General features: G+C 39.0%; 4 protein-coding genes, 1 long non-coding RNA gene and 1 other non-coding gene across 12 annotated transcripts; 3 read left to right on the forward strand and 3 right to left on the reverse strand.

The window, feature by feature from the left end:
* The first annotated feature begins 878 nt into the window (after positions 1-878).
* On the forward strand, positions 879-350,139 carry LOC146000530 (uncharacterized). The gene is made up of 4 exons (XM_083138277.1): positions 879-1,147; positions 92,378-92,440; positions 174,538-174,586; positions 350,038-350,139. The coding sequence occupies exons 1-4, from the start codon at positions 1,041-1,043 to the stop codon at positions 350,137-350,139; spliced, it is 321 nt and encodes a 106-aa protein (XP_082994403.1). The 5' UTR covers positions 879-1,040.
* Positions 312,710-316,635, forward strand: LOC145999985 (uncharacterized). The gene is made up of 3 exons (XR_014443449.1): positions 312,710-312,788; positions 315,071-315,220; positions 316,564-316,635. It is a non-coding gene; the product is annotated as an uncharacterized LOC145999985 (long non-coding RNA).
* On the forward strand, positions 334,496-334,702 carry LOC146000640 (small nucleolar RNA U3). The gene has a single exon (XR_014443514.1). It is a non-coding gene; the product is annotated as a small nucleolar RNA U3 (small nucleolar RNA).
* Positions 350,140-370,568: 20,429 nt separating the features above from the next.
* Positions 370,569-525,167, reverse strand: LOC146000351 (uncharacterized). 2 transcript variants are annotated; one of them, XR_014443494.1, is made up of 10 exons: positions 525,087-525,167; positions 507,982-508,060; positions 496,936-498,134; positions 486,911-487,107; positions 436,911-436,961; positions 410,404-410,498; positions 399,054-399,097; positions 391,965-392,088; positions 374,660-380,255; positions 370,569-374,620 (listed from the first exon to the last, which is right to left on the reverse strand). XR_014443494.1 is itself a non-coding variant. In XM_083137893.1 (9 exons), the coding sequence occupies exons 2-9, from the start codon at positions 507,999-508,001 to the stop codon at positions 379,976-379,978; spliced, it is 2,010 nt and encodes a 669-aa protein (XP_082994019.1). In that variant the 5' UTR covers positions 508,002-508,060; positions 525,087-525,167; the 3' UTR covers positions 370,569-379,975. The 2 variants fall into 2 exon arrangements, 1 of the variants encoding a protein (XP_082994019.1); XM_083137893.1 differs by having other exon boundaries at positions 370,569-380,255.
* Positions 525,168-546,726: 21,559 nt separating this feature from the next.
* On the reverse strand, positions 546,727-868,857 carry LOC146000352 (uncharacterized). 5 transcript variants are annotated; one of them, XM_083137897.1, is made up of 13 exons: positions 868,621-868,857; positions 715,331-715,518; positions 711,903-712,045; positions 704,514-704,696; positions 699,725-699,933; positions 690,126-690,232; positions 656,339-656,486; positions 582,077-582,324; positions 580,277-580,608; positions 578,981-579,225; positions 576,691-576,896; positions 572,258-572,766; positions 546,727-548,789 (listed from the first exon to the last, which is right to left on the reverse strand). In XM_083137897.1, the coding sequence occupies exons 1-13, from the start codon at positions 868,653-868,655 to the stop codon at positions 548,508-548,510; spliced, it is 2,835 nt and encodes a 944-aa protein (XP_082994023.1). In that variant the 5' UTR covers positions 868,656-868,857; the 3' UTR covers positions 546,727-548,507. The 5 variants fall into 5 exon arrangements, with proteins under 5 accessions (XP_082994023.1, XP_082994022.1, XP_082994021.1 ...); XM_083137896.1 differs by lacking the exon at positions 868,621-868,857 and adding an exon at positions 790,589-790,816 and having other exon boundaries at positions 572,309-572,766; XM_083137895.1 differs by lacking the exon at positions 868,621-868,857 and adding an exon at positions 790,589-790,816 and having other exon boundaries at positions 572,294-572,766.
* Positions 868,858-889,074: 20,217 nt separating this feature from the next.
* LOC146000353 (ribonuclease P protein subunit p14-like) lies at positions 889,075-944,693 on the reverse strand. 2 transcript variants are annotated; one of them, XM_083137899.1, is made up of 3 exons: positions 944,586-944,693; positions 910,327-910,414; positions 889,075-894,182 (listed from the first exon to the last, which is right to left on the reverse strand). In XM_083137899.1, the coding sequence occupies exons 1-3, from the start codon at positions 944,663-944,665 to the stop codon at positions 893,970-893,972; spliced, it is 381 nt and encodes a 126-aa protein (XP_082994025.1). In that variant the 5' UTR covers positions 944,666-944,693; the 3' UTR covers positions 889,075-893,969. The 2 variants fall into 2 exon arrangements, with proteins under 2 accessions (XP_082994025.1, XP_082994026.1); XM_083137900.1 differs by lacking the exon at positions 944,586-944,693 and adding an exon at positions 917,922-918,138.
* Positions 944,694-1,153,433: the final 208,740 nt, after the last annotated feature.

Below are 1,153,433 nucleotides of genomic sequence, written 5' to 3' on the forward strand. Positions count from 1 at the left end.
CAAAATCCTTATTCTCCAACTAAAATAATAATAATAACCCGTGGCTCGATAGCCCTGGAAGGGCCTTGGCCTATCTCCCGACTGCCAGTCTCACAATTCTACACACATAACCCAGAACGTGTCAATTGACACATATATTTTGATTTCAATAACACGTTAATGTGCATAAGCTGCAAATGATGCACCTCTTAGCGTGTCGAAATACACATAGAAATGTAAAAAAGGACATTTTTATCAGATGGAGTTCCATGTGATGCATTAAAATACATCAATTTGGAAGATCAGACAAGATAATTTAACAAAATTACACATTTAGCTGTGTCAATTCATGCATTCAAAGTGAAAGTTTGTGTATCTTCATCTGCTTGAGGCTATAGATTTAATGCACTATTTGCGTTAATAAATGTTTTATGTGTGTATCGCCGCGTTACGACGCCAGGGGTCCCGGGTTCGAATCCCGGCGCGGGTGTTTGTGAGTGTCCCTTCATTAATTTCATCAGTCATCCGAATCTTCGCGATTAGTCAGAAGTGGCAGAAAAGCGAAGTAAAATAAACCAAATCAATCATTCATTTTCTGTGTGTATGTGCCTCATGGTAGAAGATCGACACTCGATTCCGAGAACTATGCTAAGAAACTGCTTTCCTTTTATCGAATCTAAGACCTGGTTGTACTTTACTGTAAATTTCAGTTCAGTTCAAGCTGCCCTTGAACAAACGAAAAAGATCTGAGCATTCTGCGTTTGCGAGCAACGTTCATAGAGGTCACTCTATACGTAGATGTGTCATTTTTTATCAAAGCAATCGAGAAGTGCCAAATACTAGCTCGAAACTGCATGTTTCCACAGGTGTTGTTCAGTTGCTGCTAGCGATGACGTTGTCGGAGCAAACTCTGCCCGTCTGAGTGTGTGTGTGTGCGTCTGGGTTGAAGCGGGCGCGATCAATAGTTGGAGATCTACAGTAAATATTCGCACTCTGCCTGCTGCCTTTATTTTTCCAAGCCCCACGAAAGTCAACACCAACGGTGCGGAGCTGGGAATAAAATGCTGCGATGGACTAGCAGACGTCCTCAATGCAGGGACAGAGCCGGGACGGTCTGCTTGGACGTCGGGGCGTGTGCGTCGCGACGTTGGAGACCCCACAGTACAAGGTAAGTGCCTGATATTTCACTTGTCGGTGCTGCGGCTTGGCCAATCAGCGACGTTGTGTTGTGTTTATGGGCAAATCGTGCACCGTAGCGCCTTCACGCGGAGACTTCGGAACGTGGATCTACACTTCGCGTACGAAGGGGTTAGTTCGCCCTCCCTTTCTTTGTGACGTCATAACCTCACGTGCTGCAACGTTTGTGTCAACAATATTACTGCTATCGCTCGCAATCATCTAATGTTACGTGTTTCCTGCGTCGACACATGTCTCGCAATGCGTGACCTGGTGGAATTAGTGCGTGCCTTATTCATCAACTATTTAGACCCCTTTTGACCTCCGATGTGTTTTCGCTTGATCGTTGATAACGAAAGCGAGGGGGAATACGTCGAATCCATGCGTTTACTGGAAACATCTCGCTTACAGATTTGATTATGTTTCTGAAAGTTACTTAAGGGCGATTTCTAGACACGCTAGAATGGTGCCGTAAGGTAGGAGAAAGCGTGTATTTGTCTTACAAGTGTCGTTTTCTGCCACTTTGGAGTAATCGCGACACTGAGTACGATTAGATGCAACAGACGAAACGACACTCGGAAAGAAACACCCATGCCAGGACTCGAACCTCGGATCATCGGTTGCGAGATCGTGAGAAAAGGTCAATTCAAACGTAATAATTTCGTTGTCTGCCCTAATAAAATGCTTCAACAAATTGAGGATTTTGACTTGAGGGGAGTGTCGCCTTTCCCTCTAATGCATTGTCTCGATAAACTTAATTTTCTGACTTCCAATAGTTGTTTACATAAAATGAAGGAAATATTGTAAAATTTCAAATGTGTAAATAAGTCATTCCTCACTGTAACTGCTATCTCGTCGTTCTTGTCTCGAAAATTAGACATTCAGTTTTCAATAAAACTTTCTTGTGTACCGAAAACAGTTGGAGGGAATTTACAATACCGGACCCCTCCTCGACTTTTGTAATATTTCGCATACTCACTAATTGAGGCCTCCTAATAACGAATTTGAAGTTAAAATTTAAAATTTAGGGGTCACGTGTAGAAATTGCAAAATAAGCGAAATTGAGTTGTCCGTGATCGGTTGGTTGGTTGATTTAGTGTTTTTAAGTCCACTGTATGCACAGAAATGCTAATCGGGAGTGGACCTACAGTTCAAAGTGGAATCCGAACCACTATCTGCCCTCACCGGGTATCGAACCCGGGACTCCTTGATTACAAGGCGACGACGCTACCACTGCGCCATCGGGGAAGCCTGTCCGTGATCGGAAAAGACATGCACGATTGTTCATTATTTACCGGAAGATTTTGTGTTTCCAATATTTAAGAAGCGAAATATACATTCCTGACATTACTACGACCCCAAATTTTAACTATGCTTGCCTTGCCTAACCTAACCTAACCTTACGTGAATGGTTCGTGGGGCTATCCGTCAATGGTTTGTGGGGCTACCCGTGCATGGTTTTACGACCCCAAATTTTAACTATGTTTGCCTAACCTAACCTTACCGAGAATGGTCAGTGAATGGTTTTGCGCTAATTGTGATAACGAACCCGATAAAAAATCTTATTTTCGTAGCACTTTAACGGCAAACGTTCTTCATCGAAGACGCCATTTTCGTATCTTGAAATTTTACGATCGATGCATTTTTGCCAAACTTACCTGTAATCAACAACCTTTTTACTGTTCTCTTCCGCCATTCTTACACGATCCATGCTCTCCAAGTATGAAATCAATAGTGTGGCAACGCTGTAGACAGCATAACTAATTGCGAACGTCAATTGTTCACATCAACAAATATGGTTCCCATACTTGTATACGGAGAATTATTGCGAGAATAGAAAAGCTTATTTTGTAACTTCTACACATTAATGAACAATTTCTACACCTCACCACAACATGTTAACCTCTTATAAATCATTGCGACTAATTATTTCGTGAGTATAAGCAGTAGCATAGAAATTACAGAAGGGTCCGGTATTGTAATTCTTGCCAAACAGTTTTCTGCCAAGTGAAAAATTGGCTTTTAAAAGTGAAACTAAAGACCTATTATGATAACTGAATTCATGATGTCATTTTTTCAAACTGTTTCTCAAGCACAAAATCGTTTCTGTCTAAGCTATTCATTCTCTATTAATGTCAATTAGTAAGAAAAGTTAATGAAACGTACAACGAAAAATTGGGCTATACCTAGATCTTGTACAAGTATTAGTACTAGCTATCGTAATATAACGATCAAAGGGTTCGAATCACGGAAAGTGACACGGTACTTGTTTTCGTCGCTACTTCACTATCACCCAACCATTGCAAAAATGTTGAGAAACTTGAATCCATGTACTGTATGCTTGGATAGGCTACTGTAGGGATAGAGACATGAAGTTTAAAGTTGAATCGGAACCATTATGCGGTGTTTCTCCACCGGAAATTGAACCCGGGAGTCCTTGATAACAATACCAGAACGTAAATCATGACGCAATCGGTAAGGCCCCTTCCAAGCTAATGCAATCGACCGATTAAGCTAAGGGGACGGAAGAAACACTTATATTAATAATCCAAATCAGGAACGTATATTCTAGACTAGCTAAGCTATCTGCGAAGCCTGAAGTCTAGAGAATAAAATACGGAAGAAAAATCGATCAGAAATTGTAAATATTATTATTCATATCAGTGAGATGATGATGCTGATTCTGGAGTTGGCAACCTGATTTCTTATGAGTTGGCAACCTGATTTATTATGAGTTGGCAACCTGATATCCTATGAGTTGGCAACCTGATTTCCTATGAGTCAGCAACCTGATTTCTTATGAGTTGGCAACCTGATTTCCTATGAGTTGGCAACCTGATTTCCTATGAGTTGGCAACCTGATTTCTTTTGAGTTCGCAACCTGATTTCTTAGGAGTTGGTATTTTTTTTCTATTCATAGCACAGGACCACGTGACATTGTGAGATAGCCCAGATCTTAGAGTCAGTATACGCCACTGATTCAAATGTTTAGCCCATTATTTAACAAGAATGAGGAGTTACACATCTTCTTATATTTTTTATCGCGATTAACTAACTTACAACTGGTATTATTCCAAATACGAATCCATGAAAGCTTATGGTAGAAAGGGAGGGGGATTACGCATATATTTTTTAAGTACTCAGCCCTCATTTTGCTATATTTTCCTGCCTTTGATGTTAAAAAGTGGGATCCGAACCCGTAACTCCTCGATTACAAGGCGACTGCGTAACCACTACGCATGACATGCTTTATACTTGTCCTCCGGCTAGTTTACTCATTTTAATATACGAGTATTTAGTCCGCCACATGCACACAAAGCCCATTAATCGAATCTCACGTCTTGGACTTGCACCATGAGATATAAATATATTACATACTGGTATTGAAGTTCCGTTAAATGTATTTTTAGTTCTTGCGTTAAAGGTGGCCGTTCACGTTTCTGTCGGACACAATCTGGTCTAAATCTCATTGTGTGTATGTGCTCACAGAGGTGGACAGATATTAAAATTCTAATAGACAAAAATTGTTTTCCGAGAAGAGTTATCCAATGTAAAACGATGCACTTGTCAGTTGGTGGGGATCACGAGTCACGGCTCAGATAATGGTGTGGCCGTGCGCATGCTCAATGATTCTTGTGCGCATGCTCAGTGTCAAATGAACTGCACTTCGCATATTCAATACCAAATTCAGTGTAGTGCGCATGCTCAGTACCAAATGAAGATCAGTGTTTCGTTTGTTTTTCTCACATGACATAGGTTACATTCTATGTTCAGTATTGTATTTGTTATTGATTCAAAGTTGGATATATATATATTCTAGATTTGTTTTACAAAAAATTATTTTCCTAACCTCCGGAAATGAGCAGGCTAGCGTTTATTGTGGAGAGCTAAGCAATGGTGGCAATAAGGTTCTGCAGCTCCCATGGTATCAACGTTTGGTTTAGTAAGGTTGTAATACTTAAAAAGCTATAACTTTTGAAAATAATAGCGTTGAAAATGTAACGAAAGTTTCCATAGAGTGTTATGCTTTCAAAAATCAACATACGAAGTTTCCTCTATGGACCAATTATGAAACATCATTGAAATTTTTTATTCGATAAATCATGCATAAGTCAGCACGTTCCTATTTGTTTGTCTAGTGTAAAAAATAAACGTTTCTGACCAGTAAAAAAAATTAACATGGCGCAAGCAATATTTTGAAAGTCCACTTTATGCATAGATAGGCTAATCGGGACTGGATTTGCAGTTTAGAGTGGGATATTAAGCACTGTGTGCTTCCTCCGGATATCGAACTCGGGACTCCTTTACAATATTTTCCAAAATGGTCTACGTTACCAGCGTGATGTGTGTATTGGTGCAAGAGTTTTCCTATCATACTAAGTAAGATTCTACGTAGAGTCCGAGGTCACTGTACAAAATTGTTCCTGTTTTCATAACAGCGTAGACATAATTTTTCTAGCATATTAAGTTATTAACGTCGTCGTTCTGATGGAAAATTCTCGTTAGATTTTTTGCGTGTAAACTGTAGCTACTGTACTGGCAAGTACAGAAAAAAATATGGGAAATTTGATTTATATTGAGCTCCTATTTAGTTCTTCGGGAAGGAACCGCGCTGGAGTTGTATCTTGGAATATGAAGAGTCATATTTGTGCCGGCAAACATGTAGCAACCAAAGAACTTATTCTTGCAATCAGCTGCTAAGGTCCTTTAATAAATTACTGGCAAGCAGTGGCGGCGATTGGAATCCAAAACTTGTGGGGAGGGCCAAGGTGCCAAGACTGGGAGGGCAAGAACACTTAACTTTCCCTTTGCACATAAGGTTTGAGAGGGCAAAAGTGGCAGAAAATGGGGGGCAACTACCCCCCACGCCCCCTTAGTCGCCGCCACTGCTGACAAGGAAGGGTCCGTGTGGTGTTCGCTGATATTTGAACTAGAGCAGTATAATTGTGGTGTAGAACATAAGAATAGACGTGTGGCCCAATTTGACAGGCTGTGGACTGTAGCAGGTGACGGAAGGCAGGTGGGGGGGGGGGGTGGCTTGCCAACTGTGGAGAGTAAAATTCCGGGACAAAACAACCTAGCAAACACAAAATAATATCAATGTACAGGTACATACTTTCTGGAAGCCGTAATACCGTAACAAAATTCTTAACTTTACCGAAAATACTTGGCAATAGTCTCTATGTTCCGCTTAAAACTCATTCTTTTTCTGTCAGTCAAAATAACTTTCCACGCGTCATTGAACATGCAGTAATACTTTCTTTTCTACCAACTCCGAACTTGCCATGTCACGAACACTGAAACGCACTTAATCCCACTGTAACATACTACGAACCAAATCTATATAATGAAGGGAAATACAGGGTGGTGAAAAAGTAGGTTGACAGTAGTATTGATATTTGTCATACCTTTCTTCATAGTCACCACTTCTGTTGCACCGACATTTTCAATAATTCTTTATGATCCACTTACTGTCCTGGACTGTCAGGTTGCCCGCTATTACGAATCACCAACCTGTAAAATACAAATGAAACACGGTCAACCTACTTTTGCAAACGTCTGAGGACTTTGACGCCACAAAAGTGCTTAATTTTTTACGAGTCCTGAAGGGTACTGTGAAGTTTAATTGTTTGGTTTGGAATAACAGATTTCTTCGCTCGGCAAATCCGTACCAAAAGAAAATTAAAATATAAAGAAAATAATAATACACCAAATGTTGCCCTTGCGGGAGATAACAAAGTTTATCCCGCAGACCGGGAGAGTGAGTTCGATTCTGGGAAGAATGGCAAGCCTAGTGGGGGAGAGGAGTGTGTTAGGGAATTTCTTAGCTATTTCCAAGGAAACGCCCAAGTTCGATTTTGCCTCCCCCCCCCCCAAAGTTACGCCCATGCATGCAGATTCCTTTCCTGTCACTATGAAAGGCTATATTGAGGCTCATAACTCCTACATTTATTGTCCGTTGCAGCTATAATTTTGTGTTATGTATATTTCAATGTCGTCTATCCAATACGCTGCATAGAAATCGGAATTACACGACAAGCATTTGGGTCCTCTTATAGTTGTGAGTAGTGCGTTGGAGGGTTGTAAGTCCACTGTTTCTGTTGGTAATCTAAAATATGTTATTGTGTAACGCTAACAACTAAACTTATTTTGTTGTACAGAAAAATAGCCATGATAATACTAGTTATAAATCTGGAACCAGGCAGAAATGTGAATTCCAAGATCACTATTCCATGATAAAGTTATACAAAATTGAATCAAGGCAAAAATATCAACTTCAATTACACTATAATCCCATGTTAATGCTATATAAAACTTGAACCCGGCAAAAATATAAATTTCAGAAACACTTTAATTCCAAACACAACGACGTTATAAAAAAAAATAGTCAGATTATTTTCATAACAACTCCAGCTGACCGCGCGAGTGCAGTTAGTGAGCCTACCAACAGTCCAGAGCGCGAGCAACAGGGATAGAGATAGGTGCTGGGTAGAGATGACACCAGCGGCTCGTTTGTTGATTGGCTGCTCCGGGACTATGACTCGCTCCAAAGCTGCCAATGCAAAACAGCCAGAGATGTTACGAAAGTAATCTCACTCTACATAACAGATTTTGACTCTTACAGAACATTAGTACAAGTGCACGTTTTTGCTTTATTGAATAAAATTAGACATTAGCTATGTTTATATTATTAAAGTAAACATTAGAACCAACGGAACACTAACACAAACAATTTGAAATAGCCACTTCAAGAATGAGTAAACAATATTTCTCCAGCAGTGAGCGCTAACGTGGATTGAATCAATGATATGAAGTCTCTTAATATCAGTGTCGGGACGTGACAATTGGAATATTGGCCCAAATATTTCATTTCAGTACTGTGATCAATCAAATTATGTGCGAGTACTTTTTGTTGCCACTTTTGTTTATGGAATTATCACAAATATCGATCGGTTAACGCAATACTATTTACTTTTATTGGATGGTATGGAATTTAGTTATTTTTCTAAAAGTTCTTTGTACTTGTAACTTTTTTAATGGACCAACTAGTCACTTCTCTCCTGTGAACTAATTACAGATTACCTGTGTATGCAGCAATAATGGGAAAATCCACTTCGTTATTCACTTTCTAATGCAAAAGTTCAAAGACGGATTTCTGGGTGACAGGCCGTTTAATACAGCAGGTGGTCTCTCACTCAATATCGCCCTCAACTTTACAGGAACAGGTGCTGACATCTGGCGAGCGCTTGAAGATTTGTATAACAGGATTTCGTTCCCCCCGCTAGTATCCGCATTTGCGGGAGTGCATGAATATACCGGGAATGGGGAAAACAATAATAGTGCACTTCGATTGTTGGAAACAGAGGATCCCAGATGCTGTGCAGATCTAGAAACACCGAGTGTCAGGCAGTCTTTGAGGGGATGGGGGACGGGAGAAGGGGGAGGGGAATATGGGAGTATGGAAGCAGGGATGATGTCACGGTTGGCGAAGCGGAAAATACCCCGATCCTCCGTTAATTAATTCATCAGACCGTCGCGGACCAGATTGGAGCACCGCAGGCGAACCAGCTAACAGCTTCCCACAGGACTAGTGCTACGCCGCAGTGTTGCCACATCTCGATTTCTGCTAATTTCATGGGTTGCCAACTTCGCGGGGAAGCCTGACACCAACCACTCATGTAGTCAACGTAGCTTTCAAATCTCGTCACTTACCATCAATCGAGTAGTGAAATCAAATTTTGTTTCTAACTCTAGTGGTTCCAGAGATATTCTCAAAACTCAAATAGGAATAAAACATATCGATTGAGTATTTAATATATACATATTTTTGTAAATCGATCGTTTTTGTTCTTTCGTTATGAATATAATCTGTATTCCTCTCATAATAAACACCCTGTGTTCGATTTTGGGGGCAGGAGATTTTTACCCTTCTGATTCATCTTTCTCATGCTGTAAATTTCAAGACTAATATTTCCGAATTTTAGAATTTAGTTTTCGGACGAAAAATTGATCATTGGAACTTGCAGATCTTGGAATTATACGCCACAGAAATATTGTATTTAAAGAAATAATAATAATACTGGCGTGCGGTTTCTACAAAAATACCTTTAATACTACACTTTTGTTGTTGTTATTGTCCTGTAATAGGTTGAATTGACCTCTACTACGCAGATCGTAACACTTAAGAAGTAGGCTATATAAATATGGAGCTAAGAAATTTAGTTCATTCTAAAATGCATTTTCATGACGAATTTCGTACTTTTACAATGAATATCTGTGGGTGAATTATCTGTGATGACAAGTAACGTTAACACAACAAAAATATTTTGGTGAGGAAGTAACCAGTAGAAGAGCACAGACACGCAAATGGTGTAAATAAGTTTTATTTTATTTCTGCATTGATTTGACATTTGTAGACCAAAATAATGTAACAAAAAATTGCACAAATTTACAAAAGTGTTGTTACGATTGTGCACTTTGAATCAGATGCTAAGCGTAAATTGCAATTGAAAGCATTTTAAAAAGTCATAGAAGGGAGCGTTGCAAAGGCAGCGCTCGTTTGGCCCTGAGAAGGACCACAACTTTAGAAATTGATCACAATATAAATGCACTTGAACACTTTGCGTCACAGATATCGAAAGCTATTCTTGCAACATTAATAACCGCTTTCTCAACCGTCTTTGTGTCAAAATGTTTCGATTCTGATTTGTCAACACATCCATGATTTCTTTCAATAATATAAATCTCTGTTTCAAGTGATTTTCCACCTGTTTCCAAAGTATCCTTCGAACAACTTCTAGTTGCTTTCACATACTTTTGTTTGACATTATCTTTGCATACGTGCCTCAACGTAACATAAGATAGAAACGTAATATGGAAGGAAACATATGCATAATACTTGTCTAACCTTCGATATCTCCGGAAGTATATATACATGTACCGTGGTGTACCAAAATATTACAAACTACCAAACGTCATTCTACAAAATGTCCTCCATTGGTTCGTCATTTCGCCTATTTATCCATGTCCAAAAATCAGTCAGTCCATTTGATAGGTTCCAATTGCTCGGAATCTACTGCGGATGGCTATACAAAATTTCTTGTACTGTAAGAAATACTAGATTCTATACGTATAGTGGGATATTTAACATCTCGATAGACCTGTCACTTTGTCAAAAATAATAACTATTGTCATTATATCGACCTATCATTAAACCAATAACAGTAGAAATATATTTTGCGGGTAAAATGCCAATATAATAGTAAATTTTTATAGCTTTTTTCCCCGATTTTTCTTTGTAGGAAATTACGAAACTCGCAGAGGACACATTTTGTGCTGATCTGTATAAGGGGATGGGAATATGTGTGGATAAAACAGAGTAAATGAATAATCAAATTCTGAATGCACTATTTGGGGGAAAATGTTCGCAGATGGAAACACTGGCGCTGAGTCCTCCCTTTCCCCTCCCCCTTCCACAATGTGTGAGGGAACCTCAATATGTAGCTGCGATCCTCGCACAACAACGAGCACAATCACCGCTGATCCCTTCCTCATTGTTGCTTCATTATCCATAACAAAAATCTGGGCTAATTCTTCTTTTGTAGTCGAGGCTTTTATGTGGACGGTTCCTTGGGGCGCGGACATATTTACACTGTAGCCAGGGACAATGTGTTTTTTTCCCTGCCCAAATCGCTTCGAATTATTGATTTCATTAGCATCATTAAACGGTACAATTGCCCCGTGCACCAGCAGAATGGTTAAACCATGGATGGTATGGGAGGGACCGTGACCTCATGGACATCTTCCGACAATGGTTGAGAGAAAGGGAAGGGGGAGGTTATTAACTGAATCACACCCACCATTGAACGTTTTGTTTCGCGCTGCATTGATGACAAGTTCCATTAAACCCACCGTGAAAAGGTACAAATATTTCTATCCTGCTTTATGGACAATAAAGCTGACATCACATCCTCAAGCTAACGCAGTCCACTGTTATTGGCTCCAAAAGAAATCTGAACATCGAAATTCAACATAACAAAGGATAACGGGTTGGGGTTTGTTCAAGTGTGTACCCTGATCGTCTTCAAGAAAAGGTTCCGCCGAGGAGTTGCCGCCATTTTGAAACAGAAAGCCGCCATATTGGATTTATGCATTTGTTCATAAAAATTGTTGCTGCGCGTGAACTATTTGTCCTATAATGATGCGGTTTCTTTCAGGTTGTCCCGCTTAAGTTAATCTCGTCACAGTTAATACTTTTCGTTTCCATAAAAGGCATGACGCCACCTTGAGAAATAATCTTGCAATTTGTTTGCGGAGAATAGTTAATATTTTGGCAAATTGTTGCTGTAAAATGCTTTAAAATGGAGGCCCTGGAGCTGAAATTGTATTATACAAGTCATGTATTAAGTTTATGTAGACACACAGGCACACACGCAAAGAGAGAAGCCAGAAAGGCAGATAAATAATGATAGATGCGAACAGTAAACATGGCTTCATCAGTTGAGACATGGGACTGGGTTGTCGGAAGAAGTAGTGACCAAAACTGCTCCTCGAGCATACGGCAAGCTGAAATCGTGCCGTGACTACAAGTAGAGTTATTTTATTTAGTGAATATTTGTTTTACACTTTTTATTCTAGTTTCCATTTCGCCATTCCTAAAATCAATTAAGCTAATTTTTATAGTTACAACTTTTATGCACTTGTACATCATTCAAGTCCTGTACTTGCTTGCAGACTTTGCTGCCTTTTTAAAAAGTTTTCGTACCTACTTTTGTTTAGTATTTTTAGTGTTTTAGTATTTAATTTAGTGGCTTGTCCGCCAATTTAAACTTGATTTGATTAGCGTCGTTTTTGCCACGTTTGGCTAATCGCGAGGATGGAATCTAGGACAATTGCTATTAAGTCAAAATCACGGGCAATTGCGATGATTTTGACGGTGAACGTCATTTTACAAATTAATGGTAGGGCAATTGCTACGATCAGGACCCAACCTAATATAACCTAACCTAACCAAAGGCGCCACAGAACTAATAATGCTGTAGAAGGTTGGAACAACAAAGTAAGTAGGTGGCTTGGAAGACCGCATCCAAAAATTCATCATGTTCTGGCCTGCCTCAAGAGCCAAGCAGAAGACACCAACGTCAAGTACAGGCGGATGGAACTTAATCTAGAAGGTCAGGAAAGGAAGAAACGTGACATTAAAATTGACGAGAGAGTCGGAAAGTGTATTCGCACATATGAGGAAATGGGTGACTTAAAAAGGTCTCTGTTGGCTCTAGCCCACGTTCAAAAACCTGATTGAACCAAATTCCCAGCCGTAAATATCAATATTTCACAGAATTCTCTTGTAAGAGGTGTTGTACAGGGTGTTAAGTCACCCTTCAGTTTCATAGAAGATTTAATATGCCATATCAATTGTCCACTCGCCCTTTCACTTCTAACTGTCTTCATCGCAATTGTCCGGCTGAGGATGAATAATATTATGATGAACTTGATGAACTTGATGAAGGGGGACACTCACAAGGAACACCCAGGCCCTGTCCAGGATTCGAATCCGGGACCCGTGGCGTCCTGGCGCGGTGTGCTAACCACTAGGCAATTTTAAATTTTATTGCGTAATTTCTATAGCCGTTTTTTAAAACTTTTTATTTATAATTTACATTTCCGGTATGCAATCTCCTCCAGTAATTTTATGATACCGTATAAAATGACAACGACCGTTTTTAAAGCATTAACGGCCATTACATTGTTAAACTAATTAATGTAACTTTAATAATTCAGTTTTAAAAATATATTTATGGTGACTGAACTCGGCTTCGCATTGGACACAGTCGTCTCACACATCGTCATTTGCTGCAAAAGGTTGGACCACCCTCCAATCTGTCATATTATGTATGCAATTTTATTTTAAGTGTTAACCATGTTCTTATCGAATGTGACGATTTTAATAATCCCAGACAAACTTTAAAACTTTACAAACGTGGAGATGATGTTTCTAGCTTTTTGAAAAGCACATATCTTTTACTTTGAGGATCTCTTTAGTGTCTCCTTACGTTATTAATGTATTGTTTACGTCCTGTGCAGTTCAATTTACATTAACCTTTCGGAAGGGGCCCTTCACACCCCACTTTCTACTTTGTAGTAAGCATTTTGGATAGGGCGATTTTTCCCTGAATAGTTTGAAGGGTGCAGAGTGGTGCAGAGTGGTACCCAATTTTTTTATAACTCATTCATACATTCAGTACTGTAATTTGTGATCATTATCTATCTTTAAGCATGATAAAGTAGGGTCTGGTGTGGAAGCACACCCGGCTCCCACCAAACGCCAAAACTAAATACCAAGAGCTCTAAACCTTGAACCCCCTAACCTAAGTTTCTAATCTACAATTCCGCTTAGTTTTGGTGCTTGTTGTGTGCCCTGCACCAGACCCGATAAAATATTCAAAATTAAATTTAAAAATCCCATTGACAAGCAGACTGTTAAATGTTAACGGCAATTTCTAGCAGTGTACTTTAGAAGTTTCGAAAACTACAAATATCATCATCTCAATAAATTTACAGTTATGGAAGCCTACATTCTCTATTATACAGTACTTAAAACTCAACTGGACACCTTGTGTACTTTTTAGAGGAAAATGATATGTACTAATTTTCAGTTTTGAGAACAGGACTGGCGTGGAACTTTTAATCGGTCTGCTTGAGTATCTTCACTTTCCAACTTGTAGAATGAAAATTATACTTCGAACAACTTCAAGCGATTCAATATCTATACTTGTTTTACTTAAAACGTTTATTATTAATACAGTAAGAATAGCGAGCTCGGTTATAGTGAATTTTAACTGTAAGTTATTACTAACAAGTTAATAACAAGACAATTTATTTTTCTGAAATCTTTGATTCGATTGTAATATGTAAAACTTATAAAACACTGATTAACTTCTCAGCTTTTCTTGAATTTTTGAAACACAAAATATGTACATTTAATATGTGCTTCCATCTATTGATAAAATTGTAATATTGAGGTCTGTACTCCGCATCTTTCACCATCGAGAATCCATTAATTAACGTAAGAGGATATTCAAATTAATGCCGGTGATAAGGCTTCAGTACGCCTGTATTGTGTACACTTACAAACACAGTTTTTAAAGGTGCAGGAATTTTAAATAAATTCAATTCCGGTCCAGGTGAGAAAATCAGCAAGCGTAGATGGGTTCTGGACCTTAAAGAACCTTTTTATGTTTAAAGTATTTCAATTCGGTCCAGGATCAGTTTGAATACATTCCAGGAACCTTTTTTTTCCGGCTGAATTTAAAATCCGGTCCAGGAACCTTATTTTCCGGATAACTTTAAATTGGGTCCTAGTTCCGTATAAAAATGAAACAATATACAACTTGGACCGAATTTAAATTGTGCGAGAAAAAAGGTTCCGGTCCCGCAGCGGAACCCATTAAAATGTATGGACCTTTAACAACTCTGCTTAGCAGCGGCGATTGGATGCCAAAAGGGGTGGAGTGTGGGATGGAAAGGATAGTTTATTTTGTCTTGGTGGGCAAGAATTAGCATTAAGATGTCATAGTTCAAAACAGGGGCAACTGCCCCACCCTCACGTCCCCCTAATCATCGCCACTGCTTATAAGGTAATTTTCATAAAGTACAGAGAAACGATTTCATAATCAGCATACAAAAATTTCATTCACAATATTTGTTTCGGTGCGTTTATGAAATATCATTAACATTGTAATATGATGGATTTGTCGAGTCTTGGAACATTTTGACTAATAATTAACAAAACACTGACAATACACGTACAATATATTGCAAAATGATCGGTTTGCATGTGATACTTTGTTTCACAATGTCGAAAACACAAAGAGCGTTGTTTTTTTTTTTGTTGCTTTTCTTACCTTACAATTTCTATTGCAATCATCACAGTGTATGTAATAGCAACATGATTATTGGTATTTTAATTATTCTATTTTTCTTGTGCATTACTGTTCTGAACGGTAAATTCTCGTGAGAATGTGAAAAATGAAGTAGCGTCGACACTTACGAACTGGAAACTACAGTGTGAAACTCCCATGTTAACCCATTATTTAGTTCAAATTACCAGCAAATCTTCAAACAGATTACAGCAAGTGCTACTTAGGGAACGATTATGTGAATTAGGTTGTTAATGTGGAAAAGGACATATACTGCCACTATCTTTCCAGCGCTCTAAAGTAGGAATGCCTCTAGGGTCAAAGCCGTACCGTGACTCTGCTCCAGGGACCAGATAAGGCCTGTTTGAAAGAGAATCACAGCATGTTTCAGAGTTACGAAAAAGATTCTTTCCTGGTCGTGAGAACTATCCTTCCAGTTCATGAAAAGTCTGATGTTGCACTTTGGAGAGCCCTTGCGAACTAACTTTCCCATCCGTTTAAAACGCGAAGCGTCTTCCAGTCGGAAATAATTTACTCCCACTGGGTTCTTTAGACACACCAAGTGGTTTTAGCGATACATCACCAACTCCACGGCTCTGATACGAGCAATTATCCGTTAATTTCAGATCTGCCTCTTCGCCACGTGGCGATGCGGCAGGCGGGAGTCGTGCTTTCGAACCGATTCGCAGATGGCGCTCGGGGTTGGAACGTGCGTGCGGGACTGCACCATCTTCCTACTGTGGCACGCGGAGGTTCAAGTGGATTCGATTGGGAACAACCACGTGCTACATCGTCCTGTTTCTCGAGTCTGATTCATCCTCGACTTTCTTTTCCAAAACGCTCAACAGATGTCGGTGTTTCTTCCTGTGGGAACGTAGTCTAATTTTTCAGGTTCAACAAGATGAAATTTCTCCTAGAAAATAATAAAAGTGTGCAAGATCTCGTCAAACAGAACCAAGATGGAGAAGAATTGACCTCTGCAATATTCTTCCACATTGAGATTCCAATAAACTCTGATATAATGTGTAGAAGTTTAGAGAATTATGTGCAGATGTTGAACGCTCATAGAAATCCATTCTAATTAGGCACACTTCTTCCGTTGCAAATAAATGGCGGGGAAAAAAGCGAAACGTGTCTTCCAAGAAGAAGCACAGACTATAGATCAGTCGTGTGCTACCGCGGCCATATTAAAAATGGTCGCCGATACAGGCAAATTGACAAAGAGCTGAAAAATGAATATTCCAATGAAATACAATTTGCTAGATAGCCAATTGAAGCTTTCAGAAAATGGTTATACATCTAGATCTGGCAACAGTTAATAAATTCAATGTATAAAAGTGGATAATTACAAGTACAACTGTTGCAGATCGTTACAGGAACACTGTAACTGCAAACTGAAGCAGTGTTTGGTGGGACATGCCTTGCTTGCTTGGCTCCTCTGCCCTACAGAAAAATCCTGTGGGCCCTTCGTAGCAAGCCCTGAGGTTGATCGTTGCTCGTGGCCGAGCGTAAAAAATTGCAAGGGGGGGGGGTCTTAGCTTCGGTCGCTCAAAGAAGTTTTAATGTCTGCTGTTTTAGTTGTTATTATTTCGGTAGTACTAGTAATTCTGTCACAGTTGAATAATAATCTATTTCTAAACACTATGAATCCAATTGTTCGAGTGATGCAAATGAATGTCCGTAAACAATTTTCTTTTTGGATTTATTTTTTATTTATTGGACGTTCATTTCCGAATTTTAAGAATTATCTATTAAATTGTGTCAACATATATTCATCTATTTCTTTTTTCACAACAGATGTCATTGGGTTCCAATGTAATGTTCGCATCACAATTATATTAAGTCTAGTAGGAAGATTGGTTGATTGATATAAAGGGTTTGGATCTGTTGAACCCACCCCGTATATACACGGCCATGACGTTACTAGGCTACATGCTTAATGTTCCTGCATTGGTTTTGTGCTTTCGAGTTTTCAAGCGTCGTTACCACATGGGCCCTGTGTTAGTTTCCGTGTCAGCGACGTAATACTTGTTGATTCCCTGGCGCTTGCGGTTGGAAAAGTACGTATCGAATTTTCGATCGGCAATTGTTTTGTTCAAGTCGCAGCGCCGCCTTACGATCAGGCGATTACTCAAACCAACTGAACGACATCGCTTTGTCCTTGGTTTTTTTTTTTTTTCTCGCTTTCCCCTTCTTTTACCTCGATTTTTCTTCCTGTTTTGTGGCAGACTTTTGTTTGTCGTATGATCAATATACTAAAAAGCCTATGTCGAGCATGTTCTATAGCGTATTTGTTACGTATCATTATATAAGCTTTCAAATAAAATGTATAGCTACTTATGCATGGTGAACTGGCAACTATGGCCAAGTGCAGTATTCTGTCCATAGAAACAAGTTATGAAGTTTATTTATGTATACCTATCGCTTATACGTAACAACTGTATTTCCACATTAATTAATGAGTTAATACATGTTGTATTATTAAGTCCTAAATGTGTGTGTTTTATTTATGTCAAATGGTATAATATTTTAGCTTCGAAAAACTTAATACAGACGTATTATTTCTCCCGGCGATCGCAGATGAATTTGATAAAATATAACAAAAAAACCACACACACAAATATCCTACATTTGAGCATCATATAATCTCATTAAGGAATACTCTTATACTTGAAGAAACAGAAAATCATACAAAGGTTATTTATCTCATAAGAGACTCAGAAATTACCGTATTATAATTTCCCAACGGATTGTGTGAAAGATCTGGTATTGGTTCGGTACAATTTCAAAACTTCTATCATCATTTTAACTAGTTAGTTTACCTACAGTTTAAAGTGGGTTCCGAACTATTATGTACCTTCACCGGGTATCGAATCCGGGACCTCTTGATTACAAGACGACGGTGTTATCACTACGCCACTAGGCCTATTCCATGTATTTCACATGGGGGAGCTGATGCTTCATATCTTATACAGTATGTAACATTGTTATTCGTACACGTAGAATTTCCGAGGAAAGAATGTCATATCTACTAGTAAATATAATCATTTTCATATGTACCTGGAAATTAATGTTAATGAAGGTTTCACCAACAAATGTCAATAAAAATGTATGTTCAAAGTGTATAAACAGAGCATATAATTTGTGTGAAAAGAGAAAGACACGCTGTTTCATGCAACATTGTTATTCGTACAGGCAAGAGTTTCAATCTTCCTCGCATACAGCGCCACCGCTATTTGGGCGATTTCGCGCAGTTTGCAACTTCGTAACAAGTTTGAACATGCAGGCGCGCTCCCCGTCAAGCGGAATGCTGGCGTAGGTATTGTTGTAGGTCTATGGTCTATCTATCACCGTGTTCGAAATGAGCAAGGTGAAGGAACTTAGTTCTGATCTGAAGGATGTTATTATAAATTTGGCCCTTAGAGGTTATTCGTTAAGAAAAATTGGACAAACAGTCAATAAATCACACTCCACAGTTCAATACATAGTAAACAAATTTAGAGAGGAAGGTTCAACACAGAATGTGCCGATAAAGCCAAAAGAGAGACGGTTGAATAAACGTGATGAACGCTTTATTTTAAAAAGAGTGCGAGAAAACCCCCGACTAAGTGTTCCTCAGTTATGATCGTTAGTAGAAAATGATGCTGGCAAGATGATGTCCGATCAAACTGTCCGATGTGCCTTGTAGAAGCATGGATATCATGGCAGAATACCACGAAAGAGACCGTATATAATAATGTGAATCGCAGGAATAGACTTTCATTCGCGAAAGAGCACATCCACAAGGACCAGGAATTTTGGGATAATGTCATATGGTCAGACGAGTGCAAGATTAATATATACGGGTCAGATGGAATAAATAGGCTTTGGAGAAAATCAAATAAAGACAATGATCACATTAACACAGTTCCAACAGTTAAACACGGGGGTGAGTCATTCATGATTTGGGGCTGTATGTCGTCCAAAGGTGTTGGTACCATCCAGTTTATTGATGGTATCATGGATTCATATGTCTATTTGGACATATTGAAGAACAATGGAAAGCAGAGTGCCCAAAAAATGGACGTGCCGCCTATCTACAGATTCCAAAAAAGACAATGACAGTAAGCATAAGGCGCGAGTTAACATGAATTGGCTAATATGGAATGTGCCCAAACTACTACAAACACCAGCTCAAAGTCCAGACTTAAATCCCATTGAGCATTTATGGGCAACTTTGAAGAGGCGAGTCCATAAAGCAGGCGTCAAGTCCAAACAAGAGTTGAAAACTGTTGTGCAAGCTGAGTGGAATAAAAAAAGCTCTGAAACATGTCGGAAACTGGTTAATTCTATGAAGAACATGTGTCAAGCAGTAATTAAAGCCAAAGGATACGCATCAAAGTATTAGAACTGTCAGTCAATTTACTCTGAATATACTTTTTTCTTTTATATTATTAAGTGTACGAATAGAAAAGTTGTACCAAAAAATGGCATGTTTCTCTTGCACTTTCATTTAATTTATTATTGTCATTGGTTATAAAGAATTTTGGTAAAATTTTATGTTCCTAATAATATTGGTTATTGAATTGTAAATAAACAATTTTAAAAGAGTGTATTTCCTTTCAGATATTAAAGCATTTTCTTTGAAAATCCGTGTGTACGAATAAGAATGTTACATACTGTATATACATGACAAGTTGGTAAGAATTTCTGAAGTGCAGGTGTGTGTGTGTATGGAGGGGAGGGTGTCTCTTTCGGTGTCTCTTTTTAGTTTCAAAATCATTTTCCATAACAATATTTTACAATAAGAAATTTCGCAAATTTCAAGTTACCTTTCATTTTTCTAATTTTTCGATCATGTGTTTGGAAGGGGCTGCAAACCCACCAACCCTTCCCTTGGGTACGCCCTTGCTTCCCTATATTGTGCTGTGTAAGTGGAATTTTCATGTTGAAAACGGTATGGAGTACTGTGGGAAATTTTATCGTGGCCCGGTTGAACATTTCGCTAGGAAAAGCTTTGGCGATATCAAACAGGGCGGTCAGTGAAGACTGAAGCAAGACAAAGAACAAAAAAGCTATTCGGAGTCCCCCTGCACCCCCTTTCGCCGCTCGGTACACTTCCCCCTTCTCTCTTTACAACGTAATGAAGTTTGCCGACCGTGAGGAACATGTAGAGGGCACCACCAGTAACAGATTGCCTCCGTGCACGTAGCATGAAGTCATATATTGAGGCGCAGGGATTTTAAGGTTTCGCCCCCCCCCGTCCCCCCTGGTCCTGTTCTTCGACATCCTGTGAGCGCTGATGAATCCCCCCGAGGTACGCCCGTGCCTGTGTATACTCTGCAAACAGCCTGCAGTTCATTTGTGCCTCCATGATGAAAAAACAAGCGAAGATCGCTTTCCAAAATACAACTTAAATTGCCCTCTTATGCACGGCCGCTGCCGGGTCGGGGGAGTAATCCTTTTGATACGACGACGGCAGAGTCCTCTGGCGGAGGGAGCTTTTAACCGAAGAAAAGAGGGGTTAGGCGATGATATGGTTTTAAAATGTCCTAAGGATGGGATAGACGTGATTACATGCTCTTATTGTAGTCCTTTGGCTGGTCCACAGAGGGCAGCACGTGCGTTTTTGCATATTAAAGTGGCCGTCTGAGGGTGATACAAAGAATGGCAGATTGATTCCGGAAAAGAAGGAAGAAAAGCACTATTCTATCTGAAATGAAAACACAAGTTCAGTTTAAAAGGTAACGATTTGACTGTTTGTCTTCTCTTTGTTTAAAGGGAAGGGTGTTCTTTTAAGAGTTACGGTGATACTCTGTAACATAGAGGCTATATAAACCAATGAAGTGTATCCACTAAGAATTTACACCAACCTTATTTGTTGCGAGTGTTAGTACTGAGACTTTCAGCCCTTCAATGTGTAGCTACTGAGATTTTCCTGTAAAGGGCCTTGTACAGTCACGGACACTGCCGGCTTGTAAGGATTCCATTGAAAGTCAATGTATTTATTACAAGCCGGCAGTGTCCGTGACTGTACACGATCAAATAAATCATGAACAAGTCCGTCCTTGAATTGGACGCTTAAAAGGAAATGACGTCAGAGGCAACGTCATTTTTCTCATTGGATCCAAGGTTCGATCAAAAAGTTTCTATTTAGGATTGGTTCTAATTAACGCGATCCAAGTCTGACTGTCGACCAATCAGAACACATGATATTGAAATCGATTATCGAAAGGGGTTACGGCTAATCACTAGTCTATTTAGTTCTTTCCATGCCGCACACACTGCCATGTTTTGGTCAATCAAATGTGAACTTGTCCAAGTTTCTTTGATCGTGCACATGAGCAATTTCAGACCATTCAACATTTCCAATAGGAACGCTGTTGAACGACTTTCAATTACGTTCAATTCAACGACTTGTACATTATTAATTTGATCGTGTACAAGGCGCTTTACGTCACTGCTTCAAATCGTAGCTGAGTGTATATCCCGAAACATCAGTTGCTTAAAGTGACCAGATTTTTAAAACAACAAAACGGGACATTTTTCATATCTTCCTGAAGGAAAAACTGGGCAAAAGGGAACGCAAGTTGTACATATTTTAATACAAAAACGGTTTCTTCATAAATACTTACGCTTTAAAACTAATTATAACACAAATACTGCGTAAATAACTTTAAAAAATTGATTCCATGAGAAACATGCTCCATAGTCCTATTTTTTTCGTATGTTACGTAGCTTTATCCAACGTTGTTTTGTGGCAAATATAATCTTTTTAGATTCTGGTCATTGTTACGAGTCTTAGCAAAATGTGAAAGACTACATTTGGCATATAATGGTTATATTTGTACCTTGATTCACTGCCACAAAAGCTGTGATCGCAATACTTATGAAACGTGTTTCCAACACTCTCCGAAACGTTTGCCGGAATCATGGCAGCGGGCGTGGTTTCGCGCAATGAATTGTGGGGAAAGTTGTTGGCTGGATATCATCCATTGAAACTTAAGTGAACACACTCATCTCTAAAATGTAGTTTAGTCTATCTTACGAATTGTGATATATGGAAATGAAATAGATGATTGTGGACTGAAACTGCCAGGACGGATATTTTTATTGTACTGGGTGGCCAGAATTAAAGCATAGAGGAGTTAGGGAGTAGAGGATTACCCCACATTTAAACCTCGCTGCGCTTTGAAATTGCATTTCCATCGGTGGCCAGTAGATGGCGCGGCCGTCTTCTTTTGCTGCTCGCAGTAAATAGGGGGGGAGATTCATTGTCCCACTGGAGTGTCCTTCACCACAGAAAGGACAGGGGTGGGTTGTGAAACAGGTTTTCTCAAAACGAGGGAGGAATATATGTCTTTTTCTGATTTCATGCAGTTCGTGAATTTACGGAATGAGGACTTTGCCAGGCAGCTACATACCCTACCAGGGCGCGAAATCATTGAAGATTGATTTTTTTTGGGGAGGGGGGAAGAAGATTGTGGTCTACACAGACATACACAAACTATACATATATATTATGTATGTGCATGAAACTTTTCAAATTTTCTACCAAGCAACTGACAAGAAAGAGCCTATATGATTAATATTTATAATGTTATTAAATATAAAAGTAAATTACTAAACATGTAAAAATACATTAGTATTTAATACATATAAGGGAATTTATTTGATATTTTTTATGTATCAGATATTTATAACTGCCTTCTCGATTGCGCCGTGAATAAGTTTTCGCCTTGCAATCAAGGAGTCCCGGGTTCGATACCTGGTGGAGGCACATAGTGGTTCGGATCCCACTTTAAACTATCGTTTGATTGACTTGTTATTGATTTTTAGTTTTGGTTATTATGTATAGGTTTTCTACCTACCTCTATGATTAAAGTTACCCAACTCAGAGCCCTCTTTAGACTATTTGAGGCATCGTAGAACTCTGAAATTTGGTGAATCCACTATGCAGACCATGGGGAAGAGGATGGCGATAAAAAATAGTTCCATTTTCCGCCACCAGGTTGAAATGTGGCGCTGTACTTCCATGGTGGGTTGTAATAATGACGTAAACTGCTCCAATTGGTTATGGATTTGCCTTTACCTTGCAATCCTGCAATAAACGAGAGATTATTTTCTCGCAACTTCCAGCCACTAACAAATGTCTTTCTAATTAATAACTCAGCTAAAGTGCTGAACAAAGGTTCGGAAGTGATCACCATGCCATTAAATAAGAAAGAACGTGCATTGCTGGTGAAGTTGTTTTATCAGAACGGTGGTAATAGTGCAGCTACACTGCGAGGTTATCGTGATGAGAAAGAACTTCATTATTACAGCGCCACATTTCAACCTGGTGGCGGAAAATTGAACTATTTTCTTATATCGCCATCCTCTTCCCCATGGTCTGCATAGTGGATTCACCAAATTTCAGAGTTCTACGAAGCCTCAAACAGGCTACAAGAGGGCTCTGAGTTGGGTAACTTTAATTCTGGCCACGCGGTATGTGTCTACGATTGTCACATTAAAATGATATTCCATTGTAAACTCTCGAGCGTGGGAGACTCGAGCGATTAGGTGCGAAAGTGAACCCAGGACTCTACAACATAGCGTTCAAAGTTTGTACTGAAAGAGAGTCCTTGACACTTGTCCACAAACTATGTAGGCCTATTCACTCGGCATTAGTTACAGGCAAGCAGAAGACAAACTCCAATATTTTAAGAACATTTGAATATGGCACGCAACTCTAACGGTACACCTCTGATTATTATCAGCCCTGTATTATTGTTATTATTGATTTGCTTTTTATTACTTCGCTTTTTGTGCCACAGTTGGCTAATTTGCGAAGATGGGGATGAGTGATTGATGACATGATGAAACTGACGACTGGACACTCACAAACATCCATGCCCAGGCCGGGATTCGAACCCGGGACCCCTGGTGTCGTAGCGCGATGTGCTAACCACTCCGCCACGGGGACCGGCAAACAGTGCTGTAGTCAGATTTGTATGGCTAAAAGTTACTATCCTATAGTTCATAGTAATAGTAGAGAAAGTGTTTTGTTGCTTTAATTCTATGCCGATAAGTAGGGACGTGAAGGTTTCGTTTTACCAACACCGAAATCGCGAGGAAAGCAAAATAAAGTGTTTAAAATGCATTTAGGTAGGTAAAGGAGGCAAGTTTACGGTGTTTTGGAATCGCGAAATAACGCAAATTATGCCATTTTTCAGAATAACATCTATTTTACACTTTAACAGGAAAAACGCTGCGAAATATGAAATATATACTGAGGATAACAATTCTTCTGTTCCAAAAGAACTACCTGTAGCGCTATTCTATCATTTGTAGCTACCTCGTGATAGTTCGATTCAAAAGAGATTGTTACGCTTCATTTATTGCAATTTGGTGAAGACATGACTGACAGTGTTTAACCTCGTCCTGAAATAGAATTCGCTCGGGGGGATCTTCCCTGGAGGGAAATTTCGTAGGAGCGGGAGAATTTTCAGGGAGAAGTACCTGTTGTGTTTCGGGGGAGGGGTGTGGGCGTGTGTGTGTGTTTGTACACAATACGGTATTCTGAGGTACCAGAGGGATTTTTTGGCATTGTAAGTAAATGTGATGTATATGATTGTGTTCAAAGATTTGGGTGTTATCATTCAATAAACATTTCACATTTACTGGCTGATGGAATGAAATTGTTTTTCAAATTGAAGAAATGTGGTAATTTCTCACAAAGGTAAGTCATATTTTCTTTGTCATTAAAACTAAAATTTGTCCAGAACTAAAACAATTTGAAAATCTTAAGAATAGAAGGAACAGTAAAAATGCATGTAAAAATAACACTGATGTTAAATTTATAACACAGAATTTTGCCCTAAACCGCGAAAAAAACAACCGAATTGCAGTAAAAAAAATAACATTAAAATTTAGGGGGAAATGAAACGAAAACTTCACGGCCCTACCGATAAGTCACTGTCACAGAAAAATGACATTTTGGCGTCCTGCTTGACGTTCAACAAATATCGGGACAGAGACTCAAAAAAGGGACTATTCCCACTAATACGGGACACGTCTGGTCACCTTACACACAGAAAACTAAATGCATCATATCGATAGATGCACTAAAGTGTGACTTATGGCTTCTTCAAAGAATGAGATTCACATTTGGGTGCATTTTTGTATATCGTGAAAGAAACACCAAAATGCATCATTTGATTCAAGTGAGGATTTGTTTCAGTCGAGATGCACTTCAATGCATCAGTTGACGCGTTTTGTAGCTCAGACGAAACTTTTAAGTACATCATCAAAGAAAATGCATTCTGATGCATCAAAACTCATCAAGGTGCATCAAAACGCATCAACTGATGCATTGAAGTGCATCTCGACTCAAAGGAATCCTCACTTGAATCAAATGATCCACTTTGCTGTTTCTTTCACGACATACAAAAATGCACCCAAATGCATCAAATGTGAATCTGATTCTTTGAAGAATCCATAAAACACACTTTAATGCATCAATCGATGCATCCTGTTGCATCAATCGATATGATGCATTTAGTTCTCTGAGTGTACACTTGCTTCAAATTATAGCAACTGAACTTTAAGACATTATATCGCCTCCAGGCAGAATCATCTTTAAACAGGGGCATTTCCTCCATACTTTAGGCGCCAGGATACATCTCGTCAGATTTAAGTTAATGCACTATTTTGACTATCATGTTTATTATATTATAAACGTCCGCAGGATTTTTTTTAGGGAAGGTGAAGCAAGGTAATTTTTTTCCAGGAGTGGGAGCAAAATAGGCACATTTTTCCTCATAATAGTGATGCCCCCCAACAGTCTGAAAATATCATGTTCCTTCAACGAACGCACTTGTAATAATTAACATAAATTACTGTGACTGAAATGAAATTATGTGTGAAATGTATAATTTTTAAGTGGACATTCATTTTCCAGGGGGTGCGTGCCCCACACTTTCGCGCGCCCATGCCTGTGCATAAAACTGATGAACTTGGATGACTTATTACATTTCGGAGCTTTCTGCTAGAAGTCTCGCAGAACTAAAAAATATCTACAAATATGGATTTGAAAGGAAGTATTCCAGGCGAAAGGAAGTGACGTTCCGCACGACAAAAAACAATCAATTTAATGAGCCAAGGACTGAAGTCTGTCATGAAGAGTGGCGAAATGTAGTTCAAGATGAAAAGTCTGTTCCCTCTGCGAACTGCGAGGTGAAAGAACCGCACTTTCGAAAATTTCTTGTCATTAATGGAGTTCTTGATGAAGAATGTTCAGGGACTAAGTGAAAGGGAGGGTTTTGTATCGCATTTCTACAGCAACTTTCCAATGTTGCCTTGGGTTGTTCAGATTCTCTACGCTATGTTCAGTTTATTCTTGATTCATGCATAAAATACATGCTAAGCATTAGGATGAGAATGTACGTATCTCATCAAAATTTTCTGATCTCGTGGAGGTGTCGATAGTGGCGTGTTCTGAGGCTTCTTTGGGGGAGGGCTCAAAAGTAGAATTAATACAGTCCGGCCAAGGGGAACGAAACTAACTGGAAAGTACGATTCCAAACGTGAGAGGGGAAGCAGGTAGAACACGCACCAAACGTGGCATTTTGCTTGCATGGGTTCGCTTGTTGTGTCCATTACTGCTTACTGTGTTATGTTTGTAATATCTCTTACAATTCGTAACAAACCGTTTCGAAGTGGAACAAAGAAAACTGTGTCGTTGCACATTCTACAAAACGCCATCGATATAATTCACAATGCCACAAAGCATTCAGTTACTATATTTTCTTCATTATATTTATAATACTATGTATAATACATACTCTTATTAGTGAATACTATCCTGATTACAGCTGTGTACATTTGTGCAAATTATAATATTTACTAAGGATTATATTATTTAATTGAATGATCTAAAATAAAGCTACTGGTTTACAATTTTACAAACAAGTTTATCTACTAATACGACGTGATGAATACTTTCCTGATATATTCTGTTTGCTGATATAGTATATGGATGGCTATTTTTTTCATTCTGCACCCTTACATAATTCGTAAACACCTATACGTATTTTGGTGGATGTTACTACGTTTTGAAACTTCATTGTTGTTTCCACAGCAGACAATTTTCACGGAACCCGCTTCCTGACCCAAGTGCCGTCACCCCTATTTTGCCAATGAACACGTCCAGTTGGCGCATGCGCACTTCCGCCCATGGTCTCAGCTAAGGCAGCCAGACAGTATTTTCGGTGAGAATGGTTGGCTCAGTTTTTCTTTCTCTATGTCTCCCTTCTCTTTTCCTTACTATTTCTATCTTCGCCTTTCCATTTTCTCTCTTTCTCCTTCTATAACAGTTTTCTCTGTCTCTCCTAGCCTTCCCTCTCTCTCTGTCAAACACACACAGTCCTTTCCTCTCGGTATGTTTAGTTCTCCCTCCATTATTCTATTTATCAATTTCTTTCTCTCATATCTTCTATATTTTTCCTTTTTCAGTTTCTGCCCTTCTTTTTATACTCTGGCTGCCAGCTTTTATCTTCTATTTCTTTGTTTCCACCTACTTCTCTCTCTTAGTATCTCCATATTTTATTTTTCCTATGCCTTTTTCTCCCTCTTCCTCCCTCTGTGTACGTGCTTCTAGCTCAACTATAAGGAAATAATCACTGTGTTAATTGTTTTTAAAATTTTCTTACACAGGCTGTTTGGTTGGCAGGACAAATTTCGCGCGTTTTCTGCTTCACGATTAACCTTTTCGTCCACATTCGGATTCGCTACACGAATATTTAATTTCGCATCGAGCTCCACGAATGGCGAGATAATTTGTACCCCACTGACATTACCCTGGTAGTTGGAAACGAACAACTTGAGTTGGCTACATTGCTAAGCGAAGATCCGAGCTCCACTTCCGAAAAAGTCCGATTAAAGCCGAAGCGCTTTGCTGAATCAACAGTAGGTATATCGTGGCGTCGAGTTCTTATCCGCTTCTGGGGCTTTGCACCTTATTTTCGATAACAAGTGTGAGCGTACTTGCTTGGGAACACAATGAATTCTCTCTTGCAAGGAATTAGGATATTTTCCAATGCGTTTCACAGAAACTCCAATGACGTCACACGGTCATAAATACAACGTGAGAAACGACACCCAACGACATGTAACAAGAAAGTCACAGTCCCAATGTCGCAAGGCTCGTAAAATCTGGATAGCTAACAAGTTTTTTTTATACGTTTGCGTAGTAAATTTTCGACTGTTCCTCTGTTGACAATGGGAGACGTTGCGGAGGAGGAAAGAGAAGGAGGATTAATAGAAAGCTAAGCGATGTCACTTTCAAAAACCTCACTCCAACGACAGGTGACAAAAAGGTCTTGCGACACCTATGGGGATTTTCGTTTAGTGTGTGCGATTCGGCAAACAAAAGAAGGTCGTAACGATCATGCGCCAACGTCCTGAAAAATGGCGAGGACTTCTTTCTCTCAGGCAACGGTTCCCAAACTGTTATTTCGAGACGGTGATCGAGACCAGGGTGCGAATTAGGAAGGGTGGTCTAAGGATTTCAACCCCACGGAATAGATTCGAGCATCCCTAGGGTAAATTTTCAGACAGTATCGTCACTGCTTCCAGGCCAGAGATGCATATATGATGGGATCTGGTGCGAGACACACCCGACTTCCACAAAACGCCAAAACTAAATTCTATGAGCTCTAAACCTGGCTCTCTTTAACCTAACCACATGTGCAAGGGTAGAAAAAAACGGAAAATAATTCAGGAACCAGCTTCTTCTTCTTCTTCTTCTTCTTCTTCTTCGTATTCTTCTTCTTCGTCCTTGTCTTCGTCCTCGTCTTCTTCTTCGTCCTCGTCTTCTTCGTCCTCGTCTTCTTTGTCTTCTTCTTCTTCGTCCTCGTCTTCTTCGTCTTCTTCTTCGTATTCTCCTTCTTCCTTTTTCAAATGCAGGCTAAGAAAGCCATGAATCCAACTAAATAAAATATTGTCTTAAAAGTAATTAATTCTTGTGCCGGAATGGCCTTCCAAATGAATGCTCAAGTGGTAACACCAGGAATAACTAACTACGCAGTATATTCTAATATGGCTGACTCTAGCATATCGTTGCAAATTTTAAGATTCGGCTAACAACAGTGCAAAAATATATAATGTCATATATAATGCCATGTTTTTTTTTTTATTCTGATTTTATTATACACTCGAAATATTTTTAAAAATGGTACTGAATTTGAAAATTCGGGTGTCATGGCGACCGGGCGCCCTGGATTTTTTTCCTTTCCCTGCATATGTGCATTAATGGACCTAAAGGGAATTGCAGGTTGGGAGGAGGGCCAGGTTTGGAGCTGCATTCAGTTTTGTCGTCTTGTGGAAGCTGGGTGACCTCCAAATTATGATGACCTATCACTGCAGGTTTTCCTGTGGCTGAACGTTCGACACTAGCGCCACTGCCTCTAGGCTAGAGATACAAATATGGTGACGGATCAGTAGTTTTGGACAGTGGCGTCTCGTGCGGGTGTTCACAATAAAATCTTTATACTGAATACAGATTTACTCCTTTCCCTTGTAACTTCATCTGCAATTGATAAAGTGAGAATAACAGTGCAACTTATTTTCAACAATTTCACCCCAAAATCATGCTATATTTGAAGCAATACAACTAACACCCTTCTAATTACGTTACTTATAATTAGTCCAAACTAATTTGTATAACATGCAATCTCAGGTATGTACAATGCAAGACTACCATACTTCGCAATCTCTTTTTATTAAACGGACCATATGTTAACCAACGACATTCATTCAGCATTGAAAGATCTTTCCGAGTCCCCCTAGACATGTGTTGTATGTACAGCTGCACTCTGGTGCCGAATGTAAGAAGTATTGCTGCTTGCATCAGCGTTCGCGCAGCGAAGTGAACATCTTCGGGGTATAGTGTCCAACAGCCCCTTAGCTGTTAATTTTATGCAACACGCACAACAATTGTGTTCAAAGCCCTCCGTTGAACACCGTGTTACCCACTCTCTAGAAAAGTTATCAGACGTGAAAGAAGTCGTGTCAGAATAAATTGTGTGTATATACTCTAACATCAAACAAAGTATTTTTTGGAATGAATATACGTGTGTGTGTGTGTGCATTTAATATATACGTAATTTAAAACATATGCATGAGTGTTCACGTGCTCATGCGAACATTATCAGGCAACGCGCCTGGTTTTGGATAGTGGCATGGCTAGTTGGGGGGGGGGGGGGGAGGAGTGATACTGGAAGTAGAGATGTTACCTAGACGAAAGAAGTCCGTCTCTTCAAGGTTCCAGACGAGAACAAGACCAGACTATTTGAGACATTACTTCAAAGGGGATATCTGCCTAATTATTCCGATAGTTTATAGTCACTGCAAAGGCAATCCATAGGTCTGCTGCGTCGTTACATATACGAGGGGAGAGTGAAAAGTTTTGAGTCTCACAGGGAAGGGGTGTTTGAGCTACAGTTTCTCATTATGATTTCTCTATATAATCACATACTCTCTATAATCACTAGGGAACGGAACTTTATGTGCTAAGAAACTCAGAAATATTTATTTTTTATGTCATAAATATTGAAAATATGTGATAAAAACAGGAAAATATGTGACAAAAATAAAAACAATTTGGTAACAGAAACAAAATATTAGCTATATGCATTTTAAACACCTGAAATCAGTTTCTAAATGCTTACTTTTTTAGAAAAGTTGCAGTGGATCACCATAGTTTCTTTCCAAATTCTCTATTGTAAATCTGTGACGATTATCTCTAAAAAGCATCTTATATTGTGAGAAAGATCGCTCCACGTCACAAGAAACAATTCTTGCGTATTTGAAGCACGAAATGTCACTAACGCTGAAGTATTCCAAAGCTTCCTCTTCCTCTACTTCACCGTCCAAAACACGTGCAATTTGGCACAAAGTTTGAAAACCTTGATTTTTCCCAACATTTTCTGGACATTAAGACGTTAGCACTTGTGCGTTAGATCCAGTGGGGGTAATATTTTCCCCCAATAGGATCGTAGGCGAGGTGCCAGAAGTCTGCCAGCGAGCGTGTTCAAAGACAAAACAAACCTGACACTCTCGATATGAAAGAGGTGCGGAGAATAAACATTTTCCTTTCGAGGATTTCGAGGTAGCTGAAGTCAATGAGGGATTTTATTTATTTAAAATGAAAATTCGCAAAATATGTATTTACATACGGAAAACTGGAAAAAATGTGTTTTTATGTAAAATTAAAATTTGCTGTGTTGACATAGAAGGCTATGATCAGAATTTTGGCAAAAAGGAGGGTCTCTATCTTATCGCAGAAAAAAACATTTATTTACGTAAAGTTCCGTTCTAATAATCACCCCCCAGATCAATGCACTTATGAATTCTGTGCTGCAATTTGTTTACAGTCATCTGGTAGAATGATTTGTCCTGAGTCTCACACCACTGAATGACCGCCTTCGTCCGTCTGGAAGTGACGTCCTCGAAGTGAATTCTTCATAGCAGGGAAAAGATGAAAATCTGACGGGGCCAGGTCGGGGTAATAAGGTGGATGGGGAAGTGCGGTGAAGCCACTCTCGACCAAAGCAGCCTGTGCAGTGAGGCCTTGCCGACAGAGGTACCGAATCACGGTCCTGTCGGCCATGACACTTCATTCATTTTCAACCTGACAAAGAAATAGAAGAAAACATGTGAATTTCATAGAAGTTCGCACAGTGTGTCCTAAAACTCAAACCTAACATCCTCCAAAATTTTAACTACCTAGCATCACTCCTTCCATGTGAGGCTCAAAACTTTTCACTTTCCAAACGTATATTCAGGATAATAATCCCGTGTTTCGAGGCTTTGTACACACAGAAAAGTGAATGCATCAGTTGTAACAGAAAATGCATAAAGTCTGTAGTTCAGACCAAATGTTTAAGTGCATCATCAAGAAAGATGCAGGGGAGTGAATAAAACACGCACCTATTGAAGTATAGCTCGACATAGAAAGAAATACTCACTTGCATCATGTGATGCATTTAGGTGAGACCTTTACAAAGGATATACAAAAATGCATTAAAGTTTAAACCTGATTCTTGACAAAGGCAAAAAAAAACACTTTAGTGCATAAAGGTTTTTGATGCATTTAATAGATTTTGATGCATTTTGTTTTCTCACAAACGTATCTCCAGGCTCGAGATGAGACCTTTCGAAACTGAGACGAGAACGTCATAGTGACAAGTCTCGTCTCGCTCGATACTATCCCTATATTGGTGGGCTCATACCACCCTCTTGACGTAATGGTAAATTCGTCGCCTTGTAATCAAGGAGTCCCGTGTTCGATACCGTAAGTGGTTCGGATCCAACTTTAAACTGTAGGTCCAATCCCGATTGGACTTTTTGTGCAAAAGTGTACTTCAAAACAGAGCTCAAAAACTCATACCATCCTCTTGTGACATAACTTTTCTAAAACTTCAAAATTCAGGTCAATATGGCAAAATGTAAGGCTGGCACCTTCCCTCCCCCCTTTGGATACGCAGTTGGCTTTGGGTAATCTCTTCGTAACCCAATTTCGATGTCAATAAAGGTTACCGCATTCGCAAATTGGGAAAGAGTAAGTGATGCACGTTTACACTTCTCTTCGCGCTGAGTACGTGGTACATTAAGAGCGTCTTATGAACATAAAAGCTTCCTTGAAATTCAACACAGCCTCTTATCATCGCATCGCAAAATTTCTGGAAACATTCCACCGTTCGGGACAAGGACGACGATGCTGATGGCCTGGCAAACTATTCCACGCATTTCCTGAAAGGCTAGGCTAAAAAGTTCTGCTCGGAGCGAAAACTTTCACATCAAACTTCGTAATCGAAGACTGTGAGGTCTCAAACGAGCGAGCGGCGTGCGTTTGGACGCTTTAAGAAGTTCCTTGTGAAACTTTCCCCTTGCGGTATAAACCATTCAGGGACGAGGAAAAGGTTTCCAGATTTTCTACGAGATGGCTCTGCTAGCAAGCTCTCTGATAGTTCTAAACCCGATGGTTACTACGGCAGCAATACAAGTTTTCCATCTCTTCCTTTTCTGGACAAAGAACTTCTGGTAATTATGCGATATCTCCCGAACACCTCTCACTCGTTTATTTCGTTCATTTTAGCATTGATACTTACCTATTCTGCATTGCGGAAGATTCTTTAAGGTGAAGTTATGCCTTTTTCTATAAAATAATGTCAACTTTTCATATTACGAGTCATTATTTGTCTTCCTTGTTCCGCTTGGGTAACAGACAATATGGCGTGCACTCGTCATGGATCATCGCACGTCGTGCTTGTGTTTTGTCGATTTGGATTAGGTATGCAGTGTTTCAACCTTCTTAACCGAAAAATACCTACTTTCGTGTTCATTATGTAATCACAAACCATTGACGGATAGCCCCAAAATTAATTCACGATACCCCCCACGAATCATTGACGGATAGCCCCAAAAACCTTTGACGATAGCCCCACGAACCATTGACGGATAGCTCCAAAAACCATTCACGATAGTCCCACGGACCATTTCCGGCAAGGTTAGGTTAGGTTGGGGTTAGGTTAGGTAAGCATAGTTAAAAAAGAAGACAAAATTCTCGTAAAAAAGGCACGTTTGGAAACACTGGCGAGACCGCTTGACTTTCGACGTTCGCGCCATCTGCAGGTACATAATGGAAACAACGCTTTACAGAAAATGCAAGTTCCTTACATAAAAAGTGATTATTTCTTGTTCTGCAGCATTCTATGGTGAAGTTTTCAGTTTCCGAGAAAGAAAATACCTCCAAGAACTTCGACAATGCTACAGAAACTGATTTCAGTAAGTAGTTTCTCCTGTAAATTTGAAGAAATCCGTTCGGGCGATATCGCATATTTACCAAACTTCCTTCAAGTCCATCTAAATAATGCTATTCAATCTTCGTATTTTTCTTACTATAGGTCTTTTTCATTAAGATTTCTCACCAATAATCCTGTAAACTTTTCTATCTTCTCCCATGCGTGGTACATAGTGTTGTCCACGGGACGAGACGAGACAGGCTTTTAAAAATTCGAGACAAGACGAGATTGACCATGTGGCATGAGACAAACGAATATTTTCGAGACGAGACAGCATTTCCACGAGACTTCCACAGGCCAAAGTCTCGTCTCGTGGGCAACACTAGTGGTACATGAAATATAAAGATTTATTAAATGATCTGCAAGATCGCAGTGCGTAGTTAGAGATCGGTTAGTGCATTGAATTCTCCAGCCTAACTATTGCCTATTTTGGGGGGAGCAGGAAGAGGTTTATATATAAGGTCCTTGCCTTGACTCATCTCACGCAACAGGTCGCTAGGTGCCGGGGCTTGCCCCGAGTTGATACCTTCCTGGAAGTGAGGTTTATTAGCTGACTTGCAGGATCAGGGTTCTAGCTATCACTTCACGGAGTGCGCATACAGTAAAAATAATAATAATAAAGTGATTATTTTTGTAACATTACTGTGTTACATTTCACAAATAATGACACGCAACAATCACAGATCAATTTTACAGATGATTCAGTCTTGGTTGTAAAGTGCGTAGAATGGCTAGAAGCAGAATGGCTAGAATGAAGGAAGAATCTTGCTTAAGAGCTAGTTGAACAATACTTCCAGTCAAGGATGCTTTTTTCTAAGAACTGTTTGTAAGAACGTTACAATTCGTCCCCCCCACAGACTGCTTTGTTACATAAAAAAATTCTACCATACATCGACAGCACTATCTGACTGGGTCGAGTAGAAAGAGGAGAAGACAAGTTGCTGATTCTTACGGTATGGGAAGCAGGAGAATGTGGACTTCGCCCGCCTATTAAAGTGTAACAAACTGTATCTAGTGACGGTTCCAGTCATTCTAGCAGTGGCAAACGAAATAACAAGAAAAATACCTAGAACTATTAATAACAACCAGTGCATATGATAACTCTGATGTGGTTAGAGGGCCAATTAGTTTGCTAAACTGACCAGCCTAAAGTTCAGTAAACTCTCTCTCTTATTCTCACCCGTCGAGTCGCCAGGCGCCTCGGATTGTTTGCATACTGATGGCTTCCAAGAGAACAAGTCCTTCTGGGTGAACACTTTCGTCAATTCTCATGTTTCATAGACCTGACTACAGGCAATCTGCACCAGCACATCAATCTGTGGACTGTAATATTTGGAACCAAGGATTGATTACTTGACTGGTGAATGTATACTGGAGTGTCTAGCCACAGCCCCTGGACTCCCCAAGTGCGATGAAGCATGACGTCATAAAGATGGAGTAATGATCCCTTGTCGGTCGGCGGGTCAGCCAACTTGGCGGTACGGTAGTTGAAAGGTGGCGGATGGACAATCTCTCCACAATCTTTACTTTCTCGGTCGGTGTGGTCTCCTGGAGGACGTTCTGGAGGCCCTGGAATAAAGAAGGAAGAGTCTTAAGTGTTCTGGAGTACTCTAGATGACCCTATATGTACACTTATTCCCCCATAATATGAACTTACACCCCCAGATGAAAAGTTCTACATAAACCTGTGGCTGGATGTACTTGAATAGTGTAGAGCCGCTCTCTGTGACCAAATGTGGACCTGGCCACTTAGGGAATTCCTAGGAGAATGAAGCCCTGCACACTTTTTTCGTTGGGAGGAAGCCCTGTGGATGTTCACTCCACTGGTAGTTGTAGCACTCGATATTGTGTCCTCGACGATACCTTTCTACTGACACCCAGTATTGGAGGACCTGGGAGACGTAGATTCGGTCCTTCTAAGGGCCACTAAGAAGAAGGTGATGATGTCTTCGTGGGCTTACGACGAAGGTACTCATGAACCTTCTTACAATTCATCTCAAGAAGGTTGACGAGTACCTAGGATATTACATAGTAGGAAGATAATAAAGAAATATGGGGAGTTACATACCTATTTTGTATGGAAAGAAAGTACTTACAAAGATGTATGAGTGTAGATCAAATTGACTGTTCTTGTGATGAAAAGTTTGAAAGTTCAGAATTTATAAGACATGTGAGCGTAGAAGAAGGCAGAACACGCTTTGCTTGTACTGAGTTTGACTTTCGTTTGGAGTGAATTCCAGGTTACCGCTGTCAGACAGGAGAATGACTTTGGACCAAATCTGCTTTTGGTAGCTTTGGGGATGACTAAGTCTGTATGGAAGAACCTGGTGCTTGTAGTTCGGCCTCTGTAATGACCTCAGAACGGAGCTTATTACTGACTGTGACTGCGGTAATTGAAGAAATGATGCTCAGCTTATTATTTCGGAATGCCCCATTTATGCAGGAAAACTACTTTGAATTTTATATCTTCGATTTGATTTTTGATTGATTTGCCTTATTTTACTTCGCTTTGTGCTTGGCTGATTGCGAAGGTGTGGATGAGTGATGAATCATGATATGATGAAATTGGTGAAGAAACACACAAACAACATCCATGACCCTGTATGCTATCCACTCCGCCACGAAGGTTGGCTGTATCTTCGATGTATGAGTGAAATCTGCGTTTGTGTATTCAAAATGTTGGTGGTGTGTAAGGGGTGACATTTCCGAGGACACCCAAATGTCAATCTCCCTTCCACTCTGCACACCCTGGGGACTATATGTTACAGACTAACGAGGCTCTGATGTCTGGACTCAGTATAATCCTATGTGGGGCTTGTCTTCGTGCTGTCCGAGTGGGGGAACGTGGGGAATGACATTCCCCCATTTAAATTTTCAAAAAACATCCACCGCACCTACTACACTGTCTCCATATTGATCCATACAAGCCTATCTTCAAAAACTCGGCCAAGCATCCTCCAGCTAGAAGTTTCCACTTCGAGCCCTGCTTACCACCATCCATCCTCATCTTCGCGATTAGCCAAAAGTGGCAGAGAAGTGAAGTAAATAAATAAGTCAGTCAAAATGTCGACTAGGCCAAATGTAAAGCGGCAAGTCCAATAAAATACATGGTAATGGTAGAATCTTTCTAAGCAAGCCCACAGAAGTTCATTGAGTAGAGCGACTTGTGTGGCAACATGCAATTGTGCTAAACCCGTCGGCCTCTGCGTCTTGAAGACTGGACCACGAGTGGTCGTGGAAGCTGGAGAGGTGTATTTTAAGCAAGTAGGCCAAAGACAAGAGGCGAACTGAAGACGGGAGTCTGCCCCAAAGGCTGAAACTGAATACTTCTGGCACGAGAGAAGTGCAGCAGTCTCCCATCTTCAACTCCAGGAGGCAAATTACTTTCAAGAAGCGGCTATACCTGGCTCCGAAATGACTGATTTTCGCTGTCCTGGAAAAAGTTAGGATGCACAGCAGGACTTTCTTTCTAAAGAATGTCCATACGTATTTTAACCAACTACTCTTGTCTCAGTTTGCCGGCCTCCGTGGCCGAGTGGTTAGAGCGCGCTACGTCGTCAGCGTCCTGGGTTAGAATCCCGGCCTGAGCATACGTATTCTTTGTGAGTTTCATCATATCGTCACTCATCCTCATCTTCGCGATAAGCCAAAGAGTGGCAGAAAATCGAAGTAAAATAAACCAAAGCAATCAATTAGTTTGCCCTCTTTGTTTGATCTCTTCGGCCATTCTGCAAGGTGCTTCATTGTCACCAGAGTGGTATTTGAACAAAGGGCTAGGGTTACAAGTATAACCATTCTATTCCAAATTTTGGCCCTATGGGAAGGAAGTGTTTTATACATATTACCTCAATGCTTCAAAACGAATCCCATCAAGCGTTTTTATCAACACATTTGTTGCCATTCAACAATAGTTCACAACAGAACAATCAACAAGAGCACGGTCAGTCCAATATGAAACATTAAGGGTGTGCGGGATCCCGAAAAGTCGGTACCGGGATCGGTAAAAGAAAATCGCGTTCTGATCCCAACTTCGGGGAATGATTTCCCGACTTTTCGAGATCCCGAGCGGTCGGGGAATTCGAAATGAAGTTCTCGATGTTTTCTGCAGCATAAGTGTCTGAAACTTCTCGAAAATTGTTAGTTTTTATTTCAGAAATGCAGGGGAAATTGGGGGGGACTCAGTCGGGAAATTGTGAATTTTTCCGAACGTAGGGATTAAGAAAATTTTTCATCCCGATCAAAGCATTTCTGTGTAAAACATCTCTAATGGCAGATAATATTGCAATACTGCACTAATAAGTTCACTGGAGAAATTATGGTCTAAGCTAGCCAATTTCCTCTACCATCCAACTACCATGAAAAACTACTGTGGCCTTCTCTAAATTATTTAGTACAGCTATTCTAATTAATGTGATTGTAATACTACAATTTTTAAAAAAATACCTTTATGGTTTACACAACATTTATGGTACACACAACCGCAATTTATAATGGATATCTATCTTTATGCAAGATAAACTGTTCAAATTTAAAAATAAAAAGTTTTTTCCTCATGTGACTCAATGCCTTGTATATAACATGTGTGACCGTGTATAATAGTTTAAGCTGTTGCCAGCGCCATCTAGCCACAGCACAGGGAGATGACGATATAAATGCGCATGCCCTCATGAATAAATCCGGTTGGGTCAAGTTTTGTAAATTTACAAGCATACTCTTAAATTATTGTAACTTTTAACAATGTACCAGGCCAAGATATTTGGTCTATATACATGTGGAGGCCCGGACCTACAACGTCGTCACTCCTTTCCTTACTAAAAATAGCAACTGAAATTATTAGCTATATACCTAGGTAGTGTAGCTGTTAGGCCAACGGCCTCAAGATGGCGTAGTAGTACGTTGCCTTGTAATCAAGGAGTCCCTGGTTCAATAGCTGTTGGAGGCACATATACTCTATACCGGTAATCTCAGGAGGAAGGCCGCGCATAACTGTAGATAAGGGGAGAAAGCGAGTGAGCGGAGCGAAACAGCACAAGCTACTGCAAAGGCTGGTAACTGTATGCAATGTCATTCCCTCGCAGTTGTTCATTGGTCCAGCCCTCTCGAGGCGCTAATTGTTGTATAGAGACTTGCTATTGTTCGTGTGCTCCAAAGATTGCCGGGACAAAGTGTGGTGGTTCGGGTCCTACTTTAAACTGTAAGCCCAGTCCCGATTGGCTTACCTGTGCATAAAAAGTGGTCTTCAACTTCAAACAAAAATTCAAACTCAAACTGTTAGGCCAAGTTATATCATATGATTTAGTTATTTCTAATATATTTTCTTTTACATTTCAAATATCTTGTTTCTTGACGTGAATAACGTTTTGTTGTGAGGGTACACCAAATTCAAAGTAAAACCATTTCCAAAAACACTGATAAGTAGGGAGCGGAAGTTGATGAAATGTCATCTTTTTTCTGACATCTCGGACACAATTTTACACTTCGTCTAGAACACAAAAAAGGTAATTTTAAAGTGCATTTTTTTTTGCATTTGTTTGCCAATTTTCAGGTTTTAGGTCATTTCCCCCGATTTTCGGCATTTTTCGCAATATTCGGTGTATTGTTTCGTCATATTTTGTCACTTCTTTCATTTTGGTAATATTCTTGAGTCTTTTCACCAAGGTGAACATAGGCCTATATATATCTCGCAGGATTCATTTTTCTTTATAGTGCCACAGAAACACACCACACTACATCACCAGGCAAAGATGTGGGAAATTAACGCATTTTACAGCAATTCATTCATTCATCTATGACTTTTTCATAAAATTGTTTTAAAATTATTCGGTTGTTTCCATTGGAAATCCTCGTTGAATGTGCATGTGGTATCATTTGGTGCTTTTTTTTAAAGCAAGATTGAATTTTGTTTAATTTCATTTTCATTTCAATTTTTAACCTGAAACTAACAAATTTAATGGTCATTTTCTCATTTTTTTAGGACATTCTATAGGTCATATAGCCTACCTATATTTTTTAGGTCATCAACTTCCGCTCCCTACTGATAAGTAATTCTGCACTTGCAAGTGGTGCGATAAAGAAGCCTGTTGCTGGTGTAAATATCACCTGCCCCGGAAATCGTGCCTGGGTCCTGTTCGGGAATAAAGCATTCTGCTGCGAGCCGTCTGCGGCGCATGCGCGCGCAGCGAGAAGACTGACTGACTTGCTCATGGGAGCTCGGCCGTGCAACATACTACGCGCGCGTCTCCTATTATCTACGATATTAGACAGTTGTAATTGCGGTTCTGCATACCATTTATGTATTGTTTAGTATTATAAATATTCTAAAATCTAAATCGATGTACCGTATTATTCATCTGGTAGAACTACGCCTAAGGTAAAACAGTTAACTTAAATTACCAGAGTCTCAACGTATCAGAAGTCGGTCATTACCGCAAAATATGGTCCTCCGGGCCGGATGAATTACGGATATCGGTAAACGACGGGACTGGTGAAAGTGCAGTTTAGTGAAGTGAAGTGTTACAGACAGTGATAGTACAGTGAAGTTACAGAACAAAGCAGTTTTCCCGCCACTTCAGCCACGCCGCGCGAGGGGAAATTAGAGCGAGCTAGGAGAATCAACGGACAGCACGATCCAGTCACAGGGTTGCCAAGAGCAGAGGAATTATCGACGGCTGCAGATTCCATGTACGTGAGTAAATCCTTTTATTTTCCTTTTCCATGCTTGTTTGTTCATATTCCTAACCTTGCCTGAGAAAATGCCGGAAGAAAGTGAAATGCTTGAGAAGCTCGTGAGACAACGCAGTGTAATTCAAGGACAATTAACTCGGCTTCAGAACTACGTGTCGAATTATGACGAAGCAAGTGGTCATGTAAACGAAATTGTAGCCAGGCATAAGCAACTCGACAGTGTTTGGTCGAAACTAGAGGATGTAATGGACAAGATATCCGAATTATCAGATGAGCAATCTCACGACGAGAAGAGAGCGTCACTTGAGCAAAGTTACTTCACGTTAGAAGCTAAAATGCTTTCAATAATAGACAAGGATTCGACGAGAAAGAATAACACATGTAAGCCTGAAACTAAATCTCCAATCAAGCTCCCAGATGTAACTTTACCAACGTTTGACGGAAACTACACTCAATTTTCATCTTTTCAAGATATTTTTGTAGCCCTCATAGAAAAAAATGAAACCTTGTCAGACATACAAAGATTGCAGTATTTACGGCTTTCGTTAAAGGGTGATGCATTACAAACTATCGAGAATTTGCAACTCACAGGTGCTAATTACAAGGGCGCCTGGGATTTGATTCAGCGCAAATACAATAATCCAAAGTTAATAGCCGCTGCTTACGTAAATGGCATTTTGAATGTATCTTCGGTCACTAAGGAAAGTGTAACAGAATTAAGAAAGTTCACGACTACGATTAGAAGTTCTATAGAAGCATTAAGAAACATTCAGGGAGACGCGGACTTAATTGATATTTTTCTCGTTCAGTATCTTTCAGCCAAATTGGATAAATGTACGAGAAGAGACTTTGAGAAACAATCAAGCAACACAGAATTCAGTACCATAGAAGAATTGCTTATATTTTTAGAAGCTAAGTGCAACTCTCTACAGAAATTCGAAGCAAATGAACCTTCGACATCGACGAAGCCGTTTTCAAGGTCACCAGCTGTTAGTAACATCAGGCCAAGAACGCCACAAGCATCTAACACGTATTTTACTGCGTCGAGCAAAAGCTGCATCTACTGCAGAGATGCATCTCCTTTTCATCCTTTATTCAGATGCCAGTCATTTTTGAAATTGACGAATAAACAGAAATATAAATTCCTGCATGAGAACCGCATATGCACGAACTGTTTGCGTTTTGCTAATCACTCAGTGTTAAATTGTAACGCCGGCTCTTGCAGGTACTGTAGGTTGCGTCATCACACGAGTTTGCACGAAGAAAGGGGTGGCGAGCGCCGTGTACCTCCCCTCATTTCAGGAATATCAGCTGCGAACGAAGGAATCAGTGTTTCCAACCCTCAAGTCGGAGAGGGAACCAGTTCATCGTATTCAGTAAAGAATAAGAACCAAAATGTTTTGCTGGCTACTGCCTGTGTTCTAGCAAAGGACAAAGATGGAAAATACTTGCCTTGCCGCATCTTATTGGACCCAGGGTCTCAAGTGAACCTCATTGGTATGGATACGGTACAACGTCTTGGGTTACGAAGACAGAGACAAAATACGTTGATACAGGGAATAGGTTCCAACTCTGTAAATTCACCTTATTCTGTGAATGTGGAATTAAAATCAAGATTCAATGAATTTACTGTAGAAGCACAATGTTCTGCCTTGAAAAATATTACGGAACGTTTGCCTGCAGAAAAAATTGATATTTCAACATGGGAGATACCTACAGATATTGCCCTGGCGGATGAAAACTTCAATGTTCCTGCAAAGATTGACATATTAATTTCTGCAAGTATATTTTTCGATATCCTACTGCCAGAGAAGATGTCGAAGCAAGGACCTTATCCTACGTTACAAAATACACAGTTTGGTTGGATTGTAGTGGGCAACACTCCAGGAACAACGTCACATCCAAGCAGATCATTCTTTATACAGGGTGAGCCGTTGGAAATGCTCTTACATCGTTTCTGGTCGGTGGAAGATTTGTCGGAAGAAATTATGTCGCCTAAAGAAAAGAAAATGGAAGCACATTTTCGCCAAACTACAGAAAGGAATGAAGATGGCACTTACACGGTACGCTTACCTTTGACGGAAGATAGATCAGCATTAGGGGAATCTTTGGAACATGCGCACTCCAGATTTTTACAGTTAGAACGCCGACTAGAGAGAGAACTGGAATTGAAAGAAGAATATGTGGAATTTATGAACGAGTACGAGAGATTACACCACATGCAAGCAGTGCAGGAAGTGCGAGAGGCGCCAGCAACGGAAGACACCAGATATTTCATTCCCCATCACCCAGTTGTGAATACAGCCAGCTCCACGACGGCAGTACGAGTCGTATTCGACGGTTCAGCAAAAACGACCAGTGGCAGGTCACTCAATTGCCTACAAAGTGCAGGACCGGTTCTACAAGAAGACCTGTTCGGTTTACTGCTTCGCTTCAGGACTCATATAATCGCTCTGAAATCTGATATTGAGAAGATGTATAGAATGATTCATATGCACCCTTCTGATAGGAAACTACAGTGTATATTATGGAGAAAATCTCACGACGAACCACTGATGATCTACGAATTAAACACTGTAACTTATGGCCTGACATCTAGCTCATATCTAGCAACTAAATGCCTACAGCAACTAGCGACAGACGAAATGCACAACTATCCACAAGCTGCTGAAATACTGAAGAGAGACTTTTATATAGATGACTTGCTGTCAGGGCAAGAAGACGAAAATCAAGCCATTAATCTACGTAAAGAACTGTCAGCATTATTATCGGCAGGAGGATTTAAGCTACGAAAATGGGCATCCAATTCTGCAAGAGTAATGGAAACTATACCTTTAGAGCTACGGGAAGTTAAAGACACGATTCTGTTTAACGACGACAGTACAAAAACTCTAGGTGTCAATTGGAATACCACCGCTGACACTCTTTGCATATTAACGGCCGGAGATTCAGCGCTAGCGCCAGAACACAATGCTGAGTTGGCTACACTCGCACCGGCGAAGAAACATCTTACAACCTACCCCGTACGCAGTGATCCAGTGCACAGGAAAGCAGACACCAACGCTTGTTTTGTAAACAATCACCCAGCTATCAACAATCAAAGAAACAATACGACTGCTGGTTGCAGCAAACTTCTTTACGATAAACAAAGCTCTTCGACGATACGTGCAAAGAAAGAAAACAATTTGGCCGGCTACGATTTGAGCATTCACGAAGTTGTAAGCAAACGCAGGGTTGCCAGTCAAATCGCGCAACTTTTCGATCCGCTTGGAATTATTGGGCCTGTTATTGCACTGTTTAAACAATTTCTACAGAAACTATGGAAATTAAATGTATCCTGGGACGACGAGTTACCTTCAGATGTATTAAACGAATGGAAGGCTTTACAAGCACAAATATGCCACATTTCAGACATTAAGGTTCCACGATGTATTTTACCTAAAGGGAAGATAATAAACATTCAAATTCACGGGTTTTCTGACGCGTCTGAGAGAATGTACGGCGCGTGCATTTACGTCAGAACTGTAACTGCAGGAGGAGAAGTTAATTCACGGTTATTGTGCAGCAAGGGGAAAGTTGCACCGATTAAGAAAATAACTTTACCTCGGCTTGAGCTGTGCGCAGCACTTATCTTGGCAAAATTAGTTAATAATGTGATACCTTTATTGAATCTCCAAATAAACAAGGTATATTTATATACAGACTCGCAGATTGTTTTGGCATGGATCGCAAAGGACCCAGAGACATGGAAACCCTTTGTGGCAAATAGAGTGGCTCAAATACAGGAGTACACGCAGGTGTGTGATTGGCGGCATGTAAGGTCAAAGGATAATCCTGCTGATATGTTATCGAGAGGAGTCGAACCCCTGAAGCTAAAGGGAAACTCACTTTGGTTACAAGGACCAGCATTTCTAAGCCAATCAGATCAAGATCCAAAGTTGGCCATCAACGAGATCAGTTTTGGAATGAATCCACCTACAGAAGTACCAGAACGAAGGAAGGTGAAAATAACCTTATTGGTAACTACCCACAAATCAGATGAAATTCTTATGAGATTCTCTAACCTTTTGAGAATGATAAGAGTTATGGCACTTTGTCATATTTTCATTGATAATTGCAAGGGGCCCACGAAGAGAAATGTTTGTACTTCGAAACTGAATGCCAAGGATTTGCAACGAGCCACAGATACGTGCATTAAAGTAACGCAAGCCTTATTCTACGCTCAGGAAATAGAAGACTTAACACACAAGAGAGAAGTTTCTCCGAACAGTGGAATAAAAGATCTGTATCCATTTCTCGACGCCGATTCCATTGTTCGCGTGGGCGGACGTTTACAAAACAGCGATCTAGCTTTTGAAGCTAAACATCAGATAATCTTGCCTCCTAAGGCCCATCTTACACGGCTGTTAATTGAATACGAACATCGCAGATTACTTCATGCTGGAACACAGTTACTACTTTCCTCTATCAGACAAAAATATTGGATCGTCCGGGGAAGACAAATAGTTAAGCACATCCTACACTATTGTGTTAAATGCCATAGACTTAAATCAGAAGCCAGTAAACAACTGATGGGACATCTACCGGAGCACAGAATCCGAGCCGCTTATCCATTCATGTACAGTGGCGTAGACTACGCGGGGCCTATAAAGATAAAGACTGGAGCGCCAAGGAGCAAATCGACGAGAAAATGTTTCATTGCACTTTTTGTGTGTTTCTCAACGAAGGCTGTACACGTTGAAATTGTTACAGATTTGACAGCTGAAGCATTTTTAGCTGCATTGAAGAGATTTATATCCCGAAGAGGAAAATGTGCAGCCATTTACAGTGACAACGCCAGTACCTTTCGAGGTGCACACAGAGAACTTCAGGATCTACGCAATATGTTTGAATCTACACAGTTTCAAGATGTCATTCAGGACTACGCAGCAAATGAGCATTTTGAATGGAAATTCATACCGCCAAGAGCGCCAAATTTCGGTGGACTCTGGGAAGCGGCGATTAAGTCGCTGAAACATCATCTACGAAGAGTGATGGGAAGCACCATACTAACCTACGAAGAGTTAAGTACCTTACTTTGCCAGATTGAATCAATATTAAATTCAAGACCACTTTGCATTTTACCCGACGAATCAGATCACCAGATATTAACTCCAGGGCATTTTCTCATTGGCAGACCTATAACCACCTTCCCAGAACCTGACCTTACCCTCATACCTGACAATAGACTCAGCAGATACCAGCTGATACAGAAGATGAGAAGATCCATTTGGAAGCAGTGGAATAAAGAATACCTCCATTCACTTCAACAACGCCAGAAGTGGACATCCTCCACGAAGAACTTATCTCCAGGGACAGTTGTACTGCTGAAGGAGGACGACGTACCCCCACTACAGTGGAAACTAGCTAAGGTGGAAGCGGTGCATCCTGGGAACGATGGACTAGTGCGTGTAGTGACAGTGAAAACGAAAGACGGAGTGTTTAGAAGAAGTGTTGGTAAAATTGTGCTCCTCCCCATAGGTAAAGACGGAGATTAGTTGAATTATGTTCATTCAACCGGGGGGAGTATGTTCGGGAATAAAGCATTCTGCTGCGAGCCGTCTGCGGCGCATGCGCGCGCAGCGAGAAGACTGACTGACTTGCTCATGGGAGCTCGGCCGTGCAACATACTACGCGCGCGTCTCCTATTATCTACGATATTAGACAGTTGTAATTGCGGTTCTGCATACCATTTATGTATTGTTTAGTATTATAAATATTCTAAAATCTAAATCGATGTACCGTATTATTCATCTGGTAGAACTACGCCTAAGGTAAAACAGTTAACTTAAATTACCAGAGTCTCAACGTATCAGAAGTCGGTCATTACCGCAAAAGGTCCCTCCGGTAAAACTCCAGCCTGAACTGGCAAGGGCTGGATTTTAAGCCACGACCTCCCGAGCACGAACCGGTCACCGTAAACCCGAGTACCTCTTGCGGTAAATTTCCAACGTTGGCAATCCCGTATCTTTCCTTTTTTGCGAAAGGTTCGGTGCTAATGTAACCCGCTGCATTTTTTCCCCCTCCTGCGTTTTTTGGTGAATAGGCGCGTTTGATAGAGGCAACACGGCACATAATGCTTCACATTCTCCCTTCCCGTTCTTCTACCTTCTCTTCCAGGCATAAAGGTGAGGTTTTTATCGTTCTTTTTCTTTTCCTCCCTCCCCTGCGAAGAAGACGCCGGAGCCTTGTCGTTTGATGGCCATGCTAACTAGCCCAGCCCATGATGGGAGTAACCCGCTCCTAAAAAAAAAAGCATGAAAGGGAGGAAAACCACTTTGTTCCTGCCTTCGTCCGCAAGGGAAGGGGGGGGGGGGGTTGGTGGGAGGGGGAGGAAGGTGGAAAGTCCTGGGTGGCTTGTTTATTCAGTATTCTCACCCACTTCATTTACTGCACTGAAGATTTCCTTGTTGAACGACTCTCAGAGTGACATCACATACTGAACTCAACAAAGAATCCCAGTTTTTACGTTTCTTCTCAATAGATGTCACTGCTGCTTACCGCAGTATGATTTATTTTTACATGCATGACTTAATTATCTTTGAACCAGCCAATCTTGTAAATCAATTTGATGAATAACCTCGTTGATAATAAAGAAATGGAAATTGGTGGAATTGTTTATTTGTAATCTGGAAGGAACAACATACTTTATGTCACATTTACTAATCTACATAAAAATATTATAAATTCATTATTTTTAAGCTTTAGAGGAACAGGATTTGAATGTAGAAAATTGTGTAATGGTAATTTCATGCTATGTCACATACGTAGAAGCATTAATTAACATAAAGAAGTGCATACAAGCTGTCTCCTAATGCAGACGTTTAAATGCTTGAAGTATTATCATTTTTCGACACGCTAAAATGAATGAAAATGCTTTCAAAAATTTGTTACATAATTTATTTTTTTCAATTTTTGAAATATGATGCGACCATCTTGATGTTTATAATGAGGTTGATTTTTTTAGAGCAAATATTGTTTAAGTTGCATAATATTAGGTATGGAGATGGTTAAGTGTTCGTCTGTTTTCTTCTTACTGTTGTGGGAAAACTTATTACAGATGCTCAATCCTATTAACAACATTAACATTAGTAATAACGTATGGAACCAAATAGATAAGTTATTTGAACTATTTCTGCAATTAAACGCAGATTGAAGTACAATGAACCATGTAACGATATCCTCCATCTTGATACATTAATTTCTTTTGATGTAATAAAACGGCATCGTATCAGAAGTTTCGATCAGCCGTTGTATCAACTAATGCATTTGAAATGCATACGATAAATTTGATGCATTTTTCTGTGGGTACACAAAAATGCATCAAAATTTGAATATTACTGTATCTAGCATAAAGATTATAAATTGATAGAGGCATGCATATTTCGTTTTTGACGAAGAAACGAAATGTGAAATAACACATTCTAATGTTCATTTTTAATGTTTTTGAAAGGTGTGAGGTGCATTTTCCTACCCTGTTTTGTCACGAAATGATGCGAAATAGAGTCTTAAACACGAAATTTAGAGTTTATTTAACGACGCGACATTTTCTGAAGTTTGAATTATCCTGTGAGTTATGCAATTCACGAAAAATCTGCTGGAAATATTTCAGAAGCAAGAATGGACCCCTTTATACAGTATTATGCTTAATACTCTGGTAACTACATAAATTTTCTATTAGAAAGGTTATTTTTATTTTGTAATAAGTGCAGTTTTTAAATCAAATTTTTGGATTATGTTCACAATTTTAAAACCAAAATGTAATTTTACATGCTGCTTTTGATCCGGTTTTTTCCACCGCTATAACACCGTAATTTTATTTCATCTACCGCTTTTGAACCCGAAATTGACTCTGTTTTTGTACCAAAATTTTGCTTTTTTTATTTACCAAAAATATGTGCCTCTATAAATTGCAATTACGTATAAATATACGGTATTTTTTAAAAGAGATTTTTTGGAGGCCAAGGCTCTGGCGACTGGACAAACAGCCAGGATAATCCTGTGTGGGACTTGTGGCGGTCACGTGTATTTGTGAGCGATTAGTCAAAAGTGACAGATACACGACAAAAAACAAAAAAACAATCACGTGATCAAGAGCGAGAAATCGAGAATTTTAGCGATATTTTGCACGAATATGCACAATGCCCAGCATTATCCTGCGGCATCAAGTAGATTTTATGCACCTGCTTTAAGATTACCACCAAACTAATGTGCACGTACCGTTGGAGACTAAGGAAAATGACAATAATAGTTGGACCACACCGAGACTCACTCATCGAGGGGTAAATACCCTCAGCCCCTCCAGAAGTGTGCTCCCGTCTCTTCAGGATCCCTCTACAGTGAACTGTCCAAGTCACAATGAGAGGCGGTGCCCCTCAAAAACTGGAAAAATAGCCCCTTCACCAGCGCACGCACCGAAGACCTGAAAGCCAGCAGCTGCGAAACTATATTGAAGAGTCTCTCTGGGCCCCTCCCTTGTCTATTGCTCTCCGCGTCACTCAAAACAACTTGACGTGACTGGCCATGTGTGAGACATCGATGGTTGATCAATTGTGTGGGTTCGCGGTTGCACGTAAAAGTGGACAGATCTTCTTTTGTGCGTGTTGGTGCGAGATACACTGCAGAATTGAGTGATATGTACACTGCATCAGCTTGGTTTGGCATTTTATCTCTGTTAGTCGCGTTACAGATCTTTGTTCGAAAGTTGAAGGTCTTAGTGAGGCTCAGAGTTCAGATGCTGCGGGTTGAAACTCTTACTTCTAGGTTTGAAATTTGGAGTTCTTGGTCCAAACGCGAAACTCTTGGTCCGAAACGCGGAACTCTTGGACAGAAACGAGGGACTCTTGGTCCGAGATGCGAAGTTCTTGGACCTAAACGTGGAACTCTTGGTCCGAAACGCGGAACTCTTGGTCCGAAACGCAAAACTCTTGGACAGAAACGAGGGACTCTTGGTCCGAGATACGAAGTTCTTGGACCTAAACGTGGAACTTCTGGTCCTAAACGTGGAACTCTTGGTCCTAAACGCGGAACTCTTGGACAGAAACGAGGAACTCTTGGTCCGAGATGCGAAGTTCTTGGTCCTAAACGTGGAACTCTTGGACAGAAACGAGGGACTCTTGGTCCGAGATGCGAAGTTCTTGGACCTAAACGTGGAACTCTTGGTCCGAAACGCGGAATTCTTGGTCCGAAACGCGGAACTCTTGGTCCGAGATGCGAAGTTCTTGGTCCTAAACGTGGAACTCTTGGACAGAAACGAGAAAGTCTTGGTCCGAGATGCGAAGTTCTTGGTCCTAAACGTGGAACTCTTGGTCTGAAACGTGGAACTCTTGGTCCTAAACGTGGAACTTTTGGTCAGAAACTAGGAACTCTTGGTCAGAAACGAGGAACTCTTGGTCAGAAACGAGGAACTCTTGGTCAGAAACGAGGAACTCTTGGTCCGAAACGCGGAATTCTTGGTCAGAATCTAGGAACTCTTGGTCCTAATCGCCTAGTTCTTGGTCCTAAACGCGGAACTCTTGGAGCGATACGCTGAAGTCTTGGTAAGAAACGAAGAACTCTTGTTCCGAAATGCAAGAGTTCTGGTCCGAAACTTGGGGCTATGATTGTAGTTGTTGCTACAAAATTTTTGGTTTATCGATCGTAATTTTCAGAATCTTCATTGAAAAGGTCGTAGAATTTCCACTCGAGTAGCTGCATTTTATTAAATGATAGATTCTTTAAAATTGTCAATATCACCATAAAATCTTGCGGATTTGCAATTTAAAAAGTTCAGTATTTTCATTTCAAAAGTTGAGTACCATGTTGACGCATGGAGTGCATCAGCATGCACTAATGCAATAAAAAAATGTTACTTAAGATAATAACAGGTTATAGGTGGCGCCAAATAAGGAAGAAAGAATAGAAAGATAAATTGTTAGTTCTTGAGGCGGAAGGACTGCATGGGAGTTTAAATAATATAAAATTTTTCATGCTATGAAAAATTACGAACTACAAAGCAATAAGTAGGGATGGGAAAGAAAGGAATTGAAGCCAGGTTTTAAATAAGGGTTAATCATAAATGTGAAGAACCCAAGAATGAGTGTGAGTGTGTTCTAGTTCTGTATGTTTGAAGTTCTTGAATGCGCTTGTAACACATCATGTCTACGACCAAGAGTTCATCTTTTCGGACCAAGAGTTCCTCGTTTCGCACCAACAGTTCCTCGTTTCGCACCAACAGTTCCTCGTTTCGCACCAACAGTTCCTCGTTTCGCACCAACAGTTCCTTGTTTCTGATCAAGAGTTCCTCGTTTCTGACCAAGTGTTCCTCGTTTCTGACCAAGAGTTCCTCGTTTCGGACCAAGAGTTCCTAGTTTCGGACCAAGAGTTCCTAGTTTCGGACCAAGAGTTCCTAGTTTCGGACCAAGAGTTCCTCGTTTCGGACCAAGAGTTCCTCGTTTCGGACCAAGAGTTACTCATTTCTGACCAAGAGTTCCTCGTTTCTGACAAGACCTTCGAGTATCGGACCAAGAGTTCTAATTCCATTTCTTTGAAGTTTTTGAATGCGCTTGTAATACATATCATGTCTGCGAACCGGGTTGAACGGAACCCAGGATATTAGCCTTTTTTTTCTTCATTAGAGTCAGAGTAGATGTGCAAAAGTACCAGGGGTTGGTAAGGAAGTGCCAAAAGGATCATCAAAAAAGTATCTTTCTACATGTGTGAATTAGTCACAAGGCTACATTGGCAGCACGGAAAGAGATAACCATAGCAACTACAATACATGTTGTGGGTACTCTGGAGTACTACTTTGAGGGATCATAGGACGCTTTCTGTGTACCTCTTTTTGTTTTGTACTGCCAATTTTGCCTTCTGACTAATACAAGCATGTAGAAAGATACTTTTAAATTTACTTTTTTGGCAGTTCCCTACCAACAAAAATTAAATGAACTGCTTGCTTAATGAAAATTGCCATTTTTTTGAAATTGTAAGTCAATATTTTAATTAAATTAATTAAATATAAAAATTTCTAAAATTTTTATTTTTATTTTTGCTATTTAACGTTGCATTTCTGCCACCTTTTTGCTAATCGCGACGATGAAGAAAATGGTGAAGACACCCACAAAGTGTGCCAAGGCCGGAATTTGAATCCGGAATCCCTGGTGTCATAGCGTCCTGCGCTAACCACTCCGCTACGGAGGTCGGCTACAATTTTTAGTAAATCCTGTTTTTTTTTTATGGAGCCGCCGTGGTCTAGTCAGTAGGGCGTCTGACTGCCGCACGGGATACCTGGGTTCGATTCCCGGGGTGAGTGATCAAAGATTGAAATTTTTCCGGCCTTGTCCTCGCATGAAGCAGCTCTGAGGCTCACCCAGGCTCAAATCAATGGCCGAAATCGAGAATATGTGGGACCCTATCCCCACATCCCCTAAATGTGCCTTCATGGCACGGGGAACTTTACTGTATCCTTATAAATCATGATTGATTATTACCTTGAAGCAAGATCTGTTTGCATAAAAAAAAGGTAAATTTTTAGAAATGTGATTTTTTTTTCTCTTCCGAATCTTATGTACTAATTCACTGACGTTACTGTCGCAAGGCTCCACAACCCTTGCAGAAACTGTGTCTGGGTAGGAGGCAAGAGAAAGTATTTGGAGCATATCTAGACTCCTGGGGGCCAAATTCGCGAGCTGGCATCTTCTTCATCTGGGTGTCACTAGAGCTCAGCAGCAAAGTGTTTTCCCGGCTGATTTTCGCGCACAAATACTCCTTTATTTGTATCAACAGAAAGAGAGGCTGCGAACCTCTTGTTTCGCCAGCGTCTAATCAGGATTTTGTCAATAAGGCACGTTGTAAGAAAGAGAGAGAGAGGAGAAAGTCTGCAGAGACGGTATTAATGCTTTCGACTTGGGCTTGTTGAGTCGGAAAGCAGGATTTCACGGAGTCGATGCGAAAATCTTCTTCTTTGGAAGCAACCTTTTTTTCTTCTTCTTCGCAGCAGGTGGAATAGGAAGATGCAGTTCTCCCAGCTCCGGAGCTGTCTGGATATGGTATTTTCCCTCTTCTCTCCGTCTCCCCCTTCTCTTCCTTCCTTCCTCCCCCCTCCCCCAATCCCTCCAGCCATCCCCCCAGAGGGCCTCCACTCTCACAGAACTTCATCAAACTCTGCGCTCTTTCGCTCCACGGAGCGGAAAACAGGCCGAATATTGTCGACCCGCTCAGTGGAGCTTTCCCTCTCTCTCTCGGCTCTGGGACGCATTCAATAGAGAGAAAAAGAGAGAGGGGATGGAAGAGGAGGGGAGACGCTGAAGAGAGAGTAGAACTGCGAGATTCTCTCTCCACAGTTCCATCAGTGAAGATGTGTTCTCCGGTCCCCTTGTTCCCTTCTTCCATCTCTCCTACTCTCAAACGTGGATAAGCTCTTTGGAAGGCGGCGCTGCTGTAGACCAATCACGACCGTCTTCCACGGTCACATGGTTTCTTCCACTCGACCCTTGTCCACCCCACTCTCTTTCTCTCCACATCTTTATCTCTCTCTCTCACTCACTCCATCTACTCGATACTCAGTCAACCGTCTAGATTTGAAACCGTTGGTTCCAACCAACCGGTACAACAGTACAGCCTCATTCTATTTCTTGATCTGAAGCTTTATCTGCCAGGTAGAACTCTCAAGACTTAATACTTATTTATTTATTTACTCAAGATTTTCAGATACAGTCTTGTTTGGCCATTTTACACTGAAACAACATTAAGTAGAAACAAAAAATAACAAAAGATAAAAACAATAACAAGATGGGATAGATTTACATGTTCTTGATCAGTAATATACAAAAATTACTTAAAACAAGGAGCGTTGTAGAAGGGATAGCCTAGTGGTTGGGTTGTGGAACAGTTGCAGGTTGCGCGTTTGCTTGTGGGGTACCCTAAGTGTGAAGTTACTGATTAGGAGATATGTTCTGATTTTGCCATTTATTATCTTGTATAAAAATTTCATGTCAGCTAGATCACGACGAAAGGATGGAGTGTCAATATTCAGAGCAGCCATGGTGTCTGATTTGGATACATGTCGAAAGGAAGATATTCTATGGCGAACAATTGCAAGAAAGAAACTGAGAACAGAATCTATTCTGGTGAGATTGGTTTTTGAGACCATTGCCCAAATTGGGGAACAGTATTCAAGGATGGGCGAGAATAAAGCAAGAGATGATGGGTTTTGAATTTCGCTAAATCTGTATGGAAGACCGAGAAGGCGCATGGCTTTTTTAGTGGTAGCTATAAAATATAATTAAAAGTGAGTTTTTCATCCATGATAATACCTAGGTCCTTCTGGTTGGAAACGTTTTGGATTGGATTGTTTTCAATAGAATAAGTAGACACCACTTTGTTCTTTTTTAGGGAATAAGTAAGGAAAGTGCATTCCTGAGGGTTTAGTTCTAAATTCCACTGACGACACCACTTAACAAGTTCTGTGAGAGCATTTTGAAGAATCTTCATGTCATGATGCTATGAGATCTCCTTAAGGAGTTTACAGTCATCCGCAAACAAAAGTATAGTGATCGGGAGGGAGGCCAGTTTTTCAGGCTGGTCATCCATGTACAGAAGAAATAGGATCGGCCCTAAGACACTCCCCTGAGGAACTCCAGACAAAACGGGAAGAAAGTTAGAAGAGGTGCCTGAAAGAACAACTATCACGAACAAGCTGAGTTTGTGACTATAGTGAGCGTCTTCAGTTATTCCAGCCTATCGCACTATAACAATTTGAAGCAATCATGAAGTATGATTGCTTCCACTCATGTGTCTCGAATGTCAATGATATCTCGAATACATGCGACTTATCGCAATCCCATTAACCTGTTCGTTTTAACATTTCAATTTAATTGACTTTATAGTTCGGTCGTTGCTGGTATACCACACATAGGCATGCGCAGACTAATTTACTTGGGGAGTCTCAATAGACTATGTGGACAATGTTAGCCTATTTATTATGTTGCATTTTCGCAAATTGATTGATTGATTTGCTTTATTTCACTTCGCTTTTTGTGCCACTTTTGGTTAATTTGCGAAGATGGGGGTCCGTGATATGATGAAATTGATGAATGGACACTCATGCTCAGACCGGGTTCGAACCCGGGACCCCTGGCCTCGTAGCGCGATGTGCTAACCACGGTGACCGGCACAGAAACTATTAGGTATATCGTATCAATCCATAGGATTATTCTTTATTCGTATCATTCTAATGAATGATGGAATCGAACCTGCCACTCCCAATGGGTGATGTAGCTAATCATCATTCATCCTCATAAATGATGAGAGCACTTGTCATAAGCACAAGTTAAATGCTTGGCAGCAAAAGGCACAACTGAAATAAAATACCTTAAACAACTAGAAATGGCAAATAGTCACTCCTTGGATTTTAGAACCTTGAATCCGAATCATACATGGTAAGGATTAGGATAAATACCTGTCTAGACTTAGAAGATGATGATGAAGTTAATATCGAAGATATAATGAAACTATCCTTTCTCCAGGCTTGGTAGGTAGTTCACCTAAGTCAGGCAAACTGCTGTCCTTCTCTACTCCCCAAAGTGCTTTTGCCTGTCTCTGATCAAATCGAAAAGTGAGTCCTCCGCCAGTCTGTCCGCTCCTCTAAACCTGTCTCTGGAGACTTCCTATATACGCTGATACGTGAGTTTTTACCTTCCTATTATTGTAAACAACTTACTACTTGTTTACCAGTTGTAAACCTTGTAGCCTCAATATATCAGGAAGTGGAAGTCTGCTTAACACTCGACTGTGCGTAATTCAAATACCTGAGAGGAGTGGACAGCTGTTGTAAACAAGTGAATGAACCTTGGTGAATTGAAACTTCTATAGAATAAAATAAAGAATAATCCTATGGATTGATACAATATGAAGATGAAATATTAACATTACAGTCTCTGAGTATTCGTTGCCACTTTAGCACAGGTTTTCCTACGATTGTGACAAATACTATATACATACATACATACATATATATATATATATATATATATATATATATATATATATATATATATATATATATTATTTGAATAATGAAAGTAAACAATTTAAAATCAATATTGGTACAGAGTAACCAACTAACAAATGTGATAACTATTTGCTGTTATTAAACCACTATTATTTGAACTATAAATTATACAGAGCTCATCCATAAATAGGTTTCCATTTTTCTCGTGAGTGAGGTTTCGATTGCTACTGCAAACGTATGTAGATAAGCAAATAAGACTTGTGAGTGGGACAAGGTTGCTTTAGCAATCGAGGATGCCATTTATGAAAATGAAAAACACCTTTCTTATTACGTGATTAGGCCTACAGTAAACATACAGAGAGAGAGAGAGAGGGGGGGGGGGAGCAGGAATCTCAAATGAAAAGAAATTCCTTATATTTTAAAAATGAATATTTTTTTCATTATGTTAATGGTAGTTTCTAATGTTTAAAAAAATTTTGAGAGCACATTTGGAGGTGCAAATTAATAACATATTAGAAGTAAATTAATGGACAATACAATAAGAGTAAAATGATAGGACAATAGAAACAATACCACCAGTAAATTTTTAAAAAAAGACATTAAACTGAATTAAGTATAAAGTGAAATGACAATAATTTCTGACAACGCTCTGAGATTTTTGGTTATTCATTTGATCAGTGATTCACTTAGGATGCTCCACGAAAGTTTAAGATTTTGTTGTTTTCACAAGTTTTGAAGGTGCATTCTAGACCTTGGGTGCAGCGTTGAAGGAGTGTGAAGGCAGCGTTTCTGGTAGGAACTTTAAATGTTCGGGAGCCCATAAATTCTAATGGTTCTATTGGGTTCCGCAACAGGACCGGAACCTTCTTTCTCGCACAATTTATATTCGGTCCAAGTTGCGTATTGTTTAATTTCAATACCGAACTTGGACCGTATTTAAATTAATCCGGAGAAAAGGTCCCAGGACCGAATTGAAGTACTTTAATTATAAAAGGATTCTCTACGGTCAAGAACTCATTGGCGCTATATGATTTTCTCTCTTGGACCGGAATTGAATTAATTTACAATTTCTGGACCTTTCATAACCATGGTTTCTGGTTGAGTGCGAGTGAGTCTTAAGCCCACATCACACGGAACTGGATTTCCAGTAGGAATGCCTTAATTGGAGCTGGACTGGTTACCCATTTGCTAGTTTTCGCCTCACACGATTTGTTACCGTACTTGTCAATAGTCCTTTGTTCCCATGAGACATTGCACAGAGCAGACGATCTGTAAAGATGGACGAGCAATTTGAAGAATTTTGTATAGGAGAATTACTGCTTTGTGTATAGACTAGAAATTGGCTCGGAGAAAGTATGGTAATCAATGCGTACCGAACAAGCTTTTTGATCAACTCGGGTATGCCTGTTCATACACGAGATTCGCAGGATTCATTCACAATAAAAAAAAATGTCCAAACATTTAATAATACACTTGTAATAATAAGTATTTTCATTTTCGGCTAATCATATTTGTCACGTACACATCTCACTGCTTTGCATAAATACCTAAATATTAATGAACTGAACAGGAATGCACTGCACATCATCTCTTTAGTTTTTTTTTTATCGAGAACTTAACAAAAACAGCCAGCACTCGGAAACCACAGACAAAAACCTCTCCTTTGCAAACTCACAGATTATCTTCACATGGCTAAACTTTGCTCTGATTGGCTGATCCACAGAAACCAGTCGAGGAAAGCCAGTAGCAATTAGAACATGTCCTATTCCTCCAAACCAGTCAAGCAGCCAGCCAGCCAGCCATCACATCCGGGCAGGTAGCCAGTTCAGCGCCAACTAACTGAAAACCAGTTCTTTGTGATTCGGCCTTTACGTCTGACGTTTAATTTCGAAAACAGGTAGTTTGGGGTGTTGATGTAGAGAGCATAAAACATGTGCAGTTTCGTTCGTAATTTCTGAATCTATACCCATATCTGGTACACCCCTAAACAATGTCACTAGACCTCGGATTTTTATGTAATATCTTACTTATTTACTTACTTCTTCTTCCTCTTCGTGCTGTTAGGCGTCGGGGTCCTTCAGCCATCTGCTAAAACTCTTCCTATCTTGTGCCATTCTCTAACTTCCATTAGTGCCTTTCCTCTTTTAGTAACCATCTCTGACAGGTATTGTTCCCATTCTATTCGAGGTCTTCCTCTTCCTCTCCTTCCTTCTGGTCTCGCTTCCATTACTTGTTTTGGTTTTCTATCTTCTCCCATTCTCATGACATGGCCATACCAGCCCAGTGTTCTTCTCTCTATTATCTCTTCAATTGATTCTACTTGTAGCTGTTCCCTGATTTTAGTGTTCCTGATTCTATCTCGTCTGGTTTTTCCTACGACTCTTCTGAGGTATTTCATCTCTGTTGCTCTTAATCTACTTTTATGCTTATTTTGGAGCGTTAAGCTTTCTATGCCATAGAGCATTATTGGTATAATTATGGTTTTTGTAAATCCTTAATTTAGTACTTTCTTGTACCTCCCTTTTCCCTACTATTGTATTACTTACTTGGTAATATATTTTATTTGTTTTTTGAATCCTGTTATTTATTTCTTCTACTTTTCCATCGGCTGTTATTATTGTTCCAAAATATTCATATCTATTCACTTGTTCTAGCTGTTCTCCTTGCCATTTTATTTCCAATCTCTCTTCATTTCCATGCTTTGATAAATGCATTACTTTACTCTTCTTTGGGTTCACTATCATTTGTCTATCTTGTATTGAGCTGGCCCATTCTATTACTGTATTTTGTAGTTCCTGTCTTGTTGATGTTATTAATGCTATGTCATCAGCATACAGTAGTGATTGTACATAAACTGGTTCCAGTTTCCTATTTCCAACCTTATATTTTCGTGTTCTTCTTCTACTTTGTTTATGTATTTGATCCATCAGTATTATAAATAGTAAGGGCCTGAGACTATCTCCTTGTTTAACTCCTTTGTTCATGTTAAATTCTTTTGATTTCTCCCCCCCCCCCCCCCTATTCTCACTATTCCTTTAACTGTCTTGTAGACACTTTGTATTCTTCTTACTAATTTTTCTGAGGCTCCTATTTTCTGTAACGCTGACCATAGTTGCTGTCGTGGTACTGTATCAAAGGCTGCCTTTAAATCTAGAAAGGCTACAAACAGTTTTTCTCTGCTAAGAAATTTATCTATGGCTTGTCGTAGCGTAAAAATGTGATCTTGCGTTTGTCTTCCTCTTCTGAAAGCTGCTTGTTCTTCTTCTAACTCCTCCTCTACTTCATCTCTTAGCCTTCTTTCTAATATTCTTGTGTATATTTTTAGAGCTACTGAAGATAGACAGATTGCTCTATAGTTTTCACATTTTACAGTGCTACCCTTTTTGTGGATTGGTATGATCATGTTTCTTTCCCAATCTTTGGGTATTTTAATTCTCTTCCATGCTTCATTACAATTCTTCCACAACCATTGTACAACTTTCTTTCCTCCCATCTTTATTAGTTCTGGGTATACTCCATCTGCACCTGCAGCTTTTCCTAATTTCACTCTCTTTATTGCATCCTCCACTTCTTGCATTTTTATTTCATCTCTTCCATCCTCTTCTACATTTGCACTCTCTGTTGCATCTTCTTCATTCATCTTCCCATTTTCATCTCTAAATGTGTTTTAGTAATACTTACTCCATGTCTTCAATATATCTTCAGTTTCTGTTTGAATCTTTCCTGATTCATCTTCTATGTTTCTCATTCTCTTCCCATATTTTCCTTTCATTGCTTTTACTGTCTGCCAGAACTTTCGACTATTTCCTTGATAGTTTCTCTCTATTTCTAACCCAAACTCTTCCCATGATTCTTTCTTTGCTTGTCGGACTGCTTCTTTTGCTTCATTTCTTCTCTGAACATATTCATTCCATTTCTCCTCTGTTTTATTTTCCATGTACCTCTTCCATGCTTGTTTCTTCCTTTTAACGATTTCTTTAACCAAGTTATTCCACCATCTTGATCTTTTCTTTTGATCTCCTACAGTTGTTAAGCCACAAACGTCTGTAGCTGTTTTAATCAATACTCTTTTTAGAATATTCCATCTTTCTTCTAATTCTTCTTTATCTTGGTTCTGGATACTTAGCTCTCTCTCTCTTTTGTTCAACTCTTCCTTCACTTGCCTTTTAAATTCCTTTTGCTTGCATTCTGTCCTTAGTTCTCCTATTTTAATTTTTGTGTACTTTACTTTTTGAATTTGTTTAGGTTCCTGAAATCTTGTTTTCATTATTAGTAATTTATGCTCGGTGCTTAGTTCTGCATTTCTATACACTCTAATATCTTGTATTGCATACCTTGTATTTTCTGTGTAAGTGAAATAATCTATTGCACTTCTTGCTCTTCTCCTTTCTGCTACAAATGTTATTTTATGTATTGCTTTATGTGGAAAAAATGTATTTCCTGTAAGTACATTATTTTCTATACAATATTCAATCATTCTCTCTCCATTGCTATTTTTCACCGTTTCTGCTGTATGCTTTCCCATACACTCGTTCCCCTTCTCTGATTCATTTCCAATTCTGACATTCCAGTCTCCCATGATGATCACATGTCTAGCAAAGTCCTTAGCCTTATTTATAGTATCCTGTAGGTTGACATAGAAAATATATTTTTCACATTCATTTGCATCCTCTGTAGGTGCATAGATCTGAATAAATGATATCTTCTCCTCCATTTCCATATCTACTCTTATTATTCTTGATGTAATTGGTTCCCAATTTACTATTTTCTTTGTACATTCTTCTTCAAATATTATACCTACACCTTCTTTTGCTCTTGCTTTCCTATCTACTCCTGAGAATATTAAGGTATATCCCTTATTCATCAGCATCTCTCCTGATCCTTTCCTTTTTGTCTCGCTTATGCCTAAGATTTTAATCTTGTATTTTTCCATTTCTTCTATTATCTCACATTCTTTTCCTGTCAGAGAGGTTATATTCCATGTTCCAATAATCATTTTCCTTTTCTTGCCTTGTCGTTTCCATTTCATCTGTCCGGCATCTACCTTATGTCTTCCCTGAATAAAATGAATTTCGACGCCACGTGGGTTATTAGCCCTACGGTGAGTCTAGCCGATTGAAGGGGCTGCCTTCTTATGGCTTTCCGGCCTGCCAGTTTGGAGGGTTTACTCCCTCGCAGTGTCACAGCCATTCTGTTGTTCCAACTCCGCCTTTGACTGTCTGGTTCTAGACTCTTTTGGACTGATGTCCTCTTCGATTCTAGGGCAGTACTGAAGAGGCTGCTGCCCCTCTTCAGGGATTTTTATCGACTTCCCAGTCTAGATCCACAGTGTTTAGCGAAATCAGGGTCACCTCGAGAAGGATGTCTTCATCGAACACGCACTGCGGTCTTGGCAAGGGAGAGGTTATATGTTCACTTCACCTTATGTAATATCAAAGTACATAATATGTACATCAATATGTAACAATAATTGATAAAATTTGAACCTAAATATGTATTATCAAAAGGATATATAGCTAAATATGTAGTATCAAAGAATATGTAATATTAATAACAATTGAGTTTCCAAGCAATTTCAAGAAATCTGCTAATTTTTATCTTATTTAAACATATTCAACATAATTTTTAGGACAAATTGTTCAAATAAAACTTTGTATCAAATTTATAAAGTCAAAAAACACAACAATGTGTACATATTTAAGAAACCAATTTTGTCAACTATTAATTACTTTTCACATCGCAAATTATTGCATAATATATAAATATGTGAGAGAGCTCTTTGTAACTTTCGAAACAAATTGTAAAAGGAATCATCTACAGAAAGAACAAACGGATGAAAATCAGTGGCGAAGCGTGGTGTCGCTGGAAGGGTAGGCACAGGGGCGAGTGTGAGTTCGTGTTATGGATGCGACTCTTCTAAAATGTAAAAAAATATATAACCTTTATTAAAGTTATTTTTGAAAATGTAACAACATATTCTTTCATCTATCAACGTACCTGAATAGTAACGCTTGGTGTGCTAACTCATAAACGGTATTTCTTGATTTTATTGTATATTGATGCTTTAGATGTCATTGGAGTGGCTGTCCTCAATGTTCCGATGCCCCTTCTTTCTTCCTATGCCTGGTAATAGGCTTTTATGCTTGTTTTTGTAGCATTCCAGAGTAATACACGTCATTATTCCCCTTGCTCACTTCACGCCCACAACAATGAAGGCCGGCTCCCGTGGCGGAGTGGTTAGCACATCGCGCTACGACGCCAGCCAGGGGCCCTGGGTTCGAATCTCGGCCTGAGTGTCCATTCGTCAATTTCGTCATATCAACACACTTTCCCATCTTCGCAAATTAGCCAAAAGTGGCACAAAAAGCGAAGTAAAAAAAGAGAACAAATCAATCAAAGAACAATAAAGAAATAAATGGACGAAAATAAAAAAGAAACAAGATAAAATATAACAATTAAAACAACAACGCAACAGGAGTAAATCGAGAAACTAACGAAAACGCAGAACACTGTGATGGAAACCTTTTTCCCGCCCGCGGAACAAGTTGTTTTTGCCATTCTACCCTCACCTTCCATTTCCCCTCGTTGGACACCCCGCACTGGACAAGAAACAGATGTAAAGCCCAGTTTGTACCGTGTATCCAGCGTTGCCAACCTCCCAATCAGGAAAAGTGTGCTGATTAAACACTTAAATTTTGCTAAATGCAACTAAATTGTGCTCGGATGACTTAGGTCTTAAGTTCATTTTATGCATCTACAGGAGTTGTGATGTGAACATGCTTTGTTGATTAGTTAAACAATATTAATAATTTCCCCCATTAAATTAAATACAATGGTTTAACCAATATAATTGGTTCAATATAACGCTTGAAAAAGTTTGAGAAAATTCGACGACTACAAAAGGCAGCGGCTTGTTTTATCTGTGATGTGACCCCAACTTTCTAGCAACTTCCTTGAATAAAATGTTCCTCGTGAGCTAAGTAAGGAAAGATAAAGAAAAGATGAAAAGAAGACGGTGGACCAGGTGTGGCTGGATCGGCATGCTATCTTTTGTTTGAATCAAATAAGATCTGTGATTTTTTCGATTTTCTTTTAAAAATATATTCATCTGAATTCAATTATCCGTCTCCTAGAGGCGCATGTTTATAGATGATGCTATATTTTACCATTATGCCAGACACAGGGTGTTAGGTGCCAACAAAGTTTAAATTGTACTACGTTTAGCACAATTATGCTAGGGTTGGAATCACTGCGTGAGGCCGGACTCACTGTGTCCATTTCGGGCGAACGCGCCCCTGAAATTATGCTTTCCCGCATGGATCATATAGAATGTTATGGGACCAGCTGAGGCCCTCGGAGAAGTGGCTCAACATGCGACGATATAGTCTCTGGCAGGGATGGAAATTTGTGGGAATTATCGTAAGGCCTAGAATTACAGTTTTCTTGTATGAAGGCGTCGTTTGATAAAATTATAAGTAATAAAATAATCCGTAATAGCTAAGTTTGCTTTGCCTAAACTTAAAAGCGAAACGAAAATATATAACCAGAAGAGAGAGAGGGGGGGGGGATAAACTTCAGCATATTTCGATAAATAACAGTTCCCGTATTGTTTTAGTCTTCAGCTTGTCTTTCGAATTTGCAGTCCATGTTAGGTGACCGTATGCACTATGCATCTCATTGATTAGAAAATATGACATCATATGAGATACACATTTTCTTCATCATAGATCGAAAATACAGGAAAAAGGATCAAGATAGGAAAAAAAATGAACGAAATATGTTGTTTAATGTAAAGTAAATAAGCAAATATGTAAAATATCTAATATCCTAGCAAATATTTAAAAATCCTAACATAAAACTTATGCAAAATCATGTTAGTTATATAATTCGTTGGCATTTTCCATTACAAGGTATGTACTCGTATCTAGAAAGGAATATAATATGTAATTACCAGTGGCGTATACTGAGTCCAAGATCTGGGCTATCTCACAATGTGTCACGTGGTCCTAGGCTATTAATATAAATACATTTACCAACTCCTAAGAAATCAGGTTGCCAACTCTCAAGAAATCAGGTTGCCAACTCATGAGAAATCAGGTTGCCAACTCATAAGAAATCAGGTTGCCAACTCATAAGAAATCAGGTTGCCAACTCACAGGAAATCAGGTTGCCAACTCACAGGAAATCAGGTTGCCAACCCATACGAAATCAGGTTGCAAACTCATAGGAAATCAGTTTACCAACCCATAAGATATCACTAGGGACACAAATTTATGGTAAATAAAAACTGAGGAGAGCGGTAAATAAAATGTTACATCAGCGGTATATACCAGCGGTGAAAAAAAAAATTGCACACACTTTTTCATTATGAGAGGAAACAACATACAAAAGAGCTATAAATTGATAAACTACTTAATTTTTATATACTGTACACATGCACAAGTACATAGCTGTCCAACCAAAAAGAAAACATCAACACAAAATCACTTCATTTCTAAATTGCATATCTCAAGTGATTTATTCATTGTATGCATTTAAAGGATATCCTTGCTGTCCAACAAATAAAATAATCACTACTGCACATACACAAACACATGTTAAAAATCACATAATGATACACAAAATTCATTCATGACTGAACACCAATGGCACCATTGTTTCCCTTGATGTGCGGGAACAGACTAACCTTATCGCTGCTACAGCTAGCAAGTTCAATGAAACTCGAAGTTGAGCAAACATTCGGGGGAAGAAAGGAATGCAGCTTGACAGGGAACGACGTTTTCGAACTGAGATTATGTGCATGGGAAATCCCAATTTGCAGCGTCTTCCTGATGTGATCGAAGATAAAACGTTCTTCAGCTGCTAGTGGTAGGAAACTTTAGGCAAACGTTTCGTTACAAATCGACAGTTTGCGCGCACAACCTCGATTGCCGGTTTTTGCGTGTTTTCTACTTAATTTGATGATATTTCACGGTTACTTCGCGAAAAAGCGTTCATTTCGTGGAAAAGCACACATTTCGCATTACGTCGCGAATAAAACTCATGCATATTTCATCATTGGGGGTGTAGTTACGTGCAGAATGTTCAAAATTGCATCTTTTTTTCACATTTCGCGATTTCGCTCATCGCGAAAATTCAATGTCCCTAGATATCACGTTGCCAACTCCAGTATCAGCATCATCATCTCACTGATATGAATAATATTATTTACAACTTCTGATAGATTTTTCTCCTGTATTTTATTCTCTAGACTTCAGGCTTCGCAGATAGCCTAGCTAGCCTAGAATCTACGTACTAGACCTCGGATTTCAGGTTTTTAACCTATTTTTTCCTTTGCAGGTAAATAAGAAATAACAAGTTACATCAGCGTTTCATTAATAAACGAAACAACTGATGAAGTTTTATGGTGCATAAAATAACCTATTTTGTTTTATAGAACCTATTTTAGGTTTATGCGCCTAAATCAAACCTTTTTTTTTAAGGTTTTTATATATATTTTAAGGTTTTTCAGGATTTTTATGTCACACAGAGGTACTTGCTCGGTTTGACACAAAAAGAATTAATGACTAACGTGTTTGAAACACATTTCCTGTCGATTTCCCTCTCTTTATTTTCCACGCAGCTTTCGTTTCCTTTCCTTCTTCGATAAAAATAAAAGCTAAACTGTGAAGAGCGTCAGGGCTTTTATAAATATATATAAATTCAATGAGATTTGGATTAATAAAAGTTTCAATTTTTCACGCCTACCGGAAAAATTCACACAGAATTCCCGGAGCCAATAATTCACGGACAATTCCCGCAATTCGAGGAACTCCCAGTGACTAGCCGCCCTGGTATTCTGCAGCAAATCATAGATACTTAATTCATTCTTCAGATCAACAAGTAAACTTTACCTAACAACACAAATATAGGATTACAATAATTTGTGGATAATTTTGAAAATGATGTATGCAAATGAAAATTTTGTTAGAAAATTAATATTTGGTTGTTACATATAGCTATTAAAATTTCTTACGGTTTCTTTAGAAATGTTGTTTTTGAAGATTTTTCAGGAATCTGGAAGCATTTTAAGTTTCTTTTGGAACCTACTTCAGGATTTTTCGCGCCTAATTTATGTTTTTTAGAACCTATTTTATGATTTTTAGAACCTATTTTGGGATTTTTAGAACCTATTTTAGAATTTTTAGAACCTATTTTGGGATTTTTAGAGCCTATTTTAGGAACCTAAAAGCACACTTTTTAGAACCTAAAAATCCGAAGTCTAGTAGTCTGATTACATGCAAATTCGAGCTCTAAATATCACAGTAGTCAATTCCTAAATTTCGCCTTCCTACATTGTTATGTCACATGCTCAGACCAATCAAGCTGCTGATTGATAGTCAATCCTGTTTTTTATTGTTTGAGAAAGTTCAATATTCTGTGTATGCAGAACAATTTTATGTTCACTACTGCCAAAGTGTTTCAAGGGACTGCTGGTTTGGATTGTAAATATAGATTTGTTTGACTTTTTTACTTGTTCAAATATATTTGTATATTTGATGGTTCCTTAACCTTATATACGGTATACTACGAAACGGAACATGGGCTTTTCTAGCGGGAGGGCAAGGACGCCCTTGGAGAAAGAATCGCGAAAATAATCATTCTTTTCTTTGCGATTTTTTACGAGTAAAATAAATATTCTTAGCATTGCCCTACCTAGAAAAAATGTTAGTTACTACATGGAAAAAGTGATGTTGTTTACTCCCCTGAAAAATCTGGATACGCCCATACGGGAATGTCTCATAACTTCTCTTAGAAGCTCCTAAGTGAAATGTTCACCCAACTATTACTTACACAGATTACTACCGCTCTTGCAAGTTCACTATAAACTCTCACATACTATACACGTGTCTTACAATCACTTCTGTACTACACTGACTTTACCGTCAAACGGGATAACTTAGTCTTTGAGGGTAACTTCGTCATGAGACCGATAGATGTCGCTAGGAGTCGCATGCTGGTGGAACATGATAAAAACCTACCTAGAGAAGCACGGTGTCACCGTGAAGAAATTTCGCGACAACATGCCGGGAGTGGACTTCCTGAAATCGTTTGTGAAGTCATAATTTCACATCCAGGCTTGCTACAAACAAAATAAGAATGAAATACACACAAACGTCACTACTTTTGACAAGAGGATATACAGTCCGACCAAGGAAGACGAAACTTCCTGGAAAGGACGATTCCAAACGCGAGAGGGGAAGCAGGAAGAAGCACTCGCCTGTGGTGTTTCGCTTTCTATGGTGTGTTTGTGATTCGTGATTGCTCTTACAATTCTTAAGAAACCGTTTCGAAGTGCAATAAAGAAAATTGGGACGTTTTGGCTCCTGTTGCTCATTCTACAAAAAAAAAACCTCGTTATACTAAAAAATGTCACATGCCATTCAGTTACTACATTTATAATTATTATACTATATACAATAATACTATTATTAGTGAATACTATTCTGATTAATGCTTTATAATATTTACTAAGGAGATAAATTTAATTGAATGGTCTAAAATAAAGCTACTGGTTTACAAACAAGTTTATATACTAATGTGACGTGATGAATACTTTCCTGATATTTTCTATTTGCTGATATGGTATATGAATGGCTTTAATTTCGTTCCGAACCCTTACATAATTCGTAAACATCTCTGCATGTAGTTTGGCTTTCATGTTACTACGTTGAAACTTCATTGCTATTTCTACAGCAGACGATTTTCAAGGAACCCGCTTCCTGTCCAAACTGCCGTCACCCCTATTTAGCCACTGAACACGTCCGGTTGGCGCATGCGCACTTCCGTCCATGGTCTCGGCAAAGGCAGCCAGACTATATTTTGCAATTCATACCATTTTGCGTGACGATCTTACCTCTTCATGGGGGTAATTTTTTGACCTGCTAGGAACGTAAGCAGAGATGACGAAGTTACCCCATTTTCTATTCCCCCCCTACCCCCCTAATATTTTGGAATTTCTTTTGTTTTCCTTCAGTACATTTGTAAAGGATAGAGTGTTCCTCGCGTATAAATATCGTGTTGTTACTCGCCACGGATTTTGCAGGGCACATTATAGGCCTATGCCAAAATACTGTACGAAGTTTCTCCATTTGACGGTATATGTGATTCTCTAGCTACACATTACCAGATTATTCAGTTATGTTGAATCTCACCAACACTCTATTAATTCTCTCTCTCTTTTTTTTGTACATAAACAAATGCAATGTATTGTATGGGACGATTCAAAGGTCGTAAACTTTTACCAAGGCGCTTGTCTGTGATTACTTACAATGAGCTTGATTCCAATTCCCTCATCCGTAAAATTTATAGTTTGGGAAGGTTTGTGCGAACATCTTGAGGCAATCCTAGCAAAAGTCAACGTGTTGTAATGGATATTTTTGTTTCCTTTTTTCCTTCAGCGGAAGACACCAATCCAATGACATTTCCTGTCTCTGGACAACCCCTTTTCAAGGAACATGTCCTTGTTTGTTTATGGATGGCGTAACATACCTTTCTAATGGAGATTTACTTTCTTGGGAGACAGAAACGGTTACGGAGACTATATAATTGATCCTAATGCTCTGAAGCTTTTCCTCAAGGTTTGATAAGTTATTCCTAGTTTTCTCAACTTGCACGTTGAGGAGGAAAGTTTTCTTTAAAAAAAACTCTGAATTTCAGCGTTAGTTTCACGGAAGTTTCAACATTGATTTCCTCTGCAGTTTTAGAAAGAATTTCCTTTTTAAAGTTTCGAAGAAGGCATTCTCCCCTGCAATGAGAAGTTTTTTTGTTTTTTTTTTCACATTGACGTTTCACAATTTCGTTTCATTTCGTTTCATATTCTCATTGATAAGAGAAGGCATACTAGTATAATTGACGTTCGTACACATAGAGGTGCTGACTGTGCCAGTGACCATTATTTAGTAATTGCTCAATTAAGAGAAAGACTCTCAGTGATAAATCATAAGCAACAAAATCTAAAAGTTCTAAAATTTGATACAGGAAAGTTTAGTGATGAAAGAATTAAAAAAGATTACCAAATGAAACTGTCAAATAGATTTGATGTTTTGCAGGATTTAAATGATGATGAAAATATAAATGAAACAGACGTAAATAAGAATTGGGAGCACATACGTAATGCAATAGAATCAGCAGCTAAAGAAAGTATAGGATACCATAAACCAAGAAAAAGTAAGCCATGGTTTGATAATGAATGTCATAATCTAATAGAAATAAGAAATCAGGCTAGACTTACGTGGTTAAATAACTCTGATGATACAAATCTAAGCAATTATAATAGAATAAAGCGAGAAGTTAACCGCACGTTTAGAAGTAAAAAAAGAGATTACTTGAAAAGCAAAATTAACGAAATTGAAACAAACAGCAAAAATAAAAATATCAGAGATTTATATAAAGGTGTAAATGAATTTAGAAAGGGGTGGCAACCTAAAGTAAACTTGATAAAAGATAAAGACGGTGATTTTCTAGCTGACCCAAGCGATATTCTAAATAGATGGAAGAACTACTTTAATGACCTTTTAAATGTCCATGTAGGAGATAAATCAGAAGTAAATGAAGTCCACACAGCAGAACCTTTAGTTCCAGAACCTAACTTGACTGAAGTTAAAGATGCTATTAAAAGGCTAAAGAATAACAAAGCACCTGGCATTGATTTAATACCAGCTGAGTTAATTAAATATGGTGGAAATTCATTAATATGTCAAATTCATAAATTAATTTGTTTAATATGGAATAAAGAAGAAATCCCTCAACAGTGGAAAGAATCCATAATTGTTCCTGTGTTTAAAAAAGGTGATAAAATGAACTGCAGTAATTACCGTAGAATTTCTCTACTCTCAACAACATACAAAATATTGTCTAACATTCTTTTAACAAGACTAACCCCATGTGCTAATGAAATTATAGGTGATTATCAATGTGGATTTAAACGTAACAGATCAACTACAGATCAAATTTTTCACATCAGACAGACACTTGAAAAAAAAGTGCGAATATAATCAAAATGTCCATCAGCTATTCATTGATTTCAAAAAAGCATATGATTCGGTCAAAAGAGATAAATTATATAATATATTAGTAGAGTTTGGAATACCTAAGAAGCTTGTTAGTATGATAAAAATATGCACCAGTGAAACAGAAAGTAAAATTCGTGTGGGTATTAATATGTCTGACAAATTTACAATTCATGATGGGTTAAAACAAGGAGATGCATTATCTCCATTGCTCTTTAATTTTGCCTTAGAATATGCTGTTAGGAAGGTTAAAGAAACTAAAGAAGGACTAAAATTAAATGGTGTGACTCAGCTGTTAGCATATGCAGATGATGTAGACTTACTGGGGGATGATGTGAATACAATTAAGAATAATGCTAAAATATTTTTCAAAACTGCTAAAGAGATAGGTTTGGAAGTTAACAAAGAGAAAACTAAATATATGCTTACAGGGCGAAACCAAGTGTTAGGTAATAATCAAAATCTAATTATTGATAACAACTCGTTTGAACCAGTTTCCAAATTCAAATACTTATGAGTAATATTAACAAATGAAAATTATATAAAGAGGAAATAAAAAGTAGGCTTAATTCAGGAAATGCATGTTACTTCTCTCTTCATAAACTTTTGTCTTCTCGTTTAATATCTAAGAAACTAAAAGTTAAAATATACAAAACAGTAATTTTGCCTGTAGTATTATATGGATGTGAAACTTGGTCCTTACATTGAAAGAGGAACATAAATTGAGAGTATTTGAAAATAAGATCCTTAGGAAAATATTTGGACCTAAAAGGGATACGGAGACAGGTGAGTGGAGAAGGTTACATAATTTAGAACTACATAATTTGTACTCATGTCCAGATATTATTAGAATAATTAAATCAAGAAGACTTAGGTGGGCAGGCCATGTGGCACGAATGGGAGAGGAAAGAGGAGTTTACAGGATTCTTGTTGGGAAACCAGATGGTAAGAGACCTGTAGGAAGGCCAAGACGAAGATGGAGGGACAACGTTGAGATGGACCTAAAGGAAATCGGTAGGGATGGAAAAGAGTATATAGATCTTGCTCAAGATAGGGACAGATGGAAGGCCTGTGTTGCTGCAGCCATGAACCTTCGGGTTTAAGAAGGCTAGAGAGTTAGTTAGTTAGTTAGTTCCTTTCCTAAGCTATCGAGATAAATTGTCCATGATGTGTGCAAGTTTGATCTGTCATTCTCGGAATATTCAAGGAATATCGTTCTGCTTCAATATTCATTTTACATAACGTTATAAAGATAATTTCTCCAAGGTTTCAATGAAATTCACAACAGATCTGAAGTTTGAATATTACGGGAAACGACAGCGAAGTCACACAAGTCCATATGTAATTATATATTTCTAAACACAGCGATTTTAAATAATGACTTGATGTACGTTACAACACTCACAAGAGTATTTTATATATATTGGAATAGTGACAATTATCGAAATAAGTCAACGATCTGTATGACATTGTGAAGAATAACTTCACTGAACTTAAAGAAGGTATAGTACTATTATATTGTCTATTATTTTAAGTTTGTTGAGTTTTTAAGTACACTTTATTGACATAGTCTAATTGGGACTGGACCTACAGTTTAAAGTTTCTTCCGAGTCGTAGAGAGACGAGACCTTGGTGTAAAGGACAAGCACGTATTTATGGGGGATCCGCCCCCCCCCCCGAAAGACTTACCAAGTACTAAAATAAAATAATCATAATATAATTATTTTGCATTTGTTATATAATCGATAGTTATTTCCGCTGAACTTATTGGAAGGCAAGGAATTTGGCTCATACGGCTTTGAAGGACAGTTCCAAAGATTTATGCATACAACTAAATATGATAATAAACTTTAAATTTTAATCAGCAACTTTACTTTTCGTCTATTGTATTAGGCAATTTAAAGTGATCATCGTTTATATATTTATGCCTATTACAATTGGATACAACTCCTTTTATGTTATTCAATAAATATTCAATTATTTACATATTTGACATTAATTTCCTAGCCAGGGCAATTGTTTTCGTAACATTTTGGCGATCTTAACTACACGTAAGCTAGATATTGAATACTTGCTGTTATATACGGTATCTATTTTTACCATATTTTTTACCTATTCGTGTTATAATAACAATGCAATATTAGTTAATATTATTTTAATTTAATTTATTATTATTATTGAGACACTTGGTCAGACCCCCCGAAATGTATTTCTACATACGTGTCTGGTAAATGAGTATCTCAGAACAATGAAAGTCCGGAAATCCTCAGAATAGGAATGGCTTGGCTCAGTGACGGCGCCGAAGAGGGGACGCACAGTGTGGTGGACGCCCTTCCGGTCGACCAGTTCCCCGCCAGCAAGAAAGAGAAACTATATAAGTTAAGATTTACTCCCGTTTTGTCGAATCCACTCTCGCCGAATATTTTCAACAGAAGGAACTGTCTCTCCGCTCGGAGATTTCAGGGACTGAAACAAAGTCACAAACCCTAACACGTTCTTTTAGTCAAAAGAACATGATTTAACTAAAAGAGCAAATAATAAGTTCACATGAAAGACTCGAAAGCATTCACGTGATGCCTCTCAGGGTAAGGGGTAATATCTCTCTGTTAGTTCGTCAAATTAAAATCAAAGTTAAGTTTTCACTATGAAAAGAAAGTATATTTAATTTCTTTGCAAACTAAATACTTATGTGCCTAACATAAAATCCATTTCACTTCAAGAAATTAAACATCTTATAATATAACTTGATCACTCTATTCAAACTCCGAGCCCGAACTCCAAAGTCCAGACAAAAGACAATCGTAATTGCCATGGTAACAGACCTTAACAAGATAAGTATATACAGGTTAGTCACTATCCTGACATTATCAGTGATAGGTAAATTACAGAAATTAAGATTAAAGAACAATAAACATTTGTACAAGAGAAAAGATAATTAATAACAATAAATATTAGTGCAATGGGAAAGGACGTGTCAACCCATTGTACAGTCACGGACACTTCTGGGTTGTAGCAACCCCATTGACTTTCAATAGGATCACTACAACTCAGAAGTGTCCGTGACTGTACACTCTGCGTTCACATTAAAGTCCAACTCTCGTTTGAGTTGAAATAAAAAAAATAACTCAATTCCTTCACTTGGGACACAGCTCATGTTTATTTGGAGGCAGTGATGAGAGAGTGATGGTTGAATTACCTCCTCCTCAAGATTGTTTATGATGAGTCTCCACTCCTTCCCATCTACACCAGTCTTATTCAGTGTATTTGTAAGTTTCATCCAATTCATTCTACCAAATGCTTTCTCCAGTTCCACAAATACTTAAATAGTACGGCACTTCCTGCCTCTATGTACCATCCCCATATACGTGATAAATAAATTTTCTGTTTGTTTAGGGGTGCACTTTGGACATCGAAAATTTCCCAGCAGAGGAAAAATATCCTTGCTTCAAAATATTCGACGAAACGGGAATTCCCCTTTCGCCGAAAATCTTACTTGTGGGAAATCTGATATAATGCACTTCTGAGCCATTCGGCGAAATGAGAAGACACGGTAAATAAATTATCTTTTGCACAAATATACATTTTTGTGTGCTATTTTGGGATCAGAGAATATTCCCGCTCCTCACTTTGTTCGACACCATGAAGGTAAATTTCCCTTTTGCAGGGGAATTCGTGCCAAATTTTAATGGAAAAGGGAAATTCTATGAAAAATACCCGAGTTTGAGGAAAATTTAAAATCAGACTCAATATCAGGTTCCAGACTGATATCCATAATGTTATGCTGTTACTTATTATTTTCACTTCTTTGAGTAGATATGAGCATATGTCTATTTATATTTCATTTCTCCAATATTGTACGTCGCTTTTCTACATGTTTAGTACGTAGTGACGATGAGGATAAATGATGAATGAATGATGAACAAACAGAATTGCATAATCATGCCTGATCAGGGTTCCCACCTGGGGCATTTGGCCCGGTAGTGATGAGGTTGGCATACCTAATATTTGTTTGATTAGTTCAACCTTTTTCAAGTAGGCTATATGAACATAGGCCAATGAAAATATTCCGTGTTGATGTTGTTATGTGATTTCTTTAGGTGAAGGGAAATTTACCCCCTTAGAAAGGGAAATTGTGTCTTCAGATTGTTGCAACACTGGTTGGAGTACGATCGTGAAGGGAAATGGTTTCCAGAAACTGTAGTGGGGTGAGTGTACAGTACTCTTCAAGAGGCACATTCTTCATCAGATTCTCTAAACGACCTGCAGGTTCGCGCTCCTAAGGTTGAGCCCCACCAATCTAAAACTTCGTGCTCAATCTCGGCTAGCTCGCAACAATGACAACAACAATTAAACATCAATTATGAGGTCTTGCGTCGTCTGGTTCAAATGCGATAAGTGGAACCGTCCGACCAAGGCATTTGTTTCTTGCGGAGGGGTTTGTCTGTTGATAAACGGCGTGTCACCAATCTCATTTCTGACCTTCTGGTAATTGAATGGGCTGTTGGGGCGCTGCTGAAAGGACTGAAAAAGCTCCTTTTTCCCCTGTTCCGTACCTTTTTCCGCGATACAACAATGTTGCACGTTTCTTGTGCTTTGGACATTGATGGATGGGAAATATGTGGGCTACTATGCCAGTCGTGGGGGAGGAAGCATGACAAATGGAAGATAGCAAGGGGTCAAAAGCGCCAAACGAGGCTAGTGGCGACTGTTTGTACTTCTGCCTGATGAGTTACGACGTTTTTAAAGGATGGGGGAGGTCCGCTCGCCGGCTGCCAAGGGGGGTTTGCGAGACTCGCACAAAAGTGCATGTGAAACAAGGTCTAATCCTCGATCGACGCTGCTGCCCCCTGTGTGACGCGACCGCCCGACTTACACCGCATTGCAAGTGAATTTTATCGGTGGGGGTTTCGCTATTCAAGACTGCAAACCAGCAGTTTGGGTCCTACCCACCCTCTCGATTCCCCATGTTGTTTCCGTGTTTACACTAGGGATCAGCGTGTCCCCATCTTAGGGTGGTTCTCCCCCCTCCTCCCCTTCTGCTATTCATGAACTACCTCTTTGCTTCTTTCTCCCTCGTCGTGCTTTTCGTCAATTGCACAGCAGGTTACAAGGGAGGGAATGATGACGGGACGAGAGAGAGGGGATTCGATAGTTGAAAGTGTTCTACAACCAAACGGGACTTTAGCCCGCCATAGCAAATTGTGAAGGTTAAATTGACGTAATGCCGTACTGCAAAGCAGAATTGTAAGTATGCTTGTATGCTACATTACGATACAGCATAACTTTATCACTCATGATTAACTAAAGATTTAAAAAAGAACACAATGCTCAGATAGTGTTATTTTTGCCATGAAAACGGTACCGCGGAACTAATTGTACCTGGTAACACTGTGCACAGAATCCAAAGCTGACTTTTTGTATGAATCGAGACGATGTAGAATCATTCAAAATGTCGACGCTTGCTGTTCAATATGATATTATTTAAGCATTTGTGTCCATTCTTGTGAAAATCTTACTTACATAGGTCTACATACTAAGAAGAAACTGAAATTTTGAGGTAACACATCCCTTTTTTAGGCTTTGTACATGTACTAAGGGATAATGTAATACGATTTTTGTTCCTGAATCATGTATTTTTTCCGAATTGCTTGCCTCCCAGAAGTATAGGAAATAGAACTGGAATATTTTTCTTTTGTGGCCAGGACTTCGATAGTTTTATTTCCAAAGAGTGTATGGGTAAATGTACATCTTTTCGTTCACATAAAATTACAAAAAATAACATGGATCCAAATTAACAAATACTTACATTACAACCCAAAAGATTTAATAGTGAATAGTTTTGAGTAATTTATGATTATATATTTTTTTAAATTATAAATGTTTCAACAATAACGAATGCAACCTTGGCAGGCTCCGGTACCCCTTTCTACACCCTCGATTTCAGGCACATTTCAAATATTTTCGTGAAAATATTTAGATCCTCATAACAAACAGTGTTTGCAAATAGCGCGGAAGTTAATTTTTTAGGTCTACGTGCTACGAAACTTAAGTTTTTTATAAAATTAAAATTCCTTGCGTAACGTCAAAAATGTTTTTCAGAACTTCTATGATGGCGGATGATGGATTCATGTCACAGGCGCAAGTCTGAAGATTTCGGATCATGGATTCATGTCACAGGCGCACGTCTGATTTTTTTTCTTTTTCTTCTTATGATTGACTTGTGCAATTGGAACATTTGCGATTGCAATATGTTATTTGTGTGATATATTGGCGGATTGGACATTTCAGGCATTGGATTTCATTTATGCGACTTCAGAAATTGGAATTAATTATTTCTTTTTGGCAACTGCAGGCCGTAAAGGGGAGGGTTGTTTTTTTCCTAAATGACTTGTGGGATGGGATAATTTGCGACTTCTTATTTTTATGATGGGAAGGGAGTGGAGGGTGGTATTCTGTGGAAAAGGACAACAAGGATTTTCAACGTAGGATTTACTTCCTTTTTGGACTTACAAAATTCACTTCGACCCGCAATTCAGTGCCTGGCCTTGGTAAAAAGAGGTAAGTTACCTTCTTAGGTTTAATTTTAGCCTTCATTTTTGGTATCTTCATGTGTCAATGCGGAAAACTGAGTGAGAAATAGTGTTGGGGGCAGGTGACTCCGGCCAATTTCTAACATGCCTTTAAAAGTGACTCTATAGATAAAGGCGGAGCCTCGGTAGCGGTAGGGGGCGGTAAGTCAATTACCCCAGGGGCGGAGCCCGGAATCGGTGGGAAATTTGGACTCGACAATTTCAAACGACAAAATTTCAACTTTAAACGGTTGTACAGTCGTAAATACTTCTTTCCGCGCTCCAATTTTTTTTATTCACAATTAGGATCACATAATCTTCATAATGAAAAAAAATTGAGAATTCGAGGGTGTAGAATAGGGTACCCGACCCCCTTGGCAGATTTAGCGCACAGCAAGTGCTCTTTCCCAAAATGTGTGATTAATAAGTATACTCGTATTTCAAGAATAATGATACCGTTATATCGCAACCAACAAAAAAAATATGTTAATGCAACATAACATAGAATCCTTCAATAACTCGCTTCCATAGTATTAGTTTCCAGGTAAACAATAAATTAATTGGGACTGGATATTGAAAAGAACAGCCAGCAGATATCAAATCCGAATATATCGATTACAAAATATGTTACGACGAATACATAACGGCTGTTTCTCTGCATAGGGTGCATTAAAAAAGACTAACATATATTTTGCTATAATTCGGATCAAAATATATACAGAAAAACTTATTTATTTGAATTACAAAACATGTTTACTTAAAAACTTTGTGGTAATCACAAACAAGAAATTTGGTAAATTTGACCAAATTTTTGCTAGCTGTAAACAAATCTACAGAATTACAATCATATGTTTGTCGCCTATTTAGTAAATATTTGGTTACCGTACCAAGAACTGTTTGCTTTTAATTCATCAATTGACACAGCTAAATGTGTAATTTCGTTATCTTTGAAATGATCTTGTCTGATCTTCCCAATTGATGCATTTCAGTGCATCACATGGAACAACAGTTGATAAAATGCATTTCTGCGTGTATTTTGACACCAAAAAGTGCATTCTTTGCAGCTCATGCACTTTAATGTGTTATCATTGGAGTCAACATATGTGTGTCAATTGACACGTTTCGGGTTCTGTGTGTATTTCATCCCATCGTCGCGATTAGACAAAAGTGCGAAGTTAAGTAAACCATGGTAATCAATCAAGATACGCCAATGCCCTGGAACCGTATGTGCTGAGATTGTGAGTCGACCACTACGCTACCTGAGTGGCCAGATGATAGGTTGATAAAATAGATAAAGGTACAAACACAACCCATGCTGCAAAACTAGGACCCTTGTTCTTTAACCGCGCTGCGCTAACCACTCGCCCACGGAGGTAAGCTAGATCACATCACATTAGGCTTTATGTTATTCCCTAATTGAACCTTCATAAATCTTACAAGCTCCGTGAACAGAGGAATCACCCCACACTGCACAGCCATCGGTTGTAAATCGAGCCGACAGCTGTTTCCAATGTTTTGAATAAGGCGTTCGCCGGGCAAGTTCCCCGCTGTGCGCAAAGGCTGCACAACCTGGCTTCAGCAACAAGATTGCCAACCTACAGTTCGAATATGTTCTGAAAATGCATATGAGCTATAAGTAATAATAATAATAATAATAATAATATCATGTTTATTTGTTAGTTTAGTTTAAAACTGAAGTGATTTACATAATGATAACCGCTTATCATTTATCATATCTTATTTTTCACTCTTAATGAACACACTCTCTTCTCCGCCTCTCTCTCTCTCTCTCTCTCTCTCTGTACAGAAAGAGAGATAAAGAGATAACAATGGATAGGGATGTGGAAGAAAATGAAGCAGGGGTATAGAGAAAAAGAAAGTCGTAAAGAAACAAGGAATAAGATAAAAGGCTTGGAAATTCTATTTCTTTCTTTCTATGAGTGCCTCCCACATTCTTCTGATTGTGTATGTTTCTTTCTGTGTTTAATCTTCTTTAACTTTGTTTCTCTCTTTCTATGTATTTGTCTCGTTTTCTTTCTTCTGTATCTCTATTTTTCTATTATTTTCCCTTTCTTGCTTCCTTTGTTTCTCCATCTTCTTCTATCACTTCCTTTTTCTCAGTTTCTGTCTCATTCTCTCTACACCGCTTTTCTTCTCTCTTTTTATCTCCGTGTGCGTGTTAGAGAGAGGGAGAGCTTGATTTCGACCGGCGAGTGTTGCCAGCTAATGTGATTTGGCACTAGAATGGCACTCTTTCACTTAACCCATCTAATCGTCAGTCCCAAACACATCACATGCTATACACATGACCCATACTTGTCGCAAGACAGATTAACATGGCATGAACCATCAACAGACATTTAATATTGACCCTTAGATAGTTTCTTACATCTATTTCTCATTCAAAAGTGGCATTCTGAAAAAAAAAAAAAATAAAGCTATTTCCATATAGAATTCCCTGTCTGGATTAAAAACTGATGATGTTAAGTTTTGAAAAATGTCTCAGTGGATGAAGATTTATAATGTAGAAAACCTGGTGCAAATCATTTACGGTTTTCATGTTATAATCGATCACAGCTTAGGTTGCGAGACTTTTGAAACAATCTGTATTATCAGTGATTCATAAAATTCTCATGTAGGCAATTTGGGTGGGCAGGTAGGTGGGCTAAGACTATAGGCTAGAGCCCATTTTCTTTCACCTGGAGAGACGACGCCCCTATTTACAGTGGCGTGTCAAGGATTTTCGAAGGGGTTATTGCTGTAAGCAATATTTGACTTTTGTAATAGTCAGTCCTATATTTTACAATCTTGACCAGCACTTGAAGAATGCCAGGCCAAAGAGGGGTTATGATTCCACCAAACTCCTCCTGGATACGCCACTGCCTCTTTATATGTAAGGGAGAAAACGTGCCACCAGAATTCTCTACATCTTTTTCGTGTTCCCTCTCTCTCTCAATGACCCACTCCATCTTTTAGTATAGAATAGTATTTTTATTTTCTACTGAGCGACCTAGAGTAACTCAGGACAATGTATTACAAAGTGAAAGGCATTAAACAAAATTGTATGAAATACATGAAAGGAAAATGTTTCTTTCTCTCTCTCTTTTCTGTTTTATTTCTAGACACATAGCTTCGTTGTCAAGAGATTACAGCTTTAATATAAATAAAACAATATTAGTAAAAAATATACACGGTTGCAAACACTGCATTGCCCCATCGTACCCACCGACTGGTCTTCTAATGGGGTTGTTGTAGACTCCCCACCGAGCCTGAATTGCAGTCAAAACCCTGCCTCATGGTATCGCTTATCCTTGCGTCAAATGCCACCTAGTGGGGGCTAATAGGTGGTGAGAAACCCATGAAACGTACACCTTTTGTCGGCAGATTCTGGTGTCAGTCAAACGGGGCCAGGGCTGTGGCGTGTCACTTTTGGCGGCAGTCTTCTTTTAAAAAAGATAACGGGGAAGGCGACAAATCTCTGGCAGCTCTGTGCTTTTACAGATAAAAGACTATGATAAAAGTCTCTTTGTTTCCTTTGTTCTCGCCGCAAAAGTGTCACGCGACACCTGCTGGAGGAAATTCGCAATAGAAAAATCTGTCAACAGATGGCAACAGTTCTAGGTAACTATCGTTTTGTGATTTTTGCACCAAACTTTGAGGTAGTAATTGCGACATCGTTGTTTTCCTGTAAAAATTATTTAATTTTTAAATAATAGTTTCATGTAGTTTATTTATTTCGTAGTTGCGCAGCAGAATAAACTGTCAAGGGTCAGACGTCGGCATCATTTGCTGCACGTGTACGGTGATAGGTAGAGACTGGATAACCACAGTAAATAACCTGCCTTACATTTTGGATAATAAACCTTTTCGGAAATTACAGTGCGTAGTTAGAGATCGGTTGGTTCATTTGAACTCTCCAGCCTAACTATAGCCTATTTTTGTGGGAGTATTTGAGTAATATTGGAGAGTTCAAATGAACTAACCGATCTCTAACTACGCACTGTAATTTGCGAAAAGGTTTATTATCCAAAATGTAAGGGAGTTTATTTTCTGTGGTTAGCCATGACTACAAAATTTTGTTATATGTGGAGTATACGAATAGAATGATTATGTTTTTGCCGACCTCCGCGGCCAAGTGGTCATCATAGCGCAATGCGACATCAGTGGTCATGGACGGTTGCAGGATTATTTCCAGGGAGGGTTACAAGCAATGTAATTTTTTTCCGGGGGGGATCAAAGCCGACATATACCCCCTAAAAAACACTGCTTCAGTCTGAAATTATGTTTCTTCAACACACTTGTAATAATTAACATAAATTTCTGTGACTGAAATGAAATGACGTGTGAAATACTTTTTAGGTGAACATTCACTCTCCAGAGGGGTCTCCCTTCCGGACGTCTATGCCAGTGGTCCTGGGTTCGAATCCCGGAATGGGTGTTCTTCGTGAGAGTCGTTTCATCAGTTTCATAATATCATCACTCCTCCTCATCTTCGCGATTAACCACAAGTGGCAGAAAAGCGACGATAAATAACAAAAATTATATTGAATTAAAAATTGCAATATTATTTTTCATTAAGTACATTTCGATTTTTATTGTAAAATTTTTCCACCTATATCAAAATTATCTGTCGGTTTATTTTTTTAATTTGTACAAGTTATTGCCATTTCGAGCTTATTTTTCACATAGCGAATGCTGATACAGTTATTCTGAAGATAAGAATGAATAAATGATTTGTTTTATTTTAATTCGCTTTTCTGCCACTTTTGGCTAATCGCGAAGATGAGAATGAGTGATCATATGATGAAACTGATGAAGGGATACTTACAAATAGCACCCAATGCCCAGGCCGTGATTCGAACCCGTGGCCTCGAAGCGCGATGTGCTAACCACTCCGCCACGGAGGCCGGCTTATGAATAGAAATTAAATGATTGTACATGAAGAAAACGAAACCATTCATTATATCTGTGGACCAACTCCAAACTGTTGTTTTCAAAATTATTTCAAATATTATAGTGATTATCAATTTTTGCAAAATCTTTATGAAACCAATAGGAGGGGTTTAAATTCGTTAACCCCCCTCCCCCTATTCTACGGCCATGTACACGGTCCAGGAGTCGAAAATATGGTCCATATGACATGCGTGTAAGGTTTTGACGTGCCGTGTGGTTTGCAAGGCTGATGACAGACAGTACTGATCATAGAGAAACGGTTAGTTTTTATTGAAGTATTCAACCTAGATATTACCTATTTCGAAGATACAGGAAGTAGTCATCACAACAGCCCCAGGAGCTGGCCACACTGTGAGAATTAGAAAAGTGACTGCGTGTCTCAAATATGCAATAACTAGGCCGGATAGTTTAGTATAATCTAATCCATTCTCTTGCTAATAATAGTGAATAGCAAGTGATAATAGAGAAACCATTAGTTGAATATACGACCTAGCCATTTGCCTATTTTGTGGGAACAGGAAAAGGTTAAGTAATTTCATTCTCACCCAGTGTTGCCAGTACTTGCTCAGATGAGATGGCTTTCTGATAAATGAATCCTAACTCGATCTTCTGAATCTGAATTGTCTGCTAACAGATGGCATGACTTGTTTTGACACTATAATTTGTGATGTTTATAGGACATTGTCTTAGTAATTGTGTAAAAAATTTTACTATTGATAAACAAAATACTTGAGTGTAATAATTTTCTCGTCTCTGGTATGCAATTCATAGTTAAGTAACACTATGAAAGCATAAAATTATAAATGTCAGTATGAAACCATTGTGAGTTCCTATTAAATTTGCCTCCTGGTATGAACGAACAAATAGGCTACTGTATAACATCTATAGTATAGTTCTTATTGTGCACTTACACACAAGCGACCATAAATTTTGATTCGATACAGGACAACTGCAATCAAAACACATGGTAATTATTACTAAAAATAGCAAAATGTTAAACAATCGAAAAGTATGTACTAAAAGTATTCAAAAAGTAAGAAATATGTAACATTACAAAATCACATTACCAGCATTTCCATCCTATTTTCTATAAATAAATTGCTCAGACAAACCAACGGAAGCATAAATAAAATATTTAATATAATATTCTGCACATTCCAATTTCTTTTCCAACACACGATCCTGTAACAGTTAGGAACAAAAATGTTCAAATATGGCTCTTCTGTTATTGCCTAACAGGGTTTCATATTAACTAAATGATCTTTCTGCTTCGCACGAACTAATGGTGCATATTTAAACTTGCACAAAGCTTCTGGTGCGTACGCAGTTTCCAAGGCGTCGGAACTATTGCATTCACTTAGCACTCTGTTAATAGCTAAAATTGTATTGTTTCCTTGGTTTTTCTCCAAAATGAAAGCCATTCTTTTCTTCACCGCATCCCCAACTGATCCCTCTACACTTTTCCAGAGAAGCGACTGTTGAGTGAAGAATTTCAAGGCTGTCTGTTCTGAACCATACCTCACGTCATGTATATATGTAAATATATTTTTTAAAAATTATTGCGAGGTAATTCGTGAGTGTGAGGGAGGTTCATTAAATTGAACACCTCTGGTTCAATCAAGTGTCTAATGCCAAAAATAGCACTGAATAAAAAACTTTTAGAAAGTGTCTTTAGCCGCGACGGTCAAGGATCCGGCACGGAGACCGCCTTTATGGCAGTGACCCTCTGTTGCTGCGTTTACCTACGAAGGAACTCACGGTCAAACAAGCAATTAGGCTTACTGCTTGGGCAAGAATCAGCAACAATGAAATCCCTCCTCCCCAAAGCACCCAGCAGGGAAACAGGACTTTGTCAAAATAACCGTTCTACTCTGTGAATGGACACCGGTTGTTACGGCGGCCGGAGAATAAATGCGTTCTAAATCTCGCAGAAATCTTCAACCTTTTGGACTAATTTTGCATATTTTTGTATACTTTGCAACACACTATTATGCTTTTGCTAAGAAAAGAAGAATGTGTTAACAGTTCATAAAAAAAATTATTTTTTTCAAAAAAATATTGGTTTGTCTGCGACCTGCATTGAAACCAATGATTTTCAACATTTGATTGCAACTCAAACTCTGCACTTGCCGGCCCTCGTAGCGGATTGGTCAGCACATCGCGCTACGGCGCCAGTGGTCCCGGGTCCGAATCACGGCCTGGGCATGGATGTTTAAGAATGTCCATTCATCAATTTCATCATATCATCACTCATCCCCATCTTCGCAAATTAGCCAAAAGTGGCACAAAAAGCGAAGTAAAATAAAGCAAATCAAACTCTGTACTCAAAATAAGTAGATGACGTGCCCACAAATTGTCTACGTGTAGGTTATGCCTTTTTTTTGGGCAACCATTCTAAAAAATTGCCAGTTTCCCTGTACTAGGCTTTTTTTTCTTTTTCAAAAAAAAGTTGAGGAAAGTTGGGGCAAAGTAGGATTCTCTTTCCAGAGGGCTACAGCCGGATTGCGCACACTTTTCTGGTTTTATCAGTGGTATCTGATAAGCCGTTGACAAGCTGTCACAATGTACAGGATTGCGCACAAAAAAATGAGGCGATGTTGTCAGATGTAAAATGTTCTCAAACCGTTCTCACTTCTGTTGTGTTTGTTTGTGTGTGTGTGTGGACTTATTGGAAGGGTAGCATTAAATTGGCATAGAGGATGAACCTGATTGGTGGACTAGAATGTAATGGTCGGTGTATCTCCGTATTTATACCGAAGGTCACGAGCTTCGATTGACAGATGTGTTTGTTGTGCAGTCATTACCCTAACCTAACCTAACTTTTGAGTTTGAGTAAATTGGTATGAAAATTGTGTCTTGAAAACATCAATAGTGACTTACTGTATTATGTAAATTGGTATGAAAATTGTATCTTGACTTGCTACATTTACTGGTCAAATTATATTTTTTATTTAATTCTTAAGAGATTTACTATTTTATTTCTAATTTCTCTCTCCTTCTTCTTGTCTAAAGAACAAGAAAACAGTTTTGCGCACAGACTTTAAATCTATCAAAGTGGCAACGTTCGATCAAAATCTGTGCGCAAAACAGGTCAGTGAGATTTGTGCGCAATCCTGGATCTAAAGTGTGCGCAATTCGGTTGCGGCGTTCCAGTGAACATTTCCAATTACATGTCACGGACTTCTCGAACACATTATATGCTCTCCGCTATCCAAAAATCCAAATGGGCGCCACTGTGTTAAGAACCAACGATTTGCTTAGGACAGCATAAGCCGAAGTGAAACTTGAAGCACAATTTGTCCCTCTTTTTGTCGGATGTGTAATGGACAAATCAATATGGCTGACACTGCTTATTCTCCTCACATGACTGTGTTGGATAACGGCACGCTGTGCAAACAGAACGGCCCATTCAGGAGGGGAGGTGCGGGGGTGAGAAGGGAGAGGGTGGGCACATTGTGAGGAAACATCAATACAACCTTCATTCATTAAGAAAATGTTCGGTTCTGGCTTCGAAACTGGATATGGTGATAGACAAGGTTAACGGGTATCTGTTTTGTCTAGTGGCCTGTCGCTATAAAGAAGACCCACCCAGCATGTTGAAAGACCGCCCTTACAATAAACCCTTGTCAAAGTGGAATAGAATTTATTTTCAAGTATGAGCCTTTAGAGCCGTACAGTCACCGACACTTCTGGGTTGTAATGATTCCATTGAAAGTTAATGGAAGTTTTACTACCCAGAAGTGTCCATGACTGTAGCCTACGTACCAAAAATGATGCATTGTTTTACACTCCTCCAACCAGGGCCGTATTTATAGGAAAATAATGGAAAGGGTTCATCTTTGAGGATAGTAAAATTTAAATGTCTGTGTCTGGATGCTATTCATTAATCAACTGGTCATTAATTAGATTATTATTGTCCCTAAACAGTTCCCAATTAATATTTCTAAACGTCTCACTGTAAATATCGACGCACACTAATTGCATTAACAATTACAATATTATTTTTCATTACATACATTTAGATTTTTATTTTGAAATTAAGTATCTTAATATATATGCGCGTTTTTATTAGTTTTGTGAAAATTTATGCGAGTTATTCCTATTTTGCAGTTTACTTTTAATATAATGAATGCTGATATAGTAATTCTAAAGGCATGAATGAAATAAAATTATTGTCCATGTCAGTTAAATTTACTAAAGGATTTAAAACATTATAGTGATTTTAACAAATGTTGATGCGATTATTCAATTAATGCAATGTGTTTATTAAACCAGCGAGAGGCTTTGCATCCCTTAACCCCCCCCCCACCCTTTTATATGCAGCTATGCCTCCTCCCTTTTGTCGTCTTCCCCTCTTTGTCTATCACGAGTTCACAACTATCATCTTTTACTTTCCTCGTTTCACTACATTTTTACTGTTACCAGTAATGTATTATCTAGTTACTCTTAGAAGTTTTAATAAGCCCCTTTCATTCATTTTCGTTCTCCCCTCTCAACTTTTTTGTCAAAGTCTTTATTCTCCCCTCTCGGTCTCTCCCTCCTCATAAAGTTTTCCATTATTTTACCCATGTTAGATTCACTCATTTCCTGATAAGTTTTCGTCTTGCCTCCCCTGTTTGCACTGGAGGAGAATGTGAAATTTCGTATCTTCGTTTGAATTGATGTCACTGAACAAGCGTAACAAGATATTTTTTGGCATGAAACAGACTTGCAGATTTCGCTCTCTTAGCCCGAATTTGCTGTTAGATTTCGTCTCACCCTCGTATTTCGCAGGGTGAAATATAGTGACTGCACATATAATCAAGGGCAGCCACACGATTTTTTTCTCCGGCGGGCAGAGTCATAGAAACTATTATTATTATTATTATTATTATTATTATTATTATTATTATTATTACTGCTATTATCGTTACATTTGTGACGATGTTTTGCAATGAAATAATATGAAATGCAACATGTTTTGAGTGCAGAAGAGAGTAGCCACGTTTGACTCTCTGCACTCAAGTAGTTGGGACACTCCCTACTCGAAAACACTTCAAAGTGCTTCTTCTCTTCTGATACACCAAACTTGTCACTAGACTGTATACAGCCCTGGATAGAGATAAATAAAAGGTGGGGAGACACAAGTAAATAAGAGAAGGGAGGGAGAGAAAGAAAGAAATACAACAAGACGGAGAACACTAAAAGAAGAGAGGGAGAGGGAAAGAAAGCTAACTCTCTAGCCTTCTTAAACCCGAAGGTTCATGGCTGCAGCAACACAGACCTTCCATCTGTCCCTATCCTGAGCAAGATCTATATACTCTTTTCCATCCCTACCGATTTCCTTTAGGTCCATCTCAACGTTGTCCCTCCATCTTCGTCTTGGTCTTCCTACTGGTCTCTTACCATCAGGTTTCCCAACAAGAATCCTGTTTCTTTCCTCTCCCATTCGTGCCACATGGCCTGCCCACCTAAGTCTTCTTGATTTAATCATTCTAATAATATCTGGACATTAATACAAATTATGTAGTTCTAAATTATGTAACCTTCTCCACTCATCTGTCTCCTCATCCTTTTTAGGTCCAAATATTTTCCTAAGGATCTTATTTTCACACAGGCCGAGAGAGAGTTAAAAGATGATGACTCAGAGAGAAATTAATAAGAAAAGGCCGAGAGACAGATGAATGAAAATGTAGTGGGAAACTAATGAAACAAGGTAGACAGAAAAGAATCAAGGAATATAGAGAGAGAAATAAATGAAGACCGAGAGATAAGGATAAAAAAGTCGACTGACAGGAAAACGTGACAGAAAATCCAAAAGAGAACGTACCAAAAGAGAAAGAAAAGATGCTGTGACATATAGAAGGTATGTGTTAATGTAGAGAAGGGGGTGACATGTAAACAGAAATAGGGAAAAGAAAATGCTGTTACGCATAAGAAGGATATTACCTAAGAAGCAGCGTTTTCCATAACCATGGGGAATGGTGATGATGTTTGACCCCCTTTGTGAGTCCCCATGTGTGTGGAAGTTCCGCATGAGGTTTTTGGTTCCCACCACGGCAACACTTGACGTGGACTCCAAAGCGAACTGTTTTCGAAGCTAGTGCAAGGTGCATGACCGATTGCACAACAATAGGCGCCAAGGTTCGACAAAAAAGGGCGGCAAAACGAGACCTCACGGCTCGATTTCGTGGTCCGCCACCGTGCATCAACGTCTCCCCGCGGTGGGTGCTTTCAGGACGCCCATCCAGCGAGAAACCCACCGTTCAATGATGTCTTCAGTGGCCAATTGTACCGGTGGAATTGGACCGTTGCGGCACACAAACAGACACTATGCAGCTACCGCACACACAGGGGGCAAATGAAGCGTATCTTCTGGACAAACATATCCCATTGAGGTCAGCTCCTTCTGGTAACTGTTGCAAATCAATACCTTATTCTTTGCGGGCCCTTCCACATGTCTAGAACGCAATGTCAGCTAATCTACAATGGCAACAAGGTTTTCGTAGAAACCGGATACCTTGGATTAAACCATTCTAAGCCAATTATATCTCGTGGAAAACCACCCAAAAAGCCGCTATTGATATGGCCTGTCCACCCCATCCGGTGGCCAAAACGTAGGGGGAGACAAAAAAGGAAAGTACCTACTGTTACGCTACATAGATGGCGTTGCGAGCTATCGATCCAACATGGTTCATTAAATCCGCGGTTGCATTTACCAAGGGAACTTTATCTTCCGAGAACAAACACAGGCTATCAATTTCTCATTAATCTTTTGGCCGCGTCATTTGTCAATACCCTGAGCTGATTGCATAGCATTTGCAAGTAGCTAGCGATTAGGGATGGATGTTGATACTCTCTCCCTCCATTTTTTTCCTCTGCAGGTTTTAACGTTCGCAACAATAAAATAATTCTCTACCGTTATTTGCCAGCAAGTTTTAACGAAAGTGAAAGCGCAACCAAATGATTTGTTGGTTGTGTTCTTGCCAACCTAATGAACATAATGCAAGTCGCCCAGAAGTGGAGGTGCACTATGGCTGCCATTTTCCAATATGGCGTCCAATCACTGGTTGACACGTGGTCAGCGCTATTTTCTGGCTTTTTAGACTGGAACCCACTACTTCTTTTAAGTAGTTCCAAATTATTCTTACGGTGTTGGGGCAACACCGGGGGTCGTACCCGGGGCCACTTGGACCAAAGGCAGAGGATAAGTGTGCGCTCGTTATGTAGTGGGAAAGGGAGGGATAAATCACCCTGGCAGTGATGAAAATTTACTCTTGGGGCCAGAATGGTTTGATCAACACCCGGTGTCCCCAGTATTTTCGAAAGGGGCTGGGGTTACGTACACGCGTATACTTATTTTGCTATCTTTTCCTGCCTTTGATGTTGTTTTTTTAGGAATACTGGGCGAATTGGGAGGGGGGGGGGGTTATGACACCCATCAACCCTCCTTGGACACACCTATGCGTCTTAAGCACTATAATACTGAGTTATTCGAAACGGTTTACAAAGTGAACGGCGAACAATTCCAAAATTGGCAATACTGCTCGTATACGTCCCTACAGAGTATACCATTACATTTCATGTCGGCTTGCAATTTTAGTCCCACTCTAAGACACTCATTCGCACTAGGTTCCATAACATCAGTGTTGCAAACGTGACTCCTTTCGTTATTTGACACCATCAACGTAACACGTTACTGAACCGTTACATTCATGGGCATCCGGAAGGGGGAGCAAGGGGGGCCGTGCCCCCCCCCTGGAAAATGAAAGTCAACCAAAAATTACATATTTCACACATATAATTTAATTTCAGCCACAATAATGTGGGTTAATTATTGCACGAACATTATAAATTCAAATTTAAGCAATGTTTTTTGAGGGATGAACACTAGATATTATTGGGGAAAATATGCCATGTTGCCCCCCCTGGAAAAAATATACCTTCCTTGCCCCTCCCTGGAAAAAATCTTGCGGACGTCCATGGTTACATTGATAAATTCAAACCTGGATGATTTATTTACCAGGACGTAACATGCCTTGTTGTCTTTTTTTAAACTTGTGCATGTAAAGTTATACTGAAAAAAAAAAACATGAATTTCTGAGAACAGATATGAAACATGTGCAAACAAGTTCTTATTGTATGGCAAAGTAACAGTAACATACTACTTTTAGCAAAATAACGGTGGTTGTAACGCGTTAATCTTTTAGAGTAACTTACCCGACTCTGACCATGCATTTAGAAACCTTCGTTCGGTTATCTAAACCATAGTTCTTCTAAATAACGGAATGCAATGGCAGTTTTACCATTTCAGTATAACTGGATTGTAACGCTTTGTGTGCTGTAGTGCGACCCGAACCCACCTGATAATTTGTCGTGTTGTTGTTGTTATTATTACTAGATTATTTGTTATCGTGATTCGTGGTGGATTGCTTGTTGAATTCAGTAAATAACACATGGTTTTAAACAATAAGTAAGTATGCATCGTTCGTGTGCATTAATATCATGATATATGGAAGTGTGAACTTACATCTCAAGTGTTTCATCTCAACCAATGTTTTCCAAAAGTTGATGTCCCTGTTTGTGTGCATATGATTAATTTGATCTTTGTCATTTAGAGTGGCTTTTCTGTCATTTTGATGAGTGATGATACGATTGAATTGATGAAGGGACACTCACAGACAACATCCATGCCGAGACCTGGATTCGAACCCACAATCCCTGGCGTTGTAGCGCGCTGCAGCGCTTGTGCGTAACATTCTAACACCGGAAGTAAGCAAAGTTAAGTACTGTTGAGAAATTACCTGGGATTCCAACTTTCCAAGTTAAGTCTCAACTCAATTGGCTTGCTCGATCGTTAGAGTGGACGGAATCCTACAACCTATGATTTACAGCACAAGACCACAAACTATACATGGCGCATTTCCGGATAAATTATTCACGGGGAAGTCATTTTCCGAGCTGAAGCAAGTATCTCGATCGTAAATCCACAGGTAGACAGGTGCGCCGATTGCTAAACCCGATTATTAGAGGCAGGCTTATGTTACAGGTCACTATGGTGATTGCGGGCAACTAGTCATGTACGCCCTTCCCCAGTTTCCGCTGGTCACGTGGTCTCTTTATCTCCCCCGTGTGATAACGATCGCCACAGGAGGATTGACGCAACATATGTCACACACTCGAGAGAATGGTGCGGACCTTATGTGCCGAAGTAAATAAACATGTGTAAGCTTTGGATGACTGTAATTGGTGTGTATGTGTGTGCACAAATCTCGGGACGTGTGTGTTGAACGGAGCAACTGGTTTCATGGTTTATTTTTTATTTATGTTGCAACCGTCAATATCGACATTTCGATATTTTAAAAAAATCGACTCGTTATTGATGTATCGTGATATCGCACAGCCTTACCTGGAAACGCAATGCATGATAATTATTTTTGAAACGCGAAGGGGAAATTAATCTACACTGGGGGGGGGAGGGGGAGAGGCGGCCAGGGGCGTGATCCTGATCACATCACCCTCATCTTCGGCCATGATCAAGAAAGTGTTGGACCTAACTCCACACCCCCTATTCGCCTTCATGGCGTTGTGCAAAGCACAGGGGAGCACTTTATTTTAGTACTTTACGATCTTTGGTGTCTGTTAAACAACACAAAGTATAGATATCTTCAACCATGGGCATAACTTTGGGGGGAGGAGGGGCAGAATCGAACTTGGGGCTTAACTTTGGGGGGGTGGTGGCAGAATAATAAAAAAAAACTGTTGCACACCATGAAAATAGCGTACAGGTCAATTTGCTAAATAACTGTTACATTTGAAGAATCACAAATATTATTCCTTATTACTCTGCTCCTCATGTCCAAGATGTTAACAAAAGTACCATTGGCTTCTAAGTTTTGATCAACTTGAAAATTTTACGGGGAAAGCGCCCCTCCTTACCCCGCCAAGTAACGCCTATGTCTTCAACACTCGATTAGCTGTTTTGCTAAACTTGTCGCGATGGCTACTAGTTGCCTCCACATTTTATGGCATGTTATAGAGTGTAATAAAGATCTTGTTAGCAAACGCTTTACAGATGGCGCTGATAGTTCTAAATCCATTGCCACGCTGAATGAATGAAGAATTGAACATCCAAGCACAAAAACACAGCCTATCAAAGTGGTAAAATTTTAGAGGGCAATTATAATTTGTGAACTTACAGGAACGACAATATGGTTTGCTTCTGTAAGTCAATGTCAATGTCAATGTTAACTATTTTTAATTGATATTTTGGAATACATTATTGATGATCTTCGATTAGTACAAGGATACCTGTATTTCACAAAGCATCTTTCGAGGGTAAATATCAATTTGCATTATCAATATGTTTCTCTCTTCACAATCGGTCTTCCTATTCTCAAAGAAAATAACACAGCAGTCAAATCTTTTCAGTTACCTTATCCAGGCAACAAATTAATGTGACATGAATGTATTGTTATAACCCGTGAAATTTCATCTAGGCGCCTTCAGAATTACAGACTGGAAAGACGAATCAGGAATCAGGGATTCAATTGTGTTCGGCTATCATCGTTTACTTTCGTGTCTCAAGGAACCGAACACCACGCGGCACCAAACGAGAATCGGGGATTTGAAACCGAGAGGGTTGCTAAAGAGCTCTGTTACCGAGTTCATCTTCATGAACGCAGGGAGAAATAGGTAGCGGACATTGCACGAATGGATGTTTGGCATCAAGCCAGCCACTGATGCTCTTAGAGCGTTGTGTGAAGAGCTTGATGATGTTCCTAGAACTTCCATATCTTAACTGAGATTGCCACCCGCTCCGACGCACACTCTTCGAACACGATTGGCAGATATAAATTGGTTCCAAGGCCAACCGCCAGATGATTTGGCATTACTATAGTGGTCACGAATTTAGACAGCTGGACAGAAATAACCCAGTGCTGCCTAGTTCAGGAGTCCACACTTCATTCCATGGGGATTGCCATCCTTGTCTTTTCTGAAAACATTAATGGCATGATTGAATTACACTGTCGTAAATTTCCGAACAAATACAAATGTATGCATGCGCGGATTTGGCAACAGCGCAAATTCCACCTAATTTCGTGTACCCAACTTTAGAACTTACGTTATACAAATGTATTAGGTAGGACTGACGATATGAATAATGCTTAACTATTGCCTGATGTCTAAAATTAGTTTTGCTGTCTTATTTCAGGCATGGGCAGTGTCGAAGTCGATTGCTAGCTAATTCAAAACTTCAGAAACTGCAAAGAAAAAGGTAGGTACTGATCAATAACTTCATCGCATGTATACATTCTTTTGTTTTTCAGTGCACGTGTGATTGTTTTAATCCCAATCTTGAGTGTGTAATGTACATATCGCTGCTTCAAATGTTGCATAGTTTCGTGAATTGAACAACTATTAGTGATGGTATGATGAAGGGACATACACCCATGCCAAGGCTGCGATTCGAACTATCACTAACTTATGACTAGACCTCGGATTTTAGGTTTAACCTATTTTTTCCTTTACAGGTATGTAAGAAATAATAAGTTATGTCAGCGTTTAGTTAAAAAAACGCAACGACTGATGAAATTTTTTAGTGCCTAGAAAAACCTATTTTGCTTGTTAGAACCTATTTTAGATTTTTGCGTCTAAATCAAGCCTTTTTTTTTAGGTTTTTATATATTTTAAAGGTTTTTGTGTCGCACAGAGGCATTTGCTTTGTTTGGTCACGAAAAAATTGAATGACGAACGTGTTTGAAACTTACTTTCTGTCGATTTCCCTTCCTCCAAGTCCATGGTGATTTTTCAAAGCTCTAAACAAAGCAAAATGTCTGGTGCCACTGTTACCTGTATAATCCTAAGTAGTCTGATCTGTATGGTCTTGCTCAATTTCGCGTCACTTCGGTGCTATGTGGCAAACTAACATTTCAGCATTGAAGTTTGTACCACTGACTATGTTTCTGTTGAAATATAAGATGATCCTCACAGAGAAAATTGCGGAGTTTGACTGTGCATAACATGAAAAAAGATTGTTGCCTAACTATACGGCGAAAAGTGGATTTTAATAGCAAATTTCCAATGGTAAGTTCTGCTATTGCCGTAGGGTTAGGCAACACACATAACGCTATTTATTTATTTATTTATTTATTTATTTATTGAACTCAACAGGTACATACCTAATTACAGAGCCCATATGATGGATACATAGTCATTACAATTACATATATTTCTGTAATATAGAGATAGAAATTATATATATATATTAAAAATATTTTTATATATATACACTTTATCACACAATTTAAATACGAACTTATGTGTTTAAGCTTAGGCCATTGTGTTAATACTGGCTTTACTGAAGTCCCTTAGGTTCATAGAAAAGATGTCAATGGTGTTATTCTTGATTAGCAAGTTATTGTAACTGGTGCACATTCTCCACAATGGAGATTTCTTTTTAATTTCGGATCTAGCCTTCTTTATAAGAAAAACTTCATTCTTTAGTCTAGTTTTCGACGACGGGATTCGAAAATTAATCTGGCAGAGTAGATGTTCAGCATCTATTTCGTGATTTAACAATTTCCACAAGAATACTATTTCATGCAACCTTCTTCTGTGACACAGCTTTGTAAACCGACATTCATATATTACAGTCGGGACGCGCTAGCAAGCGGCGTGGGACCACCCACTCTGGTAGTGACGCGCTGTTGCCGGATTGACCTACTTCAGGATTTTCGCGAGCCCACAGAAACATGAGGAAAGCTGAACTACTGCAGCTCCTTATGTTACACAAACCCCAGTTCCCCATATATCGAATAGACAAGCTTGCAGAAGAAGCGGGACATACGGTAGAGGTCTGCACGGGCTCGGGCCAGGCCCTCGGGCCTAGGCCCGGCCCGGCCCGCGGGCCGGACTCGGGCCATAAATAACCAGAACTTCTCGGGCTCGGGTCGGGCCCGGGCCTCGTGGCTATTTTGTTAGCGAACATTGTCATCGAAAAATAATGTTTAATTATTGAAATTATGGTTTACTTCGAGAATGAGAATACATTTTTTTATAACAGCTAGTTAACGAAGTACAACAGTGCCCTTTTTTTTTCAAATGCTGAATTGGAAAGTAATTTTAATTATGTTTTCGGGCTCGGGCCGGGCTCATGTTTACTTATTATCGGGTTCGGGTTTCTTTTCCTCGGGCCGGGCCGGACTCGGGTCTTACAATTTAGGCCCGTGCAGACCTCTAACATACGGTGGTCCGTCTCCCGCCTTATCATTTACAATGCAATCGAACTTATTTGGGCACAGGTCAAAGGGCTGGTAGCACGGAGGAACACTTTGCCACCTTTTACACAGTCTAAAATTTTGCAATTGACAGAACAGGCTATCGGGGATGTGACAGCAGATAGGTGGCGTTCGGCTATAGAACACACAAGGAAGATTATTTCCGAAGCATGGGAAAAGGAGAGAGTTGAAGAACAGCAAATGGAGGATTTTGTAATTTCACTTGGGCGGGAAGACAACAGTGACAGTAGTAGCTCAGATGAAGATGTTCCTTTACCAACCAACAATGAAGATGATCTTGGGATAGCGCCACTGCAATGGTAGCCGGTAAGCAAAGACAACTGATTCTTTAACTACTACTTCTGTTCTTTCATTCATTTTTTATGTTTTTACATACAGGTAGCTCAAAGCATTAATAACACATGTACCAAATGTATCATTAATGTTAAGGAAATCGAGCAATTGCGAAGCGTTTCGTTGTAATTTATTGAACTCTGTATTGCCAGAGCCTGTATTCTCATATAGCCCCCAAATTATCTCACTTCACACACCCACATGTGCCTCCCCGATGGCACAGTGGTAGAGTAAGTGTTGACGCCTTGTAATCAAGTAGTCCTGGGTTTGATACCCTGTCGAGGCACATAGTGGTTCGGATCCCACTTCCAACTGTAGGTCAATTCCAGATTAGCCGTAGTGTGCATAAAGTCGACTTTAAAACACCAACTCAATCAATCAATTCACACACAATTGATTTGTTCTTGATAAATTCTTCTCCGTAATACAGTAACTCAGTTCTGTAAAATTCTGTTTTGGAGGTGAATTTTTGTAGGTTCCTCAAAATATAATTTAAAAACGTGTTAACGAAACGAAGTTGTACGTAATTTGCCCTAATTTTCAAGAAATGCATTTCATTTGTACGTTCTGAAGCTTCAACAATCGCGGCGTGACAAAGAAGGCAACAAGAGGCGGCATGAAATCAAAGGAGAACGATTTGCCATAGTGTTGTTCATACCAGAAGATGCATTTTCTTTTGTTGGTAATTGTGATACGATAAGGAAAAAGATGCCGGTAGCTGATGCTTGCAATGTACCATAATAAAACACAAGAAAGGATCTTTCAGTGAAGGTTTTCGGTTGCTGTGTAGAGCAGGAACATAAAATATTTCATGCTTGCCAGAACGCCCGAGCTTGCCAACAGCTGACTAGCCTGTCCGTGTGTTTGTGCGAACGTGGCAACGTAGAAACCCCCCAGCCACATGGCAGCCAACGAGGAGACAGAATTTGGTCACGTTCTGCCGTTCTGCGTTCTGATTGCACGCCGCTTCTTATCGCGTCCGTACTGTAGGTTGTCGTAGTGTTCAAATGTGGGGTAAACTTTCTGAAATTTGTATTTTAAAAATCTAAGAAATCTCGATTGGACTCTTTCAATTGCTACACTGTACTTTGCTGTGTCTGTATTCCATATAACAGATGCATATTCGAGTTTTGGTCTTACATATGAATAATACAAAACTTTTAGTGTCTCTATACTCTTGAAATCCCTCCCCATTCTAAGAATAAACCCAAGGTTCTTGAACGCTCCACTAATTATTTGTTCTACATGTTTATTAAAAGTAAGATCTGAATCAAAAATAACCCCTAAATCCTTGACTGTAAAATTTCTTGCTAGAGTATTGTTGTATATTTGATACTGAAATTCAACTGGGTTTTTCTTTCGAGTATATATTACATAATGACATTTACTGATATTTAGTGTTAAATCATTGATTTTTGTCCACGTTTCTAACTTTGTAACATCGTTTTGAAGTTGCACACTGTCATCTTGTTTGCTTATTTTCCTGTAAAATTTCAGGTCATCTGCAAACAGCAATTTGTGTGAGTTTTCAAATGAATCCGGCAAATCGTTAATAAGTAATGTGAAAAGAAGTGGCCCAAGGTTAGACCCCTGAGGTACTCCTGAGGTGACTCTTATCTCGTCGGATGTGTGGCCTGCGTATTTTAGGATATAGGTGACTATACCTAATCAGCATTTTTCAGGAATTTTGAACTATTTTAAGTTTTTCTTAACATACTTTAGGATTTTTTAGGCCTAACTTAATATTTTTAGGATCTATTTTAGGATTTTTAGAACCTATTTTAAGGTTTTTCGAACCTATTTTAAGGTTTTTCCAACCTATTTTACGATTTTTAGAGCCTATTTGAGGAATCTAAAAGCTCACTTTTTAGAACTTAAAAATCCGAGGCATGACCATTATAGCCGTAAATTTAGAGCTCGGCGTGATTCAAGATGGCGGACCATAAACGTACCATAATAAATACTCCTGACGCGGTTGATACGCGGAAGAGATATTCGCATGTCGATATTTACTTAGCGCACTTTATGGCAAGCCTGTTTCGATTCGAAATGTACCTCGGCTCGGCCTCCCTCTTGAAAGTTAGCACCCATCATGTATGCGGTCCGGCTTGTGTTAAAACAAGGGATTGACTATTGGAAATGTATGGCGCGGTCGGGCCAACACGGGAATCTACCACACGACCACGAAACAGAGCCTCGTCAAACAATCGATAGACCATTGCCGGTCACAAATACGCACACACACACGCATGAGCACACACGCACACACACACATATCCACAAACATGAAAGGGACGATTCATAGTGGATGTTGCTGGTCCCTGTTTGAAGTTTTTTTTTTTTAACTCTCTCTCTCGTTCATTTGGGAATGGTGGGGGGGAAGGGGGGCTTGTTGACATTTGTTTGCTGCTGCAATGACACGCTTCCAACCCGTACCTATAGGTCCCATATCCCTCCCCCCCTTTACCTCCCGGGGGCCCCACGGTAACCACATTCCTGTGTCGCCAGTACCTTGAGGGCAAATCCACATCCATTGGTCCTCGTGTATTGGAATTTCTGCCCCTGTTAATCAGATCACCAACTGGGGATTTATTGGCTAGTAATTTCGATATCGGCCTCGCTATAGAGTACCCTTGCGCCTAATCCATTAGGGGCGCCGGGGGGAAGGTTCAATAATGAGGAAAATCTCAAATAAAAACGGCCCAGAGTGAAAAAAGCGTGTTACCTGTTCGATTTACGTTAGCAACAATATTGACATCCCGACCGCCGAAGTTTGGTCGTGAAGAGTGGCGTATTTAACGAGAGAGCTTATGGGCTTCACCCCCTCCGGAAATATCTTATAATAGGAAAGTATTGGTGGTATAATCACTTGTGATGTAATGTACAGTGCATTTTAAGTTATACAAGTGGCTTCAGGACGCGCCGCAGGTTCGAGTCTCCTGAGGAAAGCGTAAAGCCAGCCTCACACGGTGGTTAAGTAGGTCCCCACTTACCTACATACTTCCGACTCGAATCTACCATAAGATTTTTTACGTCTTCACTTCGCGAAGGCAGCAAGAGGGGTCTCGCACGATCCTTAAAATCGCATCTTTAAAAATGGCGACTGCACAAACACGGTATACCACTTCGCAAGTTTAGATGCTCAGAACTGTTGAAGTTTTGGGAAAATAATGTTTTCTCTATAAAGAATAAGAGAATAACATTGGCACTGTTGAAAAACGTACAGTGAATGCGAATATACAACATATGATATTTCAAATTGATCTACCACTTTACGGACACACTAGCATAAAGTTGCATCCGTATATTACGATAGAAGTTGTATATTCTAATGAATCCGTTCTCGTACGGTTTTGAAATATATCCCCCAATACGAACTAGTCGATTAAATTACATAAACTTCACAACATTCGAAGTGCGAAAATTGTGGTGTTTACATTAAGTTAACTATATTATATTTATATTTCATTGACACTTCTTTGCTCCTAAAGAATTTATTGTGAAATTTACTTTGAAGTCCATGAAGAAATGATTACAATTCATAACTCATATATCTTTACATTGGCAGATTACACACACACAGCACAGTCTAGTACAGCCAACAAACCAGAGTGTACATACATTGCTGTTGTTCAGTGTTTACTGTTTACTTAAAAATAGTATTCGCGTCGGTTGTGAAAGAAAAATAACAGTAACGCAGTAGGAAATTTAGACATAAGCACTATTTATTTAAAACAATAATAATTAGTAGACTCTTCACTCAACAAATAAAATATTCGCCCCAATAATTTACATAGCTGTATTGGTCGAATCTTTTTGGTCTTTAAGCTGCCTTGAATAAACATGAACATCTATTGCCTTTCTCCTTCTTCTACTTCCTACTTCAGCTGGGCAGTGTGCTTTTCAATTCAGATTGGTAGTTCTATGCAAGTACGTATTTAGGGGGTCCAGGGGGTCCTGACCCCCCCGAAAGATTTATCACATTCTAAAATTAAATAATGAAAAATATATTATTTTAGCCTTTGTTGTATAATTTCCTCTGAACTTATTGGAAGACAATAATATTGGGATCATCCGGCTTTGAAGGACAGGAATGACGTATTTAGGGGGGTTCAGGGGTGCGGACCCCTCCCCCCAAAGACTTACGAAGTACTAAAATTAATGAAAATATTAGCATTTGTTGCATAATCGATGGTTATTATTTTCCTTTGAACTTTTTAGAAAACAAGGATTATATTGGCACGGCTTTGAATGACATTACAAAGAAGATTTATGTACACTACTACTCAATATGGATAAAATATTAATCAGAAACTTACTTTTCTCCAACTACATGTAACATCATTTTTGTTATTTGATAAATATTCAATTATTCATCTATTTGACATTAATTTCATTGCCAGGGCACTTGTTTTTATGTAAATTATTCCTATCTTAACTACAGTAATCTATACGTAATGAATATGCGCTGTTGTATCTCTATTGTTATAAAGTCTTTTTACCTATTCGTGTAATAATAATAATATAATATTCATTTATGTATTGTAATTAGTATTAATTTTATTTAATATAATTATTTTAATTTAAACATTATTATTATTATTATTCCTGAGACACTCGGTTCGTATCCCCCCCCGAAACATATTTCTAGATATGTGTCTGGTTCTATAGTATTAACGATGGATTTTGAGACGGTTTCTAATTCTGCCGGGAACTGAATAAGAGAAAGCTCTCACACGATCTTTAAGTAACGAAGCTAGAAGTCGATGGCGAAGTGAGGACGTACCTAACTGCCGTGTGAGACTGGCATAAGAACTTTTCTCCTGAGATTTCGGCCTGTGTATGGGACCGGTGGCCAGCCACCATCGTGAGGTGAGGAAATTGGGGAGCTACGTGTGAATAGCGTAACCCGGTCATGGAAACCTACAGCGACGATTCGCGGTTCGTCGTGCTGACCACACGTCACCCCCGTATCTGGTTGGATGATTACATAAGTTATGCAAGTAAATGTTACAGTGCGCTACGACGTCAGGGGTCCCGGGTTCGAATCTCTTCTTTGTGTTCCCTTCATTAGTTTCATCCTTCATCCTATCATCACTCATCCTTATCTTAGAGATAGTTAAAAGTGGCCGAAAGCGAAGTTAAATAAATCAAATTAATCAAAATTTAGGGAGGAGAAGTAGGCCTATCAGCCCCCCCCCGTAAGTCAGTGTATATAGTTAATAAAAAGTGACAAATATGGTGAATTACAACTGCTGGGAACGATGTACATGAATTTCTTTCATACAGTTTATATACATATTATGTAGTACATTACCCTGCATATTCGCTGTTTAGAGTTAATATTTTTTTTACATAAAATGTGGTATTTCCGCCGTTTTCCTAGTTTGCATCCAGTAATGCAGATGTAGATGTGGGACAAACATTAAAAATATGATTTTTCTAAGGAAAATTCAGTAATTTTATCTGATTGTAGTCGCTCGTATTTCAAATTCTTCCTGCTTTTTTCAGAAAATAATAACTTGTAGTTAGTTCTGCAGTTAGAGGATTTCGTACGGGGGGCCAAATAGTTCACACGGACGACGCTAGATAGCGTACGGAATCGAGAGCTTATTCGTTCGACCGAATAAAGCTCGAACAGGCAAAACGAGCGGTATACACTCAGAGAACTAAATGCATCATATCGATTGATGCACCAAAATACATCGATTGATACACTAAAGTGTGTTTTATGGCTTCTTCAAAGAATCAGATTCACATTTGATGCATTTGAGTGCATTTTTGTATGTCGTGAAAGAAACACCAAAGTGCATCATTTGATTCAAGTGAGGACTTATTACAGTCGGTAAGCACTTCAATGCATCACTTGATGCGTTTTTATGCATCAGGTGATGCGTTTTAATTCACCTTCATGCATTTTGATGCACCAGAATGCTTTTTTCTCGATGATGCATTCTGGTGCATCAAGGAACATCAACTGATGCATTGAAGTGCACCTCGACTGAAATAAATCCTCACTTGAATCAAATGATGCACTTTGGTGTTTCTTTCTCGACATCCAAATATGCACCCAAATGCATCAAATGTGAATCTGATTGTTTAAAGAAGCCATAAAACACCACTTTAGTGCATCAATCGATGCATTCTTGTGCATCAATCGATATGATGCATTTAGTTTTCTAGACACTCGAGCCAAGTATCATTGTCTGTGATAGTGGGCCCTCAAATTAGGATCGTGAAGTGAAAGACTCGGTGAAACGAAAACTTAAATGAAAATAAGACATTACCTCCAGGTTAAAATGTAGTTTATTCTGTACTAGAAATACACAGTGATATATGAAAATGAAATAGATGATTGTGGGCTGACTACGATTATTGTCAGATTGTATACGCTCGACCGTAGCACACGAAAAGGTACGAGAGAGAGGATAAGGCCTCATGCAAATACTCTATTAGCAGTTCTGGCAGTGTGCCAGACGGAATTTTTGTTTAAATCCACGAGAATTAATGACACAATAATGAATGAAATCACCAAAGGCTACTAAAAATGTTACAAATTTTAAATATAATTGCATTTTTAAAAATTGAACACTGTTGCTAAATAAATCATCTGCGTGAAGAAACTGTGCAAATGCACTCACATTTCTCAGCACCACCACGCCAACAGAGCCCTCTGTGGGCAAGCCGAAGAACTACGCATCTCGCAACAGAATTACATTGACCGTGAAAAATTGATCCTCTTAGCCAGAAATTCATACTCCCCCTTACTTCGTAGAGCAGTTCTACACACAATGTTGCCAGATATGGTTTCGCCAGGCGACCCAATACCGCTCGAAAATTACCAGGCGGACCGAAATAAACCCAGCGAATCGAGGATTGTTTGATTTTTGTCAGGTCAAATAACTACTACAAATATATCGAGGATGTAATAGGAAGGGTTTAATAAAGGCCTTCGATATTAATGATGGCAAGTTTCGTAATTAATTTTAAAGCTCCAGTACACTTACTGCTCATTTACTCATTAGCTATTCATGTGCGATTTATGCATGAGGTTAAGCACGTTATTTGGGATGAATTATTATTTATCTGTGTGTGTGGATGATTTAAATATTGTTGTACTGGTGGAGCACGATTTTACCAATCTGCTACAAACAATACATTTTTGCTTGATTTTTAAGCTGTAGCGTAACGAAATAAATAGCCTGTGTGAGGTTGACACCGTCTTTCCGTCTGTACACGTGTTTGTAGTGGGCGAATATTTTTTTCAGTTAAATCTGTGAATACCTTCCCAACCTGAATAATTTTCTTTTATTAATATCGTCTTTCTCTCCTTCATTCTCTATACACCTCTCACTTTCTCTTTCATGCGCTCTCTTTCATACGTTCTCTTTCATTCTCCATCTCCTTCTCATATGATCTCACTCTCTATCTATTTCAGTCTCTCTCTCTCTATTTTCTTCAATCTCTCTTTCTCTATCTTTTATTCTCTTTATCTCTTTTACTCTCTCTCTCTCTTTCATTCTCTTTAAATTCGTTTCATTTTCTCTATATTCTCATTATTCTATCCCTTTCATTGTCTCTTTTTTCATTTCATTCTCATTTTTTCCTTTTAATTCTCTCTCTCTCTCTCTCTCTCTCTCTCTCTCTCTCTCTCTCTCTCTCTCTCTCTCTCTCTCTGTCTGTCTCTGTCCCCCTTTCATTCTCTCTTTAGGTATTCCTTTCATTTTCTCTATGTTCCTTTTATTGTCTTTCCTTCCTTTCATTCTCTCTTTATTTCTTTCATTCTCTCTCTATTCCTCCCATTCTCTCTTTATCCATTTCATTTTCTCTATATTCCTTCCTTTCATTCTCTCTTTATACCTTTCATTCTAACTGTATCTCTTTCATTCTATTTTTATCCCTTTCATTCTAACTATATTCTATTCATTTTCTCTATATTCCTTTTATTCTCTCTTTATTTCTTTCATTCTCTCCTTATGCCTTTCATTCTGTCTTTATCCCTTTCATTCTAACTGTATTCCATTCATTCTCTCTTTATTTCTTTCATTCTCTCCTTATTCCGTTCTTTCTCTTTTTATCGCTTTCTTTCTAACTGTATTCCTTTATTTCTCTATTTATTCCTTTCATTCTTTCTTTATCCCTTTAATTTCTCTTTATTCCTTTCATTCTTTCTTTATCCCTTTCATTTCTCTTTATTCCTTTCATTCTTTCTCTATCCCTTTTATTTTCCCTTTATTCCTTTCATTCTTTCTTTATCCCTTTCATTTCTCTTTATTGCTTTCCTTCACTCTTTAATCCTTTCATTTTCTCTATATTCCTTTTATTCTCTCTTTATTTCATTCATTCACTCCTTATTCCTCTCATTCTAACTATATACCTTTCATTCTCTTTATTCCTTTCATTCTTTCTTTATCCCTTTCGTTCTCTCTTTATCTCCTTTATTATTATTATTGCTTATGATCCTAATAGGGTTAAAATTAAGCCATAGCTACAATATTTCATTTAAACAATGTTATCTAATGGATGACCTTTAATTCCCTTTCTCTTCGGGTGTGTGCGTGCGCGTGTGTATTGTTCCATCCTTCTCAAAGGACAATAAAGACAATGTAATGATATTGTGCTTGACAAAAAAACTGGGTGAATCCAACTAGTTTTGTAAAATTATGTTTTCATTATTTGCAATATTGCGACGGGGAGCAATTGGTTTGTAAAGTATACTTTTGGAAAAAAAAAAAGTTCTGCTATGCACGAGAACATTGTATTGTACAATTTACTGAGGTTTTAATTGTAACGAGTTCATAGCCATTGTAATTTGTTCGACCGAAAACCGATACAAGACCCGAAGACATGCTGACAAAAATTCTTATTTCAATCTCAAGTAAAATTACACAGCGCGCAACGACGCGTTCCGGGTTCGAATCCCGGCCTGTGTTCCTTGTGAGGGAACCTTCATCAATTGTATATCATCACTCATTCTCATCGTCGCGATTAGCCAAAATGGCAGAAACGCGGAGCTAAATAACAAGAAACAAATCCAGTATTTTTTTTTATTATTATTTCGACGTTTCGCATTTCTTTCTACATCAATACGTAGCCCCTCCTTGAAAAGATAATGGCAAGCACTTGACACGAAAAGATTATGTTTGTTATTTAGTGTCTATTTTATGAAACTTTTAATTATGTTAAATTTTAACTGCATTTGGGTGTAAACATATATTTTTTATTAATTTCGCTGCTAGAAACAATTGAAGCTAACTAATATTTGTTACACACTCCGGTGAACAAACAGAGCTGTATTGTGCAAACATTGGAAGCTGAATCGCAGTAACCGTTCCAATGATTCATGTTCTAACACACTAAAGTCGTAAAGACACATCTAATCGAAATTTATCAATGAGTGAACGAGAAGCATAGACAGTATCTATCTACGAATCTTTTCGTATTGAATTTTTCTCTGTGTGTGGTGAGAATACAATTCAATTCTTGCCACTTTGTCGTAGCAATTGCAATGATTTTTTTACCTCTTCAATTGACAACAGGTTATAACACAGAGAACCCAAAACGTGTATATATATATATATATATTGATTTCATTAACACGTTAACAACGTGCATAAATTGCAAATGATGCACCTTTTAGTGTGTCGAAATACACATAGAAATGTATAAATTGATATTTTTATCAGATGAAGTTCCCTGTGATGCACTAAAATGCATCAATTTGGGAGATCAGACAAGATCATTTCGAAGATAACAAACTTTCACTTTTTAATGCATCAATTGACACAGATAGATGTGTAATTTTGTTATCTTCGAAATTATCTTTAAACATGATCACGTTTTGGGTTTTGTGTGATGAACGATTTAAAATATCACGAACGGTTATACATATGTTATGTGTATTCCGTTGGTTATTTTTCGTAACTTTCCTATCTATTCGGTTAATTTCAGCGATGAGAATTAATCCTGATCTGCATGGATTTCTATAAGACAAGCACATTGCCTATGCTGCGTCCATGCCTGACAAGTGTTCGAACCTGGAATCTCTGACTTCGTAGCCTGTTAGACTGACCACTTATGAAAAGTTATTCTTAACCTTTATTATTAAATTAGCTCCCAACATTTTTATGTGGAGATATACCATTCATACATTTTTCCTGCAGTTACACAATTTTAATTCATTATGGAACACACATCCCTATTTTATTGTAGGCAAACGCTCATCTATAATCTACGTTAGATAATAATTCTTAAAACAATCATAAGATGACTGCCAGTAGCCTATTAATAGAATAATAATAATGTAATAATCCGGAAGGGGGACACAGACCCCCTATAAAATGAATATCAACCTAAAAATATATATTTCATACATTTAATTTCATTTTAGTCACAGTAATTTAAATTATTATTGGCGTGTTTCAGGAACGTGATAACTTCAAACTGAAGGAGTGTTTTTTGAGGGGACAACTCTGTTAACGTATTAATTGTAAAATGTTGTATTACTATTTCTGACACAATTTGTTCAGAACCGTCCAGAAATATATTTGTAGTTACGTTCCTGATTGACGAATTCTGTGGAATTTGCAATTTGACAAAAACTGCATTGGTTATTTAGGCTTTTGTTTATCTGAGGTGTTATGTACGATGGCGCAAATGCATCGCTTTAAATGGAGACTATGTTGAGTAGCTTGTTCGTATAGAGGAAGTCACTCCCCCTACATGTGCAATTTGAACGATCTACATCAGTTAATAAAAATGTTATGACCACTTTTGCATTACTTTCTGTACGACCCACGTAGAAATGATATTTTCATATTTGAGGTTGATAAAAGCCCCTAACTATAGATATGGCGTAAAGGATATCATGAGTTCATTAAATAATACCTCTCTTTCATTATTGCGTATATTTAACCAACATAGAACGTCTTTTTTATTATTATTATTCTGTGTAAACCATAGCCGAGACTGTCCATGGGAATTCCAGCTAGCCATTGAGCCTCTGTCGGCGTGCGTGATGTTACTTAGAGGAGGGGAGGGAGAGACCTCTCCCCCAGTTTCCCATCATGCCTTGCGTGGCGCTTCCCTCCCTCCTCCCGCCCTCCCATACCCCAACCATGTTGCTCGGGAGATCGATAAGGGAACATACGACATCCGGAGCCCGCCCAGAACCGAGCGCCGCGATTGGTCCGCGCTCCCGCCGACTTCCAGGCTGCCACGAACGTTGCCGATTTCGACCGAGCGTCCGTGCAACATGTCGGCCCCCGTGGAATGCGAGTTTTCGCGGCCTTCGAAATGGAGAGAGAGGAATCGTAAAAGGAATGCTTCCTCGTCAGACAATGTTGGGTCACGAGACGCTGCGTTGCTAATCTGAAGGCTGCCTTTTCTTCTTTGTTTTAACCCACTCTGTTTTGCTCTACAAATGTCTCGATTTGAACTGTCCGTCGTTCCGTCTGCAGATCGGTTGCCATCGTGAATCGGTAATGTGAACCGTTTCACGCGGTTCTTTTGATTCGATTTTTGTCATTTAGCGTCGCTTTTCCGCCACTTTTGGCTACTCGCGACGATGAGAAAGAATGATGAAATTGATGAATAGACACTCACAAAAAGCACCCATTCCCAGGCCGAGATTCGAACCCGGAACCCAGGCGACTGTCTACGGAAATAAGATTGACGATTTTTCAAATTATACAAGAATTTCGATTTTGTCCTTGGAGAAGTGAATAGGTTGTTTGTGAAGAGAAGTCTGCAGTCGGGAATATTTGATAATTGGCTACCGCGTTGTCACGATTTAGTCGCGACAGTCCATTCTTTTCAACTTCTGTCTAGACTTTTTTCGAACTGCAGTCCTTATGCGAGAATTCCCCCACCCCATCGCATCCTTTTTTTTTTGTTAACTTACAGTCAGACATGTTCTTCATTACTAAAATCATGGCTAATACGTATCATTATTTTTTTCTAAACATATTATCACTGATGCTGGTATAAGAAAATTAAAGTAAATGTGGAAACATTGTTAATTTGCGTAATATATCTGTTAATTTAATAACTAACTTACTAACTCTCTATCCTTCTTAAACCCGAAGGTTCATGGCTGCAGCAACACAGGCCTTCCATCTGTCCCTATCTTGAGCAAGATCTATATACTCTTTTCCATCCCTACCGATTTCCTTTAGGTCCATCTCAACGTTGTCCCTCCATCTTCGTCTTGGCCTTCCTACAGGTCTCTTACCATCAGGTTTCCCAACAAGAATCCTGTAAACTCCTCTTTCCTCTCCCATTCGTGCCACATGGCCTGCCCACCTAAGTCTTCTTGATTTAATTATTCTAATAATATCTGGACATGAATGCAAATTTTATGTAACCTTCTCCACTCACCTGTCTCCTCATCCCTTTTAGGTCCAAATATTTTCCTAAGGATCTTATTTTCAAATACTCTCAATTTATGTTCCTCTTTCAATGTAAGGGATCAAGTTTCACATACTACAGGCAAAATTACTGTTTTGTATATTTTAACTTTTAGTTTCTTAGATATTAAACGAGAAGACAAAAGTTTATGAAGAGAGAAGTAACATGCATTTCCTGAATTAAGCCTACTTTTTATTTCCTCTTTATATCTGTTAATTGAATATAAACAATAAACACCAAGCATTAGTGGCAATTGTGGGGGTGGCAAGGGGACAGCCTTTGAAAGGGACTGTGTTGCTGATTGTCGGGTCGGGAGGAGGCTGGAGGCCGGTGAGTTGATTTTTTTAGTTCTTTGGGCCATAATATTGTTCCTCTTTTTTTAATATTTTCGGATCCATTGTCAGGAAAGAAGACAAAATGCACACAAAGAATCTTAGAAACAAGAATTGTTCGCTGGGAATTCATCAGCCTACCTTACGACCGCCTCAATGTGCACATGCCATGTAATTAAGGGGTCCCGGGTTCGATACCTGGTGGAGGCACATAAAGGTTCGGATCCCACTTTAAACTGTATAGGTCCAGTCTCGATTAGCCTTACTGTGCATAAAGCGGACTTAAAGCACCAAATCAATCAATCAATGTACACATTTTGAAAATGTCTGCTAATTGTAACACCACATTCGATGTTATTTTACACCATAGACTAAGTTTTACAGTGTCCAGGGCCGGATTAAGACGAAATTGGGCCTGATGCTGCATACCGTCGATTTTATTGTATACAACTAATTTTCAAGGTGAAAATTTTAATACCTGTGTTTAGGCGTCCGAAATTGGGGCTCCAAATTTCATTCTATGATTTTTTTCAGGTTAATATAGCAAAAGAAAACTGTTCAGCTTTCGGAAAATTCTCGTCTGTTTTCATCTGGGCCTATTTCAGGAATGGGCCTAATCCTGCAGCATCAATAGCACCCACCTTAATCCGGCCCTGACAGTGTCAGCGTAAATTATAACGCTGTCATCTTGCAATAAAGGTTCATTGGTTCCCACTTTAAACTGTATAGGTTAGGGGCGGAGAATGGAGAAGTCTTTCGTTCTATGTTTTATATCGTTTTGCAAATCTCTCTCTTCTTCTTTGTGTCATCTCTTGTACATAGTATGCGAAAAGAGAAAGCTTATTAAAGCAAAATACGTACGTTTCTGTATCTTAAACACACATAACTTATCCATATCGACCTTTACGAGAGTTGAACTTGAAACAAAGGGCTTGTTCGTAGTGTTACTCAAGACTGCGAGATTGGAGGTGTCTGAGGACTAAATACCGATTGCCAAAACCCTTGAGACCCAGGTATCCGGTTCTGGAACCTAATATAAGATATCACGATTCGGAAACAAAAATCAACTATCTTAAGACGGAACCAAAAATTGAGTACCCGCACACAGAACCCAAAACGTATCAATTGACACATATTTTGATTTCAATAACACGTTAATGTGCATAAACTGCAAATGATGCACCTTTTATAGTGTGTCAAAATACACATAGGAATGTATTAAAGGGTATTTTTTTTATGAGATGAAGTTCAGTGTGATGCACTGAAATGCATCAATTTGGAAGATCAGACAAGATCATTTCGAAGATAACAAAATTACACATTTAGCTGTGTCAATTGATGCATTACATTCCTATGTGTATTTTGAAACAATAGAAGGTGCATCATTTGCAGTTTATGCACGTTAACGTGTTATTGAAATCAAAATATGTGTGTCAATTGACACGTTTCGGGTTCTGTGTGCGGATCCGCATCCGAAATTCGACTATACGTGCACGCGGAACCAAAAATAGGGTATCCAGATTTCATGTACTTCTTGCAAGAATTTTGCAAGAACCGCTCTTTTCTTAGAATTTCACGTTCAAAATGGCAAAGCCCGAAAACGGACGCACATGCATAAATACAGTTTGCCGTAAACTTAGCTCGAAATTGTTTCTTCTTCCTTGCAGTACGTGAGCTCGTTCAGTGCTGGAGGGCAACTTGGCGATAACCCTGTCTAAAGAGCACGGAAAATTTCCAGGCAGTTCGTGTCACTTCTGTATTTGCTTTGATATTGATTCAGGACGGAGGAGGCAGATATGACCTAAATAGATTACGCTCGAGGTGACATTGGGACAGCCATGGAGAGCCGGTCTCATAGGAACAGGATGTTCTGTTTTACCAATGTTTTTTTTTGGGGCGGAAGATGGAACAGATATTCTGATGCTGTACTGTTCCATGTAATGAAACACGAAACCCATTGAAGACGGCTTGGAGGTCAGGTTCCAAACTAATAACATTCGGTGTAATTAGTAGATAAAGGGTATTTACCTCTCTTCTTAGTTTTACCTGTGTAAAAGTGTTTCATGTTGTTGCTACCTGACCTTTACACTTCTTTTTTGGATAGTCGCTGACTTCGAAGAGTGTGGGAGGGGTGTTGTTTAGAACAAAATAGCGCAGACATGCTATCTAAACAAAGCAACCCTCCCCCCCTCCACAAAGAGAACTTAATTTTACAGAGACAAAAAGGCCTGTTTACAATTACCAAAGAATTTGGTCAAAACTATTAAATTTAGGTAAGGCCCCCATTTTTGTTTGCGGTTACCAAACGCGTTTTGTTATTTGAAACAAATCAGTTTTTTTCTGTGTAACCATTTTTTATTGCACCTGTTTTGACTTTTGATTACTAGATCTAGCTATATGAACTTTTTCTTTGCATACGAGCTCACCAAATGACTGTCTCGTTCTCGTTTCGGTCTCGAAGGGCAAGTCTCTGTCTCGTCTTGTGTCTGGAAATGTATAGCATAAACAACATACCGTTTTACAGCGTACATCATTAATGCAACTGGATCTTTGTCTCAACAGCTGAAAACGGCTCCCACTTTCTTTGGAAAAAATCTCCTAACATAAACATTCAACATTGTGATAGTCTGCAAAGCTTTTCTAGAAAGATACGCGAATATTTTTTTTAAAAATTCAATTTGGGTTTTCTCTTTTGGCGCCAAGTTTTCACGCTGCGAACTTTCGAAAAACGGAATTTCATCCTGAATGTCTACCAAACCACTCAACCAAAGGGTCAGAATTGCCATTAATAGACTTTGCAGTTCCTATATACAAAATATGTAACTTTTCTATGAATAATCCCATAGATGTTACCATTTTTTACGTCCGAAGATGTCCCAAAGGACAGTCTCTGTCAATTCATTCATTAGAACACAGCTTGATTTCTAACAAATGAAGGATATTTTTTCTGTTTTGAATTGCTTATTTCCTTCTCATCACCCCACATCGCTGTTCATTTGCAAATTTCTTGTGTGCTTAATACTAGCACTATTTTCATTCCTTGCATACTGTTCTAACCATATTTTTGCTTCACAATAAAGGTTTACTATTTTGGCATATTTATTTTCCAACTTTTTATTTCATATTTCCCGAGTTTTAATGCCTATTTGTTTGTTTAGAGATTTGTGTGTGTGTTCATGAAGAAATTAACTATTATATCAAAGAGAATTGACCTTTCTTCACCAATTTGTAATATTGTTTGTCACCCAGTCGCTTCCTCTCCCAGAAGCCTGTCGCCGTTACAAGGAATGGTTACATGTGAATACGTTGTCATCAGCTGCTCCGCTTAACAATGGAGGTTGATTTTTCCATCTGCAAATATTCCCACGTGCTGGGATGCCTCAACACCCACCCCTCTGCAGGTGGTTGCGCCACCGTAACGACCCATGCAGGCTTTTTCAACGTGAGCGTAACCAAATTGGCGTAGCGAGAGAGGGGAGAGACCCTTCCCATCCTATAGAAGCATCCATCACTTAACACAAGCCATAACAATGAGCTGATGTTCCTCGTCCCTAGCAACAAAACAGTTGTTTCAGTGCTTTGCCACCCTCACTTCCATCTTGTGGAAAGGGGGGGGGGGCACATGGTGGTAGATTGCCTGTCGTTCAGATAATTGGGACGAGTTAGGTTTGGTTTGCCACAAGAGGATGCGCCGTCCTTGTCTGCAGTTGTTGGGACAAAGTAACCCCTTCTCCATTCGATAATTTCCGTTACTATTATTGTTACACAACACGTCAGTAACTATAACATGCAAAGCTGCAGTGGCACGATTTCGGCAATATTTATCCCTGAAACTTCAAGACTGTAGCACATTTCGGAAGCTGTGGACCAACAAATAATTTCTAGATATTCATATTTTCACAGAAATTATATCTTCAGCTTTTTAATTTTTATAATTAGACCAAGGCTTAATTTGAACAAGAAATATTGAAATTCGAGACAAGAGCAGAGTTGTCTTAACCATACACTTACAATTGCTTTGATATTCAGCTATTTAATGCTGTAAGGAACGTTATCTCATGAAATTTATAAATAATTTAAACCAATAAAATACAACGGTGTGATTATTCTGGAAATTGGGAATAGAATCGTATACATAATTACCACAAAATAGTGCAAAGGTAGCTTAATATTCTGCCTGCAGTGCAAATAATTATACATAAAATAGCTATAATACACAATTTGCTGCTACCGTAGTTTCTCTGTTAATGTTGGGATCCTGGGTCCGATATATACTGTAAACTAGCTTCAGAATCATCGGTCGAAAACGATTAGCTGTCAATTCAGGACTGGTTCCGAGTCCTGGTGTGGGTGTTATGTAATCATCATTTCATCCTCATCGTCGTGAGTAACTAATATTGGCAGAAAATGTTGGTAAAATAAGAAAAATACAAGCAGACATCTTCATCACGGTTAACCTGTTGGTTGAAAACATGTGATATACGTGATCCAGAAACAAATAACTAACCCCAACGCATAGTGCTATAATTGAATTACCTTCATTCAAAATAAGAACAACGAAAAATGTTTAAGCAGGTTAGATACGTAAATGCAGAAACCTTGGAAAGTTAATTTCAAGAAATTTCAAATTCCCTTTCAAATTTGGCGCTCATAAATTTACAACGAAATCTGCCAGCGCAATGTAGTATTTGAGGGCAGAATAGTATCAACATCGTTCAAATATAATCGCCTCCATTAGTTGATTATTATGTCATGTGAAAAGCTGTATGTAATTTCTGTGTCAGCAATCTCACTGTCACGTATCTAATGGTTATTGCATACACAAATTAGTCAGAGCGGACGTGCTGCCATCTATCCTGCACCGGAGCTACTAAAGACAACAGGAAAGGGTTCGGAAGGGGGAGGATAAAGAAGACATGTTGTGGAGAAGTTAGAACAGTATCTTTGTGATCAGGAGCGATTCAAAACGAGTCGAGGGCTCTCGGAAGAGGACAAATATTGATGTTTGTCAAGCAAGGAGATCTGGTATGTGTGTAGAGCAAACGTTGTCTATCTGTATTGCAAACGGGTGCTTCTTTTCTACAATAAATCTCGCTATCGTCTGCAAGCAGAACGACGCGAGCGCCGCCAATGTTGATAAAAAGAAGCTTTTTCGTTCGGCAAGAGTAAACTCTTCTTCTCAAGTCTACACACAAACGCTTGTTGACTCAGTAATTGAATCAACTTTTCTTCACAGTTTTAGCACTTTTCTCCACCCCCTCCCCTTCTCGCTCTCGCTTTCTTTCCCGTACTCTTTCTTTTTTTTCATAGTCTTTTGCAAACGTATGGAAAGAGTAAGATGAAAATGTAACCCCATAAGCGACAGGAATTTAGGATAATGGGTGTGATTTACCAGTCATACATTTCCATTGGGTGAGGTATACGATTTTTGTATCGGCTGATGTAGGCATATCGGTTTATCGGTAAAATTACCGATTATTTTACCGATCCGATATATCGTTAAATATCTGATAATTTAGTGCAAAATTCTGCCATTTTGTTGTAATTTTTATGGATAATCTCCATGCCCTACTTTCTAAAAAAGTAAATCTATAAATATCCAATTTCTTTTTCACTGCAAGGTCAATGAACCTTCAGGTTCTTCAAGGATCATTTCTACTTTTATATCGGATCGGTAGAATATCGGTTATCGGTATCGGTAAATTTTATATCGGTACTTTATCGGTATCGGCCAAAATTTCATATCGGCCCATCCCTAATTATTATGCAGTAATACCAAGAATAAATATTATCTCTATAAAAGCTATGGAATGATCAAAATATATAAAACTTTTTTTGAAATGAGGTTTACTGCAGAATTGAAATTTACTTGATAGTTCTTGCCGACCTTTGTGGCAGAGTGGTCATCGTAACGCCCTGAGAAACCAAAGATGCCAGGTACGAACCACGGTCAGGCGTGAATCTATTAATGTCTGTACCATCACAAATGCACATTTCTAATCACCTGTGTGTACCAAATCATTAGGACGTATCCTGAAACTTTGAGCTGCTTTACGCAACAATGCTTATTTATTCTATACATTTATTGTACACCCCTCCCATCTAGATGAATCAGATATAATATAAATAAAACACCAATGCAGGCTTACAACCAAGACAAGAATCCGACAACCAAATTTTCTGACAATTTCGATATTTTTCATAAAATTTCCCTTTTCACCGAAAATTGGAATTGGATTTGTCTTCTACACCAAGGGAAATTTCCCTTCACGTGGAAACATTGTCTCTGCCAAAAGCGGAAGATAAACGGAAAGGAACAAACAGTTTTCTCCCGCCAACGCTGTTTCCAGTGCTGTCTGAACATATATTTTTAGCCCACCTGCTCTGCGGCTCTTCCTTCTCTGCGTACCATCGGCGAGGAAACCCGGTAGCATAAGAAGGTACAATGGAGAACGAAAACGCTTCTTTTATAGTTTACAAAATTTAATGACCGATTCCCTTTACATTAAAGCTAAATACATAAGAAAAGAGAAAAGTTAGCTTACCGGAGATAAACGCGGTAACGTTGAAAATACGCCACTGAGCACAGTTGACGTAAATGCTTCAAAGGCAACAGACTCGTTCAATTACCAATGAAAAATGCAATTTAATACAGATAAAATAGCCGAAAGTCAAATATCAGGCAAAATCAGGGTTAACTCAGTAGATAGAGAAATAAGCACGGTATGAGAGAGATCCGGGTTCGAATCCAAGCTAGATTGTATTTTTCGTTTAATTTCTACAATGTACATATTCTACTTGTGTCTAATCATAAGAGAAATTGATTGATTCATCACATTTCCTGATCATCGTGACAAACCAAGAGGTGGAAAAGCTATGTAAAATAGCTTCTTCTTCTTTTCTGGCACTACAGTCCATCCCACACCCTGGCCTCCTTCAGAATCTTCCGCCATCCATCTCTATTCACAACCTTTCTTCTCCAACTCCTAATTCCCAGCACACTCAGGTCCTCTTCCACCGAATCAACCCACCTTAAAGGTGGTCTTCCTACTTCTCTTCTCCCATCCATATTCGTAAATGTGATCTTGTTACACACCATGTTGTCTGGCATTCGGTATATATGCCCCAACCACCTTAGCCGTGTTAGTTTAATTTCCTTCACAATTTCTATATCCTGATAAAGCTGATATAGGCTAGTTCCATATTATATCTATCTCCATAATGCATTTCCTATATCGGCCCATAGATCCTCCTCAGAATCTTCCGATCATTGACTCAGCCTTCTTGGTTATTATCCATGATTCACATCCATACATTAAAATAGGTCTTATTAACGTTTTGTATAGTTTAACTATTGTTTTCCTTCTGATGTACTGAGACTTCCTGTGTTTAATCTCTGTTAGAGAATCTCCTTTCTCAGTTATATATGCGCCAAGATATTGAAAATCCTGAACTCTCTTCACAGAGAGTCCGTTGCAGTATTAGTAGGCACTTCAGTTATTTCCATATATTTTGTTTTAGCTGCATTTACTGTGAGCCCCATTTTTTGTGCTGCAGTGAAAAGGTTAGCTACAGCTTCACGTAATGCTCTTGTTGTTCTGGCTATTATTACTATATCATCTGCATATGCCATAATTTGCGCTGATTTGTTTATTATGGTTACACTAGTTTCTATGCCTGCTTCCCTGACAGCCTTTTCAAATGCAACATTGAATAGCATGCATGACAAGGCATCCCCTTGACGCAATCCTTGTTTGGTTTCAAATTCTTCTGTCAGCTGGTTTCTTATTTGTACTCTACAACATAATTTTTTAAGGGTCTCTTCTACTAAGTTTGTTAGCTTCTGTGGGATGTCAAATTCCCTCATGGCTTCAATTAACTCTCCTTTTTATGGTATCATATGCAGATTTAAAGTCTATGTAGAGGCGATATGTGTTTATTCCAAATTCCCTTGTCTTGGCACATATTTGTCTGATTGTATGTATGTGACGTGAGGTTGTTTTTCCCTCTCTAAAGCCACATTGGTAGTCACCTATTATTTTATTTACATATGAGGAAAGCCTTCGGAACAGTACATTAGAAAAAAAATTGTATCCAGTGTTAAGTTTGCTAATACCTCTATAGTTTTCCGTTTGTAGACGGTCTCCTTTCTTATATATGGGGTATATGATACATTCCTCCCATTGTGATGGAATTTCTTCATCCTTCCATATTCTATCTAATAGCTTTTGCATGCTTCCCATGAAATCCCTTCCATAAAGTTTCATTATTTCAGCTGTTATTTTGTTAGATCCTGGTGCTCTGTTCTTGTTCAGCTTTGCAATGGCACTGCTAACTTCTTCAAGGCTAGGCCCATCTTTTTCCCGTTCATTCATTTGGAGGTTCGAGGCATTCTGATTTTCTTCCCTATCCTGATTCTGTACTTGTTCCCTTTCATTCTCATTCTGGTTCTGGTCATTCAATAGTTTATTAAAAAATGTTCCTGCCATCTGGTTAAAATATCCTGGTCATTGCTTAGCAGTCGTCTATCCTTATCCTTACATATTTATGTTCCTGTTTGGAATTTTACTCTCATTTCATCGAGTTTCACTTTCTCGGTTTGAATTAAATCCCTCCAGTTGCCTCATCTTACTTTCCTCATGCTCCGTCTTCTTCCTTTTATGTATTTTCTTTTCTTTCTTCCTCAATTCCCTATATAGTTCTAACTTTGTTCCTGTAAAGTAGCTATTTATTATATTTCGATAAGCTTCATTTTTATGCCTTGTTATCTCCCTACACTCCTCATCAAACCATTCACTTCGATGTTGTTTCTTCATTTCCCCTGTTTTTCATCAGCTACTTTTGTTATTATGTCTCTTATGTTGGTCCACCCCTCACTACTACTACTACTATTCATACCACCTTCCAATTTCCACAGCCTGTCAGCAATATTTTGCTCATACCTTTTCCTTCCGTCTTTTTCCTTTAATTTATTTATGTCATATCTTGTAATTTCACTTCGTTGTCTCCGTTTTATACAAGATATTCTGTTCTTAACTTTAGTAATAACCAGATAGTGGTTTGTATCCACATTAGCTCCTCTAAAACTACGTACATCTAAAATGTTAGATTTGTGTTTACTATCTAAAATTACATGGTCTATCTGATTACTTGATCCCCCATCCGGAGGTCTCCATGTTGCTTTATGTATATCTTTATGAGGATAATAGGTGCCTGCTATGATCATTTGATGTCTATTTGCGAAATCAATCCGATTTATTCCGTTATCATTACTCTCGTGGTGCAGGCTTCGCGTTCCAATCACTGGTCTAGCCCAGGTTTCCTGGCCTACCTTTGCATTAAGATCTTCGAGTATTATTTTAACACCATATCGAGAGCAGGAATCATAGGCCCTCTCTAATTTGTCATAGTAGGCATCCTTTTCATGCTCGGTATTATCCTCCGTTGGTGCGTAGATTGTTATCAAGCTGTAGTTATTAAATTTTCATCTAACGCTTAAAATACAGGTTCTGTCGTCCATTAAAATCCATCACAAGACTTTTCAACTTCTTCTTTATTAAAAACCCTGTCCAAATTCATGTCTTTCTCCACAGCTATAGTACATTACTGTATCATTTTGCTCCAACACATCCTTTCCAGTCCACCTTACTTCCTGTAATGCACGAATATGAAGCTTGTATTTATTGAACTTTTCAATAAGTTTTCTTAGGGCCCCAGTTCTATATAAGGATAATATGCTCCATGTTCCGAATCTCATAACTTTTTCCTTGCCTGTTCGTCTTACATGTTCCAGTCCGGCTCTCTGGTTTGAAGGCTTCTCAACTGTTGATGTTTTTACTGGGAGAAATGGTCAGTCCCACGCCAAACCCCCAAACTTGGGGGACCAGGATATTCCATTGGGGTTTACTCCCCTAGGGTGGCTGACTTTGCTACGCTGTAAGAGTCCTCCCTAACCTTGGTTTTCTGTCAGGGTATCCTTCCCTTAGCCTTTGAGGATCCCTCCCCTCCCTGCAAAGCAGCAGGGGCAGTGCTTATTTGATGGCGGCATTTCCTCGCCATGTCACATTGTTCTCAGTGGACTTTTCTGGGTTTTTAATGGGGGTGGTCCTGCCACCGGCCAACCCCCCAAAGCCTGGTAACACTGCCGCCTCGATCCGGGACTGCTTATTTGGCATTGCCTTATTCGCAGCTAACCACCGTATCTGATGGCCGTTCGCTATCCGCCAACTTCGACCGGCCCGGTTGTTGAGGCTCACCCCTCCCTAGGGAGGCCCGGAATAGAAATATATATAGAGAGAAACCTTAATACAGTTACTTATCTTTTCACCCACAACATTGTATTTCAATATCTGCAGTGACATCTGCTTTCTTAAAGGCGCTTTTTTTAATAATTTTACCGCTTAATTTTACGGAATACTGACATTAACAGGTTCCCAACCCCCAATCTCAATGCAGGACCGCACCTGTAGTTGGTCAGCGGGTCCACCGCACCTAGCGGAGATAACTGTCAAGCAGATCTATCGACCTTCTTCACATTTGCAATCGTGCGACGCTCCGAACGCCGTAACACGTCAGCGTCCTGATATAACACAACACATTGCTAATTGCCTCATTTCTTGGAAAACAATGTGTTAGAACCCCTTTCACCATAAAATAATTGTCACTTTCACCCACATCATTGAATTTCCATATCTGCAGTGACTTCTGCTTTCCAAAAGGCGGCTTTTCTGTTCTTTTCTCCTTTTAATTTTACGGGATACTGACATTAGCAGGTTCCCAACCCCCAATCTGAATGGAGGACCGCACCTGTTGTTGGTCAGCGGGTCCAACGGACCTAGCCGAGAGGACTGTCAAGCAGATCCACCGACCTTCCCCACATTTGCCACCGTGGGACGCTCCGAACGCCGTAACAGGTCAGCGTTCTGATATAACACAAAACATTGCTAATTGCCTTATTTCTTGGAAAACAATGTATTAGAACCCCTTTCACCATAAAATAATTGTCACTTTCACCCACATCATTGTTTTTTAATATCTGCAGTGACTTCTGCTTTCCAGAAGCGGCTTTTCTGTTCTTTTTCCTGTTAATTTTTGCTATCTGAACTTATCGGGTTTAGTATCTTATGTTGGAGGATTTGGAGTGGCCATATTTTTTTCCCATAGGGACAGGACAGTATAGGACAGGAGTAATTGTAGCGGTTTTTTTGCATTTTTGTTGGTTTTTCGGCAACATTTGTTGCTCCACCTTTTGGTTTTATTTTTGACCACCTATCCTCTGTCTCGGTTTGCTTTGTTTTGACATTTGTTACTTTCGCAATACTATCGTGCTATTAAAGCATTTGACATTGTGATATAATGGCAATTTAAATTGCAGTCTACAACTTCGACAAAGTAATTCTAACCTTCATTAGAGTGTGCCTTTTGAATCTGCTGGTACAGACAAGCCTTTTCTTCTTAAATGTCGGTCGACTTGTGTTCCGTTAAACCCTTGCCTTTCTGGAGTTGTAGACCGCTACTGAATTAGAGAAATTCCACTTGAATTTATAACCACATTCTTGTATACAACAATTCTGGTCTCCTAGCAACAATGATTTAAATTTAGCTTTTTGATTACGTTTTTTAATTTCTATATTCTTGCGATAACAATTGACATTGAATCCGTTTTAGTTGTTGGAAACATAACTTGTCTGTGTTGTGTCACCTACAGTTTAGTTTTCACTTTATTGTTGGCAAGTTGTAAAACTTTTCGAATGTGTGTCTTGGTAACGTGTTAGAGAGTTATTTTTAAAGCATTATTTGCCGTTAAAGAAAGTAACAGGCTTAGAGAAATAGACTTCTTACTGCTATTGGAAATTAATTCAAAGAAAAACTTATTACAGGCTTGGAGTTTCAGTACATTGTCGATACGAGTTGAATCTAATGCCAAGTTTCTAAATGTAAATAGGTTGTAAGAGGCGGCCTTCAAGAATGTCAATCTCACTTCCACGTACTGTACCCCGGTAACTGGAATTTTGCAGGCTCTGTCACCTGGAACTGCAGGCAGAATAATCCTCTGTAAGAATTGTGCTGTCCATATGTGTTTTTGACTATCCTTCATCCATCTCATCCACACCCCCCCCCCCCTCATTGTCGCGATTGGCCAAAAGTGGCATTAAGACAACGTAAAATAACCTAAATTCAATAAAATAAAATAATATAATTAAATCAATCTAGTTTAGGTTGACCATATTTTCTGAAACGAAAAGCAGGACATCCATGGATGCGTACCAGTGTTGCCACAATCTGTAAGCACAATTTCCCTTTGAAAGGGGTAAAATTTCCCTTTTTCGCCCATTTTTTCCCTTCAACTAAAGAATTAATAATAATAATAAATATTATCGTTGGTCCATGTTCGTATGTATGTATAAAATGTTAAACAATTTAACTTTGAAATGCTACGACGCTAGGTCCCGGGTTCGAATCCCGGCCTGGTATGACTGTTTGTGAGTATCCATTCATAGATTTCATCATATCATATCATCACTCATCCCCATCTTTGCAATTAGCCACCGACTCCCAAAACCGGAACATAAGGGTGAATTGTCAATAACTTCCAGCCCCAAACGGTAGCCACATGTGGACCAACCCAAATTCCACCCTTCCTCTTATTTATTATTTGCGCCTCCTCCCCTTGTCGGTCTCTCCCTCCTTATAGTTGTTGTCATTATATTCTCAATGTTACCTTCATTTACTTCCCTCATATATCTTCGTCGTGCTTCCCCTGTTTCTTTGCACTGGAGGAGAATGTGAAATCTCATCTCGTCTTCACCGCATAGCGAATATTCTACGCTCCCGTTCTCCAGTTTTAGTTTAACTTGTGTTCACCCCCAATCTGAACCACGCCAATCATGACCTTTCAAGCATCGGAGACATCAGGACAGGACCCTCAAAAATAGGACTGTCCTGCGAAAACCAATACGTCTGTTCACCCTAATTAAGTTGTTTTTAAGTCCACTTTATACACAGAAAGGCTAATCGGGACGACCTACAGTTTATAGTGGTATGCGAAGCACTATTTTCCTCCGATGGGTATCGAACTTGGAACCACTTGATTACAAAGAGGTGACGTTACCACTTCGTCATCGGGGAGGCCCGCACATTTTTTTTTTAAAAAAAAAGGATTATTTATTGACTATCAAAAAAGGCTATTATGTCCAACTGCTTGAAAGTAAATTCCATGTTTAAGTTCACTTATACACAGATAGGCTAATCGGGACTTGACCGCATTTTAAAGTGGTACGATGTGCCTCCACCGGGCTTCGAATCCGGGACCATTTGATTAGAAGACGATGACTTTACCACTGCACCATCGGGGAGATCCATAGATGTCACTAAGGCAAACATCTTTTGCTAAGAAAGTTTTTCTCTCTTTGACCCATTGTTTCGACGCTACGAATCCTCAAGAACCTGAATTTTATCCTGAATTATATGCAACCTAGCAGCACATAACGCCACTGACTGATATTTGTAATTACTGAACAAAATATATGACTATCCATGAATAATTAAGCTAATATCTGCTTGGTATATCGGAAGACGTCGCATAGCAAGAGTAAATTTTGTTTAGGTAATCTTTTCAAATGTTATACCGAAGTCTCGGACACGAAGTCTCGACCTCGTCTCTACACACAGAAAACTAAATGCATCATATCGATTGATGCACCAGAATGCATCGATTGATGCACTAAAGTGTGTTTTGTAGCTTCTTGAAATAATCAGATTCACATTTGATGCATTTTGTTGCATTTTTGTGTCGTGAAAGAAACACCAAAGTGCATCATTTGATTCAAGTGAGGATTTTTTTCAGTTGAGATGCACTTCAATGCAATAGTTGATGTTCCTTGATGCACCTTCCTGCATGTTTTTGGATGATGCACTTAAACGTTTAGTCTGAGCTAATGACTTTACATACCTCAGACGAAACGTTTAAGTGTATCATCAAAAGATATGCATTCTGGTGCATCAAAACGTATAAAGGTGCATCAAAACGCATCAGCTGATGCATTGAAGTGCATCTCGACTGAAAGGAATCCTCACTTGAATCAAATGATGCACTTTGGTGTTTCTTTCACGACATACCAAACTGCATCAAATGTGAATCTGAATCTTTGAAGAAGCTACAAAACACAATTTAGTGCATCAATCGATGCATTCTGGTGCATCAATCGAAAAGATGCAGTTAGTTCTCTGAGTGTATTTCGCAGAGGTCTGTCTCTGTATGGTCTCCAAGGGTCTGATTTTGTTCTCATCTCAATATTAACAATGCCATCTAGGTATCGCATCGGTACCATCCAAAAAAAAAAAAGCTCCTTTAGCAACTTAAGAGTTATACGAGGTCAGCAGTGACTTTGATGACGTCACGTATTTATTGTCTGCTGTGCAAAATACGGTGTCGAACCTAGCTAGCCTATTGACATGTTTATTCTGCTCTGAGACGCATGCGTGAGTAGGTTACGCAAGTCAGGTATGGTGCTGTTAACATCTTTATTATTAGGGTTGGCCACAAATTCCGAAACCAGGTGTCCGGATTTCAGATTATCCGATATCCGTTTCGAAAGCAACGGATATCCGGATAATCTGAATATCAGGGTAGTACAAATATGATGGATTTGTAGAAAATCCGAACAGTGAAATACGAACATGACGAATAAGATAATATGTGGATAGCCCGTAAGTGGGACAAACGATAAAACTGTACGGATAATGCCCATATTGGATATCCGGACATTTCGGATAATTCCAATATCAGGATATCGGATATCCTGATAATCCAAATATCCGGATATCCTGATAATCCAAATATCCGGATATCCTGATAATTCCAATATCTGGATATCAGATATCCTGATAATTCCAATATCCGGATATCGGATATGCTATCCTGATAATTCCAATATCCGGAAATCGTATATCCTGATAATCCCAATATCCGGATATCGGATATCCTGATAATTCCAATATCCGGATATCGGATATCCTGATAATTCAAATATCCGGATATCCTGATAATTTCAATATCCGGATATCCTGATAATTTCAATATCCGAATATCAGATCTATCCTGATAATTAAAATATCCGGAATCCGGATATAAGATGGGCTATCCTGATAATTCCAATATCCGGAAATAGTATATCCTGATAATTTCAATATCCGGATATCGGATATCCTGATAATTCCAATATCCGGATATCGAATATCCTGATAATTCCAATATCCGGATATCGAATATCCTGATAATTCCAATATCCGGATATCGGATAGGCTATCCTGATAAATCCAATATCCGGATATCCTGATAATTCCAATATCCGGAAATCGTATATCCTGATAATCCCAATATCCGAATATCGGATAGCTATCCTGATAATTCCAATATCCGGAAATCGTATATCCGGATAATTCGGATATCCGTATAATTAGAATAATCCGAATATCCGGACGATTCAGAAATCCGGATGATTCTGATATGTGGATATCATAATAGCCCATATCCGGATAGAAAAATATCCGATATCCAGATAAACTTTTATCTGGATTTGGCCGTCCCTAATATATATTGCTGTAGCTACTCTAGTCGCTCGTCCATCCATAATAGTTAGTTCCCGGTGCTGCCACATACAAGCGTGGCAGGTCCTTGACACGCGCAGGCGCACGGCTGCCTCTGTTGATTTTGCTATGCTTCGGTGAGCCTCCATATGTTGCGGAAAAAAGTTTCAAATAACAGGAGCCATTTATCGTCCGAGATGTGGTCCGCAATCAGCAACATCATGCGTACTAATGAGGAAGTATCTAACCATGCATGCACCTTGCACCAGATTGCATGCAGCGCTAACGCCGGTGGTAATCCACTTAAGCCGCTCGTGTGGGATATTTTGCTGCAACATCAGCCACGTGTGTGGGCAGCTAAAGTGTTAAATACACATATTTTGTTCTGGTTGAATCCAGGCGGATCATTATCTACCACATTAGTGGACGACCCAGATTTCAAACCAAGAGTTATCTGAAGTGAAAATGAATCTTTTACAACTTTTTAACAATGTACATTTCCGGTTTTTCCTTCTCGCTGTGGCATCCCCGATGGCGTAGTGTTAATGTATTCGCCCTGTTATCAAGGGATCCCGTCCGGGTTCGATACCCGGTGGAGGCACATTACGCAGTGGTTCGGATCCCACTTTAAACAGTAGACCCAGTCCCGATTAGCTTTCCTGTGCATAAAGTGCACTCAAAACCAAATCTCAAAAACCCCTTTGCGCTGTTAAAAACTAAATTCCATGCTGCAACGGCTTTTTGAGGGCCAAGGTTTATCAAGTGGCTATTAATTTGATGGTCAGTTTATCGAATCCCATCGCCGCTGTTTTCTGGTTTTTGAGACCGGAGTCCGCTAGCACATTTTCCAAGTAGTTTCCCAATTGTTCTCAACTCGGTCAACACTGATTTTATTTTATCTCCCATCGGGAATCGAACCCGAGACCGCCTGAAACAAAGGCAAGAATGCTAACGGTTTGGCTACACGGGAACTCTCTTCTCGTTGCTAAGTCACTGAGAAATTTGCCACGTTTTTACTTTATTTAGGAGAAACAAAATATTAAAGGTGTATCGAGTGAGAAATCCTAAGGCAATGCGGTGCACATTTATTTCAATTCTGTCGAAATTCACTCGGATAGTGACGAAAGTAATTTCTCCTCACATGACAGTTGCAAACATTTACAAATTACTACAAAATTACCTTAATAACATACTGTCAGACCGCTGGATTGGACGATCTACTCAAAATGATCAACAGTTACTACGTTGGCCACCAAGATCCCCGGATTTAACCCCTTGTGATTTTTTCTGTGGGGACATCTAAAGGACATTGTGTACAAACCTCCTCTACCCGCAGATGTCAATGAACTGAAAGAGCGCATTACTGCTGCAGTGCAAACTGTTGATGCAGACATGTTGAAACGGTTCTGGGTGGAATTCGATTACCAAATTGAGGTATGCAGGGTAACAAAGGGGGCTCACATAGAACATGTGTGAGATACTGTGTTCAAAATTTTATAAAAAGAACTTGGACAGTTTTAGGAATTACATGTAAAAATTAAAGCAATTTGGACCAAAAATTAAAAAAAAAAATATGGAGTTGAAATCGTTCACATCATTTTGAAGCAGCCGTATAAGTCCATTATTAGGCTAATAAACTTAATTTAGACGTAGATTTGCATGACAATGAACTCTCTTTAACTTAACATTTTTACTAATCATAATATGATCTTGCTAACTTCGTATCACATATAATACTCGTATATTTTCAACCTTATTCCTTACCGTTCATATGATGTGTGCTGTTGTATTAAGTAACATTATCCCATGTAGTGTGATAATTCCATCAACTGTGCTCGATTTCTCCACCAAGAAGCTAGATTCCCTCTCAGGTTTCTTTGTTCCGCCCAATCAACTGCCCAGTTCGCTGATCTAAAGCTCCAAGTTCATCTGTAACCGAGCAGTTCCCACACACGTGTTCATGTATCATTTTGTCCACATATCGGAAACTAAATACCTGTTTCGTTGCAGGTCTGAATCGATCCCGTTAAAGCGGAACTATGTTCTGCGCGCATGCATATTTTTTGACTTGTTATACTAGGGTCACGCTAAAAACCGGCCACCATTCACAGCGGATTACGGTAATTTGAACAAAATCCTGTTTCCCTGCTGGTTGCTTAGAGGATGATGGATTCTAAAGTTGCCGATTGTTTCTCAAAGAGGGGAGCAGCTGTATTCCCAAGTGGCTGTTTGACCAAAAGTTTCTTCGCAGGTAAAGGCGGTAGCAGCTGGTCCGCGACGGTTGTTATCGTGGCGGTACTCTAAATGTTGCTACAAAGTTGACTTGTAGTGCAATTGTCAATTCCTGTATAATCTGATTCCATTATAGTGCTGTATACTTGAGTATTATTTACAATGTATGTACTTGTAATTCGAGATGAATATACCGGACTGAATAGTAATCTCCAACAAAATTGCAATTCATTCGTACTTGCCCACTTTTCTGCTAGCGCGAAAGAAGAACGAAAAAAATGCTGGAACTCGAACACGACAATCGGTGCCATGCAATCAGTTTGATTGTGCTGACGCGGCGAATGCAAATATTTCTCACTTGTAATTCTGTTTCCTTCGCAAACTTGATCATCTTCACCCCCCCCCCCCCTCGCAATCCCCGAACGGAAACCCGATGGAAAATTTCGCCCCGTTATTATTTGCATCACGCGTGTTTTAGTCATTGGGATAACCGAATTCTGCCCATGCTTTTTTTTCCACCCCTTCCCCCCTCGTCCCTGGCCGATCGATCAACAACCGACGAACAATCTGACGAATTAGCTTCCAATCATGACGGAGCTAAATGCGTTAGGCACATCCGCTCGTGCGTCTGCTGATGTATTTGTACTTTTCGTTAATGACTGCCTGTGTTGATCCATGGTATTAGCCCGACGCGGTTTGACGTGGGTGCCATATCCTTGTTTACCTCTAGGACGGTAATAAACTTTCAGACTTGTTGATAAGAGCTCTGCCCCGTTTGGACATGGCACTATAGTAAGAAAGCGCCGTCTGTAATCCCTCTCTGTTAGATTTTTCGGTACAAGTCCTTCGTTGAAAATTGAATCGAACTCTACATATGGTTTTCTCGAATGAATCATTGTCTGCGCTATTCGTTCGAATAAATGCAACTCTGTTCGATAGCCTACGGTCGAATATATCAAATCATGTACAGTCACGGACAGTTCTGGGTTGTAACTATCCCATTGATTTCAATGGAATAGTTTCAACCCAGTACTGTCCGTGAGTGTACTATAGCCTACGCTAAAATAAATCTAACCATGTACGAAAATGATAGCCTACAGTCGAACAAATCGGACTCTGCACGATAGCCTACGCTCGAATATATCTGACCATGCCTACGTTCTAATATATCGAACCATGCACGATAGCCTACGCTCGAATACATCGAACCATGCATGATAGCCTACGCTAGAATATATCGAACCATGCACGATAGCCTACGCTCGAATATATCGAACCATGCACGATAGCCTACGCTGGAATATATCGAACCATGCACGATAGCCTACGCTCGAATATATTGAACCATTCACGATAGCCTACGCTCGAATATATCGAACCATGCACGATAGCCTACGCTCGAATATATCGAACCATGCACGATAGCCTACGCTCGAATATATCGAACCATGCATGATAGCCTACGCTCGAATATATCGTTATGTGTACGGGAAACCGGTCGTGACTCTTACGGTCCAGGTTTTTACGTTCGGTACTGAGACGGTCGTTTATTGTCGTACTATTGCGAGGCGGAGATAAATACCTTGAAATATTACACTGTTTTGTTTACCTTAGATATGTAGATTCGAACGATCATAAAACACTAATAGCATAATTTCAGATACCTGAAAAACATCAAATAACAACACTGACGAACGGTAAAAACGTGAATATATTGTAACAAGAAAAAAATATTGCAATCAACAACTGTTTACATCGCCTCCTCAATCACTCACTCATTCTCTCTCTTTCATTCGCACATCTGAGGTATTTTTACATGTGGCTATACATACAAATCATGAATCTGATAAACATACCCTTCCTTTTTAGTTTGAATCTTTATATGGATTTAGGTCATTTGTCTGCCAGCTCCTGTGCTATTTTAAATTAATTATGCGCCAGCCCTCGGAAAGCAGTTATCTAAAACAATTGGGTCGGCGTGGTTAAATCTTCCGTTCGAATCAAGTCGTAAGCACGACATTTACCAAGTTTCTCGGACGAGGGTAATACACACAAGACCCTCTCGTCCATTGAGAACAAATACACCATTACATAGTGAGGCAAAGCTTAAGCTCCAGCTGCCGGAATACACAAATCAATCGTCGGCGCGAGCAAAAAATTACATCAAAAACCACTATGCAATAAATAATACTACTTCACGCGCACGACCTTGCAATATAAAATACGCTTTCCACAATTAAAAATAACTAATCAGTCAACTATTCACAAACTAAATGACGCGACGGAGCGGTCGGTTACACAAAAATGGAGCACACTTTGACAATTTACACTAAAAATTTACGTAATGGAATGGAGCTTCTAACTCTGAATGCAGACAATTAAATTAGAACATCTGAACATGAAATGACCTTTTTTTATACCAATACTAAAAATTATCAGACACGGAAGTTAGGTTCGGGGTTCCTGAATCACTTTGCAAATAAGTGAGACTTCAGCGTTAACGTTACGGCGTTGATACAAACAATGCACGTTTACATGGACATAGACCATCTGAAGAATACTCTACCGGACTCTGCTACATCGTGTGATCGTTCATCTCCCCTGGGTGTGGGACTTGCACACGGTTCCTTTGCGGCGAAATTGTCCTCCGAGGTCGATCGCGACGAAGGATGATTTCGACGATATTCGGCACTTTCACTTCCTTAGAACGTCGGGTGTTCCTCTCCTCACTAGCATTGGCTGTACGTGGTCACGCGGCGGTCCGGAATCTTTCTAGTGTCGGGCATCAATCAAGCTTCGTCCTGGAACCATCTCTAGTGTCGGGCATCAATCAAGCGTCGTCCTGGAAACATCCCTAGTGTCCGGCATCAATCAAGCGTCGTCCTGGAATCATCTTTCTCTGGTAACGGGCTTCGATTGGACGTCGATCTGGAGTCGTCCTTCTCTCTCTCTCTCTCTCTCTCTCTCTCTCTCTCTCTCTCTCTCTCTCTCTCTGGTAACGGGCTTCGATTGTAACGTCGAACTGGAAACGTCCTTCTGAGGGTCGGGCAGTGGTCGGAACGTCGAACTGCAAACGTCCTTCGGGCTTCGGGCAGTGGTTGGCTTTGGTGTCGTCTTTGGCATTGGCTGGCTGGCTTCACCGGATGGTGGCGGTGCATCGTTGCAGGCGTCGGGGAAGGCGACGGCCTCCCTTCTCTATCTTTTTTAACCGCCCATTTTTATGTAGTCCACGCTTGGTAGAAACAAATTACCGCGTAATACTTCACCAAATAAAGCACACACTGGTAAACTCTCTATCGGCAATTCGCTCACGGTGTGTAAGAAAACAAAGTCCACGGAGACAAAACAATAGTCACGCGAGAGTGTAGCGCGGAGATGCTCTCTCTACGAAACCCGGGTAAAACTGTTTCTTGGACTCGTAGTACTCTCGATTTATACCACTTTCAAATTTGTCCGTTGAAAAGCAGGCTAAAGTGGCTTGGCTTGGGTTTCCGAAGAGATGGAAATTACCTCTGTCCATTGTCTTGAAACGCGGTCACCAGGCGCGTCCTCGATTCTTGCAGGTTTGGGCTCCAGCTGATTATCCTACACATCCGTGAAAAATAGGTTCGCCCACCCGCAGCGACTCCTCGGACGGTCTTCGACGTTAATAAGTCTTCCTTTTCTCCGTGACGTCCCGTTTTGGTGCAGATATGTCATGTACTACGCCGCAATGACAGTTCGGCTGTCACTCAGGAAAAACCTGTTTCCCGACGTCTGGCTCGGATACAAATTTATCCACAAAATAAATCAAACCTCACACTTTTATATTTGAACATAAAATGAATCAATAAACAAAAATAATTTATATCTAACTGCGTTTCACATGTCACACGAATATATCAAACCATGCACGGTAGCCTACGCTCGAATATATCAAACCATGCACGGTAGCCTACGCTCGAATATATCAAACCATGCACGGTAGCCTACACTCGAATATATCAAACCATGAACGATAGCTACGGTCAAATATATATCAAACCATGAACGATAGCTACGGTCGAATATATGGAATAAATTGAACCTGGACGATAGTTTATACTCGAATATATCGAATCATGTACGATAGCCTACGCTGGAATATATTGAACCATGTATAATAGTGATAGCTCGTGCTCGAATAAATTGGTCTCATATATCGGATTCTGTACGTTGAGTTCCAATAAATTTAAATGTGTAAGATATCACAGGGGTGTTCATGCTCCAGCATAATATACAGTTTGAACTGAAAAAAAAACATTCCGAACTGATACTAGATGCCTGGTGGTATGTGTACGAATACGGCAATGAATAAGAAAGTTAAAATAATTCTCGTGTTATCATTAGTCAAAGAAGAAGCCAGACGATAAACAAATTTGGAACAAAGCACATCAACACATGTAATTTTCGAATATATACATTTTCCACGTTCAGCATAAACTTATTATTAATTTCGTTAATGCACAAGCCAAATGATACCAAAACAAAAGAAAAACGTACAGCAAACAGCTCCATATTTCATAAACAATGAGCATAAAAATGAATCGAGTTATCAACCAATATTGGCCAAACAAAAACTGTTTACCATAACACGGATATAAAACAAACATTGACAAAACAAAATATGGACGAAACGCACACAGATTCTGTTGGTTCTGATGAAAGTTGTTGGGTGCAAGAGCAAAACAGCTTTGTATTTCCATGACGTACACAAACAAATATGGTCAAATTTACAATATCTACTATAAAGGACCAATTGGGAGTTGTAGCACATTATTTGTTTTCCCGGGATAACTTATTTCTTGAGGTGAAATATATGAAAAGAAAATTTAAATTATTTCACCTACTTCATTTTACACATTCTGCAGAATTTATTGAGTTGTCCCTTCATCAATTTCATCGAATCATCACTCATTAGTCAAAAGTGGCAGAAAAGCGTTGTAAAATGAACCAAATCAAGCAATCAATCAGAATGTAATGCAAGTGAACTAAAAGTACGGTAATTACACTATTGCTTTTTCTAGAGAAGTAATAGTAAGAATAGTCCAATTAATCCTATGCTAGAAACAGAAATATAATTAATGTATTATTATTGTTCATTTGCATTATATGATAATATGATTATATGTACGCTAAACGCAGTATATTAAATAAAGCGGTGTTCGACAACTATTTCTGTTCTAAATAGCAAAGCTGGACTGTTATCAATTGCTGAATTGTATGAACAATTAATTGAATATTGAATTTCTTTTAACCCATCCATCCAATGATTTTGTTGCTTAGAAAATAAGGTTCTCAAAGCTCCTTTTAAAGTTTTGATATACCTTTCAGCTAAGTTACTTTGTGGATTATACGGAGAACAAGTAATATGTTTGATGCCTAAATTGAACAAAAAGGAGGTGAAATATTGAGAAACAAAATAGGAAGCGTTATCAGAAACAACTTCCATACAAATCCCCGTATCTAACAATACATTATACAAATGTTTCACAATTATTTTAGATGAAAGTTGCCGTAGTGGCTCAAAACGAACAAATTTTGACATAGCATCTACAATTATAAGTATATATTGATAACCTTTAGATGTTGGTAGGGGGCCGACGATGTCTATGTAATACCTTTGACCTACTTTATTTACTATTTCAGAGGAAAGAGTATTGACTGGTCTTAAATTTCTTTCCTTAGCCTTTTGACAAACATCACAACTCTGACAAAAGGCCTTAACATCTTTGGACATCCCGTCCCACGTGAAATGACGTTGAAGACGTCTAAGAGTTTTCTGCCAATTTCCATGTGCACCACAATATATATTACTATGGAAATAATCCATTAAGTTATTTCTTAAATGTTGCGGTACGCATATTCTGTAAGGCATTCCTTTAGCTCTAGTTTTTCTATACAATACGTCCTTCATTAACTTGTACTTATAACTCGGTACTTTATTCTTACAGTTGGTAATTATCTCACTCAATTGTGAGTCTTTGGCTTGTTCGTCAGGTAATACATGAGAATATATAGGGTGAGACCACATTGACAGATTTAAACTTTGTAATTCATCTTCATCCAATTCTTCAGTATGAAAAATTTTACTGTCGAATATTCTAGATAAGATGTCTGAAGACACATTATCTTTGGCAGTAATATGTTGAATTTCGAACTTAAAGGTTGAGAGTTTTTCTAAATAGCGTGCGTATTTAGTAAATTTCTTTGAACGTCTTATCATCCAAGTCACACTTAAACAGTCCATTTGAATGATAAATGGTTGTGCTTTCAAGTAATATGAAAATTTATCGAGTGCTAACATTAAACTATATAATTCTATGTCATAAATGGTTTTGGATTTTTCATTTTCTTTTAGTCTTCTTGAGTGGAAAGAGACTGGTCTTAAGTTACCTGTCTCGTCTTCCTGTAACAGAATTGCACCATAGCCAGACAGACTGCCATCAGCTTGAACAACAAATCGTTTATTCATGTCTGGTAATTTTAACACTACATTTTCCTGAAACAACCTTTTAACGTGATCTAATGCCTTTTGTTGGCAAGCCCCCCATACAAATTTTACATTTTTTCTTTTCAACTCGTTTAAAGGACCAATTATTTCTTGGAACTGGGGTACATATCTCGAAAAATAAGTAAGGAACCCTACCAATTTCATCAATCCTCGCAGATTTTTAGGGGGATTTAATTGCTTAATTGCTTCGACTCGTTCTGGGTCCATTATTAAATTTCCATTCTTAATAATAAAGCCCAAGAATTTAATTTCTTCCTTAAGAAACTGTGACTTACTAGGAGAAATGGTAACCCCAAATTTTCTCATTCGGTCTAACACTATTTTCAAATGTTCAAAGTGAGAGGCTTTATCTTTTGAAAATATAATTAAATCGTCACAATACCAATAAAGAAAGTTTCCTTTTAGATCTCCAAAGATCATTTGCATGGCTCTAGCTAGAGCCGCTGGACCAATCGTCAATCCGAAGGGAATGGTACGAAATTGATATTGATTGTCTTGTGTAACGAAGGCTGTTACTTTACGGCTCTCTTCGTCTAACAAGATTTGATGAAAAGCCTTTTTGCAATCCAAAACCGAATAAATATTTCCTTGACTCAAAATTGATAAACTTTCTTCTAGGTTACTAGGAGGAAACCCATCAAACATTATATGTTCATTCGTCTTAGAATAATTAACAACTAAGCGTTTAGATTTGCTTTTCTGATCGACCAAGAAACAAGGTGCAGCATAACTACTATTCGATGGTTCAATTACATTTTGTTCTAACAAATCTTTAATTATAGCGTTTACTTCTTTCCTTCTGTCAGGGGACGAACCATAGGGAGCTGTGCGAACAGGTGTTTGATCTTTCATTTTTATAGTGTATACAAAATCCTTAATTAACCCTATCTTATCAGTTATTACATCACTATAAGTTCGTTTTAACTCACCGATTCTTTGAGTGTACACATCATCGGGAGGATCGATTGAAGTTGCCAAAGCATTCATTGTTGAAGGCTGAGAAGTCTTCTTTTTCCAGCTTCTTCGGTTCCATCTCTGAAATGAAGTTTGGGGACGCGTTTGTCTTCCTGCAGTTGACTCCAACGACGTGGACGTTTCCGGAACGGAAATTTTCACCTGTCCCTGTGAAGAATTTTCCTGCGAAACATGAGTGGTATTAATTAAACTATCACAGTTCCACACTATAGGCAAAATGTCTGGCACGTTCTCGAAACGAACTATTCCTTGATTCATATCCAAAATTGCTTTAGTTCGTATCTGAAATTTTACACCAAGAATAGCATCTACGGGTAAATTTTCCACTACATAAAAGTTCACTGGCCAAGTTAACTTTCCTAGGCGAACTATCACAGTAACTTGCTTATTAACTTGTAACATAGAGCTGTTGCCGGTCATCACTTGACAGTTTTGAGGAACAATCTTTATTGCTCTTTTAGCTTCGAGAAGTTGCAAAGTTGTACCTTTAATTAAGTTATCAGTTGATCCCGTGTCTAAACATATATTTACTGGTAAATGTTCTAAATAACCATTTACAAACACTGCTTTGATACTGTTCGTACTTACGGTATTTGGAGAAGAAAACATCACCTGAGAAGTTGAGGGCATCTGTGAACGATCCTTCGCTCGGAATTTAGAATAAGACTGGTTCCTGTAAGTACTAAAAGAAGCATTTTTTTCTTTCTTAGTTCCCAGTAATTCCATTTTTCTCTTCTCTCCACCATAAAAATCTTGAGTGAGACGGCTATGTTGCTGAAAAAGAGTTAGCTTCTTTTTCAACATTTTTAGTGTGGTAATTGGTTCTTGAAACATTAGCTGTCTTGAAATGTGTGGTAAAAGTCTCTCCACTAACATGCTCACGAATGTTTCTTCTAACGTTGTCACTGGCAAAATTAGTGCGGCACGAATTCTACTGTCAAGGAATTCCACTATATCCTCATTCTTATCTTGCACTCTCAATACATATTTAGTGATCAGTCTTTCGCGACTCAAAGAATTTACAAATTTATTCACGAAATTATCACAAACTTGCTCCCAAGAATAACCTTTATAAATATTTTCTATCCATAATTTACTCATACTATCAGGCAATTTACTCATTACCGCCAACATGATATCCCTTAGGGGATACAGCCTCTTTTCTATTATTAATTGTACATTATACAAAAATTCAAAGATACTTTCCGCTGTGTCATCTTTCACAACGGGGACTACTTGTATTAATTGCAACAACGTTTGCTGTGCTAAATTTGTAGACAATTTATTTAGGGCACTCCCTGTAAAAACTGTAGGACCCAATTCCTCATCACTAGAACTGGAGCCACTGAAAGACATTAAATTGCAAGCGGGCCGTCTATCAACCCACAACGGCTTACGAGGAAGCCTCGAACAAGTCTGCTGTACCTGACCTTCCCTTTGCTGGGTTGCCAAGTTTAAAGGAGAAGTTTGCATTTCTCTCGTTAGTGCTACGTGTTCATGTCTTGTTGAAGAAATTGGAGGAATATACACAGTTGATTCTGAATCAATTGGCAAGAGTGGATCTGGTAGTCCAGTTATATCTATAGTATCAAGAGGGTTTAATGCAAAAGCCATTTTTGACCGTAGTTCCATTTGACTGATAAAGCTTTGTTATTTCTTATCTACTCACGACCAGGAAATTGGGAAACAAAACTGAATACCTCCGTTGGCTACTAAACATGTGACTCAACACGCTTAATTTCCATATTCAGCGGAATCATTTACCCAAGCCGTAACAAGCATTGTGTCAAATTTTGAGTACTGAAAATAAAGTTGTTGTTGTTTTTTTTTTTTTACACTATAACTGAGCATTAAGAACCATGCTCTGACTTACAACCTCCTTTCGGGGCTGAACTCCTACCAGAACTGGGCCCATAAGAGGTCCCCAATACTCGGTCGAACAGTAACCAGATTTGCAGTAGTCAAAATTTGAGTAACACACAATTCAAGATAACTACACATTTATTCAGATTAATCGGTGGCTTAGTTACATATTGTTGGTTTAGTTACTGAATATACTATTTCACATGGTCACACATTCAGTGGGAGCGTGCATGAGAGAGAGACAGTAGTTCCTTTCTTCAAAATGGTAATATGAAAGTTAAATCAAATTAAACTTCTTTTGGAATGATCACTTAATCAGTTACCAATTTATACACTTATGCACGCACAAAGAAATAAGGATCAAACCAATAATACTTAACTGAAAACTAGACTGGGGATTGAAGACAAGGCGACTCTCTCTCTCTCCCATGGCTGCCGATAGACAAGAGCAGTTATCGTCCTGCACGTACTCCTCCACTCTTCCACCAATCAGCGCCCTTCAATGACATCACTGTTGACGTACATTCACTGTTGCCAAGCCTTTTCTTCATAATCGCACACTTACACAAACCAAAAAAACAAGAATATGTGATCGAGGGGTTATAACGAGCACCTAGGGAAGAAACAGGCCTGTTCATTCTTAAGAAGTTTCCAGCTTTAATATGAAAAACTTAATTAGATGCTTTAGAAAAAGTAAGAGAGGAAAGAACGTCGCGTATTTAAAATGCAAGATGGTTTGTCGAAGCAACAGGCCATTCGACCTTCTGGAGACAACTAATTTGTTCGGCTGTACTAGAATTTATTCTGGGAGAGATCTGCCATTAGATAGGGTGACTATACTTCAGGACAAACTTAAAAGAAAGTTGGACCTTATCTTCCTGACAGTGTTGACGAGACCTGTAAAGGCGTGTGACCACCACATGTCAAAATGGGAATTCTTAACATGGAAGGGACATGTGATGGTTACACAACTCTTCACGCGTCAACATTCTGAGGAATTTTCTTTAAGTGCATCCGACGCATTTTTAGGGCCAGATTTATATTAGTTTACACACAACACACACACACACAAAGAAACACTCAATATGCTGACCAAGGCAGAAATTTATTTTATTTTAAAACATAAACTAAACGTAACGTTTCAACCTTCTAGCAAGGTCTTCTTCAGGCTCTGTACCAAGTATAAATGAAACAAGGTACAAAACAGGAAGATATATATACACAAAAATCACTCCTAACCAGACACAAGATTATTAGAAACTGGAATGGGGGACTGAAGATAAACAAAGAATGGGAGAAGGCGTTAGAAAGAGTGGAAAGGAAAAGAGCGAAAGAGGAGAGAAGAAGGAAAGGAAAATGAGCGTGAGATAAAGAGTCCAACCACTTTCCAGATGATAGGATATGTTTAGCTAAACCGCCTGTCAGGTGAAAGTACAGTTGACAAGGGAAGGCCACCTGCTGGAATGTTCCAGAAAAAACAACTTTCTAATAATCTTGTGTCTGAAGAGGAGTGATTTTTGTGTACAAAATCTTCCTGTTTTGTACCTTGTTTCATTTGTGCTTGGTACAGAGTCTGAAGAAGACCTTGCTAGAAGGTTGAAACGTTACGTTTAGTTTATGTTTTAAAATAAAATAAATTTCCGCATTGGTCAGCATATTGAGTTTTTCATATCGTGGAAACAAGGATTAATGGTGTTATAATTACACAGAGAAAGAAAAAAGCTGATTTTTTTTTAATTAACGAAACATATTTGGTTATGATTTTTCGTAACAATAAATAATAAAATTGATAACCTTTCCTAAATTTACAAATTTTAACGAAATTATTTGGCAACTCTAAATAAATGTGCACCATAACTAAAGGAATGTGGTTCTGGTGAAGAATCATTTGTTTCTATGTGTGGTTATTCTGAACAAAAAAATGTCCTGTGTCTATAGAGTATCTCAATCTTAAAAGTCAGCGTGGAAGTAAATGGAGTACTTCCCTCTCTCTCTAAAAATGAGTTTTGCCAATAGCTCTGTCCTCTACCACCGCTGCGTTGCGAGATGTTACAAAATTTACAAAATGTAAAAGTCAAAATTTTCAAACAGTGAAATCATTATCCTGTACAGTTTTTTATGCTCTATTTGCTGACGGCATTATATAACCTGCAATAAATTCATGTGATCTGCATTTTTCATAATTATGCAATTTTGCAAAACGCTTAATTTGTTTCTAGTAAATACTTCAAAAGCCATAAATATCAAACCGCTTGAACAACTTCGCCAGTTTTTTTTCTACGGGATCTATCATGTTTGTAGATATGATATTCTTCGCCTGAGTGAATTAATTTGCTTACTAGGAGAGTTTTATATATAAACTTTTCGGTTTGTCGCGATACACATGTAGACCAAGCGAGAAAAATGTTTAACATTGTTTGAAGTTATTTTTAAAATGCATTTTTACTCCACAGCACCGTTATTTATTCCGCAATCGTAGTTTGTTTATGCGGGCTGTCTCGCGTATCAAATTCACTGCGCGCCACCAAGGTTACAATTCAGTTGCAGGCAGGTGCCCCGGTTCGTAGGAAGTACAGTGTGCTTTATTTTCCGTAAAAAATGTATCTTAATGTTTGTTTTTGCATTTATTTAATTCTGTTTATGTCAAGAATACAACATTCAACGAAAGAAGTAACAATAGTTGCGTCGTGTATTACACATATAATGAAGGTAAGTTTGGGTTAGTCGCAAAAAACTTTGATGAATGATGAACCGACGGTAGAAACACGCATCCATGCCTTACCCAGGATTCTAACCTGACGCCAATACATTACGAATTCAAGTAAGGAGCAGAGAAGTAATGAAAAACATAACAGGGCCGATCATACTTTCATCCTCCAATAGCATAAGAGCGCGGGCAAATTTCAAGGTCATAAACGGCTCACTGGCTGTTACATCCACCTGCTGTGACGTGTAGGAAACACACTGCTGTCACGACCAATCACGTCGCCTGCCTGCTTCAAAAATTTTGTTCCGACAGCCCACAGCCGGCTGCGGCCAGAACAACAGATACAAAATCAAACGGGATACACGGAATAGCCAGCCGCTGTTTTTGAACCAACCAACGCATCACTTACACATCTTGGTTGGTTGGTTGATTTGGTGTTTTAAGTCCACTTTAGGCACAGCAAGGCTAATCGGGACTGGACCTACAGTTTAAAGTGGGATCCGAACCACTATGTGCCCCCACCGGGTATCGAACCCGGGACCTCTTGATTACAAGGCCACGACGCTTGGTTCCCACAGCAAAACTTCTTGGCAGCTTTTGCCTCATTAGAGAAAGCTTTAACCGGCATAACCGAGCGACGTCTCCACCGGATCTCCCCCTCCCCCCCCCCCCGAAATCCCAGCCCAACAGATTCCGGCCTCTGAAGGGAAGGGGCCTTGCCGGAAATTGCCCGCGACATGTCAGAGTAATATCGGGACCGGAGCCCCGGGGCCCTGTGATGAGCAAACATGGCAGCCGCTTACCAATTCGTCCCCCCCTTCCCCCTTCTGTGCCTGCAGGGGGGGTTGCACGTATGTCAACAGTTGACCTCCGCGCCCAAGGCGGAAAATGATGTCATATGTGCTGTACATTCGAAACCAGCCTCTCTGATAGGGCTTTTGGCGTATTTTGCTTTATTCTCAGCAGGTATCGATGCAATAGTGCTATGTGGATACAGTAATAATTACATACAGGGGAAGATACAATGTTTATTTGAAATAAGAAAAAAGTTTTAAATATTTTATAAAGAAATGATTGTTCATGAGCACCATTTATTATTAAAAAAAAGTAATTCTGACCAAATCGTTATTGTATTTTTCTTATTTTTACGTTGCTTTTCTGACTCAGTAGGTTAATCGACACGATGAAGGATGAATAGTGATTACATCCTGTTTCGGGAATCTGCGAAGCAAGGCCGCACATAACGTTAGAGAAGGGGAGAAAGCGACTGGGTATAGCAAATCTGTGCGCGCTGCTGCAAACTGCTGGTAGCTGCAGCCGCATTTTCCCCTCCGTGCACTTACTTCCCCTCTCACACGTTCATTACTCCTTTGAAATATTCTCTACACACTGTCCCGGGAATCTTTGGAGCACGTGAACGAAAACAAGTCTCTGCGCAAGTTGTGACGCGAAACGGCCCCACCAATGAACACTTGACAGGGAGCGGGATTGCGTGGAGGGGGGAAAGCGACCGCAGTTACCAGCCTTCGCAGCAGGGTCAACGAAGTTAGTAGTAAGGTGTGTTTTATACAGCGTATATTGATACACTTGTAAGTTGAATTGCATCTTCTGCCAATATGCTGCATAAAGAAACAAACTGCCGTAGTACTTAGTGAGGTGACTGTACAGCTGACCGCTCAGGAGATGATCCCAACGGAAGTGAAGTTACCTGGCGGCAGGCGATTCCACTATTAGGGTTGGGGGAGTGCACCGTGAGTGAGAAACACATGTGGGCTCGGTGTAACCGGTGCAGCGACGCAAGTCATTAGATGTTACCAGTCGTCTTCTTTTACCCGGAAAATTCCTCTTTTTCGGGTACTAAAAAAGTGGTTTTTAGGAAAATTTGGAAATATCCTCTTTTTTGGGATATAGACAACTTCTTAACTTCAAGACTAGTAACAAAATGTTATTTGTAAATAATTGATAATACACTCTCAGTTGCAAGCTCAAGGACAAGAAACTATTCTTCCAACAAAGAAAAATTGTTGTATCTCTTCTGTTGTCATTGCCACACCGCGTGAGGTTTTGATTTTAAAGCATTTGTGACCATAGGCGTGCGCAGACCCTTTGATAAGGGGAGGGGGGCAAAAGCCTTGATGAAAGTTCAGTAAGGAAAGAAAAAAACGCATTTTTCTCACTGTTCTAGTTCCATCGCATTGATTGTGTATGTGTGTGTGTGTGTGTGTATACATATACATGCATACATACATACATACATACATATATTGATTGAATTGGTGTTTTAAGTCCACTTTATGCACAGTAAGGCCAATTGGGACTGGACCTACAGTTTAAAGTGGGATCCGAACCACTTTATTCCTCCACCGGGTATCGAACCCGGGACCTTACAAGGCAACGACGCCACCACTGCGCCATCATATATAAATATTTATAACAACATAATATTTAAATACATTACATAATCAATTCATTCGCCGCATAAAAAACAGACAGCAAAAATTATACAAACTGTCTCTGAAATGTGCGCGCTCTTTTTCTTCCGAACAATTGTTCATGCATTGCAGACAAAACTGTTTAGCAGCAACAGTCTGAAGTACTTAGTTGTCCATACTTCTCTTTCTTGTAATTTACAATGCAATAGAGAAACCAATAGAATTGCGAGCGAAGGGAACAAGGAAATTTTTTGATCCAAATTTTTGCAAACTATACAACAATATTGATTTGATAGTCGGCGCTAAGGACCAACTCCCGATAAAATTTGAAATCGAGGAGGCAATTGCCTCTCTGTGACCCCCTACAGGTGCTCCTGGCCGTCTGGAAGAAATAATGCAAGAAAGACGTGGAAACTAATTCTTTCTTGAGTATCTTTTTGTCCTGCTCTTAGTTTATGCTAGTCTTGCTTTCTATTACTTCAGTGTTTGCCCCCTTGTCTCCCGTAGAATTGATTTTTGTCCAAGGTTGGAGGAACAATGTCCCTCTGCAGTCGCGCCACTCCACCCCCTTCTCCCGTAGTTGCTTTGAACATTCATCGGCTTCAAAATACTTCATTTTCTTTGAGAGTATAATATCGTTTAATAACGGCGATAATATTTCTCTACACTAAATTTCTACGAGCATTCCCTGATATTCGCTACGAGACTCGGCGGCAAACGGCCCTGTGTCAGCGCTTGTCTTTCCCGGTGAAATGGGTCCGCGACAGTCGAACGGTACAGTCTGTTTTTTTTTCACTCTCCCTGCCTTCGTTCTCTTTCCCTTTCTGTTGACGTTGCAGACTGACGCCAGCATAATCCTTCCTCGGAAGTTGTGCTGTGTCGTGTCAGTGTGTTGAAGATTGTGGCTTAATATGGCACCACAAAAGTTTACATTACAACAAGGGATTTATCTTGTCGAGTGTTACTTCGGAAAGAGGAATTGTGGAGAAGTGCGACGACGTCTTGCAACGAAATTTCCTGTTCTTCCCGTTCCACATAGGACCACTATATTAAACCTCGTAAAACAGTTGAGAGTAACAGGGTCAGTTCTGAATAAAAGTGGAAAGAAACACCCACGTGTACTTATTTAGAAGAAAACTCTGAGATAATACAAAGGTTAGTAGAACAGTCTCCTTGAAATCTATCCGCCTCCTCTCGCAAGAAACGGGTGTTTCAAAAACCCTGTAGGTCCCCCGATTTGTCAGCCTGGGGATTTTATTTATGGGGAAATCTAAAAAATTAAGTATACAAAGACAATACGCACACCGTCCGTGAGTTAAAAGAGAGTATTGTACGAGAAATCGGGAGAATTACAGTAGACGAACTTGCACGTGTAAATGTCAATTTCCTTCGGAGATGCCAGGAATGTGTTGCAGCAGAAGGACATCATTTTCAACACCTTCTGTAGCCAAGGTTAGTACACAGTATGAAAACTGTAATTTTAATGTAGCCGACTCTACCGACTGTCGCAAACCCCGTTCGCCGGGAAAAACAAGCGCTGACGCCGGGCCGCTTGCCGCCGAGTCTCGTAGTGAATGTCAGGGAATGCTCTGTAGGGGGAAGTATAATAATATAGGGGAATGGACGTCTGGAAGAAGGGGGGACAAGAATGACGACACCTCCCCCCTAGAAAACAAATGTCAACCTAAAAATATATATTTCACACTTATTATTTTATTTCAGTCATAGTAATTTACATTAATTATTATAATGGGGATGGCGGAATGCGATAGTTTCAAATTCAAGTGATGGTTTTTGAGGGGGTAATGCTATTATCGCGGTATTATACCTCATGGAAAAATTCTTTGCTTGAACCTCCGTGAAATAATCTGCGGATGTCCATGATTAGGGGGGGGGGGGCTATTGCCTGCTCTTGTACCCCCGTGCGCACGCCTATATTTGTGACATCTACCGCGGCTCGTAGTGAGCAGCAAGTTTTTAACAATAGGCAAGAATATGCGATACGCCGCGGCTTTCTTTGATTTGAGTTTCAGCACATCAGAATTCAGAAATAAACAGTAATTTTAAACTTCTGTGCTCTTAATTGTTACATGGCAGTGCAGAAGTCAAGTTCTGGTGACGACTTACAAAAACGGTTTCTTGACTTTTGGCCTGGAAGAAACAACTCCGAAGCAGAATGTCAATTTATGTTATTCATTTAAAGTAAGAGACCACAACCGTATAATATTTCGGGCATAGTGAATAAATATTATAAATTCAGACATTTGCCTATAATGAGGCCTATTAATAGTTACACAGAAAAGGTTTAAAATTATTTTAGAGGGGTGTGTGATCTATAAGGTCACCAAAACACCAGCAAGCACAAAACGTGTGTTTGAAGTGCTGCATCAACGTCGAAAGTTAACATCTTCTTGCAATCTAAAAATGTATTTTCTTTTAAAGTTTGTTATCTGGTAACCCTGAAGTCATTGCTGTATTCTTTTTGAAATTCTTTGAAATACAGTCTAAATAATGTACAGAGTAAGCAATGCAAAAGTATTCTAGACACTGAAGAGAAAAAGCAGGAACATGTTGCCGCAGGCACACGCTTTGGGTGATTGACACAAATCAACTTCTACGTAGCTATGAGGGTGCAAAATCATTGAAGACTGGTGGAGGGAAAGAAGATCTTAATTTACACACACACACACACACACACACACACATAATTTTTATGATATGGATATTTATAATGTTATTAAATATAAAACATAATTGATTACTAAATATTTAAAAACATTAATATTACACATAAAGAATTAATTTGTTACTTTTAAACACGTAACGATTGTTATAAAGTAGAAAACTAATTACTTTACTAAGTGGTAAAATAAATTACAAAATAGTTGAAATTGTTTTATTATGTGTAAGCTTTTGTGTAGTTTTTGCTCTGTATTATAATAAATCAATTAGAATTTATAATTATATTTGACTTGCACTCTTTTTTTACTTTTCTTGTACGCACATTGTTATTGGTGTAGAGTAGATCTGCTGTTAATGATCTCTTGAAAGATCTACTCACAACAACACTATTTTGTGTGTGTTTTCGATATTATCTTTAGGAAAGTACATAAGAAGTCAAAACTAATTGCTTATATTTTGTTGTTATAACAAAAATTCTCTCCCTGGTAAATGTTTGGTGGGGGGATTTTTGAGGTCAAGATTGTTGGTGGGGGGAAATCCCCCCTGTCTCCCCCAGGATTCCGCACCCTGCTACGTACTTCCAAAGGGACACTGACCGCAGGGGAAGACTTTCTGTTACCCAAAAAAATCTGCAAATGGACCGGTCCTTCCCTTTACCCCCGCACCCCGTCACCCCTCGTTTGGGGATCTTTTCGTGAGCTGACTGTTGTACTGCTTTGCTCCGCCAACTCGCTTTCTCCCCTTCTCTTCAGTTATGCGCGGCCTTGCTCCAGAGATTCCTGTGATATAGTATATGTTTTGAATCGTAAGCATTCGTTTTATATACCCTGTCCCAGCTAACTGTGGAGCAAAGCAGCGCATAGCGTCAGAGAAGCGAGGGTAATCTATTGGCCAGAGCGAAGCAGTAGACGCTGATGGCAAGGATGGTAACTTCAGTCGCTTTCCCCCCTCCACGCAATTCCGTTCCTCTCACGTGTTCATTGGTGGAGCCGTCTCGCGTCACTACTTGCGCAGAGACTTGATTTCGTTTGCCTACTCTACAGTTAGCTGGGACAGAGTATATATATATATCGAATTACCGAATCTGAATTGTGCTGTGCTGGGAATGAAACTCAGAGATGCATTTGATTTGATATTTTTTTTGGTCAAATTGTTCGAGATCCGTGAACGAACGCGACTTTTTCTCCACGCAGGAAACGCGTGTGGCAATTTCCGAGTTGTTATTCCAAAGCACATATCTCCGGTCGATGGTCACAAACGGACGCGAAATGGTCTTAACTAGAAATCAGTTGAAGCGTTGTAACGGTTCGAAGCTGCCTGTTCACCCGTTCTTTTTAATCTTATTCTGCAAACTACAGTCTCTTCGCTCACCCTTATCCCACCCCCCTCACCGTAGGATTGCAAGGGCAAAAAAACTAGGGGGGGGGGAGGAACGAGTCCGAAAAGCAAATCGGAAACCAGTTTTGTTCTTTCGCTCCTTTTTTTTTCACTCTCGCAGACCCGGAAACACCTCAAAAATTATTCTTCTGTTTTTCCGAGCACAAAATTCGATTTGGCTTCGTTTGCTTAAAGCTTTTAATTAAGTTTCTTGACCAGGCTTTAATTCGACATTAACAAACCGGTTTCGTGCGATTTCCAGGAAAGTTGAGAGGGAAAGCGAGAGAGAGAGGAGAAAAAATGTGTTGCACGGATAAATCAGTTAGTCAAACTCTTTGATCACTTTTTTTTATTATTTATTGATCTTCGTCTACGCTATTTGCTGTTGTGACCAATCCTTGATTGAGAAAGGAAAATTTTTATTAGAAACTGTATTAACGATTATCATTGGCTTTCGGAGAAAAATCGCAGATATAATAACTGTGAACAACACTGACGTAGGCAGAGGGGGACTAGTGGGGCTACAGCCCCTCCAGAAATTTGGAGAAAATCAAAATTTTGCAATGAAAGCAGTGAAGAACCCCACCTTTAAATGACCCCCGAATATATTTTTTTGATCTTTGAACAACCTTTAAGACAAAGATTGAAAATTGTAATTATGAAACATTTTATAGTTTTCCCGCCCTAGAAGGCAGCTACAAAATATTCACATTTACAATTCCACCCCCCCCGAAAAAAATCCCGCGTACGCCAGTGATAAACAGTAATATTTTTTTTATAAGCATGTCTGAAAACTACATACAGGTTGAAACTGCTTTCGGTATGGGAGCTCGATATGTACAGTCACCTTCAATAAAAATGGGACACCAACATCTTGAAATGCTCGCTTCTTTGCATGGTCTTATGTGTGTTCCCTAATTCTACGGCATTGAGCAAACTTGAATGGCAAATCGTCAGTTCAAAGATCCAGGAAACACACACAAGCGGGTATTTCTGGATATTGGTGTCCCATTTTTAATGCCGGTGACGGTACCATAAACATTGTGAGCCTATTGGGACCTGTAAAATGCTCCAGTATATATCACGTACATAAAACAATTACTATACTTAAAACTTTTTCTGGCTTATTTAGGGACACGTTCCCCCTGTTCCCCCCACGCCCCGCTAATGACGCCTGTTATGGGTGCTTATTGGGAACTGGCAAATCAATATTTCATTGGTTACAATTTTTTCTGCAAATACTACGATCATTTGAAGACATATTTCCGCGATACAAATATTATACTACTATAAAAGAATATACGAATTATAATAATTTGTACAATGCTTTCTTTAATATTTTAAAATTACAAAGTATCAGACTGTACTGTGCATTTTAAACCAAAATTTATGCAGAAAATTTTATACATTACTCACTAATGTTTTATAAGGACTAGTTAATTTCAGTCAAAATGTAAATCAATTCAAATTTTTGTAATTTTACGACGCTTTTCTGTCACTTCTAGCTACTCGCGACGTTGAAATGAATGGATACTCACCAAGGAACACACCAGGACTCGAACACGAAACCTATGGTTATATATAGCCTATACCAGTTGTTATTTTAAAAAAAATATATAGTTTGTTTTAATGTCTCGCAAACTAATTTTTAGAAATTATTGAGTAATTTCGAGTACAGTACAAGTAACTTCAAAGAAATTAATATGAAAGTACAAAACAATGTGTTATTTCGCACATAAGCAATCACTAATACTCCGAAATCTTAGAAATAAAAATAAATAGTCTAAATCTTGCAAAGAATGTTCTTGATACGAGACTTAACATTAGAAACCTTGAAATACTAGTAAATATTATTTTTGAATCTTCAAAATCAAATGTAATTCTGATCAATCCATTAACCTCTAGAAATTTGAATATAATCAGTTTTCAAAATATAATTTGCACAAATATTTCTCATAATAAAATAAATTGGAATATGTAATATGTTCTGTTGAACAAATATCTTTCGTCTCCATAGAATATATATCAACTACAATATATAAAAAACTTTCGAAAATATACTCAATGAAATATGTACATTATTGCCATCAAGGATCCAAGGTGAAATGTTTTAATAAAACTCAAAAAGAACTCTTGCTTTTATTTGTAATCAATTTGTATCAGTACCTTCTAATCATGAAAGGAAGATGCAAGACTGATTGTTTGAAAGTATTGCAAATCTATGTAATTTACAATTTACAATCTTCTTAAAAGTGTGATATTTAAAAATACATGTTTCTTCCAACAGGTTTAACAGAATGAAAAGGCGTGTGTTGGTTCAAAGTTGAAATCGGAAGATATGAACTACATGGAATGTGGCAGGTAAGAGAAAAACATGCTGAGAAAAAATGTCATAATTATAAATTAATGTATCGATATAAACTGATCAGCAGATGTGAATTGAGGACTAAAAGTGGTAAATGTTGTAAGTGCCAAAAGCGAAAGTGTTGGGAAATCACATCGTTCCGCACATCAGCCCGTAAGAACGTGCACACTAGGGTCCTACTTAGGGCATTTTACTCGTGGAGCCTTATTGTTTATACAATAAAACCACACGTATCTTCAAACAAACCATTACCATCATTTCAAAGTACAATACTTACTAGTGTCTAAATTGTAACAAGAGTGCTACTTACCTCGGTAAAAATTGACAATATAGAGAAAGTCTCCAATTTTGTTAATTTTCGGTATAGGCTAACTAATTTTGGCCTCCTAATCACGAAAATCTGTTGTAAAAAACCGGAGGTCACGTATGAAAATTGTAGATTTTGATGAAACATTGTTCGTTAGCCCCAAAAACCATCCACGGGTAGCCCCACAAACCATTGACGTTAGCCTCAAAAACCTTCCACGGGTAGCCCCACGAACCAATCACACGAGGTTAGGTTAGGCCTGTTAGGTTAGGTTCCATTAGCACTCATTTCACCCCTAAATTCATCGAAAAAATAGGGTTCGTACTAGAATTGAACATCATAAATCATTTTCTTGTAAAACAACGGTGTGGTTGGAAACAATGAGAGGACATTACATTTTCATTCGTAAAACTACGCATATACACATATATATATATATATATATATATATATATATATATATATATATATATATATATATATATATATATATATATATAAATTCCGTCGGCTTTTTTTTCAAATTTCCAGACGTGACCCCCGGTTTTTTACAACAGATTCGTGGTTAGGAGGCCAAAATTAGTTAGTATACCGAAAATTAACAAAATTGGAGACTTTCTCTATATTGTTAATTCGCTCCCTTACCTCTCTCTTGATTAGCAAAATTCCCACTGTTGTGCACCGATGTACAAACTTTCATTCACACAAAAACAAGTCATGGCGGACTACAGCACATGATACTTGCATGTTACTGCTGATACCTTCCCTACACAATCTTTTCGTTATTCTTAACGTGTTTCGCCCATTGCCACCACGCGGCAGCACCTACTTACGGAAACAGGAAGGGGGAGTGGGGTCCGGGTTTGGTTATTTTCCTCTATATATTACAACATATTATAAAATGAAATTAATATAAAAGTGATGTCTAAAAAATATATTACTGCTTTACATAGCTAAATGAGGCCATAAGAATCTCATTTAAGCTTGATAGAAAAGTTAAAATTTGTGGAAGGTAAGACATGAGGTAAAACTTAACCCACACTTCGTGCAAAATTGAATTAACATTAGATAAAGTTTCTGCACAGTCTCCAGTTGTTCAATAGTGAATGGAGTTCCTTCATTAGGCGCTGATACACAGAAACATACGAGAACGTCTACGTAACTCCATAAGCCACAATGCATTGGACGAACTTTCACCTGCGTTTTTCAAGGTCTCGTAATTTTGTGGGTTATGAAGTTGTACTCCCAAGCCGCTCAAATATATTTCCGACAAATTGAAAGTAATTTGGATAGCAGGTGACAATTAGGAGACGAGACAAGACTTTGCAGAATCTCGTCTCGTCTCGTGTGTGACAAGGTCTTTCTCGTTCTGTCTCCTCTCGGTTTACAGATACAAGCCGATTTCGACATCTCGAGACTGGATTGTACAATGTAAAAGAAGGGATGTTCGCCATGCTGGGAATTTCGCCGTACTTGTGGTTTTTGTAATCGTAGATAGAAACTATAGGTTGGAAACACTCAGTGATGCCTGTAAAAAATCAAGTAACATGTGCCTTGTTTCCACTGAAAACTGCAGTGTGGTGAGCGAACTAGCAAGCAAGCAGTACAGTTTGGAATGCGTAGTTGCGTCTACACAGAAGACAAAGAAAGGTGCCGAATTTCAATACTACATTGGAAATTGTTATTTCGTGGCAGATAAGAATTATTTTTCTTCCTTTTAATTATTGATATCGTAACCTCAAACTGTAAGAATGTCGTGAAAAGATTTGCTTTGGAAAGCGTGCATGTACAAGTAAACATAAGTTGTTTTCTTTCGACTATGCATTATTTGCTGGTAAATTCGCCAGAGTAACAGAAAATGTGTCGAATTTCCCTTCTTACAGGCGATCTTTCACACACAACTTCTTCACAATGCATATGAATATTTTTTAGGCCTGTGTTTCTTAAACATGCTTGTATTGTATCTTTTTAAGCAGTTTTGTATTGTCATTTGTAGGTCTTTTACACTTTGTGGTCTTGACCTATTGGCAACAACTTGATATTTCATACTCTTAAACTGATGATAAAATCATAAATAAGTTATATGGCGAATTTCCCAGCATGTGGCGGGAATTTCGCCACTTTTTCTCATTTTAGTATTTTTAATATTACGTCATAAGTATAAGTAACACAGTATTTATGTTATATTCCTCATAATCCACGATGACTACTTTTTGTATCGTATAAATTTTGTCCTCCCCCAATTCGTTTAGAAGAAAAAAAATGAAAAACATTTTGGTGGCGAACTTCCCCTCCTTTACCCTATACAGTACGGAACTGCACAGGATTTCGCAGAGTACAGAGGTATCATTAAGGCAAAAAAACTATTCTTGACATTTTGACGCCTGTTTTATATGTTACGAGCCCTCGAAAACGGCATTTTATTCTGAGTGCATGCAACAACATTGAACAGTTGTCGCTGTTAACTTTGCAATTGCGATGAATTGAACATGACCTATGGAATATCTCCTTGGTAGTCTTGAAATATGTCGAATAACGTAACTTTCGTTTTCAAACATCATACGTTATACAAGGTGCATTCAATAGATAACCGGAAAATTAGTATAAAATATCTAAAATACGACCGTGATTGTTATATGTTTGATATTTTGTGAAGGCATCTGTAGCTATTCATAGCTGGGGCTGGCACGCCTGACTCGCGCATGGGACGCTGGGAAACAGTTACACAAGATGGCGACACCCTTACAGGAGTTGGTCCAAGGTGAAGCAGCAAAGTGTCGTGAGATTTTTGTTGAGTGAAAGCGTGAAACCGATAGAAAATCATCGCCGCACGACAGTTCAGTACGGTGACAACTGTATGAGTCGATCACAAGTGTACGAGTGGGCCGAGAAGTTCAAACAGGCATAACCAGTGTTGAAGATTCTCCGCGTCCTGGTCGCTCTGTCACTGCAGTCACGGAATGCAACATTACTCAAGTGGAGGACTTGATACGGGAGAGACGGCGTATTACTGTCAGTGAAATTGCTTCCCAGACGGAAGCATAATGTAAACAGTACTACCTACTCCAACCTTTTGCAGAGACGACGTGGTCTGGTGTCCACTGGTGTGCTTTTGCTCCATGACAATGCGAGACCACACACTGCCAATGTCACATTGTCTACCATCGAGGACATAAACTTTGAGTGCTTACCCCACCCTCCATATTCGCCCGATCTCGCACCTTCCGATTTCCACACCTTTGGCCCACTGAAAGATGAACTAAGTGGATCGAGGTTCCAGAATGACGAATACGTCCAGTTAGTGGTGCATGAGTAGTTACGCACGCGTCCATAATATTTTTCCCCCCCTGTGGAATCAGTGCCCTTATCAAGCGCTGGCGTAGGTGCCTTGAACTAGGGGGGGAGGGACTATGTTGAAATATAGTATTGTAGTTCTTTTGGCGCTTGTAATAAATTTTGTTACAACATATTTCTGGTTATATATTGAATGAGCCTTGTATGTACATTCTGTCTCGGGAATCTGTGAAGCAAGGTCGCGCATAATCGCAGAGAAGGCGAGAATGCGAGTGGGCAAAGCAAAATGGCTGGTAGCTGTAGCCGAATTTTGCCCCCATTCACACACTTTCCCTCTCGGGCGTTCATTGGCAGAACCCTCTCGAATCACCACTTGCGCAGACACTTGTTTTCGTTTGCTTGCTCCAGAGACTCCCGTGACAGAGTGCAGTAGTATACCGAATTCAGAAACTCACATCTCGTCTCGACTTGACTTATTTGTCACAGATTTGTCATATACGAGGAGGTATCAAAATGTTTTGCCTGTTGAGGTATAATTTGTTTAATAATGGAAAGATTGAAACAATGAACATACATGTAGTTTGCCTGTAATGTCCTCCACTCAGAGTTACCCTTCCACACAGTTGCCATCACTTTCGATGCATTTGTGCCAGCGTTTTATCCAGCCCTCAAAACCAGTTTGGAAAAATCCCACAGAACAGTCCCTACCCCACCGTTTAGAGCTGTTTTAACCTCCTGTAGGTCATCGAATCTCATGCCACGAAGCACAGACTTTATGGTATCCAGTAGCGTACGCAGGATTTTATCAAGCGGGGGGTTTATTTCTAAAACTTTCTCCAAATTCAAACTACCATTGTCTTATTATACTTTAATTAAATAATAATAATCCCGTAATTAATTAGTAATACTTATAATTAATTATCTGAATTACTACAAATAATACTACTAATACTACTACGACTATTAAGTAGTAGAGATCTACATACTCTTATGTGATCAGAAGTATCCGGACACCCACCTGAAAATAAAGTACAAGTTGGCCAACCCTCCATCGGGAACACTGGCAGTCAATACAGTGTTGACCCACCCTTAGCCTTAATGTCAGCGTTCACTCTCACAGGCATACTTTCAATCAGGTGCCGGAACGTTTCCTGAGGAATGGCAGCCCATTCCTCGCAGAGCGACAAAATGAGAAGAGGTATTGATGTGGATCGGTGTGGTCTAGCACGAAGTCGGCATTCCAAAACATCCCAGAGATGTTCTATGGGATTCAAATCAGGACTCTGCGCAGGCCAGTCCATTAGTGGGACGTTGTTGTCGTCAAACCACTCCCCCACATGCTCTGCAGTATGGACGGGTGCTCGGTCGTGTTGAAAGACACAATGGTCATCCCTGAACTGGTCTTCGACGGTACGCAGCATGAAAGCTGTTAAAATGTCAACTTAAGTTTGTGCCGTGACATTGCCATGTAAAGCAACAAGGGGGCGAAGCCCCCTCCAGGAGAAACATGACCACCTCCGAATTTCACTGTCGGCACTATACAGGCTGTTAGATGTCGTTCAGCAGGCATTCGCCACACCCACACCCTACCATCGGATCGCCACATTGTGTACTGTGATTCATCACTCCACACAACGGTTTTTTACTGTTCTATGGTCCAGGTTCGACGCTCCTTGCACCACACGAGGCAGCGTTTGGCATTTGTCTGTGTGATGTTTGACTTATGGGCAGCTCCTCGGTCATGGAAACCAAGTTGCCACACCTTGCGCCAAACAGTAATGGTGCTTGGAGTAGATCCTGATGCAGTTCGGAATTTCCGTGTGATGGTGGCGATGGATGATTGACGATAATGCTCTACGACCCTCTTCAACACTCGATGGTCTCTGGAGGTCAACATGGGAGGTTAGCCTGCACGCTTTTGGGTTGTACACATCCCTTCACTATAACATCGGAAACAGTGGACAGAGGGATGTTTAGGAGGGTGGAAATCTCAGACACAGACTTCCTACACAAGTGGCACCCGACCAACTGACCACGTTGAAAGTCTGTGAGTTCATCAGACCATCCCATACTGCTGTGTCACACTGTCTGCAGACTACTGAGTTCCCTGACTGTGTGTTCCACGTGGTAGATGGCAGTACTGTGTCGCCCTCTATGATAAACACACGTTTCGCGGTGTGTCCGGATACTTTTGATCACATAGAGAATATATAGTATTTATGAAAGCAATAGAACGAAATTACTTTCTAGTCATTCTATTTTTATCAAATTCTGGGAGCATTTTTTTTTGTTTTGTTTCTTTGTTACGAAATAATTGTCTGGTCAACGAGGTGAGACATTTCAAGGGTGAAGAAGATCCATAAATACAAAAAAATATATTAAAGTAAATTGAAAAAATCAAAGTATGGAACTCATCCAAGGAGCTGCAGTGGTCTGGTCGGTAGAGCGTCTGACAACCACGTGGGAGATCCGGGTTCGATTCCCGGAATTTGTTGGAGTTTTTCCGGCTTCTTCCCCGCATATATGTCCCCGATAATTCACATCTGGATTGTCTCTCTGTTCTTAACAACAAAACATTTTGCAATAGTTAAGCTTATTGTCGTTTGAATAATTGTCTAGTCAACAAGGTGAGACATCTTAAAGAGAGACATTCAAACGTGTCGCGATAAACAATGGGAACGCGGACTGGTGACTGTTCTTGTCCGCCTAGCCTTTGTCTATACATTAGCCAAGAACTTTCTTTAATTAATTCTCATTGTTCACACAAAAAAATACATATTCATTGAACACTGGCGTACGTAGAGGGGTGGTTGATGGGGTTACAGCCCCTACCTAAATTTTGAGAAAATCAGAATTTTCAGATAAAAATCTGTTAAGAACTTTAAAAAATCAAAATGTGTAAATGTGAAACCTCTTTTAAAGTTAGTCCCGATTACCATTTTTGTCTTTGAATACAATTTTAATAGCCTGAAATGCTCCAAAAATACGAAATATTTTATTATGCATCCTGCCCTCCAAAACGAAGTCGTGTACTATCCACATTTACTATTCCAGCCCCTCCCGGAAAAAAAATCCTGCGTACGCCAGTGTATTGAACATTGTTGCAACTGAGATACAAAACAACTTTTTTTCTCTTTTAAATCATAGTTATCCTTATATTTTATTTTCAAGAATTCGTATTTATTTTCAAGGCATTCACTCTGAAAGACGCGTGTGTTTGGAATGCAGTGCTTTTCTCCGTGCTGCATAGAAATAATAATTCAAATTATTATTATTATTATTATTATTATTATTATTATTATTAGTAGTAGTAGTAGTAGTAGTAGTAGTATTAATATTATTATTATTATTATTATTAGTAGTAGTAGTGGTAGTAGTAATAGTATTGTCGCAGATCTCTGACTGTGATAAATTGGCCATTTTCAATTTTTTCCACAGCATTTTCGATAGTATTTCACAAGCTCAAGGAAGGGGAGTTTAAACACCGTAAACCCCCTTGCGTACGCCACTGATGGTATCCCAAACTCTCAATCATTGCATGTGCTGACCCATATGACATGTGCACTGCATCAGAGATTTCCTGGATGTTGATGCGTCTATCCTCTCGAATGAGCTCATCATCCCTGTGGCGGTTGTCGTCGGTCAACGACGTTGATGGCCTGCCACTCCTTGCCATGTCCACACTTTCGGTTTCTCCCACTTTGAACTTAACTACTTAAGTCTGAGCTAAGTCTGTGCTTTGTGGCATGAGATTCGATGACCTACAGGAGGTTAAAACAGCTCTAAACGGTGGGGTAGGGACTGTTCTGTGAAATTTTTCCAAACTGGTTTTGATGGCTGGATAAAACGCTGGCAGAAATGCATCGAACGTGATGGCAACTGTGTCGAAGGGTAACTCTGGGTAGAGGACACTACAGGCAAACTATATGTATGTTCATTGTTTCAATCTTTCCATTATTAAACAAATTATACCTCAACAGGCAAAACTTTTTGATACCCCCTCGTATATTTACGATGCTACTTTGTAATAACTTTCTTTATGCTATCATCAAATGTTACCGACATATCGTAGTGCGTTCAAAATCAAGAATGATTGAATTAATGGCCATCCAAATGATCTCATTTAGGATTGAAATATCTTACTGTGGAAATGTTGATTCTTCTAGTGTTTGTGGTAGAATTGACAATTGCTTCCTGAAGAGAACCGACTGACTCTACATGCGGCGCCTTCCTTCCCTGCAGAAGAATCGTCGACAGGAGAAAGGGGTGGGGGGAGAGGTGACGTTGAGTGACGTCCACAGAGAGACATGAATTGAACGTCGTTATCGGTTCATCATGTCAGGTGTTTCCCGGGCAACCGGTATAGAGCGCGCCACCGGTTCGGTCCGTCCCTCAATCATTTCCGTGACGGAAGGAGCTAATGGGTGTTTACCGATTCGGCGCCTCTTGCATAATGAATGATTTGTAAATTTTTGCCACGGCTCTAACATGGAAAGATGAGGTAGTTTGGGCGGGGGGGAGTTGGAAAAAGGAAAGAAAAGGTCCCGGGAAAGGGGAGAGAGACTTGCAGAAAGCGTCCAGGCGGGTTCGAGCGGGTGGCAACTGACTTATATAATCGATGAATCCACTTGCAACTCCCTCTGAAAGTTGCTGTCGATTTTTTCCCTCTCAGAAAGGTGCCAGCGTTTCCCTCCCCCCTTTCCTTCCAAAGTGACGACCTGTGGGAGTCGAATAAGGAGGGGAAAAAAGCTGGCGGACGAGTCACTTCCGGTTCGACGCTCGCTCCTTAATTTGCAATGACAGGTTCACAAAGGGATGTGCTCCATGATGGGGAAAGTGGGACATTATGGTTTCCCAGCCTGCCGATATATCGAATAATAGAAAGTATACTTTCCCCTCGCACCTTTCGTAGTCCTTGAGGGGAAAATACGGTTGCTCATCCTGTGCAGCAACAATTCTTGGTGTTCGGGAAAAAAAAACCCACTTAACTCACAAACTACGATTTTCTGTTACTTCTGTTTAAGTCACACTGAATCAATTAAAGAAAATATAAGTATAATTTTATATTGGACACGTTCAATGATTCTAAACAGTGATGATCACACGTGTATATCATGTCTAATGTTACCTGTTTCCTAAAAAAAATAACATAAATATCTGCCTGCTGTAAAATTTCATTTTTTGACTTTACTTTTCCCCCGAACACCTTGGAATCATAACGTTAATTGTATAATTATTTTCTGAGTGAAAATGGTTTAGGATTGTTGGATGTCAGTAGTCTCAGTAGATGAAGTTCTTCATAATTGAAACCTGTTGTTGATCTATATTAACGAAAGAATAGTTAGTATTTATTACTTAATTCATACTTATTCCCCATAGTAATGTATAAAATGCAGTGCAAGTTTTTTCTCACGTTCGTGATGTGTAGATGGAGCTAGTCAGGGTTTTCAGATTAGATTGTACTAAAGAAGATGTCTTCGCTAAGGTCCGCGCGGTAGGTTTCTGCGCATGCGCTGAATGTTAAAACGTGTTAAGTAAAGGGTGTCTGCTGCTTAATGTTTTAAGCTACTCAAAATAAAAATACAAATAGTTAATTTTAGGCCCAGTTCCGAGTAGTGTATCCACGCACAGAGTGAAGTTAAAACTAAATTTCCCAAAGCTTGGCAACAGAGTGCTTTCTATTTGAGAGTGCAGTTACTAAGAAAGTAGTCATAATAATGCATGAGAGAATACAGTCATAATAATGCATGAGAGAATGCGATTTGATGTAAATACCAGTATAATAATATTGTTTTGTGAAACGTGGAAATAACATACGTTCTGAGGCAGTCTCACTGTTTCAGCTACCAGGCCATAAACAGACAACAGGGAAAAGTAGATTAAAATTGAGTGCAAATTTCTATCATTTTATTATTTTTATGGATATAAACATACATTTAATGTGAAAAATAAAATGTTATTTTCAAAGGCAATCACCTTTTGTCGCCTGGTTACTTTTAATTATGGAGGGTAATTTATGTTCAAGAAATATTTGAAATTTCATATAGGATCGGTAGAATCTTGGTTATCGGCATGTGTAATTTACATGAGCCCATCCCCAATGTTGTAGCCTTAAATCTGTGCAAAATAATAATAATAATTAATAAAAGAACTTGCCTCTAAAATTCTTCTTTTGACTATTTCTCTCAGCTCACTCTTTGTGGAACTTTTTGTTACCTCATCAGTTCTTCCTTTTGTGAATCTCTCACTTCCATTTCCACTAGTGTTCGCTGTTTCTGTAACTTATTTACCTCTTCAATTCTTCATTTGGAATATCTCTGTTCCATCTTTACTAGTGTTTACTGTTTTTGGAACTTTTTTACCTCTTAAATTCTTCTTTTAAAGATCTGTTCCATCTCCACTAGTATTCGCTGTTTCTGTAACTTATTTACCTCTTCAATTCTTCTTTTGGAATATCTCTGTTCAATCTCCACTAGTGTTCACTGTTTCTGGAACCTTTTACCTCTCAAATTCCTCTTTTAAAGATCTGTTCCATCTCTACTAGTGTTCGCTATTTCTGTAAATTATTTAACTCTTCAATTCTTCTTTTGGAATATCTCTGTTCCATCTCCACTAGTGTTCACTGTTTCTGGAACTTTTTACCTCTTAAATTTCTCTTTTAAAGATCTGTTTCCTCTTTTGGAATATCTCTGTTCCATCTCCACTAGTGTTCACTGTTTCTGGAACTTTTTACCTCTTAAATTTCTCTTTTAAAGATCTGTTTCCTCTTTTGGAATATCTCTGTTCCATCTCCACTAATGTTCACTGTTTCTGGGACTTTTTACCTCTTAAATTCCTCTTTTAAAGATCTGTTCCATCTCCAATAGTGTTCGCTATTCCTGTAAATTATTTACCTCTTCAATTCTTCTTTTGGAATATCTCTGTTCTACCTCCACTAGTGTTCACTGTTTCTGGAACTTTTTTACCTCTTAAATTTCTCTTTTAAAGATCTGTTTCCTCTTTTGGAATATCTCAATTCCATCTTCACTAGTGTTCACTGTTTCTGGAACTTTTTACCTCTTAAATTCCTCTTTTAGAGATCTGTTCCATCTCCAATAGTGTTCGCTATTTCTGTAAATTATTTACCTCTTCAATTCTTCTTTTGGAATATCTCTGTCCCATCTCCACTAGTGTTCACTGTTTCTGGAACTTTTTTACCTCTTAAATTTCTCTTTTAAAGATCTGTTTCCTCTTTTGGAATATCTCTGTTCCATCTTCACTAGTGTTCACTGTTTCTGGAACTTTTTTACCTCTTAAATTTATCTTTTAAAGATCTGTTTCCTCTTTTGGAATATCTCAATTCCATCTTCACTAGTGTTCACTGTTTCTGGAACTTTTTACCTCTTAAATTCCTCTTTTAGAGATCTGTTCCATCTCCAATAGTGTTCGCTATTTCTGTAAATTATTTACCTCTTCAATTCTTCTTTTGGAATATCTCTGTCCCATCTCCACTAGTGTTCACTGTTTCTGGAACTTTTTACCTCTTAAATTCCTCTTTTAAAGATCTGTTCCATCTCCACTAGTGTTCGCTATTTCTGTAAATTATTTACCTCTTCAATTCTTCTTTTGGAATATCTCTGTTCCATCTTCCCTAGTGTTCACTGTTTCTGGAACCTTTTACTTATGAAATTCTTCTTTTGGAGTATCTCTGTTCCATTTCCACTAGTGTTCACTGTTTCTGGAACTTTTTTACTTCTTAATTTCTTTCTTTTGGAATATCTCTGTTCGATTTCCACTAGTGTTCACTGTTTCTGGAACTTTTCTGCTTCTTAAATTCTTCTTTTAAAGATCTGTTCCATTTCCACTAGTGTTCACTGTTTGGAACTTTTTATCCCTTAACATCGTCTCCGCGAGAGGAGGAGAGCGTTCAAATCTCGGGGATACATCTCTCCGCCGAGCAACAATTCCTCTAATTAATTCATCGCGCGACAACAGAGTTCGAAACGGACCCCATGCTCCCCCACCCCACCCTCTCTCTCTCTCCACCCCCTTCCCCTTCGTCTTGGAGAACGTGCAGATTTTCTTCTCGAAACCCATGATGTGGATCGACAACGGGAAGGTTCCTTTTCTCCCTCCCCTCCCGGTGCAAGCCACTTTCCTGCCCGAAATCCAGTATTTACAATGCGTTTAATAAAAGTTTTATGGAGTTATAATTTAAACAAATCTCAACGAAGATCAACACACAACTCAAGGGATTTGTAGGCCTTCTGGTCCCGAGATTGACTAACGTGTTTGAGGTTCGGATTCCGGCGTATTAACTGGCTAGGTTGATGGTAAACATCCAAGGTATTTGCTGCAGGAGAATTTGCAAATATTTGTTGTCGATGGCAGTGTTGACATTAAATTGTGACGAATATACATAGGTAAATGGTGTAACCGCTACAGAACCTGCCCGGTCTGTCAATGGTGAAAGAGAGAGAGGGGTGGGGATGGAAGTGGGGGGGGGGGGACCCAGGAGGGGATGAACGCGAGGGAGAAGTGGGGGTACAAGATATGAAGATCTGCCTCCTACACCACCCAGCCACCCCTGGCCACCTGGACTTGACGCAGGCGCACGGGATAGAGTCTAATGCAAATAATAAGTCGCGTCTTTATCAAAGAGGACACAGTTACGTTCTTGCGTCATATGTTTACCGCTGGCAAACACGTCAGCCCCCTGTCTTCCTTGGATGGGGCTTCTTATGTGGGGCAAACTTGACGCCGAGGCAACACCTGAATGCGGGTTCTTTTCTTTCTTTTGGAGAGAGAGAGGAAAGGGTCCCCTGCACCTTTTTAAGTCGCCGTCTTATTTTGTTTTCTCATACACTCTTAAGCAACGAGTTGTTTATGTTACTCTCTGGATGTTTGTTGAATGTTTTCAAACTGTTTCCCTAGCTCATCCTCGAGCGTGCTGCGAAATCACTGTGTCCCGGGTTCGAATCACAAGCCTGATTACCTTTACGTACCTTATTAGTCACTAGTGACATCATTTCTCATCAAATAACAATATAAGAAATGTCATTAAGAGAAATCTTATTTTTCCTAATTTATAGGCAACCATGCCATACAGGCTTGTAGCTTCGGGTTACCTCTAATTCAGGTTCTTAAACTTGTAGCCAACCCATTTCACGAATGCAAAACTCCTGGGATAAAATGCAGTGATATCGTTTTCTCACTGCGATAACAACGAAATATCGCTCACATTGTATATGAAAATGAAAATATTAATGAACTACGGACGAAGACGGTTGTACTCTTACCGTGTCAGATTTGAGTTATATGGACGTTGGGTTTGGGTCTTAGCCACGTTGCCTGCTCTCTTTTTAGAAACTGTGAACACCAGTAGTGGAAATGTAACGGAGATACTCCAAGAGAAGAATTTAGAGCTGAAAAGGTTTAAGAAACAGTTAACACTAGTGGAAATGAAACATAAATCTCCAAAACAACAATCTAAGAAGTAAAAAAGTTCCAGAAACAGTAAACACTAGTGGATATGTAACAGAGATACTCCAGAAGAAGAATTTAAGAACTGAAAATGTTTAAGAAACAGTTAACCCAGAAAAGTTCCAGAAACAGTAAACACCAGTGGAAATGTAACGGAGATACTCCAAGAGAAGAATTTAGAGCTGAAAAGGTTTAAGAAACAGTTAACACTAGTGGAAATGAAACATAAATCTCCAAAACAACAATCTAAGAAGTAAAAAAGTTCCAGAAACAGTAAACACTAGTGGATATGTAACAGAGATACTCCAAAAGAAGAATTTAAGAACTGAAAATGTTTAAGAAACAGTTAACCCAGAAAAGTTCCAGAAACAGTAAACACCAGTGGAAATGTAACGAAGATACTCCAAGAGAAGAATTTAGAGCTGAAAAGGTTTAAGAAACAGTTAACACTAGTGGAAATGAAAGTGAGATCTTCAAAACAAGAAGTTAAGAAGTAAAAAAGTTCCAGAAACAGTAAACACTAGTGGATATGTAACAGAGATACTCCAAAAGAAGAATTTAAGAACTGAAAATGTTTAAGAAACAGTTAACCCAGAAAAGTTCCAGAAACAGTAAACACCAGTGGAAATGTAACGAAGATACTCCAAGAGAAGAATTTAGAGCTGAAAAGGTTTAAGAAACAGTTAACACTAGTGGAAATGAAACTGAGATCTTCAAAACAAGAACTTAAGAAGTAAAAAAGTTCCAGAAACAGTAAACACTAGTGGATATGTAACAGAGATACTCCAAAAGAAGAATTTAAGAACTGAAAATGTTTAAGAAACAGTTAACCCAGAAAAGTTCCAGAAACAGTAAACACCAGTGGAAATGTAACGGAGATACTCCAAAAGAAGAATTTAGAGCTGAAAAGGTTTAAGAAACAGTTAACACTAGTGGAAATGAAACATAAATCTCCAAAACAACAATCTAAGAAGTAAAAAAGTTCCAGAAACAGTAAACACTAGTGGATATGTAACAGAGATACTCCAAAAGAAGAATTTAAGAACTGAAAATGTTTAAGAAACAGTTAACCCAGAAAAGTTCCAGAAACAGTAAACACCAGTGGAAATGTAACGAAGATACTCCAAGAGAAGAATTTAGAGCTGAAAAGGTTTAAGAAACAGTTAACACTAGTGGAAATGAAACTGAGATCTTCAAAACAAGAAGTTAAGAAGTAAAAAAGTTCCAGAAACAGTAAACACTAGTGGATATGTAACAGAGATACTCCAAAACAAGAATTTAAGAACTGAAAATGTTTAAGAAACAGTTAACCCAGAAAAGTTCCAGAAACAGTAAACACCAGTGGAAATGTAACGAAGATACTCCAAGAGAAGAATTTAGAGCTGAAAAGGTTTAAGAAACAGTTAACACTAGTGGAAATGAAACTGAGATCTTCAAAACAAGAAGTTAAGAAGTAAAAAAGTTCCAGAAACAGTAAACACTAGTGGATATGTAACAGAGATACTCCAAAAGAAGAATTTAAGAACTGAAAATGTTTAAGAAACAGTTAACCCAGAAAAGTTCCAGAAACAGTAAACACCAGTGGAAATGTAACGGAGATACTCCAAAAGAAGAATTTAGAGCTGAAAAGGTTTAAGAAACAGTTAACACTAGTGGAAATGAAACTGAGATCTTCAAAACAAGAAGTTAAGAAGTAAAAAAGTTCCAGAAACAGTAAACACTAGTGGATATGTAACAGAGATACTCCAAAAGAAGAATTTAAGAACTGAAAATGTTTAAGAAACAGTTAACCCAGAAAAGTTCCAGAAACAGTAAACACCAGTGGAAATGTAACGAAGATACTCCAAGAGAAGAATTTAGAGCTGAAAAGGTTTAAGAAACAGTTAACACTAGTGGAAATGAAACTGAGATCTTCAAAACAAGAATTTAAGAAGCAGAAAAGTTCCAGGAACAGTAAACACTAATGTAAATGTAACAGAGATACTCCAAAAGTAGATTGTAAGAAGCAAGAATGTTCCAGAAACAGTAAGTACTAGTGGATATGGAACAGAGATACTGAAAAAAAGAATTAAATAGACAAAAAAGATTCCAGAAACAGTAAATACTAGTAGAAATGAAACAGAGATACTCTAAAAGAAGAATTTAAGATGTAACACAATTCCAGAAGTAGTGAACACTAGTGAAAATGGAACAGAGATTCTGCCAAAGGAGAATTGAATAGATAAAAATGTTCCATAAACAGTAAACAGTAGTAGACATAGAACAGGCTAATCTGGACTGGGCCTACAGTTTGAAGTAGAATCCGAACCACTGAGGTACAGCAGGAATCAAACTAGAAGCCCTTTGATTACAAGACAGAATGCACAAATACCCCTCCAACGGTTTCTGACATCTACCAATAGCACTACCATCGGAGGTCTCTCTCCATAGCAATCGACAGTTTCCCCACTCCCTGTGACCAAGGAAGAGGCGACCTCCTAACTCAACTATTTAATCAACAAAATCTCATCAATATTTCTGTTCCAGTCGCTGTCTGCACACCGTAATTCTTAACGATGTGTTAGATACATCATATTCATACGGTAGCAGTTAATAATGAGTGTAACAATAAAACTTTCATCAACAATAAAGTGCTCTGAAAGATTATTCAGTTTCTTAATCATTTCTTGATATGAAAGCGTCTAACGTCTGTAGTTACTTTAATTGAACTCCTTATAACTTAACTGAAATTAAACTATTGCTGAGCCGATACCACTTTGAACCGATACCCTCACCGATACCCAGCGATACCGATGCTCAAAAATTGTAATATTTAAAAGTTGTTCAAAGTATTGAATAATATTAATGTATAAGTATTCCACTTTCATTATATGCATTAATTTACCAAGATTTCTGCCTTAAAATATTCAAGAATTACGTGAGAATATTGTTTGTTTGAACTAAATTGTGGTTTTGCTAATCGGGACTGGACCTACAGTTTAAAGTGGGATCCGAACCACTGTGAAATGTGCCTGCACGGGTATCCAACCAGAGACTTCTTGATTACAAGGCGACTACGTTACCACGACACTAATTGCTGTCAAGTTGGTTCCCTATTGCTCTCACGATGCTGGGTCAACCCCGTAATGATCGAGCTGCCACAGGGGATCGAACCCAGAACCGGTCGCACCGATGGCGAGAGCGCAATCAGCTTTGCTACGCGGAGCTATTCAATGAGATTTTCTAACTAAATTAGCGAAATAAAGCTTATGTACGATTTTGTTTCATATTTCTTATTTTGTCTTTTTATATTTTGGAAGCTTGTCATCCACTTTGCCAGTTGTATTTCATTGAGAAGATTACCTGATATCTTATTCCTCATTTGTTCTTGTCCTTGAACTAGTGACGCACTGATAGAGTATGAATGTAGTAGGTGCTTACTTCGAGTGTTAATGTTACACTAAGCTTACCAGCCTACGCACATGTCCTTGTGTTCAACCAAGGTTTATCTTTACAGGATAGCTTATGGGACACCTGGTTGTGATGCATAGAAAAAGGTATTTATTTTGAAAATACTCTCATACTCTTCGAAAGAGTGGTGGATGTTGGGATAACCTACAGCAAGTTGTTTTATAGTTACGCGACCAAAAAAAAAGTGAAACCTTCCGTTAACGGTAATCCTGGTATAAATTTCTCCAGTAATTGTCAATCGAGATGAAGTTGAAGGTCCTAAGTTCCAACTGACAAGAACGCAACAAACGGTGTGCGTATATTGAAAAACTTCGAGAGGGGAAGAGGGGCATTCTCCCCATTTTCCAAAACAAGTCCTGTTTCCAAAGCACTACTCTAATGGCTGCTGGGGACCGACGTCGACAAAGAACATTCGAAAGTCGACTGACAAATGACTGCGGTCAATCCGCTTAGGAGAGGACCCACGCCAAAAGCCATTGCCCGTTTCACTTCCGGCCGGGTTCTCATAATGCTCTTCGAGGGGAGAGAAGGGGGGGGGGGTTACGGGAAATTGGTACACGGGGAGTGAGGAATCGTGGGTTTGAGTGTCCCATTGAGTCTCTGAGCCCACTAAGATTTTCATAGATCTCGGCTTAGGCATTGTAACGTCAGGACACATGGGTCCTCTGACTATTTCTCATCCTGTCATCGGCGGGTTGGAGCGTTTTTACGTCACAAAGTTTCGCGAGGACAAGATGCACAATGGCGCGGATCCGTGTTTCGCAGCGGGAGCGTCAGGATGGGTCCAGGACGGTACAGAGCCTTTCGCGGCAGGAAAGAATGTTCAAACTTGGGTTGGCACCATTTAGGGATCGTCATAACAACACGAACGCCCTCTCGTTTCGCAAGGAAATGGATGGTGAATTGAGAGGATGATGGATGTTGAGGGTTTCTTCCTAACGAGGCGGACATTGTTGAATGGGATCAATGGTCCGAGAAATTGCTGGGCTGAGCTATCATACAAGATAACAACAGGGGGGAGGACAATGTTGGTTATACGCTGTATGGCGGTGTGTGCAATTCAGTGCGCTGATTCTTGACTTCATTAAGGAAAGTCCGCAGACTTTTGAGGCGCTGTGTATGAATTAAACTTTTTTTGTTTTTGGAAGGGAGGCTGCAGATGGATATTCCCGTGAATATTTGTTATTTTTTGTTGCTTCTCTGCCACTTTTGACTAATCGCGACAATCAGGATGAGTGACGATTACATAATATTGATGAAGGGACAGTCACAAAGACATCTCGGACTCGAATCGGGGGCCTAAGGTGGTGATATGGCTACGTATGTATGCTTGTACGTATGATTTGTTGTTTTGAGTCCACTTTATGCACAGATAGGCTAATCTGGGCTGGATCTACAGTTTAAAGTGGGAACTGAACCACTATATGACCCCCCCTCCCGCCACGTATCGAACCCGTAACCTCTTAATTACAAGGCAACAACGGGAAAGGAATATGATATGTTTGCATGCTCTTGTTTACGTTAGGGAAGAAGCATGTTATTACTTCACACACACACTGTATAACGTTCACTGCAGAAGTGACTGCTTAAGATTGTCATTTTCCGCAGCCACTCGTCTACTCTAAAAAGTAACCATGGTCGTTTTTAAGTATTAACGAGTATTACATAGTATAGTTTTAATGCTGAAGTTTTTTTAAAAAAATAATATGGTGCACTCATTTGCAATTTATAATCATTGCCTATCTTTATGCGAGATAAAATATTTAAATTTGAAAGCTTTTCTCTTGCATGTCTTAACAATACAGGTCACGAATCAACGGTTGCTTTCCGTTTTTGTAAATTAACGGGCAGACTTTTAAATTTAACGGAAGGATATTGTAAATTTGACGATAACTTCTAACCGAGCATACAGGTTAATTTTTTGACTCTAATTCAATACTTTGCCCAAGAATATATACTATTGCATTATATGAACTCCATGTACTGTTACTGACATAAAGAATTAGAGCCACTGCTACTTTACATAAAATATACATATATACTGACATAAACATAATGCCCTACCCATTTATGGTTCAGTAGCAAGAAAGTTTCATATTATTACACAAGTGTTAATAGTCCCTGTTTTCTGAAGTTCTGTGTCTTGCGATTGTATACACTGACAAAGTACAAGAATATAGTCGCTATTAATGTTATTATTATGAAATGTACATATAAACTGACATAGAGCCTAAATGCTAGGAACGACACACCATCTCCACAGCTTCTACCAGAAACTAAATTTACGTATGTTTCATTCTAATTTATTCAAATTCTCCTACGAGGCGAGACACAGAGAATGTCATTACTGCCAAGGATGGATGTGACTTATAGACGTTGTTTAATGTGCATAAGGGATGATCTTTCACTTAGTACACCCAACCCTCAACCTCACTTCCACATAGTACACCCTGGACTTCATTTTGCAGACAAACGAGGCTCTGGCGACTGCCCTATGGCCAGTATAATTCTATGTGTTGTCTGGTTTCTTGTCCTTGTGTGTGCTGAGTGATCCTTTACAGCCTCAGCTTTTAACAGAAGTTAGAATTTTTTACGATTTTAGTCATGCAACGTTAGAGTTGCTATTTGTAACGGTAAGGGGCTGGACCCCGTATAATGTGACGGGTGAAAAATAGCGTAAGTGCTGACGCAGCCAAAATTTTATAATCAAGTCAAAATCAAATTTAATGTACATGAACTTACGTTTTTATTTTCTCAGCAGTACATTATTCCTTTCTTGTATCTATTATTTTGAAATGTGTATTGAAAATATCTATTGGAGACAGGAATGGGAATGAGACAGAAGTTTAGAGAACAAGAAAAGGCGGTCCAGGCAATATCCTTATCTCTTATGAGGATCGTTCATTAGTTGGCGTTTTTTTTCTTTCTTTTTACCACGTTTGTCCGTCCCTTTAGCTAATTACGGTGATGAGGAGGAATGCTGTTTAGATGTAATTGATGAAGGAATACGCAGAAAGACATACCAATACCCAGGTTCGAACTTGTGGAGCATTTGGTGGTGAGATCATAAGTTAGCGAGACTGTTCCTGGGTTGGCGCTGTTTTCTCGTGTTTTCTATGTGTCGTCGACATTTTACATTAAATATTTTGGTATTTCTCTCCGGTTCCTTTTTGAGTTCGGAATTCCAAAAACTCAGGAAACGATTTGGACTGCTGTTTTGTTGCTGCTGTTGTTGGTAACCAGGGGGCGCGCAAGTTACCGGAAGTCCACTGTCCATCACAACATTAAACGGATGGGTGTATTCATGGATGACATAAGCGTTCCCAAGCTCCTTTGCAAGAAAAAAAGTAACCGCAGCTTCTCCATTTACATATATATGTCAGTGGCATTTCTTTTCTTCATATTCAACCCCCGTGCGTTTTGAACTGAAGAACTGTTTGCTCAATATTACGCGGTCCCTCGACTGGAGAAACGCTCTTGCAAAAGACATTGAGGACCCTAACCATCGGCTCCAAAAACCTTCCTTTCTTGTGCGCCAGCCCCCACTACTGTTCGTTCACCTCTTGCAGACACACCCAACACTTTTCGGGTGCTACAAAAGTTATAGAAGAGCAAGGCACCATGTTTCAAAACGCCAGCTCAACAATTGGACCGTTGTTTGTTTTGGTCGGGTCCCATGGCACTCTATATGACAGGGGATGGTTTCACGGGAGGGTGGAATTGTAACGGGCAGACAAGGAACACGTGGCAGTGGGGAGGGGTGTTTCACTCTCCCCCACCTCGTGTGCCAACTGAACAGTTAGCTCTCCCATGCACACACACACATATACAGGAAGAGAGAGTGTGAGAGATGCGACATTCATCATCACAGTTTCTTTTCACGATGATGCTTGTGGGTTCGCCACCCAACCACTTGCTTTGTCTTTGGGGCCATTGCCTCTTCCTACCCCCTTCTCGCCACACTTGGGTTTATAACTTCGATAAGAATGGAAATTCATTCTCATTTGTTCAGTCCTGATTGATCGGTTTGCTTGGTGAGACCCCTATCGATCAACCCCTGGGTGCCCACTGATTAATGTTTCTTCTCCATGCACAGGATCATCACCTCTTCCAGTCTGACAGTAACTCGACACCCTTAATATGCATTTAATTACACAAACCTCAACGGAAATAATGAAGATGCATTTACTCATCAACCCAGAGTTACAAAGACACTACCAACTTTTGTCCTGACCACCATGGGGAGCTACGAGTGAGTAGCTTAACCCGGAAACGGAATATCTCCTATAACGGCTAGGGGTTCGACGTGCTGACCCCACGTCACCCAATTACTGGTTGAAGATCTCCACATCTCTAGGTAGGATTGTGGGAGGGAGACTGGCAGTCGGGCCATGGGTTATTATAATTATTTTTACTTAATTACATCATCAAATGCCTTGTGTTTGAATTGAATTTTTATTACTTTGGTAGTTTTCTTTTGCGCCTGGTTCGTCTATGGATTTCTTTCTTCTCCTTGATCAATCAATCTTTTTATTTTAAACCTAACAGCTTTTAAGCCGTTTTTTGTCCATGAGTTCTAGAATGTACGTAATTGCTTTACATTTAAATTATCATATATCTTTCACACCCATCGTTTCACAGAAGTTATATTACAACAATTTAGAACAAAAATAAAATAATTTCTCTTTAAAATTGCATGTTGCATTTTCTTAAGAATGTTGTTAACAAAATACCCACTCGAACATCTGAATTTACATTCAAACATAACAAGTTTATTGGAAATTGAACTTTTAAATTATATAATGTTTTGTATAATGTATTTCCCTATTACATTTTGGACATTCATGATACACACCTATATTTCCCCATCCACATTCCTTATTATTCGTTATTACAATTCTAAATAAATGTTGTTTAGTACATAAATGTCCCAATCTCAGTCTGCTTATTAACACAATTGCATTTTTTGTAACTCCGACACGATGAAACTATGGTTCATGTGGCTTGAGTTGCGCATGTTATCTGTATGATTCACCAACTTTTACAAGTTCATGTCGACACCAATCAAACCAGTCATTCTCCTTGAGAAAGCATTATTGCATCGTGGAGATGTTGCACGGTATCAAGTATTATTTGTTATGGTGATTGTAGTTTGAGGTATTATTGCAACTATGGAAATGATGCGTCGTTCTAAGCAGTTGTCTCGAAGGTTCGTTGTTTCTAGTAGAATCTGCCGACATGGTGTGTCATTTCAGGTAATAGTTTATATTGGGTGTAGTTTTAGTAAATTACCTTGTGGAGATGCATTATCTCCATTGCCCTTTAATTTTGCTTTAGAATATTGCAGTTAGGAAGGTAAAATAAACCAATGAAGGACTAAAATTAAACGGTGTGACTCAGCTGTTAGCATATGCAGGTGATGTAGACTTACTGGGGGATGATATAAATACAATTAAAAATAATGCTAAAATATTTTTCAAAGCAGCTGAAGAGATAAGTTTCGAAGTTAGCAAAGAGAAAACTAAATATATCCTTACAGGCCGAGACCAAGTGTTAGGTAATAATCAAAATCTAATTATTGATAACTCGTTTGAACCAGTTTCCAAATTCAAGTACTTAGGACTAATAACAAATGAAAATGATATTAAAGAGGAAATAAAAAGCAGGCTTAATACAGGAAATGCATGTTACTTTTCTCTTCATAAACTTTTGTCTTCTCGTTTAATATCTAAGAAACTAAAAGTTAAAATATACAAAACAGTAATTTTGCCTGTAGTATTATATGGGTGTGAAACTTGGTCCCTTACATTGGAAGAGGAACATAAATTGAGAGTATTTGAAAATAAGATCCTTAGGAAAATATTTGGACCTAAAAGGGGATGAGGAGACAGGTGAATGGAGAAGGTTACATAATTTAGAAGTACATATTTTGTATTCATGTCCAGATATTATTAGAAGAAGACTTTGGTGGGCAGGAATGGACACGAATGGGAGAGGAAAGAGGAGTTCACAGAATTCTTGTTGGAAAACCTGATGGTAAGAGACCTGTAGGAAGGCCAAGACGAAGATGGAGGGACAACGTTGAGATGGACCTAAAGGAAATCGGCAGGGATGGAAAAGAGTATATAGATCTTGCTCAGGATAGGGACAGATGGAAGGCCTGTGTTGCTGCAGTCATGAACCTTCGGGTTTAAGAAGGCTAGAGAGTAGTAGTAGATTTGTGTCGTTCTAGTAAAGCTGCATTGTCAAGATGGTATGTTGTTTCTAGTAGAAGCTATACAGATGATAACTTCTTTTTGTAGGATCTGTTGAGACTGAGTGTCGTTTGTAGTTTCGTTGCTGCTGTTAAAATACTTTGATTTAAGTATTATTACAATCGTAGAAGAAACTATGATATAATTTCTATCTTGTCATTGCCGCGCATTGTTTCAAGTTCATCCGCAATGTCTTTTTTATTTACGTGTCCTTTGCCTTGATTTATCAGAACTAAGGCAAAAGAGCAAGATTTTTTCTTGTGTACTTCATTAAAATATTTTACCAGATCCAATGGGAAATTTGGTAATAGGGGTCTGGAAATTCCAGTCAAATTCTTCCATTGTATTGTCGTCTCGAATTACTTCTGCAGATTGTGAATATATTTATTATACATGCATGCAGCTCCCCCCTTTTAAAATTTTGAGGCATGACGAACACAACTTAACATAATTTTCCATTGGGAATCTGCCATAATCATATTACAAAGACGGGGAATATAACACAGCAGTACCTACAGATTGAAATTATGTTGCTAATTGATGCATTTTAGTGCACTGGGAATCTATGTATTTTAAGGCAGCAGAAGTGAATCATTAGCAGTACTGGAGTCAAAACAATTATGCATTTTTGTGCCTATTGACAAATTTTGAGTTCTGTGCGTAGGCTACTGTTTTAATGAATTCCACTTCACCACAAGGAGAAAGGAGTTTTTGATGTGCTTAATTCAGCATACCGAACCATAGGCGTAACTGGCTGGGGCAGAGGGGCACTTGCTCCCACAAATTTTCAGGTTCGTTAAAGTGTACAAGTTTACAAGTACAAAATTTACTTTTGTGAAACCCATGAGACGCGAGGAGCAAAGTAATAAAGAGTAATATTTGTTATTTCGTAAACGTAACAGTTATTTAGCAAATAATAACCCCACAGCTCTACAGCACCTTGGCGGGCCTTGGCTTACCTACCGACTGCTGGTCTCCCTCCCACACTGTTCCGCCGTCACCTGTTATAGCGTGGAGGTCTCAGACCAGTATTGGGGCGACGGGTGATCAGCCCGACGAACCCCCAGCCGTTGTTGTAGGTCTTCTCGACCGGGTTACGCTCGCTCACTCGGAGCTTCCCAATTTCCTCACGATGGTGGGTTGCCACCGGCCCTATACGTAGGCCGAATAAATTCCGACCAGAGCCGGATTCGAACCTACGCCGTCCCGCAGCGAACGATCTCAAGACGAGTGAACGCCTTAACCCGCTCGACTACGGAGGAGGACTGCAAATAATACTGGACGCTATTTTTATGGGATGGAAAACTTTTCGATTCTACCCCCCCCCCCTTCCCAAGTTCGATTCTGCCCTCCTTACCCCCAAGAAACAGCAACATGAGGCCATGGATCTTCCCAAGGGGTTCCCAAACTTTATCGTTTCACGGCGCCCGTAGTGTTTCAAGATTTTTTACGTGGCGCCTAAACCAGAATGTAGGCCTACTAACACTTGCAATAGACAGAATTACTGTCACATGGTAGCAGTAAATGGTAATGGTTCAGCTATGTCCCGCATACGGATGGTAATGGCAAAAGATCAAGCTGTAAGTGGATGTTATGATTTGCTTGCAAAGAATCAAGGTTTTGCATTCAATACAGTTAGTGTGGTTATGTTTCTTCCCTTAAGTTGAAAAAGTGGTAACAGTTCGTTATATCGGATACACATTTCTTCATTTTTACAGAAGAAACTACTTACGGAAATGTGTTTCTCAAAGGTTTCCAACGTTCGTCGAAATATTTTCTTTCATCGTGGAATCTATTTGACCGGGAAATCATGTATTTTTCAAGAGAAATATCTCACCGACGCACAAGTGCCATTGCTTTCGCTACGTGAACCGGATGCTGCATACGTTTGATGACGTAACCCCCTGTCAGTGTTTCCTACCCCCTTTTTTTGAACTATGCTTGCCTAACCTAACCAAACCTAACCTAATCTTATCGGAAATGGTTCGTGGGGCTATCCGTGAATGGTTCGTGGGTCTATCAGTCAGCTACCGTGCATAATGTACAATTTGCACACTTGACGAACACGATAGTAGTATTTTTCGGTGAAGAAGGTTTGAAACACTGCATACCTACAACGCTAGTCAACCTCTGCCCCCCATATTGTGTGTTACGGAAGCAAAAAAGGAATAACAAAAACATATTGTGTGTTACGGATGCGAAAAAAGGAATAACAAAAACTACTCTCTATGTGAAAAATTGTGTTTGTTTTCGTGTAAAAAGCATGATGGCACCTTGAACTATGTTCCGCAATACACAATTGGTAAGTACGAAATGCAAAACACAAAATATCCGATTTTAATGTGTCTCCGATATAACGAACTGTTACCGAAAAAGTAAACACACATTTCAAATTCAGAAACATTTAATATGTAAGAAGTACTAAATAAGCACATATTTGAAATAAGTGCCATTTCAGTGAAAATATTGCAACATTTCGCGGTACACCTGTAAGCCAGCCACGATGCACACTTTGTTTGGGAACAACTGTCCCAAGGTAAAATATTCCGGAGTGGAAATAGTCCCCCATTCGGATCTCCGGCCGGGGACTACTTTGGGACGTCCCTGGACTAAGGAAAGTAAGGAACAAGGATATTAAATTAGGCACCTGGAATATTCTGAGCCTTTACCGGCCTGAGGCATTTCAGTCTACAGTTAATGAGATAATTAAGTATAAATTAGACATTGTAGCTGCCCAGGAAGTTAGGTGGCCAGGAGAAGGTAATTGTAAAGCTAATAATTATACTTTTTTCTGCGGTGGTACTGAAATCATAATTTGGGTAAAAGACCATGAGCCGAAGATGGAGGGATAACGTTGAGATGGATCTAAAGGAAATCGGTAAGGATGGTGGATTGATCTTGCTCAAGATAGGGATAGTTGGAAGACTTGTGTTGCTGCAGCTTCGGTTAGTGTTGTTAATGTCCTGCGTTTCCAGAACAAAAATTAAGAGAGCCATTCCGAGACTCGACGTACGCGTACCAACTGAAGCGAAACGAAATATCATTCTCCTCTGTCATCCATCCGTCTTTCAATTTCGAACTTGCGTACATATTTACCTTCTCCACGACATTGTCTTCTCCCCACCACCCACTTACCGTAACGACCGCTACGGCAATAACGAGAGTACCATACCGGCGGTCCGAGGATCTGTGTTTGAATACAAACACGCCACGGTTAGTCTAATACTTGTCATCCCCGGAGTGTACGAGAAAACGGCCTTCCCTCCCTTCCAAGTCTGGAACTCGACTCCAAATATTATGTACACAATAAGGCAGGGAGTGCAAACAGCAAAATTTCTCTGGCTATTAATTATCATTCACGGCGATTTAGTGCAAGGGGGTGGCGAGGAGTTGAGAGGGGTAAGTTGGAGTTTTGGTGCTTTTGAAGGCAGTGTCAATATGCTTGCTTGTCGTTCTTGGCAATTATGATCACCCCTGTTTGTGTCTCGATGTAGTTGTTTGTCCACTTCTTGTACTCATCGTGTTTTCCGTTGTGCAGAGTTTGGTTACAGTGATTTTGAGTTCCTGTGCAGTGAAAGTAATGTTCTTTGTCAGTTCTAGGGAGAGTGACGAGAAGCGTGTAAATGGGAAATAGGGTCGTATAGAAGTGGATCTTTTTACATTTTTTTTTCATTAGTGTGTTTTTCTTTCCTACCAAATTATGCTGATTCTGGAGTTGGCAACCTGATTTCTTATGAGTTGGCAACCTGATTTCTTCTGAGTTCGCAACCTGATTTCCTATGAGTTGGTAACCTGATTTCTTATGAGTTGGTAACCTGATTTCCTATGACTTGGCAACCTGATTTCTTATGGGTTGACAACCTGATTTCTTATGGGTAGGCAACCTGATTTCCTATGAGTTGGTAACCTGATTTCTTATGAGTTGGTAACCTGATTTCTTAGGAGTGGCAACCTGATTTCTTAGGAGTTGGCAACCTGATTTCTTATGGGTTGGCAACCTGATTTACTATGGGTTGGCAACCTGATTTCCTATGAGTTGGCAACCTGATTTCCTATGAGTTGGCAACCTGATTTCCTATGAGATGGCAACCTGATTTCTTCGGAGTTGGTAAATTTATTTCTATTCATAGCCTAGGACCACGTGCCATAGTGCGATAGCCCAGATCTGTAAACCCCAACTTCTTAGCACACCACCGTGTAACGTCTGAACACCAAGTGTTCAATTAACAACCCCCTTGAGGGCCAGTGCTTATCTATGTGGAAGATCATCGAACACTCAGTCGTTGCTGTATGTTTTCTATGATTGGGTTACGGTATACCCTATCTCTGAGGCAAGGACGCGCAAAGCGTCAGAGAAATGGGGGAAATCGAGTAGGCAGAGCGAGGCAGTACACGTTGCTGGGAAGGCTGGTAACGGCTGTCGCTTTCCCCCTCCACGCAATCCCGTTCCTCTCACGTGTTCATTCGTGGAGCCGTCTCGCGTTACTACTTGCGCAGAGACGTGTTTCGTTCGTCTGTTCCAGGCATAAAATGGACAGTGTGTACTCATTCGTAGCTCTTTAATTTCCTCACGATGTTGGGCGGCTACCGGTCCTATGCACAGGCCGAAATCTCAGGAAAAGATGTTACGCTTCCCGCAGAAGACTCGAACCTGCGCGCGTGCTGTTGCCGGAACCCAAAGCTTGCATCGTAGTTCAAGTAGTTTCTTGACAAGCTACTGTTCAGGTTATAGAAATTAGTTACATTTATATATGTCGCATGTTAATAGTAGTTACTCAGCACGATTTTGTTAGTAATCCAATCAATGCATTTGGTGTGGAAATGTGCTTACCTGCATGTGTAATTCCAGTAATCGGAGATTGTTTTGGAGAGTTTAAGAAAAATGGATGTATCAAGGTAAGGTCTCACTTATCGCACACCGTATTGAACACACTCGCACAACTACTGACGCCACGATAAATGTTCTCGTTGTTAGGTTAGCATAAATAACGCTAACCTAACATTGGGTGTATTCATCGTGTATTTATACTACGAGCCCTAAACCGAACGTGCCTAACCTAACAACGAAAGCATCCCTTGCTTAACGCCCGTAGACGAAGGTGCAAAATACGGTCTGAGACATAGCATATTGTCTTAAGGATTAAAAAGAAAAGTGCTTTGAGGAAGCAACGAGAATGAATAGAAACATGTTTTGATATACTTGCTATGTGTTTTAGTACCCCTGAGAGGGGTCAGCGAAGTCTACGAACTCATAGTGTTCCTAAGAAAGAGAAGAGTTATTAATTGTGGTTATTTGAATTTGAAACTAGCCAGGATTTTTGTCAAGGAAAGTAATTGACACTAACTACAGTTATAGAGAACTAACTAATGCAATACACTTCCTAGTTTCTTCTTATTACGAAGTTTCGGGACACGTTACCGAAACTTGCAAATGTTTAGAAGCTAGCACAAGAAATAATTCCTATTTTCTCTCCTTTGTAGATCATCTCAACGCCTCTTCCTCATAGTCGGCACCCAAAGATTCTACCTGGTAAGTACAATTGATTCAATTGACAATTTAGGGTACCTTTACAGCTTGTGATAGTTGGATACTACAGCTAGTTGTGTAAAAAGCGCGTTAAGTGGTCGATTGAAAATCTCGCCATCGATTACTGAATTTCAGTTAATCATCATTTCCTGTTGGGAACGAAGCTGCAATGGATTGCCCACCCCTACGTCTGCTCCCCCTGCCGTAGTCATAATTGCACATAATGTTCAGAATAAGTGATAGCCTTTGGTTACCTTATGTTTGTATGAGAACCGAATGACCTCTTCAGATTTTTTCTTATGTGTACTATACAACTCTGCTCTCACTATATCTTGGTAAAAATCCCGCTTTCGGTCTGCTGGAAGATACCGCTGATCATTTGTTAATATTATTTATTTCAACACAGGATACCTCTCCCAATTACGTTGAACACACCATGTATACCGAAAAAGAAAAGATGAAATAAGTATCTATATACACAAACATTTACATTCGGTTATGTACTTGAATTTTCTTTCAGTGCATTACATGTGTATCAAAGTCTGCAGTTTTTACTAGTTTATTCACGGTGTCCTGCATTCGCACTGCAGGCGAAAAATTATGCACATTGACTCTTAATATTTGTGTGTAGAATAGTTCTCTTTGCTTTGCACTGTGGCGGCCTACATTAAAGGTTAGTTGGAAGAACTCTGAGCACTGACTATCGTATTTAATCAACTTTTGTAGGAAAATGACGTCACTCTTCTGTTAAATAAAGTATAGAAAACAAAATGTTGACATACCGTTTCGAGGTCATTTTGGTGATAAGCGATATTCACCTTTGTGGCACAGCTATTTAACGAACTGACTGCCAGAGAAAGAGTGGAACCTGTCAGAATAATCTGGCTAATTGCCCATCAATGGATCATTTTAAAACCCTATCATTTGGAACTGTAGAAGTAACCTCGTTTGTTCCAGATTTAGAACTACCGTGCGTCCATTTCGATCTGCAGCCGAGAGATCGGGAGAAGCGTGGCGGGCGGCGCTGACGGAGATGCCGACATTTGCGGCCTGTAATGCCCGCTTATTTTTATAGACATATGCAGACATTTATATAAATATTGCAAAACGAGCACTAACCTGTGTTATAACACGCAAAAGTTCATCTGTAATTCATCCAAGTTCTGCTCTTATATACACAAATAAATACGCTATAGAAACGATGTTAAGAGCCACAGATAATAAAGCATTTTAATCATAGTTTTGACCAGTAACGTCCTGTTTAAGTTTATATCCTTGAAAGAGTTTTGTGGCCATGGGAATCGTTTGGAGGTTTCGAATGTGCAACACTGTATTAGGATTACACTGCAGACGAAACCGATAAAAGTGAATGGTTTTCGTGAGCTTCCTTGCAATCCGAAATATCCGAGCTCGAGTTTTTTGTTCCTTCGCGACTAGATGAAGACAGAGTTGTAAATATAGTGGCGAGCAATGTAAACCAAGAGCGTGTTAATTTCGTACTGTGCGCAAGAGTGTTATTCTTGGTTACTTGCAGTTACTTGTTTGTGTTATTGTAGTGTGTATGTGTGACGTGTCAGTGAGACGATTGGAATGCCAGCCGCAAGATTCACGTTAGAACAAAGATTTTTTTATGTATGACACGTACGTGAAAACAAACTCGTGTCGAGACGTGTGTAGGGAATTTGTACAGAAATTCCCATGCGTTTCAACTCCACACAGAGATACGGTTAGACATCTTGTCCTTAAATTACGAGAAACTGTATCGTTAAATTTTAAAACATCTAAGCAAAAACGACGGATTCTAACCGAAGCAAAACTCGATGATATTGGTGCAGCGTTAGAACGTTCTCCAAACAAACCTCTATGCCGTGTTTCACAAGAGGTGGGCGTGTCAAAATCATCGGCACATACAGTCACTAAGCTACTAAAATTAAAACCATACTCTTATAACACAGGTTAGTGCTCGTTTTGCAATATTTATATAAATGTCTGCATATGTCCATAAAAATAAGCGGGCATTTCAGGCCGCAAATGTCGGCATCTCCGTCAGCGCCGCCCGCCACGCTTCTCCCGACGTCTCGGCTGCAGATCGAAATGGACGCACGGTAGTTGTGTAGCTGTGGGCATGGGCTTGCGAGGAACATCTCTCCAACTCCAGCAAGGTTGGTAATATAATAGTGACCATCCGGGACCTTCTTGTAATTGCGTATAATTACTTGAACCTATCGAACCTTGAATTATCGAACCAATCCCAATGTATATGTATTGTGTGTAATTTGAAGCCTATGGGTTGGGACATACTAGTATAGCCTTGCTAATCCCAGCGTAACTGCTTGATGAAACTGTAGTTAATTAGTTCCAAGGGAAGGAATGGAAAGGACACGGAATACAAATCCCAGCGGTATTGATACCTGAGGTTGGAACTTTGTAATCTTGCAACACCCTTGGATACTATAAACACAGCACAATTACATGCTACTTCATAACAGATAATATAGATCTACTAAAACAAGTAAAATATCAATAAGAAAGCTTGTATCTAAATTTATAATTACCGGCGAGTAACATGGAAACGCAATGAATAAAATATCAAAGACCAAGCAAGGATTATCTATTACAGGATGAGACACTGAGCATATTCTCCATTGACTTGTGCGAACACTTTTCTAAGGCCTTATAAACCACAGACTATACATACCCAGTACAAGCAGAGCCATCTGGCGGGGGAAGACAACGTACTCGAACAGTGAGAAACTATCGATTAATACGTATATCGAAGTTTGAGCTCGATACTTGGAAAGCAAATCGACATTTTTCATTGCAATGTAATAAATTTAAAAAAGGAATAATTAAAATTGTGGATTCTAGTCTAGGATTGTTCAAAGAAAATATCTAGAAATATTCCAATCTCTTATACATTTACTAAACATATATGTTATTGGGTCATTTTCTGGTTTTCGTAAAATTCAAGACAAGAAACAACATTTTAATTCTTACACTAAAAATCTTACTTGATGGTTCATTAATGTAATTGATTTCAGGATTATTCTATTATTTACCTTGGAGTTTAATGATTGCAATCCACGTGATATGCAATGAGATGAACAATAATACAACCGAAATATCTCCCCCTTGCACTAAAATAACAAACTACCCGTAACGCAGCACATTTACCAAAGAAGATTATATTGTACTGTGGAGTTACAATGAAAATTCATCGTATGCAAATATAGAGGAAGAATTAGCCACATAATGTCAAACTAAGAATTTGGTTGGTTGATTGGTTGATTTGTTGTTTTAAGTCCACTTTATGCACAGTAAGGCTAATCGGGACTGGACCTACAGTTTAAAGTGGGATCCGAACCACTTGTGCCTCCATCGGGTATCGAACCCGGAACCCCTTGATTACAAGACGAAGAAACTAAGAATTTGTAACGTTCACTATATACGTTTATTTTTTATTTGATTTTGGTCAAAGTTGACCTTGCACATTGTCTTCTTCTTACTGGCATTAATTAAAAACCATTTACTATTCCTACATGTTGTAAATATGTTTAGGTTTTCCTTTAAAATAATAACTATTCACGTATGCAGCCAAAACTCATTTGCAGGATACAAGAAAGATTAATTTTCCAACTAAACTTAAATTTAATTCTACAAGAATTTAAATTACACACACACTTAAAAAAATGTAGAGTTTCTAGTTTTACTTAGAACGATCAAACTCAACCTGTGTGCTTTGAGACTTCTTAGAGGATGGTATTTAATCAATATAGAAGGTAAACGACGCATGTAAAAGTTTTGTAATGAGATATCTACGTTAAACACAAATACGCAATTCCTAGCCTATTCTATACTATGCTTGACATAAAACACATCTTTCACAGCACCAGACTTAATCACAAAACCAATCACCACTGAATTCCTAAACATTCCAGGAATAGCATAAGGGAAATCACACAAGCTTTAAAATTCTCCACAATGATTCATTCATTCATATTTTATTGGTTTTAGCTGTTATACCAGCTCTACACCAAGTGTCCTAAAAATATGTCATGCATGACACTGTTACATTACAAATTTTGAATATATACAGTTTTCTTATACATAATTTATCTACATCATTATCATACAAATTTAAAATTGATAATAAATACAATTGTTATATCTGGTGACTATATCAAGTTACACATTTTGAATATTTACAATTTTCATATGTCTATATTAATATCATGAAAAAATCTACAAATGATAAATACAATTGTTACATCTGGTGACGATATTAAACAGGATAAAGAAGTTGGAAGAGGTATTCCTTTCTTTATTAGATTCTTGAATAACATCTCCCTTTGAGTGGTATAAAGTGGACATTGAAATATAACATGATGAGCATCTTCCTGATCTAGATTGCACTTGCACATAGGTGAATTTACTAAATTAATTTTATATAAATGGTGATTTAAACGTATGTGACCTGATCTCAATCTTAGTATTAAAACTAAAAACTTTCTGGGTATATTAAATGTATAAAACCACGGAGTCTTATTGTTTAAATTTAGTACATTTTTATATGAATGACCCATATATGTAAATTTTTGTTTGACCCATATCTCCCAATCTTGTTGAATTTTGTTTTTAACTCTTGGTAACATATCTGTATATGATAATAATATATTCGTTCTGTGATCCATAATTCTTGCTTCTTTAGCATTTTTATCTGCCAGTTCATTATAATGAAACCCTGAATGTGCTGGTATATATGCAAAATGAATTGTCCTTCCCTCTGTAGTTAACTTACCACACAATCTTATTATGTAAAGTACCAATGCTGATGCCTTATATAACTTTTTATATGAAGATTGCACACTGTACAAAACACTTATAGCATCTGTTAATATTAATATCCTTTTATCTGGAATATTATTAATGTACATCAATGCACGATATATTCCATATGCTTCTGCCGAGAAAATAGAACACTCTCCAGGTAGTCTAAACTTTTTAATATTTCCATTTGAAGAGTCAATAAAAGCACATCCTTCTTCTTCTTTATTTTTTGATGCATCTGTGTATATGAATCTATAATTCTCCCAATTTTGTAAATATAATTGAATATTTGCATAACTTGTTAATGAAACATGTCACGGTATCTAGTGACATGTGAAACGCAGTTCGATATAAATTATTTTTTGTTTATTGATTCATTTTATGCACAAACATGAAAGTGTGAGGTTTGATCTTATTTTGTGAATAAACTTGTATCCGAGCCAGACACTCGGGAGTTGGGGACAGGTTTTTCTTGAGTGACAGCGGAACTGTCTTTTCGGCTTAGGACATGACATATTTGCACCAACGCGGAGATAAGGAAAGATTGTTTTCGCCGCTACCGAGCTTGAGTCGCGGCAGGCGTTCGAACCCATGTTCACGGATGACCAGGAAAGCCAGCTGGAGCTCAAGCTTGCAAGGATCGACGACGCGCACTTGACCGCGTTTCAAGACAATGGAGAGAGGTCATTTCCATCCCCTGAGAAAGCGAAGCCAAGCCACCTTAGCGTCATCCCCAACGGACAAATTCGAAAGGGACATATAAACAAGAGTACCACGATCCCAGAGACAGTTTTTACCCGGATTTCACAGAGAGAGCATCTCCGCGCTACACTCTCGCGTGATCATTGTTTTGTGTCCGTGAACTTTGTTTCCTTACGAACCGCGAGCGAATCGCAGATAGAGCGTTACCAGTGTGCGCCTTATTTTGGTGAAGATTACGCGGTGATTTGTTTTTGCCAAGCGTGGACTACATAATGATGGAGGGCTAAAGAAGATAGAGAAGGGGGCCGTCGCTCCCCCTGACGCCTGCAACGACGCCGAAGCCAGTCAGCCAACGCCAAAAACGACACCAAAGCCAAACACTGCCCAAAGCCCGAAGGACGTTTTCAGAACGACGCCGATCGAAGCCCGCCACCAGAGAGAGAGATTGAAGGACGACTCCAGAACGACGCTTCCAGAACGACGCCGAATTGATGCCCGACACTGGAGAGATTCCTGACCGGCGCGTGACCACGTACATCCGACGCTAGTGGCAAGAGGAACGCCAGAAGTACTAAGGAGGTGCAAGTACACCAGATCGTCGCAATTATTCTTCGTCGCGATCGACCTCGGAGGACAATTTCGCCACAAAGGAACCGTGTGCAAGTCCCGCGTCCAGGAGAGATGAATGACCACGCCATGTAGCAGAGTCTGGTACAGTATACTTCAGAGGGTCTCATGTACATGTAAACGTGCGTCGTTAGTATCAACACCGTACAGTTAACGCCGAAGCCTCACTTATTAGCAAAGTTACTCAGGAAAAACCTAAACCTAACCCCGCGTCTGATAATTTTTGGTATTGTTATAAAAAAAGAGTTATTTCATGTTCAGATGTGCTAATTTAATTGTCTGCATTCAGCGTTAGAAGCTCCATTTCATTTCTTTAATATTTAGTATAAATTGTGAAAGTGTGCTCCATTTCTTGTGTAACCGACCGCCCCGTCGCGCCATTTAATTTGTCGATAGTTGACTGGTGAGTCCCTTTTAATTGTGGAAAGCGTAGTTGTTTTTATTGCAAGGTCGTGTGCGTGAAATAGTATTATTTGTTGCATAGTGGTTTTTAAGGTAATTTTTGCTCGCGCCGACGATTGATTAGTGTATTCCGGCAGCTGGAGCCAATTAAGTTTTTGCATCACTATGTAATTGAGTAGTTGTTCTCATGGGACGAGAGAGGCTTGTGTGTAATGCCCCCGTCCGAGAAACTTGTGTAATGTCGAGCTTGCGACTCGATGCATACGTTCATTCGAACGAAAGATTTAACCACGCCGACCCAATTGTCTTAGTTAACCGCTTTCCGAGGGCTGGCACTTAAGTTAATTTAAAAGAGCACAGGAGCTGGCAGACAAATGCCCTAAATTCACATAAAGGTTTAAAAATTAAAAGGAATGATATGTTAATGAGATCCATGATTTGTATCCATACTTCACATGTAAAAATACCTCATGTGTGTGAAAGAGAGATAGAGTGAATGTTGTGAGAGTGGGGAGGCTTTGTAAACAGTTGTTGATTGCAATATTTTTGTTGTTACAATATATATTCACTTTTTTACCGTTCGTCAGTGTTGTTATTTGACGTTTTTCAGGTACAAGATATTATGCTATTAGTGTTTTATGATTGTTCGAATCTACATATCAAAGGTAAACAAAACAGTGTAACATTTCAAGGTATTAATCTCCGCCTCACAATACTATGACAATAAACGACCGTCTCAGTACCGAACTTGAAAACCTGGACCGAGAGTCACGACCGGTCTCCCGTACACATAACGACGTTTGGCCCCGTGCCGGGGTATGATTGACACGTCATTTCGGGGATCGTGAGTGCACTCGTTACAAACATTCCTTACCGGTATTTGATCATATGAAATTTCATAAATTGGATGTTTGCTATGCGTTATTATTGTAGAAAATAAATCTTGAAATTCTATTTTACATTGTAGGAAAGTTGAATATTGTCCCTTTATTTTGTTCTCTTGATATAAAATCCATTGGTCTTGCATAAGTTTATTTACTGGATGTTCTTGTGTTTCCCAGCACTTGAAAACGAATTTATTTGTAATCCATTTGCATCTATACTTAAAAGGTTTTTCTATGGATTCTAAATAAACTCCTACATTGGGAGCTGAATTCATGAGACCCAATGATCTCCTCAAGACTTTTCTTTCTAAACTATCTATCTTAGATAGAATTCTTTCTGTAGCATTTCCATATATGCTGCATCCGTATTCTAGCTTAGGCCTAAAAAAGTTTTTGTAAAATAAAAGCATTATTCTTGGGTGAGCACCCCAATTAGTATTTCCTAAAATTTTAAGCATGTTGAAAATTTTTTCACCTTAGCTTGTAAATACCTTATATGATCCATCCACATTAATTTTCTATCAAAATTAATTCCTAAATATTTTATTTTATTTTGAAATGGAATACCAGCAATTTGTGTCAACGTATTTGGATATTTATGTTCACTTTTGTTATTAAAACATACAGCTGCTGACTTGTTCTGTGATATGATAAAGTTCATTCTCTCCAGCCAACATTTCACTTTATAAAAATTATTTTCTATTTTCTGAATACCTTCATATGGATTACAAAATGATCCTAATATACACAAGTCGTCTGCATACTGAATTATTTTTATTGTAGAATTATGAAATTGAAATATTCCTCTCATATATATATTAAATAATAATGGACTCAGTGGACTTCCCTGAGGTAATCCTTGTGAAGTGGTACGGGGCCCACTAAGCGTGTCCTGAAACCAAAATAATATTTTCCTATTTATCATCAAGTTCCATATTATCTTCATAATTATTTTCGGAGTATTTGTCTGATTTAACATATCAATTAATATATGAGGATCAACGCTATCATATGCACCTTGTATATCTATAAAGTGAGCAAATGTATATTGTTTCTTATACATTGCATTTTGAACATGCAATGTTAATGTTGATAATGCATCAATACAACCCTTGTTTAGCCTAAAACCGAACTGATAGGGATAAAAATATTGTTCTTTCTCAAAATACCACTCTAATCTTTTTAATAATAATCTTTCAAATATCTTCTCAATTGTAGGAGCCAACGTAATTGGTCGATATGATTCAGCTTCTTTCGGATCTTTAGTTGATTTAAGTATAGGTAGTATCAGATGTGTTTTCCAGTTTTGTGGCACATTTCCACTTCTCAGAATATTATTATAAATATTTACAAGTACTTTTAATGCATTGTCCGATTGATGTCCTATCATTTCATACGTTATTCCGTCGTATCCTGGAGCAGTTGATTTTATATTACTTAGAGTTTCTCTTAATTCTTGCAATGTTATTTTTTAATAAATTTCATCACTGGAACTTATATTATTTATAATCTCGGGTATTTTATTTCTTACATAACTAGGTGTAAACTTTTTTTCAAAATGTTCTTGCCAAATTGTTGTTATAGGTGAAACTCTAATTTTATGTCCTTTTTTAAGAAAATTTATTTTTTTCCAAATTGTGTTTGTTTTAACAGATGGTGATAATGATTCACAGAATTCTTCCCATGCTTGCCTTTTTGCTTTATTAAAGATACGTTTTGCTTTAGCAATTACTTGTTTTAACTTTATCCAATTATTTGGCAAAGGTTGTTCAGCAAATATTTCTGACAATCTTATTCTTTCTTCTTTTGCATCTTGACACTCATCATTCCACCAACTTATAGTAGGAAAGTTGTTTTTATTATTAATTTTCTTCCGTTTAGCTACAATATCCATTGCATATGTTATTAATTATAAATAACGTTGACACGTTATGTTTTGTTCCTGTTTAATATCTTCCATTGAGATATAAGAGTCCAAAATTATAGAATATAATTCCCAATCGATGTTTTTAACCTGCCACCTTCTAATTGGTAATGAATATATTTTAGGTACTGAGTGTGCATCATTTAACAGTGTAATGAAAATTGGCAAATGATCACTACCCCTATTCACAAAATCTACTTCCCAAAACAATTTATTAATTATATTATTTGACACAGTAGTTAAATCTATGGCTGTTGGTGATTTACCATTCCATGGATAATGAGTAGCTGACCCATCGTTCATGAAATGTAATGATCGATCACTAATCCAGTCCAAAATACTACATCCTAATGCATCTCTATAATTACAACCCCATGCCTCATGATGAGCATTCATATCACCTGTGATAATGACATTGTCGTGGACATAATATAATAACACTGGTCGACATGGGTTCTGATGTTTGGAAACTAATTGTGGTTTCTGAAACTACATTTGATGCTGATTTCAGAAGTGACTTTGTTTTTGTTGTATCACCCTCAGTTATTTAGAGTCCCGGGTTCGATACCCGGTGGAGGCACAAGTGGTTCGGATCCCACTTTAAACTGTAGGTCCAGTCCCAATTAGTCTTATTGTGCATAAAGTGGACTTAAAACAACAAATCAAAATCAAATCAGTTATTTAGAAATCTTCATTGTTGTATAAATCGTAATTCCTGCCCAGAAATTAGAAGTTAATAATATTCCCGATAGATGGCAGTGCACCTCTTATTACATTATATGATTAACAAAATTGCTGAAGACGCCTAGAAACAATGAATGATTCAATAAATTTGTTCTAAGTTTTGTTATTCAATACCAACTAATGCAAATAGTACAGTTTTTAATTTATTTACCATGTATAAGGTTACGTGATCCGAAAACCGTAGTTAAATATATTGTAGATATTATATATGTAAATAGCAGAAGGGAATGTAAAATATTTGATAAAGTTTTCGTCATTGTCGATAGTTCGTGCTGTGTTGTGTCGAGAGACAATGTCGTCGTCGTCCAGGAAGTGTTTGAACTCGCCCCATGTATTCTGTTACATTTGTGGAAGCTATGTAGTGAAGAGGCAAAGACAACGTATCACCACATTTGTGAGGTCTGCTTGCCACGAATATTTTGGTGTTAAAGTAGGTGATCAGGACAAAAACTGGGCCCCGCATGAAGTTTGCAAAACATGTGTGGAAGCTTTGCGATTGTGGAAGTGTGGCAAGAGGAAAGCATTGCCATTTGGAATACCAATGGTATGGCGGGAACCAAAAAATCACATTGATGACTGCTATTTCTGTGCTATAGATGTTAGCGGTTTCAGTGCTAAGAACAAGAGCAATGTGAGCTATCCCAACAACATACAATCGGCCATTAGGCCCGTGCCTCATGGGCCAGATGTACCTGTACCACGTACGAGTAGTGATAATTGCAGCACTTCAAGTGACACTGAAGTTGAACGTGCACACTATGATGACAGTGACGATTTCTGTCCTGGTACAAGTACAGGCACTCCGCAACCTTTCACACAACATGAACTGAATGATCTCGTAAGAGACCTAAATTTACCAAAGGAGAGTGCCCAACTTCTTGGTTCCCGACTGAGTATGAAAAACCTGTTGTCTCCAGGAACACATTTCTCATGGTACAGGCATCGAGAGACAGAGCTACTCCCATACTTTACTGAAGACGAAAACCTTGTTTATTGTAACAACATAAGGAAAGTCATAGAATTTTATGGTATTTCTTACAATGTAAGTGAATGGAGACTTTTCATTGATGCATCACAGACTAGTCTGAAGGGTGTTCTGTTAAATAACTGTAATGTGTTCCCATCGATTCCAGTTGCATATTCTGTGTCGCTTAAAGAAACTTATGAAACTTTGAGGTTCATGCTACTGAAAGTGAAAAATGAAGAACATGGTTGGTCTGTCTGTGGAGATTTCAAAGTGATAGCTTTGTTGTTGGGTCTCCAGGCTGGGAACACAAAATTCCCCTGCTTCTTGTGCGAATGGGACAGTCGGGACAGGGAGAATCATAAAGTGAAAACGTGGAAAAGTAGAGAATCTCTCTCTCCAGGGAAGAAGAATGTGACACAACGGCAATTAATTCAGTCGTCTAAAATACTGCTTCCTCCGTTGCATATTAATTTAGGGATAATGAAACAGTTTGTGAAAGCGTTAGACAAAGACGGCGAATGCTTTAAATACATTGCCAGGAAATTTCCATCCGTCACTGAGGGTAAGCTCAAAGAGGGTATTTTTGTTGGCCCTCAGATTCGGAAACTGATGTTGGATGCAGATTTTGAAGAAATAATGACTGCTACGGAAAGGGATGCCTGGGTAAGTTTCAAAATGGTGGTTGCCCATTTTCTGGGCAATGAAAAACACGTTAACTATGAACATTTTGTGAAAAATCTGCTAACGAATTTATGTAAACTTGGTTGTAAAATGAGCCTCAAATTGCATTTCCTTAACTCACATCTAGATTTCTTTCCGAGTAATCTCGGACACTTCAGCGAGGAGCACGGGGAAAGATTTCACAAGGACATAGCAGAGATGGAACGGAGATACCAGGGACGATGGAATGTTTCCATGATGGCAGATTTTTGTTGGATGTTAAAAAGAGATGTTCCTACTTCGGGTGTCGGGGAAGGCAGAAAGTCAAAAAGAATGAAGTTTGATCCTGAGTCTCAGTAATTCGAAATACACTATGTTATATATCTTTGTAGACATGTGTAAATGAAAATGTACATGAATATAGTATATAATATAGATTTTACAATCTCAATATATGTCCCACTGATTACTATATTTGCAAAAATTATTTATTCTATGTGTCTGTAATATGATTATATAAACCCCAAATGATCCCAATAATACCATAATAGACCCCTATATGCTATTCAGTTTTCACGATTTGTGAAAAATTGTGACGTGATGGAGCAAAACGGTTTTCAAATTTGAATTCAGCATGAAAAATCCTTTCAGAGTCACTTATTCATTTCAAAACATCGTTCAACTTTTGAAAAAATGTCGACCAGTGTAATTCATTAAAGTGTGTTACTTTAATATGTTGAGATTTATAACTCGATGGAATATAAATTGAAACTATTGTACACTCTAATGTGTTCATCTTAATTTTCACTGCTATTGATTCTACATTAAATAATTTTATCAACCCTAATGATTCTGGTAATGTTACTCTCTTAAATTTTATACTTTCATGTATATATAAACCTACACCTCTTGTATCTTTAGTATGTAAATTAGATATTAACTCGTAATGAGGTATTTGATAATATTGATGCTGTCTACCACGGAATTCGGACAAACTCAATATACCTGGATGATGCTCATCTATAATTTGTAATACTTCTAATCTTCTAGCTGTAAATGAATTTATATTCCATTGCACTATAAAAGACATACCTATTGATCCTCTTCTACAAGTTTAACTTTCTGATAATATTGCAATTATCTTTCCTATAATTTGTTGCATTGAAATTAAAATCTTCTGTTTCTTCCTGGAATCATTTAAATCACGAACTGATTCAATCATGTCTGGTAAAAGGTCCAACAATGACTGATATATTTCCTTTTGTCTACAAGAAACTGATTTACGATCCGAATATCTTCTGCAATTTATATTGTCCATATCTTGTTCTTGCTTACTATAAGGGGATTCTCTCAAATATACTGGATATTTGTATTTTATTTGTTCTTTTTCTGTGTCTGATGAGGATGAAGAATCCACGTTCACATCCTTTTTGTTTTCCCGTGGGAGTTGTACAATACGTCTTGTAGCCGTTTTCATAATCTTCTTTGGAGGTGATGTAACAACTTTGCTGTATTGTACTCTCATTTTTTGACCACTATTCTCTTTTGCTATTTTCTTTTGTTCCGCCATTTGAGTTACAAAACTCGCACAATAACTCTCTCTGCCCTCCTTGCAACTATCACTTGTTGGTGCATTCTTCTCATTCACATAACTCTTTTTGATGGGAGGGAATTCAAATCCGCTTCTTCGAACAGTTTCATGTTGAAATTGATCCCTAAATAATTTAATTTTTTGTTCACATGATATATTTTTTGAATTATTTCCCGTCACAATACCTTTTGCTTCATAGTATGAGATGTTTTTCTCGGCCATAATAATTTGAATTTGCTTTTCATCCTGATATTTTGAGCACATTTTGTTGCAAGCGTTATGATCTCCTTTGCAATTTATACATGTTTCACTCATTTCGCAGTTTCCTTCGTGATAATCTTGGCCACATTTATAACACAATTTTTTACCCTTGCACTGTTGACCTGTGTGAGCAAATCTGAAACATCTATTACATTGCAACACTGGTTTCACACGTGGCACTACCTCAACTATTTGTTTTCCAACTGCTATGTATTGTGGTAAAACTGTCCCCTTAAAAGTTACACATAAGACTTGAGTAGGTTCAAGCTTAAATGACCCATCATTCCGCCATATTTTCTTCTTCATTCTTTCCATCTTAGTCACTAGCACTGGGCTTTCTACACTGCTTTCCAAATACTGCATTTCAAATTCTGTGGGTATTCCAAACACAAGGCCTTCCTTCTCCACTAAAGATTTAGGAATTCTGGCATTTACTCCTAACTTGTCTAATAACACTTTATTTTTCACAAAGTTATTAGCTTCTTGTGACGTGTTGAATAATGCTCGAACTCTATTTCGTCCACTTCGATCTACATACTTTACTTTCACATTATTATCCATCAACATATATCCAACTTTAACTGGATACAAATTTCCTAACTGTTGGTTTCTACTTTCTATTATCACTAAATAGGGTTCGTTGCCACCTATGTCATACTGGTATATTTTTTCTTCATGATTGGTAGTGTGTTCCATCCTAGAACTTTTGTTACCCATTTCATTTTGTATTGTATTGTTCTTTCTTTTATTCGGCCCATTTACTTTGTGTGAAATGTCCATAACATCATTTACATCATTTTCTTCATGTTTTGAATCAGATGATATTATATCAATATTATCACTGGTTATAGTATTATTGCATATAGCACTATGTCCGTCCTCAACAATATTGCTTCCCTTTTGATCCATTATGATAAATAAACGAGACAGTTAAAGCACATCTCTAATACAATCCAAAGGGATATTGAACGTCTTAAATTGTAATAGATTTGATTATTATCAATCAACTTTTGTCCTTTTCTATCACAATAGATAATAATCTAAACACTACTTAATCTTACTACACAAGTCCTTCAATTAAATCCACATAACATTCGATTCAATCTAGCGAATAATCTTGCTTATTGAACCAATACGCCATTTTTTCACTCCCATCCGTTCATGCAGAAAGAATTACAAACTCATCTCTCCACAATGAACCTAAATTTTGGTTCAGAAAGTAAAATATAGCCACACTAAATCGAAATGTACTTATAACAAAAACTTGTCGCATGATGCGTTATCATAGGGTAGTCAATAACCAACTTTGAGAATAGTGAAATGCGTCACAATCTCCCATGAAAGTCTAAAATCTTTACAACAGCTTCATTATAAGTTTCAAGTGCTTGAATATGTACGACGTAACGCAGTACTATATAAATTTAATACAAATATACTATATAATGTACATCCCTTGAATTTATGAGATCGTGTTATGAGTTAACCTCTGATCATGGACTAATGGCAACCTCGACAGGACTGTTAGTTTTCGTCCAAGCGTTTAGATGGCGCTAGCAACTCCCGTCTCCAACGGAAACGTCGTATGGCAACTTCCGTATCCTCTTAGTGATATCCGCATTCGCCATGGCTTATGGGGCTGGGTTATCCTCATATATATAATCCTTGGTTATACGTTCATAGCAACAAGGTTAGTACATAACGATTCTCGCAGCGCTTAGAAATGACGTCAAAACAAAATTCCATCACACTACAGTAAAATTTCTAAGGGACACCTCTAAATAACGGACATTTCTTAATTCCTTGGCAGAAATGCTACAGGGCTACAAGAAATTATCACTTTTTAGTAATGGACATTCCCAATCATGGACGTCCGGAAGGGGGCAAGGGGGGCACGCCCCCTCCAATGGAAAATGAATGTTTTTCTAACAATTATATATTTCACACACACTTCCATTTCAGTCCCAGTATTTTATGTTAATTATTATAGGGACTTTGATACTTTCACACTGAAGCAGTGTTTTTTGAGGAGGTATCACTATTATGGGGGAAATGTGCCCCTTCCCCCCCTGCAAAAAACTTACCTGCACCGATGTAAAAGTTCCGAACGACGGACAATCGTGAGAAAAACAACGAATCTGTAATTCGGAGGTGACAATGTTGCCAGATTTCTTTGTTTCGCAGTATAGTCCAAAACTCGATCTTGCAGAACAAGACTCGTTGGCACCGACGTGTGTCTACATTCTACGCGTAGGCAATGTAGATTATGTAATAATTTTAGCCGGTGTAGTTTCAACATGGAGATGAGCGTGAGTTTAACAATGGACGTTATAAACGTCCGTATATAAATATAATTTTCTGCATACTAAAGATATGTGCCTAAAAATAAGCGGAACGTTACAGATCGAAAATGCCGGCATCTGCGCGATGCCTCACCGTGTGCAATCACGTTCTATCTCGGCCCCGATACAAAATGAACGCACTGCATTTCAAGTGCTGAATAAATGTGAGAAGTAATAGTAAGTGCCAACAAAATGTATGAAATAGTCTCATGATTAATTGAAAAATGCACTGATTTTGTCTCACGATTGCCACGTGTTTGTAACGTACATGATTTTTTTCCCAATAGATGGTGCTTGTAACAAAATCCTAGAAGCTTTGTTGTAAATGAGATTGCTTTTATTTAGATGTGAGACAACATAACTAAAAAATTACACACTTTTTTTTGAAACAGAATCGTAAATTAATTTTAGTGTAGTTTTCATTGTCTACGTAGATGTAAACTATAAGCATAGATTACGCGCAGACAATGTATGTAAACGTATGAATATAGTTGACGCGTAAACAATGGTAGAAGTGAAACCGATACATATTTTTGTTACAAGTGTTGAAGCACACATTTCATTATAATTGCGAACAATAATAATCAGACATGATATATGCATTATTCTTGTGATTGTTGAAAAATATGCTGCTATTGTCTTTTGATTGTCACGTGTTTTTTGCTACATTTTACCCAATCCCAAAAGTCTACGTTTTTGTTGTAAATAGGAATATTTTCAGCTAGATACAAACTAACATGATTGAACAGGCACGTAGCCAACGAGAGAGCTTTGGGGGCTGAAGCCCCACCCGAAATTTTACAAATAAATAATTTAATGGTAAAACTTCTGTATGGTCCCAAGGGATTTCTTCATTTTTACACAAGAGACTACTTACGAAAATGAGTTTCTGTAGCATTTAGAAGTTCGTGGAGGTATTTTCTTTCATCGTGGAATCTATTTCACCGGGAAATCATGTATTTTTCAACATAAATATCTCTCCGACGTACAATTGCTTTCATTTGTTTGCACTACGTGAACCAAATGTTGAGAACGTTTGATGACGTAACTCCCTGTCAGTGTTTCCACGTTTACGCCTTTTTTTTTTTGCAAGAAGATAACAATTTTAACTATGTTTGCCTAACCTAACCGAACCTAACCTAACCTTGCCGTGCATGGTTGTGGGGCTATCCGTGCATGGTTCGTGTGGATTTTTCGGTTGACAAGGTTGGAAACACTGCAAACCCAGTGGTGATCTACCACGCTAGTCAAGGTGTCTCGCCATATTGTGTCTTAGGGAAGCGAAAAAAGAAGAACTTCTCATGTCACAAATTGAAATTATTTTCGTGAAAAAAGCAAAATAACACCTTGAAGAATCTTTCGCAATGCAGAATAGGTAAGTACGAATGTTAAGAATGACGAGGGGTGTAAGGGGTGACCTTCCACGTAGTACACCCAAATGCCACCCCACTTCCACGTTAGTACACCCTGGACTGAAGACTAACGAGGCTCTGGCGACTGGCCCTACGGCCAGTATAATTTTGTTTGTATTGTCCTGTTCTTTTGTCCTTATGTGTGCTGAGTGCCCCTTTGCAGCCTCAGCTTTTAACAAGAGTCAGAAGATTTTAATATTTTATGATTTTAGTTCTGCAACATTAGAGTTGTTATGTGTAACGATAAGGGGCTGGACCCCGTATAATGTGACGGGTGCAAAATAGCCTTAGTGCTGACGCACCCAAAATTTTAAATTCAAATTCAGTCAGGGGCGGCGCCAGAAATTTTCGACAGGGTGGGCAGAATCTCCTTATTGATAGATTAGGGTGGGCAGTATAAATGTAAGACCATATATAGTATTATATATGTGTATGAAAGACGTATTCATCCCCCTCTCTCTTACACTCCCGATTTTCCTCTTACTTCCCTTTCCTTTTCTTGTTTTCCTCTTTATTATTTTATAATCTATTCTCGCATCTTGTTCCATTTCCTTTCGCTTTGACTCTGATGGACACAATTATTTCAAGGAAGTGTTTACCCATGCGCAGCCATACCCCAGCCATGCATTCTGATCACATTCTTTCATGCATGTTAATACAGTGAAATAAATGTGAATTAGGTTTAAGCTTGTGTTGCAAATACAAGGCACATACTTGATTTTATGTATTCGGCGAGAATGATAGAAAGTGCGATGGTAGACAATCGTGAAATCTCTCGTAATTTAAATGCATGTTCCTCAGCATAGTATTTTCATCGTATAAATTTTTGACTGATAGAGTTTTCTTACTCCTTGGGGGTCACTTTTCTTAGCTTGCAAGGTTTGTACAACTGAGAAATCTATATGGATGTTTGTAGTAGCGGCGATTGGGTGCCAACATTTGAGGGGCAAGAACAATATGCTTTTTCTTCGTAGAAAAGGATTAGCATAAAAAGGCCATAGTGCGGGGGCGAAAAGTGGCAAACTTTGGCGAGGGAACTGCATCCCCCACTTCCCGGTCCTCCTAATCGCCGCCACTGAATGTTTGAATTAAAATGAACGTCTTATTACGAATGATTTAAAACACACACGGAAATCAAATTCTTTGTTCATTGTCCATGAAGTATTCGTAGGCTAATGAAAGGCTATTTTGACAGAATATCAGTCACAAACAGGTAAGATCGAAAAATCTGTCCAGAATTGAAGAGATTATTAGCTAAGTTGCTTCATTTTCTGAACTGTCATGTTACTAATGCGGGAGAAGCAATACACGTATGGTTGGTTACATGAACATATTTTTTGAGGTAACAAAATGATTTAGGACACAAGGAATTCATCGAAGTTGATCACCGTGCCAGTAATAATTCATCTATTTTTCATAATGACTTGGGTTACATGGCGTGACCATTTCGAACACACTATAGAATGTCAACCTCTATCCTGTGCAGCACACCCTGGAAACTTGATTCTTTCAGGCAACGAGTACCTGGTGCTTGGAACCACTGTCAAAGTAATAATTTATGAGGGTTTGTATTTTGAGTGTCAGCTTGTGTTTGTTTTCGCCCCTTCGTAACCTTAATCTAATCACCATTGAACCTTATCGTCGTCATTATCAAAATTAGCAGAAAAATGACTTTAACATTTAAACAGCCAATGGGTCATATATGACCCATTGTGCCGATTACACCATTCACGTGCTTTTAGGACCTTCATACTTGTATGTGAGGTTGTAAACTCTGACAGATTTTGAGACAAGACATTGAAATGTCATGTGGAAGAAAACCCACCCCCTCCCCCTTTCTCTAATATGCAAATTAGCTATTTTTAGCCAAAATGCAAATTGTACATATTGCGTCATATTTCAGCTTGTATGAGAACTAGAACTTGAAACAAGTTTCACTTTGTTGCAAAAGGTCTACTCTTTGAAAACAATGCAAAAGTTTGCACCCTTTTTCCAAAATAACGGGAGAAGAGGGGGCGAACGCCAGATTGTTTTTCATTGAAATTTGGGGACTTGGCCCCTCCCAACCCCGTTTTTCTCAATTGGGCTTTCTAAATTGTACACGGTCGCGTGCCCCGATGTTTTTGTTTTCAAACAAAAGTTATCCGAAGTAGATTGCTCTAATAGTCTCCGAGATATAGCGTTTTTCTGAAATAAGTGTAAACATATAAAAATCACGCGCAAAGGCCGCGGCGAGAGAGGGGTTACTTTCGAAAACCGGCTCGGCTGTTTAAAGGTTAAATATAACAAATCAACCACAACTTACTCTTCCTAAAATGGAGTTGCATTAGTTCATACCTCTTAGAAAGTTGAGATGGTAGTTTCAATTGCACAGCGTTTCATTAGTGGATCAAGTCAAGGCAGCTAATTCCGTGAACAATGATGTTGTTTTCCGAAAGTGTCAAATATTTGTCTCGGGAAATCACCCTCCTAAAATGGACGCATCTTCTGTGGTGATAAAATGCCACTTTTGGTGCGAGTTCTTTCTGTATATTTTTTCCCAAAGGCATAACGCTGTCGCATTATAATGAAGACGTCCTGTGTACGACTCCACCCTCCTCTGGTGGAAGCACAATGCACACTGGTTCCACGTTAAACTGTAGGTTTAGTCCCGATTAGCCTATCTGAGCATAAAAGTGGATTTAAAAACAAACTAATAAGATCGTCTTCTGGATACTTCAGCTGGATCTACAGATTCTGTTGACATTTTCGGCTGATTCATGTGGCAAAATTTATGTATGGAACGAGGATTTCTAAATAGGATAAGCCACTCATTAGCAATTGAATAATTCTGTAGCTTTTTTCATACATAACTGGTTTATTAAAATTTATTCACTGCAGTATATAAAAAGTGTAATGAAATGAAAAAGGGACACTTCTGGAATTTTAATGCAGAGCTAATTAAAACTATAATATACTCTCTAGCATAATTAAACCCGTCGGTTTATGGCTTCAGCAACAGAAGCCTTCCATCTGTCCCTATTCGGGACAAGATCAATCCAATCTTTTCGATCCTTGCCGATTTCTTTTAGGTCCATCTCAACGTTATCCCTCCATCCTCGTCTTGGACTTCCTACTGGTCTCTTACCATCAGGTTTCCCAACAAGAATCATGTAAACTATTTTTTTCCTCTGCCATTCGTGTCACATGGCCTGCCCATCTAAGTTTTCTTGATTAAATTATTCTAATAATAATAATTAAAAAGTCAAAAGAATGTATTGTGTTGCCGGAGGAAGTAACGCTAAGATGATGATTTTATTTGTTTATTTGGAGATTATTTTAACCATACCCAGGCCGGGATTTATATACGTATGTGGAGGCTCGGAGCTGCAGTCCTCAAGTTCGACCTAAATTCTGATCTAATCTTGATCATACCCTGCATAATTTTGAACCTCCTAAGCCTACTAACTGCTTTTAATCATGGAAGTATTCATTTGATCACAGTTTTTGTTTCAATAGCTCTAGTATTTACTTTCACTTTCTAATGACAAAATTGGCTTTTTATGGGTTGATAATATGTGAATAAATCTAGCATAGATAATATTCACAAGTAAAATATACATGTTATGAACACCAGAATACACTTATTTATCGAATTATTCATATATCTCCAAGTTTATATACTTATTGAATTTGATTGGGTGGGCAATCGGGTGGGCAGAGGAATTTTTGGGTGGGCGCTTGCCCACCCGTGCCCACCCCTGGCGCCGTCCCTGAATTCAGTTAAGAATGACGAAACAAACGAGTGAGAGCTGTTGGGACCATACCGAAGTTTTACCAATTTAAATAGTGTATAGTGGTAATTAATTTTTTACTTACATTGACCATCTTGTTTAATAACTTGTAATATATTAATAAATTTATCTTCAGGGATTCTACCCCCCATTTTTTCGCCTTTAGATGGTGGCTGCTCATAAGGGATTCTGGCTACAAGCCTGGATAGGGAATGGTGCTTCCCCTTTATAACAGTGTTTGGTTTGAGTTGATGTTTTAAGTCCACTTTGTGCACAGTAAGGCAAATCGGGACTGGACCTACAGTTTAAAGTGGAATCCGAACCACTATGTGCCTCCACCGGGTATCGAACCAGGGACCCCTTGATTACAAGGCGACGACGCTGCCACTGCGCCATTTTAAAACAGTATTGTAAATTAATTTTTAGTGTGGTGTACATTGTCGACAACACCTGAAGACGTAAAACTCTCACTCTACGATTCATCACGGCTGTGACTAAAGTAGTAATCGAATTAAACTGGAGCATTGGAGGCAAATTTTTAATTCCAGATTCTAGAAATAGAACGCGGCATACGCTTTCCAGTTCTTTCTATGCGGCATAACTTGTAAGCGCAAATCAATCTCCCCTTGATTAAATTTATTCTAAATTGAATCCGGGAAATCGGATTAACCCCTTGCAAATAGAGAGGGGAGGGAGGGAAAAGTCCCCCCACCTCATCTTTGTAATTAAGAGAAAGTCGTGCGAATTACGGTCTGTGCTGCTTCCTAGCAACCCGATCATCCAACGTCTTGGCTTTCAAGGATCCCGGAAACCAACAAAGTGGATAAGAAAAGCAAAGTGGATGGATGGAGAAGGGCCGGGGGGAGGGGGGGATGCAGGGGGTTTCTTCTGTTTAAAATTAATCATTTCTCTTTCGGTTCCTCGAACGCGCGCTCCCTTGGGAACTTCCTTGTCTCTGAGCGGATGAATACTGCGGAAGAAGAAAGCGGTTTTTCGCCCTCGAGTCTTGCTTCCATTGTTGTCTTCTTTTGCCGGAATCTTCCTTGCTCCTATGGCTCTTCTGTTCTCCGGAAATTTTAGAAAATTAAGGAGCCATTTTTAGAAAGATGCTTAAGCCATGAAAATCCGAGATAAACTAAGATGGGACATTTGTAGGACGCAATATGAAGGCGCCGATCAGCAAAATAAGTTGAAGCCGTGCTTAAGGCTACACAGCTACACAAAATGCATATTTATTTCCGAATAAACTCCAAGTAGGTCCATGTTTGTGGGCGTGAAATATTAGTGTATAACAAGAAGAAAGTTTAAGTATGTACAATCACCAGCAATAAAAATGGGACACCTACACTCGCTTCCCTGCAAGGCGTTATGTGTGTTGCCTAACTCTACGACGATAAAAGGAATTTAATCAGTGTTGTTAAAGGTCCAGAAATTTTAAATAAATTCAACTCCGGTCCAGGAGAGAAAATCAGGAAGCGTAAATGGGTTCTGGACCGTAAAGAACCTTTTTATCTGTTAAGAATTTCAATTCGGTCCAGGAACCTTTTTTCCCCATTTAAATACGGACCATGAACCTTTATTTCTGAATGAATTTAAATACGGTCCAGAAACCTTTTTTCCGAACCAATTTAGATTCGGTCCAGGAACCTTTATTCCAGGATCAATTTAAATACGGTCCGGGAACCTTTTTCCCGAATCAGTTTAAATAGGGTCCAAGTTCCGTATTGAAATGAAACAATATGCAACTTGGATCGAATACGGACCTGACGATAAACAATTATCCACTTGTGATCATGAAGGACTAATCCAGGTGCTGGCTGTCTCGAGAATCGAAGGTACAAGGTAGAAATGGGCGAAACGCAAACGCTGCAGTCACGTTACCCCTCTCCATGTAGCCCCATTCGCTCGCGCGCGTTCCTTCCCTTGGTTGTAGCAGCACTGTCCGTCTCTGTTGTGATAGCTGCTGGGAACACAGCAGCCTCACGTTACCTCATCGACGGCTCCCATTGGCTGCAGTTCCTGGATCGGATGCCGGAGCAACACGTGACGGGTTTGTTTGAACTCAATGTGACGCCACACTATAGTCCATTGTGTTATGTACAATGTACAGTAACTCTTCGACAAGGGAGTTTTTGAACGTGGCCCACGAGAGAAAAACAGCGTTATGATTTACCCATTAGAATTTATGGGTTCCTTGACCTTTAACAACCCTGATTTTGATTGCAACTTTTCAATGGCAACTTCTACCACCTCCGTAGAGTTAGGCAACACACATAACGCCTGCAGGGAAGCGAGTATCTAAGTGTCACATATTTTTGCCGGTGACTGTACATAACTCACAAGAATAGTGGTTTTATCTTACCCTTCATTCTCTTTACTCTTTTCCCTTCCTTGTTTATTAACGAGTCCACACACAACTACCTTTCTCCGTCCCCGTTTTTACTAGTATCACTAATTTATTTACTATTTAAACACATTGGTCTTTCCAATTGAGTTGGTGTTTTAAGTCCACTTTATGCACAGTAAGGCTAATTGCGACTGAACCTACAGTTTAAAGTGGGATCCGAACCACTTGTTCCTCCACCGGGTATTGCACTCGGGACCCCTTGATTACAAGGCGACGACCTACCACTGCGCCATCGGGGAGGCCACGGTTAGTTTCTGAACCAAGTGACTGTAACTCGCTTACTTTTTGAACCAAGTAACTGCAACTCGGTTACTTTTGAAACCAAGTGACTGTAACTCGGTTACTTTCTGAACCAAGTGACTGTAACTCTATTACTTTTTGAACCAAGTGACTGTAACTCGGTTACTTTTTGAACCAAGTAACTGCAACTCTGTTACTTTTGGAACCAAGTGACTGTAACTCGCTTACTTTTTGAACCAAGTGACTGTAACTCGGTTACTTTTTGAACCAAGTAACTGCAACTCTGTTACTTTCTGAACCAAGTGACTAACTCGGTTACTTTCTGAACCAAGTGACTGTAACTCGGTTACTTTTTGAACCAAGTAACTGCAACTCTGTTACTTTTGGAACCAAGTGAATGTAACTCTGTTACTTTCTGAACCAAGTGAAGTGACTGTAACTCGGTTACTTTTTGAACCAAGTGACTGTAACTCGGTTACTTTCTGAACCAAGTGACTGTAACTCGGTTACTTTTTGAACCAAGTAACTGCAACTCTGTTACTTTTGGAACCAAGTGAATGTAACTCTGTTACTTTCTGAACCAAGTGAAGTGACTGTAACTCGGTTACTTTTTGAACCAAGTAACTGCAACTCTGTTACTTTCTGAACCAAGTGAAGTGACTGTAACTCGGTTACTTTCTGAACCAAGTGACTGTAACTCGGTTACTTTTTGAACCAAGTAACTGCAACTCTGTTACTTTTGGAACCAAATGAATGTAACTCTGTTACTTTCTAACCAAGTGAAGTGACTGTAACTCGGTTACTTTCTGAACCAAGTGACTGTAACTCGGTTACTTTTTGAACCAAGTAACTGCAACTCTGTTACTTTTGGAACCAAGTGAATGTAACTCTGTTACTTTCTGAACCAAGTGAAGTGACTGTAACTCGGTTACTTTTTGAACCAAGTGACTGTAACTCGGCTAGTTTCTGAACCAAGTGACTGTAACTCGGTTACTTTTTGAACCAAGTAACTGCAACTCGGTTACTTTTTGAACCAAGTAACTGTAACTCTGTTAGTTTCTGAACCAAGTGACTGTAACTCGGTTACTTTTTGAACCAAGCGACTGCAACTCGGTTACTTTTTGAACCAAGTGACTGTAACTCGGTTAGTTTCTAAACCAAGTGACTGTAACTCGGTAAGTTTCTGAACCAAGTGACTGTAACACGGTTAGTTTCTGATTGATTTGATTGATTTGGTATTTTATGCACAGTAGAGCTAATCGGGACTGAACATACAGTTTAAAGTGGTATCCGAACCACTTGTTCCTCCACCGGGTATCGAATCCGGGACCCATTGATTACGAGGCGACGACGCTACCACTGCGCCATCGGGGAGGCCCAGGTCTTTCCAATTATTTTATTAAACTTTATAAGGTTCTAGCGTGTTCTAGTGACAAGAATCAAGAAATAATTATCGATTCATCCCTTTTATCTGATGGATACGTAAAAGAAACTTGTAAATAAAGCTTAAAAGTTACTAAGCCACGCGACAGGTTAAGTTTGCTGCAACCTTTCACACATGTAGACCTAAACGTGCGCGCAGAATATAGTCCGCTGCAATACTGCCGATTTTCTGGCTGCGTGTGACATGAACAGCTCGACGGTTGAGGCAAGATTGGCACGGGAGATGCTGAGCGCCGTTCTCGCGTGGATTAATACATAAAACTTGCTGCAAAGTTAACCTGTCGCGAGGCATAGGTTCTATGCTTTCTAAATTGAACTTCTTTTAATAAATTGGAAACTTTAGAGTTTTTATGTCGCACTTGTACGTACAATGATGCTTTAACATGGTTGTGAATTGTGGTGCTCAGCAACTCAATGCTACGTGGCATAAATGCAATCAATTCAGAAACTATTTGACAGATTGCTGTGGATGAAAACTCAAAGTTGTTATGTCAAATTTAAATCTGAGGAGTGGTTGAAATATGATAATTTACAAATTTAATGAGTAGAAAATAAGTGTATTTGTACAGAAAATGCTCTCATCGAAGATTTATGGTGACTTTATGTTGGGAGATGTTGCTTAAAAGGTTTTCCTAAATAAGGGACAAGGTACAATTCCCTGTTCTCAGTAATTGTAACAATGGAAGTGCACTCGTAAACACTCGAAGAGATAATTTGACTTATGTGTTGTGAACTAATTGCAGATTAGACGGGGTGCTGTATCTGGTCACTGCCGTTTTCAGCACAATTAAGAATAAACTGTTATATACATGTATATATGTGCGTGTATAATTAAACCCCTTTCTCAATGTGGGGCGTCGCCTTGTAATCAAGGGGTCCCGGGTTTGATACCCGGTGGAGGCACATAGTGGTTCGAAAGTGGACTTAAAACATCAATTCAATCAATATGGGGGCCATTGTAACTATCACAGCCAGGTAATATTGCGCAGACTAGCCGATTTTAACATTGTAATGGTCCCAGTTTCATAAAAAAATATCATATGATTGGAATCATCTTCCAGTTCTAATCATCCACTAACTTTGGTCGAAAATTTGTCGACTACCTTTCGTCCACTACGATCCGCGGTGGTCCGAGAACAGCCGAGAAACCGTACGAAAGATGGGGGTTCGATTGGGGTGTGTGGCCTCACGAGATTTTTTTTTCAATAATGAACCTTGCTCGAAGCAGTGGGTACTCGGGCTCAACCCTGGGAGTTAAAGCAGGAAGATCCACGGACCTTGGTGCTGATCACATCACCTCTAGTAAGGCTGAGGACTCTCACACCTCCATGTAACCTACCTGTCTTTATGTACTTCTTTATTATTATTATTTTATTTAAGAAGTTCTTATCATTCCTCAGGAAATTTTCCATCCAATATCACTACAAAGTTAAGGCACCACATTGTCAATTTTTATCTCTGTATTACGCTGTATTCCTTGTTTGCTTTTCTTCCCTTTATCTTATCTTCTTTCCTGCTTGGCCTCTCATATCTTACTCATGCTTCTGTACATGTTTTATCTCGATTTTCTATGTGTTCCTGGAAGCCTACGCTTCTTGCTTTCATTTGCTTCTGCCAGTTTTATTAATATTCACGTGGTTTGTTTTGTCTGTTGTTTAGATATCTGTGATAGTTTCGTGGCACCGTAATTCTATTTTGTATCATACACATCTAGACATCGGAGGAAACAAACCACGTGATGATGAATGCTCTGGAAGCAATTCTAAGCAGATGTAACTTTCAGAATTTGGAATATTGTGTCGGTTTTTCAACAGGAGATGAATTCTTGGAAACTACTTTGCTGACCAAATTCGTAGACCAAAATCAGTGTTTGGAAGTAACCAGTACTTGCAGCACTGTATTATATTACAATTAATTATCTTTTATTGTATGTATTTGCAAGAAAATTTCCAGGAGAAAGTAACTTAGTTACTTCCTATTTTCCTAATTTCTAATACTGCTAATTTACTTTACTTTATTTTTATAGTGTCAGTAACTGTAACTGAATTACTTTTTAAAATGGGTAACTGAAACTCTGTTTTTTTTTTAACCAAGTGACTGTAGCCTAACTCGGTTACTTTTTGAACCAAGTGACTGTAACTCTGTTACCTTTTGAACCAAGTGACTGAAACTCTGTTACTTTTGAACCAAGTGACTATAACTCGGTTACTTTTTCAATCAAGTAACTGTAACTCGGTTACTTTTTAAACCAAGTGAAAGTAACTCTGTTACCTTTTGAACCAAGTGACTGTAACTCTGTTACCTTTTGAACCAAGTGACTGTAACTCTGTTACTTTTGAATCAAGTGACGGTAACTCGGTTTCTTTTTCAACCAAGTAACTGTAACTCGGTTACTTTTTGAACCAAGTGAATGTAACTCTGTTACATTTTGAACCAAGTGACTTTAACTCTGTTAGTTTTGAACCAAGTGACTGTAACTCGGTTCCTTTTTGAACCAAGTGAATGTAACTCTGTTACCTTTTGAACCAAGTGACTGTAACTCTGTTACTTTTGAACCAAGTAACTGTAACTCGGTTCCTTTTTCAACCAGTAACTGTAACTCGGTTACTTTTTGAACCAAGTGACCGAAACTCTGTTATTTTGAACCAAGTGACAGTAACTCGGTTACTTTTTGAACCAAGTGACAGTAACTCGGTTACTTTTGAACGAAGTGACTGTAACTCGGTTCCTTTTTCAACCAAGTAACTGTAACTCGGTTACTTTTTGAACCAAGTGAATGTAACTCTGTTACCTTTTGAACCAAGTGACTTTAACTCTGTTACTTTTGAACGAAGTGACTGTAACTCGGTTCCTTTTTCAACCAGTAACTGTAACTCGGTTACTTTTTGAACCAAGTGACCGAAACTCTGTTATTTTGAACCAAGTGACAGTAACTCGGTTACTTTTTGAACCAAGTGACAGTAACTCGGTTACTTTTGAACGAAGTGACTGTAACTCGGTTCCTTTTTCAACCAAGTAACTGTAACTCGGTTACTTTTTGAACCAAGTGAATGTAACTCTGTTACCTTTTGAACCAAGTGACTTTAACTCTGTTACTTTTGAACCAAGTGACTGTAACTCGGTTCCTTTTTCAACCAAGTAACTGTAACTCGGTTACTTTTTGAACCAAGTGAATGTAACTCTGTTACCTTTTGAATCAAGTGACTGAAACTCTGTTACTTTTGAACGAAGTGACTGTAACTCGGTTCCTTTTTCAACCAGTAACTGTAACTCGGTTACTTTTTGAACCAAGTGACCGAAACTCTGTTATTTTGAACCAAGTGACAGTAACTCGGTTACTTTTTGAACCAAGTGACAGTAACTCGGTTACTTTTTGAACCAAGTGAATGTAACTCTGTTACCTTTTGAACCAAGTGACTTTAACTCTGTTACTTTTGAACCAAGTGACTGTAACTCGGTTCCTTTTTCAACCAAGTAACTGTAACTCGGTTACTTTTTGAACCAAGTGAATGTAACTCTGTTACCTTTTGAATCAAGTGACTGAAACTCTGTTACTTTTGAACGAAGTGACTGTAACTCGGTTCCTTTTTCAACCAGTAACTGTAACTCGGTTACTTTTTGAACCAAGTGACCGAAACTCTGTTATTTTGAACCAAGTGACAGTAACTCGGTTACTTTTGAACGAAGTGACTGTAACTCGGTTCCTTTTTCAACCAAGTAACTGTAACTCGGTTACTTTTTGAACCAAGTGAATGTAACTCTGTTACCTTTTGAACCAAGTGACTTTAACTCTGTTACTTTTGAACGAAGTGACTGTAACTCGGTTCCTTTTTCAACCAGTAACTGTAACTCGGTTACTTTTTGAACCAAGTGACCGAAACTCTGTTATTTTGAACCAAGTGACAGTAACTCGGTTACTTTTTGAACCAAGTGACAGTAACTCGGTTACTTTTGAACGAAGTGACTGTAACTCGGTTCCTTTTTCAACCAAGTAACTGTAACTCGGTTACTTTTTGAACCAAGTGAATGTAACTCTGTTACCTTTTGAACCAAGTGACTTTAACTCTGTTACTTTTGAACCAAGTGACTGTAACTCGGTTCCTTTTTCAACCAAGTAACTGTAACTCGGTTACTTTTTGAACCAAGTGAATGTAACTCTGTTACCTTTTGAATCAAGTGACTGAAACTCTGTTACTTTTGAACGAAGTGACTGTAACTCGGTTCCTTTTTCAACCAGTAACTGTAACTCGGTTACTTTTTGAACCAAGTGACCGAAACTCTGTTATTTTGAACCAAGTGACAGTAACTCGGTTACTTTTTGAACCAAGTGACAGTAACTCGGTTACTTTTTGAACCAAGTGAATGTAACTCGGTTACTTTTGAACGAAGTGACTGTAACTCGGTTCCTTTTTCAACCAAGTAACTGTAACTCGGTTACCTTTTGAACCAAGTAACCGAAACTCTGTTACTTTCTGAACCAAGTAACTGTAACTCTGTTACTTTCTGAACCAAGCAACTGTAGCTCGGTTACTTTCTGATCCAAGTGACTGTAACTCTGTTTCTTTCTGAAACAAGTAACTCAGTTACATTCAAAAAGGAAATTTCCGAATACTGTCTTAGATTCAGTCGAGACTGAATTGGGATTCCTATGCGGGAGACAGACTGTTTCTTCCTTGTAGTTTCGCAACTGCGTCTCCTCCGTCGAAATTGAGAGGCGACTTCCGAAGCAGATATCGCCTGGTAATCCCATCGAGGCACAAAGGAACCTCATGAGGAACAGGAAAAACGTTTGAATAGATGACCCGGTAGCAGGAGGCGACGTGAATGGGTTCGGTTGGTAACTCGACTGGTAAGCCATACTTGCAAGGGATTAAGACCTGCACGTGGGAGTCTGAGACTCGACGACAATGGGACCTTCTGTCACCTTTGAAGGATTACAGCGCTACGGGGATAAAAAGAGCATGAGGCCCGGCTACACTCTTTTCTTTTTTAGCTTCTGGGGACACCAATAGCCGAGGAAGGAAACGCTTTATGCATCGAGAATGGCGCTGCGATATATTGGCGCTTGAAATCCCGGTGCATGCCATCGTCGCCTTTGTAAGTGGATGTGGCTGGAGGCCTTTGCCTTTGGGTTCCAGAAGGGTGTGTGGTGTCGCTTGCTGCAGAGTTTTATGACCGAGATAAGGTAATGCGCGAAATCCTGTAAGGATAATCCTTTTTTGGAAGCCACGGCGGAAACACCTGCGCACTCTTATCTTCGGTGGGATTCGTGGTGTGATAACGCTGATAGGATGTAGCTTCTTTCCTTGTCAGTACATCTGCTTGCTGGTTCGTTGTGGATACATTTCGTGCATCAGTTACAACGTTAGAACGTCAGGGATCAAATTGCACAGGTTCTTGGGGCTAATTCGAACTCTCCCTTCTTTCTCTGGGTAAAGCTAATCACTACAATCACACAGAAAAGTAAATGCATCAGCCGAAACAAAAAAAATGCATGAAGTCTGCAGCTCGGATCAACTTTGTAACTGCATCATCGAGGAAGGTGCATCTCAAAACGCATCCACAGCTCGACATAGAAATACTCACTTGCATCATATGAGCGTTACCTTTGCAAATATTCAAAAATGCATCATACTGCAAACTTGATTCTTGCCAAGGCCAAAACTACACCTTAGTTAATCAATCGATGCGTTCATTACTGGCGCATAAAATGGATTGGTTGCATTTAGTTTTCTGTATATACCACCAGGAACACGCCTATAGCGTAATGGCTAACGCTGCTGACTTGTAATGAATGAGTGATACATGTTCCTTCTCCCCCAACTGACTCCCCCTTTTCCTATCAAGGTTCTAAAAATTAGCAAAGGGGTGCGTTGTGGTCAAAATCAAAACCAGTTGTAATTCTACAATGTATCCATTTAAAGTACTCAGAATAATATTGTACCAAGGGTAAAGAGTAGTGATCGAAAACTATACTCTATCCAGGGAATCTATGGAGCTGGGGAGAAAGCGTGTGGGCGGAGCGAAGCAGTACGCGCTGCTACAAAGAGCTGCAGTCGCTTTTCCCCATCCACGCAATCCCGTTCCCTCGCAGGTGTTCATTGGTCGAGCCCTCTAAGAGTCACTCCTTGCGCGGAGACTTGCTTTCGTTCGTTTGCTCCAGAAATGTCCGGGACGGAGTATAGCTATGGCAATCTACGTTATTTTTATCGTATCATGATATTGGCGATATATCTTCTCCGCGATATATGTCGTGTCAGCCAGATTCTAAACGAGAACGGCATTTTCCCTTCGAGATAGAGACAAGAGCATTCTTCAGTTTACATATCGAGACTATACCGAGACAGGCATTTGTAGCACGACCTTAATTGAAAACTAGACATGCATTATTATTCATGAAACTACACAAGACTTACCACGTGTAGTCCCGTTTCGGTACAGAATCTTCTTTTTTTAAAAATATTTTATATTATATATATATATATATATATATATATATATATATGTGTGTGTGTGTGTGTGTGTGTGTGTGTGTGTGTGTATGTTTGTTTTGGCATAAAGAAAATGTTCTGAGTACAGGACAATCAGCTTGATATCTCACTCGGCAAAAATTCTTCTAAGAATTCTGAACAGACGCCTATACTCGAAGGTCAGTGGCGAGTTAGAGGAAGAACAGTTTGGTTTCAGGAAAGGAAGAGGTACAAGGGATGCAATTGGTTTACTGAGGACCATTGGGGAAAGATATTTAGAGAAAGGAAAGGAGGTGTTTGTAGTATTTGTAGACCTGGAGAAAGCCTTTGATAGAGTGAATTGGGTTAAACTTTTAGAAATTCTGAAGAAAATTGGCGTAGATTGGAAAGAGAGAAGACTTCTAAGCAACTTATACATGAATCAACGAGTTAAAGTGAGAACAGGAGACGAAATGACAGAAGGCTGTGAAATTGGAAGAGGAGTACGACAAGGATGCTGCCTATCGCCTACTTTGTTTAATATCTATTTAGAAGATATGTGAAAACTTGTTTCCAGGGCACAGGAGGTGTCAAATTGGGAGGAAGAAGAATAAACTGCATAAGATTTGCTGATGACATGGCATTATTCGCTGAGGATGAAATAACCATAAATAGTATGTTAGAAGAGTTAAACAGCAGATGTGAGCAGTATGGAATGAAGATTAATGTAAAGAAGACAAAGGCAATGGTTATAGGACGGAAACCAAGGAATATTAATGTGAGAGCAAACAGTGACAGAATCCAGCAAGTGGATAGCTTCAAGTACCTCGGATGCACTATAAGCAGTGACATGAGCTGCAACCAAGAAGTGAAAATGAGAATCGCAATAGCAAAAGAAGCTTTCAATAGAAGAAAAAATGTTTTTTGTGGACCCATGGACATAGGTCTAAGGAAGAGATTAGTGAAATGTTTTGTGTGGAGTGTAGCACTATATGGTGCAGAAACCTGGACGTTGAGAAGAAATGAAGAGAAACGACTCGAAGCTTTTGAAATGTGGACATGGCGAAAAATGGAGCGTGTAAAATGGACGGACAAGGTAAGAAACGAAGCCGTACTGAAAAGAGTTGGTGAAAAAAGATCTATACTGGAGACCATCAAGAAGAGGAAAAGAAACTGGTTAGGACACTGTCTAAGAAGAAACTGCCTGCTAAGAGATGCCTTGGAGGGAATGGTTGAAGGAAGAAAAGTCCTTGGAAGAAAGAGATATCAGCTTATGGATGATATTAAATTAACTGGGTCGTATGCTATTACGAAGCGTAAGGCAGAGAACAGGGAAAGCTGGAGATTGCAGTGAAAAACCTGCCAATTAGGCAGAAAACAATGAATGAATGAATATATATATATGTGTGTGTGTGTGTGTGTGTATGTTTGTTTTGGCATAACTCTCGAACGCCTGGAGCGATTTCAACCAAACTTGATACACGTATCACTTGCAATCTGGAAAGAAATACTGTCGGGGTAAGACACCCCTGGCACCGCTACGGGTGGGGGTGGGAAGGGGATGACATAAAACGACCGATATTTGTGTGCAGGGGCGCCGACTTGTCAAAATTATTGGGGGGCTCTGATCACTGAAATAAATGAATGAATGACTCACTCCCTCCCTTATTTAAAAATAAAAATTACGTCTCTTCGTATAGCAGTTTTTAAGCAGATATTATATTCCTCATGCAAATGAAATGTAACACGAGAAACGTGTATCTGCTCATTTGTTTTTTAGATAACAATTAACATTTTTATTTAAAAGTAGGCTCTGTATTTACATTAAGAGGCCAACATAACAGTTTTATGCCGGCCTCGGTAGCCGAGCGTGTTGCGTGGTCGGCTCAACTCGCTTTGATCCGGAGGACTCGAGTTCGAGTCCAGTCGAGGGCATGGGTGTGTTTTAATGTCCACAACAGACTTGTAAAGAAAGGACATGTGACGGTTGGAAAGAACCTTAGTGTTGACGTACCCATAAAAATAGCGAATATTTAACACTTTTATTTAATTATTTACATAAATGCTAACACAAATCTCAGGCAAATAGTTTTACTTTCTTGTTCTTGCTAAAATATTTTACTTTTTAAATTTAATTTTGCAATAATAAATAAACACATAGCACGCCGTGCTTTAGCAATAATGCCTTTGATCATAGCCGTTCCCGCTTTCGCAATACAGACATTTCATAAGCTTTCCTTGCGTACTTTACTGCAAGCCAGTGTTAAATAAACTCAAAGACTTTAGAATTATTTTCCCCTTATTCTTTGGACTAGAGGAAGAGATTTCGAGGATAACTAAATATCGTACATATCAATATTGCCTGAAAGGCGTGTTTACGACCTCAAATTGTTCAGAATTCACTAAACAACATACTGGTATAATTGTCATATCACCTCGTTATTTTGAAACTCTTTTTAGTAAAAATGTTAACAATACTCATAATTACATACTTAGTATATAGTAAGAAGTCATATGTTTTGCTGTCTCCGTTCATAGCCACCCCCACCCCCAAAGTAGATGGTTTAGCGGTCTCAGCACCCCAAATTTGATGGTCTAGAACATTTCAAATGTGTATTTAAAGTTAAGTTCATGTTGCACAATTCAGAGTAAACTTTACAAGAGAAGCAAAATAATACATTAGATCCTCTTAAGCAAAATTATTTGAGGGGTTCTGCCCCCACATCATTAACATTGGGGGGCTCGAGCCCCCCAAGCCCCATGGAGTCGGCGCCTATGTTAGTGTGGAATCCATAGTTTTCGGGGCCGCTGAGATGAATAGTGACACTCCCAATGCCGTTCAACTCCAAGTTCATTTTACACTATAGTTAGAATTCATTATTTTCCTTTCTGATAGAAGATTGGGATAAATAAATACCCGAGCAACAACGGGCAATCAGCTAGTATATTATTTATAATCTTAAAAAAAAGGTTCCAGTGGACCTTGGTGTGCTTCAGCAATAATCTTAAAGAAGAAAGTTTGGTCCTGGTCTGAACTTAACTGAGTATGTATTCTGCCAAAAATATGATTAAGCATAGTAGCAGGACGAGTCACATCTTTATTCATTTATTTCTTCATTTTCGGGACGCCTAGAGCATTGAGTGACCGACTTACATTCTCGCCACCGAATGTTTCAGGATCGAATTTCAACCTGGGCATTTATGAGTGCCCCTTCATCAACTTCGTCTAATCATCATTCAACGTTGCGACTAACCCCAAGAGGCAGAAAAGAGATATGAGATTTAAAAGACAATAAACAATGTATCCAAAATATATAGATGAAGGATGCACGCCGCCCCGATGGCGAAATGGTAACATCGTCGCCTTGTAATCAAGGAATACCCGGTGTAGGCACATGGCACAGTGGTTCGGAATCCACTTTAAACTGTAGGCCCAGTCCCGAGTAGGCTTTCTGTACAAAAAGTGGACCTAAAATAACATGGAAATACGATGCGAACAGAACTAAATGGTTTTTCATTTTTAGCCCCTTTCTGGTTATGCACACAGTGACACTCAGCAACTTTGCGGGTTGCATACCTTCATTCTTAAATTTTGATGAAACCTAGAAAGGACTTCAGGACCTTTGGTATTAAGCTGCAGGAAGGTTATTAAACGCTCTGTGACGCTTCTGAAAGTGATCCAGTTCGACTCCCAGCAGTTTCAGGAACAATTAGGAATGACGACACAATTTCGAGGAGGTTTTGCCTCCTTTATAATCGATCTTTTTCTCCCCTGTTAACACGCAACCACTTCTCACTTCCACGCAGCTATGGATTTCCCCCTTCTCTCTCTCTTGCAGAATGCGCATGCGCCGTGTCAGCGAGGCGGAACCCTTGACGAGAACTCACCTGGAACTTAACTCACACCCACCCACTATTCAAGTGAAAGTCAGAAATGGAAGGGATGGGGAAGAATTGATACTGATGGGGAGGGGAGAGGTTCTGGAGGGTTGTGGCTGTTCTAAGAAGGCGGGGAGGGAGGGAGCAGATAGGGTTTCATAATATTGATCTTTTATGATCTTATCCTTATAAGAGTTTGTTAGGAAGGAGCATTTTTATGCTTCCGACTCAGGGTCGTAAATATTTTACGTTCCCTTGGTTACGTTTCATTTTGTAATGTTATTGACTGTCGCTACGGTTATATACGAAGGCTCGGCTCAGTGTTTTACTAGAAGACTATCCAAATTTGTTTGTCTTGGTAGTCTTTGAGAATGCCGAAAAGAACTATTCTGCCTCTTATGTATTTTCCTATCGCCTCTTGATCTATCATTATAATCTTAGAAAAATAAAGTTTTCTGATTTATAATAATTTTGATGATGCTTAGAAATTTTTGTAGAGGGTAAAATACAAAATCGTTGCCTATATTAGGCAAGTTAATGATCATTTGCTTTACTAATACTCGTACTTTGTAAATGTACTTAGAACTAGCAAATAACACTGTACAACATTTCCCCCCCCCCCTTTTTTTCTGTTTGCTGCATGAAAGATAGTTTTTCTTAAAGATTTTGACCTCCAGAGTTCAATTCTGATATTAGTTTTGCTGTATGATCCAAGGTTTTTGAAATCAGTTTTGCTGTATCAACCAAGGCTTTAGAAATTAGTTTTGCTGTATGATCCAAGGTTTTTGAAATCAGTTTTGCTGTATCAGCCAAGGTTTTTCAAATTAGTTTTGCTGTATGATCCAAAGTTTTTAAAATTAGTTTTGCTGTATGATCCAAAGTCTTTGAAATTAGTTTTGCTGTATCAACCAAGGTTTCAGAAATTAGTTTTGCTGTATGATCCAAAGTTTTTTAAATTAGTTTTGCTGTATCAGCCAAGGTTTTTCAAATTAGTTTTGATGTATGATCCAAAGCTTTTTAAATTAGTTTTGCTGTATCAACCAAGGTTTTAGAAATTAGTTTTGCTGTATGATCCAAGGTTTTTGAAATTAGTTTTGCTGTATCAGCCAAGGTTTTTCAAATTAGTTTTGCTGTATGATCCAAGGTTTTTGAAATTAGTTTTGCTGTATGATCCAAGCTTTTTGATATTAGTTTTGCTGTATGATCCAAAGTTTTTGAAATTAGTTTTGCTGTATGATCCAAGCTTTTTGATATTAGTTTTGCTGTATCATCCAAGGTTTTTAAAATTAGTTTTGCTGTATGATCCAAAGTTTTTGAAATTAGTTTTGCTGTATCAACCAAGGTTTTAGAAATTAGTTTTGCTGTATGATCCAAGGTTTTTTAAATTAGTTTTGCTGTATCATCCAAGGTTTTTGAAATTAGTTTTGCTGTATGATCCAAGGTTTTTGAAATTAGTTTTGCTGTACCAACAAAGGTTTTTGAAATTAGTTTTGCTATATGATCCAAGGTTTTTGAAATTAGTTTTGCTGTATGAATTAAGGTTTTTGAAATTAGTTTTGCTGTGTGATCCAAGGTTTTTGAAATTAGTTTTGCTGTATCATCCAAGGTTTTTAAAATTAGTTTTGCTGTATGATCCAAGGTTTTTGAAATTAGTTTTGCTGTATCATCCAAGGTTTTTCTAACTCAAATTCTGAAATGAAACTTTCACCATGAAATTCGCCCATACAGGCTTGCTTGGTATCTGTACTAAAAACAAATAAAAAGTATATAATTGTAAATGAATGAAGTGTAAAGAGGAACCGGATAACCTTTGTCCTCTTTCTCAGATGTCGCATGAAACATCACCACCTGTACCTAATTAAATGTTTTCGACGTCGATTGTCTTGGATGTATCTGTAAAAAGATAGCAACAATGAAATCAGATGCTTCTCTGGAGTCGTTTTCCTTCGTCGACAAAGAACATCCGTCACATCAGGTCTGAATTTACGTTGAAAATGTAGGATCAAATTTAGGGAAACTTGTAAGAACTGTTCATTTTTAGTGGATCTTTGAGAGTATCTTTCAGTGGCCGAAACTCGACGTAAGGTTGAGATCCATACTCAGAATCTATATTGTAAACCGATGTTTGCACTTGGCAAAGAAGGAATTAATATCATTATTTGATTTAAAATGAATTTCCAAACAATAGGAAGCAATGCAGACATCATGTAGGAACAAGAGGAAATTACATTTTCCGTCATTTTTATGTATTTATTTTGTTCTTAGTTAATGAATCTCGGACGTGGTAGGTACTAATGGTGAAGCGCATTGTGAAGTCAACATGTAAAGTCAAGTAAAAGTTCCCTCTTCTAGTAAACATGGCGAATGCATCAACAGTAGTTAAGTATCAGTGCAAGGGAATAGTGCAAATATTTTAAAAAATGTTCGAGAACTGAGTTGTAATGAAATTTCCAAAAGCAATATTTACAAAATGTATTTCAGATCAGGAAGGAAATAATGATGTAGCTTCACAATTATGTTTGGATATTTATTTCCCTCTTTCCAGAAACATAAGAAACTAAAAAAATACTTGCTCTCCGGAAGCATTGTGCATGTTACTAGTTTCTAAAACACGCAGGAACATATGGCAGCATTCACATTGAAGTCACAGCAGCGTAAACGCTTTCATTTGCCCATAACAGTTTTAAAGAATAAAAACTCGAAACACCTAGAGTGCAGAATCCTTCTTATTCCGGTAAAAGCTATTTCACCATACTTCTTTTTTAGTGAATGGAGTTTCTTTTAGCATTTATATTAACAAAAATGTCATTTAAATACTTATAGCAATTTATGCAATAGACATTAGCTACCATGCATTGAGGCTGGTCTATAGAGGGCTGTTTTGCCATGAGATTGGTTTTACTTTTATATCATACGAACTGATTGCCCGGCGTTGCTCGGTTGTTTGATGCATTCTAACTATAGCATAAAATGTAACTAATTTTATTTACAGGTATTTAAAAGTATAAGTACAGTATACAAATTATAAAGTAATATATTTTACAAATTCACTATAATATAAATTTAACAACAATTTATGAACAAAATTTTTAGTTCCACCTCCAAGAGCAAGAATAAATAAATTGAACTGCATTGGGAGTGTCACTATTCATCTTAACGACCCAGAAAACTATGAATTCCATACTAATATCGGTCGTTTTCGATTATTTTTACATGTCACCCCTTCCCACCCCTACCCCTAGGGGTGCCAGGGGTGTATTACCCACACAGTATTGCTTTCCAGATTGTAAGTGATATGCGTACCAAGTTTGGTTGAAATCGCTCCAGGCGTTCGAGAATTGTACCGGAACAAACATACATACACACATACATCCATTTTTATGTATATATAGAGACTAGCTGATTACCCGGCGTTGCCCGGGTATTTATTTATACCAATCTTCTATTAGACAGGAAAATAATGAATTCTAACTATAGTGTAAAATGAACTTTGAGTTGAACGGCATTGGGAGTGTCACTATTCATCTTAGCAACCCCATAAACTATGGATTCCACATTAATATCGGTCGTTTTACATGTCACCACCTTCCCACCCCAACCCCTAGGGCTGCCAGGGGTGTCTTGGAGTTTAACGGCATTGGGAGTGTCACTATTCATCTTAGCGATCACGTAAACTATGGATTCCACACTAATATCGATAATTTTCAGGACACAAAGTCATATCAGCCTGAATGTTAGATAACCCGAGAAACACTATCGTTGTGTGGATTGCATAGAGGCACGGATGTCTGTTTGTGCGGAATTTAATATCTGTGTTTTTCGATTTTTTTACATGTCACCCCTTCTCACCCCACCCCTAGGGGTGCCAGGGGTGTCTTACCCCCAAAGTATTCTTTCCAGATTGCAAGTGATACGTGTACCAAGTTTGGATGAAATTGCTCCAGGCATTAGAGAGTTATGCCGGAACAAACAAATATACACACCCACACACACACACATACATCCATTTTTATTTACTTATATAGAAGATAGATAGATTATCTGCGTTTCCCCAGTGAAATATTTCTTTTAGTATGTATTGTGTTTAAATGATTGCTCTCTTTATTTGCCATAGGAGATGAAAAGTTGTAACAAGTTCCGATAATTTATATCACATTTGCCACAGTATATCCAATGTTGTCTTATGTTAAGATAAATTCTCTCTTATTTTCAATAGATCAAGACAAGTTGTTACATGTTTCGATGATGTGTATCATACCAGGTGTTTCAGAAATAATTGAGTGTTTTCGTTCAGCGGCTGTGGCCCTCAAGATCACGGGACCTTACACCGTGTAACTTTTTTTTGTGGGATTTCATCAAAGACAGGGTACTTGTCCCACCGATGCCGCGTGATATCGGGGCGTATTATCGCAGATATGGACACTATCGACCGGTCCATGTTGATGCGAGTGTCGCAAGAAGTGGACTATCTTGCTGATGTGTGCCATGTCACCCACCAGAGGTGCACACATTGAACATTTGTAGGTGTAAAAAATATATATGTATATATATATATATATATATTTGTGTTCCTTGTTCGTTCTGGACTGGTTTCATTAACGTAAGTTCAATACTTGCAATACATTTTTTTGTAACCCTTCAATTACTTCTTAAACACCCGGTATTTGCCGCAGGAGATACAACGTTGCCGTTTCGATAATTTATCTTGTAGTATTTGCCACAGGTATATCATCAAATGCACAGGTTTGAACTTCGAATATAGGTAAGGTATTATTATTGAAATAGTTCAGCTTAATCACGTTATGTTTCCTTGATAGTTATCCGCTTTCTAACAAGACTCTCTCGGTTATACTCTGTGCTTAAAGTGAACTGAATGCCTATATGTGGAACTGCGTAAAGTTACGTTAATGGGGTTACCAAAGCTTTTGCAATCTGCTTCCGTCTCTGTTGCCAGCGCGATCCTTTGTGTGTGAGTGTGTGATGTTCTGTAGATACGTGTAATGCACCTAAAGCAAACAGCAAACATACAGTTGTTGCCTGTGCCAAATATTTGCGCTGGATAATCCATTCACTTTGCATTCAGTTTGTTGGAAAGTTCTGATGTTCTGTGTTGTGCGACCGAAAGCTACTGTCTGGTTGGATATTTCGATATAAATGCAATTCATTATGTGATTTGTGGGGCATTTTTTGACTGAAAATGAGCTGAATGTATCAATACATCCTATAAATGGATTTTTTAACATTTCACTGCTCTAGTTTTTAATGTTCTGTCAGTTTTGAATTTATTGTTTTCATTGAGCCTTACTCCCAGTGTTTCAATGGGTGTTTCGTGAAGTAAAATTCTGCAGACTCGCGAGTTATTTTTCCAGTTGGGTGTTAGTGGTTTGAGTCCTACTGCAACCGTAGTTGATAGTTTCTATCCTATAAAAATGTCAAACTTTTAATACAATCAGATTTTGAGACATTCTTTACACGGTCTTCTTTTCCAGGGAAACTTTTGTGCCTCAAGTAGTAAACTGTGTAATCAAGGGGTCCGGGATTCGACACCTGGTGGAGGCACATTGCACAGTGGTTTGGATTCTACTTTAAACTTTCGGCCCAGTCTCGATTAGTCTCTCTGTTGCATAAAGTTGACTTGAAACAACAATTTAAACAAACAAATTCAAACAAGTAGTAGGCTGATTTCATCATTGCATTTATTTGAAGTTCTATCATTGTTAAAGAGCTCTTCCTACACCGGCTCCTGTCTCAAGACACGGCTGATTTCACAATTGAGCTTATTTCCCGTTTGTTTTGCTTTTAGGAGATTTCTTGCAATTTGAAACTCCTGTTTCAAGACTGGTTCAATTGATCTGATCCTGCCTGTCTGCTCAAGTTGTTGTTGTTGTTTTTTTATTTTTTTTATTTTTAGGATATGACTTGCTATTCTGAATCTTCAATCAAGACTGTGTGTATTTCATTCCTGAATATACTTCCAGGTGGTTTATTGTATTTTCAGGAATATTTTTGGGAATCTTATGTCTTCTGACTCGTGACTAGATTGATTTCAGCCTGTACTGGCTTTGTTTTCTTAGTTTATTTCTTCAATAGACTCCTTGCGATTCTATCTCCTGTTTCAAGACTGGGCCAATTTGATTTCAGCCTTGTTGGCTTTCTTTGTTTTCAGATAATTTCTTGTGATGCTATGACTCCTGTTTCAAGACTGGGCTCATTTCAGCCTGGTGTTTACTGCCGAATGATTTATGTCACTATTCTCACCAATATGACCACACCTTGGCTACGTACAGAAAACTAAATGCATCAAATCTATTTGAAACGACCAGAAACTCGTCGAAGGTATGTTCTTTAGCATTTGACAAAAATCAGCTTTGTAGTTTGATGTATTTTTGTGTCATTTGAAGAGGTAAGTTGAGTATGTCGATCTGTACTTATGCTTTTTTTGATGCACCTTCCTGCGTCTTTCCCGATGATGCATTTAAATATTTGATCTGAGCTACAGACTTTATGCATTTTTTCTTTCAGCTAATGCATTTACTTTTCCGTATTCACTTATTGGTGCGTGGTGTGGTGGTGAGAAGGTTTCCAACACGCGGTACAATCGACGATTTGACTCTTGAGAATTGTTCCATCACGTACTGGAAAAAGGTTTCACACCGTGAAGATTGTCTTGTATCTTCCTATACTGATCGCAGACCCAACTGGCGGCTGACCTACTATTTGCTACTACAGCTGTAGGGGTAACATCGCTCTTCCGTTACAACGTTGCCAAGCGTGTCTGTTTTTGTCAGTTGTTTTTATTGGCTTTTTTGTGCAGTGTTTGGGTGTTTTGTGTACTATTTTTCCGTGCCTGGTGCACTATTGTACAAGTTTTATTCACTAACGGCGCTGATCATTTCTCTCTCGCCACCGTTTTACAGTACGTTTGGCAACAGGCAGTGTACCCGACGCTCATTTGTTTCGTCCCGCCAGGAACTTTCGGTGCCTCGTGACCAGGGGTGCCCATCCCCCCCACCAAGCCCAATGGCGCATCCCCCACAAAATCATGTCGTGCGTTCCCCCCAAAAATCATATCATTCGCGCGCTCAAACCATATCGTCATCCACACAAAGTATTAATTACGACAGCGTGTCTACCGAAAGTAACTTTTTTCTTAGCTTTACTGAACACTATACCTCAACAGGGAGCCATCACTCAAGATCGCCCTAAAATCGTTGATCATAATCGAGAATATCGCTTGTCTTGTAATGCAGCTATAGTATAAAAGCTTCACATTCACCTCATTAAAGCGCCAAACACGCATGCTAGGAACACATCAATGCGAGCGAAGCGAGGAAGATAATTTTTACATCCATTTCTTTCCAGCCTTTAGAGAATATTAATTTAATAGGATGTCAATACTTTCTTAGACTTTTCCAGCTTCTCCTTTGACACGTTCGGGGTGAAAACTTGTGGATACCATATCGCTAAATACAGTCTCCAAAATTTAATGTTCGAACTCTCTCTCCACTACAGAAATCCATTGACAATCTAAGATTTAACACTTTATCAAGAGCTTATATCTCCCCCTTTAAATTTAATACTCAATCCATTTTAGACTTACTGTCGATATTGAAGAGTGGATATTTCCTCCTCCAAAAAAAATTCTCAAGTCTCCACACCAGAATTTCCGCAACAGTATAAGACGATAGTAATACACAAGAATTGTATACCCCACCTCAATTTAATGCTCAATCCCCTCTAACTATAATACCCGCCATAATCTTTTTATACTATCCCCAAAAATTTAATTCAGAATCACCCCAGAACCCACATGTCAATTAAGGCCTATCTTTTCTTTATGTAATGGGTTAAATATGGTGCATTTAAGGTGTAAAATCTTTACACATATTTTCGAAAAATATATAAATGTTGAATTTTATATTATTTGAAGGGAAAAAATCTCGACGGCGCAACCTGCGCCATAATCCCCCCCTGTGGCCACCCCTGCTCGTGACTCGAAAATGCCCGATGTCAGTCGAAGAGAATTCAACTGATCACCGATTCGTTGTTTCCCAGACGCCGGTTGGAATTGCTAGCGGTATAGTACGACACTAATGACTTGCTGTGGATGATTTGATGCAACCTTTTCAGGTTTTTCAGCATAAAAATCTCAGATCAGCCTTGTAAGAATCTCATTAGGGGTCTTTACTTCGCATTCTGCGGTCTTCGGTGGACACATGCCATGTCCCTTTGCACAGACTATCTCCCTCGCCAGGGGAGGAAGAAGAGGGGTTCGGTGATAATACTTCTGATGGAACGAAGCTTCGGGAGGGGTGAGTCCTGGAGCTTTCTGATTTCCACCAGGGGTCCGGCAGGAAACTCTGTTTACACTTTTTATTACACCGCGACAATGAAAAGGGGGAAGAAAGGAAGGCACAGCGTCATCCCATCAATATACAGTACGTCACCCTCCTTCCCCTTCCGTGTTTGCACAGAACTTCTAACGTCTCTCCCTATTTTCCCGGCTGAGGGAGCATTCCTGGTACCTTTCTGAAGCTTTGCATTTCGAAGGTCTTTTTACTCTGGAAATCTCCACTGCGTTTTAGCTAAGGGAACAAAGTACCATTACTATCCTAATGAGCCTGTTACTAGTAGGGGATACTATTCCCGTTGTTTGTAGGGGAGTTATATTCAATGTAAGAAACTAAAAATAAATATTAATTTTGCAACGAAATTAAGAGTTGTTTTGTACCACACTTATGTGTAAGTTCGAAAAATTTAAAGTACGTGTAGTTTCAGGTTGAAGTTCTACCCTTCCTAGGATATTTGAACTACAGTACATTATAAAACCAGTTTCAACACGTACGTGCATTATTAGAACACTTTATGTGAACACTCTACACAAGTAAATATTAAGAGAAACAAAAATATATTTATTGAACTTATGTCTCGCGTAATATATTATTCGATAATTCTGGGCCCAAAGAACGCTTCGCGAAAACTGACTCGACGGAACTGGCTACAATAAACACGATTGCTCTCCAAGGAACGCGTTCGCAAGTACTGGCTCTACAAGGAACGCGTTCGCAAATACTGGCTCTACAAGGAACGCGTTCGCAAGTACTGGCTCTCCAAGGAACGCGTTCGCAGATACTGGCTTCAAGGTATGCGTTCGCAAGTACTGGCTCTCCAAGGTATGCGTTCGCAAGTACTGGCTCTCCAAGAAACGCGTTCGCAAGTACTGGCTCTCCAAGAAACGCGTTCGCAAGTACTGGCTCTCCAAGGAACGCGTTCGCAAGTACTGGCTCTCCAAGGAATCGCGTTTGCAGATACTGGCTCCAGGAATCGCGTTTGCAGATACTGGCTCCAGGAATCGCGTTCGCAGATACTGGCTCCAGGAATCGCGTTCGCAGGTACTGGCTCCAGGAATCGCGTTCGCAGGTCCTAGCTCCAAGAATCGCGTTTGCAAGTACTGCCTTCAAAAATCGCATTTGCCGGTATTGGCTCCTAAGAAAGAGTTCGCAGGGACTGGCTCAAAGAAACAGGGTCGAAGGAACGCGTTTGTCGTTGACGTAACATCACAAATAACGGCATGTCCTCACGAAAATCCTGGACCTGTAAGAAGGGTGCAGCGAAATAGTAAATAATTGTAAAGATTATCATGGCAGCTGAAGTTTTGATAACTTGAAAGGCTTCAAGGAATAATGGAATAATACTTTGTTATTGTGTTGCATTTGTAAAATGAATGCACTAGAACAGGAGTTCCAAAACTTTTTCGTTTCAAGGCACCCAAGTCAGAATGTAGGCCCAGTAGCGGAGATTGGGTTCCAGAACCGGGGGGGGGGGGGGACAAAGACTGTATATTTCCCTTTGTAGATAAGATTTAGCATACTGCGGGTGCAAAAGTGGCGAAAAGTGTGTGTGTGTGTGGGGGTGGAGCATCTGCGATAATTCAGAAACATTTTGTGTAAAAAGTACTAGATAAGCACATATTTGGAATAAGTGTCATTTCAGTGAAAATTATGTAACATTTCGCGGGCCGCCTGTAGGCCATCCACGACGCACACTTTGGAAACCACTGAACTAGAACCAAATACTTTTCCCCCGTGAAGTTAATGGGAAAACCTCGTTGCCCAGCAACAAAATATGCCTAAATAAAAATATGTGCTAAATTCCCACATGTTAGAAATGCACGAAATCAGTTTTCTTGCGTGCGCCCCATTAAACGTATCACGTGACTACAAGATGACCTTGATATGTCCGAAAGTACACAAATAATGTTCAATACCGCCTATACTGATCGCCAATTGTGTAATGTATTTTGTTTGTTATGTAATAGCGTATGTGGAGTAAATAAAGCAATGCTTTCGGCATATAATAAATGACAGTATGTAAATCTTGACCATGCACTACAAATACATACAGCGTATTTATTGCAATCCTTAATGCAGTTGCAGTCAGTTGTTTGTTCTTAAGGAGTTGCCGTTGTTGACTTATAGCGAGTTAAGACATCGCGTTTGACCCGCTTTTGTATTAGTTCACGCTTTCTAAACAGTGAAGTAATCAATTGAAGCCTACCCAATCCATTATTCGTCGTTATTATATTGAGAAAACTTATAAACGTTTTAAAACACTTGTTTCTGCAAGGACTTTGCTTGAAATTAAGGAGTTTGAGAGACAGTAGGGGCGTTATCTCACAACAAGAATGGTGATAGAATTACATTTGAGACAAGATGTTTGTAACTTGGAACCACTCTCAAACTTTCTTTATATCCAGTATTTTCATAGTTTCCAGATTTCGGAATCTGCCCTACCAGAATCCTCTTTTCCTTAGTTTAGCATTTATAACCAAATATTCCGTTAATAAAGGACATTCTATTTTATATTTGTTTTATTAATGCTTATTGCTATATAATATATACACGTATAATCTACTTTTCAACGTAATCAGTAGGGAGCGGAAGTTGATGAAATGTCATCTTTTTTCTGACATCTCTGACACGATACCCATTAAATATACACAATATTACACTTCATCTATAGAACCCAAAAAAGGCAATTTTAAAGTGCAATTTTTTTGCATTTTTTTCAGGTTTTAGGTCATTTTCCCTGATTTTCGGCATTTTTCTGTCATTTTTCACAATATTCGGTGTATTGTTTCGTCATATTTTGTCACTTCTTTCATTTTGGTAGTATTCTTGAGTCTTTTCACCAAGGTGAACATAGGTCTATATATATATATCGCAGAATTGCAATTTAACCCAATAATAATTTAATTGCATTAGGAATAAGGATATTAAATTAAGCACCTGGAATGTTCTGAGCCTTTACCGGCCTGGGGCATTTCAGTGTACAGTTAATGAGATAGTTAAGTATAAATTAGATGTAGTAGCTGTCCAGGAAGTTAGGTGGCCAGGATAAGGGAATTGTAAAACTAGAAATTATACTTTTTTCTATCGTGGTACTGAAAATCATAATTTTGGAACAGGCTTTTTCATAAATAATAGAATTATCTCGGCTCTTAAAACAGTAGAATTTATTAATGATAGGATGTCATATGCAGTTTTCCAGGGTAGGTGGTGTAAAATTATTTTAATAAACGTACATGCACCAACGGAAGATAAAGATGATAATACTAAGGATGATTTTTATGCAGAGTTAGAACAGGTCTTTGATAAATTTTCTCAGTATGATATGAAAATTCTGTTAGGTGACTGTAATGCACAGATTGGCAAAGAAGAGACATTTAGACCCACGATTGGTAAAGAAAGTCTTCATGAATTAAGTAATGATAATGGTATAAGATTGATTACTTTTGCAACCTCAAAGAATTTAATTGTGAAAAGTACCACTTTTAAACATAAAGATATCCATAAATATACCTGGTCTTCTCCAGATGGTAAAACTCATAATCAGATAGATCATATTCTCATTGATAAGAGAAGGCATACTAGTATAATTGACGTTCGTACACATAGAGGTGCTGACTGTGCCAGTGACCATTATTTAGTAATTGCTAAATTAAGAGAAAGACTCGCAGTGATAAATCATAAGGCACAAAATCTAAAAGTTATAAAATTTAATACAGGAAAAATTCAAAGAATTAAGAAAGATTACCAAATTAAATTGTCAAATAGATTTGATGGTTTGCAGGATTTAAATGATGATGAAAAATATAAATGAAACAGTCGTAAATAAGAATTGGGAGCACATACGTAATGCAATAGAATCAGCAGCTAAAGAAAGTATAGGATACCATAAACCAAGAAATGGTTTGATAATGAATGTCATAATCTAATAGAAATAAGAAATCAGGCTAGACTTAGGTGGTTAAATAGCTCTGATTATACAAATCTAAGCAATTATAATACAATAAAGCGAGAAGTTAACTACACGTTTAGAAGTAAAAAAAGAGATTACTTGAAATGCAAAATTAACGAAATAGAAACAAACAGCAAAAACAAAAATATCAGAGTGTAAATGAATTTAGAAAGGGGTGGCAACCTAAAGTAAACTTGATAAAAGATAAAGACAGTGATTTTCTAGCTGACCCAAGCGATATTCTAAATAGATGGAATAACTACTTTAATAACCTTTTAAATGTTTATGTACGAAATTAATCAGAAGTAAATGAAGTGCACACAGCAGAACCTTTAGTTCCAGAACCTAACTTGACTGAAGTTAAAGATGCTATTAAAAGGCTAAAGAATAACAAAGCACCTGGCGTTGATTTAATACCAGCTGAGTTAATTAAATATGGTGGAAATTCATTAATATGTCAAATTCATAAATTAATTTTTTTAATATGGAATAAAGAAGAAATCCCTCAACAGTGGAAAGAATCCATAATTGTTCCTGTGTTTTAAAAAGGTGATAAAATGAACTGCAATAATTACCGTGGAATTTCTCTACTCTCAACAACATGTAAAATATTATCTAACATTCTTTTAACAAGACTAACCCCATATGCTAATGAAATTATAGGTGATTATCAGTGTGAATTTAAACGTAACAGATCAACTACAGATCAAATTTTTCACAGCAGACAGACACTTGAGAAGAAGTGGGAATATAATCAAAATGTCCATCAGCTATTCATTGATTTCAAAAAAGCATATGATTCGGTGAAAAGAGATAAGTTATATAATATACCTATTAGTAGAGTTTGGAATACCTAAGAAGCTTGTTAGTATGATAAAAGTATGCACCAGTGAAACAGAAAGTAAAATTCGTGTGGGTATTAATGTGTCTGACAAATTTACAATTCATGATGGGTGAAAACAAGGAGATGCATTATCTCCATTGCTCTTTAATTTTGCCTTAGAATATGCTGCTAGGAAGGTAAAAGAAACTAACGAAGGACTAAAATTAAATGGTATGACTCAGTTGTTAACATATGCCGATGATGTAAACTTATTAGGGGATGATACAAATACAATTAAGAATAATGCTAAAATATTTTTCAAAACTGATAAAAAGATAGGTTTGGAAGTTTACAAAGAGAAAACTAAATATATGCTTACAGGCCAAGTGTTAGGTAATAATCAAAATCTAATTATTGATAACAACTCGTTTGAACCAGTTTCCAAATTCAAATACTTAGGAGTAATATTAACAAGTGAAAATTATATTAAAGAGGAAATAAAAAGCACGCTTAATTCAGGAAATGCATGTTACTTATCTCTTCATAAACTTTTGTCTTCTCGTTTAATATCAAAAAACTAAAAGTTAAAATATACAAAACAGTAATTTTGCCTGTAGTATTATATGGATGTGAAACTTGGTCCCTTACATTGAAAGAGGAACATAAATTGAGAGTATTTGAAAATAAGATCCTTAGGAAAATCTTTGGACCTAAAAGGGATGAGGAGACAGGTGAGTGGAGAAGGTTACATAATTTAGAACTACATAATTTGTATTCATGTCCAGATATTATTAGAATAATTAAATGAAGAAGACTTAGGTGGGCAGGCCATGTGGCACGAATGGGAGAGGAAAGAGGAGTTTACAGGATTCTTGTTGGGAAACCCGATGGTAAGAGACCTGTAGGAAGGCCAAGACGAAGATGGAGGGACAACGTTGAGATGGACCTAAAGGAAATCGGTAGGGATGGAAAAGAGTATATAGATATTGCTCAAGATAGGGACAGATGGAATTCCTGTGTTGCTGCAGCCATGAACCTTCGGGTTGAAGAAGGCTAGAGAGTTAGTTAGTTAATGCTTATTGGTTTTTCTGTATTTATGGCATTCAGCGTTACTAACATTCAGAGGTGAAACGTGACCAAAATTTTTGAAGAGAGGTGAGACGAAAAGGCGACCACCAATTTTTCACTGTAAAGTTATTTAATTTTCTAGTTCACTTTCTAGTTCGCTAATTTCCACACTATACCGGCTCGGTAGTCGAAGATCCTAGGTTTCAGTCATGTTTTTTTTTTTTGTGAGTAGTGCTTCATCAATTTCATCTTATCATTCATTCATCCTTATCGTCGCGATAAGCAAAAGTGGAAGAAATACGACGCTAAACAACAAAAATAAGAATAACTTCTGTCCTATGTCTGACGATGAGTGACTGACTGACTATGAGGCGATGAAGGCAATTAGAGAGAGAGAGATAGGTATTTGAGCTGGAAACGCCCGAAACACGAAAAATACTTTGTGGACCCTTTACTGTAGGGTGATTGCCAAATATAGTAAGCGTAAATCTGGTTACGTCCTCGACGATTTTCTGTATAAAAAGTGGATTATTTACAGGGTGATAAAAGGACATGATTTCGAATTTTTGTGTTATTAAATTAGGCTCCCATTGACCTGTACAGGTTGTAAATAACGTAGTTGAAAAGAGCACACGCCGAAGTGTTTTGGTTTCTTGTCAATATGTTAAGGACTGCATTAGGTTTTCCGGTACAAACAAGTTTAAGTGCGATAGATCTCATTGCAACACCCTGTAGATGTGTGTTTCTATATGCACACTGTCACCGTGCAACACTGGCAATCATCTATCATATCGTTTAATGAAGATCAAGATGAACGACTTTTCTCGTTGAGGCTTAAGTTCGACGATCTTTTTGCATCCTTTGTGTATGCGACAACGCAGCACGGATTCATTGTTGCCACTGACGTTTATTTTGTTTCTGTCGTACAATCTATTAAGAGCGAAAGCGTGTTACTGAAATAGATTAATGCCAGCAGATATACTGTTAGGTCGAAGTCGAATTAGAAATGCCGCCTTCTTTCCAGTTAATGCATGAATCACAATCCATACATGTACAACTTTGAAGCATTTACGTCAAGTATAAAATTTTGAAATGTCGATAAGTATTCACATGCCAGGGGCAGCATTGTCTTGATTTGTTATATTGTCTGCCCCTAACGTATTTTAACATAGAGAACAAATGCCAGAGGCAACCATGAATCCGTGTTGCGTGGTTGCATACATAAAGGACAGAAAAATGATATTGTCGATCTCTCTAAGTGTCAAAACGGGGCCTCAGCGACAATGTCCCCCGGTCGACCCTTACGGCTACAACAGTAAACAAAGTAAAACTAAATATAAGGAGTCGTTTGTCCAAATATGAATTTTTGTTAATTTAGTGGTATATTAAGAGTAATTGCACCTAAGAAAAATGTCCAGCCCCTTCTGCGTTCTCTCATTTTTTCTGGCTCTGTTACTGCTCAGCGAGAAAAAAAAACATTTAGCTACTAAAATTTAATCTTAAAAATGAAACACTGTTTCATCGCAACGAACTATGTTCTTAAGGTTTACCAGAAGCGTTACTCAATCTGCTTCAGAGCAGGAAACGTAAGGTGTTAAAGTAGTTTGAATAATTCATTCGATTACCCAATGAGTTACATGCGCGAGAGCGGGAGATCATGGTATAGATTGCCGGCAGGAAAGTTAACTACATACGAAGGTAGTAACGCAATACACGCGAACACGAAAGCAAACAACCTGCAGGATATTACCGATAATGGTGGTCGCCTTTGGAGGAGGTTTATGTGACCAATTCAAGAAAAAATATTAGGACTTTTCCGAGTATGCGTCACTGCAATATTCTAATGATAGCTAGCAGTAGGCGTACTTAGTCTCATATCGTGTGTAACAGTATGGTAACAGTGGAATGCACACAGTGAATTCCAATTTAACAGGGGCCCGGGTTCGAATCCAGGCCGGGACATGGGTTTTCTTTGTGGTTTCCCTTCACAATTTCATCATATCATTACTCATCTTTGCAATTAGTCAAAAGTAGCAGAAACGCGAAGTAAAATAAACCAATCAATCAATTAATCAAATTTCGAATTTAAGATTATGAGACTCAACAGATTATGAGACTCAAAAGATTATGAGACTCAATATTTTTGTTAAGATTGCACAGTTTACCATTTTCGCCGGTAGAGTGGGCAATATGCAGATATGTTTGAAACAGATTACTTTTTGCATGAGGTTGTTATTTAAAATGATAAAAACTTAATTGCAGATGATAATAGTAATACATTTATAGATTGGAAAACATGGCATTTATGTATGTAGAGTAAAAATCTGTTGTATGGTTTTGTTAGACAGCATGCTAAAGTGTAACCTTAATGCACATAAAAATTATAATTTTGGCTCGGAATTCCTTAAAAATATTATCATAACCCCCTTAAGAAGTTGCTTGCTACGCCACTATTCCCCTACGCCAATATAGAGAGCCAAATGTTTGGGTCTTAGATATACGCAAAGACAATCCCTCCCTCAGGTTGGGTCTGATTGTGAGAGAGATCTGAAAGAACCTTGGAGGAGAGGGGGGGTTAAATAGTGATATTCAAGTTCCGAAGGGGGATTAGTCGTTTTGTAGTTGCCACACTGTCGTGTTTGTTTCTTAGTTTAGGCCTCACTGCATTGGAGACGCAAGCAACAAGATGGCTTAGACGAGATCAAAGTCCCAGGATTGTTTGTTCTTGCGGAGGTATTATTGTTGACAATGTCTTGGACGCTATTTCTCTGTACGGATAAGAGGTCTCGGTACGTTGGAACGGTGGTTTTATGGGTTAGGGAGAGAGATAAGGGAGGGGAGTTGCGGTGGTAGGGGAGGGAGTAAAGGTTGGGTGCGAGTCTAAAAGGAGACGGTGTAAGGCTGGCCTGTTCCTTTAGCTCGTCCTAAGTCGGCGCTGAAGTGGAGTTCAGCCAGACCTGGTAAACAAATCTAATCAGGTGTATTACAATCGCGGGTTTATTAGCTGGGTAAACCTTGAACGAGCTGGCGAGCCGGGCGGCTGAGACTCGCCTCACACCCTTCCCTCCACACACACGCACGCAGACAGAGGACAGCCTGACTGAAAAATGGCCGTGATTAAAACTGAAGACGACCCGTATCCAAACAGCTTAAGGGAAAGCAAACGCCCGAGCAACGTAGTTCTACGGTCATACAAAGACGTGGGTAAATTTGGGGCGGCGCAGAGCACACAAACAGTGCCACGCTGGGAAAACACGAAGGCCTTCCTTACTCCGGCGGAGTGAGAGGTTGGGCCGGGATTGTATAGAGAGGTGAGGAAATCAGAAAACAAAGACGAATCGACGACGGGGCTCCGAGATTAAACGGAATTGAAAATGCCAATAATGGAGACGCCGATGAACCTGTAAAAGGGCAAAGATCCACAAACGGCTAGAGAATGGAACAACCTCCCCCCGCCCCTCCACACACACACAAAAGAGACACGTTACCTAGCATCAAGAAGACATTAGAAGCAATTTAAATGTTCTTGGTTGACACTGAACAAACCTATAAAATTACTCTCATAAAAGAACCTCTTTTTGAAAAATTGTGTATCGTCCATGGAGTCTTTTAACGCCCGTCTTGTCTACACAAGATATCAAAACGCAAATGAAAATCCTAATTGTTGAAAAATATTTTTTTTTCGTTTTTTTTTTATATTTCTGATTAGCGTTTTCTCTTTTCGAAGAATTTCTGTATATACTTGGTTTCTGTGTTTTCGCAATTTTCCGAATAATGTTTCTTTTCCTTTTATCGAGACTTTTTGAGTACAATTTTCCCTGATTCTGATACATTCTATTTTATTCCCAAAATTTACAAATGGAATATTTTCTCATTTCATAAAATTAACATGGAACAAGGAAGCAACTTTCGTTTTTCCAAGGATTAAAAAATGCACGCTCAATACACGAAACCAAATTATATAGCCTACGCAATATCAGCACCTACACGGTTTTGTGTCCATCTTCCAAACAATTGTACGTAATTGATTTAATTATAAATCTGAGGTTTGCGTCATCTTACTACTGTTATTATTTCTCCCCTTAACTTTTTGGACCTGTTAAATGAATATATATTTTGAAATCATTTGGTACACGTAAACTCACATGATATCTTCAAATTTGGACTCGGTACCTAATTTGAGAGAAAATTGCCATCTGTTGTATTATTATTGAAACTATTTTTTTAAAAATACACACCCAGTTTAATCCCATCCATGATAATAATGTAAATAGTTTATTCACACATGTCCACATTCATAATACGTATCATAGGGTACACTCGCCTCAATTAGTACTCCGGCAGTTTGTTTCTTTATACAGCATATTTGCAGGACATAGAAGCAAAGAGGATAGGATTACAAGTGTATCAATATACGCTGTATAAAACACAACTTATTACTAACTTCCTTGACCCTGTACATACAGTAAGCCTACCAATATTGCTGGCCTCCGTGGCAGAGTGGCAGCCTAACGAAGCCAAAGGTCCTATAGCTCTTTTCTACTCTTACGGCGGGCGACCTGAATTCTGGCAAGGAGAGCGGGGAAGCTACCAATCTAGCGCGATAAACGCAGCATCTGTAGAACGAGGTGGGGGCAGCGCCGCCTTCCCTCGACGTCGTAACTCTGGGCGCCACCGCTGTTTTCTGGTTGGTCTGCTGCGCATTCCCCGCTCCCCTTACCAGCATGTAGGTCGCCCGCCGTAAGAGTAGAAAAGACTTATAGTTCGAACGACCCTGGGCAAGCCATTGTGTTGGTCCCATCCCCATTTCATCAGTTCGTCATTCATCAGCATCGTCGCGATTAGCTCAAGGGGTAGAAAACGACGTAAAATAACAGAAATTGAAAGAAAGAAGGATCATTGATATTATTTATGGAAATGTAATCGTAACGAAATGGTACAGTCACCTGAATATAAGAAATGGATCACCTACATCTTGAAATACTTACTTCACTGCATTGCAATGCGTTATGGGTGTTGCCTAACTTTTCGGCGATGAGTTAAATTCAATAACACCTTTCCACTAGCAAGTTCTGCGTAGATGTTCCATTTTTATTGCAGGTGACTGTACGTGGTGGAGAAAAAAGGAGTTCATTTCGATATCAGTCCCCCTCAAAATCTACAAAAAGCACATGAAGAAATTCAAGATTAAAATAAAATTGTCGGCTTTGATATTATTAATTTTATCATGGAATTAAGTAAGTACATTTACATGATTCAAGGTAAATTCGATATCTCGTCTAAAACAACGAGTATCGGACGAGACGAGGATATCGAAGGTTAGGTCTCGATCTTATTTCGATACTGAAAGCCTCGTTCTCGCTTTGAGCAAGTCTCGACGCTTTATGGGTGACTGGATTGTAGTCGAAGGGAGATTCAAATTAACGCAGTGTCTTCTATAGCCTGTGTAAGATTACGGATTACATTTGATCAGGATTATATTGGGAACGAATAGAGAGAGAAGTTTCAAAGTTAAATTCGTTCCACATGCACAATGTTATCGTTCAAGCCTCGAGGCTTAAGTAGTAACAACTGCATTGTATAGAACATTGATGAACTTCATTTAATCTCTAGGTTTTTGCAATTACAACTTTTATAGCAAAACTTCAGGGCCTAATTTTACGTTTTAGAGCAGGGGTTTCCAACTGGCGGCCCGCGGGCCGCATGCCTTTTTTTGCGGCCCGCGAAGCCAGTTTGGAAAATACATTAATTGTATGTATTTTTATTAAAATACGTTCCATTTTTACTGAAGGAACAGTTTCAGAGTATGGCGTTTATAACAGATATCACAGATCATCTGAACGAACTGAACTTGAAACTGCAGGAAAGAAACCAGCTGGTGTCAGATTTAATGGGAAACATAAATGGGTTTCGTAATAAACTGAAGATTTTCAACGTTACTTTGGAGAGGAATAACCTGGTCCATTTTCCAAGCTGTTGGCGCCTAGCAGAAGATGAAGAGACACTGGACATTTTTTAATTCAGTGCAAATATTAAAGAAATAATGGATGAGTTTGACTCCAGATTAAAGATTTTGAAGAACTTAAAGCAGCATCCAGCTATTTAGCAATCCTCTTGGCGTTAACATCAAAGAACAAGAAGCTTCTCTCCAACTTGAATTGTGTGATTTGCAAGGCAATGTGTTCCTTCAAACTAGCCAAGAAAAGGGGCCAGAGTTTTTCAACTACCTTTCAAAAGAACGCTTTCCAAACCTTCGTAGTTTTGGACAAAGAATGACATGGATGTTCGGCAGCACATACACGTGTGAAAATGTTTTTTTCTTCAATGAAGTTCATCAAGAACCGCTACAGAAGTCGATTGGTAGATTCTTCACTGCTTCACCTTCTGAGACTTTCAAATACAGAAATTGAAGTGGACATTCCAACTTTAATAAAAGAAGCATATCGGCCTCAATTTTCACATTGAACACTTACTATGAAGGATTCTTATTTGTATGGTGTGTTTTTCATTTCTTTCAATTCATCCATAAGTATTGGGTTTTTGTGAAATAAATTGTAATTATACAATTTTGATTTGTGATTCCATTGTTTTTAATGCCTAATTTTATAAATTTAGGTCATGCGAAAGTAAGTACTACATTCTCAGTTCAGTACTTACAATTTTTGTAATTTTTAATCCCCCCCCCCAAAAAAAAATGCGGCCCGCCAATCAACTGTTGGATATAATTTTGGCCCTCGGACCTTTTGAAGTTGGAAACCACTGTTTTAGAGCCTGCTTGAAGTCTATTTCAGGTGCCTGATTTTTTTGTTTTCTCTAGCCTAAAATACCTAGGTGTACTGATGGGTTCTTTACTGTGGCATGGGCGTGATATTGTCAGTTCGTTTTAATAAGAATTTTTTTATGTTTATTATATCGAGACCAGTGATGTGCGTCTACGCGTAAACAACGATAGTCTACATTCTACATGTAGACAGACTATTATATACAAGTAGATGACGTAATCTATGTAAACAACATGGTGAAAGTTGATGACATAGCGAAGGGCGCCGTGGAATTAAGAGAAAATTATACTGCGTATCAGTTGCTGATGTGTGAGAAAAACTTTTCATACTCTTTCTTCCAAATTCAAACAATTTCTCACCTAGAAAAGAACCTAACATAGGAAATATTCTAGTGTTTTATGGGGGAAAGACCACTCTTGCCTCACTACTGCCATCTGTTGTTGTTTTTTGCATACTATTTATCTTCATAGTTGATAATAGAAGAGAAGAGAAATTTTGTTGTAAATAGGATTCTTTTCATTTCTTTACGAACCAGTATAGTTGAAAATTTCACTTTCCTTTCATAAAACCCTTGAAAATTAATTTTAATGCACTTTACATTGTCTACGTAGTCTATGTAAACTACAACCCAATGTAATCTACGCGTAAATTACGTGTAGACAACGCATGTAGACGTAAACTTATAGTCTACGGCACATTACTGATCGAGATTCAAGATGAGACCGAGACGAGAAAGAGGCTGGAGTTTACAAGTCGATACGAGTTCTAGAAGTTGACTAGAGCGTGAACGATACAGGGAGTTACGAGATCGAGAACGAGAGAGAAATCGTTGTGTACGAGACGAAACGAGAGTCTCAAGTCTAGTGTCGCCTTGCCATTTTGCCATTCGTATTTGTAAGATTCATGTATCTAAACGCATAAATAAAGACCACAAAGCCTCACTTCCCCGTAGTACAACCCGGCAAATGCTTTATGGAGGCCAACGAGGCTCTGGCGCCTGGATCCACGGCCAGGATAATCCTTTGTCGAGTTCTATTGACCTGTGTTCGTCCTTATGTGTACCGAGTGCCCCTTTGCAGCCTCAGCTTGTAATAGGTAAGGAGATATTATCCTCGGAAACAGCCTAGTTCCAGTCCTTGTTAAGTATTGACTGAATGAATTACTTTTAAAAATTGAGTGAGCAAATTTTTAATAGACATCTCTTATTTTCTCGTTAGAGGCCTGTCCTCAAATTTGTTTTACTAAGGGGCTTACTCCCAAGACTACTAGAAGGAAAGGCTGGGGTCAGACACGCCTCTTTTCGCGACTGCTTCGGGTGTGACGTCATGGGCGGACAAAACCCAGCTGAGTCTTTACCCCATACGGAAAGAAACGTGGAAAGGCTGATCTGTTTTGTTCTTTTCGCTCCATTTTTCTTGTATTTCTCGATTATTGGGCTCAGGGTGCGAAATCCTGGAGGGGACGAGGGGGGTTTCCCCCCACCAACAATCTTGGCCACAAAAAAAAAAACCTCCAAAAATTTCCCGGGGGAAAGAGTTTTTGTTATAACAATGAAAAGATAAGCAATTACTTTAAATTTCAAATATACCTACTTTACTAAGAATAATATTGAAAACACACACAAATTAGTGTAGTTGTGAGTGTTGAATGCTTTCTGTCTCAAGAGATCATTAACAAATCTACATCAATATGTATGTATGAATTTCTAATTAATAATCACAATAATTATTTTAATTGAGTAATTTATTTTTACTTTTAATAACATTACAAATATGCACATCGTATAATTCACACATATGTTTGGGGGGGGGGGGTTGTAGGTTACGAACTTTCTCCCCCTCACCAGTTTTCAATGATTTCGCACCCTGGTGGCTTGTGAGGTGTTGCAGTTCACAATGCCTTCAGTGAGGTGTTGCGACGTGTCGTGATCTCCGATGAAAAAAATAAAAACAACGGGCGACAATATATAACTGAACACATCGCATCTAACGAGACTTGTTAGTGGATTGCAATACCAGTAGTCTCATTACACAACATCAGGCTACCATACACTTCAAAATACACAACTTGCTATTTATATACGAGTGATGCTTAAATGACAACGTAGTTCAACTTCCGTCCTCCATTGTTCTATTATTTATTCAGTCAAATTTTCATCACAACCCCCCCCCCCCCCAAAGTTAAGTGGACTCAACCAGCTTTCACATACCCGCCTGTAGTCACCCCTGTTCGACATTCCACTGATTATATATACATATAAGTATATAAAGTGACCCTCGACTTTCTTCAGTTCTATGTCTCAAGTTTTCGTTCAGTGAAAAGTTTTTTAAAGTGTGTGTTACATAATACACACGGAACTTCCTCACATTCCTCCCTGTGTAGTTCAAAGATTCATAAGACTCAGAATTGTAATCTTAATAAGGAAATTTAATTAAGAAATAAATACCAATAGTCGAAGCAAAGTTACCAAATTTGAAGAAGTTAAGTGAAAACAGCTCCTCTCTCACTCCTAAAAGAGAGCAATAGACGAGATTGTTTTCTTTTACATATTCAACTTATCCATAATTTTGGCTTTCTGCCTTTCTTTATTTAACAAAATTATTTTACGCATTCAACATATATATTTTTCTTTCTGGCCTAACAAAATGCATTACTAGGTGTATTAACCGCAATTTTACATGAAACTAATGTTTCACAGAGGAATGTGACGACATATAAACTACCGATAAAATGTGTGCGTAAATGGCTGTGTAATCCAACTGTAAGGACATACGTTATGTCGGATCCTAAGTAAGTCTGTGCATTCACTCCCAATTAGCTTCTGGGCATAATTGCGGCTCTTTTTTGTTCATAATTACTTTTTGAGGAATCTTCTTTTGACTCATTGGAATACAAATACTTTTCTTCTGAAACCAAGGTCAGTGTATTAATTTGTTGTCATTAGCATGGACTCAGTATCATTCAGCAGACTTATAATAAAGTTAAAATAAAATTAAAATGTACTTGATCAATGATTTGAAATCAGATGCCTAAATCTGGGGATAATTCAATCCAAAATCCTAAAGAGAAAAACAATAAAGTGTCTAGTAAATCATTAGCATGGAGTATGAAATTTCCAATAATTATATAAAACGTTATTACTGAAAATTCATTTCTGCTGCCTATATAACGTCAAAATATTACACAACTATACTACACTCAGAGAACTAAATGCATCATATCGATTGATGCAGCAGAATGCATCGATTGATGCACTAAAGTGTGTTTTATGGCTTCTTCAAAGAATCAGATTCACATTTGATGGATTTCGGTGCATTTTTGTATGTCGTGAAAGAAACACCAAAGTGCATCATTTGATTCAAGTGAGGATTTATTTCAGTCGAGATGCACTTCAATGCAGCATCTGTTGATGCGTTTTGATGCACCTTGATGCGTTTTGATGCACCAGAATGCATCTTTTTCGATGAGGCACTTAAACGTTACGTCTGAGCTACATGAACTCTTTGGTTCAGACCAAAAATATGCAGGAAGGTGCATCAAGAAACATCAACTGCTGCCTGCTTCGGGCAAGATGCAGCTCAGATACAAGATGCTACTGTTAAAAGAACCTAGTATTTTCTAATCGCTCAATACAAAAAGTGTAAATTGTAAGCATTATTTTCCTTACCACAGGAATTCAAACCGTTGTAAACGTATTCTACATGTACTACATTGTGCTTGCTACTAGTTAGTTCATCGATCTGTGTGTTTGGAAATCTTTTTAAGGAGATGAAAATTACTTAAAATGTGTGTGGAACGATGGAATGAGCTAAAGTTTACTTTCAGAAAATCACGCTGCAAACGAATGCCCCTTCGTGCAAGGGGGGGGGGGTACATGTTTTGTAAACAAGTGATCGCGTCGATTCGAAGATATAAAACTGCATCAGAAGAGTATATGACTGACTTTCTTTCATTTTGAATTTTTCAAATGGAATTTTCCGAAACGAAATACTTCCACAATTCCTGCCTCGTCTTGTTTTCGAGACGCGACAATAGAGACCAATTTTGGGGGGGTACAATGTATCTCACCGATTATTTTTATAACTTTGTCAGACGGTGTTCGGAAAACTGTACTTAAACCTATATATTAAGAGATGTTTTGAAAATAGAGATTGTAAGAGACAGGAAAAGTCTCAAATTTGGAGACGAGACTGAAAAAAAATCTCTGCAAAATCAAAACGAGACGATAGTTGATGTCTGAGGCGATCTCGTTCGAAACTTTGGTATCACATTTGAAGAATTTACTTATAAAATAAATTTAAATTACTGTGTCTTTTTCAGACATACCAAGCGTATATCTTGTTCATACTTCAAATAAGTTGTTTATTTTGTTTATTGTAATTGAAACGTTAATCCATTAGTGACAATTGCAAGCCTGTGCTGCCTGGTTTCATCAATTCAGGATAAAATGGTTCGCAGCGTCGAACAAAATGTAAAGCAGAAAAACGTTATTAAGAAAAGTTTTTGCTTTAATGACCCTGTGTGTTATGAAAGTTTGAGTTGTGACACATTAGTCTCATCTCGATACCATTCCTAGTTGAAATGTATCAGCGATATTTCCTAGACATTAAAACAGGGTGCGATTTGTGATTTTATCAGAAGGGGGAGGATTTACCTATGAATTAGAAATGCTTAGAATTGGACATAAATTACTTAAAAAATATAATTTTGATAATGCAACACAGACACAACACCAATTCAAGTTAAATTCTAAAGTCAAACTGTAACAAAATTACATTATTCAGTTGAATGCACGAAATTAATGAGACTCTGCAGCTTCGATGATTTGCCAGTTGGTTTGGCAAGAACACTGTAATGCTTATGACTTGATCAATTTCGTTGCATTTTTTTCTGCATTAAAACAATGCACTGGGAGTCTATTGAAAGAAAAATCATGTTTAAAACTTCTAAATGATTTCTCTAATCAGTTAAGGTAAAGTTCATGGCACCCGTTTTGACACTCAGCTGTATATATTGGTACAATTTGGATTGGATTCACAAGGTCTTTGAGTGAGGTGGGAATGTGTATTGCATTTTCTTCGCAGATACGAAAATCTTAGACTGGTGACGCGTACATGCTTTCGCTTACATTAAAGTTCACTATTTTATATAAACGAGGAATTAACATGTCACCATAAAACACACGTGTGTATCTGCATTTAATACGACTACATCCGGAAAGAAACCTAACTCTTCAAACCGGCTCTTCATATTGTCCACCAACGATTGGAAAAAAAAAAGTATTTCAAGCGTATGGTTTCCCTCTAACTTTGCTTGCTCCGAGATATGAAGGATTTCGGTTTAGCATATGCAATGATAGTACTTTCAGTGTTTGAAGAGCATCATAAGGTACAGCTAGTTAAATTACAAATAATTACTATGTGAAATGTTTTACAAATACTTCTAAGTTAGATTTCTTGCGAGTTGGTCGGGAATCATCTCCATTCAGTATTTTTTTTTAAAAAAAAAAGGCAACACAACGCTATAGCTGTCAACAAGCGTTCGAAAAGTTCTCTTAACATACGTCAAAGACATGACACAGATTCGAAATTTGATAGAATAGTACTTGTAAAACACCATCTAGAATCTGAGAAAATACCTTCTAAAGGGTACGGCATACGGTACATATCTGTCATAAATTAGTTTAATAATATTTCATAGCTACTGATGGGGAAAAGAGAAGCAAACAGAAGGTAAGATTAAGTATTGGAACGTGGAATGTCAGAACCCTGTTACAGTCGGGAAAGCTAGAAAACTTAAAGGCAGAAATGAGAAGAAACAAAGTAGATGTTATGGGAATATCAGAAGTGAGGTGGGAACAGAATAGTGAAATAGTGAGTGATGAGTTCAAGATGTTTTATTCTGGAGGTGATCAACAAGGAAATCGTGGTGTGGGAATAGTGCTAGGACCACGTGTGAAACATAAAGTTATAGCAGTGCGTTATGTGGATGACAGGATTATAATGGTGAAACTTCAAGGAAAGATGAAAGACTTAGTGTTAATTCAAGTGTATATACCACATAGTGGGTTGTCAGAAGAAGAAGTGGAGGAAAACTATGAGAAGATAGAGGAATTGATGGAAAAAGAGAGAAAGGGATCGTGCATTATCGTAATGGGTGATTGGAATGCTGTAGTAGGAGAAAGGCAGGATGGAAGTACAGTAGGAAGATATGGATTAGGCGAGAGAAATGAGAGAGGGGAAAGCCTGGTAAATTTCTGTAAAAGAAACTCCCTAATTGTTGGAAACACACTGTTCCAGCAACATAAGAGAAGGAGGTACACCTGGATATGTCCAAGAGATTGTAAAAGATACCAGATAGATTACATACTGGTACAAGAAAGATTTCGAAATTGTTTGAAATGTGCGAAGACATTGCCAGGAGCTGACATTAATTCAGAACACATCTTGCTAATAGGAGAAATCAATCTTACATTAAAGAAGATAACCCAAAACCAGGTGAGCAAGAAACCCCACTTAGAGAAGCTAAGGGAAGAAGACGAAAGACAAAAATTTGCAGAACATTTCCAAGGAAACTATAATAAGTTTAAAGCTAGTTGTAACAATAAGGATGAGATGTGGGATGGAATAAAAAGCTGCTTACAGAAGGCAGTGAATGAAACAATAGGCTACAGGGAAAGGAAAAGTGCAAAGAAACCATGGATTACTGAAAGTATGCTGGAAAAAATGGAGGAACGGAGAAAATGGAAGAATGTAAATACAGAAGAGGGAAGACATAATTACAAGATACTGAATAACCAGCTAAGAGAAACTGACAGGGCAAAAGAACAATGGATGAAACAAAAATGTGAAGAAATTGAAGAACTGGAAAAAAGAGGAAGGTATGACTTGATGTATCGTGAAGTAAACTGCATGGGCTTCCAAAAGAAGAAATGGAAAACAATGTGGATGATAGAAGACGAGGAAGGATGTGAAATCACAGACAAAAAAGGAATATCGAATGTGTGGGGAAAGTACGTTGAAGAGCTCTACCAGAAAGAGAATCGCCCAGACAGTCTGAATGTAGAAAATGAAGACGACGTGCCTGATGATGAGAAAGGATACTATATCCTGAATGAAGAATTTGAGCAAGCACTCAAAGAAATGAGGAATGGGAAAGCAACGGGCACTGATGAAATTCCTGTTGAACTTATCAAATGCCTGGGAGATGGAAAAAGAGAAATACTGCACTTATGCAATGAAATCTATGAGAAAGGGGATTGGCCACAAGATTTCACGGAGACTGTTTTGGTACCTCTGCAGAAGAAAAGCAATGCCAGAAAATGTTCTGAGTACAGGACAATCAGCTTGATATCTCACTCGGCAAAAATTCTTCTAAGAATTCTGAACAGACGCCTATACTCGAAGGTCAGTGGCGAGTTAGAGGAAGAACAGTTTGGTTTCAGGAAAGGAAGAGGTACAAGGGATGCAATTGGTTTACTGAGGACCACTGGGGAAAGATATTTAGAGAAAGGAAAGGAGGTGTTTGTAGTATTTGTAGACCTGGAGAAAGCCTTTGATAGAGTGAATTGGGTTAAACTTTTAGAAATTCTGAAGAAAATTGGTGTAGATTGGAAAGAGAGAAGACTTCTAAGCAACTTATACATGAATCAACGAGTTAAAGTGAGAACAGGAGACGAAATGACAGAAGGCTGTGAAATTGGAAGAGGAGTACGACAAGGATGCTGCCTATCGCCTACTTTGTTTAATATCTATTTAGAAGATATGTGAAAACTTGTTTCCAGGGCACAGGAGGTGTCAAATTGGGAGGAAGAAGAATAAACTGCATAAGATTTGCTGATGACATGGCATTATTCGCTGAGGATGAAATAACCATAAATAGTATGTTAGAAGAGTTAAACAGCAGATGTGAGCAGTATGGAATGAAGATTAATGTAAAGAAGACAAAGGCAATGGTTATAGGACGGAAACCAAGGAATATTAATGTGAGAGCAAACAGTGACAGAATCCAGCAAGTGGATAGCTTCAAGTACCTCGGATGCACTATAAGCAGTGACATGAGCTGCAACCAAGAAGTGAAAATGAGAATCGCAATAGCAAAAGAAGCTTTCAATAGAAGAAAAAATGTTTTTTGTGGACCCATGGACATAGGTCTAAGGAAGAGATTAGTGAAATGTTTTGTGTGGAGTGTAGCACTATATGGTGCAGAAACCTGGACGTTGAGAAGAAATGAAGAGAAACGACTCGAAGCTTTTGAAATGTGGACATGGCGAAAAATGGAGCGTGTAAAATGGACGGACAAGGTAAGAAACGAAGCCGTACTGAAAAGAGTTGGTGAAAAAAGATCTATACTGGAGACCATCAAGAAGAGGAAAAGAAACTGGTTAGGACACTGTCTAAGAAGAAACTGCCTGCTAAGAGATGCCTTGGAGGGAATGGTTGAAGGAGGAAAAGTCCGTGGAAGAAAGAGATATCAGCTTATGGATGATATTAAATTAACTGGGTCGTATGCTATTACGAAGCGTAAGGCAGAGAACAGGGAAAGCTGGAGACTGCAGTGAAAAACCTGCCAATTAGGCAGAAAACAATGAATGAATATATCCACTGAAGTGGAATTCTGTATTCTGTATGTAAATACGATATATTTAAAAATATGATTTTCATATTTAGCGGGTGGGAAATGATTACTCCTGATTTCGAATGAATCACGTTAGAAGAGGTTGAATTCTCCTCACCCCCTTTAAATAGCAACCTGTATTAAAATTAATACATGTAGTTTTGTGAAGTACACACAGAATATATATATATATATATATATATATATATATATATATATATATGTGTGTGTGTGTGTGTGGGTGCGTGTGTGTGTGTATGTGTGTGTGTTCCATATATATATATACATGTAAGGTTGAATTTTTGTACCCTCCCCCAAATGATAAACGTTCCTGCGCCACTGCACATAGCTACTTCAAAAGCCTGCTTACATATTCTAGATGAACTAAAAATTACGCGGTCATATTTCACCGTGTAAACTTCCCTTAAGCGTCGAACTTTGAAATATGCCTTGCACACTGAGTGTCACGGCATTGATATATAGGCAATGTACGACAAGTGTGTCAAAAAGAAGAAAAAGCATATCAATTTTCCTGCTTTATAAACACTCTTCAAAACTCAGACGTGGGACTATGAAGGTTTTTCTTCCTTTTCTAGCAAAATTTCAAACTTCTTGAACTCCATTCATCCGTTTAATAACGCATGGCTAACCCCCCTCCCATAAAATTCTCCCCACAGACGTACAAGAAATGGAATAACTCATGCGTAACTTCTTAATTTTTCATGTCGCTATTTGTCGTCATTGATTTTTCCCGTTAGGTTCACATGGCAGAAATACTTTTTCTCCTTCTTTCTTTTTCCCTCGGCTACTCTAAGGCTACCACATTGGATCCAGCGAGTGGATCATGCTTCATGTGCATGTTGTTGTTGCTTTGGTCTTTTAAGTCCACTTTATTCACAGTAAGGCTAATCGGGACTGGACCTACAGTTTAAAGTGGGATCCGAACCACTATGTACCTCCACCGGGTATCGAACGCGGGACACCTTGATTGCAAGGCGACGACGCTACCACTGCGGCACCGGGTAGGGCCTTCATGTGCATTTGTTAGATTCTTTAGAATATCTTCAAAAGAAGCATTGGCTCCACCGAGTAGCACGTTTCGGCTCTCATTTGAGCGTTTGGGTTACAGTTGGGGGTTTCAGATAGAGAATAGGGCGTTTCGGTTACAGAGTTGGGCGTTTCGGTTACAGAGTTGGGCGTTTCGGTTGCAGATTTGGTCGTTTCGGTTGCAGAGTTGGGCGTTTCGGTTGCAGAGTTGGGCGTTTCGGTTGCAGAGTTGGGCGTTTCGGTTGCAGAGTTGGGCGTTTTTGTTGAAGAGTAGGGCGTTTCGGTTACAGAGTTGGGCGTTTCGGTTGCAGAGTTGGGCGTTTCGGTTGCAGAGTTGGGCGTTTCGGTTGCAGAGTTGGGCGTTTCGGTTGCAGAGTTGGGCGTTTCAGATAGTAAGTTGGGCGTTTCAGATAGTAAGTTGGGCGTTTCAGATAGTAAGTTGGGAGTTTCAGATAGAAAGTTGGGAGTTTCAGATAGAAAGTTGGGCATCTCAGATAGAAAGTTGGGCATCTCAGATAGAAAGTTGGGCATCTCAGATAGAAAGTTGGGCATCTCAGATAGAAAGTTGGGCATTTCAGATAGAAAGTTGGGCATTTCAGATAGTAAGTTGGGCATTTCAGATAGAAAGTTGGGCATCTCAGATAGTAAGTTGGGCGTTTCAGATAGAGAATTGAGCGTTTCTGATATAAAGTTGAGCGTTTCAGTTACATAGAGTTTGTCGTTTCAGATAGAGAGTATGGCGTTTCAGATAGAGGTTATGGCGTTTCATAGAGAGAGTTGAGTGTTTCCGAGAGAGAGTTGGGCGTTTTGGATAGAGAGTTGGGCGTTTCGGATAGAGAGTTGGGCGTTTCGGATGAAATCAAGAATGAACACACGGAATGCGCATCCTTTGATGTTATTTACTCTCTTCGTCGAAATGAGCGAACTCAGTTCTCACTTAAGGTAATAATTATATATTATCTTCTTATGCACAAAAAGTGTGCGTTTCAATACAAGAGTTTTGTTTCATGTATTCTGGCTTTTAATATCTCCATTTGACAACTCTGTTTTTTTTTTAGTATTTGTTTAAAAGTTCACATATGTATTTTACGTCCAACAACTAAGTAATTCGTTTATTTGTAGGGGTCTCAGGACTGGGTATTTGTAACGTTTCATTTCTGAGTAACAAGATAATTACTCATCTCCCTTGAGATGAGACTAAACGTTTACAGATTAGCATGTTGAACGGAGAGATATATTTAAACCATCAGAAGAGATTTATTTCCCCTTGCTGCTTTTCAAGTTATGTTATAATTCTCTTAGATTTCTCCTTTGTGATTCTTCCCAGATGCTGGATTAAATAAACATATAAAGAAAGACATGAGCTGCGGTGATCTAGTCGGTAGTGCCTCTGACTGCCACGTGGGAGACCCGGGTTCGATTTCCGGAGTGGGTGGGTGGTCATAATTTCCAGGCCTTGTCCCCGCATAAAGCGGCTCACCCAGCCTCAAATCAATGTGTACCTGGGGGAAAGGCAACTCTGGGGGTTAAAGGAAATGACACTGGAGCGTGGTGCTGATCATATCATAAAAAAAAACAAGATCGAGAATATGTGGGGGCCCTACCTCCACATCCCCTTAATGTGCCTTCATGGCGCGGTGCTACATGCACAGGAATCTTTACTTAACATTATACATTTTGCTTGCTGCGGTATTTAAACATATAGAAACTAGAATATTATAAATTATCGTTCATGTATTTTTTTAAAGGGTTGAACCTGTAGGTGGCTCATCACAGCTAACTCTTGGACAGACTCCAAACGTATTTGAAATACATTTTAAAAACGTGCGAGAATAACGCAGAACTAAGCATAATGTCTTAATTTTTTTTTCAGTGCCGCCTTTCCCACCGTAGTACTAAAAAATTCCGTTTGATGGCGCTAAGATCGAACGCCGTTTCCTCCGACGTGAAAAATTAAAATCGGGGAAAAAAACGATTCTCACGATCTCCCTGAATGATGAATGTGATTTTCGCTTCTATTATTTACACCCACTGAGCGATTACGTGATGGAGTACCCCCCTTGAACCTTCATATCGTGTGGCAAAAGGACAGGGAATGTGAAAGCTTAATCGTTCCTTCCAAAAATCCCTAACAGATGGCGCTTGAATAATTTACAGGAGGCACGTAACTTGCGAGCACGTGACCAACTGCCGGCAGGTTAAGAAGTGACTCAACACGTCGCGTGATTAATATGATACCTGGACGTATTCGATCGGCCTTGCCACTTTTTTTTCTGTACACGTTTCACGCCTCTACAACGCATGTACAACCTTACCGAAGGGTTATATTGAGTGATTATTTTTCGAAAGAAAAATACACTATTCCCGAGACCCACTCAGTTGGATCTGACCCGAGGGCCTTGTGACATCCATCGATCATAGTAGGACCTTTCTACGTTCGACAAACCGTCAAAATGAATTAAATACATTGTTACGGGCTCAGTGAGAAAATGGTTATTAATGAGAATAATAGATGGCGCCAAAGGGAGTGAATAGAAAATAGTGAAGTCTACGCACATTTTAAGTTAAGAACTCCGTTCGATGCTTAGAAACTTAAGTCATAAACTTCTACGGAAAAAAGCAAAACTTAAGACCAATCGAAAAGGGTGAAAGTAGATGAGATGAAAGGAATTGCAGATATATATTAAGAGAAATTCAAATAGAAATGTCATGAAATTTCAGAAAGAGTCCCACTTATGTATGGTATTTCTCTCCTTTAGGATTTTTAAAGGATTAAAGCGCTGGGATTGTCTTTATGAACTCTACAGTTACAATATAGTTACAATTTCAAAGAGCGCATGTGTCCCAGTTTTTATGGTTTTTACTATTTATTCTAGGTATACATTTATTAATACACACATCAGATATGACATTAAGTTACAAATAGTATTGTAAAAAGTACAAAAGAGAACACAATTATTATTCATAACCTGAATCTTCATCAGGTTCAGGTAAGCTATCACGAACCGTTTTGTTGCTTTTCAGTGACTTGTAAAATGGATGGTACTCCCTAGGAATGGTTAAGTCATCACACATTTTTTTAAGGTCCCGTAACTTGGCTTCAGCAATTGGAAGTTCTTCATTGTAGACCTTCGGCTTGGTCTGCCTCTTGATTGCTTCAGGATGACTTCATGGAAATCAGAATTGAAATCAAGCTTGAGGAATATTTTTCTGATCTCCATTCTTCGATATTGCAACCAACAAACGCTTCTCCATGGAATTTTTTTCGGAATTTGATCTTGAGAAAATGACTTGAAGTCATCAAAATCGTCATGAAGTAGAGTTTTCACAATCACTGGCGAAGGTTTGCTTCGGGCAGTGCGAATCACCTGCACCCATCCTTCAGTGCTGTAAACCGGAACATGTTTCGATTTGCTCTCAATCACCGAATGTACAGAATCACATTCCATTTCTGTGTGTCCACTTTCAAAAAATCTATGATCTATGATTTGCAAAGAAGGATGTCGTTCTGACATCATGCGGACTGCAGTTTCCTCAGGTTGAGCCATCACATAATTATAAACACAAGAAGCAATTTCAGTCGCTCCTCTCTTCCCTTGAGTCTCATCCCAGACATAACAGTGTGCATTCTGATTTCCCAAATTTAGTGTTGCCCACGAGACGAGACTTTGGCCTGTCTCGTCTCGTGGAGTCTCGTGGAAATGCTGTCTCGTCTCGAAAATATTCGTTTGTCTTATGACACATGGTCAATCTCGTCTCGTCTCGAATTTTTAAAAGCCTGTCCCGTCTCGTCCCGTGGGCAACACTACCCAAATTGTATATTGTCAAATTATAAATTGCCAATTTGCGCAGGTAAAATATTGAACCTGCTGGTCCCTTTGGTGTATTTAAGACTGCTTGAAGGTCAAAATTGAAAGACAATACGTTTGAATCCTGATGAAACAATGCTTTGTCTTCATCCCTTGCCTTCCTTGCGGAGTTCTTTCTTTGCATGTGAAGCTTATAATCATCGTCATGCATTTTTCTTTCTTCCTCCGTCATGTTGTTATAAGCCACACATTTTTTACATGCATCTTTTTTTTGGTTTGAAGAACCCAAGATTGTATTAGTTGAACACTTGCCTGTATTTCTTCAAACTTACATCATTATGATTGTTCTTGATACGATCTTCCTTATACATCCTGTACATAATACTTAACGAAGGATCCAAGTACTTCCTACAGTAATGAGACTCCACAGCTGGAAATGAGATAATGTGCTTTCTTATAAATTCTTCGGCAGCCAAATTGAGCTTATTATGAGGGGTGTGCTTCCCTCTCTTGTCCTTTTTCCAGTACTCCTGTTGCGGTACACTTCCTTAGGGAACTTCTTATTAATGCATCTGTGACATTTAATGTGGACATGAAGAACTCCTCACAGAGTGGCCTTTTCACATCCTGAACTGTGAAGGAATAGCGATTTGAGAATTGTCTTCTTGAATCTCTAATATTTCTTGTGGTTCTTCCTTTTGTATTCTTCTCTATGTGGTTCCTTATGAACTGACGCTGGGCGTCAATACTGGAAAGATTTCGAAACTCCGAATACAACTGTTCTCTATCGGCTTCACTGATAAAAGTTGAGCATTTGTGCTTCACTTTATTAGAGCAAGGGGCAGGTAACGTAGGACGAGCAACCTGTGTCCACGGTGTCCTGAATACGATTCTCCATTCAGCCGTCTACGCTTTCTCACACTCTTCTTCCACTGAGACGGATTTCCTTTCCTCTTTCTAGGTATGTCACTTTCGTTGTTATCTGCTCCTGGATGTAACGCACTACTGGTTTCATCAGCATTGTCATCTGCAGAATCATCGCCTGAAGGATGGTATGAACTCCCAGAATCTTCGAATTCATCAAAATCATCGTCATTCAAAGCTAGAGCCACACATCTTGAACGTCTACTCAGCTCCATCTTACTCTTACTAATGATTCGACAATGAATTTATTTTTGTTTGTTCAAAAGAAACCGCAATAATGGTACCTTACATTATTGCAGGAAGAAAATGAGACAAAGCGTTCTCTTGTAATAGCATGACTGACTGTGCTCCTTTGTTACAAGTCCAATGCCGAACTCACGAATGTGACACATTCGTCGCTTTGGCATTGTAGAAACTTCTCTTGAAGAACATAAGTGATTTAAGAATTGAAAATAACTCACATTGGAGTGATCATACGCATGTGCGACTCTGGCATAGGAATCAGTCATTGAAAAGTATTCAGAAGTCGAAAAGTGGGTCCAAAAGTAAAAAGTACTCTGAAGAAGAGGTGGTTGGAAGATTGCCATCGGGGAAGAAGTTTCGAATTCAGAGAAGCGGTGGAAGGTGCGTTAAGAGTAGCCAGGTTTACACCTTGCCATGCTACGAGGAAGACTCCTGCAGAGTTGTTGTTGTCATATCAACCTCGTAATATCTATAATTGGTCCTGGTCGCAAATAATGGAGAAGGAAGTGGTGAGAAGTAAGACGAATAAGAACGAAGAATTACCATCAATCGGAAGTACAGTATGGACAAGAAATTATACTTCCAGATTTCCAAAATACGTACGAGCCACAGTTAGGGGTCATTTAGGAAGACGCTTGTTATTGGTCAATGCCGGTGGAACAACGAGAAGGGTACACCTGCATCAAGTGAAGTTTAAATCTAACAGGTCGGATACAGACAGTGGAGAAGATAACTTTGGGTCTTTGATGGTTCCGTGTCAGCGCAGGACAGGGCGTGTGTGGAGAGACCGCACACTTCGCGAGAGGACGCTGTTACTGTCTCATCTGTGAACAGTCCACGGCGATCTTCTTGAAGGAGGAAATCACCTGACAGGCTGCAGCTGTCATTTGGAAGAAGGGGAAAGTTGCAGTAGCTAGATTGTGAAACATCTATGATGTTGTTATATCCTTGAATATATATGTTCAATTGTTTTGTTGGATTGGATTGTCAAGCATGGAGTTAGCCATGTTACATATTCTGAGTTCTGGATTAAATTAGTATTTTGTATAAAATCGAACCCACATGATTTATTACACCATATTAGCGTGGTTGGTAATACAACAACGAATGTGACACATTCGTCGTTTTGGAATTGTAGAAACTTCTCTTGAAAAACATAAGTGTTTTAAGAATTGAAAATAACTCACACTGGAGTGATCATACACATGTGCGACTCTGGCATAGTAATCAGTCATTGAAAAGTATTCAGAAAATGTACATAGGTGAAATAGTCAAATTTTGCATATTCGCGGTTTTGGCATTGGTGCGACGACTTGTACATATGCATGTTCGTCAGATAGCTTTGGTTGCATAAGAAGTTACATAGTTCATTGATTTATATAGGTTATTTAACATCCATTTCTGTCACTTGTGCCTAATCGCAACGATGGGAATGAATGGTGATAAGATTAAATGGACGAATGGATAATCACAAATATATATGGATGACATAACCCAAGCCCTACAGTGTATTATCACAGACAAATGTAATAACCTTTGTCTGTGGTATTGTACTGCCTGCGAGTGCAGGCGCCAGAGCCTCGTTGGCCTGCAATATTACAGTATCGGGGTGTACTACGCGGAAGTGAGGTTTGGTATTTGGGTTCTTTCAGCGAAGGCTACCCCTTAACCCCAATAACTCGGATATAGCATGTAGTCTGAGGAGATCCGCTTGTGGCATATGTCTCGTCTGCACATATTCAGTCTATTAGTGATTACTAGGGCTAAGATTTTTATGACCTAAAAATCACCAAAATGTGCAAAATAAAATATGCTTACTCGTATGACCTAAAAATCACCAAATATGCCAAATAAAACATGCTCTTATGACCTAAAAATCACAAAAATATGCAAAATAAAATATGCTCTATGACCTAAAAATCACCAAAATATGCAAAATAAAATATGCTCTTATGACCTAAAAATCACAAAAATATGCAAAATAAAATATGCTCTTATGACCTAAAAATCACCAAAATATGCAAAATAAAATATGCTCTTATGACCTAAAATTTTACAAAATATGCACTATAATTTGAAAAATATGGTCTTATAACTAGACTGTTTCAAACATCAATATCTAAATGCCGAGATATTTTCACATGCGTACTATTTTTAGATCACTTTATGCGTCCTGAGTTGAAATGCACAATGAATACTTTCTCTAAATTTTCAAATAAAAATGAAAAAGATTTTGCTACAGTCCAAAAAAAGAAAAACTCTTGAGTAAACATGCGATTAAGAACAAATCCACTTCGAAAATGACTGTATATTTCTTGAAAATGCAAACATATGCTGAATATGACCGAAAATCCATCAAAATATGCTATATCATAAAAAATGGCCAAATATGCCAAAATATGCCCTTAAAAAGCACCTTAATTCAATTAATTTCTTCATAATATGAATTTCTATATGTTTGGGGAATACATCACCCTTACCAAAAAAAATATGCTAAGTCATCAAAATCCTAGACGTAGCGATTACTTTTAGAGGAGAATATTACAGAACCAAGGCATTAAAGACTATATTAAAATTTTCCTAATAGTATTAAAGTACTATATAGTCTTGTAGGAAAAGATTACGTCAATGGCAGGATGATACGGAGAGAATCGGGTACCAGGGTCCCAGAAATACATTTCCGAAGAGCAGAGATTAGTTTGAAAATGTATATTTAATTTACTAACTATATTTAACGTTTAATTGGCAGTATTGGAAACCTACGTTCAAGTGAAGATGACAGCATCAACGTTGATAAGATCTCAATCCTGAAGAGATGTAGTACTATGATGACGTTAGTATTTTCCGATTAACCTTTCAGACAGAAGTGGCGTATCCTGTTTTACGATTTGCTAAGATGTGCGCTGAAACACTCCACAAGGCTAACATGATCGAACTCCGCGGTGAAGTGGTTAGCACAGCACGTTACAACGCCAGGGGTTCCGGGTGCGAATCCTGGTCTTAGCATCTATGTTCTTTGTGAGTGTTCCCTCCACCTAATCATCACTCATCTTCATCGTCGCGATTAGCCAAAAGTGGCAGGAAAGCGACGTACAGTAACCTAATTCAATGAATAGAATAGAATATAGCCTTTGCGACTGTACACACATTTCCATACATCGATTAAGTTGACTTGTTCCCCCTTCTTCTTCTCTTTTAATTTCCACCCAGAACTCCTCTCTTCATGCCCTCACATGTTCAACTTTACCTTTCATACTAATTTGTGGGTTCTTCTCTCACTACAATCTATCAACCAGTTTCATTTTTCTCATAATTATAGCACTAGTTATTATATTGTCAATAAGAAGCTTTCTGCACACCGCTGTCAGGCACTTTCACTCCCGTCCCTCAACTCATTCGGTCTCTTTGTCCAGACGTAATGTAGAGGTTCCCAGGTTCCATATTTGAGTTTCGTCCTTTCCAGCTATTTCCCTCCCCGTAATGTCCCTCATTAGTCCCTCCTTTTTTATTCGTTCATATCCCTTATGTATTTCCGTGTAGCCTCTGCTGTTTCTTTGCACTGGAGGAGAATGTGGAATTTCGTCTCGTCTTCCCCACACATTGGACATTCTGCACTCCCGTCCTCTCTCACGCGCTTGAATTGTGCCCACCCCCCTAGCCTGAACCATGCCACACCCGTCCTGTCGCAGGCTCCGCACACGTGTACGTATTTTCGCCTTCCCCATTGCCTATCCCCATCCACGATTTGTGCCGCAATTAAAGATGCTTTCCCCGCACATTCTGCCAAAATGTTTTCTTTGCTGATGTCCTCCAATCTGTCCCGTATGATCCCCATTTCCTGCATGCCCGCCCTCCCCTCCTTCTTCCCAAATCCACCCCAGCCCTATGGCGTACAGTTCCTTCTTTATCATTGTTACCCATTGGCGTTCCTTTAGGTAAATGTTCTGCGCTTGTATCGCGAGTTTTTTTTAGATTTCCATCCCCCATATTTAATGAACCAATCAAGTCATGGTTATGGATGAGCCCACACACTTGTAGAAGAGCGTTAAAAGTAGATCGCTCCTGTGTGTCAATTCTCCCGCACAGCAACACCGTGTTGGTGGTTGCAGGCAATCAAGGATACACCGATTCTACTGTCCCATGTAGGCTTGTTGCAAGTTTGCAAGTCCGTTTAGGGGCTAGGCCATTTGAGCCGTTCAACTAAATCAAGATGTTCGGTTGTGGCAGGAAGGAGGATTTATTAAGAGCCTTTGTTAAATGGAAAAAACCAAACAAAATTGCAAGGACGTTGTTGAGGCGAACCTGATGGACATTTTGCAAAAATGCAAAGGATTGCATTTTCTTTGCCCTAGTCGTTATGCTAGAAGCCGAAAATTATGTTTTGCTATAAAATGAGGGAAACAGATAAATATCATAGAACTTCATCAACGGGCTTTAGAAACCTTAAAAATAGATCATAGACATCTCGAGGAGTGTCATCTCGCTTCATCTGATTTTCATGTTCTAATGTTTTAAATGAAAGTCCATAGAGCTTTAAGATCGACTCTTACTGATATATAAATGCAATGAATTCTTTGTCACGGCGTGAAATACGGCATCGTGTAACGAATAATATTATAAGTTTCGCTTTAATTTAAAAACTGCTATAGAATCCGACACCATGTACCCGAAAACTGAGATCTGAAGCGTTTTATGGTGGCGGTGACGCAGGAGGCCTCCTGTAACGTCATCGCATTATAATCAAGGGGTCCCGGGTTCGATACTCGGTGGAGGCACATTGCACAGTGGTTCGGATTCTACTTAAAACAGTAGGTCCAGTCCCGATCAACCTGTCTGTACATAAAGTGGACTTAAACAATAACTCAAGAAATTCTGATACGCGGATCCTTGATGACAATAATCATATCACAAAATTGTCCAGCCAAAGGAAGACCCGCTTCCCTCAAAATCCGTTAAATTTTTTTAAGCATGTACTATGGATGATAGGGACAGGAGGAAGGCTGGTCTTGTTGTGACATTCTGGTTTAGGAATGCCCGAGAGTCAAGTAGTTATCAGAACCACAATACGGTTGTTTTAGACACTTCCGTTAGAGACTAAAATGGGTGGCAATGCTTTGTTACTGCATGCGTCGGTATCATGTGAATTTTAACGATAAACTAACCTTGACGATTTTTATTTAATGGGTTATTGTAATGCTACCCTCTGTCCATTTCACCGCGCCCTAAAAACACATAGGTGTTGTCAAAGTATGGCCCCACATATTCTCTCGATATCAGCGATAGTGGAAGTGATGTGATCAGCCACTTTTATCCACAGCTACTTTTATTCAGGCTGGGTGAACCCCAGAGTCGCTTTATGTGAGAACTCTTCAAGAAAAATCCCATCTGATTTCATGACAGCCTAACGTACTACTAACCGAAAAAGGAGGTTCGACAATTCCTTATTGTCAATTGGATTTATAAAGTGCAAACAAATATTCATTTCATATCACTGTAAAAAGCTGACTTAAGAAATGGCGGTTTGAGACCGTTAATATCCTCTAACTACTGTAAAAAATCAACATGGACGTTTTCAAAATATTAACTGCCATTAAACAGTTAACCTAATTAATGTAATTTCAATTATAGCTACTGCTGTTTTGAGAACTAACGAGGCTCTGGCGCCTGGACCAGGATAATCCTCTGTAGGAATTGTGTCGTCCACGTGTGTTTGTCCCTTCATCCATCTCATCGTCCATTCATTCCCATCGGCGCGATTAGTGCCAGAAAAGTGACGTAAAATATCCAAATTCAATCAATCAATTAATGCTTCTGTTTTTAAAATATGTTTATAGTGCACGCAACTCCAATTTATAATAATTATTAATCTTAATGCATAAACTATTCAAAGTGTTTGTTTTGTTAAATCAACATGTAGACCGTTAAATGTTAACGGTGGTTTATTCTAACTTTTACGATAACTGCTAACAGTGTTGGTAAGTGCTGATTGTTAAAATTTCTTTGCGATCGCTGCTCTTGTATAGGTTTGTACGAGATGGTCACAAACGCAGCGTTGCTATAAGCTGAGGAAAACGTTTACAGCTGAGGTCTGGAAGTGAATAGCGGAATGGGTTGGGTATGGGAAGAGGGAGGAAGGGGTGGGGGCATCTCAACAGAAAATCAAATCAGAGACAGGTTACTGGACATAGACAGACAGGAAATAATAGCAGACTGCCGAACAAAGACCTCAATCAGGGAACAGCTAAGAGTAAGAGAATGGGGGAAAGCGAAATATATCCAGGTTGTGGGAAAAATTTTTAAAAAGGCGCGCTGGCATGGTTCAGATTAGGGGGATGGAAACAACTAAGAAAGAGAAACGAAGCAGGGGAAACGATATATCCTTTGTGCGAGCGGGAGGAGACGGACAAGCATATCCTACTGAACTGCCCTTCTGCACGTGACCTAAGGGACAAATGGATGAAAAACGTAACAGGGAGGGAGGTGATAGAAGTGGTAGACGACAGAATAAAGATAAAGGAAGCGGGGCAGCAAGTGGGGAAATACCTGGGAGAAGTAAGAGAACGGCGGAAGAAAGCTATCAGAGAAGGCAGCGAAATGAGTGATCATAAAGTAAAATGTATGCGTTTTTTTTGGTGAGAGTGCAGGAAGAGAGTGCAGGAAAAGAGAAGTGGGGCGAGGAAGAAGGAAGGAAGAAAGACTGGAAGAAGAACTGCCGAGGGAGGGGAAGAATGTGTATATAGGGGACAAAGTAAGAGACAGCTTAAAAGAAAACTAAATGTAACAAAATATTGTAGAGAAAATCAAAACTATTTAGTGCGTACAGCCAAAAAGAAAATAAATCTAAAAAAAAAGTCTATAAGCTGAAAGCTAAATATATTTCAACAGTCAGCAGTGGTGGGAAAAGACCCTTTTTGAAAATACAATAAACGAAACACAATTGTTAATGATATGCTCCGCTGTTGTGAATGCCATATCTACAAGCTGCTTCCATAACCCTTGCCTCCTTTGCTGCGAATAATTCATGACTACTTGATGCGTATTGTTGTATAATCACAGCAGAGTGGAAAAAAAATATTGCTGTAATCCTCCCCCTTCTCCAACCCTTCCCGAACGTGACGCGGTCGTCCTGTATACCCCTGCATCTTCCCTAGGGACCCCTCAACATGGCATAACGCATACGGCTCTTGCATGTTACGTCGACCTCAGCGGCCCGAACGCACAATGTCGTCCGTCGTGCTGCACATCAATTATTCACGTCGGTCAAATGCAAGCAAATTATTCACCTCAGAGAAGTTCTGTTACCGTCGCGTCTGTATTTCTCCAACGGTGAGTTACCCCACCCCCCAAAGATTATTTTTTTTTACCCGTCGTTCCATGCGAACGTTTCGTAGGGTATTATTTCTGGTTGCAAAACAGGAGAAGCGAATGTCGCTTTCCCCCCATTCATTTTTTTTTCGGGCGGGTAAAACTTTTACCGTAGCTTTTTTCCAGCTACTAATAAGCACACCAAGCTGGAGATGTGTTTACGGCACCTGGTGCTATTCTCCATGTGCTCTCCAAACCGAATCTCCCTGATACAGTCACTTTGTGATCAAGGGTTTGTTTCCTAGCGAAGAGAGAGATGTTCGGATTCCTCTTTAACTGTAAACTCAGAGAACTAAATGCATCATATCGATTGATGCACCAGAATGCATCGATTGATGCACTAAAGTATGTTTTATAGCTTCTTCAAAGAATCCGATTCACATTTGATGCATTTGGGTGCATTTTTGTATGTCGTGGAAGAAACACCAAAGTGCATAATCATTTGATTCAAGTGAGGATTTCTTTCAATCGAGATGCACTTAAATGCATCAGTTGATGCGTTTTGATGCACCAGAATGCATCATCCGAAAAGATGCAGGAAGGTACATCAAGGAACATCAACTGATGCATTGAAGTGCATATCGACTGAAAGAAAACCTCACTTCAATCAAATGATGCACTTCGGTGTTTCTTTGACGACATATAAAAATGCACCCAAATGCATCAAATGTGAATCGGATTCTTTAAAGATCCCATAAAACACACTTTAGTGCATCAATCGATGCATTCTGGTGCATCAATAGATATGATGCATTTAGTTTTCTGTGTGAGGCCCAGTTTCGATTAACCGATAGGAACATGAAGTTGACTTAAATAAAGTCATATGACTAGGGAAGAGATTTTAAGGAGCACCACCTTTAAAAAAAATATAGCTGTTTTCACACCGATCGTTAAGATATATACCGTGCGTTCATTTCGATCTTCAGCCGAGAGATCGGGAGAAGCGTGGCGGGCGGCGCTGACGGAGATGCCGACATTTGCAGCCTGTAATTCCCGCTTATTTTTATGGACAAATTTATATAAATATTGCAAAACGAGCACAAACCTGTGTTATAACACGCAAAAGTTCTTCTGTAATTTATCCAAGTTCTGCCCTTATATACACAAATAAATACGCTTTAGAAACGATGTTAAGATCCACAGATAATAAAACATTTTAATCATAGTTTTGACCAGTAACGTCCTGCTTAAATTTATATCCTTGAAAGAGTTTTGTGTCGATGGGGATCGTTTGGAGGTTTCGAATGTGCAACAATGTATCAAGATTACGCTGCAGACTAAATCGTTAAAAGTCAATGGTGTTCGTGAGCTTCCTTGCAATCCGAAATCTCCGAGCTCGAGTTTTTTGTTCCTTCGTGAGTAGATGAAGACAGAGCTGTGAATATAGTGGCGAGCAGATGTAAACAAAGAGCGTGTTAATTTCGTACTGTGCGCAAGAGTATTATTCTTGGTTACTTGCCGTTACTTGTTTGTGTTATTGCAGTGTGTATGTGTGTTGTGTCAGTGAGACGATTGGAATGCCAGTCGAAAGATTCAGGTTAGAACAAATAATTTTTTACGTATGACACTTACGTGAAAACAAACTTACAGAAATTCCCAGGCGTATCAACTCCACACAGAGATACGGTTAGACATCTTGTCCTTAAATTACGAGAAACTGGATCGTTAAATTTAAAACACCTAAGCAAAAACGACGGATTCTAACCGAAGCAAAACTCGTTGAAATTGGTGCAGCGTTAGAACGTTCTCCAAACAAACCTCTACGTAGTGTTTCACAGGAGAAGGGCGTGTCAAAAGCATCATCACATACAGCCACTAAGCTACTAAAATTAAAACCGTACTCTTATAACACAGGTTAGTGCTCGTTTTGCAATATTTATATAAATGTCTGCACATGTCCATAAAAATAAGCTGGCATTACAGGCCGCAAATGTCGGCATCTCCGTCAGCGCCGCCCGCCACGCTAATCCCGATCTCTCGGCTGAAGATCGAAATCGACGCACGGTATTTTAGGATATGAAATCAAGTAAAATGAACACACCTTTTCGTTAGATTAGCACATTTATCCCCTTTTCACCCTATAACCCCTCGATAACATCATCTTATTTTTTGATTTGTGAAAGTGTGCAACTGTAAGGAATAAACTTGGCAACAGTGAGTGTACGTCAATAGTGACGTCATTGAAGGGCGCTGATTGGTGAACGAGTGGAGGAGTACGTGCACGAATATAACTGCATTTGTCTATCGGCAGCCATGGTAGAGAGAGAGAGTCAATCCTCAGTTTAGTTTTCAGTGAAGTATCGAAATTATTGGTTTGAACTTTATTTTCTTTGTGTGCGTGCATAACTGTTGATAATTTGCTAATGGATTAGTTGATGATTCCAGAAAAAAAGGTTAATTTAGTTGAATTTCCATGTTACCATTTTGAAGAAAGGAACTTCTCTCTCTCTCTCTCTCTCTCATGCAAGCTCTCCCACTGAATGTGTAACGATGTGAAATACAGAGCATTCCCTGACATTCGCTACGAGACTCGGCGGCAAGCGGCCCGGCATCAGCGCTTGTCTTTCCCGGTGAACGGGTCCGCGACAGTCGCTACAGTCGGCTATTAAAATTACAGTTTTCATATTGTGTACTAACCTTGACTACAGAAGGTGTTGAAAATTATGTCCCTCTGCTGCAACACATTCCTGGCATCTCCGAAGGAAATTGGCATTTACACGTGCAAGTTCGTCTACTGTAATTCTCATACAATACTCTCTTTTAACTCACGGATGGTGTGCGGATTGTCTTTGTATACTTTATTTTTTTAGATTTCCCCATTTTTCTTTCAACTTTTATTCGGAACTGACCTTGTTACTCTAAACTTTTTTACGAGGTTTAATATATGTGGAACGGGAACACCAGGAAATTTCGTTGCAAAACGTCGTCGCACTTCTCCACAATTCCTCTTTCCGAAGTAACACTCGACAAGATAAATCCTTTGTTGTAATGTAAACTTTTGTGGTGCCATATTAAGCCACAATCTTCAACACACGGACACAACACAACTTCCGAGGGAGGATTATACTGGCGTCAGTCTGCAACGTCAACAGAAAGGGAAAGAGAGCGAAGGCAGGGAGAGCGAAAAAAAACAGACTGTAGCGTGCGACTGTCGCGGACCCCGTTCACCGGGAAAGACAAGCGCTGATGCCGGGCCGCTTGCCGCCGAGTCTCGTAGCGAATGTCAGGGAATACTCTGTAGTTTCTTAAGTAATTAAACCCAGAATATGTAACTAAGCCACTGATTGGTTTGAATAAATGTATAGCTAGCATACATTGTGTTGTCAAATTTTGTTTACTGTTAGACCGAGTATTGGGGACCTCTTATGGGCCCAGATCTGGTAGGGGTTCAGCCCCGAAAGGCGGTTGTAACCCCCTCTTTTATGGTTCAGCACCTTTTTCCTTCCTTTTCTTTCATGTTTTGTTAAAAAAAAATTGTACAGAAAAATTAATTATTTTCACCCTTCTTGAACAGCTACATAAACTCCTGTAGCCTCATTTTGTAGAGCAGAACGAGAGCTACAAAATGATACAATATATGTATACCATGTTTACCATAAATTATGTTATTTGCTACAGTGTTGAATAAATAATGTTAATGTAACGGGCCTAGACCTGAATAAAGACATTTTATCGGAACCTTTTTTGCACCTTTTTGAAAACACCTTTTTCTCCCTTTCCCGAGCATAATTTTGCACCTTAAAATCCGTTCCCTACTTATGGCCATCATAATTTTTTTTTCAGTTATAATATGCCGACCCCCGTGACGGAGTGGTTAGCACATCGCGCTACAACGCCAGGGGTCCCGGGTTCGAATCCCGGCCTCGGCATGGATGTTTGTGAGTGTCCATTCATGTATTTCATCGCATCATCACTCATCCCCATCTTCGCAAATTAGCCAAAAAAGTGGCACAAAATCGAAGTAAAATAAATTAAATCAATCAGTTATAATATTTACTACTTGAATACTACAGGTGCGTTTCATGTGGCGTCAGAATGCACACAGCCGCCATGTTTGCGGCCAATTTCAATTGTCGTTTGCATGGAAATATCCACCACGTATCGTTCGTTACATCTGCACCAACTGCACGTTTGTTTTAAACCACGAATGTGTGTGTGATAGTATTTCCCACCCGCCCGCTTGCTTACAGAAACTGGCCTCAATCATGACTGCTCGAAGCCACAATGCAACAGTTTGTGACGCAGGTGAAACACACCTATAAAATTTCAACAAATATGATATATGTTACTAAATATCAATTGTAAGTTTTAGAGAATCCAAAAAGTAAATTATGATACAAGTTCATAATTCGACAGAAGGCTTTGCCGCGGGGAGCCACAGCCACCTCTGGGGGGCTTGTGTTATGTTCGTGATTGCCAGATGATTTTTTTCCTCGTATACTTTCAAGGGTGCGAAATGGCCATGTGTGCCGACGCACCCAAAAATTTTAAGTCATTCTTCTTCCATTTCATCTTATCACCATCCATCCCCATCGTCACGACAGTTGCAGAAATGCGGCGTTAAATGATCTAGATTAATCAAAGAATACACACACTAGACTTATGATAGCAAAGTGGATATCGCTGTGGCCTTGTGATCAAGGCATGGCGGATTCGATTCTGAGTGCAGGTTCTGATATCACTTAAACTGTACGCTCAATGCCGATTAATATACATAAAGCCCCGATGCCACAACCAGTGATGTGCCGTAGACTATACGTTTACGTCTACATGCGTTGTCTACACGTAATCTACGCGTAGATTACATTGGGTTGTAGTTTACATACACTACGTAGACAATCTAAAGTGCATTAAAATTAATTTTCAAGGCTTTCATGAAAGGAAAGTGACATTTTCAACTGTATTGGTTCCTAACTAAATGAAAAGAACCCTATTTACAACAAAATTTCTCGTCTCTTCTATTCTATTATCAACTATGGAAGAAGATAAATAGTATGCAAAAAACAACAACAGATGGCAGTCGTGAGCCAAGAGTGGTGTTTTCCCTATAACACACTAGAATATTTCCTATGTTAGGTTTCTTCCTAGGTGAGAAATTGTTCGAATTTGAAAGAAAGAGTTTGAAAAGTTTTTCTCACACATCAGCAACTGATACGCAGTATAATTTTCTTTTAATTCCACGGCGCCCTTTGCTAAGTTATCACCTTTTGCCATTGTAAGCCTTGTTGTTGTTGTGTGTGTGATTTCTTATCTATACATTTACAAGACATACAAACACGTAGGTTCAAATTAACAACATAACTTTAATGCCTGGAAGCCATTCACGTACATCTTACACACTGTAACTATAACAACCAATCAATAACATGCTATAGAATACAAATTCTTCTTCTTCCTCTTATCATGCGTCTATCATCTCCTCCTGGAGTCTCTTTTTCTTTGTTTTAAGTGCTGGTCTCACCGTATCTATCAGGAGGTCTCCTAAGTCTATTCGATCTTCTGATTGGTGTGTGCCCAGCGTCTGTATATGGTTGGTTTTGGTTATCTCTTCCCTCTGCATCCTCCGGCTGTCCTTCTGGTATCGATTCATGGTTTGGATCAGGTAGATCTGTTGATGAGGGGTTTGGTTCACACTCACGTTTTCGTAGCCACCTGACGTGCACCGTTCGTGTCGATCCGTCGAACAACTGCACTTTATATATCAGGCTGTTGCCAACTCCAGACAATACCATTCCTGGTACATGCTTCGGAGAATTTACCTTCGGGGTCTGCACCCAGACTGGATCATTCGGAAGATATGTAAGATAAGTTTTGTCAAGTCTCTTCCTCTCTACTCGGCCCCGCCGTGATCCAAGAAATGGTGGGCGATCCATTCGCCTTTCCCGTTCAGTCATATATTTATGTCTCTTGTATCGCAGTTGGTCACTTTCCCTTGATTCATCATCCTTATCTCCCATTGCCTGTGTTCGAATTCCAGCTCTCTCTTCTCTCGCCTTCTGAGCCAACTGCCTCAGATGCTCTTCTTTATTCTCCTTTTCTTTCTGGTCAAGTTTCTTCTCCAGCTGTACTCTCAAACCTTCACTTTCCGGTATTTTTGTATTAATATCTGCGTTGTAATTTCGTCCGGACCCCGTATTTGTGAACATTGTGTTACGTTGTGCTAACAAGTTCCTCCAACCTGGATGAATACTGTCGAGCCATGAACGTCCAATCAACGGATAACGCAGTTCTTCTTCACACAATATAACCGGTAATTTATACAATACATCATTCAATGATAAATCAATGAAAGCTTGACCTTTCAACTTCAACGTATTATTATTCACACCTCGTAACTTAAGTGTAGTGAATTGTATTCGCCGATGAGGAAACATTTTTTTGAAAGACTTGCTACTGAACAGCGTAACTGTAGATCCAGTATCTAGTTCACATTGTACAATTCGTTTATCAATACACAGATTAACTACGCACGGTTCCGCTGACATAAGAACATTAGTGCCATCTACAACTTTTGTCTTTGGCTTGAAACTAACGCTCCTTGCTTTTGAACGATTGAGCGTAGCATCTTCCACTTGTGAATTGTCTGTGCTTGATGAAATAGTGCAAGTATTATCTTCTGGCGGATGAGAATCACTAACTTCAACGTGTAATAAAGACAAACCATGAAATTCATTATGTATGCTTTGTTCACCAACAATAGCGTCTAAAGGTTTAATATTCGACTTAGAAGTTTGATCCGAGGTAATTGTCTTACTCGTAAGTTTATGGTTCTTTTTCCTAAACTTGCATTTTACATGCCAATGACCTTTCTTTTTGCAAAATGAACATATCGAATATTTTGCTGGACAATGTCCAAGATCTTGTCTTCTGGAACATCTATCACATTCTTCGGTGCTTTTATAACTTCTATTCTGAGGATTAACGAAGTTCTTTTTGTGTGCTTGCGAGGACTGGAAACATGGTTTAAATTTCTGTGTCCCAGCAAATGTAACTAGATTAGGACTATAATCTTTTTCACGATGTATGAACATTTGTGTTTCCCGTTCAATTAATTCCATTTGAAGCACAATATCTTGACATTTTGCTGGAGTCAATGTAGGTTCAGAAAGTAATTTCTTTCTAATGGCGTCAGACCGAACGCCTACAATTATTTGCTCTACAATGGCTTCCTGTAAGTACTGGCCAAAACTACATTTAAGTCCTTGTTGCTTAACACGTACCATAAATCGTGTTGCATCTTCGCCGCTTTCCTGCATGCATTGCCTGAACTTAAAACGTTCCACATATTTGTTTGTTCTCTGACCATAATGTTTAAGCAGATTGTCCTTGAGGATCGAATACGTTTGACGATCGACTGGTTCAGGTGCAAAGATGTTCTTCAGCACTTTGAAAGCTTCAGACCCTATAACTGCAATCAGTATGGGTACCTTCCTGGCTTCATTAACATCATGAGCCAAGCAAGACTGTTCGAACCTCGTTAAATAATCTTCTATTTCTTCCGAATCTGGCCGGAACTCAGAGAATAAATTCAAACCGAACATATTCATAATTGTGGTCAACTAAATATCACAATATCTTAAACACAATCCGTATCACACTGATTTAAACTTTGTTCTTGTACAATTATTGTAATCTACGCCGTAGAGACAATTTGTATCGCACTGATTTGAATTTGCCCTTGTACAATTATTGTAAACAATACACAAACCGTGTAATCTTGGTTCTTACCGTAGAAATTGATCAAGCCGACACAATTTCTCCTTGCATAAACCTATGCTGGAATGATGATCGTCGCGTACTCTTCGTGACGTCTTCATCCATACTTCTTCTTACGAAGAATCACCAAGAATATCCTGTACGACTGCGCCATAGATGTAAGCCTTGTTGTTGTTGTGTGTGTGATTTCTTATCTATACATTTACAAGACATACAAACACGTAGGTTCAAATTAACAACATAACTTTAATGCCTGGAAGCCATTCACGTACATCTTACACACTGTAACTATAACAACCAATCAATAACATGCTATAGAATACAAATTCTTCTTCTTCCTCTTATCATGCGTCTATCAGCCATGTTGTTTACATACAGGGTGGCGCACGATATGATCCACCATTTGTTTTTTTGTCTTTTTCAGATCTGAGACGAGGAATGACGTCATGTGTGCCAACAGCAGTTGCAGTAGTCATTGGAAATATCGTGTGATGAAAACTGAAGCGTAGTGCATCCACCTGTCCCCAGGGGGCTAGAGTATACAACATGGCGGACAAAGGAAGACTTACGACGGAACAGCGATCAGCAACTGTGCTATTTCTCGCCGAAACAAAGAGCATTGTGGGGACTCAGAGGCGCTTTCGTGCACATTTCCAAACTCGGTGGGCCCCCTCGAGTAAAACGATACACAAACTGCATGAAAAGTTTCTAGTGGAAGGAACAGTACTGGAATCAAAGCGTGATCGTCGTAAACCTGTGCGTTCGCCTTAGAATATTGAAGCCGTCCTCGTCGCTGTGCAGAGAAGTCCTGGCAAATCGACCAGAAAAGCAGCAACGCAACTTGGGATATCAAGACGTTCTGTTCAGAGGATTTTTAAAAGTGATCTCCCCATGTATCCGTACAAGATTACCGTGGTGCAAAAACTCACAAATGAACAGAAACTGAAGAGATTGATCTTCGCTAATTGGGCCGACGGTAACAATGCAACACTGTACAACGTGTGGTTTTCTGACGAGGCGCATTTCCATTTGGATGGTGTGGTTAACAAAGAAAATGTGCGCTTTTGGGCAGCTGAGAATCCACGAGTGCTTCATGAAAACGTTAGCCATGCACCGAAGGTTACGGTCTGGGCCGCTATCTCCAGTCACGGTCTGATCGGACCCTTTTTCTTTGAGGAGACAGTAAACAGTGAACATTACTTGACCATGATCCGCAATAGTTTTATTCCACAGCTTCTTGTCACAGCTTTACTGTTAAATACGCAGTGGTTTATGCAAGACGGTGCAAGGCCACACACAGCAAATATTGTGCTGGATTTTTTGCACGACATTTTCAATCTTCGTGTAATTTCAAACAAATTTCCTGATCGTTTCGCTGGTGGACAATCCTGTCCCGCATATAGCCCAGATCTCAACCCCTGTGATTATTTTCTTTGGGGTTTCTTGAAGGACAAGATTTTCGGGAAAAAAAACTTTAAGATTTAATGGATCTGCGAAGACTTATTGTTCAGGCTTGCAGTGAAATTACGGAACACATGTGCCCTAGGGTAATTGGAAATATTAGTGTTCGCTTGACTCAGGTTAAAAGTCAAAACGGTGGCCATATTGAGCATGTATTTCAGTAGTACGTTTTTCCAAAGTGTAACCTTTGTGTCATTTATGTTTCATTGAGAGATTCTTTATAATATAGTTTTTATTCAACAACAAAATGGTGGATCATATCGTGCGCCACCCTGTAGATTACGTAATCTACGTGTATAAAATAGTCTACGTGTAGAATGTAGACTATCGTTGTTTACGCGTAGACGCACATCACTGGCCACAACTCATTCACTCACTGACGTAAATTTTCTCCACATTGGAAGCCCCAGAGGCAAAAAATGCTCCACTACAACCCCCTACGAAATCGTCACAAAGGACCTAGAAAATGAAAAACCACTCGCTAACACCTTTTTCAAGGGTGAAAATGCCATTTTTCACGTCCCTAGCAACATCCGTTTCCAGGGGCTAAATATCCGACATTTTTTTCTTCATACTTTATCCTCAGAGATAATTCAATTTCAAGTTAGGAAACGTGCATCAAACAAGAGTGAAGATTTTCAAACACAAGCACAAGAAGATTCAATTCAGAGATTACATAAATAGTCATGGCTGTTTTAATTAAATGTTTAGAGATGTAACATGGTCGCGTTTGCCATTGTTATTGATCATGAAAACGGACGTTACTAGGAAACTTACAGAAACGTTATTTTAACGGCGATTACTAAGGCAAGTGAGTGATACTTGAATTTTTCGTGTTGCAAAACATGAGCATCATAATTTATTACAGGGCCAAGGTAGGAATTCGCAAGGAATGACGGAAAACTACTATTTTAAAATTATTTAAAAAAATATAAAACCAACAAAAGAGGCAAACATTGCTTTTCCAATTTGGTATCGCTATTGAATTCGTTTGTAAAAAATAACATTTATTGTGAAACAGTCAGTATTCACTCAGTTTATTATCAGGAAATATCAGGTAGATATTTGTATAATATTAGAGCACGTACATACATAACGTTGCGTTCTAAACTTTTCAAAACTACTCACTTGTGTCCCTTCCTTCGGGGCATCCCATCACAACATGCGAGCGCACAAGACGTGGCCGAAGGTCATGTCCAAAGTGCGCGAGTCAGAGTGCAAAGTGAACTTAAAACAAGGCACACTAGACACTAAGCTTCAATATTTAAATGTTAACTAATGCATATCATTCCGGTATCATTTGGCGATTGATGCATAATGTCCAGCCGCCATCTGGCGACTGTTGCAAAACATTTAGGCGCCACGAAGCGACAGTCGCAAGGAACATCCATGCCCGAGCCGAGATTCGAACCCGGAAACGCTAGCGTCGTATCGTGTTGTGGTAACCACTATACATTACAGAGATCAGCTAGTCGCACTTGAAACTGAAAATTATTCTACTGCATTGGATGTACATTAATTTTCTAATTAAATGTACACTAATTACCGTTAACTGTGCAGTAGACGTTAGCATTGCTACCTCCTTTCTGATAACACTCTTGCCACGACTGTAGCTCAGAGTTATAGGTTCTTTCTTAGAAATAAGACCAGACAGTGAAAGGGAAATGTAGAGATTATATTCTTTGGATAGGATACATATATGGACCATAAACTTATAGGAATTTGTACTATTCTTTGAATATATTGTCTTGTGTATAATTTCTTAATTTAATCACTTCACTTGGAAACTCAGCAACTCGGCGTCTTTAAAGCGACTCGTCGATAATTAAGCAACTCGACGTCTTTAAATCCACTCGTCGAAAATTCAGCAACTCTGCGTCTTTAAAGCGACTCGTAGATAATTCAGCAACTCGACGTCTTCAAAGCGACTCGTCGAAAATCAGCAACTCCGCGTCTTTAAAGCGACTCGTCGATAATTCAGCAACTCGACGTCCTTAAAGCGACTCGTCGATAATTGAAGACTGAAATTGGTAAACGATGTAAGTGCCAAAAAATGCAAACACCGTTTTCCTCCTTAAACTGTCAAATGTGCCATGTTTCATAATGTGGTAAACGTGAAAAGTGGCTGGTAGCCCTCTAAGTAGTTCAAAAGGGCGTGTAAGGAGGTCGCTAGTGTGATTGTCCCTGCGGGCTGATTTGATGAAAGACGGAAGTGCCAAGCGAGGTTACTAAAATTCTCTAACAATACATTGAAAAAAAATGTTATTATTTCAGGTACCAAAAGAGGTTTCACGTTGAGGGTGAATGAAAATCGTAAACGTTGTAAGTGCCAGATATGTGGGAAAACAGTTTTTTGCGATTTCCAAACACTTTCGCTTTTGGCACTTACAACGTTTACCACTTTTAGTCCTGAATTGAACAACTCAACGTCTGTACAGCAACTCGGCCTCTTTCAGCGACTCGGCGTCTTTCAGCAACTCGTCTGTAGTTCAGCAATTCGACATCCTTCAGCAACTCGTCTGCAGATCAGCTACTCGGCGTCTTTTAAGCGACTCGTCGATAATTCAGCAACTCTGCGTCTTTAAAGCGACTCGTCGATAATTCAGCAACTCAGCGTTTTTAAAGCGACTCGTCGATAATTCAGCAAATCGGCATTCTTCGCCTATTCCTGTAACAAATAAAAATACTTTTCTATTCTATTCACTAGGTGCATTAACTGCTGAAGCTTTAGTATTCCCACTATTCGACGGCGTATGTTGGAACGCGCCCACAACTAAAATATGACGACAAATTATGTAACTCGGAGCCGGTGCCGCAATAGTGTTGCGCAACCGAAGAGGTGCTGTTGGGTCGCAGTTAGAACGCGCCATCACTCATGTACAGACAAAAATTCTTCACACCCAGATTCGTTTCTCGTCCGCTTCTTTCTTAGGATTATTTAAAATAATATTTGTGAGAAATTACATCTAGCTTATAATATTAGTACATATATGTATTATTTTGTTCATTTATCTCTTTCTTATACTAATAATCGCCATTTACCCTCTCTTCATTCTAACTACACATTCTTTCAATGAATTTTAATTATGCTAATAATTTTCTGACTTCTTTAACCTTGGGCTGCCATCTAGTTTTAATTTTTGCAAACTTCATTCCTACATTGTTCCTTGGGTACATGGCAATATTTTATGAATGGTTACGGTTATTTTATACGTTGGCAGCCGAAATTGACGGTCTTAGACCATTATTTCTCCAATGAACTATTCGTAGTGTGTACTCGTATCCTGCCGTTGATCGGCTTGTGTTCGAAAGCTATTTAATTAATTGGCTATGACTTTTTCACAATGTGGATATGTGCAATGAGTGAGGCGTTAGAGGGGCTGTAGAGTGTCGTTTATTTAACCCGCAATCGTCAAATAGTGTTAATATTAATGCTGTAGGTTTGCAATAGATTCGAAGGAGAGAAAAAAACAGCTGAAATGAGTTTTTTTTAAAAATTAGAGAACAGAGAACACGAAATGAAAGACGGCCATTTCGGAGGTGGAGAAAGCAGGGTGCTCCATCGTGAACGATAATGACAGAGCTCGATCGGTTGTTCTTTTAATTGGCCTTTGCAGAGATTGCCCATCCCAAGCATGCAACAATGGAAACATCTGCGCATGTTTATGGGACTACGGAGGGGAGGGGGACAACTGCGCATCGGTATTTCGCTCCCACACGGACGCCTCCGCGATGAGGGGAGGAATGGTTTGGATGTTAACCATCTGCATCGTTCCCACGGGTCGTTTCACGGTGGTTGCGGAAACCATGTAGGGGCCTTGTTATTATGCTGATGCGGACACCTTGCTCCCGGACGGGACGATAATTGATATTGGAATTGAAACGGTCGTTGTTTCGCATTGCATGCTGGGAGGATTGTTCGCAGGAAACGGAACGGTGGGGAATTGGTAAATAATTGCCGCGCTGGAAGATGCTCCACCCTTGTCGTTGCTGACTGTGAGTATCTATGGTTCTGGAGATCCAGAGAAAGATATTTAATTAAAGAGTAAGATATTGCATCAACTCCAACAAAATAATTAATCCCCCATACACTCAACGATGTTTGCTCGTCAGAGATGAGAATTAGATCAGGATTACAATAACTGATTGAGGAGATATTATTCGAGCAAGTTACCAAGTGAATGTGTTTTGGAACCAGAGAACGTTTATAGATGTTAGCTCATAAAATAAATCAACCACAGTCCCGCCGTCCTCATATCCGGCGCGGGGACCGCCTTTATCGCGGTGACCCTCTGTTGCCGCGTTTACCTTCGAAGGACCTTGCGGTCAACCAACCAATTAGGCCTACTGCTTGGGCAAGAAGCGACAATCTTAACATTCCCCCTCCCCAAAGCAGCCAGCAGGGAAACAGGATGTTGTCAAAATTACCGTTCTGCGCTGTGAATGGTCACCGATTGGTACGGCTGCTTCCTTATAATTTAGATATTAGTCCGGAAAGGCTCAACTTGTCGAGGTTTTTGCTCGCAAAATCAACCGATTGCTCAGATATATCAACTGAGATTTAACCGAGAAAATCAACTAATTGAGATATCAACTCATGATAAAATCTACTGAGTTTTCAGTTTAGGACGAAATAGAGATGACTGGGTTTCTTTTGCTTCGTTTCTTTTTCTCACTTTTGGGTAATCGCAAAGATGAGGTATGATAATATTGATGAAGGGACACTCACAATGGACACCCATACCCAGGTCGGGATTAGAACCCGCGACCTCTGCCATCGTAGCGTTCTGATCTAAGGAAACGAACGAGAATTGGAAAGCTCAAATATTGTGAATATTAATTAGATGTTAAAGTAGGATATAGCTTATGTGATTGAATGTCCCAGTAGAAACATCTGCTAATGTGCTGAACTTGGGAAATTTTATCACTGGGAAACGAATCTATCGCCTACTTTGTTTAATATCTATTTAGAAGATATAGTGAAAAATTGTTTCCAGGGAACAGGAGGTGTCAAATTGGGAGGAAGAAGAATAAACTGCATAAGATTTGCTGATGACATGGCATTATTCGCTGAGGATGAAATAACCATAAATAGTATGTTAGAAGAGTTAAACAGCAGCTGTGAGCAGTATGGGATGAATATTAATGTAAAGAAGACAAAGGAAATGGTTATAGGACGGAAACCAAGGAATATTAATGTGAGAGCAAACAGTGAAAGAATCCAGCAAGTGGATAGCTTCAAGTACCTCGGATGCACTATAAGCAGTGACATGAGCTGCAACCAAGAAGTGAAAATGAGAATCTCAATAGCAAAAGAAGCTTTCAATAGAAGAAAAAATGTTTTTTGTGGACCCATGGACATAGGTCTAAGGAAGAGATTAGTGAAATGTTTTGTGTGGAGTGTAGCACTATATGGTGCAGAAACCTGGACGTTGAGAAGAAATGAAGAGAAACGACTCGAAGCTTTTGAAATGTGGACATGGCGAGAAAGATGGAGCGTGTAAAATGAACGGACAAGGTAAGAAACGAAGCCGTACTGAAAAGAGTTGGTGAAAAAATATCTATACTGGAGACCATCAAGAAGAGGAAAAGAAACTGGTTAGGTCACTGTCTGAGAAGGAACTGCCTGCTAAGGGATGCCTTGGAGGGAATGGTTGAAGGAAGAAAAGTCCGTGGAAGAAAGAGATATCAGCTTATGGATGATATTAAATTAACTGGGTCGTATGCTATTACGAAGCGTAAGGCAGAGAATAGGGAAAGCTGGAGATTGCAGTGAAAAACCTGCCAATTAGGCAGAAAACAATGAATGAATGAATGAATATTTACATTGAAAATTCTGTCAAACCTTGTCTTGTATTCAAAGGGTTCCAGGTTCGGTAACCGGTGGAGGTACATAGTGTTTTAGATCTCACTTAAAACTGTAAGTCATTAGTACAGCGCCGCTATAGGAGTAGTCATCGGTGTGTTGTGGAGTCCCGAATAGATTATAATTTACTAATTTTCCGTGTATTTATTTTGTATTGTTTTACATGGTGAAGTTAAGGCTGTGGAACCTTTCCTTCCACTTGACCATGTTTACATAATTTTTGAATATGGAAGTTAGTAGTCTACATTGAAATATTATAAAAAAGAAAAACAATATAAACATTACAAAGGAATAAAGAAAATCGAAAGAAAGAATTGCATATAACAATAGGAATCTAACCTATACACGGACACACACACACTCACACGCATTCTCGTCCTTACACATACACACACGCACGTGCAAATACATAACATTACGCAAAATTTCGCCTATTTTATGCATTAACTCCAAAATATGCGTTTTCACAAAGAATTAGAAAACTTAATTTTGTCTGAAATAATATCTAAATACAGTAGAGCGTCGATTATCCGAACGTCGGTCAACCGAACGACCGCTTAACCGAACTGTGTACTCGCTCACTTTCAGATATCTGTAATGAAAAAAGTACGTGACTTAGCTGCTCGTAAGCGTGTAGGCTTGCTTAGACAGACCAAAATAAAGGATTTTTTTAAACGTTAATTTTGTGTACTGTGTGTATTGTTCATGCAAAATGCGTATGTAATATGTACATATTTTTGTTTAATAAACTGTACCACATACTATATATTCCTACTAAAGTTGCCTTTGTACGTTACTTTGTAATACATACTTAAAGAGATGCCTGTTTTTATGAATAAATTTACTGTACAGTACTTCTTTTTGGCAAATAAACATGTACAGTTCGATTATCCGAACAAACCAGTTTTCCGAACACCCATGTCCCCCAATTACTTCGGATAATCGACGCTCTACTGTATGTACAGTGGGATCCACGAGTATGACTTGCGTCATGCCGAAAGGTTTCCTTGGTTAGAGTCGAATTACTTTCGGAACAGCTCCAGCGGACTATGCGAGTCTGTCTAGCGAGCCTAGTGGGCGTGTACAGCCTGAGCAGGGGGCTTAGCGATAGGTTCTGGGTTGAGATGACGTCAGCGGCTCGCTTCGTTGATTGGCTGCTTCGAGAGTTGTGACTCGTTCCGAAGCTTCAAATGCATAACAGCCAAAGATGTTATGGAAATAATCTCCCTCTAGCTGGGTGTGCTGAGAGAAACAAAATATAGTTTTGCTACACATGTGCTATGTTTTGGGCAAAAGACTCACTTGAACAACCTAATTAAAAGAAGCTATAAAACGCCATCTTCCAAACCTTTGTTGCATAGTGAGGCAACAAAACACAATGAAATTGTACATTCAAATAGACAATTCTTATATCGAATAAACCCATAAGTAAACTATTAGGCAAAAAGGGGCGTAGCCTTCCTTTGAACTTGGCGTTTCCACCCGAAATGCTCATGCTACGCCACTGGTGATGACATGGATGGACACTCACGAACATTCATGCCAAGGCCGGGATTCGAACCCGGGACCCCTGGCATCGTAGCGCGATGTGCTAACCACTCCGCCACTGGGGCCGGCGAATCTTCATTCGTTTTCCAATCGTGTCACTTATATGTTTAACTGGTCCCGCATATGTACATAGCAGGAAGCAGTTTGCTTATGTGAAACGACCACTTTATTCACGCAAATTACTGCCTCATTGCCCTACGGCAGAGCACAAAGCAGATACGTCTGGAGTGGCGTGTGGAGAAACGGTCCAATGCATTTTGCAGGTGGAAACACCGGAAGGAAGGATGCACGCGTGGTGACGTCACGTGCACCACGCGACCGGAAGCGAGGAAAAGAAATGATAGAGCACTTACCTTTATAGATTGCGAGAGTGGGGGATTACAATCTTCCCCCCCACCGTCACATCACGGTTCACAGGTCGCCTGTCTATCGGAGAGCTCGCTTGACCCCCAGGCACCCAGCACGTGTCGGCAGGGGTCGCAGGGCAGATGCTCATTTGTTACCTTCTCTGCGAAAGACAGGAAGCATTGTCGTGTCGGAAAACCGTGTCGCCATCAGAGGTGTTCATTTTGAGTCAACCTCCCCTCACCCTCACCCTCCGAGATCGCAGTCGCCCTCGCCCTCCACCGCCCTCACCCTCCGAGATCGCTCTCGCCCTCGCCCTCCACCGCCCTCACCCTCCGAGATCGCAGTCGCCCTCGCCCTCCACCGCCCTCACCCTCCGAGATCGCTCTCGCCCTCCGCCCTCCACCGCCCTCACCCTCCGAGATCGCTCTCGCCCTCGCCCTCCTACGCCCTCACCCTCCGAGATCGCTCTCGCCCTTGCCCTCCTACGCCCTCACCCTCCGAGATCGCTCTCGCCCTCGCCCTCCAACACCCTCACCCTCCGAGATCGCTCTCGCCCTCGCCCTCCACCGCCCTCACACTCCGAGATCACAGTCGCCCTCGCCCTCCACCGCCCTCACCCTCCGAGATCGCTCTCGCCCTCCGCCCTCCACCGCCCTCACCCTCCGAGATCGCTCTCGCCCTCGCCCTCCTACGCCCTCACCCTCCGAGATCGCTCTCGCCCTTGCCCTCCTACGCCCTCACCCTCCGAGATCGCTCTCGCCCTCGCCCTCCAACACCCTCACCCTCCGAGATCGCTCTCGCCCTCGCCCTCCACCGCCCTCACACTCCGAGATCACAGTCGCCCTCGCCCTCCACCGCCCTCACCCTCCGAGATCGCTCTCGCCCTCCGCCCTCCACCGCCCACACACACACACACACACACACACACACACACACACATATATATATATATATATATACACACACACACATATATATATATATATATATATATATATATATATATATATATATGGGATACTCTGGCAACGTTTTAGAGTTGTATTACAGGTGTTAGTGTATATGAGCTTAATGTGCTTATTATTGCATATACGTATTGGCAGTAATTTCCATGCAATCATTCATTTCAACTTTGCCTCTTTTTGTGTGAGTGTGTGTGTGTCTAATCTGTGCTATATGGCCTGTGGGCTCTAGTTGGATGGGTCAAGAACATCCAGTTATTGGAAACTACTGTTTATGCTAAGATCAAGAAAATCTCCTCCCACATCACATCAACCAGGGACATCTAAAAGAATGAGTCACATACATTTCTAGGTGCCAGAAACAGTAGCAGGGATGCATTATTTGTTCATTATTTGGTGATACGTTATCTTTGTAAATCTGTGCGTCTGTCCGTGCCTGAGTGATACCTGTTTGGGGGAAGGTTAAAAGGGGAATTTCTCTTTCAGCTTGCAAATGTTCATTCTTTGGGGATGACCCCTTCCTCCCACACACACATACATACGTAAATATACATGCCAAGGTGGGGGCTGTCGCCACCCGTTTGAAAACCTGAACAAATTGAATAAATATTTACACTTTATGGAAATGTGAATAGTTCATTAAATAAGTAGATATGCAGCAGACCCGGAATACAACGGAACTCTGTTCCGGCAAATCAGTTTGGTGGCGGAATTTAATTCCTTCTATGGTATGGCCGTAGACATGGGTTGGGTTCAACAAAATTTTTTGGGAGGGATCAGACCATTGATCAAATTTCAATAATATAAACAATAACAATAATAAGAAATATTATTATACAATGTTAATCAAAATACCATAAAACTTATATAATTTAATTCCATTATTATTATCATAATTTTCATTATTATTATTATTATTGCTGGTATTATATCCGTAAGGAGACTTTCGTTCTCGATCCACCAGATGAACAGCATAGCTGTTTTACATTGTATATTTTACATTTAATACAGTTAGAGTACACGACATGTGTAGTTATTCTTTTTTGTTAATATCTTTTATATTCGTTGTTCAATAAAAGCTTTCAAAGTGAGACAGCTGGACATTTTATTTAAAAAAAAATGGAATTTTCAAAACTGTGGAACCATTTATTATTTCGATTAAATGGTAGATTATGATATATATATATCGAATATATATATATAAAATGGTTTCTTTAATGTACACTATTTCTTTCGATCTAATGAAACTTTTATTTTTGTTATTCTGTTCGAATACTAACTGAACTTTATTTATCTTATTAATAATAAAACTGTTTTGTTATTTCTCTTATTAATAGTAAAAATGTTTTGTATCTTGAAATAAACTATGCAAATTCCAGGGGGTCCATGGATCGGTTCGGTTCGATCCTCTCCTCCCGATGCTCATAATTGTTCTTATACTTACCAAACAGTCGACAGACGACAGTCGCTATGCACTAAGTACGTGTTTTATAGGACTGCATGTATACACTACATAGGCCGCTGGGTGGAGGGTGGTGAACGTAACGCGCTACGAAGCTGGAGGTCGTAGGTTTGAACTCCTGTCAAGGAGGATTAAAACCTTATCAAATGGGGGAACTTAAAGGTCGGAAAGGCAATTTTGGGACACCCCAAACCCATTTTTCAGTCAGAACCAGAAAAATACACTGGAAAGAAAACAGCAGAAGTGAAAATGGAGCAATGGAGGTGGGCTGTGATTCCGAGAAAAAAACTGTTTGCACAAGTTTCGGGAATTGCAAATGTTTGAAAATTCTAGCTCGATCATTTGATTGGTTTGGCCTACTTTACTTCGCTTTCTGTTACTTTTAGCTGATTGCAAATATGAGGATGAAAGATGATATGATGAAATTGATAAAGGTACATCGATCGTCTCAGCATTGTCTACCCTTGTATTTTGAAAACTTCGAATAAATTTTTGAATATGAGATACTGATTTTGGTTCCTGGACGTCCATTAATACAACATGTCAGAAGTTTCGGGGGATGGGGGGTGAACCTTTGGATATCCAAAGTCCCTCTCTAAATACGGCCATGTGCTGTGACACTGGATAAAGATTTTATGTACATAATACGCCATACAAAAGTCCATCCTTTGTCACATTAATTCTTATAAACAATAGATGAAGAGGAAAAGTGAAAGTTCTTGTACTAAATTTGTCCCCGGAAATTTAGGAAAAATAAATTCGATTTAAGATGAAAATGAAATCGTACCGGTATCATTTTATAAATGGCAGTTAAATAAAAACTCCATTACGTTGGGCCCGACCCTGTGGCCGAGTGGTTAGCACATCGCGCTGCGACGCCAAGGGTCCCGGGTTCGAATCCCGGTCGGGCTTGGTTGTTTGTGAATGTCCATTCATCAATTTCATCATTTCATCACTCATCCCCATCTTCGCAAATTAGCCAAGAGGCACAAAACGCGAAGTAAAATAAACTAAATCAATCAATCAATCAATCCATTACGTTGGGGATGGGAGCTCAAACACGCATCCAATAGATAACATTAATCACTCACATACAGCTCCTACTTTATGCGGCAGCGGTAACAAATCATATAAATTACTTGAATGTCTTATCACTCGAATACTTTTATTCTCGTTCTTTGTCTTTCAGATGTGCGTAATTTAAGACCGTTATTGCTTTTATTTTCTGTTACCTACGGAAATCTTTCTAGCACACATGTAGACACTCCAGGAAAGGAAATATGTATGTCCCTCCAAGAACTTCAAGTGGCAATGGCATGAAATTATACGATTTGGTCTTAATTGATTTCATATTTTAATTTTCGCTCTCAACGCCATCATCAACCGAGTATTTACTTTCTGAACACATAGTACGTGTACGAGTTCTGCATTCCATATTTTGAGAAACCATGCTCTAGTGGTAGGTTTTACCCCCATTGACCAAGAAAATACACTTGGAAGTTTTGGTATTTAGTTCCTTCCTTTAATTATACATCTCTCCAGATTTACAGTTCCTATACGGATATAAACATGAGCCTTATTGGAGATGAAAAAGAGTTACAATCCTTTCCCTGTACTCATTGGGTAGAACGAGCCACTAAAAAGTTTACATATTTGCCCTATGATAATATAAGTCATGTCATCCCATGTCAGTTCAACCAAAAAAAAAAGAGGTCTTGGAACCTATGCTCTCAGATTTTGATGAAACTTGGCACATTTAATCCTTTCATGCTGGCGAGAAACTACATGTTTTTTCTCTAACTTGTCTGGTTTAATTTCTATAGTTTCTCAAACTTTCAGTGATTCATCCTTTCTTCTATTACCAAAGCCTCCAAGTGAGCTGCACTGTCTTGGAAGAATAATTCTATCTCCCTTACAAATATTCAATCTTTTTTAAATTTCACAACAATGATAACTAAGTAATAAGGATTCCAGAAAAAAATATTTCAACATATCACACTTATATTTTAGTAGACAATTAAATTAATAAAATAGTATTATTATCTAATTTTTTGGGACCGAAAACTTGGTTTACTAAAATTTCAATTATTATCGAGAGGGAAAGGTGCAACACCAACACAAGTATTTTTGTAATGAACTTATAAGATCTAACTTACCCAGAGATTATGTTTGTAGTCATATATTTGGTTAAATTGCAGCATATTTTAATGTTGCTTATTACGTGAATTATGCATATTGTTAATGTAATTCGTTCAATTGCAACCATGCTAGTTGATAGATGAGGGGGAAGAACTAGCTCCCCACCCACAACCCCCACCCCCATACACACGGAGATATAGAAAGGGGGTTAACAACATTGTAAGGGCACCCTTACATACAATTTCAGTAGCAGCATTTTAAAAATGATGTTTCAGATAGTCAATATGTTTCGAGCACATTACAAATATTTTCATTTTATGGCATTCTTCAACCCAATTTCTCCTCTATTGAATGGCTTTGTTGGTTCCAGTGGCGGCGATTGGGTTCCAAAACTAGGGATGGCAAGGTGCCAATACTGAGGGAGCAAGGACAGTTTACTATCTCTTGGTAGAGAAAGTTTAGCATATTGCGGGGCCAAAGTGTCAAAAATGGAGGGTTAACTGACCCCCTCGCCCCCTAATCGCCGACACTGTCTGGTTCTGTGCAGTGAAAGTACTATGAGGTAGGTTTTATTTTAACTTACACGGTCCATACTTTGGGATCCAATATCTCCTGTTATTTGTGATTTCTGCACTCGGAAACACATTTTATACGTATTACATCATAGTCTAAATCTATTGAGTGCCTTCCCGATGGCGCAGTGGTAGTGTCATCGCCTTGTAATCAAGGGGTCTCGAGTTCTAAACCCTGTGGAGGCACATATAGTGGTTCGGATCCCACTTTAAACTGTACGTCCAGTTCCGATTAGCTACTGTGCATGAAGTGGACTTAAAAACCAAATAAATAAATCAAATCAATCAATCTAAATCTATTGATTAAAAATTTGACATAATTCATTCTCGAGGGGTATTGTCGGTTAAGGGTCCTGGACATAACCACTCCTAAACCACCCAGTCTAATATAAGTAATTCTAAGAGTACGCTTTCAGTCAAATAATCAATAATCATGGGCATACGCAGATTTTATTTTTTCGTGGAAGTGTTGTAAACGAGGAATATTCCCCCATAATAGTGCCGCACCCTGAAAGAAACACTCCGTCGATATGAAGCATTGATTGGAAGCAACTAGTTACAGGTAATAGTTACTTTACGACACTTAAATTGCAAACTTGAATATTTGTGGCGTGGGACAAGAGCTACATTTGGCAACTTTTAAAGATTTTCGTGGAATCACCCAAGCCAAATTTTCAATGCTGACAAAGCACAGACGCCAACTATCTCCTCGTTTCCTTGTTAAAAGAGCAGGGGGGGGGGAGAGCGCATTTAATCCTTCCCAGGACCAGAATTTGTGGCCAGGTCTCTTGTCTTGACAAATATTTCCAGATATAAACGTTCCTCGTATTGAGAATGGAATCTGCTTCAGAAAGTCGCCTAAGGGGTAACAAACAGGTCCACTCGGTTCATAGCTGCAGAACAACGAGCCCCTTTATTTGATCTGTGATAGTGATAGAGAATGCAATTACTTCGTTGCTGATTTTCTGCAGTGGTAAATGGCTAATGCTCGCAAACCAAAATCCGCGAATGAACACAGCAACACCTACAGGCATGTTGTGAACATGGATCTTAAATAGTTCTTTATTATTTCGTTTTCCTTTTTGAAGTTATATTGTTCGTCTACACGCAGTGTATGCTTGCTTATAGACTGAAGGGGCCTGTGTCGCTTGTCGCTTCGATAGCGAAGAGACAGGCAACAAGCGACACGGAAGTTGCAAGCCGAAACGACAAACAAGAGAAACTGGGGCAAGACGGTATTCAGTCCAAGCATCACACGTCAATGCGAAAGGTTTCATGTATTATTAAGGGTTCGTTTCCAGTGACACGCATTGCTTGTCGTCTGTGAAGGGACAAACGATAAGAAAGAATTCATCGCCTATTCCAATAGACCGAGCGACACGTAAGCGATAAACGACACCTGTAGCTTCTCGTGTCGCCTCAGTTCGAAATATTTCTGAAGATTGCTTTCCAAAAGATACATGTTACATGTCGCTTCGGTCTGAAAGTTCAATAAATGAGTGTTTTTTTTTTCATTATTGCTATTGAATTCTTATAAGAACTTCTATGCACTGTGGAAATGGATTGTTTTCTTTAAATTCTAATCTTGCCGCTGTGAAGAAAAAAAAAATAAATGTGTGTAGTGCGAACACAAAACCTATCCAGAACTGCAATACATAGTACAATACAGAAAAGAAAGGATTTCCTAAAAGCTTCATAAAATATTTCTCGTGCATTAGAAACGAGAACTTTTAAAACAATAAGCAAATAATATTTTTTTAAAGAAGAAAAACCCTCAATTTTCTTTATACAGTTTACAATATTTTCTTGAACTGCCCATTCCCTATCACAATTATTTTCACAAAAACTGAATTTGTATTGTATGAATTGCATTTGTATTTGGAGTTTTAACACAACATACAATTAATAACCTTGAATAAATTGAAAAATGGGAAATAACGATGGGTTACTTCCAATTATTAAAGAGTATTAAAAAAAAAGTTTAGATATTTGTTCATTACTCTTTGTACGTTATCCTTTTTTAGACGTAATAAACGCTGGTCTGGGTTTCCAAGGAAACTACGTTTTTCCAAGTAAATAAATGTTTGCAATTGTTTAATGTTTTTTGTTTGTAATTCTTCTAGACGGGACGAGACTTTTCACGAGCCGTCTTGTATTGTCTCGTGTCTCATCGCAACAGTGAGACGTGACAGGCATTCAGTTTCATTTCGAATTTCAAAAAGCTTGTCCCGTATCGTGTCTCATTTCGTTGTTGTTGTTGTTGTTGAGTTGGTGTTTTAAGTCCACTTTATGCACAGTATGGCTAATCGGGACTGGACCTACAGTTTAAAGTGGGATCCGAACCACTTGTTCCTCCACCGGGTATCGAACCCGGGTCCCCTAGATTACAGGGCAACGACGCTACCACTGCGCGTGTCTTATTTCGTGAGCAACACTTTAGATCATGTATATATTTTATTTATCGGAATTGCAAAGTTAATCCGTTAGTGGCAGCCATGGCCTTGTGAAGCTCAGTTTTATAAATTCAGGATAAAATTATTCTTTTCCGAGGATTAATTGTGTCGAAATGTACAAAAATGTTGTTAAATTTGTTTATCTCGTCCTCTATACGCTGTGAAAGTTTGTGCATCGACATGCTGCGTATGTTTCTTATGCTACAGACTTGAGACGAGACCGAAATTTGCCCCTCGAGATCGAGATTGGTGCTTACAACTAGAGCCGAGACCGAGACTTTGCTAAGTCTTGTCTTATCTCGATACCAGCTTATAAGATTCCTAATTCCAATAAAAAAATTTACAATGAGTTTGTAGTATATTGAAGAAAATTATTATGACATGTTATTTATTGTTGTTATGGGGAATTCGAAAAGAGGTTTTCTTATTTGAAACTCAATCCCCCCTCTCCACTAGAAATAATTGATAATTTGTCCCCTCCCTACAGGAATACTTTCCGCCTCTAATGAATAATATAAATATATGAAGACTTATACAATTAAGACTTATTAAAACTTTCGAACCAGCCAGAAGCATAAATAAAATGCATGTAAGTCTTCACATATTAGTTTATTCCAATTAATGATTTTTAAAACAAGTAACTCGGTTACTTTTTAACTGTAACTGTTTTAAAAAAGTCACTTTCCGAACCCAGCATATGTCCCTGCGATATCCATTTAAAAATAAACGCAAACGACTGTGTCAAATAAAATTATATATGTGAAATATATATTTTTAGGTTGACCTTCAATTTCCAAGGAAGGGGCACGACTTCCTGTGCCCCGCCTTCTGGGAATTATTTAAAATTTTATACTCTAAAAAATTGCTTCAAGCTAAAATCTTAGATTTTAAGTTAATTTGAATAATATACGTATACTCCGGTAGCCATTTTTTTAAAAAATTCAGAAATAAGTTGTCAAAATTTCAGAAGGAATGAAAAAGTTATCAATTTTATTTCTAGGTAAGTTAGATCATATAAGTTCATTATAAAAATACTTGCGTTGATGTTGCACCTTTCCCTCTCAATGATAATTGAAATTTTAGTAAACCATGTTTTCGGTCCAAAGAAAAATAGAAAATACTATTTTATTAATTCATTAGTGTACTAAAATATAAATGTGAACTGTTGAAATATATTTTTTCTGGAATCCTTATTTGTTTGGTTAACATTGTCGTAAAGTTTAAAAAAGATTGAATAATTTTTAAGAGGGATAGGATTATTTCTCCAAGACAGCGCAGCTCATACTTGGAGGCTATGTGAACGGAAGAAAGGATGAATCACTGAAAGTTAGAGGGGTTATAAATATGAAACCAGGCAAGTAGACACAAAAGAAAAGGTCCTTTCTCACCACCATGAAAGGATTAAATTTGTCAAATTTCATCAAACTTTGAGATCATGGGTAGCATGGTCTGGTTGAATTGACATGGAATGACCCATAAACCTTTCAAATCCAGAAGGGACACACATTCCTAAGCACTAAATCACATTTAAAACACGGATTTTAAAAGATGAAACAAATTTGAAAAAAATAATATTAAAACGAAGGCATGTGTTTTTTCAACATTGATTACACTGGGGAACAAAAAAAGATTTTATTTTGTGGCATAAAGTTTAATAAGAGTTTCAGCACCCAAAACAGCTGTGATTGCCAATTGTATGATTGGTTCAGTTGAATTGACTCCAGTTATAAAAATAAACACACCATGGAAAATGTAGGAGGTAAAATTACTCTACGCTTTTCTCGGTAATATCAAAATTTGATAATGGGCTGAAATTCCCATTAAGAAACTTATTTATTTATTTGTAAATTGTTGCTAGGCAACTTATGAAGCATTGCTATGCAATATATCGGACACTCAACAAAGCTTAAGGAAGAATACCAAAACATAAGAATGGTTTTAGAAAAAAATTGAATATGCTGAACATAAGTGGCTCGTGTGTGTGGATTTGAAGATGGTGAATTTTTTACTAGAACAGCAAAGTGGGTACACAAAATATCCCTGTTTCCTATGTTTGTGGGATAGTCGTGCTAGATAAAAGCATTGGACGATAAAAGTTTGGCCCCCAAGGGAAAATATTAGTGGGAAAAGCTAATATCATTCATGAACCGCTGATAGATAGGGACAATATCATCCTTCCGCCACTGCATATTAAACTTGGGTTAATAAGACAGTTTGTAAAGGCCTTAGATACAAGTGTTGATTGTTTCAAATATATATGCCACACTTTTCCAGGACTAAGTATTGAAAAATTGAAGGCAGGAATCTTTGACGGACCACCACAAATTCGTACACTTATAAATGATGCCAATTTTACAACTTACATGTCTTACATCGAATCTGAGGCCTGGCTGAGCTTTGTGTCCGTCGTCAAAAACTTTTTGGGGAATCGCAGACCAGAAAACTACCGCGATATATATTTGGAAATATGTTGAAACATTTTGAGAAATTGGGAGCTAATATGAGTGTGAAGATACATTTTCTACATAGCCACATTGACAGATTCCCTGAGAACCTTGGTGATTTTAGTGAAGAACGGGGAGAAAGGTTCCATCAGGATATAAGGATAATGGAAGAAAGGTACCAGGGACGGTGGGATCGCCACATGATGGCCGACTATTGTTGGAGCTTACAGAGGGATTGTCCTAAAAAGCAATACAGCAGGAAATCGTATAGAAAACGTTTCACATAGTTTGTTACTTCATTGTGTACATATTTTCTTAATTATTATGATCATAGGCCTATATAAATTTATTTTTATAATAATGATTGTAATCACAAAAAGAAATATTAAATTGTTGTTGGAAGTTCATTTATATGTATGTCTTATGTTTCCGCCATTTTGGTTTAGTTGCATTTATTTCATAAATTAGAGCCAATTCAGGAAATATATTATCATATCATTATTCAGCAGCATGACATTGCCCTAAATTAGCTCTCAAACACTGTGCCGCAATTTCACTGTTCTCCAGTGTTATTTTTGTTTCAAAAATCATGGCTAGAAATTAGTTGGTACCTGTGTGTGGTTTTACTTTACATATAGATTCAAATATCTCCGAATATTACTACCCTTATAAGGTATTTATACATTAAGGGCTTTAAACGTATTGGATTGTTTTTCTGTGTCTAAGTAAAGCTCTCCTAGTCAAGTGAAAATATCAAAATATCTGCCGTTAAATAAAGTACCAGCAGTCTTCCCTTCCCGCGGACGCTTTCTATGAATCATCCAGCGCATTCTTCATGGTTCCATAGGCACGCACACTGACTACCAGCAGGGTGGAATGTGCAGGTGCAGGTAATTCTTAGAATTAGGCGTCAGTTTCATTAATGCCTTAATGCCTCAGAAATAGACATTTGACGCTCATAGAAATTTGTACGAGATCATCAGGAATAAATCGTAATATGTCTTTTTGAGCTTCAATTCCATTCGATGTCAGGTCAAATAGTATTCGATGTAAATTACAACGGGAACAAAATATTATCGAAAAATTGATACATTATATTGGGTGAAGTAAAGTAAAAAAAAGGTAAAGTGCTCCCCTGTGCTTAGCACCACGCCATGAAGGCTTATAGGGGATGCGGGGGTTACGCTCCACACTTCCTTGATCCGGTCGTGAGTGGGAGTGATGTGATCAGCATCACGCCCCTGACCGCCTTTACCCCCCAGGGTTTCCCCCAGGTACCCATGTTATTCGATGCTGGGTGGGCGCCGGGGCCCCTTACAACGTTAGAAAAGTTCCCGGATTTGAACCGGCCTTGGATCGAACCCGGGACCTTTGGCATGGTAGTAAGACGCGTTACCGAATGAGTCGCTTATTGGGTGAAGGAAATTTATAATTATTCTTGAAACAAAAATAAATTAAATTTAATCCTATCTCCTCGTGTCTCGATCTGGCCCCGCCATAACCGTCACCCTCCATCGCCCTCCACTACCCTCCACTTGCCCTAACCCTCCAACACCCTCCACTTTCCCTCACTCCGCATGCCCTCACCCTCTGAGACTGCAGTCGCCCTCCACCGCCCTCACCCTCCTTCGAGATTGCCCTCGCCCTCCACCGCCCTCACCCTCCGAGATCGCAGTCGCCCTCGCCCTCCAACGCCCTCACCCTCCGAGATCGCTCTCGCCCTCGCCCTCCACCGCCCTCACCCTCCGAGATCGCAGTCGCCCTCGCCCTCCAACGCCCTCACCCTCCGAGATCGCTCTCGCCCTCCAACGCCCTCACCCTCCGAGATCGCTCTCGCCCTCGCCCTCCACCGCCCTCACCCTCCGAGATCGCAGTCGCCCTCGCCCTCCAACGCCCTCACCCTCCGAGATCGCTCTCGCCCTCCAACGCCCTCACCCTCCGAGATCGCTCTCGCCCTCGCCCTCCACCGCCCTCACCCTCCGAGATCGCAGTCGCTCTCGCCCTCCACCGCCCTCACCCTCCGAGATCGCAGTCGCCCTCGCCCTCCACCGCCATCACCCTCCGAGATCGCTCTCGCCCTCGCCCTCCAACGCCCTCACCCTCCGAGATCGCTCTCGCCCGCGCCCTCCACCGCCCTCACCCTCCGAGATCGCAGTCGCCCTCGCCCTCCACCGCCCTCACCCTCCGAGATCGCTCTCGCCCTCGCCCTCCACCGCCCTCACCCTCCGAGATCGCTTTCGCCCTCGCCCTCCACCGCCCTCACCCTCCGAGATCGCAGTCGCCCTCGCCCTCCACCGCCCTCACCCTCCGAGATCGCTTTCGCCCTCGCCCTCCACCGCCCTTACCCTCCGAGATCGGAGTTGCCCTCACCCTCCACCGCCCTCACCCTCACAAGTCTTCCGGAGGGTGAGGGTGAGGGTGAGGTCTGCCCTCACGAGGGTCGCCCTCCGGAGGGTGAACACCTCTGGTCGCCATTACGTACTTACGGTAGAGCACGCAGTGTTGCAAACTTAGCAGCTTTGTGTCAAACTTTTGAGAAATAATAATCGTGATAGGGACCGGGCCTGAAGTTTTAAAACTGAAATGCGAACCACTGCGCGATGTACCTCCATCTGGAATCGAACCCGGAGACACTCGCTTACAGAGCGGGGAAATGCCAGGTATTCATTTCGTGTTGATAGAAAAAGATTCAAAATGCTCTTTACGCTAAAGTTTGTTCCACATGTTTTATTTTCACTAAACAACGATAAAAAAAAACTTTTAACCATAATTTCTTACAATTTCAATGTTAAAATCATATCTAAAATGTGCGTCCTTGAATCACACATTTATATTCCAAATTCGAGTTCATCTTAACATTTACGTTCTTCTTGTTATTGCTGGCTGTCCTCCTATTACGCCTATAGGAACAATAAGGGTTTTCTTACTCGGATGTTTTTTACAGGTTACAGAACCAGGTACTTTATAAAACTTTATTTCTTTAGGGGTCTGAAGCATGTAATAAGAATAAAAATGCTTATAATTAGTAGATTAATAATAATATGTCTATTAATAATAACAATATTATTATTATTACCATCATTAGTACACGAACACTGAACAGGTAAAATATTACGTAAGAATAGAAATATTACAGCAACTATTTATTATTTAACATAATGTAGTTACTATCAGTAAAATTTGAATAAAAACGCCTGTTCTACCAAAGAAATTAATTTAAAAATATTGTTAAATGGATTTTTTTAGACCAAAAAATGTTGTTAGGTCCAGCTGATAAAAAATAAAGTTCCTCATCATTATTTTTATACATAGTATTAGTGCTAAGCATACATTTTCGCAGACACTGTCAACGCCAATCTACATAAACCAAATGTATTCCTTACATTTATGTAACTAACTAGAAAACTAACTCTCCAGCCTTCTAAAACCAGAAGGTTTATGGTTGCTGCAACACAAGTCCTCCACATGTCTTTGTCCTGGGCAAGATCAATCCAGTCTTTTCCATCCTTACCGATTTCCTTTAGGTCCATCTCAACGTTATCCCTCCTCTTCGCTTTGGCCTTCCTACAGGTCTCTTACCATCAGGTTTCCTGGTGCCTCCCTGATGGCGCAGTGGTAGCGTCGTCGCCTTGTAATCAATACCCGGTGGAGGCACATAGTGGTTTGGATCCCACTTTTAAGCTGTAGGTCCAGTCCCGATTTGCCTTACTGTGCATAAAGTGGACTTAAAACACCAAATCAATCAAACAATCAAAAACCATCAGGTTTCCCAACAAGAATCCTGTAAACTCTTCTTTCCTCTCCTGCCCACCTAAGTTTTCTTGATTAAGTTTTGCGGAAACAAATCTCAACTTCACATTAAACAATAGTAAACAAGTATTTTGCTTATTTTATTTTGAACTTCTCTGAGGCCCGAGCCCGTTTAACTCCCTTCTAATTACGCCCTTGATCAGCACGTCATATTGAACGTCTTCAAAGGCAAAGTTAGTGTTTCCATGATTTTAATTACTTCTAAAAACATGTAGAATTACCAAAGACCTCACGAAAGCAAAGGCGCACTAATACATATCACAGGCTACAATGCATAGGCTCTTTAATACTCTTAATAGTAGTCGACGCTTTCATGACATCCCGGAAGGAGCACCGCTTTTTCTTCTCTGGCCACTGACGGATCGGAGTAATCTGGAGCTATAGCACCGAGCTCACTCGCTCTCTCCCTTACGCTGTTTCCGTCCGACCACCATTTATTTTCCTGTCTAGGCCTCTTGCCATAAAATAAATAAAGTCAAGTGGAAAGATCGGTGCTCTTTTCGGCATTGTCCTTCTGAAAATCTTCCAGTTGATCATTTGCTCTCTCTCTCGTTTCATTCCGCTTACCCTTTCTTCTAGCAGAGTTTCGGTCTCGTCTGTCTATAAACATCCGTCTCGTCTTGATCTATGAACATCCGTCTCGTTCTCGCCTTATCGTCTCGGTCTATAAACATCCGTCTCAATCTATGAACATCCGCCACTTTCTCGTCTCGGTCTATAAACATCCGTCTCGATCAATGAACATCCGTTTCGTTCTCGTCTCGGTCTATAAATATTCGTATCGTTCTCGTCTCGTTCTATAAGACCCGTATCGTTCTCGTCTAGGTCTATAAACATCCGTCTCGTTCTCGTCTCGGTCTACAAACATCCGTCTCGATCTATGAACATCCGTCACAATATCTGTCACTTTCTCGTCTCGATCTATGATTATCCGTCACTTTCTCCTCTCGGTCTATAAATATCCGTCTCGATCTATGAACATCCATCACTTTCTCCTCTCGGTCTATAAACACCCGTATCGTTCTCGTCTAGGGCTATAAACATCCGTCTCGTTCTCGTCTAGGTCTATAAACATCCGTCTCGAACTCGTCTCGGTCTATAAACATTCGTATCGTTCTCGTCTCGGTCTATAAACACCCGTATCGTTCTCGTCTAGCTCTATAAACATCCGTCTCGTTCTCGTCTCGGTCTATAAACATTCGTATCGTTCTCGTCTCGGTCTATAAACATCCGTATCGTTCTCGTCTCGGTCTATAAACATTCGTATCGTTCTCATCTCGGTCTATAAACACCAGTATCGTTCTCGTCTAGGTCTATAAACATCCGTCTCGATCTATGAACCGTCTCGTTCTCGTCTCGGTCTCGAAATATCACGGCTCTGACTTTCACGGCGTATAGAGGTCATCAAGGCAAACACGTTCTCTTAACTTTTTCCTGTTTAATGCCTCTCTTCAGCGCAAAGAACCTTCGAAAAATGGAAATCTACCCTGAACATATGCAGCCGCGAAACACATGCTCACCTTTGACACGAATAGATTTATTTTGTAATTGGTGTGCAAGCAGGATATGCGACTTATAATCAGGTAGATGTTCGTTTGGTATGACCGAGAAAGTCGCTTAGTAAAGTAAATTTGGTTTTGGTAACTTTTTCAAAATTTCACACCAAATTCTCGTTCTCGTCTCGATGTTTAGAAGTCCATCTCGATGTCGGTATAACAATTACTTTTTACATGTAACGCTAACTGATTACTTTTTGTAATGAGCAACCAGGAGAAAAATCGATTAGGAATTGTGAATAAAATAAGGAGATGATGTGATTCTGTAGTTGGCAACCTGATTTCATAGGAGTTGGCAACACTGTGTTTACGCGTTAAGTATAGTCTTCTCCTTCTTCCTCCATAGCCTAGGACTACGTGTCATAGTAATATAGTCCAGATCTTGTTGAATATTGAATTGTTAATTTTATATGCAATGAAAGGGTAATCGAGACTGGACCTACAGTTTAAAGTGGGATCCGAACCACTGTGCCATGTGCCTCCACCAGGTAACGAACCCGGGACACCTTAATTACAAGGCGACGACGTTACCAATACGGCCTACCAAATCTTGAACTCGGCATACGTCACTATGAGTAACTGCAGCTATAACTTGGTTATTTTTCTGCAGGTAATGAGTAATGAATTAAGGGTTATTTTTACAGTTACTATTTTGTACATTTCAACAATAATAAGTAAAATTACTTATTTAATTATTTACTTAAAAAATTAGAAACGAAATGTTAATCCATACACTCATATAGGTTGTTGCGAGCATTTTCTTTCCGTGATGTAAATTATTCCGAGTATAAAAATTTACTGTGAATTATCTTGTCTCTATATATAAACGGTGTCTCAAAAATACGGGCTTTTTTGAAATGGTAAATAAAAGAAGATGAACTTCGAACTAAGTGTATTCATGGTTATGAATAGTATAGGGTATGCCATTACTAAATTAATTCACTCACAGTCACAAGATGGCCTCATGTCTTGAAGATGACGTCAGTAAGATGACTACCGCTTTTGCGTAAACATTCCTGAAGCCGTCTGGGAACATCCTGCATGGCTCGACGTAACATGCCATGGTTGATTTCCTAGATGATTCGTGTCTTCAGTTCCTCACCTGATGCAGGTCGATGTTCGAACACCTTTGTCTTGAGGTAACCCCACAAAAAGAAATCGCAGACCGAGAGAGCTGGGGAGCCATGAGATGTCACCAAATCGAGAAATCGATCTATTGCCAAACAACTGTCTCAATGCTGCAAATGACTGCCGAGTTGTGTGCGATGTTGCCCCGTTCTGTTGAAACCAGGCGTTGGCACGAATGTGTGGCAAGAGATTTAGTTCTTGAGCAAGGAAGTTGTTCACCATAGCAACATAACGTTCGGAACTGACGGTTACTGGGTTACCTTCACCATCTTCAAAGATGCAAAGAACAAGATACATTCTCATTATGTTCTTGAAAACAATTATATTACCACAGTTGCGACCCAAAAAGATCTAGGTGTTATCATAGATGAAAAACTGAACACATCGCAGCTACAACTAAAAGTGCAATGCGCCTCTTAGGCCTCCTCTACAGATTCACTGAAATTGATACTCCAACTTCTCTAAGCCTGTTTTTCAAGTCATTCATTTCTCCGATTCTCGAATACTGCTCTCCAGTCTGGGCCATGGCTTCCAATACTAATCTTTCTAGCATGGATTCCGTCCTCAGCTTCTTTGCCGCCATTGTTCATCATAGAATTCCTTCTCTGTGGCATCTTCAGAAACCTGACATCCTGACTACTTTGAACATCCAGTTACTGCAGACCCGACGCGATATGGCCGATATGAAATTTTTCTATAAAATCATGAATGGAAAATTAAGATCTGAATTTCTGCTTACAGAATTCAACTTCAGAGTTCCCTCTCGATCGACCCGAAACACTTAATTGTTCCACAACTCTACCGCTAGGCTTTCCCTTATACAGCGCGCTCTATTCCACAGGCTGCCCCAGTTCTACAATAAACTACCCACAAACATAGACATTTTTGCCCCTGAAAGTATTTTCCGATCTTCCCTAAAAAACAATATGTAAATCTTAGTTTGTTTCCTTGTTTATGTCTTATCTGTTTATATGTATCCCTAAGACCATCTTGACTTGTTCTTGTTGATTTATTAGAATTTTCAGTGTAAAATGGCCTTACAAGTGCTGTATCTGAAATTTGAATAAATAAATAAATAAATAAATAAATAAATAAGGGCCTATGATGCCAGATGATGACACTGCACAGCATAGTGTCACTTTCTGGCTGTGTAACGGCACTTCATGCACTAATTGCGGGTTTTTGAGGGACCCAGTATCTGAAATTTTGCTTATTAACGTAGCCGCTGAGGTGAAAATGGGCCACGTCTGACATCACACCTTGTCAATGTCCAATTTTGCCAGCACTGCTGCACAGAAATCCCTGCGTTGCTTGTGGTCGTTTGGTTTCAATTGCTGGACGATCTGAAGTTTGTATGGATGGAACTTAAGGTCAAACTTCATTATGCTGTGCACACTTGACCTATGCAGCAGCAGAGATGACGCTTGGCGTCGACGCTTGGACTTCTCTCGACGGCAGCCTGGACACCCTGTAAGTTATCCTGTGTTCGAGCACTGCGAGGTCGACCTGTTTGTTTCAGCTTCAAGGTCAAAAACATATTTCTTCGAAATTTTTTAACCCAAGTTCGCAAAAGCATGCGCGGATGGAACTTGCGCATGTCGCCGAAAATCGCAACGTGTAGCCTCCACACTGTCGTTATTCTTATAATACGCTTTCACAGCGTATGCACGCTTCACATTGTGTGCGTTACGCGGCGCCACATTGCAGTGTTGAAAATCAACAATTTAAAAAAAGCCCGTATTTTTGAGACACCCTTTATATTTGATTTAAAAATATAAGGTTTTTTCATATTTTTTTATAATTTAATGTGAAAATTAGTGTTAATTTTAGATGGCCCGCATATCCCTTTTAAAAACGGTTACTCCAAGTGTGTTTTAGCATGTTCAACATTCCCAACTCTTCTAGTTCGCAAACGCAAACACTATTATATTATTAGTTCACCAACAAATTTGTTATGAGTGTACGCACAGTGGCGGCGATTAGGGGGGCGAGAGGGGACAGTTGCCCCCCCCCCACACTTTTCGCCTCGCACTATGCTAAATCTTACCTACAAAGGGAAATACTGTATACTGTCTCTGCCCCCCAGATTTGGTACCTTGCCCCCCCCCCCGGTTTTGGAACCCAATCGCCGCCACTGTACACAATTAGACATACCGCTGTGATGGCTAGATTTATATACGTTATTAGAAATAACGTCCCGAGAGATGGAGACTATTTACAAATGCTCACCATTCAAATCACAACAAAATGTGTCGAAAGTATGGACACCATAGCGAGTAATAACAAACACAGCAGCGGTGTGTACACAATATAATGAAATTATCCGTCCGTTCTGAGATTGAATTTCGAGTTGTTGTACAGAAATGGAATGGGATCATCAATCTATTTGCATTTGCGCAGAGGATTGTGGACATGTCTTAGTAGTTAAACGTTTAAGCCACAAGCTCTTCATGCAAAACAATCTAATTATGATATTTGAACACTTATGCCCTCAAAAACTTCTACCGACAAAGTTCGGTTTTATACACATAACTTAAAGTTGCACGAAAATGAAGCATACCAATGTATTTCTTTTAAAATTCTAGCCTATTTTCATATGCCACATGCCCATCTTTCCATGTAAAGAACTCAAGTTCAATCCAAGATGGCGGACTTTATGATGGCCGCCATGTTGGTCACATATCCTATCCGGTCACCCCTCCATCCCTGTTCCATGTATCGTTGTTTTATTCGTGTTTCACCATTCGTAGGCCTATTTGATTTTAAATTGGCAATTTTTTTTTCCATAAGGAACAATCTAAGATCTTAATCTTCGGTTGTAACTTTTCCAGTGGAAAATAACGCCGTAATGGCCCATATTTCCTCTATGCAGCATTCACAACTTCTCAATACGTTTTCATACATTAAATGTCAAATTGACTTTTTGTCACCTGGGGTTTCTGTAGGCGTAAGAAGATGCAGTTATCGCGTTTCGACCCCTAAAACTGAACTCTTGAAAACAAATTTCTACGATTATCAATATATATCACAATAATGTTATTTATATCTTCGAGTATTTATTTATAAGCCATTTGTTTATCAAATTGCTGCGAGTTTCGTTAATTGGTTAATTCCGGACTTATGAAAAAAGAGTGAAGTTAAAAGTAGCTACATCGAACTTATCAGACTTGAATTTTGGTGGGTAACTTTTTTTTTCAGCGATTCAAATAGCCATCATACCGGTGACAAAATTATTTTACATTATTAGTCAATATAACCGGTCTGTTAATATTTTAAAGAGTTATACACATTCTCCCAAGCTTTACAAGTACTTCTCCACTACACTGTCCTGTTAGATGATGTCAATATTTTTACAACCTTCCTCTTTTTCGCTTTTATTCTCGGGAGTTTATTACTCGAGCCTAACACTAATTGGTTCAACCACGAGAACACTTTATTCTCGGATGGCGTGCAATTGCAGCAGTGCCACCTAACTGTGTATGGAGAAAAGAATCGACTCGCAGAACAAGGTTCCGTGCACACTTCATAAATGATTCACTAGTAATTGCTGAAAATTACGCATGGTGGCGCAGCGAGCTCAAAGGAAGATCAAGAGGCGGAGGTAGAGGGGGGTTGGGGGGGGGTCCTGCCAGAGGGCTTGCACACGCAGCGAAGCGCTCACCTAGCTCTTGCATTATTAATTCAAAGAAGTGTTACGTATGATTTTCACGGCGCCACCGTCGTGTTTCCTCCTGTGGGAGGGATGGAACAAATGAAGCACGGTCGTGCGTAAAGAAAACAATGAGCCTCGACTTTCTCTGTTGTTTTCGCCGGGCTGGAGTGAAAACAGAACGATAAAGAGCAAATTAAATTAGACCAAAATTGACGTGGCCGCTCTGGGTCATTGAAATCGTTTCCGTTTCAGCTTCGGTTTGATGGAAACGCGAGGGAAACTTTTAAAAGTGCCGGAAATGCGAATTTTGCTTGCCCTAATGTTTTTTAGCAGTGGAATTGGGACTGGCTGGATTGCGCATGCGCAGAACCGACAATGTGATTGCTGTCAGACAGTCTTGAGACACGCTGTGTGGTATTGACGCAGGATACATTTATAAATGAGAACGCGGGGAAATTTTATGCACTCGAGTATTCCTTGTGCTGAATATAATTTAGTAGTATAGTAGTTCTACAAAATGTTTAATAATTTTTTAAAATTAATTCTTTAAAAAATATATTCGTAATTTTCTCCCTTCAAGCCATGCAAGTATTTCAGCCCTATTATTAAAACTCTTCTTTCTGTATTTCTTTTAGGCTAACCCTGTGTAATGGTATACACATGACCTATCTTATATTAACATCTCAGTTTCATAAGATTAAGGGAAACGATGAATTGGAAATGCAGAACTTTGAGCGGTCGAAGATGTGACTCGATTAGCTGATTACGGAAGCTGAAGTCGCTTAGCCCATCTCGCACTTCAACGATCTATTTCATACTGGAGTTTGGTTGTACACTCTGTATCGGGAAACTGTGGACCAATGGCGCCTACAATGGCAGAGAAGGGGGAGGAAGCGAGTGGCGGATTAAAGCTATGCAGGCTGCAAACGAATGGTACCTGCAGTCCGTTTTCCCCTCCATGCACTCCCTCTCCCTCTCACGCGCTCATTGGTCGAGCCCTCTGGAGCTACTAGAGTAGAGACTTGTTTTCGTTCGCTTGCTCTAGATATTCCCGGGACAGAGTGTACTAGTGTGACGTCACTGAGCACGATTGAGTCCAAACTAAGATGTCACGTAGTTTTGGACTATTCAATAGCATTCGATTTTTCATCGCAAGGGATAGCTTTAAGGATTGTGACAGCAGTTATGAAACAAAATCGTAATGTTTATCGTACATCAGTATAAAATTGAGATTTCGTAGAATACGTATATATAATACACATACCTTGCAGAGGATTAGGTAAACAATAACTGAAGGAAGAAATCGAGTGAAGCCAATGCTCCTAGCCAGCGTATACCATTATATATGTATTATATATGTACAGTGTATACCATTACACAGGGTTAGCCTAAAAGAAATACAGAAAGAAGAGTTTTAATAATAGGGCTGAAATACTTACATGGTTTGAAGATGAAGAGTACGTACTGAAGTTTACATTGGTAAGCAGTGGCGTAGCAAGGGAGAAAATTACGAACATTTTTTTTAAAGAATTAATTTAAAAAAATTATTAAACATTTTGTAGAACTACTATACTACTAAATTATATTCAGCACAAGGAATATTCGAGTGCATAAAATTACCCCGCGTTCTCATTTATAAAGGTAATCTGCGCCAATACCACACAGCGTGTCTCAAGACTGACAGCAGTCACATTGTCGGTTCTGCGCATGCGCAATCCAGCCAGTCCCAACTCCACTGCTAAAAAACATTAGGGCAAGCAAAATTCGCGTTTCCAGCACTTTAAAAAAAAAAAAGTTTCTCTCGCGTATCCATCAAACCGAAGCTGAAACGGAAACGATTTCAATGACCCAGAGCGGCCACGTCAATTTTGGTCTAATTTAATTTGCTCTTTATCATTCTGTTTTCACTCCAGCCCGGCGAAAACAACAGAGAAAGTCGAGGCTCATTGTTTTCTTTACGCACGACCGTGCTTCATTTGTTCCATCCCTCCCACAGGAGGAAACACGACGGTGGCGCCGTGAACTGACACATCCTGAATGGATTGTAAAATGATATCATGTTTTTCTCCACGAAGCGGCAAATTTCATATTCGTCGGTTCGTGAAATTATCACAATACTAGTTTTCATATTCGTCAAAACGTTGTTCATCTTTATCTCCTAAGCAATATTGAAACTTGAAACTTTATGAGAGCAAAGTACAAGTTCTTCCAACATATACAGCGTAAAAAACTCAAAATGTCAAGTTTTGCACATTCGCCGGTTCGTGATGCAGGGGAGTTGACATATTCGCCAGTTCGTGAAAACATCGACGATATATGACTCGAAAAGAAGCTGCACAAACTACATGCGTTCCGCGCTCAGAGAGCGACGCAACGAGTTAGATTCAATTACTCATTCGGGCAAAGTAGTCGTGGATCAGCTCCAAAATGTTCAGTGAGCATTGCTCGAATACTTAACACGTCCCAAGTGATATTCTTCGGACGTAAAATAACAATGATGATTATTAGATGTGGAAGCATTCTTTATGCAGCACATTTGCTATGATCGATGCCATACTCTTTCCAAAAAGGTGGACATTTACACATTTCTATAAAATCCGGCCGGACAGATACCTAAGAAGAAGGACATGTTCGCATGAAAGAGGACGCCTTGTCACCCTAACCAAGGTTGCCCGCATAATTTTTTCTCAGGGGTACAGAGTCACAGAAACTTTTATTATTATTACTATTTTTATTTTTAAACTATTCTTTTTAACTTGCTATCTGTATTTTTAGGGTTATCAACATGTTATCTATTTATTACCAAAACGTACGTGGTCTTAACACGAAGGAGCTCACGTGTGAAAAGAATATTCTCATTAACAACTTTGACATTTATGCCTTAACAGAAACTTGGATGAAAACTAAACTGATAGGGATTATTTTGTCAACTTGGAGGGACATTATAATCTGTTAAGGAAAGACCACTCCTCAGAAACCTCAACCAAGTCCTCTGCTGGTGGTTGTTGCCTTATTTCTAAGTCTTCTATACAATATGAGGTAATTGATATGAACTATTATGGAGTTGAGTGTTTATGGGTGAGGATATTCACAGGTAATAAGACCTCAATAATTTTAGGCATTCATTACTTCCCTCCTGATATGATATTTTTGTTGAATATTTGGATGTGGTTATTAATAGATTTTGGAATTCTAATGATAAGATTGTGATTTTGGGAGATTTTAATGTTGGTGAAATTGATTGGTCACTTTACAAACAAGGAATTTGTCAAACCAGATACAGTTCTAAAAGTTCCAAAGTTATTGAAATGTGTGATCTCCTTAATTTTAATCAATACAATATTCCTTACAATGCATCTAACCAATTGTCCACACTTGATTTAGATTTAAGCAATTTTGATGAAATTATTTTTAATACTGGTGTTGTACCTGTAAGTAAGGTTGATGTATTCCATCCACCTTTTGTTTTAGATGTCAGCTTTTCTCATATGTCATGTGAGACTAATGCAGATCTGCCCTTAAATTAGTCATATGATTTTAGAAGATGTAACTTTCTTCAACTTTATAATGATATAAAGGATGGTATTGATTCCATTAATCTGTCATCTGAATTAAATGAAATTGTAGAGTCTCTTCATAGTGTGGTACTACAATCTGTGGGGAATAATATACCTAAGAAGAAATGTTTTCCTCAGCAGTCACCATGGATAACTCGTAAAATTAAACGTTTGCTCAATAAGAAGAGAAAATGCTGTAATAAGTTCAAGTCTACCAACAAGTTATCCTGGTATCTGAGATATGTGTCCCTAAGAAAGGAGGTTAAATTCGAAATTAGGCAAGCTAAGAAAAATTACTTAAATTATCTAAACTGTTGTTGTTACTCTTGACAGAAAGATGTTTTGGAAAAATATTAGTTCTAAGATGTTCTAATGAGGTTCATTATGTTCTGGGCTTCAATGGTGTAAAGCTTGAAGAAAATGTAGTTGCTGATGCTTTCTGCCAATATTTTAGTACTAATGTTCGAAAACCTGCCAATGCTTCTGTAGAACCATGTGAATGGCATCATTTACCAATAGTGCCACCTAACATTAGTGACAATGATATTATGAAAGTTTTCAAGAAACTTAAACCTAATGGCAACTCTGGTATACACCAAATTCCCAATTATATATTCAAAGGTTGTAGCTCTATCTTTGCACCACTATTAAGTCACATATACAGGGCTAGCATAAATGATTCATTCGTTTTGAAAAGGCTATATTTTCAAAAGTATTACACGTACACACATGAAAGATATATGAAAAGAACCACAAACTCACCAAGTTTATACACCCTCTACAAATGTTCGATATGTGCACCTTTGGTTATACGACACACGTCCAGACGATACTCGAGCTCATTCCATACATTTTGTAGCATAGTCCTGTCAATGGTCTGCACTGCAGCACTGATGCGTTCTTTGAGCTCGACTAAGGATTGCGGTAGTGGGGGTACGTAAACAAGGTCCTTAACGTACCCCCACAGGAAGAAGTCGCAGGGCGTCAAATCAGGAGATCTGGGAGGCCAGGGGAACAAAGCTAGGTCATCCTCACAAATACGCCCAATCCAGCGATGTGGAAGTTCATCGTTTAGGTAGTCACGAACTGCGATGTTCCAATGAGGGGGTGCCCCGTCTTGTTGGAAGACAAAATCCCTGAAGTCAGCTCGGGCCGTTGATTTTTTTCGACTACGCACGAAACGCCCGGTGCCTTTCCCTTTGCACAATAAACCAGTGTCCTTGAATTGCCGATACCACCGCAAAATGCTTTGTTTACATGGCGGTTCTTTTCCATACTCTCTTCTGAAAGCTCGTTGCACAGCTATAACAGACACACATCTGGCATATTCAAGCACACAAAAACTCTTTTCTTGCTTTCCCTCCATTTTCGACAGGTACTAACCTCACACTGCCACACCCGATCGGTAAGATAATGATCTAGTGCTGCCACCTGGAATACACAATACAAACTTGGTGAGTTTGTGGTTCTTTTCACATATCCTTCATGTGTGTACGTGTAATACTTTTGAAAATATAGCCTTTTCAAAACGAATGAATCATTTTTGCTAGCCCTGTATAATAAATCGTTAAAGATAGGAATTTTTCGAAAACCGTGGAAAGAGAGTACGATTGTACCTATTCAAAAGAGCAAGGGTGATTACAGTATTTGTAATTTTAGACCAATCTCAATCTGCAATATTTTTAGCAAGATATTTGAAGAGTTAATTTTTAATTCTTTGTCTTTTAATATGAAATGTATTTTAAGTTCATCTCAGCATGATTTTGTTTCTGTAAGATCTACGAATACTAATTTATCAATACTGCTCTCAGACCTTAGTCAGTCTTTTGCCAATAGTAAACAAACAGATGTAATCTACTTATACCTCTCCAAAGCTTTTGACAGTGTCAACCATTCAATTCTGTTAACTAAACTGGCAAACTATGGGTGTGCTCCTTTGTACTGTTCCTGGTTTAAGAGTTTCTTGTCTCAGCAAACTTCCAGAGTAAAGTTTAAGTCTAGTTTCTCCATCCCTTGTAATGTGTCAAGAGGTGTTCCTCAAGGGTCGCTCTTAGGGCCCTTACTTTTCAATATATTTTTGAATGATATTGAATATGTTATAAAACATGCAAAATATCTTGCATACGCCGACGACATTAAATTATATTTACAAATTGATAATAATATTTCTCATGAGAAACTTCAGGATGATATTATCTCAGTTTATGATTGGATTAATGCAAACCAATTGACCATAAATTCATTAAAATCACTTGTGCTAACATTCTCTTGGAAAGAAAACTTCAAAATTTTAAATTATTTTATCAGTAATAATATCATCAAACATGTGAAATCCATGAAAGATCTGGTCAGTATTTTGGACAGACTTAAAATTTGAAGACTATATTAATCACATCATAAATAAAGCAAGAAAGCAATGTACCTTTATTATAAAAAAATGGAGTTGTTCAAATAACTAACAATTTCTAATTTTAATGTTTACAACTTTTGTCAGACCTATAGTGGAATACAATATTCCGATTTGGTATTACGCATGTAGTGCTAAGATGAAACAATCAATAGAAAAATTACAAAACAGATTTATCACATTTATATATTACAAATTCAAGCTATTCAAATACTATTATGAGTATGATAACCTGATGAATCATCTAGAAACAGACAGACTTGATGGCAGAGCTGAAAAGCTAATTATATCTTATATGAAGGAATCTTGGAGGGAAAGTATATGGTACCAAAATGAGAGGAAATAGCGAATTATTATGTCTTGATAAGAACTACAAAAATAACAAGTATGTTCTGTATTTCGAATATTGTGAGATAGATATTGATAATGTTGTTAAAACAATTTCAACTTCATATATAAGGATAATTATTTAAGAAATCTTTTATACGTAGTTCTATAGTTGAAATGTAACAATTGTATATTCTTTAATGCTTTTATAAAATTCTTGTAGTTTTAGGTTATGTTTGCTAAATATTTTGAAATGCTCTCTTGTCCAATACTGTGGTTTTGGATACCTTGTAATAGGTAACCTTGTAACGTGTAACATGTAATACTGCTATATTAAGGTTGAAAAGCTGTTCTCGGCAGTTTAAAAACACTATTAAATAAATAAATAAATAAATAAATTACATAGATTTGTAATTTCCATATTCGGTATATATATATATATACAATTTACATAACTGTATACTTAACATTAATTCATGTAGGACAAAAAGCTGTAAGACTGTAAGCTTAAATGTAACCTTATTTCAAATAATAATAATAATAGTTGCTGTAACTGACAGCCTGTAAGTCACAGGAAACAATGCTTTTTGTTATAAAATATATAACCATTCGAATTACATACACTTTTTCAAGAAATCTCGGGGGGCAAGTGCCCCCCCCCCTTGCCTACAGTCACGTGAGGTTCTGAACTTCCATCATCCCTAGCGGCAGGGTCACTCTCATTGGCGACGAGTTTAGCTCGGTTGAGCACCGGCTGTGTTCGGATGCAGAATGGCTGGATTTTATTTAAAATTGCTTGATTTCCTTATTCCAGTTATTCTTTACCTTATGCTCAGTAAGGTATGCGTAATAATCGGCGACTTCTCCGAAATCTCATCTTTACATGGATATACGATAAGGATCATAATTTTGTTTCATAACTGCTGTCATAATCCTTAAACCGACGCCTTGCGATGCGATGGAAAAAACAACGCTACAGGATAGGCCAAAACCACGTGATATCTTTGTTTGGACTCAATTATGCTCAGTTGTCTGCTGTTGACGTCACCACTATTACGGCCCATTGCTTTGCGTGTTCGGCGTTTGCGTTCTGGCGCGTCGCTCGTAGCGAGTAGCCTCCTCGAGCCACAGCTCTAAATCTCAACTTGTCGTTGCACGCTAGACTGCAAGATGCTCAGCGTGTCTGCACAGACACTTTTCAAGAGTTGCGGACGGCAATAATGAAGCCCTGAGTGAGAGCGAGGGGGAGGGGGTAGGTAAGCGAAGTACTCCTGAGGGAGAAAGAAAAGGAAGGAGTGGAAGGGGGGGCAGGTAAATTTTCCGACGGCAGAAAGTCAAACTTTACCCTTCTTTCCCCCACCCTCCCTTTCCGGAACGCCACCCCCACCCACCCACCTTCCAGACAGATGCTGATACCGTCTTCACCAATACACTTACCTTGGCGAGTTTATCAGCCGGGGTTTCCTGCCGCGCTCGCCCCCACCCCACCCCCCACTTTCCCTACACCCCCCCCCCCATTCTCCGCGCCGGTTGCCAACTCGTCTATTTTCCTTGTGTGCTTTTAATTTCCAGCGCGCAAACCACCTCATGCGGGCAAATATTTGCTCTCTCTATATTTGTCCGCTCCATAATTCAAACAGATACGATATTTGCCGAAGAGCAATCATTTTAATATTGTACAATCCTTACTTCAAACATCCCCTCTCTCCCATCTCACTCACTCACTCACTCTCTCACTCACTCACACACGCACGCACACGAGCGTACTTTGTGTTACAGCCATCCCTAAATGTGATAGTACATTCCGTCAGTTTTATTATACAAAGTTCTTGCACGGTGTGTGCTTTTTTCCTCTCCCCCTCTCCGCCCCTACTTTCCCCCACACCCAATTCGCTTTTTAGTCTTCCATTCCTGTTATTAATATTCCGATCTCGGTTCCACCCCCTCCTTCCTCCCCCTCCCCCTTTCTTTTCAGTCTCTATCAACTTTGCGATCTGCTACAGTTGGCTGTTGACATTTTGCGAAAAGAAACTGTTTGTTTTTTGTCTTTTGTAACAGACGTAACGCGGTGATAATGAACCAAAAATAAATTGAACAAGGCTCGTAACGAGCAAGCTGTCTTTCACCCCCCTTCCCCCAACACACGTCTCCTTCAACAAACCAATCCTTCTCTTCCCCTGCTTCTGGATGTTTTTCTTGTTACAACTTATTTTTTTTCCCGTGTTGAGTGCTTTCTCGTTCGATTAGGCATCGTTTATAACCGTCGTTAACCGGTAACGTGTGGCCGAAAGTAAACCGAACAAAATAACCGAGTGACTTGTATGGTTTTGACATCACTAGTAAATACTGACAGTCATTTGGTTTTATGATTTAAAGTTCATTATTAAATTGTAAAACTTTGCTTTGTTTCAATAAATGAAAGAGCCAAATTTTATAAATACTGCTTCTTTAATTTTAATTTTAAAGTAGACGATGAGAAATCTGAAAATCAGAATTGCTTCTCGCAATATACGAGGCTAGGTCGAATAGTTGGAGACGTGAAACAAGGCAGACTTTGCGCTGTGGGGGGCTCATCTGTGCGAAGTTAACGGCAAGATATAGTTTCGTTTTGCAACCCGTCTTTGCCTAACTATGTGATACTAAAATGACAGCGTTTGATGGAAAAAACAGAGTGTATTCGAGTCAAATAGTATGAAATAGTGTAAATTAATTGGAACTGGAAAAGCTCCAATGAGTTTATTTTTTGTCAGGAAACTAGTTATATGAACTGAAAGTATGGACGCTATTCATGACCGTGCAGCGAGGTATTGAACTTTCAGGAGCAAATTTTAATAGCTATAATTATTATTTATTTATGCTATTTGGGAACGGGTTTCTAATTATTTCTATTATTATTAAACACGGTTTACAAATAATCAATAAAATATTACCTTTTAAGCAATCTCAATGCCATTGTGCTCTAACTCGCTAGTATTATTGCATATTTAAATTTTCATTTTCTACTCTTGAAAATTATCAATCCAAATACCTAAGTATATATCTGTATTTTCATTTGGAAACTGATTGTGCATAAAATAAGAAACATGCTGAGGTTGTGAATGAAATAGCATTAGGTATTTGTACTTGAAGTTTATATGACCATCCATTATGTCTGTGGGTTACTTCTAAACCATTAATATTTTTCTTTCAAAATTCTTCCAAATAATATGGTGAATTGATCATTTGTTGATTTGATTACCTAAGTTATGTCAAAAGTTTACACGAGGCGTGAAAATTATTTCTGCTTGTGTGTGTGTGTGCGTGCATACATACCAATCCCTTCTAATATATAATATTGTGACGTACTGGAGATTTTTGTTTTCGAGATTGAGCCTTAAAATAAAACGTTGGTGTGAATCAGACTGCCAAACCTTGCAATTGCTCCCAGAAAAGAAATAACTTTTTAATTGCAGACTATGTGTCGATATTAGTTTTGAACGTTTCGTTTTCTTTTCTGATCCTTGACGTTTGCGTTTTTGTGTAAAGCGACAATTGTTTCTTAGTCTTGGAAACTTTTCTATTCAAGTTTTTGCGTTCATATATCTTTATTATTGTCAATTGTTACGCTGATAAGAATTTCTCTTATCCTTGTCTACAATTTCAGAATGAGATTTTGCTTTACAGTTCAATATTTATTAGCTTCTTCTTCTTCTTTATTTTATGGCTCACACCGCGTTTGCAGTTTCTAGCCAAAGTTGCTGAGTTCAGGTTCTGTTGTTGATATCTATGTTCCAAACTGTTGTTGAATATCATTCACTTTCTTCGAAACACTAATGTCTTCCTGTTCTTATGGTATAACAGTTTTGTGAGGTTATTAATTTAAATTGTAGTGTGAATCATCGTGGTTGTTTAAATAGTAAACCTATGTTTTCTAGCGAAACTATAAAGAATCCGAATAACTGCAGTGCGAGGTTCAGATATTAGTGTAGATAAGGATATCGGAAATTGTGATTGTTGTAAGTTTTTATATAGAGAGTCTCGGTATTGTTGTCTTAAGAGACATTCAAAAAATAAATGATTGAGTGTTTGATTAGCTTCTCCGCATTGGCAGGAAGTTGATGGCACAATCTTTAAACGAGCCAAATATTGATTTACTAATACATGACCTGTTCGCATTCTTAATATAAAAACAATCACTGCCCGAGGAAGATTCATGTTTTGGTACCAATGTCTACGATTTCTGACTTGAGCATGCCACTTATAGGATCTGGTATTTTGTAGCTCTATTTTGCACCACTCCTCCCACTGTTTTTGTAACTTATATTTTACTCTGGGTAAGAGATCTGTATAAGGCAGTCGAAAAGGTGTTACATAATCCTGGGTTCTTGCTTTTTTTTTTCATTTGCATCTACTATGTCATGATATTTATTTTGATTACTATGCGCACGGATGTAAGTGAAAACCACTTTCTGTCCATTTTGTCGAAGATGTTTTATCGTGCATAAAATCCAGTATTCAAATGTTATTAACTTGTAAGCAGCACTACCTGTTCACGACAAAGCCTGAAAGACGCTCAATTCATCAGTGAGGATTAGGGATATTAGCATTACATTGCTCGTTCTCTTCAGCGTATATTAAATTCTATCCAGAGCCACACTTTTAGCATACGGTCCACAGGAAGGAGCGTGAAATTACCGTACATGTACGGTCCTGACCGTACGGTTTACAACCCTGGCCGCTTCACCGACTTCTCATCCCAAGCTAGGTAGAAGATTCAACCCAGATAGTTGCCAGGGATAGATGGCAAACACCATTGGACACCTGGTATCATCTATGAGTCGTGCCCCGATTTTTATGAATCCTTACGTTTTAGCCGAGTAGTATTAACAAATCTGCAAACTAGGAGTGGAAAGCTATGCCACTCACTCAATTTTCTGCTTCAGCGAAAAATTTCGCAAGTCCCGTCAATTTCCACAACCCCGTTTCCATGGTATCGAAAATTCTTACTCCACCCTTTTCATACAGTTTAAAAATATCTTCTGGCACCTTTTGCAGGTGTTTTTCGACTTTCCCCTAATATTTCACTGGCAGATTCTAAAAGATCACTTTTTTTTTTACGATCCTCCTTTAAAGAAAAACTCTCTCTCTGGATCTCTTCTTGGGTGGGTGTCAAGGAGGTCAAAAGGCTGGAGAACATAAAAATGTGTAGAGTATCATAATGAACGGCGGAATCATTTAGCACTACAAAAGTGTTACAACCACTGTTTTCTTTCCGCGACCACCTGTTTGGTTCCCAAATACACTGAGGTGTGAATGAAGCTTGTTTTGTTCAGAGTGTTTTGGGACCTGGTCTGCCCAACCCATTAAGAAGGGAGGAACGGTTAATATCTTACCTTGCCAGATTTTGGATTCGTGTTCAACGGAAAGAGATTCATATAGCCATATAAACTATTTCAATTAAGGTCAATTTTGGGCATTGGTTTATTGCAGCTTCTTAAATTTCCCTCAACTTCCATGTAAAAATTGTACAAGAACTTTGGGTCATCATAACGTATTAGTTTGTCCTATCCCTCTATGTACACACGCCAAACCACACATCCATTCACAGACAGAATCACAGACACACTTCGAATGAGGGAGAATATGATTGATGAAGGGACAATCACAAAGAACGCCCATGCCCAGGCCGGGATTCGATCCCGGGACCCCTGACGTCGTAGCGCGCTGTTGCTAACCACTCCGTTACGGAGTCAGGCTCGTAGCGTCGAAACCATTCCTCAACGAACAAAACGTTACAAAGAAACGTTGTCTGTCTTCTTGTTCTCTACGCGCTGTGATAGCTTGTCGGCGCTGTACGGCGAAACCATGCCGTGCCATTTTGATGGCCGAGCACATTCGGTTTCGAGTTCTGGCCTGGACAGTATTCCTTTGCCAGCCAGATTCTTTCATTTTTTTTTTTGTTTACTCAACATTTATCCTCATCGTCAAGCTATAATAAATAAATAAATAAAAAAAACAAAAAAACAACGACAACAAGAACATGATATATGCTAGATGTTGTTGAAAAGTTCTGAGGATTAGAAGCACACGAAGTAAGTTTTTGATAATTTGTTAGCGATAGGAATTATATAGCAAGGATCCATACCGTCCCTTCTGTCCAGACGACATCATTTTAACTCTGCTACGAATTGGACACAGCCGTCTCACACATGGTCACTTGCTGCAAGGGCTGGACCCTCCAATGTGCGGTGTCTGTAATGTTGTTTTAAATGTTCTGCACTACCTGTCAGACACACGTCTAACCTTCCAGTGATGTGTCTATCATCCATGTTGGGAGATGATGGCTGTGTTTTAGCAAATGTTTTTAGCTTTGTGAGAAGAACGAGCCTTTCCACTGTTTTTGAAGAAGTATTTTAGTGTGTTCTATGCCCTGTGCATGTCCCTTTACAACCCTGCATTTTAAACTCAAGGGGCTTGTTACACCCCTTTTTTAACCCTCTGGTAAGGATTTTGGAAAAAGTGATTTCTTCCTGTATACTTTGAAGGGTGGAAAATGATATGTGCTGACGCACCAAAAAATTTTAACTCGTTCATTCATTCCTAATGCCGAATCAAAGTCATGTAGAACCTTGGCTGAATTACCTAACCAGCGGTTTGAACATGCAAAAAATCCTGACGCCACAGGTGGTAAATGGGTGAAGTCATTGCACAGCAGTCTTCTTGGCGTGTTTCCTCTTGAACTTTTGTTACCTTGATGCCTCAATCGCCACAACAATGAAACATCTTGTCATTATAATTGTTGCCTGGCCATTGTTGTGTCGTTTCCTCGACAACACCGGCGAGAGTGCGTGTCTTTAACTATCCATTACATGCGTGGACGTGATGATGTTTCTTGTACTCAATCAGAGGCAGCAAAGGTGTTTATTTGCCTTTCGCCTCTTCGTCTTTTGTTCTTGGCTTTTGAGGGCGGTTTCCACCCCATTCTTCTTTCCACCGAAAGCCGTGGATCGAGGGTGGAGCCTCGGAGGCCCCTTTCTCTACCTTGTTGACACCTGACTTCGCTTGGAAGACCACCCACGACGTCTGCTACCGCGGCGCGCGATCGCTCCTCCGTCTCAAGTGTTTTTTCTTCCTTCGGAGATTCCGGGCACTTTTCTTCGGCCCCCAACGGAGTTAAAAAAAACACCTGTTGGAACAGTTTTGCCAACTTGACTAATGTGGGGGGGGTCGCCAGAACAACCGCGAAAGCGCGAATTTGCAATTCTCGCGGTTGTACCTTTCGCACGTATTCCTTCACGGTTATTCCGTACGCGATCAATCCGTTTCGGGCTAAATTCTTTCGCTCTTGTTTCGTTCGCGCTTAACTCGTTTCGCTTTAATTACTTTCACGCTTAATCCGCTTTGAGTTTGTTCCTTTCGCGCTTATTCCAGTTTTCAATTTTGGTTTTACGATTAATCCTTTTTCTTGTTGTTCCTTTTGCGCTTATTCCTGTGTTCAATTTTGATTTCGCTCTTAATCCGCTTTACGGTTGTTCCTTTAAGGCTTATTCATGTGTTCAATTTTGATTTCACGATTTTCCTTTAGCGGTTATTCATGTGTTCAATTTTGAATTCGGGATTGTTCCTTTAGCACTTATTCATGTGTTCAATTTTGATTTCACGATTTTCCTTTAGCGGTTATTCATGTGTTCAATTTTGAATTCGGGATTGTTCCTTTAGCACTTATTCATGTGCTCAATTTTGATTTCATGATTTTCCTTTAGCGGTTATTCATGTGTTCAATTTTGAATTCGGAATTGTTCCTTTAGCACTTATTCATGTGTTCAATTTTGATTTCACGATTTTCCTTTAGCGGTTATTCATGTGTTCAATTTTGAATTCGGGATTGTTCCTTTAGCACTTATTCATGTGTTCAATTTTGATTTCACGATTTTCCTTTAGCGGTTATTCATGTGTTCAATTTTGAATTCGGGATTGTTCCTTTAGCACTTATTCATGTGTTCAATTTTGATTTCACGATTTTCCTTTAGCGGTTATTCATGTGTTCAATTTTGAATTCGGAATTGTTCCTTTAGCACTTATTCATGTGTTCAATTTTGATTTCACGATTTTCCTTTAGCGGTTATTCATGTGTTCAATTTTGAATTCGGGATTGTTCCTTTAGCACTTATTCATGTGTTCAATTTTGATTTCACGATTTTCCTTTAGCGGTTATTCATGTGTTCAATTTTGAATTCGGAATTGTTCCTTTAGCACTTATTCATGTGTTCAATTTTGATTTCACGATTTTCCTTTAGCGGTTATTCATGTGTTCAATTTTGAATTCGGGATTGTTCCTTTAGCACTTATTCATGTGTTCAATTTTGATTTCACGATTTTCCTTTAGCGGTTATTCATGTGTTAATTTTGAATTCAGGATTGTTCCTTTAGCACTTATTCATGTGTTCAATTTTGATTTCAAGATTTTCCTTTAGCGGTTATTCATGTGTTCAATTTTGAATTCGGGATTGTTCCTTTAGCACTTATTCATGTGTTCAATTTTGATTTCACGATTTTCCTTTAGCGGTTATTCATGTGTTCAATTTTGAATTCGGGATTGTTCCTTTAGCACTTATTCATGTGTTCAATTTTGATTTCACGATTTTCCTTTAGCGGTTATTCATGTGTTAATTTTGAATTCAGGATTGTTCCTTTACCACTTATTCATGTGTTCAATTTTGATTTCACGATTTTCCTTTAGCGGTTATTCATGTGTTAATTTTGAATTCGGGATTGTTCCTTTAGCACTTATTCATGTGTTCAATTTTGATTTCACGATTTTCCTTTAGCGGTTATTCATGTGTTAATTTTGAATTCGGGATTGTTCCTTTAGCACTTATTCATGTGTTCAATTTTGATTTCACGATTTTCCTTTAGCGGTTATTCATGTGTTCAATTTTGAATTCGGGATTGTTCCTTTAGCACTTATTCATGTGTTCAATTTTGATTTCACGATTTTCCTTTAGCGGTTATTCATGTGTTCAATTTTGAATTCGGGATTGTTCCTTTAGCACTTATTCATGTGTTCAATTTTGATTTCACGATTTTCCTTTAGCGGTTATTCATGTGTTCAATTTTGAATTCGGAATTGTTCCTTTAGCACTTATTCATGTGTTCAATTTTGATTTCACGATTTTCCTTTAGCGGTTATTCATGTGTTCAATTTTGAATTCGGGATTGTTCCTTTAGCACTTATTCATGTGTTCAATTTTGATTTCACGATTTTCCTTTAGCGGTTATTCATGTGTTAATTTTGAATTCAGGATTGTTCCTTTACCACTTATTCATGTGTTCAATTTTGATTTCACGATTTTCCTTTAGCGGTTATTCATGTGTTAATTTTGAATTCGGGATTGTTCCTTTAGCACTTATTCATGTGTTCAATTTTGATTTCACGATTTTCCTTTAGCGGTTATTCATGTGTTCAATTTTGAATTCGGGATTGTTCCTTTAGCACTTATTCATGTGTTCAATTTTGATTTCACGATTTTCCTTTAGCGGTTATTCATGTGTTCAATTTTGAATTCGGGATTGTTCCTTTAGCACTTATTCATGTGTTCAATTTTGATTTCACGATTTTCCTTTAGCGGTTATTCATGTGTTAATTTTGAATTCAGGATTGTTCCTTTAGCACTTATTCATGTGTTCAATTTTGATTTCACGATTTTCCTTTAGCGGTTATTCATGTGTTAATTTTGAATTCGGGATTGTTCCTTTAGCACTTATTCATGTGTTCAATTTTGATTTCACGATTTTCCTTTAGCGGTTATTCATGTGTTAATTTTGAATTCGGGATTGTTCCTTTAGCACTTATTCATGTGTTCAATTTTGATTTCACGATTAATCCGTTTCACGGTTGTTCCTTTAGGGAATGTTTTAGACGGGTGTTTCCGTAATGGACCACTCTATATCAACGGTTACTATAGGCCTATGTGCATCTACACTGCAAAAAAAAAGGTGTGTTTGGGGTGAGTTTCGCTCTTTGGAGGCTTCGAAGGTCAGAATACTCGGAATCCTCACCCTTTTGAGTGAGTTTCTCCTCCCTACCCTAGGGTGAGTGCAGATCTGTCGTGAAAACCTTCCCTATACACCCCTTTGGGTGAGTTTCGGCTGCACCGTGATGCCACATGTACAAACTTTCCCACTGAAAATCCACTCACAGGCCTTGTCATAGCGAAAGAATTTTGCCGACATGACAACGTTTGTCGTCCTGGACCCCCTGCCCAGGCTCTCCGAGGCAATTTTTCTACCTGCTGAACCCTTTTCCCAACAAATTACCACCCTGTAGCAGTTCTCTAAATATTCAGCAGAGGCGCTGTACTGCAAGTGGCGCTGATTCGAGTGACTAAATCGTGAAATACTTTCAAAATAGGTCGAAAACCTAAAGTCCGTCGACGTTGTTCGTGTGGGGAAACTAGCGGTCGAGGGACCTTGGAATAAACCTGTCAGTTTTGAGATCACTGTGATGTTTTAATAATTAGAAAGTGTACGAAATAAATACCTGTATGTTACATGTAAATTTCAGGAATAATCTATTTGAATAGTCATTTCTTATTTTCAAGTACAATTTCACTGCTTTACGTCAGTAATTAACAAAATTTAAGCCGAAAGAAAAATATGATTTTTCCTCACTTAAACAAAGGAAATACATGTTTATAGCCTGAAAGAACGTGTGACATATGCAATCGTGCAAGTGCATACAAATTAAGGCATAAAAAACTGTGTTTCTTTTGTTTACAATATTTCTTCTTTCTTGTTGTTCGAACCTGTATGACTGCATCTTTGTAGTTATTTTCTCATGAAAATATAATGTGCCTTCATTATCAATGTTATCTTGGAGAAGTAAATTTTGTTACTTGGAGTCGGTATTTCTAGTGTTCATTCATAACGCTTATCTGTCGGGCTGCATTACACTTTTCCTATTCTTATTTCATTACTTTTTTCGGCTAGGAGGAAGCTCTTATGCAAAACACAGATTACAGATATAACACCAGGAGTACACAACCTGAGTACTCAATGTAATTGGAATTATTTTTTAACGCTTAAATAATTTGTTTAACCTTACTATTTTACAGTAAATTTAACGAGAGGCGTCAAGACAATTCTCTGTGCTGAGATGTAAAATAAACTTAATGTTTAAAATGTGACCCCACCACAATTAAAAATTTAATATTTCCGAAGTTACTGGGATTATCGTAAAGGATTATGACCATAAGAGAAGGGTTATGGCTTCTTGTTATGAGGCCCGTAGCCAGGGGGAGGGCTAAGGGGGCTGAAGCCCCGAAATCCTACAAATATCTAATTTAAATAGTGCATAGAGGTAATTAATTTTACTTACTTAGCAGGATTAAACATTAGATCGAAAAAAGTTTAGTGTATAATAGAGAAACCAGTTTATATTGTTATATTCTACCATTTAATCCAAAGAATAAATGGATCCACCAGCTCTCAAAATTTATAGTTTTCTTTGTGACAAGTCATACTATATAAACTTCATGAGTAAAATTTGGGCAAAACTTTTAAAGCCTTTACTGACGGAATGTGTAAAGGATAATAACAAAATACAATAACTATGAATTTCAGTACACTAACTGTACAAAATGTAAAAAAAATGGACAATGTGTTGGATATACACTCATACAGTGAATCGAGTAGCAGTCTCTCTCCATTTACACAATAATAATAATAATAACAAATAATTTGGATTAAAATTGGTTTATTTTCAATAACTTATAATAGTTGTTATTGTAAAATGATAATTATAACCGTGGTAAACTGGTAATAATTATTATTGTCATTATTCTTTCTACCAATCAATGGCCTGTCCCCTTCTGCAAATATTTCTGGCGACGCCTGTGGTGATAAGGATGAGCCCCCCCGAAATAAACGGGCCTGTGTTATAGTCATGTTCCTAGAATTCCCATCCTTCCTGCATTTGAAATTCTTTTTTTAAAGTTCTCTGCCAAACAACTTACGTACGCCACCAATATGACATGTGACGAATACTTCAATTTGCAATTTGACGAATGGCTTAATTGTAACGATGAGGATAACACTGATGAGACAAAGAAAAGGACATATTCAAACTTTACCCAAACCTTCTGCTTCGTAGTTTACTACACCAACGACTATCTTTTGCATTTATTCAAAAGGTATGCCTAAGGGCGGTAACGCCTACAACAAACAGTCTAATAGAAAATGTTTCATCCCACTTTGCGTTTTATCCTTGCAAGGGACCGCAACTCCAGAAGACATTCAACTTTCATTACTTTTCCCCCACCCCTACATCACAGTCAATGTACAACCTAAAATGCTTATCCATATTTTTGAAATCTTTAGAGCTGCATAAACAAAAATCATAAAAGTTTCTAAATAGGTCCGCTTATCTAAGTATTCAAAAGAAATTTTGGTTAAGCTAATTAAATTACCATAAACGCAGTTCCAATTTGTTATTCTTGTTTCATTTCCAAATATACGCTACATTTAATGAGGCAAACTGGTTCCCTTTCTGAGCCACTGTCTTCAAATAGATGTGGCAACAAATAAATTTTGCAACGACGTGTTGAATACCATACGTGAATATCCTCCAAAGTTCCGTTTCTGGACTTTCTCTCCTTTTCCTTTGTAACGAGCAACCCCTTGCTGTGCGCGTCACGCGTCAATGCACCAAACCTGAAGTCTTCCCTGGGAATGACATTACAAGTCGAAGCAATGTTTTATTTCTGGTACACGATTATATTCCTCTGATAAACGCTGTGATTAAAATTTCTAACTAGCTTTGAAAGCTTTTTCTTGAACAAACTGTACAAAAGTTAATTGTCCTCGTCCGTGGCCGTGCGGTCTAAGGCGCTGTGCTTTGGCCTCCGACGGCATGGGTTCGAGTCCGCCTGGGTTCAGTCTCTGGGTTCTCGGCCTGTGCATAGGACCGGTGGCAACCCACCATCGTGAGGAAATTGGCGAGCTACGAGTGAGTAGTGTAACCCGGTCACGGATATCTCCTATAACGGCTGGAGGTTCGACGTGCTGACCCCACGTCACCCCATTACTGGTTGAAGATCTCCACACCTCTAGGTAAGATTGTGGGATGGAGCCTGGCAGCCGGGAGATAGGTCAAGGCCCTTCGAGGGCTGTAGAGCCACGGGTATTATTATTATAGAAGTTAATAACAAAATTTAATGACTATAAGCATCTCAGTCAAGTTACTGTTGCGCTGGAAATTCATTTATCAAGTGGATCGAGAAGAAAATTCTCTCCAAGGAGGATATAATAATAATAATAATAATAATAATAGTAATGATAATACATTTGGAATAAAATTGGTTTATTTCAATTAGTTTATAACAATAGTAATCATAAGCATGATAATTATTATTGTTATTAATATTACTGTTTAAATTTTATTGTTGGCCTGACCACCCCTATAAAGAATTCTGCTTCCTTGTAATCCACGCGCACGTCACCTACTAAATCAAGAGATTATTATTATTATTGGTTTGGATATATACGTGGATCTTTTCATAAGCCAACTAATTGACCGTCAAGCATTCGGTAGCAAAATCCTTGAGTCTACTATTCAACGTGCTCGGTCACGGCTAACTTATTACATTTATTTCAGACAGTTTGCATTATACTGGCACGTAAGATTTCTCAAAATATGGTCAACTGAAGTTAATCAATGCCATTGAACATAGGATTACTTTTACAAAAATTAATAAAAGTGCAACATGAATTTAGGTTACAAACTGAGACGAGAGTCGTGAATGAAGGAACCTTTCGTTCTTTCGTCGCTGTAAGCAGACTCGTTCTCGTTGCTCTTTCTTTCCCGAAGGAAAAGCCTCGGTCTCGTTTAGATTATCTCAATAATAAATATATAAGAAATGTTTAAAGACATTTAGTAATATAACTTAAAAACGAAAGTTTTAGAAAATTAAACATCTTTAAATAAAAAGTAAATCAAGTTGCATATTATAGAAATTTTGATTATAACGAATTCAAAAAATAATTTACACTACGATTTACCAAATCCTTGAACAATACAAGGCTTTCGGACAGTATAAGTCTCGATTATACAGACGGCTGTCACTCTCGGTCTTGTCTTCATTTTAAATTGTGCTCGGTTTCAGCCAAAGTGGCACAAAAGCGAAGTAAAATAAAGCAAATCAATCAATCAAAATAATCATAATACGTAATAATAAATTTTATACCAACGGCCGATCTTCCTTTAAAAAATTCTGGTTTTCTATTGTTCTAGTCAACAGTCGAAGGCAATCGATATATGTAATACCTCGAATGACGTGTCTTCCTGCCAGTGAGAAGGAAAAGAAAACGGCATTATTCCTGCTTACCACTATCTAAGATACAGTTTTATTAGTAGTGCAAGACCCTGCATTCAACGACTAGTTAAAAAAAAATGAAGTTACTTATTGTATTTTGGATGATACGTCCTTCATATCTTCACATTCACGCTTGTTTATTAACTATCTGGATTATTTTTAAAAAATGTTATTTTTCGCAAGTTCTCGTGTCCATTGGCAATATGTACAAATACAGGAAAATAATTTATCTTATGGAAATGGCTATTTCAACAGTCACTCACCCAGGCTCGAACCCGGACACCAAGTGACGAGAGCGTTGCACCACAGCTCTGCACCCTGTCCGTGGGGGTCCCCTTATTGAGAAGAACTTATTGCTTACAAATCCCGCAGGAAGAGTACATTATCTTTGGTAACGACCACCATATAAGTTATATTTTCTGGAGTTCTTTGTTCCAATCAGTATATTAGGACACTACAGTAAATGCAAAGACAATATTTTCAACAATAAGACATTAAATACTCATTTATTATTATAAAATTTTAATTACAGATTATTGTAACGAACTGATAATAACCAGCATTACACAATAAACGCAGTTTGAAGTTTTCTTTATATAAAAGCGACAAAAAACATTCTCATGTTCACATTAGTTTTTTAGGGGGTAAAAATCTAGATTTTTGGTCAACTAATCATGTGTATTAGAAAGTATCAATGTCAACTATTAACTAATAAGTTCTGGGGAAATTTGAAGTTGTTTGTTGCGGAACCTGAATCAACTGCCGTTATCCTCCCACCCCCCTACTATAGGGCTGTTCCTGGATGAGAATTACAATATTATATTCTACATTAATATTATTATGAAGTACTTATCTCTGTGAAGGAAAGCCGGTCTCCATGGCGGAGTGGGTAGCGCAGCGAATCCAGGCCTGGGGATGTGTTTTCTTTGCGAGTGTCCCTTCATGAATTTAATCATATCATCAATTCATCCTCATCTTCCCGATTAGCCAAAAGTGACACAAAAGCGAAATAAAATAAACCAGCTCAATCAATTTGTGGAGGAGAGAAATTCTGTCCTTTATTTTCTTAGGACTTTGGTATCCACAGAGCGCTTTCAAATTGCCACAAACCAGTGGCGGATCCAGAAGTTACAGCTGGGAGGGGCGAATTTCATTCGAATGCCTCACCTCACCGAACCTCAATTCTAACATACACTACACTGCTATATATAAACAACATATTATACTGTAAACAGGAACGAAGCTGATTTTGTGTTCTAGAAGATAGAGAATTTCTTTGCAAAAATAGAGGTCGAGGACTGGAATAGGTGGTTATTATTGTATCATAATGCCTCTTGACCTCCTATTGCCACAATGTAATCTGAATGAGCAGATATGAGAAATATAGTGAATATTCACAGAACACGAAAGCCTATTCCCTCAAGGGGTCTCAGTTCGATTTCATTTTGAAGCATATTGCACAGTGATTCAATACAAATTTAAACTGTAGTGTCAGTTTCGATTAGCTTATCTTGATCATAAGGTTGACTTATTTTATAAATATTATCGAGCCTTTTAAATTTGGGGATAAAAGTCGGAACATTTGAGTCTCAAAAATATCAGGTATAATATCATATCCAAGAACTGGCAGTTGGGAATGGAGATCGCTCCCATCGCCCTCCCAGTGGATCCGCCTGCCACAAAAGTTGTCTAAACCACCCCCACCCCCCAAAGATCGTTGCTTTGTTTAAAGGACATTCACTTTTAGTGTCTTTTGTTGCAAGTCACGCGTCGTATACGGCGCGCTTTTCGTGTGGACCAATCGAAGGACGTCTGGGATAAGCAGGCCCAGAATAGCCTTGCCGTTGACATTGTGTGAGGTCGTCTGTGCCGTGGGCCAGAATAGTTTGTCTGCTGAGTGGGTATTTGAAAGTGAAGATAAGAAAGCAGGATTCGAAGGTAAGTAAGTTCAATAACGTTTTCAATATTTTTACACTGTAAGTTTTCTTTATATATGCTCAGATTGTCCTATCCTAAATGCTTAGACCAAAATGTGTTTCACATTTCGAAATAATGACAGTACACGGTGAGAGGGCACTGTTTAGCATGCAGTGTGAGCCCTTTCAATAGTTCTCGTCCGAAGATTGGCATTCGTCATGGTTTGATTTGATTTGATTGATTCGTTTTATTTTACTTCGCGGTTTGTGCCTCTTGGCTAATTTTGAGAATATGGGGATGAGTGATGAAATTGATGAATGGACATTTACAAACAATCATGCCCAAGCGGGATTTGAACCCGGGACACCTGGCGTCGCAGCTCGACGTGCTAAGACATTTAAATAACTAGCGAAATCACAAATATTACTCTTTATTACTTTGCTCCTCAGGTCGCCTAACTTGAAGATTTTAACAAATGTGAAAATTTTGGGGGTCCTTGTCCCCGCCAATTTACGCCTATGGTTACGGAGACTGAGAAATCATGGTTTAAGTTCGTTTCCGTCCTTCCCACTCCCATTTTTGGAGAGAAATAACTGGAAAACTATAACGATAAAAAATAAAATTTCAAGTGCACAAACGAAATTCTATCCAAGAAGTTGCTTGATTTTTTCTTCCTCCATGATGGGGAGCTTTTAGTTGTTTAGTTTAGTTATTTCAATGGTACAAACGTAATGATTTTGTCCTTCATTTTAAAGTTGGGGGCGAGGGAACTTCAAATATTAATTTAATTTACTCTCAAATCGTTACGGTACAATCGAAAAAATGCGCTGGGATAAAACTGTACGGGCTACCTGAAGTCCCCCCCCCCCAAGTTCAATTTGTGAATACTCGAACTCTGTAATGTTGCAAACGAAAGTAAATGCGATACAATCCGGTACAAACGAAAGATAATCTTACTTTAAACAGAATATGTGGATGTTTGGGGGAACAACGTCACAAAGGTTGACCCTACTACAATTATCACTGCTACTAGGATTCTCTATCATCTTTATTTCTTTCTCCGTTTTCATATGTTTCAATTTTTCTCTGCTCTCTTGGTTCCTCTGTTTCCATTTCCGTTATTCTTCTTTACCTTTTGTCTCTTTCTTTCTACGCTTCCTTCTCTCTTTCCCATTTCCTTCTATTTATGTTCTCTGTCATTCGCTGTCAATGTATCTTCGGTCTCTTTCACCCTCTCTCTTTGTGTTCTTCTGTTCTTGTGTGATTCTCGCTGCGCTGTAAGCAATCCCAATTTTTAACTGTTGGCTATTTGTGTTAGGAAGAGATGGGCCAAAAATATTTCGTTGTGGGCTAGAGCCCCCTTTGGTGTCGACTATTCTGACTGCGACTGGCACCTTCGTTTGGTGTGTGATGTTCCTAAAGTTGTAAAGTAACTTGTTGCGCATAATTCATAATCTTTCGTTATTGGCTGTCGGAACGTACCCCAGAGGGATTTGTAATTGATTTTTAAGTAAAGAGGCCAAAATAATGCAGTGGTATACTGTGGGACGTAAAGTTAATTTGCATGGGAAATATTATTTACAAAACAGGCTTCTGTAAGAGTTTATAAGATTTGTAAGCTGCTGCTTAAACTCCATTCATTCGTTGTAGTCGATTGCATCTAATTCACAATTTTTTAAAGGAAAAAAGACACATTGTAAACAAGGGCGCGGTGGCTCATTCGGTAACGCGTCTGACTACCATGCTCAAGGTCCCGGGTTCGATCCCCGGCCGGTTCAAATCCGGGAACTTTTCTAACGGTGGAAGCGGCCCCGGCGCCTACCCAGCGTCGAATACCATGGGTACCTGGGGGAAACTCTGGGGGGTAAAGGCGGTCAGGGGCGTGATGCTGATCACATCACCCCCACTCACGACCGGATCAAGAAAGTGTGGGGCGTTACCCCCACACCCCCTATACGCCTTCATGGCGTGGTGCTATGCACAGGGGAACACTTTACTTTTTTTTTGTAAACAAGGGCGTGAAAGTTAAATATACCTTGACATTAATTTTCGGGAGCAATGATCGCCTTCCCACATTCAGACGCTGATATTCGTGAGGTTTTCTGTAGTGTGCGTCCATAGTATCTTCTAATTTTCGGTCCTTGGGGGATTCTAAACATTAACAATTTAAGTTAAGAAAACTTACAATTTCAAGCAGCAGCTAGAATTTATTTTAGAGTGTTGTCTTAGATTTCTTTTACACATAAATATGGTTGTGTAACATAAAATTTTAAGTATTATTTTAATTTTCAACTCCTTTTCAGGAATGTGCCATGCATAGAGAGGAGTGAATACGGATAATACCCACAAACACACTCGCCTTAGTTCCAATCTACACTGAACATTTCGCCACTCATCACCGATAGCAGTTTTTCAAGGATCCTGCATGGGTTGGGTTTACACAGATATGCAATGTAAGTAGAGTAGTTCAAATCTAATTTTGTTCTCTTTTCAAGGGAATTTATTATTCATTATTTTCATAAGTTTTAAGCTGTAGGAACTTGAAATGACAGAGGTCTCTTAGGAAGTAAGCTTATATGCTGAGATGGGAGGACCAGTGGCGACCACTATATGTACCCAGGTGTAGCGCACGCTAGAGGTGGTCAGCTAGTATTGAACATTTAGTCATCATAGTGAGTGTGAAAAGAAAATTAAAGTGTCAAAAGTACATGCATACATAAATACATGTATCAAGGAGTCCGAGGTTCCATACTCGGTAGTGGTTCAGATTTCACTTTGAACTTTAGGTGAAGCCCCGATTAGCCTTTCTGTGCATAAAGTGGACTTAAAAACAAATTCAAACAACAAATCTGGAAATAGGAAAGGGTGGGTGGGTGTCTCATAGCTTCGGTTATTTCTGTTTCAAAGGGAGTGTTCGCCACTGGGAAGGACAGTACTAATAGTTATACACAGTGTAGGCTGGAGTGTAAAACTTTGTTGTGACTGTCTTAAGAAGTATTTGGAAATTGATATGGCATACTAATTACACAATGTGTACAGCGAGATGTTAAAATATTACCAGGCAAGTTGTTCATAATTTTCAATATTTTTTGACGTCCCACGTGTATTTAAGGAATTGAACTGCATTGAACTTCTCCGGGAAATATTTATGCATCTCACTCTTTACATACCTTTCCTAATATCTTTGTTACACAATTAATTTCATGGAGGATTAGTGAAAAAAAAAATGGTTGACTAGACCACACAGCAAATATACTTCTGTGTCAGCATCTTTAAGTTCTGAGAATCGATTGCTGCTTGTGTACAATTTAGTGTTCTTGTGGATGTGGGATGAAGTAAGTGATTCATACATTTTATTTGTTTTCTCTTTTCAACTTGCAAAGTGAGGGTCTGTGATGCTACATTTATTGGCTATCAGTTACCCTGTAAAAGCCTACATACAAATTTTGTCTTTGGAAATTAAATTCATTTTGAGATGTTATGTAGAAGAAAACACACAGATAAAGAAATTAATTCATATTTGAAAAGTATCTAAACTTTCATCATTCTGGGTTTCTTTCATTCAATCTTCCACTGTATATATAGACATTCCTTAGGAGAATTTAAATTGCTGGGGGGATCCAAATGATACTAACTTTGCATGATAATTAACTTTTATATGTTAAATCCACTTGAACGCTTCAAATAGTCTTCCATCTATTAAGAAATATAGTTGTACAATAAACTGTTGTATTGAAGAAGTTAAATTTTTGCTACTTTCAAGATTAATCTAATTTAAATTTATTCCTTATTTCAGACATTGAATGCTGTTTAACTAAAATAACCACATCTGATGTTTGAAGATGATCCTGATTTTGTAAATGGAAATGTAAGTAAATAAATCAATTAACCTGTATGTAATCTGAAAATGTCAGAATCACATAAATAGAACTAGGAACGTAAAATATAATGCTGCGTGTGCGAACCATACATACACACCTTTCATTTTGTAATTAAGAATCTTTGGATATGCATTTCCAAAATGCACCTTAGCATAAATATACAAATTATAATCTTATGTATTTCTTTCGTAGCCTACTAAACTTTCAATAGAACTTTATTTCTGCTACTTGAAAACAGAATCATATCCATGCTTTTATTTTTGGAGAGTTGAACTTTCATGTAGCTATGTCTTGTTTCTATAGAAAATATTTAAAATTGTCAAGGGTATGTGTCTCTTGTCTGCTGGGTGAAGGGATGGAATGAGGCATCCACTCACTTCTCCTTCTGGCACTGTGCCTGTTACATGCTAGTATAATGTACAGAATAAATAAAATCTTTTTGCCTTTTCGCTACATGATGTTTACACATACACTTTGACAGGACAGAACTACAGGGTGCGAAATCATTGAAAACTGGTGGGGGAAGAAAGTTCTTAATTTACATTCCCCCTCCGCCCCATGTGTGTATTATTAAAAGTAAATTAATTTGTTACTTTTATACATATCAGATATTGTAAAGCAGCCAACTAATTCCTTTAGTAACTTGGTTAAAGATGTTATAAATTATGAAATAGTTGAAGTGCTTTTATTATGTGTAAGTTTTTGTTTTGTTTGTGCTTTATGTTAATATAAATCAATTAGATTTCATAGTTATAATTTTCTTGCATTCTTGATTTACTTTAATTGTGCGTATTGGTGTAGATTTGTTAATGATTTCTTGAGAGAGAAAGCATTCAATACTCACAACTACACTAATTTGTGTGTGTTTTCGATATTATTCTTAGTACAGTATATTTGAAATTAAAAGTAATTGCTTATCTTTCGTTTGTTATAACAAAAAATCTTCCCCCGGAAATTTTTGGTGGGGGGATTTTTAAGGCCAAGATTGTTGGTGGTGGGAAATCCCCCTGTCCCCCCAGGATTTCGCACCCTGCAGAACTAACAGAAACAAAAGAAAGCTAAAGCTAAACACTCAAAAATTAGTAAAAAAAATATTTTTCACACCAACATTGAATGGTACTGTTTGAGCTCTTAGGCGACACCAGAAAGGTGTTTGTGTGTGTGTATTGGGGGGCAATCCATTGACTTAACTTAATAGTAGAACAAATATTAACAATAAGAATCATGGTTATGATAATAATTTTACAGTAATAACTATTATAACAAAAAAATAAAATTATATTATTATTATTACTATTATTAAATCCTTTGGGAGAACTACTAGATGAATGAATATCAAGTACAACTTTTCCTTATTACTATAATTTTTTTTTTTTTTTTTTTACATTTTACACAGTTAGTGTACTGAAATGCACAGTTATTCTGTTTTATCTTTAAGTTTTAACTTTTCAATAAAAGCTTTCTAAACATTATTTATGTTATAACAACTTCTGCTTTTTGTGACTTGAAATGGCCGATGGCAATTCCAGGGGGTGGGGGGGTCAACGGATATGTTCCACCTCCATCTCCCGACACCGATGTTTGAGCACAAAATATTATCCTAAAGTAATTTCTTACTTTTGAAGATAGTGTGCCATTTCCAGTTATATGCTGTGGCGTGCCCAGTAGTCAGCCCTCATTTCGCTATTTTTTCCTGCCTGTTTATAGCCCCATCATCACCCTCCTTGTATAGGCCCTTGCTTATGAAATAAAAGCATGCATGTTTATATTACCTTTGCATAATAGGGTGACATACTCTTAGTCCCTCCACCTGTTCATTCAATCAGTGGCGCACGCAAGGGGGGTTACTGGGTTTAACCCCCCCCCGAGCTTTAAATATTATGGGAAATGCTGTGTAAAATAAATTGCCAATTTAGTGCTACTGCATTCAATGTAGAAACTGATCAGTATGAGGGCCTCCCCGATGGTGCAGTGGTAGGTCGTTGCCTTGTAATCAAGGGGTCCTGGGTTCGATACCCTGTGGAGGCACATAGTGGTTCGGATCCCACTTTGAACCGCAGGTCCAGTCTCGATTAGCCATATTGTGCATAAAGTGGACTTAAAACACCAAGTCAATCTATCAATTGAGCAGCTTGACTGATTGATTTTGTTTATTTTTCTTCGCATTTCTGCCACTTTTGGGCTAATTGCGAACATGAGGATGAGTGATGATATGATGGAATGGATGAATGGACACTCACAAAGAACACCTGTGCTCAGGCTGGGATTCGAACTCGACACCCCAGGCGTTTTAGCATGCTTTCGTAACCACTCATCCACGAAGGCTGGCTACTCAAGCTTGAATCACTTTGTATGCACACATCACTAGTATACTTTTCAGGGAAGTATTAAGACTCATAAATGTTATAAGTACATTCTAAACTATCACACTCTGACCTAAATGCATTCTTGGTTATATTCTTATTTACTCTTACATTTTTTCTCCTTTCAGATCATGGACGTCTTTCCATACAGACATTTTAAAGGAATACAGCATGCAAATTTTTAGCAATGAAGTAAAATTCCTCTTTTTTTGGATAAAATTGTGAGAACTATGTTGAATTATTGCAAGATGAAATGTACGAATATTGTAAATAAAGTTGAATTTTTTGCTAACTGGTAACTTTATTTCTTCAACCTAATCTTTGGGGCGAAAAAAATTAAGCTCTGTATTTGAAATAGAGTGGTTAAAAATTATGTATATGAACATTTATAACTTCTACTAAATTTGCTCTGCCTTCTTAAGAATGTACATTTTCGTTTCTAATTAATTTATTAAAGTACTGAAATAGGTTCTAAAAGCACCAAAAATCACTCACATTGTAATGATTGTGGCATTGAACTGAGTGTGCAGAACCAACAGCAAAGGAAAGGTAAGGTTGAATTATTGCTTAATGTGTATGCATTTAGTGGCAAGGTAGTATTTTTCAGAGATTATCCCCTTACCATGTATGTATATACTTGCATCCAACGTATACATAAAATTTATCTACGGATATACAAGTATACAGTATTTTGTTGTGTTAAGTATGTCATTTATTTATCCTAGCAATGTATGTGAGCATGAGTGTTGCTTTCCAAACAGTACAGAAAAAAGTTGTTATTTTACAATTAACAGGTGTGACTTCTGAAGATCAATACCCTTCATGTTATATTGTACACTCAAGGACACTTCTGGGTTGTAACAGCACCATTGACTTTCAATTAAATCATTACAACCCAGCAGTGTATGTGACTGTACATATATCCAGTCCCAATTGGCTTCTAAGCATCAAGTGGAAGTCTCAAAAAAGACTTATTGGAAAATATGTATGTACATTAAAAGTTGCGGCTTTTTTGTATGATTTAGAAATCGATACATAATATTCCTTGCAAGCTTCATGTAATTTAGGGATGGCTTGTTCTTCTACATGAATACCTTGGTGAGCGTGCTGCATCTAGTTTCCTCTAAGATTTTTAAGCTTTGTCAAATTTTAATGCTGAATTGAATGGTATTATTTTTATAAAGAAGACAATTAATCACATTAAAATCTGAACGCATTAAATGAAGAAACACTGTTTTCACTGTGATGTCGTATATTACACAATGCAAGAGTTAACATTGCATTTCTCTACTTTGATACATTTGCCATCTGGGAAGAAATTACAATGAAGTTATGATTGCTCTATCTTATTCTGAATTCATATTGGATAAGATAGAAAAGATCTGACTGATTCTTCAAGGTTAAAGGTAAGCATTATTATACTAAACGAAGATCATTTACCTCTTCCTCACGAACCCCTCAAACTCACCGTATGGGAGGAAAAACACACTCTATACTAGGGTGAGAATAACTCACCGTATAGGAGGAAAAACACACTCTATACTAGGGTGAGAAAACTCACCCTTATGGGAGGAAAAACACACTCTATACTAGGGTGAGAAAACTCACCCTTATGGGAGGAAAAACACACTCTATACTAGGGTGAGAAAACTCACCCTTATGGGAGGAAAAACACACTCTATACTAGGGTGAGAAAACTCACCCTTATGGGAGGAAAAACACACTCTATACTAGGGTGAGAAAACTCACCCTTATGGGAGGAAAAACACACTCTATACTAGGGTGAGAAAACTCACCCTTATGGGAGGAAAAACACACCCTATACTAGGGTGAGAAAACTCACCCTTATGGGAGGAAAAACACACTCTATACTAGGGTGAGAAAACTCACCCTTATGGGAGGAAAAACACACTCTATACTAGGGTGAGAAAACTCACCCTTATGGGAGGAAAAACACACTCTATACTAGGGTGAGAAAACTCACCCTTATGGGAGGAAAAACACACTCTATACTAGGGTGAGAAAACTCACCCTATGGGAGGAAAAACACACTTTATACTAGGGTGAGAAAAACTCACCCCAATATGGGGTGTGGAAACTCACCTTTTGGGGACGTCTATTTGTGACAAGCCAAACTCACCCCAAAAGGTGAGTTTCCACACCTTTATTTTTTTCAGTGTAGGAGTGTCTGTCTGTGCTTAATATTCCTAACGATTAACATGTTAACTTCTCATTCTAGTCACAACGATGCGCATGCGCTCACGAAAAAACAGTTGCGTGTTTTAAATTACCAGACACATTGTTACATTTTAACGGTGGAATGTTTTTGGTAACTTCTCTTCGTACAATTACAAAAACATTCGCGTTTTACAATTCGAAAAGATTTTGAAGCAAATTTAGACGTTAGTCGCACTTCTATGTCTTGTAGCGAACATTCTACCGCAAAATGCAAAGCCAAACGTTCTACTATATCGAACCTGCTCGCGTGGCATTGGCTTATTTGCCGATTGACCAACTTTCACCATTAATGAAGCGATTATTTGACTATTAACCGAATGGTTGAGTAATTTAATTAATTAATAACTAATATGATGCATGCAGCCATGCAGCTAACGCCATCTCCATTTGATGTCACCAAATCTATCCACAGTTTCTGGCGTGGATATATTCAGTGTTGATAATTTATTCATCATAGGATGTAATGAAATGCTGCTGGCAGCAGGAACTTTTTACTACTTTTTTTTCTTTTCGGATGCGTCTACTTTGCAGGCAATTCCTGTTTTATTGGCTCTGGAAATTGCACAGGGATATTTGCTGGGGGAAAGTGATCATTATAAGTAGTGTGTTTCAGAGGAGGGTAATCGTTTTTGAAAACACTCAAAACCAAGGACATTTACTACACGGTAGCCATATTTGTGAAACAACGCTCTTGTATGCAGGTGCAGAATGCTGCTGCTGCCGATTTTGTTGATGTTCGCAATAAGTCTAAGTCTGTCGTTTATCATAACGCGGGTGAAGATGCATTATATAACAGTTGACATCAGAATCAATGTATCGATGTGTATGTATCAGTTTATATGTCTTGAATTGAATCTATATATGTATATACTGCTACTGCCCATGCACCACGGCTATGGGACACAGGGGCTGTTCAAATCAAGGTTGGCAAAATTTGTGTTTTTTCTAAAGGAAACAAAACAGTTTTTTTTTTGTTTCAAACATGTTCTAAATGTTTTAAACAGTGTTTTAAACAAGTACCGATTGTTTTAAACAAATAAAACGTTAAAAACATAATGCCAAGAAGACTTATTTTCTAAGAATAATGTTTAATAAGGAATCCATTAATCGTCCAAGGATGGAAACTCTTGACTAACGTCTTAAAATACACATTTATGTTAGTCTTAAATCTCGCATGTAGGTTGTTCGAGAAGCTTCAACTAGTCCAGAGTTGCCAGGCCCCACTCAGTCCCCGTGGTAACAACTCTGTCTTTTTTAATACGACATTTTATCGTGAATGCAACTTAATATTGACATCAACAACTATGTGCAGCAGTATGTTATGTGAGGAACAAAACTGTTTCGTCCACGTAGTGTTCAATTTTAAATGTGTTTTAAACACTGTAAAAGAAAACATAGTAAGGTGTGTTAAACGTGGGTCACGGGTATTTATCACGATATGTTTATTTATTTGCAGCCACTGAACAGATTTCTATGCAGAGTAAACAAAATGGCACGGATTGAATGAAAGGCAAAGTTAAATTCAAAACATGCAAAAAACCACAGACTATAAAACATCAAGTATCAAAATGCGTTTTAAACAAGTCTGAAAAAAACTGTTTAAAATACTTTGTTTTAAACGTTTTAAACATTTGTGAAAGAAGCAAAGCCGTGTGTTTTAAACGTTCGAAACAACTGGCTTAAAACACTTTCGTTTTAAACATGCGAACCCAAATGTATATATTTTTTTGATCCCGTTTCCGGTCTAGGTCTATGGCTGGAGAGAATGGATTCGCGCATGCGCAGATCGTTTTGTCGCAAGCCACTCTACGCGAGACCAAATGCTACATGATTTGCATCATTTTACTTCGCTTTTCTTCCACTTTTGGCTAACCGCGAAGATGAGGATGAATGATGATAAGAAGAAATGGATAAAGGGACAATCACAAACATGAAGGGACGACGCAACACGATCCCCGTAATCAAGAGGTCTCGGGTTCGATTCCCGGTGGAGGCACATAGTGGTTCGGATCCCACTTTGAACTGCAGGTCCAGTCCCGATTAGCCTTACTGTGCATTAGGTGGACTTAAAACACCAACTGAACTGAAACAACAGAATCCCCACAGAAGATTATAATAGCTGTTAGTCCAGGCGCCTTGTATACGTGGATGGGATGTTGGCATTTGGGCGTCTTCCTCTCTCTCTCTCTCTCTCTCTCTCTCTGGCGTTATAGTCTGTGCTTTTACGTTCAAGAAGCCCCCGTCTGTTGATCTAATGTGTATTTACAAGGTTTGTAAAGAGATTGCTCCAGTAACTCTTAACAAGAAGACCAGTCGAACCAAGGACGTCTAGAGCCAGTCAGCCTCAACCTACTTCAAGTTGAGCATGTGGCAGTAAAAGGGAAACAAAAGCACAACGCATTCCGCAGTCTAGTGGCCACAATCGGCCTGCGCCATCATTATGCAGTGCTTGAAGCTGCTTCAAGGGTTGATAGCTTTCGGAGCGATGACTGGGCCGTTTTCGGCGTCGTCCCTGCGTGTGGGCCACGCGCTTTACGCAATGCTAGCGAAGCAGACGCGGATTGAATCTATACTCTGTCGCAAGTACCTCTGGAGCAAGACCGCGCAAGAAGGGGAGTGGGCGGAGCGAAGCAGTACACGCTGCTTGAACGACTGGTAACTGTACCCCCCTCTCAGCAATCCCGTTCCCTCTCACGTGTAGTGTTGTCCACGGGACGAGACGGGACAGGCTTTTAAAAATTCGAGACGAGACGAGATTGATCATGTGTCCGAGACAAACTAATATTTTCGAGACGAGACAGCATTTCCGCGAGACGAGACAGGCCAAAGTCTCGTCTCGTGGGCAACACTACTCACGTGGTCATTGGTAGGACCGTCTCGGGTCACTACTTGCGCAGAGACTTCTGCGCTTGCTCCAGAGACAGGCGGGACAGATTGTAGCTGATCCAAGTAGCGCCAACGTTTGAGAAACATTGGATGGGTTACTCTGAGATGCAATATTAGGCCTATGTCATAAGCAGGCAGACGATTTGCCTTAAAATGTTTTTTTTTTTTTTTGTATTCCTTGGCCACACTCGGAGAACTAAATGCATCATATCGATTGATGCACTAAAGTGTGTTTTGTAGCTTCTTTAAAGAATCAGATTCACATTTGATGCATTTTGGTGCATTTTTGTATGTCGTGAAAGAAACACCAAAGTGCATCTCTTGATTCAAGTGAGGATTTCTTTCAGTCGAGATGCACTTTAATGCATCAGCTAATGCGTTTTGATGCACCAGAATGCATCTTTTTTGATGATGTACTTAAACGTTTCGTCTGAGCTACATAATGTCATTAGCTCAGACCTGCATCATCCAAAAAGATGCAGGAAGGGAACATCAACTGATGCATTGAAGTGAATCTCTACTGAAATAAATCCTCAGTTGAATCAAATGATGCACTTTGGTGTTTCTTTCACGACATACAAAAATGCACCAAAATGCATCAAATGTGAATCTGATTCTTTGAAGAAGCTACAAAACACACTTTAGTGCATCAATCGATATGATGCAATTAGTTTTCTGTGTGCAGTAAATAGGCTTTAACATTTAAAACCCTTTCGGGCAATTTATGAAAGGAATATATGACTTTTACAGTGACCGTTTTGGCCTATTTTACTCATAATTACCTATTTCGAAGATAGCTTTTTGAGTGCTTAATCCAGGAAAATGATGAATCTGTCAATGTTCATCAATTTTAAAGGTAAGGTAACGATACCCTTGAGCATGTGCACACATGCTATGAAGGCATATGGGATGATGTGGAGGTAGAGCTTCACATATTCTTGATCTCGGCCGTAGTTGGGATGTGATCAGCATCACGCACGGCCGCATTTACCCACTGGCACCAATTGACACGAGGCTGGGTGGACCTCATAGCAACCAGAAACACGGAAATGACTGGGAAAATTCCTGGTCAAGATCACCTGCTCCGGGATTCGTCAATTTTATTGCCTATTTTCTATTTTTTGCCTGTCTATTTATATAGTTTTTAGGACCTATCAGTCCTCATCCTATGGTTATATCCTCTCTTGCTTTTGTAATAAGGATGTGTTCACATTTTACGTATCTTTGAGTCTAACCAGAAATTATCCCTTCGCAGCTCATGTCGTTGACAAAAGACTAGCAGTCACAAGGCGTGGTAAACAAAACGTACTATTTCACCTTAATAAAAGGTTTATTTTAGGATAAACACACTTAGCAGCAATTTATAAACTTCAACTTACATATTGGAAATAGTCACCACATCCCACTACCATTACTTGTTGCTATCGTATTTCTTAGCTTGTTGATAAATTTCCAAGTTTCTTAGAATAGAATAGAATTTAGGTTTATTTCAGTATGAGCCTTTCCATACATCGATTAAGTTGGTCCCCCCTCTTCTTCTCCCCCCCATACCCCCTCTCCTTATACCCTCACATGTTCAACTTTACCTTTCTAATACTAATATAATACTAATATCTCATAATTTTACACTTAGCACTAGTTATTATATTGTCAGAAAGAAGCTTTCTGCATATTGCTCTCAGACACTTTCACTCCTGTCCCTCAACTTATTCGCTCTCTTTGTCCAGACGAAATTTAAGAAGGTTCCAAGGTCCCTTATTTGTAGGGAGACAAATTTATGCTAAATAAAAACTAAGGAGAGCTGTAAATAAAATGTTAGATCAGCGGTATATACCAGCGGTGAAAAAAAAATTGGCACACTCTTTTTCATTATGAGAGGAAACAACATACAAAAGAGCTATAAATTGATAAACTACTTCATTTTTATATACTGTACACATGCACAAGTACTTAGCTGTCCAACCAAAAAGAAAACATCAACACAAAATTACTTCATTTCTAAATTGCATATCTCAAGTGATTTATTCATTGTATGTATTTAAAGGATATCCTTGCTGTCCAACAAATAAAATAATCACTACTGCACATACACAAACACATGTTGAAAATCACATGATGATAAACAAAATTCATTCATGACTGAACACAAATGATGTGCGAGAACAGACTAATCTTATCGCTGCTACAGCTAGCAAGTTTATTGAAACTGGAAGTTCGGGGGAAGAAGGGAATGCAGCTTGACAGGAAGCGAAGTTTTCGAACTGAGATTATGTGCATGGGAAATCCAAATTTCCAACGTCTTCCTGATGTGATCGAAGATAAAACGTTCTTCAGCTGCAAGTGGTAGGAAACTTAAGGCAAACGTTTCGTTATAAATCGACAGTTTGCGCGCACAACCTCGATTGCCGGTTTTTGCGTGTTTTCTACTTAATTTGATGGTATTTCACGGTTATTTCGGGAAAAAGCGTTCATTTCGAGAAAAACACACTTTTCGCATTACTTCGCGAATAAAACTCATGCATATTTCATCATTGGGGGTGTAGTTACGTGCAGAATGTTCAAAATTGAATCTTTTTTCACATTTCGCGATTTCGCGCATCGCGAAAATTCAATGTCCCTACTTATTTGGGTTCTTACAAGTTGCCAGGTTGGAACATCAAGGTTAGTCTATTTATCCATCTGACAATAGTTGTCTATGACACATAATATTTCATCTAAATAACAAACAACACACTGATAGAGTAAACAATGTAGGACACTGAAAAGTATCATACTGGAGATGTAACAAAATTATTATGAAATATTTTGATTACATTCAGTCAGTAATTAAGTTGTGAGAATTCTTTGAATGTTTAATGATGAAACATTTCGGTATCTTAAGCGCGAGGACTTTATTTCTAAAATAAAATATAATAACTAGCAAATTATTGGGTGGGCTTGAGCCCCCCATGCCCATATAAGTCGACACCACTAAATATCACAACGGTGTGGTTCCGGATCGTTTAGTGTCCGTCGCGCTCAGTGGAGATAGTTGGAGTAGAGTCGTTTTTGGTGTGGGGTAGGCAGAGACCACCCGTAAACCCAGAAGGAGCTGAGGAGAACCAAATTGGACATCTGACGGACAGCCAAGGCACTCGAGTAGACCATCACACGCCCTGTGAAGCCGACCTCACACGTCACTGTGTCGACGCGCATGGATGAGGCACCGTTGAAGTATGCAGCTCGAGGGAGGTGGTGTTTCACGATAGAGAATACGTAGAATATATTTGGCTCTACACATCACGTTTCTTCAGGTCCACCTGTGCCTGCCAAGACCTCTCAAGAGCTCTGGTCTGTATTGTCTGTGTAGCAAAACATGTCAGAGCTTCGTTTGCGTATTGTCCATTTGCTCCATGATATTAACCCTAGCTTATCCGTGCCCACAGTGCCGTGCCCAGGCTTTGGAAAGGGGGGGGGGGGGTGCGTGTACATTTTGCTAGTACTAGTACTGCCTTTGACGTTATTTTTTTTAGGAATACTGTGTCGAGGGAGAAGGTTTATGCCCCCCTTGGGCACGCCGTTGCGTCCAGTACAATAAACTTACCTGAGGGGGGGGGGGGCAGAGGTCTATCCTTTTTTCTATCACTAAAATTCAAGAAAGTATTTTGTTACTGCATAGTTTTTTACAGAAGTGCAGTTACATAATATTAATTACAAAAATTACCATCATTAATAATAGCCTAAATTTAAAGAGAGAATTTTTTCACTATCTAGCCTATGTGGATTGTTTGGGGGTAAGCTGGAAGGATAAAGTAATTATTCCTTATCTTATTCTCACCCAACGGGTTGCCAGGTGCCAGGGCTTGCCTACCGTTGATGACTTACCGGAATCATGCTCGAAGGATAAATTAAGTTAATTATTATTAATGTATTAATATAATTGTCATCTCGAGCTTGATTGTAGTGATTAGACTGGTTAAAGAGCAATAACAAATTAGTTATTTTATATTTACAGTAGTGGCAATAATTCTGGACACTTTTAGTAAAATATTATTCTTTTAAAAATCTCCAATGTGAAAACGATATTCTGTATAGAAATATTAAACAAGTTTAAATGACATCGTTCAGTAACTTCAATAATTGCATCTGAGTGCAGCATTGTAGTCTGATTATAATTGTTATTGTTATTTTCAACCAACAGAACGCTTGTGTGTGATTGTTGTATAGTAGGTCAACTTCCAACTGCTACAAACAATGAAGTTCACACTTAACCCACAGTACAATACAGAAAATACCAATAATCAGAGAACAATGCTGCAGTAAGACGAAATTCTTGAAGCTACTGAACAATGTACAACAATGATGCTCCCAGTTGACCTACTATACATCAATCGCACACAAGCGTTCTGTTGCTTAAAAATAACAATAATAGACTACAATGCTGCACTCAGATGCAATTATTGAAGTTACTGAACGATGTCATTTAAACTTGTTTAATATTTCCATACAGAATATAGTTTTCACATTCGAGATTTTTAAAAAAATAATATTTTACTAAAAGTGTCCAGAATTAATGCCACTACTGTATATATTTTTTTAACAATATTTTTTTCTTCGGGAATCTATCGACACATCCAAACTCAGACACAGTAACTTGTTGAAAAAGAATGTGACAACTGGGGTAATGTCCCGTAAAAAATGTCCCGTTATCATGGAATCATTGAAACACACACTAAAATCCCTGTAATTTATATTCATTTAGGCGGACAAGCCAGACAATGGTAAAAATCAAGAGGCAATACACGATGCAAGGTTTGGTTTTCAAGATAGTACGAATATTAAGTTGTGGTAGGGGTATACCCATCCCCCACCACCAAGGCCAATGGTACATCCTACCCATATCGTGTGATAATCCCCATAAATAAAGTATTCCATCATTTTCATTCTTTAACGGATTAAATATGGCGCACTTAGTACAGCAGAAGTGACTTGTAAGCAGCTAAAATAAATTAATTACTAAGGAAATAAATTCTTATTCCCTCCTCCCTCGCCTCATCGCACATATTTTAGAATGGTGACATGGTAGGAAAATATTAATTTTTAAGGAAAAATCCCCCCCCGAAAGTTTGACAGAGCTGTCTGCGCTGTCATCCCCTCCTGTGGGCACACCTGAGCTGAGGGGAACTTTCAGCGCGTTTTTTAGTAACAACCGCAAATATTATCCTGAGTGAACAAGAACGAATTTTATGATGTGTCCTTCATACTAGCTGTTTACCCGGCGTTGTCCAGGTATTTATTTATCCCAATCTTGTATTAGACAGGAAAATAATGAATTCTAACTATAGCGTAAAATGTAACTAATTTTATTTCATCCTGAATGTCACCAATTAGCTTAGCGACTCCGAAAACTATGGATTCGACACTAATCTAGGTCATTTGTGGCATTTTATTTTTCACCCCCCTCTCACCACCCTCCCCGCCGATAGGTGATGAACTTGGAGTTGAACGGCATTGGGAGCGACTCCGAAAACTATGGATTCCACACTAATTTCCGGCGTTTTCGCAACACAAAGTCATATCAGCCTGGATGTTAGACAACACGAGAAACACTATCGTTGTGCGGGATTGCATAGAGCCACGGATGTCTGTGCGGAATTTAATATCGGTCGTTTTCGATTATTTTACATATCACCCCTTCCCACCCCACCCCTAGGGGTGCCAAGGGTGTCTTGCCCCCCAAGTATTCTTTCCAGATTGCAAATGATACGTGTATACCAAGTTTGGTTGAAATTGCTCCAGGCGTTCGAGAGTTATGCCGGAACAAACATACACACACACACACACACACATACATCCATTTATATATATATATATATTTTATAGAGTAACACATGCCTAGAAAGGTATTTCTAGGCGGGGTTAGGTTGATAGGGTCATAATTGTCATATAGAGTTTGTGTATGTGTGTCAGTATAAAAGATAAAGCTAATTCTTGCATCCTGCATTATTACTATCCGCAAGACATTTTGAGAGGTTTGACCCTTAAATCCCCCTAGCCACGCCCTATTTTTTTTAGAACAACTAATCTATAACTACAGACTAATTATCTCTGTGTAAAGAGTACGTTGATCATTTAAACAAATCTATATGTTTCAGACAAGTCACCAATATTTTTTTTCATTTCTGTTTCTCCATTTATAGCTATTCGCACTATATTTTTCACTCAATCCACACAAAAAAGAACACGACACAAATCCCCCTATTAACTCAACGCGTTGTCACTCTATTGTTAATAAAATTATTGGTCCAGCAAACAAACCAAGTCTGATAAAACATAAGTAATTCGGTCGGCTATAAGCTGCTGAAATGATCTTTGCTTAGTGAAATCACGAACTTGATTCGGCTTATCTTGCTTTATATAAACAAGGGGGGAGGGGGAAATGGTTCTGTTGTCAGAAAAAAACATCATTGCCTCACTATAAATTCATGAGAACAGAATGAAGACATTAACTATGTGTTTTCCCGCCATAATTTCCCTCCATTTTTGCCCCGTGCAGTGTTTGTCAAACGTAAACCATTTTCTCTCCGTTGTTGTACTCATAAAAGAACAAGAGTTATAAATCAGATAAATTAGTTCTGGAAATATATGTTGCTGGATTAATTTCCAGTAATAACGGACGATGCTAGAATCTTCCCTGGGGGTAATGGATTGGAGTTTCGCTGTGCGATATTAGGTACAACGTGAAAGTGCAAAGGGGAAGGGGGCATTATGTCTCTTACAGTTTTCCATATCTGAATCTAACTTTTGTACGTGTAGTGTGTTCCCTGTGGCTTTTCAACCGCCACCATTATGCAATATGCAGTCGGAATGCGGTTCCCTGTGAATGGCGAAATCTTCAACTTCTATGTATGGGCACGTAGAGTCATTTAGCCCCCCTTCCAGGGGGAGAGCCCCCCTACTCCACCCTTCTATGGCTTGGTCGAGCGAGATAGCCTTCGCTGCTGTCGTCATAGCAACAACGATGGCTTCGTCCCCCAATTCTATTTTCCTCTCCCCCCCGCCCTCCCCCAGGCCCCCCTATCTTTCCATGACAACCCGGTGCAATCCATCATGGTGGATGGAACAAGTGCAGTTGCGCGCGCGCAGATAAGGCTACTCCCACAATCCCCCGCGCCACCAGAGTTGTCTCCCAACGCAGGACAAATTAGCCCAGATTATCAAAGCCAGTGTCGGGTTATCTACTGGTACAGTCTGGTTGGAAGGGGAAGGTGGGAGAGGGTGGGGGAAGCAGATTGAGGGAAGGGGGATAAAATGTGTGAAGAAAGAAACAGATGACGAACGATGGGCGATAATGCTTTTTTTCGGGTCTCGTCTCGTTCTTTTGCATTAAAGGGGCTTTCGGGAACAAATTTGGGACCCCTCTGGAACACCCCTCTTTCTCTTTGTCACCAGATACGCTCGTGAGCGTTTATTTATTGGATACTAGCTGATTCCCCGGCGTTGCTCAGGTATTTATTTATCCCAATCTTCTATTAGACAGGAAAATAATGAATTCTAACTATAGTGTAAAATGTAATTAATTTTATTTCATCCTCAATGTCACCAATTAGCTTAGCGACTCCGAAAACTATGGATTCGACACTAATGTAGGTAATTTCTCACCCCTTTCATTCCCCATGCCGATAGGTGATGAACTTGGAGTTGAACGGCATTGGGAGTGTAACTATTCATCTTAGCGACCCCGTAAACTATGGATTCCACACTAATATCGGTCGTTTTATATGTCACCCCCTTCCCACCCCCACCCCTAGGGGTGCCAGGGGTGTCTTGGAGTTGAACGATATTGGGAGTGTCACTATTCATCTTAGCGACCCCGTAAACTATGGATTCCACACTAATATCGGTCGTTTTCGCAACACAAACTCATATCAGCCTGAATGTTAGACAACCCGAGAAACACCATCGTTGTGCGGGATTGCATAGAGTCACGGATGTCTGTGCGGAATTTAATATCGGTCGTTTTCGATTATTTATGCATGTCACCCCTTTCCACACCACTCCTAGGGCTGCCAGGGGTGTCTTGTCTCCACAGTATTTCTTTCGAGATTGCAAGTGATACGTGTTCCAAGTTTGGTTGAAATCGCTCCAGGCGTTCGAGAGTTATGCCGGAACAAACATACATATATATACACACACACACATACATCCATTTTTAGATAGATAGATTGTTATTTGGTGCATGCTCCGTCGAGTATTTCTATCACTACCTTTGATTTGACAATACGAATCCTTGCACGAGAACTACGTTTCAAAATCGAGACGAGAACAATAAAACTGCGATTCCGAAACCGAGATTTACCTGACGAGATCAGGAACCTTTCCGGAATTTTCAATTCTGGTATTCTACCTCATCTCATTCAAATTCCTCCTGTCGATCACTGTGGCGGAGTGGTTAACACAGCGCACTACGACTCCAGTGGTCCCGGGTTCGAATGCCGGGCCGAACTTGGGTATTCTTTGTGAGTCTTCTTTCGTCAATTTTATCACTCATACTCATCTTCGCGATCATCCAAAAGTGGCAGAAATGCGAAGTAAACTAAACCAAATCAATCAATCAATTTATTTAGATGCCTCTATAATAAATGATGAAATAATAAAAATAAATTGCATATAAGCGGCTACTTCGTGGAGGAGTGGTGTGTGTAGAGTGCTACGAAGCCAGAGTTCCCAGGTTCGAACCTTGGTCGAGGAATGGATGCGTCATTGTGCTTGTCCCATCAACCAGTAGGCCTACTCATCACTACGAACCCAGAAAGTAGGAAAGCTACGTGAAATAACCGTAATAGAGATAGTAATAAATAATTTATGGCATATGTTCGCCTTTCATTCAGTTTTCAGCTGGGAGAAAGTGTAGCCTTTCCTTGTGCACATTGATACCTGATTTATAATTAATGTTTAATAAATAGTATATAATATATATCATAATAATTATTAAAATAATATAGGCTAAATTAATTATATTGTTGTTATTGCATGCAATGACGGCGATTAGGGGGCGTGGCGGCAGTTGCCCCCATAATTTTACCACATTTTGTCCCCGCACTACGGTCTCTTATTGCTAAGCATCTACCAAGAGGAAATCAACTGCCCTTGCCACCCCAGTTGACCTCACACACACACACTCACACAAACAATTACAAGAGCTCTTTTTAGGTACAATTTGTGGTAAGATAGAGTAATCGGTACTGGATATTCAAAGTAGAATCCGAACCACTGCACAACGTACCTCGACAAGGAAACCAACCCAGGACCCTTTGCTCTTGATAGCGTTAGCAGATTTTTGTGAAACAGTAGTAATTAGATATATGTTATTAACAACGTTTATAGAAAAGAAGATAAGCCTGAGAATTCATTTCCTCAGACAAAACTGTAACAAGCATGGAAAATACTACTTTACCTAGAATACTCTTGCTTTGTATCCGTACACCCAATGGCAAAAGAAACAGTAGGCGAATTGTCCACCACCATTTTAATTCGGTCTGTATTACACAATGTGTTGTAAAGACGTCAATAAGCAGAGAACAGTGTCTGCTTCGAACCAACATAGTTTCATTCCTTAAAACAACACGGGATGTAGAATAAAAAAGATTAAAATAGCGGTGGACAATTTGCTTACCATTATCTTTGCCGTTGACTGTACAAGCTTCGGATGTCTACATATTTAAGTGTCCAGTGAATCTAGTCCCAATTGATGTATTTCTGCTAAACATTTTTTTCTTTATTATTATTATTTTTACTATCAGGAAAAGGATTGGTCGAACATTTTTTGTCCCTTGTAACATAATGCTACAAATACTTTTTAATACGTAGTTACCCCCTTTTTGGAAAGGGCATATGCCCGCCGTGCCCCTCCCGCTAATCCGCCAATGGCGGTACATGTCACCATTGTGATTCGTAACTGTCGTCATTATAATCAACGTTGCTGATATGTGGTCAGCACTAAAGGAAAGGTGATTCACTTGGTGAAAGTTTAATTGGAAACGTCATACAGGTCATTGGCTGTTTTCTAGTGACGTCACGTTTAACTGGTCTGACAGCATCATTCATTAACACGCATTGCAAGAACTTAAATTACGACCGCTAGATGGCAGAGTTTAAAATTCTAGTACTAATAAAAACTAAGGTTTCAGAAAGTTTACTTCAAGTAAATAATAAATGTATTTTAGAGCTCTTTTTTTTACAATAATGTTTAATGTATAAAACGTAAAGTGTAACTTGACTTTTATGAATTTGTAATAGTTTATCACAAATTACTTTTACAATCTCACTGATGATTTACTTAGAAAGATACGTAAGTAAACATTCGTTTAACTTTGGAGCTAAGATCATACTTCACAGGATCATTTCTGTAGTATGATTGGTTTACGTTGATCCCGAAACACGGAATCGACTCAACCACGATGAAGAATTACAGCGCCTTCCTCTGAGCGTGAAGCGGATGAGGTGGTTGCATGTGCTTTCTCCTGATCATTGATGATCGCACCTGTTTTTTCGAAGAATAGGAGGAGGAAGGCGCAATCTGAGTGGTTTCATTATATAATGTAACTAAATTTGTATTTAAGGAATACCTAATTTATATTCATCTATATTACAATTTTTAATTTTTTTCAAAACTGCCAACAGTTTACCGGAAATATAGTCCCTTACCCCAGGGAGAAAGTTGGATATACGGAAGTGCAAGCACCCACTGCCACCTCATGGACATGACTTCACAGTTGTACTGTGGGATGTATAAATATTACCTGTTAAATTGTCTACTGATCTTTTCATTCGGTATCTCTGTGTGTTGTTAAGGAGTGAAATCCTATGACTATACTAAGGGTGGTGCAGTCTACAAAATTTTCGAATAGTTATTGGTTTCAGATAAACAAAACATATCAGTTGCTTATTTTAAGGATTTTAACACCATGAAACCATTATGCCTACCAGTAACGATGCAAGAGAGAGTAAGCATTTGATTTACTTTTCTACTCATTGCTGTCAATTTTTGGCTAACCGCGAATATGGGGATGAGTGATGAAGGGACACTCACAAAGAACTCCCAAGCCGTGATTCATTTAGCAGGAAGGTTTGGTAAAACTCATTTAGTAGAAAGCAAGACTTGAAAAAAAAGCTCGTCTAATAGGAAGTTAGTTTGATGAAACTCGACGAGCAATGTTTCATAAAACTTATGGAGCGTTAAAAGTTATTTAGTAATACTAAACTCGTTTAGCAGGTAGTTAGGTTACAAAAAGGTCACAGCCTGGGGCAATACAAGTTTAGAATATTTAGCAAAGAGAACTTAGAAGGTGCAAAATGTCATGAACACGGGAACCATTCGCACTACGGCCTGTTCTAATCGGCCACAGTGCAATACCGTGTAGTCAATTAGCTTAAGTGCATTCCATCTTCGTAACATTTCCTTCTTCGCTACTCAGTGTACACATATATTGAATTACATCTGCCGAGTGTATCAGATTTCGCGTATCAATGTTTGCTTTGGATAATTACTGGGGAGACCTGTACCACGCTGCGCGTTCAAACAGTTCTTCTCTGACGAGGCAGGCCTTGGATCGGTAATTATTCACATGAATTATCTGCCTTCTGGCAACCGGAAGTGAGGAAGGCTTATACACTCTTCTGTGGTCTGGGACATGTACGTGGATAGGTAAAGAGCTTACTAGGAGGATGCGACATTTATTCCATCCAAAAAACATCACTACATATCAGTGGCGGCGATTAGGGGGAGCGAGGGGGGAAGTTGCCCCCACTTTTCGCCACTTTTGTCCCCGCACTATGCAAAATTTTATCTACGAAGGGAAATATAATGTCTTTGCCCCCCGGTTTTGGAACCCAATCGCCGCCACTGCTACATATACATATAATATGGGGCATTCCATTGCCACGGATGGGACACCCAGACATAAATTTAATTCCGGTCCAGGACAGAAAATCAGTAAACGTAAATCGGTTCTGGACCGTAATGAACCTTTTTGTGTTTAAAATATTTCAATTCTGTTAACCTTTTTTCCGTGTGAATTTAAATACGGTCCAGGAACATTTATACTGGATCAATTTAAATCCGGTCCAAGTTCCGTATTGAAATGAAGCAATACGCAACATGGAGCGAATTTAAATTGTACGAGAAAAAATGTTCCTATTCTTGTTGCGAAACCCAATAGAACCCATTACAATTTAGGGGTTCTTGAACCCTTTAACAACTCTGCATTAAAGTAAGTATTCTATTGATAGCTAAGCAACATTTTTCTTACAGTTTCTGTGCAATTAATTATGAAACTTAGGGTTGATTAAACATAACTACCCTTAAAACACTTTCCCAGATTTATAGCTATACTTTGTGTCACAGGTGGGACAGATAACACACTGCCTCTTTACACAATAAGAAATTTATTTTAATTTCTGTGAATTTTCAAATTATGAAATATTTTTTAGGTACACGGTTGGTAACATTGTCGTGTGACACTGGCAACAGTGCACTCGTTATTCTTTTGTCGACAGCTGAGTCTCTCGCTTGTTGTTGTAGGGTTGTTTGTTGTTAGATGACACATTTGAAGAATGGACGCCATGGTACATAGCATTGATTGGCCAGCGCGTTCTTGTGATTTCACTCCATGCGATTTTGCTTTGTGGGGAATTGTTAAGATTATGGTATACTCATCATCACCGGCAGATTTGGATGAACTGAGAGACTCAATTGTCAATGCGTGTCATGTCATCAACAGTGATACAAGTTTACTGCATCGTATTTGCAATTCTGTTGTTGATCGTTGCACACACTGTATCGCAAACAATGGAGGACACTTTGAACAAAACCACTGAAACTGGAATTTTGTGTATCTACTTGTATTTTGTATGTATAATTGAATTTTGTGTATAGAGTAAACTTGAATTTGTGTATGGGTAAACTGACTGGTATATAAAATACCTTTTAACTTAATTATGTATAATGCTTGAATTTTTACACAAATGACAAGTTTTGATTGTTGATTGTAGCTCGTATATAGTTACAGCATTTCATTTATTTTCGAAATTTGAGATTCAGGGCACTTTGGCATGGAATTTTGCCCCCACACACACACACACAAGCACGAACACACACATAACACACGCACTGAAAAACACTGGCACAGACAGTGGTGTTGAAATGGTGTTGATTACAACCATGCATGTGTAGAATTTAAGCGCAACTGAAGTTAAACTTTAGCAAGTAAGTTAAAATGGCGTTTCTTACAGTATGGAAGAAAGTGACAAGATGAAATTGATTAAAGAACAAGCACAAACATACATGGTCAGAACAGATCTGGCTGTGGGACCAGACGCCAGAGTGAGTCACGTTAGTCTGCACGAATGCAGTACAGGTATGTGTGTCTTAATACACACACACACGCACAGGGTTATATTTAAAAACAGTTAAATAGCGGTGAAAAATGCGCTGACAATTAGCCAAGAATGAAAATACAGCAAAGATTTGATTTCTTATAATGTAGTCCGTACTGTTTATCATCAGGGAAGGGATTTTTATGCAAATATATATATTCATATGATACTAAAAGCAATGTTATTGTGTGTTATCTTTGCGAATCATGGTATGTAAGCTCAAAAAATCTACTTTTATTTTCTTGTTTTACATATATTATTTTTTGCACGTATTTTAGTTATCTTACATATAATTTCCATATTTTAAAACACTTTTCAACATATACTCCATATTCATGCTATTACTACGTATATTCTTCCTCCTTGTGGTAAATAACAAAGATTTTACGATCATTTGTTCTCTTCGTCTTGTACTGTTCATTTTCAATCTTGACAATAAACAATCTATCTGTTATTCTAGCATTCTTGTCAACAATAGAGAATGCAAGATCAAGCTTTCGTGATGAAATCCATTGCATATTTTAAATATGCTCTTATTAATAAACGTTATATTGAACGCAGTTTCAGTCCAATATAAAATTGTCTGAAAGGTCAACTGGTAAAAAAAAAAAAAGGTAAAGTGCTCCCCTGTGCATAGCACCACGCCCTGAAGGCGTATAGGGGGTGTGGGGGTAACGCCCCACACTTTCTTGATCCGGTCGTGAGTGGGGGTGATGTGATCAGCATCACGCCCCTGACCGCCTTTACCCCCCAGGGTTTCCCCCAGGTACCCATGTTATTCGACGCTGGGTGGGCGCCGGGGCCGCTTCCATCGTTAGAAAGGTCAACTGGAGATTCACGAATCAGCACTTAAAACAAAGTTTGATAATCCATTGTTCTAATAACAGAAATCATTTTGTATTTGAATTTTTCATTAATGTCATGTAAGCCTAATACTAATACATTTCATTTAGTTAAGTGAGCCGCTTGCTTACTGAAAACTGCCATTTTCACAATTCCTATATAATGCCATATATTGATTAAAATAACAAAATATATATACAGTGGCGCCAATTTATGTGGGTCCGTACCCACCCAATAGTTTGTTGTGTTGTTCTAATTCTTCTTCTTATTATTGTATGTTATCGTGATTGGTGGTGGATTGAGGCCTTTCCGATGATGGTGCAGTTATAACGTGGTCACCTTGGAATCAAAAGGTCCTGGGTTCAGATCCCATGTTAAACTGTAGGTTCAGTCCTGACCTGATTAGCCTCTATGTGCATAAAGTGGACTTCAAGAACGGTAACAGTTCGTTATATCGGAGACACATTAAAATCGGATATTTTGTGTTTCGCATGGTTCGTACTTATCAATTGTGTATTGCGGAACATAGTTCAAGGTGCCATTATGCTTTTTACACGAAAACAAACACAATTTTTCACATAGAGAGTAGTTTTTGTTATTCCTTTTTTCGCTTCCGTAACACACAATATGGCGGGCAGAGGTTGACTAGTGTTGTAGGTATGCAGTGTTTCCAACCTTCTTCGAACCTTCGTGTTCGTCACGTGTGCAAATTGTACATTATGCACGGGTAACTGATGGATAGCCCCACGAACCATTCACGGATAGCCCCACGAACCATTTCCGATAAGGTTAGGTTTGGTTAGGTTAGGCAAGCATAGTTTAAAAAAGGGGGGTTGGAAACACTGACAGGGGGTTACGTCATCAAACGTATGCAGCATCCGGTTCACGTAGCGAAAGCAATGGCATTTCTCCTGAAAAATACATGATTTCCCGGTCAAATAGATTCCACGATGAAAGAAAATATTTCGACGAACGTTGGAAACCTTAGAGAAACTCATTTCCGTGAGTAGTTTCTTCTGTAAAAATAAAGAAACGTGTTTCCGATATAACGAACTGTTACCAAAAAAAAAAACAATTCAATTCGTGGTGTATTGTTCATTGGATTCGGTAAATAATAGATTTGTAAAAAAAGAAAGAATGCATTGCTTGTGTACATTAATATCATGATACCTGGAAGGGAGAATTTTAGAGATTTTTTGTGAACCCAAGGGTGTGAGAACACCATTTTTTTTTTCAAAATTTGGCGCCATTGAATATATATAGTTACAAATCCAACACTTTTTTTTAGGTCGCGTAAAACAGTTCCCGGTTTATTAACGATTCATTTTCTTAAGGTAATGGTAAACGTGCAATTAGTAAGTGACAGAGATTGGAACCGGCGTTCCAGTTATAATTTGTGGAGCTTTAAGTCGACCCTCAAGCCTGAAGGCAAAGGAGGTGGAGTTTATTTACGCATAATAAACGGTCAAACAGACGGACAAATGAAGCTGGAAGAAGTTGTAAAGCAAAGATTAATATTTACAAAGTTCTGGTTGAAGGCGTGCCTCACACTTGCCGAACATTACGCGTCAATCCTTTTCGTCAAATGCGAACACGTATGCATACCGCTGCAATACAAACAAGCGTCGATTTTTATGTCATAATTGGGCCCGCTAATAAACAGTGGGTATCGGGGGAGGGGAGGGGAGGGGGAGGCGTAAATGTTGCCGGAGGTAATATTTTATTGACCCGTCGTGAATGGGTCCCATTTCGTTGTTTAAAGAGTGTTGCTTGCATTATTACTCATTACATAAAAGGGACTAGATACGAGAGAGCAGACCTGTTAAGCATTAATTGAGGGACACTAGAGAGCATGTAGTGTAGGCACCAACACTTATATGGATGGTGGTAGAGGGAAAAGTGTAAATATATAGGTGTTGACATTATATATACACAATGTAACTTGCGATGCAGCACCTTTATTGCAAACAGGCAATTTTTTTTCCCTCCGCGTGGGAAGGTGCGGAGTGGGGTGGGGGAGGACAAATATACACACGCCGGGAGATTATTTTGCAAACATGGGAGTTACGAAATGGTTTTTGTTTTGCGATCAAACTTGGACGCTGGAGCATGAAAGATCACTCCGTCACTTTGCTTGCTTTTTTGCTTCGTGATTTTAACGTTTGCTTGTGCTTGAGGAGGACTGCAGGGTGGTCCATAACTCATCGTACCCTTTGAATACATCCGGAGCCGAGGATACGACCGGGTTTCATAATAGCGGCATTACGAAAGTATTCTCTGTGCGGATTAATAATATCAGTTGTGAAGTAATAGTTGTAATTTTTTGTTATTTTTAGGGCTGATATACTGATGTCGATGTATCAGTATCGTAAGGTATCGGTTCGATTTTCTTCACCGCTACCTGCCGATGGCGTTTTTGGTCCGCAACAATTCTTCACCGATACCTGTCGATGGTGTTTTTGGTCCGCAACAATTCTTCACCGATACTTGTCGATGGTGTTTTTGGTCCGCAACAATTCTTCACCGATACCTGTCGATGGTGTTTTTGGTCCGCAACAATTCTTCACCGATACCTGCCGATGGCGTCTTTGGTTCGCAACAATTCTTCACCGATACCTGCCGATGGTGTTTTTGGTCCGCAACAATTCTTCACCGATACCTGTCGATGGTGTTTTTGGTCCGCAACAATTCTTCACCGATACCTGCCGATGGCGTTTTTGGTCCGCAACAATTCTTCACCGATACCTGTCGATGGTGTTTTTGGTCCGCAACAATTCTTCACCGATACCTGCCGATGGCGTTTTTGGTACGCAACAATGCCGCGGAACACTTTCGTGAAGTCTAATTATGCTGGAAATTATTCAAGTTTCCATTGACTTTGCAAAAACCGGATTTTTGTGATCACATAAGAGGTATTTTCATATGATTTAATTTGTGAATATTTGGAAGGAGAAAACTGATAATTGATGCTTCTAATTGGACCAGAATACATACTTACTACCATTAATTCATATTTTGAATAAATTTTATGCACTTTACGTACAGTAAAGCTAATCGGGACTAGACCTACAGTTTAAAGTGGGATCACAACCACTATGTGCCTCTACCGGGTATCGAATCAGGGATGCCTTGATTACAAGGCGACGACGCTATCACTGTGCCATCGGGGAGGCCCTATCGGTATCGGCGGGAATCGGTACTCGGCCACTTTTGAATAATCGCGACGATGAGGACGAATGATGATTAGATGCAACTGATGGAGGGACGAAGGGATCACCATGCAATGGCAGGGACTCGAAATCGGGAACTTCGAAAGGCAAGCACTTAATTCGCTCGACTACAATCCTGAAAGAAAATAATACTTCCTCAAGATCTAGACTTATGATATCGGGTTGATGTGTTTGCCTTCTAGTTCTTATTGTGGCGCTATTTCCATGTCTTGCTTCTAAATCTTGTTTTCCCTCTACTTTTCCTGTTCTCGCGGTTGTCGTGCTACTTCCTCTTGGTGTTTTGTTGCTTTTAAAGCAGATCAATCATTTTTACAATTAGAAAAATACAATTGCGTGATGTAACAATTGTACTCAATCCAGTGCCTAGTAACGCACTGTAAATTACCTGGAACAGAGAAGTAAATAATGACAAATGTGCATTTTGATCCTTTTGTCGAAGGAACCTCCCTGACGGCGCAGCGGTAGCGTCGTCGCCTTGTAATCAAGGGGTCCTGGGTTCGATACCCGGTGGAGGCACAAGTGGTTCGGATCCCACTTTAAACTGTAGGTCCAGTCCCGATTAGCCTTACTGTGCATAAAGTGGACTTAAAACAACAAATCAATCAATCAATCAATCAACCTTTTGTCGAAGGCCAGTTCGCTCTTATTGAGCTTCGCTAAAGTTAAGATGTAAAAGATTTGGTACCAGTTTCATAGATCGGAGACACGTATAAATCGGATATTTTCTGTTTTCCATGGTTCGTACTCACCAATTGTGTATTGCGGAACATAGTTCAAGGTGCCATTATGCTCTTTACAACACATTTTTTCACATAGAGAGTAATTTCTTTGACCCATTTTTTCGCTTCCATAACACAGAATATGGCGGGCAAATCTTGACTACCGTAGTGGGCATGCAGTGTTTCCAACATCCTTCACCGAAAAATACCTACTATCGTGTTCGTCACTTGTGCAAATTGTACATTATGCATGGGTAGCTGACGGATAGCCCCACGAACCATACACGGATAGCACCACAAACCATTCACGGATAGCCCCACGAACCATTCACGGATAGCCCCACGAACCATTATGCATGGTAGCTGACCGATAGCCCCACGAACAATTTCCGATAAGGTTAGGTTAGGTTTGGTTACGTTAGGCAAGCATAGTAAAAAAGGGGGGGTTGAAACACTGACAGGGGCTTACGTCATCAAACGTACGCAGCATCCGGTTGTCGTAGGGCAAGCAAATGAAAGCAATGGCAATTGTGCGTCGGTGAGATATTTCTCTTGAAAAATACATGATTTCCCGGTCTAATATATTCCACGATGAAAGAAAATACCTCGACGAACGTTGTAAACCTTGGAGAAACTCATTTCCGTAAGTAGTTTCTTGTGTAAAATTGAAGAAATGTGTCTCCGATGTATGAAACTGTTACCAAAAATTTTTTGTTGCTAAGTGAAATTGATGTCAGCTTTCCTATGGATTCCTTACGGGATCAGAGGAGTTGTTTTGCACGGTAAGTTAGAAGTCCAACATTTCAATACCAGCTGGCCACCCATCTCCGATATGGGGGTAATGCGGTACCACTGAGGGAGAACAGCCACAGGCTGAACCTCGCCCTTTAATAAAGAAAATTTGAATTTGAATTTGAATATATGTACTGTCCACCACTGCTACCATATGCACCTCATCAACATACCGTCACAAATCATTATAAGTTAATTCAGTACAGTTGGCAACACAACGTCGAAACGGTTGGCAACCCTGCTCTTAAAAAGCAAGCAGCGCATTCAACTCAAGCAGCGCCACCTACAACCTTGGTTACTATACCTAGGTACATGTCTATTTAACCGTTGAGTTCTGTGTTGTGTGTGTGTGTGTGTGTGTGTGTTTGTGTTTTGGGCCGTAGTTCATAAATGGTAAACCTCAAGCCATGTTTCGTCTCGTCCACATTGTGTTCGAACCAGAACTGCATGCTTCATTCGAGCGTGCTTTTTTCCCCCCCGTCACTTTTCACGTGGAACATTTTTCGCTCCCGTCTTTTTTAAAACCCAACTCTTTCCCTCCCAACCCCCCTCTCCCCCTCCGAATGAAATGCGACGCCTCCATGCGAGCTAGAACTAGCAGCCGATGGATTTACACGGTACGGTCAACTGCTTGTGCAAACGAATTAGCCATCATTTCAATCAGACATATGATTTTTCGGTTGACCGCAGCGCGGCGCCACTGTCCAGAGTCAACAATGGAGGAAGCTCGGCAAATCGCCATGTGATTCGTTATTTATGTGTTCTGTAATGGACGAGCAGCCGTTGGAAATAGGGCGCAGTAACCACTGTTGCTGGATAAAAAGAGACAGAACATTTTTTTTTTAGGAACGAAGTAAATGAGGTGCATTGGGGTTTGCTTCTCGTGCATCTTTCATTATGGAAAATAATGGTTGGAATGGAATCTGGTTTTCGAAAGAAATGTCGCGCAGGAACGATCAGCCATTAAAAAAAAGTCCCCTTTTCCATGTTCTTACGCTTTAAACGGAGTTAAATCCCGATTACTTTTTCCTGCATGAGTTGACAGTGAAATTATTTCTGCAGCTTTGCACACGAGACGACAAGCGATTTTTAAAATCTTATTTAAGTACAGATGATATAGAAGTTTGAAAAAAAATATGGCATCAAGACATGGGATTTTACAATTTCCTTCTGTACACAATAATAGAGAGAACAGAGCAGTTTTTTATTGAACAAGTGACTCTGTTCTGTATGATTTTTCAAAAACTAAATATGTAATTTATTCTTTCATGTTTGACTTTTTGTGTAAATGTTTGTTTTCGTAGCCAGCAGTTATGAAATGTACCAGCGTTTACTTAAAGCTTGTGCAGATTATTAGCTATGTCATTTTTGCATTATTTTCTAGCTATCGTTGGATAGCTTAAGCATGATTTTTCGCTCGCGCGCGGTGTGGAGAGAGGTGGAACTACCCCCTCCCCATCCCAATTCCAAACTAAGTTCAGTTGATGAATTTCCATCTCGATTCCTGGGTTCGAGCCCTGACTCTGCATGTGTGTTCTCTGTGGGTGTCCTTTCATCAATTTCATTCAATAAATGAAGAACACACACCCAACATCCGTTAAAACATTTATTTAGCAGTACGCTCTTAAATTTCTCGTAAGTCGTAATTTATGTCCATTTGTGTGCTAAATTAACCGTTACTCCCGCTAAAAAGGAATTTACACATTGAAAATTCGAGATGTACCTCTGCATTTGATCATATTTGTCCACATCTGCGCGATTAACCAAATTTGGTAGAAAATCGACGTCACGTAAGAGAGTCACAAGCGATTGATTTTGTAGCTCCTTTGTTCTAACTACAGGTAATTTTTGCATATTTAAAATACAGTAGAGCGTCGATTATCCGAAGTAATTGGGGGACATGGGTGTTCGGAAAACTGGTTTGTTCGGATAATCGAACTGTACATGTTTATTTGCCAAAAAGAAGTACTGTACAGTAAATTTATTCATAAAAACAGGCATCTCTTTAAGTATTACAAAGTAACGTACAAAGGCAACTTTAGTAGGAATATATAGTATGTGGTACAGTTTATTAAACAAAAATATGTACATATTACATACGCATTTTGCATGAACAATATATACACCGACAGAAGTGTGCTGATTGTTGAAACACAGCGACTGGCGGCTTGGCCGGTCAGCAGCGCCTTATGAAGGCCCCATTAGAAGCAATGTTCCGCCAGCGGTGGCTCAGTGCGGCGACTACTGTGGGAAACTTGGTTTGGGAGTGAGGGGGATGATGGACGGTAGGGTGGGAGAGTAACAGGTGCGAGCGAGTACACAGTTCGGTTAAGCGGTCGTTCGGTTGACCGACGTTCGGATAATCGACGCTCTACTGTATATGAATTTGCCAAATAATGAAATTGAAATGTTAAAAAAATGCAATTTGCATGGGCGCCTTGTTCAATTCTTCCTATGTTCGTTCCACACTGAAAACTGAGATGTCTGAATGTCTGTCCACTGGTCGAAACACTATTTGGGACAAAATGTTTCACTCGGATCTGCGGGACTAACAGGATGTTACTCTGCAAGCCTCTGTACGACCTTATCTTCGCAATTCCAAATAAGCCTATAATAAACACCAGCAGACTGTTTTATTAAAGTGTTGCCTTATTGTAAATGGACGTAATGATTTCAAACCAACAAAATAAAAAGCATCTGTACCATAAATATTCGGTCAAAATAAAACTTTTCATGCAAATACAAGTAACTTAGCTTAACGGTACTAACAATTCAGTAAGCGTCTCCTACAGGGGAAAAAAAGGAAGGAGTTTGGTAGCAAGTGCAAAGTGCGTTCATTCGTTCAACTGTCAAGAACAAGCTAAAAACAATATCAGGAAGCAAACAGATGAATCGTATGAGAGAGGAATATAAAAGAGACTGTCCGAGGTACACTGAATTCATCCAACTTTTGGGATTTATTTTGTAGCAAAAAAACAACGAAGATAATTATATAATCTTTGTAATACCATGCCACAGAGTCTATTTACCCATATGGTTCAGCCCTGACATCTTAAATTGACCACACTGCATGTTGTTTGTCAGGAAAAAAATAATATAATCTTTCTCCTTTTTCGTACGGTGAGTACTTTTAGTGAGTATAACCCTTCGAAACTCTCAAGGCACGTCACACTTCAATGATGGACATGGTTTGACATGCAATAGTACGGGGTATATGGGCGAATTACTGCATTTGTATAGAAGCATGTCGTTTAGCACAAATGCCATTCGTATAGAAAATATCTAAGATGGGGAACAAGAAAGAAATCCCCCTTGAAATTTCAAATGCTGGCAATTTTCCAAATGAAGAATATGAATTTCATAAACTTTTCATCGGCCATCATGGATTTCGTTTTATACATTTTCGAGGGTACTGAAGACGATGGAATTGGTCAAAAGTCATAACTGCAGAATCTAACGTTAAAATAATTACTCTTTTTTTCTGAAGTTAATATGGAGTAAATTTATGTATCTAAGATGGCTATGTTTAGTATCAAACATAGGCGCCGACTCCATGGGGCTTGGTGGGGGGGGGGGGGGGCTCGAGCTCCCCCAATGTTAACGATGTGGGGGCAGGGCCCCCCCTCCAATAATAATTTTGCTTAAGAGGATCTAATGTAGGGCCTCCGATGGCGCAGTGGTAGCATCGTTGCCTCGTAATCTAGGTGTTCCGGATTCGATACCCGGTGGAAGCACATAGTGGTTCGGATTACACTATAAACTGTAGGTCCAGTCCCGATTAGCCTTACTGTGCACAAGGAGGACTTAAAACACCAAATCAAAGCAAAGGATCGAATGTATTATTTTGCTTCTCTTGTAAAGTTTACTCTGAATTGTGCCACATGAACTTAACTTTAAATACACATTTGAAATGTTCTAGACCAGTGGTTTCCAACTTCAAAAGGTCCGAGGGCCAAAATTATATCCAGCAGGTTATTTGTGGGCCGCATTTTTTTTGGGGGGGGGAGTTAAAAATTACAAAATTGTAAGTACTGAACTGAAAATATAGTACTTTCGCATGACCTAAATTTCTAAAATGAGGCAATAAAAACAATGGAATCACAAATCAAAATTGTATAATTACAATTTATTTCAAAAAAACCCAATACTTATGGATGAATTGAAAGAAATTAAAAACACACCATACAAATAAGAATCCTTCATATTTAGTGTTCAATGTGAAAATTGAGGCCGATCTGCTTTTATTCTTAAAATTGGAATGTCCACTTCAATTTCTGTATTTGAAAGTCTCAGAAGGTGAAGCAGTGAAGAATCTGCCAGTCGGCTTCTGTAGCGGTTCTTGATGAACTTCATTGAAGGAAAAACACTTTCACACGTGTATGTGCTGCCGAACATCGATGTCATTCTTTGATCGAATCAATTCTACCTGTGATATTGTCTTTCTTCACAGAGCTTCCGTTCCTTCAGTAAAAATAGAACGTGTTTTAATAAAAATATATAAAATTAATGTATTTTGCAAACTGGCTTTGCGGGCCGCAAAAAAAGGTATTGTGGGCCGCCAGTTGGAAACCCCTTTTCTAGACCATCAACTTTGGGACTAAGTATGGAATTATGAGTCTTGTTAAAATTTTTACTAAAAAGAGTTTCAAAAGTTTCATGAACTAGGGTAGTGGATGGGACGTTCGGGCTACAAATGGCTCTCACATGACACTCAGAACGAGATCATTCATATATTAGGGAGATCTGTTTTGCGCAACGTTCTAGCAGATACTAAAAGTAGGGAATATTTTGCTATTATGGTTGACGAAACTTGTGTCATTTCCATCCGTGGACAATTAATATTCTGCATTCGAACTGTGAATAAAAGTTTTAATATATTTGAGGAATTCATGGGCTTTTATGAGATTCCGAACACTTAGGCCAAAACTTAAAAAAGGGAGAGAGTGAGTCATTCATTAATTTATTTCAGTGATCCGAGCCCCCCCCAATAATTTTGACAAGTCGGCGCCCCTGGTATCAAATTATATATATTCGAGGGTTCTCCATTAACTGAAGGTCCCAATGGGCAGCCATGTTTGTGCTATTCAATATGGCGGACAAATATGGCTGTCAACGTGAAGCATGTCTATTTAAACGGCGATATAACGTGTCGTTTCCTATCTTTTCGAGGACGCTGAATTAGCTGGAACCAGATAAAAAGGCCATAACTTTAATATGAAACTACTGGTAGCTACATTTTGTGACTTGCGACCGCTAACACCAAACACTAGTGAGTGTGATTATATTTTGAATTTTTAACGAACAAAAAAAAAACAACTTGTCTTACGAACTCGATGTGCCACACTGCCCATCTGTAACATAAATTGAATAAAAAATATATATTTTAGTAAACTCGTGTGCTGGTTACAAGAAGACAAGAATTCGAGCTTTTCCGTCTTAACTATAGACGGGAGAGAGAGGAAGTCACACAATAAACCGGATTGCTCGGAACGTGGTAAAAAAAGAAAAAGAAAAGAAGAATACGAAAAGAGGAGGAACTTGTGACGTTGCAGCAGCAGTCGGGTCACGTGACCCAGAATTGAGTTACATCTCATTACTCCGTTCCTTTGGGGGACACGAAGCAGGGAAATTTAAAGAACAAGCAGGTTTTCTTTTCTTCATCTCCTTTGCTCTCTTTGTTAAATGGTTTCCTCCTCGCTTACTTTCTCACTTTTTTCTTTACCTTTGCCCCGTCTTTTGTCTTCTTTGCAAGCGACGCTCGGTCGCGATTAGGATGTTTAGACAAAAAATTTTGTCTTCCGACCGCCTTCCGAGGAAGCAACAGCGGGGTTCCCCCCCTCGTTACGTCAACTGCTTTCCCCTTAATTCCTCTGCATTCTTGCCTTTTCCAGGGGAAGCAGTTTGCAAGATCCCTGTGGATGCGTGGGTTGGATGTAAGGAAAGGCTATGAATATAAATATGCATAGAGAGCTACAATAAGGACTTTGTAAATTGTATTTATAATGTCCAAGTCACATAAAAATTCCACAAGTACTTTCATTTGAATACCTTAAATATTTTCAGCACTACCCCGTCCCGGGTTCGAATCCCGGCTTGGGGTATGTTGAGTTCAAGATATGGGCTGTCTCACCACACTGAAGTGTTCGAATTGAAAACAAGCTCGTCGCGGAAAACGCCTTTATGGCAGTGACCCTGCATACCGCTGCCCACTGTTTGGGCAACAAGCAGCAACCTTAGAATCCCTTCTCCTCGAACCAGCGAGCAAGGAAACATAATTTTGTCAAAATAACCGTTCTGGGCCGGAAAATAGCGTGGCGATAGGGTATGTGGTAGCTGGACACACTGTTGACTTTTGCTAAGCTCTGTCCAAGGAGTCTGTGGAATAACGTCACGCATAACGGTTGAGAAGGGGAGAAAGCGACCGGACGGAGCGAAGTAGTGGGTGCTGGTGCAAGTGGCTGGAAGATGCAGTCACGTTGCCCTTTCCATGTCCAGAGACTTGTTTTCTTCCACTTGCTCAAGAGGTTCCTGCGACAGATGTTTCTCTCTTCTTGGCTAACAAAATTCTTGAAATGTTTCCCCGTTCTAGAAAAAAATTCCGTACTGGGAACAACACTGAACTCCGAACAGGTTGCGAGCTCCTGAGAAATCAGCTTTCCAACTTCTGAAGCGCTATAATTTCTTGTTGAAATGAACACTTTTGTAATCGATTTTTTAAGTTTATTTTCAAGTCCACTTTATGCACAGAAAGTCTAATCGGGACTGGACCTAAATTTAAAGTGGGATCCGAACCACTATGTACCTCCATCGGGCATGGAACACGGGGCTCCTTATTTTCAAAGCGACGGGTGAAAAGGACGATGTTATATTTGTTGTTCATTCGTGTGTTTCTTTTCTTGCAGGTGACGTCAGAGCCCCGATGTGTGCAACGAGACGCTATTACACTCACTATGGTAAGCACTGAAAACTTTATTTACTTTTCTTGTGCAAGATGGAACAGCTAAACCCCCATCATTACCCCCATATAGAAGTTAATCCCGTTGTTTACTGCCTATATTTCCTTATAGAACGGTCTTAGGTTCAAGCTAGGAATGCTTCCTTCCCAACTCGCTGGCGAATTGTTATCGGTCAGAAATCACCGTAAAATTTACCATTGCCCGCTACGATCTTACGATTCCTTCTAGGGACTACAATATACTGCAGTTAAAATTTACCAGTCTGCCTGTTAATTTACAAAAACCGGGACGAAACAGTTTATTTTTACGTTCATGTATACTATCCTTGTACAGTCACGGACACTGCCGGCTTGTAATGAATACATTGACTTTCAATGGAATCTTTACAAGCCGGCAGTGTCCGTGACTGTAGGCTAGCCATGTATGTGTAGGCGACCCCTAACGACGTAGCGCGTCTAATCTTTCCACCACGGAGATTGCGCGTATGTGGACTATCATTGTCTACGCGTATATTCCTGTGTAGACTACCGTTGTCCACGCGTATATTCCTGTGGACTGTCGCTGTCCACGCGTATATTCCTGTGTTGACTGTCGTTTTCTACGCGTATATTCCTTCGTAGTCTATTGCTTTCTACGTGTATATTCCTTTGTAGACTATTGTTGTCTACGTATATTCCTGTGTAGACTATAGTGTCTACGCATATATTCCTATGTAGACTATAGTTGTCTACGCGTATATTCCTGTGTAGACTATATTTGTCTACGCGTATATTCCTGTGTAGACTATATTTGTCTACGCGTATATTCCTGTGTAGACTATATTTGTCTACGCGTATATTCCTGTGTAGACTATAGTTGTCTACGCGTATATTTCTGTCTGTACTGGCGCTGTCCACGCGTATATTCCTGTGTGGACTGTCGTTGTCCACGCGTATATTCCTGTGTGGACTGTCGTTTTCTACGCGTATATTCCTTCGTAGTCTATGTATATTCCTTTGTAGACTATTTTTGTCTACGTATATTCCTGTGTAGACTATAGTTGTCTACGCGTATATTCATATGTAGACTATAGTTGTCTACGCATATATTCCTATGTAGACTATAGTTGTCTACGCGTATATTCCTGTGTAGACTATAGTTGTCTACGCGTATATTCCTGTGTAGACTATAGTTGTCTACGCGTATATTCCTGTGTAGACTATAGTTGTCTACGCGTATATTGCTGTGTAGACTATAGTTGTCTACGCGTATATTTCTGTCTGTACTGGCGCTGTCCACGCGTATATTCCTGTGTGGACTGTCGTTGTTCACGCGTATATTCCTGTGTGGACTGTCGTTTTATACGCGTATATTCCTTCGTAGTCTATTGTTTTCTACGTGTATATTCCTTTGTAGACTGTTGTTGTCTACGCATATTCCTGTGTAGACTATAGTTGTCAACGCGTATATTCCTAAGTAGACTATCACTGTCCAGGCGTATTCCTGTGTGGACGTCGCTGTCCACGCGTATATTCCTGTGGGGACTGTCGTTTTCTACGCGTATATTCCTTCGTAGTTTATTGTTTTCTACGTGTATATTCCTTTGTAGAGAATTGTTGTCTACGCATATTCCTATGTAGACTATAGTTGTCTACGCGTATATTCCTATGTAGACTATAGTTGTCTACGCGTATATTCCTGTGTGGACTATAGTTGTCTACGCGTATATTCCTATGTAGACTATTGTTGTTCACTCGTATATTCCTATGTTTACCTAGCGTATATAGAAACTACGTTTGTCTAGCCGTATATACAGACCACAATTGTCTAGGTGTGTATACATGGTTGTCTAGGCGTCTTCTATGTAGACTATCCTTGTGTACGTGTACTTGCACAGCAGCGATTTTCTCTTGCAGCTTTGCAAATTATACAGCACACACTTTCAAGCTCCATCGATATACACTTCTCGAATTGTTCAGGATGCAGGCGTCACTCGACGACCAAGAAAGACGAAGAAAAAAAAGCATGACCAGAAGCAGCAAACAAGAAGGCGTACTAGGTTTAAATTTGGAACGCCACATTAATGGAAGTAATCAAGAAATTTGACCCAGAAATTAGCTTAATTAAACAAAAAAGAAACGACACCAGTTAATTGCGTTGTTCTTAATTGAACATGGATGGAAGGAAAAGGTGGGGGGGGGGGGATGGGAGACTTCGGTGACCTTCGGAAAATGAACGATGATTCGGCAAAGTTACTACAGTCACGTAATCAACAAGAATTCACGGTGCCGATCAATTACGGCGGTAATAAACGTCCGTTCGTCTTCCTAAAACTTCCCGGCCATAATTCTCCGACCCCCCCCCCCCCCTCTTGCCTGCCCAACACTCGTATTTTGAATTGTTTTCCCATTAGCGTGTGTTTCCTCTGCAAACACGGCCAGGAGAAGACGGGGGTATCTGGCCACACCTTCGTCAACAAGCATGTCCCAACAGATTGCCATTATGGGCGCTGACTTATCTAAATATTTACCTGCATAAGCTAGCCCCGGGACTGCTCAACACGGTAATACGACAAAACACAAGCGGCACACATCACAGAGACGACCAATCAACGTCCAACTTCCACTTTCTGTGCGATGTGGATAAGTAGGTCCCCAGCGCTCGTAATGTACGTTTTTCAGCTTCTCTCTCTCTCCCTCCCATCATGCTTTTCGGGACCGTGCAAGAAGGCACGAAATGCCCACGACCAGAGGAGACGGGATCCGTAACCTGATCTTCCTGGCTAGAAAAGATGAAATTTGATATCCTCCCGTGAAAGGCTGTAACGGGAGTTGCTTTTGCTTTTCGAAAGTGGCCTCCGCAGACGTAACGTATGGGTGATTCTCAATTAATTGCGAAGAAAGAGCTAATGGACTCCCAAGGAAACTAAGAGGACCTTGTAATGGGTCACTTGGAACTTACCCGTCCTTTCATTGAAAAGCACTTTTGGCTATTTTCGCGTCTCATTTTCCTCAAATGCAAAAGGTCATCTTCGGACTTGTGACTAGACACTTCTACCACCACAACAAAAGTTTGATTAAAGATAGTATCACTATGTACACTCCTGTTCAGATAAAGTGACACATACATCAACTGTCGAACCTTATAAAGTGTGCCACTTTATATGAATATGAGCGTACGCAGGATTTTTTTTTCGTAGAGGACTGAAGTGGTAAAGTTGGATATTAAAAAGCTGAGTTCTAAGGGATGGGCGTTATACACTATAAAATATTTCGTAATTAGTATTTTCAACAAAAAAACGGTATTTATCACTTTGTTTTTTCCAGAGTTCTTAACTACTTTCAATTTAAATATTTCATTTTCTCAAAATTTCGGGAGGGGCTGTAGCCCCATCACCATGCGTGCGCTAGTGATTATGTATTTAAAAACGCTTCGTTGTTGCAGTCGCATAAAAAAAAAAGTGTAAGCAATGTTCCTTTACTTCAACTTCAGGTACGAGCTCCCAAATCTGTCTTGTCTTGCTACATGCAAAGATGAAGTGAAGATCTCTTATATTCAAAAGCAGTTAAACAGTGGCGATGGGACCAAGCGTCACCCTACGAAAAGTCACTTGGCATGCCGTGCCTCTCAAAGGGATGTTGCGCCACAGAATTCACTTACTTCCTCTAAGATACAAATATGATGATAATCTGTCGCCTCAAACAATGTACAGCCGAGTGGTTAGCACATCGCACTGCGACGCCAACGGTCCCGGGTTCGAATCCCGCTCGGGCTTGGTTGTTTGTTAATGTCCATTCATCAATTTCATCATTTCATCACTCATCCCCATCTTCGCAAATTAGCCAAGAGGCACAAAACGCGAAGTAAAATAAACTAAATCAATCAAACAATGTACAAGTTCCACCGATCTGTCGGCCTCAGTCGTAATCAGGAATCCTAGCTTTTTAGTCCGTTAAGAATCTGTAGTCATTGAGGAATCTATGCGAGGTGGTTCTAAGTAGCTTGGGAGAAACCATACTGGTTGCGCAGTAAACGGAGCTCCAACATTTTTACTTCGTTTATTGTCTCTTCTTTAAAATTTATCTCTGTGCTCTCGCATTGTTTTCTGCCTTCATCTGTTTCCCTATATATATCTTTCTTTCTCTCTCTCTCCATCTTCATTTTTCTATAAATATATATATCTCTCTCGCTTTCTTTATTTATTTCCCCCGGTCTCTTTATTTTCACGTCCTCTCTCTGTCTATCTCTCGCTATTGTCTCACCTTTTCAGTCAGATGTGAAAGATAACGAGAGAGAATTTTTTTCTCTTTCTTTATATTTTACTTCGGTTTCTTTTTCTTTTTTCAATCTTTCTTTTTCTCGCTGTCTTCTTTCTCCCTTTCTTTATCTTTCTCAATTTTGTTTCTCTCTCTTTCTCTGTCGCTATCTTTCTCTTCCTTTCTTTATTTTTTCAATTTGCCTTTCTCTTCCTTTCTTTTTCTCATTTGCCTTTTTCTTCCTTTCTTTATTTCTCTCAATTTATCTTTCTCTTGCTTTCTATATTTCTCTCAATATGTCTTTATCTCTTCCTTTCTTCATTTCTCTCACTTTGTCTATCTCTTCCTTTCTATCCTTTTCATAATTTATGTTTCTCTCTCTCTCTCTCTGTTGCTATCTTTATCTTCCTTTTTTCCTCAATGTCTTTCTCTTCCTTTCCTTATTTTTCTTAATTTATGATTCTCTCTCTCTCTCTCCCTCTCTCTCTCTCTCTCTCTCTCTCTCTCTCTCTCTCTCTCTCTCTCTCTCTCTCTCTCTCTCTCTCTGTTGCTATCTTTCTCTTCATTTCTTTATTTTTTCAATTTGCCTTTGTCTTCCTTTCTTTTTTCTCAATTTGCCATTCTCTTTCTTTTTCAGAGTTCTCTTCCTTTCATTTTCTTTCTCCCTTTATCTGTTTCTCTATATTTTTATTTCTTTCCCTCTTTTACTTCCTCTATTCTCTAACTCTTTCTGCAACTTTCTTTCTGTTCCTTTAACCTTCTGCAGTTCTGGGATATGAATTTACACGAACTGACGGACACATTACTTCAACTTCGCCTGTTTACTTCTTGATGTAAAGACAGGCGTGCGTATCGCCGCCAGTTCGATTCGATGTCTCGCCATACTGGATGCGAGCTTCAACCATATCCAAAGCAAACACAATTAAGAGACGACTAATTAACTCCTTCCCCTCCCAGCCCCATTTTCCCAATTGAGAACTCGAAGACAGGCCTCTTTTTCATGGACACTCGATCATGTGCAGTTTTCCTTTTTTATCCGCGTCCACTCGATACAGCTCTTAAGTGTTGGACTCCTACTTTTGCCATTTGATCAAGTGCGGGCTGCAAGATGAGGAATGTGTCAGTAGTTTTATTTTTTCTTTCTTTCTTCTTCCACACGAGTATCTCTTCCACTCTGAGAGCTTCTATTCGGTATCAATTATGTTTTTACCTTAGAAGACAACGTTGGAATAAAAATAATATTTTTTTCTCTTAAGCCCACCATACACGATGCGATTTTTACGCGCGTCGTGATGCGCGAGCAATGGTCTGTGGCTTGGAACAGCTTTTGCCTCTAAACGAGTGATGACGGGCTGTCATCATCGGGGAATTCTAATGGTTTCAGTCAATTCAAAAACTAGTTTTGGAAATCAGTAATGTTTTTCTAAAATCTTTTACCACCTTTCCCGCACTTGGAATGGATTTTTACAAACATCCCACATGTGCCATGTACAGTGGGATCCATGAGTATTACCGTGCAAATTGTCCATCACCATGTTCGTGCACTTTATTTGATTCAATAAGAGCTTCAAGAATTAAAAGAAAACTCAAAATAAGCCGTTGAAAACTTCTGCACCAGCATACATAAAAATCCATCGCTTAAGAACACACAGGATGTAGAAAAATCAATGAAAATAGTCATGGACAATTTGCATGGTAATACTCATGGATCCCACTGTACGAGATGTATAACTTTCTCTTTCCCTATCTTCCTATATTTTGTCTCTATTTCTTGCACCCTATCACTTTTCTCTTTCTTTTTCTATCTTCATCTGTTTCACTATATCTTTCTTTCAAAGTTTCAGTCCCCTATTTCTCTCCGCTCTCTTTATCGCTGTTTCCAACTTTTCCTTTTCTCTTCTTGCTTCTATCTCTCATTTTGTTCACTCTCTTTCTTCACCTGTTTCTCTATATGTTTCTTTAAATTTTCCTTCCTTTATTTCTCTCCTCTCTACATATCTCTCTTTAATGCTGTCTTATCTTCCTCTCTCTTTTTAATGCTCTGATCTCTCTTTCTCTTTAATGCTCTCTTATCTCTCTCTTTTCATTTGTCTCCCATTCTTTCCCTTCTCTCTTTCTGCCTCTTTTTGTTCCTCCCTCTTTGTGTACGTGAAAATTTATTATGGAGACTATTTGGGTGGGCAGGGAAGAGGACTGACACAATCTCTGAGCTGTAGTGAGCTGAAGCTCTCCAGTGCCAATGTTCCTGAACATTATGTATATTGTGCTAGTCACACGATAGGATTATTCGAGGTGAATTTGAAGACTTACAACTTCATCACTTTGGCTCTAGAATACTTTTTTTTACTTATTAGATTTTTTGTTTATTCATTGTATTTGGTAAGAGTGCAAAAAATACAAAATTTTATATTTTTTGGGCTCCTAGTTCCTGAGCTATTGACTTTCACAAACTCAACAATCAAAATATTTTGACATTTTGAAATCTTTCTTGCATTTTACACTCGATATTTGGAGCTAATTCGTATTTTTTCTTGGACAATTCTGCTGAAATGTAAATTAATTAAACTTTATTTGTTGTTACTGGTTATTAAAATAATAAACTTTCTGGTTTTTCTTGTCGAATTGCAAACAGCGATGCTATTTCCACCCTCGCAATGTCCACGACCTTCTGGTTTGAATGAATATTTGACTTTGATTCTGGTTAAGTGAAAAACGCACAAGGTTAGCCACACTTAAGGGCAAAAAATGTTGATGCTCGTTTGACACAAACGCTTTGCACTCTTAAAATCCAACAAAGATTAAAGTAGAAAGGTGTTTGTTGACGAGTGATTCTCTGTTTAGCAACAACAATGACAGGTTGGGGCTGCTTCCTTCGTTAAAACTCTTCAACAATGAATGCACTGAATGGTAGCACGTGATGGTACGCGAACTTCCAGAATTTGTGGATTCGAAGGACAAAAGGTGCTACTCCTGCTTCCTCTCATCCTTTTCATAAGGAGAGAAAGTTGTGGCTAAACCCCACAATGAGAGCCAAGCCCCGAAATGTAGTACCTGAGGTGACAGGTGACAGTGTTTTCTATTTGGCGTAGATCAAGAATTCATATAACAATGTTCAGGTCCTTAAAGAATAGAGGCTTTCAACCGTTTTGGAACTAAAATCCAAATCTATACTTTGCACGTACAGCCATGATCTTATTTAAATGGAGTGTTTAACCCACCCACTGGTATAAAAAACATTGTGCTTTAATTACGAGAAGAATTTAAACCGTTTGAATGGGTGTCGAAAATGTATTAATGACTTAATAGTTGCAAGGTGCCTTCAATTCAGGTAATTTTCTTTAGTAAGCCTATATAAATTCTACATTAGTTGTGTGTAACAGAATTTGTTCAAACTTTTAATAACTCATTATGCAAGACATAAACTGTGAAATTTCGAACTACTTTCGTAAATGGAAGTGCACGCTTCTATAAACTGTGTAGATCTATTTGAATATGATATCCTAAAAGTATCGCAAGAATGAAAATTATTTTGATGTGAACAATAATTAGTACACGAGAGGCTAATATATATTTACCTTCAATGCATTTTCACTCTGATATGCTTAGAATTGATTATAATTATTAACATAGTTTTCTTGAAATGATCTGAACCTCCTATTCTAGATCTAGAAATTCGGCCGAACTCATAGACTTTATCATTTTTCAAGAGGTAGTGTTATTGGTAAAAGTAAATGCAAATGTAACAGTTGGGCTGAAAAGTTCGTAGGCTAACATAGTAAAAAATATTTTTTGATAAAATTCGATTTTATTATTCAATATAGTTGCCTTCGAGGGCGATACAACGATTATAGCGGTCATACAATTTTTCGATGCCATTTTTATAGTACGATTTCTCTTTAGCCTCAAAATAGCCCTCAGTTTCGGCGATTACCTCTTCATCAGTGCTAAATTTCTTTCCAGCGAGCATTCTTTTAAGGTCTGCAAACAGGAAAAAGTAACTGGGGGCCAGATCTGGAGAGTATGGTGGATGGGGAAGCAATTCGTAGTCTAATTCATATAATTTTGCCATCGTTTTCATTGATTTGTGACACGGTGCATTGTCTTGATGAAACAGCACTTTTTTCTTCTTCTTCAAATGGTTCCGCTTTTTCGTGATTTCATCCTTTAAACGCTCCAACAACGCTATGTAATAGTCTCAGCTATCTCGATCAACTTCACTTTACGATCTTTTAAAATTATTTTGTGGATTTTTTTTATGTTTTCGTCGGTAACAGCCTCTTTGGGGCGTCCACTGCGTGCATCGTCTTCGATGCTCATTTCGCCTCGTTTAAATTTAGCAAACCACTTCTCAACGGTTGATTTTCCTGGTGCAGAGTCCGAATAATGTTTATCAAGCCAAGCCTTGGCTTCAACAGTATTTTTTTCGCCAAAAAGCAATGCTTTATTAACACACGAAATTCTTTTTTATCCATTTTTCACAATAACAAAAGCTGCTTCACTCACAATGCTATATCTCACGAACTAATTATCCGGCAGCTGTGAAATTTATACACGTATCTTTTGAAGGTTAGTACAGTGGGGTCCATGAGTATTACCGTGCAAATTGTCCATGACTATTTTCATTAACTTTTTTCTTACATCCTGTGTGTTTTTAAGCGATGGATTTTTATGTATGCTGGTGTAGAAGTTATCAACATCTTGTTTTGAGTTTTCTTTGAATTCTTGAAGCTCTTATCGGGTCAAATAAAGTGCACGAACATGGTGATGGACAATTTGCACGATAATACTCATGGATCCCACTGTACTAAGTAAAAATCACATGGATTTAATTCTAGTAACGCCATCTATGAGTCAGCCTACGAACTTTTCAGCCCAACTGTTAAATTTGCCTCTTTTTGCTTGTAGCTGTCGTAATATTTCTTCAGGTTGAATAATAGTAATTCAATATTTCAAATATACAATTTCAATGTTTTTAATATGAATATTTAGAATTGTAAATGTTCTCCAACATTATTCGTATAATTTATACATTCTCTTTTATTGTCTGTTACGATACTCGTGTATAGATTGTGTAAAGTGTGAAACAATCTTTCACTATACAGGTTCTTGTCTATTCAAGGGACCTGTCGCAAAGTTGATACTCAAGTCCTGTGTTAGCATATTAACGAATTCCGGACTCCTAAGAAAATAGCTGCTCATATATTTTAAATTATAAGTAACCAATATGGCATTTAAACATTAATTTTAAACTAAAACAATTGACCATTTTCCACAACTTGATCCTAGAGGCCGAAATGTGTAGTAATATAACGAAACAGTGGATTTTTAGTTCCTGTCGTATGGAGATCAACTGATTTTATTTGCGATTTCTGATCTTATCACCACACCACTACCTCAGAAGTCTGTCGAAGTATATAAATCGAAACGAGACAGAGACGAGAGCTAGACAAATGCATACAAATCGAAACGAGACTGAAACGAGAACTAGACAAATGCCCTATAAATCGAAACGAGACATAGACGAGAGCTAGACAAATGCATACAAATCGAAACGAGACAGAGACGAGAGCTAGACAAATGCATACAAATCGGACCGAGACGAGAGCTAGACAAATGCATACAACTCGAAACGAGACTGAGATGACAGCTAGACAAATGCCCTATAAATCGAAACGAGGCAGAGACGAGAGCTAGACAAATGCATACAAATCGAAACGAGACAGAGACGAGAGCTAGACAAATGCCCTATAAATCGAAACGAGACATAGACGAAAGCTAGACAAATCCATATAAATCGAAACGAGACAGAGACGAGAGCTAGACAAATGCATACAAATCGAAACGAGAGCTAGACAAATGCATATAAATAGAAACGAGACCGAGAGGAGAGCTAGACAAATGCATATAAATAGAAACGAGACCGAGACGAGAGCTAGACAAATGCATATAAATCGAAACGAGACAGAGACGAGAGCTAGACAAATGCATACAAATCGATACGAGACTGGGATGAGAGCTAGACAAATGCTATAAATCGAAACGAGATACAGACGAGAGCTAGATAAATGCCCTATAAATCGAAACGAGACATAGACGAGAGCTAGTCAAATGCCCTATAAATCGAAACGAGCCAGAGACGAGAGCTAGACAAATGCATATAAATCGAAACGAGCCAGAGACGAGAGCTAGACAAATGCATATAAATCGAAACGAGACCGATACGAGAAGTAGACAATGCAGATAATGGACGCGTTATTTGATTATAACAAAGTATAGCTAACGCTTTGCTTCTTTTTTTTTAATACACTACCAAATTCTGCACATTATGATGTGAGGTACGCTTACGGTATACGTCTACTATTCAATTCTGCATGCTACAAAACGTACATAGTCTATATCGTATTTTCAATTCATTCAAGTAACGAGTTCTTGCAATCTGTGTGAAAAAGAGCAACATTTTTTAAAATGCAATTCCTTCTCTCATTCCCAAGTGTCTTGATAAAACTTGGTTTCTCTGTTGTTCCATCCCGCAGCGAAAAGGTGAGACACAAATGGCGATCTCTTTCATCCTGAGCGAACGTCTTACGTGCTGCCATCTAGGGAGAGTTTTCAGTAAGAACAAAAGTGTCCCTTTCTTTTGTCAATGAAGACTTCCTTAAATTTTTTCCTCTCTCTCTTATTTTTACGACAATGCCGCTTCCCTTTAGCTCTGTGTACACAGGGATCTCTCTCCATGAAAAATTGATATTTACAGAACAAACGTCCTCCTTCAATTCCAACAAGGAACGGGAAGTTAACCCGAGGATTTCCAGGAAGTCCTAACGCACAAGAGATGGAATGGAACGGAAAGAAAAGAAGGAGGCGAGTCGATTTTTAGACTAACCATCGAAAACTGTCAGAAGACAATAGATTTCATTGCTACTCTTTGCTTATTAAAGGAAGTTAAATGTTGCAAGGGGGATTTTTGTTTAGAGGAGGAATCCAAACTTTTTTTTCGTGTCAGCGAGACAGACTGGTATATTTTTTCTTTTCTGTGAAAGTGATTTCAGAAAGGGTAGAAGGAAGCAGGAAGCAAGTTGATCTGGCAGGATTTGTGAGAATATTTTGGAGGAAATGTTTGTTGCACCAACTTTATAAGGGCGGGCCCTCGTACACGATCAAATGTTACTCGAGGAGAGAGAAAGAAACAGCGAGGAAATGAAATAGAAAGAAACACATTGAAGTAAGAATAGAAAGCGAACCAGAAGAGATTGGGGAACCAAAAGAGATAAGAAAATTGAAAGAAAGGGAGATGGAGGGAACAAGAGAACAAGAAACGCAAGATATAAAGGAAAGAACGAAAGATATAAAATGAGAGGGAATAGGAGAAAAGATAAAAAAGAGAGCGAGAGAAAGATAAGGAAATGAGAGAAAGGATGGGAGGAAGAGAATGAGAAACACAAAAGTAAGAAGAAAGAATAGTGAGTGGAAGAGGAGTAGGTAAAGGAAGTGGGAGAAAAGGAAATACAAAGAAGACAAGGGTAGGAGAAAGAAAAGAGAAAGAGCGGAACTGAACGAGAGAAAGAGATGAAGAGAGCGAGATAGACTGGGAGATGGAGAGAGAGAATATTTAGAAAGAAGTGTGGGAAAAAATAAACGCTGGAGAGAAAGTAATAGAAGCAGAGAAAGAGATAAGAGGAAGAGAAAAACGGAAAGCACAGTAATGTAATGAGAAGAATGAGAAGATAGGGAGAAGGAAAGTGATATAGATATCAAGACAGAGAAAAGAGAAAGAGATTGAAGAAAAAGGTTGAACTTTGGACAAGGAGAAAAAGGTAAAGGGGAAGAAAGAAGAGAGATGAGAAAAAAAGAGAGAAGTGCGGAAATATGTTAAGATAAATGGAGATAGAAAAGGTGATAAGAGAGGGAAGGAGAAGAGTGAGAAACGTAAAGGAGTATCATGAGAAAAGAAAAAGAGAGGGTAGAAATCAAGGTGAGATCATTTAAGACTGGTTGGGAGAAGGAATACACACATAAATTATTACTCGTATGATATGGACATTTAAAATGCTATTAAATATAAAAAATAATTCATTACTAAATATGTAAAAACCTTAATATTAAATACTCATAAAGGAATTAATTTGTTACTTTTAAATAAGTAACATGTTTATAAAGTAGATAACTAATTACTTTATTAATTGGTCAAATAAAGATATCAATAAATTACAAAATAGTTGAAATTGTTTTATTATGTATAAGCTTTTGTTTAGTTGCTCTCTGTTATAATAAATCAATTAGAATTTATAATTATATTTGACTTGCATTCTTGTTTTACTTTTCTTGTACGCATATTGTTCTTGGTGTAGAGTAGATCTGCTGCTAATGATCTCTTAAAAGAGAGAGAGAGAGAGAAAACATTCTGCACTGACAACCACACTATCTTGTGTGTTTTTCTATGTTATCCTGAGGAAAGTATATAAGAAGTCAAAATTAATTGCTTATATTATGTTGTTAATAAAAATTCTCCCCCCGGGAAATTTTTGGTGGGGGGAAATCCTCCCTGTCCCCCGAGGATTTTGCACCCTGGTAGAAATAGGTAAAATGAAGTAGACGAAGATATAAAGAGGAGAGAAGAAAAGACAAAGAGATGACATAAGCAAACGTAGGGGGAGAAGGAGATGGACCTAGAGAGAAAGAAATCCGAACAGGAAGAAAGGGAAATTGCAAGAAATAAGAAGACAGAGGTGGAACACAATAACATTTCTCTCTCTCTCCCTCTATTTCTCCATCTTTCTCTTACTTTTTCTTCCTTTCTAGCTTTCCTTCAATCTTTATCCTTTTTCACTATCTCTCCCTCTCCTTTCTTTGTTTCTTTTCGCCCATATATCACACTCTATTTTTCCCTCTTCTTCTTCTCTCTCCTTTGTCTACCGCTTTCTTTATTTTCATATATCTTTGTTTCTCTCGTTACCCTTAACTCCTCTGTTTCTCTTCATCTCTTTATTTCTCAATCTTTCATTTTCCCACTTATCTTTCTTTCCCTGTCTTTTCTCCCCTCCTTTTGTTTACATCTATTTGTCTTTTCTCCATCTTCTGGCCATCTCTTATTATTCTGTCTCTATTCTATCTTATCATTACCTTTCTTTCTCTGCTCGTCTTTTTTGCCCATGGGTGTTTCTTGTTTCATTCAGTTCATAAATCACCATCGTCGCAAATATCCACAAGTGGCAGGAAAGGGACCTCAAATGAATCAAAGAAAAACATGTGATTGAGAAACGATAAGAGAGATCAAGAAAAGTCATACACTATGTCCTAAATTAACAATATGGTCATAGTAGCAGTTAGGCAGGAATTAAAAAAGTACTGGCGTCACGGAATTGGGGTGCAAAGTAGCCTCAGAAAATTTTCACTGCATTTTTAATTTTACGTCGCTTCTGTGTGACTTTATGGCTAATCGCCGTGATGACCATGGACATTGTTTAGATTAGATTACTCCATACCAATCCCAGGAATCTAGTCCGGAATCTTCGGTGACGAAATCGCGTCTCATACTCACTTCTACTCTCCGATTTCTCTATTTTTCTACATTTCTCGTTCTCTCATTCTCCATCTACCTCTCCCTTTCTTTTCTCCCGGTATTCCTTTCTCTACATCTGACTCTCCAATCTCCTATTTCTTTCCCTCTTCTTCTTTCATTCTCTATGTCTCCGTTTTTCCTCTCCTTCTATATCCCCTGCTTTCTATCTCTTTCTGTTCCTCTCACTCTTGTATTCTTAATTTTTATTTATTATTTCACTATGTAAATTATCTGTCTATCTATATATTATCATTTAGGGCCCGGGACTTCATGCGCTATAAAACTGTAAAATATGTATGTAATTATGTCATATAAATTGGAAAATATGTCATGAAAAATTACAAATATGTCAGAAAAATGCACAAATATTCCCAGTAAAGTCAAAAATATGTACAACAGTACTCTCGAATTTCTGTGTAGGGGCTGTAATGTACCGAATGTTATTTTTACTTTTGACTGATATTTGTGAAAAGCGAAAAAGGCAAAGAAATGAGAACGAAACTTCTTTACTTCCCGTGCAACAATGAGAGAGAACATTTTCCCTCAATAATCTTTGCATGGCTATCAATTGTCGGCGGGATAAAAAAAAAGTGGGGGTATTTTTGTTCTGTACTAAGAAAAGACGGCACCTTTCTTCCTCCGTAATTTCCTTATCCTGCCATCGACAATATGAACTATCCGTTGTGCTAAAGTTACGAAGAAAAAAAAATATGAAATAACCGATTATGTGCGAGAGACTTACGAAATTATACAGAAATATGTCTTATTACAACAAAATTGAAGAAATATGTTGTAAAAACGCGAAATTGGTGAATTATGTCAAAATATGCTTTGTCAAGTTTGTCTATTTCGGCTGATTTTCATCAGATATGTAAAGATCTCACCCCAATATTAGATCCGAAGCCAAATGAAAAATATGTTGTCCCGGGCCCTAATTATCAACAATCACTAGAAATGCCTGAATAGGTCGCACAGTAAAGCCGTTTTAATGTAGACGCAATTTTCATATAAATTCTAATTTCTTACAGATCTCGATTTTCAAACAGCCGTTTCGGCACCATCCCTATCAGAAAGCCACGACTCATCACTGACGTCATCACTCCGGTCCGCAGACAGAACACAATAGCACAAATGTCGCCGCTCTGACATGTCCTGTCGCACGACAATTTTTTAATTGTTCCCGGTGTTTGCGCAGCTGGGGCAGAAGACAAGCGGATCATTACAGCCCCCGCGGCAGAACAAGACCTCCCCGCTAGTCGATGCGCGAGACGGGAGCTCGAAACTTCGCCCTGCTTAGTGCAAACAATGCGCTTACCTTTCGATGAATTAATTATGCTCTCGTTACGTAGGATATTCCTCAAGTTTCGGTAAGTTGCGTTTTTTAAACCCCCACTTCCCTCTCCTCTGCCAGAAAATCGTCTCTCAATTATTAATCGGGTTTCGGTGATGTGTTTGTTAACTTGTTCGGGATATCTAGAATAAAAGAGGGTAGATATAGGCAGATTTGGGTTTTATGAGTTTAGAAGCCTCTAGTCTTCGAATTTGTCCTTCAACTTAATCATAGAGTATATGGTATAAAAAGTTTTCCAGTTGAACTACCCTTCTCTTTCCGTCTACCCTTATATTTCTTTACTTCATGGGCGTCGCCAGAAAATTTTGGCGGGGGGTTGGGGGGGTTCGGGCAAATGATAAAAAATTATAAGTATTATGACCACGGTTATAACTGTTATTATATAATAATAAATATTATAACCTAACAAAAATAAATTTTATTCCAAATAATAATAATAATTATTATTATATGAATGCGTAGACTCGATTCACCAAACGAGCGAATACCAGCATAATTATTTTCCATTATTTCTTTCGCATTTTATGCAGTTAGTATCTGAAATGCATTTTGATATTAACTTTTGCACATCTCGTTCAAGAAAAGGCTTTAAATGTTAGGGGGATATTTTTTTTCATAAAGTTTGTTGTGTGACCTCTCACCTACAACTGTAATTCTTAAGAGTTTTGAAAACAGTAGAACCATTTGTTCATTGGATGAAATGGTAGAATATAACCTTGTTCCTGTATTTTTCACTCAATGTTTTCGACCCAATGGATTTTTACTTTGATTATTCTGTTCGAATACTTTCGACTTTCTTGTATCTTTATATGAACGATGCGAATTTCCAGGGGGGGACCTCTCCTCCCGACGCCCATGCTTTACTTCCCTTTCTCCCTTCCACTCTAATCACTAGTTCAGAGTTCGAATCCCGGGGTGGACATAGGTATTCAGTGTCATCATTAGAGCCCGGAAGTTTGGCAAAATGCCTCTTTTTATTTACTGCACATATTGATAAAAGTTTTCCGGATATACGTTTTCTATGTTGTTTCGAATGTTTTAGAAGCCTTTTCATTTTGCCTATTTGGGACCCCACTGCCTATTTTTAATTATAATGCCTTTTTCAATGAAATTTGACCATTTTTTTTAAAAAAAATGTTGGCATTTATTTTTCTTCCGTTTATTACGTGAATAATTTTCGCCTTATTTAAGTAATATTGAACTCACGCATGTTTCAACATTGCTGAAGGAGAAAAGTGTGAGAAAAAGTATTTCATGCTGAGTTAGGATATTGCCTTTCGGTTAACATTTCCTTGTGCATGATTGACTGCTGAAGTGGAGAGGTTGATTTCGAACACAAAGAAGATATTTCTGAAATCTCCCTCTCGAACCCGAAAATTTCAGGAAGTTACGCCTGAGCTTAGTTTTCCTCCGCAACCAGTCTTGACAAGATGGGGAACCTGGATATCAGCAGCTATATACAGAGTGTCCGAAAAGTCACGCAACCCGGTGTTTACGACCGTATAACGGAATAGCGAAACGGAATGAGAAGAAACGCTTTCTGCCAAAAGAATGCCCTGTATATTGGGAAAATTTAGAGAGACAAACATATGTAAGAACATGCATGTTTTAATAACAAATAAGCAAAGTGTTGCCAAAGGCGGAAAAAAAATATTTGCAAATCGTATTGTGTATTGATGCACAGAACTCACTGAGGTAAATTATTGCAACATTTCACAATACCAACGAACAATTTGGATGGCCATCTATTGAATTTGACAGAAAAAGAACTTTGACGAAGTTTCAAAAACATTGCAGAAGGGAATAAATGGGCTGTTCCAAAAATCTATGTTTTCACAATATTACGAGGGACACTGGCAACACTGTTGCTGTCACGTGTCACTAACAGACGTGTTTCACCTCAGGCTATCACACTAAGGCACTTTTAACGACAAAGGAGAAAGTTGGTTATTCTCGAACATATGCAATAAATTACGTACACCTTGCAACCCTGAAATGTGGGTACAGAAGAACGTGTATTAATTGCTATGTTTTCTGTGCCTTAGGTGGTTGCTGTTTGCCGCGAACGGCATTCCAGATTGTGTCTATTTATGCTGACGTCGTGTGTGTGTTTTTAAAATGCCATATTCTACACAGGAAAGAGTGTTTATTGTTGAAGAATATATCCGAACATCGTCATATTCTTGTGTAAGAGAAGCATTTAGGGATACCCACATTTCAGGGTTGCAAGGTGTATGTAATTTATTGCATATGTTCGAGAATAACCAACTTTCTCCTTTGTCGTTAAAAGTGCCTTAGTGTGATAGCCTGAGGTGAAACACGTCTGTTAGTGACACGTGACAGCAACAGTGTTGCCAGTGTCCCTCGTAATATTGTGAAAACATCGATTTTTGGAACAGCCCATTTATTCCCTTCTGCAATGTTTTTGAAACTTCGTCAAAGTTCTTTTTCTGTCAAATTCAATAGATGGCCATCCAAATTGTTCGTTGGTATTGTGAAATGTTGCAATAATTTACCTCAGTGAGTTCTGTGCATCAATACATACGATTTGCAAATATTTTTTTTCCGCCTTTGGCAACACTTTGCTTATTTGTTATTAAAACATGCATGTTCTTACATATGTTTGTCTCTCTAAATTTTCCCAATATACAGGGCATTCTTTTGGCAGAAAGCGTTTCTTCTCATTCCGTTTCGCTATTCCGTTATACGGTCGTAAACACCGGGTTGCGTGACTTTTCGGACACTCTGTATTATGCTAACAACCTTGAAAAAATCAGTGAGGTGATCGATGCTCATCCAGAAAATGAAGCGGCTTCAATTCGTGAAGTGAAAAACTCCTGTGCTATTCAGAACTGAAGAATGAACTGTCGTTTATTTTTGCACATTATGGTGCATTGTCAGAGACAATTACAAAGCTAGAAAAAAGAGGTGAGACTCTTGTAGCATCCATGAAAATCTTCGAGGAATCTATGCAGCAGATGATGGAAGTGCCAGGAGAAAAGGGGTCAGCTGTTGCGGAAAAGTGCAAACGGGTAGTGAGTGCAAATAAGGACTTGAAACAATTGAAAACAATTTGTGATATTCTAAAAGATGAAAATGCTGTTACCAAAATGAGTCCAGCTACATTAGCTTGTTCTATGTATGCTCCAATAACTTATGTCGAAGTAGAAAGATCATTTTCTATTATGAAAAACATTCTCTCTGACAGACGACTATCAATGAATGTTGAGAACTTAAAAAAAAACACCTTGTAGTTATGTGCAATCAAGACGGAGAAAATTGAAATGCTCTTCCCAATGTAGATTTTAACATGTTGCCAGAAATTATATATAAAAGTAAGCGACTTCCAAATGTGTCATTTTTTCGGTTTATTTTGCCTTTTTTTCATTTTTAGTGCCTATTTTCCACATTATAAATGCCTTTTTGCCTGCCTATTTTAACGAAAATAAATGCCTGAACTTCCGGGCTCTAGTCATCATATAACCACCCAACCCAATCGTCGCGATTAGCCAAAAGTTGGCAGAAAAGCGACGCTATACAGTGTGTCCCGAGTGGGACTGACAGTTTTTAAAAGTGTGTTATTTTAATATGGTAAGGAGTGGCTAGAAACAAAAACATACATTTTGAAGGCAAACTCCTCACCAAGTCTTACTGGAAGCAGTTACAGCTCAGTATAGCTCCACATGAGCTCTGTTTGTTGCACTGAGAATATCCAGCCTATATTCAGTCTCCCTCCACGTGTTCTGTAGCATCTGAGGGGTTAGAGAAGCAAGACCATTCCTAATACGGTCCTGTGGTTCTTGTAGATCTATCTATCTTTTGGCCAGAATGTCTTTGATGTGCCTAGAGGGGTAACATCAAGCTTAATGGCAAATGAATGTCTTTTCGGCTTGTCATCTGGCTTAATTTCGTGCAACAACTGCACCTTGTATGCGTGCAAACGCAATCTTTTGTGCACGACTTCGTGGACACTGGGCGTTGGAAATCCTATGCCTGCTTTTGCTTGACTTCCATGGGCTACGCTTGCTTTTTCCTGTACAGACGCCATTTTTGTTCGAGCGACACTAGCGCCCTCACCGCTAGTGGTACATGTATGTAAATTTGCTGAACCAAACTATCAAGTGTATTATTACTTTTGCACTGCTTTAAAAAAAAGGTTGGTTTGTTGAATAGTACAGAATAACCTCGTTAATCCGGACTAATGGGAGGGATTAACTGAAATAACCTAAAAGAACAGTAGAAAGTGCATTAAAACTCCGTTTATAGCAACAAAACACGTTTATTATGGCGTATTTAAAATGCATAGGCCTAAATACACTATACAGTACAGTACAAAGTCTGCGGGAAACAGAATTCATCAGTGGTTGACAGCCTTTTCTTTGGGAAGTTCTCTTGTTGATCTCTAGCCACATTTAAAACCTTGCATTCTGCTTTTTTTTTTTACCTTTTGTCCGGATTAAGCGAAGTGCGGCTTATCGAGGTTTTACTGCAATAACTATTTTGATAATACGACCAGCAGAACACATCTCGATGTGAACATCCTTCTTATATACTTACCAAGCTGTGTAGAGACCAACCAATATTTGGAAAATCAGACCACCATAGTCAACAAACTTCCTTATGTTCTTTATAGTTTTTTGGAATGCTGGGCCAAATAGTGTGTGGCAGGTGTCGAGACCCCCAACCAACTCCCCTTGAGGATGACACCAGTACCCCATTTTTAATTTTACATTAGTGTGTTCAATTGTCTGTTCATCCAGCATGCAATGGATGAATCAGCACCACCTGTTGGACTGATGTTTATTTACAAGATGATGTCCACCATGTGGTAAATTCCAAGTCTGAATTACTAGGAGAAACGAAACAAAAATAAACCCAATTCTCTAGATGAATGTCGGCATTCTTCTCCATCTACCCATGAATATCTTGATTTGAGAAATAAACATTCAAAGCCATTACCTGTAGTCAGGGTTGTTGGAGGTCCAGGTTAAAGGTTAAATAAATGCAATTCTGGTCGAGGAGAGAAAATCAGCAATCGTAAATGGGTTTTGGACCATAAAGAACCTTTTCATTATTTCAATTCGGTCCCAGAAACATTTTTTCCGGTTCAATCTAAATATGGTCTAACTTCGGCATTGAAACAATATGAAACTTGAACCAAATTTAAATCGTGCCAGAAAATACGTAGGTTCCTGCCCTATTACGGAACCCAATAGAATTTATGGGTTCCAGGACCTGAAATATCCAAGATAGCAGGGTAACACTACAAGGTTTTAAAAGAAACACATTCCCACAGTAATATTTTAGAAAAAGTTTATTAATACTAGGAATATACGAAACATGATTGTCAGGTGCAGTGTTCATTATGAAATGGTGTTGCACAAGGCACTTAACTAAGGCTACAGTGTTACATATATTACAGGTGTTCATTGGCTTTGATGAGATTCGTCAACTTTGTACAACTCTCCTAAAGTATATTAAAATACTAAGTTTAGTATATTTAACAATGAAAGATACAATTCAAAATATTTGAAAATAGTAAACAATATCCAAAGGTGCCAGAAATTACAGGAATTAATCTTATTTTAAATATTTTATCGTTTTAATTAGCATGCTTCTACTCCAAAAAGATAAACATTACAATGTGAGAAAAGGATGAACAAATGTTAATGGAAGAGAATTTGTATTTTAAACCGTCTCCACCAGTTTTAACTTGCATGATGGATACAACAGTAAGAGAAAAGTGACTCAATTCTGAAATTCATGTGATCAAATGTACTAAGGAGTTAATAATGGCTGTTTATAATTTTAGGCTAAATAGCTATTTCTGTGGCATGAACTATAAGGGAGACAAAAAAAAAATAACCTGTAATAAAAGTTTTTCAGAAGTTGTGTAACCCTAAACTTGATTGCTTACAAGATTAAACTGGAAAATATTCCTACAAGGTTTTCTGCTTTATAAAGACTTGGTTCATTGAGATAAATAAAAATAATTTTCATTACCAGATGATTCCATACAGGAAATTCTATAAATTAATTAACATGTCAAGCCAAGAGTATATTGTTTTCCAGAATACCAATTTCGGAGGAACAGTTTTTTGTTTTTAAGTCGACTTTATGCACAGGAAGGCTAATCAGGACTGGACCTACAGTTTAAAGTGGGATCAGAATCACTATGTTCCTCTACCAGGCATCAAACCCAGGACACTTTCATTACAAGACGACGTTACTACTATGCTATCAGGAAGGCCCTCGCCAATTTTGGAGGAAGAAAAGGAGATAATGTATTATTGCTGAATCATAACTCGAAGTTTTACGACAGGTGCAATGCTATAGAGGTCATGTATGTACAGGGTGTCCGGAATGGGACTGACGGTTTTTATAAATGTGTGGTTTTGATATGGGCAGAGTTAGGGAAGAAAGAAAACGTACATTTTGAAGGAAAACTCAAAAAGTTTTGTTCAGCAAAGTTTCATAGTTGTACGACTACTGGTGACGGCGCTAGTATCGCCGAAACGAAAAATGGCGTCGGTCGTAAATGTGGTGTTTTGTGGTGGTTTGCAAAGACAAAAAGTGTTGTTCAAGTGCAACGAAACTTCCGACGTGTTTACCACAAGGAAATTTTTATCGACAGGGAGTGGTGTTTAATTGCGTGTGTCAGACGTAAGGGTTTGAGTCAATAAGTGTGTGGTTCACACCTAGCCGGAGGAAGTCAATTCGCGCAGCGAGCAGGCAGCTGTGAATTCCAAGGTCAACTGTGCACGATGTGGTACATAAACGATTACATTTACACATGTATAAGTTGCAATTGTTGCAAGAAATTAAGCCTAACGACAACCCAAAAAGATTAGAATTTGCCAATGAAATTCTACACAAGATTAATAATGATCATAATTTTCCATCGAAAATTGTTTTCTCAGATGAAGCAACTTTTCACTTGTCTGGCTGTGTTAACAGACACAATGTTAGGATATGGGGATCTGAGAATCCACATGCGTATGTGGAATATTCCAGAGACAGTCCAAAATTGAATGTTTGGTGCGCTTTAACACTTAATGAAGTTAAAGGCCCCTTCTTTTTCATTGAGCAAACCATAACAGGAAATGTGTTCCTAGACATGCTTCAAAACTTTGCAGTTCCCCAATTACAACATTTGCAACCTCAAGTGATTTTCCAATTGGATGGTGCCCTGCCACATTGGAGCCTACAAGTGAGGGAGTATCTTGATACGGAATTTCCGGAACGTTGGATAAGCCGTGATGGGCCAATTAGGTGGCCACCATGCTCCCCTGATGTAACCGCTCTGGACTTTTTCCTGTGGGAGTATGTGAAAGACATTGTGTATACCGGTGAAAAGGTTCGTAACCTTGATGAACTGATGACCCGTATTCGGAATGCGATTGCTTCTGTCACACCTCAGATGTTACAGAAGACGTGCAGAGAGAGATTGAATTCAGGCTGGATATTCTCCGAGTCACAAATGGAGCTCGCATGGAGTTATACTGAGTTACAATGACTTGTAATTAATACCAATAAAACTTTTTGAGTTTTCCTTCAAAATGCATGTTTTCTTCTTCTCTATCTCTAACCATATTAAAACCACACACTTTCAAAAACCATCAGTCCCATTCCGGACACCCTATATTTGGAAATAGCATTTATATGGGTGAAAAGGGGGGAAATGACATTTTAGTGGCATACGTTTGTGGTCCACAATTTTAACATACACAGGCATGTACCCAAGTAATGAAAACCATATACTGTCATTTTGCCCTGATGGTACTTCTGAAAAGATCCTTAACTGCATCTGGCTAGCTTGACCTTTACATGCTCCATTCCAACTGGGCTGGTATTATCAAAATTATTTTGAAAATCTCGATAGATGAGGCTTTACAATGCTAAAAAAAATACTGGGAATACCTCTCTCAGTTTTCATGTTGTAAGTGATTAATTTTTTCAGTTGTTCAAATTTTGAAAAGCACTGTATTATCCACATTGATTCTTGAAGATTTGAACAATGCAAATTAAAGACTGGATCTTTTTATTTTTAATCACCCCATACCTGTTTCATCCACCAAGAAAAATATATATTGTAGTCATGAACACTTCTGGGTTGTAACAATACCACTGACACCCAATGGAATTGTTACAACCCAGAAGTGTCCATGACTGTACAGCACATGGCATACCGTACAGTAACTTGATTGAGGGAGCATAATAGAGAGACAAATCGCAGAAGTCCTAACATGTCTGAATTCAAGTCCAGTAACTTCACTACAATGGTATTTTCACACAGAGTTCACTGCCGAGTACATATCAGAATGAGCATGAAATGATCCACAAACTAACAGATCCAGATCTTTATTTTTACAGGACAACTTGTTTATAATGAAAGTACCAATTTGTTTCACTCAGACTTCATTTATATATAACACATGTTATAAAATGTTCATGAACTTATATGACTGTCCTTCTCTCAGTCCAGTATTAATGCATTTTATGCCACTTATTTTAATTAATATACAGTAGTAGCAATATTTTTCTCTTTTTAGTAGGTTACTCAGTGAAAAAACAAGACGAAGCCTGTCTTGGAGTATGACTGCCAAGAACTTTCCAAATCTTGTAACGAAGTGAAGGAACTGATATCCGGTTCATGAATTCTACATGGTATCAAACTGACACCATAAAAAAGGTAAGTAATGAACACTCTCGTCTGTTTATTTAGCATAACCAATATTAAATTCAACTGTATTTCTTACTTGAACTCCATATCTACAAGCCTCCAGGCAAAAAGTTTTATGAAACAGGTATAATTATATTAAACCACTAGCGTTTCTCTTTTTTTCTAAAAAAAAAATGACAATCTTGTAAAGAAAACTTTTCTGAGTTTTGACGTTTTGTTTCACAAGGAAACACAGGTAAAGACTTTTTAACATTATTAAATGCTTCCTCAGTGAAGAATTACTGGACTAGTATTCAGAAAGCAATGGGTTCAAGATTTCTATAAGTGTTACTTTTGCAAATTCTCCCTAATGTTCTTCCCTGAATCGTCATCCTTTTCTTCCATCAGAGCTCTACCCCAGATAGACATACTTAACACTCCTATTTTAGGCAAGACATTTATCTAGACTCTATGTACTAGCAACATATTAGCATCCATGTTTGCTTATAGTGAAACTTGAATTGCTATACACCTCATGCATTTTGTGGTTTACACAAACATTACAGTATTTCTTTGCCTTACAATTTGTGTTAAGTCTGGCACATTTCATAACCATGTCGTTAGACTCACATTTTGAAACAACTTATAACAACCAAGGAACAGTTTGGTGGTTACATTTTAATGTCTGATGAAATCATACATTAATTTGAAGGCATCACCACCTGAGTAATTTATTCACATTAATTTGAAGGCATCACCACCTGAGTAATTTATTCACAACTCCTCAAAGGCCATAAAATGTAGTTTAGATTAACAAAGTATTGGTAAAGAGTACAGCCAATCAGCTGCTTTACACCAATCGAAGTAACATATATTACATTTAACAAGAAATGCTTAACAACTGTAAAAATGGGTAAACAAAAATGTACGCAGATGATCTAGAAAATACATAATAAATGTATGGACATATTTGCACCAGTATAATGGATAAACTTGTGTTTTGCAACAACAGTAACATAACATTGTCATTAATATTAAACCTGGCATGATCAGGGTAAATTAATTGAATGTATACTTTCTCAAATTTATTGTTTTTCCCCCATCACAGTTCAGTAATGATTTTAATCTCTGATTGTCATGCTACATTTACAGATCACTAATTTCTTTTCTGCAAACTAGCTATTTATGTTGAACAGGCTAAACACAAGATAATCAGAAACTTAGCTAGCCAATATCATCTTGCCTTTATTGGTAATAAAGTTCCACACTCTAAAAATAAGCTTTACTGATAAAGGAAAAGGAGACATTCCAGTTAATACCATTAGCGAAATGTCAATTACATCTTTGACAAAGGACTGACTACGTCGATCAGAAAGTGAAGACTGGCTGTTTACAAGATGGTATCCCTAAGAGGAAGATTGTTGCAACATTGTTGATTCTTCTTTTGAACTCTTAAGTCCACTTTATGCACAGACAGGCTAATCGAGTTTAAAGTGGGATCTGAACAACTATGTGCCTCCTCCAGGTATTGAACCTGGGACCCCTTGATTATAAGGCGGTGATGTTACCACCATGCCCTACGAAAGGCCCTGGATTATTTTTTGTTCATAATATGCATATAATACATGCACAGACACAAAATACCAAACAATTGTTTTGGTGATGTCTATTTTCTCGTGTTGAACAATAAAAACAAGATATTTTCTTATGGAGAAAATATGGTGTGTATTATAGGCATAAACTGTAAACAAAAAAACACAAAATAACGTTACACTTGATGTCGCCATCTTGTAAACAGTCAGTAGTTCTTCAAAGATCTTTATATTTAAATAATGGTGGCAATTGAAAAAACAAAATGTCAGATGTGATTCAGCCAACTTCCCTTAAGATAACATCTGGGAAACAACAAAATGTTACTTGTATGTGATGGCCATGTTCGTCCAAGGCAACTTTCAAATGACTGTAACTACAAAATATAGTGGTTGATAGAACTACCACGCTAAACATGCCTTATTTTTGATATCTGATCGCTTGTCTGCACAATGATGGACACAATTGATCTCACATGGCATTAATGTCTCCGAAACTGATAAAATATAGTGAATTTTAGAACCATGCAAATTCCAGTTTAATGCAACAAAATTAGTTTGGTCCGTCCATCTGTCTATGGATCTCCAAACAACTTAAAATCAACAATCAGTTTAGTTTTATTGCTGTGATATCACAAAAATCATTCCAGCTGTAACAATTAGTAAATTGAAGGACAATGCTGCATTCTTGTTTAGTCCTTCTTCCCTTAGTGTTCTGGCCAACAGCTAGAGATGGAACCATAAAATCTGTTGGACTGAAATATCGTCATGTGAGAACCAAAGGGACGTAACTGTAATTTATCAAATTTACAAGAGAGGATATAATGTATTCTTACTTCTTAGAAATATGGCTGACTCTTTAAAAGCTCTTCAGAGAGGTTTATTAAAGCTCAAAACAGCCTTTTTCTGGTTCTCATACGATTGTACATGTCCAATTCTACCACACAACGATCCACAGAATCTCGTTGAGATGAGGCATTGAAACAAATTACAAGTCAACCTTTTGATATTTCAGAAACAAATAAAGTTACAATCATGTAATTTGGTGTATCCAAAGACATAACACATTAACTGCAATTGGCAATGGTTTCCTTCACTGCTCTGAAACTACTATAAATACAAAAATAAAACTCCATGTATTGGAGGATGCACCGGGCTGTGCTATGGGATATTTACAATTTTAGAGTGAGGAACTTTTATTAACAGTGAAAGTAACAACATTTTAACTAATCAGCTGTAGCATTTCTAATCTTTAACAATCAAAACAATAAAATATTTAGCAAATTATTCAGTAAGTATAATTTATTGACAATATATTTTGTCATATTCCATAATGTAGGTATCAAATAATGATAAAAAAAATAATAAAATTGTAAATTATGCTATGAACTCCCAATGTCTACAAAACAATATACACAACATTTTGTAAATGTTTAAAATATCACACAACTTGTGTCTTATAATAAAACAGACAAGGTGCTAAGTGGTGCAATTAGAACTTTGTACAAATTAAGGGTTGGTGATTTTAGGGACTGCTAAATTCGAGCTTCATGTAACAAAATAATTTACATTCTACTTATAACAACAAATTAGAAATGACTGCATCTCAATAAACCCTATAGAGGATGTAGTCATGGACACTTCTGGGTTGTAACGACCCCATTTAAAGTAAATGGAGTTCTTGCAACCCAGAAATGTCCATTACTTTGCAACTAAATCCATGTGCCACAAAACAATACGTGCATGCACATGTAAAATTAAAAAAAAAAAAATTAAATACAGAAGTATTTTTTACCCATAATCTGGACTATGTTGAAAGGTGGATTTACATGCTACCAGTTAATAGTTTGTAGAGTTTAAATGGATAACAAATAAACTGCATTTCACATCTCCTTAAATATTACAGCCAGGTAGTTAGAAATTGCCTCAGTTGGTGTGGGGAGGAGGGTTGGATTTTCAGGAGGAAAGTAATTCATGCACATCTAATTTTAAGAAATTTTATAGTATAAAATGAAAAGTGTGTGTGTGTGTGCATATTTTAGAATATTTTCACTATCAGCACAACCAAATGAGTGGAGTAATTTTCTCAAACTCTGTAAAATGTTTAGAAATGGTTTAGTAAAATGTTCTATAATGTTAACTATTCACAACTGTATAATTGTACTTGGATCAAAAGTGAAATCTTGAGTGAAATTTGCTCCTCGGAGAAGTATGTTTGACATACATATGATCATGATTACAACTGTCGTAAATACTCTAGTATTTAAAATATATATTTTTTTCTGTGGAGGGGTGGTCCAGATATGCGTTTCACGCACTGGCTTATGCAGGATTTTTTGGAGGGGCTGGTATTGTAAATGGGGATATTACACAGCTGCATTGTTGGGGAAGATATGGCATAAAATGTTTCAATAATTACCTTTTTAACCTTTGTTTTAAAAGTTGCTTAAAAAAAAAAAGATTGTAATCGGAGGTAATTTTTAATGAGTTTGCATTTACTAATTTGCTCTTTCAGTCTTAACTGTTTTCATTTGAAAATTTTGGGAGGGTCTACAGCTGCATCAGCTCTCCCTGCATACGCCATTGGTTTTACATATACAATATTAATATATAATTTACTGTGAATGATTGTGTCCTACATTTTGACAAAGTCCTATATATTTAATGATAGGGACCTGGTAACTGTAGCATATATGCACAAATCCCAACACATTTATATGTGTGTTCTATTTTAAGTAGTAATTATCATTAAAATAATATCATTTAGTACCGCTTTAGACTACAATTGTACATGTAAAACTGAAAGCAATGTGATCATGCCTAACTTGGATGAAAGTGTAGAAAACAATATATCGATATGAAAGGTCAAGCATGAGTCAGAAAGAGGGGCAATGTACAGGAAACATGGCATATAAAAAGCCAGTCTGGAGGTGGAAAGGACATTGCTTTAACAGACCCATGGGAAGGAAGCATGTAGTTCAAATATTTTGATCTATAAAAGATTCCACTAACTATTAATCAAGCGTTAATTTGATATTAATCAGGAGATAAATCAGCATTATTTTCTCACCTTATTATAGATATAAAGATACATTCATACACTTTTGCATATTAAGAGCTAATTTATCTTTTATTCCAGGTGGAGGTAAAATTATGCAAGAAAATACTTTCATAATTGCCTTACCTGAATAATTACAGTTCAGCCTAGCTGCATACTAAAATTTATTTGAAGTAAGTAATTATTTCAAATCATGCACAACTGTCACACAAGGAATACTGTTTCACACCCCCATGTTTTTCATTTTAATACCATCGTCATGAAATTTATGACCTCACACAAGAAACATGAGGGAAAGAACTGAACGTCACTTTTATACAGCAATAGCACTAATGCAACACGTATAGCCACTGATTGGCCAACTACAAAAGTAATCTTATGTTCTAAAAGTATTGTACACTAAAAATAGTGAACTTCAAAATACCTAAAAATTCATTTTTCTGCAATGAAATTCTCTAGCAATATTACAATAAATTACTACAACTTGCAGAGATACTAAAGCTGCCAAAATATCAATTAAATAATAGAATAAAGAAAATATGTGAGAAATAAAATAATTACATTGACATCTGTATCTAAAAACCAGGTTAAGAAAGAAGATTCATAGCAAAATAAGATTTCAATTAATTAATATCATTGTTTATGGCACAATTACTTAGAGAAACTATGCAAGAACATATTCACATGAACGAAATTGTGTATATCTGGAAATAAATGTAATTTCAAGTCACGTGTAACTGACCATACGAGTCGTGTCACCTTGGCAAAAAATTAAAAATGGCTGCAGTATGTACACATGCAATACTGGCCATCACATCCTCATCCAATGGTATAGATAATTACCCCACCCTACAAATATATGCTCCAAAATAATTACAGCAATTATAGATCCGTACCAACCCTGCCATACATTTGATAATATTCAGTCTCACAAAGAAATCCCGTATGGTAATCAATCATAAACAAAGAATGTTGTAAAAACATGACAACAGCACCATCACCTGTTATAATCTCAACAATAATTACAAACCAATGTCTTGTACTTAACGTTTGGCAAGTTGTATGCATTTGACAGTGGTTCTGCATTTTACGAAGTGTACACACGCAGACACCACTATATGAAGACGAAGAAATTTTGATTCCTAATAATACCCTGCTATAATTACATACCTTATTTTTCCGTTAAGAGCACCACAAGACAAATAACATTTCTCAATCAAACACAATACTTTGGTATAGTTCAGACACTTACAACGACACCTCACAGAAGACATTATTATGCACCTTTTGAAATAATAATTTACACGTATATCACAATACTTCCTCAATGGCATTACTGGCATAAATACCATCTAAACATATGCATATTTGCATTTTCACATAATGCATGTCAATTGCACACATGTCATTATTGCTGGTTTGACGACGACTCAAAGATCTGTTACAGGACCCAGCATTGTTACCTGTGGTGAACTAGGTGATCTTGTGTCTGTGCTGGTACTACTGCTACACACACTAGCCAAAGACTCACTTGTGTTCTCCAGAGAGCTTGGTTCAAGGGATGCTGCGTTTGTTTCTGGTTCTCTGTTAGCAACCTCTTTGTTTTGACTCATTACAGTAGTTTCTTGGTGCTCGGAAACATCGCAATCTAAGGATAGGCCGTTCATGGTGTTAATCTTTTTCCTCAATATACCAACCAATCGCTCTAACCTGCAATGAAAAGGCATTGTAAAGTTAACATTATGGTAATCATAAAGTATGGTATGAATAATAAGGTAAGGAGTATGAAATTCTGGTGAATTTCCAGTTATCAACCAAGAATCTGGAGCAATAATGTGAAGTGTAGTAGTGTATGAACAGGGATACAGTCTTCTCTCAAAATTGGGAGAGGCCCTTGAAAATCCATCAATTCAAATTATAATCTTAAATATGGTATTCGACTATTGATTGCTCTGGAACTACTGCATATACAAAGCTAGAATGTCTGTGGAGCAAGCGAACGAAGACAAGTCCTCTGCGCAAGTAATGACTCGAGGGGGGCCGACCAATGAACGCATGAGAGGGATAGGGGTTACATGCAGCAGCGCGTACGACTTCGCTCCGCCCACTCGCTTTCCCCCCTTTCTACCGCCATGCGCGGCACTGCTCCACAGACTGTGGTGCTAGTACAGTGTGATGTTTATTAACCCGATCGATCTGTCCGTCTGTCTTATTAATGGATGCCCAAATCGGCATTATAATGTCTTTTCGTAACCAATAAAAGTAGAGATATATTTTGTGGGTAAAATGCCGATTAGATAAAAAATTTAATAAAACATTAGTTATATCGATTTGGCTAATTATGAAACTATAAATGCTAAAAGATTAAATTTTGTATAATGGGTTCGGATTCAAATGCTAAAAAAATCTACTGTCCCGTGGGAGCTTTCAACAGGATGACGCCAAACCGCCTTGCGTGCTTACAGTGAGACATTACCTTAACACAGTTTCCCGCATATTCGACTGTACGCCGACGATAAATGAAGTGGTCTCCACGGAACCCAGATCTCATTTAGCTTAATTTGGATTTGTGCTGCCACCTAAATGCCGTGGTGCACAAGGTCCAAATTGAGAACACACTTCTTCTTACGCACTGTGCAGGCGTGTCAGCAAGTTTCTGCGACTGTGATCCATAAAATGTTGCAAGAAGGGAGAGTTCGTCTACAACTGTAAATGCTGTACAATGGCGGACACTTTGAACAAACTCAGTAATCCTACGTGCTTTTATCCTATGAGTCCAGACTTATGGGACACCCTGTGTAATCTATAAGGTTGATGAATAAGTTTGTAGTGTTTGGTATTAGGAGTTTGTATATTGTATAACGTTCATCAATTGGAGTCCCATAAAGCTACTACCCAGGAGCTTGGTTGGAAGGTTATTCAAAATCCTCCTTACTTCCCCGATCTGGTGCCCTCGGATTTACGACTTTTCAGCTCTCAATCCACCAATCTTCAAGGGAACTCCTTGTTAACGAAAAGTCTCTTCAAACTTGGCTTGACGACGTCTTTAACCCCAAATCAGCTGATTTCCTCAGGCGTGGAATCGAAAAGTTGCCCCAGCGTTGGTAGACAAGTCATAAATATATATCACGTTTTAATTTTTGCCTTTTGCCGACCCCCGTGGCGGAGTGGTTAGCACATCGGCTACGACGCCATGGGTCCCGGGTTCGAATCCCGGCCTGGGCATGGATGTTTGTGAGTGTCCCTTCATTAATTTAATCACATCATCACTCATCCCCATCTTCGCAAATTAGCCAAAAGTAACAAAAAACGAAGTAAAATAAAGCAAACTTTTGCCACGGTGGAACAACGCTACGAACTTATACATCAACACAATTGATTAGTACACATGGAACATACCTAGGTTACCTAATAAATATAGACGTATTTGAGTTTGTAAGTGCATAATAATTAAGCAACACTCAACACTGTTTCATTAATTATAAGCTCAAATAATATTAACAAAGCTTTCTTTTTTCTTGTTTCGGAAAGCATCCCGACGAAGTCACAAAGGTCTACAGATCATTGACATCCCGACAAAAGACTATCACGGGAAATTCGCCTTCCTCTTCAGTGTCCATGGGAACGGAACGATCACCAAATTGACTTTAAATTTACTGAAGAATAACGTAAAGGCAGTTACGGAACGGCTAATCTTTAATGGATTTACAGAGGACCAAAGAAAGGTAGAGGTGAAAAGGAAGAAAAAAGGCTTTGGTCGACTTATTCCAGTAGAATGAGGCGGATAAAAATTAACAGGAGCAAAGTAGTGATATCGTCAATGGAAACAGAAATGTTGCGGTAATATCTTCACATATTCTGCCTTCAAATGTACCGAGGCCTAGCCACAAAATCATGAAAATACTTAACATCTCAATAGAATGAGCAGCATGTCTATTAGAATAACCTTTCCCATGGCATTAACTAAACTCGGTGACGCAACACTCCTTTGAGGAACAAGAACTGTACAGCGACTTTTCATTGGGTGATGTCCCGTTCGATGGTGTAGCGTCGTCGCAACGTAATCAAGAGGTCCCGGGTTCGATAACCAGTGTGGAGGCACATAGTGGTTCCGATCCCACTTTAAACTGTAGGGCCAATCCCGTAGGGCATAACGTGGACTTAACCAACAAACATCGAGTCCCATCGGCGCTGTTATTGGGATTTACAGGCACGAAGTAGCTGCTTCTTTTTTCTTTCCAAGTAGATCTCCAATTGTCCTCAGGATGCTGGATAGACACCTAAATTTTGGACCTCTGACCGGAGCTCCAACCAGACACCAAGGGCAAGGGCGCTAACCATTTGGCTACGTGGGAGCTCGTTCATCAAAAGTTACCAGTTTGTTCACTTTATGCTCAGATAAGCTTAGCTATATGAAAAGTCCATATTCAGTGCAAATGTCATAACCATATTTAATATTACCACATAATGACAGTATCGAGATGAGACTTAGTAGGCTAGTGCTGTAAATGTCTGTATCGTTCAAGGTCTCAAAATATATCAGTAAGCGCACCATGCCACCGCAAAAACTTCTCACAGTTTACAGAGATTATCAAACAACTTTTCCAATATTGCTTTTCTGTGTGAGGACTCGATTTCACATTTTCGTCCCTCGAAAAACGGGATATTGTCCTGAACATATATGCAACCGCGCAGGACATGTTCAGAACTGCCACCAATGGACTGACTTTATTTGAGTTTTATGTTCATCTTATGCTCAGATAGGCTAAACAGGACTGGACCTACATGTGCCGCCACTGGGTATCGAACCCGGGATGTCTTGATTGCAAAGGCGGCAACGTTACCACTACGCCAACGGGGACTGGCTTTGCAATTACTGACTAAGTAGCATAGCAAAGTACATTTGGTTTAAATAAATGTTTCAAATGCCGTATTAAAGTCTCGAACACAAATTCTCTGGTCTCGTATCGGAATTTCCCAGATTTTCCAATTCAGTGAAACCATGACATTCTGCACGAGGGCTGGTGCGGGAGACACGGCAACTATATTTCTTGCTCAAAGTTCAACGGTAGTACCACAACATGATAGTGTGTCCCGGAGAACATGGCACCCGTAGTATGTGGATACGTCAGATGTCAGTGTGAAGAACGGTTATTGCACAGAGGGCAGTGGTAAAACTTTGTCGAGTCGACCGTCGTTCAAAGGCGTGAACAGCGTTGGTGTATCAAAATAGACGTTCTTCGGGAGAGAAATGCTAGATAATGTCACAGGGAGCTGTGGGGAATAGTGCCCTACCGTATTTTGGGCCTCTTTTGTTCTTGTATGCTAAATGTATACTGTATAGGTACTTTCAGACTTGTAAACACATGTGGCACGATGCTATCTTGACGTATGTTTTGCTCGCTTCCCTATCCTACACGTGGCATACACCTGATCTGCATTGTTCATATATGCCTCCTTCCATTTGTACAAGGGTCGTTCAACATTGATCAAGACATTTGTGAGTAAGAAAGTGGTGATTAGCTGGAGAACGATAAAACTGACAGAGGATGTACCTTCATCCTTCATGAGTATTGCGCGTTCGCCCCGGTGTAGTTTGCGCATGCGCAGTAGTGTTAGCAACAATGGCGGCAAGTAGTGTGCCTGTAACTGGAGCAGCGGTGTATGATCAAATTCAAGCACAGCATGGACGGCAAACGATGTCACGGGCAAGAGAGTACGAATCAGTGGCGCAGGAACGGGGGGGTACAGGGGTACATTGTACCCCCTAAATTTTTGAAGGGGGGTACTGTACCCCCTAAATCCGTAAATCGAGTTGTACCCCCTGTACCCCCCTTGGTAATTTGACAGCAGACGCAAGGTGCTACTGTTATAAGAACCTATTCTCAGTTCACCCAATAAAAAGTGTATATTGTTTATAACTTATAAACATTATCTTCCTTACCACAGAAATTCAAACCATTCTAAACTTATTCTACTATTGAGAGACCACAAGGAAAAAACCTTGGACGAAAAGTCCCCGCGCAGCTTTCCCTTCTTCCGTTCAGCTCGGGCCATAAGGAAGCATGGTCCACTCTCCTCCTCCCCTCCTAGCGGGAGTACGGTGCACAGGAGTCGCGGGTGTGATCAGGTTGTTTTGCTTGTAGTTCCATTATACATTGTGGTTGCTACTAGTTAGTTCATTGACCTAAGTTCTTGGAAACCTCTTTAAGGAGATGAAAATTGTTTAAAATGTGTGTGGAACGATGGAATCAGATTTGCTCTCAGAAAATCACGCTGCAGACGAATGCTCCTTTGCGTAAGGGGGAGGTACATTTTTTTTTAAAGAAATGGTCGCGTCGATTCGAAGGGTATATGACTGATCCCATTTTCTTTTGAATATTTAAAATGGAATTTTCCAAAACGAAATACTTACACGATCGAGACGAGATACTACAGACCAACTTTGGGGGGGTACAATGTACTGCTGTACCTCATCCATATTTTTCATAACTTTGTAAGGGGGTGTTCGGAAAACTATACTTAAACCTATATATTAAGATATTTTGAAAATAGAGTCCCGATTAGCCTATCTGAGCATGAAGTGAATCTAGAATAAGTTTTAATGACTTCCGAGTGGAAACCGAAACAAAAATTAACACAAACAAGAACAAGAAGGACCTCGCCACACAGGAGACGAGATGAGGCTGTGACAATTTTCGACTCATTTCATCGCGATATCATTCCTAGGTGAAATGAAATGTTTCCTAGACATTAAACAAGGTGCAATTTGCGATATTATCAGAGGGGCGGAATTAATTTTACCTATGTATTTGAATGCAACACAAACACAACGCCATTTTAAGTTAAACCCTAAAGTCAATCTGTAAGAAAATTACATTAGTCAGATGAATGCACGAGATAAATGAAACTCTCTGCAGGTTCTATTGGTAGATTTTGGATTGGATTCGCAAGGTCTTTGAGTGAGATGAGAATGTTTGATTGATTTATTTGGTTTATTTTACTTCACATTTCTGCCACTTTCGGCTAATTGCAAAGATGAGGATGGGCGATGATATCATGAAATTGATGAACACTTACATGCCCAACCTGGTACGTCTGGCGTCAAAGCGCCCTATGCCAACCCCTCCGCCACGGAGGCCGCCGAGGTGGGAATGTGCTTTGGATTTTCTTTGTAGATGCGAAAATCTTTAACTGTGACATTAAAGTTTACCTTTTCACATAAACGAGAAATTGACATGTCACCCTAAAACACACGCATGTATCTGCATTTAATACTACTACATACGAAAGGAAACCTTGGGCGGTTCTTCATATTGTCCACCAAAGATTGAAACGAAAAAAAAAACACATTTTGAGCGTATGCCTTTCCTTGCTTCCTCTGACATCTGAAGTATTTCGGTTTTGTATATGTAATGATAGTACTTTCAGTGCTTGAAGAGTGTCATCAGGTACAGCTAACTATATAACAAATAAATGCTTTGTCAAATGTTTCACAAATATTTCAAAGTTAGACTTCTTTACGAGTTGATCGGGAACCATCTGAACTCAGGTGTTTTTTTTTTTAATACAACTCCTTACAGATGTCCGAGTAAATACCAAATACCTGCCATAAATTGTTTAAACATATTTTTATGCGTAGCTATGGGAATTTAAAATTAGAATGAACTGAACTGAAGTGGAACTCTATAGGTATGATATATTCCTAATGTGGTTTCTATAGTCAGTGGGTGGGAGATGATTATTCCTGGTTGGGGTGGCTCAAGATCCTCCTCACCCACTTTAATCTCAACCTGCATTAAAATGAATAGATGTATCTTTGTTAGCAATTTTTACATTTCGAACTCCTGATTTTCCGTTCCGTTAAATTGAAATAAGGCCAGAACGAAGTCCAGAGCTTTATATGTTTCAGAATTGTTATCTGGTTTTAAAATCTGTTTTAAAAAAATTCTAAGAAAAAATAGTTATGCAAATTTTGCATTAAATAACAGGACATTCGTGTGTGCTGTTCTAAAATAGAATATTTCCCATGCCTTCACATTATACCTAACTATCAAGGACGCATTTAGGAGGGGGTCCGGACACCCCCGAAAGACTTACCAAGAAATAAAAGTAAATAATCAAAATATAATTGTTTAGCATTTGTTATATAATCGATGGTTATTTCCGCTGAACGTATTGGAAGGCAGGGAATTTGACTCATACGGCTTTGAAGGGTTCCAAAAGATTTATGCACACAACTAACTTTACTTTTCGTTAATTGGATCTAACTCCTTGTTTATTATTCAATAAATATTCAATTATTTTTCTATTTGACATTAAATTCCTTGCCAGGGCAGTTATTTTTATGCAAATCTTGGCGATCTTAACTACACGTAAGCTAGATAATGAATATATGCTTTTATATCTATTGTTTTACTATCTTTTACCTATTCATGTAAAAACAACAATACAATATTAATTAACTTACATATATAATTAATATTTTAATTTAATTTAATATAATTATTATAATTATATTTATTATTATTATTATTATTATTATTGCAACACTTGGTTGGACCCCCGAAATGTATTTCTAGATTTATATATATATGGGAGGCTGAATTTTGTACCCCCCCAAATGAAAAACGTTCCTGCGCCACTGGTACGAATGATGTCATTTTTTGTTTCGCAGAACGATAGTTGCTGACGAATGAACCGCAGAGACTCATTTGTCTGATTGGGACATGCAAAGTGTTCTTTATGTGGATTGGTTTGTAAAAGGTTCGTGATAATGCCCAGTATTCCTGCACAATGATGAAGGGTGGAGTGTGTATTGTCATTCGCAAGAAAAGATAGGGGATGTTGTCTGCAAATGTCATTCTTCACCATGACAATGCACGGCCCCACATGGTGAACTTGATAGCAACAACTCTCCGAAAGGGTTTTGCTCCATGCTCTTACACTCTGCACTTAGCCCTCAGTGTATCAGATTTGTTTGAGCTGCCTAAAGAGCATTGAGAGGGGAGAAATTGAAGACAGATGAAGAACTGACAAAAGATGTTCTGGAGCGTCTACGACAGCAGTCAACTTCCTTCTACGCCGAAGGACTTTTAGGGAACTGACACAGTGCCTGGATGCTCAGGGGGATTCATCTGAAAAACTCACATAGTATGGTGCTTGTAGGACTTTCCAATTCTTTCCTAGCAATAAAAGTCTCGGTCAACCTTGAACGACCTTTCGGATTTTCGTGCCAGTCCCGCATTCTACCGAAAACAAAAATAGTCATGACTTATGCCCTAGCCCTCGTACTTTCATAGGAACCCAAAATCAGCGCTACAGTTCCCAGAGTGAGAATGAATACAACAATAAAAACGGGCGAAACATGGCACCATCCCTTCAACAAGACGCAGAGGCGAGAGTTCCATGCGAAAGCAGCCACGTAGCCTCCTCTCCCATGCAATCTGTCGCTCTCCCGGCCGCTTTAATTCCCAGCGCTGAATCGAGTTCCGTCTCTTTTGGCCAAAGGGAGTTCGGCGTAAGAGCTTTGTCCTACTCTCTGGAGCCTCGCGGAACTAATATGGAAGGCAAACAGACGGGATTAATCAGGCGAGACCCAATATCTGCGCTGCTATGGCCATAAAGGAGGCCTAATATTCAGCTGACTACTTTATTACCCCGGTCAACCCCCAAGGCGAGTGGCCTCTGCTCGCTAATAGCTAGCACCAATATGGCGGCTTAGCCTCGCCTAAGTTGGAACGGGATTGCTGAACTTCTTAGGCTGAGGAAGTACTTGTTACAGCTCTCACTAGATGGCTCTCTGTATTATGAACTAATATAAAGAACTTTTTGTGGTAGGTTGTACTTTTATTTGTTGGACGTTTCAATACAAATACAAACCAGGCTTTGCCAACAGCAATGGTTTAAAAATGCAACAATGTATTAACAAAATGTCAAGCAATCAGAATTGTTGATTGATTGATATAACTTATTCTACTTCGATTTTCTTCCACTTTAGCCTATCGCCATGGACGTACGCAGGATTTTTTTTTCAGGGAGGGTAGGCAAACGAGGCATATCCTCACCCATAATAATGTCCACTCAAAAATTACTCCTTCAGTTGCAGTTATCATGTTCCTGCAACGCCCTTATAATAATTGACATAAATCACTGTCACTAAAATGAAATTATATGTGTGAAATATATACTTTTAGGTTGCCATTCATTTTCCCGGATTGGGGGGGCTTCCTTTACCTCCTCCTTCTGGACATCCATGATGAGGATGAATGGTGAGAAGATGAAATTGATGAAAGGACAATCGCAAACACGCATGGTCAGAACACAACATGAGCCTTACAGAATATTATACTGGCAGTAAGTCCAGACGCCAGAGCCTCGTTTGTGGAAGAGAGGTTGACATTTGAGTGTCTTCAGACAGGGCAACCCCCCCCCCTCCCCCTTTACACTCTATTTGATCTACTTTAACAATGTATAAAAGTTGTAAAGGTATTAGGATTTTTTGATCTATTGTCGTTCTAATCCTGATTATTTTGCAATTTCTTATATTGTTGCATTCAATCTTTGCTCTGACAAAAATACGTGTGTACATGCAAACAACATACAACCACAAAAGAGTATTTTTTTACATTACCGTTTAATATAAGTAAATTGACTGTGGTTACACCCACAACACGCGCAATGACGGTGCCATAGCTGAGGCAGGAGGTGGACGTGCTTCCTCCCAGCAAAACAAGAAAACTAGCCTATATCTCAAATATACATTTTAGTATTGTGTAAAGGAGTACATTACAGCGAATGATGCTGCTCCCTGTAAAATGATCACCCAACCCCCCTACTTTTTCTGAAGTTGGCATTGGCTTAGAGGTCCGTGTCGATTGTTGCAAGCCTCTAGCATAACAAGAAGCCGATTGGTTTTCAAATGACAAGAGGGGAATAGTTTCTCATCTAGATGTAAGTTAGTGTTGTTTGTCTTTCACTTGCACATTTCATTTGGTTGGACATACAATGTAATATCCCAATTCTTACTTTATGTTTACTAAAAAGATGACGTCGTCTTTTGTTATTAACTGTGGTAATCAAATTGGTTAAACAAAACTAAAAGATCTTCCCCCCATCTCAATCACTTCCACTGAATCGTATCGCCTCCACAAACTCGTACCTGGGTCTGACACGGCAAGAAGTCGTGTTTACTGTGCTCCATGGGTACTAATGAGAATCTGGCATACCATTATTTTTTTGCTAAACACTAATGATGATGTATATTGTACTAAAGTGATAACTTGATGAAGATTTCATCACACAAAGTTTCTTCCCGTGGTTTCCAATTGATATACCATCGCCATTTCACTCCTCAAGACATACAACATATACGTATAAAGCCCCAAAAACTCGCTCACTAATTTTCTTCAAAAAGGAAGCCCCGAAGGCATAAAATGCTACCCCCAACGAAATTGTCCCGAAAGAGAGAAAATTTAAAAATCACTCACTCCTTTTTTAAGGGTGAAAATTATATTTTTTGACGTCAATAGCAACGTCCGTCTCATACTTTATCCTTGAGATTATCAACAACGCAGACGATTCAATTCCAAGTTACACAACGTGTAACTGCTTCGTTTCTCGTGAAATTCTAGCCTGATATCACATCACCCCCTTTCCTTTGAAATTTTTGCGTTGAATTCAATATGGCGGTCAACAATATGCCGGACCTGCGATTGACACACACAGCTAGAGATCTCCCTGTGCCTAACCTATTTCTTTCATGACCAGGATAACTCCTTTACATTTTGTAGGAGGTGTTAAGGGACATTTGACTCGTCATAGTTCATGTAATGAGGCTTTTATCAGTTACATGGTCACACATATTATTTTGTATCTTCTGATCCCATTGCAGTCCCAGAATTATTTTTTGATATGTTTTATAGTCTGGCATGAGAGACCAAATATATTTTTTTCACGATTTTTGGTGATGACGTGTTTTGAGATATTCAAGGTCAAGGTCACGTGACAAAATTATACTTTTATCTAAAGGTAGGCTTGTTATATATCACTGGAAAGCTTATTCAATTCCCTGTACAATAAGCTTTATTTGAGCTTCCTAGGCGAAATAGGGGCGGAGTTAGAGCACATTTAGTGTAGCTAAGCGGGCGCAAAAAGGTCAATTTCTGCTAACTTTGACCTTGAATAATTTAACAATTACAAGACAAACGAAACTAAAAATTTTCATAGTTACTAAGTTCCATGCATAGTTTCAACTCCCCAAATTTCATGAAAATCGGAGATGGTCAGGTTGGAAATTGCACATATCTGTGTTGATTTGGCATGGAATGACTCATAAGAAGATTCAGTCCACAGATTACATAAACAGTTACATATAACTTAGTACTCCAAATATGAAAATAGCTACCTCATCGCAGTTTCAATTAAATGTTTAGAGATGCAACACTGTCGTGTTTGCAATGTTTGATGTTGACCATGGAAACGGACGTTGCTAGGGAACCTAAGAAAGGTTATTTTCACCCCGAAAACTACGGTTGAGTGATACTTGAATTTTCGTATTTCAAAATATGAGCGTCAGAATTTATTACAGAGGCAAGGTAGGATTTTTTAGGTAATGACAGAAATTGTTATTTTTCAATTATTTCTTAAAATGACAAAAGAAGTCAATATTGCTTTTCCAATTCGTTTATATAAAACATTAACTGTGTTGAAATGGACGGTACTTACCCAGTTTATTATTAAGAAAATATACAATAATAATTTGAGTATTTGTACAATATTTGAGCACGTATACACACATACCGTTCCGTTCTAAACTTTTCAAAACATACTCATTCCTTTGCCTTCCTCCGATAACACATGCTGACATTTTCAAAGACATTAAGACGGTGGTTCTCAACCTTTTTCAGTCCGGGACCCACCTTGAAGGATATTACACTTCATGGGACCCATAAGCATGGACGCCGGCAGAATTACTTTTAGGGGTGTGAACCCAGTTAATAATTATATTTTTGTTATCATCGAGTACTTTAAGAAGACCCCGTTTACGCTTGCTTAACAATACTTCATTCTAGAAAAGTAAATATTTAATTTAAAAGAATTAGTAATTTAAATGTAATCGGATTTTAAGACACAGCAAATAAAATTGTGAACCCGACTTCGCGAGCCACCAAACGCCCCCTCGGGAAAAGTGGTCGAAAGTGCGCGAGGGGATAGGACATTACTACGCCCACTGTTCCTGTCAATTGGCAGACGGACAGACAAGATAGGCCGAGATATTAAATACATTAATTACAGTAGAATCTGGTGCTTCTTCCTGTCTACAAAGTGTTATCTTTGTGAAAAAATTCCAGGCAGTCGTTTCAAGGCTCACAAACAACTGTGGAAAAGGTAAAATAAACGAAAAACCAGAGTACTCACTTTGAAGCATGCATTTCGGTCTCCTTCCTGCTGGTCACAGCATCCTGAAGCTCCTGTCTTAGCTGGAGCTTCTCCTTCTCGAGTTCCAGGACTTGGTCAGACAGTGGACGATCCTCCTCCTGACCTGAAAGGAAAGACCACACCCTTTACTTCAGTGCCTACAACAATCAGATTCTTTTAAATTTTGCGTGTATGATCATGTAACAAAGGATGCCCATTCAAATCTGAAGCTGTATATGCACTTTCTATCAACGAGGAGTATCCGAAAAGTAAGAGTCCCTTGCGATTTTGGGGGGATTTCTTACGGCTCAACCAGTCACAACACACGCCAGGAATGGTATTCAATTGCGAATATTTTAAAAATGTACCCAATTCTGCGAAAAATGACAATGCCTCAAATATTCACCGTTTCTTCGTGCCCGTTTATGGAGCTATGGAGGCAGATGTCCCAAGTTCAAACCCTGATCAGGCATGTTTGTGCATGATTGTGTTCGTCCCATCATCCATTTCACCAATTCGTCATTAATCCTCGTCGCGATTAACCCATGAGGTAAGAAAAATATAAATAGAAAAGAAATATAGGTGAGCTGGTACTACTACAGCATTTCGAAGACTAGAAATGTATTCCTATATAATTAGGCATCATTCCACAAAACATTAAATATTATCATAATTTGTTAACGAAGTGAGCAAACACAACAGACCGTATCAGAATTTAAACATAAAACTTCATCCGTGTATTTTCTTCTTCTAGCTTTTGTAATTCATGAAAAGTTAAAAAGGTGAATAACAGGATCATAGCTTGTAAGGTAAAAAGGTAAAGTGCTCCCCTGTGCTTAGCACCACGCCATGAAGGCGTATAGGGGGTATGGGGGTAACGCCCTACACTTTCTTGATCCGGTCGTGAGTGGGGGTGATGTGATCAGCATCACGCCCCTGACCGCCTTTACCCCCCAGGGTTTCCCCCAGGTACCCATGTTATTCGACGCTGGGTGGGCGCCGGGGCCGCTTCCATCGTTAGAAAAGTTCCCGGATTTGAACCGGCCGGGGATCGAACCCGGGACCTTTAGCATGGTAGTCAGACGCGTTACCGACTGAGCCACCGCGGCTCATAGCTTGTAAGTCTAATTTCAATGTTGTCAGAACTTTCACAAACACACTTCCGGCGGAATGGGAGATGCAAGAATCCCCGGCAATTGTACCTGAGTAGGTAATAGCAAAATAAAAAAAATGCAAGTCTAGTGATAACCACAGTGTATTTTATTGAGGACAGATCGGAAAAGGCTCAAACCTCATAAACCTCCTCCTGGATTTGAGCATACCACTATAGAAGACATTTTAAAATATAATCCACGTTTCATTCACGATAATTTACTTGAAGTAACAATTTTACTTTTACCGATCATCAAAATATAACTCAGGGCTTCAGATTTTGTTGCTAATATTATCACGCAAGCAGTAAGCGTATGTTCCAATTACTTGGAAATATCATATCATGTATGTATCAGTTGCTTGTGATTTTACATAATTACCGAATAATTATAAGAAAATATTTTATAGTATCCTACATCGTTGCCTCTTCATTCAAGGTTCCAGCTCAATTTTGTAAAACGAATTTCCCGTCTTTTCCAGGTACCATGTTGGAACATGGTAACAACTCAAAAGGCACCACTGGAATGTCTACCCTGTCAGCAAGGTTCTTACGGAAACTTTCCCACCTTTCGAAAAACCGCTATGATATATCAAATTCTGAAAAAATACGTCTGTTTAGCTTTCTTTCTAGAGCATTCAAGCGGATCTTCGCGTGGTTTCCTTTCGATGTTGTCTAGATACTTATCTATGAAGAAATTTACGTTGCCACGAAAATACTACAGCGAAATCAAATTACAATAATAGTTAATGCTCTACAAAGAATTCTAAACTATGTAATTTGTCAGAATTTTGAATATCGCAGCGGCTTTTCGAAGGGGGGGGGGGAATTTTCAACTCCAGCCAATAATTCGGCGGCGCCGTAAGTGTTCAACTGCACACGATATTCCAAAGAGCAAAAACTCTTAAGTTTTCCCCGGGTTTTGGAATATACTTACAAAATTGCTTTTCTTACCCTTGGGCGATCTTAGGTCCGAATTTTTCTTGCCTTGTCCCAGCATAAAGCGGCTCTGGAGCTCACCCAGCCTCAAATCAATGGGTACCTGGGGCAACCCTGGGGGGTAAAGGCGACCGCGAGCGTGGTGCTGATCACATCATCTCCAAAATGACCGAGATCGAGAATGTGTGGGGCCGTACCTCCACTTTCCCTAAATGTGCCTTCATGGGACGGTGCTATATGCATTTACCATTACCTTACCCATAAACGATTTTCTCTAACTTTTCCGGGTTCTTGCAGGTAGGTGGAAACCCTGTTATTGTAGATTCGCCTTTGTTTTATTTGTAATGCAATATGCTTGAACTATATCCCTTCGTGAGAATGCTGCTACCATATTTCACAAACATTATAAATTATACTGTAATTTATTCTTAAATTCATAATGCTTCTCATTTTAAAGTCACAGTCATTACACACAGTTTTCTTGTAAATTATCGTTTAGTCGAATTAAATGTGCTTTTATAAAAACCCATACTCCACTACTATCGAATTGCCTACTTACTTTCATTTCAGACGATATTTGAATGTTAAGATGTCGGAAAAGTATCGCATCATAGTGATGTGAGTATCAGTGGAAATTACCGACGCAACTCATCTGGCAATGGTGCTCCGCATTCTGAGGAACATTACAATTCTCCTGGAGAATTGGCTTCAACTTGAAAGACGACATATTGAGCAGACCTTGAAATTTCCATTATGATGTGGAACTTCGCGTATCAACGATTTCTTTCACCAGTTGGGTGTACTCAAACGTGATGATCTAGCTCATAGGTGAGCATTTCATTCTTACAAACCGAACCTAAAAAAGCTATCTGTGATCCAAAGAAGAACCGCGGAAGATGATGGCAAAGCGACTCGACAGGTCCATCTATCTATTCAACGAGATGGAGTAGCCAATCTTTAATTAGTCCATTCCATGAAGCTAAAGCACATTTGACTTCCACTTCACGCGAGACGACAGTCTGGAGGAGTAATGTTAGATAAAAGAAAATAAAGATATAGTTGTGATTTTTGCATTCATTCATTACCTGTACTTACCAACATATGCATATTTGCTTTGCTAGATTTATACCAAGAACACATGCACGGTTAAACGTTTTTCCTTTGCAGAAAGTAAGAAAAAGCAAATTACATTTGAGTGTGAGCACTCATACCCTTTGAACATTAATAATTTGACACAGGAAACGATGTAAGAAGATTGCCCCTATGCTCATCAAAACATTTTGCTAATTCTGTCTATCCATCACGCTTACTTTCTTTTAAAAAATCAATAAGTGAGGAACGGGTCTCTCATCCAGAAGTGGGGTCCGTGGTCACTTAACCCACCCTCGATTTCGCAAGGATTTTTTTTTTTATAAAGATTATGTGTTGCTAAGGGTGAAGAAAGAAATTCTGGAGCGCGGAAAGAAGTATTTAAAGTTCAAATCACCAACCCTGAGACCTTCTGTAAAAAGAACCACGTGCATGCAGAAAGCATTGCAAATTCATAGAAGTAAAATAATCCACACGAAAATCCAGCGTTGTTACAGGATTTATTACGTAAGGTAAAACAACGGCCAATTTGTAGTATGGGATACGCTGCCGCAAATGACGTCTCACTTTAAACCCAATGCTCTTTCTTTTGTACATATTGCTTCAATTTTATGGTTAACTCTTTGCACCAGTAATCATTTCCCATAAATTTGGCTTCTTTCTTGCATGCGAATTGAATATATTTTACTTGCAAATGCAAAATGATATAAAATGGTAATGTATATTTTTCTAAGGTTTGATATAGATAGGAGTGTATTTGAAATTTGTTTGTAGATTTTATGTAAATAGTATCCTATGTAAATAAAATATATAATGAGCATGCAATGCTGCAAATCCAATAAATATATTGATGATAATGATCAAAACAAGACAAAGAAAGTTCGTAAATTTATTGCGGTTGGAAACTTTGACAAGCATCCTAATTTTTGTTCCGCCAAATATAGTGCACTTCGTAAAATAACTTGGTGCCATGGCAAGGCAAGATAAGTGTGAACATTTTGTAGGAATATGCATTTTAACTTTCAATGAGCTTATAGATTTGTGTACATAATTATATTTTATAACATTGGTTACTTTCTAAAAACAATTATGTGAACAGCAAGGAAGTAGTGCCACTTTCAACATGGCGAGTTCTATGCGGTAGTCGGCGGTCATGAATCAGCTGACGCGGAGTGATACATCGAATCGGTGAGAAGGTTTGTTTACAGAAGATCTCAGGGTTGGTTATTTACACTTTAGTACTGTACAGTGGGATCCATGAGTATTACCGTGCAAATTGTCCATGACTATTTTCTCTTCATTAATTTTTCTTACATCCTATGTGCTTTTAAGCGATGGATTTTTTTTACATACTGGTGCAGAAGTTGTCAACAGCTTGTTTTGAGTTTTCTTTTAATTCTTGAACCTCTTATTGGATCAAATAAAGTGCACAGACATGGTGATGGACAATTTGCACGGTATTACTCATGGATCCCACTGTACAGCATTTTACAGTTGAGATATAGCCGTTTGAAGTTGCGAGGTGGAAGTCTACTTGCTGCCATGTTAATTTCGTAGCACCCATACCGATCCATGAATGTGAAAGTCGGTTTTTCAGGGCTGTACCCCAACAAATGTCATGAAAATTGCTGTCAAAATTTCCCGCCGATTCCGGGCTCCGCCCCTGAGGTAATTAACCGCCTGCAACAGCTATCGCGGCCCCGGCTTTCTCTGTAGAGTCCCTTTGGAAGGCATGTTAGAAACTGCCCGGAGCAACCTGCCCAACACTATTTTCCGCACTGAAACATTATAAAGGTACCAAAAAAATAAACCTCATAAGGTAACTTACCTCTTTATCCCTAGGCCAGGCACTTGCGGATCGTCAAGTTGAAAGTCGTAAGTCGTATGTTCAAAGTCTTTGTTGTTCTTTTCCACAGAATACTTCCCATACGTTCCATTATATAACAAGTCGCAAATTATCCCATCCCACAAGTCATTCGGAAAGTACAACACTCCTATTTACGGCCTGCAAAAAAAAGTCACGATGTTCCAGAAGATAACGTATTTACACACGCTGAGGATACCGTTCAACAATATGTTAAATGATATTCCTCATCGCGTCTCACAATAACATATCGCAAATTATCCCATACCACAAGTCAATCGTAAGAAGAAAAAGAGAATGTGTAGGTAGACGTGCGCCTGTGACATGAATCCATGATGTAAGCCCTGGAAAATCGTAGCACGTAGATCTCCCAAAATTACTTTCAGCGTTCCAGAATTTTTTTCTTCACACTTAGCAACACATAATCTTCATAAAAAAAAAGATCCTTGCGAAATCGAGGGTGGGTTAAGTGACCACGGAGCCCAGAAGTGGAGTGATTCTCTAACCCAAGAACAGTGGAGTGGATATAGAGTTCATGAAGGGATCGCATATTGTATATTTTGATGGTGATGTATACATCGTATTGCATCTACTCTCGAATCTGGAAATAATGAAGCGAGTAGTGAATTTAGTGGACTGGATTTATTGAATTTTATAGCATGGGCACATCAGCCCATAGGCTATTTTTGCCCATCACGCAACAAGGGAATAAGCCCTTTAACTAAAACAAAAATTGAGAACAAGCCGCTAACAAGAAAATAAAATATGGCTCTTAAAAACTTCCTTCTTCAATTTTTAAAACCTATTCAATCATTGTTCAACAAGAACTAAAACTAGACTATCTCTGAGGACTAAAATTTCCTTACCTACTATCGGATTTAAAGTTATAGATACTCGAGTTTGGACTCCAATTAAAAATTAACCAGTAGACCTACATTAAAAAGAGTTACATCAAAATTTAGCTTATTCAATTCTGCGTTAATCTATGTTAACGAATTCTTTTTCGAGTTTACCTTATATTTTTTTCGTCGTGAGAACAAAAAAAGGGCCGTTTTTTTTTTTAGTTTTGTAAACGATCGCTCTCTCTGAAATTCTATAAATAAAGAACGGCTTGTCCGTGATGAAATTTAGTACGTTGCAGGCAGATCAATTTTACGAAACAACTTTTTCTTAGTATTGGGTAGTCCTACAAATACAATATTGGTCTTGTTTTGAAGCTCTTTGCATCCGTTTTTAAAATCCATTATCATTGTAAATTCACAGTGAAACCGATTTTATACAGATTTTTATTCTGTACGTGGAACGTGACAACACCGAAAGCACGTTGCAGTGTTGCCAGGTTCCACGTAAAGCTTTACTCCGTTGAATTAAAATCTGTATAAAATCGGTTTCGCAATGTGAATTTACAATGATAATGGATTTTAAAAACAGATGCAAAGAGCCTCTCAAAACAAGACCAATATTGTATTTGTAGGTTACCAGAAGGTAACCCCTTACAGCCAGGAGTGGATCACGAATCCAGAAGTGGCTAATTCATGAAGATTTTATATTAGAATATTGCATCCACTCTCGAATCCAATGGTGGACTGGATGTCGAATTCATGAATACTGGAAATCGGGAATAATAAAGCGAATCTCACATCCATTGACAGAATAAGGATTTTCGAATCTAATGCCCGTCGAGCGAATTACCAATCCAAGAACAGTGTAGCCAATTTCCAATACAGGAATATCGTAGCGAATATAAACTTCAGGAATTGGAATACTGTAGCGACACGAATCTTAGTGCACTGGATGGAATGCCGAATACACGAATGAGATGGATCCATGACGAATCGGTTCAATCCTGATTCCAGGAATAATGAAGAGGTTTTCTAATACACAAAGAGTAGGCATATCGGTGAGTGAGTGGATCGAGGATTAGTGGTAGTGGAGTGATAGGGAATCCGGATAGAGTGAAGCAAAGAACACAGAAATACCGCATTAAACATGCCGGAAAGATTCCGATTCAAACATATTACAAATATGTTTAGGGTTGCCAACCTACCTGTGCTGCTGTTTTCCATGCTGCCGGCACAAGACTCTTGGGGGCTGAAATAAAAAGAAAAACATCTGTAAAACTTCACTTGCCCATTTATCACGCTATCTACAATTTCGTAAAAAAACCAAATGCCCTCACATTTCCAGGTTTTTCAGATCAAGGACCATTTTTTTCCACACCAAATCATAAGGACAATTAGAGTACATGAATATGTCTGGAAGAAGGTTACTATATTAAACGCCCAACTTTTAGAATCACACTTAAGAATATTAATTTTACATAGAACGACAATAATTAAACAGTACGGCGAGGGAAGCAAATAAGTGTCAAGAGTGTGTTTGCATGCACTACTTCAAATAAATTTGACAATGATTAACACTAGAAATATTTGTTTTTCTAAAAATAACAATTACAGTGCAAATAGTGCATAATTAGAGTACAATTTAGCAATATTATTCCAGAAAACTATCTACCAAACAGAGTGGTAAATACCAATAGCCACTTAGTGTAGTAAGTTTCTACATGTTAAAGAGTTCAAGACATGACCCCCTTTCCTAGAGTATTTAATATAAACAATTTCTATTCCAACTCCCGTAAATACTCAGTATAATTTGTCCAAACCAAATTTAAAAATTCTTACTTGAGTTTTTCTCTTGTTCAAAAACCTACATTCACTGCACTAACACAAATATGTTGATTTTTTCTTCAGGAAAAATAGTAAAATTTTCGGACATTTCCAGAAAAAAGTGAATTCCCTGGCTCTTACAAGCTTTCCAAGCTGGTATATCCATTATTTATGCCAGAACTATATAACATATGAACTAAGTACTCGAAATGTTGCTGATTTACAGTAATCTCTAGGTACATAACACCGTTCTAGTGACCAGAGGAAGTAAAGGAGGAACAAATAAATTTTCGAATATTTACATTTTAACCGTCGTCATGAGTGTAAATCGTAACTGTCTAGTTTCACATTGGGCCGTATTAATAAATGCTAGCAATCTGCTCACATTTTGAATTTATCTGAAACAAAAAATATGTTCTCAGACACCAAGTACGTAATTTTTATGTACATATGTACATACGCGTGTATATATATATGATATATACACACAGTGACACACACACAAATTTTTGTGATGTCTGCTCATGAGAAAAGTTTATACTCGTAGGAAAATTGTGCATATTCTCATATGAATGCACCACGAAGTTCTGCAACATATTATTAATTTAGAGCCCCTTTCCAAACACTTTATAAATTTTAGTCCCGTTGACACTTATTGTATTTACAAAAAGAAGCATTCATTTTCAATAATCCAGAAGAAACAGCAACATGTAACCTGCCTCCTTTATTTCTACCGTCGTATCTTATCAGTGGCTCTGCTGATAACCAGAGAACGAGATAAGCTAACTTTATCTAAGTAGCTTGGGACACGTGGCAGTTCATGGAAAATTCCCAGAAACTGAATTTCGACACCTCACACGCGGGGATAATGGAACCGTACGCACAACAAGGAAGCAAATTCCAATATATTCCCATCGTAATGAACTAAAAAGTCAACGAGACAACAAACGTTTTAGCAGTCTTTGCTTATATTTCATAATTACCTTATTTTCACAGAGATATTCACACACTTAGATAAGCCTGCACTGTGATTGTCTACAAAGCAGCTATACGCCAAGGAACTTCTTGAAAATAGAAATTTTGAGATGTTTGCTGCTTTGAAAATGAAATGAAAAAAAAAGGACCACTCGTTCATGTCTGGATCAAAAAATATCCGGAATGCGGATTCCGGAAAATTTAAAATCCGATTTCGGAGGCAAAGTGGATTTCAGGGGGAAAACGGATTTTAAATAGAAACCGGATTTCGGAGGCAATCAGGATTTATAATATTTCTTTCACATTTTTTCACGTCAAAATTGTTAACGAAGCACTTAATGTGCTTTACTTGAACTGAACACTCGTCTTCTCATTTCACGATCACGTACAAATACTAAGTTTTGGTCTTACCGCAGAATTTAAATTCAAGCCCGGAACAAGCTGGACCTTTCTACGTATTTACCATTGCATGTGATACTTCACTTGCAATTTCAATGCATTACTTCTGCCAGTAGAATCACTAGTCATTTTCATCGTGAGCCGTCACTGTGATAGAACAATTCAAGTCCAGAGAGTTGGGTCTAAATTATGGCGCCACGAAGTCGCGACAATATAGTGTAGTCTCTTGCAAACACACGGAACGATGCACACCATGCAGCGAGAGACCTTGTAACCAAGTCGCGGCGTCAGTCTTCAGGCTTCAAGCAAATTCTATTGCTCTGACGACTAATTTCTTAATATTGTACGAGGATGTACGTTTTTGAAGACAAAGTTATTAACTTGAACACAGTTCATTGTCGTGCTGCAATAAATTTCGTAGTTTACTGTGGAGAGGCATATAAGAAAGACGGTAAATAACCAAATAGAAATAATCAATCCCTCATATTCTCCATCCTACAAGAGCCAGTGTAATCATCACACACAGACAATATAGCCACGAACTATTCAAAGTATTACTCATGCACAGGAGCGCATCCACAACTCTCTCTCGACTCAAATTCCTAACAGGGAATTCCTAATGCAAACAAAAAGAAATCAGAATTCCTGATAATTTGTTTGATTTGGTGTTTCAAGTCCACTTTATGCACAGCAAGGCTAATCGGGACTGGACCTACAGTTTAAAGTGGGATCCGAACTACTATGTGCCTCTACCGGGTATCGAACCCGGGACCCCTTGATTACAAGCCGACGACTGCACCATCGGGGAGGCCCAGAATTCCTGATAAAAAAATAAATAATAAAACGGATTTGGCAATCCGTAGTCTGGATGTGGTCGAAGTTCATAATCAAATATCTATAACTTGTTTGTCTTGTACATGAAATTTTGTCAGAATTACCAATTCTGATGCTGGCTTTAAAAGTTAATTGCGTAACTTTGGGACATCTAGTAGAAATTGTATATCTTCCAAGAACACTTTCACAAAAATCATACGGCTCGTTTACAAACTTTTAAAGAACTCTTACATCCCCACCGACGAATATTAATTACTTAGAAATGCTATCAGTTTTGGTGTGAGAATATTAGTCGGACAAAAATACTGTTTTTTTTTTCAGGGAGGGCAACAAAAGTAGAACTACATAAAGTTCCAGAGGAGAGAACTGTATTAAGCACTGAGATAAAATGGCCAATTAAAAGAACAATATTCCTTCAAAGCTATTTATCTTAGGTAAAAATTACTGTAGAAATTTAATATATCACTTTTCCATTTATGTATATACTGCCTCTCTGTACTTTAATGGTACATTACTTATAACATAAAATGTTTCGGGTTATATACTTCTCTGGTTTCAATACATAAAACTTTAGTGTCCGATACTGTGAATGTACTGCCATCGGCAAAAGATGGGACACCTAGATCCTGAAATATTCACTTCCCTGCAATGCGTACGCAATGGCAACTTATAACACCGCCGTATAGTTAGGCACCACACATACGCCTTGCAGGGAAGCGAGTATTTCAGGATATAGGTGTCCCATTTTTATTGCTGGTGACTGTACCGTCTAATGCTGTTTTCGTACAAGTGAGAAGCATGCAAAACAGAATAACCAACATTGTGAAATCCTGTTCGGTGAAATATATGAACACTGCTTATTGTAAAGAAAAAAAATAGATTATTTAATTAATTAGTTGTAGGTATTTAAAAATGCACAGTATGATTGCCTTATCTGCAAAATAAATATTTACAAATTCCACGGCGCAGACACTGTGCAATTAATGAAATTACTGTTGCCTTAATGCCTTTATTGGAATCTAGGAACGAAACAAGCCCGCTGAGAATAGCTGAAACAACACGCGCTGAACACAAGATAGCACACGACCGAAACGGACAATGGAAATAGCAAAATGAATTATGATTGGTTCGTTATCTCACGTGTCACCAGCTTCGGTGAAGCTCATTGAGCCAAACTTCGCACTAATATTCCCTTATCGGCATCAAAACATCTGTGACATGTGTTGCTTATCTCTATATATGCGCGCGCACACAAACACGCACAGTGCCAGTAAAAGGGGAGATTATATGAACTAAATGAAACGCAAAATCTGTCAAGAAAAAGCAGATGTCATGGGCTTGTATTACGAAAATTGCATCTGGAATATTTGAATGAAAGTGGCCGCGGTGGCTCAGTCGGTAACGCGTCTGACTACCATGCTCAAGGTCCCGGGTTCGATCCCCGGCTGGTTCAAATCCGGGAACTTTTCTAACGATGGAAGCGACCCCGGCGCCCACCCAGCGTCGAAACCTGGGGGGTAAAGGCGGTCAGGGGCGTGGTGCTGATCACATCACCCCCACTCACGACCGGATCAAGAAAGTGTGGGGCGTTACCCCCACACCCCCTATACGCCTTCATGGCGTGGTGCTAAGTACAGGGGAACACTTTACTTTACTTTTTATATTTGAATGAATAACTTGCAGTTATTTCAATTTAGTAAAATCCGCACACGGTTAACTGAAGACAGTGGCGTGCCCGGTGGGGGGGGGGGTCATACCCTTCTTTGGCCCAGTATTCCTAAAAAAAGAACGTCAAACAGGAAAAGATTGTAAAATGACGACTGTTGATTACGATGAACAACAAAGCACTTTAAAAACTGTCTATTGAAAAGTACACCGATAATCTCTGAATAATGGATTGTATAGATGGGTTTCATGTGACGTCAACATGTGCACAGCCGCCATGTTTGCGGCCAATTATATTTGTCGTTTGCAAGGAAATACAGTAGCTATGTATCATACTTGTTCGTACAGGCTGTATACTTTGTATGAAACACCTCTGAACGTGGTCAGTTTGCGAAGTATTGTAACAAAAGGTGTCCAGTATTCAGGGAGGACATTTGAAAAGGTAATTTGTACAAAATATGCGAGATACAGTAATTGTAGTGGATGGAGAGTATTATAAATCGTGAGAGGTTGTTTCATGTATGCACCTTTCTTGCTCGTACGTAGTGTTGCCCACGGGACGAGACGGGACAGGCTTTTAAAAATTCGAGACGAGATTGACCATGTGCCATAAGACAAACTAATATTTTCGAGACGAGACAGGCCAAAATCTCGTCTCGTGGGCAACACTACTCGTACGCACGAGTCATGTAGTAATCATGTCACATCGTTGTGTGCAGCACACTGCATTTTGTACGTAGTACGTACAGCTTCAGTTGCAGGTCTGTTTAGCCACTCTAGCGTTCAACCACTCTGTCAGCGTGGCAGTCCGTAATGAGGAAGTGATAGGAGCTCAGCTCTGACCTTAAAGGTGTGATAGTGAATCTTGCTCTTATGACATCCCTTGAGAAAATAGGGTCATTAGTGAACAAATCTCATTCTACTGTTCAGTATGTAGTAAATACATTCAAATATGAGGGTTCAACAAAGAAAAGGGAAAGAAGAAGAAAGGAGAAAAGGCTAACTGAAAGAGAGGAACCTTTCGTGGTGAGAAAAGTTGAGGTTAATCCAAAATTGAGGTCACGGGTCGAAAATGCAACAGGAAAGACAATGAGCAATTTAACAGTTCATCGCGCATTGTACAGACAGGGATATCATGGGAGAATGCCCAAAAACCATGTGCATAAAGACCAGGAGTTCTGGAACAACGAACGTCATCTGCTCCGATGAGACCAAAATAAACCTTTTTCGGATCAGATGGTGTCTACAGGGTGTGGAGGAAAGGAAATGAAGATAACAATGTATCATTGTTGTGAATATCATTTGAGCAAGACTTTTTCTTTTCTTTTTTTTTTTGTTTTCTAGCTGTGTACATTATCATTTCCCTTTTCAACTACCTCTGTACGGATAAGACTGGTACATACTCTATCCACCACGTAGAGTTCGTTACATCTGCACCAACTGCACGTTGGTTTTAAATCACGAATGTCTGTGTTAGTATTTTCCGCCCGTCCGCTTGTATTCCGTATTCCGAAAAGAACTGGTCAATCATGGCTGCTCGAAGCCACAATTCAACAGTTGTGACGTAGGTGAAACACCTATTGTGAAAACGGCCCTTCCACATCACACGCAGTCAGACATGTATATCAATTTCACGTACACTTTCACTCTTCTTCACCTGAGCACTTTACACAGTTTTTTTTGGTAACCCCCCCTCTTTTTTCTGAGCAGACTTGGAATTTATCTGCAAGTGTGTTCCTGACAGAGAGTTCAATTTCCTTTCAAACGCACTAACGTGCTTCTCTGTTTCGCGAAGCAGTTATGTGGAAGCTTCCATTTTTTTAAACACGTCCCAAAGCTTAGACTTGCAGATAGGAACCCCAAATCGTTTTGTAAACATCAATCTTTCAATAAATGTTGAAGTATCGCAAAGTGTTTCGTCTATTTTATGCATTAATTCCAAAATATGTGTTTGTCTCAGAAATATTTTCGTTTTTAAAAGTATTAAAATAAATACTTGATTTTTTGTATAAAGATAAATTTATTACCAAAAGAAAGCTTAAACATTACATTTTTATTTGTGGAAAAGAATATTGGACAAATGGTGACCGTTCATGTTTTCACATTCAATTATTCTTGACCTAAAGTTTTCGATCACCCGCCGAAGCGAGGATCCTCACTAACAGACTGGCGCACAAGGTCAACGTTTCTGTTCGATCTTCATGACCTTGGACGTCCCGGCGGTTTATACGTCATAGTGCTTCCAGTGTTTCCAAACTTTCTCACCCAATATTTAATTAAATGTGCGCTTGGGACGTCTCTCATTCCTGCCAGGTTATAATGACGCCCGTACAAACGACGCACAACAACATAACAATCATTATTTTTATAAAACGCAGGAACAGAAAAAGCACGTTTCTGCCCCGTAAAGCTCTCCATGGCAACTTATTATTAACAATGTTGCCAAGCGTTTGCGATCCATCTCATTTCTCCAATGTGCGATTTGCCTCAGAGGGCGGATTCAAAAACGAAAATATTTCTGAGACACCCTCTAGTTCGAAAAATTAATTTTGTCTCAATCTCTAAAATATGTACATTTTATGTTATTTCACTAGAAATATGTGATTTATGTACTAAAGGTAAAATTATGCATTTTTGTGTGAAATAAGACTTCGCCGATTACATTGCAGACAATTTGGTCGGCATTTCTGCCGAGTATGGCCAATTTCTGAAGCAAGAAAAAAAAATGTTTTAACCTAAAATTCCGCTCCCTATACATTACATTCCAACATATTTAAGAATAGGTTTGGTACTGCGACGGCTTTGCAATACACGAAACGAGACTTTTAGTGCCAGAGGCTCTCACTCGAGACTGGTTATGATGTTTGAAAAATTTACCTAAACCTCAGACATACCAAATAACAATTGCAATGTCAATTCATTCGTAGCTTGCGAAGCTGTCGTGCATTCTTGCATATCCATTCAGGATAGAATTGTGTTTTTCGAGTCTCGTAGCGTCGACACGAGACGTCAAACAAAACAGTTTTATCAAGAAGAACAAGTTTGATTTAACGATCTCTATAGGCTGTGGAAGTTGGCGCGGTGACACCCTGTCGAAACCCGAGACGGAATTGTAACGAGCCAAGCATTCACAACTTAAGACCGTAAACGTGAGCACACTCTATGGTTAAGGGGAAGTCTTGATGAAACAGTCGAGCAAAGAAAAACTACATTCCATTGATGAGTAACGTGAGTTGGGACCTCCAGAAATCCCATTCCTGTGCATATTTCGTGTAATTTACACTACACACAGACGTTCTAATTGAATGCACATAGGTCTATATTTACAAATATTGGATAGCATATGAAACACTGCTGGTCTAACATCAAAATGAACTATTGCAGTCTTACGAAAATACCCCATCCTACAATGTTAGTCTTTGCTCCTTCTTTACAAGAGTTTTAATATTTAAGGGGACAGAGAACTGGCCTCCCTTGTACCCTTGCGTACGCCTATGGACAAGACAAGAATATGCAATTCCAGATGAGACCGAGACACTGGTAAGTCTCGTCTCGTCTCCCTATTTAACAGTTCGTGATGTTAACTGAACCTAGCAACACCTCATAAACTTGCGATGGGTATACTGGTAATTCTGCCGCCATGTCGTGAGAGAGGTTTAAGGGTGTTGTCACGTAACCGCCATGGAGCAGCGAGTGAACATCAAGTTTAATTAATGACATTCTGAAACCTGCTTGCTGGAAAAAACATTTCTTGAATTCTATTGTTGAGGACGAAGAAACAGATCATTTTCGCTAGGGTCGTCCTACGAAACGACAGATCGCAGGTGAGTGTGTTTAATCATTCTCTCTACTCCTCAGATTTATCCCCCCTGTGATTATTTCCTTTTCCAAAAAGTGAAGCTGCTGCTGAAATTACGCACTTCTGATGAACACAGGAACATCCAACAGGTTGTGACGTCCAATTTTCAAATTATACCATATGAAGACTTGCAGATGGTTCAATCGTTTGTAACGAGTGCACTCCCGGTCCCCGAAATGACGTGTCAATCATACCCCGGCACGGGGCCAAACGTCGTTATGTGTAAGGGAAACCGGTCGTGACTCACGGTCCAGTTATCAAGTTCGGTACTGAGACGGTCGTTTATGTCATACTATTGCGAGGCGGAGATTAATACCTTGAAATGTTACACTGTTTTGTTTACCTTTGATATGTAGATTCGAACAGTCATAAAACACTAATAGCATAGTATCTGGTACCTGAAAAACGTCAAATAACAACACTGACGAACGGTAAAATAGTGAATATATATTGTAACAACAAAAAAATATTGCAATCAACAACTGTTTACAAAGCCTCCTCACTCTCACAACATTCACGCTATCTCTCTTTCACACACATGAGGTATTTTTACATATGAAGTATAGATACAAATCACGGATCTCCTTAACATATCATTCAGTTTTATCTTTAAACCTTTATGTGAATTTAGGGCATTTGTCTGCCAGCTCCTGTGCTCTTTTAAATTAACTAAAGTGCCAGCCCTCGGAAAGCGGTTAACTAAGACAATTGGGTCGGCGTGGTTAAATCTTTCGTTCGAATGAACGAATGCATCCAGTCGTAAGCACGACTTTATACTAGTTTCCCGGACGGGGGTATTACACATCAGCCTCTCTCGTCCAATGAGAACAACTACTCAATTACATAGTGATGCAAAAACTTAATTGGCTCCAGCTGCCGGAATACACTAATCAATCGTCGGCGCGAGCAAAAATTACCTTAAAAACCACTATGCCACAAATAATACTATTTCACGCACACGACCTTGCAATAAAAACAACTACGCTTTCCACAATTAAAAATAACTCATCAGTCAACTATTGACAAATTAAAATGGCGCGACGGGGCGGTCAATTACACAAGAAATGGAGCACACTTTGACAATTTACACTAAATATTAAAGAAATGAAATGGAGCTTCTAACGCTGAATGCAGACAATTAAATTAGCACATCTGAACATGAAATAACTCTTTTTTATAACAATACCAAAAATTATCAGACGCGGGGTTAGGTTTAGGTTTTTCCTGAGTAACTTTGCGAATAAGTGAGACTTCGGCGTTAACTGTACGGTGTTGATACTAACGACGCACGTTTACATGTACATGAGACCCTCTGAAGTATACTGTACCAGACTCTGCTACATGGCGTGGTCATTCATCTCTCCTGGACGCGGGACTTGCACACGGTTCCTTTGTGGCGAAATTGTCCTCCAAGGTCGATCGCGACGAAGAATAATTGCGACGATCTGTTGTACTTGCACCTCCTTAGTACTTCGGGCTTTCCTCTTGTCACTAGCGTCGGGTGTACGCGCCGGTCGGGATATCTCTAGTGTCGGGCATCAATTGGATGTCGATCTGCAATCATCTCTCTCTGGTAGCGGGCTTCAGTTGGAACGTCGAGCTGGAAAACGTCCTTCTCTCTCTCTCCCTGGTAACGGGCTTTGGGCAGTGTTTGGTTTTGGCGTCGTCTGGCTGGCTTCTGCGTCGTTGCAGGCGTCAGGGGGAGCGACGGCCCCTCCTTCTCTATCTTCTTTAGCCCTCCATCCTTATGTAGTCCACGCTTGGCAAAAACAAATCACCGCGTAATCTTCACCAAAACAAGGCGCACACTTGTAACTCTATCTGCAATTCGCTCACGGTACGTAAGGAAACAAAGTCCACGGACACAAAACAATGATCGCGCGAGAGTGTAGCGCGGAGATGCTCTCTCTGTGAAATCCGGGTAAAAACTGTCTCTGGGATCGTGGTACTCTTGTTTATATGTCCCTTTCGAATTTGTCCGTTGGGAATGACGCTAAGGTGGCTTCGCTTCTCTTTCTGAGGGGTGGAAATGACCTCTGTCCATTGTCTTGAAACGCGGTCAAGTGCGCGTCGTCGATCCTTGCAAGCTTGAGCTCCAGCTGGTTTTTCCTGGTCATCCGTGAACATGGGTTCGAACGCCCGCTGACTTGAAGTCCGGTCTCGACGAAACTAATCTTTCCTTATCTCCGTGTCGGTGCAAATATGTCATGTCCTAAGCCGAAAAGACAGTTCCGCTGTCACTCAAGAAAAACCTGTCCTCAACTCCCGACGTCTGCCTCGGATACCAATTTATCCACAAAATAAAAGAACCTCACACTTTTATATTTGAACATAAATGAATCAATAAACAAAAAATAATTTTTATCGAACTGCGTTTTACATGTCACTAGATACCGTGACACGTTGGCCAAGCGTGCCAATGTCTGTATTGATTCAGGATGAATGTATGTGTACTTTGAGTAATAAACAGGCAATGTTCAAACACTTTGTTTTCTTTTCATTTGATAACGACAGTCTCATTACTTAATTGTCAAACTGTGTAATTAATTACTTATTTATCGCGCTTCAAGAGCACCAAAGTGTTGCTTGAAAAAGTGCAAACTGTTTTACCCTTGGAATCGTATCGCACGTGTGTTATGATGGTGAGGAAGGGTACACTATTAGCTTTTAAAAGAAGATGAAATCGTCAATGTCTACAAAAGAGAGAATGGCTGTACGATTTCCTGTCGAATGGAAAACGGAAATCAAAACTTTAAGAAACGAAAGCGTGCGCTCTCGAGACTAGAAAACCGGTGCTGGTAGGCTCACTCGTTCCCAACATACTTGGGTTGAAAGTTTCTATTTCATTATTATTTTATAATAATAATTGTTATGATACCATTACTATTAATGCCATTTAATTTTATGCCAACAACCTGGCACCACAACACAAATTCCTGGTCACATCTTATAACTATCACAATGACGTCAATTCAACTTTTATTATTATTAATGCTCACCTCTGTTGAAGCCGTAAGTTCTGGAGTTGAGCTTCGACCTTCCCCAATCGCTCATTTGTACGGCTCTTTTCTGCTAAAGCCTGCTGCAGTTGACTCTGAAAATAAAAGAAACACGGCTTAATATATTTAAAGAAAAAACTATTCTAAATAGAGGCGCTTCTAATATTAACTTCTGTCCAATTGTTATGTGATTCACATAATCTAAATAGTACAATAAAGAAATATCTACTGAGAATTGTAAACCTGTCCTTTCAAGATCATGGTATGGTTTAGTTCTAAATATCTGAAACTCCTAAAATATCACTATTAGTATGAGCACTAAAGTACACGGTACGAGCACATACTCGTACATATGAATTTCCATGAAATTTGTCCCAAGTTTTTGCATCCCTTAACACGACTGTAGCAGTGCCAGACAACGATTTAACAATTCGAAAAATTGTAGCGCTACCTGATTGTTGCAATTCATTATTGCAATAAAGTCAACGATTCACTTCCTGAGAAAATAATGAGAACCGAATGTGGTTTCGTCAAGTACTTCTCTGCGGAAACCAAATGAAAGGATGCAATAATTTCGATGCAATGCAGTTACCCTTTACACGGTTAATCATGATCATCATAAGATGAAATAACTTAGGAAGAGAAGATCCCTTGACATGAGAAATGAAACCAACGATGACATGATGTAAGATGATGAAGAGACGAAACAATTATAACAAAATATGCAGAATCTCAACAAAAAGAAATGGAACGTCCACGATAAGGAAAACTATACACAAAACGTTAAGTGCTATGAAACAACCACAACGAGAGAAAAATTAAGGAAATATATAGAAAATGGCATGAAACGCAATGGATCATGATAGTAGTGAAGTGTGTGGCAAGAATCAAACGTTTGAAACAGAACAAACATGGTAATATGTGACTGTCAAATGAAAATAAATAACTGTAAAGACCTGATGATAACTAGAAGCAAAAAATAACTACCACTCAAAGTGACAAACGAGATGAAATGGAACAGACTTGTGGAGAGAAAAAAATACATTTCAACGATCAACTACATAATCATGAAAAGGATAGCGGTGGTGAAGAAATAACGCACCCCAATAACAAGAAATTAAGTATGTGGAAAAATTCCGATCTTTTGGAGACTTCACATGTCTCTGCCTTAAGGAGTAATTTATTCACTCTCTGCAGAACTATATACAAGGCTAGATAAGCATAATAACTCAGCCCTTAACACAAGAGACAGATCAAGTCCCCAAAACATCGGCATTAAGAACAGGTACAGTGGTTATAAATGAAGTATCATTTAACACGAATACTGTACAACTACTAATCAGCTATATTCTTCTTCCTCCTCCTCCACCTCTATGCCCTTACAGCTTCAAGAGTTCCTCGAACTACGGTTTCAATTCTTTTCTGTTCCTGGCCATCTTTTCTTGAAATATCTTCCCTAATTTTATTCCACTGTGTCTTCAAACACCTTCCTTGGTCTATCCTGAGCCTTCTTCCTTCTGATCTTACCAGAAACTCCTTTCCTCCTCCATTCTGGTTATGTGGCCAAACCGCTTCATTTGTCTTTCAGTGAAGGTTTGTTCAAGTTCTTCCCTTATCACTTCACTTCTTACTCTGGCTCTTTTTGTTTTAACTTCGCATCTATAGTGGTTATTTTACTAATTTCCTTTCATTGGCCATCTTTGATTTCCACACAGTAGTGCTGGTTGAATTACTTTTATATACTTGAAGCTGGGTCCTGGTTCTGCTTTCCGCACACGACTTAAAACGTCTGGTTCTTGTTATTTAGCGTCGCTTTTCTGCCACTTTAGGTTAATCGCGACGATGAGGAAGAGTGATATGATGAAACTGATGAAGGGACAGTCACAAAGAACACCCATCACCAGGAACCTGGGACCCCTGGCGTCGTAGGGGAAATTTCTGGTTCTGTTCTCCTGTTTTGATGGAGCATTGTTCTCGGGTGTCCATATACTAGGGATGGCCAAATCTAGATAAAATTTTAACCGTATATCGGATAATTTTCTATTCAGATTGTCCGGATTCAAGATATCTGAATTATTCGGATATCCGTTATCCGGCCATCCTTCATACATACCCAAACTAAAAAAAATATTTTCATTGCAGATTACGTTCAAGTTACCTACTTGTTTCCTTGTTCATCACTTTCACGAGTACATCAGCTACTTAAGAAAAATAAGTGAAGTAACTATGGTGCGAGTGGGAGGAAAACAACCAATACCGATCTAGAAAACAACACGGTTTATTTGTTGAAACACCAGCAGTGTTGTTGAATCAAGGCGGCGATTCTGCTTTGAATTTAAGCTCAAAATTACTCAAGGATGCGTTACGTAAATGTTTACAATTTGCACGCAGAGGAAATAACAATAACAAAAAACAATTTTTACAGGACTAACTGGTATTTTGTCCTTTTGGACTCCTCGGGGAGTAAACTTTTTACTCTCCCGAATGTGTTCTGCGACTCGCTGAAGGAAAAACAACAAAAAAAGGAGGGTGGGAGAAAAGAATAATGAAACCTATGTGTACATTTTTTAAAGCAAAATCAACATGCAAGATTTGCTCGGGGAACACAGTATACAAGATTGGATCGTGCGAATTAAGCTGTGTTGTTTTGCAGGAGCAACTCGCATACATGAATACAAACAACGAGAGTAAGAAAAATTGGAGAGAGGGCCGCCCCACAACATACAGTCGGGGAATTCGAAATCTCACACTATTGGATGCACATATCAGCTGACTGAGCTGTATGCAGGCACGTATGAGGGATGGAAAAGGGGGCTACAACAGCCATCACCTCGGAACTGGGCGAGTAATAACCAGTTCAAATATTTGCTTTCCACCGCTCGCATTAACGTAGAAATTATCTCTGCCACATTCCACGTTTTTCTCGTTCCATCTCTCTCTCTGTGTGTGTGCCGCGAAATTCGAAAATAAAAATTGCATGGTTGGTACAATCTTTTTTTCTCTCTCTCTCCCAACCTTCCTTCGCGTTAAGTATTTTGCAGAAACAGAATAACGAACAGCAATTTTTTTTCAACCTCTGCTCTCATGGTTCGCAATTAAAATTCGCAGCCCCCTAAAATGAGATGTGGGTTGGGGGGGAGGAGACAGTTCATCGCACGCTTTACCATTTCCCACCATTTCAATTTTTTTTTTAAAAAAAGGAAAATGTGAGAAAAAAAGAAAAAAGGTAGCATTTGCATATCAAGCATCGACTTTACACAAAACTGGACACATTGACGTTGGAGATTTAGGCGCATTTAACCGACTTTTCAGCTCGCTGTGTTTATAATCAGGAATGGCTGCAACGTTAATGTAATTCTCGAAACTGGAGAGATGATTTTCTTTCAAAACAAATGGCATTCGCAGTTAAGGAAAGGAGATGAATCGCATTTACAATTAAACATATCATGCATGCTTTCTCACTTGTAACTGAACCCTCACAAAAACTTTAACTGTCAAAATTAAGGAATAGAAAATTCAGAACACATAGAAACTTGAAAATTAAGAAATCCTCAAACGTGTGTTCACTGATGGATTTTTTTAATTATGGGCACGTCAGCACATAGGCTATTTGTGCCATTCACACAATAGGGGAGAATAACATTTCTGAACCTAAAATTCTAAAACTTCAAAATCTAAAATTATAAAATTTGAACTCCTTACCAACAATTAAAATTACGCTGTAAAGGGGCACGTACGGGCAAAAGCATGGCAACACAACCACACAGAGGATGATTATACTGGCGGTGGGTCCAGGCACCAGAGTCTTGTTACCGGGGTGTACTATGCGGAAATGGCATTGACTTTTGGATGCCTTCTCAGAACGTCACTCCTTACACATCTCAAATGCTTGATGAAAGTCATGATTCATATTCTTGCAATGTGATACTACCATACCTACCCCTTTAGCTGCAAAATTCTATTTAGTGTTTCGACAGTGTTTAAATGTCAAGTGTGCTGTGTTGAGATAATGTTCGAAGAGCTATTGATGTCTCCGTTGCGAACCTATATATTCATTTTTAACATTCATAATAATTCGATCACTTTGCAAATAACGTGGATACACACGCATACAAGTAGGTTAAACTTCATACAATTTTGTGGGAATATTCTGCAACTTGTTTACTAAAACAACAGGTAGCTATACATAAATACGTATTTATCAGAAAAAAAATACACCTGGCAAATATCTTCACATATAATGGGGGACATGTTCGCATATTAATTTGTACCTGGACGTTTGACCAATTTTTCTTAGATCGGATATGTCAGGCTCCAGGAACCATCCCCACCCAATAAAACCTGAGTACCCTACTGCTTCCAGATGCCAAAATTTCGCCATTTTCAGTTTGTTAGATTGCCCGCGATGACTGTAAAATCGCTTCACTTCTTTCGCGGAGAACAAGACGTTAACAGCCTACTCCGAGGCCACTTCAGAAGTGAGATAAACCTTATGTTTCCTGTCAGTAAACACTAAATGTAACTCCCACTGATGTTAATGCTACATTTAAAAGAAAACATTCAATCAAGTAATAACAATATTAATATCCAGAAACTTTTCTTCAATTACGCTGGTCCAAATCGCACAAAACATGTATATATTTTTTGTTTCAGCATACCTCTTCAACTCTACAAACAACGAACATCTCCGCAGCTAGAAGGGGATTTGTCATTAGGCCATCCTATATTGTATCCCTATTTTAAAATGCCAGTGGAGAGAGATCGTTCAGTGTTCTAAAAAGAATTAAACTGCTCTCAGGCATCCAGGGAATGCTGATGTCCTGTAAGAAATTGACTTTGAGTCTCTCGTTCATCAGTTTGTTGCCTTGAAAGGCAGAAGGAAACAATCTTAGGCGACTGTTCTCTGGTTAAATCTACGTGTATTGCTTTATCGAAGTTTAATGGCTAATTTTTATCAGATGTGTCTATATTTTGAAGTTTACAAGTGTTATTAATACAGGACATGCATTTAGTGGAAGTGACGTACCATCATAACAAAACTTAATAATACTAACGTGGGCAGAGCTCAACACAAAGGTTAGCCCAGGGGCCCAAATTTTATAAATCCCTCCTGCTTGTAGTAACCGGAAACTTACAGGTTAGTTAGTAACCATTAGGTAAGATAACAGAACTGACATCATATATCGGTTTTTAAATTTAACATTTAATTATCATATTACTGAATAAATGGGGGCGTAACAAGTTTGTGGGCTCCTGGCATCATTTAAAAACTCCACCGCTGCATATAATTGATAATTCCCAACCAAAAAAGCTAAAATTTCACGCGACTTTCGGATAACAACCACGGAAGTTGGGGACAAACATGCTTGGGAATTCTGTCAGTCACGATTTTTAAGCTCGTCACAGGGGCGCACACACGACCGTTTCGAATTTCAACCAGGTCGATGGGAACCGGGCATAAAATGGCACACCCGCTTCGCTGTGTCCCCGTCCATCCGAATGCGACAATCAGAAAAGGTCGGGCCGGGTCTAAAATTGATGAGCGCAACTTGATATAGGACAACAAACACTCGACAGTCCGGACCACATGTATTTTTCTCACAGCGCGGAGCTCTCCCTCTACAAACACTGGGACAAAGCAATACTTCCCGCCGCAGCATGTGTGTTTGTGCAAGGACGATGAAGGCGCACGAGGCACGTTTCTCCATTGTCGATGCTCTGGCTGCTACTGCATGTTAAACCTTTTGTCACACACATGAAAATACACATATATTGAATTACAACTGCATTGGACAAGACTCAAAAACCGAGTCTTCGTTTTACACTATTGTAGAACCAGTATGCGAATTAATTATTTTTGTTTTGGACGGGCTGCAATGAAATCAGCTCCCCTTTTACAACACAACTATATAAGTGAGTGGAGAAGGTTACATAATGTAGAACTATACGATTTGTATTCCTGTTCAGGTATTATTAGAATAATTAAATCAAGAAGACTTAGGTGGGCAGGTCATGTGGCAGACCTGTAGGAAGGCCAAGGCGAAGATGGAGGGATAACGTTGATATGGACCTAAAGAAAATCGGTAATGATGGTAAAGATTGGATTGATCTTGCCCAGGATAGGGACAGATGGAAGGCTTGTGTTGCTGCAGCCATAAACCTTCGGGTTTAAGGAAGCTAGAGAGTTAGTTAGTTTTAGAGCACAATGTTCTTATATGGAACGGCTTTAGACCGAGTCTAAGTTTGTTTCTCAAGCACACTTTATGCACAAAATGGCTAATCGGGACTGGACCTAGAGTTTAAAGTGGAATAAGAATCATCATGTGCCTCCACTGGGTATCGAACCTGGGACCGATTAATTACAATGCACGACGTTACCACTACGCCATCATGGAGTACTTGCGGCGGTTCCGCCCAGCCTCTATAATGAATGGATACCTTGGGGGCAGCCTTGATTTGGGGTAAAGGCGGCCAGAGCGTGGTGCTGATCACATTAGTTCCACAACTCCTCCTCCATAGCCTACTCGGGGTGTTGCAATAAGCTGGGGATACCTTTACCCTTTTCCACTCCCTATTGTACAATAATAGACACACATAAAATGTAAAATATTTCTTGATATGTTGGGTACAGTGCATACTGTCAGTTTTACTGTGTGTGGAGGGGATAGGGTGGAAGTATTTAAATAGTTATTATTTACCATTCATATTTTACGTCCGCCTACGTGCCAAAAAGTTACTTACGTTTTCCTTGTCGCTTTGTAATCAAGGGGTTCCGGGCTATATACCGCGTGGAAGCACGTAATGGTCCGGATCTCACTACAAACCGTACGTCCAATCTGATTATCCTTTCAGTGAACTTACAAAAGAACTCAACAACGTTTTCCTGGTAGTGAGACTGTGCAGAACACACTGTCATGCCAACAGAGGGACAGAAAACGCTAAATTAAATTTAGAATGCTAATTGCAAATTAATAAACAAGCAACAGCGTTCTTGCAAACGTGCTGCATGTTTATCACAAGGTCATCTCCATTAAACAATTCCAATAACAAAGTGCTGGGAGATCCTGTTATATGATATGATCCAGTGATATGTAGGTCCCTAAACAAGACCATTCATCTTATTCTCGATAAAGCCATCACCTACTAAACAACTCCGAAAATATAATAACTCCACGCCGAGTTCACATTACAAACCTTGGAATCTTCTATGATCTAGATGTCAGTTCTTTTTTCCCACGGAACAAAGCATTTTCTAACCTTGATCATTCAAGTAGGGATGGCAAAGCATTTTGATATTGCGCAAATAATGAAAACTAAAGAAGCCTGTCTTGCTTCCCAGTGTTTCCCATGCCCAACTCTCTCAGAATACGGTAAAGCACCTTGCCACAGGGCAAGTCGCTTGGCTTCGTAAACTGAAGACAAGGGATGCGGATAAACTTATTTGGCCAGCCCACAACCCCGACCTCAATCTAAATGCGCGTCTTTTACATTAAAAGATCGACTCGGCCAACACCCAGCTGTAAGATGCCTTTTCCGAAAGATTAAGGTGCAAATGGAAAAATGGAGAAAACAAGCTGTACAGTAGAGAAGGTGTTCTCAGAGATTTATTCTTCGAAATTTTTCAAGCATTATGACTATAGACTGGTTTTATAGGTACTAACAACTTAGGCAGGCATATAGCAGGGTGCCTACCAAAATAACAAATCCAACATTTTTTACTTTTTTTTCTTTTTCTTAACATTTATTTAATCGCTCCCTACTTACGTGTAGTTGGGAATTAAGAAAATAGATATATTCGTATTCAATGAAAAACCGCTACCACAAGGCCGCTTAAGATAAAAACTGAAGCTGTACTTTAACAACATATTTAGACTTGCATTAATTATGCATGTAAAAATTAATGCTTCAGACTTCATCCTGAATTGGGAATAGCCACATTATTTTATTTCATATAGAAGAATGTAATTCTTAAGAAACGAAGTATACAAATCTTAGTCACAACTAAATACCATTTTAGATTTCCAAATATTCAATTTTATCAAATCCTAGTACAGGTATATAACAATGTAAATTCACTATCACAGGGTGAGGCAAAAGTCCGGCACCACCCTTTTAATTTGAAAACGACTTGACGGAGGGCGATGAAATTTCGGATATGGATAATTGGGGTGGGAGCACACCAGATGGGGCTAGTACGTATCGTGGCGGCCATCTTGAAAGCTGCCATCTTGGAATTACATCCAGATTTTCAAATGGGAAGGGGGTCATGTAGCATATCATTTTACATGTGCGTTTTCTCAGAAATAAGAATATGCAGTTATTTTTCCCCTAACTTGATTTGGTGAGGATATCTTCACAGTTGAAGTTCACATTTGGCATCCTACAAGATGTGCTCTATGTGTTGCCCGTTCTGTGCTGTAGTATAAAAAAATATAAATATTCTTGACTTTTCCTTGATCTACCTGTTGATGTCTTGACTGGTAAATACCCTGATATAGGAACAAAAATTTATGAACGTAGGCACTTTAGAACACTATAAAAGTAATAAAATTGTGAACATGAACTTGTTACTAATTTTCTTAGTCAGTTGCAGACTTTTTGTCCTACTGTATTTTTCCAATTTTTGCACCGCTTTTACTTTTGGCTAATCGCTACAGATCGTTAGATTTATATTGTGGATTCTACCACTGGAAACTGTTACACTCTTGAAGAGACATGTTAGTGATTTTAATCTAGAACGGTTGGATTTGCATCTAGCCAATACCATGCAGATGAGCAATGTATTACATGTATATCGTCCTTGTGGAGCTATAGTAACGCTACTCAAAACATTTTCTTTCGGCGTACTACTTCTTCAAGACCAGCACTCGGGGAATCTTATACGCATCTACCTACCAGCTCGAAGGTCACGGGACGACGAATGTTCCTAAAATAGCCGGAAGTCACCGAAGAAAGAGACCTTTAGCGACGCCAGTGACGGGTTAGAGAGTTACTTGGTCTGCAGAAGTGGGTCGTGGCTGACCGCTTCACCCCCCGTGGGCAAACACCGACCGGGAATGGGGCTAATGGAGAGTAATCGAGGCCTGGAAAGAGGGAGGGAGACCGGGGGGAGAAGAGAGAGGGAGAGAGAACGAAACCTGATCGCCGCCATATTGCTGATGAATCCATCCACTTACATGGGCCAATATTGACAGAGGGAGGCGACCAATAGACTGCAGGGAGGTAACATGAGCCTTCCCACCCACTACACAAAATCTCACCGCCCCAAGTCCACGTGATGGATCACCAGCATTTTCCCTTTCATTTACACGGACCTCACTGGGCTAATAAAGTGAACTAACCAGAGTTTTGAAAAAAAAAAAGTGGGGGAGAAAGAAAAATTTCCGAAAAAAAAAAAGAAAGTCGAATCCGATCTTTAATTTCCCTTTTTTTCCCCTACCAGGTCGCTGAAAAAAAAATCCTTGATAATTCGATGTTTAAAGTTCAATTGCCCGAGTGAGCAATTTCGCAAATGAAAATCCATGTCAATTAGCACGCTCCGATATTAATTTGCTTAATGCATTGTCCAATTCTATTAAACGGGAGTTCACCGAACGAAATGTACACCACTTTATGAATATTGTGAATTAATCCCAAGCTTATCCCCCCCCCCCCCACCTTTACCTTACTGGTCTGGGAAGGAAGAGTAAAAAAGATCGCTTTGTCGCTCCGATGTGCTCAAACTAATTACAATCTATGCGACATCGAAAAAAAAATTCTGCTGAAAGATCAATATGACTTAACCATGTTCTTCTTTTAATCATACCGAACCCTTCTACAGCTAATTTCTTCTTACGGAATTTGACAGTCAAATACAAAAGCCATTGTCTTAAATTCCAAAGGGTTAATGTACTTGAACAAAAATTGTGGGAAAAGCTGGCATCTACACTGTGGAAGCGTACAATTATACGCGCTGATTTTGCTGCCACCTTAGGTAAGTCGCGACGATGAGGGTGAATGATGATTAGATGAAATTGATGAACTTAAAATTACCCACAGAAAAGTAAACGTAATGCATCATATGATTGGTCGACCTGGTTTATTTTTCATCACTTTTCTGCCGCTTTTGGCAAATCGCGAAGAGGAAGATGAGTGATGATTCGCTGAAATTGATGAAGGGACTGATGAAACTTTGAAGCTTTAAAATATAATTGTCCATCTGATGTGTCGAATTATGTTTCCATTTTTGGAACGCACCAAATGATGTTATAAACTGCATAAAGTATTAAATGTTAGTTAATTGTCAACTTGCTGTTCGAGAGAACTTTACTCTCGATCATTGGCAAACAAATTAACAAGAATAACAGAAGAATTCACGGAAATTAAAGCAGTAATATGAACAAACGACGAGATGAAACTCAAAAATGCAAGGAAAAGCATTAAATCTTTAAGTACAGAAAAGTATTCCAATGTCACGCTTGAATCATCTTAGAAGTTCACTTTCTATTCATGCATTTAAATGCATCGGATCAGACGTTTTGATCAACGATTTATTTAAAATTCAGGAACTATGGAAATTCCAATAAAAAAAAGTGCCATTTCAGGAACTATGGAAATTCCAATGAAAACAGTGCCATCTCAGGAAGTATGAAAATTCCAATGAAAACAGTGCTATTTCAGGAACTATGGAAATTCCAATTAAAACAGTGTCATTTCGGGAACTATGGAAATTCCTATGAAAGCAGTGCCATTTCAGGAACTATGGAAATTTCAATTAAAACAATGCCATTTCATGAACTATGGAAATTCCAATGAAAGCAGTGTCATTTCAGGAACTATGGAAATTCCAATGAAAACAGTGCCATCTCAGGAAGTATGAAAATTCCAATGAAAACAGTGTCATTTCAGGAACTATGGAAATTCCAATGAAAACTGTCATTTTAGGAACTATGAAAATTCCAATGAAAACAGTGTCATTTCAGGAACTATGGAAATTCCAATGAAAACAGTGCCATCTCAGGAAGTATGAAAATTCCAATGGAAACAGTGTCATTTCAGGAACTATGGAAATTCCAATGAAAACAGTGTCATTTCAGGAACTATGGAAATTCCAATGAAAACAGTGTCATTTTAGGAACTATGGAAATTCCAACGAAAACAGTGTCATTTCAGGAACTATGGAAATTCCTATGAAAACAGTGCCATTTCAGGAACTATGAAAATTTCAATGTAAACAATGCCATTTCAGGAACTATGGAAATTCCAATGAAAACAGTGTCATTTCAGGAACTATGGAAATTTCTATGAAAACAGTGACATCTCAGGAACTATGGAAATTCCAATGAAAACAGTGTCATTTCAGGAACTATGGAAATTTCAATTAAAACAATGCCATTTCGGGAACTATTGAAATTTCAATGAAAACAGTGCCATCTCAGGAACTATGGAAATTCCAATGAAAACAGTGGCTGGCCTTTATCAGTTTGATATTTCAGTGAAATGTCTTCCCAGCTCAGGAAGTCCTAGTAATTGCCTCGGGAGAGGATGAATTGGCGTCTGAAATAGTTGACATTAAGCACACCTAACCTACCCAACCTAGAAGCAAAAGATCTGCAATAATCAAAATACATTAGAGGAAAGAAGAAACCCACGTAAAGCACAGTACAACTCAAAACTGTCTTATACGCCGGCAAATAAGTTAAATTAAAATAACTGAAAATATAAAAACTTTTACGTCGGAGCAAGTGGAGAGAGAGAGAAAGAAAGAGAGAGAGAGAGTGGGGGGAGGCGCCTGGTCGCAGATAACGGCAGCAAATCTAATATTATTATTTGTACTACAAATGGCAACTTGCATGTGACTTCTGGCACCTGCAGCAACAGTGAGAAGTAAGAAAACCAGAAATTTGGTTTGATTCCGCCAAGACGAATCCTCTTGGAAGTGAGCGAGAGATCAACCAATCTTTAACATTTGCAATGTAACAAGGCATTCGTCAGCAGCGTTGCTACACGAAGGACAATTTCCACATTTGAAGGGAAATTCAGTCAGAATTTCACGTGAAAAGGGACAAAAAATTTATTGATTGATTTGGTTTATTTTACTTCGTTTTTCTGCCACTCTTGGCTAATGGCGAAGATGAGAATGAGTGACCCATGTTCGAGTCGGGATTCGAGCCCGGAACCCCTGGAGTCGTAGCACGCTATGCTAACCACTCTGCGACGGCAATATAAATTTCATGAAAAATATGAAACTTACTGAAAAATTGGAAGATATCCAACTGACCTATGAAACGCATATAGCTTCGTATAGTAACACAATTTATCCCAACTAAAAACAAACAATAATTAAAAATTTCGATTTTGGCCTGGGATTAATTAATAGCCTACTTCTCGTTATCATATAACTATTTGTATTGTAATGAGTACACTTAACACTTGTAAAAATTGTCATGTTTCGCATATTTTTTCGAAAAGTGCACACTTTGCTTTCAATGAGCATCGAGCCGAACTCTGTAGCAGAGTGGTTAGCACAGTTCGCTACGACGTCAGGGATCCAGGGTTCTAATCCTGGTTTGGGCATGGGGGTTTATTCTGAATACACATCATCAATTTCATCCTCGTCGTCGTGATTAGCCGAAAGTAGCACAAAAGCGACACTAAACAAAAAAAAAACTCAAATCACATCAATGAGTATCGAAAGTCCCACTACTTCCTGTGAAAAAATTGCTTCTGTGAGACCATGGTAATGATAGTTATAATTCAATCAAAAAATAATAATAATAATAATTGTGATCGTTATTTCAATTTTTCTAAAAAAATAAGGGAGAATTTGGGTGAAAAAAGACAAAATTTTGCACCTCCTAAAGGAAAATATTTTCTGGTTGTGGTAACACTGCTCGACAAGTAATAACAATAAATCAGTTTATTCAAAATTTATTATTATTATTATATCCTTGGAGAGAGCCTTCTACTCGAGCCACCAGATGAGTGAATATTCAGCAGAACTGTTTTTCATTATTTGTTTATGCAGTTAGTGTACCGAAAAGCATACTTATTCTAACCTTTACACACCTAGTCCACGTAAAAGTTTCAAAATTAAAGAAACTTTTTCCCTAACGTTGTGACATCTCACATAAAAGCCATTTTCTGTAATTGTTACAATTGTGTAACTATTTATTATTGAATTAAATGGTATAAATAAATAAAATATATAACATGGTTCCTGTAACTTTTCGATGCAATGCCGTTTTTTCACTTTCGTTATTCTGTTCAAATACTGACAAAACTTTATTTATGTTATTAACAACAAAAATAATAAACATTCATCTAGTTTGTAACTTGAAATGTAGGATGCTAAATTACAGGGGGGTCGACGGACCGGTTCGACATCCCCGACGCTCATATGCATCACGAGAACTACGCTGTTGCTAAATATCTATCCCCCCTCCCTCCCCCAAGAGTTAGACGGAAACGAGCCAAGATCTCGAGATGCTACTTTTCTCCATTCGCGGAGATAAATTCCGTGGGACATGCACTTCAAACAAAAACCTTCCTGAAAAATGGAGCCGTGTTTATGGGTAAATACCACGCCTGGGGTCAAAATCCGCTTGAGTGGCTTATTCGAAAGATGCCGACGTACTTGACTAGAATTTGGACCTTTCCGCAACTGCACAAACATCGCTGAGAGGCTGCAAAAATCCAAGAACCCTGAATCCAGAAGAGAAACGAGTAAAGATAACCACTTCTGGACTCGCCAGTTTCCGCAGGTACGCGATGACGCCACACAAATATATTTCTCTACAACGGTTTGGGGAGAGATTTTTCGAGTGTATTTTATAATGAAGTGCGCGAAAACGAAACAAAAGTGTGCATCAACATACGAATACTTCCTACTTTGCTGTAAATGTACCTAAAAGCTAAAAGTGGAATGACACGCAAAAAAAGTTCAACTGGGCTGTAGTAAAGACACTTATGTTATACAACAATGCTCCAGGCATTAATCTAGTTTCCAAATATTAATTAAATAACTTTAAATGTTTGGTTCATTTTACGTCGCTTTTTTTACCACTTTTGGCTAATCGCGAAGAAGATGATGAGTGATGATATGATGAAGGGACACTCACAAAGAACATCCATGCCAAGGACGGGATTCGAACCCGGGATCTAAATAACTTCAAGAACCAGTAAAAATAAGCAATGATTGCCAACGTTAGCCCTCGCATTATCAAGCGGTGTATTCTGACTAGCCTACCCCAGGTTCATTTTTCCCTATAATAATTTTATCTGAAGAGCTACATACTTGTGGTTTCATGACTTTGTCCTAAAATGATTGAAATTGTATTCACACTCGTGACTGACTCAATTGTTTTGTTTTTATAGTTATTATTGACGGGATATATTGGTGGGGTTGTGAGACTAACCCGCTTGGTATGAAAAGTCTTATCTTCTTATTTGTCAAAAATGAAGGTTTTACGAAATATGTCTCTCATTCATCTTCGTTATTTAATTTTTCCATTGTTGAGTTTTACCATACATCCATTGTTTAGCTCAAATAACATATATTGTTCTCAATTGTGTCAGGTTACTATTGTTGAGTTGAATTAGAGCGTGCATGCATGGCAACTGCACTAGTGTCAACATACGGTGTTTATGTTCAGTTTAAATACTTTAAAGAATTTGAAAAACTGTATTTCAATACTAAATAAAGATATTCATTGAAAATAACAATCTAAAAACAAATATTACACTAAATCACAAAATTGTATTGGGGTAGTCAAAATACCCCGCTTGGTAAAATAAAGGTGTCGAAAAGCTTGGCAACGGGAGGGTTAGGGGAGTGGTATGAGTATATCGGTATATCAGTGTTCGAAATCAACGGTAGCAACTCACTTCCACGTAGCACAGCCCGGTAACTGCAGTCTTGCAAGCCAACGAGGCTCTGGCGTCTGTGCCTACTGCCAGCATATTCCTTTGTATCTGTAGGGTTGCGCATTGTCCCGTGTTTTGCCCATATACGGGTATGTGTTGAGTGCCCCTTTACAGGCTCAGCTCTTAACTGGATATGGAGATATTAGTCCTCAGAGACATGAGTGATTTCAAGGGTGATGGGTGCAAATAACCCAAGTGCTGACACACTCAAAAATTGTATTTCAATCAAGAGTAGCAAGTCGCAAAATGCGAATATGATTTTTAGTCTGGCGCTAACTGTATTCACAACGTCACCATTTTTACTTTTTCTTATTTAGCATCCCTTTTCCTCCATTTTTTGGCAGTCACAGTCACAAAAAAAAAAAACCCACCAATGCCTGCCTCTGCCTGGATTCCTAGCCGGGACCCCTGGCGTCGTAGCGCGTTGTGCTAACCACTTCGACTATTTTTGACGACCATGCAATTCTAATAGTTTAAAACACGGTGCAATCTTTGTATATTATCTCAAATGTTTTAATGCACACAGAAGTTGTCAACAGGTTGTTTTGAGTTTTCTTTTAATTCTTGAAGCTCTTATTGGGTCAAATAAAATGCACGAACATGGTGATGGACAATTTGCACGTTAATACTCATGGATCTCACTGTACAATAAGGAAAGTACAGGTAAATACACCACGTTAAGGGTTTCTGGTTTATGTGCCCCTAGTTTCAAGTAAATGAAAAAAATAGCACATGTGCCTTTTAGTGTAATCTGCGAAATGTTCATAAATATTTGCAATGTTACAGTCCATCATTCAAAAGAGAGTATGAGACACAGTAAAAAAAAACATTACCAAATGCAGGTTGCCACTTTTGAATAAAAATGGGTTAAAGCAACTTTTACTACATATTTTGATTTCAATCTTGACTAACCGCTTTTTTAACAATGTGTTTTAAATAATCAAGTGACAAACTCCATGGTTATAGGATTGTCATGCAACATTGAAATCGACGCCTCATACAATAGTTTGGTGCTTATCAATCAAATTCCGCTTTAACAGAAGAAGTACATACATCTCGCGTTATTTTAAAAAGCTGGAACATGTAAATAAATATGTGATCAGTACCACGCTCCGGCCTCCTTTATTCCCCAGATAACCATTGACGTGAGGCTGGGTGAGCCCTAGAGACAAGGCCGGAATATTTTAAAGCAATGTTTGTTAGAACGTAGGTTTTAAAGCAATGTTAAAAATGTATAATTTCTAATGCCTACGATAGAGCTGTGATTGATTGATTGATTTGGTGTTTTAAGTCCACTTTATGCACAGTAAGGCTAATTGGGACTGGACCTACAGTTTAAAGTGGGATCCGAACCACTATGTGCCTCCACCGGGTATCGAACCCGGGGATAGAGCAGTGGTCACGAGGGATCCTCAGAGTGAAAAAGAAGAAAATCAAGGACAGCGAAAACACCAGATGATTATTTCGAGTTGGTTCCGACAAGACTGCGTTAGTTAGTCAGTAATAACCGCGATTCTGAAATTTCACACTAAAAAGAAAGCTAGATTATCAAAGCCACAATCTCAAGATTTGAATATATAAATATAAAGAATGTCATGTGCTTGCGGTTTCAGTCGCCATAACCTCGTTAATTCATGAACACCACTCAGTGGAAGAAGCCGGTATTAAAAATAAAAAAAAATAAAAAAATATTTTTCTTCACATTTGAGAAAGAAAAAGATCCTTATTAAGGTCAGGTAGTCACGGTGACTCACAATGCTGCACACACCATCTACCGGCATTCACAGAAAACTCTTGAGTTTGTAACTTGCGATCTAGTTTGGATCAAAGGCAAGTAAATATTAATGTATTTTGCAGGTAGCCTGCTACATACACGGAAAAGTGCAACTATATGTTGTAATATTTTTACATAATTGTTTCATATCAATATAGTACTTGTTTTGCTGGAAAAATATACAGGTGTGGTCCCTTGTTGAATTACCAGTGGTGGAAGCGCATTGCACAGTGCTTCGGAATACGCTTCAAACTGTAGGTCCAATCCCGATTAGCCTATTTTGATGTAAAGTGGATCGTAGTGCCATGAAGGTTCATAATGAAGCTGATGTGATTAGCACCACGCTCCGGTCGCCTTTACCCCTCAGGTACCTCTCCAGAACCACTTTATACATGGATATTATTGGAAGAAAAATTTCCAACTCAAGTAGCTCATCCCGGGAATCGAACACGAGTCTTCTGCGTGGCAGTCAGATGCCATACCGTTGGGTTTCTTGGAACTAAAACAATATTCATGAAAACATTATTTAAATTTGAAGTTAGAGGCAGTAAAAAATAGTTGGCAGTAGACAGATATACATGGAGCATTTGATTGATTGAATTAGATTTTATATACTTTTCTCTTCTGCCACTTTTGGCATCGCGACGATGAGTGGTAATATTGATGAAGGAACACTTACAAAGAACACCCATGCCCAGGCCGGGATTCGAACTGGGACCACTGTGCTAACCACTTCGCCACGGTGGTCAGCATCGAAATTAGAAATTATGCGTATTGCAATAAGTTTGCATTTAAAATGTTTTTCAAGTTGTATTCAGCGTTAACTTGTTCAAACAAAACACACCTAACAAAATACTTGTAACGACGCGGAAGAGCAGTGTAGTGCCAAAGATTTTCGAAAGGGGAGGGGGGAGGGTGTAGGTATACTTTTTTCACTAGTCAGCTCTCATTTTGCCACATTTTCCTGCCTTTCACGTTGAGATACTGGTCCAAAGGGGAAGAAGGTTACGACCCCCACCAACCGAAATTGGGCACGCCACTGCGGAAAAGAGTACCATAAAATCGCAGAGGAACCACGCGCAGGAAGCATGAACACGGACTATTGCGAACCACAATAGAGCAGGTCAAAGCAAAAAGAAGAAACTGCATTGCTTACCTTTACGCAATCCCGTCGTTCGCTGCACGATAACTCCACAGCTCATTTCGCAGCGTCAACGCAGCGCGGAAAATAACACCAAAAACACACCGTCCCGGGGAACAAACACCTCAACGTGCAACACGGCTCGATCTAACCTGGCACTGCACCCGATGCCGATCCAGCAGCACAGTTATATAAGGAAACTGTATCCACACCGGCTAAATACATCTTCAACGCAAATATTTTCCAAACTGTCGATTCCGTTCCAACGCCGGGGTGGCAGACTGGAAAAGTTTAGTCAGAGCGAGAGAGAGAGAGAACGCCGATTGGAGTGTCTGATAGCCGCACACGTCCCTCCGGCTGTGTCTATACACAGAAAGACTCCATAAAGACTAAATTTGCTCTGTGCCCCGCCGAAGAGGCCACATAACGAGTTATCGGCTGTACAAATTTACTCAACTTTTACCAATAATGCGGAAGTATACAGCCCTGGTCGATCATACTCGAACGCCTCTCTTATATCTGGACACATTTCCTCCGCTCTTCGGCGGGGGGAGAGACCAGAAAAAAGCAAATTTGCTCAGTTTCTTCCGCTAATATTTAAATGCGATAGACGAAAAATAATTTGAAGACGTTCACGTCGGGATGGCAAATATTGGCGCCTCGTTTTATTTTGTGTACACAGGTAAGCTGAGAGATCAAGAGGCCAGGCTTGGAGCGTCGTGCACACACAGCGAGTCTTTTCATTATCAGGGGGGGCTAAAAAGAGTACTTCCTGCCCACATGCAAAGAGAGAACCCGTGTTTGCAAACTTGATGATACATTCATTGTGCCTTTTCACGAGGGCACGTCAAGGTGGAGGGGGGAGGTTTCCAACCGCGCTGGTGTGAAAGTGCTCGTCGCAGATGGAACGTGTAATTAAGCTGCTCGTGGTGTAGCAGCGTCAATGCACAGGCTACTTCATATATCATTCTCTTCTTAGATTGGTGTCACGGATGGTTAATTGATCGCCTCTGAACGCGTTGAAATATAAATAAACACGGCCAGAGAAGGTAATGACAGTGTACATTCTACGTGTTCTCTATACTTTGAAGCCAGATCAATGTTCAGAATGGGCTTCTTTGCAAATAAATTACACTTTGTGCACATCAAATTACGATTCGACCTACAGTATACGGTTCACTATTTTACGCTTTTCTGTAACTTTTGGCTAATCGCGACGAGGATGATGAAATAATGATTACGTGGCATTGGTGGAGTAACGACCAACCAGAAACCAGCAGTGATAAGTTAATGATTCGACCACTTGACGCACTCGGCTACCGAGATGGCTCGACATACAGTATACAGAAAAGTGAAATATTCCACCAGCTGGAATCTAGTATAAAATAAGTCTGGAAAGGCAAATTCGAATCTTAATATTATAATACAGACACTGAACTTCAATCACCACACTGCCTATTTTCTTTCTAATTTGCTTGCAACATTTTAACACTTCTTTTTATTATTATATACCCTATGGTTGTCACCGTATTTCCAATTCTTTCCATATTAGTCCGGTGAACTTAGATATATTTAAACCTTTGGGAATGTGCTCATCCCAGTGTTCCTAAAAATATCCAGAAAATTTTCAAAATTTCAATTTAAAAAAATTCAGCCCTATTGGATTCCATGCATCAGATTAGTGTTTCGATCATAATTTCTTTACTAATCATAGATATTTGGTCATTATTCAGGGGCGTGATGCTGATCACATCACCCCCACTCACGACCGGATCAAGAAAGTGTGGGGCGTTACCCCCACACCCCCTATACGCCTTCATGGCGTGGTGCTATGCACAGGGGAGCACTTTATCTTTTTTTTTTTTTTTTTAAATCTTCCATTACATTCAATATAAAATGTTATCAGCACTTTTCTTTAAGAACAGCCATTTTATCATAATTCCACGATTGAAAATTATAATTACGATGAAAAAATATTTTTTGTTCGAGAATAGGTTCTTACAGAGAACAAATATGAAAGAAAGGTTAAAAAAGGAATTAGTGTAAATTTTACATAACCCTTTAAAAAACTGTTATTTAATATTAGTAATACGTAATCTCATCCAAAAGAGTGAAGCTACATTTGAATGTTTAAATTTTATCTTACTAATGCGCGTTCTTAGTATATTTGCAGTTTAGATTTACATAGAAATTTGACACAGAGCTTCTCCTTGTTTTTCCGAGTAAAAAAAAAATCACCAAGATGCAAGTTGCCAATTCCGCCCGCAGACGGGCCAAATTATTGATTTAAAATGGCACAGACTATACTTGAAACAAGCACGATGAACTTATTTTGGACAAACCTTGGACAAAATTAACAACAGAATGAAACCTCTTGGAATGTGCTTATCATGCGTTCCGTTCCGAAACCTATTCCCAAAATTCCTAATTGAAACATACCAGACAAATCCGCCATTTTGTTTTCTTTTAGCTATTTTCTCGGCATAGAGTATATTTTTTTTGTCGTAAAATCATGGTTTTCCAGTCAAATTATTTTCTGGACTTTTCTCACCACTAAAGATATTAAATAGACCCATAACGTGCACAAGTAACTTACTTAAAATATTTTTTTTTGGCTGGCTTAACAAATGTGTTACTTGAAATAATTTTTATATTTTTATAGGCTTTATATCATCAAATTGAATCAACTTCAGCGCATTATCGCTAAAACATTTAATATAAAATTAATGTCTTGATACTGAGTAAAATATGTAATTTTTTAACACACCTAAACAACTAACATCTCCTAGCAAAGCTTTTGTTATTTACAATGTATTATGTCAATACTAAGCTAAGTTGTTGTTATATTTAAACAAGAAACGCCAAGTAACGAAGTGCCGTTACAACTATTCGTATAATTTCGGGAACGCGTCACTACTGCAAGTAGTAACAACTTCAGTTACTCCCAAAACTATGCGCTTCTCTCGTATCTTTTCATGCCTATATCCCTTAAAACATTTATACCGTATTTTTTGGGGTGATACGCAAACACATCCATAAGGTTTAAGGTTATAACGTTTTGTTTTATTTTGAATCCCCTTACAAATTTTCTCCGAGTGCTCATGGCCATCTTTTGAGAATTGTTAGGACACAAATTTCCGAGCTCTTTTCGTCGGGTGGGCTCTTTGTGGGCTGGCACTTATCCAGCTCTTGGATACGTAGGGAGGGAGCTGGTGGTTGAAAATTAGTGGAGAACTCAAGCGTTTATACCCGAGTGTTCTAGATCGGCTTCAAAAGGATTTACCGGGTAAGCAGTGGCGGCAATATGATATATATACACATTATTACATAACGTTCAAGTCTCAAGGTCTACCTCTCAGCCCCACGAGAGCGCGACAAGTGAATACAAATATTTGGCGAGCGTATTGAGAAGGAACAACGTAATGCTGGAGTTCACACTGTCAACAGTTGGAACCAAGCGGCGAGCGGAGATACCTTCAATGTGCTCGCTTACTGAGGCTTCAAAAAAGAGGCGCGCTTGGTTCAGCAGTATACGCACAAGAATGGCACAATGGACTGGAGCTTACTTTATGGATTGACAATGTTTCAAATATACCAGAGTAGCTGGTTTCTCCCACTGAGAGAATGCATGAAAATTGCAAACTTTCTAAAGGCTTTAAGCAACACATTCAGGATGACAAAAGAATTTATGTTCAGGGTTGGACATACACGTTACTTTTCTTGTTACTTGTGTCGGTAACGCTTCTACAAGAGTAACAGTAACGTCAATTCGTTACTTTGTGATACTTTGCCTGTTTTACTCTGATAAATTCAGAACTGGAAGATATGTTTGCCAATACGAAACATGCATCTGTGTGCTGTTCTAAACTTGCACATGCAAAGTTAAATTGGGAAATCATGCATTACAGACAACAGATGTGATAACGTTACCGCCTATATCTTGTGGTTGAAGGAAATTCTGTCGACTGAAAACATGGAGATATTAATTTGGTGTAATTTCTACGTCTTAACGGTTCTCACTTTGTAGTTGTTCACGAGTAGGAAACCAGAAACGCGATGTGATCTAACTGGAAATAGTTTGGCACCTCGACACAGATGGAACTAGTGCGAACGAGAATTGAATACTCTTATTCTCTCTACTGTCTTTGCTCTATAATTAAAGCCGAGGCTGCAACGCGGCACTCGTCATACAAGGAAAAGCCAGCAGATGTTTTGCTTAATTGTTACATTTTAATTAACGAACCACAGCCATACTTGTACCATTAGGTTAACCACAAGCGGCTCTCGCTAAAGACATCATCGCATCATTCACATTGGGTGACATGAGAAAATCCATAAAACCACAGTCAAGATGGCCGGCCGTGGAATTTGAGCCAGCGAACAAGAGACAGTTGTAAGCAGACTAAGATACAGGATGTATCATAACAAGAGCAAACAACTTTAAGAATTTATTTTGACTTAACTATATGGAATACAACAATGATATTTGTTGTGTATCAATCAATAACCCTTCAAGTTTCTATGAATGGCTACCAATGATCAATTTGGCTTCCACCAGTCATCCGACACACATCCCATCGAAATTCTAGTTCTTGAAACACTTTCTTTCAAGAACTCTCGTGTACAAAAGCAAGTGCTTTTCTTATTCTCCCCTTTAGCTGATGACATTCTGCGGCATAGGTGACACATAGACTTTGTCTTTCACAAAGCGCCAAATACAGAAGTCTAGGGATGTAAGGTCTGGGTACTTTTAACACACACCCTGCTTTTTCTGCCCGTGAAAGTCGCCATTTTCTTTACACTACACCAGCGCCACAATGACCATGTTTACAAAAGTCTTGAGCATTAAAACAAAACTTGAAGATTTTCTCATTGGTACACAACAAACCTCATTGTTGTGTTTCAGGTAACTTTTTAATAATAAACATGATAAGTTGGTTACTCTATTATGTAAATGCTACAATGCAACCAGCGATTATCCTAGCGGCGTCGCCAGAGCCTCTCTAGCCTGAGATTCTCAACAAGCACTGCGAGAAGACAAGCTTATATTTTTAAGAACCCAAGAGTCATGAATTAACAGTACAAAAAAAGTCTTCACTTGTGGGGAATGTACAAAAACAATGTTTATGGATAATACCGTATTTAACTAATAAGAAGAAAAAGGCTTTTCGGTGAGTAAAAGTACAAGCCATCTTGAAAGCATTGTCAACAAAATTCCATAAAAAGGGGAAGTTTTTTTCGGTCTTTTTCCCTCTCCGAGTGATGTAGGTAACGAAAATAAACGAGGGGGAACATGAGAACATGCCTTCAGCAAAAGCCTCGTACGTTGACAAAAGTAGACGTATCAAGTTACGGGAAAAGAATTCCCACTCCAAGAAGCCTGAATGATGAAAGCCGGTGTGTATGAGAGAAAGAAAGAGAGAGAGAGAAGAATACATAGTCTGCTTCACTTAGTGCATGGACATCAGGTGTGTTTACGCTGAGGCGCCCACAGTGCACACCTTCTGCCTTTCTTCTAGGTGGTCATGCTGTCCGCACCGTCAGTGTTGCCACATAGAGGGAAAATTATTCTCACTGAAGGGAAATTCAGCTACCAATTTTAAAAGCTATTTGCAATTTTCTGTCAGCTGCAGCATTTTTCTTCAATTTTCTATTTGATTTTTGATATTCTATTTTGCTATTCTTGGTCAATCGCGACGGCGAGGAAAAAATTGCACTGATGAAAGGAACAGCCATGGCCAGGCCTGGATTCGAACCTAGAATCTTCGCTGAGCGAGATCGTGTCCGATACGCTCGGCCACAGTTTCTATTATTATCAGAGATCCAAATTACATATATCAATTATCATACAGACTTTTGGTCTCTCCGATGGCCCAAATTACATATATCAATTATCATACAGACTATCTGTGCATAAAGTGGACTTAAAATACGAACTCAATCATAGCAAATGTTTTCCCTAATTTGTCTGACACGCCCCATTCCGGACCTCCCAATCTGTTTTCCCTTCATTAACCATTTTAATTGTTCTCTCATTTCTCATGATATTGCCAACATCCTGCATGCTGATTTCCACATGCGTATCTTGGTATGGACCCGACAAGTGCAATGCTAATATCCTGAGAAAGATCAACTTGCAAGGGTGCTGCAAAAGCTATTCTGGAGGAGCGGGTTCAGGTGGCTGACATAAAACGAAATAGTAGAAACAATTATAATTATAAAATAACAATTATTATTATTTTATGCAAAGTTGTTCTTAAATCTTTGAAGACACTCATCTCGATTCAGGAGATGAGTGGTTATCCAGCACAACTGTTGTGTCTTTATTTCCTCAACTCTAATATGTTCTGAGGTGGATAGGACAGTGATTCCCTTTTTGTGTGAAATTAACCCACCACGGTCAAGATGAATCTTTGAAACATCGGAAGGAAGTTTTGGTTAGAAAGTTTACGTTGCGTTACATCTAGCGCAAAAAAACAACTCATTTTTGGAATTGTGACAACCAGTGGATTAAGTGGTATAATATCAAAACGTGCAATTCTGACCTGGTTCTGGATTTTACACGCAATCGAACGCATTTTCTTACTATATTCTGTTGGAATACTTTTAACTGAACTTTTTTCCTCTGTTGACTTTTCATTTCCTAATTTGAAATCAAGGTTGGGAGTGTGTCGACTAACCCGTTCGTCTCCCCCTCGCAACGCCATAATTATCAAATAATTTTAACAGTGATCAGCCAACCTCTGTCATTAAACATTAATTTTATCATAAATCAGCATTAGCCTATATTTCTTTCTACGCTGACCAATATCTTTTGATTATTAAAACAAATTAACATTGAACAGCATTCCACTACCATAAAAACATTTTTTGCATACGCATAACATTAAAAATAACTCATAATTTATTAAGGAACTCACGTCATTGAAATATGACTAGTTATAGATTTAGGCCCGCTGCCTCAGTGAAGCGTGTTGAGTTGTCGACTCACGATATCGTACGTAAGTTTGCGGGTATGAGTCCTAGACAGGACATGTATGTTTCTTTCTGTGTGTGTGTGTGTGTGTGTGTGTTCCTTCAATAATTCTACGTGCAAACGTACAAAAGCAACGCAAAAGAAGAAAAATACGGGTTGTCCCATCCAGAATACAACAAAACTGCATAAAAAAGGGAATCATTTGCGTCTCCGAGGGAAATTTTGTCCTACGGGTGTGGCAACACTGTTTCCAAGAAAATGTCTCCTGCTCAGTAAACATTTTCCCTCTACGCCAAGAACGAAAGGCCTTCGAAAAAACATGTGCACGTTCACAAACACTTGACAATGTAGGCCACTTTGCCGGGCCTGTTGGAAGTGAACAAGGCGATGAAGAAATGCGGCATCAATTATATTCACAGTGAAAGGTGGTAGGTACTTGGTGCATCAATACTGGACTCCATGGTCCGTGGGGCTGTGTTTGCGCTCCTCGTTCCAGGACAATAAGCCAAGACGCGCATCCGGAATCGTAATGTACGAACCCACTTAATGTAAGCAGAAAGAAATTAATGGCTATCCGTATTAACTCTCCATTCTTGTACCGAACAGGTCCAATGACCCCAGCGAACTTCAAAAGCTGGATAACAGACATACGCTGAAGCATCTAATTCATATGCGAATATGTGTACAGACACACAGGGTGGGACAAAAACAGAGGTACAGTCAGCGGCAATAAAAATAGGACGGCTAGATCCTGAAATACTAGTTTCTCTGCAAGGCGTTATCCGTGTTGCCTAACTCGACGGCGTTGGTAGGAGTTGCCATTGAAAATTTGCTATTAAAATCCACTTATCATGTTCAATGATATATTTACTTATTATAATTGCAATTTCAAAGGACTTATACATTTTGTACGATGAAATTTAACCAATTTGTATCCATTCCCGCACTGTATATTCGGAACTGGTAGTCCTTTTATTTAATTTTTAGAGGGTCAATTTTTACAAATAAATATATATGCAACCTACATACACCCACTTCAACCAATTGTTTCAGAAATGAATGTTACTCTTCCATATGCAAATCGCTACATTATAATTCTTCGGTTCAATCAAGGGTTGAAGTTGTTTTATTTTATTAATTGAGACACCCTGTACTAAAAATAAACGTGGACATCTGGAACGTTTCCGCCACATCTGGCCCGCCATGGCTTCTTTCTGGTTTCCTACATTAGTACTGTAAAGCCCCGAATTTTATTTTGATGCATTACATTTAGTTTAAATATAGTTGATTGATTGATTTGATGTTTTAAGTCCACTTTATGCACAGTAAGGCTAATCGGAACTGGATCTACAGTTTGAAGTGAAATCCGAACCACTATGTTCCGCCACCGGGTATCGAACCCGGAACCTCTTGATTACAAGGCGACGACGCTACCACTGCGCCATCGGGGAGGCCTCAGTTTAAATATAGTGTAATGTAGTCCGTGACTAATCGCTCAAGTAGTAAGCTGACCCAATAAAAGTTTGGACAACCCTTATCTAGAAGTATGGGACCGTTAACATTGGTGCCACAGTTATAATGACATGAATTCTAAACTTATTACTAAAGAAAAGCATTATCTAAGTCATCACACATCACACATTTTAGTGTTAGTACCACTAGCTTTTACAGAAAAAAAGTAGAAAAGAATTATTGGAAAAAGGAACACTTACCTTGAGGTCTTCTAAATCACGTGATCCTCGAGCTGACCTATCAGTGGATGCCTGGAAAGAAAAAGATGCAAAATCAATATACTGCAGGCATCGTACAATCTAGTTTCATATAGGAATACTATCATCCCTGTAACTCAAAACCCTTGCAACTAACTTTGACGGATAACACAATGTGAACTGTTCACAGTGGGTTTCTGCATTATAAATCCTTATCCACAGATATATTTTAAAATATTTTTGGTTGAAAGTTATTGCAGACAAGAAATTACAGAAAAGTTAGGAGTATATATTTGCCCAGAATAGCAGCTTCTAGGAGAAAAGGGAATACGCAATGAATAATCACAGGATCATAACTTGCGATCAACAGAGGTCATGTCTAACACTTAATAGATTAAGGAATAGCGACTTTATGGGCGAAGTGACATTTTAGTGGCATGTAATCTTGGTTAGCAACACTAGCAGTTCAGAATTCTGACACTATATGCAGGCAACATGCACTCAAGTACTGACCATACAATCACATGACAACTCATGAATCATAATTTTGCCCAAAATCCATACACAAGTGTGGTTCTGAATCTGTTTCCTTGTAATGATTCCAAATATCACTACTTTATTCCTTCACATAAACATGTAAAAATACGTATATCTGCACCAATGTAAAATCTTTATTATTTACCTGTTGTAAGAATTAAGTCGATGTAAACAAATATATGCAACTTTCAAGATATCTTAATTGCTATTGGTTATTCGAATAGGAGCTCTGAGGAATATACGAGGGCTATTTTTTTTTCAATCTCCGATGGCACCGTCAGGTCGCCCACGAAGCGGGGCGTCACGCAGCGTGATTGGCGTTCCCCCTGTCACTATCACCACCACTGCCAAGGCCAACGCTTCAGTTGAAGCTGAGCGACGGGCGCGTAGAGATGTCTGCTACAATCGACTCTCCCGCCAAGTGCGAGGTGCGTTACTGGTTGACTTTATGGAGCCCGGGACCACAATCAGTGCGGCCGCAAACTGAGACATTGCGCAGACTACGCAGAGCCATCCAGAACAAATAGAGAGGCATGCTGTCAACCCAAGTCCTTCTTCAACGATTCCACTGGGAAGTGTTTGATCACCCTCCCTACAACTCAGTGCTGGCGCTGAGTGACTTCCGCCTTTTCCCAGCGATGAAGAAGTGGTTGGGAGGACGGCGCTTTCACACCAATAAGGAGGAGCTTCGGGAAGCTTCGGGACACCGTGCAGACCTGTCTCAACAGACAGGCGGCACCTTTTCTTGCAGAGGGTATTGGAAAGCTGGTGCTTCGGTACGATAAATGTCTGAATCTTCTTGGTGATTACGATGAAATGTTGAAAATGTAGATTATACCTGTACGTAACTTTTGTCAATAAACCCAATTTGCAATTCACTGTTGTTTTGATTTCATGTCCTATCGGAGGTTGAAAAAAAAATAGCCCTCGTACTATACGTACGTAATACTCATGACACTCAACATAGCTGCTATACTGAAGCTGTGGGACCTTATATTATGAGCTGTTCATCTACGACAAGTATATTGATGGGTAAAATAACACCAGAACTAGGAAAGAAACGATTTCGACATTGAAATTTCCTGAAACAGATATTTTCATGACTTTTCCATTATTTCCAGACTGATAGACACCATTAATGCACCATCGAGGCGGCCTATACACAGATTCTTCACAGTATTTCCATGCATAACGGCATTGGCGAAATTCCGGTTTCTACACGTAACTAGTGAATAAGGTTATATTCGATACTGTGGGTGTGGCAACCTTTTAAAAGACGCAACGGGAGCCGAACGTAAGATGAGGTTTAAGAAGCTGAAAGGAAAAAAAAAGTCATCTGTGATTCTACCTTGCGTGGTGCGATTATGAAGAGAGCCGCGAGAATACATGAAAGTTATGGGGGAAGGAGTTTATCATTTATTCAAGTGAAGCAGTGTTTACAGATCTCCTTCGCCCTGTGTGTCCCCCCCCCCCCCCCCCGGGATTACAGACACGTGAAATATACAATTTTAAAACTGGAGGAAGTACGGTCTATGTAGTGTTGCCAGCTTCGGTGTTTAAGAAGTAAATCGCGACAACTAAGTAAGATTTTAGTTGTTTACTTGGAATACATCACAGGAGCTTTTCTGTTTCAAAAATCTGAATCTTGGGTCTTTCATATCGACGGCGTAGAACACCAAAATTTCATGGCATGTAGTGGCTGATTAAATGATGGTCACTAGTGCCGTGAAAAAATGGCTACAACACATAGTTCCTACGATGTTGCAATTCGTGGGTAACTCGTTCATAAAAGTAGCTACTTTCAAATATGATAAACATGGTAGATGATCATTGTAGTCATTTTCACAGTACAGTTAACCAGCAAAATACTGGCTACACGTAAGACAGCATCAATAACTTCGAAATAAGTACAGATGCATTAAATAATAAGTTATTAATTTAATTAACTCATACAATATTAACAAAAAAATTACCGATTTTTATCTTACAGTGTTTTGCATTGTTATGTATTTATGCATCTATATTTAAATGTACCGTGCGTCCATTTCGATCTGCAGCCGAGAGATCGGAAGAAACGTGGCGGGCGGCGCTGACGGAGGTGCCAACATTTGCGGCCTGTAATGCCCGCATATTTTTATGGACATATGCAGACATTTATATAAATATTGCAAAACTAGCACTAACCTGTGTTATAAGAGTTGTTCAAAGTGATGTCCACCTACATTCACACATTCCTGGCATCGTTTGATGAAATTTTGATTCACACGCAAAAGTTCTTCTTCCGTAATTCTTCCTAGTTCTGCCCTTATATTGTCTTTTAGTTCGTCGATGCTATGAGGGTTATTTCGGTAGACTCTATTTTTCAAGGTTCCCCACAAATAATAGTCACATACGGTAAGATCTGGCGAACGTGAAGGCCATAAACCTCTTGAAATTATTCTGTCATCAAACACCTCCCTTATAGCGTCCAAAGAATCAGCGGCGGTATGGGCTGTGGCCGAATCTTGTTGAAAATACCCATATTGTCTCTCATTATCTGATAACAACTGAAAAAACGGCGCGAGTATTTGTGTGCGGTACCTCTCTGAATTTATTGTGTCTTCAAAAAATATAGGCTCTATTATTCTTTTGGCACTTACAGCACACCACACACCAATTTTTGCATCGTGTAACGGAACTTCGTGTATTATTCGGGGGATTTTCAGTGCTCCAGTATCTATTGTTCTGTGAACAAACATGACCACGCAAGTGAAACCATGCCTCATCCGAAAAAAATATTAACTGTGGATCAACAATACCATCTACAATATTCTGCAAAACCAAATTACAGAAATTTACTCTACTTACGTTGTCAGGGGGCCGTAATTCTTGCACTATAGAAACTCTGTACGGTTTTAATTTTAGTAGCTTAGTGGCTGTATGTGCTGATGATTTTGACACGCCCATCTCCTGTGAAACACGGCGTAGAGGTTTGTTTGGAGAACGTTCTAACGCTGCACCAATTTCATCGAGTTTTGCTTCGGTTAGAATCCGTCGTTTTTGCTTAGGTGTTTTAAAATTTAACGATCCAGTTTCTCGTAATTTAAGGACAAGACGTCTAACCATATCTCTATGTGGAGGTGAAACGCCTGGGAATTTCTGTACAAATTGCCTACACACGTCTCGACACGAGTCTGTTTTCACGTAAGTGTCATACATAAAAATTCTTTGTTCTAACGTGAACCTTGCGGCTGGCATTCCAATCGTCTGACTGACACAACACACATACACACTGCAATAACACAAACAAGTAACGGCAAGTAACCAAGAATAACACTCTTACGCACAGTACGAAATTAACACGCTCTTGGTTTACATCTGCCTGCCACTATATTCACAGCTCTGTAGTCGCGAAGGAACAAAAAACTTGAGCTAGGAGATTTCGGATTGCAAGGAAGCTCACGAACACCATTAGCTTTTAACGGTTCGTCTGCAGCGTAATCTTGATACAGTGTTGCACATTCGAAACCTCCAAACGATCCCCATCGACACAAAACTCTTTCAAGGATATAAACTTAAGCAGGACGTTACTGGTCAAAACTATGATTAAAATGTTTTACAGAGTATTATCTGTGGCTCTTAACATCATTTCTAAAGCGTATTTATTTGTGTATATAAGGGTGGAACTTGGAAGAATTACAGAAGAACTTTTGCGTGTTATAACACAGGTTAGTGCTCGTTTTGCAAGATGTCCACAAAAATAAGCGGGCATTACAGGCCTCAAATGTCGGCATCTTCGTCAGCGCCGCCGGCCACGTTTCTCCCGATCTCTCGGCTGCAGATCGAAATGGACGCACTGTTCTATTACATGCCCGTTTATAAAATCGGTGCTAACTTGTACCCTTGCAGATAGATAACCCACATTACATTGACGCATGGTGGGTTGCATACCCTTTTAGAATGTAATATCCTGTATATTTTATGAATTCTATTTTTTGCCCATAGTTGGAAAAGGATTGCGAACAACTGTAATGAAAACTACATTGATGAGTATTTGTTTTTCACAACAAGCCTCTGAAATTAGTATTTTTAACATGCTTGTGTGGTGTATACGTATCTAATTTTAACCGTTCTGATGTAGTATGTTTGTAAAAACACAAAGATACACACAAATTCCTCCATATTATTCTAGAGTATGTTGCAGTAAGGTTATTTTAATGCCTTTGAGTTCCTCGTTACGAGACCACCTGTACAACAAAACGACTAAATATGGAAACACTGATCCCAGTAATACGGTATTCTGTGAGTATACACAAAACTCCGCACGCGTTGCATGTCATTGCCACTAAGTAAGAAAGGGGTTCAACTTCGGCGCGACTTCCAGCCAGCAACAATGCCATGAAAGGAGTAAAAAAAAATATATATATATATATAAAAAAACGCAACCAAAAGGTACACGGACAGGGAATATAGAGATGACAAGTCAACATGTCTTGACTGCGAAATGATATTAACAAACGACATCCTTCTAGTTCTAGCCATTTCACAAATCAATAAAGCTACATTCTACAAATAACCGGTGACAATATCCACGGTATAATACCGTAACGCACTTCTGAGACAGGGTACCGAGTTCGAATTCCGTGCTATGCAACAGTGCTCCTTTGTACGACATATTTCAAAATATTATGCGCGCTGTATTTATTTTAATAGTAAACGGCAGGCATTCCGAAATAATCGCAATTCATTTGTTGTCCAGGCGTTTACTTCGTTAACGTCCAAGAACTGAAAGAAGCCGCCGCCACGACTATGGGTGGGGTTAATCAGCGGGCGAGTTGTTTTCGTCCAATCACACTCAACCTTCAGCCAATGGGCGCAGCTGTCATCTGCTCGTCTAGTCGACGTTGAGTCTCAGTCACATGACTGCGGATACGCTGTTGCCGTACTTTGCAACTTCAATGTGGAGACCGTGGGAAGGTGCTAATGTGGGGAAGGGACAAGGTGGCGTACAGTAGATGTGTGGCAGCACTGTGCGTTGAATGTGATTGTTGCAGCTAGTGGGCGCGCTCCGTGGACTCCAAAGCCAGCCGGTCGTTAACGAAGCTAGCGCGTCGATTATACATGAGTATCTAAGCACTAATTTACGTCAGTGAATTGAAACAAATATCTTGACTACAACTGTTATTATGGAGATGAACAGATCAAGAACAGATTAACAATCTAAAAACTAAAATCATAATCTAAAAACTAAAATCACTATACTACTGATACAAGACCCCAAAGCGTCGTTATCCTGCAAGTATGTCATTCCAGGGTGTACTAGGTGAACCAGAGCCTGACTCTTGGGGTACCTTCCCATAAGAGCACCCATTACACCTACAATTAGTTTAAGTGTAATATTTGAATAATTTTCGCAAATGAAACTGTTTCTCCGAATATAGCAATAGCAATGATATAATTTAATGCTAATGTCGAAATATTAAGAGCAACTAAATAAGATTGATTGATTTGTCAGCACAGACTAATTTTGCCCTGTCACAGAATACAATTATAAGCACTTTAACTAGAACAAAACAGAATCTGGACAAGAAAATAAAATATCTCTCTCAAAAACTTCCTAAAAACATTGCTAAAACCTAATATTAACACAGACTACTAACAACAACTAAAATATACTGTGTCTGAGGATAAAATCTCCATACCGTAGTTAAAAGCAGAGGCTGTATATGGACACTCAGCACACATCAAGACAAATCCTGCACAAGAAGATCTCACACAGTTTCGTTGGCCTGCAACACGGTTGTCACTATGGGGAAGTGAGGTTGACTTTGCATACGTTACCAGGTCACCCATCAACTATACAAGATAACTTTACCTATTACTATAATGTATAAATTTAAAAACGAAAAAGCAGGTTTGTTTTTGTCTGCAGAAAGCAGCATAGATCATAAAATTACATAACGCTCATTAGGTAAGTGGAAAAACAAACGGTAGTAGTGTGGCAACAATAGAACATATTCAACATGCATTTTCTTCAAGGATCTGACTTATTGCGTCCAACTTGAAGACTTGTGGTAAGCCTTCGTTGTTGTTAGTTTAGTTCTCACCTAGCATTAGTACAATGCAATATTTCGGGGATTGACCAGAAAGTGTCTTCAAGTTGGGTACAATAAGTGACACCCTTCCTTTCAAAAGCTGCCATTTTAAATACCAACCATCACACCAGTGGCGGATCTAGAAGTTGCAGTTGGGAGGGGCGATTTTTCTAACCTACAGTGTTTTATGTAAACAATATGTGGTTCTGTTAGCAGGAACCAACTACTTTGCAGAGATTAGCGGTTTTTTGGATGGCAAAAATAAAAATAGGGTTGCAAATAGGTGGTTATTATTGTATGTCGTTATCATCATAATTCCACCCACAGTCAGGGTGAACTGAACAATCAGATATGTGAATTACTGCTCAGTAAACTGAAATATTACAGTTTTTCACAATCTACCCTTAAATGGTATTTTTCATATCTAAGTAACCGAAATCAACGTGTAAAACTGTCGCCTACTTTATTATCTAATAAATTATATATTTCATCTGGTGTTCCACAAGGATCTATACTAGGTCCCTTATTGTTTACGATTTACATTGCAGACCTACCCTCAGTTGTCAAATACTGTAACGTACATTCATATGCTGATGACACTCAACTAACCAAATCATTCAATCCAACAGAAATTGCTAGAAGTATTAAATACATAAGTAATGATTTGGGTGCGATAAAAACATGGTGTGATGCAAATGGCCTTAAAATTAATGCTAATAAGTCATGTTATACATTTATTGGAACTCGAAATGCTATTGGTTCGGTCGAGCACACTAATACAACAATTACAATAAATGATGATGTCATACCTAGAGCTCAAGTAGTTAAAAGTCTTGGACTGATATTTGACACTCGTCTATCATGGAATGAGCATATTAGCCGCCAAATCAATAAATCATTTGGAACACTTAGATTCTTGTTTAAATTTAACAAACTATTATCTTCAGAAATCAAGCAGCGATTAGTTGAAACACTTATATATCCATTTCTCGACTATTGTGACGTAGTGTACTCTGGTAGAATAAATAAAACTTTACAAGCAAAGATTCAAAAATGCCAAAATGCGTGCATGCGGTTCATATTTTGCATCCCGAGACGTGAACATATTTTACCTTCCATAAATAATAAGAATATCCTCAATATGTACCGTAGGCGGCTACTGCATACATATTGCCTTATACATAAAATTATTACATCTGGCAAGCCGTCGTATCTGGCAGACATGTTGATCCCTCGCACCAGTATTCACAGCCACCATACAAGAAATAATTTCAAATTTAACCTTCCACTCTGCAACACACAGGCATATCAGTCGTCGTTTTCATATTCTGCTGCAAAAATATGGAGTGCCCTACCTAAGACCATGTCGAGCATATCTAAAATAGAATCTTTCCGAAATGAAGTAAAGAATTTTCTTTTGGCAGAGCAGAGATTGTGTTCAAATACTATGATGTAACTTGTATGTTTATGTTATGTTATGTATTTTGTCTACATGTTTTTATTTTTACTTATTTTTCATTCATTTTATTTTATTTTTATGTAGTTGTCTTTTCACAATTTTTGTATCATTTTATTCATACATTTATTACAATTATTTTATCAATAGATTTTGTAACTAAATCATACAGTTTATTGTACACTGTATTAATACTGTAATAACAAAAGAAATGTAAATTTAAATGTAATCGATGACACGGGTTAGGTGGCAGAACAGCCTCAGGCTGAACCTCGCCCACGTAAATAAAGAATTTGAATTTGAATTTGAATTTGAATTTGAATTTGAAATGAATAAACAAAGAAAGAAAAACCACTCTCTTGGGTTCGACCCTCTTTTGAGGCACATTGGGTTCGGATTCAAATTTAAACTGTAGGTCCAGTACCGATTATCCTTTAAGTGCACTTAAATTACACTTTTTTTCTCCAGCCTGTTAAACTTAGTGATAAAAGGCAGAAGATTTGAGTATTCAAAAGTACTAGCCATAATAATAATAAAAAAATCCTGGCCCCTATCGCCCTCCCCGTGGATCGGCGCCTGAATCACACTTCTGAAACAGTTATCGACGCTTTGATGTCTTCGCTTGACACAAGTCTTTCCAATGCTATTCGTGTCGAGGATGGAGTCTTTCAATGTCTTCTCTATTGAAAGGACGTACAGAAAGTTCGTTTTGATCGTCAAAGACGTCAATCGATATCATTCATATTGTCTGAAGAGACATTTGCGTGCACCAGCTTCCCCCATCCTAAAGATTATGGAGAGGAGTGGACAAAAAGGAATAAGAAAGATATGGTTTATATGCACATGTCCGCACATCCGGTGTGATCACTGCGAATACACGCCACGTCGAAAGTCTACGGATCTCATTCGGAATTTATCTTACTCCATTAGTATTTTATTGAGGGGAAACGGTGAAACGGGCGGCTCTCCGAGTGAAAGGGAATGCGTAAGTGGAATGTGGACACCAACAGGGGAATAGTACCTGAGAGGGGGTGGAGTGGGGGAATAAGACATGTTGTAATAGCAGATTTCGAATTCATGGAAAGTGCCTAAGTTTCGACAACGCCATCGTACGGAGGGGAAATGACTTTATTGCATCAGCTTCTTATGTAACATGTCCATCTGAGTTTCTCTAGCTGGTTAAAGGTACTTATTGATGGGATCGTACTGCAACAAATAATTCCAGTGTTGAATTTGGTCCAAATATGATCAGCTGCAGGTGGTTTTTGACTGACTGAATCGGGGTATTTTACGTCGCTTTTCTGTTAAGCGGCCTCATTTCTACACCCTTCCTTATTCATAACAGGATATTTTTTTTAACACATTTTCAACCTTTCTACTTTCAACATTTCACACTTTTTTTTTTAGTTCCAAGCTACTTGGAAACCCTGTAGATGGTCTTGGAAACGTTGCATTTCTGAAAGAAAACCACTAATCAAGCAATTTAAAAAATATATATTTTGTCCTATTGCGGAACGGTCGTTATGGGGACATCCAAAACAGTGCATTACGTGGTTTACTTCGCTACTACGTGGTACTAAAATAAATAACATATGAAGTGGATGTCAACGTAGGAACCGAGTGCTTCGATGCGTCTCGGATTTTTCAGGGAGTGGCCTTTCCACTCCTCACAGGTATCAAGAGTCTGGTTGGGTGTCGCCGTTGCGTCCAAACAATGTGTCCAGCTCGAGTAGTTTGTGTCCAGATTGAAGAATGACGACTTGTGTGGCGGTATACCGTATATATCTGCCTCGCGCAATAAGTTTATTTTATTGAGTAAAGCACAATAGCAAACCCTTGCAATAACCCACTGGAAAGACATGTGCGGTAACACACATATTTAAGCATCTAAAGAATAATTACGTTTTTACGGTAAGGAGTCGTTGTCATTTTACAACTAACAAACTCACTCTCTAGCCTTCTTAAACCCGAAGGTTCATGGCTGCAGCAACACAGGCCTTCCATCTGTCCCTATCTTGAGCAAGATCTATACACTCTTTTCCATCTCTATCGATTTCCTTTAGGTCCATCTCAACGTTGTCCCTCCATCTTCGTCTTGGCCTTCCTACAGGTCTCTTACCATCAGGTTTCCCAACAAGAATCCTGTAAACTCCTCTTTCCTCTCCCATTCGAGCCACATGGTCTGCCCACCGAAGTCTTCTTGAGTTAATTATTCTAATAATATCTGGACATGAATACAAATTATGTATATGTAGTTCTTCTAAATTATGTAACCTTCTCCACTCACCTGTCTCCTCATCCCTTTTAGGTCCAAAGATTTTCCTAAGGATCTTATTTTCAAATACTCTCAATTTATGTTCCTCTTTCAATGTAAGGGACCAAGTTTCACACCCATATAATACTACAGGCAAAATTACTGTTTTGTATATTTTGTATAAAGAGGCTCTCCTGTATGTTTTGTAACTTTGTCATTTAACAAACTCTATTGATTTATTCCATCAGCATTATTGAAAGTATAGTGCCATACTGAACTTACCAACTTAGCAAAGGCACATTGATTACTTTGCTTAATGAAGCATTTTTCCTATACTGCAAAGCAGGTTCAGTTTTTGAAGTAATCCAATGTTTTACACATCCGTTCGAAGAACCTTGAAAATATTGATGTTTTATCAGAGGGACCACTCTCCAATAAATATCTTGGATGTTTTACAGGCTTCTTCGTATTTAAGATGGTAATTTTCCGCTTTAACTTTCCTTTTGTACATTTGCTGAAGAGTCCAATGATGCTAAGAAAGTTTCGATTCATAGGTGGCAACACTTGCAGCAGAAACGACCCTTGGCAGGAAGGTCCATAAGCAACGCACCGACAGAACTCGAAGCGCTCGGTTCCTAGGGTGACATCCACTGTAGTTACTAATCTCGAAGTTTTCATTATTGAATCGAATTTTGGCAACTAACTTTTCAGCTTTGGCGCCTAAATACCATAGTCACCAAACGACACGATGAGGTCGAAGCCAGGTTTCGAATTCCAGCTTCTCTTCGTGCGATAGAAACCATTTCGAAGCTTAGATCGAAGCCATTAGCACGAAATCGTGAGGCAGATTTTGCACTACTATGTGACCCGCGTCTCCAGAAAGAAAAAATTGTCCTCGCAACTTTGCACGCACACTGTTGACATTGAGTTTCGTGTGATGGCGACGGGGAACAGAGAGGCTCTCCTGTGCCCACTCGAGATTTGATGATCACGAAGATGTTTGTCCCAAAACACCGTCGTGCATCTCGTCCTGCAAGCTGGAGCTCACCCAGCCATAAAGTACAAGCATCCTTCTTATAAAGTGGGATTCATTGTTCCTTGACCGCGCGCAGAAAAAACGTGGGAACAAGAAAGATGCTTTGCTCCGTTCTGTGATTCATCTTAAGATGCTTGAGCCACTCCTTGTGCGTTATGTACGTCCGCTTATATCATTTCCATTACGAGAGTTATCCGGAACTTATTTCAAAACTATAAGAGTAGTTTATTATCTAGAATTTGTATTTTTCTTAGAGTAGCTCTTATTGGTTCGGGGAAAGTAATGAAAGAACGTTCACAAAGCAATACCCACGCCAGGACTAGATGAGTGATGATATTATTAAATTAATGAAGGGACACTCACAAACAACACCCATGCAAAGGAAAGGATTCGAACTCGGGACACTTAGCATCGTAGCACACTATATATACAGGGTGGGACAGAAACAATTAGAAGATTTAAATTTGGCGCCATACAGATATCTTTGTAGGTGGCGTGGTGAAACACACATCCCTGGATTGAGCTGTTTAAAGCCTTCAGTCGTCATGGAGTGTTGGTCGGAAGAGCATCGACATTTTGACATCGGAAGGAATGCAAAGGTTCCGACACGCCAAACAATATTGAATTGGGTTACACAATTCAGGACTACTGCATCCATTGTCAGCAAGAGGTCTCCTGGTCCCCATTCCTTCCGATGTCAAAATGTCGAAAAACACAGTCACTGTTTCTAAAGAACGTTTCCACAGCTAGTGCTCGATGCTCTTCCGACCAACGCTGCATGACAAGGTTTAAACCGCTCAACTCAGAGATGTATGTTTCGCCACGCCACCTGAATTTAAACCGTGTAATTGTTGCTGCCCCATCCTGTAACCGTAAAGATAAACCTGCGAATGTTTATCGGGACGACGATGGCAAATAGAAAACTGATTCTATAAATAAAGGAACAATCGGTTCGAAGTAGTATCGGCTCAGCCCTACACTATCTTGCTACATAGCTCTATCTGTCCACCAATCGTCTTTGGGGGTATGTAGCTCGATGAGTGTCAACCATCTCGGTTGCGAAGTAAAGGCTGTAGGGGTAACATCGTTCTCCCATTACAACGTTGCCAAGCGTACGTCTGTTTTTGTCAGTACTTTTTATTGCAGTAAACCCCCGTCAACACAAACTCGCTTAAGACAAACACTCGGTTAACATGAACAAAATGATGGTCCCGGCAGGGATGTATTATATTTTATAGAAAGTTTATTGGTTAACGCGAATTTCGGTTACCACGAATTACGAACTGTTTCTTAGTCCGTTGCGTCATTAGATCTCATTTAACACGAACTTTTCATATTTTTTTTTCCTGTTGTTCCTCTGCTAGGTATGTAAGAAATCGCTCAACAATCTCTATCATCTTGTCAACAATCAACTTATACAGTATTGTAACCAACAGATTCAGATCAGCAATGTGTTCAAATGTGTCTTTCTGTTCTTTAAAACATAACCAGTACGAGTAACATCTTAAGATTAAAACTTGGGTGCAATTGCTCGACAATCGCGATCATCGCGTCAACAATGAGCTTATTTAACCAACAAATTCAGTTGTCTGTTCAGATGTGTTTTTTTCCCTTCTAAACGTAGCCAGTACGAGTAACATCAAGTAGCAAGCAGTAAGATGAGAGTCATGGCCAAGAGGAAGCAGACAAGTATAGATCTGCAAACAAAACCGAGAATCCTAGAGAAGTAGACCGTGGTGCATTGAACAAAACAACAATTGCTGAACAGTATGGAATTGCCAAATCTACATTATCTACAATACTTAAATACATAATACGTATTGTAAATGGTTAATGTGTAGAAAGAACTGTACTGCAACAATAAAATTTGAGTCCCCGGTTAGCACGCTATTTTTTTTATCACGAACTCTTGATTTTTCGGTCCCTTGGGATTCGTGTTAACGGGAGTATACTGTAGCTTATTTGTACAATTTGAGTGTTTTGTGTACTATTATACAACTTTTATCCAGTAACGGCGCTGATCTACTCTCTCTCCCGATTTACAGTACGTTTGGCAACATGCTGTGTATCCGACGCTCATTTGTTTCGTCCCGCCAGGAACTTTCTGTGCCTTGTGACTCGAAAATGTCCGATGTCAGTCGAAGATAATTCAACTGATAGCAGATTCGTTCTTTCCCAGACGCCAGTTGGAAATGCGGTTAGTATAGTAAATTCAGTTCAGGAACTTTTCTTTAATACCACATTACGTCTCCATCGAGGCGGAAACCTCGGTCTCGTCTCGACCTTACCGAGATCTGTCTCGGTACCAACTCTAGAATTAACAGAGCGGGTATTTGAAACAAAAGAAAAAAAACGCCGTTTCCATTAGCTGAAACACTGTTTGCACATCCATTCCCGTGCTACGACGGTACAGGAAGAGGTTCCGCAGCGTTTGAAAAATAAGCCTACGTCAATTTCCGCCGCAGAACGTTGCATGTTCACCCCCGCGAATTCCTCCCCCGCTTTGTAAGTCTTGTCATGACGAACTTTTACATATCGCCCGAAGTAGCTCGGAAGGGTTAAATATTGACAGGGTACGGAAGCGTCTTCCCTTCCCGTGTCCGTGCTGTAGGCGCGGATCGGAACGGAACTAATTAAAATTTACAACTTCATTAACATCTCCTTTCCGGCCCTTCTCATAACACTCCGAGCGATCTCATCCTCTGTCTGGCCGTGAATGTGGAAGTGAGCACGCGAGGGGTCGACGGTGACATTGCTATGTTGTCACAGGCTAATATTCATGACGAGGTCTCTTCTAATTCTCGACCTTAAGTTGAAATTGCATCCAGCTCATTTCTTTGGTACCGTGGGAGTTTTTTGGGGGCCTTGGCATGGCATCATCGAAACTGATGCTGCTGGACCAAATTTTCTGCTACGATTACCACAATATGGATTTTTCTTCCTGGTTGATGGCGAAAGGGTAATTGCGACTCTCTAAATGATGTTCCCCTTAACTTTACCGGAATGATTGATTTGCTTCTTGTGCCACTTTTGGCTAATTTGCGAAGATGGGGATGAGTGATGACATGATGAAATTGATGAATGGACACTCGCAAACATGCATGCCCAGGCCGGGATTCGAACCCGGGACCGGGGCCTCCCCGATGGCGCAGTGGTAGCGTCGTCGCCTTGTAATCAAGGGGTCCCGGGTTCGATACCGGTGGAGGCACATAGTGGTTCGGATCCCACTTTAAACTGTAGGTCCAGTCCCGATTAGCCTTACTGTGCATAACTTGGACTTAACACACCAAATCAATCAATCAATCGAACCCGGGACCCCTGGCATCGTAGCGCGATGTGCTAACCACTCCGCCACGGAGACCGGCTTATCAGAATGAGAGAAACTGTAGGTATAGTCACGGACACTTCTGGGTTGTAACCATAGGCGTAGCTAGAACATTATATTTGGGTGTGCACAAAGAAAAGAATGAGGTCTTGTACCTTTCTAATAGCATATTTTGCAACACAATCACTTGGCTCTTTAACTGCACTGATGTTTGTAAAGGAATATAAAATCACTAAATGGCAGTGTTGAAAATTTCTGAATATATGTAGTAGAAAAAAATCAAATTGCATAGAAACAGACACAAAATGTTCAAAAAGTTACAAACAAATACATCAAAATACACGTCATCTATATCAAGAGACGTCTGTCAAAAGGTACAATGTTCTTAAACTCATCAATAACTTCATTTACATCAATAGACGAAGCTTTTTCCTGTTCCACAAATAGCAAGAGCAGGGCTTCCAATCTATCCTGCTTCGGAGTTGCTCTTAATTTAGTTTTAACTTGGGTAAGCTTGGAGAAAGCTGTCTCTCACACGTGCAGCTTGTGACAGGTATAGAAGAAAATCGCTGTAGTACATAGTAGTATGCAGTAAATATCTTCCTTCTCCAATGACATCACAAAATCGAAAAACTACGGACACTCATTTGATTAGCGATAATGCACACGATTGTACCAAGTAATGACATTTTCAACTTCTTACAAACTGCCGCTTATTTTCTCTCTTATTGAAATATCTGCCTTTAATTCTCTTTGATAAAGCAGCGCATTAGGGTGTGCCTAGGCACACCCGGCACACCCTGTAGCTACGCCTATGGTTGTAACATTCCAATTACCTTTCAATAGAATTGTTACAACCCAGAAGTGTTCGTGACTGTACAACGGACATGTTCCCTCCTGGATTGATTGATTGATTGGTTTATTATAGGAATGGTTTCGATTTGATTTACTTTATGTAGCTCTTCTGCCACTTATGGATAATCGCGAAGATGGGGATGAGTAACGATATCATGAAGAAGGCACGCACAAAGAACACAGCTCGGTATTCGAACTGGAGACCCCTGACGTCGTAGCGCGCGCGCTAACCACTCCGTCGGCTCGTTCGTTAGGGATGGCAATGGCATCAAAACGAGACTTGATGGGACTCGATGCGCTCACGTGTCACCCAATCGGGAAAAAAAGTTGCTCTGACAGGCTCTAAGCCTTAGAGGGCTGTTGCGCATTATTGGTGATGAAAGTGTGACTTTTAGAATTTTGAGTTGATCGTTAAATGATCACAGCTAAGAATTGACTATGACGTGCCTGCAACATGCTCGCGTGCCCAAAGGGGGGTTGGTGGGGTTCATAGCCCTCCCTTGGTCCAGTGTCCCTAAACAAAAGAACGTCAAGGGAAGGAAAAGATGGTAAAATGAGGACTGGCTACTAAATCAATATATACGTAACCCCTCCGTTTCGAAAATCCTGGGCAGGTCACTGAACATGCTGTTATCGTCTCTCCAAAGCGAAGCTGTTTAGCAGTGAGGGTGAAAACGTGCGATAGCGGTTGTATCCAGTTTGCTCAGCGCACTACATCATTTCATTTCGAATATGCTGGTACTGTGTGTAAACAAGGACACCGTATTGATCGATACGCTTATTCGATTGGACAGGAAGTTATGGATGTATGACTATGCCGGCTACAATTTTGTTCACGCCCTCCCATCGGTAAAATTTCCTCACATATTAATCCTTGTGGATCTCTTCCGACACGGGTCATTTCCCTGGACGAACTAAAATTCACGGAAATTTAGTTCTAAGTTTTCCTGTAATCCTATCTCTATAAACAGGAAATAAGTTTTTTTTCTGCTTACTGGGTAAACATACAGCTTGCACCAAGTCTGCTTGTTCAACAAATGTGACTCTGATGCCCATGGAGTTTTGATACAGGACAAGATTCCTTCCAAAACTAAACAACAGGAAATAGAGAAATGCGTCAAAGGAACAAACAGTAAAACTGAGAATGTGTTGTTTTTTTTTAAATATGTTGGTATTATCATAGATTTTATACAAATATACCGTCTGCGTTCCCTGATGAGGTCGAATCTAGAAACGCTGTGTGTACTCAAACTTCTATCAACAATTTTGTTGACACGCAGAATACACGAACGTATGTATTCCTACTGTACCATCAGACAGACACATATGTACCCAAACCGTACCCTTGTGGTATGTTACGTAGGATGACCCATCGAATGTTCTCTAACCCAAACAGTAAATGTATACTCTACGATTGGGACAATTAAAAAAAAAAATAATAAAATGCCAAGAGTTTTCCTTTACGAAGCACGAAAAGCCGAACGAGTGATCTATGCGGTCTGGTGTCGGAACGAAGAATTTTGACAGGACCCTTATCATTGACTGATTGAATTAAAAGTTTATGGTGTATTGGCACATATGGCCATTCTGCATCCTTCAATATACAGGGTGTCCCACATTGATTACCCTGATTTGAATTGTTTATAATTTTATTACCAATATACTTACAAGCACCATTTTTTGCAGAGAAGCACAAGAGGTGATCAAGTGTTATTTAGGACACACTATCCTTTGCAGGAAATTATCACTGGTATCTAATTTCTCAAACATACTAATAGCAAACTGTTCGCGTACAGTGTAGTCCTGTGGTTTAAGTTCCTGAACAATCTGCACCTTGTACGCATGCAATTTTAACAACTTTCGTAGTACCCTGTGCACTGTGCTCTTCGGTCAGGGGGTGCTCGTTCGGCGGCGCAGATCGTATGCGCAGTTGTCCGTGGATGCATTACGTCATCGTCGAAACGCTCGGCACGGAAAGGCCTGGTTCCTTATGCAAATATTGAGATATTTGACAACGAATATCTTCTAAAATATAGTAGCAGGGGAAAAGTTACAAGTTTCACTGTTAAGATTCACCCTTTCTAATCAATTTATCACAAAGTTGATTCAAATGTGTACAATGGTTTTGAAGAAATCGTGTTACGAAGGAACCCCTGTTTTGTTCTCTCGAGGCTTCCAATGTAAGGGAGTTTTAACTTAAGCGCGTTGGATTTCTTTTTGCTCTATGTTTTGAAATAAGAGTATTTTGTTCTTGTCAACTGAAATCATGCCTAAATGCTATGGAAAGCTGTGAAAACTATTATCAGAAAACTAACGGAAGAAATCTAAAATATCACAGCTTGATTGATATAAAAAATGCGGGATTGTCCATTTTTGTGAGAAAGGCATTGTGCGAGATCTAAAAGCAGAACTTTTTAATATTGTATGTAAATGTAAGGGTGTAATAAACGTGACTGCTTCCCGTAAAATATCAATGCACTCTCCAAGTTTCTCTTCTGTCTTTTCTTTGGCGCCGTCAATAGCTTCAACACGTTGTTTTTTTATATATATACTCATATATTTGTCACATTTTTGTCTTAATTAGTATTTTGCTCGTACCGCCAAATGAACGCAGCAGCTAGGGTTCAAAGGGCAGTGGAGTTACACCGGAAGAAGGCTCGGAAATGGCAGGCTTCAGAAGTTAACTCATCCAAATTAAATTAAACAGGTATGTGCTCTCTCTAAAATTAAATCATAGTTTACAAATAATTTGATTAAAAGTTTTAAAAGTATGTTTTATTTGATAGCGTATTAATTGGTGCATTCTTCTCCAGCATAGCTATAAGCAGTGACCACACTACAGGGGGGAGGGGCAGGAACGCTCCCCAATTCTCGTTTGACAATTTCTCTCTCTCTCTCTCTCTCATCTGCCCCAGTAAAACGACAAACATAAATAAATGAATGAATGCTCTTTTAGCCAAAATATGCATTTTTGTGTCGTATGTAACGGAATAATAAACATGATTCCCCCGGGAAAATATGATTTACCCCTCCATCTTTTCTATTGCGTCGTCACTAGCTACAACATATTTTGATTTCTATTGTTCCCACATTTATTTTAATTTTAGTATTGTGAATCATATCCCACTGTGTTACCTCACGTAGCCACCCCCTCCCCCACATACGTACGATTTCAGTTGTAAGTTTAAGACTAAGCTTGTCAAATGTCCACTTATATCCTTGTTTTTCTTGAGCCATTTAAAAAAAAAATCATTTCGCCCCTTCTTCTGGACTATTTCATAGCAAGGTTTTCCCACTGGAAGCCCCTTTGCAGATCGAGATCCGGGGCTATAGCCTTCCCAAGACACCGTCGCCTCCAAATACTCTCTTGGCCTCATGAAAGAAAAATATATGTATTTATACGAAATATTAATTTGACTTGGCAGTTTCTTTTTTCGAACAGGAATATGTTTTAAATTTTAATAGCTTATAAATTTACACTAGCAATTTTGAGTAAAGGTTTTGCGTAATCCTAAAAGTCCATTTAGAGACTGCAAGGTCTACTCTCGATATTTCAGATATATTAATAATTTTCATCACAACGTCTTGTAATTATTATTTGTTACTTCAATAGCCTCCTCGCAAATGTTTCTCGCATATTAAAACATAGATGCCATTTTCTGTTTATTTCCTTGTAATGCTGACCTCCGTGGCAAAGTGGTTAGCACAACGCTTTACGATGCCAATGGCCCCTAGGTTCGAATCCCCGCCCGGTCATGGGTCTACTTTCCTTTCTTCAATTTCATCATATCATCACGCATCCTCATCTTTGCGATTAGCCATATGTGACAGATAAGCGACGTAAAATAAACTAAGTCTATTAATCAATTATTTTTTAAAACTCTTTAATTCTTCTTTAGCATGCCACGTTTTTGTTGAAATTATATTACGATTTGTAAAATGACGAAATTCTAAAGGAGAACACGCAACTTTCTTTGTAGCGCATCAGTCAGAAAGTTTCAGGAATATGGATTTTCAAAATCATTTTTTTAACATGTACTCTTTTGAAAGTAGCGCGTTTTCAATTATGTTACTAATCATTAAAAGGATGCCTCAATACCATCTTGGAGGATGACAATTATTATTTTCCCCCTCCTAAAAGTAAAAATATACTTTCGCTCTCTGAATCTCCCATATAAATGCTAGGGGCCGTATCCTTCAGCCGAGCTCACTGCTTCTCCGGTGACGTCACGCGTTCGTGCAAGATCGGCAATCTTCGGATGGCTTTACCTAATCTCTACCTTGCTCTTCGGTATAGTCGACGCGCTAACTACGTTAACGACCGGCTGGCTTTGAAGTCGAAGGAGCGCGCCTATTGGCTCAAGGACTCCACGTGGAGTAGACTAACACAATGACAGCTGCGCCCATTGGCTGAAGGTTGAGTGTCATTGGACGAAAACAACTCGCCCGCTATTTATCCCCACCCACGTTTGTGGCGGCGGTTTTCTTTGTTCTTCGACGTTAACGAAGTAAACGCGTGGACTATACCTGGAGCTCACGTTTAGCTTGTAGTGATTTCGTTGGGGATGCATGGAAGGCTGCGCGAATGTTTTCAACAGTCTCCGCAGATGTCGATGGTCGTCCAGCACTTTCGCCCCTTTCGACTGTACCTGTTTTTAAAAACTTTTGCATCCAAGATTTTATCAACTTCACATCCGGTGCTTGTTTTCCATAGTGATTTTGAAACTTCCGTTGCACCGTTTTTGGTGATTTCGTCTCAGCCAGCCACACGACACACTGAGCCTTTCCTTGTGTAGAAGCCATGTTTTCAGATTAAACAGCAGCAGCGCCCCTAGTGACGAACATGCATATTAATTCCACACAGCCAGAAAAAAAAAACTCTACGATTAGTCCAACGCATCTCAAAGAGGAAAATCAAAATCGATGCAATCACTAAAAAGTAAGAACATTATGAAATCAGGGTAATCATTTTGGGACACCCTGTATACGGGGAAATACCCCTTATGTACAATCTTTACCTGAGGAAAGTGAAATCGGCACATTCAAGAAGAATATGGCGAACACTTAAAACAAACACGACACATTGTCCTTGTAGCAAATGACCATGGGTGAGACGGCTGTGTCCAATTCTAAGACGTGTTAAAATTACCTATTCTCGACGGGATGGAAGGGATGAGAAACGCCATACACCAATGGTGGGCTTGATAATACGGAGCTTGTTTCTCGTTACATCATCCCACTCTACCTGCCAAGTGTCAATAAGACACACTGCGTGGCAGGCCCATACCCAGGATTTTTTGAGGGAGGGGCCAGATCCGAAAATGTGTTTTATATATAGCCCCTATATATACAATTATATAAAGAGAGAGAGAGAGTTCACAAAATAATTGAAATGAGGATCAGCGACGATATGATGAAATTGATTAAGGAACACACTCACAAAGAACACCTATGCCCAGGCTGAGATTCGAAACAGAAACTCCCTGCGTCCTATCGCGCTTTACTAACCACTCCGCCACGGTGTAGCCTTACATCAATAATTATAAAACTACCCAATATTGCAGACTACAGACTTCTATACAACAAACACATTTATTTATGCAGAGGGCAAAAAATGAAATTTTTACAAATTTGCAAAATCGTCCATGTTATTTTCGTAGCGTTTTAAAGGTTCATATTTAAATACTAGCTGTTTACCCGGCGTTGCCTGGGTATTTATTTATCCCAATATTGTATTAGACAGGAAAATAAAGAATTCTAACTATAGTGTAAAATGTAACTAATTTTAAATGTGATCGTGAATGTCACCAATTAGCTTAGCGACTCGGAAAACCATGGATTCGACACTAATCTAGGTCATTTGTGGCATTTATTTTGCACCCCCTCACACCCCCATTGCCGATAGGTGATGAACTTTGAGTTGAACCGCATTGGTAGTGTCACGGAAACTATGGATTCCCTTCGCAACACACCCTGAATGTTAGACAACCCGAGAAACTCTATCGTTCTGCGGATTGCATAGTCGCGGATGTCTGTCTGTGCGGAATTTAATATCGGTGGTTCTCGATTATTTTTACATGCCACACCTTCCCACCTTACCCCTAGGGGTGCCAGGGGTGTCTTACCCTCACAGTATTTATTTCCAGGTTGCAAGTGATACGTGTACCAAGTTTGGTTGAAATTGGTCCAGGCGTTCGAGAGTTATTGCTGAACAAACACACATATACACACATACATCCATTTATATATATATATATATATATATATATATATATATATATAACAATAATATTTATAATAATAATAGAGATTTCCCTGGATACGGGCCTGCTCCGTGGGTTCCTGGATGGCAGAAGGTGGACGAGAACATCGCCTCTGCACCAGCAGACTAGGCAGCATCGGCTGCTTCGTTCCTCTTTATGACCACATATCAGGAGACCCAGCAGAAAAGGACTTCAGCACTGATACAAGCCGTCGAAGAGGGCGCTGCGCTAAAGATTGCGATTCCAAACTCTGGAGCACGATGGTCGAATCAATGCAACCAAGGACTTTCTTCAGAGCGTGAGCATCAGCAAAGTCTAGTGCCTTTAGAAGTGCATACAGTTCTGCCGTGTAGATGGAACAGGCATGACGTGAAGGAAAACTATAACTTTAGGAGTTACAAAATACTTCGAAATTAGGGTACTGAAATCGAAGCTCTAAAAACAAACCGTTGCTGGTGTTCGCCCATGGTGTTTCTGCCTTTGGGAGGGCACTAAGAGACACGTAACGAAAGGTGCGGGAAAGTCACAAGTTGCAAGAGGTGGGATGAGTGGAGAAATGTCAGACAGATCACTATCAACACCAAGTGATGACAGGATCTCGTCTGCACGGGCACCGAAAGGTCTTGTGGCACGAAAATGTAGTCGGTAACTAGTCAGTCTTCTCTCGACTGAAACATTGTGGCATGACGGAGATGTAGGTATAATGGTCCCTTATGAAAATATTACCTCTGCACAATACTATTAATGTCTGAATTTCAGTGGTGACCATGCAGTGGCCGATACAAGGCATGTTCAATATAAAACAAAAATGTTGCAATAAAATTTATGGTAATTTGCCCATGAAGACGAAGATTCGCGTGTTTCCTCTACTTGAGACACCCTCTATTAATGGCAGAAGTCCGTAGCTGAGAAAGCTAAATCTCTGCACTAATTTTTATTTTACAAAAAACAGTCTGGCTTCGACAGGCATTTGCTTGCAACATGACAATGCTGGCCCACATACCATTGCTGACTTACGAATCGTAGACATCCCACATCCTCCCTACTCTCCCGACTCAACCCCTAGCGATTATTGGTCCTTCGGACCTCCATAGCTTAAGGAGGCTCTTGTTGGGAAACACTTTACATCTGAAGAAGAACAGGGTGACACAGAAAAACGGGAACTTTTTAAAAACCCACCAGACACCAGAGAAATCAGATAAAAACATATATTGACATTAAATGAACTGTTACAACTTGCCATTTAAGATACAGTAATCCACAGTATCACTTTTTGAAAATTACGTCCTTGAGATAGAGTTCTTGGCTAGCTCTGCATTCTTGCAATCTGCCATTCAGGTCCCTCATTGATCGCTCCAACATGTCAAGTCGGATGGCACGAATTTCGTCTTTGCTTTAATTCATCCCTTGTTCAAAGTTTTTTATCCACGTTTTTATCGCGTGTTTCGAGGAAACACTACCATGACGCCCTATACTGAAAAAAACGTCTGAACTCCCTCTGCGCAACGTGCAAACTATCATTGTTTTTGTAAAACATTTTTATGGCGAAAGCACGATGTTGACCGTTCTAATGATCCATGATTACTAAATGACAAGGTTGTCTGTTGCTCAAGATACCGTTATGCAGTGATGCCAGCACGCTTTTCAAAAGTTCCCGTTTTTCTGTGTCACCCTGTACTTCAGTAGGTGACACATCCTGGTTGAGACAGCAACCAAAAGTCAAAAGTTTATTTTTTCTTCAAAGACATCGATTCGCTGATGGCACGTTGGCGGAAGTGCATCGATAAAAAGTCGATTCGCTTTTTAAGTATCGAACTGAAATATCGATATGTGTACTAATCGACAGTTTCTAAGTCTGTTTGAAGACAAGACGACGACACTGAAAAATAGCAAAGCATTAATAAAACACTCAAACACTGGCAAAGGCAAAATTTATTGCATAAAAGAATTTTTTGTCTTCCTCAGCGTTTGGGTGTTTTATTAAACATGGAAGCAAGGCTTAACAGTGTTCGCATAGCATTGTATTGTATTGTACTATATTTCTGTTATTTTCCGTCGTTTTTCTGCCCTTTTTGGTTTATTGCACGAGATCAAACAAGCAACTATGTTCAACTATGAGTAACACTATTGCAATAATCTGGTTATATTTTGAACATGCCTCGTATATAAGATTACTCTCTTTGCTTGTACTATGTGCATATGGCATCACACTTTGTCATAGACAATGGAAACACACAAGAAGTATGGAAGTAGGGCCCTACACATTCTCGACCTCAGCCATATTGGATTGATATATTTTGTTTATTTTACTTCGCTTTTCTTCCACTTCTGGCTAATCGCGAAAATGATATGATGAAATTGATGAAGGGACACTCACAAATAACACACAAGCCTAGGCCAGGATTCGAACTTGGGACCTCTGGGGGTCGTACCTCCATGGAACGAGAAAAGCCCAACGAGGGGAGGATATATGCTGTCTAATGCCTGAGAGAAGCTAGAATTTTACATGGGGCGTTTATGGAAGTAATGCTTTTCAATTTACTCTGGGAAATTTAATAGAACTGCATTAAGCACTCAAACGAAAAGGAGAAAGGTCGAAAAAAATTTATCCGACCAGAAATTCCAAAAGTGTCTCGTGAAATACACGGGAATTTGAACACATTACTTGATGTTGTACAACAGCAGTCAAATAATCAACATAATTAGCTGATTGCGCAGTTCGACAGAATCTACGGAAACAAATAAAAATGAAATTTAATGTGATACGGATACTTGATTCTATGCGAAACCATGTATTGGGTGGATTTTTTTTAAAATAGGAAAACGTACTTTTCGGACGACCCTCGTATATGCAAACACGTGAACCAATCCAGTTCGAGTCGTGCCATGCAAACGATTCAACTGTCGTACACCACCGCGGTCACCAAATAGTGGTAAGTTTTCGGTGACTAAATGGCTGTTAGAGACAAAATGGTTCCAGTCGCAAGGTCGGGCTTATACACGTTAACTGGGGGTTTAGTACCAATGCAATTCATCTCCTGTATGCCTTTGGCAAACAACAGCATGTTTGCTTTGCCGAGGCATGTGATTTATCACGGAGCTTTCAATGTGGATTCATGCACACGGTCCAATGGATGAGTGTCTCGCTGCGCACACACGCACACACATGCAAGCTCGCTGGTTTTGCTTCGCTAGGTCCCTGCGGACGAAATGTCCATGTGTCTAATTAAGGTTACGCAGAAGAGTGTGTGCATGTTTTGTTTTTTTATCTTCCCATATATTTATATTCGTTTTTACTTGTTCGCCGGAATTGTGATGAAGATAATTGTTCAGAGATTACTTTCATGGCAACTTCTCCCCACCGTGGGAGAGTTGGGGGGGGGGGGGCAAACTCTTCGGACTCTACAGTCCAGTTCAAACAAGGTTTTTTTGCGAGATACGCAAACAGAAGCGTATCTGAGGAAATATTTTTATTTCAATTCACAATCACGCTACTTTTTCTTTCTTCTTTGGCGAGACCAGTGTTTGAAAAAGTTATCTAGATTTTTCTTAACACACTCTTCGTTTCCAAAATCTATTGTTACGGTGAAATCTGCCAGCGTATCTGTTGACACAACCATCATATCAGTTTTAAATGTCGTGTTCCCCCACCACGTGCATATATTCTGTTAAGCGTAAAAGGTATGGGCTTGCCACTGGCACACACAGGATTTTTTTCGAAGGGGGCTGCAATTACAAAAGTAATATCACATATAAGGTTGCCCGCAGGGCAAACTTGAGAACAACGCTCAATTCAGTTTCAATTTTATGATTTATAATAATAATGATAGAGGAAAAGGTCTAAATATGGGCTCCCCTTTATATTTTGTCATTTCCGGATGAAAAAAATAATATATCAAGCACCTGCCTTTAAAATGCGTATCTATGAAATATATACTTAAATGTAATAGCATGCTCAAGTATAGAAGGTCTCCATTTTTTAAAGAAAAAGCAATTTCCAAAAAATGGTAAAATGATGCATTTCAAAATTGTGGTCTAAATATGGACTACTAGTGGCAATATCACAAAAAGCAATTAAAATTTAAAAAAACAGTCATTTATCGCTAAAACATTAAAACATATTTATGAATAATCTGTTGTTTTGAAAATCACGCGGAATGGGAAAAATCGAAATTAAGAAAAATATCCAAATATTTGTTGAAAATGTGATCTCAGCATTAGACCTCATTTCATAGCCCATGTTTAGACCATCACGCTATTTTTCTTCTTCTTCAATTTATTTTCGCTCTCTGTGGTACATATTTCACAAACAAATCATGGAATTATAAAAGCCCACATTTGTTTTATGTACCGCTAATATCATAACCTATACAAAGCAGATGAGAATTCAGAAAACGCTGTCATACCTGCAAAAGTTTTCGGAGGTCGCAATTCTATAACAGCGTCCAAAGCCGAAACTAACCACCACTTTCTCTTGCGAATTGGTGCCGCAACCTTTGTCATTGACAGATAACCAGTTCCCATAGCTTCTGCCAGGTTGCAGCACCCGGGAGCGCTGATACCTCCAAAACCCATATTTAAACCTTCACCCATATTTAGACCTTCCCCTCTAATAATAAATTGTAGAATATGAGTTGAAGGGCAAGATATGAAATTTTACTCTGCTGGAGTGCTCAAAGTGGAGATTCATAACTTGAGGTGGAGGGGGGAGGGGGCAGGAGTGCTTAAAGTGGGAGAATATTGAATTGCATTATTAAATTTGTGTTTTAAGTCCACTTTATGCACAGGATGGCTAATCGGGACTGGACCTATAGTTTAAAGTTGGATCCACCATGTGCCTCCACTGGGTTTCAAACCCAGGACCCCTTTATTACAAGCTGATCACATTACCAGTGGCGGGTGCTATAACCTACTTACAAAAATTCTCAAAAAAAACATCCCTTCACTAGTATAATTTGCATAGGCATACCCCACGCCCCACACTGTATTTCTCCATGTTGATACATACAAGGATCTGCCATCTTTCCCCAAACTGGGCAAAGCAGCCCCCACCCAAGTTAGGAATTTCCACTTTGAGCACTGAAGCAGAGTAAAATTTCATATCTTGCCCTTCAACTCATATTCTAAAATTTATCATTATTATTATTATTATTATTATAAATCATAAAATTGAAACTGAATTTAGCGTTGTTCTCAAGTTCAGACTTGGGTCCTCTATTTAAATAGAAACTAGATTTGACTTGCTTCCTTTTCATAAACATCTACCACTTTATTGATAAACAGTTCCTTGTCTATTTTGTCTTGTATGCTTGCATTGCTTGCATTGTATAATTACGTATTTCTCTTGTAGTCTACAACCCTAGACTACAAGAGAAAACCTTAAAACCTGTCCTTATCGGGATTAAAGACTATAAAGAAAAAATGGAAGAATGATGTTTCACAGTAAATAATTTCACAGAAAGCTCTCAAAAACCTTTAACTAAAATAAAGAATGAGGTGAAGAAAGTAACTGAAAGCAGAATCACGATACAAAGAGAAGTGAAGAAAAACTTATTGTACAAAAATTCACTCGTTCCGATTGCTCTGGACACCCGAACAGGGAACTTATTAAGACCCATCATTGCAACTTTCACACATCCTGCATACAAACTGTCCAAATATTTAGTTGAAAGGCTTGTCATAATTAAGCAACCACCACCATTCAGTGTTAAAAATGCATATGAAGTAAAACACAAACAAAAAAATTTGGTTTGGAATAATGAGTATCGTACTGCAAGTTTTGATGTTGAAAATTTATATCCTAGTGTTCCAATAGAAGGTGGAACAGATGCACTACACAGATGGCTTTTTGAAATGAAGGTTAACCCGGTAGAAGCATGGAAGGGTGCGATGGTTTATTATATGTGAAAATTCCAATTACTTCATATTTATCAGCAATGGGAAACCCAGTATCCCGAATCATTTCCAACATTTTTTCTTCATTCCATAGAATCTCCAATTGTTAATCAGATAGGTGCAGATATCATACTCTACGCCAGACATGTAGATGATGTGCTAATTATTGCTAAAAATGAGAACACCATCACTGATGTATTCAAATTATGGAATGAATCACATCCTCTCATAAATACACTTGCGATCCCATGAACAACAATGTAATTTCTTTTTTGGATCTGAAAATCAAGACAACTGACACAATAATTAAAATATCAGTCCATAGGAAAAAATTACCAGGGGAAAAATATATCCACGTAAATTTAGAACATTCTCATATAACAATAGATAATGTGTTTAATTTTTTTCCTAAGAGCACAAAAACTAAAGAAAAAAAATGTTTCAATATAGCATAAGAAAATGGTTGTAACACTAATAGAACGAACAAAATTTAAAAAAACAAGTTACAAGAAAACTAAAGGAAAAAGAAAAGTGGACAAAGATGAGAAATCTGTTGAAAAGAAATTTGTTTGTATTTCATTCCACAAGGGAATCTCACATAAAAATGCAAAAAATTTTAGATTTAACTTCAAATTTGTTTTTAGATCAGCAATAAGTTTGGAATGTTCATTTAATGAATATAAAATGAGAAAATCTGTACCAGATGTGGAATCCACAGGAATATACATTATAAGTTGTTCATGTTCAAAATATTATGTAGGACAAACATCACGAAAAATGGCAAAAAGATGGCCGGAACACAATTTGGACATTATATATTTAAACAGAACAGGTTTGTAAGCTCACATCATCGAGCAGAAGCATATGATTAAAAAGAGTGACGGGAGACACAGATTTGAATGTCTAGGAAGCATCGTTCTTTGCAGAAGAACACCGGAAGATTAATAAAGAGAATGGCAACATAGACCCACTACGGAGTTTTCTTTTTCACAAGTGGGGTAAGCCACCATTTTCAAAATTTAATGTAACGGAATACATCAAGATTCTCTGTAAAAGAGATGGTGATTTTGAATGGCCTGATAATACTTGGGATCTATAATCATTTTAAAATGTCATAAAAGTCTTCATCTAAAATAATAATAATAAAAGCAAACTGCCTGTTTCACAGTTAAGTTGCTATGTTACAACAATAACAAGACCCATTGTATGACTGTAGAAAACTTCTTGCCTCACGTGCCAGCAACATATTTGTTAAAACACTGAAATAACACACAAACAGCACGATAAAAAACAGTTCGGAGTTCTTCCAAGCTTTCGACTCCTTCACGGAGTCATCTTCAGGGCTGGTCGAGGAAAGACTGAGTAGACGCGGTTGTCGTTACACTGGCGTTACTTGATGTGTCCACCCAGCAGATGTCGTTGCGGTCTTGCAGTGTTGGTAAGTTTTGGTGTGTTTGGATTGTTGGTTGGGGGAGATGAATTTTTGAGTTTTACTGTGTTGTACCAAGAAGAATAAAGATTTCCACATAAATTGTCATTGAGATTATTTGTGTTTTTGATCATGTGTACCCCTTCCTTAACATCTCGTTCTATTTTTCCTTTCACCTGTGCAATGAAGGAAACGCAATCCTGTGGAAGATGATGGTTGGTTTCTATAATGTGGATAAACCAGAAGAACTTTCTTTCCTGCATGTGTATAGAGGGCTGCATAGTCTTCCTTTTAACTACCCACTGCCCGCTTGCCCACGAGGACAGGTATACCTGCTTGCCTGCCCACGGCAACGAGTCGACTTGCGTCTTTACCCGGGTTCTTGGTCTTCAAGGCACTCTGCGCTTACAAGGTAACTGGGCATTCAACAAGACCCGGGCACCTGCAAAACCTGCTGGAAGGAAACAGCCCTCCGGCAGCGTGTCGCTCCAGGTGTTTCATCACCACGTGGATGGCTGCAACCAGTGTTGCCTACTTACGTAGCTACTAAATCCTACGAAGTCCTAGGAGGAGCTCTCTCCTCCAAGGAGAATTTATATACTTAGCAATTTCAGTTCAGCGTAAGCAGTTTTTATCTTATTGCCAGGAAATTCACGCAGTATTACAGCTTCATTTATCTAAATGAATGATCGAGCAAACAAAAATCTCCTCACTGAAAATTGTTTTTCATTGCATGGTGCCTTAACCAGGCACGCAGTGGCGCAACCAGAGGGGGCAGGGTGCATTGCTCACAACCTTGGACGGAAATTAAGTCTAGCGGAGGGGTCAGGGTGGGGGTCAAACATTAAAGTACAAGAAAAAACAGGCTGGCAGAATTTAAGAGTAGCAGGGCTAAAGGGTACTCAAGATGGAATTAATTTTCATATTTTTCTTGCATTTTCATTCCAGACGGCCAAAGGCACCTGCAAGGGAAGGGGGGGGGGGGGAATGGAAGGGTAATTGCAACCCCTTGATTTCATATTTTACGAAAGTAGAAATATGTTATAAAATATTATACAGTCTCATCAAGTTCAATGCCGTAGCAAAGGGGTAGCGGGAGTCGGCCCTGAGCGCCGAACGATCTAAGTGAGAAAAGTTTTAAAACAGAGAATGCTATGGCGGCCCGTGATATTATTTGCTATTAATGTTGGTTTGTTACGAGTTGGATGAATTGATTATGTAATACGTCGCTCCATGTGAAAAGAAAATATTGTAGATGGAAATTTTACATGCCATATGTATGTACATTCGGAATGCATTTATCATGCACTTTCTTTCTTTCAAAAACAGTTTGTGTGCTTGTTTTCCATTATTAGCTAATGTGAAATTGACGTGTTGAAAAAAAATATTTCTAATCCTCTGTTTCAACACAAATACATTAGAACGGACTTCTACCCCCTCTTTGCGTGCCCTTTTTGCGTGATTTATGAGGATAATAATGCCTTTCATGCTACTTTATTTCTATTATTGTGATTGTTGTTGTTGGCATGTTTATCCAAGTACTTGAACCCCCCCCCCCCAAATGAGGGTAACGGCAATGCCCCTGGCTGGCTACGGCTCTGGTGTTCGCAGTAGAACAGTGTGTTGTTCGACTCGCGACCTCGGCGTCGAACGTGACATGTTTCAGTCCTGCCCTATATCACTATATATACGTATATTGGTTGTTTACGACATATACTTATGGATCCTGTGCCACGGAAAACCTATTTCAATGTGTGTGTGTGTGTGGGGGGGGGGGTAGCAACATTCGTAAATCTCATTTCATTGGTGATGTGGCTTACGAAGCTTTGAGTTCCCTTTTTTAAGTAGTGAAAATGTATTGCAGTTGGCAACACCGCAGTGGCCCGGTGCAGTTTCTACTCGAAGCAACTACGTCATGCAGAGGGAGGGGTCTGCAGTTGATGGAAAGAACGAACTGAGACCTACTAGGTATCGTAAGACTGCGGGTACCCGGCGGGTCTACAATGCCTGCCAGGAACGATCTGGGCAGGTGGTCAGACAAGCTGCTCAAGCGAGGGTGTTGTGCAGGTTGCATGGCATTTCAGGAGCGATGTCTCGCGAACGGGTCTGCTCCAGGTCTTGTGCAGGCCTCTGCATGTGTATCCTAGGTGGTCGGCGAAACGGTCTTTGATGGGACTTTTGCATTGTCCTATGTATTTTCGGTTGCATTCACATTTGATGCTGTAGATGCCAGAGTTTGTTAAGGGGTCTTTGTCGTACATTTTGAAGCCTGCTAAGTTTTGTCCTATGGATTTGCCGGGTTTATATGCTATTCTGCCCGGCCTCCTATGGGAGGGGTGAGCCTCAGCAACCAGGCGGGTCGCAGGTGGCGGATAGCGAACGGCCATCAGATATGGTGGTTAGCTGCGAATAAGGCAATGCCAAATAAGCAGTCCCGGACCGAGGCGGCAGTGCTAACAGGGTCTGGGGGCTTGGTTTGTGGCAGGACCATCCTCATTAAAACACAGAAAAGCCCATTGACAGCACTGTGACATGGCGAGGAAGTGCCGCCATTAAATAAGCACTGCCCCTGCTGCCTTGCAGGGAGGGGAGGGATCTCCAAAGGCTAAGGGAAGGATACCCTGACAGAAAACCAAGTGTGGGGCAGACTCAAAAGGCATGGTAAAGCCAACTGCCCTAGGGGAGTAAACCCTAAATAAATCCACCCTCCGTTGGGCCAATCCCCCACACAAGGGTATTCACAGATTCAGAGAAAAAACAGGAGCCTCGGAATGGACAGATCAACACAACGACCGGACTGGAAAAGGAAAACGAGAATGGGAACATGGAACATTAAAACTATATTAGGAAAAGAAGTTGAATTAGTACAGGAAATGAAGATACGTAAGATAGACGTAATGGGAATTAGTGAAGTAAGAAAGAAAGGAAATGGCATACAAAGGCTTGAGGAGGGATATACCTTGAGATATTCAGGTGTTGGACAGGGCAGAAGAGCAAAAGAAGGGGTAGGAATTGTAACAAGTCAGGAATATGAAACAAAGGTCAGTGGCTGGGAACCAGTTAACTCAAGAATAATTGTAGTTAAATTTGATATAGAATATAAAATATCATATATCCAAGTATATGCACCAACAGAAGTTGCCTCTGTGCTTGATAAGGAAGAATTTTATGTACAACTCCAGAGGACAGTAGATAAAGAAGTAATGGAGGGACAGTATGTAATGATAGTGGGAGACTTAAATGCAAGAACAGGTAAAGATAAGAAGGTAGACCATGGTAGTATGGGAAGATATGGGGGAGAAAAGACATTGAATGAGAATGGCAAGAGATTACTGGAGTTTTGTGTAGAAAATCAGTTGCTTCTTGGAAACTCCTTCTTCCCACATAAGGAGGCACATAAAATAACCTTCCAGGCTGAAGGAAGAAATGCTAAAAGCATAATAGAATACAGTAATATATACCAGTAGTATTAGGAGAAACATAATGGATGTTAAAGTTATAAGAGGTGCTGAACTGGGTACAGACCATAGATTACTAATAGTGGACACACGCTTCACGAGACCACCAAAGCCCAGAATGAAAAAATACCAAACAATTAAGATAAATGAGTTACAGAAAAAAAGAGAAGAAGGAAGAGTATAAAGAACAGGTAACAGCCAAACTGACAGAAGGACCAGATGTAGAACAACTAGAGATAGAAGAAATATGGAAGTGAATTAAAAAGGCACTCATAAAAGCTGCAGAAGAAGTATGCGGAAAGACAATAGTAGATACAAGAAAAAAGAAAACGTCTTGGTGGAATGAAGAAGTGAAACAAAAAGCAAAAAACAAAAAGGAAGCATGAAAAAAATATATTATGTCTCAGACAGAAGAACATAGAAGGAAATACATTGAAAAAAGAAATGAAGTCAAGGAAATAGTGAGGGAAGCTAAAATAACATCCTGGGAAAAATTTGGAAATATGGTTGAAGAAAAAGCTAGAGAAAAGAATACAAGGCAATTTTGGAAAGTTGTAAAGAACTTGAGAGGAAAATATGGAAAAACAATAAGAACCATTAAAGATGGAGATATATTGATCACAGAAAAAAAGGATGTGTTGGATGTATGGCGGAAACACTATGGTGAAAAATTCCACAAAGAAAATAATAACCCAGAGGAGGTAGGGGTGATATATGGACCATACATGGAGGTACAAGACTCAGATATAGAAGGGGAAATAAAGGAAGATGAAATACAAATAGCAATAGAACTGATGAAGACAGGAAAAGCAGCAGGATCAGATGGAATAAATCCAGAATTAATAAAATATTGAGGTATGGAAGTAGTTAAGAATTTAACCAAGATGTTTCAAAGAATATGGAAGGAAAACAAAATACCAAATGAATGGAGGAAAAATATCATTATCCCACTACATAAGAATAGCAGTAGCTATGATTGTAATAACTACAGAGCAATATGCCTCTCATCAGTCGCTTATAAATTATACACAAGGATACTAGAAAGACGTCTCAGAAAAGTGGTGGAGGAAGATATGGAGGAGGAGCAGGCAGCATTCCGCCCTAAAAGGCAAACACAAGATCATATATATACTATAAGAACGATTATGGAAAAAAGAATTGCCAAGAACAAGGACACATATCTAGCTTTTATAGACCTAAAAGCTGCTTTTGATTCAGTACCTAGGCAATATGTATGGGAAGCATTGGAGGCAAAGAAAGTACCAGTAAGATTATTGAATGCAATAAAAATTGTATATAATAATCCTGTAGGAACAATTAGAGTAGATGGCGAACACTCAGGTGAATTTGACATTGAGAAAGGCATAAAACAAGGAGACAGCCTCAGTCCAATCCTATTTAACGTCTTTTTAGACGAAATTGCTAAAATATGCAAACGACGAACACACAGAACGAAGATAGGTATGTGGAGATTAAGGCCAGTATATATCCAAGCACTATTATATGCCGATAATATCGTACTGATATCAGATACACCTGAAAGACTTCAGCAAGCAGTGGAAGAATGGTATGAAGAACTTAAAAGGAAAGGCATGAAGATTAATATAGAAAAGAGTAAGATCATGCGGGTGACTAAAGAGGACAAGGAAAATGAAGCCCTGAATATAATATGCGAAGGGAAACAACTAGAGAAAGTAGAAACATATGAATACTTAGGAACTATCATAAGTAGCAGTGGGAAAATTGATCAAGAGATAATGAATAGGACAAAGAAGGCAGCATCAGCATATTATCAAATGAGTAATACTTTAGTGGGAAAAAGAGAGATCAGTATAAAAACAAAAATGCAACTCTACAACTCAATTGTAGTTCCCATCATGGGATATGGCACAGAAAGCTTAGCACTCCAAGATAAACATCTAAGTAAATTTCAAGCAATAGAGATGAAATATCTCAGAAGAACAGTGGGGAAAACTCGAAGAGACAGAATAAGAAATGAAAGAATAAGAGAAGAGGTAAAACAAAAGAAGACAATGACTGAAGTAGTAGAGGAACGCCAGCTGAAGTGGTATGGACATGTAAATAGAATGAATGAAGATAGGAAAGCCAAGCAAGTGATGGAGATGAGGGTTGAGGGTAGAGTAGGAAGAGGCAGGCTAAGAAATACATGGGAAGATAGAATAGAAAAGATAGGATTAAAATATGGAAAAACTAAGAAAGAAATTAGAAGAATGAGTCAAGACCGGACGGAGTGGATGAGATGGACAGAACGAGGTACCCGATGCTTAACGGCATAAGGGAATGGAAGAGAAGAAGAAGATATGCTATTCTGTAGTTTCGTTTTTCCAGGATGCGTCTGAGTTTGGTGGAAAGGCCTGGTATAAATGGTATCCCTAGCCATAGTCGTGGATCCTCTTCTTCGTTTGTGGGATGGTGTTTTTTTTAATTTTTTCTGTTTTTTTCCCTTTCTTTCACTTATAGCAGGTTCTGGTCTATTACACTGGGGCTGTAGCCATTAAGGGAGGCCTGTTGTCTTAGAATGTACAATTCTTCTAGTAGCACTTGGTTGTTGGAACTTAAGTGCACGGCTCTTCTAACAAAGTTGTTCCAGATGTCTTTTTGACCTGGTTAGTGGTTGGAATGTTTATGTATGAATCGGGATCCTGCCATGCGTTTGCAGTATATTTTGGTTGCAAAACGATTGTTTTTTCTGAATATGGTGATGTCGAGGAAATTTAAGGTCCCGTTCTTTTCTTTTTCTGTGGGAACAACTTTGTTAGAAGAGACATATTGGCACTGGTAGGCCTAATTGGATGTTAACAGTCGACAGCGGGTGACTGCCATAAAGACTGTCTCCGTGCTGGATGCTAGGCTAGCGTGGCTATAGTCTTTCACCTAAACTTCTTTTGGTTACCTACAAATTTCATCAGCTACATTGTCACGTGTGTCGTAAAATTGTAGAATATTCGCTTCATTTCATTCCATCTGTGCAAATTATGTATCGATATATGAGAAAAAATAAATTAACCCTTCTTAGGCTGTCGCACACTAGTGTCCTCCCCCCTTCAGGGTTATTGGAGGAGCTGGATCGCCCTCTTCCCCCTTTAATTTGAACTTGTATGTGTCTTAAAATGACACAATGGGTAACCCCATCTCCACACCCTCTATCATACATCATGTTACATATAGCCCAAAAATCCATACTCACCAAACCAAAGTTCATGCACGCAAGATACAGAAGATATGTTTGTCATTTACAACAGGACAATGACCTAAACCACACCCTTAATAACAAACACCCCCATATTAAATTCACCATGGCAGAAAATGTTCACCTCAATTTTCTTGACCTTAGCACATGACAAATCCTACCAACCCCAAACAGAAAGCCGGAGTGTGGATGAATTTCTATAGATGAGCCTCCACACACAGTTCCTTGGAAGATGACCTTCGGAATAGAAGTAGCACACATCACAGAAATACAACTAAACAATGAATACGCAAAATGTCAACTTTCAATGTGATGTGGAAAAGCTAAAGCCCAGTTCCAACACCCACAATGCAGAGATGACCCAAACAAAGAACCCAACTAACTAACTAACTCTCTAACCAAGAACCCAACTAACTATCTCTCTAGCCTTCTTAAACTTGAAGGTTCATGGCTGCAGCAACACAGGCCTTCCATCTGTCCCTATCTTGAGCAAGATCTATATACTCTTTTCCGTCCCTACCGATTTCCTTTAGGTCCATCTCAACGTTGTCCCTCCATCTTCGTCTTGGCCTTCCTACAGGTCTTTTACCATCAGGTTTCCCAACAAGAATCCTGTAAACTCCTCTTTCCTCTCCCATTTGTGCCACATGGCCTGCCCACCTACGTCTTCTTGATTTAATTATTCTAATAATATCTGGACATGAATACAAATTATGTAGTTCTAAATTATGTAACCAAGAACCCAAACAGGTTGCTTTTCCATACTGCCTTACCACATCAGGCAAACTATATAAGGAATGCAAAAATTCAACATCACACTTACACACCAACCAGTATCCTAAATCGGAAGAGCCCTACCAAAGTTCAAGAGATATTACCTACCAAAACTTGCATCCTCCAGTGTCTGGAATACCACATGCTGGTGCCACAGCCACTACATCGGCAGGACTATCATACCGTACAAGAACAAATTCGAGAATACCTAAAAGATGCTAAAAAAAGAGCATGCTTCTCACATCTCAATGCCACAGAACACTCCATCTCCTCCACAACTATACCTCTTCCAACTGGCTCCCTCATGGTAAAAAAAAAAGGTACAGTGCTCCCCTGTGCTTTGCACCATGCCATGAGGGCATATAGGGGGGTGTGAAGTTAGGGCCCCACACTTTCTTGATCACGGCCGAAGGTGGGGGTGATGTAATCAGCACCATGCCCCTGACCACCTTTGCCCCCAGAGTTTCCTCCAGGTACCCATTTTATACGACCCTGGGTGGGTGCCAGAGCCACTTGAACAGGTGGAAAAAATCTCGGTTCTCCCCCACCGGGGATCAAACCTGGGTTCCTCGCACGGTAGTCAGATACCCTAACGACTGAGCTACCATGGCTATTCCCTCATGGAGAATATGTTATCATCCAACAGAAACCAATGCTAAACTCAGACAATGCCAGCACTAAACTCTGGCAATGGACAAGCACACCAAACTTGGCACCCAGTACTTCAAAAAATCCCAAACAGCAAGAAAAGATTTGGACCTCCCTTACAAACCCCTTCAACCATTCATGGTGCATGAACCATGCTGCACCAAGCAGAATAACACAGTAGATAGCCCAACTTTACAATCATCACCCTCCAGTGCTGCCAGACAATATAAACCAGAACAATTGCCAGCAGAAAGCACAGCAGACAATGTAGGCCAAGAAGCACCAACCCACCAGTGCCACATGATGGGAGAAATTGGAACTGCAGGAACAAACAAAGCAATGTCATATTGCTTGCTATCTCTATCCCAAATGCTTTAACCTCTGCTAATGAATGTAGTGGCCCTTCAAAATTTATCGGAAAAAGAATTCAATTTTCAAAGCGGACACATGAAACACCACTTGTGCAATATTTAAACCATATTAACCGCACCCACCTGTTTTGCACTTAGCAATTAAGTCAAATAATTTAGAGTTACTTGAAGCTCCTTTCAGAGATAACCACCATAAAAATAAATAGGTATGCAATGAATCTTGCCAATAATGTTGCATTGTTGGAACTTAACAATTCAACTGTGATACAGACAACCATTTATTTTAGCTGAAGATCTTATCAAACTTTTAAATACGAATCCCAAATATGAGCCGATGTCGATGTATCGGTATTGGTCAATACTAGTGGTATCGGAAAGTATTGGTTAGAATATATTTACCAATACCGGCCTATATTTTTCCGGCATTTTGGTCTTTGACAGACTACACAACAATGCCGTGCAACACTTTGGCAGAGTCTAACTATCCTGGAAATTAGAAAAAAATTCAAAGTTACTTTTTATTTTGCACCAGTTTGACGTGAAAAAACTGAATTTTTTAATAACATAACATGTAATTTAATAATCTGATGTAATTCTTTAATATTTTAAAGCAAAATTGTTGGCAAATTAATTCAAATAATTAGAATGGCATACTTACACACAGATATTAACCAATATTTGGAACAACTTTCAATTGTTTCAATTTTCAAGTATCGGTATCAGCAGTGGCAGCTGGTGGTCTGATATTATGGGTGTGCATTAGGGTAGGGTGGCTCTTAGTTAGTGATTTTCTGAACTTAAATATTGTTAATCTCTCAACCCTCAACTTTGTTCCAATCCATGTAAAAGTACTGGGTATAAAATTTCAGTTCAATCGGAAAGTATTAAAGTGGCCCCCACAGTCCACAAAGTTCCAGACTTAACAAAATAAATATTTCTTTATATTAAACTGTTCTTATCTTGTTGATCATGTTTTTTCCAGAAAAAAGTGCAGAATATTATTGAATAAGAATATAATTTGCAAATAAGATGTCTGTCGAATGTTATAGAATCCTTCACAAGGTTCTAGAACTATCTAGAAAGGTCCATGGCTTTTATATAGATTGCGTCAGCATCACTGAACAACTCTCAGTCAATTCAATTGAAGTATTTTAGTGACAATAAGGCAGTTTTCTAAATTCAGACAAAGATTTCAAGTTACACCCAGTATATTTGTTAATACTTTAATGAGTGCTCGTACAACCCCCAGAATATACAAAGCCAACGGAAAGAATTCAGGGAACAGAAACAAGCAGAAATTAAGGGAAAATTCAACCAGTAGATTCCAACTCTTTTCGGATAGCAAGCTGCTTCCTGCTTTATCTTGCATAGAAAAGGTTGATAGATTTGCCATAATAGTTACTTTTCACGGCAAAGAACAATTATTATTGTTTATTATTATTAAATTGAAACATCTTCAGACGATCAAGCTGTAGCTATTTACCAAACATTTGAAAATGGGGCATACAAGAAAAAGTACAGGTGTTTTGTTTTGATACAACTGCAAGCAACACTGTTTGAAAAAGTGGTACCTGTACAAATCTGGAGACATGTTTGATAGTGATTTACTCAACTATCTGTGTTGACATAACATTTTTGAATTAGTCTTGGAAAGTAGTTTTAATGCAGTAATGGGTGCAACTTCTTGACCAGATGTGAATTTACTTAGAAAATTTAGGGAGACCTGGTCGACCACAGGCAACAAACAGTAGTGGGATAGATCATGTCACCTAAGATATCTGTGCCAGTATGCTGGAATTTCTACAAGAACAGTTATGTCAGAAAAAGCATTGAAATGATTACTATTTATTAGGGATGGGACCGATTAATCGGTACTCTATCGGTATCGACCGATATAGGCATATCGGTGTATCGGTTTATCGGTAAAATTACCGATCCGATATATCGATAAATATCTTATAATTTAGTGCAAAATTCTAACATTTTGCTGTAATTTTTATGGATAATCTCCATGCCCTTCTTTCTAAAAAGATAAATGTCTAAATATTCAACTTCTTTTGCACTGCAATCACCTTGAAACACGCATTTATTAAGGAGATCAATGATCATTTCAGGTTCTTCAAGGACCATTTCTAATTTTATATCGGATCGGTAGAATATCGGTTATCGGTATCGGTAAATTTTATATCGGTATCGGCCAAAATTTCATATCGGCCCATCCCTACTATTTATGGTATCTCTCATCAGAAACTGCGGTATTCTCATTCTTTGATGATTAAATTCCACTAGAGATTAAACAACAAATGGCTACTGGGATGCAGAAAATCAAATTAAATGATACATTGTTAGAAGTGAAGACCTTAACCGTTTCAAAGAAAAACACATCTTTGATTTTATTTCTGCTGGGTCGAAACTTTGAACATGGGTTGGAAACACTGAAAACCAGAGAGAGGAGTGAAGCTAATTCAAGGCTATCAGAACATTCTGGCCAAGAATGAAAAACAAAAGCAATACATTGTTCAGCCACCAGAACTGGCCTACTGAAGCAGCAAAATCTGGTATATTATAATTAGAGCCCGGATTTATAAGCAAAATGCATATTCTTTTCCAGACTTCTAATGGTAAGAAGAAAGGTTATACTTCGTATTACATACCTTGATGAGCTATTTAACTAAGGTTGAAAGTGCTTATAAATGCTTATTTTTGCAGAAAACGGTTATGTTTGCTTATTTTATGATTTTGATTTAAAATAGCATATTTTACCCAAATCTCATATTTTAATCCTATTTCAATCACATGACGGCATTGGGATGACGAGGTCAATAATATATTTAGTGAGGACGGTAATGTGTTATTTTGTTCCTTGTGTGAAAAGAGTGTTTCTGCAAAGAAAAAATATGACATTGTGCAGCATATTAATACAACACGACATAAGGAAAAGTTTAAGAAGAAATCTAAGTTAAATCAGCAACTGATTACAAGCAATGTAGGTGAACAATCGAGTTCATGTGATACATTTTAGAAAGACTTGTGTTTAGCATTAGTGGTTGCAGACATTCCGTTGTGGAAATTAAATAATACACAGCTTTGTAAGTTTTTAGAAATATACACAAACAAAAGGGTGCCAGATGAATTCACATTGCGCAAAAACTATGTACCACAGTGTTTTCAAGATGTAATTCGTAATATTCGGGATGAACTGAAGCACGAAAACATATGGATTTCTATAGATGAAACCACAGATGATGCAGCAGGACAGTGCATGTATAGTGCTGTGGTTGGTTATGAAAGCAGGCAGCAGATCATTTCTTCTTAACATACAAATACTTGACCGAGTAAATCATTCCACTTTTGCAAAATTTTTCAATGACTCGTTAACTTTCTTGTGGCCAGAAGGGTACAATATGACAATGTATTGTTATTTCTCAGTGATGCTCCTCCATACATTGTTAAAGCGGGAGCTGGATTAAAAGTTCTTTACCTTAAATTAGTTCACCTGATGTGCCTTGCTCACGGTTTACATGGGATCGCTGAAACTGTTAGAAGCCATTTTAAAGACGTGGATCTTCTTGTCTCCAGCGTGAAGAAAGTTTTGTAAAATCACCGATTGGAATCCAAAAATTTTGTGAACTCCTTCCAAATTTGTCTTTACCTCCTGAGCCAGTTCTATCTCGATGGGGTTAGTGGTTAGAGGCTGTGTCATACTACGCGGAATATTTTTATGGAGTGAAAACAGATTTGTATACCTTAAATGCAGAAGTTGTAGCCAGCATTGTCACAGCCCAGGAATGTTTTGCTAAAAACGGCATCCATGAAAAGATACAGTACATCCATAATCAATTTTACAAATTACCTGATATTATACGAGGGTCACTATTTATATTTTGAGCCTTGGCAACACTGATTGAAGTTAGGCGCGATTTGACGTTTGCACGGAATCGTCTGGCATTATTGACCATAACGTACCTCAAATGTTTTGTCAGTAGCTTCATTTGTGTTGTTTATGTTGCCTTGGCGATTGCACGACAACAATAAAATGGAATTAACTCGTGAACATTTTCATGCGATGATTTTTTATGATTTTCGACGTGGATTATCAAGACAAGAGTGCATCGATCAACTTGCTTCCACATTTGGCGATGAAGCCCCATCCTTTGCCACTGTGAAACGCTGGTATAACGAATTTAATCGTGGCCGCCATTTGCTCACCGACGAGATTCGCGAAGGTCGTCCAAAATCAGTTGTTGTTCAAGAAAACATTGATGCTGTGCAAAACATAATACTGCAAGATCGTCATGTGACATAATGTGAGATTGAGGCAACCATAGGCATTAGTTCCACCAGCATATATAAAATATTACATGATCATTTAGCTGTGAGAAAGGTATGTTCTCGTTGGATCCCACACAATTTGACAAAAACTCAAAAAGACGCTCGCATCAATTGGTGCAAACAAATGCTCAATAAATACAATCGTGGTGCTTCAAAAGACGTATATAAGATTGTAACAGGTCACGAATCATGGATATATGCATATGAGCCGGAACGTAAACAGCAGTCGACTGTATGGGTGTTTCAAGATGAACCCAATCCAACAAAAGTTGTTCGCGCTCGAAGCACATCGAAACAAATGGTCGCCTGTTTTTTTGGGAAAACTGGTCACGTGGCAACTGTGCCTTTAGAGGAACGTAGAACGGTCAACTCTGAATGGTACACAACAATTTGTTTGCCAGAGGTCTTCGGTCAAATACGGAAAAAAAACAAACGCTGTCGGATCATTCTTCATCAAGACAATGCCAGCTGTCACACATCTCGTCTAACAACCGACTTTATGAACAGTCAAAATATCGAATTGATGGGTCATCTGCCGTACAGTCCTGATTTGGCACCCAATGACTTCTTCTTGTTCCCGAATGTCAAGAATAAATTGCGTGGACAACCATTTTCGTCGGCGGAAGACGCCGTTGATGCGTTCAAAAACCATATTATGGAGGTGTCTCAAGAAGATTGGAAAAACTGCTTTGACAAATGGTTCGAACGAATGCAAAAGTGTATTGACCATAAAGGAGAATACTTCGAAAAACAATAAAGCAGTTTTCAATGCCAAATTCCTGTCTTTTCATTGTTAGGCTCAACATATAAATAGTGACCCTCGTAACACAGTTGGAAGCTCGAAATAATCCATTGCAACATTCGCTTTCTCTGATTGATGAAATTTCAGTAACGTTGTCTTCATCTTCAGAAACTCACGGTGTTGCTAAAATTGCGTCCGACAAGCTCAGTCAGGTATTACCGAAAAATCCTAGTTACAAAACACTGTGTCAAATTTATAAAAAAAGATTTCTGGTGAAGAAACAGACATTGAATAGGAATTCACTGAAGAAGAACTGTAGTGTTTGTCATTTTATTTTACTGTTTGATTGCGCTTATAAATCTGGACTCTAATTATAATATTTCAATTGCTATTATTCCCATTTTAGACTTTATTGTGTGAAGTATTTCTCTTTCTCTTTTGGTTTCAATCTTTGTTCAATATCTTGGTTAAATTTTCTTGTACATAACTGTATGTAGAAAACAGTTGTATTTAAAATTGTCTTTCGATTATGCTTGACTATTATGTTGGTAAAATTTGAAACTTCAATGCCTTTGGGGGTCACCTTAAAATAGTGCAACTGAGCTGAAATTTTGCAAGGCAAACTTTTTTTATATATTGGACCAGAGAATTTCAAAAGTTTAAAAATAAGGGCAACCCTAGTGTGCACTTCAGCCTCACATCCAGAAGAAGTATCACCCCTCTCAAATACTCGCTCCCTTTTTTCTGTACATAATGATGCTAAATGTTTTGCCAAGCACCTTTCACTGAAAGTGAGGGCTGTGAAAGAGTTTTATTTCATGAAAAATATAAAAGAATATTAATTTATACAAATTTGAAATACCTCGGTGAATTTTCTGACGATCACGAGAAGAGCGATGTTATTGGATTATTAGATAATTCAACATTCGATAACCTGACAAAATCATTAAAAACATAGAAATACCGATCTAAAATATTCAATATTATTGTAGATTTCAAAAATATTTAGTAAAAACTTTCTCCCTCTCTCCGTTGATAATAGTGAACAAGAAGAATAAGAACATTTGCATATATCAACCAAGCAGGGCCGGGCGATTACCACATGCAAAAAATCAGTTGTAATCTATCTAGTAGTTGTTTATTTCTAATGACCGACTGACCAAACCAACAAACTCAAGCGAAATCATGAGAATAATAAATATTAAAGAAAATAACAGTACTCACTCAGTACACACTGCCCTGCTTCATACTTCAAAATATTTCCTTCCCTATCGCCGTATCAGTATAATGCGCTCTTTATAGCTAACTTCCCTCAAATATTCAAAGACGTTAAATATTAAGTCTCTGCTTTTGCTATTTACAGTTTTCCGTTTCATTATGAAAGCAAACCCTTTGCACTGAAACAGGAATGAACTTTTGACAGTGTAACAATTTTGCCACACAATGGGAATAGCTGACAGATCCACGTTCCTCCTGCGCATGTTGATAATTCGACTTACGCTTGTACCGCCTGCATTTTTTGCTGAAAATTTCTACATAAATAAATGTCAGTTGAAGGAAGCATGTGTTCTCAATATTACATCAAAAAACGTGTTCAAATGCTTGTAACAACTGCAAACTCAAATATGAATAATTCTATAATGTAAACATACTTACAAGAATAAGAAAAATTAAGATAGAAAGGGCAGGGATAAAAAAAATTAAATACTCTCTGTTATTCATGTCTATGCATAACCGAGTAGTTGGAAATAAAAAGTGAAAGGATTAAACAGAATATGTGTTCTTCAAGTGTTATGATATCAATTCTAGCAAATAATGCTAATTTGTAATTTCACAAAGTACTTATGGACTAACTTGTAGTTTATGGTTAGTAGGAGTTTGTGTATTCTTTTATGACGAAAAAATGTGTGTGTGTTCTGATCTGGTGGTGTTTTAATTGTTTGTGGAATTTGCACAACTGTAATTAAAGGAAGGTTGTTCAATACTATCATTATTATTTTCTTCAGTATTTCTCTTCAATATCGGTGCTAGCACAGTTAAGTAATAAAGGAAAGAACCTAAGAACTACAGTGATGTAGGATATGCGCGTGCACTCCTGTACAGCAAGGCCAGCAGTGGTGGTACACAGCATAACTTTTACAAATTAATTCTTTAACTTTTGGTTTCTCATTATTTCTTCCAGGTTGCCTCAACAGAATATCAACCTGCAAGCGTCCAAGGTTCGTCCTTTTCCGATATGGGGCCATCAACACCCTCTCGTGGCCTGTTTACAAAACATCTGCATAGTATCACCACCCTGGCAATCAGTGGTGTACCCAAGGGGGGGGGGGTTGGTGGGGGTTAAACCCTCCCCCCTTTGGCCCAGTATTCCTAAAAATAAGAACATCAAATGCAGGAAAAGATGGCAAAATGAGAGCTGACTACTAAAAAATGTATACCAAACCCCCTCCTTTCGAAAATTCTGGGCACGCCACTGCTAGCAATGCCATCAGAAACCCGAATAAAATACCCCGGCCACCTTCAAGAATCCAATGGGAGGGGACGTTGTGTGGAAACAAAGCTTGTTTTCCAACCCTTAAGGGCAGGAAGAAAGCAGAGAGTGCCATCGGTCAGCCTGCTGATGTCCTCAGTGTTGCAAACTGCACAATTAAGTGTCCAAGTGTACTGTATACTGTCAGCGATGTAGCATATCCACCAAGCTAGTTAAAATTTATATTCATAAATAAACTATAAAGTTTCAAAACACAGGAGAAACACAAAATGATTGCTGACATACGGATGATATATTCTATGTGAAGATAAACGTTTCCGAGCGTTCGGTCTATTAAGACAGCTAACATGTCCATGGACACATCCGCCAAATAGAGTTGGTAAAACTCGCCACCACTCGCAGTCACATTTTTTCAAGAGCTTTGTGAGGTGAAAAGTTATGGCTTTTCAGGTGGGTGATTTCTATTTGTTTGCTTCAAAAACTTTAGTGTTGACATTGTTTACTATTTATTACGGAAAAATCTAGGTGGTGACAAAGTGGATTTGTGAATATTGCAGTGTGTGAAAATTTTGAAAATTGTTTCAATCATCCATGACCGTCTGTTGCATTAAATACGTTTGACAACAGACCAACTGAAATTCGAAAAAATGAACAACTGCGCCAGGACATTCATCTTTCCCTTAGATGTTATGGAAACAGTATAAGGTAGTACTAACTTTTTCATTATAACGTACCATGTAGAAGCAATGAATTCTTGGTTTCTTAATTTTTCGGGATCTGCTTCCTTAACGGAAAATGTCACCGCACGCCACTGATGTAGGATCATATGTTCTATAGTTTTTCACGTCTGAGGTAGTGTCACAGGAGGCCACTTAAGTCTCATTGTTCACCTTTAAGACAGCAAGAAGTCAAACACACCTTGACTAAAAGTTAGAGAAACATCACACTATATTGCAGCTGTAATCAAACAACTACATAACATGGAAGAGGATTGCTAGTAAAGAAAGAAATGGTAAGGTCAGTATCGTCCAAAGTACAGCCTGTAGGTTACATCTGGATTGCCAAGGTTATGGACTATCTTGTAGTGTTGGACTAACAAGTGCCTGTGTGTTCTTGATGGCACGTCTACAGAAGGACCCCTTTCTGGACAAGAGTGCATGCAATGAGAAGTGGGTTCTTTACGATACTTTATGGTGCTGTCATCATTGGTTAGCATCAAATAAACCTGAACAGACAATCAATGGAACTGTGTACTTCAAGCAGCTGGAAAGTGTTCACAAGCAACTGAAAAAGTGGCACCAGTAGTCTTGAATCACAAAGATGTGGCCTACCTTAGTCCTTTTACCTTTAGTGTACGTAAAAGTTCATATCGTGCAGGACAACTTGATGAATTATAAACGTAACCTGGAAAGTTGTGTCCGTTTCTGATGATGGAGAACATCTAGCACTCTGCAAACTGCAAGTTCCAAGGTTAGACAGATAAGATGACTGTCAGTTGGTGGGCATATATAAATTCAACCAGCAGGTAATGGTCAGTGAAAGTACTCCATTGAAGCATCGGTACTCCTAACAGCGAGATTGGTGCCTGTACACTGTTCGAGTTTAAACTTGGAACAAATGCGACAGCAGCAGGGAGGGAAGAAAATGTGCCAGATAATGATGTGGTAAAAGATTCAAAGGTGGCAATGATGCACCATGTGCTGGAAGACCACGAACCATAGACAACAATGCTCTGTCGGTGGTTACTGAGATGAACACTGGAAGAACATGTGTCAACTTGGAAGAAGAATTCCATGTCAAATGAGAAACCAACTGACTACGCCAAAGCACTCTGGCTTTTCAGTTCAACTCAGCTCCAGCAACACTTTCGGCCAATTTCCTATTGATCAAACAATGGAAGAAAGTATGAACAAAAGACACCCAGACACCAGGAGAGATAAAGGGGTTTAGTTTGAAGGAAAATGCAGTGACCAAGTACTAACTTCCAACTGAGTACAAAAGCATATATATGGAACAGTTGAGACACACAATAGGTCAAACAAGTTCAAATTGTCTCATCAAGATCTAGAAACTTCAAGGATCAGGAGAGATGCAGCAGATGTAAAATCCCCCATCGATCTCATGGAGAACATCTGACTGAATCCCATGCGTTCTGATGACGCTAACTTTGTTAGTCTGTCCATTGTCAGCATGGCTCTACCAGATGCAGCCAAGGATCATCAGAGGACTCTTGAGGTCAGAGAGGAAGCCTACCAGACATTTAAGCGAACATGATTAGGTGAAGATCCACCTTCAGTGAAATTTTATGATGGGATGGCCAAACAAAACATGAAGATCTTCTCCAATGTCTGCACAAAGAAAACCCAAAGATCAAAAGCAGAAGAAGTGCTTGCAAATGCAGACCTTTAGTCACAGAATGCTACTTACTGAACATGAAAGAAGCCCTCTACAACCCACTGGGCCTATTACCATGGGCCCATCACTGATGGGATGAACCTTGTGCAAAAAATTAAGGAAACAACAAAAACCTTCACACAGCTGGCAATGTTGGCTTTGAACGGGGCTCTCCATGAGGGAGTGCAGAGTGAAAGGTCTTGTATGTCTAAAGCCAGCGTTCAATCAAAGGCGTTGAAAGACTGAAGAGGGGTTCAGCCATGATGCACAGGTACACAAGTATAGCAGCAATGCAGTAGGGCACCACATCCACCAGTGGATACATTATTGTGTAGTTCTCTCAATAAGATCAGCCTTAAGTTCTTAGTAGAATAGTGGAAATCCCCGCAATGCAGAAATATGCTGAATACCCAGGTCCTGTACGTGAGCTGCGAGGAAACCTGCTACAAAATAACGGACAGTGAGTGGAAAGAAGTGGTAGATTTGCGATCCACACAAGAGGAGCTGATACTAACTAGACTGTTCCTACATGCCTTGCATGCTGCAAATTCTGGGCCATAGGCAATCGTGTTTGCAGCTAGAGATACCGATGTCATGGTTCTTTGTCTGTGGTTCCCAAAGAAGATCACCTGTCCCATTTACTAGATGTGTGGGATCGAGAATCGAACACATTTTGTTGACATCAACAAGCTAGCAAATTCAATCTGACAAAACATCTGTGATAAGTCTAATTAGCTTATATGCCTTCAAAGGGTGTGGCAGTGCCAGTGTCTTTGCCGGTTGTGGGAAGCTCATAGCTCTGAAGATGGTAAAAAAAGACTGTTCCTACTAGGAAATCTTTAGTCAGCTTGGTCAGTCATGGGAGGTCAGTTATGAAGTCTTTCAGAAGATTGAGTACTTTACCTCCTGCATGTATGTTGCCATTTCAAACACTGGTAAATGAATTGTGCTATCAGGTATTGTGTGCCAAGAGGGGAGAGATTGAATCCTGGTCACCATGCAAAGACTGGCATTTCATGCACATTCTATGAGACAACTAACAGAAGCAATATGGAAGTGTGATCTGCAGGCAAACCCTACGGTGCCAGCCTGTAGAATATGGATGGACGAATGGTAAAGATTCAGTGGACGAGTTCACCACCTACACCTGATGTGGTTTTGGAACTGTTAGCATGAAATTGTGTGCGTTCTGCAAACTGAACTTGCCTGTCCAATGGAGTCAAGTGCACATACAAAGGCAAGTTACAAACATGCAACAACCAGAAACAGCAGGAAGATGAAGGATCTGATTTTCAACTCGAGGACTCAGACGATGATGATATGAGAGCAGTATGATTGATTGTTATAACCTTTTGCTGCAGAGCTTATTCTAATTTCTATTTTAAAAAAAATAATAAGCATCTGAACTTACAATACTGTCGAGGTTAACCATTAGCAATACAATGTTTTGTATCTTTCATGATCATCATTATATCCTTATCCAAACCCAACTAATGACTGAAAGGATTTAGTTGCTACTATTGCATTCCACATTAAAATATGCAATCAACATTTGCTAAAAGAAGGTAATATAGATTAATTGTATAGCTTATGTTGCTTTGAATTAAGTACTTTCTAAAAAGTATCCATTTTTATCAGTACAAAAAGCCTTTCACGGGTTCTGGAGACAAAAGTGGCTGTAACTCCCATTAAGCTACCACTCTGCTGAGGTTATCACATCAGAAAATTTCCCTCACACATGGAGCATTACAAAAACCATTACTAGAACTTGCCACCTCAGGTGGTTCCAATATGTGGAATTTTGAACCCAAGCTCATGGACTAATTGTATTTAAATTTGAAACATTGTGCACATTGATGCTTTATTATACTACAAAACAAGAATTTTAGAGTTTGCATATAATTTGTTGGGATAAAACACTCACTGCAAGGTGGCACAAGGCACGCTATCAAAAAATGGCCCATCTCAGTCACATGCAAGCAACATGTACAGCTTGTGTGACTGGTATGAAAGGTTGCATTTGTTTCCAAGAGCCAAGTCTCTCTTGCAGATTGTCACATGTCAATTCTGTCTGAAAGTTCCTTAAGACTGCAGGTGACAAAATGAGTTTAGCACATTTTCCCACTTATATCCCAGCTTCTGAGAAGAAAAACCCAACAAAGAGGTGATTTGTGTGTTACAAGACAATGTGGCAAAGCAAGAAATCTGGATATCATTTTCAATTTCCATGACTGTTTTGAGGTGTACCGGACAAAAACATTCTGAAACATCATTCACTCTAATTTTCTTATTTCTATGCAGTATTATGTAAAGTACCGAGGGAAAGTGCCTATAAGAGAACATTTAATTCGACTGGGTTTTTCTTTAATAAGCAAAGTATATAACACAACACACAGAGCTATGAATGAGCATGCAGAAACACAAAATGAATTAACAAAGATATTTGGAATCAACTTACAGCATCTCCATGGTTTTCAGTCAATGGCTCTGGAGTGTATGTTTGCTGATGACGTGAAGTTGAACCCCAACGTTGAGCATTTTGTACGCCACGAGGTGAACCTCTTCCTTCGTCTGGAGCACCAACCATAAGCCTCACTCGAGCAAGTAAAGCTTCCTCTCGAATTCTTGCAGCCTCTCTAACCTCTCGAATTAAATCTGTAAGGTAAACATCAATATCCTGTGTAGGAAATGCACACCACTGAACTACGTAGAAGAAAATTGCATAATCATGATTCCCACAGAACCAGAAATATCATGAAATGTAAAAAATACACAAAGAAATCTGATTCATCAGCAAGATGTAATGAAGTACAGACACACAAGAATAGAATATGTTCCTGCCTGATGAACTGGCTGCTGCAGCATGTATTTCCCATACCTATGCATGTGTACTTGGGACTGTATTAGTACTGCATTTTAGAATAGACTTTAAGAAAGCCATGAATCTAGCGAAGATAAGCTACAAAATGGGATCTTAAAACATTTATTAATTAATACAAGAATGGATTAAAAGAAATTAATTCTTGCACCGGAATGGCCTTAATAGCATGAATAACTATTTAATACATTCTAAAATATGGTTGTGTCTACCATATTCATAATTGGGAAGAGAGAGAGACACGGTAGTATATAAATACGGAGAAACTAGTACTCACTTATCCACGGAACTGTTTTTCTTCTTCGTTCTATTATTTCAGTGGCACAACTTTCCACTTGGTGCAGTTAAGCGGAAATACAGGTCAGGCACCCTAACCAGCCACAATCAACCTCCAACGGCCAATATAAATGGTTTGCCTTCCCCTACCATCCCACCACATCCAACCACATATCCAAAGCCCTTCTCTCATATGGCATCAAAGTAGCGCACAAACCCAATGTCAAAATAGCTCATAAACTAAACAAACACAAACGGTACTTCCTCTCTCCCCTTGATAACCCAGGTGTATACAATGTAGAGTGCACGTGCAAGGTACATTACATTGGCAGGCCCATCAGATCTGTCAATGAAAGAATCCAACAGCACCTAACAGATGCGAAAAAAGTCCAACCCACTACTGGTCTTGCTAAACACATCAAATACCATAGCCACAAAATTCATAAAATACAAGTCAAACACACTACCCATACACTCGTAGATACCAAAATCAACGAAACACTTGATTCCCGCATGAGCTAAACATTGATAGCAGACAGGCACACCACACTTGAATACCCCTGCTACAACAGTTAACACCGGGAAGTAGCAGACGGCACGGACGCAGACATAGTCCAGTTAACAACAGTGCATCTAGCGGCAGCCGGAGAACTACAAACAAAAGATGCACGTCAAGCAACAGTACAGCAAGTTCCAACGAGGATGGTGGCAGTGGCCACTGAAATTAATAAAACGTAGAAGAAAAAACTGTTTTATGGATAAAATGAGTACTAGTTTCTCCGTATCTACCATATTGCTGCACATTTTAAAATGCAGCTAGCAACCATGAAAAAATTTATAATCGCATGTTTATTACTGTGATTTAATGATACACATGATAAAGAAAACACACAAACATTAAAAAACAAATACTGTACTCATTATTTTAAAAAAAACAATGGAAACTTACATAATTGAACTCGAAATGTTTTTTTTAAAAAAAATAGAACTGGATTTAAAAATTCAGTCGCCAGGTGAAAATTTTCAGGTGGCATGCCAACTGGGCATTGTATTTTTCTACCCTTGATTATACAAATTTATTTTGTTATTGGTATCAGAAAAGAAAAATGATAATAAATAATGTGAAGATGATATAAAATAAAATAGAGGATTCAATTGTAAAATAAATTTAAAATAGTGATGTACTATGTATTAGGTGGTCCTCAATAAATAGTAGCTACATTACTAATACTGAGTGATCAAGTCTGTAGGACATCTCACTGCCATATGTATGTTACTAGAAAATTAATCAAGCTTTCTTTTTGGGACATCCTTAGATACACCACAAAGTACAGCTTCATGTCTCACTAAAAAAACAAAAACAAAGAGGTACAAAAACAACATTTTCACTGAATATCTAAAAGGGCATTGGATTTGATTATTATACACTAGATACCTACACTTGATTATAGTCTGCAAGTTACACTGTTCAGTAATGTTCAAGTGTATAACTTTAGTGCAGATTTGACCGAAAATCATCAGCCTGAATCCCAATACAATGTAAAGTCACAGGTTATTGCTTGGGATCCCAGGAAAAGGAAGACTTATAAATTCACAATCCATCCTCATGGTAGTGATTAACCTTGACAGACAGAAGGGTATTACAAAAGGTTTCTTTCTTTTCTATTTTTGGTTACTTTACATCATTTTTCTACTTCTTGTGATAATGAACTCAGGAAATGCATGAACACATCCATGCATTGAGGAAGGCTTGGAACCTGAGACCTGTGGGTTCGTTGTGGAGTCACCAACAATATAAATGGAGCATATAGTAGATCCCGAAATATTGGTTTTCCAGTATGGGAATGGACCAATAGAAAGTTCTGCCAACACCTAGGAGTTAGGCAACACACATAACAGGGAAGCCACAATGTCAGGATGTAAGCATCCCATTTTTCTTGCCATTGACTGCATATTGAACCCTCTCTCAGGGAGGCTGGCAAAATATAAAGATCAAAATTTTGTACTTTATGCAAACATAGTTCTGTGTATGATTTTCTTGCATATTATATCAGGAGGAGAGCAGGGGATACAGTTGAACCTGAGTTATATGTATCTCAAGGTGAAGAGCAAATAATACGGATAACTGGGAATTAGTTACAAATCAGACTTAGATACCACGTCATATCATTACGAAAATAGTGTAATTTTATCTAAGGAACAAGATACATAATACAGGTTATTTCTGTCATAAAAATGGTAAATTAACGAATCTAAAAGTTTGATTCTCAAATACATATGGGGAGATTGCCCCAGTATCGGACAGGAGAGGTTTACGCACTGCTACGCTAGGTGGCAGCATATGATGTCATGTACCGTTACATCAACACGAGAACCTGAAGTAGTTCGTGCCACTTGGGAGTTCAGCCTTGTAATTGTGCAGCAGTTCGTTGTGAAGTGAACGTCACCTGTTTTTTGTGCTCCACCGATAACTTTTACACACTTTGTTGAGCCCCTCGAGGTGAGTAAAACAGAAATGTTGTGTCTTCATAAAGATTCCACATGAATAGAGAATATAATAATATGTTGACATAGTCAAAATGTTTCTTAGGTTTTATTACTTAGCAATTTATTCCAACCTCTCTCGTGGTCACAATACCGGACACTACCTGTGATCCCAGTACCGGACAGAAAAACAAATCGTGTGGCAAAAAAATTAAAGCCCTCCTATGTTTGCAGGAATTTGTAGCGGGATGGTAGGAAGACGTAAAGGTAAATGGGAAGAAGAAACTATGAAAAGGGATGTAGATGCTGTGTTTACAGGGAAGTTTAGTGTTAGGGAAGCAGCTGGACACTTCTCTGTCCCCAAAAGTTGGTTGGGCTCACGTTGCGTGTGCAGACAGCAACAATATAGCTCACTTCATGTGTGAACTCTGTGTGCAATGATTTCAGTAAGCTCCCTAACAACAATATACAGTATATAATGTTACTAATATTTGTGCATGTTTCTTGGTTTTTGCTAACTTTTATATGTTTAACATAATGTGACCGGTACTGGGAACAGTTGTTTGAAAGACATAATTTGCATTACTGTTCAAAGGCCATAATAAAGCAATTATTGTTATTGTTTTGATGTTTTAAGTTCACTTTATGCACAGTAAGGCTAATCGGAACTGGACATACAGTTTAAAGTGGGATCCGAACCACTGTGCCAAGTGCCTCCACCGGATATCAAACCCAGGCCCCTTCATTACAAGGCGACGACGCTACCACTGCGCCATCGGGGAGGCCAATAAAGCAATTATAAACAATCTCTTTAGGTGTGATTTTTATATTATCTTATAACTCATGTTGTACTTTATTTTTAGCTTTTGATTTTGTTCTGTTTCATTAACAGGTTTTCTGTACAATAAACAAAATGTTTAAGTGTGTCCGGTACGGGGCAATTTCCCTACATTTACAACTTTATTAGTGAACACCTTGATACTGAAATACTACAGTAGTCAGTACAGTTTTATAGTTTTACTACCAAATTCTAAAAAATCGTCTAAAATGGCATTTCTTTTGCTAATGACTGCAAAGTTATAAGCGATGCCTAAATCTGCTACTATTTCACTTATAGTTTTGTGTGGATTAGCGTCCACTTCCCATATAAATTTTTCTTTCTTGTCAAGCACGTAACTCTTCCTCTTACTGTTGTCTATGGTCGACCAGTAGAAACTGAAAACTGCCACTTCTGTGACATTGTTGTAGCTAGGTTACGTACAAATCAACTGTAATTTATGAAAATTAGTACGTATAACAACGAATTACGGAGAAATACATTACGAAGAAATAAGGTAAAGTTAACATGTTTTTAAATTAAATTTTGCTGGGATCTACAGTAATTTACGTACAAACCCCGCACCTGAGGTACGTCTCAACTGTATTTGTAAAATTGAAATTAATGGGAAATTATGACACTGCCTTTGGAAAGATCCCCGATTTACGTCTGGTGGGAGATTAAATATGAATACAAATTTATAATCACTAGAGACCGGATTTTAAAGGGAATTTCATTTTTTATTTTTCAATGTGGATCATGGAATAAATAACAGTGTTTTTGATACTTGTTGCTTGATAATTATATTTCACCAAGAAGATTACATATTCATGATGGATGCGGTTTAAGATTACTTACGTGAAATTTTGAAATTTTCGTTTTTCTGCGCTGCACAATTTAAAGGTTATATCCTATTAATTTCGAAGACTCTCTGTATTCATCCACTAAGAGTATGGCTGTACCCTTAGTGAAAATACAAAATTTCAAAATTTCACATAAGTAAAGATTACATAGTTTTGACTTCCCTTTTTCAGCCCAGTCCCTTATTTTCATTTTCAAAAAAAAAAATTCTTTCTGGTCCCTTTATTGACTAGTTTTTCAGCCTACATTTCTTTATTTTCTTCTTTTGAAAAAAAAAATCTTCCTTGGTCCCTTTATTGACAAGATATCAAATATTTTGTATGACTGTATTTTCCCTAAACAAAACATTCATTGTCTATTTGGTGCAGTTTAGAGGAAAGAAGGAACAATACCTTCTTCGCTCCATGAGTTGGGAGTATGTTGCAGTGATTGTTGCAACAATACAATCTGGGCTTAAACATTAACGAACGCATTGTAAGGACCATGCCTGTTGAGGTGAAAGCGCACTTTTATGCTAGATTTAGACTTTTATGTGAAGTTTTTGAGAATAATTTTAATATTACTGTGTGACAGTGACGACAGTATTGAGTGTCAGTGAAATGGTGAAGCCAGGTACAAGTGGCAGCAAGCTATGGGATGTGCTAAATTGTTTCAAGGAAGATTTATTGAAACGGATAGTAAGATTATTCGCTGTACTTTACCTTTAAAAAAAGAAAAAAAAATGAAAAAGGACTATAGTTTATTTTTGCACTCCACTAAAAATATTTTTTTAAATGAAAGCACAATATACACCATTCATGTATAAAAAGGGATACATTAAATTTCTTGCATTTTACTTTACTTCATACAAAATTTAATGTATCCCGTTTTATATATTGTGTTTTAATTTAAAACAATATTTTTAGTTGAGTGCAAAAATAAACTATAGTCCTTTTTCATTTCCTTATTTTGGTAATAATTTTCCATTTTTTTTGACCTTTTTAGAGTAAAATTTTTCTCTTTAAAAATCCTGTCTCTAATAATCACATGTAAGAAAACAGTGTCAAATTCAGGTAGTACTACAATATAATTTTTAATAAAAGTAATTTATAAGTAAATTACCATAAAACACCTAATTGGGGTGTGAAACCAAGTGGAAGAGTGTGATAAATACTCCTAGTAGAGATTGTGCTACTTTGTCTGGAAATTTTTTTTAAGAAATTACTTCATTTATGACAATGTTTGATACAACTGGACTTTCAAAGAATACTACAACTGCCCCCCTGAGAATTCTGGAAAGAGTTAATGTAATTCGAATGGTGAAATTGCATAGATATTTTGTAACAAAAAATATTGTTTTCTGTGACTTACAAGCTGTAAATTACAGCAATTATTCTTATGTAAGCCAAGGCCCTTTAGGGCTGTTGCGCAAAGGATTATTATTATTATTATTATTATTATTTGAAGTAGGGTTACATTTAAGCTTAGTCTATTTTACACTGATTATCTAACTATAAAAACAGCATTTTGTCCTACTTGAATTAACGTTAAGTATAGTTATGCAAATTGTATATAGATGTACAGAATAAGGAAATTACAAATGTATGTAATTAAAAAAAGTAGTAGTAGTAATAATAATGTAATAACAATAAAAACAATAATAATAATGATAATAATAATAAAAAGTTTCTGTGACTCTGACCCCCTCTGCCCCCCTGACAAAAATCCTGTGGGCGCCCTTGCTACGAACCACTGTACAACCACCAGGAAAGGAACCCAGAAACCTTTGGTCAAAATATCATAGAATTAGTAGATTTTTGTGTTGTATTGTATTGTATTGAGAGTGCTTACAGAAAGAAATAGATAAGCTTGAGAATTTATTTCCTCAGGAGAAACTACAAAAAGCATTGGAAATATTTGACTTACAATGTTCTCACTTTGTATGATCATTTAACTAGTCAACGTTATAGCTTGTGATCAACAAGCACCGAATTCAGTTTCAGGTGTCAACTTAATTAAGTATCTAGTAAAACTAATCCAGATTAATGTATTTGTGCTAAATTTTGTTACATTCTTTCTTTATCCATAAAAGGATTACTTGAACATTTTTTGCTCATTGTAACATAACCCTATATATACGAGGGTCGTTCAATATATAAGTTTCCCTGTGTCGTAAAATTTGTTACAAAAATAATTGTGTAACACCATGCACATGGTTGACGATCCCTACCTGTCGCCTTCAAGGAACGACAGGCATTTTCTCCCGCAAACATGGAGGTGCATGCGCAGAGGGGAAGGAAATGACGGAACATTGTGAAACACCAGACTCGTGCCATTAGAGAGGAAGGCAGCATGGCAGGTGCACGAGAAATTGGACAGCTGGTGTCAGGAAGATGTGTGTGCCATGATTCGGTACGAATGGGCAAATGGCTTGCTATCCACTGACATCCACAGGAAGATGGTTGCTGTGTACGGTGACACTGTAATGTCTGTGCAGATGGTCAGAAGGTGGTTCAACATGTTCACTCAAGGTAGAGTGGGGATTTTTGATGAAGTTCGATCTGGTTGTCTCTCAACTGGCTCCACTGATGAGAACATCGCAAAAGTGGAGGAACTGGTCTGGGGGAACAGAAGAATCAAGGTTCGTGAGGTGGCCAACACATCAAACATTTCCCTTGGTACCGCTTGCAGCAACATCCATGAGGACTTGCGATACCGCGAAGTTTGAGCATGTTGTGTTCCTCGCCAACTCACTTCTGAACATCTTCAGACGAGAATGAACTGTAGCCTTGATGCTCTAATGCAATACCAGGAACAAGGAAATGCCTTCATCATGAGCACTGTGACAGGTGATGAGAGCTTCGTTCATCACTTCACTACCGAATTCAAGAGAACATCGTTGGAGTGGAAGCATCCAAGTTCTCCAATGCGAAAGAAATTCTAAACGACGCCATCGGCAGGGAAAGTGCTTGTGACCATCTTCTGGGATGAAAGGGGTATTCTGCTCATTGACTTTCTGGAACGAGGAGGCATGATTACTGCTGCCCGGTATTGTCAAGACCTCGAAAAGTTTGGAATCGGCAATTCGACACAAGCACCCTGGCCTACTCTCAGTTGGTGTCATCCTGCTCGATGACAATGCCCGCCCCCTTAGGCTGCACAAACACAGGCCAAGATTGCACAATTGGGGTGGGAACGGCTAAAGCATTCACCTTACAGTCCTGATTTAGCACCTAGCGATTTCCATCTTTTCCCACATATGAAGAATGAGTTGTAATGTTGGTGTTTTCAAACTGATGCGGAAGTCCTGTAAGATGAGTGTTGAAAGGGCTGAGCCTGGATTTTTTTGTACAGAGCTTCAATAAGCTGGTGCAGCGGTGGAGCAAATGCATAAATGTGCAAGATGATTATGTTGAAAAGTAGTACAGGTATGTACTTATCTAGACATGTAGAGTCTGCATGTATATATTACCAAATAAAAATATTACAACATAGGAAAACTTATATTTTGAATGACCCTCGTACTTTTTAAAATGCTTAGTCATCCTTTTGGGAGACACATGACCACCTACTAAATCCACCAATGGATAAGAACTAAACCCATCAAACCTAACTGCTCTCACCTGAACTTAATATCAATGCATATCACAGGAAACTTTAGTAAGGTAAGATACTAATAAATACCAGTTTTGGTGTGTTGTCACCATGACAGTGGTCACTGAAATCAATTGAACAAAATTAAACCAGTTCATGGATACCTAAGTACATTGCATGCATATATTAATAAATGCATAGATAGAATATGTTTCAAAAGCTGCTCATCACTTGATCACTTGTAACATGAAAATTGTAAGAGCTATTTATACTGGATTTTCTGCATTATGAAGCCTTGTCCAGTGAGAAATTTTTAAATACTTTTCATTTCTAGTTTATTCCATACACAAAATTTTAGAAATGTATTAATAGTTCAAATCAGAATGAATTTTCTTTCCAGAGTGCCAATTTCAGAGAAAATGTGTTAAAAGTACACGGGACAAAATTTGCAGTATTGTGATTGGTGCTATCTCCGGTAATCTGTGGTGCGACCAATAATTTGTAGCAATTAACAGATTTAGGAATAGGGTAATTCCATGTTAAATCAACCAAGAAAAAATACATTTTGGAAATTGATGTCATGGATTTGACTAATTTTTGGTATACCACCTTGGAATTTTGACTGAACCTTCAGTATATGTGTACCAATATGTGTAAAATTTTTGAAAATTTCGTTTTCTGGAAATTTTAAAATAAAAATTTGAAAAGCCTTTCAAAATTTGTTTTTCACAAAAATCCAAGCATGTTGTATATCAAATGAAAGCCCTCTTCATAAGCTTTAAAATGAGACCATGCCCAGCCCTGTAGTTGAAACAGGTCTCTTGCAAATTGTATTTAAAGTGTCCGCGATGATCGGTTTTTGGGCCATTTTGTCAATTTTCAAATTTCAATAACTCAAAAACCGGCAACATGAATATATATATATATATATATATATTCTATATTTCAGATGACAAGAAACATGTATACCAAAATTTAGCCAAATCCATGACATCAAATGTTTATGCACTGGTTGATTTGACATGGAATTATCCAATAGTGTTTCATGAGCAAAATGAGAAAACATTTTTAGCAACATATAATCTTGATGACAGCACTAGTAATTCAGAATTTCGTCAGACCAATGCCTGGTCTGGTTCTTGTATTCCACAATGAGGGTGTGGAAATTCATATATTCTGAATAGAGAGTTTAAGAAATAGTACTCAAGTAGTGAAATTTATGATAAAAGATAAGTAGAAACCATTGTTATTTCCCTGGGATTTTGGCTGGTTGACTCATAACACACATGTATGAGGTGATAAGCAAACCAAGGTAGGGGTTTGTCATGAGGCTGACAACTATACCACAGAAAAAATGAATTTATTACAAGAAACCTAGAAAAAAAGAAAAGCAGATGGATCTAACAGAATGGAACAAGCATGAATCACTGACTAGTGACTGGTATTTTACAACATGAAATGTCCTCTGTCTAGTATAGAAAGTTTCAAGATATTAAAGTAAGAAGCACAGAACTATAAACAGAAGTCAAGGTTCTTCAAGAACCATAATGACAATGGGTTTAAAAAATATCAGAATAAGTTACCAGTAACTTACCAGTAAGCATTCCTGGTTCATAGTCAGGCCCTAGATGCTTCCATCCACTTGTTTGGAGCCTCAACGACTCGAGCTCCGCTCTCGTTTCATGAAGTTCTCGGAAGAGTTTCCTGTTCATCTCCTTCAGGTTATTCATCTCCTCAATCAGTCCCATCACCAAACGATTCTGCTCCTCCAAGTGAAGTGTGGTACTGGAGCTCTCGCTGCTCGAGTCTTCACCCTCCCTCTCACTCAAATCACTCATGTCGAAGCCATTTTCTGGCAAGGGTTTTGTACTTTCTTTCCTTACATATGGCATATTGTGAACCGAGGTCTTGTTCGGATAACATTTGGACCAATCTAATGGCGCGTGTGCCGAAACCAATCCTGGATCGCTGAATCGACGCTGAACCGGTTTCGGAATGGGCTGAGTCGGCATGAAATTCGGAGGCAGACTCGTGTAGTCCTGACTATTGCTACTGCCCGCTGCGTTAGTTTGGACATACTTTTCTGAAATGCCATTTGACGGAGGCACTTTATGATGGGGTTCTTTGCTGTTGTGTAAGGCACTGTGTTGGATGGAGTTTATAACGTTTCTACTGGATGATGGAACTTGTGAGGTTTCACACGATGACGGGAAGACGAATGGATACACCTTGTGGGATCTCCAGTGTTTGCCTTTGTTCGAAGGAATGTTGCCAGACACAGGTCGGAATGATTTGTAAGGATTCTGCACGATCATCGTTGGATTAGGATACATCGGGTAGAACGGAAGAGACACGGATTCCAAGGAGTAACTGTATGGATTACAGGGATAGGAATGTGTCATTGGAACATCACTGTATGGAGCTGAGTTTGATGAACTGGACGGCTGATAAGAGGCAAATCCATATGACGGAATATGTTTCTGTAACCCTGACGGTTCGGAAAGAGCATTGAAAAGTCTCTGTCCCCCAATGGCACCGGATGAGCGTGGCCACCAGGCATGTGATTTTGATTGTCCAATTACCGGCATCTTCTCTGAAGCTTCGGCTGATGCAGTCTCTATGTCACAGTCCTCGGGCTGCTGGAACATGCACGACTTCTCAAGCCAGTCTTGTAAATATGCACAACGCTTTACTTCCCGGTGCTTCTTTCTTTTTGCCGAAATTGTGGAAGAAGTCCCATTTAACTTGGATTCCTGAGTATTTTGGTCACCATCTCGATGTTCAGACTTCATTCTGGAAAACAGTTTTAACATAAAATAAGTACTTTGGTAATTATTGCCTCCACCTTTCTCTCACTCATATGCAAAGGATTTTGAAAAATTCAAACTGGTACATAAATTATACAAAATGTAACCGTTCTTAAAGACAATCATCTTTCGTCTACTAATCACACGAATCTACACTAATCACAAGTCACAAAATGTACTTTCTCTTAGTTATCCAAATTTTCAGATTAATCTAAATTCTTCCTCAGTTTTATACATGTTTTAACCTTTTATTATGTCTAGCTTTTAATATTTCCAGGTCTGAAGGAGGATCAATTATAATTTCAAAATTACGGATAATTAAAAGACAGTACATATTGCGACTGTTGTTCTGTCAATTTTATGAGGTTGATGACAAAGGTGTGAACATGATGTTATAAAGGGTGTTTCATAAAGTGCGCAGTTTTTAAATCGCTTGTCATTTTTTTGTTTGAAGGTTGGCAACACTGTTCTTATCATTTTTGTAATCTCTGATCACTCCGATTATTACTTGAGCAATTTCTTGGCATCTGTTGAGTTTAGTTGCCATGGAGCGGTTCACAATTGAGCAATGCGTCGTTATCTTGAAAACACATTACAAAAATGAGGAGTCTTATGCACAGACAGTTCGTAACCTTCGCGCAATCTTCGGACGTAACTATGCCCTCACTGCAACAACAGTTAGGAGGATGGTGAAGAAATTCGAGATATCCGGGTCAGTTGCAACCATAAATTTGCCTGGGCAAAAATGTAGTCGTCGCACAGATGAAAACATTGCAGTAGTGCAAGACAGTGTGAATGTTAGCCCCGCGAAGTCACTTCACCGTCGTTCACAACAGTTGGGGATATCGGTATCCTCAGTGCAACGAATACTGAAAGAACACCTTCATATGCACCCTTACAAGGTTCAGTTGAGGCAAGAGATCAAATCAACCGATCATGCGAAACAAAGAAATATGCCATATGGACATATGCCAGACATCATTTTTCACTTTTAAATCGCATACGGGCATATGCTGGACACTTTTCACTTTTCAATTATTAAATTGTAGTGAATGTGTAAAATAATAAAAATAGAAATGTCAACAATTTTCGCTGAGTTATTGCATTTTCAAAAACTGCGCACTTTATGAAACACCCTTTATATATACTTTTCATGGTATGAATATTACACATATTTTTGTTAATCTCTGCTCTCCATCACTTTCAATAAGATTTTTTTACTTTACAAAGAAAGCTAAAATACAGAAGGTTGTTCGGGATCTCTGGTGACGATTTTGAAAGCCACTGGCGGAGCTGTTATCAACGTCAGTCCGTCCAAACGGTGCATGTTGAGTCACGTCAGTACCGAGAACACGTGTGCAGAGTGTTGTGCCATTTACCTACAACATGCCGAAGAAAATTGAACCATATTGGGAGGGCTACATAACAGCCCTTTCCGATGATAAATATAGCTATTCGGCAATCAAAGGAATGTGCAAGAAGCGTGGTTTTGTGATATCGAAGAACGGGATCAGTGCGGTATTGAACAAGGCAAAGGCCGACTGGACCTAATTCCACAGGGAAAGAAACAGGCAAATCCACGAGCAGCTACGAGTCGTACACCGGACATAGTGAGAAAAATGAAGGCCCTTGTGTCAGGTGGTAACCCTGCCTCCCAAAGGAGTATCGCACGTAAGTTGGGAATGTCTGTGTCAACAGTGAACACCATAATCAAGAAGGACCTGCAACTAGAAATGCGGCATAAGCGGCGAGTTCACAAGCTGTTGCCTCGTCACATTGTGGAACGTCGCACGAACGCTAGAAAGCTCTATGAGACCTATCTTGCAGGGGAGAGATGGAAAAATGTGGTGACATTAGACGAAGCATATGTCTACCTTAGTAGCTGTCACAAACCCCGTCCGATATACTACCGCCCTCGCGACAAAAACAATTATCAAACATTGTATCGAGAATGCCAGGAAAGTTTTCCACGGGGTTTCATGATCATCGCTGGATACTGCTATAATGGCAAGCTAGCAATTCGCCGTGTAGCTAATAATGTGAAGGTGAACTACACGTACTATCAGGATGAGGTTTTAACACCCATTTATAACATAGATATCCTGGCACTGTAGCGAATGGAGATGGAAACTGGCATCCGTGCAATTCCTTACAGCGACATTCCGGCGAAGGCGCCAGATGGATCACCCATGGACTTCTGTGCATTTGGACTCCTAAAACGGGCCTTAGGAAAGAGACGTCCACGCACTCTCAATGGCCTCTGGAAAGCCTGTCAGGAAGAGTGGGAAAAGTTGGACATGATAACTCTTAGGAAAAGTCTGTTGCAATGGAAATTACGTTGTCGGGCTATAGCGCGGAATGAACTTTGGTGGCGACATGGATTTTCATGAACTTATCACCCTTCCAACATTGTCCTCAGAGATCCCGAACGACCTTCTGTATATAGAACTCACTTATAAGAGCCACATACAAATCCTATTTTCTATGTACAGCCACTGACCACTGACACTTTTGGGTTGAAACAACATTGTTGAAAGTCAATGATATTGATACAGCCAAGAGGTGTCTGTGATTTTACAAGCAGTAATAAACTGAATCCATTTGTCTCGCATCAAGTGATTTGCTGCCCATGAAAAGATATGTTGTATGTGGTATGATAGTCACAAAGCACAACTAAGAACATTGTAGTTCTAGGCACTGGAAGCATTTTGGAACTTGGAACCTGTAAAAACTGCTAAGTGTTATTGCAATATAAGAAGACATAAGTATTTGGAGGGGTGTGGCCAATGAATCAAGAGATTGATGATTAAAAACAAAAAACTCTATAGTTTCCCATTTTTCCATCTTTTCAAAATTTTAGGAGTACAATTGCATGTTTATTTCAACTGTTCCTAGAGCACATTAATATGTTATTGGCTTCTTACAGGCTAGAAAAATTGTTTTCTTTTTAAATAATACAATTTCAGGCCATTCTGCAATATTTTATTTGTTACCAAATAAAATGTTAAATTCTGATCGTTTAAATAATTCATTAAATAGTGACTGAAAAAATAAATGGAAAAATTAAATAAATACATTTTATGTTTAAAGGAATGGAAAACTCTATGAGATATCATAATGTGCGAGACAAAATACTTATTTTCTCCACAAATCTGATTCATTTTGTACTATTCGATTCAATTACGTTATTCTCTTTCAGTCACTTTTTAATGAATTGTTTGAAAATAAGATAATAAATGGGCATTCATTTACTAGTTAACAGAACAAATCAGTTTCATGAATAAAGTAAATACTTGTTTCGGGTATAGTAAAAAACTTTTTCCTACTATGTGGAACATTCCTACCAAAAAGTTGATTCAGGATAAAATGAAATAAGTTACAAGATAATGTACACGTAAGCATATCTTTCCCCTCACAAAATCTTCTACATAAATATTAAAATTAATCTGTAAACCACAAAGTTGAATGGAGAGAAAAAATGATACTACAAAATAAAAAAAATAAAAATGTATGATGAAGGGAGTGTGTGTTCTCCCGAAACGTCACAACAAAAACTGTGTTTTTATGCTTGTAAGAACCATAACCTACAGGGTGTTTCACTCGCTCTCGGCCCCTGATTTTTGCTTATAAAAAATCAAACTATTGGTCATAATGTAATAAAATTTGCTACGGGCATACCTTGGTGTATAAGAAGCATGGTGACGTCATTGGAGATGGCGCCACAGTCTCTCTTGTCCTTCAGTGGCCATGTGCGTGCGTCTGGACGATTCTGCCATTAAATGCCAATCGTACGAACATGTGCTTTCAGTCCGCGATTTTGGCCAGTTGGATGATAAAAAAACTCCATAATGGCTGTTTTCAGCAGGATGGTGCCACTTGCCAATGCCAGCATGCAAGAAATTGTGTCCTTCATTCAAGATCGTGTCATTTCCAAAGGACTTTGGCCTGACCTTAGCTGACAGCATTCGGTGGGAAATTGATGCTGTGACTCCTGATGTGTTGGTGGCTAACTTCTGTAACATGGAGAGGCGTGTGCAGGCATGCATTGATGATATTGGCGACCACTTCAAACACTCGCTGTGACATCGCCATGCTTTCCATATACCAAGGTATGTCCTGTTACGTACCCAATAGGACCAAGTAATGTAAATAATTTGCCAAAGAGGAATAGAGATGGCAGCACCAGGCGTGCAAGATTAAGAATTGGCATAATATATGTGAATAACTTTATAAATAAGAACAAAGCAAATTGGAAAGATAAAAAACAATAGAATCTACTATAAGAAGATAAAGAATAAATATAAAATAAATAAATTAATGTAGATACGCGATAAATTAAACCAGTGATCATATGTAAATTGATCAGAAAACTAAAGAAGTCAAAGCACTGATACAAATTTGTGTCTTTGAACAGATATTGCATCTGTCTGATTGATTTATCATTCCCATAGCGGAAATTTTGTTTACAACAGTGGCAGCACGTTCCAATCGACACCCCACAGCACTTTTTGGTTGCACGTTTCAACCGTAGCACCTACTTGGATGTGTGTGTCAGTTGTTTGCACGAAGTATACACTCTGTTGTACCCAGTTAGTGTTGGCGCGTTCCAATCACAGCCACAAGGGAGGATATTAATATTATTCCCAAAGCTTAAAGGAAAAAGCTGGAAAAAGATAAAGGAATTCATTAAATCGTCAAAACATAAATTGAAATCCAGAGGGAAGTTCACAAAAAGATAAGGAGAAAGTCCAGATCCAGAACGTCCATTAAGAAGGAAGTCCAGATCCAGACCGTCCATTGAGAAGGAAGTCCAGATACAGACCGTCCATTAAGAAGGAAGTCCAGATCCAGATCTGTCCAATACGAAGGAAGTCCAGATAGAAGAATATTCAAATAGAGAAAAGAAATAATAAAAAGCATATTGAGATGAAAATTGATTGTAAACAAGAATTATAGAAGAAAGTAGCTTATCATTTAAATATTCTTACTCCATGTATCCTGTGTTTAAATAATATATTTGTTTAAAGGTCTCCATTGGAAGGATCCTGTCTGGTTTCGTTGTCTACAAAGAACCCTACCCAGTAGATAAGCTAGCTGAGGTTTAAGATTAAGATTTATGCTCCTTGCACCAAATGGAGGTAGCAGTCCATAGTAAATTTAATTACATTTTGACTAATAGTTTGATTTTTATAACCGAAAATCAGGGGACGAGAGCAAGTGTAATAACACCCTGAACAAGAGTAATAATTCTACAATGCAAGCAGTGCGTACATACAAGAACAATTTACATTATTTTATCAAATGTAAAAATAATCGTCGTATAAAGTGGGTACCTGGAGGAAACTCTGGGGGCTAAAGGCAGCCAGGGGCATGGTGCTGATCACATCACCCCCCTTCAGCCGTGATCCAGAAGGTGTGGGGCTTTAACTCCACACCCCCTATATGCCTTCATGGCATGGTGCAAAGCACAGGGGAGCACTTTACTTTTCTTTTACAATAAATATTCCCTAGCCTTCATGTACTTGCCAAGATCTCAGTCAAACCACATTAATACACAAATAATTAAATTGTTTTCTGTAATTTAGAAACGGTTGTTATTGGTTGTTTAGAACTACATAATTTGTACTCATGTCCAGATATTATTAAAATAATTAAATCAAGAAGACTTAGGTGGGCAGGCCATGTGGCACGAATGGGAGAGAAAAGAGGAGTTTACAGGATTCTTGTTGGGAAACCAGATGGTAAGAGACCTGTAGGAAGGCCAAGACGAAGATGGAGGGACAACGTTAAGATGGACCTAAAGGAAATCGGTAGGGATGGAAAAGAGTATATAGATCTTGCTCAAGATAGGGACAGATGGAAGGCCTGTGTTGCTGCAGCCATGAACCTTCAGGTTAGTTAGTTAGTTAGTGTTATTGGGTTACCAGCCAGGTTAAGTAAGCACGTATTTCCAATGTTTCAAGTGACCATGGACATAAATGCTGACCCAACAACCTAGCTGGTAACACAAGAACACCTGTTTGAATCACATCACCTACAATTCCTATGGATGATTTCAAAAGATTCAATTTTATACGCTTCCACAATAAGGAATGCATACATTTCAAAGCAATCAGAATATTATGACCTAAGCTGCAATCGGTGAGTCAGACAACTGCAAGATATACCTGAGAGGAAATGCATCGCTTCTAACTTCCAGCTTAAGATCATCTTAGCATGTGATCTGCAGATGAAACTAGCCAATGCAACAACTAACATACAAGCTGTAAAAGGAAAACTATGGGAGAATAAATATATGTAGGAAAGAATAAAAAAAAGTAGCTACATTTTTGGAAAGAGTATAAATATGGTATATATTCTTTGGTCATGTGTTTAATTGAATTTAAGTAGCAGTAATTGAAACCAATTTTGATTTCATATTCATCTTCATAATATTCAGAGTTCAATCAAAATATCTGTTATGAATTTAGAAAAAAAAATTACAACATTAGGTCTCATAAGAAACATATGCTTAGCATTCATTAATGCAGAAAGCATTGTACAAATCACACGTCGAAGTCATGCTCTTCATTGTTTGAAGCAGATGAGATATTCAGCTCACATGATGTTGGTATAAAACAATGAATTTCTCTCTTTTTATACTTCAAACTAACATTTAAATATTTTCAAAAGTATAATTTATAGGGCTGAGCCGATGCCGATGTATCGGTATCGGTTGGAATTAATCTACCAACACCTGCCGATACTTTTCCAGCATATTAGTCTTTTACAGGCAGGGTTGGCCCGATGGTGTGTGTGTGTGGGGGGGGGGGGGGCAGCCCAGTTTTCCCCACGTGGGATTATTCAGAAAAAAACATCTTGAAAAACCCACTCAAAATGTTTTTTTTTTTTTTTCAGAAAATGTTGTAAATTATGGCTTTGAATAATTGTGAGGTACTAGTATTGTCAACAGTTTGAGAAAACTTGTAAATCAAAGGCTTAGCCAAGCTTATAATACTGAAAATAATTAACGTGGTACAAGTCACAGTGGTTTTTTACAGGATATTTTTCTCAAATCATGTTAGAAATGGACTTTTAACAAGAAATAATACGAACATATATCCAAGAAACAAAAAATCAAAAGGGTCTGAAATATTTAGATAAAACATTGAACGAACAAAGCTTATAATTTTAAAATGTGGTAGCACTTTAGATATCAGTTACTTCCGTATGTGGGCAAGCCACATAGTTTCACCTGTGACGATCAATTTTTACAATAAATTTTTCCATGAATAAAACATTGCAAAGAAGAACTGAGTACATTTTATTGAAATGTCATGAAAGTAGAATAAAGTTAACTGTGGTATAATTAAATCAAGTACTTTTCAAATGATTCATTTAATTTCTCAAAATTTAGTATGTGTGCAAGTGTTGTTTACAATGCCTTGCACTGAGACAGTGACCCATCCTTCCCTCCAGTTCAGTGCATTGATTCAATGTAATGGGTTGCTTGCCCATGTAGGATAAATGTTATTTGTGGTTAGGAGCTCTATACCCAAGAAGTCGAGCACTCTCACAATCTACCACAATTTCATTTTCCCTTAAAAATAGGGGGTGTGGGGTACTCAAGTAAATACAATGCATACATATACTTTCATATTTTTACCATTTTTGAAATTTTCAAACCTAAGACTACAATTTCGAGCTTTGTGCATAAAACTTTCAGGAGCATTGTGACAATACTTGCACTGTAAATTCACAATAAAATTATTGAAACATAATGCACGATTTAGGATGGATGGATGGGCAAAGAAAGACAAGTCATCAATTTAGTGATCATGATAACATGTTTCTGCAGCTATAAAACTTGACAGACTGCAATGGTATTGCATGTGAGTGAAATTGAACAATGTGTTTCAAGATGGTGAATAAAAAACTGATTTTCCTCATGTTGCATGCATGCTCTATACCATGCTTTCTTTTTCCCCAAAACTGTCTACAATGCATTTTCGGAGTATAAGGAACTAAACTCAGTCATTGTAGATAATACGTCGGTCCGCAATTTTACAGTAAAAATAATAATAAAAAAATTATATTTCATAGTTAAGGAGAGGAGTAGTGGTAAAATCGCAAACATGCATTTTGCCATAAATGTAAAGCTTTTGAGTTGCAATTTTTAGAGTTGCAAGATAACTTAAAGGATTGTTGTCATATTGTATTTGAGAAAAAATTGTCACCATGTTTAAAGATGACGGACGATTTAACATGCCTTGAAAGAGCTCGAAGCTTTGAAGGTGATGTGATCACAACAAAACTCCGGTTGCCTTTAGCCCCCAGGATCAATTCATTTGAGGCTGAGTGAGTTCCAGAGCTGCTTTATGCAGGGAAAAGACCGGAAAAATTCCGACCTTAGATCACCCACCCCAAGATTCGAACACGGGTCTTCTGCATGACAATCAGCCAGCCTGTCTACTTTTTTTACATTTGTAATAAAAGTAATACCCCCCCAAATTGTAGCCTCCCCCTTTTTCTCTCTATTTTCTCAATATTCTCCATTTTTTCTGTATTATTATTGGGACAAACATTCACATCCGAACCAGGATTCGAACCCCAGACCCCTGGCATTGACGCTAACCACTCCGCCACGGAGGTTGACTAAACCACCACAGCTATCAAGTATTATAGTATTGCAAATGTGCAACCCTGGGAACTGATCATAGATCTATTAACTGTTACGCCATCCAGCAAGAGTAGAATCAAACTATTGGTCAAATTTTTCAGAACATAGTATTTTAGATAATTGAATCATTTGTCCTGCACTTTGGCTGTGCGGTCATGCTTTGGGCTCTGGCTATGGGACGTGTGCAGGTTTGAGTCTCCTGAGATTTCGGCCTGTGTACGAGACTGGTGAACGCTCAACCATCATGATTAAATTGGGAAGCTAGGAACGAGTAGCGTAACCCCATCATGAAAACCTATGACGACAACTGGGGGTTCGTCATGCTGACCACACGTCACCCCATAACTGGTTGGTTGATCTCACACCAGGTTTTATCTGAAAAAAAAAAAAAAAAACAACACCCGGGTTGGGTTTTTTCGAAAAAACCCAGGCAAAATGCCAACCCTGTTTACAGGGCCCGTAAAAATGCCACACAACACTTTCATGGAGTCTAATTATCCTTGAAATTATGCAAAATTCAAATGAAAAATTTTGCACGAAAAACTCTATAACAACTATTTTAATATTCTGATGTAATTCTCGAATATTCCATAGCAAATAGTAAATTGATGTATATAATTGAAGAAGAATATTTACATACCAACACTGATATTTTGAACAAATTTTAATAATTGCAATTTTCAAGTATCTGTGGGAATCGGTAAGAGTATCGGTATCGGCTCAGCCCTAGTAATTTATTCATCTTGAATACAAAGAATGTTGTCAAACTATGCCAAGTATAACTGTAGTCATCCCCACAATAACATTATCCCAAACCACATATATCTCCACCGAAGCCGTCATCTTGCAAGATCTTGCACAAACAAAACAAGACAAATTTTCTTTAACTTGGGTGTGACTGCAAGATGGTTGTAAGCTGTCTAAATCGCCGGATGCTCTTACTCTGCAAGATGTGATGTCAACTTCCAGCCATCGGATGCTAAACGTGCAAGATCTGCAAGACTTGAAGTCACCTGGCTCTAGTATCTATGAACTATATTTGCTAGTACACATTTCACAAAACAGGCTCCCATACCTTACTCCACTATTAAAAGCTAGAGATAAACTATAACAGAAAAAATAGTATGATACTACAGATCAATTTACAAAGATGCGACTATTTCTTTCACCTCACCTCTGTCTTTCTTTGTCCATCTTCAAAAGTTATGTTCTTAACAAATCACATCCTCAGTCAACAATCCAATCATGTATCCCTAGAAAAGACAAACACAAATTATAATTTTACCACCGATAAATCAAATTATGCAATTGTAAGCACGAGACAAGTTAAAATTTTAAACAATTTTAGCAACATATTATCATCTTATCTACAACAAATGCATGAAGGCATAAAATCTGTAGACCTATTACTAAAAAAATCACACACATTCAAAAAACTTTCTGTAAGCAGACCACATGCTACGATTTAGGCACATGGAATCACTGGCATACACAGAGGGGGGACTGAAGGTCCTACAGCTTCCCAAAATTTATAGAAAACAAAAAATTCAAATGAAGGCAGTTATGAAGTTGAAAAATAAATTTAAATGACCCCCCGTAACAATTTTTGTGCTTGAAGGACTTTTAAAACGAAGGTTTAAAATTGTAATTGGAGCTCATATCTCATGAAAATAAAACCAACAACGGGGTATCAACTAAATTAATTTACAGTGACGCATTCAAGAAAATATTTAATATCACCTTGTTCAGTAAAGGTTAGATTCATGGTACTCAACCCACGTTCATATTTAGCTGTAGATATTGGTACAATTCCAATTTAATTCACATAATCTTTGAGTGAGGTGAAAATGCATTTTGATTTTCTTTGCAGATGTGAAAATCTTTTAACTAGTGACTCGCGCATGCTTTCGCTTACATTAAAGTTCACCTGACATGCCACAATAAAACACATGTTCTTAATCATCTAAATGCAATGCGTATGCATTTAATAGGACCACATGCAAAAAGAAACCTGTCTCCAAACAGACTACTCATATTGTCCACCAAAGATAGAGGAAAACCATACAAAAGCATAGTTTTTTTTCAAAGTCCTGAACCACAGTGAATCAATCAATTGTTTTCAATGTTTCAAGAGTAGTCATGTCAATTTCTTGCTTTGCTCTTAAGAACTGAAGGACTTCGGTTTTGCACATAAAATGATAGTACTTACTTCTCGAAAGTCTTAAAATATTGTAAATTCCATCACAAATAACTACTTTGGTAAATGTTTAACCAGTCCACCCACAAGTTGATCGGGGATCATCTCAACTTATCAACAACAAAACACTACAGATCTCAACATGCACTCGAATAAGATTAAATGATGAAGTGACCCAACATACGTAAAAAGCACAGTCCAGTTTTAATATTTGATACAAAAGTACCTGTGAAACACCAGAAATCTGAAAAAATACAGACTGCATGGCATCTAAAAGAGAGACAACCAGGGCTGTCAACTTTTCAAAATCATTGATTGGGTGTGCTCAAACATTTGAATTATAAGTTCACAAAAAATCATATAAATTATTAGGTGGGCTCGGTCACCATGGGTACATATAAATTGGCAACACTGAGCACAGAAGCCACGAATCACATAACAAAATTTTTGTATGTATCTATGGTGCGGTAAAATTTGAATTCAACTGGAACACCGTAAGTACAATGCAGTTTCCAAGTGGGTTGGATACAATAATCTCTGGTAGAGATGTGAAATTCATAACCAGATTTCTTGGCTTAAAACAGGAGAGGGGGTAAAATCTCCTATTGCCCCTTCAAATTAAAATGTATAAATGCAAGTTTCTTTCCTAATTTCAAATGACAAACTTCTGATTTTCCACTCCACCACTTTCGAAATGAGCCTAAAATGGGGTCTAGAGCTTTATATGTTTTGGAATTATCTGTTTTTATAATAACCATAAATTCTAAAAAAATAATGAAATAAAATGTATTTATGTAAACTTTAATTTAAAAAATAGGAAATCCAAATGGTATTATCCATGTTCCCCAACATTTTATTTATGTACATATATATAATGTAAAATGTTCATGTGCCACTGAATGCACTTATGCACCACACAAGTTCACAAATTCAAACACCCCCCCCCCCCACCAAAAAAAAATTCCAGCGTACAGCAGTGCATGGAATCAAATATAGTGTAGATTAAAAGTTTAGTATCCCTGGAACGTCTGAAATTCCTTAATTTTCTTCTTTTTCACATTGGAACTTACGTATTCTGCATTCCTAAGGATTCTTGAAGGTGCCATTTCGTTTTTTCACACAAATAATATCAATTTTCGACATATCGAGTAATTCTTTGTTTGTTTGTTTTCACTTGCGTTACACCAATATTGCGGAGAAATCTTGACTAGCGTTGTCCATGATCAGTGGTTATGCAGTGTTGCAACCTTCTTCAACGAAAAATACGGAGCGAATGTAGAATATACAGAATGTCTCTAATTTCGTTAATATTTGGTATACTAACTAAATTAGGCATTCTAATCACGAATCTGTTTTGTTAAAATGCCGCGGACACGTCTGGAAATCGCGAAAAAAAATTATGTAAGTTGATTTTTTTTTAAGAAAAAAGCTTTTTTGCATTGTTTTACGAACAAAATTTTAACTATGCTTGCCTAACCTAACCTACCCTTGCCAGAAATGGTTTGTGGGGTTATCGGTGAATGGTTTGTGGGGATACCCGTGCATTTTTACATGCATCCATGGCCTTTTAGCAACAGATTCATGATTAGAAGGGCAAATTTAGTTAGTATACCAAATATTAACGTATATTAGAGACATTCTCTATATTCTTCATTCATACCAAAAATACCTACTTTCGTGTTACTGATTTTGTATTTTTTTCCAAGTTCGAAAACCCCACAGACCATTCATAAATAGCCCCACGAACCATTCACAGATAGCCCCATGAACCATTCATAAATAGCCCCACGAAGCATGCATGGCAAGGTTAGGTTAGGTTCGGTTAGGCAAACATAGTTAAAATTGTCATCTTCAAAATTATCATGTTTTTGGAAAACAACGGTGTGGTTGGAAACACTGACCGGGGGTTACATCATCGAACGCAAGCAACATTTGATTCACGTAGTGGAAGGATATAGAGCTTTCGTGCATTGAAGAGGCATTAATCTTCAAAAATACATGATTTACCAGCGAAATAAATTAAGCGATTGGAAAAAACACTTCCACGACCTTTCAAAAGTATACGGAAAGTTAGTTCAGTAAGTACTTTCTCCTATAAAATTGAAGAAATACGTTTCGGGTATACTAAAATTTTACCTAGCGTAGTTTACAAATTTTTATGAGTATATATAGCATTAGCTTCCAAAAAACTTTTTAAAAGTAAAAAAACCTTGAATTTTGAAAAAGCTGAAACACTGACTGGTAAGACTGCAGAATATGGGCTGCTTAGGAGGAACGTGGTTCATACTTTTTTGGTAATGTTTTGTAGTTAGTAACCATCCATCCAATGGTGGTTGCATGACCATTTTAGAAAAAAATCATTTTTAGTACATACATTTGTACATGTTTCTAGATATCAAAACCAATGTTCAAAATAATCTATTGTCTTTAGTTCTCCTGGGCCAGCCATTTTTCCAACATGGTGCATGGCTTTCTTGCTCATGTAGCAGTATACAGAAACCTTAATATCTCAAAAACCATTAAAGCTAGAGACCTGAAACAAAATTCATTTTGTAGCTAATGAAGTATACTTCCTATGACATTCAGGTAAGTTTTGCTTGAAATTACATCGTAAATACGAAAATTATGGTGGAAAATGGGGTAACAATAGTTAAAAAATTACATTTTTAAGCCCGATTTTTTTAATGAAGGAGTTTAGTCTAAGGCTTCATTTTTTTTTCATGTGTAGACCTGCCTGCAGGGTGTCTGTAAATAAAATATCAGTGCTTAGAAATGCACCCCTTTTTTACAGCATGGGCTCAAACATGGCCGTTCATTGAATTTTGACAGTTTTCGGGGCTAAATATCTCAAGATGGGTCCCCTTTAAAAATTCTGAAATTTGGTATATAGGAAGCCCTTCATGAACCTAACTCACAGTAAAAAATCTCAACTTTTAGATTCAACTCGTTTTGGTCAATATGAGGTAACATATGTCACCTAATTTCTGACGTTGCAAAGTAAGGTTAAACTACATTCCATACCTAGAATAATGAAGTCTTTTCTTTTTCTGTTTCAAATTTGGGTTAAATAAAGCCTCAGAAAATATAGTAACATAAGGTTTTAATACTTGACTTACCAGAAATTGAAATTACAAGGTATGACAATTGAAAATCCACGAAATTTCATTGCAAAGGTTTGATTTATTAGGTACCCACGACCAGTTGGTATTGTCAGCTCCAAAACTAAGCTTCCCCCATATTTTTATCAACGTAGCAGTACATGCAGCTTAAGATAGTCAGTGGCCTGCCCAGGAATTTCGAAAGGGAGGGGAGTGGGGTTACATATACTTTTTTAGTATACAGCCCTGTTTTTGCCACATTATCCTGCCTTTGACGTAATTGTTTATGGAATACTAGCCAAAGGTATTGAGTTATGATCCCCACCAACCCCTCCTTGGGCACTTTGGAGTTTCAAAGCTGGTAGAATATATTATCTTTTGTTTCCTTTATTTTCCACTTTTTTTTCTTCCAAGAAAAGACATTCATTGAAATAGATGTGAGTCATGCAAAGCAGAAGATTCAGAGACATGTTTTGATAGGATGTGAGGCAAACCTGGAATTGATTTGTGCATGTACAATGTCTGCTGTCATTCTTCCTTTGCCTAATGTGCCGAGAGTAGTGACTTGTTAATGTTTGTTATCTGTGACAGGAAATGGAGTGTTCTGTAATATTTTCAACTGAAGAGGACTGTCATAAATACCCTTTTGGTAATGTTCCCAAAAACCTAACTAATCTTAACAAAGTCAGTTAAAATGATAACACTTCTTAGGTAAAGACTACAGGTGTATGGCTTAGAGACAATATGCAAATACCATTAAATATAGCTTTTTTATATGGTAAAGTATGTTGTGATCTTCAGAAGTACCACTTAAAGAAAAGGTTAAGTAAGGTAAGGTAAAAAAAAAGTGTCAAGAAAGCCTTATACCAGTTAAATCAATATGCCTGATATGTTGGAGTAAAAGTTTCATATGTGGAGAAAGTGACTCACTTAAATGCCAGAATTGAAATCATGTCTTTGTGCCAAGCCAAGGAAAACTAAAGGAAATGCATGAAGTCTGTTCTGTTTTTTATGCATCTCCTGTTTCAAAACTGAGGAGGCTGATTGCAGAAAAACAATAAAATGATCTTGCTCGAAAAACTATTCACATCCTACAGGGAGTGCAAAGGAAACTGGAAAGTTGCTTTTCACTAAGTATTAAAACTGAAGAAAAGGAAAGCAAGTGTGACAATCCTTTGCATGGCCAGTACAATCATATAATTGAAATTATAAGAAGAAAAATGTAAATGAGCAAAAAACGGATGTTGAAAAAGTCAGAATCATCAGTGTTGAGTGTCAGTTTCCAGAAAGCCCCGCACTACATTGGCTAACTGGCTGAACTCCAGCCTGGCCCAAATTATCCTAAATGCTGCGTCGGTTCCCGCATGGTGTCTGGGTAAGTAACAGACGCACTAAGACGATATATACATACATTTAATGTCTATAATACACATATACGAAGGACTATACAATAACTAAACAATATACACAAAGGACTGTCTATTCGGCTGTAGACTGTCTACAGCGCACTTGTAACCGCGCGCGTGTGACACGGTTCCTCTCACAACAACAACTCTCTGATGACGACTGTTCTTTTCTCGTGGCAATGCCCAAGCTAAGCGCCTGGCTCAACTCTCGGGACCTTCCCAAATTTACTTGTGGGTGTAAGTTCCCGTAATCAAGTATGCGGGAGGTTCCGCAGTTTCTTACTCCCACACACTTCACACATGAATAACTCACACATACACATTATATACAAAAATGGAAAACAAGATAAAAACACTAATTATATACATTGTTCACCGAACACCCCCCCCCCCCCCCGTTGAAATATTAATTTCAACCACAATCAATAATTTCAATGTAGTACACTTATGTCTCCTTAGAATAGGGGAGAGAAGCAAGTTTCACAATTGGACGTCTGTATTGTCCATCAGCTGTTCACACTGTCACTGATCGTACTAACTTGTCTGGTCCTGGATGAACTTTCACTACTCTTCCTAGCTTCCATTGCTGTGGAGGGGTAGGTTTTTTCAACAACACCAGATCTCCTATCTGTAGATTTTCCTTCTTCTCCATCCATTTGGGCCGCTGCTGGAGTCTGGACAAGTACTCTGTTGCCCACCGTTTCCAAAAATGTTGCGTCATTTTTGGGATCAAATGCCACTTAGACAAACAATTCGACGTGGATGACATAAAGTCTGGTTGTGGTACAGCCAGTAACGATTGATTTGATTTGGTATTTTAAGTCCACTTTATGCACAGTAAGGCTAATCGGGACTGGACCTACAGTTTAAAGTGGGATCCGAACCACTTGTGCCTCCACCGGGTATCGAACCCGGGACCCCTTGATTACAAGGCGACGACGCTACCACTGCACCATCGGGGAGGCCACTCAGCCAGTAACGAATCACCGGTTAAGAAGTGTCCTGGTGTGAGTGCCGTTAGGTCATCTGGATCACTACTTAACTCCGTTAATGGCCTCGAGTTAAGACACGACTCTATTTGTGTCAATAACGTGATGAACTGCTCATAAGTGAGTAATGTTGAGCCCGTAACTCTTTTCAAGTGATATTTCACTGCCTTCACTGAAATTTCCCATACTCCACTCCAGTGTGCTGCTCCCGGTGGATTGAATTTCCATTGTATGCCTTGAGAGGCCGTAACATCTGACACCGAATGGACGTGCTCATTTTGTCGCATGAATTGAAGTAGCTTTTTCAATTCTCTGTTTGCCCCTATGAAGTTCGTTCCGCAATCGCTGAAGATTTGGTTAGGTTTGCCACGTCTGGCCACAAACCTACGTAATGCAGCAATGAATGTAGGCGTTGATGCATCATTTACCGCTTCCAAGTGAATTGCTTTGGTTGCAAGACACACGAAAAGAGCGACGTATCCTTTGGTGATTTTTGAAGACCTGAGTTGGCAACTCTTTATTGAAAATGGGCCGCAGTAATCTACACCTGTATTTGCAAATACTCGGCCTGGATTGACGCGAGGGGCTGGCAAACTACCCATGAGTTGAGTTGCCGTCAACTGTTTTTCCTTAAAAGATTCTTTGCACTTAAACACAATTTTTCGTATTAAGTCCCTCCCTCGTATAATCCAAAAACGTTGCTGTAGGACAGCAAGAAGCAATTGTGGTCCCGCATGTAAATGTTTCAAATGTTCATGTTTCACGATGAGCTCTGTAAGTTTATGTTCACGAGGTAACAGAATGGGATGTTTCTTGTCAATTGTCATTTGTGCATTGTGTAAACGTCCACCTACTCTCAGAATTCCCTCCTGGTCCAGGAAAGGAGTCAAATTGAGTAATGGGTTGTTCGAAGGCAAAGGATTCCCTTCTTTCAAATGCTTCATTTCTGTAGGGAATGCTGTAATTTGTGCTTGTTTCACTAACACAAGCAACGTGTGATTAAGTTTGCGTGCTGAGAGGGGTCCAAACTGACGTTCATTAGCACTTCCCTTGGTGTTATGCATAAATCTGAAGCTCCTTGGAGCTTTGATAAGTTTGAATACTTGTTTACTAATAACTCCTCCACCTCGACCGAAGACTGTAATACGAGAAGACCCTTTTTTCTCTCTGTCTCAACCTCAGCTGTTGCTGCTGCGTTGACCATGCCTGTAGGATTGAAGGACTGATTACGTAACCACTGTGGGCCGAAGAACCAAATATCACGTTCGAGCAGGGTTGAGGGAGAAATTTTTCTTGTCGCCAAATCAGCTCGATTCTCTTCACTGCACACGTGGAACCAATTCTCTGCAGGGAGAACGTCGTGTATTTTAGCAACTCTGTTGGCAATAAATGTACGCCAATTAGAAGGAGAAGAGTTTATCCAACACAAAACTATTGTAGAGTCAGTAAATGCACGCATCTCTGTAATGTTCAAATGAAGAGCTTCCTTTATTGTCTGCAGCAAACGTATGAGTAACCCGGCTGAACAGAGTTCGAGTCTGGGGAGAGTCACTTTCTTCAGAGGGGCGACTCTCGTTTTGCTTGCTAAGAGATGCACTTCAACACTGCCGTCGCTGTATGTACAACGTAAATAGGCAGTGGCCGCATAGGCCCGCTCGGAACTGTCACATTCGCACGTTAGGGTTTTTGAAGACACGATGCGCCTAGGCACCTTAATATCCTGCAACTTATGCAACTCCGCCCGAAAACTCGCCATGCAATTTCTAGTTCTGGTGGAAGTAGATAGTCCCAGTCAAGTTTAACTTGCCAAAGTGTTTGCATGAAGATCTTTGCTTTGACAGTTACTGGAGATATCCACCCTAGGGGGTCAAATATTTTCGCGATGTCTGATAGCAATATGCGCTTGGTCAATTGCTCATGAGTTGCAGGTTGCGTCACTGATACTGCGAATTCGTCACTTGCTGGATGCCATTCGATCCCGAGTGCCTTTATATGTTAATTTATGCTCACATCCAAGGGAAAGTCCGTTTCTCGCAAATGTACAGGGATTTCATTCAATACTTCTGAATTGTTCGAGCACCATTTCCGCAATTCGAAACCACCTCTTCGTAGAAGTTCACTTATTTGTTTTTGTAACGTGATAGCTTGTGTTACTGTATCACTGCCAGTCACTAGATTGTCTACAAAAAAGTCTCTCAATGTAATCGCCGCTGCTTCAGGGAAGTCTGCCTCTTCATCGCGGGCCAGCTGTTGTAAACACCTGGTGGCTAAGAAAGGAGCACTAGCCGTACCAAACGTCAGTCTCTCTAATCTGAAGTCTCGTATCTCTTCTTTCGGTGACTTTCTCCACACAATGCGATGATATTCTGCATCATCTGGGTGTATTTTCATCTGTCGAAACATTCTGACAACGTCTGAAGTAAGGGCTATTTGATACGTACGAAAACGTAGCAACAAAGGCATTATGTCGTCTTGTATCTTAGGTCCTACAAGCAACTTATCGTTGAGGGAAACTCCTGTCGTCGTCTTCGCACTGGCGTCTTACATGATCCGTAAAGCCGTTGTGGAACTGTCCTTTTTGATGACACTATGGTGTGGAAGGTAGCAACTGCTTTCTTGGGAAACAGGTAATTCTGAATTCGGAATGACGATCATGTGACCCAAGTCTAGGTATTCCTGCATACACTCAGCAAACTTTTGTTGACGTTGTGGATTCTTGACGAGTTGTTTCTCCACTTGTTTGAGACGCTGCACCGCTAGGGGACGTGAAGCTACCAGAACACCGCTTTGTTCTCAGAAGGGCAATCTCACAACATAACGACCGTTGATGTCACGTTCGTGTGTGTTTCGAAAATGCTGTTCACAAAAGTTTTCTTCTTCGTTGTACAGTTTTACCGATGGCACAGTCTCTATTTCCCAGAAGCGCTATAGGGTAGCGTCCAGATCACTACATGACGCATGATGTGATGACACTGCGCGTTTATTGTGCGGAACGTTAATTCTGCCCATAAGAATCCACCCAAGTGAAGTACTTATGGCCGTTGGTGTACCTACTGGACCTGCGACTTTCTCAGGTCTTAAAAGTAAGGGAACAATATCCGCACCAAATAAAATGTCTATTTTTCCTGGTTTGTTGAAGGACGGGTCGGCAAGATCAAGGTTATGTAGGTGTGTCCACTGTTGATCAAAAGTGAATTGCTGCTTGGGCAAATTATTTGTAATCGTCTTCAACAACGATGGCTTTGGTGGTGTACGTTTCGTTGCCCGCTTTTGACCTAAACTGTAGGTCTACCATGGAACGAGAAGTACCGATACCGGTTGCTGAAATACCGGATATGGCAACACTGACGTGTTTCTTTCGAAGGCCTAATTGCTGACTACAGTCTTCAGTGACAAATGTACACTCAGAGCCCGTATCTAAGTGTGCACGAAAATGCCGAACGTTGTTGTGTCTATCCCTAACGCGCACGGTGGCTGTAGACAAGAGAACTTCCTGCAACGGAATGGCTTTCTTCTTGTTGGCGATGTGGGACGTTACTTGCTGCGTAGAACTGGGATTTTCACTAGGAGAGAAGTGAAGGGATGTGTGGTGCTTTCTAAAGCACACCATACACGTGCGCGAAGTACACTTTCCGACGTTACAATTCGATTTCAAACAGTTGTAGCACAGATCATTGGTTTTCATGAAATAGTACCAATTTTTCACAGACATTTGTTGATACTTCTGACAAGTATGCAACCTGTGGTGTCGGCGGCATTTAACGCACACACTTTCAGCACCTGTGATATACGAATTTACATTCTTCTTTACTTGACGATAAGTGGCCCAAAGTGGGGGTTTGCTGGACATTGGGAGGTTGGAGGTCACCGTACACGCTGCAAGAGCTCTGGCACGCACATCCAGGAACGTAGTCAGGTCCTCGAACTTAGCACTTCTGCATTCTTCAAGTTCCCACTGTTGCCTAGATTCTGCATCCAACTTCTCGGTGGTGTGAAAGACTAATATTGCATCCCAAACCTCTACAGGAATGTCCAAAACCTTCAGCACACACTCAGAAGTGACGTCAATGAGCTTGCGTAATCCTGTGGCCGAGCTTGATGGCACACAAGATTGATTCACCAAGCGTTTAATCGTGCTGTTCACAATCTCTCTCTTGTTTTGGTACCGCAAAACTAGTAGATTCCACGCCTCCTCGTAGTTTGCATCAGTTATTGCGATGGACTGGATTAATAATTTTAATAAGAGAGTTTACCTTCATGGATATAAATTGTACAACCATTTGCCTAAGAAATTGAAAGACTGTAGACTGAACATATTTAAAAATCAACTTAGAAGTATGCTTATATATCATTGGTTTTCAAATCAAATTTGATTAATTATCAATTGTTATCTACATTTTGTATTAGTAATGTATAATACGTACATAATACATTGTAATGTTACATGACGTTTCCTATACCAATCTTGTAATTAGTGTTACATGTATGGTTCTTACAGGAAATAAATCTATCTATCTATCATATTGATCAAAACGAGTTGAATCTAAAAGTTGAGATTTTTACTGAGAGTTAAGTTCATGATGGGCTTCCTATGTGCCAAATTTCAGAATTTTTAAAGGGGACCTATCTGAGATATTTAACCCCAAAAACTGTTAAAATTCAATGAACGGCCATGTTTGAGCCCATGCTGTAAAAAAGGGGTGCATTTCTAAGCACTGATATTTTATTTACAGACACCCTGCAGGCAGGTCTACACATGAAAAAAAATTGAGCCTTAGACTAAACTCCTTCATTAAAAAAATCGGGCTTAAAAATGTAATTTTTTAACTATTGTTACCCCATTTTCCACCATAATTTTCGTACTTATGATGCAATTTCAGGCAAAACATACCTGAATATCATAGGAAGTATACTTCATTAGCTACAAAATGAATTTTGTTTCAGGTCTCTAGCTTTAATGGTTTTTGAGATATTAAGGTTTCTGTATACTGCTACATGAGCAAAAAAAGCCATGCACCATGTTGGAAAAATTGGCTACCCCAGGAGAACTAAAGACAATAATTTTTTTGAACATTGGTTTTGATATCTAGAAACATGTACAAACGTATGTACTAAAAATGAAATTTTTCTAAAATTTGGTTGATTTGACATGGAATGACCCAAAAAGTAAATTTGAAGGTGTGGACATTTTTATTTCTTTGAAAAAAAACGAGACATACATATCCAGGTTGGGCACTCTTGGAAGGAAAAAGTGACACGATGGCGCACATTCCTACACAAATCTAGTGAAAGCAAAAAATGCCTACGTTGTTAGGTAGCTAGGTTTAGTTCTCTTAGCCTGAATAATAATTTGCTATTGTATTTATGCTAATATGAAACCTAACCTAACAGGTCTAACCTAACCTTGTAGGCATTCCTCGTCGAAATAATGAAAGTAACTGTGCGTAAACAATATGGACGTGAACGAATAGAGAAATGCATTGCTTTTAGTAGCAGGAAAAACATTTTTCATTGTATTTATGTTATTGGAACCCAACCTAACCTTGTAAGCATTCCTCGTCTGAAATAATGAAAGAAACTGTGCATGTGTGGGTGGAATTCAGAGCGACAAATCAACTCGAATTCAGCGAGACGAAGGCTCTCACTTATCGCAACTTTGTGTTCTGACATCACGGGAAAGAGCATTTTTATTATAGGCTAGCTTGGATTAGTTCTCTTAGCCCAAAGAATAATTTTTCATTGTACAGGGTGGGCCAAAAGTCAGGTGACAGCATTGTCATAGGAAAGACTGGTGTGTTGGAGGTCCACTTTGGATACATATGATGTTTGGGGGGAGGGGCAAACCCAAGGACACATGTGACCACCCTGGACGCCATCTTGGAATCCGCCATCTTGAACGCAACTTAGGTTTCTTAAATGGAACCATAGGCATGTGGCATATCATTTCCAATTGTTTTTTCGTCAGGAGTTCAATGCCGCAAACAGTTTTGTCCTATCGTGATCCTTTTCCTAATTATGGCCTGTTTTATCTATGCAGGTATCACCGACTGAATGATAGTGCTGACGACCGAAGAACGTGTGGGGATCATCCTCATGTGTGGAAATCGGAGCTCGCGTGTGGTGGCTGCAGAGTTTAATGCATTACACCGCGATAGGGAGCCCATTTCCCACAATGGTGTGGCCAAACTCATCAGCATATTCCGAAAGATGGGATCTGTGGCCGATAAAGCACGCAGTGGTCGGCCGAAAACTTCAACAGATGAGGCAACCACTGTCGTTGCCCTCGCATCCTTCTCCAAAAGCCCCCAACGTAGCACCAGACGTATCGCCCTTGAATCTGAAGTTAGCCGAACGTCCATACGGAGGATACTTGCCGTTAACAAGTGGCACCCATACAAAATTCAGATGCACCAGCATCTGACAGAGGGCGATCCTGATCGTCGGGTACAGTTTGCCGAATGGGCGACGGAGGAACTGGAGACCAACCCGGATCTCCCCTTGCAGGTGTTGTTGTCCGATGAGGCACTTTTTTACGTAAACGGACAAGAGAACAAACAAAACCAATGTTACTGGAGTGACAACAACCCACACTGGATTGATGCATCGCGGATCGTTGGTTCCGAGAAGGTTATGGTATGGTGTGGTATTTTTGGCACGATGAACATTGGCCCATTTTTCATCTTCGGCACGCTGAACGCCGACCACTACCTACGACTATTGGATGAGGAGATTTTTCAGTCGCTTTTGTCGGAGGACGGTTCATACCCAACGTTCTTCCAGCAGGATGGAGCTCATCCCCACTACGGACATTGTGTACGGGACTACCTGGACCAGCAGTTCCCTGGGAAGTGGGTCGGGCATCGGGGACCGGTAGAATGGCCCCCACGGTCACTGGACCTCACGCCTCTCAACTTCTACCTGTGGGGCCGCCACAAGGCCATGATTTACGCCGTGAAAATCTAGAATTTACAGAATCTGGTGCAGAGGATTGTGAATGCCTGTGCTGCTGTGCGTCCAGAGACATTGCTGGCTGTGCATGAGGACTGGAAGAGGCGTGTGGCACAAACCATTGTGCACGAGGGTGGTCATTTCGAGCATGTGTTGTGAGGAGACACAAAGAAGGAAAGACAGGCCATAATTAGGACAAGGTTCATGATAGGACAAAACTGTTTGCGGCATTGAACTCCTGACGAAAAAACAATTGGAAATCATATGTCACATGCCTATGTTTCCATTTAAGAAACCTTAGTTGCATTCAAGATGGCGGATCCCAAGATGGCGCCCGGGGTGGTCACATGTGTCCTTGGGTTGGCCCCACCCCTCAAACATCACACGTGGCCAAAGTGGACCTCCAACACACCAGCCTTTCCTATGACAATGCTGTCACCTGACTTTTGGCCCACCCTGTATTTATGCTAATGGAACCTAACCTAACCTCGTAGGCATTCCTCGTCTGACGTCGGAACACATGGTAGCAAAACTAATGTGCAGACAGGAAGACCCCGAAACAAATGACAGCAACTGTGCGTAAACAATATGGACGTGAACGAATGGAGAAATGCATTGCTTCTAGCAGCAGGAAAAACATTTTTTACATGCAATAATATAATAGTAATCGGAAAAGTAACACCGCAAAATGGAAGTAGAAGGTATGTACTTTCAGGGGGTATAAATTTTGTTAGTCTATTTAGAGGGAAAAAGCAGCTCATGTTCTGCAGTGAGACCCACCACTGACTAGCTTAAATATTTTCACCCTAGTAACAAAGACCTTATGAAAGGGGTGGGGGAAGGAGTTGACTTGCGCTTCAGGTAATGAGATACAGTAGTTTCAAGTAAGGTATGCCTCTGTCAAAAAGTACCAAAATCTAATTTACCAATTCATAATTTCACTAATCACAGCATGGTGGCATATAGTGGTTCAGATCTCACTTTAAACTGTGTAACTCAATGTCGAAAATTCAACCATTAACATTCAAACCCACATATTTTCAACAACTTTCCCCTTTGCATTTTTCACTATCTGCAATAATAATGCAATTATCTATGGAACTGGACGTTTGAATGATCTTGTATTTCTAAGAACTGGGAATGTAAATATCTGCTTCATGTATGGTAATTCAAACAATATTGTGTTTATATTTAAATATCATTTATGTGTATGTTTACTTTTGAATTAAAGTAATTTACCTATCAATAGCTATATGTTATCATGCATTACCTAACCCACCCTGGTACTAGTTTACTATCCTTCGGACACATTTATTTATTTTTACAGAAGAAACTACTTACTGTAATAAGTTCCTGTAGCACTGTCGAACATCGGGAAGGTGTTTTGTGTGATGTGGGAATGTTTCATAGCTGAAATTCATGTTGTTCGTTGAAAATTAATTCTCCGACGTAGAATAGCGTTTGGTGCGTACACCTTCGTACACCATCACGCGTCGTCTTCTTCTTCTTCATGCATCACTCGTCGTGATTGTGTTTTGTTCATGTTCATTGGGTATCCAGTGTTTCGAACTGTCTACGTTTGCAACGAGAGTTAGAAGGATGGTGTGTCGCTAGCCCCACGAACCATTGGCACGTGGTTAGGTTAGTTCGGTTAGGTTAGGCAAACATACGTTAAAATTTGGTGTCATGTTAGTATCAGGATCTAGAAATTGGAAATAATTGCGAACCATTGATGCTAGCCCCACGAACCATTGGCGCTAGCCTCTCGAACCATTGGTGCTAGCCCCACGAACCACTGGCGCTAGCCCCACGAACCACTGGCGCTAGCCCCATGAACCATTGGTGCTAGCACCATGAACCATTGGCACGTGGTTAGGTTAGGAAACATAGTTAAAATTTGGTGTCGTGTTAGTATCAGGATCTAGAAATTGGAAATAATTGCGAACCATTGACGCTAGCCCCACGAACAATTGGTGCTAGCCCCACAAACCATTGACGCTAGCCCCATGAACCATTGGTGCTAGCCCCACGAACCATTGGCACGTGGTTAGGTTAGTTCAGTTAGGTTAGGAAACATAGTTAAAATTTGGTGTTGTGGTAGTATCAGGAATATATATATTTGGTTGTAAAACAAAAAAAATTCGCGAAAATCGACAGTTTCCATTCCGAACACTAATGCCTTATTTTCGCTTATTTTGCAATTTCTAGATGTTTCCCACTTATTCCAGGACGGATAGCCCCAAAAACGATTCACGGATAGCGCCACGAAAGATTACAGTTTTCTTCGTAAAAGATCGCGAAAAAAAAATGTGAAAGAAATAGATCTGATGAACTTTGTTCACGGGCATTTCTTGGGTTCCGAAGGTTGAAACAATGCATAACAATTGAAAATCGAGGAAAGACAAGCTCAACGCGTCATTATGTAGGAAGGTGTACGCGACATATTGAGTGTGAGGCAAGCGGAAAGGCTAGGAGAAAGAAGTACTGGTAATGTGAAAAATTGCTCTTACTTTCATCAAAACAACGTCAATACACCTTTAGGAATGTTCCGCGAAGGAGATACGTAAGTACGAGTGTCGAATATTTTACAAAAGACAAGCACGACACGCGACTATGTAGGAAGGTGTACTCGCCATATTGTGTCTCAGGCAAGCGAAAAGGCCTACCAGAAAGACGTACTGGTAATGTGAAAAATTGCTCTTACTTTCATCAAAACAACGTTGATACACCTTCAGGAATGTTCCGCGAAGCAGATACGTAAGTACAAATGTCAAAAATTGACAAAACGAAAAAATTAGAGGTGTCCGAAGGATAGTAAATTTTTACCGAAATATTTTTTTGAAAATAATTTAAAAAAACAGTTTTTGAAAGAAAATGACTACCAAAATTTTTGATTACACCACCATCAATTGTTTTTTATCTTGGCATAGGCATGTAATATCTTGTGTGAAAGAGTTCTTCAAGACCTTTTCAACAGTGTTGGAATCCTTCTATAGGTGCCATGTTGGCCCAAATTCCTTTTGTTTTATTGCGATTTCATTATGCTATGAATTGAATTTGCTTTTACCAGAAATAACTGAAAGCATCTTGAAAAATATTCAGTTCAGTTGTGTAATTAATAGTGATTGACAACTGATAGAATGTTGTAGCACACTGTTAAAGGTACAGCACAAAAAAATAATAAACTGAACTGTCAACTTCCATTTTTATCCATAATTATTAAATGATAACCACATCAAATCATTTTCATTATGATATTTGCTTATCTGTCAAACCAGTAACTTCAATGAGATTTATTCTAGAAATTACAATTCACTTGAATAATTTGATATGACAGTCATAAAAAAAGAGGCATGTGTCACGCTGATTTTCACATAGTTCTTAGATAATAAAAGAATTTCACTCATACACACACATGCGCGTATAAAAGAAAAAATTATCTCCTCTCGACATACAGGAGCAAAGAGAGGTGAGGTGAACACCCTACGAAGCTGCTTGGTTTGGTTTTCTGAAGTCAAACAGATAGTACAATTCACATCACCATGCAGGTACTGTGATAAAATATGTCAGACAAGTACCAAAAAATTACAAACAATCTATGATAATACGTAACATTCAAAATATAACAAAATAATACGTACATCGGTCAAAACAACCATAACACGTAAGCCATCTTGAAGGGAAACAATGTTGCCTTTTGCAAGTGTTGTCAGTGCGGTGTGAATCGCGCGGAATCGGACTTCTTTTGTTTTTTTTGGGCTCATTTGATTGTGATAAATATCTTGAAGAAACAAATACATGGGGAATTTGATGCTGAACGTGCTGCTATTACATTAGATTGGAAATTACAAAATATACTTTTCATGAAAATTTTCTTGCTCGCTCCGCCCGCAATATGGTTATTTTCTATAATGCATTGTAAATTACTAGGGAGAAGGAAGATCAATTGTGTCCTTCAGTACAATGGCGAAGCGTGACATTTTTGCGTAGTCATTTCATGTACAATATTTGTTTTACACATATGCTATGCAACATGGAGCGACATAAAATAAGAAAACACATATGCAACAAGCTAACACTAAATTGTGTACGTATTCAAAGCTTATTCATAGGGGCATGCATATTTCGTTTTTGACGAAAAAACGAAATTTGAAAAAACACATTGTAGTGTTAGTTTTTCATGTTTTTGAAAGGTGTGAGATGATTTTGTGACCATGTTTTGTCACGAAATAATGCGAAATGAACTGCAAAAAGCGAAATTAACTCTTAAACACGAAATTTGGGGTTTATTCACCGACACGGCACCTTCTGAGGTCTGAATTATCCTGAGAGTTATGCAATTCCCGGAAAATTGATTAATTCTGCTGTTAATATTGGAGAAACAAAAATTTACTCATTTACACAGAAATAAACTTAATACTCGGATAACTACATAAATGGGCTATTAGAAGTGAAATGTTAATTCTGTGGAATAAATGTAGTTTTTAAATCAAATTTAGGATTATATTCACAATTTTAAAACCAAAATGTATTTTTATATGCCACTTTTGATCCAATTTTTCACCGCTATAACACCGATATTTTATTTTATTTACCGCTTTTGAACCCGAAATTGACTCAGTTTTTATACCGATATTTTGCTTTTTTATTTACCAAAAATATGTGCCTCTACTTATTCAATACAAATATACGACACATATTATTTAAATACATTACATCATAGAAAACAAGGAGAATGCGAGCAAGAAAATTTTTAGATCCAATTTTTGCAATTGAAAACAATATTGATTTAATAGGACGCAAATAATTTCACTGGACGCCATGGCATTATCTCTCTTACAACTTTTTTTTCATTTAGATCATCCGGCGCCCATGCCGACTCCCGCCGCCCCCTAGCTACAGCTCTGAACTTGACGAAAATGATAAAAACAGACATTGCGAGCAAAAAAAAAAAAAATTACAAATGTATTTTTAGTTGCATAAAATTTGAAATCGATGGGGGTAATTGCTCCTCTGTGGCCCCCTTGCCCTTGGCTCCATTTTTGTGTGAAGATATATAGAACTGTAATATAATTAAGCCTTGCTTCCATATTAAAAACACTAAGTTGCTGACCAAGGCAGTTTATTAACATATAAAAACACTTAACAGGTAACGTTTCAACCCTGTATCAGGGTCTTCCTCAGACGAGGAACTAAACTAAAATGATGAAATATACTACACACAGAAAGATAACATACACATAGCAGGGTCACTAGCCACACAACAACAAATCAAGTTGACAGTCCTTATCTAGGAAGATATGTGTATGTTATCTTTCTGTGTGTAGTATATTTCATCATTTTAGTTTAGTTCTTCGTCTGAGGAAGACCCTGATACAGGGTTGAAAGGTTACCTGTTAAATGTTTTTATATCTTAATAAACTGCCTTGGTCAGCAACTTAGTGTTTTTAATATAGAACTGGTATAAAATTTTGTCCCCGCCCCCAATAATTCCCATGACGCAGTCGCGTCATGTAACCCCCCTGTGGGAACCCCTGATGAGAACACAGTATTTGAAAGTGTCTTCATTACTTTTGCATTCACGTATTTTTCTAGACGTGTTATAGTCATATTACAAAGAGGCACTTTTCGCGAGCAAACTAGTGTCTTGCGATATTACTAGTTATGGGTTTGAATCCCATGTGAGGAATGGATATTTGCGTGCTGTAGCAAAGTATGACGAGCTTTATGACACCATACAATCAATTTTTGCAATCTGAAATTCTGGGTTCAAATATCGAATGAAGTGGATGCTGGGCTCATCCAAGAATTGCACTTGGGAGGGGCGATTTTCCCGCGGAAGTCCATTCTAACCAATAGCTTTTACATAAACAGTATGTAAAAACTACCCTGGTCTACAGGGATTAACGCGCACAGCTGAAAACAAGGGTACAGGCTCCGAATCCGGGATAAGTAAAGGATGCTAATTATTTTCCTCAATCATTATTATATATCTCCATTGCCGTGATCTACCTAATTAGTAATTACATAAAGATGTGAATAGAAATGGGGAAATGAAGAAACAATGACCTCTCCTATAGAAACATGTCGCCCCTGTTGATGTAAAAATGTATAAATATTACGGGTGTGCGGATACCGACTTCGAGAAATGACTTCCCGACTTTTCGGGATCCCGAGCAGTCGGGAAATACCGAATGGTCATTTTATAAAGTTGTTAATTCTCGACGTTTTCTGCATATCAAGTGTCTGAAACTTATCGGAAATTGTTTGTTTTTATTCCAGAAATGCAAAAACAATCACTTAAGTTGAAAATGACGTGTAGAATTCGAGATTTTAAGAGTTTCGGGAAATTTCGAATATTTCCTGTCCCGAAAATTTCCCGATTTCGTCGGGAAATGGCGAATTTTTCCCGTTCCGAATGTCGGGATTAAAAAAATTTCCCGTCCCGACCAAAAAAATTCTGTCCCGCACACCCCTAATAAATATGCATAAAGCATTAGGGTCACTATTTACTTATTTTTATAATTTTGATTGAGAATGTATATTCTTAGCACATATCCTCAATACAAGCTTGGGAACAAATAATTAATAATAATAATAACTGAAAATCGGTATTACAATATTTATAAAATATTCATAATAACCATCTATAATGATTACACCAATTAAATAAAGGAGAGCTTACTGTATAATACTGATATACAAATGAAATATAAATTAAATATAATGTATGGAAAAACCTAGTCTAAGCTCTTGATTTGGGAGGGGCGATCGCCGTCATCGCGCTCCCCGTGGATCCGCGCCTGATTTAACAAAGTTTGCATAAATACCAATACAGAAAATCCCCCCCCCCCCAAACCCGCCAACCACCTCCATCAAGAAAACGAGAACAACGACGAAGCAAGCATTGGGCGCCTCCAGGACCACTCAGCAACCCAACATTGTTGAGTAGCAAGAACCCTGGAGGCGCTTGCTACCTGGTTGTTGAGAAGGAGCGACCGCGGCTTCACTCAACATAAAATTCTCTCGCTACCTGCGGTCAACTGTCGTCTGCAAGTCTGCTGTCTTCTGTTAGTTGCAACATGGCGCGGCGGAACTAAAAGATGCGTGGAGTAAAATGTATTTGCAAGTTCGATTATGTAGCCCAAGCGCACCTTTAGGACGCGCATCCAATAGCCTTAAATAGTAATAACTTTTTCGCCACTATATTCTCGGAGAATGAGTGATCTGTCAACGGATAATTATGCACTGGCTTCAACTGAAGTATATTTAAAAATACCAACAAAATAACGCAGTTAAAAAAGTAAAGAACCCAAATACTGTTCACAACATTAAGTTGTTTTTTTGGCTAAATCGAATGAGCATGCTCTTGCAAACATGTGTTCAGCTTGAGGTGGAGACCACTTTTTATCTCGCTACTTAAGTTTCGGGTTCGAGGTCCGGTATAGGCATGGATGTTATTTGATTGATTTGATTTATTTTACTGTGCATTTTTATAACTTTTGGCTAATCGCGAAGATGGGGATGAGTGATGATATGGTGAAGGAACAGTCACAAGGAACAGCATGCCCAGGCCGGGATTCGAACCCGGGACCCGGCGTCGTAGCGCGATGTTTAACCACTCCGAGATATTATTTGTGAATGTCCCTTCTTTTTGCAAGAAAAATTGGCATCAAGTATCGAGGCCATTTCCTGGGTGAAATACATACTTTTCAAGGGAGCGTGATATCAAGAAATGCACCGTGTGATATTTGAAAATCCATTGGAAGGAGGATGGTATTACAATAACTTAAACGATGATCATGCAGAGTTAATCATAAAGACAACTAAAAAATGTGGCATATTCATGTATAAACGTCAATTCGTACGTGTTTATTTATATTGCTTTAATTTACATTCTTTTCGCAGCTACGAAAGCACAATCAGCAATTGATAATTTAAACTATATCAAACATTATTGCGTGAAAACAACGTGAGAACACCGTTATACAATCTTGCACACATTTTGCAACTTATACTCACTGTTCAACATTTCTGTTCGTAAGCCAACTTCCGTGGCTACAACGCCAGGGTCACGGGTTTGAAATCCCAGCCTGGGCGTTCTTTGTGGGTGTCCTTTCATCAATTTCATCATATAATCAATCATCCTCATCTTCACGATTAGCCAAAAGTAGCAGAAAAGCGACGATAAAAAACAAAATTCAAATGAAACTATTGTTCTTAAATCGTATTTATTATTGTCCTATTAACAATGGTTGATTTATTGATTTGTTTTATTTTACTTCATTTTCGTGCCACTTTTGACAATTTTGCGAAAATGGGAATGAATGATGATATGATGAAATTGATGAAAGGACACTCACAAGCATTCATTCCCAGGCCGGGAACCACACCACCACGGGTGCCGACCTATTAACAATGGCATGAAACTATTGAGGAATAATGATCCCATTTCAAAGCACATTCTCGAAACTAATCTTTCTTTCACTTATAGTGTAGCGTATGCGTATGTTATATGTATTTTAACAAAGGTTTACAACCAATAAGGTCACACACACACAAAAAGCGTTTCGGGTTCGATACCCGGTGTAGGCACATGGTGGTTCGGATTCCACTTTAAACTGTAGGCCCAATCCAAATTAGCCTACTGTGCATAAAGTGGACTTAAAACACCAAACAAACAAACACACAAGAAGTAGAGTGTTGTGTCAAACTTGCACTCCTATACGAAAAGAATCTTTAATTTAAACACATATATCCTTAAATAAAACTGGCGACAACCTTTCTACACTCAATGTCACTCCTCCATGGTTATTACGTATTATTTTGGAGAAATAAAATTGTAACCACAGAGAATTGTTGTAACCAAAGCTCTCAAATTAGGAATATAACATTTCCCCCCAATTGTATCTCTATAGACAGTAGACACAGATCTAGATCTACTCATGTTTTACTTCGAGATTAACCACATACTTTAATTTGAAATAGCATCCATATATATGTCATCACATCGATTCATAATCCATGAATAGTGGCACCGTATTCAACAGCCCAACACGCCCTGCCATTTTCGCTGCAGACGCCACAAGGCAACGCAATGCGATTTTCAATTGTTTTCGGCTGGAACGTCGCTACTTCTCAACTCTGCATCCAGGAAAGGCCATAAAACTGTGTGACGTAGCAGGTCAACATTTGCTACCATGTTGAGCGATCCTGGAGGCGCCCATTGCGAACGCGCGAATTGGCCAGATTTGGCCAAAACTTCCACATGTTTGGAATGCCTGAATTTTGTGGAAAACTGAAGGGATCTTTGAACTTGATCCCACCCGCAACCCACCATCCACTTTCAAATCTGGTTGGGATAGCTATAAACCGTTCTCATGCCTGGCGTGAGGGTCAGCGACCTTGAGCGGGAGAAAAGCATGCAAGCTTCCTTGCAAATGGATGGCCAGACGCCGAGTTGGAGTTCGGAGGCTGAGGCCGTGTGAGGTTGGAGCATGTTGGAGGCCGAGATGGAGTTCGGAGGCTGAGGCCGTGTGAGGTTGGAGCATGTTGGAGGCCGAGATGGAGTTCGGAGGCTGAGGCCCTGTGAGGCTGGAGGCCGAGTTGGAGGTCGGAGGCCGGTTGTGAAACGTCAGGGTCCATCTTTCCAACCTGAAAGAGAGAGAGTGAGAGAGAGAGCGAGAGAGGGGGGGAGGGGGGCACAATATCCCCGCAGTAAACGCCAAGGTCATTGCTTATACGACGTAATAGCTCACTGTAGTACCATAGATCTCACGACTACAAAAAGGAAATTAAGTTATTCCATACGATGATAATTTTGAAATCTGATTAATGTATTTTCCTGTAAAACATCTCATCTTGCTTGGGCATAAACTCGAGCCTCCTTGTTTTTCGTGGCGGATTTATGAATCACTGTGTAGTAGAATTCTTTCTGATAGTTATTTCTCGATGGATGATCAAATTGTACGTTGCTTCTTCTTGCGTTGATCATATGCAAATATGAATTCTATTGACAGCATAAAAACTCCTCTCAACTGATGCTGTTGTAGCTGGTGTAGTGCAATTTAATTTAACCAGAAACTCCCTTAAAAGCGCTGTCTAAATTTTCGTCTATGAAAAATGCTAACAATTTATACAGGGGGTTTATTAGGGATCTAAAAGTTCATAAAACAGCAATTGCGATGAAAAACGCCCAGTTGTTGACCACAAAAGGTTGTCAATAACGGCAAATTACTTCTGTACCTTCGTTCAGGCGATAAACCATGGTTGGCTTCGTTTTGTTTCCTTTTTCTTGAACTGGTAGATGGGGATATGCCTAGCACAGAAACGTTTTTCTCCACACTATTCAGACTTGTATTCTTCGGAAATAGTTTTCTTTCCCCCAAGTTCTTTTTGCAATATTCGCAGTGACAATAACCATTCATATTGCACTTTAATCCCTGTTCAAAATCTCTGATCACAATTAAACAATTCAGGATATTAACATGTTCTGTTTGTAGGACGTTAAAAATAACAGCAGTGCGAGCAGACAAAGGAGAAAATATTTCTTGAAGCTTTCCTGGCGACGAACGATGAAGAGATTCTCTCGGGCTATCGGCCAGATGAGTTGTGGTAAAGATTCCAAGCTTTCGAGAGCTATCATCATTCTCACTTCTACCCTGAAGATGAGTGACGTTAGCTCTCGAAAGCTTGGAATCCTTTCCACAACCCGAGAGAACGCTGTTCACACCTGCCAGGTCCTCTCAGTTGTCATGAAATATTAGGGGGAAAAAGTCCAATTATTGGCTCCCTGTACTGTTCAACTGTGTTAACTACGCGTGATTTATATCACCACCTGGGTTGTGAAAAGGATGGGATGGTTTTCTCTTAACGATCTTGTGTGTCAAAGTGGATAAGAATACATCGTATTTCATTCATTCCCGGGGGCACCACTAAATCTGTACTTGACCTTAGCAATGCGTAAATAACGCCTTCGGGTACTCGTTCTGGACGGTCTCTTGCAAATCCTCTAAATGTTCCGACGTAACTGCCGACCCGTCAGAAGTTTGATCAATAAATTTGTAATCTAGTTTCTACTTATTGACAATTTTTACATGAACAAATAACCCGTCAGATGTACAATCGGCACTCGCATTTGTAAAACCAATAAATCGTCCCTTATCACAACCCTCCTCCCTATGCACAGATCTGAAGACAGTCGATAATTGGGACCTACGTTAACATTAGATGGTTCGTCTAAGATAATTGAAAGTAAGTTTGATTTCTCAGTTTATTTAAAAATTGTTACATTCACGACATCACTAATTACGTGTATTAGATCATTGCAGTGCATGCTTTAGCTTCACAATGATGGAAATAGCACTCGGGAAAATTTTAATCCTGATGACGTCAGAGAAACCCTGCCGTAAACATGGGAGCTGAAAAAAAACAAAGGTCTTTTATGGCCAAACCTTCAAGCGGTCGTTGGGTGTCTTCCGAGCAGGTAGAGAGATTCGCACATTTTCTGAGATGACCTGGGCCGGCGAACACCATTGCCTTCAATAGGAAACGTAGCGCGAGAGAATAATACTACTAGGCTCTCATTCGGATGCGCTAAACGTAGCGAATCCCTTGAGTAGTTCTAGCTGTTTCGTGGTGTCGCATGGCTTATTTCGCACAAATATGAGAATATTCTGACATTTTTTTACTTCTCTAAAATATTTAAAATGAAGTATTTTTATTATTTGCTAAGTCATCGCCGCATATCCCGATGACCGGACGCCTCGCCTCCGAGTCTTCAGACTGTTGTTGCTAAACAGTTTTGTTTAAAATGTATGAACAATCGTTTTGAGGAAAATGAGTACAGACATGTGAGAGATAATTTATATCATTTTTGCTGTTGGTTTGTTATGATGTGGATGTAATGTATTTAAATAATATACTTACATGTATTAAAGAAACATTGAACACGCGCGTAATTTTGTGTTAACGTGTTGCATATATATTTTCTTATTTTACGTCGCTCCAAGTTGCATATGTGTAAAACATATGTTCTAAATGAAAGTTACACATGTCATATGTACAAAAGGAAATATTCGTCATTTCGGCGTTCAAAAATACAGTTTGTGTGCTTGTTTTCCATTATTAGCTAATGTTAAATTGAAAGTGTTGAAAAATACCAGAAAAAATGCCAATTATAATAATAGTAATAATAATAATAATAATAATAATGCAATTATTATTATCATCATCATTGGTACGTTTATCCTCCTGGTACTCCCCACCCAGACAAAAAATCGTGGTTGCGCCTCTGTGTGTAACCTCTCTCTTTTCACTCTAACCCTCTCATGTTCCATTCTCTCTTTCTCTTCACTGATTTTCATATCCGTATTTTCCCTTTCTCTTCCATGCCTATTTCTTTTGCATCCATGTTTCTCTTTCCATTACGTCTTGAACCACCATGAAAAAAAAAAGGAAAAAAAAGTCTACATTCCACCGCCCCCCCTTTTTTTCGCTCTATAGCAGTAGCAAGATAGAGAGGAGCCAAGGAGGACCATACACCATAGGCGGAGTTCTGGAGGGGGCAGGGGGAGCCTGGACCCCCCCAACTAACATTTTTGTTATGAAGCCATACCGCAAATCTTGATGTTTGGCATGATGGCATGTGCGGTAATTGCGCCGTAATAGCGGGTCTTAGACGATTTGATTGATGTGTACAGTTTGAAGAAAGAAAAACGACTTTGTGTTGAGTCAACAGTTACTGTGGCGTACGCAAGGGGGGGGGTTACGGGGTTTAAACCCCCCCTTGAGCTTTTGAAATATTATGAAAAATGCTGTGGAAAAAATAAAAATTACCAATTTATCACTGTCAAGGAGCTGCGACAGTACTACTACTACTACTACTACTACTACTAATAATAATAATATAATTTGAATTATTATTCCCATGCAGCAGGAGAAAAGGACAGCATTCCAAACACGCGTCTTTAAGAGTGAATGCCTTGAAAATAAACACGAATTCTTGAAAATAATGTAAAAGGGCAACTATGATTTTAAAAAGAAAAAAAGTTGTTTTGTATCTCTGCTGCAACAATGTTCAATGATCATTAATTTTTTTGTGTGAACAATGAGCATTAACTAAAGAAAGTTCTTGGTTCGTTGAAAGCGGCTAATGTATAGACAAAGGCTAGGCCGACAAGAATAACTCAAGTCACCAGTCCACCTTCCCACGGCACGTTTGAATTCTGAATTCAAACGACAATAAGCTTAATTATTGTAAAATGTTTTGTTGGTAATAACAGTGAGACAATCCAGATGTGAATTATCGGGGATATTTATGCGGCGACAAAGCCGGAAAAATTACAACCAATTCCTGGAATCGAATCCGGATCTCCTGCATGGTTGTCAGATGCCCTACTGACCAGACCCCCGCAGCTTCTTGGATGAGTTCCGTAATTTCATTATTTCAAATTTTTTTAAAAAATAAATTTTCTTGTTTTTATGGATTTTCTTCACACTTAAAATGTCTCATCTCGTTAAGTAGACAATTATTTCGTAAGAAAGAAAAAATGCTCTAGAATTTGTTAAAAATCGAATTACTAGAAATTAATTTCGTTTTATAGCTTTCATAAATACTATATTTATGTAGATCTCTACTACTTAATAGTAGTAGTGGTATTAGTAGTATTATTAGTAGTAATTCAACTAATTAATTAATTATAAGTATTATTAATTAATTATGAGTATTATTATTTAATTAAAGTATAATAAAACAATGGTAATGTGAATTTGGAGAAAGTTTTAGATATAACCCCCCCCCCCCTTGATGAAATCCTGCGTACGCTACTGCTGCTGAGGCATCAAAATAACTTTTCAATTTATTTTTTCTAAAATTTCTGAAGCTTATACTATCGTACCGTTTTGCTTCTTTTAAAACTGACAACCAATATACTAATTAATATTTGTTCACTTAAGCGAGGAAATTTAACAATTTCAAATCTAAAAGGCCTAAAACTCAGTGTTTATAAGTTTTTGTTTTTTTAATTTCCGGGGAAAGGACTCCGGACTCCTTATAAACTAGGGGATATTCAATAACCCTCATGAGGGTACATCATATGCTTCTCCCAGAGTGTGCCCCCCCCCCCCCAAAGCAAAAGCTCAAGCCCAAAGCAAAAGCTCAAGCTCCGCCCATGCCATACACCCCCAGAATATAACCAGATTTCCCTTGTTTCATGTGCAGTTGAGAAAGAATACAAAATATAACCCAACAGCAATGCAGGAACACAACAATAACATGTCAATAATAAATTAAATACGCGCTCAAGTTCAATTACCCTTTACTAGTAAATTTTGTACTATGCTAAATACAAATTGCAAATTGATTGATACTGCAGATTATTCTAACACACAACTGTAAAAATTCCTCTATTCTCTTCCTATTAAAAATTTATACATGCACTTTCCATCCAATCGTTCGTCTTTCGGATTGTAAATAAATGTTGCTTTGAGCGAAAATGCCACTTTCTCTTTTCTGTTAAATTCGCTTCGTTGATAAAGTTTCAGAAATATATATTTACAAATTAGCTTTCATATGATGGCAGAAGGTTCTAATACTTTAAACGAATAAAAGCCTAAGGACTGAACAATTTGCTGATATCACACTACCTTTCTACAAGTTATACGATTATAGAGAAGTGCTACAAAAAGTGCTTGAGTTTTCTAAAAAAATAAAAAATATAACCAAAATATAAGTTCATCTTCAAAAACAGACTTCCAGCATCAAACGTAGCAACAATGTACTCCACGTTTCTGTAACTTATCTACTATTCTTCTTCCTTCTGTTGCCCAATCTAGAACTCGTCCTGCCCCTTCTACTATCACCACTATCTTTACGATGATCAACATTTGAACGACGGCTTTCGTTTAATTTGTCCCGACGTTCCACAACCCCAAGGCGTTGTCCGATCTCGGATATTCTGTAACGCCGCATAAGAGAAAGAAGCTGCCTCACTTCGTGTTCTGGAAACTGAGTTACGAGGCTGAGAAGTTGCGAGAGTTCAGATTGCTCGCAGTAGTTCAAACGCATCGTTTCCATGTTGTTCCTATCTTCGACATATCGGTTAGAGCTGAAACATGCCCTATCTTGATATTCTTCACGCTGCTGCATTAATCTAGCAAGTTCTACCCTTGCCGGCGTTTCCTCGAATTGCCAATCCACTAGCGACTTTCTATTTTCATCTCCATACTGCCTGTACTCCTCGTAGTTCGGTAATGGCCTGTGAAGTACAGTTACTACACGGTCTGTTACGTTAAACGTATGCCTAGCAGTTCTGTTCTTTCTGTAGTCTTCAGTCTGACGCAACCATTGGAGAATCTTAGTCCTACTGTCTTCTTTGAAGCTTCTTCTTGGAGTAGACTGTTTCCTCTCTGTTCTGTCACGCAATCTGCTTCTTGATAATGTTCTAGACGAATGCTTATCGTCATGTTGCTTTGATCTGGGAAATTTCACGTCATCACATCTCTCGTCATTCCGTCTGTATCTACGTTTTACCGAAGCACGTTCATCACGTACAGAATTGGTACGTTTGGTCAGTTCATTTTCTTCATAGTATCGTGTAAACCTAAGACGTTCGCTTACATCACGTTCCTTGCATCTTTGTCTTACCGTTAGACGTTCTCTTCTTCCTAGTCTGTCTTCTAGTTTGAGGGGACGACGAACTTCACGCTCCTTATAATGTGTCAAAGAGAGAGATTTCTTCACTTCACGTTCTTCGTAACGCCTCATAATAAATTATGCTTAATATTGCACACCTTTAAAGTATCACACTACTTCACATTATCCTTCACTTCAACAAGTCACCAAGTTCAAGTTGTCACAAATAATATCAGGCTTTTGTTTTTGTGTTACGCGAGAGTTTTGATCACAGATCATAAAGATGTTCTGTCACTCAAAAACATTGAAGCAATTCGCGATTTCAGTTATCTGGTATGCCATCTGGTGAGAATTTTTAGAATTACCAGTACCATGCTTACCAGAGACAAATAAATATAATTATTTTGGCACCACCTATGCGTTCGAGTCAACTCATAGAGCTGTATATTCTTTGTGATTATCCCTTCACCAATATATCATCTAATCGCCAGTTACCATCATCGCGATTAACCTGAGGAACAAAAGCGACGTAAAATAAGAAAAAATGCACGACGTATTTTGTATATCTTTCGACTTTCGAGTATTTTCTTTGTTATTCTCTGTTGTAAAGTGTAAACAAAACGAGTGAACAAATATGTTATCGTTCATGAACAGAATATTTGTATAAATACAATTTAATATATTAAATTTATTTGAAAACAGTCACTCTTGTGCAGCCAAAGGCAAATATAGCGATGGACAATTTGCCTACTAATATTTTCATTCTTTTGTTAATTCTAATGGAATTATAATGATGCGAATTAGATATTGCCCTTTGTTTATTGATGGGGCACACTGACGGAAATAGACAAAGAAAATGGTAATAACAATCCACCAGTGGCGACAATTGGGTGCGAAAACTGAGGGGTTGCAAGAACAGTTCACTTTCTCTTGGTAGGCAAGGGAGCAAAAAGTGGGGTTGGGGGAAGGCGTAGGGCGTATACTGGTCAAGTTCAAAGATGCATACATCCAGCGACGCCCCTTGTGTTTCAGTCCACATCTACCCGTGTTGTCCTCACATACTCTACGCGTAGATTAAATTGACTTATGGTTTTCATTCAGGGGCGTAACATACAGGCTAGCAATGCGGACGGGCCAGAAACAGTGTAAAAAATATTCTCGTATTTCTCATGTACAATTTCTCACGTTTAACTTGCTTCGACATTTTCACCCATTTAATCTGGTCTTTAATAATAAGCACCAGTTTCTTCTTTTCTCCTTACCTTGTATCTCCGATTCGTTATTCCAATACAGTCGGAAACTTCAGAAAGCATTGCCGTCGGCTAAATCGCTAGCTAAAATATGGGGTTGGTCCAAAATTTGAAAATAGAGAGTTCGACGCGTAAGACGTCATTTTGAACTACGTCTGGGTGAAAGATGACTAAATCCCTGGTTATTTTAGAACAGCAGTATTTAATGCTGTTGGGATATAGTTATTACCAGTGGCGACTATTAGGGGGGTGTGGGGGCAGTTGCCCCCGCACTATTCTAAACCTTATATACAAAGGGAAAATAATCTGTCCTTGCCTACCCACTTTTGGAACCCAATCACCACCACTGGTTATTACTCTACAAAAGAGTTGAGGGCATGGATAACAGTAGTTTTTCAGTTTTCGTTCCGAATTTTCTTCAGCTTGAGATAAGGAACTCTGAAGTGCAGCGATTGTCCTGCGTAATGAGTAGAGGATGATGTATCCTCCAAATTTTCTGATTAAGTTCTAAGTTTCAAGAATGCGCTTAAATCTGAAATCACATCTTCCGTACGTGCTTTGGCAAAGTTTCCTCTAGTTGATAACTCTACACTAGCTCCCAGCGTTTTCAATCTCTGCACCACCTTTGGTTTCTTTCTTACTCTTCCCGTTAACTGTCGCTACAGCAGAACGATATTTCTCAAATCGAAGCAAGTAAAGAACTACCTCCAGAGCAAGGTCGTATTTAGGGGGGTCCCCCCCCCCCCCCCGAAAGACTTTTCCAAGTACTAAAATTAAATGCAAAATATATTCGTTTAGTCTTTGTTGTATAATTTCCTCTGAACTTATTGGAAGACAAGGATTGTATTTGGACCATCCGGCTTTAAAGGACACGAAGGACGTATTTATGTGGTCAGGACCCCCTCCTCCCACCCGGAAGACTTATGAAGTACGAAAATTAAATAATGTAAATATACTAGTTTAGAATTTGTTGTATAATTTTCTCAGAACTTATAGGAAGACTGATCATACGGCTTAAAATGAGATTACAAAGAAGATTTATGTATACTACTACTCAACATAATATGCATAAAATATTAATCAGAAACTTACATTTCTCCAACTAGATGTAACATCATTTTTTTATTCGATAAATATTCAATTATTCATCTATGACATTAATTTCATTGCCAGGGCACTTGTTTCACATAAAATATTCCGATCTTAACTACAGGTAAGCTACGTAATGAATATGCGCTGTTGTTACATATCTCTATTCTTCTACAGTCTTTTTACCTATTCATGTAATAATATTAATTTATGTATTGTAATTAGTATTAATTTGATTTAATATATAGTTATTTTAATTTAAACATTATTATTCCTGAGACACTTGGATCAGACCCCCACCCCATCCCCGAAACATATTTCTAGATACGTGCCTGCTCCGGAGTAGGCTAGACTTAGATGCTAGTAAAGTTATAGGATTGTTGACTTTCATTCAATCTACAACTCTACCTAAGACAATGTCTATCCTTTCTGCAATGAGGCAGACTACTCTAAACTAACTTTGGAACTTGAGAGCAATTTGAAGTTAGGTGCTGGTATCTATTAAATGTGACATTGACAATAGTGTATAAGGCAGATGGCGCGGTATTGCAATATATGTGATTACTTTATTTTGCACTCACCTACAGTGCTAGAAAATGTTGGCCGAGAGAAGTGAAAATAGTCAAGTTCACTGTACAACTAGTTTTTGAAATATGAACATTTCAAAATAATATTTTGTTCATGGGACCGCACATGACATGGTGTGGATTTATACATAGGGTATCTGGATTTTTAAATAACTATATTATTATATTTTAATAATTTTAACATGGATTGCTGAAGCAAGGGCGTAAGGAAGGTATCCATTAGAAGAGCTGAAACCACACAAAAACATGAAACCCTAGTAGCTATGTAAATTATTATTTCATATTACAACCAATATTTTCCCCCCACAAAGCTCGAGAGTAAATATTGTTTTATATATAAAAGTCTTAGTTTTGTAACATAAAATTGCACACTCAACCATGTTATCAAGTAATCCACATGGGAATGACTGCAATGGATCACTTGATCCAGTGTCACACATACACTAGCTTGTTCATCACCAGTCAATCAACCAGCCATATCTTTGCATATGAAGTGTACTTTTATTTAGGGTCTAGACACTGCAGAGAAAACTATTGAAGGCAAGTAATTATAACTAAAGATAATGAATGACAAATCTTGAATTCATATGGGATATTTTATTATGATGTAGAAGGTGCTGGAGATATTTTCTGATGATACAAGCAGAGACCTGCAATGCTAACAGGTTGCTGTGCGGGTGCTTTGCTGAAATTATACAGTTTTTGTAGTCTTTAAATGCAAAGATTGAGGATAAATAAAACATTGAGAGGGAAAGCACGAGGCAGAGGTTTCACACAGATATGATCGATTGGTATCCAGAGGAAATTCATTTAAAAAAAAGGATGAAACGCGAGTGTTGCACAAGTCAATACTACGTTAATGTCTAGAAAATATAGAAAACTTGTACACCCAACAGTACAGCAAATAGTAGGCGAATTGTCCATACCATTTTCATTTAGTCTATTCCCCAGAATATGATGATCATGAATTGAAATAAAAATGTCAACAAGCAAAGGACAATATCTGCTTCACATCTACAGAATTCCATACCTTAAAACAACACGATATACAATACAAGAGAATGAAAATGCTGATACACAATTTGCCTGCTATTATCCTTGCTGTTGATTGTACATGATGATTGCTGGAACACTCATATAAACAATATATTTTATCTGAAAAAGCATTTACTAAAAATCGTTCATTTGCAGCATTTTAAAATTTTATTTCAGCCTTTTTATATGTTCACAAAAAATGCAATTACTGAATATATGAGTTGTTAATTGAATTATGGTCTTTCCTAATATTGTCAGAATACACATTGGATTGCCAATTTAAAGCTCTCACATTTTACATTGATCCCCAAAATGACTACACTACAAAGAAATAAAAATGCACTTACTTACAGTCTGGAGTTCTCTACTTCATGGTTTACAATGTTTGGAAAAGAGTATGCCGTTTGGTCACATATTACAAACCTTCAAATGTAGATCTTGGTTATGGTAAAAGTGGTACACACCTACCTCCTGCTCCAAATTTTTCAATTTACATTCATATAGTGGTTCGATTCAAATCACTATTTACAATTTCTGCAAGTGAAATGCACATTCTGAACCTCTACATGGCAAGAATTGGTCAACATTTTCAAAACTGGGGCTTAAACTCCAAACATTACACATTATAGTACAGTGCATTTGTTTTGGCTCTGAGCCGAGATAGCATGTGACATGGTGCAGATACCGGCATTTTCGTCCCGTAATGTCTCACTTATTTACGCACACATCATTAGCATGTAGACAATTATTGCTCTATTGCATAAGTGAGTTGGTGTTTTAAGCAGTGGCGAAGCATCCTATGAGGCCAGGTCTACCCACACCATTACTCTTTTAAAGGTGTATTTACTTATTGCGTCAAAACATATGTAATGCAATGGAAAAGTTTGGAATTTTCATTTATGATAATTACAAAAAAAATTCTAACCCTGTCCAGTATACGAACTTTCCACGGAGTGAGGCACATTTGCTGGGGCCTCTTCTCTTCACATTCTGTCGTACGGTCGTATATGCGGGAAGCCTAATCTCACGAGTACTGTACATATGCTTATAACGTGCTCGTGAGGCCAGCCTCGCGGTGTTACCCACTAGGACGAACAGAATATCAGCAACACTGCATTTCCGCCAGGGTTGGAAATTTGTGGTGTACCAGCATTTTTTATAAACATTAGCCTGTGTTTGTGCGGAGATTTCTATTTCATTGTACATTCTCCATATTTTGTATGAAAAATAGGTTTTCCTTCTTTTCATCAACAAGCGTAAGTGAATTTTAAAATTACGGAGTACTGTAGTTCAGACTTTGTTTTCTGGTCAGAGTGCTGATGGTCTTGTCGATTCACCTAACACCGTAGCGTAAACAGAAAGTCTAAAGAACTTATATTTGTAAAGTAAGTCTTCATACGAAATTATGTAAATTAAAATGCTAGTTATGCCTTATATTTACAAAGTAGTTTTACTTTCACTGGAAATAGAATAATTTATTTTTATCGTGAACGGGGATTTCCTCTGTCAAAGCTTGCCTCCTGCTCAGGATGCTATAAGGGAGCGTGGCTCGGAGCACAAAGTTCGTGGCGGTAGAGCTTTGTTTGTGAGTTGTGTCGTGTGCAGCGATCAGATTTATGCAAGAAAGTGCTGAACTAAAATGCAAGAACAACACGAACAATTGAGTTCTTAATTCAGTGAAGATGTAATCATCGGTAAGGTAGGACCCACTTTTGGTCTTTCATGTTTCCTTCTTATAACAATCATTTCTAAAATCTTTTCAACTCTATTTTCCTTTGCAAGTAGCAGTGGCAAGTGACAGCAAAATTTTTAAAATATTAAAAGTTGTTGAAACGTTATTTAATGCGTTATAACACTGTCGTCGAATAGATATTACAAGCAGAACATTTTTTTTATGCAGCCGACACAAGCAAAGAGGTAGGCAGTTTTGTTTACCCTGAAGGGATAACAAGAGAAGAGGGTGGGCAATGAGAGTACAATGCAAGGGAAGAGTTTTTTTGGGTTTAGGACAAAGTGTGGTATGGGGGTTATTGCGGGGTCTGTTTCAGGTCTGGTGGAACAGGCCAGAGTTGTCACTTTGGATTGGCAGAAAAGAGCTAAATTGTGCCTAAAAATTGGGATTCTATTCTCTCAAGCAACTACATTTATTATAACCTGTTTATATGTTACATAGTAACCTTTCGTGTTGCCATCATAGAAGGGTCCCAAACAAGGATCCTATGTTCTATTATCACGTAAAGGTGGATAGAACAAACTAGGATGCGAAGTATTCACACTGAATGAGATAGGTCACCTCTACCACAGTTCTTGAAAGCCCCGTAGTGGTCATCCTAACATGTTACAAAGCCAGGTGACCTAATTGTGGTCATGTCAATGTTTCCTGATCCTCTTTAATTCATTTTCCATACATTCTCATCGTCACGATTAACATAGATCAGAACAAATGAGACGAAAATATCCAAAATTTAAATTATGTTTACTTCCACATACAGGTGTCAGAAATTCATTTATCTAGAAATCCAAGACTGGCATTAACTACAACCATTCCCTTAGTTAGACAACAGATAACAATGGTGTTTTCCTCGTGCAAGGAAGTCTTGCTAAAAAAAACTAAGTTGGCAACAGTAGAACGTACCAAACTGACAGTTGCTGAAAGTGCGGAATTCTGTCGTCTGCTCACAGCACAAAACGTCATACTAACCCAAAAATTATGGGGTTGTTCTAGCCCTTTTCACCTCACTGCAAAATAAATAAATAAATTTAGAAAAAAGTGATGAAGAATTGACAACAGGGCTCGAGCACTATTCGTTGGATTTTCGCGATGTCTCATGACTGATAATTCTTTCTGGAGGTGCGTGCATAAATCAGGGGTTGAAAAAATACAAAAAAAATAAAAATGAACAAAAATCTAGATCGATGACATCTGGTGGGCGGGGGGAGAACGTCTAAGACATAATTATCGTACTGATGGCCGGTAACAACACTTTTGAAAACGTCCCCCATTGACAAGTAAAGCAGCAGCCTGGAGAGACATTGAACCACACTCCATGACATAGGCCCCCCTCCCTTTCTTCTTTACAGATTTAAGCAAGTAATGTATATTATCACACTCTTGTGCCTACCCTGCTAGCAACTCCATGCTTCGCCACTGGTTTTAAGTCCACTTTATGCACAGTAAGGCTAATCGGGACTGGACCTACAGTTTAGTGGGATCCGAACTACTGTGCCTCCACCGGGTATCGAACCCGGGACCCTTTGATTACAAGGCAAAGATGCTACCACTGCGCCATCGGGGAGGCCTGCTCTATTGCATAATAAGTATAATCTGTGTTTAAAAGTTGTTCATGTGCTATTTCGGCCCAGAGCCACGCACTGTATAAGTATGTCATGTAACATACCTCAGGAACAAATGAGGCTATCCAGAATATTTCACCCGCCAGGTGTAGGGTTAGGTACGTTGGGGAGGAGGGGGAGGTAAAGCAAAATTTGCATCAAAATGACCCTACATTGGACTTTTGTTAGAAATTAATTTGGACTTGTTCCAAATTGTGATTACACGAGTCGTTGAGAGAATTTGGAAGGGTGTTAGGGGGTTTGTTGAGAAATTAGTACAGGAACATATCAAGCCAGGAAGGCGAATGAATGAGTTCTGAATTTGAAATTTGAAGATAATGTCAGTAATACATATTATTAAGTCAATATAATTTTACAAATACTTCTTGACAACTTGCTCAAAGTGTTCAGTGTTCAAAATTGAATAGCAAACAACATTCCCAAATTGACTGTGTCCTATTAATAGTATTAAAATTTGGTGTTAAGTTTTTACATTTAAGTGGGAAAATGTATTTTGAAAATTGAATGTTGCATGCACAATGACTTCTCACAGGTGAGTAGGCTGACCTGTGCTTGTGCTATAAGTAGTTGATAATTTTGAAACTGTTCCTACAAAAGAATGTTGGACTCCTTCATTCATATACAATAAAACTGATCTTAACAGACACATTTAAGTAATGTATATTCTCGAATTCCCCAGCATGGATGTATATGTAGAGGTTACTTTTGCCAATGGGTGCTGACATTGAAAACTATACCCCAGTGCCAATTAAAAACTTCTGAATAATGGTCAAAGTGGAGGGGAAAACATTGCAACCTTTGGAATTTGGAGGTAAAAGCATTAAGACAATAGACAAAATGTCAACTGTTACTCAGCAGTGCAAAGATATTGAGGCAGAGACCTTTAAGAAACAAAAAAGTTATTCCTAAATTGTGAACTGCACATGAAAACTGTGCTTGTAATACATTCTTTTTGAAACCTATTTTAGTTTAAAGTTTGACAATAACTTTTGTTGTGCTCCTAGAAAATTTCTGCTTATTTCATACTATCTAGATCAAATTTAAAATATAGATAAATAAAACATTACATAAAATTCTATATACATTACAAAGAAATGTGTCAAGTTTACATGCATGATAAATTTTCTTTGTTGAATTTTGAAGAAATTCAAGCTTTTATATTCATAAAATTAAGATGCTTAACCATAAATTAATTCATAAAAAGCACAAATACAGCTTATAGTCAAAGCCTTTTTCTGAACAGCAGATATTTTTATGTTCACCACCACGATCCTTTACAGAGAAGTTCCACTGTAAACCCTTATCCCATAGCCCCTGAGGAGGAATCATTCACACCAGTTAACCAGAAGATGTCAAAATTCGAGAGGACAAGAATCACCACACACACCTGATTTCACATGGAATCATTAATATAATTAACATACTATGGAGCTGTTGTGGTCTAGCCTATTGGACATATGACCAATCACTTGGGGGACCCACTCTGATTCCTGGGGTAGGAGATTTAAGCTGGGGTTCATCCAGCCTCGTGGACGTCCGCAGGAGGAAGCAAGGTATTTTTTCCAGGGGGTCAAACGAGGCATATTTCCCCCCATAATAGCATTGTCCCTTCAAAAAACATTGCTTAAGTTTGAAGTTATCATGTTCCTGCAAAGCCCTTGCAATAATTAACATGTATTACTGTGACTAAAATTATTGATTTGCTATATGTTATTTCACTTTTTGTGCCACTTTTGGATAATTTGCGAAGATGAGGATGAGTGATGACATGGTGAAATTGATGAATAGACACTCACAAACATTCATGCCCAGTCCGGGATTCGAAACTAGGCCTGGCATCATAGCACGATTTGCTAACCACTCCACCACCGGAGCTGGCTTGACTAAAATGAAATTGTGTGCGAAATATTTACTTTTTGGTTGACTTTCATTTTCTGGGAAGGGGCAGGGGGCGTCATGGTCCACTTCTCAAGAGTATAAGCAAAAGAGCAACTTAATTTGACACAAAGTTGAGCAACGAAGAAAATGCAACATCTAGCAGTTGAAATTTGAAGGAGGTGCTCACAACACACATGAACAAGAGATGCCATTGTGATTACAGCTCATCGTTTATTCATAATGAAATTTTAAACTGAACGTCGGGCTATGCCTGCCACTCATCTTGTTGGACAGTAATTGTGTGATGGGCTATGCATGTATTTGTCCGGAAAGAGTTAACAACATATCATACAAACTTGAAGAATAAGATTTTTATACTATCAGCCCAGATTCAAATCTGGTTCAAGTCTGATAAAATGAACTGATCCTTAGCCTATAATCAAACACCAATTCCTTATCTTATAATTTTATTTGTGTGTATATATATATATATTTTAAAATATCTCTTTTTCTTCCCTTTTCATCAAATACCTGCCTTGCAGTTACATTTTAATTACAATGGACAATGAGTACAGTTTTTCTTTCTCGAAAGAACTGACCTGAATTAATTGGTCATTAGATGATGTTCTACCCTCTGATGTGTCATAATAATATGTATGATTATATTCAAATAATTATTAAATAAAAAGAAATTAACTATATTCCAATTTATATACCTAATAAAAATAATAACATGCATAGTTACTGATGGCAGATGCACAAAAGAAATCTGTTACTAATAAATCTTAAACCATTTTTCCTAAAAAAAAAAAAATATATATGCATGAATGAAATCTGAATCTACGTTTCAAACCAGAGTGATTTGTTTGAATAACTCAAATATTTAACTAAGACCTATATATTGGCTAAGAAGAATCAAAAAACTGATTCTTCTGCACAGTACTAATATGGACACATGATTAGCTTTAAAAAAAATCTGTCTCATAATCCTTTGCCACGAAAGTGTTTGTAATATCATACTTCACAAAGTTTGGACAATAAAGAAATACATTTGCACATAAGAAATCAATACAAATAAACAAATATTTCAACTTGTTCACATAAATGCTTATAATAACAAATTCATTATAACAATGAGAAAACATTGTGTACTTTCAATTATGCATAAAGTAATATGCACAAAAAAATATATATATATAGCTATGGAAAGAAATTGCTCTCAATAAACATCTTGTACATAATTTATTACACTAAAATGAAAGGTTTATTGCATGGGCAGTTACTCCCAAACACTGTACACTTAATGATTGCTAAGAAATACAATAAAATCTGATGTTCTTGAATATAACATTTAACTTCACCCCCCAGATCTACACATTATTAATTCAAAAATATAAAAACAGGTACAACAAATTGATTGAAAATTTTAAATTTTGTTTATAATATGGATATGCTGCAAAGCAGGTTGTACCCATGACTGTATCTCAAATAAATGCTAACTAAATAGATAAATAGGAAGGAACAGTTTTCATACGGTGTACATGCAATGACTGAAAAAAACATTATAACTAATTCATATATATATATTTATATATAAAAGCTCTATTGTCCATAGAATAAAATATCCCACAAAATGCTTCACTAATACCTGTTTGGTAAAAACTTACCGAAACTTACCAGATCTAACGCAAAATACAAGATTCTTCTTTCGTTACAGATTAAAACAACAGCAATCATGTGTCGATATATATCTTTTTGATATCATTGTGTATATCATGTCGAAGTGCTGTTTAAAAACTTCTTTTTTTTCTACATCGTACTACTATACTAAATGTCTTGTTGGACCCAGGAAAAACCAACAAGATATGCTATTGTGTCTTCGAACAAGGACTTAACGCCGATGTGAGAACCAGTACTAAATTCCTGTGGCATCGAAGCAAAAACCCTATTCACTTGCTTCCATTCCATTAACAGCATTGTCTTTATTCGAAACTGTTTGCTGTTCTTATCATATGTTTAAAAAAAACACCACGTCAGTTTATGTGACTAAAGGCTCTTATGAAAATGCACTTCTCAAGGATATAGAAAATAATGCCACGCAATGCTGAAAATATAAAAATCCATCACCCGAGTACAAACTTTCACACATTTAAGTTCCCACACGATTATATAATGGTCTGAAGTGTCAATGAAATGGCGCAACAGTTTCCTTAAATGCAAAAGTGGCACCGTGTGTTATTCCATGATGCCGTCTGACAGCTCCAAAGCACTGAGAAGGTCGTGACCCTGCAACAGATTGCTCATAGAGCTTAAAGGCGCATTCACTTCATAGTCCTGTTGGCTCAAATCCAGAAGCGATGGTATTGCCGTGCTCTCGGGATCGAGGAGTGAAAAGGAATTCTTCCGTATAGAAGCCCTGCGCTCCCCAGACATGTCACTCGAAAGGCTGATTGATGGAGGCATCACCTGGTCCACATCTGGCAGTTTGTTTTTTCCTGGTGTTTTGGAGATGCGATCCTGGATTTGGGAATAATAACATGAAAACTAAATGATTTGCGCAAACTGCATGACAAGTTTCTGCAAATGTATATACATCTGGTTTGTTACATCTTAAAATATCTTATTCAAAAAACTTTCTAATATAGTGTAGATTTATAGATGTTAAAAATTGTAAAATAGGCACATACAATAAACAATGTGCCAAAATAGGCAGTGAACATTAACTTGTCATTAATTTCTTTAGCCAGCTGCACACTTCTCGACTACTTTTGTATTCTATTGTATTTTTCTTACTTTTACATCAATTTTCTGTTGCTTTTTGCCTAATAATGATGATGAATGGTGTTTAGATGGAAGTCGTTAATGGACACTCAAAACACAAGATATGACATTCTACAATGAACTGTGGAGAGAAAGTAGCAAAAAAGAAGGTTCAAGCAAGAAAATAGGCATTTATAACTAAAAGAATACATTATGAGCCTCGAAACAACACCGAACTACTTACAAACATTAAAGCTTATGATTTACAAACAAATGAATAAAAAGGCAGACAGGCAAATATCCGCGTCCTAGTGATTACTTCCTATGGCAGAGCTATTTCATATGATTTCATGATATTATTTTTTACTGTCGCTACAATTTAAACATTTTTACACTGAAACATGTGCCTGATTGTTCAATTCTCACATTTTGGACAAACTGTTGTCTTCTTTAGTTGTGCTAAATGGTATGGTAGACACTTTTCAATGCCAGTGCGTAGCAAGGTAACAGAACGTTAGTGGTATTCATCAACCTGTGCCCGTTATATCTTTCAAAAATTTTAATTATGCCTCTTAACAGCATGTTAAATTAATGTTATTTTCTAAGTGTTCTTCTCCAATCCCTAAAGAAGACAACCAGTCATAAAATAATTGAGTGCTAACAATAAGGAGCATATTGGATTCCTATGAAAATATTCTCGCCACTTTCACAATATTTACTTTTAAAGCAAAAATATTAAAAATTGCCACTATTATTTTGAAAAATTAAACAGTCTCTTCGATATGAAATACAGTTGCCTCAACCCATTTTGAATTTGAACAAACCTTTTTGCTACAACTTGTCATATATATGAATTTAAAGTTATGTATTCTCAGGTACCATTACATGAAAAATACGCAATAAGAAAAGAAAGGCGAGGAAATTGAGAAATGTAAAACATTCAAATGTAGAGAGTTATACATGAAAGCATGAATGATACGACAGACAACTTTATAGACACATGGAGGCGAAGTAAAAGCATATATAAAGGATAACAACTAACAGTCTGAAAACAATCACTCAACGAGAAGAAAAACAACACTCACAGAGAATGCAAAAATCAAGTGTTTAGAGAGAGGATGGAAAACATTGGAGTTAATACATGAAGACTTCACAAAAACTTTGGTAAACAACTGTCATTTCAATATACCTTACAGCTTATCTGAGTATAGGTGCTTAGGATTGAGAACATTCAATACGTAGAGGAAATTGAAGTATTAATGTGAAGAAAATATGGAAATAGCAGAAAATTCAGTAATGTCTTTTTCATTTACGCCTGAAAGTTTCAACACAAACATTAACAGAAAAATCACGAATTTGTTTCAATACTCCTACCTATCTGTTACTAGTGTTGCCATATTTGTTAAGATGTCGTTGCAAGAATTCTAGCCGAATAATTACTTGGGTAAACCTTAAAAAAACATTTCCTTACACTGTTACTACTGAAAGAAAAATATTGTTTAAGAAGTCTTGGTAACAATAATATATTTATTATTGATGCAAGGTCAGCGCTGATGGATTCCAACAATTGCTTGAAGAGAGTGATTAATTCTAGAAAAAATGATTATCTAATTGTGACCACAGATTAGAACACTTACTTGAAAAAACAATGAAAAATCCAGTTGCAACAGTCAGCTTCTCCTATGGATCTGTTTTCTTCTCAACAATAGTGGAATGAACAGCATAAACAGGGCCGAGTTTCGAATATACTGTGTGTGTGTTATAAAGAAATCAGATTTTATCTACATACATCTGCCCACACCTAAAATGCTGTTTCGTCTCCGAGACAAGAGATTGAAAAACCTCTTGTCTTTCTACTGGTGTCTTTCTTTCCTTTCAATCTTCAGATTCTAATTACAATTAAAATTAATAGGCTGACTATCTGTGAAATTGTCTTTTTAAGACAAACACACACACACACTTTTGCGGATACGTGAGTACTTCCTTTATAGAACATTAATTTGCTACTGTGTCTTAGAAGTAACATAAAATGTTTTACATACATTCTACAGGAAGTTAACCTCCAATGCTATCTACTGGTAGATTCAGTTGGGGGACATTATTGCTTATGCTATTATTATTATTACACAATAATTTGAAGAAAATATTAAACATTTCACATAAACATCCATTGCTGACTAATGAATTACCATCCATTTTGAAGCACATATATTTGTAATTTTCTCCTAGAACAAATTTAGCTTTTGATAGAACCAACATTAAATAAACACTTGTTGGAATTTTTATACACAAACTTCTACCATGAGAATGATAAAATGAGATGTTGAGCACATCTTAATAATGATTTGGGTTAATATTGACAGTTTTACATTAGTCAGATACACTGACAAAGTTTCAAATCATGAAACAATTCTTCTATCAAGAACAAATTTATATTTGCAGATCTAATAAAAATATTTGGTTCCGAATGCATCTATTATTATAGTGGGACATCATCCCTTATCACGTAATGTTAATTGGACACCATCCATTATCTAGTGGTTCTATTACTTACACCAATTTTAACACTGTGTTTCGAGAGAGCACCTCTTCCCTCACCTTCAGGTGAATTTATTTTTGCTGCAGATTAAACTTATCATGTACCTGTCATTTACTACAAATTCAGTATTCTAACTACTCCACAAATAAAGTTGTGTGTTGAAAACCAAGGACAAAATCTAAAAGAACACTCTTATACAAAACATTGCCCTCAGAAGAAACCACTTGAGAGGAAAAATTGAAATGTGTTGGTTGTCAGTTGTTACGGCGTATCATTACAATTGATGAGACCTGGGCGAAATGTTATGAACCAAAGCTGAAACAAAATTGAACGAATGGAGTCATCACGGGTCACCATGAACAACAACAGTTCAACCAACCCCCACCAATTTGAAAGTGATGGTGTTTCTTGCCTAAGATTGAGGTGGTCTTATCATAAAACATACCGTTCCCCCAAGGCAAACCGTTAATTCTGAGTACTACTGTTCGTTTTTGCACAACAACCTGCCTTCAGCTCTGAGAAGAAAATGACGACACTTCATGCAATACCCACCCATCATTCTCCACGACAATGCAAGAGCGCATGCAGCAGAAGCTGTCTGATTTGTTCAATCGATGGGGCTGGGAAGTGCTCTACCACCCCCTATACTCTCCGGATTTAAGTCCCTGTGACTTCGACCTATTCCCAAAGATGAAAGAACCCCTTCATGGAATTCGCTTCCGAACAGTTCAAGAAGATATTCAGGCAATAGATCGCTCTCTACACACCACCCAGAGATCATGCAGTGCCAACGGTATCCAAAGGCTTCCGTGTCACTGGGAACATGTTGTACGCAACGGTGGTGGTTACATTGAAGGCCTGTAAAACTTTGAACCTGGTATGTATGTTATGTATCTTGAAAATAAATAGTTGCCACAACTTAAAAATCAACCTATGTATCTTGTATTCTTTAATGGTTAAGGAGTACGAACTGAAGAATTTTTGGATAAATATAGTGGAAAAGCTGAAAAGCAAAATATATTTAATAACACAAAGAAATAATAATAAAAAACAATATTGAAGGAGTTATCACGAAATAACTTTTGATACATTTGTTTAACTATTTTTTAAAATTTTGACAAGTTTAGAGTCATTAGTATAAAATGAATAATAATAACACAATCACATTTACTGTGATAGCTGTAGGGTGGAATGTACGCTAGGCACTATGATTGAAGTGAATATTGTACATTTTAACATTTATGATATACATATCTGTATCATCAAAAATAGTATGGAATGTGTATTAAGGGATGGTGTCAGAAGCAGTCATTAGCACTTCAAGAAAATAAATATGTTAAATAGTGCAATATGTTAGCACTTCAAGAGATGTTTTAGAAGATATAGAAAAAACCTAGTATTTTTATGATATTTCTAAATTCTATATTCAAAATTAACTTAATGACCTCTGACACATGTAATTTACCTTGATTTAATACTGTTCAACTTTTGAAAAATGGACTTTGTTTACAAAGCCCCCCTCCACAACCCATGAGCCCCCTGGAGATCAGTTCTAGCTACGGGCCTGCCCTGCATTATGAAAAGTGAAAATATTGACATCATCCATTTTTCGTCAAATTCTACGTTAAAGCAAACATGATTTTTAGTATTATGTAATTATTGCCTATTGTTATACCTACGCACGTGTTCGTGGTATCCCCTTTTACCAGCAATGAAATTTAAAATTTGACACCGTGTAGGGGAAGGTGACATCAAGGCAACCAACTGTTCTTAATCACTTTTGCTGATTGAGACCTTGTTTCTGCACTGTAAGCCCTAGAAAAAATATCATTTGTGTGCGCATTCATATATTTGCATGTATTTATTGTTTAAAACTGAAGAACACTCACCTGAGTCTAGAAGCTGAACTAATCTATCATTTGGTGCAGATGATGAAATACACTCTTTCTTGCAATTACAGTACCACGTGGGTCACAGGAAAGTTAAATTTAAGACCAGCACCACTGGCACTCAAGGCTTCGATTGTATCACCACCAACATTAAAAGGAGACGACGTTACCACTACGCCATCGAGGAGGCCCTGTTTATCGTCGCTGTATTTAAAGGTAGTAATATTTTTTCGAAGGCACCCTTCTGGCTTCTTAAAAACGAGTTCCCCCTTGCTTCCTTTTTAAAAGTTTTTTTTTTTTTTGGAATCGTGGTTAAAATTTACAAAATTTCTTCCCCTAATCACGCTTCTACGCACGCACTACCGTCTCAAACAAGAATGACTGGCTTCAAAGTTGTTGGCAGTTTGGCATAGTTGTAAAAATGCAAAATGTTGGGAGGGTTTGTGAGAAAATAAAAGTATCTCGAGATCTTTACTTCTATTCATCTGTTGGGGAATATGCCGACCCAATGGTCGTTGACCTGCTCACTGCTTGCCTTGTGAGGCCGTAGCCAGGCAGGGGCCAGGGGTGCTACCGTCAGCCCCTTTGAAATTTGGTAAAACCACTTCATAAAATTTGTTTGCAGTGACGAATGAAAATGTAGATATCAGATACTATTTTGCTCAAACTTAAAAAAGGTTAAATTCACAGGGAAAAAGGAACAAATATCATATTAGTTCATCTGATTTAAGAGCTTAAGTCAAAGTATAGAGCGACCACAAGGAGAAAAAAAACCTTGGATGAAAATTGCCCACTCAGATTTCCCTTTTTCCGTTGAGCTCAGGTCATAAGGAAGCATGTGCCACTCTGCCCCTCCCCTCCCCTCCTCGCGGGAGTATGCTGCACAGGAGTTGCAGGTCTGCACAGGTTTCTTTGCTTGTGGTTATAGCGGGAAGTAATTAGAATATTCTCTAGGATTCAGATACAAGTGGTGTCTGCAAGATATTGAAAAAAAAAACTATATGCATTTGAATGATGTTTCTCCATTTTCTGCATCCTGTATTAACCTAATGACCATCCCCACTCACAAATACATACAATTTATCTTCATGTAATACTCTTACACCGTTGAAAGTGAACTTGGTTTATAAAGCCCCTGGTGATAACCCATAAGCCTCCTCGCCCCCATTCCCTAGAGGTCAATCTGGCTACAGGCCTGAAGTGAAATATGTTTGTGTAATTTTTTAAAATTATATTACTTTATTTCTAAGAAATAAATCTGTTCGCAAGTACATGTTGAAAGTACTAAAATATAATTTAAAAACCTGATATTTATTTTCCATGTTTCCTTCCGACAAGACGAAAATTTATTGAAAAGATAAATATGAGGTACGAAATTGTAAATTTTCCCTTTCTATTTTTCACGGGAAAATCCCATGCATGCAAAAAAGCTCAAATGACAACACAATGAAGAAAAGTTGTTGCAACCTTAGTGCTGCATTCACAAAGTAAGAGACAAATGATTGATTGAGTCAGCACTAGGACTGCTCTCAAACGTATGCTTATTCCTTCCTGCTTTTCTTATTTTGCGTAACATTTCTCCCTCTTTAGACAAATCGTAACGATGAGCATGATTGATGATTAGATGAAATTGAGGAAGGGACACTCGCAGAGAAACACCCATGTTCACCATTATTTGAATTTTGTGGATACTCGCGATGAAGTGAAATGAAAAACTGAAGCCCAGATCAGGATTTGAACCTGGAATTTTCTGTGGGGTTGACCGCTCAACGAACTTGGCTACTAAGGTGGGTTCATGTCTTAAAATTACAGTGACTGACTTCCTTGCCAGAGAGCTCAATGAGAAAATAACATAAAAACCTTTTCTTGTAAACTTTGTGGGATGGAAAATTTTCATTAAAACAGAGAGAGAACTAATCACCTCACACCACGAGTAATGTAAACAACAGGAGAAAGTCAAGTATGATTTACAACCAATGTATTAACAAATTAATCGCGTAGGTGATGGCCTTGTCTCTTGCTCTACTCGACTATTACAAGGTCTCTCCGATGGCACAGTGGTAGAGTCGTTGCCTTTTAATCAAGGGGTCCCGGGTTCGATACCTGGTAGAGGCACATAGTGGTTCCGGATCCCACTTGAAACTTTAGGTCCAGTCCCGATTAGCTTTACTGTGCATAAAGTGGACTTAAAACACCAACTCAATCAATCAATCGACTATTACAAATTAAGTCAACTTGTTAAACTATATTCAGAAAGTTTCACTTAAAAATATAGAGCAAACGAGTTTTTAGTACCTACAATTCACCATTCATACTTTCTAAAACAAGAGCCTGCACTTTGCTTTGCACTACTGGAGTATCAAACACTCGGAAGGAAGAGTTTCATATTGCCGTCATAGAAACCCTGCTGCGGCTGTAAACACGAGAGCTTGAAAAGAGCCCAACGACCTTGATGTGGAATCTTCTTTTCATCTTTTCTCAAATTGGCCACACTGTAAATTCCAAAGTGCCGAGCGGCACACCCTCAAATGTATTGTTCCTCAGCTTGAAGAGTAGACAAACAACCATTTTATGGTGCCTGCCCTCTGTCGAGCAATAATATATGACAGGGAATTGAGGATAGTTGGATTCACAAATACGTCGCTGTTCCTTGTCGGCGATTCTGACTTCACAAGAATGGACTCGCAGATGTCCGTTACGAGAAATTCAACTTTCTTATGGTGGAATTTTTCTTTTTCACAGGAATTATGTCTCTTCCATTTCTTCCCTCTATTCGAATGTAATTTCGCTTGCATGCACAAGAAATTAATGAATTACTGATTTAGAGGTACGAGGCACTGTGTGGTTGCACATGTCGCACACCCCTAATGGCGGGCCTGATACTATGTTACGAGAAAAGCTTAATACACAAATATTTTCAAACTAATTAATATGGGTTGCTTATAAAAAATAAAGAAAGATATAATTTGTTAGTGCTTTGAAAGGAATAATTTTTGAATTGCAGTTGAATAACAGTGGTTAATTTGGATTGGATCTACACTTTGAACATGCCCATCTCCACCAAAAAATCAAGGCACATCACGGTACTACACTTAACAAAATATTATTATTACTTCTCAGGAAATTTGGGGGTGCTGGGCTTAAAACAGGAGGTGTGCAAGCACCTCTTTACACCTAACCCCTCTCTTGACACCTCCTATGTTTCCAAAAGTAACATGTTCCCATACTTAGATGTTTACCTGTTTACACATATCACATCTGTTCTCTGTTGTGCATGTGTTGCCTGGAAAATACATCCTCCAGTTCTAAAATTATCAAGATAAGGCATAGTAATGAAGTACCATTACAATTACTTAATATTACTCATGTAATGTCGGTAACATGTTACTAACGCAAGGTATGTAATTTTGTGATTATGTAACTCTATTTATCTATTGATAATATCTAGACAATAAAGAAAGCAAACCACTCGAAGATTTGTAAATGTGAATGCTCCAGAAGGAATTCTTAGCAGATGTAATGTTTTGGGTTTTGGAATATCATAGCAATTGTTCGAAAGAAGAAGAAAACTCGAAAAAAAGCTGCCCTTGCATCAGCTAAGGGCCCGCTCAAGCCTTAAAGAGATGCTTTCAGACTGAAAGAGCTATTCGATATAGTTTTTGGAATACATAGGGTGCAGAACAGATACAAAATACAATATGTCTACGTGCTGGGCAAGTCAGGAAGAGGTTGACTTAATACCTCAGTTGCTAGAGGATTGGCTCAGAATATAAGAATCCGGACTTGAAACATTGGTTGGATCAGAATTTTCACTAATCTTTCAATATGTTATTATGTGGCTTGAGCTTCAGCTCCTTTTCAATAATTACACTTTTACACTTTAAAAAATTAGTGCAGTTTCTACTGAAATAAAATTCTAATGTACATGCAACTGACTTTAATGACTGAATTAGTTTGAAACATAGATGATGCAGAAGTCACGAGATTGTCTGGAATCTCCTTGTTGCTTCAAGTTCACTGTAAGGTCAGAACTGGACCTACAGTATTAAGTTGGATGAAAACCACTGTGCAATATGCCTCCATATGATACTGAATCCAGGATTTCTTGATTACAATGCAACATCATTACCACTATGCTACCGCAGATGGGCTAAATGTGAACGCAGAACAACACATTATTCACAAAAAAATCAAAACATTATGCAATAACCTTGCACATTTAGATGTTGACAAAAATGCACTCCTTTAATGTTGATTTTTGTTTATTTTTACTTTGCATTTTTGCCAGTTTTGGCTAATTGCGAAGATGATTATGACATTGATGAAGGGATACTCCCAAAGAACACCCATGCTCAGATTTGAACCCAGAACCCCTTGCATCGTAGCATGCTGTGCTAACCAACCACTCCACCACGGAGGTTGGCTAATAAAATAGGACAATGAACTCTGTGATAAATGGCTTTTCAAGCATTTGAATTATTCCACCTATTATCACCACTACATGCTGCTTCTCCTTGATGGTAACCAACAATAGGCAAAAAATCCATTTTACATACAAACACAGTAGCTGCAGCAGTTCAGTTCTTTGGGTGTTTGACTACCATTGAGCAGAAATTTACATAAGTTACACTGGGGTTCAACCAGCCTTATCAGCAATGGTACTTGAGCTTGATCTTTGTACACCGAAGCTAGCTGGAGTATGGTGCCCATCTCCACAATACTCAAAACTCAATACTACTTGGACATTTTATCAATAACACTGTATGTAGAAAAATTGGAAAATAAGAAATCACATGCCACATTTTTTATATGAGTAGTAAATACAGGGAGGTTATTTCAGTCGTTCACCGCCAGAGTGACGGCCGTTCCGCGGACTCTTCATGCAACAGGTCCCGGCAAATTGCGTTCAGGAAGTCCGTAACAGAAACTGCTTGTTTTGTAATGTTTCCACTTTTCACAATTACAGTTACAATTACAATTGAAATAAGCACGTACCTTGTCGCAAGGATGCTGGAAAAGGTGCCCTCCCAAATACAAATATTTCTGGCACCTTATTTCTGACATCTAATCTTAGATTAGTCATCGCTACTTTATTCTCAGTTGTCGCGACAGCGCCTGCAGCTTATCGGGGGTTGGGTGAGTTGTCAGCCGCGAGAGGGCGCTTCATACTGCACGTGTCGGCAGTGATGCCAACCGTAGGTACATGTCCCTACGCATAGGGACTTTTCACTAAATTTCGCCCGCGTAGGAACGTAGGGACAGATTTTGCCAAATGAGGGAAAACGTAGGTACTTTTTTCAATCTTGGTAAATTACATTTTATGAATTAGTTTATCTGGATACTTTAGCGAGGAGGAGAAAAAAGAACTAACTAACAGATCTCCATCAGAATTTTGGAACATGTTATCGGTTACCAAAAACTTTCAAGGCAAGTTCCTTTTTGAAAACATTTCCACTCTCGCGAAAATAGTGCTAACATTGCCGCATTCTAACGCGGAAACGGAAAGAATATTTTCAATGTTAAGTGATACAAAAACAAAAAAGGGAAATAAAATGGGACCAAAATTGTTAAAGAATGCAGGGAAATACAGCATCACCAACCAACATCTATCTCTTCACAGCAGCAGCATGTATGACTTCAAATAACATAATCAACAGTAAACGACTCAACGTTATTCATTAGGGGTGTGCTGGATTCTTTACTTTAAAAAGTCGTTAATTCTCGACGTTTTCTGCCTTGTAAGTTTCTGGAACTTATCGAAAGTTGTAAGTTTTTATTCTAGAAATGCAAAAACAATCACTTAAAGTGAAAATGACTTGTAAAATTCGAGATTTCCAGTGCTTCGGGAAATTTCGAACATTTCCCGTCCAGAAAATTTTCCGACTTGGTCGGGAAATTGCAAATTTTTCAGTCCCGAATGTCGGGATTTAAAAAAATTACCGTCCCGATCCCGTCCCGACCCAAAAAATTCTGTCCAGCACACCCCTATTATTCATTAAGGCAAGAATTTACAATACCGGACCCTTCTGTAATTTCTATGCTACGTCTTATACTCACGAAATAATTATTCGTGATTATTTATCTCAAGTTAACATGTTGGGGTGAGGGGGAAAAAATGTTCATTAACGTGTAGAAGTTGTAAAATAAGCTTTTCAATTCTCGCAATGATTCTCCGTATACAAGTATGGTAGCCATATTTGTTGATATGAACAAATTAAAATTAGTTACGCTGTCTACAGCGTTGCCACACTGTTGATTTCATACTTGGAGAGCATGGATCGTGTAAGAATGGCGGAAGAGAACAGTAAAAAAGTTGTTAATGTTGTACAGATTGTTAGGTGGAGTGTGCAGGAGGATGGCTGTGGGCTAATTAATAAACTTATGGATTTCAGTATATTGCCCAAAGAACGTGCTTACATGTGACAGCGACAATCACGATGTAGAAGAACTGATTTGATTACAGGTAAATTTGGCAACAGTACATCAATCATAAAATTGCAGGATACGAAAATGGCGTCTTCGATGATGAACGTTTGCCGTTAAAGTGCTACGAAAATAATATTTTTTATCGGTTCGTAATCACAATTACCGCAAAACCATTCAGGAATAGCCCCACTGACCATTCTCGGTAAGTTTAGGTTAAGTTAGGTTAGGCAAACATAGTTAAAATTTGGGCTCGGAAAAAACATGCACGGGTAGCCCAACAAACCATTGACGGATAGCCCCACGAACCATTCAGGTACGGTTAGGTTAGGTTAGGATAGGCAAACATAGTTAAAATTTGGGGTCGTAGTAATATCAGGAATGTATATTTCGTTTTTTAAGTATTGGAAACACAAAATCTTCCGGTAAATAATAAGCAATCGTGCCGATCGCGGACCACTCAATGTCACTTATTTTGCAATTTCTACACGTGACCCCCCAAATTTTAACTTCAAATTCGTGATTAGGAGGCCTCAATTAGTGAGTATGCGAAATATTACAAAAAATCGGGGAGAGGTCCTGTATTGTAAATTCGCTCCTTCATTAATTGTGGAAGCACCGAGCAGAAAGATTTGGTAAGTAAATGTGTATATTTTATCTTCTGTTTGCATGCTCATGAGGTGTTTTTTTTTTAGTCACTTTACTTGGTGTAGGGACATTTGGTCAGTTGTAGGGACATTTTGACTACGTCTGTAGGGACATTGCCGAAAAATGGTTAGCAACACTGTCGGCTACCAGACAGTGAGTCTACGCTCATTCATGTTCACTTCTGTTCGCGTTTATCAGTACGCGTTTTGTTTATACTGTGTTATTGAGTTGGTGTGCTAGTGCTTTATTGTGTGTTAATTGTTATTCATTCATTACTTATGTCGTTAAACAAATATAGTCTTGAACATAGAGTTTTTATGTACGATAATTACGTGAAAACGAATTCTTGCAGAAAAGTGGTCAGGGATTACGATAGACAGGATCTCTTGAACCTAAGAAACGTGTTGTATTGCTGTTGAAGGAAGTCATTTTCAACATCTCTTATAACACAGGAGGTTAGTGATCATCATTATTATTACTTTTAAATATCATTTTACGCTTTCGGTTTGCTTTATGCGCCGGGATGCTGTCTTCCCTTTCTGTCAACTGAGGATAAAGTAGCGATGTCTAATCTAAGATTAGATGTCAGAAATAAGGTGCCGGAAATATTTGTATTTGGGAGGACACCTTTTCCTGCATCCGTGCGACAAGGTACGTGCTTATTTCAATTGTAATTGTAACTGTAATTGTGAAAAGTGGAAACATTACAAAACAAGCGGTTTCTGTTACGGACTTCCTGAACGCAATTTGCCGGGACCTGTTGCATGAAGAGTCCGCGGAACGGCCGTCACGCTGGCGGTGAACGACTGAAATAACCTCCCTGTAGGTGGAAATCATTGTGATGTTTGGTTGGCATCTGCCTTCTGTTTCCTTACCGTGTGCCTGTGTCACAGAGTTTGATGGGTGACATTTGAGCTGTCATCTGGCGAGGAAAGTTGCAACCGTACTGCAAGGTGGCATGTACATTTGGACGACTTCGATGGCACAAGATACAGATGGGAGACAATGGAACGGAGCACTTGCAATTTTGAACACAGCCATGGTGTAATGCACACATGACTTACTTTTTCACACACGGAGATTTTATGGATGTGCTCACTAATGAGGTTTCTGGTAACTAACAGAGCAACAGCCATCAGTCAGTTTATAATTGCCCTGAAATGTGAATTCTCCATTGGAAAACATTAATGTCACTCTATGGTAACGTTATTATGCAATGTTAATTGGGCATTGTCTAGTGTCTTTTAACTATACTTATTTTAACACTACATAAAGAGAGAGTACCTCTTCTCTCGATTTCAGGTGAACTAATTTCTTCTTACCGGGGTGGGAATGGAACCTACGACAGATCTGTGATATTACTACAAATCCTGTGCACTAACCAACTACTCCATAGTGCCACCCAGAATGCCACACTACTTTTTTTGCTCCACTTATGCTATTATTTTTAACTTCTTAGGAAGGGGACTATATTTGCATCAATTCTATACTGGGATGACTTATGAGGTTTGGGGCTGCTTCATTCATTTTCCTTAGTTTCGAGTTGGGTGCTTTGTGTAGTATTGTTATGCTGTTCCATTGAATTCTATTTTGATTGAGTTGGTTTTAAGTCCACTTTATGCACAGTAAGGCTAATCGGGACTGGACCTACAGTTTAAAGTGGGATCCGAACCACTATGTACCTCCACCGGGTATCGAACCCGGGACACCTTGATTACAAGGCTTGAATTCTATGTGATTCATTTCATGCATATTTGGCTATTTTCTACTGATCCTTTCAATGCTTGCGTGTGCTGCTTGTGTTCATTTCTTCTTCTCCCTGGAGGGCATCTCCTATGTAGCTCACCTGCATTCTCGTGGTATATTGTAAAAAAAAGGTAAAGTTCCCTGTGCATATAGCACCATGTCATGAAGGCACATTTAGGGGATGTGGGAGTAGGGTCCCACACATTCTCTATCTCTGCCATTTTGATCAGCACAACACTCCTGTCACCTTACCACCTCCATTGATTTGAGGCTGGGTGAGCCCCAGAGCCACTTTATGTGGGGGACAAGGCTAGAAAAATTTCAGCCTTAGATCATCTACCCTGGGAATCAAAGCCAGGTCTCCCACGTGATAGTCAGATGCCATACCGACTGTAGTCTACGGCTCTCATGGTATTGAATATGCAGTTTTTGCTAGCTTGTGTGGGGTTTTCTGGTTTGGTGCGAGAGAGTATGCTTCTTAGTGTCTTCTTGCACTAGACAATGAATAGCCCAAGTAACATTGCATGCTAATGTAGAACCATTGTCACATACATTCAGAATACGCAATACTTCTTGAGAAGCTTTCAAACGAAAGTGACAAGCCACAACTGATACTTGTCACTTCGAAACAAACCTTCGGAAATTAACTTGACCTTCATTACCAAAGCGACATGAAAAGCTGCACGTCACTCGGCCTGGTCTGTTTTTAAATAGCATGTATCATGTTGCCTCAGTCTGTTGGTTAAGCATCATCAGTGAACACTTTCTTACAGACTGGAGAGGCCTGTGTCACTTCAGTCTGAAAGCTCTCATGTGCATACACAGTATATAAAGGCCTTCGACATGTATATTCACTAGCCAGCTATGTCCATCCTGGTATTTGTTTGTGAATAAAAAAAAAATCACAATGCTTCCATCCTAACAACACATACACAAAAATTAATTTACTATAAATTCAGCAAGAACTAGAAAAAAAAAACACTATGCAAATGAAAACAAAATATCTTCCTTTGAGATACATCTTTCAGCTAAAAGGTTGTATACTATTTTTGGAATGCCATTGTAAAGCTACAGATGACCACAAATTTAGAATTTAGAAGAACTGGAGGGATATAAAATATTAAAAAATGCAGACATAAAAGTTATCAATACGGATAACTGCCAGGATATAGATCTTGAGTGATAAACAGTGGAATCTTGGTCGTAAGTTCTTCAAGGGGCTGCAGTTGCAGAATGTATGATGAAGAATGTAAAAATGTAGGTTTTACTGTATTTTTGAGTTCTTGTTTTAAGTCCACTTTGCGTACAGATCAGATAGATTAATTGGAATTAGACTGACAGTTTGAAGTGAGATCGGGATCCTAACCACTACATGCATCCCCACTGTCTTGAATCTGAGAAGCCTTGATTGCAAGTGACGACATTTCCAATATTTAGAGGCACATATTTTTGGTAAATAAAAAAACAAAATTTCGGTACAAAAACCAGTCAATTTCGGGTTCAAAAGTGGTAAATAAAATTTCGCTGTTATAGCGGTGAAAAAATGTTATATAAAATGACATTTTGGTTTTAAAAAATGTGAATATAATCCCAAATTCGATTTAACAACTGCACTTACTACACAAAATAAACATATCCCTTCTAATAGGACATTTATGTCGTTACCCTTGTATAAAGGGGTCAATTTTTGCTTCTCAAATATTTATAGCAGAATTAATCAATTTTCCGTGAATTTCATAACTCCCAGGATAATTCTGACTTCAGAAAGTGTTGCATCAGTAAATAAACTCTAAATTTCGTGTTTGAGTCTATTTCGCATTTTGCAGTTCATTTCACATCACTTCATGACTAAACAGGGTAGGAAAAAGCACCTCACACCTTTCAGAAATTACAATGTACTATTTCACATTTTGTGTTCTCGCCAAAAACGAAATATGCATGGCTCTACCAATATTGCATCAGAGAGGCTTGCTACTGTATTTTCTTCATACTTCATTGCAAGACCAAATCAAATATTGCTTCAATTTTCTCATAAAAATAAACAAGAATACATTCAAGTCCATCAGCAGTTGGTATCTAGTTTGTATGAAATGCACACAAGGAGTCACATGAACCAAACTATGACTGTTTCAACACAGCCTTGCCTGCATGAACTGACCATTAACTACCACTTTACCCCCATTGATTTGAGGCTGTATGAGCCCCAGAGCAACTTTATGCAGGGAACAAGGCCAGATAAATCCTTCCCTCCTGGCATGCAGCTTGCAACACACTTCTCTAGCTAAGAAGACCATCCAAAAGGGGCTTCCCCGATGGTGTAGTGGTAACATTGTCTTCTTGTATTCACGGGGTCCCGGGTTTGATACCCAGTGAAGGCATATCCCACTTTAAACTGCATCCAGTCCCAATTAGCCTTTACTGTGCATAAAGAGAACTTAAAAACAACAATTCAAACAAACAAACAAAAGACCATCCAAAGTCACATAGTTCAGACTTATATCTCCTTACTTTCCCCGATACCAGTTGTTTATTATGGTGACCTTAATTAGGCAACCTATTTTGGTTTTATTCCTAATCCACAGTTCAGCTATTCGTTTAACCTTTACAGTCCGGATCAGTCATATGCTGACCGATGGCATTTTTGGCCACAGTCCCGATTGTTCATATGCTGACCAATGGAACAGAACATTTTTCGTCACCTTGCAACCATGTTCACTTTCGATGCTCATGCCTCCAAGTGGCTGGAACTTGAAATGATGTTTCAATATGCATCGACAGTGATGCTGGTGCTCCCTGACGTCAGCAGCAGCTGCTAAATTTACACCTCCTCTTTGTTGGTGCAGTAAAAGAGGCATCGAATGACAAAGCTCACAGAAGTGAGTTGGTGCGGTTGTAAATGCTTGTTTACAATCTCATGCCTTGCAGGAAAGGGACATATGAGGAAATCCTTTGTCTACTGTTATCCTTCTCAACATGCCGAAACAGGTCATGGTTGCAGGGGGAGGGGGGCATTGTTGTCAAAAGTGTTTGCGGCAATAACTTTTCAGCAGGTGAAATGGACTTTGCACAATGCTTACTTCAGAAGACAACCACTCCTCTTTCAGAAGGAAAATGAAAGGGGGGGGGGGGGGTAAGAGATAGCATCGAAGCTAAAAATAAATCGTGTAATTTTTCCAGCTGACTGTACCTTTTATTTTTAAAAGGATGCTTCATTTCAGTTCACAGAGGCGTCACAGTAATGTCGTGCGCATAGTTACCGCGTGTTTCTGAGTGGAGTGAGATATTTTTTGGGTTTTGATTATCGTGGGAGTGTAGTGAGAGATATTTTTTACTCTTTTTTGTGTGTGTGTTGTGTGAACATGAGTTAGACTATACGACTAGAGGATTTGGAGTGGGAGGTAAACAATATACTAGACTGTTTTGACACAGATGGAGAACTGGAAAGCGACGAGGAGTTGCAGGAAATTGTACGTGATAGGGGTGAACATGTTAGTAACTCGAGTGGAAATGAATCAAGCGATTCAGATGATGAATAATTTCTTCCAGAGACATGGCAGCGGCCAGTGTGGGGCCTACAGTCCCACAGTTTCAAGGCAATTCGGGACCAAAAGTTCGTAACATCTTAGCCAACTCCACTCCACTGGATGTTTATAGACTGTATTTTGATGAACAAACTATGGAACTTTTGACATCTGAAAGTAACAGATATAATGAACAATATTTATCAAAAACCCAGGTGTCACCCGTCAGCAGGAAATTTCCACGGGAGATATGCTGGTTTCCTACTACTGGTCCCTTCTCGGTGCAACAAACATATGCATCTAGGACACTGCTACCGGGTGCACCACAACTTATAAGGACAACATACAGAGACAGAGGAGAGGGGAGAGAGATGGTGAACGTTCAGTTCCAGCCTTCGGTAAGTTTTTATTTTTACTTCCAATTTCGTGTATGTATATTTGAAATTCCCATCCTTTTTTTTTTTTTTTTTAATTGTGTGTGTTACCAACTCTTGTCAAAAATAACTCGTGCACTTAATTTTCTTTCATTTTTTCTTCGCATGGCAAAAGGCATTAGAAACAAAATAAATATTGAATTATAATGTAGACATGTTGTTGCAAATAGGACATAGAATTTGTTCCTGTCCCATGTCTCAGCAGGGAGGGAGGGGGGGGGGGGAGAAGGCCAAATTTTGTCTCGTTTTTTTTCTTTTTCAATTTTCACATTTGAAGCCACGAATAATAACAAATACATACAGATAGCAACACGTCGTCTTTTCTATGTCAAAGTACATTTTATTTTTAGTAAAATTTTTCTTGTTGCACTAAATTATCTGCCATAGGAGGGAAGCTATAACGATTTTTGCTAAACCTTACAAAACTCGTTTAAATGGCCTGGGACAGAGGTAAAAAGTGCATAAGCGCCACAGGACTGTAAAGGTTAATAGAATTCAAAGAAACTATTCATGAGCCAATCTAAACTGTTACAAACTTTCAAAGGAACCAAGTTTATCAAATGCGAGAAATAAATTAACAAAAAATAAAAAACAAAATCATTTTGGTATGGATATGATTGGGATGAATAGCCTCAATATGTTTTGCAAAGCAAGTGTTGTTGTAATGAGTACGTGCACAAAATTTTCCAAGGAGGTCAAAATCGAAATTTGTGTACTTATGTTAGATATACAGACATCATGTTTACATGTCATCATATGGAAGAGGTATCTTACGAGATAAAAAAGGGATTGATGAAAGTAGTCTAGAGAATGAGAGAATAGAGGAGAATTAAAGTGAGAGAGAAAATGAAGAGAAATAGCAGAAGATCAGCTGCGAGAAAGAATAAAGAAGAAACATGTAAAATGGAAGGGAAAATAAATAATAATCATCACAAACAAAGAGACACTAAAGCGGAGAAAAGAAGATCAAAAGCCAGAAAGAAGGTACAAGGAAAGAAACAGACAAAAGAGTTAGAAATAAAAGGGAAGGAGACATAGGCAATTTTTACATATTCCAAGAGAATCAATTGAGCCTTGCAGCCCACTCCCATGGTTATCATCAAATACCGGAGTGTATAAATGTTTCATTGGTAGTGATAACATGCCAGCTTGGAAAGCAGCAGTTAAATACAACCAAATAGCTATAACAGACAGGGGCTTTGTGCAAATGTTTCCATTTTTTTTATTTATCCTGATGAAGAAATTACTCACAAAAACTTCAGTAACAGCTATGTGTCCTTTAATATGAAACATTTTCTATTCCACTCACCTAAGTTTCAAAGTAACACCTCCCACATATCGGTATATAAGATATTTTTTGAGAAATTAGTTATGCACAATGAGATGACTATTTGGGCATGTTTTACGAAATAAGACCTCAGTGCCAAGCATGTTTTCAGCTGGAAGTTTAAAATTATGTGAGGTTTTAAATAAAATAAAAATATCTCCTGGTACCTGAATGCTAGAGTTCCAAATTTTAGCTCATATTTTTCAGTACAGATCAAGCTATGTTTGCCAGGAAAAATCATTTATCAAGTAGAAGATGATGAAAGTAAAAAAAATATATATTTTCTTTTTACATTTGAACTTGGTCGAGCCCCCAGTTAGGCAATGGCAGAATGCATCTTGCCCGATAGGTGTTCCATTCTCTTGACAATAATTATGCACTTGTGACTGATATTTTCGGAGGGAAAAAATATATAATGCAGGGTGACTCAGCATTCATCTATTATTTTGATTCGCGTAGTACTCATGTGACCCCAGAGTAGGGGTGATGCGATGTGCGCAGAAGTGTTCATAAAATGTTAAAATGCTGACCAAGGCAAAATTTACTGTATAAAAAGTATGAACTAAAAACACAACGTTTCCACCCTCTAACAGGGTCTTCTTCAAACGAACATTCACAATAAATTAGAGGGTGGAAACATTACGTTTTTAGTGCATATTTTTATATAGTAAATTTATTGTGAATCTTCGTCTGAAAAAGACCCTGCTAGAGGGTGGAAATGTTATGTTTTATTGTGAATCCTCATCTGAAGAAGACCCTGTTAGAGGGTGGAAACCTTACGTTTTATTGTGAATCTTCATCTGAAGAAGACCCTATTAGAGGGTGGAAACAATACATTTTATTGTGAATCTTCGTCTGAAGAAGACCCTGTTAGAGGGTGAAAATGTTGTTTTGTGAATCTTCGTCTGAAGAAGACCCTGCTAGAGGGTGGAAATGTTGTTTTATTGTGAATCCTCGTCTGAAGAAGACCCTGTTAGAGGGTGGAAACCTTATGTTTTATTGTGAATCTTTATCTGAAGAAGACCCTGTTAGAGGGTGAAAACGTTACAATTTAGTGCATATTTTTTATACAGTAAATTTTGTCTTTGTCAGCATTTTAATATTTTATTAACATGGAAACAAGGCTTAACAGTGTTACCATAAAAGTGTTCAACGAGAGATGCCATTTCAGTAAACATGGAGCATTGGTCGGCTGCACATCGTGCATTTGCTGTTGAGACATTTTTTCAAGAACAGTGAATCTGTTGTTATGATGCAGTGACACTTCAGTATTGAAAGACATTGGAGGATACCCGATCGCCACACAAACTGAGTGAAGGAGTTTCACACAACAGCTTCTGTGTTGGACAAGAAACCATGAGGGAGTGTGGAACATTGAGCAGGTAAGGAATGCAGCCAACCTAAGTCCGAAAGATGTTCGGAATGCAAACATGGTGTTATTTTCAAAACATAGCAATGTTTCTTCTGTAGTGACAAATGACATGCATGTGTGTTTCAGGTATCACTGTAGTCAATCAATTTGACCAACAGTATATGTTTACAAATCTTTCGTTTCACCAAAACTTGAATACCGTCTGTCCTCCGATCTGGTCTATGGCATGTTCCTCAAAATTAGGTAAGACTAAATTCTGTTCTAAATTTCTTCCTGGCCATTGTTCGCCACATAAGTACATCCTTCTGAAAATGCTATATATCCACACCCCTCATGATAGGCACAAACTTGCAGACCATATTTTCCTCCATAAAATAACCAATGGGAACATGCAAAGTGATCGCCTTCTTCAAGAAATTCACTTTCAAGTACCATCCCGCACCACAAGAAGCACTCAGCTTTTCACATATCAGAAACCAATATTAAGCCGAAAACAGCGTTCTCTCTTCCACAGACTACGTGGTCATTACAACACTCTACCGAACCGAGTTGACATTTTTGAAAACCAGGCAAGTTTTAAAATGCTACTGTGTAACGACATGTAATTCACTTTATCTCATATATGTATTTTAGTTTATGTTATTATTCTTTATTGTTACTTCCATTGTTATTACATTCCAATGTAAAATGGCCAAAGCTGTATTTGCAATTCTCTGGTAAATAAATAAATAAGTGGTAGATGAACGCTGAATCACCCTGTATAAAAGCTGTGCTATTTATTTTTGGTGGAAAATCACCCCCCCCCCCCCCATACAGCCAGAATCAAATTAAACTTTACTAATTACTAGTAGGATGATGCCTTAACGCTCTTGAAGCATTCAAAACATGCATCTAAGAACATTACCCGAGTCGCAGTATGTTCCAAAAGTTATAAAAACTGCGACATGTATGTCACGTCCAGGTTTTTAAGAAGATTTCTGCAAATTTTATGGAAGTGAACATGTAAAACTTTAATATGGTAAGCTTTTGACATTCATGCATAGGATTCTGATATTGAACCTGAGAATAACACATTTTTACCTCAGGTATTCATGTCAGTTAAGTGAACAGTACAATTTGGTCACCGAGGCTTCTTGCAGTAAAATACCCAGCAGGTATGTGAAAATACATGGCATCACGAGTTACATTATTTCTTCATTTTCACCATGGTAAAGAGAAAATACATTTTTGATTTTAACTCCACCTTTCAAATCTAGTCTTCCCCTGGAGAGTTTTTTCTACAAATATCATTGGAAAATTGGCAGGGTTCATTTCTAAGCTATCTAGAATATTCCTGGAAGATATGAGAGGCCTTGGTGTAAGAAATCTTGTAGTATTTTGAAGATTCCAAGATACCTTGCTGAAATCTTGGCAAAGCATGTTCATTTATAGCACTGTGCTAAAAGAAGACCAAAGAATTTATTTACTGTGTATTCATTTTTAACTAATCACAATGGAGCCTTTTGAGGAAGATGAAAAAGAAGATTTCAAATACATCTTTATGTGTCACTGCACATATCTTTGTGTCAATTGCTTTAGAATCAATGTGCATGAAACACTTGCAAATGACTGCAAAGGATGGTTGGGAAATAAAGTCTCCAGTATGTGCATTTCCAGAAAGAATGGAGATTTTGGGTTGTTAATATGTAGAGAATATACAGGCATCATCCTTTTGTTGTCTGACACACGACCTTTACTTTGCAGAGGGTGCAAGTGTATTCCTGCGTTGAAGACAGGAAGAGTTGAGAACACATGCCCGACCGGCATGGAGAAGACAGGTGTTGAGCATGGCCAAAGGATGAAGTCCGAGCTGTTGTTCACAAGGAATGGGCAAGTGGGACTTCTGGTATAGAAATTCAGAACCTGCTGGCACCAAAGCAAACTGTGAAGTGATGGTGTCAGCAAATTCGAGATGGACGGGAAAGTGTGATGGATGATGCAAGACCAGGGCAGCCGTCCACAGCTACTAGACAGGACAACACCAGATGAGTTCCACTTTTTCTGTTCTAAAAAAAGCACCGGGAGGGAAGCATTTCACCACAACAGCAGAAGTTGAAGCTGCTGTACGCAACTTCATCCGTGAACAGGACACGCAGTTTTACGAACAGGGTTTCTTGAAACTTGTTAAGCAGTATGACAAGTGCCTGAATGTTGCCGGGGACTATGTGAAAAAAAAGTGTAACGATGCCTCTTTCTGCTCATGTTCATCTTCTTTCTCGAGAATAAAACGCTGCAGATGGCAGACTAGGGACACTCTTTTTTCCAACTATCCCTCGTACATACATGCAATTTCTTGAACAAATTTTCTACTTTTGTTACTATGCTGAAATACTAATTATAGAAGTGTATTTCTGTTATGTATAAAAATAATAAGCGTTTTGCTCTTTCTAATTTCAATTGAATGACGAAAATTTCCAGGTTGAGGAAGGAGGGGGGGGGATGGATACACAAATAGGAACTGGACCTACAGTTTACTGTGTCTCCAGGTGGAATTAACCTGGCAACTCTAGATCACAAGGAAACTGCATTAGCCATTGCTCTATGGTTGGTTGATGATTGAATTGTTGTTTTAAGTCTGCTTTATGGACAGATAGGCTAATCGAGACGACCTACAGTTTAAAGTGGGATTCGAAACACTGTGCAATGTGAGTCTGGGTATCAAACCCGGGACCCCTGTTCTACGGATGAGGATGCTCATGTAATGGCAAATGGTTAGCACTTTTGCCTTTCATCGTGTTAGTCTAAAATTTTCGGTGTTGACCTTGCATAACGATGATAACTGGGGAGCTATTTGAAAGTAAGTGATGGATTCTGAACTAGAAAGCCAGAGAACGGATGTGATGGGACTCTCAGACTGTGAACTAAATGAAGAGTTGCTTCGTTGGCCTTTGTCAAGTTGTTACACTACGTAGTTCACTTCTCTACACTACAACAATGTTTCTGTTCTGTCAACATAATCCAGTACTTCAATTCCATTCAATCAATTCAAGACCTTACAATGAAGAATTTTCTTCAGTTGGTGTGGTGTTAGTGGACCATTCCACCATAATTTACCCTGCATTCCAATTTTTTCCAATGCCACTTACACTACTTTCATTGTCGGTACTCACTCACTATTACGGTTACTTTACACAGAAGTTGTACATAAAGAAATGAACCTCAAAGGAAGACAGAGAAACTAAGAACGCATTAGTGTGTTAAAAACAAACAGGTTCACATCTACCAATGTGACTCGCTCCACACAACTATAACAAAGTGGCAACACTAGTAAATTTTCAAGACCCTACCTTTCCTGAACCCATGCAAATGTACCCAGCACTCACATCACATCCACTGACCAATAAATTCAGGAGCACACTATCCTTCGATGGCTCCTGATCACTCGGCACCCCATCCGCCGCCACTTTCACCGTTCCCCCTCCGTCTGGTACCCACGCAGCCGGATTGCTCGCCTCCATTTTTGTTCGAATACTTTTCGGCCCGTGCTCCTTTATCAACTGTTGCAACAAGTGAGACGACAGTTTGAGCGGCGTTTGATCTTTTAGGATATACTTTATGCTGTACGCACTGCTGTTCTCTGATGCACTTTTCTGCCTCTTTGTTCTGTCTGCATGCTGGGGATCGTCCAAAGAACGTTTGCTTGCATTCCCCGGCCTGTATTTAGGAATGATTTCATCCAGAAATACTCCCGGAGGTTCCTCCTTCTGACCAGCAGAAGTAGCTTTTTGAAAAGCGACTCTGAAATTTTGTGGATTTGTTGCACCTGTTGTAGGACTCCAATCCATACCAGATGAACCTGAAACATGAATAGAAAACAATAAATAAGTGGGTCTTTTAGATGGATTTTAGGCCATAAAAATCCTAGCCTTAATGATAAGCATTAAGGCTCGGCTGGACCATTAATCGACGCTAGGGCAGCTGTTTTCAAATTTTCCTCTTAATTTCGAAAAACTGCTTTGATATTCCAAATTCCGAAAAATTACATGTGGTTAGAATTCCATCTAGAGCATTTACTTCACTCTTCTTATGGTTTGCTTTCCTTGTTGTCTAGATATTATCAATACTTTAACAGACTACACTATTACGAATATCTGGATTATAACACCATTAAGACTTGTTTCCATTATATGAAAAACTCAATATGCTGACCAAGGTAGAAATTTATTTTATTATACAACATAACTAAAACGTCTGTACCAAGTACAAATGTAACAAGGTACACAACAGGACGATATCTATACACAAAAATACTCCCCTCCAGACTATTAGAAAGTAGTTCTGGAACAATATAGCAGGTGGCTTTCCCTTGTCAACTGTACTTTCACCTGAAAGAGAATGTGGTTGGACTCTTTATCTCACGCTCTATTTCCTTCATTCTTCTTCCTTCTTCTGTAAGGAGGTGTTAGAAAGAGTGGAAAGGACAAGAGAGAAAGAGGAGAGAAGAAGGAAGAAGAATGAAGGAAATAGAGCGTGAGATAAACAGTCCAACCACATTCTCTTTCAGGTGAAAGTACAGTTGACAAGGGAAAGCCACCTGCTATATTGTTCCAGAACTACTTTCTAATAGTCTGGAGGGGAGTATTTTTGTGTATATATATCGTCCTGTTGTGTACCTTGTTACATTTGTACTTGGTACAGAGTCTGAAGAAGACCTTGCTATAAGGTTGAAACGTTTTAGTTTATGTTTTATAATAAAATAAATTTCTGCCTTGGTCAGCATATTGAGTTTTTGAATATCTGGACAACAGCGAAAGCAAACCATACGAAGATTCACATGAATGCTCCAGAAGGAATTCTAAGAAGATGTAATTTTGAGATTTTGGAATATCATAGCAGTTTTTCGAAAGGAGAGGAAAATTAAAAAACAAATGCCCTGACATAGGCCAAAGGTCAAGCCGAGCCTTAATCACATGATACAACTGCATCCCACACATCTTAGTCAATGAAGGCAATAGGTTAAATGTTAAACTGAACAACACAAGTATATTGGATGATAAAGGCACTCTTTCCCTGGAAAAAAGTCAGGACTATTAACCATACCTCCAGCACCTCTTCCACAAGGACCACAACCTGGAGCTGTGTTTCCAGTCCTGCTGTATTTGTGTCTCGATACAAATCATGCAGAACACAGTTGGAAATTTTTGTTCAAAATCAAAGGAAAGATCCACTGATCACCTCTATTGGTGTCCCACGTGCTGGATATGTCAGTTTGTGAGGATAAAACTCTTGTCTTTCTGTCTCATGGTATACAGAATTTTTCTTATGGAATTTATGTCTAGTCTCCACATGTCACAGCTCCTATTACCATTGATTACTGATAGAATAGTGCAGCAAAAGTTGTAGTCACAAGCAATTTTTCACTCACACTTTTAGAATTTCTAAATGAAGCAAAAGGTGTTTCAATTCAAATGTAGGGTGTAAGGAGTGACCTTTTCAGAAGGCATCTACATACATCCTAGACTGTATTGCTGCAGACTAACTAGGTTCTGGTATACCAGGGTACCTCCAGTGATAGGCGATGCTGGGTTAAGCGACTTCAAATTGATTGTTAAGGAATGGCATCTTAACATAATTATTTTTAGAGCAGTTGTTCTCCCTATAGGCTATTCTCTGCACCTCACCTCATTTGTAGACACATGCATATTTTGTATATTTGATGAAAACACAAAATGTGATATAACACATTGTAGCGTTAATTTGTCATGTCAATTTGCTACCACATTTTGTCACAAAATGATGAGAAATGAACTGCAAAACTCTTAAACATGAAAATTAGGATTTATTTATAGACGTTCCGATATCTGAATTATCGTGAGAGTTATGCAAATCACGGAAAAAATGTGTTAATTCTGCTGTAAATATATGAGAAGCAAAAATGGACTCCTTTACACAAGAATAAATAAACTTAATACTCTGATAACTATTGTGCTATTAGAAGTGAAATGTTAATTTTGTGTAACAAGTATAATTTTTAAATCAAATTTAGGTATTTATTTTAACACCGAAATGCCATTTTATATATCACTTTTGATCCCGAAATATATGCAAATTTTTTGTACCAAAATTTTGATCTTTATTCACCACAAATATGTTGCTGTATCCATTAGCATAAAGAGGCTTGCTAGACCAGACTTGGATTTCGAATAATAGGGGAGGAGAGATTCCATGACCCTTGACCTAAACTCCTAAGACTTCTCTCTTGGGTTATGTGAAAACTCGCTCCTACATACCCATAGTGTTCTTGCATTTGGTGCCAGTGGTTCTATGTTTGATTCTCATTGGATGTCCCAAAAAATTCAGCATTTGGTAGATACTTGAAACGTAGCAGCAAGCTCTGGTCTAGAAAACCAGATAATGGTGGTGGGATTCAATTTGCTGTCCATGCATCACCCAATGAAAAGCCACTACAAAGACATGACGAAACGTACAGAGTAGAAGAGGGTCTACCACTTTGATGTACACTTGGGTGCACGTATGGATGTGGGTAAGTTTTGCGATGGAACCAGTTGCTTCATTATATCATGAACTGTTGAGATGCATTTGAGCAGTATACCCTGTACACCAAAAAATATAAGTATCTGGTATTGGGAGAAATATCATGAGAGAAAAGCACACAAGTGTTTATACACATTAAATGGAATTATGTTCATGTGAAGTTATAAATATCAAAAATTAATGTTCACAATTCAACGATATTTTCTACATAGCTAACAATGGCAACTGCAAAATTTTATACATAGGGAAGGCAAGGATGTGATTTCCTACCCCGAAACAAGATCTTATGCTAGCTAATGTGGAAGAGGTGGGATTGGATCTCTCTCATAATATGCGTATGCGTGTGGTTCGCTTAAGGGAACTTCCCTTTTTATACATAATCCTTTGTAGATTTTTCTCGTTGAAAGTGTATACCTGTATTATCAAACTACAGTGTGTCCAAAAATAAGGTTTACACTCTTTGAATGTTAATAACAGAGAAACTATTAAATATGACTTGATTGGACTTTTTGTACTTGAAGCTGCAATGTCTACATTGAGTGTGTGAGAGCCTGTGTAGGTACTGATTGATTGATTGATTTGCTTTATTTTACTTTGCATTTTGTGCCACTTTTGGCTAATTTGCGAAGATGGGGACGAGTGATGATATGTTAAATTGATGAATGGACACTCACAAATATCCACGCCCAGGCAGGGATTCGAACCTGGGACCCCTAGAGTTGTAGTGCAATGTGCTAACCACTCCACCACGGGGGCTGGCTGTGTAAGTATTCTGTTGCTTTTAATTCTGTCACGGCCTGCCAGGCGGTAGGCTTTAGTGTACACAAAATGGCAGAGATGAACAATTTCTATTCAGAAAAATGTAAGAAGTGTCGAATATCCACTCAGATCTCACGATTTAACACAGTTAAATTTCAACCTGTGGGGAACTGTGAAGAACGCTGTGTATGCTACAAAGCCACAGACACTGGATGACATGACATGTCATTGAGAGTACCTGTGCTTCCCTTCAAATGGAAACCATACCTGCTGTTTGTCGGTGTTCAGTGTTGGAGAGGATGTATTGCTGCCAATAGTGGCTATTTCGAACACCTATAACTTTAAAGTACATAACACCACAAACAAAAGTTCATACTTGCTGTTAATATTGTTCAAAAGAGAGTAAACAATATTTTGGGATACACTGTATAATGTTAAAAGTAGAGCTGCAGATGAGAACACTAACCTTTCCTGGAGTACACTTGACCCAGCACCTCACTTGGATCAACAAGACCTCCACCATGGTCGTTCACTTTCGCTGTTTTACTGTCTGGAGGTCGGATCACTGTTGAGGGTCCTTGAGATTTTGATGCCGGCCGAGGAAGCATGTTGGATTTGAGCAATTGTGCTAAACTTGAGTTGAGATCAAGTTTTCTTGGCTCTGACGTTGACCTGTGAAATGATCATAAGCAATACTTTACACGATTGTAATTTCAAGCGACAAAATTCTAACACCTGAAGAATATCGAACTGTGTTATTTTACCTTTAAACTGGTAACTCTCATGGTATTAGGAACATAACATTAAATACATTCAAAGCTGTGTGCAATGCTCATATCTTACAATGGTATGATGAAGTATATCTTGTGTTCAGGATCCTCCAGTACTGGGTTTGATAGCTGGTGGAGGTCCCGTCCCAATTAGTCTATCTGCATAAAGTGGACTTAAAACTAAAACTCAAAGATCTTCTGTAATATCATAACCATATATAAAGTTAGATTTGGCATTGTTTGTTTAACCCTACAACAGTACCGTACGTAAAATTTACGTATGCTTTGCACTCAAATCCCTCCCCTACCTCCCACCCACTTACCCCTCTGCCTAGCAGTGTCTCGGGCATTCTGTCAGACGCGAGGCAGCACTGTGGTAAGGAGGGTGCAAGCATTGAACGTCTTTAGTTTGTTCGTTATGTTGGACTCTGTACATCAATTTTATGTAGCTCTAGTAACACGAGAAAAATCTTTCACGTAATTTTGACATTCGTAAATTCGATTTTCATAGTTAGATTTTGAAAAACAAAAGTTTAGAAGCATGCACTATTTCTTGTAAGACTTTAAAATTACATTCATTCCTTATTTACAGTATTATAAATATTATTATTGTTTGTTTTTCATTGTTTGAACTTTTCCCCTTCATTCTCAATGTACGTACATACTTGTCAATGAAGACATTCTCTTAAAATATTTTGTGTTTAATAAAACAATGTTTACATTTTTAAACGATGAATACCATGCTAAAGGTCCCGGGTTCGATCCCCGGCTGGTTCAAATCCTGGAACTTTTCTAACGATGGAAGCTGCCCCGGTGCCCACCCAGCATCAAATAACATGGGTACCTGGGGGAAACCCTGGGGGGTAAAGGCAGTCAGGGGTGTGATGCTGAACACATCACCCCCACTCACGACCGGATCAAGAAAGTGTGGAGCATTACCCCCACACCCCCTATACGCCTTCATGGCGTTGTGCTATGTACAGGGGAGCACTTTTTTTTTACCTTTTGAATACAACCCTAATATAAGGAAAATAAACAAAATAATGTTAAAAAAGAATAGTCATTTTGTTTTCATGATGTAGAGGTTCTGTTAAAAATCACCTTCTTCATGTACATAAAATTTACATAGTGCTTGTTACAATGTAATATGGGGACACGGTAATGTTCTAGGGTTAAAGTTTAGTTTACACACACGCTCAAAGCCTATAAAATTTTGTCTCATTCTGATAAAATACTCATAAAAAATATACCAATACCAGTCAACAATATTATACTGGTGTATTATAAAATTCATTTTATAATTCATTGACCTCCTTACAATAGCTCTTGCTTTGAAAAAGAAATAGCATATTTAGATATATGTACTTTAGGAAACTAATGCACACAAATTAAAAGTTCAATACCAGAATAATAACAAAATGGTAGAGTTTCATACTAAAATGTAAGGTCATTATGATACATCGGATTGGTAAAACTATTGGAAACTGACACACCAATATGTCTACATACCAATAGAATACCAATTGAAGGGCTCAGGAGTAAGTGACATTTTGGTTATTATTGAGTTGATTAAGCAGAAAGGTTATTAGAAGCTATGCTGTAGATAAATTGGTTTCTTGTTGTGTTTACCAATTGCAGAAAGGTTCAATGAATCCAATGCAAATTCCATGACATGGCAATTACACGTGGCAATTGAAGGATGGCTCCTGTTTTTAATTTGTAACTCAGTAATGATCAAAATGCCAACCATGTTTTACTCCCAAGCCCTGCAATTAGTAATCAACCCTATCCCTAATTTATATACTTAGAAATAACTTGAAAGCTGCATAAGAAAATATATTTGAGAAAAGAGAGAGTGCACTTTTAAAATCCACAATTCAGTATAAATCATCAAAGCAATATTATAGCATGTGAAACATTCACAGTCCATAAGTCACTATGTTGCCTATATTAACACACATGTTCTGAAACTCTTGAACAACTTACCAGTTCTTCCCAGTGGGTTTTGTCTCGTTTCCATTCGGTCCCCACATCAAATCCGTTGAGATCAACAATGGCAAATCCTCTCCCATTGGTATGTAGGGAGCCCTCATCGAGAGGTCTTCGTCTCCGTCTACACTTTTACCAGCAGGAGAGTTCATACTCAATGGCGTGTACTGTCCCATTTGCTCGTCTTCACCAGTCGAACCACTGGGACTGTTTAATGATGTCATACTTTGTCCATCTGGACTCTGAAAGAGAAATAAAGTCATTAAATAAAGTCATTGATGGTGTCAGATCCTAAGACTGTATAACACACATTCTTTACTTCCAATTCATTTAGCTTGGATTTAAACATTCAAGATACGTTTGCAGGTTCATCGAGTTAATCCCTTTCTAGTTCTAATTACCTATTCAGATACTAGGAGCAGAGTGAGTCTATGCATACATGTTTCTGATTGCACTAGATGTAGGGTTCACAGACATGCTCTCATTCTCCTGGACTTGTATTACATTATAGACCTATGCCCAGTAACAGGAGGAATTTGAAGAAAATCGTACATTTTGAACATCACATAATTTGCATTATTAAATGTGTCTTTCAGTTTTATTTTTGCAAAAAAAAAATTAGTTTTTTTCATCCTCTTTTAGTGTAAGGAACATGTCGCAAATTCACTAGCGTACACAGGGTTTTTTCAGATGGGGATGGAATTGTAAAGGTGGATTTTAACTACATTCTAAGGAGGGGTGGGGGTACACAATAAGTGGCGTTTGCATTCACCACTTTAGTTTGCCCAGAGTTCTTTACTGCCTTCATTTGAAAATTTTGAATTTTTCAAAATTTTGGGGGCTCATATCCATATCATACTAATTACAGACAGACAAAATAATTGTTTTGTAGATTTTAACCTTTAGGTTCTTTGAAATTAAAATGCACAAAAATATCAGAATTTTAAAAAATAGTAATGCAACCAATAATTTTAAAATTGGACGATTTTATATTGAACGAACCCAGTCATTAAAATGAACTAAAACTTTTTTTTATATATTTATATTCTGTGATAGAAAAAAAAAAAGGCTTACAGTGCAACAAAACTATCACATATATATAAACAGCAAAAGCAAACCATACAAAGATACACTTGAATGCTCTACAAGCAATTCTAGACATACATAATTTTACAGAATTTGGGATATCATAGTGATTTTTGCCGGCACAGGCCAAAGGTGAAGTGGCACCTTAAATACATGAAAAGGGGAAGTAGCACTACCTAGAAATATTTAATCTCCCTAGCAACTTACTTTGATGGATACTGGAGACAGCAACGCAGATGAGCCACTGAGATCACTCGGAGAGCCGTTGGACGAAGACTCGTCCCTGTAGACGAAGAACTGCTCGCCATCCTTCGTAGAACTGATCCCCGATCCAGAATTTGAATTGGAGTCATTGAGAGAATTTTCAAGCTTCAATTCTTCTGCAAGGCCACCAAATTCAGAAGACAGGGGAATATACTGGTCGGACAAAATAAGGTCGTCAAATACATCAGACAGAAACGGTGGAGTATCAAGAGGCACGCAAACGTCACCAGCTGTTGGAGCAAGATGAGTCAAATCTTCTGGTTCATCCTTCAGCACTGCAATGAAGAAGATTTAACTTAATCTTCCATACTGAACTATACAGGCAATCATTATTAATATTATGAAGTTGTTAAGACTGGCAAAGTCTGCTTTGCACAGAAAGGCCAATTGGGTTTGAATATCTAATTCAAGGGTAAGAACCACTGGGATTCGAACCTGCTTTAACCACTAAGCTATAATTAAGAAATATAATATTATAAATGTAATCCAGAATATCCATGGAAGCACATGGAGAAGTAATAACAACAATGATGGTTATGAATTTCAAGTACCAATCAATTTATAAATCTTGACATAATTCAAGAGACAGATTTTGATTGAAAATATTATGAAAAATTCATAAACTATTGAACTATTATTTAATCTAGTGCCCTACTAACCTAATTTCTTGCTTTATCAACAAAATTATAGTTAAAAAAAGTTCTTATTCTTTAAGACTATTTGGCAACTTGTCAGGTACAAATACGAGGGGAAGTCAGTAAATAGATTACAAATTGAACTGACGTGGGATGATTGAAAATAGTGGCGAGTAGTTTCTAAAGGTGTCATTAAGTGGCAGCACAATCGAGCTTGATGATATTCTGTTAGCAGTCACTAGATAACAGATGCACACATGGCACCTAAGTTTTAAAATGGCTAGTATGCTTGAGGAGTGTACATTACAAGAGCAGCATGCTGTTGTGCATTTATAGAAATGTTTCATGTTTACAGTGAGAAGTATTTGTTGTGTAAAGCACTGCACAACTGAGTTGATAAATTCTTGCAAGAAGAGTCAAACGTTTCACGAATGATGAAGATGTTGAACGTGAGGTTCGACTGTGGCTGGGAGAGCAGCCCAAAGACTTTTATGCAGCAGGTTTTGGGATAAGTGTCAATGTAGGTGGAACTTATGTTGAAAAATAAAAACTGTTTTCAGGTCAGAATCAGGCCGCGGTGGCTCAGTCGGTAACGCGTCTGACTACCATGCTCAAGGTCCCGGGTTCGATCCCTGGCCGGTTCAAATCCGGGAACTTTTCTAACGGTGGAAGCGGCCCCGGCGCCCACCCAGCGTCGAATAACATGGGTACCTGGGGGAAACCCTGGGGGGTAAAGGCGGTCAGGGGCGTGATGCTGATCACATCACCCCCACTCACGACCGGATCAAGAAAGTGTGGGGCGTTACTCCCACACCCCCTATACGTCTTCATGGCGTGGTGCTATGCACAGGGGAAGACTTTACTTTTTTTTTTTACTTTAGGTCAGAATCTTAATTAATATTTTTTTAATAAACATTTGTGACCTACTTACTGACTTATCCTCATTTGTAAAATGTATATATAAAATTAAAATTTGAAATTCTGAAAACATATAATGTACACAAAACCAGTATTATGTTATTAGCAAATTACTAGATTCGTTATAACTTTTTTGACTGTAAGGGAGTGAGAAATTTGAATTAATAAATTGTAAGAAAACATAACTTACCAGGCAGGCCAGACTCATCATCAGAGAACATGAGAAAGCCTTTGTTCATCTCCTCCGTACGTGGAGCGAAGATTTTGGCAGTGGCTGCTTGAGGCCGAGGGAAATGTGATTGCACAACAACGACTGGTGGTTCAGGAGCCGGTGCTGCTGCTGGTGGTGGTGGTGGAGGAGGAGGTGATGGTGTTGGTGAGACACTCTCCTGTGTCAACTGGTTACAGGACAGGACTTCATTTTTGTGTTCGATTCCACTGCAATGAACAGAATTGAGAACTTTAGAATCGAGATCACCATATATCTAAAGACAAAGCATTAACTAACGATAATACCATAAACTACGTATTCGTATTTGAATTATTTGCACTGGTGTTGTTACTCATTCTAAAGTATGACTGGTGTTATTTCCGGCCTCCAATAGCATAAGAACATGGTCGATTTCGAGAACACGTTCATCTGATCAGCCGTTTCGAGCATCTGCTGGGACATGTAGGAACGGAGACCCCACAAGTAACCAATTATGTTGCCTACTTCACCCAGTGATGCAACAGCGTAGGTGAAAGGGGAGAGTTCATACCAGAAGCTACAACGGCTCCGATATAGTTTCAAAGGACAAGACCAACCCTGTTTTAGTTCTTCATCATTAACAATAATTTTAAGGTATGGGGTACAATTTCCCATAGCTGCACACATATTTCAATATGAAAGAAGTCTCTGATATATCCTTGAGTATGTATTTCTCCTCATGTGACAGTTACAAACACCCTTTTATGTCAGTTGTTAAGCTAGATCAAGACCATTAAAAATAACACCAACAAATATATTTAGACTCCTGTATTTATGGAGAATGAAAATGCTCTTTAACTTAATATTTCCACTATTCAAAGCCACATTTTGGCTATAACCATTCTCCATTCCACCTATGAACTTTGTGCAGTTCTATTATATTTCTGTATGTTTCCAGGATATTTCGTCCAACACCAGGCTATGTAGATCTCCACTATTCATGCTCTGGAAAGAAAACCGTGCCTATTGTTTTAAAATTTTGAGTGTGCATAGGCCATACTTTAGAACTTTACAAATCCAAAAATACATATGGTTTGAGTTGGAGAAAGTACATTTAATCCGGTTCCCAGCATCTTCTAGCATCTAGATTACGAGGTCAAATGGTCAAGGTTATTACAATTAACATGTTAAAGAAATAACTAAGTACAACATTTATCTGAACCTTAGCCATTTAACCTTTTAATCATTGGATGCTATCTCCTACAGAAGACACTTCAAAATGAGGTCAAAAGTCAACACTTGTTTTGGCGAGAAAGTAGCGTAACAAAAACTAATTTCGACATCTTTCTCTCTCTTTCCCAACTAATGAAGTAACCCCATCATTCTTGTACCGCAAAACACAAGAATATTAATGCAAAGGGCAAGAAACTTTAACCTTATTAATTAAGCATCATCTTCACAGCTAACGACTAAAAAAACTAAATTTTTTTGTTCTTGCTGGGACTAATTATGAAATGTAAATAAAACGTCTGTCTTTCTCTCCATACATTCTTTTTTACCTCAGTGACTTATTTTCTGTTTATCATCGGAAGTGTAAAGATAAGTTCACTTGCACTTTAACTTGTGTCAAAGGGGGCAAAAAGTATATTCCTGTTCAGATGAAGTGTAACACATTTCACTATTTAGCTTTTTTTTAGAGTGTACGTTCCGCTTTATTTGAACATGAATGAACAAAATCTCACACAACTATGACAATTGAATCTACCATATAAAATTTCAGCTCGTCTCTGAACATTAACGCACTAGGAAGTCCAAATTTTTATTTGACTTGCACATAAGAAAGGAACTGCTGCTTTATATGGCCTTGTAGTTAGTTTATGCTCTTGCCGAAAAATGAAGCGACATTTCTGTATCAGAATTACTTAAGATTATTCCTGCATTCAGTTCTTGGCTAGTGGAAGACTTTATTTTGATAAGATATTCTTGGGTTTATCATTTCTCATTTTGGTTTACGCTTAATTCTTTCCGACGTCGTTCCTTCTGCACTTAATTCTTTCCGACGTCGTTCCTTCTGAACTTAATTCTTTCCGACGTCGTTTCTTCTGCACTTAATTCTTTCCGACGTCGTTTCTTCTGCACTTAATTCTTTCCGACGTCGTTTCTTCTGCACTTAATCCTTTCCGACGTCGTTTCTTCTGCACTTAATCCTTTCCGACGTCGTTTCTTCTGCACTTAATCCTTTCCGACGTCGTTTCTTCTGCACTTAATCCTTTCCGACGTCGTTTCTTCTGCACTTAATCCTTTCCGACGCCGTTTCTTCTGCACTTAATTCTTTCCGACGCAGTTTATTCTGCACTTAATTCTTTCCGACGTCGTTCCTTCTGCACTTAATTCTTTCCGACGTCGTTCCTTCTGCACATAATTCTTTCCGACGTCGTTCCTTCTGCACATAATTCTTTCCGATGTCGTTCCTTCTGCACTTAATCCGTTCCGACGTCGTTCCACACACACTCAATCCTATCCAATGTTGTTCCTCACGCACTTAATTCTTTCCGACGTCGTTTCTCCCGCACTTAATCCTCTCCCAGATCGTCCCACCTGCACTTCATCCTCCACACGTCATTCTTCACGCAATCAATTCTTCCAGACGTCATTCTTCGCGAACTTAATCCTTCCGCACTTCGTTCTTCACGCACTTAATCCTTCCAGACTTCGTTCCCCACGCACTTAATCCTTCCAGACGTCGTTCCCCACGCACTTAATCCTTCCAGACGTCGTTCCCCACGCACTTTACACCCTTTCCGCGATCGCTCCTCACGCACTTTACACCCTTTCCGCGATCGCTCCTCACGCACTTTACACCCTTTCCGCGATCGCTCCTCACGCACATAATCATTTCCGACGTCGTTCCTTTCGCACTTAATCCTTCCCTCGATCATTAATTTCGAGTCAAACGCAAGAGATCTGAAAGCATCATAAGGGGGAGGGGGTGATGTGAGAAGCGCTTTGAGCGAGAAGAAGAGCTGACAGGAAAAGCTACTGCTTCCTGGCACTGTTCCAAGTCGGCTGAACGGTGGCACGGGGGAAGCAATGGAGAAATAATCTCACTTTAGTTCTACATTCCACAGCCATCGCCCTAGAAAGCCTAGACATAATGGCACAGTAGCAAGCGTGAGAGACTGTTACACGAAAAGAAAACACGTCTATGATAACACCAATCACAGAGAACTGATACAGGATTGTGTAATTTCTTTACCCTGGAGCACATCTCACTCAACACTGTAAGTACAGGGAGGTTATTGCAGCATGCCACCGCTTCAGCATCGGCCGCTTGCCGGCCCAGTCATGCAACAGGTGCCGGCAAATTGCGTAACAGATAGCCCGTAACAGAAACCGCTTGTTTTGTAATGTTTCCACTTTTCACAATTACAGTTACAATTACAATTGAAATAAGCACGTACCTTGTCGCACGGATGCAGGAAAAGGTGTCCTCCCAAATACAAATATTTCTGGCACCTTATTTCTGACGTCTAATCTTAGATTAGTCATCGCTACTTTATTCTCAGTTGTCGCGACAGCGCCTGCAGCTTATCGGGGGTTGGGTGAGTTGTCAGCCGCGAGATGGCGCTTCATACTGCACGTGTCGGCAGTGATGCCAACCGTAGGGACATGTCCCTACGCATAGGGACTTTTCACTAAATTTCGCCCGCGTAGGAACGTAGGGACAGATTTTGCCAAATGAGGGAAAACGTAGGTACTTTTTTCAATCTTGGTAAATTACATTTTATGAATTAGTTTATCTGGATACTTTAGCGAGGAGGAGAAAAAAGAACTAACTAACAGATCTCCATCAGAATTTTGGAACATGTTATCGGTTACCAAAAACTTTCAAGGCAAGTTCCTTTTTGAAAACATTTCCACTCTCGCGAAAATAGTGCTAACATTGCCGCATTCTAACGCGGAAACGGAAAGAATATTTTCAATGTTAAGTGATACAAAAACAAAAAAGGGAAATAAAATGGGACCAAAATTGTTAAAGAATGCAGGAAATACAGCATCACCAACCAACATCTATCTCTGCACAGCAGCAGCATGTATGACTTCAAATAACATAATCAACAGTAAACGACTCAACGTTATTCATTAGGGGTGTGCTGGATTCTTTACTTTAAAAAGTCGTTAATTCTCGACGTTTTCTGCCTTGTAAGTTTCTGGAACTTATCGAAAGTTGTAAGTTTTTATTCTAGAAATGCAAAAACAATCACTTAAAGTGAAAATGACTTGTAAAATTCGAGATTTCCAGTGCTTCGGGAAATTTCGAACATTTCCCGTCCAGAAAATTTTCCGACTTGGTCGGGAAATTGCAAATTTTTCAGTCCCGAATGTCGGGATTTAAAAAAATTACCGTCCCGATCCCGTCCCGACTCAAAAAATTCTGTCCAGCACACCCCTATTATTCATTAAGGCAAGAATTTACAATACCGGACCCTTCTGTAATTTCTATGCTACGTCTTATACTCACGAAATAATTATTCGTGATAATTTATCTCAAGTTAACATGTTGGGGTGAGGGGGAAAAAATGTTCATTAACGTGTAGAAGTTGTAAAATAAGCTTTTCAATTCTCGCAATGATTCTCCGTATACAAGTATGGTAGCCATATTTGTTGATATGAACAAATTAAAATTAGTTACGCTGTCTACAGCGTTGCCACACTGTTGATTTCATACTTGGAGAGCATGGATCGTGTAAGAATGGCGGAAGAGAACAGTAAACAAGTTGTTAATGTTGTACAGATTGTTAGGTGGAGTGTGCAGGAGGATGGCTGTGGGCTAATTAATAAACTTATGGATTTCAGTATATTGCCCAAAGAACGTGCTTACATGTGACAGCGACAATCACGATGTAGAAGAACTGATTTGATTACAGGTAAATTTGGCAACAGTACATCAATCATAAAATTGCAGGATACGAAAATGGCCTTCGATGATGAACGTTTGCCGTTAAAGTGCTACGAAAATAATATTTTTTATCGGTTCGTAATCACAATTACCGCAAAACCATTCAGGAATAGCCCCACTGACCATTCTCGGTAAGTTTAGGTTAAGTTAGGTTAGGCAAACATAGTTAAAATTTGGGCTCGGAAAAAACATGCACGGGTAGCCCAACAAACCATTGACGGATAGCCCCACGAACCATTCAGGTACGGTTAGGTTAGGTTAGGATAGGCAAACATAGTTAAAATTTGGGGTCGTAGTAATATCAGGAATGTATATTTCGTTTTTTAAGTATTGGAAACACAAAATCTTCCGGTAAATAATAAGCAATCGTGCCGATCGCGGACCACTCAATGTCACTTATTTTGCAATTTCTACACGTGACCCCCCAAATTTTAACTTCAAATTCGTGATTAGGAGGCCTCAATTAGTGAGTATGCGAAATATTACAAAAAATCGGGGAGAGGTCCTGTATTGTAAATTCGCTCCTTCATTAATTGTGGAAGCACCGAGCAGAAAGATTTGGTAAGTAAATGTGTATATTTTATCTTCTGTTTGCATGCTCATGAGGTGTTTTTTTTTTAGTCACTTTACTTGGCGTAGGGACATTTGGTCAGTTGTAGGGACATTTTGACTACGTCTGTAGGGACATTGCCGAAAAATGGTTAGCAACACTGTCGGCTACCAGACAGTGAGTCTACGCTCATTCATGTTCACTTCTGTTCGCGTTTATCAGTACGCGTTTTGTTTATACTGTGTTATTGAGTTGGTGTGCTAGTGCTTTATTGTGTGTTAATTGTTATTCATTCATTACTTATGTCGTTAAACAAATATAGTCTTGAACATAGAGTTTTTATGTACGATAATTACGTGAAAACGAATTCTTGCAGAAAAGTGGTCAGGGATTACGATAGACAGGATCTCTTGAACCTAAGAAACGTGTTGTATTGCTGTTGAAGGAAGTCATTTTCAACATCTCTTATAACACAGGAGGTTAGTGATCATCATTATTATTACTTTTAAATATCATTTTACGCTTTCGGTTTGCTTTATGCGCCGGGATGCTGTCTTCCCTTTCTGTCAACTGAGGATAAAGTAGCGATGTCTAATCTAAGATTAGATGTCAGAAATAAGGTGCCGGAAATATTTGTATTTGGGAGGACACCTTTTCCTGCATCCGTGCGACAAGGTACGTGCTTATTTCAATTGTAATTGTAACTGTAATTGTGAAAAGTGGAAACATTACAAAACAAGCGGTTTCTGTTACGGGCTATCTGTTACGCAATTTGCCGGCACCTGTTGCATGACTGGGCCGGCAAGCGGCCGATGCTGAAGCGGTGGCATGCTGCAATAACCTCCCTGTAGATGCAACACCTCTCTCGCAGCAAGAAAATAGCTTGTTTTAAATATAAATATTCAACTTAGGGGAACATATATCCAACCGTCATCCAACTATGTTTTAAGAAGTATTGGCACACAGCATAAACAAAATGTGGAAACCGAGGTGCAAGGGGCGTGGTGTATTTTTTTTAAGACATCCACATGCCAACCTCTTTTCCACGTAGTACACCCTGGACTTCATTTTTCAGACTAGTCAGGTTCTGGCGCCTGGACCTGCAGCCATCCTATATTGGAATTGCGTTTTTTTCCATATGCGTTTGTGGTTATATCTCTCTTTTTCATCTTATCACCATTCGTTTCCATTGTCGCGATTAACAAAAGTCGCAGAAAAGCGTAGTAAAACAAAACAAATCAATCAATCAAAATGCGAAATCACATTGAAAATGAATTTCACATTAAAAATACATTTAAACAATTTATTGTTTGGGGAAAGCTAGCCGTGTATCCCGAGGCCTCAACGATGGTGTAGCGTTTGTGCTGTCGCCTTGTAATCAAGGGGTTCTAGGTTTGATCTTCAAAGTGGGTAAGATTTTTACTTTAAACTGCAGGCCCTGTGTAAAACTGGACTTAGAACTTACTTTTGGCTCCCCACTTGCCAAACGAGTTTAACAATAACAAAAATATAATAATTTCAAAAATTAGTACATGTGCTCTAACTATGTCATCCATTGTCATACGTGCAGGAAGTGTTATATACAACGAAACAAACTTATCTATTCACGATACAACACTGCACGAAGCATCGTCTCGTTTCAGTACCATCATTGGTACACCTCAAAGAGAATCGCTGTTCCACGTGAACGAAACCGACTTATCCAAACATTTTCAGTCACCCACAAAATAAAAATAAAATCCAGTAATTATGAAAACAAGCCTTTGTAATACATAGTACACAATGAAACTACAATTCAACCCGCCTAATTCTACATATAAGCAAAGTATTACCGGCACATGGTCCCGTACGCTGTACTTCTTCCTCTGCAAAATTCAAAGACTTCCTTGAAACTGGAAAAGTGGCGCGACCTGTCTTGTCAGATACTACCCAACAGAACTTTTGCCAGTCGCAACAACGATTTCTCCTGACGCAACACTGCGAAATCGACTGATGAAACAGTGCACAACAGATTGAAACAGACATTTCTTCTGCGGCGAGAGATTTAACGTTGAAAGTTCGAGAATCTTTAGAGATAGAAAAATATTAGGACGTCTTTCTTACGAACAACAGAAAAGGGGACTTAACGGGGACAAGGGCCCCTCATGCAGAAGGTTGAGTAGAACAGAATAGTTCACGAAGACGACGATGCCAACTAAAGAAATTAGTGAACAACGTGGATATTTCTTCAGAAAAAGTTTTGAATTTTTACAACAGTGTTTTGTTGCAGATGTTTTTAAACCCATAGTAAATGTTTCTATAAATGTATTGTTCGTCATCCCTTTCAATTACATGTTGACAATTTAGTAGCCTACACTTAACACGAAACTACGTTGCACAAAAAAATCAACATATGAAATGATGTTCGTTCATGTGCAGCCGGTTCGGTGGCTGAGCAGGTTGACTGGCGAACCACAATTCCGGACTCGAGTCCAGGCCTGAAAACGGGTGTTTCTTTGCGAGTGTCCGTTCATCGGCACGATTACTCAAAAAAGTGGTAGAAAGCGATGTTAAATTAGACAAACATAAATATAACTATACGTATAATCGCATATACTACAACTGCTGCCATGGCGGAAGCAAGAACAGCTGTCATGTAGCAACGTTGCCAAGGGCAAGTCTTTGTTACTGCCAATCCTTCTACAGATGTTTTCCTCCGCTTTCAAAAGCATCATCACTCGAAACAAGAGTACTTTAGCAACTTTCGAGTTTGCAACCGCGCGACCGGAGGAAACTAGGCGCTTTCAAGAGGTTTGGCAACATGGGACCCGAAAGTAAACGATGTCAGCCGAACATGATCGAATCAATGTGATTCGTTGCTTTCCAACAGCAAGTTCAAAACGCGGTCAGTATAAACCCATAAAAGGTGCCGAATAAATGGGATAATAAAAATCCAGTGATTTAAACCATCTGGCGTGAGTTTTGGTTTTATTTAAGCGCGGATAGTATAATTCGATGCAAGAGGAACTCTCGGCAAGCACTTTCACTTTGAAAACACCTTACTACACACCAAGGATTGAAGAATGTTGCTTTAGCAGAATAATATTCCTAATGCTTATTTTCGATTTGCTGCCAGCAAACGCCTCTCGCTGGTATGCACCTCGTCACTGCATTATATCAGAGCTTGCCCCCTCCCAAGCAACTTGACTTCTATCTGGCACATCGGTAGAACGATAAATATAGATCACACTTCGAGAGAAGCATTAAGGCGCCTGTGGGCATTGACATGCTTGCATTTTCCTAATGAGTGCACCGAGAAATAGCACCGATTTATCAAATCTTACTTCCAGTACATCTTATTGTGAATCCTCACTATTCAAGGGAATAATAATTTGCTCCTGAAGAATTCATTGTGTTGTGGATGGGGCGAGGGGATGAAACGTGCCAAAACTACAGGAACCACGAAATCAGACTACTGGGCTGAAGTGTGGTGATGCCACACATGGCAGTGAAGACAGCAATCGTTGGTTCCCACACACTATATGACGTTGCTTAGTCCAAGTACCATTGCTCCTTCCGCACGGAAACAGTGCAACACTGTTTTCATCCCTGCTCTCCTAAATCGCAAAGGCGGACTGCAGAGTATCGCATCCTCAGAGCGCACTAAATGTTGCCAACTCTTGTTACGTACCCAATGAGACCAACTCGTGTTAACGGTTTGCCGAAGTGGAATATAGATGGCAGCACAAGGTGTGCAAGATTGAAGATTAACACGAGATACGCGAATAGCAGTGTAAATAAGCGCAGAGTAATTTGGAAAGATGAACAATAAAATCCATTATAAGAGGATGAAGAAAAGATATAAAAACAATAAATTAATGTAAATACTTAATAAATTAAATTGATGTTCGTATGTAAACATACCGGAAAACTAAAGAAGTGAAAACACTGAAACAAATTCGTGTCTTTTAACAGATCTTGAATCAGTTAGCTTGATTTACCATTTCCCTTATTGGAAATTTTGATTTATACCAGTGGCGGCGCGAACCACATTCATTACCTTTGGTTGCGCGTCCTAGCCGTAGCACCTACTTGGATGCGCGTTTCAGTTGTCTAGCACCAAGTATACCCTTATTGTACTTATTTAGAGTTGACGCGTTTCAGTCGTTGCCACAAGGCAGAAGAATAAGAGCACAGGTAAGATTATGCCCAAAGCTTGAGGAAAAGAGAGCTGGGAAAAGGATAAAAGAATTTCTCAATCGTCGAAGAGCAGAAATAGGCGGCGTACATATCAACCCTCAGCCTCGAACTCGTAACCCTCTAGGACATGACGTGAATGAGGGAAAGGTGAGGTGTTACCAGTTTGTGAAAAGAGAACTTAGTGAAGAGGGAAAACCTACATATGAAAATACCAGAGGAATTGAAATAAAGGATGCACGTTCCAGAGATTACATAAGAGTCCAGAAGGAAGTTCAATTCCCACAAATAAGGAAGTCCAGATCCAGATTCCCGCAGAGAAGGAAGTCCAGATCCAGATTCCCACAGAGCAGGAAGTCCAGATCCAGATTCCCACAGAGAATGAAGTCCAGATCCAGATTCCCACAGAGAAGGAAGTCTAGATCCAGATTCCCACAGAGAAGGAAGTCCAGATCCAGATTCCCGCAGAGAAGGAAGTCCAGAAGAAAGCATATACGAAAGAAGATTATATGCAACAGAAAGAAGAAATAAATTCATGAAGCATACAAATTGAATGTAAATAAGAATCAGAGAAATACGTAGCTCATTATGTAAATATCCAATTCCATGTATCCTTGTCTAGATAATATAATCGTTTAAACGTCTCCATTGGAAGACTGGTTTCGTTAAAAAAAAAAAAAAAGAACCCTACCCTGAAGATACATTAGCCGTCGTTTAATATTAAGATTTATGTACCTTGAACAAATAGAGGTAGCACTCTGTGCCACCGACGTGGCGATAATGTTTGGCACATCCATAATTTCTTAATGTGTCTTGTTCTCTGTGCAGGCCCATATACACCTTGCACTTTTAACTCCAATTGGGGGTTCTTGATTTTAACCGATAACACACCATCAAATATTAACTGAAATTTAAATGTTTGGTGACTTAGCACTAAGACTATCTACACCCGTGATGATAGACGGGAACAAGACCGGTCTGTCTTAAATACAACTTTAATTAATGCAGAACGTGTGAAGACGAACTTCTTACCACGACTAAAAACAATAAAATATGAGAACGAAAATTTCCATAAATTTTCATATCTACTTAAAGGGGTACACAACACAGCACACGAAAAAACAAACACATGACACCACAGGTCGAGGTTTGCATCCCCATAAAACTTAATTTTCACTCACCGATGTGGTAATTCTGTCAAGTCCAATTTCATGTCCTTGAATATAGAGACGTGTCGGCAATGACCAAGATCATGTTTTTAAGTACCTTTCCTTATGAATACTTTGGATGGAATTTATCTTCACGATACGAAGTTAAGCGGAAAACTACATATAATGCCATTATTTTTTCCTCTCTGAATACCTTATCTTTAATCTGCAGGACCAGGCCGGATTAGCAGGCATATATAGCCGATCTCCGTGATGGAGTGAATAGCACAGCGCGCTACCATATTAGGCGGCCTGGGTTCGAATCCCGGCCTGGGTGTTCTTTGTGAGTGGGCCTTCATCATATCATCACTCATCTTTCATCGTCGCAATACATAGCATAGTGACGTACTATAGTTGAATCGAAAAAAGAGCTCATAAAGTTTTATTTCATGGTCACAGAATATAGGTAGCCTTCTGGCAACGTGTCTGAAACTTGTTTCCATTTGCTGCCGTCACTGGCGTACGCAGAGGGGGGAGGGGGATGATGAGGCTACAGCCCCCTTCGAAATTGAGAAATCAACATTTTCAAATAGAAACAGTGAATTACTCGGGAAAAACAGAGTGATAAATGTGAACAACCCCTTTAAAGCTAGCCCCGATTGCAATTTTTTGATAGTGAAAGGTTCTAAATATACCAAAAATCTTATTGTGTATGCCATCAGCCTAGAAAACAGCTATAATTATCCAACTTTACAATTCCAGCCCCTCCAGAAAAAAAATCCTGTACGCTAGTACACGCGGTGATAAAGGATTTAGTGAAGTGACGTTAAATGAAATGAAACTTTTAGAGTTTTTTTCCTTTCACGTACAGTCGTACCTAACTGCATTGCAATTCGATAGAGATATGGCGCTGTGAAAGTGTAAATATTTTTTTGAATCCCTCTCTAGTAAATATAGAGTTCGAAGCCCCGAGCCAGATCCCACTTGAAAACACCATTTTGTTGGTCAAATCTATCCGAAAGAACTGAGAATATTAAACACTCTCAAAGCATCACTGAAATCTAACAAGGTCACAGCATTCTTCCTTTGTATTAAATGAAACATTATTATCTGTAGGTCACTGAAGGTCTCACAAATAACATTATCAAGTAAGCTTCGTTCTGATTAACAAGTAGGGAAAAAAAGGGGGACAAATGATAATGCGTGAACTTAAAGCGGTGATAAAGGAATTAGTAAACCTATAAGTTTCTCCTTATTCATTTAATGGTTGAACTTATTATATCATGCTCTTGCCTTATCGAGATTGTTACTAGGCACTGGATAAATTCATTGGTCACAATCTTTATGGTGAAATTATGTAGTGTTTTGAGAAGAGAACGAATTTTTGATTTGGATTAAAATGCAAACACGAAATTCAAAACTACATCACTGAACAATCCATTTAAGCAGACTGATCTCTTTCTCAAGCATTTTGTTTCCCCTGATGATGGTATGGTGAGAGAATTTTGAATTTACTGTTCAAACATTTTACAACATTTACGCTTATCTGGGATGTAATTTCTTGGTCCATACCAAAGTAAAATTGATTGATTTGCTTTATTTTACTTCGCTTCTTGTGCAACTTTTGGCTAATTTGCGAAGATGGGGATGAGTGATGATATGATGAAACTGATGAATGGACGGACATTTACGAATATCAATGCCCAGGCCAGGATTCGAACCCGGGATCCCTGGCGTCGTAACGCGATGTGCTAACCACTCCGCCACGGGGCCAGGCGGTTCATACCAAACTAAAATGTTCATGTTAATTATTTTTTTAAAAAAAGTAAACCGGTATCGCCTGTGCATTGCACAGGCCCATGACGATACACATTTTCGACCTTAAGTGATGTGATCAGCATCACGCTCCAGCAAGGAGCTGCCCCCAGGTTCCCATTGATTAGAAGCGGGATTAACCCCATTTATCCAGGGATATGGTCGGAACACGGGAATCGAACGTGAGTCTAGTGTGGTAGTAAGACCCTCTGCAAATTTTTTTAAATATTTTTTTTTTAAAAAATAAAATGCACTTTTTTATTCAGTGTTTGTCAGTTATATTTCACTTACTGTCTCCCCCCCCCCGCCAGTTCCGTACTCTTCTCTAGTTTCTCAACGTCATCAACACAAACATATATGTCTCAGCGGGATTCAAACCTGGGTCCCTTATCGTCGTAGGTATGCGCGGACCACTACGACAAGAACGTCGATACTGACTGGACTATCGCGGCTCCACTAGTTAATTATTACAGTAATAATTTTTTTTTAAATCTAAGTCTTGCGTTCCTAATACATAAATGATGGTTAAAACACTACATCTTACTCAAAGCAATAATAAAGTACAAGTCAATAAACAAGTGTACGAATAGTCAATCCACGTATAATTTGCATTACAAAACAAGCATTCAAGGTTTGTATAGTAATACAATCTACGAGGTATAAATAATTGTTCTCTTTCCGCACAAAATGCTCAACGTAATAGCGTGCATGGAAGTCAACCAGCCAATCAAATTGAGTTGTCCCACTGCTGATTAGTGCGCTTAATAATGGGCACAGTTACACCTCGCCGACTATAGTGAAACCTTTCAGAGCCAATATTGCATGACCAAATATAATGTTACTTGATTCAAGTACTACAGAAGTGGCAAGGAGCCAATTGAAATTTCCCTCCCCGAATAAGAAAATCTTACTGGGAATTTACCAACCATTTTTGTCATTTGCACTGATCCCGTGTCGTAAGGTATAAGGCAGAATCATCATCTTAGTAATTACATGAAATAATGATTCATGTTATCAACGCATGGAATGGTGTATTTGTACCACGCATGCATGCAAGTATGCACTGTCCCCGCACAGTGCCCATTCTTCAAATGTGTCAACGTAAAGATAAGGTCCTAGGTCGAATATAAATACTGCTGTCTTTCCGTCATTTGTCCACCTTTTTCCCCAGCATTTGAAATTAATAATAACCTTTCTCTACACGTTCGTTGAACATGAGGCAGTTAAAAGACAACTATATTCTTTCCAAGATTGATACAATCTATTTTTCTTAACCAGATGAGAATCAAACACACGCATACGAGAGCATACATGGGCAAAGTAGACTGGTAATTGTATCTAAGCCATATAAACTTCGTAAAGGCCTATTAAGCTTGTCGCACACTACGACGCTCCGAACTGCCGCGTGGAGCATCAAGGAGAGTCACCCACATAGCGTGTTGCCGCATCGCTCCGAATTGCATGTGCACAGGAATTTGATTAGGGGACGATTATGCCCCTTTTTTAAAAGTAAATCTAAGTCAAATGAAGTATGACCCCGTCCCTGAGGGTCATCCTTACTTTTTTAACTTTGGAAAACTGGAGAAGGCATGTTTTGAATGTTTCATTATGAAGGAAGAAAGCTAACGATGGTACCTTTGAATTGGTTGAAAGTGATATGCTGTTTAATACACTAGTATTGTAGATATACAATGTTCTAAATTACTGGGGGACCCATCCTTACCCCCGACGCCCGTTTCAAATACAGGGTGTCTACCAGTCAAGAAAAAGTAAATAAATCAACAAATAGGACAAGAAGTCAATAAAAAAAGATTACACTTTTTTGCTATCACAATGATTGATTTAGTTCATTTTACTTCAGTTTTCTAGCTTTTTTTTGGCTAATCGCGAAGATGATGATGAATGGTGACAAGATAAGATGAATGAAGGGACAATCACAAATATATAGGGACGACAAAACGAGCCCCACATAAAGATTTTACTGGCTGTCACTCCAGACGCCAGAGCCTCGCTAGTCTGCCAAATGCAGCCAATGATGCATTAATGGGTAAAACATAAGAGTAATTATCTTTTAAAATACAGCTTTAGTTTTCATCTTAACTGGCCTTTCGGTAAGGGGTTTTCGTTAAATAAATATTATCTTGATTGGTAATTTCCAGGAGTCGAATAAATAAAGGTTAAGAAAAACGAAAAAAAGATATTTATGAAAATGTCAAAAAAAATGTGGATTTGTTATTTTGGTAAACACCCTGAAATAGCAAATAATGGTATGTTAGTGGTTTATCCTAAACGGACCGAAACATTGCCACCGATTGTCCTGGGAATCTAACCCAGTCGTGTATCTTGCACTCTGTAATTCAAAAGGTCAATCAGCTATTCCCGTCTTGGCAAGCGGACAGGCGACGGACTTGACTCTTCAATGAATCTCCCTTTCCCTCGTAGTAGGGAAAAGGAAATGCGGTTTTTCACGTAAAAATTCCGTTGGCATAATCGGAAAACTGATAACGAACCTATCAACAATTGTTTACCAGGAAAATAGGTGTGGGTGATCACGGGAAGGCTGTTGTGCATTTGCAGCTTGGTAGCGAGTTATAACTCCAGAAGCGACCAATCAACAAGCGAACCGATGACGTCCTCTGAACGCAGCACCTGTCGCTAGTCCTCTCGCTCGCGCCCAACGCTGTTGGTAGGCTCGCTGGTCAGACAGGGATGTTCCAAACATAACCTAACTGTACGTTCCACTTCTTTCCCTTTTATCTTGTCCGAACCAACGTTCATGGAGGATCGCAATAATAAGTTTACATCTGAGATGCATGTTACAGAATTGCATATAATTCTGTTATATCCTCCACAAGATTTATGAAAACCTTCCACCCCCTCCCTTTGAAACAGATGAACACCACTTTTTATCTTTACCTGTTAATTATTTTTTAGTATTACATTTTATTATTGTCATTACGATTTGTATGTTCTATAGCCATACACAATTTTAAGCAGATATTAGTATTAGGATCGTCTTTTCTTCTTCAATTCCTAACTTAGGAGAAAAATTAAATATGAGACTTTGTGCCATGCTTGGTCAACCTCTACCTTGACACTGTCTCGGTAACATTATTTTCTTGAGAAAAATCTTCATCGGCATTTCGAGTTTTCAAAAGATCTATAGTATTCGAAAGAATCCTCACTGCATTATATGAGCACTATAGCATGAATTTTGGAAATACCGAAAAACGTATATTAATAAGGGAACAGACCACACGAGTCACACGATTGTAAATTCTGTCGAGGATTCTTCAGAAGTAAGAATATCGAGCTCCAGAAAGTGGATTTTTCGTTCTTAAAAGACGGACCGGCCGACTTGAAAATAAATTAATAGATTTCCTTAGGAACGCTTTCAAGTTTTGGAGCTAATGTAAAGGTGATATTAGCTCTCGAGAACTCCTTTGGAAATCATCGTGTTCGATAACGCCATGACGTATTTAACTGTAAATATATGTTAATAAGTTTGGAATTCTGCTTGTACTCATTGTACTGTACAGGTGGTTTTCTTATTTCTTTCTATACCTAACGTGATCAACCTTATCGTCTAACCCAACACATGCACTGTACACACACATGACGATCCCCATCTACAACCTAGTCAGTACTCAGAATGTTACTGCGTGCACGATGCAAGCCGCGAGGCATGCAGATCATCATTTCGCGAATTTGCTCGCAGGAATTTAACCAATCTCCCTGATGCAACTCCGTCATCTTTAAATGAAATCTTGCATGTAGACTATACGGCGTCAATACGAAGCCTGTCATTGATTTGCACAAGACTTCAGCAAATGCTGCTCAACCACCTTTGCTCTCCGAAAGCGCATCGTTCCAGTGCACATGCATCATCATACATAGAGAGATGTTTAGTTGCTTAGTTGATTCTAACTCAGACGGCTGATTCAGGAGCGTCCGTAGAAAATTTATTAAAAAGGGTTAATTGGATTAGGTTATTTAACTTCGCTTTTCTGCCACTTTTGGCTAATTGTGACGATGACAATGAGTGATATGATGAAATTGATGAAGGGACACTCGCGAAGAACACCCATGCCCAGGCCGAGATTCGAACCCGGGACTCCCAGCGTCGTGGCGTGCTGAGGACGGCCAAAAGGGGGTTAATATCCAAAGGCTTAAATGGGACCTACTGATGCCATGTTTTTGTCTCAAGATAATTTTTAATAACAGAGAAAACAACACACATACAATATGCAATAGAGAATGAGAGAAAGTAGACGGTAAGAGGAAATAAAGAAGTCAGGTACAGAGAGAAAATAAATAAAGGAAAAGAAGATCGATATGGAGAAGGTGAACACACAGAGAGAATAACAGGGGAAATTATATAGAGAAAGGAAGGAAAACATGTAAGAAGATATGATCAAGAAGACACGAAGCAAGAAGGAATGAAGAGACAGTAACGCTGAGAATAAAATACAAAAAAACTAGAAAGAAGAAACAAGGAGAGAGAGAGAGAGAAATAAAAAGAAGGGAAGAATAACCACCCATTCACCCAACCTACTGGCGGTAATGTTCTGATTAACGAAGTTCTACTGTACTTCAAAAAATCGCACCGGGGACGAGATAATTAACTAGATATATGTTTATGGAAGGTGTCAGAGCCGTGACCATTCATACATTACCTTACGAATTGGAAAGTTGCTTCAATGGAACGACAAATGTTCAATCACTGCATGTTATTAATGGTATGAAGAACTGTTAACAATGACAATGAATGCAATTTGCTTCACCTGAGCTACACTAAGATAATTGTAGTGCGAGCGAAGGTTCACTACAATATTCCACTGCCCTGTCACGTAAGTTAAATGATTTTCGGATGGAATTCTTTCTGCCTATCTCTCATCTAACGACGGTCTGCAATTTATCATTGAGGTGTCATTATCCTGTTCACTGCTGTTTGTGACACTTTATTTTTCACGCTCTCGTACTCGAAATTCTTACTCATTTTGCCGAACCAAACAAATTCACTGAATTGATTGATTGAATTTATTTTACGCCGCTTTTCTGCCACTTATGACTATCGCGACGATGAGTGATGATATGATTAAAGAGGCACTCACAAAGAACACCCACGCCGGGATTCGAATCCGGGACCCCTGATGTTAATTCCTAACATCTCCTAGTTATCAGTATTGTAGCGCGCCGTGCCAACCACTCGGCCACAAAGGTCGACCAAATTCCCCGACTTTTCCAGTTATTAAATAATAATAATAATAATAATACATTCTAGTGTCTTATAATGCTCTAACACTAAACTCAGCGGCGCAACAGCCTTTTGAGGGCCAAGGTCTGTCAAGCGGACTTGCATTGGGTTACATGTGCGTTGATTACAATAGCCGCCGTTTTCTGGCTTTCGAGCCTGGGGTCTCCTATTTATTCTTTTTAAGTAGCTATCCAATTGTCCTCACGATGCTGGTCACCACCCACATTTTTGGAACTCCAACCAGGCGTCGAACCCGGGACAGCTTGCACCAAAGGCAAGAGCTCTAACCATACAGACATACCAATATATAAATGTAAGTCTTCATCATTGTAGGCTAATGAAATGAATCAATATATGAAATATTGTTGTAAACTACAGAAATGTTTTTGTACAAATCAAAGAGCTTGATGTGATGTGTGTTTTTTAGTCTCTAATCGCGTAGTTTTTCTGCCACTTTTGGCTAATCGCGACCATGACGATGAGTGATGATATGATGAAATTGATGAACACCCACATAGTACACCAATGCTTTGATTCGAACCCGTAACCCTTGGCCGTCTCTAATCGTGGCAAGCACAAAAATTACTCCTGACTTTTCAGTGACTTCTAAACTAACTTCCCTGCACTTTTAAGAATTTCCAAGTCAGCGAGAACCCTGACTTGTGAAGGATCGTCAGCAAGTGCCTAATCATAGCAAAAGTAAACTACTACTTGTAGCCTTCTTTATGAGCACTGAACCTTCATGGAAATGAGGGATTCCTCCTAGACAAAACTGATCGGGCTCAGGTCCAACGGAGCCACTTTCACGTGGGTCAAACGTGCAAACGCCCTAAAACACTCGACACCGTCCAATCCTGCAGTTCCCTCTCCTCAGGAGACAATGCACAATCAAGATTCCTGCATTTGGACATCGCCCTAGGAATCCCGATGCCCTGTGCCAAGTATTTCACACGCCTCTCAAGATTGCACTCGTTTCCATCCACGTATGCGCAGGATAGTGTTGCCAACCTGCGTGGTTGAGAGTGGAAAGACCACGTTCGCTGCAGCGTTAACAAATAGCGGCCCTGGACACGCATAAAAGCGAGATTTACGGTGCGTTTCATGTTGGCACCAGACTCTTACTTAATTAACAGGGAACGTAAGGGGGAGACCAAGTTGAGGCAGCCGGTAAGTGACGCAGACATTCCTCTGGCATTTCACCATCAAGCGGGTTGTTGCTTTCAGCTGTGCACGTGCCTTTTACACGAATATTAAAACTGAGAACTGCTAGCAGCAAACTCCGTCGGCCTCTGTGAACAGGGGTGAGCAGGGTAGTATTGTTGCACGGATTTTTGCAACCCGAAATTCGAGAACAGTTATGAAAACCAAAACATGATTGTTTTATTTTAGTTTAGGGACGAGCATTGATAACATGAAATTGGGGAAAGGACAGTCACAAACACAAATGGGAAAGAATACAACACAAGCCCTACAGAGAATTACACTGGTTGTGGGTCCAGACACCAGAGCCTCGTTAGTCTGCCAAATGGAAAATGGTTTTGCAAACCGAAACAGGAGAAGGTTTTACACCAGAAAAAAAAATCTGTTTAGGATCACAGTTCTGTACAACAAAGAAAAAATCTGAAACCAGAATCAAAAACTGTTTTGTAAATCATTCACGTCGATTTAGAAGAAACATTTTTTCTGTTTTCCAAAAACCGGTTTTCAACATCGTGAAATACTTTGCCCTTTCAGCAGCCGTAAGTGAAAATAACAGAGAGGGTGATTTATTCCTAGTCACATGACATTCACCTGAAATAAATCATGCTTCATCACCTGATGAAAATTTAGTTTTCGCACTGGGCACTCCCACTCTTTTAATGAATAAGCAAGTGGTAAAATCTGGATATGAACTGTCGTCATGTCATTCCGATGCCCTGCCTGAAATCTCACTACAGCCCATCGCAAAATTTATCTGTCGAGAAGAACAACATAGGCTTGTTTGTGATAGGCTGGTTGGCAACTACATGTAGGCTTGTGGGTCATAACTCATAGGGTATGGATTTCTGACACTTGCAGCAACCTGTATCATTTTACAACACTAGTTCCCAAAAAGATGAAAGATTTCCGGTCAGAAATTAAATCACGAGCTATAAGTAGTTGGATTTATTGAACCTCGCCTCGATCTTGCAACTGAAACCAAACTTATAGTCAGTGCTCGAAAAATTTCCTTCAAAGCTAGGCGCCAGGAAACTACCTACTAGCAATTGTGCATACTACAGTGTTTCAAAAGTCGCACAACCCAAACTTTGAAAATGTATATCATGAAAACCGTAAGAGGTATTTACACCAGGTTTTCTGCACTAAACTAATCATGTACGCTATCACTGGGTTAATAAATTTATGTTAGCATGTATCCAAATAGAAGCAATTACATTATTTAAAAAAAAATATTGTTACTTTGAGATTCCTTCACTCGCCACTATTGTGGCTTTAAAGTAAAATTAATCACAATATTAAATATATATATATATATCCCCCGATGTACTCAAAACAAAACTGTATTTTCAGATGCTGACCGACTACTGTATTGTGCAAGGCTCAATCTGAAAGGAGGTGAACGACTTATACAGAAAAACCTTGCAGTGTATTTTAAGTAACTCTGTTAGCACTTAATTGTCTTCCCCACTTTGCTTCAGGATTTAGAAACACCAAAGTATGGGTTTTATTGAATCATTCAACAACTCTTTGTAACTTATGAAAATATCAAGCTTTGATTTTAAGAGCAATTTTTTTTTTTTTTTGTAGGACATCAACTTCCGAGCTCTACTCATAACACAAGCAACAACCAAAATTGTGTTCTGACGTAAATACACTGACATTTTATCTGGGATTGACCAAAAAGGTATTACTTATGCTAAGGGCCGGTTTTTCAATGTACAGTTAAGGTTCACGTAACTAAACCTAACAATGAAGGCATTCCTCGCTTACGTCAAAACACGATGTTGGTTGTTGCTTATGTTACGAGTGAGACCCTTGGATGAGGGTTACTAGATTATCAAACGAAACTCCTTATGCATAGATGCTGCAACACTGTTCCCCAGAGACGTAAGCATGGTCGTAAGCAGGTGCCAACGCACGAGCGCTGCACGCCTCGTTCAGCTGACAGAAGGCTAGGCAAAGTGCCATGCCGACTGGGGTTCCCGACCACACCTTTCGACGCTCCTCCGAGGAGGGAAAGGGGCAGTAAAGGACGTCGATGCTCGCTTCCAGTTCTCAACGCTCCATTACGTTGTTATATTTGTTTCCCGAAAGAATGCTTACGGAACCAAAGATCTTGTCAATAAGCACTAGCTCAAGATACGGCGACGACGGTACCGATTGGCCTCTGCTCATGAAGCAGACCACAAAACAAACTTTACCATCCCTTTCTACAGCTGGTGTAGAGACTGAGATGAGAGGAATTTCGACAACATCCTACCAATTGCTAAGTAAGGAGTGACCCGACCCAATCTCTTCCCTAGATTGCATTTTGGAGACTAACGAGGCTCTGGCGTCTGGATACACAGCCAGCATAATCATCTGTGTGATTTGCGTTGTGTTTGAGTTTATTTATTTATTCCAAGTTACAGATACAGCACTTTTAAGGCCATTTTACACTGAAAACTCTAACAAATAACAAGAACAAGTCAAGATGGTTTTAGGTGAAAACAAGAAAGGTTAAATACAAACATAAGACATAAACAAGGAAACAAAGATTTACATATTCTTTTTTAGGGAACATCGGAAAATACTTTCAGGGGCAAAAATGTCTATGTTTGTGGGTAGTTTATTATAGAACTGGGGCAGCCTGTGGAATAGAGCGCGCTGTATAAGGGAAAGCCTAGCGGTAGAGTAATGGAACAATTCAGTGTTTAGGGTCGATCGAGAGGGAACTCTGAAATTGAATTCTGTAAGTAGAAATTCAGATCTTAATTTTCCATTGATGATTTTATAGAAAAACATCATATCGGCCATATCGCGTCGGGTCTGGAGTAACTGAATGTTCAAAGTAGTCAGGATGTCAGGCCGCAGAGAAGGAATTCTATGACGAACAACGGCGGTAAAGAAACTGAGGACGGAATCCACGCTAGAAAGATTTGTATTGGAAGCCATGGCCCAGACTGGAGAGCAGTATTCGAGAATCGGAGAAATGAATGACTTGAAAAATAGGCTAAGAGAAGTTGGAGTTAATTTTTAAGATCACTTTTATGCACAGGAAGGCTAATCGGGACTGGACCTACAGTTTAAAGTGGGATCCGAACCACTATGGGCTCGAAACGTAGTGAAAGAATAGATGTACATCAATATATAGGTATAAGGGTATAGTTTGTGAAATAGGAGGTTCCTTTATTAAGAAGACATTGCACAGACGTATAGTTGGTTAATGTTGTGTGCAAATACTTTTTAAATCAGAGATGGATGAAGTCTTATCTCCTTGTTTTGTAGAAGAAAGTGGAGAATAAACAGCAGTGACAATTTTAGTAATGGTTATTGGCTCTAAATGCTGCTGCTTTTAAATAGTCAATATGGGGAATGAAGTCGTAGGTAGGGTACGGGTAATCTTTGGTGGTGGATTTCATCTCGACACCAGTCATTCTCATCGTCGCGATTGGCTTCAATAGGCAGAGAAGCGACGTAAAGGTACACACTGTCACCGCCAAATGATCTCAGTTTGTCAAGTTGCGTAATGTAGAATACCTTCTGTACTATTCACAGATCAACGATCTCATTGCGAACTACGCACTGCACTATTACCAGCACAATTGACCTTCGTTTAGCCGTAATAGGAAGGTAACGCTCTAGAATCGAGCTACAACCGACAGACAAGATGAACAACTCTTGTTCCCTAAAAGCTAACAAGCGGCGGCGTTCGCCAGACACGCACCACGCTATCTTGAACATGTTCTCCTTGAAGTCTGGTTGGTGGTCAGTCCAAGACACGACCAGATTTCGTGGAAAACCTAGTTGACGCAGAAGCTCAAATGTCTATTACAGCATCCTAGGATCCGGTACTGAGACTGGCTTGTAAAATTCGAGACAAGAAAAATAGCATGGTAGGATACTGGAAACGTTACCTAAACAAAATATGCAAGTACGTACAAGTGGGTATCTACGAGTTCTAGTACTGTAAAGGACCTCGTGCAAACACGGAAAGGAACTTCTGTCGTCCGCTTCTATTGGCATCAAATGGTTTAACGCTTACTACAGAGGAACGTGCGGAACCGAAGCACAGAATTTCCGGCTAGAAGTCTGCAGGGTATCTTGAGGGTTATGGCCCACCGAGACGACGGAAGCGAAGCTGTTTCGTTCTGTTGCCGCGCTTCCGGCATCTCAGTGCGCGTAAAGCTAAGAAGGCACATCTTCTGGCCACCAACCACCAGGGTTATTAAAGACCCAAGGAACCCATACATTATAGTGGATTCTATTACGTTCCGTAACAGTGCCGGAACTTTTTTTATTCCGCACAATTTCAATTCGGTCCAGGTTGCGTATTGTTTCATTTCAATATCGAACTTGGACCCTATTTAAAATTATCCGGAAAAAAGGTTCCTGAACTGTATTTAAATTGATCCGGAAAAAAGGTTCCTGGACCGAATTGAAATGCTTTAAAGATAAAAAGGTTCTTTACGGTCCAGAACCCATTTACGCTTGCTGATTTTCTCTCCTGGACCGGAATTGGATTTATTTAAAATTCCTGGACCTTCAACTACCCTGCCAACCTCTGGCCAATGCTACACGTTCTAAATTTCAGAAGTGTCTCCGTCTGAACTAGGGATGGCCAAATCTGGATAAAATTTTATTCGGATATCGGATAATTTTCGGATTTCGGATATTCTGATATTCGAAATGTCCGGATATCCGATGTGTGAACTATCCGGACAGTTTTATCGTTTGTAAATTCGTTCGTTCGTAAGTCATCACTTGGGCTATTTGCATGGCCGTAGGCAGGAAAAATTTTCTGGGGGGGGTTTCATTCATAATTGTTCCCATGGACGTCGCCAGAAATTTGAATAATAGAAATAACAACAATAATTACACGGATAATAATAATTAAAACATAATTATAAAGCAATTTCATTCCATAATAATAATAATAATTATTATTATTATTGCTGTTATATCCTTGAGGAGGCTAAGTATCCAGCACTTTTTTTTTTTAATTACGTTTCATACAGCATACAGTGTGTACTGAAATGCACAATTATTATATGTTATTAAATTTTAAATACCTTCAAGAAAAAGCTTTAAAAGTTAGATGGAAATTTTAGTCAAAGTTTTTGTTGTTTGACCTTAAAACTTAATTTTTGGAATTTTGAAAACTATGTAACCAGTTATTCTTTTTAACTTATTCCGGTGCATGTATTGTAATCACAAACGCGAACGTAACACGCTACAAAACTGGGGATCCAAGGTTTGAACTCCTATGAAGGGGGATTTTCAACATTATCGGACAGGGAATTTAAAAGTTGGAAAGGAAATTTTGGGACAATCATACGGGAATTTTGAGTCTGACCCAGGAATAAACTGGAAAGTAGACAACAGAAGTGAAATTGGAGGGGTCGCGCGGGTGGGCTGCAATTTCGAGATAAAATAGTTTCGCTCAAGTTTCAGAATTCCAAATGTATGAAAATTCTAGATGGATCGTTTCAACATGGTCTTCTTGTTGTATTTCTGTGAAACTTCGAATACATTTTTGAAAATGAGTTACAGATTTTGGTTTCTGAACTTCCATTAATCTAACATGTGAGAACTTTCGGGGGGGGGGGGGTTGAACCCTAGACACCCCCTCTAAATACGGCCATGGCTATTTGCATCCGTCACATTATACGGGGTCCAGCCCCTTATCGTAACTAAAATCAATAGATGTCTCCGAGGACTACAATCTCCTGACCTAGTTTTTTTTAAAAAAAGAGCCGAGGCTGTACAGGGGTGCTAAGCACACACAAGGACAAAACAGCCTTCTAGAATACTGTACTGACTATAGGTCCAGACGCCACAGCCTCCTAGGCTGCAACATTACAGTTACCGGTGTGCGGGTCGAATTGAGGCTGACATTTGAATGCCTTCTGCGAAAGTTATCCTCTACATCCCAATTGGAGAAGGGAAGTAAATAGATACCTCAATACTCTGGAGCAAGGTCGCGCATATAATGGTAGAGAAGGGGAGAAATCAAGTGGGCGGAGCGAAGCAGTACACGCAGCTGTAAAGACTGGTAACTGCAATGGTCGAGCACTCTCGAGGCACTACTTGCGCAGAGACTTGCTTTCGTTCGGTCGCTCCGGAGATTTCCGGGACAGAGTGTAGTATAGTTGAAGTCCTGATTCGAAAGCCAGTTCAGTATCTTTCACACAGCTCGAGAGGACGCCGACCGGACGCGTATCTGGTTTCGAGACAGCACCTGTTTTACTGAAAAAGCGCTGCTGTCATTTTTACCTGCAGTGTTTAGACATCCAACACGAACTGCGAAGACGTTACACTCCTAAGGTCCCCACAGTGTGTATATATATATATACACAGCGTGTCCAAAATGAGACTCCAAAATTTTGAAAGTCTAACTTTTTCATTTCAGATTGTACAGCTGTGATTCCGGAAGAAGCAGAAACTCAAAAAGTTTATGTGGTAACGTTTTAGTGCGTGCAATAGCCGTAGTGGCGCTGCAACAATCGAGTGTTTGAAAATGGAATTCCAAACGAGCTTGCACAGGTTGTGTGGTGTATGCAGAAACAAAATCAGTTATTCAAGTACAACGAAACTTTCGTCGTGTGTACAATAAGGATCCTCTGACATTTAAGACTCTAAACAAGTGGTGTGATCAGTTTCTGGCGACCGGCAATGTTTGGAAAGGACACGGTGGTGGTAAACCCAAAATCCAGGAACAGGTTGTAGAAAATGTGTGGAGGCGATTCGAAAGGAGTCCACAGAAGTCAGTAAGACAAGCTTTGAAGAACTTTGTATGAAAGTGTCGACAGTTCACATGTATATTAAAAAAAAAAAAGAAGCAGAACACAAAAACAGAACCTCACGTTATGAAATCTCTAAAGAAATTGAATTGGCAACATCTCATATAATCCACGTGGACTTGACAAGTGCTGTCAGTTCCTAAAACGAACGTTATTGGTGGAAAAGGTTTGAGGGGAGGATATAGTGGGCTCCACGTGAACTTGACATGTGGTTGTCAGAGGGAAACTGATCTATCGGAACTTTCTTTGAAGTGGCGTTTCAATCAAGACTTGAACCATACCAGGTAGAAATCCAGCGTTATTTCAATAGTGCACTTCATGAGCCGTTGCAGTTCACATGCAGGTTCGAAGAGTGTTCCACTTAAGAATCAGATCACCTGACGGAACTTTGAGTTTTCCTAATTTATTATTATTATTATTACAAAATCCCAGTTTCGGCACTGTATTCAAGGAACCTCACCACCCAGGCAGTTCACGTAATTCGCATTCGAAGCAGTGGAAAACCCTAGCAACGATTACTGGTATGGTTATAACCTTGTACTTTATTAGGAAATTGGCCAAGTGACACGGCTGTAGATGAAGGCCCATTGTCTAGTCCCTGCACGCTCTGTCACCTGACTCCTCCACTCCTTGTTGAGCGTCCTTGGGTATCAGCAGAGAATATTTGGCGGCTTTTGAGGGCAATTTAATGCATCAGACGGCATTTTCGCACGAACGTGTCAAAGGAAGTGTTTCCCAGGAAGAGAAAACCACAAGAAAACAAACAAGCCGGAGACTGTCGTTTCCCTCCCACTTTCCTGCTTGTCTTCAAAGAAAAGCCATTCGAAATTTTAATGAGTTTATGTCTGCATTTCTTAACAAATTCCTCGTCTCATTAAGTTTATCTTTGAATCCACGGCAGTATGAGTGAGCTGAACTCTTGAGATTAGTTGTATAATTGTATGCTATAATATATATATATATATATATATATATATATATATATATATATATATATATATATATATGTGTGTGTGTGTGTGTGTGTGTGTGTGCTATAAGCAGTGGAGTGTCCGGGGGGGGGGGGGGGGGTTGGCCCAGTATTCCTAAAAAAAATATCCAAGGGAGGAAAATATGGCAAAATGAAGGCTGACTACTAAAATGTACCTTTCCAAAATCCTGAGCACACCATTGGTCATAAGTAGACCTCGGATATTAGGTTCTTAACCTATTTTTTTCCTTTACAGGCATGTAAGAAATAATGTCAGCGTTTCGTCAAAAAGCGCAACAACTAATGAAGTTTTATAGCGCCTAAAAAAACTATTTTGCTTGTTAGAACCTATTTTAGGTTTATGCGCCTAAATCAAGCCTTTTTAAAGGTTTTTATATATTTCTAAAGGTTTTTACAGGATTTTGGCACGAAAAAATTCAATGACGAAAGTGTTTGAAACGAACTCTCTGTCGATATCCCTTCCTCCGAGTCCATGGTGATTTTTCAAAGCTCTAAACAAAGCAAAATGTCTGGTGCCACTGTTACCTGTACAGTCCAAAGTGCAAACTTCTGATCCGTGTGATCTTGCTTACTTTCGCGTCACTTCATTGCTTGTGGCATTCACGCCTTGCAAACTAATTTCAGCTTTGAAGTTTGCACCACTGACTATGGTTTTCTAGATTATTTTTAGTATATTAGACGATGCTCGCACACAAAATTGCGGAGTTTGACTGTGGATAATATGAAAAAAGATTATTGCCTAACTATAAGACGAAGAGTGGATTTTAATTGCAAATTTCCAATGGTAAGTTCTGCCATTGCCGTAGGGTTAGGCATCACACATAACTAGAGCCCGGATTTTAGGCAAAATGCCTATTTGTTTCCGACGCTGGTAGACAAAAATTGAACACAAAAGTACACCGATCCGAAGGTTCTTAACATTCTGAACAATACTTTATGTTGCCCTTTTTTTTGTTGCCTATTTCACCTTACGCTGCCTTTTTCAAACATTTTTGCCTCTTTTGTCATTCCGACAAGGCATTATGTTGCCTTTTTTTGCCTATTTCACCTTACGCTGCCTTTTTCAAACACTTTTGCCTCTTTTGTCATTCCGACATTTTTTAAAATTACATTTCTCTTATTCTATTTGATTTCGTTTTTCAATAACCCTTGTTATTCAAATTATTAGTTGTAAATACATTTTTAAAGATTTAAGAAGAATTTAAGTCCTTCTCTTCAATTTTTAATGTCTCTTCTTCAATTTTCACTGCCTCTTTCTGAAACTTGCCTGCCTTTTTTTCAATTTTTCGTTGCCTTTTTTGCCTGCCATTTTTATTACTTTTCAGTGCCTGAACATCCGGGCTCTACACATAACGTTCTGCAAGATAGTGCGTTATTTTAGGATATAGATGTCCCATTTTCATTGCCGGTGACTATACCTAATCAGTATTTTTTAGGATTTTTTGTTTGAACCTACTTCAGGATTTTTCGAGTCTAACTTTAGATTTTTAGGACCTATTTTAGGATTTTAGAGCCTATTTTAGGAACCTAAAAGGACACTTTTTAGAACCTACAAATCCGAGGTCTAGAGTCGTTTTCACGTTCAGAAGACACAACGGCGCTTATGGAGAAACCGCACAGTGTTGCCAATACAGTGCTAGCTCATGTCGCCGGGAAATGATGACCTTCCTTCACAATGAAGGTGTTACATATTTTGTATATATAATGATAATTATATGTAATTATTAATATTAATATTATACAGTGAACGTTACAGTTACCCTTTTTACTATGATCCATTGCGATCACTACACACGCGAGTGTAATGCACGAATATGACACTTCAGAAATCACTTAAAAAAGTAAAAATCACTGAGAGCTCACACAACTGAAAACACTTTTTCGGGAGAGGGAAAAAGTCTAAACAGACCAAAGTAGATCTCTCACTCAAGTAAGGGGAACCTGGCACATGGGTTAAATTCAAGTTGCAACCCAAACAAACAAATGAGTTATGGCCCACGTGAACTGATAAGACGTGAATGACTCAAGCAAGGCATGTCATATTTCTATCTTGAAGCCACATATTTTGTCACGTGTTGAACCTGGCACATGGGTTAAATTCAAGTTGCAACCCAAACAAACAAATGAGTTATGGCCCACGTGAACTGATAAGACGTGAATGACTCAAGCAAGGCATGTCATAATTCTATCTTGAAGCCCCATATTTTGTCACGTGTTGGAAAGCCTTTCAAAGGTTAATATGGTGTCTATGAATTTATGTGTACGTTGGAAACTGAAAGGTGATATTCATTTCAGTATTAATGTCGACAGTAATGTAAACGAAAACAACGTGTATTTGCGACAGCACTAATGTTGCTCACAACATCAGCATTGGAAATAATTGTCAATTATTAAATTTAAGTAATTTCAATTCTATTATAACAAACTGCATGAAGTTCATATTTTTACTGAATGGAAATAAAATAACAACTCGAAAACTTGGTGGTGATAGCCGGAATGCTGCGGTGAGTCGGCTCAAGATGGCCAGACAACGTCTCCTTACTTCGCGCGCGGTTCGGGTTAAAAAGAAACTCCAAATGCATGGAAGTAATATTTCTGGGAACCTTTGAGTGGTTATGAAAAATAATTTCATTATTTTCTCCACAACTTTGTCGCTGGAAGTTTTTACTTGGAATTACAGAACAAAAAATGGCCAGCGACGACATTTTCTACTGCACGAATATAAAAAATCTCCACATACTTTATTTGAATATTTTTTAATGCGAATATGCTTTAAAGTATTGATAAATTCTGAGTACCACCATCACCTATGACAATTAAAAAACAGTGTCAATTTTTCTAATAATGAATGCTTCAATTTTACGGCATGTTTCAACGTTAGGAATGAAAACAATGTAAAAATTGTGTTTTCACGGAAAATTTGCGTTTTTAATTTATCTAAAATTATGTAAGCAAGTTACCAGTTTTTTGTGTTCACCATCGTATTCTCTACAAAATTTCCTTCAAAACTGCAGGTACCAATTTTACTTAAGCTAAATTTGTAAATCCAGAAATTTCACAACAGCGCGCTCGTATTTCCCATAAGAAAAGCATTGCCCATAAGAGCCCATTGTGTCTTCTGAACGTGAAAACGACTCTAGTCATAAGTAGGCTGCGGATTTGCAATAAAATGCCTATTTTTGTTTCTTGGCCAGAAAATGTAGGGTTTTACATTTCCATTTCCGAGAGGAATGCATGAATTGTATAGTGGCTGTCTTTCCTTATTGTACTCATAATAGCCTATGTCGAAGGTAACCACTTTTTGAGGGACTATTTTCTATTTTCGTGTTCTCTTTTGCGCTTATTTACAGAGTTTTTAGTACCTATCGATCCTCATCTTGGTTGTAAGCCTCTATCCTACTTTACTTTCCTAATAACGATGTCACTACGGGTAGTATAAAATATAAAGGACACTGAAAAGTATTATATTGGAAATTTAAGATTATTATGATGAAATACAGGGTGTCTATAAAAGAACTCCTGGGTCTTAAACAATGATGGCGCGCAAACGGTATTAGGCAACTCAGGTTAGTTAATTACTTTGAAATCAGTAGCTCATCAAGTTTTATTCACGTCGTTTGTAGTTTATTCCAACAAAGGTTGGCAACGCTGCGCAGCGTTGACCTTGAAGTGGCTGAGCAGAGCCGAACCCAGTCAGTGCAGTTCAGTGCAACGGCGACGCCACAACAGAAGGCGCAGGATGTGATATGGCTTGTAGAAACTGGATCTGTTATTACTGTACGGCGGAACTTTTGACGCGAGTATGGTGGTGTTTAACCTTCGGACAAAACCATTCGTCAATGGCTTAAGGCATTTGAAGAATCTGGAAGTGTGGATTGGAAGAAAAGGGCCTATTCCATGGCCTCCAAGAAGTCCGGACCTTACTCCCTTAGACTTTTCCCTATGGGGACATGTGAAGAACATGGTTTATGCGGAGAAAATTCAAGATGTCAACCATCTAAGGCAAAGAATTATCCCATTTGTGGCAACCATCACCCCAGACATGATGGTCAGGACGTGGCAAGAAGTTGATTATCGTTTGGATGTGTGCCGTGCTAGAAACGGGGCACACATTGGAATTTACTACATTGTAAACAAAACTTGATAACATTACCTTCAAAAATATGTATTTACTTTCCCCTGAGTTTCAGTTTTTAATAAAATATTTAGCTTCAAAATCTCGGAGTTCTTTTATAGGTACCCTGTATTTTGATAACGTTCAGTCATTACGTTGTGATTTTATTTCTGATATATAAAAACAGGCAAATTTGGGTGGGCTCGAGCCCCACAGGCCCAGAAAAGTTGTCGTCACTGATCGAATATTCTGAAAGTGACGTCGTATACAATAGGATAAGCACGTCCGTACCCAATGAAAAACTCCATACTTAGGAAAAAATCATGAAATAGTTCACACACTATTTTCTATTGGAAAATGATATTGAAATTCAAATTTAAATTTCCTTTATTAAAGGGCGAGGTTCAGCTCACATGCAAATAATTTTCATGGGAACTAGGGCAAACTTCTCAAGAGGACAGATGCTTCAGCGATGCAATCTATATTTATATACAGCTGACCTCAATCGTTTCAGCCAAGTGAGACTGCACTGGCAGAGAACAAAGAGTCCACAGTTTTATACATAGAAAAAACCTGATTTATCTGAATTTTTTGGTAATCACTACCAGAAAGGAAAAAACTGGTAGCTTTTAGAAATTTGGTAATTTGACGAAATTATTTTCGGTTGATTCTGGTGAACATTTTTTTTTTTTTTTTTTTTTTTTTGTTATTTCCAACAAACTTGTTTCTCCGTGTATCATCCTTCTTCGCCATCGTTGCCATGAGCCCAAACATGGTGGAAAGCTGCCTACAATCCATTACAGCGATCCAAGACGGGAATTCTCAATGTAGCACACGAAGTGGTTAAAACAACGTTCAACGAAGTCAGGGTCGCGGGTTCGAATCCCAGCCTAGGCATGGATCTCTGTCAGTGTCCCTTCATCAATTTCATCATATCATCACTCATCCTCATTGAAGCATAGGCGTGCGCAACCTCTGCTTAAGGGGCAAAGTCTTCATGGAAGTTCAATCGGAGAAAAAAAAATCTCATTTCATATCACTGTTTATTACATTGATGGGTACGGAACAGAAGCGTAGTGCCCCTCCGTGCGCACGCCTATGCCTCATTGTCTCGATTAGCCAAAAGTGGAAGAAAAGCGGCGCTAAATGACAAAAATCTAATCAAAATAGAATCTACAGACCCCAGAACGAAACCTTCTGTGATTACATATTACAAGATCACCAATGGAATTAAAGCAAATACGAAATGCCACATAACAGTGTTTTGTCTTCATTATAGATTATCTCAGCACAAACTATACCATTCGATATCTAAATGAACCTCTATTGGCAGAACACTACAACAACGTGTTGTAAGCAACTGCGCCGTTTGTTGCGATTCAAGGTTACCAGAATAAATAACATGGAAGTTAAGATGGGCATGGCCCTGATTGGTCATCCGTGTAACAAAAGAGATTGGCGGAGGGGGGGGGGGGGTCGAAATTGCTCTAAATATATAACGGGAAGGCCACCCATCCGAATTTTTTGATCACCCTTGTTTGAAACTAATTAATGGCATCATGCCAAATGCACGCATATATCGCACAGACCAAATTTGACTTTTCGTACTGCTCGTACGCGAAACTACTTTGCCGAATTTACAAATAAGCTTCCACAGCGCGAGCAGATTATCAAGACACCTTTTTAGTAACATTTTTGCTTATTAAGTCCCTGTTCGGACCCGACGAGCCCCCGGGAAAAAACGGTATTTTCTATCCTGTAAGCATGTAGCCATGCAATACAGATTCAGGGTTGCTGCTTAACTGCAGCAAGCGTTAGCTCAAAAAGACGTTTGTTACATAGCAAAATTGGTTAAATTATGATATTCTTACGGCTCTTTTCTGTCACTTTTTGCTAATCGCAACGATGAGGATTACTGATAATGTGATGAAACTGATGAAGGGACCTTCACAAAGAACGCCCAGGCCGGGATTCGAACCAAGAACTTCTGGCGTCGTCGCGCGCTATGCTAACCACTCCGTCGAGGAGGTAGACAGCTAGCAAGAGTGCCTTTAGATTTTATACCCATCCCTAGCCTCGTAACCAAGTGCTAAATAACTATGATGAAGCTAAGCTACCTCGGATGTTCATTCAAGTTTCCATCCATCCGTTTCGAATTACAGGTTGACGCCGCAATATTTCCGCGTCTGTGACTGAAATTGATTTCCGGTACGAAACATCCCATGCATGTTTCGCCTCTGTGTAATGGGGAAATGAAAATGTTTTTTTTACTTCAAGTTTTTGTAGTCAGAGCCATCTTCTGGCATTTTTTGCAAAGTTCGGTTCTTCTTCGGCCGTTCTTGTTCGTGTGCTTTGTGCAGTTATATTAAGTAACGAGATGCTTCCATTGGATCTATCTCTCGTTCGCCCCCTTGCGCTTCTTGATGGAAACTTTATCCCTCGTGCTTAGTATTAAGAGCGTTCTTTCATTTTTACACACAGGTTGCCAGGCGTCCCGAATTTTAAGGGACGGTCCCTTATTTAACTTCTATGCCGCGCATCCTGTGACAATCTTTCCGGGGACGTCAGTTGTCCCGTATTTGAAAAGTACATTTTCCCCGGATGGAAAATAAAGAGGGGAAAGAAAGAAAAAGGCAAAAAAGAAGGGCAAGAAAGAAGAGGGAAAAGAAAGAGGGAAAAGGAAGACAGACAGAGGGAAAAGGAAGACAGACAGAGGGAAATGGAAGAAAGAGGGACAAGAAATAAGGAGAGGGGAATAAATAAAGAGGGGGAAAGAAATAAAGAGGGGAAGAAAGAGGGAAAGAAATAAGAATGAAGGAAAACCAAAATATAGGGAAAGAAGAAAGAAGTGAAACAAAGGAAAGAGGGGAAAAAGAGAGAGGTGGGAAAGAAAGGAAAAGCCATGTTTCAGAATGCCTAGATCATCCACTTTTCTTTCACTGCTGGGGTGCATTGCGCGACAAATATTAATTCCAGTCCCGCAACCCCATCTGTTTGTGACTACCACCTCCTGCACTCTTCCTACTTTCTTTCCAGCAAGCGTGGTTGGAGCGTGTGTCCTATTGCAAGCTCTGTTCAACGTGTTTCAGGATGAGTGGTAAACGTAGTTTTGGAGAAGATTTTCACCTGTAGTTGAAGGATAGTGGTAATAAATTAAGCCGGTTAGAAACACTGCAATGAAGATTTTTTTCAACATGGCGGTCGCAGCGATGTAATGCAGCATGTTTAAGGAAAGGAGCAGTCTTCTGAAGATGAAAAGGTAAGTAGAAATGCTTATCAAGAGTATTTGCTATGTTTTCGCAATTTTGTCCCTTACTTTCGTCTTGACCAGCTGGCAACCCTGCACACACACACAAACTTATTATTTGCGCAGTTTAACTGCGACAAGAAGGAAAGAAAAAAAGGTGGAAAGCGTTTAACGGATTAGCCCAATGCTACAAACATTTTCTCATTAGCATTTTACGTAACTGTATAACTACCATCATTACTAGCTCTGACGAGGACATTTTTTGATTTGCGCAATAGGATCTGTCGACCTAGAGGTCTAAATTTGCAAATCCGCAACTCTTGAGTTATCTCCTAGCTAGCAGACACTAAACACTACATGTAGAGCAGTTAAAACTTTCCTATCTATTTACAGCGTACACAAAAAATAGTCAATGATTGGGGTTCATGAACAGTGCCATTAGTAAATATGCATCCAAATATGCACTATAAAAAAAATCGGGCAGTGATTTATCCGCACAGTCCTCAAATCTTCCGCTAAGGTTAATTTCACCCTTTGTTGCGCATGCGCTGTGGACGTTTCTTTCTCAGACTGGAGGAAAATGTGGATACTTGAGTGGGTGTAGTTTGTGGTGAGGCGTCCATTGCCATGAAATCTGCCTGGCTGTCGATCGAATATGCAGTGAATGTTTTGAAACTCTAAACGGGAGTGGGCATTAAGTTATTAGCATAAAAAAGCTGGAAACAGAACTCCAAAGTTGAATCTCTTCGATCGTGAACACAACCTATCGATACATAGAGAGCATGCATAGAAGTGTGGAGAGGTTGAACCAGCAAATTCCTCGACATAGGGTGGTAGCAAAGGTAGAAAAATACAAGACGCCCAGTCGCCATGGTGCCTGATTTTCTAAATTTAGTTTTTAATCTTTTCAAATATTTCGAGTTCATTTACGGAAATGTACATTACCTTTAAAAAAAATAAAGTAGAGTGTGTGATTTTTTTTTAATGTTTGTGTTTTTTCTGTATAGTATAGAATAAAAAATATGCCGTTATGAATTTTTGCGCTGTTGCTAGCCGAATTTTAAAATCTCCAGCGAAATGGTAAAGCAGCTATATTAGAATGTACGGCATAGTTATTCAGCCTTCTTTAGAAAGGCCATTCCGGTGCAAGAATTAATTACTTTTAATCCAGTCTTGTAGTTATTAATTAATCAATGAAATGTTTTAACATCACATTTCATGCTTATCTCAGTTTCATTCATGGCTTCATTAGCCCACATTGGGGGAGGGGGTATTTGATAGTGTAGATGCACACATGCGTTTTGTACCAACTGCAGACGTTCTTCCAAGTCGACGATAAGGTCGATATACACTTACAGTCATGGACGTCCGGAAGGGGGGCAAGGGGGGCCGCGGCCCTCCGCTGGAAAATGAATGTCCACCTGAAAATTATATATTTCACACATAATCTCATTTCAGCCACAGCAATTTATGTTAATTATTATAAATACCTTCAAGGAACATCATAATTTCAGACTGAAATAGTGTTTTTGAGGGGGCATCACTATTATGGGGAAAATATGCCTCTTTTGCCCCCCTGGAAAAAAATTACCTTGCTTGCCCCTCCCTGGAAAAAATCCTGCGGAAGTCCATGCTTACAGTAATCTACATTGGCAGAATCAGTGTCTCGACCAGGTATTCGAGACTGTGAGTAGAATCTTCCTCCAACTCAAACACTGTTGTACCTCGTGAGGGAGAAGAAACTGAACGCAAGTAGAAATAAGTTGGTGAAAAATCAGAAGCATCAGGTTGGGAAAGTTCTGGTAATACTTGCCTCCCCCCCACTTCCTCCCAGCCTATTAAACTGCCCAATCAACCATGGTCCTCTTCACGATTTCGCTTGCAAGTACCATGGGCGATTATCTCTCTCCCTGCACACTGCTACGTTTCGTTTCAGACACGAACTGCAAGATGTCTGCGGTCTCTATTTTTTATTGAGTTACTCAGACTCTCCCAGGATTATTACGTGAGAATTCTTTTCACATTTCTTTCACAGAAAGCTAGAGATGTTTTGTACAAAATGTAAGTTCGCGAATACACATCTGTCAAAACGAAGTTCCAGATTTCAATATTTTAAAATGGTAATCATTGTGCAACACGGGTAAACACAATTAGCCCATTTTGACGTATCTATTATGAAAACTGCGGTTTCTCGGCCGTGCCTACTAAGTATAAATGTTGAACTTTCCTGTTCATCAAACAATTGTGTTTACTTAAAACTAGAACCAAAATTATCATCATACTATAATCTTTGATAGCCAAAATCTGTCAGCCTGTTTTTTTTTCCACATGCTCTAATAGCGTATCAATGAACATAGACATTAGAAAGCGACATAAATAAAAGGCCAGTAGGAAAAAAAAAAACTTTTGGATAGTAACCATTGATGCCAATAAAAAAAAACTATATTGCAAGTCGGGATGATATTTTACCGAGAGAGAGAAATTATTGATTTGCTCTATTTTACTTCGCTTTTCTGCCACTTTTGGCTATATGCGAAGATAAGGATGGGTGGGTGATTATATGATTAAATTGATGAAGGGACACTCACAAAGAACGTCCATGCCCAGGCCGGGATTCGAACCCGGGACATCTGGCGTCGTAGCTGTGTTAATCAGGCAGAACAGCGAGAGGGAAAAATAGAAATAGGAGAAAGAGAGCGGAAGAAAATATGAGCGTAAACAAGGGAAGTAAATACGCGCAAAACTTACATAATGTCTACATTAAACCACCCTATTAATATCTACTCCCTGCTGACCCATTCGTATTTTACCGCCGCCGTGCCATCACCCTATCTTTCTGCCAGGAACTTGAACATTCTGAAGAGGCACAAGGCTCTACCGCTCATCAAATTGTGGAACGAAGTAGGGGCATATCTTCTTCGGCTGTCCCATCACCGGAGTAGCATATCCCCTGGCTTAGTTCTTGTTCCCGAGGACGGCGTGAAGGTTTCAAGGTCTCGGCAGAAGATCAAAAGGCGATGCGAAGGAGCATGCTCCGCTCCATTCCACACCCACAACTGACCTAATATTGATGTTCCCTCGACTAGGCATCACGAATTCGCGGAAAGGGCAGGATTCCGTGCGGTTGTAAATCAAGGTCGGCGAAGCGGCTAATATTAGAGTTATGAAGCCTCTTTTGATGCTGGGGACATTGCACAATGCATGATAATCACCGTGGGTCATGAATTCTTGCTGCAATCCCAATTAGCTGCACATCTGGAGGTATGTGCAAGGTAGGATTTGCAGGCATCAAGGTACAGTCACGACCGAAAGTGTATTGGAACTGGCACAGTAAAAATGACAAATCTCTTCCAATGATTTTTGTAATCTCAGGTGAGAAAATCTTAAGAGGCGAGGTAAACCACAATAATATTAAATTTTGTTTACGTGCGTGATGAACGCTCAGGTCGGGGAGTACTGAAATGTACACCCTACTTTTGCTTCTGGGTGTACAGAGAAGTGCTCGTAGCACGATATATTCCAGAAATATGGAGTTCGATACTTCAGTAAGATTTTCACCCCAACTACAAGTCGCCTTCATTCACATAGACTGGTGAATACGGAGATGCGTGAATTACACTCTGAAGATACTTCATCATCAGTTTTAGCCCCACCCTTATAACATTTAAGTATGTTTACGTTTTACCATTCGCTTCCATCAGCTTCATAAATTAATGACAATATATTGCAAAGGGAAAAAATCAACGTTAACTTTTACGGCCTTCCCGATAGCGCAGTGGTAGAAGCGTCGTTGCCTTGTAATCAAGGGTTCCCGGGTTCGATACCCGGTGGAGGTACATTGCTTCGGATCGCACTAAAACTGTAGGTCCAGTCCAGATTAGCCTTACTGTGCATAAAGTGGACTTAAAACAACAAATCAATCAATCAACGTTAACTTTTCTAATGCTCTGCATGCTTGAAGTCTCGAACGAAACTCACTGCCAGCATGTTTTAGGCTCGTCTCGACCGGTACCATTCCCATTCATCACTATAACATTGTGCCAAAATGCAAAAGGTCATGGAAAGTAATAAAATAATTATACTCTTCTCTATCGATTTCTGCATCCACAGTAACGACGTAGACACAGAAATTATCCTTTGCCACCATAGCGAACTTCTCTCGTCACCTAATGTCCATCATGATTGAGGTGAGTGTTTACGTGATAACTGAACTCATTACTTTTCACGTTCGTTGCTGCTGATAATCAGCCTATTACGGCAAAAGCACAGAACGTAAATCATTAATAAATACATGTCGCGTTCACACATTTATCGTACATACACTACATCATTGTCAAATCGGTTATGTAACTATTATCAAATGTTTGTCTTCGGGACATGAACTCTTGCAGATAAGAAATCACGTGTGTGCAACTTTTTTCCTTAACTGTAATGACGTTATTATAATCCAACACGGAGCCAAATTTGTGAAAAAAAAACATTCGAACGATGTTCCCTGTGCCAATACTTTACTGAACTGAAAAAAGAAACATATTTGATTTGAGAAGCGTGTTTCTGCTGTTTTGAGTTAGTTTCAGGATGGCTACTCAAGAACCTTGATAAAATTCAAGTATAATTCCCGGTTTTCAAGACAAACTTTCCAAATGTTCAAGGGTACAAAAAGATGTTTTCTCTGTTTCAACCTTACATATTACCGCCTCTCAACCCACACACAAATATATTAACAATATAAAGGGCCTGAGTGGTTCCAATTTATCCAAAAATTCTAATTCAATTCAATTAAACGGTATATAACTATTTCATTTAAGTGAGGAGTTTACATTTGCCATTTCACATACTCAAGACTCGCAATACATCTACAAACACAAGTCACAAATGCTACGGGATATACTAATCTACGAAAAATTGTTAATTGTATAAAAATTTCATACTAATTTACCTAATCAACTTCAAGATATCTTGCAATAATCTTCCGTCTGTCATAGATTGTTCTGCAAAGAACACTAACAAAGCAAATGGAATGACAGAATTCTGTTTTATTTTCGATGCTGCTTTCTTTTCTATTCCTTCCTCGATAAAAATAATAGCTAAACTGTCAAAGCCTTAATTAAATTATTGGAAGAAATCTCATGGTTACAACGAAATCTTCACGACTAAAATTTCCCCTCATCTAAGACAGTGTTTTCAAAAGGCCCGTAAAGTCACCCACCAACTAAATATAATAATTATGCATTTTAGTAGACTAGCGGCACGAATTGTGGAAAAAATAGAGAAAACATTTGCACTATAGACATTCACTCATCTTGTGTATCCAATAGAGCTCCCCTCACTTTCAAAAAGATATAATAAATTAATAATAAGACAAAAAAATAGCTCATTATTATTTGATTTTTGTTATTTAGTGTCGCTTTTCTGGCAGTCTTGGCTAATCGCAACGATGAGAATGAGTGAAAACATGGCATCCCTGGCGTCGTGGGGCGCACTCCACCACGGAGATCGACAGTCCATTATTATTTGTGCGAATTGGACTACGAATCAGCGGTGTGTCCCGAAAATTTGACCCGATTTACCGCAACAATTCTTATTTATTGTGCAAATTTATCATGCATCCCATCTACATGAACTAGATACAATAGAAATAAAACACCAATGGTGCATGCAAGTAAAACAAAAACGGAAATACGAAAACTTCATATTTTTAACAACAGCCTGCCCCTCCCTTTACAAATTGAACATGAGCCCCCGCCACGATCTACAAATGATCCAAATGTCGTTTTAAGTCCACTTTATGCACAGATAGGCTAATCGGGACTGGACCCCGGTTTAACCCTTTCGTGCCGGTAGACGAAATATTCGTCAACGCATGGAAATCACCCAAGGACGGGGCTCATTTGAAGCAAAATGTAACATGTTGGAAAATGGTTTGTTAAAAACGTTGTAATAACACGAAACATGCAAATAAGGGCTCGTTTTATTCAGAATTTCCAAGCCTTTCGTTCTGTAAGGTAAACATGTCGATGTGTATCTATTTTCGGAAGCAACGGACAGAGAAATTTCCAATTATTTTTTTTATTATTTTTTTCAAAATTTGGCTAGCTCCCATCCACTAGCGTCCTTCGATCTGGGCAAACCGCCACTAGTCGCTGATTGCTCCAAGTTATATAAAGGCGAATACGACAGCACAATAATCAGCCTGGCGACGTAAGAATGACGTCAGTCTACTCGGCGATGACGACAGATGTGAGGTGAAAGCTTGGAGATTAAACCCAAAAAGATTCCGTGTGTTTTTTCATTCGGTTTCCTGTTTATTAAACTTTTATTACCAAAACATTTGTTTGACGAAATATTCGTCGTCCGTCCTTGAGTTACTTCTGACATCTATAGTCACCTTATCACAAGAGAAAGAAAAGTGCAGCTAACGTGCACAAAGGGTTAAAGTGGGATCCAAACCTCTATGTGCCTCAACCGAGTATCGAGCCCGGGACCCCTTGATTACAAGGAGACGCCGTTACCACTACGCCATCGGGGATTATCCAAATGATGATGTTCGATGCAAACTAAAGAGTATCTTCACAGCTCTTGCTACGAAAGGCGCCATTGTTTTGACGCACGTTTCCCGCGGGGCATGCACAACCACGAAGAGCACGCTTTCCGCGCACTTCCCAGTCTGCTTCCTGCTGAGATCCCGGACTTCCGACAAGATTAGGGCACGGGGGCAACGACCGAATTGGGCCTGCGCATCGATTTCGCATGGTCGCGTGTATCAAGGTCGCGGCCTTGAAGGGCTCAAGAGCCCTACCTAGTCCGCCCACTCACGCACCACGGAACGAACCCTTCCTTACAGATGCAAAACACGGAACCTGGACACATCGCGATCGTAATCTTCACGCACGCATCTTCGTTCGACTCCGTAGGCACAAGACAATTTAAAACGGAAGTGTATCGCAAATTCATGGTGTCTACCCAATTAACAAATCCAAAATTCAAGAACTTTTCATGACCTTTTTGTGCCTCCACCGGGTATCGAGCCCGCGACCTTTTGCTTCCAAGATGCAGATAATTTTGTCAAATATGCAAAAATTAAAAACTATTAAGATATTAACTTGCGAATCGCTAACTTACAATATTCGTACAAATTAGAAACTCTAAAAAATCAATTGAAGTAAATATATATACAGTAAACCCTCGTTAACACAAACTCGCTTAAGACGAACACTCGGTTAACATGAACAAAATGTTGGTCCCGGCAGGGATGTATTATATCTTATAGAAAGTTTTATCGATTAACGCGAATTTCGGTTACCACGAATTACGAACTGTTTTTTTAGTCCGTTGCATCATTAGATCTCATTTAACACGAACTTTCAAAGTTTTTCATATTTTTTCTGTTGCTCCTCTGTCGAATTGACCGCTAGTTTTATGGAAGCTATGAGTACAGTTGGCCGTGAAGTTACCAAGCATTTGTGTTCCCGTCTGCGACAGCGCAATATACAGGAATTTTTCACCAGAAAATGGTCTGCGAGTACTTTTCTTAAAAGTTAATTAGTGTTTTCTATGATTACATACATAATACGTATTGTAAATGATTAATGTGTAGAAAGAACTGTATTGCAACAATAACATTTGAGTCCCCGGTTGGCACGATTTTTTTTAAACACGAACTCTTGATTTTTCGGTCCTTTGGGATTTGTGTTAACGATGGTTTACTGTATATACCTTTGCATATACGTATATATATATATATATATATATATATATATATATATATATATATATATATATATACGTATATATATATATATATATATATATATATATATATATATATATGAGAGATATATGAAAAAAAACTGAAAACTAAGATATCAATGCAGTTCAGTGAGCAGAGAATAACATTTAGAATGCATATCTTGCTGATGATAAAAGTGTGCACATGTAAATGTGAAACGCCCTGTATTTAATGTTACTTACTCGTACCATTGGATCAACCGCGGAAGTTGATCCCGATAATGAGGGTATGACAAATGTGTTTTCCGTTGTAGTCTGACTGATTGAGTGATTGATTTATTTTACTTAGCTTTTCTCCCACTTTGGATAATCGCCAAGATGAGGTTGAATGGCGGTGAGATGAAATGGATGAAAGGACATTCACAAACAAGCCTCGGAGGATTACACTGGCTGCGAGTCAAGACGCCAGAGCCTCGTTAGCGATGGAGTTACACTGCACTGTGGCTCGGATTCCACTTTACAATGTCCTGTTTATCCAGTATGAGAATAAAGCAGGCTTAAGACAAACAGAGAGGAAAGGGACGTGCGTGGCCTTCGTTAAAGATATGAGTAGCATCCGCTTGGAGTATCTGAGTGTCGTCCACGGGAGTATTTAAAGGGGATATTCAAAGTGCGTGCATTATTTAAAAGGTACGTTCTTTATGCACACTGGGGAGATTTCGATTCTGTCGGCCAAGGTCGTGAAATTTGAAGCACAACAGTGCATACGCATCAGTTCTACAAATTGGCTTCCGTTTGTCTACAAGGTAACCCGAACGTGCACTTCCCACGGTGTACTGGACACAATCACAGAATCATTATCATTATAGACCTTGGGGGGGGGGGGGGTTAGTAGCATTCCAATACACACTGCAAATAAATCAGCCACCTTTCTTTCTCCCATCGACCTTTGTGATGATGCAAGTTATATCCTTACACAGTATGCAATACTCTACACTTGAAACCGTTTAACTTTATATACCCCACAGACACGTCCTGTATTATACAATGTGTTTAATATTTGATTTCATTTTTGTTATTTAGAGTTGCTTTTCTGCAACTTTTGGCTAATTGCGACGATGAGGTTGACTGATGATATCATCACTCATCCTCACCTGCGTTATTATCCCAAAGTAGCAGAAAAGCGAAGAAAAATAAACCAATTCAATCAAACATTTTCTTCAAATTTGGTTTGTTCCTCACGTGATCCTTACAAAAAAATGCCAATTTTTACTATTCTCGGATATTTGGTTTAGAAGATACAGAAGTGTAAAGTTTGCCGAAACAATTATAATAAAAAAGAATAATGCGTTCATTATTTCAAGATTTCATTGCTGCTCTCGAAAAATAATATTTGTGAAATAAGCGAACTTGCTTGTAAACACACAATTCTATGGACTTTTGAACCGTCCCAAAAGAACTAAAGGATAATTCTTCAAAAATTTTGGGGTCGGTTTCAAAATAGTTGTTCACCAAGAACCCCCACATCGAGAGAATTGCAATGTATATTAACAAGACTAAAATCAATATATTCATCATATCTGCAAGCAAATAAGATTAATAAATGCCGTATCTGAATGCTCAACGTCACAGAAAAAGAGAGCGATATATATATACACACGTCCTCAGCACCACACCATACAAACCAGAAATCGCTGTTATGTAACGACTTCAGATTGCATCCATCAGTGGCAGCCTTCAGCACAGCTGACGCGGGCTTCAAATATTTTTCGGCGCACAACACCACTCACAAGCACTCAAAAGAAAAAAGAAAGAATGAAAAAAAAGACACACTTCACAATAGTCACCGGTGCAGGAACACACCAATTTCATCCTTACGTAACGTGATTTATAATTTTTTCCTTACCAGGCGGCGAATGGGTGCTTTTTTTTCTTTTATCTTCACGTCGAACGATGTTCAGTGTTAGGAGCCGATACCGCGACGTTGTGAGCTGGGGCACTGGGGAAACACTGATCACATCGTAAGGCACGACCGGCAAGTGTAACCGACGGAGCACGAACGCTTCCGAAAAGAGACGATCGCTCAATACGACGGTTCAGGCAACTTGCCAAGCCCCTTCACCCCCGATTCTATTTGGGAACGTTCAATCTGTTACACTAGTACTTACATCAACTCATCTCGTGCATAAATATTGATGATTCCATACAGGCTATTAACACGTGACAATCCCTTCATACGTTACTCACCGTTGCAGCCCGTGCGAGACAATTCTACGCTACACCCAATGCAGGTTTTAAAACGGAGCACTTCGGGAAGTTTCGTAACCTCTCGTGCTTGTATGGCGAACTGAGATAGAGCTCCAGATTTCCGATTACACCAACTCTGCACAGGTTAACAAATATGGAATTATGAGCAATACACAGTGATAATCAACCTCAAGAATATTCAGGCAAAGCCGAAGTATTCCTTTTAGATATACGAATCAAGTATAGGAGAGATATGTAAATAAAAATCTAAAAATTTAGGTAAAAAAGGGCGAATGGTCATATTTCACAGGCAAATAAGGACTGTGTGTTGGAAAACATTGGGCTTGAATGCGACAGGTAAATATTGATAAATTGCTGAGTAACTATAAACGTAGTCTTTATATACTTTCTCCTTTGGTTTACACACGCCATTCTAAAACTCTCCTAGCTCTTTCACTACATCCATTTCCCTATCTCTCCAACTTCCATGTCTCTTCTTCACTTCCCCCTTCATTGTCTTATTGTTCATCTCATTCTACCACTGTATCTGGTCACGTGATTACACTCGGGGACACGAACTGAGGCGGCTGGTAAGATTTCCGCTGTTGCCACATCGCTGCCTGCTAACAACTGGATTTGTTCGGATGTTTAACAGAAGTCTTTAATATTTGTTGGGAAGGGGCGAATATAGTTTATTTCTCTTTGGATGGACACTGTACGGTCAACGCTGCAACGTCGTTCCCTTCGCTTTTCTGACACTTTAGGCTAATCGCGAAGATGGAGATGATTGATGATATGATGGAATTGATGAAGAGACACTCGCAAAAAAAACCAACAAAAAAACCTGCACAGGTCGGGATTTGAACCCGGGATAAGACGATCTGCGTCCATGTATCTTAGAACATAAGTGCGTTGGAATGCACGAGCATTGTTCGGTAATTATCTATGACTAGTTTCATCAATTTTTCTCTTACATTCTACATGTTATTAAGGATTGGAGTTTTACGTATGTTGTAGGTTGTCAGCAGCTTGTTTCAATCTTGAAGTTCCATTGTTTTAAAACAAACAATAATCATAGTGATGGGCAATTTGCTTTGTAATTTCATTTTTGTTATTTAGGGTCGCTTTTCTGCCACTTTTGAACAATCACGACGATGGGGATGAGTGATATGATGATACTGAGGAAGGAAGACAAGAGCACCCATGCCCAGGCAGGGATTCGAACTCGGGACCCCTGGCGATATACAGTGATGGACAAAAGTAATCATACAGTGGAACTGAAAGGAAGAAAGGACGAATTGCAGCAGCTAGGAGTGCAATAACGAAGTCAAAACTGTTAATGCTTTACCATGTATGAACCAAACGATATATTGACAACAAAAATAAATATCAGATGCTGCTTGTACAGGGAGGTTATTGCAGCATGCCACCGCTTCAGCATCGGCCGCTTGCCGGCCCAGTCATGCAACAGGTGCCGGCAAATTGCGTAACAGATAGCCCGTAACAGAAACCGCTTGTTTTGTAATGTTTCCACTTTTCACAATTACAGTTACAATTACAATTGAAATAAGCACGTACCTTGTCGCACGGATGCAGGAAAAGGTGTCCTCCCAAATACAAATATTTCCGGCACCTTATTTCTGACATCTAATCTTAGATTAGACATCGCTACTTTATCCTCAGTTGACAGAAAGGGAAGACAGCATCCCGGCGCATAAAGCAAACCGAAAGCGTAAAATGATATTTAAAAGTAATAATAATGATGATCACTAACCTCCTGTGTTATAAGAGATGTTGAAAATGACTTCCTTCAACAGCAATACAACACGTTTCTTAGGTTCAAGAGATCCTGTCTATCGTAATCCCTGACCACTTTTCTGCAAGAATTCGTTTTCACGTAATTATCGTACATAAAAACTCTATGTTCAAGACTATATTTGTTTAACGACATAAGTAATGAATGAATAACAATTAACACACAATAAAGCACTAGCACACCAACTCAATAACACAGTATAAACAAAACGCGTACTGATAAACGCGAACAGAAGTGAACATGAATGAGCGTAGACTCACTGTCTGGTAGCCGACAGTGTTGCTAACCATTTTTCGGCAATGTCCCTACAGACGTAGTCAAAATGTCCCTACAACTGACCAAATGTCCCTACGCCAAGTAAAGTGACTAAAAAAAAAACACCTCATGAGCATGCAAACAGAAGATAAAATATACACATTTACTTACCAAATCTTTCTGCTCGGTGCTTCCACAATTAATGAAGGAGCGAATTTACAATACAGGACCTCTCCCCGATTTTTTGTAATATTTCGCATACTCACTAATTGAGGCCTCCTAATCACGAATTTGAAGTTAAAATTTGGGGGGTCACGTGTAGAAATTGCAAAATAAGTGACATTGAGTGGTCCGCGATCGGCACGATTGCTTATTATTTACCGGAAGATTTTGTGTTTCCAATACTTAAAAAACGAAATATACATTCCTGATATTACTACGACCCCAAATTTTAACTATGTTTGCCTATCCTAACCTAACCTAACCGTACCTGAATGGTTCGTGGGGCTATCCGTCAATGGTTTGTTGGGCTACCCGTGCATGTTTTTTCCGAGCCCAAATTTTAACTATGTTTGCCTAACCTAACTTAACCTAAACTTACCGAGAATGGTCAGTGGGGCTATTCCTGAATGGTTTTGCGGTAATTGTGATTACGAACCGATAAAAAATATTATTTTCGTAGCACTTTAACGGCAAACGTTCATCATCGAAGGCCATTTTCGTATCCTGCAATTTTATGATTGATGTACTGTTGCCAAATTTACCTGTAATCAAATCAGTTCTTCTACATCGTGATTGTCGCTGTCACATGTAAGCACGTTCTTTGGGCAATATACTGAAATCCATAAGTTTATTAATTAGCCCACAGCCATCCTCCTGCACACTCCACCTAACAATCTGTACAACATTAACAACTTTTTTACTGTTCTCTTCCGCCATTCTTACACGATCCATGCTCTCCAAGTATGAAATCAACAGTGTGGCAACGCTGTAGACAGCGTAACTAATTTTAATTTGTTCATATCAACAAATATGGCTACCATACTTGTATACGGAGAATCATTGCGAGAATTGAAAAGCTTATTTTACAACTTCTACACGTTAATGAACATTTTTTCCCCCTCACCCCAACATGTTAACTTGAGATAAATCATCACGAATAATTATTTCGTGAGTATAAGACGTAGCATAGAAATTACAGAAGGGTCCGGTATTGTAAATTCTTGCCTTAATGAATAATAGGGGTGTGCTGGACAGAATTTTTTGGGTCGGGACGGGATCGGGACGGTAATTTTTTTAAATCCCGACATTCGGGACTGAAAAATTTGCAATTTCCCGACCAAGTCGGAAAATTTTCTGGACGGGAAATGTTCGAAATTTCCCGAAGCACTGGAAATCTCGAATTTTACAAGTCATTTTCACTTTAAGTGATTGTTTTTGCATTTCTAGAATAAAAACTTACAACTTTCGATAAGTTCCAGAAACTTACAAGGCAGAAAACGTCGAGAATTAACGACTTTTTAAAGTAAAGAATCCAGCACACCCCTAATGAATAACGTTGAGTCGTTTACTGTTGATTATGTTATTTGAAGTCATACATGCTGCTGCTGTGAAGAGATAGATGTTGGTTGGTGATGCTGTATTTCCTGCATTCTTTAACAATTTTGGTCCCATTTTATTTCCCTTTTTTGTTTTTGTATCACTTAACATTGAAAATATTCTTTCCGTTTCCGCGTTAGAATGCGGCAATGTTAGCACTATTTTCGCGAGAGTGGAAATGTTTTCAAAAAGGAACTTGCCTTGAAAGTTTTTGGTAACCGATAACATGTTCCAAAATTCTGATGGAGATCTGTTAGTTAGTTCTTTTTTCTCCTCCTCGCTAAAGTATCCAGATAAACTAATTCATAAAATGTAATTTACCAAGATTGAAAAAAGTACCTACGTTTTCCCTCATTTGGCAAAATCTGTCCCTACGTTCCTACGCGGGCGAAATTTAGTGAAAAGTCCCTATGCGTAGGGACATGTCCCTACGGTTGGCATCACTGCCGACACGTGCAGTATGAAGCGCCATCTCGCGGCTGACAACTCACCCAACCCCCGATAAGCTGCAGGCGCTGTCGCGACAACTGAGAATAAAGTAGCGATGACTAATCTAAGATTAGACGTCAGAAATAAGGTGCCAGAAATATTTGTATTTGGGAGGACACCTTTTCCTGCATCCGTGCGACAAGGTACGTGCTTATTTCAATTGTAATTGTAACTGTAATTGTGAAAAGTGGAAACATTACAAAACAAGCGGTTTCTGTTACGGGCTATCTGTTACGCAATTTGCCGGCACCTGTTGCATGACTGGGCCGGCAAGCGGCCGATGCTGAAGCGGTGGCATGCTGCAATAACCTCCCTAGAAAAATAAAATACAATACATTCTCAATGCCCGCTTCTTTGGCTGGACAAAAGTATTCATACACCAACATAAAAGTTCACTTTAAAGAAAAGAAAGAAACAAATACCATGTCGTCAGAATTTATATGCATTCCTCTGTTGTGGAGAACAGCTGTCAGTCTCTTTTGCATAGAATGACCAAGAGGCGTGTTTATTTCAGATGTAATATTGTGCCACTCATGCAAAATTACCTCTTTCAGTCTATTCTTGCTTGTTATGTCATGTTTTCGGAGTCTGGTTTCCAAATGGCTCCAAAGATGTTCAATGGGGTTAAGGTCGGGGGACTGAGGTGGAGTTTTGAGTGTGTGGGCAGTACTATATAACAACCAAAGGCGGACAATCTCAGCTGTATGTTTAGGGTCGTTGTCCTGCTGGAAGTAAAAAATCATTCCCAAGACCCAAATGATCGATACTCTGCTGCAAATGGTGCTTCAGAATATCCAAATAGACAAACCTATCAATAGTTCCCTCAATAAAGACGAGTTCTCCAACACCTAAGGATGACATACAGCCCCAGACCATTACGCCACCACCTCCATGTTTAACTGTGGCCAAGAGATTCCGAGGCTCAGGCTCAGTATTGGGCTTTCTCCACACCAATATTCTACCATCACTATGGATAATATTAAATTTACTCTCGTCCGTATACAACACTTTATCCCAGAAGTCCAAACTTTTACTCACATACTCCTTTGCAAATGTTAATCTGGCCTTCTTGTTCTTCTTACTGATGTATGGCTTCCTTCTAGGTACCCTAGCTCTGTACCCTGCTCATCATTCTCTACAGTCCTTGTTTCTCTCTCGAAGTAAGTTTCTGAGGACGCCCAACCCTTTCCCTATTTATCAGCACTTTTGTGTCTTTATATCGTTTGATGACACTTTGCACAGTCGCACGACTTCTCCCAACTATGTCTGCGATTTCAGAATATGATTTCTTATTGTGGTATAATGATATCATAATTCTCCTCTCTTCGATCGTGGTTTCCTTCCCTTTGCGGCCCATTTGACTTCCTGCATCACGCCAACACCAAACCAACCACTTCCTTACACAGGTGCAAGTGCAGTAAACAAATATCTGGCACTGAATGATGGAAACGGTTGTTTCACGAACTCGTTTTTGGGTTTATAACCTGGCGTATGAATACTTATGACCATCCAGAAAGCAGTTTATCTAAGGATTGCCCACTTTTCTCATGACAAATTCAATTGTATGCACACAATTGCTTTGCGTTTCTATTCTTGCCATCCCAATGGAACATATGTGCTACAGACTTGACTTGCCTTTACTGTCTTCTTTGTATAATAACATGTTTCATTCAGACAATGCCTTTGTATGAATACTTATGTCCATGACTGTATCGCGCTATGCTAGCCACTCCAGTACTGAAGTAGGCAATTAGATATTTGGTTACACCACTATCAGTTTTAGCTCCTTCGATGCTTCCCCTCTCAGGGTGTCAAATCCAAAATTCTTGACTTCTTTAGTTTTTCTTAACCTTTATTTATTCGACAACTTCTTAGGTCAAGTTGGAAACTAGCAATTAAGAAAATTAATTAAAAAAACTACCAAAAGGTAAGATGGAAACTAAAGGTGTATTTAACAAGAGAATTAGACTTGCTTTATCTATTAAAGCATCCTGAACTTCTTGATATCTTTACTTTATCTTGGCTTTCTTGACTTGTAGACGTCCTGTCTGGATTGAGTAAAAACAACAGAAAGCTAGCTGGCATTTGCTGACTGCAAATGATCACACCCCATGAGGAGTTCCAGTGTAGAACCTGCCAATCTCGTGTCCGCTCGGGAACTGGACATTATGTAAAACTTTATTACGAGCAACATACTGGACTCTGCTTTGCCCCTTTGAATGACGAAAGCTTGGTACCTTCATCGCATGATAAGACCATACCTCGCCGTGTTAACATGTGGATAAACAGATTTGCTGACAAGCCAATTCAACCTTACACTCTCGCATCACGTGACTCATCACACGTCTTTGTGGAAGGAACTGGCTGCAGCTGTTTTGCTAGGCACTCATTCCGCTTTGCATCCCCTCCCCCGTCCAGAAAAAAAGAGCAGTGTCCAACATTAGGCCAATATAGTACCCCATGTTATGCAATCAACTCGAGTCAATGGCATCCTCGATAGAGCCCAACAGCATTGCCAACCATAGAAAAATTCACTTAGATACAGTATTTTTGTAAAGAATGCAACTCGACCGACATTAGACAAAACTATATAAGCAAGAATCCTGGAAAATTAAAAGGACCTGGACATGGGAGTATCTTTGTCAAGTTTATTTTAATTGACTGATTGATTTGGTTTATTTTACATCACTTTTCTGCCGCTTTTCGCTAATCGGGAAGATGAAATTGATGATGGGGCACTCAAAAAGAACACCCATGCCCAAGCTGGAGTCAAACCCGGGATCCCTGGTGTCGTAGCGCGCTGAGTTAACCATTCAGCCATGAAGATTGATTGATTGATTTGGTGTTTTAAGTCCACTTTATGCACAGTAAATATGTATAAATTCAATGGGTTTTGGATTAATAAAAGTTGCAATTTTTCACGCATAATTCCCGGAATTCAAGGAATTCCCGGTGAGTAGCCACCCTGTATAACCCAGGTATGAACACATTTCACTTACATTTTGGTACATAAACATAAATCAGTTGTACTATATAGAAAGTTAAGGGGGAAATATACACGTTCGACACCGGCTCGAACCTGGTACGCATTTTACGGTAATTTCTACATTGCATTTATTTCATGACGTAAAACTGAATTTAGGATATGGGTTACCACCATGTACATGATGATTTTGGCAATCGTTAGCGGAATTTCGAGCGACTTCGAACTTCTTATAGTTGGCAACACTAAGCCCGAGGAGATGATGCCAAACACATTGCCAGAGCCGCTCTCCCGGCCAGAACGCTGGCATCTTATGATTGACGCACGAGAAGCAAAACACATCCCAAGGACGTTATAAAATTAACAGCTGAAGTAGGCAGCAAAGTATATTATCAACAATTCTTCGTTAAGCGATTATATACCAAAAGGCACACCATCGATCGCGGAATAACGCATAAATCAACCATACGGTATTGGTCAAATTACTGGACTCATTAGTCGAAGAAAATTACTCAGATAAACTCACTGTATGTAGAGAAATTTGACAGATTTAATGTTTTGTGATACACATTGCATTGTTATACACACTGCAAATACTGTCAGTATACTTCGTATGACACCCTTTGGCCTTTTCGAGCCCATTTTAATAACTGCTTCTGTACAATTCCTTTATCACTCTTATTTATAAACTTCACATCACGTGGTTTATGAAATTACATGTTGCTCCGGAGATACAAATAAAGAAAACCCTTACAACAATCAGAATTAATATTATTTCCTTTGTTAAAACCAAAATATAGCATAAATAACACGGTCAACAATGTACGTAATGTTCCAGGCATTCTTGCGAATGTGCAAAGAATCGTGTTGCTACCTGTTCTTGGGACACAATAAAATATAGGATTGTGGGAAACAAGATTATATCGAAGCGAACAGTTTAATCCCATAAAACGTTACAACAATCGTAAAATATATTTAGTTAGAACACTTTTAAAACAAAGAAATGTGCTTCTTTTTTACAATCAGTCCAATAATTTGGCCAATACTGTAGGTGTGAAAATACTCTTCTATTATACAACTGAACAAACGTTATTTTTATTGGATAACGATAACTAATTGCTTCAGGAAATCGGGGTTCAACTAATTTTCTTCAGACCTGGGAACTTTGCTGAAAAATCTGTTCAATTTCACAAACCTTACAATAACTTTAGTTAGTGAATGACGTTTTCTGCATTCCTGCGACAGACAAGTTTTTCTGCAATCTATTACGAAATGTCTATGCCTGTGCATGAACCTTCTGCAAAGTATACAGCATTATCTTACTGATAAAAGTCGAATTTCAAAGAAATCTGTGTAGGTTATCAACAGCATTCTCAGAAATTGCTATATTTTTCTTCCACTCTGGTCGTTGTACAAGATTAGCCCCTTACTCGATAAAAATTCAGCAACGATAATTATGGAAACAAGTCAACGGACATTTGAAGAATGCTAACACGTTACTCTTTTCAGGACATTTTCTCACATGTTGATACAACAGGAATAAGAAATACAGTACCTTTATTCTCAGATGTTTATCTCAGTAAACTAATGCTGATTTACTAAACTTTCTTTACGTTTATTTAATTTTAGTAATTTAAAAGTCACCTTTCTCCGTTTTTAGGTTAATCATGGCAAAGAGAATGAGAGATTATCAGATTATAGATGAAAGAACAAACTACGATGGTCGAAACTCGAAGCCAGAACCGTCGGAGACGAGATCAGAGTTTTATCTTTCTACCTATAGTAGCTCCCGAGATGTAGATGACTGGCGGAGTCGAGTGATACACAAAGTAAAGTTCCTCGTGCTCACTACACGGTACCACGAAGGCACATAGGTGGATGTGTGGAACAGAGTCCCACATTCTCGATCTCATTGTGATCAGCATCAGGATACAGCAGCCCTTAACACCTGTCCCCAAAAATACCCATTTATTAGAGGCCGGTTGAACCCCAGAGTCACTTTATGCAGGGCCAAGGCTGGAAAAATTCGAACCTTAGATCATACACCCCGGGAATCGGACCCGGATCTCCCGCGTGGCAGTCAAGACACCCTATCGACTGGAATACAGAAGCTTCCAGTATCACATAAGTGTAACTTTGTTCTGGACCCAGGGTAGTCTAATCGGTTACTGCCACGCGGGAGACCTGGGTACGAGTATCAGGGGATGGGGAAATGTTCCTGCAGAATATGGTTTCGCAACCTATCATCAATGAGTAATCGGGAGCGTATAGATCAGGGGTTTCCAACTGGCGGCCCGCGGGCCGCATGCGGCCCCCGTTGCCTTTTTCTGCGGCCCGCGAAGCCAGTTTGCAAAATACATTAATTTTATTTATTTTTATTAAAATACGTTCTTTTTTTACTGAAGGAACGGATGCTCTGTGAAGAAAGACACAGGTAGAATTGATTTTGCAGTCAATAATGATAAATAGAAGAATCTAAAGTGACGTAACTTTCTCTTCACACCATGCATTCCATCCCTTCGCTATGTGGAATGAACTCGCCTGCTTCCGCGAAGGCTTCACTCTTTGTGTTCAGAAACAAACTGCAGAGAGGCGCTATAGAGGTCTGTTTTACTACGCACGAAGTACGAAGACATTTCCAGTGTTCCAACTCGGATTGTACTGTGACTGATTGTTAAAGTTTGTGCAAATATCGAAATGAGCAATATCTCCAAAAAACGTAAGATTGAAAATTAAAATAGCTTCTCTCCAACTTGAATTGCGTGATTTGCAAGGCGATGTGTTCCTTCAAACTAGGCAAGAAAAGGGGCCAGAGTTTTTCAAATACCTTTCAAAAGAACGCTTTCCAAACCTTCGTAGTTTTGGGCAAAGAATGACATCGATGTTCAGCAGCACATACACGTGTGAAAGTGTTTTTTCTTCAATGAAGTTCATCAAGAACCGCTACAGAAGCAGACTGGCAGATTCTTCACTGCTTCACCTTCTGAGACTTTCAAATACAGAAATTCAAATACAACTTTAATAAAAGAAGCAGATCGGGCTCAATTTTCACATTGAACACTTACTATGAGGGATTCTTATTTGTATGGTGTGTCTTTAATTTCTCTCAATTCATCAATAAGTATTGGGTTTTCGTGAAATAAATTGTAATTATACAATTTTGATTTGTAATTCCATTGTTTTATTGCCTCATTTTAGAAATTTGGGTCATGCGAAAGTACTACATTTTCAGTTCAGTACTTACAATTTTTGTAATTTTTAGTCCCCCCCCCCAAAAAAAAAATGCGGCCCGCCTATCAACTGCTGGATAAAATTTTGGCCCTCGGACCTTTAGAAGTTGGAAACCACTGGTATAGATGATCACATCTCCTCGACTGTAGTCGAGTATGTAGGAAGCCTTCCCTCCACACCCCAGCTTGTCTTTACGGCCAGGTGCAATGTACAGTCACGGACACTTCTGGGTTGGAATGATCCCATTGAAACTCAGTGGAGTCATCACAACCCAGAAGTGTGTGACTGTACAAAGGTCGACCTCCGTGGCAGAGTGGTTAGAACAGCGCGCTGTGCTCCTTGTGAGTGTGCATCAATTTCATCATATCATTACTCATCCTTATCTTCGCGATTAACAAAAAGCGGCAGAAAAGAAAAGTAGAATAAAATAACAAAGCAATGCACAAGGGTTAACTCTAGTTTTATTTTCTGATCATCCCAAGACGTAACCGTTATTCTGTTACGACACCCTCAAAAATCACGAACAGGAATTCTTAATCAGCAATCTTAGCTGCCGCTCCCCCAGAAAACAATAGAAAGGAGCGTCATCAATAACCTAGCAAATCATATCCGATGCACGAACCCTTCCCACGGCATCGAAGGTTCTGTTCCACGACCCAAATCACTACACCGAGCAAACATGGGTACATCCAGGCTTTCCACTTGCATGGACAGCGTGTCACGACTCACGAGCTCATTGCAGTAATCTGAAACTCATGCGAAGGTCGTTAGTATGCTGCTACCATAGTCTTCAACTCAATGACAAATTCTCTGAATGCTGCAATGTTGCAATCTAAATGCTGATTACGTAACAAGTAAAATTCATTTTTAAACCTTGGTATTCGTATTTGGCAACCATGTTGGAACTGTAGTAGATTCTAATAGCAGAGATGGAGGTGATTTTCAGATAACCATCCATAACGTTACGAATAGGAACGTAGTAAGGAAATGCGCACGACCAAAAGAGTAACAATCCGTCATTGTAAACAAATGCAGTTCTAGCAACTGGCAACTACTAGATTAATTGCATAAATGACTAGATATTTACAACTGATATACAGTTTTAGAAAACAATAAATGACAAACGCTGGTGTGATATCTCTTCGCCCCTGAAATCCTACGCCCTCAGACTGCTCATACTACTGCTAAATATGGCACTCAGTAGAGAACAATTGCTCAAGATATAACCGGACTTTCATTAGATATTCAGTTTTAGATATCCGTTTATGCACACACGATATATATTTTTCTGTAAAGGGAATGTATAAACATTGGATGCCCAATGTATGCCCACGTCTTATCAGAAATATGCTTTTTAGATTAATGGGACGTTTTTCTTTTTAACTCTGTAATACAAAAGTGACAAATAATAAAACATATTGTCGCGTTTCAAAATGTCTAATAAACCACTGGCGTACGGGAGGGTCTTATGTAAAGGTGGATAGTGCATAGCTGCTTTCAAGGAGGGACGGCATACACAATAAGATATTTTGCATATTAAAACTTTCTACTCTCAAAAATAACAGTCGGAGGTCATTTTAATGCGAGTGTGCATTTACCATTCTGGTCTTTCCCCAGTTCTTCACTGCTTTTAATTGAAAATGTTGATTTTCTCAAAACTTCGGAAGGGCTGTAGCCCCTTCAGTCCCCCTCTGAGTGTCCACAACATATCTGAATCAAAGAAAAACACCAACAAAATGTTCCACTCATATTCAAAATATGATGTCGAAAAATACGAAAATAATCAAAAGTGGCCGGCAAACATCAATACCATTTGCATTTTTTTACGTTGCATTTCTTTCACTTTTGGCTAATCGCGACGATGAGGATGAGAGAAGATTAGTTGAAACTGATAAAGGAACACTCGGAAAGAACACCCATGCCGGGACTCACTTGGGATTCACGATCACTGTCCAGGATTCAATGTTAGGGGTCCGTAGCGCGTCACGCTAACCACTCGGCCACATAGGCCTGCAATTGGCAGCCGTGATCACGGCAAGGTGAGAACATGACACGCATTGAGGTACGACGATGGAACGTTCCCATATCGCGTGGTGTCCAAATCGTGCCCGAAGCAGCTCTTCTTCGAACGGGTATGAAGGTTCTCCAAGGTATTTCGCCTACACGGCCAAGATCAGGTGCCAAAAGCGTATTACGACCATCCAGAATTTCAACGGGGGAGGGAAGAGGTGCAGAAATGAATCATAATAGCACGTCGTATGAAGTTAGGTTGATTTTGTGGTTCGAAGACAGCTGCTTCATGCGCAAAGACATTTTGGAAATTTACTTAGGGTTTGGGCATTGAATAACGTAGCGTTATTAATACCACAACTATTGTTTTTTGATAACATTACGGGGGGCAATGAATGTAAGGTTATACAGGATGAGCCATAGTCACGTAAGGGTTTCAACAGTTCATAACTTTTGTACATACTAAAAACCTCAATGTTATTAACAGAGACACTATTAACCTTTGAAATCACTTCGTGATTTACGGACCAATCTGTATTTAGCGAATTCACAATATTACCCAAGGACTGGCAATGTAATGTAGAATGAAATTTTTACACGTGAAACTTCTGATATATAGATTTTCATATTCTTCATTTCGTATCCTAAACCAAAAACGGTCTAAACACACACTTTACCCTTTTCTCGCTTCACGAGAATAAGTCATTATCATCTCAGTGATCATTATCAATCATCATAATAATTAATATCAGCAACTTTATGCAACTTGTGTCCTTCAAAAACGTAATATGGATGCAAGACCTTTATTTCGGACTTTGTAAGCTAGTGAAAAGTCCACCGTATTGTAATTAAAAACCTAGATTTGTCTCCCGATTGGCACACATTCAGTGTAAAGATGTCAACAGGGCGAAAGATGAAGACAAAATTAATGACTGCATATTCACAAATGTCTGGTGTTAAAAAGTTGAAAAACGATATTTATAAGATGTTGATGTGGATATCTAAGATGACTGCAGTGTTTCAGAAATCTGTAGAATGAGGGATAGTTGGCCGAGAGTGTTATGTAGGGATGGACGATATCGGAAATTCGATATCGCTATATATTCTCACAGACGATACGATATTTCTTTCCGTATCGTGATATCGGCGATACATCGTCTCCACGATATATATCGCCAAAATGTCGTGACGATATATATCGCCCTACACTAGTGTTATGTGCTCGACTTTCGATTTCGCCAACGAAGATCTAGGGTTCAAATCTCGGCGTGGGGATGGGTATTGTTCTTATTTTTCGTGAGTGTCCCTTCAATAATTTCATTTAATCATCACTCACCCTCATCGTCGCGATGAGCTAAAAGTGGCAGAAAAACGCGACGCTAAATAACACAAATGCAAAATACAGAATACAAAATCTGTGAGAAAGAACGAGGGGAATGGAACATTTTCTGGGTCCTTCTCAGCTGAAAATATTACATTTGAATGATGAGAAGAATAACTGACAACGTTGACCGTTTGGTTGGCAATACTGTCACAAAACCTACAAGATAATGTGTGTATATGCAATATTTATCTTATCAACGTCACACGATGCCAAAGCATGATTACATCCAAATGTCTCTTATGAAACAAGTTAGTAACAACACAGATATACAAGTTAGGAACGGCACATGAAGTAGGGAATTGACGCAAAATACGAACATACGAAGTTAATAACAACGCAAAATACGAACATACGAAGTTAATAACAATCTAAAAAATTACGACAAAAATTTGAAAACACAAACAATACAATAACATTACAGGCAAGCTACTTAAACAGACAAATATATGCATTTCAACGACCTAGTCAACATAGAGTTCACGATCCTACAATCTCTTCTATGCACGTCCATCGAACACAATCTTTACTTTTCAGCCGCTTGGGATGATAGCGTTTCTAAAATATCGATCACCTTCATGCAAAATGGATCACGTTCGGTGGACATCACGAAGGTATCAGCGACAACACGCCTCTAAAATACTAAGAGATGCTACAAAAGGTCGTTTGTACTTAGACTGGCGACACACTTATTTTGTCGGCGAAATATTCCACATAAAGACGTAAGCCAAGCCCTTATGGACATCCTGTCGGATAACGACTTGAAAATTACGCAGTTGGGACATGTGGGCTGCTGTAACAGTGATAGGCTTGAGTGCAGGTGGATTCATCGCACAGTACTGCACTGTTAGGTACCAAGACCTTTTCGCAGCAGAGCAAGGCAACAAGTCAAGGCCGCCGAAACGTGGGTGGCCGGGCCTCCAAAACTTCGCTTGGGCCCAATGTATAACTTTCACCATTGTTTCATTTTGGAACAACATAATATCTGTGTGATGAAAATTTCACAAAATAATTGAGGATTCTGTGTGAGAACATTTTAGGTCCTTATTTCCTAAGATTTCTAATGCGAATTATTTCTTCTAGTTACGATTATAAAACTTTTGCACACAGGAATTTTGCATACAAATTACACAGGATTCTCTTCTGAAATGGCCACGTCAACAATATGGAGTCTATATAGTGAGTCGTCGTCGCCTTGTAATCAAGGGGTCCCGAGTTCGATACCCGGTGGAGGCACATAGTGGTTCGGATCCCACTTTAAACTGTAGGTCCAGTCCTGATTAGCCTTTCTGTGCATAAAGTGGACTTAAAACAACAATTCAATTCTATATAGTGAGTCTTTATAATGTCCAGCATGCATGTGCGTTTATCCAATTTCTGTATTTCTTGTTTCGAGTACACAGTGAATTAAAAAAAAAAAAAAAATAGGTACATTATTTTGATTCAAACTTCGAAAACATAGCATCCACTTTTTGTGGTGGCCCTTCATTCAATATTAAACCTCTTTGCCCAAGATGCCTAGCTCGTGTCTCGCCAATTTTAAGGACAATGCAGTAATATGGACTTGTTCTCTCTGCTCTTGAACTTATGAAGAAGGAAGTCAACATAACGGCTTCTTGACTATTTAAATGTTTCACAAAGTAAATTCTGCTCTCAGCCTTCAAATTTCTGTTGATCCTTTCAGTCCTTTGGGAAAAAAATCTTAACGAGACTCTGTAAGGATCATGAAAGATTTCATTGAAGATTGTGACAGAAAATGCAAGTAGAAGTTGAGAATATTCTGTTTTGAAATATGTCACTGCTATATTTCATCAGGATTAGATTTTTTTTAAAAAAAAAATATACCTGTAAACATGCGTGTGATACTTGATACCGCATTGCTGTGGTTGGAATTTTGCAGTGTGGTATATTTATACGATATATAATCAACGTTCGAAAAAAAATACGAACGCGCACGTGCGTGCGTGCGTGCGTGCGTGCGTGTGTGTGTGTGTGTGTGTGTGTGTGCGAGCATGTGTGAAGATATTAAACTTCAAAAAAGAATAGAGGGAATAAGTATTATAAACATAACAAGATAATACAATTCTCAAATTTTCTTTGGTGTCAATCAAAAGCTACATATTGAGTTGTATAATTATACGTATAATCAAAATATAGTTAATTTTTGTCCAGCTAATAAAGTTTGATGTACCATGCTTGTGTTTTCAGAGCTATTTAATATGTCACTGCTTTATTTGTTTAGCTTTGCCCCCCCCCCCCCTTAATATCGGAAGAAATCGGCGCCTATGGGCAACATCCGGTCGGTTAAGAGTTTCAAGACAGGAAAGCGAGGCCTAGTGCACGTGCATGAATAGAAAGAATAGTATCAAGAGATGTGTGTAATGTGGGTGTTAGCAACGCTGGCATTTGACCCGACGCTTGATGAAAGTAGCACGCACAGGCCTGCGCATGGAGGGGGCGAGTTTCCTCCTTAATATTTTCTATGTGCGGAAGTAAGACTTCTAAACAGCTCTGCCAGTGAAGAAGTCGAAAGATAGTTTCTGTTTTTCCTGTGACAAGTTGTGCGTGTGAACAGTGGCGTGCCCAAGGGGGTGTTGATGGGGTCATACCTCCCCCCCTTTGGCCCAGTATTCCTAAAAAAAAGAAAGATCAAAGGCAGGAAAAATGGCAAATTATGGGCAGACTACTAAAAAATGAAACTTACCCCCCTTTCGAAAATCCTGGATACGCCACTGCGTGTGAAAGTGTTTTCTCTAAGATGACACAAATACAAACGACATTGCTTGATTGATTGATTTGGTTTAATTTACTTAACTTTTTCTGCCACGTTTGGCTACTTTCGAAGATGAGGATGAGTGATGATATGATGGAAGGAGGCTCACAAATAACACCCATGCCAAGGCCGGGATTCGAACCCGTGGCCCCTGGTTTCGTAGCGGCCTGTGCTAACCACTCCGCCCACGGAGGCCTCCAAACACTACTGCGATCAATAACATCAGATATCTCATGTTGCCTTATGTTGAGCAAAATCTTGCCACACAGGTTTATGTCAATGACATAGTGGAAGTGTTTAAAACTCTTGCGCCTACTGAATGAAGAATAACATTGTAGAATAGGATAATTTCTTAAGACTTCATAAGTTCATTATAATGTTGGAACAACAGTGTTTCATATGCTATCTAATATTTGTAAATACATGAGCATTCGAATCGCAAACATGTATGTAGTACATATATAATTCTGTTCAGATTCGTATCAGATGTATATAACACATAAAATTACACTAAATGTACCCTACACAGAAATGGGATTTTTTCTCTATTCTTTCTGGAAGATTTTGGAAAAATGCTCAAAGGACTTATTCTTATTGGAAGGCCCTATAGAGGTTCTCAAAGAACTCATTTTTTCTGGAAGGTCCCGGAAAATTATCTCAAAAGACTCATTCTTCCTAAAAGGCCTGGAAAAGTTCTCAAAAGACTCGTTCTCCTTGGAAGGTCCCGGGAAAGTTTTCAAAAGACTTTCTTTCTGGAAGGTACCGGGAAAGTTCTCAAAAGACTTTCTTTCTGGAAGGTACCGGGAAAGTTTTCAAAAGACTTTCTTTCTGAAATGTCCCGGTAAAGTTTTCAAAAGACTCATTCTTCCTGGAAGGTTCTGAAAAAGTTCCCAAAAGACTCATTCTTTGTGGGAGGCCCCGGGAAAGGTTTCAAAGTCAATTTGCAGTTGAGAAGACTTAATACTATTTGGAATTGAGAAACATAAGCTCATTGCCTCGGGATCCTCTGTAACAACCTCGTGTGCCAAAAATGCGATATAAATGAGCCTGTAACACAAAATACATCAGTCGGGGCAGCATAAGCGGCGCCTTAATACACATATTTTCATGTTGGGGAGGCACTTCACTCACGAGCCAACCTCGAAACTTCTTCAGAAGTGTGCCAGAGGGAGAAAGACTGGATGGATTCTGGCAGCTTCCTCGCAACGATTTGGAGATGCTCGTCTGTCCGCATAACACGAAAACAAACGCACTTCCGGGGATTTCCCCTTCCCTGGCAATGTTTCATCTCCAGCACCAAAAGTAGAAGGGGCCAACGAACTAATAATATCCTTGTCATTTCAGTGACTCTTCGAACTACAACGGGTGTGATTTTGGAACTGCTACAAGCTTACAGATTCTACTGCATAAATCAACTCTTTCCTCATTTTACACCGCTTTTCTTCCCCTTTCGACTAATCGCGAAGATGAGGATGAATGGTGATAAGATGAAATTGATGAAAGGACAATCACAAACATACTGGTTCATGACACAATACAAATCCCTCAGAGGATTATAATTGCATTGGCTCCAGACGCCAGAGCTTCGTTTGTCTGCAAAATTAAGTACAGGGTCTACTACTTGGAAGAGACGTTGACACCTCCTTAAGTTAACCGTGACAATGACGATGGAACGAGCACAACGACTCATCTATGTCTTTTACAGGATTCGAACCAGGGACTCGGGAGTTCGTAGTGCAGAATGCGAACCATTCTACTACAGAGACAGACATACACAATAATTGTCAGTAGGGGTGCAAGCATGGACGACTGCAGGATTTTCTCAGGGAGGAGCAAGCAAGGTAATATTTTTCCAGGGAGACATATTTCACCCACAATAGTGATGCCCGCTCGAAAAACACTGCTTCAGTCTAAAATTATCATGTTCCTTCAATGCCCTTATAATAATTAACATAAATTACCGTGACTGAAGTGAAATGATGTGTGAAAATACATTATATGGACATTCATTTTCCAGGGCCCCCCTTCCGGACGTCCACGGGTGCAAGAGGTGACCCTCTCGGAAAGCATTCAAATGTCAACCTATTATGCATTCTTGCAAACTAACGAGGCTCTGGCGACTGGACTCTCAGCCAGTATAATTGTCTGTGGTACTTGTGTGCTGTTCGTGCTTGTCCTTTCATCTTGTCACATTTCATCCCCATCTTCGCGATTAGCCAAAGGTGGCAGAAAAGCGAAGTGGAAAAAAAATATTTTCAATAATTATGAATATTTTATTGATAATATTATGGCGTTTGTCGACAATGAACTTTTTGGGTATTTGTGTTATTTTTATTTTACGTCGGTTTTCTGACACTCAGGCTGATAGCGAAGATGAGGATGAATAACAATTACACGAAATTACTGAAAGGACACACACACAAGAGCACCCATGCCTAAACTGTTGCAACACAGTAATGTAACAAACGATTTTGTCAATTACTATCGCGCATCAGAAATACCAAGGCAAACATTTGTCTGCAGTAGCCAAAAGTACCGCCACTGAAAAATGGGTAAATATCGCTTTGGGTCTTGGGAAAATGTGTTCGCCAAGTAGTAGTAACATTCGTAATCTCGCTCTCGGATATTTGGCAGAGGAAAATAACATTTACGTCGGAATTTAATTGACAGCAGCAACGGCAAACCATAGCTTCTAGCGCGTTTTAACGACCGACTGAGAACGCCGTGTAAGACAGCAATCAAGCTAAAACTGGAACATCGCTGGGCGTTAGGAGAAGGAACTCTACAAAGGGTCTCCAACACACAACGCTGTCGCGTCTCTTGCCAATCCGCTGAAACAAGACCGCAAGCGGTTCCTCGTCCTTCAGCAGCTTAATTTCCCCATAAAAGCAGATTCATAGAGTCCTCGCTTCTATTTCACTTGGCAGATTCGCCAAAAGAATGGGATCGCACGAAAGAGAATGTGATGATTTCTACTTCAAACTTTCATCAGCACAAAACGAATGGATAGCTCCATTCTCAAGCACTTTGTCAAGCATTTTCAACACCAGGTTTTATTAAAGAATAGTTTTACTAACGTAACAAATCGTTATGTTAACTTCAAAGTCAACGAAGGCACCTGTAAAGGAAATATATGAGGCTCAAACAGCATACGACTTAAAATTAAGTTGAAACCAGGCCATATTGATATGTCGCATGAACCCTTTCCATAAAAGAAGAAAAAAAAACACTCCAAGATGGCTACCATATTATTAATATGCCAGTACAACTTCCCAATATCACATGTCACGGTATTTGATTTGTTTCCCATCCGTATATGTTTTAAAGTGATATTTCGGCACGTTGGACCACCCTGCATAGTCTTTGTGGATTTCAAACTTTGTTGTCAACTACGATTTCAGAGGCTCTTATAACCTGCAGTCCACAATTCTCCCAGCTAGGATGGCTCAATTACGAAGAGCAAATTGAATTCCATATTTTATGGATACATCCCAATTTAGTCTTTTTTTAAAAAAAATCATAGTTATTTCGCCGCGGGAAATTAGTTTTGCGATTACTTCACGCACGTTAAGGCCGTACTAAAGGCAATTTTGTGGTAATTTTTCGATAACAGATGGCAGCACCGTTTGCCATGGCAACCGAGGGCCATGTTGCCAGATCTCCGCGTAATCAAGGTAGATACATATAGGTTGGTCGATTAGGGTACTCCTTGATGGGATATGACGTCACGTTGGTTAGCAGATGTTATTGAAAAATCTAAGTAGATGTGGAGCAACGTAATTGTTTATCATGAGATTTTAGTTGTATGTTCTTATTGAAAAAAAATACAACAATTTATCAGCAATGCAAGATAGTAATAGTCGTAATAGTAATATAAAATCCCTTGTATTGTATTATGTATTTCTTTTAATATTTCGAAAGCAGAAGAGAACGTACAAAGATAGCTGTAGTTAATTCAAACACGAAATGCATAAAGTAAGAAGAGTAATTGAAATAATTGAAAACATTTTGCAATTACGTTTGAAGTGAATGCTACATTGACTGTAGAATTCACTTTATATGACAGTACTTGAACATATTTATATCTTTTATCGGTGACGTTAGCAGATTTTCTTCATAAATTTGCAGAATTTCAGTGAACATCTTGTAAATATTTATAAATATTAGCGCTCTCTAACGATCCTCAATCTTTTATCCTTCAAGTGAATAAACATGTAATTCTGCACCCTTATTTTTACTGAGTTTTAATATCGCGATTTTCGCGATTTTGAAAGAAAAATGTCAGAAGAATCCTGGATACACAATAGAAGATATATTTGTTATTTTTATAATAGTTGAGTATTAAATACAGTTTTGTAGCGCATCTAATTTATTTGCATATCATGTTACCACACAATGTCCTGTTTCATAGTTCTTTACGCATTTGGTCTTATCTGGTTTTCAGTTCTGCAGCTGATGTAGAATCTTTGGAAGTATCAGTAACATTTTCAAGCAACAGTAACTGTAAACTACTTACGTTATGAAATTAGTAATTGTAACTCAGTTATTTTTCAACCAAACTAGTAAGTTGTACAATTACTTTACTGCATGGAAAGAAATATTAACTTGAACCAAATGTTCTCCTCAAAGAATGGGTAAATTGACGATTATTAAAGGCGGCCACCGTGGCGGAGCTTGTACAACTTACTAGTCGACCTCCGTGGCGGAGTTGTTAGCAGAGCGCGCTACAACGCCAGGGGTTCCGGGTTCGAGTCCCGGGTAAGGCATGGGTATTTGTGTTTGTCCAGATGATAAGAAATAAAGAAAATGTAAGAATTGAAAAGTGTAAAAGTGAGAACAAGTGTGAATGGTGGGGGATACCTCCGTGTAGGGGGTATTTCCTTTTTACAAAAAAAAAAAAAAGTGGTTAGCACATCGCGCTACGACGCCAGGGGTCCCGGGTTCGAATCCTGGCCTGGGCATCGAGTGTCCATTCATCAATTTCATCATATCCACTCATCTCCATCATCGTAAACTAGCCAAAAGTGGCACAAAAAGCTAAGTAAAAAAAAGCAAATCAATCCTCGAGACCATGAGGACAATTTTGTATTTTTTTCGTCAAGAGCCAGGATGTATCCCAAGTTTATTTGTATTAGAACACTTACCATATAAGACTACATATATAATCTCCAACAATCCTCATGGACACAATAATTTTATAGTTCAACAAAAATTCTAAAAAATATTTGGTTTGCTCAACAAAATGAAATGAAATGTTAATCGTCATTGCTTTGTAACATAAGTTTACTGTGAATTTTATTGCCTCAATGTTTGTACATGAAATGTAAGAAATAAGTTATAATTTCATGAAACTTAATGCTTAGCATTTAGTGGTCATCGGTCGGTGAAAAGGACATCGCTCTTGCAACTCATGATCCGAACAACGTCTTACGAGATGAAACAAATGTAGAGTAAAGTAACTGTAATAATAACTATGTCAAGTACTTTCTAAAGAACAGTAATAACAGTAATTATATGCGAATTACTTTCTCAAGTGATTAACTCGGAGTTACTTTTAAAGAGTAATTCAAACACTGCTGATATACCATCGAGTACAGCAACATATTAGTATGAATTGCGAGGGAAGTTGAGCCTGCCCCTTGGCAAAGTGGTAACGTAATCGCCTTGTAATACAGGAGTCCCAGGTTCGATAGACGGTGAGTGTACAGTGATCGTCAAATAAAAATGGGACAACTAGATCCTGAAAGTCTCCCTTCTCTGCAATGCGTCTTGTGTGTTGTCTAAATCTACGGCGATGAGTGAATTGTAATAGCAAATTTTCAATGGCAAGTTCTGTCACTGCCGTTGATTTAGGCAACACACATAACACATTGCAGGGATGCAGGGATTTCAGAATATAGGTATCCCATTTTTATTGCCGGTGACTGTATATAGTGGTTTGGATCCCACTTTAAACTGTAGGTCCAGTCCCAATTAGCCTTTCTGTGTATGAAGAAGATTCAAAAAAACGTATTTCGAGGGAAGATACAATACAGTAATAAATACCATTAGAATAGAAGTTCAATAGCTTACAAAATAATTGTTTACATTGGTAGATGAGGTTTTGTATAGTATTGGGGTAAAAGTGGGGGCCATCTACCCCTCCCCCTAATTGCCGCCACTGTCTGAGAGATATGCTTTTTGCAAATCATCATCGTATTCAGGAAGAAATGTATTTCCTTAGGATTTTTGAAAATACCTCTAAAAATTTAAACTTGCAAGAATATCAATGAATGCGTACCAATGCTTGACAGACAATACATGTAAGTCACACCCCTGGCACTGTTTTTTCTCCTGTTTCACCTAGTATACAATTTACAATTGATGACCACTTGCTATCAGATATTATTAAGGCTTGAAACATAATTTCTTGAGCATATTTTGGACTCTTGATTTCTAGTAAATCATCACCATTCAATCACGTGTCTACGCTAGCAAGCAAAAATGTATGTACTCTTCCATGTAAAGTTCAAACAGTCCACTTTGTTGATTTATAGTATATTCCGTAGAAGCTTATACACCAACTGCCATGGTACGCAACTTCCATTGTCGGGCAAACCTATTGTCCTTTTGTACAAATTTCAATAGTGCTCTTTACTATTGTAGAAGATACTTCGATTAGTTTCTCAAATGCTCATCTGCAAAAGGAACAAATTAAAATAGTTTTAACATCGTATACGAGACTATGAACTTACAAAACATGTTTAAAAAATATTGATATTACATTGTTACAACCTTAGACAACATTATTAAATGGAACTTACAGATGTTGAGTAAATGGATTTGAAAATAATGTATCTAATTGGCACTATAATGCTTAACGATATCGTCCTGTTATTAAAGGGCAGTTTGGTTCACGATATGAGCTCACTTCAATGATCTAACTTTATAATGAATGTTAAATATGATGAGCCTAAAACAGAAATTGGCAAAATAATTGTTAGAAATATTTTCATAGTAGAGTGATGATTGCAACGCTATATTGAGTGAGGTTCCTCCAGGTTCGAATCCTGGTTTCATGTATGTATTTAATCATTATCTTTGTTCCAATCATCCATTTTATCAAATCATTATTCATCATCATTGTTCCAAGGAGCAGAAGTTGGAGGTAAAATAACAGAAATACATTATGAAATGGAAATTCAGTTCCTACTATATTTTTATTTGAATTATTATAGTAGACCAGCCAAGAAGCAAAAAAGCTTTAAAAAACTTTTATCTGCATGGAATGTTAATAATAGGCATCCATGCTAAATCAATGAGTCATAGGTCTGAGAGAAAAACTAGTCAAGCTTCAAACTCACTGGTATTCGAAGTAAAGTATTTAGTACAAACGGCTGCTGAATACAATCTGATATTGAACCAAATATACGTAGCATAATCAGGACAAATTATGATTTCTATGAAGCTCTGTGTCATCCACAATTAAATTATTGCCCTTGTACTTGCAAGTATGGGAACATTTATCTATACCGGTACTCATTTTGCAATTCTCAGTAAACATACAGACTTGTGTTCGATAGACGGTAAGATTTTAGTCTCATAACTGTTAGGGTGTACTTTTACACTTTAAATATATACAGCATCAAGTTATTGGACGAAATGCACTCTCATTATGAGCCGTCCTAAATTTTAAAAGGACAAGAAAACAGAAGAGCTTCATACAGTTTATAAAACCGGTTTTCTGACTTGTTTCTGTAAAGGAAGATAACAGAACTGTGTCCGAAACTTGCAAACATTCATGGATCTCACATTACATCTATTCGAATCAAACCTAACTTAGCCTGACCTACTTAATACATATGAATATTTGCGAGCTGCTTCAAAAATAAAAAGAGAAAAACTCTTGTAGAAAATAGGTCAGCAAGTACTCGTTTCAACCATGTACAAGGGCAAAGTAAAAAACATTTAAACAAACTACTGATTTGTAATAAACATTCCGATGTTGTACATGTGAATAGCACGAGTTTCGTAGGTTTGGAAATTAACTTACAGGAATGAAAATAGAGCATTTTATGCAATATTGATTTAATGATATCAGATATAATCTATATTAAGCTACGTATATTTTATGCTATAATAATGATCTCAAAACGGTAGTTATTAGGATTATGCCTAACGTAAAATATAACATTCTATTCTGATTTAACATTTACAAAGAATTATCAACTTCGTTTGGAAGTTAAAAAAGTCATGCAGTGTCAAGCGATATTCTCACCGATATTACATCAGAAGATATTTCTTCAACATGTAAATAAATTATACATTTTGCCTATATTTCAAACATTTTGCCTTTGATGGATAATATTAAGCAACAAGCAATTAAATATTAAGACTTACCTTCGAGCTTGTTCAGCTTTTTAACATCCTCCGTGGAATATTTGTTCCCTTGTTCTCGTATCTGTACGGAATTCGATATCCTCTGGTAGCTTGGTTTGATTCTCACTCTTTCAAGAACTTGCATTGATCAAATCGTTAGACAACACGGAATGAAATATTGGCAACAGTGTATGCTAAATCTGCACCACGGAGTATATTGTGACGAAACGCCACTTCAAAAGTTTTAATGATAAGCACAACTCTCTGAAGGTACGAAATGTTTTCATTTTTTTCACATAGTATTTAAGATGCTTGCGGGAAGAACATGTGATCTTTGTTTCACCACGAAATCTTCCATACTAGTCATAAAAGAAAGAAAATGCACCGGTATTAACAAAACTACCACTTCAGCACCATCTGTACGCAGCAGTTTGAACATGACGGAGACCTTATATTTTATGTTATTTACTTAAATCCCTTCAATCGTAACAAAATTATAAGGTTCACATGTTCTAGTGAATAAAATAATCATTTATATCGGAAAATTTCTTCCTTACCGAATCTATATTAGTTGTACGGTTACCCTTAGAAATTTGGGTCTATGCTTTAGCATGGCTTTAGAACCCCCTTAATAAAATTTAAAATTTGCTTTAAAAATTTGCAAATTTCAGCAAAACTACTTCCAGCATTCTCCAATCATGTGAGATTGACATGTAGTTTCGAGCTGATGATATATCCACGATATTTTGGCGATATATATCGTGTTGGCGTCATATCGTCACGATATTTTAGCCATATATATCTGCTGGAAAGATATATCGCCGATATCACGAGACGCAAAAAATATTGTATTCTATCGTCTGTGACGATATTTTCTTGACGATATACGCGATATCAAATTTCCGATATCGTCCATCCTTAGTCAAGGTCTGCGCAGCGAATTTCCATTGAGTGAAGCGTGATCGAGTCCCATCGATGCTGGAGTCTGCTTTCAAGTAGCTCCCCACACATTGCTAAAAATGACGGTTAAAACTAACTAAAGGAATACGTATATCCACGCGTTAATTACTCAGGCTTGAAGATTTGATTCGCAAAATCAACTCTTTTGGCATTTTCACAATATGATAATTACGATTAATCCTTCTTCTTCTGATTATACGTAGTACGGCACATATATTTGTGAAACATATGTACAGGCAAAGCACGTAAACTGTTCTTGTTCTAAGCTTTAAAACAACCCTTTTTTTCCTACAACCAACGTTGAGATAAAATAGGAAACAACAGTATGGCAGTAATGATAGCGAAATGATTCAGACTAGAGTGACAAACTCTCCTGTATTTCCCGGGATCTGTCGTATTAGAGCTTTTTGATGTTCCCGGCTTCCGTATTGACATTATATTTCTCCCGTATTTTTCATTAACGTCAAAGATCGCGAAATTTCAATTCATTCAGAGTTCGACGAGCCATCCAAAACTTCCAAGTCGATTGCAAGTTCTTGCACATTTAACCTTTGGCGGCAGAAGTGACGTCATATCTTGCAGTAGTTTATTGATGCTTAGTTCTGCAGCAGCAGAGAACAAGCAAATTTGTAAATTATTATTCTCTATTTTGATCTGTACATTAATTCTCATCTTTAATATTATCCATTCGATAAACATTTGCTGGAGAAATGTCACGCTGCTAAAAATGCGCAAAATTTGTCGCGACTAAATCTCCCGTAAATTCAATGTCGAAAGTTGTAAATCTCCCTTAAATTCACGTCCGAAAACTGGTCACCCTAATACAGACAACACCGAAGAAGGGTTAAATGATGGTTGTTACTTCTGACTATTGAGTCAATAAAAAGTGGTAAAATTTTATTCAGTTTTGACGAAATCATTTTAACAGTGCAGTTGTTTTCACGATGATGGATCAACAAAAATTCCTGAGCTCCCACCAAAGCAGACAGGGTTAACAATTCCGCTACACGCTTGAGCATCCTTTATCAAGAAAGCATTAACATCTGATGGGGATTCATCGCCGCACAACGCTATATTTTTACCGAACCAAAGTTGAGGTTTGCATTGCCTCTCTCATCCAACCCGTTGTGTATATGTACTGGTTGGTTTCGGAACGAAAAATCTTGCCTTCTTTTGGAGGGAGCACCCCGAATTCGCTAGTAAAATGTAAAGTACCGCTCTACAATTACGGAAACGGCATCACTTGGGCTATTTGCATGCATCTGTTTTGTCATATGGCGGGACAAGCCCATAATTAACATGAGACATGGTGCTTTTAGCGTCTGGACTCCTTACCAAGACTAGAGCAGGTGTCGGCCTCCGTTGTGGAGTGGTCAGCGTATCGAGGTTCGAACCATGGGCAGCCATGGATGGCAAGTTTATTCCATTTTATTCATCCTCATCGTGGCGATTACCTAGCCACGTAAAATAACTAAAGTAGAATTATGGACTAAACATGATACGTATAAACCGAGGCTGTATACGGATACCTACTCTAGGTCCAGGCGCCAGAACCTTGTTAGCTTGCAAGAAAACTGTCTCGCTGAAAAGAGCCCGCCTGATGGATAAAATAGGACTCTTTGGACCGCTGATTTGGTGAGGGCACATCTTTCATATCTTACAATGTCTTTAGGACTGCTGGAACCTATCTAAATTCACTCGAATAACAGCCAGCGCGGGAAAGAAGGGGTCCAAACTTTGTCCTCGTGGATCAATTCACTCAGCAACACCGAAGAATCTTTTTTAAAGTTTCCAGAATTCGACTTGGATCGATACAGAATCCCAAGCTGCCTGGTCAATAAGAAGCACACCAACTTTCAGTGAACCAGTCCTTGACCTTTCTGCATATAGCAAGCTGTTGAGACGCACAAGCACCACAATTTTGACGGATGTAGTCGCAGGAACATTCAAACCGCTCAACGCTATCTTGTTTGTGGAGTGTTCTGAAAGCGATCTTGTGGGTCCAATCATTTCTACCAAACTACGACGTAGTAGAGCCTGCTCGCGCAAAGTCGTTGGAATGAATCTTTCATGATCAAAAGCAGGACGGAGACCTTGTGGACATAACATGTCATTAGTCTGGTCGGAGACAGCGATTCAGGGTAGCAAAGATGTGGAAAATTGACAATTTTCGGATACAGAGCGAAAAAAAAGAAAATCCCCGGACAAGTGAAATAATTCCCTCTTCCATCCGTTGCACGAAATTATTAAAGGAGATCTTGCTTCTCAAAAGTGTGGGTTTTCTATTGCTTGAAGTACACTCAGCCGCAATAAAAAATGGAGCACTTGGACCCTGAAATATGTTGTGTGTGTAACGAAATTCAATAGCAAGTTTTGTCATCGCCTTAAGGGTTAGGCAGCACACGCAACGCAGTGCAGGGAAGCGAGAATATCTAGATATCCCCCTTTTTGCCGATGACTGTACATAATGGAAATTGTTTACACCAGCGGTTCTTCTGTATGAATAGTTACAAAAATAAAAATGTGAAACACATGTATGCTAAGAAGTATATTAAACACTAATTTTCATGTATTTTTCCAGAGTTATTAAAATAAAAGTAAATAACGAAAATAAGCTTGGAAACTGTCAAGCACAATTTTGGAGTTTCAATTGTAAATCCGCAGAGTTTCTAGTGCAAAGAATGTGCCTGCATAGCCTGACACAGTTTCTTGATCTCTGGTTGTGCACTTGAAACTCTCAAGCGGAGATTCGGCTCCAAATTTAGTCTATTATAGATTTCAAACGAGTATTTTATTTCACAACGTATGAAACAAAGATAAGAGTGTCAGTGGCAAAATCAGCCTGTTGAGTGTTAAAGCTGTGAAGTCTGAAAAAAAGAAGTCCACTATACACACCTGCAGCAAAAATGTTGTCGTGTGGGTATTCTCTTCCTAGTAGTTCGCGTACCCCTTTCAAGTCGTTCATGTACCCCTGGGGGTACGCGTACCATAGTTTGAGTACCACTGGCTTACACTAAGAACACTGAACCCTGTAAAGCAGTCATGTCACATTTCTGAGGTCTGCATTTTCAACAATAATGCATTATTATTATTACTGTTTTTGATTAATTGATTACGTACAGTAGAGCATACAGTGCACTACAATTTTATAAAATTATTTAGTCAGTAAAGTTGATCTGTGCATATTCTTCTTCGTGAAAATTAATTTGTTTTTAAAATGTATATTCATTCCTATGCCTCGTGTTCAGTTTTCAGAATCAAATTTGACAAGGTATGTAGTGGAGCTACGAGAATTTCTTTATTCTGCAACGAGTTATAACACCAACGTTCCTATACAAGCTGTAAACATTGTACAATCACGGACACTGTCGGCTTGTAACGATTCCATTGTAAGTCAATGTATTCATTACAAGCCGGCAGAGTCCGTGACTGTACCAGTGCTCGAGTAACGCAACAACATATCTTCACTCTCTGCCGACTGGTTACAATAGACATTAAGGCTGCTACTGACACGGCATTGTAAAAATCGAGATGAGAATAACACACACCTGTTGTTGGAGCCTTTGGTACGATATATTTTTCACCTGAACAAAGTTTATTTCAATATGCGAATTCCTCTTACATAGGGAGCCGATAGCTACCCCTATTATTGTTAGATAAGTTATAAATTTTGTTTATAATAATTACAGAGTCAATCTATTAGTGGCAATTTTGAGCCTGTGCTGCGTTGTTGGATAAAAATCGTCTTCCGAGGGTTCGTAGCGTCGGAACGAGGCGTTCAGAAGAAAATTGTTACCATGAAAAGTCGTCGTCTCGTCTCTATAGCATCCCCAAAGAACATTTTGAAACATATTTCAGAAAACATCCAAGTTTTACTGTTACTTAAATGGCACTTTAAATCCATACTTTGTCACTTTAAGCACACAGGAATCTGTCACTTCTGGACAGGAAGTTTAACCCACACTTATGACACTGGAAACGCTCAGCGTAGAACGTTTTTAGGACTATTAATAATTCCTGCTCCATTTTGGCTGATACAATCACGAACCCTCTTCCTAGCGCCTGTTATATTTATTATATGAAATTAATCAAGCGTCATTAACAATAAAGACAATTAGCCAGCTACGTACCTGAGCCGAATGGAATCCCACACGGGGTGGAAACACTGCACGGATAAGAAAGGAGCACTTACCTGATAACGAAATTGACGCAGACGACGCTGTGTGGTTTCTGGCCCTTGTTTCCGTAAATCAGAGTGGCTTGAGTCAGGACCCACACGTATCCTCCGCTCTTGGCCAGGAACCTGTATTTTCCAGTTTCACACTGTCCCTTGGAAAACACTGCAACGACAAACAACGTGAACCAATGAGAAGTGTTTAACAGTCACGTGTTGGGAAAAATAAATACTCAAGACCAAACATACACTGACGGTGGGTCGATATAATGACGATAACAAAAACCTACTGTGTACAAATGACAACAAATATTTTAACAAATTTACTCGACAGGAAAATCCGTGAGTTACCACAAGTTAAGCGATCAGTTACCTGTATTTTAGGAATTATAACTAATTACGTTCAAATAAAGTGTATCGCCCTATAAATTAAAAAAAAACCGATTAAATAACCAGACTTTGAATCTTATAGAATTGTTCTCATGGTGTGGAATCTGGAATTTGTCCAGAAGAAACCGACGACCCAGTTTTCCGAGTTTCCCCACGCGAAAAACTTTCAGAGCGAACCAAACTAGTGTTTTTCAACCGTCAGGCCATCCTGAAATTAGTAATCTCAGTTTGAGCGGTAATTTACACCAACAAATATTTATCTCTCTTCAACAAGCCTAGATATAATTGAAGTAATCTAATAATTTGTTTATTACTATTTAATTTCAAAGATACATATTAATTAATTTATAAAGTTAAAAAAATTAGAAAGGTATTGACGGGGCGGGGGTTGACTTAAAAAAATACCGGGGCGAGGTCTCACGACGGTTGAGAACCACAACACTAAAGCATCATTTCGACGCACGGAACCTCGAAAACAATAGTTTGTATCCTGTATGTATGCAACCCGGCAGAACATTCAGGGTTGACAATGGCATTGATTTTTCCCAGTCAGAAAACAACAAAAAAAAATTATGAATTACGGGCTACCTGATTAACCTATCCATCCCACAGTGTGTGAATAGCTGCGAACAAAATTCACTAAATCTCTCTTCAATGCAAAACATCATACACTAGCCTATAGGCAACACAAGCATATATTGTGATAAAAGCATAATTTGTACGGGTGTGAAACGCCCTCCCTTGCCCGGGGAAAACAAATGCTACCACTACCTAGATAGAGGCGGCGAAATCTCCCTCGGACAAGCGAAATAGCGTTACGGTCCAGGTTAAGTTCGTGTGTAGGAACCGGTGACCAACAGTGCATAGTAATTAGCCGTATCGAATAAAAAAAAAAACACATATATACTTTCAAATTACCACCTCTTTACCTGTAGCCGGGAATCGGCTAGCTGCATACCTGAAAATCACGGGTAGCGACATGCGTACGAAATGATATAGCCCAAAATTAACATGAAAAATAAAAAGTATATTCTATTCATAACCAACAAACAATGGAATTATTACAGGTCCCCACTCTTGCATTCCACACACAGTCTCTCACAGATTCTCTCTACGGGGTCATCAACACAAAAATGATACATAGCATGTACAGGTTTATATGACAACAAGCCCTAATTATCGCATTCATATTTAAATTTACCTTGAATTTTTGTCTAATCAGGTCATTTGTGATTTTGCTCCAGTGCTACTCAAATCCTAGCCAGCCCTTACTTAAGTTCACCTTTTTAAAAAGAAACTAGGTCGGCGCGGTGACAATACATTATTTGACCAGCATAAACAAAGGCGTCTCAACGGCAATTACATTCACGTGGGCGGACGTTTTCCTTCTACAAGACCTCACGTGGTTCCAAACGTAACAAATAACCTCCGTTGAGTGACGCAAACATATACTCTCTAGCAGGCGGGACTTAAACAATTCGCCGCGACGAGCAATTCATATTACCAGGCAAATACTTTAACAAATAATCACATAAGCGACCTGACGTAGCTAGCAGCGACACAGCACTGACACATAAAAATGAACAAACCTCAGGTAGATTAGACAATTAGGTGGGCGGCGCTTTACTCTAATAGTACGCACTTTAAACAAATACAAAGGAGCACAAACAACAATGAATTTAAGATCATTAAAAATATCACAAGGAATAAGAAAAAATTGACCTGAGACGAATAAATTACAAATGACAAGCGCGACGGGAGTTTGGTATGAAGTTTCGAGTTGTGTGGGCGTTTTCAAAATGTTGACGAAATTTAAGGGCGTTCTCTAAATCAATCGGGCCGTCACGTGCTGACAATCACACAGATGAATACATTACCATCTCTCAGCTTCCGAGGTGCATCCTGGCGTCTTTATGGGCGATCGAAAACACATAGTATTCACACGAAAGGTTTCCTTGGTCGCGACGGTGAAGATGCGAAGAGCGTTCATACGTCTGGTTCCTCGGCTTCTCTTCCTCTCGGGATTGGTGAACATCTACGTGATCTGGGCGTCGGGACATCAACAAGGCGACGTTCAACATCTCTCTCTCTCTGTGGCGGCTGGTAGGCATCATCGGCGTATCAACAGGGCGTCGTCGGGGCGTCGACAGGGCGGCGTTCAACATCTCTCTCTCTGTGGCGGCTGGTAGGCATCATCGGCGTAGCTCGTCGTTTCTTGGCATGTTGTAGGCATGGCTCGTCGTTTCTTCTGACATCGGGCGAATCGAGGGTAACGCCCTCATCTCTCTTCTTCCTCTAGCCCGCCATAGTTTCCGGTGTTCCTCGTTTCTCAAAAATTATAAACGGCGTAAGGTAATCTCGGAAACAGTGTCTCGCTTCAACTTCCCCCAGCGGTTGAGGTAGGCGCACTCGTGTAGACTTACTGCCTATCACACACACTGGTGTTCACAAAACACAACAAGGTCCACTGTACACGAAGAGGTAGCACGAAGGTGCTCTCGTTACAAGAATCGCGGCAAAACTGTATACGGAGAGGTAGCACGGAGGTGCTCTCTCTACAAGGATCGCGGTAAGAGTGTGTATCGAAAAACCATGTCCTTCGTTTTATTTGGATTTTGAAAAATGACGCTAGGCGCTCGTTGAAGGGACGCTTCCCAAGAGGTCATTCCACTTCGCTCTATTGTCTCCCAACTTGGACGGGCCGTGCTCGAAGTTCAGTTTCTGCGGATTAAGCCTCCGCCTCGCTGTCGCCATAGCTCAATTGCTATCGTTAACCACAAACTGATCAATTACAACCGATTTGATCTGGCGTCCGTAATTGTTGCTTCATCGCGACGAAACTCCACACATCCGTCCTTGCACACATGCTGCTGCGCTGGTATAAGTTTCACATGAATCTGACCGCTGGAAACCGAGATATTTAAATGTTTGTCATTACGGTCGAATTTCCTAAGCTTTAGACGCATTACGTGACCCTTCAGGTGCTCACCCTTAAGACACGCGAACGTCTCGTTCCTCCCGTCGGCTTGGCAAAAATCAAATATGTATTCTTACAAATTAAATCACTCAACACTTTGAATCAACACATCTTTTTACCGCTACAGACATGAATAATAATAATAATAATAATGACGGTAAATCTGACTGTCACACGGGGGTAGATAGGTTCAGCTATTTCACCCCGAAGCCACCTCTGGCACGGCACTGTTTCCACGGGGTCCTACTGTTTCAGGCTGGCAACAATGAATCTGTGCCTTGCGTCTGCATACATACAGGATAAAAATATGTCTTATGGATGGTTCGCAGCGTTGAAACAGGGCAAAAGTTAGCAGTTAAGTTTTTCATTGAGTTTTGTTATTTAGCGTCGCCTTTCTGCCACACTTGGCTAATCACGACGGTGAGGACGAGTGATGACAGGATGAAATAGATGAAGGGACAATCACAAAGAACACCCATGCCTAATCCGGGATTCGCAGTTAGTATTAAGCTCCCTTAATGCTCAGATAGGCTAATCAAGACTGAATCTACAGTTTAAAGTGAAATCCAAAGTACTGTGTGCGAAATGTGATTCCTCAGTGAATCAAACCGGGGTTCTTTACAAGACAGCAACGGCGTGTGATGGGGGGGGGGGGGAAGAAACAAGGAAAACGTAATTTAAAAAAAAGTTCTTAGTTTTTGTTGTTATACTGCGTCCATATTTCTACAAGTTACTTTACGACCTCAAGTATCAAATGAAAGCCTTAATGCTGTGTGACACATGACAACTATGGCAGGAAGAACAGTTGCTGCTCATTTTCATCCCAGAGAGCCAAGCTAATGACTGGCCCTCAGTTCCGAAGCATCTCATTTTCCCCATTGAAAGTTAACAAGCCGTCACTAAAGAGGTGCTTGGTGCTTCTGGACTGCCGACAGAGGAAGGGAGGAGAAAATACCACCATACACGAAAATGACATGAGGCAAGGTTCGAAACAAGAGCTTCTTCAAACATCTCCCATCAAACTCTCCTTGGCGCATCGCAATTCATTTTTGTTTCATGAAACACCTGTAAATTGAGAGTATTTGAAAATAAGATCCTTAGGAAAATATTTGGACCTAAAAGGGATGAGGAGACAGGTGAGTGGAGAAGGTTACATAATTTAGAACTACATAATTTGTACTCATGTCCAGATATTATTAGAATAATTAAATCAGGAGACTTAGGTGGGCCGGCCATGTGGCACGAATGGGAGAGGAAAGAGGAGTTTACAGGATTCTTGTTGGGAAACCAGATGGTAAGAGACCTGTAGGAAGGCCAAGACGAAGATGGAGGGACAACGTTGAGATGGACCTAAAGGAAATCGGTAGGGATGGAAAAGAGTATATAGATCTTGCTCAAGATAGGGACAGATGGAAGGCCTGTGTTGCTGCAGCCATGAACCTTCGGGTTTAAGAAGGCTAGAGAGTTAGTTAGTTAGTTAGAAACACCCTGGATATATATATATATATATATATATATATATATATATATACTTACTGTACAATCAGCTACTAACATAATATTGTTCACAGCTTTTTTCATTGTTTTGTGTGTGTGTATTTATGATGGAATTATCTTGTTGCTTAACCAGAAGTTGACTTTGCCGAGCTCCGTGGCGGAATGGTTAACACGGGGCGCTACAACGCCAGTGACCCCGGGATCGAATCCCAGCCCGTGTACGGGTGTTCTTTGTGAGTGTCCCTTCATCAACTTAATCATATCATCACTCAACCTCATCTTCGTGATAGTCAAAGTCGCAGAAAAGCGAAATAAAATCAACCAAATCAATCAATCAATTAAAAGGCGATGACGTTACCACTACGCCACCGGGGAGGTCCTGGTCTTATTCCAGATATACTAATGCATGTCTTTTGATTGAATTGGCCTATTAAGTCATTCTAATGGTTCGAGTAACAATTTTCCTCCAGTTCCTAGCACATCTAAAAGTCAGGTGGCATCAAGTATTGACTTGTACGAGATCAGAGTTTCTACTCATTCTGTCAAACCAAATGCCCTGATTTTTCAAGACACGCCAAAAAAATGCCACGACTACTTTACGATGCTCTAACAGAGTGACATAGAAAAGTTAAAATCTTCAGTTTTACATGTTTACAAAATGAACGAAGTTTACTCAACTTAGTTGAAATTAAGTGAAGACAAATAACAACTAACTCGAAATTAAGTGAAGAAAAATAACTAACTCTCTCTCTCGCCTTTTTTAAACCCGAAGGTTTACGGCTGCAGCAACACAAGCCTTCAATCTGTCCCTATCCTGGGTAAGATCAATCCAATCTTTTTCATCCTTGCCGATTTCCTTTAGGTCCATCTCAACGTTATCCTTCCATAAAATAACATGAAGAATTAAGTTAAGAAAAATAATATTGAAAAATATTTTCACGCAAAGTACCAAGAAGCTTTGGGGAAAACTTGGAATGTGCCTGCCTTTTCAGTCTCAAATCCTGGTGAGCACAAAAAACATCCAATTTCCCTAAATTAACAGATTTTAAAATGTTTTCACGAAATTCTGACTCTTCCACGACCTTTTCACTTCTAAGTTGATTTCCCTGACTTTTCTAGATTTTTCGGGTCAGTGGGAATCTTTTAGATGGAACCACCGATGATGCCATAAAGTTCTCGCGAACAACATTTTGAAAAGCACAGCTGTAAGCGGCTAATAATGCATGGAACCTGGACATATTTTTGCAACAAGAAGTCCAACGGCGAAATGGAAGTAAATTATGAACGGCACACAGAGGGAACACCGGGCGATCGTTTGGAAAGAGGGAAAGAGTGTGGAGAACGCTGACACAGTTGAACTGGAATCACTTTCTGGTTTTTATTGGCACGGAGAAAATTGATCGAGCCACATGGGCACGATAAAAACAAGGACAACTGTATCCCACGAGATAGCGGAACGGAAGAAAACAATTTTTCTTCCCCGATTTCGTGCAGCAGCGACTTGGGAATCAATAGACCTTCGCTTGTCCGAGGGGCGTGAATGACTTTGACTAACAACCCAACCGCTATCTCGGTTTTTGAACCAGAAATCATTCGATTTCAGCTCGTCGATAGAATAAGCCTCAGGAACGCTAGCGAATCCTATGATTGGTCAAACAGTAAGGTGTTGGACTACTGGATTAGATTTATTTCAAGACGCTACAAGGGTAGCCCAGTCTAATTTCAATGTCTGCTTGGGGATGGGAATGATCATAATGTCGATCACAGCATCTTCATCTAACATGATGTAGTAAGGGTTGACTTTCCCGCAAGCACCCAAATGTCGACCTTTATTTCACGTAGCGCACTCTGGGGGTGCAGGCTGACGAAGCTCTGGTGCCTACATCCACATCCAGGATAATTCTCTGAGGGGCTTGTGTTGCGTCCTCCATGTGTGTTGTCCCTTGATCGATCTCACCAAAAGTGGAAGAAAAGCAACGTAAAATGAACTGAATCCACTCAAAATCACCAACTTAAATAAAGTATATTGCAGTACAGAGGATAATGTATAAACGTACACTGGATATACGTGGTACTAATCTCTCTTACCAATATACAGTTTTAGGCGTTAGTTTTTCAAAAATATTTCCACATACAAAATGTTTTGGGTTGTAATGCACAACGCAGCCCACACATCAACAAACTTTCAGGGTGTGTAGAGTGAGTGCATCACTGAAATAACATTAACGCAAAACTCGCCTCTTGGGGTACACGGCATTTTCTATCCTGTGTTTACGAAACTATGGTTGCTACTGAGATAACGTTAGGGTGCATTTATTGCAAAATTTAATTCATAAAAGTTGTTCACCTGTTGACTGCGAAAAAAGTCGGTGTTGTATATCAGCAATACAGGAACCACAACCCTCAAAACTTCATTTTGATGCATTGTATACCAAAGGTCAATTTTCGCATAAGGTTCTGTGGTTAGACTGAGTTGTCTACTTTGAAAACGCTAGACAGTTATGTCTCATTTAATTTTCATAGGGACCAGCGTTTTCGTTTCCACATAATTTGCAATGTTAAGTAGGAGGTCCTTGGGTGTCCACGTGCAGTTGGCCACTTTTCGGAGAAAGGCGAAAAAAGCATTGCAACAACAGGACAACAGTAGCAGCATAATCGTAACATGATCGCAACACGACCGTGACATACATAGTACCCCATGTGTGGAAATTAGCCTGAACAGTGAAAAAGTTTTGGCAGGGAAAATTATACACTGAACTATATCAAACACTCGGGTTAGGGATAATGTACTTTACAGAGCCTCAGTTAATTTTAAGTGGACATATATTATCTTTCGATCACTGGAAAATGTTATTTACAATGCAGGGCTAATAATAGCCTTTTGCCACTTGACAGTACCAACTACTGGCGTTCCCCCCTACCTTCTCTGGTGACCACTTCCTCTTGGTCTCTATTCTCATTTTACGGATTCAATTTATCCCAATCGCCTGTCTGATGTAATTCGATCCAGGCGTCAATCAGATGCGCTCCCCTGATCATTCTCACCGAGTGCAAAAGTGGACAAAGGGTTAATAGAAAATAGTAAAGGTTACACCACGGTCGTTACTTCCAATTGGATTTACGTGCGGGTAATGGGTCATCGCTGGAAAATTCCCAATGACGTATTCAAGAGCGGAGAAAAGAGCAAATTAATCGAGAAAGCCGGATGGACGGAACTTCCTAACCGAGGTGCTCATTTGCACATGCGAAATTACAGCGGGAAGCAACTCAGCGAGCCTAGAATGTTTATCAAGGCTAAACTGACACGGAGGTTGCGCAACCGAGATGCGCTGTGAACTTTTCGCGCATGCGTAGAACAAAACCCGATCCGTGGGAGGAGTCAAATGGCAGATACTAGAACCGCATCGAGTGTGTGCTTAATATTAAGCTTTAGAAAATGGTACACTTCGCAACATCTTATTTGAAAGCCTCGAAAGAATTCTAAGTCCCGAAATCGTAAACTTAGCAACATTGCACTTCAGCTCCAGGTGAGAGTAGCCAACTTTGAGTAGGTCCTTCCACTAGACTAAAAACGCTACGGTGATAGGTTTTCAATTTAACACTTTCCATGAACTTAGAAACTATAAACCGCTATTATAATAAACAATCAAACAGAAATAATAAATTGGAAAAAGAACCTTGAAGGATATTTACGATTCTGCTTGCTCGACTTGAAATTTGGGGGGGTTTGAAACACTGAATAGAGTTTTTCTCCACCTGGAGGAAATTGCCATCAAGTTTGTGCAGAAAGAAGCAAATTTGTGAGGAGTTTATGCGACATTTTATTTACAATACCTTGCATAATATCGAACAGTTCTCAAAAACATATATTTTACACGAAGTGTCAAGAAAATGTGCTTGAAACACAGGAAGGTGGGAGTCTTCATAAACGTCAACATGTTTTTAAGGGTATAACGTCATTAAGTTAACGTAGGGCAGTTGGTTAGGTACTGCCTTCCTAATTTTTCATCAAGCGTGAAAAGTCGCGGGTTCAAATCCCACCCTCTCCTCTTTCTTTTTTTCTTTTTTTGTTGTTTGCTGAACAGATACCGTTGATATTAGAATATTTAAAAAAAAAAATGAATCCGATGCACACTTGAGGGACCTCCCTTCTGCGCATATTTCCCTTTAAAAGTTGGAGATTTCCAGGATTTAAAGTTAAAACTTTTCTTTTTAGTTATTGTTCATATGTTGTGTTAACACAAACATCATGATTAATTCACAAATCACATACATGTATTCAGGATGCAAAATGTAATGTTATTTAAGTTATGTATTGTTTGTTTTTCACTGATACCTAAAATATTGATTATTTGATTTCGATATACTAAAAAAAGATATACAGTTATGTTAAGTAGTGATGTAGTGCAGTACTGTAACGTAGGAGTGTGTTTAATGAGTTCAAATTGCTAAGATTTGTAATTTTATGTCCGTTCCTTCGTAATGACTTGTCAATCCTCTCACCACCATCTTACCATGCGCCTAAAACTAATAGTAAATCGCTAATTAACATAAATAAATTGTTATTGCGACGAAGGCAGATTAGATAAGAAACTACTAATAAGTATTTATATAGTGAGTGACAAAAAAAAATCAAAACCTCATAATGATCGTTAATTCCTCACTGCTTTGTATCTAAAATGTTTGTCTTCTTTGAACAGAAAGTACGAGTATCAGATATAACAAACTTTCCGCACTAACTTTGCAATATTCGAAACCACCATTACAGACTTAGCTCTATGTAACTTGATTCTGCGCATTCCTCGTGGCATGTAACTTCCTCCTATCATCGAAATAACTTTCTCTTACTATTTCCTTTCCTCTCGTGAAATACAGAGACCAATGTTAACTTCTTAGCACGGTGGATAAACTTTACACCCAACGATATACTCCTGAAAAAAATTCTGCCTTGGTGGAGAATCGAACCTTCGACCTCCCTCGTAAGAATCAAGCACGCTACCTCTTCTCCAGGTAGCTCATGTTAAAATTTGCTACCAGTTTGAAGAAACCAATTCACACATAATGTCATATCTATAATTTCCTCATGGCAATTTTCATGAGGAAACGAATTCAGATAAAATCGAGAAACGCTGAAAGGGAAAATGATGAACATGTATGTTGGCGTTTTGTCATATTTTGTAAATTGTGTAAAGATTCCGTGTTTTGAACAAGCAATCGTTTAGTTACGAAGTATTTTGTTGGTTGTTTAAAGTGGGAACAGGAGATCGAAAAGAAGTCATTTGAACCATACCCCGTTTGACAAGAAACTTCAGCTTTTTTCCAAATACTGTATGAAAAGAGAGAGGAACGTATGAAATATAAAATATGTGTGAAATTAAAACAATTGAAACCTTGAAAGATAATACTAACGAACTTTAAACTATGAAAAACATATTTTCGTGGTGGAAAACTCCAAGTCATTTTCGAAATATGAACTTGATGTTTTTCTTTATTATGAAGTGGAGATATGGGACGATACGATCCCTCAGCAAGAAAATTTTAAGTAAGTTACCTCCAACTTTTTCAATGGTCATAATTACTATTTAGGGTCCGGAAGTTGATGAAAAATCAACTTTTTTTCTGACCCTTAAAAACAATGCTAAACCTGATATCATCATTGAATGATATCATGTCCGTCTCCCTTCAGTTAGAGCCGGAAAACACTTTCTATTTTACATTTTTTTGTTGCATTTTTCGGCCTTTTTTGGCTTTTAGTTTATTTGTCAGTATTTTTAACAGTTTTTGTTGCATTTTGACTTATTTTTGAGGTTTATTTTTCTCCTCCCCTGTTGTTTCGTTCATTTTAAATGCATTTACTACTAAAACTTACATATTTAGATTTCTTGAAATGGTCCTTTTAGCAAATTTACCATGAATCGAAAATACGGTCAATGGAAAAGCATAATATTATTCTTAACTGAAACGTTCGGCAATGGATTAAAATACTTTATGTGAAGATCTACTTTGAGGTTCTTTTTCTGGACACTACTATCGCTTTAATCTGTAGTTTTAAAGTAAAATTAGTCACAATATTAAATGCAATTACACTCTGGAATACGCGAAGCAGAACTGTATTTTCGGATGCTGGCCGACTACAATATCATAGAAGGCCCACTCTGAAAGGAGATGAATTGGTTGATTTGGTGTTTTAAGTCAACTTTATGCATAGTAAGGCTAATCGGGACTGGACCTACAGTTTAAAGTGGGATCCGAACCGAGTGCATAAAATAATGTGAACCGCGTGGTGTAGGGGGATCGTTTGCTTATGGAATGGAAGGTCATGGGTTCAAACCTACTTCTTTGCAAAATCTTTTTTGGGAAGTATACGGCTTTGGACGACAATGCTTATCTACGTTTCTTGGATATTTCCGTTGATATTTATGCGATTTATGTCCAGCATTTCCGGATGCAGAAAGTTGACATGTAAGTTTTAATATGTGTTAACTTATAACTGCTGAATGAAAGAAAAAAATATTTCCTAAAATCCTGCCAATCACTGAAAGATTAAAAACATTAGTAGGAGCATTACTTGAGGCATGCACAGTGGCGACGATTATGGAGTGTGGAGGGGCAGATGACCCAGCACTATGCCTAACATTATCTACCAAGGGAAATAAACTGTCCTCCCCCTCCCCCCTCCCCCCACCTTGCCCCATCAGTTTTGAAACCCAATCGCCGCCACTGAGCATGCATCGCATAAATATTTACAGTAATATCATATAATATTATATTACGTTATTAGAACAGTTCGTACTCGGTAAATAAAAAGGAAAAAATAATAAGGAAAGGGTGGGATTTGAACCTACGATGTTTCGATCTTGACGAAAACAGTAAGAAAATGAAAGTGCTGTCATCTAACCAAGTACTCCAGGAGATTGCTAACAGAAATCTCAGTAAAACACGTTAATCTCAGTTGAAGCAACATTGTGCCGGAGTTTCGAACCATTTTTCGCCAAGAACCAAGGAAAAGACACATTTTGCAGAATCGTTTGGTGTTGTGCAAGGTATCTTTACTAAACACTTCGCATAAAATCATCATAAATTTGCCTCCTTGCATTCAAATGTGACCGCAAATTTTTCCAGATGGATGAGATCCTGTTCAGTGTTTCACAATGCACATACATTTTCCTATTTTCAAATTCGGAAGGAAGAATCTTGAAATATTTTCAACATTCGTATTTCTACTTAACATTTTTTTGTCTACTCATATATTTTATTACTGCTTTAGGGTATCTTTACTTTATGGAATGTGAAAGAATGAAAAAAATTCACGAGCGTTTTCATTCAGGAAGAAGAAATGTTGCAAAGTTGGCTACTCTTAGTTGGCTCTGAAGCGCTATGCTGCCAAATTTACGAATTCCGGACTTTGAAATTTTTCAGGGCGGTCAAATAAGATGTGCAGAAGTGTACTACTGGATTCGTTGACGCTAAAACTGTGTTGAAGCGTCAACGGTTTGACTTTTGTATCCAACACTAGAACAGAATTTTCCACAAATTGTTGAAAGTAAATGTGTCAGAATTAGAATTATGGTACACAGACTAAATTATCTGCCTAATCACCTGAGAGGGATGTGGTTCTAGTTCATATTTTGATTATAATTTTATAAGAAAATAATGTACTTGTTAGCTTGATATGCTCTCTACGACGTTAAATACTAAGATTTTCCAGGTGTCTGAATCGCACAAGACAATAAAGAAACACCATACTTTATGCTGGCGACGATTCGTCACGAAAGATGATCATATGTGATGTATGTATGGAAAATGACGAGCGATTTTTCTTGATTTACGAACATTGTTTTGGACCATATTCGGTGTGTGTTTAGGTAAATTTTGAGAAATTCAGTGGGGCAATACAATAATTATTATTGTATAATATAATATAAATATAATATAATATAAAAATAAGATCCTTAGGAAAATCTTTGGACCTAAAAGGGATGAGGAAACAGGCGAGTGGAGAAGGTTACATAATTTAGAACTACATAATTTGTATTCATGTCCAGATATTATTAGAATAATTAAATCAAGAAGACTTAGGTGGGCAGGCTATGTGGCACGAATGGGAGAGGAAAGAGGAGTTTACAGGATTCTTGTTGCGAAACCAGATGGTAAGAGACCTGTAGGAAGGCCAAGACGAAGATGGAGGGAAACGTTGAGATGGACCTAAGGGAAATCGGTAGGGATGGAAAAGAGTATATAGATCTTGCTCAAGATAGGGAAAGATGGAAGGCCTGTGTTGCTGCAGCCATGAACCTTCGGGTTTAAGAAGGCTAGAGAGTTAGTTAGTTAGTTCAATACAATAATTTTTAACCGTCCACAGCGTTATCTCCTCAACATTACCTCAGTATAATGTAGTCTCTACTACAGTAGATTTAACTACACGTACGTAGGCTCACTTAACTGCCTAATATTAAATGGTGTACAAGTATAATGTTTCAGTAAATGTTAAACCCATTCCTAACCCATCCACGCCTCCTTCAGGTGTGTGTCTGCCAAAAGAATAATAAAAATTATACACAAAATCGGGTAAAGAATGGTCAGAGACTGGATATGCCACCCACTTGAAACTTTAAATAGACGATAATTACCTGGCAATACCTTGTGAATCAGATTTGCAAGGAAGAGTGCTCGAAAAGACACAACACGGAATTATTTTTTTAAAAAAAAAGCTGCAACATGTTTTTACTGGATGAAAACATGTGCACAAACAGTTTACTAACAACCTTAATACGTTATACACGATGAAAGAAGTAAATCGAATCGATTATCGGAAAGTATCCAAGGCATTATGAAATTATTTCTGCATCCGTTGTAAGAACGAACTCAAAGTAAAAAAGCACACGTGATTTCTGAAAAATCCAATTGTTTGTTGGTTCGCAGCTATGCATGATTGCGCACACAAATATAATGCATGTTATATAACCATACAACTCAACTATATTGACGTTTTGCAGCGTTCTCGCCAGCCCCCGTGGCGGAGTGGTTAGCACATCGCGCTACGAAGCCAGGGTTCGAATACCGGCCTGGATGTTTGTGAATGTCCATTAATCAATTTCATCATATCGCTCGTCTTCATCTTCGCAAATTAGCCAAAAGTGGCACAAAAAGCGAAGTAAAATAAAGCAAATCAATTAATCAATCAATCAATGTAGTGTTCTCAAAGTCTCAAGGCGTCAAAACCGTACCAGTATGCCGAATGGGTTGTATTTTTGTCTCCAGGAACGTACCCTTGCATTCTGACTCTTGTACGTCCATGCTTTTGAACGATTGATTGAATTCGGTTATTTTACGTTATAATATATTATTTTCGTAGTCAGGCATTATTTACTTTCATGTAGTCACCGGCAATAAAAATGGGACACCTAAATCCGGAAATACTCGTTTTCCTGCACCCGTGTTGTGTGTGTTGCCTAGCTCTGCGGCGGTTGTAGAAATGGCAATTGAAAATTTGCTATTAAAATCCACTTATCGCTGTTGAGTTAGGCAACCCACATAACGCTTTGCAGGGAAGCGAGTATTTCAAGATCTAGGTGTCCTCATTTTCATTGCCGGTGACTGTACCTGTCGTAAATTTTTTTTAGGAATGGTAACCCGAAGAGGGGGGAACGCACCTCACCTAACACACCTCACTTGGGCACGCCACTTTTTCTGCTTGCTCTTCGTTTACGACTATCATTATTTGAAACCAGTGAGTCGTTTGCAACCAAAGTAAAACAATAAAATTTACAGGGGCGGCGCGTGCCTTTTCAGTCAGGCAGGGCATATTTTTCTTTTGGGTGGGGAGGGGGGCAGTTAGCCTCTATTCCTCTTTAAGGTTTTTGAGGGGAGTTCCTTGATATGGAGTAAGTAAATTAACATTCTGATCAAGATATCTCTCCAAAGAGCATTAAATACTCACTACGTAGGAATACGAAAAATCAGCAACATATGGAACAAAAATACATGAATAAAAAAAAACCTCGAATACTAACGTTGCTTGCAGTAACTAAACTTTGGGTAGATACTGGAATGATTAGGAAAATGTTACACTGCAGTTTCTCTTCCATTGTCAATGAATTGAAAGGCGTAGATATTAAAGTTTCTACATGATTCAATGTCATATTCACCAAGTATCCACTAATATCAATGACTAAGTAGGAAGATGATGCAGCGTTAAGTTCAGTTACAACACTTTACTTTGGCCATGTACCCCCAAAAAGTTCGTTTATACTTACGAAGATATTCTGCATGTCAAGTTGCTGGAACACAGACACAATTACACAAATAAATAAACACGTACAGTAACTATAAAATCGCGAAAAACTAATTATTTCATAAGCGACCAATACGCACAGACGGAACGCAACGCAAACTCACACACTAACTCAAATCCAAATCCGTATTACAATGGGAAGAAAAGAGGAAAGGAGGATCTTTTTGAAAATACGAGGGACTAGTTTGTGCAATAAAAAGTGTTGTCAACTTTTCAGGTCGCCGGAACAAGCGCGAAGAAAAGCATTCGAGGGATTTTTTTCTATTTTATTGCTGCAGGCTGGAAGAACGAATGAACTGCCTACCAAGCGTTGGAAACACTGAACGAGGCAAACATGAATGGGCAGGGCACCTCGTTTACTGCCCAGAGACGGCTACGAATTTTGCGCTTTTCCATTGTGAGGGGACCGTCCCTTGCCTATGCTGTAAATGTTTGGATCAGTCAGTGACGTCACGTCTCCAGGGCAGAGCCGAAATTGAACTCTCTCCAACAGGACGGAGAAATATATTAACCTCGCACAGGGTGCATGCCCTGTAAGTCTGGTTGCAGCAACGTAGGGGTTGAGGGAAAAAACAAAAAAAATATTTACGCGTATATACCGATCGTCTCTTCAGATGAACTTTTTATGTTAAAATTGTTGTGGGGCAGTGCCCTAGTTGCCCTTTATGTAGCATCGCCACTGAAAATTTACCAAATTTGGAGTTTTAATCATTTCTCGGAATGAAATTCGGAAACTTAGAGCCGCTATAAAAACTAAACTCTTCCCCTTCAATTGTAAAATACAACAACGTATCGTACAACAATCTACTTCTAAAAAAATCTGAAAAGCCTGGAGACTAAAATTCAGAAGAAAAATGTATTATCACTAGAGCCCGGAGGTTCAGGCACTGAAAAGTATTAAAAATGGCAGGCAAAAAGGCAACGAAAAATTGAAAAAAAGGCAGTCAAGTTTCAGAAAGAGGCAGTGAAAACTGAAGAGGCATTAAAAATTGAAGAGACGGACTTACAATTCTTCTTAAATCTTTAAAAATGTATTTACAAATAATAATTTGAATAACAAGGGTTATTAAAAAACGAAATCAAATAGAAGAGGAGAAATATAATTTTAAAAAATGCCTTGTCGGAATGACAAAAGAGGCAAAAAAAAAAGGCAAAAATGTTTGGAAAAGGTAGCGTAAGGTGAAATAGGCAAAAAAAAAAAAAGCAACATAATGCCTTGTTGGAATGACAAAAGAAGCAAAAATGTTTGAAAAAGACAGCGTAAGGTGTAATAGGCAAAAAAGGCAACATAAAGTATTGTTCAGAATGTTAAGAACCTTCGGATCGGTGTAGTTTTGTGTTCAATTTTTGTCTACCAGCGTCGGAAACGAATAGGCATTTTGCCTAAAATCCGGGCTCTAATTATCACCATTAGAAACTCTGAATAAATTTACTCGTTTCAATAAGAGGATAGTAGCGATTCTGAAGTTGACAACCAGAATTCGTAGGAGTTTGCAACCTGGCTGCCGATGGGATGGCAACGTGTCTTCCTTGAAGTATTAACAAAATGGATGTGTCTAACCACTTATATACGGGGTCTTCTCTCTTCCCCCATAGCCTAGGACAACGTCTCATAGTGAGCTAGTCCTGGTCTTGGACTCGCATTGCTGCCACTTTGGCTACTAGCGACGAAGGAGAGGTGTGAAACAACAAGAAACAAGAACAGGAAACTCACACCAAGTGCGATTCATTTCAGTTTTAAAATATGGAGAGCAAATGAGCACGTAGTGTTCGCAATCAAGAAGAATTATACATGTTATGTTCACTGCAAGGAAAGAAAGTTATTTTCACCCTCGAAAAACTCCCTTCCCATATGAGCCACAGAATTAAGCAAGCGATGCTGCAAAGGATGTCAATCAAATTAGGTAATGGGGTAACAAGGCAGCTGCACTGTAAGCCAAGTTGTACAAACTACGTTTTAACCAGATAGCCCAGCTGTGTTATGATGCAAGTGGTGTTTCACAGTTGAATGGTGAATTTCGAGCCACAGGAACAGTTAGGGCAGGCGTTCCGCTAAACGCTAAAGCCTTGGTACTAATTACGTTGAAAGGTGACACGTCATCATCTTCTGAAATAGTTACAACTGCGCACAAACACAACTAGTTAGGGAATATAACACAATACCTGTAATTCGTAGTAACCTTTAAAACATTACGTAACAAGAATCAGTCATTACTCCCCCTCCAACCCCCAGGGGGCGTTAATTGGATCATATATCCTTTCTAAAAAGCTAGAAAAAATTAAAACCCTAGTTAAGTACTTCGCACGGAGACACATCTGGCGAATAAGGTGGGTTGAGGCAATAATTCGAAGCCAAACTTTTGTTTTTCTATTTTAAAGTTGGGTTATATGAGTGTATGTGCCACTGTGTAATGTGCCTCCGCCAGGGTTCGAACCTTGGACCCCTGGACCCAAATCGTTCGTGTAAAACATTATGCACATGATCATAAGTAATACAGGTTATCTCAGATACATCACGAGATTTCGATCGACTGTCATCTGGGACAATTCTGTTACTCTTGGAGTCGTCTCTTCATTCGGGCATCTCCAGTATCAGGAAGCTTCACAGCTCGTTAACCCACATTTCAAAATCAGTGACCCGTGTATGAACATTACCTTAACTTTGATTTACAAAGTCAGTTTTCCTTTCGAAACTTCTAACATTTGGCGAATTGTCGCATAAAGACTACGAGTACCAGAGAGCTTTCTGTAAAATGAATCTTGTCAACACGGGTTCGTCGTGCTGACCACACGTCACCCCGTAACTGGTTGGATGACCTCCCACCTCGGCAGGTGTGAGTGAGGCCGCCATTCGGTATCTGTACTGCATCTTTTGCTGGCTAACAAGGGTCTATCTAGCGCCTGGATCCACAGTTAAGATAATTGTCTGTATGGGTTGTGTTGTGTCATCCATGCGTGTTTGAGTTTCTCCATTCATTCATCTCATAATCCTATCAACGTGGTTAGCCACAAGTGGTAGAAAGCCACCTAAATTAATCTAAACCACTTATAAATCGCCCCTAAATCAAATACTTATAACGAACAATGTGCCACAGAGTTTCATACCAAGAAAAATGTGTCTCATGATCAAACGTTGCAGAAATCTTAAGAAAATCAATCTCTTGTCAAAGATTAAAATAGGCTTCAAAAATATCAAATTAGGTTCTAAAATGCTGTAAGTTGTAATTATAAAAAAACTTGCAGATTAAATGGAGTCTTGTTCTTCCACCAATTTTCATAACCAAAACATATTTCTACAGCATTTTTATAGCATTTCAGGAACACTTTTATCCGAAATCTAACATGAGAGAGACACACAATGCACACGGGCTTCTTGAAAAATTAATGATTTTTACACACATAGATAGAAGGGAGGAACAAGAGAGAAGGATAAGAGTGTGGAAATTGAAGGATAAGATAATTAAAGAGAAATATCAAAAAACATTGTGAACAAAAGAGCCAAGAGATGAACCCAAAGGAGTAGAAACAGAATGGACAAGATTTAAAACAGAATTAGTAGAGGCAGCTGAAAAGGTAAGTGGAAGGTCAAGGAAGAAAAGAAAGAAGAAAGCAACACCATGGTGGGATGAAAGAATTAGAGGGGCAGTGAAAAACAAAAATGATGCATTTAGAAAATGGTTTAAAGTTAAATCACAAAATGCACGAAAAGAGTACGTGGAAAAGAAGAAAGAGGCAAGAACAGTAGTAAAGGAGGAAAGAAGAAAGTGGATGGAAGAATGGGCCAAAGTGCTAAAAGAAGATGTAGATGGGAACAAGGCAGTATTGTGTGAATTAGTGAGAGAAAGGAGAAGAGAAAGAGGAGACAGCTGTATGCTAAGGGGTGAAAGGGGAAACGTTGTAGAAGAGGATGAAGAAATAAGGAGAATGTGGAGAAATCATTTCGAGTAATTGCTGAAAGTGAAAAAAAGAAATGAACATGAAGAAGTTAGGGAAAAAGGAAACAGGAAGGAAAAGGTGAATCTCACATGGAAAGAAGTGTAGGAAGCACTGAAGAGAATGAAGAGGTGGAGCACCTGGAATAGATGAAGTGCAGTGGAAATGATACTAGGAGCAAGTGTGATTGGTGTGCAGTGGCTGCACAGAGTAATGAGTAAGGGAGAGAAGTGCCAAGAGATTGGACAAAGGGACTAATAGTTCCCATATTCAAGAAGGGTGACAGAAAGGAATGTAAAAACTACAGAGGAATAACACTTATGTGACACTCAGCAAAGATGTATGAGAAAATATTAGAGAAAAGAATAAGGGAAGTAACAGAGCTGAACATGAGAGAGGAACAGTATGGATTTAGAAGTGGCAGATCAACAGCAGATCTGATATTCACCATAAGGCAATTACAGGAAAAGCATTACGAGTATGAAATGATTTGATTAAGGCATTCATAGATATAGAAAAGGCATACAATAGCATGGACAGAAGGCTCTAAGAGAGAAAGGAGTCAAAGAAGAGATGGTGTGTAGAGTGCAGAGCACATGCAAGGTCAACCAGAGGTGTGTGAAGACACCAGTGGGAAGAATGGAGTATAAGTAATGGACTAAAACATGGAAGTGCTCTTTCCCCACTGCTCTTCATAATTACAATGGATGTTATTAACAAAGAAGTGGGAAAGGAGATAGGAGAGGAAGATATGAAGACCCTGTTGTTCGCTGATAACTTAGTAATATGGGGAAACAGTGCAGAAGAAGTACAGAGACAGCTTGATAGTTGGAATGAGGAAATCAGAAGAGCAGGAATTAAATTCAGTGCAGAAAAGAGTGAGGTGCTAATAACAACAAGAAACGGAGACAGAAATGAACCAAGAATGAAGATTGACATGGAAGAGTTAAGGGTAGTGGAGAGCTTCAAATATCTATAAGGCGTACGCTTTTAGAAGGAACATGAGTTCACCCAATACGTAGCCAGTGCTGTCGCGCTGTTGCCGAACCAACTGCTAGCGGAAGGGAAACACAGATAATTCACTGTGTCCAATATTCAGCCTTTTATGGGTATAATGCATGCACGTGATATTTGAGTACAATTAAATATATAGTGAAGAATTCTACACAGGATTATATCATATTACTGCAAGATATAAGAGAAACTCGTACCTGAAAGACGTTTGAAGGTACGTATTTATTGTAGGGGAACTGCAAGGTCATCATCATCGCTCTCGTTTCTGTTTTCTGGCATGTTTACCAGGAGATTTGAATAGGGGTTCGCCGACTTCTGTGGTAGATACTTTACCCTGTTTTATAATGCGCAACACAGTATGCACACACGCTTTAGCCGTAAGTTCTTGGCTCTGAGAAAGCACTGTTTCAGCACGCACGTCTAGCCAACGCCAATTCACTGAAGTAAGAATAAACTTTAAAACTAAGATTTCTGTCTTGTGAACGTAATACGAGTATTTTACCCTTGGTGCCTGTACTACTGGTATGTACTACATTTCGAGAGCGACATCATTAATTTGATTTGATTTGCTTTATTTTACTCTGTTTTTCTGTCACTTTTGGCTAATTGTGAAGATGGGAATGAGTGATGATATAATGAAATTGATGAAGGGACGTTCATAAACATCCATGTCCAGGCCAGGATTCGAACCCAGGACTCCTGGCATCGTAGAGCGATATGCTAACCACTCCACAATGCGCCAGCGTGACATTGTTAAGTAACACGTAACACACACACACACTATTGCACAACTATCGAGCATATGAGCTGTATTGCACAACGTGCTACAACGCCAGGAGTCTCAGATTCGAATCCAGACCTGGGCATGGATATTTGTGAGTGTCCATTCATCAATTTCATCATATCATCACTCATCCCCATCTTCGTAAATTAGCCAAAAGTGGGAGCAAAAAAAAGCGAAGTAAAATAAATCAATCAATAAGGGCTGTATTGAATCCTCTCACAACTGTTCTGCATGCCATACGAGTAAAATTATCTTACACCGCCCTTGTTATGAAAACGCTGAACTCAAAACTAACCCAGACTCGCAATGTTTGTGAACACACAAGACAATGAAAGGTCATTGTGCATATTCAGCCAAATTTGACACCCATAGCTTTACCAAGACACAACAACTCATCGGGGTCAACACGGTGGCAACGAAAAAACAACAGATGGAACACGGAAGGAAAACGAAATGGTCATTGTGTGTGTGTGTAGAGACACGCATTGTTTCGCCGTGTTTTTCGAGAAACGATAACTCCTGCTGTATGCGACGGAAATTCATGGTACTTGGACAGTCAGGTTCAAAATGTCTTGCCCTATCTTATGATGAACCTTAAAGTGGCGAGTTATATGAAAACTTCTTGTGCGCAAGAAAATTACAGAACACGGCGTTTAACTCGCGCGCCGCAGTTTCCTAACTGTAAAACGTTGCACTCCTGCCATTGGCTGGTCGCCATGCACACCCTCTGCGTGGCTCCGCCCGATATCGCTTCTAAAACCGTGCGTCGTATAGGAAGTATAATTGAGAGAAGTGGAAGAATAGATGAGGAGGTAAACAGAAGAAGACAAATGGGTGGTGAACTATATCAAAGAGTTTGAAGATTAATATGGAACAGGGATGTACCTATGAAATGCAAGAAGGTAATATATATATAACACATACTATGAGCCGATAATCATGTATGGAGCAGAGACTTGGACAATGACAGAGACAAAAGAAAGATGCAGGCAGTGGAGATGAAATTAAGGCGTATATTGGGGAAGAGGACAAGATTGGGACATCGTGGAAAGAGAGGAGTGGTGGAAGACCAGGAAAAAATGGAGAGGCTCAACTTCTATGCCGACCCAGCCAGAGGCAGGAAACGGCAAAGGATGATGATGACACACACAACTATCGTGGACATCCAGATTTTTTCCAGGGAGGGGGCAAAGGAGACATATTTCCGCCCATAGTAGAGCTGTCCCCTCAAAAAACACTCTTTCAGTTTTAATTTATCATGTTCCTGCAAAGCCCTTCCAATAATTAACATAAATTACAGGCTGAACCTCGCCCTTCAATAAAGAAAATTTAAAATGAATTGAATTTAAGTTAACACAGTGTTAGAAGTGAGGGGGGGATGGTATATCCCCAGCTAGAAATATTCTTTAAAGGCATCCTCCTAGCTGTCTCATTGTCACCATGTTAAACAATAGGAGCATCCCCCAGCTAACCTCAAGGCTCGACAAAACATCCCCCTGGCTAACATTTTCCACTTCAAGTGGGGGCCATTTGACAAATATTTAATGTTTTGAAAAACTCAGGTCTCCAAAATTACCATCACTATGTCAAAACCTCCACCCCATATTATTCAGTGCACTCTGTGAATGCGCAATGCAACATTCTAAAAAGGAATGATGGTCAACTGAGAAAATTTAATAAAATAAAAATGACATCTTAAAAATGGGAGAGACTGGCCGAAACAATCTGCTCTCATAAATATAAAAATACGCTTAATTACATTTGAAGACTAGAGGGGAAAAGGGAGGCAAGTCAGTAAATGGTTGAAAATGAGTTAACAGCAGATTCATGTAGCTTGAATGATGTAGTTGATGGGGACGCAATGTCAGATCAACAGGGAGGTTAGTCACTGAGAAATTAAGTCTTGAAGATTTCGCATACAGGGAAAGAAGAAGGTAAGTCAGTTGAATACAGGGGGCAAAGGAGGCAAGTCATTTTACGGAAGTAACTTCATCACTGTTGTGATCACGCTGCATGTGGCAACACTGTCGGATTGAAATTTTGCATGCTGTGTTTTGTTTCGTGATGGATATCATTGTTTTCTGCACCTTGCGTTCCATTGTTAAATTGTGCTTTCTTCCAATGCCTGGCCAACATTAAAAGCATTATAAACTACAGAGATTTTTCTACAATGGATTGCCCCATCCTAAGTGTTTAAACGTTCTTGCTTCTTTAGACTGTTGCTTTGTGAGTAATATTTTGTGCAGAATCTGATTCCTAGTATAATGAGTGAATGTGACGAAGGACCATGTGTATCTACACACCGTAGTAAATAGAGAAAGAATTTTGGGAGGATCAAGGATGCTAACAAGAAACTTAGGGCCCAGACGACGAGATCGGAGATTCCTGTAATTTTAAACTGCAGTGTTTCAACATTATTGATGTGAAACATAGAAATAAACTTATCAGTGACTTCAATAAAATTTGCAGTGTTTGGAGAAACAAAGTTTGCATTTAAGTGGTTTAATTACATCATGTGATATCAAACAAAGGAGACCAAGAAAAGATGAAGAAGATGCAAAACTACGAGATACGAGGGTCACTATTTATATTTTGAGCCTAACAATGAAAAAACAGGAATTTGGCATTGAAAACTGCTTTATTGTTTTTCGAAGTATTCTCCTTTATGGTCAATACACTTTTGCATTCGTTCGAACCATTTGTCAAAGCAGTTGTTCCAATCTTCTTGAGACACCTCCATAATATGGTTTTTGAACGCATCAACGCGTCTTCCGCCGACGAAAATCGTTGTCCACGCAATTTATTCTTGACATTCGGGAACAAGAAGAAGTCAGTGGGTGCCAAATCAGGACTGTACGGCGGATGACCCATCAATTCGATTTTTTGACTGTTCATAAAGTCGGTTGTTAGACGAGATGTGTGACAGCTGGCATTGTCTTGATGAAGAATGATCCGACGGCGTTTGTTTGTTTTCCGTATTTGACCGAAGACCTCTGGCAAACAAATTGTTGTGTACCATTCAGAGTTGACCGTTCTACGTTTCTCTAAAGGCACAGTTCCACATGACCAATTTTCCCGAAAAAACAGGCGACCATTTGTTTCGATGTGCTTCGAGCGCGAACAACTTTTGTTGGATTGGGTTCATCTTGAAACACCCATACAGTCGACTGCTGTTTACGTTCCGGCTCATATGCATTTATCCATGTTACAATCTTATATACGTCTTTTGAAGCACCACGATTGTATTTATTGAACATTTGTTTGCGCCAATTGACGCGAGCGTCTTTTTGAGTTTTTGTCAAATTGTGTGGGATCCAACGAGAACATACCTTTCTCACAGCTAAATGATCATGTAATATTTTATATATGCTGGTGGAACTAATGCCTATGGTTGCCTCAATCTCACAGTATGTCACATGACGATCTTGCAGTATTAGGTTTTACACAGCATCAATGTTTTCTTGAACAACTGATTTTGGACGACCTTCGCGAATCTCGTCGGTGAGCGAATGGCGGCCACGATGAAATTCGTTATACCAGCGTTTCACAGTGGCAAAGGATGGGGCTTCATCGCCAAATGTTTAAGTAAGTTGATCGATGCACTCTTGTCTTGATAATCCACGTCGAAAATCGTAAAAAAAATCATCGCACGAAAATGTTCACGAGTTAATTCCATTCTATTGTTGTCGCGCAATCTCCAAGGCAACATAAACAACACAAATGAAGCTATTGACAAAACATTTGAAGTACGTTATGGTCAATAATGCCAGACGATTCCGTGCAAACGTCAAATCGCGCCTAACTTCAATCAGTGTTGCCAAGGCTCAAAATATAAATAGTGACCCTCGTAAAAGTTTTATGTACAAGGTAAGACTTCCAGGTGAGACTAATGCAAGTGTAAAAGAAATACAAGTATGTCAAAAAGCTTTCCATTCACTCCACGGCATTTCTAAAATAAATAAAAAAATAAAAAAGACTTGAAAATATGCAAAAGAGGGGTAAAATGTAATAAAGATATAGGTAACGACATGCGAGGCAAGCATAGTAATAGGCACAATTAATTGTCCTCAGAAACTGAAAAGCTTGTTATGGATCACATATCATCATTTAAAGGCCGTGAAAGCCATTACAGTAGAAAGAGAACAGAGAAGATATATTTACCAGAAGAGCTAATCATTTCTAAAATGTTTAATATGTACGCAGAAAAGAATCCTCACAACATGGTGTCATATGAAACATACCGTATCATCTTTAAATACCAAGTTTAACATTGACTTTGGTTACCCAAGAAGCGATTCATGTAGTACCTGTGATGAATTTTCTCCACATAAGAAATCACTCATGGCCCAATTAGTTTCTGCAGACGAAGGGTTGAAGCATGATTGTTGTTGATTTGGTGTTTTAAGTCCACTTTATGCACAGTAACGCTAATTGGGACTGGACCTACAGTTTAAAGTGGGATCCGAACTACTATGTGCCTCCACCGGGTATCGAACCTGGGATCCCTTGGTTACAAGGTGACGACGCTACCACTGCACCATCGGGGAGGACAGTTGAAGCATGACTTAGAGAAGAGAATCAAAGATATGGAAACTTAGCATCAGGTTCATATTAGGAAAGCAAAAACTTTATATGAGTGCAAAAGACAGGCAAGAATAAGAAGTAGGAAGGATCATCGGATGGAATCAATTTCCATGGATTTTCAAAAAAATCTCCCTTGTCCAAACATTACTACAAACATGGTTTACTACAAACGACAATTAAGTGTTTTTTTCTTTCAACATTCACCAATTGTCTGACAACAAGGCAATTTTCTACGTTTATCCTGAAACTATTGGCAGAAAAGGGCCAAATGAGGTAACATCGTTTTTGAATGAGTACATTACTAACATTCTTAGCTCAGACGTTCAACATTTACATATTTTCTGTGACTCTGCAGGAGGCCAAAATAAAAATTACACTGTTCTCCGATATTTACACTATGTTGTTCACGAGAAGAAACGTCTGTAGTCAGTTATTGTCACATTACCAATACGAGGACATTCATACATGGAATGCAACAAGGAGATGGAATTACTAAAAACGAAAACTGTAACTGAAGTTCCTCAGGACTGGGTTGCAGTGTTCCAAAGTGCACGAGTTAAACCAGAATCCTTCACAGTTGTAGAAGTGGATGATGGGATGATCAGAGACTGGAGTGCATTCCTTGAAAACTATTACATCAAGAAATGCCTCATTCCAATGAGACCAATCAAGGAGCTGAAAGTTGAAGGAGACCATCCCTGTCATGCATCAGGAACACTACAATGCAACATGGATTTCCAGGAATTGAAAGTATTCTGCACAAGAGAGGCTCAGGTTTACTACACAAACCTGCCACATGGACCTAAGGGGCAGAAACAATAAGGACAGCACTGCCTAAACCTGAACAAGTGAATTTGTGCACCACTTCATAATGCTGTAAACTGTTATATTGAGAAAGTTTTTGTCATAACTTGTGTACTCTTCTTGAATCAATTTCTTTCATACTTCATTTTCATACAAAGAAATATATGCTTTTTTCATAATACATGTAATACAGAACATACACCAATAAGAATAAAGATTATTTGGTTTCAAACTTTTAATTTGCTATTCTGTACAATTATGAAAAACTGACTTGCCTCCCTTTTCCCCTGTAGTCTTCATTTGTGATCATGGGATTTTTTCAGGGGCAGCACCAGGGGGCACGAGGGGGTGCTTGCATGCACTTTAATTTTCTTCCGCACCCCCTTCAGCATCCCCTACGTTCAACTGAAAACACTAACATTAATATGTAATATTATGTCATATTGAGTACCGAATGATAGGTACTGAAGTAAGACCATTATTACTGTATGCAACACTAAAAGAGGTGCCAATAGTTTTCTGTATTGGCGGCAGCCTCTGTAAAGATCAGCGGCCATTTTCTTTCTTTCGTCAGCATTGTTATGATTTTTTTCTTCTTTTGTTTCTTCAAGTAGTATGTTCGTGGTTTTTGATAATTGCCTATAGCTTAATGTGAGTTATGTTTTTTCTTCTTTGCATTGTTAATAAATGGTTTGTTTTCCGCCTACTTGTTCTTCCTTACACTGGAGCAAAAATTTCAGCTGCTTATAAGGTATCACCAGGTCGTGCTCGGGAAATTATTTAATGTGAGTTGTAACATGAAGGGGAGTTTTCTTCTTAATACGTTCTATGTATTTGTTCCACATAACATGTCTAGTAAACGTACCATTTCAAGCTTTTTCAAAAACTGTTAGGAAGAGGCCCAATGTTCACGAAGAAATTTTACAGTTTGTTGTTGGGGATATTGTGGCAGAAGGGATTATAAAGATGACACAGTTGCTGTGCTCTTTGCGTTTTGTCTTGTGGCAGACTGAAGGTATAATGTACTATGTATTTTGTGCCTTCATTGGTTACATTGAAAAGGTTCAAAAATTGGATTTTAAGGGCAGGAAGATTTTATTTTGTATTTCACTACATAGTTCAATAAGACTGAGATGTGTATCTGAATGTTTACACTGTATGACCACTTTTTTGGAGTATAAGACTTAATACATATCATGATGGACGTCCAGGGAGGGAGAGCAATGGGGGGGGGGGGGGCAGCATCCCTGGAAAATGAATGTCAATCTAAAGTTACATATTTAACATATATATATTAATTTCAGTCAATAACTTATGTTAATCAGTGGCAGCAATGGACATTTCCACTTTGACATGAAAAACGTTTTAAATCCATTCATTTTACAGATAATGACACAAACATGAGATGTGCAAAATATCTCGGCGATATTTGTTTCGGTTCTCGAGAAACATGTCTTCAAACACCGCTGAAATTCACCTACTACGTCACAGATTTGAAAACGTCCTCTCCACAGACAGGAGGTCCTCTGACGTCATCACTTAGAAATGCCTGCAGGCGCGGCTTCTGCTCGTCCCGTCAACTTAGCATGGGCCGTGGAAGCAACAGACAATTCACTTGTTACTGTGTAAAACAAGTATCTTACAACTTCCAGTGCAAAAATCTGTGCTCCATTTCTTGGAGATGAATTACGCCCTAGCAGTATAGCAGGATTTACTATAATTCAGCCACTCGGTAGAGGGTTTTCCCATTAGGGTGACAAAGCAAACCTTATAACAGTCAATGGCTGAACACGTGAACAGCCTTGTTCATTGCGAATACATAGGTTAGTTCTGACTGGCAAGAACTTAATGTTATAGGAATGCTTTTTCTGGAATTACAGTTATTTTCGACATAATATTTTCTTCACAAATTTTAAGATAATACTTTTAGAACACACTGGTTTACATGCCAATTTCTGCAATATAAGAGGTATAAGAGGTATAAAAAGGTACGGTGAGTTTTTAAATTTCCTGCAGTAAATGACAGTTTTCTTCAGTTAATATATATATTGCAAATTTTTGTATTTAGCCTACTTTTACGTTGCTTTTACGCAACGATGAGAACGCATGGTTAATTTATTATGTATCATCTCTAACATCACATTTCTTCCCACTTTTGGCTAATCGCTGCAATGAAGATGAATAACTACAAGCTGTATGCGAAGTCAGGGTGCAGGAGTACACCCCCCCCCCACACACATACACTACCACCAACTGCACAATCTAAGTATCACCCAACCTGCCATGATAAGAGACAAATTTTTTCTTCTGTCCCATCTCCTTTCGAAAACATTCACTTGTCCCATCTCCTTTTATGAGACAAGACGGAACATGCCTCGTCTCGTGAGCAACACTAACATTAACAATAGAAGCATCCCTCTAGCTGTCCCCAAAGTCTCAAGCAAACATCCTCCCATGTAACAATTTCCAGTTCAATGAAATGTCACTCACAAGGAAATAGTCATGCCCAGGTCGAGAGTCAAACCTGGAACATGTGACTTCCTCAGATAAATCATGAATTTTGTGAATAATAATTACAACGCCAGTTCATTCCTGGTAATTCTGAAACTGCAGTTTGGTTTGCATATATAAGCAGGATAATATTTAGTTTTCGAGGGCTGTACCGTCGAAACGAGGAGTAAAAAAAAAAAAAAAAAAAAAAGTTTTTTTTTTGTATTTATAATGATAAGCCCTTGCATACGTTGTTAATTCTATATTTTTCTAGACTTGAGACGAGAACGAGAATTGCCCTCCCAAACCGAGACGGATGTTTATAAATTGAGACGAGACTGTCAATGAGACATTTACAAATAAACACGAGACAGACATTTACAACTCTCAACGAGAACGAGACCAAGGCTGCCATGTCTCGTCTCGATAGGATCCTTAGTGGTGATGTTGTGAACCAACCAATTAATGCATTCGGGGTAACAAGATGAGGCGGCTTTTTCGCATTACAGAATTCAAAATAATTATATCTACCATTTCAGTATGGGATATTGTTATACACATGGGCATATATATAGTTCACGGGGGGGGGGGGGGGGGGAGGGATGGATCAACTTTTGGTATGATTAGGGTTGCTTTATTTCTTAAGTGAAAATCCAGGACATTGCTGGCCGGAAGCGTGCTGGGGAGCATGGGGGGAGGGGATGTTGGACCCGACAAAGTTCTGTGTTTGTAGTCACGAAGTATTGATGCTTTTCTGTTCATCTTGTGTCACTACGTTTTTAAGAACCAAATTTCTTTAATATGATTCGAGGGGGGAAAAATAACTGATTTGATAGTCTCAATGCAGTTTCTTATCGCAGAAATTCTGAAACTATCAGGAAATTGCAGATATTGGTCTGCAGTCCCATCTGGTGTGTGGAATTACGAAATTTCCTTCCCATCCTTATCCCGTCCTATACGTCTCTAATTTAAGAGAATGAAATAAGTCCGAAGGAATTTTTTATGAACAAGCGGATAGAACAAGGAAACTGGTAATTTTAGTGAACCAAAAAAAGAAGGGGGTTGGACCCGTTGAATCCCCCTTAAATACGCCCATGGTTATACACATTATTTCCTTGTAATAATTATACATAAACTAAATATAGATATGTACTGTGCAACTAATGTAATCTTCTCAGTGTATTTTTTCTTATCTGCACAAAAATATTTTATCATAATTTGCGCAACAGAAATGGAACACAAACTGAAATTGCTTTATGGAAAAGAAAGTTAAATAGGCTTTATAAATAAAGTGAAGAATGTGAAAATTCCTATTTTGCACTACATAGGTTACGGTAAATATCGATAAATATAAGTTTAAAAAATATTTTTGAGTGTCTGGTCAGCAACCAATTTTATAAGCAATATTTTTCGCATGGCCTGAGAACACACACGCAGCTGAACCCTTTCATTTATCTTGCACGTGAGCAGCATGGATATTTCATAGAAGAATGATCATTACAAAGCATAGCTTTCCTTTCTCCTATCGCTCCTTCTTCCATTATTTAAATCGGTATAGATTTGTAAAACTGCTGCACGTGTTCGCTCACCGTGGGCTACCCATCCGGAACTGGACGCTCGAAGCAGACGACAAACGAGCTCTCCCTAAGGAGTGACGTAGTAACATGGCGGCGGCGTGTTTTCAGCGCAACGCTAGCCTCGCAACTTTGGAAGTCTCGCTTCTGCCTTAAACTGGACGCAGAGAAACGCGAGAACTTGCAGGGGTCATTTTCCCAGGGTGTAGTTTTTAAAATTGTTGTAAAAAAAATTGAGTGGAAATGTCCATTAGGGAAGCAGTTGCCCCCTGCTTTTTGCTATTTTTGCCCCCGCACTATGCTAAACCTTATCTACCAAGGGAAAGTAAATTAATTCTGTTTCCACACAAGTCCCTTACTAAAAGGTAATCAGGCATTAACCTTCCCTTTATAGTCTGATAGTTTTGCAAGTTGGGAGATGAAACACAGTAGGGGATCTTGTGGGATACCTGGTGTAGCGACAGAGATTGGCATAGCCTTGCATATTGTGTACCGATGTTTGTAAGAGTATGATCCTTATGCTTCGATGCCCTCATGGTGCATATTGTTTATTATAAATCACAGAATAGCCCAAGGGGACTGACGTGGAGAAAACTGTACACAGTCACATGAGCAGTGGCACCATGTAATTTTCTTCAACCAATCTGAATTTAGTCTGCAGTGTATGTGCACATTCACAGGGAGCAGGTACATCCATCCCCACCAGCATCATCCAAAGAGATTGGTATGGTGGTGTAGGTTTTATGGTTTGGTCTGGAACAATGTTCAGTGCTCTTACACCACTCTGCATTTTCACTAGGGGTACTGTCACTGGCAGACAAACCAGGATGTTACTGTGCAGCAGTGTATCTGACTTTTACGAGGAGAAAATATTTACTTTCGAAACTACAGTGTTTTGAAATTGAATGAATCAGTTATAGTATCCCTGTATATACTGCCATACCAGGTGACCACTGCATAATGGAACTGTCTCCATCACCAGTGCTATTGTCATGTCTGTTGAGCATTAGTAACAAACAATGGAATAAAGATGTTACTTGTTTCACATCATTGTTACCACTTCGCTCTTTTAGCGTTTATATATCTTGGAAGGCACTACTACTAGAGTACTGCATCGGACCTCCTTCCTTCGCTCAAACTCGTTTGGATCTCCCACGCGTACAGCACTCGTAGTGGAATGATTGACAATATCCCGTATTTCAGAACCTAATAAGTAGTACTGTCAACCTAAAACCCATCCATGGAAGGAAATCACTCTATGCAATTACAATTCTAAATAATAATTTTGTATATTATGTTGACTCAAATACAGCACAAATGAAAGTATGCAATATCTACAGACCAAAACGTAAAATGGATACACATGCTGACAGACTTGCCTAAGCAATTACAAATATCGTATCACAATGCAACAAGTACGTACGTGTAAAAGTTCACTTACCGAAAAGGATAATCATATTCCGCGAAATAATAAAATGCAGTTATAACATTCAATCGAACATCATTTCAATGTGACAATAATCGTAGAAAACATAAAATGTCAGTCTAGGTAGTTTCAGCCCATAATCATCTATTTCATTTTCACATATCTCGGTAAGATATACAAAACTGCATTTTAACATGGAGATGATGACTATGTTCACATATTTTTCAATCTCACTTCATCTTTTATACTTCATTATCCAAATTTGACGACCCATTACCATAGACAAATTACGGAAATAATATGTACTAATAGGGTTCGAGAGTTCAAGTGTATTTCGCTTATTTGGTAGTTTCACTCGAGTGGAAGAACTATCAATTCTGTATGCCATCTAGAGTTATCCGTGTGAACTATTTGCTGCTCGAGCAAAAAAAAGAAACACTCATTGCAGTACTCTAACTACTACACATATTAGCAGGTTTGGTAGAAGTTTGATGCCTGAAAGGGTCCAAAACTATGATTTCCTTAACTTCCCCACTACCAATCCCAACCCCAAATGAACCTCAACTCCCACAAGCACATCAGTCCTTCCACTACATCACTCTCATTGCCTTAATCTTAGCCATAAGGCTACACTGTTTAGTATCAACTTTCATCATTTTTCTTGATCTGGTAACCTCATATGTCCGATGCTTACTTCCTTATGCACCATCCTATTCTATGGTTGACAATACTCTCCACTGCTATGACGATTTTAAAATGTTTCAGTGTCTGATGAGTTTTTTTTCCTATTTCCTTCTATATTTTTTTTTAAAAAAAATAATCTTTGTGAACTTAGAACAACATGATAACAATAATAATGATTTATCAATAATAATCACAAGGAAAGTGTTGTTTCAGCAAGAAAAGATACCGTAACGAACTGTTGCTCGTTGGGATCTTACCAGAATCCTAACCATTATGCTTGGGTGATGTAGCGTCGTCGTTCATTCATCCTCACTGGTGAGCACTCGCCCTTTGGCAGATAACTCGATGGTAATGGCGAGAGGTTACTTATCACACTTGATGGCACAACACTAAGAACTTGGATTTTATGTCTTCCAGTTTAGATCAACATGGTTAGAGAAGGATATTACCTGTCTATTCGATGCTGAAGAAATCCTTGGAGAAGACACCTAGAAATGCTCTATCCTGACTCGCTCAAGCTCCCCGATCTTTCTCCTTCCTCGTACCAATGCAAAAGACCCCAAGTTGCCCGTTACACTCTAACTTATCCTTTCTTCCTCCACCTGGTTATTGCTCCCTAATACCTGTTGATCAACAACTTCCTTTCAATCAACCAGGAAGATAGATTTGATACTGACTTAGCATTCTTTGAATGCTTCAGAGAGTAACGGCCGACGAAGGAGGTTATTGCTTTTGGCTTGCTACTTTTCTCTAATCAGGGGAACCTATTATGATACGTACCATCTCCCAGAGAAGTAAAAAATACGGGTTGTTAAAACATGTTTTGCACATCAAGTATTACACAACCTGAACAACACTAATAATATTTGAAAATCTCTTTTAGAAAGTACACGTAACTACGTTCCCACTTTACAAAAAGCTAACAGCAGCATTCAAGCTAACAAACGAGGTGTACATACTGTCAGCATGGCAAAACATGTACTCGAGGTGGATAGGTAGTATAAATGAGACTGCAATCTGCACTGAATCTGGTGTTGTCTAGTGTATAAACACATGATTGACAAGATTCATCACGTAAATTTGAGGAAGATTTCATATCAAAGTGACGAGTGACATGTAGCATCGACAAGTCAGAATAAAAAAAATTTGAGACATAAATTAAACTTTTCACACTAACGTGTTGCCCAGCATGGGACTTTTCTCTAACTTCGATGTGAAATCTTCCTTTCATGTTAAGAAATGAAGTCTTGTTCCCACACAACTACAGTATTTGCTGTGCTTAAAACCTCTAGCAGACAGACTCAAGATCTAAAACATACGAATAGCAAAACAGGTCTTCAAAATATCTACTTACAACTCTTGAATCCTTTCTCAAAGGCATCATTGTCCATAGCATGGTGGAATTCATACACTGACTTTCCAATCAGATCCTCAGGATTGTAACCAAGAAATTCGCCAATTCTGTAATGACAAGTTTTCAGATTTAGTACATTATCTATATCAATGTTACTAGTAGTAAAAAATGTGATTATGATGGAAGAACAGCAATACCTTAAACAATAATATGCATTAATATTTGGGAAATGAGAGATGTGGTAGTGAATAAATACAGACACGTTGATGCAGGCAGGCAGATAACAACAGTGCACCTAGTGGCAGCCAAAGAACTAAAAACAATAGAAGCATGCCAAGTAACAGTACAACATGTTCCAACGAGGATGGTGGCAGTGGCCACTGAAATTAAAAGAAATTTGAAAAACAGCTTCGTGGAAAAGTGAGTACCCCCCCCCCTTTTCTGAAAAATCAATTAAGGATAATTATTAGAATTAAAATTAGAAATTCCTTATTCATGGTCGAATTTCAGCCTGTGGCTGCTCTACCACTTTAAATTATTATTATTAAAATATGGATCACATAAATGATACATCATAAACAATAAATCAAATATGATCTTCCTTTGTCAAAAGGAATTAATTACTATAATATAGCTATGATTTACATAGTGTTTCTGGTATCTTCTGATCAACCTTTGATGTTAGCCCGATGCTGAAGTTAAGGAGTGCCATTAGTATTTATCAGAAGAAGCAGTCTTCTTGAGAACAACTTTATTCTTCACCAACAGTTGATAGAACTCCCCGAAAAACTTGCATCACATACGAGGTGTGGCTAGAAAGAAACCGGACTGTTGCTACAAAATCTTTCATTGATTATTTTGCACAATACGAACATTATCCCCTTCAAAGTACTCACCTGTATTACCGATACACCGCTCCATTCGAATCTTCCATTGCTGGAAGCAGTGTTGGAAATCATTTTCTGAAACCATGTTCATGACCTCCATCGCTTTTGTTTTCACAGATTCTACGGTCGTAAATCTGGTTCCTTTCAGGGCTGATTTGACCTTTGGGAATTAAAAAAAGTCGCACCAAGCGAGATCCGGCAAATAGGGTGGATGTTCTAACACTGGGATCCCATGCTTGTTCAAAAAAAGCCTTGACTGACAATGCCGTGTGGGCAGGAGCATTGCCCTGATGAAGAATCTGTGACTTGCTTTTCCACAAATCAGGTCGTCATCTTTTTACTCGCTCACGAAGGGTCGTCAGCACCGTAATGAAATAATGTTGGTTGACAGTTTGATCTTCCGGTACCCAATTCGAAACAATTCACCGACATTTGCAATGTTTGATTCCATTTTTGACGTGCAAGGCCGTCCAGGACGCAAGTCATCCGCGGTCACTTCCCATCCCTCTTTAAACCTTTGAAACCCCTCAAACACTTGCGTGCGTGATAAACACTCATCTCCGTACACTTCATCCAACAAACCATAAGTTTCTGTGGTGGATTTTCCGAGTTTCATAAGAAACTTCACATTGATACGCTGTTAAACTCTCACACTTAACATTTTTTCGACGGAGCACAGATGTACGGTTCACTTCGTCCACAAGCTACAGCGGAACTGAGCACCGTGCACCCTGGGCAATCACACAGTCGATAGGCAGGATATTACATTATACATTCACGCACCGCTTGACCTTGACGTGCTTGCAGTTTGTCGACAGCAACATCAATCCTGTTTTTTTCTAGCCACACCTCGTATATAACACAAAACGTGAGATTTGTCTTTTCAGTTTTTATCGAGATGCAGGAATTAAATTCTTGTTGCAGATTTGTATTGAAACTACATGTAAGTTTCTTGGCCATGCATATTCATTGCTCTACAAATATATCGAACACACACAAACCAGTACAACTATCTGCTCGAACATTCTCGACGACAACGGAACATTTTAACAGTTATGAAGTGCTTGAAACAGTAGAACTGTTTTGCCACAGTATAGCTAAAAAAAATCCATCAATATTTTATTTTCTCTTGAATTTAGATTTGATTTTCAAGCTAACTTCTAGACTTTTATAAAACGGGACAAATAGTGGTATTTTAATAATATTGCCAGGATGTCCGGGACACTCCTCTGAAATGGGACTATCCTGGTCAAAAAGGGACATATTGTCATCCTATGGTGCAGTCTTGACAACTTGGGACTTGTACAGCACATAAGTCAATTCTAGGCCCTACATGAATATCATGTGTCATACCTATATCCTTCATCCAGAGAAATTAGGTCTAGCAGAACACCATTCATGTCAGACATAAAATGACTTGCACACTACACAAATCTCAACAGTGGTACATCACTTGAAGTACTGGTAGCTCTAGCTTGGATAGCGAAGTTGACCTTCAGTGCAGACCATCTAGAAGACATGGCACCTAATTGGCTAACTCTAACACTGGAATCCTGTCTCATGTAAGACCTTTGTGATCTTATTGTGTCAATATTGTGTCACCACCCTCACAGACCAGGGATTGGGAGCTTCAAATCACACTATGCCAAACCTAAATGTGTACGCTATTACGATAATGATATGAATGTAAATGCCAATAACATTACATTAGTAGAACTATCAGAAATTTAATATGGGGTTAATGAATAGTTATAGGGAACTAAAACGTAAGACACACAATTAGATCTCTCTCAGTCTCTTGACATGTCAAGGTATCATGACATGTATGTACTACGTAAGTGTTAACAGCCAGACAAGACTTATCACAATTTTCACCACAAACCATAAAAAAGCACATGAACTTTGAAATACAATTTTAAACAAAATAAAAAATCAATAATAAATGCATATGAACATAAACATTACCTCTGGTAAATTAACCTGATTTTAAGAACCCAAACTAGTGTCTATTCTAATCTGTATCCTATTCCCACACTGAGAAACATGAAAACATGAGAAACATTTCTCCCTTTGAATTGCAACAACAAGAAATAGTTTTGCAAATATGAATTGGTCAAATGAACACCCAACAAACACCACATTTTGCAGAAACAGCACAACTAGCCATATTACTTTTTTTCCGAAATTCCAAACAGAAGTTTTATGGTATCTTCCATCTATCTATAAAATATCTAACTAATATCATAGCGGCATCATAGCCACATAGTATATACACCATATTCTCGAAGCTCAGAACAACCTTTTCTGGCTTTACATCTTATTACCAAAAAGGTTAGATACAATGCTGTTCCTGTGACAACTAGCTCATTTGGAAGATCATCTGACTGTCATGCAGGAGACCCGGGTTGAATTCCCAGGGTGGGTGATCTAAGATTGGAATTTTTCTGGCCTTGTCCCTGCTCTGGGCCTCACCCAACCTCAAATCAATGGCTACCTGGGGGGAGCCCTGGAGGTAAAGGCAGCTGGGCATGATGCTGATCACATCATCCCAACTATGGCTGATATGAACAATATGTGGAGCTCTACCTCCACATCACCCCATATGTCTTCATGGCGTATGTGCACGTGCACAGGGGTACCTTTACATTTACTTTACTTTTGAAATGTATTTCGTAGTGACACCTTTGGTCAGCATTAAAATTTCGAAAACCTAATCATATGTCACACTTAACTGTTTGTCAATGAAAGGAACGCAAATTGCTTCACACTGTGAAGCTGAAAGTCTAGGATGCAAATCAATGTTAAAACATTCTTTGTCAATGAGTTCTCATGAATTTCATAAAGTATTCATTTACACTCTGGATTGTGTTTAACTAGCAAATAATAACATTGACAAAAGGAATATGAAGGAAATAACCCACTGTCCAATAATCTAAAAATATCAAATGGTACCTGTTTCTGAATTAAAGTAAATACTGTATCAGAATTGAACAGTCACCAAAAATTGTGGCTGGACAGAATCTTACACCATGTGTTCAACAGAGCACGTTTTTTTTTTATTATTTGATATTTGTCATTTAGCATTATTTTCTGCCACTTTTGGCTAATTGCAATTATGAGGATAGTGATGATCTGATGAATGGACACTCATAAAGAATACCCATGCCAGGATTCGAACCCAGGAAATCAAACATCGTAGCGTACTGTGATAATTACTCACCACAGCAGGAACATGTTTCTGTTACCTGTATAAAACCAGGAGCGTAAAATGTGTGGAAATGTACATTATTCTTGGGTTCCGACAGTACAATGAAAAAAAATACAGACAAACCTAGGAATATTTAGGATCATCTGTGATGTTGCAGCTTCTATGCATCAGCTGCAGTGCTTGCTCCCTTTACTTGCTTTTACCTTCAGAACATGCTATTTTCTCTTTAGCTATATGTGTGCTGTGTCATTTTATGTTCATGGTTCTGTGTAGGTAAGACAAACCGAAAAGGTTCAGTTAGATCCCAGACAAAAAGTTTAAGTCTCATTTTGTAACTTGCGACTCAAACACTGGAGGGTATTACAAGTGCATTTTAACAGATTCCCTGTCATGAGTGTCTGTATAAATACAGAACACTATGTCAAATGTGTGTTGTAAATTAACAAAATATCAGTGGAAGTCCTCATCCCAAGTAACTGAAATGATACTTTAAGTGGCTCAACTATTCAAAAATGAAACAGTTACCGTAGTCCACTGTTGCCACCAATGATATTTAATGTGACTATCAGAATAAGGGAGATAACTGATTGAAAATTTGAGGATAAAATCTAATTGCGATTGCCCAATCTTGTTTGGTCATAAAATACTGACAAAATATACCCAGTCTAAGGGTTAGGTGTGGTGTATTTTGGCGAAGTCTGGATGGTGCAAATTAGTCAAATACATTATCCTCACCTCCAGGGGATCCCCTGGGATCTTTCAACATGCATAAGAGTAGTGTGTGGAAATAACAGGAAGCTGTCACAAATGTTCTCGCCATAAAACTGCAAACATGCTACAATGAGCGTTTCCAAGTCAATATTTGTCAGGTAAACAGATCCCTCATTCAGCTGTTCCGAGGAGGGGTGTTCGGAAGGACATGTTAGGACATATATCAACACGGTTACCACTATGCCATTGCGGAAACCCAAATTTGAGTAATTATCTTGTAGATATAGGGGCATGCATATTTCGTTTTTGAAGAAAAAACGAAATTTGAAAAAATACATTGTAGTGTTAGTTTTTCATGTTTTTGAAAGGTGTGAGGTGCATTTTGTGGCCATATTTTGTCACGAAATAATGCGAAATGAACTGCAAAAAGCGAAATTAACTCTTAAACACGAAATTTAGGGTTTATTCACCAACGCGGCACCTTCTGAGCTCTGAATTATCCTGAGTGTTATGCAATTCCCAGAAAATTGATTAATTCTGCTGTTAATATTGGAGAAACAAAAATTGACTCCTTTACACAGAAATAAACTTAATACTCTGATAACTACATAAATGGGCTATTAGAAGTGAAATGTTAATTCTGTGGAATAAGTGTAGTTTTTAAATCAAATTTAGGATTATATTCACAATTTTAAAACCAAAATGTCTTTTTATATACCACTTTTGATCCAATTTTTCACCGCTATAGCACCGATATTTTATTTTATTTACCGCTTTTGAACCCGAAATTGACTCAGTTTTTATACCGAAATTTTGCTTTTTTATTTACCAAAAATATGTGGCTCTATGTAGATATAATGGTATCGCACAGACAATGCGATATGTAGGGAAATTATTTTAATGTGCAAAATTACGGTTGGGAAAGGGTGAAAAAAAAAAAAAGGTTCTGAAAATGTTTTCCAAAAAAAAAACACCTGATAAAATGCCTTTATTCAATGCTCTCTTTTTCTGCACCTTCTGTATGTAATGCACGAGAACTGCAGTCCTGCCGAATAGGTTTTGTCCAAGTTTGTGTCTTGTCTCGAGGGTTTTGCTACATTATCTTGGGAAATATTGGGGCTGCAATGACTATATAATGCAATTTTATAGATCTCGTTCTGTTCTATGAAATGAGACTATACGATTTTATGTAGCTGCTCAAGAAGAGTGAAAAATCATTTATTTTTCTGGCCAATTTTTTAACAAAACATGAAAGAAAGGGAGGGGGAAAAAGGTGCTGAAGCAGCAAAGAGGGAGTAAAAAGGGGATAAATGTGCTAATCTCACACAATGGTGGAACAAAGTGTGTTCATTTTACTTGATTTCATGTCCTAAAAAACATCTCAAACAATCGGTATGAAAACAACTATATTTTTGGAAATATGCTGCACCTTAAAATCCATTCCCTAGTGATATGTGAAGGAGGTTGTGACGTCAAAAGGTTTAGTAACTCATACAAACCCTTGTAAGCTAAGGTTGATGGAGAGTTAGGATACAAACAGTTTGGTTTCAGGGAAAAGATACAGGAATTCCAATGGGTTACTGTAGGAAAGAGGTGAAAGCTATGTGGAGAAAGGAAAGAAGTGCTTGTAGTATTTTGGATCTAGAGAAAGCATGTGATAGAGTGGAGGAAACATACAGGTATCCTAAAGAAAGCTAATACAGATTGGAAAGAGAAGACTCTGAAGCAATCTATACCCAAAATACAGCACCTTGAATAACGTAGTGTGGAAAACGACCCAAGAAACTGGTTACCGAGACGATGACAACATAGATGGCAGTGCGATCAGAATCTGTGCTAATTTTCTTATGAAAGTAATGTGGCTTAGTTAGTTTTTGGAATATATTGTGTAGATTTGTGTCTTGAAAGGTGGTACATGAATTGATGGAAACAGTTATATTTGTGGAGTGATTTGCAGTCACGAAATGGCATTAATTTGTAAAGAAAAGTAAAATAAAATTAATAAATAAATAGCATGCTTAACACAAGAAGAAACATCGCAATGTGATTCCGGACGTCAGGTGTTGGATTCTGTGCTAGAGTTTATATTTCTATGTTATTAGAATATCGATAGTATCCTTAGAGATATTTCATACTGAGGTGACAAACCACAAGTGTTGCTTGCAATCAATGCAGCCTTTTGAACTGTAGGGACACGAGCTCTGACTGCACCGTTCCCTTAAGGAGATTTTAGACAAAGCGACACGGGTCCTTCTGTCCAAGGCAACTTTCATACCGAAGCAATACGTGACACATGTCACTTGGAAACGAGCCAATCAAGAGCAACACTTCACATCGTAGAAGCATGACGGGCAGCACAGGCTAGCGTTCGGTTGGTGAAATCCTAAAACGATAAGTGTCGCGTGCCGCTTTGGTGCGCAATCTCCCTAAAGCAAGACACTCATTGCATCGTGCATGCACGAACAACAAACCACGGCAACACGTTGCAAGCTATTGGAGAAAAGTGCCCAGTATAAGCGATACACAAACACACGTGTGGCTTATCGTGTCACCTAGATCTGTTGTTGTATCATGCGGTTTATCGTGTTGCCTAGATCTGCTGTTCACATAATTCGCAGCAAATGCTTACTAATAGACTGAAGGCACCAACCATGTTGTTGGGAACTCTCCCTGTGGCGCATCGCTTCGGTCTGAGCACCCTTTCTTTAAGGAGCTTTCAGACCGAAGTAACAAGTAGCATGCAAATACGGCATATGAACGTGTCGTTTTCTGTTTGGACCCTCATGCACAATGAATGCTATTTTACAGTCTGGAAGTGTCTGTGTCACTAGTCACATCAGTGTGAACATCTCATGTCGCTTGTCTCATTGGTCTGAAAGTTTCCTTACACTCATGTCGATGGCACTAAGAAAGTTTTGTGGGTTTCCCCTTGTCATTTCATGCAATCATCATTATCTTCATCGCCGCGATTAGTTTAAAGCGGAAGAAAAGAGACCAAAAATACAAATGCTTCAGTGTGTATATGTTTAAAACAAATGATGATGATAATAATAATAATGAACCTAATTCATAAACAAAAATTTTGATAGCAAGAGCATTTCACGCGTATATTTTGTCCCGTATTATTAATGAAAGTAACGATAACAGGACGTGGTCGACTGTCTATAATGTTCGTTAATATATTCGCAACCACTGTACCAAATATCATAGCATTTAGCACATTCATGGAAATGCTTCATGTAAAAGAACCTGACCTTGCAGCGAAAACTCCATTTACTTCCATTATAAGCAGACGAATACCATGCAGCTGTGCCAACACCAGCACCTCTAGCGGTATCATATTCGAGGGGAACCAGCCAGAGCACCCAGAACAGTGCAGTTTTCCACACTGCGTTATTCAAGGTGCTGTACCCAAAGCAATGAGTTGAAGTAAGAATAGGAGAAGAAATAGGGAAGTGAAAATTGAGAGAGAATTCTACTTGTCAGCTATATGTAGAGGAGTTAATTAGTTCTTTTAACTGAAATCAATAGAACGGTGAACACTATGTGAGCAGTACAGTTTACAGTTTTTACCAGCACATAAAACACAATTTCTTATGTGATGTTCTAACATTGGTTTTCATAAGATTGATTAATTGATTGATTTGGTTTATGCTACTTTGGAGGCTAAGATTCGAACCAGGGCCCCTGGTGTCATATCATGCTGTGCTAACCACTCTGCCACGGAAAATGGAAGAAAGATAACATGAGATCTTGAGATAAATGAATTGAGTAAGTCAATAGCTCCAAGTACCTAGACATATCGTAAGTAGTGGTATAAGGTAGTCAGGAAATCATAGTGTTTGTATTTTTGTTATATAGCATCACATTTCTGCCACTTTTGGCCGAGTGATGAAATGATACAATTGATGAAGGGACACTAACAAACATCCATGCTCACACTTGAATTTGAACCTGGAAACTTCAGTACAAAGATCAAAACTAGACCACTTAAATCACTTGACCACCAAGGACATCACAGTGAGAATAGCAATGGAGTGTTGGGTAGCCGCTGTGTGGGTCCATGCGCACATCAAATTAACTAGTAAATTGATAAAAATGCCATTTACGATTTCAATGTGTGGTTTGGGGAACATAAAATCCCCGAAGAAGGTGAGAACAAGCCATCTCATGTAAATGACCTGGGCTAGAATGACAGCAACGCATATTTTTGGTATGCATTTCTTTTTATTGATTCTGTTGTTAAAGTTAGTTATCTGCAAATGTACAATGTACATTTTTGTCTCTTCCATCAAGTGCGAGACACCGGAATTCTGATGGGGAACCAGTCTATTTCACATTGGCTGTTCGACGCCTGGTGAAAGCAGATTTTTAAAAATAGATGGATCGAACAATTGTTTGGCTCCTCTTCCCATAGCCTCCAAGAAGCCCTGTTCTAACGACACCTGGTAACACACTCTGGGGTTTCATCAAGGAGGAGATGAGGAAGCACAATTATTTAACAAACTATGAACTTAAAAATGTGGTACGTGCAGTCTTCTAGAGAGTGACACCCAACAATGTTGGATAGCAAACGGTGAATTTAGCTAGATAAAGACCACAGAGGTACACATACTAATATTTTAGATTCCTAAGAGGTACATTCTACCTTTGTGATAATAATATATGTAGGGGGTATATGGACTTTGTCCACACCTTTAGTTTTAATTTGTTCAAATTACTCCCAAGTATTTGAATTTGTTACATACACACTATATTAAATGAAAAGAGGTACACTTTCCACCTGTACTTACTTGTCATCAGCATACGTAAACTTCATGTCAAGACTATGTTTACTCAAAAATGTTTGTTTGTCAAGAGGGATTTCAATGTTTGACGGATGAGGGATTGGTTCTCCAATAGCAACCAGACAGCGGTTATTTGGAGCATCTGAACCACATTCTTCCTTTTCCTCCTTTTTTATTGTTGATCCAGTAAAAACATGGCCCGTGCAGTGAATAACCTGCAATATAAAAGCAATATTTAATGTCACAAATTACTACAGTGGAGACAACTGATATCTGTTCCATTTTGAAAATCATTCATTGTACTATTGATGTTATTTTCCACATCATTACAACACTTGTGTATATTCATACATTACAAAATCAAAGATTTTTCTTCAAATATAAGTTAGGTACATACAGTGGCAGCTGGCAGCTAGTATGATGGGTAGTGCCAACGTGATCAAGATATCGAAAAAATCTTCGCTAGCGTATGTCATAGAAATCTAATGTAAGAGGTACTTTAAATGGAACTTTGTTTACTACAAGTGCAGACAAAAATTCAGAGTTCCTCAGATTGGTTTATTTTACTTCATATTTGTACTAGTTTTGGCTAATCACGAAGATAAGGACGAGTGAACACTCACAAAGAACCCGTGATCCCTGGCGTCATAGCATGCTGTGCACGGAGGTCGGTCAGAGTTTCTAGGAAATAAATGTGACAATTAAAATTTTCACGGCTGTCACTTTTACCATTATTTTTTTAAATAGAATTGATGTTTAAATCTGGCGTGGGATGGCCAAGTTGTTTAACTTTTAATTCAATATCATATAGTACCTCGGAAAATGGTGTATGTAATAATGCTCTAATCTGACTTCACTCACTACCCGTCCTTTCACACACCATTGGACACTTTAACTTCACTAAAAAATAAAACACTGAACAATTAGAGACACCGAGTCAAACACTGTATTCTCGCCTTGCTTTGTTTATAATTTGCAACCCCAGCACGGCAGACGATACATCAACAATCTTTGTTACTAACAACTGAAATATGATTATCTGCTAAATGAACTGTGGATCTACAGATTTTAAAATTTTATATCTCCAAATGAAATTCTTATACTGATAGATTTTCTGTGTGATTTTTTACAAATATTAAAGTAAAAAATCTCCTTGTGATGCGAATTGCCTTTGATATTTAGACAATTCTCTTTTACAGAAAATGTCTTCAATATTGTCAACATCAGTTGCAACAAGTGTGTGTCTGTATACGTGAGATAACAAAAAAGTCTGGATAGCTTCTTTACACACATCTATCTAAATAGTTATATACATTTGGGAAGATATTACGTTTGTTCTTCCCAAGTAGGCAGGAAAGTATCTTTCTCGCGAATTACTTCTCCGAGTATTACAAATCGGTCAGGATTAGCTACTTCTCTCTTAAGTTTGCAACTATGTCAACACAATGTGAAAGCTCTCCTGTCTGCCAGCCAAAAATTGGCTCTGCTGGTGTCTTATGGCTACCCCCTCTTTCTCAGTTTCCCACGGAGACTTTGTTATGCCTCTGCGCATGCATCAACATATGGGCCACACACACTGTGTTGGCTCGGATAGGCCGGAGCAAATTAAGAGAACAATTGGGGATATGCGCCAGGTATTGAGGTGGCCATAAGCTCGAATGCTTGTGAGATTCGAATCTCCTTGTTTGTAAATGTATTAATTTAACTATATTTTGGCGAAGCAAGTGCTTTTCTGAGGGTAGAGCCGCCGCTGGGTAAAGATAAATGATTGACTTTATTTTTCTACCAATTTCTTACAATTCATAGTTGAAGGGCTTAGGGGTAAAACATGGTGACATTTTGGTCATTATTGAGTTACAAAGTAAAAATAGCCAATATCCACTTTTGTGAGTAATGGCCATGTCATGCAATTTGCATTGGACTCAAACATTTTTAAAATTCGTAAACAAAACACAAAAACAATTTATCTACAGTACAGCTTCAAATAACTTACTGCTTATTAAACTCAACAATGACCAAAATATCACCATGTTTCACACAAGCCCTCCAATTGTGGGTTGGTAACAGCCAATGTCCATTGCATCATATGGTATTTTTTTCAGCACTTTTCTATCAACTTTGCCAGAGCCAACTGATCACACATTTAGCCACAACAGAGAAGTAATATTTTTTTCAAATTTACAATTATTAAATTGAACCTATTCATAGTGACATATATTAACACCTAAGTTTTTCACCATTGTATTCATATAAAGGGACCTTAAAAAAATCTGTTCTATCCCAAGCATTAACACACTACAGAGGTTGTTCGCTTTATATCCGACATTGTCGATTCGGTGCTGCCACCTGGCATATCATGCTGGAACTATGGGTCTGCTGGCGGAAGCAGTGTCTTGTCTGACCTTGTAGGTGCGTGAGTGTTGGTACTGAATGTTATCAAATGGCGCCGAAAATCAACCGATATTGGGAGGGTTATGTAATGGCCCTTTTCCATGCTAAGTTTTCATACGTACACATTGTGAAACAGTGTCGGGAGAATGGGTTAACACTCGGGGTGACTACTGTGAAAGTTATTGTGGCCCGTTACACACAACAGGCTCTCCTTGCGAAACATTCACCCACAAAAACCACCAGGAGAAGGGCTGCAAGCAAAGTGTCACCCGTAGTGTGAAGGGGGATCCGTCGATTGGCGTGCCATGAAAATTCCCTGACTCAACGTGATATGGCCCACAGATTTCACCTCGCACCGTCAACTGTGAACAAAACAATTCGCAAGCGCCTCAGGTTGAAGTGTGTGCGGAAGGCCCGTGTACACCACCTTTTACTGCGTCACATTGCCGAACTGCAGGAAACTATGAAAAGTACCTGGCGGGTTCCAAATGGAAGAAAGTTGTCACAATGGATGAATCATATGTCCATCTCACTGCTGGTGGTCACATTCGGGCAATCACATACCTTGACATTGACGGCAAGGGGCGCATAAACTTTGTTCGTCAGTGCAGGGAAAGTTTCCCTCGAGGCTTTATGGTTGTGACGGGATTCGGATATGAGGGTAAATTGATGATACATACGCAAGGTGGACAAAAACATGAAGGTGAATGCCAGATACTTCCAAGACTTCATTCTGACACCTATCTATTGGAGAGACATCCCACAATTGTATGGAATGGACGCGAACCAGGTGATGATCCATATGGACAAGGCTTCGAGTCATACCGCCAGAACATCACTACGTTTTTATCAGGAAATGGCAGAGGAATTAGGAATTCAGTTTGAATTCCATTTGAAGACATTCCTGTGAAAAGCCCAGATGTCAGTCCAATGGATTTTTGCGCATTTGGACTGTTGAAACAACGTCTTCAACATCGCCGCCCTCGCACCCTGGATGGTCTATGGAAAGCTTGCAGGGAGGAGTGGGACAGAATTCTCATGCCTGTCCTGCGCCGGAGCTTGCTGCAATGGAAACTGTGATGCCGGGCGATAGTCCACAATGCTGGGGTCCAATAGAACATGATCGGTGGTGGCAGCGTGGATCTACAGTTTAAACAGGGATCCAAACCACAGTGCAATGTGCCTATACTGAGTATTGAACTCTGGAATCATTGGTAACTGTAACATCAGGCAGGCCATCACATATTCATTAACCCTAGACAACTTCTTTGGTAAATAGGATAAATGCCATTTCCCAAACTCTCAGTATAAAGAAATGCTTTTCTCTAACACTTCTTCTTTCCATTACATTTTTGCCTTTAGGACTTTCCATTGGATTCACCCTCAACATGCAAATAATTCTACAATGAATACATACAATGTAAAGCCTTATTATTTTGGTTTTATAATTTGGTTAGCCTTATTATTTTGGTTTTATAATTTGGTTTGGTTTTGTACGATGCCTTTGACTTGATGTTAGAATACTGCACCTTTGGCAAATTTCACAAGATACAATGGTGAAACCCAATGTTATATCACTTGATTTTACATCTTCCTGCATTATAAATTTTACCTACGTGGTCCCTTGTCTCATTTCTTGCATTATAAATTCGTAAACCATAGGCACTTCAAAAATGTATGATCAATGTCCAACTATACAGGATGATTCAAAAGGACTTTACAAGTTTGAAAGCATATAGAAATTTATTCAGATAACTTACAGAGTCAGTTGAGGTGCCATTGCAAAGCAAAACACATCAAGTTTTGACTCCCATAGTCCATTAGTACTGAACTCACCCACCAGTAGCGCTGTCAGCATTGTTCTTGAAAATGGCTAATTTTACTTGTGTGGAACGTGCTTGCTGTGTGTTTTGGCTCGTTCTTCTTCCAGGAGGCAACCATAAATGGTACTTGTATCGTGTATCTGGATATGCTACAAAATTTTCTAATTCCTCAGTTCGACGAGGATGAGCAAGATGGACACCTTTACTATCCGCAAGATGGGGCACCAGCACACTACCACGTAGATGTCTGAGATTTTCTTCATACCCGATTCCCAAGTCAGTGGATTGGTCGTGCAGGTCCAATTGCATGGCCACCTTGCTCCCCAGATTTGACCCCTCTAGATCTTTTCTTGTGGGGTTTCATTAAAGATCGGGTTTGGAATGAAATAGACTTCTGGTGGGATGTATGCCGTGTTACAAATGGTAGCCACATCAACCCAACATGAATGTTGTATGACAAACGTGATGTGTTTTGCTTTGCAATGGCACCTCAATCGATTCAAAATTGTCAAGTCCTTTTTGAATCACCCTGTATTTGACAGGGACAGTATAATTAAACTTAAAAGCAGAAACAGACGTACCCTGTATGTTGCAGATTTCAGATTGACATTTCTTCCTTTACTTGTCAGTGTACATTTCATTCGGATGAAGAATGATCGAGGTATCGCTGGGAGAAGAGGTGGTTTGACGGAGAGTATCTCTTTGATTTCATCATGGTCACAAGGATGGCTAAACTCATAAATACTATGACCCATCAGATCAATCTGAAAACAAAAGGTTAAAACATGGAATTACATGTGAAAAATTACTAAATGCACAACTGGTAATCATATGACAGCACTTATGAGAACGGTGACACACAAAACAGTTTCAAAAACCAAGTAATGTCACTACAAGCTTAGGTTTGGTGACAACAAGTCAACTAGATTTGCATGCACTCTCTTTTAAGCAAGTATTGCAATTTTTATAGCTACTTATGCAAAACACTTCCTCAACTTACGTGACATGTTTTTCCAATAAACACATTTGATTTTGACATGAAAGTTAAGCTCCTGATTTGTTAAATGATGCCACAGAAAACTGTTGCATTATGGTATACATTGTACAATTACCTACATAGACTGATAGTGGGGTCGGAACGCCGGAAAAAATTTCACTTCCGGCGGAGAACGTGCCCTTGCGGGGGGGATACTACATTACTTCCCGAACCAAAAACACCCCAGACCCCAAGTTTTTAAGCCCTCGTTTGTCTGTAATGGCATCTTCAAAATGGTGGTCATGACGAAGATTCTATACCTGAAACCTGGTAGTTTATTGCAGTTATTTATCATCCATGACATCTTATTCACCTAATTTGCAGTTTATAACTGTATTATGATAATAAGAAATTAAAAAGACCCACTTTATACAATAATACTAGATATGGCATCCAATATGGCTGCGAAAAGTCTAAAAATAACCTTTTCAGCTATTTGATCATGTTTTGGATCAAACATCATGCTTTGGATGTGCCAGAACTCAACGGTAGCATTCAAAATAGTGTCAGATTAACCCCATGAAATAAGAATAGTTCAAATTTTGGCAATCTGTATATGTACAGGGTGTTTCAAAAGTCTGACACCATAGGACAAATGCGTTATTAGTCCAAATGGCAAAAAATGGAAAGAGGGGAAAGTTGTTGTAAAAATGAGGTTTTCAATGTAACGTGCTTAAATTTTCAATGTAGCCCTGCACTGTTGAGACTGTTCGCTGGTACGAACCTCAATGAGAACTGACATTGCCTTGTTGCCACATGCTTCGTCCTTAAGAGGGGAATTACATTATCGGAACACCGTATTGTACTCGGAAAATTAAGAATGACGATGCAAAATTGGAGGCAAAGTATGAAGTCTATGTGACGCACACACATACAACCACACAACTACAAAACCTGTAATTGTGGCTAATGTTATCTGAAATATAGGTTGTTCATTAGGGCCTGGTGATGTGAATAAAGGATAACATTTCGTAACAAAAGGGGTCTTAATTTTTTCCTTCTAATCAGGGCAGATCACCACTAAAATATATTTGCGCTCAGACAACATCTGTTGGCGCAAACCAGATATGCCAAAAATAGTAACGATGAAGAGGGTAACTGTTCACCCAGACTTTGCCTTCGGTGCTCTAAGTTAGCAGTATCGACTAAGCTGTGTCTCTCAATGAATAAGGAAATACATCTAAAACTGTTCATCAAAAGAAAGGAAGCAATGGAGTGGACCAAAACCAGCAGAAAAAAAAATATAAAAAAAGTAATGATTCGTGTGTTACTGGTTGCTATCTTCCATCATCACGCTGCCTCTGGCACACAGTCAAATAGCCAGTGGCACGCATGGAGGATGTCGGTATCCATATCCAATCTTTAATCCCATTTTTGGAGATACTATGACCAACTTAAGACCTTAACCTCTGCTGGCTACACTGCATTCCCTTGTCATCACAACTTGCTTCTCTGAATTACCTTCGAGGTGTCCTCCACCGTCACTGTCCGGTGGGCCTATAGGGAGGGCTGCTGTCACGACGGCTACTGTGTCATGTTCCTGATGTAGTACATGGGAGCTCCCTCGCCGCCACAACAATTTTGGTTTTTATTTTGTCGTCTCCGCATAGAGGAATGTAGTCTGAATCCTCTACACCTTCATCATCCGAAATGGCAGTGACTTCCTGGACGTCCTAAGAAGGCACTTGCGGTTGATAAATAATAATACCCTGCTGACATGTATTTATAAGTCCTTTGTTTCTCTCTCACGATGCCTTGCAGTGCAATCAAGTTCTTCTGGATGGTCATGGTATTTGTTCCTATCATGTGCAGCAGTCACTTAGTACAGTCCTCACAATTGCATGACGAAGTTTAAAAAAAAAAAAAATCCCCTCTGTAGCCGTTCAAAATTACTCCAATTTCTTCCGAAACCGTTTCATCCTCTGGAGCTCCAATTCTCGTAGCTTAACTTACCCAAATTCTCTAATTTTTTCATGCATTTTCTTCGGAAGCTGGCGTATTCTTCCATTGCTGACTTTGGAAATGGATACTCTCACCACACAATTTATTGTTATCATCTAGAACAAGCTCTGTCACGTCACTAAACGGCGGTTCCCCCCTCCGACAACTACATCTTGTCTGTCTTGAAGGTAACATCTCATCACCTCTGCTTCCCTCGGAAGATGAGAGCTTGCTAATGGTGATGAATCACCCAAGAATATACATCGACTTTTGATTTTATTTTAAAGTTCGGTATATGCACAGCTATGGCATGCAGTTTAACTTAGGTGCGAACCACTATGTGCCTCCGAAAAAAATCATGACAAACAGAGAATTTTTGGGAAGTTAAGCTGCAAGAATTGGAGCTCCGTCGTGATTGCACCCCTATAGGATCACCGGAGAGTGACGGTGGAGGACACCTCAAAGGTAGTTCAGAGAAGCAAGGTGTGGTGACAAGGAAAGACAGCGTGACCAGCAGAGGTTAAGGTCTCCAGTTGGTCAGAGTATCTCAAAAATGGGATTAAAGATTGGATATGGATATCGACGCACTCCATGTGTGCCACTAGCTATTTGACTGTGTGCCAGAGGCATCTGGAGGAGAAGCATCGTGATGACGGAAGATAGCAACCAGTAATACACGAATCATTACATTTTTTATATATAATTTTTTCTCCTGGTTTTGGTCCACTCCACTGCTTCCTTTCTTTTGATGAACGGTATTAGATGTGTTTCCAGATTCAATGAGACACATAGCTTAGTCGATACGGCTAACCTAGAGCACCGAAGGCAAAGTCTGGGTGAACCGTTACCCTCTTAATCGTCATTATTGTTGGCATATTTGGTTTGCGCCAACATAAGATGTTGTCTGAGTGCAAATATATTTTAGTGGTGATCTGCCCTGATTAGAAGGAAAAATTTAAGACCCCTTTCGTTACAAAATGTTATCCTTTGTTCATATCATTATGCCCTAATGAACAGATCCTATTTCAGATAACATTAGCCACAATTACAGGTTTTGTAGTTGTGTGGTTGTGTGGTTGTGTGGTTGTGCATATGTATGCATCACACACACTTCATACTTTACCTCCAATTTTGCATAGTTATTCTCAATTTTCAGAGTACAATAATGTAATTGCCCCCTTAAGGATGAAGCATGTGGCAACAAGGCAATGTCAGTTCTCATTGAGGTTCGTACCAGTGAACAGTCTCAACAGTGCAGGTTACGTTGAAAATTCAAGCACATTATATTGAAAACTTCACGTTTGCAATAACTTTCCCCTCTTTCACCATTTTAACGCATTTGTCCTATGGTGTCAGACTTTTGAAACACCCTGTACACATACAGATTGCCAAAATTTGAACTATTCTTATTTCATGGGCTTAATCTGACACTATTTTGAATGCTACCGTTGAGTTCTGGCACATCCAAAGCATGAGGTTTGATCCAAAACATGATCAAATAGCTGAAAGGGCTATTTTTAGACTTTTCCCAGCCATATTGGCCGCCATATCTAGTATTATTTTATAAAGTGTCTTTTTTTAATTACTTATTATCATAATACAGTTATAAACTGCAAATCAGGTGAAGATAAGATGTCATGGATGATAAATAACTGCAATAACCTAACAGGTTTCAGGTATAGAATCTTCGTCATGACCGCCATTTTGAACATGCCATTACAGACAAACGAGGGCTTAAAAACTTGGGGTCTGGGGCGTTATAGGTTCGGGAAGTAATGTAGTATCCTCAAAGGGCACATTCTCTGCCGGAAGTGAAATATTCTTCCATTTTTTCTTGCTTTCCAACCCCACTAGATACCAATAGAGTAGCATCTAATCTGTCCCATGCCTACTTTCATAATTATTAGAGTTGGTTTGGGATGTTGGTATGTTAAACAATCCACACTGTGTAGATACTAATGCTGTCAAGCATATTTTATTATTTACAATATTATGTAGGAAGTTCATGAAATGTAACCCTCCGTTAGATGCGTTGAGTACAGGTGTCACCCACCAATATCCATTGCGAGATTGCAACACTGTGATCTATATACTGCACATGGGTGCTCTTGTGTAGCTGAATGTTCTTTCTTTATCTTTGTTCTAAGCTCAACTGTGTTCTGTTGCACTTCTATGTCATGTAATATTAAAAAGTTAAAGTCAGTTGCATGCTTGGGGGACTAAATACATAAGAAAAATTTTAAATTGGGAAAGACAAGAGCACACAGCAGATTCAGATGTTAGATGCAAGTGGGTTAGTGAGAAAGGGGAGGACATGTAGGTATGTTTCAATAACGAAAATAAACATGAAAGTGACTAAGTAACCAAAAGTGAACATGACCTTCAGTTGTTACATATTCACCATATACGACCATCTCCCAAGCATGCAACTTTTAATATTATATCATAGAAAGTGCAGCAGAAAATTGCTGGCAAAAAAGAAAGGACATTCAGCATGCATGTGCAGTATAATTCAGTGTATTTCATTCCTTAAAGATAGTTAATGGGTTTGGTGACAGATTACCCCACGTGCCTATGCATGTTACAGAAAATGACATGCCTAATGCAGGGTTAAATTACATCTATATTCAAGCTTTTCTAAATCAAAGTTAAGAGAAAAGTTCTGAATATGGGGTGAAGTTACAATACAGCTTGTATTTAAGATCTCAACATTTTGATGGGATCATATCTACTTCTAATATGTATTTTGGCCAAGAAGCAGCTCTGACTCTTAAGAGACGTCAGAAATAAAACATTGCTTAGTTAGCACTAAGGTAGTCTTCAAAAGGTGAGTGGCTAGGCAAAAGGGAGAACAGTCACATTTATAATACCCCCAAGAATCACATGTAAAAATGTGTATTTGTGTAAACTACCACATTTTTTCCCCAGGTGTAATCATTGTCAGGTTAATATGCTCATAACTCACCATTTGGATTGATGTAGATTAAAAATAAGTGAGGGCAGTCCTGCTAAGCTACTGTCAACTTCTGCATGGTCCCTAATACTCTCAGGCATGTGTGGGTTTTATGTTACAGCAAATGAATGCAAAAATGTCTTAGGTACATCACAGTTTTGTTAACTTCAATTATATAATAAAAAGCTTTCATCAGAATTACACAATTCTGTTTGTTTGTTTTTTACTCAAATGGCTGCATAAAATGTTTAAATTTGCATAGTTTCTACATCACAAGTCATTAAATTCCATCCACAATGCTGGTTCAGTTGGTGTGGCATCTTTTTAACACATGGGAGATTCACAGTCAGTCGTCTTGGGTAGGATTTCTAAAATGTTCCTGAAATGTTTCGGAGATTATACATTTCACTGAAGCACTCCTGGAGGGGTACGGGGGGGGGGGGGGGGGTAAGAAGCAGAGCATATACGAGGGCCATTTTTCTTGTAGTGGCAACACTGTTGGTATACGCTTGTCAGTTGTCGCTGGGACAAAAGACGATCAGGTCTTGTTTAGTCTTGTACTATGGATCGTGTGTAGGTATTTGGTGCTGAATAGTACTGTTGTGTGGTAGTTAAAAGACGTTAAAGTGAAGTGTATGTATAATACTGCCCTGTGGCCGAAATGATGGTCGGGACCTCTGGAAAGAGTTTCCCCCTCAGCGGTTTCTTTATTTTGGGAAAGAAATCAAAGTAGCAGGGATTCATGTTAGGAGAATAAGGTGGGTGCTCCAACACCTCCCAACACCATTTGTTGCAGTACGTTCTGCACCACTTGTGCTGTATGACATCTTGCGTTAACGTGAAGAATGATGGATGTTAGTTCGCGGCTGATTCCCGATCACTTTCAAATGCCTTGGGACATTTGGCAACGGTACGGTATGGTAAAGCGTGGTCCCCACATGCCTCGCGTAAGCCCTTGTGAATTTGCCGTGCATTCCTTCCACATGCAACCTGAAAGTTGATGAATATTTGCTGCTCTTCATTGTTCAGGGTGGTATTATACATACACTTCACTTTGTCTTCTAACTACCACACAACAGTACTATTCAGCACCAAACACCTACACACGATCCATAATACAAGACGAAACAAGACCCGATCGTCTCTTGTCCCAGCAACAACTGGCAAGCCTATACCAACAGTGTTGCCACTACAAGAAAAATGGCCCTCGTAGATGCAAAAATGATCCAGGCTGAATTTTCAAATTCTGCAGTAATCTTTATGTACAGAGTGGTCACAAAGTGGGTGTACCCCCCTATATTTTTGACACTACAATGGTTATGACTGAATACTTGATATGCAAACATACCTGATGGTTCAAGAGTCTATAACATCGGCATAAAGACTGTCATTTTCGTAGCACAGCTAAATTCTGCACCTTGTTCTGGCAGATGTTTTACTGAGATAATCCGGGGTCATGTGCATTGAGGCACCTTCCACACCTGCCTGTAAATCTTACGTTGTGCGATATTGGTTGTTTCTGACTCTGTCACTGATGAACCCCGAGATATGACGTAGATGTTAGAACATGGCACAGAATTCCGCTGTGCTACGAAAATAATGGTCTCCAAACCAATATTCTGGATTCTTAAACCATTAGGTATGTTTGCATATCAAGCATTCAACCATACCATCATAGTGTCGAAAATAAAGGGGGTGCATCCACTCAGTGACAGCTCTGTACAGATTGTACAAAATCATTTCACTTGAGTATTTGGATTCTAGGCTTTTCATATATTTCTCAGTTCATACAAGTGTGTGCAAACTATTTATTATATAAGAAACTGTATGTATGTGCATGTGAAATAACACCATAATGTTTATATTATATTAAATTTTGTAAATAAGCCTACAAAATATGAAAACAAAACTATGGTATCAAACATGCATCACATTAAACTTTCATTATTTCTGTCACCAACATTGGTGAAATACATGCTATCTGAGATACAGGTTACGATATAGTAGAATTACCATGTACAAATTATATAAGGGACTTACTTGAGCAAGCCCCAGGTACTGGTTCACATTGTCGGAGAGAAATACCATGTCTCCATCTGCGGAAACTATAAGAAGAAACCCTTCCAAAGCTCGTAGGAAGAGAGGGTCAAATAAAGAGTCGTACTTTGAATCGTCTGCAGGCACTGAAAAGGAATAAATAAAGTTTGAGTAATTACCCACACACAAAAACTGATATTTCAACAATCAAATTCAAATCATCTTTACACAACAGTTGCATTGTAAGGTAACATTAATCATGTCGTAATAATATCTGGTTGATTATTCTTTACAGGTTATGGAATTCTACAAAATTTCCAGGTCTTCCAGAAAATAATACATCAATTATACTTTCCGTCATTTGCATTTGGTAAAACCTGCATCGTCCATATTACCTGGCAACAGGGATATTAATTTAACAATAAGGCAGCTCCAATAAACAACATTTATGCCACCAAGTGTTGGAAACGGACTTCTCTATGGTTTTAATTCAACTTTGAGATATGTGGATAAGTTGACAGTTCATCCACTGAGAATCTAAATGTTCTGTGTCCATTTTTTTTTCATTTCCTTCAGGAGAAACCTTTAAAGTTGACTTGATATATTTATTGGACCTTTGTCACAATTGTGCTACAAGTTTGTATCACTGCAAAGGATGATTACTGAAGCCTCTCTAAAACGAACTGGTTATTTGGTTAGGTATTTACGCTGTAATTAATGAAATTTTAGATAGAAAAATTGCACGCAATACTACCTTTGATTTGAGTGCCAATGTTTTATCTGCCAGATAGAAAAATACATTTTAAAAATGAGATTAGGTAGTTCTGTAATGGAGATGAAACAATTTCATTATAAATTTGTAGTAGAAAAGTAAAATAAATAAATTCAATCAATCAACTACTTTGATTCAAAATTTTTGTCTGTTAACAAAAAAAGTAAGAACCAAAGTCCACTATTACTTCTAAGCAGCTCCCACAAGTGACTGAAGTTAGAATGCAAGTGGTTTATCTCATACTCAAATGGCGCTCGTAGTGGGTTGATGGAAATTGTCGTAAAGTTTCATTGGCTGTTGGAGTTGGCATTCTCGTGGCTGCTTCCAAATTTTGTAGATGAACCAAAAATACTCTCAATATATCAATATTGGTTGTAGGCATCAGACGATAGCAGATATGAAACAACTGCATCCTAAATAGATCACAGGCAAAATATATTGATTTGTTCACAATTTGGAAATAAAACATTTACATTCACAATGAACGAATTGGCGCAAAAGTTCCTACCCATAGTTTCTTCAATTGTTGTATCATGAAATATCTGTGCAACATATTTGGTGGGTGTCAACTGCATCTGGGAACATTATGGCACTGTATTCATTCATGGTTTTCAGCAGTTGCAAGGATTTTTTAGTGAATATGAAGAAAAAGAAAAAAAAGGAGCAAGATCAGAATTTATATTTTGACATTCATTAATTTGTTGCACACAAATCAGTGTGTAGCACCTAAAAATGGTTTACATATTTATAAAATACATATCACAAAACAAGTATACAGATGGTCATGAAATCTGTGATTTTGATAGAGTGATGTAAAGGGGGTGGCCTAGTTGCCCCACTGCAGGAAAAAGTGAGCAAGGTATATCAATTTTGAATTGTTTCATTTAAATTTTTTTAAAAAAAAGCTGACCAGAGTCTGGTTTTGGTTTGTTCTTTTAGTTGAAAAATTACGTTTAGTCCATTTTTTCATGAAAATTAGTTTTTATTTATTTATTTACATATTTTTCTGTTTAGTCTTTAAGCCATTTAATAATGTACAAACTTGTTTGAGTTCTTTGATAGCCTACTTGTTATTAAAAGCATCCCTCTTTTTAACCAAGGTAATCACAATGCAGGGTAAACACCAAATTATGGGGGCTCCCCATTGAGAATCGAACCTGGGAAATCTTGCTTGTTTGATTTGTTATTTTAAGTTCACTTTACACAGTCTGACAATTAAGTAATGAAACTGATTTTATGTTTTCCAACTTGCGCATTCTGTCTTGAAGTAACGTGTACATGGTGTAGTGTGGTCCATGACCTGGCAACACATCATGAACTTGCAATGGGCATGGTGGGAATTATGCTGCCATGTCGTGAGAGAGGTGTCACATAATCGCCATGGAGCAGCGAGTGAATATGAAGTTTCATGAAATACATTCTGAAAACTTGCGGGAATAAACATTCCTTAAATTCCACTGTTTTGGAGGACTAAACAGAGCATTTTTGCTATGGCTCTAAATTAACTAACAGGCAAGAAAATACAGCTGCAAAAATCATAGGTGAAGTCAACGTTGAGTTTTTATATGACAGAAAAAGCATTATTCAGCATGTTTTTGTTCCAGACGGTGAACCTGTAATTGATTGTTACTCTCGTAGTGCTCTGAATGATTATAAACTAACTGGGTCCAACCTCAGTATCCTGATAAAGCTCCACGATAATGCATGGTGTCAGCGAGCTGTGGTTTTCTAAGTAGTCCTAGTCCAAAACAAATTAATGTCTTGAATCCTCCTTTGCACTCTACAGATTTATACTGATGTGATTATGTCCTGTTCCTAAAAGTGAAGCTGCTGCTGAAATTATGCACTTTTGATGAGAACAGGACATCCAACAGATTGTGAAGTCAAATCTTCAAGTCATACATACCACATGAAGACTTGCAGATGTCCTTTCAGTCAATGATGTACTTTCAATCAATGACCAACTGTGCTAATTCAGGAGGGATTAAATTGAGTAATACACAGGCAATGATCAAATATTTTGTTTCCTTTTCATTTCATAACAACTGTCTCATTACAAAAATTTCGGACTGTGTATAAACAGATAGGCTAATCGGGACTGGACCTACAGTTTAAAGTGGGATCCGAACCACTGTGTAATGGATGTGGCTCCACTGGGGCTCAAATCCAGGACCCTTCATTACAAAGTGACAGCATTACTACTAACGGCATCGGGAAGAATACTTTGGATACAATTTTGTAATTAAGTCGCATATGCTGGTCAGTGGATGGAATTGAAGCAAGTTGCAAATATTGTGATCCCTAAGTTGTGAACTCTGAGACTGAAATTTTTATAGTCGCTAGATAGCTTGGATGTCTGATCTGGTATTGCATTTAAGTGAAAACAGTTAACACATTTCAATATTGTAAACTTTAAATTCTCAACTGGTCTGCACATTGTACACTTCTAAAAAAATTCCTGATATATGCCCATCGTTTTACATTCAATTCCCCACACACGCACACACATCCATGATTAAACAATTTATGAAGTATAGACAGCTTCTCCTTACGTTTTCTAATAACATTTTGTTAATTAAATTTAATAGAAGCTAACAATCTAATTTGTACTTTGAATTAATCACCAATATATTCACACTGATTACAGACAGAAACTTACAGGAGTCTAAGATGCTACGGATTTTGAGGTATGAGATGGTCAGTCGCATTATAGATGCCTTGTCCAATTGGCCACAACTGCTGTGAGTCAAAGGCAGCGACTTGGCAAGATCTGCAAATATCTCTGTTTCCCGGCTTCGTCGGCATCTTGCAGCATCGCGGGATTTCTCTTTTCGCTTTTCTGAATTCCTGAAATATACAATAAGGTATGATTCATTGTCACTATTAATACAAATGGAAATACATTAATATTGTTATAAATATACTAATATGTATAGCTCTGCAGAATCTCGAAAACTGTTTCATAGTAATCAGTATTATAAATAGTAGTCCTTTAGACATCAGAAGTTCAAAATGCACATCTGGCATGATTTATTTCTGATCTCTTTAGTAACATAGAAAATGCTTCTACTTCTTCATTAAGTATAATTTTTATACCATATGGAAAATAGTTAATACAATAGTAATTACAATAGAACACTATAAAAATTATGCATGTGCTTTAAACATAATAGAAAATCAAGACAAAATATTATGACCCGACATTTATCAATAAGGAAAAAAAGTTTTTAGTTCTTAATGCCGCTGTAATATACACATGAATAATAATTCTATCAAAAGGCGAAACATTGTATTTCCCGCTTTCGAGCTTGAAAACACCTCTGCACATCCGGTAATCACACTAAAAACAACTAAAGGAGTACATCACAAAATATTTTGGATACTCTCTGTAGCACAATAAAATGTTTTCTTGTTAAACAAGCTGCTCCACAAGAAAACATTAGTTTTTCTACAATAAATTTTCTTGGCAACAAAATTCACAAAAAAATATTTTATCGAGTACTCTTATTATCTTTATAATGCATTCAGTACATGTATATCACATTATGAAAAAAATGTGCACAATAGCTGTTTTTAAACTTGATGTGATTTTATGTGAATGGCTTCACTCCAAAGAAAACAAGCAAGAACATATTAAATTAATTTCCTTGCAAACTGACAACAATAGTAATTTAATAGTTCTTGTACATACATATTGTTTGTTGTAGAATTATTCCTCTTGTAGTTTACAGTTGTTAAAAGCATTTGAACATTTTTTTTAATGTAATATTTCGGGGGAATGGGTACTCCTTCATCAGACATTTGTTTGTAGTTTTTAATGTTATAAAAAAGTGTTTAAATGTTTGTTACAAACCGAAAAGTAATTTGAGTTTCTTTTCTTTTTCACTTTTTTGTTTGTTCTTTGCCTCGACACTTAGGGCGACCACCTACTTGCCTACTTGCTCTGACTGGGTAAATCAGAATCTCCAAATAGTGCAGTCCTTTTTCGAAATAAAGGAACTAATTCATAACAAGCTGAAGTTTGGTATGTAGCGTCTTTATAGCATTAATAACAACATATCAAAAGTCCTCGCCGATCAGCCGTACGCTAAGACCGCAATATTGAAAAATGACGGACAATGAAAGTTTTCACGAAATAAGGGAACTATAATGCAAAACAAGCTGAAATTTGGTACATAACATCTTAGTAACATTAATAACAACATACCAAAAGTCTCCGGCGATCACCCGTACGCTGAAGCCACCATACTGAAAAATGGCGAACAATGAAAGTTTTCACGAAATATAATTCTATAATTCATAACAAGCTGAAATTTGGTATACCTTAGTAACATTAATAACATACCAAACGTCTCTGGCGATCACCCGTAAGCTAAGTCCGCCATATTGAAAATGGCGGACAATGAAAGTTTTCACGAAATAAGGGAACTATAATTCATAACAAGCTGAAATTTGGTGCATAGCTTCCTTATAGCATTAATAATAACATATCAAAAGTCCCCGGCGATCGCACTGCCCCTAAGTCCACCATATTGAAAAACGGCGGATAAATTCAAGTTTTCACTAAATAAAGAACTAATTGACAATAGCTTGCTGTTTGATACATATCTTTCTTAAAACACTAGTAACTTCAATTACAACATGTTAAGTTTTCTGCAGATCATTGACACGGTAGGTAACGGCGCCATATTGGAAGCACGGCGGATAATTTCCATATTTTGTATGAGAATGGAATTGACTTGTAACAGAATGGGATTTGGCAAATGTGTTTGGTATGTAAGGTATGGCAACATTCTGTAATATTTGCCGCCTCATCAGGAGGGCTATTGTTTTCACGTGTATCGTTCTGTTCACAAACTAAATCAGATTGTCCCTATCGTAATGCACACCTGTAGGTAACACACAACAAAGACATATCCGATTCAGAGAGTTCGTCGCTTTCATCGTTGTCATGTTGATCACCGACATCTTCATCATTGTATTCTCTGGAAACGCTGAAAACAAGAATGGCATTCGTACAGGATACACCTTGGCAAGGACCAAGTATTCTTGCAGTAACTGGGTAAGCTTTTAGGTTAAAGTCTTGGCCGTTGGTTTGTTTTAATGTATGTAAAAGTGCATAAAATTCAGCTAAGACTGACTGTACACTATTGTAGGCTATGGGAAAAATTTATAAACAAGGATAAAACTGTTGTAAAAGTGCAAGTCGAGGGAATTGTGAATCAATCAGACTAAAAGTTGTTCAACTGGGATTGTGTTTCTACAGCTGTTTCTCTATAAATGTACTTTTATCTAACAGAGATAAAGTTGTGATTAAACTGAGATAAAGCTGTCAGTGCACATGTTGGGCGAGATAAGAAGCGTATTTCCAAAATGAATAAATTTGAACTTTAAATTAACATCAACTGGGTTTTCGGCTTCGAACCTTCAAAGAGCCTAAACTCATAATGGGATTCTCTTGTTTTGCCTGCCTATCTCTTCATTCATCTATAATCGAGTCGTTTACTCGCGGCTAACTAGAAGGAAATATATTGTATTTTAGTATTTAATACTTATAATGTTACGAACTTTATAAACAATCAACTGCAGATATGTCAAATTACTGTACTTTTCGACAAAACTGAGTAAAGCGCCAATCGACAAAACTGAGTAAAGCGCCAATGTTAAAAGCAATTATTGTATTAGATTTTAGTTACTTAAATCAACACTACAATGAAATGGACGAAACAACGAAAGAAAACGTGGGATTTGGTCCCAGGAGCACAATGTGTTTATCAGAACAAATTATGTTCATTATTTTGATACTGATTGCATTATATTTCATACGCAATATAAGCTGAAATGATCCGCCGGACTTCAGTGCAATGCTCGAAATTGTTGCAAGTCGCTAAATGCGACTTTAATTTTAAGTTTGGTGCCTAGCTAAACGTATGAGCTCGCCATTCTGTATTTGTATTTCTGTTATTTAGCGCCACTTTACTGCCAATATTTGCTAACTGTGATAAAAAGGAATGAACAAAACTGTTAAAGGGACACTCACTTGTTTTGAAACGTTTACTGATACTCATGGTGGTGGATGCTGATATTTTTCATGCCGAAATAAAGAATCGACGTATCCTTTGTGTATTACGAACACACTGAAAACTAGTTTATCCTCATCGAATTTATTCGAAAATCACGTTCATCCGAAACGATTTTTAATAAACTTTAAAAATACACATTTTCCGTCACATTAATCAACGTGTAATATCTAGCACAGGTGATATAACACTGTACAGTGCTTCAGGAAGAGGATTTCTCACGAGCGCTAAATATTTCGCAGGGACGACGCTAGATAGCAGACTGAATCGAGAGCTCTTCGCTCGATCGAATAACGCTCAGGCAAAAAACGAGCGGTATAGTCTCGGAGCTCAGTACTCGCCTCAATTAGTTCTCCGGCAGTTTGTTTCTTTATACAGCATATTTGCAGAATATACAATTCAACATACAAGTGCATCAATATACGCTGTATAAAACACAACTTATTACTAACTTCGCAGACCCTGTACAACCGTAATTTGTCTGTAGCAGGCCCTCGAATATGGATCGTGAAGTAAAGACTAAGTGAAATTGAAACTTACGTAAGCATAGTCATTATCTCCATGTTAAAATGAAGTGCATCTTAGCAATACAAGTGATATATGAAAATGAAATAAACGATTGTGGGCTCAAACTAGCAAGGTGGATATCTTGCATAGGTGTCTACGATTACTGTCACATTAAAATGATATTCGAATATATACGCTCGAGCATGGGAGACTCGAACAAGTACGAGCGAGGGAAAGTAGGTCCATGCAGGACTCAGGTGTACACGTAATAATATGTCTTCTTGTCGAGTTGCTCTTTAAGTCGACTTTATGCACAGATAAGTTAATCTAGACTGGACCTACAGTTTAAAGTGGGATCCGAACAACTATGGGCCCTCACCGTGAATAACATTATCCTCTTGTGTTATATTCACTGTACTTTTTAATGTAGAATTATATGTTTTTGTAATATTTTCCGGATTATTAAAAATTTCATCCATCCTAAACGGGTGCTGTCCCATCATATTCGGATAAATGAAATTTAAATATACGAGGGGCGTTCAAGTCAATCGGGGACTTTTTTTTTTAGGTTTAAATAGACGCCTAGGCTGGAGGTTTTGTATGCAGTAGAATCTGGCAACTGTGTGCTGTTACTGGTAGGCGGCGCTCATATCCCACGCTTCTGCATAGACCGTTATTCAAGATGGCGGACAACAGTGTGAACGTCTACATGGAACAGCGTGTTGTGATGAAGTTTTTAGTGAACGAGGACAGAAAACCTGCTGAAATTTACAGAAGACTTCAGGCTCAGTACGGTGATGAGACACTCTGTCGCAGTAAGACATTTGAATGGTGTAAGCGCTTCAAAGATGGCCCTATCTCTATTACTGACGATCCCGGTCGTGGTGGATCACAGCCCACGGCAGTCATTCCTGGGAACATTCAGCGCGTGGAATGTGTCTTTTGGAATAAACAGGGGATTATTCACGTTGATTTTTTACCCCATGGTGTCACTATCAACAGTGAGTATTACAGCCGTATTCTGCGTGATGTGCATAAGAGTTTACGGAATAAACGTCCGGGTTTCATCACAAAGGGTGTTCTCTTTTTGCAAGACAATGCACGACGGCATACCGCTCAACGCACATTCCAAACATTCCAGGAAATCGGCTGGGGGACATTACCACCACCACCCTCTATAGTCCTGACGTAGAGCCAAGTGATTTTCACCTGTTTGGCCCCCTGAAGGAATTCCTTGGAGGAAAACATTTCAACACTGATGATGAAGTGAAGAATGCTGTCCTACAATGGTTCCGCCGTAATGATAAATCTTTCTATGCCGAATCATTCCAGGCGTTAGTTAAACGCTGGAATAAGTGTATAACTGTAGCAGAAGGTTGTGGAAAAATAAATCCAGTTACCACACTTGAAATTTGTTCTTCTATTTCTTAAAAAAAAAAGTCCCCGATTGACTTGAACGGCCCTCGTATGTGTGTGTAAGATGGTATTGGAAAGGGAATGGAGGAATTCGCCCACTCTGGCTGGTATTTGTGGCACTTGAGAAGGGAAGAGAGAGAGAGAGAGAGAGAGAGAGAGAGAGAGAGTGAGTGAGTGAGTGAGTGAGTGAGTGAGTGAGTGAGTGAGTGAGTGAGTGAGTGAGTGTGTGTGTGTGTGTGTGTGTGTGTGTGTGTGTGAGTGTGTGAGTGTGTGAGTGTGTGAGTGAGTGAGTGAGTGAGTGAGTGAGTGAGTGAGTGAGTGAGTGAGTGAGTGAGTGAGTGAGTGAGTGAGTGTGTGTGTGTGTGTGTGTGAGTGAGTGAGTGAGTGAGTGAGTGAGTGAGTGAGTGAGTGAGTGAGTGAGTGAGTGAGTGAGTGAGTGAGTGAGTGAGTGAGTGAGTGAGTGAGTGAGTGAGTGAGTGAGTGTGTGTGTGTGTGTGTGTGTGTGTGTGTGTGTGTGTGTGTGTGTGTGTGTGTGTGTGTGTGTGTGTGTGTGTGTGTGTGTGTGTGTGTGTGAGTGAGTGAGTGAGTGAGTGAGTGAGTGAGTGAGTGAGTGAGTGAGTGAGTGAGTGAGTGAGTGAGTGTGTGTGTGTGTGTGTGTGTGTGTGTGTGTGTGTGAGTGTGTGTGTGTGTGTGTGTGAGTGAGTGAGTGAGTGAGTGAGTGAGTGAGTGAGTGAGTGAGTGAGTGAGTGAGTGAGTGAGTGAGTGAGTGAGTGAGTGAGTGAGTGAGTGAGTGAGTGAGTGAGTGAGTGAGTGAGTGAGTGAGTGAGTGAGTGAGTGAGTGAGTGAGTGAGTGTGTGTGTGTGTGTGTGTGTGTGTGTGTGTGTGTGTGTGTGTGTGTGTGTGTGTGTGTGTGTGTGTGAGTGTGTGTGTGTGAGTGAGTGAGTGAGTGAGTGAGTGAGTGAGTGAGTGAGTGAGTGAGTGAGTGAGTGAGTGAGTGAGTGAGTGAGTGAGTGAGTGAGTGTGTGTGTGTGTGTGTGTGTGTGTGTGTGTGTGTGTGTGTGTGTGTGTGTGTGTGTGTGTGCGTGCGTGCGTGCGTGCGTGCGCGCGTGCGTATTAGTTACTGGAATTTCCCCTCCCACTGGATTTTTAATTTGTGTGCGCAGTGGCGGCGGCGGACCCCGCACTATATGAGATATTCATGCTAAGCCTTGTCTATCAATAAGAGTAAACTGTCCTTACCCTAACACCCCCTAACCCCCCCTCACCCCCCGGCCCCAGTTGTGACACCCAATCGCCGCTATTGTGTGTGTGCGTAATATATACGTATATCGACACACACACACATCTACAGAAGGGAGACATACGTACGGAATAACCTTGCTCAACCCATACATGGATGTAGTCTGATACGAGTCTGGCGGCAGAGTGCTAGCAGCGTGTTTCCGAGAACCAAGACGTGGTTTTTCCAGTTCAATGCATGATCAGCAGCACCTCTACGTTGATACATAACCAATGAATACGTGCAACGAAGCAACATAATTGATGAAAAAAGAAATAATTGTCTCCCTTATCGGGTTGTCCGGAGAGCAGGTGTCGTCATTTGCTTCAACATGAGATAACATGCCACCATGTTACATATTGCAGACCATATTACCATAAAACCGCATGTTATCTGCACTTCAACAAGGTCGTGAAGAGTAGATCTATTTTGGGGGAAATTAATATGCTACATAAGGGTCATGGTGCACAAGATTTGAAAAATATATATATATACTTTTGAATAATCCGTTTTTGTTTCCTTATCGATGACGTTTCGATATTGCAACCGGGTCGTTCCGCGTCAAATCATCCAGAATTTTGTGAAAATGTCACCCACCATCTCCGATTTTGATGAAATTCGGTATATTTATAGAACTTTTGACAACTTTTTTGAGATTGGTCAAGGGATTCAGAAATTACTGGTTTTTAAAAATCTCCGTGTACGCCACATGCGGCTCTACTTTGAATGACACGCATTAGGTTATAAATTACAGTATCTTCTCTCAGGTTTGCCGTAGAAACTTCAAGTTTGATTTCTTTTGCTCAGGATAGTGTAAGCTTTTATTTAAATAAGATTTCAGATCAGTGTATCAATAATCATGTATTTTATGTATAGTTTCATGTATTTTTTTAGGAAAATAAATGACTAACTTCAAGAGCGAATTTCGTGCAATGCTCCCCCCTTCAATTTCCCCCAAATTTTATATACAGGTAGTTCAGAGTGGGTACTGATGCTTGATGGAAAAATTGGGATGGGCGGTTCAGAGACAGGGTGATAAAAAAATCATTTGCATTAAAAGTTAATCTTATTAAAAATGCTCATGTATTTAGCACAAAGTTTGAAGTACAATATGTTTTGAGGTATAATATTCAAAATTTCTGTTCACTATGTGTGAAGGTAAGCATAGGCGTAACCTGGTGGGGGCAATGGGAAGCATTTGCCCCTCCAAAATTTATAGATTAATTAAAATTTACAAATAATAATTGCAGTGGAACCCCGATTTCAAGTTCGTCGATTTTACATTTTCTTGCATTTTACATTCAATATTGGTGGTCCCAACAAAGCAAATTGCTAGGAAATTTTCCTCGGTTTTACATTTTCTCGCATTAAAGTTTTTTTAGCTTGGTCCCCTGAACAACGTAATATCGAAGTTCCACTGTATCTAAGTTAGTTTCAACTGTCTTCAATTTTTAAAACAATTATAATCCTCATCATTAGCATTCCCAACTTTAGCAAATTTTCTTCGAGAACATTCTTCTTTTTGTGCATTTTATCTCAATATGGATTTTTGTTTTGCTACTCTTCACGGAGATACGTAATATGAAGTAAGAATTAATAATACACATTTGTGCTGATTGAAGTTTTTCCAAATGGAGCGTTTCTTGTCACATACCACAGAAAATCTTGTGATGGGGTGGTTGGAACACTTAGAAGACTTGTATAGACATCTACAGTATCAAGTAACAAGTGCAGCAATGAAGTACCAATTCCGTAAAAATAGTATTAAAGGCATAAATTTCTTATTAATCACGTAAGGTAAAATGACAACAACCCGCAGTACAATGTGTCAGTGATTGAATAGTACTATACAACAGCACCAGGAAGATTAAGTATGCACTGTTTTGAACTTAGGCTACAGTCTATTTACGGTGTTCGGTAAGTTACTTTTTACAAGTAACCGAGTTACAGTTACTGGTACTTTGAAAGTAACTGTATGTTACTTTACAGTTGCTGTGAAAGAAACTTACAGTTAATGATCATTGATTTGTGTAAAAATTACAAATTGTGTTTCTAGTACATAATATGTCTTCATATACCGTGCGTCCATTTCGATCTGCAGCCGAGAGATCGGGAGAAACGTGGCGGGCGGCGCTGACGGAGGTGCCAACATTTGCGGCCTGTAATGCCCGCATATTTTTATGGACATATGCAGACATTTATATAAATATTGCAAAACTAGCACTAACCTGTGTTATAAGAGTTGTTCAAAGTGATGTCCACCTACATTCACACATTCCTGGCATCGTTTGAACGCAAAAGTTCTTCTTCCGTAATTCTTCCTAGTTCTGCCCTTATATTGTCTTTTAGTTCGTCGATGCTATGAGGGTTATTTCGGTAGACTCTATTTTTCAAGGTTCCCCACAAATAATAGTCACATACGGTAAGATCTGGCGAACGTGAAGGCCATAAACCTCTTGAAATTATTCTGTCATCAAACACCTCCCTTATAGCGTCCAAAGAATCAGCGGCGGTATGGGCTGTGGCCGAATCTTGTTGAAAATACCCATATTGTCTCTCATTATCTGATAACTGAAGAAACGGCGCGAGTATTTGTGTGGGTACCTCTCTGAATTTATTGTGTCTTCAAAAAATATAGGCCCTATTATTCTTTTGGCACTTACAGCACACCACACACCAATTTTTGCATCGTGTAACGGAACTTCGTGTATTATTCGGGGATTTTCAGTGCTCCAGTATCTATTGTTCTGTGAACAAACATGACCACGCAAGTGAAACCATGCCTCATCCGAAAAAAATATTAACTGTGGATCAACAATACCATCTACAATATTCTGCAAAACCCAATTACAGAAATTTACTCTACTTACGTTGTCAGGGGGCCGTAATTCTTGCACTATAGAAACTCTGTACGGTTTTAATTTTAGTAGCTTAGTGGCTGTATGTGCTGATGATTTTGACACGCCCATCTCCTGTGAAACGCGTCGTAGAGGTTTGTTTGGAGAACGTTCTAACGCTGCACCAATTTCATCGAGTTTTGCTTCGGTTAGAATCCGTCGTTTTTGCTTAGGTGTTTTAAAATTTAACGATCCAGTTTCTCGTAATTTAAGGACAAGACGTCTAACCGTATCTCTATGTGGAGGTGAAACGCCTGGGAATTTCTGTACAAATTGCCTACACACGTCTCGACACGAGTCTGTTTTCACGTAAGTGACATACATTGTACATAAAAATTCTTTGTTCTAACGTGAACCTTGCGGCTGGCATTCCAATCGTCTCACTGACACAACACACATACACACTGCAATAACACAAACAAGTAACGGCAAGTAACCAAGAATAACACTCTTACGCACAGTACGAAATTAACACGCTCTTGGTTTACATCTGCCTGCCACTATATTCACAGCTCTGTAGTCGCGAAGGAACAAAAAACCTGAGCTAGGAGATTTCGGATTGCAAGGAAGCTCACGAACACCATTAGCTTTTAACGGTTCGTCTGCAGCGTAATCTTGATACAGTGTTGCACATTCGAAACCTCCAAACGATCCCCATCGACACAAAACTCTTTCAAGGATATAAACTTAAGCAGGACGTTACTGGTCAAAACTATGATTAAAATGTTTTACAGAGTATTATCTGTGGCTCTTAATATAATTTCTAAAGCGTATTTATTTGTGTATATAACACGCTCTTGGTTTACATCTGCCTGCCACTATATTCACAGCTCTGTAGTCGCGAAGGAACAAAAAACACAGAACTTGGAAGAATTACAGAAGAACTTTTGCGTGTTATTAACACAGGTTAGTGCTCGTTTTGCAAGATGTCCACAAAAATAAGCGGGCATTACAGGCCTCAAATGTCGGCATCTCCGTCAGCGCCGCCCGCCACGTTTCTCCCGATCTCTCGGCTGCAGATCGAAATGGACGCACTGTATTTACATTACTATTGCAAATAAATGATGAAACACAGAGTCAACTTTACTTGAACGATTTTAATTAAAAAATTATTTGTATGCTGACCACGGTATTTTGAATATGGTGTCATTGATTCCACTTGCACCTATTTTTTTCTCCTTCATTCCAAGTTCTACAAGATCCAAAGACCCACTTCTTCGACAATGACTTTTTCCTAGTTCGACAGTGCACCTAAAACCCTGAAGTTTTCACATACAATTAGATATGAATTGAAGTAAAGCGTGGATGAAGTTAGCATGCAACATAGCATAGCTTCCTTGCCAGGCCAGAAATTCGAAGAAAATCATTTTACGTAGCATCCAGAGAAGGTGCAGATATATTTTTACAGTTGGGAACAGAACATGTGAACGGCACAATTTACAGTGCATGAAATTTTGGAAATGCATAGAGTACAATAGAGTAAGTATTATTAGGTACTATCTTCATGGGCGTAACTTGGGAACTATCTTCGGGTTAAGAGAATCACAAAGTTTTCCATCCCATAAAAATAGTGTCAAAGATTATTTGCTAAATACATTTGAAAAATCACAATAATTACTCTTTTTTGTTTGTTCCTCAAGTGCCAGGAGATTTACAAAATATATTGAACTTGTAATTCTTAATTAATCTATAAATTTTGGAGGGGGCTGCTACGCCCCTTGTGGGTACGTACTTACATGTTATTTACCACGGCTACAGATATCTTAATCTCAGGGGATAGGTTCTTTGTTTGAGAATTCCAAATAAGAAAGCGTTTTATAGCCAAGAGGATATAGTTAAATGCGGATCTATATTCTGAGAACTATACAAAATACAGAGAAAAATATATAGCGACATTGAAATATATCGAAAATTTACATCGGTTACATTCTTCTTGAAAGGAAATCATCTTCTTTCTCTTCGTAATTATGGAAAGGGTTCTTCTTCTTTGATTATGGAAAAGGCTTCTTCTCCTTTTCTTCTTTTGATTATGGAAATAAGCTTCTTCTTCTTTAATTATGGAAAAGGCTTCTTCTTCTTTTCTTCTTTGATTATGGAAAAGGCTTCTTCTTCTTCTTCTCTCTCTTGATTATAGAATAGGCTTCTTCTTCTTTGATTATGGAAAAGGCTTCTTCTTCTTTTGATTATGGAAATAAGCTTCTTCTTCTTTAATTATGGAAAAGGCTTCTTCTTCTTTGATTATGGAAAAGGCTTCTTCTTCTTTTCTTCTTTGATTATGGAAAAGACTTCTTTTATTATTTCTTCTATATATAAGAAATCTAGTTGCGTCGTCTCGCTTCCTTTTCTTTATGCCCTTTATATGTTTTCTTTCCCTTTCCCGGTTTCTTTGGCAAACGATACAAGCTATACTTATATAAAGGAGTAGGGTCGACTAAACTGACACTAGCGCCACCTCCTATGTAACGACCAAAGGGGATAACCAGGATCGCTAATAAAAAGCGCTGCCAATGGCCCAGTGCGACTAAAAAGAAGCGCAACCGTAAAGTGCTTCGGGGCGTCTAATTGACCACAGCGCCACCGGGGAACGGACAAATACAAAAGCTGACGATGTTCTCCTCGTCAGAGAATCAAAAAGAAATTGAGATACATTTCTGAATTCATTTGCTCGCTTAATAAATTTCCTAAACGTTTCATATGCGGCTATATTCTTAATTCTTTTAAATTACTATATACATCATTCTATTTACTTCTATTATAGTATTTGAACTCTTCTTTTATATATTTCTCAATTTACTATAATATATATAATCCCTCTTCTCCGCTCCTAGTTTGTACAATGAGCTCTGCTCTTCTTTATATGGTGTGCTGCCATCTATCGTCGATTCCGAGAAACCATTCCACCTTGCAACCTTCATTGTGTCATCAAAACTGGCACGTGACAGGGCAAATGCTTCCCATTGCCCCCACCAGGTTACGCCTATGCTTACCTTCACACATAGTGAACAAAAATTTTGAATATTATACCTCAAAACATATTGTACTTCAGACTTTGTGCTAAATACATAAGCATTTTAATAAGATTAAGTTTTAATGCACATGATTTTTTATCACCCTGTCTCTGAACCGCCCATCCCAATTTTTCCATCAAGCATCAATACCCACTCTGAGCTACCTGTATATAAAATTTGGGGGAAATTGAAGGGGGGGCATTGCACGAAATTTGCTCTTGATGTTACTCATTTATTTTCCTAAAGAAATACATGAAACTATACATAAAATACATGATTATTGATACACTGATCTGAAATCTTATTTAAATACAAGCTTACACTATCCTGAGCAAAAGAAAACAAACTTGAAGTTTTTACGGCAAACCTGAGAGAAGATACTATAATTTAATGTTATAACCTAATGCGTGTCATTCAAAGTGGAGCCACACGTGGCGTACACAGAGATTTTTAAAAACGCTTAATTTCTGAACCCCTTGGCCAAACTCAAAAAAGTTGTCATTTTTGTAATTAGAATCAAAAGTTCTATAAGTATACCCAATTTCATCAAAATCTGAGATGGTGGGTGACATGGCCTGGATGATTTGACCCAACCCCACAATTTCTTTGTTTTTATATGGTGCAGAATTCACGCTAAATTTCCAGTCAATAAAATCAACATAACGTTAATCATTATGTCCCCTCCCCATCACACCTGTTGTGACGCAAAAGTGGTGACAGCCGTCCGATTTTCATTATTAATATAATAAAATATAGCTTTCAAGAAACAATTTTTTGTGGCCCTAACTGTAGAAATAAGCTAGAAAATGAATGTACGCTGTTTTGTTCCGGTACATTTTTACATTTCATGTAATGATCATTATCATAATAATAATACGAAAAATAATAATGATCTCATGGTCCATGAAAAGAGTAATCACATATTTATTTTTCAAATTTTATGGTATATTTTCAATAGAGTGGATTCGTGTAAGAAGCTTCAAAATATTGATGCCGAGACAAGTGAAGCTAGAGAGATGGCCCTGAACTCATTTGAGGTGTGTAACATATGGGCTTTACAGTGATAAAACAAATTATACGTTCTGGCAACATGAGTGACGTCATGAGATCATGGCGACTGAAATGTACAATAAGCTTCTTGGCATGATTCAATAAATAGCCTACTGGATAGTGCGTTTATTATTAACATATAAGCACGTTACAGTACGAAACAAGGTGTGTGTGTGTTTATTTTGATTTGATTTGGTTTATTTTACTTCGCTTTTTGTGCCCCTTTTGGCTAATTTGCGAAGATGGGGATGAGTGATGATATGATGAAATTGATGAATAGACACTCACAAACATCCATGCCCAGGCTAGGATTCGAAACCGGGACCCCTGGCGTTGTAGCGCGATGTGCTAACCACTCCGCCACGGGGCCGGCGTGTGTGTGTTTATATACAGACACACACACACACATATGAATATAAATCGGTAGCTTGAAGAGCTTTGTACCCGCTAAAATGAGAAACTTACGCAGAAACACAGGTTTTGCACCTGTAACTGATAATTGCGCAAAAGTTGACATACGGTAGTATCAGGTGGTGATAATTAAAGTGACGGTGTTCAGAGTGGTACAGCACGGGCTGTAATGAGAGTAGCAGTCTGAAACTTCGTAGATATGCTAATGAAGCAATGCGCTCGCGAATTATGCCAAAAAAAAAAAAAAAAAAAAGTTCCAATTCTCGCCACCAGGGTAAAAAATGGCGCTGTAAGCAGTCAAAACTTGGTATAGTTACAGGAAAAACACTATAAATCGCAGAAAACAATACTCTTTGTAATAAAATATCGCTACAATTTCACTATTCGAATTACATGAACATTACTAAAGGAAAAAGCAACAAGCGTCACCAACAACAACCAGGGAGCTCACACAATGGTTAGGCAATTTCACCGACTTTGACGTCAGAGTTATGGAAAATTCCACGTTTTGACTGCTTACAGCGCCGTTTTTTACCCTGGTGGCGAGAATTGGAACTATTTTTTTTTTTTTTTTGGCATAATTCGCGAGCGCATTGCTTCATTAGCATATCTACGAAGTTTCAGACTGCTACTCTCATTACAGCCCGTGCTGTACCACTCTGAACACCGTCACTTTAATTATAACCACCTGGTATTAGAGTATTTTTAACATGTAGGTCATCGATACTCTTCCGAAGATTTGTTTCTGTTGATAGCAGTTAGGAATTTGTATGTCGCCTTTCCCAACGCACTCGAAATACCGCATGCAATACTTCCGCAATTGTCTAAAGTTAGCCATTGTTTCTCGCGAGATACTGACAGTTGAGCATTGTTAGTAACCTAGTTTGACGAACGTTAATATGTCGTAACTGCGCAGATGTGTCTTGGATAATGCAGAAGGAAACCAGATACATACTTCGGTTATAGTCGCAACATTCATAGTTATACAGTGCGTTCATTTTCGCTCGGGCCGAGATAGCGCGTGACTGCAAAACGGAAAGGCAACGTCCCGCTTATTTTTAAGCACACATCTCTAGCATGCAGACAATTATATTTATATTGCATAACTAGTACCAACCTGTGTTATAAGAGTTGTTCAAAGTGGTGGCCAACTGCAATAAAAATAAGCGGCATCTGCGCCATCCCTCGCCGTTCTGCAGCCACGTGCTATCTCGGCCCCGAGCCAAAATGAACGCACTGTACATGGTGTTTCAATGAATCGAAACTTTGTTACTTGTCACTTGTTTAACAATACTGCGATAGTGATGATAATGAATGCTGAGATTAAATTTATGGACACTAATGCCCAAGCCAGGACTCGAACCTGGAATCTTCTGTGGCAAGACCACTCAATGGAATTAGCCACCGAGGTGGCTCATTGGATGTGTGTACTGTACACTCATTCATTTATTTCGCCATTCACCATTGTCTCAAATTGCACAAGAGGTAGGAAAGCGAGGCAAAATAACGAAAAGAGGAATAGTAATAAGAAACATCTTCTGGAGCGAATAAAATTATTTTTTTTGTAAGATAAATTGTTCGTTTTGAAGTGTTGGATGCTAAAATACGCTGAAAATTTATCGAGTCTAGCTTTGGACATTTTACGAAATTACTAAGTTTCATCTCACGCTGTTTTTGACCCCTGTCCTGTTCACGTTGATTGCGTTCCTTCAGTGAACATGGGCGTATCCAGACCTTAAGTCAGTTACAAAGGTCGATATACCAAAACATATTCGAGACACTAGAATTCAAAGGGTACATGTCGTTCTCGACAGTAGGCCTGTTTTTACAACTTTCTCTCAAACTGCACAGACATGCTTACACACCGATATTCGTCAAATGAAACAATCCTCAAGATAAGATTGCAAATGGTGTGTTTTGCTGATCAATACTTTTATCAATCTTTGGAAAAGTACGCCTTCAAGACGAAAGTGGCATTTAATTCTCTATCTGTATTTTTCGAACGAGAAACTGTGAGTCACACAAATCAACAAGTTAGCAAATTGTATGAACTTGCTTTTCTAAATAGATAAAAGCTGCGAATTCGCCAAGTGGTGAACTAGGGTAACCACAGAAGCACTGTTTACAGTCCGATTATTTTAGGAACATCTCCAGTCGACTGCACGAGTTTGGCTAGAGAGCCTACCAACAGTGGCGTAAATAACAGCCCCACGGTGCGGGGGGGACACGAGCCAAGGGGGCGCAGTAAGAATGATAAATCAATAAAGACTTTGGCGTTAAAATGTATTTTCAACCAAACATATTATATGTTTATGCCCTATAACTGTAAATAGAAAATGTTAATCACTAGAAAAGTAGAAAGTGAATTAGCAGAATAGAAGAAACCCTTCATTAGCTGAATCGTTCAATTGATTACGTCGCCGAAGGGCAGACGACAGGCGCTGGCAACGCCGACTTTCATCCCTCCACGCCTAGACTTATGGCCCGTGTTTCAGCAAGGTTTGGTGAAACTGTGCTGCTCTCGTATGTTGTTAAGTTTCAATTGTAGTGGAATTCGCTACTAATTTCTGGGAGAAATATTAAGATGATGTATCTTGTACTATAGCTACATAAATTGTTTCTTTTCGGGATGTAGTGTCAACTGAAATCAAAAGAAGAAACAAGTCGAACATCAGAGAAGTTGCAGAATTCCTCGTGATAGAAAACAAAATTCTGGCTAGTAGCATTCCTGGCGTATGCACTGCTGTATTTGGCCCTACCTGTGACGTCATCATCAGCTGAGAGGTCGTTTTCTAAGGTAAAATTGATTTTTAAAAAAAATACCTAACAAGCACAATGACAAGAGTGAGATTGAGTGGACTGGCGCTGTTAAGCACCGAAAGTGATTGGGTTCGAAAACTTGACCTGACCAAACTAGCAAAAGAATTTGCTTCCATCAAAAGACGAAGAGGACTGGTAATGGGCATTTAACCATATCGTATTTTTTTGTGGTAACAGTGTATTCTCATAAGATATAATTATTTACAGTTTGTCTACTGTCTTAACCTTTCGTACCAGTTTTTACATTGATTCAATTTACATGTATGTACTTTCATATTTGTATATAGCTAATATAAATGTAGGCGTGAATTAATATTTTAGAAAAGGAAGCTTCTTTTTTAAACGAAGGGGCGCACAACTTGAAGTTCCGGTAAAGGGGGGGGGGGGCGCAGACCGTGTTAGTTAAGCCTGGTTCACATTGGTCGAGTAGACGGGAGAGTAGCTGGAGCGAGCTACTCTCCCCGTGTAAACAACTGGGGAGAGTACTGGAGCCAGTACTCGCTCCAGTAGTACACGGAGGACAGTGACTCGACCGAGTTGTGCTTCCTCTCTCATCGATTTTTTCACTCGCGCGTGAACTCGACAGAGCACTCGATCAATGTAAACGTTTTCTGAGGAGAGTATGGAGTCTGTGCGGTGGTAGTGTGTTGTGATTTTGCATATTAAATGTATTTGTTTTTTAAAAAAAATTCAACCATGAATAGGTGGTGATCCAACTCCGACAACATAAAGTTTGTAGAGACTTAGGAGAAGTAAAATTGAAAATAAAGAATTTACGTTATACGTACAACCAAGAACAATTGAAAATAGAAAATTGAAGTAACTTATTTTTCTTTCTAGACTTGTTCTCGTGCATTACTGTATTCATTTCTCATACACAAAAAGTGTGTGAACTGTTTTGGAGCTTTTTTTAAAAAATCGCCAACTACGTCGACGTATTCACATTGTCAAAAGAGCACCAAACAGCTGCAGCCATATCCCACTTTGATAGAAAATGTGTATGTAAACAGCTACTCGCCACATATTGGTAGAGTCTAGCACACAAGCCAGTAACTCTCCCGCTTACTTGACCAATGTCAACCAGCCTTTACGCTACTGCCTACCAAAATTGTAAAGCGTGAGAAAGAGAGTTAGCGAGTGGTGCTGGGTAGAGATGACGTCAGCGGCTCGCTTGTTGATTGGTGCTTTTCGGGAGTTACGACTCTATCCCAAGCCGCAAATGCAGAACGAACAGGTGTTACGTCCCACCATCTATTTCTTTTAGATTTCTGTACACAAAACCGGTAAAATGCCATTCTTATTCTAAAGTTTCTGAGAAATTGGTTTCGATTTCCGACTAGAGCAGACAAATAATTAAAGAGGCATCGAGAATATATCAAACTGTAATGTCTTAAGTAACTCACTTCACTTAGCTTAAACGGTTTCACGGACATCGCAACGTCTTAAAATGTACTTCATTTTCTCACGTTGTGGTACTTTCGAGATATCGACAGATCACGTGGGATCGATTTGTACATCATGGCTAGACAGGATGGTCGGGTCCAACTATTTAGATTGAATTCAGTTTTTTAGTCCACAAAATTTATTCCTCATAGATAGTTCACACACATCATGGTTATTGCATTGGGGTATTTTTCCAGTTTTGGGTTTCGGCGCCGAGGGTGGGCTTTGGCTCTCACAAAATTCAGATTGCCCATCTTGCCAAAATTGCATACTATCTACCGATGCAATTTTCTAGAGCAAAAAGTCACATTTTTTTTTAACCATCACAGAACTATAGCCACATTTACCCCAACTGAACTTATTCGCATTACAATCTAAAGCTGTAAGTTCGGCTAGTATTTATCGATAATCGACTATCTTATTCGAGACATTTTATAGACACCAATGGTGTGACGCACTTAATGAATCACAGTGTACTAGTACACTGGCTGTACTCTTACGTGCACGTGTTCTTTCGTTCCAATGTGCTTATTGTTACACTTACAATAAGGAAACAATGTGTCAAATTTTACACATATTATAATTCTTTCCTCTGGCACAAGGAAACCCAACATGCGTATCTTGTTGTTATCCGAGACAAGGTTAAAGTCTAGAGAGACTGAAAATATTCAAGTGCAAAGGTTCTCGGGACTACATGTTGTACTTTGTCTTCCTCAGGTGTAAGATAAGGGCACTTCATAAGTATAATTACTGGCAACGTCTCAAGAGTCTGTGAAAATCCAATATTATAATATAGGGTGTTCCGTTCATTGCAAAGAACTGTTGCTTCCAAGTGCTAATGCTAGAATGTGTGCGTCGGTAGCCTTCAATTTATTTGTATTTTACTCTTGTCTATGTATCTCAATGGGACGGTGTAATGCCCAAGATAGTGTTTATTTTTTATTGCCTTTATCTTTTTCCCAAACGCAAAGGCTGTACGGCATAGGCGACTGCCTCTAGGGTAGTAGTTCTCAAAGTTTTTTAAGTCGATGTCCCGATTCCAATAATTTTACTTGAAACTATTCTTATTTTTTAGACTGTGTACGTTAATCAGTATATACTCTTGAAATTTAATTCATAAATAAATTATAGCATAACCATAGAGAGCATTAGTTCGATTAGATATCTAGGATTGTTGACAAATATAAAATTTGGTTTAAATTAGTTGACAATGAATGGATGTAACGGAACCTCTTATCTGGTCAATATCATTAAATTGCTAAGGGCTGATTTTCATTGGGATGTTCCAACTCGGGCACCGAAAAAGTCTAATCAGAATATTTCCACTTCAATATATTTATTAATGAAGATGCATGAGCATACTAAATTGACCGTGGGACCCGTCCGTCATCATCCAAATTTGGAAGTGAGAAGCTACGAGCTCCCGGGTTAGATCTGATCCCTCACCACCGCCGTCTCTTGCCGACCCCCGTGGCGGAGTGGTTAGCACATCGCGTTACGAAGACAGGGGTATCGGATTCGAATCATGGCCTGGACATGGATGTTTGTGAGTATCCATTCATGAATTTCATCATATCGATCCCTCATCCCCATCTTCGCAAAATTAGCCAAAAGAGGTACAAGATTTGATTTTGATTTGTGCTTTTACGTCAACTTTATGCACAGTAAGGCTAATCGTGACTGGACCCACAGTTTAAAGTGGGTTCCGACCACTTCTGCCTCCTCCAGGTATCGCATCCGGGACCCCTTGATTACAAAGCGACGACGCTACCACTGCGCCATCGGGGAGGTCCTAAAAGAGGTACAAGAGGCGAAGTAAAATAAAGCAAATCAATCAACCACCGCTGTCTTCGAAACTATTTTCTGCTATCGCACTGGAAAACCGAACGAATGGCCATCTTTTCAGGTGGTTTCCAGATCGGGCTGCAAGTCGCAGCACACGGTTTTTCAATAGTAATTTTAAAGTGATAGTTATATTAGACAGGTTAATAGGGGCTGGATGTACTTTCTACATTTATGTATCACAACATATGTTTTCGTGCATATTCATTATTTGTTTGTGCTATTGTTATTATTAAAATGAAAATTACGAGTGCCGATCCAAATACAAGGGGGTACGCGAGTCCCCCGCCCCCATCTATGCCACCTATTCTATGGAGAAACAAAATGGAGAAACAAAAATGTAAAGCCGAAAATCTACAGAACACGGCAACAGATTGAAAAAGTTGACGTATGACCTACAGCAGCAAGCGTAGAACCTGGAGCTTATTTCGGATTCAGCTTTCCAGATTTTACCGGACAAACTAGCTTACGTGTTCTTAAAAAAAACTGTAAACAAGTTGAATGACAGAAGTTCCTGCGTATTTGAAGATTTTTTTTAAAAAAAAATCACCAACGGAGTGTTGTGAAGGTCTGGACAATACAAAATAAATATACTTATATACTTTTTCCAGGGTTAAATCCTTGTTAAGTAATTAAAAAAGAAACAAAATCCTAAAAATAATTGAAACCCACAAAATGAGGTTTTCAGTCATTTTAGAAATCTAGACAACGACTATTATAGGAGTTGAATGGCCTAGGATTTAGTCCTGTAACAGGGAGGACACAGCATATCAAATGACAGATAGAAATACTAATATTTCAAGTATTACCAGATCATCTACGGTATGCATGACATAATTAAAATATTTTTAATGCAATAAATTGGGAATATGATAGCATAATGAATATTTTGGTAGTACATCAAACTTTTTGTTACTGAGTTTTATTGTTTTGAAAAGACAATGCCAAACTCTACAAATCATGTAATATATGGTGTAAGATGTTATAAATACCATGTACTAAAATGTTGGATGACTGACGTGTACAATCATGTGACGGAGACATTGACAGGATACTAAACAACTTCGAATGGTATCGAACATTTGATCCTGCTGTCATTCACGTGAGGTCAGGATGAATAATAATAATAATACAAATTGCCGTCAGATGTAATGGAGAAACATTACTCGGTTATCGAGTAACTAAGGCTTTAGTTTGACGTAAGACATGACGTGGTATGAAAGTGTGACGTGGAAAGTGTTGCCCTTTTCTAACGCTAAGAACTCAGCACCTACACCAGCGGTACGTACGCAAACCTATATGGGTCGGTTCGGTTGGCGAGATCATAGTTCGAGTTCTTGCGGTCTCACCACAGAGAGGTGGGGTGGACATGCGCGTTTCGTTGTGACAACTCCATCTAATCACGATTCATCCTCATCGTCGCGATTGAAGTAAATAAAAAATCAATCAATCGAAAGTAACACTATGCTTGTGTCTTAAGGTACAATTACTAAATATTCCACATTCTTTAGTTGTACTGAAACTATATATATAAAAAAAAAACTAATAAATGTTATTCTCGCATAATAGCAGCTGTCGCAACTGTATATGTACACACAAATTCGAAAGAAACGCCCTCCCTTACGGTTATGCAACCCGTAATTTTATATCATCTAGTTTCGCCTGGTAGAGTAGTTCCCGAGAAGAGCAGTGTTTCCAAACCTATAACTGTAGTGTTTCCAACCCTGTATTGGTAGGTTGGTTGTTGATTTGGTGTTTTAAGTCCACAATACACAGTATGACTAATCGGGACTGGACCTACAGTTTAAAGTGGGATCCGAACCCCTTTGTGCCTCCACCGGGACTCCTTGATTACAAGGCGACGACGATACCATTGCGCCATCCAAGCCTGTATTGCTTCGTAGAAGACGAAACCTTCACGTAAACTTCTTCATTCGTGAGTTACATTTGGTTTACAGACTCAGATTACAGGACACTCTTTTCCTGTATTGCATGTGTTCTGGAGCATTTATTTTTCCTTCTGCGGAGAAAATTCTGTTATTATTTTACATCTTATTTTTCGCAGCTTCTCTACCATTTATTGGCTAATCGCAACAATGAGGATGAATGATGACTCGATGAAATTGATAAGAGGACAGTCATAAAGAAACCATGGGGGCTAGATTCATATTATTATTATTACTAGTATTATCTTTCTTTTTTTACTTTACTTTTGGCTAATCGCAACGATGAGGATTAGTGTATGATAAAATGCATGAAGGAACACTCATAAACAATCATACCCAGGCCGGGACTCCAACCCGGGAATTTCGGCAGCGAGATCAAAAGCCGACGGCTTGCCACGCTCGGGCACAGACGCGGCCAATTATTATTAGTGATATTGTCTTAAGTAGTGTATTTTTCCACCATATTCTTTCATACAATCATGCAACTGATGAAAATTAAAATGTTAAAATACCTGCCTACGTTTTTTTTTAAAGCTTGCAATATAAACCCCTGCTGCACGAAGCCAAATTGTGGGAATACGAAACAGAACCAAGTTAACATATCTTGACCGTGGAAAGTGTTAATACAAAATCTAGAAAAGAGCCATTTAACAGTTGCCTGATTGCTTTTCCATTTGTTGTATGGGAAGAATTGTCTGAAATGTGTGTGTAGTGGCAGGCAAAGGAGAATACAAAGATCGAATAGAGAGGCAACACTGTCACTGTTCTGCACTGCACAGACAACGCGTCTCGTCGAGTGGGCGGGGCACTGTGGGTGCGAGCGACCTGCTGTTGCTTCTGCAAAAAAGAACACTGACAGACAACTGAATGACGCTCCGCTTAAAATCTAGTCAATCGAGAAAGGATTTTTTGAGGAAGTGAATTGAAATATAAACGCCAGAATTTGGTCTAAGCCTATAATGGTTACTCGCAATAAGAGCGGATCAATTTTTACATGTGGAATTCCGTAATGAAGGAGGCAACAGGCCGCACTCCACACCTTTAGCCTGGTAACACTAATAAATCATCTCATTATATGCGTTCGGTTATGCTGATAGTCATGTTTAATATATTACCTTCAAACAAACAATATCATGGACTCACTCAGAGGCAGAATTCAATTTTAGGCTTTACTTTCCTGAAGATATTTTAGCAATATAATCATTCCGCTCCATTTTCGTATTCTCAATTGAACTCGCACTATTTTTTCCAGAAGTTGAGTCCCACCTCCCTTCTCCCACCTTAAAAATTCTTGGGTGAGAGGCTAAAATTACAGACAATACTTTACGACTCAAAGTGACGTGACCTAGAACGTAGTGAAAAATCACTGGTGCAAAATTCAACGTAATGATGATAAAATGAAGGTAGGAAAATGGATGTGCTAGAAAGTTTTACATACATACATACACACACATAGTTAGTTCCGTGTAGAAGACATTTCTTCACGTTTCTCTCACCTTGGCTTCCTTCAATTCACGAAACTGTAAAGCCATGAACTCGTTAAACCCCTATAATCACGGAGTCCCAGGTTCGATTCCTGGTGGAGACACAACTGCCTAGTGGTTCGGATCTCACTTTCAACTGTAGGTCCCACTTCGGGTAGTCTTTCTGAGCATGAAATGGAATTAAAACACGGTAACCCATCACAACACACGCGCAGAGGGCGTTGAACGTCATGACTGACAATTATTACATACATCGAACTTTCAGCGAAGCTGGAATAAGGTCTATTTGCCATGCCAAATAGTGTGAATTTTCAGTCTTCCAAATAGTGTGAATTTTCAGTCTTCTATACGAAGTGCATGCAAGTTATCTAAAAAAATGCAAATGTGAGGGTGAGTCGAGCTATGTTTCATTCAATAAGATCTTAACTTCAAACATATTTTGCTCTATAGTTGTCGATTTCGAATGGGCATCTAAGACTGGTTGCTTAGCGGACCGGATTTGGAGCAAAATCATGGACTGTCACAGTTCCAATCACACTACAGACATAGCAAAAATTGTTCGCCTGAAGATGAGAGAAGAGGTGATCTCTTGAAATGTCTCGAAATATATAGATAGAATATATGTTCAATCAAAAGGAAAAACAATGGATAATATCCAATTAAGTAGAAACGTTGTTAGAACCGGTGTTCATTCACAGAGCAAAAGGGTTATTGTGACAAAATCCTGTTTCCCTGCTGGCTACTTCCGAGAAGAGGGCTTTGTGAAGTTATCGTTTCTTGCCCAAGCGGTAGGTCTAATTGGTTGATTGACCACGAGTTCCTTCGTAGGTAAACGCGGCAACAGAGGATCACTGCCATAAAGGTGGTTCCCGCGTCGGCTGAAAGACCTACAGGAATTTAAAGAACCATTGTCACTAACTTCAGACAAACATCTAATAATTTCCTTAGGTTTCGAAGCTGATCCGAAGGGACAACAAATACCAAAAAAACGACATGAATTAAATGATCGATTGGTCCGTCCTTCTGTTGATGGATGGCAATTTATATTAACAATAATAATCGTAAGCTTATCATTCAAGAGTCAACAATCAAAGCTAATACGCATCTATAGATCAGAAATTACTAGAGTGTTAAAGTTGTTTTTGTACCTTTTGTTATTTTAAGTCGCTCTTCTGCCACTTTCGGCTAATGAGGATGAGTGACGATTAGATTAAATTGATGCCATGATACCAATACTGAAGCTGTGGCTCAAACCCGGAAATTTCGTGGTATCGGAAGTGGACCACTTAACGCGCTTGGCCACCAAAGAGAACCGGCTCTGCGGCCAAGCGCGGTTAGTGGTGGACTAACGATCCAGACACCGAATGTTCCGGGTTCGAGTCCCGCCCGGATCTTTGTCAATTTCTTAATCGTCAGAAATCCCTTCACAATCTAAGACATACCATTTTATCAAAACTTCATTCCCCTCCCCTCCACCTCAAATTTAATACTCAATCTTCCCAACAAAATTTCCATGCCAATTTTAGACTTCCTGCTGATATTGCTCCCTCCAAAAAAGCAATCTAAGACGTAATAGTAATACACAAGACTTGGGATTCCCTGCCCCCAAATAATTATCAATCCCGCTACCTTAAAATCTCACTAACTTCATTAATCGCCCACCATAATTTCCCTATCAATCTAAGGCCTAATATGTAAGAGTTGGATATCGCCCCCCCCCCCCACCAATATTACTTATTACCCGTAACAATTCCCCTGACAATCTACAAATGACTATTTGTATAACAGCAATGGCTAATTGATGACGTAATTCAACTTGTGCCCTGTTTACTCAGTCAAATTTCCATCACAGTCTGCGCCATAATGCCCCTCCCCCTGGACACCCCTGATTTAAAACTGTGGCAACGTGATAGGTGTAATGTAACTAACAGTTAAGTGTTAGGAATGGGTGCATGTGTGCTGCGCATTTGAATTTCATGTGAATCAAATCTGTCAATAATGTGAATATTAATATTATAGAATATAATATAATGGTTCAGGTGTGCGAAAAAGTAAGCAAGAACACCAAGGTATCAATAAGAAAGAATTGGAAAGATAAGTTGCATATGGAGATGTGTGTAATTATTAGTTTTGTTCTGGGATGTAGCAAAGAACATCGGTTAACCTCTTAACTGGGTATGACGTAATACTCCGTTCTGGCTCTACTGATTTATAATGGGCATGACGAGATACTACGTTCTCATGTTCTTACTGCTGATATCTGTTGTGTATGACGAGATACTTCGTACAATTACTTTCTTCTTTGTTTCACCAGATGGCTCTGACTTCCAGACTGTTGTAACCGTTAGAGTTAGCGGGAAGCAACGAACACAGCCCGACGTTCAGTTCTATCGCGTATGCAATAATGGCTCAGGCAAATCGGAAGCGACGGCGTGTTTTTCCTGCTGAGGAAATCCGAGATATATTGTAGTTGTAAATCTCGCATATTGTAAAAAGTACAAGAAGGACCAATAAAAGAATAAACAATACCTAAATGGTATGCCATGGAGCACAGAAATATTAACTCAAATATTGGTTTACGAAATTCATCAATTTATCAACAAAAATCCCCAGGGCAGATTGGGCTTTCGACGAGGAAATTACCCAGTTAAGAGGTTAAACAGTGCGGAGTTTCAATACTGTGTTCACCCGCCGTTGGATTCAAGCACATCATCTAGTCGACGAGGCAAGGATTCCACGAGCAGATGTTTGGTCTTCTCCTTAAACTCTCCGAAACATCAAACACGTGAGTCAGTAGAGCTTCCGTTGTTCTCAGTTGTCTAGGTTCCCACTCTCTCACCATCAACGCCCAAATGTTTTCGATTGGAAGACTTCGCTGGCCAATCTACTCTTGAAAGCAGATCCCCCGCACAAGAACATGCGGACTATCTCCTCTCTTGGAAATTCCGAAGTGTAAGGCATGATGAAATGATATCGTAAAGGAACATTCGGACCGAAGGGACATGCTGCACGTGGCACATGCCTCTTGAAAACAGCTTATCATTGGTGCATGTAGAGTTTCACGCCCATTCTGGTGCAGAAAGTTTCATTTTATTGGTTCCGTTGCAAGTGACATGCTCAAGGCATAGATACGAGTAAAACTGCTGCAGGATCTCGAACGAAGCACCTACCGAGGCTCGAATTAAAGCCAAAGCGTGGTGGCAAAGGCAACCGTGAAGTTACTGCATCTGAGATTTACGTCAAGCAGGGCCTGTGTGGTGTGTGCAAAGAAACTCACGCTTGCTTTAGGAAATAAGGATACTATTGAATCAATGCAATATAAAAGAGTATATACCGTAAAATATACATTATTATTGACTCATGCATTCCATTAAAAAAATGCATTGTTTTCTCGCACATTTCTGCCCGCAATGAATATAAATGTGTAATCTATTGAATTAAGCAGGTGCATGCAGATTTAAAAATATTGATAAGATGATTCAATTGAATTGAATTGAATTGTTGTTTTTTAAGTCCACTAGTGCACAGAAAGGCTAATTGGGACTGGACCTACAGTTTATAGTGGGTTCCGAACCACTATGTTCCTCCACCGGGTATCGAACCCGGGATCCCTTGCTTGAAATGTGACGACTCTACGATTGCGCCATAGGGGAGGCCCTAGTCCTCTTACGGAGATAATTCGTTCGGAGCAATAGAAATGCCCTATCAAAACAATTGGGGAATATTATTTTCAATGTGGATATTCTTCGGAAAATATGTTTCTAACAACAGTTTACCTAAATAGTGGGGACTTGGGGTGAGAGAGAGGGACGGAGTTGGAAGAGAGAGAGAGAGAGAGAGGAAAAGCACACAATTTTCTGTTCAATGCGAACCTTTTGGATTGCTTTTTCCTAGCGCACCAAAAACACAATACGTATAACCCAAATGCAACCCAAACCTTCAATGGCAAAATTGTGAGTCAATCACTCAACTGGAATAAAAAGTACGGATTTAAATCTAGGCCAGAAGATAGTTATTGCGCTACCATGAGCCAAAAAAATCCACTTTGCCCGCGAGAATTGTCATGCCTGAGTGATATGTAGTTTACGTTAGTTGTGAGAGTTGCTTCAATTCCATTGCCTGCCAAGAATAATGATAGCGCTGAAAGCATAAAATACAGAAATGTGCATGTTTGGCGAGCTATGAGAAAAGCAGATCCTTGTGTTTTCTTTTCAAAATTTACTAATTTTATGTCAACTTTTACATATAGCCAATGGCGACAGAGGATGAATGATGCTTCAGGGAAATTGATGAAGATTGAAGAAACAACGAAAAAGAAAAACTCATTATCAGAGGCTAGGACCCAAGAACCCTGGCTACGCAGCATGTTATGATATTTAAGTATATCACGGATTGCTGCTAAATCCATTCCTAGATATTTGTAATGAATAAACCCCCGCCCCCGCTACGAGAAAAAGAAAGACTATAGGATGTGAAACATTCACAATGTAATTGCATTGCTTTACATCGCTCTTGGCTGTATTCCAAATGTAGTAAGAGATCAGCGATAAGTCGGATTTTTTTTTGTGTGTGTGTTTTTTTTATTGCAAGGGCTACCTATTTCATCATTTATAAAGAGTTAACTTCGTCGTTACACTAGCACCAGACACAAATGCATCAATTTCTATTTCGGTTATTTTACATCACTCTTCTGCCTCTTGAGTTAATCGCGATAATACGGATGAATTATCAATTTATAAAATTGTGACGGGACAAACTCAGTGATACATTCATGCCTGACCAGAGTTCGAATCTGGAACATATGACCTCGCTTCGCTAGAAAGGCTGGCAGAAATGTATCGGAAAAGTGTAGGAGCACCAAGAACCGGTTTCACCCAGCACAGACAATGAAATCATTTACAGCGACTCGCTGTGGCAGTGTTGCTCGTCACCCCCTCCCCCTCACTCGCAGATAGCATAGCCATCTCAGCACCCACCTGCTGATGGAAGAGTGGAACCACAAGCAAAACAACCTGCGCAGACCCACGACTCCTGTGCACCGTACTCCCGCGAGGAGGGGCGGGGGAAAGTGGACCATGCTTCCTTATGGCCCGAGCTGAAGGGAAGAAGGGAGATCTGCGCGGGTACTTTTCGTCCCAAGGATTTTTTTCGTTGTGGTCGATCTATACTTCTCGTTTCAGGAATATTCCGACTGGAAGGTTTCTGGCACCCCTCCGCCCCCCCCCCCCACTTCCCACCATGGTTAATAAATGAGACCCTTGCACTTTCAAAACCCTTATCGCAAGAAAAAGCTGGCATCAATTTTACACCACCATACAATAAGATTTACACGGGAAACATTTCCTAACATATTTTCTTGATTCGGACTAAGGGCAAATTAAAAATAGTCAAAGAATTAAATTACTGAAAATATGGAAAAGCGCGTTACCGAAATCTGTAATGAGTGCGAAGGGAAAATCGAGAAAAGGAAAAAAAAATTAAGTATAAAAGTATTCGAATAACCAGATAAAGAGAGAAAGTTATCACGGCTCGAACAATGCAAATGAAAAAAAACGGGAATACGAATTGAAATATACGACAATCGGAAGTAGGCTGAAGGAAGCAAATTTTAATAAACGTGGAAAGAAAACATAATGAAAGGAGCGCTGGTTCGATTCACGACGGAAGCTCATATTTGTTGTTCGATTCCCACTCTACACTGTATGTCCAGATGCATTTACACTTAAAACAAACTTCGTGGAACTTTTTCCAAATCAGATGTCGCCAAAAATTTAAAAACAAAAAGAATAACTGAAGGAAAAATGCCGAAAGCGTTATTGCAAAATGAAAAAAAAAAATCTTCACATATTCGTTCGGAAGTGGTAAAAGAATAATAAAAAAAACTCAAGCATAAATGTTAATAACACTTGTTATTATTACCAGAGACATTCTCAAAATAAACTTCTTGTCCGTTAAAATCAAATCAAGAGGAAAGCAAGATCTCCACCCGGTTGCGTGAATCTGTGGCTAGATTCAAGAGTTGGAAACACTACGCTTCTCGCGAGCTGCTATTCCTGGCGAAACTAGATGATATTAAATTCCGGGTTGCATAACCGTAAGGGGGGACGTTTCATTCGATTTTGAGTGTACCAGGTGTATAAGCTTAAATCTGCTGTTTGCTCATAGATGGCGTTAGTGAGCGTATGGAGCTACCATGGTGTTTGTATGAGTTGGACATCTGCCAACACGAATCAGTGCACATCGTCAGCACGTGCAGACAACAACAGACAGTGTAACGTACCCTCACTATGGTATGCATGTCTAGTTTTGTGCCAGAAAAAGAGCATATGCGGGAAGCCCTGCTTCCATTTGAAGAAATCGGCTGCCGAATCGCATCGAAAGCTTGTGGAGGCCTATGGTGACACTGCTGTATCGGAAACAACGTGTAGGGATTGGTTTCGTCGGTTCAAAGACGGCAATTTTGACCTGAGCGACAAGATGCGTGAAAATCGGCCCAGGAAGGTTGAGGACCATCAGGCAGGCTCTTTTGGACGAGGACGATACTCAAACGCAAAAGATGCTTGCCGAGCCATTGGGTGTTACTCAAGCAGACATTTCCATGCGTCTACGTGCCATGGGAAAGGTTCAAAAGATCGGAAAATGGGTGCCGCATGAGTTGACCGATCGGCAGCTGGAGAGACGCCAAAACACATGCGAAATCTTGCTTGCCAGACAAAAAAGAAAGTCTTTCCTGCATCGGATTGTGACTGGCGATGAAAAGTGGATATATTTCGAGAATCCTAAACGCAAGAAATCGTGGGTTGATCCCAGCCAACCATCAACATCTTCCTCGAGACCAAATCGCTTCGGCCGGAAGACGACTGTGTGTTTGGTGGGATCAACAGGGTATCGTCTACTTTGAGCTGTTGAAACCTGGTGAAACTGTCACTGCCCACCGCTACCACCAACAACTGATCAAATTGCACCGTGCTCTGTGTGACAAAAGGCTGGATTATCAACAAAGACATGACAAGCTGATTTTTCTCCACGACAACGCCCCATCGCTCACGTCAAGACTGGTCCAAAACTACTTGGAGACACGCAAGTGGTAGGTGCTACCCCATCCCTCCTATTCACCAGACCTGGCCCCTTCAGACTACCATCTGTTTTCGTCTATGGGCCACGCCCTCGCTGAGCAGCACTTCGATTCGTATGCAGACATCCGAAAATGGCTTGATGAGTGGTTTGCCTCGAAAGAGAGGGACTTTTTTTGGCGTGGTATCCACAGATTGCCCGAGAGGTGCGCAAAATGTGTAGCTCGCGAGGGCAAGTACTTTGAATAAATTTCTTGTTGCTTTCTATGAACAAAACATGTGTTTTTCTGACTACTAAAGGCCTTCTGAATATTATGAGATGAAATAAAGAAAAGTTCACAATGCGAGGAGCTGAAGTGTAGATGTTTCCCCAACTAAGACGGTGAATAAAAAATTAATCACCATATTTCTTGCGCTACGTTGACATTACTTACATATTCCCAACATACGTCATTGAGATGCAATTTGCGTTCTCTCTTACGATAAGAATATGTAATAATTGTGTGGAGTCGCAAGTACGTCAGTATCGCCTTGGGGAATTTCTACTGATGATGTGATAGGAAGGAAGGAAGGAGCAGCAATCACATCCCTTGCATGGAAATTAAGGTATCTCGTTGCTATGTTATGCACGCCTTGTTCGAATAACTTTTGCTGTTTGGTACAGTTTGTGGGTTGTGTCGGCAAAGACGATAATACGCAAATTGTTCATCACTATTTTCTTCTCTTTTACTCTGAATCCTATGTTTCTTTAACCCTGAACTATCGTGGTAATGTCTTCTCGTGTTCCACATAATGGTAGTTACAAAATATCTTGTCAGAGAGCTAATGTTGTTTACTGTATTCTCATTGTGGGTTAAGCCGGACCCCGTGGCGGAGTGGTTAGCACATCGCGCTACGATGTCAGGGTTCCCGGGTTCCAATCCTAGCCTCGGCATGGATGTTTGTTGAGTGTCTATTCATCATATCATCACTCATCCGCATCTTCGCAAATTACCCAAAAGTGGCGCAAAAGCGAAGTAAAATAAATCAAATCAAATCATTGTGGGTTGCCAATGCCGTTATGATGTTTACGTTTGACGATTCATGTCCTTGCACCAGCTGCCTGGGGTCCGTAATGACCCCACCATGGTATATGCGTAACCTTTTTTGTGCGACAGTTTCCAGTTTAATTCACATTCTACTTATTCCCTTAGTTTTGTTTTCGTATATGGTTATAGTGATTATAATTTGTTACTGCTTGCTTGAACCAAAGAATCGATTGTACATTCAGTCATCTCAAGGATGGCCTCTAAATACCCATAACATCAAGAGGTGGTCACATGAACCTCAAAAATGACGGCGGTGGTACACCTGTGTACGGATCAAAGACATAAAACACAATACATCTTGATCCAAGTACATTCAAAGAGTCTGCAAGGTCTGCTATAACCGCGCAGAGCAATGAAAGTCATGTAGAAATTCAAAACCCTGATATTTATTTTCACATTTTTGCCTCTGAAGTGAAAAGCTGAACAGTGAAAATGTGTTTAGCTTTGTGTAAAAACAGCTACGAAAAACAGTTTAGTATTTGACGAAAGCGGCTTCTTTATAAAAAGAACAAAAGCAAAACTGAAAAATACTTAAAATTTGTTACTTTTTTATTCTATGGTATATTGAATATGCAATTATTGAGTATTTTTTGCAAAATAATATTTGGAGTCTGAAAAGACCCTACTACGGAACTAGTGTGACTTATTTCTGCCATGGTAGTGAAGGGTTAAGGTACGGAATTTTGTTGATGCGAACCAGATATCGTCCTCTCCTTACGGACGTTTTTATTTCAATTAATGACAATTACAGTGTGGCAAACAGACGGAATGAAAATGGTGATGGGCAATTCGCCTAATTCGTCGTTGGGTGTACGTCACTCGACCAGTTACCATTCATCTTTATCGTCGCACTTACCGAGAGGCAGAAAGCTACGATACACACACAACATATAGAGTTTTCCAGTATACGAGGGGTGACTGAAAAGTTCTCGGCCTACCCATGAAGGGTTGCCAGGAGTTCAATCGTTCATGGCTATTTTTCAACATAGTACCTTTCAGCGCCACACACTTTTGCCACCGGTGCTGCAGGCCCATGATACCTTCCTTGTAGAACGTTTCATCCTGCACTGCAAAAAAAGTCCTCCACCGCATCCATGACGTCATCATCTGATGGAAAATGGATTCCACCGAGGTGTTGCTTGAGTTTAGGGAACAGATGAAAGTCGGAGGGAGGCAAGTCTGGCGAATAGGGAGGGTGTCGAAGCAGTTCGAAGCCGCAGGACTCGATGGCGGACATTGCAATGGTGGACGTGTGCGGGGTGCATTGTCTTGGTGGAAAAGGAGGCGCTTCTTCAACATTTCGCGACGTTTCACCTTCATGGCCTCCCTCAAACGCTTCAGTTGAGCAGCATAATACGCACCGTTCACCGTTTCACCTTTTTTTAGATACTCAGCCAGGATGACACCCCTCGCATCCCAAAAAACAGAGACCATCACCTTGCCAGCTGATTTCACTGACTTGAACTTTTTGGGGTGGGGGAGGAGGGGTGTTTCCACTGTTTTAATTGCACCTTGGACTCTGGCTGAAAGTGGTGGACCCATGCTTCGTCCATGGTTACAAAACGCTGGAGAAATGTCTCGGCATCAGCCTGAAGGAGGGTCAAGTTTGCTGCAGACAAGAGGTGTCACTGACGTTTGTTCTCAGCACTCAACATTTTCGGGACCCATCGACATGACACCTTGTGCATGTCCAGCACAACTGTTAGTATGTGTCCAACACGTTCCTGGGACATCCCCACTTTCTCTGCGATGTAACGTTCTGTCACTCGCCGGTCTGCCATAACAAGATCCTGTATTGCTGTGATGTTTTCTTCAGTACAAGCCGTTGCCGGCCTTCTACTGCGAGGTGCATCTTGGACAGAGGTACTTCCCCTCTTGAAGTCCGCCACCCACTTTTTCACAGTAGAATACGATGGGGCATCCTCCCCCAATGTTTCCATCATGTCCTTGTGGATGTCCTGTCCACTCATGCCTTTTTTCAGGAGGTATTGTATAACCGCACGAATGGTCACTTTATCCTTTTTTCAGAAAATGCTCACCGTCTTCACTACAAACATCAAAATCTGAAAAACAAAAAAAAGATAGTACTATGAAATTTGGTATGGGGCTTTGCAAAGGCATATATTATGATTAGCTAAAGTAACATTCAGCTACGATAAATGCATCATGGGTAGGCCGAGAACTTTTCAGTCACCCCTCGTATTTCATAATTAAGGATCTCAAATATAACTAGACTTCCAATTCTTCCCCTACTTGATAATACGTAACTTTATGAAACAAATCTGCGGCCGGTATCTAGTATTATCAACAACTGATAATTATCTAACGAGGGACGAAAGCGACTTTTCGTGAACTGATAACGCAGTCAAGGCCGCGAGATAATCACGTATGTACGAGCGCTATAAAAGCGAAAAATATACATGAAGTACAAGTACCACGAGGTAGACGAATGATTTTTCAAAAATGGAAAGAACAACAGACGTCAACCATTGTCATAAAAATAAAGCGATTAACAATTTCGATTTTTTTCCATTATGCATTTCAAAATTTATACTGGAGAAAAGGGACAAGATCTGGAAGTACTCTGGACGTCTGCGTCGTCAGGTACCATTTCCCAGACGTCCGCTGGCCCGACTGCCCATTTCCCAGACGTCCGCTGGCCCGACTGTCCATTTCCCAGACGTCCGCTGGCCCGAGTGCCCATTTCGCAGACGTCCGCGACCCCGAGTTCCCATTTCGCAGACGTCCGCTGGCCCGAGTGCCCATTTCCCAGACGTCCGCTGGCCCGAGTGTCCATTTCCCAGACGTCCGCTGGCCCGACTGCCCATTTCGCAGACGTCCGCGACCCCGAGTTCCCATTTCGCAGACGTCCGCGACCCCGAGTTCCCATTTCGCAGACGTCCGCTGGCCCGAGTGCCCATTTCGCAGACGTCCGCTGGCCCGAGTGCCCATTTCGCAGACGTCCGCTGGCCCGAGTGCCCATTTCGCAGACGTCCGCTGGCCCGAGTGCCCATTTCGCAGACGTCCGCTGGCCCGAGTGCCCATTTCGCAGACGTCCGCTGGCCCGAGTGCCCATTTCGCAGAGGTCCGCTGGCCCGAGTGCCCATTTCGCAGAGGTCCGCTGGCCCGAGTGTCCATTTCGCAGAGGTCCGCTGGCCCGAGTGTCCATTTCGCAGAGGTCCGCTGGCCCGAGTGTCCATTTCGCAGAGGTCCGCTGGCCCGAGTGTCCATTTCGCAGAGGTCCGCTGGCCCGAGTGTCCATTTCGCAGAGGTCCGCTGGCCCGAGTGTCCATTTCGCAGAGGTCCGCTGGCCCGAGTGTCCATTTCGCAGAGGTCCGCTGGCCCGAGTGTCCATTTCGCAGAGGTCCGCGGATCCGAGTGTCCATTTCCCAGAGGTCCGCGGCCCCGCGTGCCCATTTCCCAGACGTCCGCGGCCCCGAGTGCCCATTTCCCAGACGTCCGCGGCCCCGAGTGCCCATTTCCCAGACGTCCGCTGGCCCGAGTGCCCATTTCCCAGACGTCCGCTGGCCCGAGTGCCTAATTTCCCAGACGTCCGCTGGCCCGAGTGCCTAATTTCCCAGACGTCCGCTGGCCCGAGTGCCCATTTCCAAGACGTTTGCTGGCCCGAGTGCCCATTTCCCAGACGTTTGCTGGCCCGAGTGAACATTTCCCAGACGTTTGCTGGCCCGAGTGAACATTTCCCAGACGTTTGCTGGCCCGAGTGAACATTTCCCAGACGTCCGCGGCCTCGAGTGCCCATTTCCCAGACGTCCGCAGGGTCTAGATCCCATTCCCAGACGTCTACAGGGTCTAGAGCCCATTTTTCAGACGTCTGCGGTCATGGGGTGGCTATTTTTCAGAAGTTTGAGAGAAAGAGTGTTTTAAGTCCACATCTGCACAGAAAGGCTAATCGGAACTGTGCCTACAGTTTAAAGTGGAATCGGAACCACTATGTGCCTCCACCGGGTATCAAACCTGTGGATCCCTTCATTGCAAGGCAACGACGTTACCACTTCGCCATCTGGGAGCCCCCTGCACATTTTCCAGGGCGTCGGTGACCTAGCAGGCCCATTTTTCAGAATGGTAACATGAAGTGCCTGCCCATATCTTCCAGATGACACCTCACCTTTCTTTAATAGTTAATAGTGATCTTCAACAGCACCGCAATGCCGTTTGGTGGGCTCTGTAATTGGCCACTTTAAGGTGGCATTGCCCATAAGATTTCACTTTACTGTGGTTGTATTAATGCATTCGATAAGAGTAATTTTAAAAAGGACAAGCACGAAACACGTATGATAACAGATAATTCGCAAAATAAACGACCGGATGATCTTATCGATTACAGAATAGACCGAATGCATTCCATGCATGTCTGTGTTAAAGCTACGCATGATTCATCTTTCTCCTTTCTCACTTATATCTTTATCACTCCTGTCTGTTTGCACAGTGCAACTTATACGATGTTAAGCAGTGCACAATATTGCATTGTAACATTCAATCCCTAAGAGAAAATAGTTATCTCTAACATCCTCAATGAAAGTGAACCCATTGCATCATGTAATAGGATGGGCATAACAGTCAGTTGCTATGGAGATACTCAAGTGGTATCCACGTTGACAAATGCAAAAGGGCGATCGGTCTTCATCGTTATTTGTTTTGAAGAAATTGAATCGTATACAGCAGCTTCTTGCTTAGGTGTTCAGTGTGGTAACGTGCAAATAGCAAAGTGGACCAACCAATAAATTCCAAGATACGGGATAAGGAGAGGAAAGACTTAGAGGGGTGATGATGATTGGCAACGCGACTTCAAGATTTAGGCTATATCATTTCACAGCTCTTTAGAAAGAAAAAAAAAAGAAGATATTGTTTCCTGGAAATGTTGTTTTGCTTATGTGTGGACAAGCATTAACAAGCCGATATGTTCAACAATAAAATACCAAAATGAACGAATAATGCCATTCCTTCCAGAAAACTATTAAAAATGCTCAAAATTACCTAAAAATTGCGAAAAAATTACCTACCTATCCCTAAAAAATTACTAAAAATACAAAAGGAGGTCCTAACAAGTTTCCTTCATTTAACATTTATTTCATGATACACATTTTTACATAATCAATCAGGCTTTCAACTCTTATATACAGGGTGTGATTATAGTATATATATATATTAGAAAAAGAGGCATGTATTGAATGATCTCCCGAGTACATGGTAACACATAATCAACATTGAAAGAAAAAATATCGAACATGATAAGTGGTGTACAGAAGCAAATCCATGGAAGTGTCACCTCAACGTACTTCCACATGAGCACCCTGCATGTCTACAAGTGAATCCCAACGACGCACCGTTTCACCAAACACCTTTGAGACCATTGCCGGTGTCATGTTTAGCACAGCGTGCTGGATACGTTGACGTAGGTGTTGAAGAGAGGTGATCTTCTCCCTGTACAACTGTGACGATGTAGCCCCATGCAAAAAGGTCAAGAGGATCGAGATCGGGAGATCGTGTTGCGCATTTGCATTGTGTTTCCCTACCAATCCACCTACGAGGAAACGTAACATCCAAGAAGTACACACGATCAGTCTTTGCGAAGTGAGGTGGAGCTCCATCCTGTTGGAAAACCACGGCTTCCAAGGTGCCATCCTGCTCCAATTGTGGTTGTAGGAACAATTGCAGCATATTGAGATACGCATTGCCTGGTACTGCGCATCTTGCGAAGAAAAACGGGCTGTATACCTTGGACTTTATGATCTACAACCACACATTGACTTTGTTTTTTTTTCTTTGTTTCCAATGGAGTACCACACACCACAGCTATTATCTCTTCAGTAGTCAGAATCTTTCACATAAACAAGAAAAAGAAGAAATCAGCCGTTTTCACAGAAATGGATCGAAACTTTAGTCAGCCCGTATAAAAAGTGCCCTAATCATCAAATGCCTTGCCCTAATGATGCTGATCTTGTATTATTTACTCATGACCAAAGTGTTGTATTTTCGTGCATGCTGTTGCCAGCTCTATTGAAATATGTGAACCACTTTAGCTTCGACTACTGAGCTCACAACCTAAAGCCAGGTATCCACTTGTTGCAAACCAGCGTATCGTATCCCCGTTCCGTTATCAATCATTGATACGATACGGACCCCGATTTATCGCGTATCATCACTGCGTTCCGTATCATCCACCCTGTAGCATGATTGATACGGGAGCGAGATACGGTGGTCCGTTCTTTTTTTTCACAGTCTGGTCTCAAATGACGATGAGTACAACGCAGTAAGTGGCAGGAACCGATTATATTTTCATTAATTACGTTTTATTCAAAAACAAAAAACGCAAATCGCCCACGTTGGTTTCATGTTCCAGTTGCCAGAGCTTTTTGACTTCATTTTTTACGGAACGGGGATACGATACGCTGGTTTGCAACGAGTGGATACCAGACTTTAGAATACTGTTATGTTCTATTTTCTTACATGTTAAAATATGCATTCTACATCAACAACGCTCTGCTCAAGGTTACAGGCGTGCCACATAATGGAACTGGAAAATAATATGTTGACAATGAGCGCGAGCACATACTGAATTGTCAATATAAACGTATCATTCCACCAAAAAAATTCTAAAGCAAAATCAGACTTTATGCAGATTTACAGCACGTTAGTCCTAACAAAATACCAACGATATTCTCAATCTCGCAAGAAAACAATAACATAGAACAAAGTAATTATTGCCTGCATAATGAAACAAGATAAACACTGCACTCCCCTCCTTGTTTTTGTAGGAAAAGACAGTGGTAAAGAAGCAAGCTCTAGGAAAAGTAAATTTCTCGTTGAAAAACAACACACACAAAGCTGTTTTGATTTTTTCCCACACACTGATATCTACATCTTTCGAATTTTCGGTTCTCATGTTAGAGAGGATTATTAATATTTTGGTGTTCCATAACTGAGTACACAGACATTTACTTAGACATGTCGATAGTCAATATCTGATTTCGATAAGTAGGTTGATACTTTGAATATTTCTATACTTCGATACTTGTGTATGTGTAGTTACTTCGATATATCTAAATGCGGAAATACGCAATTTCAGAAGTGCCTAAACACAAACATTTAGACATTGATTGAGTTGATGTTATAAGTCCACTTTATGCACAGTAAGAGTAATTGGGACTGGATCTATAGTTTAAAGTGGGATCCAAACCACTAAGTGCCTCCAAAACATTTAGTCATAACGAAGTATCTAAATACTAAAATATTTAGGTACTTCGACGTGCCTAAATATTTCAATGTTTCACTATTACAGCCCGGATGTTCTGACATTTAGTTACTTTGGTATTTTGTGTTCATCTTATATTTATTTTAGATTCTTTTTCCTGCTTTTCAAGTTTAATTTCGACGATGAGAATGGATGTTAAACTGATGAAATATGTCAAACAACATGCACAAATACAGCACACTTACATAGAATTCAATTACAAGAAATGAACTCAGGACACTAGGTTGGGTAGCATGTTAGCACTGCGCATTAGGAAAGTTAGATCCCACAGTCAGAATCAGTCAGTCATGCACCTAGACAATGAGGTTATGGGTTTTGGAGAAGTGGAAAAATAGGGGAGTCTGTTAAAAGAGGCCCCGTGGAAAATGTGCTCCTTGCATGTAGGCAACCCTGATACACCGAAGAGAAGAGCGGGGTAGAGAATACGAGTAGTCCAGAATATCGGTGCCAAGCAGTTTAGACAACTTAAAATAATCATAAATTAATGAAACATCTCTTCTGTAAATACAGTACAGTGTGAAAACAACATACCTAGAGGAGGTGCTGGATATGTCCTCCGTTGACCTCGAAGCACGTGTGCAGACGATACCACATGTTCTGAAAAGCAGGGGCGAGGACATCCTGCGGAATGGCCTGGATAGCTGTGATGATGTTGTTCTGGAGTTTTTCGAATGTGTGAGGGTTGTTGCTATACACCTGTCCCTTTAGAGCTCCCCACAAGAAGAAATCACAGGGTGATAAATCTGGAGAACGAGGTGGCCAAGGTTGGTTCGTGCCACGGCTGATGACGCGATCAGGCGGGAACACTGACTCAATGCGCGTGATCTTTGCACATGCTGTATGCGACGTGACTCCATCCTGCTGAAAGTAAGCGTTCCTTCTCTCATCCTCAGTCAGTTGTTCCAACAAACACGTTGAATATGTTACTGATGTAACGAGCCCAGTTCATAGTCTCGTGGAAAAACACGGGGATGATGCGGCGTGACGATACGGCACACCAGACACCGAGTTTCGGGGCGTGCAGTGGAACGTCCATGGACACGTGTGGGACACCTGCAACTGTTGTGCCAAACGCCGAGATGATTTTCGTCGACTGCGTATCATTAGCTGCGCTGCGTCGCCCACCTTTGAATCAGTGCGGACAGTCTTTGGACGCACTTTTGGCCTATTCAGCACGGATCCGGTTTCCCGCCATTTTGCAATCAGTTTTTGCATTGCTGATTTGGTTGGGGTCTTCGCTGGAACTCCATTCACAACGAACTCCGTCGTAAACAAATTTGCACACTGTTTCCAAGAACCGAGGCGTGCATAAGTCTCGACAACAAAGATACGCTGCTGCACCGTTAACACCATGCTGACCCACCGAACCACACTCGCAACTTTCCTCGCAGCTCAACTGCACTCAACTGACCTGCACGCCGCCTGCCTCAAGGTCACTACTGGACACTTTCGTTTCAATCCCCCTCTATGTCATGTTGTCTAAACTGCTTGGCACCGATATCCTGTAGTGTTCCCTACCCCGCTCTTCTCTTCGGTTTACCAGGGTTGCCTACATGCAAGGAGCACATTTTCCACGGGGCCTCTTTTAACAGACTCACCCAGTATCAGCATCTCAAAGTAGGTCCAAGCGGTGTAGAGCATTCGTTTCCCAATAATTGACATTACAGAAACCACTCCAACTACCCGACGAATTTAGTGGATCGAAACACCACTAAACGCACGGCCTTCAAATTAGGTGGGTGGCAGAAGTTCGCGCTGTTGCCACGTCGAAGCACAGTCCCGTGTGTTCGGAGGTTTAAGAGCAGTCCGACGTGTAGATATGGGACTCGATTTCTGGGGCCTGTAAGGAACTTTCAATTCACACGACCACGAGCTCTGTCTTGAGTGGGACTCGAAAGTGCTCCGGAGAGAGGTCTGACGCTCGAACTAGGCAACACAGACCTGTTGACGGTGCCACACAGTGCGCAGGAACCAGGATATTCTGTCCGGCTCTCGCTTTGCTTTTACCATGGCACCAGAGCAATTCTGCCCAGCCGCCTATTTTCATGGCCCTGCGTTTAGCCTATAATCTCCAATCTCATCATTTCGATTGGTCATAGAAACAAGCTAAACCAATCAATACCTATCGAGTACCAACAAACAAAATTTGGTAGACCAAAAGATACTAGTACGATCCTAACGTGATAAAAACTAGGATCGAACAATAACTTTCTTTAACCTCTGTTACCTCCAAAAGTTACAAGTGGACCTTCGCACTTAGTCGTCATTTGCCTCCTAATGTGTTAAACCGAGCCACCAAAGTTGAAAACTTAGTCGCCAAATTATACCGCAATTTAAAAAGAAAATAAATATTATATTTCACTTTGGTAGTGAGAAAATTGGAGTGAATGAAATTAATATAATTTGCAGATTATTGCAAACCCCTAGCAGACAGTCCACCACTTTGTCACACAAACTCAAATTCCCCTCTTTCGAGGTTTATAAAAACTAAGAATAAAATTTCAATGGACATTTGTTAAATATAAAATATTTTAATCGTCACTTAATCGTACTCATTCGGTGTCTGCAAAGAAAGTACAACTTGTATAAAAATAAATAGAACGTGGGCCATTTTAAACTTTTTTACATATTTATGTACATATTACGTAGTTACCAAAAAACCCGGGCTCTTAGTTACGAACCGCAGGTAAAAGAACGGTAAAAGAACAAAGGCGTCGAATGAGGAATTAATGAATGGCTGTCTAGTCGCCAAAAGTCGCGACTTAAAAAATGCATAGGCGCAAATTAAAAACCCTATTCGAATTCTAAGACCGAACACTAAAGTAAATAGCCTACACGATGGTGTAGTGGTAACGTCGTTGCCTTGTAATCAATTGATTGATTTAGTTTATTTTACTTCGCGTTTTTGTGCCTCTTGGCTAATTTGCGAAGATGGGGATGAGTGATGAAATTGATGAAACGACATTCACAAACAACCAAGCCCGAGCGGGATTCGAACCCGGGACCCTTGGCTTCGCAGCGCGATGTGCTAACACTCGGCCACAGGGTCCGGGGCCTTGTAATCAAAAGATCAGGGTCCCCTTGACCCGAACCACAATGTGGAGGCACATAGTGGTTCGGATTCCACTTTAAACTGTACGTTCAGTCCCAATTAGCCTATATGTGCATAAAATGGACTTCAAACTCAAACTAAAGTAAATATTCGTGATTGGACAATTCATTTAACTACTTGTCAACAGTCGGATCTTTCGACAGCTCCTGGTTACCGAAACTACTTCAGGCACAAAGATAAAACTTGGTGTACCGAAAGACTTATCAGGCAAGTTTATCCTCATTGGCGAGTTTATTAGATTCTTTAACCAATGAACGAACACGACGGGTTCTGATTGGTGCCCATGGATCATATCTCGGTTACACAATACATGCAGCTCCAAACTGCTTCCACTTGCAATTACGACTTAACAACAAGTATACAAATCGTTAACAACTCACCACTCTCTCAATTTGCACATTCCGGTGACTGCCAATCCACTTTGAGCACAGAAAAACAATCCCACTACACTGAACACAAACACCGAGTCAGAGCACCCCGCTTGTCACTCAGATCAACTCAACCTGCTCCGAACTAGTGGCAACTGTGACGTGAGGCGATATCGGAAGTCTGACCTGTTGTTATCTCGAAATATAAGTGTTGCCAGCTATCAAACTTTGTGCCAATGTACCTGATAACTGTAGCTGTCCCTGCGTCAAGGGACCATCTACTCTCGCCGCCAATCAATTCTTGTATCATTATTTTGTATTTGTATTTTTGTTCGAGTCGCTATTCTGCCACTTTTGGCTAATCGCGACGACGAGGATGAATGATGAAATTGATTGATACAGGAACACAAAGAAAACTCATGCCCAGGCCTGGATTCGAACCAGGGAACCCTGGTGAAAAGTGGTCCTACTCCATGCTAAACTCAAAATGAATTAATATGAATATTATTGTTTTTAATTGCATTAAAGTTTAGATTTTTGTGAATAATTTGCACATTTCACCAATAAGAGTTACTAGCATCTGCAGCGTAAATGTTTCACAGACAATTTTTTTTAAAAGTTTCACACACGTAACGCACATGTGTTAATGCTTTTCATGCATTCAGCCTATGCGATCACACTCGAGTTTTCTTCCTTTATTAGCCGACACCATAAAGTGCTTCATAATTCTATGAAATCACTTCATTATGATTATTTTAAACCAAAATCTTGTCTAGAACCTTAAATTTTATGTGTAAGATGTCACACACGTAACGCTGGAATGCCCAGGCTTCATAGTTCCTAAAAATATAGTATTTATAATGTACAGTTACCGGCAATAAAAATGGGACACCTATATCCTGAAATGTAGACATCCCTGCAATGTGTCGTGTGTGTTGCTTAACTCTATGGCGATAGCAGAACTTTCTATTGAAAAGTTGCTATTCAAGTTGGCTCATCGGCGTAGAGGTAGGCAACACGCATAGCGCATTACAGGGAAACCAGTATTTCACGATGTAAATGTCCCATTTTAATGTCGGCGACTGTACATAAATGGAATTTATATTTCAAAATTTTCCTCATATCGCAATGGTATGAGTGTCTGTCTTTACAATATTCCAGGTGCTTAACACAGAAAAAACTGCTTCATTTGAATCAAACAAAAAAAAGTTTGGTTAAGTTTTTTGGTAACCACAAAGAAAAAATTTGGAAAGACTTTACTAAATTTACTAATTGAGCGGCTTGAGAGTAAAACTTGATATGATAACCCACATTCCGTTGAAAATTGAGTCAACATTGGATTCAGTTGCTGCACACACTAAAGTTGCTGTATAATAGTGAATGACGTTCCTTCAGCAGCCGCTCACAGCCAGAAACACACGTGAACATGTGAGTAACCCATAAACCGCAATGCAATGGACGAACTTTCACCTGCGTTTTTGTCAGTTTCATACTTTTGTGGGTTAGGAAATTTTACTCCGGAACCGTTCAATTTTTACTTTTTTTTTTTTTTTTTGCAGATTACTAAATCGATCTAGGGATCAATTAGTTTCTCGCCAATTTAAAGAACTGTCTGGAAATTATTTTTAGGTTATTCCAAATGGGACATTTTCCTCTGTGTACCGACGCCATGTTTCTTTTTCGTTCTAGCCACAGCACAGCGGTGTGACGACATGAATGCGCCTGCGCGTACGGAAAAAAAAAGTTTCCTCCACTTTTCGTAAAGTAACAGGCGGATTCTTAAATGTTCACAGTAGAATATTGTACATTTTACGGTTCCTAAGACTCGAAATAGAAGAGGCTCTTGATCTAGGTCTTGGGACGGCCACAAAACCAGGAATACGGATATTCGGATTAGAAATTATTCGATATCCATTTCAGATGGAACGGATAATCCGGATACAAATAAAAGAATGTGGACATTCCGTAAAACGGATAAAAGGTAAAAATGTCCGGATATCGGGACATTCCGGATATCGTGATAATCCAGAGAATTCGGATATCTGAATAATCCGGATATCAGAATATCCGATATCGAAATATTTGAAACCCGGATAGAACATTATCCATCTGGATTTGGCCATCCCTACTCTTATTGATTTAGTTTATTTAACGTCGCATTTCTTCCACTTTTGGCTGATCGTGACGATGAGGATCGATGAAGGGACAATCACAATCGTTTTGGAGGACCAAAACGAGCCCCACATAGGATTATACTGGCTGAGTCAAAACGCCAGAGCCTCGTTAGTCTGCAAAATGCAATCTACTTGTTCTCCGTCTAGTCCCGTATATCTCGTCGTTACAATCCTAGTATGTTGGTTGATTTGGTGTTTTAAGTCAACAGGAAGGCTAATCGGGACTGGATTTGCAGTTTAAAGTGGGATCCGAACCACTATGTGTCTCCACCGGGTATCGAACCCGGGACCCCTTGATTACACGGCGACGACGCTACCACTGTGTCATCGGGGAGGCCTTAATCCTAGTTTGTGATCAGGCAGGCCTAGTGCCGGATATGTAATCGGCACGCAACACAGTGCAATCCTACGCTTAAAATATAAGCTACGCGTTAGCAAATTGACCGGAAGGAGGGGATAATTGAGCTCATCATCATTAAGAAAAGATTCTCGCCAGTTTGAAGATAACACTGACACTATTTTTAGATTTATGAGGCAAGGAACACTGTTTCGTCTACCGAACAGCCGACATCTTGTAAGCTTCCCTTATTTACTATTGACACTGCCAGAATGGCAAATGATAGGGGAAATACACCCCTATTTACTGTGGCATACCTAAACCCGAAGGTTTATTGCCGGAGCAACGTATGTTTTCAACAGTTCCTATCTTGGCAAGATCAATTCACTATTGAACACCCTTACGAATTTCCTTTAGGTCCATCTTCCTCTTGGTCTTTCCACGGATCTCTTACCATCAGGTCTCCAAACAAGGATCCTGTAAACTTTTCTATACCTCTGACCTGCACACAGAAGTATTTCTTGTTTAGATAGGCCTATTCTAATAATATCAGGAGAAGAATATTGCCCAAATTATTGGACTGATTGTAAAAATGAACATTTCCTTGCTTTGAAAGTGTTCTAACTACATATATTTGAAGATTGTAATAACTTTTTATGGGATTAAACTGTTTGTCTGCTTCGATATAATCTTGTTTCCCACAATCCTATCTTTTACTGTGTCCCAAGAATAGGTGGCTACACGATTCTTTGCACATTCGCAAGAATGCCTGGAACAATACGTACATTGTTTACCGTGTTATTTACGCTATATTTTGGTTTTAACAAAGGAAATAATATTAATACTGATTGTTGTAAGGGTGTTCTTTATTTGTATCTCCGGAGCAACATGTAATTTCATAAACCACGTGGTTTGAAGTTTAGAAATAAGAGTGATAAAGGAATTGTACAGAAGCAGTGATTAAAAAGGTTCGAAAAGACCCACAGGTGGTCATACGATGTATTGACAATACTTGCAGTTTGTATAACAACGCAATGTGTATCACAAAACATTAAATCTGCCAAATTTCTCTACATAAAGTGAGTTTATCCGAGTTTCATTTTTTACAACTAATGAGTTCAATAATTTGGCCAATATTGTATGTAGAGTATGCAGATCAGTATTGTGTAACCTTCTCCACTCCCGTCAAACCCGGAACCCTTTGTCACTAAATAAAAAATTAAAAAATTAAATCAAAACTCTGACGCGCAGCTGGGCATGGGAAAAATCTTTCTTTCCAGATTTTGTTGCTTCGAAATCCAGGTGAACTACTTTTTTGAGGACGCGCGAGTAAATACGGTATATGGAGACAGTCACATCACATAAAACATCGTGTGCATACATTTTTCCACCACTTCCTTCTCAAGCCGCAAACCTATCACCCCCCCCCCCCCCCGGCTTGCATGATTCGGGATGTATGCGAATAGTGAGGGCGTTACACGACCCATCCTACCCGGATTCTTATTATATGCCATCCAGGATTCATCCTCGTATACAGTCACGGACACTACAGTGTTGGAACGAATTTTAAAGGAAACGAGCTTGTTACAACCCAGAAGCATCCGTGGCTGTACGCAATTAAGGCTTCGCCAACTATTCTTATCGCACTGTTATTTATAAACACTTGTTTGTATTGATTTACAGCAGAACAATCGGCCTCATCTACTTTGTGCTTTGACGTTCCTGCTGAGTCAACGGAATTATCACGAAAAACATTTTGTTTGGAAGTGATTGCCACTGTGCGAGATAAAGATTGCACTCAACCAGCATGTTTCTACGTACAGCCGACGACAAAAATAATGAAGGCAAATTGTTCATCATTGTGTACATTCGCTCTGGTTATCCACAGTGATCCGAAATTAAAAGCATCAAGCAGAAACAAGTCTGGTCCAGCATAACTACAATTCACTGCTGATAAACACAAAGAATATAGAAGCAAAATGAACGGAAACAGTAATGAACATTTGCCTACGGTTATTTTTGTACTCTCTAAACCAAATTTGCTTCAATTGGACCAAGAAGAAAATTTTATCAATACCAATACAAATATTATTTAATTAATACGAAATAGTTACGGACATGTGGGCACAGGTAAATTATTCAATAGCTTACATCAAAAATTAGTTTCACTGTTTGTTCGTCTTTCGAACATTGAAATATAATTGACTAACAAATAACTAACCACACAGCCTAACCAAAGCTACGAGGAGCGGTTTCAATTTCATGATCGGTTCCGGATTTGAACACCCAACGCTCATTTCTATATGCGCATCCTAGCTATTAATTCATTATAAATCTCTTGAGCTTCACTTATCTTGTATTCATTGTTTAAATTTATCAGATTATATAATATAGTGCACAAATCAATACGATTTTCAATCGATTCCAGCGTGATTTTTCGTATAACTTTCACCTCGAACCTCCTTAAGTTACTGTGCTGCCACCTATCTTTAATCCTGTAACCTTGATGATTTTCTGGCCTGGACCTACACCTTTAAACTAGGCTGTTGCGTTATTTGGAGAAATAGGCGACGTGATTGGTCACTTGTAGGGTTGCCTTTCCTACGCGTCACATCAGACGCTCGAAAGAGCCAATCAAACGAACTTGTTCTTGAAATTTCCCCGCGCTCTTATGCTATTGGAGGCTGGGAATAACGCTGGCCGTAGTATAAGTAATTATAATTTATGAAATAATCACAGAAATTGTATTCATAAGTCAAACTAAAAAGTATGGTACCAAACCAAGCAATTTGAGTTACTATATACGTGTTTTTTTTATTACAACAATTATTACTAAATATAATAACTATGTATTTTCTAGAAGCAGCAGAAAAGGTGGCATGTTATTTATAGATTGCCGATAAACTGGTCACTACTTGCCGACAATGAACATTCATCGATTAACTGGTATTATCTCTACTGTTCTTCACCCACTATAACAATGAAGTCGATGTAAACAATTGAAAGTGGCTTGAGAAAAATCCCGTTGGCTAATTCCGATATTATTGCGCAAGAATCTAGCTAGCAGTAGCGTACCATAGCGAGTAGGTCACTAGTATACTTGTTTAATGAATTATATATCTATAAAGGAGCAGTTAAGAATTGACCGATTAGCAAGCAACTTGAAGTGGCGTGTTATTGTTTACACAAACTTTATTCTTACCATGGACGAAGAATATAACAGCACTAAAATAAAGTTGGATTAAATGTACAAGACCTGTAAATGCCCAAAGATGGGTTCATTATTTCCTCTATTATTTTTCAACAACTTCCCACCCCACAAATAAAATAATTTGCGTTCCTCTTTCGTCCCTGAGGGCGCCCCCTGTGTAAATCTATTACGAACATGTTGCAACAACAACTATCGGAATAAAAATTATGGATTCTCGAGATTGGACTCGGTTAAAAATTAACCACTAGACGTACATAAAAACGAGTTTCATTAAAATTTAGTTTATTCAATTCTGCGTTAAGCAATTATAACCACTTTTTTCTTTCGAGTATGCTTCATACAGCGATGTCCATTGAACCGTGAAAACTGTGGGTATAAAATCGGTTTCGCAATGTAAATTGACAATGATAATGGGTAGGGAAAGGATTTTAAGGGGCAAAATTATGGTCGGAAAGGGAAAAAAAATGTTCTGAAAATATGCTGATAAAATGCCTTTATTCACTGCTCTCTTTTTCTGCGCCTTCTGTATGTAATGCGCGCGGACCGCGTAGAGAACTGTGGTTATATAATGCGCGCGGACCGCGTAGAGAACTGTGGTTCTGCCGAATAGGTTTTGTTGAAATTTGTGTTTTCTCTCGCGGGTTTTGCTGAATTGCCTTGGGAACTATTTGGGATGCAATGATTTAGTATACGCTTTCTATAGTTCTCGTTCTGCTCTAGAAAATGAGACTATAGGATTTTATATAGCTGCTCAAGAAGAGTGAAAAATCATTTATTTTTCTGTCCAATTTTTTAACAAAACATGAAAGGAAAGAAGAAAAAAGATGCTGAAGCATCAAAGACGGGTTAAATAGGGTATAAATGTGCTAATCTCACGAAAAGGTGCAACAAAGTGTGTTCATTTTACTTTAATTTCATGTCCTAAAATACATATCTCAAACGATCTGTATGAAAAGAGCTATATTTTTGGAAGGGCGCTGAACCTTAAAATCCGTTCCCTAATAATGGGTTTCAAAAACAGCTGCGAAGATCAAGACCGTATTTGTACGACTATCCAATACTAATAAAAAGTGGTTTCACAAAATTCAAAAGAACGTCCTTTAGGTCAATATAAAATATCTGAAAAATAAGAATTGTATTTAGAAACTTTCTGCCTGCACTGTATTTAAATTTCATCACAATTGGACTACAAGTCTTTCTATTTATATAATTTTAGAGAGCGGTTATTTGGAAAACACTAAAAAACTGCATTTTTTTCTCTCAACAACAAATCGAGGGCATACTCGAAAAAAAATGTTACCATAGATTAATAATTGAATAAACTAAATATTGATGAACCCCGTTTTTATGTAGGTCCATTGGATAATTTTTAATTGGAGTCGAAACTCGAGTCTCCATAATTTTTAATCCGATTAGTAATTTCGATTCTCGAAGCCATCTTCAATTAGTTTGCATCACCATAATGGTGCAAAGTTGCCTCCTAAAGGTATGTATACATATGCAAACCGAACCGTTCGCTGAAATTATTCTTACAGCGAACTTCCAACGATCCATTGGAAATCGCGAACCACCGGCAATCATTTGTTCAGTGTTCATCTTGTCTTCGCGTGAGGAAAAGTATGCGATTTTGGTGATGAGTGGTGCGGCTTTAGTGATGACTAGTTTGTGCAAGATTTTCAACCTTACATATTGCCGCCTCTCAACATCCACACACAAATATCTTAATAATATAAAGGGTCTACGTGATTCCAACATCAAAAAATTATAATTCAATTAAACGGTACACATAATATAATTAAAATATTTAATTTAAGGTGCTGAGTTTCTATTTACAATCAGAGGCGCAACCTCGAATTTTTGTCTGGGCGGGCGGGGAAAAGTGCCAGGATAAACGTACTAATAATAATAGTGTTAATTATAATGCTATTATTATAACATTATTATTATTGATTTGTTTTATTTTACTTCGCTTCTTGTGCCACGTTTGGCTAATTGGCGAAGATGGGGATGAGTGATATGATAAAATTGATGAATGGACAGTCGCAAACATCCATTCCCAAGCCGGGATTCGAACCCGCCGGGACCAACATTGTCGTTATTATTATTATTATTATTATTATTTGTAATAGTAGTATCAAAGACATTAATTATTATCCTCGTAAATTATGTAAAAAGGGGTAGAAGTTGGTGCTAAAGACTACGAAAAGTAGAAATTGCGAGCGAAGCGAGCAAGAAAATTTTACGAAAATAATTTTTATTTGCATAAAATGTGAATAGGATTTGGATTAATAAAAGTTGTAAATCTTCACGTCTACGGAGAAAAATTCAAGTAGAATTCACGCATTATTCCCGGAGCCAATATTTCACGCAGAATTCCCGGTGAGTAGCCACCCTTCGAACGATCTAAATGGATATATATATATATATATATATAACAGTCTGAAAAGTTCGTAGGCTAACATAGTAAAAAATATTTTTTTGACAAAATTCGATTTTATTATTCAATATAGTTGCCTTCGAGGGCGATACAACGATTATAGCGGTCATACAATTTTTCGATGCCATTTTTATAGTACGATTTCTCCTTAGCCTCAAAATAGGCCTCAGTTTCGGCGATTACCTCTTCATCAGTGCTAAATTTCTTTCCAGCGAGCATTCTTTTAAGGACTGCAAACTGCAAACAGGAAAAGTCACTGGGGGCCAGATCTGGAGAATATGGTGGATGGGGAAGCAATTTTATTACGGTTGAATATCGCTAAACATTGCTCCGAATCATCAAAACGTTGTTGCTTTTGATCGATTGTGAGCACGCGCGGCACCCATTTTGCACACAGCTTTCGCATGTTCAAATATTCATGCACAATATGTCCAACACGTTCCTTTGATATTTTTAAAGTCTCGGCTATCTCGATCAACTTCACTTTACGATCATTTAAAATTATTTTGTGGACTTTTTTGATGTTTTCGTCGGTAACAGCCTCTTTGGGGCGTCCACTGCATGTATCGTCTTCGATGCTCATTTCGCCTCGTTTAAATTTAGCAAACCACTTCTCAACGGTTGATTTTCCTGGTGCAGAGTCCGAATAATGTTTATCAAGCCAAGCCTTGGCTTCAACAGTATTTTTTTTTCGCCAAAAAGCAATGCTTTATTAACACACGAAATTCTTTTTTATCCATTTTTTCACAATAACAAAAGCTGCTTCACTCACAATGCTATATCTCACGAACTAATTATCCGGCAGCTGTGAAATTTATACACGTATCTTTTGAAGGTTAGTACTAAGTAAAAATCACATGGATTTAATTCTAGTAACGCCATCTATGAGTCAGCCTACGAACTTTTCAGCCCAACTGTTATATATATATATATATATATATATATATATATATATATATATATATATATATATATATATATATTGGCCTTACAAAATCAATATTGTTTTCAGTTTCCAAATATTTGTATCTATTTTTTTCTGTAATTAAATTCCGAAATTTATAGGCTACATGTCAAATGTACAAAAATAATTATATTCGTCATGCATTTTCTGTCTCAAAAATATAGTTTGTGAGCTTGTTTTCCATTATTAGCTAATGTGAAATTGAACGTGTTGAAAAAATATTTAAATAGTTTGTTCCAAAACAAATTATATATCCTCTTTTTGCGTTATTTATGAATGAGGATAATAATGCCTTTGATGATACTACTACTTATTACTATTATTGACACGTTTATCCTGGTACTTGTTCACCCCGCACACACACATACAACAATTCGTGGTTGCGCCTCAGACAGAGAAACTCGTCCTGTTCGAAACTGTTCTGTGTATACACACACACAATTTTCCCTCTACTAAAATTCCTCTACTGCGCAGCTTATTAGACATTAGGGTTGTTCAATATGGGAAAAGCCAGACGCCTCCGGAGCTCAGTGTGTGGTGTAGTTGACTCACGGTCTCGTCATTGGAAGTTTCAAACTCGAGTCCTGGTCTGGGGATAGTCATTAGTATAGTGCGGATTTTGCATATTTGCATATTTTATTCCGGTCCTCTAATTAATATGCAACCGACTTCTTAAGTTGTTTCAGAGCATTCCGAACCGAAGTAGGGGGGTTTTAAAGTGCATATAAATGCATATTTAAGGTGTTTGTGCATATTTACTGCGTAAGCGCATATAAATGCATATTACGTGAAAAAATCAAAATTGATAGTTTTTTTTTAAAATATACTTGTTTACTTGGTTAATGTTTCGTCTGTGGAGTGTTTCTGAGAGTAAATTTTCAAGCACAAGTGTTCGAAAACCTCTGTTTATGCGCTGCAGGGCAGACGGTTCACCCTCCCTCGCGCATGCCTGGCAATGACACAGAGAAGACGTACATCCCCTCCCCCGGCCTTCTTCCTTGGCCTATATAAGGCAACAGACATTTTTGCTCGTAAACAGTCTGTACTCCTGTGAATTAGTGTAGTTTGCACTGTGTGAAGATGCCGAAGGAAAAATCATCGAAGATTGTTTTACTGAGACAGTGGATTATAGGAGAGGATACAAGGATATACTAACTGATAAACGGAAAAATTTCACTCTAACCAATTTAGAGAGATATGTTGTAGTGCACTGCAATTTACATAAATTCAAAACTACTTAACGATTTTCGTTATATTGTGTTTAACAACTGGAAATAGTAAAGTCAATTTAATACAAGATTTTGCAACCTTACTTGACATGGAAGCTGTTGTTACTTCGTCTTTACCTTCAGTGGTCACTCAGTGTCTGTAGTACTTTAAAAAATAAATGTATTTCCAGGAATTTTTTGTGCCTATATTTTTCCTTTAGTGCATAATTTGCATATTTGAGTGCATATTTTACTTGTTTTTAGTGCATAGATGCTTGCATATTTTCCACTTTTTTAGTGCATATTGATCCGCACTTTAGTCATTAGTCAAGTCGCTACTCCTAGCGGCGAAATGTGGTACCAACGGTAATTCAGGGCTCTTCAAATAAAAACGTGTGGACGTCAAACACATGTGTACACCAAATAATGACAAGTTTCCCCACAATAAAATAACGAAACTAGGGAGCTCTTTTTGAATAACCCTGTATTTTTAACATTTTTTTATGTTACTTGGCCGATATATCGTCCAGACGATAGATATATCGCGATATTGAAAAAATATCGTCCATGCGATATCAACTAGACGATATATCGTCACGATATTTGGCGAGATATGTGGTGTCGGCGATATATAGTCACGATACTCGGTGATATAATATCGCGTCAGCGATATATCGCTGACATCACGATACGGAAAAAATATCGTTATCTTATCGTCCGGGACGGTATTTTCTTGACGATATACCGCGATATCAAATTTCCGATATCGTCCATCCCTATGTTACTGCAAGATTTCAAGAAGAGACGACAACTGACCGAATCTTGTCTCGAAAGCGGCTGGCTACAAGAGCTACGAGGCAAAGACTCGAGTCGACGTGATATTCGACGATGTAAAAGCAGACGTAGGGAAGAACATAAGAATGGATTTAATTGCAATTTTCCCCACGGCAGGTGAATAACAAATTGGCGAATGACGTCAAAGGATCCTACTTCCGTTGTCGCGGCACCTATACGTGAGCTTATGCGACTCAATTGTTTCTCGACACGTGGAATGACTGCCATTAGGGAGCTGCTGACCAACATGAGTTTTGACAAGGTTTCCTGATATGTTGTGGAAAAAACATATTTTGGAGATGCGTTTTCCGCACAACGTTTTGAATCCTCATTGTTTCCGATGACCCGTTCAGTGTTCTTAAATGTCACCTAGATGCAAGTGTTGCCATCCACAACAGACAACACAGACGATTGGACTATATTCGTAACAAGACATTGATGACAAGACCATGGTCAAATTTGTGTTATCGTTGACAAGTTTCATTCTTCGGAAGAAGTATATGGTAAATGTAGGCACATTGTCACGCGTGGCGTCTGTGTGACAGCTTGCCGAAAGATAGCTACAGTAGAAACCTGATAGAACAGGCGCAAAACCTAGAGATTGTGGGTATATCCGGATATCCGAATAATTAGGACAATGCAACTATCCAGACAGTATGAATATCCGGATAATCTGAATATCCTGATAATCCGATTATCCGGATAGTACGGATATCAGGATAATCTGAATTTTCCGATAATCCGATTATCTGTATAGTATGGATATCCGGATAATCTGAATATTCGGATAATTTCGATATCCGAATAGTACAGATTTGATGAAGAATTTGTAGAAAATCCGTACAGTGAACGAACATCACGAATAAAATAATATTTGAATAGTCTGTAAAACGGATAAACGAAAAATCTGTTCGGATAATGTACACATTCTATCAGGACATTTCGGATAATCCAAATATCCGGATAATCCGAACGAAATCTTATCTGGAATTGGCCATCCCTAGTATGGACCTCTCCTGGCTCGTCTCTCTCTCTCTCTCTCTCTCTCTCTCTCTCTCTCTCTCTCTCTCTCTCTCTCTCTCTCTCTCGCAGTTTTCCTCCTGTTCCTCTGTCCATCCATCTCTTTTCGCTTCTTCTCTCTCTCTCTCTCTCTCTAACGTTGTTCCTCCCTCCCATCTTATCTCTGCCCGTCCAACTGTTTTCGCTTTCCCGTCCACGCTTTCGCTGTTTCTCATCACCAGGGAAAGGATATACAGGGAGGTTATTGCAGCATGCCACCGCTTCAGCATCGGCCGCTTGCCGGCCCAGTCATGCAACAGGTGCCGGCAAATTGCGTAACAGATAGCCCGTAACAGAAACCGCTTGTTTTGTAATGTTTCCACTTTTCACAATTACAGTTACAATTACAATTGAAATAAGCACGTACCTTGTCGCACGGATGCAGGAAAAGGTGTCCTCCCAAATACAAATATTTCCGGCACCTTATTTCTGACATCTAATCTTAGATTAGACATCGCTACTTTATCCTCAGTTGACAGAAAGGGAAGACAGCATCCCGGCGCATAAAGCAAACCGAAAGCGTAAAATGATATTTAAAAGTAATAATAATGATGATCACTAACCTCCTGTGTTATAAGAGATGTTGAAAATGACTTCCTTCAACAGCAATACAACACGTTTCTTAGGTTCAAGAGATCCTGTCTATCGTAATCCCTGACCACTTTTCTGCAAGAATTCGTTTTCACGTAATTATCGTACATAAAAACTCTATGTTCAAGACTATATTTGTTTAACGACATAAGTAATGAATGAATAACAATTAACACACAATAAAGCACTAGCACACCAACTCAATAACACAGTATAAACAAAACGCGTACTGATAAACGCGAACAGAAGTGAACATGAATGAGCGTAGACTCATTGTCTGGTAGCCGACAGTGTTGCTAACCATTTTTCGGCAATGTCCCTACAGACGTAGTCAAAATGTCCCTACAACTGACCAAATGTCCCTACGCCAAGTAAAGTGACTAAAAAAAAAACACCTCATGAGCATGCAAACAGAAGATAAAATATACACATTTACTTACCAAATCTTTCTGCTCGGTGCTTCCACAATTAATGAAGGAGCGAATTTACAATACAGGACCTCTCCCCGATTTTTTGTAATATTTCGCATACTCACTAATTGAGGCCTCCTAATCACGAATTTGAAGTTAAAATTTGGGGGGTCACGTGTAGAAATTGCAAAATAAGTGACATTGAGTGGTCCGCGATCGGCACGATTGCTTATTATTTACCGGAAGATTTTGTGTTTCCAATACTTAAAAAACGAAATATACATTCCTGATATTACTACGACCCCAAATTTTAACTATGTTTGCCTATCCTAACCTAACCTAACCGTACCTGAATGGTTCGTGGGGCTATCCGTCAATGGTTTGTTGGGCTACCCGTGCATGTTTTTTTCGAGCCCAAATTTTAACTATGTTTGCCTAACCTAACTTAACCTAAACTTACCGAGAATGGTCAGTGGGGCTATTCCTGAATGGTTTTGCGGTAATTGTGATTACGAACCGATAAAAAATATTATTTTCGTAGCACTTTAACGGCAAACGTTCATCATCGAAGGCCATTTTCGTATCCTGCAATTTTATGATTGATGTACTGTTGCCAAATTTACCTGTAATCAAATCAGTTCTTCTACATCGTGATTGTCGCTGTCACATGTAAGCACGTTCTTTGGGCAATATACTGAAATCCATAAGTTTATTAATTAGCCCACAGCCATCCTCCTGCACACTCCACCTAACAATCTGTACAACATTAACAACTTTTTTACTGTTCTCTTCCGCCATTCTTACACGATCCATGCTCTCCAAGTATGAAATCAACAGTGTGGCAACGCTGTAGACAGCGTAACTAATTTTAATTTGTTCATATCAACAAATATGGCTACCATACTTGTATACGGAGAATCATTGCGAGAATTGAAAAGCTTATTTTACAACTTCTACACGTTAATGAACATTTTTTCCCCCTCACCCCAACATGTTAACTTGAGATAAATCATCACGAATAATTATTTCGTGAGTATAAGACGTAGCATAGAAATTACAGAAGGGTCCGGTATTGTAAATTCTTGCCTTAATGAATAATAGGGGTGTGCTGGACAGAATTTTTTGGGTCGGGACGGGATCGGGACGGTAATTTTTTTAAATCCCGACATTCGGGACTGAAAAATTTGCAATTTCCCGACCAAGTCGGAAAATTTTCTGGACGGGAAATGTTCGAAATTTCCCGAAGCACTGGAAATCTCGAATTTTACAAGTCATTTTCACTTTAAGTGATTGTTTTTGCATTTCTAGAATAAAAACTTACAACTTTCGATAAGTTCCAGAAACTTACAAGGCAGAAAACGTCGAGAATTAACGACTTTTTAAAGTAAAGAATCCAGCACACCCCTAATGAATAACGTTGAGTCGTTTACTGTTGATTATGTTATTTGAAGTCATACATGCTGCTGCTGTGAAGAGATAGATGTTGGTTGGTGATGCTGTATTTCCTGCAGTCTTTAACGATTCTGGTCCCATTTTATTTCCCTTTTTTGTTTTTGTATCACTTAACATTGAAAATATTCTTTCCGTTTCCGCTTTAGAATGTGGCAATGTTAGCACTATTTTCGCGAGAGTGGAAATGTTTTCAAAAAGGAACTTGCCTTGAAAGTTTTTGGTAACCGATAACATGTTCCAAAATTCTGATGGAGATCTGTTAGTTAGTTCTTTTTTCTCCTCCTCGCTAAAGTATCCAGATAAACTAATTCATAAAATGTAATTTACCAAGATTGAAAAAAGTTCCTACGTTTTCCCTCATTTGGCAAAATCTGTCCCTACGTTCCTACGCGGGCGAAATTTAGTGAAAAGTCCCTATGCGTAGGGACATGTCCCTACGGTTGGCATCACTGCCGACACGTGCAGTATGAAGCGCCATCTCGCGGCTGACAACTCACCCAACCCCCGATAAGCTGCAGGCGCTGTCGCGACAACTGAGAATAAAGTAGCGATGACTAATCTAAGATTAGACGTCAGAAATAAGGTGCCAGAAATATTTGTATTTGGGAGGACACCTTTTCCTGCATCCGTGCGACAAGGTACGTGCTTATTTCAATTGTAATTGTAACTGTAATTGTGAAAAGTGGAAACATTACAAAACAAGCGGTTTCTGTTACGGGCTATCTGTTACGCAATTTGCCGGCACCTGTTGCATGACTGGGCCGGCAAGCGGCCGATGCTGAAGCGGTGGCATGCTGCAATAACCTCCCTGTATATGTAAATACATATTTATGTATGAAGCTGAAATCAGATTATTATTATTATTATTATTATTATGTTTGCGCATCATGGCATGTAGACTCTAAAAATTCAGTTTTCATTTTCCATATTTGTACATATATTAGGTTTTGGCTCATATTACTTCCATATTCTAGAACATTTCTCAACATATACTCCATATTCCCGCAATAACTATATCCCCATGTAACCGAGAGAGTTGGGTGAATTTCTTGCGAATAACTGACAAAGTCCGAAGCGACGTTCAAACGAAAGTTCACGACCTTCTTTATACCTTCCAATTGCGTTAATTACAAGTTTTCTGTCATCCGAACAATAATGTGTTGTTTTTTTTTGTTTTTTTACCTCTGAACTGTTTGCTTTTACTATTGTAAAAATACTTGAGATTTCTGTTTATTTACAATTAATTGTGAACAAATAGAGAATGAGGACTCGAGCATCGACTTCTGGTTGTTACAAACGTTATATTCTGGCAACGTTGGAAGAGAGTCTCCAGTCGAGCAGTCCTTTGCTAATCCCACCCTCGCTTCTAGTTGCACGCAGTGGCGAAGCGTCCTATGAGGCCAGGAGGCCGGGCCTACCCACGCCATTACTCTTTTAAAGGTGTATTTACTTATTTCGTCAAAACACATGGAATGCAATGGAAAAGTTTGGAATTTTCATTTATGATAATTACAAAAAAATTCTAACCCTGTCCAGTATACGAACTTTCCACGGAGTGAGGCACATTTGCTGGGGCCTCTTCTCTTTACATTCCGTCGTACGGTCGTATATGTGGGAAGCCTACTGTACGTATGCTTATAACGTGTTCCTGAGGCCGGCCTCGCGGTGTTACCCATTAGGACGAATCAGCAACACTGCATTTCCGCCAGGGTTGGAAATTTATGGTGTACCGGCATTTTTTGTAAACATTAGCCTGTGTTCGTGCAGAGATATTTCTATTTCATTGTACTTTCTCCATATTTTGTACGAAACTTAGGTTTTCCTTCCTTTCATCGACAACAGTAAGGGAAATTGAAAATTACAGAGTACTGAAGTTCTGACTTCGTTTTCTGGTCAGAGTGCTGATGGTCTTGATTGATTGATTGATTTTGTTTATTTTACTTCGCGTTTTGTGCCTCTTGGCTAATTTGCGAAGATGGGGATGAGTGATGAAATGATGAAATTGATGAATGGACATTCACAAACAACCAAGCCCGACCGGGATTCGAACCCGGGACCCTTGGCGTCGATGTGCTAACCACTCGGCCACAGGGTCGGGCTGTGATGGTCTTGTCGATTCACCCAACACCGTAGCGTAGACAGAAAGTCTAAAGAACTTATATGTGTAAAGTAAGTCTTCTTACCAAATTATGTAAATTAAAATGCTAGCTACGCCTTATATTTACAAAGTAGTTTTACTTTCACTGGAAATAGAATAATTTATTTTTATCGTGAACGGGATTCCCTCGCTCCTGAGCAGGACGCTACAAGGGAGCTTGGCTCGGAGCGCAAGGTTCGTGGCGGTAGAGCTTTGTTTGTGATTCGTGTCTTGTGCAGCGATCAGATTTATGCAAGAAGTGCCGGGCTGAAATGCAAGAACAATCGAGTTCTTAATTGAGTGAAGATGTAATCATCGGTAAGGTAGGACCCACTTTTGGTCTTTCACGTTTCCTTCTTATAACAATCATTTCTAAAATGTTTTCAACTATATTTTCCTTTGGAAGTAGCAGTGGCAAGTGACAGCAAAATATTAAAAAAATATATTAAAAGTTGTTGAAACGTTATTTAATGCGTTAACACTGTCGTCGAATAGATATTACAAGCAGACATTTTTTATGCAGCCGACACAAGCGAAGAGGTAGGCAGGTTCGTTTACCCTGAAGGAATAACAAGAGAAGAGGGCAGTCAATGAGAGTACAATGCAAGAGAAGACTATTTTTGGGTTTAGGACAAAGAGTGTTGTGTTATGGGGTTATTCCGCGGGCCATGTCTGTTTCAGGTCTGGCGGAACAGGCCAGTGTTGTCACATTGGATTGGCAGAAAAGAGCTGAATTATAACCTGTTTATATGCTACATAGTAACCTGTCGTGTTGCCGGGTCCCAAACAAGGATCCTATGTTCTATTATCACGTAACGGTGTCTACTAACACAAGGGGTAGAACAAACTAGGATTAGAAGTATACACACTGAATGAGAGAGGACACCTTTACTTATGTTTTTCTTGAAAGCCCCGTGGTGGTCATCTAACACGTTACGAAGCCAGGTGACATAATTGTGGTCATGTCAATGTTTCCTGATCATCTTTAATTCATTCTCCATACATTCTCATCTACACGATTAGCATAGATCAGAACAAATGAGACGAAAATATTCAAAATTTAAATTATGTTTACTTGCACATACAGGTGTCAGAAATTCATTTATCTAGAAAGCCAAGACTGGAATTAACTACAACCTTTCCTTTAGTTAGACAACAGATAACAATGGTGTTTTCCTCGGTGCGAGGAAGTCTTGCTAAAAAAAACTAAGTTGGCAGCAGTAGAACGTACCAAACTGACAGTTGCTGAAAGTGCGGAATTCTGTCGTCTGCTCACGGCACAAACGTCAGACTGACCCGAAAATTATGGTGAGGGGGGTTCTGCCCTTTTCACCTCAATTGCAAAATAAATTTAGAAAAAAAGTAATGAAGAATTGACAACAGGGCTCGAGCACTATTCGTTGGATTTTCGCGATGTCTCATGATTGGTAGTTCTTTCTGGAGGCGTGTGTATAAATCAGGGGTTGAAAAAATTCAAACAAATAAAAAAAAAACGAAATGAACAAAATCTAGTTCGATGACATCTGGTGGGCGGGAGGAGAACGTCTAAGACATAATTATCGTGCTGATGGCCGGTAACAACACTTTTGAAAACGTCACGCCACTGGCAAGTAAAGAAGCGGCCCGGAGAGACATTGAACCACTCTCCATGACATAGCCCCCTCCCTTTCTTTTTACATATTTAAGCAACTAATGGAAATTATTGCACTTTTGTGCCTACCCTGCTAGGAAATCTACGCTTCGCCACTGGTTGCACGCCGACAGCAGCGCCAGAACCAACGATTTTGTGGCACACGTACGGGATTAGACTCTGGTTTCTCTTCAAAACAGTCACGGTAATAGTTACAATGCCAAGAGAAGCGCAATAAATAGTTTAAAAACTCAAGAGTTACGTATGTAGTGTATTATTTTATTAAAAAGGTAAAGTTTTACAATTTTAAGTCCATATTTAACTCCATATTTTGGTGAAAATAACTAAATATGTAGCACATTTTTAATACATATAAATCCGTTCCCTGCTCATCACCTACCCATTCTCTCCCTCTCCTCCCTCTGTCCCCTGTTCATTTCTCACTTATGTTGAGGTTCCACTAGCCAAGCCAGTACGCCCCTGCTACTCAACTTCCTTTCCTCACTGCCCAACACAATGGCTTTGTAAGGACAGTTAGTTACAAATTGGACCAGCGTTAAATGACCTTCCAACTCCAGCAAGAACAGGCTGGCGAAACGCTAATAGCAGCAAAGTATGCTTACGCTGATAAACAGACCAAGTCTAACCTCGGCGCCAAGATAGCGTTGTTTTCGACTGCAATGATGGACAATGTGAACACTACGAAAAACACGAAAACATGTTTAACCATTGTTGACAGACAAGAATCTACATTCACAAACTCTGGCATGGAATGGTCTCAAAATCGGTTACAATCTTCTCCAACTATAATTGTTTCTGTAACGAGTTAAAGCAATACATATAAATTTTGAAATTGGCGAAGGGAATAGATTTACAGACATGCAACAAAAAGGCCAAACTGTACGTCTAAATACCGGAATATCAAGACAATTACGGTGCGTCACTTTTTTAATATATAAAGTCTGAAGTGCCTTTCGCCTTGGGGCGTGTTATGTGCTGCCACCTATGTTCAGTAAACTAAAACTACTGGATAAGATCAGTGTTTCCATATTACTCTGGCAGCCGAAAGAGGCAGTGTTTCAACACAATACGATTCATTGATTGATTTGCTTCATTTTACTTCGCTTTTCAGTCACTTTTGGCTAATTGCGAAGATGGGGATGAGTGATGATGAGATGAAATTGATGGACACACATGCCGGAATTCGAACCCGCGACACCTTGCGTCGTAGCACGATGTGCTAACCACTCTGCCACGGAGCCCAGCTCAACAGAATACGAGAAGGGATTTCTCTTTCTGCATTTAGATACTTTTAAAATAGTGCATAGCTTACCGAACAGAGGTGAATTCAAATTCTATTTTGTCATAGCAATGATAACAAAGTTTCGAATTAGAATTGGACTATTTATCGGTAGTTCTTGCTGGTAAATTTTAGTTTTTCAAATCCATTCTTTAGACATCAGAGGAGATAAGAGTAGTACGATTGTCACTTTTTTGCCCGTACAATTAAGCTCTAATAATGAATACTATAATGGTGAATAAACATTAATTATTACAGTGTATACACTCTCAGATGGAAAGTAATTTTCCTCCCTCGCTTCGGAACGAAAATCCAGGAGGAGAAATTCTACAATTCGAACACGGGGGTGACATAATTTTGGTGGTATCCAACAGTTGGTCTTTAGATTTATTTTGCCCTAAACAAAAATCATACTGATGCTACCTTGGTATCCTTGGACGTCTGACATCTTGGATTTAAATATGGCGACCAGAATGCAACATTTGCAATTTTCTATAAAAGCGCATAGAAGCTCCCTTAAAAAATTTCTTTATAGATACAGAAATGAAGCTGCAAAATAGATATTTAAACTTTTTCTATTTTATTACAGAGCGCTGTAACCATACTTCGAATGCTGTTATGAGAATGAAAGCGTATATCACCGCGAGTAGAATGTAAGTTATTGCTGGACATTATCTTCATTATAGTAGTTTGGAAGTCATGTAATCAGGCACGTAGCCAGGGGTTTGGGGAGCTGCATCCCCAGCCTCCGAAATCCTACAAACTTAAAATTTAAATAGTGTATAGTGGTAATAAATTTTACTCCCTTAGCAGGATTAAACATCTTGTGTAATAAATTGTACTGAGAAATTCATGTTCAGGGTTTATAACCCCACTTTTCAGCCTTTAGACGGCGGCTGCTGATAAGGGATGAGGCCTCCCGATATAAAATTCTGGCTACGGGCCTGCATGTAATAAAATATGCAGTCGATGTGAAATTATGATTCTCAGCCATTGTCCATGTAGATTACAGTGATATTTTACACCTCTGAACTAACTTACACGTCGGTGTCCTTAAAATGATTGGCAACATCAAAGGGGCATGTGGTGGCCAAACGATAGACACGCTGATGACCAGGGAACAGATTTATATGTAGTAAAAAGTGTTATGTGAAAATATATATTTTGTTATTTTAATCAAAATGCGGAATTAAATATCGACTTACAATTGTAAAACATGACAATTTTCATTAAGGCTTGGCTGGACTTTTCAACGACGTCAGCGAACGTTTTTCGAATTTTCCTCTTTTCGAAAAAACTATATGACATTCCAAAATCTGAAAAATTATATATGCTTAGATACCTTCTATTATAGAACATTCCATATTTTGATATGGTTTCGTGACTACGTTACCTTATACAACTATTGGGAATATCTATAGACAACAGAGGAAGCGAACCACACGAAGATTCAAGTGAATGCTCTCGAAGGAATTCTAAGGATATCAATATTTTTAAGATTTTGGATTATCATAGCAAGGGAAAAGAAAATTCGAAAAATGCTTCGCTGGCATAAAGTCACCTTACGCATGCGGCTCACCTATGCATTAGGCTTACATGGCTTTAATTGCAATGCAAAATTCAAATACAAAATGTGCTTTATTGTTTGTTACCAAAACATTGGCTTACCAAACTTTCTGCTAAGTGCTGAAACGTGAATCTCCTCATATTGTCCTTACGAAAGATATATATTGACAAACTTTGTTGAAAATTGCATGCAGTAATGGGAGTGTATTTAAAATATGCAATGAATTTCACAGCGAAAGTTTCATCTTGTACTCTTAATTGTTGACAAGAATGATAAGAGTAGATGCTGCATGTCCATTGTGAGGATTTTAAATAAATAGAGTACAAAACGAACAGAGTACAGATGAACGGAAAACTTTTGGTATTTAACACATAGAAAATTGTAGTAATTGCACGAATATGTAATATATGTCGGAATATGTTTGAAAATATATAAATTACATGTAAAATATGTAAAATATAAGCTAAAAGCTAATGTATGTAAAATATGAATGTAAAAATGGCTTTTTTTCTCGAGCTTGCATACCACAATTCGCAACAAAATAACATTGATTTTTAGCATCACATGAAGATATGTCTTTACATATCCGTTCCCTGCTGATGACATATTCCCGAATTGTTATTTATATATATCTACTTTTCAGTTATTTCACGTCGCTGTCCCTCTAGGTTAATTCGGGCGCTCAGAATGAATGATAATGAAATAGATGAGGGTACGAAACAGGCCCGTAGCCAGCTTGACATTAGGTAAAACTATCTTGTTTGAGGTGAAGAGTGAAAATGTAGATAGAATATATTATTTTGTTCCCAACTTCGTTCGTTCATCTTGTTTATGAGCAGAAGTCTAAGCAGCGGCAAGTGTTTAGAAGATTCTCTAGACTTTAGAAAGTTCTTTCATAGAGAGCCTTCTTTATCTGTATCTTCCCTGCACCTGTTGCAGCCTCTCCTTAGACAGAAATCTGTGACATTGACGTCATCATCCACATTCTTCCACACCTGCGTCAAATGTCAACAGATCCTAAGTTTTGGGAATGAAGAAGAGTTTTATTGCTTCGACGGGGGGTAGAATGTACTATGATTGAAGTGAATATTGTACATTTTAACATTTGTGATATAAATATCTGTATCAAACATAGTATGGAGTGTGTATTAATGGGTGTAGCATTTCAAATTTGATGGTCTGTTCGATCTTTAATTTCTTACATGATCTGAGTTCAAACCGGCGTGAGCCAGGTTGGTTTCTATCTCTTAATATTTCAAATATTTTAGTACGAAAGGACCAGATATTTATATTATATTTTATATATATAATTGATTAATAATAATTACTATAATGGCAGAGAAGTGCATTGAATTTAGGATTCAAAAATCAAGATAAATTATCCTTTTAATAGTAAATGATATTAGATTGATTTATTGGAATTATTTCTTTTATTATTTTGGTTGCATGTGTTTTGATTAGTTTCTTTTTTTAACTTTGTTTGAACGTAGGATTTTAGGATATATTGAAATTCGTAGGGGTCCTAATAGGGTTGGAGTTTGTGGTATTCTTCAGCCTTTTGCTGATGCAATCAGGTTATTTACTAAGGAGCAGACATTACCTATTTTGAGAAATTATTATCCTTATTATGTATCTCCAATTTATAGTTGTTTTTGTCTTTATTTATTTGGATTGTTTTTCCTTATCATACCTTATTATTTAATTATTATTTGGGGGTCCTTTTCTTTCTATGTTGTATAAGAATGGAAGTATACACAGTAATATCTGCTGGGTGGTCATCTAACTCTAATTATGCGTTGCTTGGTGGTCTTCGAGCAGTTGCTCAGACTATCTCTTATGAGGTTAGCTTGGTTTTAATTCTATTATCTTTTATTTTTTTAATTGGTGGTTATAGTTTACTTTTATTTAGTAGTTTTCAACATTATTTGTGTCAGTAGCACTTCAAGAGATGTTTTAGAAGATATAGAAAAAACTAATATTTTTATGATATTTCTAAACTTTATATTCCAAATTAACTCAATGATCCCGACACACAATTTACCTTCATTTAATACGATCAATGGGCTTTGTTTACAAAGACCCCCCTGATAACGCGTGAGCCCCCCCTGGAGATCAGTTCTAGCTACGGGCCTGATACAAAAACACTTGCCCAAGACTCGAACCTAAGACCCCTGGCTTAGTGGATCAATCCTTGGTTGCGACTACCAGAAACCGTCGAAGCTGGCATTTCGCAAGTTCGTAGCGAAAATGAAAGGCACTGACCTGCCTTACCGACAGCAAATTTGTACTTTCTACAACGCCTGTACCGTTCCTGCTTTCAAGCCTTCCAGGCACATGGCAGATTCCGATCGCATATCTGTGAGAACGCAACCAATGTCTGGTTGTCGAAAGTTAACATTAGTAGCACGCAATCTTAATTGGTCATTTGGCACGCACCTTCTGTCTTTTGGGACTGGCGAGGCCTGGAGGACCTCGCACTTTGGGACGTCTCAGAGGTATAGGGGCAGTAACGTGCACTGAGGAGTAGCGAGTCTAGACGTGATAGATCAATGATCTCACGCATCTAATTATATTTTTAAATCCCAATATTTATTGTCTTTTCGAAGCCACAGTTCACATGCAACACTATCTTTTCACGCGCTTCTTAGCCCCTACGATCCCCAGGCAGGCTGGAAGGAACTACTCCAGCCAGTGTTGCCACAATATGAGGGCACAATTTCCCTTTCCAAGTGGCAAAATTTCCCTTTTTGGACCAAATTTTCCCTTCACCTAAGCAAATTATATACTAATAATAATACTTAGTAGTAGTAGTAGCAACATTATTAGTGGTGGTGGTGGTGGTGGAAGCAGTAGTGGTACGTAGTTAAGTATTCCGTTGAATTCGTTATTCGTTTGAATAAAAAATATTTTTAAAAAAATTAACGTTTCAGTTTCATCACTTTCTGACCAGATGTTCCAGGTTTGAATCTTCGTCAGGAATCCATTTAATCGTTAATGATCATCGTTACTATCTATCCAAAGATGCATAAAAGCAACGTACAATAAACAAATAAACTTAAAGGAGCAGAAACAAGTAGGAATAGCAAAATTAATAAATAACAAAGATGTGAATATGAAATTCGAAATTAACATAAAAACTGTAAAAATGTTGTAAGATGACCTCAAAATTTCCCTACAAGTGTGGTATTTTTCATCGAAATTCCCTTTTGGCTAAAATTTCGGTCCGAATTTCCCTGCAAAAGGGAAATTTCCCTTCATGTGGCAACACTGACTCCAGCTGGCTTTCCGACCGCCAGACCAGTTTTAGGTTGAGGTTGAAAGGGAAGGAGAAGACTTCTATGTTTACTCCTCCACCCCTCCGCTCGAACCCTCCGGCCAGTGCAATGGTTGAAAGCCCTTGCTTTCAGGTACATCACCTAAACAGGGTGATAGAGGATTGGTTTCCCCCGATTCACTTTCAATTCACCCGAGAAGCTCGAGGGGGTATTTCCAATACTTACATCACAAATTTTATGCACTACATTTATGTATAATAGCACATTGCTTCAAGTCCTATTATTTATGAAATGAGAAAGTGAATATTTTGTGTGCGGAAGAATTACTGGGGAAAAAAAAACGATCTTATTCGTTTTAGTAGTATTATCTTTAAGTATACTAATCTCTTGTCCGCAAGTACGAGAACTCACCAATACATTTTGATAAGCCTAACAATCTGAAATTTGTATATTCGTGTCGGGGTGGAGGTTGGTGAATTGTACCTTGTCAAAATACAATGAAAAACTGTACATGGGTCAAATTACGTACACAAAACCTCATATCTGTTTTCTCGCTGTGCTAATTTAAATTTTTGTCATTTCAAGTCACTTTTCTGTTTTTTGAACTTTAATTGCGACAATAAAAATGGCTAGCCGGCCCGCGTAACGGAGTGGTTAGCACATCGCGCTACGACGCCAGGGGTGCCAGGTTCGAATCCCGGCCTGGACATGGATGTTTGTGGGTGTCCATTCATCAATTTCATCACTCATCCCCATCTTTGCAATTAGCCAACAGTGGCACAAAAGCGACCTAAAATAAACTAAATCAATCATCAATCAATACAAATGGCTAACGAACTCATGGTAGTGATGAGGAAAGTCATATATAAACATTCATGCTGCACTCGGAATTTGAACTCAAACCTTTCGTCCAAGTGCTTCTTGTTTTTAAAGAGCGCTTTCTTAAAATTCCCTGTCTGTTTGTGTGCGCGATACGTGCACAGGCTCAACCAAAATGTTTCTTACGAACGTCAGGCTCCTGAAAAAGTATTTTGAATGACAAGATTGGTAGGAAATTGGGCGAAATAATTTAGTCCACAAGGGGATTTATGACCATTATAACACCCTTTTCCAGTTTGTATTTCTTTATTTATCATTGTCACTGTATAGTGGCTATTCACGAGTAAACAAAGCAAATCGAATGGCACAATCGATTGTGGAACTTAAGCACAGCAACTTCCGATTCAGTCTAAATGTTGCCGTAGGTAGGCAATTGAAATGCATACTTGTGGCTTTTCCCCCCTCTTTTAGTGTGTCAGATAAAATGTATCACACAAAAGTACTTAATGACAAGGAGAAGAGGTGTCCTGACAAAGTGGAGGGTTTTCCACATCCATTGGATGAGTAATTAAGAAGAAATACGGGATTATTCGAGAAGGACATACGTTTACTCCCCGCTGTTGCATTTAGCCATATTTATACATATTTAATTGCAAGTACTGGTGTCTAACACAAGACAGGCACTTAAAGCAATACATCTTTGGATACCTACAATTATGTTTCAGATCAGGACGATATATAATATATATTTTTTAATCTCGACGTTCGGTACGGTAAAAATGTCCAAATGTTCATAACGGGACATATTAGAAATTTCCTGACACACTAAGAATCTGGAATTGTACACACTATAGCCCTCCCACCCCCAAGTGGTCGTTTTTGCATTTCTTAAATAAAAGCTGCTAATTGCAAGACATTTCAGACACTTCGTATATCACACCGAGGCGTGACTCGAACCCGGGACCCATGGCGTCAAAATTCGATTCGATAAACGAACATTCCTTTATTCCTTTTCTATTATTCTCACCACCCTGCCACACCAGTCAATCGAAGTGTTGAAATCGAATGTTTAAGTGTTCTCCTTATTTCATAGGGGCGAGCCCATTTGCTTGTTTACGTGTTACCTTTTATACTCCCGCAAGCGAGTAGCTTTGTCACGGTATCTAGTGACATGTAAACGCAGTTCGATATAAATTATTTTTTGTTTATTGATTCATTTTATGCACAAACATGAAAGTGTGAGGTTTGATTTATTTTGTGAATAAACTTGTATCCGAGCCAGACGTCGGGAGTTGGGGACGAGTTTTTCTTGAGTGACAGCGGAACTGCCTTTTTCGGCTTAGAACATGACATATTTGCACCAACGCGAAGATAAGGAAAGATTATTTTCGTCGCTACCAGGCCTGAGTCGCAGCGGGCGGGCTAACCCATGTTCACGGATGACCAGAGGAATCAGCTGGAGCTCAAGCCTGCAAGGATCCAGGACGCGTCGCCGACCGCGCCTTTCAAGACAATGGACAGAGGTCATTTCCATCCCCTCTGAAACAGAAGCCAAGCCACTAGAGCGTCCTTTTCAACGGAAGAATTCGAATCTCTTATATATAGGCAGTACTATGATTCCAGACACAGTTTTTACCCGGATTTCACAGAGAGAGCATCTCCGCGCTACACTCTCGCGTGATCATTGTTTTGTGTCCGTGGACTTTGTCTCCTTACGTACCGTGAGCGAATCGCAGATAGAGGGTTACCAGTGTGCGCCTTATTTTGGTGAAGATTACGCGGTGATTTGTTTTTTGCCAAGCGTTAACTACATAATCATGGGCGGCTAAAGGAGATTGAGAAGGGAGTCTGTCGACTTCCCTGACCCCGCAACGATGCATCGCCATCTTCCGATGAAGCCAGTCAGCCAACGCCAAAGACGACATCAAAGCCAAACACTGCCCAAAGCCCGAAGGACGTCTCCAGATCGACGTTTCCAAACGAAGCCCGGCACCAGAGAGAGATGATGGCAGATCGACGTCCAATTGATGCCCGACACTGGAGAGATTCCTGACCGGCGCGTGACCACGTACATCCGACGCTAGTGGCAAGAGGAACGCCCGAAGTACTAAGGAGGTGCAAGTACACCAGATCGTCGCAATTATTCTTCGTCGCGATCGACCTCGGAGGACAATTTCGCCACAAAGGAACCGTGTGCAAGTCCCGCGTCCAGGAGAGATGAATGACCGCGCCATGTAGCAGAGTCTGGTACAGTATACTTCAGAGGGTCTCATGTACATGTAAACGTGCGTCGTTAGTATCAACACCGTACAGTTAACGCCGAAGTCTCACTTATTCGCAAAGTTACTCAGGAAAACCCAAACCTAACTTCCGCGTCTAAAAATTGTTTTGGTATTGTTATAAAAAAGGGTAATTTCATGTTCTGATGTTCTAATTTAATTGTCTGCATTCAGGGTTAGAAGCTCCATTTCATTTTTTTAATATTTAGTATAAATTGTCAAAGTGTGCTCCATTTCTTGTGTAACCGACCGCCCCGTCGCGCCATTTAATTTGTCAATAGTTGACTGATGAGTCCTTTTTAATTGTGGAAAGCGTAGTTGTTTTTATTGCAAGGTCGTGTGCGTGAAATAGTATTATTTGTTGCATAGTGGTTTTTAAGGTAATTTTTGCTCGCGCCGACGATTGATTAGTGTATTCCGGCAGCTGGAGCCAATTAAGTTTTTGCATCACTATGTAATTGAGTAGTTGTTCTCATTGGACGAGAGAGGCTTGTGTGTAATACCCCCGTCCGAGAAACTTGTATAAAGTCGTGCTTACGACTCGATGCGTACGAAAGATTTAACCACGCCGACCCAATTGTCTTAGTTAACCGCTTTCCGAGGGCTGGCACTTAAGTTAATTTAAAAGAGCACAGGAGCTGGCAGACAAATGCCCTAAATTCACATAAAGGTTTGAAAAATTAAAAGGAATGATATGTTAATGAGATCCATGATTTGTATCCATACTTCACATGTAAAAATACCTCATGTGTGTGAAAGAGAGATAGAGTGAATGTTGTGAGAGTGAGGAGGCTTTGTAAACAGTTGTTGATTGCAATATTTTTTTGTTGTTACAATATATATTCACTTTTTACCGTTCGTCAGTGTTGTTATTTGACGTTTTTCAGGTACCGGATATTATGCTATTAGTGTGTTATGAATGTTCGAATCTACATATCAAAGGTAAACAAAACAGTGTAACTTTCCAAGGTATTAATCTCCGCCTCGCAATGGTATGACAATAAACGACCGTCTCAGTACCGAACTTGATAACTGGACCGTGAGTCACGACCGGTTTCCCGTACACATAACGACGTTTGGCCCCGTGCCGGGGTATGATTGACACGTCATTTCGGGGACCGTGAGTGCACCCGTTACAGCTTTAGGCTGGCATAGCCTAGGTTCGATCCCTTAGTGTGCAGAAAACATCTAGAACAAATGTCCACTTCAAGGGCTGACTGAAGCTGAAATACAATAGTAAACCAGATAGAACATTGGGTTCGAAACTGGATTTTATCACATAGGGTCACTTGTCGACTAGTCCACACCAAATGTAAAAATATGATCGACAAAAATTGTTTCAATGGTGAGTCATATGCAACATACAGTACATTAAAAAAAATGCGACCACGTTACAAACGACAACAAACATAATGCGCCTGAATTTAAGAAAAGCATTCCATGTCTCACCAAGTGAGTTGGAAAGTCAAGATACCGCTTCAAATCTGATCCAAAGTGCCTGCGAAACGGAACCAGAAATTGGACGATAGTGCGAGGCCAAGCGACGTACGTTGTAATCTACAGTAAAGCATTTCCCCTTTGTATTCCAGTCACAACTCATCTTCATCGTCGCGATTAATGAGTATCGAGATAGAAAAGCGACGAAAAACAATCGAAATAGTACATTGTTTCAGAAGTTTCAGACAGATTTCAGTCAATAACTTAGAAACTGTTGAGGATAGCAACTTGCGGTATTTCGTACTGCAATCTTCAGCTCAAAAATGTTCTGTGTACTCCGCGAGATGTCTGTAGTAGCGTAATGAAAGTGCGGCACAAAGCCCAGTGTGTACCCCGCCGCCTTCCCGATCCACCGAATTTACGCCACTGGATTTTCTTTTCCTCGTGTATACCAGTAAAGCGCTACCATTGAAGTGCTGTGGCGCAGGATCAGAGGCGCAATACAAGATAATTGACTACTGGCTACATATTCTGTGGAGAACTAAAGGAACCATTGTTGAGATGGAGATTAAAAATAAAACTTTTTGAGTTGCTTATTGCAATGGAAGAAACCTTAAGTAACTATCTTTAATAGTCTTTTTAGTTATTAATGACTGAAATCCATCAGTCTTGGGTACACTTCTGGTGAAAATACATTAATCTCGTAATCATTTAATGATGTTTATTATGCTCTAAGAAAGGAAGAGAAACAAAATATAGGCGTTGATGGGGCGAAGATCATAAAGGAAATGCAATATGCAAACTGTAAACACTCGATTTAAAATTCAATACTTTGTACGGGCAAAAAATAGCAAACATTTTGTGTAGAAAAATATACTACTAATAATGTTTGAGTTGGTGTTTTAAGTCCCCTTTATGCACAGATAGGCTAATCGGGACTGGACCAACAGTTTAAAGTGGGATCCGAACCACTATGTACCTCCAGCGATCGAACCAGGGACCCCTTGATTACAAGGTGACGAGGCTACCACTGCGCCATCGGGGAGGGCCCTACTAATCATGTTAAACCGTAAGTAGTGCCATTATCATTAAGCTGTAAATAAACATGGCAGCTGATATTTTGCAAACTAAAATTAAAAAATTGCCAAAATTCAGCTACAAACATCATAAAAAATATTTTAAGTTACAGTTAGTTATAGAGTACATCCAGAATGTTTTATTTTCACTAGAAGAAAAGTTACTGAAATTATGGTTTCATTAACACACTCAACCAAAATTACCATATATAGCCTACAGTATCAGAAACAGAAAAAAATATGTTTGCATATAATTTTTTATTTGCTTTAATCAAGCTCTTCACATATTCTACAGGGCTGTTTATTATATGTATGGTGCCAAAAACCATACAAGTAATTTTAAGTGTTTTTTTTATAAAAAAAATTAAATAAATAAAAAAATCATAATAAAAATTACATTTTTATCCACCCTCAACAAGTACAAATTCAATTCAGCAATACCCCATGCCTAGGAGCAACAACTTTCCAATACGAAATTTGGGCATTCAATACGCTCGGCAACCGTTCAACTACTTATCGACACTTCACGAAGACAGACAGTTACGACATGACTGTTCATAAGTACCCTAATAAACAGTCAACAACATTAAACTTATCAGCATAAACAGTCACAGCATTTACCGACAAAACTATTTATTTCCAGTGTAAAAAAAATGGGAGAGGTGGAAAGGCCATGAACCAGTTTCTCTGAACTTATCGGTAGCGACGGAAAACTCCAGGTCCCGGGAATGTGGCGGAGATAGTTTCTCACTATTTCTGAGAGTTTTGTCTTCGTTTACGTCACTCCTGACCCGAACTTCGATCACAATCCTATCCTTGCTGACGTCAAAAAGATGGTCTGGGTTCGTCATAGCTTTCCCTGATCACACAAACCAAACAATAAGAAACACAAAATGCACGTGGACATTCGGTAAACAAGAGCCTGTGCTGTAAAGTTTTTCGTATTCGAATGCCAACAGTAAGAAGGGGGTACTGAGATCGTTACCCGAGGGGTAAGCCCCACCACCACCACTCTCAAGCCCACCACCTCTAGTTTTTCGATTTTTTAACTGTAATTTTTTTTATAAAAAACTGAAAATAAATTACATTGTTCCCTAAGGTGTTTACAATATTTCTGTATTATTAATGTTCATAAAAACATATATGTAAAGTACATAGGGGCAAAATTCACTTGGTGGCCACCCCCTTTGGAGTAGTGTTATTAGACTCACTCTAGAATTTTTTGGTAGTTATGGTATTTTTTGTAATTATTATACTTAATATTATATAACTGCACCTAAATAAACAAAAAAGCATTGATAAAAATTAATATGTTTTTGTGAGTTTTAGTGAATGATGAAATTTGTGTGCGACACTCATGTAATAATTTGAAATTTTTGATTAATAATGGTAAGATTTGCAATTATTATTATTTATAAATGACTGCACTTATATAAACAACAAAAGAAGCAGTCATTCAATAACAGAATTGTTTCTTCAATTGTAGTGATAAAAATTTAGGTGGGCCTGTGAGCCCCCCCGCCCTCAGGTAAGTAAGTTTCTCGTACGGCAAATCCCCAATGCAAACCTGTTAATGTAGCTGTGTTTAACTTTCAAGGCAGTTAGTGCAAACAATAACAATATTCTCAATTACCGTTAAGCAACGGATATGCCAACATAGTGGCTTAGGGATTTGTGACTTTTATGTTGCAAACTGCAATGAAATTACCGCACCACACAATACGTTTTGTTTGTAAGAGAAACCTTCTGAACTTGCATATCATATGCACGAATATCACTTCTCCCATTTTAAATTCACGGCTACATTAAAAATTTCCAAGCATGTTTCACCATAACAGATTATTCTATTCCATTAATTCTCCTGTGGCACTGCTTCGACACATATTCCAGCACTGTAAACTGAAATATAATTGCAATAATTCGTTTTCATTATGTTATACACAACTGCGTTGTCAGGTTAACTAGTTATGGTCAATTATATTTTTTATGATCGAAGAACAAAATGCGGTATTGAACAATTCATTGCCTTCAAATTTAATAAGGTGCTACTTTGTGCAAATGCTAAAGCTTACCTAAATGCTTGATGCCGATAATAACACTAATATTTAATTGTTTAGCCATTTGTGATTGATTCTCTGTTGTAACTGACATTGCACTTCATTTTTCATACATTTTTCTTAATGTTTTTGAAAAAACGTGTGATTTGTGTCAAAACGTTCAGCAATGAAAATTTTGTCACTAAGAAGAAACCAGATTGTTTTAAATACTGGTCATGTATTGGAGGTTTGTTTAAAACTGAATGATTGATTGATTTTATTTCTTAGCTTTTCTGCCACTTTTGGCTAATTGTGAAGATGAAGTTGAATGGCGATTGGATAATCACACACATAAGGACAGCACACAACACGAGTCCCACGCAGGATTATACTAGTCGTGCATTCAAACGCCAGAGCCTCGTTAGTCTGGAAAATGTAGTCCAGGGTGTACTACGTGGAAGGGAGGTTGACATTTGGGTGTCTCCGCAAAGGGTCATCCCTTATATCCCGGTGTTTGTTTATAAGATCTTAAGGCTGCAACAACCACTGTTATGAAAACGTCGCAGTCAAACGATGGAAGGACTTACCGCTGCCAATTGCCATCTTGATGGAGAGAGAATTCAGGATAATCAACGAAGAAGGGCGGAGTAGGCCAAGAACAGCCGCTCGAGTCTGTTTCATCCGGAGGGAAATAGTTCTTCCAAACCATCGCCTCGAACTTGTTTCCGACAGAATTAATTACCTTCCGCAACACTCCACGCCTTGCCCAGGAGCAGCTATGACACACTCGCGTCAAACGTCTACCTCTTCCCCACGCACTGGACGCACTGCACCTCCACCAGCCTTGTCCATTGTCTTTCCTCACGGACAATCATCTTCCACTACCCCGGCATTAATCAAGGCCAGGCAAGGCCAAGTACTTGGGATTCGATCCTTGCGGCAATGACCAATCCCAACTTAAAAGGCAGGAAACTGCGAATAACAAGCGCCATCGGTGACATTGAAAGCTGGACAGGTGAAAATAAACGCCTCGGAGCATAACAGATCCGTGCGCTCTTTAGAACTACCATTGCCCCTGTCATCTTCAATTGGAAAAGACAAAGAACTGTTGATTCGTCCAGTTAATTGACAAATATTTTGTAAATAAACATTAGCTCAACAGACAGAGCTGATAGTATCCCTCAGCTGTAGAATTTTATGCACACTTTTTTTCACTGTTACAATGTTAAACCCCCGCTAAATAATGTTAAACCCCCGATAAATCCTAGGATTGGAAAATCGGTTCATAATTTCCACTTTTCCACTTCAGACGTTGATCCATCGAACATGTCAAAGAATTCTCATTTGTGGGTATATTTTTACATACGAATTGTAAAATAACTCAGTTACCACATAAAAAAAATATAATTTCGTACTTACATTATTTCAAGCTCACCGTAGTTTCGGAATACAAGCACAAATTGACTTTCTTACCTGTGAGAGAAAGAAAAGTATTTTAATACACTTATTAAAAAAATGTTGAAAGTAGAAACAAAACTTAATTTATTAATAACAACAAACATACTGATTTTAAAGGTATAAATACTTTCGTTCTACTTATTCCTATGTATATAGACAGCCGGACGTTATCAAAAGTTCATGCAAAGGCTCATTCATATTTTATGCGTGTATGGGTGGAAATCTTATTTTTCAAACTATAACGTTTAAAATGCTTAAGTTCCACAGTGCACTATACAATATTGTTTACATAAAAATTATGCTCCCGGCATAAATCAGAACAATTATTAGATTCTTATTTAAAACACAGGGTTACAATAAAAATAAAAATAAAGTATTTTTCTCAAAATGAACATCGGATACACGTCTCCTTGTAAAGTGTTTGTATCAAGGATATTACAGACTATATAAAGTACGATCGCAGCCATATCGACCAACGGGATCCTAAACGATGGATTTATAAAATATCAAAACTTAATTAGAAAAAAAGCACCGAACACATACAGCAAAAGCATGTACGAAAAGTCTAGCAGCGTCGTCGTTGGTCATCAAATCAGAACAGAGTTCATGTACGGTGAAATATTAGTGTATAATTACCAATATATTAGATTGTGATCAGATGGCTAGACTGCACAATCGACCCTTGTGTTTTACCGTTTGAAAGTAAAAAAAAATTATTGTGCGCTAATAGTACGTATTTAACACTTCGAATTGCCACTGTGCATTTCTCAATTTGAAGCTACATTTCTATGAAATAATTTTAAAAAATACTACTAGATTACTTGCCATAGCAGGTTTCCTTGAACCTAATCCATGTTGTAAACACACAGTATTGCCAGGTCGAACTTTGGTTTTCAACTGGAATATGCGAATTTCCCATGGGATTCAACTTTTTGAAAATCATGTTTTCATTCGTATTTTTTCATGTTTTCATTCAAAGGGACTCTATAGAAAAAGGCGGGGCCGGGGTAGCGGTAGGGAGCGGTAGGTCAATTACCCCAGGGGTGGAACCCGGAATCGGGGGGCAATTAATACTACTTTTTTTCCACTTCCAATTGTTTCCTCACCTTATAATTTTACATTTCTGGAATCCTTGATTCATACCCTTTCCAACGATGTATCAAACATATTTCTATTAAGAAGGGTCGATTCGACATCCTTACCGATCAGATCTAGCTACCTCTAGTTCTAGAAATGCATAAGTAAACCTTACCCCATGTATATAATGTCAACTGTCCAGTTTGCACGACAGATGTGTGAAAGAGAAAATCGTCCTACAACAATGTAAACACAGACCAGGACATGAAAAGAGTTCACAGTAACACAATAAGAGGGCAGGGTAACAAATGTTGCCCAAACTTCCAAAAATCCAAAACCAAGGATCGGATCGGATTGATTTCGTGTTTAAAGTCCACTTTATGCACAGTAAGGCTAATCGGGACTGGACCTACAGTTTGAAGTGGGATTCGAACCACTATGTGCCTCCACCGGGTATCGAACCCGGGACAAGGATCGGATCGGACAGAGCAATACAATGTGAGAAGCACACATGGACATGATAAAAAGCCTCTCCTTTTTAATATTTTAGATTAGTTCTTGCCTAATAGTTGAATTGGAACTGAAATCACTTTCAGGTAGCAGAATATCCGAAAGTATGGTGTTTTCTGGTTAATTTTCTTGGGTCTTTCTCCCCAGATAATGTCCAAATTCGATTCGTTCACGACAAGTCGACGTTGGAATCACGACACATCGGCCGACATCTTGATATGGAGATGCATCTCTCCACGGTACCTGAGTAGCAGCTAAGTATTATGTATGTCGCTAGCTTGAAAGCACGTATGTTTACCAAATGATGTCACTCTGTACACAGCGCTCGAGAAGCTTCTTAAAGCCGCACAAGCAGGTGTTAAACCAACACTTAAAACTTCTCTTGACGACCTAGTTAGTTACTCTTGTCTGGACGGTCCCTCAACGGCCACACGCGTCGAGGAATACATTAAACGGATAACTGAATCTAAATGTACCCTGTGCTTACTCTAACAGGACGAAATTCACGTTTGACTTTGGGATTTCCGAGGAAATTCAAGGACCAAAATCCGTTGATGTGCCAGTTTCAATTTTTAGATTCTCTTTTAAAGTCAAGAATTACATGGTATTACGGAAACTTCAAGATGATTTTGAGCAGCACAGCAAAATAATATCTTCTCGGCTCACCAGTTGCGGGAACGTCAAAAATATATTTTAACCACAAGTTCTGTCAAAGTTAAGAATATCCCGCCAGAGCCTTTATTTCAGAAACTAAGAATATTTTGTCAGATCATTTACTGCGGCAAAGAAGAATATCTTGCCACAGCTCTGTTGTGGCAAAGACAAGAATATCTTGACTATTCATCTCTTGCAGCATAAATGACAGTTCATGCATTGCAACTGCAAAAATATCTTATTACCACCAGCTGTGGCAACGTCAAAAATATCTTAGCACCACCAGCTGTGGCAACGTCTAGGATATTTTAGAACCACCAGCTGTGGCAACGTCTAGGATATCTTAGAACCACCAGCTGTGGCAACGTCAAGGATATCTTAGAACCACCAGCTGTGGCAACGTCAAGGATATCTTAGAACCACCAGCTGTGGCAACGTCAAGGATATCTTAGAACCACCAGCTGTGGCAACGTCAAGGATATCTTAGAATCACCAGCTGTGGCAACGTCGAGGATATCTTAGAATCACCAGCTGTGGCAACGTCGAGGATATCTTAGAACCACCAGCTGTGGTAACGTCAATGATATCTTAGAACCACCAGCTGTGGTAACGTCAATGATATCTTAGAACCACCAGCTGTGGCAACGTCAATGATATCTTAGAACCACCAGCTGTGGCAACGTCAAGAATATCTTAGAACCACCAGCTGTGGCAACGTCAAGAATATCTTAGAACTACTAGTTGTGGCAACATCATGAATATCTTAGAACTACTAATTGTGGAAACGTCAAGAATATCTTAGAGCCACCAGCTGTGGCAACGTCAAGAATATCTTAGAACCACCAGATGTGGCAAAGTCAAGAATATCTTAGAACTACTAATTGTGGCAACGTCAAGAACATCTTAGAGCCACCAGCTGTGGCAACGTCAAGAATATCTTAGAACCACCAGATGTGGCAACGTTTTAGTATCTTAGAACCACTAATTGTGGCAACGTCAAGGATATCTTAGAACCGCTAGTTGCGGCAGCGTCAAGAATATCTTAGAACCACTAATTGTTGCAACGTCAATAATGTTTTAGATAACAAGCTGTGGCAACGTCATTAATATCTTAGAACCAACGACTAGTTGTGGCAACGACAAGAATATTTTAGAACAAGCTGTGGCGAGTCAAGAATGAATTAGTACCATTAGTTGTGGCAACGACAATAATATCTTTTCAGATTATCTATTGCAGCAAACAATAACATCAGCTGCGGCAAAGTCAAGAATATCTTGTCAGCTCAAATCCCAAGAATGGGGATGAATAATGGTTAGTTGATAAAAGGGACACTTATGAAGGAATATCCATTCATAGTCGTGTATTTGAACCCGGAGTGAGTGAGATTGCGAGTCGACTACTCAACACGTTCGGCTATCCTGGCAGGATACGTTATTTTACATATTTTACATCAATACATTTATTTCAATTTTCAGGCCATTGGCTGTCATGGATATTACTAAATTGAATACAATCTGAGTTACATTACGATAGACCGTCTTCGTGTTAATTACAAAAAAGAAGCGACTTGATCAAGGTCGTGTTTACAGGAACATCTTCGATCTTCCCGATAGAAAATACGACGGAATTGCAATACGGTGCTATTCTCATAATGAAGGTGAACAGGAGTATGCGTGGATGGATAATCGAGTTTCAATCTGCCTGCGTTAAGATAATATCGAATGCGTGCGACTTATCACGTGTGATTATATAGTTTGCATATTTCAAGGCTGAGTTCCAAGAAATAGGCAAATTCGAAGAGTCCGAAGTTATCCAAATCGGTTAGGTGAACAGTTTTGTTTTGTTGTATTTTTTATTGCTCGTGCGTAACAGAAGGCATTTCTTCCCAAGGCATTCTGCCTCCCCGATGGCGCAGTAGTAGCGTCGTCGCCTTGTAATCAAGGGGTCCCAGGTTCGATACCCGTGGTTCGGATCGCTCTTTAAACTGTAGGTCCAGTCCCGATTAGGCTTACTGTGCATAAAGTGGACTTAAAACACCAACTCAATCAATCACAAGGCGTTCAAAATGGGACAAGTCCTGTGCATAATACACAGGCACCAATCTCAACAGAATCTACAGATTAACGCGTGAATGCCAAACGGGTATTGTTCGGTACCTGAAACGGAACGACTTAATTACAAGGCCATATAGACTTTTGGAGGGACAAAGTATACTACAATACTACTGTACTGTACACACTGTGTATCTAGAGTTTGGTGTCGGAGAGAAAATTCGTTCTGATCTAACCCATTATTTTTTGATACAACGTTCCCATAACGTAAAATGCTGGAATTTACCTTTATAGACATAATTGATAGATTGATTGAATTGCTTTATTTTACTTCGCATCTTGTGTCAATTTTGGCAAATTTGCGAAGATGAGGATGAGTGATGATATGATGAAATTGATGAATGGACACTCATAAACATCCAGGCCAGGATTCGAACCCGGGATCTCTGGCGTCGTAGCGCGACGTGCTAACCACTCTGCCACGGGGGTCGGCTTATGGACTTTATTAACATCAAAAATAGTTGTTTATTTTAATTGTCACGTTATGGTACTGTAATTTTGCTTACTCTCCGTTGCCTTGACTGGATGAAACTAATGAAGCGATAACGACCTAGGGATGTCAGTACACAAACCTGGACTCGAACCCATTAACATTACTGACGAATCGTTCATGGGCTCGGCAACCCCAATGTTATCATTCTGCAATTTTTGAATCAATCTGAAGTAAACACAAGGCAGATAAATATTAGTTGAAAGTGAGGTGACTATTATTTTAAGGTCGTCAGTTGACTGATTGATCTTTATTTTACTTCGCCTTTCTGCCACTTTTGGCTAATCGCGAGGATGGTGAGTAACGATATTATGAAACTGATAAAGGGACACTCGCAAACAACATCCATGCCCAGGTCGGGATTCGAACCCGAGATTCCTGGTGTCGTAGCCGGTGTGATAACCCCTCCGCCACGGAGGTTGGCTTCAGGTCATAAGTCTATCTAGAGACGACCACGAGAGGGAAGTTGTAACGTTTGCTACTTACGGATTGAATCATTACCTTCTCAATCTGAAAGCCTCATGGCTTGCTCCGGTCACGTGACTAAGCGTCATCAACTGGAGGCGAGATAGCCGCCATGTTTGATTTGCTTCTTCGGAATCAATGTTGGACCTTTTTAGTGAATATGGAATTGTAATGCAAATTTAAGAACTGTAATCGAGTTTACATGACGTATAAATATGCTTAAATGTGCAAGAGGTATGGTGTATAACTGTTGTGTGCTCAATTGCAGAGGCAATTATGATGAAAATGGTAAGAGTAACGTTCACATTTCTTCAAGATGTTGTTAAAAATGAGAAATTTTTAGGGCAATTCCATTTGATTCAGTCACTACGAAAAGATACAAGTTAAGTAACAAATGTTTTATACTAAAAAATAAATAAGAGTAATAGTTCATGTTGTAAACATGTCATGTGTCCGGAATAGGGCTCAAATATACTCGTAAATGTGGACAACATGTCTACATTTTTTTTAGAAATATCAAATAATTTACCCTGAATTACAAACGTTGGTTAATATTACGTCTACCAAAGCAATTTGTTAGTGTAAATTTTATGCAAGCATTCGATAAATTATTCATATTATTTACAAAAATTTCCAGTTTCAAAATGTGCTTAATGAAAGAAACCTATACAACGGGGCAAAGTTGATACATGTGTACATTTATTCTTATTTTATCCGGCTTTATGCTTCTTTATGCTAATCGGAGGCTAATGGAAGATATGTTGTACATTCAAATACAAAGGTGCGATGTGTAACAAGAACTTTTCGTGTGTAAAACTATCCAAGAATATATTACTTATGTTTCAAATACAAATGTTTTCACACAGAAAGCATTTTGTTACTTAGCTATGTTAATATGAACTACAAATGTATTAAATTTGTAAAACTGTTTCATATGAACAGCTTTTTATTTTTTGTCTTTGTGAAGCTTCAATGTTCGTAACTTTGATTAATAAATCAGTGATAATGTTTATTGTGTCATAATTTATTAACATTCTTCACGATTTCTTTAACAGAATGTAAAACACAGTGTAAGGAAATATTCCAAATGTTTATTTCCCAAGTGAACGTTAAAATGGAAACATTAATCTGCTTTTTTATTTTTCAATGAAACTCTTAAGTTATTGTCACAGATCTTACTAACGACAATGACAAAGATTCAATTTGTTTGTTATCTTACGTTCAATAAAGTCAATTGGATCGAAATTACAATGTGACAAATGATTTAGGTTTAGTCTTTATCACAGAAATGTAACATTGCCCTTGTACCAATTTCTTTCGCTTTTTCTGCAAGAATATAGAAATTAAGGTTTTGTATTGAGATTATATAGCTACACAGAATATCTGCAATATCTGGTTGATTAATTTTGGGTAAACTTAAAGACAATTTAATTGATTAGGTAACTTGGAAAGTTTACGGTCAACCTAACATGTTTTTTTGTTTTATTTAATCAATTGATTTTACATACAAAAGTTCATACAAAAGCGGTTACGAGTTTTACTGTAGCTGACCAATATTCCCGATAATATTTTCAAAGATATACAATGTTTAAATTTTTCCGTCAGGAAGTTTCTAACGGTTTTCAACTCTTTCTTTGTGCTATGGTAGGAATTTTTGTGGTGGCCATAGTGACTTCCTGAATGAAAGTTTTGGTGCAAATATTCAATATTATAAATTTTTCTTCTAACTATATTCGTCGGGAGGGTAAATGTCGAAATTTAACTTCATAAGAGAAATAAATATACCTTAATTATCTACGGTAAAATGACGACAAGGAGTTTAGAGCGTTAAGACGATCGCCTCCAGATGATGACGTCTTGACTGAGCGCTGTGGCCTGAACCTCAAGATGGTCTTGATTGAATCCACAGAGAACAGCTGGATGCGAAACTTCATGTCAAGTTGAAACTTGTTTACGAAGAGCAAGGTCATGTATTAGAAACTTGGATACAATTTCAAGTTTACAAAGATTTGAAAAGAACATTTGTAACTATTCTTCATACTGCTGTAACAAGCCTTGAAGCAAATTCAGGGTCACACTCACCCTGCTCATTCACTGTGCTTCCCAAAATGTTAAGGACATGAATTGAAACAAAAACACCAACCAACATGCAGAGGTCAATATCCGCTTCAGCATGAGAAAATTCCGTTCCGTATCAGATGCAGAAGAACAGAATAATTAAAATAGCGATGGACAATTTGCCTACTATTATATTTGCCGCCGACTGTATCTAGACCGAGGCGGGGTTGTAAAAATCTAGACCAGACCGAGAATGAGACAGACCTCTATAAAATAAGAGATTCTCGATCTCATGTTTGAAAAAAAAAAAATGACCTAAACCAAAGTTACCTTACTTTACCACTTCAGACATGTCAGGCGGACATGCATCTGATTATTCGTATATATTTTGCGTTTACTGTAAGTGCAAAGTCAATTCATTAGTGTCAATTGTGAACTTGTACAGTGCGATTGCATGTTTTATATTTAGGGTAAAAAAAAATCAGTGTTCGTAGCGTCGAAACGAGGCGTCAAACAGAAGAACGTTATTTAGAAAAGTTGTTGCATTTACAAAGCCGAGACGAGACCGAGGCATTGCCAAGTCTCGTCCTCTCCACAGAGAACTGTTCGAGTCATAATACTCTAATTCTCCAGAAAAGCAAGGGCCTCCTCGTGACGTCAATGAATCGTGCTAATTGAGTAACAGAACTCGCCTGCAAGCAGCCACCTTGCTTTGCTTACGGTCATCGCCAGTAACAATTCGACTGTCTGGCTCCAAGACATCCTTATTGGTATTCACAAACGAAAGACGAGGCCAGTGCACTTCCTATAAAAACTTTCTCCTTGGTCGGTGGGGCTAAACACCGACGACTTCCACGAAAGTTCACCATGAATGCCTCAACATGCGGGCGCAGGATAGGAAAGTGCATGACTGCTGAGTGATCGAGCACATTCATGCAACACTGCAAAGTGCTTATTTTCAAACATATCGAAAGATTTATTATCATGTTCCCGTGTGCATGGTATGTGCCCTTTTTTATATATACAAGAAGCTATTTAATTACGCTGGCTCGCTTGCAAAAGAGACCTGCATCTTGTTTGTGTGTGCGTTGTCTTGCACGTAGACCAGATTTCCGAGAAATTCACTGCAAATTGCAAATTAACATTCTTTTGTACATTGGGTTCCGCACTGATTAGAGCAACTGGTTTTCAACTTGTTCGTGCGCATGTTAATGTTGTCTTCAGATCTTGAAGATATCGCGTATGCCTCAAGCATATGTACGTATTTCTCTGCACGTCGTGCCATGGCCGTAGCCAAGAAAAAATTTCGGGGGAGGGGGGGGTTCATTCATAATTGTTCCCATGGGCGTCGCCAGAAATTTGAATAATAGAAATAATAACAATAATTATACAATAATAATTAAAATTTCATAATAATAAAACAATTTTATTCCAAAATAATAATAATAATAATTATTATTATTATATCCTTAAGGGGGCTTACTCAATTCAGCAGATGAGTGAATATCTAGCACAAGTTGTTTTTTTTGTTTTTTTTACGTTTCGTACAGTGTGTACTGAAATGCACAATTATTATACTTTGTTATCAAATTTTAAGATACCTTCAAGAAAAAGTTCTAAAATTTAGATAGAAATTTTAGTCAAAGTTTTTGTTGTTTGACCTTATAACTTAATTTTTGGAATTTTGAAAAGTGTGGAACCAGTTACTCTCTTTAAAAACTTAGCCTGGTACATGGATTGTAACCTCAATCGCGAACGTAATGCGCTACGAAACTGGAGATCCTAGGTTTGAACTCCTATCAAGGGGGATTTTCAACTTTATCGGACAGGGAATTTAAAAGTTGGAAAGGGAATTATGGGACAATCATAAGGGAATTTTCAGTGTATATTCCTTGTGACGCAGGAACTAAACTGGAAAGAGGACAGCATAAATGAAAATGGAGGGGTCATGGGTGGTCTGCAATTCCGAGAATAAATCCTGTTTCACTCAACTTTCAGAATTCCAAATGTATGAAAATTCTAGCTCTATCGTTTCAACATTGTCTCCTTGTATTTGTGTGATGCTTCGAAAAAAAATTTGAAAATAGTTACAGATTTTGGTTTCTGAACTTCCATTAATCCAACATGTCAGATGTTTCGGGGGGGGGGGTTTGAACCCTAGAAACCCCCCTCTAAATACGGCCATGCGTCGTGCAAACCGTTCGCATGCTTCTTTTTTTATGTAACAATGATACAAAGGTAGGAGAATTTCAGTTTGTTTACAAACTGTATGCAAAAGTTTACTAGTTTATCTGCAAGTTTTAATCGTATTGTTCTAATTTCACAGCAATGTTTCATCCGGACCGCGGCGATGAGGATCAATGATAATCACACGAAATTAAGAAAACAGCCATACCCAAGCGAGGTGCAACCTTCACAAAAGACAGCCTTCAAACTGCAGCTCTGGTGACTGGATTTGTGTTTGCGATTAGCGAAAGAAGCAGCATGTCATATGCCACTTATACAAGGGTGGGCATTCTAGGACCATGATAAAATTCAAGTATAATTCTCGGTTTTCAAGAGTACAAGCAGACGTTTTCTCTATTTCAACCTTACGTATTACCGCCTCTCACCCCCCACCCCCTCCCACACACAAATATATTAACAATATAAAGTGTAGCTATGTGTGATTCCAATGTATCCAAAAATTCTAATTCAATTAAATTAAACGTTCTACATATTTAAATATTTAATTTATGGCGCCGAGTTTACATGTGCCATTTCACCTACTCAAGACTCGAAATACATCTACAAACACAAGTCGCAAATGTTACGAGATATACTAATCTATGAAAAATTGTTAATTGTATAAAAATTTCAAACTCAAATTTACCTAATCAACTACAAGATACTTGATCTTGCAATAATCGTCTGCCTGTGAGATAGGTTGTTCTGCAAAGGACACTAAGCTAACTGTGGAAAACTTTCCTCAGTAAATTTATACATATGTATAAATTCAATGGGGTTTGGATTAACAAAAGTTGCAATTTTTTACATCTATGGGGAAAAATGTCCGCAGAACTCACTCATAATTTGCGGAGCCAATAATTCATGCATAATTCCCGGAATTCCTGTAGCCGCCCTGTATACCCAGTCATTTTGTCTGCACCAGTGGTTCTCAAACTGTGGTACGCGTACCCCCAGGGGAACACGAACGACATGAAAGGGGTACGTGATGAGCTCGGAAGAGAAATGTCGAGAAAACACAACACACCATTTTTATTGCAGGTGTGTAGAGCAGGCTTCATTGTTTCAGACTTCAGTTTTTAAACTCAACAGGAAAATAAGGCTGATTTTGTCACTTTTGAAATAAAATACTAGTTTGAAATCTATTATACCTAGTCTGGTCATAAATACTGTTACACACTATTTTGTGAATAAATTTAATATGGTTTCAGATTTTTAAATGTTCTTTTAGTATGTTACACTTAAATATATTGCAGACAAATAGCACCAATCAGTTTTCAAAATGCCCACTTTTTGCCGTTACACAGGCTCGAAGTCTTCCTGGCCAGGCATCTATTGCAGCACGGATGGTCTTGATGGGAAAGTCCGCCCCTGTTGCTATCAAGGAGCGCTTTTAACTTTCAGTTATAGGGTGTCTCTTCTTGTAGATAGTCCCCTCTATCTCTGGACACAGTTTGTAGTCCAAGGTACTGAGATCATGGCTATCAGATGGCCAATCAAAAGTGGAGATGGAATCGAGTACACTGGTCTCCAGTCACCGTCGCGTTATCCTTGCCTTATGAGCTGGGGCAGAATATTTCTTGAACATCCAGGATTCATTGTGAAACATTGTTTGGTTCAACAGTGTCACGAGAGGGTCCAGGACAGTTTCCACATACACTTTCGCACGGCTTTTAAGCCCTTTTCTCAAAAATGAGGCCTGGTGGAACTCTCATAGCTCACCCCAAACCAAACCATGACTGAGGAGAGCTGGTGACATCTCTGATTTTTGGGAACTCTCTCACAAACTTCTCGAGAGTTTGAAGCATACACACTTTCATTTTGGCGGTTAAAACTTTATTCAGTGATGAACAATTTCTTATCAGTGAAGAGAATCCTGCAATGTCCATTGGCAACGTACCGCTGCAGGAGCCGTCTCGATTTCAGTTCCCTCTGCTTCTTCACTTGTGTCATCAGGAAATTTCCAGTACTCCACCGGGAAGCTCCAATTCCAAAGTCTTAATTAAGTACCCTGAACATTGATTGTTGTGAAATATTCAGCTCCTGTGCCATTATCACTTGCTTCCGGATGGGATTTCGGCGGATGCGACCCACCACTGCTTTAACAGCCGCCGCTGTTCATACGGTGTGAAGTCGACCAACTCTTGGGCGATCTTTATGCTACCAGTATCAGTGAATCTCTGGATTGTCTGATACACAAACCTTTGCTGATCTTCGGGATTTTTAGGGGCTGAAAAATCTCAGTGGGTGACATCCCAACCATATGAAGAGCAATTACGGTTACTCTGTTTTATATTCGTCCTGCTCCATGCTAAGCACAAGAAGATACACGCTTGCTCTTTCTCAGCTGAACACACAATGGTCAGGAGTGAACTTCAGCACAAGCATGGTTCATGAGCCTGACTACCGGATGTACAGTCCAAGCCCAAAGTTTGCAACAGTATTTATGGCCAGACTAGGTAGACTAATTTGAAGCCGAATCTCCGCTGGAAAGTTTCAAGTGCACAACCAGACATCAAGAAACTGTGTCAGGTTATGCAGGCAATCCTTCTCACTAGAAACTCTGAAGATTTACAATAAAAACTCTAAAACTGTGTTTAACAGTTTGTTTACAAACTTATTTTTGTTCTTTACCTTTTTCAATAACTCTGGAAAAAATATATGAAAATTAAAGTTTTTTTATATACTTCTTAGCACACATGCGTTTCACAAATTATTTTTTGTAACTAATCAAAGATTTTAAACGCAGGAACATCCAATAAAATAATGAACGGAGGATTCTGTTTATTTGTTACCATCTTTCCACATACAGCTCGAATGCCATTTTATTCTATTGCAGATACACGCCTCCAACAAATCAAAAAGCCCTACAAATCAGGCAGTCAAAAAATTTCCCCAAAACCCACTATCCGGAGAAAACCTATGGGGTACATTGGACGATTAGTTACGAATAAAGGGTACAATGAGAATAAACTTTGAGAACCACTTGTCTACAGCTTGAGTCGGCTTGTTGGCTGCGCACGTGCATTGACAGGAGGGAAAAGTGCCTGCTCATGTTTGTGGAGTTTGTGGTGAAGTGTCGCTCGTTATTTTGGTGTGAAATTCCATGTAGCGCGTCACTTGCCATTTCACTTGTCACTTAAATGTGACATTTCCTTAAGAACAACGTCATTAATATGGCTCAGAAGTTGAAGAACCACAAAGCTTAAAGAACGACATGAAAAAACCTATAAAGTATTTTAAAATGATCTGAAAATTAAATATGAACAATAAAATGACTTCAAATACAGATTACCAAAGTTTGTTTTGAGACTACTATATGCTAATATCGGCCAATGGACTGGGCCTTCAGTATCGAGCGGAAAAATTTATATTGATTAGTGTATGAATCAGAGTTTATTATGCATGAATCAGAGTTTATTATGCATTAATTCATCTATACAGCATTTTCAGTTTCCTAAATAACAAAATCAATGTAATTAGCTTTTTCATTAAAATTATTATCTTATCGACAATTTTCAAACAAAATATATTTCTACGTCTATTGGTTATGGCCAGGTCGCTACAATGCCGATCGTAATTATCAAAATTTTGGGTCCCAATCACAGACAGACGGATCGAGATAACCTGGGTGTTTTCTGTGCTCTTTCAGTTCACAAATTTTATACTTGTATCTGTAGAAGTTTCCAAGTAATCAACACATATCAAATGATCAGACTGTGGAAATCAAAAAAAACGAGCGGACAAACGCAGAAAATCCTTCAGAAGTTGAACCTTAAGACGTATTTCGATACATCAAATTACATTTATTTAGTTCTGAAATACCGAAGGTTAAATATACTATATCTATAGGGTGAGTGGGAAGTAACTAGGCATTGAAAATTTGCTGTAGTTTGCGTTCAATTTATAATTGTATACCCACCGTAAAAGCATCATGCCAGTTTCTTAAAATTTAGATGAATGTGACTCCTAAACTACCTCAGTAATACAGATTTTTTAAAAAATAGTATTGTTTTCATCAACGACTTTAGCTATAATTTACTGGGAAAAATTGACTTTCTTGTTTAATTATTTTTTTCCATGTGCGGAGTGCGGTACAATTTTAAATTGAACGCACTGTATTAAAACAATCTGAATGGAATTTCCTGTACATATACATTATGGAATAGGCTTACATATGTGCCAACTCAGAATTCAATGCAGGCACCCACCAGCTTCCTCCAACGAACAGGGTTGGAATCCACGGTCTTCTATAGTAATTCCTTCGGAACATCCTCAATCCGTGCCTCCAATAGTTCCACAGTGCGAGGTTTTGTCTTGTACTACTTTGCCCATCCCCACACGAAAAAATTAACAGGGCGCGAGGTCTCGACTTGTGGCAGGGCATTCGTGAGGTCCTTGCCGTCCCAGCCAATGTCCTGGGAAATTGTTGTCCAGCCAGGTCCGTACGGTAAGTGCAAAGTGTGGCGGCGCGCCGTCTTGCAGGGAAACAAGCTCACCAATGTTTCCCAGCGAGATACATCGCTTGCAACACTGTCAGGTAACGTTCGCATGGTGTCATTCAGAAAATATGGACCTATCGGCGGCTATCATGTTGTGAAATTTGTATGCACATATGTAATTCTATTCTATAATGTATATTTACAGAAAGTTTGAGATTGTTTTAAATAATACAAAAACTACAGCAAAGTTTCAATGCCTAGTTACTTATCACACACACTGTAGTTTTGACTTTCGATTCTTTGACCGATCACGTTAGGTTAGTATCGGGTACAAAGGATTGGTATCTTTACTTCGACAGAAACGAAAGTCAACTTCGATTGCTGACTGAAACAGACAATAGACGACCTAGTGAAGAAGACTGATATCGTATCATTAAAAAAAATCACGGCTCTTTCAAAGCACCTAATTTCGTATTTATAGTTCTAATAGTTTCCGAGATATCGAAGCATTAAAAATGTGTCAGACTGTAGCCTTCCAACGGTTTGACCCACAGTCAGAAGAATGTGCCAATCTAAATAATTTACATCACATTATACTAGCATTTCATTGAACTTCCACTTTCAACCTTCATAGGTATTTACTAATTTCCGAGATTACCAACAGGTCACTTAATCAATTTGCCTCTCACGGCCAGACAGACAGACTGTCGAGTTTATTTTTGTTTTTGAGCCATTATTTAGCAGGTCTATTAGTTCACCAAATTTTGTCTTTATCGATCTTACAGTTTCCGAGATATCGATAATCGACAAGGACGGATACAAGTTACTTTTTGATAACGAGAAATGAATTAACTATCACATAGTCTTCTTCATGCAAATTTCCTCACTTGTAAACATAGGTCGTTACGCAAGAGGTGGTTATAAAGTAGTTGAGGGGGAAAAAAAAAGTCCACTTACTACGCTGCCGCCTTTACAATTACGAGAAAGCAGTTAGCTCATGCCACCTAGCGAGAGTTCCTTCAACTACGACGACACGATTCTCTTCCTGTTGTGATGCAATACATTGTATGCTCGTCACTGTTGGAAGCCAAGAAGGCCGGTCCTGGCTAAGAAAATTGTTTGCTGTTTAGCAGAAGCGTTCGAGTGGTTGGCGGTCTGGGGGGAGGAAGGGGGGTTAAAGCTCCAACAAAACATTTAGGAAAAATTAATATTCTCTATCGCCAAATCTCTGCACTTATTCTGGAGGGAGAGGAATATACAATTTATCATACACAGGTAAAGGTAAAAAAAAAAGTAAAGTTCCTCGTGTATGTAGCACCGTGTAATGAAGGCACATTTAGGGAATGTGGGGGTAGCCCCACATATTCTAGATCTGATGTGATCAGCATCACTCTTCCGCTGCCTTTACCCGCAGGTACCCATTAATTTTAGGCTGGATGAGCCCCAGAGCCGCTTTATGTGGGGATGAAGACGGAAAAATTCCGACCTTAGATCACCCAACCCGGGAATGGAACACGGGTCGACAGCGTGGCAGTTAGCCCTATAGACTAGGCCACCGCAGCATAATTTATGACACACATGTTACTCTAATATATAAATTATACCGTTGTTTTGACATGTTATTCATCTATTTAAGGTAAATTTAATGTTTTACCAACTCCGAATTTTCATCACGCCACCATCTTCACTACGTGGTGACAGTCATATTTCGAAATTAATTTCAGATCCTCCTTTAATTTTCTTTATTTACCGTCGCTTTTCTGCCACTTTGGCTAATCGTGGCGATGAGTGATGCTATGATGGAATTGATGAAGGGACAGTCACAAAGAAAAATCATGACCAGGCCAGGATTCGAACTCGGGATCCCGACACAGAGGTCGACGACCTCCTCCTTCTTGAGTGTTCTATTAAATAAAGTTTATTTTTGAAATAAGGAAAATTTACTCCCCCGCCTCATTATTTTCCTGCTCACTTTACATTTCCTTCCTCTCTTCTTTCTTCGGTGTTCATTGTTTCCAGTGTCTTTGTATTTACCGAAGGGCGCTGTGAAACTTGTTTTATATTGTGTTGTTCATACTTTGTTGCATTCTTCCATTTGTTCCTCACCCCTGATAATGTCTTCATTTCTCTGTAACTTTCGCAATTCACATATTGAGCAGTTTGTTTTATATACTTCCTGGATCAGCCAGTGTGGATTTTCCCTTCTGTACTTTCCTCAAGTGTAGTAGTTTTCGTGCAACTTCTCTGGACGCTTCATTTCCACAGGGTTCTCTTGGTATGTGCGTTTCTCCAGGACCGTAGCGATGGGTTGGCAAAGGGGGGGGGGGGGCGTTGAAACAATGGGCGCCATTCCCAGTGATAATCATGATTTTTATTTCAAATAATTTTTGATGACTTTTTTTATGTAAATCGGATTTCTTTTTTATAAAACACACTTAAAATTGCTTGTATATTTTTTGGCACCGTACAAACAGATATTTTTTTTTATATAGAAAGGCTTTTTCTGAAAAAGAACCCTGTAAAATATTTTAACAGTTTGATTTGATTTGATTTGATTTGATTTAGTTTATTTTACTTCGCGTTTTGTGCCTCTTGGCTAATTTGCGAAGATGGGGATGAGTGATGAAATGATGAAATTGATGAATGGACATTCACAAACAACCAAGCCCGACCGGGATTCGAACCCGGGACCCTTGGCGTCGCAGCGCGATGTGCTAATCACTCGGCCACAGGGTCGGGCAACAGTTTGATTAAAGCAAATAAAAAAATATATGTAAATATACATTATTTTCTGCTTCTGATACTGTATATATGAACCTACTATGGAAATGTTTGTTGAGTGTGTAAATGAACTATAATAATTTCAGTAACTTTTCTTCCAGTGAAAATAAAACATTCTGGATATACTTAGCTATATAATTGTAACTTAAAAAATATATATATTATTGTCTCTGTAACTGAATTTTAACAATTTATATTCACAGGTTAATGGAAATGCCACAATTTATGGTTTAACATGATTAGTATTTTGCGTATTATTCTACACATTTTTTTTTTTTTTTTTTTGCTTACAAAAATTATTATTTTAAATCAAGATAAATTTAAGTGTGTTTACAGTTTTCACATTATATTTTCCTTTCGTGTGAGCTTCACCCAATCAGTGAATGTATTTTGTTCCCTTGCTTCTCATTTCAAAATGTGAGAGTATCTTAGAGCCTAATAAACAACACGAATGATTACGAGATTAATGTATTTTCACCAAAAGTGATTCTGATATCTACAAATTACTTATGTAAATTATTCTATAAATTCTTTCTTTAAAGCGATTTAAATCCAACCACCTTGCGTGTGAATCTGTGATTTTGTTCTGAACTTTATATTCACACGAACCATTTTAAATTGATGAAATTGTGGAACTCTTATACATAAAAAGTACCAAGGTATTCAGAGAGAGATTACAGGAGATTTGATTATCGTCCAATATGGATTAATCAGCTCCGTTCTATATATTTTGACTACATTAAATCTTGACGATGACGCCAAATTGTTATAAGAGCCGAAAACGTACACTCGCCCCAGAGTTCAGCTAGCAACACTACGATGAAAGAAAGGCCGCAGCTCAAATAGAGAACCAAGACAATAAGGCTGAGTTATCTAACAGGAAGCTTTATCACAGCATCCCAAAAATAAATGTTAAGGGTCGGCTCTGATAACGAACATATTAAATTTTCCAACACTTAGAAAACGTAGCCAAACAATAGGAAAGGGTAAAGTCATCGGAACGCTTGGTAGAGTTTACATTACGAGGCATGACATTAGTGAAGGAACAATGTTGGGTTTGAATTTAATTAATTGCATGGCCATTAGTTTATCATAAGACGACAGACCTTGTAGATGATAGGATGAAACTGCGCTGAAATGGTGTACAGTTGCACTGACGTTGATGTAGTTTACGTCACTTTTCTTCCACTTTTAGCTAATCGTGACGGTGGTTATGATTGGACGACACAATACAACCCCTCCCCCCATATAGCCTTATAACTAGGGAACGGAACTTATGTGCTAAAAATCTCAGATTTTTTTTATGTCATAAATCTTGAAAATATGTGATAAAAACAGGAAAATATGTGACAAAAATAAAAAAACATTTGGTAACAAAAACAAAATATTACATGCATTTTAAACATCTGAAATCACTTTCTAAATGCTTACCTCTTAATGAGCTATTTTTGGAAGAGTTGCAGTGGATCACCATAGTTTGTTTTTTCCAAATTCTCCATTGTAAATCTGTGACGATTATCTCTAAAAAGCATCTTATATTGTGAGAAAGATCACTCCACGTCACAAGAAACAATTCTTGCATATTTGAAGCACGAAATTTCACTAACGCTGAAGTTTTCCAAAGCTTCCTCTACTTCACCTTCCAAAACACGTGCAATTTGGCACAAAGTTTGAAAACCTTGGTTTTTCCCCAACATTTCTGTACATTTAGACATTAGCACTTGGGCGTTAGATCCAGTGGGGGTAATATTTTCCCCCAATAGGATCGTAGGCGAGGCGCCATAAGTCTGCCAGCGAGCGTGTTCAAAGACAAAACAAACCTAACACTCGATATGAAAGAGGTGGGGAGAATAAACATTTTTCCTTCGTGGATTTCCAGGTAGCTGAAGTCAATGAGCGATTTTATGTATTTAAAATGAAAATTCGCAAAATATGTATTTACATACGGAAAACTGGAAAACATGTGTTTTTATGTAAAATAAAATTTGCTGTGTTGACATATAAGGCTATGATCAGAATTTTGGCAAAAACGAGGGTCTCTATCTTATCGCAGAAAAAAACATTTATTTACCTAAAGTTCCGTTCCCTACTTATAACTGACTGGGGAGCCAAAGCTTCGTTAGCCTGCAAGCACAAGAACCTGCGCGGAACTGTGTGTCTTGTGCATCGTACTAACGCGTGCAGGGGAGATGCAGAGGGAGCAGACTTCACCGTGGGCCCTGCTGAATGGATGGAGGGGAAGATGCGCGAAGGCTTCTGGCCGAAGGTTCTTTTGCTTGTGGTCGTTCGATACGTGGAAGAAAGGTTGACGTCTCAGTGGCTTCAGAGGTCACCTAAATATTCTGACAAACTTGATCATGTACAATCAACGGCAATAAAAATGCAAGGTGTTATGTGGGTTGCAGAACTCCACGACTGTGGTAGAAGTTGCCATTAAAATCCATTTACGCCGTAGAGTTAGGCAACACACATAACGTTATGCAGAGAAGCGAGCATTTAAGGATTGAGGTGTCCCATTTTTAATGCGGATGACATAATTATCTGATCTGATTTCCGAATTTGAAAGAGTACTTTTTGATAGTTTCACACAAGGTTGGATGATTTAAAACTAGTTGATTTTTAAGTTCAAATCGTGTGATTTTTGTTAATCGAAGAGTTAAATCCTTTCGGATTAAATAATAATTTATAGATTCATGCACAAAAATAATTTGTAGATCTCAAAATGACTTTTGGTGAAATACAAAAATCTCGTAATCATTGAGTTATGTTTATTACGTCTTACTCTTATATTTTGAAAGGATAAGCACGGGAACAAAATATGTACTGAAATGTGAAGCTCACTGCTCACACAAAGTAAAATTTAATATGCAAACTAAACTTTAAACATACTAAATTTCTGTAGCTTTACAAAATCATTATATTTTCATGGACAAAAGTAGAAAACATTTTGTGTAGAAATATATTCAAAATAGAATATATCTACTATGTTAACTGTAAATATTATCGTTTCAGCTCAAACACTGTAAAAAAAAAAATATGCGCGTGTGTGTCAACAGTACGAAACTAATTCCTTTTTAAGTTGCAGTTACGTAGGCAGTCTTCTGCCACAAACAGATTTTAAAATACGAAAAAATAATATTTGTCGTCTTAGTTTCACGAGAAGTAAGACAACATAATGCCGTTCTCCAAACTAACCACACACAACAGGATGTGTTTTGATGTGAAAACTTCACATAGAAAGTTCTAATACGCAGTGTAACGCACTACGCACGAACTATAGAAAGGAAAACTATGATCAGAAAACACCTTAACATCGAAAAACAAACATAAAACTCACAAACTGTGAATTAAACTTCAAATTTCAGATTTAATTAGAAAAATCATCCCAAATGATTTTTATTAAAATGAAAATCATGATTTTTATGCACCCTGGATTCACAGGAAGAAGACATGCTCTCACACATATTTCTAATGTTGCAATACTAATTGGAAGTTGCATCTTTTAACAATCATAAGATAAGCTTTTTTTCCTGCTCTGAAATGAAAGCTTTCCATTTACAAGATGTGGTGCTGACTGACTTCTTGATTTAATTTACTTTGCTTCTCTGCCACTTTCGTAAATCACGATGATATGAAATTGATGAAGGGCAGAGAATGTGGGTATCTCTGTTACTGGGGTTGAGAGTGTGTGCCTACGTAAATCCAGTTCTAGTGTTGTCTGAAACTTTAAAATTAAATTTTCAGCCCTGCTTTCTGTTCCAGACGCGTCTCTCCAGGCAATACACCAGATGACCACGCCAACAAACCCACTTGCGCAAATCTCAAAGCGGTTTTTCTCACGTTCCCGCGTGGAGAAAATGAAGTAACGAAGTATGTAATCAAACAAATGTATCTCCCACGTTTCGGCAACAAATTTAGAACTTTTAATCCCACGGACGAGTCACCGAAACCCTCGCGCGTGTATAGCACGCTTCGCATACACAAGTTCGTTTGCCTCGTGGATACATTCCTCAAGGACGCCAGCTGAAAAAAAAAAACAATTGACGTCATTTCATCTAGGGCAGGCTGCTACTTTGGAACCAGAGAGTGTGCCACGCTCGAATGGAAAGAAGCCTGCTGCCAATACCATGCATTCAGAAAAGGGTCTCTACCGTCCCAATAATTTTGCCAAAACGAAGTCTTCAACAGTTCCAGGAGTTTTGAAAAAAAATTCAAGACAGTTCTCTCAACTTTGTTTTTACTGCTTACAGTATACACATCTTTAGCGCAGTGGCAACGTCGTCGCCTTTTAATCAAGGGATCCCAGTTCGATTTCCGGCGGAGGCACCTAGTGGTTCACTTTAAACTGTAGGTCCAGTCCATAAAGTTGACTTGAAATAAAAACCCACTCCACCTCACATATATTTTTAGTGGAAATATAATAATAAGAAAGGCTATTTTTTTTATTATGTTTTCATTTGCCATCATCTCTCGGGAACCAGACGGAAAGTGGCCAGTAGGAAGAACAGTTAGACGGAATGATAGTATTAATACTAAGACGGGCATGAAGGAAATTGGAAGGAATTATGAAAAGATTTATCTTCCAACAGGACAGAGACAGATGGAACAATTAGTCAATTTCCGTACTTTCCTTACGTCTTTAACGGCTTCCAGATTAGTGAGAAGCCTGATATACCCCGGAATTGTGGGTAGTCAATAAATATTGTTAAAAATATTTTAGAAATTCTTGAGATGAAGAGCAAGATATTTAGAATTAGAACTAATTTATTCGTCGGCGAAGTTCAGCCTGTGGCTGCTATGTCATTTGACCCGCAAATCTTGTATAAAATACAAAGATACAAATATTCAACAGCATTTGGCCTTACTTAATATTTCAGTAACTAGCTTTACAAAAATATAGAAGTAATCTGTAATGACTTTTCGATGCCAGTTGGTGCATCAAAATTCTGGACTTCTAAAATATCGAAATAACAAAACATAAAAAAAAACTAGTAAATTTTTCCTGCATGTTTTCTTACACAAAACCAAGTACCATAAGAGGAAAACAATTAGCACACGTGAAGGGAGGAACATGTGTTCCAATTCGAATATTATATATATCGTACTCGTATGGATGACAGAAGTTTTATTTTTATTTTTTCTCTTTTCCTCTTTAAATTCCAAACCTTATCTTGGTTTCAAAACGTAATCTTTAGCGATATCAACCATAACTACGATAAATGGGTAAGGTATCCTGGTCGACCGATTTCGGGTGGAAATAGACTGACAAGTTGTACACTCACAGACACTTCTGGGTTGTATCAACCTCATTGACAGTAAATGGGATGATTACAAATCAGAAGTGTCCATTACTGTACTGGTTAAAGGTAGGTGATCACGAATTTCGCCCGAGGCGATGGAGACTTGCAGATGATGCAATAGGCGAATAAAAAAATGCAACTGAAGTCTTGCATTGTACACTTCGCGATTAGAGTTAACTAGTTACTTTCTTCGCTGGTATATTAATTAAGGAACTTCATTTCGGTTATCTACTATCAAAATAAGCTTCTATATCCTACTTTGAAATATATTATGGAAATTGCCAGCGAGATCCAGCTCATCCGCTAGAAACACCCCCGCACTTCCAAGAACCAGTCGCGATTAGCCTTCTTCAGAAGTAGTTTGGTAAAACTCTGAAGACCATACGTCGTTGAATTCTCCATGATTATTTGTTTTATTGCTTGAATTAGGTTATTTTACGTCGTTTTTCTGCCACTTTTGGCTAATTGCGATGATGATGCTGAATGGTGATATGATTTAATTCTAGGCTGTTAGGGGAAAAGCACCTAACTCATAAAATGCAATTTTACAGCAGAGAGTTAAATATGTTTATCCTTTTAACAGCAAACATTGCAGACATGATATAAATGTTGGATCCGTACTTTTCAGAATCTTTACACATGCCTAATATAAAATTAAAGCCGCGGTAGCTCAGTCGTTAGGGCGCCTGACAATTGTGCGAGAGACCCAGGTTCTGTACCCGCCGGGGGAGAACTATGTTTTTTTTTCCACCTGTTCAATAGGCTCCGGCGCCCACCCAGCGTCGAAAAAAATGGGTACCTGGAGGAAACTCTGGGAGGTAAAGGCGGCCAGGGGCGTGGTGCTGATCACATCACCCCCACCTTCGACCGTGAACAAGAAAGTGTGGGGTCCCAACTCCACACCCCCCTATACGCCTTCATGGCGTGGTGCACAGCACTTTAATATAAAATTACACTTGTACCTCTATTTGCCTTTAACACGAGCATTTTCTGTAATTTGCAGCAACCCAAAATTTTATTTATTTCGTCTTCTTTTACATGGCGAAGTTAAGGCTGTGGAGCCTTTTTTTTCCACTTGACCATGTTTACAAAAATTTTTGAATGTGGAATATTGAAATATTGAAAAAAAACAAAGAAAAATACATAAAAATTACAAAGGAATAAAAAATACAAAGAAAAAATACATATAAGAATGGTAATCTAACCTATACATACGGGCACAAACACTCACACATACATATTCTTGCCCTTACACATACACACATACGCACGTACAAGCAAATACATAACATTACACTTACTTAAACACAGTCCAAAACTGTATACTTTGACGATAATTCATCTTAACTATTACGTTAAATCATTTTTGTGCCTTACGTTCTTCTATCATTCTCTGCACCCGCCACTTTATTTGGGAAGTCAAGCATTTAATTTTCATTATATAATATGTGTAACTTTAACAATTTTTTGAACGTCACAATTGAGCAAGACATGAATTTCAGGTGGAAACTTGTTCCAAAGGCCTGCTGAGTAAAAGAATTTGCATAAAAGTTGGATTTGTGGAGTGGAATGGAGAGCAGAGACCTTTCGCGCAATCTGGTGTTGCGGCTGTGAAAGTCGGAAAGATGTTGAAATCGGTTATAGAGATATTGCGGGTCTTATATTTGGAGGATTTTGTACAGTAAAATTAACTTATGAAAATTACGTTTGTCGTTTAATTTGAGCCACTCGACCTTCGCAAAGTACGGTGTCAAATGCTCTGAATATTTTAGTTCGAAAACGAAACGAATGCAGGCATTTTGGATTCGCTGCAGTCGTTTAGCTTGCTCGTTATCTGCACATGCAGATCGGAGCACTTCGTTCAGTTCGTCTAATTTTGTGTAGGGAGAGAGAATTTCAAAAGTGACCCTATTCACCCTAAGTTACCCTAAAATATTTTATTTTAATTGATTCAGTGTGACAAATAACAGCAACAGAAAATCGTAGTTTGTGACTTATGTGCCTTTTTCCGAACACCCTAGAATTGATGAAGGTGCGAACACCCATGCCAAGGCCGGGATTCGAACCCGGGACCCCTGAAATCGTAGCGCGTTGTGATAACCACTCCGCCACGGAGGTCTGCTATTTGTCCGAGTTTCCTGTTTTAAGTTCACTTTATGCACAGATGGGCTAAACGGGACTGGGCATACAATTTAAAATGCGACCCTGACGGGTATCAAACTAGGGACCCCTTGATTACAAGGCAACAACGTTACCACTACTCCATTAGGAAGGCACTCAATCTCTCTCTCTCTCATATATATATAAATGGATGCATGTACGTTTGATCCGGCATAAATCTCGAACGCCTGGAGCGATTTCAACCAAACTTGGTACACATATTACTTGCAACCTGGACAACCCCCTTGCAATGTGGCGGTAAGACACCCCTGGGGGGGGGGGGGGGGAATTGATGAAATGTAAAAATCTAATATGACCGATAATGTGTGGAATCCATTGTTTTCGGTGTCCGTAAGATGCATAGTGACACTCCCAATGCCGTTCAACTCCAAGTTCATCTTACACTATAGTTAGAATTCATTATTTTCCTGTCTAATAGAAGATTGGGGTAAATATACCCAGGCAACGCCGGGCAATAAGATAGTGTGATTATAATTCCAGCTTCACTTCCGGTACCCAAATACAAGCTTTTTTCACCCTGTTAAACAAGCATAAAAACAAATTTCACCTTGCTCCTACTCGCCTTCAAGAACATGCTACCCTTGATCCCATTGATACTCATCAAAGGTAACTGCAACTTTCAAAGAACTCAAATCTGAAACCCGTGACTTACAAACTAAAAAGAACGGACGGGAAGGTTAGTTAAGAAAACGAACGTTGACACGATGTATCGAAATTACCGTGCTATAAAAACAGCAGTTAGCGTCAGTTTCTACATCCTTCGGTAACAAATGGCACAGGTTCCGTTCCGCTCGGTTCGCCATGTGAATAGCTGATTTAACGCTTCTGACGAAACACAACGCCGGTAGCCAATGACGTCAGAAGCCCACAACTATAATAAAACCAATACATTTGCATATGTTATCTACCAAACTGCGATATCAATTACAAAATAGCGCAATATATTGCTTCCAAAGGAAGTACAAGAGATGGAAGTACTTTTACTGTCAAAAAAGGTAAAGTGCTCCCCTGTGCATAGCACCACGCCATGAAGGCGTATAGGGGGTGTGGGGGTAACGCCCCACACTTTTACTGTCTGCCTTATTCATGTCAAACATGAAGCCCTCAGAAGTTCATGTTACAGTATATTAATGTCAGAAAAATACGTAGTGATGGATCGACACCAAGACTAGCAGACCTTACGATATATGTCGAGACGAGACAAGAAACGTTCGCAAATTAGACAGTAAGGTATGAAAATTCCGCCTACAGCAAATACATGTGGTTTATTGAAACATGCACATTCCGCCTACAGCAAGTACATGTGGTTTATTCAAACATGAACATTCCGGCTACAGCAAAAAAATGTGGTTTATTGAAAAATGAAAATTTCGCCTACAGCAAAAACATGTGGTTTACTCAAAAATGAAAATTCCACCTACAGTAAAAACATGTCATTTATTCAAACATGAAAATTCCGCCTACAGCAAATACATGTGATTTACTCCAACATGAAAATTCCGCTAACAGAATAAACATGTGGTTAATGCAAATATAAAAATTTCGCCTAGAGCAAAAACATGCGTTTCTTCAAATATAAAAACCCCGCCTACAGCAAATTACATGTGGTTTATTCGAACATAAAAATTCCGCCTACAGCAAAATACATGGTAGTTTACTCAAACGAAAATTCCACCTACAGCAAATACATGTGATTTACTCTAACATGAAAATTCCACTTACAGAATAAACATGTGGTTAATTCAAATATAAAAATTTCGCCTAGAGCAAAAACATTAGTTTCTTCAAATATAAAAATTCCGCCTAAAGCAAATACGTGTAGTTTATTCGAACATAAAGATTCCGCCTACAGCAAAATACATGGAGTTTACTCAAACGAAAATTCCACCTACAGCAAATGCATGTGATTTACTCTAACATGAAAATTCCGCTTACAGAATAAACATGTGGTTAATTCAAATATAAAAATTTCGCCTAGAGCAAAAACATTAGTTTCTTCAAATATAAAAATTCCGCCTACAGCTAATACGTGTGGTTTATTCGAACATAAAGATTCCGCTTACAGCAAAATACATGTGGTTTACTCAAACATGAAAATTCCACCTACAGCAAAAACATGTGATTTACTCAAATATGAAAATTCCGCCTACAGCAAATATATTCGTCTCTTCAAATATAAAAATTCCGCCTACAGCAAATACATGTGGTTTATTCGAACATGAAAATCCCGCCTACAGCAAATACATGCGCATTATTCAAACATGAAAATTCAGCCTACAACAAATACATGCGGTTTATTCAAACATGAAAATTCCGCCTACAGTAAAAACATATCGTTTATTCAAACATACCAATGAGAGTGGGTGTCTGATTATATATAGAGACAAATTATATGTGGTAATTTTGGAACCGTAGTGATCTAGTCGGTAGAAGCGGGTTCGACTCCCCAAGCGGATGATCTAAGGTGGGAATTTTCCCGATCTTGGTCCTGCATGGAGTGGCTCTGGGATTCAGCCAGCCTCTCAAACATGGGGTAACCCTGGGGGTAAAGCTGTCGGGAGGGTAGTGCTGATCGCACAACCTCCAAAAAATGTTCGAGATCGTGAATGCAGGAGCCATGGTTGTTGTTCTGAAGCTTTCGTACTGGCAGGAAACAAGCAGGTTGCTTTTTAAGAAAATAAACAAAGATGCTTTATGTCCCTTCTCTCGAAAAAAAAAAAAAAAAAAGCAAAATAATGTTTTAAAAATTGTTTTAAATGCACCAAAATGCCACGAAATACCCTAAAAATGGAATATCTTGTAAAATCGACAAAAAATGCCCCATCAAAGATGCCTTGCTTAGCTCCTTTGTTGTGAAACTCATGAATATCTAACTGAGCAATGTATTGAGCTCCCCCGAACCCCCAGCCCCCAAAAAATGCAAATGCATCAAAATCAGAGCCTTGCTTACAACAAAATCTGTCTTGCGGACTAGTCGAGATTAATAATACGTAACTGAAATGAGCTGGTATTTCTTAGATCTTGTGATATACAAGATTTCGTGCCTCTGTTGCTAGCAGTTAGGAAGATATGCCAGGCAAGCATAGTCACTGATCAGAAACACTCTCTCGGGCTGAATCTGATATTCGTCAAAGGTTGTTCGGTTATAAAGTTCGTTGACACCATTTGACCATCCATTCAGATTAACCCCACGCTCATTACAATGTCGAAATCGGCTTCGCTCCTTTAGACAAGACGTCCTCCAGGTCAACACCAACGAACCTGCCTCTTCTTTTTTCTTATTGCGTAGACCTTTGCATGAAAGAATTTCAAGAGATTACTGAACGCGCTTCAACTCCTACTTCCGTAGAAAGTCCTGTTTCGGTGTTACCGCTGTAGTTTCATCACCTTGTGTTAGCAGCACAATGTTGCACATCCACGAGAACCTGTCCGTCTGCATTGGTCTTTGCCATGTTGTTTTAGACTGTACTGGAACGGTACCGAGGTAGGACACTAAATCGCCAAGAGACCAAGACTTTCAAACCCTTTCTTTCTACCACAGTTATTTTCACAGTTATTTAACTGATTTGATTCATTTTACTTCGCTATTCTGCCACGTATGGCTAATCGCGAAGATAGGTAAAGGTAAAGTTCCCCGTGCACATTCTTCGATTTCGGGCATTTTGGAGGTGAAGTAATCAGCACCAACCTCCGACCTTTGATCACCCACCCCGGAAATCGAACCCGGGTCTCCTGCGTGGTAGTCAGACGGCATACCAACTACACCGCTGTTCTCGAAATTCATGGAGCGATACTCACAAAGAACACACGTGCCCAGGCGGTGATTCGAACCCGGGGCACATGGCGTCGTAGCGCGCTGTGATTACCACTCTCCGCTACGGAGGTCACCTCGATGTATGATGGAACAAGACAATGATATATCCGCACCTTAATCAGGGTTCGAAACTGAGGCCCAGGCTTCGTAGCCTCTACGCTGATCACTCCCCAGCGGGTTTTTGGAAAAGAAAAGAAAAAAGAATTGAAAAATCTTTCCCAAACAAATTTCCCTTACTACGTGTCTTAATCGGGCTCCGAACGGTTAGGGCTCTCAACGTTGGGGAGAGCAGTCCGGGGTTCGATTCCTGGCGAAAGCTCCCGAAATTTCGGTGTTGGCCCAGCATGGCGAGAACAACACTGGGATGATACTTGGAAGTAGCAGCGGGTTCCGGTCTCGAAAGCCGGAAAATATATGGGACTAGGTGCAATGACAATGCATCAGGAAGTAAAAAGTCACTTGGAAAGCCCTGACCCTTGGAGGACTGTTGTACAGCTATTTCCGATCGTAGTATTTTATCATTCAACACCAACCCACGATTCCGTCGTGGAAACCAAAAGGACACGGATTGTTTACAGCTTAAAATGCAACTTTAGAGACCTGAACTGGACGATTGATTGGTTTTGATTGATTCGGTATTATTTCACGTCGCTTTTCTGCCACATTTTGCTCATCCTGGACCTCTGGCGTCGTAGCGTGCTGTGCTGCTAACCACTCCGCCAAAGAGGTCTGCGAAACCTGGACGAGCCTGACGTCTCTGTCTGTAGTCGCTTCAGTGGCGCAGCGTGCTGATGCTGGGCCCACGATCTGGTTCGAATCCTTGCGTGGACATGTATGTTACAATTTCATGGAATCATCATTCAACCTCATGGCCGCGAATAGGCTAAAATGCTATAAAAGCAACGTAATTAAAAAAAAAAGAACTACTACTCTGTAAACAATATAAATAAATGAACAACGCTCATTTTTCGACTTTATGTCAAAAACATCTCAGCAGCGCTAAAGTTCTGTGCGTATTAATATTCGTAATTTTTCGTATCTGGTGAATCTCTGGGTAGGAAGACAGGACTAATGAACCACCAGCATATCTTTCGGGAGCTTTCCAACCTGGCAAGTGTCTTTATAACATACAGTTTGCAGATTCAGGGTGTCTACCGAAATAAGAAATCCAAAATTCTTGACCTTGTTTTCCTTTTTCTTGACCATTTTCCCCCCTTTTCTTAACATTTATTTAATAGGTATAGTTGGACATTAAGAAAATAGATTTATTAATGCATGTAAAATTAATGCTTCAGACTTCATCCTGGATGGGAAATGGCCACGTTACGTTATTTAATATTTTCACAAAACTTCATGCAAACAAGACTGTAATTCTTAAGAAACAAAATGAACAAATCTTTAGCACATCTCAATACAATTTTAGATTTCCAAATATTCAATATAATCAAATCCCAGTACCGGTACATAAAATTCACTGTACTGTAAAAAATAGGAAAATTTCTTGACCGCAAGCATAATTTCTTCACTTTCTTGACTGGCAGACACCCTGAGTTTATGATGCATGAGCAACATCGAACCATCTTCAAATGTGCTGATCGATTTATCTCAAATGCAACACCAGACACTACTAAAAAATCTTAATTACAGGACAACGTAGAGCAAAAACTAGCTAGCAGAGGCTTTAAAATCCTTGCAGGAACAGTGTTTACGTGACCGTTTCCTGCACGCAACAAAAACGGTTGCAATAAAACATCAGCATATTGCAAAACTACGTCCCTTCGACTTTCATATCTAAGAGAAAAAAAAATTACAAAAATCTGTCTGGCGTATTACGAAAAAAAGGATTGGTGCAAAGCAATGAAAACTTAATAATTTTCTGCTTGTGGCAGTCGAGGATAACATGGATAGGTCCAGGGATTTCACAACGCCCAGTCTAACCGGTCAGCGGTGAGGCCCGAGGGAGAATTGTGAAGTCAGGAACAATGAACTTGATTGTTGCCAGATCCAGGCATCTTGTATTGAGAGAGGCCAAGTCAAAGTGATGATTATCTTATCACCGACCTACGACAGAAGATGTCTTGACTAAGTATTTCACGACAAATCACCCGTCCTTAAAATGGATGTTAGGAAAGAAATGTAATGCACTAAAATTGTTGAAATTACAGAGAAGCAAAGTGTGGTGCGTGTATGTGCGGGGGGGATTGGTCTACAGTGAAAGTTGAGAATATTTATATAACGGAAAGTTCATGAACAAGGCGACAAATACATACGAAGGTGTGTCCGAAAAGTTCCGGCCAACATGAAAATAACTCTTGGTTACTTTTCAATATGTTCTCTTTATTGTAACACACTTCTCACATCTTTGAATTAACACCCCAATGTTGATTGGTTGATTTTGCTTGGCTTTCCTGCCACTTTTTGCTAATCGTGAAGAACACACACAAAAAACGCTGGGGGCAAGGCCAGATTTCGAACCCGGAACACCTGGCGTCGTAACCTTATATGCTAACCACTTCGCCACGAAGGTCAGCAACATCCCAATGTTGTTGCATAAATAGTCCAGATTTTCATCTGCAAAGGGCTCCAATCAATTTCTTGCTCGAGTCCAGTTAAATTGGTTAAGCATCAACCTTACAGTCCAGACTTGACACCGTGTGACATTTCCCTGTTGCTAGTGGTGAAGGAACGACTTAGTAGGCAGTAATTTCATAACCCGAAGATGCTGTTATAGTATACCAGCATCTGAAATTACTGGCGCCAAAACTTCCCGGAGTGCTTCAGGAGAATGGAGAGTTGTGTGAAATGTGTGGAGAGAATGTAAAGCCAGAAATATAAATACCTCTAATGAGTGTTGAGTGGACCCCGGATTTTTACGTAATATCAAAGTACAAAATATGTACCGAAATATGTATTATCAAAAGGATATGTAGCTAAATATTTAGTATCAAAGAATATGTAATATTAAGAAGTAACCTAGTATCCAAGCAATTTCAAGAATTCTACTAGATATTTATTTTAATTGAACATATTTAATATAATTTTAAGGACATAAGTTGTTCAAATTAAAATTTGTATCAAATTTATAAACTTAAAGAAGCACAGCAACGTGTACATATTTAAGAAACCAATTTTGCCAACTATTAATTACTTTACACATATCAAATTATTGTACAATATGCAAATGTAGGAGCAGATTCAAGAAGAATTAATGCACACAGGACTTAAGTTTTCTTACAGAGTGAATCATTAAAATCCAGCATCTCTCGATAAATAACAGTTCCCGTATTTATTTATTTGCTTTTTGTCTTCAGCCTGTCTTTACAGTCAATTTTAGGTGACCGTAAGCACTAAGCATCTCATTGATTAGAAAATATGACATCACATGAGCTACACATTTTCTTCATGTTTCAGAGATCGAAAATATAGGAAAAAATACCGGAATATGTTGTTTTATGTAAAGTAAATTAGCAAATATGTAATATCCTGGCAAATATGTAAAAATATGTAACATGAAACTTATGCAAAATCATGTCAGTTATATTAATCGATGACATTTTCCTGTTCAAGGTATATATCTAGAAAGGAATAGAATATGTAATTACATACAAATCCGGGCTCAAGTGATGAGTGTGTCTCAAAACTACTAGAGCCTCCCTGATGGCAAAGTGGTAACGAAGGGTCCCGGGTTGAATATTCTGTGGCACACATGGTGGTTCGCATCCCACGTTACAGTACATGTAGAGCATGGGCGGTTATTCCATGGAATGAAGGGAATGAGTCATTCCCTTACAAAGTAGAAGTATCAACTGTGTTTCTGTGATCAATTTATTTTTAGTTTCATTGAAACTATTCTTATGTAGTCGTATATCTACTTGTAAGGGCTATTGTAAAAACCGCGAGACGTGTGTCATCGTCCTAGCAGACGACCATCAGTGTCCGTGTCGCTCACCCTCGGCAAAGGGAAGGGAGCATTCGGCATTCTTCGTACAGACGGGATCAAATGAAATGTACTTCCCTTTTCCTACCAACTCAGAAGCGAGTTGGAAACTCTTCATTGCTCCTGTATAGATAAGAAAGTGGGGGAGGGCAATAGCAGACAAGGCCAGCACGCAAACTTGTTTCCAGCAAGCTTTCTGTTGGAGTCTTGGCAGTTTATGGAAGGATTTTGTGTTCCTACCCTCCCCCGCCTCTCTCTCCCCTTGTGTTTGTGTGTGTGTGCGTGTGTGTGTGCGCGCGCCAACATCTGTTTCATTTTAAGTTTGACGTATTTTATTGCATTGACTAATTGCTGTTGTGACTGGGTATGAACCAGGTTAGCAATGGAGACATAATGAAGGATCAAAAATACAAAAATTCATGGCATGAGTAGTTAGTAGTAGTAAAGGTAAGGCAAAGTTCGTCGTCCGTATAGAACCGTGCCATGAAGGCACATTTAGGGGATGTGGCAGTAGGGCGCCGCATATTCTCGAGTTCGGCCATTTTGGAGGTCAATGATCAGCATCACGCTCCAGCCGTTTTTACTCCCCAGGGATGTAGTTGAAACGAGGAAATAAAAATGTTTTACATTTCGCGTATGTGACAGTATTCTTTGGATATTGTCTTGGAAGTGTCTGTTAACATCCTAACCCGCAATTTTGTTTAAGGATAAAACTGGCTGAAGGCCGCGAGTGTTCCTGAGAAGTAATGAGCATATCACATAATGCGCAATTGTTTGGCTCGCGTTTTTCGACAAAAAAAATAATAATAATAATAAAAACAAAATATACAAATCAATTCTACGAATGCTTACGTCATTGTGACCATGGAGTGCATTTTGCACACTAACGAGGATCTGGCGTCTAGACATAAGGTCAGTATAATGGTCTGTGGGGTTTGGACTGTGTCCTATCCCTCTACGTTTGTAGTTGTCCTTTCACAACTTTCATCTTAACACACCTTTCATTATCCAAAAGTGGAAGAAAAGCGAAATAAAATAAATCAATCAATCGGTTATTGTGTCCCTGCGTTTTTTCAATTTATCACCATGACCGAAAATTAATGTTTCGCTGATGTAATGCATCACTATAATCATGTGAATTATTTTCCGTCATCATCGTGTGCTTACTCATTCCTTAAAGCATAGACTCTAACGCTGTTGTCCTTAGTGTAATTGATTTTATTGTGTGGAAGTTTTGATGTAGGCAAAAGAATGGTTAAGAATAAATCTCAATTGATTGTTCGAAATTTAAAATATAATAATTTCGAGGTGACGCATATTAACTGTTCTTAGTTCGATGTCAAAGAACGATTTTTCCTATACATTAAAAAGGATTCCGGCCTCCGTGGTAGAGTGGTTAGCACAGCTTGCTTAATGACCGGCCTTGGCATTGTGTTCATTCGGTGTCTCATTGTGAGTGTCGCTTCATTAATTTCATCATTTCATCTACCATCCTCATCGTCGCGTTTAGCCAAAAGTGGCACCAGAAGCGAATTAAAATAAAGCAAATCAATCAATCAATAGAACATAGGGTCTCCGGTTTTATAGAGCAGTATACAAAGCACTCGGTCATGGAGGCCCTCAAAATTGAAATAATAATTGCAACAGAAAACCTGATATTAGAGTATTTTAAGAGTTTAGGCATATTAAAAATTCACGTCAACCAACAACAATTTCACCTGTATTGTGTGATATATGGTTCTGCCCTAACAATTGATTGATTGATTTGCTTTAATTTCACTTCGCTTTTTGTGCCACTTTTGGCTAATTTGCGAAGATGGGGAAGTGATGATATAATGAAATTGATGAATGGAAACTCAGAAACATCCATGCTCAGGCCGGGATTCAAACCCGGGACACCTGGTCTTGTGTATTGGACCGGTGGCCATCCACCGTCGTGAGGAAATTGGGGAGCTACAAATGAGTAGCGTTACGCGGTCACGGAAACCTACAACGACTGAAGGCTTGTCTTGCTGACCACACGTCACCCCATAATTTCCACCTCGGCAGGTGGAAGTGAAGTCGGCAGTCGGTAGGTAGGACCTGGTCCTCACGGACTGTTGCGCCACGGGTTGTTTTTATTATTACAATCTTCAAATAAAGCTTTATCGTTATATATTACCGTATTTCATCGCATAATCGTCGCACCCTGTTTTTGAATCCAAAAAAGAGAGAGAGAGAGAGAGAGAGAGAGAGAGAGAGAGAGAGAGAGAGAGAGAGAGAGAGAGAGAGAGAGAGAGAGAGAGAGAGAGAGAGAGAGAGAGAGAGAGAGAGAGAGGCAGGCGGGGGGGGATGGTAGGAACACAAAATCCTTCCACAAACTGCCAAGACTCCAACAGAAAGCTTGCTGGAAACAAGTTTGCGTGCTGGCCTTGTCTGCTACTGCCCTCCCCCACTTTCTTATCTATACAGGAGCAATGAAGAGTTTCCAACTCGCTTCTGAGTTGGTAGGAAAAGGGAAGTACATTTCATTTGATCCCGTCTGTACATCTTCGACTCTGTCTTCGGCGTAGCAATATTTTTCCTTCATTTACAGCGAATTTTGTGTTGTTAGTTATCCCAGTAAATTTCATGTGCGTAATTTCTGGAATTTGTATGAAAACTATAGGTTTAAAAATCATACTTAACAGTTGACCAAATCAGTGCGGTTCAATTGACTCGAAGGGAATGAATCCACAGAACTCATTCCGCGTCTTGCGGCAAATGGTGCGGGGAGAGAGTAGGTGGGTGCTGGAAACACTCTTTGGCTTGAGATCAAGAAATTATGAAGAGAAGAGAGGGGTTAGGTAGTTGCAGAAGAGCATTAAAACTCTGTTGATTTTGGGTCCAATTTTCAAATGAGTCCTGCTAATAAGCCCACTTCACGCGTAGACAGGCTAATCGGGGCTGGACCTACAGTTTAAAGTTGGATCCGAACCTCCATCGGGTATCGAACACTCTATCCCATCATTTCAAGGCGACAACGTTACCACTCTACCATCCGGGAGGACTTATTTTCAAATGAAAAGGGTGTGTGGAGGAGTTCAGGTTTCGATTATATGAACAATTTACTTAAACATCACAGCGTCATCGGCAAACTCAAATCCACGCTGAAATTCTCCTGACAACATTTGCAGAGAATATACTTGCAAAAAGATCAACAGCCCCAACTGGAGATAATGAATCAAAAAAATAAATTAAAGTTTTTACAATTAGTTGATAAAAAAACGCATTTTTTTCTGTAGACATTTTCTATTCTTGGAAATTAAGTTATGATCAACATTTGACATGCCTCGTCACAGAAGTGAACTAAGTGTCGCTTATTCCTCAGATTAATATATCTTGATGGAAGTACAAAAACCTTTGTTTTACTTGAAGAAAGCTTTTTTTGAATTTTTCAACTTAAGTTGGTTTAAGCTCTAGTGCTAGAGCTGAACGATATTTTCATCATTTCACCAAATTCACAGTTAATGTAGAATTTTTCGGATCTGGACGGGAAATTTTTTAAATCCCCGACATTCGGGACGGGAAAAATTCGCAATTTCCAGACAAAGTCGGGAAATTTTCGGGACGGGAAATATTCGAAATTTCCCGAAGCTTTGGAAATCTCGAATTCTACACGTCATTTTCATTTTAAGTGATTGTTTTTGCATTTCTGGACTAAAAACTAACCATTTCCGATAAGTTCCGGAAACTTACAATGCAGAAAACGTCGAGAATTAACGACTTTTTAAAATGACCATTCGGTATTTCCCGACTTTTCGGGATCCCGCACACCCGTAAGAAATACCCAAGGACAGTAATTGAGAAGCTGCTAAAACTGAAATGAAAATGCAGAAGAAGAATTCTACAATCTAGTGATGGAAGAATTCATAAAGGAGGCGTTTAATAACAATAATAATAATAATGTTTTTTTTAAATTTCTTACGATATGTGCTTCCCTTGCTGTAAAAGTCACGGACCGCCCCTGATGTAGAGTCAATTTGCTCATATGTGCAAAAAGTAGACTTCAAAGAAAAAATTCTGGTTCGACTCAAATGACTGTACACACATTATTGCGTGTAAGCAAGTGAAATAGTTACATCGTCTACACATCGATTGAGCAATGTGACACCGTGGGCATAACCTGAGTGGACTGGTTTTAATTATCCACCCTCGTATATCCATTACTAGGGTATAATTTTGAACTAAGTAGTTACAAGTGTGTGTCTACCAGTGATATCATCACGCACCAGCACAGAAACTTCAGAGATATTACTAGTTCGGGTTATAGTGTCAAGTCCATTAGCATTTCTCCTTCCTTCTCAGACATTTGGATAATGATAAAAGTGTGTTTCGTCCCACCTAGCAAAATTTTAACAGAGAGATAAATGATCGTGGTGTTTCTGTGGGGAGGATAACTGTACGAATGTCAAATTGCACGTAGCATCTTATTACAAATGGCGGAACGAGTTGGAGTTGACCGCAAAAGCAAGTTTCGAAGTAGTCTTGTGATAAAAACAAAGCATGTTGACTGACTCTGGCCTGGGAAGATATCGTAATTTGTTTACTTCTGAGAACATGAACGATAAATTGTTCGACTCGATATGCTAACGCATTAAGGTCGATCACGAGTTCGATTCTTACTGAAGATAATAGTTCTTTGTGGATTTTTTCCTGAAATGAAGAAACTGAAAGAAGTGTTTGTATAAACACCGTACAAATCTCTAATATACGCCACCGCCATATGTAACGTGACTAACAATTCACCAGTCCTCAAAACACACCAAGAATCCCTTCAATTTTTACTAACATTATATCATACAGTTAGTAAGTTTGTTAGTTTGCAATATGCAGAGACTTTGAGAAGCTCCAGGTGTTCTTTCTTTGTCCCTACTTCGTCTATTTTATGTGCCTTTTCTAACTCTTGGCTTAGTAGTAACGATTAACAAGTTTTGAATGAGTGGAAGGTGCTATTCCCAAACACCCATCTCTGCCTTATCGCTTCTACACACTCACTCTCTCCACGAGGAAGACACATAGAAGAAGGGAGAGAGAGAAGTCGACATATTATATGTAAACAAGCCTCGTAGGTTCAGTCAGTATGGCGTCTGATTTAGGGATGGCCAGATCCGGATCCCAAAATTTTTTCGGATCCGGATCCGGAATTTTAGGATCCGGATCCGTTTTGCCATCCCACATGCGCTTCTTTGGAAAGTAAGAATGTGATTATCCCATATTGTTACCTGCTAATACACATATATATACAGGGAGGTTATTTCAGTCGTTCACCGCCAGCGTGACGGCCGGTCGGCGGACTCTTCATGCAACAGGTCCCGGCAAATTGCGTTCAGGAAGTCCGTAACAGAAACCGCTTGTTTTGTAATGTTTCCACTTTTCACAATTACAGTTACAATTACAATTGAAATAAGCACGTACCTTGTCGCAAGGATGCTGTGTGTGTGTGTGTGGAAAAGGTGTCCTCCCAAATACAAATATTTCTGGCACCTTATTTCTGACAGAAAATCTTAGATTAGACATCGCTACTTTATCGTCAGTTGTCAGAAAGGGAAGACAGCATCCCGGCGCATAAAGCAAACCGAAAGCGTAAAATGATATTTAAAAGTAATAATAATGATGATCACTAACCTCCTGTGTTATAAGAGATGTTGAAAATGACCTCCTTTAACAGCAATACATCACGTTTCTTAGGTTCAAGAGATCCTGTCTATCGTAATTCCCTGACCACTTTTCTGCAAGAATTCGTTTTCACGTAATTATCGTACATAAAAACTCTCTGTTCAAGACTATATTTGTTTAACGACATAACTAATGAATGAATAACAATTAACACACAATAAAGCACTAGCACTAGCAATAACACAGTATAAAAAAACACGCGTAACTGATAAACGCAAACAGAAGTGAACATGAGGGTACGGTACACTCACTACGTCTGGTAGACGACAGTGTTGCTAACCATTATTCGGCAATGTCCCTACAACTGACCAAATGTCCCTACGCCAAGTAAAGCGACTAAAAAAATTATCACCTCATGAGCATGCAAAACAGAAGATAAAATATACACATTTACTTACCAAATCTTTCTGCTCGGTGCTTCCACAATTAATGAAGGAGCGAATTTACATTTGCCTATCCTAACTTAACCTAACCGTACCTGGAAGCGGACCCGGCGCCTACCCAGCGTCGAATAACATGGGTACCTGGGGGAAACCCTGGGGGGTAAAGGCGGTCAGGGGCGTGATGCTGATCACATCACCCCCACTCACGACCGGATCAAGAAAGTGTGGGGCGTTACCCTCACACCCCCTATACGCCTTCATGGCGTGGTGCTATGCACAGGGGAACACTTTACCTTTTTTGTACCTGAATGGTTCGTGGGGCTATCCGTCAATGGTTTGTTGGGCTACCCGTTTTTCGAGCCCAAATTTTAACTATGTTTGCCTTGCCTAACCTAACTTAACCTAACCTTACCGAGAATGCTCAGTGGGGCTATTCCTGAATGGTTTTGCGGTAATTGTGATTACGAACCGATAAAAAATATTTTTTTCGTAGCACTTTAACATCATCGAAGACGCCATTTTCGTATCCTGCAATTTTATGATTGATGTAATGTTGCCAAATTTACCTGTAATCAAATCAGTTCTTCTACATCGTGATTGTCGCTGTCACATGTAAGCACGTTCTTTGGGCAATATACTGAAATGAATAAGTTTATTAATTAGCCCTCCTGCACACTCCACCTAACAATCTGTATAACATTAACAACTTTTTTACTGTTCTCTTCCGCTATTCTTACACAATCCATGCTCTCCAAGTATGAAATCAACAGTGTGGCAACGCTGTAGACAGCGTAACTAATTGTAATTTGTTCATATCAACAAATATGGCTACCATACTTGTATACGGAGAATCATTGCGAGAATTGAAATGCTTATTTTACAACTTTTACACGTTAATTAACATTTTTTCCCCCTCACCCCAACATGTTAACTTGAGATAAATTATCACGACTAATTATTTCGTGAGTATAAGACGTAGCATAGAAATTACAGAAGGGTCCGGTATTGTAAATTCTTGCCTTAATGAATAATAGGGGTGTGCGGGACAGAATGTTTTGGGTGGGGACGGGATCGGGACGGTAATTTTTTTAAATCCCGACATTCGGGACTGAAAAATTTGCAATTTCCCGACCAAGTCGGAAAATTTTCGGGACGGGAAATGTTCGAAATTTCCCGAAGCACTGGAAATCTCGAATTTTACAAGTCATTTTCACTTTAAGTGATTGTTTTTGCATTTCTAGAATAAAAACTTACAATTTTCGATAAGTTCCAGAAACTTACAAGGCAGAAAACGTCGAGAATTAACGACTTTTTAAAGTAAAGGATCCCGCACACCCCTAATGAATAACGTTGAGTCGTTTACTGTTGATTATGTTATTTGAAGTCATACATGCTGCTGCTGTGCTGAGATAGATGTTGGTTGGTGATGCTGTATTTCCTGCAGTCTTTAACAATTCTGGTCCCATTTTATTTCCCTTTTTTGTTTTTGTATCACTTAACATTGAAAATATTCTTTCCGTTTCCGCTTTAGAATGTGGCAATGTTAGCACTATTTTCGCGAGAGTGGAAATGTTTTCAAAAAGGAACTTGCCTTGAAAGTTTTTGGTAACCGATAACATGTTCCAAAATTCTCATGGAGATTTGTTAGTTAGTTCTTTTTTCTCCTCTTCGCTAAAGTATCCAGATAAACTAATTCATAAAATGTCATTTACCAAGATTGAAAAAAGTACCTACGTTTTCCCTCATTTGGCAAAATCTGTCCCTGCGTTCCTACGCGGGCGAAATTTAGTGAAAAGTCCCTATGCTTAGGGACATGTCCCTACGGTTGGCATCACTGCCGACACGTGCAGTATGAAGCGCCCTCTCGCAGCTGACAACTCACCCAACCCCCGATAAGCTGCCGGCGCTGTCGCGACAACTGAGGATAAAGTAGCGATGACTAATCTAAGATTTTCTGTCAGAAATAAGGTGCCAGAAATATTTGTATTTGGGAGGACACCTTTTCCACACACACACACACACACAGCATCCTTGCGACAAGGTACGTGCTTATTTCAATTGTAATTGTAACTGTAATTGTGAAAAGTGGAAACATTACAAAACAAGCAGTTTCTGTTACGGACTTCCTGAACGCAATTTGCCGGGACCTGTTGCATGAAGAGTCCGCCGACCGGCCGTCACGCTGGCGGTGAACGACTGAAATAACCTCCCTGTATATGGTGTGTATGCGTGCGTGCGCGATTTGTAATTAATTAATACACTTACAAGGGAGGTCTAAGTCTCCCCCTCCGATTTCCATGAAACTTGGCAGGTGTATAGAGCCCTCCCCGCCTCCTCAAATGTCAAGATGAGGAGAAATTGAAGTGGGGATCTGACCCCGAAACCACGTAAATATGGCATAGGAAGAAACAGGGGACATAGGGGCTCTCAATACACCAGTCAAATTTCATGGGAATCCGAGGGGGACACAGGGGTCAGATGATCCCCACGTCAATTTGTCCTCATCTTGACATTTGAGGGGGTTTTGCCCCTTAAAACAGTTTCTTAGCCGAAACAAAAAAACACGTATTTCTTCCTTTGGGCCCCTCTATACACCTGCGAAGTTTCATGAAAATCGGAGGGGGGACAGGGGTCAGATTCCCACTTCAATTTGTCCTCATCTTGACATGAGGGTTTTTTGCCCCCAAAACAGTTTTTAGCTGAAACAAAAAAACACGTATTTCTTCCTTTGGGCCCCTCTATACACCTGCCACGTTTCATGGAAATCGGAGGGGAACACAGGGGTCAGATCCCCACTTCCATTTGTCCTCATCTTGACATTTGAGGGGAGGTTGCCCCCTAGAACAGATTTTTTGCCGAAACAAAAAAAAACATGTAGTTCTTCATTTGGGCCCGTTAATACACACACCTCGCAAGTATCATGGAAATCGGAGGGGGACACAGGGGTCAGATGATCCCCACGTCAATTTGTCCTCATCTTGACATTTGAGGGGGTTTTGACCCCTAAAACAGTTTTTTAGCTGAAACAAAAAAACACGTATTTCTTCCTTTGGGCCCGTTTATACACACACCTGCCAAGTTTCATGGAAATCGGAGGGACACAGGGGTCAGATCCTCACTTCAATTTGTCCTCATCTTGACATTTGAGGGGGTTTTAACCCTAAAACCGATTTTTAGCTGAAACAAAAAAACACGTATGTCTTCCTTTCGGCCCGACCATACGCCTGCCAAGTTTCGTGGAAATCGGAGGGGGACACTTAGATAACCTCCCTTCTTAGTCATATACTTTGTAATTATATAACACTGCATATATTATAATGCTTTATTTTAATTTGTAAAACTGTAACTGTAGAACAATTGTATAATTTTTGTATAACATTTCTATCTTGTCAAATGTGTTAAAGGTTTCATCCTGGAATGGAATGTCTCACATTTATGTGTGTTTTCATTTCCAATACATTCGAATGAATACATATTCGTTTCAATGGCATTTACAAAATCACCTCTGACATTTTATGTTAAACAAGTAAGATTATTTTTGTGCACGGGTGTGTTAGCCGATGCGTAGCAAAGTATTTTAGGAACAACACTTGAAAAAAATTCTTGTAGGACTAACTAATGAAAAATGTATTTGTAATCTAAGATCATAATACCTTTTAAGGTGTGGTAATATTATAATGGGATTGAGATAGTTCCGATCCGGATCCAGATCAGTAACTTTTGGATCCGGATGCGAACGGATCCGGATCCGTTTGGCCATCCCTAGTCTGATTGACGCGTGGGATGTCCGAATTCGATTCCCGGGGTGGGCGATATGAGACTAAATATTTTACAACAAAGTATCTGTATAAAGTGGCTCCACCAGACTCGAATCAAAGGCGAACGAAGCGAGATGTTGATCACAACTCCACCACGGCAGATCGAGAATATTTTAGGCCTGTACCTTCATCGCACGGTGCGTAGCTCTTACAAGCCGGCGACTGCAGCCATCCATGCTAACGCGCCTGGACCCACCACCAGAATAATCCTCTGTGTGGCTCGTGTTGGGTCGCCAATGTGTTTTTGAATATCCCTTCATCCACACTGTTCCATCTTGTCACCATAATCTTCGCGATTAGCCACAAGTGGACGAAATGCGACGTAAAATAAACTAAATCAATGAAACACGTGTGCGTCTTCAATTCACCTTTTCCACACGAATGGAGCATTTGTTCCCTCGAAGTCTAACAAAAAGTATTTACATCATGTAACAACAGTAAAAAAAAAAAATAGGAAGAAATGAGTACATCTTTTCCACACTTCATACTTTTTGTTTGAACAAGTAAAGTACTGAGTTCTTGTAAATCAGGCCTTGCAATCAAAGGGTTTCAAGTTTCATTGGACAATAGTTTAGGTCCCATTGCAAACTTGAAGGTCCAGTCCCAATTGGCTTAAGTGAGCATAAAGTGCACTTAAAACAAATTTTACTTCAGCATCCCTAGAAGCATACAAAAAGGGGTTGGCTGTGTGTGTTTTAATGGCATTGAAATTTCTATGGGAAAGAAGAAAAGGATACAGCAGTTACGTTAAGGTTGTTTCATGTCCCTCCTCGCCAGTAGCGGCGATTGGGTGTCAAAACTGGGGGGCAAGGACAGTTTACTTTCCCTTGGTAGACAAGGCTTAGCATTATAAGGCAACTGATCCCACATCCCCCTATTCACAGCCACTTCTTCTCGCTTTTCCTACCTTCTTCCTGTTTTTCGGTCTTTCAAGGAAGTTGAACTCGATATGCATCCGTTCGCACAGGACCAAGGCTCCAACGCCGTGCGTCAGCATGTATTTCACTACAAAATTCGAACTTTGACGTACAAAATGCAGCATACATGCGTCATTTGACGTCCCCTCGTTTAGAACAATAAGATTCAACACGTAGGGTGGACTCATGCTAAGTTCATAATGACCTATTATAAATTGTCCAATTATATTTATCACTAGCTGATTGCCCGGCGTTGCCCGGGTATTTATTTATCCCAATCTTCTATTAGACAGAAACATAATGAGTTTTAAGTATAGTGTAAAATGAACTTGGAGTTGAACGGCATTGGGAGTGTCACTATACATCTCAGCGGCCCCGAAAACTATGGATTCCACACTAATATAGGTCGTTTTACATGTCACCCCCTTCCCACCCCTGCCCTTGGGGGTGCCAGGGGTGTCTTGGAGTTGAATGGCATTGGGAGTGACACTATTCATCTTAGCGACCAAGAAAACTATGATTCCACACTAATATCGGTCGATTTACATGTCACCCTCATTCCCACCCCTAGGGGTGCCAGGGGTGTCTTGGAGTTGAACGGCATTCGGAGTGTCACTATTCATCTTCGCGACCCCGAAAACTATTTATTCCACACTAATATCGGTCGTTTTCGATTATTTTTACATGTCACACCCAACTCCCACCCCTAGGGGTGTCTTACCCCCACAGTATTTCTTTCCAGATCGTAAGTCATACGTGTACCAAGTTTGGTTGAAATCGCTCCAGGCGTTCGAGAGTTATGTCGGAACAAACACACACACATACAGTACATCCATTTTTATATACGTAGTTTATAGAAGATTGTAATTAAACATTTTACGAATTTTTTCCACACAATGTGTGCTCGTAAGGAGTCACTTGAGAAGGTACTCAGTTGTCGACCTCTTTTTCACGCAGTACACCACGGTAATTGCAAACTTGCAGCCTAAGGAGGCTCTGTGCCTGGACCCACCCTAGGGTTGTGTGTTGTTCCTTGTCTTGTTTGCTGAGTGCTACAGCCTCAGCTTTTGACACAGGTATGGAAATTTTATTCTGAAGATGACAGTAGTTTTAATTGTTGGTATTCGACTTAGCAACTGAATGAGGAAGTTTTTTTAACAGGTATATTTTCTTTTCTTGTTGGAGTCCTGTCCTCGATGCTGTTTTTGTTAAGGGGAGTATCATCGTATTGTGTGACTAGCATAAATAGTCTATGTGCTGACGTCCCTATAGGGCTAATTAAAATTGAATCAATCAATCTGTACAGTGTATTTAGATTTTATAACTAGACCCTGGGTTTTTATGTAATATCAAAATGCAAAATATGTACATAAATATGTACCTAAATATCAAAGAATATGTTACATTAATAACAATCGAGTATCCAAGCAATTTCAAGAATTCTGCTAGATATTTATTTTATTTAAACATATTCAACATAATTTTAAGAACATAAGTTGTTCAAATTAAAATGTGTATGAAATTTATAAACTCAAAAAAGCACAGCAACGTACGTATTTAAGAAACCAATTTTGTCAACTATTAATTACTTTTCACATCGCAAATTTTTGTATAATATGTAAATATGTAAGAGAGCTCTTTGCAATTTTCGAAACAAATTGTAGAAAGAAGCATCTACAGACAGAACAATCAAATGAAAATACACTGATACTTTTGTACTTTTTGTACAAGGGAACATATTGTGTAACTCGCTACGTACAGGAAAGTAGCTTTCTTGTCCGATGCCAAGTTTCTATGTGCTTTGCCTAAACCTAACAGCGAAACGAAAATATATAACCAGAGGGGTGATTGGGTGTGGACTCCAGTTTCGATAAACAGTTCCCGTATTTATTTTCTCTCTTCAGCCTGTCTTTGGACTTTGCAGTCAATTGTAGGTGACCGTAAGCAGTATGCATCTCATTGATTACAAAATGACATCACATGAGCTACACATTTTCTAAATCATGTTTGAGAGATCGAAAATATAGGAAAAAGGATCAGTAAGGAAAAAAATACCGAAATATGTTGTTTTATGTAAAGTAAATTAGGAAATATGTAAAACATGTAATATCCTGTCAAATATGTAAAAATATATAACATAAAACTTATGCACAATCATGTCAGTTATATAATTCGTTGACATTTTCCTGTTCAAGGTATGTATCTAGAAAGGAATAGAACACGTAATTACATACAAATCAGAGCTCTATATTATAACATACAAATCTTTGATAAATAGGTTCGGAAGTGGAAGGAACAAAGGATAATGTGCAAACCTCTACCGCTAAGGATATATACGTGTAAGGTTCCAGTTAAGTTGGGGTCATATTGATATCTTCTTAAAACTTGATTAACGTGATTAAGCATTTCAACAGATTTTTTCACGGGAACATCTGCACTGATCTCACCACCTATCCAGAGTAGCTAGCTAACCTTACGTAAAGGATAGGATGGGAACAAAATAATCAAAATGGTGGACTTTCTTCTGAAGTAGAAGCAAGTTTTATTTACACGTAAAAAACACACAGGTTGTCTGTCTCACTAAGAGAATACAAAAACCGACAGGAATACAATCATGGTAACGTCTTCGCCTTGTAATGAAGGAGTCCCGGGTTCAATACCCGGTGGAGGCACATCGCACAGTGGTTCGGATTTCACTTTACACTGTAGGTCCAGTACCGATTAGCCTTCTTGTGGATAAGTCGAGTTAAAAACCAAAACTCAAACTAATACAATCACTCCCTTTCAGGGAAAATTCTTAGAATACTAGCAAGTCATTTTGACTCAGCCTTACCAGCAGAGGCTAAAGAGTGCCCTTATATGAGATTTTAACATCAGAAACCACATAGTATTATACTCGATGCAACGTCCTAAACACACACTATAGTCAAAATACAATATTTTAATAATTTCCATACATTCGATCTATGGGCAAGACTGCTTTCAGTTTATCTGAAAGAGGGGTTATGCACAGAAGTTGGTCTACCGAAACACGGTACAATTTCTGTGCAAAGGGTTTTAGTCAAGAGACAGGTCGTAATGAAAATTAGGACATTCCGGTATTTTACGGGACATCCGATAGCCCTCTCTCAACCACCAACACTACCTGGTGATTGCGTTTCCAAGTTCTTTGGCAGGTATACAAGAGCTGCCAACACTGATTGATCCTGACCAAGGTAACGTAGCGTGTCAGAATAACCTTCACTTTCTCAAAAACGTAGTATCGTGTCATCAAAACATTAGCAAGGCGCCAAACAGTCGAAAAACGCTATGCTGGCTCGAAACCATTCTCCAAGTGAAGGGACCAGAAAAATGTCAGACCCAGTGTAGCCAACTGTAGCCGGAAGCCGCTACGTGCAAAGCAACGATATGCAGGTAGGCAACTGAAGTAGCTGTCCTCTGTAATAGTTGGGCTTATTACCACACGTTACAAGTACATAAATGTACTTTTAATTTCGTGTCATTTACATCATAATGACAACGCGTGTTCTTACATAAACTTGTGGATGCCAACATCCATGGTATAGAGGCTTGCACAAAATGGTCGGAAACCAAAGGACCCGGGTTCGAAAGTGTGTGTGTTTCCTTGCGTGTATAATTTCGCCTACTCTGCTACCTTCAACTCCAGTGAGGCAACATACGTTTGAGATTTTTTGTCCACTTTTTGAGCACATAGGCTAATCGGGACTGGGTCTCCAGTTTAAAGTGAGTTCCGAACTATAAGTGCCTCCTCCGGTTATCGAACCCGGGACCAAGAAGCGATTTTTCATTGGATGGTCTTTGACTCCCATCGCCGGTTACCAGGCTTTTTTGACCAGAACCTACCTCTTCGTTTCAAGTGATGCTGGGTCAACAACAAGGATCGAACCCAGAACCGCTCGCATCGAAGGCGAGAGCGCTGACCATTGGGTGCGCGGAAGCTAACTCATCTCGACCTTCCAGTCATTTATTGTCAGTATTCCCTTACTTCTCTAGATTTTCGCGGTGGTGAATGTAAACTGATCAAAAACAGGGAAAACAACGAGAAGAAAGAAAAACATACTTTGTCATACCTAAGGAAGATTTCAAACGGAAGCGACACGTGTTGCTTGAGGATTTCACTAAATCAATGCAGGCTGGTATGGTTTGTCATTCCGCTACGGTGTGAAATAAAGCTATTAAGTGGTTCGTTCTAAAGCGACATGTGTCGCGTGTCGCTTCGGTTTGAAATCAATTAATTGTACTTGGGTGGAAAACTTTCTAAAAAAAGGAATCTGCATTGTACAATACTCTTCTAACTACAGTATGTATAGGCTAATCGTTTGAGTCCATTGTATGTTCAGATGGGGTAATTGGGACGAAACCTACAGTTTATAGAAGAATCCGAACCAATACCTCCACCGTGGATCGAACCTGAGACCTCTTGATCACAAGGTCAACGGTGAGGTCTAGAGTCGTTTTCATGTTCAGAAGACACAACGGCGCTTATGGAGAAACCGCACAGTGTTGCCAATACAGCGCTAACTCATGTCGCCGGGAAATGATGACCTTCCTTCACAATGAAGGTGTTACATATTTTGTATATATAAGGATAATTATATGTAATTATTAATATTAGTATTATACTGTGAACGTTACAGTTACCCTTTTTACTACGATCCATTGCGATCACTACACACGCAAGTGTAATGCACGAATATGACACTTCAGAAATCACTTAAAAAAGTAAATATCACTGAGCGCTCACACAACTGAAAACACTTTTTCGAGAGAGAGAAAAAGTCCAAACAGACCAAAGCAGATCTCTCACTCAAGTAAGGTGAACCTGGCACATGGGTTAGATTCAAGTTGCAACCCAAACAAACAAATGAGTTATGGCCCATGTGAACTGATAAGACGTGCATGACTCAAGCAAGGCATGTCATATTTCTATCTTGAAGCCCCATATTTTGTCACGTGTTGGAAAGCCTTTCAAAGGTTAATATGGTGTCTATGAATTTATGTGTACGTTGGAAACTGAAAGGTGATCTTCATTTCAGTATTAATGTCGACAGTAATGTAAACGAAAACAACGTGTATTTGCGACAGCACTAATGTTGCTCACAACAACAGCATTGGAAATAATTGTCAATTATTAAATTTAAGTAATTTCAATTCTATTATAACAAACTGCATGAAGTTCATATTTTTACTGAATGGAAATAAAATAACAACTGGAAAACTTGGTGGTGATAGCCGGAATGCTGCGGTGAGTCGGCTCAAGATGGCCAGACAACGCCTCCTTACTTCGCGCGCGGTTCGGGTTAAAAAGAAACTCCAAATGCATGGAAGTAATATTTCTGGGAACCTTTGAGTGGTTATAAAAAATAATTTCATTATTTTCTCCACAACTTTGTCGCTGGAAGTTTTTACTTGGAATTACAGAACAAAAATGGCCAGCGACGACATTTTCTACTGCACGAATATAAAAAATCTCCACATACTTTATTTGAATATTTTTTAATGCAAATATGCTTTAAAGTATTGATAAATTCTGAGTACCACCGTCACCTATGACAATTAAAAAACAGTGTCAATTTTTTTCATAATGAAAGCTTCAATTTTACGGCATGTTTCAACGTTAGGAATGAAAACAATGTAAAAATTGTGTTTTCACAGAAAATTTGCGTTTTTAATTTATCTAAAATTATGTAAGCAAGTTACCAGTTTTTTGTGTTCACCATCGTATTCTCTACAAAATTTCCTGCAAAACTGCAGGTACCGATTTTACTTAAGCTAAATTTGTAAATCCAGAAATTTGACAACAGTGCGCTCGTATTTCCCATAAGAAAAGCATTGCCCATAAGAGCCCATTGTGTCTTCTGAACGTGAAAACGACTCTAGTAGGCTAACCGTGACGATAAGGATAAATGGTGCTCAGACCAGTGCTCGTAGTGAGGGGGATAATATCCCTCAGCTAGCAGAATCTTCGCAAAGCAAAGCTGTCTCATTTTCACCACGTCAAATATTAGATTGATTGATTTGTTTTATTTTACTTCGCTTTTTGTGCCACTTTTGGCTAATTTGCGAAGATGGGGATGAGTGATGATATTGATGAATGGACGCTCACGAACATCCATGCCCAGGCCAGGATTCGAACCCGCGACCCCTGGCAACGTAGCGCGATGTGTCAAACATTAGAATATCCCCCGGTAACCGCAAGGCTCGACCAAACATCCCCCCTCCCCCCGAAGCTAACATTTCCCTCTTCAGGTGCTGGATCAGAAGAAACTAACGAAGGGGCTTTTTACATGTCCAGACCGGAACTCGAACTAAGAACCTCCAGTAGCTGAATCATGAGGTGACCACTCGAAGAGCTCTTACCTCCAAAATTGAGAAAGGTTAAGAAATAACGAACACTGTGTTCAGTGTTTACTTTCTAAAATTGTTTACCACTTGCCACGGGGGGGGGGGATAGTCTGGAAACCTCACTGGTAGGTAGTTCCCCCCGCACGCAATAAGGCGAATGAACCTATCTGCTTCAACTCACATCCCATTCCGGTGTTCCCGAGAAATGACGTAACTGCGGTTTTCAAGACAGTTACCACCTTGAACTTGCAGGCTGGCTATGAAAGCTGAAGAGCGGCTGGTGATTTTACTCAGAGGTTCATCTTCCTCCAAGAACACACAACCACTACAAATAAGTTAACGACCACATTATTCTAGGAAGTAAGAAAGAGGGCGTGGTAATTGTCTGCCTTTTTATAATAGGCGCTATGTTGCGGTAAACGGGAAATCCCATCCAATGACCAAGCATTATGTTGAGCGAGTTCGATCACATGAAGAAGAGAATTCAGCGAAATTTACCGGTCCAATATGGAACATCACATCAACACTACATCAACCGTCTGAAGTGTATTCGTCCAAGTTTTCCATAAAACTAGGTTTAAAGTGTACCCGATTTCGCTCAAATGACAGGGTGTTTCATAATTCCCTCCCGGATTTCGAAAGTCGGTTGCTCAGATGCCAAAACTCACCCACGGGGATGATAGCACGTCAGTGAAGAGAGTAAATATAGAAGTTTTTAACCCACCTTAACAAATGTTCAACATGTCCTCCCTTGTTGACTCGACAGACGTCAATTCTGCAGTCTTGCTCGTATTTGGTCCACAATCTATGGCGATGGCCCCGGCCTACCTGGTCATTTAAGGTCTGTCGAGTCACCGAGGGAGGACATCTCGAAGGTGACAAAATTATCGGAATGAATTACGAAACACCCTGTATATATGGATCAGGATGGATTGATTTAGTTTATTTTATTCGCTTTTCTGCCACTTTTGGCTATCACGAAGACCAGAATGAACGGCAATAAGATCAAAGAACAATCACAAACATATAGGGACGACACAAACACAAGCCACACAGAGGGCAATCCTAACTGCAGGTCCAGGCGCCAGGGCCTAGTTAGTCTGCAAAATTCAATCACGGTGGAAGGTAGATTGACATTTAGGTGTAATCAGAAATGGTCGCCCCATCTAGATCACAAGGTGCATCTACCTGTCACAAAAATGTCACCTCAATACACAGTGCCATAGTCAGAACTCCACAAGTGAATGGGTTACTATTTTTTTTTCAGAGTAGGCAATACTTTGATTGAGTTGATGTTTTAAGTCCACTTTATGCACAGTATGGCTAATCGGGACTGGACCTACAGTTTAAAGTGGGATCCGAACCTCTATGTGCCTCACCGGGAATCGAACCCGGGACCCTTTGATTACAAGACGACGACGCTACCACTGCGCCATCGGGGAGGCAGAGTAGGCAATACTGTATACACTGGTATGCATAGATTACTAAACTTCAAGGAGGGTGATACCCCGTCAATTCGTTACGTTTTATACAACTGTGTACGCGCGCAATATAGAGGAAGGCCGGCACTTCCTCGAAAACGAGCCTTTGGCTGATTTCCCTATACTGGAATGATGGAACCTGACTCGGAGACCATATGATGTGCACTTAAACTCACTATATGGTTCAGATAAAGAATAATCAGGACTGGACCAATTGTTTACAGTGGGATCCGAACAACACTGCAGTGTGCCTACACCGGGGATAGAACACGAGGACCCCTTGATTACAAGGCGATACCACTACACCACTTTTAATGGGAGCATTTCGAACAGTACATACATTCGTGTCCTATACCTCGAGATTGTTCAGGGTTCACATTCCACCATGAAGGCAAAATAATAACTTGGCGGAGGCAAAGGAGGGACATTTCCCGCACCCCCAAAACCAAGTTTCTGAAAGTTAATTGCACTCTTGTTAACCTCCTGAAACCTGAGGTGCAAATTAACAAGTAATTTTCATGATTTTGCAAATGTAACAGTTGTTTACCAAAATAGCCCTGGATGAACTTTTTGATTCCCCCCAACAAGTTCGATTCTGCCTCCCCAAAGTTACGCCCATCCACTAAAGTTACCGCAACGTTTGTGGACACCCAAGGCCCACCTCACTGGCATCTTAATCTCAGATAGAGTTAAGCCCGAATCACAAGGAACTGGATTTCCAGTAGGAATGTCCCAGTTGGCGCTGGACTGGCTACCCTTCTGCTAGTTTTCGCCTCACATGATATTTGTTACAGTACTTGTCGGTATACTTGCGTTCCCATAAGACATTGCGCAGAGCAGACAATCTAAGAAGATGAACGAGCAATTTGAAGAACGTTGTAGGAAAATTACTGCTGTATTAAAAATTTTAAAAAAAAGAAAAATATGGACTATAAATTGGCTCGAAAGACAATATGGTAATCAATGCGTACTGAACAAGCTTTTTAACGAACTCTGGTATGCAAATTCATACACGAGATTCGCAGGATTCAATCATTAATTTTTTTTTCAACTAAATACATCAAACATTCAATGCACTTGTAATAATAAGGATTTTCATTATCGGCTAATCATATTTGTCATGTATAAATCTTATCGCTTTGCATAAATACCTAACGAACTGAACAGCAAAGAAAACAAACCAACACTCTGAAACCACAGACAAAAAATTTCCCTGGCAAACTCGCAGATTATCTTCACATGGCTAAATTTTGCTTTGATTGGCTGTTCCGCAGAATGCAGTCGAGGGAAGCCAGTTGCAATTACAACATGACCTACTCCTCAAAACCAGTCAAGCAGCCAGCCAGTTCAGCGCGAACTAACTGGAAATCCAGTTCTGTGTGATTTGGCCTTAAGGTTGGTTTCCACATGGCCGATGCGGGTCCGTATTCTGATGTTAGAAAAAAAAACTTCCGTTCTCGAGGCTGCGTCGCATACACATTATTATCTGCAGTTGGCCAGCTTCAACATACATCGTGTGCTCGCTGAATGAAGTCACGTTTAAATACAGGGAGGTTATGGACTTAACTATACCAGGAACTTAATTTCATTGATCACCTTCTCCAGTATTGTAATTATTATAGACACGAGTTGAGAGTTCACTCATTGAACAACACCCACGTGGCCTAGTAGTGGGCGTAACGCAGACCTTGTGGATATGAAACCCTGGTATGGCTTAAATGTAAAGTCTGTTTTCTCTCTCATCTATACAGCCAGCTCATCTACTAGGCTGGAAATATGGGATGTTTCTCTTACGGAAATTTTTCGAAATTAAAGTCCACGAGCTAAATCCAGATACAGCCCCTATAAGAATGGGAGCTTATCTAGAATGCCCCCAGCCCAACTACCTACCAATCTATTTCCGTCCACCTCCATCCACCGAAAGGAATGTGTATATGTGTCGAAACTGCTTGCGAAATACGCTACTATTAGCTGGCAGGTAAATGTCTCAACAGTAACACACAGTCTATCTTCGACTGATTATACCTGGCCCAATTCTGATTGACTTCACGTCCTGGCTCCTCTCTCAGGGTGGTATTTGAAGAAGGGGGGTGAGGGGGGTGTCCACCCTCTGTTGCTAATTTTTGGCTCTTGGGGGCATTGTGTGTACATACACACACAAATATATATTCATGACTTTCTTATATATATATAAGAAAGTCATGAATCCAACTAAGATAAAGCTACACATTTTTAAATATGATCTTAAAACATTTAATTAATTAATTCTTGCGCCAGAGTGGCATTCCTAAAGGGAAGGCTCGACTGGTAACAGCATGAATAACTAAGTAATACATTCTAATATGCAATAAGACCTCAGTCTACAATATCGCCGCACATTTTAAAATTCGGCTAGCGACAGTGAAAAATAATGGCATGTTTATTATTCTGATTTCATGATACACAAAACACAAACATTAAAAATGCATACTGTACTCCTTATTTTTTTAAAAAAAAAGTAATGGAAATTTCCATAGGCGAACTCGAAATATTAAAAAATATATACATTTTCAGCACTTAATTTGAAAAGAGAATTTTCAGGCACCCTGTATATAGATGCTTCAAGGGTAGTTACTAGAATATCCCTCCACTGAAATATTTCAAGTACTACCAACTGCCTCACGCAATTATTATTATTATTTGAACATTTCATTGTGCTGACTGTTGTAACGATAGGTGAGTGATGATGACTAGATTTCTATTATTGTGTACTTGCTTATTTGTATTGCGCCGTGCCATGAATACATAAACGAAATATGTAAGTAGGCCTCGGTAGGATTGCCCGAATTCTACAATATACTTTTAAGTCCTGTGAAAATTTATATTGTTGTAATGTAATATACTTAAATCACACAAGTATTGTTTTCCAAATACAAATATTTATTTGTCAGTCAAACGACTTTTGGGACACCCGGTATATTGTAATATTGTGTGTTACAAAACATAAAACATACCATTGATGTGTGGTAGTGTACAGAAGTCTGTTTTTACAACAATCCCATTCCGTTTGTGTCCTATGTTGCTAGGGCAACCTTAGCCCTCCCCCCTGAAACACACACACATATAATAGGTGACATGATCAGCATCAGGTTCCGGCGGCCCTTCTAAAAAAGCTTTCTGATTGGGTCAAAAGTTACTACTTGACGATGTAGTTCTAAGTAGAGTGCTTATGATAACCGATTTATATAGCATGAGATTACACGAGGCACAATGACAAACTGAATGCATCCCACACGAAGATCTCTGGCCTCTTTAACGCTATATTTAACGTCTCTTTTTACGCCGCCTAACGTTGACGCAAAGATGACGATAATAGGACATGAAAATAGGAAGGAAAACGAACAACAATGTCCTGGGCAGGCCTGATACACAGGTTCTTCGGATTCGAGTTGAATATTCAGCGCCTGGTGACTCGGCTTCAATTCCAGATACGATACAAGGACCGTGAAAATAACTGGAACGCTGCAAGTGGTAACACACAGGAAATCAGTAAAATGGCGATGGTTGCTCATTCTGACGTCAACCAACGAATAGCTGTAGGCTGTTGCATCACGACGTTTAGTTTTTACGATGCTTGAAGTGGATATTAATCACAACCAAGACAAATAAACAACTTGAACCAAGATGTGGATAAAGGCGAGTCGTGCAGTTCTTCGTGGTCTTTCATACAAACCAATGTCAGGATTCCAGCTAATTTTGGCAAGAGAAATTCCTGGACTTCACCAGGTTTTCCACCCAATTGTAAAACAAAATTGCAGACCATTTTGTGTTTTTAACGTGTTAATAATAAGTTTCTATGTGTCAAGCTGCACTTGTTAATCAAAATAATAAAGTTTATTCAACATTTTTACAAATAAATTAATACAAATTAGGTAAATACATTTATATAAAGTAAGGGGTCCTGGGTTCGATACCCGGTGGAGACACATAGTGGTTCGGATCCCACTTTAAACTGTAGGTCCAGTCCCGATTAGCGTTACTGTGCATAAAGTGGACTTAAAACACAAAATCAAACAATCATTTATATAAAGTACTTCTCTCCCAAGAACTGGTTCAAACCCTGGCAAAGTATTTTTAAAAAGTCGACTTTCCCTACTTTTCCAGGTTGTTGGATGAATTTTCAAAAATGCCCGTATTTCGTACAGCGTGGTGCGTGGGGGATTTATGCGCGCAGTTGCGTGCCCAAGGGGGATTGGTGGGGATTATAACCCAACCCCCCCCCGCCCAATATTCATTAAAAAGAAGAACGTCAAAGGCATGAAAAGATGGTACAATGAGGACTAGAAAGAAAAAAAGTAACTCATCCCTTTCGAAAACCCAGGGCACGCCACCACCTGCCTGCGCAAGAACGCTTATGTTCAGACACTGTCCAGACTTCCCAAGTTAATGGAAAACCTGAATACAGAATATATGGTCCTCCATCGTGGAGTAAATCCACGAGGAGGAGGATAGGAGCGATTGCCCCTCCCAAACAGTACCGAACTAACTTGTATGGTACTTAACATGTCGAAGATTATTGGCGGCTAAGTGTTGCATGTTGATTTCCATCGTGATGAAGATGAAGGATGAAGAGTGATTAAATGAAATTGTAATCAAGGGATATTCATGAGAAGAATCTCATGCTTACGCCAGAACCTGGACCCCACACTTGATTTGACATTTTTTGTTTAGCTTAGTCTTTCTGCCACTTTTTGGCTAATCGCGCCGATGAGCATAAGTGATGGTATGATAAAACTGACGAAGGGACAATCACAAAGAACGCTCATGCTCACGCTAGGATTCGAACCCGGAACCCTGAGCTAACCACTCCGTCACGGAGGTCGCTCCCCCCTCTCCCCGGGGAAGAAATGCGGTGGAGATGTCCATTCAACGCGCACAGCCACTCAGGCGACAGATGTCATTATCGAGGGAAAAATCTTCTTCGTTTGTTTTCACGTGGAATATTTACATCACGTCGTTTATCGCGACGATGGGATCGGTTTTGGCAATAAGGTACGAAAACAACCTCCAGAATTTGCAGTTCGATATGTGAATCTCTCGACCACAGACCTATTTACAGTACCACATTGTTTTATAAAACAATGAAGGTTAGAACAGATTCTGCCTCGTTCTAAACCGACCGAAATACGACCCTCGAGTGTGACTCTTCTGGATCCGCCACTGCTTTCATCCAGCAGGGCTAAACAAATTAAGAAAACTTGAGAACGAGGCAAACAGAATAGGGTAAATTCTACGTCGCATTCAAAAACCGGTTTCTCAGTCTACTCCTCTTCCCTTATTCAAGGGGGAAGAATAACAAGAAGCTACAGGGAAGAACCTCAGTTCACCAGTTTCGAATGATCGAACTGATGCATTGTTTCCTGGAACTTGTTTACGACAAATATACAGGGAAAGGCAAGTAAGGATGAGGGCCAGAAAAGAACTGAAACTTGGGGTGGAAAGTGCAAGCAGTTCCACAAATCTTATATGTTGTGATCCGGTATGATATTGATAAGTGAAATCAAATAAATTTCGGGATTACGAAATGCTTTACCCATGGAACTGAAAAAGCTAGATAGAATTGATTTGAGCTTGTTTTACTTTCTCATAAAACGGTAGAAGTATTTGTGCTAAATACAACATCCTTACATTATGAGCGTGTTTTGTTTTCTTAGTGTGAAAAAAGAGCACGTTTCCCCCTTTCTTTTCTAACCTGGAAGGAGCAGAATCAGCAATATATCCACACTACCAAAATTTCCTCAACAACCCTCTAAAATTTTTCACAAAGATCCAATTTATGGTCATTTTGGCTCTAAACATACCCTTTCACCCTCTCCAGCGGGAACTTACACCCCCCTCCTCCAAAATAATAAGTCTGGATAAATCCTTGGGCAGAATGTCCACGGAGTTGGTACTTCTACCCTGTCCTGGGAATCTCTGGAGCAAGCGAGGGAAAGAGATTGCATGGAGGGGGAAACGTGACTGCAGCTACCACTCGTTTGCAGAAGCGCGCGCTGACTCGCCCCGCCCACTCGCTTCCTCCCCTTCTCCTCCGTTATGCGAGGCCTTGCTCCACAGTGTGTAGTGCCATTGTCATTTCAAGGACACGGTTCAAATAATCCGAATTATTTGTATTTTTGTTATATAGCGTCGCTTTTCTGCCAGTTTTCGCTAATCGCGGTGATGAAAATTAGTGGGATATTAATGAAGGGACACTCACAAATAACGCCCACGCTCAGGCCGGGATTTGAACCCGTGAACTTCGGTGGCGAGTTCAAAAGTCGACCACTTAACGCGCTCGGCCACTAATTTCAATCATATTGACTCCTTTCTTCTACAAGCAAAATCTATCAATTCCCCCTGTTTATTCATCGCTAATAGTATTTCTATGAACACCGATAAATTAGCTATGCCAATTTGTTTGGCGCCGCACAGGTCAGCTAGCTGATAAACCCTTGAACAAGATTGGTCGTTTGCCGTATGCTGACATACGGGTCGAAGTTCTTCAAAAAATAATTCTGTATGTCAAAACACGCTGTATACAAGCAATTATTCTTCTTACTGACGAACTCTCATGTAGTCATATAAAATCAAATTAGGCAGCAGATTGACTGCCCCTCCTAATCGCCGACACTGGTACGCAGTGTTGCTAACTTAAAATTAAAGGTAAAAAGAAGTACAGTGTAAGCTTTAGCTGAATGATGCACTGTAAAAATATGCCATAAAGCTCGAATTAACAGTTGGGCTGAAAAGTTCGTAGGCTAACATAGTAAAAAATATTTATTTGACAAAATTCGATTTTATTATTCAATATAGTTGCCTTCGAGGGCGATACAACGATTATAGCGGTCTTACAAATTTTCGATGCCATTTTTATAGTATGATTTCTCTTTAGCCTCAAAATAGGCCTCAGTTTCGGCGATTACCTCTTCATCAGTGCTAAATTTCTTTCCAGCGAGCATTCTTTTAAGGTCTGCAAACAGGAAAAAGTCACTGGGGGCCAGATCTGGAGAATATGGTGGATGGGGAAGCAATTCGTAGTCTAATTCATATAATTTTGCCATCGTTTTCATTGCTTTGTGACATGGTGCATTGTCTTGATGAAACAGCACTTTTTTCTTCTTCAAATGGGGCCGTTTTTTCGTGATTTCATCCTTTAAACGCTCCAACAATGCTATGTAATAATCGCTGTTGATGGTCTGGCCCTTTTTGAGGTAATCGATGAATATAATACCATGCGCATCCCAGAATACTGATGCCATAACCTTGCCAGCCGACTGTTGCGTCTTTCCACGCTTTGGATTCGGTTCATCACGTGCAGTCCACTCGGCTGACTGTCTATTGGACTCTGGAGTGTAGTTATGGAGCCATGTTTCATCCATTGTAATATATCGACGGAAAAATTCGTGTTCATTACGGTTGAATATCGCTAAACATTGCTCCGAATCATCAAAACGTTGTTGCTTTTGATCGATTGTGAGCACGCGCGGCACCCATTTTGCACACAGCTTTCGCATGTTCAAATATTCATGCACAATATGTCCAACACGTTCCTTTGATATTTTTAAAGTCTCAGCTATCTCGATCAACTTCACTTTACGATCATTTAAAATTGTTTTGTGGACTTTTTTTATGTTTTCGTCGGTAACAGCCTCTTTGGGGCGTCCACTGCGTGCATCGTCTTCGATGCTCATTTCGCCTAGTTTAAATTTAGCAAACCACTTCTCAACGGTTGATTTTCCTGGTGCAGAGTCCGAATAATGTTTATGAAGCCAAGCCTTGGCTTCAACAGTATTTTTTTTCGCCAAAAGGCAATGCTTTATTAACACACGAAATTATTTTTTATCCATTTTTTCACAATAACAAAAGCTGCTTCACTCACAATGCTATATCTCACGAACTAATTATCCGGCAGCTGTGAAATTTATACACGTATCTTTTGAAGGTTAGTACTAAGTAAAAATCACTTGGATTTAATTCTAGTAACGCCATCTATGAGTCAGCCTACGAACTTTTCAGCCCAACTGTTAAGTATCACCATCTCAATGCTAAAGATAGAATATAGGTCTAGTGTATATATGAATTAAATTTTAAAATGACAACAATGTTGCTACCTTAGTACTCAAGGTAAGGTTATAGGCGGTATAGGTGTGTTTCACCTACGTCACAAACTGTTGCATTGTGGGATCGAGCAGCCAGTTCTTGTAAACATTCGGAATTCAAGCGGGCGGGAGGGAGATTTGAACCTTGATTACGATGGTATACTTTGTGCAATATTAGGTTGTTTAGGTCTAACAGGCACTCACGTTTATCCTAGAATTTTCCCAGAAAGAGTAGAAGTTGCAATTCACGGCACAGAATTTTCCGATTGTTGATTAGAATACGCCGTCGTGGCGAGAATAAATCATGCCAACATTAATGAACAAAACAAGCATTACAGAGCGGTGGGGTGAACATTTCTTTTCAGGTAAGTTCATATATCGCATTTCTCTGTGACTGAGTACAAATGGATTAATAACCCTGTGCGTAACAGCCCATGAAGGGCCTTGGCTGGTGTTTTTATCATACTTGCAAGTAGAGTTTCCTTGTTATTGTTTTATTTGGTAGAAACGTGTTGATAAGTTTGACGATAAAAATGATAACATTCAAAGTTAAATTCATTTTGATAATTGCACGCTTGTACTTGATTATTTATATTTCATTCATTAACACAAACTGTTATTAATTATTATCCTATTCATGAGAAAAGGTGCCGGTAGTAGGCTTTGCGTACTGTCAGAAAAAAGCACTGCTTGGTTAAAACATGTTAATCATATATCGAAGTATCCCAAATTGATTTATTTATTTGGTTTATTTTACTTCGTTTTTCTGCTATATTTGGCTAGTCGTTAAGAACAGTCAAGCCCAGGCCAAGATTCGAATCCGGGACCCGTAGCATCGTAGTGCGCTGTGCTAACCACTCCGTCATTGAGGCCTGCATATCGCAAATTGTTAAAGCAAGGAGTGAAATAACTGTTCTTGAACAACTCAACATTTCAAATTACTGCGCTTGAACAAACGTTAAAAAGGAAACATAGTAGAAGATAATGGCTATCTTTGAATTTTCAGTTAATCTGTACTCAAGGTCGTCAATGACCACTTTCTACAAACCCGAGCGGGAAACATAGGTTACTTACTGGATGTAAATATTTCAAGCAGAATCCGAACCACTAGTAAGTACGAAAACAAACTGATTCCATGTAGTTGGTTCAAGTAAATAAACACAGGTGAACTAGAGTTGGCCTTTTCGTTGCATTTTTATGCAATGTTACCGACATTTTAAAAGGTAACCAAAAAAGTTCTTGCCGTTTTTAACATCACATGGGAAGAAGTGATTACTAATAGGAAAATATGTGTGCCACATGCCGGCAAAGTGGTCAGGGTGGGAATGGGGACATTTGTCTTGCCCAATACAGACACATTGCGCACTCATAGCAGCCATAGCTTGAGCAGGGGCGAAGATAAATGGAAGTGTTGAAGCAGCTCGTTTGGGGTTGTCTGCTTTACGACTTGTGGGCTTGTCCGGAGCAGAATCAAGTCGCCGAATATGTCAAGCCTTTGGGGATAATCCTGTGAATGAACGCAACAATAGGAATTGGTTCCAGAAGTTCAGGTTGGGAGATCTGTCACTTTGTGATGAACCCAGCAGTGGCCGACCACAGGTCCTGGATGATGAGGCAATGAAGGCAGCCATAAGCACAGCATTAGGACAGCAGCATAAGGTGTGGTGATCTTGCCAACCACTTCCAGGTTTCCGATAAAACAGCCAGACTGCACGTGCATCACACAGGAAAAACGTTCAAGTTGAGCAACAAGGTACCTCATATACTGTCAGAAGGCAAGAAGCAACAACGAGTGACAGCCTGTTTCTCGTTGCTTTCTTGGCACAGCAACACACCCATATTCGGTCGAGTGCTCACCAGTTACGAAAAGTGAGTCCTATATGACACTCCCAAGTGTGCCCGACATTGGTTGTCAACACGGGACTTTGTGCCTCATGCCACAAGACCACCTTCACACCCACGCAAGATCATGCTCTGTATGGTGCACTAGTTGCCAAGTGGTGCACTATGAGCTGCTACCAACGGGTCAAACCATCACTGGGGACCTCTACTCACAGCAGTTGCAACGTGCGCAACAGGCACTGAAACGTAAGGAGCCAGCATTGGTTAATCGCAAGTGTGTACTGCTTCTTCACGACAATGCCAAGCCGCATGTGGTGCGGGTGGCCAAGGATACCATACAGTGACTTGGCTGGGAGACACTGTGCCATCCACGGTACTCCTCGAACCTTGAGCCAGCAGATTATCACCTCTTCCATTCCCTGGACAACCACCTTCGTGGGAAATCCTTTGCAAATGAGGCAGACTTGCGGCAAGCACTCACGGACTTCTTTCCTTCCGAGACCCCGAGATTTATCACCAGGGCACTGCACAGCTGGAGGCATGTTGACAAAAGGTGGTGCTGGATGCCGATGGGGATTACTTTGAGGACTAACAGTATGTGACATTCTTTGCATACCTTTTTGTTTCTGATGATCAAAAACGGCAAGAACTTTTTTGGTTACCTTGTACACAGTACTAACAACAAACGTGCACTTGACGCAGGTGTAACGAACGTTGCATGGTGGGTATTTCCTTGCGGACGACAACACAGCTTTGCCGCAAACATGGCGGCGGTGCGAATCCTGACGTCACATGAAACCCACCTACATTTCACCTTGCAAAACGTAAGGAAGTGTTGATATAGAGAGGTGTCAACAAACAAGTGAAGGAACATGTAATAAACTATTCAACGTAACTTCCACATAGCCCTACAATGAGACAAATAATATCAATACGTTCCACAACAGGGTCACAGGGTGTCTATAAAGTCTCGATACGTTATGGTGAAAATCATAAAATTACAAAAAGTTTCTCTGCATTAATAATCACGAAATCCCCATTGCAATCCCATACAATTATAGTGACTCGCCTTCCATTTCTATAAACATTGCAGCCAATCGTCCATAGAACTCTAAAAGATTTGGTAACATTGCTGGAATGCTGTAGAATAGGATTTGTAATGGAAATTTATCAAACCTGTGGTTTATGGCTGATTTCCACAAGTCAAAAAATGAAATTTGCAAATGAGCCAAATGTTTTTGAAAGTGTTATGTCGTTATATGTTTTTCGCCATAACGGATCGAAACTGGTATTCCTAGAATTCCCCGAGAAACGGTGGCTGGATGAATGGTATGAATGTTAACAATACACGTAGGTAACTCCAAGGACCTCGGATAATGCCAAATCAAAAATGACATATCTGAAGCAAAGCGATAAGATGGTAAATAATGTGTACTCAGCTCTGTAACACACGTGCGTCATTTCAGCATTCGAATTCAAAGAAATTCAGAGCGGAGGCTTCAGAAATGTATTCTTCCATAGTTAGATGTTTGTACGTGTTGTAGTTTACCTAACAAAAGTAAATTCGTGTTATTTTAATAGCAGTAACATAAACCAAAATTAAAATCCAGATTTCGTATAACTTACAGAAACAGGGTTTCTTTTCTTTCTCTTTACGAAGATTTGCATGCCACAAGTAATTTTATCATTTTTCCCATCTTATATGTAGATACGCCCTACTGAAAACTACCGATCATGTTTATTGTCCTGCTACAGATTGATTGACTGATTTGCTTTATTTTACTTCGCTTCTTGTGCCACTTTTAGCTAATTTGCGAAGATGGTGATGAGTCATGAAATTGATGAATGGACACTCACAAGCATCCATGCCCATGCCGGGATTCGAACCCGGGATCCTTGGCGTCGTAGCGCGATGTGCTAACCACTCCGCCACGGGGGCCGGCAGGAAACTCGACAGTACGGTTCTTATATTCGGTCATTTTACGTTGACCCGACCTGAATATAAAAGAAAAAAATATTTGTTTAAAAAATTTAATTAAGGTCTTTGTTTCAACATGAAATGTAGGAGGTTGTTATGGTACCAGTGGCGTATGTTCAGTTCAAAATATGGGCCATCTCACTATCCTGTAGTGTTCGTATTGGGGGAAAAAGATGTGCTGAAAAGGGCAGGGGGGCTCTTCCCCGTTCACTTTTTCGGATTAAAAATTAAAATCAGGAATCGCAAAATAATTATTATTTGTGTGGATATTTTGCTTATCTCTCACGAAGAAATGTTTGAAAAAAGGGTCTGGCATCTCACGCCCCTAGCTACAGCATAGGACCTACACACAGAAGACAAAATGTGTCAACTGTCCCCAATTTTTACTCGAGTAACACATTAAATTGCATAAACTGCAAATTATGCACTTCTGGTGCATCAAAATACACAGAAAAATGCATCAAGGCGTACTTTTTCAGGGGCTGTTTTACGTGATGCACTATAATTGAGACGATCATTTCAAAGAAACCAAAATTACACGTTCAACTGTGTCACTTGAGGCATCAATCCCCATCATGCTTGATCTACTCATTCAACTTTCGATGGACTATCTCAAAAGTTATAAAATAAACACAGAGAAATACAAAGAGGAGAGGAACAGAGGCAGACAGTTCTGAATAAGAACCAGATACTTGGGTCACCCAAACCAGATATGAAAATTCCAAGAAACGCTCTCATTAGAAGTCTGGGATGCACTATTTGGCAGGCGTCCAAGGGAACCTTCATAGCTGCGGGCAACTTGTAATTTTCCCTTTGGGTCCTCCGGCGTTAAGAGCTCATGCGAAATATCTTCAGCAGACAACAATTTTCTTCTTTCCATAATTAATACGCTTTCCATTTTCCCAGTAATTGGTGTGTACTTCAACAACACACCTTAAAAGAAAACACCGACATGTTTATTTCTCTATAAGCAATGACAGCGTCGGAATTTTTTTTTCCGGGGGAGGGGGGCAATCAAGGTACTCCTCCCTACTCCCCTTCAGTTTAAAGGTATCTCGTACCTGCATCAGGCTTAGAATTATCAAGCCTTTATAATAATTAATGCACATTACTTTATGCTTCAACAATATTTATGGCAGGGAACCGAACTAATTTTGAATGTTTCTCTTTTCTTTTTTAATATTGCGTCATCTACCTTCAAGTCATTTAGGTTTAATAGTAACTAGGGGTCGGAAGTTGATGACCTAAAAATGTCAAATAATGACCTACAGAATGATCTTAAAATTATTAAAAATTACCTAAAAAGTTAGAAAATTATATTAAATAACTTTCGCTCTGAAAAAGAAAGCTTTGATTTTCTTCATAAATTACAAGAGTGGTTGAATAATTCGATAAAATCCATTGCTTGGTGGTTTAAACTACTAGTCCAGGGGCATTTGTAATCCCGTGGGTTTTTGAATGACTACGTTGCTAGTGTGGCACACAATAACGTACTACCAGGTGTTTTGCCCGCAATTGTGGCAGAAGGCCTGTGTGACGTCATAAATCCAAGATGGCTACCGCTTCATGCACTAACTAAGAAACTCCAGCATAACTCCTTTAATAGTGGTTTTGGAAAAAAACATTATAGATACATGTTTTGTTCAGAATTGAAAAAGGAACACAATTGATTCTTATAGTTGTTTTTTCATATCTTGCACTGTTATGGAGATACATCAAGTGAAACTATTTCGTGCCCTTTTCTGCAAGGATTCTATGCATATTTTACACTTTACTTGACATTCTAGCATATAAATGGGGAAAATTACTGCCTGTAATATTTTGTTGATGCCTGCTATTGTGGCGTATTGCCTGTTTGACATCATACATCCAAGATAGCTGCCTCTGCAGACATTAACAAACAAAAACGACCCTATCTTCTTAACTCCTTTAGGAGTAATTTTGATCATTTGTTAGTTTGTTGGGTTTCTACACGAAGGGAAGACATGTGTATGGAGGATGCTTTCATTTAGATGCTTGCAATCATGTATTACTACAGGTGTTTTGCTGGATATGTGTCAAGAGACCATACATGACTTGGGAGGTTCTGCACATGAAATATTGTCCATAACCTGATTTAGAGTTCGTTTATCAAATTTTTCCAGAGGCATTTTCTGTTAATACGCGTAAATAACAACTGAAATATATTAATTATTATCATTACTATTATTATAAATATTACAGTAAAGGAGTAATAACATCGTCTGTGGATTCCAGATTGCCTTTTGAAATTTAAGCAGCTCACCTGTCATCAAGATTGAGAGTGGTTGTCATTTATTTAGGAAATATGATGTCATCAATACAGTCACTTTGTTAAAATTCCTCGTCACTCTGGTCTGAGCCCCGTAAGTAATTGTTTTCACACTTTTCTTCATCTGCACTACAAAGACACACTTCAGTACATTGCAGGGGCTGATCCCGGCATATGCATGAACATTTCCTCTTTCCAGAACCACATGTCAACTGTAATCTTCTCTGAAGTTCTAGGTAGCGTGAATATGACAAGAATGATCGTTTTGTCATCCTCATTTTCTACTTTCTCCATTCAACAGACTATTGGGCTGGGTAGATTTAGAAGTTTCTTTTCTGCTTTTATTTCACTCCAATACTTGGAAGTAACTCCGCCTGGTGAAAGGTGTGAGGGTTACTTTGGCGGCAGCGTTCACACTATCTATTAATGGTATCCCAGTTTGTGTTTGTACTTGCAAAGAAGGCAAAAAAGTTGTTGTTGAACACATTTGATGGCGCAGAAGATGATGTGCTTGAATCTCTTCCAAATCTTGGTTCTCCTGGATTCGATACAAAAGATGACAGAATGAAAGAATGAATTGATTTACTTTAATTCTCGTTTCTGCTACTTTTGGCTAATTTCAAGGATGAAAATGAATTATAAGATGAAAGGACAATCACAAACACATATGGGCAGCACACAACTCAAGTCCCATGGGTCCAGATGCTAGAGCATTGATTGATTGATTGAGTTGGTGTTTTATTTAAGTCCACTTTATGCACAGTAAGACTAATTGGGACTGGACCTACAATTTAAAGTGGGATCTGGAACCGCTATATGTGCCTCCACCGGGTAACGAACTCGGGACACCTTGATTACAAAGCGAAGACGATACCATTGTACCATCGGGAAGGCCCAAGACGTCAGAGCAATGTTAGTCTGCAAAATGCAGTCCAGGGTATACTTGTGGAAGTGAGGTTTATATTTGGGCGTCTCTTACACCCCAAATATGATGACAGGATTTTTAAGAAGACAGGATTTTGCATGACATCAACATAAAATATTTTGGAAAATTACGATGGTATCTGTTCGCGAAAAGAGATGTTCAAGGCTTACTCAGGATAGCTGGTCGCTATGTGTGTGTCCCGCTTGATCCAGTGCACAGAAGGGCCGCTTACAGTGGAGTCAGCATCATCGAAATTGAACCCTGAACGAACGGAGGAAGGTGATTTTCACAGATCAGTTCAGATTCAGTTTACAAAATTATTCTCGACGCACATTCATCTGGAGAGAACCTCGATCACGATTTAATCCAAGGAGTATCGTGGAAAGGGATCAGTTTGGTCGAGATGGAATACTCGTATGGGAAGACATCATGCTCAATGGACTTTTCAGAGGCGCAGTCGGCTCAGACTTCACCTTCAAGGATGAAAAGATGATAATACATGTGCGCATCGAACCAAATTGGTGGATGATTTTCTTGAAGGTGAATAAATCGACCGCATGGACTGGCCACCAAGGTCCCCAGACATAAATCCTAGCTCGCGATCATCCACCAAAGGTATTTTCAGGGCTCCGCACTCCCCTTCATGGGAAATGGAACCAGCTGCCTGTAGAACTCTTGAACCACCTTGTAATTAGCGTGCTACGTCGTTGCAAGGTTGTATAGCTGTTGGGGGTACCTTCACCCCTTACAAGCACCTTTTTTTCTTCAAGGAAGTATCTTCTATTTTCTTATTTTTTGCATGTGTGTATTTGCACTAAAAAACAGTTGTTCATTTCATGCATTCTACTCTATTGTATACCATATAACGTTTTGATTAATTTTCACTATGTTTTATGCAGTTCTGTCACTTTATTAATAAAACATATTCTCATATATTAGTTATGCTTCACTTTTGGACACTACTGTAGTTATAAAAATTATAATATTTTTCACTTTTTTAATTATTAACAGAAAATGCCTCTAGAAAAATCTGATAATCGGACTCTAAATCAGGATATGAAAAGTATATCATGTGCAGAACCTCCAACGCGGCCATGTTGAATTTCGGACGTCATGTATGGTTTCTGACACATTGTAATAATACATGATTGCATGCCTCCAAATGAAAGCATACACATGTCTTCCCTTCGTGTAAAAACCCCAATAAACTTACAAATGGTCAAAATTACTCCTAAAGGAGTTAAGGCGATAGGATCGATTTTGTTTGTTAATGTCTGCAGAGGCAGTAATCTTGGATGTATGATGTCAAACAGGAAATACGCCACAATAGTAGGCATCAACAAAATATCACAGGCAGTAATTTTCCCCCTTTATATGCCAGAATGTCAAGTAAAGTGTAAAATATGCATAGAATCCTTGCAGAAAAGGGCACAAAATAGTTTCACTTGATATATCTCCATAACAGTGCGAGATATGAAAAAAAACTATAAAAATCAATTGTGTTCCTTTTCAATTCTGAACAAAACTTGTATCTATAATGTTTTTTCCAAAACTACCATTAAAGGAGTTATGCTGGAGTTTCTTAGTTAGTGCATGAAGCGGTAGCCATCTTGGAGTTATGACATCACACCGGCCTTCTGCCACAATTGCGGGCAAAACACCTGGTAGTAAGTTATTGTATGCCACACTAGCAAAGTATTACCGGTAGTCATATATTCCCTTTATTCAAAAACCCACAGACTATAGAAATATTGACATATGCCCCTGGACTATACTGAACCAAAGGGATAAAAGCAATTAAGTGGTGGTGTAGTTTCCCTTATTTTTTACTTCACGGGCACGCTAAAGTCGTCGGCCAGCATATGGAAATACAGTTGTGTTTCGCCTACATCAGATTACATTTTCTTTTTATATTGTGACTAAATTTACTTTAAAACCATTACTTTTTTTCCATTTTCCGTATTTTCGATTAATGGCGAACTTGTAGAAAAGGCCATTTCAGGAAATTTGCATACATAAGTTATGCTAGCAAATGCATTTAAAATTCAGGAAACAACAGGTGAGGAGAAAAATGCAACAAAAACTGAAAAAAATTACTGGAAGTGACCTAAAAGTCAAAAAAGGCCGAAAATGACAAAAATGCAAGATAATGTTTTCTGGATCTAACTGAAGGGAAACAGACTGATAATAGGTTTTAACACTGTTTTCAAGGCTCAGAAGAAAGGTATTTTTCATAAAACTGCGAGCCGTAAAAATACTGTTATTATTAAACAATGACAAGGAAACCTTTGAAATAAATCAATGACTAAGACAAGGATATGATCTTTATCCATTATTACTTATAAATTATTATAAACTGGGTGCACACTCCTACAAGTAATTCTGCTGGCGCCCATTCTTATGGGTCCCATGAAGTGTAATATCCTTCATCGTGGGTCCCGGACTGAAAAATGTTGAGAACCACTGATCTATGGGTTGTAGGGGTCTTTTCAGGTTCACATTCATTTTCCTGGAGAGGCAATGGCCACCTCTGTCCCCCTACAGACGTCCTTGTTTATTAGATCGGGGAACCACATAAGCACTTCAATCACATGCAGCCCAAACCTGTAGCTAGGTAGGAACTTGGGACACAGTTCTTGCTTGCAAGAAAAATTACAGAAGAAAGTAATTTAGTTACTTTTGAAATACCAGTAACTGTAACTTACTTTATAAAATCAGTAACTGTAACTGAGTTACTCCATGTAACTATACCTCAGTTACTCTTAACTTTCTGAACACTGGTCAATCATGCACTTTAGGAGGAAAATATACAATAAAAAAAATGCACTATTGTTGAGAACATATTATTCAAAAGAAAAATTTGCAAACTGATATTTGAATTTAGGTCTAACCGAAAACATTAACCAATAACAGTTGTAAAAAAGAAAACTGTAGTATTTATATTTTTATTCTGCTTTGCTTGTCTTCCACCTATGAATAATCCTAAAACTATATTAAGAAAAATTACTGACATGACCTCTACAAAATGTCCAAATTGGTCGGTGTTGTACACGGATATCCTACACACACACACTCAATGGAGAAACATGGGACAAATGCACATCTGGAGGGTTTTTCTAGAAAGATTTCTTTTCAATTTTCTAGCTGCTGTAGATAAACTTTTCACAAATGCCCAATTGTTAATTTACCTTTACATTCCCCTTAAACAACCTTACACTCCCCCTCCTACATGGCAAAATATTCTGAAGAAACCCCTAATTACAAACACCCTGGAATCTGTATGTATTATGATTTTTGCACAATCCACAAGGTGCATAACGGCATGTCTATCATTACTCTTGTAGCCATCAAGAGACAGTTTTTCACTTACGTCACAAAATTTACATCACAGATACCATAAGATCAAGTTCTTCAAGTAAAAAAAAAAACCTAGGAAATAATATAATTTATAAAAAAAGTTTCTCATGACCAGAAAAGCTCTAGAAGATAAAACTACCCCATGCAAACTGTGACATGTAGTGACGGCATGTGGGGGATGCAGAATTATGGTCCCAATGTCAGTCATTTGTGTTTCTGGAGGTGAGGTGATAAGCAGTATGCGCTTGCCACCATTAGGCTTCTGTGTATTAAGTGAGGGAATATGACTTCAACTTTGTGGTGGTTCGAAACTTTACACACTACTTTCGAAGACAGCTTATTTCTAGCTTTGGCTGTTCTGCTGGAGTACTAACCGACTAAAATGTAGCTATAATCTTTTATCAATTATCAAAATTATAATATTTGTACTTCTTTATGAAGACTAGATAAAACATTGGGCATAAAGTACAATATTATATTACAATAATACATATATTGTTGTGTTGTGTTTGAAAAGTTCATACGGCATAAAAACATTCCAATTTATCTAGGTATGTGCATGCAGAAATTACATATGGCTGTTTAAATATGTTATCTACGTTTTCATTAGAGTTCCACTGATTTAGCACATAACCAATTCAAAATCTTACATATAACCTTATTGCTCAGATCATTGAATTATATGTACGTAAACATGATGGTACTAAATTTCTTTACTCCCAGAAGAGTGGGAAATTATCAAATCCAAAACATGATGCACGTGTAGGCTTTCTTGTGCATACAGCCCACTTTGCAACATTTGGGCCTACGCTGAAATGGTAACAGTTCTTAATGTTTAATGATTTCTTTAATTCAGGGATAGATAAAACACAGGGTGTCTGGTCACCTGAAAACTTTCAAATTAATTTCTAATAATATATTTGCATTAATATTTCAAGCTCGCTTATGGAAATTTCCATTACCTTTCTTATGTGTTTTCTGTATCATTAAATCAAAATACGTAATAAACGTGCAGTTATAAATATTTGCACTGTTGCTAACAGAGCTTTAAAATCTGGGGCAATATGGTAGAGCCAGCCTCATGTTAGAATGTATAATATAGTTAGTTATTCATGCTGTTACCGGTAGAGCCCTCTTCTTTAGGAAGGACAGTCCGATACAAGAATTAATTACTCTTAATGGCACAAGAATTAATTACCTTTAATCCAATCTTGTATTAATAAATTAAATATTTTAATATCATATTTCAAAATTTGTAACTTTACGTTAGTTAGATTCATGGCTTTCTTAGAATGTAGTTGCCAAAACGTAAATAAAAAGATGGCTCCTGAGAAAAAGGGGCTGGCAACTAACTACCCCCCACTGGAAATGATTGTGGAAATCAGTTCCAAGATCGGAAAAACTAATTAACACAGTTAAAAGGCTTCACTAAGTATTAGTTGCAGGAGATATTACGATTTGAAGTGTAGCTTACGTTAGCATGTGGGTTTTGCAATAAGAAGCCACTCTTGGTGTCCATTTGCCTTAGCAGATTTCCATGCGTGGCATGAAGGAGACCTTGTCAGGGAACTTGAAGTGAATGTTTACAGCCAGGTTCAAGGTTCTACTCCCGGTCTGGGAATAGGGGATCCTTTGTGAGTGTAATTAGGGCTGAGCCGATACCACTTTCAACCAATACCGATATTCTTAGATTCCCACCGATACTAATGCTTGAACATGTAATAATTAAAAGTTGTTCAAAAATATTGATTAATATTAGTGGGTGAGTATTCCACATGAATTATATGCATCAATGTACCAAGATTTCTGTTTAAAATATTCAAGAATTGCATCAGAATATTAAATTATATGTTATCATCACATAATTTAGTTGTTTTTGTTTTTTCACACAAAACTGGTGGAAAATGAAAAGAAACTTTGAACTTTAGAATTTTTCCAGGATAACGAGAATCCGCGAAAATGTTGCATGGCATTTTTGCAGATCCCGTGAAATACCAAAATGACAGAGTATCGGTACATAAATTCCAACCGATACTTATACCAATACATTGGCATCAGTATCAGCTCAGCCCTAGATGCAACGCTTGTATGCATCTCACACACATATAGATGACAGCAGCCTGTATCCAAGACGAGAGTAAATGCATGGCTGCTCGCAAACAAAACATCATAGAGGAGTCTATGGAAGGGAAAAAACTTTCTCCAGACAAGATGCAGTAAGTAATCACTAAAACCCTGAAGTATGGGTTAACAGACATAAATAGAAACTGAACCATGTAAAAAATACTTGTGTACCATGATTAAATTTGAATTAAACAACTGGAACTTGGGCTGATGCCACTGATGACAGGACACCACAAAGGAATGCCCAGACCAGAAGCAGAATCTGTAACCTGGCTAAATTAATGCACCTCAACTTCCCTGACAAGGTTTTTGCAGCAGGTAATAGTGACTAGCATTCTAGATGCACGGGGGCACATTTCTGGGGTTGGCAGTGTCATGGCCCTTTAACATTTAATTCCAGTTTTATTTTTTGTCTCATATTTATACTCTCAGGTTTGTGGGAATGAAATAAATCATGGTAATGATGAAAGAAAATAATAAACATCCATAACTTAACTGGAATTCGAATCCAGGTGTCTATTTTTTACATTGCAATACAGCAGTGGCTTATTCTCCCATATTACCGGGTTTACTGCCAGTCAACAAACATTTTTCACGTATCTAGAAATTGCCAGAAAATTTCAAGTTGTTGGGTTTTTGTTTTACTTCCATGCCTGCATTGGTGTTTTAATTCTATTATATCTAATTAATATACATATATAAAAAATAGCCAAAAAATAAGAATTCTTGTGGTTAAATTTTCAGAATTTGCCACTGAAATACAGAATCCCTGTTTACAGTATTACATACTGTTTAGAATATATTCTGTTTGTGACTAAAATTGATGAGACCCCCCCCCCCAAGTGTCATTTTGAATTTACCACTTATATGTCTTAAAATCCAGTGACTTTAACAATGTCAGCAAAATAATGCATATTATTTAATTCTACCCTCTACATAGAGTCACCATGCTATAAAGGGCCTCCCCCATGGCGCAGTGGTAGCATCATTGCCTTGTAATCAAGGGGTCCCGGGTTCGATACCCGGTGGAGGCACAAGTGGTTCGGATCCCACTTTAAACTGTAGGTCCAGTCCCGATTTACCTTACTGTGCATAAAGTGGACTTAAAACACCAACTCAAACCAAACCAAACCATGCTATAAATAACCATTCAATGTGTTGATGGTGGGAAAACATCCCACCAGTATCAAGTTTGGTACTATTATAGTATGGGGGTGACACCTATAAATCATATATTTCACACTTTTTTACATTGCTAACATACTATTTTGGAATGCGAAACATTTCCTAAGGTGAAATAATGCATTTCTAACTAAGATAATGTATATTTCTTACATTTACGAGTACTTACTGTTACTTGTTATTTCGATTCTGTAACACATTATGACGGGCAATAGCGTACTGGTTCAGGGCACGTTGTGCAAGTGTTTTGTCGATTTATGCAGTGCTGCAACCTCGTTCATCGGAAAATAACTACTTTCGTGCCCGAATTTGAAATTATGCTAATATGTCGCAAACCATTGACGTTAGCCTCACAAGCCATTGACGTTAGCCCCACAAACCATCCACGTTAGCCCCAAAAACCATTTTTCGGTAAGGTTAGGTTAGGCAAGCATAGTTAAAAAAATATATATATACTCGATACATCATGTCCTAGTGAAAATACCGCGAGGCTGAAACACCCCATGCAGAAAGCAAATGGCGGCAGCGTGTCAGAGAGAGATCTTCGCAGAAAACAACATGTATTTGCATTAAAATGGATCAAAACTACATTCACGAACTTCCACAACGCTACAGAAAATGATTTCCGTAAGCACTTTCTCCTGTAATCCGTCACCCCTATACTATAATGTTACCTCACATTGCAAGATATTGACAATGGCATCATTAAACAATAAGCAGGGAATGGATTTAAAAGTAAACGCATAGCCTATGCTTAAAACAATGTTTTGTATTATCTTTGCGAATTGTGGTATGCAAGCTCAAAAAATGCTATTTTTATTTTTCATGCATATTTTAGTTATTCTTATATATAATTTTCATATTTTTAAACATCATCCAACATGTATTCTAGGCTAGAGTCTAGTTTACGTCCTTCTTGCCCGTTGACAAAACCGAACTAGCAGACAGCCGGCGTTCCGGCATTCGTAGAGTAAGTAAGTTTTTCTTTTTACACTTTCTGTCACTAACCATTCACGGGAATGAGGTATGCCTACAAGTTTAGGTTAGGCCTGTTAGGTTAGGTTCCATTAGCACTCATTTCACCCCTAAATATGTGCTTAATCATCGAAAAATGTCCTCAGTACATTCAATCACGCATATCCGGACAACATCGGTTTTTCTCGATTTTCTCCTCCAGGAAATTTTTCCTCGCCTTGGGATTTACTTTGTTGAATTCCTTATAAAATAACCTTTCCAACGATATATGACACGTATTCCTTAGGAAAAGGACGTAAACTAGACTCTTATCGTATTCTATATTCATGCTATTACCGATTTTCCCTTCTTGTGTTTGGTGTTAAACACCAAAGGTTTTCTGTTTATCGCATTCTGTTTACTCTGTTTATTTTAAATCTTGACAACAGAAAATGCTGTTATTCTAACATTCTTGACAATAGTAGTGAATGCAACATCAAGCTTTCATGGTGAAAGTCATTTCATATTTTAAATATACTCCCATCATTGCTTCCTGTGATATTGAATGCTGTTTCATTCAATATAAATCTGCCTTCAGGGGCAACAGGAGGAGATTCAGGTTTCAGCACTTATTGCCATTTTTCACAAATGTAAGTCCACATTATGATTACACTTTTTTGGTACATGTAAATTTGTTCCCTGGTAATAAGTATCGAAAAAATTCTCATGTAACAAAAAGAGAGAACATGCTTGCATCCGATATTACAAAGCTGGCTTGGCAACAAAGTGCACTGACAAACTAGCAATCTTGGTAGTGAAGGTTCCAGGATTAGATTCCAACTTGGACATAGATTTTTGCGATTGATCCATCATCAATTTCATAAAATCATCATGATTAGCTACAAATGGTTGACAAATTATGCATGATATAAAAAATAGAAATCACTGATAGTGCATAATATGTGAAATGGTAAAAAGAGCAAAATATTGGACAGACTATTAATAAATGTAAGGTAAGGTAAAAGAACCCCTGTGCATGTGCACACATGCCATGAAGGCATATGGGGTGATGTGGAGCTCCACATATTCTGTTAATAAACAATGCATAATCCTCTTCGCTTCTTATGAAAATCCCCAACATGTCATTGTATGACATGCCCTATCTGCAATTAAGAAATAACTATCTGGTCAAGTTTTGATCCTAGATGTTGACTAGGAAAGCATTTGGAACACTGAAAATGGGTGTTAAATAATATTGGTGTTGTGGAACCATTTTCGGCAAGAATTTACAATACTGTAATTTCTATGCTACTGCTTATACTCACGAAATAATTAGTCGCGATTATTTATCTGAGGTTAACATGTTGGGGTGAGGTGTAGAAATTGTTCAGTAACGTGTAGAAGTTGTAAAATAAGCTTTTCTATTCTCGGAATGATTCTCCGTATACAAGTATGTTAACCATATTTGTTGATATGAACAATTGACGTTTGCAATTAGTTACGCTGTCTACAGCATTGCCACACTGTTGATTTCATACTTGGAGAGCATGGATCATGTAAGAATGGCGGAAGAGAACAATAAAAAAGATGTTAATGTTGTACAGATTGTTAGGTGGAATGTGCAGGAGGATGGCTGTGGGCTAATCAACAAACTTATGGATTTCGGTATTTTGCCCAAAAGGTGACAGTGACAATCACGATGTAGAAGAGAATGGAATGTGGACTGATTTGATTACAGATAAGTTTGGCAACAATGCATCGATCGTAAAATTGCAGGATACGAAAATGGCATCTTCGATGAAGAACGCTTGCCGTTAAGGTGCTACGAAAATAAGATTTTTTATCGGTTCGTTATCACAATTAGGGCACAACCATTCACGGATAGCCCCACTAACAATTCTCGGTAAGGTTATGTTACATTACGTTAGGTTAAGCAAACATAGTTAAAATTTGGGGTTGTAAAACCATTGACTGATAGCCCCTCAAATCATTCGCGATAAGGTTTGGTTAGGTTAGGTAAGCGTAATATCAGGAATATATATTCCGTTCCTTAAGTATTCGAAACTCAAAATCTTGCGATAAATAATGAGCAACTGTGCATTGTCGGTTGCGATAATGGACCCCCTTATTTTGCAATTTCTACAAGTGACCCCCAAATCTTAACTTCAAATTTGTGATTAGAAGGCCTCACTTAGTGAGTATGCGTAATATTACAAAAATCGGGGAGGGGTCCGGTATTGTAAATTCGATCCCCATTTTTTTTAATAGTAATATGATCCTCAAGTAGTTTGTACACATACAATGGAACACTGAAATCACAAAAATACTACGAAAATCAAACCCGACTACCCTAACCTACTCACATGTATAAGAATATAGGTTAAGTTAAGTGCTAACAAGATCAAACTTGGCCTGCCTAACCCACTCACGTAAATATCTATGGGAGAAGGTTGTCATGCACAATCAGTACTCACTAGGAAGCATGAATGTCAGTATAGGAGATGGAAAATAATTTATTCGGCACAAAAGTTGTACTGTGTAATTAGTATCCCTCTTCATCATATGTGCTTATAGCAAATACAAAATCTGTATATCTACAAAAGACAGAGACTACAATCTAAAACTGTGTCATCCACCTTGTAAACTGTATGTAAATACATCTAATAAAAGATTCAATATGTCATTAAGGTATTGAAATATGGTGTTTTCATTATTTATGGAAATTCAGATTATATTATCACCACCTTTAAGAAAATTCTGACGAGTTAAAATTATAATGAATATTATGAACACGCTGACTGGTAAAGAGGATGACATTTCTGCCTGGCCTGTAAAAAAATTATATCTTGGCAAAATACTTCAATTGACCTCCCTACAAAGTGAAATCGTAACGATTTAGAGCGTTAAATCGACAATTAGGAGACCAGATAAAGATAAAATTCAATGGGACAGGCAGTCTTGTTCATTCTGACCAATAAAACATTCAGAAGTAAAGTCAGGGAAAATATTTAACGGGCATGATGTCTTATAGTTCATCCCCCATAGCAAGAATCCTTCATCTGAGCCCGATAAAAATATCTACTTCAGAAATATGCTACGATGCGCTGTCCTTTAATAAAATCATTCGATGCGTAAGATGGCCAGATTGAAGAACCAGAACGAAGGAGCTATAATCAGTTGGCATCCCTGCGTTGATTTCAACATAACTTTCCTTTCTCCAAATTAGTTACCAGCGAACGCCTAGTCTTCTATTCAATCGGAGAAATATATATTTTGTGCTGCTTTGAAGGAGACCCGATACTTAATCAATCTCATTCAACTTATGAAATTTAACATAAGCGACAGTGCAAGACACTTCATTAACAAATCGCGATACTTAAGGTATGCACGTGGAAAATATCTATTTAAATCTTGTACCCAATATACACCGATAAATCACGAACGAAAGTCGATGGTTATCAGTGATGCGCCTTCGTAAATATTACGCCAACGTTCAGATTGAAAACGTCAGCTTTTAAATCTCTTCAATATATATATATGTATCGCAGTCTGTTCATGAACATTTTGCATGTTTCTCTATTTTTCCCACTGGAACCTCTCGCAACATTTTAGGGACGGATACAACCTCAAGTGACCCACATATTCGCGCCAAGATAAACAAAAATATCGTGGATACTCACCTTCGTTTCTCCTTCGGTCCTGTTTGTGACTTCATTTTCTTAAGTCTTATAATCCACTTTTAGAACACACGATAGATTAGAAGAAATGCATACACTCTCAGTACACTGCCGAGGAACGTATGGTTTTCCCCTAAACTAAGTAACAAGCACAAAACCACTTCCGTTTCTTTTCTCGCTTCACATGTAATATAAATCCTTTTACAGTACTTCCCAGCTGACGTCAAGCTGTGCTGCCACCTTTCGCCATGCGACCGTACCAAACTACCACCAGACTGGTAATGATGAAATTTTTCGTTGCTTCTTTGCCGAAATTTATTATGCTTCGAGCTCTTATGTTTTTCTTTCGTGTTTTTCATATGCAAATTGCAAAGCTCAAGTGTGTATTATCAATTCGTGCAGAAGAGCTTGATACCAGAGTTGGTAGAGGTCCAGGAACCCATAATTTAAATTCGGTCCAAGTTGCGTATTGCTTCATTGAAAAAAGGTTGCTGGACCGTATTTTAATTGCTCTTGAAAAAGGTTCTGGACCGTATTTAAATTCATTCAGAATAAGGGTTCCTGGACCGCATTTAAATTCATCCAATAAAAGGTTCCTGGATCGTATTTAAATTGATACGGAAAACAGGTTCCTGGACCGAATTGAAATACTTTAAATAAAAAGATTCTTTACGGTCCAGAACCCATTTACGGTTGCTGATTTTCTCTCCTGGAATTGAATTTATTTAAAATTCCTGGACCATTAACAAATATAGAAGCAAGTAGCAAGCTAGCACATGACAACACGACAATGCATGGGGCGGCTAACGCCGGGAAATAAAAAAGACCAATTTTTTTACCACAAATACGCATTTGGCATGTGTTATTTATTTATAGGTAGCATTGGGATCCGCGGTAGTCTAGACTAGTGGTGGATTAAGAAGTTACAGTTGAGTAGAGCAAATTTCAGTCGGGTGCCTCACCCGATCGAGGATCATAACATACACTGTTTTATGTCTTTAGTATCGTCCTGTAAACAGCGCAGAATCGGGTTAATGTGGCGCTATCTACTGCGAACCGTGCATCATACACCAAAATAAGGTGCGTTGCAAAATGATAAGAAAGGTATGGAATTTGAACATATCGTGGGGACGAAAAGGAAACAGGTAACGAAAGTGATGCAAACTGACAGAGTGAGGAAAGCATGTTATGAGAAACGTGGTACTGTTCAGGGAGACGTGTATGTGTAACAGCAGGCAAGGTCGAAGTCAAAAGAGCGTTTCAAAATGATAAGAACGGAGTGCGGTTACCCCTGTAGATGTCATTGCCAATGGCTACAGAGGGCGTTATTGCAACTAGCGTGCAGATCGCGAGGTATCCATGCCCTGTTGAGGAGTACGACAGCATTGATGAAGGTCAGAATGGGCCTTCGAGCAGGATTGTCGGAACGTGAAAAGGGCCAGATATTTGTATATAAGGAAGAGGGAGTATCTTCGAATGAGATTGCACGCCGAATTTGTCGCAGTGCCTGTATGGTGAACAATTTCCTAAAACTTGGAGACAGGTATGGAATGAAGAAAGCACCGGGAAGGCCGCGGAAATAGACACCCCGACAGGAACGTGACGTCCTGAGGAAGCTGGCTGCTGGTGAAACATCCCTCAGACAGTTGGTTTGTGATCCTCATATTCATGTGCATCAATCAACGCTATCACGGGATGTGGAACGCAGCAATCGTCTCCGATATCGCAAGGCCAAACGACAGCCACTACTCGCAGCAGAACACAAGGAGCGTCGCGTGTCCTGGGCCAAGATGCACATGGCGTGGAAGGAGGAATGGCGGCGGGTAATTTTCAGTGATGAAAAGAAATTCAATTTGGATGGTCCCGATAGCTGGAGATACTGTTGGCATGATCTCCGCAAAGAGGAAAAGATCTTCTCCAAGAGACAACAAGGAGGACAGTCTGTAATGATGTGGGGTCGATTTGGTTATCACGGGAAAGCGAATCTCGCCTTTCCCACAGGCCGTACGAATGCGCTTGGATACCAAAACGTCCTAACGGACAATCTATTGCCTTTTGCCAATGGCATTGGTGGCGATCAGTGGCGTTTTCAGCAAGACAACGCCACTATACACACTGCTGAGTCCACTATCTTCTGGTTTCTTGACAGGAATGTGCATGTCATTGATTGGCCTGCAATTTCCCCTGACATTAACCCCATGGAAAAACTGTAGGGTCTTCTGTGCCGTTCAGTGTACGCCAATGGAACCCAGTACAACGTTCATGACCTGAGAAATGCTGTCGTTGCTGCATGGGATGCCCTTGATGCTAATCTATTGAAAACGCTGGTGGACAGCATGTGTGATCGGGTCTTCAAAATGGTGTACTGCCATGGTTCGTGTATTGACTATTAAGGCAGGTCAGGGATGCCGTTCTTATCATTTTGCAACAGTAAATATGGTCAATTTTAAGGTTCGTTGCTTTGTACCTTCTCCTTGCCTGCAATGACTTCTGGTCAACACCTTTTCTCTTTCTGTACATTAGGTGAGCATTGTAATGTGCTGTGTGCCTGTAACTAAGTACACGTGTCACACTTACTTTTTGATTCGTTCTTATCATTTTGCAACGCACCTTATAATAAAAAGGTAAGCTAATTAAGCTAGAGGGCAACATTAACATATCCCCAAAACGAATCAACAAATAAACCCCCATTAACTTAGTATATTTAAAGTACGCTTAACTTCCAATTAAAAAGATTTTTAATCTTTAAATAGTATTTGTCCGGCTAAATGCGTGCCGTAAGCAAGAAGAATCCTATTTTTGCTTATTATTTATTTCATTTTGTGTATGAATTCTGCCCTTATAAAATCGGAATAGCCTATTCATAGCTTCAATGTCATTAGTATATTAATTAATAGGAGAATGATTAATTATATTCCTAGATACGCATGGACCCCTAAATATAACTAATTAGAAATGACAAAGCCAGCACGAACTAGAAACCAAGCGGACTTCCATGTTCTAGATATAGAGATTATTGGGGTCTAGGGCTGGAATACATTGTTATTTGTTGTCATAATTCTCCCTATTGCCACCATAAACTGATCAGCCATACGTATAAGTAGTAAAGTGAATAAACAAAGAACTCAAAAACATATATTATCTCAAAGGGTCTCGGGTTCGATCCCCTTTTGAAGCACATTGCATAATAGTTCGTATCCAAAGTTAAACTTCCTTCCCCGATAACATAGTGGTAACGCCATAGCCTTGTAATCAAGGGGTCCCGGGTTTGATACCCAGTGTAAGCACAGTGGTTCGGATCCCAATTCAAACTGTAGGTCCAGTCCCAATAAGCCTTTCTGTGCATAAAGTGGACTTAGAAACAACAATTCAACCAAAGTTAAACTGCGGTGTAAAGGGTGACCTTCTGACAAGGCTCTGAAATGTCAACCTCGCTTCCACATAGTGCACACCAGTAACAGGTCAATGAGGTTCCGGCATCTAGACCTACGGCCAGTATAATACTCTGTAGGGTTTTGTCAGAGCCGAGGCGTCCGGTCATCGGGAGATGCGGCGATGACAAAGCAAAATAATAAAAATATTGCTTTTTAAATATTTTAGGGAAGAAGAAAAAATAAATCAGAATATTCGCATATTTGAGCGAAATTAGTCAAGTAACACCATTAAACAGCTAGAAATACGCAAGAGATTCGCTAAGTTTAGCGCATCGAAAGGAGAGCCCAGTTCTACACCCCCTCCCCCCGTGCCCAACCGTCCCGCTGCGTTTCCGTTGAGTGCAATGGTGTCAGGCGGGCCAGCTCATCGCAGCACGTCTGCAAATCCAAGGTCCTTCGACCGCTTTTCCCCCGCTTTTGAAGGTCTGGTCATGAAAGACCTTTTTTTTCAGCTTCCTTGTTTACAAACACGGCAGGGTTCCTGTGACATCAAGATGAAACTTCTCAGAATGTCCAGCACTGTAAAGCATGCAACGCTCGTTTTTAAGAGAGAAAAAACATATTGCGAAGAGCATCGCAACGCAACTTACGCAGAATACATGATGAAAGTAATGGTGCATAGAAAAAAAATATAAGTAAGCAAAAGCATAAATATCCTCACGGTTAGTGCTAGAAAGAACTGAAAAAAAAAGCAGTTCTGGATCCATTCAATTTTCTTCATAGTATTTATTTTTAATTTTCTTGGATCCTGCAGTTCAAATATTGATTTTGGGGGGGGGGATGTTCTTGGTTTACAAAACACGAAGTACTTCCTGCTGTTATGTGTTTACTATGCTTACAAATTACAAGATTGATCAAGATTTTGTTTTTTGGGTTGACAGACATATTTATTCAAACAGAACCTTTTCCCTAACATATCTTACTTTCACACCAGGGATGGCCAGAAATATTAGGATTCCGGAAAATCTAAAAATCTCGATTCAACAATTCTACTACCCGGATTTCTACTTCACACGTCATGTACGAACACTGTTATCACTATCAATGTAGGAATGCCCCCTCTCCATCCCCTTCCTGGGTTGAAAGATTGACCCTGACCTATGCCCTGACGTTTGTCAAGTGTTGCGATGACTACGTAAAAATGTCACACTTCGCCACTGGCTTTTGTGTTGTCTTTTTGTGTGCCCCTTTACAACTCAGTTTTCAACCAACTACGTAAGAGATTTTGGTTCTGGCTGGGGCCCGTATAGTGTGACGGGTGTAAATCAGTGGCATATGCAGGATTTTTTTTTTCGGAGGGGGCTGGAATTATAAAGGTGGGTATTACTAAGCTGCATTCTTGGGTTGGTAGTACACAGTAAATAGTTGATATTGTCTGGACGATATTTTTTCAATATCGTGATATATCGTATGGATGATACATCATCCAACACTAGTAATGTGTGTATTAACATGAGCTTTAAATCAACGTTTAAAAGCATAGGAATGTATTGTACTATTAAAAAGCCCAAGAGAAATTTTAAACACGCAGTGGTTTGTGGAATAAACAAAATTTATAAGCTAAAATCTAGAGTTCGCCCAAAATACAAATTAGTGTGTTTAAGGCAAGCAAGTGCCTTTTATGGAACATACCACATTATGGCATACCAGTGTGAGCGAAGCTTCTGGTCTTAACAAAATTGCTGTCTCATTCCTCCAAGAGTTGCTTCAGTCAAAATCAGGTAATATTTTCAAAATATCAATAATACAAAACAGCAAGATGGTAAAATCTTTCTCATCCAGTAGTGTTGCATATATATTTCCTAAGTCTCCAGAAAAAAAAAGGAGTGCTCAGAGCTTGCTGAATTTACATGAGTTGTCAAAATGTTTTGAACATATCATTCCAATTCGGAAAACATTAAGTTAAATTACACTCCACAAGATCGATCTGGATTCAAACCAGTGGTGTAGCAGACGCCCCCGTAATTCCAGAAATTCAACAGATAGTGTCAATTATTACAAAAATCGATTTACAAAAGAGAAATCTGGTTCCCAGTAACATCATACGAAGACGTCTGTGATAATAAGCAGTGGTGTGGGTAACTTGTCATATGGGTCCCCTCCGAAATGCAGAATTAACTTACTTGATCTCAGATGGCCATCGATAGGAAAATATCCCTCATCCCATACCTTTATAGCTACGCAGTTTGCCGTAAACATAGTGCAGTATGTCAATCGTTTACAGTTATAAATCCAGTTCAAAGATTCAGTTGTTCAACCAGCCGATGCCTTATTGCTACACAATAAACAATCAAACTTCATGAACTTTTATCACTAATATTAGTTTACAGGTGATATTTAAAATGTAACTTCCCATTAAATATTTTCAGGGGAGGAAACCCTTTCATATTGAAAAAGAGCTGAAATGTGAATTTCCACATTGTCCCCACCTGTTGCATTTTACTTCAAACGGGCCCAAAAACTCAGTAGGAGGTAGAGCCAATGGGCAATTATCCCTTTGCCCTAGCTCCATTATCCTCTCCTCTGCACAGATATACAGTGCATGAGTTAAATGTCACAATTAATTTTTGTAATTTTGTGAAGTTAATGAAATTTTGTGGACATTTCTGTCGGACCAGTTTTTTTTCTTTTCAAATGTGTTACGATTTTGTGATCTGCAGTGCTCGAAGTGAAAATTCCTAGCTGCGAATTTCCTTGTTCGAGTTTTGGGACAGAAGGAAGAATCCTTGTGTGGATAAACTTGAAAGCAATCCAGAAGGTGGAGGAGGATGCTTATTCAAATTCGAACATCGATGATCTGTTAATAAAACAGTTCTTTTATCATGAAAAAGTCTTCAAGAAATATATGATCAATGGTCTGTTGAAAAGAAATGGTATCGTTAAAATTATGAATAAAAATATTGTCAATTAACACCCAAATTATACACCATGTCTGTGGCAACAATCTTTTTTTGAGGATGGGGGGAAGGGTTCACTCCTTCCATGCGGCATTTCATTGAGTGACAAATTTTTAGCAAATCGAGTCTCATCACAGCTTCATTATATATATCTCTCAAGACTGGAGTCCGCTGCTATATATTCGTAGCAGATTGCAAATTGACTTTATGATGTTAGGTCACCATCGACAATCTAGAGGTCTGGTTCAACCCCCATAACTGAAATGATAAGTTTACTTGAGTATATTACTCACTATTAGTATTAGAAGCCTAATGTGAGCGGCTCTGATGTTGAATCTTCGCTTGCGGATGTCAGAGAGGTTGAAGGCGCATCCACCACAAAGTCCAAAAGAGGAGTGTTTACTATCCTTTAAAAAATTTCCCCAAAACAGTATTTTTTTAAAAATATTTGTGTATTATATGTAACCTCATTAAAAAAGTGTTTCAAGCAAAAAATACAAAGGATCACGAACAAAATATTTTGAAGCACGAAGTTCCCTCCCCCACTCCAAAAAATATTTTTGGCTGTGCCGCTGCGTTGAAATGAGAAAATATTTCCATATTCTTCTTCCAGTTATTTATCAGATATTCAGACTAATTTAGTTTCAAGAAGGTAATACACCGACATATAAGTTGATAACAAAACATGAGAAAGCAGTGTATTTGGTGTAAAAGTTAATTTCTTGTACAACTGGGTGTGGGGTGGAGGGGGACTAGCTAACAATTTTATGGACCATACCCCCTCTGGCATGATGGGGGGCCCCAGAGAACCACGCTATGCCTCTGGTTCAAACTCATCATCAGTGTTGTTATTTGCACATATTCATGACAACACATTGGGTTCAGAAGCAAGGACGGAGGGCAGAGGGGGCAATCACCACTCTGAAGTGATTGAGGGCATCATATATTTTTCTCATATCTTGATAAACAATTTTGCAAAGTTGGAATGAGATTCAACAAACATTGAGGCATTTTAAGATACATACAAGGCTAGGTTAAAGGGAGCCGGGGGATGCTGGTGGACAACAGCCTCACAAAAGTTTTATTTTATTTCTCAGGTATTGGTAAATAATTTGCTCTGTTGGAAAGAAATAAACATACATTGAGGCAGGCACGTATCCAGGAATTCCTTTCGGGGGGGGGGGGGGGGGGTGGCTCAACACCATTTTTTTAAGGGGTATAGTAAGAACCTCACAATTGTATGTTCAAGACCAGTGGTGGCAATTGGGTTCCAAAACGAAAGGGGGGGTGGGGGTGCGGAGGGCGTTGCAAGGAAAGTTTACTTTCTTGGTAGACAAGACTTAACATTAAGTGGCCATAATGTTGAGGCAAGAAAATAAAAAATGGGGAGCAACTATCCCTTAAATCGTCGCCACTGTAAGGCTGTCATTTTAATCAGAACGTGAAATCGGAAAATTTTTACCACTCGACTCCTCTGTTTCCATGCATTAACATTGTGTGCCGGAAACATCTCAGTATGTGTGTTTGTCCATTTCTTCTCATCAGGCATAAAAACATCTATGGTGTATTTGAGTGTTTTTACGAAGCTGTTACACATGCACGGGATGAACAATCCACTAACCAACGCGAGATTCAAATTGTGGGCTGCGAACTGGACGTAGACAGCTCTCGAATATTTCTCTCTGATTCGAGCCTGAACACCACTAATGTGTCTTGTCCTCCCATGTTTGTAGCTCTTATGAAAGCCGAAACCCACCAAATTGTTCAAATTCTGGCCTTAGCACTCACAAGTGTTCAAAAATGCCTGTCGCAGCTTCCGCTCTCTTCTCATATATCGGCACGAAACAAAGGAAGTCTTCTCGAATACAGAGGTGGATCACGAAACAATTAATGCACAGTGAAAACCCTTCCGTTCCCAACACATCTAATGTTTTGTCTCCCAGTATGATCAAATGCTTACTCATTTATCTCCAGTGACGTGCCCAAGGGAGGGTTGGTGAGGTAATAACCCCATTTGACCCAGTATTCCTTTTTTTTAAAAAAAAAAAAAAAAAAAAGAGGAACGTCAAAGACAGGAAAAAAATGGCAAAATCAGGACTTACCACCAAAAATAGTATGCGTAACCCGTCTCCCTTCAGAAAATTCTGGGCACGCCTCTCTTTATCTCGGACACATTTTTTTTCTTTAAATCAACTCACCAGAAGTTTTTATCATTCCGTATTGGAGATTGAAGTAAGATGCGTTCTTCCTGCAGGTTTGGATATGATCCTTTAGGGTGCTGTCATCTGCCTGCCTTCACGCCTAACCTTAACAAGGCCCTAATTTTCCATTCTTGTGACTTGGATTTTCAAGACTTAGGAAGGTTTCAGACTGAAGGGACACACAATACATGCTGATTGGAATGGGCCAATCAACAGCAACGTTTCACACCGTAGCGACACAAAAGGCCGCACAAACCTAGTCTTCAGGCGACACGGTGTGAAATCTCCCTTATTAGGCCACTGTCATTGTCACCTCGAAGTAGTAGCTCTTGTTGACCACTGAAAAAATTTCTCATCAACCGATGGGAATGCTCCTCAGTTTTCTTCTCTCTCCTATATTTTCTGTGCTTGTTCACTATACAGGCAACACCTTACGATTTGATATACACAGGACATGAACTATGTAGACATGTTAACAAAAAATCGGTTGAAGTCAAGGATGGCTAGGTGGTTCAGTTGGTAGAGCCCTGATTTGGGTCCTGGTAGAGCCTGATTTACCGCCTAAAATGTCTACATATGCAATATCTTCTTGCTTTCTCTTCTCGACATTCATAAAATTTTCGGCTGTCTCTTTATGGTAGTTAAGTTTTTGAATGTGTATCGAACCCAGTAGGCTGAAACAATTATTTTTTTTGTTTTTTACCATGAAATTCTCGGACTGCATATACGAAATTTAGTTCTGGCAAAACTAAATCATCACTCAAAACTTTGATTTTCAGTTGACCTATGCAGCTTATTTCTGTTTTAATAAACCACTACAATATACGGTACTGCTGGGGGGGGGGGGAGAGAGAGAGGGGGGGGAGGCACCTTGATCTCTTCGGCCCTCAAACCGAACTAGCACTACACTGAGGCCCCGGAAGTTCTGCTGTTATCAATGTCTTCATTTTCGAATCACTATATCTTATAAAGCAACCAGATAGGACGCTGACTGATCTGATCACCAATCGACAGTATGAATTGTCTTACCTCTGAAATCTCATTAACCGATTCTTTGTACAGATCAACCGAAAAATTGAATCCGCGTATTTATATTCTCATGACATTCTAGAACGTTCCGCAGATAAAACAATTCGTTAATATTGAAAGTAGTTGACTCCTTCCCTCATTCAAGAACGTACCCTCTCCCGCCTTCCAGAGATTAATAATTACAACCAATCGCCCTATGTGTGGCACTACCTTTGTTGTGCAGCTTCCAAATGCTGACAAGTTTCTACATAGTGCTCAAGTGCACTGCGACAACACCGAAAGCGCAAGAAGAGTTTACCTGCAATATTATCAACAACAGGGTTATAGAACATTCTCCGTCTTGCCTCGATAATTGTCTATCTCCTTAAATCATCATCACATTATTCAAAAAGCCAAAAACCTAATTTTATCTAGTGTAAAATAAAAAAAATTCCTGGGGGGGGGCTCGAGCAACCTCAACCCCACCTTGGATACGTGCTATTAACAATAACAGGGGTATAAAACATGCTCCGTCTTGCCTCGATAATTATTTCTCTCCTTACATTATTTTCACATTATTCAAGAAGCCAAAAACCTAATTTTATCTAATGCAAACTTAAAAATTTCCTGGGGAAGGGTCGAGCCCCCTGTGCCCCATCTTGGATACGTGCTATTATCAATAACAGGGTTACGGAACATTCTCCGTCTTGCCTCGATAATTATTTATCTTTCCTAAATTATTGTCACATTATTTTATTTCACACCACAAGAAACCAAAAACCTCATTTTATCTAGTGTAAACCAAAACTTTCGGGGGGGCTCGAGCCCCCTAAGCCCCCCCCTCTGGATACGTGCCAGCATTGAGGCATTTTGCGATACACACAACCAGGTAGTTAGGGAGAACAGGGGCCAACTGCCACAGGAGATGAAAGAAGGGGTTGCCAAAAGTTGGGAGAAGTGAAAAGAACTTTGGATGAAGGACGAAACTTACTATCTTGTTCCAAGAGTGAATTAAAGGAATCTGGATGAGAACTACCTTCCCAAAGGACCTTGGGAGTGGCTCAGGGAGTGACTGCCCAGGGCCTCATATTTGTGTTTCCAGATATTGGTAAATAATTCACAGTTGGAATAAATAAAATTAACATTTAAGCATTATAGAACACAGATGCAAAACAGCGACAGCCCCTTGGAGCAGGGAGGAAAACCCACCAACCAGTCTGTTCCCCTTCCATCCCCTACAGTGAAGAGAAAACCTACATAAATAAAGGGTTGAAGCCCAAATAGCAATTGTGTATAGTATTTCGAGCTATATTAACTGTGATGGCTGCCATAAAATATTCCTGCTACCTCTTCTTCCCTATTCTTTTTTTATTTTTCTGGCCCCCTCACGACAGAAAAAACGTAACTCTGGGGAGCAGAGAACCTGTGTTAAGATTTAATTTTGCATGGGGAAGTCTCAACTAAAACCCTATGTTTTGGAAAACTGCATAGAAGTATTGAAATAATGCCTTGCAATGCGCCTGCTATTATGCACATATCAGTTTTGAAATAACTAATACAACTGCATAGAGACCTATTTCATCTGTAATTTTCATTTTCAATCATTCAAAATTATGCTCATTACACAATGATATTCCTTTTGTGCTTTCTTAAAACAATGTTTTAAATTTCCTCCTGTGTAATCTGTGTACAGTTCTCACTGTTAGCCATCAGCTCATCGATAAAGGGTGGAGAACAATTTCTCTCCTAGTGGGGACAGGAAGAGTTACAGGAGTCTGCAAACATTTGGTCAAACATTGTTTGTTGCACTGAACAAGATTTTGCACTATATTAGTTGGTTGTTCCCATTTTGATCCTTTTTCAATTGTTGGTTTCTGTCATAATGTACACTGTATGTGTCATAGACATTTGTGCAAGTATCCTCAATGTGTCATTCAATACTTCTAGATCTCAGGAAAATTCTGGGAAAGTTTCAGGGCCGCCAAATCCATGTGTGGCTGGCTACACCTGTGACCCTGGGCAGCAAAAGATGTGGGTGATGACAGTAATTTTAGGCAAGGAACGAATATCTTGCTGCAAGGGTAAATTCAATGGGTGTGGGGGCATCTCATGACAAATTATATGCACAGCTAGAATGAAATATAGCAAATATTGACATTTCACAACACACATTGTGAGGCATTAACTATAGGAGCATGGGCTCATGCCAAGGGTGCAGAAAGATGTGGGAGGAGATGAACGATCGAGGCCTGAAAAGAACTTTAGACAGGGTATAGGGGTTATTGTGGACAAAAGAAATATAGCTCCTTTTCTTAGTTTGGAAGGGGTACCATACAAACATCCACCCCTTTAGAGAGAAAGTTGTTAATCTGACACTGTTTCAAAGTCAGTTCCGTCTCTGAATGAAATCTAATAGGTGGTACAAAACTCTTTTGCTTAAACACCTGAAAATTTTAGGGGCACATGCTCCCTTGCCTTCCTTATGATATAGATATAGTATTTAAATTCATAGCACAAAGAACAGTTGAATTCTCATCTTACTAAAATATATAAAAACTCTGTACATCTTTTGCAAAAAAAAAAAACCTACTTTATTTGCCTATCAATTTTGGTGACTCACGGTCACGCAGAAGGCTGTGATTTGGAAGACAAAGATATTTTGTGGAGAAAATAACAGTGCAGGTGTATATGATGTAGAATGGAAATGTAACCAACACTATATACTGCATTTGTCGGCGTATAAGATGCACCCCACTTTCCGTACACTTTTTGAGGAAAAAGCTTTATCACTGAATTTATAATTAATTTACAGTATTTCAAATACAAAGTAATATGAAGGTCTACTTTCAACGAATAACTTACCTAATCTAACTAGGAAACAATACATTTTAATCTTCTTTGTCACACACGGCAAGAAAGAAATCGTCTTAATTCAGAACAGAGAAAGTTTCCATAAATGAAGGTAATCAAATACTGAATATCGGCGTATACGATGCACCCTGTTTTTTCAGACCTATTTCTAAAGGAAAAAGGGTGTCTCATATGCCAGCAAATACAGTAGGTAGAACCATCCACAAAAGAATAAATGAATACACTAGACTCTCGCTAATCCAGCCATTCCTTGCACATATGGGTGCCGGATTATTATTGACAGGGTCGGAAATTACGTACTACTATGTAGTTTAAACACACAGGGACTATACAGGCTGTACTTTACGTGTTTCCTTTTAGAAGCCATAGTATGTACTTAACTTTACTGTAAGAAAGTCACAATTTCAAATACTGTACGTATGTATAGCATTGTTTAATATTTTTAACTAACAACATTGTTGAACAAGATAATTCATTGTTGTGCGCGTCATTTCTGCTTGAGTGACTACAGGCCGGATGTGGGCCGGACGATTGAGGGCCGGATTAGCGAGAGTCTAGTGTACTTAAAAGGAGCAAACAAACACAAGATTTAGGACTCTCACAACATATCAAGACACAACAGTGACAACTTAAAAATTTTACACAAAGTATAACAAAATAAACCAAAATAAATCCATCAGGGTTCCCACATGAACTTGAAATGTATTTTCCCTGAGTTTTTCAGAATCTTCAATTTTTTCCCAGAGTAGTCAATATACACAGTGTAGTATTGTTTATTTTTTTTAGAATAGCATCCATTTCCCTTCATAGCCATAACATCACCACCTTCTTGTTGTTGTTATTATTATTATTAGAGATGAGATGGACTAGCTGATAGATTGATTTACATTTTTTGGGTGCTTCAGCCTTTCTGGCCATATTACACCCTTCTAAGTATACAGGGAAAATCCCCTTATATAAAAAAATTAAAAAAGGGGTGTAGAGAGACCTTTGAGAAAGGTTGAAAATGCAAGTTCTAAAGGGACTTGCACAGGATAAACACGGAATTTGAAAAAGGCAAGAATAGTCTAAAAACTTCCACAGAAACAGTGTAAAAGGCCCACTCTTCTCAAAAAAAGATAAAAACATTTGGTAAAACTCTATCATCTCCTCCCAACTTGGATGGATGATAAATCGTTGGGAAGGTTAAAACTCTGTCCGAGGAAATTAAAATCAGCATTCAAGAAGGATGTGCCGAATACTTATCCTCTTGACTACCACTACGTACAGCCCATATGTAGTCGAGCCTGCATGCTCTCCTACCACTACGTACGGCCCGTACGTAGCTGGTACTATTGGCCGAAAGGAAATATTCTTGCATGGTAATAGCCCAGAAAACGTATGAATGCCTCTGGTTGAGAAGGACCGAAGTCTGCATGTTGCTGTGACGTCATTTGAGCATGTGACTATCGCTAGCAATGAGCAATGCATGCTCGTTACGCCATCTGTTGCTATTGAGGAGACCTGTGTGTTTTTGTTTTGTTGCATATTTTGTAAAACAAAAGCATAAAAATATGGAGGAGTATAGTAGTTCCTCGGATTGTGTTCCGGAAGAAGAGGAGAGTGACTGTAGTGAGTCTGAATATTCCGATATATCCGATGTGGAAGACCGAGGCAAAGTTTGTCGGAGATAGGACATACGTGAACGATCCTTTCAGTGATGCACGTGAGAATCCGTCACATGTTAAAGAAGAATTATATGAATAATAGAGTTAAAAAGAAATAATTGATTGATTGATTTAGTTTATTTTATTTGGCTTTTCTGCCATTTTTGGCCAATTGCGAAGATGAGGAGTGATGATATGATGATATTGACGATGGGACGCTCACAAAGAACACCTATGCCCAGGCAGGAATTCAAACCTGGGGCCCCTGTCGTCGTAGCGTGCTGTTATAACCAATCTGCCACGGAGGTCAGTATTAAAAAGAAATAAATACTAAGCGACAATCGGAGGTCAGTATTAAAAAGAAAGAAAAAGAAAGAAATACTAAGTGACAACCACGTGATCCATTTCTGTAATGCAAGAAAGATTTACGAGACTGTTATTGAAATAACATCGTCACGGGATTCTGCTCTCTATCTACAGGTTGGGATTTAAGAAGTTAATACAATGCTACAGGTATGGCACAGGAGAGGGTCCAGCCCTTGCAGCAAATGGCAATGTGTGAGACGGTTGTGTGAGATTCAAATCAGCGTTAATAGGATTCATTCTCGGCGAGAGGGAAAACGAAAACAAGGTGGACGAAAAGGTCACCTTCTGCATGAGCACACTTGGTGGTAGCATCAGCTCCTCAGTTCCCCTTGATGCCTACATGACTGGTGACCCAGCAGAAGCAAACTATGGGCATATCTGTGTATCAGTAATATTACTGATAATTTTGGGTATTTTTTATTACTTTTATGAATAAAAAAAATACAATTTGTATGTCATGGTTTGTGAAGTAAATGTCTAAATAAGCAGTTCATTATTAAAGTAAATCATATTGATTCACTTGATTACGTACATTGAGGAGGTGAATAAATGTTCTGCAAGAATCATTTGCAATTTTGCATTGGCTCAGTTATCGGAAATAGTACATTTTATATCAGTAGTTTATCAGTACTGGGAAATACTTCATATCAGTTCACTTTCTGAAATCAAGCAATATGAATAGTCCCTGTACACATATAATTAAGGACTACGGTTACAGATATTTGTCTGAGTTAACACCTTTTCCAACTCTAATGAAGTGCACAAAATAACGTTCCAAACATACCACATATACAGTCTGCCCCGAAAGTATTGACGCCAACAGCATTGACGTCAATTATTTTCACGTTTTTACATAGGACCACCTATCTCCTAAATGACACCGTGAAAAGAGTTGTCGTTCATGGGCAGTAAACTACCACCTGCGATCTTCCTTTGTTCGTAGCTGCAAGTTTCAACTCGCTCAGTTTTGAGTGGGAGACGTTGTTGTACGTGCGCACGTGCGTGTGGTATTTCCTGTGAATTTTGGGCTGTTGTGTTGGTGTTCTGAGTTGATTTTGTGTGTGAAACGATGCCTTACAACATATTGAAGCCTGGTGATACTGAGCAGGTGATTGCCTTGTTTAGAGCAGGCATAAAAAGCACAGAAATCGCAACACAAACAGGCGTGAACCTGAGAACAGTGCAACGTTTGGTGAAACGCTTCAAGGACGAAGGTGGGTTCAAAATGCCTTGCCCAAAACCTAAGTCTGGTCGGCCTAGGAAAGTGTCTGAAAAAACACTGCACATCATGAAAAGGCAGCTAAGGAACCAACCTTCGTTAACAGCTAGGGAACTGAAAGAAAAAAACCTCTGTTGCTTGATAATGTGTCCCTCCGGACAATTCAGGAGAAGATCCATGATGACTTAGGGCTACGCAGTTACAGAGCTCTCCCGAAACCTCGCCTTATAGAGAAGCATCGTAAGAAAAGACAGGATTTCTGTAAGACATACAGTACCTGGACTGTTCATGACTGGAAAGAAGTGTTGTGGAGTGATGAAGCCACTTTCTTTGTTACTGGTAGTGGTTCCAAGCGAGTGTACCGTTCTCCCGGTGATGATCCCACCCTTCCTCAGTACACACATCCAACTATAAAACACCCTCCCAGTATTATGGTCTGGGGTTCCTTTAGTTATGGTGGTGTAGGAGAGTTAGTTATTCTTCCTAAAAACCAGACCATGAATTAGTACTCCTATTTTGAGCTCTTAAATGATGTTTTGGAAGTGTCCTTTGAAAAAAGTGGAGCATCTTTTTTTATGCAGGATGGGGCTCCTTGTCACACAGCCAAAAGTGTGGTTTCATGGCTCAAAGATGCTTGTGTCCCTTATTTTGATGATTGGCCAGGACAAAGCCCCGACCTCAACCCGATTGAAAACCTGTGGTCTATCATGAAGTGACGTTTAAGGAACAGGGACACATCTACACTCCTTAAGCTAGAAGCTGCCATAAGGGACATTTGGGTCAATCTGCCAGTTAATCTCCTCCAAAACCTGGCTTTGAGTGTTCCAAAACGACTAACAGAATGCCAGAAGCATAAAGGAGGGTCGACAAAATACTGACTACAAGGTTAGTAGTACAACATTGATTTTGTTGTTTGTTTCGTGTATACATCTGTTGTGGTTCTTGCTTTCACTGGTGTGGCGTCAATACTTTCTGCGCAGACTGTAGAACAAATATTTTTACACTTTTGAGAAACAGAAATTTGCAAATGGACACATCAATTAATGGAAAATAAACATATGATACAAGCCTACGTTTTCAAAGCAGCTTGTGTGAAGAAAATCAACCGGTAGGAGCATATTATAACCCTCCGGATGTACTTCAATGTGACGCATTGATCAATTAGGTGATTTTTCCCTGAGAATTTAACTTTTTCCAAATTCCCTGAGATTTACAGCTTTTCCAGGTGTGTGAGAGCCCTGATCTATGATATTCTTCACTACAACCCAATGATAATGATAAGTACAGACCAAGGGCAGACTTACACCACCAGTAGTAACCAATTTCCAAGAAAATTAAAAACTAATAACAATAAAATATTAACATACATACAAGTGAGCCTAAAATTAAGAAACAAAACTTTGGGAAAAAATGGTCATATACTTTGCTGTACTTGAACCATAAGCGCCGACTCCATGGGGCTTGGGGGGAAGGAGGGCTCGAGCCCCCCAATGTTAACGATGTGGGGGCAGAGCCCCCCAAATAATTTACTTAAGAGGATCTAATGTATTACTTTGCTTCTCTTGTAAAGTTAATTGTGCCACATGAATTTAACTTTAAATACACAATTGAAATGTTCTAGACCATCAACGCTGGGGGCTGAGACCGCTAAACCATTAACTTTGGGGGCGGCCTATGACCAGAGACACCAAAACTCATGAGGGAGGTTATATAAGTGTCCCCCTCCGATTTCCATGAAACGTATCAGGTGTATAGAGGGGCCCAAAGGAAGAAATATGTGGTTTCTTTTTGGCTAAAAAATGGGTTTAGGGGGCAACCTCCCCCCTCAAATGTCAAGATGAGAACAAATTGAAGTGGGGATCTGACCCCTGTGTCCGCCTCCGATTTCCATGAAACTTGGCAGGTATAGAGGGACCCAAAGGAAGAAATATGTTTTTTTGTTTCGGATAAGAAAGGGGTTTAGGGTGCAAATCCCCCCTCAAATGTCAAGATGAGGACAAATTGAAGTGGGGATCTGACCCCTATGTCCCCCTCCGATTTCCATGAAACTTGGCAGGTGTATAGAGGGGCCCAACGGAAGAAATACGTGTTTTTTTTTTTTGTTTTGGCTAACCACGCTCCGTTACCCTGCTCTGGTCTGTCTATTGTTATGCCCAAGCCTATCCGGGAACAACTGTGTCTATGAATTCAGCATCTCTCTACAATTGCACTGCGTTTGGTACCGACAATCCTACAGTTCTGTGCTATGAGTGTTCCAATTATATGTGCGTGTTCTTCCTATGCCAGATTTACGTGGTTTTGGGGTCAGATCCCCACTTCAATTTCTCCTCACCTTGACATTTGAGGGGGGAGGGTTGCCCCCTAAAACAGTTTTTGAGCTGAAACAAAAAAAAAACACCTATTTCTTCCTTTGGGCCCCTCTATACACCTGCCAAGTTTCATGGAAATCGGAGGGGACACTTAGATAACCTCCCTTGTAAGTATACAATTATGAGTATTGTTAACACAGGGCCGGATTAAGGTGGGTGCTATTGATGCTGCAGCATTAGGCCCATTCCTGAAATAGGCCCAGATGAAAACACGAGAATTTTCCGAAAGCTGAACAGTTTTCTTTTGCTATACAGAAGGTCGATCCGCGTATATGTGTCCGATTTTGTACTAGCACTAACCTTATGAAAATCCACGGGATCACCATCGGTTGGCCTCAATGTGATCACCGTGTGTCTTGGCAATAGCCCTGCACCATAACTTCCATTGTAGGAGGTTACGATGAAGTACAGGAAGTGGAATCTTCTGCCATTCCTCCTGACAGGCTTTCCAACAGGCCCCGGAGAGTGGTGACATGATGAGAGGAAAGTGCCCGTTTCAGTAGACCAAACCCACAGAAATTCATGGGACTCGCACCCAGTGACTTCACCAGTATATCGTGAAATGAAATACCCCGAATGCCGATGTCTGTCGCCATATGTGGCAGAAAGTTCTTAGTAGAACGAGATGTATGTGATGAGACCTTACACCGATAGGCCTCACTGAGGTAATGTTCACAGCTTTTAAATGCTTCCGGAGGTTTAATTTCTCACACAGGGTGTGGTTCACAGTTGACTGGGCCACGTGGAGTTGTGTGGTCATCACACGTTGCGTCAGGAGGTTTCCTTTAGTGCCATTCGATGCGGCTTCCGAGACACGGGTGGCATCACTGCAGTGCAAGCTCCCTTCCTCGTCCCCCTGGTGGGCGACTGAATAGCTGGAACCTCGTGTTTTTTTTTTTATGCCGCTTGATTATGTTCTTGATGTTCGTCGAACCCAAGGCACATCCATGTTCTTTGCACTGTTTCTGAATTTTTGACACCGAATATTTGGCGTGGAAAAGTGCAACTACGTACCCCTCCCAGAAATGGTTAACCTGTGGAGCCATGATGCACACAACAAACACTCGTGATAGTGCTACGATACTACAGGCTCTAACCGTCCTCCCATGCTTTTAACCGCTTGGATCGGTTGATTCTGTGCACAGGGGTGACGGTTCAAAATCGGACACATATACGCAGATCGACCTTCTGTATTAACCTGAAATTAAATCTTAGAATAAAATTTGGAGCCCCAATTTCGGACGCCTAGACACAGCGTTACTTATTATACAGTTACTATTATTCTTTGCGCTGTGACGTAACTATAACGTCGTTGTGTTTTTTGTTCACCGAAGATTTCAAGTTAATGCTATCAATTTTACGTTAAACAGTTTACATAGTAATTTAGCTGCATTTTTGCAAAACCTTGGCGATTGTTGAAACTTTATTAGTGTTCGGTAAGTATGGCCGTGGTGGCTCAGTCGGTAACGTGTCTGACTACCATGCTCAAGGTCCCGGGTTCGATCCCCGGCCGGTTCAAATCTGGGAACTTTTCTAACGTTGGAAGCGGCCCCGGCGCCCACCCAGCGTCGAATAACATGGGTACCTGGGGGAAACCCTGGGGGGTAAAGGCGGTCAGGGGCATGATGCTGATCACATCACCCCAACTCATGACCGGATCAAGAAAGTGTGAGGCGTTACCCCCACACTCCCCTATACGCCTTCATGGCGTGGTGCTAAGCACAGGGGAGCACTTTACCTTTTTACCTCTTTGTTCGGTAAGTGCGACATAGTAAATTTTTCACCTTGAAACTTAGTTGTACAGAAAAAATCGACAGTATGCAGCATCAGGCCCAATTTCGTCTTAATCCGGCCCAACTTAACATTTTTACTAAAAAGAGTTTCAAAAGAAGATGTGCATGAACTAGCGGAGTGGATGGGACATTCGGGCTACAAATGGCTCTCACATGACATTCAGAACGAGATCGTTGATATATTAGGGAGATCTGTTTTGCGCTCCGTTGTAGCAGATATTAAAGATCGGGAATGTGAACAATTAACATTCTGCATTGGAACTGTGAATAAAAATTTTGATATTTTTGAGGAATTCATGGGCTTTTACGAGATCCCGAACACTGAGGCCAAAACTTAAAAAAGGAAGGGAGTGAGTCATTCATTAATATATTTCAGTGATCAGAGCCCCCCCAATAATTTTGACAAGTCGCCGCCCCTGACTTGAACTGTTATGATTCATAACTTAATGAATGTTAATTAATAGCTTTCTGCGAGTCAAAAAAAAGTAATTGTTCTTGCAAAAGAAACACATAATTATATACTTGAGTAAGAAGAGGAGACATAATTCTTTCTTAAAAACTCAGTATCAGTACACACTTGAAACATATCCAATGCTATACATATTGAGGTATCATCATAAAGTAATGATGCTGCATTTAGTTTGCATTCAGGGTGTATAATTCTGCACATATAAAACTTGTACATTACACCAGTCAACTGGCACATAAAAGAGATTTCTTTACAAATTATATAATATTAAAAAACTTGTTCTTTCTGAGGTTCACAGTGTATCATTACAAACATTATTGCTAAACTATTCACATTTGAAAATACCTCACGAATGCACACAATGTTCAAAACTGCAAATCACTTTGTCACACGTGTGATCCTTTAGTTTGGTGTGTGCCACACAAACAAAACACAAAATACACATCTTGGTCCCAAAATATTTAACAAACATTTGTACTGATTGTTGCAGCTAGAAATAAATTCTTTTGTCATAACTACAAAATAATGTGGACTGAGATTACACAAGCCTTTTTGTTATTAACAATATATATGTTGACATAGAAAGCATCATCATGAAAGTCTAATTATAAACATACTGAAAACTATTTACATTTTCAAAGTCAAGTATACTATTTCATACAGGAAAAAATTCCAAAAGAATGCTGGTTCAAACATATTTGACTCTCCAGTGTTCTCTCACATTAAATCACATAATCCCTCCACCTCACCTTAACAAGAACAAATCAATGCTTTCACCAATCTGTTTGTTTAGTTACATCATCGAACCGTATTTTATTTCAGTACAAACTTCCCGAAAAAACATACAGAGGACAATTCCAGGGTGTTCGGGTAAAAAGCACTTAAGTCACAAACTGCAATTTTCTGTTTCTTTCATTTAAGTCACACTGAATTAAAGAAAATATTATAAGTATAATTTTATATTTGGCATGTGTAAAGATTCTAAACAGTGATGATTCAACATGCATATAATGTTTGTAATGTTTCCTATTAAAAGGGTTAACATAAAAAACTGCCTGCTCTATATTTTCATTCTTTGACTTGTGTGCTTTTTCTCGAATACCCTAGAATTTTTACAAATACATTTCCGATATTTAGAGTAGTTTTTGCCAGCTTAAATGAAAATTTGCTGAAATGCAAATTTACCATGCTCAAACAGAGCTTTAATTTTTGATAATAGAAAACATTTGTTGCCTGCGTAGGCCTGGACACTGTGATTTTTATAAATGTATGTTAATTTTTGTGGACGATGCAGCTGTATAACCTAGTGAAGGATCATTCTGTTATTTGAGTACAAAATAAGAAGACAGTAGAAACTAAGGGAATGATGGTCAGATGATGAAGATATGCACTACGAGCGTATTTTATTCTTAAATTAGACATAATAAAAAATATAATAATTTTTGCAATTATGTCTGTCGATGGATTGCAGCTAAATATTCAAACAACATACTGGTGAGGATTAAACATGATTTTTTGGTGATTTTCTTCACAAAAGTAGTAGTGATTTGAAGTGATAATTTTACTATTACAGTAATTGGAAGGAGAAAGATCGCAGTCCTATAGAAACTGAGATAGCGCCCGTGAGATATGTGTACTTATTGATATATTTAATGTCGTTTTTATGGGCGTATAATACAGTCCTTGGTTTTGATAAGGAAAATTGGCACAATTGGATCTTGTATATAACCCGCATCATAAATTATGTTAAAAAAATGATGCTCTTATTATTCTTTGGTCTATTGTTGTGCATTATTTTCCATTAAATCTCACGTGACAAATAGCGTTCGTTCGACTCCCATGTTACGGTAGGTGGGAACCACAGATTCATAGTGCAGACGGTTTGCTGCCCAAGTTCAATATCTGTCTATAATACATTTATCTCTGTGCAAACTCTATCACCACCAGAACCGCACGATAAACGTAGCAATGAAGCATTGCTTCTTTTGAATTGATGGTTAAGCTGGTGGATTCACATTCGGAGTGTTTGCAGGTTGAATCCCCACACTAGGCCATCCAGGCCATTGTAGTATGTCTGTATATGTACCATATGCAATTTATGATTGTGTTGTTAATCTGAATTAAAATGAAGTTAATCTGAATCTTAAATGAAGTATTAAATGTATGGTAAAATTTTGTTAATAGTTTTGAATGGACAAAGATTAATTTTTTTCCCTTTGTCCATCCAATCTCTTTCGGACATTGCTCAAAAGAAAATAGTACCAGGGGAAGTTGAGATAACTGAATTGGAGAAACAGTTAGCAATAGCTTCCAGAAACCCTTGCAGTTCCTGCGACAAGTGAATTCGGTGTTGCAGGGTGAAGCTGTCCGGGATTTGCCTGGGTGGTCCAAAATGAAATTTATTTATTTATTTGAAAATTATGAATACAGAAAAATCAATTTTACATCAGGATATCAACACATGAAATGAAACTAACAAATACTGTGAGTGGCACCTTGTGAAATGGAATGAACATTTTCAAAATACAAAGACTTACTTTCTGACAATCGAAAGAGTCTGCTATCTGAAAACATTGATAAATAACATCTAGTATATTGAAATGCTAATGTAAAAGAATAAGATATTGATTAATGCAACAAAAACAGCATAGTGTTTCCAACAAGATACATATATTATTATAATTGCAATATTACAATTTTTAGAGCAAGCTCCAGACTAAGGAATGTGTTTAATATAATCATTTTGTTACATGAAACTAAAAACATTTGTAAATTAGTATTTTTTTGTGATCCTAAATAGCACAATTTATCACATTTTCATTTCCATTTTTGCGTTCAGTGAGTTACTGATACATTTATTTCCCATGTAAGGTGTACAGAACCTTAAAATAGGTTTTGAAAATTTTTATTGCATATTTTGGCCTTTTTTAGTGCATATTTTGGCTTTTTTTAGTGCATATAAATCTGCCCCCTAGATATAATACTTCATAACTGACTCCTAATGTCTGTTTAAGAACGAAGTCAAAAGTACCAAGAAATAAATATAATTACAGATGTACAGAAATGCTCACCAAAGAAAATGTTCTCAAAGGAAACATTCATATCTAAAACAAATACTGTGTGAATATACAGTATTTACGCATGTATAATGCACGTGCTTGTATAATATGCACCCTGTTTTGCCTAGGAAAACCAACAAACAATTATATCTTGTATATAATGTGCAGTACAATTCAAGTTCAAGAAATGGCTTAGTTGTAAGTCGTAAAGCTTTTGCTATGCCTATATACACTATGTTGCCATTCGTCACCGGACACCCAACAAAAAGTGCTCGGGATCGTCTGTACACATCATACAACCTATAAAAGGCGTTGCCGGTTGAGAATACACTCATACCAGCTACAGCAGTCAATATGGACAGACAACGTGAACTGGGTGAGGCCGAAAGAGGGATGATCACTGGAGCCCACAGTTTGGGCATTCGACCCATGAGATTTCCAACAAATTTCAGATATCCTGGTCGATAGTGAGTGATGTTATCATGAAGTGGAAGCAAGAGGGGGGCATGACATGCCGACCCAAACCCAGTAAACCGAAAATATTAACAGATCGTAACCGTCGCTGCTTGAAACGTGTGGTGAAGTCAAACCGGAAGGCATCGTTACAGATGGTGGCACAGGAGTTTCAATCGGCTTCCAGTAGTGTTGCAAGTGATCGTATTGTCTGCACTTGGATTTCATGGTCGCGCAGCAGTTCACAAGCTGCATATCACAGCCAGCAATGCGACCCATCGGTTACAGTGGTGCAAGGAACGCCGCCATTGGACTCTCGAACAATGGAAATCCATTCTATGGAGTGATGAATCACGCTACTAAATGTGGCGGTTTAATGGATGTGTGTGAGTGTGGCGTATGCCCAGTGAACGCTGTTTACAGGACTGTATCGTACCCACAGTGAAATTCGGCGGAGGTGGCATCATGGTGTGGTCCTGGTTTTCGTGGTATGGTCTTGGTCCTCTTGTTTTAGTTCGGGGAAACATGAATGCCGATGTATACCAAAAAGTTCTGGACAATTCTGCACAACCAACACGGTGGGAACAATTCGGTATTGGCCCATACCTGTTTCAGCACGACAATGCTCCATGTCATACGGCAGGCATTATCAACACGTGGTTCGATGACATGGGTGTGCAAAAACTTGATTGGCCAGCCCAAAGTCCAGATATCAACCCCATTGAACACCTTTGGGACGAGTTGGAGCACCGCTTGAGAGCCAGGCCATGCTGCCCAAAAAACACCACTGAGCTGTTTGCCGCTTTGCAGGAGGAAAGGGGCAAGATTCCTGTCGACACGTATCGCAAATTGGTGGAAAGTCTTCTTTGAAGGGTTGCAGACATCATTGCAATGAAATGTGGCCCTACATAATACTGATGTGGTGCTGCGACCGGATTAACGTACTGGTATGGGGTGTCCGGTGACGAATGGCAACATAGTGTATACATGTTATGTTGATATTGCATGTTATACGCAGTGACATAGTGAAAACATGTGTGGTTTTAATGTTGGCTGTCCAAATTACTCCCTACATAATATGGACCCTAGTTTTGGGGGTTAAAAATGTTGTAAAAAAAGTGTGCATTATACACGAGTAAATACGGTATCTCGGTATCTAGTAAAACATGGAGGAGGGGGAGGGAGGTTACTGTTAAAACGATTATTTGCAGGTCACTTTTCCAGATTTTGCAGGTTATTTTAAAATAATTTCCAGAACATTTTGTGCTGCATTAATATGTTAATAACAAAGTTTTAAAGTATAAAACTAACCTTTGTGTATTCAACAGAATCAAGTTGATCCAAAACTGTTCAAAATAAAACAAAAACTTTCTTTATACAGAGTAACTCCCATCCAGAAGCTGGTTCAACAAAAAAGTAGAATTAATAAATCACAAAACGTGTGTAATCTCACCCACTTATTAGTGAACACTTGTTGCACTCTTTGGTCACATGAACACTCCCTCTATATATACTCACACCAACGAACAAACAACACCTTTTGTGCGCACTCGAAAAACTACCCACCTCATGTATGCTTGTATGTTCTACTGTTACCCAAAAGTGACAAAAGGCACGGCGATGTTTTGTTTATCATGTACATACATGGTTTTTCATTATATTCGTTGCTCAAAGTAAGAGAGGTGCGCAACTTGACGTAGCTGTCAGATGAACAACGTACTATGGCACGTCGTGATGACTCCTCATACTTCAAAAGATCAATCGACGTTGAAGCTCCAACCTGCAAGAAGAATTTTAGTAAGTACAAACAAGGTAAGTACATAACTAGAATCTAAAAGCTTGAATATTTAGAAAATAAATCAGAATGCAGTGAAACACATTACCAGAAACGTGTTTGTCTTTTATGTATATTGTAATAATCTTGCATTTGATTCAGATTTCATTATACAGAACTTTTTTTTTTGCAATGAGAGGATTTTGCTTGAGTGCCAAATAGTTTGCACAGACAACACTGGGTAGCATGTGGAATTGAGAGCTTCTTCGCTTGAGCGAATAACACTAGACCAGGCAAAACAAATGGTATACACTCAAATCCCAGTACTATACATGTAACTGTAATTTGGATGTGGTAGTGGTCCGTCAAATATGGATAGCAAAGTGAAAGAGGCAGTAAAATTAAAACTTAAGTGAATTCATACGTCAGGTTTGTGTGACTTACTCACTTTTATATATATTCTTTCGTATTTCTAAAAATTAAAAATACAAAATTATTTATTACTTACGTAAAATGAGCATGGCTCGAAAAATACCGGTCGCCATGGCGACTAAAAATTTCAGCCTGGCGACTGTGATCTTTTGCTGTAATATGTACGAAATTTTGATGATTCTAAGTTAAAATTGCAGTACAGCGTAAGTTAGCAAATGTTTTTTTTTTATCAACATTGTGAACATTCCATAAAGTCCGTAACAATATCTTGCCCTTTGTCCCACAACACCCCATTTCCTGCTTTCTCAAATAATTTAGCGATGTTTTGAATACCGTGATGCTCAGCATCTTATACAGAGTGTTTCACAAGTCGCACAACCCAAACTTTGGAAATGTATATCATGAAAACCGAAAGAGATATTTACACCGGGTTTTCTGCATTATAAAGCCTCATCCATTGAGATATTTTTCAATGCTTAAAATTATCAGTTCAATCCGTACAGAAAATTATATAAATTAATAACTTATGGAAAGCAGCATTCAATTTTTTCCAGAAATGAACTTCTGAGAAAGAAAAATATGTAACAAATTATCGAAAGGTCATAATTAGACATTTGATGACTGATGCCATGTCAGTCTGTTATTTGCGACCAATATTGGTAATGTGCAACATTTGATGAATTTTTGACTGGCGATTTTATGGGTTGAGTGAAAAGTGCCATTTTTGGGACATATATCCGTATATGTCAACATATGCAGGTGGAAATATCGCCAACAGTTGCATGCAACATGTGTCTAAGTATTGGCTATACATTTACGTGAAAAATCGTAAATCAAGATTTTGTGCCAAACTTGGACTCTTGAGAGAATCCTAGGCTGCCCCTGGATCACATTCGCTGCTACTGTGCCTGTTTTTTAAATTGATTCCGCATGGCGTGCGTATTCATTGGAGCAGTGCATGTGCATTGCTGAAGAGTATTTTACTACTCATTCTTAAACTCATGTGCAAGAGGTCTTCCAATAAAAATGCCCAGTTTCTGCTGTATCTCACAAAGCAACTGTTTTACAACCAGTCAAACACCAACAAATGATACCACAAATTGTTTGAGTTGGTATTTATTGTTGAAAATCAGTTCTCAGATGTTTTCAGCAAATTAACAATGATTTTTAAAATAATGTAATTGCTTTTATTTAGATAAATGCTAACATAAATTTATGAACCCAGTGATAGCCTACAGGATTAGTTTAGTGCAGAAAACCCGGTGTAAATATCTCTTACGATTTTCATGTTATATATTTTCAAAGTTTGGATTGCGAAACTTTTGAAACATACTGTACAAAGTATGCACAATTGCTAGTAGGTGTTTTTTTTGAGCATTGAAAATGAGTATCTATTTTGTACACCGACAACGTTTCGGGAACCACTGTTCCCTTCTTCAGGTCCTATATCTCAGCTATCCAAAAATTGCCATAGCATCGTGAATTCATACACTCGTCAGGAGAAGGAATTGGTCAAATATGGTAAAGGTAAAATATTTGGAAAATGCTAAAACCTTTGCTAAACCCATGCTCACTGCTATTTGTTAAAATATTCACTATAAAACCATCCACTAAAAAACCAGTGCAAGTTAAAACTTTAAAAAAAAGAAAAGATGCCCTCTTATTACACTACTCCCATGCGGTCTGCTTGTGCTTTCCCTATCCTCTTCCTGAGGATTACCATATCACTATTTGTCGGTGTACAAAATAGATACTCATTTTACGTAAGTAATAAATAATTTTCAATTTGAATTTTTAGAAATACGAAAGAATATATAGAACTTAAGAGAACATAGCCATCATTTCCATGTTAAAATGAAGTTTAGTCTACCAGAATTCTTAAAATGGGGACAAAAATCCAAATTCCTACTATAAAGCAGAGCCTTTAAACCATTAGTTTCCTGTAGAGCAATGATGGGGCTGCCTCAAAACGCAAAATGTTCCATCCAAGTGTTAACATAAATTGGGATTTAAGGTGGGCAAACCCCATACATTTGTTAAATGTCATTTCACAGCTGTCTCACACACAGTTTCACCTATTGAGGCTGGTGTTGAACTATCAGAACGTTATCTGTGTGGACTTCTGTAGCACATATTCTGCATATTGCCAAGGTATGTATTTTCTGTGGATGGAATATGAATTAATTTACTGAATTGTGGGCATTGTTATACAAGCATGTTCATACGCTGTCGTTTTCAGCTGAGTTACAATGACGTATGTTTCTTCCCTTTGACTTTTAAAATTTGTGGGATGAGGTGGTATGAAGATGTTTATGCCGAATAATTCAATGGGTCTTAAAAATTCAACCAGGAGAAAACTGGCTGCCAACTCGTGCCTATTCGCAGCTACGTAATGGAAAAAGAATATCAGTTGTACACGGATTCACACTGACAAATATGCCTGCATTGAAATAGAATTGCATTAAAAAGAAGTAATTAACATAAACATAGCTGAATTGGAATACATTGGAGGCCAGATACAGGATCGCAGTCCTACATACCTCTCAGTTGGCAATAGGAAAAATCTGACAGTTTTTTATTCATTAGTTTGCAACAAAGCGAGCGGTACATCTTCTGCTCAAGTGAGTTACATTTGTGGCCTACATAAATGAAAACAAATTTGACAAGATCACTCAAAGAACGGCAAATGCTCAGTACTGACTGTCAATCCAATGTGCATGGATTTGATTTTTGACTTCTTCCTTGACATGTCGTATCGAATCGAATTCAAGAGGGGACAGGTTCGTGGAGAAGACAGAGCAAAAACGAAAGCCCGAAAACTGAACGTCCAGGAGATATTCGAATGCTTCATGGGTATTTTCGTTGACAAATCTAAACAAGATGGTAGTGGCACCTGTAATGATAGCAAGACATATCACAATTTTTTTCAGGATCCTAAAAAAAGTCAGTGGAAATCTCAGGCATTAACAAGGCGTTAATCAAACGATGCAACTATTTTGTAAACACAATCGTCAAGTCACCATACTAACGTTCACCGTTTTCGTGAATATACATTGGAAACTGTGAAACTTCTTGTAACAGAATATTTCTGGTATTATATGCCAGATGGCATACACAAGATCTTGGTGCATGGTCCAGATGTCATTTCAACAGCTGTTCTTCCGATCGGCAGGAGGAGGTACAAGTAGCAAGAATCAAGATCATCATAAGACTGACTTTCCCATGAGAGCTCATAAATTTCAACCAACGAAGATCTTATGCATCATCTGCTTATCTCGTCTGATCCGCTAACGATGAAACCTTCAGTCTCTGCCTGCTAAGAAATCATGTAAGCTATCAGAAGACGTCACTCGCTTGCTCGACATCACAGTGTGTCAGATGAACCCCAACAATCTGCCTGACCAATTGAAAATCTATCCACTACTAACAATGAAAGTGAAGGTGAAGGTTTATCTCAGTCAGTATATGAACACAATGTACCTTAGTAAAATTTATTTCTTAGTGTGAGGTAGATGAAAATCATCGTGCCCACTGCACCATGCCATGAAGGAATATGGGGGAATGTGGAGGCTCCACATATTCACGATCTCGGTCAATTGTAGAGGTAATGCGAACAGCACCATGCTGCCACCCCCCCCCCCCCCCGGTTGCCTCTGGGTACACATTTATTACATGCTGTGTAAACCCGAGCTGCTTTTATGCAGGAACTAGGCAGGAAAAAACTCCGACCGTAGATCACCCACTCCGAGAATTTCATCCGAGTCTCCACTTGGCAGTCAGACGCTCTACCGACTGGACCACAAAATCTTCATTTGGTAGTGTGTTCATGTCAACAAGCACAGGATTTAACTAATTTTATGTGATATAACAAACTGTAGTTTTTCTCAGTACATGAGAATAGGGCATTCTTTGTACACAACATGTTTCTTTATTATTTTGCACTGTTATCATGTGAATAACTACAGAATTTGAACCATTTAATGTATTTTATGTATTATATTATTTTATTAGAAATACTGACTACAAAAAGTATCTCTATTCACCAATTCAGATTTTTGTCCTCAGTTTCAGAATTCTAGCCCACTGTGCATGGTGACGAAAGTGACTCGTAATAATATTAAACATGTTTCAATTTTAAGATTACAAATTAGGATTGCGAATAGCAAGTTATACATTTCGTGTATTGTGTTTGGTTGAAGAAATTTGTTGCAACAAGCACACATTCATTTATCTCGAATGCCATTTTGCAAACATCAAATGCATTATTTTAACCTCGAAGTCTGGAACCGTAGTTTTTATTTATATATCTGTACTACCATGCACTCAAATCCTACTTAGAAATTACAGTGAAACTGCTAATGTTAATACCAGAGAGTAATAGAATACATTTCTCTGTGCTAATACATAACACTTTTGGAATACGCACGCAAATGATTACTTAATATTCATTTTTACACATATACTATTTATAAATGTTGCTTTATTTATTGCCGTTCCGGGAATAATTAACAATTCCGCCTGTTTGCTGTCATATCATAATGCAAAACATGCAGCAAACTTTCGCAATTTACAACAGCTGATCGAGACTTTGCCATGTCAACTGCACACACAGATTATACTAGGTACTACACATATCTGTTGGCTGCACAGTGTACTGCTTTTCCATGTTTATCCGGCACTTTAACACGTTAGGTGAAACCCTAACTGACGCTTACATTACATGGTGCCACTTAACATTAGGCAGATATTGAACAACTGCAAAATGGTGTTAAGTTGGGGTTGAGCAAAATGGTGTTAAGTGGGGGTTGAGTGGAGACTCTGCAACCGACCATTAGCCAGATATTAAAGGAAAGTCAATGTATTAAGAATATAATGAAATCAACTAACCACAAAGGCTAGTGATGCCTTACTTAAGAATTTGAGATAAAGTACGAAAGAAGAAGAGGAGAGGAGGGGGAAGGAGAGGACTTTTTAATGGATTGAATTGGTGTTTTAAGTCCACTTTATGCACAGTAAGGATAATCGGGACCGGAACTACAGTTTAAAGTGGAATCCGAACCATTATGTGACTCCACCGGGTACAGGAAGAAGAAAATGACATTGTGTTTGAAGAAGAAAAGTAGAGGGTGAAGACTTATTAAGATGCTATCAAAACTGCTGTAATTTCCTACAACGGAATGATTCGGAAATGCTTAGTGTGATTTCACACACTAAAGTGTTTTGTGGAAAGTAAGGAAGCCAAGAGTGTAAACTGTGAGCAGAAAAGCCTGTTTCACTATTGGAAAAATTAAATGTTCTTTGATTGATTGATTTGCTTTATTTCACTTCGCTGTGCCACTTTTGGCTAATTTGCGAAGATGGGGATGAATGATGACATGATGAAATTGATAAATGGACACTCACAAACATCCATGCCCAGCCTGGGATTCAAATCCGGGACTCCTGGCATTGTAGTGCAATGTGCTACCCACTCCACCATGGGGGCCGGCTAAAATATTCTGTTCAGTTTTATGTTATCATGTGTTCACTTTACAGTGTGAATAAATACTGCACATGAGTATCGTATGTGCATAATTCATTTCAATTTTTATACACAGTAAACAGAAACCTGGCTTTAGTGAAAAAATGTCCTGGTTCCTTCAATTCGTAGGCAAAGCCTGAAATCTGATCTGAACCAGAGATGTGAAGATTAAAAAACATCATTATTTATATAATGATTTAGCCTTATACGTACTGCTTCACAGTATCATCGATGTCTATTTTTAAGCAACAGACTATTAAAAAAAAAATATACTTCCTTTTAATAGTTAATCTCTTGTCTACACTATTTTGTAATTATTACATCCTCTTGTCTACATTATTTTGTAATTATTACATCACTAACATGCCATCCTGATATGCTTTGAAATAAATACATAATTTCATTCATAAAAATATTGGATTTGTCAAGTTAAACAAGAGCCAGTCCAGAATATCTATCACAAAAGAAAAATGAACTGACGGATAGTTGAATATTCTGGATTTAGTTACAAATGTCAAGATAAAATTATGTTTATCAAAAGTCACAAGTGGTAAGACTTAAATTCATATAATTTGCACATGGGTGGGGCACAAAGAAAAATGTATGAAAAACTTCACAACAAAAGCTACACATATACATAATAATAAAGATAATTATGAAAGGAAGATCCAGTGGAGTATACCAGGTGTATAAGCTTAAATCTGCTATTTGCTCATAGATGGTGTTAGTGAGCATATGAAGCTACCATGGGCACGCCATACCTGGTGTTTGTACGAGTTGGATATCTGCCAACACGAATCAGTGCACATCGTCAGCACGTGCACACAACAACAGACAGTGTTCCTGTAGTAAGCATGTCTAGTTTTGTGCCAGAAAAAGCGCATATGCGGGAAGCTCTGCTTTTCTGCTTCCATTTGAAGAAATCGGCTGCCGAATCTCATCGAATGCTTGTGGGGGCCTATGGTGACAGTACTGTATCGGAAACAACGTGCAGGGATTGGTTTAGTCGGTTCAAAGACGGCAATTTTGACCTGAGCGACAAGAAGCGTGAAAATCGGCCCAGGAAGGTTGAGGACCATGAAGTGCAGGCTCTTTTGGACGAGGATGATACCCAAACGTAAAAGATGCTTGCCGAGCAATTGGGTGTTACTCAAGCAGCCATTTCCATGCGTCTACGTGCCATGGGAAAGGTTCAAAAGATCGGAAAATGGGTGCTGCATGAATGGCCAACCATCAAAATCTTCCTCAAGACCAAATCGCTTCAGCCGGAAGACGATGCTGTGTGTTTGGTGGGATAAACAAGGTATCGTCTACTTTGAGCTGTTGAAACCTGGTGAAACTGTCACTGCCCACCACTACCACCAACAAGTGATCAAATTGCACCGTGCTCTGTGTGACAAAAGGCCAGATTATCAACAAAGACATGACAAGCTGATTTTCCTCCACGACAACGCCCCATCGCACATGTCAAGACTGGTCCAAAACTACTTGTAGACACGCAACTGGGAGGTGTACCCCATCCTGCCTATTCACCAGACCTGGCCCCTCCCGACTACCATCTGTTTTCGTTATGGGCCACGCCCTCACTGAGCAGCACTTCGATTCGTATGCAGATGTCCGAAAATGGCTTGATGAGTGGTTTGCCTCGAAAGAGGAGGACTTTTTTGGCGTGGTATCCACAAATTGCCCAAGAGGTGGGTAAAATGTGTAGCTCGCGAGGGCAAGTACTTTGAATAAATTTCTTGTTGCTTTCTATGAACAAACCATGTGTTCTTCTGACTACAAAACAGCAAATTTAAGCTTATACATCTGGTAGTTAAATCAAAAACTAAAAAAGAAAAAAATGAAGAAAAAGTGGATGAAGAAATAAAGGAGAAAGCAATGAAAAATGTGTTCCATATAGAAATATGTATACCGAAGAGGTTAGAATGTTATTTGATAGTTATGGTCTCAACGTGTCACACAAACCTCCATCAGACATCTGCAAAATGTTTAATAAACATTTATAAGAAGGGAATTGGTGGTAAACCTGGAAGTATATGACATGACCAAATGAGAAAAAATCTTGCACGATTCTACAAATAATAACAGGTGAAATATTAAAAACACCTAAATATGACCAAAGTTAAAAGACAGCAAAAGATATGCATTTATATGACCAATAAAACCAGTGTAATCATCTTTATAAAAGCGAGAAATACATGTATGCATAAATTAACTTAGACAAGGAAAAGAAAGAAAACTTGGAAGAACATGTAGGAAAAGAATGGCAAATTGTAATGGGTGATTTTAATGCACAGGAAAGCATATACGGAAGTACTTGGAGCAGATGGATGGGGACAGAAGAATGAGTGGTTTTAGAAGTAATTTGACAGCCATAAGATTACAAGTTACAGTTGGAATAATGAACGAAAGTCTGTAATAGATTATATATTGGTAAACAAGGAAGTAATGAAGATAATGAATAACATTAAAGCAATACCCAGTGAGAACTTTGACAGTGACCACAAGAGATGTGAGGGGATTGAAAGTAAAAGAGAGAAGGATACAAGTGTGGAAATCGAAGGATAAAAGATGATAAAAGAGAAACATCAAGAAATATTGCATGCTAAAGTACCAAGAGATGAACCCAAAGGAGTAGACACAGAATGGATAAGATTTAAAACATAATTAGTAGAAGCAGGCAAAAAGGAATGTGAAAGAAAAAGCAAGAAAAGAAAGAAGAAAGAAATGCCATGGTGGAATAAAAGAACTCGACAGGCAGTGAAAACCAAAAATGGTGCATTTAGAAAATGGTTTAAAGTTAAATCACAAAATGCACGAAAAGAGTACGTGGAAAAGAAGAAAGAGGCAAGAACAGTAGTAAAGGAGGGAAGAAGAAAGTGCATGGAAGAATGGGCCAAATTGCTAGAAGAAGATGTAGATGGGAACAAGAAAGTACTGTATGGATTAGTGAGGGAAAGGAGAAGAGAAAGAGGAGACAGCTCTAAGCTCAGAGATGAAAGGAGAAACGTGGTAGTAGAGGATGAAGAAATAAGGAGAATGTGGAGAAATCATTTCGAGTAAATGCTGAAAGTGAAAAAAAGAAATGAACATGAAGAAGTGGAGGAAGCACTGAAGAGAATGAAGAGGTGGAGCACCTGGAGTAGATGAAGTGCAGTGGAAATGATACTAGGAGCAAGTGTGATTGGTGTGCATTGGCTGCACAGAGTAATGAGTAAGAGACAGAAGTGCCAAGAGATTGGACAAAGGGACTAATAGTTCCCATATTCAAGAAGGGTGACAGAAAGGAATGTAAAAACTACAGAGGAATAACACTTATGTGACACTCAGCAAAGGTGTATGAGAAAATATTAGAGAAAATAATAAGGGAAGTAACAGAGCTGAACATGAGAGAGGAACAGTATGGATTTAGAAGAGGCAGATCAACAGCAGATCTGATATTCACCATAAGGCAATTACAGGAAAGGCACTACGAGTATGGAAATGATTTGATTATGGCATTCCTAGATGTAGAAAAGGCATACAATAGCATGGACAGAACAAAGATTTGGAAGGCTCTAAGAGAGAAAGGAATCGAGGAAGAGATAGTGTGCAGAGTGCAGAGCACATACAAGGTCAACCAGAGCTGTGTGAAGACACCAGTGGGAAGAATGGAGTATAAGTAATGGACTAAAACATGGAAGTGCTCTTTCCCCACTGCTCTTCATAATTACAATGGATGTTATTAACAAATAAGTGGGAAAGAAGATAGGAGAGGAAGACATGGAGACCCTGTTGTTCGCTGATAACTTAGTAATATGGGGGAACAGGGAAGAAGAAGTACAGAGACAGCTTGATAGTTGGAATGAGGAAATCAGAAGAGCAGGAATGAAATTCAGTGCAGAAAAGAGTCAGAAATGAACCAAGAATAAAGATAGACACGGAAGAGATGAGGGTAGTGGAGAACTTCAAATATCTGGAAAACATAATTGAGAGAAGTGGAAGAATAAATGAGAAAGTAAACACAAGAGGACAAATGGGTGATGGACTCTATCAAAGTGTTCGAAGATTAATATGGAACAGGAATGTACCTATGAAATGCAAGAAGGTAATATGTAATAAATACTATGTACCAATAATTATGTATAGAGCAGAGACTTGGACAATGACAGAGAGAGACAAAAGAAAGATGCAGGCAGTGGAGATGAAATTTTAAGGAGTATATTGGGGAAGACTAGAAGGGATAGAATAAGGAATGAGGAGATCCAACAGACAGTGGGTGTGGTGAAGCTTCAGGACAGGATAGATCAGGCACAGATGATTGGATTGGATTGATTTGGTGTTTAAAGTTTACCTTATGCACAGTAAGGCTAATCGGGACTGGACCTACAGTTTAAAGTGGAATCCAAACCACTATGTGCCTCTATCGGGTAGGCACAGATGAGATGGTTCGGACACATGAAAAGGATGGGTGCAGAAAGACTGCCAGTAAGAGCTTACCATGCACAAGGAGTGGTAATAAGGCCAAAGGGGTGACCAAGATGTCGGTGGAAAGAGCAGATGAGTGTTAGAAGAAGAGGACAAGATTGGAACATCGTGGAAAGAGAGGAATGGTGGAAGACCAGAAGAAAATGGAGAGGCTTGACTTCTATGCCAACCCAGCCAGAGGCAGGAAGTGGCAAAGGATGATGAAGGAAAACTAGGCCAGATTACAAATATGACATCATAAAAATCCAAACTGTCATAATAAGAATTAGAAATTTGAAACATGCATGTTAACCTGTGAGCTGTGGTACACGTAATGGTGACGTGAGAGGTGACACATGGGTGTTGTGGACCAGAAGCTTTTTTCTTCTTCCTGAAGTTTATGAAGCAATTAAATTTTCCACACTGGGTGGTGACAATCTCTAACATCTTCCCAAACAGAAGAATACATCGTAAATGATTCTTTTGAAATTTAGAATGCATAGAGAGCAAATCCATTTCAATTCAGGCAGATTTGAGAAAATCTGTCAGGGTGATGTCACAGATATCCATGAAACTGAAATATATTATTCTAGATACAAAATTATACACATATTTTTTTTGTTTCACCAAAAAAAATTTTGGCCGACTTAGGCTGCTTCAAAGTTTGGGGCCAAAATCTTTAAAAAGCCACCCTCAAAAATTTGCAACATTTCAGGGCAGTTACAGCAATACCTCAAGTTGAACATATATAAATTTCACAGGGTGTACAGGCCTGGTTGTAGTTTGACACAATATTTTAATACGCACAATGACAAGCTGAAAACTTAAACACAATCGTAATATTGAAGGAGACAAACCTTATTTCATCAGGTTATTATTGGTAAACAATATACAACTTTTAAATGCAAAACAATCAAGAAATATACATCATAAGAGTCTATAACCAAACAATTCATGTAATTGTGTAATTGGTATATATCATCATATTGCTGATCATGTACATTTCTTATTTATAGAACATACTAGAAGTCATTTGTTTTTCATATTCACATGTTCATTTGTTTCTTTTTGTTTCAGACAAATTGCTGTTAATTCCTTCTGAGCTTGAGTTTTGAGTCATGAAGAAGATGTCTACAAGTGGAAAAGCAATGTTTTCTGAGAAAAGAATAAAGTATCCTGACTTTGAGAACAGGCCTAAAAAAAATGTGTGTATCAAAGTAAGAGTTGGAAGTTCAGACAAATTGAACATATGTCAGTGTTGCTGAGAACTGATTTTAAACGTGAGGACATTAATGATGATACTTTAGTTTGTTTTAACTGTTACCGTCGATACTGTGACATTTATTCTGTGCGGACTGATGTCATTGTTCAGCAAGCTGGAGTATGTGTAGAATCTTCTGACGGTTCATTGTTTGAAGAAGAAAGAGTTACTTTGGGAAGAGAATTTTGAGTGTTTCATGATGATAAACTGTACAGTGCAAAACAGGAAGAGACAGATACATTGAATGCAACCATATCTAACCTTGAAATGAATGTGAGTCCCTTGAAAACACCTCGTCTTGTGAGACCAGACAGAAGAAAAGCCTACCTAAGCAGGAAATGTCAGCAGCTGGCAACAGAATTTGAGACTAGTACAGGTTCCAAATTATCAAAAATCTATTATATCAATATTGTGTCAACTAAAGCCAATGACAACTAAAGCCAATGAGTCTGAATCAGAAGAATGTGGTAAATGTGCAGATTGGTGCCACAAGATCGGTGATTCTTTTGCTTCATGCAATTCGTATCATGAAAAAGTGTGGCTACTGACAATTGTGCCAACAGGAATATAAAAAAGCAACTACTAAGCACAATACCACAGACAACAAAACACATGATCGACAAATCATGGCAAATTAGGAGAATGAAAGGAGTATATCACACACCAGATCCCTGCCAAGGACACCCACTCCCATTTGCAAATACTGATTTAGCAAGAAGCTACTTTCTGAGTGATGATGTCGACTGTTCTGTTCAAAGTCCAAATGCAAAAGATGTGATTGCAATACGAGAAAATGGTGTGAAACTTCTAAAACCAAAATGTTATCTATCTAGGACTGTTCAAGAGGTTTACCGCAAATTTACCGAAGACCACCCTGATATTAAAATAGGTCGTTCCAAGTTTCATTCTCTACGGCCCAGATGGGTTATTCCTCATCCTGCACGGGAAGTGTGTGTCTGCATATACTGTGCCAATTTCGATCTTTGTTCTATAGCAGTGAAAAACAACAGCAGCTCTTTACCCACCAATATGAGTGAATTATTGCAACACCTACAAAGGCTTGTATAGTGTGTTCACCACCAACAGATTCCTGTCTTCTTGGCGAATGTGGTGAATGTCCCAGGAGTGATGGAATCAGTTCAGAGTCTCTGGGATTAACTGATGAAGAAGAAGACAGTGAGGAAATATCTTTTGCGCTCTGGGAGAATGGGGACCTTATCAGTAGCGGCTCGTGCCTAAAATAACAGGTGAAGAAGTTTGTTTTGTAATGGTTCTGTATTTCTAACGAACTTCTCGATATTAATAATGCAACAAGTTCCTTGAAATTCCCACGATTAAGCGAAGACACGCTTTCGTCGTGACCCCTGAACGCAAGTTCTTGTTTACATAAATACAGCATTGCGTCAACTATTAATTGTAGGAAAAGCCTATTTAATCTTACATTTTCATTGAACCGTACATTTAAAAGCCTACTATTTTCTTGAAGGGCATCTGCTATGGTATTCCTGTTTTTTTCAAAAACTTTGAATTGTAATTTACACTTTAAATGTTCCATCGAATCATTGCGCTTATGCAGAGAACGCGTTATATTGACAAAATCGTTATACCCTTCTTTATTCCACACATTGTATTTGTTACTAACAGTAAACAAAGCCAGCAGAACAACGATTGCAAATAACGACTACTACACAACCAAGGAAAGTCGACAAACCAGGAACTTTTAAATTTAATGTTGTACGATTTCCCTGCCTTTTTGTTCTCTCGCTTAACTGATATTTGAAGAATGTCAGTGGGCCCCCCACAATTTAAAACGTCTTTTTTGTCTTCATCCGTCCATCTGGAAAATGGTGTCTGCAACAAATTACACACTAAGTCATTTACTGGGTTCATTGTAGAAACCACAGCTCAACACATGAACACAACACACGATAGGAAACGCGAAACACACACGCGGAACAAGATCTCGCGAGAACGCAAAGATTTTGCCACAATAATGGATGCAATGTTTTCTCCGACGAGAGAACTGCTTCACGTAGGAGGCGACACCCGTTCAAGGCCAACGCTAGGTGACGTCACCGTTGCCATGACAACCGGCTAAGTTTTCCGCAACCTGGCGGCATTTGCTCTTGGGTTGTTTTATGCTACGACGAACTCTTCACGTGCGTAGCGCCGAGCGGCGTATTATTGAGTATTATCGTGTGCGTTCTGCTGGGAAATAGTTTCATTTAACAAGCAAATGAAAAATGTCAATATTAATTTGAAAATTAGGTGAAAACATCTGCACTTGTTGCACTTGGCCAGCCGCCACTGGACCTTATTAAAAAGACAGTTCCAGTAGATCTGTTCATTAGTGAAATTGCTAAATGGACAGTCAAAGCTGTCTCACACTTGCACGTGAAAGACATTCAAAGAAAAGCAGTGGCACAAGAAAAGATAAGTGCACAAGTAGAAAGTCAACACTTGGTGCTTCATGTTGATTTTGCTGAAAACTGGACAGTTCTTCTACGAGATGAGATACGAAGCTACCACTGGAAAAACGACCAGGTGTCTATATTCACTGCAGTAGCGTATAAGGGAGATTGTACAAGAAGTTTTGCCATTGTAAGAGATGAAACCACCCATGACTCAGCGCATGCTCTGTTAAGAAAATCATTACCTGTATTAGTGAGAATGGCAGTGCAATTTCATCACTAACAGTCATATCAGATGGGGCTGCAAGTCACTTCAAAAATCGTTATCAACTGCATGAACTTGGAGCACTCCAATTTCCAAGCAAGAAATGGATTTTCACAGCCACTGGGCATGGAAAATCACCATGTGACGGTGTTGGAGGTTCAGTTAAGCACCTTGCTACATGGCACAATTTATCAGCAGGGCATATTAAGTGCATTCAGGCTGCAGAAGAATTTCAGACTGTTGTTCAGACATATACATCAGCTGTTACACTGATTTACATTCCATCTGCAGAGATTTAAACATTCCGTGATGAGAAACACAAAGAGTGGGAACATGTGCAGGCAGTGCGAATGATTCAAAAAAGCCACGTGTGGCATGCAGAGGGAACTGAAAATGATATTGCAGTTTCCATTGCAAGAACTGCCCAGCATGAGAAACAAAAAGTGAATGTTACTATTGGAAACAGCTCACATGTTATGCAATATTGTAGAATTCACGACATCAAAGTGGGAACGTTTTTGGTTGTTATGTATGATGACTGCTGGTGGGTTGCAAAAGCAACTAAAGTGTACTTTGAGATGCAGAAAGTACACATAAAGTTCATGCTGCCACGTGGACCTGCAAAGGGCTATACATTTCCTGATAGAATTAGGCAAGAAGAACATCAGTGCGTGATACCTTTGCAAAATATTCTGTAAGTTATTTCTCCACCACACCCCCTTGGACAATCTGGAAGACTGCATGCCATCTCTGATACTGAAACTGCCTGTGTTGAAAAAGCTTTCATGAACAGAACAAACATATGAAATACCGGTACTGGGAGTTCACATTGCCTAGCTTTAATAAAAAAAAATCTTACGTTTAAGTTTTCAGCTTGTCAATGTTCTTATTAAAATATTGTGTAAAACTACAACCAGGCATATACACCCCGTGAAATGTTCAACTTGAGGTATTGATGTAACTTCCCTGAAATTTTGCAAATTTTTTGAGGGTGGCTTTTTCGAAATTTTGGGGGTCGAAAAGGGGGCAATTTTTTTTTTTTAATTTCATTCATAGCACACCCCAAAAGCTGCATATAAAGTTCGTTGTATATGCACTTGAAAAGGGTTTCAATAAACTTTCAGATTAAAAAAAAACAGAATCCAAATATCTTTAATAGTTTCTGAGAAACAGCAGTTTACAATTTTTTGCGCCAAAACTTGTGAAAATTTGGCCCCAAATTTTGGAGCAGCCTAAGTTGGGCAATTTTTTTTTCTTTTCTTTTTGCAAGACAAAAAAATATGTGTGTCATAATTTTGTATCTAGAATAATATATTTCAGTTTCATGGATATCTGTGACATCACCCTGACACTCCCTGTCTGTCTGCATTTGGAATAGGCCTAGAATAAAACAACACAAGTTTTCATATTGCACAGGGATCAGGGGACACAGAAAAGCTTCATGGAAAAAAAATCACCTCTATATTCTACATTCTGCCAATCAAAAACTTAAAAAAAAAAAAAATGACACTACTTCTATAGTAGTCAAACAGCCATGTGGCACCTAAGCTCACAAAGTTATGCGAGAGTGGTGTCATGAGTGAAAAGGACCAGTTCTTGTATCTGTGGTTTCAGGAATCTGTATCACAATTAAATGCAACACTGAAAGGTACTGAAAAGGGGCATCACGTGCGATCAACCCAAGCACCATCTCTTGAGAGTTAAAGTAATTAGTAAATAATGACTAAATCTCCATTTTAACATACTTGTGACATTGTGTAATCTGCTTGTCAGCAATTCCCTGAATATTATGTAAAAACACTATACTGTACCTCTCCAAACATGGTCTTCAAACACTCAATCATATGATTCTTAAAGTAAGTTGCAGAGACCCTGGAATCTTTCTCTCTCTTGACTTCCCTGTAAATAAAACAAAATTCTATATTAATTTTCAAAAACACCATTAAATATTTTGAATGCAAAAGACTCATGGATATACAATATCTGTACATTGGTGGTCATGAAGGTAAAAAATGTTCTTCATTCAGCGATTTTTAGGAAAAGGTGAAGGATGCTCTACAAGTCATGAACAAATATTAAAATCATTACTTCTTTCCGTTGTTAACATTTGTTCAAGGTTTAGATGTGTTGAAAATTTTCTTCAAGTCCTCATGGGTCATTCCATTTCAAATCATCCAACAGTGGTGCATGCCCATTTAGTACATAGATCTGTGCATTATATCAGAACCAATGGCAAAAAATTCCCTTCCATCATCCCTGCAAGTCTGTAACATGGTCACAGAAACACCCTGTATAAGCAGTATGGGACCCCCACCTGAGTAGTGTGCCCCGGGGTCCTCATGAGTCATATCCAGACTGTGACTAGTGTTTTGTCTATTTAGTTTATTTTTCACATTACAAATTTTGTTTGGAGCTGTGGAAATGTAGTTTTCTATGGAGTTTTCTTTAACTGAAAACTGTCATAAGGCCACTGGTTTCCCTTTCTATTTTTGGGATGTTCTAGAATTGTATTGTTGACATTTGTTACAGACAAGATATGAAAACTTTCTTTTGGTAAATCTAAATAATTGCTGATGTCACTTGGGATTCTTTTCTACCATGTAGCTTCTCTAATACTAAATTAGTTCCTGCAGGAGGCAGACATATTGTGTAGCCCAAGTGTTTTATTTTCATTGCAAAAATGTCCGCTGAAGGTAACATATGAGATTGACTGTTTACAAAACAGGAGCCATGAGAACTCCACTGTAAATGAACTAGGGATGACGTCATGTCATTGAGAGAACCTGTGCGAATGGTGGCAGTGGCACCCTTGATGCGTCCCAAAGGAATTTTGTTCGCCACTTGGTTGCCGTAAGCTTTACATTGGAGTGCTATAGAGTGGCTATTCAAACGTTATTTTAACTGAAAGTAAGAGTTTCTTGTGTAAATCGATAACAAAAATGTGTTTAGCAAAGCTTTAAGATTGTGTAGCAAGTCATAAGTTCTTGAAAATTACATTCTCCTAAACCTAAGAATTAATATATTAAAGCACAACAACAGGATAGCTTGGACGGGTTAAATATTGGACGTTTATGCACAAAGAGCACTAAACTTGACATCATTTGGGTCGTTCCTAGCTGCCATAGGTCAACAAAACAAAATTTAGATTCTACATGTTTCTTTCTTTTCCCAGTGTGTATGATTTGATGGGGGGTGTAGGATTTGGAGAAACACATTGATAAGTATAACTTTATATGTGAATAATATACAATGGTGTAAAGAATATCACCAATCAATATTATCCCGGACAATCTTACAGTATTGATGTACGGTTTTGAAAAATAATAAGTATTTAATTGATTCCTACATCCAGGATTCCAGAATAATTCCAATACTAATATTTATTTACACACTGATATAAAAATTAATGCATGCAAAAATGTTAAAAATACAAACTTTTGAGAATGAACACAAAACAATCTCAAATATATTTAGACCAAAATAGTGTATACTTTCAGCTGATCTGACAGTTTAGGCTTAGCCTAAGAGCACTCATTAGATATTGGATGATATTCTAACAAGAAGTTTTGTAAATTTCAAGTCTTGGACTAAACACATTCATTTAAAAATTCAATTTTTGACAATTGTTATTAATTCCCACCTATTACCTACATACTATGCTTACACACCATGGAGGTACATGATCTGTTGGGGTGCACATTGGGCATAAAGGTTACGTGGAGGTTAGCCAAGGTTCGAGCATCACTTAAACCCTACTATATACAGTACATTTTTCAAAAATGGTCATGCAACCAATTATTATCAATTGGATGATTTGATATGGAATGGCCCTATGAGCAAGTTCTCACATTAATGTTTTTTGGGACATGATTTACACCTACACAAAAATCATTGTATCTATGCAAAATAACAACTTGTTCACATAATTAACTTTTAATCCTTAATCTTTAAATGCTAGACAGCTTTAAGCAGTGTTAGCTGCAAAATCAGGACGGTTTTCAGTGTATAATTAGAAACAAAATAGTACTATGAATAATATTTAATATTTCATAAAGTAAGATCTGGAGATTTATGAACCACACCTTATTTTGTCCCATAGAGATCTTACTATAAGGCCATGCTCATAAAAGGCACACATGTTTTAGCACTTAAAGAAGAATATGTTTAGAAAAATCTTTCACAAAGAATGAACTTTGGCCCCCACGTGCCAGTGAATGTTACAACTTCAAGGCTGGAATTGGTGACAATATATTGCTTTACTCTTGCATATTTCAAGTATACGCTTTTACTCTTGTACCAGCCATTTTTGCTTTCAGTAATAATAATAAATTTTAAAAAAAAACAAAGTTTTGGATTTAAAAAAAATACCTGATGTGTAGGTTAAACAATGGACATTTCCAAATATATTTGCCTGGCATAGGTGTGCGCACGGGGGGCAATTGTCCCCTGCCCAATCATGGACGTCCGCAGATTTTTGCAACAGAGGGACAAGTAAGATATTTTTCCATGGGGTATATTGCCCCCTCAAAAACACCACTTGTATTTGAAATTACCGCATTAATGTAAATTTCTATGACTGAAATCAAATTATGCATGTGAAATATATACTTTTAGATTGACATTCGATTTCTTGCTCCCCCTTCCAAACGTCCATGTTCCTACATTATTATACTTTCACCTAGAAATTTAGTGTAGAGGAATCTTATCGCCGTAATTAAACGATATTATACTCTTATAGAAAATAAAGTATTTTCAAGCCGATTAAAGTTCAAAGCAACTACAGGGGAGGCAATAGGCATTGCCCCTCCTCAACCTTTGAAGGAAATCAATACTAGGGGGCAAGGGGGGCAAACATTGAGGTAAAAGAAAGCAAGGCTAGTAGAGTCTAAGAATTAGAATTTGAATACAAAATTTTGGGTACATCAGCACTTAGGCTATTTTGAACCCGTCACATTATACGGGGTCGAGCCCCTTACCATAACTAACATAACATAATTGCAATGTCGTGTTACTAAAATATTCTGACTTCTGTTAAAAGCTGAGGCTGTAAACGGGCACTAAACACACACAAGGACAAAAAACAGGACAACACACACAAAATTATACTGGCCATAGTGCCAGTCACTAGAACCTCGTTAGTCTGCAAAATGCAGTCCAGGGTGTATTATGTGGATTTGAGGTTGACAATTGGGTGTACTATGTGGAAGGTCAACCCTTACACCCCTAGTAGAATCTAAGAGTAGCAGGACAAAAGGATACTCAAGATGGAATTAGTTTTCACATCTTTCTTGCATTATTCCTTCCACACGACCAAGAGCACCCTCGATATCAAATTTTATACAAATGAAAATATATTTTGTAAATTTTTCTTGCTCACTTCACTCGCAGTATCTGCTTTCTTACAGTCTTCTCAAGTTCAGACCCGTAACTAGGGGCTGGCGGGAGTTGGCCCTGGGTGCCGAACTATCCAAATGAAAAAAATGTAAAAGAGAATGCCATGGCGCCCCATGAAATTTTTTGTACCATATTAAATCAATATTGTTTTCAGTTTGCAAAAATTTAGATCAAAAAATTTTCTTGCCAGCTTCGGTCGCAATTTTGTTGTTTTCTATAAAGCATTGTAAATTACCAGAATTAGAAGTTATAACTACCAAGTACTTCAGACTCTTGCTGCTAAACAGTTTAGTCTTAAATGCATGAAAACAATTGTTTGGAAAAAAAAGGAGCATGGCACATTTCAGAGACAATTTATTTATTTGTTATGCTGTCTCTATGTTGCTGCATTATTATATACATACATCAATGGAATGAAATTAAAACAGTGAGATAATTTTTTTTTTTTCGACTGAACTTTCATCAACGCTTTTGCTCCCCCCCCAATCAAAGGGTGTGCACGCCTATGTTACCTGGGATATTAAGCATAGTAGATTTACAAATCATACCTCACGATATTTTATATAACCATGTTTATAAAGGGAATGCATATATTTTAGTTAACACAAGAAAAAGAATAACTTTCAAGAAACTATTTCTTTTCACAAAAAATAAACTTTGTCCCTGCTTCCTAGACACAACACTGGGACCTCTGGGTTGAAAATAGTACCAAAATACTAGCTCTACAAACATTTATGCACTTTCTATTTTAACTTTCTTAGAATATGGATTAAAAAATAAGTATTATTTTAAAACTAGTTACAAAGAAAGTTTTAACATTTTGAGACCATAGTTAAGTCTACTAGAATGTAGCAATAATATATGTAACAGAAACACAGAATATATGTAATTATTTGTCTGTATGAAGGAGAATAAAAAAAAATGCATAGGTATACCAATACACATTTGAATCAAAAACATTGAAATTGCCCCCCTGCATGCTTGGAGTACAGCATAAGAACCAAAGCAGTACCATGTACACTTTCAGTCACATGGGTCACTTTCATGTTCACTTTAGGCACTAATAGATAGCTACGTCCTCCCCTTCTGTATCACATCGGAATCTGCAGTGTGCTCTGTCTTTCGACGCATTTGATTTTTTCTTGTTACGTATTTAGACATGTAGAGGACAATATACCAACCACGTGATTAACATTAGCATTGTAATATTACATGGCTTACAAGTGCAGCAGAACTGCACAACTGTGTTTAGAACAAAGACAAAGAAAGAACGTTCAGCTACACAAAAGCACTCACATGCAGAATAGTTCACAGTGTTGCAATCTTGCAATGAAAATCGATGGGGGACACCTGTACCCCAAGTGCCTAATGGAGTGTAAACCAATCACAGCAGAAATTATTTGTCACTTTCATGCCTTGTATTACGATTTTTGCAAGTTGTGTAGAAGGATGAGGATTGAGTGTTCCTGAAAATAACTGTGAAAGTAAGTTTGTAGTTCAGGGAAAGAAAGTAACTGTTGTATTTTATGGATAAGGAAATATTATCTTGGAAGCAATTACATCATGAAAAGTAACACGTGCAAATGGTTGTGCTTGCAAGCTGTTGCTGACTAAAGTTTTCTTATGCATTGAAAACAATGCATCAAGTGTAGCCAGCCTTTGAAGTGCAAAAGCTGGAGGGATGTTTGTTCAAGCCAAGGGATTAGTTGGGGGGATGTTCCTATGATATAACATGGTGGCAATGAAAAAGCTGGTGGGATGATTTGCAAATATTTTGCTAGCAGGGGGCATACCAACCCCCCCACCCCCCAAACTTCAAGCACTCAGTGTAGGACATGAAGGGAATTGTGAAAATACTAGGGCAATCAAGCAAAAGCGTTCAAATTTACTTAAAACGTATAAATAGCACCAACGTGTGTAATTATAATACTAAGAGCACCAAATCTGATGTACCTAAGCTACTATAAGTAGGTCAGGTTGCATTACAATTACTCACAATAGCATAGGAACGAGAATGAAAAATAGTTCTGCACAAAAAACAGCATGTGATAAGAAAAGCTGTACAATTAGATTTTAATTCATGGAGAAAACGTGTGGGTGTAATGATCATATTAGGATTAAGTAAACAGAACCTTGGGCTGAGATACGTATTGTGTGCACAAAGAAAACAAATCTGTACATGGGAGAAAAACCATTCTCCAAAATAAAGTATTTATTAATTAAGAACCTTTAGTGTGTGCATGTAGACAAGCAATAAATGAACTATGCAGATGAATGTACAATGAAGAAATTAACATTCAGCAAACTGAGGTTCATAATTTTTCTAATGAACTCATACATACCGGCACGGGTAGAAACGTCACAAGTGCAAATTTTCACCCGACTTCTGAATTTTCGACTTCAGTTCTAAAATATATATATATATATATTTTTTTAAAAAATCTTTCAAATTCGCTTATGGAAATGTTCATTACCTTTTTTTAAAAATAATAATGGAAAATCAGAATAAAAACATGGCATTATAAATTTCTGCACGGTATAATTACAGAATACCGGGAGTATCTCCGATTGCTTTCAAATTTGGTATACTCACTAATTTTGAACTCAACATCACAAATCTGCAGTTAAAAAATTGGCGGTCACGTCTAGAAAATGTGAAGTACCGCGCATATATTACCGTTATGATTGTCGATACTAATGGTATTGATGATGTGAACAAGTGAAGTTCGCTATCCGTTGCATGGAGCGTTGCTTTACATGTGACAATATGGCGTCAGTGGAAAACATACTTGCCGCACGAACCATTCACATAAGGTTAGGTTAGGTTAGGTTAGGCAACCATAGTTAAAATTCAGGGTATTTATCAACATAGTTTTTGAATGCTAATCACTTCAAAAAATTGTTCTTTCCTTCATAAATCACCGGTATTTACTTTGTTCACGGACCCCCTAGACGTGACCACCAATTTTTAACTGCAGATTCGTGATTATTACGCCAAAATTAGTGAGTATGCTGAATTTGAAAGCAATCGGAGATACTCCCGGTATTCTGTAATTGCTCCTTCTGCACTCTTGCTAGCCAAATTTTAACATCTGCAGCAATATGATAGAGTTAGCCTAATGTCATTCAAGTGCTACAATTAATTACTTTTAACACAATCTTACATTAATTAATAAATAAAATGTTTTAAGATCACATTTCAAAATGTGTAGCTTTATCTTAATTGGATTCATGGCTTTCTTGAGGGGGGGGAGCAAATGGATCTTGAGGAAAAGGGGCTGGTACTTGAATTATTTTTAATTTTGTCTATCTCTGCATTGGTACCAGTAACTTATTTCTTGAGGGAGAACACTGGGATTATATACCAAGTATATCACACTCTCAGCCATATGCACATGACACAATGAAATGAAGTGGCAATAGTTCCAAATGTTTAATGATATTTTGCAAGATTATAAGAGTATTAGGTGTTTTAAGGTAACATTATCCTATGAGGGAAACAGATTCCTTCAAATTTACAGGAGAAAGTACTTACGGAAATAATTTTCTTTAGTATTATTTACCAGAGGAATTAAGATTTGAAAAGTTGTCTACACCTTGCAGGGAGCAACCACTCTTGGTACCTAACAGAACAAGCATTTGGGGAGTTGCCTAACGTAACCAGCAATGAAGTTATAGACGCAATACATCTTCGCACCCCACACACGTTAACTATATGGCAGTAGCAGTCCCTATCAAAGAAACGAATACCTGCTTGTAAACTAAGAATCATATCGGGTGTATATGGAAGGGAAAATCGTTCTCCAGGAAACACACACAGTAAGATTGAAATACATATGTGTTCAACAAAATAGACATCGAACTATGTAAAGAACATGCGTGTGTACCATGATTAATTCGGAATTAAACAATCGGAACTTGTGCCAATCATGCTATTCTAAATGCGTATATGAATTATGTTAACTGTACATTTTATATTATATCTAATAATGTGTAAACACATGTTACTAACAACGTGACATCCATGTAGTAGAAGTCGCTCATTTCTCACTACGTATCCCTTCTTAAACAACGTTAACTATGATGAACGTTAGATATCAGTCCTGACTAAAGCAGTAGCTATTCTTCACGCAAGGCACACAAAATTAAGAAAACACATAATAGTACAATAATGTTGTTGGTTCTTCTTATTGATGTTTTGTTTACATTCCTTCTACATGTATTTTGGAAAACCTATTATGTACAGCGTCATTTTTCTCCAACAGTTAGTGGAAAATCATAGCGTAAATAAACGCACACTTGAATACATGATTTCTATATTATACATATATTTAACAGTTTATATTGTTACAAATGTACATGTAAGAATTTACACTATGAGCTGAGATCAGTGCTCTACAAATACGAAGTATGTATTATTCACAAAAAATGCGAGAAGACAAAACACTATCATTTTCTGTGCAATGTGTACAATATTGCTTTATAAAGCACAATTAGTTCAACGAGATACTACAATTCGTACGGCTATTTATGTGTGCGGGATCATGAGATCTCGGCGTGGGATCGAAACCCATTTCTGTCCCGATTTCGATTTCTGGAAGTCATTTCCTGATGTATTGAATTCCCGAATAGTTGGGAAATTTCGAATGGTTCGAAAAGTATGTAATTTTCGAATTTTTAAGTGAAACGTGTCAAAAATGTCTTAGAAATGACAGTTTCCATTCTGAAAATGCGAAGAACCATTACTTCAGGGAGAAATAGTCCATATCTCTGTCGATTCGGTAGTGCAGTGCATTCTTCGACGGCTTATCAACAGTGACGGCGCCAGTCGAAAATAAGTAGGGGGGCTACAGATTTCGGAGTCAAATTCTCGGGGGGCTAACTAATATCGGCTAAAAGGTAATTACATAATACTTTACTACGGTATAATTTTACCAGTGGCATACTTTACAGTCAGATCCAAAGATAAATCACTGAGATGTTATGTTGCATTTTGTTCCACAGGCACGAATCTTTTATGTCAAATAAAATGCAATAATTGTATTGTTTTCTTTTCCTAAGCCATTATCGAGAGAAATAGTATCACATAGTTACTATTCATATGAACAGTAAACAAAATACACCATAAGAAATACACTCATTATCAACTCGCTGGATATATGTATAAATATTACACGTAACACTCTTTCTATGTAAAGAATGTGAGTACTTTTTTGTTCAAAAATAAGAAAGTAACCACAGCAAGAAACTACGATAAGGTACATCTGTTTTTATGAGCAGCTACTACCCTGTTTAAATCCAAATATTTTGCAAGCTCTTTCTCAAAAGACAGAATAGATATGGAATTCAACCTCTCATTACGAGGGTCACTATTTATATTTTGAGCATAACAATGAAAAAACAGGAATTTGGCATTGAAAACTGCTTTATTGTTTTTCGAAGTATTCTCCTTTATGGTCAATACACTTTTGCATTTGTTCGAACCATTTGTCAAAGCAGTTTTTCCAATCTTCTTGAGACACCTCCATAATATGGTTTTTGAACGCATCAACGGCGTCTTCCGCCGACGAAAATCGTTGTCCACGCAATTTATTCTTGACATTCGGGAACAAGAAGAAGTCATTGGGTGCCAAATCAGGACCGTACTGCGGATGACCCATCAATTCGATTTTTTGACTGTTCATAAAGTCGGTTGTTAGACGAGATGTGTGACAGCTGGCATTGTCTTGATGAAGAATGATCCGACGGCGTTTGTTTGTTTTCCGTATTTGACCGAAGACCTCTGGCAAACAAATTGTTGTGTACCATTCGGAGTTGACCGTTCTACGTTCCTCTAAAGGCACAGTTGCCACATGACCAGTTTTCCCGAAAAAACAAGCGACCATTTGTTTCGATGTGCTTCGAGCGCGAACAACTTTTGTTGGATTGGGTTCATCTTGAAACACCCATACAGTCGACTGCTGTTTACGTTGCGGCTCATATGCATATATCCATGATTCGTCACCTGTTACAATCTTATATACGTCTTTTGAAGCACCACGACTGTATTTATTGAGCATTTGTTTGCACCAATTGACGCGAGCGTCTTTTTGAGTTTTTGTCAAATTGTGTGGGATCCAACGAGAACATACCTTTCTCACAGCTAAATGATCATGTAATATTTTATATATGCTGGTGGAACTAATGCCTATGGTTGCCTCAATCTCACAGTATGTCACATGACGATCTTGCAGTACTAGGTTTTGCACAGCATCAATGTTTTCTTGAACAACAACTGATTTTGGACGACCTTCGCGAATCTCGTCGGTGAGCGAATGGCGGCCACGATGAAATTCGTTATACCAGCGTTTCACAGTGGCAAAGGATGGGGCTTCATCGCCAAATGTGGAAGTAAGTTGATCGATGCACTCTTGTCTTGATAATCCACGTCGAAAATCGTAAAAAATCATCGCACGAAAATGTTCACGAGTTAATTCCATTTTATTGTTGTCGCGCAATCTCCAAGGCAACATATACAACACAAATCAAGCTATTGACAAAACATTTGAAGTCAATATGGTCAATAATGCCAGACGATTCCGTGCAAACGTCAAATCGCGCCTAACTTCAATCAGTGTTGCCAAGGCTCAAAATATAAATAGTGGCCCTCGTACCATTTCGATTATGAAGGCAACACTTGATTTGCCGTAACCAGTCGTTGATGGGGGTGGGCACATTTAAAAAACACAAAGCTTATAAAGTTCGTAAAAGGCAATTTTAAATATTTCAACCATTGCAAGCAGCTGCTGAAGGGTCTATATTTTGAGTTCCTTTCTGCCTCATAGTGTGCCATAACTCTAAACTGTTCAAATTACAACTGTAGGGAGCGGCGAAACACTGTAGCTTTTCGTATATGAGAGAAGCGGCACTAACTTAATAAAATAGGCATCAAATAAACAAACCACCCTTGAATAGAAAGTATGTTAATGATGCCATTTTCTCTGCCATGATGAAATATCTTACTTTTTCTTGTTCAACGACTGAATTAGCGCTGAAAATGGGGAATGCTGAAATGTCGTCCACTTAGGAGGTGTCACTCACAAGGAACAAGAATATTTTTATTACAAATCACTTCCACTAGGAGACAAATACATTGACATAAATGCAATGAATATAGTCGTAACTCTTGCACTGGGCATTTTTATTAGTGAAAATAACTGAAGATTTTTTTTCAGAATATATTATGCATAAATACTGCACAGAATTGAATCAATAGTTTTAAATTTCTTCAAAGATTGATTCTTCTGCACAAAACGGGGCCTCCGAGATGCGTATACTTCGTGTATTTCGTATACGGGCCGCAACCTGTGATGTTAAAAGGACTGATGACGTCAAAAAATTAGTCTTGTGTTTTGGGGAAATACATGCATTTGAATGAGCGAGTTGTTCGAAAGAGAGTTCCTGTAAATGTATTTATTTCAGAGTAAGAATAATAATTATTATCTCAAATTAAGCATAGTTATGTCCTGATCAGTTGCAAGTAAATGTATGCCCTTCTACGTAATACAACATTTAAAAACATGTTAGTAAAAAAAAGTTTGTTCAGCCAGTGCGAAGTACGACATTTAAGAATTTGTGTATGGTAATATTAATTACACGGATGCCGAACTTGTAACTACTAATTATATTCCTTTATTTAACACGAAAAATGTTGATAGTTATTTACATGTTCGTATTATTGCTTATACGTTGTCTTAAAATGTGTAGTTCAATGTTCAAAAGTCAGGTCTTACACATCTTATTTACTTTCCAACCACAGTAGAGGATATTCACTTCTTCAAGCTATGTTCCGGTTTATAAGAATTATGATCTTGATTATATACATCACGTGAAAGAAATATAATGCACATCAATAGAATCTTGCGACTTTGTTCACTTTTAATAACCTATTTCACAAATACTTTGTACTCAGTAATGGATGTTATATTTTCCCTTTATCGATTATTTCTGTTGAAAACAGGAAGATCTTCATGATTGTTGCAATGTAGTTAGCGAACTATACAAAAATATGTACTTGTGTCACCAGCATTTAAGGTAATTGGAAATGAAGAACGAAAATCTGTAGACAAGTTGTTAAAGTGACAATTTACTAGTACATAAAGAATGACGATTGGTTTCGTATACTTACACAGTCAGTCATTGTGATTTCATGAAACCTATTGCATTATTTAAATTTATGCTCTGTGTAAAAGTAGGTGAACGAGATTTTATGTCAACCTGTTCTAAATATCACAAGAACAAGGAAAAAATATAATTATCAACTTATATGTCAGCGAACTTTACATGGTAGAATTTCAATACTTGTCCAGCAGTTACAAGTAACTTGTTGTTGTTAAGGATGAATGAATGACACACGGATATTCCTAAGACTTACACTGTATCCTGAAAGACAACTTGTCTTTTGATTTTTACTATATCTAGCTTGTCTACCGAAAAGGGTTATAATTAAAAGGAACTTAGGATAAGAAATTCTTCTAACAATATTCTCCTGATAGAACATAGGGTTCTTCTTTTTGCTTTGGACTTCTTAATTAAAGTAAGTTCCTTGCATTAATATTCTCATTTTCCGTGTGATCGTAAATCCCTTTTCATGGGCTTGAATTACTGTTATATCATTTACGGTTAGTGTTCTTAACATCCACGTATTTCGAATAAGTTAGGCTAGTATGTTTGTTGCATTAGTATGTGTACGTTCTCTCTCTTTGCTCGATGTAAAATTTTTAATACGAAAAGTGGAAACTGATTTAAAAAGAAATTAAAACTTACAACCAAACCAGTCAAGCTTGTGCAGCCAAATATTTACCGGATTTCTAGAACATTAAAAATTTATTCAAATTATAAATTACACACGGGAATTGAGTTTCCAAAGTTGGAAAGTTTATTTAATACGAAATTCCAATTTTATAAGTTCTTTCCTCACCCTTCTGTATGTTGACTTTTACAAAATTATTTTGCATGCATAACTTGAATCGTGTTTATTCCACAGCAATTCAATAGCAATTATATATTAACGATGATAATAATTATCACGAACTTAGAGTAAGTTTCAATTGTAGTATAAAATTTTATCTCTATCGCCTTTTATCCCTTGGTAATTTGGAAAATAAATGTACATTATGCAAAATGGTGAAGATTGGATTTTACTTTTATTAATATTATTTACGTATTTTCTATAACCACATAACATTTGAAATGTTCTTGATGTGATAGCAACGTTCCGAGCGAATAAGAAAGGACGATTCAGTCAGAAAAATAAATATTATACTCTTATAATACACTATGTTAAATGTTGTAAATCGACTATACTTGACTAATCCTGTGACGTCACGGAAGCTGGTATGAGGTCCGTATATAAATACCTCGGAGGCCCCGCACAGAATCAAGTTTGTCCACTATGGTGGTACTGCAGAAATTATTTCCTAACCTCACAAATTATAATTAATTAACATGTAGGACTAGGACTGCGAGCAAGAAAATTGCCCAAGCCAGCTGATATTCGCACCGTATTTCAATGATTACTTGATTGAATTTGTATTATGGTCTATTATATGCACAGAGGCTAATCGGGACGAGAGCTACAGCTTCTAATGGAATTGAATTGAATTGTTTTTTAAAGTCCACTTTATGCACAGATAGGTTAATCGGGACTGGATCTACAGTTTAAAAGGGGATCCGAACCACTGTGCAATGTGCCTCCACCGGGTGTCGAACTCGGGACCTCTTATTACAAGTTAACGACGTTGGATTTATGCCATCCTGCTTATAAAAAATAATTTTTCACACCTGTTAGACTTATTCCGAAATATAGTGATACGATTTACAGAGGCTGCCAACAACAATCTCACAGCTACTGAATACGTCCATCTTTCAGGCAGGCAGATGATTTCGGAGCAAGTTTGGGACTCCTGATTGGCAAATTACTTAGTATCGAATGACCAGTGCTTCATTGATTTCAGAACACATCGTAATAAGTAATTGTCATCTAACAGAACTAGAAAATGTACTTGAACATTGAACATTGTACTTGCCCCAATGGAAGTTTCATAATGGAAAATGTAAATTTTACTTTTTAAGTTTTCTGTTGAAATGCGTCTACCGTACTACAAAAATCTAGGGGGGGGGGCTACCAGGTAGCCCCAGCGGCGTATACTCTGGGTCACCTAGGTAATCGGAGATGACCCGGCTATAATTTTTTAAAAAGTTGTTTTTTATTTCTTCGCAATATTCTTCCAAACCAATCTTTGAATCACATATTTCTTTGCTTCCAGCGCGCGAATGTTTTCAACCGTTTGCCGCGGAATGTCCGTGAGGCTTTTTCTCCAGCTGGTGGAATCTGGTGACGTCATGGTGAGATTCCACCGGCTCCCTTTAAAACCCTTGACGGGAGGGGAAGGAAACACTGCTTCTCAGGCGCGGTTATTCCGTGGCAAGGGTAAGCTCCTTCTGGAAAGAGTCCATCGGTCGCACTCTCCACCCCAGAGCCTTTGCCGTTCCCTCGGCTGGCAGTGGCGCCCTCTTCTGCCATTCTTCCCCGATGGCCTTTGTATCGTAGGAGCTGTGTTGTTTACGACAGGGAAATTTATCAGGAAACAGGTTTTGGGTTCACAAATTACGTACTGAAAAGGAAAGAAGAGAAAATACATCTGAAAATGCGCGAGAAACAGAGAAATCTGAACAACATTCGCGAACCAATTCTATGAAAATTCTCATTTTACGTTTGCTTCTGTCTTCCTGATCTCTGCTATTTCAACAGATATTGTCAAAGGAAAAAACAACTATTACACCGACCTCCATTGCGGAGTGTTAGCACAGCTCCCTACGACACCAGAGCTCCAGGGTTCGAATACCGGTCTAGGCATGGGTGTTCTTTGTAAATGTCCCTTCATCAATGTCATATCATCACTCGTAGTGATTAGCCAAAAGTGGCAGAAAAGCGACGTCAAATAACAGTTTAATCAATCGATTAATGAAGTAATTAAACTATTTATATGCTTACTTTTTTCATTTTTGTATTTTAAAATGCGTGATTACTTTCTTTGTAGCCTTCAAAACCAGTGAGAGTACTTCTTTCACAGAAATGAATAATTTTTAAAAGGGAAAGCTAAAAAAAAAAAAAAAGGTAAAGTGTTCCCCTGTGCTTAGCACCACGCCATGAAGGCGTATAGGGGGTGTGGGGGTAACGCCCCACACTTTCTTGATCCGGTCGTGAGTGGGGGTGATGTGATCAGCATCACGCCCCTGACCGCCTTTACCCCGCAGGGTTTCCCCCAGGTACCCATGTTATTCGACGCTGGGTGGCTATCAGAAATAAATTATATATATATGTACACATATATTAGGTAATTTAAGTTGCTTTTCCCCCCTCTTTAGATTAATAATGATCATAATGATAAAAGATGTTTGAATGTAAAATATATAAACAAAAAACGCAATGATTCCAACTTATAGAACCTCGCGCATCGCAGGGAATATAAAGCTGGGAAAGGGATTTTTTCAACATCCATAGGGAATTTAATTCTGTGTCAAGCAGGAAGGAACCACAATAGAAGATTGGCGCAGGGAATTGAATGCGTGTTGTAGCGATTCGAGAATTTAATATTTGTTTAGCTGTTAGTGGTTTAGTATTTGTGCTAGTGCTGTGTTCACTGAAGTTAAAGGCAATGAATGGATATAATACAATATTTGCGTGCGAAAATATTTGGAACGGGATCTTTTCCGGAGAAATTTCAAATAGTTAATGTAGGTAGGTCAGTAGCATCTCTTGTACCATAGATCTTGAACTTAAACTTCCGTGTATAAAAACAAAAATCGGGAATGCACGAGTGACTGGGTACTGGGGTAACTTGAATTTTACACTTAAATTAATATTGAGGGTTTTTATTTCACTACCGCATTCCTTTCATATTCTTTGTTACAGGTTTTTTCTTATAGATTTATTATATTCTCTTGTTTTATCATTTGAAATTCTAAACGTAGATTAACTGCAAGTGCAATCACAACAATTATTCGACAGTGGTCGCAACAATAAGGTAAAATTTTTCACACATATATTCATAAATCCTGTATGGATGTTGAGGTAAATTTGCAGGGAGACTTCAGGAGTGGGTGGATGAATCAAGTGTCGGAGATTACCCACTAGTTAAAACCAGCATACGCCACTGGGTAGCCCCCGGTAGCGCCGTCCCTGCTTATCAACCAGAGCTGAAGTTTACTTCTGCTGGGGCCCCATTCACGTGATGAGCCACAATGGGAACAAAGCAAATGATGCTGCTGCCAAGTCTGCTACTGCAGACGGTGATGTTGTTGTCCACCTGCCAGACAGGGACATGCAGAATGTGTCGGTGCTCTCTTCTTGACACGTCGCAGGATGAGTGGGATAAGGTAACGGGGACCAATCTTCGCACTACCAAGCCCACCATTGGTGCATGGAGTTACACGTACCGTCCCTCCCATCGATAAGAACTCTACTTCGTATCGGACACAGTCGTCTCACACATCGCCATTTGCTGCAAGAGCTCAACCTTCCGCTGTGCCGTACCTGTAACGTAGTTTTAATTTCCTCAGACACATTTGTAACCTTCCCAATGATTTATTATGCATATTGTGAGACGACGACAGCGTCTGTGGAAGTTTTTGCTGTCTTTACCTTTTTAATGTGTTGCTTTTGTCTCGTGCAGGTCCCTTTACAATCTTGCACTTTTAACCTTTCCCAAAAGCTTTTTACACCCATTTTTTCTTACCCTCAGGTAATGCTGATTCCAGGTAAGGGGATATTTCCCCGTATACATCGAAGGGTATAAAAATGGTCATATGTGCCACTGCCAATGTACCCCAAAAAATTAATGAATTAATTCGAAATATTCACAGTACATCCCGAACGTTTCTCGTCTCGATATGTCGGGAAATGTCGAACGTGGGGATATTTCTTCTCTTCCTGACGTTGTTCCGTTGTGTTTCGGCCCTGACATAGGTGTTCCTTTGTATGTGTTCATCGTCAATTTCATTTAATAATCACTGAAATTCATAGTCAGTATTAACCTAAATACGCAGAAACCCGACGTAAAGTAAAAGAAATACAATATATACATTAACCTTTCACTGTTTAAGATGCAATTGTTAAACATCAACGAGCTGTAGAACTTTGATTCAATCCTTCTCCCCCACTGAAATAAATTTCAAAATTCCGCGAGAACTTTTCTTTTTAATAAGGAAGGAAACTTTCCGCCTATTTTTGAGTCATTTTAAGTAATGAGACCAAAAGAAAGATGGGTCCAAATTATTTTGAAACGCTAAGAACTTATTTCAATAAATTCATACACGTTCGAATTACAAATTAGAATTATATAACAGTCGTGGTTTGTTATGCACCCAATAGGACAAGTAATGTAAATAGTTTGCCAAAGAGGAATAGAGATGGCAGCACCAGGCGTGCAAGATTAAGAATTAGCATAATACAGGGTGTCCGGCTTAGACCTTTAACATTACAAAAGAGCATAATTTTGCAGAGAAACCATGTTTTATTACCAAAATTTACATTTTGGTAGAAAAACTCATGCATTTTTTTGTCCCAGCACCAGCACTTCACACAACCTCGATATGAGCCCCCCTGTGGCACGGCAGATGTCGAACCGATATTCCAATTCCGTCCAGGTATTCGCTAGCATTTCAGGGGTCACATTGTTAATCGCCCGACGAATTCTGTTACGCAGATCTTCCAAGTTCTCGACGTGGATACTGTAGACTTGGTCCTTGATGAACCCCCAATAGAAAAAGTCTGGGGGGGAAAGAACCGGCGAGCGCCGAGGCCAAGCTAGTGGTTTAGATCCTCTTCCTATCCATCTTCTGGAAAAATGCTCATCGAGAAATTCTCATACAATGATGGCAAAATGTGCCGGGGCTCCGTCTTGTTGGAAAATGGTTTCTGGAGGCATTTTAGGCACAGCATAATGCTGAAGCATGTCTAAGTAATTTGTTCCTTCACTGTTTCTTCAGCAAAGAAGAACGGGCCTATTATCTTCTCTTCCATTAACCCACACCGCACATTAACTTTTGGCGAGTCTCTCATAATTTCACGAAACTCATGAGGATTGTCACTTCTCCAAATACGGCAATTTTGCTTGTTAACTTTGCCACACGTGTGGAATGCAGCTTTATCAGAAAAGCACACCTTGTCCAGAAAAGCATTGTTGTTGTCAATTTTGGTTAACATTTTGCCCGAAGACCTCTGTCTTTTAGGTTTATCATCAGGATAATTTCGTTCATCTAACTGGATCTTGTACGCCCGTAGACGTAACCTTTTGTGCACAACGTCATGGATAGTAGACCGAAGAACGTTGAGCTCTAAACTTGCACGTCTTATTGATTTTCTTGGACTTCTTGTGAATGCAGTGCAAATCACTTCAATGTTTTCCTCTGATACCTTCCGCTTTGCGTACTTCCCGCGCACCGACACAACACTTCCAGTTTCTCTTAGTTGTTTATCCCACTTAGCAATACTCAAATAGGAAGAACATTGTCGTGACGTTGAAGATTGAATTCACGCCGAAGAGCACGTTGAACAAGCTTCGCAGATTTGTTTGCTGCCAGTGAAAGAACGCAGAACACTTTCTGCTGAACCGTCCACTCCGCCATCTTGGAATTTATGCGTTACACGCGCATGCGCGTCACGTCAACTCGAAGTACTGGTGATTCTCGCAAATAGCCACAGTTGCCAGTCCCATACAAACAATGTTTCATTTGAAGTTGAATGTAACTAAAGTTATACTGTTTTGTAATGTTAAAGGTCTAAGCCGGACACCCTGTATATGTGAATAACTTTTTAAATAAGACCAAAGCAAATTGTAAAGATGAAAAACAATAGAATAAGACAAAGACTAAATATAAAAGAAATAAATTAATGTATATGCTTGATAAACCAAACTAGTGATCATATGTAAATGGATCAGAAAACTAAAGAAGTCAAAGCACTACTACAAATGTGTCTCTTTGAACAGATCTTGCATCTGTCTGATTGATTTACCATTCCCATAGTGGAAATTTTGTTTAACCCAGTGGCGGCGCGTTCCAGTCGACGCCCCATCGCACTTTTGGTTGCGCGTTTCAGCCGTGGCACCTGCTTGGATACGCGTGTCAGTCGTTTGGCATCAAGTACACAGTAGTTTGGACATATTTATTGTTGGCGCGTTCTAATAGCAGCCACATGGGAGGAAATTAGTACAGTTCTATAATAGGAATTAAAGAATATAGGGGGCGTTTATCGGTTCGAAGCCGGTCTTACGTTAATTATTAGGCATGGATGTTCATTCATGCAAAGAGAAATTTATGTGCCAACACAATTAGAATTAGACACGGTATTGTACGTCGTGTCAACGGTCCAAGAATTCGGCCAATGGATTGAGACGCATTTGTTCCCAATGCATTGGTCTTCATTTACGAGCCAAAATTATCACTACAAGTAAGAATCAGAAATCAGAAATCAAGACACTGAACACTGAAACATGTTATGACATAGTATTTAATGCACTGCTGTTGACATACTTACAACAACTTGTCGCTCGTCTACACAAGCACCATTATAGACAAAACACTATCGCCGACCCATAATCCACCGGGTCAAAACAATTTAGCAGCGCAGACCGCTGATGGTCGACGTTGAAAAGCAAACACTAGTCTTTACTTGCGGATCATTTAGTAACAAGTTAAAAGAAAGTTAAGGTTGAAATTTCAAAGCTAATCCGAAAGTGCTGAAACAAGAGTCTTAATCTCAAGTGTCGAACCGTGAATCTTGCACTGTGTCTCTAAACTATGAATGTTCTAAACTGTGTACTGTCGAAAAAACTGTCCGTCTCCTGTCCTTACTTTATCTTTTTCCTTCGTTCCCGGAAGAATTGTCCTTTCCTCTATTGGTCGTCGAACTTTTATTATCTCCTCTGCTTGTGAGGTATCTTATGACAGACTGCCCATAGGTGATACGTCGTGGTGGGTGCGTTGCACATGATTTGTGTCAAGCATGTATCGTGTGTTATGTAACGCATTTTGTCACATTGTATGCTCTCGCGTGGCATATTTGCCTTTCTTCGTCTCGTCGGTGATAGCTGTGTTTGCCAGTGAGATGCACTTCATATCTCAAATGCTCCACTTGTGTATCTGCCAGTTTTTTTTAGCTGAAACAAAAAACATGTATTTCTTCCTTTGGGCCCCTCTAAACACCTGCCACGTTTCATGGAAATCGGAAGGGGACACAGCGGTCAGATCCCCACTTCAATTTGTTCTCATCGTGACATTTGAGGGGAGCTTTTGCCCCTAAAACTGTTTTTTAGCCAAATACAAAAAAACACGTATTTCTTCCTTTGGGCCCCTCTATACACCTGCCAAGTTTCATAAAAATCGGAGGGGACACAGGGGTCAGATCCCCACTTCAATTTGTTCTCATCGTGACATTTGATGGGAACTTTTGCCCCTAAAACTGTTTTTTAGCCAAATACAAAAAAAAAACAAGTATTTCTTTCTTTGGGCGCCTCTATACACCTGCCAAGTTTCATGGAAATCGGAGGGGGACACAGGGGTCAGATCCCCACTGCAATTTGTCTGCAACTTGACATTTGAGGGGTTTTTGCCCCTAAAACCGTTTTTAGCCGAAACAAAAAAGCACGTTTTTCTTCCTTTGGGCCCCTCTATACACCTGCCAAGTTTCATGGAAATCGGTGGGGGACACTTAGATAACCTCCCTTGTAAGAAGGAAGTCCAGATCCAGATCGGCCATTAAGAAGGAAGTCCAGGCCCAGACTGTACATTGAGTAGGAAGCCCATATAGAAGAATATTCAAACAGAGAAAATAAACAGTAAAAACATATTGAGATGAAAATGGACTGTGAATGAAAAATACAGAAGAATGTAGCTTATCATGTAAATATTCTGATTCCATGTATCCTGTGTTCGAATAATATATACGTTTAAACGTTTCCATTGGAAGGCATCCTGTCTGGTTTCGTTGTCTACAAAGAACCCTACCCTGTAGATATTCTAGCTGAGATTTAAAATTAAGATTTATGTACCTTGCACCAAATGGAGGTAGCAAGTTCTTACCCTAACGAAAAATAACGCCTGTGCTAAGAAAAAATCGGAAAATATTCAAGTCCCTACTGCGGTTGGATAAAAATCAATATATAGATTAAAATGAAAGTACGTGTCCCGATTATATCGGAATGTTCGGCAGCCTTTGCAACGTGTTTACAGCCAATCGTTTTTGCATCTATGTATATTGGATGCAGATCTCGTTCTGCGGAGACCTCCCTGATGCCGTAGTGGTAACATCGTCGCCTTATAATCAAGTGGTCACGTACTCGATACCCGGCGAAGGCACATGACACAGTGGTTCGGGTCCCACTTTAAAGTATAGCCTTTCCGTGCAGAAGTGAACTTAAAACAACAATAAAAAAAAACTGTTCTGCGACCTGATTCTAAAACGGGCAATGTTCTGAAGCACAACACTTCGCCTGATAAGTAATCTAGTAAATTTCCCACCCTTCCTGCCAGGCAAAATCACCCGATCATCGAAAGATTCAAAGCGTGACGCCTACCTTTCTGCATTACTTACTGCGACTGAAACCTTATGGGGAAGAACGTTTTGCCACAACTGTACAGGGGATAGACTAACCTATCTTTGCATTTAACATTTTACTGTTTCCTGTAGGTACATTAGACTCCCAAGTTCAGTCCCACCCACCAATAAAATTTTGAGTACGCTACTGTACTAACCTGAAGCTTATCAATGCAGTTAAAATTTTGAAACGTTAAGAAAGTAATGATGGAAGTTAAATACAGTTAGTCAAAGACACTGCATGGAAATTTCCTCGTTAGGCTTGCAGTAAAAACGGAGGGGAGGGAGCCCCTCTGAAAGTTGACGAGAAATCCGATTCGATCAGCAGGAAATGAGAGTTGGCAACGTTCATTATGTACAACGTGTGCGCCAAAGTGAAGCGAGATTAGCTGTAAATACGGGCTTGGGGCTTGCAATCTCCATCAAACAGACGGCGATGTTTGCCACCCATGCGGACCAAATCCTATCACAAGCAGATCCGTGAACGGGCGGGAGAGAGAAAGAATTGTTCCCGCTTGAACATTCATTTGTTTTATCGCTTCGCGCCGAGCGATCGGCGTAACCATTAGGCACGTATGTGTACGTGTGGAAAATTGCTCAATGTATCCCATGTGCACACGCGCTAAGCCATCGAATAGTGTGGTATCGGAAAAATGCATTTGCTGCACTTCAAAACTGAGTCGTTCAGCTCCAGGAGTCATGTTTGTGTGATGTCTGTGCGTTTCGCAGATCTCAACATGAGATTCGAAGACAAGAACGTGCTGAGAGGGAAGTTTGGGTGACCGAACCCCTCCGAAATATCTTCGACTAAATTTTTAAAACAAGTACAAGTAGCTACACATTTTAATATAAAAACTGTTACGTCACAAATACTTATGTTTGATATCTAATTAAATAAACAAATGCTGTGTAAATAACTTACATGATATTATGGTGATATGCACTGCTCTCTAAACCAAGAAGTCCTTGAGAATTAGAAGTCATTCATTTATAAGTATATTTTGCCGATGAATGTATCTTCTTCAGTACATCATTCTATCCAAATAACATTTTGTCATAGCTTACACACGTAGCTTTCAAAATTTGTACTGAAAGAGCGTTCGTTACTTGTCCACAAACGATGTACGAAAACACTCGTTTTTTTAAAAAAAAGAAATTGGAATATGGCACATTGTGCCATATAATAGTAGCGGTGCAGACCTCTGATATAAATCACGCTGTAGTCGGATGTGAATAACTGAATTCTACTATGCCATAGTTCATAGTAATAGTAGAGAAGGTGTATTCTTGCAGTAATTCTCTGCTGATAAGTCATTGTCACAAAAAAGGGACATTTTGGCGTCCCGTTTTCCGTTGTAAAAAATCGGGACAGAGACTTCAAAAAAAGGGACTGTCCCGGTTATACGAGACGTCTGGTCACCTTAACCTATAGTAGTTCGAAAAAAAGCAAAAACTGAATGTCATTGTCACTTGTCTTGCATCATAATGCCCTCAATTCATTGCTAACAGACTGAATAGAATTGTTATGAACACAAATGAGTTCTCTGGATTTTTGTCAGAGGGAAGTATGACAGTATAGTGTGTGTGTGTGGGGGGGGGGAGACAATAACATATCTTGCCATCTTTCCTGTATAAATGCTCGGTTAAAAGGGTGTACGCTACTTCCCTTAACACAACCGAGAAATAAAAACATATTAACTGTGTAAGTCTTACAGCTCTCGTGCAAAATAAGTGCAAACTACTTTGATTTTGGCCTGTAAATGACGTAGAAATTGACAATAATTAATTGAAGTTACTGCTGCATAACATAATAAGTATATTGCAAAATCGTGTAGTAATTTAATCTACTTTGATGTCATTATGTAGGTAATAAACGCATACATACAATAAACGTGTTCTTTAACAGTAACATTTAAAGTATTTTAAGAATGAATGAGATTTCGCCATTAAAACCGCAAATAGGCTACATAACATGGTCATGTTTTTTTTTTATTGGAGGAAGGTAGAGAGTAGAAAGATGGTATGGGGAGGAGTACAGTGGAAAGTAGGGGCGCCAAAATTTTATCTTGAGACGCCCCTCAATGCATTATGCTCAAAAGAGAAAGATGGCGTATTTCCGTGGTCGGCCATTTTATACACGGAGTAGTTGTTCATCTCTCTGCCGAATCTCGCCTCGTCTACATACAACTCCGAACATAACAAGCGGAAATTTGCGAGACTGCTTTCTACTTCAACGTCTCTCTCGCAATAGTAGTACGATAGAGTAAGTAGTAGCTACATTTCTACTAATTACAAAACTTTTCAAAGAGAACTGCAATACCATCGTTGTTTATACCCACTCCTCGCAATATCGTCTTCTATAAACAAGACACCATTTATTTAAAGGGGAAGTTTTTCAGAGGGAAAAAAACTTGAAAAAGAGACGACGTTACAAAATTTCCTCATTAATTACTCGGTCTGCCTTTATGAAAATCAGCAGTCTGTTCGTGTCTGAATTTTAATGCATTTTCCTATATTTTAATATCAAGATAATCTTAATTCCTTCGGGCATTTGAGAAGAGCTACCATTGAGCCAGTGTTGCAAAATTAAGGGAATTTTCCTTCACGGAGGGTAATTTGGGTTGCATTTTAGATGAGAATGGAAAGTACCAAATTACATGGGGAAAATTAGAAGATATCTCGATCATATATTAAATTGAACTTCATTAGAGTGTGAAGTACATTTTTCTCCTTTCGATGTGTAATTTATACTCCCCCCTTAAAAATTAACCAAGAGTAATATTAAAATTTTTCTTGAGAACAATTAATATCTTCCAATTCCCGCCTAACTTTTAAAATCATTACAATAACACAGCTAGTAAAAATATAAACCTAATGTTTATGAACATTTAGTGTGTTTTTCCCAAAGAGTACAATTTACCAACAATGATCTTTATTATTTCTTATTCTCTTCTTATTTTGATACATTCAATCAATATTATTTCCGTGGATTAATATTTCCTGCGTAAATAAAAATTGTAATAATTCTACTGAGAATAGTAAAAATAATAATAGTTGATAAAATTTCGTGTTCGCAATTTCAAGTTTTCGAAGTTAGAGGGGAGAATTAGAATGAAAAAGAAATTCGGTTTTCTAGTTGTGGCAACACTGGTTTTAGCAAGTTGTATTTCGCTTTGAATGTTGTCTCGCAGTGAAGCAAATCTAATGAGTTTGATGTACAAGAGATACGATCTCCCTCCACAACGTTAGAGTTCTTTACGCAACTTGCAAGTGCAGATTAAATTAAAGGAAAGAAGACTGTCGCTATACAAACAAGGAACATATTTCATAACGAAGCAATCTTCTGCCTAAAGCTCTCAAAGACAGCAATTAGAACCAGTCAGTTCAGAAAAGTGTAAGGGAAACGAGGAAAGAAGGAAACCCGCTGAGAATTCTGACGTTGTACGAGGAAAACTTGCCTGTATTTGTTATTTGTTTTGCATAATGAATCCCTTTTCATTCCCATTTCTCTTCGAAGTTAGAGTAGATACTAGATAGGATATGAACAGAGGGCAAATTGGTAATGTACATTGTAAAAAAAAATAGTAACAGAAATTTAGAAAACGAAATCTCAGTAACCCAGAAAGCTTCGTAAACAATTTTCAATTAAATGCAGCAGATCGTGGGATGCAAAAGCTTGAAAATTTCCTCACACAAGACCGAGGACTTCTTCACGGAAAGAAAGGAGCTTGTGCCAAATCTTGTACCATATTGGTTCCATTTCCACAAGCAATCTTTTGCATACGAAAATTTGCATTTTGCTAACACAGATTTATGTTAAATAAATAGCATACTAAACCATATGTTTAATTTTTCTACTGCTACAGTATTGTATAAGTAAAACTATTTAAAATGCAACTCATGTCCAATATAATCAATTATACGCGCAACACAAGGCAACAATATCATCTCTACTTTACAATTCTAGTGTATACGCGTTTATTCTGAATGCATGTTCCATTAGTTTGTCCATAAAACCTCTATAAAAGGTTTTCTTGATTCATACTTTCAATCTCTTTACACATCCTTGTGCTTACATTGCGTTCACAATATGTGAAAACGTTCCTCATATTAAAACTTTCTTCCAGTCTGAAGGTATCATCTTGCTGTACTAACAAATGTAAAGAAACATTGTGCCCATTGAACTGTTGTATCCCGTATCCAGCGGCCATATTGGCAGCGACACTAGCGCCAAAACGACGATGCAATATATCTCTATCACGAAACTCCATACTAATCCTCTAGCTTGTTTTAACGGCTGGAACTTTATTACACTAGGACAACGAAACTTCCTCAGTCCTTGGCAATAAAATAGTTCCATTTGTAACAGGCCCTTGCACATACGCACACATGTAAACACAACGTTCGGATAAATCCTCGACCAGCTATCCAGACCCTGCTGTATCTCAATGGTGGAGGACGTGCTTCGTATGGAATTCAGATGGCGCTGATGTTCCTCCAGGGAGCCCCAAAAGCAGAGAGCGTCCCAACACGTTCAATGTTGAGTGTTTCCTACACTCCTCCGGTGTGGCGCTGCAATCGTTTTCTATTCGGAATTCGAATCCTTTGAGTATAGTCTTCACACATGATCCGAAAATTCTTTCTCTCTGTTTTCTCAACATGGCAAAGCAACGTATAAAATTTAAAAAAGAATAATCGCAGTGTGGGAAACTGAAAAGTATGTCAAAGTGTGAGCAGAGATATCTTAAATATACCACAGTGTGCAAATTGTTCTGAATATTTGACGTGGAGTCAAAATGGATGTCTGTTCCAAGCGGGATGGATACAGGCATATGACCCATCATCATATTTATTTAATTTATTTTTCTCTTACACAATGGAACGATATAATTGAACGCCAACGCAGCTGTTGCCGTGATGGGCAATTTTCCTAGGAATAATTATGCATCCCACTGTATATCAAATTCATTGATGGGTAATAAAGCCATTACATTTTGGAAATTAAATCTGAATATAACTTCCTAATCTCATCAGCTATATATGCAATAACCCACACAGTTGGAAGCCGCGGTAGGGGCCAAGGAAGAGGCGTTCATCTTATATTCCATTGATATTTGGTACATTATACAGGGTGTCGCCTTACAACACTGACAAATTTCATAGTGTGTAGAGGACATGAAGGCCAACAACATACCGTGTAAAGTCTAAGAGGGTTTAGCTTTAGGGGGATCGTTGATAGGCTTATGACAGCCTTTGGCCACTCGCTTGCTAAGCGAGAGGAATGTGGTAAGAGAAAGGGGGTAGCTCTGAGGAGCTACGTCAACCTCAAACAGCAAGGGGGCTATCCCCGTGAAATAACAACACACGGACATCTATTTAAAAGCACTACCTTTGACTGAACAGGCAGGGTGTGGAAAGACATAAGGAATGTTCGTTTACCTGTAGCTCTGCTGAAATCTCTTCTCCGCTGGTCCTTGGATCGATGCGGTCTTACTCTGTAATAACACGGACGAGGGAGTGCTTCTCGGGGCTCGTACACTCTAGACTCGCGTATACCGATGTTGTAAATAATAAACTTCAACTTTCCGATCGTTCGTTCCTCCTTCTTAACTAACGATAACTAAGGAGTTATCTCGCGATAACAGAATCGACGTTAACTGAAAGCAACTAAGACTGAGTTCTTTCGCGATAACTGACTTGGATAATACGAGGGGTGCTGGTAATTTCTTAGCCTTTGCAAGAAACAAATGAGACAGAGATGGGAATCATTTTTTTTTATTCAACATAATCCCCTCTGATGTGAACACACTTCCTAAGTCTTTTCTCCAGTTGTTGTAACCCCCCCCCCCACAAAAAAATATTTTGGTTGGTCCGCAAACCACGTACGTACAGCATCCTGTGCCTCAGAAAGTGACCCAAATCTGACCCCCTTCAGAAATTTCTTGAGATTTGGAAAAAGGAAGTAGTCAGAAGGGGCCAGATCTGGTGAATAAGCAGGGTGTTCCAAAACTGTGAACTTCAAATCCTTTAATTTTTGCTGGGTAATGCCTGCAGTGTGTGGAGAGGCATTGTCGTGCAAATACAGAATTCCATTTGTCAATTTTGCGCGTCGTTTGGACTTAATTGTCTGCTTCAAATTATCAAGAAGTGATGAATAATATGACCCTGTAATAGTTGCACCCTTTTCCAAAAATTCAATTAGCAGTACACCGTCTTTGTCCCAAAAAACAATGGCCATCACCTTGGCTGCCGTCTTTTGCACACGGGCCTTCTTTGGGCGTGGTGACTCAGAGTGGGTCCATGCCTTTGACTGTTCTTTTGTTTCAGGATCATAGAGGTAGATCCAGGTCTCATCCACAGTCACCAATCGAAACAAAAATGTGGACGCATCCTTTTGAAAATAATCAAGAATCACTTTGGATGTCCTCACCCTGTCACGGCGCTGATCAGCGTTCAAAAGTTTCGGGATCCACTTTGCTGAACCCTTACTCATACTTAGATGGTCGTGGATAATAACACCAACTCTTTCACGGGAGATGTTTAGAGACTCGGCAATGATTTTAGTGGAAATTCGCCGATCTTGAAGAATTAGATCATGCACAGCATCGATTACTTCCGGAACAACCACACATGCTGGCCTTCCTGTGTGTGGCTCATCATCTGTGCTGAAATGGCCGGTTTTAAATTTAGCTACCCAGTTCTTAACAGTGGCATATGCAGGGGCATGGTCCCCCAAAGTCTGTACCAACGTGTCATGTATCTCCTTGCCGGACTTTCTCTGCAGGAATAAAAACTTTATCACCACTCTATGGTCTTTCACTGTAAATGTTGCTTCAGGTGCTGCCATCTTTCAGTCACATCTGAAATAAAGAAAAACCATTACACGTATAAATATACTTTTCTCTACCAACAATATACAGACATTAAGCTGCAATTTAAGACCAAATTCATGAAAATACGACAACATGAAGGGGGTAAGGCTAAGAAATTACCAGCACCCCCTCGTAAACGGGAAACAACTAAGAAAGATATTTTCTCTCGCGACCTATTTAAATGAAATTCGAACTATCGGCCGTTAGGACAGTTGACTCGATCGCGTCCTTCGGCAACGGCGATTCTGAGGAAAAACGCTGATTTCCTGATTTTCATATTGAGCTGGCCTAATGCAATGTCAGCGGAGTTTTTCCACCTCCGCTGAAGGTCGCTGGCGTGATTAGCTTTTAAGAAGCTCTTTTCTCAATACTTCAGCGGGACCCTTTTTATAACATGATTAGCTTATTTATTTATGATGCCCGGGTCCTAGGCTCGACTCACGCCTGCGGCGTGATACGATACAGATTCACGGTTGCACTGGCATTTATTTTTTCTGTTGGAAAACATTAAAATTTATAGTACTCTATGAAAATATTATCATGCCAGCAGAGATGGCAGCGAGTTGAAATCCCAGGATTTTTAACTCCTGCCCCTTAAGTCGTGAACGTATCACCATCCATACATATGTTGCATATTCTATTTTGTGGTTTTCCATTGAACAAGGGCTTTGTAAGTTCTCTCCAGAATGCAGCTCTTGCACCTATTGGTTTGTAGTGACTCTCTAAGTCAGCGTCGGACTTTGGTTCTCGGAAAGAGGTTTCTGGTGTAAGAATTTCGCACCAAGTTGGCAAACTCGGCTTAGGATATTGAATTGTATTTGGAAGAGAAGGAAAAGGGGGGAGGATGAGAGCTTTAGAGGCAGATTAGAGGGAATGAGGAACGCTACATCGTTCCATGCCAATGATCATTTAGAAAGATTAATTGAGATAACGACTTAGGTAATTTGGTTGCTGGGGTCTCGGGAAAGGAGAGGGGGGTTTTGGGAGATAGGACGGAGTTACCGACTGCGACCTCTGTTGTACGGTGCATGAATTACGTGGGAGAGAAGTGTGGCACGAATTTTATCCGTGCCGTAATAAAAGGAAAGATTTCATGGGTGAGGAGGGGAAGGGGTGCACGTGCTAAATCGTAATCTGCTCGTTATATGGTGCATATTGCTTGCTGTTTTTTCACATTAAGTAGTGGTGGGGGGGATATGAAGCAGATGGAGGCAACAATCGTTTAGATGCTCAGCGCGAGGATAGAATCTATTTAAGTAAGAACAATTGTTCTTTTCAAAGTGTACTTTATGCTCAGATATGCTAATACAGTTACTGGGCCTACAGTTTAATAAACACGACGGTACAGTCGGACTGCCATGTTGGAGACCCGGACTCGATTCCCGAGGTGAATGATCTCAGGTAGGAATCGTTGCGGCAAAACTTGGCTCTGGGTTTCACCCAGCTCCTAATCGATTCTCATTAAGTTTAAGAGGCTGGAGCTTGAACCTTAGTTTCCAGAAATTTAACATAAATACCCTTAATTTATAAATTTACATAAATCTGTAAATTTGGGGAGCGTGTTCCCTTTGCCCCTATTAAGTTATGCCTATGCTTGGGGACAACCCTATGGAGGCTAGAGAGTGATGCTGATCATCTCTTCCGATTCGCCTTAAGTAAGGAACCCCTGCATGTCATCACACACGGTACAATGCACAATAGCTATCTTTCCTTACTCTTCACCTACAATTAGAAGTGTAATGCTATGCAATGCTCCTCCAAAGATGGACACCTCCGTGTCTGTTCTCTCACATATATCATCCTTACATCAGATATCGGTGTGCAAGGGGTGATTTTCCTTCAACACTCTCCCTGGACTTCATTCTTCCATCTGGCGTTTGAACGCACAACCAGGATAATCCTTTTGGGGCTTCTGTTATGTCCTGTCCATGTGCGTTTGTGATTATCCTTTCATCAGTTTCATTCTATCATTTTCGGTACCTGTCTTCACGATTAACCAAAAGTGTTTTAACACCATTAAGCCTTGTTTCCATGATTATGAAAAACTAAATATGCTGACCAAGGCAGTAATTTATTTTATTGAAAACATAAACTAAACGTAACGTTTCAACCTTCTAGCAAGGTCTTCTTCAGACTCTGTATCAAGTACAAATGTAACAAGATACAAAAACAGGGCATTATATATACACACAAACATTACTCCCTCCAGACTATTAGAAAGTTGTTCTGGAACTTTCTAGCAGGTGGCTTTCCCTTTTCAACTGTACTTTCACCTAAAAGGCTAAACATATTTACTTCCATATAGAATGTGGTTGGACATCTCACGCTCTTTTTCCTTCGTTTTTCTTACTTCTCCTCTCCTCTTTCTCTCTTGTCCTTTCCACTCTTTCTAACACCTTCTTCCATTCTTTGTTTAACTTCAGCCCCCCATTCCAGTTCATTGTGTCTTCTTCACCTTTCTCCTCTATTTCCTTGGCCTCCTTCCATTTTCTCACTAGCATTCTCTTCTCCCTTCCTATCTGCTTAGCCTCATCCCACTCTATGTCATGTCCTGTTTCTCTAGTGTGTTTAAATATCGCATTTCTCTCTCCCTTAAGTCGTACATCATCCCTATGTTGTTTCAACCTGTCTTTCAGCCTCTTTTTCGTTTCTCCTATGTACACACTCTGACATTCTTTACATTTCACTTCGTAGATAATCCCTTCCTCTTCCTCTTTTCTGTTTTCCTTTTTCTTGTTTGCATTCTTCGCTATTCCTAAGATGCTTTTCCCTCCCTTTTCCCTTAATGCCCGCTTTCCTAAGCACTTTGCATATATTTTCTGTGGTCTTCCCCATACTCTTTATTCCAAACCTTCTCTCTTTTTCTTTCTCTTCCTCTTTTCTTTCTCTTCCAATTCTTCCCTTAGCCCTTTTCTTCCTTCTCCTGTTTATGTCCAGTCTATCCTGCTTCTCATAGCCATTCTTTTCCAGCTGTGTCCAGGCTATTTATTTTGCCTTTTTTTCACATTCTTTCGTGCATATTTTCTTTATTCTGTCCTCCATATTCTTTATAAAATTTATTTTTGTCACCTCACTTACATCACTTCTTTTGTAGCAGAATACCCCTGCTGCACACTTCTTCTGATGCCAAGCGGTTTCAATTTCTTGTCCTCTCTTCCTTTTCATCAATATATCTCGGTAGCGTAACTTGTCTTCTTCTTCTATTTCAAGTTCCAATAATACCCCTCTTTCTTCATCTTGTATTTCTTTGGCAAAAATGTCGAGCTGCCTGAAACGCCCTCCCTTGCCCGGGAAAACAAATGCTACCACTACCTAGATAGAGGCGGCAAAATCTCCCTCGGACAAGCGAAATAGCGTTACGGTCCAGGTTAAGTTCGTGTGTAGGAACCGGTGACCAACAGTGCATAGTAATTAGCCGTATCGAATAAAAAAAACACATATATACTTTCAAATTACCACCTCTATACCTGTAGCCGGGAATCGGCTAGCTGCATACCTGAAAATCACGGGTAGCGACATGCGTACGAAATGATATAGCCGAAAATTAACATGAAAAATTAAAAGTATATTCTATTCATAACCAACAAACAATGGAATTATTACAGGTCCCCACTCTTGCATTCCACACACATTCTCTCACAGATTCTCTCTACGGGGTCATCAACACAAAAATGATACATAGCATGTACAGGTTTATATGACGACAAGCCCTAATTATCGCATTCATATTTAAATTTACCTTGAATTTTTGTCTAATCAGGTCATTTGTGATTTTGCTCCAGTGCTACTCAAATCCTAGTCAGCCCTTACTTAAGTTCACCTTTTTAAAAAGAAACTAGGTCGGCGCGGTGACAATACATTATTTGACCAGCATAAACAAAGGCGTCTCAACGGAAATTACATTCACGTGGGCGGACGTTTTCCTTTTTACAAGACCTCACGTGGTTCCAAACATAACAATAACCTCCGTTGAGTGACGCAAACATATACTCTCTAGCAGGCGGGACTTAAACACTTAGCCGCGACGAGCAATTCATATTACCAGTCAAATACTTTAACAAATAATCACATATGCGACCAGACGTAGCTAGCTTTACTCTAATAGTACGCACTTTAAACAAATACAAAGGAGCACAAACAACAATGAATTTAAGTTCATTAAAAATATCACAAGGAATAAGAAAAATTGACCTGAGACGAATAAATTACAAATGACAAGCGCGACGGGAGTTTGGTATGAAGTTTTGAGTTGTGTGGGCGTTTTCAAAATGTTGACGGATTTCAAGGGCGTTCTCTAAATCAATCGGGCCGTCACGTGCTGACAATCACACAGATGAATACATTACCATATCTTAGCTTCCAAGGTGCATCCTGCCGTCTTTATGGGCGATTGAAAACACAGAGTATTCACACGAAAGGTTTCCTTGGTCGCGACGATGAAGATGCGAAGAGCGTTCATACGTCTGGTTCCTCGGCTTCTCTTCCTCTCGGGATCGGTGAACATCTCCGTGGTCTGGGCATCGTGACATCAACATGGCGACGTTCAACATCTCTCTCTCTCTGTGGCGGCTGGTAGGCATCATCGGCGTATCAACAGGGCGGCGTTCGTCGTCGTCTCTCTCTCTCCGTGGCGGCGGGTAGGCATCATCGGCGTAGTCTCTTCTGACATCAGGCGAATCGACGGTAACGCCCTCATCTCTCTTCTTCCTCTATCCCGCCATAGTTTCCGGTGTTCCTCGTTTCTCAAAAATTATAAACGGCGTAAGGTAATCTCGGAAACACGGTCTCGCTTTAACTTCCCCCAGCGGTTGAGGTAGGTGCACTCGTGTAGACTTACTGCCTATCACACACACTGGTGTTCACAAAACACAACAAGGTCCACTGTACACGAAGAGGTAGCACGAAGGTGCTCTCGTTACAAGAATCGAGGCAAAACTGTATACGGAGAGGTAGCACGGAGGTGCTCTCTCTACAAGGATCGCGGTAAGACTGTGTATCGAAAAACCATGTCCTTCGTTTTATTTGGATCTTGAAAAATGACGCTAGGCGCTCGTTGAAGGGACGCTTCCCAAGAGGTCATTCCACTTCGCTCTATTGTCTCCCAACTTGGACGGGCCGTGCTCGAAGTTCAGTTTCTGCGGATTAAGCCTCCGCCTCGCTGTCGCCCATAGCTCAATTGCTATCGGTGCCCACAAACTGATCAATTACAACCGATTTGATCTGGCGTCCGTAATTGTTGCTTCATCGCGACGAAACTCCACACATCCGTCCTTGCACACATGCTGCTGCGCTGGTATAAGTTTCACATGAATCTGACCGCTGGAAACCGAGATATTTAAATGTTTGTCATTACGGTCGAATTTCCTAAGATTTAGACGCACACCGTGACCTTTCAGGTGCTCACCCTTAAGACATGCGAACGTCTCGTTCCTCCCGTCGGCTTGGCAAAAATCAAATATGTATTCTTACAAATTAAATCACTCAACACTTTGAATCAACACATCTTTTTACCGCTACAGACATGAATAATAATAATAATAATAATGACGGTAAATCTGACTGTCACATGCCTCTTCGTTCCCTTCAATATGCCAAAACAATCGTCCACATATCTGCAAAACAGAATTATTTTGTCACCTCCTTTTTCTATCACTTCCTTTTCCCATTCAAAAGTGGTAGAAAAGCGAAATGAAACATTAATCCATGAACATCAGGTATTCGTAAACAATATTTCGAAATTCACTCTGAGCATATTTAAATGGTTGTAATGGTAATGCTGGACTTCTTTTTTGGGTTAGTTAACTTCAATTACTTATTCAGAACGTAACCAAGCCAGATTTATTTGACCATTGTTAATGTATCTAATCTAGATGTAGAGAGTAATTTGGCCTGTTCAAGTAAACATTCGACATTCATTCCGAACATACTTAAATGGGCGGGACACTACAGTCCGTCTGCGCTAGTTGTGACCATCGACGTATGTGCGCATGTGCAAACTGGCCGAGTTCAGTAGTAAAATAGGGGCGGAGGCTGAAAGCGGAACGCAGACGGGGGAAGCAGTTTCCATGAAAATCATCTTTGTTCCAATTGGAAAGTTTTTGTTGCGAGTTGTAACAGCCATCACAAATCACATAAAAACGCGATAATAAACAGCCGTAAAACTGACCTGAAACCCACAGCGAACTGTCGCTCATGTTTCAACCTGCTTCCCCTTTGTTTGGAATCGTCCACACCAGGGTACATCATGCGGTCGAACAGTAGTAGAATGAAGATCTTCATATTAGGATATATAACTCCATTACTCACCCTAGAAAATAACCAAATCGAGTAATTTTGAAATTCCACATTTTCTAAGATACTATAACAATATACATATAATATACATGTACGTATATCCCACTGTAAGGTTAAATTCATGTATCAACGACGAATCCAAACACTGTACAGTTCACAAGTCTTTTGCAAAATACTATCACACTCAAATATAATATGATGTTTGTCTTCCTTATTACCACACATACAATTAGGGTCTTTGTGGAATGGAATGCAAGTATTACCAACCAAATTGTTTCATCATGGTGTTTATTCTATCAGTTTTACTCAATAAGATATTCAAGAATTGAAACAAAAAGCCAAAAAGTTGCTGACAACTTCTGCACCAGCATGGGTAAAAATCTATTCCATACAAAAACCTAGGTTGCAAGAGGGAAAAAATGAAAATAGTCGTGGTCAATTTGCTGAGCAATACATGTACAGCACCTCAAGTAACACATAACATCAGAAATTCTTATTTCTTCTGTTCGGAACGTGAAGGCAAGCTACGACAAATGGATCGCAAGCAACACAGAGCCCTCTGGTGAGGGATTCGCAACGCAAAGGGAGTTGCAATACAAGAAGACCAGCTAGTTGCTACACGAGCGTGGAGTAAATATAAATTAAGCTTCACTTTGGGATGCAAATCTTCCTCTCTCCCTCCTTCTTTTCGATGCCCTGGTGACCAAAGCAACGTAGAAAGATGTGCAAAAAGCCGAAAAGGGAGAAGGGAAAAGGAAGAGACAAGCTGAGAGAGTTGGAAGGGGGGAAGGGAAAGAAGAAAAAGGACGAAAGTGGCGCCATCACAAATGAGAAAGTTTTAAACCGTAATGACTTGGCCCCTCCCACCTCTATGTCTCCTTACTCTCTTAAAACCGCTTTTAAGTCTCCCGAGTAGAAACCGGATAAAGGGGCTCTCGAAATTCCTTGCTTCCTCGCTTCTAAGTTGGGCCCCTTCTCCTTCAATGTTGCCAGCTACTCAAAGAAGATTCTCTCTCAGTTTACAGTGAAAACCATCCATAGTCCACATCAAGGATTTTGCTCGATTTATTCCGATTGGTTGTGTGCAATTTCTTTCCTTTGGGGAGATAGTGTATTTCTCTTTCATATTTCATTAATTGGTGTTTGGAAAGTTTAACCTATTATATAAATCATATTATATTTATATCTGCAAGCTTATTCTAAATATCTCAGAAGGTTACGATTTTTTGTGGTAAAATGACTTGAATGTTAAACTATTATAAAAACGACAATTCTCTTTACACATGTTTCTACAATTTATTAGTAGTCAGATGCTTTGATTAGCATCTCCTTTCAACCCCACTTAACGAATTATCAAGTACATGCAAATATAATGTATTCATGATTGTAATTTATATAATATCACCATATTACCATATTAGACATAGTGTTTTGTTTGAAACCCAAACACTTGGACATGAATCACTTTAAAAAAATATTAGTTTTCTCTCACTATTACACAAAAAATATATTTACACACGTATTGATTCATCAAAAACATCATCTTAATCTTCACTATTAGAATAAAATTTCTAAACAATTAAAAAATTACAAATACAACTATACATCTAAAATACCACAAAACAATATATAATGTTCCAGCTGAGATTTTTCACAATTCTCATTTTGTGTTTTTATTTGATTTACTGTTTATCGCGATATATCTAATGAAATCACTAAAGATGTTACTCTCAGACGTTTAAGTTGAGGTAAGTAGATAATATTGAGGGATTCCTTTGAAGTTGCCAAATCAAAAGAACTTCAAAGAGGCATTCTGAAGTTAGATTCGCGATTTTGTATTGAGGTTTGATTCTAATGTTTAGTTCTGACAATTCCCTTTGACTTTATCTGAAATTCTTATCACTGAATTTAAGAAGAAACATGTGGTTACTGTACAAACCTGAGACCTTACAGTAATCCCTCAATAAAATGAAGTCAAAGGTTTTTTTGTTTGTTTGTTTATTTCCATGAGAAAGTTCTCAGAAACTAGCAACTCATTATTATAGGCTGAAAATCTACATGCGAAGTTGATAGCGAAATATGGCAAGTTTAAATACCATATGTTATATTTACAGTAAACTCGTTATATAACATGATTATTTTCATTATTTTCACACCATCATCAAGTAATACTCATGAGCTTTGTTTATTGGAAGACGTAGCCTATGTACTGGTGGTTTATCGACCTCCGAAATGCCACAGAACTTAGAAATTATTACGGCTACCCTCACTTGTTGACTTACACATTTTTATTACGTGCAGCAATTGGCACTGGTAATTTTGGCACTTCCGAAATATCAGTACAGTCATAAAAAAGATTATCACCTTGCAACACTGCTTTCAGCTCTATGTTTGCGCCATCTTCAGAAAGTTCACGGTACGCATTTGCTAAGCCACATCACAGGATCTCTTATCCTTTTTAGTGAAACCAGTTCGCTTCTCTCGCGTTCTATTAGGGGTGGGAAAGTTTCTGCTCCCTTCCTCCCAGCCCGCCCCTCGCAGCCAACATCCCCTGTCTCCATCAACTAAGCTTAAAAACTTCATGAATCCGAAATAAGTTTGCTAGCACTTAATGTTTAGATATTCTCAATGGCGGTAGATGGGATAAAACAACGCACAAGGAACTGGATGAAAAGTCTCTTCAAAACCAGTTCTTGCAAACGCAGCCGAAAGTCCTGAAGGGTTAAAGCCAGCGGCGACAAGTAAGAACACATACCTAATAAGCACACTATGGATGCTAAAATTCCTAAAATAGGCTCCATATCTACTAAATAGGCTCTAAAAACTACTAATATACACTAAAAGTGACTATGGCTCGGAAGATGATGAAAGATCATATTTTATTCTGAGCCTCAAAAACAATGTAACCTGATGTCAGTCCGTTTCCCTTCAGTTAGAGCCAGAAAACATTGTTTCCGTCTTGCATTCTTTCTTGCTGTTTTGTTTAATTTTTCTTCATTTTTGATGTTTATTTTTCCCATCTCCTGTTGTTTCATGAATTTTAAATGCATTTGCTAGCATAACTTTAAAATTTAAATTTCATGACATGGTCCTTTTAGCAAATTCGCTATGAATCGAAAATACGGTCAATGGAAATGCATAATAACTGAAAAATCTGAAATGTTTGACAATAGATTAAAATACCCTGTGTGAAGCCTACTTAGAGCTTTCCTTGATGGACACTATTATCACTTTAATCTATGGTTTTAAAGTAAAATTAGTCACAATAATATATACAGGGTGACTGGTAATTAGATGTATTCCCTGAAAGGGGTTAAAGTAGAGACAATTTGCAATAAATTTGACCATATGATACCCCGTCCGAAAATTAGTAGTTTTCGAGATAATCGAGTTTCTATTGTTTTTTCTAAAAATGACAATTTTCCACATAAAAAGATGAATTGAGAAAAAACTGATAATTGTAGGGAACTTATTTAAGCGTTTTTTGATAGCTAACAAACAAGTGGTTCGTTTAGAAAAATTTTTTTTCCAAATAACAATCACATGTAAGTACCGGGTAGGTCTAAACTTACAAGTGATGATAAAAAAATGCACTCTTAGTTTACTTGGCAACGTATTAATAACAAAAATGGTATGACACGAACCGTACAAATTACTTAAATTACTTCCTTGAGTCATCAGCTATCCAACAAGGTACAAATGTTGCTAACATTTACATTTGTGTACAAGAAATAATACTTCATTCATCTTCATGTGAATGGAATCAATGAAGAATACAATTAAAAAACATTACACGTCTTGCTCAAAGTGGGCACCTCCGTTACGAATGCAGGCACGTAAGTTTTTACAGGTCATTTGGTCTCTTAACTCGTGATGTGATGGTGGCCTTGACGTGTTGACCAGCTGTTAAGATCCTCTCCCTGAGCTCTTCTTGCGAGTTTACCTGTGTCTTGTCATGTGGCTCCAAATGTAAAAGTCGCAAGGCGTCAAATCGATCGGGGGATCGAGCTGGGCAGTCATCATGCTGATAAATCATGTCACGTCTTGTAGCTAGAGGCACATCCTCCAACAACATTGCCATCCCGTTCCGCAAAAAATTTTCATAAGTGATGCCATTTAAGATTTGGGGCAGGAAAAATGGCTCGATGAAATGATTGTTGATTACGCCCATCCATACTTCTGCCTGGGCGTGCGACAGTGGCTGGATGAAAAGTACCCAAAGAAATGGATTGGCCGAGGCGGACCGATTCCCTGGCTGGCTCGATCGCCCGATTTGACGCCTTGCGACTTTTACATTTGGAGCCACATGACAAGACACAGGTAAACTCGCAAGAAGAGCTCAGGGAGAGGATCTTAACAGCTGGTCAACACGTCAAGGCCACCATCACATCACGAGTTAAGAGACCAAATGACCCGTAAAAACTTACGTGCCTGCATTCGTAACGGAGGTGCCCACTTTGAGCAAGACGTGTAATGTTCTTTAATTGTATTCTTCATTGATTCCATACACATGAAGATGAATGAAGTATTATTTCTTGTACACAAATGTAAATGTTAGCAACATTTGTACCTTGTTGGATAGCTGATGACTCAAGGAAGTAATTTAAGTAATTTGTACGGTTCGTGTCATACCATTTTTGTTATTAATACGTTGCCAAGTAAACTAAGAGTGCATTTTTTATCATCACTTGTAAGTTTAGACCCACCCGGTACTTACATGTGATTGTTATTTGGAAAAAACTTTTTTCTAAACGAACCACTTGTTTGTTAGCTATCAGAAAACGCTTAAATAAGTTCCCTACAATTATCAGTTTTTTCTCAATTCATCTTTTTATGTGGAAAATTGTCATTTTTAGAAAAAAAACAATAGAAACTCGATTATCTCGAAAACTACTAATTTTCGGACGGGGTATCATATGGTCAAATTTATTGCAAATTGTCTCTACTTTAACCCCTTTCAGGGAATACATCTAATTACCAGTCACCCTGTATATAAAAGTTTATATATATATATATATATATATATATATATATATATATATATATATATATATATATATATATATTAGTTACATATATATAAAACACTTTAAATTGTAGGTCCATTCCCGATTAACCTTACTGTGCACAAAGTGAACTTAAAACACCAACTCAACATTATCGTATCTTGCGAAAGCGCAATATAAAGGAATTTTTCACCAGAAAGTGACTTTTTTTAAAAGTTAATTACTGTAGTACTGTACTAGTGTTTTCTATGACGACATACATAATACGTATTGTAAATGGTTAATGTGTAGAAAGAACTGTATTGCAACAATAAAATTTATGTACCCGGTTAGCACGAATTTTTTTAACACGAACTCTTGAATTTGAGGTCCCTTGGGATTCGTGTTAACGAGGGTTTACTGTAATAATTTGAAGGTCATTCCATGGGCCATTTTTGGACTTTTTTTTGGCCCTCAACTTCTGAGCCCTATTAATTACACTCAACATCCACACTACTGGGAGAGAACACCTCTACTGGAACCTATTTTGGCAGGTAAATCAATACTTTCATAGACATTTCCTTCTAACGCGATCCGAACATGTAGCAAAAGGGTGTTCATGAAATTGTAAAATTATTAGTATTAGACTACACTAAAATAGGCTATTTTAGGCAGAATGACACGAATATGGGCGCTAACGACAAAAGTAGGCATTTTAGACGCTACAAAACACTGAAAATGCTTGTAATTTTATATGAAACGTGAAGTTACATTGTTATTGATAGTTATACTTCTAGGTCATTCACCCTAAAAGCTTAAGTCTAGCAATAAGAGACGAATTTATGCGATTTCAACAGAATCGGAATTTTATGCATTTATATATATATATATATATATTATCGTGTACTTAGTTGCGAGAAAAGCTAAAATATTAACCAATTATACTATCATGAAAGACTCCTAATTTTTCATTTTGCATATTATACATATTTCAATCAATTTTTGTATATGTAGTGGTTTTACATAAAATGTACACAATTTTGATTTATTGCTCATAATTATGCACTCTTTTCATGTCATTTCGAACCAATATGATTTTGGTTAAATCTCTTTTTAGGAAAGTACATTGAAATTCCAACCACAATAATGCTGTTGAAGTTCACAGATCTTGCTGTAAAATTTTTCTAAAAGAACAAACCTGACTGAAAATATAATCCTGACAGAGGTAACGTGAACAAAATCAGAAAAAAATAATCATGTAGGTTGGAAACACTGGAGAAAAGGGAAGTTGGCGAGGGAGTCACAGAAGATGTCCAGGCCCCGGACTTGTTGTAGTTAATCTTTCAGAAAGAAGGAATTGGCTCAGAGTACGTAGGCTACTTGATTTCCCACCGGAAGGACTGCATTGATCGACTCCCCATGTCTGGATTGTGTTAGGAACGGAAAAGGAAGACGAATTGAACGAGACGTTCGCTGAGCACGAGACAAAGGAAGGGACGAAACGTCTATAAAATTTCGTTTCTGCGTTGTCGTTCAGTGGATCTCATTTCCGCATAAGAGAATTGTTTCGTTGTCGAGGAACGTGATGACATTTCAACAAGAGTGTATTCACCGTAACAGAGGAAAAAAGAAATGGAGTGCAGCGCCACAAGGCAGTAGTGGTTGGTTCGAAAATGAGAAGATTCGCAACTGGCTTCCATTTTTCTCTTATGCAGTAAGCTCGAATGCGGATATTAATTTGCATTAAGTCTGGAGTATAGGCAAGATTTGCGTATGCGGACCGCCCTTTTCTCCGTGGTGTATTGAGAACCGTGAAGAGCTGTGAGGCCAGTGGTACAGTGGGATCCATGAGTATTACCGTGCAAATTGTCCATCACCATGTGCGTACAGTTTATTTGGCCCAATAAGAGCTTCAGGAATTAAGAAAAAATCAAAACAAGCTATTGACAACTTTTGCACCAGCATACATAAAAATCCATCGCTTAAAAACACATAGGATGTAAGAGAAAAATTAATGAAAATAGTCATGGACAATTTTCACGGTAATACTCATGGATCCCACTGTACAAGGTTCGAATAAGGGTTGCTCTCTTGTTCATTTCGTCTATTCATTCATCCTTCCTTGTCCTGAATAACCTACAGAAATGGGACCATGAAAGTTACTATTATCTAATTTCGGATCTTGCTGCCTTGTGGAGCTGTACTCAATCTCCTTCCTTGTTCCTTACTTTGTTGAAATGCCACACAATTCGAGGGTGTTCGGAATATAAAATATCACAGCAGGTAATTATGATAATTCTGTTAACAGGAAACATTACCAGGCATGATATACATGTTTAATCATCACTGTTAAGATCTTTACACATGCCGAATATAAAATTATACGTATAATATTTTGTTTAATTGATTCAGTGTGACAAACTGAAAGCAACATAAAATCTCAGTTTGTGACTTAAGTGCATTTTCTCCGAACACCCTACAATTGTCGCATCGGAAATGGCTAGTAACATCACAAAAAAAGTTGAAATATTAAAGGCTGTGTGAATTAATGAACGTGCGTTTTTTTAATCCACAGAGAATACAAAGAAATTACGAGCACATTGTTTCATCATATTTTCCAAAACCTTTTTTTCAGCGTAAACAGTTGGCTTGAAGTTCAACTTGCACATTTCACTAATATTTGATTTTGTCACCTTTAATTCACTGTCATTAATTCTGATTATGCTAAAGAGCTTACTCTTCGTATTAGGAGAGGGGCAAATAGCCTTAGTACTGATGTACCTCTTTATAATTTTCAATAATCAACGATTCAACTATCGAGGAAGTAAAGAAACGAGACGATAAGTCTCGGTTTCGTCTCGATTTTATAAGTCTCACCTTGACCAATCCTGAAGGGCCTGGTTTCTGTTCCCGTCACGAAATTCGAGACTGAGATTTGAACCTGTAGATTCACTCGTGACAAACTGGACTTTCAGCAGCTACAGAACAGGTCTTGGAAAACGAGGATACATTAGTTTCGAGCGCAAACTTGGAAAATTAGTGCATCACCACGTGATTGGATTGGTGGTAAGACTATAGGGCCCTGTGACAGGAAACTGCCAGCCGAGTTGTATCAGTTGGGGCAGCATTTGATTGGCTTCCTTCAGTGCCGTAAGAATCGAGAGAGACAGTAAACCCCTACGCGGTGGAAAGAGGGCGGGGGAGTGTTATTGCAGCCAGCTCTGGTATCCTCGGGGTTGAATTGGTTGGAGCCTGTCAGTTCAATGGACGTGTAACCTTATTCCAAGTTTTTGAAAGGTCTCCTTGGCGAGTGAAGTCAATCAAGCGGAGATCAAACTGATGAGAAAACCCAGGGAAATGGAAGGGAAGGGAGGCTAGAGTTTCTGACAAGTAAAGAACGGACGTGAAAGCTGGGGGATGAGGCGTCAGAAGAGGACGCTGGGAAAAATTGTGAGGCAGTGTTGCCAACCGCCAGTATATTTTACCAATCTTATCAATCAAATTGGCGTTCTTTGCCTCTAGATTTCGGGGACTGTTGTAGTAACGGTTTAATTTAATGTAGACCTAAATATAAATGTTACATTTAATAATGTGGTAAAAGTTTTTCTTGTCTGTTGAGAGAGGATTTATTCCAAATCCTGTTCCCTTCCGGCCACACTGTTTATGGATACAGGAAGAAGTTCTTTGTTATCGATGGGAAACTTGTCTTTGTTGTAATATTTTTTTAAGAGCTAAAAATACTTATTTTCCAGCCGAAATAAAGGAATGCAATGCCCCAAACATAACATTCGCTGCTGTTACGTCATGTAATATATAACTTCCTAAGACTACAGACTAATGTTTACAGATAAAACGTAAGGAACTAACTGTTGGAAATCTCGAAAAAGTCTCAATTGAATGGGTCTGGTGCGGATCACACCCAGCTTGCAACAAACGGCAAACCTAAATGCTAACTCTAAACCTGGCCCTCCTAACCTAACCACATATTAGCCTAAGCAGAATTATAGGCCAGGAATTTTTAGGTTAGGTTTAGAGCTTTTAGTATTTAGTTTAATAGCTTGTTGCAAGCTGGGTATGCTTATTCTTCTTTGCGAATACTCCTTTCATGCTTGTTTTCCATATAACAACATAATAAAAATAGAATAGAAATAAATTAAAGGTGAGAGTAGCGATGGCGTAGGAAGCTTTCAATAGAAAGGAAAATATTTTCTGTAGATCTACGATCCAAGAACCGAGGAAATTACTAATGAAATGCTTTGTATGGAGCCTATCTCTGTATGGTGCGAACATGGACACTGAGAACCAGAGGCGCCTCGTGAACGCATGCGGTGTATACTGCGCATGCGTCAATTGTGGGGAAAAAGGACAGCTTGCTCTGCGACGACATTCATGAGCATTTCAACATTCTAATTTCTTCATATAGGAGAACTATTTATTTTACACGAGAGCGCTGAACTAAGCTTATATTACATTTCTTGGATCTGAAGTGACGCATGCATCAATTGTGGGAGAAGAATTATTACTTTCTTTCACTTCAGATCCAGGAAATGTAATATAAGCTTAGTTCAGCGCTGTCGTGTAAAATAAACACTTCTCCTATATGTAGAAATTAGAATGTAGAAATCCTCATGAATGTCGTCGCAGAGCAAGCTGTCCTTTTTCCTACAATTGACGCATGCGCAGCACCGCATGCGTTCACGAGACGCCTCTGCTGAGAACAAATGAGAAAAGACGATTAGAAGCTCTGGCTATGGAGACGAATTGAACTGGTGAAATGCGCAGATGAAGTGAGAATCGAAACAGTGTTAGAAAAGAGATCAATGCTGGAGATAATCATGAAGAGAAAAAGAAATTGATTGGGCAACTGGATGGGAAGAAACTGTATCCTAAGGGATGGTCAATGGAAGGAAAATCCGGGGAAGATGATACCAAATGATTGACCACGTTAAAATAAATGTGTCCTACGATGCTACAAAGAAAGGCTCAAGATCGAACAGAATGGAGGTTGCAAGGTAAGACCTGCCCCTGGGCAGAAATCAATGAATGAATGAACATAATTTCGATCGAATGTAATTAATATTTCTAATTTCCATGTTTCAGATTTAGAAAACGAACAATAAATCTTTCCCTCGATACCAATACTTTCCCTTCAAGATGGAAAACATCGTCCGTCTGTCCTATCCCCGAGTCTCACCAAAGATCAAGTTTAGAAAATTATAGACCGATAGCAATCCTTTCTAGTCTTGCTAAAATATTTGAACAAATCATTTACAAGAGGATGTTAGCACACATCAATCCAGTTATCTCTCCTTATCAGCATGGATTTACTCCAAACAGGTCTACCGTAACAAACTTAGCTAACTTTACCCATTACGCATGCAATGTAGTAGATAACACAGGACAAGTCGATGCAATATACACCGATTTTACTAAGGCATTTGACAAAATTGATCATGATATATTACTACAGAAAATTGCTTCATTCAATATTTCACTTAATACTTTAAATTTCTTTGCTTCATATTTAGCCGATCGAACGCAAACTGTAATATACAGGAAAATCAAAAGTCGCCCCTTCACACCAGATTCTGGTGTTCCCCAAGGGTCCAATCTTGGACCGCTTTTGTCTTTATTACTTATCAACGACTTACCCAATTGCATACAAAATTCTCAAAAGTTGCTTTTCGCCGACAATCTTAAGCTTTTCCACGAAATAACTACCTCTGAAGACTGTTTAAAACTGCAGGAAGATGTAGACAGAGTGATCTCTTGGTGTGAAAGTAACAAGTTGGATCTTAACTCAACAAAATGCAGCGTAGTCACTTACACAAAACGCAAAGCATCTTGTGTGTTTCCATACCGTATTAAAAATGTACAAATCACGCGCAAAAATGAAATTAAAGATCTCGGAGTGACCTTCGACACCAAGCTCAAATTTAATAAGCATATTGAAACTGTTACTAACGACGCTTCCAGAAACTTAGGTTTTATAATCCGATCAAGCCACGACTTCACGAAAATAGAACCAGTGAAAATACTTTACTATTCCCTCGTACGGTCAAAACTAGAATATGCGTCAGTAATCTGGAATCCCACTCAAATAAACTTAATTCATAGACTAGAACGTATTCAGTCCAAGTTTCTTAGATATCTCAAATTCAAAGCCTGTGGAGAGTATCAAACATTCGATTCATACGATAATCTAGTCTCGGAGACCACTCCGACGACAAGTAAATGACCTGCTCTTTCTGTATAAAGTAATTAACGGTATAATAGACGATTCCAACTTATTATCAGCCATATCATTTAATGTTCCCAGTTCCAAAACACGTCCCAAGCACAAAATCTTTCATTGCCAGAGAGCGAAAACATCAATTCTTTCTGCCTCTCCGGTGTGGAGAGCGTGCAACTCTTTCAACACAATTTCATGTGTAAATAACACAATTGATATTTTTGCAATGAGTTTATACAATTTAAAAAATAGTATTACTGTAACACTGAATTTATTGTAGTAATATTATGTAATTAGAGCACTATAATTGGGCTCGGCCTGTTGAGCTCTATCAATAAATAAATAAAATAAATTTATATTATTTTCTTAAATATAACGCATTTATAGAAATATTTGCTCCCTTAGCTTCACTTCAAACCAAAAACTGTTAAAATCGGTCCACTGGTTCTCGATATGATGAGGTTTGAGAAAAAATCGATGAAAAAAATCCAACATGGCGTCCTACTTCAAGATGGCGGTCTATTTCTCTCCTGTCTCCTTCTTTCGACTTCTCCGCCAGAGGCGCTCAAAGCGGCAACCCAAGATGCAAGAAAGCCCCAGTCTTTTCACTTCGTACCTCCCGAAGACGATGCCTACGGAAGAAATTAATGAACCCTTGGTTCATATTTCAGAACTTTGTGGAAAACGAAGTCATCCAGCAGCCGCATCGCACGGGGCGACTCTTTCCATCTCGACCACATCCCTCGCCTCACCCCCTCTCCCTCGCCCCTCCGGTTCCCCTGCCCAATCTTCACCTCCGGACGAACCCCAAAGGCGCGATATCCCGACCGCCGTGTCAGCGACTATAAAACAGTTGAAGGTTGTTACGGAACACCGAATGGGCCATTTAGGAGCAGGGCCAAAAGAGCGGGAAGGATATGAAGGGAGGCACAGGACTACGAATGAAATGTGTAGAAACACAGGAACCAGTGTTGCCAACTAAGATATTATTATCTAACTATATCTGGTCGCGAAACTCCCCAAGCCATGAAGCTACTACCCGTATTTGAAAATACATGGTGAATATCACCAAAGACGATTTCAATTTTTTTGCGATCAATTTAGTGGTTTATAAAAATAAACATTAAGACGTAATAAATTACTCCTTTTAGGTTAGGTTAGGTTAGGTTACCACTTTCTAAAGTACCGGCAGATCACTATCTCGTAGGTCTATTAGTCCTAAAAAAAAGTTCATAGCTCTGATAGTTAACGAGATGAGAGTTGGCATGAACGGACAGGAAACACCTGTGTATAAGGGTTTTGTCAACTTAGCTTATAAATATCCTAAAATTCGTAATTTTTATCAGTATGCAATGTAAACTATGTTTTTTTTATTGGTGTGTAATCAAAAGTTCATTATTTTTATTGATACGCAATCTAATAGTCGTTAATTTTATTGGTACGTCATCTAAAGTCCATTATTTTTATTGGTACGCAATCTAAAAATCGTTAATTTCATTGGTACGCAATCTAAACCGTTATTTTTATTAGTATACAATCTAAAATTTGTTTTATTGGTACGCAATCAGGTTTTCCAACAAGAATCCTGTACTCTTCTTTCCCATTCATGGCACATGGTCTGCCCTTCTAAGTCTTTATTATAAAGCTAGTTTTCCATTACTGCAGAAAACGTTACCACAAATATCGTGAATGAGAAATTGAGCTGTGTTCAGAACTTATAAGCACGATATGTCGAATGGATACTTGTCGGTAACCTGACACATGTCTATATGTCACAAGATATCGATCACTGACATACAAAAGTATCAACTCATGTCACTCTGGGCTTATATTGGTAGATCTTACATTGATACCAAACTTCATCTCTCTAGCTTTAGTAGTTCTTGAGTTACCGTAGTTTGACACTAACGGACACGACAGTTCCACAAGGTTTTTCAGCTTCATTGGTTAGTACGCAGATTTCTGGACGACAGCCTCACACACCGATGGATAGAACGAGCTGGACCCAAATATCAAAATCTATGCAAGTGGCCTCCACGATCACTGGACATGTCAGTTTATGACTTTTACATTTAGATTTAGATTTATTTTCTTTTTGTGCGAGCCATAGGTTGTACGCACTACATAGTTTTGATTTCTCTACAATATTTTGTTACATTTAGTTTTCTTTTAAGCTGTCTCTTACTTTGTCCTCTATATACACATTCTTCCCCTCCCTCAACAGTTCTTCTTCCAGTCTTTCTTCCTCGCCCCACTTCTCTTTTCCTGCACTCTCACCAAAAAACGCATACATTTGACTTTACACACACTTACACTATAAAGATGGCTCGTCTGGAGCATGACCACTCATTTCGCTGCCTTCTCTAATAGCTTACTTCTCCCAGGTATTTCCCCACTTGCTGCCCCGCTTCCTTTATCTTTATCCTGTCGTCCAGCACTTCTATCACCTCCCTCCCTGTTAAGTTTTTCATCCATTTGTCCCTTAGGTCACGTGTAGAAGGGCAGTTCAGTAGGATATGCTCGTCCGTCTCCTCCGCATCGCACAAAGAACATATCGTTTCCCCTTCTTCGTTTCTCTTCCTTAATTGTTTCTATCCTCCTAGTCTGAACCATGCCAGCGCACCTCTTTCATTTTTTCCCACAATCTTAATATATTTCGCTTTCCCCCATTCTCTTACTCTTATCTGTTCCCTGATTGAGGTCTTTGTTTGGCAGTCTGCTATTATTTCTTGTCTGTCTATGTCCAGTAACCTGTCTCTGATTTGATTTTCTGTTGAGATGTTCCCCTTCCTCCCTCCTCCCATACCCAACCCATTCCGCTATTATATAAGATATTTTTCACTTCCAGACCCCAGCTGTAAACGTTTTCCTCCCTTGTCTTTATTTCCAATCATTGTCCCCTCAGCGTAGTTTGACCCTCTTGTGATAATCGCATCCAATATTTAACAACCCTCATCCGTGCTTGTACCGCGTCTCTGTTCAGGCCCAATTCCTTGAGAATCCCACAGTTGGCCGTGCCTCTGCTTACGCCCATTACTCTCTTATAAAATTCTGCTTGTATGCCAATTATTGTGTTGTCCCCCCTTAACCCCCACAGTTCTACTCCATAGTTTAATGTACCTATATCCAAACACCATACGTTTGGTGCAGTGAATTTCGGTGAAGTCCGGAGGGCTCATTTAGTCAAATCCACTCTCCTCACCTCCTCCTTGGGGCCCCCTGGGATCTTTCAAGATGCGAAAGAGAGAGTGGTGTGCGGAAAGCAACGGGAAGCTACCGCAAATATCTTTTCCCTAGAAAAACTGCAATCATGATGAGTCATTCCAAGGCAAAATATTCCGGACGTAAACTAGCCCCCCATTCGGATGTCCGGGAGGGGGATGTCTGGGAAGGACACGTTATGACAAAGGACACTGATGGGGAAAAGAGAAGCAAACAGAAGGTAAGATTAAGGATTGGAACGTGGAATGTCAGAACCCTGTTACAGTCGGGAAAGCTAGACAACTTAAAGGCAGAAATGAGAAGAAACAAAGTAGATGTTATGGGAATATCAGAAGTGAGGTGGGAACAAAATGGTGAAATAGTGAGTGATGAGTTCAAGATGTTTTATTCTGGAGGTGATCAACAAGGAAACCGTGGTGTGGGAATAGTGCTAGGACCACGTGTGAAACATAAAGTTATAGCAGTGCGTTATGTGGATGACAGGATTATAATGGTGAAACTTCAAGGAAAGAAGAAAGACTTAGTGTTAATTCAAGTGTATATGCCACATAGTGGGTTGTCAGAAGAAGAAGTGGAGGAAAACTATGAGAAGATAGAGGAATTGATGGAAAAAGAGAGAAAGGGTTCGTGCATTATCGTAATGGGTGATTGGAATGCTGTAGTAGGAGAAATGCAGGATGGAAGTACAGTAGGAAGATATGGATTAGGCGAGAGAAATGAGAGAGGGGAAAGCCTGGTAAATTTCTGTAAAAGAAACTCCCTAATTGTTGGAAACACACTGTTCCAACGACATAAGAGAAGGAGGTACACCTGGATATGTCCAAGAGATTGTAAAAGATACCAGATAGATTACATACTGGTACAAGAAAGATTTCGAAATTGTTTGAAAAATGCGAAGACATTGCCAGGAGCTGACATTAATTCAGACCACATCTTGCTAATAGGAGAAATCAATCTTACATTGAAGAAGATAACCCAAAACCAGGTGAGCAAGAAACCCAACTTAGAGAAGCTAAGAGAAGAAGACGAAAGACAAAAATTTGCAGAACATTTCCAAGGAAACTATAATAAGTTTAAAGCTAGTTGTAACAATAAGGATGAGATGTGGGATGGAATAAAAAGCTGCTTACAGAAGGCAGTGGATGAAACAATAGGCTACAGGGAAAGGAAAAGTGCAAAGAAACCATGGATTACTGAAAGTATGCTGGAAAAAATGGAGGAACGGAGAAAATGGAAGAATGTAAATACAGAAGAGGGAAGACATAATTACAAGATACTGAATAACCAGCTAAGAAGAGAAACTGACAGGGCAAAAGAACAATGGATGAAACAAAAATGTGAAGAAATTGAAGAACTGGAAAAAAGAGGAAGGTATGACTTGATGTATCGTGAAGTAAACTGCTTGGGCTTCCAAAAGAAGAAATGGAAAACAATGTGGATGATAGAAGACGAGGAAGGATGTGAAATCACAGACAAAAAAGGAATATCGAATGTGTGGGGAAAGTACGTTGAAGAGCTGTACCAGAAAGAGAATCGCCCAGACAGTCTGAATGTAGAAAATGAAGACGACGTGCCTGACGATGAGAAAGGATACTATATCCTGAATGAAGAATTTGAGCAAGCACTCAAAGAAATGAGGAATGGGAAAGCAACGGGCACTGATGAAATTCCTGTTGAACTTATCAAATGCCTGGGAGATGGAAAAAGAGAAATACTGCATTTATGCAATGAAATCAATGAGAAAGGGGATTGGCCACAAGATTTCACGGAGACTGTTTTGGTACCTCTGCAGAAGAAAAGCAATGCCAGAAAATGTTCTGAGTACAGGACAATCAGTTTGATATCTCACTCGGCAAAAATTCTTCTAAGAATTCTGAACAGACGCCTATACTCGAAGGTCAGTGGCGAGTTAGAGGAAGAACAGTTTGGTTTCAGGAAAGGAAGAGGTACAAGGGATGCAATTGGTTTACTGAGGACCATTGGGGAAAGATATTTAGAGAAATGAAAGGAGGTGTTTGTAGTATTTGTAGACCTGGAGAAAGCCTTTGATAGAGTGAATTGGGTTAAACTTTTAGAAATTCTGAAGAAAATTGGTGTAGATTGGAAAGAGAGAAGACTTCTAAGCAACTTATACATGAATCAACGAGTTAAAGTGAGAACAGGAGACGAAATGACAGAAGGCTGTGAAATTGGAAGAGGAGTACGACAAGGATGCTGCCTATCGCCTACTTTGTTTAATATTTATTTAGAAGATATAGTGAAAACTTGTTTCCAGGGCACAGGAGGTGTCAAATTAGGAGGAAGAAGAATAAACTGCATAAGATTTGCTGATGACATGGCATTATTCGCTGAGGATGAAATAACCATAAATAGTATGTTAGAAGAGTTAAACAGCAGCTGTGAGCAGTATGGGATGAAGATTAATGTAAAGAAGACAAAGGCAATGGTTATAGGACGGAAACCAAGGAATATTAATGTGAGAGCAAACAGTGAAAGAATCCAGCAAGTGGATAGCTTCAAGTACCTCGGATGCACTATAAGCAGTGACATGAGCTGCAACCAAGAAGTGAAAATGAGAATCGCAATAGCAAAAGAAGCTTTCAATAGAAGAAAAAATGTTTTTTGTGGACCCATGGACATAGGTCTAAGGAAGAGATTAGTGAAATGTTTTGTGTGGAGTGTAGCACTATATGGTGCAGAAACCTGGACGTTGAGAAGAAATGAAGAGAAACGACTCGAAGCTTTTGAAATGTGGACATGGCGAAAAATGGAGCGTGTAAAATGGACGGACAAGGTAAGAAACGAAGCCGTACTGAAAAGAGTTGGTGAAAAAAGATCTATACTGGAGACCATCAAGAAGAGGAAAAGAAACTGGTTAGGACACTGTCTAAGAAGAAACTGCCTGCTAAGAGATGCCTTGGAGGGAATGGTTGAAGGAAGAAAAGTCCGTGGAAGAAAGAGATATCAGCTTATGGATGATATTAAATTAACTGGGTCGTATGCTATTACGAAGCGTAAGGCAGAGAACAGGGAAAGCTGGAGATTGCAGTGAAAAACCTGCCAATTAGGCAGAAAACAATGAATGAAAAAGTGCAGAAGGCCTTAGAAAGATCGCTTCGCGGGCTTACAGCAGACAACAATATGGGGGTGTGTCTGCGAGAACCAATCAGGTCCGCGAATGAGCGAGCCAGGTTGCCAAAGCTAACTTGCAGCGCCCTTCTGGAAGGGTGAATGACCTCTGCCTCTTGCTACCTCGGCCTGTTTGTTCGGCTGAGGAGCAGACGACACGAGAGTATCGGCAATAGTGTGCGAGCGACGTCTGTTGTTAGCCCAAAAAACGCTCTTTCTAAGGCCTTCTGCACTATAATACTATTGATGAATAGAGGTTGACAGACCGGGAAAGGCATTTGAGGTGCCTTATTTATTGTCTTTATGATTTGTTCTATTGCAAATTTTGTTTTAGTGTTTCTTGCCCTTATGTGGTGTGTCCAGTTGCCTGTCATAGAGAGTGTTGCCCCCAGGTATGTGAAGTTTTTAACCCGCTCGATTAAATCCCCCCGTATGTCCATTTCTCCTATCTGCTAAATATGGAGCCATTTTTGAAAGCAATGATTTTTGTTTTTTAATGTTTACCTTCATTTTATATTTGATGCACCCCTCATATATGCTAACTATGTCCCTTTGAAGATTCTCTATTGTCTCGGACAAGATGACTATGTCGTCTGCATACATAAGGACTGGTATACTTTGCACTCCTATACATGGGATAGAATCCTGGTCCATTTTAATTTCATGCGCTACCCAATCTATGAACAGTAAAAATAGCACTGGTGATAGGATGGATCCTTGTTTGAGTCCCCTGAGCGAAGGCTGCAGTGCCGAGACTTGGTTTGCTTCGCATCTTACTCCGAATTCTACTCACGCATATATTGCTTGCAGTGCTCTGATCATGCGCGCGGACATTCCCTTCTCATACAATTTTCCCCACAAAATATCCCTATGAACTTTGTCGAATGTTTTTTTTCAAAATCATTGAAACATGCGTATAATTTCCCCCGCTTCCGTTTCATTTTCCTCTGTACGAGTGTTTGTAATATGCATATGTTGTCTAACGTGCTGTACCCTTTCCTGAAGCCCGCTTGTAGTGGTGAGATTTTGTCGAATATTTCTGTGCATTTCTGTATCCTGCGGTTTAAGATGTGTGTGTAAATTTTACTCCATATAGGTAATAAACAAATACCCCTGAAATTGTTTGCGTCATTTCTGTCCCCTTTCCCTTTATAAATAGGACAGATTATGGAGCTTACCCAGTCCTTCGGAAAGTACCCCTCTTTAAACATCTTGTCCATTAATTTGCTTTGTGCTTCCGCCATATGAATGTCAGTTTCGTTGGCTTTGAAAAATTCTGCCCCAATGGAGTCAAGTCCTGCCGCTTTCCCCTTTTTCAGTTTCCTTATCGCTATTTTTATCTCATCGACCCCTATATCTTCGTCGAGAATCGGAACAAAATCCCCTAAAAAGTATATTTCCCGCGTAACTTCTAGGCGTGGTGCCCCCCCTTCCCCCCGACGACACGGCGACACTGTGCTTCCCAAATGTAAGATTCAATATGTGCCCAGTTGCTCTTTTGGCCCCGTAATTTCCGTAATATGCCCCACAAAGCGGTATTATTCTTTTCTGCTACGGCCTTTTTTATATCTTCAAAATTTCCCTGTTCCCATTTCTCCTTTTCTTCCGTTAAAATGTTAAACTGCTCGCCATTAAAAATGCAACACCCAGAAGGAGTCATCGGAATCGGACGAAATGTGCACAGTGTGTAGAGGAGAGGTGCAGAAGGAAATTATTAGGTGTTCAAGGCCGTCATGCGTCATGTGCGCCTGCCACGCCATCTGGTAAGTGGTACCTGTAGCAGGTCAGATAGGTGCAGAAGAGCAGTGAAAGTGCATGGTCGTGAGTGTAGTGTGTTAAAATCGGTCAGCAATGCCACGTCGTCGAATACGGCAGCGATTCCAGCAGGTTTCCCAGTTCGATCGCGGCCGAATTGTTGCATACCGTGAATGCGGATTATCCTACCGTGAGATCGGTGCCCATGTAGGACGGAATGCATCCACAGTGATCCGTGTATGGAACCAGTGGGTCCAGGAAGGCACTGTAGAGCGACGTAGAGGTTCACAACGTCCGCGTCGGACGACGGAACGAGAGGACAGACGTCTGATACGCATGGCCCTTACAGACAGAACGCCCACGTCAACGAGGATTGCGCATGAAGTACGGGATGTTTTACAACGTCCAGTGTCCCCACGAACCATGCTTCGTCGTTTGGCGAACCGGGGATTTTTTTCCCGGCGCCCACTGTTGCGGATTCCTCTGACGCTAGAGCATAGGCGTTTGCGTCTGAGATGGTGCCAAGACCGTCGTGCATGGATGGCGGAGTGGAATGCTGTAGTGTTCTCTGATGAATCCCGCTTCTGTATACAACATCATGATGGACGTACACGCGTGTGACGGCACAGTGGCACTAGGCTTCATGACGCCTGCATCATGCATCATCACACAGGGCCTTCATTGGGTATCATGGTGTGGGGTGCCATCGCCATAGGTGTTCGTTCGCGTCTCGTACGCATTCAAGGGACATTGAACAGCCAACGGTACATCACACAGGTTCTCACCCCTGTTGCTGTCCTATTAATCCATGCACTGCATAATGCCACTTTTCAGCAGGATAACGCGCGCTCCCATGTTGCAAGGAATGTCCTCGCATTTATGAAAGCTAACCACGTGCCCCTGCTTCCTTGGCCAGCACGTTCGCCGGATATGTCGCCAATTGAACATGTCTGGTCCATGGTGGGTCGCCGGCTGGCCCAACTCAGGTTTCCGGCACGTAATGTTGAAGACCTCTGGCACCGTGTGGAAGCCGCTTGGGACGCCATACCGCAAGCAGACATCGATAGACTCATTCTGTCCATGCCTCGCCGTGTTGCAGCAGTTATTGCCGCCCGTGGAGGCTGTACACGCTACTAGCTCCTTGGGGCTATGCAACCATGTTCTACGTGTCACATGTCACACCACCGAGCTCTAACTGTAATCATTTTCTTATCTTATTATGACCTACATATTTGCCAAGTTTCGTGTTTCTATCTCATTTCCTTCTGGGTGTTGCAATTTTAATGGCGAGCAGTGTATTATAAGGCTTTCTACTCGAGATAAAGTTGTTTCTGGTTTCCATGCTTTACGTATCTATACCCTTTTAACGCGTGGGGGGTTCGTGAAGGACCAGATCTATGTACCTCCACTATTCAGAACCATGATTGATCTTCAGGAACGCATCAGTGCAGCTGTCAACTTCATCAAACAGGATACGCTTGAGAAGGTGTGGTTGAAGCTGGATAACCGTCTCGATGTTTTCCGCGTAACAGGTGGCGCGCAAATTGAGTGTTTGTAATTCCAGAGAACACCGCCGAAAACATTATGAGTTTATGCAAGTAGTGTGCTAACCCTGTAGCCTACTTTGAATAAAACTGAACATTTGGATAAATCTGTAGAATAAGAGAATTAGAGTATACTAAGCCCCGCGACAAGTTAAGTTTGCAGCAAGTTTAATGTATTAATCCATCCACACGAGAACGGTGCTAAGAATCTTCCGTACCAGTCTTGCCTCAATCGCAGAGATGTTCATATCGTAGACAGAGCGAAAATCGACAGTAATGAAGCGGAACTATTTTCCGCGCGCACGTTTGGGTCTGTACATGCGAAAAGTTGCTGCAAACCTAACCTTTCGCGACGCTTATTTACTTACTTAAGATTACTACAAACACATAAAAGTATGCATCAGCTGAAACAAAAGTTCATAAAGTCCATAGCTTAGACCAAATGTTTAAGTGCATCATAGAGAAAGATGGAGGAATGTGCATCGAAAGAACATGGAAAGTACAGCTCGGCATAGAAATGCTCACTTGTATCATATAATGCACTTGGCGCTACCTTTACAAATGATAGCAACAAACCGTAAACCTAATTCTTGGCAAAGTAAAGAAAAATATACTTTACTGCATCAATCAATGCATTTCTGGCACATCTGATTAGTTTTCTCTGTGCATAAACCCTGTGGCTTGGCCGTAGACAGACAAAGCTTTCACCCATAGTTGGTGGAACCTTAACGCGCTAAGAAGCCAGAGATTCCAAGTTCGAACTCTCGTCAAGGAGGTGTAGAAACATCGTATTCAACAACGTAGTTTTTTAAAGGTTGAAAGTGAATTTTGGCCAAACATAAGGAAATTTTCAGTCTGGACCTGGCAACACTGGAAAAAGGAAGACCAGAATCGTAGGTGGACTGTGATTCCAAGAATAAAACCTGTTTCAGGAATTCCGCACGTTTGAACATTCCAGCTCGATTGTCTCAGCATTGTTTGGTCGAGAGGAAGTGAACCCACACACCACTTAAATACAGACATGCCCTGTGAGGAGTATGTAGCAACCGGTACATCAGATAAAGTACAAAAATAATTAGGGAGTACACAGAAATAGTTTAAAAATAAATCGTCCAGGATTTTGGAATTTGTTAAAAATAATTCCCGAATACTAGGGAAAGAGTTAAAAGAAAATCTGTTAGTATATTGGTATCGGTTAAATATAATCGATGGGTTTAAAATAATCGGCTAGTATGTCGGAAAGGGTTAAAAATAATCTTCCGAGTACTAATCAGCGTTTAAATCAGAATCTGTGGGTACATAGAACGGGTTAAAATAATCGTTGATTGGCTAAAAATTCAATTTATTTCCATATTTATTGGAGTTAACTTAACATTCTTTGAACGTCTGGAAGGTTAAAAATAATAGACTGTTAGAGTGGAACGACTTAAAAGAATTTGCTAAAAATGGCCTAGTACACTCGAACTGTTCAATGAATATCTAAGTATACAAGAAAAGAACTAGTTTTCCCCATACAACACATAACTTGCCCTTACACAGAATATTCCCCAAACTTAGCGTTTTCTTTCGGGGAGCTTGCAACCCTGCTAGTGTCTCGAAGAACGAAAGGGGAAGGTAACTCGATTACAGCAAGGCCTGGCGTTCGCTTTAACATTCGCTTCACATTTTCCTTTATTTCCCTACTCCCCTCCCTTCCGCGAGGCAAGTGGCCTCCAGATCCCGCTGAAAAGCTGTGTCCATTCCCCGCTAGATGTCTCTGAAATGTGTATAGAAATGGCCGCTTTTACTGCGCGGAGCTTCGGAGATAAACTTGTCGGACCTGGGACTTGCGCAATCTTCCATCGACCGAAACTGTTTGTGACGTGTCCTCCCTCCTTTTTTTTTTTAAAAAAAAAGAAGAACCCTTTCTCCATTCTGCCTTCTGTTGCCGGATCTCGGCGTGCTCCTGAAGGTAGAAGAAGTTTCTTGGATGCAGCCGCTTGGAAATTTGATACACCGTATGAAAAGTGACTGAGACGACTAAACACAGCAAGCAGATCAGACAAACGTCATTCGTTGTAATTCTTGGTATACAAGAAATGTCCACTGAAATGCATATCCAGAAAACATGCATATTTGTGTGTGTGTGTGTGTGGAGGGGGGTGTAATTTTACTCTTTTTTTTTCTACCTTTATCTTTCTCTAGAGAGAAAAGGGAAGAGTGGAGAAAAAAGGAAAGAGGCGGGGTGTGAAATCCTGGGGGGAAAGGGGGAATTCCCCAACCAAAATTTTGGCCTAAAAAATCCACCCACTAATAATTTCAGGCGGGGAGAGAGGTTTTGTTGTAACAACAAAATATAAGATATTAGTTTTGATTTCAATATATAATTTACTAAGATGAAAATAGAAGAAACTCACAAAGCAGTGTTGCAAGTTCTCTCTCTTTCAATAAATCATTAACAGATCTATGCCAATAACAATACACGCACAATGAAAGTAAAACAAGAATACAAGACAAACGTAACTATGAAATCGAATTGATTTATATCAAAAGAAAGCAAAAACTTATGCATAATAAAATAATTTCAGGGATTTTTTAATTTATTGATATTTTTAACCATCTAGTAAAGGTCTTAGTTTGCAACTTTGGAAATATCTGATGTACATAAAAGTAACAAATCATTCCTTTATATGTATTTAATGATAATATCTTCTTGATTATTTATAAATTTATTTGGATATTTAATAACATTATATATATATATATATATATATATATATATATATATATATATATCGTATAATCATTTACGCACACACTCATCCATATATGTGTGTAGATTAAGATCTCCTCCCCAACCAGTCTTCAATGATTTCGCATCCCGGAAAGAAGTAATGAGAGATCCTCTTTCCCTCTCTCATATCTCCTACCCCTCTCTCGCTCTCCAAAGAGAGGAGAGTTCTTCTTCTCTTTCCATCTCCCTCTCCTCACAGAGAGGGAGAGCGGGAAATATGCGTGCACGCAAGCATGTGTGTATGATGGGTGACGCTTAGTCAGTGCGTCGAATCCCATTACAATTCAGTCGACCGGCATGGTGCAACACTCCGACGCCAGGGGTCCCGGGTTCGAATCCCTACCTGGGCATGGGTGTCCTTTGTTAGTGTCCTTCATCAATTTCATCACTCATCCTCATCGTCGCGATTAGCCAAAAGTGGAAGAGAAGCGACTCTAAATAACGAAAATCAAATCAAAGTAATTCCCCATTCCCCAAATGCCTCAAAATGATGGGTTAACACAATTATAACAAAGGACATCTCACACAAAAGACGATGGTGTTAGCATCCCCCCCCCGAAAAAAAGTGGACCTCTATAGACTAAAAAGGAAATCTTTTGGAACATACCTAGGTAGATTCGCAGCATACATTTGAAAGTAATACAGAGGTTGTTTCCGATCTATGGTGACGAAATTACACACCCTTTGCAGCACCGCCAAGCGGGAAGAGAACGAAGCTGCAAGTCGTGTGGTCATGTTGGACCGTTGACTGTGGGTGACAGGTGTGGTCATTGCGTATCGGGAAGAATGCCGCCGAAAATCGGTGCATATCGGGATGTTTACATAAATGCACTTTCCGACGTATACTACAGTTATAGTGCCATTATAAAACTGTGAAAGGAGCGTGGATTCACTGTGTCCAAAAATGGCATATCAGGGGTGTTGAAAGGGGCAGGTAAGGCGAGGCGTGGGATGATTCCTGTGGGGCAGAAACAGTCCAACCCCCGGTCTGCCACTAGCCGCACACCAGCTACAATTCGGGACGTCAGAGCGCTGGTCACCAGGGAGAATCCAGCCACACAGAGAAGTATCGCGAACCGGCTACAAACATCACTGAAGACAGTGCACACCATCATTCACCGCGATTTGGGTTTGAAAAAGCGACGCAAGGGTATGTGGGTGCATCAAGACAAGGCGTCAAGTCACACATCTCGACCAGCCTGTATCTTCCTCCAACAAATGGCAGAAGAATCTGGAATTCGTGCCATTCCGCTTTCACAGAAATTCCAGTGAAGTCACCTGATGCCTCACCGATGGACTTTTGCTCCTTCAGCCTACTGAAACGAGCCTTGTCTCACAGGAGACCCCGCACCATTGAAGGTCTATGGAAAGCCTGTCAGGAGGAGTGGTTGAGGCTCGACATGACTACACTTCGTGCCAGTCTCCTACAGTGGAAACTTCGCTGTCGGGCAATTGTCAAGATGCAGGCCACCAAATAGAGTACTCTTGATGGTGGCGACATGGTTTCTCTCAAGGTAGGTGCAGTTTGACATCGTCACCATAGATCGGAAACAACCTCTGTATGCTCAAAAGTGTTCAAAAGCAATTTCTAAAAAGTATGGTTTCCTATTGGATACGCAGATTTCAGCAATATTATGTATTTCATGTTGTTACATGATTTGGAAAATACAATCAACAAGAATCAGGTATGTCACTAATTACGACACTAAGTTCATCAGTAATGTACGTAAAATCAAGATACAAGAGGCTATTGATAGCGAAACTGGGATGATACGGTTAACAGAGGCCACAGATGTTTCTTGTCGCTCCCTGTTCTCCCCCCTCCTGCCCACCACCACTCTCTACCTCCACGTCGCAGTTAACTTTACAGTACAAATGAGCAGCCAACCACCGAGCATCTTAACCCCTATTCGTATGCAACCCAAATAACGTCTCTGCAAGGCTGCATATCCTAAAGGATACATAAGCAAAGAAGTTTATAACATTCAGGAAATGTACTGTGGAGTTCTTGCCTTCATGTGGGTGGACCCGTGATCGATTCCTGCCCAATCTAACTCCTCTTTCGAAAAAGAAAAAAGCTTTTGCTGTATAAACAAATTGGTTGTATGTACACATCCTTTGATAAATTAAGTCTGATGACTATAAAGTATAAAGTTCACATTAATTCGGGATTCCACAGTTAAAATTCTGAAGTATTCACTCTGGGTTGGGGTGAGAGGGAAGTTTTTTACCATAAAATCTGTACAGTATATTTTCATAAGTTAATCTGCCGAGGAAATGGCTCGCAAGACCAGCATAGAACTTTGCATGCATGTGTTGACAACAAAATTACACTTGTTTTGTGCATAAATAACACAATGTAAGGTAAACTCCATTTACATTAATAATTAAGATGTCCCTAGAATAATTAAGATGTCCTCCCGCAAATACACAGCAGTCAAATTTCAGGAAATGCGAGAAACTGTATTGAATCGTTTTTAATTCTTGATTTTCCCACGCATAAAAACAATATTTTTTTGTAGTATTGCATGAGCCTTAGTTACTAAACAAACAAACTACAGGAAAATTGTGATTGGATATGACAGATTCGCATACAAAAATAAGGATTTGGACGATTTTGTTTCCAAATTTAACCGTCCACAATATGAATGTTTGCAGTGGATTTCTACAGCACTAAAATAAGAACAAGTATATACGCTTAATTTGTCTACACGTTTACGACTAAGTATATTATCTAATTAATGAGTACATTGTAGCAGCTATATGGCATCATTCGTCCTCTACACTGAAAAACAATCAATCAACTTCAGTTTTCTTCGCATTGCAACGTCCCATACGTCGCTCTAAGGCTGACGTCATACAGCGCTACATGCTGGGAATGGTCACGCTGTCAGCTGCCACACTGATTGGACGACGCAGAGATGGCGTCGGGATGAAGCGGAGCATCGTTTTCACCATTAATTGCAACAAGAATGTGTGGGGTAAAATAATGTGATTTTTTATAACCATTTCTTCTCCCATTTTTTTAAAATGGATTTGCAGGATTTTGATTCTAGGCGTATTTAACTATCAAGCTCTCGTTTACTTATATATATACTTTTTTAAATTATTGTTTGGACCCTATTAGCAATTATGTTAATAACTGCTGTTTTTTTACTACATTCTCTGTATCGTCCACATATGTCTTTAAACGTTGATATAGAATGCTGACAATGTTTATTTTATCTATAATCAGTTGTATAACACTTGTGTATCTGGCAACATTGACACTGCTATGGTAACAAAAAGAACAGTTACTATTATGACTGATAAGTTGAACTGCATTTTCCTTTCAATGTTATAAATTCCAGGTAATTATTTACTAATGCGATTAACCCATAGAAGTTCCGACCGCATATTCCTGGAATATTCTGCCTGTAGAGAACTTACTTATTAACAGGGTTTAATAGTAGTGCATATATTATGAAGTATTGGCGTTCATAGCTCCACGTCAGTATATATAATATAAAATTGTGAGGCTTAAGTCTACATATTACAAGTCCCTGAACAGAAACCGTCTCACGAGAATAGGAGCATAAGTGTAAACAGGAATTTTATAAGATCGCACACGTTAACACTTTGTCTGTAAGAAATGGTTATCCACATGTTTTTCAGAATCTAATCTTCACATTAATGTACGGTATATTTTAGTTTCCTAATTGACGTCAGTGTAATAAAAGTTATCTGTTTGCTTTCATTTTCAATATGCTAAAAGATAGGGCCTCGGACGGTGAAAGTTTGATGGAAACTAACGTCTGGAATATTGAGTGTGCTTAGCTGGTCTATAACTGTAGGGTCTCCCTTATCGCACAACACTAGAGCAACCTTGCGTTCTGACGTACCGAGAAATGTTTTTACTGTTACGCTAAATGCCTAAATTGTTAGGTTAGGCTATCTAAGTTTACTTCTCTTAGCACAAATAATAAAATGTCAGTGTATTTATGCTAATAGAACCAAACCTAACAACGTAGGCACTCCTCGTCTAACGTCAGAACGCAAGTTTGCTCTAGTGTTGTGTGATAAAGGAGACCCATAAGTATACACGTACGGTTCGCAAAGCAGCTAAATCCAAATAAAAACACAAAAAAGTAATGTTTCAGTTTCCCCAATTCTTTTCAACAGACATATTAAATATCTCATCCAGAGCCTTCAGATAAACATTACATACGTAAGAGCAAAACAAAATAAACACTCACAAACTTCTAAATATTTATTTCTTATAAAATTTCCAAATTCATGTTAGAAAATCATGCAATTTTGGGAAATAATAGACAATTCATTGTCACAATAAGTTTCCATAGTTAGCAGAGACACCTGTGGCCAGATGCCGAATTATAAGAACGAGACAAGCGAAAGAACGTAGACTTAACTTTTCTGCTCTTCCTTTGTCACAAATGGCTATTAATTTTCAGCTAAAAAGCCGACAAATGCATTAGACCCCATTGCCTGCTCGTTGAATTACAAAAAGCTGGGAGAGTTAGGGATGTAGGGCGGGGAAAAGAATGGCTTCATTATATCTGACGTCAGCGTGGCTGACGTAAAATAGGGAGAAAAAGGAGACACACAGCAAGCACAGATATTTTTAAAGCAAGCAAGCAAATGACCAGGCCGTTGTATGCAAATAATCCACCCTTTTTTATGACGATTAGTGCTGCCCCACTGCGGCAAACAATGGAAGTTCAGAGAACGGCTGTTTTACCAGTGAAACATTACAATGCTCGCTTTCGGGAAGGGGCAATATGGATTTATTTATACAACACTAAAGAAACCTGCGGTTACATAGGTACTGTAGGATGTGAAAGTATTGCTTGGCAAATTGTTCATCCAAAGTGTTTTTAAGGAATAGATTTTTAACGTATGCTGGTGCAGATATTGTCAGTAGCATGTTTGGATTTTTCTTCAATTGAAGACCCCGGTGCAAGAAACAGACAGCTCCACTTTTTGGTCAAAATTGTTTTCTTGATGTAATCTATCATGAAAAATGCTCTATCTACTGGTGCAAGAATCAGACAGTTTCACAGATTTGTTGCGCAGTAGGAATGGAAAAGGAGTTGTCTGGCGTGTTTCTGCCGGCGCATCATCGCAGACAGCTCCTGGAGCATGCAGCGGCTAGAGTAGTGTTCGGCCACTCTGCGCCGTGCAGCAGTTGCTATCGAGACCGCACACTTCAATATGTATGTTACTGTTGCTTCTAGCTATTGCACGTGAATACCCCTTTCTTCTTTGACATTTCTTTTATTCACTTTTTCGTGTCTCCTGAAAACTTTTATAATTTGGAGCTGTCTGGTTCTTGCACAGGGGTCTTCAATTCTTGAAGCTCTTATTTACAACTGTCCCTGATCAAAAATGCACGACAAAAAAAATACTAGAGAGGCAGAAAATATATTCTAAGGGGGGGGGGGAAGCCACGTGTAAAATTCCACTACATACCACACAAAATGCATATTTATGCTAAAATAACATTTACGTATCGATTTTCTTCATCGTCGAGATTAGCCTAAGAAAGTAGAAAAGTGACGTTAAATAACTAAAACGCATATGCATGTGATGTTGCTCTCAAATGCTTGCTCAGATTTACGTATATGCAAGGTAAAGTACTTCAATACCGGACGTCGTACAATACCGGACAACGTTTGTTCTCGCTTGCCACGCTAGGAAGCAGCAGCTGAACGAGGCCAGTGCAACTATCATGTATCGCTGTGCAATATAGTTTGGGTACACCATTCGAACTCTAAAATAAGTAGCTCTGAGTTTGAATTCCGAATTACTTGTCCTCAACTGTCCCAACCCAACAAAATTCCACTCTAGTGAGTAAACAGCAAGTTGGCAACACTTACTCGGAAGCAAGACCGAGATTCTTCGCCCGTCCCGGAGCTGTTAGGAACGACAATTAGCGACAACTCTCAGCGAAGATCAATACTAAGATGGTCCATACAGACGGCTACAGCTCTGCCACCTGGCGGTAATGGCCTGTGTCATTAAAAAGAAAAAGAGAGAACAGGAGAAAGGAAAAGAAAAGCCATGGGGGAGAAAAACAAAGGGAAAAGGAAATAAACGTCGATAGGGAAAGGAAGAGTGCGAAAGAAGCGAAAAAGAGAACCAAAAGGGAGAATGTAACAATTATTGAAGCTTATCATTAGCAATTTCCGGACGAAATGTTGAATTTCTTTCTTTTCTTTTCGTCCGGGAGCCAGGTGCTCCGAAAGGGGGCAGGAAGGGGGAGTGAAGTTTCGCAATCTAATTAGTTGATGACGTCAGAAAAATCTAATGTAATTATCAATTATGGAGCCAGGGAAAGATATCGTTGTTCGTCATATTTTTTAAAAACATAATAAAAATCGATCATTGAAAGCTAGAAGAAAAGGCTCATTTGTGCCGTAGAGATGAATAGAAAGGGGTAATACATAAGCTCATTAATGTTTTAAAGCCATTATATTTTGTTTAAAAACGCAATTAACTTTATTCACTTTGAATTCAGAGCTTAGATCGGCTATTCATGTCACATAGTATGACTCCCTTCTGGTACTTTGTGACGATACTGGCCGAAGTCCTTCCGAACTTTAACGAACGTGTTCGAAGCTGTGGCTTCAACGGTTAATATTTCGAATTTGCTTTTCTTTAATTCTTGCTTCGTGGCGAATGTTTTAATTGCGTCAACGTGATGCTTTATGGCGAAACAAAACTTGAAAACAATCAATAAACTATATTTTGCCTTTTTGAATGGGGGAAACGCTTCTAAAGTGGCGTAAAAGTGAATTTCCACTCCCCTATTTTAATTAATTTGGAGTTCTTGCAGAGGGTTAGAGATTTTATGTGTTGAAAAATTCATTGGGGTGTTAATAAAACACAGAACGAGCGCTATGTGATGAATTCCTGTATATACTTAATTGAACTTATTACATAATTGTAATTACATTGTAACCCTTCCACTCCAAGAATTTATTTGTTCGTATTCAATTACTTAACGCTTCTTACTGGTTTCTGTGTAGCTCAGTGGTTAGCGTTTTCGCCTTTGGTGTGAACAGTTCAGGGTTCTATGAGCAAGTCTATACTACAAGATGAAATCCAAATTTAATCTAGTTAGAAAAGTGCCCCAGAGATGAATCTGTATCCATTTTAGAAAATTAGAGGCTAATTTAATAGAATCATGTTCAAAGTTACAAAAGATTGGTCATAGCTTTAATGAATCTTTCAGTTCTACAGAATACGAGTTGGCTAATGATTCTGCTAGGATATATATATATACTAGTAGATATATATATATACTAGTAGATATATATATATACTAGTAGATATATATATATATACTAGTAGATATATATATATATATATATATATATATATATATATATATATATATATTGATGAAGGAATTGGGAGCATAAAAGTCGAAACATTAATTTGCCTCAAACATCGCTCTGAAGCTCGCAAGTTGAACGCTCATTCACCCCACATTCCACCGGATGCAGAGCCGAGCAACAAGAATTTTCCACTCGGCTCTGCACACTCAGCAAGGCAACGGCCCTCGCCAGCGGTGAGTGCACCTCCACTGTAAATTTCCATCTGCATCCAGGGATACCCCAGGTGCACAGTGGAGGTGCAAAGTCCACCAACCTATGACTCAAATCCAATGTATAAAACCGCTGGAGACAGTAAATCGACCTCTCACTTCGCTCCAATATCACCACCAAACTGATCGACGAGAAGAGGACGACGGCCTGCTGAGAGATCGCGACACTACGAGGCGGCAACAAGCGAGAAGTCCACAAGCAGTCCGGATTAAGCCAACCGAAGAATCTGCAAGAATAAAACAAGTCGCCGAATTGCCTGCCGTCTCTTATCGTCATCTTCGATCTCTCCAGCGGACACCTGTCACCGTCGCCGACGCCAGAAGCGGAGGGCCAGACCAACAGCAAGGGGTGAGTAGCGTTCAACAACACAGGCTCCCAACAATCCTTCATCAGCCTCCTTAAGGGTAGAGGTGGTTAGCCAAGTCAAACTTAAGACCTATTGTATTTATCTGAGCTACGTCCCGGCGTGACTCGATCCCGTACCTTACCCGACGTCACGCTACAATATATATATATATATATATATATATATATATATATATATATATATATATATACGAAGCCACCTTATAAAGATTTAATGATTAGAACATTAGAACATTTCTGAACAGAAAACGATTTACGTTGTTCATGTGGGACGTGATTTTGGTACTACCTTCTCCAGTTGGGTGTTTAGCCATGAATATGCTCTATTAAGAGGCAGATAAAAATTACGTAAGTACTTTAACTACGTGCAATCTTATATTTAATTCTTATAAGATCTCTCACCAAGAATATTCACAAGGACAGCTTTCGGACAAGAAAGTCTATTACGATTACACTAATAATGACTTTGAATAATGTTTTCGCTGCTCCTTTTTCTACACCTAGCATGTGTGTAAACTGTTTCAAACGTATGTCTTACCGTTGTTTTACTTCCCTTGAATTTGGGTGACTTGCTTCGTGATAATTTATCGATCCCGTACCTTACCCGACGTCACGCTACATGGTGGAGATAGCCGGCTCCACTCCGTGGAATTGCAGAAAATTTTAATTTTTTTTTACGTCACTCAAAACCCCATAATTTAAAATCCCCGCCGCACACAGCAGCAACCCTAGAAATTCTTCTTTTTCGATAATACACTTGGTATTATAAACTCCCCACTCGTAAAATTTCTCTTCCGCTCACTATCCTTCATTTCTTGTGAATAAGTGCATAAAAATTCCCCCTCCCTAAATTCGCATGAACGAATCCCAAATTATTCTTCACGAAGAGCTAGACCGTTCTCTTGACCAGATTCTCTCCTTAGCCTCCGCTATTAATTCCCCCGCTCCTTCCCCCACAATAACCAGATCCAAGGCTCAACATCCCGATTATCCCCAGTTTTTAGGTGGTCTAGAAACACCCAAACGAAAAAAGAAACACCCAGAACCCCAAACCAGTACACCTAAAACTAACACCCCTACCACCATCAATCCATCCCCGTCAATAATGTCCGTAAATATACCCCATGGTTTATACCCCGCCCCCTTTACAGGAAAAAACCCTCAAGAAGTTGAGCAGTTTTTTGAAAAGTTCGATAGCATTGCGGGCGCTTTGGCGTGGGAGGAAAATAAAAAACGCGAAATGTTGCCATTGTTCCTCGCAGACATAGCGCTCACATTTTTGAACGATCTCAAGAAGCAGCCAAACTTCAACACCCTCACCTTTCCGCAAATCAAAAAAGAATTAATTTCATTATTTAAAGGCAGTCACTTAGTCAGCATGCCCATCCAAATTTTATTAGAGACAAAGCAGGAAATTAACCAGCCCATTCATGATTATGTTATTCGTAAGAAAAATCTCGTCCTTCAATTCTTCCCGCAAGCGACGAACCCTCAAATCCTTTCCTATGTTGTGTCGGGACTTCGATCTAAACACATCGCTGCGATAGGAGACAAAGAGTTCACCGACACAAGTTCTCTTATTGCACATCTGCAGAATCAAGAAAGGCAAGACATGCTGATTCAAGCTAGACGCAATGAGGAACAAAGTGAAGCGATGAAACTGATAGATGCCGCTAAGTACATGCACTCCATTTACGCAACAGCCTCCCCTCAGTTTCCCAGCTGTACGCAACCACAGGTCAGCAACACGCATCCTTTCCCCACACCTCAGCCTGCTTCGTCATTTGTGACGTATTCCCCCCCTACCCCCCTCCCGCAGATCTCTCAAGCTCCATACAACTTTCTTCCGCAGCAATCTTATCAAGCTACACCAGCTCTCCCGACCAACTCATGGCAAGTCCAAACCACGCCCACAGCCCCTCCTTCCCTCCCCTCCAGTCAAGCTCCACACACGCAGTCCGCTAGTTCTACCAGCGCGGCCGTTTCCCAGTCTTGCAACGCAATTTTGCCATCTGGCGGTTCAACAGCGAACCAACTAGATTCAGTCACGAACCAATTGCAAACCTTAACATTAGAAAATAAAGTTGAAGCGTTGTGTCACACTGTCCAGAACCTGGCAGATCAAATACAATCAAATAACAGTAATCAATTTCAGACCCGGCCTACTTTTTACGGCCAGGGGAATAGCAATCGCAGAGGTTCTACTCGCGGCATGAGACGTAATTTCAGATCTCGAGGTGGAAATAATAATTCAGCCGGGGGGCGACAAAATTCACAGTTTTCGCAATGCCAGATCTGTTTCCGTTCAAATCACTCTACCAGGGACTGTTTTTATAACCCAAACAATGAAAACAAGGACGATTTAAACTGAAAAACCGTGTGAATCGATGGGACGGATCCACACGCAAGACAAAATTTGACACAGTTCCTATCCTAGAAAAAAAACAACCTATTCTTCATTCAAGCTCTTGTAAATAATGCCCCCCTAGAAATTATGATTGACAACGCAAGCCAGATTAGTATTTGTCCTCAGCATTTAATTCCACCCAATGCAAAGAAAATTCAAATGCACAGCATTATTAAAGGCGTCACTGGTAACAGACTTCTTATCTCAGAAATTGTAATACTCCCCCTTCACATAGGAAGATATAGGTACTCCCACCCTTTTAGAGTTGTGCAATCCAAAGAATTACCTCCTCTCCTTGGCAATGACTTCTTGAAGACACAAAATTGTGACATTTCACTTAGTACTAACCTGTTAACTCTTAGACGCTTAGGCCATATTCCAAACTATAACCTTCCCACAAAATCACACACCTACACCATCCCTGATGTAATTTTTTCTAAACTACACCCTACTAGCAACCAACACAGTTTAGTAACAATCCCAGAAAATGTAACCCTACAACCTAGAACCCGAACATATGTTTCAGTTTCCATCACTCCCCCCTCCCCCACAATATCCTACTCACACCCTCTCAGGAAACACTCCTTACATACAATATCCTCATACCCCATGCTCTCCTTAACACTTCTTCCCCTCTGTTACTAATTCATAACCCCTCAGAGAAAGCAGTCACACTCAAATCCAACACCCCACTTGGCCAAGCAACCCCATGTGACATTCTAGTAGACATGACAGACGCATCCAACACTGATACGACTACCACTACATACGCATGCACGGAAGACAATACAGACAACTCAAGACTGAAGGAAAGTCAGAAAAAATTTGACCCATCTTGCATTAGTATTAACCCTGACTTATCAGAGGCAGACAAACAAAAAATCATAAAGTTAGTATTTGATTATGCTGATGTTTTAGCTTGGAAAGGCGATAAACTCACCACAACCCCAATCTATGAGTACGACATTGACATTGGCGACAATCAACCTCCCTATATGAGACAATACCCCATCCCTTTGAATCTTAGAGAGCAAATGAAAATTGAGCTTAACAAGCTCTTACAAGATGGAATCATTCGCAGGTCAGAAGGTAGTCCATTCCGACACCCAGTTCTTTTAGTGCGCAAGCGAGACAATTCGTTCCGCGTGGTGTCTGACCTTCGGGCGCTGAATAAAATTATTCAGCCCTCTTCTCTCCCAACACCTAACATTGATAACATTTTAGCAGACATGGCAGGCAAGAAATATTACACAACCCTTGACCTTAAATCGGCATTTTTTCAGGTAAAATTAACAGAAAGGTCAAAGAAGACGACCTCATTTGCAATTAGTAATTGTGGAAATTACGAGTATGAAGTACTGCCAATGGGATTGAAGACAAGTAGTCAGGTCATGAACAATGTAATGTCTATGGCTCTATCTGGCATAGATAGTTCCGAGATATCTGCATATACGGATGACATAATTTGCTACACAAACTCAGTTGACGCAATGCTACAAGTTTTACATAAAGTCTTTGCTAAATTACGTGCAGCCAATTTGAAACTAGGGCCAAATAAATGTAAATTTTGCTTTGAAGAAATTCCAGTCTTAGGCCATCTTGTGTCGCAAAAGGGATTCCAAATTTCTGATCACATCCTGCGTGCAATCAAAGAATTCCCTCCACCTAAATCTAAGAAGAATTTGAAATCTTTCCTAGGCATATGCAATTTCATCAGACGCTATGTACAAGGGTTTGCGGAACCCGCAGAATGTTTGTTCAAGTTACTCAAAAAGAAAGTAAACTTTCATTGGCATGAAGAGCATCAGAAAAGCTTTGAGGCATTAAAAGACAAAATTATTTCCGCACCCATTCTTAGACCTTATGACCCAAAGCAAACTTCATGCGTATACATCGACGCGTCCTACCAGGGTATGGGCGGTTGTCTTATGCAGAAGGATGATGATGGAGTACTACATCCGATAGCCTTCTGCAGCAGACACCTTACAGACACTGAGAAAAAAGCAGATGTCTTTTCTCTTGAAATTGCAGCTGCCTTTTATGTCCTAAAATCATTCAAATTCTTCTTAATCAACACACCCTTTATAGTTTTCACAGATAACCATGCATTGTCTTACCTTAGAACAACAAAACAGTTGTCCGGGGTCCTTGCTCGAAGATCACTCTTCTTCCAAGAGTTCGACTTCCAAATCCACCATATCCCATCATCACAGAATGGTATTGCTGATGCATTATCGAGGAATCCTGTAGACCCAGCCCCTTCCTTGCCCAACGACACAGCACAAGACACTTCCCTTGACACAGACGAGGAGGACATACTAAATCAAGTCTTCATGTTACAATCTGATGACTTTGACATAGGTACGGCACAAAGAGAGGACCCATACTTACAAGCATTAATCAAAATTCATGAAAACCACCCAGATGCTGATCACAAATTAGAGAAAACAGCCTACTCATTTGTTCTTGACAATGAAATCCTTTATAGGAACACTAAATTTTCACCAGGCTATAGAAGACAGTTATGTATTCCCCAAAAACTAAGAAAAGAAGTGTTTCAATTAATTCACTGTAACAAAATGATGGCCGCACATCAAGGTGCTGCTAAAACATACTCCCATCTCTCTTTACGCTACTATTGGCCTAATCTAAAGAAATATGTGTACGCTGCAGTACGCAAATGCACTGAATGTCAAGTAGCAAAAAGAGCTCACGGAGCCATACAACATACACTGCAAACGAGCCCACCCGCTAGTCATCCCTTTAGCCAAATACATATTGACGTGTGTGGACCACTGACTTCAACCTCTGACACAGGACACAAATATTTTCTATCCGTTGTTGACAATTGTACCAGATTTGCCATAACTACAACCCTCCCTAACCATGATGCCAACTCAATAGCTAACGCCCTTGTCTCGCATGTTTTTCTCATTTTTGGTCTTCCAGAGACGATTATGCTTGACAGGAGCTCCCCGAACTGTAGCAAATTAACACAGGAATTATCCAAAATTACTGGTGTCACATTAAAATTTGTTGATACTGCTGCCCACTTCAGAAATGGTGTCGTCGAATCATCTTTTCACTACTTGAAATCCATCATGAAAACTTATGTGGTACAAAAACAAGGTAAATGGCATGAACTTTTGGCTAGCGCGACCCATGCCCACAATGTAAGTACACATCTTGGCATGAACAACTCCCCCTATTTTTTGCTATTTGGACAACACCCTAGGTTAATTGCAGATGCTGTTCTCCCTACTAATCCCAACACCACTATCCACTCTAATGAACAGAGAATAGAACAACTCCAAGCCGCTCGAGAACTAGCACACAAACATTTAGCAAAGCGATTTGAGCAGCAAAAACAATGTGCCGACAAAAAGACACAACAAACAACCTACTCCCCTGGACAATTAGTGTATATTTTGGACACTACCCCTCATCCCCACGTACCCAAGGCATTTTCCTCGTCCTACAAATTTCAAGGGAAAATAATTTCACAAAACGACGCCAATTCCTATTTGGTGGAATACACCGATGGTCGTGGCAAACTGAAAACTGATGCTATCACGATTCACCGTTTGAAAACAAGGCACCTTGACTCGGACGAGTCTGTCACTGAAATATTCAATTTTTCACCGTTGCACAGTCCATTCACACTTTATAAATATTCTTTTCGCACCCACATGTCAATGTAATACTTGTATTTTCGCATTTTTTTTCTTCGCAACGCGATTTTTTCACCAAGCCGCACACAAGAACGAGCACATGTAAAAACGGAAGTTCCGACATTTTGATTCACATAGTACCCTCTTCTTCCTGTTCCCTCCTCCTCAAATACTGTACACATAAAAGAGTCGGGAATTAACTTTAAAAGCAAGTTCGAAGACTAAAATAAACTTTTAATATTCCACAAAATAATAATAAAGAAGTGTAAAGTAAAAACGGCCAATCAGGAACGTAGTCTCTCAACTGACTACTGGTTGAGTACGTGAATTTTCCACTCGCTTGAGACAACGCGATTTTTTTTTCTGTCTGCAGCAAGCAGATGGTAAAAAAAAAAAACTCGCACAAGTATCTGCGCATGCGCGACCTACCTGTAGACGAATCTCGCACAGCTGACGATGTAGCAATCGCCTCGGCTCGAGCAAATACATCGCGGAGCGCAAAACGTAAACAAATGGTAATAAAATACAAACAAATAAAAATGCAGAAGTTTATATTATAAACTATTCAGTCTCGAGAATCTCTTGCATTACAGCTTGTTATTCCTTCTCTTTTCAAATTTATCATTAGTGCTCTTTTACCTTTTTATTTGAGTAGCTAACTCGGAAAACATTTTTTTCATCACAAATCTCATGCTTAATACATATTTTTTTTATGCAAACTCAGTTTTAAATTTGTATCTTTGTCCCTTTCAGGGTTCACTACCGACAATGGCAGTAATGTTACTACTTTCCCTTTTTTCCCTCATTTTTTCGGTCACCACGGCGACTGAACATGTGAAAATCATCTCGGGAATTTATCTGAAAGAACTACCAGGAACCATCCCTTATCATTATACCATCCCCATCTACTATAATGTGCAATTAGAAATGCCTAAACCCCAGCACTTCCCATCAACACTACATAATGCCATGTGCAACAAAGGCGACGAAGATTCCAACCAATGTAAACTTGCGGTCCAACTCCAAAATTTTCATTCACACCTTTTTTCACACCTTTCCCTCTTCACAAGACCCACTCCCAACACTTCCGTAGTTAGACAAAAACGTGCACTCCTTGGCTTTATAAGTAGCATTGCTAACTATTGCTGTGATTTTGCCACTACTAAGCAACTAGAACCCTTATTCCAAAATGCTCATGAAGTAAAACAAACGATATCTAACATTAAACTACAACTGCAAGCTAATCATATTTTCTATCAAAATTTAACTGGTGAAATTCACTCTTTCCAACATCAGATTGAGGATGTTTTTACTGAATATGCTAACCACTCTGATAGTTTGGCTAGAAATCAGGCAGCATTAATTAATAAACTCAAAAATTTAACAATCAAAGATGCGCATCAAGCACAGGCTTATCTCATCGAATTTATGACCCTAACCTTGCAGCTTAGCCAAATTTTCACCCTTTTTGAATATGAGAATACCATTAACAATTGTAAACATAATTTTCTCTCTGAACATGTAGTATCTAAAACAACACTGCACCGAGACTTGAAAAAGATTCAAAAAAATATTCTTCCTACTGGATTTGATATAGCGATTCCTATCACCCTTATTGACATGTATTATCAGATACCACTGTCCCAATGCAGAATTTCTGCTGATGCTGTCAATATTGAGTTGAAGGTGCCTATCACTTCCACTCAGAAGAAATATAAACTTTATTTAGCAATCCCTGTCCCCTTTTCATATCAAAATTTAACATGCGTAGTGTCGCATAATCCATCGTATATCGCCATTGATGATTCTCATAATGTTGTCACTATTAGCGGTACAGACCTTGAAAATTGTCAGGTCCATACACAGAAATTGTGCCTTCTGCCTTCTCACACAGGAAGACACGATGGGCTCAATTTCTGTTTTTCCAAATTGATTCAAGCAACAACCGTGGCTGATACGATGAATGGGTGTACCTACACATGTCACGAATCCCACCTCACTGATGTGGTCAAATTAGATTTGAATGTTTATGCAATAATTAATCCTCCTCCTACCATCACCTTTTTTTATGCTAATGGCTCTACTTTACATTATAATCTTACCACTTTTCACGAACCCGGTGCAGTATTGTTACACGTCGCTTGCCGTACAGATGTACTTATCACCACCGATATCAAAATTCATGCTATTTTTCCTTGTGGTTTCGATCATTCAACAATCCACCGAACAATTCATATCCTTCCTGCTGCCTGGACCAAGAATCCCAATTTTCTACTCGACACCCATTATAAGATTTCCCCCCTTGTGAATGCAACGGCTCTTTATCATAAACAATGGACATTTCATATCCCTCACCTTAACCTCTCCCAATATAAAGTTCTTGACAGCCCTCCTATAACTCCACTTTACAGACATGCGGATTTTCCTATCATTATAATTTTTGTCTGGCTCACATGTCTCACTCTAGGTGTCATATACCAATTTAAACTTCTCCACATTCCCCTTTTCTTATGTTTTACTTCTAAGGCTCGTGCACTTACCCCTCATGACCTTGTAAAATCTCCTGCACATACAACCACCTATCTCTTCTTAATTTTCATAGCTCTGCTGCTTCTCTGTATTTGCATTACCTACATGTACTTACGTCTAAAACGTCACACTTCTTGCTGTTCATGTTGTCACCGGCGAACCCCATCTCCTCCTAAGACATGTTCCGTCCCTATTATTAGTCCTCCTATTTCCGTAGCTGCTATATCTCAACGTCCCGCACATTCCCCACCACCCCCTCCCACTCTTCGTCAACTTACAACTCCCACTCGCTTAGCTCCTCCTCTTCCCACACGTATCACCTTCGATGATGGCTACTGTCTACCCACCCCTGTCATTTCACTTATGTCACCTTCGACTCCAACCTTTACTCTTCCGCACTTAGGCGAACACCTTTTATTATAACTTTCCCTTCCCTACGCTTGTCGGCTCCCCCTTGCACAACGTCACCATCTGGCCATACTACACTCACGGCGTTCTCAAGCTTCTCTTCGGCAGTTCCGCATAGAGCTAGTCACCCAGCAGTCGGTCAGCGAGGAATCATCATGGCACAGCAGTCATCCTGGAGCAGCTGTACAAGCAGCCAGCCAGCAGCCATCTCTTGCAGACATCATGCAGCCAGCCAGCCAGCAGATATCTTATTTCAGCTCATCATGCAGCCCGCCAGTCGGCCAGTGGACATCATGCAGACACCATGCAGCCAGCCAACTAGCTGACATCTTATTGCAGACATCATGCAGTCCTCATGCGGCTCATCATGCAGACATCATGCAGCCAGCCAGCCAGCAGGCATCCTATTGCAGCCAGCCAGACACCATGCAGACATCATGCAGCCAGCCAGCCAGGAGCCTTCCCATTGCAGCAGACATCATACAGCCAGGCACCCTGCTCATATTCTATTGCAGACATCATACAGCCAGCCAGCCAGCACATATTCTATTGCAGACATCCTGATGCAGACATCATGTAGCCAGCCAGCCAGGAGACCTCCTATTGCAGCAGACATCATGATGCAGACATTATGCAGCCGGCCAGCCAGCAGATATCTTATTGCAGCACACGATGCAGACATCATGCAGCCAGCCAGACACCATGCCGCCATCCTGCAGCAAGCACATAAACATGTAGCCAGCAGACCACAGGCAGCCTGCAGCTCAGCATACCACCAGTAGTCAGCATTCCAGCTGAACATGCAGCCAGACCCGTGCAGTACAGCTATGCCGACAGCTCCAACTTTTTATTTTATTTTATTTTTCCACATTATTATATACAGGGTTTTTATTTTTCTTTACTCAATGTACTTTCAATTATTATTTCAAAATATACTCTCCATAACCATCTCTACTCTGCTTCGTAACCACTCACAGTGGATACATCTTGGCCAGGGGAATGATGAAGGAATTGGGAGCATAAAAGTCGAAACATTAATTTGCCTCAAACATCGCTCTGAAGCTCGCAAGTTGAACGCTCATTCACCCCACATTCCACCGGATGCAGAGCCGAGCAACAAGAATTTTCCACTCGGCTCTGCACACTCAGCAAGGCAACGGCCCTCGCCAGCGGTGAGTGCACCTCCACTGTAAATTTCCATCTGCATCCAGGGATACCCCAGGTGCACAGTGGAGGTGCAAAGTCCACCAACCTATGACTCAAATCCAATGTATAAAACCGCTGGAGACAGTAAATCGACCTCTCACTTCGCTCCAATATCACCACCAAACTGATCGACGAGAAGAGGACGACGGCCTGCTGAGAGATCGCGACACTACGAGGCGGCAACAAGCGAGAAGTCCACAAGCAGTCCGGATTAAGCCAACCGAAGAATCTGCAAGAATAAAACAAGTCGCCGAATTGCCTGCCGTCTCTTATCGTCATCTTCGATCTCTCCAGCGGACACCTGTCACCGTCGCCGACGCCAGAAGCGGAGGGCCAGACCAACAGCAAGGGGTGAGTAGCGTTCAACAACACAGGCTCCCAACAATCCTTCATCAGCCTCCTTAAGGGTAGAGGTGGTTAGCCAAGTCAAACTTAAGACCTATTGTATTTATCTGAGCTACGTCCCGGCGTGACTCGATCCCGTACCTTACCCGACGTCACGCTACAATATATATATATATATATATATATATATATATATATATATATATATACGAAGCCACCTTATAAAGATTTAATGATTAGAACATTAGAACATTTCTGAACAGAAAACGATTTACGTTGTTCATGTGGGACGTGATTTTGGTACTACCTTCTCCAGTTGGGTGTTTAGCCATGAATATGCTCTATTAAGAGGCAGATAAAAATTACGTAAGTACTTTAACTACGTGCAATCTTATATTTAATTCTTATAAGATCTCTCACCAAGAATATTCACAAGGACAGCTTTCGGACAAGAAAGTCTATTACGATTACACTAATAATGACTTTGAATAATGTTTTCGCTGCTCCTTTTTCTACACCTAGCATGTGTGTAAACTGTTTCAAACGTATGTCTTACCGTTGTTTTACTTCCCTTGAATTTGGGTGACTTGCTTCGTGATAATTTATAATTTTTATTAAATTTTGAATTCGTTAAATCCAGTTCCTCATTTTGCCTAATTTTCGGCAAAGACGATGCCTTTAACGATGAGAGACGTTCACCTCGCACATTTACCAGCTGCCCTGTAGCTACTAGCTAGACAGGTGCTCAATAGATGGCTCTGGCAAACAGCCCGAGAGTCAGTTATTCTTAAATAAGGAAACTGTACACATAACTCTCAAGCGCGTCTCGATTCCCCCAAAATACCAGCTAGTAACATATGTGATCAATAGATGGCTCTAGCAAGCACGGAGAAATTCTGAAGAAGATAAATGTTCTTTAACATGAAGAGAAAATATCCACAGCGTAAGGAAAATTACCGACTTTTAGAGCCTAGGTACTGAAAAACATTAAGAGTTAAATTCACAATACTAAACTCCTATACTATACATTTATTTCTTATGTCCAATATATTAAATATTATTTGCGGACTTTTCTAAATTCATACAAGTAGATGACACTACCACCTCAATGTAATTGAATTACTCAACACCTTCTTTGTAATTATAGGGTCATTCCATACCATTTCGATCAATATTGAATTAATTTGTCGCCTCACAATTTTTGAAAATAATATTTTAACCACTTATTTCTACATCTTTCAAGTGTTCAAAACCGAAATTAATTTTTTTTTCAGGCTTGCGTTTGGATCTCGCGGCCATTTTCAACCAGCGAAGTGGAGTAATTTTAGCGTTTTGAGACCTTTCAAATGTATTTATAGTTAGTTGTCTTTTGTCTTGCAGTTTCTTCATTTCCGGCCTCTCCGATGGCGCAGTGGTAGCGTCTTCGCCTTGTAATCAAGGGGTCTCGGGTTCGATACCCGGTGGAGGCACATAGTGGTTCGGATCCCACCTTAAAATGTAGGTCCAGTCCCAATTAGCCTTACTGTGCATAAAGTGGACTTAAAACACCAAATCAATCAATCAGAAAGTTTCTTCATTTCCCAATTCTACACGTTCTCATTTAGTATTGTGAAGCGGCTATATTTGGGTAAATTTAGTCTTAAATATTTTCCTTATTCGGAAAGACAACTTCACCAAATGCTATTACTATGTTGAGCCTGAAGAGATCTCGCTGTGGTGAAAATTTCAGATTTTTCCTCCGTCCCTCCATTTGGGGATACAGATGGTCAAACTTTTGATTTCTTTCAAAATTTTCAATTTTTTGGACCTTATAAAAAAGGGGCCCTAAGCACTTCATATGTTTAACAATTTTTGGACTTACTACCTGGCACCGCACAGTAAACACAAGAAATATGGTTAACGTATTTTACCCCCTTCATGGTTATTTTGTGCCACAAAGATCAGAAATTAGGAAAAAAAACAACAAAACAATTCTGGCGGATTTTTTGTAGTATAGCATGGAAACTACTAACATGTAAGTAAAAATTATAATAAACAAATAGAAAGAACATTTATTTTTTAAGAAAACTGTTTTTGAATTATTACATTTGGAGTTACAGCGATTTTCGTCAAGGTCTGAAAACGCTAAACTCATTGCACGTCGCTGATTGAAAAATGGCTGCCAGATCCAAACTCAAGCCAGAAAAAAAAATAATTTTGGTTTTGAACACTTGAAAGATGCTTAAATAAGTGGTTTGTATATTAACTAACTAACTAACTAACTCTCTAGCCTTCTTAAACCCGAAGATTCATGCCTGCAGCAACACAGGCCTTCCATCCGTCCCTATCTTGAGCAAGATCTATATACTCTTTTCCATCCCTACCGATTTCCTTTAGGTCCATCTCAACGTTGTCCCTCCATCTTCGTCTTGGCCTTCCTACAGGTCTCTTACCATCAGGTTTCCCAACAAGAATCCTGTAAACTCCTCTTTCCTCTCCCATTCGTGCCACATGGCCTGCCCACATAAGTCTTCTTGATTTAATTATTCTAATAATATCTGGACATGAATACAAATTATGTACTTCTAAATTATGTAACCTTCTCCTCATCCCTTTTAGGTTCAAATATTTTCCTAAGGATCTTATTTTCAAATACTCTCACTTTATGTTCCTCTTTCAATGTAAGGAACCAAGTTTCACACCCATATAATACTACAGGCAAAATTACTGTTTTGTATATTTTAACTTTTAGTTTCTCAGATATTAAACGAGAAGGCAAAAGTTTATGAAGAGAGAAGTAACATGTTGTATATTAATAATTTTAAAATTTGATTGGTCGAAATGAGTGTGTGTGTGATAAGCAGGTGCTTCCTTCAGTACAGCTCTTCAGTACTTCTTTATCCATAGCTGCAATTGCTATGTATATTTTTCTTATTTTATATAATTCTTCTACATCCCTGAGTTAATCGCGACGATAAGGATGAATGAAGTGTGATGGAATAGATCAAGAATAATATAAATGAAACTTATCCCAAGATTCGAACACGCTAACCACTTCGCCACGGAGGATGACAAATGTAATTGGAAACTACACGTTGAGTCGAAAATAACAAGAAAGGTAAAAAGAGTTGGCTGTGGATCAAAAGTGCGATAGAAGGTCAAACTGAAATAAACTTTTCTCATATTTACAGAGCTTTGCAAGTATAGGAATAGGGGAGACCGGGGCTAGTTGACACGCTGCCGATAAAATCCATATTCTGCAGTTCGTAGTCCTGATGGCTTTGTCGTGGAAGCGCGCGACGGAAACGCAGTGGCTGGTGTAGTTTGGAGCGGATCGCAACCATTCAGAGCTTGTGAGAAGACAAATACTGTTTTTCGAGTGGGTAAGTAAATTTTGACATCATCAGATTTTATGTTTTTCTGTATAGTTTATTTGAAGTTATGAAGATGCCGGGTATTGGCTTTCAAGCAAACATATTTCGTTGACAAAATGTATGGATAGAGAATCTTTCTTAGTAATGGTTGTTGTGAAGGAAAGTTCTTTGTTCAAAATGGCGCAATGGGGTAAGTTGACACAAAGCGCCTGGGGCTGGTTGACACAGTGTGTCAACTTGCCCCATGTGCAAAATAATGATCCATACATATTCGTTGGTAATACTTTTCCGCAATAAATATATGTTTTATTGTTAGTGCTGGATGTATTGGCTACATGTAGATCACTTTTTGCCAAGTATTCCACAATTTGATATTGTGAAATATAATAAAGAGAAAACTAAATTTTACAATAATATTTAACAGTTTAAATTTCGGTTTCAAAATAAATTCTGAATTTGTCATTGTCTGAATGATCATTTTCGAAATTAGGATTTTTAAATTTCTCTTTGTAATTTCGTATTTTCATGACAATAAACTCTCATTTGATCAAGTACATGTGTTACATATCTGCTTCTCTTTCCTTCCAGAAAATGGTACGCAATTATCGTAGGAAGACTGAACGAGCAAAAACTTCAGCAGATGTTATGCTGCGTGCAGCAAGAGCTGTTCAGATCGATGGCAGATCTATTCGGGGGCAGCCAAAGACTTCGGGATACCATTTAAAACATTGGCTAGATACGTGAAGACGCTGAAGGACAAAAATGATGTAAGTACAGGTGCAAACGATAATATAACTTTAAGAGTGGGTTATGTGAAGAGTAGAATGGTGTTTTCAGAGCAACAGGAGGAAGAACTTGTAAACTATTTAAAGAAAGCTTCGGACATTTATTTTGGACTGACCCCTAAAGAAGTTCGGAAAGTTGCCTTTCAGTATGCTAAAGCATTGGATATTAGAATGCCTTTAAATTGGAGTGAAACTGAACTGGCCGGAGCAGATTGGTTTTCGAATTTTTTGAAACGTCACAAAGAGCTTTCGATCAGGACACCAGAATCAACGAGTTTAGCAAGAGCATCTGGCTTTAACAGAGTAAATGTTGATGAATTTTTTAGAAATCTGAGGACAGTTTATGATCGTTTGAAGTTACGGCCAAGTGAAGTCTGGAATATGGATGAAACTGGTATTTCGACCGTTCAAAAACCTGACAAAGTAGTTACTAGAAAAGGCTTGAAGCAAATAGGGAAGATTACATCTGCTGAGAGGGGACAGTTGGTTACCTTGGTAATGGCTGTTTCTGCTACCGGAAATAAAATACCACCCTATTTTGTTTTCCCGAGGGTTCATTTCAAGAATCATTTTGTAAGTAAGGGTCCAATTGGTAGTGTTGGAGGAGCCAACCCATCAAGATGGATGAACGAAGTTAACTTTGTGGATTTTATGAAACACTTTGTGAAAGAAGTAAAGTGTACCAAAGAAACTCCTATTCTGCTACTTCTTGATAATCATGATTCCCACCTTTCAATAGACGCCCTAAACTATTGCAAAGAAAATGGAGTAACATTATTATCATTTCCTCCACATTGTTCTCATAAACTTCAGCCCCTAGACAGATCCGTATTTGGCCCTTTGAAAAAGTTTATTAACTCAGCCACAGACGCTTGGATGGCAAACAACCCAGGACGTACAGTTACCATATACGATGTTCCTGCTCTAGTTCAAACAGCGTTACCTTTAGCAGCAACTCAAATCAATATCCAATCAGGATTTGTAGCAACGGGAATAATGCCATTTAATCCACACATCTTTCAAGATGAGGATTTCATGCCAGGATATGTCACGGACAGACCTAATGTTCAATCTGAAAGTGTTAAAGAGACAAAAGTCGACAAACTTACCAGCACAGAAGGAGACTCTGTTCAGGATTCGGGAAATATGGACATACAGGCAACACCCGGAACATCACAAACTGTTAGCAGCGTTCAAAAACTCACTATTAGTCCTGCAAATCATTCAAAATCCCCTGAAGATGTACGACCATTACCAAAGGCAGGACCAAGAAAAGAATGCCACAACAGGAATGTAAGAAAACGTCGTTCTGCTATATTGACAGACACACCTGTGAAGGCAAAATTAGAAGAACAGAAGAAAACATAAACCAAAGCGACTCTTCAGTGATAAGAGAAAGTCAGCAAAGAAACATAAACAGTCAAATAGTTTAGATATATCTTCTGATGAAGATGATGTCTTCTGCTTGGTTTGCACAGATCTTTATTCTAATAGTAGTGGATTCAGTGTTCCCGTTGCAAGTATTGGGCTCATACAGCATGCACCCCAGGAGGAGATTTCTATGTATGCCACAACTGTGATTCCATAGATGATTTATCTGACTGAAACATAATGATAAAAGACTGATCACTGCTTAGGTAGAAGAGTGGAGTGTACATCATTTTAGTATAATCACTAAATTATGATTGGCCAATTTGTGTTAATCTCATTACTAAGAATTAATGTGTACTTCAATCTAGTATTAGCAATTCTATAGTTTGAAAAACAATTGTATATTGATTGTATTGTTTAAAACAGAACAATGTATGAGCTTCAAATACAAAAGAGGTAGACAAAACAGTGTTTTTATGTTTCCTTTCAATGTGTCAACCTACCCCACATAGTATGTCAACCAGCCCCGTGTATGGGGCACATTGACACACTTCACATGCCTCCATTTTTGTGCTCATAGCTCCGAACGTATTGGACGAAAAATATCTCTGATTCTTCTCTTTAGTAGAGGACACTATGGCAGTTCTTGCAATAGTTTACTTTCTTACTCTGGATAAATACTTAGGTAGCTGTAGGCAAGAAACAAAAAAGTGTGTCAACTAGCCCCGGTCTCCCCTATACAATTACGCAATAAAGTTTATTATAATACTTATATTTTATTGTAGTACTTATTATTATTATTATGAACAATAAAAGTTGCCCTAACAATACATTTTTCTGGTGGTCTATTTTTCTCCAGTAAGTAGGATACTTGTATATGTTCGGAGCGATATGAAGACCAAGATGTTGTCAATATCTTCTTTGCAATGTATGGCACATATAAGTTTAGGGATATGTATGAACCGACAAAATATTTTATCAGCTATATATCGACCTCTCGATTGAAATTATGAAAATTTTTGAGGTTTTGTTTTAAGTCCACTTTATGCACAGTAAGGCTAATCGTGGCTGAACCTACAGTTTAAATTGAGATCGGAACCACTATGTGCCTCCACCGGGTATCGATCCCGGGACCCCTTGATTTCAAGGGGACGACGCTACCACTGCGCCATCGGGGAGGCCTAATTTCTTCATACAGGAGAAGTATTTATTTTACACGAGAGCGCTGAACTAAGCTTATATTACATTTCTTGGATCTGAAGTGAAAGAAAATAATAATTCTTTTCCCACAATTGACGCATGCGTCACTTCAGATCCAAGAAATGTAATATAAGCTTAGTTCAGCGCTCTCGTGTAAAATTAATACTTCTCCTAGGTGAATAAATTAGAATGTAGAAATGCTCATTAATGTCCTCGCAGGGCAAGCTGTCCTTTTTCCAACAATTGACGCATGCGCAGCATGCACCGCATGTGTTCAGGAGACGCCTCTGGTATTAGGTAAGTTGATCAACAATATTCTTCCGCCTATTTAAAGAGCATCTTGTATAAAACTTCGTTCCCTCTCATTTTCACTATTGTGATAATCTGTGTGCCGAATATAGTGGAACTCGAGCCATGATAATTAAAAAAATTCATAACTTATGTATTTAATATGTATTTAATCTTAAGAGGTATGATCATCTGACGGAATATTAAAATAAATTAATTTGAATTAGAATGAATAAATGACGTATACTTTCTTCCACTACGGAGATATCGCTTCCATATCAATTTATCGTACACAAGGTTCCAAAGTTACAATCTTTTATCAATAAAAACTCGCAAAACTGGATTTCTTGCCAACTCTTTTACGGAATCAGGGTTTCGAGACTGGAATGCACTTTCATATGAAATAAGAAAATCAGGTTCATTAGGTATTTTTAAGAGAAGATTAAGAAGAAGCTTCGTAGATTGATGCTACATAATTTTATTATTTGTTTTAGTTTACTTATGAATAATTAAAACACATGTTTAACGATCAATTGTACACACACACACACACACACACACACACACACACACACACACACACATACACACACACATATATATATATAGTGTGTGTGTGTCTTGTGTACTACGAATTTCTATCTTAGAGGGGATTGTCTATTGTTAAGGATATATGTATATTTACTGTTCTTTGTGTATAAATAAATAAACACATGCTATGGTTGAGTATAAGACAAACACGAACCTCATCTCCGCCTTCAAGAACCATGGAAGCAAATGGCGGGTCCCTGGGAGTCCGCGGACCACAGGTTGAGTATCCCTGTTCTGCATCATTAACCGCTTGACAAGCCTGATTTTTATGTAAACACCCGAATATACCTCCGGTACTGGTGAGAAAATGTTGCAGTTGGCAACTCTGACCGCTTCAGGCGAAGGCAAGGTGGGGAGAAAGAATTCCTTCCGGAAGCAGATAAAGGGGGGAAATCTGAGAGAGGGCAGGGAAGGTCGATGTGAAGTTCAACTGCCGGATTACTTCTCAGATATAATCAATCGTTCGCTCGATGGCCTAATACCGATGTGCAGATTCAGCCAGTGTTGCAAATTGTCATTTTTTTTTTAAAAAAAAAAAAAATATTTGTAAAACCTAGCTGATATAAAACACCTTGCAAAGCTACTTCTCAAGTCGGAACCGAAATGTTGGTGCTCCCTCCAGGGACTGAACCCAAGACGGGTTTTACGAAGACGAGAGCGCTAACCATTACAATATACGAGAGCCAATGGCTTAGCTAGAAATATTAGTCACCTAGAAATGAAATCGTATGCATACTTCTGGTGGTTTAACGTGCAATGGAAGGGTATACGCTGTCCCATCTATCTCTGGAGCAAGGCCGCGCATAACATCACAGAAGGGGAGGAAATCGAGTGGGCAGAGTGAAGCAGTACACGCTGCTGCGTCCCCTTACCCCCCTCCCTACATAACATCAAGTTTCCTCTCAAGTGTTCATTGGTGGGGCCGTCTCGCGTCACTACTTGCGCAGACTTGTTTTCGTTCGCCTGCTCCAGAGATAATTGGGACAGGGTATAGAATTTACATATTTTATACAGGGGAAGAGAAGCTTATTTTTTCGCCAATAGATGGCAGTGTTATAAAACAATGTATTTGTTAAAGTTTATCCCCACAAAAGTAAACAGTAGTTTGTGCACGAACATACGGAAATAAGTTAAGAAAGGAAGAATAAATAGCATTGTGTGGTGAAAGTGTAGTGAACTTGTACTTCCTTCTTCCTCTTTGGTTTTTAAAGAGTATTAAGTAAACAAATAAAAATAAAAAAATATTATATGTCATTTATCATATCGTTATGATTAACATAAGGAAACACTTTTAATATTTATTTGAAGTGCCTGCACATGCCAGTCTACCTTGTATACAGTGTTCTACCGCGGAAGGCAAGCCTTGCTCGAGTGGACGATTCCAAACAACAAAAGGGCGGCAGGTTTAAGCATGCACGAAACTGCACTGTGGGTTTCGAATCAGTATTTTGCTTGCATGCGTTCGTCTATTTATCATCGCTCGCATTATTGTGCTCGAGAATTGCGATTGGCTGTAGCAACTCGTAACAAACTCTTTCAAAGTAGGACAAAGACGATTTTCACGGAACCTGCTTCCTCGTCTGCGTTCCACTTGAGCAGTCACCCCCATTTTGCGAGTGGGCTCGTTGAGTAAGCGCATGCGGAGTTGCGTCGATGGCCGCGTCCAACTCAACGTATTTCTTGCTGTTTTAAAAAAATATATCAGCTCCGAATATTCATTCCGCATGAAGTCATCAGACCAAGAAGTAAAAAAAAAAGTTTAAAAAACAGCACTACCGAATGACAGTATGCTCTGCCCATAATCCCCCTTTCAAATCCATGATCTATCGCTTAATTTCGTCACCGTTGGCGCTGCAGTAGCCATATTATTGCTTCGACGCCGTGGAATCCCGCCCACTACCACCCTGCGTGCAGTGATATTCGAAACGCTCCCTCAATATTTCACATGAAATGTAATATATTGCTTTAATCCTTTGGCCGGTAGTCGGGGCGCACGGACGATTTATCAGGAACCCGATGTTCTTAAGCTGCATGACTCATGGCCGACTCTCGCGCCATTTCGCTCCCATGATCCTCTGCGATCATTGTTCTCGATTATCGAAGACCCGGGAAGGCAACCTTATCACGTACAGTCTCCGTAAATGATCGTAGATGTCGTGACATGAGAATCTGGGAAATGGAAGACATTTTATATATTGTGATCAGTTCGAGACTGTTCCAAAGGTTTAAGTCATAATTATCGCTTTTAATATTATTAGTTTTGGTAGCTTATGTTGTAGCAAATCCTGACCACATTGTTGAAGAAAGGAAGTAATACAGGTAATAACGGAAACGAAAAATCAACAAGTATTGTGAGCATTACGCTGTTAGCCACTGGTGTACTCAGAGGGTGGCTGATGGGCAATAGCATCTCCGAAATCTTGAAAAAATCAACATTTTCAAATAAAAGCTGTAAAGAACTCACCTGAAGCCAGAGTGGTGAATGCATACCCACTTAGAATGACCCAAGACAATCATTTTTGAGAACGGAAAGTTCTAAATTTAGCCCCCTAGAAGGCATTCACCTGTACAAGTCCAGCTTCCCCCGAAAAAAAATCTGTACTTGAATATTTTTTTTAATAAATCTTTTCGTCAATTTGTTATTTATCAATATACCGTAACATTCATGTGCCAGACATATGCCTATGACCCCATACTGTATTATATTCCCTTGAAATGCGCCGATTTTAAGGGGTCAAAGCACTTCCCCCTTTTCAAAGTACCTCAAGGGTATGCAATATTTTATGCCACCGCCCTCCTAATTAAGAAATGTTATTTTATATCGAGAGAGACAAATACAGTACATATCAAAACTAGGGATGCCAAATCCGGATAAAATTTCGGATAATTTTCTATCTGCATCGCAAATATCCGGACATTCGGATTATCTGATATGCGAATTATCCGAAATATCCGGATACCCGAAAGTGTGCATTATCCGGACAGTTTTATCATATATCCGTTTTACGGGCTGTTCATATTGTGACGGGCAATATTCTTTATTGTATTGGCAATAGTTGACACCAGTCTCCAACAATTAGTTGCATTAAGTAAAATCCTTATTGTGCAGGCTTTCTGCCAAACAAGCCACAGATATAGTGAGTCCGATACTTCCTCTAGGAAATGTCAAAAGGAAAGATACCAAACCAACATTCCCTCTTCTTGGTAAACATCACAGTTGAATAACAGGAAACGTAAGTGTGAATTAATCTGTCATTAGAAGAGACGAGGTCAGATAACAATCGCTAGTGACCTCACCCAAGGTCTCCACATGCACATGTGTTCACCCATCCCCTCCAAGTGCATAAGATAGTGATCGCCCTGATAGCTTGTCCTCTGAAGGGCAAGACAGTAGGAAATGGACTTAGGCGAAAATGGCCACTGGAATAGAGAAGGTTGCTTGAAGGGTAGGGCAAGTATTGAGACACGCTGACTGAAATGATATAAAAACCCTCCCTTTTAGGAAACAGCATCCTGTACCAGGGGAATTGCTGCCTGACGCCACATTTTTTTTGGGTCCAACCAGTGATGTGCATCTACGCGTAAACAACGATAGTCTACATTCTACACGAAACCTACTTTATACACGTAGATTACGTAATGTATGTAAACAACATGGCGAAAGGTGACAACTTAGCAAAGGGCGCCGTGGAAGTAAAACAAAATTAGACTGCGTATCAGTTGCTGATGTGTGAGGAGAACTTTTCATACTCTTCCTTCCAAATACGAACAATTTCTCACCTAGGAAGAAACCTAATATAGGAAATATTCTACGTAATGTTTTATAGGGAAAAGACCCCTCTTGCCTCACTACTGCCATGTAGTGTTGTTTTTGCATACTATTTATCTTCTTCCATAGTTGATAATAGAATAGAAGAGAAATTTTGTTGTAAATAGGATTCTTTTAATTTCGTTAGAAATCAGTATAGTTGAAAATTTCACTTTCCTTTCATGAAACCCTTGAAAATCTAATTTTAATGCACTTTAGATTGTCTACGTAGTCTATGTAAACTACAACCAATGTAATCTACGCGTACATTACGTGTAGACAACGCATGTAGACGTAAACTTATAGTCTACGGCACATCACTGGGTCCAACCCAGGACATATTCGCGATCAACTCGTTATTGCTGAATTTCAGTTTTTTTTACAAACATAAATTGAAATTATTTAAAACCCTTAACATTTTATTGGAACATTAAACTATAAATTGTACAATATCAACATTATTTTCTCTTATGTTTGTTGAAGCAATAGCATTAATAGCACTCCTACGTTTAACTGTTTTCACGTGGTCTTCAATATCACCTCTTCCTCTATGTGCAAGAGAAAATACTCCATTACATAGTGTACATTGCACACATTCACTGTCACTGTCGTTACACAGTTTCAAGAATTTATATTCCTGCTTGAGGTTAACGTTAAATACACACTTTCATTTGCCCATTTCCAAATTCAAAGCCCTTGTAAATAGTTATAATTATCAAAAACGTGTAGACGAGTTACTTAACACGCAAGACAACCAAGACGCTCACGTAACCGTTCGGAAGTCGATTTCTCGAAGAAAGAAAAGAATCGATCCTTATAATCGATCGATCCTTGACGGTCATAAATTCTGGTCGTGAATATTCAATACCGGTAGCTATTTTCATGTTCAGATTCTCAAAACCCCGGACATTTTGCAATCCCGGACAGCACTAAAAAACCAGGACTGTCCGGGCTAATCCCGGACGTATGGTAAGCCTAGGTAAAAAGGACTTTACTATATTTCTCTATAGTACGGCGCCTTAGATTATCTCCATTCAGTTACTTATAGGATTAGAACTTAGAACTTAGCTCTTAGGACATAGTAACTTGGAACATAGTATCTCAGAGTTTGGACATTACGTAATGTGTGTACTACTGATCTTATATATCCGAACTTACTGAACCTTGTATGAATTAGAAAGAGAATAAACATTAGAAACGTATTACTGAGTATCCATGAACCACGCTGAGCTATAACCCCAAGTAACGTCAAAGCACCCTTGGCGATTCTTTTATTCGTCAAGTTCGTATTTCACTTACTGATTTTCTACAAATTCCTCATAAAATCGGTTCTATCCGAATTATCCAAATGTCCGTATTATCTTTTGCATTAGAAATGGATATAGGATAATTTGAAATGCGGATATCTGTTATTCAGATCTTGTGGCCGTTCCTAATCAAAACATTAGTACGGGTTCGATACCCGGTGGAGGCACAAGTGGTTCGGATCCCAGTTTAACTGTAGATCCAGTCCCGATTAGCCTTACTGTGCATAAAGTGGACTTAAAACAACAAATCAACCAACCAAAACGATTTGTTGTTTTAAGTCCACTTTACGCACAGATAGGTTAATCGGGACTGGAAATGTAGTTTAAAGCGGAATCCGACCATTTATGTACCTCCACAGAGTATTAAACCCGGGACCCTTTGAATACAAAGTGACGACGTTACGCTTAAGCCATAAGGTCATCTGGCAACACTTCCATGTTATTGAAAACGTTTCCATGATTATGGTACCTTATCAACTCCCAGTATTCTTGCAACATAGCGCTGGGAATGACCCTCTTGAAGCAGTGTAACTGCACGAGTGGCTTCACTCGACGACAATTGTCGCCCTTGCTGCCTACCTTGGTCCTCACGATCAGCCATGGCTTCTAAGCTGGTCTCCCTTATCGCACAACACTTGAGCAACCCTTCGTTCAGACGTCAGGCGAGGAATGTCTACTTTATTAGGATAGGTCTGTTAGGTTTGATTCTATGAGCATAAATACACTGAAAAATTGTTATGTATGCTAAGAGAACTGAACCTAGCTAGCCTAACCTAACAACTTAGGCATTTAGCCTAAAATTAAAAGCATTCTCCCGTGGCGTCAGAACACAAGGTTGGTCAAGTGTTGTGCGATAAGGGAGACCCCTTATTCTAAGCACCCCAATGCACACTGACCAACCGTCACGCACACTTTGATTTGCGTTGAATGAAGCATTTCGATGTCTTTAACAAATGACGAACGTAGCAGCGACGGTGGTGTCATCTTTTCTGTAGCGAAGAAAGTTCGGAGTTTAGCTGCAGCCATATTAGATCATTTGTACATTGGGATCCATGAGTATTATTGTGCAAATTGTCCATGACTATTTTCATTAATTTTTCTCTTACATCCTGTTTGTTTTTAAGCGATGGATTTTTATGAATGGTGGTGAAGAAATTGTCAACAGCTTGTTTTGAGTTTTCTTTTAATTCTTGAAGCTCTTATTTGGTCAAATAAAGTGCACGAACATGGTGATGGACAATTTGCAAGGTAATACTTTTGGATCCTACTGTACACGCAATCATTGTTTTCAAATCTAATGTTCTAAATGCGACTACTTTTATTTTTTGAGCAGTGTAGTTTGAAAACACAGTAGAAACACAAAAAAATATAATTTCTGACACGACATCCTAAACGAGGGTAAACGTTTCAGAGTTTTGGGTCCATTATAACTTAAAATTATCTAACACGTCCATAGACACATCCGTCAAAATAGTTCGTAACACTTTTTGGTCGCTTCTCTTTATACAAATGCTTTGCGAGGTTGAAAGTTAGATTTCCGGGCATGTGAATTTCTGTTTATGCGTGTTGGGCAATATGGAGTGCGAAGTGAACAAAGTTGAAGAACTTTAAAAGAATCCAAGAAAAGGAAGCCATCATTTCGAAGGAAGACCACCTCCAGGTATTTCTGAATTGTGCTACAAGAAAAAAGGATACAAACGTTATTTCCATCCTTCAGACTAGAGAAAGCTCGAGTGGTTGTGCGGAAACTGAAATCCAGAAACTTTTCTGTTGGCATTGTTTGCCATTTTCTACGGAAATGGTGCCAAAGTGGCTTGTGAAAATTGGCAATTTTTGGAAATCATGAAACTTGTTTTAATCATCTGCTTTCGTCTGTTCCATTAAAGACGTTTGGTAACAGACCAACTGAAGTTGAAATAAACGAATAACATTCACCTTGAAACAGTCAGTTATTGTAGACTCCTCTTGATGGAACAAACTTGTCAAGGAAACAGTCAAATGTAGAAGCAATGACTTCTTGATTTCTTAATTTTTCTAGATCTGCTTCCGCAACGGAAATTGTCACTGCACGCCACTGGTTCTGCGATTAGGTAATCAGTGTCCCCTCCCCCTTCTCGAAAAGTTACAGAGAAGTTTCACAGGAATATTCTAGAGTTGTCAAACAAAGATTTCCACTGCAGCGTAACTTCTGGAAGAAAGGAAAGAATTTTTTTCCTGGAATGCATAGAAATTCTTATCCCTTAACCTGGACGGCGAATTCGTAGAGCCGAGTAATATTGTAATTTCCCAGAAATCTTTGCGGGGGGGGGGGGGATAACATGTAATCGATCTCCTTCTGCTCAAGTCGTTATGACAGATCTCGCCTAATCCATCCTGGCTGTTTCGGCTGCAAGTTGCACCAGACCAACGATAACTCACCAAGGGAGAAGGGAGAAATTGCACGAGACGTAAATGATATTTTCTCCCTCCTTCCTTTCACAGTGCCACTGACGGGAAACAGCGGAAACTCATGAGCAGATTGCAAGCGCAGGAAATATTACTTTTGCCGTCTAGTAGTATCGCCCTTCTGAAGCATTGTTTTTGCTCACTTCCGAATGAATAATTTGCGAAAAGTTTATTTCATTGTTTGGTTGTTACGAGCCCTAACATGAATTAAAAGTGGATAAATATTTTCGCGACACGAATTTCACCATACAATGCGAATTTTCGCGAATTCTTGTATTTTCCATTTAAAAGCGATTTTTTGTTGCCAATAAATAGTTGCAATTCTTTCATTTTCTTCTTTTCTATTCTATTCTACTTTTAGCTTATTCACGACAAGGATGAATTGTAAAAAATAATATATGCGGAAGCCAAACACAAAGGATTAGCTATGGCTGGGCAGGGAACCGATCACAGAAAAAAAAAGTGTGACAGGCTCAGCCAATAACATCCTAGCATGGGTGTTAAGGCTCTTAGCATTGAAATAACGGTTCTAAATGCTTCCAAGATCTGGTCACGTAATATCTGGTCTGAAGTACGAAACCCCTTCGAGCCTCAGTGAAAATCTGAAGGCTGTTCGAGTAAGCTACTTTTTAAATCATAATTTCTCCGGTAAATAATACTTCATGGAGCTTTTATATGTGCAAATTAGTTTCTTCAAGCTTCAAACTTACTTTCACAATCATTTCCAGGATTCTAAAACATTTCCTAACACTCCTATAACACTGGTGAAAATCATTAAACATTCTAACCGTTACCTAATGTTAGAATATCACGGAAAACTAACCTTAAAACAAATGACATTAAGTCAAATCCTATTTCGAAGTCTTTGCAGAGATTCTACGTGCAGTACTGACAGTCGTCATTGCAGAATTTTTTTGCGGTCAGTGTAGGCAGATCGTGAAGCGAGCTCCCACTACGTAAAGCAGTAAGGAACCAGCTTCAGGAGTCTTGGCGAGAGACGGTGATGAAAATCGTGGAAAAGAGAGAGAGAGAGAGAGAGAGAGACATGAGTGGCTTCGTTCCCGGGGCCGCCTTGTGATTGCTTTCGAACGAAAGTGACACTTTTCTGAGGGAAGGAGAGGCAGAGAGGATATCGGATGCGATCTGCAAAAATGCGATGAATTCCGCTCCTTCCGCCAGGAGCGCTGCAATCTGCAGGATTCAGCTCGTCAACTTCCGGCTTTATTGCCGGGAGGCTTTGACAAGCTCGTTTTCCAAGTTGATCGATCTACTTAGAACGATTTTATGCCACCCCGCCCCCCTCATGTGATCTACCCTTACCCTGTGCCCAAGTTCCCTTTTTCAACGCTCCCCCTCTCCCCTCGATCTTTCCTTCGCCCCTCGCTTACCCCGTTTTCGTTCACTCTTTCACCGGACACACAATGGGTGGGAGGAGATATTCAAAAATATGCCCAGAAGGCAGATTTGTAAAGAAGTACCCGTGAACGGAGGGGTCTCCCTTGAATTCTGCCTTGCATTCATTGCTTTAATGCGCGATTCTGGAATCTACGTCTTGGAAACCAGCAGCTGACAAGGTATGTTTCATCAATAGGCGTAGTTTTCCACCCTTGCCTTCCTTTCAGTGTTGTATTTGTACTTCACGTGCAGTATAGGACTCAAAGTGGATATACTTCTCCTGTTACATCCAACGGCAAAAGTAATAATAGGCGAATTGCCCATTACCATGACCATTCAGCCTGTTTTCCATGATCAAGAATTGAAAGGAAAACGTCAGTTTCTTCGCAACAACAGAATTCCATTCCACAATAAATAAGAATAAAAATAGAGGTGGACAATTTGCCTGTGGTTGACTGTAGGAGTTGTTACCGGTCAAATCAATATTTTCTTACAAGACCATTTGTTTGCATACGACATCGGTGGTAAGTCATATCAGTGGCGTAACTAACAATTTCGGGGCCCTCTGCAGTGAACTCCAAGGACTATACACTCAAATTCATGCAACTAAAATATTATTCAATTTTTCCTTCACCTCACCAATTCCTTGCTCTTTCAGAAGCATAGCTGTGATAAAAGTAAGCACACGCACATATTATATACTTTGTATTACATACATGTATATATGTACTGCAATATTAACCTAAAAACAAAACTGAATCGTATCTCACCATGATGATGTTAAACTCGGTCTGATTTTTACACCTTTTCCATGTTGATGGACAATTTGCTAACTCTCCGATAGCGTAGTGGGCAGTGCTGCCACCTTGTTATCGGAAATTCAGTTTCCGATGGAAGCACATTGAAGAGTAGATTCGGATCCGATTTCAATTCGTGGTTCCAAACTGGAGTTACACTATCTGGGCACGAAATTGACTGAAAACATTTTTTTTTTAATCTGGTAATATTAATGCATCCCACTGTATGTGTTTCTTCGCAAACACTAAACGAAAGAAGCAATAAGCAAAAATAGACTCTCTCCTGATTCTTTGTAAAACAATAACTAGCACAATAAATTCACGAGTTAATAAAGTTAGTAATAAATGCTTCTCGGATATACAAAACACCAAAATTTAATGATTGACATAATCAATATAAAAGAAAGATTAACGAAAATGTTTATACTTTGTTATATCCATTTCCAAACGTAGTTCTGGAGCGATTCTTTGAAATGCCTTTCTTCCAGGTTCGTGTAATACGTCTGTATGTAAAGAGTTGTATGTTAGATTACATTTCATTGTAACTAACGGTAAGAGATGGATGATGAAGAGCCATTATTTACATAGTGGTCTGTTTTCATTGTTGCCATTAGCAATATTAGAACAATCTGTCCGTATTTACATTACTCTGGAATATGCTCACAGTCACGTATGCTTTCTCTCTTTTTCTAAGAACATTAGAATTCCGTCCACCAGCTGTTACATAGAAAAATAGCCTGGCAACAGTGAGCAGGATATATGTGACGGGAGAGAGATGTTGGCAACGGTTACAAGGTGATGATTGTTAGTGGTGGATAGGAGAAATGCGTGCCTGTTAAAAAGTGTCGAACTTTAGTCGTTAGAGCTCTTACGGCGACGAAGGGCTCTGTGCCGTAAGTCACAGCGCTGACTTAGGGGTGACTGAAAAGGCATTTTCTGATCCCTAAAAATTCTCAAGGGGGATATACAAGTATGAAAATGTTTATCTTGCCACCTGAAATATTTGTAGTTTATGCTGCTGGTACAATGAACTTTGTCTCAACTTTCCTTTCATTAATATGTATTGAAAGTAACCCAGTCAGAATCTGCGGACCTTATTTCTACGCCCCCAATGTGTTCTCACATCCATGCGTAACGTACTTCACAGCGACTGCGGTAAGGGAAGAGAGGCGCGAATACCTCCGCCACAAAAACAAAAATCAAAAAACAGATACATAAAATGCTTTTTTTAGCCCAAATATGCATATTTATCGTGATTGTTGTTGTTGAATTGTTGCATTAAATCCACTTTATGCACAGAAAGTCTAATCGGGACTGGACCTACAGTTTAAAGTGAGATCCGAACCACTGTGCCATGCACCTACACCGGGTATCCAACCCGGGACCCCTTGATTACAAGGCGACGACGCTACCACAACGCCATCTGTGAGGCCCTTTTATTGTAAAAAGGCAAGGTAAAGTTCCGCATGCACATTGCATCATACCATGAAGGCACACAGGGGGATGCGGAGGTAGGACCCCACACATTCTCGATCTCAGCCATCTTTTGCAGGTGATATGATCAACACCACGTTCCGGCCGCTTTCACCCTCACAGGTACTGATTTGTCTGGGGCTGGGTGAACCCCAGAGCCACTCCATGCAGGGGAAAAGGCCGGAATAATTCCGACCTTAGATCACGAACCCGGGAATCGAACCAGAGTCTCCCGCGTGTCAGTCAGACGCCGTACCGACTAGGCCACAGCGGCTCCTTATGGTAAATAGGTGTCCACTAATTATGACCTCTATTACTTACCCTGGCGCCGACAATGGGCATTCATACAATTAATTCACAACAGAAACTGCAAGAGTGACACAGTGTGAGCGTTTCAAACATGTTAGAGCATGTTCTGTAAAAGTATGAGTTGAAGTAGACGCCATTTTTAAACCAACAATTCTTTACACCCTCCTAACAATGACCCCCTGCCAGACCAAACTTTCGGAATAATAGCCCCCCCCCCCTCAAGCGTCTGCACGGCTCCCAGGGTAGAATATTGCCAATTCGATCGCAGGAATGACCCTCACGATCATATGACTGCCTCTTATTTTCTGAGCAGGAGGTCTTTACGCCCCTTGCTTAAACCCAGGGTAATATTCCCACTGATGAATGTCGTGGACTGGACCTCCTTCCACATAAAGATTCCCCCTTCCCTTTAGAGGGTCCACCGGATAAGCCGAAATAAAGGTTTTCTCACTAGTCTGCCATTTTCGACTCACGGCGCCTCAACAATCATCATTGTTGGGAAGTTTTTATGTTCATCCCTTGTCGCCTGTCAGCGACCATACGCACAGCTGTTACGGCGAAAGTTCCATATTGTAAGGGACCGTCACAATGAGGGAAATTTCCCACAGACAGAGGGAAAAATAGTTCTCGCTTATCGCACAAGCCTCAAACAACATTTCCGCTCCTCGACTTCTGATGTCAACAGAAATGCTTTCATTCAGTGATGAATTCAGGGGGTGGCCCGGGGTCACTCCTTACACCCCCCCCCCATTCAGTTCGAACATTGCAATTTAAAGAACAAACTCAAAGTGGAATGATGGTAATCGTAAAGGAAAATGGAACATAAAAAAAATGTCAAGAAGGAAGGGGAGAAAGTGCATCATGTAAACGACAAACAGGGTCAATATTAAACAACGTTAAATATCGTTGTCTCGAGTCCATGAAGTTTAACTCCAGTCCAATGTTTAGTTTCGACTTCTTTTTAAGCAAAACTGAAAATTGATTGAATTTCTTCATAGAAAATGAGAATTTTGTTTTTACTGGAAATTCATATCTTATTACAAATGTTTATTTCATTAAAAAATATAATTTTGTTGGGGAAGGGAAAATGAAAAAGGTTATTACAAGACGGGAAATTTATTAAAAGGAAGATTGTGTTCGAAAAATAATATTTATTTATAAAGGCAAAACGTTATAAAAGGGAAATGTTGAACTTATATCATTATTTTAAAGGGAAATTTAACGTTAAAGAACGATTTTTGCCGAGAGGGATTTTTACAGAACTAACCCCCCCTGGCGTAATAAACGAACATGAGCGCACTCTCCACCCCCTGGACCGAAGGGTTCGGTCCTGACACAACCCCCTCCCCCCCGGCCCTCATCAGATCCATTGTTTTCGCGTTATTTCTCTTCCTGCCCTGAAAACGCACACCCTCCTAATTCCAACCCCGCGTGTCTCAAGAGCCTACCTAAAAGATAATTTTTCCCCGAACGGCCGAGACTCACTTCCCCCCATTCCGGTTTTGTTAGCTTCAACTCTGGTCCGTGCGTTATTGCATGAAGCAAATACTCAATCCCCTCATCCACTTGGTTGGTGTATTGCTCTTAGCAAGGGGAAAGTGCCTGGAGGGTGAGGTTCTGCAGCACTTAACCCTCCTCCTCCCACCCCGAGCAACGTGGTCGAAAGAATCCTGCAAGCCTTGCAAAAAACGACAATAAGACGGGAAAGGGAGATGGAAGAACAAAATAATGGCCACGAACTATTTGCAGAAATGACCAATGGTTAGTTACCGGAGGAAATTCTTCGAGGTTCTACCCTCATACATCAACCAGTCTCCCTCCCTGCTCATCTATGTTACATTCTCTCAATTTTCATCCGGTTCTTTGACCGATTTCTCTTTAAAAATGACTTTCCAGGTTGTGTGCCAATATTTATTATTACCAGCGTAGGGCATGCGCCTCTGCTTTGCCCTCATCCCGTCTTGCTGTGGCCAGAAAACAAGACAGTCAGGGTTGCCAGATTGTCAAGATGAAAATACGGGACAAAATCGTAATCTGAAGTTGAAAATAAGTGACAACAATGCAAAAACACTCATCTTTTCATTCATCAGACAAGTTTTTTCTCGTGAGAAAGTACAAATAGATGTAGATAAAGACAATAAATACCTTGGGGTGGACTAATCAGGACTAATGGGGAGCGGATAAGTCCGGATTAACTCAAATAACTAAAAGAACAGTAGAAAGTGCATTAAAACTTCATTTATAGCAACAAATCATGTTTATTATGGTGTATTTAAAGGGCATAGGCCAAAATACACTAAACATTACAGTACAAAGTCTGCGGGAAACAGAATTTCATCAGTGGTTGACTGCCTTTTCTTTAGGAAGTTCTCATGTTGACTTCTAGCCACATTTAAAAATTTGCTTTTGGGGGGGGGGGGGGCTTTTGCCTGTCCGGATTAGGCGAAGTCCGGCTTATCGGGGTCCGGAGTACTGTATTCTTTAAATTAAATGCAATGCTGTAATTTGATTCTATCTTGTAAGCATTTGGATAGAAATTAAAGTATTCACATAATTTAGTTACAGTTTTTTTATTTTCGACTTCTTTTTTACTTGTGTTTTGTATTGTGTCCTACCCGACAACAAAAACAATTAATTTCTTCATTAACTGTTACCTATATCCATCTTCAACTACACCATAATATTCAAAGGTCAGTTACTTCATGTCTATGTCTTAAATCATTCATTTTCATGGTTTGAAAATTCACATATATTATAATACAGTTCTTGTTTATTCAATGTTCACTACAGCTATAAATCTTGGAAAGTATTTTAAGGGTAGTGGTGTTTAATCAACAGTGTTTAGTTTCAAGCTTTAAGAAAAATGTTGCTTAACTGTTAGTAGAATAGTTACTTTGTTTCAGAACATACGAGGGGAGGCTTATAAGTATTGAGCCTTACCCAGAAAAAAATGAGCCAAGAGGCTGAAATTTGGAGACTGGTCAATTGTTGTATATGTAATGGTGCAAAAATCGACTTTCTATGATTTTATCGTTGTTTTTCACTCATTTGCCGCATTAGTTGCCTCCTGAACACTCAAAATCGTTGTCCATTTATGTGTTGTTTTTTCCAGATGGGGGAACAGATGATAGTCAGATGGAGCAAGGTCAGGCGAATAGGGTGGATGAGGGCAACACTTGAAAGCCTACGGAGGCTAATGTCGCCATTCTTTCATCTGCAGTGTGTGGCGAGGCATTGTCATGCAACAGGATGACGCCTTTGGAGAGCTTTCTCCAACTTTTGTAGATATGTTGCCATTTTTACTTTAGACCTGAAAAACAAAGGGAAGTTAAAATCATAGAAAGTCGATTTTTACACCATTACATATAGAAGAATTTACCAGTACACCCTCGAAATTTCAGCCTCCTATCTCAATTTTCTTTCTGGGTAAGGCTCAATACTTACCAGCCTCCCCTCGTAGGTGCCCCATTTTTATTGTCGGTGACTGTACATGAATTCAAAATACTCATATTCGTATAGTAAATTGCTTCAAAGATATGGCTTCTGGGAAGAAACATTGCCATTTTTGTCCTCGAGTCCACTTTATGTACATATATGCTTGCTAATCTGGTCTGAACCTACAGTTTAAAGATCCAAATTACTATGCGCCTTCACCAGGTACTGAACCCGGAACCCCTTAATTACAGGCGACGACACACTACGCTATTGGGAGGCAGTCTTTAACTGGCACCGCTTCTCTGATACGACGCTGTTCTATCCTTAGCAACCTTTTGTATATTACAAGATTATCTAGTAACCAATTGATGATTCAGAGAAAGACCAATGCTTTTGATATATAGGTACTGTATACCGCTCTTCACTTTTTAAAAAAATCCTAACTGAGAGTGAATATTGGGGAGGGGGAAATGTACTTCGATTTCCAGGCACGTATCTAGACATGTTTAGGGTCTTCTTCATAATAATAGTAATGATAATTATGCTCAAATCAAAATAATTACGTTTAATTAAAATAATATTAATTAAAATAGGTACATTAATTAACATTGTATTGTTAGTATTGCATGAATAGGTAAAAAGGCGGTATAAGATAAGAATAGATATACAACAGCACGTGTTCAATATCTGGCTTACACCCAGAATTTTTCCCAGAATTTATATAAAAATAATTGCCCTCGCAAGGAAATTAAATAGACAAATAGATCAAGTAGATAAAATTAAATAGCAAAAATTGATGTTAAGTCCAGTGTTGATAAAGGTCCAGAAATTTTAAATAAATTCAATTCCGGTCCAGGAGAGAAAATCAGCAACCGTAAATGGGTTCTGGACCGTAAAGAAAATTTCCATCTGTAAGGTATTTCAATTCGGTCCAGGAACCTTTTTCCCAGAATGAATTTAAATTCGGTCCAGGAACTTTTGCCGGAAGAATTAAAATTCGGTCCGGGAACCTTTTTCCCAGCGTCAATTTAAATACGGTCCAGGAACCTTTTTAAAATGAAACAATACGCAACTTGGACCGAATTTAAATTGTGCGAGAAAAAAAAGGTTCTCGTCCTGCAGCGAAACCCAATGGAACCCATTAGAATTTATGGGTTCCTAGACCTTTAACAACCCTGGTTAGGTCCGATTGAGGAAATGTAAAATTTCCTGATTAATATTTCATGCACATTTGTGCATGAATCTTTGGAACTGTCCTTGAGAGCCATATATTCCCAATAAATAGGGACATTGAATTTTCGCGATGCGCGAAATCGCGAAATGTGAAAAAAAGGATGCAATTTTGAACATTCTGCACGTAACTACACCCCCAATGATGAAATATGCATGAGTTTTATTCGCGAAGTAATGCGAAATGTGTGCTTTTCCACGAAATGAACGCTTTTCCGCGAAATAACCGTGAAATATCATCAAATTAAGTAGAAAACACGCAAAAACCGGCAATCGAGGTTGCGCGCGCAAACTGTCGATTTGTAACGAAACGTTTGCCTAAAGTTTCCTACCACTAGCAGCTGAAGAACGTTTAATCTTCGATCACATCAGGAAGACGCTGCAAATTGGGATTTCCCATGCACATAATCTCAGTTCGAAAACTTCGTTCCCTGTCAAGCTGCATTCCTTTCTTCCCCCGAATGTCTACTCAACTTCCAGTTTCATTGAACTTGCTAGCTGTAGCAGCGATAAGATTAGTCTGTTCCCGCACATCAAGGGCAACAATGGTGTCATTGGTGTTCAGTCATGAATGAATTTTGTTTATCATCATGTGATTTTCAACATGTGTTTGTGTAGGTGCAGTAGTGATTATTTTATTTGTTGGACAGCAAGGATATCCTTTAAATACATACAATGAATAAATCACTTGATATATGCAATTTAGAAATGAAGCGATTTTGTGTTGATGTTTTCTTTTTGGTTGGACAGCTAAGTACTTGTGCATGTGTACAGTATATACAAATGAAGTAGTTTATCAATTTATAGCTCTTTTGTATGTTGTTTCCTCCCATAAGGAAAAAGTGTGTGCAATTTTTTTCCCCCGCTGGTATATACCGCTGATCTAACATTTTATTTACCGCTCTCCTCAGTTTTTATTTACCACAAATTTGTCTCCCTACCAATAAATAAATAACCATCGATTATACAACAAATGCTAAACAATTATATTTTGATTATTTAATTGTAGTACTTGATAAGTCTTTCTGGGGGGGTCCGGACGCAATGGGTTGCTTTCGACTTTCGTCTAATTGGTAGACTCAGTCTCAAAATAGCACTGCACAATATATATAGATAGCTAGTTTCTTTCCCAGTCTTCCGTAACAACGAGAGATATCTCTGCTCCCCCACCCACTTGTAACTTTTTATTTCTTCTTTTCCAGTGTGGGTCCACCTTTATGGCCATAACGTACAGGATATGGAAGCCATATCGGAGCTGCATACGACGTGTTCCGGTCTATGTATCACACGCAGATACAGTGATAACGCTTTGCTTGGTCCATTTGCTCCCCCTCTCACTTGAAATACGGCTCGTTCACTCCCATGCAGTGTGGTCTATTTTCGGCAGTGTTGCAATCTACCAATATTTATCACTAGGGCTAGGATTTTCATGACCGCATATTTTTATTGGTAAGAGTGATGTGTTCCCACTGTTGAACCAGTTAGAACTTGTGAATAAAACTGTGAATAACTTATGTGATGATTGTGGTGAAGTGGGACAATAAGTGTTAACGAAATTGAGGAATGATTTTTCAATTGTGTTTCTTACTATATTCTTTCAATTCCATGTTCTTTGCGAGGGATAAAATCACCCCTGGCAGGGATAAAAAAAAATCTTTAACCGGGGTTATTTTGTGGGGGGTGGAATCCCCGGTATACCCCCGTTAATTCCCACACTGGTTCTACTTTAGTTTGGTTCATATTTATTTATGTGATTTGGTCATCACTCCAGTGAGCTTATTACGGTGAAATGTCATTTCACGGGATGGGAACAATGTTGAGAAAGCAAAGTTGTTCCGTTTCAGCCTCTGAAATATGTGAAGATAAGGGGCGATGGAATAACCGCGATACGGACTAAGCGCGAAAGAACACAACTGCGAAACATAACACAGGATTAAACGCGAAAGGAATAAGAGCGAACGGAACAAGCGCGAACGGAATAAACGCGAAAAGTTTAACCGCGAAACGGAATAAGCGCGAAGGAATAAGAGCGAAAGGTTTAACCGCGAAATGGAATAAGAACGAAAGGAACAACCGCTAAACGGATTAATCGCGAAACCAAAATTCAACACCGGAATAAGCGCGAAAGGAACAACCGCGAAACGGATTAAGCGTGAAAGTAATAAAAGCGAAACGGACAAAGCGCGAACGGAATAAGAGCGAACAGATTAAGCGCGAAACGGATTAAACGCGAACGGAATAACCGCGAATGAATAAGCGCGAAAGTAACAACCGCGAAACGGATTAACCGCGAAAATTTCACTTACGCGCTTAATCCGTTTCGCGGTAGTTCTGGCGACCCAAGATAAGGCTTGAAAACTACCATGTTGAAAATGACACTAATATAAGAGTTCATGCAAAACGTTCTAGTGGCAAGTGCGGTGACGTACGAAAAAAGTCACATTGGAGAGTTTTCGAATAAACGCAGTGATCGAATTGGGCTGGTATGAGCCGGTATGGCATACCGGTAGTAAATTAAGATGCCAAAAAGCATACCGGCAGTAAATTTTTAAAAATTTGATTAGTAAACTTACAAATTAGTGTATTATTTATTTGTTTATTATTACCTATTTACTAAAACATGACACGTCAGTCACTCATTTGTATCAGCTTTTCTTAGGAACTTCTGCAGTAGTAAGTGGTTTAATGTCTAATACATTATTAGTAGAGCCCGGAAGTTTGGCAAAATGCCTCTTTTTATGTACTGCATATATTGATAAAATTTTTCCGGATATACGTTTCTTATGTTGTTTCGAATGTTTTGGAAGCCTTTTCATTTTGCCTAATTTGCCTATTTGGGACCCCACTGCCTATTTTTAATTATAATGCCTTTTTTTGCCTTTTTCAATGAAATTTGAATTTTTTTTTAAAAATACCAAAAAACGTTGTTGGTATTTATTTTTCTTCCGTTTATTATGTGAATAATTTTCTCCTTATTTAAGTAATATTGAACTCACGCATGTTTCAACATTGCTGAAGGAGAAAAGTGTGAGAAAAAAGTATTTCATGCTGAGTCAGGATATTGCCTTTCGGTTAACATTTCTTGTGCATGATTGACTGCTGAAGTGGACAGGTTGATTTCGAACACAAAGAAAATATTTCTGAAATCTCCCTCTCGAACCCGAAAATTTCAGGAAGTTGCGATTGAGCTTAGTTTACCTCAGCAACCAGTCTTAACGAGATAGGGAACCTGGATATCAGCAGCTATATATTATGCTAACAACCTTCAAAAAATCAGTGAGGTGATCGATGCTCTTCCAGAAAATGAAGCGGCTTCAATTCGTGAAGTGAAAAAACTCCTGTGCTATTCAAGTTTACTTTTTCACATTATGGTGCATTGCCAGAGACAATTACAATTATAGCATCCATGAAAATCTTCGAGGAATCTATGCAGCAGATGATGGAAGTGCCAGGAGAAAAGGGGTCAGCTGTTGCGGAAAAGTGCTAACGGGTAGTGAGTGCAAATGAGGACTTGAAACAATTGAAAACAATTTGTGATATTCTAAAAGGTGAAAATGCTGTTACCAAAATGAGTCCAGCTACATTAGCTTGTTATATGTATGCTCCAATAACTTATGTCGAAGTAGAAAGATCATTTTCTATTATGAAAAACATTCTCTCTGACAGACGACTATCAATGAATGTTGAGAAATTAAAAAACACCTTGTAGTTATGTGCAATCAAGACGGAGAAAATTGAAATGCTCTTCCCAATTTAGATTTTAACATTTTGCAAGAAATTATAGATAAAAGTAAGCGACTTCTAAATGTGCCTTTTTTTTCGGTTTATTTTGCCTTTTTTTCATTTTTAGTGCCTATTTACCACATTATAAATGCCTTCTTGCCTTCCTATTTTAACGAAAATAAATGCCTGAACTTCCGGGCTCTAATTATTAGTTATTACAATTTGTGGTGAAAAAAGAGAGAGAATTAGAATCGATGTATTATTTAAGAAATAACAAAAAAACAGGTCTGTACATAGGAGCATACCGGTAGTGATTTATTTCCAATTCGGCCACTGAGTAAACAGGTAGAAACTTTGTTTCTCAATTTAAGTAGTGCGGTCTTCAACTTATATTACCTTAAGTTTTTCTGATAGTGTTATTAACAGTATTGTTAAAGTTATTAACAGTGTACAAACTGACAATTCACAAAAGAAATATCAACAATGTATTGATTGATTGATTTGGTTTATTTTACTTCGCCTTTTGTGCCACTTTTGGCTAATTTGCGAAGATGGGGATAAGTGATGACGTGATGATATTGATGAATGGACACTCACAAACATCCATGCCAAGGCCGGGATTCGAACCCGGGCGTCGTAGCGCGATGTGCTAACCACACAATAACATGCTGAATCCTTTATGATTAAATGTAGATAATCATTAAAATACGCGTTTCATAATATATATTTTTAAAATGTCTTCTCCATTTAACATGCCTCTTTTATGCCAATTATGGGTATGCCATTGTCATAAGCAGTGCTCTTTTTTGTGGCGGTACGCAACGGTACCTATAGGTGAGAATAAAACTAAAAACATTGTATTGTAACGAAAAAAGAAGTGTGTGCGCGTTGTCAGATTTCCGGTTTCGGGGAACAAAGTTAGACTACACACCTTGCATTCGGGGAACCAAAGTCATACTGGGGAACTTGCCTCGGTTCCCCCGAAAGATTTGACCCAAAAATTGTTAGAAAATGATGAAATAATACTCTGGTACAATTTTCAGCTCATTTTGAAAAAATGCCCCAAAAGTCGTAAATTCATCGAAAACAGTGTATCTAACGGTGTGTGAATTAGTTTCTGCAATGCATTCGAGGTGGCAGCACAAATGCCATTTGTGTATGCGAATGTGTGTGTGTTATGGTGATGGTGTGTGCGTGTGTGTGTGTGTGTGTGTGTGTGTGTGTGTGTGTGTGTGTGTGTGTGTGTAACTACATACATAGATGCACGATTATTTGTGAACATACCATAATATTTTGAGTAGTTCTTACGATGAACACAATAATAATTTGTGTTTTGTGATTTATGTTTGTCTTAATATCTTGAGTGCATATATTTTGGAATTTCGTTTTTTAACAAGTATTTTTAGTGATTTACGAGGAGGGGAAAACAACGGCACAAAGAGGATATTAACGGAGCAAAGATCACAGAGAAAACGGTAATTTCGACGGAGAAACCCAGTTTGAAACGGTATCTTCGACGGAAAAACCAAGTTTGAAACGGAAATTTTGACGGAGCAAAACCATCAAGAAGCAAACTTTAGAGCTCAATATAAGATATAGTGCAGAAAGCACGTGCACTATACAAAGTGCTAGTAAATATTAAGGTTTTAGCTCCTCCTTAAAACTACTCCAGGTGCGGTTTACTTTACCCTTGAGTCGTCTGGAGCTAATGGAAACATCTCGCTTTATCCAACAACCTCCTTTATCATGTCCTTCATGAAACTTTTGAAATGAAAGCCAACGTTTACTGTCGGCGTGTTACAGATTACAATGCTGTGGTTTAACGCAACCTCTTCTCCCCATGCACCCCCAACCCCTTTCTCAATGCATATTACCTGTCTTTCGCAGTGTTGCCAACACACGGAAGGCAAAAATTAACCTCTAGAAGTACAATATTTCCCCTTAGCATCAATCTTTACAAAACGTCCTAAAGGGAGGAGGGGGGTTGAGTCCCCTCTTCATGCAATATAACTACCATGCCAAAAAAATGACAACATTATTACAAACGACTGATATCTACAAGCAGTAGCCAGATCTACAAATGTTGGGGCCCTTGCGCAAAATGTTACAAAATACACGTACTTGTGAAAGGACATGTCAAAGCTTTTGCTTTTATTCACTTTCTTCAGTGTATGTGTGCGTGAATGCGTACATACATACGTAGAAGGTAGACTCACATAACACTCATATCTAGGCCGGGATTCAAATAACACCTCCGCAACCCAAACGGTGTGGGGGGGGGGGCGCAGTAAGAATGATAAATTGAGAAAGACCGATAGTTCTCAAAAGTTTTCCTTTCAGCGTTAAAATATATTTTAAACCGGACATATTCTATTTTTATTCCCCTACAACGACAAAGAGAAAATGTTAATTACTAGAGAAGTAGAAAGTGAAATACCAGATTAGAATAAAAACTTCATTAGCTGAATAGTTTAGGATGGACGACAGGCAAGAAATTACGCTGGCAGCTGAGTTTCATCGCTGCAATTGCAATTCTTACCAAACGTTGGGGGGGACTTCTTCGACGAACTGACAGATGTTAGCTTTCTCAACCCCTTGGTTTGTTCTAAACTAAAGATTTTCTATTGTGCGTTAGATATTCTAGTAAATTGGCTACAGCCGGATTGCGCACACTTTTCCGGTTTTATCAGTGGTATCTGATAAGCCGTTGACAAGCTGTCACAATGTACAGGATTGCGCACAAGAAATGAGGCGATGTTGTCAGATGTAAAATGTTCTCAAACCGTTCTCACTTCTGTTGTGTTTGTTTGTGTGTGTGTGGACTTACACGTGTTTTTGCAGTCATTAACCTAACCTAACTTTTGAATTTCAGTAAATTGATATGATTTACTATCTAATTTCTAATTTCTCTCTCTCTCTTCTTGTCTAAAGAAAAAAACAGTTTTGCGCACAGACTGTAAAGCTATCAAAGTGGCAACGTTCGATCAAAATCTGTGCGCAAAACAGGCCAGTGAGATTTGTACGCAATCCTGGATCTAAAGTGTGAATTAAGTGTGCGAGTAAATTAAGTAAACAATAGATTTCGGAGCATAAAACAAATCAAAGAAAGCTTCACTTTTTTATTATTAAAACCCACCGCCCTAACGGAACACACAGACAGTCTGTTAGTGGAATCCGCTACTAATTTCTGGAAGAAATATGAAGATTTATCTTGCACTATAGCTGCAAAAATGGTTTGTTTTAAGATTGTAGTGCCAACTGAAATCAAAAGAAGAAAAATGTCGAACATCGAATTCCTCTTGACAGAAAACAAAATTGTGGCTTCTCCTTATATGCTGTATTTGATCCTACCTGTAACGTCTTCATCAGCTGAGTGATCGTTTTCCAAGTTAAAATTGATAAAAAGTTTCTTGAGAAGGTCAATGACAAGAGTGGGATTGAGTGGACTGGCGTTGACAAGCATCGAAAGAGATAGGGCTCGAAAACTGGACTTGAGCAAACTAGCACAAGAATTTGCTTCCATCAAAAAAAGCAGAGGACTGGTAATGGGCAGTAGGCACAAGGTACAAATTTCACAAGACAAGTTTTGTTTTAAGTCCACTTTGTGCAAAGAGAGGCTAATCGGGACTGGACCTACAGTTTGAAGTGAGATACGAATCACTGTGCAATATTCCTTCACCGGTGTAGTTTTACAAAACACGACAAATAATTTAACAGTGTGAATGTGACTTTCTATCCCCCCCCCAAAATTAATGTGCACTCTCTGCTGAACCTTTAATGATTGAAAATTAAAACTATATCTGACCTACAAGGAAAATTGACAGATCCTCAGAATGTAATTGATAAAAGAGGATATGAGAATTTTTTTCCTTGTCAAGCACCAATCTAAAATGCGTTGAATGTGATTTACAAGCTATTTACGTGTCTAAATGCCAGAAAACTGCACTACGTTATAAACAACAATTTGCTAACTACAGTTTCCCGGTATGTAAATACTAAAGGCTGTAATTGGTGCTAATGGTATGACGGCATCATCACCTCGTCAAAGTTTGAGAGAAACGCTTATGAATCAATCACTGTGTTTCACTGTCACTAAGTCTATATTTCCCCTGTCTCACCTAAATCAGACAAAAGTAGAGGCATGAATGTGTTGAAGCACAGAATCAAAGTTCCATTCTTGTAGTTGAATACTTTGTTTCAATCGAAAACTTACAATCATTTTCTACAGGTATTTTAAGTATTTTGTAACAAACATTTTCATACAATAAAAACTGCATATCCGGGAACCTCTATAAGAAGGAAACCTGTAAATACGGGGAAAAAAAGTCCACAGAACGGACCGATTTTATACCTGAAAATGACCTCCTTAACGCGGAAACGGAACAACATTTAAAGACCAACGAGATGTTTTTATTCTCAGTAAGACGGAAATGTCTTCCTTTATTTTTTTCGCTCGCAAGAAAACAATGCAATACTGTAAGTCGAACACGCCTCTGTTGCCACTCGCTTATCGGTAACATTGTCGATATGAAAGAATGGGCTACAATACTCATAGCTGTTTACGATTCCGTTTTTTTCTTTCATCTCTTACCCTCTTTCTCCAACTTTCTTTGTCTATTTCTCCCCTGTCCTTTCGTCATCTTTCTTTGTTATCTTTCTTTGTTTCTTTCTTTTTCTTCACTTTTATCTCAACCTTTCTTCACCTCTCTTATTCCATCTTTCAATCTTTCTCTTTCCCTCTATGCACATCGCGCTACGACGAGAGGGGTCCCTCGTTCGAAAAGATACATAAGTACAACTGTACGTTCTTACAATACTGTAAAAAGTGTACCAACATGTTGTGTAGTTACATAATCGTAATCTCTGCTATGCTTATTGCGACTGTATCGCATTTTTATTCATGTACGTACATGCATTAGTACTCTACATTATAAATAATGCGAAATGTAAATCTGTCTTTCCATTATTTCCTGCAGCGCTCTATACTGTATTTAAAGTCAACCCTGAAGAAGGAAAACTGTTAAGACGGAAGATTTTGCTCGGAATCATCATGTTTCGGGATAGACAGGTTTTACTGTATTTTCATGGAAAGCAAGGAAAAATAAAGTGATAAACTACCACAATGATACAGCATTAAAATAATAGTAACAACAAGTCAATACGCTTAAACATAATGCAAGAAGTTGCTTAATCAAGTAATGACACACTTTAAAAAATGTGTCGTATCTCAAGCGTTTTGACTAGATATAACGCAACGCATCCGAAATTTCACTTTTAGAAGTCAAATATTATTTCTGTAGTAATGGTTTTATAATGTGTGAAAACCTTTATATCGCTCTCCTGAAAACTTGCAAAAATTGGTATACGACAGTTTGTGAGGATGTCGACGAATTGAGAGAAGCATTTTAATTTTTTTTTAACCTGCCGATGGAAATTTCCCTCTATGTGCAACACTGTTCCGGTGTTATCCAAAAGCGAGGCAGAGAGCTAAATATAGTTTTGTGTGTGCATTGTTAACTCGCATTACTCCGAGCGCTCATACGCATTACCTTGAGAGAAGCGTGTTGGTTAAAGCACTTTGTGCGGCACTGCGGTTAACAAAGTCAGAACGCCGCCAGCTGGGAAAAGCGGGTGAGTAGGGGGGGGGGATGTTGAGTAAACAGACACTGCGAAGGGAGAACGTTTGCTCTGTGCGTTTCATTTGTCCGTGAAATACGATAAGGTACGTGGAATTGGATTTCACCTGCGATCCACATGTTAAAGGATGGTCGACGATTCGAGACATATTGAACAAGGCCGTTCAAGACGTTGTTCAAAGATTTGGGTAAGGTCATTCCCATAGGCGTAACTTGGCGGGGCAGGGTGGCGCTTGCCCCCCAAAATTTTAGTTTTTTTTTAAAAAAAATACAAATTAGGGGGCTTGAGGATCAAAGTACTAAAGAGTAATATTTGTAATTTTGCAAAGGTCACAGTTATTTAGAGAATAATCCTTGACGCTGTTTTTATGGGATGGAAAACTTTTCGAGTCTCTTCTCCCAAAGTTACGGAAGAAAACATAGCTATGGATTGTAACTCGTAATATGACAATTGCCGCGAGAATTAATATCGTGTACATTATCCTGAAGGTTCATTAATATTGTCATTGTCACAAACATTACTTTTATAGGAAATTCACACAGACAATACTTGTTTATTTTTCAAAGATGTGTTGTACGTACATCCACTCGCGTGTTGTCTAACTTATCGCCCAAAAACTCTCAAGCGTGAAATATGACACTTTTCGTTTCCCGCTTACTGGATAAATGTAAACAACGCTTTGGTTGAGTTATATTTTTACCATGTCTCGAAGATATGATCAGGCCTCTCCGATGGCGCAGTGGTAGCGTCTTCGCCTTGTAATCAAGGGGTCCCGGGTTCGATACCCGGTGGAGGCACAAGTGGTTCGGATCCCACTTTAAACTGTAGGTCCAGTCCCGATTAGCCTTACTGTGCATAAAGTGGACTTAAAACAACAATAAATCGAAGATATGATCGCTACTGTTTGTGCCTGGTTGTTCTAGCGGATATCGTTCAAGTAAAGAAAAGGGTATTTGTGTTCCGAAACAAAAAGATAAATTAGCCGAGTGGAATCGAACAATGCCCAGAGCTGACAAGGAACTCAATGACAGCTGGTGTTTGTGAATTGCATTTCGATGAACGATACATTATCAGAGATTTTGTTCATGTAATAAATGGTAAGGAGGTAAGGTTGCCAATGGAGAGGCTATTATTGTTAACAAAGGATGCAGTTCCTACGAAGTTCCCAAATCTACCAAATTATTTCACAAAAACTGTTCCTAGAAAGAGAAAATGCAGAGAAATGTGTGGATCAAGTGCAAGAAAGCCAAACAACAGTTTGACATTTAATGAAAGTTTGTCCATTTTTTCTCCTTCATGACACTATTTCGATTTTATTACCATACAAAAATAAACTTGTGTGCACAATCCAACATTAGACGTCCAGCTTCACATTGCGATGTTGCTGCTCGTGTTGCGTTGCACATAAAACTTATTTATTTTACTTTTCTGTGTAAATTAATACCATTTCGTGACTGCAAATCACTCCACAAATTTAACTGTTTCTATCAATTCACTTACCGCCTTTCAAGACAAACAAATCTACACAATATATTCCAAAAACTAAGCCGCATTACTTTCTTAACAAAATTAGCACCGATACTGATCGCACTGCCATCTATGTTGTCATCGTTTCGGGAATCAGTTTCTTGGGTCGTTTTCCACACTATGTTATTCAAGGCGCTGCCACAGGTTCCGGGTTCGAATCCCGGCCTGGGCATGGCCGTTCTTTGTGAGTATCGATTCATATCATTTCATCACTCATCCTTATCTTCGTGATTAGCCACACGTGGCAAAAAAGCGAAGTAAAATAAATAAATCAAACTTGAACACTTAGGTGATCGATCTTCACTGACAGAGCTTGTTTCAAATCCACTCTTTTGTGCCTAAGAAGGTTAGTCAGGGGTGGACCTACAGTTTAAAGTAGGACTTGAACCTATGCATTGTGTCCTCACAACAACAACTCGTCATTGGAACAAATACCATTGAGATATAAATAAGAAAACTTTCAAATTAATGTTTGAGCATAATAAATATAAATTGCAGTTGTGTGCATCATAAATATATTTTTGATTGATTGATTAATTTGGTGTTTTAAGTCCACTTTATGCACTATAAGGCTAATCGGGACTGGACCTACAGTTTAAAGTGGGATCCGAACCACTATGTGCCTCCACCGGGAATCGAGCTCGGGACCCCTTGATAAATATATTTTTGAAAACTGAATAATTAAAATTGCTTCGTTTATAGTTAACTATGCAGTGCCTATTGAAAACAGTTAAGTTACAGGTCATTCTTTACGGTACACTGTTAAAATTTACAATATTCTATAGTTAAAATTTAACACTGTATTTTACGAAAAAGGTACACAACCATTATTTATTTAAATTTGAATATCTTATCAATCATAAAGATAGATAATGATTATAAATTACGGTGGCGTGCACTTTTTTAAAAAACAATAATTAAAATTATATTATTTAGAGTGAGTACATTAATGTTTCAAATACGTTCACTGCTATTTTTAAGGTAGTTGAATGCAGCAGAAATTGACGGTCTTTGATCCACTCAACTTTTTGCGTTGTATTTAGCTGCAGAGTTATGCTAGAACTCTAGGAACTTAGATTGAATTTTTAATATCGTCATTGGGCGCGTCGTACACAGGGAGTGGGCAGGGAATATAGGAAACAGGAACATTTCGAGAGTAATATCTGGACCATAGCGGTTATAAATGCCAGGATGTAAATCAGAAAACATGACTTTGTTCCCTGTGCTTTCATGGTAACGAGAATGGGGGGAAATGGAAATGTTACCATTTGAATAAATGGAAAGAGAGTGGACATATATGTATGTATATATGCTGCCGACTCTACGTACAATAGGTTGTTAGACGGAAAGGACATAAAAGTGTCATTTGACAAAGCCCACATTCTGACAACAGGTGGCTTTTTGTATTATGAAATGTCAAAGCGGGACTATTGATTGTGGGGCAGAGGAATATTAAGTGTGGTTTTAGTTTCCGTAGTGTTCAAAAGATGGCGACAAGGTATTGATAGGCGAATATATGCGAAAGTATGAACACTTTAGAGAATTTAGTGATACACAGCACAATGTTTCGCCGGTAAAATATATTTAGTATGCTTTTCAAATCAGAAAAACAATTGTTTATACTTTCATGGAGAAATTTGAATCCAAGAGTTACTTCTTATGCAATTTTCTCGAAGCGTAGATCATGAAAATACACAACTCGTTCAGGATATTGTAATTAATAACATTTTTGGTATGAAAACAATGGATTACCAAGCTTATTTTCAAGTGCTGAAATGTGAATGTGAATTTATACATTGGCTGAAACAGTGTTCAATATACCATGAAGTAATGAGAGCATATTTAAATATGCAATGGATTTCACCGCGAGAGGTCTATTGTTGACAAGAATGTTAGAAAAACAGATTCATTGTCTATTGTCAAGATCTAAAATGAACAGAGTACAAAACGAACAGATCAAATTATCGTAAAACCTTTGGTATTAAATACAAGAAGGAAAAATGTGGTTATAGCATGAATATGGATTATACAGTCTGTAACAAAATAACTGCATCACTTTACACAATGGAACGCAAACTGTGTTTTATGTGATATGTAGACAATTGTACCACTCATATTTTATTTTAGATTAATTCTGGGCCTTGTTTTATATGTTTGTTAAAGGCTGGATATTGACCTCTTGTCATTTTTTTCTTCAGTAAAATAATCATTACATGTTGATTTTGAACAAACTGACATTATTAATAAATCGCATTTCAACCACAATTTTTTTTAGATAGTTTTTTTTTTTAGTTTTTGCTAGCAAAGCTCAATGTATCTGTTCAAACTATGAACAGGGAATAACCCATTGAACATTAAGAGGGAGGTGGAGTTTGGCGAAGGTCGCCGTGTAAAGTGCTTAAATTTAACATGGGCTTTTTTGCATTTTGTTGAATATAACGTTTTAGGACAAAAATTTGCCGGAAAACACACAGTAGATGTGAACTTACTTTATGAAACTTTGAGTACATGACACATTTATGAAATTTCAGTTCGATAAATGTGCACAAATTCCATTATTTTTTTTCAATTTCCCATAAGGAAATACGTAAATATGCACAGAATGGTAATACGATTTGTGGGTAGCACCAACGAAAATGACCATTATGATGCATACTAACGTAATGCTCAATCCTTTTACGACTAAGCTGGGGAGGGCTTTTCTTTCAAAAGTCACTTGCACAGCCAAAAATGATTGTTTAAAAATGTCATGTATTATCGACGGCGAAAGATACGGCCGCTTCAGCCGAATTTCATTCATCATAGTTCACCGCTTGGTCATTAGATGTCTCTGTTCGAATTGCCTCAGGCTGACGGTGAGAGCTAGTTCGCGTGGATGTTTGAATCCTCTGCACAGCTGGGTTCCGTCCCCTCGTCAGAAGGTCCCGTAGCTGTCACAGCTTGATTTATTGCCTCTTTCCCAGGCAAGAAAGCAGGAAGGCCATGAGTTTGTGTATGTTTGAGTGTAGAGAAGCAGAGCATATTTACCGTGAATTGGAACCAGTGACACAGTAACTTTATCTCGACCCCTACCGCGAAGGACGTATTTAGGGGGTCCAGGTGTCCCAACCTTCCCCCGAAAGACTTACCAAGTACAAAAATTAAATAATGAAAATAATGAGATCACAAAATAACTTGAATTAAGTAATGAAAATAAGGTTGTTGTTTAATCGCAAATTGTTTATTTCCACAAAAATATTGGTAAGCAATACGACTTTGAATGACAGTACCAAAGAAGATTTATGCAAGAATTATTACTACTTATAATAACATGCAAAATATTACCAGGAATTTTACTTTCGTCAACTGAAAGTAACATCATTTTTTCATACTCAATAAATATTATATTCTTTATCTATTTGACATTAATTTCCTCGCCAGGGCAGTTTCTATTTTTTACAAATTTTGCCGACCTTAACTACGTGATGTAGTCACAAACTCATCCAAACTTCAACACATTGACCAATTTTCCCTACACAGGTATACATTCCATTATAGACTAGGTGTTGTGTCAACTAAGCAAGCTGATTTACAGGTTACTTCTGAAGTACAAAAATATCTTGCCAGCTGGGGGAGGGCAGCGGCGTGCATACTTTCTGTCGCCTATGAGTCTGTTTCTTGATTTTCAAGGATTTACCTGGAAGAAAAGCCAGTTTCTGTAAAAGTTTCAGAGAACCATATTGCTGCCCAAACTTCGTTGGAGTAAGAAAAGGACTATAGAAGAGGAATGTAGATTTTTCAAGTGAAATGCTTAGTTTTGTTGTGAAGTGAATACTGAAAAGCGTAGAAATTGTGTACCCTGATAAAGTAAATTCATTCAGAAATATTTCTTTATAACGAAATAAATTTGCCATAATCTGTGGCGGAGTGGTTAGCACAACCCGTTGCGACACCAGAGGTTGCGGGTTCGAATCCTGGCCTGAGCATGGGTTTTCTTCATCAATTTCATCATATCATTACTCATCCTCATCGTCGCCATTAGGCAAACGTGGCAGAAAAGCAACGCTAATAAAAAAATCAGAAATACAGTTGAGGAGAGGATTTATGACTTAGTCAATGAACAATTGAAAGCGAAAATTGTTCGTGTTGTTGCCTTTTCGCTCACAATATGCGAAATTACGGACGTCTGTGAGCTAGCTCGGTTAGCTCCCTTCATTCGTGGATGCGATTCTTATCTTGATATGACAGTAAAACTTCTTGAATGATTCCTCCCCGTGACACAAGAGTTGATATTTTGAAGGAAGTGGAGGCCATTTTGCAAATTACAGTCTGTCGTTATATTAAAACGTTTTAATAAAGTTATAATTTGTCCTTCCCAACTTCTCAGGAATACCAGGAATGACAGGAATATTTGTCCACAGTAAAAATACTACGTGATGAAGTTGGAAACAGGTTTCAAGACTTCAGAGGGTGCGAAGGGCAATAATCTCTGCTCACTTATCTCATTTCGTTACGACGCCAGTGGTCCCGGGTTCGAATCCGGTCTGGGCATATGTGTCCTTCGTGAGCGTCTCTTCATCGATTACATCATATCATCATTAGCCAAGAGTGGCAGAAAGGCGAAGTAAAATAAACAAAATCAATCAACCTTGGCCGATTAAAGCTGCTGTGAACTCCAACGATGAGAACTGTGCAAAGGGACTTAAGTCAGATCATAACAAAGAAAACTACTTCATCAAAGTGTAAGTTCAACATTAAACTATTGTTTCCTGACATCTTTGTTACTACTGTACATTTTGTTACATTGTTTTGTCCGTATTTCTCCTTTTCAGTTTTTCCATATGTTATTACACATGTCCACGTTTCCCATTTTCAAATTCCAGGTAGTTTCGCTCCTGCCCATCTCTAATAGGGACTAGATTCGTTAATAGTTGAAATAATAATTGTTACTAATTCTTGCCTTACTATTATCATTATTATTATATATCGATTTTGTATAAAAAAAACACCCCCTTCAAAAAAATACTTTCTTTCACCTGATATTCTCTACCTCCTTCTTTACTCTCAATTGATAATTCCAACCTCAACAAGAAAATTGAACAAAATTATAGTAGTCACTGTAATCAACCAAATTTATTCAATCAAAACTTCAGTGATGAAGGTTCTGTCTCTGGAGCCTGCCACTTCTCGCTCCATGCAAGAGTCAGCCAGCAAGCAGTGAAATGCGAATTGCTTTGCCAGTGGAGAAATTTTAGCCTCCGAAACCAGAATGAAAAGAAACAGGTGGGTGTCCTTTTCCTGGAAACCTCACTGCGGGAGTCACGCGGAGGGGGGAGGTGGTGAAGGGAGGAAGGTTCTCTTCCTAGTCCTCTGATATGTCGCTAGGTGTCTCTATATCGCATCGGGCCAGGAAACTACTTTCATGCCAACCTCCAGGCATGAAAATTATTATAACACAAATGGCACTCAGAACTTGGTATGCCGCCATTTGCACACAGACGCCAGAGACACCTATTGGCAAGAGAGTAGAATGAAAGACAGCAGTGCAAAAATAATAAAAAGAAACAAGATGCACCAAGGAACATTCCCAGGTGTAATTTGCCATTAGCCATTGTTTTGCACATTATTACAATGGCAATTTAAACATATTTCAATACTCTCCTCATTTTTGGCGGTGCTCGGAAATGGTTTGAAAATATGGAAATTATATGAAAAATAACTAAAATATGTCAAATATGTGGTAATAGCTAATATGTAAAATATGGAAAATATAAATAGCATTTTTTTAGCTTACGTAACACGATTCGCAAAAGTCATACAAAATAACATTGATTTTTGCTTCATTTGAAGATATGACTTTTCATATAAACCAGTTCCCTGCTTATAACATAGAAACTAAGAGAGATGTTCACACTTGGTATTCTGCATCATAGAGCCTCATTCATTTTAAAATACTTTTGGTTGTCCATGCAGGGAACTCTAGAAATTAAATAATTGGAATGATTTTTTTTCCAGAATGTTAATTTCGGGAGGGAATAGATTATCAGAAATTATTGCAGTGTCATGATTCATAGTTCTGAGATCATCACCGTGACGATCTGTGGTTTGAGGTCATGTCAGTACTTGATGGGTTCGGAAATAGCGATTTTATAGAGAAGTCAAAAAGCGAGAACAACAACTCGAAAATGTAAGGTTGGAAATAGGAAACTGAAACCACTTCATGTACAATCACTTCTGTATGCTGATGACACAGCATTAATAACATCAACAAAACAGGAACTACAACATACAGTAATAGAATGGGCTAGCTCAATACAAGATAGAGAAATGATAGTGAACCCAAAGAAGAGTAAAGTAATGCATATATCAATGCATGGAAATGAAGAGAGATTGGAACTAAAATGGCAAGGAGAACAGCTAGAACAAGCGAATAGATATGAATATTTAGGAACAATAATAACAGGCGATGGAAAAGTAGAAGAATAAATAAATAGCAGGGTTCTGAAAACAAATAAAATATATTGCCAAATAAGTTATACAGTAGTACGAAAAAAAGGAGGTACAAGAAAATACTAAATTAAGGATTTACAAAACCATAATTATACCAACAACGCTCTATGGCATAGAAAGCTTAACGCTCCAAAATAACCATAAAAGTAGATTAAGAGCAACAGAGATGAAATACCTCAGAAGAGTCGTAGGAAAAACCAGACGAGATAGAATCAGGAACACTAAAATCAGGGAACAGCTCCAAGTAGAATCAATTGAAGAGATAATAGAGAGAAGAACACTGGGCTGGTATGGCCATGTCATGAGAATGGGAGAAGAAAGAAAACCAAAACAAGTAATGGAAGCGAGTCCTGAAGGAAAGAGAGGAAGAGGAAGACCTCGGATAGAATGGGAGCAATACCTGTCAGAGATGGTTACTAAAAGATGAAAGGCACTAATGGAAGTTAAGAGAATGGCACATGATAGGAAGAGTTTTAGTAGATGGCTGAAGGACCCCGACGCCTAACAGCACGAAGGGGAAGAAGAGTAAAAAAGTGACAAGTTAGTGGCTTATAATCTAGGTTGGAAACACTAGCAGTAAAGAATTTTGTAAGAGGCAGACAACACGTACCCAAGTTATTGACCGTACGACAATGACACACAGACTGAAATGATAGAGTGGTAAGATTTTTAGAAGGAAAATTAGAAGATATAAACAATCTTTGTTTTGTAATTTTCTTGTCGGGTAACTTTCCCCCTGAGATGCCCCTTCACAAGTACACCCATGAAAACTCCAACACATTGTAGATTGCTTGCGCAAACCCTGTGTATAAATTTCTTACAAGTTTATAAAGAGACCATCATTATCCTTACACATATCCAAGGTATTACACCTCAGTAATTCATGATTGCATACTTCGCAGGATACTCAAATGACTTGATATTGTTATATGGATCCATTTATCTTCATTTTCGCTTCTTTTACGCCATAGTAGAAAATATATTTCGGACTGCGAGTTGAATTACAACCGTATCCATTAGTGTTTGTGTCTTAAGCCGCCATATTGTCGAGTGAAGAAGCTTTCGAAGGAAAGAAAGTACAAGAAAATTAGAGAAGAAACGATCGGAGGACTTTCTTCTTAAGTTTTTTTCATTACTTTCCTATCTATTTGACCCTTTTTTCCTCTCTTTTCCAGAAATGAAATTCTTTCCTGGATGCACACAAAAGAGAAATTATCAAGATATCTTTAGAAGCCTCGGGAGTCCAATCCCCCCACCCCTCTGTTTCCCCCCTTTGAAGTAAAATAAATTTAATGACCCCACAGAAAAAAAAAAGAAATCGGCACGTTCTTTTCTAACAAGCATGAGTGGAGAGAGAGAGAGAGAGAGAGATCAGTCACAGCGCCCTTAAAGAAAATTCTCCACTTGCGCGCTTTGATGATGCTAGTCTCACCCATTCAGGGTTGCCATCCCGCTCACATTCTCACCACGTTCTTGCTCCCTCCTTCAGTCTTTCTTTCTTCTTTAATATTCCATTCTTTTTTTTCATCTTCCTCCCCCTCTACATCTTCTTTGTCTCTCAGCATGGTTTAATTATATGCAAAGTCACTCCTCTCCGCTTTTTTTCTTTTCTAACTGAAAAAAAATTCCTTTTCCCTCTCTCGCAATAAGTTCATTTCATTTTCTTCCGTCATTTTAATATTTCTTTTATTATTATTCCTGTCTTGTAAAAAGGAATTGACTGATTTTTTTTATTAAAAGGAGGAACGCGTAATTGAAGCGAAGATAGCAAGAATTGATGAAGGAATTATCGATTGCGCTAATTTTTCTTCCTTCCTTCATATCATTCCCCGGATGCTTCTTTATTAATTTTCGACCATTTGGAAAAGAATAGGATTCGCGTATGCAGAGCCATCTACCGACTCGTCTCCAAAGCTTCTAGGTCTGACGCGTAGATGCTTCATTGTTTGATAAAGTAATGATGGGGAATGTACAGGGTGACCTGAGAAGACATGCAAATGTCAACATCACTTCCATGTAGTACACCCTGGACTCCATTTTGCAGACCAGCAAGGCTGCCCTACAGCAGGATGCGAAATCATTGAATATATAATGTTATTAAGTATAAAATAAATTACTAAATATTTAAAAATACATTATTATCAGATATTCAAATTTCCGATCGTTAAAGCCGTTGAGCCAGTTCATTCCTGTCGTTAACCGTGCTTCTTACATAAGGCTGACGTTGCGTTATTTCAACTGATTTCCTGTGGAATTCCGTGTCAGCGGAGTTTTTAGATCCACTAAAGGTCGCTGGTGTATGATGCTTTTAAGAAGCTACCTCCAGCGCTTCAGCCGGACCCCTTGGCAAAGTGATGAGACTATCGAGCTATGACGTCAGGTGTCCTGGGTTCGAATCACGCCTTTGGTGTGATACGATAGAACGGAATTCATATATATCAGATATTTATAAAATCACAAACTGAATCCTTTACTAACTGGTTCAAGATGACATTAAGTTACAAAATAGTTGAAATGATGACAAATAGTGAGATCTAATTGCTTTCAATTAAAAATACTTGTGTTACATTCTTGTTTTACTATTATTGTGCATATATTGCTATTGGTGTAGTTCTGTTAATGATATCTTGAAAGAAATAGTGTGTGTGTTTTCAATATTATTCTTGATAAAGTATATTTGAAATCAAAACTCTACCTCCGAAAATTTTTAGTGGGGGGAATTTTTGAGGCCAAGGTTGTTGGTGTGAGGGGAATCCCCCAGAAGTCTGCAGTCTGCAATATTGGGTACTCTTAGTTTTATTACTATTGATGCAAGGCTACCAGCAGTGGCGGTGATTGGAGAGGCGTGGTGGGCAATTGCCCCCCCCCCCTATTTCAACCTTTGCTCCTGCACTATGGCCTCTTAATGCTAAGCCTTATCTAACCTGACTCGGAGGAGGCACATAGTGATTCCCACTTTAAATAGGTCCAGACTCAATTAGTCTGTGCATAAAAGTGGACATAAAACAAAAACTCAAACTTGTGTACTAAGAGAAAGTAAATTGTCCTTGCCAGCCAGCTACTAGCTACCAGGTGAAAATCTCTCTCTCTCTCTCTTTTTTTGGCTCACATTGAAAATTCTTTACTGTAGTAATAATTGCTAATGCGTATAATTTAATTTATAAATACATCATTTTTTAAACATAGAATTATCGTGACTGTTCAATGGTTCTGGTATAAGAAAATAAATGAAATTTGAAAACATATTTAATTTGCGAAACTCAGAACTATCCGAATACTTCTGACCAGTATCGACAATTGGGAGGGGAAAAAGGACAGCTATATATACAGGGTGCTCGGAAATTCCCCTTACAAACTCCTAGGGCAAGTAGAGGGGACTGAGTAGACAATATTTGGAATAGGAACCCATGTCCGGATACGTACCGTTTCCGTGCTACAACCATGACAATGTGTCGATGTGCCTGTGATGGTATGCAACCGGGTAGGCAGTACATGACGTCAGAAGATCACCTGATGACCTAAAGTGTAATCATTTATTACAACCATGTCAAATGAAGTGTTACGTAAGGTGCAGAAGTGAATGACATGTGACTCCATAATACAAACAAATTCATTTGGTAACAATGCCAAGGGAACAAAAGAGAAACATACCATTCATTGATTACAATTACACTTGTATCGACAGTGGAACGAAACAATTTGTTTCTGTCTTCTGCACTGGATGTGTAGCATACGGCGCTGCTCAACTACAACAGCGGCTCGATGTGACGACCACCAACGTCGTTGCATACATTGTACCGACGAATTATGTTCCGGTACACTCACTCCATTACACCTGGTGTCCCGTCAATCAACTCGTGCCAGCAGTTCGTCCTCTGTCTACAGGAGTCTCGTACACCATACTCTCCATACGACCCCACAAGAAATAGTCCAATGGCGTTAAATCCGGCGATCGTGAGGGCCACGCGGTTGGACCACTTCGGCCTATCCATCTTTGCCCAAATCTGTTGAGATGTCTCCGAACGTCACGTATAAAGTGAGGCGGTGCGCCATCGTTCTGAAACCACAGTTCCTGGCGGACGTTCAATGGGACAGTATCCAAGAACAGGGCCAATACTTCCTGTAGGAAGATCAAGTACGCGGCACCCGTTAGCCTGCCTGGAAGAAGGTAAGGTCCGATCACATGACCGTCCAGAATACCTGCCCACACATTGATAACAAACCTGTGCTGGAATCCCCGGACATGCGTCGCATGAGGGTTTTCGTCTGCCCAGACATGGCTGTTTCGAGAATTGAGAACACACTCCCTAGGGCTCGTTGATGCAGAAACCACGTGCAGAAGTTAACACGAGGTACAAAATCGGTGGTCTCAAAGCCTGTACCCTTTGGTGGTGGTAAGGATGTAGTTTTGCTCAAGCAGAACCTCCCACACGATGCTGCGAGAAACGCCCGTTGCACGCGCAATTGTTTGTGTACTTGTTGACGGGCCTGTTCAACGTGGTGCAGTACAGCCTCTTCCAATTCGGGCGTGCGGCGTCTCTTTGGAGCACCACAGTCCTTCCTGTCGGCGGTGAAGGTATCTCGTTCTCGGAGCCGTTGCGTAATGCTGGCGAAAAGGGTATGTGATGGAGTCGCACGTTGTGGATAACGCTGTTGATACAGCCGACGAGCTGCTCTTCCATTCCCTTCCGCTCCAGGCAGGATGCAGCGGCAGGGTAGACGTCACGTGCCATCAGGTGATCTTCTGACGTCATGTACTGCCTACCCGGTTGCATACCATCACAGGCACATCCGACAAATTGTCATGGTTGTAGCACGGGAACGGTACGTTTCCGGACATAGGTTCCTATTCCAAATATTGTCTACTCAGTCCCCCTCTACTAGTCCTAGGAGTTTGTAAGGGGAATTTCCGAGCACTCTGTATATACGCGCACACGCACGCGCACGCACGCACACACATATATAAAGACATTTTAATCTGACCCCTCCCTCATACAAATCCTTGGTACGGGCCTGCTCCAAAGGACTTTTCTGTTGGAGTGCAGTGCGTATCTCCACATTATGTAAGTTATTTACACAGTAATTAATTAGTTTTCGAACTTAAGTAGGCTACTTAAGTACTTCCATATTTTTCATTAAAGAAAAACATGAAAAATATCCCGCTGTGTGTTTTGTTGTAGTAGTAGTAGTACTAATAGTAATAATAATAATATAATGATGATGGTGGAAAATTATTTGGCGGAAATTATCCCTCGCAATAATACCACTCCTCTCTCTGAAGCTATACTATGCAGCGTAGAAACATATTTCTTATATTTTCCCCGTGAACATGACGACCCTATGAAATCAAAAGGCTCAGAAAACAGAGCAGAGCATTATTGCGCAAACCAACACATGAAGGGTCTCGGGGCAACAAAGCAACATTGTTGATCCCAGGATTGGCAAGAGAGAGAGAGAGAGAGAGAGAGAGAGAGAGAGAGAGAGAGGGTGCGGTGGGTGTGGGGGGGAGGGAACAATGTTTTGCGGCGTTGAAGCTATCGATTCCCGGTCAGCACTAATTGAGCCTAAAGAACACCCCCTCCCTCCTCGCCAGAGCTCCCCCTTTCCCGTAACACTACGTGTGTGTGTGTGTGTGTGTGTGTTTTGTTCAGCGAGTTCGAACTTGCTCCAAATTGGGTACGAAGAATACGTAATCAAGAGTTTCCCCACACGCCACAGCAATGCTATTATGCGATAAAGGTTTTATTGGTCGACGGACGGGGGGATAGGGGGCGGGGGGAGGGCTATTTACAGAATTAATCGCAAGGAATCGATATATCTCGCATAAACACCATTATATGCTTGTAACCGTTAATACTGCCTTGGTCACTTTTTGTCAGCCATCTCTCTCTCTCTCTCTCTCCCTCTTCCCTGTCCTTCTTCCTCACTTTATGCTCAAGCAATCGACAAACAATCGACCATTTATCGTATTACCCAGGTAACCGCGGAATATTCCTCCATTTCCGATAACTGAATATTTTCATTCCCCGTAAACCTAACCGACTGCGGTTTCGTCCTATTATTCTGCAGCCAATGTTACCTTCAACTATTGAAATTTCCGTTCACCCATTGGCTTTTTTATCCTCTTATTATTCTTCATTGTACGGCAACAATGCAACAATATAGGCTTGCATTATCGGATTGTGGGATAATTGTTGCGACCCAATATCGATTTTCGATTTTGGCAATGCGGTAACGTTTCCAATTTCCAATCCTTCTATTTCAGATTCGATACTTCTCTTGTAAACTTCTATTCGGTTCGTATTTTCTGGGCAAATGCTCTGTTGTGGAGATTGGACCCCTGGAGTGGTTAGGGACTCGTAGGGCGTGTGTATATTTTGATAAGAAAACACACACACACAAACACTTGATGTATGATCCTTGCTATAAATAAGTAGAGAATGTGAGGGAATGAAAGAAATAAAAAAAAGTTGGAGAGAGAGAAGTGTAGAGGAAAAAAGAGGGAAGGAAAAAGTATGAGAGTGACAGAAAATGGAAAAGGGGAAGAATGGTAGAGAAATGTGTAAGAGAAAGGTAAGAAAGAAAAAGATCAAGAGGATAATTGTAAGGGAAAAGAGAGAACGAAAGAAAAAGATTGAGAGGAAAGTGAGTAAGAGAAATATTTAAGGGAAGAGAGAGATAGAAAATGGAGAGAAAAAAAGAGTCCGATGAAGAGAAAGAGGAAAGAAGAAGATAGAGTGAAGAGAGATAAAGAGGAAAAGTGAGAGAGAGCGAGAAATATGGAAGGGGAAAGTGAGACAGAAAAAAGGAAGGAAGCGACACAAAAAGATGTGAAAGTGCGAGAGAAAGAAAAGATGGAAAGGAGAAGTGAGAGAAAAGGAGTGAAGGTGAAGAGGAAGTGTAAGGGGAAAGAGAAATAGAGAGAAGAGTGCGTAAAAAAGGATAGGAAAAGTGAGAATGAAAGACAGAGGAGAAAGGTAAGAGGGGGAAAAGGAAGGGTAGAATGAGAGAGAAAGGGAAACGAGAGTGAGAGAGGAAAGTGAGAAAGAAAGAAAGGGGAAAATGAGTGAGAAGAATACAGGAGAGAAATAGAAAGTCGAATCGGACAAACAACCGCGTTCTTAACGACTGAAACACATACCATTCCTGACAAAATAGTTATCGATCGTACAGACCCCTTTTTCTTGTAGGCGACATCACAGGACCAAAATTTCTTGACCTCATGAGTCAACTCAAAAATATTTTTTCCCTTCCATCAGCTCGACAAACAAAATTATTCCCCTCCCTTCCACTTTCCTGGAACCCTATTCTTCAACTTTCAACTTATCGATTGCAATAAAGCCTCCCTCCCCTCTGAACTTTACCCCCCCCCCACCAACTCCGTCTTCTCCCTGGGGGGAAAGAAATCCAATTAAGCAATTAATTAGTTGGCCGGAATTTAGAAGATCTTGGGCGAAAATTGAGTCCTGGAAGCAAGGGGCGTCATTCAACCCCCCTCCTTTCAAAACAACCCCTCCCCCCTTCCCTGGAGGGGACACGCACTTACTTTAAATTGAATTTTCTATCGGACGTAAAGAAGGTATCACACAACCACGAAACCTTCCCTTTCCTACTTTTCTCTTGCAAGAATTTCCTTTTGGCAACGTTGCGTGCTGTTGAAACGTTTTTGGCTCCTGCTCAAAATGTTATTAATTGCAAAATGGCCGGTTGAAAGACATCAATAGGATGGGGATTGAAAAAATAGAAATATAATTTTCCATTTTCAGCGCACATGGATTGATTGATTACCTCTCTCTCTCTCTCTCTCTCTCTCTCTCTCTCTCTCTCTCTCTCTCTCTCTCTCTCTCTCTCTCTCTCTCTCTCTCTCTCTCTCTGTTAGAAGAAAAAACAAGAAAGAAGGAATGAAATAAATGAAGTAAGGAAGGAGAGAAATATTGCTATCTCTCTCTCTCCCTCTCTCGCTTCTTTATTTATCCTTTGTTTCCTTCTTCTTTCCTTGTTTTCTTTACTTCTCTCTCCCACTCTCTTTTCCTTCTCTCCACTCTCTCTCTCTACATCATCCATCCTTCCTTCTTGCTTTCCTTTCACCTTTCTCTTTCTTTCTCTCTCTCTCTCTTCTTGAAATTATTTATGTTTTAGTAGAATCATAGCCGTAGTCTTTAAGGAGGCAAGTCACTTCCTCCCACGCCCAATATTAAAAAAATATATAAAATATAAAGATTTGTTTATTGGTAAAGAGAGATACAGTATGGATGAAAAACATTTTTTTAAAAAAAATTATTCCTCAGAATTGTCTACTCCCTTGTATTTTTCCTGATTTAGCATTGCTCTTCTGCCATTTCTTATAATCGCGCCGACGAGGATATGATATGAACTTGATGAAGGGACACTCACTAAGAATGCCCACGCACAATGAAAAATCTCTTAGCAGACCTTGCACCTCAAGAAAAGGAATTTGTTTGTATAGTTTAGGACAAACTTGAAGAAACCTGGACTTATCTACCTCACAATGTTGACGAGCAGTGTTGCCAATTCTTTAAAGGACACCCCGTGGCCACACGCTTCGTCAAGGTTGTGAGGAAAATAAAGCTGGAGTGTCTTTAAGCTTGTCCTGAACTCTATATAGTACAGTATGTTTCACTATTTGCTTTGTACATCCTGTGCATGACTTGTCAAAAAAACACAATTTATGCATAAAATTGGTGCAGGGATATGCAAAATTAATCAGTATAAAAACATGGTAATAAAAACAGTACATAAAAAATGATATTGGATTATATGTTCCATAGGTTTCCACGTCTGAGGTGTTCTCATGGGCAGTCTCATTGTTTGCCAAAAGTGAAAAGACACGTCACAATTCGGTAAATTCCGTCTGAAATTTCAGTGAGGTATTTCAGACCTAGTAACAAACGAAAAGCTCTGATATTAATACAACTCTCCAAATGTCAATATGCTACTCTGTGTTCAATTATAAATGCATTGTTTATCCAATTATGTTCATGTTCAACACTCAGTAATTTTTGTTTATGCTCAATATCCCATTATCTATATCTCATATCCATAAATAACAATACTCATCGATCATTCACTTGCTCATATGCAAGGCAAAAACAGGTCACTCATTTTTGTTACATGCTCCAATTCACTTACATATCGATATGTACTATATAGCAATGTGTAACCTTGTTTCATGTTTATATGTTACAGTAGGTTATTGGACGTAATGCTTGTTCCCAACGTGATGTATGATGTGACCCACATTAAATGTCTGTATGATGCAAAATGGATGTTCAAAGGGGAAAATATGAAAAAAAAACAATATCACATGTAAAATTATTAGTAGCATTGCTTTTTTCATCCTTCAGTGATGTCAATAATTTCGTTAGTGCCAATGGCTACTACATATCTCTTTCTCTTTCATTTAATCGTTCTCTCTCTCCTTTTTCCTATCTTCCTTCCTTCCTCTCTGTTCTGTCTTTTCCTATATTTCTCATCTTCTCCTTCTTTCAACCTCTGTCTTTTTTCCTTCCTTTCTATCTCTTCTGTGTTAATTTTCTCTATTTCTCTCAACCTCTCGGGGTCCTTTTTTCCCGTCTTCCTTCATTTCTTTCGCTTCTATGTTCTTTTTCCTCACGTTCAATACTTCCTCTCTTTCTTTTAACCTCTCTCTGTCCTTTTTACTTTTATCTTTCCTTTATTTCTCCTGTCTTTTTCTCTCTTTCTCATCTTCTTCTCTTTCTTCTAACCTTTGTCCATTTTCCTTTCTTCTTGCCTTTTTCTCTTCTATGCCCTTTCTCCTTTTCTCATTTCTTCTCTTTCTTTTAACCCCTCTCTACTTTTCCTTTTCATTCCTTCTTTATCTTCGCTCTTTCTTCCTCTTCTATCTTTCTTCTTCTGTTTATTTGTTCTGTATCACGCTCTCTCTCTCTCTTCCTTTCTATTTTCTCTCCTCCCTTTATTTCTCTCCCTCCCTCCCCCTTTAGTTGTTTCTCTGGTTCTCTTTCTACAGGGAGGTTATTGCAGTCGTTTACCGCCAGAGTGTCGGCCGCTCGACGGCCCCTTCATGCAACAGGTCCCGGCAAATTTCGTTACAGGAAGTCCGTAACAGAAACTGCTTGTTTTATAATGTTTCCACTTTTCACAATTACAGTTACAATTACAATTGAAATAAGCACGTATCTTGTCGCAAGGATGCTGGAAAAGGTGTCCTCCCAAATACAAATATTTCTGGCACCTTATTTCTGACATCTAATCTTAGATTAGACTTCGCTACTTTATCCTCAGTTGACAGAAAGGGAAGACAGCATCCCGGCGCATAAAGCAAACCGAAAGCATAAAAGGATATTTAAAAGTAATAATAATGATGATCACTAACATCCTGTGTTATAAGAGATGTTGAAAATGACCTCCTTCAACAGCAATACAACACGTTTCTTAGGTTCAAGAGATCCTGTCTCTCGTAATTGCCTGACCACTTTTCTGCAAGAATTCGTTTTCACGTAATTATCGTACATAAACACTCTTTGTTCAAGACTATATTTGTTTAGCGGCATAACTAATGAATGAACAACAATTAACACACAATAAAGCACTAGCACTGAACAGCACATCAACTCAATAACACAGTATAAACAACACGCGCACTGATAAACGCAAACTGAAGTTAACATGAACGTACACTCACTACGTCTGGTAGCCGACAGTGTTACTAACCATTTTTCGACAATGTCCCTACAGACTTAGTCAAAATGTCCCTACAACTGACCAAATGTCCCTACGCCAAATAAAGCGACTAAAAAAAACACCACCTCATGAGCTTTTACACACATTTACTTACCAAAGCTTTCTGCTCGGTGCTTCCACAATTAATGAAGGAGCGAATTTACAATACAAAACCCTTCTCAGAGTTTTGTAATATTTCGCATACTCACTAATTGAGGCCTCCTAATCACGAATTTGAAGTTAAAATTTGGGGGTCACGTGTAGAAATTGCAAAATAAGTGAAATTGAGTGGTCCGCGATCGGCACGATTGCTCATTATTTACCAGAAGATTTTGTGTTTCCAATACTTAAAAAACGAAATATACATTCCTGATATTACTACGACCCCAAATTTTAACTATGTTTGCCTATCCTAACCTAACCTAACCTTACCTGAATGGTTCGTGGGCTATCCGTCAATGGTTTGTGGGGCTACCAGTGCATGGTTTTTCGACCCCAAATTTTAACTATGTTTGACTTGCCTAACCTAGCTTAACCTATCCTTACCGAGAATGGTCAGTGGGGCTATTCCTGAATGGTTTTGCGGTAGGCTAATTGTGATTACGAACCGATAAAAAAAATCTTATTTTCGTAGCACTTTAACGGCAAACGTTCATAATCGAAGATGCCATTTTCGTATCCTGCAATTTTACGGTCGATGCACTGTTGTCAAACTTACCTGTAATCAAATGAGTCCACACTCCACATGTTCTTCTACATCGTGATTGTCGCTGTCACATGTAAGCATCTTCTTTGGGCAATATACCGAAATCCATAAGTGTATTAATTAGCCCACGGCCATTCTCCTGCACACTCCACCTAACAATCTGTACAACATTAACAACTTTTTTACTGTTCTCTTCCGCCAATCTTACACGATCCATGCTCTCCAAGTATGAAATCAACAGTGTGGCAACGCTGTAGACAGCGTAACTAATTGCGAACGTCAATTGTTCATATCAACAAATATGGCTAACATACTTGTAAACGGAGAATCATTGCGAGAATTGAAAAGCTTATTTTGCAACTTCTACACGTTAATGAACAATTTTTTCACCTCACCACAACATGTTAACTTGAGATAAATCATCAGGACTAATTATTTCGTGAGTATAAGACGTAGCATAGAAATTACAGAAGGGTCCGCTATTGTAAATTCTTGCCTTAATGAATAATAGGGGTGTGCGGGACAGAATTTTTTGGGTCTGGACGGGATCGGGACGGTAATTATTTTAAAATCGCGACATTCGGGACGGAAAAATTTGCAATTTCCCGACCAAGTCGGAAAATTTTCGGGACGGGAAATGTTCGAAATTTCCCGAAGCTCTGGAAATCTCGAATTCTACACGTCATTTTCACTTTAAGTGATTGTTTTTGCATTTCTAGAATAAAAACTTACAATTTCCGATAAGTTCCAGAAACTTACAATGCATAAAACGTCGAGAATTAACGACTTTTTAAAGTGACCATTCGGTATTTCCCGACTGCTCGGGATCCCGAAAAGTCGGGAAGTCATTTCCTGAATTTTTCCCCCGATCCCGGTCCTGACCTTTGGGGTCCCGCACACCCCTAATGAATAACGTTGAGTCGTTTACTGTTGATTATGTTATTTGAAGTCATACATGCTGCTGCTGTGCAGAGATAGATGTTGGTTGGTGATGCTGTATTTCCTGGAGTCTTGAACAATTCTGGTCCCATTTTATTTCCCTTTTTTGTTTTTGTATCACTTAACATTGAAAATATTCTTTCCGTTTCCGCGTTAAAATGTGGCAATGTTAGCACTATTTTCGCGAGAGTGGAAATGTTTTCAAAAAAGAACCTGCCTTGAAAGTTCTTGGTAACCGATAACATGTTCCAAAATTCTGATGGAGATTTGTTAGTTAGTTCTTTTTTCTTCTCGCTAAAGTATCCAGATAAACTAATCCATTCATTCCAAACCGAGCACGAAGAAAGTGCAACTGACTGGCGAGTAAGCTTTGCACCTTTGCACAATAAAATGTTATTTTCCAAGATTGAAAAAAGGCCCTACGTTTTCCCTCATTTGGCAAAATCTGTCTCTACGCGGGCGAAATATAGTGAAAAGTCCCTATGGGTAGAGACATGTCCCTACGGTTGGCATCACTGCCGACAGGTGCAGTATGAAGCGCTCTCTCGCGGCTGACAACTCCCTGATGAGCTGCCGGTGTTCTCGCGACAACTCAGGATAAAGTAGCGATGTCTAATGTAAGATTAGATGTCAGAAATAAGGTGCCAGAAATATTTGTATTTGGGAGGATACCTTTTCCAGCATCCTTGCGACAAGATACGTGCTTATTTCAATTGTAATTGTAACTGTAATTATAAAAAGTGGAAACATTACAAAAAAAGCGGTTTCTGTTACGGACTTCCTGTAACGCAATTTGCCGGGACCTGTTGCATGAAGGGGCCGTCGAGCGGCCGACACTCTGGCGGTAAACGACTGAAATAACCTCCCTGTATATGCTTATCTCCCTTTCTCTTTCTTCCTCTAGTTCTCTTTCTTTTTCCTTTCTTCCACTATCTACCATTTTATATCTTTCTCTTTCCCTTCATCGGTTTCCCTATTAGCTTCTATGTATTTCTGTCTCTCGTTCATTTTTAAGAACTATCTCCCCTTTCACAAACACAAATGGACAGAACACAACACAGGCTCAACAGAAGATTATACTGGCCGTGAGTCTAGTCGCCAGAGCCTCGTTAGTCTACAACAATGCAGTCCAGGGTGTACTATGTGGAAGTGAGACTGACATTTTGGTGTACTACGTGGAATGGTGATTGTGTACTTGAATGTGATTTAGTTCTGTTTGCGCTATTAAATAGCAGCAGGTAGCCACACTGGTGTTTCGATTTTTCTATAAATCATCATAACTTAACACCTGAGTACTTAAAGATATTGTGTGTTTATTCCATTTACAGAAAATATACAGGGTGTTTCCGGGCTGATGATACAAACTTTCAGGGATGATGGAGTATCAATTTGAGATAAGGAACCCTGGTCCAGAAACGACTTAGTCGAAAGTTATAAGCGAATATCGGTGTATGAAGATGTAATAATTTTATTACCTGCACAAGTTTCACAAGCTATTCCGTAGCCAGCTCGGTCACCTGATCTGACCCCACTTGATTTCTTCTTGTAGGGTCATGTGAAAAGTCTTGTGTACGAGACACCTGGAGTACACTGAAGAGGATCTGGCAAGAATTCTCGCTGCCTGTGACATTGTTCGAACGACCCCAGGGTTGTTCCAACGGGTACGCCAGAACTTTGTGCGGCGATGTCATGCCTGCAGCGAAGCTGGGGGCGACACTTTGAACAACTGTTGTGAATGTAGCAGCTTGTGAAACTTGTGCAGGTAATAAAAGTATTACATCTTCATACACCGACTTTAGCTTATAACTTTCGACTAAGTCGTTTTCGGACAAGGGTTCCTTATCTGAAAATGATACATGTGTCCTTCTCCATCATCCCTGAAAGTTTGTATCATCAGCCCGGAAACACCCTGTATATTTCTCGGCATCTAGAGGTAATGTGGTTGGTAACGTCGTCGCCTTGTAACCAAGGGGTCCCGGGTTCGATACCCGGTGGAGGTACATAGTGGTTCGGATCCCACTTTAAACTGTAGGTCCAGTCCCGATTAGCCTTACTGTGCATAAAGTGGACTTAAAACACCAAATCAACTACAACTACAAGGTAATGTGGTATAGTTAAATCTCACAGTGTACCTTGTTCAGTGGGATCCATGAGTATTACCGTGCAAATTGTCCATGACTATTTTCATAATTTTTTCTCTTCCATCCTACGCGTATGTGTTTCCAAGCGATGGATTTTTATGTATGCTGGTGCAGAAGTCGTCAACAGCTTGTCTTGAGTTTTCCTTTAATTCTTGAAGCTCTTATTGAGTCTAATAAAGTGCACGAACATGGTGATGGACAATTTGCACGGTATTACTCATGCATCCCACTGTACCCCCGCCCCAAATAGAAATGGTTAGCCATAGATTTGGTCAACTATTAGACTCGTGTAGTCACGGACTTGCACGACACACACGCAAAACAAAACCACATTAGAACAAGTTTTTTAATCTGACCTAAAACAAAGAAAAAACAATAAAACAAAAAAACACAATGCCTGATGGGTAATGGAACGCAATATTCCACAACGCAGGTTTAAAATGCTTAGGGTCCTATGAATCATCTGTTATCAGCGATTAATACTGCTATACGGCACGTTATGGATTAGATATGACACATCTACGTGATAACTATGAACTGTAATTTATCCAACTCCCCTCAGTGCCGGGACGAAACATTTATTATGTGACGCGTACAATGTTCATCAAAATGGATGACGTTTTTATGCTTTGTTGCTCCGTGTTACTTTTGTCCCTTGTGCGTGTGTTCTGGTGTTGTCAGAGTGCAGTGTGTGGAGGGGAAATATTTTGTACAAGGTGTAACACCTGCTGTCAATGGGAATTCTTTGTGCCATGTAACGTTGTGTATTCCTCCTGCAAGTGGCGCGAAAATAATAACCTAGAAAATGTAATGTAAAACACTAATACGCTTTAAGCACTTCATACATCGTATATGTCAGCTTCGAGCCAGAATACATATAAGTAAATGGTCCTCCATTCTAACTGATTGTGTGTGTGTGTGTGTAGGTATGTTTAAGGCAATGCTACCCCTCCCTCCTTTGCACATTGATGTTGATTTCTTGATCTTTGTTATTTAGCGTCGCTTTTCCGCCACTTTTGACTAATCGCGACGATGACTGTTGAATTGTTGTTTAAGTACACTTTATGCACATAAAGGCTAATTGGGAGTGGGCCTACAGTTTGAAGTGGGTTTCGAACTACTACGTACCTCCACCGGGTGTCGAACTCTGGACCCCTTCATTACAAGACGATGGCTCTACTGCGCCATCTGGGAAACCCCATAATTGCGATGATGAGAATATGATGCAAGTTATAAAGAGACAGTCACAAGAATCACCCAAACCCAATCCTGGATTCGAACCCGCGTCCCCTGGAATCGTAGCGCGCTGTGATAACCCCTGCGCCACGGAGATCACCGCTCTCGTAGACCTGGCATGTGAAATGAGTGAGGTTGCCGTAGACCCGATGTAAGCAGCCAGTTACCTGGCTGAAACTTGCACCGTGTAAACGGGCTTTATGAGGCAAGATCCTCTTTACAGTGTCTAGATTGCACAGTATTTGTCTCTTCCCCCCCCCCCCCCCAGAACTGTTTGAACTCAGGCACGCTGTTTTCTGTTCCATTTGCGTCCATATGTCGAAGCAAGCCAGATGTAGTTCCAAAATTTCACGCTAGGTGCCATCACGTAACTGGAATGGCGAATTACACCTGCGGAAATTTTGTTATTCGTGAGGACGTGACCAGCCAGGACAGTACGCTAACCACTACGTCATGTGGGAAGGGGGATTGTGCAACTACGATCGTTTGACCATTGTGACTCTACTAAAGGACATCTTTGCCTTCCAAAGATCCAGCGGCAGCTTTCAGGAACGCCAACCAACCTCCACGCTGCAGGGACAATGCGAAGGGCACACAATGAAAAGACAACAATGGAAAAGGCTGTTATGAGCAGATATCGCCTGTCGCAGAAGATTTGTTTGCTTTGTCGGCGAAGCGAGGACGCAGGACAAACACAAGAAGCCAAGGACCTTCGTTTTGTAAGACCACGAGGTTCCTCCCGTTCTTCAATGAGGCAGTTGCAAATAGTACTTCCAGGATTCGGGATTCGTAGTGAAGAGAACTAACGGTTGAAAGCTTCTGGGTTTCAATTTACAAGAAAATTGAAACCGGTTTTGCAAAACGTCACTTTTTTTTAAATCAATTTTCGGTTTTTTCAAAGGAAAAAAATGCTGCACTAACTGATTCTGTAAAAGTCATTTTACACTTGCTGGCTCTTATTTAAAAACATCGAAACCGAAAAAACGGTCTTCAATTTCAAAATCAAAGACCTGTTTTGAAATCCGAAGCCAGAAATCTGTTCTGAAAAAAATATAAATGCAGTGTTTAGTGATTTCAACGAATTTAACGAAAGGTGAAATAATGATACATGATGCAGGGATTGGGAGAAACCGGATGCGTTACGAGCCCAACATGGCGGGAATCCTGAAGTCCGCCATCTTGGATTCAAAGTGGGCATGTAATATGTGAAAATAGGCTAGAATTTCAAGATAAGCACGTTGACATGCTTCATTTTCGTGTAACTTTAACTGCAGTGCTTTCAACAGAATTTGCCATTGGCGTAACTGGGTGGGGGATAAGGAAGGCCACGTGTTTTTCAAAATTTACAGGATTATAAACATTTATTAGTTAAGGCTATTCTTGTTAACTTACTTGGATCTGAGTAACAAAGGAATGAGTATTTTTTTATATAATTTCACAACGTAATAGTTTTTTTAGCAAGAATGTGGTGATGGCATGGTCGGGCAACTTTTCGATTCTGAGCCCCCTTCCCAAAGTTAAGCCACAAGCCCCCCCCCCCCCACACACACACACACAATATTCTAAATTTGCATTATTTTTATCGACTTACTACGCATGTAAAATGGGTTCAGCGTGCTGTTTTTTACAGCTTTAACCGATTTAGGAGAATAGTAAACGTTTTTCGAGTTCATTGCTATCTCGGAAAACAAGATTCCTGCGTGTATGGTACACAATACATTTGTGAATGATCTCAGTATCATTTCCTTGAGTAACCTGAAAACAAGAGCCAATGTCATTTCTTAATTCAGCACTACAAATTCGGAAAGTGGCTCAAGCCCAGTGAATTGTGATAGTAAATTTTCAATGGCAACGTTTACCACCGGCGAAGACTTAGGCAACACAAATAGCATAGCGCCTTGCAGAGAAGAGAGTATTCCAGGATCTAGGTGTCTCATTTTTATTGCGGGTGACTGTTCATGAGTAACATGCATAAAGGAACGCAAGGATTGAGGGTGATTTATGTAAGGTCGTTATCGCATCATTTGGTGGGAGGCACCGTCCAGGGCAGGTGACGTAGTGAGGGGTAGGGCGCCGTGAACCGTCCGCCCTTGCGATGCGGGAACCCAGGGGGGAAATATTGACGCTAATGAAAAAGCGCCATGTGGGACATTTGGTGCGGGGAGGGGGTTGGATTAATGACGACGGGGTCTGGGACCCGCATCCTGAAGGTCCCCCGGCGAGAGCAATCGTCTGTTTCACTGTCCCCTCCTCCCTCCTCGGTCATGCGTTCACACATACGGGAAGAGTGCTTTCATTTAGTGTGACGTGAGGAAGTGTTCTGTTAGTGCTACGCCTATCTTTCTCGGCTTTACAGGAAGAAGAAGGGGGGTATTTAAAGTAGCTTTTAATATAAACCCTTTAATATTTTCCTTATTAATGGACCTTTAACCTGCGCATGGCCAAAACCGGATAATTTTCAAATATCCGAATATCCGAATGTGTGCATTATGCTGATAGTTTTATCACTATACGTACTTTCCACAAATCCTTCATCAAATCTGTTCTGCCCGGATATCTTAATTCTCCGGATATCCAAGACGGATATCGGATAATTTCAAAGCCAGATATACATTGTTCGGAATTCGTGACCATCTCTAGTATGCTTTTATCAAATATTCCTAAGCGAAATATTTGTGAACAAATGCCATTCGAACAACCAATAGAATTTCTCAGATTCGATGTGCATTTGTTTACATTTACTTCGTTCTCACGATGGACAGAGAATAGGTACAGCTGCAATGACATGGTGAAATTCGTTGGCTGTAAGGAATCAGCGTGAATAACAGCATAACAAAAAAAGCACTCCCATTTAGTCGTGACTGTGATTATGAATGATAAGCAGATAAAATCGAAATTGGGATTCGAACTCGTAATCATCAATAACGGCAAATAGTGAGTTGACCAGTCAACTAGTGCAAACTTTGAAATATATAAAGTAAAAAGTGAAAAAACTACAGGTAATCCTGAATCTGCAAGAACTAAGAAGAAGTAACAGCCTTATTCTGGGAGCCTTGAACTGTGTCGCCATCTAGTGTGAACGAAAGAACTTCTATACTCGTGGAAGCCTGCTACTTTCCGAGTATTATTTTGATACAGCATTATAAACTTTTACAACGGTACAGTCGTCGTCCGTCCTACCTCGGCGCAAAAGATTCTGGGACTTCCTTTACGATTCCTTGCTCGCCCTCAAAGAGCTGAGATTGTGCAGCTCGGAATTTCCCTCGTGGAAAGAACTAATTTACCTCATTCCCTCGTCATATCTTTTAATAAACCACCCAGTGATGTTGCTGCAGACGTGGATTTGCATTCATAAGTTCCCCGACTGAAATCTTCGTCTGTGCAATTTAAGCAGAAGTTTGTGCAATGCTTTTCGTGACATTATGAGTGAACGATCCACCCTAAATTTAGCGATGGTACCGAAACAAGAAAAATCTCCGAATCATAGGCGTGCGAAGATTTTTCTATGGAGGGGCAAGCTAGGTGTAATAGCGTACCTTCTCAAAAAACACACTTGAATTTGAAATTATCGCGTTCCTGCATCACCATTATAATAAGGCAATGTCTGCTGCCACGTTCTTTTTCTGCTGGAACCTCAAAAAAGATGCGTGTGGCAGCAGACTCGGTCTTTGTCTTATCGTGATTTCATCATGCTATGTATGCAATTACGTCTGTAACACATACTGTGAAGTTGTAGCGATTACTTTCACAAAAGAGTTTTAAGATTATATCCCTTAGCATTCTCCTAATATAAACCTAAATGCTCTCGTAGTTAGGTTAGGTTCTGTTAGCATTAAAATAATATCTCTAAATGCTTTCTAAAGAAAAATGGTCTAAATTAACTGTACATTCATTCCCACTAATCATAAACTTGCATTTCTCTCGTCTCAATCTGCTTCTAAGATTTGTAACATCCTCTTAGCAGACGAATTACGTGGCAGGAGCAAATTTGAAGCTTATTTTTACTGCTGACACGTGCGTGGCAGCAGACTCGGCCTTACAATAATTCATGTAAATTGCTGTGCCTGTGACTGAAATCAAATATATACATTTAGGTCGACGACATTCATTTTCCAGGGGGGGTGGCCATCTTTGTCCCACCTTTCCGAACACTCACGCCCCTACATTATTGTACTTTCACTTAGAAATGTAGTGTAGAGGAATCTTATCGCTGGTATTAAACGATATTATACTCTTTTGTAATAATAATGTTATTATAAAGAAAATAAAGTATTTTCAAGCCGAAGAAAGTTCCAAGCAACTACGAGGAAAGGGGGGGGGATCATTTCCTACGTAATTGAACTATCCCGCTTCGTTCTCTGGTAAATTTCTTGTTATTAACACTCTCACATGCTTTATTCGTCACTTACCTTGTCTCTAGGTTGTTGCATTTATATATATATATATATATATATATATATATATATATATATATATATATATATATATATATATATATATATATATATACAGGGTGTCATATTAATGGCGCCCACGGACCACGGAATCGTATAGAGGACATCAAAACAAACAACTTTTCTCAGTAACATTTTTCTCGTTGGCGCATCGTTTCGGCGCTACAGTCGTTCAAAAAAGCCCGTTTTGCCGCCTGAATGCTGGCAACCACACACAACATTTGATTGCATTTGTGACGTCATATCCCGTCGTGAAGCGATGCGTTCCAGGGTTGCCAGGAACACACATATTCTGTGAAAAATGACATAGCTACAATCAGACACATTATGTACCGTAAAACAAAATGAGAAAACATGTTCTGTAACCTAACAGGAAGTAAACAAACGATACGAAAAATGGTAGAAAGAAAATAGAATTCAAGTGGAAGTCATATCGAATTTTGTCTCAGCTTACATTTGCAAATCTAGTTACAAAGTTAGCATCTACAATTTAGTCCATCCACTTCGTCCTTCTGATACTAGTTGTCTGTGACACACTGAACAGATGACAAAACAGAAATGAAAGAACTCAAAATTCCAAAAGTAAGTAACACATAATATAATGTTTATTCAGGGCATTATGAGGCAAGTGACAAAAATGGTTGAAAATACAGGGATATAAGAAGTAGTAAATACAAGCTCTCCGACGACTGCGTTTATCTATGCACCGGATACACATGTAATAGTTTGCAACTGTGAACAGGACAGTACATTCGCTACTGATTCATCATTAGATTCTTACTGTGGTTGTACGTGTTTTAGCCGTAATGTAACAACGTGAACCTTGGATACTTCCGTTGTATGCACAAAAGTATCACAAGGCATCTGAACACAAACCTGTACATATCAACCTTGCAACAAGATATGCAAATATTTGACATGTAGCTGGGCGTAAACAGCCACATGTAAGCTGTAAGTCCAATAAAATTTATTGTTGTTGATATTTCACATGTAGGCTGAGACAAAATCCGATACTGACACTTCATTTTGAATACGTTTTTTTACCATTTCTCATATCGTTGGTTCACTTCCCCCTTCCCCTGAGATGACTGCTGATCTTGAAGCTGATAAGCTACGATGTTCGGTCTAGTGGACGAGTTTCTCGCTTCGTTTTACAGCTAATAATGTGGTTGATAGTTTGTCATTTTTCACAAAATTTGTGTGTTCCTTGCAACCCTGCCGTGCGCTGTTTCGCCACAGGAAATGACGTCACAAATACGATCAAATGTTGTGTTGGGTTGCCAGCATCCAGGCGGCAAAACGGTCCTTTTTGATCGGCTGTAGCGTCGAAACGACGCACCAACGAGAAAAGTGTTACTGAGAAAAGTTGCTTGTTTTGACGTCCTCTATGCGAATGTGTGGTCCGTGGGCGCCATTAAAATGACACCCTGTATATATATATATATATATATATATATATATATATATATATATATATATATATATATATATATATATATATATATATATATATATATATGTATATATATATATATATATATATATATATATATTAAACGTCTAAAGTTACACTAAGGGCACTTTCGGTGGGTCCGGACACACACTATGTACGCCCCCTGTATACCTGTACCCATCAATACAAAAAAAAACAGTAAGATGGAATGAGGTTTTTCTCTCCCGACTGAGCTTTCATCAAGGCTATTGCCCCCTCCTCCCCCTTATCAGAGAGTCTGTGCACGCCTATGCTCGGTCTCGTGTTTTCTCGTGATTCGAGATCGAGCGGAGTGAAAGGGGAGGGGGCTTGTAAAAATGGAGACAACAACGCGACCGAAAAAGCAGCACGCAGGGTTCATTTACAATAATACAGGGTGACCATAAAGAATTCCCAACGTTTCAAAGGTTTATTTTAATACAAAGAAACTACTACAGTTACAGCTGCATGGCTTGCGGAAAAATAAAGAGGAACTCAAAGTTTTTTTTCCACTTTGTTCTATGCCGTGCGACAGGTTAAGTTTGCAGCAAACTTTCGCACATACACAGACCTAACCGTGCGCGTAGAATATAGTTCCGCTGCAATACTGCCGATTTTCTCACTGTCTCTGATTTGAACAACTCGGCGGGTGAGGTAAGGTTGGCACGGGAGATTCTAAGACCGTTCTCGCGCTGACTGAACCTGCCGCGGGAGGCTAAGTTGGTGTAGGAGGCGCTGCAGTCGCTGGTACTGAAAATGGCGTCAGTGCAGGAGAAAGCTCAATGTGTTTTATGGTATTATATTATTTTCCTTCTTTCATTGGGGGTGTAAGGGGTGACTCTTTCCAAAGACCCCCAAATGTCAACCTCCTTTCACGTAGTACACCTGGACTGCATATTTTGCAGACCAGCGAGGCTCTGTCGTCAGGACTCGCAGCCAGTATAATCTTCTGTGCTGTTTGCGTTGTGTTGTCCCTGTATGTGTGTCTGAGTCCATTTTTGTTTGAAGTCCACTTTATGCACAGAAAGGCTAATCGGGACTGACCTTAAAGTTAAAAGTGGGATTGCCGAACCACTATGTGCCTCCACCGAGTATGGAACCCAGGATCCCTTGATTACAAGGCGACGACGCTAACCCCCCTCCTCTTCATTGGGGAGGCCTCCTATATGTTTGTGATTTTCCCTTCATCCATCTCATCTCATCACCATTCATCATCATCTTCACGATTAACCAAACGTGGCAGAAAAGGAAAGTAAATTAAATCAATCAATCAAAAATATGTAAATGGAAGAACAGCTCCCCATTACAAGTAATAAATAAGCCATCAACTTGTCATTCACCTTCATAGTAGCGATTAAGCTAGCGTGATAGAAAATTGACGCAAAAATACCTCCGGTACAAAACTTTATAGAACTGGAATATTAGAAGAATATACCTCCTCTGGTACCGAGTTCGTTCGTTACCTATCCTCCCCCTTATACTAACTTCTCTTCCGAGGCATTAGCTAAACCTATTTATCGGGTTGAGAGCAAACGGGTGTAATCCCGTGCCCCACGAGCTCTTCGGGAGCCTTTTTTTCTTTTCTAAAAACGGATTCCTGTAAATTAGAATCCGTAGCAGGACGCACTGTAACGACATTTTAAAGAGCATGGAAAGTTTCAACGAATATGCCATGACATCACCGAAAGGCTTGTGATCATGGGACCCGGGATCGAATTGAGTGTTTCAGTTGTTCGAATCTCTCTACATGGTATCTAGGCAAGTATCGTCTTGCTTTAGAGACAGACAAACGAGACTCGCTTCGAAGCTGATTCCTTTATCGATATCTCTAAATGTTAGTATAAGAGTGCATTCAAATGCGTAGTTAACATACGATGTTCTTTTATTATAGCATTCTCAGTAAAATGATCCACTGTGCTTTGCACCACGCCATGAAGATGTATAAGATGTGTGGAGTAAGGACCAAACACTTTCTTGATCACTGGCGAAGCATTGGGGTGATGTGATCTGCTAACACCCTTCGCGCATGGTCTCGGAAATCTTTCGAATTACACGTCGACTGCAGAGCCATATACGATCAGTAGATAAAACTAAAAACACATTGTTTTCCCGCGTTTCAAACATTTGTTTTCACCATAGACATCACATAGCATTTTATAAAGTTCTTACACATTTACATTTCCGCACAGCATTACAACCAACATTTGGCTGGCTTTCAACTTCCACGATTTCAAACAAGTGAACAACGAGTGCAGAAGTCTAGTAAAAAAGACTGCAATCTCGCGTGCTGCAAGCTACGGTCTCGATTGCTCGTTTATTTGGCGCTTTCGAACTGCACTGTGACGTCACTTCCGACAAGGCCGTACATCAAGCCTGCAGACAGAGCCAGAGTCTCGGTTTCATCTCGATCTATCTCGTTCTCGGTACGCTCCCTACCGGAAACAGAGAATCCACCTTAAAAGATCAAACGATAAGGAAACGCTCGAACCAGGAACCTTTGTCAAAAACCTTAGAGTAAACGTGCCTTTGATCGCCTAACGCACTTGAAGACAATGCAACACAGATGTCGCTTTTAGAAACCACAGTGGCTAAGTCCCTGAAAAAACAAGAAGGGGGAACAAAATTGGAACATTCTACAAAAGAAAAGGTGGAAATTTCGTTCACCACCTGGCTCCACTCTTTGTGGTTTTCATTATACATAATTTCCGGGTGTTAGAACGTGGGTCATCGCATGATGTGTTCCGAAAGAGAGCTAGAATATAAAAAAATCGACCACGAAGAATTCAGTACAGGCAGCGCCAACCATTCGTATCGTGGTAGAGGTTGGTACAATCTCCTTCTGCACCCAAAAAAAAAGCCCCTCAAGAGATTATATAATTCAAAAGAACACCGAGCCATAAATTTCAGTCCAGAAAAGCACGGAACTGACGATGTAGATTCTTCGTATTCTTTTTGAAGTCGTAAAAGGTTTACGAAATTGATCTTTGCAACCCTCTCTGCACTGGTTCTTTTTCTTTTCTCATCATTTTTGGTCGCCAGTGTAGCCAGTTCTGCCATTTCATTTTGTATGTAATAATTTTATGTCGATAAGAAGAAGACAGGTTGTGATTGCGCAATTTAAGCAAAACATTCACAGCACATGCGCGAACAACAGACCGAGGCGACACGATGCACGGTATTGAGGAAACGGTCCAGTCCCAGCGGCACGTGCAGCTTGTTGTGTCACTTCAGTTCGAAAGGTTGCATCTACTTCTGAGAGTCAGTTACCAATAGGCATGTGTCGCTTGTCACCTATAGTGTCACACTGGGAAATCAGCCAATCAACATCAACGTACCACACCGCAGTTGCATGACAAACCGCACAAGTCTGCTTTCTATTTGTGAATTCTCCCTTAGGCGACACGTGTCAGGCGCCGCTTCGGTCTGAAAGCTCTGTAACGGATATTTCACACCTGTTACGGACTACAAGAACAGCAAACTTAAATAAATGAAAAAGAGATGGCAATACGACGACGAGAAACGTCGCGGTGAAGCAATTGAAGGCAAATCCTGCAAAAAACTATTAAAATATTAATAGTTTTGCATTACATTACGCTATAATACAAGACAAACTACATATAGAGGGTAAGTATGGAGCGAGGGAATAATAATTAACTATAAGTAAGAGTACATGCATGAAATCAACGACAAATGGAATAACTATAGCATGTAATTCTTTCCCAATCATTCTGGGGTCTCTCTTGCTAATTAGTAATACATTATCAACGAGCTGACAAGTGTTACCTTAACAAAGTACACATGAAACATGAAAGAACTAGGAGTCAAAACACACATTCGTGGACATATTAGTCACGTGCCATTCAGGCAGTAGCGTACGCAGGATTTTATCAAGGGGGGGATTATTTCTAAAACTTTCTTCAAATTCACATTACCATTGTTTTATTATACTTTAATTAAATAATAATAATCACAAGATTTCACGAAGACTGTTTTGGTACCTCTGCAGAAGAAAAGCAATGCCAAAAAATGTTCTGAGTACAGGACAATCAGCTTGATATCTCACTCGGCAAAAATTCTTCTAAGAATTCTGAACAGACGCCTATACTCGAAGGTCAGTGGCGAGTTAGAGGAAGAACAGTTTGGTTTCAGGAAAGGGAGAGGTACAAGGGATGCAATTGGTTCACTGAGGACCATTGGGGAAAGATATTTAGAGAAAGGAAAGGAGGTGTTTGTAGTATTTGTAGACCTGGAGAAAGCCTTTGATAGAGTGAATTGGGTTAAACTCTCAGAAATTCTGAAGAAAATTGGTGTAGATTGGAAAGAGAGGAGACTTCTAAGCAACTTATATATGAATCAACGAGTTAAAGTGAGAACAGGAGACGAAATGACAGAAGGCTGTGAAATTGGAAGAGGAGTACGACAAGGATACTGCCTATCGCCTACTTTGTTTAATATCTATTTATAAGATATATTGTTTCCAGGGAACAGGAGGTGTCAAATTGGGAGGAAGAAGAATAAACTGCATAAGATTTGCTGATGACATGGCATTATTCGCTGAGGATGAAATAACCATAAATAGTATGTTAGAAGAGTTAAACAGCAGCTGTGAGTATGCGATGAAGATTAATGTAAAGAAGACAAAGGCAATGGTTATTGGACGGCAACCAAGGAATATTAATGTGAGAGCAAACAGTGAAAGAATCCAGCAAGTGGATAGCTTCAAGTACCTCGGATGCACTATAAGCAGTGACATCAGCTGCAAACAAGAAGTGAAAATGAGAATCGCAATAGCAAAAGAAGCTTTCAATGGAAGAAAAAATATTTTTTGTGGACCCATGGACATAGGTCTAAGGAAGAGATTAGTGAAATGTTTTGTGTGGAGTGTAGCACTATATGGTGCAGAAACCTGGACGTTGAGAAGAAATGAAGAGAAACGACTCGAAGCTTTTGAAATGTGGACATGGCGAAAAATGGAGCGTGTAAAATGGACGGACAAGGTAAGAAACGAAGCCGTACTGAAAAGAGTTGGTGAAAAAAGATCTATACTGGAGACCATCAAGAAGAGGAAAAGAAACTGGTTAGGACACTGTCTGAGAAGGAACTGCCTGCTAAGGTATGCCTTGGAGGGAATGGTTGAAGGAGGAAAAGTCCATGGAAGAAAGAGATATCAGCTTATGGATGATATTAAATTAACTGGGTCGTATGCTATTACGAAGCGTAAGGCGGAGAATAGGGAAAGCTGGAGATTGCAGTGAAAAACCTGCCAATTAGGCAGAAAACAATGAATGAATGAATCACAATTAATTAATAATACTTATAATTAATTAATTAGCTGAATTACTACTAATAATACTACTAATACCACTACTACTATTAAGTACTAGAGATCTACATAAATATAGTATTTACGAAAGCAATAGAACAATATCATTTTCTAGTCATTCGATTTTTATCAAATTCTGGGAGCATTTTTTTGTTTCTTTGTTACGAAATAATTGTCTGGTCAACGAGGTGAGACGAGGTGAGACATTTTGAGTGGGAAGAAAATCCATAAAAGCAAGAAAATATATTAAAATAAATTAAATTATCAAATTATGGAACTCATCCAAGGAGCTGCGGTAGTCTGGTCGCTAGAGCGTCTGACAACCACGCGGGAGATCCGGGTTCGATTCCCGGAATTGGTTGGAATTTTTCTGGCTTTTTCTCCTCATAAATGTCCCCGATAATTCACATCTGGATTGTCTCTCTTTTCTTGCCAACAAAACATTTTACAATAGTTAAGCTTATTGTCGTTTGAATAATTGTCTAGTCAACAAGGTGAGACATTTTAAAAGAAAGACATTCAAACATCCTGCGGTAAACAATGGGAAGGTGGACTGGTGACTGTTCTTGTCCGCCTAGCCTTTGTCCATACATTAGCCGCTTACAACGAACCAAGAACTTTCTTTAGTTAATTCTCATTGTTCGCACAAAAAAATACATGTTCATTGAACGTAGAGAGGTGGCTGATGGGGTTACAGCCCCTACCAAAATTTTGAGAAAATCAGAATTTTCAAATAAAAATCCGTTAAGAACTTTAAAAAATCAAAATGTGTAAATGCGAAACCTCTTTTAAAGTGAGTCCCGATTACCATTTTTGTCTTTGAATACAATTTTAATAGACTGAAAAGCTCCAAAAATACGAAATATTTTATTATGCATCCTGCCCTCCAAAACGAAGGCATGTGCTATCCACATTTACTATTCCAGCCCATCCCGAAAGAAAAATCCTGCGTACGCCAGTGTGTTGAACATTGTTTCAGCTGAGATACAAAACAAGCTTTCTCTCTTTTAAATCATAGTTGCCCTCATATTTTATTTTCAAGAATACATGTTAATTTTCAAGGCTTTCTCTCTGAAAGACGCATGTGTTTGGAATGCTGTCTTTTCTTCGTCCTGCATGGAAATAATAATTCAAATTATTATTATTATTATTAGAGCCCGGAAGTTCAGGCATTTAATTTCGTTAAAATAGGCAGGCAAAAAGGCATTTATAATGTGGTAAATAGGCACTAAAAATGAAAAAAAGGCAAAATAAACCGAAAAAAAAGGCACATTTAGAAGTCGCTTACTTTTATCTATAATTTCTGGCAAAATGTTAAAATCTAAATTGGGAAGAGCATTTCAATTTTCTCCGTCTTGATTGCACATAACTACAAGGTGCTTTTTAAGTTCTAAACATTCATTGATAGTCGTCTGTCAGAGAGAATGTTTTTCATAATAGAAAATGATCTTTCTACTTCGACAGAAGTTATTGGAGCATACATATAACAAGCTAAGGTAGCTGGACTCATTTTGGTAACAGCATTTTCACCTTTTAGAATATCACAAATTGTTTTCAATTGTTTCAAGTCCTCATTTGCACTCACTACCCGTTAGCACTTTTCCGCAATAGCTCACCCCTTTTCTCCTGGCACTTCCATCATCTGCTGCATAGATTCCTCGAAGATTTTCATGGATGCTATAATTGTAATTGTCTCTGACAATGCACCATAATGTGCAAAAGTAAACTTGAATAGCACAGGAGTTTTTGCACTTCACGAATTGAAGCCGCTTCATTTTCTGGAAGAGCATCGATCACCTCACTGATTTTTTGAAGGTTGTTAGCATAATATATAGCTGCTGATATCCAGGTTCCCTATCTCGTCAAGACTGGTTGCTGAGGTAAACTAAGCTCAATCGCAACTTCCTGAAATTTTCGGGTTCGAGAGGGAAATTTCAGAAATATTTTCTTTGTGTTCGAAATCAACCTGTGCACTTCAGCAGTCAATCATGCACAAGAAATGTTAACCGAAAGGCTGTCACGGTATCTAGTGACATGTGAAACGCAGTTCGATATACATTATTTTTTGTTTATTGATTCATTTTATGTTCAAATATAAAAGTGTGGGGTATTTTATTTTGTGAATAAACTTGTATCCGAGCCAGACGTCGGGAGTTGGAGCCGGGTCTTTCCTGAGTGACAGCCGCCGCTTAGAACATGACATATTTGCACCAACGCGAAGATAAGGAAAGGTTATTTTCGTCGCTACCAGGCCTGAGTCGCAGCGGGCGGGCTAACCCATGTTCACGGATGACCAGAGAAATCAGCTGGAGCTCAAGCCTGCAAGGATCCAGGACGCGTCGCCGACCGCGCCTTTCAAGACAATGGACAGAGGTCATTTCCATCCCCTGAGAAAGCGAAGCGAAGCCACCTTAGCGTGGGTTTCAACGGACGAATTTGAATCTCTTATATATATGCGGTGCTACCATCCCAGACACAGTTTTTACCCGGATTTCACAGAGAGAGCATCTCCGCGCTACACTCTCGCGTGATCATTGTTTTGTGTCCGTGGACTTTGTTTCCTTACGTACCGTGAGCGAATCGCAGATAGAGGGTTACCAGTGTGCGCCTTATTTTGGTGAAGATTACGCAGTGATTTGTTTTTTGCCAAGCGTTAACTACATAATCATGGGCGGCTAAAGGAGATTGAGAAGGGAGTCTGTCGACTTCCCTGACCCCGCAACGATGCATCGCCATCTTCCGATGAAGCCAGTCAGCCAACGCCAAAGACGACATCAAAGCCAAACACTGCCCAAAGCCCGAAGGACGTCTTCAGAACGACGCCGATCGAAGCCCGTCACCAGAGAGAGAGATTGAAGGACGACTCCAGAGCGACGCCGATCGAAGCCAGAGAGAGATTGAAGGACGACTCCAGAGCGACGCCGATCGAAGCCAGAGGGAGAGATTGAAGGACGACTCCAGAACGACGCTTCCAGAACGACGCCGAATCGAAGCCCGTCACCAGAGAGATTCCGAACCGACGCGTGACCACGTACAGCCGACGCTAGTGACAAGAGGAACGCCCGAAGTTCTGAGGAGGTGCAAGTACACCATATCGTCGCAATTATTCTTCGTCGCGATCGACCTCGGAGGACAATTTCGCCACAAAAGGAACCGTGTGCAAGTCCCGCGTCCAGGAGAGATGAAGGACCACACCATGTAGCAGAGTCTGGTACAGTATACTTCAGAGGGTCTCATGTCCATGTAAACGTGCGTCGTTAGTATCAACACCGTACAGTTAACGCCGAAGTCTCACTTATTCGCAAAGTTACTCAGGAAACCCCGAACCTAACCCCCGCGTCTGATAATTTTTGGTATTGTTATAAAAAGGGTAATTTCATGTTGAGATGTTCTAATTTAATTGTCTGCATTCAGGGTTAGAAGCTCCATTTCATTTCTTTAATATTTAGTATAAATTGTCAAAGTGTGCTCCATTTCTTGTGTAACCGACCGCCCCGTCGCGCCATTTAATTTGTCGATAGTTGACTGATGAGTCCTTTTAAATTGTGGAAAGCGTAGTTGTTTTTATTGCAAGGTCGTGTGCGTGAAATAGTATTATTTGTTGCATAGTGGTTTTTAAGGTAATTTTTGCTCGCGCCGACGATTGATTAGTGTATTCCGGCAGCTGGAGCCAATTAAGTTTTTGCATCACTATGTAATTGAGTAGTTGTTCTCATTGGACGAGAGAGGCTTGTGTGTAATACCCCCGTCCGAGAAACTTGTATAATGTCGTGCTTACGACTGGGTGCAAACGTTCATTCGAATGAAAGATTTAACCACGCCGACCCAATTGTCTTAGTTAACCGCTTTCCGAGGGCTGGCACTTAAGTTAATTTAAAAGAGCACGGGAGCTGGCAGACAAATGCCCTAAATTCACATAAAGGCTTAAAAAATTAAAAGGAATGATATGTTAATGAGATCCATGATTTGTATCCATACTTCACATGTAAAAATACCTCATGAGTGTGAAAGAGAGATAGCGTGAATGTTGTGAGAGTGAGGAGGCTTTGTAAACAGTTGTTGATTGCAATATTTTTTTATTGTTACAATATATATTCACTTTTTTACCGTTCGTCAGTGTTGTTATTTGACGTTTTTCAGGTACCAGATATTATGCTATTAGTGGTTTATGATTGTTCGAATCTACATATCAAAGGTAAACAAAACAGTGTAACTTTTCAAGGTATTAATCTCCGCCTCGCAATAGTATGACAATAAACGACCGTCTCAGTACCGAACTTGATAACTGGACCGTGAGTCACGACCGGTTTCCCGTACACATAACGACGTTTGGCCCCGTGCCGAGGTATGATTGACACGTCATTTCGGGGACCGTGAGTGCACTCGTTACAAGGCAATATCCTGACTCAGCATGAAATACTTTTTTCTCACACTTTTCTCCTTCAAAAATGTTGAAACATGCGTGAGTTCAATATTACTTAAATAAGGCGAAAATTATTCACATAATAAACGGAAGAAAAATAAATGCCAACAACGTTTTTTGGGAGAAAAATAATATTTATTCATTCATTCATTGTTTTCTGCCTAATTGGCAGGTTTTTCACTGCAATCTCCAGCTTTCCCTGTTCTCTGCCTTACGCTTCGTAATAGCATACGACCCAGTTAATTTAATATCATCCATAAGCTGATATCTCTTTCTTCCACGGAGTTTTCTTCCTTCAACCATTCCCTCCAAGGCATCTCTTAGCAGTCAGTTTCTTCTTAGACAGTGTCCTAACCAGTTTCTTTTCCTCTTCTTGATGGTCTCCAGTATAGATCTTTTTTCACCAACTCTTTTCAGTACGGCTTCGTTTCTTACCTTGTCCGTCCATTTTACACGCTCCATTTTTCGCCATGTCCACATTTCAAAAGCTTCGAGTCGTTTCTCTTCATTTCTTCTCAACGTCCAGGTTTCTGCACCATATAGTGCTACACTCCACACAAAACATTTCACTAATCTCTTCCTTAGACCTATGTCCATGGGTCCACAAAAAACATTTTTTCTTCTATTGAAAGCTTCTTTTGCTATTGCGATTCTCATTTTCACTTCTTGGTTGCAGCTCATGTCACTGCTTATAGTGCATCCGAGGTACTTGAAGCTATCCACTTGCTGGATTCTTTCACTGTTTGCTCTCACATTAATATTCCTTGGTTTCCGTCCTATAACCATTGCCTTTGTCTTCTTTACATTAATCTTCATCCCATACTGCTCACAGCTGCTGTTTAACTCTTCTAACATACTATTTATGGTTATTTCATCCTCAGTGAATAATGCCATGTCATCAGCAAATCTTATGCAGTTTATTCTTCTTCCTCCTAATTTGACACCTCCTGTGCCCTGGAAACAAGTTTTCACTATATCTTCTAAATAAATATTAAACAAAGTAGGCGATAGGCAGCATCCTTGTCGTACTCCTCTTCCAATTTCACAGCCTTCTGTCATTTCGTCTCCTGTTCTCACTTTAACTCGTTGATTCATGTATAAGTTGCTTAGAAGTCTTCTCTCTTTCCAATCTACACCAATTTTCTTCAGAATTTCTAAAAGTTTAACGCAATTCACTCTATCAAAGGCTTTCTCCAGGTCTACAAATACTACAAACACCTCCTTTCCTTTCTCTAAATATATTTCCCCAATGGTCCTCAGTAAACCAATTGCATCCCTTGTACCTCTTCCTTTCCTGAAACCAAACTGTTCTTCCTCTAACTCGCCACTGACCTTCGAGTATAGGCGTCTGTTCAGAATTCTTAGAAGAATTTTTGCCGAGTGAGATATCAAACTGATTGTCCTGTACTCAGAACATTTTCTGGCATTGCTTTTCTTCTGCAGAGGTACCAAAACAGTCTCCGTGAAATCTTGTGGCCAATCCCCTTTCTCATAGATTTCATTGCATAAGTGCAGTATTTCTCTTTTTCCATCTCCCAAGCATTTGATAAGTTCAACAGGAATTTCATCAGTGCCCGTTGCTTTCCCATTCCTCATTTCTTTGAGTGCTTGCTCAAATTCTTCATTCAGGATATAGTATCCTTTCTCATCGTCAGGCACGTCGTCTTCATTTTCTACATTCAGACTGTCTGGGCGATTCTCTTTCTGGTAGAGCTCTTCAACGTACTTTCCCCACACATTCGATAATCCTTTTTTGTCTTTGATTTCACATCCTTCCTCGTCTTCTATCATCCACATTGTTTTCCATTTCTTCTTTTGGAAGCCCAAGCAGTTTACTTCACGATACATCAAGTCATACCTTCCTCTTTTTTCCAGTTCTTCAATTTCTTCACATTTTTGTTTCATCCATTGTTCTTTTGCCCTGTCAGTTTCTCTTCTTAGCTGGTTATTCAGTATCTTGTAATTATGTCTTCCCTCTTCTGTATTTACATTCTTCCATTTTCTCCGTTCCTCCATTTTTTCCAGCATACTTTCAGTAATCCATGGTTTCTTTGCACTTTTCCTTTCCCTGTAGCCTATTGTTTCATCCACTGCCTTCTGTAAGCAGCTTTTTATTCCATCCCACATCTCATCCTTATTGTTACAACTAGCTTTAAACTTATTATAGTTTCCTTGGAAATGTTCTGCAAATTTTTGTCTTTCGTCTTCTTCCCTTAGCTTCTCTAAGTGGGGTTTCTTGCTCACCTGGTTTTGGGTTATCTTCTTCAATGTAAGATTGATTTCTCCTATTAGCAAGATGTGGTCTGAATTAATGTCAGCTCCTGGCAATGTCTTCGCATTTTTCAAACAATTTCGAAATCTTTCTTGTACCAGTATGTAATCTATCTGGTATCTTTTACAATCTCTTGGACATATCCAGGTGTACCTCCTTCTCTTATGTTGTTGGAACAGTGTGTTTCCAACAATTAGGGAGTTTCTTTTACAGAAATTTACCAGGCTTTCCCCTCTCTCATTTCTCTCGCCTAATCCATATCTTCCTACTGCACTTCCATCCTGCATTTCTCCTACTACAGCATTCCAATCACCCATTACGATAATGCACGAACCCTTTCTCTCTTTTTCCATCAATTCCTCTATCTTCTCATAGTTTTCCTCCACTTCTTCTTCTGACAACCCACTATGTGGCATATACACTTGAATTAACACTAAGTCTTTCTTCTTTCCTTGAAGTTTCACCATTATAATCCTGTCATCCACATAACGCACTGCTATAACTTTATGTTTCACACGTGGTCCTAGCACTATTCCCACACCACGGTTTCCTTGTTGATCACCTCCAGAATAAAACATCTTGAACTCATCACTCACTATTTCACCATTTTGTTCCCACCTCACTTCTGATATTCCCATAACATCTACTTTGTTTCTTCTCATTTCTGCCTTTAAGTTTTCTAGCTTTCCCGACTGTAACAGGGTTCTGACATTCCACGTTCCAATAATATATATACACATTTTTTTTAAAAAAAAATGTCAAATTTCATTGAAAAAGGCAAAAAAAAGGCATTATAATTAAAAATAAGCAGTGGGGTCCCAAATAGGCAAAATAGGCAAAATGAAAAGGCTTCCAAAACATTCGAAGCAACATAAGAAACGTATATCCGGAAAAATTTTATCAATATATGCAGTAGATAAAAAGAGGCATTTTGCCAAACTTCCGGGCTCTAATTATTATTATTAGTAGTAGTAGTAGAAGTAGTAGTAGTAGTAGTAATAGTATTGTCCTAGATCTTTGACTGTGGTAAGTTGGCCATTTAACCTTTTGGTGCCCAAGCGTCTCGAACGAGATACCCAAAAGTAACCCTCGGGGTACCAAGCGTCTCGATCGAGACGCTGTGTCAAGGTCATAGTTTTTACGTTATAACTTTTCTATTTTTGGTTAGAATATCGATTTTATTTTTTTATATTGTTCCTAACACATGTATTTAACAGAAATTGTTTTTTGCATTTTTCTTGTCTTCATGAAAATGGAGGGGGAAAGGTGGGAAAAGGTACTTCTCTTTTGCGGCTCTTTTCAACGTCAATTTTTTGCCGACAAAGGAAGACGGGCTTTGTTGTTCTGTTGTTACATTGGTCATACGGCAATGATGCAAATATTTTTCTGTTTCTTACATGCGAGCGATAATTTCTATGTGCATTTTGAACTTTTCATATCCTTTTTTTAGGGAGGGCGGGGGGGGGAGAAACCACTTTTTTTAAAAAAAAATTCAGGAGATTTCCCCCCTTTCACCCTCCATATGTGCGCCGAATGTGAATAAATTATATATCGTCTGAATCTGTGATTCATTCTGCGTACAACGGTATATCGTTCATATCTCCAGGGCAAATAGTCTCTGAGCTAAAGTTATTTCAAGGTACCGCTGCATTTTGAAGCTTGAATCAGTGGCGTGCCGACAATTCCTTTTGGGGGTATAACTCAAGTTACATTGGTCATATGATAATAATGCAAATATTTTTGTGTTCCTTACATGTTAGCGATCATTTCCATATGCATGTCGCCATTGTCATGTACTTTTTGCTTGAGGGGAGGGTGGGGGATCACAATTTTTTTTCCCGAAATTTTGGAATTTTGAGAGTTAGCCCCCTCCCCCTCGCCGCATATACGCCGAATTTGCAAAAATTTCATATAGTCTGAATCTCTGGTTCATTCCGCGTACAACGGTATATCACTCATCTCTCTAAGGCAATTAGCTTCCGAACTACACTCATTTAATTGAAACTCTGCATTTTGCTCAAAATCGGCTCGGTACCCAGAGGCTTACTTGTGAAAAAGGTCTTGGGCGTCAAAAGGTTAATTATTTTTCTCCACAGCATTTTTCATAACATTTCACAAGCTCAAGGGGGGAGGGTTAAACCCCGTAACCCACCTTGCGTACGCCACTGCATTCAAGAGGAAACCTAGTAATGAATATGAAAACATTAACTTGGTAACGACCTTTTTTGTGAGAACATATCTAAGTAAATTCTTAAGGAAGAAAGGAAGCGACGTTATCTTGCAAGGATGCAAGAGAAATTTGGGTTATATTAGCTTTTTCGAGAACCATCTGTCTTCTACTGAATGGAAAACCTTGTCTGTGAGACCACCACACTCGAGCCATGAAAAAGTTTAATTTGAACGTAAAAAAACCTACAAAAAATACGTTGATGGATTTTCAAATTTTGCATTAATTTCGATTTTGTCCTTGCACAAATGAATAGGTTGTTTCTGGAGAGAGGCAGGCTCTAGAAGTCTGCAGTCTGCAATATTGGGCTAGTTTAGTTCTATAACCATTGATGCAAGGCTATCAGACGTTCCGATTTAGTCAGGACAGTCCAATCCTTTTAATCCATGTCCCGACCTTTTCGCCTCGGCTCGGACGCTACTCTTACGCCGCTACAGACATTGTACTGGTTATGTAGGACTTTCTGTAGAATACTGTGTTCATTATTAAAATTGACTGAACTTTTTATGAGTCAAAAACAGTTGTTTGACACTCGACAAATAGGAACCCCTTCGTTATTCAATGGTTTCTTCTATTAAAGTGTCACAAATATTTCACATAATTAGAATAGAGGGGAATTTTCTATACTCTTTACATTATGGAAGATAGGCTCCTCAATGACTGCAATACAAAACCAACCATATAAGGGGCATTTAGTTCTCCAACCGCACTGCAAGGTCTGTGATCCCTTTTCGCCACCACTGAGCAGAAGGATAGAAAATTTTGTTTTATTTCTCCAATATCATGGTTTTTTCTGCAACTAATGTCCATTCTGCCACTCAATATCTTAGGTCTAATTAATATTATGTAAATAGAAGAATCCACTTCACAGCAGAATCGTTGCTAGATGTTTGGGGCAAGAAATTGCCTGAAGCACTTTTAACATATACGTATTGTTATTTGTCCAAAACACTCAAGAAATTAAGTACATTATTATTTACGAAATTCTGTCAATCGGAATTTGTTTTACTGCAACTTTTCTTCTATTCTACTTGTAATTGTCTTGAACATAAATACACAGTGAGTGCTGTGACCGTACAACAGTCAACTTTCACAGTGTGCAGAAGACATCAAATTCCATGCTACGAGACTTTGATAATGGCATTTTCTATCCCACATTCATGCATCCTCATTTAATAGCTTCTTGGTTGCCACTGGCATTTATTTTTACTTTCTAATATGATTCTAAAAGCGAAAATACACCATAGGAAAAATATTATGCCAGCAAACACACTGCCAGGGTGAAGTCACTTAGCCGATCCCTTCAGATAATTTATTTACAGGGTTCGCACTGACTCCAAAGTCCTGGACAAGTGGAGGAGTCAGGAAAACAAGGCACCTCCCAGGTGCCCATGTTTTAGCCAAGGAAAATTTCCACCTCGCCACAAATTCAAATGTTCATTTCGATAAAAGCTATTTCCATTACTTGATGCTGAAGCATATTTAAATTAGATCTCGTGAGGAGGCCACCAACACATTGCATTGCTTTCAAAACATGTGTATCATGTCGAAACACACAAACGCCTACAACTGCATAAAAACTGACACGCAAGGATACATCACACCCACAGAGGCAACTTCGGAAATTCTCTACAAGAATACATACCCATTGCCGTGTGTTTCAAGTGTAAAGATTCAACTACACTCTAGTTCACAATCCGTCGATGAAGACAGTCACATGCAAATCAAAGTTAATTTTTAACACAGTTCAGAGAGAAACTAGTTAATGGCCAATTCGACAACACGTTTCGTTTACGTAGAAATTTTGAGCGAAAAATGCAGGCTGGACCAGGACTCAAACCCGGGTCTCTGGCATACCGTGCCATTGGTCTACCACTTTTTTTTTTTTTTTAAGGAAGACCCCTTACGCGGCAACTACCCCACACATTCAATTCATACATATAAATTTCTCTCAATTCTCATTTTTCATCAGGAGAGACGAACACGAACATCCAAGTCCTAGCGGGGATTCGAACCTGGGACCTTTGTCATTGCAGCGCGCTGTGCTAACCACTGCGTCACAGAGGTCGACTAGCCACTGAGCTACCGACCCGGCCTGGCCTCGTCTGATATTTCGGTGTCGTTGTTTTACCTACGTTGAATCGTCTCTGCCAGTGCTACCGCAACGGGATCTCTTGCCTTTGAAATACAGTAGACTTTGACGTTACCTGGTTTCTCCCAGCGTCGAGATGTTACCCGGGTTCGAATCCTGATCGAGCCTGCATTTTTCGCTCAATATTTATACGCAGTACATCTCCTGTGTGTGCTTAATCTTCAATAACGTTTTGTTTAATCTGTAGAGAATTTCTTGACCCAATTCCAACAAACAATAATCAGTTCAAAATAGAAAATTACACGAAAAAAGAATAAAGAAGCTTCCTCCTGCAGACTCGAACCTGAGCTCGTCGAGAAGACCGAACTCAAAAGCTTACGTCTTAACCTGCATGGCAGTGGTTCGCAACAGGAGAGTAAGCAACGAGATATGTACATCAATATTAGCTATAACGTTGCTTTCCTGTTCATGATATGAATTGCATTGGTAGTAACCAAGTACATATTAAACCAGCCGATTTTGCCTCACACTTGGACCACAGAGGGTTAAGATTTTCACCAATATCTATGCCTCTGTTCACCCTATTACCTCCTGCACGACGTAAGTTAGTATTGGAGAATTTATATGCAAAAACACATCCCAAGTGTGTGTGTAGATTTATCAAAAGAAAAGTTTTCGTATTTTACCTCTTATAAATGTTGACAATATACTATTTATACTAAATAAAAAAGTAGGTTCTACAAGAGATTCGAACCTTCGATCTTCAGACAATTGGTCCAGCTCTCTACCACTTTCCCACTTTACCAGTCGAATAAACCAAATTGAAATGTTATTCTAAGAGTCGTCATCAATCTTGCAAACTTCGTTAACCTAGCTGGAATAGACTTGAGGTCTGCAACTCAGAACTAGACTTCCGTGGCAACTTATTTCTTTCCCGTCTAAGGCGCTGTGCTTTGGACTCCGACTGTGGGACGGTATGGATTCGAGCCCGCCTGGGTTCAGTTTCTGGGTTCTCGGCCTGCGTGAGGAAATTGGGGAGCTACGAGTGAGTAGCGTAACCCGGTCTCGGAAATATCCTATAACGGCTGTGGGTTCGACGTGCTGACCCCACGTCACCCCATTACCCGTTGAACATCTCCACACCTCTAAGCTCCGCGAAAGGTTAAGTTTGCAGCAACTTTTCGCATATATAGACCCAAACGTCCGCGCAGAATATAGTTCCGCTCCAGTACTGCCGATTTTCTCACTGTCGGTGATATGAACAGCTCGGCGGTTGAGGCAACACTGGCACGGGAAATGCTGAGCGCTGTTCTAGCGTGGATTAATACATAACATCTGCTGCAAAGTTAACCTGTCGCGGGGGTTAGGTAGGATTGTGGGAGGGAGACTGGCAGTCGGGAGATCGGCCTAGGCCCTTCAAGGCCTGTCGAGGGTTATTTTTATTATATTATTGTTACATGTTGCAAATAATTTCTCATACCATCGTTAGTTCCAGATTTGGCCACAGCCACAGAGCATTTACTTTCAGGACATAAAGTACAATCCTCCTGCGTGAACAAGCCTTAGATTTAGTTATAGTGAAACTTTCGGGTTTATTCAAGAGCTATTCGTTATTCACTAAATTATGATTATACGTGTTGGTTATTGCATATTTAAATATACAAAGTAACAAACTCATTTTGTTCATAGCTCAGTTACAGCAAGTAGTAGTAGGGGCATAGGAAGCTAACAGAAATAAAATAATAATGATACAAAATATCCGTCGGCAGATTACCCTTTGGACTGTGAACATTATTTAACCATTTTGACCAATGATTCGAACTGTTAAAAAAAAGTTAGTTGTTAATACTATATGTGCACAATTTGAAGAAACATCCGTTCAAAAATTGTTCTCACAGAAGTAAATATGATTGCTGAAACATTTTTTTTGTATATTTCACACAGAAATATCGTGCAATAATAACAAGAAAAATTGTCCAGTTCAAAAACACAAGTAAGTTTCTATTATGGAATCGCAATGTATTGTTAATCAACAGTTATGCATTTATCAAATACCAAGAGTGAATTTTCATAGGTTTCTACATATCCGTACATGTTTCTGTTTCGAAACTAATTCCAGTGCTTTTTTTTTTTTGTTGTTGTTGTTTTTATTGCCTTTTCAGGAATTTATGAATGTTTTGAATTTGGAGAAGATAAACAAGGAATCTGAAGTCTTCGTGTGACAAAATATTCGAGGAAAACTCTATAACGTTTGTGCTGACAAGACGTTTTTGTATTTCACAGGTGATTATAATAATTTTCTACTGAAATGAATTGGCCTTATTAAACTCAAGAATATTTTGCAATTGGCGTAATCTCACCAACAGATAAAAGAAGTAAGCTATGTAAAGGACTTCCTGCATGAAAATAATTTAAATTAATTATTGAACAGACATAAGTATCATTTAACAAATTTCTGTTTGAAATTTTCCTTTATTTTCCTCACATTCATATTTCTTTCCTTTTTGTATATACTTTATTTATTTATAATTTTTGTAACATAAATATGGCTAGTTAATGTTATTTTCTTTAATCACAAGTTGCTCTTAAATTATTCTTGTATGCTACTGCCATCTCTTGTACGACTCGTAACTACAACAAATGCATGAAGTGCTTCTGCACCCTGACTTAGATGTATCTCCTTTCTTCGATAATGCATTAAAGGAAACAGAACTGGAAATTAGATAGAGACGAAAATGGGGAAATGAGAAAAAAAATTGAGAGAGAAGAATTTAACAAACGAAAGAAAAAGATCGCATGCTGATCTTAACCCCCTTACGCCTGCGAGATAAAAGAGCCCCCTATATTTGCCTGGCAGAAAAACATTTGAGTGTTTGCTCGTGTGCAGAAGAAAAAGAAAGGGGGGAGACAGACAAAATCGTAATCACAGAAGCTGCGGGATTTCAAAAAGCAGATAGCCTTCTTTTGTCATGTTTCCATTCCATGTTCTGGTATATCTTTTTCTTCGTATCTGTTAATCGTTATCGCAACATTCATTCTGACTTTCTGTCTAGCAATTTTCTGTTGTGGTTCATCAAAGATCCTTTACGTGAATTTTTTGAGTCGGATCGGTGGCAGGACATTACATGGTAAAGCAAAGTGGACTGATTCAAATCAGGTTGATTTAAATTACTTTAAATAAATAATTTAGAGAATAATATACATAAGGATTTTGTAGACATCAGAATCACTTTTGATTAATTTCGTAATCATTTAATGTTGTTTATTAGGCTCTAAGATAGAAAAACAAAGGAAATAATATAGGAACTGATTGGGGGGGGGTGAAGCTCGTACAAAGGAAATGTAATATGTACATTGTAAGCACACTAAAATTTATCTTGATTTAAAATTCAATAATTTTGAAAAGCAAAAATAGCAAAAATTTTGTGTGGAAAAATATGCGAAATACTAATCATGTTATACCGTAAATAAACATAGTAGTTGATATTTTGCAAACCAGCATTTAAAAAAATGACAAAATTCAGATAGAAACACTATAAAAAATATTTAAAGTTACAATTATAGAATACATCCAGAGTGTTTTAATTTCGCTGGGAGTTAAGTTGCTGAAATTATAGTTTCATTAACACTAAACAAACATTTCCATAGTAAGTTCACATGTACAGTATCAGAAATAGAAAAATGTATATTTACAAATAATTTTGTTATTTGCTTTAATCAAACTGTTCAAATATTTTACAGGGCCGTTTACGAGAAAAAGCTTTTCTATAAAAAAAAACGTCCAGACAATTTTAAGCGTGTCTTTTCTAAAAAATCAAAAAAAATCGATATAAATCATTTTAATAAAAAATCATGAATTTTATACACCCTTGGTAAAGTGATTTCCTCGAATGATGATGAATGCGAAAATGATGTTTATCCAGAGAACATCTCAAGCGCATTCCGGCTTTGAAAACAAAAGTCGGTCTGCTTCGCCACAGAAGCGCATTTTACATTGCAAGAATTTTTCTATATTCTCTTCAACATTCTCAATCTCCCTCGCATCCTAACGTAGCTCTTCCTTATCGAGAACCTCCTAAAGGCACTACAACACTAACACCACAACTGACTCAGCTACAAACAAACCTTCCGTGTTACACACGTATTCTACTTTAAGCCACACAGCGCTAGAAGCCACACAGCGCTAGTAAGGGGAGAAAGCCATAACCAGCCGAGGCCATTGACACTTTCAACAGAGATGCTGTAAGGTTTGGCAACGGTGGTGTCCGGTTCGGCAATGTGGTTGGTTGACGCTGACAAATCCGTCTAAAGCTACGTTAACGACCGGCTGGCTTTGAAGTCCACGGAGCGCGCCCACCAGCTGCAACAATCACATTCAACGCACAGTGTTGCCACACATCTACTCTCCACATCTACTGTACGCCACCTTAACCCTCCGCGCACAAGCACCTTCCCACGGTCTCCACATTGAAGTTGCAAAGTACGGCAACAGCGTATCCGTAGTCATGTGACTGAGACGCCATGTGGAGTAGACGAGCAGAATGACAGCTGCGCCCATTGGCAGAAGGTTGAGTGTGATTGGACGAAAACAACTCGCCCGCTATTTATCCCCACTCACGTTTGTGGCGGCGGCTTTCTTCAGTTCTTCGACGTTAACGAAGTAAATGCGTGGACTATACTGTCGTGTGCTATTTTGGCGGGAAGCCGGTAGAATTCAGGGGCGTGCAGTGACATTTGGGCCAGGCAAGCAACTGAATGTGATTCCATTTAACAAAATATCTAATAATAATAAATATAGCTATGATATTACAATACATATACAAGATCGAACCTACAATACAACGAAGTCTATTTAAAGCCATTAAGACCCCTTACGATTGGGTAGTGGTTATTCCTGTTGGATTAGGTAATAATTGGTATTTTTAAGGTTTAACAATTACTTTACAAATTGGAGGTAGAGCCGATTTAAATATCCGAGTCCAATATGAGTGCCTTTTTTTCATTATAATAATTTAATCTTCTTTTTCCACTGCAAATAGTGGTGCTTTGTGTGTTGGTGTCAGGGTCGCAAGATTGAAGGACAAAACTTCAAAAGTAGAGAAGTAAAACGTAAACGTAGTGTAATTGAGGGTATTATAAACCCGAGAAGGTATGAGCCCCCCTCTGGCAGATTTGCCTACACTTAAAACTAGCTCAACATGCCCATATGAGCTTTTTGCTCAAGTGTGGAACCCTGTCTAATCCAAGATTTTTGTAAAAATGCCCTCGGGAATTTCCTGAGAAAGTATGACCCCCCTCAGATTGATTTGTCTACACTTACAAAAGGCACTTCTGTGAGATTGTTGTCCATAAACAAAAGTCGGTCTCTGAGTTCGCAGAGCGCTCCGACACGAAGGGTCCCGGGTTGGAATTCCGAGTAAGACATGGAGGTTCGAGTGGTTGATGATGACATCATAACTATAGAGAAAATAATAACTTGTTTGATTCATTTAGATTATATTTAACGTCGCATTTCTGCCTCTTTTGGCTAATCGTAGCAATGAAAATTTATGGTGACGTTGAAAAGGACGAAGAAACAACTACATGTCAAAGTGTCCCTGAACCATAATTTTTAAAATTAAATGCAATTCTGTAACTTTATCTTATCTTGTGAATGAACAATCTAAAATTCTCATTTGCATAAAAATTCAAATAGGCTATTATACTCAACTAGCTGATTATCCGACGTTGCCCAGGTATTTATTTAACCGAATCTTCTATTAGACAGGAAAATAATGAATTCTAACTATAGTGTAAAATGTCATCCTGAATGTCGACTTCGAAAACTATGGATTCCACACTAATCTAGGTCATTTTTGACATTATATTTTTCACCCCCTCTCACCCCCCATGCCGAAAGGTCATGAACTTGGAGTTGAACGGCATTCGGAGTGTCACTATTCATCTTAGCGACCCCGAAAACTATGGATTCCTCACTAATATCGGTCGTTTTCGATAATTTTTACATGTCTCCTCTTCCCACTCCCACCCCTAGGGGTGTCTTACCCACACAGTATTTCTATCCAGATTGTAAGTGATATGTGTACCAAGTTTGGTTGAAATCGCTCCAGGCGTTCGAGAGTTATGCCGGAACAAACATATATACATCCATTTTTATATATATCGATAGATTAAGTTAGAAGGTAGAAGATATTTTGTATATTGTTCGTTTACGTTAACTTTTTTTATTAACTTTTGTTTTCTATTGTGTCCTTCCGTGACTAAAAAAAATGTCCTGTAACTGTTGCATTTCCACCTTTTCTCTTTGTCTTAAATAATTTATTTTTCATCATTTGAAAATTCACATAAATTAAAATATACTATTTCTTATTAAGTAAAGATGCAATGTTTCGCGTGTCCCACTCGCGACACAAGATTGTTTACTTGTAGGGAACGGATTTTAAGGCGCAGCACCATTCCAAAAATATAACTGTTTTCATACCGATCGTGAGATATGTATTTTTGGACATGTAATGAAGTAAAATAAACACACATTGTTGCACCTTTTCGTGAGATTAGCACATTTATACCCTTTTTACCCCCTCTTTTATGGTTCAGCAACCTTTTCTTTCCTTTGTTTTGTTGAATTGGACATAAAAATAAATTATTTTCACTCTTCTTGAGCAGATACATATAATCCTATAGTCTCATTTTGTAGAGCTGAACGAGAGCTATAAACTGGTACAATATAATCATTGTAGCCCAAATAGTTCTCAAGATAATATAGCAAAACCCGCGAGAGGAAACACAAACTTTATCAAAACCTATTCGGCAGAACCACAGTTCTCTCTGCGGTCCGCGCTCATTATATACCCAGTTCTCTACGCGGTCCGCGCGAATTATATACAGCGCAGAAAAAGAGAGCATTGAATAAAGGCATTTTATCAGCACCTTTCTTTCTTAGAAACATTTTCAGAACTTTTTTTTTTTCCTTTTTCCCTTTACCGACCATACTTATAACTTAGGGTACCCCAAAAGCTAACGCGCAACCCAACCACTAGGCTATCCCTTCTACAACGCTCCTTGTTTTACAGGCTCCCCGAAATCTACAACAAACTTCCCCTGAATGTAGATATTTTCCTTCCAGAACGTAATTTTTGTATATTACTGACGAAGAACATGTAAATCTATCCCATCTTGTTATTGTTTTTATCTTTTGTTATTTTTTATTTCTACTTTATGTTGTTTCAGTGTAAAATGGCCAACTAAGACTGTATCTGAAACTGTGAGTAAATAAATAAATAAATAAATTAAAGTATTTTCAGAGTGGTTATATTTTATCAACAGTGTTAAGTTTCATCTTTCATTGAACAGAAACTGTAAGTAAACTGTTGCTTAACTATCAGTAGAATAATTACTTTAATGTATAAAATGTAGTTCGCGTGTCCCAACCGTGACAATGCGATGCCCCAAGTACAGGGTGGCCCAAAAAAAGGTAACCGAAATGTAGAACCTTTGTATTATGTGTTCGATTACCTTTTTTGGGCCACCCTGTATATATAAAAGTCACAACATAAGGCCCACAGAGTATTGTACAGTTTGTGGGCCCGGACGCCATATGGCCTCGTTGGCCTGCGAGATTGCAATTACCGGAGTATTCTGTATGGAAGTGAGGTTCACTTTTGGATGCCTCTTCCAAAAGTCACCTCCCACGATCCACAAAATAAAGAAAATTTGGTAAAGAAGTCTTTTAAAAAAAAAGCTAAGTGGACAACATTCGATCTCACCACTAAAGTTACAGAGTTCGAGTCCCCGATTGGGCATGGGTGTTCTTTGTAAGCATCACTTTATTAATTTACTCTGATCAATACTTATCTTCGTCGTCGCGATTTTGCCAAAAGTTGAAGGAATGCGACGCGAAATAATAAAAATATAGGCCTACGTACATCTACTCTTGCGTGGTTGTGAGTTTGAATTTTAAGTCAACTTTTTTTTCTTTTGCACAGATAGGTTAAAGTGGGATCCGAATCACTGCGTGCCTCCACTGGCTATCGAACCCGGAACCCCTTGATTAAAAGGAGACGACGTTACCACTGCGCCATCGGGGAGTCTATAGTTAACGAAAGGGTGGCAGCGATTTTCTTTCTTCAAAGATTAAAAAGGTGATGTGTTTCTGAACTAGATAAACTTCAGTTTATGGAAAAAGTCTGTTCTGGTCGCTCGGAGTTCATCCCCCCCCACCTTCGGGCTCTTGCTCTCGCACCACCACTGTCCGAAACGTTGACAACAACAAATAGTTTAAAATAATAACGCAAATTTTGTGCAGTTATACCGAAATGTAGTACAAAATATTATTGGTTTGAGTGGAGTACAAAACTAAAAAAATTCAGTTCACGAAAAAACGCCCAAATATTGCCCCGTTTACTGTACCATTGCAGAAAGAGAATTTTCAGAAACAAGGATGCATGGAAAAGTATAATCTCTACTTGAAACCGCTCTCCTTCTGAGAGCTTTATCGAGCTGAATCTTGAGAGCACTTGACAAAGAACTTTCCCGACAGTAGTTCCAAGTTCCAAGGATTAATGCCCTTGTTATTCTTCCTTTTTAAAAAAGAAAGAAAGACATCCCCTCCCCCCAACGACGGGGGGATGTTTCGTGAGCACGCATCCCCCTCGTGATGTAAATTTTATTAGCCCTGTTTCGCCTTCATTGTTTCTGGTCAGCCTGGCACCGCACTTTCCATTATGAATTTTCCGCGGTCGGCTGCAAGACTACGCTATATTGTGCAGCGTGCATTGTCTCTGGCAACATACGGCAGGAAATGTCCATGGTTGCCAGCGGACGATATTTTATCGTGAAAATAATGCTGGTTTGTGGGAAATGTTGGAGGACGTTAAGAAGGTAGTGATTGCTGCTACAACTGTTTCAAGCATTGCCATTGGCTGGTAGCTTCTTGCGTTTGGTTAGAAGAAGAAGACGACGAAAAATGGTTGTAGCAGCAATACCGACCAATTAAAAAACAAACTATTCTTCGAGCGGGCCTCGTCTCCAAGGACGTATCATCTCGGGGCAAGCCCCGGCACCTACCGATCTGGTGAGAATGAGTCAAGCAAGGACTTTATAAACCTTTTCCTGCTCCCCCACAAATAAGCAATAGTTGGGCTGGAAGAGTTCAACCGATTTCTAACCGAATATTTTTGGGAAATGTGGGAGGCCGAAGACAATGAAATAAATAGAGCCAGCAATCGAAGGGACCTGGTTCGATTCTCGGGATTGGGTCGTAATGGTGTGCCCATGACCGCATGTATAGATCAGTCGTCCAATGATACTCAATTTTCAATACCTATATAAAAAAAAAAGGTAAAGTTCCCCGTGCCATGGAGGCACATTTTGGGAATGTGGGGGTACGGTCCCACACATTCTCGATCTCGACCATTTTGGAGGCCTCCCCGATGGCGCAGTGGAAGCGTTGTCGCCTTGTAATCAAGAGGTCCCGGGTTCGATACCCGGTGGAGGCACATAGTGGCTCGGATCCCACTTTAAACTGTAGATCCAGTCCCGATTAGCCTTACTGTGCATAAAGTGGACTTAGAACACCAACTCAATCTATCAAACCAACTCAATCGACCATTTTGGAGGTGATGTGATCTATCTACCAGGGTTGCCCCCAGACACCCATTGACTTGAGGCTGAGAGTCCCAGAGCCGCTTTATCCGGAGACAAGGCCGGGAAATTTTCCACCTTAGGTCACGCATCCCGGGAATCGAACCTGAGTCTCCTGTGTAGCAGCCACGAACTCTACTAACTAGACCACCGCGGCTCTTATTGGAGTCAAAATAACCATCAATTGGGTCTTTGCAAAAAGAAAAATAAAGGGGTGTTGTAGAAACGGGGTGCGGGGTGTTAGGGAGATGTCGGGTGTCTATAGATAAATCATTGCTTCAGTCGGTAGCAGTGGCGTATACTAAGTCCAAGATCTGGGCTATCTCACTATGTCACGTGGTCCTAGGCTATGGATAGAAATACATTTACCAACTCATAAGAAATCAGGTTGCCAACTCATAAGAAATCAGGTTGCCAACCCATAAGAAATCAGGTTGCCAACTCATAAGAAATCAGGTTGCCAACCCATAAGAAATCAGGTTGCCAACCCATAAGAAATCAGGTTGCCAACCCATAAGAAATCAGGTTGCCAACTCATAAGAAATCAGGTTGCCAACCCATAAGAAATCAGGTTGCCAACCCATAAGAAATCAGGTTGCCAACCCATAAGAAATCAGGTTGCCAACTCATAAGAAATCAGGTTGCCAACTCATAGTAAATCAGGTTGCGAATCCATAAGAAATCAGGTTGCCAACTCCAGAATCAGTATCATCATCTCACTGATATGAATAATAATATTTACAATTTCTGATCGATTTTTCTCCCGTATTTTATTCTCTAGGCTTCAGGATTCGCAGATAGCCTAGCTAGCCTAGAATATACGCTCCTGGTCGGTAGAGTATCTTACTGTCACGCAGAAGACCCGAACAGTAGAATGTATACAGCAAAGTATTTTCATATAACAAAACGTCAGCGAAATTCCGGTCTGTATTTGACTGACCTATGTAAATACTGCTCACGTATTTATTCTTCTATGGTGAATGACAAGTGAAAGATCTCGATTGCTTAATTTGATGATTTGTTATTAATTAATCAATTACTTTTTGTCGGTCTATGTATGTTTGTATGTAAGCTAATTATATTGGTTCTAGTAATGTTATTTGTGTATAAACCAATTTATACATATTTGCCTTCTCTAATTGGAAGTTTTTACCTCTGCTGAGCGCAGTAATTAATTAAATAAATAAATCATTTTCGACGGAGCCAGAGCCAGGCGAGATCACGTCTGGTTACGCCAAAATCGCGACATGAATGCACGAAATTCATGGAACAAACACGATACCCGAACCCAGGATTCGAATCTGGAACTTCTGGCTTCGTAGCGCGTTACGCCAACCACTTCTTCACGGAGATCGGCCCAGGCAGGCAGAAAGCAATTAGCACGATATGACTAGAAAAAATTTCCGTCACTGCGGAAAAAAAATTGAAATAAATTAATACAAAAGACTGCTCGCACCTGTCCAATTAGCCAACAGAGCTCATTAGCAATGCTGTATCGCTTCCGAAAAGAAAAGAAATAACACAAGAATGGACTCGTAATTGTTACAATTCATGGAACAATGCGATGGCAAGTTCTCAATTGTTGCGCGGAAAGATCATGGAAACGAATTCAAGAGGAAAAAAAGTATCAAAATGCAAGTAAGTGTATGCAATTCTCTTTATCTTCTCGCACGGTGGGATATGAAAGAAGGAAAAGCCGACATCCGCAACAAAGTTATGGAGAAACTTAATGCAAATTAGAATTATTTTTATAATTATTATTTGTTTCTCTTCTACCTCAAGAAGTGACTATGGAACGTCATGGTACCGCTACACACTTAGTTCCCGTTCAGTGAGAACTGAATTTATGTTATTACGATTTTCACTTTAATTAGATCAATAGGAAAATGAACTGTATTAAGACTTTCCCGAGGACTCAAATAATTTACTTTCAACTGTTGTTTAGCGTTTCTTAGTTTCGAGCACTCTTGTATCGCTTGCTTTAGGCCTTCTATTTTTAATTCTTGTTATTTTAAATTTCTGTTGCTGCTTCATTCAAGTTTCTATTGTTTGTTCTGTTAAATTTCTATTTCTGGTTAGTTTAAGTTTCTATTTCTTGTTATTTTAAATTTCTATTTCTTGTTATTTTAAGTTTCTATTGCTTGTTTTTCTAAAATTCTATTGCTTGTTATTTTAAGTTTCTATTTCTTGTTCTTTTAAGTTTCTATTGCTTGTTATTTTAAGTTTCTATTTCTTGATATTTTAAGTTTGTATTGCTTGTTTTTCTTTCTATTGCTTATTATTTTAAGTTTCTATTGCTTCTTTTTTCTAAGATTCTATTGCTTGTTATTTTAAGTTTCTATTGCTTGTTTTTCTAAATTTTTATTGCTTGTTATTTTAAGTTTCTATTGCTTGTTTTTCTAAGATTCTATTGCTTGTTATTTTAAGTTTCTATTGCTTGTTTTTCTAAGTTTCTATTGCTTGTTATTTTAAGTTTCTATTGCTTGTTTTTCTAAGATTCTATTGCTTGTTATTTTGTTTCTATTTTTTTGTTATTTTAAGTTTCGATTTCTTGTTATTTTAAGTTTCTATTGCTTGTTTTTCTAAGATTCTATTGCTTGTTATTTTAAGTTTCTACTTTTTTTATTTTAAGTTTCTATTTCTTGTTATTTTAAGTTTCTATTTATTGTTATTTTAAGTTTCTATTGCTTGTTATTTTAAGTCCTCTATTTTCATTTCCTGTTATTTTAAGTCATCTATTTCAATTTCCTATTATCTTAAGTCTTCTATTTTTATCTCCTGTTATTTTAAGACTTCTGTTTTTTATTGGTGTTTTAAGTCCTCTAGTTTTATTGTTATTTAAAGTCTATCTTCGGTGCGGAGTGGCGAGAGCAGGGCGCTACGACACCAGGAGTGTTCTATGTGGATGCCCCTTCATCAATTTAATCATATCATCACTCATCTTCATCGTCGCGAATAACCAACAGTGGCAGGAAAGCGAAGCTGAAATATTAAAAAAAAACGCTTTCTACCTTTTCGGTTCAACCCGTAGACGAAATAAATACACGATAAAGCCGTTGAAAGAACAAGAAGAAAAGAACACCGTCACATAGGCCAGGACTCGAACCCAGAACTTTCATTTGAGAGATAATGGGTCGAACACTCAACGAGCTCGACCATCAAGACAGCACATACCAGTGTCATAGGAGCAATTAGCTATTTTCAACTGTATGCCGGCAAAAAACTGAGTAAATAAAAATTTATTTAATGTCCGCTAATCTATAACTAGTCGCACAACTCCAGATCTTTGCTTCCTCAAACCAATAAATTAACATGCCTGAAGTCAGTTTCTCCTCGATTCTTGACGAAATTTCCTCCAGCGCATGCCAGTCAGTTCCCGCAAGTCCCAGTGTTCTCGAGGTTTCCCGAGGGAACGGGGGCGGACGGGGTGGAGCCACCTCTTTCTTCACCTCCGGTGCAACTTGTCTTATCAACTCCGGTACCAGTGTCACATCCGCTCAAAATAACGCTTTTCGGGGAACATCCACTAGATGTCTCCAGAGTGCAACCGAAGGGCTGTCGGCGACGCATCCCTCTACTCTGAAAGACGGGCGCAAGAGGCATTGTTGACGCTCTCCCTGGGGAACGAAACTCTCCCCCATTATTGCGTTGCAGATGTCCCGAACAGATAAAATTCCATTCTCCGGCCCCGGAATTCAAGTGTGCTCCGGAAGGGTATGGAGATCAGCGTTGCCAGCTCCTATTGCATCTCGCTGTGCTCCTTTCGATACAGATTTCGATTTATTGGGTACGTATCAGGGGCGTAGCCACAGTGGTCTTTGGGTTTGGCCCAGACTTCGATAAAGTGTTGGAAAAGAGTTACGAGAGAGTACCAACGTGCAATGCATGTTCGTTAAATACCACTTTTTCCATAATTGCAACAAAATATGCAAAATCTAGTAAAATTCGCGAAAAAGCTGAAAATCAGGTGAAATGCTTGCGTTTGTAGGGCAAAAAACATAACTATACCGGCTTCGCACCAGTCCGTGTTGTGTCACGTAGATGCTGTTTCCCAATGAAATTGCGTCGTCTGCTTCGCCACAGAAGCACATTTTACATTGCAAGAATTTTTCTATATTCTCTTCAACATTCTCAATCTCCCTCGCATCCTAACGTAGCTCTTCCTTATCGAGAACCTCCTAAAGGCACTACAACACTAGCACCACAACTGACTCAGCTACAAACAAACCTTCCGTGTTACACACGTATTCTACTTTAAGCCACACAGCGCTAGAAGCCACACAGCGCTAGTAAGGGGAGAAAGCCATAACCAGCCGAGGCCATTGACACTTTCAACAGAGATGCTGTAAGGTTTGGCAACGGTGGTGTCCGGTTCGGCAATGTGGTTGGTTGACGCTGACACATCCGTCTATAGCTACGTTAACGACCGGCTGGCTTTGAAGTCCACGGAGCGCGCCCACCAGCTGCAACAATCACATTCAACGCACAGTGTTGCCACACATCTACTCTCCACATCTACTGTACGCCACCTTAACCCTCCGCGCACAAGCACCTTCCCACGGTCTCCACATTGAAGTTGCAAAGTACGGCAACAGCGTATCCGTAGTCATGTGACTGAGACGCCATGTGGAGTAGACGAGCAGAATGACAGCTGCGCCCATTGGCAGAAGGTTGAGTGTGATTGGACGAAAACAACTCGCCCGCTATTTATCCCCACTCACGTTTGTGGCGGCGGCTTTCTTCAGTTCTTCGACGTTAACGAAGTAAATGCGTGGACTATACTGTCGTGTGCGTTTTTTTTTGCGGGAAGCCGGTAGAATTCAGGGGCGTGCAGTGACATTTGGGCCAGGCAAGCAACTGAATGTGATTCAATTTAACAAAATATCTAATAATAATAAATATAGCTATGATATTACAATACATATACAAGATCGAACCTACAATACAACGAAGTCTATTTAAAGCCATTAAGACCCCCTACGATTGGGTAGTGGTTATTCCTGTTGGATTAGGTAATAATTGGTATTTTTAAGGTTTAACAATTACTTTACAAATTGGAGGTAGAGCCGATTTAAATATCCGAGTCCAATATGAGTGCCTTTTTTTCATTATAATAATTTAATCTTCTTTTTCCACTGCAAATAGTGGTGCTTTGTGTGTTGGTGTCAGGGTCGCAAGATTGAAGGACAAAACTTCAAAAGTAGAGAAGTAAAACGTAAACACACTACTTCTCTACACTATTACAGTGTTGCATACTCTAAGCACCTGTCACTGGAACTAAACAACCCTCATTCATGAATACGTATATGGCGTTTTTGCTTATCCAAAAAATAAGAATATCAAAATGTTCTTACTCTTACACAATGTGAAATGCAACGGATTCCAGTGTTTTGAAATACTTCGGTTGCCTATTTCGTGCACAAGTAAGATAAAATTAAATATACAGAGTTTGCACTTTTTGCAGACACCACAGTCGGGAAGGCAAAGGTGATTTCTTGGAAAATCTGTAGCAATAATGCATATGTGACGCTCATAATATTTTTTCTGTATTATTTTGGGGGGTACGCGTCAACCAATGAGAACGGCGCAGGATTATTTCTAGATTTTAAATGCAATGAAAACGTCGAAATGAACGCAGTGCTACTGAAATGAATCTGGAAACTTGCTAAAGAACTACCACTGCTCAAGTTATGGACCCATTAGTTAAAATTTTATAGGATAAGAAAAAAGTTCCAAAAAAGTCAAACGTGTATGAAAGGTTTGAATATGGTTGACGTATGAATGCACAAGTGGTCTTGAACCTATTATTGCACCCAAGTCTTGAATTTCAATGTAGGAAAACAACTGTTTCGAGATGTACAGTATGTAATTGGTTAAAGACGAGAAATCTGTTTGAATACTTTTCTTTTCAGCAAACTACTTACATTCCCTTGGCAAATTACGATTTTAGATTGTTGAATTTCCTTAGTCCGTATTTTTATTTTTCTATAATGTCACAAAATGATGAAATCACAAGGAATATTATCAGCTTCTTGATATTTATCTCTAACTAATCAAAAAATGTTCACATAAATTCAGTTAGTTATAATCATTATAAGTACAGAAAACAATTGAATATGAGAAATATACACATACTGAAATACGAAGAAAAAACTTTAGTGTCTTATTATACAACATCAATGCTGACATCTGTCGTCTAATTTTGTCTACATTATGAAAAAATATGGCTTCCCAGTTGTCTGCAGTTTTCTATCAAGGTGGTTAGTTCAAGCGAATGTCACCTTTACTAGGACATTGTTGGAATCCCAATAATCAGATATGTAGTCAGTTTTTGGCGTTAGACTGCACTTCATAATAAGAAGTAGCTACATATGTAAGGTTGCATAAAGAAAGACTAGTAGGAGACCATCCGAATTCCCATGAACGTATATATGGTGGCCATTTTTCAAGGTCAACTGATCAAGCCCATAAATTGTAATTAGATTCTTAAATAACACAATTGTGAACTTGTGAATCGAACACAATGCACAAGAAATGTGCCTAAAAGGGATCCTAAAATTATTCCTGTGTCCATTAGATTTTGTAATGTGGATTATGATGACAGTAAGGGAACAAAATGACGCCTTCTTTTGTAATAGATAGTGCCATATTTAAACTCTAAGCCAAATAGGAAGGGGTTATAAACTCCAACCACCTACAAAGGCACGCCATTTCTTGTCTCTTTTTATTATTTCCTAGGGATTACCGAAGAACTGTCCGTGCGGCTATGTGCCCAATGTTACCATATGCAGGAAAAGTTTCCTTAAAGAAGATAAATTCATGTGAAATTTTAAGAAAAAGGGGAAAAGAGAAATTTTGTGAAAAAATTTAAAAATTGCAGGGGAAATTTGAAGGTATCAGTTTCGAATATTATGTTTAAGCTCTCTCGAAACTATTTTTTTCTCCTTTAGTCACGTAAATTAGTCCCATCAAAAAGCACAAGGTTTTAAAATTGGTTTGGGAACAATTAACACCTTCCATTTATCCAATTTGTAAAATTATTATAAAATAACTACTAGTAGTGTTTTTTTTTCGAATTTTGTATACTTTTTCTAAAGTGTAGTATTTGTTATCAATAATATCTCTTTTATGTTATTTTCATTCATACATTCATTCACTACAAGCATTTCTGTGAATTGCTTTCTATGAGTTATCTAATAATGATGATGATAGCCGGTGAGAAAAAAAAATGTGATAGCAGTCTTAAATTTTCCGAACGGAAAAATAGACAAAAGGGAAAGCAAATTGTGATCTTACGATGCGGTAACGCTTTACGTGCCTCAACCAAGATTTAACAAGAATCTATCGATAAAGAAACGATATATCATCACGCAATTAAAAGCAACTTAATTTAGAACGACATAATTTTAATCATGTCCAGACATTATTAAACTAAGCACCGTGGTGCAACATCCCTCGAAGGGCCAGGTCCCGCCAGAGCTGCTTTTCATTGGGTGATGCGTGGTCAACGCATCGGATCCCATCGCCGCTGCTTTTCTGGCTTTCGTGACTGGAGCCCGCTACTTCTTGAAGTAGTTGTCATCACGACGCTGGGTCAACGCCGACATTTTGTGGGCACCCACCGGGAATCGAACCCGGTCCCGCTCGCACCAGAGGCGAGAGCGCTAGCTACTTGGCTACGCGGGAGCCCTCCAGATATTATTAGCATGATTAAATCAAGAAGACTTATATTCCTTTTCCGGAATGTCTGGAGTAAGAGAACGCGAACGCGTTCTGGGCGCACGTTGCGGCTCGTCCAATGAACGCGTGAAGGGGAGGGGACAGCGCGGGAGGTGGCGACTCGATTGGTCCAGTAGTTCTGTAGTAAACATGACAGCTCGCAAGCCTACTAGGAGAATTCTGCATTCTGCACCCTTCCCCACCTAGTCTGGCCCCGCCCACAAACTTTCGCCTCTGCGCGTCGCTACTCCAGACATTCCGGAAAAGGAATATAGGTGGGCAGGCCATGTGGCACGAATGGGAGAGGATAGAGGAGCTTGTTTCGAGGCCTGATGGTAAGAGACCTGTAGGAAGGCCAAGACGAACCTGGAGAGATAAGTAACGATGAGATGGACCTAAAGGAAATTAGTAGGGATGGAAAAGAGTGGATAGATCTTCCTCAGGATAGGGACAGATGGGAGGCCTGTGTTGTTGCAGCCACAAACCTTCGGGTTTAAGAAGGCTAGAGAGTTAGTTAGCTATCAAAACCAAACTGGAAAGAATCGCAATAAGCAATTCATAGCCTACAAACGTAATGTCCCCAAAGTTACTTAATTTCAAAAGATATTTGACTTACCTTAACTGCTTTTCCTGTAGTTCCATCAGATCCGTGCCCTCCTCAGCATTCTAAAATAAAAAATAATCAATGACGTACGAGTAAATTTGATAACTACTGAGAATTGTAAAGTTAAAGAAGTTATTGCAAAATGTCTTAAAATTAACACACCTAAGAACGTCACCAAAAAAGTTTGAAGACTGAGCTCTAGTTTAGTCAGATTCCATTAACTATAAACAATAAACGAAACAACTACTACAGCTAAGCTGTGAAGACATCAATTTAGTCTTTCTACCGCAAACATTCCACTGAAGCTGTGAAAATGATTAGAACAAAAGCTGAAGAAACTCGGGAGAAATTTGACTTCGCGGTTTGCTACACTGATCAGTAGAACACTCGACTTCCGGAGCACCCATTTCTGCACACTACAGACATTCTCCCTCTCTTGTCACCATTCCTTGGACGTCATAACCATGCCACTGGATGAGAAGGTGAAGCAGACGTGGAAAAAAATGAAGGGGAGAAGAGAGAGAGAGAGGGAGGGAGTAAAGGATGCAGGAAAAAGGAGAAGTTTGAGGACTACAATGAAAAAAAAAGTGGAGAATTTCCAGAAATAAAGGAAGTTGCAGCGAAGATGTTCCCAAGGCTTTCAAACAAGAAAAACTTTCTTCCCTTGCGTTCGCGAAAGTGAAAGGGGAAAGAAACAAGCCAGTGTGCAACTATTGACAGAAGTATCTTCCTTCGTCTTTCCCGTTCTTGTTCTGTTTTCCTGCAAGACAGTGTTTTTCTCCCCCCACCATTGCTTCCATGAAAGAAACGCCTTCAATGCAGACGATCATGATGACGTCACACTAGCATGGTAGATTCAGCATGAGTATTATCAAGCAAGTTGTCCATTACCATGTTCATGCACTTCATTTTACCCCATGACGGTTTCAAGAATTGAAACAAGACGCTAAAAAAGTTGCTGAGCCTTTATACCAACCTACTTAAAAATATATTCCCTAAACACACGTTTAGGGAATATACATGATTTACAAATCATGGGCAAGTTGCCGCGCAATACTTTTGCAACCAACTGTGTAAAACTAGAAATGGGAACGCCAGACATTAACATCGTTTTTAATCTGTGTAAACTTTTACTGCTAATGTGGCAGTGTCCGAAAGGTGCAAGAGCCAGATTAGGTTCCAAAACCGGGAGTTGGGCAAGGTGCCAAAACTGAGGGGCAAAGACAGTATATTTCCCTTTGTAGATAAGGTTTAGTATAGTGCAGGAGCAAAAGTGGGGGCAACTGCTCCCCCTCGTCCCCCAAATCGCCGCCACTGTGCAAGACCATTCTTGAAGCCTTGCTCTGGAAGTGGAAATCTTTTGAATCGCACTTCGACTGCAGCGCCTAATCGTAGATAAAACTAAGGACACGTTGTTTCTTCCGCGTTATAAACACCTGTTTTTCACCATAGAAATCACACAGCATTTTGAAAAGTTCTTATGCATACATTTTCACACATTAGAAGAACTACGTCTGGCTGGTTGTAAACTTTCATAATTTCAAACAAATGCCCAAGTGCACAAGTCAAGTATTCAAGCCTGCAACCTCGCTCCGGTCTGGATTGCTCGTTTACTTGGCGCTTTCGAACTGCACTAGGAAGTGACGTCACTTCCGGCAAGACCGTACTTCAAGATTGCTTTTGGGACCTTTCGGACAGAACCTGTATTGTCACAGACTTGTAGTAATAGAGCGGAAACGTATATCGTTTTACCATTGGTCAACTTGAAGTCAGAGAAAAACATTGAATTCATCGTCGCGATTATCAACAGACTGGCCGGAAAGCGACACTGAATAAGAAAAATCGAGGCGCCACTGGTTAAAGCCTATTTTATAGACAGAGGCTAATCAAGATTGAACCTGAAAAGGCAGAAGTACGTATCCCCACACATCGTGTCGTAAAGTTCCGGACAAACTCAGACTTTATCTCACTCATAATTTTGACGAAGCCTATGGTTACCATTTGGTTTCCCTTACAAGAATTGGAACATCGAAAGAGCATGTGGTGGCAACACTGCTTACGAAGATTGTGAGGAAGATATGATCAGAGTTTCTTTATGGTTGTCCGGAACTATAGCGTATCGAATCCGTATTAGAAGTTCAGAGCTTCAGTTCAATTTTTTGCCATTCTCCTGAATCAGATATCGACCACTCACAGCATCACAAGTGGCTGGCTTGTAAAGACTGAACCAAGAGGAATTTGAGGCGAAATTACTAGGAAGTGAGTTGTAAAGTGACAGGAGATGAGAGTTCCTTTTTTTCTACAGCGCTGTGTACAGAGGAAGCTTCAACCCGCTCACAGCTTCCCATCAGCACGAGGAAATTCGAATCCCGCAGGCATCACATCAACTTCCCCCCGATCGGTGATTGAGGAAGTGGATTTGGCATCAACACAGTCCGCATCCGATCGGTGTTCGACAATTGACATCCACCAAAGGTTTAAAATAAAAAAAATCGCCGCTACACGGTGTGTCACTTTGCGTACACGTTAAGTCACTACTGCTTTCATGTGGAAAAACATTCAGCATAGTTCCATCAAGAGACTACAACCAATGCCTTCTTATAACAAGGCCGGTGCAGAGTCGCTTTCTTTAAAAGTGACGTCATCATGAGTAGGCAATCGCCAATCCGAAAACGTGGAACAGAGAGAACTACGATACGAAATGTTGTTTGATTGATTGAATTAGATTACTTTTTGCCACTTTCGCTAACAGCGACGATGATGGTGAGTGTTGAAATGATGAAATAGATGAAGGAACACTCACAATGAACGTGCCAATGCCGGGATTCGAACCCGGAAACCTGGTGTCATAGCGTGCCGTCACTAATAAACTCCCCCATCAGCAAAATGCTGTTGGATTATTAGATGTAAGCAAGAATGCTATGTTTGTATTGCAGCTAAAGTTAACGTGGAAAAAATAACACACACGGCGTGCAGCTTGGTGCTTACTGTTTACATTCAATCGAATAATACCGTGTTCTGCAAATTAACAATGTCTTCAGATTCCCTTTAATTTTCTTATACCAGCACCAAATAACAGCCATTAACATTAAATTTTTAGAAAATAATATAACTATTTATAAATTAAATTATATGTATTAGTAATGATTCTTATGATGAAGAACGTGCCAGAACGTTAGTTAATTTTTTAAACTGGGACATTTACGCATCACAGCTGCAGTTCTTGAAAGGTCAGGACAGGGATTAAACAGAAGGGACTGTGATAGGCTTGGATCAATAGTTATAAAACTAAAATTACCAAGACTTCTGGAGTCTGGCTCTCTCCACAAACAATTCATTTATTTATGCAAGGAGAAAGTCGAAATTCTTGCAAAATCTGAAAATTTGTCAATGTTATTTTCGTAGGTTTTTATAGGTTGACATTAAAATATCTCATACCTTGAGGGGGCATAGCCCACATAGCCCCTCCCCTGGGAGGAATTGTTTAATTGGCTAAATGCATAAGTTGTTTGGTTAGGCTAGTTAGCATCAGTTCTCTTAGCATTAAAAATAAAATATATTCGCAGTGTATTTATGCTAAGAGAACCAAACATAAGATACGTAACCTACAACATTCCTCACCTGCCGTCAGAACGCAAGGTTGTCCTGGCGTTGTGCGATAAGGGAGACCCCATCTGAGTCGTAAGAAGTGCGTTGAACAGACGAGGAATGTACATAGCCTCTGCACCCGAGTGTGTGTATGTGGATAACATGTGGTAATTGCAACATGGTGATACCGTGTTACTTTCAGGCTAATATTGTCTTGAAATTGTCACATGTAAACAATCTCTGGTTAGAAAGCATTGGTGCAAAGATATGCGATAGACTTTGATTATTTTGCGTTGTTTTACTGACTCTCTAGGTTCTTCGCGTCACTTGCACCGCCTTGGGAGAGGGGGCAATTCCAACTGGCGGCTGGGAAACAGCGAATCAACGATCAGTTGAATTTTCTTCGGCTAAGTTCGGACATTTTCGAATCACAAGGTACCGAATGTTTTTTGGCGGGACGAACCAAATGAGCGTTGGGTCCACCACATGTTGCCAAACGTACTGTAAAGGGAGAAAAAGTCTTCTCGGGCAACGGTATTGTCAGACCAGAATCAGTGGGGGTTAATGGTACAACTGCACACGCGCTCCTGAACGATGAAGTTTCCGGAAGGGCCACCCACAGATCGGAATGCAGGCGATCAAACAGTCATATAAAGACAACTGGTAAAAACAGAAGTACGCTTGGCAACGTTGCTTCGGGAGAGCGATGTGATCCCTTCGGCTTTTACTTCGCAACTGAGTTTGTTGACACCCATTGGACAACACACCCTCAAAAATGATTGGAGCCACAAATAGCCATGAAGGTCAACCGCTAGATGGAGTTGCGATCAGTATAGATTCCCCCAAAACTAGAGTGACCATACGTCCCATTTTGACCGGGACAGTCCCGTTTCAGAGGCGTGTCACAGTCGTCCCGTCGATATTACTTAAAAAGCACTAGCACTATTTGTCCCGATTTAAAAAAAAGTGTAGGAGCTAACTTGAAAACCAAGTCTAAATTTGAGAGACATTCCATGCTAAGAATTGTTTGATGGATTTGCAACAACAATTTAAATTCCTGTGTTTTGACACAAACTCAAAAGACAGACCTTGTGTTGTGTGTAAGTTTTACGGGGTGTTTTATGAACGGTTGGTGAAAGATAAAGCTGTTCTGATAAATACTTCTGGCATTCCTCAACTTCAGCATGAGACAAACATCAAAAGTTGATCAGAAGGGATCATTTCCTGCTTATGATATATCATTTATGTCATCCATACTTTCATAAATAATAATACGTTAATAATAACAATTATTTTATAATTAGGCCTAAGCCTAACCGACTTTACAGGAAAAGGTGGGGGGGGGGTAAACTGATATCTTTGGGTCCCGGTTTTGGGTCAAAAGAGTATGGTTACCCTACCCAAAAGGAGCATAAAGACGAACTGAAAAGTCTCGTCTCGTCCCAGAATTTTGTAAAGGAATGTAAGGCACATGGCAATTTAACCTAAATGAGAATGCTTAACAATGTCACATATTCAGACATACCAAGGAGATGGATATCTGGTTATTTATAGATAAATGATGTACAAGTGTGTAAAAAAAACTTGTTTCTAATTGTTGTTTGGATAAGTATTCTTTACGTTTTTATATATTATTTCGAAACTATATCTTCAAGACCTAGACAAGAACGAGATTGAAACGAGATCGAGAACGAGACAAGCATCTGGGACTCGAGACTTAAAACTACATGTACTAAATCGTCTACATAATCAAACTGATTGCATTCATTAATCGTCTACATAATCAAACTGATTGGAATCACCAGTTGACAGTTGACAGTTGAATTTTCTTGAAGTTTTTCTGTAGAAGCATCGTTTCCTTGACTCCCATCTGTTTTATAGTTGTGGTAATGGCGTAGTGCGATGATTTGGTGTCTATTACCTCTGCAACTGTCGCTCGAGGTTCGGTCTGTGATGGCAGTTCAGTTACGAACTGAGTGTTGTGGTCCTCAAAAGGGCCGACAGAATTTTGGTCCTCAAAAGGGCCGTCAGGATTTTGGTCCTCAAAAGGGCCTATCATTAATTGTTGGTCCTAAAAGGGCCGTTTTGCTATGACATTTCGTGTTATATCTGAGTTGTTTTGGTTGTCTGTTTAGACCATTTCTGTGACGATGTCGACTAGTGCCTGTAGGACTATGAGTGTTCTTTCTTTCTTTATCTTTGAGTTTTCGATCTTGTCTTTCGCCGTTTTGATGAGCGTTCTTATTTTCGTTTCTTGTAGTTTTTCCAGTAGCCATTTGATGCTGTCATTTGCCTCTTTTTGCTCTTCAGTTGAAGTCTGGAGTGTCTGGCTATAATTCATGGTAGTCGGTGGTGTAGTCTGCGCAGGTGGCTTCTCTTGTGGTAATCTGAATGGTAGTTGTTTCTGTTGTTCCTTCCCATCATCTGGCTTGGGTTTTGGTTTCATCTGATGTACTGATTGGAACATTTTACAGCCCCTGTAGTTGGCCGGATGGTTTCCTCCACAGTTGCAGCATCTTGCAGGGAGTTTTCGGTCTTTCTTTTGGCATTCTGCTGTGAAATGATTGTTTGCACATTTCACACATCTTGGTTGAGCCTTGCATTGGCTCTGGGAATGCCCTATCCTCTGGCATCTGTGGCATTGCAGTATACCTGGAGAGCGGTATGGTTCCACTTTCATCTCATAGTTCAGGAGGTGATCTTGGCTGTAGATATTTCTTGTTGTCTCGCCTTTCTTCAATGTAACTAGGTACAGTGGCATCGGTGTTTTGATGAAGGTTTTCGGATCTCTTCTCTTCATCTGTTGAACTTGTTCTACTTGGTAGTGCTGCGCTGCTAGCTCTGTCTGTATTTCTTTTGTTGGTAGGTCGATTGGCAGATGTCGGAGTACTACTTTAACAGGCCTCTCTCGGCGTGGTTTATCGGTGGCGTAGCTGAGCGAGTGCTCTTTGCAGTGGTTAATGAGCTTGTTGTATGCTGATCTGGTGTTGGCTTGTATCTTCATTCCATCATGTAGAATTCGGATCGTGGCTTGTTTGTCATCTATTACCTTTGTCACCGAAGTGACAAATTGATGGCTTCTATCTGCGTTATAGATGTAGACTGCTGGTAACTTGGCTGTCAGTCGCTCGATTGTCTCTTCATCGTGATCTGAGAACGTTTGATACGTGTTTGTTGTGTCGATTGGCTTGACTATCGGTGGTGATCTAGCTCGTACTGGCTTCTTAGGATGGATGAATGGCTCGTCCATGTCTTCTTCTACTTCGGAAGAATCGCAGGGGAACTCCCTTTTCTTGGTTTGCATCTCGCGTGGAGTGTCAGGTTTTGATTGTTCTTCCTTGGACTTTGGCATGAAGAAGTCTTCATTCCCTCTGGTAGATTGGCCAGGTTGTGGTGTTGATTGTGCCTGTTCTCGCTCTTCTTCTTCTCTCTTCCTCGCCTCCTCCTTCTCTCGGTCTCTTACTTTCTTCCTTTCCTGCTTCCAGAGTTCATGGGCTTCTCTTTGTTCTTTGGTCAATGGCTTCCTTGAATTCCGTGGTCGGACGAATGGCGGTCCGCCTCCTCGGCGTTGCTCGTAAACGTTTCTCTGCATCTGGTTTCCTCTCTTCTTGCTGCCCTGGGCAAACAATACGTCTGTCAGGATCGAAATCCCAAAGAAGAATTGGAATCAGCATTATAGTTTCCAAGATTATAGACCGACTTCTATTGTACTAACATGCGCGTGCATACTAGTACAACAAGACCATCAGTGCTGGCTCACAGCATTACAGTTGCAAAATACTATTTTCTTTACTTTGAATTTTTCTAAAATTATTTTCTATCATCTCCTAAGAATCAACTTGTATTACTCCCAGTCTGTTCGTTTTCCAGATGGAAACAGTAACCACCATCTTGTGGCGCTTTTGGTAAAATACCTGTGTATTTCGCCCAACACCCCGGGCCAAGGAAAATAAGGGCTTGAAAATAGGATTAGATGACCTTGAACCAGCCCATGACAGGCCAGGTTCTGTGCACGATACCTTGACCCCCAAGCTGCAGGGATTTAAATGTATGTAATCGTAGTAATGTGCCGGAACCTGTGGCCGAGTGGTTAGCACATCGCGCTGCGACGCCAAGGGTCCCGGATTCGAATCCCGCTCGGGCTTGGTTGTTTGTAAATGAATTTCATCATTTCATCACTCATCTTCGCAAATTAGCCAAGAGGCACAAAACGCGAAGTAAAATAAACTAAATAAATCAATTAATCAATCGTAGTAATGTTTGCTGCCGAATCTACCGTAGTGTTGCAATTTGCCAAACTGTACGGTTAAATATCTACGTACGGGATTTCTTGTATAGTATAATACCATTACCAGCTTTGAATCAGATCAGCGAAGCATTTTTTAAAAATATATATAGATTAAAAACATTGGAGTACAGTAGACACACAAAACTTCTTTTAACAGAATAATAATATGTTATGCATGAGGGAAGATCAATTGGAAAAGAAATTTTGCAAACATTGAAACCAAAGGACATTTTTTTTTTAATCAAGAAATGACTATTGAGTTTGCAAAGGCAGGGAAAGACCACCTAGTTAGCACCTTCCCCAAGGAAAAAAGTCCTCGCACGCCACTGCTGAATACCAACATTTATTTGACTCTGCTATATGAATGCTATTAACAAGAAGACAAGATTGATAACTTAGGTACTTGCTAACTTCGTTGACTATTATTGAATTGCTCTATATGGACTTGGGTCTAAAAGTTATACCTTAAGTTTGCAACTCAACAAATGTAAGAACTTTTCGATAATATAACTAGAAAGACAACTAAAGAATGGAACACAATGTTTCATTTAATGCAAGACATAGCGTTGCTGTGAGAAAACTTCGCAATGACTCACTAACTTGTCCCTGTTCTTTATACATTCTGAGTCATGTCGTAAATTAGCTGTGATAACACTAAGTTTTAGAGATACCTCGTACAAGAACAATGCTTGGCGGCTGTTAACACTTGTTATTGCACGAGCCATAGATTGCAGTTAGTTACCCTGGGACAAAAGAGACTCCGAACTTGTTAATGCTTTCCCGCATGAGTTTCGAACCAGCCAACAGGCGGCGCAGTGTCGCTGCACTGACGCTCGGTTGTTTTTCATTCAGCGAAGACTGGCTGTGGCATTCGCTTTTCCACCCTTTTTTATTACCCTTTCTTTTTTTGTCTCTGAAGAGCACGACTATGGCACAATTGCTCGCACACACACATATACGTACGTAAGACCGTAATGAGTGCACGAATGTGTCCTGTGTGCATTATGAGGCATATATTTGCTAGGCGGTGTTCGCTTAGTTGCTGCCTGTCTGCTCGGAACAATAAACCCGCATTCGGGGCTTTGAAATGCAAGTATGGAGATGGTGTTTGCTCAATTATGGCAAAGCTGAACACGTAGTAGCGTAAGTCTTCTGACCTCGCTTGTTGTTCAGAGCAGAAATAAAAGTCAGGGTTGCCAACTAGTGGCTGAGCCGTGTTGAAAGGCAAGTTAAACGGATCACTGAAATAAAGAGGCATACAAAACTCCATCTTTTAAAGAATATTGAATTCTCCCGTTTTTCGTGTTTGAAATTCGCCTAAATCTTTATCACAGGCGCCCTTACATACAGAGTTACCATACGTTCTCTTTTCTCCTAACATATTTCTTTAGATGATTCGAGTGCGAATACGATCATCTCTACAATCGATACCCAAACACCATCGATAGCGACCGATAGGTCGATACCAGAAATCAACACACATTATCTTACGTCGTTCGGACTAGAATTCTTATCTACATTCCTTTGAACTTAAGATATCGTGAATCGTCCAGTTGATTTAAGCGTGCTTTGTTGTTGTTTTTTATAGTTACATTAGAAAGCTATAAATAGTTATGATAATACATAAACAAATATGTCGATGTAGGAATGTAAGATATGTATAATTCATTTTAAAAATAAGATGTTCTTGTTTTAATTTAACAAAATGTAAAACCTAGCTCCCATACGAAACGAAACTTAACAGTTGGGCTGAAAAGTTCGTAGGCTGACTCATAGATGGCGTTACTAGAATTAAATCCATGTGATTTTTACTTAGTACTAACCTTCAAAAGATACGTGTATAAATTTCACAGCTGCCGGATAATTAGTTCGTGAGATATAGCATTGTGAGTGAAGCAGCTTTTGTTATTGTGAAAAAATGGATAAAAAAGAATTTCGTGTGTTAATAAAGCATTGCTTTTTGGCGAAAAAAAATACTGTTGAAGCCAAGGCTTGGCTTGATAATCATTATTCGGACTCTGCACCAGGAAAATCAACCGTTGAGAAGTGGTTTGCTAAATTTAAACGAGGCGAAATGAGCATCGAAGACGATGCACGCAGTGGACGCCCCAAACAGGCTGTTACCGACGAAAACATCAAAAAAGTCCACAAAATAATTTTAAATGATCGTAAAGTGAAGTTGATCGAGATAGCTGAGACTTTAAAAATATCAAAGGAACGTGTTGGACATAGCCTATTGTGCATGAATATTTGAACATGCGAAAGCTGTGTGCAAAATGGGTGCCGCGCGTGCTCACAATCGATCAAAAGCAACAACGTTTTGATGATTCGGAGCAATGTTTAGCGATATTCAACCGTAATAAAATTGCTTCCCCATCCACCATATTCTCCAGATCTGGCCCCCAGTGACTTTTTCCTGTTTGCAGACCTTAAAAGAATGCTCGCTGGAAAGAAATTCAGTACTGATGAAGAGGTAATCGCCGAAACTGAGGCCTATTTTGAGGCTAAAGAGAAATCGTACTATAAAAATGGCATCGAAAAATTGTATGACCGCTATAATCGTTGTATCGCCCTCGAAGGCAACTATATTGAATAATAAAATCGAATTTTGTCAAAAAAATATTTTTTACTATGTTAGCCTACGAACTTTTCAGCCCAACTGTTATGTATATAGCCTATTTCATGTTCGCCGACCCTCGTGGCAGAGTGGTAAGTACATAAACTAGTTTATCCAAATTTTATGGAACCAACTGTTTCGGATAAACAAATTTTCGGATAACCCGGAACATCGTATTGTATTGTGTCGTTAAGATACGTAGCAATTACTGTTGTAAAATCATGTGTACAATGTTACATTACGTAGAATCGCTTCTGTATGATATTAGGTATTGATTATAGCGAAGGCAAAAATTATGTATTTTCAAAATTTATCTAAAGCAGTTTCGGATAAACACGATAAATGTGCTTTCAGTGCAATTTATATGAATGAAAATACAGGAATATTGTATTCATTATTATAAGGGTTTCATATTTATACAAATAAGCTGATACAAGTTCGTTTCCCCAACACAGGAATACTAAAATTTAAAATTCAAGCCGTTTTCGAATGCATCATTACTTTTGGAACAATAATACATCCTTTGCTCCCTCTGGGAAAGATCGCCAAAAGCATTACCATAATTTCCATACCAGCAAGCCCCGAACTAATTCACGCTACGGTACGCCCCTGCAACAACATAAAGAGAAGCCCGCTATTGTATAGATAGATTGAGGGCAATTTCGTCGGGACAATGTCCCGTAATTAAGCATTCGCTTCTGAAAAGCCTCCTTCTTGAACCCCTTTGAGCCCTCGTTTTTTTGCGCACCCTTGAGAAGGGAGGACAATCTAACTGCTTATTTATTTTTGCCTTCCTCCCTTTCGCAATGGATTATGGGAGAAGTTGCGTCCCACGGATTCGAATAAGTTGGTCGCCAGTGGAGCGTAATAACAGACTCATTACTTCTTAAGTTTTGATTGCTTACAACGTCCTTTCCTTCTTTTTTTCTCTTTTCTCTTCTCTTAAGCCTCACTTGGGCTGTTTCTTTGCATGTTGCCAACTCCCTTATTATTAAAGTCACTATTGAAAATTTTAAATGTCCATTTTTGGAACTTAGTTACAGATTTAAATTTCTAAAATTGCATTCTGTCTCTCGTGAATAAGGAAACTTCCCTAGAAACTAGAGTCTCATTCTCACTTCAGTCTCGAAAAGAAAGTCTCATCTCGAAATAATAAATAGAAATATGTAAAATAATACTTATTTAAACAAAACCGTAACTTTCGCACATTGTAGGGTAAATTAAGGTAATTTGGTGGCATATAGGTTATTTGGTGATAATTATTTTAACGTATACCACAGTATACAGCGCCTTGAATAACGTAGTGTTGGAAAACGGTGCGCGGTTCTGGACGCTCTGGCTGGTTGAACTCGAATATGATACCGCTAGAGGCGCTGGTGTTGGTCTCGGTGCATGGTATTCGTCTGCTTATAATGGAAGTAAATTGAGTTTAAGCTGCAACGTCTGATTCTTTTACATGAAGCATTTCTGTGAATGTGATAATTGATATGATATTTAGTACAGTGGTCGCGAAGATATTGACGAACATTCTATACAGTCGACCACGTCCTGTTATCGTCATACTTCCCTTAATAATACGGGAGAAAAATACGCTTGGTAACTAAATTTTTGTGTATGAATTAGGTTCATAATTATTATCATCATCATTTCTTTGTTGCTTGTGTGTCGCTCAAACTGGGCCATTTCCTCAATAGCTTGCAACGTGTTGCCGTGGTTTATTGTTCGCGCATGCGCGATGCAATGAGTGTCTTGCTTTAGGGATATTACGCACCAAAGCGGCACGCGACACTTATCGCTGGCCTGTGCTGCCTGTCATGCCTTTACAATGTGAAATGTTGCTCTTGATTGGCTCGTTTCCAAACGACATGTGTCGCGTCTCGCTTCGGTATGAAAGTTGCCTTGTACCGAAGGACCCGTGTCGCTTTGGTGTGAAATCCTCGTATCGTTTGTCGCGTGTCGCTTTGGTCTAAAATCTCCTTGAGGAAACGGTGCAGTCAGAACTTGTGTCCCTACGGTTCGAAAGGCTGCATTGATTACCGACTGCTCGCTTTCAAGCGACACTTGTGGTTTGTCGCCTCGGTATGAAATATCTCTCAGGATACTATTTATATTATAATAACATAGAAAAATAAACTCTAATACACAGTCCAAGGCCTAACGTCCGGAATCACATTGCGATGTTTCTTCTTGTGTTACGCACGCATGCTATTTATTTATTACTTTTATTTTACTTTTCTTTCCAAATTAATGCCATTTCGTGACTGCAAATCACTCCACAAATATAACTGTTTCCATCAATTCACTTACTGCCTTTCAAGACAAACAAATCTACATAATATATTCCAAAAACTAACAAAGCCGCAGTACTTTCATAAGAAAATTAGCACCGATACTGATCACACTGCCATCTATGTTCTCATCCGTCTCGGGAACCAGTTTCTTGGTTCGTTTTCCACACTACGTTATTCAAGGCGCTGTAGTATAACCTATGCTTTAAATGAGATAGCTCGCGGGAACCATCCTCACAAATGTATCAACATCAGTCTCTAGAGCATAAGCTATGCTGTGGCATACTTTAAAAAAAAATTAACAGCAAATAACCTATGCCACTAAATTATCTTGCTTTACCCTACAACACACATTCCGTAAATAACCACCACCTCTAGATTTAAGATAGACTTCCACGTGTTTCCATGGTAACTTACCAACACCTTAAACGATACAAGACAAGACTCTTATAAGGTAACTTACTCTGTCTCATCTCGATTTTAGATAATTCTTCTTCACGGGTCTCCCAGTCTCGTATAAACGCTATTATTGAGGGTATCGGTATTATTTGGATCCAAAATCGTTGGAAGCTTACACAATATCATATCCGCGTACTCCAAATCCATTCTCTGATACCGGGTGGCCACAATTAAAGTTGTCCTATTCAGAGCCGTCTGGAGCCAGTTCGAAGCAACGGATTGCGCTGAGACTATGGAGACCATGAAAAGTAAGTATCGACAAAAACCTTGATTACAATGCGACGATGCAACCATCACGCCACCGGGAAGTCCCTTTTGGTTCTTTGTGAAGTGCTGTTCTTGGTAAGAATAGTCAATAAGGCACTGATCTTGCCCAGTACAGGGAGAGAAATGTCACTGCGATGATTCGAAAAATCCCTGGCCACCTTCGTATCCCGATCTGAATCTCGAATCTAGTTATTATTATCGCGAGTTGGCAACACTGAGATCCCCTCTTTCCTTCTCTCCCAGCGAGCTTCCCGAGAGCCTCCACTTCTTGTCAGCGCACGCAATTTCTCCCAAACTCGACAGACGAGGTCATTCAAGGTCCGTTCCCATGGCAACCTGACACGAGGGAAGAGACTGGGAGACGTGATGCAAGACGATAAATTTGAAACTGTTACGCTTTGGGCCAACTTAACACTTTCTCCCCTCTCCACCTTTACCCGGGTCCCAGTCCATCCCCTTCCCCTTCGCTTCGGTTTGATTGGTCGACCACCAACGTGGCTATCCAATGTGATTAATCTATTTGATCACTGATGCAATTTTAAATAGAGGCGTGTTTAAAAATGTATAGCAGGGTAACATAGATTGTAGGAAACAAAAATGTTTCAAATATCATACAGGGTGTTCCAAGATTAATTGTGCTCCTTTTAACCTTTCTACATATCATTGTAACCTTTACTGTCTACATTAGTTCGTAATAATACACCACAGACAGCACGAAAGCTTGTGGCAAACTTGATATAACTATGATGCAAGCTTGTTTCAAGTATTAAGTCTGATGCAAACTTACAGCTTGTCATTGTAGCTTACATCAAGTTTATTCACTTTACATGAAAAGCTTGACGCTAGATGGCAGTGAAAAACAAATCTGAAATAAACATGAGTTTTTACAACATAATGAAGGATATTTGTGGACGTACTTAGTAAGAAATTGTGTTTTAATGCTCTTCAAAAGATGTGGGGACAACAAAGCTACAAGAAAAAGAAAAGAAGTGCACTGTAGTGAATAAAAGTGAATCTTGAATGGCCAAACTTTGAGGACAGACTATGTAATTTGGAGCTGAGGTGCCTGACGTCTGTACAGCTCTAATCAGTCTCTTGTTCAAAAGTCAATAATGGTTCTGTTTATTCTATAAATATAAAGAGAACAATCGGCTTAGCTTGAAGCAAGCTTCAAGTTTAGTATTGGTAGTCAAAATCTGGCTTGCTTCAGCTTGATGAAGGCTTGCCTAGGTAAACTTGTAGAAAGTTTTCTGTGCTATCTGGGGCAGTGGAATTAATATTGGCCCTACACACACACATACATTTTACGTGTTATTCAAGAGGTTCAAATTCTGAGATGTGGAAGCTTCGGTGTGTTTGTTCCTTCATCAATTCCTTCCTTCATCCATCATCCTCGGATTAATCGCAGAGAAAATAACGTGATGTAACATAAAATATGCACAATAAATTTGAAAAAATAGCTCATTATTATGTTGTTCTGATTAAAGGTCATTATGAAACTAAAATATATATATATATTCTCCCTTGAAAGTATCAAAATATAAATAAACTACACTAGAGTGTGCTTGTCTGGTAAAGGCAGTAGCCGCACAAGCCCCTTCCCTGAAACCTGGCTTTCCACTGCCATCTATTGACCAAGTAGGAAACTTTGTAACGGTCTTGTCGTATTCTCGCATTTAACGAGTTGAGATATCATGGTCATTGTTTCTTACCCCCAATTTGAGTGCTGACCAGTGATGTGCGTCTACGCGTAAACAACGATAGTCTACATTCTACACGTAGACTATGTTACACACGTAGATTACGTAATCTATGTAAACAACATGGCGAAAGGTGATAACTTAGCAAAGAGCGGCATGGAATTAAAAGAAAATTATACTGCGTATGTGTTGCTGATGTGTGAGGAGAACTTTTCATACTCTTTCTTTCAAATTCGAACAATTTCTCACCTAGGAAGAAACCTAATGTAGGAAATATTCTAGTACTTTATGGGGGAAAGACCACTCTTGCCTCACGACTGACATCTGTTGTTGTCTTTTGCATACTATTTATTTTCTTCCATAGTTGATAATAGAAGAGAAGAGAGATTTTGTTGTAAATAGGGTTCTTTTCATTTCGTTAGGAACCAATATAGTTGAAAATGTCACTTTCCTTTCATGAAAGCCTTGCAAATTAATTTTAATGCACTTTAGATTGTCTACGTAGTCTATGTAAACTACAACCCAATGTAATCTACGCGTAGATTACGTGTAGCAACGCATGTAGACGTAAACTTATAGTCTACGGCACATAACTGGTGCTGACACATGCACAAATGCAGGATTGTTGTGGAATCATTGTTAATTGTTGATGTTCTCACAATTTATTCCTCAATTTCGTCGTGAAACCTTACTATTCTATGGTGAAACAAAACAGCAGTGTGCGCGATACTAGAGAAGAGAATATTTGGTGACTTTAGGGACAAACGCACAAATTTAGTGGCAAAGAGATAAGCGAATTTGGACCATATGATCGCATAACCCGGCTTCTGTACTTTTTTTTTGTCCCGCTGTGCGTGATCTGCAAAGAAAGGGGACAAAACAATATCTCCTTCCCCTTCCCCACCTCGGAAAAAGATGTAATTTCAGCGCGGGGTTGAAAATGAATGCATCCGAACAAGCAAGCATGTGGTGCCTCCTAGCGGTGGGAACTTGCAGATGTAAAAGGATGGGGGGGGGTATCAGAGAAGCAAATGGATACATGGGATTCCGGCTACATTCAAAACTTGAGGAGAAGGGGAGGGGGTGCTATTGAGTTCTGTGGGGTGTGCGCATGACTGCATTCTGATTGCACCGGTAGGTTTCGTGGCAGATACGTGGGTATACGATAAGGCAGTCAATGTTGCCAACTCGTTTACAGCGACAAGTTTGTTGAAAGTTCACTTTGTGCACATGTAAAGTTATCGAGACTGGTTGAAACTTTAATTAAAGTTCCCAACCGGTGGGAATAAATTTTTTACCATGCTTTACTATTGCTCAAACCTTTGCAATATTGTAACTGTATAAAAAGCTCTAGAAAAAGCATCAAAATTTAAAAAATGCATATAATGAGAATTAACATGTAATATTGTAAATCCCAAATATTATGCTTCAATATAACATTAGGCAACCCTAATTTCGTAATAGAGGGAGAACATTGTGTAATTTTTTCAAGAAATCAACAATATTGTATATTTTTGTATTATTTATCGGTTTTCAAAACAGAAAACTGTTGAAAATTCTACTTTACAACCAGTGTTGTGCCCAAGGGGGGGTTGATGGAGGTCATAACCTCCCCCTTTGGCCCAGTATTCCTAAGAAGAAGGACGTGAAAGGCAGTAAAAGAAGTGGCGAAATGAGGGGACTACTAAAAACATTCCACTATTAAAAATCCTGGACACGCCACTGTTCATAACCTTCTGAAATGAGTTGTACAGAGGATTAACATTTGTTCCAAGCTATTGTAATTGCTCGACAGGCATTAACATTTTTACAGATAAAATATTCGTATGCGATGAAAAGAAAATATTAATAGAATTTGGGTTTAGTTTTTACCGACCTCCGTGACTTTACCATCGCCATTTTATAATTCATCCTCATCGTCGCGATTAATTCAAAAGGTAGAAAAGCGACGCAAAGATAGAGCTAAAGAGATAAACATTTTGTGAGAAAGTAGGGTTTCACACATTCACAATCTCGGATATTTGTGGAAGTGATGTGGTCAGTATCACGCACCGGCTGCCTTTATTCTCCGCTGGAAGAATTGAAGACTTAAATTGGTAAACGCTGTAAGTGCCTAAATAATTCAACCACCGTTCTCCACGTAAAACTGTGAAATGTGCCATGCTTTATAATGTGGTAAACGTGAAAAGTGGCTGGTTGTCACTAGTGTGAACGTTCTTACGGGCTGATGTGCGGAACGATGCGATTTCCCAACACTTTCGATTTTGGCATTTACAACGTTTACCACTTTTAGTCCTCAATTAACACCCGAAATCACCCAGCTGAGGAATCGAATCAGGATCCACGGCTTTTAAAGAAGCGATGCAACTGAAAAAGAGGGGTAGATCGACCCCTCCACCTCTCTTTCAATCCGCTCACGCCCAAAACACAATATTAACCACGCCTCACTCAAAACGCTACAAAAGACACGAGGATGGCAACACTGGAAGAAAGACCCCGACTAGCAGAAACGAGGATGTTGCGGTCTGTAATGTCGGGGTGGTTTTCGGATCTGGGAATAACTCGCTGCGAGAGACAGTGGCGAGAGAGAGACGGGGGGGGGGGGGGGCAGGGCGTTCTGGTGGGGACAGGTCGGTTTGGTATCAGCCATCCAGCAGCTCCCACCAGCGTGAATTATCTATTGAAGCCAGCGGTGCCGCAGTGTTCCAGAACCCAGGCGCGTGGAACGTGCGTATGTGTGCGTGCAGGGTGGCTACTAGAAACCCTACACGTTTCACCCGAGAAACGTCTGGAGTGAGGAGATACTAGAGTTTCGGGGGGGCGGAATTGTGGGCGGGAACGCCATCTGGTGGTGTGGCTTTCTAATATCGAAAGCGAGCTGGCAGCTTGTCTTGGCTACACTGGCGAAGCTAAGTTCGTAAGAGTGAAATTACTTTAATCTTCTTGTGTCCTGAAAATAGGCTTGGTTAAGTAGTTCAATGAACTAACCTACTCTAAAACTAGACAAAAGACGTCTAGAAACGAGAAAGGGAGACTGAGAGGAGAAGCAAGGTAAAAATAGATGAAAGAGAAAAATAAAAAGAAGCAGGAAAAGAGAGAGAGAGCGACGAAAGAAATGAGAAAGAAGGAAGGGAAGAGAGAGAAGCAAGAGAGAAAAACACGAAAGAAAGAGAAGTAAGAAATAAGGACAGAGAAAGAAATGAGGATAAGTACACGAAATAGAAAAACAGAGTAGAAAGAGAGGAAGAAGAGAAGGGTAAAAAAAGAAAAAGGGACAGAGACGAAAAAAAATTATATTAATTTTGTCTCAAATGCTTGTTGTTCTCTATCGTATTGTACTCAAGGGGTCACGGGTTCGATTCGAAGTGGAAGTAGATTGGACACTGGTTCGGATCCCACTTTAAACTGTAGGTCTATTTCCGATTTCCCTATCGCTGGCATAAACAAAAAACGACAAAAAAGTCTCTCTACAAGGAATTATTCTTGTCTTTTAACTATGGCAAAACTCACTAAGAGAATTGAAAACGCGTACAGACAATCGCAAATGCAATAGTATTTCATATAGCACCGCCATGAAGTACATTTTCATTACTTTATAACTGACAATCAATATTGAATTTTTTATGTCTCTTATTACAGTTCATAGTTGCCTAATCGCATAATGAAAACGCCAAAGAAATATCTCCCAATCTCCATAGCTTTTTTCACAAGGTCCTTTGGCATCTTATTTAATAGATCATCACAAACATATCTGTTTTTAAGGAACGTCATGTGGCTTGCAGAAATGATAGGATTTCGATAGAAGCGAGCAAGAAAAATTTTAGAATTAATTCTTTGCAGATTAGCCATTTTATTCTTCTTGCTCAATTGGCCCCAAGAAAACAATAGTCACGTACGATCGCATGCATGAAGGTCATGCTTCAAGTTAATATATGAATTTCCAATTAAAGTCGTTTTTACACGACATGCAATAAATCTTCCACAACGGAAAGCAAATGTCTTGCAGAAGAAAAGCTCTTACCACGAAACAGAGTAATGAAGATAATGAATACGGAAGGGAAATGCACGTCAATGTCATTTATGCACGTTGCCAGAGCTCGTGTAGCCAAGTGGAAGCCACGTCAGTGACGGAGTGGTTAGCGAAACACGTATGGCGCCAGAAGCCTTAGGTTGACTCACGTTGCTTTTCTACCACTTTTGGCTGACTACATAGATGAATGGTGGTAAGGTAGGACGGGTGAAGGTACAATCAGAAACGCATATGGAAGATACAACACACAAACCCCACGGGCAAGGACTCCAGGCACCAGAGCTTCGTTAGCCTGCTGCTGACATTAGAGTGCCTTCAGCGAAGGTGATACCAAGAAACAAGAACATTTTTTGAAACAAGGCTAGCGATTGAATCATCATGCACGAGAGTAAGAAAATGCCACAGGGGGAGAGAGAAAGGTGAGGAAAAGAAAGGAGAGGAAAAGGAAGAGATGTATAGAAAAGAGGAGATAATGAAAGAGAAGGGAGAGACAGAGATTGAGAAAGAAAGGAAGAAAGAAAAAGCGAGAAAGGGTTGGAAAAAGAAACAGAAGAAAGACAGAATAAATATAGAGAAAAGTAAGATACATAGTGAGAGAAATAGAGAAAGACAGGGGGATAAGAGAGTGCAGGAAGAGAGAGAAAAAGACAAGGGAAAGATATAGGAAGCTAGAGAGAGTGTGTGAGAAAGAAACAGAGAAGCAGAGAAAGAGAAGTACGAAGTTACTTAAGATTCCGAAGGAGTCTTCAGTCTCTCCAGAACAATTAAGAACAGGCCGCGCGTTTTGTTGACACAGTATGAAAGCTCGGAAAATCCAGTATCTCGTTTACATTTAGAAACGCCTGGAAATTGGCGATGTTCCAGACGCAGACCAAAGTGCTTTATTTTCTCCTTCCGAGTTCGATTCGACTTTCAAGATTCCGAGAAACGGTGAGATGTGTTTGGATTAATGAAGAAAAATCGAAAAAGCAGTCAACGAGGTCATGCTCCTAGAATGCTTGTTGACGACTTCCGGTTTGTCAACAAATCGTGCAGAGAATAGTGGTTACCAATTGTCGGTCCGCATAACCCAAGTAGGGTCCATATATTTGCCCGAAAAGGTTTCTTTGATTTTTCCTTTTTCAAATGTGCATTATTCTTCCATTCGTACATACATACTATATTTTATACCGGGTGATCCAAAAGTCCTGGAACGGTCACATATCGTGAGAAATACACATCGAATCGGACGAAAAATACGTGTTTAATAAGTGAAAGAAAGCTATTCAATGATATCACACTTGATTCCCCACCCCCGTACTCTGGGTGTGGGGCGGGGGGCAACTGTGAAATTTTAAATGGAACCCCCCAGGAAAGAGGACTTTACTCCGAGTCCAACGTGCTATCAACTATCAACCTTGCTCAATTAGGAACGAATCAAGTGTGATATCATTGAATAGCTTTCTTTAACTTATTAAACACGTTTTTTTTCGTTTTCCGATTCGATGTGTATTTCTCACGATATGTGACCGTTCCGGGACTTTTGGACCACCCGGTATGTATTTTGTAAACATAAAATTTCATTTGTGGGCTACCGCATGACCGAATGGCTAATACTTCTGTCATTGGAGCGAACGGTCCAGGATTGGATATCAGGTGGGAGCTTCAAACAATTCTGTGTTGAGGAAGGATCGTGAGGACAGTGGCTTCAGCCAGAAAACAGCGGCGATGGGACTCGATGCGCTGACCGCACGTCACCCAAACAAAACCCTGAAAGGGATTCTGCGACATTTTGTTATTTCAAAAATAACATTAGGATTCGAATATTTGTTGAACTAGATTTGTAAAGCAAAGTAGAAAATACTGAACTGGGTCAGAGATTAGTAACTTATCCGCGTAGCACTTGGAATCGAATCGGTGACACCAAGAAGGGAAAGATTCCACTTGACCTTACTTTCGGGAAATAAAAAGAAACCTCATAGCAACCAAAACTAAAAGCCGGATGAAGAAACTTACAATTACAAACGTATTCATCGTAACCATAGCAACAATATTCCATAAGTCGTTTGTTTCTAAAACCTTTATTTTAGCTCTGATATGCATTCAAAGTATTCAGCCCATTTTGTTCAAAAAGTGAAATCTTTCCCTTCTTGGTCTCGGTTCAATTGTATCCTGGTTAAGCGAACTTACTATACATAAAGATATTACATTTTGCCTTCCAACAGAGCCCAAAATGTGTCAGCTAACACACATATGTTGACTCCAGTAACACATTAGAGTGCATACATTTCTAACGATACAGTTTTGGGGCCTCCCCATTGCGCAGTGGTAGCGTCGTCGCCTTGTAATCAAGGGGTCCCGGGTTCGGTACCCGGTGGAAGCACATAGCGGTTCGGATTCCACTTTAAACTGTAGGTCCAGTCCTGATTAGCCTTACTGTGCACAAAGTGGACTTAAAACACCAACTCAAACCAAATCAAACGATACAGGTTTGATAAGTAAGAGTATTAAAGATAAGAAAATAAAGTTCATAAGTTCGAATAAAAAGTGGAAGATAGGAACTATAACAAAAATCGTACAGACTCAAATGTAGAAAATGTTTGTAAGAATGATAAAAAACTAAGTCAGACATAAGGATCGGAAAATGAAGTTAAAGCAATGAAGAACTAAAAAAATAATATCAATAAATGAAAGAAATCTTACGTGTACAGGGCGACACAAAACTTCCCTAAGATCCCCTATAAATTTTTGTTGGCTGCCGTGTTAAATGCAACTTTAAAAAAAAAATGGGAGGGGGATGATGCAACACATCATGCACATCAAGCTGCAATTCCACATACGTTTGATGTATCACATCATCCGCTTTACTTCGCTTTTCTGCCACTTATTGCTAATCGCGAAGATAAGGATGAATCATGACATTTATGAAGAAGGGACGCTCGCAAAGGCCCAGGATTCGAACCCTGGACCGGTTGACATAGATGTGTCTTCGGGAACACACCTATAAGGGTGTTAAGGGACTTTGAACTCACTCTGTAGAATGAATGGAAAGAAGCGAAAACAAAATTATTTACACTGCAGAAAAATATATCTATTGTTTAAGTTATATTGTTACGATTTCCTTTCAAATGGCTTCACCTATAAAAAAAGGTTAAGAAAGCAGGTTAAACTGCTACGTGAAAGATTAATCGATGTGTCATATCAAAGCCGACCAGTTTTTCCGAGAAAATCAGGTCAATTACGATAGTTACAAGTGCTTTGATCTCGTAAATTAAAAATCAGAATTGAATTATTGAATTTAAAGCGCAATCATATTTAACGAGTTATATTTAACGCTGGCGTTATTGTTTAAAAGTCGACCTTTCATAAAATAATATACTCTTTTCTTTATTGTTTTTTCCTTGAAGACAAGTTTTTCCTCCCGCATGTAAGAGTGAATTGCAGCAAGAAACTAATGGGAGATTGCATTCGTCACTTTCTCTCGTGACGTAAGAGCTATTTTCCGTGTAACTATATATCCAATGAGGGAATTTTTCCTTCTGTTGTATTAAGGAAATGGGTACACGGAATGCCCTCTGTTGTTATGGTGCTAGACGTACGTAGAGGAAATTGTGAAATTATACGATGGGTATGCAAGCATACATTGATGGAGCTTCACCCGTAACAATCTACCGGGAATTTCAAGTGAATTATGGTGAGATTAAGGAATGCGGGCAATGTCGGACGACAACAATAAAAACGGAGTCATGTAGGTACCACGATATGACCATCACTTGGGATGGTATCAAGACAAGACGAGACTTAGCAGTCTTGTCTCGTCTCGTTCTCGATAAGGACAAATACCTGTTTATCAGTGATGTGCGTCTACGCGTAAACAACGATAGTCTACATTCTACACGTAGACTATTTTATACACGAGGATTATGTAATCTATGTAGACAACATGGCGAAAGGTGATAACTTAGCAAAGGGCGCCGTGGAATTAAAATAATTATACTGCTTATCAGTTGCCGATGTGTGAGGAGAGCTTTCCATACTCTTTCTTCTAAATTCGAACAATTTCTCATCTAGGAAGAAACCTGATATAAGAAATATTCTAGTGTTTTATGAGAAAAGACCACTCTCGCCTCACGACTGCCATCTGTTGTTGTTTTTTGCATACTATTTATCTTCTTCCATAGTTGATAATAGAAGAGAAGAGAAATTTTGTTGTAAATAGGATTCTTTTCATTTCGTTAGGAACCAATACAGTTGAAAATGTCACTTTCCTTTCATGAAAGCCTTGCAAATTAATTTTAATGCACTTTAGATTGTCTACGTAGTCTATGTAAACTACAACCCAATGTAACCTACGCGTAGATTACGTGCAGACAACGCACGTAGACGTAAACTTATAGTCTATGGCCCATCACTGCTGTTTACACAAGTATCTATTCTCTGTAGTGTAAGTTTACATGAACGAGTTTATAAAAACACAACAAGGCTGGCTACTTTTGTTCTGGTAAATGAATCAGTTCTGAATTTACCAAGGTAAAGTATAACGTTACAATAAGAAACGTTTTAAAGGAGAAAGAGAAGAAGAATTTGATAAAGAATGAAAGAGAGAAAATTAAAAAATAGAGAAAAAGAGAGACAGAAGGAAAATGTAAAAAACGAGTGACATAGAGAAACAGAAGCAAAGAAGCAAGCAGGGGAGAGAGAAACTAAATGAAAGAGAGAGGAAATAAAAAGTGACGGAGAGAGAGAATCAAGAAAAAGAGAGGGAGCTAGAAGAAAGGGAAAGAGAATTAATAAGTGACACAGAGAGAGGAGAGAAAGAGCTAATAGGAAAAGGAGAAAAGGAAATAAAGAAACAAGGGAAATGAAAGGAAGGAAATTATTGAAGACAGGCGGAGAGAAAAAGAGAGTCACAAAAAGAGAGAATAAAGTAAAAAACTAATCAAGAAAATGGGAAATAACACAAACAAGGAGACGCTAAAACAGAAAAGAATATATCCCAAGCCAGAGGAGATGAGACTCAAGCAAAACAGAACAAAGTTGCACATGAAAAGAAGAAGAAGATAAGTCTCACACACAATAAGGGTTGATGAGAGCCGCACACATCCTTTCCATGTCCTCTATGAATACAGATAAGCATTTTCCTACACAAGTACAGGTCGACCTTGAACAACATCTGACGGAAGTGAAGAACCATTTCTTACAGACCCTAAAACCTGACAGAAAGGTGTGTTTAGCGCAGTTTGCACAGAGACTAACAAAGTTGTCTTACACGTTGAGCAAGCGACCAGCTATCACAAGAAAGGCCTGTCAACGTTTTCTTGGCACGCACGAAACAAATTATGAACGTCATACGCTAACATTAATTACTTTGACGTTCAAAAGCTGTTAGAACTGTTGCACAGAGTTGGAAAGCTTCCCCCCCCCTCCCGCCACAGACAGGGAACGAAGAAGATAAGGAAGGACACCTGAAGGTGAACGAATGCGAGTGTGGTCTCAATCCACAGGTGTTTGGGGAAGTTTATTACAAAGTAAAACACTTAATAAAGACCACTCACTACAAGTCAGAGCTGGATATGGAATGACTTTCAGCAATGTACTGTTATGACTACGTTTGTTTCATAGACGTGGCCCATTAACAATAATAATTAGGGCTCGGAAGTTGAAGAGCTATAAATTGCCAAAAAAAAGACCTATAAATTGACAAAAAAACACCTATAAATTGACAAAAAAAGACCTATAAATTGACAAAAAAATACCTATAAATTGACAAAAAAGACCTATAAATTGCCAAATAAAAATACCTATAAATTGACAAAAAAGACCTATAAATTGACAAAAAAAGACCTATAAATTGACAAAAAAAGACCTATAAATTGCCAAATAAAAATACCTATAAATTGACAAAAAAGACCTATAAATTGCCAAAAAGACCTATAAATTGACAAAAAAGACCTATAAATTGCCAAATAAAAATACCTATAAATTGACAAAAAAGACCTATAAATTGACAAAAAAAACTATAAATTGCCAAAAAAGACCTATAAATTGCCAAAAAAGATCTATAAATTGCCAAAAAATACCTATAAATTGACAAAAAAAGACCTATAAATTGCCAAAAAAGACCTATAAATTGACAAAAAAAGACCTATAAATTGCCAAATAAAAATACCTATAAATTGCCAAAAAAGACCTATAAATTGCCAAAAAAAACCTATAAATTGCCAAAAAAGACCTATAAATTGACAAAAAAAGACCTATAAATTGCCAAAAAAAACCTATAAATTGCCAAAAAAGACCTATAAATTGACAAAAAAAGACCTATAAATTGCCAAAAAAAACTATAAATTGCCAAAAAAAACTATAAATTGCCAAAAAAGACCTATAAATTGCCAAAAAAAGACCTATAAATTGCCAAAAAAAAAAACCTATAAATTGCCAAAAAAGACCTATAAATTGCCAAAAAAACTATAAATTGCCAAAAAAGATCTATAAATTGCCAAAAAAGACCTATAAATTGACAAAAAAGACCTATAAATTGCCAAAAAAATACATAAATTGCCAAAAAAAACCTATAAATTGCCAAAAAAGATCTATAAATTGCCAAAAAATACCTATAAATTGACAAAAAAAGACCTATAAATTGCCAAAAAAGACCTATAAATTGACAAAAAAAGACCTATAAATTGCCAAATAAAAATACCTATAAATTGCCAAAAAAGACCTATAAATTGCCAAAAAAAACCTATAAATTGCCAAAAAAGACCTATAAATTGACAAAAAAAGACCTATAAATTGCCAAAAAAAACTATAAATTGCCAAAAAAAACTATAAATTGCCAAAAAAGACCTATAAATTGCCAAAAAAAGACCTATAAATTGCCAAAAAAAAAAACCTATAAATTGCCAAAAAAGACCTATAAATTGCCAAAAAAACTATAAATTGCCAAAAAAGATCTATAAATTGCCAAAAAAGACCTATAAATTGACAAAAAAGACCTATAAATTGCCAAAAAAATACATAAATTGCCAAAAAAAACCTATAAATTGCCAAAAAAAAGACCTATAAATTGACAAAAAAGACCTATAAATTGCCAAAAAAACCTATAAATTGACAAAAAAAGACCTATAAATTGACAAAAAAGACCTATAAATTGACAAATAAAAACTATAAATTGCCAAAAAAAACCTATAAATTGCCAAAAAAAACCTATAAATTGCCAAAAAATATTTATTTATTTATTTATTGCGTCTTGTTTATCATGGCGAAGTTAAGGCTTTGTAGCCTTTTCTACCACTTAACCATGTTTACAACAACATTTAAACCATTACATAGAAAGGTAAATTTTAAAATATAAAAAGAGAAATATAAAATTACAAAGAAAAAATTACAGAAAAAAATGATAAGAAAAAAAATACATATGGGAATAAAATCCTAACCTATACACACGAACATACAACAAAACACACACATACACACACACACACAATCAGATATTCATGACAGTAGTCAGGGATTTGAAATATTAAGGTGAATAAGGATTTTCAGTGTTGTTCTGCGCTTAACTGTATGCAATTTATCACTAAAATATAATGTGCTAACTATTTGTGCCCAATAAAAAATGTTTTAATTGCGTCTTAAAGACATATACTGAAGATGAGTTTCGGATTTCGAGGGGCAGTGAGTTCCAAAGACGAGAAGTAGAAACGGTGAAAGATTTTGAATAAAAATTTGAGTTATGAAGGGGGATGAGTAGTTGAGTTCTCCCTCGCGATCTGGTGTCAAGGCTGTGTGATTCGGAAAGCATTGAGAATCTGCTCGAGAGATAAGCCGGTTCCTTTGAACTGATTGCCCTATAGAGAAGGGTGAGGTTGTGTACCTTTCGCCGATCAATTAATTTGAGCCAATTTAGCTTTGTAAAGAAAACGGATAAATGGTCCCTATATTTCAGATCGAAAATAAAGCGGACGCAGGTGTTTTGTACTCGTTGAAGACGTTGAGCGAGATCATCTGGTAATTCGGAATAGACAGAATCGCAGTAATCGAAGTGTGGAAAAACAAGTGCTTGCACCAGTTTGATTTTAATGCTAACGGGTAGAAAATGTTTAAGCCGAACAAGAGCGTGTAATGCAGCGAAGGCTCTTTTACTAGTTAAATTTACGTGATCTGACCATGAGAGATGCTGATTAAACATTACGCCCAGATTTTTGGCTGTTTTACTTAATTTAATAGCTTTCCCTAAGACCATTATGGGCGGGAGGGAAGAAATTTCAAATGCTGAAAGCATTTTTTGTGAACCTATAATAATAGTTTGGGTTTTAGAAGGATTAATTAGTAGCCCATGATTAGCTGACCAAGTACTGATTTTGTTCAGATCATAATTTATATCGCGAATTGAATTTTCAATATTCTTTGGAGGAAATGACAAATACAGCTGAACATCATCTGCATAGATGTGATATTTGCAGTGTTCGAGTGCGTCAGGAATATTGTTAATGTACAGAGAGAAGAGGAGTGGACCGAGGACGGTTCCTTGGGGGACACCGGCGCTGATTGATCGCCACGACGATTTCTCACCAGAGTTGAAGACGCATTGTTGGCGTTCATTAATATACGAACGGAACCAAGCTACGGTTGGGTCAGAGAAGTTGTACAGGAAGGATAGCTTGGATAGCAGACAAAAAAAACTATAAATTGCCAAAAAAGACCTATAAATTGCCAAAAAAACCTATAAATTGCCAAAAAAGACCTATAAATTGACAAAAAAAGACCTATAAATTGCCAAAAAAAACTATAAATTGCCAAAAAAGACCTATAAATTGCCAAAAGAAACTATAAATTGCCAAAAAAGATCTATAAATTGACAAAAAAGACCTATAAATTGCCAAAAAAACCTATAAATTGCCAAAAAAAGACCTATAAATTGCCAAAAAAAACCTATAAATTGCCAAAAAAGACCTATAAATTGACAAAAAAAGACCTATAAATTGCCAAAAAAAACTATAAATTGCCAAAAAGACCTATAAATTGCCAAAAAAGACCTATAAATTGCCAAAAAAAAGCTATAAATTGCCAAAAAAGACCTATAAATTGCCAAAAAACCTATAAATTGCCAAAAAAGACCTATAAATTGACAAAAAAAGACCTATAAATTGCCAAAAAAAACTATAAATTGCCAAAAAAGACCTATAAATTGCCAAAAAACCTATAAATTGCCAAAAAAAGACCTATAAATTGACAAAAAAAGACCTATAAATTGCCAAAAAAAACTATAAATTGCCAAAAAGACCTATAAATTGCCAAAAAAGACCTATAAATTGCCAAAAAAAGCTATAAATTGCCAAAAAAGACCTATAAATTGCCAAAAAACCTATAAATTGCCAAAAAAGACCTATAAATTAACAAAAAAGACCTATAAATTGCCAAAAAAAACTATAAATTGCCAAAAAAGACCTATAAATTGCCAAAAAAAGACCTATAAATTGACAAAAAAAGACCTATAAATTGCCAAAAAAAAACTATAAATTGCCAAAAAGACCTATAAATTGCCAAAAAAGACCTATAAATTGCCAAAAAAAAGCTATAAATTGCCAAAAAAGACCTATAAATTGCCAAAAAACCTATAAATTGCCAAAAAAGACCTATAAATTAACAAAAAAGACCTATAAATTGCCAAAAAAAGACCTATAAATTGACAAAAAAAGACCTATAAATTGCCAAAAAAAACTATAAATTGCCAAAAAGACCTATAAATTGCCAAAAAACCTATAAATTGCCAAAAAAGACCTATAAATTGACAAAAAAAGACCTATAAATTGCCAAAAAAAACTATAAATTGCCAAAAAGACCTATAAATTGCCAAAAAAGACCTATAAATTGCCAAAAAAAAGCTATAAATTGCCAAAAAAGACCTATAAATTGCCAAAAAACCTATAAATTGCCAAAAAAGACCTATAAATTGACAAAAAAAGACCTATAAATTGCCAAAAAAACTATAAATTGCCAAAAAAGACCTATAAATTGCCAAAAAAAACCTATAAATTGCCAAAAAAGACCTATAAATTGACAAAAAAGACCTATAAATTGCCAAAAAAAACTATAAATTGCCAAAAAGACCTATAAATTGCCAAAAAAGACCTATAAATTGCCAAAAAAAAGCTATAAATTGCCAAAAAAGACCTATAAATTGCCAAAAAACCTATAAATTGCCAAAAAAGACCTATAAATTAACAAAAAAGACCTATAAATTGCCAAAAAAAACTATAAATTGCCAAAAAAGACCTATAAATTGCCAAAAAACCTATAAATTGCCAAAAAAAGACCTATAAATTGACAAAAAAAGACCTATAAATTGCCAAAAAAAACTATAAATTGCCAAAAAAGACCTATAAATTGACAAAAAAAGACCTATAAATTGCCAAAAAAAACTATAAATTGCCAAAAAAGACCTATAAATTGACAAAAAAGACCTATAAATTGCCAAAAAAAACTATAAATTGCCAAAAAAGACCTATAAATTGCCAAAAAAGACCTATAAATTGCCAAAAAAGACCTATAAATTGCCAAAAAACCTATAAATTGCCAAAAAAGACCTATAAATTGACAAAAAAGACCTATAAATTGCCAAAAAAAACTATAAATTGCCAAAGAAGATCTATAAATTGACAAAAAAGACCTATAAATTGCCAAAAAAAACTATAAATTGCCCAAAAAGACCTATAAATTGCCAAAAAAACCTATAAATTGCCAAAAAAGACCTATAAATTGACAAAAAAAGACCTATAAATTGCCAAAAAAAACTATAAATTGCCAAAAAAGACCTATAAATTGACAAAAAAAGACCTATAAATTGCCAAAAAAAACTATAAATTGCCAAAAAAGACCTATAAATTGACAAAAAAAGACCTATAAATTGCCAAAAAAAACTATAAATTGCCAAAAAAGACCTATAAATTGACAAAAAAAGACCTATAAATTGCCAAAAAAGACCTATAAATTGACAAAAAAGACCTATAAATTGACAAAAAAGACCTATAAATTGACAAAAAAGACCTATATAAAGACCTAAAAATATAAAAGAACCTAAAAACGAAAAAAAGGACGTGTAAATGTGATCCAAATTAATTAATAACTTCAGTTTTAATTATTACATATTTAATGAATAAAAAAAATACAACATTCTGGTGGTATGGAACACACAGTGCGAAAAAAGAACTATATGAATGAAATGCATCTTCTTCCAGACATTATATATTTTTTTAGATTAACATAATTTGAAAAATCATATTTGAAGAATCATATTTGGCCTAACCACACTAGGGTTACAGAAATAGGACTTCGGAAACCTTACGTCAGTGGGCATTGCAGTATATCACAATACCTTGGTAGTCATCTCCTGGTTCTTAAGTGTAAAGGATCGTCGGCTTTCAGACAGCACGTTGCGAAACATCGAGAAACTTCTCTCCACATGAACGGATGTTAAGGGTGCATACTTGAAGCAAGTGAGATCCTGTGGTGAAAATTCCTCTTCAAAAACACTCACATCAAAATTTTCTCCTTTCAATATTTCACTTACCTTGCACGCAATTTGCTACCCCTGCTTTTTTCAAGCACTAGTTTCATTTCTTTGCTGACGGCTTTTCCTATTTCACCTTCACATTGTTCCAATTGTTGCTGTACATCACTCACCTTTGAGAGCACTGAATGAATGGATTCATTACGTTTTTCTCTCGTTTCAGGGATGGTTCAAATATATATTTTTTTAATTTCTTTACAGCAGAAAGGATGTTTAAGAGGTGATGAACTGATGATGATTCGAATTGAGAATGTGCAGTAAAAACGTAGTCGAAAGAAGGTGAAGTTGCAAGAAAAAAACGCCGAAAAAGGCAAAAAAGTACAAATAAAACCCACCTTTTTCTGGCCTACAATGACCCGAAATGAACATATATTATGTTGGGCCTCGTCTTCGGACACTAGGAAAGAAAAGGATTTTTCCTCAACTTCCGAGTCCTAGTAGTAATAATAATAATAATAATAATAATAATAATAATAATGAAGTCCAGACATTATTAGAATACAGAATCAAGAAGACAGATGGGCAGGCCATGTGCCACGAATGGGAGAGGAAAGAAGAGTTTACAGGGTTTTTGTTGGGAAACCTGATCGTAAGAGACCCGTAGGAAGGCCAAGACGTAGATGGAGGGATAACGTTGAGATGGACCTAGTAGAAATCGGTAAGGATGAAAAAAATTAGATTGAACTTGATCAGAATAGGGACAGATGGAAGGCTTGTGTTGCTGCAGCCATAAACCTTTGGGTTTAAGAATGCTAGAGAGTAATATTGGAAAATCTGTAGTGGAGCTTCGATCTCGCCACCAACGTTCCCGGGTTCGAGTCCCGAACTGGGTATAGGTGTTCTTTGTTAGTATCCATTCACCAGGAGCGTATATTCTAGGCTGGCTAGGCCAGCTGCGAAGCCTGAAGTCTAGAGAATAAAATAAAGGAGAAAAATCGATCAGAAATTGTAAATACAATTATTCATATCAGTGAGATGATGTTGCTGATTTTGAAGTTGGCAACGTCATTTCTTATGAGTTGGTAACCTGATTTCCTATGAGTTGGCAACCTGATTTCCTATGAGTTGGCAACCTGATTTCTTATGAGTTGGCAACCTGATTTCTTAGGAGTTGGTAAATTTATTTCTATTCATAGCCTTGGACCAGGTGACATTGTGAGATAGCCCAGACTTTGGACTCAGTATACGTCACTGCCATTCACCAACCACCCTCATCGTCGCGATTGGGCGTGAGGAGTAGCCTTTTCAGAGCCATTCAAGTGTAAACCTTACTTCCACGTAGAATAGCCTGGACTAACTAAGAGGCTCTGGCGTCTGCACTCGCAGTAGGTCTCGTCTTATGTCGTCTATGTACCTAGGTATGTTTGTAATTGTGCTTTCAACATATCATCTTATTACCATTCATTCTCATCGTCGCGATTTGCCAAAAGTGGCAGAAATACGACGCAAAATAACATGTCGTTACACTGAAATGAATAGTTATTCACGCTTCTTATTAACTTTTGCACTTACCGTTCAAAAACAATATTTGAAAGTTAGAGAAGTTATGAAATCTCTCATATAAAAGTTTCTGAGAAGTCATGGAACCGTTTATTCTTTGGATTAAGTCGTAGAATTTGGGAAGAAAGATCTGACTGGCTCCTGCATTTTACACTCAATTTTGAGAGCTCACAATTCAATTTGGAAATAGTCCACCGTGAAATAGTATTCCGCTCTCCTGATTGATTTTGTTTCTAAATCCATTTTATCCACATAATGGCTAATCGGGACTGGACCTACCAGTGTACTGTCTTCCTCAAGTATTCTCTCCATGTGAAAGAGAGAGAGAGGAAGATTGTACACAAAAATGAGAGCGAGATTGAGATATGAAAGTAGATAGACAAACAGAGGAAGAATTATTGTAAAAAGAGAAAAGGACAAAAGATAGAAAGATATAAAAGCAACAAAGAGAGAAAATGGAAAAGAGAACAAGGGTAAAAAGAAGTCGAAAAGAGAGAGGACAGAGAAAAGAGTAAAAAAGAGCAAAGGGGAAAAGAGAGAATAGTGAACAAGAGAAGAAAAGAGAAAGAAAAAAAGAAGGTTTTGAGAGCACCTGATGCACATAATAAACTAATCGGGACGCGTATTTACAAACCGTATAGTGCTGCAGAACCTTTAGCCATATTTGGCTCCTGATTGGCTATCTTCCGGAAGTTATTGCAGTGTTCCTTCAAAGTGACGCTAGATGGCAGGGTTCACGTTAACATTGTAGATTTCAGACATCCATCCCAACAAGATGAGAAACTTCTTTAAAATGAGGTTAATTTTTGAGCACATTTTTAAAATTATAACAGTGTCATTTAGAACATGTCAAGTTGTGAAATTTGTCCTATAATGTAGTAATCACTCCATATACGTTACAAGCGCTTTCAGAAATATTGAACATTAGGGTCTATTGTTTTTCTATGGCTTAATATTGATCTTTACTGCTAACAAGAGATTCATTGTATTTTTAAAATTTTCCATATTTTCCATACATTTATATACGTATTTAATAACATAATTTCGATAATTTGATTACAAACTTTATTACTAGATAATCACGAATCTAATTTTCCTGTAAACGACCAAGCAAGAAACGACGGACACGGGACATAAACACTTCCGGTGCTCACAGCCAATAAGAAAGCATTATATACCTCTGGTTCTGTAGCACTCCAGGGTTTGTAAATAAGCAATCGGGACTGGACCTACAGTTTCAAACGGGTTGCAAAACCACTTGCAACAGGGATCTATTGATTACAAGACCAGGACGTAGGAAACCTTAGAATGATAAAAGGGGAAGAGAAAGAGAAAAATAGGAAAATCCAATACCGCAGTAACACCAAAAACAGTGTCCTATTTCCACCATTTTGGTAACAACTCAGTTGTATATTTTTTTTAGCATCAAAAGGGAAACAGAAACTTATTTCCAAAGCCAGACTTAACTTTGTTTATTAGTTCAGTCTCTTTATGTACAGGCGTAGAGTCCATCCTATTTTTCTTTTGTGTTATTTACTAATTACTGTCATTACATCTATATATCATCGTTTTTAAATGTAAGGTGAAGTACATATGTTTTTCCTTGGTTATCATGTGTAAGTTCTAACCCAAACTGTCAGGTTAATACTTTATACTTCTCTTTCATATCTAATCTTATATTAATTTTTATATTACTGTAACACATATTATCATATTATTGTACTTTTTTTAATTCTTCTGATTGCATATTTTGTGTACCAAACAGTGTTATAATACAAGACACTGTAAATGGGCATTTGCCTGTAGTGTCATGTCTTTAAATAAATAAATAAATAAAATACAGAATACTGAACTGAGCGTGCTGACAATGACAAGTTCTTGTTCACTATTTTGCTGTCTTCAAGTACATATTTTCATCACTTTGGCACCTAATTGCCTGCCAATTTTATAAGTTCTTAGTGCCTATAAATCCGCACCCTAGTTGTAAACTATGCATTTCTGCTTTTATTATCTCTAGCGGCTATTATAATCGTGTCCTCTCCCCTTTCACGTCGTAACATATCCCACCTGGATAGGTCAAAGGCTTGTCGGGGAACGTTCAGCCTGGCGGGCGATATGTGAATTGAGAATCCACAGAAGAGGAGGGGAGAGCTATACAGGTTGGAAACTGCTTGCAGCGCCATCTGTTCGATTTAAATGACATGCAACACCAATCCGCCTGGTTTTCGGTTACATTCGCGCGGATAATTTGTGTCTTGGAGGAAGCTGGCGGACCCACAATGCTTTGCGAGAACAGCGTTAACCCATTTCAACGCCATGTTTTTCCCAAACGAACTCAACTTGGTAGCTTGTCGGCTGCGATGCTTTGTGGACGGGGGAGGGAACTGTAACATTTGCAAGCGCTGTGAGGGAGACGGGGGGGAGGGAAATATAATGACCTTCCTCCCCCACGGCAAACATACATGACAGTCACTTGATGGGAGTCTACTGGAAGTGACGTGTGACGAGGAATATAAAAGTAGGAAAAAAACACCTGTAGTGCACCTGCGGGCCCTGGTGTGTTTGTCCCACTTTATTATTCAGATAGCAGAGGCTCTTCCAAGCTGCAACCGTTTCCGACACAGGTAAAGTTTCCTCGTGGGGGGATTGAAGGCTTGCCAGGATGATGAATTTACTTTTTTTTCACGGACACCTTTACAAAAATGGTTACCTGGCTTTCGTGCTTGGGTTCTTCAACTTTCGTGCGTGGGGGATAGAGTAGACTTTACTCAAAGAATTGGCCTTCGTTAATGGTCCCATTGCAACCCTTGGCTTGTAATGCATAATGTTCACGGTGGAATCAATCGAACAGGTGGACATTAGAGAAAATTTTTGGACTTTTCGTTGGACTTCTCTGTATCTGTGGCTATTGGAGCGACTAAATAAATTATGAATCCATGACGGCGAGACGAGACGAGAACAAAACCAGTTTCTTCGTTAGGGGCTCTAACTACGCACTGGTTTCAATCTCTTCAAAAACACCGATTTGTATCGGCTGCATAACTTCTTGAATCTTCTATATGTACAACATATGAGGATTATGTCCATCATTGAGCTTCCTTTATTCCTTTATGTTTTCTATTCTTTACTTACAACCGTTTAATCATTATTCATTCCCTTTTATTTGTTTTATTTGGTTCTAATCACTTTCTAGTTCCTTCTAGTTCATCAATAATTTACTTTCCGTTTTTCTGCTTGTGCTGTCATCTATCGTCGTTTTTACCAACTATTTCCCCATATGTTTATCGTTTCCTTCCCTGATTCTGTCACGTAACTTAGTATTTCGTCTATGCATGTAACACAGCAAGAACTAAGCAGGTTGTAATATCGAGACTACCCTCTGGAGCAAGCGAACGCAAGCAAGTCTCTGCGCAAGTAGTGACTTGAGAGGGTACGACCAATGAAAACGTGAGAGGGAAAGCGAGTGCATGAAGGAACAAAAAAAACGCTGCTGCAGCTACCAGCCATTTGCAGCATCAAGCACTGCTTTGCTCCACCTACATTTGTATTTTTGTTATTCAGCGTCGCTTTCTTGCCACTCTTGACTATTCGCGACGATGAGGATGAGCGATGAAATGATGATATTGATGCTGGGACCCTCACAAAGAACCCCCAGGCCGGGATTCGAACCCGGAAACCCAGACGTGTAGGGAACATTTTCCTCAAACGTGGGACAAAGCATTCACGAAGCGCAATACAAATAGGAGCCCCGCGCATCTTGGCATTTGTTTAAAACATGTTTCTTTTTCTGTTCTTGATTAAAACACTGTTTAATTTTTATTTGGCCAACCCTGTTCCCGGGTCTGACCCCCTGTAGGCCTAATCCTGATTAACCTTTCCGAGTGTAAAGTGTATCGAGAACAAACTTTTGACCAGAGAGCATAGCAATCGCAACTTTGAAATGTAACGTGTCACCGTTACACTGAAACACTTTCAGTAACGTGATACTAACCCAACCGCTGAAGTAAAAAGCACCGTTATTTTCGTTACGTTACGAGGGAACATTCTGATTCGATCTTCCGACCTCGTCTGGAGAAGGGGGAAGGGGGTGGCAGGACAGGCGGGACACACACACACATGAGGCAGGAAATAATTGACCAATTTGTGACACGGTGCTTCCCTGATTGCAGCTTATTTGCTCTGACAGTGTAGCCATCCGTGCATTCGAAGTTTTGTTGGTCTGAGAAAAGTGTCCGAAAAACACGTAACGATATTTATAAAGGATTCTATGAGTTTGGTACGTTATGCTCTTTATCGGATTTCTCAGATCAGTACCTTCCTTTACATTATGACTTATGCGTACCGGAAATTTTAATATATGCTTGGATTTATAATATTCTACCCGCTTTCGTGGTATTCACAGTTAACTAGTACAGCCAACGGCAAAGATAATAGTAGGCAAATTGTCCATCACAAGTTTCATTACTCTTTATTCCACACCCTGTTTGTTTTAAGGAATGAATTTCCGTTGATACAAAGCAGATGTTGTCCTCTGCCTATTGATGTTTTTACTTCAATTCATGATCATCACATTGTGGAAAACGGACTGAATGAAAATGGTGATGGACAATTTGCCTACTATTTCTTTCGCTGTTGGGTGTACGTACTACATTACAGATTACAAGTTCACCGTTTTCTTCTGGCAATTTTCTGTTTAATATCCTGGCTTCACACGTACAGCCACGGACACTTCTGGGATGTAACGATTCCATTAAAATTCAATGCGATCATAACAACCCAGGAGTGTCCATGACTCTACACCCAACGGCAAAATAAATGGTAGGTGAATTGTCCACCACCATTTTCCTCCAGTCAATTTTCCACAATGTGATGATCATGTATTGACATAAATGTCAATAAGCAGAGCGCAACATCTGCTTCACATGAACAGAATTCCATTCTGTTGCTATAGAATATAATGGTCTTTATCTAAGCAGGCGTGTTTCGGCCTCGTGGGTCGTTCTTACAACCAACTCTTGTCAAAGATACAATAAATTAAAAAAAACAACAACAAACAAAGAAAACACATTGATCATGATAATATACAATGAAGATAATATAAAGATTATACAATGATAAAATAATACATTGAATTGATTAGTACGTAGACTGTGCAGTAAAGATAAGTAATAAGTCTTCAGTAGTACATTGTGTGCGAGGGGCGGCGTGTAGGTTACGAATGCATTATATGATGGTGTAAGTGCAGGTTCAATTGTTAACATATGAAGGTTAATGTAGTAGTTGGGACAATAGTAAGTTCTTTAGTTTTTTCTTAAAACTATTATGGTAAATAATGTTAGTCAATGGCGCAGCCAGTTTGTTCCATTCCCTAATCCCTATAACAATGAAGTTGTAGGTGGCGGTTTTATGTTTGGGGATATTTAGATTGTGTTTCTTCCGGTTATTATGTTCGACCAATGTTCTACGAGAACAGATCTTATCGGATAAGTATTTTGGGGAGCCACCCTTAAGTATTTTCTTCTATTGTTAATGTTTAGCCAATAAAGTTTCTTTAAGTAGGGGGGGGTACATGTTCTTTTCTTTCTAGGTTAAATATGAAACGTATATACAACAGTTCTGGAGTTTTTTAAGTTTATAGTTTAGGCCCTGAAAGATATTACTGTACACTAGAGCGCAATAGTCTAATGTGGATAGGATGAGTGCTTGCATAAGGTGATCTTTATAGCGTCCAGAGTGTGTTTTAAATTATACAAAGTTTTAAGTTTCCCCACAAAATTTTTTAACAATAGATTCGATTTATGCCTCCCAATTTAATGTAACACAGGGTGAGTCACCTAAAATTACCACACGCCATTCTGAATTTTTCTGTACTTTAAATTGCACTAAAAACAAAATGGGGTTTCCTTTTTAAAAAAAACGTAATTTTGTGTTGAAAATCGTACTTCCTTACGTGGTTGAACGTATTGTGTCCACTAATTTCATGTGCCTCTCATACCTTTATATCTGCGAAAGCAGTTTTTCAATATTTATTGTTGTTCACGAAATATTTCCGGTGGTAATTTTAGGTGACTCACCCTGTATATCTCCGAAATCTCAACTTTACATTACTTTACATCACAATTTTGTCACATTCATTTCTGTCATAATTTTAAAAGTTGCCCAATGCGATTAATTTTCCAAAGCTATCACACAGGATAACACCACCTCATTGTTCTGACGTCACATTGATATATTCGACTGATTTTGCTTATGATAGGCATAGGTGGTCCAAAACCATATTGCTGGGCAATGAACCTTCGGGTTCAGGAATGCCAAAGAGTTAGTTTTCAGTTTGGTACGACGGATGGAAGGACGGAAGCTTCATTATAATGGCACTTCATTCCCTTTACCTATTGCCGTACTCCACAGAGAAGACTGGTTATGCAATTTACAGGCCGTGTCAGGCGTCACTGGAAGATAATGTTTGACGAACCCTCCCCCGACATCCGCAGCTTGGATAACATCCCAGGGGAGGACAATGAAGTGTCTGGGAGAGGTCACAGAGAGGGTAATGTCGAAGACAAAGGGACGCCAAGGGCCAGCCTGGTTTGCCAGAAGGGTATCGCGGCCTGAATGCAAAGAGAGAGACGACCAGACACGGCACAACAGGGAGGGGGGGAGTAACCGTGCGCTAAAGTTAATAAGAATTAGTGTCAAATGGTGTGGCAGACGTTGAGTGGCTGCCAGGCTGCTTCTGTCCTTCCCCTCCGGAGCCATCTTTCGATGAGGAATTGAAAGCAAGGTTCCACCAATCTGTCGTGATGGGAGGGTTCAAAAGAGACTGCCGCGGCAAAGGGGGAGGGCGAAGGTGCCGGTCGTCCCTTAATTGCTTAGTCAATAAGGGCTCTAGCTGGCTTTTATCTAAGCAACTACGGTGTTGCCAAAGTTTTGTGAATGCTGATGTAGACACACTCTGTCTGGAACGTCAACAGAGCAGATCTTGTTCAGAAAGCTTGTTTTGCGCTCTCTCTCGGGAATCAGTGGAGTAAGGCCGCGCATAATGGTAGAGAAGGGGATAAAGCGAGTGGTCGGAGTGAAGCAGTGCGCTCTCCTGCAAACGTCTGGTATACCTGCGTCAAGCTAACCAGTGCTGAACAGTTATGTTGGCAAAGTCGTGTTTCCCTGCTGGCCGATTCGGGGAGGAGGGATTCCAAGGTTGCCGCTTGTTGAACAAACAGCTGTTTAAGGCAAGAGGAACAGTATGTGTCCAGCCAGACGCGAGGACCCTAAACTGCTCCTAGACCTTTCCCGGCGGCTAGATGGGGAAGAAGAGGCCTGTGCGATGGATGTTTATAGGGGCTATCCACCGGAAGGAAGTGCCTTCGCGCGGACGCCATACTTGTAGCACAACAACTTCCGGTTCGTAGGCTCACAACATGCCGCTAAAGTGGCTGAGATTGTGTCATGTATGAAAGGAACGAATGAGTGTGTACAAGTACAAGGAGGATGTAAACTACGATCAGGGCTAAATAATCTTTCATGGATCTCTCTTCATCCATTTCCTCGAGATCTAGCCGCCAAATTATTGCATTGAAGCTATCAGGCGTGAAAATTGGAAGACCATTAGCAGGAGTAGACTGCGCAGTAATGACAACGGAACGAAAAAAAAAATACATTCCGATCCAGACTTCGGAAAAAATGATAGTTTAAAAGTAGTTTATTCCCTGCATTTGTTTTGTACTAAATGTCCGAAATTTATTGAAATTAGCAGTTTTTAATCCAGAAATGCAGAATAAATCATCACCCGAGGGTGAAATTGTGTGTATAATTATTATTTTTTTTTTTAGTATCGGGTAATGTTGAATATTTTCCGCTCCTATAATCTCCCAATTTAGTCGGAAATAACATTATTTTTCCCGTTTTGAACGTCAGGACTTTAAAAATACCCCGTCCTGTTTCCTTCCCAACCAAAAATTTTGCGTCCCGCACCACTTGCACTTCATTAAAAGTAGAAGAGAAATAATTCAAATCTCGATTTTCTCTCTGTTTTAGTGATATGAGCAAAAATATTACTTTACCTTTCAAAAGATGCTCGGTCATGGCCAGATAGGTTACACGTTAAGTTCTTGAAGTACACACGAACTGTATTAAATTTTTGTGTAACCAGATTTTTTTGTGTGTGTGTGTAACCAGAGGAAATATTTTTTTTGTGTAGCCAGAAAATTAAGTGCGGGTACTATTATTAATTTTCGTCTTTTGCAATGGAAATCTTTTCAACATTGATAGATTGTCACGGTATCTAGTGACATGTGAAACGCAGTTCGATATAAATTATTTTTTGTTTATTGGCTCATTTTATGCACAAACATGAAAGTGTGAGGTTTGATCTTATTTTGTGAATAAACTTGTATCCGAGCCAGACGTCGGAAGCTGGGGACGGGTTTTTCTTGAGTGACAGCCGCCGCTTAGAACATGACATATTTGCACCAACACGGAGATAAGGGAAGATTATTTTCGCCGCTACCGGGCTTGAGTCGCAGCAGGCGTTCGAACCCATGTTCACGGATGACCAGGAAAACCAGCTGGAGCCCTAGCCTGAAAGGATCGACGACGCGCACTTGACCGCGTTTCAAGACAATGGAGAGAGGTCATTTCCATCCCTCTGAAACAGAAGCCAAGCCACTAGAGCGTCCCGTTCAACGGAAGAATTTGAATCTCTTATATATAGGCAGTACTATGATTCCAGACACAGTTTTTACCCGGATTTCACAGAGAGAGCATATCCGCGCTACACTCTCGCGTGATCATTGTTTTGTGTCCGTGGACTTTGTCTCCTTACGTACCGTGAGCGAATCGCAGATAGAGGGTTACCAGTGTGCGCCTTATTTTGGTGAAGATTACGCGGTGATTTGTTTTTTGCCAAGCGTTAACTACATAATTATGGGCGGCTAAAGGAGATTGAGAAGGGAGTCTGTCGACTTCCCTGACCCCGCAACGATGCATCGCCATCTTCCGATGAAGCCAGTCAGCCAACGCCAAAGACGACACCAAAGCCAAACACTGCCCAAAGCCCGAAGGACGTTTTCAGAACGACGCCGATCGAAGCCCGTCACCAGAGAGAGAGATTGGAGGACGACTCCAGAACGACGCCGATCGAAGCCAGAGGGAGAGATTGAAGGACGACTCCAGAACGACGCTTCCAGGACGACGCCGAATCGAAGCCCGTCACCAGAGAGATTCCGAACCGGCGCCTGACCTCGTACATCCGACGCTAGTGGCAAGAAGAACGCCCGAAGTACTAAGGAGGTGCAAGTACACCAGATCGTCGCAATTATTCTTCGTCGCGATCGACCTCGGAGGAAAATTTCGCCACAAAGGAACCGTGTGCAAGTCCCGCGTCCAGGAGAGATGAATGACCACGCCGTGTAGCAGAGTCTGGTACAGTATACTTCAGAGGGTCTCATGTACATGTAAACGTGCGTCGTTAGTATCAACACCGTACAGTTAACGCCGAAGTCTCACTTATTCGCAAAGTTACTCAGGAAAACCCAAACCTAACTTCCGCGTCTAAAAATTGTTTTGGTATTGTTATAAAAAAGGGTAATTTCATGTTCAGATGTTCTAATTTAATTGTCTGCATTCAGGGTTAGAAGTTCCATTTCATTTCAGTAGTGGTATTTGTGGTATTATAAACCCGAGAAAGGAAGAGCCCCTCTCAAGCAGATTTGGCTATACTTAAAACAAGCTCAACATGCCCATATGAGTTTTTTGCTCTAGTGTGGCACCCCGTCTAATCCAAGATTTTTGTGAAAAAGCCCTCATGGATTCCATGAGAAAGGAAGAGCTCCCTCAGATTGATTTGCCTACACTTATAAAAGGCACTTCTGTGAGATTGTTGTCCATAAATTTGTTCTCTTGTAGCCATACTTAAAACTAGGCCACCCACACCTATATACACCTACACCCACCCACACCCACCCACACATATTTACTTCCGGTCCACTTCCGGTCCACTTCCGGTCCACTTCCGGTCCACTTCCGGTTTACTTCCGGTTTGCCCACTTCCGGTCTACTTCCGGTCTACTTGTGGCCAAGTTGTGGCCTATTTCTGCTTTTTTTTATCCAGCATAGAGTTTTGAATTGAATCCCAAGAAATTGTATATAAATACCAATGCCAAAAATATCAACACACACACACATACACACACACACACACACACACACACACATACACACACACACACATACACATACACATACACACATACACATACACACACACATACAAAGGACAGTGTTGAACCCAACTGATATTTTTATCCAGCATAGAGTTTTGAATTGAATCCCAAGAAATTGTATATAAATACCAAAGCCAAAAATATTAAGTGTATACACACATACACATACACACACACATACAAAGGACAGTGTTGAACCCAACTGATATTTTTATCCAGCATAGAGTTTTGAATTGAATCCCAAGAAATTGTATATAAATACCAAAGCCAAAAATATTAAGTGTAAACACACATACACATACACACACACATACAAAGGACAGTGTTGAACCCAACTGATATTTTTATCCAGCATAGAGTTTTGAATTGAATCCCAAGAAATTGTATATAATAAACAACAACAAAAATGCCGAATCAAAAATATTGTAATCAATGCAATAAAAATATATTTAGCTCTAATTGGGCCAGACACCAAAAGATTTGTAATCCGGACAAATACAGAACTCCCACAAAAATTTGCCCCAAATGCCATAGAAAATATAGCATGGAATATTTCACATATAAACATAAAAATACTTGCTCTGCACAGTCATCAACATTGCCCCCTCAACCATCTACATCTGGTCTGAAAAGAAGGCACGAAGCACCTGTTAATGCCAGAGCAGCAAAGCAGCCACGCCATGAACCTATCCGTAGCAGTTTTAATGGCCAACTTAGGGATCACTGTTTTGTGTCAGAGCCAAGATGTGGCATTGAGAATTTCTTGAACAGTAAAAATTCTGATCTGCAGGCAATTCTTAATGCACATCTTGGCTCTTATAAACTGTCCCTTAAATTGTTTACACAATATAAGAAACCAAATGGCACAAAATTTACACAGCCCCACATAACAGAAACTGTACCGGTATATTCAAATACAAATTCAGACACAATAATAAGCAGCTTGATAAATCAATTGAATATTAAACACTCTGAATTTGCAGCAAAAGAGTCTGGATGGAGCCTATGCGGCTCTCCGCACAAGCTCTATGTTAATATTTCTGAATTCAGCCCATTGCAAGGATCTACATATCTGCCATTACCTGATAATATTAAAAACAGAAGAGCCGTGGTTAATATAGAAAATACCGACCAGAAATGCTTTTTGTGGTGTATATTAGCTGCTCTGTATCCAGTTTCAAGGCATCCTGAGAGAATAACTTATTATAAACATCATGAACATGATTTTGACGATGCAATGGAGGGTTTAGAATATCCAATGTCAGTTCAGAATATTGATAAATTTGAAAAAAGGGGCCGGGAAATCAATGGTAAACAATTATCTATTAATGTATTTACTTGTTCTAGTGGCAATTGCTTGATAGATCCTCTCAGAATCAGTACACTTGATGATGAATCTGCAATTCCGATTGATCTGCTCTTAATTGAAAAGGATGGCACATATCATTACACTTTGATACATAATCTTGAAGCTATAGTCAGAACACAACTAGACAAATCCAATACAATATTTAAGTTGTGCAGAAGATGCTTAACTGTATTTGATGGTAGAAAAATGGTGAATGGTGTTTGTGAAGAGAATGCAGAAATTGCCAAAAACAAGTTAATTGAGCATCTGAAATACTGTGGGAATCATAAACCTGTTCATATGGTGATGCCTAATCCAAGTGAAAATTGCAAATTCAAAAAGTATGAAGCCTTGTTGGAACACCCAGCACATATTGTCTGTGATTTCGAATCGAACCTCAAACCTCTTGCATTCTGCAATCCAGATCCTGATGAATCTTCAAGTACACCATACCAGCTACATGAACCTTCTAGTTTTTGTTATATAGTTATACGGGATGGTGTAGCTAGTGAGCCATACTTATACATGGGACCAAATGCCATCAAAATATTTGCACATAGAATAGAAAATAAGTGCCGTGACATAGCATCTAACATCTTATTAAAATCAAAGCCTATGTTGCCTTTAACAGAGAAACAGATTGAGGATTTCAACAATGCAGAAAAATGCCCGGTATGTGATTCTGAATTTTCAGATACAAATATCAAGGTGAAACACCATTCTCATACAGATGGTAAATTTAAAATGGCCCTGTGTAATAGCTGCAATATTAAGATCAAGAGACCAAGATTTGTCCCCATATTTTGCCATGGAGCATCCAATTATGATTTCCATCATCTGATCAGATACGAGGGGTTTGACAAGCAGAATTTAAACATTTTAGCTGAAAATGATGAAAAATATATATCTATTAGCAAGATAATTAAAGTTGATGGTGTTTCTATTCAATTAAGATTTCTTGATTCTTACAGAATTTTATCGGCTAGCCTGGCTACACTGGCAAATCAATTATCTGATTATCAATTCAAAATCACAAGTGCCTTGTTTCCAAATCAGGACCTGAAATTAATTAGGCGGAAGGGTGTATATCCATATGACTATGTTACAGATTTTTCTAAATTTGATGAGTGTTCTCTGCCACCACAAGAAGAGTTTTACAGCAAAATCAGAGGATCTGGAATCACTGATGAAGATTATCACCATGCTCAGTTGATGTGGAACAATTTAAAATGCCAGACATTTGGTGATTATCACATGGCATATTTGAAACTTGATGTCACCCTCTTAGCTGATATACTGCAAGCATTCAGAAAATCTTCCATGCAAAATTACAAGCTGGATCCAATGTATTTTTACAGTGCTCCGGGCCTAGCATGGGCCGCAACGTTTTTGAACACTAAAATGCAATTGGATCTGATCCACGATCAAGATAAGTATCTGTTTATGGAGAAATGTATAAGAGGAGGGATGGTGCAATGTTCCCAGAGATATGCCAGAGCAAATAACAAGTATATGCCTGATTATGATCCAGCACGGCCATCAAATTATATAACGTATGTAGATGCAAACAGCCTCTATGGTCATGCCATGATGCAAAAACTGCCATATGCAGAGCTTGAATGGGTTGAAAATTTCAATATTGAAGATCTTAAGAATTATGATGACAGTAATTATGGCCTCTTCATAGAGGTTGATGTGACAATTCCAGATCATTTGCACAATAAATTTTCTGATTTGTCCCCAATTCCTGAGGTTAAGTGCTCACCTGGCTCTAAACAGAAGAAGCTCATGATGACTCTGGATCCGAAACAAGGATATGTCATATATTACAAAAACCTCCAGTTCCTGATGAAACATGGTGTTCAAGTAACCAAAGTTGGCAAAGTCTTAAGGTTCAGGCACTCAGAATGGTTGAAACCATACATTGATACAAACACAGAGCTTCGAACATCTGCAAAGAGCCAATTTGATAAGGCCTTGTTTAAATTGATGGTGAATTCAGTGTATGGCAAAACTATTGAAAATGTCAGAAAACATACCGATGTTAAAATAATTACTGACCCCAGCCTGAGCAAAAAATTGGTTGCAAAGCCCAACTTCAATTACAGAAGAATTTATGATGAGCACATGGCACTTTTCAACATGAAGAAAACAAAGATTAAGTTTGATAAACCTATTTATGAAGGGGCTGCAATATTGGAATTGTCCAAATTACATATGTTAACATTGTATTATGATGTGCTGAAACCTTTTTATAAGGATCGTGTAAAATTATTGTACATGGACACGGATAGTTTTATCCTTGATATTCAAACAGAAGATGTTTATCAAGATATGTCACAGCCTGAATTGTTTCAATACTTTGATACCAGTGAACATACAAGAATTCAACCCCACAACAAAAAGGTGCCTGGCAAGTTAAAAGATGAGACACTTGGTGATGTTATTGTGAAATTTGCTGGGTTAAGTGCCAAGATGTACAGTTTTAAAACATGTGGTGGTGTTGCTGCCAAAAAGGCCAAGGGCATTGGCAGAGTAACTGTTGACAAAGAGCTCCAATTTGAAGATTATGAAGATTGTCTCAAATCACAGAGTTCAATCAAAACATCAGAATGCAGAATTCAGAGTGAGGATCATTTATTGACTTCAAATGTTGTAAGAAAAGTGGCCCTGGACCCACATGATGACAAGAGATGCATTTTATCATGTGGCATACATACTCTTCCTTGGGGGCATTGTGATTTGAAAAGTGGCAAACAATGCCCAATTACAGAGCATGATTTGAAATAAATAAACATGCCTATGAACTTATTTGGGTTCAAATTATGGAGCTGCCCACACCACAACCCTCTCCTGATATACTGTCTAAACTGAGTGGCTTGTTAATTATTCATCTGAACAGCATATTTACAGATAATAATGATGAAACAGGTAAAACATTATACATATTTAACAATAATTTAAATCATTACCAATTACCTGTAGGTGGGCAATTGCAATTTATTACAACCCCTGAGGGTGATGTCAAGATTTCAGTAGGGAGAAATATTTATAGAATTAAGCACTCAAACATGGTTTCTGGCACTGTATATACTGTTTCTGCTGGTGACTGCTTATATATTGAGGTCCCTGGATCTTATGACAAGCTTATACCCTTTTTTATAGAATTAAGAATCAGATACTCTATAATAAATAACCACTAAAACAAAATGCCTAATGATATATTTGGCCATACAAGACATGAAGATCACAGTGATGAGATTCTGATGCTTGATGTCAGAGTCAAGAAATTAAGAAGTGATTTACAAGCTTTGCAAACCACACTCAATGCCAGTCTTCAATTAGAAATTACAAATTTGCAATCACAATGCATGGACCCTCTTCTTAAAATTGATTCCGAACTCAAACTGTTGCTTCAGAAATATACTGATCTGGCAACATTAGATAATTTTCAAAGTTTAGAAGAAGCTGTAGCAGCTCTTCAAGCCAAATTTAAGACCCAGGCTAACAACTCCGAGCAATTGAAACAACAATTGGAAGAGCAGATAAATAATGTCCAGACACAGCTCCAAACAATTGTCAAAAGCATAAAATCACAAGAAGATTTTGATCTAGTGATTTCCACTCTAAAGGAACAGATTCAATCACTCCAGATACCTAATCTGGACCCCTTGAACAATGCCATAGCCGAGGTTAAAGAAAAAATTGAGACGCTTGAAAATTTTATGAACAACTTGCCATCTTCTGATGCTTTGAATGCAATAACTCGGAGTGTTGCCAACATCAAGCTGCAACTTGAAACATATGAAGATTTTGGAAAAATTCAAAGTACCATAACCCATCTTGAAGGTACAATAGCAGCAGTGCAAAGTGATTTGGCAAATGTACAAGAATCTCGCCTGCCTGGGATTGTAGACACACTTGTCAGTGTCCAGCAACAGATCACAAAGCTTGAAAACCTCAACACTGAATCTGAACTATCTCATTTTCATCACTTGATCGATGATATCCAAACAAAGCTTGAAATTTTACAACAATCAACACCCTCTCAGGCAGATATAGCCCTGCTCCAAAATGCTATGCAAAATGTGGCTGATGCATCTGAATTAAACAATGTGAAATTGGCACTTGAATATTTGCAAAATACAGTATCAAATCTTCCCACATCACAGGAACTTAAAAATATTAAGAGGGCAGTGAATAGGATATTGAAATCAGAAGATATCAAGAATATCCAGACAGAGATCAAACATCTCACTCAGACAGTTGCCACTCTACCAACCAATCAACATATTAATGAACTGCATGCCCTGTTTGAGGATATCAGAAGACAGGTCCATGATCTTACTGCTCAAAATTCAAAATTGGCAGTTGTTGAAAATTTGCAACAAATTGTAGCTAATATCAAGCAACAGCTAGGGACCATGGAATCCAATCAAGCAAATGCCCTGTCTGTTTTTGCCACCCAGCTTCAAGAGATTGTGCAACAATACAAGAAACTTATTGTGGACATAAAAATCAAGCCAGGCCACGATGATGTTGTTAGGACCATCAATGAGCACCTTGAATCTGTAACAAGCAGATTGCTCACAGCAGAAAAGGAAATAACAGGCATAATCGAGAATCCAAAACATACAGTAATTCTTGAATTGTACAGCATCCCCAACAAAGAATATGATTCTCCATTTACACCAGGTGGCAAAATATATATGCTGTCCCCTGCACAATTTTATTACCAGTTTTTTGTTGGGGGCACATTGAGACCAATCAAGATCAAATATTGGCATCAGCCACAGGCACACCACTACCCTACCTTATCAATAACAAATGCTGAGAACAAAGTGAAAATCACCAGTGTAGAATTAGAGGATTTTACAGACCCCAATACATTAGAAACAGCCTATACTGAAGATGATGGCTCTCTGGAATTTAAAATACAAATAGGGGACAAATTATATTTAGAAAATCCTGTAGTATCAGCTGCTGAACACCCCATAGTTGCAATATTCTTGTTTTCATACCATGTCTAGACAAATTATCGTTGATGAATTACACAGACAAGCCAGACATCATTTTAAGAGACTCCCAGTAGTCACAAAGGGCATAGATGATTTATGGCAGAGCGACTTGATTGAGTTGTCAAGTGGACAGTTGAAAAACTTAGACAAAATCAACAAGGGCTACAAGTATCTACTCACTGTCATAGACACATTTTCAAAATTTGCCTGGGCTGTGCCACTCAAATCCAAGACTGGAAAATGTGTTACAGAAGCCATCGGGACAATCATCAATCAGAGTGGAAGATCACCGCGCTATTTGCAAACAGATAATGGCAAAGAATTTTATAATTCAGTGTTTCAACAATTTATTAAAAGCCAGGCAATAAAACATTACTCGAGTTACAGTGATCTCAAGGCCTCAATTGTAGAGAGATTCAACAGAACCTTAAAAAATCTTATGTATAAACAATTTACACTCCAAGGTAATTATAAATGGCTTAATATTCTTCCAGAACTTCTACATAAATATAACAATTCTGTCCATTCCACAATCAACATGAAACCCTCTGAAGTAACTTCATCTGATGAGCAAAAATTGATCAGGACTGTTTATTATCCTAGATACCAGCCAACAACAAGGAAAGCCAAATACAGGGTGGGTGATCAAGTAAGAATCAGTAAATATAAGCACTTATTCAAAAGAGGCTTTACAAGAAACTGGAGTACTGAATTATTTACAGTGGTTCAAGTTAAACCCGGGACCCTTAACACATATATAATAAAAGATCACCGAGGAGAAATTCTCAAAGGCAGGTTCTATGAACAAGAGCTCAGCAAAACTAAACAGCCTGACACATATCTCATAGAAAAAATCATCCGCAGAAAAGGCAACAAGTTACTTGTCAAATGGCTGGGTCATCCGGAAAACAGCTGGATCGATGCAGACAAAATAATAATATGAGCACCTGGGATGTTATAAAAAGGCTGCCAGAACCTGAACAACAGAATAAGAGAAATGGCAACTTGCTGCCTGATAATATTAGGTGTCTTATTGTTGGGCCATCTGCTTGTGGTAAAACTACACTAATGGTTGATAATTTTTTATTGGCACCCAACTGGTTAGACTGGAAAAACAGGCACTTGTATGTCTTTTCTAAGAGCTTGGAACAATTAAAATATCAGCAGCTGATGAAGCTATATGATGGATTGGATATTGCTACTTTTGAACCAGATGTTAAGCCACTTGATGAATGTCTCGATAATTCTGTTGTTGTGTTTGATGATGTTATATTGGATAATCAAAACAAGGTTAGAAATTTCTTTACACAGGGGCGGCACAAAAACATTGATTGCTTCTACCTGGCACAGACTTTTTCAAAAATACCGAAGCAGCTGATCCGAGACAACAGCAATTTTATATGTGTGTTTCATCAAGATCATACCAACCTCAAACACATACATGATGAATATGTAGGTGGGGACTTGAGCTACAATGACTTTTCCAAGTTTTGCAGCAGGTGCTGGAACCAGGACAGTTATGGGTTTGTCACTATTGATATGACAAGAACACCCAATAGCGGCAAATACAGAAATAAAATCAACGATTTTCTAGACGTTGAAACATATATAAATAACCATGAAACGACCAGTCATTGACGATCTTAAGTTAAGAGATTATCTTGTAAAAAGATTTAAGGGATGGAAATCAGAGAACCGAGGAATTTATGAAAAACACAAGCAAACAGAACAGCCTGTAATTGATGCTATTAATAATTTAGGTAAGAATATCAAAACTGTTACAGAGCAGAATCAAGATTTGATCACGGAGCTTGTACCTGTAGCTGCAAGGAACATATTAGATTATCCATTCACCCCACTTTCCAGTATTCATACACCTAGTCCTGTTGCTCCTCGAAGAATTGAAGCTACTCAGGATCCTATTGAATTGGGTCTTCTTGCTCAAAAATATTTAACCACACCTAAAGACAACAAAGATGAGGTATTTGGCTTATATGCTGACACAGAGCTTGATGGGAGCATCATACATAGAATTGGCAATTTCAGAGTAACATTTATGGGAGATGATATAATTGTTTATTCAGAATCTCGTCTCGGAGAAAAAGGTGGTTTCGTTAAATATCCCGGAACACCTGGGTTGTGGGAACTGATGACTAGGAAAAGGCCTGGCAGCTATACAGATCAAGATTATGAATATTACAAAGAAATATTAATAAAATCAGATGCTCTATACCAGAACAATGATCCCACACAAAAAAGAGTCAAGTCTAGCAGTGGGGCAAAATACAATAATTTAATCAAGCCCATATGGTCACAGATCAAGACTGGCAGTGGAATCAAACAATACAACACCCTACCCAAAGAATTTGTGTGGGTTGATGATGTCAGAAAACTTGTAGACAGGTTGCTGGTCATAGCTGGGGAGGAAAATGCTGGGAACCACAATTTTTACAATGAAAAGGTTGGAATTATGGACATGATAAGCACAAAATTGTCTAATTTTATAGTGAATGACCCTAAGGGGATTGGATATCTCATAAAAATTATTAATACTCTACCACCTAAATTTTGGAATGTTTCTGAGGGTCGGGGGTTGGTTAATGACATTATAAACAAGCTGCCATTTGAACTACATATTCCAGGCTATCAGTATTGTGGTCCAGGCACAAAATTGGATCATAGATTAAACAGAGGTGATCCTGGTGTAAATCCCCTAGATGCTGCTTGTAGAGACCATGACATAGCATACAACACACATTCTGATCTTGACAAGAGACATGTTGCAGACAAGAAATTAGAAGAGGCTGCATTTGGTAGATTTGTAAGCAAAGATGCTTCTTTGAGTGAGAGAATAGCAGCATTGGGAACCACCATAGCTATGAGCACCAAACAAAAACTGGGGTGGGGGCTGTGAATATGTATATAATAAACCTAGAATGAAGGCCAAGGGTGTTATGTATCAAATACCTTATGCAGGTCTCAAATCTCTTAAAACTATTGACAGTCTCTTGACCAAAAAGCAGCGCAAGAAAAAAAGCTCTTGTCTTGCAAAGGGACATGGTATGAAATTGTTGCTTAGTACCCCCCAATTAAAAAAATTACAGCAATCTAGAAAAAAATCACATACAGGGGGTTTCATATTTACCATCCCTGCCATCTTAGCTGCTCTCGGGGCTGTTGGGAGCTTGGCCGGGGGATCAGCTGCCATAGCAAAAACAGTAATAGATGCCAAGAAAAATAAGGCAGAATTAGATGAGCAGAGGCGCCATAACCTGGCCATGGAGAAAAAAGGCAAAGGTGTTAAGAGAGCCATGAATAAGTTTAAAAAAACAAGAGCCGCTTACAAACCAAGATATTGAAGCTTTAATCAAGCCACTGGGCATCAAACATTTTAGAGGTGTGTACATGTCTGATTCTTTACCAGAGCAACCACTCAACAAAGAGTGTGGCATTGTTAATTTGGATGAGTACAAAAATCAGGGCACTCACTGGATCTGTTATCTTAAATATTTAAAAGATGAGGCATTTGTGTTTGATTCATTTGGAGGTATTCCACCTGAAAATTTAATAAAATATCTAAATTCACCTAATCTTTATTACAATAATGCCCGTGTTCAAAATTTCAAAGATGTTAATTGTGGACATTTGTGTTTATCTGTTCTCAGATATATGTCTCAAATAAATAAACCATCAATTGAAAATTTTCAAAAGGCCTTGTGGTATCTGAAACATCATGGGGGTATTCCATCTCACCAGCCAAAATTCAATATTGAAACTCAAATTGCATGATGACATAGTGTATCCCAAAACAATAGCTCTCAGAGCATTTTACGGCATGTACCTGATACCTAATATTACGCACCACAACAATACAATTGCAGTAGGGGATCAAAAAATTGTCATCACTCCAGGGCAATATAATCTGTCCACTCTAAATGCTCAATTACCCAGAGGTGTAGTGTTAAGTCAAAATTCTGTCACTCACAGAGTAGAGATTGTGTCTGCTACAGAAACAGTGCATCTGGGTACTATAGGAGAGCTGTTAGGATTTGAGAACAACACAAAACTTGAAGCGGCCATCAAACACACTGCTATGAATATACCTAAATTCTTAGCCATAGAGACTCTGAATATTCACTGTAATGTGGCCGAGGGTATGATCACCAAATCAAATGGCATAGGCACTCACAAACAAACCGGCATCATTGCAACATTCAAACCTAATTCCGAATTCATGGAGCCCATCATCTACAATCCATCCCCAACATTATATTTTCCTGTGTGCCATAATAGAATAGATTATATTGAATTGATGGTCACTAATGAAAAAGAAGAATTAGTTGATTTTGCTGGAGCCACAACAACTGCAATCATAGAGATTAATATTTAAATAAAAATACATACAATGGAAAATATTGAGAGTTATGAGCTACAATCATTCCCCCCAAACAGGAGGACATTTGCAAATTTAAATCAACCCAACACAGAAATTGAGGTTGATCTTGATGTAGGGGATGGCTTTATACACCCCCACAGAGCAGATCTATACATCAAATTTGATGTTGTAAAGCTCGATGGTACAGATTACCCGGCAAATTCAAATATAAGACTTGTAGACAATTTTGTGCCGCATCTGTTCTCTGAAATTGAGATCAGAAAGCATGGCGTTGTTATAAACAGAGTGGATTATCCCGGCATTACCTCCACAGCTTTGGCCACTCTAAAATTATCCAAAACCGAGGCTTCATACTACAAAATAGGTGGATTTGAGGCTGGTGATAAGATATTATCTAAAAATCACACAGTGCTGTTCCCCATGCGCCTGTTGCCAGGATTCTTCTCGGATTACAAAGATATTATGTGGAAGGGTGGTTTAAGAATTACATTTAGAAGAGCTGCCAATGATAATAATGCTTTGATGAGGTACAGCACATTAAACTCTACAGGGGAAGCTCTGCCCAATACCCTACCTGATGAGGGCAAATGCATTATTCAGACTATGGAGTTAAGAATCCCTGTTGTTGAGTATGAGGCCAGTTACGCTCTTAAACACAAAGCAGATATAGTAAAAAATCCACAGATTCCTCTGCAATTTTACACATATCAATGCGTACAGAAGCCTGCATCTGGTACTTATTATGAATTTGATGCTACAAATTCATTCTCCAGTATTCAATTTGACATGCCCGATTTTGTAGTGGTACTGTTTCAGACTGGAAGACACAATAATCAGGAAAAAAATTCAAGTAAATTTGATAACTGCAACATCAAGAACATATATCTTAAAAATGGCAGAAATGAGGTTTTTCCTAGAGAAAATTACAATTTAGACATGTCCAAGGATGATTTCCTCAAATTATATGAGGCATTTTCTTCCTTCAAGCGTGTCACTACTGGCAGTACTGACATGTATTACACACCAGATGAATTCAAAGCACGGAGACCCATGTTTGTAATTAACACTTCAAAAAGGAAACAAGTTGTGGTTAATGACAGGACAAACATTAAAATTATCTGTGAATTCCACGAGGCATTACCCGATGACACCATTTGTAGCGTCATTCTCATAGGTGAAAAATCATATGTTTATAATGTAAGAAATGAGAGAGTCACGGAGCAATTCTAGAGGGTCTCTGCATATTGCATTGTCTTAGTACTAGATATGCAAGATGAGCCTGGTGTCCAATTGAACTTAAACCGGAAGTAGGCAAACCGGAAGTGGACCGGAAGTGGACCGGAAGTGGACCGGAAGTGGACCGGAAGTGGACCGGAAGTAAATATGTGTGGGTGGGTGTGGGTGGGTGTAGGTGTATATAGGTGTGGGTGGCCTAGTTTTAAGTATGGCTACAAGAGAACAAATTTATGGACAACAATCTCACAGAAGTGCCTTTTATAAGTGTAGGCAAATCAATCTGAGGGAGCTCTTCCTTTCTCATGGAATCCATGAGGGCTTTTTCACAAAAATCTTGGATTAGACGGGGTGCCACACTAGAGCAAAAAACTCATATGGGCATGTTGAGCTTGTTTTAAGTATAGCCAAATCTGCTTGAGAGGGGCTCTTCCTTTCTCGGGTTTATAATACCACAAATACCACTACTCATTTCTTTAATATTTAGTATAAATTGTCAAAGTGTGCTCCATTTCTTGTGTAACCGACCGCCCCGTCGCGCCATTTAATTTGTCAATAGTTGACTGATGAGTCCTTTTTAATTGTGGAAAGCATAGTTGTTTTTATTGCAAGGTCGTGTGCGTGAAATAGTATTATTTGTTGCATAGTGGTTTTTAAGGTAATTTTTGCTCGCGCCGACGATTGATTAGTGTATTCCGGCAGCTGGAGCCAATTAAGTTTTTGCATCACTATGTAATTGAGTAGTTGTTCTCATTGGACGAGAGAGGCTTGTGTGTAATACCCCCGTCCGAGAAACTTGTATAATGTCGTGCTTACGACTGGGTGCAAACGTTCATTCGAACGAAAGATTTAACCACGCCGACCCAATTGTCTTAGTTAACCGCTTTCCGAGGGCTGCAACTTAAGTTAATTTAAAAGAGCACAGGAGCTGGCAGACAAATGCCCTAAATTCACATAAAGGTTTGAAAAATTAAAAGGAATGATATGTTAATGAGATCCATGATTTGTATCCATACTTCACATGTAAAAATACCTCATGTGTGTGAAAGAGAGATAGAGTGAATGTTGTGAGAGTGAGGAGGCTTTGTAAACAGTTGTTGATTGCAATATTTTTTTGTTCTTACAATATATATTCACTTTTTACCGTTCGTCAGTGTTGTTATTTGACGTTTTTCAGGTACCGGATATTATGCTATTAGTGTGTCATGAATGTTCGAATCTACATATCAAAGGTAAACAAAACAGTGTAACTTTCCAAGGTATTAATCTCCGCCTCGCAATAGTATGACAATAAACGACCGTCTCAGTACCGAACTTGATAACTGGACCGTGAGTCACGACCGGTTTCCCGTACACATAACGACGTTTGGCCCCGTGCCGGGGTATGATTGACACGTCATTTCGGGGACCGTGAGTGCACTCGTTACAAGATAGAGTGCCTCCCCGATGGCGCAGTGGTAGCCTCGTCGCCTTGTAATCAAGGGGTTCCGGGTTCGATTCCCGGTGGAGGCATATTGTGGTTCGGATCCCAATTTAAACTGTAGGCCCAGTCCCGATTAGCCTTACTGTGCACAAAGTGGACTTAAAACACCAACTCAATCAATCAAATCAACATTGATGAAGAAGAGGTCCTAGGTTTTAACACCATGGTGAGGCAATGGTGTGTCATTGTGTTTGTCCCATCATTAATTTTTCCAGTTTATTATTCATTTTCATCGTCATGTTTAACACAAATAGCAGAAAATTGACTTAAAATAACGTTTTGTATTTCTGCGTTCAAACGAGAACGAAACCAGCAAGTGTGCATTATCGCATCCCTCTGACTCGTCCTGACTGAAGAAAGAAGAAAAGAAGCTCCTTTTCCCGTTTTTTATATGTCCGAACATCTCGCACTTTTTCACTTAAAACATAAATGTATGCATTTAAGCGCTCTCGCTCTGTAGGAAAAATTACTTTCTATTTAATATGTAGGCTACAAATATCGCCAATGAAACGACGATCAGCAAATGGATCTCATCCTGGAATAAAGGCGTATTACTTCCTAGTTGCTCATCCAATTTATATACAAAGGCCTCTACTTTGCCCTGATATATCTTATTCTCCTCGTCGTCAAGTGCTTTTATATGATCCATATCATCCGGTATACAAAACGAAAAGAAATGCCACAAGTACGCGCTTGAATTACCCGGCCGCCGTAAACCGGAAGTTGTTGTGCTACAGTTCGACAATCGATTGTGCCGTTCGATATGTTTTTGTTTACTCGTGGATAGCCCCTATAGGTGTACCGAGTGCACTCACGGTCCCCGAAATGACGTGTCAATCATACCTCGGCACGGGGCCAAACGTCGTTATGTGTACGGGAAACCGGTCGTGACTCACGGTCCAGTTATCAAGTTCGGTACTGAGACGGTCGTTTATTGTCATACTATTGCGAGGCGGAGATTAATACCTTGAAAAGTTACACTCTTTTGTTTACCTTTGATATGTAGATTCGAACAATCATAAAACACTAATAGCATAATATCTGGTATCTGAAAAAACGTCAAATAACAACACTGACGAACGGTAAAAAGTGAATATATATATTGTAACAACAAAAAAATATTGCAATCAACAACTGTTTACAAAGCCTCCTCACTCTCACAACATTCACTCTTCTCTCTTTCACACACATGAGGTATTTTTACATGTGAAGTATGGATACAAATCATGGATCTCATTAACATATCATTCCTTTTAATTTTTTAAACCTTTATGTGAATTTAGGGCATTTGTCTGCCAGCTCCTGTGCTCTTTTAAATTAACTTAAGTTGCAGCCCTCGGAAAGCGGTTAACTAAGACAATTGGGTCGGCGTGGTTAAATCTTTCGTTCGAATGAACGTTTGCACCCAGTCGTAAGCACGACATTATACAAGTTTCTCGGACGGGGGTATTACACACAAGCCTCTCTCGTCCAATGAGAACAACTACTCAATTACATAGTGATGCAAAAACTTAATTGGCTCCAGCTGCCGGAATACACTAATCAATCGTCGGCGCGAGCAAAAATTACCTTAAAAACCACAATGCAACAAATAATACTATTTCACGCACACGACCTTGCAATAAAATTTACGCCTTTCACAATTAAAAAGGACTCATCAGTCAAGTATTGACAAGTTAAATGGCGCGACGGGGCGGTCGGTTACACAAGAAATGGAGCACACTTTGACAATTTACACTAAATATTAAAGAAATGAAATGGAGCTTCTAACGCTGAATGCAGACAATTAAATTAGAACATCTGAACATGAAATAACCCTTTTTTACAACAATACCAAAAATTGTCAGAGACGGAAATTAGGTTCGGGGTTTCCTGAGTAACTTTGCAAATAAGTGAGACTTCGGCGTTAAACGTACGGTGTCGATACTGACGACGCACGTTTACATGGACATGAGACCCTCTGAAGTATACTGTACCAGACTCTGCTACATGGCGCGGTCATTCATCTCTCCTGGACGCGGGACTTGTACACGGTTCCTTTGTGGCGAAATTGTCCTTCGAGGTCGATCGCGACGAAGAATAATTGCGACGATCTGGTGTACTTGCACCTCCTTAGTACTTCGGAATCTCTCTGGTGACGGGCTTCGATTCGGCGTCGTTCTGGAAACGTCGTTCTGGAGTCGTCCTTCAATCTCTCCCTCTGGCTTCGATCGGCGTCGTTCTGGAGTCGTCCTTCAATCTCTCCCTCTGGCTTCGATCGGCGTCGTTCTGGAGTCGTCCTTCAATCTCTCTCTCTGGTGACGGGCTTCGATCGGCGTCGTTCTGAAAACGTCCTTCGGGCTTTGGGCAGTGTTTGGCTTTGGTGTCGTCTTTGGCGTTGGCTGACTGGCTTCATTAGAAGATGGCGATGCATCGTTGCGGGGTCAGGGAAGTCGACAGACTCCCTTCTCAATCTCCTTTAGCCGCCCATGATTATGTAGTTAACGCTTGGCAAAAACAAATCACCGCGTAATCTTCACCAAAATAAGGCGCACACTGGTACCTCTCTATCTGCGATTCGCTCACGGTACGTAAGGAAACAAAGTTCACGGACACAAAACAATGATCACGCGAGAGTGTAGCGCGGAGATGCTCTCTCTATGAAATCCGGGTGAAAACTGTCTCTGGGGTGGTAGCACCGCATATATATAAGAGATTCAAATTCGTCCGTTGAAACCCACGCTAAGGTGGCTTCGCTTCGCTTTCTCAGGGGATGGAAATGACCTCTGTCCATTGTCTTGAAAGGCGCGGTCGGCGACGCGTCCTGGATCCTTTCAGGCTTGAGCTCCAGCTGATTTCTCTGGTCATCCGTGAACATGGGTTAGCCCGCCCGCTGCGACTCAGGCCTGGTAGCGACGAAAATAATCTTTCCTTATCTTCGCGTTGGTGCAAATATGTCATGTTCTAAGCGGCGGCTGTCACTCAGGAAAGACCCGGCTCCAACTCCCGACGTCTGGCTCGGATACAAGTTTATCCACAAAATAAAATACCCCACACTTTTATATTTGAACATAAAATGAATCAATAAACAAAAAATAATTTATATCGAACTGCGTTTCACATGTCACTAGATACCGTGACATAGGAGGGGAGAAAAAACTTAGCATTGTGCTTACTTGTTCTCTTGAAAATATCAAACGTCCGATGGTGTGCAAAACACACGAACGGAAAGAGGAAAGGTTGATGATTTTGATTTGCAGATCATATCTAGCATAATAATGAACTTACACAACCGCTCCCACTTGCAACATGGGGAGAAATCCATACTCTCTTGTGCTATGACTTTTTTTCAGTATCAGTGCCCGTTCCGGCAATATTGCAATAAATGAATACCTGGTGCGTAAATGTCAGTCTTCGCCATAACTGCAAGTTTCTTCGTAGATAAACGCGGCAACAGCGTGTTACTGCCAGAAAGGAGGGTCTCGCGCCGGAAGAAAGTTTGGCTCGGCTTTAGCTTCAGCCGCGTTTTCCCCTCCATGCACTCACTTCCCCTCTCATGAGTTCATTGGTCGAGTCCTCTCGAGTCACTACCTGCGCAGAGGGCCTGTTTTCGTTCGCTTGGTTCAGAGATTCCTGGTACAGGAGTGTACACATCAGCTACAAAAATGACATCACTGTCGTTGCTTTTCCTGTATCGTTTTTAAGGAATTAAATTGTACTTTCATTAGAGCAGAGGTTGTTCTCCCCCCTAACTGACGTTTTGGTTTACATTTTGCAACCCCACCACTATGATAAGAGACTGAATGAACCTTCTGATGGACAGTTTGCCTATTATCATCCTTGCCGTTAGCTATAACTTCACCAATTATGGTGGCTGCTCAGTGGCATATTCTTCAGGGTGCAGTTTACTTCAAACAAAAATCTGCATAGAAGTTAATCAGATCAACTATACTTCACCAACGAGTTAACAAACCCGGGACCTCATAATTAACAGTCGATATGAAATGTCTGTACTGAAGGGAACGTTGACAATAAACTCTGGTCCCGTCAGCAATAATTCAGAGCAAGTGCCGTCAGAGAAAATAGGACAGTGGACAACATCCAACTCATAAACACGTAATGATGAGCCTGGTTTCACAGCTTGCACACGTACCATCAAAGCATTAATCTTTGGTTCAGTTTGTGTTTACACGGAGATAATAATCAGCCCTGCAATTTGGCACCATTGCTGGTTCTAATGGCCGCGACGCTGGTGCTGCCACCTTGCAGGCCGTAATTGTAAACGCTTTTTACGCGAACCTCGCCTTAATGAGACGCGGTGGCAGGGTAATCCCTATGTGACGCATATCGTCTCCTCTCCTACGTATGCTGTATGTAGCAGTGTTGCCATCTGCTAAAGCATAATTTCCCTCGAGTGCTTATATTATTTCCCTCTGTTGTCAGGAATTTCGACATGGGCAGTGGGGGAAAGCGGGGGTTGGTTTTCCCCAGATAGGAAAATTTACTCTAAGCATTCCCTCATTTGTATCATTGCCACCATGTTAAATTATAGAAGCACCTCATCTAGTCCCAAGAGTCGAGCAAATATTTCCCACCTTACAATTTGCACTTTCAGTGCTGGTCATAAGAGATTTGAACAGGTGAATACGTGAGAAAGAAAACAAAATCAAATATTTCTCATTAGTTCTTTATTGGTGATCAGTGGTCTTACTCCAGTGTTTTGAAGACTTGTTCTGTGTCCGTCTTCAGAGCTTAAATGATATGTACGCACAAAGTAATACATGCAATATACAGGGTGATTGGTAATTCGACCTATTCCTGGAAAGGGGTAATACTAGAGCACATTTGCAACAAATTTGACCCTATGCACCTTGGGTCGGAAATCAATGGGTTTCGAGTTATTGCAGTTTGTAGATTTTCGTGACATATTCCGACTTGCGACCAAAAAACTACTAATTGTGAAAAAACTACTACACCCTGGACACTTAATCGACACGTTGCTAACAGCTGACAAATGAGTGACTACTGGGGAAAAAATTCATGCCCAAAATTCCCATACCCACAGAAAGAAACAGTCATTGGTGCACACGTCATGAATAAATTTGGAAATTATAGTTTAAATCGAAGAGGATTACTCAAAAAAATGGTAACACACTTAGCGTAAAAATTACGGAAAAAAAACTTCCTCGTTTCATAAGCTCTCCAAAAAGATACAAATGTTGTCAACTGGCACACGGCTTGGGGGAAATATCTGAATAAAAAGCGGAGAAGGCGCGTTGTAGACCTCTTTGTAAAGTGAAAAGAAGTTGTCTGTTGTGAGAAATAAAGGAAAGAAAATGAGTGGAATAATAATGTTATTTACCATTCTCATGATTCCAGGTTGTCAGAATTAACTGTTACAAAAACTACAAATCCTGTTAAAATTGCCTCCCCCGGTTACGTATGCAAGCACGCAGCCTGCGGCGTACTTCAGACACAGTCACTCGCGTTGACACTCTGCTTCTTATGTATTGGGCGGCTGTCACAATTCTCTCTCTCAATTCTTCTTGGCTGGGATTCGAACCCGGCACCCCTTGTGTCGTAGCGTAGTAGTGGCTCTATGTAAAATGAACCTATATGAAGATTATTATAGACACAGCGTTTTTAACATCAATGCTTTTTTTAAAATTCAGAATCACATGCATTTCTTATGAAGAAGTAAAATGTTTCCAATTCAACTTCAATTTTTGATGCAAACCAACATTCTTAAACAAATATTTTCTTCAATTCTGAATAGCGCGTATCAGTAGGAATTATTCAAAAACCAATGTATAGTCAAGGACACTTGTGGGCTCTAACAATCACACTTAAAGACAATGGAGGTCGTAACAACACAGACGTGTCCGTGACTGTACAATCCACACATGCTTCACATTCCCTTTGTTTTATTTGCGCTGGAGGGAAGGAGGGGGGAGAAGAAAAGTGCATTTTCAAATAAGGTTCAACATGCTCTCGAGCTCTGCCTTATAGAAGGTGGTGTAGTGAGCACCATACTCCGGTCGCCGTTACGCCACTAGGATTTCAACCCAGGTACAGTCACCTGCAATATAAATGGGACACCTATATCCTGGAGGCGTTATGTGGGTTGCGATGGTAGAAGTTGCCATTGAAAATTTGCTATTAAAATCCACGTATCCCCGTATATTTACAACACACATAACGCCTTGCACGATAGCGAGTGTTTCAGGATATAGGTGTTCCATTTTGTATTGCCGGTGACTGTACATATCGGTGAGAGGCTTATGAGGCTCAGAAGGATAACAAAATGAATATCCACCCAGAGAATTGAACCTAAGTTTGTAAATAAAGAAAGAGGGATTTTTTAAAGAAAAACGGTAATTTTTTCTTTCCCCGAGGGAATTTCCATGAAACAAACAACCCAGTTGAGAGGGATTTTTTAAAGAAATAAGGGAATTTTTCTTTCCCCGAGGGAATTTCCACGAAACAACCCTTTCGCGCGTTACTTCTCCTCCCACAGCTCCCGAATTCACCACCTCTCCCACCCTCTAAAACAGGCCGCAGCTGGTAATGATGTTATCCCACCCACCCCTGATGACATCCACTCACTTCCCCGCGAAAGTGATGGACGAGGCGTTCTGTCACTAACAGTCCAGACTTCGAGCCCAGAGGTAGGCAACACATCAACGCCAATTTGCGGAACCCGACGGCCGACTGTCACTCCCGCAAACACGGTGCAATGGGTTACACGGAATCACGTGACACACCAATTTTCCGTGTGCACGCTGTGTGCGGGGCGTTTTGCATCGGGACGACGCTGATTGGCCGTGAAACATTGGTAGTTGTCGTGTTATGGTCCGGTGTAATGGGAAACTAAATCTTGTTACGAAGAGAACGTAGCCTGTTTTATGGTAATGCGGTATGAAACAGACAACTCACCCCCCACACACCGGGACTCCCCCTCCCCCTCTCCTAAATGCACTTAGGTGAAGGACCAATATGTGTAGTTGCTGCGTTTCGACAAGGTTGGTCAGTTCAGCTGCTCTCGGCCTTGCAAAGTTGTTTTTTTTACCCTAATCTTCCATATTATTTTAGTAATTGCAAAATCCATTAGTGCTGCGTGGTTGCATACATACACAGGACACACTGCCAAGCCTCGTCTTGAAACCAACCTTGCTACGGATTAAAGCGGGATCAGAACCGAACCCAGAACCCTTTGATTACAAGGCAAGCCCCCCCCCAGACAAATTCGTGGTTGCGCCTCTAATCACATTCAGTCGAGAATTGATCGACATTGACTAGAACAATGTAGAGTTTCACCGATAGAAAGCAAGAGTTCTTGTTTCAAATCGTCTCTCTTTACACTCCTCTCCCCCTGCCACACACACACGCACATGAAAGACGTCGTCGAACACCTGGTGCGGAAATATATCCTTCGGTCGTTCCGGCTGTCGACTTGAATCTCTTCTAATAACCTCCCCTGCCACTTGAATGCGTTCATTATACAGACTTTATGCTCGGAACCAGTTGACAAGCTGCACTGGAACCTCGACACGGAACGCATTTCGAAAACTAGCGTGAGGATGTTATGCATAGAGCACACTGGAAGTATACTTGTAGGGGAGGGGGTCCTGCCTTTATTTTCAGCGACCGTTATTCTGAATACGTGGAGGAGATCTTCACACCTTTAGGCAAGCAAATTTGTAACTTAGCTCTCCAAAAATTAAACCAGATTAAGTTTCAGTTATGGCAGTAGGGAAGGGTTGTCGCAATCTCCTCCTCCCCTGCAAAGGAATCTAACTACGCCCCTGCCTCTGGTACCATTTCTTCTATGTGTTGTTCTCTTCTCCCTTACATAATCCTTCTTGGTATGTTTGGCATCTCAGAGTGATAGTGCCAGAGGCGTATCCGTTCGACGATGCAAACCGATGCCTGCACAAATCTTCAACGAACGTCCATTGGATATTCACAATGTCAAGATCATATCCATGGATATTATTGATATTCCATGAAGATCCTTTAGATATCTAGTTTTGGAAATCAAATTCTGGATTTCCATTGTACGTTCATGAGATATCAAGAATTGGATTTCTGAAAATAAAACAATTCTAGATTTCCAATACTATATAATATAATATATGTAATAGTATACCGGGTAATTTTTTTAACCTGAATCAATTGAATATCTTGAAAAAAAATCATCCTACAAAAAAATGTTCGAATTAAAAAGTTGATGGTTTGGGGGGGGGAGTTTAGTGGTGCAACAAAATAACACCCCCTCCCCTCTTGTAGATGGGGCGGGTGGCAACTTTGAAATTTCAAATAGAAACCCCAATTTTTTATTACAGATTCTGTCTAAAACATTTTTTTCGATTTTTGATAGATGGCGCTATAATCGACAAATTTTCATTTCTTGAATGTTTAGACTTTAAAACCAATGTATTTCATTTCGCAATTCATTTAAATTCAAAAAACAAAACATTCTCGTGCATGAACTTTGTACTAATTCTTGACAAATCTTTTGAGATTTCATTAAGCTGGTAATTCGCCTATTTTCAAACATTTAAAAGTTAGATCCAATATTTGTTTAATTTTTTTTTATTGTTGTGTCAAAGATGCTTAACAAAGCTACAACAGAAAAAAAAAAATAAAACAATTTCAAGAAACAGTTCCTTTTTAGACTTTTCCTGTTAAATCATTGTTTGTTTTTCATTGTTTTTTAGATCACAAGAATGCTCCGAGCGATTAATTTTACTAAGCTGTTGATACTTTTTAATATCAATGAATGTATTAACTGTAGAATAAAAAATTGAAATGGTTCTCGTGTATGGAGAATCTAGCAGGAATCTCCGTCAAGCTGTCGTTGTTTATGCTGAGCGTTTTCCAGGCAGGGTGCGTTCTTTCGGTTCGTTTCAACGTACAGTCAATCAATTTACTACTGAAGGAAGTGTTAAACCTAAGCAAAGGAATTTGTTTTACAACAATTTCAAGTCCTGGAACAAAAATGTTTTATTTTTTTAATTTAAATGAATTGCGAAATGAAATACATTGGTTTTAAAGTGTAAACATTCAAGAAATGAAAATTTGTCGATTATTGCGCCATCTATCAAAAATCGAAAAAAATGTTTCAGACAAAACTTATGTATTTTTTTCCGTAAAATCCGAATCTGTAATAAAAAATAGGGGTTTCTATTTGAAATATCAAAGTTGCCCCCCGCCCCACCTGCAAGAGGGGGAGGGGGTGTTAGTAGATAGAAAACGGGCATTTAAAAACAAACCGGTTATAACTAGTTATACAAAAGTGTCATGTGCCATCGGGCACTTAACAAGTCCAATCAGATGACTCTGTGTCGGGATGTGTCATGTGCCCATCTTGCATCTTGGAACATGCATGTTAGAACATGTGATTTCCCAGTAGGGAACAGTGCATCTTGGGCTAAACTGGTTATAACTGGTTATACAAGTGTAACTTGTCATCAGGCACTTAAGAAGTGCAATTTAAGGCTATGCCTACCCCTCTGCAAGAGGCCACCCTTCTGCAAGAGGCTACCCCTCTGCAAGAGGCCACTTACACTCACTTCCGGTCCACTTCCGGTCTCTACTTCCGGTCCACTTTCGGTTATACAGTGTAACTTGCCCCTATCGGGCACTTAACATCAAGTGCAATCACGCGACTCTGTGTCAAGGGTGTGTTGCATGATCCCTCTTGCATCTTGGTCCAAGTTCACCCACACCTATTTTTTTGCATCTTGGGCATAAAGTTCTGATACTTATTTCATGATAATAAATAACCCAATGAAAAATAATGCCAATGAACCTGTTTGGATTTAAGAAACATATTCAACTTGTAGAGAAAACAGCTGTAAACATGGATGTAATTAAAGAAATTCATTGCCAATTAAAAGGAATAATTATCATCCATCTGAATAGTATCTGGTATCAGGTTGATGAGGATACAGGGAAACAAATGCTTGTGTTCAATAATAATCTTCCATCTTACAGAATTCCTGTCACAGGTAAAATTCAAATATCTGTTTCTTCTAGCACGGGGGAAGGGAGGCCCCCTACGGGGGTAAATATACATATAGGTAGAAATCTGTATAGAATTAAACACAATAATATGAACCCCGACAGCACATACGATGTAGAGAAAGATGATTATCTCTATGCAGAAATTATTGGCGAGTATGACAAGCTAATCCCCTTCTTCATGGAAATTAAATTAATTTATTCTCTCATGAATATATAAAAATACCGTGAACAAAAAATAAAATTAAATAACACATATTCGAAAATTAATATACATAATGGATATATTTGGAAACAGAAGAAGACAAGAAATACCAGATAATTCAAGTGACATTGCCAGACTAGATGAAAGATTAAAAAAGCTTAAAGCTGACTTGTTAATCTTACAGAATTCACTAAGTTTAAACATACAAACAGAGATTACTAATCTCCAAACTCAATTGATTAACCCCATAGTGAAAATTGATAGTGAACTCAAATCCCTACTTGAAAAATATACAAATTTAGCATCCACAGACAACCTTCAAAGCTTGGGGGAGAGTGTAGGCAAATTGAAAATTGAACTTGAGAAATTTAGACAAATACAAACAACTGCTACAGAGCAATTAAAACAAGAATTAAACAATCAAGCGAATAGTCTTCGCACAGAACTGCTTTCTATTATGCAAAATATCAAAACTCAGGGGGAATATGAACAGCTCAATGCTAGTATTGCAGAATTACAAGAGCAGTTTCAATCTTTTGAGACCCCTTCACTGGAAAATATTAAAACTGAACTCCAAACAGATCAGTTGCATACAGCTATAGCAGAAGTTCAAGCTAAACTACAAACATTAGAAAATTTTATCGATAATCTTCCTTCATCTTCAGAATTAAATGCTATCGCACGCAGCGTTGCCAATATCAAGCTACAGTTAGAAACTTATGAAGATTTTGGTAAGATACAGGGTACCATAGCTCACATTGAGGATACTTTGACTACTATGATAAATGAATTAACAAATGTACAAGAAACTTTAGAATTCAAGTTGCCAAGTATAACCGAAACTTTAAACATTATTCAAGAACAAATCACCAAATTGGAAAATCTGAATACCGAAACTGAATTATCGCATTTTCACCATCTCATAGATAACATTCAGAACAAATTGCAAATATTACAGCAATCTACGCCAACCCAAGATGACTTAAAGCACCTTCAGGATGCCTTGAGCAGTGTTGCAGATGCCAGCGAGTTAAATATTGTGAAAGAAGCCTTGACCACACTTCAAAACACTGTAGCTAATTTGCCCACTTCCCAAGAGTTAAGATCTGTAAAAAGAGCAGTGAATAGAATTCTCAAGTCAGAGGACATCAAAAACATACAGGAAGAGATTGGTGTAATTCAAAATACTATTAATACTTTACCTACCAACCAGATAATCAATGAACTTCATGCATTATTTGTGGAAATCAAAAATCAAGTGCACGATCTTGCAAGCCAGAGTACCAAATTGAAACTTGTAGAGAGTTTACAAGAGATTATATCAAACATCAAGCTACAGCTTGCTACTCTGGAATCTACTCAAGAATCAGCATTATCTAATTTCACCACACAACTCCACAACCTCAAGGAAGAGTTCAAACGATTGTATGTTGATGTGAGAATCAAACCTAGCTACAGTGAAGTAGTACAAACCATAGAGGAACACCTGGAACAAATATTAAGCAGGTTGGAGGAACAAGAATTAAAACATTTTTTTTACTGTTGATATTGTTAGACTACAGAGTATTCCAAATACTAGAGGTCGCTGGACATATGTCAATGCAGGCAATGTTTACAAATTGTACCCTTACAATCAGTCTCATGAATTTTTCCTCGATGGTAATATTAAATTTCTCAAATTTGGTTACTTGAAGAGTGGTAAGCATTTTGAAGTACCACAGTTCACCATACAAAGAAAAGATGGTGTTCATAGAGCACTTCAGATACCTGTTGCATACTGGGATGAATCTGCAAAAAGATATAAAGTACATGAGGATGAACAATTATCTGTTTTTAATGTAGAAGCAGGTGATCAATTATTATTTGAAGTGAAACAATTATACCCAGAGGATAATCCATTTTATGTCATATTCTCTTATACTATTAGATGTCAAGACAAGATATAGTTTATGAATTACATAAGCCAGCTCGTCGCAACTACAAGCGATTGAGTGTGGTGACAAAGGGTATAGATGATCTGTTTCAAGCAGATCTGATAGAAATGTCAACAGGAACTTTGAAAAATTTACATAAGATAAATCATAATTACAAGTACATGCTTACAGTTATCGATACATTTAGTAAGTATGCATGGGCAATTCCCCTAAAATCCAAAACAGGTGCTTGTGTTGTTGAAGCTTTTAAATTGATATTTAGCAAAGGCAGGACACCAAAATATCTACAGACAGATAGAGGAAAAGAATTTTATAATTCTACATTTAGCAAGTTAATGGAACAGTATAATATTAAACATTATTCTACATATAGTGATCTCAAAGCAAGTATAGTGGAAAGGTTCAATAGAACATTAAAACATCTAATGTGGAGGCAATTTACTCTACAGGGTAATTACAAGTGGATAGATATTTTACCTAGCCTAGTTCATAATTATAATAACTCAGTACACAGTACTATTCACATGAAACCAGCTGAGGTAACCAAAGCTGATGAGGCAAGATTGATTTCTACTGTTTACTGTAATAAATATAAACATACAATTAAGAAACCAAAATTCAGAATAGGAGAACAAGTAAGAATTAGTAAATTTAAACATTTATCCGAGAAGGGATTTACTAAGAATTGGTCTACAGAGTTATTCACTATAGTTCAAGTTTTGCCAGGGAATAGAAATACCTATATGATAAAAGATAGTAGTAATAAAATACTAAAAGGGAGATTTTATGAAGAGGAGCTCAGTAAAACAAAATATCCAGACACATATCTAATTGAAAAAGTATTACTTAAAAAGAATAATAAACTTTATGTTAAATGGCTTGGATTAGCAGAGAAAAGTTGGATAGATGCAGACAAAGTTATTCTTTGACACCAACATGGAATGTTGTACAGCGATTGCCAGATATAGCAAACACTACTAAGAGAAATGGTGAGTTGCTGCCTGATCACATAAGATGCCTCATAGTAGGGCCTTCAGGTTGTGGGAAGACTACCTTGCTTGTAGATAATTTTTTGCTGGCCCCTAACTGGTTACACTGGAAAAATAGACACTTGTATGTATTTTCAAGAAGTTTAGAACAACCAAAATACCAGCAACTCATGAAGGTGTATGAGGGACTTAACATATCTACATTTGATTCAAAAGTAAAACCTCTCGATCACTGTTTGAAGAATTCTGTTGTTGTTTTTGATGATGTGATTCTAGAAAATCAGAATG

This window comes from Lepisma saccharinum, chromosome 16, assembly GCF_977018435.1.
Source record: "Lepisma saccharinum chromosome 16, izLepSacc3.1, whole genome shotgun sequence".
Classification (NCBI taxonomy): Eukaryota; Metazoa; Arthropoda; class Insecta; order Zygentoma; family Lepismatidae; genus Lepisma; species Lepisma saccharinum.

Excerpts from the sequence above, each read along its gene's own strand:
- LOC146000530 (XM_083138277.1), top strand. The coding sequence starts at position 1,041 with ATGCTGCGATGGACTAGCAGACGTCCTCAATGCAGGGACAGAGCCGGG. Across the intron at positions 1,148-92,377 it reads TGGAGACCCCACAGTACAAG|GCATGGGCAGTGTCGAAGTC; the intron begins GTAAGTGCCTGA and ends GTCTTATTTCAG. Across the intron at positions 174,587-350,037 it reads GCACCCAAAGATTCTACCTG|GTGACGTCAGAGCCCCGATG; the intron begins GTAAGTACAATT and ends CTTTTCTTGCAG.
- LOC146000351 (XM_083137893.1), bottom strand. The coding sequence starts at position 508,001 with ATGGACAAAGAAAGACAGAG. Across the intron at positions 410,499-436,910 it reads GTGATTTAGAAGACCTCAAG|AGTCAACTGCAGCAGGCTTT; the intron begins GTAAGTGTTCCT and ends TTTTATTTTCAG. Across the intron at positions 392,089-399,053 it reads CATGGAAAACAGCAGCACAG|GTCAGGAGGAGGATCGTCCA; the intron begins GTAGGTTGGCAA and ends CTTTCCTTTCAG.
- LOC146000352 (XM_083137894.1), bottom strand. The coding sequence starts at position 790,710 with ATGGTTTGGAAGAACTATTTCCCTCCGGATGAAACAGACTCGAGCGGC. Across the intron at positions 582,325-656,338 it reads TGCGTCAATTTCGTTATCAG|TGGAATCGAACACAAAAATG; the intron begins GTAAGTGCTCCT and ends TGTTCATTGCAG. Across the intron at positions 548,790-572,257 it reads TTTGCATGGGTTCAGGAAAG|GATCGCATCTCCAAAACACC; the intron begins GTAGGGTCTTGA and ends TCCCAAATCCAG.
- LOC146000353 (XM_083137899.1), bottom strand. The coding sequence starts at position 944,665 with ATGATGTACCCTGGTGTGGACGATTCCAAACAAAGGGGAAGCAGGTTG. Across the intron at positions 910,415-944,585 it reads CAGTTCGCTGTGGGTTTCAG|GGAAGTCAAGAGAGAGAAAG; the intron begins GTCAGTTTTACG and ends TTTTATTTACAG. Across the intron at positions 894,183-910,326 it reads TGAAGACCATGTTTGGAGAG|GTTGGAGCTTCAACGTCGAT; the intron begins GTACAGTATAGT and ends TTCTTCTTGCAG.